General features: G+C 40.9%; 7 protein-coding genes, 2 non-coding genes and 4 pseudogenes across 21 annotated transcripts; 8 read left to right on the top strand and 5 right to left on the bottom strand.

The window, feature by feature from the left end:
• The first annotated feature begins 372,796 nt into the window (after positions 1-372,796).
• Positions 372,797-374,389, top strand: LOC101049684 (importin subunit alpha-1 pseudogene; annotated as a pseudogene).
• An 8,251-nt stretch (positions 374,390-382,640) lies between these two features.
• C10H7orf25 (chromosome 10 C7orf25 homolog) lies at positions 382,641-395,912 on the bottom strand. 2 transcript variants are annotated; one of them, XM_010341337.3, is made up of 2 exons: positions 395,746-395,912; positions 382,641-395,646 (listed from the first exon to the last, which is right to left on the bottom strand). In XM_010341337.3, the coding sequence occupies exons 1-2, from the start codon at positions 395,830-395,832 to the stop codon at positions 394,360-394,362; spliced, it is 1,374 nt and encodes a 457-aa protein (XP_010339639.1). In that variant the 5' UTR covers positions 395,833-395,912; the 3' UTR covers positions 382,641-394,359. The 2 variants fall into 2 exon arrangements, with proteins under 2 accessions (XP_010339639.1, XP_039317969.1); XM_039462035.2 differs by having other exon boundaries at positions 395,802-395,889.
• A 6,153-nt stretch (positions 395,913-402,065) lies between these two features.
• On the bottom strand, positions 402,066-416,102 carry PSMA2 (proteasome 20S subunit alpha 2). Its single transcript, XM_003930763.4, has 8 exons — positions 416,011-416,102; positions 411,308-411,384; positions 410,479-410,611; positions 408,801-408,923; positions 407,717-407,798; positions 405,820-405,893; positions 402,437-402,494; positions 402,066-402,349 (listed from the first exon to the last, which is right to left on the bottom strand). Exons 1-8 carry the CDS (start codon positions 416,049-416,051, stop codon positions 402,233-402,235), a joined length of 705 nt encoding a protein of 234 aa, XP_003930812.1. The 5' UTR covers positions 416,052-416,102; the 3' UTR covers positions 402,066-402,232.
• On the top strand, positions 402,760-404,109 carry LOC104651815 (serine-threonine kinase receptor-associated protein pseudogene; annotated as a pseudogene).
• A 157-nt stretch (positions 416,103-416,259) lies between the features above and the next one.
• On the top strand, positions 416,260-421,329 carry MRPL32 (mitochondrial ribosomal protein L32). Its single transcript, XM_003930765.3, has 3 exons — positions 416,260-416,437; positions 418,621-418,802; positions 420,895-421,329. The coding sequence occupies exons 1-3, from the start codon at positions 416,308-416,310 to the stop codon at positions 421,147-421,149; spliced, it is 567 nt and encodes a 188-aa protein (XP_003930814.1). The 5' UTR covers positions 416,260-416,307; the 3' UTR covers positions 421,150-421,329.
• Positions 421,330-450,077: 28,748 nt separating this feature from the next.
• On the top strand, positions 450,078-1,050,392 carry HECW1 (HECT, C2 and WW domain containing E3 ubiquitin protein ligase 1). 12 transcript variants are annotated; one of them, XM_074379771.1, is made up of 29 exons: positions 450,078-450,092; positions 527,738-527,952; positions 787,086-787,410; positions 801,097-801,204; positions 846,932-847,026; positions 883,649-883,724; positions 891,760-891,929; positions 920,271-920,413; positions 925,195-925,295; positions 926,881-928,233; positions 933,774-933,875; positions 939,400-939,550; positions 946,635-946,774; positions 949,225-949,346; positions 952,038-952,223; positions 963,384-963,518; positions 974,766-974,871; positions 975,780-975,876; positions 983,367-983,450; positions 983,864-983,973; positions 989,732-989,852; positions 990,614-990,727; positions 991,610-991,762; positions 1,027,032-1,027,130; positions 1,027,738-1,027,867; positions 1,035,824-1,035,970; positions 1,037,661-1,037,775; positions 1,039,471-1,039,669; positions 1,046,681-1,050,392. In XM_074379771.1, the coding sequence occupies exons 2-29, from the start codon at positions 527,917-527,919 to the stop codon at positions 1,046,790-1,046,792; spliced, it is 4,830 nt and encodes a 1,609-aa protein (XP_074235872.1). In that variant the 5' UTR covers positions 450,078-450,092; positions 527,738-527,916; the 3' UTR covers positions 1,046,793-1,050,392. The 12 variants fall into 12 exon arrangements, with proteins under 12 accessions (XP_074235872.1, XP_074235873.1, XP_074235870.1 ...); XM_074379772.1 differs by lacking the exons at positions 450,078-450,092; positions 527,738-527,952 and adding exons at positions 594,034-594,414; positions 719,510-719,567; XM_074379769.1 differs by lacking the exons at positions 450,078-450,092; positions 527,738-527,952 and adding exons at positions 594,034-594,414; positions 595,631-595,865.
• On the top strand, positions 464,387-464,941 carry LOC101050016 (large ribosomal subunit protein uL5 pseudogene; annotated as a pseudogene).
• Positions 470,637-519,436, bottom strand: LOC101050349 (prolyl endopeptidase pseudogene; annotated as a pseudogene).
• LOC120360932 (U7 small nuclear RNA) lies at positions 670,943-671,004 on the top strand. Its single transcript, XR_005577314.2, has one exon. It is a non-coding gene; the product is annotated as a U7 small nuclear RNA (small nuclear RNA).
• On the bottom strand, positions 686,511-686,615 carry LOC120360929 (U6 spliceosomal RNA). Its single transcript, XR_005577311.1, has one exon. It is a non-coding gene; the product is annotated as a U6 spliceosomal RNA (small nuclear RNA).
• On the top strand, positions 801,211-815,888 carry LOC141580129 (WD repeat-containing protein 18-like). The gene has a single exon (XM_074379778.1). It carries the CDS (start codon positions 810,984-810,986, stop codon positions 811,383-811,385), a length of 402 nt encoding a protein of 133 aa, XP_074235879.1. The 5' UTR covers positions 801,211-810,983; the 3' UTR covers positions 811,386-815,888.
• A 14,482-nt stretch (positions 1,050,393-1,064,874) lies between the features above and the next one.
• Positions 1,064,875-1,111,840, top strand: STK17A (serine/threonine kinase 17a). The gene is made up of 7 exons (XM_039462089.2): positions 1,064,875-1,065,232; positions 1,078,280-1,078,492; positions 1,091,643-1,091,787; positions 1,101,347-1,101,473; positions 1,105,183-1,105,231; positions 1,105,320-1,105,499; positions 1,106,649-1,111,840. The coding sequence occupies exons 1-7, from the start codon at positions 1,065,027-1,065,029 to the stop codon at positions 1,106,971-1,106,973; spliced, it is 1,245 nt and encodes a 414-aa protein (XP_039318023.2). The 5' UTR covers positions 1,064,875-1,065,026; the 3' UTR covers positions 1,106,974-1,111,840.
• Positions 1,111,841-1,119,737: 7,897 nt separating this feature from the next.
• On the bottom strand, positions 1,119,738-1,138,310 carry COA1 (cytochrome c oxidase assembly factor 1). Its single transcript, XM_074379779.1, is given in 4 exon segments — positions 1,119,738-1,120,157; positions 1,121,034-1,121,110; positions 1,125,629-1,125,777; positions 1,127,868-1,138,310. Coding segments are annotated over 4 exon segments (642 nt in total). The 5' UTR covers positions 1,128,184-1,138,310; the 3' UTR covers positions 1,119,738-1,120,057.
• Between the last annotated feature and the right edge of the window lie 15,123 nt (positions 1,138,311-1,153,433).

Below are 1,153,433 nucleotides of genomic sequence, written 5' to 3'. Positions count from 1 at the left end.
TTTTATTTTTATTTTTTAAACTTTTTTTTGTTAAAAACAAAGATACAAACATACACGTTAGCCTAGGCCCACACAGACCCAGGATCTCCAATAGGACTGTCTTGCACTCCCACCTCTTTCCCACTGGAAGATCTTCAAGGCACTAACGCCCATGGAGCTGTCATCTCCTATGATAATAATGCCTTCTTCTGGATACTTCCTAAAAGACCTACCTGAGGCTGATTCACAGTTTTTTTTTTCCTTTCATGAGTGGAAGGAGTATACTCTAAAAAAGCAATAAAAAGTACAGTATAACAAATACATAAAGCAGTAACATAGTTATTATAATTATCAAGCATTATATACAGTATATAATTGTGTGTGCTATGCTTTTATGTGACCTGCAGCTCAATAGGTTTATTTACACCAGCGTCACCACAAACACGAGTAATGCATTGTGCTACGGTGTTATGAGAGCTATGATGTCACTAGGTGATAAGAATTTTTCAACTCCATTATAATCTTACGTGGCCACTGTAATATATGCAGCCCATGACTGACTGAACCGTTGTTATGCAGTGCATGGCTGAATTTCACAAAGCTGAACAGAAGGTTCCCTGAGATCCCATGAGTGCTCATTCAATTACTTTTCTTTCCCTGTGGTTTTGATATCCCATTGCCAAAAAAAAACTGTACACAAGTCTTTATCTTGGGCTGTGCTTTCAGATTATGATTCTTGGGCTGTAATAATTTTATTCAGATAAACAATATAGTAGTTTTCAATGTTTTGGTTTTAAGATCCTTAAATATTTTTCTGAGGATCCTTTTGTGAGTACTTTGGTCTCATGATTATACTTTAAGAGTATAATCTTTAAAACTAATTACCCCAAAGAGCTTCTTAATGTGAGCTATATCTATTGCTATTTACAACACCAAAAATGAAAATTTGAAAATTTTACATTTGTTTATATAAATTCATTTAAATATATTAGTAAATTCATTCCATGTTAATATAAATAATGTTTTATGAAAAAGAAACTGTATTTTCCAAAACAAAGCAAAAAACTTCTAAGAAGAGTAGCATTATCTTATTCTTTTGCAAATCTTTTAAATGTCTAGTTAAAGAAGAGATAGCTGGCATCTCATAGTTGCTGCTGTAGTCAGTCTTTGTAATATGTGGTTTTAGTTTAAGTATCTGAAAAAAATGCAGCCTCACAGAGGAGATGCAGTTGAAAAAGGGAGGCATATTCAGTAGTCTTTCCAGGTTAATTGTGGATATTCTTCTTTGACACAACACCAGAACTCTGTAAGTGGTAGATTCTTAAAAGTTACTTGTAATGTAAAATATGCACTTTTATCAATGAAATTGCTTGTTCTGTTATATTAAAAAACATTTTGTCTGTCTTACAATTTGGTTAGATCTTTTACCTGTGTGTGACTTTACAGTTCATGTATTGGTCAATTTGGACAATATCGGTTTTCATTGAGCTACGCAGATCTTTGACATATTGGCACATTTTATCATATAGTATATAAAAGCACACTTGTTAAGAATTCGCTGCTTGCATCAGAAAAGTCTTTCATTATTGAGAAGCTACCAAGCTTCCCTGTGGTGGGTACAAGTTTTCCAAAATTACAATTTTAGTTTGAAAACTTCAAGTTGTCATTGGCAACAGATATTGTCAGTTGTTTTTCTTGAAGTGACAAGCTCACCTCATTCATTTTCAAGAAAATGTCTGACAAACACCCAGGTCTGGATAATTACAGTTTTTCAGTTGTTTTTTCAAGTAAAAATATGCTTTATGAAAAAAGCTGTTAGTTCAGTTCACCACTGTAGGAATTTCATGTGTTTTTCCTGAAGACAATGTTTCTACTCCTGAGTGACATGAGTACTTTCTGCAAACTTCCTGTGTCATTACAGAGAATACTGAAAAGATTGACTCTTCAGGGTGGATATAAACAAAATTAATCTTTTGCCTAATCAGGTACATTCTTATGTGAATTTGGCTTTTGTTTTAAATTGTGGTGTATGGAGATGAATAGACTCCTGGCTTGCCCCATGGCCTTGATGCCCTGTCATCCACAGCTGCCTGTGTACAGTCACTGCTAATGTTCACACAGTGGGGGAAGCAACCACTGCTTATTATAAAAATCTTTTTAAACTTTTAGATTCCCTGAAAAATTTAAGGGAAGTACTAGAAGCCCATGGACCATACTTTGAGAACCACCGATCTAAAATATGGTATGTTTTAGTTTTCCTTTTCCAAACTCTCTGAAAGTCCAGCAATTAAAACAAAACAAACACATGAGAAAACTTACTTTGAATGCAAGATCTAGTTAATTTGAAACTCAAAAATCTCTAATCAGCCATACTGTCAGAAACAGAAGTCTGCTCCATTCTTTACCATGACCCAAATTGTGTGTCTTTCTAAAATACAGATCTGATAATATCACTCTTGCACAGATGGGGTCTCATCATGTCCCACAGGCTGGTCTTGGACTCAAGACCTGGACTCAAGCGATCCTCCCACCTTGGCCTTGCAAAGTGCTGGGATTACAGGCATGAACCGATGTGCCCAGCCCTTTCCTGGATTAACTGTTGCACTGAAGGCACAAATAAAACTCCTTTGTTTTCTTCTAATGCCCTTCATTGGGCTCCTGTGTATGCTCCAAATACTTTTGCTTCCTTCCCTTGAAATCTCTGCTACTTAGTTGATTTCCCTTTGCTTGAAAACTCCTGTCCTCCTTCCAGGTCCCAACCTTGATGGCTTATTTGCCATCCCAATCCTGATGAGACCCTCCAGCGTCCTCAGGGCTAGGTTTGCGGCACATTTCCCAGTGGCTTCTGATTTCATGTCTAATTATCTATTTACTTCTCACTCTGTAAGTTTATGGAGGCAGTCCCTTCCTTGCTGTTGTATTCCCACTGCCCGTCAGAATGCCTGGCACACAGGAAAATCTGGCTTCTTCCACACTTCTCTCTGGATGAGGAATTTGGTACTGGAAGATGGGTGGGGAGCAGAAAAGCTATATGCATCACTCAAATTCTATAATTTCTTTATTTGTTATTACTTATAATTTCTATATTTATTACTCTATAATTCTATATTTGTTATTACTTAATCAGTAATATATGCTAATTGTAACAATAGATATGTACATTATGTATATGTGATAGTCACATCTAGATTTTAAATAATGCAATCATAATTGCATAGTTGTGGTTTTTATGTCATGCCTACAGGGACTCTCAGCAACCAACAGTACAAAACATTCTCTTTTGTTTTCTTCCCAGACAAGGCCATTAAGGTTTTACAGCTCGCTGGTAAGCCAAGACGCCTGTCTTCCCCTGTTCTTGTGTGTTGTTTCCTGCAATGACCAAGCCAAACACAGTCCTTCAACTTTGTCATAAACACATGCTATGACTTTCAAAAGTCAGGCACATTCTCCTGTCAGGACTGTTCCTAATTATTTTTGGTTTGGAACTGAGCAAAATGTTTTTGGTGGAAATTTCAGAGGGAAAAGTCGCACAAATAGGTTTTTAAACAACCTGAAAACTTCATGTCGCTCTATCAGAGATCAGGTAGGTATGTGTGAGTTAAATCAAGATAAATTTTGAATTTTTAGCTTCATTTCTCAATAGTTTATTCTAGAGATTATTAAGGAAAAAAGCTTCATTAATTTTTTTTAAATTTTTACTTTCCTCCCTTGAGTTCTAAAATTCCTTACATTTCAATAGCTGGAAATAGTAATTTTCACCACTGTCATCATAATTAAACATAATGCGATAATGGTTAAAATTATGAATCACTGTCTTAATGAATGGTTATTATATTGCTCATTATTATGGCGGTTGCTATGATTATTATTTTGGTATTAGAGACCATCCAGAAATGGCAAGTTCTTTCCTAGGATAATTATTATAAATAATGACAAGGATGCCAATAATAATATAACAACAGATTTCTTACTTTTGGGGCACATAAAACTGCTTTACAGGTGAGACTCCCTAAAACCTCACCTAGTATTTCTTGCATGCACATGTACCCCAGAACCTAAAACATAATAATAATAAGAAGAAATGATGAGTAGAGTGTGATGTTTCTTAGTACCCAAACCCCCTGTATACCAAAAGAGTAGAAAGTTTCATAAACGTAGCATAAATTTATCAAATGTCTGTTTATGAACTACTCTCAGTGATAAGTGATGTGGGTCAGAACTATTAAGTTTTTAATTTCTGCTATTACAGTGATATGAGTAAAATGCAAAAACAAATCAAAACAAAATAAAAACGCTCAACCAAAACCTGAAAAAGAGGACAGAGTATCACTGGCAAGGTGGGGTGCACAATATCAACTCTAATGAGAAAGCATCGACTTACATCTAGAAAACAAGAGTCTTTAGTTCAACCCATCATTCCTTACAGTCCTGGGAAATTATGCATTTTCTCCATGACCCATGCGGCATAATATAGACTATTACATTTTAATTTACTTGAGCAGTGGGTAACAGTGACTAATTCCCTTAAAAATTCTGCCCAAGGAGAGAGATCCAAGATGGCTGACCACTAGCAGCTCGGGATTGTAGCTCCCAGTGAAAGCACAAAGAACGAGAGGACGCCACACCTTCACATGAATTCTTGTTGCTCATGCACCAGGAGATTCCCAGTGGAGGAGCCCCACGGGTCGCCAGCACGACTCTTATGACTGGCGAGGTGGTTTTGCCGGCACCTTGGAGTGTCAGTTCTTGGTGCAGAGTCAGAAAAGCACCATCAATCTTAACACCACTGATTTAGTCGGCGCAGTGGGTTGCTCAGATTTCGGCGCTGAGAATCAATAAGTTGGACGTCCACTCAGAAAACCAATTACAAAGACGGTAAATATAAAGAACACAGATGGATAAATTTATAACGAAGGGAAGAAAACAGCCAAAAAAGGCTGAGAATACCCAAGATCAGAACGCCTCTCCCTCAGCGGGGGATCACAGTTCCTCATCAGCAACGGATCAAGGCCTGATGGAGAACGAGTGTGTTCCAATTACAGAAGCAGGCTTCAAAATGTGGATAATGAGAAACTTCTGTGAATTAAAAGAACTTGTTTTAATCCAATCCAAAGAAACTAAGAACTTTGAAAAAAGGTTTGACGAAATGTTAACAAGAATACACAATTTAGAGAGGAATATAAGTGAATTGATGGAGCTTAAAAACGCAATATGAGAACTTCGTGAAGTATGCACAAGTTTTAACAGCCGAATTGATCATGCAAAAGAAAGGATATCAGAGGTCGAAGACCAACTCAATGAAATAAAACAAGAAGACAAGATTAGAGAAAAAAGGATAAAAAGGAACGAGCAAAGTCTCCAAGAAACATGGGACTATGTGAAAAGACCTAATCTACGCTTGATAGGTGTACCTGAATGTGACGAAGAGAATGAATCCAAGCTGGAAAATACGCTTCAGGACATTATTCAGGAAAATTTTCCCAACCTAGTAAGGCAGGATAATATACAACTCCAGGTAATACAGAGAACACCACAGAGATATTCCTCAAGAAGAGCAACTCCAAGGCACATAATCGTCAGATTCACCAGGGTTGAAATGAAGGAGAAAATACTAAGGGCAGCCAGAGAGAAAGGTCAGGTTACCCACAAAGGGAAGCCTATCAGACTTACAGCAGATCTCTCAGCAGAAACCCTACAAGCCAGAAGAGAGTGGGGACCAATATTCAATATCCTTAAAGAAAAGAACTTTCAACTCAGAATTTCACATCCAGCCAAACTAAGCTTCACAAGTGAAGGAAAAATAAAGTTTTTTGTGAATAAGCAAGCACTCAGAGATTTCATCACCACCAGGCCTGCTTTACAAGAGCTTCTGAAGGAACCACTACACATAGAAAGGAACAAACAGTATCAGCCTTTCTAAAAAAATACCAAAAAGAGCATCAATATAATGAAGAATTTACATCAACTAATGGGCAAAATAGCCAGCTAATATTAAATGGCAGTATTAAACTCACATATATTATTATTAATTCTAAATTTAAATTGACTAAATCCCCCAATCCAAAGACAGACAGGCAATTTGAATAAAAAACTAAAACCCATCAGTATGCTGCATCCAAATCCATCTCACATTCAAGGATACACAAAGACTCAAAACAAGGGGTGGAGAAGGATTTACCAACCAAACAGAGAGCTAAAATAAATAAATAAAAAGCGGAAGTTACAATTAAGCAACGAAGATCACAAGAAGCAAAGAAGGACATTATATAATGATAAAAGGATCAATGCAACAACAAGAAGAGCTAAAGATCCTAAATATATACGCACCCAATACAGGAATACGCAGACATACAAGACTTATAAAGAGACTTAGACTCCCACATAATAATAGTGGGAGACTTCAACATTAATATTAGACAGATCAATGAGACAGAAAATTAATAACAATATCCAGGACTTGAACTCAGATCTGGAACAAGTAAACGTAATTAACATTTATAGAACTCTCCACGTTAAATATACAAAATATACACTCTTATCAGTACCACATCATATTAACTTAGAAGTTTAAATGAAATGTTGGTCGGCTCCTTGTTTGTTATTCTCTTCCCTCATTTTCTTTTATATTTCCATTATTAAGGACAACTATAGGCATACCCATATTTAGATTGCATTCTAGCCTGGGCAATAAAGCAATACCCCCATTCTCTCTCCCTCTTCCTCTTTCTCTTTCTTCCTCTTCTTTATTCTTTTTCTTATAAAAAAAAGATTTTATTATAAATGTGTATTAAAACTTATCAATTGATATATCACATCTTTTGAGAAGATCATCTACTTTTTCTCCTTTGTGAAAAAATAAAAAATAAAAAATAATTTAAAAAAAAGAAGTATACCCACTTCCAAAAACAGTTTGGTATTTTATTTTATTTTATTGAGACCGAGTTTCACTCTTGTTGCCCAGGCTAAAGTACAATGCTGTGATCGTGGCTCATAGCAACCTCTCCGTCCCAGGTTCAAGCAATTCTAAAAAAAAAAAAAAAAAATTCTGCCCAAGGGTTTGAAAATATGTCTACTTTTCACAATTTTAGATTAGAAGAGTGCTATTTATAGTAGTAATAGTAATAATAATAGACTTATAAAAATATGCTGCGAAAACACACATACTTTATTGAAAATCTAGCTGAGCTTCCATTTCAAAGGCAAAATATTGTAATGCATAATATTACAGATAGGATATAAATTCTTATTTAGATTTTCATAGAAAATGAAAACAGAAACACTAGAAAAGGATGAACAGTGGCTCAGTATATGATACGTGACATTTAAAACCATCGAATAAAGTATAATGAACAGTTAAAAAGAATGGATGATGTCAGAAACCCTGAGTTTTTAAGATAAACCACATGAAATCAAGGTGCTATCCATGAAAAGAACGCTAGTTTATAACAGTGTTGTGTTTTGTAGTTTACATTGTCTTACTAGAGACTCTCTCATTCATGGATGGCAGATACTATGCTCTACAATTTGTGAATGAGGAAACTGAGACCCAGTCCTAGCACAGGACTAATGAGAACAAAAGCATCAGCCTGCTGCCCTTTGGGCCTCTCTTCCTTCCAGCATCTTAAGCTAGTCTGGTAGATAATCACCTTGTTCCCCAAGAGTGGCTGATATATAGACAGCATTTATATATACTAGCCACTGTTTTAATTTCTTTACTTATATTCACTTTTTAAAATCTCACAATGATCAAAGGCACATATTTTTTAAAAAATATATTTAATCGCATTTTAGGTTTTGGGGTACATGTGAAGAACATGCAAGATTGTTGCAAAGGCACATATTATTATATTATTCTCTTTCGCATATGAGAAAACTTAGGTCTCCAGAGTTTAAGCAACCAAAGTCACATGACTAGTGATTGGTGGAGCCGGGATTTAAAGCCAGGACTGTAGCATCAGAGCTCTGTTAATGCTACCGATGAATTCTCAGTACCTGGCACAATATCCAGCACATAGCAGGCACTCAGTAAATATTTAATGAATAAATTCACAAGGGATAGAAATCACTTGATGAAGGTGTTTGTTGTTAACAGCATAATTTAAGGATACATGTAGTCTATGTCTATCTCACATTATTTTGTGTTTTGCTTATTGATTCAGTCTTTTATTCATCCAGCAGATGTTTATTAAATATTTCCTATATGTTAGGAACAGTGCTAGGGACTGGAAACATAGAAGTAAACAAAAATGATGTGGTTCCCCTTTTCATGGATTATACAGATAGGTTAATGGGAGCAAAATACCCTAAATATTCAGACATATATTTAGGTGCAATTTCTGAGAAGTTTAAAGAAGAAAAAGCATGAGAGGAAAATTGGCATGCAATGGGTGAGTGAAGCCTGCAATCAAGGGAGGATTATGGGAGCTGACATTTCATGTGACATCTAATGGAAAGTTGGCAAGGCAAACAGGGTGAGGATGCCACAGGTGCAGAAGATAGCAATTGAGAAGGTTCTTAAATAAGGTGGAGGGTGGGATCTGATATTTTCAGGAGAATTTTTTAAAAAGCCAGTGTGACCTGAGCTAGGGAACAGGGTGGCTGGTGGCCCTCAAGGAGTCTGACTCTGTGATCCATGGACAAACAGACACATAGAACCCCACAGTCTTCAAAATGTATCTGAAATGGAAGAAGGTTTTATGTAGGGGAGTTATGTGATCCAATGTGTATTTTAAAACATGGCTTTCCTTAGTTAGCTACAAAGATTATGAACCAAGCTCCTGGCCTCGGTGTTGATAAATCTGTGAGCACCTCTTCTAGAGACAAAGTTCCACTAGTTAAACTTTCCTTGGAGATGTTACACTGCCCATTTTTATTAACCCAGAAGATTAATGTTTCTGAGTACAAATACTAACTTTTGTAACCACTTTCAGGCTCTGATAGTGGGATTGAAAGCATAAAATATGTCTTCACTTAATGTTTATAAATTTTAATCCATTATACTACATTAAAAATGCACATTCCCTCCCCTGCCATACACACACAAGGGAGACTGAGGTTCTTGGTCACATTTCTAGGTTCTCTAGAGGGCTCACACAGAAGCAGTGTGGGCACAGGACTGGCATTTTATGATCCAGCCCAAATCTGCTCTAGTGAAATTCCTACCCCTGTTTCATAGACTTGACTTTACTCCACGTTAAGATAAGCATCTGAAAAGAATGACAACACCTGTCCTGGGCTGAGGCTCATGTTATCGCTGGTTGTAATTCTAGCCTGGGCCATAAAGCTTTCAAGGCTCTTTCCTGACAGAAGCATCTGTTTGAAAGTTCATAAGGCACAATACTTTTACCTGGGAATTTCCTTTTTGTTGAAAAAAGAAATCCCTATTATGCAATTTAGAACTTGTAAAAACTATTCTAACAAAGACGGTAAAGAGAGATCCAATTAATAAAGACTTCCAATTAGCTGAGTTATTTTGCTCTACTTCATTGCTAAGGAGAAAGAAGCAAATTATATATCCTAGACTCAAAGCAACAGCCATCTCTGCATTTCCAAAACTCTGTAAGGAGAACTGGTTTTCAGGCTGATAAAAATGAGGCATGTAAAGGACAATTTTTTTGTGACTATCCAATGTTAATCCTTGGTACACTGAGCTGTAAACTAATGCATTTTAGGTAGATTCTTAACAAGGGTAAAAATAAAAGGATTTGCCATTAAAGCCTGAATTTCCTAGTAAATTCAATAAACTGGAAGGAATATCCTACTCTCAAGCACTTTGATTAATTGATGGTGTACCACACATTTGTTAGATTCTGGTGCACTTACATTCAATATGAAATCATAATTAGGTAGCATTTATTGAATCCTCTAGAATAGGCAAATTCTCACATGGGGCCAAACTAAAGGGGGATACATATTCAGAAAGAAAACCTTCTTCAAAACGGGCAAGATAAACTAAAGTTTCATCACCACAACTTTCTATCTAATGTTTACTGTACATGAATGTCATATATTTTTAATTAAACCATAGCATGAACAGAAATTATAAATAATCTCTAAAACTGCAACATGATTTAATAACAGATTTTGCATGGATCTAAAAGAAAAAAAATAGCCCTAGAATACATTCTGTAAATGGGTCAGACCTAAAGGAGTTGATTTGTGATTCTGGATACCAGGAGTTTAGCTGTGTACTTAGACCACACACATTTCAGCCAACCGTTTATTTCATAAAAGCATACATTCAGGCAATTTAAAAAAATCTGAAACCTAGGGAATATTGAAAAGATAATCTAAAATTGGAAGAAATACACAGGAAAAAATACCTTTTCACCCAGTTGTTACTACTGGCAGGATAATTGTGCAATGTTTGCACTCAGTGTGACCAGCAGAAAAAAGGCTTCACTTATTCACCGATTATTCTTAGGGTTGGACATTTAATAGAGTCCCAAACTTCTTGGAGGCTTTTTTCATTTTTCAAAATTCTTATACATACATATATATATATATATATATATATCTATATATATATATATATATATATATATATATATATATATATATATCTTGGATAGATTGCGTTAATTTGAAAGTCTTATCCTTGAGCTCTGAAATTCTTTCTTCTGCTTGTTTGATTCTATTGCTGAAACTTTCCAGTGCATTTTGCTTTTCTCTAAGTGTGTCCTTGATTTCCAAAAGTTGTGATTGTTTTTTATTTATGCTGTCTATTTCATTGAAGAATTTTCTCTTCATATCCTATACCATGTTTTTTATTTCTTTAAGTTGGACTTTACCTTTCTCTGGCGCCTCCTTGATAAGTATAATAAGAGTCCTCCTAAATTCTTTTTTTGGTAATTCAGAAATTTTGTCCTGGTTTGGATCCATTGCTGGTGGGCTGATGTAATCTTTTGGGGGTGTTAAAGAAGCTCGTTTTGTTATATTACCAGAATTGTTTTTATGGTTCCTTCTCACTCGGATAGACTGTGTCGGGGGAAAATCTGGGATTCAAGGCTGATATTCAGATTCTTTCGTCCCGGGGGTGCTCCGTTGATATGGTGTTCTTCTCCTTCCCCTACGAATGGGGCTTCCTGAGAGTTGAACTGTAGTTACATTTTTGCTCCTCTGGGTCTAACCGCCCAGTGGAGCTACCAGGTTCTGGGCTGGTACTGGGGAGTGTCTGCGAAGAGTCCTACGATGTGATGTGATACATCTTCAGGTCTTGAAGCCATGGATACCAGCTCCTGCTCTGGTGGAGGTAGCAGGGGAGTGAAGTGACTCTGTGAGGATCCTTGGTAGTGTTTTTGTTTAGTGTGCTGGTTTTGTGTTGGTTGGCCTCCAGTCAGGAGGTGGCACGTTGAAGATCCCATCAGCTATGGTCCTACAGGGAGGATGCGAACTTGCCCTAGGGGCACCTGGTTAAGTGTTCTGCTTTCTCAGGTGGTGGGCAGGGTCATAGAACTCCCAAGAAATTATGATCTTTGTCATTAGCTACCAGGGCAAGTAGAGAAAGGCCACCTGGTTGAGGCATAGATAGGTATGTCTGAGTTCAACCTCTCTTTGAGTTGGTCTTGCTATGGCTGCTGTGGGGAATAGGGGTGTGGTTCCCAGTCCAATGAAGTTATATTTACAGGGGGATTATGGCTGCCTCTGCTGAGTCATACACGTTGTGAGGGAAGTGGGAAAAAGCTGGCAGTCACAGGCCTCACCTCATTCCCATGCTGCCCACAGTCCTAAAGGCCAGTCTCATTTCCACCATGCTCCCTACAACAGCACTGAGTCTATTTCCAGGCAGCCAGTGACAAATGTGGAGAACCTGTCCCAGACCACAAGCCTCCCTGTTGAAAGCAGGCAGACTCACAGTTTTTTGGTGTCTCGAGGAGCCTGCAGTGGTGATTCAGTTCCTTCAAAGGGTCTGTGGATTTTTGGGGGGCTCTCCTGGTATGTTCCAGCAGTAGATCTTAGAGCGAAAGTTCATGATATGAGTGTCCACTTGCTGCTCTGTTCATCTGAGTGGGAGCTGCAAGTTAGTCCTGTTTCCTATCTGCCATCTTAATCCAACTCCCAATAGGTAGTTTTTTGATCCTCCCCCTCCTCCCTTAAGTAGGTCCTAGGGTCCATTGTTCCCTTCTTTGCGTCCATATGTACTCAGTGTTTCGCTCCTACTTATAAGTGAGAACTTGCAGTATTTGTTTTTCTGTACCTGTGTTAATTTGCTTAGGATAATACCCTCCAACTGCATTGATATTGCTGCAAAGGACTGAGTTTTGTTATTTCTTATGGCTGCATAGTATTCCATGGTGTATATGTATCACATTTTCTGTTTTAAGTTCTTTGAGAAATCTCCAAACTGCTTTCCTCAGTGGCTGAACTAATTCACATTCCTACCAGCACTGTAAGTGTTCCCTTTTCTATAAACCTCACCAGCATCTGTTTCTTTTCTTTTCTTTTTTTTTTTTTAAATTTTTAACAATAGCCATTCTGAGTGGTGTGAGATGATGTCTCACTATGGTTTTGATTTGCATCTCTCTAATGATTAACAATGAGCATTATTTTTCATATGTCTGTTGTCTGCTGCATGTACGTCTTCTTTTGAGAAATGTCTGCTTATATCCTTTGTGTACGGGATTTCTTGTTTTTCACTTGTTAATTTGTTTAAGTTTCTTAAGGATTCTGGAGGTCTAATGACCTTTGTTGATATTTTTTGTCATTTTGTAGGTTGTATGTTTACTCTTTTGGTAGTTTCTTTGGCTTCACAGAAGCATCTTCATTTTATTAGGTCCCATAAATCAATTTTTGGTTTTGTTACCACTGCTTTAGGCATCTTCATCATGAAATCTTTGCCATGGCCTATGTCTGCAATGGTATTTCCTAGGTTTCATTTGAGAGTTTTTATAGTTTTGGGTTTTACATTTAAGTTTTTAACCCATCTTGAGTTGATTTTTGTATATAGTGAAAATAAGGGGTCCAGTTTCAATCTTCTGCATATGGCTAGCTAATTATTTTAATACCATTTATTGAATAGGGAGTCCTTTCAACATTGTTTATTTTTGTTGACTTCATCAAAGACAACACGGTTGTAGGTGTGTGGCCTTATTTCTGGTCTCTCTATTCCATTCCACTGGTCCTTGTATCAATTTTTGTACCAGTATCATACTGTTTTGGTTACCACAGCCTTGTTACATAGTTTGAAGCTGGGTAATGTGATGCCTCCAGATTTGTTCTTTCTGCTTAGGATTGCTTTAGTTATTTGGGTTCCTTTTGGGTTTCATCTGAAATTTAGAATAGTTTTTTTCTAATTCTGTAAAAATATAATTGATAGTTTGATAGGAATAGCTTTGAATCTATAAATGTCTTTGGGCAGTATGGCCATTTTAGTATAATATTGATTCTTCCTACCCATGTGGATAGACTGTTTCTTCATTTGTTTATATAATCTCTGATTTCTTTTGGCAGTGTTTTGCAATTCTCATCATAGAGATCTTTCATCATCTTGGGTAATTGTACTCCTAGGTATTTTATTCCTTTTGTGGCTATTGTGAATGAGATTATGTTCCTGATTTGGCTCTCAGCTTTGATGTTATTTGGTGTATAGAAACGCTACGATTTTTGTACATTGATTTTGTATTCTGAAACTTTTCTGAAGTTATTTATCAGATCTAGAAACCCTTGGGCAAAGACTATGGTGTTTTCTAGGTATTAAATCATATTGCCTGCAAAGAGAGATAGTTTGGCTTCTCTCTTTCTATTTGAATGTCTTTTCTTTCTATTGCTTTATTGTTCTGGCTAGAACTTCCATTACTGTGTTGAATAGAAATGGTAAGAGTGGGCAATCCTTGTTTTGTTCCATTTCTAAAGGGAATGCTTCCAGCTTTTGCTCTTTCAGTATAATATTGGCTATGCCTTTGTCATAGATGGTTCTTATTATTTTGAGGTATGTTTCTTGTATGCCCAGCTTGAGAGTTTTTTTTGTTTGTTTGTTTTTAATATAAAGGAATGTCCTATTTTATTATAAGCCTTTTCTGGATCTATTGAGATGTGGTTGTTGTTTTGGGTTTTGTTTATGTGATGACTCACATTGATTGAATTGTGTATGTTAAACCAACTTTGCATCACAAGAACAATGTCTACTTGATTACAGTAGATTAGCTTTTTGATGGGCTGCTGCATTTGGTTTGCTAATATATTGTTGAGGGGTTTTGCATCTATGTTTTTTCAAGGATACTGGCCTAAAGTTTTCTTTTTTCACTGGGTGTTGCTCCAGATGCCAGTATCAGAATAATGCTAGCCTCATAGAATGAGTTATGGAAGAGTTCCTCTTTGTCATTTTTTGGGGAAGTAGTTTTAGTAAGACAGGTACCAGCTCTGCTTTATGTATCTAATATAATTTGGCTGTGAATCTGTCTAGTCCAGGGCTTTTTCTTATTGGTGTTTTTTATTTTTTTCTGATTCAATTTTGGTACTCATTATTGGTCTGTTCAGGAATTCAATTTCTTGGAAGGCTGTATGTTTTCAGAAATTTATTTACTTATTCTAGGTTTTCTAATTTGTGTGCATAGAAATGTTCATAATAGTCTCAGGGATTTGTGTATTTCTGTGGGGTTGTTGATAATGTCCTCTTTGTGATTTGTCAATATGATTATTTGGATCTTTTTTCTTCTGTATTAGTCCAGCTAGAGGTCTATTAATCTTATTTATTATTTAAAAGAATAAACTTCTGGTTTTGTGGTTTTGTATGGCTTTTATATCTGTTTTGTTCAGTTTAGCTCTGATTTTGGTTATTTCTTTTCTTCTGCTAGCTTAGAATTTTTTTTGCTCTTGTTTTTCTAGTTCCTCTAGTTGTTCATTTGATATCTAACTTTTTGTTGTAGGTTATTAGTGCTATGAACTTTCATCTTAACATTGCTTTAGTTGTGTCCCAGAGATTCTGGTATGTTGTATCTTGTTTTCCTCAGTTTCAAAGAATCCCTTGATTTCTACCTAATTTCATTATTTACCCCAAATCTATTCAGGAGCAGGTTGCTTAATAGCTCTGTAATTGTATGGCTTTGAGATATTTTCTTTTCTTTTTTTTTCTTTTTCTTTCTTTTTTTTTTTTTTTTTTTTTTTTTTTTGAGACAGAGTCTCGCTCTGTCACCAGGCTGGGGTGCAGTGGCATGATCCTGGCTCACTGCAACTTCCATTTTCCAGTTTCAAGCAATTCTCCTGCCTCAGCCTCCCAAGTAGCTGGGACAACAGGCACGCACCACCACGCCTGGCTAATTTTTTGTACTTTTAGTAGAGATGGGGTTTCACCATGTTAGCCAGGATGGTCTTGATCTCTTGACCTCATGATCTGCCCACCTCGACCTCCCAAAGTGCTGGGATTACTGGTGTGATCCACCCCACTGGCCTGAGATGTTTTCTTAGTATTGCTTTCTATTTTTATTCTACTGTGGTCTTAGAGTATGATTTTGGTTTTTATGAGTTGAGAATTGTTTTATGGCCATGCATGTGGTCAGTTTTACAGTGCATGCTATGTACATATGAGAAGAATGTATATTCTGTTGTTTGGGTGGAGTGTTCTGTAGATGTCTGTTAGGTTCATTTGGTCAAGTGTCAAGTTTAGATCCTGAATATCTTTGTTGGTTTTCTGCCTTGATGATCTGTTTAATATTGTCAGTGAGGTGTTTAAGTCTCATACTATTATTGTTCAGTTACCTAAGTCTCTTCATAAGTCTCCAAGTACTTGTTTTATGAATCTGGGTGCTCTAGTGTTAGGTATATCTATACTTAGGATAGTTAAAGCTTCTTGCTCAACTTAACTCTTTATTATTATATAATGTCCTTTGTCTTTTTTGATCATTGTTAGTTTAAAGTCTTTTCTGTCTGAAATTAGAATAGCAACCCCTGCTCCTTATTGTTTTTCATTTGCTTGGATAAATTTTTTGCCATTGCTTTGCTTTGAGCCCATGGTTGTCATTTTATGTGAGATGGTTCTCTTGAAAACAGCAGATGGATGGGTCCTGCTTCTTTATCCAACTTGCCACTGTATACATTGTAAGTGGGGCTTTCAGCCTGTTTATGCTCAAGGTTAACATTGATGTGTGCAGATGGTTATTTATGCAGACTTGATTGTGTAGTTGCTTTATAATGTCAATGGTCTATGTACTTAAGTGTGTTTTTCTGGTAGCAAATAATGATCTTTTGTTTCCATGTTTTATACTCCCTTAAGGCCATCTTACAAGGCAGATCTAGTGGTAACAAATTCTTTAGCATTTGCTTGTCTGAAAATGAAAAGGATTTTATCTCTCCTTTGCTTATGAAGCTTACTTTCACTGGATATGAAATTCTTGGTTGGAATTTCTTTTTTTTTTTTAAGAATGCTGACTACAGGCTCCCAAACTCTTCTGGCTTGCTGGGTTTCTGTTGAAAGGTCCACTGTTAACCTGGTGGGATTTCCTTTGTAGATAACCTGTCCCTTCTCTCTAGCTGCCTTTAATATTTTTTCTTCTGCATTTGACTAGGAGAATCTGACAACTATGTGTCTTGCAGCTGGTGATCTTGTATAGTATCTTGCAGGGTTCTCTGATTTTCCTGAATTTGAGTATCAGTCTCCCTAAGAGAGTCTGGGAAATTTTCATGGACAATAACTTCAAATATGGTTTCCAAGTTGCTTGGTCTCTTTCAGAGACGCCAATGAGTCATAGCAGCTCTGTCTGTCATCTTGAATGTCTGTAGGAGTTATAGGTTTGGTCTCTTTACATAGTTCCATAATTCTCAAAGGATTTGTTCATTCTTTCTTATTTATTTTCCTTTCTTGTAGTCAGACTAAGTTGATTCAAAGTACTGATTTCTGAGCTCTGATATTCTTTCCTCAGCTCGGTCTATTCTGCTATTACTTCCTATTATGTTATGAAATTATTGTAGTGAGTTTTTCAGCTCTATCAAATCAATTGGAGCAAAATCAAATGAACTTGGTCCTTTTTTATGTCTATATCATGTTTCAGCTCTTGTATCATTTTATTGAATTCCTTAGATTCCTTGGATTGAGTGTCAACTTTCTCCTGATTCTCAGTGATCTTCAATCTTCATTGCTATCCAGATTCTAAATTTTATATGTCATTTCCACCATTTCAGCCTGGTTAACGACCATTGCTGGGAAATTAAGGCAGTTGTTTGGAGGTAAGAAGACACTCTGGCTTTTTGAGTTGCCAAAGCTCTTTCACTGGTTCTTTCTTATCTGTGTAGGCTGATGTTCATTTAGTCTTTGAAGATAGGGCTTTTGCTTTTATGTTCTTTGATGCTCTTGAGAGTTTCACTGTGATATAAGTTGGTTTTAGTCTACTGGTTTCACTTCTGGATGCTTTCAGAGACCAAGGATCAGCTCAGCACTGCAGTGCTGTGTTCTCTAATCCCGCAGGGTCTGGGGCCAGGCCTACAGCTTTGTTCTCTGGCCCCTTGAGGTTAAACAACTGTTGTGCTGGAGGGCCAAAGTGTTTCCAGTTCACTGGTAATGACACTTTGATGGGCTGCTGGAAAAAAGTGCCTCATCAAGTCTGTGTTTTGCAAGAATGCACTGGCAATGGCAGGGTGGCAGTGGTGCAGCAGTGTTTGTATGCACATGTGCCACTGGTACTGGGGCAATGAGGTCCATGTGTGTGCACCAGCAAAGTAGTGGGAGGAGGCTGTGGGGATTCATTTGCTAGAGCTCTCTAGCCATAAGTGGGGTCTACTAGTGAAGGAGGTGTGGTGGTGGCTGTAAGGAAGTTACTTGGTTGGGCATCGAAGGCTGTGCTGCAAGCAGGTGTGGCCACACAGGGACCCCAGAAGAGGCTGGCAGGCAAGGGACATCTCAGATAAGATTGGCCCCATTTCAGTCAAGACAGCCCTGCTCTGTTCAGGTCTGATGGTCAACAAAGGCCAAAGCAAACTTGAGGGGCATAGCAAGACTTGAGAGGTGGATCTCCTGGCCGTGCTCCACTGTAGCCATTCCTACGCCAAATCCTCTAGGCACCATACAGGCTGGAGTCCTATTCTCACCACTCCTCCAAGCAGCTCTTCCTGTCATCCTAAATGTCTGTAGGAGGCATAGGGTCTCCTTCAGCTAGGATGCTGGAGGTCTATGGTGGTAGTGGACTATTCCCTGCCTGTTTAACTCACCACTTCCCTGGGAGCTGCTGGGGGCCAGAAATGAGCCCTAGTGCTTGGCAGCCCAGTGCAGGTTTCCCAGCTTCCGACCCCTTTAGCCCAGGATCTTCTCCTCTTTCTGTTCTCTCAGTGCCTTCCTTCTGAAGATTTGCTCAGTGTACCAGTCTTCTTGATGGCCTGGTCCTTCAGTGGGAAATGCTCTTTCTGGCTGTGTCTACCCAACCATGTTGCATACTGGCTTTTCTCTGGGGATGCATTTCTCCCAGGGATTTTGGATTTATATCACGGTGGGGAATAGATGGTATTTTGCCGCTGTTCTTGCCATTTAACCTGTTTGACAAACACATAGGCAGCCCACATTTCAAAGGTTTGCTGGTCAGAATAACATTGTACTTTTCCTACAGAATGTTACATCATACTTGTTTTGTGTTACATGTAGAATCTAGCATGGAGTTTCACATATGAAGGTCTTCGACACAAATTTGTTGAAAATTTGCTAACTGTCTTTTTTCTTTGCTGTCCATGTCCTTTGAAGCCAAAAAAGAATTGGGTGCATCACTTTAGCCATAGCCTGCACAGGATAATGACAATTACATGGTCAAAGGGCTAACGTTGAATATTTCACATTGTCTCTATCATTAATAGACACATTTCTAGGGCCTGGGAAAGCATGACTGTTTGGCCATTTTTTGTGTGTGAATTTGTACCTACGTTCATTAACTAAAACAGGGAAATATAGCATATCTGAGGGATAGCAACTGTGAAGCACAGGGCCTGTCACCTGCCCCTCCTACTCAGGTGGTGAAAGCGAAGTGACCAACCCTTACAGAGATTTCCAAATCCTCAGGCAGCCACTGCTGTCTAGACATTGGCACAAGCTGAACCATTCATTTTACTGGCATTTGCATAGACAATAAAATCTTGATTACTGCCGATAAATGCACTTGTAGACTACCTGTTTCCAACTCAGCATGAGTCAGTGATTTGAGTTATCCTTACACTCAGACACTCTTGATTCTTAGTCTTCTGTCTCCTTTCTTCCCTGGCTGCATTTGGTGGGGTGTCTGTGTGTTTGGGGAGGTGGGCTGGCTGGTGTGACTATGTGGCATTAGGTTTCGGAGGCCCCTCCATTCGCTGATCACTCATCCTCTGTCTTTTGGGTGGCCCTGGCAGTGTTGACACTCAAGCCTGAAGTCTGTGACTGCTGTTTTGGCTCAGGTGAAGCTCTGTTGTAGTCAACAACCAGCACTTATGTCTGAAGGATCTCCTCTCTCTTCAGGTGGCTGTGGATCACCAAGTGTCTGCCACACTCCCATCCAGTCCCAAGCACAGTAGTCCACCATTGTGGTTGGCCTCAGCCCTCTGTGCTATGCTGGCCCACTGCAACCCCCCTACAGGGGGCTACAGGAAGCAAGAGGCACCAACTAGAGCACCTTCCTCTCCTACCCTGCTGTTGTACTCTCTTATCTAGGCTGGGATACACCATATTGCCATGGGGCTCTAAGCACAGATCTTAAAACATTGTGAGTGGGGAATCTGGAGACACAGTTTCTCCCTCTGACCTCTGACTTGCACTAATTTGTCTGATTCATTTTAGCTTCTCTGGGTCGAACCTGGGAAAGCGGAAGATTGGGACATAGATTGCAGCTTTATCATTTTCCACCTCTGTCCTTCTTGTTTCTTAAACATTCCAAGATGGAAAAAAGGCAAGTTTTCCTTTCCTAAGCCAGAAGGGGTAGAGCCTAGGAATCTGTATGTTATCAAATTATCCAGCTGATTCCAATGCAGCTAATGTTAAAGAGCAATTGACTGGATCGTCTCCTCTTTCTTCCTTATTCATTCATTGCTAGGCTTTAATTAAAAATTGGCAATTTCTTCCCTATAAAATGAAATGAATGGTTAGCTCTTAATGTGTTAAGAGTGCAGGAAAAAACTATCTTGCATAATTTTTATATGTTGTGGGCCAGAGATCAAATTTTGAACTAATTCTGCAACATATCCTAATTTCTTTACATCTTCTATCTGTAGTGCCTCATGGTTTACATAATCAACAGCATGATAGGATGTTTCTCATTCTTGTACATCATCTCTGCAAGACATCATTGGCTACGACTAATCTCCCAATGCCATGTGCTCTGGGGCTCTCTTTCCACTTCATTGACATGAAGGGAGGGGGCTTACTGCACCTAAGTTTTCATGGATAGAGTACAGACTTCAGAAACTCTAAGCAGAAAAAGAACCCTTGTCACTTATTCCTGATGAACTCTTTTGTATTTTTCCTAACAGTTTAACCATCACAGCAATCCTCTGATTCTTAACTCTCTCCAGTGACCAAGTGTTGGCACCCATATTCTATGAATTAGTTGTTTCAAATAATATTGACGTAGACCAGTGCTGTCAAACTTGAGTGTACATCATTATCAGCTGGAGGACTTGTTAAATCAGAGGTACCTGCACCCCCTCATTTGATACAGTATCTGTAGAAGGCAGCATAATGGTCCCCAAAGATATCCATATCCTAATCTCTGTTACCTGTGGATATGTTAATTGTTACCTTATGTGGCAAGGGGGAATTAAGTTTGCAGATCGAATTAAGCTTGCTAATGAACTGACTTTAAAACACAGATTATCCTGGAGTATCCAGGTAGGCCTGATATAATCACAAGGATACTTAAATGTGGAAGACAGAGGCAGAAGAGGAGATTAGAGTAACGTAATGTGAGAAAAACTCAGCCCACTATTGCTGGCTTTGAAGATGAAGTGACTTGGCCAAGAGCCAAAGATGGAGGGAGGCCTCTAGAAGCTCAAAAGGGCCAAAAAAAGTGAATTCTCCCCTAGATCCTCCAAAAGGAAGATAGCCCAAGTAACACCCTGATTTCAGTCCAGTGAGATCCATTTCAGACTGTGGACTGCCAATACTACAGCATAATAAAACTCTGGTTTTAAAAACCTATGAAGTTTTTAGTCTTTTGTTACAGCAGCAATAGAATACTAATACATGAAGGCTGGAGTGTGACCTGAGATGGGGCATTTCTTGTTAGATGCCGGTGCTGCTGCTGGTTGGGGATCATAATCTGAGAACCATGGATATAGACCTTACTTGTACTTCTTACCCTCTGAAGCCTTTTCTAATTGTGGCAGATAGACTTATGGTCAGTCTTATTGTCTCCTCCTCCTAGTGTCCTCTTGTATTATTATAATCTCAGGGTAGATGGGATTTTTGTCCTGCTTCTAACCAATAGGATACGGCAAAAGTGATGGGAACTCACTTCTAAGATGATGCTGTGCAAGACTTCGTCTTGCTGGCAGATTCACTCCTTTTCTCTGTTGCTGTGTTTGATGGAGCAAGCTGCCAGGTGGTGAGGGGCTATGGGAGGCCTCAGGAGCTGAGAGTGGCTTCTAGTTGCTGATGAACAATAAGAAGTTGGGGTCTCCAGTCTCACAGCTGCAAGGAATTTTCATTTGCCATCATCTGAGTGAGCTTGGAAGTGAATTTTTTTTCCAGTCCAGTCTCCAGATGATAATGTAGCTCAGCTGATACCTTGATCACTGCCTTGTGAGACCCTAAACAGGGGATCCAGTCAAGCTGTGCCAAGACCCCTAATCCATATAAACTGTGAGAAGTAAATATTTGTCATTGTAAGCAACTAAGCTTTTTGTCACTTGTTAGGTAGCACAGAGACTGATATAATGGGATAGTTAGATGCTGGAATAGCAGGAGGAGAGTCCATGGATCCCATGTGGGTTAGATCCCTTTTTCAGTTTGGGTCTATGATAATAAAGCTAGCATGTATGAAGCATGTTCTATGTGCCAGGCACTAAAACTGATCTGAGAGATTTATATTCATTGCCTTCTTGAATCCTTGAAATAGCTATAAATTCATTGTACATATGATGTAACAGAGGTCCCAGAAGTTAGACAGCATTCTGATATCCCAGAGTTAGTAAGTAGCAGGGCCAAGATTGAAATATGTATTTGTCTGCCTCCAAAAGTTACACCCTGATCACTGGTGCAGGGACACCACTCTGAAGTGAAGGTGCCATGCGCTTGGGTATTCCTGGGGTTCCCCAATGACAGCAGTCTCCCAATGATGATGGTGGCTTTCTTTGTGCAGGAGCTACCTATGGCATGGGTTTGGGAAACAGGAATTAGCAGCCACACCCAAAATTCCATGTTCATTCAACCCACAATCTTTCCTTTGTCCCCAGGGTATCTGTAATTTACCCTGCTAGTTCCTAAAGCCTGTGTCTGGGAAAGGAGCTGAAGTGGAAACACCACCTTTAGAAGTTTATAGCACAGAGAAAGAAATGGGACTTGCCAACTTTAACAATAAAACACCACGTGTCCAAAAACATTTAGTATCTGGAAAACAGAGTGTTTGACTAAACCATTCATCTACATAACATATTTCCCTTAATTTTGCTTGTAATAGATGATTTCTGTACATTCACTAGCCCAGGGATGAGCATACCCATTTTAAGCAGACCCACGCAGTTGTGACTGCATTCATAACTGTCTCATTTATGAATCTCAGCACACCCATTGAGTTTAATGAAGTAGAAAAATTAGAAGTTCGGAAGGTCGTTGAGCCCTCTGACTGTGTGCAAATACAATTAATGCACATTTCAATAATGGGTGTCCAGGAAGTATTCTCACCTAATATCCGATTCAAGACAACCAACATGACTAAGCCAGAGCTTTGTCTGAAGAGACACCTGAAATATATCAAGGAAATAAATTAACTGTCAAAAACTTCATTTATTCTACTGAGATTATGAAATGCAGCTGGAGAATGAATCTGAAAGATGGCTGCAGGAACTCAGAGGGGAGTTGTGGCAAATACCCACCGCAGAAGTTCTCCGGGCAGCTGAGGAAGGAAGCCAAGGATGAATGGAATGAGGGATAGCCAGCGCCACTGTAGAGCTCAAAGGGGCAAGTGACTTGGGAGCAGCTAATTGCAGCAAGTTATGGCCAGGGCTGATTCAGTAGTACAACCAACGTGGTCATGGTAAGTTCTTCTATGAAGTTTCCATTAAGGAAATAGGCCCTACTCTGCTTAGCTCTTTAAAAATTATCCACTGTCCCCCATCCCCTTTCCCCAAGTCTATTAGTTTGCAGGTAGTGTGTCCGGGGTAGGCAGGATGGACAAAGTTCTAGGTTAATGATTTTTTTTTTTCAAACACTGGAACTTTGCAATTGCTCAGGGATAAAATCAAATCACAGGGCTATTAGGTAAGGTGGTGCATTCTATTGGAAAATGGAATAAGCCTCATGTGACAAGTGAAACTCAGGAAGATTGTGCTCTATCATGAAAAAAATGGGGAGTACAACAGTGATGGCTTTATGTCACTTACACATTTGTAGTGTTATATCAACAATCCTTCCCTCATCCTCCAAGAAGATGAGAGCTGCCCTCTCAAGAATGTTCTAGAGTCAGTTCCTTGTTCTTTCTTCCAGGGCCTGGAATCATGCAGCACACTCCAGCTGAGCAGCTAACACCTGCCTCTTGCCTGTGCAGAGCTGACTCTGTCTTTCTCAATCCCCTAAGCATCCCTGTGGAGAAATACTATTGTTATTTGCAGGCAAAGAAACAGAAGCCCAAGGGGTCTAAGCAGCTTACCCAGGGTCCCCCAAATAGTAATTGTAGTGCTAAACAGCATTGCTATTGTGAAAGAATAATACGAATACTAGAAGGGCCTACTCGATTTAAATTCAAATGTCTTTACAAAAGGATGGTCCTGATGTTTTATTAATTCTAAACATTAATATATGTGGGACGTCTAAGGAGAAAAATAATGAGAATAATGGAAAGTAACTTCCAGAAAAGATAAGACAAGTAGCATGTATGTAAATATGCATATAGGGAGAAAGATGGAAGGAGACAAAATATGTTGGAAGGAGACTATATTGCTCAAACACTGACTAAAAATAGGGCAAGAGATAGGGAGAGAGGGCGTGAAAAGGATGACGTGGGAAGGAGACTTGGGTGGGGAATTGGAGGGACTGTGTGGATCGTGGCTCAGCCTCCTCGGTTTTCTTCCTTTGCAACTTTGCCCTTTGTGACTCAGCCGGGGCCGGGCCCTCAACGCAGACATTTCACACAACTGTTTCTGAGGTAGCTCTGGTTAAACTAGAAGCAGGAAGTGCCAGAAATCTTGCGAGGAAGCAGATCCTCTTGACATTTCCTTTCCTGAAGATCCAAGGAGTTCAGGCGAGTTTCTAAACCCAAGGAAGCTTCCATGAACTCTGTGAGATTCCCCTTGATCCAGCAAGAGCCCAACGGGCTGACAGCCGCTCTCACTAGCAGCAAGGATTTATGTGCCACATTTCAAAGGACACGCATTTTAAGGATTTCTTGCTGTGTGAGAAACCATTGGGGCAAAATGGAGTAGAAGAAAAGTACACCTGACTGTAATTAATGCTGACAGTAATCTCCAGCTTTCATTCTGAAAACAGCCAGATGGGAAAGTTGGAACTGTTAATAATAGAAAACGTTGCCATCCGCAGTTCCTGGAGTCATAACTCTTTAAAGACTGTTTGGATTCCAGATCTCTACAGACCAGCCCAAGCCAGATGCTGCTCAGACTCTGCACTGCCATGGGCCATGGTGGGCCCTATTAAAGGGAAGGGATCAGAGAGGAAAGCTCTGCTCTCAGTCCCCCGACTCTGATGAGACGTCTACGTGCGGGAGGCCTGGGGCTGGGAGGAGGAGAAAGCAACGACACGTCAGGGAAACGTGGGGTCAAACTGTGTTTTGAAACATCTTAACCAATGGCCTTGTTGCACAGGCCTTAGCAAGGAGGAGCCCAAGAACGGAGTGAGATCTCAGCCCAAAGGAGGTTTAAGAAGGTACCTTGGAGAGGGATGTCATTCTCAATGAGTATGCTATTCTCCACAGGCTGGGTCAAATGTAAGCCAGCAGAGGGCAGGGTTCTGGGAAGTAGGAGGCTGGGGGACTTCACTCTTTTTTTTTTTTTTTTTTTTTTTTTTGAGACGGAGTCTCGCTCTTGTTACCCAGGCTGGAGTGCAATGGCGCGATCTCGGCTCACCGCAACCCCCGCCTCCTGGGTTCAGGCAATTCTCCTGCCTCAGCCTCCTGAGTAGCTGGGATTACAAGCACGCGCCACCATGTCCAGTTAATTTTTTCTATTTTTTTTAGTAGAGACGGGGTTTCACCATGTTGACCAGGATGGTCTCGATCTTTCAACCTCGTGATCCACCCGCCTCGGCCTCCCAAAGTGCTGGGATTACAGGCTTGAGCCACCGCGCCCGGCCGACTTCACTCTTATTTGGGGATGAGAAGGAAGACAAAGAGAGAGCTTCTTAAAAGTCGCCTTGTCCAGAGGCAGCAGCCATGAGGTCATCCCTCTTTCTCTGTGAGGATTGGCAACTTCGAAGAGCTAGCTGAGGCATCTACCCTGCCTCCTGGGCACCCAGGGGGCCTGCCAGCTGTGAGGGGAGCTAAGAGAGCTGCAGGCGATGGATGGGACCCTTGGGGTCTCAGAGGAAGGGGTTAGAAGCTAAGGGTTTCATAGCCAGAGACTCCGTGGGTCAGAGACAAGAGAACAACAGCACTATCTGTGAAAGCCAGGAAAAGGCCTTGGTAAACCCAGGCCAGAGGCACCCAGCTTCAGCCCCTTTTCTGTCCTTTTCAAGAGCGCCATGTGGTCAGCATCTCCAGAGTTCTCCACTGACTCTCATGGACACTGGGGGAGGGACCAATCAGTACTTTGGAAAGTTCTGCTGAATCCCAACAGGTCAGACTGGCTCCAGGGAGGGAAGAAAAAGGCTGGCAGCTCTGACTTTTTCAGGCTTCGATAGAAGCACTCAGGGAGCAGCTCACAGAGGCACTGGCACAGGTGGAAGTTGGGCGCCAGGAAGCAGATGCAAGGAAGCCATAGATGGGTTCCCTGTGTTTCCTTGAGAAGCATCGCTCAGGGCAAATGTGCATGCGTGCGTGAGCCCCGAGCTGGTGCAAGGTCTCTCTGCCAGCAAGACTGCCAGAGTGGGAAAGGGCAAAAGGGAGGCCCCTTGCCACAGGCTATGTGTGCGGAGAACCCTGATAAAAGTGAAACCCACTGCAGAACAGAAATATATGTATAGGCTGTAAGAATAGGGATGGAAGCTCTACGAGGCCAGCGATTTCTGGCTTGAAGCCGGGCAAGGCGTCAACATCCTTGCTGGTCTGGTGGGAGCACCTGCAAAAGCAGAAGGACTGCAGAAAGCACTGCGCCAACAACAGGGGCGGGGAAAATCCCCAGGAACCCTGCTGGCAACTCCCATGCTGAAAGACGGAATTCCGTTTCTGCCAGGTCACTCGACTTTCTCAAACACAAAACATACCTTTAATTTATTCCCAGAAATACATCATAATTTTCACCTGCAGTTGAGTGAATATGAGAGAAAACATGGGAGTGAAAATCTGGGCTGTGAGGTGAGCATCTGAATGGGAGATGCTGAAAAAGGGGATCAAAGGACATTATGAGTTAAAAAGATCTCGATGATTTTTTTTTTTTTTTTTTTTAGATGCAGTCTCACTCTGTCGCCCAGGCTGGAGTGCAGTGGTGTGATCTTGGCTCACTGCAACCTTTCCCTCCTGGGTTTAAGCAATTCTCCTGCTTCAGCCTCCTAAGTAGCTAAGACTACAGGTGCCCACCACCACCCCTGGCTAATTTTTGTATTTTTAGTAGACATAAGGTTTCACCATGTTGGCCAGGCTGGTCTCGAACTCCTGACCTTGCGATTTGCCTGCCTCAGCCTCCCAAAATGCTGGGATTACAGGCATGAGCCATCGCACCCAGCCTAAAATGTTTTAACCTGATCATTTTCACATGCAAGAACCCTTCTCCCTCCCCAAATAAAATCTCACAAGGAACCATAACTGGAGAATAGTAGAGCAGATCTTATTGAAATGGGGGCCAGATGCCCAAGACCTCTCTTTCGAGAGGGCTTCTTTCTGAGCCACAGAGTGATCACAGGGGGTCCCCTGAAGTGCTGGAGCCAGGCAGAAGCATCCTGGAATTGGTGGACTTTATCAACCCTCTCATTTTGAAAACGAGGAGAGTGAAGCAGATTTGCCAAGCAGAGAGGAAGAAAGCCGAGTTAGAAGCCGCCTTCTGCCTTGAGTTGGTGAGAGCTCCTCAGGCCCTCCCAGATCACCCTTCCAGTGTCTCAGCCCCCACTAGAGAAAGACAGGCATCTGTTCCCTCCGCATGGGTGCTCAGACCTAGGGAGGAACTGGCACGAACTTGCTTCACGGGTTTGTAGATTCGCCTATTAAAGTCAATTTCTACATATTAAAAATCTGGCTTAACTCTGTCATCCCCAAGTCGGCCTCACAGCAGATACGCCTGAGTGAGCACTCAGGGAGCATGTTGTGAAACCCCGTCGGGGCCATCTGGCTGCCTGTGTCTTCGGATGCAGCCTTCTGAGCAAGCGCCCTATAACCCAGGTAATTACAGAGCCTGAGCCCACTCAGGGGAATTAGATGAAGCAACAAGCTATTATTTCCCTTGTTTGCAGAAATAATAATATATAGGACCTCCGTAGCACCTTTCATCAGGAGACTTCAAGGTACTTCCCAGACATTGTTTGAGTGTAAGTTCTTTTACTACGGATTTGCAATAAAAAGAAAGGAGGAAGAAAAGAGAAGTCACTTTTCAATGAAGGAGGGTTAGCCCTGCGGGAGGAGTGGGGATACCTCTGAGACAGGGTCTTAGCGCCATCTCCCTCCGAGACAAAGTGGGAACCCACTTGGACAACAAGGACAGAGACTGTGGCTGTGTGGACACAGATGGAGGGCGAAGAATGCAGACAGCAAAGTTTTCCTACAATCTGGGAATTGTTAGAAAGATTTAGGATTTCCACAATGCCTCGTTAGGTCAGCGCCACCAGGCTCCGGGCACAGAGAAAGGGGGCTGAGGGAAACAGGAGAAGCCCTGGGGATGTTTAAATAAGTTCACCGAGTTCAGCAAAGGCCTCTAAGGAGATGGGATGACTAAAACCAATAAAACCCTGGTTTCGTAAAGGAGCCCATGGGGACAAACTAGGAAGCTGCAGGCCAGTTCATTTGACATGAATTGTGGGCCGCTTTGCACTTTTTTTAAGAGTCAAAGAGGAGAACATTTGGAAAGATCCAGATTGGGGTGACTGGGTGGCTTCAGGAAGGAAGGGGCATTGTATTTCACTAAGGGAATTCTTGATGGATCTGGCTGGTCTGGCTGACAGAAGGGAGCCAGCCCACCTCCCTGGGGCAAGCCAGCAGGGCCTGTGGTACAAATGTGCTGAGCAAGTTGTGATGAGAAATGAACACAAGTATAACAAACAGGAAGGATTTTAAAGATTTCTCTACCATGCACACTCTGTTAACCTTTGCCATCAATCAACCCAGAGAGCAGAGATACACGGCCTTTCGGCCACAGCTGCAATTCCCAGAATGTGTTCCTCAGAATCCTGATCATGTGTGATGGCCCTTGAAAATTGTTCCACACTGAAATAAATTTTAGAAATGCTGCAGAGTTTTTCATTCTTCTCCTGAAGATGAGCAGTGCATACTCGCTTATGAACCGCCCTGAGAAGTCCTGTAGAAAAGAAATGTTTTCCCAAAACTTATTTGGTCACAGGACACTTTTCCCTTTTGCAAGTACTTGTTACTGTTTCACAGAATGACTGTTCCTCAGGGCACTGTTGGGAAGCACTGGTATGGGAAGATGATGTCACAGCTCATCTAGCTATGGTGGTTTAAGAAGGTACCTTGGAAAGGGCAGTCATTCTCTACTTGGTATGTCATTCTCCACAGGCCTGGTCAAACGTGGCCCGGTAGAGGGCAAGGTGCTGGGAACTGGGAGGCTGGGAGGATGCACTCGTATTTTAGGATGGGAAGGAAGACCAGGAGAGAGCTGCTTAGAGTCTCCTCTCCCAAAAGCAGCAGCCATAATGTCATCTTTCTCTGAGAGGATCTGCAACTTTTGCAGAGCTAGCTGAGGCATCTACTCTGCCTGCTGGGCACCCAGTGGGCCTGCTAGCTGTGAGAAGAGCTAAGAGAGCAACAGGGGCTCTGCATTAGGTGTGCTAGAATCAAGTGGCAGCACTGGGCGGGTAGAGTGCATGGGAGCTGAGAGGAGTAGTGTAGGGGAGTGTAGCTCAGTAGTGTAGGGGAGTGAACCACAGAGTGCAATCCATTTACAGAGGACGGCTGCAGCCAGGACAGCTGAACAATCAATGAAACAATGCTCAGAGAGAAGTAAACTCAAGCATGCGTGGGGCAAAGCCTAGCATAGGGGACCCCGCAGGCAGTAGGGGGAGGCAGCAGCCAGTTACTAGGAAGTGCTGGGCAGAATTGTCACTGTCTGAAGGAGTAAAAGAGTGATCAGCTATTGATTGTTTACTGTGTGCTTGGAAACCCTCTTAAATACTTTGTATGCATGAATCTCACTTAACCCTTCATCATCACTATGATCTATATCATTTAACCCTTGTAGGAGATCATAGTGATGTATCTTAGAGAAGTCAAGTAATTTGACTAAGACTGCACAGCTAGGTAACTGTTGGAGCCTGAAATTGAACCCAACCAATACCGGAGCAGTCCGTTTTTGTAGTTAGTGTTTTATCGGAATGTAGCTATGTTCTCTAGTTTACCTACTGTCTATGGCTGTTTTGGCAATGCAACAGCAGAGTTGAGTCATTATGATAGGGGCTGTGTGGTCCACAGAACCAGACCCTTTACAGAAAAAGTGTGCCGATCCCTGCTTTTTGCATATCTACCTCTAGTCTAGGGAGCACGTGGAGTAAGACCAGCTTCTAGGAGAAGAGAAAGAGTTGATCAGGGCCTTAATGAAGAAGCCTATGGTTTAGGGGAAATTACCTATTCCTAAGAAAAGGTAACGGCACATCACACCCAAGGGGGAGGCAGAAACCCATTCCGTGGATTGGACCACCATGGCAGGGAGAAGGGAGGTAGTCCGTGACTTGGAGTAGCACACCTTTATGCATTAAATAACTTTTTATTGAGTGTTTATAAAATGCCTGCCACCATAGGTCCCACAGCCAGGAGATTCCAGGTAAATGTCAGGAGAATTTAATTCTGCACCACACCAGAAAGTAGGTGGAGGCTGCAGATAGTTTTTTGATCTTCTTGGAACTGCTGAAGACAGAAGCTGTTCCGGGCCTGTCCCTGTTTTCCTGACTGCACCAAATGTGGCCTGAGGTTGGCTTCATGCAGCAGCTCTGGTCCCAGGGAGCTGGAAAGATGAGGCTGAAGAACACAGTGGGGCTTTGGCTCTGGGCTTCAGCTAAAGCTCTGAGCCCTGAAACTTGTGCTCATGGGTGAGTTGGGGCTCCTGGCCCTGTGGGAAAGGACTAATGACTCCAGGCTCATTAGCACAGCAGGTGAGGAGCTGGGGATTAGCACCAAGGGGTAATCTCTTGTAGGGAACTAAATCAAGTCTCAGTTTTGAGGTTATTTTTTCCTGTGTGCTCAAGCCCTGGAGGCCAGATTTAGTGGTGGTGGCCTGGACAAAGGCTGGGAAAATAAAGGAAGCCTCTGCTGACCTTGGTTTGGATCAATCTCCCCTCTCTTTTCTGCCCTCTCCATTCAAATCTCACTACCTCCAAGTCAGGCTAACCTCCAGGATAAACCCTTGGGCCTCAGCTGCATAGAATTAGAGAGGACACAGGAATCTGCATCTTTTGACATGTAGTGTAAGTGATATATATATATTTTTAAATAGGGTCTTACTCTGTTGCCCAGGCTGGAGTGTGGTGGCACAACTATAGCTCTCTATGGCCTCAAACTCCTGCCATCAAACAATCCTTCTGCCTCACCCTCCCAAAATGTTGAGATTACAGGTGTGAGCCTGGTCAATGTAGGTAATTCTTATACAATTGGACCACAGTTTGATATTTTTCCAAGGCTTGAACTCTTTAACATGGGCTGACTGCAGCCTCCTGGCCCTGGTCCCCTCCTCCATGGGCTTATGCTTGCCCTCATCTTCCTGAGCTCTGCTCTAAGACCACCTTAATCATGAGGATGTTCTGGCCTCTGACATGTTGTGACATCTTTGAATCTGGTTGCCTGGATCATGGGACTCTGAGTGTCTTCCTGTGACATCCTCTGTTACCCCAAGGAAAATTCCTGGCTTCAGACATTGTCTTTGTGAAATCCTATTTCCAAGCTGCTCCAGTCCCCATGTGTCCTGTGAAAGGTGGTGAATTTGGGCAAGTGGTTTAGGGTCTATAGTTCCCTGAACTTCCTCTTGTGTCTCCTGCCCAGCAGCCAATGTTGATTCTAGCCGCTTCTAACTTCTCTAACTTCTAACCTGTGGAATACACCCATCTATCAACTCACAGCAGAGGAGGCAGGCACTACTCCACCCAGCTTTCTGGCCTAGGCATTGCTGACTTTGTCCCTACATTTTCTTCCAGAGAGACATGGGGGTGAGTGCTAGTGACCTGACAGGATCTCTCCCACAATGGCAGCTGGACAGCCACGCAAGTTTGACATGAGGGTGGCCACCGTTATTCCTCTTCTGACAATGGGCAGGGACTCTAACCAGTGGGCAGCATGTGTTTTACAACTGGGAAGTTTATCCTTCTGTGGGGCAACTGTGGGACCTCTGGTGGCCCTGGAGCACAGAAGACCCCATTGGCCGAGCTATGGCAAAAGTACCACTTCCAGGGGAAAACTGATTCCCCATGGGCTTCCACTCTGTGTTCATTGGGAAGGTGATGGTGCTGCAGGCCCAGTGCAAGGAAGGTGGGGAGGGCTCTGCAGGTCAGCACCTTTCTGTTCATCTCTACCCTCTTAGAACACTTTCAGGGTGTCCCAGTTGTTACCAGAAGACTTTCTTCAAAAACACAGAGAGCTGTAGCAGCTGAGTTGTTGGCATTTCTTTCTTGAGTCATCAGCTGAAAAGGTCAGACTCATAATCATTGTCATTTGGGAGGTAAAAAAGTGGGAGGTTAGTAATTTAGGATGTTTAGTACTCATTCTATTGCAACATTCACAATTGTTTTTTTTTTAAATACATGACTTTTATTTGAAGTGAATTTGAATCATATGATAATGATAGTCACAATCAGGATGTCTATTATCTCTCTTACAGTGACCCAGCAATTTCCAAATGCACAGTTTTCCCTTGTGACTGGCATGAGAATTACTCCTTGGATGCTGCAGCAGGTTAATAAAAAGACAAAATGGAATATTTGGAATATTTTATTCTTTCAATTATTTCAATTCCTACTAACAGCTAAGATCTGGTCAAAACAGTGTGAGGCTTGGCACAGCTGGAAGTCCCACGTGGATTCCCTGGCTCTCAAGCTGCCGTCTGTCCTTTCTATGCCTCCAGGATGAATCTTCAGGTGCAGGTGGCTCAGAACTCTTCCTCTCCCTCTATCTCAAGCCACATTCTGAAGTGGATATTTGTTTGGTAGAACCTACCAGTGCCCTCTGTGCTGGGCTTCCTTTCCCAGACACCTAAAGCTTCTCTCTTGTCTAAGGACTTGAGAAGGGCTGTAGCTGGGGGAAGGAGTGTGAACTTTGATTTCAGGCCAGTCTGGGTTCACACTGTGGCTTAGACACACCACAGTGGAAAGAGACTGAACCGATTACTTAGCTCCCAAAGGCTCAGTGTCTTCATTTCGAAAATTGGAATTTGGGTGATGAATTGGAAAGAACGTTATATATGTAAAGTGCCTTCCCAGACCACTGAAGGTACTGAATAAATCACATAAGCTATCATTCAATAAACTAACATTGTGACTCTCCACTGAAGCTCTGCCTCAGCCTTCATGCTGCCTCTGGTCTTCTCGTCCAGGTTTGCGCTGACCCTGTTGCATTAAATTAACAAATATTTATTAAATGCCTGTTACATATGCACCTCTAGGTTAGATACAGAGAATATAGAGATTTCAAGGAAACTATAGCAACATTGCTATCCTCAGGGAGCATGTGTATCATCCATCGACTTTCAGTCCAGGGCTTCCTGTCCTGACAGCCTCAATTGTCCCCCCCCCCCCAAGTCTAGGCTGTTCCCAGAGCCACCAGGACCTTGGTGGAACAAACAACCCTCTCTATCACCTGCATGTTTTTCTCAAGGACGTATGTGCTAGCTGTTCTCTGCCTTGTCTGTATCTGATCTCTCTGTGTTTAAGACATGTGGGTGAGGATAATAATAATAATAATAACTAACATTAATGAGCCCTCATCATGGGCCAGGTACTATTGCTTGTAATGCTCATAATGATATTACAAGCATTTTGCATATATAATGTCATTTTTTCTTATAGTTACCCTTTGAGATAGGTACTATCTATAAAATAAGGAATAATCTGCTAGAAGAGCCAGGATTTGAAAGCACTCAGTCAGAGACCAGAGCCTGTGCCCTCAGCTCTGCCCCACTGCCTTGCATTCCCACTTGACACTCCTTCTCAAAGACCCTCTTCCAGCAGCCCCCTCTGCTTTGTCCTCAGCAGCCTTGGTTTGTTAAATCAGCTGTTGCTCTGGTTAACTCTTCTTTGTTGAGAAATGCCCCTGGTGTGAGATGATTGTTTTCCCTGGGCACTGACCCTTCCCTATTTTGATGGTCAGCAGAGAGAGGCAGGGTCATAGAATCAGTGGCCTGTTTTTGCTTACGATTATTTTTGTACTCCACTTTTATATAGGTTGTCAGCACTGTAAAGAAAAATCAAGGGGGCAAACTTCCTTTCAACATGGGGTCAGACTGACCTTCCTTTTGCCAGTTTCCTGTAAAGATAAACTTCCCACGGCAGCTAGGTCGGGGCATGTTATACACCTTCTCAAGTTCTCGTTGCAGTAATTAAGGAAATGGAATGAGAGATAAAAGCCTGTATAGTACTGAAAGTTAGGAATACAGACTAATGATTTGCTGGATGCCAGGAGGAATTTCTACCAACTAAAGCTTGGATGGGGCCTGAGATAGGCAAGCTGGATCAAGCAGAAAGACGTTAGGAAATTTCCACCCCATCTTAGTGAGTTATGTATTCTAGAATCTGGAGCCTTCACCAATTAAATGGTGAAGAAATTGCTTTCTGTCTTGGCTAACATCGTTTTACCCAACCAAACCCTTTCAAAGGCACTTTTTTTTTTTTTTTTTTTTTTGGTGTCTGTTTGGGGAGTACTGTCTGGGTAATGCCATAGGCCAGAAATAGTCAGAATGCAGGTATGAGACACTGACAGTAATACATGGAAGGGACAGGAAAACAGTGAAAAGAGCATGCTGTGGAAATTGCAGCATAAGCCTGCATCTGAAAAAGAAAGAGACAAGAAACAGATGACCAAATATTCTATGAATACATTGTGTTTCTCAGTATAAAATGATCAGGTGGGGGAAGCAGACCCCTCATCAATTCGAAAGGACCATACTATACAAATTGATTTTTAAAAATCACACATTTAGAGGGAGCTCTTGCAAAGGAGGCAGACTTCCAGGATCTTAGAGGAATATTCTGACAGTGTTCATATGGTGATTGCCGGGAATCACGGGACTCCCTGCATTGTAAATATTGGCAAGCTTCAGGTATGAAGAACCTTGTGATCATTCAGGCACGAGTAAACAGGAAAGAAAAGTGTCCATAGAGCCAGTGGAAACGTGTAAGAAATGCATGATTAATGTTGAGATATAGAAAGGTTCACTACTGAATAAAAATTCACTACAGTAGGAGGAGCTCATCAATAAACCACCTGAATACTCATTTTGAAAAACGCTCAGTCATGTGGCAACTGACCAATAAACAAGTTAATATTAAACATCCAAAAACTAGGGAAGTATTCATATTATGGAAGCCAGATAATATTAAGTTTAAATAATTGTGGTTGTAAATGTGATTAGAACATTAAATGGAAATGCTTTAAAAAAGGAGGGAACATATCAATAGTTTACCTGACCATGTTGTAAAGATTATCATAAATATTAGAAGCCCCTATTCCAGGGCAACTAGCAAGGAGGAAAAAATAAATCTTTGCCCCTCATAAATAAGTGGACAAAAAAAAGCAAAATAATGCTTATTTTTTTCCACTTACTTATTAGGGGCAAAGGGTCAACTATCCTGCTTCCTTCCTGAGAGAAAATGTACACTGGAGCATTTTAAAATTTATGTTGACTATCAGTTTAACCAGAATATATATCTTCAAATTACCAAGTTTCAGAAAGGTTAAAAAACAGTTCCTACATAACAAAAGACTGAAAAACATAAAGGGAGCAGTTGTGAAGTATAAAACACATAGAGCATAAACCAAGATAACAGAAGAAGTACTATATATTATTAGTTGGTACAATAAATGTAAATGGATTACATTCAAACATGGGCACACGTTGGTATGCATCATTACAGAATGTATAATTATGCATTATTTTAGGATCCTATAGGATGTTTTATTATGCATCATTATAGGATGGGTAATAAAAAATAAAATAGAAATTGATAAAATTTTCAATGAAAATAAAAATAAGTGGGTAACTTGTGGATCAGAAAACTTTTGGGGAGGCATGCTTGGAAAATATTCAAGCTTTAAAGGTAACTGTTTGTTCCATCATTACAACAGAAGGAGTGTTTTCTTTTCTCACTCAATCGATACTATCTTTAAAAAAGTCAAGATTGACCACAATTTGTTTTGATATACAATATATATATTGTGTACCCCACAGATGAAGCACATGAAATTCCTTGAAAGTAGCATTTCCAGTCTTCTTCATGTCCTGTCAACTGAAATCCAAATTTTATTGCCCATGACCAAGAGTAAAGTGGGTTCTAATAGTCCAATTTATCATTTTATAAGTTATCTTTTGGATAATGGTCTGGTGAATTGTTCAGGATCAAACCTTGGTTTTGTGGCTAAAACTAAATGCGTATTAAAGCAATTATATGGTTATTTGCACATATGATGTAATCACATTAGACAAAAAGTTCTATGCAAGTCAAAATGCCAGTCATCATTAATATTATGTGATGTGAAGCAAATTGGGCAGTTAGTATTTATATATAATACATTCTACCCTTATTTCTGTCTTACCATAATTCCTTTAGGTTGAACAGATCCTTGCATGATCTTTATCTCAGTGGTTATTCTATGTATGTGTGAGAGTGTATATTGTCATTGTTTATTTGAATACAATTATTTGAATTTACTCTGTCTTATTATTTTAAAAATAAATATTAGTTGTCTAAAATGTATCTCTACATGCAAACATTTAACCCAATATAGCCACATATCCAATGTTAAAATGACATAGTTCTGATATGTTTGCAAAATTCTCTGAGTAATTCCTAGGCTTTTATTTTTGTGTATGTGATTTGAGTGTTAAATTTTGGATCTGTACTGGTGTCCTCAGTATCAGCTAGCACATACTGGCATTCACCACATGTTAGATCATTACAGGCTGGAATTTATACTGAATTTGATTTCAACATATAAATGATTAGGACAACAGAAGGGATGTGTTTGCAGCAAAAGATATTTATTCACCAATGATGTATTGAGTACCTACCAGGTGCTAGGTACAACCCTTAATGATTTTATACTTTAGCTATACAGAGCTTTAAAGTTATAAAGAAAAGAATATGTACAGGTAGAACGCAGCAAGTGCCCTCAAAGAAGTTCAGATAAATGACTATAAGAATTGAGGATAAGTTCAAGCCTACAAGACTTTTAGTCCCCCAACCTAAATAATTTTGGGTCCCTAATGCACATCCAAGCTATGGTTGGCTCAGGGATCAGATGGGTTAAACTGACGATTTGGAAGTCTTCAGTGCAGGCCACTGTGTAGGACTGGGGAGTCAAGGATTGTGTTACAACTGACTCTCTATTTTGTTATTTTCTTTGTTTGGTTCAAAAGTCTCACAAGCACTTGGTGAGCATCTACTGAATGCCAGGCAGAGAATAATGAAATAGGGAATATGGGGAACTGAATGAGACACAGAGCTAACTTTAGGGAGCACAATTTACAATGCAGGATGTGCACCCACTAACAAATAATTTGAATATATTTGGTATATATAAGATACTGAAAAGAGAGGAGGGATAATTAGATAAAGCTGGTTGTTTATGGATGGGCCCTAAGGGCAACACACTTTAAATTACTTGCTAACTGGTCAAAACAGGATAGCTTGTAAAGAAATGTGGGATGGGTGTTCTAGGCAAAAGGAACAGCAAAAGCAAAGCGCCCGACTTCACAATGGGCATGAGTATTTGCCTACCATCCTCCAGGGCACTGAGCAGCCTGGGTGGGCCTTTAAGGAAATATAGTGAGTTTGCAATCATGGTTGATGCAGTCATGAGGAAGTGAATCTATCTGTGAGGAGAAGGGCCAAGAAAGCAAGGGAAAGCCTTATTATCATCTCACATTTGCAAGAGGGATGGAGCCAGGGAAGATTCTCAGAGGCAGTCTCAGATGCAGGCTGTGGGCATCTTTCGCAGAGAGCAAAGTCCAACTTGGAGATGAGGGGGCCTGCAAAAAAAAAAAATGTTGAAGAAAACAGAGCTGTGGAAACAGAGTTTAGAAGATTGAGAGTAGTTTAGATTCTTAGAGCACAAACTAGCAAGAGTTGAAGCAAAGAAAGAATTTGGCCATTAGCTTGTCCTTTCTTTATTGTGTCGATTATGATACATGTTGTTAGTTATTAAAAAGATCTAATCAAATCTGGCTTTAGGAAGACCACTTCTAGTGCAATGTGGAGAATGGATTAGAGAGGTGAAGGAATGGCTGGGAGACAAGTGGGGGTGTGCTGAGCTAGGCAGGATCTGAGGGCAAGAGCTATAGGCTGGGCTCGGGGTGTGCACATGTATTTGTGTTCTCATAACACCAAGCAAATACATGGGGTAGGCTACCTAGTTCTTTTACCACCTGGGCCAGAATGTGGGCTGCCATGAGGTAAGCCCCGTTACATGGCAAAGTAAGCATCCCCAAACTGGGAAAGTCTGTAAAGTTTAGTTCTATCATCTACATACACATTCCCAATATAACAGTTCCAACAAGTGGTTGACCAGTTGCAACTTGAAAACATCTCTCTCCAGGCTGGGTGCAATAGCTTGTGCCTGTAATTCCAGCAGTTTAGAAGGCTAAGGTGGGAGGATCGCTTGAGCCCAGGAGTTCAAGACCATGCTGGGCAACATAGTGAGAACCCCATCTCAAAAAAAAAAAAAGAAAGAAAGAAAGAAAGAAAGAAAGAAAGAAAGAAAGAAAGAAAGAAAGAAAGAAAGAAAAAGAAAACATTATTTATTCAGCCTTAACTCCTGGGATTTTCCTTCTTAACCATATTCCCCAGACAGATCAGGAGGGGATAACTCTCTTTTTTCTACCCTGGGCCTTCACACAGGCTCTCTCTTCTCCCTATAGCCTTCAGGTCTGGATAAGCGATCACCCGTTCAGAGAAGCTGCACCAGCCTCCCGTTACTAAGCATGTTCTCCATCACCCTTTATTCTCTATTCCTATGCCATGTTCCTTCAATCATGTCACTTGCTATAGTTAAAAAACCTGATTTTTATAAGCTTATTCTCTTCCTACTCAAACTGGGAGCTATGCAAAGACAGATCATATGTCTGTTTTATGTATTGGGGAGTGAATAGCCAACTTTTCTCACAAATCATTCTTGTTTAGAAGTTTTTAAACATGAACTTAAATGTTATTTCCTTGAGGGTCTAGACTTTTTTTTATATCTACTTGAAAACAGCTCTTGTGCTCTGCAAATGAGTCCTTAGCTCCTAGCCACCGAGGAAAGCCTGTGGGACAGTGTAAACTCTCTGCAGGTCCAGTACCTGAAATGTGTAAGCAGTGACTGGAAGTGACGTTGGACTCTGGGAACAGGTCTTGCTAATTTAGATCAAATTTTTGCCCCTTGCCAATGGAAGTCTTTATTCTTTAAAAGAGGCTAAACATCATAAGAAGATTCTAGTCTATTACTTCCAATTTTTCCTTCTGAGGATGTATCAAAAGTAGAATTGCTAGAATAATGAGGATGAATACTCTAATGTTTAATTACAGCTCAATAAAACTATAAATAAGGTTGTCAGTCATTTATAATTACCTCTTGATCTGCTCCTTCTGGAGAGGAAAGAGTGAACCAACTGTGCTTGCTTCGGAGGTGAATTAACCCTTTCTGGCTCCTTATTGTGATAGAGCTGTAATTTTCCAAGTGCAATGCTTGCAGCAAAACAGTTCAATTATAATCCAAACGCAGCAATTTACTCACTGGTAGGATTTGTGTTCTTAGCTCATATTTAGGAGGAGTCAGACATCAAATAGAAGCTCTCTGTGCTAACCACTGGGTGGCCACCATTACTGGAGCAGAGTTGAAACTTGTTTAGGGTTCGACATCTCTTATAAGTGAGGGCCCATCCTTTAGGGCAAAACAGCACAGCCGGGAACGGCCTCACACTGCTTGCCTGCTAATGGTCTGGAACCTGCAGTTAAGAGGGCCCGTGGTGCAGATGTGATCGCTGTGTGTCTTCAGTCTAAACCTATTGGGCCTTGGAGAGCGCAGTGTAGTGCTCTGAGAATACGGCTCAGTGCATCTGCGGTCAGGACCAGGCCTGTGTCTCTCTGGAGGCCAGCACACATGTGTCCCGGGCGAGCAGTGCTGTGGATTCCGCAGGGCAGGAGGAAGGCTGAGGGCACAGGCCATTTGGCAAAAGATGAGACACATCAGAAAAATGCCTTCAAATACAGCAAGATTTGGGGCTGGGGACTCACAGATCATCCATCTAGCATTTCCTGTCAACAAACTGTGGCACAGCCTCTAATTGGGGGAAAAGTGTGCTTACCACATGGTGCATGGCCACCTGGAAAAGAGACAGTTGTCACGGAGCCTGGAGCCCATCGGGGCAGAACACTCGGCTTCCCTGAAAAGTGACCTTTAACATTGCCGGAGAAAGCATTGTGTTGTTTTCTTCCATTTTCTTTTAATTTTTCTTATGTGGGCAAGAAAGCCAGATCACAGCGCAGCGACAGAAAGCAAGGTCATCACAGTGGCTAAGGTGTTGCAGGGAGGTAGATGAGGGTGACTTTTGGCCAAGTGTGGAACCCTGTGGCTCTGGGGGGGGTTAATCAGGTCCCTCCTTTGCAGCAGGGGCTGCTATTCACTTCTTTCCAAAAGGCCCGACTTAAGTCTGAGGAACGTGAACTGAAGAAGCATGTGCTGGGGGTAGAAGGTCACGGTCTTGGTTAGTGACCCTGCGGCTACCATCTCACGATGTGGCCACGTCTGTGCTGACCACGCCATGCGCCCCTCTGTGTCCTCTCCAACATCCTGGCTTCCCTCAGCGTCTTGTTATCCTGAGCACCTTGTACGTTTTTTATTCCCCTTCCCTCCCTCCATCCCTCTCTCCGTCCCTCCCTCCCTCCTTCCCTCCCTCCTTCTTCCCTTCCTTTGTTTTTCTTTCTTTCTCTATCTTTCTTTCTTTCTTTCTCTTTCTTTCTTTCTTTCTTTCTTCCTTCCTTTCTTCCTTTCTTTCCTTCTTTCTCTTTCTTTCTTTCTGGGGGAGTTTGACAGGGAAAAGGATCCAGAAATCGTATTTGGTATACTATGCAGATAGCTGAGGAAGTGCCAGTCTCTCCTTCTTGCCCAGACAGCCATCCTCTTAGGGCGCCTCGCCTCACAACACCCTTCCCCTGGCCGAGGATCATTTTAGCTCCATATTTACACAGCAAGTGTAACTCGGCAGGAACCGTGCTCGCCCGCCACTGCAATGCCATCCACTGGCACTTTGGAGGGCTGGGGAGGATGTGAAGACTGTGCCCCTCCTCCTGTAGCAGCAGCTCAGGCAGAGCCACATGCCCAGGCACTGACAAGAGACTCATTCTCCTCTCCCTTGAGGGAAATGAATCCAAATGAGACTGAAGCATGATGATGGGAGGAGTCCAAACCCACAGCATGTTTGTTCTTCTGGCTTTTTCAGACTTTCCTTTCTCTGGAGCATGAAAACAAGGCAGGGAACAATCCCCTCTCTCAGCGATGGACACTGGCTTTGATTACATTCCCTCGGGTGGTAGCCTCCTAGGAAAAAAATACAAGGAGAAACGAGGAGCATAAAATACAAATGCTGTTATTTTTAGCTATTTCATTCTCGTTGGACAAAGTACAAAGTCAGAGCAAATGCTCCTTGAAAGTAAATGTAGGAAAGTGAGCCTCTTTATTGGAGATTCCAAGTACCAATAGGAGACAGGCTGAAAATTGCCCTCCACCTCTTCCTCAATGGCAGACTTCCACCTATATTCTAAAATCCACATACCTAGCTAAACAGCTCTCAGCTCCCCTTACAGCTAGGTATGACCACATGAGTATGTCCTGGCCAATGAGATGGAAACTGTGAGATTAATTTGACTGGATTAAGGGAAACCTAGATAGCTGATATAGCATTACAGAATAAGTCCCCTTTATTCATGGGGGATACCTTCCAGGACCCCCAGTGGATGCTTGAAACAGTGGATAGTACTAAACTCTGTATACACCATATTTTTTTCTATATATACATGTTTATGATAAAATTTATAAATTAGTTACAGTAAGATATTAACAATAATAATAAAATAGAACAACTCTAACAATGTACGGTAAAAAAAAGTTATGTGAATGTGATTCTCTTGCTCTCAAAATAACTTATAGTACTGTTCACATCCCTCTTCTTGTGATGATGTGAGATTATAAAATGCCTATATGATGAGATAAAGTGAAATGAGTGGTATAAACATTGTGATATAAATTGATAATTCCAGAAATAAAAAATTTATACTTCTTAAATTGTGTGACATTCTGAGAAGTGTGAAGAAACTTCATGCAGTCTTGCTCTGTCCTACCTGGAGAGCCATTAGCCACTTGGCAGCCTTCTCAGTTATCAGATCAGCTGCTGCAGTATTGCAGTGCTTGTGTTCATGTAACCCTTATTTTGCTTAATAATCGCCCCAAAGCAGCAAGAGCAGTCATGTAATATTTTCAGACTATAGTTGATTGTGGGTAACCGAAACAGAAAAAAAGTGAATCTGTGGATATGGGTGACCTATTGTATTTCCAGATGTCTATGCAGGTGTCTGGGGAAGAGATTGGCATTTGGATCAGTGGGCTGAATGTGGAAGATCCACCCTCCCCCAATGTGGGTGGGTACCAACCAATCAGCTGAGGGCCCAGATGGCAGAAGGAAGGTGAATTCTCTCTGTCTCTTCCCCAAAAAGGCAGAAGGAAGGTGAATTCTCTCTCTTCTGGAACTGGGATACATATCTTCTCTCATTCATGGACATCAGAACTTCAGGTTCTTTGGCTTTGAGACTTGCGCCAAAGACTCCTCAGTTTCTCAGGTGTTCTGTCTCAAACTGAGAGTCACCCCATCAGCTTCCCTAGTTGCCTTCCTTTGGACTTGGACTGAGTTATGCTGCTGGCTTCCCTAGTTCTCCAGCTTGCAGATGGCCCATCGTGGAGCTTCTCAATCACATGAGCCAATTCCCATAGTAAATCTCTTTATCTGTCTGTCTATCTATCTATCTGTCTATCTATCTATCATCTCCTATTTGTTCTGTTTCTCTGGAGAACCACGACTAATACAGAAGCTTAGGTGTAAAGTGATACTTCCCAGAAGGGTTCTTTAAGTGTGTTGACTCAGCTAGGAAATACCCTTTTTGTCGCTTCAGTTGTCTTCCTTCTTTTAGATTGCAAGTGGGAAGCAACGGCTGGAGCTACCGTATCTACCTTGAGCCATGAGGCGATGTTGTGGCTGGAAGCCCCATGTTGGGCTGACAAAACAGAACACAGGAGCCTGAGACCCTGAAGACTGTGATTTCACCAAACCAGTCCTTCCTCTGGGTTTTTGCATGAGAATGAAGTAAACAAATGTCTATCTCGTTTAAGCCATAGATTTTTTTTTTTAATGTGTTGTTATCTATTTGGTATACCATTTGCCTCTTTAAAAGATCTGGTTGCTTATGTGTGATCTAGCAATCTGCTGGGATATTGAGTCTATCTGATCATAACCAACCTAATCATAGTACTCTGGCTAGGGTAAAATGTGTATGTTGAACTTTCACTATGAGGCTGCATTGGGCTAAGAGCTGTGGAAAATAACAAAAAGAACATCAGATAGTTGTTCTAGTCTCAAGGAATTTATCTGACAGAGGAGCTAAGACTTATACACATCGCAAATAGAGAAGATAGAAAAGTATATATATAAAGGTGCAAAAAAAAAGGTAGTCAATGAGGAATAAAATGTATATGTTTTGAGGACTAAATACACATTCCATATTTTCAGGGATAGTCTTGTTTTTAAATATTCTGCCTCTTTGTTTCTACCAAGATCTCTCAGGCATAGCAGCATTTTTGGCACTTTAGCTACCATTTCATTGCTTTCCATATCCAGAAGTAGTACAAAATATTTCTGTCAAATTGCATCTTGATTTTTTGGTACTGAAATATGGACTCGATTAAGAATTGAAGTGATCAGTATCAGCTGAAGTTCTAAGAGTGTCTTTATGGAGGAAGCAGGGCTTAGATTTAAAGAGTGTTAGATCTGGTGGGAACTTTAGAAATTGTGTAGCCCAACCCTTTTTGTACAGGCCAGGGAGATAAACTGACACACCCAGACATAACTCTGAGGAGTAACAGAGTCAAGGATGAAAGGCAAGTTTTGACTCTCAGAACAGTTTCCACTGTGTGTGGAGCTGTCACTCCCAGGATGGACTGGCTTCACTCCTCACAATCTCGTTATTCTGTGCCTACTGTCTTCCTAGTAGGGTGAGGGATGAGAACATAACGTTCTCCTTTGCTTATAACGTTGTCCTTGCTTATAAATAATGACAGTATGAAACACTGCATGCTAATAGCCAAAATAGAATGTATTTGGAAGATCAGGCCATGGGAATGAGTAGTGCCTGAGAGTGGAAGGAAGTAGTTGGTGGAGGGGGTTAATAAAGAAGAGGGGATGATGATGGCAGACAGCGTCAGGTGGGAAGGAGGAGCCTTACCCTATAGAGCCTGGAATGCAAGACAAAGGGCTGAGGCTAACTTTCCTAGGCAGGTTAACATCAAGTGGAGGCACATTATCTGGGTTCAAATCCTGGTTCTGACCTTGGTTTTAAGATCTCCTTGGCTCATGCATAAAATGGATACAATAGTGGTATCCCTCCAGAGAGGAATAATTACTAGTCCTTTCTTTCCCTTGAACAGAGGATGAATGTGACAAAATCAGTATCATATCTTGGAAAGAGGTGTCTAAAATGAAACTGCCCAATGGTTTGAAAACATTTCCTAAAAGAAAGTTGCATAATCCTTAGGAAGAGATGGTATGTTGTGTAAAAATCTAAAGATGTGAAGATGCTATAAGCATCAAAGCGTGGACTGGCTTTCTTCCATGTGAGTGTGACAGCAGAGTAATGTTAGGTGACATGGAAAGAATAAGACAGAATAACGTGAGGAGCACCAAAGGGTTGGTGAAAGGCTGGGGCTCCCATGTGTGTCTGTGTAGCGCCAACTTGGACCACATGGCTCAGAGGCCTGGGAGAGACACACATGCTGAGCAAGCAAAACTGACATTCATAAGAGTTTGAGGGCAAAGAATCCAACAGATGCCGGGCGCGGTGGCTCAAGCCTGTAATCCCAGCACTTTGGGAGGCCGAGGCAGGTGGATCACAAGGTCAAGAGATTGAGACCATCCTGGTCAACATGGTGAAACCCCGTCTCTACTAAAAATACAAAAAATTAGCTGGGTATGGTGGCACATGCCTGTAATCCCAGCTACTCAGGAGGCTGAGGCAGAAGAATTGCCTAAACCCAGGAGGCGGAGGTTGCGGTGAGCCGAGATTGTGCCACTGCACTCCAGCCTGGGTAACAAGAGTGAAACTCCGTCTCAAAAAAAAAAAAAAAAAAAAAAAAAAGAATCCAACAGATTTTTTGGATTAGGGAATAAAAGATGAAGTGATCAATTAAAGAAATAAAGTTCTGTGGTCTGAGTGATTGGGCTTGTGTTCAGTTTCTACTACTTACTCACAAAGTCCCTGCTGGCTCTTACTAATCTAGGGGTTTCCCCAAATCAAGTGTGCTAAAAGCCACCTACAGCATTAACTTAATGCATAGATTCTGGATTCTGATTCTGCAGCTCTGTGGTGAGACCCAGGAGTTTGCTATATAGCAATCCCAAAGGTGGATCTGATGTAGATGCTTGTTGGAACAAACTTGGAGAAACCTGCTTAGAGAGAATGACCTGCTTTAAGCCTCACGAAGTTCTCACCTATAGAATATTGATAATGATGTGATAGCACTCTATACAAATGTGGACTGAATTGTGTCTCCCAAAAAGACATGTTCAAATGCTAATCCCTGTGAATGTAATCTTACTTGAAAATAGGGTCATTGCATATGTAATGAAGTTAAGATGAGGTCATAGTAGAATTGGATGGCCCCTTATCCAGCGATTAGTGACCTTATAAGAACGGGAGACAAGACACAGAGGGGAGGCAGCCATGTGAAGATGGAAGAAGACATTGGAATGGTGTGTCTACAGACTCAAGGGCCACCAAGGATAGCTTACAAGGACCAGATGCTAGAAGAGGCAATGAAGAACGTTCCCCTAAAACTTCCAGAGAAAGGATGGCCCTGCAGATACCTAGATTTCAGACTCCATCCTCCAAATTTGTGAGAAAATAATTTCTATGTTATTTTAAGCCACCTAGTTTGTGGTACTTGGTTACAGCAGCCTAGAAAAAAAAAAAAATACCTTGCAGGGCTGTCAAACAGTCACCTGGATTGTCATAATAGTAAATTGGTTCAGCATGGCTAGTGTAAGGGAGATGGCTATGCTTTAGTCAGGAGTAGGCCACGGAGGATTTCTGGTGCAGCGTGACTCAGTGGGTTTGGAGCACAGGTGTACAACTCCTCGTATTATGTAACCACACCTTGTGAGATGCATTAATTAACTACTCACATGTGCCCATGCTTGGCTCGGCATGACTATTGTCTGTAAAAGGTATAATCACCCTTCTGACGCTGTACATATGTCTTGTGTCCATGGCTTGCACCCAGGTCACCCTGCACCCAGCCTCTCACCCTGGGTTTGTGTCCACAGCTTTCTTGCGTCCATGGCTCTCTCATACTCGGAGAGAGAGAGTAAAAGCCATGTCAAAACCATCTACAATTCCTCAACTGTTTTTCCAGCTACCCGCCACCCCACCGACTCCCCTGAGACCTCAGTTAGACCCTAACAACGGACGTTTTAAGAAGGTGAAAAGTGTTTGCTTAGTTACCTGTCACACGGTGTCCACTCTCACATGATATTTCTCATTCATCTTGGATAAAGATTAACCTAGGGGTTTTGCACAATATCCTAAAGGGGTCTTGGGAGAATGACAGGAGTTTTGAAAGAACATTGAAAGGAGCACTTGAAGATACGAGTTCTAATTCGTGGTCTGCGGAGGATGGCTGCATCAGGCAAACTTCTGCCTCTCAATTTACTTGTGGAGATGAAGAAATGCTCTCTTTCTAAATTTCTTGAAAGATCAATGCAATGAATATATCAAAGATCTTAATAAACTCTGAAATGCTTCACAAAAATAAGGAAGTATTTAATTACCTTTTAAAGTTTTCAGTAGATTTATACTTGGGAGTTTGCTAAAGGAGTCACCCTTGAAATACTACTTGATCCAGATCTTGCAACTCAGGGCCCTTTCGCATGAGGAGAAATTTCAAAGCAGGCTGATTACAAACCATGGGGGCTTTGTGGGTGATGGGAAGGAGGGAGAAAAAGAGAAAGCTTTTGTTGACAAGAGAGCATGTGTGCCCTTGAAGAGAGTGTTTTTGAAGATAGCATGGTGCTTTTCTCCAAGGCTACTCCAAGGACTGTGAGTGGGTCTTAGAGCACTGCTAGAAGCATTAATGGCAGGGCAGATGTCACTCACTATCTCTGTGAGGTGTCAGGACCAGTCCGCCAGGATGGGGGCCACAGGGCAAGGACAGGCCTCTGCCTCCTCCAGCAGAATGGCTTTGGCCTGATACTTGCTGGACACAGAGAGATCAGGGGTGGCCCACAGGAGGCAGCAGTGGGGACAATGGAAACATGCCCTTGTGCCAGCCCATGATTCCAGACCAGCCAAAGGGTTCTAGATCAGGACAGAAGACAAAGTGGGTGTCTGATACCTTGCTGTGGTGGAAAGACTTGTCCAGCGATGCTTATGATCTGAAGATACCTTTCTGGAAAAGGTTAAGTTTGGGGCAGACTCTAAGATTGGGTGTGAGTGAGAGAACCAGACAATGCCACGTTGAGTTCAACAATTCTCTCCCTCTCTATCTGATATGGGCTGGGTTGCGTCTCCTCAGAATTCATATGCTGAAGGTCTAATCCCCAGTTCCTCAGATTGTGACTGTATTTGGAGATTATTCTTAAGCTACCCTTAGAATGACCCTGCATGGCAGATGCACCTGAATGTTATTTCAAGCTAGGGAATCTGGAAGTGGCCAACCAGGAGATTCGTTACTTGTCTATGAGAACAACTGAGCCTAGGCTGGTCCTATGAGGCTCTGGGTTTGGGGTTAAATGAGAGTTGCCAGGAGAAGGCTGTTAGTGGGAGGGTGTTAAGTGAGAATGTTATAGAAACTGCATGCTGTTTGCAAGCAGTTGTGGTTTTCCTGTCCAACCCACCACCACTGGGCTCTCTTCTCTGTATGTCAGCCCCTGACAAAACCCCATGTCTCATTTGCTGGCTCTGAGTCTCTTCTTTGACCTCTTGAACTCGGTGCCTTCCCTACTGAGGTTCATAGGGGTTTGGCACACCAGATACGAGGGCTTCAAAGAGTAATTAGGGAGTATGAGGTCATAGTGGTAGGCCCTTATCCAATTTAACTGATGTCTTTAAAAAATGAAGAAGTTTGGGTACATGGTAGAGAGACACTAGACACCTGTTGCATTCAGAGTGAAACCATGAGAGGACAGTGAGAGGGTGGCCATCTGTAAGCTAGGAAGACAGGCCTCAGGAAAACCCAAACCTGCTGACACTTTCAACTCAAACTTCCAGCCTCTAAAACGATGGTAAAATAAATCTCTATTGCCTGAAGCGGCCAGTCTCTGGAATTTTGTTATGGCAGTCCTAGCAAACTGATACCTGGCGTCATCCTGATTCTCTGTTAAAGCCTAAAAAAATTTCCTTCTCAGAAAAAAGACCTATTCCAAACAACGATGAGACCAGCCTCCTCCCTTTTTTTTCCAGAGTCTCTAAGGTGCTCAGGAGAATGGTCGGTCTGCTTCCAGCTTCTCATAGTCTACACAGTGAATGCAGAACTCCAAGCGTCAGGCCCCAGCGGAGGCAGCAAGATGTACTCAACCAAGGGAAGCACGACCTGGTTCAGGAAGAGCAATGTTCCATTCTGAAATTAACAACAGGAAGGAATTTCATGAATACTTGCAGAAAGTCATATTGCTTACCCTGTGGGACACATGCATTCAGTTTTGCCCCCATACTTGCTGTTAGTAAGAGATCCCTGGGTGTCCATTCTCAGAATTAGCTACCGTTGGGAAAGGGAGCAGGTGACTTTTTTCTGAGTTCAAGAATTCAGAGCACGCTTTTCTAGTTCCTCTGCTAATCAAACTGAAAGGGGACATGGATATTTCCTTTTGGTTTCCACCTTAAAATGTTGTAAAGGAATGCAGTATTGAGATCGGAAAGACAATCCCAGAGTGCAGAAGTAAAGGAGAGGGGAAGGGTGAGCGGGGCAGAGAAGGTGCATCCACAGGCTGCTCACTGCTGTGCCCAGTAGGCTCAATTTATTTGTATCCATGTAGATTGGATCGCCTCTGGATTGTCCCACCAAATGGCAGGAGGTTGGGCACTTATTGATAGAATCCCATCCTCCACTGGGTAGAAATGCTGCTGACCCTTCCCCCAAGGATCTCATGAAAGCTATTTACTCTTAGTCTCCTGCATCATTAGCCACTAGCCTGGATCTACTTACTCACAAGCGGGTAGGAGATAGGAAGCGTAAATGAAAAGAACAAAAAGTCCATGTGGTTTTTCCAACAGAGAGCCCATTTTTCTCATCACATTCCAAGATGCCGAACAAACTAGATGCAAGACTTCAGAAACTATTTAACAGCAAATTATTGAGTTGGGAAGCAATAATTAGAAAGGAAATGAAGAAAATGGACATTGGGGGCCTTAATGTGAAATATGACATTGATAAATCAAAGGAAGCCTTAAATTAGAGATGTGGCTGTTTCAACTGATTACCCAAGATAACTCATATCCTCCATTAACCTCGTCTGTCTTGTTTTGCCTTTGCGAGGACAAAGAGTATCTTTGCAAATTGCCAGGCCACAGGATTGTGTCTCCCAAATGTTTATTCAAAGGGTGGGGGAGGAAGGGGATGAAGCAGTTGAAAAATAATTTGCTTGTTAAGCAGCCCAGAGGAATGTTCTCCTTTCCACTGAGTCTAGTGTATTTATGGGAAAGATAATATGAGAAGCTTATGATGGATTTGACAGTAAGGCAAAAGTAAACAATAAGCCCAGGCTAGAAAAAGCTAGGTTCACATACCTTTACTTTAGATGCTTATCCTAATAGTTGAGCATAAGCAAAGGGCCACAGGACTGTGCAAATGCTTCTTCATGATTCTTCCTGATCATTCCCAAGCAAATGGGGTTTATTTCGCGTGCTTTGTTTTTCTGTCTTTTTTTCCTTTTCCTAAGAAAGATGCCACTAGGGACAAAAGGCATGTTCAGACATTAGCATAGCCATGTGTGTCAAGATTGTTGTGATTCATGTGATGATGTGATGAGAGTCAAAAGGAGACCACAGAAGTGGGAATGGAAAAGACCCGACTGGATTATTCCCTTTCAGCCACTCCACCCTTCCTGGCAGGAGAGAGTCCCTTGACAGAAGATGTAACACCTGCCTTAGCCAAATGTCCTAGGAGTCTGGAAAGTCTGACGAGATGACAGGAATTTGACCTGGAGCCATGAGACACCTCACAAAAGCCTGTGGGCAGAGGAAAGGGGTTGAGTTTGTTTTGCGTGTGTTTCCTGGGTGTTTCCCCCGTGTTATGGTGCTTGTTTTACAGCAGGTAACCTTGTTCAAGTTCCCGGAGAATCCTTTGTGGCCTTTTTCCAGACATGGCTGCCCCCTTGTTAGGCTATTGATAAGTCGTTGCTTTTTTGAGTAGAGCCGATTGGCTCAGGGGAAGTTGGTCTGCTTTTCCTAGTGGCCAAGCAACAGTTCAAGAGTCTTTGTTTCTGCTTAGCTCAGGGTCTGATTTTGCAAAAAGTCCGAAGGCCTGAGGTCTTCTAGAGCTAACGTTGTCCATCAGAGTGCCTGTCTGCTGGGAGTTGAGACTCTTGCTCCCTCATCCTAGCTCTCATTCATCCGCAAACAGCCTCCATACTGTCCCCTACATGTGTTCTTCTTATCTCCACCTTCCATCTTTAAAAAACTGTGCGTAGGATACCACTCTCCTCAGTCGCTCTTTACGCTCCTCCTTATTACTCAAAATCTCACACGTATCAGTCTTTCCTGAAAAATTCTTCTACATATGCTTTCTATAAGTTGAGAACTATGTAACCCATTATTTTTCTCATTCTTACCTTGGTTGCTTAAAATCAGGGCTAAAACTAATGCATGTTCTTTGGCCTCTTAGTTTTGTGTTGACATATTTGCTTTCTTTTCTTTCTACATGTTTTCTCCCATTTTCATTTAAGTTTTAAACATGTGAATCATTTATTACATGCTTTCTCACATTTTTTAAATTGGAAGCAGAGGAGAAATAAAGCAAAGACAATAATATACTTTCCTTTTCTCAAGGGTCAGCTAGAGAAATCACCTTCACCAAATGCACAGCAGGTGTGATATTTTGCTATGGGCCACCTTGGCCACATGTAGGCACAGTGTGCACACAGCAGGAAGAGGGCTCCAGTAAGAAGACACATGGCTCCTGCCCACGGACGATAGGCATTCTCCACCATGTTGCTTGATGCGCCTGCTAATCCCATGGTTCTCAAAATTTGGCTTTCAGGTCAGGAGGATTAGCATCATCTGAGAACTTGTTAAAAATCCAAATTCTTAGGTCTCACCCTAGACGTACTGAATCAAAATCTCTGGGGAGAGGCCTACCACTCTGTGTGTACTGAGCTCTCTGAGGATTCTGATGCACATTCAAGTCTGAGGACCACTTGCTAACCCTTAAGCTACATGCCAATGGAGACCTTTAGAGAAACTTCTTCTCTGATGTTTCTGCCCAGTTTGAACCTTGATATACCTGGTGCTTTTTATACAAGTTTGTTTATCTTTGTGTATTCCTGCTCAGTTTGAATCTTATTAGCTTCTTTTCATCTACTTAGGGGTCATTTCTCTATGTTCCTTCTGCTTGGACCAAGTAATTAGATGCTGATCCAAAGTATCTTGTTAGATCCAGTAATTTGCTTGTTTCCTTCAACTTACACATTACTAAGACTTCAACTGGATTTTTTTCATTTCTATGCAACACTCCTCAGTAATCCCTTCCCTGGTGGCCCTGCTGATTTATAATATTGTCACTCATAGTTTCTGTGACTTTGAACTTTACCAGAAAGGTATGAACAGGCATGACTTCTGATGCAAGACATCTGAGGAAAAGGTCAGTAAAACACAATGCAACCACCTGGCTAAACTTCTGGAAGAGATTCATGGACCTTTGTGTGGGTGTACAAATGCAGGAAATTTCCATGTAAGGAGCTATGAAACAATGAACATCAACATTCCAACAAGGCAGGAAGTAAGAAAATGTTTATCTTGTCTTCTCCCTGCATGGTGCATTTGCCATGAGTACAGGAAGCAACTGTTGAATAAAGGATTTCTGAAAAAGAGAGAAAGTCAAGTAGCATTCAACCTTGAAGTTAGCTTTTTCCCGCCTAAAACCAAGGATATTTAAAAGACCTTTCCTACCATGTAAGTGCAGAGAAGTCTTTATTTTTCTAAGTAAAATTTTTTTCTCCTTTGACAGAGGAGCAACCGTAATGGAAGAAAACGACATTCCCTACTGCTCATGTATTTCTCAAATATGTTAGGATGCTCGTTATTTTATTAGGAATTCTGAACAAACAGGTGTTGATGACTGAGTAAAATTGGCAACCAAGGGTAGAAGTAGTTGAAAATCGACACAATCACAGGCAATGAGACAGGAAGCCTGTTGCTGTGCCAATGCATTGCCATCTTACCACCTGTGTGGTTGAATATCCATCTCTCCACTTCTCATCAGGCTTCAGCCTTCAGCCTTCCTCCCCATCACCAGTTATGTCCAATCCCTGCTAGCACACGGCACATTCTGAACAGCTTGATGCCACCTCTATTGGAAGGATATGAGAATTGTAATATTTAGGATTAATCTACAATGATCAAGGTAGAGATAAAGAGGAGTAATCCTAGCTCATTCGATTAGGCTTTTTAAAGGCTAACCCTCCAAACCTCAGTTTCCTGAGACATTGCAAGTATCATACTTAATGTCCAACATATTTGTGAGGCTAAAGTGAAGAGCATGTGTGAGGCACCTGGTACTGTGCCTGATACAGTACATACTCCATAAATATTAAAGTCCTTCCCTGAAATCCTCTAGCAGCAAGCAATATGAGCATTTTCTTATCAATCAATGGAATTAATGGATTAATAGAGGCTGAAGAGCATTGAGAACAGCCAGTTCTGCCAAGGAAGAGCCATTAGAGCACATTTCTTTTGCAAAATTGGCATTGCCCCACCATCAAGTCCATTGTTTCAATTATTTTCATCCTGGACTCTTAGTTCAACAAACATACATGGATACCAAAGGCAAGGTTTTCACTCTTTTTTTGCTTACAGTTTTGCCTGTAAGTCGTGAAAATGAGAAAAAGAATGTTCATTATTTTATGTTGGATTCTGAACAAATAGGCATCAATGACTTAAGTAATTAATGTAACATGTGTTTAGGCAAAATTGTGTTTGAAAAATATAGCAGTCTGGATGTTACCACCCCCTTTGTTAATATGACCAACATAGGAAATAATATATCTATGTGAAACATAATAAATTATTAGGAATGTAGTCTGGTTTCTAGCTAAATATGTTAAACACACACTTTTTTTCTGTACCTGAAAACATTCATTAAACATTTGTTAGCAAGTGGGCACAAATTAGTTTATATAGCCATCCTGTTCTGTGGGCTTGGTGATGTCGATTTAACAAGAGGCAGACATGTCAATATTCTAGAACCAAGATTCTTTACCCTAAATGTTCATCAGACAACCAAAATTATTCCTCAATCAATAGCTGTTCACAGGAGTTTAGTCATAAAGTGTCCTGTGCCATCCTACGTTATTCACTTTTTTCTCTTCTTTCTTCTAAGTGAAATCACCTAGTGCAGAAAGCCTTCCCAGTGGGCAGTCACAGACAGAAGTTTTGCTTCATGGCCAAGAAGAAGACATGCTAACCCAGAGCACCTATTACATAGGCTTATCAGGGGCTTACAAAGTGGCTTACTGTAAATAGAAGCACTGAGATGCTTCAACTTCTTCTTCAACTAGAAATACAGAGAGAGTGAGGCAGTTGGCAGTAAGAGTTGAGACTCACAAAATGTCATGTATAGAGGGAATTTAGAATGGCCATAGTGAGCCATAGGCACTGAAGTGGGCCAGGGACAGAAAATAAGAGATACAGTGAAAAACAAGCAAAGCAAACGAGCAAGCAAACAAACAAACAAGCGAACAAACAAACAAAAAACAGAGTAGAAGACACAGACCTCATTTGGTAACAGAACAGGAAAAAACAGATGCCTAGAATATTTCAGTTGTATTTCAATTGTTCTTGTATATTAATACAAGAACAATAGAACAGAGGTGTGAATTGTCACTAGTGAAGTCTTTAGAATGTCCTTAGGCTCAATGTCACCCTTCAAGTCTGGTGTCCATGAGGCTTCCTCCAATTTTAACTCCTGGTTTCACCTACTCCTCTTCTTCGCATCCCTATGAGATTTTATCTCCCTTCTTATTTCATGTGTATTTATAATCAGTAGCCCTTTTAACTGAACTAATTTGAGTTTCTGAAACTTGCAACCACAAAAGTTAACTCTATTTTATTTCTCAATTATGTGTTTTGCCACATTCAAATATTGAATTTTATCACAAATTTCGGCTCTGAACTCTTGCCTCTTTGTGTTAAATGAAGAAGTGGTGCTTCCTAGGATTCTAGAAAGCAGCATAATGAAATAGTAACTGGAAATTCATTATGAATTGTTTGTGTTTTCACGAATTGTAATCCCCATTTTGCCATTCACAGTTTTAAGTTTCCCTGTGAGTGTTCCCAGCTCTGGTCCTAGCTGGCCCATGTATTTTGTTAAGATAACTCTGAATCACTCTGTTCTCAGTGTTACATTAACTCATGTGTAAAAGGACCACAGTGAAGTCAGGTGCTGCCTTGGGACTGCCACCTTCCAAATCATTTTTTTTTGTATTCTTATTATAAAATTTATATATTCTTATTGAGAAAATAGGAGACAGCAGAAGAATAAAACAATCATCTATTCTCAGAGGAAAATAATCATGGTTAAAATGTATTATTTTATCCTAATTTCTTTGTACATGTTGAGAAATAGTTGAGATCACATGGGATAAATGTTGCTGAAGCCTCATAACTTAGCATCAAAATATAAACATCTTTCCAAGCTTTAAAAAACTCCTTGTAAACATTAGTTTTAATCACTGCACAATAGTCCACCAAATGGAATTTCATCACTTACAATATACCCAATAATTCCATGGTGTTAAACATTTGTTTATAATATTAGGCTAATATAAATAATTACGTAATAGACATTTAGTTAATGTTTTGAATGATTGTTTTCAGATGGATTTCTGAATGTGTAACCACTGGGGAAAAAAGTGTATTTTGGCATTTATAAGGCCATTTAAAGGCTCTTTTCAAAGAAAGACTTCAAGGGTATTGAGATTAAACAGCTTGTCCTCCCTGGCATCTAACCAACTATCATGAATGCTGGATGGTGGGATAGCTATCCTGAGACCTAGCTGTCAGATGCTCCAATGATTAAGGCCGTTTGTACCCCTACCAAATTTTGTGATTTGGAAATGTCACATAGTCATAGCCTGATTTTCTACTCAGAGACTTTGACTAGATGAACAATCTTGGCACACGTCAAGTAGGAGTTAGATGAATTAGATTTCTATCTTGGATACTAAACAAATGGTTATTAAAAGTCAAAATATGTATCAATGGTGTGCCGTATGCATCCATATATAATAGCCCCCTCCATCTTCAAGACCAGTTGTGTAGCAGGAGATGGGAGGGGAGCCCATCTCTTCTTCTAGGAGAGGAATCTGCATTTACCTTCTACATATTTGCCTTCTGGATGAACTACCTTTTAAAGAAATTGTACTTGGGAGGTGAGTGGGGTAGGAGGTGGGAGAAATTCAAAAGCACAAATCTCAGTAGAGGTTTGTGAAAGAGAAGCTGAATACGTTTAGCCACCTACTTAGTTTTATTGTAGTCACATGACTGAAGAACAATCCATTTTTGAACTCTAAAAATACAACTTTTAATGCATGTATCAAAATATATAAAGAGAAATATAAATAAGAGGATTTATGACTTATTATTTAATTTTCTTTTCAACATATTTTTCTTTTTTTTTATTTTTTGAGTTGGGGTCTGGGTTCAAGGGATCCTCCCACCTCAGCCTCCAAAGTCTCTGGGGTTACAGGTGCATGCCACCATGTCCAGCTAATTATTTTTGCACATATGGGATCTCTCTCTAGGGCCCAGGCTGGTCTCAAACTCCCGATCTCAAGCAACCCTCCTGTCTTGGCCTCCCAAAGTGCTGGGATTACAGGTTTGAGCCACTGCATCTGGCCCATCAACACCCATGTTTGAATAACGTTAAAAATATTCTGTGGTAGATAAAGGCCTTTTATGTACAAACCTCTAGAAATTCCATTACTGAGGCATTGTGACACTTGTAGTTTTCTAGAACTGTTTCTTGAACAAAATAGCTGATTCTCAAATGACATGAAACATCATGAGAAAAGAGAAGCATCCCACAGAAAACAAGTTATAGAAGAAGCCGCAATTGCTCATTTATTCACTCAACAGACACATCTTGAGGGCCTCCTGTATACTATGTGCTGTGCTAGATGCTGACTATACAAAATTAATATAGGCCTAGCTTTTGTCCTCAGGAACGTACAGCCTCGTGAGAAAACACGCACACCAGAAATAAAAATAGCACAGGGTAAGTGTTAACATGGAGACATTTGTGGAGTGGAGTGAGAATAGAGAAGAAATGCACATCTCTGAGGGAGAAAATGGGAAAAGTTTCAGAGAAAGAAGAAATTGAGCTGAGGACAGGGCTGGCTTCGTGGGCACGCATATGTCACGTAAAGCCAGCTCCTACTTCAAGCTTGACTTGAAGCTCGGCTTCAAGCTTGGCTCGCTGCTCTACTCTTGCTGTCTTGAAATTCTTTATACCTTTTAAACAAGGGGTTTGTATTTTCATTTTGTACTGGACCCCCAAAATTATGTACAGAAGTTGGTCTTAGCAGAGGGGTTTGTCAGGTGATGAAGTGGGTGAAAGTTTCTCAGGCAAACGGAGAGATAGAAATTGAAAGAATGGAAAACGTAAAAACCTGCCGAGTTGTATAATTTGACGAAGTTACACATTGGGGTGGAGCTGGAAGTGTACGGGTGATGGGTTAAGGCAAATCATAGGACCTAGATCTTGAGGGGCCTTGGGTTTGTTGCAAAAGAGCTTAGATTTTTATCCCATGAGTGATATAGTCATTCCGCATTTTGACTGAGTAAGTAGAGAGAATACATAGAGTGAGAAAAGCAGCAGGCCTAGCAGTGAACTCTGGAGAAAATTAAAACACAAGACTCAGGTGGAGAAATTGGAATCAATAAAGAGAGAGAATGCATGAAAGCCTACATGACGAGGAGAGTAGCATTACATGCTAGCCAAAAGCGCAAGCTTTAATCAGTTATTTTAAAATTAACAAAAAATTGTATATGTTTGTCGTATACAACATGATCTTTTGAAACGTGTGTGTTGTAGAATAGTTAAACTTAGTTAAATAGCATGCATTACCTCACATACCTACCTTTTTTTGGTGGTAAGAACACTTCAAAGCCACTGTCAGTGATTTTGAAGAATATAATACATTGTTATTAACTATGGTCATGGAGCTGTACAATAGATCTCCTGAACTTATTTCTTCTAACTGAAATTTTGTATCCGTTGACTTATGAGGCTTTAAATGGAAGAGGCAGTCAAAAGTAGCAGGGAAGGAGCAGTTTCATTGCTCCTCCTCATGGCCCAGCTGCACCTCAGCTATGTGCCTGTCCTGTTGTTTCAGGTGTTCTCCCTACTCCTCTCACCTTCCTTTGTGCACAGCTCCTGTGGGTTTCTCTTTACCATTCCAAAGTAGCCCCAGGCATCCTAAAGGCACTGCTTCCTTCTATTTGGCAAGAATTGGGCAAGAATAGATGAAAACTCAGGGTGGAGGCTGACAGATCACCAGCTTGCCATGACACTGTGATTTAAACCAGCCCAAACCACCCAGGCAAGTACCATGCCTTGGGTGTCAAGCAAAATAAGCACCTGACTTCACACTCCTGTGCCTTCATGCTGTTGTGTTCAACTTTCTCCTTTCGCCTCACACCCTGCTTTTCTTCTGCAGCTCCTGCTTCCTGGGGTTCCTGGTCTTGTTGCTTCTGCATCCGTACTTTGCCTTGGGACTCGGCAGAGCAGACACTCTCGGTGTTCCTGAGGACATGCCTTCCTGTATCTCCCGGTTCCTTGCATTCCTGGCTTGCCTGATCCACGTTCGAGCCCTTGGACCCACTGGAATGACTGCTCACTTGGTTTGCCACCATGAGCCCTATCCATCATGATGGTGACAGACACTGTCTTGTTCTTGCTGTTTTTCCCCCAGAGTCAAACCAACCATTTAAAATCGGTAATACAGGAGCCACAGGATATTTTTTCTCTTCTGCACTTTGACATTCTCCACAAGATGATCCTTTATTGAAGTCCCTTCAGATGACAGCCTGAGGCCGAATAGAGGACAGGAAGGTTGTCCTGAGGTACTTGGGGTGGAAATTCTACATCAATCTTGTCTTCATTTACTCCGTCATCTCAGTTCCCGCGTGATTCTGCTGGGTGGGTTCTCTGCATAACACGAGTCATTTCTCAAGTGAAAATACATTTCCAATGGTTCATTTTCAAGCTTTAAGACAGCATTTTGAACTTTATATAGATATAAGCTTATATAATGCCCACATATACATATATGCTGTATATATGAAGTACATAATTTCAGAAATCCTTAATTTTTCACATACTTATTTGGTAGTAACATTAAGGGATTACGAAAATATTTTCATCAGACAAGATCCAAATGAAAAAAATAAAAAGGAAAAACACTGTAGAAATCCCTGGCAAAGCACTGGGTAGTAGGTGCCTGGTATCCATCTAGCAAGACTAGTGTGTACATCTGGATATCATACAAGCTTTGCCTTCCTAAAAAAGGTTTGGAACTTTTTTGTTAGGAAGGAATGCAGGACAAGATCTTGGTTTCTTAGTTTGGACAAGTTTCCTGTTCAGTGGTTGCAGCTGTGCTAAGAAGCTGTTTTGAGAGTGTGCATGTGTGCCGGAGGTAAGAACCCAGGCCTGGAAGAGGAACTGAAGGATGGGCAGAGGTTATGACGAGGAGGATTCACTGGCCTTGCCACCCAAACCTCAGCCGTTGCAGCCTCCAGAGGTCACGTGAGGGGCATCTGCTTCATTGGATTTAGAGCAATAAAAAGGCTATGGTTTCTTGATAATTATTTATCTTGAAAAAGAGCGAAATGGTGGGTTTCAATAAACAGTACCATTCCTTAGTTTTTTCTGTGATATAAAATATAGGGCAACCTGTAAGAAAAATCCATCTAGGTTTCCATTAGTCTGAAATGCCTTGCCAATTATAACTTTTCTCAGGGGCTTTTTCTAGAAGCCAATGGGTGAATTATTGTGCCCTGGAAATGTGTGAGAGAGGAGCTAGAAAATGCCTTCTGAGATATGTGTCAACTCATTCCTTAGAGATAGCAAACAGCGTATCCCCAAGCCCTGAATATCTTCCTGCCAAACCCCTCTGGGTGCCTATGTGTTAGACATGTGCCTGATCCACAGGGTGGAGGCACCTAACTCTGCCCCTTGTTACCATTTTCCTTTTAGTCATGTGCTTTCAGCTGCACCTGCTGTCATGTTAGTCCTATAACTGTTTACCTTAATCTCACTGAACTTGCTTGTAATAACTTTTATGCATTCATTGGACAAGCTATTATCAGGCCCACACAATATTCTTAAGAAATGCATAATTTAGTTTGAGTAAGCAGGCACGCAAGATATATTTGTAGAGCTTAAAAATAATGAGCTGTTCTGTTAAGATATGACCCTTTGCAGATGAAGTAGATGGTCATATATATATATATATATATGTGTGTGTGTGTGTGTGTGTGTGTGTATGTATGTATGTATATATATACATATATAAGTATATATGTATATATACACATATATATATTCATACACACACATATATATACATATATAAGTATATATATCTGTATGTATATATATACACATATATACGTATATATATACACATATATACACATATATATACACACATATATACACATATATACACACACATATATATATTCACACACACACACACACACACATATTCTGAAAGTTCATAAGGAATCACTGTTCACGCAAATAAGTAGATTTTTCAAATTACTTTTAGTGAAAATGAATCTATTTGTCCCTTAAATATACCTAATAAATATATGCAAATGGGATAATTCTCACCTTGAGTTTTTAAGCAATTTAATTCTGTATTATTTTAGGCTAATTCTCTTGGTAAGAATGTAAGGCATTAGCTTTGGGAAAAAGAAGATTTACTACTTTCCTCTTCCTGATTCATCAAGGAAGACTCTACTACAATGCTCTGCTCCTTGTTCACCTACGAAACAAATTGCAAGAGAGACTATGGAATGGACAATGGAGGCACTCAGCTCAGTAACTAATAATTTCTAAGTCAGCACCCTGGAGCCAATCTGTTTCCCCTCTCCCTGCCCCCATAAACAGAGGCCATGCAATTTCCGTCACTTTGAAAGTCCCTTCTAAATTCTCAGTTGAGAGTTACTGAGTCAGTACAAAATGCACACCCTAACAAAACAAAACAAAATAAAGCAAAGCGAAACAAAATGAATGCCTTGAGTTCAATGTACCTGCAATGGTGTCATAAAGCACCCAATCACTTCTGCTGAAATAAAATTAACCCATTTGTTTGTCCCACTCTATGAGACTCCACGTGAACGACCTGTCTCATGCACCTGTTGAGTCTCAGCTTGGGGCGAACACCAGGCAATATCCCAAGATAGGCTAGAACTGTGGGCAGAAAAGCAGCAGGCATGCAGGTCCTGTCCATGAGGGTTTGAGCCCAAGTGCCCAGGGCTATTAATCAGAATCGGGACCCCACTTCCCTGGCTGCTCACTCCTTAAAATGGAACGAGTGTACCAGTGACCTTGTTGTGCAGGAATTAACACTTGGAGCTTAGGCATTGGGCAGTCTGAGTTCAGATGCCAGCTGTCTAGAAGGATGCTGAGAAATGCCAGCAGCCCAGAGTCTGAAGGTGTGGAAGATCCAGGTCCTGAGGGAAATCGAACTGGGTATAACCCTGCCCCTGGGAGACCTGTAGTGCCAGCTTATTGCCAGGCAACTGGAGTGAGCCCCATTTCATAGCAACACATCAAATTTTGAGAGGTTCTTGTTTTATCAGACACTGATACTGCTGATTCCTTAAGTGACTTTTTAACAATTTCTAATTATCAAGAAATAAGGCAGTATCTTCCATTCTAAGAGTCGAACCCCTCATGAGTGTAAAAAAGACTTTCTAAACTGTAAAAACATTATATCATGAGAAAGCAAAAACTCAAGCAGTGTAGATAGGTAGCAGATGAAAAGTAAGTCAGTTTCTAATATATTTATTTTGTATAGACCCTAAAATAAGGTTCTAATATTTTTTCAATCTTAAACTTGAGTTGTCTAAGGAGAAAACTGTGTCATGTCATCTGTAAAAGTGATCATTGGTATCCTTTCCAGTAGCCTTTTATATCATATTTACATAGTTATACAATTTCAATTACACACATACACACACACACACATACACACACATAAACATACACACACACACCTGATAGAGTTGGCTTTTCTTTTCTTTTTCTTTCTTTTTGATCTGATTTTAATGGAAATGCTCCTAGGATAGCATATCCCAAAAAGGTGTATATTAAAAATTGGTCAAAAGAAGTTTAATATGAGTATTGTGAAAAAGTTTTGCATTCTCAAATAAAAGAGGTAGAAAACACTATATTTAAGAGTTAAACTTGGTGTTTGAATTGCTCAGAGCCTTGAATAGGCTAATTAAGGCTTTAAAGGTGACTCTCCAAGGGCAACTGATCTGAGTGTTTGGCAAACTTGTCCTTGACCTCAGGACATATGTACATAAAACTGTTAACATTCTTTTACTATGTAATATGTCATGATCATCTTCCTGTGTTGTTAAATATTCTTCTACGAATGTTTTCTGATCAAATATATGGAAGCTATTAATTTCCTTACACTTTAAACAGTTTTTGCTCTACATGTTTTCAGGGGCAAGTTCAGATTTGTGACCTGAATTTCATACGATTTTGGGAGTCACTTTAGTCCAAGTGTACAAAGTTAGAAGCACAAAATTGTTAGTATACCTGTATGTTTTCTGCTGTTATATCTTCAGTGTGAACATTGTCTGCAATGAACAAAAAAAATCTCTCCCTCTTAATGTCTTTGCTTTATTTGATGTTAAAATTTATCTCCCTGCCTTCACTTTCCTATCTTTGCTTTAATTTATCATTTTGTTTTTGTCGGCTTCTCTTGTATTTATTAGAAAAATATGAAAACCAAAAGAATTTGCCTTGTAATAAGATACATTAAATTCCCTCTGAAAAGGTTTCAGGTCATCCACCAATTAAGAGCTGATTCAGAAAAATTTTAACGGTAGCAATAGTATTTACAGAAACAATTATAATACTAACGGTGAGTACTCACTATGTGCCAAGCATTGAGCTATCTACTTAATATGGATTATGTTTTTTTGTAACACAAAGCCTTTAAGATAGGTACTAGTGGCTGGATGTGGTGGCTCACACCTGTAATCCCAGCACTGTGGGAGGCCGAGGAGGGCAAACCACCTGAGGTCGGGAGTTCGAGACCAGTCTGACCAACCTGGAGAAACCCCATCTCTACTAAAAATTCAAAATTAGCCAGGCATGGTGGCGGGTGCCTGTAATCCCAGCTCCGTGAGAGGCTGAGACAGGAGAATCACTTGAACCCGGGAGGTGAAGTTCGCAGTGAGCCAAGATCGCACCATTGCACTCCAGCCTGGGCAACAAGAGCAAAACTGTCAAACAACAACAACAACAACAAAAAGATAGGTACTACTGATAGTCACATTTCGTAGATGAGAACGCTGAGGCACGCAGTATTAGACAGCCGTGAGTGTGGAGTCAGATTTACACGGAGCCTACCGAGAGTCTGGCCTTTTATGAGGCCGCTTCCTCCCTCTCTTCAGCAAGAAGTCCAGGTCTGCATCACCCTGCTGAGGAAGCTCCAATACACAAGTAGTGAACCTACAGATTACAAATGTGGTAACATAATGGAATATTTTATATAAAATCTTGAAATGGACCAATTTCACATCAGGAACTGTTAGCATGACGCCGTGTGATTCTAATGCCTATTGAATTTTAAAGATCAGTCAATAACTAATTATAAATAAACAAATAGTGACCTACAAACGTCTAGGTGAAGGTGGGGGCTCCGGAGAGCGGGAGATCATTTGAAAAGTCTGCTCCACCCCTTGGCAGCGATTTCAAGGCTGAGGGAAGTTCCCTCTCAGGTGCCTGAGAGCAGGAGCAGCCTGATTATGGAGAGGGAGGACGCCCCGGGAAGCGGGAAGCAGGCGGCTTGGTGGGGGCCTTCTCCGAGGTCCGCAGGGAGAGGCAGAACGCGAGCCCCAGCAGGGACCTGCTGCGGGCGCCCATTCCCCGCGGCCGCCGGCTGAGTGCGGGCTCTCGGGTTCGTTTCCAACCAGTGCGGCGGTGTTATTCAGCGGATAAGGAAAATAAATGTCTGCGGTTGCTCTGCTGGGCGGCCGGGGCAGTGCCCTAGAAGGAGGGGCTGCGCATCTGCACCATTTCTAGGAATGTCCGCCCTCTGGGAACCCAGCCCTAAAGTGCTCTGAGAATGAGCCATGTTTACGGAAAGCCTCTGTCTCATGCTCCGCATTCTCCGTTCTGGTTCTGACCACAGCAAGGGTGGACGCCTGGAGATTCCCATTCCAGCTTACCCTTTCCAGGCAACCATTCTTATCTGGGCTGCAAGACCTTTCCCTCTGGGACCCCAGGGTCCCTTCATCCCTTCTCAAGGGCTTAAGCTGCTCTGATCTCAAAAAGGCATGCATTAGGGTGCCCTCTCTGCAGCTAACCACTTCCCACGCTGCGGAGCAGAGCTGCTAGCCAGCCCTCTCATTCCTGCTTGCTTTGGTTAGCTTTCAACACCCCAAATCACACACACCAAATGCAGGTGGCTCCACCTGGGAAGGGAAAACGATTTATTGTGAGGGGCATTTTGCATGTTGCCCGGTGAGATGAAGCCAGGCTTTGAGAAACAATTCAGCTTTCTGATTGGCCTCTTACCTTTGAAAGTCTAATTAATGAATCCACAGGTAGAGCATTTACCTGGACATTATAAAATATTTTGGATTTTCCTAGCCTCTATGCCTTCCCCCAAGTGAATCCTGAAGCTCACTTTTTCATTATGTGTATCAGAGCCGGCAAACTCCAGGAAACCTGGGCTGGCGACGCTTCCCATCAAACTCTGTCTGGAGCCACCATTTGAAAATATCCCCAAGGCTATTGTATTCAACCTTTACTTAAAGATCATTTCTATGAGGCATCCAATTTCTGCGGCTCTCTTGGGCTGCGGTTTAAGACAGACTTTACAGTATTTACTGTTTATAGTTTTGAGCTGACAGCTATTTAAGGGCAAGAGATCTCACCTGCCACCATGTCTCACAGCTTTTGCCACCAACACATTTACCAGACGGAATAAACTGGGACTTTGTGAAACTGAGGAAACAAGTGTAATATGGTTTAGGGAAAAAATTTTTTTTTTAATTTGGAGTCATTTTCCTGTCGATTGCTTCTGTGTACTCCATCACATTGAATTATGGGGAGCTGGTCTATCAATGGCATCTGTATGGGCTGCAATAATAGCCACTTGTTCATCACACATGTAGGATGGTTGGCTCTACTGATCTTGGCTGAGATCACCTACATTCATGGATGGTTCTTGGCTGGGGTGACTAATCTTTGCTTCCCACGCCTCATTCTCCAGCAGGCTAGCCAGGGCCTGTCATCACAGTAAAGCAGAAGTACACCAGACATACTTATGGTCTCTTGAGACCTAGTCTTAGAATTAACCTACCATCAAGTCCAGTGAATTCTATTGTCTAACGGTCAGCCCACTTTTAAGGCAATGGGGGAATAAACTCTGAAGAGAACTGTAAAGTCACAAAACAAAATCGCCGAACACAGGGAGGTTTGAAGTATTGGTGCTATTAATGCGATCCACCTTGGTTGTATACATGCCTTTCTCCTCTTCCCTGGAGTTCTTTCACTGTGTCTTATTTATCTTTCTGTCTGCCAGTTCCTAGGACAGCACATGGAATCTAGTCAGTATTCACCAAAAATCTTGCACTGCTTTGAGCACGAGTGTACATTAGAATAGGCTCTGATACTACAACTACATTTAAAATTTTTTCTTGCAACAATTGCATCAGTATTAAAGATTCCTCATTGCCCTCCACCCACACGTACTTCCAGCATTTCCTCTTGACATTTCCCTGTCATGTGTCTAGGTCTGAATTATTTTTATTTATCTACTCAGCATCCAATAGAGCTTTTGATATATTTCATCATTTTTGGAAAAGACGTAACCGTTTTCTGTTTGACTAATTCTCCTCCAAAATTCTCTCTATTCTCTCCTTCTGGAATGCATATTAGGTGTAGGCGTCAGACTTTTCTCGTTACATCTGTCATGTTTCTTAACTCCTCTGTTGGTTTATCATCTTGTCATTCTTTTTATTATCCTCTTTTCTGTCTCAAGCTATGTCTAGTTTTGTCGTTGTTGCTGTTGCTAATATTACTCTCTTCAGTTATATCTAATATGTTAACAGAATACTTCACACAGAGGCTGCAGCTTAGCATTACCTGGCAGATTAACAAAATATCAATGCCTGGTCCCACTCCTACAGTTTCTGGTTTAATCGGTGTGGATCAGGAGGTGGACATCAGTAAGTAACTACAATGTGTAACCAAGGTTAAACACCATTGATTAAAACTTTTTTTTTAATAGAATTTTTTCTCAGTGACTATACTTTTTATCCAGAATTTCTACTGGAAAAAAAAAATCCACTGGCTCTTCTTTCATAAATGCTGTTTTTATTTTTATCATGCTTTTTCTTCCATAGGACATTTTAAACAGGCATATTTACATCTCTTTTAGATTGTTCCAGTAATTCTAACTGCTAAAATGTAAATTACTTCATGGGTTGAGTCTGTAGATGGTTATGGTGTTGAACTTCCTCACAAGCTTTGTAATTTTTGGCTGTAAATTCATCTTGCATCTTGTGTCTTGGGTTGTAAGAACCTCCTAATGGGTTGTTTCTACACTTGCCTGTGCCTGGTCCTGAGGATTTCGCTGGCTCCCAGTAACGTTTTATGTAAGTGCATCTTCTTAAGGTTTATTCTACACATAGAGCTCTCATTTGGGTTCTGTATCTTGTTACACATAGGCTTGGTGTTCTGAGCTCAAGCAAGTAACATGTTTCACACTAATTACCTAGGGCATAAGGCTAATTTCCAATCTGGAGGGTAAGGGTAACTGGATTTTTATTTGTGAACTCACAATATTTTCCTCACTTTATGTGGAGAGGCCAGTTCTGGCTCCTTGGCTGGTGTTTGTAATTGGGCAGCCCTATGTTCAATTCCTGGGCCTGTCACATACCCCCATCATTGTAGCATTGGTGCTATTAAGGCGATCAACCTTGGTTGTATGCATGCCTTTCGTTTTTGGAAAGAAGACCAGAGACATAGAGGCAGCATTCTCACTACATTGTATCAAGGAGATATGGAAAGTGAGAACTAGCTGTGCTCCATCTCCTTGTGGGAGAGGTGTGGGTGTGTGTGTGTGTGTGTGTGTGTGTGTGTGTGTGTGTGTGGTGTGTGTGTGTGTGTGTGTGTGTGTTTTATTAATTTCTTTTCTGAGCACTTGCTTACATTCTGCACCACTCACCTTGGCCACACATCTTTTGCTCCTGTGGGCTATATGGATTTCTCCTTCATTTCTCTTACTTGGAAATTTCCCTTTGATACTCTTAAGCTAGTATGTGTATTTTCTCAATAAAAGTTTATTTTAGATAGCTTCAGATTTACAAAAATTACAAAGATAGTACAAAGTTCTATATACCCTATGCCTGGTTTTCCCTGTTGTAAATATTTTATATCAGTATGCTATATTTGTTACATCTAATGAATTAATATTCATATGTCATTATTAGCTAAAATCCATATTTTATTTTGTTTTCCTTAGTTTTTATCCATGCTCTTTTTCTGTTCCGGGACATTTAGTCATCATGTCTCTCTAGGCTTCTCTTGGCTGTGGTGCTTTTCTGGGCTTTTCTTGTTTTTTATGACCTTTAACAGATTTTTTAATGTAAAAAGCTTTTTAAAAAATATTTATATACTTTTTTGAGACACAATCTTGCTCTGTTACCCAGGCTGGAGTGGAATGACACAATCCTGGCTCTCTGCAAACTTGAACTCTTAGGCTCAACTGATCCTTCCGCCTGAGTCTCCTGAATAGCCCAGACTACAGTTGTGCCACCATGCCCAGCTACCTTAACAGTTTTAAGGAGTACTAGGCAGATATTTTTATAGAATGTCTTCCAGCTGGGAATTGGCCTGATATTTTTCTCATAATTAAACTGAGTTCATAAGTTTTTGGAAAGAAGACCAGAGAAACAGAGGCAGCATTCTTCTCACATTGTATCCAGGGGATATGGAAAGTGAGAACTGTCCTGGGACTTAGTTGAGAAGAAAGTCACTATGTGCAGCTCACACTTGAGGAATAGAGAGCTGTGCTCTGTCTCCTTGAGGGGAAGAATCTACATAAATGATTTGGAATTTTTCTGCATAGAAAATTTTGTCTGTTCCTCCCTATTTATTGATTTATTAATTCAATTATATCAGTATAGACTCATAGATATTTATTTTATTACACTTTAGGTTATCATTGAATACTCCATTGCTCTATTGCTTGCTTTATTGTTAAAACACTGCAATTTTGGCCATTGGCTTCTGTGTCTCTTTGACATACCCCCATAGTTGTGTGCATGTACTTTTTGTTGGTTTTTGAGCACTTAGTTACATTCTACAACACAAGACGCTTCAGGCTCATGTTGCATATTCTCTTAGTCCTAGAATTAGCCATTTCCCCAAAGGTAGATTGTTCCTATTGTTGGAGAATAGCAGTAGAAAGTAAAGATCTGGGGTGCTAGATGTACGTGTTGCTAATGAAGTTTGTTGTCTCTAAGTCATCTTAGCTTACAGAAAATATGTGTGTATATTAACCCAGGTATATACATGTACCTATAAATGTTTCTATATTTATGTATTTCTATGCTACACTCACACAAGTTCATACTGAATGCCTCCAATGCCCATCCATTGCTACATGGATCATTCTAGTATCCTCTTGCATGTCTTTACCTGCTACCTGGCTCCTACCATCCACCACTTATTTGCTTAATGGTATAGTTTCAGTAAACATGTATAGTGTAGTTTTATAATTGTTAACCCATATCCCCATGGAAAATAACTTTATTAATTACAGTACAGAGCATATGTGTAGCTCTTTTGCCTTCAGTCTTATAGTCTCTACTCATTTCCAAAGACACTGAGGTCAGCACATTTTCTCCCATCTTTTTCACTGATACTATTTTATATACTTATATGTAACACAGTTAGATTCTTACATCACAGTCTGCATCCTGGATCTGGGATCCTGGACCTTCTAAATGACTTTTAAAAAATTGTGTACATTAAGGCTCACTCTGTTTTCTCTTTTCCTTTGCTTTTAAAACTGATTATTTTAAAATGCCAAATAAAAGTTATATATACTTATGGTACACAACAGACGTTTTGATACATGTATACATTATTTAACGGCTACAACAAACTAATTAGCATATGCATTCTCTCTCATGCTTATCTTTTTTGTAGTAAGAACACTTAAAATCCACTCTATTAACAATTTCAAGGTTTACTTCTTGTGCTGTAAAGTTCTATAGGATTTGAAAAATTCACAGATTCATTAATCCACCATTATAGTGTCATACAAAATAGTTTTAGCATCCTAAAAAGTTCTCTGTCCCTCACCTATTCAACCTTTTCCCTTCTCCAACCTGTGGGTAATTGCTACTCTGTTTGCTATTTCTGTAATTTCTCAGAAAGTCACATAAAAGGAATCATGCAGTATGTAGCCTTCTTGGACTGGCTTATTGCACTTAGTAATATGTGTTCAAGATTCATCCATACTTTGTGTAGTTTGATAGCTAATTCCTTTTTATCATAGAATGGTGATACATTGCACAGATGTACCATAGTCTGTTTTCCATTCACCTATTGAAGGGCATCTTTATTCCTTTCAGTTTTTGGCAATTATAAACAAAGCTGCTGTAACAATTTGTGTGTGGGTTTTTTTTTATGTATGCATACTTTTGAAATGTACATAGACATGCTTTTATAGCATTTGTATGAGTTTGTAAAATTTTATCTTGTGTTCAATATAGCATTTTGATTCAGAAGCCACTGAGAATTAGTCCAACTAACAGATCTTGAAAGCTTAAAATGGTTCCATGGGTCTTAACTAACTGAACCTACAGTGACAGAGTAAACTTTTTACACATGGAAAGCCACACTTAGGGGTTGACATTGCCACATTGTCACCCATGTTAGCACAGTCATGTTGAGCAACAGATCCTTACGCTGACAAGACAGCTCTACGGTGGGAGAATAAGGGACACAGTGAGATGAAACACAGAGAGAAAGGAGTAGAAAAGGCACCTCTGCTTCTGTTTCTGATTTATTTTCCAATCAGACTTGTTGTTTGGATTCTACAAGATTCATTTTCATTGGTTTAATAATCTTCCTTCTTACTTGAGTTAGCTTACGTATACTTCTGTTCCTTGTAACTAAAATATTACAAAACAAAAAAAAAACCCACACATCAAAAAACAAATGAAAACCTTTAGAAGATTGTGTGTTTCTTTAAGAAAACAAATTATTAGAACCCCACATCCCTAAATCCTTACCAGTTGCTGCTTGTGGTTATATTTTCCCCACCAGATCTGTGGGACATTCTCAAGAAGAGTTCTCCAGGAACTGTAGGAACACCCAATAAAAATCAAAGCTTTGATCATGCATGCCTAAATGATATTCTTCACTTATAACTTAGGTTGGGTTACTTTTGTACTTTGAGAAGCTGATTGAAAAATCTGCTTTAGTCCTCCATTTTCCTGCCCCAGAACAGTCTTGTTGGAACTTCTAAACACAGGGAATGCTTTTTCCAAGAAAGAGGGTCACTCCCTTAACACACAGCTGCATAGGAGATACAGAAGTGACCAACAAAAGCCAACAAAAGGAACCAGGAGGAAGAGAAGATTGTCACTTTATTGAGCTTCCTATAGTAATCTCAAGCCCTGAAAAGATCCTAGTCTTTCTTTATGTTATTTTATTTTCTATTGAAGAATAACTTATATGAAGTACAATAATTTTATTTGTACAACTTGGTGAATTTTTACCCATGAATACAGCAATGTCATCGCCATCCAGAACAAGACTTAGAAAATTATCATCACCCCAAGAAGTTTCCTGAGCTTCATATAAATAGATTCCAGTAGTATCTAATCTTTTGATATTTCATCCATGTTGTTATACATGTAAGTAGTTTGTTCTATTTAGTGGAGCATGTAATATTTTGTTATATGAAGGACCATAATTGATTTATCTGTTCTTATATAATTGTACATTTGGCTATTATGAATAAAGTTGCTCTGAGTACTCATGTACAAGTCATGTTTTTTGGCATATACGATCATTTCTCTTGTATATACCTAGGAGTGGAATTGTTGGAACACAAAGTAAGTATAGATTTGTTTTGTTGCCAGTTTTCCAAGGTGGGAAAAGAAGTCTACTTCTACCAGCAGTGAATAAATTCCAGCTGCTTCTCCTATTTGACAACATTGGTATTGCCTTTAAAATGTTAAACATTCTAGTTGTTGCATTCTTTCTCTTTTGTCCTTGGTCCATATCATGACTCTTCCTCCTTGGACTTAGTTCTTTCCAAAAGAACAAAGTAGCTTCTTACCAGGTTTAGCAAGGAGGGTTCTTCTATCAGGATTTTTTTTTTTTTTTGACAGTGGCTTCCTGAACTGAGCATTAGAGGGCTATGATTGATTAATGATATATTTTATCAGATCAAAAGAAAAAAATATTGGGAAACATGCAAAATATGTATCATCCTGAATTTAAAGTATGCCACTACCAAATTCTAAGGAGCTATGATATGATCTATTATTTTCTCTCAGTATGTGAAATCATATCATCAGTTTTGAATCCATGAGACCCTGTTAAATTAGTTAATGTATATCTGAAGGACCTAGTCTATGTTGTAGCAATTGCACCATTAATACACGAGTGAAGAATAACCCTCTCCATTGTCAGCACACTTACTGAAGAACATAAAGCAAAAAAGTTGCTCATCATCTCTTGATGCTGCAGATTAACTCTTCTCATTTTTTTAATCAGAGCAAATGTTCTTCATTGAACATAATACTTATTACACTTTTAGTATGAAGCAGAATCATTGTATTCAAAGTTTTATTTTATTCACATAATGCTAATGAAACTAATTCAGTCTTAATAATTAAGCTTTAAAAAGCTTAATTTTATATATTAAATAATCATGACCTGTCCCTCAAATATTGGTTGATATTTCCAACATGCATCTATTGTAATTAGTAGTTTTAAGTGTAATGTTATGTAGAAAAGAGGTATAGTCTACAGCCCTTCAATGTTTCCAAGGGATAGAACCCAAGACCTTTCACAAATACAGACATTTGTGACTTGGAAACATGTAATTATTTGGGTTTGTTGTTAAATATAAAATATTTGGCTTTGTTTCTAAAATACTTCTTGAGCCTTTTTGCTTATATTTTTAAAATGTGACTAAGCCATATTTTAACTTTGATGATGAAATTTCTCTCAGGGCATGGGTTACATCATGGCACAAAATTAGTATTATTTCACAAAATTCATGCTGTAAGTAACAAAGAGTGAAGAAAGGCAAATTCTTGATGGTTCACTGGGTTCCTTTAATGCTCACTCTGTGTACCCACTAAAAACATTCAAATGCATGCTTCAGGAAAATTTAAGTTATTACATTTCCAAAAATATTTTTTGAATAAAATGATGAAAGGTATCCCGAAGACCTTCTCCCAGACTCAGACACACAGGCCCTGAGATGCCCAAACAGATGACCTTATCCTGACCTCTCCCTTCCTGTAGCTGATTCATGACCTTGGCAGTGATTCACATATTCACAGACTAGCACGGTTCATTCCCTGATCACTGAACCTATCTCCATTTATGTAAGGTACTGCTATGTTAATTATATAATAAAATTCCTGCTGTATGGGGTTTGGTGCATTCTTCTATGTTGATGTGATCTGAAATGATCCCTCAGAAGACTGAGGCAGTTCCTTACATCATCTACGTCTTTATTAGGAATTTGCGATATTACAGCATCTCCACCATTTGTCTTGGGGTACTCACCTGAGGAGCTTAATAAAAACACAGATTGCTGTTTTCCTTCATAGATCCATGTAACTGGGCTCTCCTAAGAGGGAAGCAAAGCATCTGTAGCTCTAACAAGCATTCTAGATAATGGTCATGATGTACTAAATTTTGGAAATACCTTTATAGTGGAAGGACTGTGTTTTCTTCCATGGGTTTTATTTACATACAGTACATGTGAGTCATGGCTGTAACATATAAAACAAAATTTATCCGTATATTTCCATGTATTCCTTCATCTATCAGTGTGTCCCTCCAACCCTCCATTCATGCATTGCTTTTCTGTTTAGTGTTTTAATGATTTAGCCACTACTTTACAGAGCATCTAAATCAGCCTTGACAATGGATTTGTGTGACTTTGAGGAAATCAGCCTTTCTGTTACAGTTTCCTCATTTGTAGACTGAATATAATGAGAATATTTACCTTCCAGTTTATTGTAATAGTGAAATAAGAAAGCGTGAGTAAATTCTTAATACAGTGTCTGAATCAAGATAAGTTATTAGTAAGTGGTAATTCCTTTCACTTTTTTCATTAAAGGACTATAGTGCTTTACAGAAGCACTTCATATAGTGATATAGCTACTATTTGGGTTATATAATATAAGTATTTAATGCTGTAGATTTTCTTCTAAGCATTGGTTAGTTGCATCCCACAGAATTTGATATGTAGTATTTTATTTTGTCCACTTCAAAAAATATTTTCAAATTTCCTTTAAGATCTTCTCTTTGACCAATTGCTTGTTTAGAAGTGTTGTTTTATTTCTATATATCTGAAAATTTTCCTTTTACTGTTCTGTTATTGATATCTGATTCAAATATTTTAAAGCCAGATAACATATTTTATATGATTAAAGTTTTTGAAGATTTGTTAAGGTTTGTTCTAAGATCCACTATGTCATGTACCTTGATAAATGTTACATGTGCACTGAAAAAGAATGTATAACCTGCTGTTGTTGGCTGGAAAGTTCTATAAACATCAAACAAAACCAGTTTGTTAGTAGCATTTTTCTTGTCTTCTATATCCTTGCTGATCTTCTGCCTTCCAATTCCATCAATTAGTGAAAGAGGAGTTTCGAAGTTTCCAACAATAACCACGGGTTTTTTTCATTTATTTTAGCTTTTTCTTTAATTTTTAAAAGCTCTCTTTTTAGTACAAATACATTTAGGATTTTTATGACTTCTTGGTAAATTGAACCTTTTACAAATATGTAATGTCTTTCTTTATTTCTGGGAATTTTCTTTGCTTTGAAGTTTAATTTGTCTCATATTAATATTGCACTTCAGTTTTCGATTAGAGTGTGCATAGCACACTTACACCCATCCTTTGTTTTTTAACATGCCTAGTTTGCTGAATTTCAAGTGAGTTTCTTGTAGACAGAATATAGTCATTCTGACAATCTCTGTCTTTAAAATGGTGTGTTTGATCATTTATATTTAATGTAATTATTAATGATTCAATTAATGCCTACAGTCTTAATATTTTTTTGTTTTTTTCCCTCTCTTTTTTGTTTTATTGTTTTCTTTTTCTATCTTCCTTTGAATAATTTTAAGTACTCCACTAAAGTATTTTAGTATTCCATTTTTTAAATGTATATTTTACTCTATTTTTTGTATAATGTTTAGTATTTGTTATAGGGATTACAATATACATATTTAACTTTTTCAAGTCTACTTAGAATCAATTTTTACCATGTCAAATATAATGTAGAAATTCTGAAAAACATATAGATACACATACCCTCCCCATTTTATGTTTTAGTTGTCTGATATATTATATTTACATATATCAAAAACTTTATCAGATAATGTCATACTTTTTACTCTTATAGTTCAAATATATTTTAACGAATCTTAGAAGAAAAGTATAGTCAGTCATATTTACCTAGGTACTTATTATTTCTGTTCCTCTTCCTTCATTACTGATGTTCTGGTGTAATTTCTTCTCTGTCTAAATAAATTCATTTAGTAATACTTTTAGAATAAATTTGCTGAAAATTAATTTTTATAGTTTTTCTTTGCTGAGACTGTCTTAGAATGTCTTCATTTCACTTTCGTTTCTGAAAAACATTTTTGGTGGATATAGAATTCTAGGTCAATAATTCTGTTCTTTAAATACTTCAAAAATATTTCCATCCCTATGGAATAAATGGTTTCTTATGAGAAAGTACAGTTTTTCAAATGTTGTTATCTTATAAGTAATATATCATTTTTCCTTGAGGTTCACTAATTCTTTATTCCATCATCTCCATTACACTATTGAACCTAAGTCTACACAGAGTTTTAAATTTTGATTATTTTATTTTTAAGTTCCAATATTTCCTTTGGTTCTTCTTTATATCCAGTATTTCTTTGCTGAAGCTTTAAAAATATTTCCATTCATTTCATTACTTCTTGACCATTTTTTATAATAGCTACTTAAAGTATTTGTCAAATAATACCAACACCTGTATCCTCTCTACTTCAGGGTCTGTTGATTATCTTTTGCCATTTGGGTGAGATTTTCCTGATTGTTTTTAAGACGGATAATTTTTAATTGTGTCTTGCCTGCTTTGAATATTACATTATGATGCCCTGAACTTTATTCAAATCCTCTAGAGAATGTTACTTTTGTTTTTACAGGCAATCAACCTTATTTGGTTTAGACTGCAAGTTATTACCAGTCTCCTGTGGATCATGGTTTTAACATCTACTCAGCTTTTAAAGCCTTAAGTTCACATTTGTCCCATGTGTGTCACTCATTGGTCAGTGTGGGACCTGTGTGTTGGTCTATGTTTTACGGCATACTGCTTTGTATCAGATCCACATACATACGGTGTCTTGCTGTCACCCAGGCTGGACTGCAGTGGCACAATTATGGCTCACTGTAGCTTTGACATCCCTGGCTCAAGAGATACTCATATCTCAGCCTCTCAAATAGCTAGGACTACTTAGCTACTAGTAGGCATGAGCCACCAAGCCTGGCTAATTTAATTTTTTTTTTTTTAGAGATGGTGTCTTGCTATGTTGCCCAGGCTGCTCTTGAATTCCTGGCTCCAAGAGATCCCCCTGCCTTGGCCTCTCAAAATGTTGAAATTACAGGTGTGAAGCATCACTGCTGGCCTGTGTTCTTCTAAATTCTGTATTTTGCTGAGCAGAAATTTTAATTTTCATGAGTCCAATTTATCAAAATTTTAAATGTTTACTACATTTTGTATACTTCAAAAGATACAATTGCTTTCCTCAAAATCATTGACTTTAGGTTTTCATTAGGTTTACATTAGGTTTTCAAAGCAGAAATCAGGTAAAATGAATCCTCTAATTTTCAAATTATTTATCAGGCTTATTTTGGAAGTTCTAGTTACTTCGCATTTTCAACTTTAAAGAAAAGCGTGCTGAGGTTTTGACTCTTACTTCATTAAATCTACAGATTAATTAGAGGATAAATGCCTAGCTGTAATATTTCCACCATGATTCTTACCGGAGATCAACGGCAGTCCAGAAGAAGTGAGAGAGGAGACAGTGGAAAGCCCAAGGTTGATATAGAATCACTGACAGAGGAGAAAGTGCACCCCAAGTTGTTCAGATTGAAAAAGAATCCTGATGGATGAGTACAGACTACAGGGAGAGCTTAAAAGACTGAAGGATACAGTCTTGCAAAGGCTAGATAGAAGATACATAAGAAGAGAAAAGGCTAAAATGGAAACTTTGAAAACCGTGCAGTAAAGAGAAAAAGAGGCAAAAAATACATATTTAGGATCGTTCAAAATGAAAAAATATCAAATATCCAAGGATATGGGACCACTCCCCATTTTCACTACATAAGCCATTAGATAAATAAACTGTACATTTCTCTTCTGAAAAGGGTGATTGTGAACCAGCAATCCTATAAATCACTCTATACTAACAGAGTGGTACAAGCACATGCAGTTCTGGGGTGAGCCCAAATACCTCACAGGGCCATTATAGGGATTAAATGGGTTTGTCCATATCATGCATTTGGAATAGTATTTGGTAAGTGACAAGGCCCCAGTAATTGTTAACTTCGAATACCGTGTTTATTATACTTTTCTATACTTATTTTTATATGTCTGCTTTCCCTACTAAACTTTGAAATTATTCTATTCAGTTATGATGTACCCAAAGTTTATAGAGGCTGGCCTTCAGTCTGGGTCAGTCAAATCATTTGAATAAATAATTTTATTTCCATTTTGAAATGGCTCACAGACAACCCAGAAGAATACCATATGAGGAATTTATTAATGAAGACTACTCCTCTTCATGGAATTTTTTCCTCACCTTGGAAGACTGCAGAGATGAAACATTTTGGGCCATTTTCCAATGAAGGAAAGGGCATGATGGTATCAGCCAAGTGAGTTGTACAGCTTCCATTTTAATATGACTTTCTAATGGTGTTGCAGATAAGTTACAGTTTGACAGAAGGCCAGGAAACAGAAGGTCCACCAAGCCTTCTACAGATTTGAAAATGTATTAAGCCTAAGTCATTTATTTCTATAGTTACTGTATAGAGATTATGAAAGAACATCAGCAAAGAGTGTTTTACTTTCTTTTATGTTCCAGGTAGAAGTTCATTTTCTCTGTATGTTACACCATGATGAAGGGATTTTCATTTTACAAAGGTTCAAATAATGACTAAAGTCTAAGTTCACATATTCCCGGGATGAAAAATTAAGTCATTCCATAGAGTTGCTCAAACCTTGCGGAATGTCATTTCCTGCACCCCTCTGTTTACATCCTGGTGGTAGATTTTTTTTTACACAGTGTAACTTAATACAGTAGAAGGCTGAAACTCATTGGTAATCTCGACTTTTGTGTGGCAAGAATGGTATAGTATCTAAGGTCCAAAAGCTATGGAGGCAGTGTTGAGGATTCACCTTGGTCTTCATTTCTATCTTTCTTGAGATTTTTTTCCATCTATAGACACTATTTCAACTTAGCACTTATCTGCAAATATTACCCTTAAGCACAGTTGCAAAGAAAGCTCGGGGGGTGGCTTTAGAATGATCCTGTTTGGAAAGCTAAGTGTAAGCAGTGTTGAACATTTAAGAAACGAGGATTAAATGCAGGTGCCAGCAAATAGTTTCTGCACCTTACTTGAGCTAAAAGATCACACAAAAGTATGTTGTTAACTTTTCTGTTCTATTGTCCAATACTTTGTAGTGAGTTCAGAGAGTATGCATATGTTCTACACCAAACACATTCTATATCAAGTATATATATGGTCTATATCAAAAGTGAGTATCAATTGTATTTATCCAATTTTATGTGGAAGCTCAATTCTTCCCAAAATATTTACATATTACCTATAAATAACCAAATATATAAAGTGTGATATAATTTCTAATTTCTTTTGTCTTAAATTTCTTGTAACCAAAAAAACATTTTCAAGGTGGCCACATTTTTATTAACAGTTGTTTGAGAAAGAACATTCATGAGAACCTAAATTTGTTACTAACTAAATAAACGAACAGTGGACTGTTCACTTACTCATTCACTTACTGGACATTTATCCAGTGCCCACAATGTGCAGGAAATGTAATAAGTATCAGTAATATAAAGAGAAAATAGAAATTCCAATCTAGTTGGCAAGTTATCCAAACAGTGTTGTTGTACTATGTTAGGAAGAATGAGGTGCCATGGGACAGCAGAAGAGGGACACCCAGGCTCTAAGTCTTACAGCAAGCTTCCTTGAGGAAATGACATCCAACCTGAATGAATTCATCAGATAAAGTGAGGTGTGTGTGTGAGAGCTTGCACATATACACACTCATGGAGAAAGAGACGTCAGGCACATGCAAACTGTTGCAGACAAAGAAAGCAGAATATGCAGGGTTCTGTGGCCAATAGCAGCACGCCACACACCAGCTTACAGTATTCCGTACAACTAAAATAGAGGTTTGCAACATGTTACAGGACAGACGATAGGGGAAGAATGTTAAGACTGAAGAAGCAGAAGTCCAGCAAAGAGGAGTGGTGGATGGATTTCAGAGATATTCAAGAGGTAGATCATCAGGATTTTATTGAAGATAATATTTCAATGGTGAGGGGAATAATGAATCAAGGATTGAGCTGTGAGCTCTGGCATGAGTAAGGGAATGAAGAGTGGTTCTATTAATATTAACAACGAACGCCAGAGGTGGCAAGGTTTTTAGAGGAAGATGACATATTTTGAATTTGTCGTGCCAGAGGAACATCAAGTGGAAGGATCCAGTGGACAGTAAGAAATGTGGCTCTGACTCTCAGGAACTCCTGGAGAGAAACAATTTTGAGATTCATTGTCTTACAGAGGAGTGTTTCTCACCTGGGGCACTAGTAACATTTATAGCCAGATCCAGCTTTGCTGTGGGGCACTATGGGATGTGCAGCAGCATCCCTGGCCTCTGCCCACCAGATCTGTTAGCATGTCCAAGTCATGACAATGAAACATGTCTCCAGACATTGTCAAATGTCCCCATGAGACAAAATCACCCCCAGGTGAGAGCCACTGACATGGATGGTACATAATCCATGAGAATGGATGACTGTAGAAATGAGAGGAAGAAGGTCTAAGGTTAGAACACTGAAGTACATCATTTAGGGACCAGGAGGAGAAAGAAACTCCCATAAAAGAGTCTGAGGAATGGTCAAAGAAGTAGAGAAAAAACACAGAAGCAGTGGGAAAAAGTATTTCAGTAAGAAAGATGAGATCACTAAGGGCAGATGCAATTAAGAGAGCCAAAGAAATAAATCCTAAAAGCGGCCCTCAGTTTAGCAGAAAGACTGTCATTGATGGCCAGTGAAAATAATTTTCTTGGAGTAGTCAGGCAGAAGCCAGAGGGTAGTGAGGTGAGGAGTAAATGAATTTATATTGCCTTTCTACATTATTTTACCTGGCCAGACAGGACAACCCAGCTAGAAGAGTGTGGACAGTTAAAAAGATCTTGGGTTGCGGCTTTGAAGAGAGTTCAGGGAAGTTCAGTGGTGAGTAGAAGCTGAGGATATTGGCAAGAGAAAAATTGAAGTGGAGGAGATGGAACGTAAATTGGATAGTGAAAGAAACGAATACAAGAGGGAACTGATGGGTACAGAGAAAGTAAAGAGCTTAGATATGAGGAGTAGGTAAAGTGAAAATTACTGAGGAAAAATTTGGAAGTGCATCAAAACAGTCATTCACCCCAACTGGGCCTCAATTTCCTTATTTGTAAGTTCAGCATGTTAACCTGGATGACCCTGATATCCCTTCAGACTTGATTGTTTTGGGCTACAAGGTATAATAGCATCTTTCTGATTCTTATATGATATAAATATTAAGGAAATGAGAGATGTATATATGAGTTTGTCTATGAAAACTTATTAATACCAAATTTTTCTTTGTTAGGCTTCTCTTTGATTTGGGGTCATCTTGATTTTGACACTGTGAGTTCCCTTTAGGTCTAACCTATTTTGATTGATTCTTTACTTTAGAATAGAAAATTTTGGATAATGAGATAACTTTTCATGATTCAGTGGCTTTACTTTGTATAAAAGTGTAAGTTCTTAAGAAATACAAAGATTAGAGAGCCTTGGGTTTTGTGGCTCTTTCTTGCCTGTTAGTATCCTTTTCTTTTGCATGATTTCTTTCTCTCCCCTAAGATTCTTTCTAATAGATTAGTAATAATAAAGGCTTAAATGATTGTGTCTTGTAGGAAAATGAGTAGACTATAAAGCCAGGTCAGAAAATATGGGAGGCCCATACCTTTACTTAGCTTTCTGACACCCCAGGCAGGCATCACTAATAGATTTCAGATTTCAGCACTCCTTCCTGGAATCTGGACATGTGTTTATAGCCATGATTCTTACCTCAGGCTGAACATTAGAATCACTTGTGGAGATTTTTAAGAAGTGAAGTTTCTCAGGCTTCAATCTATATTTATTCAATCAGCATCTTCAATGATTCTGATGTGCTCTGCCTAAGACTGACTTTCTATGCATGGTTCCAGGCAGATACATTGGAGCTGGTATCTGTGATGAAAGATACATGATCTCAGATGGAGAATTGTTGCTGTCTCTCCCTCCTGTGCCCCTTCCCTGAGTTTCTCCTTTTTTAAATTTGAGATGCAGTTCACTTCAATTATACATTGTGAATTAGAACAAGAGTTAATGGATAAAGAAAGCCAGATCAAAATGGGGGTGGCTCTAGCCAACCCTTCCTCATCTGCTATGAAAGTATTCTTGAAGACAACAGTACCAATAAGCTCATGAAAGGATTATCCAACTAAGAGTTGAATATTGATTCATTTATTCCAAAAACATTAAGAACTGGCATAATCAAAAGATGGCATACCTTTCAGGTTGTAAATGGAATAGGTGGTAAAAACACGTCTTGAAGCAATTAATTATCTTTTGCTTACATATGCTTCCCCCCAAAGCCTGGTATCCAATAAAACTTTAACTCAAACTTTGGATTTCCCCAAGTGAGGAACATATGAAGAGCGGTAAAGTCAGCTCATCTTAGGCTGTGGATTGAGAAGACTTTACCATGATGTCACTCTATGATTCTAACAAATAAGCCCTAAAAAAAAGTCAGGATGAGCATTTAAGTCCTTCTGGCTCCTTCATTTGTCTTCCCCAGTATCACGTCTTTTTGTTTGTATTAGAATTTTCAGTGCTTTGCTGTTAAGAGAGGTCAGTGTTCATTTATTGATGAGTTTTAAAATTATACTTCTATTGGGTGCTCTTCATATTATGCTTCAAATCTCTGACTAATGTTTTGCTAAATTGACTAATCATAAGATCTCCCTCTCAGCAAATGTCTCCTCTTAGATAAGGAGTTATTTCATTTTAATGTTTCAATCCTTTTTTAGAGAAAGAAAGATGAAGCATATTTGACAAATGGTTGGCCGACTACTCTACCAAGCTACTTGGGTCAGGGGTGGTGTGGGAACTTCAGTGGGGAGGAGACAAGAGGAAGCGTCATGGGCTGGGACTGGAAACTCCCCACCTCCACTTCCCCTATGGAAGCTCTGGTTTGCATCGTATCTTCTAATATTTCAAATGAAATGTGAAAAAAATTTATGTTCTCCTTAAAAACATTTGGAAAATAAAATACAAAAGTCTTGGGACTCAACAGACAATATCCTAAAACAAAGGTTTTCAACTTTAGCTGCATCAGAATCGCTGGAGGGCTTGCTAAAACACAGGTCCCTGGGCTGCACCTGTAGATTTCCTAATTCTGTAGGTCTGGGGTGAGGCCCAGGGATGTGCATTTTAACCAGTTCCTAGGTGAGGTCGTGATGCTGCCAGTTCTGCAGCTACACCTTGAGAACTACCGCCCTAGAAATACACAGGTGTAGACTGTACCAATCTTTTTTTTTTTTTTTTTTTTTTTTTTTTTTTTTTTTTTTGAGACGAAGTCTTGCTCTGTTGCCAGGCTGGAGCACGGTGGCGCAGACTCGGCTCACCGCAACCCCCGCCTCCCAGGTTCAAGCGATTCTTCCACTTCAGCTTCCCAAGTAGCTGGGACTACCGGCGTGTGCCAAACACCCGGCTACTTTTTGTATTTTTAGTAGAGACGGGGTTTTACCATGTTGGCCAGGATGGTCTCAATCTCTTGACCTCATGATCCACCCGCCTTGGCCTCCCAAAGTGCTGGGATTACAGGCGTGAACCACCATGCCCGGCCGACTGTACCAATCTTATATTCCTGTTATTTCAGTAAGAGATGTCTTTTCATGCTATCTGAGATCTTTGTATGCTAAGACACAATTTTAGCCGTGCCAAACACAGGTTGTTTACATTTTTTAAATTACATGCCACCGTGTTCTTATATCAGAAGACTTCACACATAAATCTGGATTTCCAGCTTCTTTTGAAAAATCAGGATAACTGGCATTGTTGAGCATCTTTGCCGCCTGGCAGCCTTTTACTGGAGAAAAAAAGCTGCTGCCCCCTTTAGACAGGCACATCTTCCCCTCCCTTCAGCTTCTCCCTACAGATTCCTTGATGCTCAAGAAATGCTCAAACTCAAATCTCAAAGCCTATTGGAAGTATTTTTGGGTTACACAACTAATCATTTAGGATTATCCCTCCCTTGCTGGCTTGACTTTGCTGTAACACTTGGAATGAAGGACATTTCCTATTGTTTGCTATCGATTGCTAATAGGCTATATTATAGTGTTAAATATGGATATATTGGAAGGAAATAAAGCTTCCTGTAAATTTGCATAAAATATATTATTCTAGACCTCTACCTTGGCTTAGAAGCTTTAACTAATACCTAATGGAGTATTTCACTCAGCCTTAAAATAAATTTCACTGACTTCTCCTCATCTGTCAATGCTGGCTACTGCCTGAGTTTATGTAAAAAATGAATCTGTAGCATGATGGCTGGAAACACAAACATTTAAATTCGTAGACTCTTAGTCTATTGCTGCCTTTGACTCTGATGTTTCTCTAAATTCTTTGGAACAAAGTCTCAGCCTCCGTCTCTTTTGAAGGAGGGATTTGCACTAAGACCAATATTCCTAGCCCATGCTCATCAGGGTCAGAGGCTGCCTTTTCCACTAAGATGCCTCAATATTCACAATCATTTCACAACTTAATTGGGCCGGTTTCCCTAAATTCAAACGCAGAAAGTCCCATAGAACTTGCTTTGTTTAACAAAGAAGGCTTTCTTTCCCAAACCCCTCTGGCTTTGGTGACTTGGAAAATCTTATTAGCCAGATGAAAAAAAAAAAAAAAATCCACCACCAACTCCCGGACTCGAATAGCTATTTGGAGGCTTGTGAGGAGCAAGAACCCAATTAAGCAGCTCAACTGCACAGGCCTGAGTGTAGCGTGGCGGACCCGGGGCGCCCTCGCACGCTCCCTTCGACTCTGCCTGGCTGAGCTGCCTTTAAGCTCTCTGTCAGAATGGCATGGGTCTGAGTGATTCATTTCCCAACCACAAGGCACTAGCGGAGGGCGAAGCTAATGCAGGCTTCGGGTAGCCGGATCAGGGAGCTATGACTCTGATATCTAAACAGGGATTTGGATGGAGCAGAGGCAGGCTTAAAACAACTTTCTCATAACAAAATAGAATGGCTAAACGGAGCTGCAAAAGCATTTTCTCTGACCCTTTTGTCCTAAGTTTCAAAAGGAGCAAATATGTTTTACTTTCTTCGCTTGACCTCTTATCTAAGAAAATAACCCTTAACCTCCGCGAATAGTGCTGACAAATCTTTTCTAGATCTGGTGGTGTGTTTGAAAGAAATGAAGCCCAGGTGGTGGCTGAATCAGCAGAGGAATCTGGGGAATTTTAGGATGCCTCTGTCCGGAGGACCCACGAGAGCCAGGAGGCATTTCCTGGGTAGAGGACAACATATATAAACAGGAAGGACCCGGAATATTGAAACTCAAGGTGCAACAGACTGAGGATAGAGGATAGCCAGTTAAAATGATCAGTGATTCCTACATGACAGTATAATTTTTAAAAACATAACAAGCTATTTTAGAAGCAGGACCACACAATAATTTGTTAAAACAGAAGTTTTGTGAAAGTTAAGAGTTTCAATAACTTGATTAAAATCAAAGTCCATTTCTCATCCACATTGTTTCTCAGCTAAATAAAAAATGAGTAATGTAAATAGTAGTTATTTGGTAACTTGTAGATTTGGAGAATCCCAATTTTTATAATATTTGAGTCTAATTATGCATTTTATTTCCATTTATTATGTTTTTTAAAATTTCTGTTCTGAATGAACTCATAAGTAATTTCTGTGTATGTATTCTGTCTTCTGACCTGAACGTTTTAGCATCTATTAGGTGTCAAATAAACTATTAGGTGCCCTGAGACAAAACTGGTCTTTTGGTGGTGGATATTTTGTTTTCTTTTGTTTATTCCTCAAAGGGATTACAATTTGTTTAGGGAAAATGAGTCTAAACATGGAACTATTAACAAAATGTACAGGCCGATAGAATTTCCTCTTACATTTTTAATATAGTTCAAGGCTCTATCCTGGGCCTTTTGTTTACTCATTTATCCACTGTCTTTGAAGAATCTCACATGTACCCATGGATGTCTATTTCACTATCTCCTTTCCCAAATTTCCTTTTGACATACAGATGTTTATTTTGAATTCCCTCCAAGAAATCACACCTGAGTTTTTCCACAAATGGTTCAAACTCAACTTTTTCAAATCTTTCTGGTCATTTTCCCCACAAGCCTGTTCCTACTCAGTTCCCACTTATCATCATGATGGCACTGGATGCACCCAGCTGACCTAGAACATATGAGAATTATTCTGGACTCCTGTCTCTACTAAACTACTATCTCTATGAATGTCCTCTCTGCTCTTACCAGGTTTATTTTAGTCCATTAGCAGCTCTTATTGCATCCATGCCAATGGGTTAAGTTGCCATCTAAATATTAAGACTTCCCAAATCTTTACTTCCAGTCCAGATCCGGAGAGATATAGCTATATCTAGTTATATACCCAAAGTATTAGTCTCCTATTTTTGGACATTTCAAAGACAATTTCTGGCAGAGGTTGCTAAGTGTCTACCCAATATTCCTAACTATTAAGACCTCAGTTTTGGTCAAGGTGACAATATTTTCAAAATACTTTATAAGATTTCTTTTCAGGAAAGGGATGATAACCAGTTCTGGCCAATGAGATGTAAGTGAAATTCATTTGATGGAACTTCTGATAACATTTATTCATTTATTTATTTATTTATTGAGAGACAGGTTCTTTCTCTTTTGCTTAGGCTGGAGTGTAGTGGCTCAGTCGTGGCTCACTACAGCCTCAGATTCCTGGGCTCAAGTGATCCTCCCACCTCAACCTCCCAAAGTTGTGGGATTACAAGTGTGAGCCACTGCACCTGGCTATTTTCTAAAAATTTTGTATAGAGACAGAGTCTCGATATGTTGCCCAGGCTGGCCTTGAACTCCTGGCCTCAAGCAATCCTTCTGCCTTGGCCTCCCAAAGCTCTGGGATACGGAGTGTGAGCCACCATGCTGGCCACCGAAAAGAATTTATGAAGCACGAACTTGGTTGGATGCATCTCCGTCTTTTGCTGTGTGCTATCTTTACTCTTCCCTCTTCTTTCTGTCTGTAACCAGTCTGTGGGATGTATACAATTTGTGGCATCATTAAAGTAAAATGATAATTTTTGTCTCTCACCACCCTTATAAATTTGTCAATGGGGCGAGCTTTTTCTACATTTTATTTCCCAATGAATGGCATCATAATTTACCCAATTATTTAATATCTACAACTTGTTCATCACTGTTTGATTTCTCCTTCTTTCCCAATCCCTCTTTCTCTGTACAATCAGTTTGCAAGTTCTGTTACAGCTTCTTCCTAAATGGCTTTTGAATTATTCTTCCACCCTCCCCTATTTCCACTGCCTGCTCCCCAGTGGTGTCAATACTCACCTCTTACCTAGATGACAGTCACATGCCCCAAATGGCAGTCCTTGCTTCCAGTTCTTCCAAATTCAATCCTATGGCTGTTGTACAGTCAGAAAAGAAATTTCCTAACCTGTCATTCAGATCAAGCCATGCACTTGCTTAAAATCCTACAATGACTTCTCATGACCTGCAGGCTAAACTGGAAAATTTGTACAAATTTTCCAAGACCTTTCATGATTTGAGAGAGCAGAGAAAGGAGACAGGCTTTGGACTTTTATGATGGGCAGATTATGGGGCCAGGACAAGTGTTCCAGTTTGTGGGCAGGGGTTTGCATGGTTCAACCTCCTTCCAGCATCAAAGGAGGGAGCACTCAGGCTTTCTCATTAAATTGCTCAGGGGGAGAAAGGGGAAGGAGGAGGAGATGGGGCTTACAAGCTATCAGTAGCTGAACAAAAAGTAATAGAGTCAGACTCTATCACACAGAATTAATGGTGAACTCCAAACATAGGTCAAGGCAACTACTGACTCAGTGCTACTGTCTGCAATATTTCTATGAAATAATTTCCATTATAACTGCAAACGTAATATTGGGTCTTATCTTAGTGCTTCAGGGGAAGAGTTTCAGGAAAAAAATGTTTTGCATACAGAGTGGTTAATAGAACAGAAGATGAAAGACAGAGAGGAGGGTGCAGAAAGAGAATTTCCACAAAAGTTGAATTTGAAAACAAAAATTTTAAAATCAGACAACTATGCTATATCTTTCTAGTGCTCACAAGGATTTTTGCTTCTCCTTTCCTTTTGATCATTGTCTCCTTAGATTGAGACATGACCACTTAAGCCAAAATGACTGTCACACTTAAAAGGCCATGAGAGATGCTCAATGTTTTGTTTCCCTTTCATGGAAAACACCAAAGATATGCATTGATGTGGAGTATCATATGACAGTGGAGTGTTCCTAAACCTGATCTTGAAGTGATTACAGGGGGCAGAGGTCCCCTGCTGAGACACACAAAAGAGAAAAGAAAAAAAAATTTTTAACAAAAATAATTGGAGTTGTTTGATATTTCAATATTCAAAGTAAAGGATGATAAATCCATGGTAGTCAGTGGCCCATAGCAATTCCAGAATTTCTCTGTCAGATAGAGTAAAGGCTGGCTAGAGTGTGGGGATTCCTTGATGAAACCCAAAATCTGCTTCCTGGGAGGAACCACTTTATTGATTGTTGTCCATGGGCCCTTCCTCTACTTTCAGAGAGACTTCTGCCTTTTCAGGGATTTTTCCCCCCCATATGTAGGTGGGGATTGTGAAGCATGCCCTTGTTAGAAGATGTGTAAACATTGAAGCTGCCTCCTATTTATTGGTGATTGGGGGAGGGAGGAGACAGGGATAAGGGTTAATTCAAAACTCAAACAGTAAAAGGCATTTCTAATCTAGTCTTGTGATATATTTGACAATCCAGTTACCTCAAAAATTTAGAAAGATTCTGACTTGATTGCTTGTGGTCAGTTTCATATGCTAATAACCACACCTATCTTTTTTTTCTTCTGCAGTGCAGTGGCATGGTCTTAGCTCACTGCAACCTCTGCCTCCTGGGTTCAAGTGATTCTCCTGCCTCAGCCTCCCAAGTTGCTGGGATTACAGGTGCCCACTACCATGCCTAGCTAATTTTTGTATTTTGTGGAGATGGGGTTTCATCTCTACAAAATACAGGTTAGCCAGGTTGTCCTGAACTCCTGACCTCAGGTGATCCATCCATGGCAGCCTTCCAAAGTGCTGGGATTACAGGTGTGAGCCACCATGCCCAGTCCACACTTATCATTTTTTAGAACATAGTCCTTAAATCCACTTTATGTCTTTGCTCTGTCTATCAACTCCACACTTGTCTCATGCATCTTTACAACCTGTGGATCAGGATATCCCCCAAAGAGCCCACGTCACCAGGGCCTTGGGTCCAAAACACAGAGCTGTGTGGAGTCTCAGCAGAGAAGCTGCTCAAGCACACACAGAGACCAAGGATTTTTTACATACTCCAGACCTGGGATCCCCAGCAAGGAGGGAGATACGTTCATACGTATCTCTAGCAAGGGGGCTGAATCCAGAGAGCCAAGCAGCATTGTTCTGCAGGCCTCACGTTCACAACATGTCACAGGTTAAGACACACTGGCTTGGGATTCCTGTCAACCAATGGCAACAGACTGGAGTCTGCCTGATATGGGATGGAGTTCTTGTGGGAGGGGTGGTTGCCATCTCTGTGATTTGGTCAACTCAGCCTTTCCAGCCTGCTGATTTTGGAGAGTTCAAGTGGCCCAGACAAGTAAAGGTCTCCTCCAATGCAGCACAGCTGCTTTGCCAGATTATGGCCAGATCACTTCTTTAAACAGGCCCCTGATACATTCCTCCTCATTGGGTGAGACTGCCCTGTGGGGGCTTCAGCCACTCCAGCCAAGGTTCTACAGGCAGAGCTCTCATCTCTCCCTGGGACAAAGCTCCTGGAGGCAGGAGCAGCTGCCATTTCTGTGGTTCAGTTGACTCAGCTGTTCCAGCCTGTTGATGTTGGAGAATACAAATGATCTGGACAAAGAAGGGTCCCCCACAATGCAGCTGCCTTTCCAGATTGTGGCCAGACTGCTTCTTTAAGTGGAGCCCCAATCCATTTCTACTCACTGCAAGGGGCTTCAGCCACTTCAGCCAGGATTTTACAGACAAAGCTCTGATCCCTTCCTGGGAAGGACCTCCTGAGATGAGGGGTGGCCACCATCTTTGTGGTTCTGTAGACTCAGCCATTTCAGTCTGCTGGCTTTGGAGAATACAAATGGGTCCAGATGAGAAAGAGTTCCTCCCACCCAGCACAACTGCTCTGCCCCAAAAAAATGCAGCCAAACTGCTGATTTAAGCAGGTCCCTGCTCCTATTTATCCTGATGAGGTCTCACCCAGTCAGGAGAAACAGGATCAGTGACCTGCTTAAATCAGCAGTTTGGGGTCTTTTTTTAAGTCAGGGGTCTCCAGCCCCCTCTTACAGGTGCATCCAGGCACATTCAGACAAGCGACAGGTCAGTAACTCATGGGACGGAGCTTCTAGAGGAAGGAGCAGGCTGTCATCTTTGTTGTTTTACAGACTTCACTGGTGATACTGCCAGGTATGGGAAAAACGAGGCAACTAGGGTCTACAGCCGACCCCCAGCAAACCACAGCAGCCCAACAGACGAGTGGCTTGACTGTTAAAAGAAAAATAAAAGAAACAGAAAACAATAACATCAACAACAAAAAAAAGACCTCACAAATACCCCATTCAAAGATCAGCAACCTCAAAAATTGAAGGTAGCTAAGGCCACAAAGATGAGAAAGAATCAATGTGAAAATGCTAAAAACTCAAAAAGCCAGAGTGCCTCTTCTCCTCCAACTGACTGCAACACTTCTCCAGCAAAGGCATAGAACTGGGCTGAGGCTGAGATGGCTGAACTGACAGAAGTAGGCTTCAAGAGGTGGGTAGTAATAAACTTTGCTGAGCTAAAGGAGCATGTTGTAACCCAATACAAAGAAGAAGATGAGAGCAATCACACAAGAGAAAGAAATAAAGGACATCTATACTGCCTAAAGCAATCCACAAATCCAATGCAATTTTCATCAAAATATCATTGTCATTCTTCACAGAACTATGAAAAGCAATCCTAAACTTTATATGGAACCAAAGAAAGAGCCTGAATAGCCAAAGCAAGACAAAGTGCACAAACACACACACACACCACCACCACCACCACCACCAAAAAAACAAACAGAAATATACAGAGGTTTTATTACCTGACTTCAAACTATATTACAAGTCTGTAGTCAGCAAAACAACATGGTACTGGAATAAAATAGGCACATAGACTAATGTAACAGAATACAGACCCATAAATAAACCCAATGCTTACAGCCAACTGATCTTTGACAAAGCAAACTAAAACATCAAGTGTGGAAAGGACACGCTATTGAACAAAGGGTGCTGGGATCATTGGCAAGCCACATGGGAAAGAATAAAACTGGATCCTCATCTCTCACTTATACAAAAATCAATTCAAGATGGATAAAAGACTTAAGTATAAGCCCTGAAACCATAAAAATTCCAGAAGGCAGCACTGGAAAAACCCTTCTAGACATTGGCTTAGGCAAAAACTTCATGACCAGGAACCCAAAAGCAAACGCAACAAAAACAAAGATAAATAGATGAGACTTAACTAAACTAAAAATCTTCTGCACCACTAAAGAAATCATCAGCAGAATAAACAGACAATCCGCTGAGTAGGAGAAAACCTCCACAATCTCTAGATCTGACGAAGTATGATTTTTCAGAATCTACAAGGAACTCAAACATATCAGCAAGAATAAAACAAACAATTCCATCCAAAAGTGAGCTAAGGACATAAATGGAGAATTCTCAAAAGAAGATATACAAATGGCTAACAAACATAAAAAACGCTCAACATCATTAATGATTAAGGAAATGCAAATGAAAAACACAATGTGATACCACCTTACTCCTGCAAGAACAACAATAATCAAAAAATAATAAATGTTGGTATGGATGTGGCGAAAAGGGAACACTTTTACACTGTTAATGGGAAAGCAAACTAGTACAACCACTAGGGACAACAGGGTGGAAATTCCTTAAACAACTAAAGGTATTAATAAATATATCATTTGACCCAGCAATCCCACTCCTGGGTATCTACCGAGGGAAAAAGAAGTCATTATACAAAACAGATACTTGCACATGCATGTTTATAGCAGCATAATCCACAACTGCAAAAATATGAAACCAGCCTAAATGCCGATCAATCAACAAGTGGATAAAGAAAATGTGATATATATATATATATATATATATATATATATATATATATATATACATATATATGTATATATATATATATATAATAGAATACTACTCAGCCATTAAAAAAAAGTAAAATAATGGCATCTGCAGCAACCTAGATGGAATTGGAGACCATTATTTTATGTGAACTCAGGAATAGAAAACCAAACATCTTACGTTCTCACTCGTAAGTGGGAGCTAAGCTATGAGGATGGAGGGTGTAAGAATGATACAATGAACTTTTGGGACTCAGGTGAAAGGGTGGGAGGGAGATGAGGGATAAAAGATGACACACTGGGTACAGTGTACACTGCTCAGGTGATGGGTGCACAAAAATCTCAGAAATCACCACTAAATAACTTATTCATATAACCAAATACCACCTGTTCCCCAAAAGTCTATTGAAATTTTAAAAAAGAAAATGTGGTACATATATACAATGGAATGCTATTCAGCCATAAAAAGGAACAAAATAATGACATTCAGAGCCAATCTGGATGGAGTTGGAGACCATTCTTCTAAATAAAGTAACTCAGGAATGGAAAACCAAGCATTGTTCTCACTTTTAAGTGGGTGCTAAGCTATGAGGAAACAAAGAACGATACAGTGAACTATGGGGACCTGAGGAAGAGGGTGGGAAGGTGGTGAGGGATTAAACCCTACACATTGGGTGCATTGTGCACTGCTCAGGTGATGGGTACACCAAAATTTCAGAAATCACCACGAAAGAACTTTCACATTTAACCAAATACCACCTATTTCCCAAAAACCTATTTAAATAAAAGAAAAATAAATAAATAAATAATAGATTTGTATATGGTGTGAGTTAGGGGCTGAAGTTCATCTTCTCCATGTAGACATCTAATTTTTCGAAAACCTTTTAATGAAAATATTTTATTTCCCTATTGAGTTTCTTTGGCACATTGTCAAATAAGCATGACCACAAAGTATGGGTATATTTCTATACTCTGTTCTGTTTATGCATAAGTCCTCCAACATTTTTTCCGTTTCAGAACTATTTTGTTTATACTAGATCCTTTGCATTTTCATACATATTTTACATTAGCTTATGAATTTCCATTTAAAAAGCCTACTGATATTTTGATTGGTATGTTTTTTAATCTATTCATCAATACTGGGCAATGAGTATATTCAGTTTACCATTTCACAAACATGGTATATGTGCATAGTTGTTTAAATGTTTATATCTGATAATCCAATATCATAATTTCCTACTGATTTATTTCTATTTTATGTTTTTATGCTGCGCTTTGGTTAATTATTACCTTCTTGTATGCCTGATTATTTTTGTTTGAGTATATACATTGTGTTGGAAAAAACAGAATGGAGTTTTAGGTGTTCTATGATGTTCCATTAAGAATAATAAGATTTACTTTTATTTCAGGTAAACAACTAAACTAGAGACAGATTATATTAATCTATTAGAAATTTAGAAGACTCAAATTTTTGTTTCAGTCCTTGTGGGAACTCTTCTTTCCATTTTATCATTACTTCTAAGATGTAGCCTTTAAGATAGTAAGTGAAAAGTTGGCATTTTTACCAGGGTCTTTCCTTCATGGATTCTAAACTCCAAATTTTGTCTTTCTGCCTCACTGTATCTGTCAAAGACCTGCTCAGCCTCTTGGCCATTCACATGCAACTTTTTGTTTTGAAACTGGCAGTTATTTGATTTCCCTCTTCTTTCAAATCATGATCTCGAAATTATTATTACATTGACAGATTTCTGATCCTTTCAAGTAGATTTTTAAAAGTATTTGTCCATGTTTTGACTTGTATTCTCCCTGATTGTTGATCTGAAACAGCCTACACTGCTAGCACTCTCAGTGGAATTCCTCTTTGGAGGTATTTAGTAGGGATTTTGGAGAAGTTTTGTCATGTGCTATCATCAAAGTCAATTTTAAACTTGAAGTTTAGGACATGATTTTTGAAGGATAAACCTTAGAATTTTTTATTCTAACCTGTTAATTTCATAAATGTTAATTAAAGTAAAAATTGAAAATATTTCAAACTTTTACATATATTAAGAAAATGCCATTAGGTTCTTACTAGCACTTACTAGCAATAGGAGGCTCTTTCTCGCACTTACCAGCAACCTTTTAACTAAGAAATATATTTATTTCTGTTTCCAGGCATACTTTTGTATTTTCTTCTGCAACAGTAAGTTGTGGTAAGAACTGTACTGTTGACAGAATGAGTAGAAGGTATCTCTCAGAGACTCTTAATCTTTCAGATCAATTTCATTAACTTTTCTCAGACAAAGCAGAACAAAAACTGGATTTCTTAGCAATGACTGGTTAACAGGTTTATATGGTAAAAATTTTACTGAATATCTGGTGAAGGTTCTTGTTATTCCAAACCTGTTGTTGCTACTGCATAAACTTTATTTTTCCTTAAAAGTCTCTAACTTAAAATGCTTCTCCATTTTTTGATGTTCTGTATGGCTTTATTTGGGACCCTTTCCTTTTCTTACTTACAGCCTCATGAAACCTAATCTCTGACACTCACCACTTGGCATGTGGCCTAATCAAGGTTTCTTTACTTCAAACCAGTTATTTCATCCTTGCAATTAGTAGAAATTTACCCCAGATTCCGGCAAAGGGCTGTTTGTAAGTTATAGTGTTCTCTGTTGTTATGAGTGTTTATGCTTTTCTGGGTTTTTAATAGGTAATTTAGTAGAAAGAGGAAGGAGCTGTTTTTAAAATATATATATATATATATCTTTAATCAATATTGTTGATATAAAAAGGAAAGAAGATGATTAGATTAAAAGAAATGACCCACTGTGGCCCAAATTATAGCATATTTTATAGACAATTATGTCCATTTGTTTAGGAAAAAATGGTCACTGCTGGAGAGCAAATAGCTTGCTATTTTCTGGGTTGTGGTGAAGTGGACTACATTGCCCTCTAAAATAACATGCTGCAGAGGTCCACCTCTAGAATTGAACAACAGATTCATCTTTAAAGGTCAAATGCCACACTCAGGATATGTTCTATGATCTTCCTAAGGCAGTGCTGCCTTAGAAACTAAGTAAAGTTCTGTTGCCTTTAAAGTATAAATAGAGGCTCAAGATTCTGTAAACAGAAGATGAATAAACCAGCTAGGAAAAAAAGAAAGTTTGCCAAATAACAACACTAGGCCAACTCAGAGAGATGGAAGCCCTTGCTGTTATTTATCCACACCCATTTCGTGTGTCACTTCCTTTGTCATCAACAACAGTATGACTTTTCTAAATCCCATTGTAATTAGTAGTTGAAAAATGCAGGCATTTCTTAGTAAACAAAAATTTCATATTTAAAGGGTTTCTCAGTGGGGCATTTCCAATCTATAACAAATGACTTACGACAAATTCTAATGATGTTTCTTGTCATGGCAATAACCATTTACAGAGAGGGCCAATATATATGTCCAGGGTTACAATGCCACGAGGTATAAAGTCTGGAAGCTGGACTGTAGCCACTGGACCTAAAGCAGGTCCCTCACTAACCACTCTTGTAACATTTTCCCCAGCATGGGTTCAAAAACTTCCTAATGACCAGAACCACGAATTAGAACAGCACTAAGCATAAGTGGCTTTCTCTTAGATTTAATATGTCTTAAATGTTCTAAATGTTCAGAATGATGCCTAAAATTAACATACTGATCAATATTTTGATTAAGACACTGACGGTATCTCTCAAAATCCAAATATTTTCTGGGAGAAGATAATAGATAATGCTGAGCAATAATAATCTATTAAAATAATTTTTTGGAGATAAGATAATGATTCATTTAGCAGAGCCCTGAGGAAATGACAGTTAAACATGTAGTTTAGATAAGAGAGAAGTGTTGCACAGGTTCTGGAGTACTAAGGCTAAAAGCAAGGATTTCTACTTGTTGTATAATTAATTTGCTTACTGATGTATCTTTGGTAAATTGTCCCAGTCTTTTCTGTTTCTTTTTTGTATTTACACACTTTCATCTAACCAAAAAATCATGGGATAGGCCAATAGTTATAATACTATGGAGTTAAAAACCAGAAACAGATTGCCGAGCAGGAATCACAAAGGTCTTGGGATTATTTCCTGGAGTCCTAGTCTTATAAATATAGAAAGTGATGGTCGAGAATTGTTCTCTTGGAATGCTGAATGTGGCAGCCCTGTTCAGAAGTGCACGCTTGTACCCAAACGTGACTGTACACATACGTGGTCTAAAACCTGTCTCCAAAGATTGATCTACTGGAGAAACTGAGGTGGCTTGACATGTACCCACAGGTTTGTGGCACACTGACTGGAGGAGTGGTTATAGATGAGGCATCACAAAGGGAAGAATCTGAGAATCATGGAGAAAGTTTTAAAGCCCTGAGAGATAAGGTAGGTGTAGGACTTGGACAGCAAAAGGGGACCAAATGCCAACAAGATGAACTATGCAATTTTGTGGTTTTGTGATGGCTGGATAACAACCTAAATGTACACACTGCCTATTGCCTACTGAATACTCAGTCAATAGCTGAGAGGCAAAACCGTGTTTGTGGAACTCTACTTTAAACTTTATGTTTAAAATATATGTTAGAGGTTTGTCATTCAAAGATAATCATTTAAAAACATCCTAACTGGAAAACAGCTTAATCTCAGTTTTAAAAATAAAATTTTTCTTAAAATAGAAATTCTAGCTATTCAACCAAATAGGCATATGCAAAGATTCATGCATAACTTTCTTTGAGATTTCTACCCTGAGATTCTGTGTTAACGTCTAAGATATTTTCCAGGTCTAAAGTTGTATGTGCATTAGAGGTAAATTTATAAATCATCAGAATCAGAATCACACTACTGGTTAGAAAGAACCTCAGAATCAGGTGAGGAGTCCACCTCTACCTGATGATTTGATCTGATCCACACTTGGATTACTTAGTGATGGGGGACTCATCTCATTCCATGTCTTCAGAGGGTAGGCTTCACTCTCAGGAAGCTACGCGTTGTTTATACTATCCGTTCATTGGTCTTAGGGGTTTTATAAAGACAAGTTTTAGACAGGTTTTATAAAGACAATTTGATGTCTTTATAAAGACAAATGTTAAAAATTTTTGAGTCGTTCCTTAGATTAAACAGACATTGGTATAGTTTCATGTCTTTTTTTATCTGTCAGATTTTCTTTTTGATGAATTACACTTTTCATATATTGAATACAACTGGACAGTTTTTTCAAACATCCTGAGGCTTGGTATACAGGAGTACTACTACAACACCGAAATGACTTTTAAAATATAGTCGTTTTAAAGGTAGTAATTACTTCAAGATTATGAATTCATGAGCAAAAATAGTCCTGGTTGTTATAGGTAAATATTTAATAAATTTAAAGCAGAAGAGCTTATTTATTTATTCAGTAAATAGATATTCTTTCTGCCAAGCCCTGTGCCTTGTCTTGAAGGTACAGTGGGGAAAAAGGCATAGTTACATCCTCAAGAATCTATTTTTGAAAAAAAGATAGGATAACAGGACCAAGATATTAGAGTACATCATGTTAAAGTCTACAAAAGAAAAAGCGCAGTTCTACAGGGAAAGAAGAAAGCCGTCTAAAAAAGTCATAGAGGTAAGGAAGAGAGGTAAGAGAAGGGTGTGTAGGATTTAGCCTGATGAAGGCGGACATTGCGTTGTGTTGGGCAGAAGTGAATAGTGTGGAAGAGATCTCCCAAAAAGAGAAGTTATTGAGATAAGATTTGAAAATGAGAGAAATGGCATGTTAAGAAAACTACAGTTGTTTACACATAACCTGAATTGGGAGTTTGGGGAAGGAGGGGAGAAAGGGAAGAGGAGGATGAGGAGAAGAAAAAGGAAAGAAAAGAGAGTTAAGAGTGGAAATGAAGAAAAGTTGAGGATTGGGATGAAGAGTTAAGTAAGGTCATGTTATGACAGTTTTGTAAACCATGTTAAGGACTTTAGACTTCGTCTTAAGGGCAGTGAAGGAGCACTGAAAGGTATTCAAAGGACTTACCTTTGAGAAAGATTGCGTTGGTCAAAAAGGATCCAGACTGGAACAGGCACATGGATCAGGAAACTGTAGGAACAAGCTAGGCACGGAATGATGTTCTGAACCAAAGGTTACCAGCCACAAGATGGACAGATTGGGAAAATTCTCAGTGTGATATGAGGAAGATGAATGGTATTTTTCTCCCCTAGGTGGTGGGAGAAAAACAAGAGTCTCAACACTGACGTACAGGTTTCTGCTTAGGCAGCCGGATACACAAAATGCCATTGATCTGGATGTGGGGGGCAGCGCTGCATGGAAAGGATCGGGAAGTTGTTTTCCTTGTAGTTTTTAAGTTTGATATGTTTTGAGGAAATCTGAGTGAAAATATATAGGAGTAGTTTAACTATTGGAGTCCAAATCTCAGGAGAAAGTTTTGGGGTGGAGACATTTCTGATTCATCAACTTTTGAGTAGAAAGCAAAGCCCCATGTGTGGATCTCATTGCCCAGGAAGAGTATGAAGAGTGAGGTGACCAGGAGCCCATGGAGGGATCCCTAGGAGGATGTGGTCAGAGAAAGGGGAATCTTCAGAAGACTCTAAGAAAGCCAGTTAAGCGAACAGAAGAATAATGTGCCCCCAAATGAAAGATGCATTAGCTAAGACATGAGAGGGCACAACACTCCAGCTGCATCTCCACCAGCAGCATCTGTGTGGCTCCAGCTCCCACTGCAGGGCCTCCTGGAACTCTAGGTCCCAAAGCATGTTCCTGGCAGCTGGTCTTGACTACTTGGGGTGTGAGAAGCTTCTTGCTATTGATAATCTTTGATTGTGTCATCTCCCTCTGTTTGGTCTTTTGGCTTTTCTATCACTTGTGTAACCAATCCCAGGAATTCAATCCTCTCTATGTGAAAGATTAAAATAGTATCTTCTTTCCTGGATGGATCATGACTGCAAAGAGGTTCACACTCACAGCACCTCTTCCACTCCCTCTCCTACTCCTAACTCTGAAGATCGTTATTTATTTTGTGGCCTTGCACTTAACACTAACTAGGAGCAAGAAGTGCTAGAATCCTAACTGGAAGGTCTGGTTCCCACAAAAAAATTAAAATCCAGAGTTTCAGAATCAGCCTGAAAGTTTTAATTATAACAAAAACAGCCACTAAATTGTAGCCCTTGTGAGTTCAGCATTTCCTGGCTACGTTGCTCAATTCGCACAAAACAGTCTCCATGTACTCTTTATATCAGAGGCAATGCACATCTCATTCCTTTCCTGGCTCTTCAGTTCTGTAGAATCCTACATGCCTGTTGGAAATACACTGAGGAATAATGACTTTATGTTCATGACTTTATTTTTATGTTCATGAATAATGACTTTGTGTTCATGCACATCTATGCGCATTTGAAAATTCCTGCCAAGTGTTCGGGGCTATGTGGTGTGCTGATTTTCACTGGGGCACCAGAGAAGGGTAACTTTTTCTTCTATTTCAATCAAAGCCTAAAAGGAAGAAGAGACGTTCTTCCAAATAAGGGGTTCAGTTCTTAAATACAGTATCAATCTGGGGCCCACAGTAAGTGCAGGGAGGTTTTTTTTTCTTATTATTTTTCATTCATTGTTTTTCCAGTGGGACAGCTATACAAGGTAGAAAGCCATAATTCCACCCCAGTATAATTGGAAGCACCATTCTGTGAGGTCCCTGGGTTACAACACCCACACCCTGGCAGTGCAGCCTCCGGCCTTCCTGTTTGCCAGCACTGGTCGTATTATGGCTTGTGCGCCAGGAGCACCCTTTTCTAATTCTCTTTTAGGAGGAAATAATACAAGGATTGGAGGATACTCATTCAGCGGCTTGCAGAAAAGACCTCAAAAACCTATTTATTATACTGCGGTCTACAGGGAATTTGCTTATGGGGTTTGATTTCAACTAGATAAACTAACTAATGAAGGAAAATAAGTTTCAGAATCAAAGCTCCTCCTTCTCATTACTACCAGTCTGAGAAATGTTTATAAACTCTCTCTAGTGCATTTGACCTTTAAGTAGGATCCCTGTGGTGTGCGCGCGCTCTCTCTCTCTCTCCCACTCTCCCCCACCCCCATCACTCACTCACTCACTCACTTCTTCTTTCCTTCTTACTTAACCCCTTTACTTTAAATATCTCCCTTCCTCTATTCCCATCATAGTCAATGAGCTATTTTGTTATTCTTTATTCCTTTTCTCTTCTCTTTGGCTCTAATCTCTTCTTCTCCTTGCTCCCTTTCAATTCGAAGATCAAAAAATTAACTTTGCTCTTAGAGACCAGTAGTGCCTTAAGGTGACTCTCTTCTATCAGAAGCTCTTTTTAGCAATTTTCCCATCTTCTCTTTGTGGTGCTTTTAGTTTCTCTCCACAATTAGCTGTGACCTCTTCACTGTGTTTCTTCCTTCAGCATCTCCCTGGCACCATGACAGTGACTCATACTAGACAAGAGTATGATAATTTTTCTTGAGCTTGTCCCATTGTATTTCATACCAGCGCTTGTGTGTTTCCTTAGAGAAAGAATGTGTTCGACTCTCATAGATTGAGTTGGCTGAGATAGGTTGTTGCAATTATGACCCCAATGTATTCATACATCTCTGGATGCATGACATTTTTCATGGTGACTTCTCTGCTTCTCTTATAAGTGGTGAAGTCTATTTCTCTACTCCTTGACCAATGACTTGTTTTGGCCAATGCAACAGGGCAAAAGTAACCCAGACAGAGGCTGGAAAGTGCCTGCACATTGCTGCTTGGTCTCTTGCTGTCAGTAGCCTTCTGCCACTTCGTGACTAGCTCAGGTTGGTGGGCTGCAGGGTGAGGGCCTGGTGGTGAGGGCTGAACAGCCATCCCATCTGAGGTTCCAGATAAGAGGTACCTGGAGAATTGTGACATGAACGCCCAAGGGCGTTTTGTGCCCTTTCAGCTTTCTCTTCCTTTAAGTGGATATTTGGGAAAAGTTAAAAATAAGAAAACTTTAAAAATACTATTTAGAATCATTTCTCAGTGAAATTACATTCTTAATTTCTTGTTGATAGATTTTACTTTAAAATCTTCTTGTGGTTCCAGAAGCAGAGTAACCAACAGGATATTTGCATAGAAGCCCACTTTTGCTTTTCAATAGTGCCTAAAATCATGAAAATGCTATTTCTTGTTTGAATTTACTAGGTTTTGGAGATGGTCACTAGGCAGCACAATTTAATAGTGTCTAAATGAGACAACTCGTAAAATACAAGGCACAGTGTCAGGCAGATACTCGATGTTCCATGCTTGTTTGTTGAATAAAAGCAAGAATATTTGACTCATTCTTGAAATAAAGTGAAATATTTTTCAAACTTTGAGATCTTCTTACATGAAACTATAGTTCTTCTACATTTATTTCTTCATATCTTTTTCTTAATCCTGATGTTAATTTTGCATATGCCTATTTTTAGACACTCGTTGGAGGCATAATTGCAAAAGGGTGGAACTAGGGATGGAAAAGAAAGGAAAGGGAGCAGAAAGCAAAGCACAAGAAAGTTTTAACACTCTTGGCTCAGCTACAGAAAGTGGATGTAAAGTAATCTTGGCCTTAAAACTACTCGGGAATGGTTTGCAGTGAAGAAACTGATACATGTTTTAGAAGAATCAGGTACCTCTGCTGTCTCTTCATGCAGACATGAGGTAGCAGTAAGGCTGTGTTTAACTTCTGTATTTGTGAGAGCAGTTGAGAAATACCTCCTTAGCTCTGGCAATATGACTGAGTTAAATAAACATTTCCCAGACTGTTCATATCTCAAGCTCCCAAGTTAACTGCAATTTGAGACCTTAAAGGCATGTTTCAACAGTTCCTAATTATAAAGCACTGAACATTTAAGTGGAAGACCAAGAACAACAACAAAAGAAAATATCAATCAAATGCTTTTTTTCAATATGTAGATTGGCAAAATGAATTACAAGCGTTTCATTTACACTTCAAAGATAGAAGATCTTGAAATGCCTCAGTCATATGAAACAGAGGTTGGCAAACTACAACCTGCAGAACAAATCTGGCCTGCCACCTGTTTTGGTAAATAAAACTTTATTGGAACACAAACATGCCCATTAATTTGCATATTGTCTATGGCTGGTTTTGAGCTATGCTAGTAATTCAGACACAGACCAGATGGCCTGCAAAGGCTAAAATATTTACTGTCTGCTCCTTTAACGAAAATGTTTTTCTAGCCTCTGACATAGAATAAGGTAAGTGGAAACTGTATGCATGTATCTCTATGATTACCGGTCACTCAAGATGAGTAAAATGTCAATGGCATGCTCTCTATATTACCTTTGCTATCTTGGCTATTTCATTTGGTGACCTTGTGTTGGGTTTTCTGGCTTGAATATAAGACTCAGGTATATGTAGGCAGGGAAAGTGAGAGTTCTAGAAGCCCATTTCATAGGGAGTAGGATCATCTTTGGAGAACTTCATCGGGGCAAGACCAAGTGAGGAACGCAGGGTTCACCTCAGTCGCAAAGTGTTGGCTGCACCAAGGGGCATTTCTGAGTACAGCTCAGTTTTAGTTACTGAAATTTGTTTTCCAATCACAACTTCATCAAACTTACCTTTTCATCCTCGTGCAATCAGGAACCAAAATTATTCGGAGTTATTTCACAGAAGTATCTTTAAGAAATCAGTCATATGCAGTGCTGCTTTGGGATCCCTTTGAAGGGGCATAAACACACACAAATGAAAGGGAAAGAGGCGTCTCTCCCTTCAGTGCCATGCAATAAATGTCATGCAGTTGTGGCAATGTGTTGACTCTGGTGAGGTTTTGGTATCAAGGAAAGTGGTGACCAAGATGGTGGATATAAGTAGAGGGCAGAGTGCCTAGTTAGTGAAGCTTGGTTGGACAGAAAGGTTGAAAAATGCAATAAAATAAATAAATAAATAAATAAATAAATAAATAAATAAAAAAGAAGCATGGGCCCTTGGAGCTTGGGCTACAGTATAAGAAGTGCAGAGAAAGCTTCGGTTCTAGCAGAATGGCCCCGAGGGCTAGAGACTTGGCAGAGCTGAATGATACTTAAGAGACTATCACTCAGCACTCAAGCTTCAGCCAACTTTCTGAGTTACCCCTGACCACACCAGAGTGAAAGAAATAAATATTTTGTTCTTATCTGGAAATATAATCCAGAATTACTTTTCCATTTGTTAAAAGTAGCCGAGGGAATCAGAGAATTTCTCTTGTGCCAGCAGAAATATAAGGAGAAGAGAATGTGGATCCAATTAGCTCTTCCTCCTAACCTCAAGCCACGAGTTTGTTCTTCCCCAGGAAGTAATGACCTTTAGGCCCATGTCCTTTATCTTTACAGGTTTGCGAAGAGCCAGTGCAAAATGCCCTTCGTCACAGCAGATTCTGAGGCTAATCTCCAAAACTGTATGGGAAAGAGAGACCAGCTGCTGAGAAAATATGGGTCTCTTTCGAAATCAAAGAAAGAAAGTTTTTCCCTTACTTCGATCATGTCACTTAATTTTTCATAGTCTAAGCTAAAAAGTAACACTTTTTATAGAGAGATTCTTTCAGGAAAGGGGCCTTATGCCTTTCGTTTTCAAGAAGTATTTCTTCTATAACAGGTATAATGTGTTTTCTGGAGGAATGGCTTATAGGTAAGAATGATACTTCACCTATAGACCATTATAAAATGTCCTCAGGTTCATCACAGAAATAAAATAAAAGCTAGGGATGGTGGAGATCCAGCTCCACAAAAATAGTCTTCATGGTCAAATATGTTAGGGAAATGCTGAATTTGAAAAAAATAAATTAAAATAAATGGTTTATTACATCAGAACTTCTCAGGTTCTTAAATATACCAATATGTGAAATGCAGTTTCATGTGAGTGATATAATTTGAAGTATTACCCAAATGTATTTGACCACTAGAACCCTTTTGTGTACTGTAATGTTAGACAAAGTACATTCATTCTTTGCATGTTTTAGAGATCTCAATTTATTATGGGATGGGAATTTACTTAGGATGGTAGTAACCTGGGAGTATGCATTGTATTAGACAGAATTCTTTGGGCTGAGAGTGATAAAAAATTCAATGCAAAATAGCTTAGATAATAACAAGATGCTCTTCTTACGTTGCTGAGAAGCTGGAGTGTGTGACTCATGCCCCCTCAGTCACTTCTCTCTCTCCCATTCCATCTTTCAGATCTGCTTTTCTCTGGTTTTGTTTTTGTTTGATTTTGTTTTGTTATTTTGGTGTTGTTTCGTCTCCCCCAGATAGGCTCTTTGTACAAGGTGGAAGGAAAGACTGCTTCTTTTCTGAGAATCTCAGCAAAATTCAGAAACAGCACTCACTGTCTAACTTTGGTGATGGATCATCCCCTAATCCAAAATCTGTGACAAGGAAATGCAGAATTATGATAGGTTAGATCGAGGACATGTGTCCACCCCATGATGGAAGTGAAGAAGAAGTTATTTCATTCAATCTATATGGAATATGTTCTTAATAAGGGGAATATTTTAATGGAAGATAAACGAAGGGTTGTCAGGCAGGTAAGAAATCAACCAATGTCCACTTGGTCCGTTCATGCATAATTATGTCTGGTGGGATGCCTCCCTGCTCAGGGTTTTAACTTATTAATCTGTCACAGTCGTTATCTTTGGTCAAGTAAATTCACTTGGAAGGAAACATGTTCTTGAAACATGTCAGAAATTCACTTGGAAGGAAACACCCATATTCTCCTTCATCTTGTACAAATCATTAACTCTGTAAACTGAAGAGTAAAAAGATTCTCTAAAAGAGGCATCTGCAAAGTGTGATCCTACAGCAGCAGCATAAACACCAGCTAGAAACTTGGTAGAAAGGCAAACAGTTGGACGTCACCCAGACCCACTGAAGCAAATCTCCAGAGTGGGACACAGTAAAGTGTTTTCTCAAGCCCTCTAGGTGATACCGAAGCACACTGAAGCTGAGAACCACAGTTATTTAGCGATAATTCAGAATCACTTAACCATTGGTCACTTCAGAACCACCGATGGAAGCTTTCTCTTAATAATCTGCATGAGGAACTCTTCTCAGTTCATTTTGATTCAACAGGTCCAGGATGGTGCTTCCTCATCTGTATTTTACCGGAGTTCCAGAAATTTCACTGCATATTCCAGTTTAAGGACCACTGTTTGAAAAGAGCAAAATGTTTAGGGTAAGGCTGGTAGCTAAATTTCAACAGTATAGGCAGCCACCATAATTCAAGAACAGCCCATTAATTGGGACAGAATGGAAACTGATCCCAAGATGTGAAAGCAGCTATAGCAGAAAGAACTCAAGCCAGGAAGGGTAATGAAATGTGATGAGGATGAGGGAAGTCCTTTCAAACAATGTGGTATAACTGTTGCAACACTCAGGAACTGAAGAAGAGAGAGGCTCCCACCACTCAGCAGTCCTAGAGACGTTTGGAAAGGGACGAGGCACAGAACGAAATAATGTTTGAGCAAAGCCATTAGGTAACCTTGCAAGGTCAAGAGGCAGGGGCCTAAGTGGCAACAGATTCTACCATTAGGCTACGGACAATATTCATACAGACGTCTTCCAAAATAGAGACATTTTCTGTTATTTTAGCCTTCCTGACACACGTGGAAAACAACTCACCAGCAGTGTCGTCTTGGGATACGGAAAGCAAAGACATGTAACACCCTTCAGCAAGATTCTTGGCAGCATCAATAATCTCAACATGTATTAAAAATACCAGCAACAAATGCTTGATTTCCTGAGGGATAATTATGCAGAAAAGGGCGGCCAGCTGTTCACCCTCTCCCAGAGGATGTGGGCTTAAGTAGCAATACAGGGGATGCAGTTCATCGTAAGGAGAGCCTTTTTTCCAGGAAAGTCTTGAGATGCAGCTCCTAGAATGGATTATTGAGAAAGGCTGAGGAAAGCCAGAGGGAGCTGTCTCCTGGGGTGTGGCCCATTGCACTCAGAGCTCTTCTTGCTTCCCTAAGATAGTCCGTGGTATCTCTGCAAACTCCATTCAATGAAGCAGATGTGGAACAGTTTCTAATACGTGGATTGCCAAAACATCAAGGACTTGAGGAAATGAGGCAAACAGAGCCTGTTAGGTTTAAATAATCCTCTGACGGCCCCCCTGGGAACTCCCTAGCAATCCAAACTAGAACATGCATGCAAGCAGTCTACTCTTGAGGATTTAATAAGAGATGTTCTGGTTGGTGGATTTCTGTGGCCCTTCATTTCTTTTTTCTACCGACTTTTAATCATTTCACTGCCTTTTAGAACTTCCACCAAGTGCTGATGGATGGAAACTGGAGAGAAAAACTCAAGTCAATTTTGCTATAGGTTAGCAGCTCTGCTATAGGAAGTGGCCTCCTAAACTCAGAGGGGCAAGAGCCTACTTAATAAACACAGTAAAGGAAATGCCATCTATTTATAGTCTCTCCAGAAACAGTGTGGTGTAAGAAAGATGGCACAGGATTGACAGTTGGTCAACTTCGTTCTCTTACAAATTGAATCTCTGTTCATAACTGATAAGACTGAGATAAAACCATTTACCTAGTGGGGGCCTGGTTCTCACCAGGAAAATGGGCTAATAAATGCTCAGTGTGCAGCACTGTCTCCCTGTGCTGTCAGTGCTGCTGAACCACAGAACCCTAGGCTCATCTTTTAAACAGAATCCTGAAGGACCCCAAAACTAAACCTAAGGGGAGGAAAAAGAAAGGAGAGATGAAAGAAGCAGTGAAAGGCAGAAACGTAGGAGCTGAATCAATAGCACACAGACTGTTGAGGCTGCTGCTGCATCTCTAAAGCTATGACCTCCTACTGCTACTACTACCATCACCCCTATTATTGGGAGTTTATTAAAGATTAGGTATATGCCAAAGACTCAAGTATATGGCCTCTGATCATCTAACTAGTGAGTGCAGATCCTGGATCAAAACAGAAATATGTCTGAATTCAAAGCCCATGCATTTGTTAGACCCTGGATGACGGTGAACAAAGACTGGATCCCAGTGAAGGAATGCAATGTGTTTCCAACGTTTTTTAAAAACAGTTTTTCTTTTAATTCCCCATGCAGATTCTCACTAAGTGAGGTTCCCTAAGCTTGCTCTTATTGCCTGTAACCTGACAAGCCTGAATATACAACTTGAGTTCCTCGATGTGTTTGCTCCAGACCTCCGTTTGATAGAGCAACCCTCTTAGGTAGAAACTGGTTTCTGGGCATCTCTACCCTAGCATGGTTATTTAATATTATGAGTCTCCCTCTGCACACTACTTTAACTGCATCCCACACATTTTGATATTTTTTTGTTCCATTTTTCTACTTTCCTTTTGGATTTCCTATCTGACTTATTATTTAGATGTACGTTGTTTACTTTTTAACAGTTTGGAGATTTTATTATTGTCTGCCTGTTACTGATTTCTAATTTAATTTCATTATGGTTGGAAAATACACTTTGTTTGATTTTATTTCTTTTAAATTGTTATTTTATGACCAAGAATATAGTCTATGGTGATAAATGTCCATGTGATCTTGAAACGTATGTGTATTCTCTTATTGTTGAACAGGACATTTCATATGTATCAGTTGAATCCATTTGGCTGTGGTATTATTTTTCTTCCTCTTTTTTCTTGCTGATTTTAGTTTTACCTTTTTACTAATTACTTAAAGAGATGTCAAAGTCTTTAACTATAATTTCTCCTTTTATTTGTGTTCCCTTCATTTTGAAGTTTTGTTGCTAGGTATAGGAATGCAAAGGATATTATATTTACTCGTGATTTTATCATTATGTAGTGTCTCTCTTTATCCCTAGTAATTTTCCTTGCTCTAAAGTGTACTTTCTCTGATATTTATATAGTCACATAAGCTTTTTATCCATTACTATTTGCAGTTATCTTCTCCATTATTTTATCTTTACCCTAGCTGTATCATTATTTATTTATTTATTTTAGAGAAGAAGTTTTACTTTGTTGCCCACGCTGGCCTGAAACTCCTAGGCTCAAGTCATTCTCACACCTCAGCCTTCTGAGTGGTGGGGATTACACGTGTCACTATGCCTAGTTCATCCATATGATTATTTTAAAACGGGCTTGTTTTAGGTAGTTTATGGTTTAAATTTTATTTTGGATTTAGGTTTCCCGTTTTGGTTTTTGTATTGTTTGCTTCCTCTGTTTTATATTTCTTTTTCTCCTTAATGCTTTCTCCTTGTTTGAATTTTTGAGCATTTCATTTGAATTTTTCTGTTCCACTTAGGCTATATTTATTTGTATAGGTTTTTAAAGTGTTTTCATTGCAAATTATAATATACAAACTTAAATTTTACGGTCTGCTTAGGGTTGGTATTTTACTACTTCACATAGAATGCTGAAACCTCCCTGCCATATAGATCTCTTTATTCCCCCATCCTGTGCTGTAGTTGTCATACATTACATCTACATGCTTTAAAGCCTCTCCAGACTATGCTATAACATTTTTTAATTGTGTGAATTTCAGCATGAGAGAAAAATAGTCTATTACATTTGTGTCTATACATAGCATTTCTTTTACTCTTCCTTCACTGCTCTAAGTTTCTTTCTGGTATCATTTCCCTTCTGCCAGAAGAACTTACTTTAGTACTTGTTTCATAACAGGTCTACTAATGATGTATACTCTTATTTTTTCTTTATCTGAGAATGTCTTTACTACATTTTTGTTTGTTTGTTTGTTTGTTTTTTTGAGACACAGTCTCACTGTTGTCACCCAGGCTGGAGAGCAATGGCATGATCTTAGCTCACTGCAACCTCCACCTCCTGGGTTCCAGCAATTCTCCTGCCCATTTGGTAGGTCATCTGCTTACTCTGAAGATAGTTTCTTTTTCTGTGCAGAAATTCTTTAGTTTAATTAGATCCCACTTGTCAATTTTTTATTTTGTTGCAATTGCTTTTGGCATTTTCATCATTAAATCTTTGCCCATGCCTATATCCTAAATGGCATTACCAAGGTTGTCTTCCAGGGCGTTTATGGTTTTGGGTTTTACATTTAGGTCTTTAATCCATCTTCAGCTGATTTTTGTGTATGGTATAAGGAAGGGGTCCAATTTCAATTTTCTGCATATGGCTAGTCAGTTCTCCCTGCATTGTTTATTAAATAGGAAATCCTTTCTCCATTGCTTGTTTTTGACAGGTCTGTAAAAGATCAGATAGTTGTAGATGTGTTGTGTGGTCTCATTTCTGGATTCTCTAATCTGTTCCATTGGTCTATGTGTCTGTTCTTTCACCAATGCCATGCTGTTTTGGTAATAGTAGCCTTGCAGTGTAGTTTGAAGTTGGGTAGTGTGATGCCCCCAGCTTTGTTCTTTTTGATTAGGATTGCATTGTCTATACGAGCTCTTTTTTGGTTTCATATGAATTTTAAAATAATTTTTCTAGTTCCATGAAGAATGCCAATGGTAGTTTAATGGGATTCACACTAAATCTACAAATTGCTTTGAGCAGCATGGTCATTTTCACAATATTGATTCTTCCTATTTATGAGCATGGGATGTCATTCCATTTGTTTGTGTCCTCTCTGATTTCTTTGAGCACTGGTATGTAGTTCTCTTTGCAGAGGTCCTTCACTTTCCTTGTCAGTTGTATTCCTAGATATTTTATTCTCTTTGTGGCAATTGTGAAAGGAAATTCATTTGTGATTTGGCTCTTGGCTTGTCACTCTACAACTCCTGACCCACTCTCTTCCAGCTATAGTTCCAGTATCTACTCATTTCTCTACTACTTTCAGAACTACTTAGGTCTATTCCCTATGCAGAGCCCCAGTGGCCAGTCTGAGGCCTGGCTGGTGGCCTACAGTTTAATGAAGTTCTCAAAGATGATGATACACTGTCAAGACTAGAGACACTCATGAACAGCTCTCAGATGAGCCTTGGAGTTCATAAACAACATTATGCAATTTATCTCTCACTCTCCTTCCTTTTTTTTCTTCATCAGACAGAAAACATCTGTCTGATGTTTTCTTCATGATTCCAGGCTCCACTCTCCCTTTTCAATACTATAGTGAGAAAATCGGCTTTGTTTTTTCTGTTCTGCTTCACAATTCCCATGTCTACATCTATAGTAATACCAAAATGCATGAGGTCAGAGAGAAAACACCACTCTTTCTTTCAGCACTTTAATAATATAGTCACTCTTGTGACTACAGCTTCCCTGGCCAGAGTGAATTCTCCTTACATAAAGTGGTTCCCTATAGCCACTGCTCCCCTCATTTTCACCTCTGCCATGCCATCATGTTATTGCCTTGGAGCTGGATGGAAAAGAACAGGAAAAAAAAAGAGAGAGAGAGAATATCCCACATACACACACTCCTTGTGACACTTAGGAGTCTCATTTTCTGCTCTTAAACTTGTAGGAAAGAAATTCTTTTGGAGTTTTTCCGTCTGTATCTGCTGTGTGCTTCCGAGTTTTGGCTGCCTTTGAGTCCAGGCAGGATGATTCTGGAGTGAGGACAAATGAGAAACTCACTATCAATGTTGGATTATATCAAACTGGGTTTTCTTTTATTAAGCTGCTGGCTATCATTGACTTTTGGGGCACGTAGCTGCTTCCTGAATTCTGTATAGAGCTTATTGCTGTATTCAGTGAGAGAGTCATAGGATAGAGTGCGTTTATGCCATCTAACCAGGAATGAGAACTTCAAAGACAGGATATTTTTTAATAACTTTGCTAATTAAGGAAATATCTCAAATATGCCTCAATTTTTTGTGGCCCTAGTCCTATTATCATTATGAAGTAATGTTTTGAATATTTCATTCTCATAGCATAGCCTAATATGCCTATATTGTGGTCTCTTCTGAGAACATTTTCACTACTTTATCACTAATATAAGGCTATTGTGCTCTATGTTGAACCTGGTCAGGTTATGTTCAGTCTAAAGTCTTTGATGAATTTACATTATGGTTCATTGAGAAAGGAGGGAATCAGACATTTACATCATTCAGTTGTAACTGAAATTACAACTTTTTTCTTTGCCAACCACTAAGACCCACCATACCAACTGATTCAGCATCAAGATTTTCTGGATTTACAATCAGCCTCACGATATAAATAACTTCTAGAGAATATTCTTCAACTAGATGATCTTATTGTACCATCATATCCAAAGATAAATGGCATTTTTATTTAAAAGATCTTTTTGGATATGCTGGTAAGCTTTTTACATAGGATCAGGTTGAATGAAAAGTACAGAAGGAGGAGGTGGCTGCATTTTCCAAGGAGGCCCACAACAAGATGTGGTCAGTAGGAGGTCCTGTGTTCTTAGGATGGGACTCACAGTCTGTATTACAAAGGCCTGGTAGAGACTGATCAGAGGAGCCACTAATAACCTGAAGTGTATCTTCTGATGGAAGAGTAGAACCACTCGCAGATTACCATTCAAAAAAAGTCCCTAAATTATTATGTGAAACAATAACGAATTCATTTACTTCTGCTAAACATAATAAATGTCCCATTTTATAGCCAAGATTTTGAGCTATTTCCCATGCTCCTACCAATGAAATGCTATATGACCACCAGGTTGGTTGCCCATTGCACAGTAATGAGCCAGTATACTGAAACAGCGGGAGTTGCAGGAGAGAATGAGTTTAACAGTTGTAGGTGAACGTAATGAGAAGATGGAAGGAAACCTCAAATCTGCCTCTCCAGGAGGTTTTGGGATGGATTTTTTAAGAGATCTGGACAGATGATGGGCTAAAGGGTAGTGGTCACCGATTAGTCAAGAAGTGAGGGTGAAGTCATGGGACAGGGAGATGAAGAAACTGCATTTCTGTGCTGAGTCAGCTCCTTGGGGAGGGTCTCCAGATTAGCCGTCCTGCCAGAATTCAGGATCTGGAAAATACCTTACACAATTCTTGCAGAGAACGGTCCATCATCAGAGACTCTATCTATAGGAACAGTGGAGGAGCAGCTGGTCACTGTGCTGTAAGACTCTCAGGTAATCAGCTGCAGAAAAGTCGATCGAAGTACACCAGTGCTGTAATTCTGCCTGTCACCTAGTGTGTAAGTCTAGCTAGCCCCATGAAGATGGTTTCAGTACCCCCTTGGCTTGTTCATTTCCTCAATCTTGAGGCAGGAGGGAATTGGACAGTGACCACTCTGGCTGCTTCCTGCTGACAAAAGACGCAGATGACGGGAGGGAGGGGTATCTCAATCAGGATTGAGGAAATTAAACTGTAGCGGCTTGTAGATATCGCTGAGTGCCAGGTCTGGGGCTTTACCCTGCACAATGAAAACATTAGTGCTCTTGTCTAGGATTTTGACACAAAATGTAACAGAACAGTGAATAGTGAGGTCAAGTATGGGCCCTATTAATAAAAGGAAAAGTCCTAATTTTAGAAGCTGATGAAGTCCACTTGTAGAGCTAATTAAAAGCCCTGAGGCATTCATGAGAAAGTCCAGAGAACAAGTCGGATAATTCTGGTGTGTCTGGAGAAACCTACTGGTTTCACAAGTGTCAGGATAGCTTTTGCATTGACTTGGCTCAAAGTAAAATGTTGTCTGTATTCAAAAGTGTGATGTCAGGTGTTTTTTATGCTAAAGAAATTTGATTGTTTGGATTTTCTTGATACTCTTTGCATTGTGGTAAGTAGAAGAATAAACTTCCATATTCAAAATTTGTCCCAGAAATTGTTTCACATATGTACAAAAATCAATGCAGAACTTAGAAGTTTTTTTCATCATGGAAACCCTGTTTCCAAAAACAGGGCGGTATAAGTTACACATGATAGACAAATGTGGTAGGCAGGATGATGTGCCCACCCCCACCAACCCCCTCCAGGATGTCTGCATCCTACTCCTGGCAGCCTGTGACTATGTTACCTTACGTGACAAAAGAGACTTTACAGGTGTGATTAAGTTAAGGTTCTTGAGGACATTATTCTGGAATATTCAGATGGGCCCAATGTAACCACACGATGCCTTATAAGGGAAAGAGGGAGGCAGGAGAGTTAAGAGAGGAAGATGTGATGACAAAAGCAAAGTTGGAGTGGTGTAGCCATGGCCAGAGCCAAGGAATGCAGGCCGCCTAAACAAGATGGAAAAAGCAAACAATGTTCTTCCCTGAAGCTTCCAGAAGAAACGTAACCCTTGATTTTAGCCTCATAACACCCATTTTGGAATTCCAAACACCAGAACTATAAAATAATTAATTCATGTTGATTTAAGCCAGTAAATTTGTGTAACTTGCTACAGCAGCATAGGAAATGAATACACCAAGATTTGCAGGTAGAGTCTCTGTGAAGGAGAACCACATGCATCACAGTGAATTTGCCTCGACTCAAGTCTCATTCGTGGTGGAGCAGGGACGAGGAAGGGCCGGGAGAGTGGAAGGGAAAAGGAAAGTCAGAGCGTTTTGTGAAAGCTCTTAGGCTAGTTGCAACTTCAGGCCTACTTTTTAATTTTTCCGTTTCTCTAATTTGAGTGGAATATTCCCTCTTTCTGTATTTCTTCCTTATGTTGCTTGACCTCTCCCTCAAAAGCTAGATATGAAATGTTTGTATTCAAGTGTATTAAAATTCATCTAGGATGTCTCAAGTTTACAGAAAGGATCAAAGGTGAAGACTACCTGTGAAACTTTCTTCAGCTAATTAGGAAACAGGTCAAATTGGCCTCAAAGTGACTCCTAATTAAAATAATTTTTCTAGTTGAATATTTTTGCTTTTTCTTCTTTAAAGATTATTTTAAAATACAGACTTCCAGAGAAGAATAGCAAAACCACCAATATACCTTCAGCTCTCAAATTTTTATTTAAATGATGAACGGAAGTGAAAATGGAGATAAACCTCCCTGAGCATTGGGAATGCCATCCACATACTGGAAACCTCAGGGAATAGAGTTAACAGGAAGTAATGCAAATCAGATTCCTTTCCTGAGAAAGAGCAGCTGGCAGCTGCCTGGGAAGTAATCAGAGAAGATGCCAATCAAATCCTGCTATGATCTGATTTAGAGAATGAGAGCTAGGGTGAGGAAAGACCACTAGGCATGCAGAGCCCTCTGCCACCTGGAAGTCCCTGGGTGCTCCTGTAGGCCACAGGTGATGGGGTGGTGAGAACAGGAAAGGAGCATGGTCTTCTGCCATGATCTATTCCTGGAGATTGGACTATGCTAAAGAGAAAAGCTAATTACCAGGAAGGCTTGTGTCCACCTTTGTGTTCTTTCAAATACAGGAAAGAAATATCAAAGTACTCTGAAATTATAAATTAACCAGTTACCTACTTCCTTAGCTTTGCCGAGTCTGTATAAACTAGGACAGACAGTAAATGTCATCTTTTTAAAATTCTGGATTTAAAAATTTCAAGAAGGTGCTTGATATAGTTTGCCTGTGTTGCCATCCAAATCTCATCTTGAATTGTAGCTCCCATAATTTCTACATGTCACAGGAAGGACTCAGTGCAGAGGTAATTTAATCATCGGTGTGAGTCTTGTTCTTGTGATAGTGAAAAAGTCTCCTGAGATATGATGGTTTTATAAAAGGGAATTCCTCTGCACATGCTCTCTTGCCTGCCACCGTGTAAGATGTGACTTTGCTCCTCATTCGCCATCCACCATGGTTGCGAGGCCTCCCCAGCCATGGGGAACTGTGAGTCTATCAAACCTCTTTTTCTTTATAAATTTCCCAGTCTTGGGTATGTCTTTATTAACAGTGTGAGAACAGACTAACATAGTGCTTATTCCTTGAAATAGGTATAACTAATGTTTAACTCTAAACTAACATATAATGATGAACAAATAAAAAATAACTATGCAAAGATATTATCTGTCAACCAGAAGAAAAATTCTCTAGGAAACCAGAGAAACTTGCTGCCAGGAATAAGAGAAAAGTTTAGAGAACCTCTCATTTTCAATGCTAAATAATTGAAGAGGACATTTTATTTTTGAATCAAGTTCCAGCATTTATGAATATTGCTCAGGGGAATCAGCGTAAAGAATAAAAATATATATTGGCTGGTTGAGGGATTGTAAACAATAGAGGTGGAGTATAAAAGATGAGCTTTTGTAAAAATCATGTTGGAAAAATAGTAGACATATGAAAAATTTAAAGGTTACATGGAAAAGATAAAAAGAAGAAAGTGAAAAATAAAAGTTGATTTTTCCTAGTTGCCTACAGTTGGTTGATATATCTGAAAACTGTCTTAAAAGTTATTGTTCTGGCTGGGGGTGGTGGCTTACGCCTGTAACCCGAGCACTTTGGGAAGCCGAGGCAAGTAGATCATCTGAGGTCAGGAGTTCAAGACCAGCCTGACCAACATGGTGAAACCCTGTCTCTCTACTAATAACAAAATAAAATTAGCTGATCATGGTGGCACATGCCTGTAATCTCAGCTAATTGAGAGGCTGAGGCAGGAGAATTGCTAGAACCTGGGAGGTGGAGGTTGTAGTGAGCAGAGATCGCACCGCCACACTCCAGCCTGGGTGACAGAGCAAGGCTCCATCTTAAAAAAAAAAAAAAAAAAAAAAAAAAAATAGTTACAGTTCAGTTAAAGGATTCAACAATTGATTCTGCAATAAAAGGAACAGAGTGACTAATTTACTCCAACTACAGGCAGCATTTTCTAGACAACCTCCTGAGTAGCAAAATCTTAGTAGTGGTGAAGACCTGGATAACATGGATTAATGTCCTTGGTCTGCTCTTGATCAAGAGTAAGAAAGAGTTTAACCGTAGATCACAAACGCAATTTGATGACTATAAATTTACTGGAAAGAGTGAATAGAGTTGTAACTCTACTTTTCAATCCATGGTTGAATTGCAACCATAGGTTGGCTACAAATATGAGAGGTTGAAAAATATCAATGAAAATGTTCTGTGAGAATCAATTGTTTATATTGAACTGCCAATAAAAATTATTGCTATTTTACTACGTTTTTTTGTAAATGGTGTGCTACATTCCTTTATATAGGCAAAATTTGTAATAAATCTGTGTATCTCCTCATATACACACATATGCAGACACACACATTTTTCCAGAGCCAGTTATTAAACATTTACCAGCACATTGTTGTTTATAGATGATATTTCTTAAAAATCAATTAGAAATAACTGAAAAATTAACTGTATACAAAATAAATATTTAAAAACTTGTGGGAACATTTTGTTTAATAACATTGGTAGCAGGATTTGATTTGTTAATTGAAAAACTGCTAAAAAAGAGAATCATTAAAACTCATACATACATACATAAAAATATGATTTCAACTTAGAGCAAATATTTATGATAATTTGCAAATTTGGGGGTATAAAGCTAAGGTCATTTCTTTTAGCATGTGTGCACTCATTAAAATGCCCCTTGGTATTTCTTGCATAAATTACATCCATTAATGCAAGATTTTGAGGACATCTGCAAGCTGATCTGCATAACTTGCCCAAGTTTGCACAAGCAGGTAAGTTTTAGAGCTGAGATTTGACCCCAGTTAGTATGAACACAGAATCTGTTTGTTTGTTTTTTATGTTAAGAATTCTGCTTTTTATTGATTAGGCATTCAGCAATACAACAGTATTTAGTCTATTAGGTTATATTCAGAGCTTTACTAGTTTTTTTTCCATTGGATTCTCATGACTCTACTAACATTTTAGGATACCTGATCCCAGAGAAGTTCAAAGAAAACTCAAGTGAGAATTCCATTATTCCCTAGTTCCTTGTAATTAAATAAGGTTAAATTATAGCAACATACGTAAATATTATAAAATTTTAATCCCCTAAAATTGGAATTGGGTCTGGTCTCACTAACTGACACATTTCACTTTTTGTGTTATTCACAAACATCTCAATGCTATTGTTTTTCCTATGTTTCTTAAAACCTGTATTTTTAAGTAGTGGACTGCCCTGACTCACAGCACCCTGTCTACACTGGAAAGCAGCCCATCTGCCAGAAGTATTCACTGTGCAGGAGGCATCAGTCAATGTGTGTGACAGAGACAGAGGAGGACATGGGGAAATCAGTTACAATAGTTAGAATAGCTTTATTTGATAACAACAACAACTCATTTAAACATACCATAAAACTTTTAATTCAAAAGCACAATGAGATACCACTTTTCACATATTAGGATGGCTAGAATCAAAAGGCCAGATAATAACAAGTGTTGATGAGGATGTGGAGAAATTTGAACTCTCATATACTGCTGGTGGGAATGCAAAATGTGCAGCTAGAGACAGTTTGGAAGTGATTCAAGTGGTTGCATATGGAGTTCCCATATGATCCAGCAATTCTACTTCTATGTATCTACCCAAGATAAATGAAAACATATGTCTTCAAAAAACCTTGTACATAAATATTTATAGAAGCATCCTTCACAATAACCAAAAATAAAAACCCATATTTCCAACAACCATTTTTTAAAATCCCAAGAAAAATATTAAGATAGATGCTAATATATAATATGAAATACACTTGTTCTAGTTGAAGAAAATGTTACAGCTTTGATAAGGGACCAAGAAAAAGATGATAAAAGGGATGTGCATTTATGTAAAAAGATTTTTGTGCTGGGCATGTGGATAATGTGTTGGAGAACTCAATATTATAAACATATTAATTCATCCCACATATTTTTAAATTTAGGTAAATTATTTAATTTCAATAGAAATATCATCTTTCCCCTTTTTGTATTTGTTAATAGGATTCTAAAGATTTCTTACAATTTTGAAGCTGATGAGAATTGTCTTGACATTTTATATAGAATAGAGATTTACTTTACCACATTATTTAATTTTAACAATTGCACAAATGTGAAAAGGCAGGTATTTTAATTAAACAGAAGGAATCCGGAACATAATTTAATAACAATTGAATTTGTATACAAAATAACTGAGGATATGAACAATTATTGAATAAATTATAAGAAGATATTATTAGGAAATAAAATTCGGCCGGGTAATAGTGACTCATGCCTACAATCCCAGCACCATGGGAGGACAAGGCAGGTGGATCAGAAGGTCAAGAGGTGGAGATCATCCTGGCCAACATGATGAAACCTTGTCTCTACTAAAAATCCAAAATTAGTTGGGTGTGGTAGTGCAGGCCTGTAGTCCCAGCTACTCAGGAGGCTGAAGCAGGAGAATCACTTGAACCCTGGAGATGGAGGTTGCAGTGAGCTGAGACTGTGCCACTGCACTCCAGCCTGGGTGACAGAGTAAGACTCTGTCTCAAAAAAAAAAAAAAAAATCAATTTGTCTCATACCTTATATTGAAATAAACTACAGATGAATTTTAAAATGTAACCTACCTAAAATATAAAGCCATAAAAGAATTGAAATGGACGACACGTAGTTGATGTCATTTAAGAAACAGTATCCTAGGAACAAAGGTTGTACAAGAAATCACAAATTAATATTTTGACATGTACAGAAATATTCTGTATATCAAAAAGTAGTGTAAAATTTAAAGTGAAATAGCAAAGAGGGAAATATGTTTGTAGTATATAAATGCTTCCTATCTGTAATATATACAGAGTTTTAACACACCACTAAAAAAACAGATTGCAAAAATAAAAAATCACATATACTAGTAATTATTTAATTAAACATCCACTTACGAAAACATATTGCTATGCACAACTAATAGAGTGCAAATTCACTGTTAATGAGATGTTGTCTTTTACATAGTTAGAAAAAAACTTAAAAGCATGATTATCACTGTTGTCAAGAGTGAAATGCCAGAGACATTCTTGAAAATTTTTAGTTTCTATACAGATTTCTATAGCCATTTCAGAGAGAAATTATCCTAAGGGAATAATCAGTGATGTTAGAAGTCTAACACATAAGGATATTCATGATTGTATTATTTATTTTTATCAAAAATAACTAAACAAAAGCAACCTGAATAGCCCCAAATAGGTTACATGTCCAACAAATTTTGGCACATCATTTGATTGAAAGTTATGTAGCCACTAACAATCACAGTTTCAAAGCATTTAATTATATGAGAAAATGTTCATGATATGTCCAGTCCAAAACTTAATGTATGCAATTTCAATTATTTTCTTTGTGGATACCCATACTGGCCCCCCAAACACATGCACAAAATCATGTCTATAAAAACACTCACAGATGAACTGTTTATGTTAAATATTTATGATGAATTTCTCTAGTTAATGTTATTATAAAAATTTCTATTTTCTGCTGAAGGTTTTAAAGATTTTTCCCAATTTTCTATAGTAAACCTATTTACTTTTATAAGTAGGAACTAGGTTATTAAAATAAAAACATAAGTTTTAAATTAAAGTTATTACATTGATTTTTCCAATTAAATAATAAATATGCAGTCAACAAACATTCACTGAACAGTTACTATATCCCTAGCACAATTCCAGACACAACATGTACAAAGAAATGTTCTGTCCTCTTCAACCTTAGAACCTACTTCACAATCACACAAAAACACCTCCCTCAGATTGATGCCACAAAGAGTGTGTTTGGGGAGCTCAAAGCAACTAAGTGGGGGATCATAACCCTTACGTTCTTGTGACTCAACTAACTCAAAATGAATTCTCTATCTAGGTAAACATTCATTACCTGCGGACGCCTCATAGGTAAGCCACAAGTTTACGTCAGAGTGGTCAGGTACTTGATGGCATAACAGAAAATATGCATAGCTTAAGTCAAGACTATCTTTCCTAGAACTCAGATGTTGCAATTCTGGTTTTCCAAAACTTGGCATTTCAAGTCTCTGTGTCTTTAGAGAAGACTCATCACTTTTCTGCCCCATGGTTTATGCAAATTCATTAGTAGTCTTGGATCCAAAGACATGCCTATGTACAGCCAATGAGGGAAGAGATTTATTCTATCAGTTGGGTCATTTAAACAAATTCAGTCCTATCCACGCTCTTTCACTCATCTTAGATTCTAAATTTCTGGAGGACGGAGACCCTACAGGATATTCTGAAATCCTTATAGAAACTAACTTAATCACATAAATTCTTAATAAAGACACAAATGCTTCGGGATGATTAACATTGGGTTATTCAGTATGTAGTAGGAAACTGTGCCCATTGTATGATTAACGACTTACCTGGGGTGGTGTATAAATACGCTCTTACAAACATGTCTATACGAGCTTTGCTTGCCGTGATGAAAATCATGTTTCCAGACTATTTACACAAAATTAAGCTGACACTGCCAAAAAAATGAGTTACTCTTAGTCGTGAGAATGTATATCCTTTTATAGTAGCCTGTGCTACTGGGGTGGGGAGGGACAAAGAATGAAGGAAGGAGAATATTGTCAGGGCTGGATTATTTCTACGTAAAAACTTATATTGAATATGTGAAGAAGTGGCTTAAAGTAAACCCCATATTTAATTTGTTCTATCTTTTTCTTTCCTGAGAAAAGAGATTTGGCACTTTCACTGTTTTGCTTAATTAAGACACATGTCTAGTTATTAGGAGAACTAAAAAATGTTCCAAAATCTGCATAGAGCTCAGAAGAAAATTATCATATTGCTTCCTAAAACCAGCATTTTTAAACTTCCACAAGCATCATAATATTCTGTGGAGCTTTTACAAACGGTTTCCTGGGCTCCATTCTCAACCATTATAGTTTTAGTAGATTTGGCTTGAACCAAGAATTACTATTAAAACAAACAAACAAAAAACCTTACAAGGGTAATTCTGATATACCCTAAAGGCAGAGAACCACCATCTTAAATCTGAAGATTAATGATTCCTGAATAATTTTAAAAATCATGTCGGGACATGAGTTGAGCATGGGTAAAATGGCAAGACGCTGTCTGTACAAAACAATTTAAGATTAGCCGAGTGTGGTGGTGCACGCCGAGGGTCCCAGGTACTCGAGAGGCTGAGGTGAGGAGGATCACTTGAACCCAGGAGGCTGAGGATGCAGTGAACCATGATTGTACAACTGAAATCCAGCCTGAGGGACAGAATGAGACCCTGTTCCAAAAACAAAACAAAACAACATCAGAAAAACTGGAAAACTAATTGTTGATGTAACAGAGTTTTTAATAACCTAGATATATCAATTTAATTCAATTCAGACTGTATTTATGAAGTATCCATTATGTACAAGTCATTTTGCTTCAATTGGGGGACTATAAAACATACTAAAAAATGAAACAAACCTATTCCACAATTACATAAATAATTAAACTTCAAGGGAGAATCTATAGAATCCACAAGATTTGGAAAAGCTGCTATCCTTTTAGCGTCTTGTGAAGTTTGAAAGAGGGAGAGGTCTTATCAATCCCATAAAATTATGAAAATTGTATTAAATATAGAGTTTTGAGATAGCCATTGAGGGATTGATGGGGATGTGACAGGTTGAACTGCAGAGCAGGACAGGGAAGGCCGCTACTGAAGTAGGGAATGGAAAATATGGGGCAATCTGGCTGCAGCATAAATAGAAAAGATAAAGTGAGAAAGTTCTTTTGGAAAATTAATTCTATAGGCAACAACTCAGTCTAATAAAAATAAAATAATTCCCTTACAACCATAGAACTTAATAGAAACTCATTTTCAAAGAAGGCTTAAAAAAGAATACCAATGGAATAAATCAGGGGAAAAAATCATGTTGTAATGTGATATGGTTTGATTCTGTGTTCCCACCCAAATCTCATGTTGAATTTTAATTCCCAGTGGTGACTGAATCACGGGGGCAGATTTACCCCTTGCTGTTCTTGTGATAGTGAGTGAGTTCTCACGAGATCTGGAGGTTTGGGGCACTTCCCCCTTCACATTCTCTCTCCTGTTCCTGTGTGAAGATGTGCTTGCTTCCCCTTTGCCTTCTGCCATGACTGCAAGTTTCCTGAGGCCTCTCCAGCCATGCCTCCTACACAGCCTATGGAACTGTGAGTCAGTTAAACTCATTTTCTTCATAAATGACCCAATCTTAGGTAGCTCTTTATAGCAATATGAGAATGGACGAACACACGGTGTTAACGAAATAAAATAGGGCACAAAACAACAATATTAAAATCACATATGTCAGAAACTATAATAAACAGAACACCATGCCTGAAATTTAATTATTAAAATAAGGCATAAGCATTAGTGCAGAGGAAAAATATAAACAATTAAGACATTTAAATAAGTTATGCCATATTTCATTAAATCAAAGGTGCCATTAATGGTAAGTCATGTTGTTATTCTATGTACCACTCTAAAACAAAAAGTGTTACAATTGCACTATAATGTAACGCTGTCTTATTTCTTAGAATGTTTATATTTACCAAAGGAGCTTATTTAATCTTAAACATAGATTATTTTGTACACATAGCATTTTGGTGTACACAAAAATGGATACTATAAATACAGTAAATTAGTTAAGACAGTCCTAGTTCTTCACATTGTATCCAATTGTTCTAAATCACTTTTCAACCCAGAGTTATTGATATTTGTGTTTTTCTTTCATTGAATATCTCGACAATGGCAACATAATAGCACATCATCATTTAATTGTGGCTACTATAGCTTAGTCAGAACATACAGCATTGAGTCATTCCCCCATTGATAAATATTTATTTCAAAGATAATCCAACATACAAATGATTTTCCTGAATAAAAATTAAAAGAATGGATTTTTGAAGGTGTCTTCAAAATTGTAAGAGAAAGATATCCAGAGAATAAGTTATACTCTGTTTCAAAAACGTATATATATATATATATATATATATATATATGCACACACACATATACTTATATATATTTACACATACATATACAAAATTTAGGTATGAGAGAAATGCTTATTAAGATATTACATTTCAAAAATAGGCTATGTAGTGTGTGATGTAAGCAAATGGGGCTGAGACTCAAACTGCCCAAGTTCAGATTACAGTCTTTCCAGTTACCATCTGTGTCCTCCCAGGCAATCTCTGCTACCTCTCTGGGGTGGAAATAATATGCCACTGATAGAATTGTAATCCAGATTAAACAACTATCAGTAAATGTATTCAATAACTGTTAGGTACCTGTATCAGCATTCAGAGAGTTTCACTCTGGCCAACATGGAGTAATAGGAACCGGATTTACTTTCCCAACTGAAACTAGAAAATTGGGCCACCTGTATGAAACTAAGGTTTTTAGGACATTAAACGTGAGACAACAAACCATAAAGATCCCTGAGAGACAAGTAAGAACTGAGGTGAATTCTGCTGTTGCCACGTTTTTTTAACCTGGGGAAAGTTTCCAGGCTGTAGTGTAGGTGGGGGATCCCAGACAGAGCCCAGTGGTTTCCCAGAGGTGAGTTGATGGAGATGGGAGTCTATGAAGTCTCAGGGAAAAGGACTGGAGAAGTGAGAGCTTCACAGATAGTAAGATCTGAAGATTTGCAGAGGGTTCCTTCAGTCTTCAGCTGAGTATAGATCAACATGTGCTTGTAAAGAAGCCACCTGAGGCCAAAGAGAGAAACACCTGAAAGAATTAAAGAAAATAACTTCTGAGATTCACACAAAGCCAGAAACTGTTCCTGTTCCCAAGAGCCAGACTGGGAAAACTCATAACTCATGGGACATGGGGTAGAGTAGTGAGATAGTTTTGTCATAGGAAAGAATTAGCTCTAGACCCAATGCTGCTCAGTCCAGCCCAAAAACGTTTAGAAGCAAGACCTGAACCCCTGGGAACATGTCTGATCAAATCTTTTGCCTATTTTTTTCAGTTGGGTGTTTTGTTTTTTATTATTGAGTGTTAAAGATCTTTATCAGATATGTGGTTTGCAAATACTTTCTTCCAATGCATAGGTTTGTATTTTCATTCTCTGAACAATGTCTTTCAAAGGGCAAAAAACTCTTATTTTGACAAATTTCCATTTATTGATATGTACACACAAATGTTCACAGCAGCTTTATTAATATTAGCAAAGAACTAGAAACAGTGCAAATGCTATCAACAGGTGAATGAATAAACAAATCTTGGTATATTCATAGGATGGAATACTGCTCAGCAATATAAATATTTATTTATGCAAAAATATGAATGCATCTCAAAATAATTGTGCTTAATAAAAGAAATCAAATCTCCAACCCTCCCCCGAAAGAGTATATACTGCATGGTTCATTTACATATAGGTCTAGAAAATACAAGCCAACAGGCAGTGAGTAAAAGCAGCTCAGTGGTTGACTGAGGAGCAGGGAGTGAAAGAGATGGGGTGGGCAGCTCAAAACAATTACGAAGAGGCACAGGGGCCAGGCACAGTGGCTCACGTCTGTAATCCCAGCCCTTTGTAGGCAGAGGAGGGCAAATCTCCTGTGGTCAGGAGTTCAAGACTAGCCTCGCCAACATGGTAAAACCCCACCTCTACTAAAATACAAAAAAAAATAGCCAGGCATGGTGGCACAAGCCTGTAATTTCAGCACATGCTTATAATTTAAGCTACTCAGAAGGCTGAGGTAGAATTGCTTGAACCCAGGAGGCAGAGGTTGTAGTGAGCCAAGATTGCACCATTGCACTCCAACCTGGAAGACAGAGTGAGACTTTATCTCAAAAAAAAGGCGGGGTGGGGGGGGCGGCACAAGATCACATTTAGGAGTGGTGGATGTGCTCATTATCTTCATGGTGGTGACTATTTCATGGGAATATATATATACACACACACACACACACATATATATATTAAACATCATATTGTATACTGTAATATGTGCTATTCATTGTGTGTGAATTATACTTCCATAAAGCTCTAAAAATTGGTTACTCAGCCATGTAAGCAAAAATCTAAATACAAAGAAAAAAAATCAAGCTAACTTCAGGTTTCTCCATTGCCATATAATTTTATTTTATTCACTTAGTGATTTTTAAAAGGCCATTGACAGACTTTAGTATATAAGAACCATGAGCATACAGCACCTGTGATACCTTTTTTTAACTAAGAAGAAAGTAATTGTCAGGGCGCTGTGGCTCACACCTGTAATCCTAACACTTTGGTAGGCTGAGGCGAGCAGATCACAAGGTCAGGAGATCAAGACTATCCTGGCTAACATGGTGAAACCCCGTCTGTACTAAAAATACAAAAAATTAGCCGGGCATGATGGCACATGCCTGTAGTCCCAGCTATTCGGGAGGCTGAGGCTGGAGAATTGCTTGAACCCAGGAAGGGGAGGTTGCAGTGAGCTGAGATCATGCCACTACAGTCCAGGCTGGACAATAGTGTGATACTCTGTCACAAAAAAACAAAAAAAGAAGAAGTAAGTAATTGCAAATCATTCCATGTGTGGCAACTGTAGACTAGTGCAGAGTGCTATTGGAAGGCATCCTCCTGAGGGCCCTGATTCAGTCTGAGTTTCCAAAGGTGGTGTCCCCAGGGAAGTGACATCTGTGCTAAGAAAAGGAAAACTTCCTGGGTGAAAAGAAGTCAGAAGAGTATTTTTGGAAGAAAGAGGCTGTGTAAATGAAGTTTTCTCTTACAGGCAACTAAATTCTGCTTTAGAGAATATGGTACCAGACTCAATTCAAATATTTAAGAGCTTGGTTAGAGTCACACTAGTAAATGGCAAAGACTACACGAAACCTAAACAGCTCTATTTGACCTATATGGTTCCAAAGAGAAGTTTATAATTTAATCATGTGAGCTAAAAAGGGGAAGAGTCAGACTGCCCCTGGGAAAATACAGAAGATCTATGCAGAAGTTTGCAAATCTCTGCTTTTTAAAACACTTCCAGTGTTTCTTGCTGGAAAAATTCCAAATAGGTTTGCAGAATAATGAAAATCTGCATCATTTGCTCTAGGCTTACTTTTCGGTGTGTATTCATCAGCCTGTCTTTTTCATGTTTCTGTCATATTGAAAAACTCCCAACTTTCAGAGACACTGCCGCCTTCTTCCTTTGCCTATATTTCGCCCTCTGCCCTACCTTTGCCTGAGAGTGACAACGTTGTGTGTTAAGACTTCTGATGGAATGCTTACTGGGTGGAAATACCTGTGCCTAGGTTTGACCCTATCCTTTAGCCAACATAGAGGATGTGCCTTGTCAAACCCGCCCTGCATCCCCGTTGTGGCGCTCTTTAAAAATATATGTCAGTTTTCAAACCTTTTTAAAAAATAAGAGATGGGGGTCTCGCTGTGTTACCCAGGCTGGCGTGCAGTGGCTCTTCGCACAATTATCGTGTATTACAGCCTGAAACTTCAAGGCTCAAGAATCCTCCTGCCTCGGCCTCCCGAGTAGCTGAGACAACCTTACAAGAAATGATGACAGAGAGATCTGAAAGTTAAGCACCTTCAAACTGCAGCATTTCATGGGTTGACAGGAAACAGTGACTATCTTAGGAAGAGAACATTTTGGAAGAGTTGGAATCACATTCTTAAGCAGTGATTTTCAAGCATTTTTAACGGTGGGGTGCTTTTTTCCCCACGTGAAACCACAACTGTGATTCTACCCTACAATACAGATTACAATAGGCCTTTATGAATAAAAGTTTAATTTATAATTTCATACTTGTAAAGTAAGCAATAAGAACAAAGAGGCTATTTAGGAAACACTGAATTTTAGTACCTAACACACTTGAGTGTATGTGCTTTCTAATTACTATTTTTTAAAAGTTTCAAATATCATATTTAAGAAGTCACTCAAACACTTGCAAACCCTGAAGCAGTCTTCATTCTGGCTTGGAAATTACTGTACTGCCTTACGTCAGAAGTAGAGCTTAGACTGAAATCAATGAGTGTTCAGGAAATTCATTGGTGTTGCTTGCTTTAAGCCCAGGTCTTTCCAATTCTGAAATCCATAGTCTTTCCATTGCATCACTGCTCCCCAGGCTTTGTGAATTTGCCCTGAGGAGTTAAATTTGCACAGACAGGTATTTGCACAGACCTGAGCTTCTAATTAACAGAACAGAAAATACATTGCTTCAGGTGGGAGCAGAGGGCCCCCGACAATGCTGGACAACTCTGCAAACTACTCATTCCCCTGAGAGGAGTGCCAGGCCAGATCGTGCAACCTTCTAGGAAAAATTTGGTGAGGCCACAATTAACTGGGCTTGGGCAGCTTAACAACGATAAAAAGGGAAGGTATTTGACTTTGTCCAAATACTTTCAGGAACGGGCAGTATCAAGTGCATTTGTGAGGTTCCTTTACCGCAGTAGAAGCAGATAGCTTCTAAATGAAGTGATTGTGCGCAAGCTTAGAGGAAATCTGAGCCACCATCAAACCACATGGGTATAATAGGCATCTCGACACAGTGACCGGAGCTATGTACAGCTAATACACACAGACGCTGTGGGCTTCAGCCCGTCTAAAAAGGCAGGGAGGTTGCACGGTATATTAACTGCACTGATTTTTACAGCTAACATCTGGCCTCAAGGACAGCTGTGGTCAGGTTTAGTGAAAGACTTCAATGAAAAATGGTTAAGTCAAAATATTTGGCCTCTCCGTTTGCATTAAAGCAATTTGTTAATCAGTCAATCTGCATTGGTACTTGATATTTACTAGCTTCATTTTATCTGAGGCAAGAATAAACTTCTCAAACAAAGCTAAACATCACCCCTTGGACTCAAAGGAATCTAATTCATATAGCCTTTTCAGTTTGAAAAACACATATTTTTGTTATGAAATTAAGAATGTTTCTCTTAACATCCCTTGAGTCTTATTCATATTGAAGTCACTTGGCCCTTGATGAAGGACAAACAGAGCGTAGTGTGTAAAATGATTGGCATCTAAGCCTCCCTGCATGTCTGAGATTTTGAATAATAGGGTAGTTAGCATGAATGAACTCCTACATCATACACATGGAAACAAGACTGGGGGGTTGAGGGCGTTTATATTCAGTGCAGAAAGTTGTCTCCCAAAATCTGTTGAGTCCACTTTGCAGTCTGTTTCTAATCTCTCAGAAAATACAACATGGGTTTAATGTGACCCTGAAGGATGTCAGGAAAACAGGGCTTGCCCTCTGATCCTCCGTGTGAAGCTTGTTGAATCAGTCCAAGCACATTTGAAATGAATCAAGATGGTGAACATCTGCCTCCCTTTGTTAGAAGAATCCTTCTATTTATAAATAAACACTTCATCTGGAAAAGATGGTGAATTCCTTCAGTCCATGTTGCTTGTCTTGAGCTACTTGAGCATGGAGCGAGTGGCACAAGGTGCATTCTGAATCCCATCAGAGGACACAGAGAATGAAAAATAATTAGCGAATCCTAATACCTTGCAGGATTCTGCCTAGTCTTGTGTGGCGGCTGATTCAGCTACCTGGAAGATGCTTGGGACATTATCTAGACTTTCCTTACTTACACAACTAAATGACGCAGAGGTGCTTGAGGCCCCTGAGAGAGAAACACAACCTCAGTCAGCATTTCCTAATTGTGAAAATACTGAAGAGGCCACAAAGACAGATGTCTGCCTTCAGCCATCCCAGTGTGGGTATTCACTACGATCAGGAGGGTAAAGTATACCCAGAGGAGATAGCTCTTTTAAGGGGCTGTGGGCATTAGAAAATAGGACTTCTAAGGAGAGGTTGGACCTTCTATGCCTCTTGCATACCCCAGCTTCCTTCTCCAGCTCTCATGAATGCACCACACATGACTTTACTACAGCTCTTCAGAGTGACCTCAACGATATTGCTTACAGCTTATTTAATGGGCAGGGGGCTTCTGAGAATTCAGGAGAATAATGTCTTGCTAAATGGCTGCAAAAATTAAAAGGCTATGTTGAGAGTGAGACCATTGTTACTGAAAAGATGATACTTTTTCATACTTATCTTCCTACTGAATGGAGACTGATTTGATTTGAATAATAAATTATTACAGTGTGATTTTGGACATGATACTCAACTCTTGTAGGACTATTTCTCTAGTTCAAAAGCAATGAGGATACTGGCATTTGAAGAGTAATCTTCACAATATGTCTTCACTTATAATTAGTGCCCCCAAAGTAATCTTGTGTTGAGGAGATGATCAACCCATTTAATGTAAGGTTAAATAAGCCATTTTTAAAAAGAAATAAAAAGCATTTTAAAAGGTGCTCAAATAAAAAGCTGAAAAGAGCATGGTTGAACAATTCTATTTCCAGGCATTTACCCAAAGAAAATAAATTATTGATCATGTGCCCCAAGACGTATTCAAGAATGTATGTGAATGTGAGTTTGTGTGTGCGTGTGTGTGTATACATAATATATAAACTATAATATAAAAGATATACTATCTATATGTAATATATGAATAACATGTATATTGTAGCTATCTATTTCAAAACATTTCAATTTCATGCAAATAATTGAAAAAACCCAATAGCCAAGTAAACTAGGGCATATTTATGCAATACAATAGCATAAAGTATCACAAATGAATAAACTACAGCTTTAGACATCAACACGAAAGAATCACAAAAGCATAATAAGAAAAATCAAGTCAGAGAAAATACATGCAGTATGATTCCAATTGTATGAATTTCAAAAATAAGCAAAACTAAATAATACATTATTTGGATGCATTCTAAAGTCATGTAACATCCTAAAGAAAACCACAACAATGAGTATCAGAAAAGTCAAGACAGTGGTTACATTTGGTGGGGAGATGGGGTGAAGCACAGAACTTGGTATCTAAGAAAATGGCACAATTCATGTATTTCCTTGGATGCTGGGTTTTCGGGTGTTTGTTTTATTTTTTACAAACTCTTTATTCAAATGTAGTGTATATACACAGAAGTGTACAAATAGAAGCATGCAGCTGAATGAATGAAGCCAGCAATCTCCAGCACACCAGCACCAAAACGCCCTACATCTATCCTAATGAAGAGAAAGATAGCAAACAAAAATGTACAAAAGAAGCAATAGCAAGTCACTAACCCTCTCCCAAAGGTAGCTGCTATTCTGACTTTCAACCCTACAGATTAGTTTTTCCTGCTTTTGAACTTTATATTGTGGAATTACGTAGTATGCACTTTTTAAAAATTTGGCTGCTTTTCAATATTTTGTTTATGAAATCAACCCATTTTGTTGCATGCAGAAATAGTTTGTTCATTCCCTGCTTTACTGTTTTTAAATTTTACATGTATATTTTATATACTTTTCTGTGTTTGTTTTATATTTCTCAATAAAGCAAATAAAAATAAAACTTTGAAAGATCAGATTCAGTAGTAAGGAAGTCCTTGTTACTCTCTGCATGCCCATTAAAGTTGTAAATCCTAACAATCCAAATATTTTAGACATTAAGTATTTCCAGAGAGTCTGGAAAGAAAGTTATTTCTCAACACATCAGTCTTTCTACTTTTGCTGCCAAGTCCAGACTAGACACAGGGATAACAAACATGGACTCTGTCAAGTAATTTCACGTAAAGTGTTTCTAAGACCAAAATTCAAAGAGCACAAACAAAAAAATGCTACTCACACAGATTCCCCCAGTTGAACCACTCTTGACAAAGTTGTGTAGTAGGTAACTTGTCTCAGGCACCTGGCTCTCACCAGGCTCACCCCTGCCCCCACACACCTGTTTACCCTTTTGCCCTGTCTTCTGTACCGTTCTCATTCCAGGTCTCTCCATGTGCTTGTCTCTTTAATATTGCAGAAAAGAAGGCCAATAAAATAATTCACAGTGAAATATGAAAAAGAAGGGATTATTCTATTTTTTCAGAGGCTGTTGATATTTTACAAGGGCAAAGTTACCATAAGGCATCAGCTGTGGTGTAAAACATTGGGAGAGATTTTTGTGTGGGTCTTTTGCATTCCATCAGGTGGGCATCACCCTAGTTTGCTTGCAATGACCCTGTGCACTGGGAGACTTTGTTTATTCTAAGCAAGGAGACTTCTGACAACATGAAGAAGGCTTTAGCCTTATTATCTCTGTGGCCTCCAAACCAGAAACCAGAATGCAAAGATGAAAGCTAATCTTCACAGCAGAAAAATGTTTCTGAGCTGCTGCCACTGCAAAATAGAAAAAGTCAACCCCTAAAAAGGCTGCGATGAAAGAATGCCCAAGTGCTGCCCACTCTTCTGACCAGGCCAAGCAGTGCCCGGAATATGCCTGCATCTCCAGTTGTGTCTGAGGGTGGAGATTTATTGGTCCACTGGGAAACGGGCTTGGGGACAGCTGCCTGAATCCAGACTTGGGCCTGCTTCCAGCTGGATCTGAAACTGTTTCCCTAAAGATGTTGCTCTCCCTGCACCCTTCCCTTGGGGCGCGTGTTCATTCTTCCATCTAGGGAGACTGTACTTTCAGATTTGCCTCAGAGTCCTGGTTTGTGCCTGCTGTCCTAGAATCCATTTTGGTTTGCATTTGTCCTGGATTTTTTATTTTCTAACAAGATATTAGTAGCAGTAGTTACATTAAAGAATGATGGGAAAGCTTGGATGCATCTCTACTTTGTATCTCTAGCTTTTGCCAGGGTCTCATCCAAGAGGGTGCAGGTAAGTGATTAGGGAGCTGAGTTCTTGTTTTATTGCCTGGTTACAGCAGAAAGACGACCCATGATAACCTACTCTCTTGTCTCAAGTCTTTTAGATTAAACACCACTTTCGTGCATGCAGGATACTGGCTGACAAACTAGAGCTGGGTTGAACACCCACAGCTGGAGACAGCTCAATTCTTCCAATCTCCAATGATACGATACAAGAAGCATTCCAGCCAGCACTTTGGCCTGCAAGATACAAGAAGCCACAAGGTCACTAGTCAGATCTTACGCCAAGGAAGTGGGGAAGTGGTTGAACTGGGACCCAAACCGAATGTATTTAGCTTGAAAGCTCTTACTCTTAAGCACATTGCCAACCACTCCTCACGTTCATTAAAGATTACGGCAAAAGATGCATCCCCCAATCTGCTCTATGTTTCTTTCTTCCGAGGTGAATTCCATATCCATGCATTCAGTTGCGTCATTGTGTCAAGGTCACAGCTCCATGCCAACGGCTATACTTCAGTATTTAAAAGCTGGTAGGAACTCTGGACGTTAGTGCAATTGTAGTTATCTAGTCTCCTCATAATATTGCTTGACAATTCCTTTTCTGATCTTTGATTAGCTCACTCTCCACTCGAGCAATGACGTAAAACACAAATTTCCTCAAGCACGCTCTTCTGCCTACCCTTCTTCTCTCAACAGCTGACTTGCTTCCTGCCTCACTTTTGGAGGACATTGAGGAAATTGGCTACACGTTTCTCAAGCTTTAGATACCACATCCTCCCTCCTACTTTGTGCTTTCTTCTATTAACAGCCAAGCTCTTCAACTGTGCTCATGACCCACTCTGCTTCTATCCATTCAGGACCTGGCTCTATCACTTACTAGTGTATTCTTTTCACCTTCAACCCATCCTGCTCTGCTGTCTCATTTCCTTTGGCTTATAAGCTTGATCACATTTCCTCCATCAAAACAAATAAACAAAAATCTTAAACCACTTTCTTTTTTTTTTTTTTTTTTTTTTTTTTTTGAGACGGAGTTTCGCTCTTGTTACCCAGGCTGGAGTGCAATGGCGCAATCTCGGGTCACCGCAACCTCCGCCTCCTGGGTTCAGGCAATTCTCCTGCCTCAGCCTCCTGAGTAGCTGGGATTACAGACATGCGCCACCATGCCCAGCTAATTTTTTGTAATTTTAGTAAAGACGGGGTTTCACCATGTTGACCAGGATGATCTCCATCTCTTGACCTCGTGATCTACCCATCTCGGCTTCTCAAAGTGCTGGGATTACAGGCTTGAGCCACCGCACCCGGCCCCACTTTCTTAACAGTATCCTTTTACCCTTTACCTATCCCTCTTCTCTCTTGTAAGTCAAGAATCCTGAAAAAGTAGACTATATTTCTCTCTGAATTTCTTCAACATCCAGTCTCATCTCAAACCCTCATAATGTATCCTCTACCCTCACTACAACCCCTGAAACTGCTCTGGCAACAATCACCAACATTCTCCCTATTGACATTTAAGTTTTTAAAAAAATGCTGTTATCGTTCTTCATTCTTTACATAATTTGATACATTTTACTATTCCACATCTTGAAATCCTACATATGCCTGACTTCTTGTAACCACTACCTTTGGATTTTACATCCTTGCAAGTCAACTTCCTTTCTCTTTGTACTGCTATCTGACACACCCTCTTCAAAACTGAGCATCTCTTCTCAATCTTCTTCATAGGAATATCAGAATTCCTAGGATTTCCACCTTGGCCCAGTAAGGTCCTCAACTGACCTTAGAGCAATCCCATCCATACTCATGGTTTATCTACCACCCGTGGGACAATGACCCCCCGACCCACCAAGACATCTTTCCCACCTTCACATTTCAGCAGCACATCAAATGCATATGCCTCCTTGCCCCAGAATGTGTACACACAGTTGTCACATAGATACTTCACAGCTCACGGAATCCAACATGCCTCATTATTTCTCCCTAAGACCTATTTCCTGTAATCCCTACCTTAGCATGTCATGGTTCCACCTTGCAACAGCCACTTAAGCCAGAAACCTGAAATTCATCTATGATTCTCCCCTCTTCATACTGTGCAGTGTCTAAAGAATCATCAACCTATCGATGTCTTCATTCTAAAAAAATTTCAAACTCTTCCCACCTTTTACATCTGCTATTCTGAGGCTTCTCTGCCTAACTTTTCTCCCTGCTTCTCTTCCAGTGTTCTCTTTATTCCATGCTGCCACCGGGCTCACAAACCCACCACTCAGTTTTTAAAATAAAACTGTCATGGGTTTCCCTTTATTGCCTGCTGGGCCAACTCTTGGCTCCCAAGATGGCAGGTATGGCTCTTTCCACAATGTGAAAAGTAGGGCCAGGCCTCACCCTGTCTCTGCCTGTCTGCCGCCTCTCTGGAAAACTCCAGAAGCACACAGAAGCACCTTCTCTTCTCTGCTGACACAGAATTTGAACATGCATAAACCAGCAGCAAGGTGAAGTAATCCCATCCAATTTTCATAGATAATATCCAGGGTGGAAATGTTTCCAAACCACAGCTGAAAGACACATGTGGTTTTATTCGGCATGAAATTCAGCAAGTAATTAATACTCAACTCTGTCATGCTCCTGGAAGCGGGGCCACTCTTGGAGCTTGGGGAAGTGAAAGTGAGACCCTCATGCCGGTCGATACGGACTGCCTCCATCACAGCAGGGAAGTTACGGACTCTCTCTAGGAACAAAAAGGTACCATTGAGGTTTTGCTTATAATTCAGGGAGCTCATGGATCAGGCCCCTCCCAAGAAAGCACACTCATAGCCTTACAGGCTGTAATCAACCTTCCAAAAAGCAGCCTTCATGTACTTGAAGAGCATGCCCAGGAATGACTTCCTCTTTCCTCTCCTCCTCCACCTTGGTTTATGTAAGTCGAGTTGTTTGTGTGTTATATTTTTCCTCCAGAACGATTCTCTCCATTTTCATCTTTGGGCAATCCTGAACTGCATCGGCTCTAGAGGTTTTTTTTTTTTATTTTATTTTGTTTTGGAGACGGAGTCTTGCGCTGTAGCCCAAGCTGGAGTGCAGTGGCACAATCTTGGCTCACTGCAGCCTCCACCTCCTGGGTTCAAGCAATTCTCCTGCTGAGTAGATGGCATTACAGGAGCATACCACCATGCCTGGCTGATTTTTGTATTTTTAGTAGAGACAGAGTTTCATCATGTTGGTTGGGCTAGTCTTGAACTCCTGGCCTCATGATCTGGCCGCCTTGGCCTCCCAACATGCTGGGATTACAGGCATGAGTCACCTAGAGGTTTTATGTGACGTGTGTGTGACAGGATGGGCCACCGCATCCTCCCTATCAACATAGTCTTCCGGCAAGCATTCCCAGCAGCACAGCAGTGCCTTCAGCAACTCCCTGGCAGCTCCCACAGAACACTGCCAGCTACAATTCTGAGGATGGTCCTTGACATATTGATGCCAAGTTGCATCTACGTAACTTCACTTGTTGGGTTCCTAGGCACCATGTGGGAAAGTGAACTGTAATTGAAGGGAGCAGACTGAGAAAGGTCAGCACCTGGATCAGTTTCCTATGGAAATGAGGGCAGCTGTTGTGCTGGACCCTGTGGGCAGTGCAGGAGAGCTGCCCATGCAAGACACCCTTCATTAAGCATCCATGGTACAGACAGCCAGTGGATGCAGAGGCGATGGTGTAATCTCAGCCAGCCAGTGGAACAAAGCAGCGGGAAAGCACATTCATTCATTCAATGAGGCAGTTTTCACTGTGCTCCTGCTAAATGCCAGGCTCTGTGCTAGCTGCATAGAAAACAACAGTGAGGAAAACAGATATGACCTTCTTGTAACTTCCTGTCTAGTGAGTGATGCAGGCATGATGGTGATGTGACCATTCAACTGTGAAGGTAAGGATCAAGTTTTACAGAGGACGTAGGAGGGCACAGAAGACACTTTGGGGATGGAGAGGACGCTGAATCAGGGAAGGCCGCCTGAGGGCACTAACATCAATGCCGACGTGTGCAGGGTGAGAAGGTGCTAGCCAGGTGGGTGGGTGCCTTTGCTGTGGGGCCAGAGGTGAGGCAGGTGGAGACAGCCAGAGGGAGAGTGGGGACTTGGAGGCAAATTGATCGTGAGGGGCAGCAGGGAGGCCAGTAGAACAAAACATTAATAGATGTTAGCAGAGAGGCAGGAAGGCCTGGAACATGAAGCACCTTTGACACCATTTTAATAACTTTGCACTTTGCACTAAAGAGTTTTAAGCAATATGTGATTGAGAAGATCTGAGTCCCTGAGCAGGGACTGTGGAAGGCCAGTGGGTTTGTCAGCAACTCAGGAACTCAGGCAGGAGCACTCAAGAGCACCTTGCGCCTTTCACACCATTCCCTCCTGTCTTCCAAAGCATGTCATCCATTGAGCTCCCTCTACTTTTCCTGACTGTCCTTAGGGAAGGACCAGGGATGTGTGGGGAGGAGCAGTTTAGTGATGCCCAGAGCTGACTGAACACCCAGGGAATGATCAGGGAATGAACGTATTCTTTCCTTTTTGAAAAATCTCATCCATGCACACGCAGAGTGCAGCTCTCCTGGGGGGTTTCTGAAATTCACCCAGAGAGACTGAAACTGGAAGTCTTTGCCAAGTATCCAGGCTCCAGGGTACAGGGCAGAGACCAGCAGGCACATCATGCCTCTGTCCTGCTTGCACACAGCGCCACCCTCCTCCCTGGACACAAGGCCTGCTCAGCCCCAGGCAAGAGGAGGTGGATCTGGAAGGCTGAGAGCCTCATCACAGTCCCATAAGAAACGGCTGGATTGTTGAATAAACAAAGGGGTCTCTCGGGAGCCGAGGGAACAGGTGGGGCTTGTCTCAAGCAAACTTCCCACTGAAACGACAAGCTTCTCGGTGTCTGTTTAAAGACTGTTAGACTTGATGTGCAGAAATGAATACCCTTTACACTTCCTTTGTTTGAGATGCTAGATGAGAGACATGGCCTGCTTGTCTCACTTCTCTGCATCCCAGCCTCATGGGGACGAAGCTGGCAACTCTGTCCCTTATGCACTGCTTTCACCTTGGCGCCCAGGCTTGGCCACCCTCCCGATGGAACTTATTAGCACAGTGTCTGCTCCTACAAGTAAGAGCTTGAGGGGTGCTGTGCCGCCACGCAGGGCCCCCTGGACTCAGCAGTGTACTGGCCTGACCTGCAGCTCACCCCTCCCCCTTGGGGCAAAAGCCAGCCGCAGCAGCTGCCTGGTAATTCTTGGTAGTAATAGGACCCCTTCTAAATGCCTATCAAAGTGCCAGGCACTGCCCATAAGTAAGCTCTGGAAATTACTTTTGCTGAGAGATCCCATGTGCCTGCCTCTGCATTTGGTTTGCAGGAGGTCTGAAGCCACTGGATGTTTTACTGAGCTCCCTCTCTCTTTTTGCAGCCAGCTTGTAAGTCCTGGATGACTCTTGTTAAATGGGCTTCTGAGGACTTGTGTGCTGCCTGTTTATGAGCCAAGCTGGAGAACTCAGCCTTACATGGGGAAGCTTCCCGCACTGAAATGTGTGGGTGAGTGTTGGAGGGTATCCGGGATTAGCTTGGCCTGAAAGCCAGAAGAGCATGTTTATCCTGCTTTGTTTTTGAAACCAATAATGCAATGCAGTGGGAGGATGGTGAATAAAACCCCTAGGGTTATTATCTTTTCCTCAAGATCAAGGTTAAAGCGAACAGGAACCAAACTTTGTATTGAATCCAATGAAGTTAGATACCTGAGCATTTTACTCCACAAAGCCTCTCACTAAGACTCCCCACCTCCCTCTGCTTGGAGAATTTATACTTGGCTCATATATGAAAGAATTTGCAAGTGCTGGTAGGCTGACTGGTTAGTAAATATTCATGAGACATTTATGGTGAGAGGTAGAGTCATGACACAGACACCTGCCATGTCTTGAAGAAGCTGGATGAGAGAAGAGAAACCCTCAAGATTGGAAAGAGGTTAAGGGTGCTGCATGCCGACCATCACCGGGAGCTCAGCTCCTGGATCATCTTCTTATCTGCTGTGCTTGAGTCTAGGAATACTTCTGGTGACTGTGCTCTGAAAACATCAGTTCCTCTTTCAGGAAACAGCTCATCAAATATCCCAGATTCTGTGCCTCCTTGTACTTTTTCCAGAGTTCTGAACCACTCCTCTGAGATGTGGTTCAGAGAGGAACATTTTAAAGTCACTTAAATCCATTCTACTCCTAAGCGCTGTCTCCCTCACCCTACCTTGTGAGGCTGATTCCTGGTTTTCGTTACGAGGTTAGTAGGAGTTGATCATGACATATTCTCAATTTTGCCTCTTGATCTTCAAAGCCTAAAGTATGTACTGTGTGGTGATTTACAGGAAAAGTTTGCCGAACCTTAGTCTTGATTTTAATTCTGTTGTTAAACATAGCATAATCCATTCCTTTTTTGCAAGGGCTCCAATCTGGTAAGGATGATGTGTTACGTCTCTTATTAATTCTCTAAAAATGCATCCGAGCGGGTACATTACAGATTAAGGACAGCATGGAGTCCTGTCACTTCCCACCAGAGTCATCCTCCAGATAATATCAGTCTAATAATCAATGCAAGGTAACACCTTTGGTTCAGCTGTTTACAAATGTGCCTTGTGTTCAGGGATATCAAGAGATCCATGTCAATCATCTTGTCTACATCCAGATATACCAAATATTCAAATATATCTCACTGTTGTTCTGGCCTGGGAGTGGTTTTCAGATAACACTGACTAGTCTGATACAAATTACGTAGGTGTTGCTCTCTTTTCTAACAACAGGCAAGATTTGTGACAGAATTTTTCTAGGACTTGTTGGACTCTCCAAACAAGGATACTTGCTTAGGATATCACTTGCTACTATGATAGGTAAACTCCGTGATCTCAGTGGATTCGTGCAATAAAAGTTTATTCTATACTCAAAGCAATTCATAATTCTTATTATGAATTAATAGGAATGTCATGGCTTCCATGTCATGACTAAGGGACTTAATCACTTATGACTCTGTCTTCCCCTAAGGCTTCAAGGGGAATGTGGAGGTAGTGAAGGTATCCTGCTCCGTAACTGTCGATCATCTCTACTCCTCATACACCATTGGTGGAAACCAGTCACATGACTACCAAAAAGGCCTGTCATTCTGACCTCTTCCCAGCCACACTCTCAGCCATGGAAAGAGGATATGAGTCTTTGGTGGGCATCTGGCCATGTCTGCCGTGACGCTTGTTTGTTTGTTTGTTTTTCTTTCACAAATTGTAGCTATATTTAAAATATCTAAGTGAGGGCACCTCTTTTTTTTCCTCAGTATTTCTCACTGGGCATTGACAAATGGCCCTTGTACTGAGACCAGGACGCTTGCTTATTTTTATAAAACAAGTTGTTCTGTTAGAATTATTTTACCTGTTAAATGATTGTATTTCCCATTTAAAAATTCATTCCACTCATGTAGGTCTTAAGATCATTCTCTGTAATTGAAGTCTACTTAGCAAAGACACTTAGTTGCAAATGATAGAAATCCAGCTTAATTAGCACACACACACACACACACACACACACACACACACACACACACAAAAAAAAAAAAAAAAAGAAACCCTAACAGGAGGTGCACCCACTCGCCCAGCCCCATCCCTCTGTCTGGTCTCTGCTGCAGGACCATCCTTGGGGCAGAAGTGGGGAGTAGGGGATGGTGCAGCTGCCAGGGGGACAGGAGCCTTGGTATATTCTGCCTAGGGTGTATCCCAGAAACAAAAGACCTAAGGAACTGTACCTGGGGTGTGGGAATGGGGACTTAGAATAGCCATATCTCTTTCTCCTTCCATCTCTTTCATCTTCACTTGTCTATCTGACTTCATTCTTTTTCACTGCAGGCAAATACCAGCAACCACACATGCCAGCATTGTAGTCTAATATGCTTCTCACCTAATTTCAAACCAAGAGATTACGGGCAAGAAGTTTTGTTGGCTGGATTTGAGACACCTGCTTGCTCCTCAGCCAATCACTATATCCACAGAAATAGGAGTAGGTTAACGGGCCATGCCCAAGCATGTTCCACACCACCACACTCCTGTCATCCATGCCAGGGTCATGGAAATGGCTTCTAGGCAAACAAAAGCAATCCCTATCCTCTACTCAATGGAAGTAGCGTAGGGGAATAACATAATCCCCATAGAGATGGAGATTCCTTTGTTATCCATATACATCATACCACTGGCCACACGCAGCCCACCTACAGCTTAATCTTTCTCATTTCTCTCTCTCTCTCTTTTTTTTCTTTTTTTTTTCTTTTTTTTCCAAGACTGAGTCTTGCTCTGTTGCCCAGGCTGGAGTGCAGTGGTGAGATCTCAGCTCACTGCCACCTCTGCTTCCCGGATTCAAGCGAGTGTCATGCCTCAGACTCCCAAGTAGCTGGGACTACCGGCATGCGCCACTATTGCCTTCTAATTTTTGTATTTTTAGTGGAGATTGGGTTTCACCATGTTGGCCAGGCTGGTCTCGAACTCCTGACCTCAGGTGATCTGCCTGCCTCAGCCTCCCAAAGTGTTGTTTTTCATTTTAACTGGTTTTGTCTTTCACACATACACACACACACACACACACACATGCACGCACACAACTGAAAGACCATGTTTACCAATAACATAAAGTAAAATATATTCCATGCTATGATTGAGACATGCACAGAGTACTATAAAAGTTTGGAAGTAACAGAGATTCTGTGTGACACTGGATTAAGAACTTGAAGAACATACAGATTTCAACTAAGGGGAGGGGAAGAGCGGACTCGGGGCAGACAGTCCTGGGGAGCTAAATGTCCGACACAATCCTCAGAGGTGATCTGTATTAGAAAGGGTGTCAGGGTGAAGGGCAGAGTGAAAGAGTTCCAACAAGTGTTTTGGGACCAAGGAGTAGCTGCGTTTGGTTGAGACCTGTGAAAGCCAGAGTATTGGGATACATAAATTCTGGTGCGTCTGTGTGAGAAACAGTCTCATTTCCTTATCGTCTCTCATTGTAGATTCAGTTTCCCTCATTCAATTCCAAGCTCCTTCAATCCCCAGGGAAAGAAACTCCTTTATAGAAAGTCAGCTGTGCTGATGTTTTTTTAAGTCTTCATAAATCATGTGAGCCCTTTCATAAATCACACAGAGCTGCCTTCATTTTGCAGCTGCACTCCACAGACACTTCAGGGGGAATGCTTCTATTTGTCCCAGGTGAAACTATCAAGACATGGGCAATCCCAGACCGCCTTCTGTTTCTAGATGGTACCTCTTCCGTTCCATCCCCTTCTTTTGCCCAAAGGCCTCTTACTGTCCTCCCTTCGCCACTCTCTTCCCCACCCTCTCCACCTATGAAAACAGGAAAGACTCTGTTATCAGTCTCTTACACCTGATGATGGATTGATTAATTGCACTTTAACTGAAATCTAGTCACACAAGTATAACCTGTGCTTTCAACCATTCATTTGCATGTTAATCCCTTTATCTTCAAAAGAAAGACTATTTTCCATGCTCAAAGGAATTCCAGGCTTTAACTCGATTGTTGTGAGATTTTATATGATGCTGGTAAAGGAGGAGAAAGAATAGGGAGAAGAGACCAGGAATAAAGAAAACAAAAAAGCGGGGACTGGCTGTAACAGGAGGAAATATGGAAGGGGTGAAGAGGCGTATGGCAATTGCGTAGAGCATGCCTAACAGGCAAGATGTTTGTTAAAATATTTATTGGGTAAGTGCTCATGGAATGCACAGATGGATAGAAGTTAGATTTAGAAAAATAAATAATTTTTCTTTTCCAAACAGACATTAAGTTCTTTGGAGATGGGAAATGTGACTGACTTCTTCATCCCATGACACCAAGGATATATCACCCTACTCAATAAATGAGAGACAATAAATATATGCTGACTGAGGTATAGCAAATATTGCCAAAATATGTTTCATGCTTGGAGTCTATCAATAAAATAATTTTTTAAAAGCCCCAAACCGCAATCTTTTACTGCTCGAGACGTGGCATTTCAATCAACTTGCTGAACCACTTCAGCCCACTGGTTGACCTCTTTGTATCTTCTTTCTTCCTCTAACTAGCTGTAGATTAGCAGATTTGAACTTGTGCTCTATGAAACCATGGGGTTTTCTGAAAGTGCCCCAGAAGCCATCATGAAGTAGAGAGGGCAAGAGAAAAGCCAAATGGTAAGAGTGAAAAGCTTTCCAGCCCTGCCTCAACTTCACCCCATCCTGCAGCTGCCAGGGAAGCAGCCTCACTTTCACTTTTACCTGTTTTACAGTTCTGAGTACATTTTTATTTCATACAGACAAACATTTGAAGACCGTCGCACTCGACCTCTAAATACAAAATTCTATTAACTTTTATTTATTATTTTTAAAGTATGTTTTCTAGCAGTAGTATGTCATTATAGCAGCTTTTCATGATTAATAGCCTTAATACTAATTTAAAACAATACAGTTTCAAAGCATTTGCCAGATACCTTCATGTTATACACCTTGCACTAAAAATAGATGCAGACATGATCTTAAAATTACTATTAGTATATTTTGAAGTGTTTTCAAAATGGTTGCAAAATCCTCAAACTCTATTCAGGATATTCATTGAATTGGCAGCTATTAAAATTAATTTTTGAAAACTTATCTTTTTCTAACCAGAAAGCTTAGTCATATTCTGTGGGTTCATGGAGGGAAGGCATTTTCCAATTAGTGAACTCTTGCATTGCAGTTGAAAAATATAAAATCTCCTATGCATGAAGAAGAGAGCACAAATTCTCAATTGGATGATAACTAGTGAGTTATTTGGCCTATGAAAATATGAATTTTCATTGAAGATGAATGTATAGTCAACTTCTAGTCTGATGATGACTACACTCAAAATACTCCATATGTTGAACCCAAAATAATGTCTGATGATAAAAAAAATTGATGTATGAGGAGATGAAACAATTTATATCACATGAATTGTGAGACTTTAAATTCATTGACACCTTCATGCCAGAAAGAAATAATCAAAGGCCAACCTCTAAGTAATGAGTGTAGATGTGCAGTTATATGTGTGGTCATGTTTAATGCAGTTCATCAGATATTTCCAACACAAGGAAAGCTTTTACTTCCTGGCTTTTCTGTGGTTCAATGGTGTCATGTGACTAGTTCAGGCCAATATTTGATGTGGGTTGGTTCCAGTCTAGCAATTTAATTGCTAATGTGAGAACTTTCTGAGCTCTCTTTTAACCTGGCAGACTCTAAGAAACATCTAGATGGTGACTGCTTCCCTGACTCTGGTCACCAGAGACCCCAGATGACCGTAATGATTGTGTGGTTGTATAGTATGAATGAGAAGCCATTGTGGTTTTAGCAACAGAGATTTGAGGGTTAACCACTGCAGTATGATCTGATAGGATGTGTGAAAGAGAAATCTGTTTCAACCAGCTAGTAAGTAGCTTTCCTCTTCTAAGCAAATAGGGAAATTTGCAAGAGACTAAACCACAGGCAGGGGTTTGGGAGATAACTATAGCACGCCCCTTCTGAAAAAATCAAAAACAAAAAACGAAAACAAACAACCCAAACTGCATTTAGTTTTCAGGCTCTCATGGAATACTTTAATACTTTCTGGGAGACTATTTTAATTGGAAGCAATGTGACTTTTCCGAACTTAAGGTTTTTAAATGGCATGTGTCATATTTATTTGAAAAAACACTGATTGAGGTAAAACATAATAATAATTCCTGTAATGTTTTTCATTAGAAGAGAACTCTGAATTTTTTCCACAAAGCTTCATTGTTACAACTTTGTTTTTACTTTGAAATAAATGCTAAGGAAAGAAAATTATTCAGAGCCTCTCTCACAATCCCAGTCGCTGTCTTCACACACATTGATGATACATCACACACTTCTTTCTCCAGGCAACTTTGATGACTCTCAATATGCTTAAAGGAAAGAGCTGGGCTTATGGCTGGTGGAAGTGGTCAGGTCCCTCTGGAGAGTGGCAGAGGAGAGTTGTTTCCCAGAATGAGTCACAAGGTCCACATGGCTGCTTAGTTCACGGTTCCTGCTAGCCAGAGTAACAAAGTGTCTTCCCCTCATTTTTTGGTTTTACAGCAATGTTATTAATAATTCCATTCCTACGAACTGAGGTTTGGATGTGTTCCTTCCTGATTTTTAAAAATATACTAATAGTGAATCGGGATGAACCCCCAAATAAGAAAAAAAAAAAAAACATGCAAAAAACCTCTGCGTGATTCCACTCATACCAGGCCAATCAATTTCTTATACTTTATACTTATTTTATGTCATTTAGTCTTACTGAAAGAAAAATGGCTGAAATATTCTTATTCATATCCTCCAGTTAACCAGTTAGTCTCTAAAACCGATCACTACTTAGTGTCATTAATTATTCAATATATTTATTTAAAATATCATACCTGAAACCAAGTACCCAAATACAGCTTTATTTTTCAAGCTGGCGTATATTATCTACATTCAGTCTTGAAACTATAAATTTACTTATGGACAATCGAGTCTCATAAGGCTTTGAAATGTAGGTTGGTGATGAACAGGATGACCTGATATAGACCATTAATAGTAATTGCTGACACATTTTTATCACTTGCTAAATTGGGAAAGCAGACATCTTTGCTTTGTGAGTGATAGCAGTACCCTGACATCACTTGGGCTTCCACTGAAGAATTTCCTTAAAAAAGTAACTCTTGTTCCCTGGTAGCTATGTCAATAAGCAAGTTAAGGACATCTTTACCTCATCGTCCTGACCATGTTTGTAACATTAGAACAGATGTTCTGATCTAGTTTAAAGAATACAAAGAGAAATCGATACCTTCACACTTTTGGTCATCTACTAGGACAACATATGCAAATAACATTAGCAAAAATTTCTCATTTATGAGTTCCCCCTTGAAACCACACAGTTTATTAAGGGTTTGCTAAATCAATGATTTCATAAATGGAGTCAGTCTTAAGTGAAGGAGCAATGTGAGACATGAACAACAGAAATTACAGAAATCCTTTTTCAATGTGATGAGCCCTTTTGCATGCTGCTTCGCACTCATCAGTGTTGTCAACGACGTTTATGGGGCCTGCTGGGCTGCAAGGAGTACATGAGGACATGATCATGACTTTGGGTCTATTTATGAGGTAAGATAAAAAAGTGTGCGGCAGGCAGTTGCAGCAGTCAGAGAGCTGTAAAAATACCACAAAAGATAATAATTTTAAAAGAATGCTCTTATTTTATGTATATGCATAGATCTGTTTGATTGTATGTGTAAAGGATGTGGAATGGTAAGTGAGAAGTAGTCAGGGAAATGTTAGGTTAGTGGATTTTCTGTGTCTTTATTTACTTTTGAGGAGGTCCAAAGTTATGTAGGGCAGTATATATACACAAACACATATATTTGGAAAAGAATCTGGCTGGATTTGAACTGCTAATTATTTATTAATAAGCTTATCATCAAGCATCTGTTAACATTTGATGATTTTGTTAACCTCCTTTTATTAAGCACTTTGCATGTATCAGACCCTGTGCTATGCACTTATATTTTGAGTTCGTTATTGTTATTCTCTTACCTCATTTGGTAAGAGAAGAAACAGAGTGAAGAAAGGTTAATTAAATGTTGGAAAATTATGAAGCTGAGATTAGAAACTGCATCTTTCTGAATTCAAACAGTTGCTTTGAAAATAGATGCTTTGATGAATTAACTATTTGCCTGTTTATTTTCCTTAAATATGGTATTTAAATGTGGTTGGAGAGTTGAGTAGGTGAATAGTGGAAAATAAGAACCTAAGAAATCAGGGAATGACATTCCGCAGACAGAAAAAATATCGTTGGCGAAAAGAGAATGGAAACAACCTCAAGTGAAATAAATGAAGTTTTCTTTTCCTTTACCCCCATCGTCACATCCCAGAAGGAGCCTGCATTTATTGACCGGGAGCCACAAGTTAAAAAGTCAAACACAGAGTGGAGCCTGAGTTAACCCCATTTGTTCTCGAACGTGGTCACTACAGCAAGCAGCAGCGTCAGCACGTAGAGGACTGACTGGAGGTGGCAGAAAGAAACATGGAGGTCCACCAGCTAAAACTATGGGGTCATGATGTTAAGCAGAATCCATGATGACGTGCAAACCGTGAAGCCTAAAACAAGGCTACATATACCTCCTTCAGCTTGCTTAAAAGTAAGGGGATGCATTTTCCAGACCAAGGTTGCCCTGGACTTTTCTATGTTTGTAGATTTTATATATCTCTTCCACATATATTTCATTTGATATATATTTGAATTTTCTAAACCTTTTAAAACAATCTTAGGTTGAGTTCCGTGATGTAATTTAAATATTCTGCGAATGCCTGGAGAGGAAGATTTGCCATGTGACAACATTCCATGGAGCTACCTGGGGAAACTCATGACTTGGTGTCATGGACAATGTTGCTGTTCACATGTGTAAGCTCTTTTGGGTGTGTGCCTGTAAATGGGAAAGCATGAAAGATATTTTGTCTCATTCCTAGCCATCTGTTTAAGTGAACTTTCCTTAACAGACGGATTCTGAGCATCCACATAGAATCTGTTTCAAATGTATCAGCAGGATCACAGAGACAGTAGTTTTAGGCATTTTTTTCTCAGCAACACACATGCCTTGAGGATTATCACCTAGGATCCTCTTCCCTGTCTGTGCATCCCTAGGGCATAATAATTCTGTGGAACTCAGTGCAAAATTTAATTTTCTGGACAAGCACAACTGGATTGCCCCTCAGGGAATGGGACACAAAGGAATATGAGCTTTCAGCTACAGTGCTGGATACTTTCACTAAGGTCTCTGTGTGAGCAGGATTCACAGCTTCCACTGAGAGCAGTGGCTCCATCACAATGGATCAGACAGTTACCTCTGCCTTCTTGGAAGGAAAGTGGAGTCTCTGGTTAGATCTCAACATCTTAAAGAAGAGCAGAGTGGTCTGTGAATAAATGTCTTTCCCCTGGGAAAAACTTCCTCGTTTAGTTGCTGGAGTCCAATGGCAATTTTTTTCTTTCTTTACGATTTCCAACCTCCCTACATGGTCTCATTACTGCCAAGTTGCTCACAAACATACCTTTAAGCCAGCAGTGTTCCAGGGGTCTCTGGCTGCATCTTGATTTCTTCTCCTGGTTAGGGTTCCATGCTGGGCCTGGTCCTCACACAGCATTGCACGTGGGCAAATTGCCTAATAAATCATAGCAATCACAGGCTCCTTCTATAAATGGGGCTTTTCTTCTTATATCTTCTACCTGGTGCAAAATGCATTGAGGGCCAATTTTCTATGAGTAATTTTATGGTTTTATATATTTGCAGGAACCCAGGTCTTTAATAAATCAGACCTTTGGAGTCCTTGGAGTATTTTTCTTTTTACCACAGATCTGAATATTTTGTATGGTTTGTGGTCATTTGTTTTTTTAATATTCTGGCCAGTTTTCAGTTCGCTTGGTGGTGTTGGCTGCAGACTTGTAATTTCTGCTAGAGTTGAATTTTCCACTCAGAGAAATTTTATAGCTCTCTGGTGTTCACAGACATCAGAACAGACATTTTTGCCAATTTGACCAACTTCATTGACAGACTCAGAATCCTAAGTGTGGGCCAGATAATGGACGTGATTCATATGTTACAAGCACCCCTGTTGATTAGCCCAGGATCTGATGCTGGCGTTGTGTGAATAACATTCTCCAGCCTCCCCTCAGGGTGTCTCGGAGTATGCAAGGCCCTATCCCACATAGCAACGCAAATGTTATCCCTCATCTTCAGGACTTATTCTCAGGGTCAATCAAATTCGGGAGAGATGCAATGTCCACGCCATCATAAATATCTTTCTTCTTGACTATATATGAGGTGAAAGGATGCTTAGTGTTCAGAACTGATGCTGCATTATCACTCATTAAACCAATAGACTGGTTTTAGGGGGAAAAAAACAGTATTAGAGCAGTCTGTCACCTGGGAAGGCTAAAATGATTTTAGAGAGGCTCCCTCATTCTGTTTCAAAAGAATGATCTCAGGAGAATGACAGATATCCCAGATGTCATTTAAGGACAGCTGACATAAGACAATACATGCCTAAAGTCACCTATCAAGGCAATGAAAACTCAGCACTCAAATCTTTGTATATAATCTAGCTTGAGCTAAAATTAATGCTAATTATTATGCATGAGCAGGTATTCTGAGTGAAGTTTAATTCCACATAGGAAATAAAACCTTCAGAGCAGTTGGGGGAGGGGAATTAGGAACAGCTGAGCATCTGCTATGTGGCCTATGCCTTGCCTCTATTAAAAATAAGTGAATGTAGAAGGACTCATAAGTCCCATTTTACAGATTAACCACTCAAAAACGGCAAACAAAGTAGCATACCCAGGTTTCTCTATTACACAGCATGTCCTTCCCACTCCACAGCTGCCTCCTTAAACTCACATAAAGCTATGAGTTGATATTTTTGAAACTTCAACATTTGGCCAACTCCATCCAAATACCATTGCCATTTCCAACGTTCCTGCCCTTTCTTTAACTTTAGAGGGCTTTCCTTCTTAAATATATTTTCCTACAAGTGTTCACGCAAGACCTACACTCTGGGTTAAGGACCAAGGAATATATTGATGAAATGTAAGGTAATTCCTGTCTTCTAGAAGCTTGTAATCTAAGTGGAAAGACCATGAGGCAATGACATCCAGTAAACAGTTTGACAACAAAGTAATATTTGTCACTATCTTCATTCATTTATTTATTCATTCAGTCATAGTCAATGAACTCTAATTTTTCTAAAGTGTAATTTATTTAACACACACTTCGCAAACATTTGCAGTAGCTTATCATGTTAAAAATACTTGCGATACAAAACATTTAAAATGAGACTGAAAGATCAGAAGCAGTTAAGACAGAAAAGAGAATAGTCAACCAGGAGACAGAAAACAGTCAACCAGGAGGCTTTGTGTGCAGCAGGAACCTCTTGACAATTGAAGTAAAATGTAAAACTCGAATGGGCTTGGCTGTTCTCGTTCAGTCTACCTAAGGAATGAACTCTTTCCTGATACAAAATATAAATAAAATTAATTCAAATAGATCCACATACAAGTTGAATGATCAAATGTATCAGAATGTCAGAAAATGGCCCAGGAATTGACTGTGATCAGCAGAGATTATTCGAGGAAATATTGCAGAGAACATCGTTAGGGAAAACTCATGGGTGGCAATGCAGATAATTTTAAAAAATAAGAGGATCTAACATTAAATACAGTAAGTCACAGAGTGAGAAAGTCACCTTCCAATGTTTTTGCAATTAGACTATCTCAGTCTGACCTGCTAAATCACCACACCTCTAATACTTGGTAGCCTTCTCTCTTAATAAAGAAAATGACAACCTCTGGCTAATTGCTTTCAGTAGGTAAGAGTATCCAGTAACAATTTTAACATTATTTTGCTTTTGTTTTATTTATTTTCATGACTTCCTTATACTTACAAGTGATGCTAGTTTTCTATTTATGATCAAAACATACAATTTCCCTTTAAAATAAAATCATTTTTTTTTAATGAAGTGTGTCTTTTCACCTATCTCATTGGGAGAAGCTTAGAAGCCTGTGTTGAGGAGGGTGTGGATTTATGAGATCCCTGTACGTGACTGGTGGCAGAATAAATTTGTATGAGAACTTGGGAAACAGTCTGGCATTATCCCCTTAGCTTGAACATCTGCATGCCCTAATAACCTGCCAGTTCTACCTGTTTGTCTGAATCCAAGATACATGATACATTTTTGTGCTTAAACCGTGGGCAACCTGGAGAGAACCTTCCCAGAAACCCTCTCAACAAAACCAAAAACATGGAAACCACCCAATGCCCAATGGCAACAGAAGAGTGAATTAATAAACTATTAATTAATAAACTAAGGAAATTTCATATCATAGAGCATAATACAGTGGTCAAAATGAGTGAACCATAGCCATGCAGAACACTGTGGGTAAATCTAAGTAATAAGAAGTGAAAAAAAGCAAGACTCAAAAGATTCTATGTCATCAGATTCTTTTTCTAAGAATAAAACCAACGAAAATTTAAAGTTAAAATACATAAGATGAGACATATTGATAAAACAAGACTGTATAGAAATGAAAGCAACAGAATAATAAACACAAGACTCAAGATAATTTTGAGGCAGCAGAAGGCAGGGGCATAGGTTGTGGAAAGCTATCCATATGGTTGGATTTGCAATTGACTAAAAATTTTTACAGTATTGCAATAGGGAAAGGCCTTTCCCAGGAAGAGTAGTTTAGATAGTCCCAATAGACTGGAGCTTGGGAGTCAGGTCAAGGGGAATTGGGAAAGCACCTGTATTAGTTGGTTCTCATGCTGCTAATAAACACATACCAGGGACTGGGTAATTTATAAAGTAAAGAAATTTAATTGACTCACAGTTCCGCATGGCTGGGAAGGCCTCACAATCATGGTGGAAAGCAAAGGGGAGGCAAGACACGTCTTATATGGCAACAGGCAAGGAGGAGAGTGCTTGTACAGGGAACTCTCATTTGTAAAACCATCAGATCTCTTAAGACTTACTCTTAATGAGCAAGTGGTTTAGTTGGTTTTTGGATACTACCAAGCAAAAGCATGGCCTGCATTCCAGTCCAGACTGAAGGCTGTCCATTCTCCATACCGACAGAAATGCTGAATATGCAGAATTTAAATGGGTGTTTGGAGATGGCCCCTCAGTGAATAAAATAGTCTCTGTAGCAAGTGGAGCTGGATGGATGATTTGGAGTCTTGAATGAATCTAGGAGTGATGGGAGCCCAAGCTGGAAAATTTGTTTTTTAAAGTCCACAAGAGTGTTTAACTCCAGGAGAGGAATTGGTGATTTTCCTATGTGGAAAGGGAAAATAGAATAATTCTTTAAGCTGTAGAATAGCAAGAAAATATTGGCACCTGGCGAATATTAGCAGAGGGGGCGCTGGGTGCTGTATGGGGCTGGACATCAGGGGTGTGAAGCCAGCTGAGGAGCTCTGGCAGTAGCTTAGACCCCGAGGCTATGAGCTCGCCTCTCAGGTGATAGTCTTTTCACAGCAGTTTCTTCCCAGATGCCCCTAGCTCTCTATGAGTCCTGTATGTATTGCTACCTACAGTTTCAGCTGAATTTATTCTCCAAAGTAACTAATCCTTTTCAGTTGTCTAAGGAAATAATTATTGTTTAAAATCAACTCTTTCAATAAGAACCAGTCCAGAAATCAAAAAGTACACAAGATGTGGCAGAAATGAGTAAGAAACCGGTATTAGGGGAATGACTTTCACAAAATTCTGTTCTTTTTACAATACACTTGAGCAAAATAATACTTGAGATTCCTGAATGAAACACTGCAAGGATGTCACACGATTCCTCTTGAAATGACAATAAGGTTGAGATACAAATAAATCAATCTGAGAAATTCCTTAATATCATGTAGCTGAGGAATGACTGCAATAGGAATCCCTGCAAAAGGCGGCATATCCTTTCCGATGTCCAAAACCATGGGCTCCACTAGGCTTTGACACCTTATATCCTCTGTGGGTTCTGTCGGGCATTCATCATAGCACATGCTATGTGATGAGCCCTCCTTTCCTCATTTTTTTTAGATTATAGCAAAATCGCAGAACAAATCCTTCTGGAAAAAAGGAAGGAAGCCAAACAAGCTACATTTTATTTGAGCTGGCTGGCTGAGAGGCTGCTGTGATGTCTACCAGGGGACATACGTCCTGTGGAGTCCTAAGGAGAGAGAGAAACGAGCGGTTAGTGAGACAGAACCCTGAGCCCAGTGCTATTGAAATTTTTGACCAGTTACTAACTTTTTGTACTTAAATGATATGACTTCTGAAATAAAATAAAACAAAACAAAAGTATGGTTGTTACCACAGGTTGAATTTTCATAATGAGTATAACTAAACAGACTCCCCCTGATGAGACTGAAATAACAGGACCAACCTCACTGGAGGGCCACTCTTAGAATTACTAAGAAGGAGGAAATTTCCATTACTATACCACAGGAAGTCTACATAAAGTGAACCTAAAACTTTTAGGAAGAGGCTCTGAGGGAGCAGAATGCTTGGAATCTAGCTAATAACAGGGGGAAATAATGTCCACATTAGATAGCGGCTTCAAAAGTAGTGGCACTGGCTATGTTTTCTGGGAGTTTTCAGTAGTTAGATTGTTTTCCATTTTCGAATGGGCTTAATACAATTTGAGCCGTAAGAAAGAAATGGGCAGCTATGGTCTGGTTATTTATCCTAGGGAGGGAAGCCAGAGAAAAAGGAAAGAAAAGCTGGATTCTCAAGAAGTCATATCCAAAAGACACAATGTCTCCTTTGACTGGGCAGCAGTTAAAGAAAAGCTGTTGAGAAGACCTTTATCTGAAAGATAGTCAAACTGGCAGTGGGAGCTGGGAGGAGATGCCAAGGCTGGAATTAAAGTACATCAGCAGCCACATCTTCAGAGTAGAATTTGAAAAGATAGATTTATTTATTTATTTATTTATTTATTTATTTATTTATTATTTTAGAGACAGGGTCTTGCTCTCTCACCCGGGCAGGAGTGCAGGGCTTGATCACTGTAACCACAGGGATATGAGAATGTAAGGTATTCCAAGGAGGGCAGTGATGAATTGCTGCCATTCGGCATGAACATAAAACTCAACGTATTCAATCCCGAACACTAGAGTAATAAATCTAGGAATCTCAAAGATGGCTTATCTCTCTAAACGCCAGTCACAGAAGTTTCTTAAGAATTACTAATGTAGTTCAGAAACTGCAAGGGGATCAAGTACTTCAACTATTCCACCATGAAATATACCTTTTATTAATCCTAAATGCCAACTGCTCCTTACCTAGCTGGCATTTCCTGAACTCAATAGGGCAATATTACTAGATCCTTTAAAGTTAAGGAGCTGTGGTATGGAGGAATTCAACACAACCCCAGGTTTTGAAGAGAATGATAAAAAATACTTTATATTTGAATAGCATTTGATATACAAATGTGTATGTAAGTGCACATGTATTAGCTATGCCTATGAGCTTTACAACAGTCCCATGAAGTGGGTGTTACAGGCATTCTTATTTTACTGTTAATTTGCTCCATTTTCTTTGTCTTCATCTTCCGTGAGTTTGCACTAATGTATCTACCAGTATTAATTACTCCAGTCATTCCCCAAGTGTGGTCTCTGGACCAGCAGGATCAACATCACTTGGGTACTTGCTAGAAATGCACATTCTTAGGCACCCTCTCAAGAACCATTGAATCAGAAACTCAGGGGTTGGGGGCAGCAATCTGTGTTTTAACAAGACCTCCAGGCGACTCTGATGCATGCTTGAGTCTGAGAGCCACTGCACTCTTCTCAGCCTCGCTCCGATTCCTGAGCAAATCCTGACTGCTGCAGGATACAGATCAGACAGCTCAGGACTCCACTTGTTGGGACTGTTTGCCTCTCCATTTCCAGAATCTGGGTGCCCCAGAGCCCAATTTTAAGCTGGCCCACTATGACTCATCTCCACTCTGAGTTTCTAGACTCAGCTGAAGCTTGATCTGGGTTCTGGGAAAGCCAAATGCACCTGAGTAAATGATTTTGCAGGAGAACGTTCATTCATGAGGGCAGTAAAGAAAAGAAAACATCTTTCTTTCCATCTTAGGTTCACGGTTAAGGCACCTATAACAAAAGACAGACTAACAAGAGAAAATTGTACACATTTTTTTAATATAAGCTTTATGTGGTGGGAGCCTCATGAAGAAATGGAGACCAAATAAACAGGTGAAATGGTGTATTTCTACACTTAGATGAAGAGTGGATAGTCATGGAGAGATACAGTTGGACAAAGAAAATATGATCTAATGTAACAAACTGGGGAAAACACAGCAAGATCTGTTCGTCCAGATTCTTCTTTGCATCTGTGTACCTCTGGCTCTTTTCCCCTGAGGTATAGAGAGGGCATCTCACAAATGAAGAGCCTATGACCTGCTCCAGGGGAGAAGCAGGGGAAGGTGAGGGTAACCTTCCTGCTTCTGCCATTTTCTCAAGTGCCAAAGTGGCATAGTCTGTGGTAGTGTGTTCTGAACTCCATTAGGACCAAATATTCCTCCATGCCACAGTTTCTTAATAGAGGCAGGGCCCAAAGAAATCATAGTCATTGAGGAAGGGGGGACGTGGGTCCTACCTCAGAATATGGATAGCAGAGTGGTCTTTGTTTTGTCTTTTTGAACACAAAGGGTAGAGGATTTCTTACGTGTCCCTGCTCTCCAGGAACATGTGGCTCAGATGAAGTTCAAGGTTGTCAGTACCCATGTAGACTGCAGCCTGGATCCACCTCCCCCATTCATACTGGCAATTTCCCTGAGGCCGCTTCTTCTGTCTTGACGCGGTTCTCCCAAACTCTGATGGCTATTTCATGTCTACCTGTCTTCTGACGGACTTTGAGCTCATAACTTGCTTTGACCTGCCAAGTTTCCCTCCTAGGCACAAAAACCTTATCTCTGGACCCCAGCACAGTGGCCAAGGAAGGTAGCTCGTGGCAGTCCTTCCAAGGTAATGTCTGCTTCCTGCCTGAGGATCAGATTTCAGGATTTCTGTCTTCAAAGGTATGCCCACCTGTTAAAATTTTGACCTTGCACTTTCCTACCATCCACCGCTTCCGAAACTGGCATGGACACTTGGGACATTATGCATTTGAGACATATGCATGTGGGACATTGTTCCTGACTCCAGGCCATACTCAGAGTCTGCCTCCACAGTCAGATCCCTTTCCTCAGCCTCATTCCATGGCCTGGAAATAGCAGGCTCCTGGCTGCCTCTACCTCCCTGCCTGGGCCATGTTATCTCACTGGACCCATAAAGTCTTACTTGAATTATGAATTGTGACAAATGATCCAGTATCACAGAATCAACAAAACCAGGTTTTTTTTTTTTAATTTTAATTTTACTTTAAGTTCTGGGATACATGTGCAAAATGTGTCAGTTTGTTACACAGGTATACATATGCCATGGTGGTTTGCTGCACCTATCAACCCATCATCTAGGTTTTAAGCCCTACATGCAGTAGGTATTTGTCCTGATGCTCTCCCTCCCCTTGCTCCCCGTCCCCCAACAGGCCCCAGTGTGTGACAGTCCTCTCCCTGTGTCCACATGTTCTCATTGTTCAACTCTCACTTACAAGCGAGAACATGCAGTGTTTGATTTTTTTGGATAAAGAAAATGTGGCACGTATACATCACGGAATACTACGCAGCCATAAAAAAAGAACGAGTTCATGTTCTTTGCAGAGTCATGGATGAAGGTGGAAGCCATCATTCTCAGCAAAGTTACACCGGAACAGGACCAGTTTTGTTTTGTTTTTTTTTCAACTGCATACCTTTAACCAGCAGGTGACCAGGAAGTACCTCATGTGTTATGCTTTGCTGTGCACCAGGTATAACAAATGCTTGGCATCTACTATACCTGATCAATAAACACTTCCTGAAGGGAAGAGAGATGGGGAAGGAGGAAAGGAGGCAGGAAGGAAGAAGGAAGGGAAGAAGGGAGCGAGGGAAGAAGGGAAAGCATAGGCGGAGAGGGAGGGGAAATGTAATGTGTCCCTTTTCTTACTAGGTTATTGCGGGAGTACATAATTGACGTTATGCAAAGTATTTTCAGCTTTTCGGAAATTCACTGCTTAAATCTCAAGTTATTTTATTGTTGGTATTAACCGAATAACCAGTTGCATCCACAGGATACTGACACATGTTTAGTGAGGTCAGGCTCACAGCTACTGATGGTTGTTATCTATTAATAGAGCTAAAAACTCAAAGAAAAAGAAAATGCATCAAATTCAGGGAGGAGGCAGCTGAGCGCAGGTGGGAAATGACTGCACGGGACATGAAGAGCCAGAGAGGCCTGCGGCCCTCCAGGCTTCCAAGGAGATGTTGGCGGCCCAGGAAGGGATTGGCAGGGGCAGCTGGTTCATCAGGCTGCCGGGTGTGAGAGATGAAAGCGCGGTTCCCTTGCACAGAGACTGCGGTTGGGCAAGGGTGACGGCCCGTGGCTGGCAATCTCGCAGCCACTGGACACACTGAGCGCTTCCACCCGCCGCAGCAGCCCGTGCTCCGGACCCCTTCTCCCTGCCTCCCGGGCTGCCTGGCAGGAGCCCTCCTCCTCCTGCCCGCCTGCCCAGAGTCCTTTCCTTTCTTTTCAAATGCCAGGCTCCAGATCTCCGGGGAAGGATCGGGGCGCCCCAGGATTCACTCTTCAGAAAGAAATCTAGCGGACTCCACGTGTTCGCTCCATGCAGGCTTCCTAGTCCTGGGGTTGGGGCCGGGGGAGGGGGTTGATTTGTTGAGTGAAGTTGTTATTTTCCTTAAACAGTGTATCTCCTTTTCCTTTTCAAGTGAGCAGATTTCCCATGTTCTCAGAAAACAAAAACAAGAACAAGAACAAAAACAAAACACCTCTCCTTTGCTATTTTCTTTCTGCCATAGGGAGATGCCGGCATCCTTAGAAAAGCTGTATGCTAGGAAAGCTGTGCCCTGTGCAGTACAGTTTCAGGGTTTGGGGAAGGCCGCTTGAATCCCAAGACCCCCCTCCCCAGCCTTCACAGAGCCTGCATCCCACCTCTGCACTCACCGCTCTGCTCCAGCCACAGGCCAGGATTCCACCCTGGCTCTGCTCCCTTTTTCTCCTACTAGAGCAGGTGAGGAGAGGCCAGCGATGGGGTAACACAGCAGGGGCAGGGTGTCTCCTTTCTGGTTCTTGCCTTCCTTCCCCACTGCCAGCATTACCTGGCTTCCTTCACTTGCAGACTTTGTCTACATCCATGTCCCGGACCAATTCTGATCTCAGTGGGCCGAGATCTACAGACGTGCACTCCATCTGGTGACTCAGCTTCAAGTCTCTGTGGCTCCTGGGCCACCTCTGCCTTCTGAGAAGGGCAGGGGCCGTGATGGTTTGGTTGGCCCCCGAAACCCAAGTCTAGGCCTGGGTTCTCAGAGATGGGATTCAAAACACATTTGTGGGGGCTGTGATCTTGGTCTAGAGATCAAGCCACTGTCACATTTCCTAGACCAAGGGCTTGAAAACTTGCCCAGGCTCTGAGATCCTTCGTGCTGGGCACCCTGCCTTGCTTTTGATTTTCTCTTCTTTTGTCCCAAAGTCCTGGAGCCCTGTCTTGGAACCGCAGCCATGTGACTTGAACTCTTGCTCTCTGTGGTCAGCTTCCCATTCCACTCACTGCAGCTGGTCTTCCCACGTAAGTCAGCATTGCCTGTTGCTGCCTTCTGGGCACTCTCCTACCCACCATCCTCTCTAAGCATCGAGCTGCCCAGCTGCAGAACACCTGGAAGTGATGGGAGGGGTGGTGTAGACCTACTAGACTTCCTGTTACTGGCAAGGATGACAGTAGGCACAGCATGCTTGGCTGTTTAGGCCAGGGCATGCACCACTTCCCTGCATGAGTGGGCCTCCTGCCCTTCCACACGGGATCATGTAAACATTTTGATGTAACAGATCACTTTCTTTTGCTCACACTGAGCATTTGAAATCCGGTGTGCCATTTAAACTTACAGCACATCTTCATGAACTGGCGGCTTTCCCCAGTGTGCAGTAGCCACACACAGTCAGTGCTCCTGGGTTGGCAGCACACATCTCCACGCTCTTGGGAAAACTAAAAGTGGGTTAATGTACAAAAAGAAGAGGCTATTTTAGATTTGTTGGATTGAATCAAATATATAGTTAGAATTCATCTACTTTTAAAATTTTTATTGTTTTCAATTAGTATACAGTGTATTATAAACTGAATTTGTTCCCCCCCCCCAAAAAAAATTAATATGTTAAAGCCCTAACCTGCAGCGTGGCTGTGTTTGTTTTAGCTGTTCTGATAGGTATAGAGTGATGTCTGGTTACAGTTTTAATTTGCATTTCCCTAATGGCCAAGGACACTAAATGTCTTCTCATGTACTTTTTTTCATCCTTACTTTTCCTTTGATGATATGTCCGTTTATGTCTTTAGCCTATTTGTTAAATTCAACTTTTGGTTTTCTTATTGTTGAGTTTTGAGAGTATTTCTTATAGTCAGTATATAAATCCTTTATTAGGTATGTGATTTGCAAATATTTTTATCTTAGTCTGTAGCTTGTGTTTTTATTCTCTTAATCTCTTTCACGGGACAAAGCATTTAATTTTAATAAGATCCAGTTTATCAATATTTTCTTTTACTAGTAGTGCTTTTGGTGTCATGTCTAAGAATGCTTTGTCTGACACAAGGTCACAAGAATTTTCTCGTGTGTTTTCTTCTAGAAGGTTTGTAGTTTTATTTTTATCTATAACCCCTTTTGGGTTAATTTTTGGGGAAGCTGTTAAGTTTAGGTTAAGCTAATTTTTGGTATACAATATTCCAAATAACCCGAAATCGTTTGTGGTATTGCTTTTGCACCTCTGTGAAAAATCAAGGGACCACGTTTGTGTTATTCTGTTCCACTTCTCCACTTATCTGTTTATTCACCAAAATCATCGTATCTTGATTGCTGCAGCTTTATAGTAAATCATTAAATCTCATAGTGTGAGTCCTTGAATTTTATATATTTGTACAAAATATTTAGCTGCTCTAAGCTCCTTTGCTTTTACATATAAATGTTAGTATTAATTTGTCTACTTCTCAAAAATTTCCTGCTGGGGCTTTTACTGGGACGGTGTTGCATCTTTAGATCAATTTTAGAAAAATTGGCCTCTTTACCATATTGAATCTTTCAATTCATGAACTTGTGCTCTCTAATTATTAATATTTCATTCTTTCTTAATTTCTTTCACTGGTATTTTGTATTTTTCAGATTACAGACTCTATATGTTTTGTTAGATTTGTCGCTAAGTATTTCATTTTTTGCACCTATTATAAATTAGATTTTAAAAAATATTTCTATTGCTTGTAATATGTATTTGTATATCTATTTCTATTGCTAGTAATATATATTCATATGTATTTCAGTATATTTGTTTTTATGTGAACTTCTATCTTCCAATCTTGTTAAACTCATTTATTAGTGCTAGAAGTTTTAGCTGTTGCTGATTCCTTGGAATTTTCTACATAAAAATCATGTTATCTGTGAACAATAATAGTTATATTTTTCCCTTTGCCATGTATATACCTTTTATAGTCTTTGTCTATTTTTGCCTTATTACTCTGGCTAACACTTCTAATACAACATTGATTAGCAGATGTAAAGATGGACGTAGTTACGTTATTCTCAGTCTTCAAGGTAAAGCATTCCGTTTTTCATGATTGAATATGATGCTAGTCGCAGGCTTTTTATAAATGGCCATTATTAGATTCAGGAGGGTCTCTCCTATTGTACATTTTCTCTGAGAGTTACTAACATGAATGAATGTTGTATTTTGTCAAATGCTTTTTCTGCATTTGCTGATATGATCACGTGGATTTTTCTTTATTTTTTTTCTTTTTCTTTTTTAATTGTACTTCAGGTTCTGGGGTACAAGTGCAGATCACGCAGAATTGTGGCATAGGTACACACATGGCAATGGGGTTTGCTGCCTCCATCCCGTCACCCACATCTGGCATTTCTCCCCATGTTATCCCTCCCTGAGCTCCCCACCCCCACCCCTGCTGTCCCTCCCTTGGCCCCTGCCAACAGACCCCAGTGTGTGATACTCCCCTCCCTGTGTCCATGTGTTCCCATTATTCTGGTGGATTGCATAGGTTGACTTCCAAATGCTGAGATAGCCTTGCATTCCCAGGATAAACCCTACCTGATATAATGTATTATTTTAATTTGTTGATGGATTCAGTGTGCTAACACTTTTTCTTGAGGATTTCTGTGTATATAATCATACGGAATATTGTGAGTGTTTTGGAAACTGTGTTCTATTCTGGTAATGCTGGGCTTCATGAAATAAGTTGGAAAATATTCCTTTCCCTTGTGTTTTCTGGAATAAATTGGGTAAATTTTGTGTTATTTTTATTTTAAATGTTTAGTAGAATTTGCCAGTGAAAGTACCTTGACGTAGAGGTTTAATTTTGGAGTGGTTGGCAATAAATTCTATTTCTTTATAGTTACAGGACTGTTTAGGTTACCCATTTCATCATCTTATGTGAGTTTTGGTTGCTTGTGGTTTTGGAGAAATAGGACCTTTCATTTAAGATCTTTTGGGGGAAAATAGGGGAGGGACAACAGTGGGTGGGGAGTTGGGGAGAGAGAGCATGAGGAGAAATGGCAGATATAGGTGATGGGGAGGAAGGCAGCAAATCACACTGCCACGTGTGTACCTATGCAACAATCTTGCATGTTCTTCACATGTACCCCAAAACCTAAAATGCAATTAAAAAAAGATACTGAGTGTATGTGTATACAGTTGTCATTATTCTTTTTGATGAGAAATCCACAGAATAGTTGTTCCCCTGTAAGTAAAATGTCATTTTTCTCTGACTGCTTTCAAGATTTTTTTTCTTTATTTTTCGATTTCAGGAGTTTATTAAATGTTTGGGTATGGATTTCTTTGGGTTTTCGTATTTGCGGTTTGCTTAGCTTCTAATACTTGTGGGTTTGGGTATCTCAGCAGACTTAAGCTTTCAGCCATCATTTCTTCACGTATTTTATCCAGATCAGATTCTTTCTCCATTTCCCCTGAAACTTTGAAAAGAATAATGCTATTCCTTTCGTTATCGTCTCCCTGATGTTCTCTTCACTTGCCTTCATCCTTTTTGGTCTTTGTTGCTCAGATAGAATAGTATCTGCTAGCCACTCTTCAAATCATGAACTGTCTGTCTTCATACCATATCTGTACTGCTATTGAGCCCATCCATTAGGATTTTTATTTATTATATTTTTCAGTGCTGGAATCTCAATTTGGTTCTTATTTATATCTTGTATTTTTTTCGAGTTTTAGTTTTAACATTTTTCCCAATAGTTTGCAATTGCCAATTTGAGCATTGTTACGACAGCTTTTAAAAGTCTGCCAGATAATTCCAACACCTTTGTCATCTCAGTGTTTGCTTTTGTGGTCCTTTAACATGTGAGTTATAATTGTCATCATTATTTTTAGGCCAAGTAATTTTGAATTGTATCCTGCACATTTTGAATACTAAGTTGCGAGACTCTAGGTCTTGCTAAAATGCTGTGGAAAGCTGACATTTTTGCCACGGAAGGTAATTGAACTAGTTAGGTTCAAGCAGAAAGTTCCAACCCACATTCAGTGGGCTATGGTTCTGATACCAGTTGAGTTTCCAAAACCCTTATAGAGTTCTTAGCTGTGTCACAGGTGTGTGCCACCCAGTGGCCTGTCTGGGGCACGGGCAGCAGACTATTTGTGAGAGTGAGTCCCAAAATATTTGATTGCTAATTAGGACCAGATTCACATGTGTGTAACTCAGGGATTCATAAACAAGTTTACGGAATACCTTTCCTGAGCGCCTTCCTCACTGTGATCTTCCCAGTAGTTTTAGGTTTCCAGGGACTCTGTTTTTCACTCCTGCAGTGAGAAACCTGGGGTTCTAGTTATCCTTCTGTATACTTCCATGGTAGAGGCCAAGAAACAGGAGGGCAGAAAAAGGCAGGAAAAAAAAAGCAATGGGGATTTGTGTCTCTCTTGTGGAATTGCATCTACACTGAATGGAGAGGTAGATTCCCCTCCTGTACTAGTCAGGGTTCTGCAGAAAAACAGAACAATATTTCTTTGTATTTTGTTATGAACGAGTCTCTCTCTCTCTCTTTCTCTCTCTCTCTCTCTCTCTGTGTGTGTGTGTGTGTGTGTGTGTGTGTGTGTGTGTGTGTGTGTGTTGAGAGAGAGAGACTGATCTATTTTAAGGAATTGGATTATTAAGTCCAAAATCTGCAGGGCAATCTGGCAGGATAGAGACCCAGGAAGGAGTTGAAGTTACAGCTTGAAGACAGTATTCTCTCTAGAAGGAAAACTCCCTCTTCTTCGGGAGTCCTAAGTCTTTTTCTCTTACAGCCTTCAACTAATTGGATGGGGCCCACCCACATTATGGAGGATAATCTGTTGATCTCAACTTCTGCTGATTTTTTTCTTTTCTTTTTTTTTCTTTTTTTTTTTTTTGAGACGGAGTTTCCAGGCTGGAGTGCAATGGCGTGATCTCGGCTCACCGCAACCTCCGCCTCCTGGGTTCAGGCAATTCTCCTGCCTCAGCCTCCCGAGTAGCTGGGACTACAGGCGTGCGCCACCATGCCCAGCTAATTTTTGTATTTTTAGTAGAGACGGGGTTTCACCATGTTGACCAGGATGGTCTCGATCTCTTGACCTCATGATCCACCCATCTCGGCCTCCCAAAGTGCTGGGATTACAGGCGTGAGCCACCGCGCTGGGCAACTTCTGCTGATTTAAATGTTAATCTCATATGGAAAAATGCCTTCACAGCAACATCTAAACTGATGCTTGACTCAGTATCTGGGTCTTGTGGTCTAGTCAAGTTGACACTTAAACTTAACCATTACCATGCCATCCCTTGTCAACTTGGCAGCCAGGCCCATCTCCCTAAACCACACTTAATCTCCAAATAAAGGCAATACTGCACCTAACAAGAGACAACTATCCTGCACAAAACTGAACACACACTATTCCTTCCGCTAGAATAGGATAGAGAGTCCTTGAGTGACTTTTGGATATCCTGAGTAATATGATGTAAAGTTAACGATACACTTAAACACCATAAAGTAGAGCCAATACATCTTATGTTATATAATAAGGAGATAAAAGAGGGAATATAAAAAGATATATGCTTGATACATATACATATCATACATCGCACACACACACACTCTCTCTCTCATAGCAAAATACAAAGCAATACCCATGACACTTACATTTCCCTCAGAGCTTTGGTGCCATTAGCCTCCTGTTAACAGCTACTATTCCTGCTGCCTTCGGATCACTTGGGGTCTCAGTGAGGAGAGAATAAAGACAAGAAAATAATTGTTTTTAAAATGAGGGTTTACCTTACTGGGTACATTAGGAGTTCAGTTTCTAGCTCCTTGAGCTGGCACTACAGGAGCTCTTAGAGCTCTGTCTGTGCCCTGATGTCCCCTTCTAAGTTTTGGGATATGAGAAGTACAAGCCAGGAGACATTGTGAGGAAAATAAAAGCTCACTGCCAGATCAATGGTATTTCAAACTTTTGTACTCTTTTTCAATGTATTGCTGTTGTTTTCTTTTCAGAGTCTTTGCATAGCTTCTCCATGCATTCTGCCCAAATTTTATAATTGTAATCAGAGGGAGAAAAAGTGTGAGTGTGTTCATCCCACCTGCAATCAGGGCTTCTCACCTATTTTGTTCACCTGGTAAGGGAAATATAAAGTGACTACTAGAAAATTTCAAGTTATATATGTGTCTCACATGTGTGGCTTTCCTTCCTTTATAGTTTCATTGGATACTGCTGGTCTAGAAGTTTGATAGACAATTTTTAAAATCCATATAATTAATATCAATGAAGTGCCTAGTTTGTGTTAGACTGTTTGCTAAGTGCTGGGATATCATGTTGAACAAAATAAACATAGTTTCTTCCATCATGGAAGTGTTTATTAGAGTGGTAACAGCCTTCAATAAATGAAAACACACCCAAAACTAAATCATTATTCTTAGAATAAGGATCATGAAGGAAATAAAGAGTATGCCACAAAGTTTCCAACCTAGGACTATAATCCAGTGGGTGAGCCATGGAAAGCTTCCCTAAAGGACTGGCATTTAAGTTAAGGTGTGAAAGTAAGTAAAAGTTCCCTGGTTGAAGAGGAGAGGGAAGGAGCATTCTTGGCAAATGTAACCTATGGGCTGGAGATTTTAAGGCAGGAAAGAGCTTTCCTCGAGAAAAAGAAGGTTGGTTCTGGTAGGGGCAGAACAGAGGCCTGAGTGGGTGGGGTGAGGTACGTAGCATGCCTTGGTAAGACCCCATCAGAATAATGCCTGACATACACTAGTTATGTATTTCTCCACAAGATTAACCCATTTGCTTTGGGGTTTGTTTCTTAGAGGAAGCAGGCCCAGGAAAATGTGCCCCACTACTTCTGAAGAGTAAGTACAAGAATTTTGCAAGTCTGAGAAGATCCATTAAGTGCTTCCTAGACCTCTTCCCCTGAAGAGTCTGTTGGAAAAAAAAAGAGAAAAAACACCCATCTGTCTTCATACTCTTGCCTCGTATCACTGGACATCACCCAGGGCCTGTGGAAAATCCACTCTCGAGTTTGAAGTTTCTTTGTAGTTTTTCTAACATAATACCCTCATTACAAGGGTATGTGATGCAAAATTATGAGGTCTAGAGGAATTACGCATGAGTCCAATATAATAATCCACATTAGTAGCAGCAGAGCTAGAACAGAGCCCGAAACTCCCTCGTGTTTGTGATGATAAAGGAAAAAGCAGAAGTGTTGACACTGACTTCTTTTTAAACCAGCTACTTTCCACTTTCCTAACTCAGCTCATACTGGCTGGAGACATACAGTCTCTTTGTCATCTTCCTACATACAGCCAAGTTACTCTGGTAGTATTAGCAGCAGGAGACAGACAGTCAAATGCCTAGGCAGATAAGGGCGGGTCCCCAGTGAAACCCCACCTCATACCAAAGCTGTTTGCACCTGAAAACCAAGCTACAAGTCCTGAGTAAATCCACAGACTGGATTGAGAGCCTCTCTTCCTATTTAGCACTTTCCGCAGATTGATCCCACCCTGTACCTATTTTACATATACCCACCATTCCCTAATAAGTTTTTTACACTATTGTGCCCACCTTTGAGTGGTACCTTTGTTTTAGCCTTTTTTGGATACCCACAAACCAATCAGCATGTACTCCCCCATTCTGAGCCCATAAAAGCCCTAGACCTAGTCACACTAGGAGGGAGACCACCGGACTTCTGGTGAGGGACCACCCTCACATCCCCTCTTCACTGAAAGCTGTTCTGTCTCTCAATAAAATTCTTCTCTGCTGTCCTCATCCTTTGATTATCAGCATAATCTCATTCTTCTTGGATGTGGGACAAGAACTTAGGAACTGCCAAACATGGGTACAAGCTGTAACATAGGTAAGCTGGGATGCACCTGGCCCAGCTGCAAGCTGAGCATGGATCCCACCGTATGCATGGGATCTGGGCCAGTGCACAATCTCAGGTCCAGGACTGAGCAAGGCACAGGTGAGGATGCTGCAGAGGTCCCTGGATTGCAAAATAACCAAGAAAAATCCTTCATCAGTAGTTCTTTAAAACCACTGCACTGGTATAGATTATTTCCAACTTTTATGACTTTCCCAAATCTAAAGGGTGGGACTAAATGCTTTCTAGAATGTTACTTGGACTCCCTACTTGTATGTGAATAAAGTCATATTTATCTAAGTAACTTTCAAAGAGTATTGCTCTTTCACTTTTATCTTAAATCTTCTCCTTTTTCCTGTAGCAATTCCATCCACATTGAGCATACTGATAGAAACTTCAGGTTTCCTTTTTCATAAAACAAAACACTATTAAGAGCCTCACTTTTACAATTAGCTTGACATGTGTGAATACACTCATCAAATGCCATTTGGATAGTGAACACCATCAGTGAGAGGGGCTTTGTGGCTTGGATTGCTCCTAATCCCAGCTTAGCTGGCTATGAGAGACCTTTGGACACTATTTACGACTTTCCCAGCCCTGGAAAAAAGAGGCATTTTCCTATATTGTATCTGGTGAGTGATAGAACCATTCATAACCAGGCCCACAAAAGAATCTCACCCAATTAGATATTTATTGGCTGATATTAGCCTAGTGGTTGGAGGACTTTGCCATGTGTTTATTTAATGATCAGTGACATTGAGGGTTGAAAAGCAAAATTAAGATTTTTGGGGAGAAAATGGCCATCTTGTACATCTGGTCAGTGCGTGTTGCTCAACATCACAGGCAGAACAAAGATTTATTCTTAAATATCACATGAGCCAGTATTTGATGGTCCCTTTTCCATACCTGTGGGTCATTTTTTATTTAACAAACAACTATGTAAAACAAATTAATATGCAGTGAAAAGTCACCTGTATAGAACTGTGCCAAGACCAAGTGGATATTTGACTATGGGTCTTTCTCTGAAAAAGTAGACAAGAGTCACAGATTCCTGATTTGGGAACTACTTTTCACTGAGGCAAAAGGCAGAAAAGGGTGATTGCGAATCTAGGCTGGCCAATTGTAGTTCATCCTGCTGTTGGCCAGAGAAAAAGTTATTATGCCCCTCACAAGAAGAACAAATGGCCCAGGGGTGTCTTCCTCAGCCACTCTGTGGGATGCTTCCTACTCCTACCCCTCTACTGCAGACACTCTTGCTCACACATATCCAGAAGCGGCTGTGAGTTTTGGTTCTCCTTGCAGCTTGGGTTGGACAATGTCGAAAAGAGAAGCAATGTTAAGACTGAACTGGAGAGGTGATTCTAGCACACATTGAGTTGCTTTAGTATGCAAGTAAGTTTCACCCGCAGAAGAAAGAGTTTAATGACATGTCTGTCTACAGATGTCTTAAGGACCACCAGAAGGAAGAGGGTTAGGCTTATTTTGTGTAACTCCAGGATGCAGAATTTTGTTAGGCTGGATTTACAACCAGCTGTTTTCCCCTCTTGCCTCAGTGAAAACCATTACCAGATCGTGAAAGTCTGACTCTGCCAAGCATTGAGATTGCAACTGAAGAGTAAGACATAAGATAAGGTAGGTGATCACTTTGCCAAGATTATTCATTTTTCCCTCTCCTGTATTTATTTAGCCATCGGTAAAAATAATATAATACTATTGACAATCCAATTGTTGTAATCATTAACTAGAAAATTATTTTTCTTCTTGATTTACTATTTTAAAGCCCACCATAATAGTAATTATTTCATTACACCCAGTTTTTACAGAATTCTCAAGGAAAATATAACCCCAACTCTAAGAGAAAATGAATGCATACACAAGAAATTTCATTTCAAGGTAATGTTGGAATGCTTGTGCTCAAACAAATAAAGAACATCTGCCCTTACACTTCGCACCTTTATAGTAACATTTGCAAAATTTTATTTCCTTTAATTTGCCATATCAGAATCTCTTTCCTAGATGAAGGCAGGCATGGAAATAGTTAGTAGCTTTTGCACTTCCCTTTCAATAACCATCAAAATGTTTTTCAATTAAACATGAGATTTGAAAAGAATGAATAGTGTGTAGAGAAGGTGAGACTAGTTGTAAATCCACCTTTTCTAGCTATGTCTTGATTTTTAACTGTCAGCAGCTAAAGACTAAGAGATCAGAAAGCCAACAAAGACCCTGTATTGTAACCCCCAACGGTGAACTGCGTGTTTTCTCTCAGGGATTGAATATTTGAAAGATAAGCAGATTTTTAGCTGTTCAGAAAAGTTTGCACACAGTAGGAAAGGCAGAACTTCAAAAGCTCCCCATCCCTCTCCTAGTTCCTGAGCCTCTGCCAAAATGCAGACATATTCTAGTTACTTCTGGGAAAACCACCTTCTCCCCTGCAACAGAAAAACAAATCAGCCTCGACATTTAACCAGCAGATGGCTTCCAGGGAAAATATAAATGATCCACCTGCTGAAGCAAGGAGCTGACATAAAGTTGGACATATTTACAAATGACTCATGGCGATGACTTTCTTGTGGTTGTCAACATGCAGCCTTCTCATCCACCTCTAATTGCTGGGTGGACAGCCCAGCAGGTGACGTAGTTTCACTGTCTGTTCAGCAGGGGGACAGCAGGGACCCATCTCTAACCTGACCCTTGAGCTCTCTGGCAAGGACCTGGCCTCATTTTTCTCGCAGCCACAATGCTTATCACACTTCCTTCCTGCAACAGACACTTGTGAATATTTGTTGAAATGATTTTGAATCCAAGGCAATAAATGAGGATGCTAGTCTCTCCATTTGTCTTTCAGGACATAAGCAAGCAGGTTTATTTGTAGAGTATTGATGGCAAGTCCACACTTACGTCAATCTCTCTTCACTAAATTGTTTTGCCTACAGTCACAGAACCTCAGACTTAAACAAACTCTTGGGGGTTTCCTGGTCATACAGGTCCTCTGTGTACATTTATGGTGCTCCTGGGCAGCAGTGGCTTCTAAACTCTTCTGAACAGCACATATTCTGCCATCATCTCATAAGGAGAAATCCAGTTTGTCAAATAAAATTTATACTCAGATTTACAAATTAGTTCTATTCATAGATGGGAATAATTCTCCTTTTTGTCAAGGAAGAAACATAGGAGGTGCTATGGTTTGAGCATGTGTTGGGCACTTAGTCCCTAAGGCAACAATGCAGGGAAGTGGAGCCTACTGAGAGATGATAAGGCCACGTGGGCTCTGCCCTCATGAATGGATTAACGCTGATATGGTGAGAGGGGGTTCGTTATAAAAAAGTGATTTTAGTTCCCTCTCTCTTGCCCTTCTGCCATGGAAAGACATGGCAAGAAGGCCTTTGCTAGATTCCACCTCCTTTAACCTTGAACTTCGTGGACTCCAAGAACCATGAGCTGATGAATTTCTGCTCATTGTAAATTGCCCAGTCTGTGATATTCTGTTACAGCAGCACAATATTGACTAAGACAGGAGGATAATATAACTATTAAGTATTGTAGTAAGCTTTAGCTGTGTTATTTCTGAAAGTAGAAGATACCTCTTTTTAAATTAAATCATTCAAGGACTACTAAATCTATTTAATATAGTATTCTGTATGTGTACTGCATGTAAGCCTATAATGCAAGATCGATGAGCAACATTACTGAACATGTGGCACGGCCTCCTTATTTACAGAAGATAAACATTAGGGACATAGAGAAAAGGAGCATACCTGGGAACACGTAGTGGTAAAGCCCATTACAGGAAAGAGAAACATCAACAGAGCCTGGAGGACAAACGAAGATTAAGACAGAAAGGACAAAGAGGAGACATGGAAAACAAAGAGAGAATAAAGAGGTGACGTGGGAAAAGAGACAAATGAGAGTCTGGCAGAAGTAGAAAAAGAAGAATCAGAGAAGTCAGGGAGCAAGTGAAGGTGAGGAGGAGTGGAGGAGAGGAGGAATAGTGAAAGGAAAGCTGAATGTAAGGGAAACCACAGTATAATGGTTAGGAAAATGGATGTTGGGGACTAATGGCCTAGGATGGCATACCAACTCTACTCCTTACTTGTTGTGTGATCTTGGGGAAGTCACTTTACTCACTTTCCCTCATCTGTTAAATGGAAATAATAGCAGTGCTTACCTCACAGTCACTGTAAAATGCTGGGACACGGTCAGCACTATAAAAATGTGTTGGTTCTCATTATTGTCTTGTGATTCAACCCCTAATCTGGGGCCCTGAGAGCTCCCACATGTCTCATTCACTGTCCAAATCAAATAATAAGCATTTGTAGACCATGTCTTATTGATTTTTCAAGTCCTGAATATGAAAAAAAATTTCCTAATACTATATATTTTTTTCAGTTTCAAATAATTGATCTGATCTGTTCAAAGCATAATTATAGTGACTAGATTTCTGGAATAGTCTGGATCTTAGATATTCTTTGCCATTGTCCCCTTAAGTAAACCAAATCAGACCATATGTTTCTAATTCCTCTGATACATAGACACGGTATATTGTTGTTTTGGAATGTAGGGCAAAGAAATTGTTCAGACAATGAGCACACGAGGGCTAAGCCATGACTTGTCAGTGCAGTGACATGCACTTCTGAATGGCTTCTAAGCAAAACCAATCCTTGGGTGACTACATTTCCACTGTGAGCCCCAGCTTATCAGATGAAATCCATTTATGGAATTCTCATCTGTTCTTCATTTCCATGCTTCACACTTCTGCCTCTACTCCCTACCAGTTCACCCAACTGGCATTTCAGATCAACCTCTGAATTACCAAATTAGATGCCTAATGCCCTAGAGTGCATTGCTCATTGACACATTGGCTATGTGAAAATCCCTAAAAGTCAAGACAGGTTTAAAGTCCAGACATACTTGATGGTTGTCTTGGACAGCCCCGTCTTTCTGAAGCCACATGGCTATCAACAGACAGAACAAATATCATGGTCTGGTCCTGTCAGATTTCTCTATTGTGACAAGCACATAATCCACACTTACTGGAAAAGCTGATATTTTTATTATTTTTATTTTGAAAATTGTGTCTTTCGTATAACTGACTCAGGGCAAAAAAAACCCCACAACTATTAACATGTTAATTAGAATGCATAAAACATGGACTGGAAGCAGTAATTAAAAGAGCTGAATTCCCCCTCAGGGGAATCCAACCTACAATTTCGTGGGAAGTAGTTCAGAAATCTGGAAGAGTTAAATAAAGTTCACTCTGGCCTTCATATAGTAAGTGTTAGCTCTTTATCGCATCTCAGCTTCTATACCATTCTCAGCAATTTGCAAAATATACCAAATGAATACTGGTTTTTTGAACTGGGTAATTTAGGGAACAATCAGACTCCACATTACCCCCCCATTTAAGGTGGGTAAGTGACCAAAGACAGTATAAATTTACTCATTGCTGCTTTCCTTCTCCTTCTAAAGCTTCTTTCACTTTCTGGGGTGATTTGAAACTAAGGGTCATATGTACAGATGCAGACATGGGAAATAAAGGGAGCAGTAGCCAATAATAAACACTGAACTTTTGAAGAAAATAGAGAGGAGTGCTTTAGAGGATTGTACTTGGGAAACAGGGCGAGGGGAGAACAAATACAGGCAAGTCCTTCCAGCTCTCAGTGCCTGCACCTGGTTTTCTGTGGCATGACTGTTTAAAGATAGCTTTTACACTATGGTATATTTTAAATATGCTGCATGTACTACACACACACACACACACACACACACACACACACACACACTACAAATCTCATCTCGTGCCCAGCAAAAAAATTAAAATTTGAAAATTCACTGAAGTCTTCCCTATCCTTCCCTGATCTCTGATCTCATTCTCTCCCATCATGCATAGTGGAGAGCATTATCTGTCACTAGGTGTTTAGACATATCCACTCACGTATTATAGAGAGAACACTGTTTTGTATGTTTGCATATTTATTTAAACTACTGTGTAGAATTCCATCAACATGTTTTTAAAATTCAGGGCTATCTTCTGTTATTTACTTGTCATTTTGCAGGGTAATTATTTCTGCCACCAAATGGCTAGTCATTATGAAAATAAAATGATGTAATTTAGTGGAAAAAGAAAAAGAAAAATATATATCAACAATTAACTCAAAGCTCCACGAGGTCAGAAATGGACCTCTTAACCAGGGTTCTATTCCGTTTTAAGCACCTAGTACACCTGCCTGGTATGAACTTCGTGCTTAGTGAGTATCTGTCAGGTGAGCAGATAGGCAGACAAAGACAGGAGGAAAAGACTCTTGTGCCATGATCGCTGCTTGGTTTCCCCTCACTGCACTTCCCTCCAGTGGTGTGGTTTGAATGCTGAAATCAGTCTTTCATTCCCACAACATATTCACGTCAGGGAATGATTTCAGTTGAAGAAATCTGCAATGCATTTTGGGGTTGTAACCAGAGAAACAATGCAACTATTACAATTCTCTAAACTCTAGTAAAATGTATTCAGGCAGGACCTCAATCAATAACCCTGGAGCTGAAGAGAAAAGGAGGAATTGTTGAGCAAGAGGTTAAATTATCTTGTTTGAGTGATTTGATTTCCTCTAAATACAAGGTCACATGTGGCCAATTTAATTCTCCCCACTCATAAAGAAGTCCAGATCAAAACAACTAAATTGAACCCAAATTTCACAGTTCTTTTCCCTCAAGGCCCAACTCAGAAGCTCGCAGACATCAGTGATGGATGATTTTTATGACAAGCTCCAGTCTTGGCATAATGGGGTCCCTCAGTTAGTTTGAAGACCTTTTCATTTGTGATATAACAGCACTGTTGTTGGCAGCGCTCAATGACATCATAGTCATAAAACTCAGCAACAGCAGGAAGATTGTCTTGGTGTCAAAGTGGGAATTCTGCCGTGGCCAACACCACGCTATCCTGTGTTCTTTGTTCAAACTCAATGTTCAGGCTGGGTTGGCCTTACCCAGTTATGGGCCATAACTAACGTGGGGCCTGCTCATTTTTTATTGCTGTGCCAAGCTAAGAAACACAGTTTGTCCCTGACATTTGACCCCCAGCATTCTCTTATACTCAAGCCTTTAGGATTAGTAACTCAGGTAGCCACATCTAGGAGGGCCTTTGATGGGTGTCTAAGAAAAGCGAACATGAAATTTCACCACCAAAAATTTGGCTCTTTAGAGATCGAGGACATTTCTGGCTTCGTTGGACTTATTAAAATCAAAATTCTCCAGGAAAAGCCCATCAGCTCTCTGTGGGGGAGAGGGAACTTGTGGAGGTACAACATGGCCCAGTTTCTTCTCTAATAGCTGACCCTATCCCTACCTCACTGGCCCCAACCCCACCATAGGCCAGGTGTGCAAGGCCCACACCACTCAGGCCCTGGGCACTCAGGCCAAGAACCAGCAGGGGATGCACAGGCAGCTCTACTGAGAGTCTAGGAGAGCCCTGCACAGACCTCAGCGATATACCATCTGTGCTTAATGAGGACTAGAAAATGGTTCACTCACCCTCCATTTGCCTCAAGTGTTATTAAAAATAATCAAGAGTGGAAATAAATATAACATAACTGAGCCGTTGTAGAGACAGAATGTTGCTGTAAAAATCTGCAGAACAGAACGAAAATACCAGTCTCACTAGGTAAAACACAGACATGAAAATGGCTTTACCAGGAGGTAAATATATGAAGTCACATCCTCAGAAAGTGACAGAATCTGCCTACCAGCTATTTTATAGGAAGGAGGAGCTTTTACAGACGGACACTTCGCTTTCTGCCTCTTGTTGCCATAAGACAAACCCGGGCATTTTCTGTGAGTTAACGCCACCATCTCTTCAGCACCATCTCTTCAGCATCTTGGAAAGTAAAAACAGACCACATCTGAACAGGGTCTAGGAACTGTATTCTCTCAGAGAAGCTGAAAGTGTTTCCTGAAGACCACTGAATTGAGTGCCGTTGCTATTCCTGAGCTGGCTTTTCCTAAGTTGAGCAGAACAACAGAGGAGTCTAATGTTCCTGTCCTTGGGGAAGTATTTCCTCCTTATTAAACAGTTGGTGTTCCTGAGTGCTGTCTTCAAAATCTGTTGTTCATTCTCCACTGAATTCAAGCCAGTCATTCTTTGTTTCCTCAATTAAAGTGGGCTGAGAACTTCCCTTTCCTCACAGAGGGATCGTGACTTTTAATTGCTCTTCCAAGGGTCCCTGAAGTCCCCTTGGAGCCACCTCCATAACCTGTCTCTCCAGCTCCCACAAGCCTGCTCTGCCATATTCCACGGGCCAGGGCTGACTCTGGCAGACAGAGGGCCCCCTCAGCTTCCTCTCATAATATCCCAGGGTGAATTGATCTCCCTAGCCCTTCTTGAAAAGTCTTAATGACAGCTTCTCTGAACTAGTTCAACAGGAATAAATCCTCCCACTCCTTCTGACTAGCATTTAATTACTATATGTGCCTCTGGTTGGAGTCCCTGAGAGAAAGACATTGTCAGGTTTGTTCAGCAAGTGCTTCTCAGAGTAGATTTTTGCAGAGCATGCATTCTGCAGAATATTAATAGGCGTTACCTGCCACACACACACACTGCAGGCACTTACACACACATACACATCATGCACCTATACACCCTGTATGCTATACATATATACACTCCTCCCTGCACACACATATACACTGCTTGCCATGTACAAGATGGATAAATAAGGATAGAAATGCAAACTTAACGTAAAGCCAATATTTTGCCATCTACTTTCAAAGCCTTTAATGTATGAATGTGTATTATAAATATTCAAAAGCAGGATTTGAAGCAGTTTTTCCCAACCTATTCAAATACAGGGCTATTTCTTGGTGTAAAGCATCTACAATGAAACACAGTCTGCAAAAAGCTCTATTACAACATTAAAAAAAAAAAGACCACTTATTCATCTAAACCTGAAGTGATAATGCCAATCATTTTAAATAATATTAAAACCATAAACATTTTCAAAAGCATTGAAAGAGTAGGCCAGGGGGTGGTAAACTATGGCCCAGCAGCCAAACCTGGCGTATTGCCTTTTTTTTTTTTGTACAACCCTCAAGCTAAGAATGTTTTTATATTTTTAAAGAGTTGTGGAAACAAAACAAATAAAAAAATCAAATATGCCATGAAGACCATATGTGGCCCACAAAACCCTCGTTAGATAAAGTTCACATAGCTATTAGCCACATGTGTTATTTAAATTGAAATTAATTGAAAATTAAGAAAAATTAAATATTCAGTTCCTTGGTCACAGTGGCCATATTTCAGCTCTAATAGCTATCATATTGCAAAATGCAGACATTCTCAACACTGCAGAAAGTTCTGTTGCATTATGCCGGTCTAAATAAAACTTTCTGTTGAGGTTTAGGGTAACGCTGTGGTTCTCTCCTGTTGTTGATGAGTTTAAGGCATTTTTATTTAAGCAGTGTGGATGTTAGTCTTACAAAAGAGACCTGACAGATTTCTGATGAATTTCCAGCTGAGTATGTTTACCATCTCAAGTCCTCACTTGTACCTTGGTCTTCTGCAGCTCCCAAAAACTAGATCTGTGACTGACCCCACCATACCACCAGACCCAGACAGCTCCTGAGACTAGCTGGTCGTTTACAGAAAGACTCTCATTCTTGAGTTCTTTCGGCTTCCATTCTGTCTTCTTCAAGTTTCTAACAGCCTCTCTATATCTCTTGGTTTCTTGAGTTTCCCTTCCTTCTCCCCTTCCTTCTATATTGCAATTTCCTTCACTTTGTTTTTCAGAATTTTGTTATTCAACTTTTTATTGGCTTTTGGCTTGTATTTACATGTTTAAAGACTCACAAATACATTCTACTAAACAAAGTATAATTTACTAAATTATCCTTTAGCAATGTGGAAGAGTTGGCAAAAACCCTGAAGCAGAAAACTTCTTTTTGCCTTTTCCCACCAATAACTATCAATGGAAAAGAACAGTATCAAAATTTAGCATTTGTAAACACACACACATATATATATAGTATCATATCTATTATGTCTCCCTCATTAGAAGGTCAAGTGCAGAGTTTTTGTGTAAATGGCATTCCCCTCCTTGCTACACTAGGAAAATGAGTGTTGTCAACAAAAGTGAGAAGAGCATTAGAAGAATAAAGGGGTCAATGCCATCAAATGTTAGAGAGACCAAAGAGAATAAAAACTATGCCAGACCATTTTAGTGGGTTTCTGAGCATTTCTTTAATAAGCTATTTTAGTACAATAATGGTTGTTTAGAAATGGGTAAATGTGGGTATAAACTAGAATTTTAAGAAATCTGAGGATGAAAGAAAATAAAAGGACAAAATATTCAAGTACAATTTTATTGTTTTAAGACAGAATAGACAGGAATATGTAGACTCCAGTGGATAAACCAGCTATGTAATGGAGAAAAAAACTGTCCTATGAGAAATTAAACATGTTTGCACAATAAAGCAGGTATAGAATCAGAATTTTAGCACCTATGTGGTGTGGTAAACACCACATAAATTGTTTATGAAATTTTCCCTTTAATATTTTGGATTGCCATTGACCACAGGTAGCTGAAACTGTGAAAAATAAAACCACGAGTGAGCTGGGAACTACTCTATAGCAAATAGGCACATAAAAAGATGCTCAATGTAATTTCTTACTTCAGAAATTTAATTAAAACCACAATAAGATACTCTATAGATATATTAGATTGGTTAAACATGAAAAGACTGACCATATCAAGTGTTGGTGTGAATGTGGAGGAATGGACCCTCATACATTGCTGGAGGGAATGTCAAGGATACAACCACATTGGAAAACAGTCAGCAAGTTTCTTAAACAGTTAAATATACATCTATCTTATGATCTAGCCACTCTACTCCTAGGCATTTACTTGAGATAAATAAAAGCATATGTCCATACAAGGCATGAATACAATTTTTATATCAGTTTTTTTAAAATAATAGGCAAAAATCTGGAAACCATGTAAATATCCACCAAGAGCTGAAGGAATAAATACACTGTGGTATGTCCATATAATAAAATACTAGTCAGCAATAAATAAGAATAAACTATTGATATGTGCTACAACAAGGGTGAATTTCAAAATAATTATGCCAAGTGAAAGAAACCAAACCCCAAAGAGAGTCCACACTATATGATTTTATTAATATAAAATCACAGAAAATGCAAACTAATCTATAGTTGATTAGTAGTTCCAAGAACAAGGAAGGATGGGCAGGATTGTGCAGAAACTTTGGGAGCACATGGACATATTCATTATCTTAATTGTGCTGATCATTTTACAGGACATACACATATGTCCAAGTGTATACTTGGATATTTGATTATCCAAGTTGATTATTTTTTGTTGTAGCCATAATGATACTATCATTGTGTATCAAATAAACCTCAGTAAAGCTTTCTTAAAAAGTAACAAAAGACCTAGAAACAAGTTCAACTTATATTTAACAAGAATTTTAGAAAGCGTAAATGTGGTGAGTCAAAGGTAACATTTGCATCAAAATGGCTAAATATTTTCAAGAGTTGGGAAAATCAAAAACAAAAATATGAGTCTTCAAATTTAGCAAGCATATTTAGTTCAAGCAGAATAATAACAACAGAAAAATAATTAACACCTAGGCATCAGTGTAACAGCAGAAAACCAACAACAGAGATTAAATCTTAAAAATACAAAACAAAAGAGAGCAAGATTTACAAACATATACATTTCTAAATGCAAACGTTATTATCTGCAACAGCAGAGCCCAGATGACAATGGGATAACAGCTTCATGGTTCCAGAAACTCACTAGTCTGAACTTAATCCTGAGGAGGTGGTGAGTCCTGAAGGCTTTTAAGTAGAGGAATGATAAGATCAGATTTGTATTTTAGGAAGATCCATCTGGCAAAGTTTAGACCTAGAGGATTTATGCTTTTGTAATTCAAGAAGTAAGGGATGAGAGCTTGTAGCAAGGGGCAAGGGAAATGGAAAGAACTAATGAGGAGGTGGAATTAAAGAGATTTTGAGCTGAATGTTTTAGTGAAAAAAGACAGGAATCAATAATGACTCCTGAGTTTCTGGATAATACAGAAGAAGCTGATTGGAGTGGAGAGTAAATGATGAGTTCAGTGTCCTTGCAGAAAGATTTTGAATGCCTAAGATCATCTAGTTGGAACTGTATAAACAGATCTGTTCTTTTTTGGATATGTGTCAGTCTGGAGAAAAAGACTGGGAAGTTATCCAGGATCTTCCAAGGTATGAAGTAAATTCATCTGCCATGGGTGCATTGAATAAGAAGGGAATTGATCATACAACAGGATCATCTAAGGAAGTTTACTGTTTTGACTATTATTAAAAATTTAAAGAATAGATACAAACTGGCTAAACTCCATTGCCCACATATAAAGGCCTTGTTGACAGCATTTCACTACATAATGTATATTTGCATATTTAAGGACAGGATATATAAATACACAAACTTATTTTAAATGACATTATATGTTACTTTTAAAGTACTTAATTACTTTCATTTTAACTGAATTTCACAGAAGATAAAAACACCAAAAAGAAACTTGAAGGAATCACTGAATTTAAAGAAAGTATTTCTTCAGCCTCAAGAAATATTGTCTTCTAAATGATTTCAGAAATGTTATGACATATTATGATATACTATTATGAAAAATAATTTTTAATATACATGTTTACAAATCAAAAAGTTCCAATGGCTCCTTGTTAACCTTTAAACTAATTTCCCAAATGTTAGATGGGTATACAAGTCTTTCTCTAATCTTGTCCCAGTTTTCATTTTCTTTCCAGACTCATGTCCCACTGCACCTACCCACACACCCTAACTTCTAAACTCAATTAACAACTTTAAGTGGAATGGAACCTCCGAGGACATTCAGGTTTATCTACATCGTGTTTCAGCCTTTACCCAGAGCAAAATGCCTTGCTGCAAGTGTTTGTATCCTTAAACTTGCATGATTCTGCCTAGAATGCACCTCTCACTTTAATTCATTAATTGCTGATTAAATGTGCTTTGATTGTTGGTAGTTACTATGATGGCTGCCTACTAAGAGAAAAACTCTGGAACTTGTAAAAATCAGTCTGTTACCACTCCCTTCAGAAAGGCTGACTTAGAACTCTTTCCTTCCAACTTTAAGCAGGGGTGAGGGGCTGGAGTTGGGATGACAACTAAGTGAATTCACTACTCGTGAAAGGGCTGGGCTGGCAGTCCTGAAAGTGCACATGCTCTTCCCTGCTGAAGGTGGAAGACATTGCCCAAGTAGAGCCACCAACTACCTACTCACAGCACATCCAAACCCTGGCTGAGACAACAAATGATGTAGCAGCTCCTTTCTTCAGAGTGCGGAGATCTTGTCATATAAGACTAACCCTATGGGTTGGTCTCTGAATGCAAATCCTCCATTGATTTTCATAAACGGCCTTAAGTTGAGGTATCAGTGCAGAGTGATAAAGAATGCAAGCTTTTGATTCAGAAAGACATAGGTTCAAACCTCTGCTCCACAACTTACTCCCTGAATGACCTTGGGCAGTTTGTTTAGCCCTACTTTATTTCCAATTCTTCACCTCAGAAATGGGGCTAATTATGGAACCTACCACACAGTTCTGTCATGAATATTAAATCATCTAACATATAAAACAATTGGACAAACAGAAAATGACTAATCATATACTGAATGCTTAATAAATATTTTAAGCAGTAATAATAATAACTTTGTAAAAACTGATGGTGGCCAATGGCTAGTCTGAGTTATGAATAGAAAGAAGGGAGACAAAAAGGAGGCAGGGAATAAAAACTTGGAAAAGAATTATCAAAGCTAAGGGCATGCCACAGCTTTCTGTGCAACATGCAGTTCATTAAATAAGAAGTCATGTCTGAGATCCTGAATGACTCAAATTAGTCATTGGTGCTGAATCAAGTCACTTCTCAGCCTTCTCCCTGAATCTGCACTGGATAGACATGAAAATAACCAAGAATCAAAAGCAACAGTGTATGAAAGTTGTTTGTCTTCTATGACAGGGAAATATAAACCTTCTAGACCTACTCCTCCCCAAAGCAACAGGAGCTTGCAGCTGTAGCAAAAACAGTGACTGTGCTCCCACATTTAAGAAATGTTTTCCTCACTGGGGTCCCTAATATCTTAAACAAAGGAAAACTCTAATTCACCTCCTAGAACTTTCCATCTGCTTACTTCCTTTTACAATCATCTTTTCATTCTCATTTACTTTTTTTTTTTCTTCAGTAAATGTTCTTCTCTCAATTATCACTTGGAAAAAAAATTATATGTATCATTTCCATGTAAAATTATTGGTGCTTTATTCCCCCAAGCTATCTTCTTCCTGCTGTGGTAAATTCTAATGCATCATATTAAGTTAAAAGCACCACGGAATTGAAGCAGTATGTATTGAAAGCCATTGCAGGGAAGACAACTCTCCAAAAGAGATTTTCAGATCCATATCAGGCTTTGCACAAGAGAAAATAAATGCTTCTCTGTAAGTCACTGAGATGTTGTTTCTTATTCAGCATTACTTAGCCTATTCTGACTAATACACAGTTGCCTACTAGGAAACCTGTCCTTTTCCTCCTGCTACAAATGAGATAAAACAATAATGATTCTCATTAGAGAAATGCAAATCAAAACCACATTGAGATACCATCTCACACCAGTTAGAATGGCAATCATTAAAAAACCTGGAAACAACAGATGCTGGAGAGGATGTGGAGAAATAGGAACACTTTCACACTGTTGGTGGGAATGTAAATTAATTCAACCATTGTGGAAGACAGTGTGGCGATTCCTCAATTACCTAAAAATAGAAATCCCATTTGACCCAGCAATCCCATTACTGGGTATATATCCAAAGGATTATAAATCATTCTACTATAAGGACACATGCACACGAATGTTCATTGGAGCACTGTTTACAATAGCAAAGACCTGGAACCAACCCAAATGCCCAACAATGATAGATTGGATAGGGAAAGTGTGGTACATATACACCATGGAATATTACACAGCCATCAAAAATGATGAGTTCGTGTCCTTTGTAGGGACATGGATGAACCTGGAAACCATCATTCTCAGCAAACTGACACAAGAGCAGAAAATCAAACACCGAATGTTCTCACTCATAGGCGAGTGTTGAACAATGAGAACACATGGACACAGGGAGGGGAGCACTACACACTGGGGTCTGTTGGTGGGAAATGGGGGAGGGACGGGGGGTGGGGAAGTGGGAAGAGATAGCATGGGGAGAAAGGACAGATACAGGCGAGGGGACGGAAGGCAGAAAACCACACTGCCATGTGTGTACCTATGCAACAATCTTGCATGTTCTTCACATGTACCCCAAAACCTAAAATGCAATTAAAAAAAAAAGAATTTGCAATCTTAAATTTGCTCTCCAGCAGATCTAGGGTTCAATTCACACTACTTGCATATGGGAAAATCCAAGCCCAAAAAAGTTTAATTAAAATGTTAACATGTTATTCATATCAGACTCACATTTTTCTGAAGAAAATTATCACTAGTGCTACAATAGCTCATGTTCAACCAAGTAGGAGCTTAGAATAATAGTGTATTTCCATAGACTGGGGACCACACTGTTTGGTAGAAAAGTAAGCAGATAAAGAACAAAGATCTGAGCCCCTCCAGTACAATTGGTATGAAAATGAACAGATTTAGAACATAAAGTCAATATGTTTGAAATATTTCAAGATAAATAAGGATTGTAAAAAATAGCAAGCAACATGACACTACCAAAATGATCAGCTTTAGGAATAGATATAATTATTTCAGTAAAAGCAAAAGCCCTCAATGGATTAAGCAACTGAAATGAGAGTAAGATAAAAGATAGAAATAAAGAAACTTACTGAATAGGCAGCATAGAAAGCTCAGGAAATGGAAAATATAAAAAAGAAGAAGAAGACATGGAGGATAGGCAATGCAGTTATTCTTTGTATAATCTTACCTGACAAACAGAAAAGAACTTAAAGAGATTGAATTCCAGGGAAATGGTGAGACCAGTTCATGCTGTAGGGAATCTATAGGCAAGAACCTTCAGCCATGTGATCAGAGCAGCCAATCAATAACACATGGCTCTGCTCTGGCAATCAGCAACTAGCCAAGAACCACAGGACAGCTGCAGAAGTTCTCAAGCATGGAAGACAAAGTCCATAAGAAGAAATAAAATCAGCATGGATCAAACAAACTGTAAAGGGAAATAAACACTTTAAAAATTTATTATTAATTATTTCAGGGAAATAAGAAATTATATTGTGTCCATAAAACAAGAACTGGATGCTTTGAAATAATATTAATAAAATTGGAAAAAGCACTTAGAAATTAAAATCATGTTGCCAGAAATGAAAGACTCAGCAGGAAAGTTCTAAGATAGAGGAAGTCACCCAGAAAAATAGAGCAAAAGGACAACATGGAAAACAACAGACATAAAAAAGATACAAATGACACTTAGAAAGTCAGTCCAGGATGAACAAAGATACTTCATAAACATTCCAGAAGTGAAGAACATAATTTTTGAATTGAAAATTACCATCTGGTACCCAAGTATAATTAACGAAACTGGGCAGGCAACAGATCACATTATGAAATTCCAGTACACTGAGGATAAGGAAGAGATCCTAAGAATGTACTTTGTAAAAGCCATGTTGGAACCTAGAAGACAGTGGAATAAGGTCTTAGAAATCCTAATGAAGATTATTTATTATGGAATTACATATGTAGCAAATTGTTATTCTGTTGTAAGGGTAGAATAAAAATATTAGATGTATAGGGTATAAAATATTTATTTCCCATGCATACTTTCTCAGAAAACCAGTGACACCTACATCAATTAGGTTAGCAGGAGGAAATAGAAGGTACACTGAAAGGAAAGAAAATCAAGTCTAATTGAGGTACATTTTACAAAAGTGTGGGGCAGGCAGCAAGGGGGACAGGAGATGAAGCACTCTTGTGCTATAAATCTAGAGAAACAATTATCATTCCTGAGCCAGAAGGGTTGAGGAAGGCAGTGGTTTCCCCGCAAAAAAGTAGCTTTACTTTCAGTCAGGGCTGCCCTAGAAGCTTAAGGAATTCGATGAAGGAATATGGAAAGCTAGTGGGGACCAGGACAGAGGGAAGCCATGGTCAAACACTCTGCCCTTGCTCCCCTCTTCCTCTGTCTCCTGCTGGTGCTTCCCGCTGGTCTAGTCCTTGGGAAAGTCCTAAAGCAAGAGATTGATGTCATGCATAAAAATCAGCCTCATAGGACACAAAGTAAGGTAGAAAAGTCCAGAGAGTAGATCTGTGGGGCAACTGAGACTGCCCATCCAGCGCATTCTCCCAAACTCAACAATGAGGCTGGCCAAAACCAGGAAAAAAATCAGAACCAAGGAACAGCTTCTAACTCAGGGAAGAGGCAAAAACATTTCCAAAATTCCATCAAAAGTAGTAGAGCTAGAAAACAATTAGCACATTCTGGAGTAGGTCAGACATCTCCAAGAAAATGAAAACGATATAACACTTAATCTGTTTAAAGGGTTTACAGGTGGCTTTGTTAAATAGGAGAGTTTGGATATGTCATATTGTATGAAACTAAACAAATGAAAAAGAAGACAGTTGTTGACTACAGAGAAAACAGACATTTGTACAATAGTAAGAAGATATCATGGTATATTACATGATTAAAGGTAAAAGGATAATAACAATGTACTAAACAAATTGCCAAAGAAAGTAGGTATAGTTCTGTGAATGTCAGACATAATAGATTTCTCACATCAAAGTATTTATTGGAGAGTTAAAAAGCTGCTACACAATGAAAAAATTTCATATTACTAGGAATCGTGTAATCTAATATCTCAAGTATACAAATAAAATTATTTTTAAAATTACAAAGAGAAACTGACAAATTAATTATCATAGTGAGAAACAGTTAACATCTGTTATTGATAAGTCAAACTAATACCCCCAATAGTAAAGATATGGATAATTTAATTTGAACAATACAATTTATAGGATTGAGAGATATAAATACATACGTAAGTAGATAGAAAACTAGGTACCCAATAATTAAAGAATATACATTTGCTATCTGCTTTATACATATTATAATGTATATTATTAAAATATTACATACTAAGCTTTTTAAAAAAAACTCAACAAATTTGGTATCATCCAGATTGTGTTTTCTGACAGCAAAGGAATTAATTTACAAATATAAAAACAAAAAGATGACTGAGAAAAAGGTGCACGCCTGTAGTCCAGCTACTACTCAGGAGGCTGAGACAGAGAATCACTTGAATCCAGGAGGCAGTGAGCCAAGATCATGCCACTGCACTCCAGCCTGAGCGATAGAGCTGAACTCTGTATCCAAAAAAAAAAAAAAGAAAGAAAGAAAAAGAAAAAGAAAAGTAAAGAAAGGAAAAGGACTGTATTTATATGGAAATTTTAAGACGTGATTCTAAATAATGCACAAGTAAAAGTCAAAATCATGTTGTAAAGTATGAACTACTGGAATGGAATGGTACATAAGTACTACATTTTAAAACTTAAAATGGGTTAAAGCTAAAGTATTTCTTAGAGAAAAGGTTTAGTCTTAAATGTTTAATTAGAAAGAAAGGAGAAAGAGGCCGGGCGCGGTGGCTCAAGCCTGTAATCCCAGCACTTTGGGAGGCCGAGGCGGGTGGATCACGAGGTCGAGAGATCGAGACCATCCTGGTCAATGTGGTGAAACCCCGTCTCTACTAAAAAAAAAAAAATACAAAAAAAAAAAATTAGCTGGGCATGGTGGCGCGTGCCTGTAGTCCCAGCTACTCAGGAGGCTGAGGCAGGAGAATTGCTTGAACCCAGGAGGCGGAGGTTGCGGTGAGCCGAGATCGCGCCATTGCACTCCAGCCTGGGTAACAAGAGCGACACTCTGTCTCAAAAAAAAAAAAAAAAAAAAAAAGAAAGAAAAGAAAGAAAGGAGAAAGAAAATTAATGAGCTAAGTATTCATCTAAAGAAGCTGCAGAAAGAATCACAAAATAAACTTTAAAAGAGTAGCTGGAAGGGGTCCAGTTACGGTGGCTCACGCCTGTAATCCTAGCACTTCAGGAGGCCAGGACAGGTGCAGTGCTGCATGCCTACAATCCCAACTACTTAGGAGGCTGAGGTAAGAGAATCACCTGAGCTAGGAGGCAGAGGTTGGAATGAGCTGAGATTATGCCACTGCACTCCAGCCTGGGCAACAGAGGGAGATTTCATCTCAAAAAAAAAAAAAAAAAAAAAAGTAGATACAGTAGATAGAAGACATGAATATGATATCAGATATTAATGAAATTGAAAATAAAGGTAAATTTAAAATGATGAACAAAGCTAAAGTTGGTTATCTGAAATAAATTATGAGGCAAAGCTCTAATGACATTGATCAAGACAAAAGGCATACATGAACAGTAGTAAAGAAAATGCTTTTAAAAATCAAGCTTAATAAACATATTTAAATACTTAGAAAATGGCATGTTTTTACCAAATATAACTTAGCAAATAGAATGAGAGAATAATCTTGCAATATTAAGAAATTGAATCAGTAGGTCAAAATCTTCCCAGATTTCTGCATATGGCTAATCAGTTTTCCCAACACCATTTATTAAATAGGGAATCCTTTACCCATTGCTTGTTTTTGTCAGGTTTGTCAAAGATCATCTGGTTGTAGATGTGTGGTGTTACCTCTGAGGCCTCTGTTCTGTTCCACTGTTCTATATCTCTGTTTTGGTACCAGTTAACATGCTGTTTGGATTACTGTAGTATAGTTTAAAGTCACATGATGCCTCCAGCTTTATTGTTGTTGTTTCTGTTGTTGTTGTTGTTGTTTCCTTAGGATTGTCTTGGCTATGCGATCTCTCTTTTGTTTCCGTATGAAGTTTAAGGTGGTTTTTTTCCAGTTATGTGAAGAAAGTCAATGTTAGCTTGATGGGGATAGAACTGAATCTATAAATTACTTTGGGCAGTATGGCTGTTTTCACAATATAGATTCTTCCTAACCATGAGCATGGAATGTTTTTCCATCTGTTTGTGTCCTTTATTTCCTTGAGCAGTGGTTTGTAGTTCTCCTTGAAGAAGTCCTTCACATCCCTTGTTAGCTGTATTCCTCGGGATTTTATTCTCTTTGTAGCAATTGTGAATGGGAGTTCACTCATGATTTGGCTTTCTTATACCTTATACAAAAATTAACTTCAGATGGATTAAGATTTAAACAGAAGACCTAACACCATAACAACCCTAAAAGAAAACCTAGGCAATAGCATTCAGGACATAGGCATGGGCAAGGACTTCATGATTAAAACACCAAAAGCAAGGGCAACAAAAGCCAAAATAGACAAATGAGATCTAATTAAACTAAAGAGCTTCTGCACAGCAAAAGAAACTATCACTGGAGTGAACTGGTAACCAACAGAATGGGGAAAAAATTTTGCAATCTACCCATCTGACAAGAGCTAATATCTAGATTCTACAAAGAACTTAAATTTACAAGAAAAAAACAACCCCATCAAAAAGTGGGCAAACGATATGAACAGACACTTCTCTCTCTCTCTCTCTCTCTCTCTCTCTCTCTCTCTCTCTCTCTCTTTTAAATGCATACTGGTAGTTATTTAATTTCGTTTCCAAAACTCTTTGGCTAATTCTTCTAATTTACCTAAAGAATCATTCCGATAGCAGCCAACAAACATATGAAAATAAACTCATCATTACTGGTCATTAGAAATATGTAAATCAAAACCACACTGAGATATCATCTCATGCCAGTTAGAATGGCAATCATTGAAAAAAATCAGGCAACATCAGATGCTGGAGAGGATGTGGAGAAATAGGAATGCTTTTACTCTGTGGTGGGAGTATATATTAGTTCAACCACTGTGGAACATAGTGTGGGAATTCCTCAGGAATCTAGAAATAGAAATACCATTTGACCCAGCAATCTCATTACCCAAATGTATTATAAATCATTTTATTATAAAGACACATGCACACATATGTTTATTGTGGCACTGCTCACAATAGCAAAGACTTGGAACCAACCCAAATGCCCATAATGATAGACTAGATAAAGAAAATGTGGTGCATATACACCATGGAATACTACACAGCCATAAAAAAGGAGGCGTTCGTGTCCTTTGCAGGGACATGAATAAAACTGGAAACGATCATTCTCAAACTGACACAAGAACAGAAAACCAAACACCACATGTTCTCACTCATGACTGGGTGTTGAACAAATGGAATACACGGAAGGGAACATCACACACTGGGGTCTGTTGGGTGGTGGGGGGCTAGAGGAGGGATAGCGGGGGTAGGAAGATAAGAGAGGGATAGCATTAGGAGAAATATCTAATGTAGATAATGGGGTGATGGATGCAGCAAGTCATCATGCACATGTATACCTATGTAACAAACCTGCATGTTCACCCCAGAACTTAAAGTATAATTAAAAAAGAAACCTTCCCAGAAAGAAAACACCAAGCCCAAAATATTTCATTAGAATATTTTGCAAAACTTTTAAATCACAAATCATTCCAGTGTTATTTAAAGTCTTCCAGAGAATATAATTGGAGATGCACTTCTCACTCATTGTATGATGAGCCTAAGATTACTACGACAAAATAAATAGGGAAGAACATTATGTAAAAGAAAATTAGACAAATACCACTCATAAATATGTATGCAAAAATCCTAAACAAAATTTGACAATACAAATTCACCAGTGTTAAAATAAATATGCAATGGCTAAATTGAGTTTATCCCAGAAATGTAGGAATGATTTAAAGTTAAATAATCTGCAGATGTTGAAAATGGCAGGCCAGCTCTTTAGACTAAACTTCCTGTTGAAAAGAATTTTAAATGCTACATAAAAATCTTTTTTTAAAAAAAAAAACACCAAACTTCTGAAACAGTGTAAGAAATTCTTAAACAAACATCTAAGAAAAGCAGGACAGTAGGAAGAGATCCAGAGCAATTTCAGATTTAATAAATACTATATACGGAAGAAGCATGGCAGAGCAATGGGAAAAGGACTTAATTCCTAGTGCTTGACCAATGGATTAATCTCATAGTAAAATAAATAAGATCCTTTTACCCCTATGCCAACTGAAAAATTAATTCCAGATGAATTAGAACTTAAAGAATAAAACTTGATAACTTTGGAAGAGAACATAGATCTTTATTATCTCCAGGTAAAAAGGAATTCAGCAAACAAGATACGAAAAGCAAAACTCAAAAGAAAATCAATTCTACTATGTACATATTGAAATGTCTGTTTAGGAAAGAACCTATTATTATTATGAAAGAATCTATTATCAGTAAACCTAAAAAAGGCCAAATATTGGGCAAAGATATTTTCAGTGCATGATCTTTAAAAGGGATCATTATATAATATTTTAAAAGAACTTATATAAATTAATAAAAAACATAACATTAAGAAAATGGGCAAAAATTCAAATAGGCAACTCATTAGAAAACAAACATGAAAACAAATTAACAAATGACATGATGCTCAGTTTTGTTAATAATGAACCGAAGGCAAATTAAAATCATGAAATACATTCTTACACTCAAAAGGCTGCCAAATTTTAAAAAATAAAAAAACATTTTGTGAGCATGTGGAAAGATGGGGATTCATACTCTGTTGCTGATAATGTAAATTGGTTCAACTATTTTGGAAAACAATTGGATATTTTCTCTTAAATTTGGAGATATGCATAAGATATGGCTCAGCGATTTTACTCTTATTTTTGTGTCCCAGAAAAGTGTTTGCAGGCATACTCCATATGACATGTACAAAGAGGTCCATAGCACCAGTATTTGTTATAATAATAACTGAAACAGCTGCTGTCTATAGGTATAGTCATGCAATAGAATACTATACATAGCGAAATATAATTACACTGGCACACATCTACATGAGTGAATTGGGAAAATCAAAGTTGAGACATCGATATAGTTGCCAAAGAAGACAGGTGGAACTGTTCTATTTCCATAAAAGTCAAAATTGTATGAAACATCACAATATCTTTGTTTGGGAAAGCATTCTTATGAGACAACACCACACCAAAAGCAATTGATTCATAAATATAAATTTCACAATAGTGGAAACTTAGCTGGGGAGGGATAGGAGTAGTAACAATGAGAGGCACAAAAAGGTGTTTGACACTATTAGTCATGCTCTACTGCTTAAGCTTTGTTGTTTACTTGATTAATTGGATTGTTAAAAAGTAAAAACCTCATCGCAATTAGAGAAATGCAACTCATCGCAACCTGCGGGGATTTGCTAAGCTTGGCCCATTCTACCTCTGTGGTTTCACTTGCCACCACTCTAACATATATTTATCATTTTCCAGAACTACTGGCCTTTTAGTTCCTCAACTGCACCAAATGTTTTCCCATCTAAGTGCTTTTTCTGCTATTCCATCTGCCCAGAAAATTTAGTGATGAAGACTCAGGAAAACGTGTCCCTGGGAAGCATTAAAAGGCCCCTCTGAACAATGTGAAACTCAGGCAGTGAAGACTGTGCCCTCAGTGTGTAACCATCATGCTCCATCCAATTTAAGGAGTCTGAGAACCAGGAGAAGTCATGAGCATCTGGTCCAGTGCAAACTGGATCAAAGTAGCAGCACATGCCTCATGCCATGTTTCCTAGAAGATTCCTGCAAGACAGAACAGCAGAATTTAATACAGAAAAGCAAATTCCAATAAATAAATAAAATCCAACACTTCATTTCCCTGGATGGATATTTGTTTCCTGCTTGGCTCCAAAGCTCAGGGTACAGTTTTGGCCCCAGAATCAGGCAGGTTGCTGACATTTGGCAATAACACTAGCTGTGCTGCAGAGCAGCCTCGGTCAGGACTGGGCAGGCTCTTCCAGGACCAGGACTGTGGGCATTAGGATGGAAAAGTTAAGCAAGCAAGCAAACAAACAAACAATTTTGGAGTCATTTTACCTCTGGGTGTAACTAACTTTGTGACCGTGAGCAAGTGAAAACAGGAAGGCTAGAAAGAAACTTGAGCATGTACTAAATGCCACCCCATCCTAAATGCTTCACATGTTGCTAATTACCACAATCAAAATTTAAAATAGATCTTCACTGCATTGTTTTTCAGATGGATGACTTCACCATTGACATTACATCACTTCTCTGAGGTTAGGAAGTAGCCAACCTAGGATCTGCCTGATTCTGAATCTGATGGTCTGTGTAGACCAGGTGTCCTCAAACTTTTTACACAGGGGGTCAGTTCACTGTCCCTCAGACCGTTGGAGGGCCGCCACATACTGTGCTCCTCTCACTGACCACCAGTGAAAGAGGTGCCCCTTCCTGAAGTGCGGCGGGGGGCTGGATAAATGGCCTCAGGGGGCCGCATGTGGCCCGCGGGCCATAGTTTGGGGATGCCTGGTGTAGACCATTTAGCTGTTTCCTATCAGATCTCTGGGCTTCAGTCTCCTCATCCATCAAAGCAAACAAACAAAAATGGGATTTCAACAAATAATACCTTCTGTCTCTTTCATATTTTCAGTCCCAGCAATGGCAGTGCTGGTATCAGCTCTGTATTTCTCAGCTCTTTCCCTACAGTAGGGAAGACTCTGAAGACATTCACCATGTCATGACTTTGCAGACTTGATTTTGGACTTTCAAACTATTTTCCTCAAAGGAACGTGAGGAATAATGACTTCTTCAAATGCTGGAGTAAATGTATGATATATCGGGGCCTTCTCTTCACTCTGAAGGTCCATTCTTGGTTGCTGACAAATGCCGAATGAAGGCTAGCTGCCCCATGCTGGAACAATCACTGAAATGAACAATAGGAAGATGTTAAGGTCAAATGTATTAGTTTTCTGTTGCTATGTAATAGATTACCACAAAACTTAGCAGCTTAAAGTAACACTCATTTATTACCTCAAAGTTTCCGTGGGTCAGGATTCTGAACACAGCTTAGGTGAATTTCTTGCTTAGAATCTCACAAGGCTGTAATCAAAGAATTGCCTGGGCTGTGTTTTCACCTGGAGGCTCTACTGGGGAAGAATCTGCTTCCAAGTTCACTCAGGTTGTTGACAGATTCATTTCCTTGTAGTTGTAAGACTGAGGGTCCCAGCCTCTGCCTGGTATTAGTTGGAGATTTCCTCATCTCTTGCAGGTTGCCCACAGATCCTTACCCCACAGGCTTTCCCAAAACAGCCTCTTACTTCACCAAACCCAGTGGCAGTCTCTAGACTTTCATTTACCTTTACATAAATGAACAACCGCTTTTGCCTAGCACTAGGTATATGATATGTAGTCCTTACTCCCAATTTTTATAGACTATTGGATGCATAAATACCTAAAAGTTAAGTCCGCAGCCAATCATAAAAATGTTCTGGAATTAGTGGTGATGGGTGGACAGCTTTATGAACACAATAAAACCACTGAATGGCATAACTTAATGGACAAATATTATGGTGTATGAACTATATTCAACAACAATAACAAAATCCCTCAAACTATTCATAAAGTGTACAGGCAAAATAAAAATTTCAGGCATGTAAGGACTTAAAGAATGTGCTTTTCATTTACCTATTCTTTAAAAGCTACTGAAGAATGTACTTTGGGAAAACAAAAAAATCAGCCAAAAACAGGAGAACATAATACTTGAGAAACTGTGAAGACAGATGACAGGTCCTAGGACAGGAGCTGTGCAGTAGGCTGTGCTGCAGGAATCCAGTTGCAAATGCTGCCAAATTTCCCAGAAAGGATGGCCTGAATCCACTAGAGACACTCAGCCATAAATCCCCAGCAGCAGCACACACGGCATTTGTAGAGCCCAGACCTTCCCTAGGAAAGGTAACATCACTGCAAAGGACTGATGTTATTTAGAAACCTCCAGAAATCTAAGCTGGGAAATAAAACACAGAAATGTGGCCTTCTGCCCGTAAACTTGGATCATTTGGAGAGTCTACAAAAATGATTCAAAATCTTAGTCATTAAGATGGTAGTTCGGTACATTGGTTTTATAACTCATCTTTCAACTTTTGCAAATGAGGCATATTTATTTCTCACAGTACTGGAGGGTTAAAAGTCCATAATCAAGGTGCTAGCAGATTTGGTGTCCAGCGAGGACCTGCTTCCTGGTTCAAAGGCAGCTATCTCCTGACTGTGTCCTCACATAGTGGAAGGGGCAAGGGAGCTCTCTGGGCTTCTTTGATAAGGGCACCAATCCCATAACCTAATCATTTTCCCAAAGGCCCCCACCTTCTAATGTCATGACTTTGGGCATTAACATTTCAACATATGTGTATAAGAAGTACACATTTTCTTCTATGGAATAGCAAAAAAGTAGATTTTTGAAGAAGTAGCAATCAATAAAACTCAATCCAGCTGTGGCCAAGTCATCAGAGTCAGAAATACCCATTAGATGCTCCTTGATCGCATTCTCATACACTATATTTCAGCCTGCTTAGTGCAAGCTATAAAAAGTAAGTAAGCAATACATCTGTTAAGTGATAACATAAATTGGACTCTATTTGTTTTTAAAATAATTTTATTGTTTATTATTCTTTTTAGAGACAGGGGTTTGCTCTGTCCCTCAGGCTAGAGTGCAATGGCACAATCATAGCTCACTGTGGCCTCAAACTCCTGGTCTTAATCCTCCCTCTTGAGTAGCTACAGATGTGCATCACCGCACAAATTTTATGTTTTGTAGGGTCTCGCCATCTTGTCCAGGCTTGTTTTGAGCTCTTGGCCTCAAGCAGTTCTCCTGCCTTGGCCACTCAAAGCATTGGGATTACCAGCATGAGCCACCATGCCCAGCCAATTCATGTGATTTTATGACTACAAAAACATACGTATTCTTCCTCATACAAATTCCTTAAGGAAAGAAGTGTTACTTATTTCTTTCTATATCATAAGCACCATGCATCTTGCTAAGATATAATAGATCTGCAAAATGATTTTTGAATTGATTTCTAAAAATAATAAAACTTTTAGCTATGCTGCATGCATATATATGTATGTATATATATATATATATATATATATATATATATATATATACACACATTTGTAAAATGCTTATTGCACAGACTAAACTCATTGGAGTAAAAACAACAAACAGTTTTATTTTTTCCTCTAGCATCTTAAATGTGCTATACAAGCCCTCCCTTCCCTTATCAACATCTGGGTCAGATTCTGTGGTCCCTCTCAGGTCTTGAGAATGGGTGGAGGAAATGTTTTTAGTTTGTATTATTTAACTGTTCCTGATGATGTAGTTCTTTTGGTCACCATGGGCTGCCTAAAGTGATATTTCTCATGGGGTGCATATGCTGCCTCTCTAGAAGCCCTGTGCAGATTGATGTAGCTACTGTGCTCTCCAGCTCTTCTTTGTGACCATCTACAAGCCCCTGACCCTAGGAATACACCTGACAAAAATGCTCATAGCTGGCATGGACCCCAAAGCTAGTCCTCTTCATAAGGGTACCTTTAAAAAGCCTTTAGGCTGGTTCTCCTCTTCAGTGTCTGTGCACTTTGACAAACTCAAGCATCCTTGCCATGCTTCCGACCTTCATCCTCACCCTGCAACTGCACCTGCTCAATCCAGCTTCCTGCCATCAGGACTCCCCGGGTCAGAGGTGAGCATTGCTGTCCACACTCACAAACACCACACGTTTTCAGAGACACACAAAATTATCCTAAGAATTCTCTCACCAGTCTTTCTTCTGCTGGACTGGAAGCCCTGAGGAAGACCTGCAGACACCATAGCTCAGCAAAGCACCTCACTGTGCAGGGAAATGCGGGCTTCCTTTCTCTCAGCAACCACAGTTTCCATGAACAGTTTTCTTAGAGCCCTTCTCATCTGGTTTGTGGGACAGGAATTGCTGGACAGTCCCCACTTAGGCAACAATGCAACTTGAAAACTGCTGAAACTTCCTCCACTATATTTAACTCCCCTTACACTTATAGTCTTCTCTTTCTATGAATATTTGATGATTGGAACAGAGATTTGTAAGACCACTTTAGCCACCTCTTCATAATTTCTGGAGAAGATATGCACAGTTGGAAAAATATGAGGCACTTTTCTATCCTTGTCATCAGCTCAGGGCCTTTGACAGAAATGTTAGATGACAGAAACAATCTAATGTAAGTCTTATTACGTATGAGGCATGTATGTGTCCTTGCATGTATACCCCAGATCATTTTGAAAAGGTTGTGTGCAGCTGCAGAGATGCATAAAATAAAGAGAACACAGATAAGACTCCAAAAAAAAAATCTATCTCGTACTATGATACTGCAGATATATCTGAAGATTTTTGAGCAAAAGAGTGACATGATGAAAACACATGTTTTAGAAAGATGGAGAAGATAAAGAAGGCTTTGTGGAACACGTCTCAGGACTAAGTAGTGGAAATGCTTACAGGAGGTAGATGGGTTTTGCTCTTCTGCTAAAGGAAGGCACCGTGTGTTCAAAAAGATACACTTGAGGGCTTCTACTCTTTTCTAATGTCAGGTCTCAAATCTTAATGCCTGGGCTCTTTCCTCCAAAATGTACTCCACAGAGTCAGCAATGTTGTACAGGTCAGAATCACTGGGAAGACATAAGATGATAGCAGCCAAAATCTGGTTCTTTGCTAATCGTACTTTAAGATATGAGAGAGAGAGAGAGAGAGAGAGAGAGAGAGAGAGAGAGAGATCACACAAATAAATCAGCACTAACTGCACTCTCACCCCAGCTTTGCCCAAAGGCAGTCCTTTCCAGATAACCAGCACTATATTAGATTTTGGAAAACAGTACAGCAATGTCAGCTTCCATGATAAATCATCCTTTCAGTCTCTCAGAGCAGAACAAACACCTTGACTTTCCTGCCATGGATGATGCTTGCTCTCTCTCAAGTCCTGAGTCACCCTGGAACATCTCCAAATGTGGATTCAGAGGCAGTTGGAAGACAAGAAAGAGCGGCACCAGGTTGACATATTTCTGAGGAGTTGAAGCTTGGCTGTCCAACTGCTCTTCACCACACTCCGTGGAGCTCTCTCTGGTTCCCAGCCTGACCGCCTTCAAATGGTACCAGGCAAGTCCCCTGGAACTTTTCACAGCTATTCCTTACAGCTGTGAAGACAGCTCCTTGGGTGATATCCAGCCTGCTGAATCATTCATTTCCTGTTCTTGATCTCAGAAAGTTCTGTTTGATGTTGTTTTCTCAAGGCCATCGTTTTAAAGGAAGCAATATTTTATACAACACAGCTTTGTGGGCTCGGGCACTAAAACCAGATTATTTTGAATATGCCTTACCCTTATAATCATTTTCCTATGTAGAATTTTGGGTGCTGAGAATAACTTTACCATGATCCTCCCATGACATGAGGATGTTGGATGTCATAGGCAGGATTCCCAGTTCCATTTACACCATAAAGTTGAAGACATTGCTCAACTTGTCAGTAACAAGTCAGGAGAAGTTGCCATTTGAAAAAGCGTCAGATGTATTTGCTAGTGCAACCCAAGAATCTGCTGTGTGGGTGTTTCCAAGTCTTCCATCTTATGAGAGCACTCTTCTCTTTAATGTTAAAATAAAGATGAGTTTATTCCCCATCCCTCACTTAGTCAACTCCCTGCATTTCTCAGGAATCCCAGGGACTTTCCATTTCTCATAGTTATTCCCTCTTCTAATATCCTCCTTCTGTTTAACTGTCTTTCCCTTGGATTCTCAATGATTGCATCTGCTGTTTCTCTCCAGTCTGCATCAAACCAAATGTGGAAACATGGATGCTTTTCCATGATTACAACTGTTAATTGACTATTTTAAAGTTCTCAAACAACTTTAATTTTGCTAAAACTACCATCTTTGGATAGTTTTAACAAAATTTACTAAGGAGTCGGAGGTAAAGGAGCACATGACAGAACACTGCCTATTAGTTCATATGTAACACTCCTGATCCCAGAAGCCTTCTGGCCATTTTCCCCTGGGGAGCATCTCACTGGCTGACCTCTGCCTCCTACAGCCTTCTATGCAGCTGGCCCTGCTTCCCGTTCATCCAGAGCCCGCTCACTCTTTCCTTCTTAAGTTACCATGACAGATTTAAATGCTCCTTGTTTTATTCGGCAATCAAGATAGTGCTCTTTGTCTTACTCTTCCTCCTTCTAGATCAAGGCCTGGGGTCTATTTCCTCACCAAAAATTTAACAATCATCAATCATGCTGCCAGCTAAACTTTGTTTCCCTATTCCCATCTCCTATATTAGTCTTAAAATTATTAAATTTTAAAACATTTAGATACTGTAATAGATCTATTCTCATTAGAAATCAGATACAGAACAGAGAAGGAAACCTAGAGGAAATGACTAAATTCCTGGACACATACAACCTACCAATATTGAATCAAAAAGAAATAGAAAACCTGAATAGACCAATAACAAGTAATGAGATGAATCAGTAATAAAAGCCTCCCAACAAGGAGAAGTCCAGAACTGGATGACTTCATAGCTGAATTCTACTGAACTCTTAAAGGAGAATTAATATCAATTCTTCTATTCAAGGAGACCATTCTAGGAGGCCAGCATAACTCTGATACCAAGACCGAATAAGGATACGAAATCAAAAGAAAACTCTAGACCAATATCCCTAATGAACACAGAGGCAAAAATCCTCAACAAAATACTAGCAAATTGAATCCAACAGCATATCAAAAAGATCACACACAATGATCAAGTAGAATTCATCCTGTGGCTATAAGGATGGTTCAACATAGGCAAATCAATAAATATGATACATCACATCAGCAGAATAAAGGGAAAAAAAATCACATAATCATCTCAACAGGTGCAGAAAAAGCACTTGACAAAATTCAACATTCCTTCATGATAAAAACCTTCAATAAATTCGGTATAGAAGGAAAGTAACTCAGCATAATAAAGGCCACATATAACAAACTAAAAATCATACTGAATGGGAACAAAATAAGGATACCACTCTCACCACTCTTATTCATTATAATACTAGAAGTCTTAGACAGAGCAGTTAGGCAAGAGAAAGAAATAAAGGCCATCCAAATTGGAGAAGAGGAAGTAAAAATGTTCCTGTCTGCACATAAATGATCTTATATACAGAAAAATCTAAAGACTCTACCAAAAAACTCAGAACTGATAAACAAACTCAGTAAAGTTGCAGGCTACAAAATCAACAATAAAAATCAGTGGTGTTTCTATATACAGACAACAAACTAGCTGAAAAAAAAAATCAAGAAAGCAACTCCATTTACAGTAACTACAAAAATAATAAAATATCTAGAAAAAGAATTTAACAAGCAGATGACAGATGTCTACAAGGAAAACTATAAAACACTGATGAAAGAAATGTAAGAAAACACACACAAAAAATAGAAAGACATCCATACTTAGGAGCTGGAAGAATTAATATTGTTAGAATGGCCATACTAACCAAAGATTCAGTGCAATCCCTACCAGAATACTGCAGAAATAAAGAAACACAATCCTAAAATTTGTATGGAATCAAAAAAGACTGAATAGCCAGAGCAATTATGAGCAAAAAGAACAAAGCTGAAGGTACCACATTACTATTCTTCAAAATATACTACAACACTAGAGTAGCCAAAACAGCACGGCACTAGCATAAAAACACACACAGGTCAATGGAACAGAATAGAGAATTCAGAGATTAATCCACATATTTGCAGCCAACTGATTTTTGACAACAGCACTGAGAACATTCACTGGGAAAAGGACAACCTCTTCAATCAATGGTCCTGGGAAAACTAGATATCCATATGCAAAGAATAAAACTAGACCCTCATGTTTCACCCTATACAGAAATCAACTCAGAATGAATCCAAGAATTAAATCTAAGTCCTGAAATATATAGCTACTAGAAGAAAACACAGGGGAAATGCTTCAAGACATCGGTCTGGGAAAATATTTTCTAAAAAATAAAATAAATTTTATTTCAAAAGCACGGACAACTAAGGCACAAATAAACAAATAAACTTACATCAAATGAAAAAGCTTCTAAACAACAAAGAAAACAATCAACAGAGTGAATGGACAACCTACAAAATGGGAGAAAATATTTTCAACTATTCATCTGACAAGGAATTTAATATTCAAGAATATACAAGGAACTCAAACATCTCAATAGAAAAAAAAATTTTTAAGGCTGATTTAAAAATGGGCAGATGATATGAACAGATATTTCTCAAGATACACAAATGGCCAATGAATATATGTAAAAATGTTCAACATCATTAATCATCAGGGAAATGTAAATCAAAACAACAATGAGATATCATCTCATCCCAGATAGAATTGCTATTGTCAAAAATACAAAAATGTTGGTGAGGATGCAGAGAAAGAGAAACTGTTAAACACAAATGTTGCAAATGTAAACTAGTATAACCCTTATGGAGAATAATATAGAGGTTCCCCCAAAAACTGCAAATAAAACTACCATATGATCCAGCAATCCCACCACTGGCTATTTATCCAAACAAAAGGAAATCAGTATATCAAAAGCATGTCTGCCACCTCATGTTTATTGCAGCACTGCACTGTTCACAATAGCCAAGATATGGAATCAACCCAAGTGTCCAACAACAGATGCAAAAAGGGATTATGATATATATACAAAATGGACTTCTATTCAGCCATAATAAAGAATAAAATTCTGTTATTTACTGCAAAGTGGATGAAACTGGAGAACATTGTACTAAGTAAAATAAGCCAGGAACAGAAAGTTAAATACTGCATGTGCTCATTCATATGTAGAAGTTTTAAAAACTTAATTTCATAGAAGTAAAAAGTAGAAGAGAGGATACTAGAGGCTGGGAAGAGTATGAAGGAAGAGAAGATAAGGAGAGATTTGTTAAAGGGCACAGAATTATGGCTAGACATGAGGAATAAATTCAAGTGTTTTACAGAACATCACTATGTGCCCCATAAATATGTGTAATTATTGTGCCAATCAAAAATAATTTTTAAAAGAAATTCTCGGTCTTGTATTTATTCTAAAATTTTATCCTTTTGACTTGTAAAAAAATAATTCTTATTTAAACCAGTTTTTTCTGGCTCTCCCTTGGGGGTAATGAATCAGCAGCCATGATCAGTGGACATGTATGCAGACAATGGTATCCTTTTTAGGCAAACAAGAGACCAGCTCCCAGTGAAACCAGCCAAATCCTCTTCTTTGTAGACCATAAAAGTGTCCCTGCTCTTCCAGTATGTTTGAGAAAAGAACACACAGTGCAATATAACACATGCTATGCTAAACATGTCCAACATACATCCACTGTGAGAGAAAGGATAGATCAGATCTTTCTGAGGGTTTCCTACTAAAAGAGTGTTACTAAAAATGTAGATGAAAGAGCCATTGGTTTTCAAGTAGAAGTCATCCCTAAGACAGTGATCCCAACATGGATGATTGGTGCCATTTTGTGGTAAAACTTTAATTGGATGAAGACAAACTGAGAAAAGTAACTATAATGCCGTGTTTTCAAATACACACGTGTAAAGTTCCCAGCTCTGGCAGTAGAGATAGTATTATGGCATAAGATGCGGCTGTCTCTCCATCTTACATTTTCATTGTTATAATGTATTAAATAAAATAATGGTAATCCTAGATCATGATTTAGTAGGATTTAAAAAAAAAAAATTTTGTAGTGGAGCAAACTTTGTCCTCAATTTTAAAACATGATTCACAAATACCTTGGAACTAGTTCTCTAGAAACATATTTGAGGGATTAGGAAAAGAAACAAAACAAAACATCAACACAAATCTCTCAATCCCCTAGAAATTGTAGAAAACTTACAGAGGGCTTTACTGAAGTCAGGACCCAGAAGAACTGCACAGAAAGCTGAGAGATGGGACCTACGTCTCTCTCATGGTGAAGGGTCTGGAGAGAGGACTCTGTGGCCCCCAGAGACCCAGAATCAGCATTCTTTCCAGTCTGTGCCTCTCTCATGATTCCCTAAACCTCACACTGCCAGCACTCTCATCCTCCACTGCAGCTTTGCATATTCTTCATAGGAAGTCTAGGGAAATTTTAGATGCGTAGAGAAAAGAAGATACTGTCATACAATCAGTAGGTTTCAACTACTTACTTGAAAAAAAAAAAAAAAGGCCATGCTAATTACAGAATGAGAGAGACTCCACTAGACTATGTCTGCTCTCACAGTGGCAAGAGTGGTCTCTGGAATTGAGAATGCTCTCCTGCAGTCCCAAGCCTGCTGCCAGGGCATATGGATGTGATTTTGGATGGTGAATTGGCTCCTCAGGCAAACAAATTCTCTCTCTTTCTTTTAATTTGTCTGATCTTTGAGGAGACATCAAATTTTTATTATATGTAAATCTAAAATTCATATGAAAACGAGAGTTAGATAAGTGCTTTCTAAGGCTTGGGTCTATGAAGATGAAGAAAGGTAATGCAGAATTTCAGTCTCAAAGAGATCCTCAGAGATTTTATTACAGCTGAGAAACTGTGGTACTTAGAAATTACATAATAAACCAGGATGCCCAGCTCACTAGATGAGAACTTTTTGCCTACAGGGCCCCTTCAAGCAAAGCACTCCACTTCTCTTATTTGTCAAGCATGTATTTTCCCAGGACATAGATTTATCACATTCTGAAGAACATACATCTTTTATTTCACCCTGTATTTTGAGAAGGTATAACAGGAAATGCTTTTATTCTGAAATTTCTCACTTTTTGATTCTCCCATGTGGACTTAGAAAATAAGAGTAATAAATGATAGCCCCCATATCACGTCTTTGTGTCTAATTGTTGGTTTAAATTGTTTACTTCTTCCTTTATTCATACCATTATCCTTCCTGCATGTCCATCCTTGCTGATAAGCAAATTGCATATTACATTCACATTTATTAGGTTCAACCCATGATTAATCAAATATACATGTAGATCATGTATGTAGGTTCTATTATGGAAGTTTGAATAGAAGAAAAGACAGCACTCAATGAGAAGAAAGCATTTCTTATAATGCAAGTGTCTCATCTTCCATTGTTTTTCAGTTTGGGAGGAGGGAATCTCAAAGGCCTGCACCTAGTTAGGTGAGTTTCAGGATTTCTGCATTTTGACAGATTCTAGTGCTTGAGGGTATTATGCATGGAACTAAAGCATAGATTCTATAAATAGAAAGGTGAGAACAAGGGTCACATACCTGAAAGCATGCCGACTACCTAGGGGTGCTAAATGAAGAATGGGATAGAGAAACTGTGGGGCCAAAGATAGAGGCAGAGAGAGATGAGACTGGGGAATTCCAGAGCAGTGCAGGACATGAGTCTCTGGGCATTGGTGCCAACTTGCCAGGTGCATTAAAGAGGCTGAGGCAGAGTAAACAGGGATCAGTTTAAGATGGCAAAATGCTAATAGGAGGAGATCTGCTCCAAAGCAGAGGTGAAGGAGGCTGTCCTTAATCAACAGAGAGGATATTCCACTATATGGGATTTAAGCAGCTAGAGGGATTGATGTGGTTGCACACAAATTTGAAGATGAAAGGGAGATGGATGATGATGCCATTCACATCCTTTTCCTTTCATTTCCTTGATACAGTTGGAGGCTAGGCCATTTGTGTAGAGTGCTGGTGAGAATCGAGAGAGAGAGAGAGAGAGGAGGATGGCAAAGTCTTGCTTCTGCAACAGGTTGCTGCCAAGGACAGGAGAAAGACATTCCAAACAGATTTGGTGGCTCAGCTGCTGCTGCAGACCACCAATGTGCCACAATACTCATCTGCCCAGGTGTGGCGGCTTCTCCAAGAGAGCTCAGATACAGGGGATGATCTCCTCTGGGTCAGTTTGGGGACTGATCCAAAGTTGGGAAACTTTCAGGACAGAGTTTCTAGAGAGATGAGGTTCTAGAGATAGTACAGGGTGCTGACTACCAGAAGTGAAGGAAAGAGGGGGCTGGAAGTGTGTGGTTAGAAGGCTGATGCAAGATGAGTGAGTGTGAGTTGGAGGGAGAGGTATGTGAGAATGCAGTGGAGTGATGCCCGGAGTAGCTCTGGTTGTGGTGGAGGAGGGAAGTTGTAAGAACAGTACTCAGCATGAATGAGCTTCATAAAGATCAAAATCTCCCAGATAATTGAAATAATTGAATTAAAGAGGAAGACTATGAATCGGGCACCTCCATCTTCAAGGAATGTAATGAAGAAGCGGGAAGGGGGGAAGTCATTGAAATTGAAGAACGAGCTTCAAAACAAAGGAGATTTTCTGTAAAAAAAAAAAAAAAAATACAGGAGGGATGCAATTATGGTAAAGACAGGGAGGTGCAATAGAGGATGACCAAAATGTTTTGGAGAGAGAAAGAGTTGTGTAGCCAATATGAGCCTTGAAGAAAATGTAGCTTATGGGATGCAGACCCTAACCCTACCTGCTCACTGCTGACTGAGTTCCCAAAAAAGCAAAAATCAGATGTAGTTTCTTAAGAGCAAATCAACTTGATTCACTGGTTCTTCCCATGTGAACCCTTGGTTCTCCAGATAAGACGACTCTTGTGTTAAGGCAAGTCAGCTTGGTTTTGGTTTTATGCAGCATCCATCTATCCATTCAATCTGTCAATGTGAATAGAGCACCTTTTCTGTGCCAGGCATTGTGATGGGGGCTGAGGAAATTGTGTGAAAAAAAAAATAGAGGTGACCCCTCCCTTTATAGCAATTCCGGTCTAGTGGAAAAGATGTGAAAGAAGCAAAGGGTCACCCTCCAAATGAACAGTTACAGCTATGAGGAATGACAGCATGCGATGTGGGATGGATCTCACGAGAGGGGTTGGGATCCTCCTCTCCAGGACACAGCATTTGAGAAGTATGTGGGAGCTAATCAGAGCAGAGCAGCCCAGGAGCAGTCACCCTGTGTGCATGTGTGAGGCAGGGAGTGTGAGTACACGACTAAAGAAGACCAGCGCTATCAACTCCAAAAACAGAGGGAGCACAGTGCCAGGAGAGCAGGCAGCACCCTGGAGGCCAAATAAAAAACCTTGCATATGTTCCTGAGAGTAGCAGGAAGTGGTTGAAAGGTTGAGAACAAGGGAATGACAAAATAAGATTTGCTTTGAAAAAATCGTTCCAAAAACCCGGTGGAGAATGGACTGCGGGGAGAGGGGAGGAGAAGGTAAGATTCGATATGGAAGATTAGATATGTTCCAGTAAAGAATGAGTGAGAGGAGGTCTGGAGAGCACTGAGAAGAGCCCATGGCACATGCCAAGCACTTGACAAATGTTAGCTATTAGACCTATTTAGATTTCGAAAGAAGGCCCCCAGAATGGCAAGATAGCTCAGGACCATGTCAGCAGTGTGTTTATTCCTTATTTGCATATTATATCTATTTTTCCACTAGCTTCTAAAGTCAGTTTACAGAAACCTGTCTAGTAAAAGTGTAAGTTTTTTGTTTTTTTGTTTTTTTGTTTTACGTAATAGAGCTGGAACAAAGGAAGGTAACACACAAAATGTGTTTAACCCCTTGCTTATTCCCTCATCCTTTAAAGACTTAAAATAGTTTCAACAGGCCCTGGTTCTTGCTCCGTAGTAGATTCATGTCCCCATGGCTGCCTCCTCAGGTCCATAAACTCCTGCTGGTGCCTCAGGATTCCACAGCCTTCTTTACCACCGCCCCCCCTCAGCTTCTCCCTTCTTTAATGCTGATGAGTTTCATTTCAATTACTGCCCCTTTCATCTCAAACACCAGTGAGGCAGAAGCAATGTACAAAGTCAAATTGTTTCTTTGAAAACTAGAATTTATTGTGTCCCAGTGTCACTTTTATTAATTGCTGAAAGTTAATGGTATCCAGACCTACAGAATTTTGTATAAACATTTAACTTTTTTTTTTTTTTCATCAAAGAGAAGCCTCTCTGACATTCTATATACGGTGATGTGCCTTCTGTTGTAGGCTAGTTATACATAGTCGATTTGTTTACAATGAGGAACCTAGGAATTTGAGCCTTGAATAACATCACTATGAAAAAACATGTTCAGATCAGGACGGAGCTGAACCGACCATACAGGTAACTGGGAGTCTTTTTAAATACTGCCAGTTTGACTTTCACTTTACCTCCTGGAGGATTTTCCACACTCCTGTCCCCATTGCACAGGCTCAAGTTGTGTTGGCCATAATGGACTTTCAGGAAAAGAGAGATCCTTTTTCCTGGATTTGGATCCAGGACCACTTGGAGAGAAGCATAGAAAATTATCCTCTAGATAACATGAGGAGAAGAAAAGTAAGATGCCTTTTGCTTTATTTTTGGCCTTAACTATTTGGAGAAAAATTCCTGGGAGGATATCAAAGGAACCCTAACTTCAACGTTAGAAATATTTCAGCAAAACATGACACCCTGGGGAACCAAGAAGTGATTCCGGAGGCATAATTTCTCCCCAGGGTAGGCAGTCCTTATAATTATTGCCCCCAAGAGGGTCTTGTACCTTGTGATTTGAGAATAAATTGAGAACAAATCTTAGTAGTTAGAATAAATGCCAAAATTCACACCAGTTACCCCTGACTTTTAGGAGGAGTATGTGGATTTCTTGAACATTTAATGCATTGATCAATTTCCTGCCTGGGTGCATCTCAACAGAGAGATGTTTTCATTATAGATGTAGCATTGCCCATTCGGCTCTGTTCTCAAAATTGCATTGTGAACATAATTCTTAGCAATGCTGCTTTAATTTATCTACACAAACTTCATAAAAGCCATTTTATTAGATGAGCCAGAGTCATACCCTATGTCTGATGTGCTGCACGTGGCAAGCAGCATGATTTATATCCTGGTGCACTGTCTGCCATAGGCAGGCATTTTAATGCTATGCCGATTATTTAGATGTATTCAGAATCTTGCCCTTTCTTGCCAATGGACACTAAGCTTTCTCCAAGAGCTTTATGTATGTGTCAAGATATTCTTTCCCTCTGAGAGATGCCAAAATCAGATTTATCCCCAAGGTTAAAGAAACGAGGGAGATGTCCTTTGCTTTTCTCCACTTCTTACTCCCAGAAAATAATTCATCTACATCCACACAGAGACAGCTCTTGGCATTAACAAAGGTATCCCAAGAAAAACCAGGAGGCATCCATGTAATTGTTCATGATTGCATCATTATGTATTTAGCATATCTGCTGGCATTTAGGTATAAACACTAGCCTGACCCAAAATAAGGCAAAACAAAATTTGTAAATATTCACTCATTTTTTACCATACTTTACAGTAGAACTTGCAAAATGTCGATATAGTCCAGCAGGTAAAGAAATCTAGTATCAGAATTTTTTTTTTTTTTTAAAGGCATGTATCAGCTTTTTTCCAGTTAAGTTTCTCTGATTTTCTTCCTCGACTCTGAGATAATTTGTATATAAAATCTATCCTCAATCATATAAGCAGAGTCTTTTTTTTTTGCTTTTCGTTGTGTTATAATTTTTTTTCTTTTCCCTTTGCCACATATATAACAGATGCTTTATGCTAACATTTATTTCAACACACATCTAGGCATGACTGGGCTTCCAGTAGGTAGAAGCAGGAAGGATGGAATTAGCAATGTATGGAAGCTATTTCAGTGCAAATAATATTTATGGAATGTTACTGTTTTCTCTCTCTTGCTTTATTTCTTTATTTAAAGTTTCCCTTATGAAAACCGTTTTGAGATAAGTAATGATTTCACAATGTATGAGCATCTCATATGTGTAACTCTTAGGTGAACTGTCCCATTCAGTCTATGATATTTTTAAGTGCAGCTGTCATTGTTAGCATTTTACAGAGAAAGAAGATATATAGTCACGAACGTATTAAACAGATCTATTAGCCAGAAGCAATCTGGAACATAATCTGCACTTACTGCCTAGGATCATCTGCTCTCTCCCTTAGAGATGGGCCTGTGCTATAATTCACATTGGTGGGGCATAAAGAATGAGGAGGGATGGACCAGGTGCCAAACCTGCCAGCACCTTGATCTTGGACTTCCCAGACTCCAGAACTGTGAGAAATAAATTTCTGTAGCTTATAAGCTACCTAGCCTGTGATATTTGTTACAGAATCCCAAGTAGACTAAGACATAGATTAATGGAACAAAATAGAAGTCCAGAAGTAGATGCACACACACATGGTCAATGGATTTTCAACAAAGGCACCAAAACACAACAACTATTTAGTATATATCCATATTTTTAAAAAGGAATATCAACCCTTATTCTCATACCATACACAAAATTTAACTCAAAATGGATTAAAAATCTAAATATAAGAACTAATACATGAAACTGCTAAAAGAAAATCATCATGTAGAGAGCATCAAAGATATCTCAGGACACAAACCATTAAATAATGATATATTGGATTTCATGAAAATTAAAAACTGCTTTTTTAGTAGATCTAGCATTTGATCCAGCAATCTCACTACTAGGTATCTACCCAGAGAAAAAGAAATCATATAAAAAGATATTTGCACACACGTTTATAGCAGCACAATTTGTAATTGAAAAAATATGGAACCAACCCAAATGCCCGTCAACCAACAAATGGCTAAAGAAAATGTGGTGTGTGTGTGTGTGTGTGTGTGCCGATATGTACCATAGAATACTACTCAGACATAATAAAGGAACAAAATAATGGCATTCACAGCAACCTGGGTGGAATTGGAGACTATTATTCTAAATGAAGCAACTCAGCAATGGAAAAGCAAGCATCATATGTTCTCACTCATGTGTGGGAACTAAGCTATGAGGACTCAAAGGCATAAGAATGATATGTTGGAGAAAATATGGAGCAACAAGAACTCTTCTGCATTGTTGATCAGAAGATAAAATTATACAACCAATTAAAAAACAGTTTGAAAGTTTCTTGCAAAGTTAAACATACACTTTCCATGCAATTGGCAATCCCGTGCCTAGCTATTTACTCAAGAGAAATCAAAACCCTGATCTATAGGAAGACTTGCACATGAATGCTCATAGTAGCTTTATTCATACTGGTCAAAAGCTGGGAGCAGTCTAATGCCCATCAACATGTAAATAGATGAATTATGACACATCCACACACAGGAATACTAGCTAGCAATGAAAAGGAATGAACTCTTGATATACACAACAACATGGATGAATCTCAAAAACATGCAGAGTGACAGAAGCTCCATACAAAAGGAGTACCTACTATCTGATGCCATTTATATGAAACTCTAGGAAAGCCCAAAACAATCTATAGTGATAGAAAGCAGGCCAGAGGGTGTGTAGAGATGGGAGTTAGCAGAGACTGACTAGGAAAGGGCACAAGAAAGTTCTTCAGGTGACTGAAATGTTCTGTATCTTGACTGTGATGATGGTTATATGTGTATATAATTTTGTCAAAACTCATTGAAAAGTGCATATGAAAAAGCTCTGGTTTGTTTCTGGGTTTTGAGTGTTTTTATGGACAGGCTGCAGAATATGTACACATTGTGCTGGCCTCCACATCCCCCTGGGGAATGCTGGGGACTTCCTGCAGCCTGCCTGGGCTGGAGGAAAGTTTGCAAGCTCACACCTCAGAAGAGGGAGGCTGGCTTCACCGGCCAGCCGCAGACTTTGAAGGAGGCAGGGGTTGGAGGGGAATTTGTGTCCTGTGACTAGATGGGTCACTCCATTTTCAACCCTGGGCTTCATAACACTCAGAAGCTGCACCAAAGCTCTGCTGAGAGTCAGTTATATAAGGGTGTTTTTGCCTTATTTTATTGCCTCTAATTTCTAGTTTTCAGTCTCAAAGTCACCCTGAGGTGGCCCAGTTTCCCTCCTGCAGGCATGGTCTGCCTAGCTGCGGTCGCAGTGTCTGTAGAAAAGTCAGTTTTCATCAGAGATTGCTGGTCTCGCCTGCAGAAGCAGAGGGAATCCCAGTCCTCACCCAGCCTCATTTCCCAAACTTCCTGTGAGTGACCAGAAGGGCTGGGGCTCACCAGCTCCTAGCTTTTTGCGTCAGGAAGGCACCAAGCTCCAAGTCCAGAAAAGACTCTGCCTTATGATTTGGGAGATACACCCAGAGAGCGGCTGCTGTACCCACATGGGTAGTATACACACTGTAACACACCAGCTGGAATGGACACAGGGAATTTAGGACCGTTTTCTTCTCCATTTCGGCCTTCCCAGTGTCCTCTCCTTTACCGTATGGTGTGATCACCCTCTAGGGGTCAAACGCCTCTTCGCATCCACACAAACATTCAGACTCCTTCAGGCCAAGAAAAACCTCTCAAGTTGTAGATGTTTAACTCTTCAGCCCTCTTACAGAGGGCAAAGAGGAAGCCTGTGGGAAGGCCACAGAGCCACACAGTGGCTGCTGGAAATATTTTCCTGGCTCAAAAGAAGCCAACTTAATGAGTGCAGGAATAACCCAAGCGCTCGGCTACCTTCCCCGACCCACTCCTGCTGTCCAGGGTCACTTTCAAACACACCTAGAGAAATGGGCTTTGTCATGGTCCCACCCAGCTCTCTGCTTCTAGGTCTGATGACCTCCTTCCTACTTCTCTTACTCCTTCTTTCTTCATTTCACTCAAAGTTCAATACAAGAGAATTGGATGTAAGGTTTTGGGGTAGCTGAGAGGAACTACAGCACCAGACAGGAAATAATTCCAAGTTTGCTTCTGGGCATTTCCAAAGAAAGAACCCAGGGGCCATTCGACACCACAGTGAGTTTCTTCCTGGCCTGTCCTTCCCGTCTCCTGGGATTTTCTCCTCTTCAAGAGATTCTCCTTCATACTGCAAATTGCTAAATTCTTGTTATTCTCTTTTCCGATGTAAGCTACACCCAAGTGGCCTTATTTTTTTAAATTATCTTAAGGTATGTTTCTCACTAAAAGATGATTTTGCCTTCTTCCTAAGAAGATAGGTTCAAAGTACCACGAGGCTTTTGAAATTCTTTCTCCCCATTCTGCCTTTCATATCTGTCTGTGTGTGTATGTTTAATTGTATATTGTGCATATGTGTACATATGTGTGTAAGTACATATATGTGTTGCGTTTTTATGTGCATGTATGAGCACGTGATTGTGTATTTGTGTATATATGTGTATATGTGTCTATGTGTATTGTGTGTTGTGTGTATATTTGCATGTGCGTACATGTGTATGTTATAATTGTTCAAACATTCTTTACTTCATCCTTGTTTTTGGAAAGGAAATAAAATAATTCTAGTCAAACGAGTCCAAATTACTATTTTTAAAATTCATTTAACCATTTTAGTAACAAAAAATGTCTTCTTACTATGTACACAATTTTCACGTTGGTGTGGAACTTTGTCATTTGCTGATTATTGGACTTTTCCCCAAACACTTGTTTTGACTTACACAACTCCCTGAAGAAAATAGTTCCCAGTAACGGTTTTCTTCCCGATTTGCCATGTTCAGTCAAGGACCTCAAGATGGGCTCTGAATCATTGAAGGCCACTCACAGTATGGTCCTCAGAGATACAGAAGATCAGATGAGTTCTTTAAGCTTTTCCCCCAAAACACACTCTGAGAGATGGATTCAGTCCCCACTGACTGAGGCCACCGGCATGGAGACCTCCTTGCTGCTAACTTAGAATGGTCTTTGCTTCACTCTTTTGCACCCAGGAAACAGCCACAGTAGCACCATGTCCTTGTTCCCTCCAGAAGCCAATTAACCCTTTGGGTAAAAATTAAATTTTCTGACCTAGCTGCAGTTTCTTATTTCCTAGTCTCCCCTTCAGCACCAGACATAGGAAGCATGAAAGCTCAGCATCAGCGTGGAAAATATGACTCAAACCCAACACTTGCTCATTCCAGACGGCAACATGTTCCCTAAATGTAAAGCAAACTGTAACAGGAAACCTGATTTTCATTACAAGAGAGGAGTCTGTGTGTAGCTCAAAAGAATCTGACCAGAAAGGAATCAGTCAGTAATTCTACAGCTCAAGAACCAACTAATTCTATAGTAGAGAAGAAATATGAATCAGAGAGAGAACTAAGCCCTGGCAGTCACGTGTCAGAGCTCCTGATGGTGCTGAAATCACAGAACATTTCTTATCTTCCTTATGTCAGCGCTTTCGCTCAGTGCCGGCTCCTTGCCCCGTTTGCTCACTGCATATACCTGGAAGGCAGGTGAGCTTTGTCTGTGGTCCTCTCAGCTCACTGTTTAGTCTCTTCTTTTCCCAGCCTTCTCTGATCAAGAGACCATAACCATGGTGCCCCAGTGGCCTCCTGCAAGATGTGCGTTTTCCCAGTACCTGGCATCAAGTGCAGTAGGCATCAAGTAGTTGGGGGATGCCAGAATGAATGGATCTCTTTGTCTGACTCCCATGAAAGCTGCTCTCTTGCCTTCACCTATGAAGCCTAGTTCTCAACCCAGTAAAAAGCTACAGAGAGATGCTCATCAATAAATATCAGCTTAATGTGTTACCAGCTCAACCATAATCATAGAAGCAATGCCTTCATCCAACAAAGGAAACTGTGACAGCAAAAGTCACAAACTCCCCAGAAATAAAATGTAGCAGGACCATTCCTATTTACTTCTAATGGATAGTCCTGATCTATCCTATAGCATACTTCCCCTCCAAATTTAAAATGTTAGTGAATAATAAACTCTGACACAATTCTGAGATTAAAAACCACATGATCACAATCCACTGGAAGATTTGGCTCTTTTCTCTAAATTCTGAGCTGGGCGGCTTTATTGTATTTTTGCGTAAAATTCCATCCTGAGCTTTATTCAACCAGGAATCCTGTGCTGACCCACGGTGGCTTGGAGTTAGTATGCCCCTTCCCTCCCAGCAGAATTCCCTGGCGGGACTGAAACTGAGAATTAGGCTTCCAAACTTCCTCACAACTCCACAGATATAGACTGAGTAGGAGGCTGTCCTGGAACCACACTCAAAGTTTCAGAGCAGATCTGGCCACAGGCCCCAGCCTGGGTTCACACACTCCTCAGATGTCCCTGTGTGCGTAGCCTAGGAGTCACAGTCAGGAGCTTCAGCCCCCAGGTGTGATTCCCGGGGAACCACAGAATATTGGCTAACTGCCTCTAGTTGACCTCCAGTCCTCAAGCATGTCTCGCTTCAACCTAGAACACTCTTCCCTAGGCTCTTTAGAAGACCAACTGACTCCTATTTATCTATCCTCCCATTTCCAGTGTGTCCTCTGGACTCATCATGACCTGTGGTGCCTGATGAATTCCTTTTTATGATGCTCATCACATTTGTAACAATTTGCTTAGAGCCCGTGTCCCCATAAAACTATATGACCATGAGGAGCTAGCTCAGCACCAGACTTTGGTAAGATAGTTGCAAATACTTGTTGAATGAATGATAGAACTCACCCAACCACCATACCTAGAGTGAAAGGCTTTATCTAAATCTAAATGGTGATTGCATTAAACTTAAACAGAAAAAATTATAACTTGGGGAAGTGACCAAAGAAGAAGGGAAAAACCAAGTTATAATACATCCAAGAAATATTATAAAATCCTGGGACAAACATAGACTCTGAAGGCATGTCATTATGGGTCAAGGTCCAGCCCTGCCTCGTATGAGCTATGTGACTCTAGAAAAACCATGTAACTTTGTAATGTCGCATTTTCATTTGTAAAATGAGGATAAGACTACTACAGAACTAATGGGACCACCATGAAAATTATGTAAAGTAACATGCGCACATAGAACACAATTAAGAAATAGCATACATATTGTCCTCGTCACTCAATGCAGGGTCACTACTTTCATCAAAGACACTGCTCTGACAGTGTGTCCAGATACCCACCATCACCCTTGCAGCTCATCAGCCTGACCTCCTCTCATATTTCGCAGGCTGGGAGCAAGGCCAGTTTTGGAAGGAATGCTGTGTTATGAAGTAATATAAGGTGCTAAAATGTTAGAAAAGTTTTTGGTCACACATTATACATTTTTCTCCCCCAATTCAAGTCTGGAAAACTTTGCCATAACACTCTTGGCCATGCATAAGAATTAAACAAACAGTCAGTAATCATTAAACTGAAACTCACACTGGACGCACTGATTTGCCTTTCCAGGCCCCTTCATTGAGGAAGACGCCTGTGATAAGCTGCAGGGCCAGGGTAGCAAAGTCTCGGGTCTCAGCACTCAGGCTTGGTACCAGGACCTAATCCGAATTCTGCGAAGAGCATCGTGATATTCCCTGGGATGAATAAGGACCCCAGGGCTCTGCCTCTGTCAGCTGAATTGAAAAGAAAGTTCTAGGGAAGAATGAGCTGTCATGAATCTAAGCAGCCATTGGCTCTTGGCACTGGAGCTGGAAACAGAAGTTGGCTCTAAGTCAAAGCTATAAAAGGGGTTGTGTGTGGAATATGTGTAGCTAAGCAGCTGCTGACATTGCAGAGTTCTACATAAAATCCCCAGGTCAGTTTCAGACATTACAACGAGGAGATCTCTTTATAGCATTCGCTGGCAATTTTAGTCAGGTTTCCTTAGGGGAATAGAAAATGCCAGGTTGAAACAGCTACATGTTCCAAGCCTGCAAGTCCTCATGTCCTTCATTCCATATTTCTCCTAAACAGAGGGATGTGAGTGTGGTGGGGCACAAAGAGAGGAGCAGGACAAACCCCAAGCCAGTTTAGATGAAGGAAAGATTGAGAGCTGGAGCAGAGACCCTGGAATTGAATACTATGGTGAGTGTGATGGCCTGGAGTTAGTGAATTATTTGGACAAAGCATTTGTTACTTTAACGGATCAGAGAAAGGTGGGGCGCAGTGGCTCTTGCCTTTAATTCCAGCACTTTGGGAGGCGGAGACAAACAGATCACTGAAGGCCTGGAGTTCTAGACTATCCTGGCCAATATAGTGAAACCCCATCTCTACCAAAAATACAAAATTCAGCTGGATGTGGTGTCGTGCACCTGTAATCTCAGCTACTCAGGAGGCTGAGGCAGGAGAATAGCTTGAACCTGGGAAGTGGAGGTTGCAGTAAGTAGAGATTGTACCACTGCTGCACCCCAGCCTGGATGACAGAGCAAGTCTCCATCTTAAAAAAAAAAAAAATCAAAGACAGCATAGTAATTTTCCAGCTAATTCACTTTCGATCAGTTTGAAGAGGTGGAGGTATCATGAATCTGAACAATCTTCTTCAGCCAACCTTCTGCACCTCTCCCATCATGCTTTCCACTAAGGCTGCTGTGCTAGCATTGCGCCTCCTTCCTGCTTCCCTGCCAAGGGAGTTACTGAGTAGTAAAAATGACTTAAGGGGCATGTAGCAGAAGGGAGGCGAAGGGAGGAGGAGGAGGAACTTAGGCCCTAGATAATCTTTAAATTGTGTGATTGAGTTCCAGAAATGTGACTTTATCTGTGGTAAGGAGTTTTTTAAAAAAATAAATCTTACAATCAAAGAATGTTAGAGCTGGAAGAGACCTTTATAGAGATCCTTAGAACCCTATCTATGTAAGGGTATAGATAAGGCCACATTTATCCCAGAATAAAGGACTGATAAGAATGTTTAAGAAAATAAATTTTGGTGTTTGGATAGCAATTTATGCACCTGACAAGATGCTCAGTATGTTGACAAGGAATGAAGAGGCATTAGGTTCAAGAAAGAGAGAGTACTGTTTTGAAGAAATTCTGAAAGGCAACACAGGAACAAGACTAGATAATGTTCAGAGTTGGTCTCTGTCACTAGAAGAGAGTAACATTTATTGGAAGCCTACTATGTGGCATGAGTTTTCCCATGCCCTATCTCCTTTCATCCTCATCATAGACCCTGTGATCACATGCTCGTGGCACCTGCCAAGACTGCAGGGAGTGAGAGGCATCAGGGAAGACTTTCTGGAATAAGCAGGGCCTGTGTTGGCTCTTGAATGAGGAGCAGTGAGGTCAGCCACATGGCAGGGAAGAAGAGATGTATTCTTGAGGCCAAGACAGCAGGGTGAGTTAAGTCTCTGAAACCAGAGGGAGCATAGCGTGGAGAAAGGCTGGCGCGAGCTTTGAGAGGGAGAAAATGAATGCATTGAGGAGCAGGCAGGAGCTAGACTGCAAAGGGTCGAGTAAGTCATGCAAGGATGTGCCACCTTCAACTTAAAGGACATGGGAACTGCTGAAATAATTCAAGGAGGAGGGATGAGAAGAGAAATGATCTTTTTTATCTCTAGAAAAATTATTCCTGCTCTAGTTGGAAAGACTACAAGATTGGCATCAGAGAAATCAGAGAAGGGGTTTCCAGGAAGGAAATGATAAAAGAAGTGAAGAATTTGCTTTCCCCTGTTCACTCTAGAATGTTTCCAAAGTGTGGATGACAGGTCTTGTGATAGTAAGAAAGAGGTTAAATATTTTGAACAGTCTGCAGAAGAAATGGGAGAAAGACTGCAGAATTTGTAGAAGAAAAAGAATTTCTGAAAGAGATGGAGAGACTACAGATTAAGGTAGGTCTAAAAGGAGCCATCACTGCTTCAGCCCACAGCTGCTCCTCCCAGGAGGGGCTGCAGGATGTCACAAGCAAAGAGCCACAGGACAGAGCCTGGAAAGGTTCATTGTTTTTCTTCATTTTTACTCTGGCTGATCATTATCTAAAGGACCGTTAAACAGGCAATTATCTGAACAAACAGGAACTTTTATTAGCAGCGGGGAAACTTACTAGAAAAGTAGAGGCAGATTTAATTCCCCAGGACTCAGTTGGACTATCGGAAATTCAACTGTGATGAGATAAAGTATTTAATCAATTCTCTTCCTGGTTCAGAATAGGAAGCTGGGTCTCAGAGTGAGCAAGTGACTGGCTTGAGGGCATCTATATAGTGAGTGGTAGGGTTGGGATTCCAACCACACTTGTTTTATTTCAAAGCCATTACACTGTAGTGCCTCCATGATATAAAAACTCTTGTGATAATTACATACTTTGGCAACATATTATGAAAGTATTTCTAAGAGGACTCCATACACAATTGTTTTAAATGTTGAAGGACTAGGTCTGTTTGTTGTTTTATTAGACAGGTGGTTCTGATGTGTGTTTCCTGGTTAGTTCCAAACTGGAAGAGGAATCCTAGATCCGAAATAACAATGGAATTTTAGCTGCACCACACTCTGCTGTTGGGCACTCCAGAAGCAGCACTTTCAGTTCTAACTGAAGCCTTCTCTTCCCATTTGGCAAAAACTTGTAGAAGTGACAGATACCATACAAACTCAGAAGTGTACCTCCCCCTAACGCTGACACCTTGTCCTTGAACTGCCTTAGTACATAGAGTCTTTCCTAAGAGTCTTATTTTCTTGGTGGCTGTCTGTTTCAATGCAAATAGAACCATGGCAGGCCTTCCTCACACCCAGAGGTGCCTGGACATTTCAAATTGTAGAACTCAAGTATCTGCCCTCATGGCTTAGGTTAACATGCATCTACGGGCAATGATCAAGGTAGTCAATTACTACATGTGTTTGGTTGCCTGTAATAGAGCTATTTATAATCCATAAGGATATCCAGTTTTGATAATAAAATCAATTAAAATAGACCTTGTCCTTGGAAGTAGATTTGATTATCAGAAAATAGCAAGCATAATGTTTCTATGTGACTCAAACAGACTCAAAAGAGGGATCCTAGAGAAGTTCAGGAATTGGTATGGCCACAGGAACATGTATACAGACCTTCATGGCTATTTCTTTGCCAGATAGCATTTATCCAGAGGTTTAGTTTTGTTCTACAGTTAATCTCTCTACTGTTAGTCACACCTCCAGCATCATTCTACTTTGAATAAATGATAGGACAGGGGACAAAGTTTGCTGACTTTAATCAAGCCAGAACGACTATTCATATCCACACCAGCTGTTGGCATATGCTGGGTTTTACTTTATTTCCTTCTCCTGGGAGTCATTCATTAATAGGGATAAAGAATTGTCCTAAACATTTTTTTTAGCAACTTCACATTTCAACAGACAACTGGTAGACACTGAAGTATTATATTTTCAGTTAGCCTATGCAGCTGCAGATTTTCCCTAGTAAAGTTCTACTTTAAGTCTGCCTCTGTTCTTATCCATAGAAGGGAAAAAAGTAAGCCAAAAAGGAAAAAAAAAAATTGGATGATTGCTATATATCTCTTCAACTGTGGGTCAGACATGAAATAATTTAAAATGTAGTAAAACTCAGTAATTTAGCACAGGGGTTAGTGAACATGCACATATTTTGCCAAGAGGCTACACAGATGAAAAGTTCATTTTCTAGACTCCAGTTCACAGGGTTCTACAAGACCCCTGTTTACTTTATTCACTGCAGAGCCTATTTTTATTCGTAGTTTTTGTGGCAGAATTGTTGGTAGCAACTATAAAGCCCAGGCAAAAGTCTTAGGAATGATGCTTTGCTACCCACATTTATATCAGCAATCAGTGTGGGGAGAAAGCGGATAAAGCAGTGAAATATAGACCTGCCAAGTGATTGCAAAAATTAGGAAACTCCTCTTGAAAGAAAGTAGTGGGTGATATATGGATGTTCTAACCTCTCATGTGTTAGATGTATCCCAGAAGTTATATATCTCTGTTGTCAGCAGCCACATGGACGTAGATAAGGGGAGAGAGATTCCAGTCTCTTTCAGCATTCTGTGTATTATTTCCATGTACAAATATCTGCTTCAGCGTCAGAAGTTCTGTACAGAGAAAAAGCATGTGCAAGGGACGAAAGAACAGGGCAGCCAGGTTCCGGGTAGATAAGGTTGTCACCTTTTCAAGATTGACCTCAGCCATTCAGGAAGCCGAGGTAACAGCATGAAACTAATGAATTCCAGTGGAGAAACACTGAGTTGAGTATTTTCAGCATCCTGGGTTTTCCAGGATTTTCACAAGTGAGAAATGCAGAAACGATGGTGATAGGGAAGCTCCAGCCTGGACCACACAGCAGTGTTGGCACTGGCAGGACCACGCCTGGCACTGGTGGTGGTGAAGGCAGCGAGGCTGGTCCAAAGAAATGGAAGGAGCAGCAGATACTCTTGAACTTCATGTTAATACGCTAACAAAATCTCTTTTACGTCATTTATTATCAAGTGGCAAATGAAAAATAAATCATATTAACCAAACAAACAAAAACAAGAAAAAGTTAAAAATAACAGAGCAGAAAGGGTGACTATGGAATGCCAGTGGTCATTGTTTTCTTTGGCTCCTGCTACTTAAGAAAGCTTTATCTGCTTTTTACTTTCTGTTTTCCAGATTGTCTGTGATCTCTTTCTTTCTATTCATCCTTATATATTTAATTTTTGTATTGGATTTATTTATTAATCTGTGTTTTAAAAAATCATGTCATGTTTCAATGTGGTGAGGTTCTATTAAGCTTAGATTGTAAATATTATATTCTAGAGAATTTACCGAGTCAGAAGAGAGATGAATAAAACCAAGTTCATGAGTAGAAGCTTTAGGGACATTTAGATAAATAAACATAATGATTGCATTAAACACCATCTGGCGAGGATCAGTTCCTGAAATGGAAGAGCTGGAAGCCAAGTGAGTAAACCAGGAGAGAGATTCCTTCTACTCAGGGAAAACACAGAGCTTGGGTTCAGCGTGGGAGTATTGCTTTTTAAAATTTCTGTCTTAGCATCTATGGCTAGCGAAAACATCCCCCTGCTCCCTAATAGAGGAGTTGCTTTGAAGGTAGGGGGTAGCAACATGAAGCTCTGACAGATAAGAGACCTCTAAAAATCAAATGCTTCATCATTGCTTCCCAAGGAATATGAAGTCATTGGAAGTAGCAGAAAAATTATGTAAGTCCTGTGACATCTTACTCAGAGTTAATGGGGTTTCTCATATACATGCTATGTGCCAGACATGATGCTGGAGGCCATAAAGTCATGTGACCTTGAAGGACTTTTGGCTCCTATCATCAAGTTTTGGAAGAAGTTAAAAGGAGTCTCTGATAAAACTTAGTGAAATTCCAAAGTTAAATTAAGCAACAATTGATAAGAATTTGGGAACCATTTCTGCCTTGGCTCACACCATTATTTGCTCTTCCCTACTATTTCTCCTCCCTCTTTCTGGGCCTGATAACCCTGACTGTCCCCGTTTCTGGCTTGGGCAGTGCCACCCTGTACAGAATAAGAATTGGACAGTCCAAACCATGAACCCAAAGGGAGCCACAGCCAGACCTCAAAGGATTCTCGGTTTTCAAACCTATAGACCTAGATGCCAGGCCTCATTCTTTCACCTTCTACCTCTGTAACTGCGTTTATCAATACTTTCCCAAGAAATGGAACCAATAGGATTATCTATCTGTCTATCTATCCATCCATCCCCCCATCTGTCTTTCACCTGTCATCTATCTAAAGAGATTTATTATAAGAAATTGACTTATGAGATGATGGAGGTTGAGAAGTCCATGACCTGTAGTTGACAAGCTAGAAACCCAAGAGGGCTGATAATGCAATTCCAGTCCAAGTCTGAAGCCCTGAGAAGCAGGAGAGTTGATGGCATAAATTCCAGTCCAAGTCTGAAAGCAGGAGAAGAGCCCTGTTCCAGCTCAAAGACACTCACAGTAAGAGAGAGTTCTCCCTTCCTCAGCTCTTTTTTTTCCATTCAGACCCTCAACAGATTCAATGAGCCCCACGCACACTGGGGAGAGCGCTCTGCTTTACTCAGTTCATGGATTCACATGTCAATTGCATCCAGAAACACCCTCGCAGACGCACCTCCCAGAATAATGTTGAAACCAGATATTTGGTTTCAACATTATTCTGGGAGGTGCGTCTGCGAGGGTGTTTCTGGATGGTCCAGACAAGTTGACATATTTTGATGTGACCTTGGGCAAGTTACTTAATCTTAGAGCACCTCTAGCACACATTTGTAAAAATCGGACTAATTCCTCACTGGGTTAATAGGTTTAAGTTATAGGCAATATCTTTGGCATAGTGCCCATTCAGTGGGGAGGGCTTAATGATCAATCATATCTATGACAGTTATCATACCACAGGAACTTTGTAGGTGTCAAGCTCTATAACACCAGCACTTTAGACATTATCTCACTTAATGCTCACATAAACCCTATGAAGTGTTTTTATCCCCATTTCACAGTTGAGTAAACTGAGGCTCAGTGAGTTATAGTGAGTTATACGCTGTCCCATGATCATACCGATAAGTAGGCCATAAAGCTAGTATTTGAACCAGATGTTTTAACCCCAGAGCAAGCTCTTAGCTGTTACACTGGGTTTCCTCAAGCTGGAGGCCTCACGAATTGCATAAAAGTTAATTAGCTCATCATCATTACTTATTTTAATTTCTGGCATTACAATAGTATTATTCTCTACTATTTTTTATTATAAATACGAAGTATTCCAGCTACATTATGTGGTAAGTAGGTTTTTATAAGGTAGCCTGGAAACCTAACTGCCATTTATAATACCATTTCTGAAAATGTGATCTGAATATTAAATGACCAACGGAAAAATGAGTTTTGAATGGTGACATGTTTCCAAGTTGGGGACCATTTGCTGAAATCAGCAAAACAGGGTAATGTTGATTTGTAGTTGTTTCACTACAGGTTTCTTTAAACGTTGAAAATCGTTCTATGAAAAGCTATGCTAGTATCTCTCACGGTGCTCCATATTATTGGACTAGCTAGCCCCAGGACACAAAATCAAAAGCATTCCCCTGAGTATTCATCCAAGTCAGCAGGCAATCAAATTGTAGGCAAACTCTGAAGTAGGGGGAAATAAACAGATTTGCAAGATCTGGTTTAGAAATGCAGGAGACTTTCAGGCACCCTACCACACAGGCATCCCAGGTGCTCTGTCCCTGCAGAGGCAGGGGCTCCCACTTGCCCTGCCCACTTAGAGAAGCTTCACAAGCACTGGAACACTGGAAACAGAAGGGCCTCAGTTTGGCTCACAATTAGCAACTTACTGGCAGTGAAAACTTGGCTTCCTAATTAAATTAACATCTCTAACCCTCATTTTTTCCCCATCTGTAAAATAAGTCTAATCATAATTATTTGTGGGATTGCTGTGGGATTAAATAAAAGGTTTTACATATAGTTCCCGGCAACCAAGTACACATTCAATGTAGAGCCATTCTTCACTGCTTCTCTTATATTTTCTGCTGTAATTTCTGGACAGGTTGAAGGTAGCAATAACAGTGATTGTTACCCATGGCCTGAGTATAGATGGTCAAAAAAGGTGGTGGAGGAAGAAGGAAAGAGGCTGGGAAGCGATGCCCATATGTTTGGCCATGAAAAACCCAACAAAACTCTGCCAAATGTGGGGTTCCCATTAGTGGGGCTTTCTAGGTTCCGGTTTCACTTTTTAATTTCTGCTCTGAGGACGTGCTGATGGGAAACAGAAATACCTTTATTCCACATGGATTTCAGGCAGCTTGTTCATAGGCTGCTGCAGGCACCGGACCCCTCCTGGATGAGACAAGGAGGCCAGGTCCAGGTGGGAAGGCCAGGCAGTTGAGTAGGGTTACGGCCCCCTCTCTCCTTCCTGGTCTTCGTCAACTTTGAAGAAAGCCTATTTGAGCTAACATTTATCCTAAAGGCACTTTCTGAAAAATTAATTCAAATCTAATAAGTAAGAACTTTACTCCAAGGAACAAATGCTTCCAAATTATATCCCTATTAAAAATTGCAATTTAAAAACCACATGGCAATAACAAAAAACTGAAGGGTCCATAAATTAGGAAAGAGTCATACCCTTGTGCAAAATAAAACTCTGGTCTATAAGACACTTCAATCCAACTAGAAATCCTGTTCGCCCCTGGGTTTTCCATATCCTCAGTTCACCCATCAGTACAATTCGAGAATTTAGAGATAAAAATAATAGAGATATATTGGTTCTCAGTCATTCTGCCCACTAAAAACAAGGATTAAAGCCTCTATTAATTAAGTCACAGTCAACAACAAAACCTTCGGTTGTGTTTTGCTCATTTGACACATATTTAGGTCATATTTCTGTACTTTCTTTGTTCCTCACAGAATATATTGTGTTCTCAGAAATAATTTAAAAAATTAATGACCGAGAGTAATAAGAAATTCCCAGTCTACAGTTTTATTTTCATTTCTTTAAACCTACTATATCTTCTGCCTTTGGCTCAGAAGCCCCTTATTTTTTTTTCCTAACATGTTACATCATCTTTTTATAGCATGGTTGTACTAACAAATAGTATCAAAAAATTCTAAAATGATGGTAATTGGTCTCAGAGAGGTTAAGTTACCCAAAACCACCCATCTGTTGAGTGAGTGTCAGGATTCAACTTCTTGTCCTTTGACCCCAAATCCCATATAATTTCCAATATAAATAAACTGTCAGGATATTTCCAATGTATCTGTATATTGAAAAACAGGTGTTAGATCTATTTTGTTAGGCTGTTGTTTATGAGAAAATAATCTTGGTAACTCTAAAATTTACTGAGGATTATTTTGGTCTAAGTAATACATTAACTCATTATTATTCTCAAGTTGATTGAAGCATGAGTTATATATGCATAAAAAGACTCTGGGGCCAGAACAGGATATCTGAGAAGCCAGAGCCTCTTGGTACAGTCATGAAACAATCTGGAGTTCCTTCCTCAGTACAGACTGTTTTGGCCCTTGAGTCTTTCTGCACAGATAGAAATCATGCCTCAATCATCTTGAGAATAATCATAAAGCTACTTTAGTATATGGGTATGATGACTCCAAACTGGTACCACTGACTTCATCTTAAAAAGTTGTTAAGACTCTAGTAGGCACATTTTTGAGATAAATAATCTGGACAAGGGAAAGTACTCTTGTACCAAACAGGTCAGGTCCAGTGCCTGCCATAGTCTTCCGAGAAAGTGCCAAGGCCACAGTCAGTACTGAGGAAGGAGTCCTGCATCATCCCGTGAGCTGGGGGCCGTCCACGTGCCTCAGGCTGTGGCTTCCCAGCCATTCTAACTGCATGGGCTATCTCAAATGGTGACCAGTAAATTATGAGTTGGCCTGACCAAAAAAAGAAAAAAGAAAAAAAAAAACTGCAATGAAATAGCCTCTTTGGGGAGTTTGAAAATGCGACTCCACTTATAGTCTGAGTAGAGGATAAAATAAGGAGAGGGAAAGTAGTGGGAGTACAAAGTAAGTTCAAATAATGAATAAACTTTGAGGCAACAACAATAATAATGCACAGTAATATATAGTGCTTACAAAATGACATCCCCTATTTCAAGGGCTTTATCTCTATTGACTCATTTAATCTTAGAAACAAGCACATGTGGAAAGAAACTCACCAGGAGTCCTCAACAGTGACAACAGTTACTTCTGGTGCCATCACAGCAGCAACCACAGAAAACATTAAGAGGGCAAAAGGATTTTCCGGTCCCTCCAGACACCTGGCCTCCATCATGACCATCTGCCTCTCTTATCTGCATGACCTGGCTCCAAATATTTCTTCCACTGAGATTCCATCTCCTCTGTATCCCTAAACTAATCCCGTTACTAAAGGTAGCATGAATGGGTTTCTGTTCTTTGCAGCCTAACAATGTGAATGGATACAAAACTCATTCACAGTCATATTGAGGATAGTTAGAGAAGAAATTACAGAAATATAGATCCATAGGCCCTTACTCTGAGGTCGGCAGAGTAAACAGAACTCCCCAGAAGGAATATGAAAGTTTCCAAAATGGAATCACCAGAGGAACTAAACAAATACGGTAATGTGCAGTGTATTCACGTGAATACTTTTGTCTTTTGCACAAAATCAACTAACTTGATGTCTGCAACCATGTCTGGTACTTAGCACTTCAGCAAATGTTTGAATAATGTTATTGAATGAGAAAGTGGATGTACGTGTATGGGGACACAAATGTGTAATGTCCTATGGCCACCTGTATGTGATACCAAGAACACTGTCAACGTATATGCGATCTAGAGATAATGAAGAAATAACAGAGAAAAATAAAAAGCTCATGGGGTTACCATGTGATAGTAAACTCCAGAAAGCCATGAACTATTTACATAGGACACATTTGCCTTTGTACCCCCAGAACTTAGCACAGTGCCTCGCACATGAAGAACTCTCAGTTCTTCTGTAACTGAATGGAACATTGATCCAGTTACTATGTATCCTTGCTTAATCTTGAGGTAGCCAAGTGATTGCAATGAATATCATTAATGCTGATGAATTGTATTATCGGATGAAAGCATTAAACTTCTGTTCCTGTTAAGATCAAACTTCCGAAATGGTTATTGTTACAGGACTTTTCCTTAGCTCAGCTAAAGACTGGGTCCTTGTCCATCCCACTGCCGCAAAAATTTAGGCTCACAGAACAGACAGTCTGAAGAGTGAGTAAAGAAGGGCTTCAGTGACAAGGAAGAAAAGTGGGACACAGGGACTCTCTGCAAGGCCAGAGTCCACTGCCAGACTGCTTCCTGCGTCTACACTTGAATCCCTGGCTGCACGCAGGAAGAGGAAGGGCCAGGTTCCTCCTTGCTGCAAAAAGGAGGAACTTCTGTAGGTCCACCCCAGGGCGCATTCCTCCCAGTGCTCAGGTTGTTGGAGTTTTTCTGCCACCCCCTCCCCACCCAACCTGGTTGTCTCCTTATTTCTGTAACATGGCTTTGTTTATGTCACACACAAAAAAATAAATAAAAACATAAAGGAACCATTGGAAAGGATGTATGATGTGTTTGAACTTCTCTTTTTTTAAATCATAGAATATTTCATACTTAACAGACAACTATAAAGAAACTTCAGCACCCACCAGCCTGCTTTATCAAAGTAACATTGATCTCCATTAACTATTTTTTAAATTTATTTTTAACGAACCCCAGATGTACAAAGTCAGATTAATCATAGTTCTTGGTTCTTGACACAATACGATTCTTGGCTCTTTCATGGCTTTCAATTAATTATAGATTAATTTATTCATGTGGTCATTAAAAAAAAATTTAGATAATATGAGTACTCCTGACTCCACCATGCAATCCAAAAAACACATTAACAACAACTAGTCTTCACCCTATCTGTGTCCCTGCCTACCCCTTCAGGACCAACACTATCCTGATTTCTGTGTTTGTCATTTTCTTGTTTTAAAAAAAAAAAAAAAAATTTTATTATATATATAATACATATATATATAACATATAAAAAATCATATGATAGCTAGTCAATATGTTGTTTTCAACAGATAGATTATTTTACTTGTTTTGCCCTTCATTGAAAGGGTATCACATTACACAAAGTCTACTAACACATGTTCCAGGGAGTCAACATTACATTACCAAAATTTAACAGCATGTTATGTGTCTCTGGTCCACTCAATGTTGGCTTGTTCTGTTGTGAAGACACGCCTCAATTTTGCACAATTTGGGATTGTTCGCCATTTTTGCTATTGGAAAAACTAGTGGTGAACACGCTCACAGGTATCATTTGCTGTGCTGCACGAGAGATTGTCCTGGGTGGACTTCTCATAGTGGAGTTTCTGGGCTGTAGGATATATGAATAACTACCTCCATGATAGACTGCCAAGACATGTTCCAAAGCTGCCGTCCCGATTTTCACTCCCCCCAGTTGGTCCACACACTCTTTGAGACACGGTTGGTTAGATTCCTTAATTTTGCCCAATAAAATAGGTGAAAAATGACATTTCATTCTGGCCTTGATTCTAATTTCCGTGATTACTAATGAGGTGGAATATTTCATCATTTTTTTGGCCATCTATGTTTTCTCTTCTATAAAGCTCTTACCCATACACTTTTGCCTGTCTTTTTTTATTGAATTGCTTGTTGCTTGAGATTTTTTTTTACATAAAATGTTTTACATAAAAATTGCAGATACAGTTGAGGTCCTCATGTAGCTATCTTTGTCACATTGCCCTTTTCTTTCCTCAGGTAAGTTACTGTCATTAATATAATGTTTCTTTTTCTTAGCCACCTTTTGATCAATTTACCATATATTTGTGTATATATCATATATGCATAGTGGTATTTTGATTTTTTTTAAGCTAAAGATCAATAGCATCCTATTGGTAAATATTTGAAAACCTTACTTTTCTCTCAACATTATGTTTATGAGATTTATTCTGATTGCTGTGGCTCTTATTTTGTCTTTCAAACCGGTATATAGTATTTCACTGTGTAAATACACAAAATGTATGTATGTATATTCCTTTTAGGTTTCAATTTATTTTACTATCAAACATTCTGCAAGAAACCTGATTGTATGTGTCTTCATATCCTCACGTGCAACACTATCTCCAGGAAACACACCTAAAAGTTAAATGGCTCAGTCATAGGCTCTGCACATCCTCACATTTAATAACCATCACCAAAGTAATTGGACTAAATTCCACCACCAAGATATGACAGCTCCTATTTCTCCATATTTTTTCTAATATTTATTTAGTAGACTTGTTTTCCGCAATCTGATGTAACATAGTATATTACTATACTTTTAATGTGCATTTCTGTTACCACTAGTGAGTTTGAACGTTTTTCAGATGTTTGGATTCCTCGTCTATAAATCTCTTGTTCACTCTTTTCTTGTTTCAATTGTTTGAGGTTGATTTTTCCTATTGACTTACATATTATAAATAAATTATCTATCTACATGCGATTTATGATTCATTGTATGTTATTGTCATTTATCGGTTTGAGTGTTGATTTTGAAACACTTTCTCCTAGTCGGTACCATGCCTTCCTCCTTCCTTTCCTCTTTCCTTCCTCCCTCACTTCCTCCCTCTTTCCTTATGTCCCTCTTTCTTTCCTCCTTTTTTCTTTCTTTCTTTCTCTCACTTTCCTTCCTTCCTTCCTTTCTCTTTCTTTCTTTCCTTCCCTCCTTCCTTCCTTTCATCCTTTCTTTCTTTTTCTTTATACAAAATTTGTGGTCTGAATGTGGTTACATTTGTATTTTTTTTTTCATTTTTTTGTTTGTCTTTATCTGAGATGCCCTCTCCTAAGCCGATATCATGAAAATATTCTCCTATCATTTTTTCCAAGCATCATCCAGTTCTTCAGTCATATTTAAGTCAATATTACAGTCAGAATTAATTTGAGGGCATTAAGAGAGAGAGCTGATCTCGTTGTATTTACTAAGCAGTGCATCTTTCCCCATCATTTTGTAAGGCTAGTTCCGCCTTGGATCAGTTTCCATGCATACATGTGTCCATTTGAGGCCTGCTTCTCCAGCCATGCACTGACATTATGCTGTACAATGTTCTCCAGCTTCCTAAGATGTGATATCCAATAGGGCAAACACTTCAAAAAAATCGTTTTGGCACTTTGTGGCCCTTTGCTGTCCAATGAGGTTTTTAGATTCAGGTTGTCAGTTTCCATGAACTCCTCTCTAGATTTTAACTATAACTGTAGTGAGTTGCATTGAAATTGCTTTTTCTAACATAATTTCTGGCCTGGTCTTATTTTTTTTCTACCTTATTTTCTCTTAATCTTAAATGTGTTTTAAATATTTTTCGTATTTTACTATAAACTACTATTAATTTTTTTGGCACTAGGCAGGGTATAATTGGGTAAAATGGGTAAATAAGTGCTTCTTTATGTTTCCTATGGGTAAGCTAAGTACTCTGGAGATATAATGTTTCGGGTAGATTTAGAATCTTGCACATACCTGAATATCAATCTCGTGCAGTAATATAAACACTATATCAATTTTTAAAAGTGTGCAAGAAGGTAGACTAAATCCATTCTAATCCCAACAGAAAAAAGAACTTGTTTAGGTTGAGATGGGGGGATGATTAACTCTCCCATCTCAAAGGGAATAAATTATCTCTGTGCCTTTCTGTGAAACATGAGCACAGGCACAGGGTCTTTCAGGCTACTGGTAGAATTATTTTATTTTCTCCATCTTCATCACTCTAACTTTGAGCTAAATTCATATATGAAGCATCCTTGTATGAATGTTGTTCAAAATAGCATCACTGTTTTTTGCATTAAATGAGCTTTACCTTCTTTGCAGTACTAATAGCGGTCATTACCTCTAAGAGTTGTACTTAGCACTAAGGTAATGCCTTACCATTTGAAGATTTCATACTGCCTTTCACCTCATCTTCACTCTAACTCTAAAAAACATGAGTGTAGGTCTCATTTTATAGATGGTAAAGTTTGGGTACCAAAAATTGAAAGGCATTCTATTCCCCCTATTAAAGCCATATGGAGTTAAAAGGAAGCACAGCTTGGCAGTCACCTGTGTTGAGAGTCCAGCCGTGTAATGCACACTGTAAGGATGCAGTCTGATGCAGGAGGGCTGAGTCTGTGACTCAAACACTGGCGTGGTTGCCAAGCTCTGCTTTCTTTATGTGTCTTGGGCCCAGCCAAGACCAGCATGCGGTGACTTTGGGATCATTAGGCTTCTGGTCTCAGGCTCCATCCTATGAATTGCTCATTTCCCAGCCTTTCCCAAAGAGTGTGTTGGAAAACACGAGGGTTTTTTTTTAAATCGAATACTGCAGTACTGATTTAATCAATATAAAATTGAAAGAGCTTTAGATCTGTAATAAAAATCCAAATTTGAGGAAGGGCAAACTTTAAAACAGCAGGCAAATAGAGAAGGATTGGGGAAAAGAGGGGTGAGTGAACAGGCACATTGGAACTGTGGGGATATGTAATCGACCACTGTCAAACCAGTGTAAGTTTCTTGGTTTCTCATGGAAAACATTTTTTACACCTATTTTTCTTCCTTCCATGTTTAAGTTCATCAGTGTCCAGATAACATCTGTTCCATTTTTTTTTTGTCTTGTTTTTGTTGGGATATTACAACACAGTATTGCATTTACTTCAGTTTCTGCTCCATGTGGAAAAATTAGATGATTTCAAATACTTCCTTCAGCCCCACAATAAGCTGCCAGTCACCCTTCCGCATTTCATCTCTGAACTAGTCTTTGAGTGCATCAACGGACCGCCAGCTGATCTTACTGACAAGAAAGTCTGTAGCTTCAAAATGTCTTCCAAACATTTTGGATAGTACAGGATGATGGTGATACTAGGAAGTGTAAATGGAAGAAAAAGCAATATAGGGCATGTTTTTGTGTTTGGTACTCATTCATTGATAATCATTTAACAAAAATATGAGATTTGGGTCCTTTCTTCAAATAAACTGTGATCTATTTAAAGAAAAAAAAAATTAAAGCATAAAAAAGTTTCCCAAGTGTAGAATTTGTGAACTCTGACTATGCCATTGTTAATCTCCTATGGATACAGAAGATACCACATCCTCAAATCTTTTGATAATAGCATTATTTTTTACTACACAGCAGAAGTCACAGAACTAGTGCAATACACAACTAACGGGGGATCATCACTCAGTGGATTTCAAACAAATATACACTTTGATACATGTAAATTCTGAATGATATGAAAGAATTGCTACCAAATGCTTGTTGAATGGTATAATATTTAAGGAAATATTTGTACATTTTTAAAACATTGAAATACCCAGATTAGAAACATCATGTCTGTCTCACCTGATTGGGCACATTTCAAAAGTTTGGACTTTCTGAAGCTTCTCAAATTGCACCTACCTCAATACAGAAAGGCAGGCGAGAGGCAGTCAGACTGTCATTCATTAAATGGCAAGAAACTTGAGCAGTGTGCAAAAAGAATGCTAGAGAATTTTCTCCCCATTATGATACCTTAAGGTTATCTCCCACCGCCTTGCCTTCATCATCTTAAATGTACTGGCAAAGCATCGACTCCCTTGGAAGATCATAGCCAAGCTCCTAGACCTCACTTCAGGAGCAGGTGCTCTGCCTAGGGGAAGACATGGGAGCAAGATGGCAGACATGCACTATGTGACCACAGCTGCCTTTCCTGGGGCTCTGAACCAATGTATACACGGAAAGTCCATTCTGCCATAGGACCATCAAATCTTCCAGCCTAAAATTTCTGCCAGAGAGGGGATAGAATGAACAATAATGTTATAACCCAAAACTTCACACTCTAGGGTACCATTAACTAGGTTTTCCCATGTCAGAATTACTCCTGGGAATCCTTGGCAAATTCCAAGCCAAAATGGTCATCATAGGAACTTCAGAATTGCACAAAGCACAAAAGTCATTCTGCCTAGGAGACTATCTGAGTTTGAATAGCGCCTCCTGGGCAACTACCGGTAATTATGCAATTTCTTAGCCACATGGAAGTGGGGAATGAGCACAGGCTTTGCAAACAACCAAAACGTACCCTCTGGATCTACTTCTCACTAGCTGTGTGCAGGCTTTGGCAAGTCACTGCAAGTCCCTGAGATTCAGTTTATTCCATCTTAATATACTCTGTATCAGTTGGAGTTCTCCAGAGAGACAGAACCAATAGGATGGATGGGTGGGTGGATGGATGGATGGATGGATGGATGGACAGATAGATACAAAGATAAACAGAGGATTTAAGGCAAATTGACTCACTTGATTATGGAGGCTGAGAAGTCCCAAGGACAGGCCGCTCACCAGCTGGAGACCCTGGGATACTGGTCGCATGTCTCAGTCCAAGTTTGAGGGCTTCAGAACCAGGGGAGCCACTGGTGCAGCTCCCAGTCCCTGGCCACAGGCTTGAGAACCCTGGGACCGTTGGTATAAGTCTTGGAATCCAAAGGCCAAGGAGCCTGAAGTTGTTGTACAAGGATGGGAGAAAAAGAATGTGTTCCAGACTGAGCAAGAGTGTGTTCCAGACTCAACAGATGGCTTCACATATTTGTTTTTCTCTGTTTGTTTTCTTCCTGGACCTCCTGTAGATTGCATAGTGCTGGCCCACATTGGAGGTGAGCCTTCCCCAACTTGTTCACCCATACTTACATGCTAATACCCTCTGGAAACACCCTCACAGACACATCCAAAAATAATGCTTTACCAGGTTCCTAGGTATTCCTTAATCCAGTCAAGCTGACACCTAAAATTAACCACATACTTGTTCATAGGCTCATTGAGACTATTAAATGAAGTGACATATTCAAAGCATGATGCACAGAGCCTAAGAAAGTTGGGGCTTAATTGGTTGCACCTACATAAAAAGTTCAGAACCTCTTTATCATAATTAAATATTAATCAGATCTATTCTCTTATTAACTACAAAGAAATTTTACCTTTTTCAGTAGGACTTCAACTAAGTTAAAAAGAAATAAGGATCATATAAAGCATTAAAAAAATCACAATTGTCAGTGTGAATCAGAGGAACATACTGAATCTTATTTTGTCTTTGCTTCACATGAGGGATGCTAGCAAACAGCAAAAGCCTTCTCAAAATCATAAGGAGAGGGAAGGAGAAGGAAGCGGCCACAGGACACAGACCCTCCCATGGGGAGGATGATTGGTCCTGGGTAAAAAGGCAAGGCAGCTCTCCTCTAAATGCATGTATTCTTTTGGGCAGAGAATTCTTCATTGTCAAGCCACTGGCAGGTATATACGTCCCTGTGATAGATGTCATCAAGTTCCACACAGACTGGAGGCCAGCAGGTCTGTTGGAAACCTGATTGGTGGCTAGAGTTTTACTGAATGGTAGAATTCGCAGGAGATGGACTTCTGGCTGGGCCCTTTTAGCTTCTACCTTGCTATGAATGATGTTTCTGCTGGACAGGCAAGAAGGTGTTTGTAATTCTTTTGAGCAAGTTGTGGTCCTTCTAGGAGCCGGATGGTTGACTGGATGACTGTGGTGCTCAGAGGTGCTATGACAAACCTGTCATCACCTGGAAAAGAGCTGTTGACATCAAGGCTATATTCATTTCCCATTGCCATTGTAACAACTTGCCATAAACTTAATGGTTTAAAACGACATAAACTTCTTCTCTTACAGTTCTAGAAACAAGAAGTCCAAAATGAATCTTATGGGACAAAACGCAAGGTGCAGCAAGGGCTGGTTCCTTCAGGAGGCTTTAAGGGAAAATCTGTTCCTTGTCTCTTCCAGCTTTTGGTAGCTGCTAACATTCTTTGGCTCGTGTCTGCATCCCACCTATCTCTGCTTCTGTCTTCACATTGCCTTCTCCTCTTCTTCGTCTAATCTCCCTCTGTTTTCATCTTATAAAAACACTTGTGATTATATTGGGTTTACTGAGATTATCCAGAATAATCTCCTCATCTCCATGGATTTAACCTAAACATATCTGCCAAGTCCCTTTGGCCATGTAAGGAAACATTCATTGTCTCCAGAAATTATGGCTGAAATAACTTTGGGTAACTTTATTCAGTCTTGCACAGAGATAAGGTAACTAAATAATTCTGGGAATCTTTATTCAGCCTTATACAGAGACAAGGAATGAATTTCTGTGGACCATGTCTTCAGTGCCAGAGGACTCATCTGGTTCTGTGTCTCTGTTGGGGGTAATCAATCGACCTGTTGATGGACTCTATGTAGCACTGGGAAGTAGACCATTGGGGTCAGAAATGGACAGCTCTGGGTAACATTTTCCAAAACCAGAAATAGAATTGTGGAAGGAGGTGGCCCTGGTTATGGGTAAAGAGGTTGCATTGTCTATGGACTCTGATCTCTGTAATGAATAGAGGAATTAAATTTGGCACAGATGCATGACCACTATTGAGGACAGATTGGTTATGGGAGAGGTCTGCTCCCCAAGAGTGTGAATCATGTCCTAGGGATTTTAGGACATTTCAGACATCAGAAATAGATGTATAAATTCTTTAGGAATCCAGGGCCCATCATTGACTTATGGCTGATTATTCATTCATTCATTCAACAAATACTTATTGAGTATCTGCTGTGTACCAGGGCTTGGAACAGATCGGTATACAAACAGATGAATATCTCTACCCTCCTGTGGATCATGGAGAAATCAGAACTGGAAGGTACCATGTTGGATGTAGGGCTGGTAGCACTTCCATGGCCCAGATCAAGGAACTTGGAATGTGGATAGTATTGAGGCACTGCCACAGTCCTTGGGTACCAGTGTCTCCTCTTGGGAGGCTGAGCCTTCCATTCTGGACAGCCAGCTCTCCATGCTCTCTGCCACTGGATGGATCTCAGCCCAGAGCTGTTGTGAGTCACCATGTGTCAGCTGCTCCCCTGGATCATTACCATCAGCAGTTATACAGTATGAAAGGCTGAAAGCATCTCAGTCCAGAGGGTTTCTTAGTGTTCTGAGTCTCTCTTTGGTGTTCTGACTCATGTCATGAATCTTTAGCTCAGTGGCCTGGGATGTCAGGCAATTAATAGTGTCAGAGTTAAACCATTTGAAGGACATGGCCCACATCACCTGGCAGTAGCTAAGTTCAAGGATTAGTAATAAAATGATCTTGTCACGACATATTGGATCATTTAAGGTACTGCCTCTAAGCCATCAAGAAGGCCCAGCTCCTACGTATCCAATTATCTGTCCTCCTAGTAAAACTGGGTTCTTTTTCCAATAGCCCAGGAAACACTCTGTTCCAGGAGTAATAATGGGCAGTCTGCCACATATGGCCATGCAAAGTTATCCTCCACGGGGGTCCCAGGGACACTTTTTGCATCATAGATCTTGGAAAGTGTCCTGCACAGATGTGCAATGCACAACCATACATGGCAGTTCTGAGAGAAAGAGATTCAAAGCACGTCTCCTGGCTGAAACATGATTGTGAGCACTGAGATGCCAGCGGGCTTGGCTCCCGGATCTAGGTCATCATATAATTTTCAGCTGAGGCCCTTGTGAACCCAGCCAGGCACTGGGACTTGGCTCGCAGATGCTCTGGAATCTGTCATGGTGTGGTGCTAATGGTGAACATCTGCTAGGGGCAAGGTAATTCTTGGGGTAGTGTCCAGTTCCCAACTGGGTACCCCTCCATGGACTCGGGAGTTGTTTGCAAAATGAAGACGGATCCAGTTTCTGGAGGCTGGTGGGGATCTTCATGTTGAGAGAATGAACACAGGCAAGAGCTGAGTGGTATGACAAGGTCCAAGAGATAAGGTGAAGATTCCAATGAGTCCCCAAAGACAGGCGTCAAAGCTGGTGCCATGAGGTCAAGAATCAAAAGCCAAGGACATGAGAACAAGAGCTATGAGATATGCTGAGACACCCCTCAGCTTTCCAACCGGAGCACAGTTTGAAAGCATCAATTTTGACTATCAGCACCATTTTTCATATGGGGAAGTTATGGCCAGAGTGTCAAGATAGTTGCTAAATAATGACAGGGCCAGACCACATCTCAGGTTCCTAAAGACCCCGGCGGACCACTTCCTTCTACTGTATTCATGAAACAGTCAGAGGAATCGCACACTCCCTGTAGAAATGACCCTGCAGTCCTGAAACCAGCTCCTTCAGAGAAAGCAGATGTGTCCCTCAAGTCCCTCAGTTCTCCTCCAAAGTTACTCTGGGATCTTTCATATCTCCTAGTCATTGGCTGACAGGCTGTCCAAGCCTATGGTGCATATCTGATTAATCTGAAGATATTTTATTCTATATCCCAAATAGTTTTTTTTTCCTTAAGATTTTTATCGCTCTCGTAAGCTCGAACATTTGCTAAGCTTGCAAAGTTCTCTTACTTTCCCAAGAGTGAGCAGATAATTAAAGGACAGGCACCAGCTTTACTGCAGACTTCTGTGCACCTGCCTGGGCCCTCACACCTGAGTCACATGAGGTTTGTGGTCTGGGGTTATGAATTGGAAATTGACAGACAGTTAGTGGGGCTAATGACAAAATACGGCTCAGAAATATTCCTGGGGGAAATAAGGGACAAGGAGAAATTCAGACTCATAATGTTTTCTAAGTAGCATTAGTGTATTTTATAATCCTGATCTTCATGAGCTTATTAACACAAAATCCAAGATAAGTGATGACTCCCTAGAGCTATGATGAGAACAAACTGATTTTTATTTTCACAAACATTCCTCAGATGGAGAAATGATGTGGGCCTTTTTATTACAAAGTTTTTAGCACATTGGTTTTTTGAAGCAACTTCAAGGAGGTAGTTCTATTTTTTTCCATCTTTCCATTCCACATCTTAGTTCCTGGGCTCTAAGACTCTCTAGTCCCTAATCAAACTCTGGGGGTCTCTGGGCTTAAAAGTCTCAATAGAGCTTCTTGTTGGTTGAGGCATGGGAGAGACAGAGGAATGGTTTTCAGTGGCTGAGAAGGCATGGCTGAAGGGAACACAGCATTTCCATCTGAGAACCACCACTCAGGGAGGGTGCTTCAGAGGGTTACTGCATGAGTCTTCATGACTTTCCAGACATTAGCTTCAAAGCCAGGATCTGCAGTCCCCTGGTTTGTCAAAGTGCCTGCCACTCTACCTGCTCTCCATCCTCAGGAATCTCTCTCCATGTCAAGGTTGATCCTTCCCTCTGGCTCCAGCCCGTCTTGTTTCTGTTGAATATCAACTGTCCCTTTCCCACTGCCGTGGTGATCAAGACATGAAACCAAGTCTTCTTCTCCAGTGCATGGTTGAAGGCTTGCTAGGGCCACCAGTGGCTGGGATGATAACCATTCTAAACCTCATCCTAACTTCCATGGGTTTAGCCACCTAGCATGTGTGGACCCAGCCTCCACCTGAAACAATCCCACCTCTGAAAAGGTAAACTGCGATTTCCAGCTCTCCAACCCACAGCCTTCTCTTCCATGATGCTTCCTGTGACCAGCAGCCTCCTGATGTCACTTCCTTACCTGCTCAGTCCTCATGTGAGAGATGTACCCTAAATCCCTATATCCTCTCAGCAGTTCCTGAGTCAGCATCTTCACTCCCTTAGCCTTCCTTTTTGATATGGTTTGGCTTTGTGTCCTCACTCAAATGTCACCTTGAAATATAATCCCCACGTGTCAAGGGTGGTACTAGGTGGAGATAACTGAATCATGGGGCGGTTCCCTCATGCTGTTCTCATGAGAAGTGAGTCGCACGAGATCTGGTGGTTTTATAAGCATCTGGCATTTCCTTGCTTGCATTCACTTCATCCTGTCAGCCTGTGAAAAACTGCTTCCAACTGCAAGTACCTGTTTCTTCTTTGCCTTTCCCCATGATTGTAGGTTTCCTAAGGCCTCCCCAGTGATGTGGAACTGTGAGTCAAAACTCTTTCTGGGCTGGGCACAGTGGCTCACGCTTATAATTCCAGCACTTTGGGAGGCCGCAGTGGGCAGATCACAAGATCAGGAGTTCAATACCAGCCTGGCCAACATGGTAAAAACACCATCTCTACCAAAAATACAAAAATTAGGCAGGTGTGGTGGTAAGCACCTGTAATCCCAGCTACTCTGGAGACTGAGGCAGGAGAATTGCTTGAAACCGGAAGGTGGAGGTTGCAGTGAGCTGACATCACGCCACTGCACTCTAGCCTTGGCGAAAGAGCAAAACTCCAAAACAAAACAAAGAAACAAACAAAAAAACCACCCTCTTTCCTTTATAAATTATCCAGTCTCTGGTATTTCTTCATTGCAGAGTGAAAACTAATACACCCTTCCCTTGACCCTCTGAAACCTTGCCCAGAATATTTCCATAACCCACTATCCCTTGTAACAGGGCTGCTGAGGGTCTACAGACCACCCACCCATGCTTTTCAGCTTCTACTGAATCCGTTCAGGCCTGTCCCTGGTCCTTTTACTTGTCCTTGTGTTTTCTTTCCTTTTCTGCCTTCCCTTCAGTGACTGCTGTCCCAAGCCCTCACTACTCCCCTTGGCCTCCTCTCAGAACATCAGCTTCATCTCACTTTGCCAGGATGGTTAGGGTTGTCAGGAAAGGATGACCCTAAATTTCTGTCTGCAAACCCACATACTAATATTGTAATGTTCTACAAAAGATATAATAGGTATCTCTTTTCTTCCTCCTCCTCCTCCATAATTAGCCTTTTGTATTTATTTTTAGACCCATTTAATCCCGTTTTGTGAAGGATCTTGTTATAATTATACTCTTTTTCTTGTAACTTCAACCTCTTCCTACCTGCTGGTAGTAGCCCCACACCCTCCAGTTATCGCCTTTCTAACACAAAATCAAAGCTGAAATGCATTTTTACATCTTTTCACCCAAGAAATATTTACTGGGAACCTACTATGTGCCGGCTGCTAGAACAGGCATGAGAAAACGTATTGGCATGATTCATATCTTCATGGAACTTTGGGTCCAGTGAAGGAGAGAGACAATACATAATGAATACAAAAGAAGTGTATCACTGGAACTATTTAAAAAACTGCAAAAGAGAAGCACATGCCATGGTGCAGGTTTATGTCAGGGCTTATCTCCTTGGTCTGTGGTTAGGTAGGTTTTTCTGTAAGAGCATATACCTGGGTGGACAAGGATCAGTATGCGTACCAGCCCACCTACTCAATAGCTGGTCCCTCCTTAATCTTGAGCTCTGCTTGACATGGTTTGTCTATGTCCCCACCCAAATCTCATCTTGAATTCCCACGTGTTGTGGGAGGGACCTAGTGGGAAGTAATTGAATCATGAGGGCAGATGTTTCCTATGCTGTTCTCATGAGAGTGAATAAGTCTCATGAGGTCTGATATTTGTGAAAAACGGGAGTCTCTCTGCACAAGCTCTCTCTTTGCCTGCTGCCATCCGTGTAAGATTTGACTTGCTCCTCCTTGCCTTCCACAATGATTGCAAGGCTTCCCCAGCCATATGAAACTGTAAGTCCAATTAAACCTCTTTCTTTTGTAAATTGTTCAGTCTCGGGTATGTCTTTATCAGCAGCATGAAAACAGACTAATACGCTGCCTCTTGCCTCCAGCTACCCGTTAGTTGCTTCTCTTTGGGACCTCTTTTCAGAATGGTCTACATTTCCACATCCTTGGTTTTCTTGCTTTCTTCAACCCACTGTGGTGTGGCTTCTGTTTCTGCTCTGCCTTCAGATCTGCTCTCAACAGTCTCAGCAATGACCTCCTTGTTACCGGTGGAGAATATCCATATACCTACAGGTGTAGAGCAGCCTCAATTCTTGCCTCCTTAGAAGAAAGAATTAGTCTGACGGGCATAAGGCAGAAGAGACCATGGCACATTTTAGAATAGGAGTGAAAGTTTATTAAAAAGCTTTAGAGCAGGAATGAAAGAAAGAAAAGTATACTTGGAAGAGGGCCAAGCTGGAGACTTGAAAGAGAAGCATGCATTTTGACTTCTTGACTTGGGGTTTTATATGTTGGCATACTTCTGGAGTCTAGCGTTACTTCTCCCAATTCCTGAGATCTTATCAGGAAGTGGCTGATCACCAGTTTCAGGTGTTTTCTATCTATTAGGAGACGGCCTTTCCCTGGCACCACCTGTGACCAATTATTACTTTAGCGAGAGGGTTAACAACTGCCTGACCATCACCTGATGGTCACTCAACACTCCTGGTGGGGGTGGTGAGGGGTGGGGAACCCATTGCTGCCCTGTTCATGCCTGACTAGCTACCTTCTGTAGTATTCTGATTCCAAACACAAACAACACTTCTCAGGCTGTGTTAAAATAGAAATTTATCATTGGTGCCCCCAAAAGAGACTTGTGCATGTTATCTTCAGTAATGTATTGTTACGGTGTACAGCCATAACATCTCTCAGTCTCATAAAATTAGGAATGGAAAATAGGACATAACCACAAGCATAAGAGTTTTTCAGATTAAAAGACAATAATCTGTCAAACATTAAATACATAATTTGAAAATCTCAATGGAATAAACTAATATCTAGGAAAAAATTGACTCAAAAGAAACAAAGCTGTAATTAAAAAAAATTAAATCATCAAAGCATTGCCTTTAGTGGTTTTGCATTAGATTTTCTTTTTTTTACAATTGTCAAGAGAGATATATTTCCTGTGCTACTGGCTCCAAAGCCCAGGTCAGCACTGCCCAAGAGCAGAGCCACAGCTCCCTGTGGCTACCAAGGAGTCGAAATGAGGCTCACCTGAATCAAGATGCTTTGTGTGTGTAAGTACCTGCAGATTCCAAAGGTCTAGAAAGAAAAAAAGAAAGTATCTCATTAATCATTTTTATACTGATTACATACTGAAATGACACTATTTTTCTTTGGGAACTTTAAATATGTTATAAAAATTAATTTTATCTGTTTCTTCTTACTTTTTAATGTGGCTACTAGAGAACTTACATATGTGGCTTGCATTACATATTGATTGGATAGTGTTGGTCTAGGAAAAGAAAGGTCATGGGACAAACCACTGTCAACAACCAGCAAAAAATTCAGAGCAATCTTGGAAACAGTATTAGTGACACCTACCATGGACGGTGGTTTTACTAGGTACCAGCACTGTGCTGAAAACATGTTAATAAGCTCTCTCATCTCTGGCCTTAAACCACCCCTCAGAGCAGGTAATCACTGCATTTTTCAACGGCGTGGCTGTGACCTTGCCCGGGTCACACAGCCAGAGCGGGACAGAGCTGACCCTCCAGCCAGGCTCGCCAGACCCCGGAGCACCTGCTCCCAAACACCTTGACACCTTCCTTCCCTCCATCCTCCAGAAAGGGCTTAGGAATACAGCCTGGCTCCCTTTACAACACGAGACTTAATTTTTTAGTGTCTCTGCTGCCGAACTTCAAGCCAGTTTTCTTGTGTTCTGGAGTCCATCCTGGCATGACAAGCAAGGTGCTAGGTTCAGTCTTGCTGAATGGACTCAGGAGCCCAAGATGTATGTCCAGAAGGCAGAAGAGAGGTGCAGAAATGCTCCAGGGCCAGGCTGGCCACAATCAGCTGCTGGTGGTTTGGCCATTTGGATTCTATTTGCATTCCCTCTGTACTCCTCAACAGGAACAGGCCTTTTCAAATGGGCTTAGCTCTCCAAATCCACTCAAAATGTCACAAAATTAAATGAATGGTTTCTTAGACACCATGGGGAGTAGAAACCCAATAGCAAAACACTAATGGTTTCCTTTGCAGGAAGCCCCTTTGAGGATAAAAGAATTCATCTGAGAGTCAGATCCCTTCCTGGCTGGTTCGTCCGTTCGCCACATGACAAGCAGTGGGGAAGTCAATAGCACCCTCACCCGGCTCCACCTGTGATCCCGGAGAACAAGAGAGGAGCCTGCCGGAGGGAAGAAAATCCTGATCTTGTGATTTCAATTACAGGGAGGTGAAAAATTATTTGATATCTGAGCTTGCTAAAGGCGCCCATTCCTTCTGCTGCAAAGATCTTTCCTGCTAAACTGAACAAAAGGGGAGAAAGAAGTGGAGATGCATATTGAGGGGAGGGGGTAGTGGGAAAGAAAGCCAGCACAGCAGGGGGAGAGTGAATGACAATGCAGACACAAGAAAGGACTTCTTTGGATTCTTCCTAAGTGGAATTGACGCCGTGCTGGCTCTTTCATTAGACACCTCTCATCCTTTCCCCTGCTCTTGATCTCTCATGCCAAGAATCACACTTGGAGTTTTGAATCTACATTGATAGCACAGATTTGGCTGTTACTCTTCAGTGATAATGTCACTTCGGCCCCGTGTGTCTGGGTAGAGTGACTAAGTACGATGGCAGCCCCCACCAAGGCCCCCACCCAGCCCCCTGGCCAGGCATCCTCCGTGATTCTCCTGGGAGCAAAATCCTGATGAGGCTTTTGACATGGTTCTCCTTTTCAACTAAATAAGAGAGAGGCCTATACGAACGGTAACCCTTGCTGACTGGAAACATCTCGCTAGGTGAAGACAGTAGATCATGTGACTGTGGAGTCCCAGCCACCAGCATTCAAACCTGCCTTGACTTCTGGGTGTGTGATATTGGGCAACTTCCTAAGCTCTTGGAACCACAGTCTCCTCATCCGGAAAGGGGAGGAGAGTAAAGTTTACCCAATAGAGTCATGTGAGGCTGCAAGAAAATACATATAATTTACTTAGCTCACATGAGTACTTTGTGTCTCTAGAAGTAAGCTCCCTTCTGTACACAAAAAGAATCATCATAAATTAGGCTTTTGGAAGAATGAAATCCTCTGTTCTACACAAGCTCAAGATATAGCATTCAATAATGGCAAAATAAATTTGCCTCCATGCCCTGTTCCTGGTTTAGCATCATCAGCATATTGCCTAACCTTGTCTTTAGACTCCACGTGCCTGCAATTAAAAGGTTGCCTCACTAGGTAGTGATCAAGGAGGATAACCTTTGGTTTTGTGGTGGCTGGGAAAAATCATCTGATTTTTACATTTTGGCTGTCCACTGTGCTTACCACAAACATGTCACAGTGCAAGCTGCGTAACTATAATATAAACATTGCATAACTGGAAATGATAATATTTAATGTAGGAACATATGAGGGAGAATTAGCCATGTAAAATCTGCATGTTTGTTTTAAAAATTAAGTCACACTACCTTAGAGTCACACATTATAAATTTTGTCTCTTCATCTAGACTGCAAACTTGCCAAAGGCAAGAACCCTTCCAACATCCGTGCATTTCCTTCAGCATCTGCCACTTTGCTTGGCAAAGGGGCTGCCTAATTAACATTTGTTATTAGGCTGATAGATTGATTAATTAAAAAACAACGATGCTTTGTCTGGAGGCTACAGAGGCTGAAATAAAGGGAGCGTGGTTCTTCCTATTTCCTAGAGATCACCCCCTCATCCTAAGACTTTGAGCGCCATCTTTGTGTCACAGCTCTGCAAACACAGGTTCATTGGGAGCCGGAAACCGGAAAGCAGCCACCACGCTGAACCTCTTGTAAGTGCAGCCTCAACTCGTTGCCCTACTTCTCCATCAGTGTGTGTGACCTCCTTGTGTCAGGAACCTGCTGAACAAAGCTCAAACCCACACGCAGCACCTGTGAGCTGACCAACAGATCACTCCTGCTACAACCTAATGGGCAGGCCCTGTGTAATCAGTGGGGCCTGTTGTCGGAGACTTACAGAAACATCCACGACGTTCCCACATCTAGAAGGCTATGCTAAGGAAGGAGCTGAGGCTGACTTCAGCTTCAGGAACATGGGTTTGGTTGTAGGGCACCCCGACAGTATATTGAAAAAGCTATTGTCCTGACTGGCCTGGCCTGGGCCACGTGTGCTGGTTAACACAGCCTACACCACACAGGGCTGTAAGGGGCCAGCAGCAGCTCATCTGTCACTGCCTAACCCTCCCAGGCTCCCAGCTCTGAGTGGGTCCAAAATGAGCCCTGTCCTGTCCTGTTATGGAAGCCAGGCTCTCTGAAGGCTACAGCGGATGGCAGTCGGGGGAAGAAGAACTCAGAGGACTTACAGAGGCTGCTAGTGCCCCCATGCCTGACCTCCAACTGCTAACATCTGCCTGTTGGTACCTAAGTGCTTCCTCTGGCTGCCAGAGCTCACTTTGCCCACCCCAAAGTACGCTGCAAGTGCTGGAGCGGCGCCTCCCCCTGCCCAGCAGCTCTCCAGCAATGACAGAGAGGAGGTGAGGTGATGTCGCTCTCCTCTCCAGGTGGGCTAATTCTGAATCACATGATCTACTCTGGCTTCTAGACTTTTCCAGTGGGATTATGAAACAAAGCTTCCTGGGAGCACCTCTCAAATAAACGACTTGCACTCAGATCCTTGCTGCAGACTTGCTTAATGCAGGTCTGTTTCTTGTAGCTCAGTTCAAGGTTTTGAAAATTTGACAGTTGATAAATACTGCTAGGAATAGAAACATGGAAATGGTGAAGGTCTTGATTGTTACAGAGCCTCTAGGATGCCCATGTAAGCTGTTAGAATGGTCCTGGCCAGGCAGGGCTGGGTCATGCAAGCAAGAAGCTCCCAGTCTTCCTTCCCTCTGCATGGCAGCAGGCACAAGGACATATCACATTATCTTGTGAAAGACACCAGGCATGGAGGTTCTCCAGAAGCCAGTACAGCTCCTGCCTGCTCATTATTACACTGTTTCTGGTTTCTTACCAAGACCAGGAGAACCTCATGAAACACATATCCCTGGCAGGGAGGTACAGACAAGAATCACAACCAGCAGAGCAGCCATAAGAAAAATCCTGGCCATGGCTGCCTCCAAATTGGCCCAGAGAGTCGGACAGAGAGATGTCAATAGATCAAGACAGCCATGCAGTCGGAAAAGCAGTGCGATCCCAGCCCGGCTGCAGGCAGGGAGGCAGAGCACAGGATCAGCACAGGGTAGCGGAGCCGGGAATCTTAGGCACTTCAGCTTGGGTGACAGAGTGTCTGAGTGCCTTTGTTTTCAAGGAGCTGTCACCAGGCTGGCACTGAGAGAGCTGCCTGGTGGTGGAGAGAGACTAGAGGCCTCAGTGCTGGAAATAAGTCCAGGGACCATCAAACCCCATCGGAGGTAACTCCATGCTTCAGAGGTGACCCAAAATGGGATGAGCCTTTCAGGGAATGTTTTCATATTCAACTATTACTTTTTGGTGCTCATTTTACATGACTTTTCAATAGCCCTAGTTGTTCATTCCCTGCTTTTAAAAAAATTTTTTTAATTGGAGACAGTGTCTTTCTCTGTCATCCAGGCTACAGGGTATCACTCACTGAAGCCTTGACCTCCTGAGCTCAAGCAATCTTTCTACCTCAGCTTCCCAAGCAGGTGGGACTCCAGGCATGTACCATCATGTCCAACTAATTTTTTTAAATAATTCTTTTGTAGAGACAGTATCTCACTATGTTGTCCAGGCTGGTCTCGAACTCTTGGCCTCATACAATCTTCTTGCTGCAGCCTCCCGAAGTGCTGGGATTACAGCTATGAGGCACTGCACCCAGCCTAAAAAGATACTTTTTAAATTTCCTTTTTTTCCACCTTCCTGGCCAGACTTTATCAGTCAACCTTTTAATTGTGTTTTGTGAGAGGTAGGGAAGTTACATCTACCTGAACTTCTTAAATGTATCAGGATTTTTCTTCATGAGAATCTGTGATTGTCATATGAGACAGCCGTTTATATATTTATGGGCCTCTATCATGAAACGTACCAGTTGAATTCCACAGTGTATTCTAATTAACTAATTTACATATTTTCTTTTTTTATAAAATCATGATTTAAATAATTCCTCCAGATATTGTTTTATATCAATCCCTCAACTGAGTAGTGTCTACCTGACTGTTGGGTTCAAGATTCTGTTGAATGGGAATTTTAATTCAATGAGACTAGCCAGACCAGGTCCTTAACACCCTAGAGAAGGGTCTCCATGTGGCATGTGGTATTTCTGTTACAAAACATTTTTTTTTTCCCAGTGAAGATTCTATTTTGTCCTTTTGCTTACACAGAATTAGAACTCCTCATACCCATTGGGGGAAAAATGCAAAACAATATAGAAGTTAGTACAGGCATTTAAAAAACAGCAACTGGGATGGAGACGTTTCTAAAACAGTTGGCAAGGGCTGTCAGGATGGAAGAGAGGAGAAAGGGCAGGAGCTGCACCTGGAGACGAAGCTGTGGATGAGTCTCCAGGTCACACAGAGGGAAAGAGTTTGAAAGAGGAGACCAATTGGTGGATGTGCCCTGGAGCTCCTTTATCATTTTTTATCTCATTTGCCCTTACAACCAGTGACTACTCCTTTCTGAACCTATGATACTGGACATCCATCTACCTTCCAGTGTGAAGGTTTAAACTGGAATTGTGTCTGTTTAAAACTCACACTGACAAGCCTTAATTCATTTCTTTAAGTCCAGCTGAAGGAAGAGTTCTCTGTTACCTCAAAGATATTAAGTCCCTGGGTTTATTTCAGTGTAACTTCAACAGATGCATGACAAGTCAGTGCCCATGACTAAGAGATGTGTCAGAGGCTCCTTTGTCCTCATTCATTTCATCATTTTAGAACCCAAATCAGGAGTGCGTGAGGCTATGCCTGATTTCTCTTTCTGTTACTCGAAAAGAACTCAGGACACATTTTTAGGAGGCTGTTGGGGGATGTGATTCAAACTTGTCTCCTGAGACAGTGATTTTGTTATTTGACTACTTCTGCAGGGAAGGCAGAATGCATGACATTCCAGCCAATTGCATGGAGATTGTCCATGAGAGGACAAGTTGGGTTAGACTGAGAACCCACATGGGCTTGCAGTCTTATTTTTCTTTTGCTTACACTCTGAAAAATAAATAAATTAGCACAATTAATTTAAAAAATAATTTGATTTTTAAAATGGTAATAAACTATATAATCTTGAAATAGGCAGCGTGATATTCCCACTGCTTAACTGGCTAAAGAAAAATGCAAGTTCCCCTCTCAAATTAGTTCAGAAAGTTCCAGAGAGATCTACAACTTCTGGCAAAGCTTAGAATAACATTCTGAATTCTACTCTGAAATTTATTCTGAATTTTTCATCCATAAACATTTTGAATGCACTCATCCATTTCCCAATAGCTTATTGCAGACCAATTAGAACTGCCAATTCTGTACACATGTGCAAGTTAAAATCTGATTTTATAATTGATATTGACAGCTATCTGGGTGTCGGTGACATATAATTTTACTTTCTACACAAAGTGCATAAATTAAATTGAACATATATTTTCCAGTGTCCACATCTTGCAAACACTTTGGTGAAGACATAATCATTAACCGTGTGCTTCAAAACCTCCATTGTAAAATATCTTGAGAATTTCTGGTGAACCGCCCTTCCATCTGTGAAAGATGTAAGGGTAATTACTCAAACTGAGATTCGTATTAATTTATTATCATATACAACGAGTGATTCCATAGTTTCAATTTAGTTAACAACAACAAAAAACTCTAAAGAAACTGTAGCAACTTAAAAATATATTTTATTGAAAAATTAAAATGAAAAGCTATCTCCTATAAATGGAAAGGAACATTACTTAAGGAACAAATACTATAAACCAAATTTTAATCTGCATTTAGAAATGAGGTGATACAGAGGAAGGCAAAAAGTGGCCTCATCACCTGTTGAAGACCAAGAAAAGGTCATTGGTATCATCAGCATTAAGAAAACGAGATAAAAAATATTCAAGTCATGATTCCAAGGTATGAGATTCTTCAAGTAGAAAAAGAATACTATGCATCTCTCTTAAAAAAAAGAGTTACTCCAAATAGCACTTGTAAATAATCTAGATAAGAAAAAAGATATGTTATAAAAATGCTGTATTAACTACATCAAGAAATTGCTCAGGTTTTTACACAGTATAATATAAAGATGAGTTGAGTAAACAGTCAAATATCCATTGCCTGTTCTTTGAGATGCTATAATGTTGCAATTATATTCTTTCATAATTGTAGTTTCAGTTGAAATAATGTCCAGTGTTTCAAAGATGTTCTTGCTTTTCATGATAATCCTGACCAAATTTCCATTTCTTGGAGCATCCTCCCAAACCATTCATTGACTCCTCATTCAATCCACAATGGATAAAAAACTCAGCTCACATAAAATGAACAAGATGGAAAACTGGCTGCCTTGTCAGAAAACCAACATGTTAAATGCTTGCGTTTTTAAAAATAGAAAAATGGAAAATACTTCTATGATACTTCCACGATGGGGGCAGAAGGTAGGGTAATCATCTGACCCTAGCTCTATGTCAGGGAACTACCCTCGTGGATAGATCCTTCAGTTTTATTTACCAAAATGAGCATCACCAGGATTTGCAGGCACATTCCATTATGATATTTCCAAAGAGTATCTTTTACACACGCACATGCTCTCTTTCTCACTCTCGCTCGCTCTCTCTCTCTCTCTCTCTCTCTCTCTCAAGTATCAAATTGATCCTTAGTCTGAAATCCCTGTCTATTCTCCTACCTTTGTAATCAGACTCAGACCCCAGGTATGACTGAGGGATCCTTTTGCCTGAACTAAAAATAATTCAAGCATTCTGCTTAGGCTTTCTCCCTTGGCTTGTCATCTGATTATGGCCTTCAAGGTTGATCAGTAAAAGGCATGAAGAGATAAACCCAAGGGAAAAGATTGCTTCTTATAGCCTAGAACAGAGCTGGCCTGTGTCTTCCACTCCTGTTTTCCTTGAGTCCATTTCCAAATGACCTTCTAGCGTTAGAGAAGAAAGGGCCAGATACAGATATGCCTCTCTTAGAAAAGAGAAAAACCAGCTTTCTCATCATAACAGTCCCATGAGAAGGGAAATGCAGAATCAATCCAAAAGGAAAATGTGATCCAAAGACTCACCAGAACATGACTTTCAAGCTGGGCTTCTGGAAATCTGTAGATTTATTATCAGATGTCTGGAAGTTTTCTACAAGAATTACACCCTTAATTTTATTTTTATATCAACTATAATCTAAAATAAACTAATATAAATGTAATCTAGATGTCCTTGCTCATAATTTTGTAACTAAGTACACCACACTATTTTATCCCACCTTTCTGTTTATATGCACAAAGCTATTAGCTCAAAGTTATTGCTTAAGTGACGTCATTTCAAAGACAATGCAATTGTTCTCAAACCATGTTTTAGTGAGCCGCACAAGACCAAGGTGTCCCAGCCTCTCCAGGCTAATAAACAGTGTATGTTCCCTAGTCTGGTTCTATTTACAGTCTGTACAATCTTGCTGTTCCTACTCTAGAAAGTCTATTCCCCTGGAATTGTGACCTGATTGTGACCTTGGAACCCAGGCTGTCCTTGATAAATATTACAGGCCCTCTTTCTTGATAGTGTTGAACAGAAATAGGAGTGAAGTCAGGAAGGGAATAAAGAAAATGAGAGGTACCTACTAGAGTTTAGAATGTCTAACCAGATCGTTTAATGGCTTAACCCAAGATCTTAAATAAACAATGTTATTTCAGAGTACATTTGGACTGCCCTATTTTAATCTAATGGCACCTTGAAACTGACTTACAGCACTAGGTTTTCTACCTTATATAAATAAACTATTTTTCCTCCTGCCTATCTTATTAAAAGGAACAAAAATAATGCATCATCTTATTAACTGACCCGTAGTGATCAGCAGTTTTTAAGCAGTGGGATTTCTACCCCGTGATGCAGAATGGTAAAATTTACTTTTTATTTTATGTAATTTGAACTTTTTGTTACTGTATATATTTTTAATATCTATATTGTTTCATTTAGAGGAAAAAAATTAAAGGAAGAAAACACAAAGCAAGAACTTAGAAGAATGAAAAAAGAAATAAGTATGCATGAAATTCCACACAATAGAATACTGTGCTGCTATCCAAAAGACGGGGCAGATTCATTGTCATGCATGGCAGAGGTCTCTAAAACATATTGCTAAATAAAAAAATAATCCTGGTACAAAACAATATATGTAATACAGAGTTACTTGCGTAATACAAAATTGTATATATGCTTATCCCTAGAAAAATATGGAGAAGGACACATTCCAAATCTAAGGCTCCTGTGAGGAGTAGAATTGGGGCTGGACAGAATCAGAGAGAAGGATGTGACTTACTACTTATTTGATGTGAGTGGCTCTCTACTGTTAGACTCTATACTGTAAACTTCTCTACTAATTTTTATAATAAACATAATTTTTTGTATAGTTAAAATGTTTAAAGTTAGTAAGACACTGTGTCAGTTAGGTCCCCTGGAAAGCCAACACTCAAGAAAGTTAGGAGTGCAAATAGTTTAGTGGAGGATAAGCTGGGGAAAGATAAATGTGGAGGGAGCAGAAGTGGGCAGGGGAAGGCTTCCCACCTGCAGGCAGGTCTCCTACCAGTGACAGGGAAGGAGGAGGAAGTGGGATTGGGCAAGGCAGTCTCAGACCACGATGCAAATCTAACAGAGGCACAGCCAACCCAATGGGAGCTTCAGAGCACACACTCTCTGGGGGCTGCCTGCAAAAGCGCGGCCATGGCTGAGAAGCAAGGTCGATTGGAAGGTGCTAGCAGCTGGAGGTTCTCATCTGCCTTGCAGCTGAACAGCCAATACTTTCTCCAAGGTGCACAGAAGTGCACCTTCCTAGCTGCCATAGCATCGTATCCCCCTTAGAAACTCACTATCCAGAGCCTTGTCCCAATCAGGGCTCCACAAGCAGGCAGCCAGGACCAGCATCCAAGAGATACACCATCTCAGGTGTATGTTAGTGCAGGTCACGCCACCCCAGGGCTGCTTCCAAGGTATCCTTCAGTTTAGGTTTCCTTTCTCTACAAGGAGGAAATTGAAACCATTTGTGAAAGAACATTTCCTTTTCAGAGTCTTATCCTAGTACCTCTCAGAACTGTGTGAGTCTGTTCATAGATAGGGTGGGAACAGGGGAAAAGGCTGAGGGCTTCTTAATACCTGGGACAAAAGTATCTTTCCCTTAAAAAAAGAAAACCTAAAAATTCTAAATTAAAATTCCAGTACCTGTGCAGTGTAATGTACTCAGTTTTCAGAACTCTCTGATGGATAGAGATGATGTAAACTCATTAGGCAGATTCTCATGACCTATCTCTCTCTGAAAGATTATACCTGAATTTTTTGTTCTTCACATCTTAGTGAAGAATAACAAGCTCAGGAAAGTTTTCTCATTCCCATTCCTTGTTACCTAGATTAGAGACTTTTATCTATCTACAAATTTTTATGAATCAATTTTTCCATTTATCTCTGCATGATGTAATCAGAGTTTACTGAGTCCTTTTCACTGAGAGGGGAAAAAAAAGAAGAAAAAAAAAAAGGCCGGTCTCTTGCTTTTAGTAAATGAGATCTCAATTCTTGGTGTGAGACCTTCTCTTGACTCTACTTAGCAATTCAACTTGACAGGGATACTTATTTAAGAGAAATCAAAAGTGTGCTCATTCTGGTTCACAAATAAGAATGACTTGCTCTTTCACGAAAACAAATCTATGTATTAGTTTTAAATACTTAGTGTATTATGTCTCTTGTTTTTCTCATTTCTAGCCTTATGATTTCACTTTGAGTCTAGCTTGAGAGAGAGAACTCACATTAACCAAACGTACCTAGACAATACAGTGACCCAGAACTTTATTTTCCTGAAATAATGTGCATGCTTTAAACTGCTACCATTCTTATAACACAGGTAGATGATGTACCACCTCTGCAGTATAGATCCTTTATGTAAGATGATGGGCTTTGGACTGTGGTTGCTTCTCAAGAGTGCTGCAGCAAGTGAACACTTCTCTTAGGAAAAAAGAAAGAAAGAAAGAAAGAAAGAAAGAAAGAAAGAAAGAAAGAAAGAAAGAAAGAAAGAAAGAAAGAAAGAAAGAAAAAGGAAAGAAAGAAAGAAAGAAAGGAAGGAAGGAAGGAAGGAAGGAAGGAAGGAAGGAAGGAAGGAAGGAAGAAAGGAAGAAAGAAAGAAAGAAAGAAAGAAAGCATATAATTCCCCAAGATAACAGTGCTCAGTCATTAAGCAAGTATTTACTGGGTCCTTACAATCTGCCAGGAAATGTTCTAAGAGCTAAGGATAAAGCAATGAATAAAACAGATGAAAAAATTCCACTCTTACACCAAAAGCATCATCCATAAAAGAAAAAATTGAATGAAGTTGGACTTTATTAAAATTAAAAACTTCTACTCTGTGAAAGACATTGTTCAGGGAATAAAAAGACAAGCTGCAGATGGGCAGAAAATCTTTGCAAAACACATATCCATTAAAAGACTTTTATCCAAAATACACAAAGAAATCTTATAACTAAACAACAACAACAAAAAAAACCAAATAATTTAAAAAATGGGTCAAAGACCTCAACAGACACCTCACCGAAGAAGGTCCACAGATGGCAAGTAAGCATGAAAAGATGCCCAACATTACATCCCATTAGGGAACTGTAAATTACAACAATGAGACACCATTACATATTGGAATGGACAGAATCCAGAATGCTGACAGCACCAAATGCTGGTGAGGATGTGGAGCACCAGGAACTTCCATTCATTGTTGATGGAAATGCAACATGACAGCCACTTTGGAAGATAGTTTGTCAGTTTCTTACAAATATAAGCATACTCTTACCCCATAATCCCGCAACTGTGCTGCTTGGTATTTACCCAAATGAATTGAAAACATATGACCATGCAAAAACCTGTACATAAATAATGATAGCAACATTATTCATAATTTCTAAAACTTGGAAGCAAACATGATGTGCTTCGGTAGGTGAATGGATAAACAAATTGTGGTACAGCCAGACAAAGAAATTATTCAGCACTGAAAAAAAAGAAATGAACTATCAAGCCACAAAAAGATACAGAGGAACCTTCACTGCATATTACTAAGTGAAAAAAATAAAGCCAATTTGAAAAAAAAAAACTACATGCTGTATGATTCCAACTATATAACATTCTGAAAAAGGCAAAACTACGGAGACAGTTAAAAATATCAGTGTTTGCCAGAGGTTCAATTCAGTAGAAGAACAGAGCGGGGAATGAAGAGGGCAAGCAGAAGAGATTTTAAGGGCAGTGAAACTATTTTGTATGATACTGTAATGGTGGATACATGCCACTCGACATTTGTCAAAACCAATAGACTTTACAACACAAAGAATGAATCCTAATGTGAACTATGAACTTTAGTTAATAATAATTTATCAATATTGGATTATCAATGATAACAAATGGACCACACTTACCACAGGATGTGAATACAGGAGAAACTGTGTTGAGGTTACAGCAGTATATAATTGCCACTCAATTTTTTTTTTTTTTTGAGACGGAGTTTCGCTCTTGTTACCCAGGCTGGAGTGCAATGGCGCAATCTCGGCTCACCACAACCTCCGCCTCCTGGGTTCAGGCAATTCTCCTGCCTCAGCCTCCTGAGTAGCTGGGATTACAGGCACGTGCCACCATGCCCAGCTAATTTTTTGTATTTTTAGTAGAGACGGGGTTTCACCTTGTTGACCAGGATGGTCTCAATTTCTTGACCTCGTGATCCACCCGCCTCAGCCTCCCAAAGTGCTGGGATTACAGGCTTGAGCCACCGCGCCCAGACGCCACTCAATTTTTTTGGAAGCCTAAAACTACTTTGAAAAATAAATCTATTAGTTCAGAAAAATGCTACTCTTATAAAACTTACAGTCCATTGAGAGGAGCAGAGGGAAGGGTGCCGGTAATCAGTAAATAAAGAAATGGGAATGAATGATACACTATGGTAAAAGGTGATAAGCGCTATGGAGGAAAATAAAACATGAAAGAGCTACAGGGAGTGCCCGGCTGGAAAGCAGCATTGTAACACCACAAAGAGAGGTGAAGGAAGAGCTCACAGACAAGTCAACATTCAGACACATTAAAGCAAGGGAATGAACCATAGGATTGCTGAAAAAATAGTATTCCTGGTATGTGCAGAGAGTTGGAAGAAAGGCAAGTCAGTCATGGTGGCTGGAGTGGAGTGACCTAGAAGGTGTCAAGGTCAGAGGAAGGACAAGGGAAGTGGGAGCCAGGATCTGCAAGGCTTTGTAGATAATTACAACAGCTTTTACCCCAAGTGGGATGGGTAGTCATAAGAAGGTTTTGCATGAAAGAATGATATGTTCTAATAGGATCACTGTGTTACCATTTTGAAAATGAACGGTATGGGGCCAGAGATGGTGGCTCACACCTGTAATCCCAGCTCTTTGAGAGGCTGAGGCTGGCGGATCATGAGGTCAGGAGTTCAAGATCAGCCTGGGCAATACGGTGAAACCCCATCTCTACTAAAAATACAAAAGTTAGCCCAGCATGGTGGCATGCACCTGTAGTCTCAGCTACTAGAGAGGCTGAAGCAGAAGAATCACTTGAACCTGGGAGGTGGAGGTTGTAGTGAGCCGAGATCATGCTACTGCACTCCAGTCTGGGTGACAGAGTGAGACTCTGTCTCAAAAAAAAAAAAAAAAGAAAGAAAGAAAGAAAGAAAGAAAAGAAAGAAAAGAAAAGAAACAGTATAGGGGAAAAGGTAGAAGCAAGGATCCCAGCAGGAGGTGTCACAGTAACCCAGGCTTGAGGCAATGAATGTTTGGACCAGGTTACAGCAATGCAAGTGCAGAGCAATGCTCATAGTCCAGATATACTTCGATGAAGAGCTCACAGGGTTGCAACACAGATGGGCTCCAAAGGGGGAGTCCCAAGTAGGGCAAAGGAGACCCCAGGTAGACCCAACTCTCTCCCATTAATCACTTATCCTATGCAACCGAGAGATCCTGGGAACCATGAAAGGAGCTGGGGCTGTGGAGTCAGACAAATCTCTGTTCAATGCCAGTTCCTCCGCTAACCAGCTCCATGGTCTTGATTAATTTCCCTCTCGGGTTTCTGGTTTCCTTATCTAACAATTGTAATGATACCTCCTTTATAAAAACGATGAGAGGGTGAATAAATAAAATCTAGTACACAGGAGGTACTCAAACTTCCTCCACAGGAAGATTCCTACTGCCAGCACCAACTCCTTCCCCAGGCACGAATGAGACACCATTGAAGCTGCAGCCCAAACACAGAGGTTATGAAGGCGCTGACAACAAGGCCTTTTCCAGTCACGGTTTACCCAGCCACCACTACCAAGGAGCGCTCCCATGACAACAGCAGGGGACCAGCAAACCCTTCGAATTTCATCCGTGTGATTCCTGAGAGCCTCCTCTTCAGAGAGTGCTGTCTGTTGAACACTCACATGGAACACAAATATGTTCCTATGTGGTGCCCATTCCAAGATGCCCACCCACATGCCTCTTCAAAAGTCCTCCTTGTCACCGGCCTCTAGGCTTGTTCTTTTCAAGTCCTTGACTGCTCAGCCACACCAGCATGGATTACATAGTTAACCATAAACAGTGTAGATATTTACCCCTCTGGCCATCTCATCACCCAGGCAAAGTGAACAATAGGATAAAGTGTTCAACAGGATGGATCATTTCCCCTGTCCAAGGTCTTCGGGACACTCCAACTTGACACTATAATATTATAGCCATCCCACTGCCAGCCAATACCAAAATATTGTGCAGAACCATCTCTAACCCAATGCCCAGATTTTTCTTCCTCAGTCAACTCTGTTCATGGAGTTGAGGGTAAGAGCAGGGAAGAGAGAGGCCCTTTCTCTTCTTTTCTCATGGCTCTTTCCTACTTCCATGTGTGAGTTCCGCCCTCAGGTCTCATGCTAGCATACAGAGCTGCAGCAGTTTATACAACCTTGCACGACATCTCCGAGTATAGACTCTCTCTTCTCCCAGCTAACAGTCAAATTTTCTGGCCTTCGTTCTAATTGGTTGTACTCTATTTACTTGTCTTTTCTTGAACTAATCACTTTGATCATGGGGAAGTCAATCACTGATTGGCTTATTCTGAGTTATGTAACAATTTCTGAACTAAAAACTAGAGCCATTGTGATGAAATTACATTGATTGACTAGGGCTAGTCCAGGTTCATCCTGAATTTTGGTGGAGTAAATCCTACTCAAAGTTCTGACTGTGAAACAACCAAAGAAAAACCTTGGTGCCATCAGGAAAGAGGAAGAAGAGAGCGAACAATAGACAAATAACCTACAAACATCCAACACTGCCATCACTACCATTTCCATGTGTTCCAATGGGTGGGACAAGGAAGGAGATGGAACAAACCAGAAGGTCAAGAGAGAAGAAAAGAAAAAGGGAGTAAAGAATCACAAGGAACATCAGAGACGTATCTAATCTGCATCCAAGCACTCAGATGTAGGGGGAAATGAGATAGGCAGACAAAAGGAAAATGAGAAACCACTGTCCTGAATTTCCAATTTGCCTCCAAAAATGAAGATGGTGTGAAAGTGTGCTTATGCAAACTTAGGAGTGGGCTCCAAAAAGTATTTAAGCCACAGTAGCTGTACAAACCCTTATTAAAACACTGGAAGTGCTGTTTGTTCTTCATTCCTCTGTGAAGCATTCCAATTATGTTTCCCATCTCTTTACCACAATTATTAGTAGCACTAAAGGACTCTAGACATTACTGTGCAAATTGGGTTGCCCAAGAAATGTACCCTGACAAGGCTTTGAATGTAAATGGTTTATTTCACAGGTAATTCCAAAATGAGGAGAGGAGTGAATTAACTTTCTATAGTTGCCATTACAAAATATCACACAACAGCTGACTTAAAACAAGATACATTTATTATTTTATAGTTCCTAGGTCAGAAGTCCAATGTTGATCTCAATGAGACAGAATGAAAGTGTTGGCAGCCCTTGAGTTTTCTAGCCTCTAAAGGCCACCTGCATCCCCTGGCTTATGGCTCCTTCCTCCATCTTCAAAGCCAACAACATTGCATCTCTCTCACCCTCAGTATCTGTCATCTTTCTCACCAGCCAGAAAAGGTTCTCAGCTTTAAAAGACCCGTGCCAGTAGATTGGGCCCACCTAGATAATACAATATCCCTGTATCAAGTTCCGTGAACTTAACCACATCCGTGAAGTCCCTTTTGCCATGTAAGCTAACAGACTCACAAGTCCTGGGAACTAGGGTAGTGTCATCTTGGGGGATTATTCTCCCTCCCTCGGGGAGTATGGAAGTGAGATGGCAAAGAGGAGCAAGACCAAAGAGCAAGCATTGATGGACAGGCTGCTGCACTAAGCACCTGGGGCTCATTCCCCCAGGGCATCCAGGAGATGGTGGAACTACTCTCAGAATTGTCCCATTGGGAAGCACAACATCTCTGTCCATCATTGGCTGAGGGCCACTCCTGGAGGCATCTCCTGAAAGCCCTCAAGCCAAGAGTTGTAGACACTTCCCGGAGGAAGCTGACAGCACAGAGCGTGGGAACTGTGAGTGCTGAAGAAATCTGGGTGAGGTGCCAACAGCATCTGCTACACAAAGAAACAATTTAGTATCAGATTGTCGGAGTCGATGTAAAGCAATGGATGAATCCTTCACAATTTTTCTAACACTTCTTCAATTAGGAGTAGTTAAGGGGAATCACAAGACTGAGGACTGGAAACCCGGGTTCATGTCCTGTATCTGCCACACTGCATTGAATTATTGGCCCTAACACTGGTCTGAGCTTCCATTTCCAATCTGAGAAGTTGGACCAGGTAAGCTCTAAAAGTCCTTCCAGTTCAGACATGCTACAGTCTGTGAGTTTACAGGACAATGGCCTGGTGATGGCTATAGACAACGTAAAGAAGACATGGTAATTTTCTAAAAAGGCAAGGAAGTCTTTTTCACCTCTGGTAGAAGTATTCTTTTGGTTGATGGAACATGCTTTAGGGTTTAGCTCCATACTTTCTGAAAAAAATCTGCTGCTTCCATCTTTACCACTGAAGTTGAGAAATGTTTAAGAACATTTCATCAAAGAAATCCACATCACAAGAAGGGAGCAGCTGCAGATGTGAACTTTTTCCTAACTCTATTTCAAATGTCAATACACAGTTCACTGACAAAAAGTGGCAGGAAACAAAAAAAATAATAATTATGTAATGGGAGGGTATAATTATACTGAATGCTGTCTGCAATTGACTTGGGATGCTAACCAGGGAAAACCAAGAACCAACTAAATTAGACCTTAACCAACCACAGGGAAGTTGGAAAATCGATCAAGTATGCCAAACTACAATCGTTCTTGGCCTCAGGAATGAGTTCTTGACCTTGGGAAAATTTGTGAGCCAATGCAGAATTTCCTGGGAATCCTCTAGGTAGATTTGAAAATGCTCGACAGACTCTGAATGTGCAAATTATTGTGGTTCAACATAAAAATTCACCTCTGAAAAATCAGAACAGTTTTAAGACAACATGACAGGAGCGAGGGTAGAAGCATGGGCATGAGGCGGAATCAAGCCCTGCCTGTGCACAGTCACTTGGCTTCGCTTTCAGTGTGTATGTTACTAAACCACCTGCCCCATCTTGTCATCCAGACACATTAACCTCCCTTGGGTTCCATCATCCTCTCTGTCAGTTGTCTTAAAAAATAAATTAAAATAAAAATATATATAAGTATTTATTTATTTATTCATATATTTTTGAGACAGAATCTTGCTCTGTCACCCAGGCTAGAGTGCAGTGGCGTGATCTCGGCTCACCACAATCTCCACCTCCCGAGTTCAAGCAATTCTCCTGCCTCAACCTTCTGAGTAGCTGCGACCACAGTGTGCGCCACCATGCCCGGCTACTATTTGTATTTTGTATTTTTAGTAGAGACTGGGTTTCTGACCTGGATCTAGGATACAATGCTATTTGCTAATCACACCTATACTGTTTCTAGACTAATGCACTGCAGGGTTTGGAGATATTACTTGTTTATATGGGTGCCAGCTTGGAGTGTGTCCTCTAACAAGCTGAGCAGATGCTTTGCATTTAGGGTCTCATCCTCTTCTGTATTTTTTTACCTTTATAGGAATGTTCAACCCAAGGTTGAACAAATGCTATAAAATGCATATGTTATATTCTTGAATGATTTGTTTTTAAATTTTATACTACTCAGGTTAATGTGGACAAATACACACAACACTATAACAACACTTAACTGTAATAATTTTAAGGTGATAACATTGTCTCTCACGTATCACATTTTTATATTTCTAGATGAGCCTTCGAATTTTCCCCACACACTGCTTTTAGATATTAAAATTGAATAGGCATAGATATCAAATAATTTTGATTATTCATCATTTGCTTAAAATTGAAAAAGAAAAGCACTTATAATTAATAGCTGGAATACAATATATCCAAACTACTTGTAGTTGTTTCTGTTCAGTTTCCTTTTCAAAATAATAAATTCTAATTATAAAGTAAAAATAATAGAATTATGGGTAACCTTATCCTTATGAATAAATAGCACTTGATAATTTATCATGTGCTTCCATTTTTGTTGTCACAATCATGATTCCCAATAATGCTCTTAGTAGAAGACAGGTATAACCTTATTTTCCCTAGGAGAAAGCTGAAGCTCAGAGCAGCTAAGCCACCTGCTCCAGGTTATTCAGAGTTCAGAGTTCCAATTCTAGCTCTATTCCTGCCTTGTCCATAGAACAGGAAAGATGGTGGTGGGCTGGCTGCTGACCTGGTGAAATGGTAAAAGGTTTCCCTGTCTCCAGACTCTCTGTTCTATAACTTTTCCCTTTGACTCTTTTAAGTGTCCAAAATCTCTCATGCTAATTTCTTACCAAAACCTATGTTCAAAGGGGACTTAAAATCAGTTAATATTAGTATGCAGCCTAGTGTTTTCTTTTCCAGAAGAATTTTACTTTTAACAGAGTTCTGGAGCTTAAACTCTAAAAATAAACTTTTCAGAGAGCTTTGAACTAAAAAGCTGCAGCAGAGGGTTTTGTGAAAAGGAGTGGTGAGATAAGAAACAGAGGAAGACTACTGTACCACACCAACTGTTTGCTGGGCAATAAAGTCTTTCATGATTAAACTAGGTTTTTATGTCTTTTTAAGTCTTCTTTATTCATGCTAGCCTCAGTATTCCTTATAATTTCAAAAAAAAATTTCTTTGGGGAATTTTGTTGTGAAATGAAAAATGGAAACATGGTTTCTCCAAACGTGTTCTCTTAGAAACCAAGTGGTTTGTGTGGTTTACATTTTCATCACTGTCTGAAACATATTTTCCAAAGGAGGAACCACACATGCCCACTGGGACCCAGCTGGCTTTGGCAGCCTGTGAAAGCATTTTTTTGGTGGCTTTGGTCATCTAACACTTAGTTATCCTCATAGACACGGTAATAATTACTCACAGGACTCTGTATGTGAGGTTTTTTTTTTTTTTAAGTAATGATGAAGGTTGAATAACTGCAGACTTTTACATTTGTAATTTGATTGAAATACTCTTGGTTTTTTGCCTTAAAGTTAGCATTCTGTTTATTCCTATACTTGCACAAAGAGAAAAATAATCTCAACAAAAGTTCTGAAGATGAATTTAGAATATTAGGAAATATTTTTGCTATGCAGACATGTGACAAATTCTTTTTTATGCACACTCTTTTAATGCTAAAAAAAAAAAAGAGAATATATTAAAAGGAAAGCCTGGTTTTTATCTCTTTATCGGTGCAGTGGGTGCTATTGAGCAAAATCAGAAGAAGGGAAAGAGAAAAGAAGCTGAAAGTGTGATTCCATCAGAACAAAGTAATTAATTTGTGGCCAGAAACAAATTTGAGCCTAAACTCAGTCACCAGTAAGCTGTTAAGTTTTAGACAAGTCCTCTAACTCCATGGGGCCTCTGTTTTCTCAGCTGTAAAATGAAGGGTTGCACAGCGATGCTGTAAGAATCCATCCAACACACTATGATTCTGTGAAACCCAGTCTACCAGCCACAAGAAGCAAGGATAATGGCAAGAAACTCCTGAAATTTCCACCCCAAAGTCTCAGACAGAAGCCAGCCCTCAGCCAGGGTCTCCACGTGCAGATGAATTAAATGACTGGAACACTGAGGGAGAAACAGAGGTTTTTTTTTTAAGGTCCACAGAGGGAGAAACAGAATTTTTCTGATAATATACACAGTTTTGAGAAAATTTTCCACCTAAACAAAATTAGGCTTCTTTCTCAAACTGATCAATAAATATTATTACTAAACCTTCACAGATTATTTTGAATTGTTGTCTGGGATAGAGACATTTAATAAGCTTTCAGAGTTTATTCCCAGAAATGACTCAGAATGGAGGAATATGCAGTTGCATTTTACTTTAATCCATTCTGGTTGAGTACACTTTACTGCTTGGGCCAGAATTCACAAACCATGCCCAGTGGGGCTGTGAGTATGAAATCAACCTATACTAGGATTTGACGTCATTGAGTACAAATGCTCACTGGTGTCTGTAACAGGAAGACTAGTTGGCTCCAAGCCCCAAATGGGGAAAGACACCCAAGTATACCAGCAAGGAAGAAACACTAGTGAAATCATAAATTATAGTTCTACAAATGCCCTGATGCCTGTTGCTTAGCGTTTTTAGAAGATAAAATGCTACTTGAACTTACTCCTATGTATGCTTCTAGGTTTAAAATGTAAACTTATAGAAATTTAGCCACATTTTCATTTACACATTGTCAGTAATGGCCTTAACCAACGGCAACTCATTTATGTACAGTAAGTTAATATCTGTTCCAATGGAATCATTAAGATAATCTAATGTACCAACTTGATCATTTGTCATCCTTTCCACAGATATTTGGTCTAGCGGTATGCTGTCTACTCAAAAAATGGAAAGGAGGCCCTATTCCAGCACTCAGCACTGTCCCTGGATGAGGAGTGATTGCAACAGGCAAATAGCGGAGAAGACTAATTTAAACTCTAATTTCTGAAAAGGCCCCAATCTAGGGGTAATCAATCTGGGAACCAAGGAAAGACATCGAGGGCTTCTGGAGTCAAATGCAGTATTATATGAATGAGAATATGTACACTTTTCTAAGGAGATGATTAATAATTCTCAAAGGATTCTACGGCTTGCAAATCCATGAAATATATATATATATATATATATATATATATATATATATATATATATTGTACTTCAGGTTCTGGGGCGCATGTGCAGATCATGCAGGGTTGTTGCATAGGTGCATACATAGCCAGGTGGTTTGCTACCTCTATTCCTCCTTCATCTATATCTGGTATTTCTCCCCAGGTTATCCCTCCCCACCCTCCTTACCCCCCACTGTCCTTCCTATAGCCCCCCAACTGGCCCCAGTGTGTGATACTCCTCTCCCTGAGTCCATGTGTTCTCATTGTTCAATACCTGCCTATGAGTGAGAACACACAGTGTTTGGCTTTCTGTTCTTGTGTGTTTGCTGAGAATGATGGTTTCCAGATTCACCCAAGTCCCTGCAAGGGACACAAACGCATTGTTTTTTATGGCTGCATAGTATTCTGCGGTGTATATGTGCCACATTTGCTTTGTCCAGTCTATCATTGGTGGGCATTTGGATTGTTTCCAGATCTTTGCTATCGTACACAGTACTTCAATGAACATCCGTGTGCATGTGTCTTTATAATAGAATGATTTATAGTCCTTTGGGTATATACCCAGTAATGGGATTGCTGGATCAAATGGAATTTCTATTTCCAGATCCTTGAGGAATCGCCACACTGTCTTCCACAATGGTGGAAGAGTGTTCCTACTTCTCCACATCCTCTCCAGCATCTATTGTCTCCAGATTTTTTTAATGATTACCATTCTAACTGACATGAGATGATACCTCATTTTGGTTTTGATTTGCATTTCTCTAATGACCACTGATAATGAGAATTTTTTCATATGCTTGTTGGCCTCACATATGTCTTATTTTGAAAAGCGTTCATGTCCTTCGCCCACTTTTGAATGGGTTTCTTTGTTTCTTTCTTGTAAACCTGTTTTAGTTCTTTGTAGATTCTGGATATTAGCCCTTGTCAGATGGATAGATTGCAAAATTTTTTGCCCATTCTGTTGGTTGCCGGTTCGCTCTAATGATTGTTTCTTTTGCTGTACAGAAGCTCTGAAGTTTAATTAGATCCCATTTGTCTATTATGGCTTTTGGTGCCATTGCTTTTGGCATTTTAGCCGTGAAGTCCTGGCCTATGCCTATGTCCTGAATGGTTTTGCCTGGATTTTCTTCTAGAGTTTTTATGGTGTTAGGTTTTATGTTTAAATTATTAATCCATCTGGAGTCAATTTTAGTGTAAGGTGACAGGAAGGCGTCCAGTTTCTGCTTTCTGCACATTGCCAACCAGTTTTCCCAACACCATTTATTAAACATGGAGTCCTTTCCCCATTGCTTGTTTTTGTCAGGTTTGTCAAAGATCAGATGGTTATAGATTTGTGGTGTTGTTTCCAAGGCCTCTGTTCTGTTCCATTGGTCTATGTCTCTGTTTTGGTACCAGTACCATGCTGTTTTATTGTAGCCTTGTTGTATAGTTTGAAGTCCAGCAGCATGATACCTCTGGCTTTGTTCTTTTTGCTTAGGATTGTCTTGGCTATGCAGGCTTTCTTGTGGTTCCATATGAAATTTAGTGTTTTTTTCCAGTTCTGTGAAGAACGTCATTGGTAGCTTGATGGGGACAGCATTGAATCTATAAATTACTTTGGGCAGTATGGCCATTTTCACAATATTGATTCTTCCTAACCAGGAGCATGCAATGTTTTTTCATCTGTTTGTGTCCTCTCTTATTTCATTCAGCAGTGGTTTGTAGTTCTCCTTGAAGAGGTCCTTTACATCCTTTGTTAGTTGTATTCCTAGGTATTTTATTCTCTTTGTAGCAATTGTGAATGGCAGTTCACTATGATTTGGCTCTCTGGCTGTCTGTTATTGGTATATAGGAACACTTGTGATTTCTGCACGTTGATTTTGTATCCTAAGACACTGCTGAAGTTGCTTATCAGTTTCAGGAGATTTGGGGCTGAGATGATGGGGTCTTCTAAATATACAATCATGTCATCTGCGAAGAGAGACAATTTGACTTCCTCCTTTCCTAATTGAATATCCTTTATTTCTTTTTCCTGTCTGAGTGCTCTGGCTAGAACTTCCAATACTATATTGAATAGGAGTGGTGAGAGAGGGCATCCTTGTCTACTGCCTGATTTCAAAGGGAATGCTTCCAGCTTTTGCCCGTTCAGTATGATATTGGCTATAGGTTTGTCATAAATAACTTTTATTATTTTATGATACATTCCATTGATACCTAGTTTATTGAGAGTTTTTAGCATGAAGTGCTGTTGAATTTTGTCGAAGGCCTTCTCTGCATCTATTGAGATAATCATGTGGTTTTTCTCTTCTATTTATGTGATGGATTACCTTTATGGACTTGCGTATGTTGAACCAGCCTTGCATCCCCGGGATGAAGCCTACTTGATCATGATAAATAAGCTTTTTGATGTGCTGTTGCATTCAGTTTGCCAGTATTTTATTAAAGATTTTTGTGTCGATGTTCATCATGGATATTGGCCTGAAGTTGTTTTATTTTTTTTTAAGTTGAGTCTCTGTCTGGCTTTGGTATCACAATGACGTTGGTCTCATAAAATTAGTTAGAGAAGACTCCCTCATTTTGTATTGTTTGGAATAGTTTCAGAAGGAATGGAACTACCTCCTCTTTGTACATCTGGTAGAATTCACCTGTAAACCTGTGTGGACCTGGACTTTTTTTGGTTGGTAGGCTATTGATTGCTGCCTCAACTTCAGCCCTTTTTATTGGTCTATTCAAGGTTTCAACTTCTTCCTGGTTTAGGCTTGGGAGGGTGCAAGTTTCCAGGAATTTATCCATTTCTTCCTGGTTTACTGGTTTATGTGCATAGAGCTGTTTATAGTAATCTCTGATGGTAGTTTGTATTTTGTTGAGTCAGTGGTGATACCTCCTTTACCTTTTTATATTGCATCTATTTGATTCTTCTCTTTTTTATTTTTCATTAGTCTGGCTAGCAGTCTATTTTGTGGATCTTTTCAAAAAACAAGCTCCTGGATTTATTTGAAGGGTTTTTTGTGTCTCTGTCTCCTTCAGATTGGCTCTGATCTTAGTTATTTCTTCTCTTCTGCTAGCTTTCAAGTTTTTTTTGATCTTGCTCCTCTAGCTCTTTCAATTTTGATGATAGGGTGTTGATTTTAGATCTTTCCTTGTTTCTCGTGTGGGCATTTATTGCTGTAAATTTCCCTCTCGACACTGCTTTAAATAGGTCCCAGAGATTCTGGTAAGTTGTGTCTTCATCCTGACTGGTTTCAAAGAACATCTTTATTTCTGCCTTCATTTCATTGTTTATCCAGTTGACACTCAGAAGCAAGTTGTTCAATTTCCAAGTAGTTTTGTGGATTTGAGTGAGTTTCTTGTTCCTGAGTCCTAATTTGATTGCGCTGTGGTCTGATAGACTCTTATGATTTCTGTTCTTTTGCATTTGCTGAGGAGTGATTTGCTTCCAATTATGTGGTCAATTTTAGAGAAGGTGCGATGTGGTGCTAAGAATAATGTATATTCTGTGGATTTGGGGTGGAGTGTTCTGTATATGTCTACTAGGTCCAGTTGGTCCAGCTCTGCATTCAAGTCCTAGATGTCCTTGTTAATTTTCTGTCTAATTGATCTATCTAATATTGACAGCGGAGTGTTGAAGTCTCCCACTATTATGTGTGGGAGTCTAAATCTCCTTTTAGGACATTAAGAACTTGCTTTACGTATCTGGGTGCTCCTGTGTTGGGTGCATATATATTTAGGATCGTTAGCTCTTCTTGTTGGATTGAACCTTTTACCATTATGTAGTGTCCTTCTTTGTCTCTTTTGATCTTTGTTGGTTTGAAGTCCATTTTATCAGAGACTAGGATTGCAACCCCTGCTGTTTTTGGTTCTCCATTTCCTTGGTAAATCTTCCATTCATTTATTTTGAGTCTATGTATGTCTTTGCACATGAGATGTGTTTCCTGAATACAGCACACTGATGGGTCTCTACTTTTTATCCAGTTTGCTAGTCTGTCTTTTGATTGGGGCATTTAGGCCATTTACATTCAATGTTAATATTGTTATGTGTCAATTTGATCCTGCCATTTTGTTACTGGCTCATTTTCTTGCCCATTAGTTGACTCAGTTTCTTCATTGCATTATTGGTCTCTGCCATTTGGTATGCTTTTGTGGTGGCTGGTACTTGTTCCTTTCCGTGTTTAGTGTTTCTTTCAGGAGCTCCTGTAAGGCAGGTCTGGTGGTGACAAAATCTCTCAGTAATTGCTTGTCTGTAAAGGAGTTTATTTCTCCTTCACTTATGAAGCTTACTTTGGCTGGATATGAGATTCTGGGTTGCAAGTTCTTTTCTTTAAGGATGTTTTCTTTAAGAATATTGGCCCCACTCTCTTCTGGCTTGTAGGGTTTCTGCTGAGAGATCCACTGTGAGTCTGATTGGCTTCCCTTGGTGGGTGATCTGACCTTTCTCTCTGGCTGCTTTTAGCATTTTTTCCTCATTTCAACCCTGGTGAATCTGAAAATTATGTGCCTTGCGGTTGCTCTTTTTGAGGAATATCTTTGTGGAGTTCTCTGTATTTCTTGGATTTGAATGTTGGACTGCTTTGCTAGGCTGGGGAAGTTGTCCTGGATAGTATCCTGGAGAGTGTTTTCCAGCTTGGATTCATTCTCTGCATCATATTCAGGTACATTGATCAAGCATAGATTGGGTCTTTTCAAGTAATCCCATATTTCTTGGAGGCTTTATTCATTTCTTTTCACTCTTTTTTCTCTTATCTTGCCTTCTCATTTTATTTCATTGAGTTGATCTTCAATCTCTGATATCCTTTCTTCTGCTTGATCTTTTCGGCTATTAAAACTTGTGTTTACTTCCCATAGTTCTCGTGCTGTGTTTTTCGACTCCATCAAGTCGTTTATGTTCTTCTCTAAGCTGGTTATTCTAGTTAGCATTTCATCTAATCTTTTTTCAAGGTTTTTGGTTTCTTTTCATTGAGTTAGAATGTGTTCCTTTAGCTCAGAAAAGTTTGTTATTATCCACCTTCTGAAGCTTGTTTCTGTCAATTTGTCGAACTCTTTCTCAGTCATGTTATGTTCCCATGTTGGTGAGGAGTTGTGATTCCTTGAAGAAGAGGCGTTCTGGTCTTTAATGGTTTCCTCTTTTTTCTGCTGTTTTTTTTTTTTTTCCCCCCTTCTTTGTGGATTTATCTAGCTCTGATCTCAGGGAGCTGCTTGATGCAGTTGCTTGTCTGCCTGTGGAGGTGCTACTGAGTTTCCAGGGACTCCTTCAGGTTGCTAGGTAGGCTTCCTGTGTCTTTTTTGTTTACACTGAGAGGTTAGGCCCGCCTCTTTAATGGTGGATGCCCCTCCTACTGCTGGCCTGGAGGTGCTGCTGGGTTGTCAAGGACACCGTCCTATTGCTACGTAGGCTTCCTGTGGTTTTTTTGTTAAAATATGAAGCCTAGTCCCGCCTCTTTAATGGCAGGTTGCCCCTTTCCTCCATGGAGCTGGATCATTCAGGGTTCAGCTCAGGCTGAGGCACTGGCTATGAAACCCACCAGAGTTAGTGCTTGAGCCCACTGGGGTTTATGGGGGAGGGGAGGGACATGCCCAGCCACACGTTGTGTCTTCCCGCTTTTAGCTCCTTGTCTCTCTGGGGAGGGAGAGGTGGTGATAACTCTGTCTACAGGCTCTCCCAGTTTATGGGCTTATGCATTTGCTTAGATCTGTGCGACAACTCAGGGCACTGTCCTGGATTATTACTCAACTCTGCACTTGTAATTCCTGGCACTCGACTGGCAAAGATCCCCTTTCTATGGATTGCTGAGGCTTTGGGGAAAGCACCGTATCTGGACTGGGGTGCTGGAGGGGAACTCCTGACTCACTGGTCAGATGCACTTTCTGGGTAAAGCAGCACCCCTCCCCACCTCAGTCTGCCATACCTGGGATTTTCTCACCTTCCAACCAGACCCATTGAAATGAACCTGGTACCTCAGTTGGAGCTAGGAGATCTCTCGATTTCTGCATCTCTCTCACTGGGTTTTGTGCACCAGAGTTGTCTCTATTTAGCTATTTTGTTCTGTCTCTGAAATCTATATTTTTTAAAGTCTATAAAGTACCTTGGGATAAGGCAGAAACTTCCAAACAAACATGCATTTGAAGGTACCTGGTAGAAGGTAAAACATGAACTGCAGCCAGGTTGGAATAATGCCATAGTCACTAGTTTGAGAGGAAATAATGTGGGATGGCCCTTTGAATGTGTGCCTTCCCCAGGAGACACCAACTTGGTTCCAGGTTAGAACTAAGATGTATTCCTAACATGAAGGTTGACGTACAGTGATTTTTAAAAATGAAGAAGTCAGCAACACTATCTCTGGAAAACTGGGAGCTCAGAGGAAGAATGAAGAAATCTTTGAGAAAATCAGATTCATAGTAGGCAGGAGGGTTAGTGTTCTGAACTAGAAGAAAGCTATTTGACAAAATATCTGTAGGCAGCATCCAGGGACGGCAGTGGGGTCATGGTCTGGGTGGTTGCTTCAATCTAGGACCGAGAAAGAAAAATATTGTGCTTTCCAGGAATGAATGACCAAAATTCTAAACTTAGACAGGGTGGAATTAAAAAGAACAGCAAATTTCATATAAGGACGTGGACCTAGGAAAACAATCAATTGCTTTCATGACGAAGCATGAAATACCAAAGTAACCATGGAGTTCAGCCATGAGCTAGCTGTGCTTAAGTAAAACTTGGGTTCCTGGGTCCAGGGCCAACTCCCACTCCAACACCCTTACTCCCCACGGCCTGGGTCTCTAGACAGAAGTTGATATATATGACAGGCTTTTTTCCGTAGAGTACACTGGGAGAAGTCTATGCAAGGGTGCTAGGGAGACCAATGGTAAAGTGATGGTGACAGAAGGTGGCACAATACCTATCCTTCTTTGGACTATTTGGAACCTTTCACAGTTTCTAGAAAACCAAGAGTACACTTATTCCTAAGCCCAGGTGGCACTCGCTCTGAGAGTCTGAGAACTAGCTGGTGAAGATTTTGAAGAGAGGCCAGATGACCTTGCACTAGAAATAAGGGCATAATGATCCAGAAAATTCCAGTATTGGTGTTTGAAATGAACTCTTAGACACCAAGAAGAGACAAGGCCCCACCAACGTCCACATCCACTTCCACTCCCCCTTCTTGCATAGGTCCTTGTCTTTTCTCCAACTCCTTTGCTGAAACATACTCTCCTTTCAGCCAGAGTCCACCATATCTCAATAACCTACTGCCCTCTGTGGGACTAGGCCACATCTGCCAATCCCCAACTTGCACAACTCTCTGATGGCTGCAAAGCACACCATCTGTTCTCCTCCCTAACTCACAGCAATCTTCCCAGCCTCTGCCCAATATTTCCAGTTCTTTCTCTAAATAATCCTTAAATCTAGGTGTCACATAAGACCAGTTGAAGTTTCGACTTGAATTTCATGGCAAAAACTCTATTTGTGTAAGACAGCACGTCTCTGTAGAGGAATTTCACATTTCATAAAGACTTGAGAAGGTCCCTTATTTAACCTGCAGCCATTCACTATCATTATATTTCTTTCTAAATAATTTAACTGCATTTAATACCATGAATGTTATTTCAGCTGTTGTAGTCAGACATAATTAGATATATATGAGACTTCTTTCTTCATTGTCCAGATGCTGCTACAATTATGTCAGTCATTTGTGTTTATGATGTCATAGTTTGTTACCATGGTAACAAATGTGTAGTCACAAATGCCTCATTATAATATCATTAGAGTGATGACATATTTATAGTACTCAGGAACAGCATATCACTTCTTAAATAATAATGCTCCTATGTTGCACACAAATAGACTTCTTCCTAACTGTACATTTTTCCCTGTGATTTGCATCATTTCCTATATATACTGCACACTGTTTGCTTGTTTCAGATGGAGGAAAAAAATGAAAGCTTGTTTAAAAGAGATAAGGTAATACAAAGATATTAAAACAAATAGACCTAAGAGAGAAGAAACATTTATAATAAGAAATTCAAACTAATGTTTAATTACTACAAAATTAAGCTGTGCAAAACTTCATGAATAACAGGCTTTATCAACATATTTACTGAAAATATTAACATTAAAAATGAGAATCAATAAAATAGTATTTTAAATAATCTAAAATTTCCTTTTCTATTATCTTTTTTATTACTTTTCCATACTAGAGCATTATTAATTACATATATGTGCAAAGTATCTTGAAATTTTGGCTCTCCAATGACTTAAAACAAGCATACATTTCTATTCCATTTAAGACGTGAAGACTGATAAACAATTTCAGGTCACACATTTCAGATCAATCAATGGATATGGCTCTTTTTTCTTGCCACCACCATCCCCCTGCCTTTTTATGAATCCTATTCAGAAGTGAAACATTTATTCAGCTCAGGGAGATTCTCTCTGGAGGGGAAATAATTTTATCAGTAAGACTCCCTGGTGATCAGGCCGACTTGGACCTGCTGTTAATCAGGCTTTTTGACATGGTAGCTTGAATAGCACTTCCCATGATGCTTTGTGATTCTACCTCAACACTTTCCTTTTGAACTCACCATGACTCATAAGTGCCTTTTTCTCCCTTTGTGTGTCTGAAGTTATCCCACTATTAACTCTAATTGGAAAGGTGCCTTTTGTTCCCCTAGTGTAGTCATACACTAACCACTGAACTCCCTAGGCTAAAATTTCAGGGGTAGCAAAAACTTATTTTTTTAATAAGTGAGGGGGATAAATGATGATAACTCTGATAACTTGAGAGCTGTTAATAGGAAGTTACTGAAAAGGAGAGATGAGACAATTATATAAATCTGACTATGTAAAAGTATTTTGGTTAAAGGTCCAGCATGAGATTAATCTGCATTCACTTTAGGATTCAAAAATTCCCAAATAAAATAAAAGCCTCCTCTGAAGGAGGAGAAAAGTAAAAAACACAGCTGGGGAAGCGGAGCCTCCAAGAGGGTATTTGTATGAGAATCTGAGGAGCTTCCTGGCAAAGAACTGACCATGCGGAGAAAAAAGGGCTTGGAGGAAAGCCCTCTCACCATCAGTGAGAGGGGTGATTTGAGCACCAGTGGATAGTTACTTATCTGGCCTGAAAATGCCTTCTAGCCCAGTCCCCAGGGACTCATTCCTGGGCTGCACAGAAAGTGCCTGTGAGCAAAAACAGAAAGAGCTGTTTGACCTGAATCTCTGGAAGACTCTGAGAGCAACAGGAAATTTTGCTTGGGAACCTTGTAGCACAAAGTTCAAGGAGATAGACTCAGCCACATTAGGCTTTTTGTGCTCTTTGGAGCTCCTGGCAGCACTTCTAGGAAGATGGACACCAGTGCCCTAAAGAGCAAACCCCAGTCACCAAAAACAGACTTGCAGAAGCATCACCAAGACCTGGGACACCTTTGCCTTGCATTCAAAGTCTAGCACCCCCGGTGGACACTGCCTGCTTCCTAAGGATTAGAGATACAAAGAGTAGATCACAGAAAAACCAAAAGAAAATGGTGACTTCCCTGGGGTAGCTAAGAGGATGCATTTGTGAGTACATTAAGGATATTCTCCAAATTACAAGGAAGAGGGAGGCCATGTCTTACAGGGGCATATTAAAATCCTACAGCATTAATTGTAAATGGAGGTGAGAGCTATAGAAATCCACTACTCTATGTCACACGACACTTGATGGATCTACAGATTCTTGGTTGGTTTAGGAAAGTGGCTGATCACTATACTGGAGATGAACAGTCTGAACAGTACCCAGGTTACCATAAGTCATAAAACTGTATGTTTAGATTTACTTTCATCATTATCCTTACAATCACAGTGTTCATTAAAAATAAACAAATCAAATTATATTGCTATTATCAGCTTCAGGAGTGAAAAAGTTAATCTATTTTTGTTCTTATTGAACATAGTTTTTGTCTTATTTCAGGAACTGGATGATGTTACAAAATACAAAGAGGGATCAAAGTGGCTCATTGTTCATGTCATCCTGTATTTAACTACACCTCCCTGTAGAAAAGCCCCTCTTCAGAGGCGAGAACATCTAGAGCCTAGCCACAACTTTACCTTCTACCTTGTGACCTTTAGGAAAATCCTCATTACTCTAAACTTGAGTTTTCCTATGTTTACAATTAGGTTAATAACATTCAGTCCCACCTATTTCAGAGAGGTATTGACAGGAATGATTTATAGACAAATGCTTTGTAACTATAAAGCACATAGCAAAGACAAGACACTGCAGCTATGATTTCTGGTTTCATCTGGTTTTGAGTTTGACACGCCTTCCAATAACATTTTAATGACTGCAGTTCTCATTCCTCCTTCTTTTGCTCTTTTTCTACTTTTGATATGGTCTTCAGAGAAATGATTGTTCATTCAAGGCATATGTGATGAAGCAGTCTAGGAGTTTACAGACTTTAAATGGGATTGACTTAGTGTGTGACCACATCAACAAATAATGCAGAAGCAACCCCACCCTTTCTACAGAGTTCCCTTTTCTGGCATAAATAAAAAGTTGAGATGAAGAAAGAGGTAATGACTGCCTGATGAACTTTATCTGTGTTGCTCTCTTCTGAACTCTTGCTCCTTTTCATTCACTTCTTTTTTTACCCCTTGGTCTGTGCTCCCAGAAATGAAGACATGAAGCCAAAATTACAAGGTACCCAAAGGAAAATAAAACTGGATAAAAATGTACCCAGGGACACTGAAGAGAGAAATAGCTAAGAAAATACATATAAAGATTAAAAAGATGACAGAGAAAATTACATAGAAGATCCAATATATCCAACATATATTTAATTTGCACATACTGACATGCCTGTCAAATCAGCCAGTTCCAATGAAATAAGTACATAATGATATTCTAATTTTATATGTAAGAAAACAAATCTAGGGCAGAAAAGGAAATTCTCCATAGCCAAAGAGCTCTGGCAAGAACAGGTCAGCTCAGAGATTCCTTTGGGGTTAGGCAAATAATGGGGGGATGAGGATATTATGTGTAGAGTTACATATGGAAATGAGGAAGGGAGAAACCTGGTGTGACTAGGACTCAAAGAACTTTGTCACAAGCATGCAGCTGGACCATATAAAAACTAAAACAGTTGGGAGCTAAAAGACCACCCAATATTCAATTTTCCTCTATCCACCATTAGGGATGAGCATAAGAATTTATTGACCAATATTCTTGTGCAAGTTCTCCAGCACTATCACAACTGGCTCATCAAAGACTCCATGGCTCAGATCTCTCACATCAATACTTACAAATTTTGACATAAAAAATGACAACAGAAATGAAGATGATAATGCTGATGACCATGAAGTATGAATCATGTACCATGGACCAGGCAGTGTGTTAAGTATTATCCCCTTTATACAGAAAATAAAACTCGGGCTGGGACTTAGCCCTAGTAAGATGCTTACCCTCCTGATCTGATTCCAAAGCTCATTGTGCTGTAACACCTGCAGATTACATGACTCTCCCATAGAACAATTAGCTGTTTCTGCCTAAGCTGTGGGGTCACACAGAACCTACATGGTGACTTATACTTCAGGATACCTCTATGGCCACTACCTTGTACAGGTGGCTATGAGAATGAAGAAACCAGAAGTCCAAGCCATGCAGGCCCCTTCATTTCTTGAAGCAGCTAAAGTGCTTGCTCAGAGGTCACCATCACCTCACTCTGCTTGCACTCAAGCCTGATGCTTGACTCCCTCTCATTCTAAGTCACAGATTCTGGGACTTCCACATTTAGAAGAAGTTTTACCTCCAAAATTCTAAGAACAGAAAGTAAAATACCGTAGGTTGTCCCTTACGAATAGGAGCTAATCAGTGGGTACACATGGACATACAGAATGACAAAACAGACTGGAGATGCCAGAAGGTGGGAAAGTAGGAGGAACGTGGGGCTGAAAAATTACCTGTTGGGGACAATGTTCACTCTTCAGGTAATAAGAATTCTAAAAGCACAGATTTCGCCATGACACAAGAAATACATGTAAGAAGCCTACACTTGTACCCCCAAAATCTATAAAAATAAAAACAGAAAAAGACAATTTTTTAAATGTCTACCTTCAAATTATATTGAGAATTTAACTGCTTATCACCACTGCTTCTGGTTCCACAAGGGTGTCAGCCTCTATCCTCTCTCACTTTGATGAGTGCGAGAGATTCCTTACTGGGTTCCTTTCTTCTACCTCTGCTCCATTTGTCTTTTCTCAAGATCAGCCAGAATTAACACGCTAAATGTGGATCAAATTATGGTCTGCCCCTTTTCACACAGAGTCAAATGTCCTTCAGATACAACTCCTTCCCATGGTCCACAAGGTCATTTGCCATGTGCTCCCCATGATCTCTGAGCTCATTGCCTATTCTTCTCCCTTTTTAGCTCCTCAAATACCCCAGCATGCTTCCACCTTAGGTCCTTTGCACCAGCCGTTTCTTCCTCCTGAAATGCCTTTCTCCCAGATATCACCATGACTCATTTCTCCTCCTCCTCAAGTCGGTACTCAACTGTCACTGTCTCAGTGAGGGCTTCCTAGACACATCCTGGTCCCCACACCCTGGTACTTCCCATCTCCATTTTCCTCCTCTTTTTGCGGGGAAGGAGGAGGTTCATTGTGCTTATCCCCTTTCAACATAGTGTATAATTTACATTTCTTTTTTTCTTATCTGACCCACCATATTAATTAGAATAGAAGCTCCATGAGAGCAAGAAATTTTGTCTATATGGTTCGCAAGCCCCTACAACAGTTGCCTGGCATATAACACTGTCATATTGTCAAATAGATGAGTGAATGGATTCTGGCACCCAACCAACCTGGTGCTAAATCCCAGAATCTACTAGAAGATGGAGGAGAGGTAAGTACATCTTCCTTGATATCCAAGAATTCCCAACTTAGGTATGTCAATTAGGCCTTTACCATGGCTTTCACTAAAATTCATCAGTTTCCCATGTTCATCACATGGCTACATTCATTTTGTCATTTTCTGTATGTTTTCCTTTTGATTCCTTCTGTTTTTGACACTACCAGGATAGCATATTTAAATGCTAAGATGTTTAAGGCAAGGGTATGACTTTCAATTTTATCAGTACATCAAGTAACTTAATAAAATTCATTGGGTACTATTGTTGCTGATTCTTTACACAAACATTTTAGCAATTTATCTTAGCTTTTATATCCATGCAGATTCTCTTCCATATATAGAACCAGATCAACCAAAGAAAAGGAGCAAGCTGAGGAAATGAACATTCTCCCACCACACAAGGCTCCCCTCTCAGTGAGTCCTGGAGCTCTTGGGGGCAGCCTCACAATGCTGTCAGAACTTAGTAAATAAGAAAGAAAGTCTGAGAAGCAGACCAGAGAGGTTTAAGACCATTTTTCTCTTCCTTCCCAAGAAGCTGGGCTGCTGGTGTCTGGAAACAAGCTGAGCATTACAGTCATTGTTTTAAATAAAGGGTCCCTTTGATCTGATTTAAAAACACAAACAGAAGGGCCTTTGCCCAATGTGAATTTGACATGTGTCCTTTGATCCTATAAATAATCAAATTTGAACACACTGTGTCTTATAACCACAATTGCAAAGTGTGGAATGCGGCAAGTTTTTGTTATAAAAAGACAATTCGCATGTATTAAGCAATATTTTCCAACAATATATTTTTGTTTCCAAGATTCTTTGCATGTTTCTTCATCAGCAAAAATACTACTTATTTCTTTTTCCTACCATTCCCCATAATTCTCAACAATAAAGGGAGGTCTATTTAAAATAGCTCATTTTCCCCAGATGGAGAAAAAATTGTGTTTTCAAAGAAACCCAAATCGAAGTTGTTCAGATTCATTCAGTTGGGATTCTGGAGAGCTTGACTTTTTAGGGTAGAACGATTCATTAAAAGGTTTCACCATGCAGTCCAGAGGTTAGCACTGTCTGGATGTCATCAAGTGTGTGAAACACTAGGCCCAGAAAGGAAAAGACTCAGCAGGAAGTAGGAAAACGTTTTCTTTCAATGCAACTTTCTTGGGTCTTTTGGCCTCTGGATTTCCAAACCCCAAGGCCCAAGAGAGGTTACAACCTTGAGCCCAAGCTTCCTGGAGCATCAAAGTCATTTCTGAACTTACAGGGTGAAATGTATTTAAAGCCTTTTCCCAGAGGGAGTTGCAAAAGTTGGAGGTTGTTTCACTGTCAGGGTCAATTTACATTCGAACGAGTGCAGGAGATGGGGTCTTTACCCATGGGACTTCCTAGGAAAAACAGAATTGACCTATTTTTAAGGGGAATGAATTCCAGAACTCAGTCCTTGTGACCCACTCCCCACCCACATCCGTTCTCCATTCTTCCAGTGGAGGAGAAAGCTTTCTGCAAATCACTACTGCTAATAACAATTGTCACCCTCAGTACAAGGAACAGCCAGGATCCCTGGGTCCCTCACCTTCATCATTTACTCTGACCAGGCAAAGACCTTCACTGCATTCCAAAGCCAGGTTTAAATCTCAAATGCAGGTGTGCATGAGACATTAATGGCTAACATAGAAATGTTAGCTCCCATTATTCCTATTTTAATTGTATTAACTTTTAAAATGTTTATGCTTGCCTAAAATTATTATTAATACAGAATAATCCCTTGACATACTCGAATGGAGGACATTGCAACCTGGATTTTGTTTGTTTTGTTTTGCACCAGAAGTTCTGAAACTTACAGAAATAGACTTCCCCATAGAGGATGCTTAGGAAGCCTTTTACAAAGTATGTACCTTGACAGTCCAGGAAATAAGAAACCAAGACTCACGTGTATTGCCACTGAAAGCCAGATCACAATTACAGAAAACATTGTTCTAAATAACACAAGAAGTGGCTATATGGATCAGAGAAACAAGCCAGAACTATATCAGCCTGTTCAAGTATATGCATGCAGAAGACTTTAAGAAGTAGTTGTCTCCATTGTAGACACTATATGGGAATAAAAAGATCATCTTAATACCTTCAGTCTGAGACATTTTCTTTCATATCCCAAATAATATAGCATGTGATAGTATTTTCCAAAAGATAAAAACCTCCATATGAAAAAGTTTCATGAAAGAAGTTTACCCTCTGTTTTTTCAATAGCCACCAAAATTTGAAACCAATACAAGGACTGTGTCTTGAAAAGAAGGTACATTACTATGTTTTTCAAAAAATATTCTTCATATTCCTGTTAAATCATAGACACTCAAGATTAGATTTGTGTTTCTAAGAATTAACTTCTATTCTCCTGAAGAAATACAGTGGCCATCTCTAATCACTTGCCTTCTAGAACCAAAGAAACAGCACTGCTGCTTCTTTCAACACTGGCTAGAACCAGGGTAATTGAGTGCTTTAAATATATATTTCATGTTTTAGTATTGGATTCTTAGTATGAGAGTCAGACTTCTACAGAGGACACAAAGATCTTTTGAATCATCGAAGGCATCAGTTTCCCCTCTGGAATCCAGCTCCTCCCCTGTGGCTTATTATTAAATGCCCCACTAGGCCAAGCCAACATGGGGGCTCCTTATCTGTGCCATAATGAGGAGACAGGTGTGGTCCATATTCTTATTTTGCTTGTTAAATGGCCAACCTGTGTTCTAATTTCTGTTGGGAAACCAAGCAGCTGTGTTTATGGGGCTTGTCACTTTTGCTTTTCTAGAAATCAGTTTTTTCCTCTCTAAGATAAGGGGATAGAGTTCGATGTACATTAATAATACCTCCAGAGCTGATGGCCAATGATTATTTAGGCGACTGTGAGGTACATGTGCTTAATTAGTACTTAATGAGGACGTAGACAAAATTAACTGAATCTATGGTAAGTTAAGTCATCTTAGAGCTATTATAGAGACATATTCCCAAGAGTTTCTTGTATATATAATAGAAAGTACAATGCCTTTTATCTTTCTTGAGACAGGGTCTCATGTCATCACCCAGGTTGGAATGCAGTGGCATCATCTTGGCTCACTGCAACCTCTGCCTCCCAGGTTCAAGCAAATTTTGCCTCAGCCTCCCAAGTAGCAGGGATGACAGGCATGCACAACCATGCCTGGCTATATTATATATATATATATATATATATACATATATATATACATATATATATATATATATATATATATATATATATATATAATATTTTTAGTAGAGACAGGTTTTATCATGTTGGCCAGGCTAGTCTTGAACTTCTGACCTCAGGTGATCCACCCACTTTGGCCTCCCAAAGTGCTGGGATTACAGGCATGAGCCACGGTGCCCAGCCTAGGATGCCCTTATTATCCTTCATATAGAAACCAATAATATAAAACACTAAAATTCACAAGGGATTACCTATAATTTTGTTTTATAAATGTGGCTTGAACTTGAAACTATCCTTAGTAGTCTATCCATTTGGCTCAGTGATTCATTTCATCTGTAAATAAAGATATCATTATGACAAATAGTCATTTATCCCTTAGAATGAGTAAGTTTATCAAGTCATTTTCTTTTCTTTTTTGAGACAGAGTCTCGCTGTGTCTCCAGGCGCCAGGCCGGAGTGCAATGGCACGATCTCGGCTCACTGCAACCTCCACCTCCCGGATTCAAACAATTATTCAAACAATTCTCCTGCCTCAGCCTCCCAAGCAGCTGGGACTGCAGGTGTGTGCCACCATGCCCAGCTAATTTTTGTATTCTTTAGTAGAGACTGGGTTTCACCACGCTGGCCAGGACGGTCTCGATCTCTTGACCTCATGATCTGCCCACCTTGACCTCCCAAAGTGCTAGGATTACAGGCATGAGACACCGCGCCCGGCTATCAAGCTATCAAGTCATTTTCTTAAGAAAAGTTCTGGAGGAGGACAAAAAAAAAAAAAAAAAAACAACAACAAGAGAAAACTTTCTGAGTGAGAAAAATCCCACAGGGTTTTTTTTTTCTAGCATAACTAGAATGACCTGGGACAAACTTGGCCTCTGCATGATTCTGAGGTTGGTTTAAATCATAGGAAAAACCATAATCTTTATTTTCTTCTTTTTTGAAACCAAATTATTATCCTATCATTTTGTCAATAGAGCAGGAACATGCATGCATATACAGCTTGTGGCTCAAACACAGTTTGGTTGACCCTAGGTTAAGGGCTGCTTGAGACTCTTAGTAAAATAATTTCTTCCCTAATTAGCTGGCACACATGAACTAATTAGGGTCTCACTGCTTGCCAGTAGGAAACTTGAGAAGTTTGGACTCAACATGGAAAATCTGACTTCACTTGCAAGAGTTGAGACACCTGCAATGAATGAGGAGAAGAGAGGCATTTATTTGAGTCAAAAAAGAAGGCTGGTGTGCCCTGCTTCTGTTACATCATTCATTAAGATGCTGTGGGGGCAGACTTCACAGGTCACATGCACAGCATGATGGAATGGAAGAAGTGAACAGACAGTGAATTAATTGGTGCATGTGTGCTTGACTATAGTTTTAAATGTTTATGGAGGGTTTACACATCAAGGTAAGGCAAATGATTGCAGTCACATGGCTAAGCTATAGAATCACTGAAGTAATTAGCACAGCTGCTGCATTATATCAAGGACTTTTGGGAATGGAAGGGCTGTGAGATTCTTCGGGAGTAAAGACTTATGAACAGGACATCAAGCTACGTACTGTAAAGTATTTGGTCAAAGTAAATCCATACATCTACCTTCTAATTCTGCCAGTTTCTGTATGATGTTGGGGAAGTTAACTGATCCAATGTCAATTTTATCTGGTTAACTTAAGGTTCCACTGAGGCAATGAATGAGAATGTTTAATTTTTTTCTCTGTTTTTGCTACTTGAATCATTGTTTTTTTTTTTTAATTTTTGTTATTTTTATTTATTTATTTTTTTTAAGACAGGGTTTCACCATGTTGGTCAGGTTGGTCTTGAACTCCTGACCTCAGGTGATCCACCCGCCTTGGCCTCCAAAGTGCTTGGATTACAGTTTTTATATAACTTACATATGTTTGTTATATACATTTTGAGCAATAAAAACAATTAAAAAGAAAAGTGAAAAAATCACCCAAAGTTCTACCATACAGAAATAATCTGTGTTAAAATTTGGTGAATATCCTTCTAGATATCTCTCAAAGATGGATGAATGGATGGATGGATGGATGGATGGATGCATAAGTGGATGGATCATAAATAGATGGATGACCAAATCGTATGCTATTTTTATGTGTATGTAATTTTTAATTTAATTTCCTCAAATTTAACAGGAAAAGGAAACTAAAATGACACTAAAAAAGTTGCTGAACTGCAGACACATTTTTGAAAATGAAATGTATCAAAATAATTTGTATATTTAAATATATGGATATCCATGTGATACCATAAAGGTTAAAAAATTCAAAACTCCCCGTGGGGATTCCCAGATCACATTCCCCTCATCTCGATTACTTTTGCAGTAATTATTCCCTTGATTTATTTAATAGTTTTACTATATGTTAAGGCATTCACAAACAATATTTGCTTAAGTTTGCCTGATTTAAATTTTATATACAAAGAATCATACTATGTGCACTAGTTTGATGTTTCCTTTTGCTCAGTATTATGAAGATGTTTATATGAATAGTTGTAGTGTATTCATAGTTGGTGTTATATATATTCTAATACATGAACATACTACAATTTATTTATCCATTCCACTGACAATGGCCATTTAAGTTTCCAATTTGGGGCTAACACGAAACATCTTCCATGGGCATCTTGAGTAGTCTCTGGTATATGTTTGCAAGTGTCCAGAGTGTACACTGTAGGATGGAATGATTGCTGGTTTCTTCACTATGCAAACATTCTACTCTTCTAGGTAATATTAACTTCTTGCCCAAAGTGGTTAGACAAATACTTCCATTTGCAATAGATAAGAGTTCCCATTGTTTCGCAGCTTCACCAGCACTTGGTATTGTTGCCCTTTTAAGTTTACTACAACCAGTATATAAAATACTATTTCTCTCTGTGGCTTTAATTTGTGCTTCCCTGATTACTAATGATGTGAAGTTTTGTGTCATATACTTATTGGTCATATGTTTCCTGTTTTGTCAAATCTGTTGTCTATTTTTCTGTCAGGTTTTGATATTTATTTCTTACAGATTTATAAGAGCTATAGATAGATGATTGATAGATAATAATATCCAACTATATGTTTTAGATAAGTAGATAGTTTAGTTTTGTCAGTTATTAAGCTATCTCTTATTTTCAAAACTTTATTTTGCTCTGCAATTCTAGAGCTATAGGTTAGCTGTTACTACATAACAGATTACCCCCTACAATTTAGCAGTTTAAAATGAGAAGCATCTATTTTTCGCAGTGTCTGTGAGCCAAGAATCCAGGCAGGGCTTAACTGAATCCCCTTCCTCACAGTCTCTCACAAGCTACAGTGTGTCAGCTCAGGGCCTATGGTCTCATCTGAAGACCCAACTGGGGAAGGATTGCTTTGAAGCTCAGCCACTGATATATGACAGTAAACATTCAGCACCTCCCAGGCCATTATTGCACTTCAGATCTCAGCTCCTTAGTGGCTACTGGCTAGAAAACACTCACAGTTACTTGATGTGTGGGTTTCTATCTCATGGAAGCTGCCTTCATCAAAGCATGAAAGCCAAGAAGACAATAGAGAGAGTACACCAGGAAAATGAGTCATTGTTTTTTATAAACTAAAAACAGAAATAATATCCTCTGCTTTTCCCATTTTCCCTATGAATACTCACTGGTGGTGCTTGTGGCTGCAGCATTTACCAGGAGATAACTTTGCCATGAAGTATCTTGCTTTTATTATTATTTTGCAACACTAGTATATTGAAAACAAAAGACATCATTCTATATATAGCATTCTGATTTTAGGAGCAGTATTGCCATTTACAAAATATAGTAATTATCAGTCATTGAAAATGTCAGATTCTAAAAAACATAGCATTCCTATGCGTGATATTAACATCATTCTCAAACAAGTTGTTGGCTAAAAGTTCATCTGATGAATCTGACTTTTCCAAAATAGATGATTCTGATGATTCAGATGATCCTGATGTTAGTTCTGTTCAGAAATAACTCCAATAACAGCTTTTATATTTTATTTTCACATTGAAAATCAGATATGCTTCAGCCTCAAATAGCATGTTTATGTAAAATTAAATGAGCACTGGCAGCAAGCTGAACATTTCCTTCTAAATAAGAAAAGGCTTAACTTTTGCCATATTCTAGCAAATCTTTAGGTCCAGCCTGCACTCAGAGGAGGGGATTACACAAGGATATGAATGCCAGTATACAAGGACCCTTGGGAGCCACATAGGAAGCTGCTTACCTAATGCTGGGAATCCACATTCCTCTATTTTCAGTGGGTTCCTGTTAAAGGCCATCAATACAGAGCCCTATAGGGTTTAGGAAGGCAGAAGGGAGAAGGATTTTACTTCTTCCTATTGCCCTCTGTTCCTGTTTGTATCAATGCAGCAATGGCTCTTCATCTCGGAAGCAGCAGCTGATTCACCAGCAGTTGATTTGAGTCTCTGGATTTTTATACTCCCTAAACCAGTCTCCTCAAACCACCTCAGAGCTCAGTGAGCAGACCAGGAGGCAGCATCTACTCACTGAGGCCTGAGCACTAGCTCCATGTGGCCCTTCCTTCAAGCATTAGCCTGAGAGCACCCCTCTTCCGAGATCTGACTTCCAGCTTCTCCCTGCCCTCCTGCCAGCTCCTGGCTCCTGATAATGCTATCACTTCCCTGGGCCCCTCTGTCCTAAGAGTAGTAACTGCTTCTTGCAGTTACTACCTCTATGTCGTCTTGGTGTTTTCTTTTTCCACTTCTCAGTCCCTGCATCCTGGTTTAACCGGTTCTCTACATTAAATAATTTCTAGTAAAATAACTAGTTTCTGATTGATGCACTGTTACCTGGTGAAATCTGGTTTCTGACTGATGCACTGATACCTTGTCCCAGTTTGAGGAATTTGAAACAGAGCTACAAGTGTTCTTTTCCATCAGATTTGCAACTTAGTGGAGAAATAATAAAAAAGCACAAACATTTATAATAAAGACAGAAATTTATTGGCGCCATAAAAAAGCTACAAAGAAAGAACTTATGAACTTTCCTGTTTAAGAACTTAAGACAAGGAAAAATGTACTTCTGGCTGTAAGAATCAGACAGTCTTCATAGAGAAGGGGACAATTTTAGCTAGATCTTAAAGGGTGGTTCATCCTTAAAAGGAAGAACAAGCACTCTGAGAGGAGGAAGCAGTAAGAGAAAAGCAAAAAAGAGGACGTAAAAATAGGAAACAATGTTAGAAAACTAAGTATAGAAGGGGACACACACACACACACACACGCGCGCACACACACGGTCTTTGCACCAGCACTACTAATAAAAATATACTGTGAGCCACAAATGAAAGCCACAAAAGTAGTTTGAAATTATCTAGTAGCAAAATGTAAAACAAAAAGTAAAATGAAACTGACAAAATGTTATAATTTCTTATTCAATTCAATATATCTAAAATATCACTTCAATAAGTAATCATTATACCAGTATATTAGCATTTTACTAGTAAAATACTTGACATTCTTTCTCTTATACTAAGTCCTCAAAGTCTGGTGTATATTTTACATTTGCAGCATATCTCAGTTTAGACGTGCTGCATTTTAAGTGTTAAATAACTGTGTGTGGCTACCATATTGGACACCTAAGAAGGGAACCATGGGAGATTTCTGGGCAAGAAACTAATGTAATCAGAGGAGCTCTTTGGGAATTTTAATATGGAAAGACTGTTTATTAAATGGGCAGACATTTGTAGAGCACCTGACAAGAGAGCTACCATTTACTGAGTGAAAAACTATGCTTAATATTCAATGAAAAACTTTAAAATATTTTTTAAAGAGAGAAAGTAAATGTTCTGCTCTAGCAATGTCTTCAGTTATTTTTTTAACATTATTTGAATTGTATAAATACAATGAGAGGCTTATCAAATTTCTCAAGATAATTAAACATAAAATTTTGGGTTTTCTAAAAAGTATTCTCTTTAGGAAATCCAAGGATATAAAGTGGCATTTTGGATTTATGCTTCCTGAACATTTTAGGATCTGCCTATCTTCTTACTAATCCTCTCCCCTAGAGACCTTTAATATGGGTGATTACTGACATTCCTACTAAAATGATAAAAATACAGGAAATGTCATTTTAATGACTGGGGTTCAGCCTTTCCAAGTTACAAGATTTAAATGAGAATTATTTACAAGTGGAGTGCGTTCTCCCCTAGGAATTATTTTGAATCACCTGGATTTATGAGGTTTGTCTGTTTTCCATTCCATTTTATAAATGTTAAGCTAGCTATTAAGATAGGAAACACATATTGGTAATGCATGGAGTGAGAGCAGAACTGTGCTCTTTCCATAACCAACAATGCTGAGGTTTTTTATTTTATTTAAATCTTGGGGAATCAGTCACAAGCTCTATATTTTATCTTTTAATATTTTAAAAAATATTTCTTGTTCCCCTACAAAAAGAGTAATTTCACAATGTGTATCAAATCCTTTTTGGAATCAAGACAAGTGTAAACAATTGCCAACATTCCATAAATACTAACGGAGTTGTCCCCACACTTTCAGTTTATTTCAGGGGATTCTGTAAATGCTTCTTCCTTGTTTGGGGTCAGGTCACACAGGATTGCAATAAAGCAGTGGAATCTGGATTCTGAGCACAACTCCTCTACACAGGCTTTGCTAAATAACTTTGGACTTTACCTTGATTGTTGGCAGCATGGAGGAAGAGCAGATGAAAGGGGAATTCAAAATAATTTTTTAAATTCCAAAGTGTTTTATTTAATAAAATATGTGAGGTGTTCATTAATATCAGGTCTCTTTTTATAAGCATATTACAAGCTAGTTGGGAGCTAAGTCATATATTTTGGAAAGGGACTTTATTGATAGGAGCCTGAACTAATGCCTGTGGAAGAGGAGAGGAGTCAGACTAAGGACAGCTAGTTTTGATGAAATTCAGCAATTAATATGATGCTGACAGAGAGTGTGGCTTCAGGGATGGCTTCTCTCTGGGTTTCCTCACTTCAACAACTCTGTACCTGGTTGTGCCATTCTCCTAGAGGTATCCATGGATTGGACTTTGGAGTCTAGGGGCGGAGACAGAATTGCCCGTGGACATGATGGATTCAACTTCATGTAAGTGAAGATGCCCGTGGGACACACAGGAGGAGATTTCCATAGCCAACTGAATATATGTGCCTAAAATGCAGGAGATGCATCTGGGTAAAAAATACATATTTCAAAATTAAGAGGTAATTAAAGGGATAAAAGTGGAAGAGCACTCCTGAAAGGTGAATGGAGAGAGACAGGAAATGGAACAAGGACGGAATACTGGGGAAACCAACATTTAAGGGAAGGGAAGATGTATTAGTCCATTCTCATGCTGCTAATAAAGACATACCCAAGATTAGGTAATTTATAAAGGAAAGAGGTTTAATTGACTCACAGTTTAGCATGACTTGGGAATGTCTCAGGAAACTTACAATCATGGTGGAAAGTGAAACAAACACATCCTTCTTCACATAGTGGCAGGAAGAAGAATGAGAACTGAGCGAAGGGGGAAGCCCCTTATAAAACCGTCAGATCTCGTGATAACTCACTCACTATCATGAGAATAGTATGTGGGAAACTGCTCCCATGATTTAATACCTCCCACCAGGTTGCTCCCACCACACGTGGGGATTATAGGAACTACAATTTGAGATTTGGGTGGGGGCACAGCCAAACCATATCAGAAGAGACATACAGCCCATAAAGGATTCTGTGACTGCCAATGCCTGCCACTTCCCTGCCCCCACCCACATCCAAGTAGTCCATTTGTAGCTGGGTTGGAGAGTTCCTGTGGGCTGACAGCCTCAAACTTCTCTGCTTCCCTCCCTGAGGGCGTTCTCAGGTCCCAGGGAACCTTCTCTGCAAGTGCAGGGACATTCAACAAATTCAGTCGAAAAATAACCCAGCTTCCCATCTTTGGTGGATCAATTCTGAGATGTGTTCGGCAGGGCTCATCAGAGATCCCACAGAAAAAGAGCCTCTCCTCACTAACCTGTTCACAATCACACCCTTCCTTGTTTTTGTTTTTTCTCTTCCCCATTTCACATTTTCCATTTCCTTGCTTGTGCTTTCTGGGATCATTTCCCAAATAAATTATTTACATTCTCTATCCCACCCCGCAAAAAGATTACCCACCTCGAAATACTGCCCACCATCTTGGAAAGAAAAACCAAACTAAGAGAAAAGGGAAGCCCAGATAGGTAGGGAAAACCAATACAGTCTGATGTCCTGGAGGGTAATGGGAGAGGAAGAGAAAGTATAAAGTTTCATGAAGAAATTGATCAGCAGTGAAATTTAATGCAGGGATATGGAGCCAGATAAGGACTGAAAATATTTCTCTGAATTTAACAGCTGGCAGGTGACTTTGACAAGAGCATTTGCAGCAAAATGGCGAGAGTAAAAGAAAATATTTGGGTGCTGCTATGTGATTGTGAGTTGAGAAAGAAGGGCAGTAATGAAGGAAGAAGAAATGGTGGAGGGAGGTATGTTAAGTGGTTTGAGATGGTGTAGACAAAGTGTGCCAGAGGAGAAGGGCATAGAGATGGGGCCAGCCAAGGAGCATGGGCAGTTACTAGAGTAGAAAAGGGAAGAAAGAAAGAATATAATCCAAAGTAGAGATCATTCGTCCTGGACCTACATCATTCACAAAAACTAGACGAGAGGATAAATGTACAATGAGAAACCTTACGGTGGGTAAGAAACAGAGAAAGTTTCAAACATGACCTCTATTTTCTCTATAAAGTAGGAGACCAGTTATCATTCAATATCTACAGCAGAGATATTGCTGTCTCTAGGTTATTCCCTGGGCTTCAGAATCACCCTGGGTGAGGGAGGGTTGGGGTTGCATGGTGGACAATCGATGGATTAGAAGAGAGAAGAGGAGCCAAAAGGGGTTCAGTACAGAGGCAAGAGCAGAAGATGAGGTACAACGCTGAGTACCATCTGTCTCCTGACCTTTTACTTTCCCACAGTCGATGTGAGCAGGGGAAACTTCTTGAAAAATAAGCAGGGACAGCAACATGCTTGCAGACTGCAATCAAGGCAAGGGTCTGCCCCGTAAGAAGAGTCATCAGACAGTGAGGGAACGTGTTTTCTCTTGGAACCCCTGTGACTAGGGCACCATGGAAAACTTGGAGGGAAGGAGGTAATGAACGGGGGTCTGGAGCATGAGGGGTGCTCCATGACCAGCAGGCTTTTGGGGCAGAGGCCAAGGACAACAGGATTTAGCATCTGCAGGATTCCCTGGAGTCACAGTTCCAAATGGAACTTGGGGTGAGGGAAAGTCAGTTTTGACTAGTTTGGGTGGTTTTGTGAAACAGCAGTTACAGCAGACTGGCCTTTTGCCCTGGGTTCAAATTAGAATAAGTATTTTGGTCCCCAGGAAAATCCTATCCCAGATGTGCCAGTGAAGGCACTGGTTAGTACTCCAGGACTTTGTGGAGGGGGCATCACAAACTGACTCTGGAAGGAAAGATGAACAGAAGAGAATTTTGGACGAACCTCTTAAGCAAAAGCATGAGAGAGAGAAAGAACAAAGCACACTGGGACTGCTTGGACCAGACATGACATTGTGGGTGCTGGATCCTGCCATGCTTGGCCCTCGGGAGATTCTTGTTTTTCTCTAGGATCAAGGGAGATACCTGGCATGGGTGAGATGATTTCCTCAGAGCTGTCTGTGTACAAGGCTGCTCAGGGCTGTCCTGGGAGTCCTGAAAAAGGGAGGACAAAAGGTAGACCGTTCTTCTGCTGGCTTCATCTGTGAAGACTGATGGCCCCAGAGTGGCTAAGTAGGGACCCCGCTGCCTGCCTGGGGCATGGCCACATCCCCAGCAGCTATTCCTAATGGCTTTACCAAAAGTCTTGGCTTTTTCTCAAGGCAGGAGAACACCAGTGTCTGCTGATTTGAATCCGGCCAAAGGGAATGATGTGGAGAACTCAGGAATGTTTTCTCTTTCTATCTGCCCCAGAGACAGCATTGCTGGTGTCTTCAGATGTAAAATAAAAGGGAAATCCTTTTGGGAATTACTGTTATTTATACTTATGTCAACCAAATATACAAAGAAAAGTCCTGACATCATTTCAATATTTAGCACAAAAGCTTGAATAAAAATAGTTTTTAGAAAATTTTCATAAATTCCTCTTCATTTCTGGAATAATTAATTGGTTTTTCTTGTAAAAGAAAATATAAGGCACTGAGTTTTAGTTCATTACATATCATTCTTCAACTGGGTTCACTTGGAATCCAGGAAAACATTGTTAGGAGTTTTCCTATATTGTGAAACTTGTGTTACAAGGCACCTATTCAATTTTCCTCAGTAACTCAGGAGTGTGTGCGTGTGTGTGTGTGTTTGTGTGTGTGTGTTAACAAGCAGAGAAAAATACATTTGAAGAATGTTTATCATACAATCTAATTATAAATCTGTTCCTGGGGACCTAAATCAGATAACTAATAAGATAGGAATGTCACAATGCATTTGTGGCCCCTGGCTGGATCCCTGCTCTGAATAAGGACTGACTGTGCTGATGATAGTGATTTTATGTATCACTCATGGTTTGTTAAACCAGATCATATATAGGAAAGCAAGGTAATAAATAAAGAACGTGTGAGTAAATTAAAGCAAAATCAAGTAAAGATTTGAAAAAACTATCTATGTAATTCTTTCCTTAGAACTCCTTTTTGATGAAAAGGGAATTTGTGAAATCAATCTATACTGATCAGATTATTTCCAATGAAATTGCTGGGACACTGTTTTAAGTGCTTCTTATTAAAATCCTGACCCCATGAATATAACAGTAGCACTGTATTTTAATTTAAAGTGGACTATGTGGACAAGGAATCTGAAATGTGGATTCTTGTTAGCTATGCCAGGGATCATTTTGCATGGCCTTTCATGCCCTAATCTGTATAAAAGAGACAATGATGCCCATCTTGGCTCCCCTACAGGGTTACGGTTCTAAGAAATAAATGAGATCTCTTTTAACTTCTGAAGCATTCTGCAAATGTAAGGGATTCTTGTTATTTGACTATTCTTTGGAGTTGCACTTCTTCTTAACATTTGTAGAAAAAGGCACTATACATGAACTGAACTGAAAGAAAGGTGTTAACACGAACCGAAAGATAAAACTGCAGCTCCCCTAAGTATCTGGGTTGCTCTCTGCTTGGCTACCTTTTGCCAGTTCTGCAGCTAAATATAGAAGAATAGACTCCAATGCAGAAGGTGGAGGCAAATTGTTAAGCCCCTCTTCCAACTTCATCAGGATTCTTGGCTTTCTTCTTCATACCAGTAGTTTGAATTATTAGGTAGCAGACATGCTGTCAAAAGACTGGATAATTATCTGTCATTTTCCATGTCTGAAGGCAGCCTTCCACCTCTGCAGCTAGATGGATAATCTGTGCTTGCATTCCAAAATTTATTATATTTGGATTTTATGTGGGTGTGCATGATCCCTCGAGGGAGAAACCTCAAGCAACCTCTCTTTTCCTCACCACCTCCATCCAACCCACACCTCATACACGCAGCCCCACACATACCACTCACACGCACACACACAATCACACACATATCCCACCCATACCACACATACATTCACACAATCACACATTCACAACCCTACCCATACCTCCCCCCCACACACAACCCCACACAAACCACACAGCACACACACACACACGCACACACATACACACACACACACACACACACACACACACCCAAAACAGGACTTTATGGACAAAGAACTGAGCAAAAAACTTTGGATATTTGCTCACTAAGATTGAGCACTATACAGATATGTTTATATTCTCATTTTCACATCTTTTCCCGGCCCAATCAATGTTCAGTCAGGGGAAAAACAAAACCCTAAATACTGATGGACTTTTTTCCTAAACTACCATTGTTCTTTGCAAAAGGTTGTCTCATTCTACATAAAACATGATGATAACAGCTTTAGGGTTGAAGATGTTCATTAGAAAGCTCTTCACTAAAGGCAAAAATCAAAATGCTGATTCAGTTGAGAATGTGACGCCTTTTTCCACCTGTAAAAGGGGTCTACAACAATTCCTCTCTGTCCCTAGCCCAGTTCTCTCTGGCATCATCAGCATGCATTTTTAAGTCACCTTGTAAGGGTTGGCAGAAAACAAACTCCTTCACTCTTTCTTAGATTCTCTCCAGACAATAGCAATCATGAAGAAAGATCATGTATTTACTTAGAACAAATAAATTATTCTGTTCATGTACTTATTGAATGCTCACAGTGTGTCAGGCCCTGAGGAGACAAAGATGAAAGACACGGTCACCTGCTCTCAGAGACGCACACAAGTAGACTGTGAGCATGATGAGCGCCAACAGGCAGCAGAGCACAGAAGACTCTCTGCTTCCAAGCACAGGAAGAGGGCCTAGAGAGGGGAATATTTAAGGGAGAAACAGAAATTTTCCTGCAGACACAAGAACTACAGCTTTTGCATGGAGTCATGCAAGAATATGGGGAATTTGTGTATTGGTGAGGCGCTCCGTTTGGTTAGAGTTTAAGACTCCACCACCTGGAGGCAGGCAGGAGTCAGGTCATAAAGACGATGCATGCTGTGCAAGGGCTGGGCACTTCACCCTTGAGGTCAGTGATTCTCAGAATGTGGTTCCCAGGCTAGCAGCATCAGCATCCCCTGGGATCTTGATGAAAATGCAAATTCTAGTGCTCCATCCCAGGCCTACTGAGTCAGAAACTCTAAGGTGGAGCTCAGCCATCTATGTTTTAACAACCTCTGATTCCACTGCAATAAGTTTGAGCACCATCCAGTTCTCAACTCTGACTACACATCAGAGCTACCTGGGAAGATTTTAAACACTGTGAATTCCCATATTTCACCTTGGAAAACCAATGATTAAATGACTAGAATAGGCTAGTTCGTGGGTGCCCAGCCTGTATAGTTGTACAGGGTCCCAGGCTCAGAAGGGCCCACACTTGGTTTTATGCTCTACAAAATCACCATTTTGAAATTCCTAATAATTTTTGAATAAGTGGCCCTGCATTTTTATAATGTACTCATCCCCACAATTATGTAGCCCACCTTGGGCTGGGCCTTCAGTGTATCTTAAGCATATTTTCAAGGTTTCTTAGATGATTCTAACGGTGGTCAGTGCTGAGAACTGCCAGATCAGGAAATGTAGAAAAAAATGTAATCCAACTTCAATACAGAGTTTAACAACATTTCAAGACGGCCTCAGGGTCAAGAGGGACAAATTTTGAGTGAGTCAAGTTGTGATTATGTGGATTAAAAACTAATTGATAAGAAATTTTAAAATTCACTGAGATAGACTGGTAACAACCTGAGAAAGTTGTCCTGGGCAAATTCCAGTCTCCTTCATGTTCAACAGAAACATTCACTGGGATTTGGATAGAGATATTAAAGTAATGTTCATATATTTACAGATGACACGATCCAATACTTCAGTTGACAGAATCAAAATACGACTGCCATCAGTGGGATATGGGAGCTGGCTGGCTCCAGCTCAGAAGAGCAGATTGTGCTCCTCTCTGCCCAACCTCATACCCAGTGGCATCACAATGTACTTTGACATCAGCCATGACAGGAAGATTTACAACACAGAAATTGACAAACACTGAACAGAATCAATTGTTAAACATTTACCAGCACAACCACTGATTACCACCACTATTCAATGAATACTGTAATTCACATTATGTCATTATACATGTTGCATTTTGCAGAGAAGAAAAATGAGTGATCTTCCTAAGGCCCAGAAGAGGCCAACTATCAACATTAACAAGTCTGTCTCCAAACTTTTGTGATTTTTCCACAGTGTGTCCTGTCAGTGAATAAATCAGAATATGAAAGGCCTTTAACAGACCCAAATATAATCCAAATTCAACAAGATAAAAACATGATACACAAAAAGTTTCTGAATTTGGAATCCATGAAACAACTGCACAAGTATGGGATGAAAAAATTGGCTTAAATATAGACTTACAAAGGGAGAATAGAGGTATTATTTGAGAATATACTCTGACTTGATTGGTGTGATGCCCATTCCTGACTTGGCTTTAAACCTGACTAACTCACTCAGGAATCCATCATGACCAAAGTGCCACATAGCACCCAGCCACCAAGAGTGACTCCTTGTGTAATCACCTGTCCTCACCTCTTCCCTTTCGGCTGGCTTGCCCTTGTTCTGTATCATCCTTGGTGTGCTCATCCTTTTGGCTCTAAAGCAGTCTCTTTTGAGTACATATTCAATCAATTCAAAGCTCAGGCTCAGATCAGTAACGATGTCCTCCAATGGGATTCCCCTCTACTTTCCCCTTCCAACTGTCTCAGAGCAGCAGGGGAGTGAAGTCTGAGCTTTCTGCTCTCCTTTGGACACCCACTGGTGTCCACTGCAGCCTCCCAATTCCCCAAATCACTAGTCTTCTTTAAGAAATACCACCATCGGGTCTGATCTTTGAAGGTGTCTGCACATCCTACCGTGACCTTCATGACTAAAGTTCCCTCAGTCGGCTTCCTCGTCCTGATCCTTCTTGCCCATAGTTCTATTAGCTCTTCTGCCCTCCCCCTGCACAAACAGGACATGCAAAACATCTGCATTCCTAGCATTCTATTCTCTGGTTGTAACAAGAAAACTGTCATATCATTAGTCATTAGGGAAATGAACATTAAAATCACAGTATGATGCCACTGCACATCTATTAGAATAGCTAAAATTAAAAGGACACCATACCAAGTGTTGGTGGGTATGTAGATTAACTGGAACTCTCCTACATTCCTGGTGGGAATATAAAACTGTTACTCCAAATATGACCCGCCTTTCCACTGCTGGGTATTTACTGAAGTGAAAGGAAAGCGTGTGTGCCTGCAAAGACTTACACAGAGTGATGTCTCCGCAAAGCTGCCTGGGGCTGAAGATCAGTTGTAGCCTCCTGAGAAGGCAAGTAGACCCGAGGTCATTTTAATGGAATCGTTTCCAAGAGGAAACATGTCACAGGGCAGGGGAACAAAAGAGAGTCCTGGTGGGAAGATCACTGTGTTCAGTCAGAAAGTCACGGGGGAAATCATCAGTTTTTTTACAGCATTCAGACCCAGTGTGCAGGAAGACAGTTCACCCTTACTCTCCAGACAGCGACTTCTTGTCTGCAAATAGCTGGCAGAAAGAAGAGGATTTAACTCTAAATCAAGTTCAGGAGTTTTGAAATATACACAAGACTGTATATTCTGTAATCAAATGGAAAGTCTGAAGACCTTCTACTACCTAGAATATAACAGAGAAGTCATGGGTCCTACCACGGGCTGGAAAAACTTTGGGATACAAACAGCAAAATGCACTTCGGTCATATCCTCAGAATACTGCATGTTTAATGAAATTGTTATACTTAAAAATGCCTTACAATATAGGGAAGACTTGAATAAATCACAGTATGCCCATGTGAAGAACTGGTGAAGCTAATTATGTAATTTTTAAAATTATTTTGAAAACTATAGAGTAGCCTAAAAAATGATGCTATGTGAAAAAAAATTCTCAAAACTTTATTTCACAGTGTGATATCATATACTGCAAATATGCATATTTCTAGTATTTAAAATTATCAGATCAGATGAATTTGCCCAGTATGAGCAAAAGTTCAGTGTACTGAAATAAAACTGCAGAGAATATTAACACGCAGAGTGGATGTCAGGCTGCTCAGTACAGTTGTGTAGGTTGTAACCTGCAGATTTACGGGAACCAGTCATATCAGTCTAGGTGAAGGGCAACCCCAGAAGTTGTGTAGTGCACAAACTGTGTTACTGTATATGGCAATTGGGTAAAGAGAAAGCACTTGCATAAGGCTAAGAATGACTAGTATTAGAGATGGGAACAGAACTGGGAAAGAATGTGACACAGAAGCCATGGGAGCAGAATCTTTCTCTAGGAGGGAGCAATAAACTATGTCTGAAAGCTCTGAAAAGATCTAATAGTTTAACACCCTCTAAGACTATCTGGCTGAAATGCAGTCTCCATCTCTAGGTAAAATCGCCATATTAAACCTATAAAAATATAGGATTTCAAACACTGCATTAAGCACATGTGTCAAAAAATTATTCATTGTTGCTCTCAAATTCAAATTTCACTGGACGCCTTGTATTTTATCTGGCAAACTTATCTCTAGAGGTAGTGACTCAGGGAATGGTAATCTATTGGAGGTAAACATTTTTTTAGCCAAAGCTTTTAAATTATTTCTGTCATTGCTCTCGCCGTTACCTCTTCTGGAGACAAGATTTTCCTCTGTGTTGCAACCTGCTACCACTCTTCCTCTTGAAGGCTGTCCCAGCAGCATCCTGGTCCATTTTCCCCAGGAAGCATTTTTGGATACTGTATCAGACAACCTTCAGTGCCTCCTGACTGGGATAATCCATAGACGGTAAGACTTTTAAAGAAAATGTAAAACCGCACATTAACAAGTGCTTCATGGTCAAAGCCAGAGCAAGAGGGCTGAAGTGTGAGCCTCAGGAAGAATCACTGCCTTCTGGTTGTTCCTGATGGGGCTTCAGCCTGGCCTTGCTGCCTCCACTCCCACCGCAGTGACTTCCTCCCACCACTAGAAAGAGCCTTGAAGGAAATGCCCTCCAATGACTTCTCCTTGGTCTTAGTAAAATTCAAGTTGTCACCACAGGGTGAGAGGCCATAGTGATGTGGCCTTGCTCAGCTGCCAGCCCACTGGCAGCTCCCCAAAGGTCCAGGCAGGTGCCTGCCCCGTAGCCTTTGCACTTCCTCTTGCCCTGGGCTCCCTCTCTCACTACTGAGGGTCTCTGATCAAATGCCACCAATCAGAGAAGCTTTCCCCACACTGAACTCACTCTATTCCTGTTATCGCTGCGTGTTGCATTTTGTTCATAGCTTTTATCACCACCCTCCACAGTATATACTGATGCTGTCACCCACCAGCCCTGTGCAGACTGTGAGAAGAAACACCACCTAGTTTAGTCCTGCTGTACCTGCTGTGCCTGGAGTCATGCCTGGCACTTGGTGGCCACTCCATTCATTATTGATGAAGTGTTTGCTCCCAGTCAAAGATGCACAGAGCTTCCTGCACAGCAAAGAGAGCATGACGGAGGGAGGAGAGCAGACAGTTGGGAGGGACACGATACAGAGGGAACAAGTTCTAGAGCGGGGGACCCTGCAGACCCTCAGACAGCCCTCCCACGGGGGTGAGCCCTGCTCTGGTACGTAGTTGATGTGTTCTCCTGACTGGGACAATCCCCTATGGAGACATCGGTGCCATACCATGACTGATGCCACCTTCCCAGGGCTGGAGGGAAAGGATCTTGTTTTGGATGATGGTGGTGACTGGTTCAATTCCTTTTTTTGTGTGTTTTCACCTGAAGCTCCCTCCTTTCTCATCTTTCCTGCCAAATTCTCTTTGTATCACTTTTTTCCTTTCTTACCACCCAGCCCTCTGACTTTCACTCCTGCCTGACTCATAACCATGTGCAGAAAAACCCTTCTGGGACACTCTGCCCGGCTTAGCCATCCTTATCTTCTCTTTGCAGATGCAACAGTGGAGAGTGGCCTCTATTTGTAGCCTCCACTGCCTCACCTTCAATTACGCTTTAACCTTCCGAGTTAGGACTTCTGTCCCCACCAATATATAGAAATCTGTCTCCCCAAGGTCACCAAAAAATATCTCTCAAGCAGACCCTTAGGATTAAACTATTAGATCACTTCAGAGCTTTCAGATATGGTTTATTCCTCCCTCCTTGAAAGATAATCTGCAGCTTCTGTGTCATATTTATTCCCACTTCTGTTCCTATCTCTAATACCAGTCTTTCTTAGACTTATACGAGTACTTTCTCTTTCCCCAGTTGCCACACACAGCCACTCAGGTTATGCACTACACAACTGCTGGGGTTGCTCTTCACCTGGGCTGTGATATGACCAATGCCTGGAAATGTGTAGTGTATAGTCTGCACAACTGTACAGAGCTACTGTGCATCCATCTGCATATTTTCCACAATTTCATTTCAGTGCACTTAACTCCTTGCTCTTCGTGCTCACACTGGGAGAATTCATGTGATCTGATAATTTAAATGCTATGTATACGATGATGATTCCCAAATTGACATTCCCACTTCATGCTTCTGTTCTTGTGCATCAAACCTGTATTGTTATTGCCATTCTAGATATTTCCCTTTGGATGTCCCGCAGGCATCTCAAATTCAGCATTTCCAAAACTTAACTCAGTATATTAATCACCCATTGAACCAGATGTTCTCTTATATACCCTACTTTTGTTAATGAGTCTGTTATCCACCTGGTGACCTGAGTCAGGCATCGAAGAGTCATGCTTTTCAATACTCTCACTACCCAATGTGATTTATCGCCAGGTTCTGCCAAATGAGTGTATCTCTGCCTCTCCTTCCCCCACCTCCACTCTTCCAGATACACCCCCTCTTCATCATCCTTGGGCTACTGCAGAAGGTTCCAATTTCATCTCTCCAGCTGAAATCCATCTTCCACACCATACCCCAAATTGTCTTAATAAAAACACAAATCTGATCTTGTCACTTCCCTGCTTAAAACCCCCATTATCTTAAAAATTACATCACATCTTTGACAAGCAGTGCCCTCTACAATGTGGCCTCCTGCTGATGCTCAAATTCGTATCAAGCCAATTTCCACCTACACCTCCTGCTCCAGCTATACCAGCTATCACCATTACAGAGAAAACCAGGCTTCTGGTAGAGTTCCGTGCTTTTGCGCATGCCAGTCTCATGACGAGACTTGTTCTTCCAGGTTACCTGGAAAACCCTAAAAATCAAGTCCTCTGTAAACTCACCACTTGGCTTAGATCAGGCTAGCTACTCCTCTGTCCCACCATGGAAATATGTGTATAACTCTATGCTTTTCCTTCTCCCACTGCATTATAATTTTTTTGTTTACATGATGGTCTGTGTGATTACTTGAGGGCCAAGCTCATATCTGGTTCGAACTTGCATCCTCTGTGCCTGGCCCAGTGCCTGACACAGATTATGTACTCCACAATTACGTGCTGATGAGTGATGAAAAGTTATATGAGTCACCATCTAAATAATACGAGGAATGGAAACATTTTACATGTTTGGAATTAGTGGTTCTAAGTCTTCCCCAAGGGAATGCCTAATTTACATACATGGAAAGGAGAGAATCTTTCACCAAGCCTCTTTCAACATTGTCCCTTTTGCCCATATTTCAGCTTGTGTGAAAAAATTACAAGCCAACTGCAGCCAACAGATGTCTCCTGTAATATGTCTAAGTTGCAAGTATGTGATGAAGGGGAACCCAGAAATAAATACAAGTTGCCAGGTCAGGGTTAATGACTGGGTGGGTAGAAGTAAATGCAGAGGATGAGTGAGTTAGAAGTCCAGGCAATTAAATGACACGAAAGGGAGAGGGATCAGTGTTCACAGGAGGACAAAAGCTGTAACTCAGAAACAGCCAAAGAGTTTTGCTAATGGGCCAAGCAGAGGCCCAAAGAAGACATTGCTGAGACTACCTTGAAAGAGAAACTGTCCTTCAGAATCAAAGTTAGAGGTCAGGTAAAAGCTGGCTAAAAGTTTTGGTCTGATAAAATGAGGGGAAGAAGGACAGAAACAAACACTTATATGGTAATACTCACTATGTGACAAATACTCTAAGTTATCTTTACAGGTGTTTACAAATTATGACATCACAACATTCCTAGGATTTATTTTCCCAAATTTTACAGATTAGGGAAATTGAGTCCCAAAGAGCTGAAATATCCTTCCCAAAGCTTCATAGTAAGTTGTGGAGCCAGAATTTAAAGCAAGGAATTCTAGCTCCTGGGAGCAGGCACTCTCAACAATATGCTGCCTCCTAGAAGTGAAATTTCTGGGTCAAATTGTGTCTGATTTTTAATGATCTTTTTACATATTGCCAAATTGTCTGAGAAATGGGTTGCACCACCTAATCTCCAGAAGCAGAGTCCAAGGCTGAGCCTTTTCTCACACTTTTGCCAATCGCGAGCACCATCACGTTTCACTCTTGCCTGTCAGATATGCAAAAAGTGGTGCCTGTTCTCAGAATTCAATTATTAATAGAATCATCCTTTTTATACTTATTTTTATTTTTGTGAATTTATTATTCATGTTGTTGGTTCTTCTTTTTCTGGCATCCATCATTTATGATAATTTTGAAACAACTTTATATTTTAAGTTTACTAACTTTTGACCCTTATATGTGCTGCTAATTATTATACAATTTTGCTTTTTAATTGTGTATGTAGTGTTTACCATACTCAAATTTTGAGTTTTTCATAGTCAAATCCATCTCCCTAGAATTTTAACTATGAAACTATATTATTTTACATATAATCTTCATTACTACTAATCACTTCATTGTTATTCATTGTAATTTATTACTATATGTTAATCAATTAATATTTTATATACAAAGGAAAGCACAAACTATCATAAACATTCATGTAAGCTGGTTCAAATTTCACCATTGTAACATTTGGCTACAAATGTTTCAGATTATTTAAAAAATAACATATCTTGAATACAACGAACACCTCAAATCTTCCCACTTTCCTTTCCCAACTCCCTAGTTACTTATAGTTCTGAAAGTTTAAACATTTTATCATTTAAGTCTATGATCCATTGTGAATTAATTTTTGTGCAGCATAAGAGTCTACATTATTTTTTCACAACAAGATATCCAATTTTTCCCAGCAACATGTATCATAAACAATGTATTTTCCCCGTAGGAATACCTGAGGACATTGTGGAAAATCAGTTAAGCATGTAAGTGTGGATTTGCTTTTTAAACTCTATTCTGTTTCATGGATCGTTTTATCTGTTTACACCATACCACACTGCTTTAATTACTATAGCTTCATAGTTGGTCTTGAAATTAGGTAGTTTATGCTCTCCAATCTTATTTCTCTTTTTAAAAATTGTTTTGGATATCCATGTATTTTGCCTATCTATATAAATTTTAAAGTCATCTTGTCAATTTCTTTAGAAACAAAAAGTCTTAATAGTTTGACATTTCATTGAAACTGTAGATTACTTTGGGTAGATTTGGTATTAACAATATTGCTCTTTAAATTGATTAACATGGTATACATCTCCATGTATTAATTACCCTTGGCAATTTTCTACATCATTTATTACATTTATTTCTAATTTTATGGCATTGTCAATAGTATGTTTCATCACATTTTCTAAATGTTTATTGCTAGAACATAGAAATACTATTGGGTTTTGAACATAGGCCTTTATCCTACAATCTTATTAAATTCATTTATTAGTTCTACTAGCTTTTTTGTAGATTATATAAGCTCATGTTATCTGCAAATAACACTTTGCTTTTTCTTTTCTGATGTTTATACCTTTTTTTTCTTCTTTTACTACACTGGCTAGGATCTTTAGTAAAATTATAAAAATATGGAAGTGCTGAAGTAGAAATTCTTAGTTTATTTCTGATTTTAGGCAGGAAGCGTAAAACTTTACATCACTGACATGTGCAGTAGTTTTTTTGGACTTAACCAGGTCAATAAATTTTCTTTCTAAAAATCATAATTCATTGAGATTTTTAAAATTATGAATGAGTTTTTAATGTTGTCAAATGTTTGTTGGCAACTTTTGAAGTGATTGTATGTTTTCTTCTTCATTTTATTAATATAGTGAGTTACATTAAGTGATTTTTAAATATTAAAAATAATCTTGCTTTTCTGGGATGAAACCCCACTTCCCCATAATCATGTCTTATCCTTCATATGTACAGTTAGATTTGATTTACTAACCTTGTAAAAAGGATCTCTGTGTCCATGTTCATGAGAGGTACTAGTCTGTAGTTCTGTCTTTTGTGGACTTTTTGCCTCATTTGGATAACAAGGTGATAGTGGCCTCATAAAGTAAGCTGAAAAGTTTTCCCTCCTCCTTGATTTTTTTAAAGAGTTTTATAAGAATAGCTTTATTTTCTTTTTTATATCTTTGATAAGAGCCATCCAGGACTAGAGTTTTCCATATGGGAAAATTTCAAGTCATAAATCCCACTCTGATAAGATTTGTCTTTGTATCCTCTCCCAAATCTCTTGTCAAATTTTAATTTCCAGTGTTGGAGGAGAGACCTGGAGGAAGGTGACTAGACCATGGGGGTGGTTTTCCCCCTTGCTGTTCTCATGATAGTGAGTGAGTTTTCATGAGATATGCTGTCTAAAAGTGTAGCACTTCCCCCTTCACGATCTTTCTCTCTCTCCTGCCACGATGTGGAAATGTGCTTGCTTTCCCTCTGCCCTTCTGTCATGATTGAAAGTTTCCTAAAGACGTCCAGCCATGCTTCCTATATAACCTGTGGAACTGTGAGTCAATTAAACTTCTCTTCTCCGTAAATTATCCAGTCTTGGGTAGTCTTTATAGCAGTGTGAGAATGAACTATTACAAAAAATTGGTACCAGGATTGGGATATCGTTATAAAGATACCTGAAAGTATGGAAGTAACTTTGAAAGTGAGTAATGGGCAAAGACTGGAACAATTTGGAGGGATTAGAAGAAGACAGGAAGATGATGGAAAGCTTGGAACTTCCTAGAGACTTGTTGAATGGTTGTAACCAAAATACTGATAGTGATATAGACAACAAAGTCCAGGCTAAGGTGGTCTTAGATGCAGATGTGGAATTTATTAGGAATTGGAGTAAAGTTCACTCTTGCTGCACTTTAGCAAAGAGACTGGTGGCATTGTGGCCCTACTCTAGAGATATGTGAAATTTTGAACTTGAAAGAGATGATTTAGGGTATCTGGCAGAAGAAATTTCTAAGTAGTAAAAAGCATTCAATATTTTACCTGGCTGCTTCTAACAGCACATACTCATATGCTTTGCAAAGAGGTGGTCTGAGCCTGGAACTTATATTTAAAAGGGAAGGAAAGCATAAAAGTTTGGAAAATTTGCCATCTGACCATGTAGTAGAAAAGAAAAACCCATTTTTGGTGGGTAAATTCAAGCCAGCTGCAGAAATTTGCATAAGTAAAGAAGAGATGAATGTTACTAGCCAAGACAATGGGGAAAATGTCTCTGGGGCATTTCAGAGACCCTCACCACAGCTTCTCTTCTCAAAGGCCTGGAGGCCTAGGAGAAAAAAAAAATGTTCTCCTAGGTCAGGCCCAAGGCCCTAATCCTCTGTGCAGCCTCAAGACATGGTGCCCTGTATTTCAGCCACTCCAGCTACAGCCATGGCTAAAAGGGGCCAAGGTACAGCTCAGGCCATTGCTTCAGAAGATTCAAGCCCCATGCATTGGGAGTTTCCATGTGGTGTTGAGCCTGTGGGTGCACAGAAGGCAAGAGTTGAGGTTTGGGAGCCTAGATTTCAGAGGATGTATGGAAACACCTGGATGTCCAGGCAGAAGTCTGCTGCAGGGGCAGATCCCTTATGAAGAACCTCTACTAGGGCAAAGTGGAGAAAAAATGTGGGGTTGGAGCCCCCACACGGAGTCCCCAGTGGGGCACTGTGTAGTGGAGCTGAGAGAAAAGGGCCATCATTCTCCAGACCCCAGAGTGGTAGATCCGCTGACAGCTTGCACTGTGCACCTGGAAAAGCTGCAGGCACTCAGTGCCAGCAGCAAAGTAGCCATGGGGTCTGTGCCTTGCAGACCCACAGGGACAGAGCTGCCCAAGGCATTGGGAAGCCCATCACTTGCATCAGTGTGGCCTGGATATGAGATGTGGAATCAAAGGAGATTATTTTGAAGCTTTAAGACTTAAGGACTGGCCTGCTGGGTTTAGGACTTGCATGGGACCTGTAGCCACTGTGCTTTGGCTGATTCCTCCCTCATGGAATGGGCCTATTCACCCCATGCCAGTACCCCCATTGTATCTTGAAAATAATTAACTTGTTTTTAATTTTACTGGCTGATAGGCAGAATGGATTTGCTTTGTCTCACATGAGACTTTGGACTTGGCTTGTGAATGAATACTGGAATGAGTTATGACTGGGTACTGTTGGGAAGGCATGATTGTGTTTTGAAATGTCAGAAGGACATGGTATTTGGGAGGAGCCAGGGGTAGAAAAATATGGTTTGGCTGTGTGTCACCACTAAAATCTCATGGCAAATTGTAATTCCCAGTGTTGGAGGAGGGACCTGGTGGGAGGTGAATGGATCATGGTGGTGGACTTCCCCCCTCGCTATTTTCATGATAGTGAGAGAGTTCTCCTGACATCTGGTTGTTTAAAAGTGTGTATCACCTCCTTCTCTACTCTCTCTTTCTTCTGCCACCATGTGAAGACATGCTTCCTCTCCCTTCAACATTCTGCCATAATTGTAAGTTTCCTAAGCCTCCTAGTCATGCTTCCTGTACAGCCTGCAGAACTGAGTCAATTAAACCTTTTTTCTTTATATATCAACCAGTCTCAGGTAGTTCTTTAGAGAAATGTGAGAACAGACTAGTATACCCTCCCTTAGCTAATACAGAGCTATCCAAGTTTTGTGTTCCTATTTTGGTAATTTGTGTTTCTCATTTCTATTTTAGCAATTTGTATTTTTCAAGGAATGTATTCTTTTTATCTATTGATAGATTGTCAAATCCACTGGAATAAAGTTAATATTCTGTTGTTTTCCTTTTAATATCTGTAAGTCCTATAGTAATGTCCCCTCTCTCATTGCCATTGTTATTTTAGTCTTCTACGAACAACAATTAAATCCAGATGGTTGATAATGTTGTTCACATATTCCATCTTTGCTGGATTTTTGCTTAGTTGTTCTTTTTATTTTTGTTGTTGTTGCTGCTGTTGTTGTTAAGACAGGCTCTCCCTCTGTCACCCAGGCTGGAGTGCAGTGGCACAATCATAGCTTACTGCAGCCTTGACCTCTCAGCCTCAAGCAGTCTTCCCACATCAGACTCCTGAGTGGCTGGGACTACAGATGTGCATCACCATGCCTGGCTACTTTAAAAAAATTTTTTTGTAGAGATAGGGTCTCGCTATGTTGCCCATGTTGATCTTGAACTCCTGGGTTCAAGTTAGCTTCCTGCCCAAGACTCCCAAACTGCTGGGATTACAGGCATGAGCCACCATGCCTGGCCTTTTCAATTGTGGAGAAAGCAGTAATCGACTCTCCAACCATCACTAGAATTGTCTATTTCTCCCACTAACTTTGTCAATGTTTGCTTCATGTACTCTGAAACTCTGTTGTTAGGTGCATGCACAGCCATGATTGTTAGCAGCAGTAGTGGCTTCCAGAAACTTCAGGTGTTCTCTAGGAATCATCAACTTCAGAGTTACAGGCAGCTGAAAATATTGGTAGCATATTTTCTTCTACCCTTGCATTTTTTCTAATGATTTTTACAGCTTTTTTTTTATGTTAAACATCTTTCTACTCAAAAAAACCTTAAAATTGTTTGTTTTTTTGAAATACATTTTATAACTGTAAGTACAAGCAATACCTACATGATTATAATAAATACTGAATATTTATTTAGTAAAAGTTATCACATATAAGAAGAATGTGGGCTACATGAGAATAATGGGAAGAAGGAAGTATAAAATTGTGAATGGGGTACAGAATTAGAAAGGCAGCTAAATCTTCACTTTCTTTAGTAGGAAGTAAATCGATCATCTATATTAAAGATCGAGAAATAAAAACTTAAGTGTATTGTGTACAAATATGGAAATAACTACAAGAGGAAACATTTAAAAGAGCTGAAATTGTTTACTTCTGGAGAGAGGCACTTGGTTTCTTCTGGGGACAGGTACTTGGGCATAGGGACAGTGGGAGAGATGGAGCAAGAGAATGCTGGGTTTTATTATTAGCCCTGTGTCATTATTTTATTCTTTATTTCTACATATACTTTGATAAAAACAAAATTTTACTTACATGTAATTTAATTGTAACTCAAAGTATGTTTCCATTTCTGTGGCAAGTCATATAAGTACCACATCCAGGGAATATTCAATAGAAGAAAATAATCAGTGGCTGCTTGATAGATCCTGGTTTCATGACAGAGACATTTTTTAACTTGAATTCTAAAATATGGGAGCAAGTGACATTAGATTTCAGTTGGTGATATTACTAGGTTATAAGTGTTTTCTATAGAAGATATGTAATACATGACAACCTACAGGCCTGAATTCTTAGTGACATTTCCTGCCCCAAGGCTGAGTCAATTCTCAGACTAACAATTATTGTCCTTCTCCAATACCCTTTTTCATTTCTGTAACATTCAAGAACTTTCTGGCCTAGAATTATTTTACTTCCAACACAGCTAACATGTGATGTTATGGCAAACAAAGAGACTCCGGCTTCTCCTGAGAAATCTAAACATCTTGTCCAACTAATTACATTAAATAGTACATAATTTTTCCTTGAGGATTCAGAAGCTCTTGAGTTGAGTTTGCCTAAGTAAATTAGAAGCAACAGCTTAGAAACAGCCACACTCTGAAGGATCAAAACATTTGCCTATGCAAGTATACTGTGGAATATAATGAAAAGGCAATTTTAGTATTTTCCACTACAATTTAATTTTTTTTTTCTGGGTCTAATTCTTCACTGGAATGAAATTTGAGACAAGTTCCATGAATATTCAGTTAATTCTCTATCATAAAGTCTCATTTCAGTAATTAAAATGGCCATTTTCCTGTAATAGAAGTGACTTTAATCTGGAGTTAAATTCACTCTCTCCACAAGCTCAAAACTATTAAAGTTCTGAAGTCAAGAGAGTCAGTGCTGTCAGAGTACTTATTCTTTCCTGTTGTGTATTTTTATGTATTCTCCCCCAACCTCAATTTATGGCCTCTCCAGCTTTGGAAGAAGGGAGGAACAGAAATGTTTTACAGTGGTGAGTTTGTTTCATACTCTCTGATCCTTGCAGGTGTTCGAGCCAGGGTCTCCCATGGGGCCTTTGCACAGTTTGAAGGATCCCACCTCCTTTATCTCTGGAAATTTTTAATAACTATTTCCATGGAGTGGGTGGTCCATCCTCCCTAGTTAGCCATATATCTCCTTTTTTAATCCTTAGGCACCTAGCTCAAAGAGAAACTTCTTTCTGCTAAAATCTCTTCTACTCTCTTGTTGTTCCTCATGAAACTCTCAAGAAAGCCCTACACTGATCTCTATTGCAGGTGTCCCACAACTGGGAAGCACTTGCTCAGCCTGAGCCCCATCAAATACTTTGAGTGCCAACTGATCACAGAAGATGCTGCTCTTTCACTCTCACATTCGCTCATCATGTAGATTTTCCAGAAGGATGTTAGCAACAATTCATTACGTCACTGAAACTGCAGGGGACACTAAACTGCAGGGGACACAAGAGGCACTCTGTACCTGGTCCTATTGCTGCCTCATCGGCTTGATTTGAGAAGATGGAGGTGGGGGAAGGCATCACAAGACACTAATATTTCTTTTTAAAAATAACTAATAATCTCTCATTGTCAATTGCTTTATACCCTTGCTGTGGGTGAGAGATGTAAGAGAAGAAAACCAAATTATGATTGCCCTCCCTGGTAAATCCTTCATCACTGCAAGTGGTAAACATGGAGATGTGGTGCTCATATCCTCTTTCATGAAAAGACTTTCATTGCCTGATTGCTGGGAATGCTGTTTGTGAAGGGTCTTTAGATAACAGTCCTTTAGAAACTGATCCACCCAAGGTCACACCCTTTTCGGGGACAGCCGACAGGATGGAGGCAGAGGTATCAAGGACTACCTATTTTGCCACAACATGGAACAACTTTGACAGATCATTTCATAGGGTTTGCTGAGGCTGCTGGGCCTACATCACAGATAGTTTCTTCCCCTTCCCAGTCCTGCTCCATCCTTGTGCCTTTCACAGATATGGATGCCAATGGCACTACTTAATAAACATCTAGAAGACTAACCTCTACCTCAGAGTCAGTTTCCTGGAGAACAAACACTGTGATGATAGTATCTCATACCAATGAGCAATGTGACACTTATCAAATCTAGGTATTCTCAGCAAAATTTCTATATTCATATCTCAAAACACCATTTAAAGCAAAAAGAATAAATACAGACCTTAATAACCTTATGCTGAGATGGAATATTTATCAATAACAAAAACACCTTTACCTTGATAGAATTTTTACATGAAATGTTAAATATTGTATTCTGGTGATTTAAACACAGAGCTCAAAAACCTAAATCTATTCGAATTACTCATCCCTTTTTCTTTTGTGCTATTCATATATTCTGCTTTTATAATGAATGCATCACAATTGAAGTACCAGACATTCATTTATCAAAGACAAGAACTATCTCTTATTTGTAGATATGAAAAGACATAAGTCAGAATTACAAGTACCTGGAAATTAAGAAATATAATTTGGGAAAGAAAAAACTTTTATCAGAGATGGCAAAAAACTAGGAAGACCAAGAACAAGGAAATACAATTATTCCTTAAGAAAGGCAAAAGATAAAGAGGATAAAAAAATAAAAATCTAAAATAAATGTGAAAAGAGAAAAAATTTAATGACAAATATTAGATATACACAAATAAGATTTAACATACACATAGTATGAGTCTCTGAAGAAGAAAACAGAGGAAAGAGCAAATAACAAAGAGTGTAAATCAAGAAAACTCTCCCTGGCCGGGTGCAGTGGCTCAAGCCTGTAGTCCCAGCACTTTGGGAGGCCGAGGCGGGCGGATCATGAGGTCAAGAGATCGAGACCATCCTGGCCAACATGGTGAAACCCCGTCTCTACTAAAAATACAAAAAAATTAGCTGGGCTTGGTGGCACGTGCCTGTAGTCCCAGCTACTCGTGAGGCTGAGGCAAGAGAATTGCTTGAACCCAGGAGGTGGAAGTTGCCATGAGCCGAGATTGTGCCATTGCACTCCAGCCTGGCACCTGGTGGCAGAGTGAGATTCTGTCTCAAAAAAAAAAAAAAAGAAAGAAAGAAAAGAAAAGAAAAGAAAAGAAAACTCTCCCTAACTTGAATATGTTATTTGAAACTACATACAAAAACAGGAGATGCACATACCTGAGAATATTGACTCAGAGTGACCAGTGCCAAGAAAACCTAGTAAAATGACTGCACTTTGAGGAAAAATTTTAAAAATCCTTTGGACAGGTAGGCAAAAAAAGCAAGAATAATCTAGTATTTTCCCTTATTAATATTATTAGACTTTTCAATAGTAACGCTTCATGCCAGAAGCAAATGAAGTAACATATTTAGAATACTCCAGAAAAAAAAAAGTGAGTCAAAGATTTTTATATTCCAAAAACTCTTTCAAGTATAGAGTGCACATACAAACTGTCGCATGTGAGAACTTGAAATGTTCCCAAGAGCCCTTGTGAGAAATCTATTGAATGTAAGTTTTAAAAAACAAAGTGACCAAAAGAATATTGATATGAGAATTGGTGGTGAACATAGAATATATAGTTACTTACAGAAGTAATTTTAAATTTAAATTTAATACATATTTACACACAGAAGAAAAATTTAGCTGTCTTCACCAAAGAGGCTTAGGTATAATGGCCAAGAAAGAAGCAATGATTTTCCTAACAGTCGAATTTTGTCTAAAATAATATTTACCACTAAAAGAAACCAGATCTTCCTAGCTGATTTCAGGTGTGGGGCACGAAGTGAACCAGACAAACCTGAAACATCTTCTCATATGAAGAAGACATTCCTTTTATGTCCTCAGATGGTGAGGAAGCCATTTAAAACTATTAGGATCATGTCTAAAGAACTGAGAAACCAGCTTGAAGAAGGTTTTCTTGGCAAAAGATAGAACACTTTGAGCCTCAAAATGAATACAATTTCAACCGACTGAAACTCACAGAATATGTTCAAATCCATGAGTTTATAATAATACTTCAATCTAATTGGTTTCCCTAGAAGATGATATGTAATACATTCATTATTTTTAAAACAGGCAAATAAAAGAAAAAAATCAACCATCTATCCTTCTTCCTGTGTGAGAATTGTACCAGAGTAACAAAATAGTAAATGACATAAAGTATCACTTTATAAAATTTTCATAAAAAGTAGAGATAGCATTAGAATATGAATTAATGAATTTAGGCATTGAGCACCAACAGCTACTAATATCACGGAAACAGAGACAATACATTGTGTACTCCAGATGGAAGAATATCATGCCACCTGTGGTGCTGACAACAGGATTAAGCAAGTCTCTGGATCTAACTATCAATTTACAAGAAATACTGAGAATTGAGGAACTTTTTAACCTTCACCAACAGAAGGCAAAATTTAGACTGCGATAAACTTTTTGGAGGAAAATAAATTGTGTGAAAAATAAAAGAATAGAAGAATGACTTACAGATTAAAAGAGACATAAAACATATACCCATTTGTTAATGGCAAGGCTATTAGCAATTTCTAGGGTACACATGAGGATAATAAATCTAGGAAGAAAAATAAGGGAATTGAATAATATAAAGTCAGGATAATCATTCCTTATTGGAGGAGGGAAGCTATGATGTTCAATCACACATAAAGAAACTTCTGAAGTGACTATCAAAGTTTGTGTCCTTACTGAGGGATAGTTACAATACTGTTTAATTTTTTACTCATTAAGTATATATTTTATGTGATTGTTTTTGGAAGAATTAAGAAAGTTACATGGGCATTGAAGCCTCAAACCCCTGAATACTGGTACTTACAAACCCATCAGATAGTTTCAACGTAATCCCTATCAGAATCCTAGATGAATTCTTAGTAGAAATGGACAAGTTGATTTTTAAATTCACATGGAATTGCAAGAGACCCAGATTAGTCAAAACAATCTTGAAAAGGAACAAGGTAGGAGGACTCATGCCTCCTGGTTTCAAAACATGCTACAAAGCAATGATAATTAAGACAGTGTGCTACTGGCACAAGGATAGAAAAATAGATTAGTGGCATAGAATTGATGGAGTCCAGAAACCATGTGTCTGTGGTTCACTGATTTTCAGTAAGAGTGCCAAACTATTCAATGGGGAAAGAATAGTCTTTTCAGTAAATGGTACTGAGACAACTGGATAACCTCATGCAAAAGCAATGATTTAGACCCTCACTTCATGCAAAATTTAACTCAGAATGGAGTTTAAAATTTAAAAAGTTAACTCAAAATGGATCAAACATATAAATGTAACAGCCAAAATGATAAAACTTTTAAAGAAAAACAGAGGTAAATCTTCATGACCTTGAACTTGGCAAAACATTCTTAGCTATAATACAAAAAGCATGAGCAACGAAAGAAAAGAAATACATAATTTGGACTTGATAAAAATGAAAAATCTTTGTGGTTTAAAGGATTCCATTTAGAAAGTGAAAAGACAACACAAAGAATGAAAGAAAAATACTGACAAATCATATATCTGATAAAGGAATTGCACCCAGAATATATATAGAACTCTTACAACTCACTTGTAAAAATAAATAATGCAATTTTTATAATGAGCAAAGGATCTGAATAGACATTTCTCCAAGTAAAATACACAAATGGCCAATAAGCACACAAAAGGATATGCCGCATCATTAGTCATCAGAAAAATACAAAGCAAAACCACAACAAAATACTTCTTTATACCCATTATGATGACTAGAATCAAAAGTCAGGTAATAGCAAGTGTTAGGGAATCTGTGGAGAAATTGGAATGCTCATACTCTGCTGGTGGGAAGGTAAAATGGTGAAACTGCTTTGGAAACCAGTGTCGAAATTCCTCAGACTATAAACATAGAGTTACCTTATAACTTACGAATTCCACTGTTAGGTGTATACCCAAGTAAAATGAAAATATATACCAAACCAAAAACATACATGAATGTTTATAGCAGCATTATTGATAATATCCAAAGGTGAAAACAAACCAAATGTTCATTAACTGATGTATGAGTAAACAAAATGAAGTATATCCACACAACAGAATATTATTGAGCCATAAAATAATAAGTACTAACATATGATATGACATGGGTAAGCCTTAAGAACTTTATGCTAAGTAAAAGAAGTCAGTCACAAAAGACTACATGTTATGGGACTACATTCACAGCAATATCCAGAACAGGGTAATAGAAAGAAACAACAGGTGGATTAAAAGGTAGATTAGTGGTTGCTTAGAACTGAGGGAGATGGAAAGCAGGAGCTAATAGCTAAAGGACATGGAGTTTCTTTTCGAGGTGATGAAAACGTTCTAAAACTGATGATGATGGTGGTTACACAATCTGAAAATGTACTAAAAACCATTCAGTTGTATACTTTAAGTCAGTAAATTGTATGTTATGTGAATTATATCTCAATAAGCTGGTTTTTAAAAATCAATTGGAATGGACATGAAGTGTTCCCAATTAATGATTACTCATTCTTAAATATGAAAAAATGGCCAGAAAAATCTAAACATAAATCAAAGGAAAAAAAAAGATATATATTTTTAATTGATCTAGTTAGTATTCTCAGAAAATTTTGAGAATATATTTATCCATGAAATAAGTACAGGATATTAAGAAGCAGAAACAATTCAAGAGATTATTTGGAAGGTGAAGTAAAGTCAGTCTACCAAAAACAATAACAGAAACAGGATAAAAAAGAAGGAGGGGGTAGAAATGACATAGAGAAGCAATCCATCAGGTCCAACCTCCTGATAAACATCCCAGAAAGAGAGAATTAGGAAAAGGAAAAAAAGGAGAGTGAGCAAATAAGAAGAGAAAATAATATCCAAGAGCTAAAAGTCTTCAGATTAAAAAAATCCAAAAAGTGCTCAGGGCAATGAATGAAGAAAACTCCTTACCTAGATGCTTGATGTGAAACTTTGGAACACTGAAGATAAAGAAAATGGTTTACAAACTTTCATGAAGTTAAAAAAGACATTTTAAGACTTCATACAGAAAGGAATAGACTGACTTCTCAGCAGCACACTGGATAGTAGAAGATGATGGAACAATATCTTTTGTGTTAGATCATTCTTGCATTGCTATAAATACCTGAGACTAGATAATTTGGCTCATGGTTCTACTGACGTCTGCTTGGCTTCTGAGGAGGCCTCAGGAAGATTGCAATCATGGTGGAAGTTGAAGGGGTAGCAGGCACAGTACATGGCAAAAGTAGGAGCAAGAGAGCAAATGGGGAGATACCACACACATTTAAACAACCAGATTCCAAGTAAGGACAGCACCAAGAGGATGATGCTAGGACATTCATGAGAAATCTGCTCCCATGATCTAGTCACCTCCCATCAGGCCCCACCTCCAACACTGGGGATTACATTTCAACATGAGATTTGGGCGGGGACACACATCCAAACTATATCACCTTCCACAATCATAGCAAATCATTCTCAGCCTTTAGGTGTATTAAGTAAATGTAAGTAAAAAATAAACCATGTAATGGCAACTTGATTGTCAAGCTTGGCTGCCCAGCACCAAACTTCCTTACTAATAGAATTAGGTTTTTATATATCTTTACTTCTCCCTTCTTATGCATAGTTTTAGTGGGAGGAAATTCCTGGTTGCTACTTCCCGCTGCCCCTTCACCATTACTAAAGCTGAGAGGTAAATTCTTCCTCTTTCTGCCACATGGTATATGCTGCAGTATGGGCCCATGATGTAGGTCCAACCAAAGTAACTCCTCTCCATTGAACCATGAACACAAAAACTAAACAAAATTCTCGAATGCCTTCTCTTCAAATTAATGCCAGCAGCAGTAAAGCAGTGGTATCATGGTCTCAGAAAGCTCCTTTTATTAGGAATTTAATGACATGTGCACATAAATAAAATAAGGAGAAAACAAAAAAAGTATTAGATTATATAATATATTAGGCTAGATTATATAATAATCTAGAATAATTTATATCCTAATATTTATAATATATATATTATATTTATATAATTTATATGTATATAAATTATTTCGGAAAAATGTTCTAATAATAATTTATAATTTTATATAAATTCACTCTTTTTCTTTCCTGAAGAAAGAGTATATTTAATACAGAATATAAATTAGGAAGAAATCAGCTGATATTGGAAAATCAGAGAAATCATATAATTTGAGTTAGAAAGACTTAATGACATAATAAAGTAAATGGAGGGTGGAAAAAGAAAACATACTTAAAATTTAAACAAGAAATATTCTCCATTGAAGGACACAGAGGTTGTGACATTTAATCCACAGAGAATGAAATGTAATCTTAATCTATTACTAGGCTTAGAGTATACAACATTTACCTAATCATAATAATAAAAAATATTTTATTGATTTTAAAATCCTAATATTGACTTGTAGAGAAATCATGGCAGCTTCTACCATATTAACAAAATAATATTATTAATCTTGTCAATGTAAAAATAAATGCATTTCCAACAGAGATAAAGAAGTAAAAAGGAGTAAGAAGAGATAGGATCAGCTATCTAAAGAATATTTTATTTGGAAGCATTAGTGTGCTTTTTTACAAAATGAGGATTCATAAGCTATTTGCTGATTGATGAAACAAGAAATGTAGGTTTAGGTTATTTAAAATTATAGAGTTTTTAACTGAAGCTCAGAACAGTGAGATAAAATACATTGAAAGAATTTCTGGAATTCAAGGAAGATGAAATAGATGTTAATTTTTCCAATACCTCTCAATACATACAACTAAAACTCTGAAAACTTTATATAAAACAAAACCTAAGATGACTCTAATAAGTAAAGAGAAGACAGATTGGCTAGGGATCACAGCATTGGAGGAATAACATGATGGTGACCTCTCCAGGCTTTCTTTTGCCTCATATACTTCAGACTTGGAGATTTAAAAAAGCCAGAAATCTCATAATGCCAATAAAAGCAGACAAGAAAAGCCCCCCAAAAAGCCTGCTCTTGCTCAGAGGACAGGATGGGGAAAACATATCAAAAGAGAAAACTTTTAGACAATGGCCATCCTACTCGAGCTACCACCACAGAAAACCTGTGACTCAAACCCATCATACTAGCAGAGGCACAGTGGGGAGCCTCATCCATCCTTATAAGTTTGTAACAAGTGTGTCAGCACCTCTGCCATTTCAGTGTAAGAGAAGGACAAGTAATGAACCAAACCTTTTTCCCCTCCCCTTGGTTACAAGCACTTAACCATACCCCAACCAAAGTGTCAGTGGAGACCAGAAAGTCTGGATTTTCCCCACCTGGCAGTCAGGAGGTACTCCCTACCAATTGGATGAAATTGGGTGGTTTAAAATAACAGAAATTTATTCTCTGACAGTTCTGGAGGCTAGAACTTTAAAACCAAGGTTTCATCAGAGGCACATTCTCTGATGGCTTAGGGAGAAGATCCTTTCTTGCTTCCTCCTAGTTTCTGGTTGCCGGCAATACTTAGCTTGTAGATGCATCACTTTCATCTCTCCCCTCATCATCACTCAACATTTTGTGTACCTTCACATCATCTTCCCTCTGTGTGCATCTCTGTATCCAAATTTTTCTCTTCTTATGAGGACACCAGTCAGTCATTGGATTAGGGCCAATCCTATGATTCATTGTAACTTGATTACAACTATGAAGATCCTATTTCTAAGTATGATCACATTCTAAGTTTCTGAGTGGGCATGAGTTTTGAGGGAACACTATTCAACCCAATACAGACAACCAAAACAAAATGTTTAAATAAGACCCAGAGTCTTATATTATAAAAATTTTCCAGGTTTCAATGTATAACTACTCTCATACCAAGAACCAAGAAGTCATGAACTAAATGACAAAAGACAAGCAATAGACACCAACACAAAGATGACATAAATGTTAGAATTATGAGATGAAGATTTGTAAATAGCCGTGATAAAAATAACTTAACGAGCAACTACAAATATGCTTGAAGCAATTTTTTTTAAAAAAATAGAAAACCTCACCAAAGAAATAAAAAGTCTCAGTAGAGACTCAGAAGATACAAATAAGAACCAAATAAAAATGTTAGAGCTGAAAAATACAATAACTGAAATTAAAAGCTCTATATACAGGCACAACAACAAAATGTGGTAAGCAGAGGAAAGAACCTATTAACTAAAGTATAGAACAATAGAAATTTCCTAATTTGAACAACAGAAAGAAAATAAACTGAGAGAAGAAAAAAAAAAGGAAACAGAGCGCTTGGGGATTTGTGGGACCGTAAGAGAAGATCTAACGTTCATGTCATCAGAGTGGCAGAAGGAAAGAAGAAAAAAGTGGGACTAAAACAGCATTCACAAAAATAACTGTTGAAAAGTTTCAAAATTATCAAGAGACATAAACCCCAAAAATCTGAGAGAAACCCAAACATGATAAACAAGAATATTCACACCAAAGCATACCATGATTAAGCTGCTAAAAACTAAAAACAAAGAAAAAATGTTGAAAAGCAATCAGCAAAAAGCAAAAGGCATCTTACCTATGGGGGGAAATAATCAGTGCTAATGACAGCAAATTTCACATCAGACACATTGGCGGTCATAAGGAAGCACAATATTTTCACCGGCTGAAAGAAATCAACTAACAATCCAAAATCCTGTATTTATATGCTTCGGAAATGAGCTGGAGATCAAAATGTTCTCAGAGGAAGAGTAAAATTGTCACCAGAAGATCGATCCAAAACGAATGAAAATGAAACGATAAAAGAAGAAATCTTGGAACATGAGGAAGAAAACACACTAAGCAAAAACATAGGGAAATACAATATTATCTTTCTTCTCTTGTTACATTTTCTAATTTATGCTTGACAGTGGAAACAAAACTATAACACTACCTGATGTGGTTAAGGCAATTACATTACAGGCAGAGAGGTAAAGAGAAGTAAAGGAAGGCTGGATTTCAATATCTCAGTTGCACTAGTAAAATGATGATGCCAGCAGTTTGTGACAAGTTATATTTATATAATGAAACATCTAAAACAACTACTTTTTTGAATACATAAAAAGAAATGCATTCAAAAACACTATACATAAGTCAAAATGGAATACTAAAAAATAATTCACTGGAAGGCAGGGGAAAGAAAGAAAAAAGAGAGAAAGAGACAGAAAAAATAAAATGACATAATTAAAACTTAATACATCAGTAATTACATGAAAAGTAAATGGTATAAATATGTCTAATAAAAGAGTTTGCCACAGTGGATTAAAAAACATGATCCTACTATATACTGCCTAGAAGAAATTCAGTTCAAAGGTAATAATTTAGGCAGATTGAAAGTAAAATAATGGAAAAAAGTATGCAAACCTTAATGAAAGAATAGCAAAACAAAGTACACTACAAAACAAGGAAAATTAGCAGAGATAAAGAACGATAATATGTAATCATAAAAGGGTCAATACAGCAAGAACACATAGCAATTTTAAATGTGTATGCACCAAAAAGCAAAGTTACCAAATATGTGCAGAAAAACTGATAGAACTGAAAGCAGAAATAAGTAAATCCATAATATAGTTGGAAACCTCAACATCCTTCTCTCAAAAATTGATAGAACAATTAGAGAAAAAAATCCAAGTGAGACCACATCTTTAATAAAAAAATAAATTACCAAAGTTATGGAACTCAACCAATCAACCAATAGGATCTAATCAAAATTTATAAGAACACTCCACCCAAAAACAGCAGAATACATATTCTTTTCTAGTGCCCATAGATCATACACAGGATACATAGACTGGGCCATGAAACAAAACTCAACAAAATTTTAAAAGTTAAAATTCTGTAGTGTTTTTCTAAACACAAAGGAATGAAAGTAGAAATTAATGACAGAAAGATTTTTAGGAAAATCTCCAAACACTTGGAACTAAATAGTGTGCTCCATGGATCCAGAAAGAAATCTCAAGGGAAATCAAAAAGCACATTGAAATGAATAAAGTGAAAACACAACAGGAGATTTCTCATTTCTGGCCAGCATGCAAAAAAGCATGGAACTTGCCACTCAAATCTAATAAGTAAAAAGCTGGAAAAATGGAAAAAATTTGCAACTCTTAGATTTGTAAGAGAAGTGAGGTCACAGGGCAAACCACTGGCCCCAAAATTGAAGAGACAGACACGTTTAGAGAATCATAAGTTACCAGAGCAGAAACTCTTGAACTTCAGAAACCTCCAGGGGAACCAGTGCCAGGGTGGGAAAATCTGAACCGTAATTAACAAATTGCTTGAAGCTCAATGTGGACAAGTCTGAGAGTTTGAAACTTCAGAGGGATTCAGTTATTGAGGGGCCCCCTACTTTTGTGTGTTTTACCTGCTAGAACTCCACCAGTTTATCAAAGCAAATACCAGATTTTTAAAAATGCCCCCATGCTTACAGAAAGGGAGGGAAAATGACCATTTTGAAATTTGCCAGAGCATTGTACTCTTCTTAACAAGGTTTGCCCTCAGGAGAAAATATTCAACCAGAACCTAAACTGCTGGGGTTTCCTCAATGCCTAACTAACTTGGAGGAAGTAAAATTACCAACTCCAGCTGGCTCTAGTCTTCCTATGGCACAAAGGAGATACACAATTCCAGCCCCCTCCAGCCATATAGTAACACATAGGAGGGGAATGGAACTGAACAGCCCTCATAAAGTTCACAGTCAAGAGGCACAGGCTCACTAAAAACTGTGGCCCAATCATAGGTAATTACATACTTAAGGCCTATTTATAGCAGGTCCCTTGACCCAATACATCATGTCCAGCTGTCCGTTAAAAAATTACAAAACATACTAAAAGGCAAAACTCAGTTTGAAGGGATAGAAAAAGCACCAGAACAAGACTCAGCTATTGGAAGAAATGTTGGAATTATCAGATGAGGAATTTTAAAACAACTGTGATTAATATGCTAAGTGCTCTAATGGACAAAGTAGAAGGCATGCAAGAATAGATGGGAAATGTAAGCAGAGAGATGGAAATTCAAACAAAAAGCCAAAAGGAAATGCTTGACATCCAAACTACTGTAGCAGAAATGAAGAATGCCTTGGCTTTGATGGGCTTATTAGTAGACTGAACACAGCTGAAGAAAGAATCTGTGTGCTTAAAGATGTCTCAGTAAAAACCTTCAAAACTGAAAAACAAAGGGGAAAAGAAAACATTTTTAAAATCCAGAATATTTGAGAACTGTGAGAAAACTACAAAAGGCATAACATACACTTAATGCGAATGCCAGAAGGAGAAGAAATATTGGAAAAAATGATGATTGAGAACTTTCCCCAAATTAATGTCAGGCATCAAACCTGAATGCTAAAAGCTCAGAGAACACCATGAAGGATAAATTCCAGACAAACTACACCTAGGCATATTACTTCCAAACTACAGAAAATCAAAGATTAAAAAAAAATCCTGAAAGAACCACAGGGAGTAGGTGGTGGCTCTTGCATACACAGGAGCAAAGATAATAATTACATCCTACTACTTTTTCTAAGAAGCTATGCAAGCAAGAATAGAGTGGAATGAAATATTTAAAGTGTTGAGAAAATAAAAATCAGCCTAGAACTCTGTATCCTGCAAAATTATCCTTAATGTGAGAGAGAAATAAAGACTTACTCATACAAACAGAAATTGATCAATTTGTTGCCAGTAAACGTGAATTGCAAAAAATGTTTTAAAAAAGTTATTTTAAGGAAAAGAAAAATAATATGGGTAAGAAACTCAGATCTATATGGATAAAAGAAGAGCATTAATGAAAAAAATTAGTGAAAGTAAAATAAAAACTTTTATTTTTCTTATTCTTAATTGATCTACATACATATATATGCTTATGTTTGCTTAGGTACAAGTAAAATGAATGACAGCAATGATATAAGGGATAGGCAGGAAGAATTAGGATTATTTTGTTATTATAAGTTACTCACACTACCTGTGAAGTTAGTATAGTGTTATTTGAAAGTAGACTTGGGTTAGTTTTAAATGTATGTTTCGAATGTTTTTTAAATAGGATAAAAATGTTTTTTAAATGTGATAATTGATATGCTAAGAAAGGAGATAAAATGGAATCATATAAAATGCCCAATTAAAATTACAAAAGGCAGGAAAGAGTGGAAGAAAAAATATGAACAAAGAACGAATGCAATAAATAAGAAAAAACATAAACACTGTAGATATTAATCCAACTACAGCAAAATTACTTTGAACAACAGTGATGTAAATGTACCAACTATATGCCGTCCAAATATATATGTGGTCTATAAGAAACCCACTTTAAATGTGAAGAGACATGTATTAAAATTAAATATTAATAAATGGGGAACATTATACTATGCTAACACTAAGCAAAAGAAAACAAAGTAGTTCTATTCATTTGAGACAAACCAAACTTCATACAAGCAAATTTGTTAGGAATAAAGAGAAACATGACATAATTATAAAGGAGTCAATTCTCCAAAATTATATAGCAATCTTTAATGTGTATAAGCCTAACAACAGAGTGTCAAAATATATGAGGCTATACCTATGGAACTACAAGGAAAAATAGATGAATTCACTATTACAGTTGGAGACTTCAACACCCTTCTATCAGAAATGAACAGATTTAGCAAGCATAAAATCAGTAAGGTTATAGTTGAACTAAAAATACCACCAATCAACTGTATAAAATTAACACCTTTAGCTTACTTAATGCAACAACAACATAGTACATATCCTTCTCAAGTTCACATGGAACCTTCACCAAGATATGCCACATTCTAAGCCAAAACACACCTTAACAAATTTAAGAGAATTAGGACTCATATGATGTCAGCTCTCAGATCATAATATAATTAAACTAAAATGCCGGGCGCGGTGGCTCAAGCCTGTAATCCCAGCACTTTGGGAGGCCGAGGCGGGTGGATCACAAGGTCGAGAGATCGAGACCAACCTGGTCAACATGGTGAAACCCCGTCTCTACTGAAAATACAAAAAATTAGCTGGGCATGGTGGCGCGTGCCTGTAATCCCAGCTACTCAGGAAGCTGAGACAGGAGAATTGCCTGAACCCAGGAGGCAGAGGTTGCGGTGAGCCGAGATCGCGCCATTGCACTCCAGCCTGGGTAACAAGAGCGAAACTCCGTCTCAAAAAAAAAAAAAAAAAAAAAAAAAAACTAAAAACAAATAACACAAAGATAGCTGAGAAATCTCAAAACTTGCAGAGCAAAAAACACTTTTTTAAGTAACACATCAGTTGGGGATAAAATCCCATTAGAAATTTAAAAATATTTTTTAAAAGATCAAAATTAAAACACAACTTATTAGAATTGTGAAATGCAGCAAATGCAGTTCTTAGAGGAAACTCAATAGCACTGAATGCATATATTAGCAAAGAAAGATCTGAAATCAATAATCTAAGGTTATACCTTAGAAAACTAGAAAAAAAGAGCAAATTAAATTCAAAGTAAGCAGGAAAACAAATTAAAATTAGAGCAGAAATCAGTAAAATTGAAAACAGAAGATCAATAGAGAAAATAAATAAAACCAACATCTGGTCTTTGGAAAAAATCAATAAAATTAACATGCCTCTAGTCAGGCTATCTAAGGTGGAAAAAAGGATGGCACAACTTACTAATATCAGAAATGAAGAAAGACATTAAAAGAATAATAAAGAAATACTAGAAACAAGCCCATGCCCACAGATCTGATCATCTAGGTAAAGCAGACTAGTTACTTGAAAGACACTATCTTCTAAAATGCACACAAGAAGAAACAGACAATCTAGTCTTATATCAAAGCAATTGAATCAATAATTAATAATCTTCCCAAAGAGAAAGCACTAGGCCAAGATACATTCACAGGTGAATTCTAAAAAACATTTAAAGAAGTTATACCAATTCTCTACACTCTCTTTCAGAAGACAGAAGCAAAGGGAAAGATTTCTAACTCATTTTATGAGGCCAGAATTACCTTTTACCAAAACCAGACAAAGATATTATAAGAAAAGAGAATTACAGATCAATATTTCTCATGAATATAGATGCAAAAGTTATCAACAACATGTTAGCAAATTAAATCTAAAAATATATAAAAGGAATTTTACACTGCAAACAAGTAGAATTTATTCCAGGTATGTAAGGCTGCTTCAACACTTTAAAAAATCAAATAATATAATCCATTACAACAACAAATTAAAAAAGACAAATGACATGATCACATCAATAGATGCAGAAAATTTATTTGACAAAATTCAATATTTATTTATAATTAAAACTTCCACAACCGCAAATTCCAAACACTAGAGTTACCTGGAACAGGAAATACATCCTGCAACCAGACTGACTAGACATTGATTTATTTGGCCAGCAGCTCTGCCTGATAGCTGAGGCCAGCTAGTGGTCTTCCTAGAGACTGGATCCCAGAAAATAGACATCTGGCCAAAATCAGTGGCCCAGACAACTAGAAAACTCACAACGTCAGTTGTCCCTTCCAAAATCACAAATCAAATTTGTCCCTTCTCAAATGTTCAGACAACAACACAAGAATGCAAGAATTATGAAAAATCAAGGAACCATGGCACTTCCAAAATAAACTAATAAAACTTCCATGGTGGATCCACAAAAATGGAGATCTATCTATAAGATGACAAAGAATTCAGAATAATACTCATAAAGAAGTTCAGTGAACTACAAGAATATACAATAAAAAGTTTAATGAAATTTGGAAAACAATACACAAAGTGAAAAGTGACAAAGAAATGTAAACAATTCAAAGAAACAGGTAAAAATTCTAGAAATGAAGAATACAGTGACGAAAGTGAAAAATTTAATACAAATTTAACAGAAAGCTGCAAGACCAGACTTGATCAAATAAAATAAAGAATTAGTGAGCTTGAAGACAGAACATTTTAAATCATTCAGGCAGAGGAGCAAAACAATAAAAGAAAGCAAGCCTATGAAAATTATGGAACACCACCAAGAGACCAAACCTTTGTGTAATAGGAGTTACAGAAAAGGGGACAAAAAACATATTTAAATAAATAATACCTAGGAAAGAGGAGGAAAAATGATGGATAGAGGCAGGACTAATTTGCAGCTCCCACTGAGATGGACAGAGCAGCATGTGGACACCCACACTGTGAACTTGTGTTCCAAGAACTACCACAGAATTATACCAGGAAAGCTGAGAGAATCCAGAGACCCTTTGAAGGAGGTGGATTGCACTTGTAGGCTCCATGGGACAGGGGAGAAACTGTGAGAAAGACTTGCTTTCCTAGCTGGGAGGCTTGTGGCCTGGGGCAAATTCTTTGTCCTGCTCACCAGCTTCCTGGAAATAAACTCCCTGCTGCTGTGGGGGGCACAGTGGGAGTGAAACCGACCTTTCAGGCTGTAGGCTCCATGGGAGCTGGGTGAGGCCTATGGACACGGGCTTTCCTCCACTTCCCTGGTGATCTGTGTGACGCAGCAGAGGCAGCCAAAATTCCCCTGGTAATGTAATTCTATTGGCCTGGGAACTGCATTCCCATACCCCATAGCAGTTGCAGCATGCCCCTGCGCAAGCAGAGTCTGAGCTGACATATGGCTAACCCTGCCCCCACCTGATGGTCTTTCTCTACTTGCTCTGGTATCTGAAGACAAAGCACATAATCTCCTGGGAGCTTAGGGCCCTGCCCACCACCTGATCCTCCATATACTACCACAGCTGATGCAGCTCTTGAAAGCACCACCTCCTAGTGGAGGCCAAACAACACAAAATCAGAGCACTTAACAAAAACACAATTAAGGACCCTCAGGAGTCCTCTTCACTTCCCTGATACTTCCACCAAAGCAGGTGCTGGTATCCACAGCTGAGAGACCTGAAGTTGGATTATATCACAGGACTCTTTGCAGACACTCCCCAGTACCAGCCTGAAGCCTAGTAGCTATGCTGGGTGGATAAATACAAAAGAGAAATAAAAAGCATTGCAGTTTGGCTCTCAGGAAACCCCATCTCTAGGGGAAAGGGGAGAACATCACACCAAGGGAGCACCCCATAAGACAAGAATCTGAACAGCAGCCCTTGAGTCCCAGATCTTCTGTCTGACATAGTCTACTCAATTAAGAACAAACCAGAAAAACAATTCTGGTAATATCACAAAACAAAGTGCTTTAACACTCCCAAAAGATCACACTAGTTCACCAACAATGGATCCAAACCAAGACGAAATTTCTGAATTGCCAGAAAAAGAATTCAAAAGCAAATCAAGGAAGCACTACAGAAAGGTAAAAACTTACTTAAAGATATCAAAAAAGTGATACAGGATATCAATGGAAAAATCCCCATTGAAATAGCATAAATTAAAGATCACAGCTTCTAGAAATGAAGGACACACTTAGAGAGTTTGCGATTATATTAAATGACCAAACCTAAGAATAATTGGTGTTTCTGAGGAAGAAGAGAAATCTAAAAATTTAGAAAACATATTTGAGGAAATAATTGAGGAAAACTTCCTCAGCCTTGCTAGAGATCAAGACATCCAAATACGAGAAGCTCAAAGAACACTTGAGAAATTCATTACAGAAAGATTATCACCTAGGTACATAGTCATCAGTTTATCTAAAGTCACAACAAAGCAAAGAATCTTAAGAGTTGTGAGGCAAAAATATCAGGTGACCTATAAAGAAAAATCTCTCAAATTAACAGCAGATTTCTCAGCAGAAACTCTACAAAGTAGAAGAGATTGGGGTCTCAACTTTAGTATACTTAAACAAAACAATTAACAGCCAAGAATCTTGTATCTAGTGAAACTAAGCTTAATAAATGAAGGAAAGATACAGTCCTTTTCAGAAAAAGAAATGCTGAGAGAATTTGCTGCTACCAATCCAGCACTGTAAGAACTACTTAAAAGAAGCTCTAAACCATGAAACAAATCTCTAAAATACACCAACATAAAATTTCATTAAAGCATAAATCTCACTGGACCTATAAAACAATAACACAATGAAAAAAGGAAAACAGGGTATTCAGGCAACAAACAGCATGAAGAATACACTATTACTTCACATCTCAATAATAATGTAGATTGTAAATGACCTAATAGCTCCACTTAAAAGATACAGAATGACAGAATGTACACAAATTCATGAACCAAGTATCTGTCTTGAAGATACTTCGGGAGACTCACCTAACAAATAAGGACTCACATAAACTTAAGGTAAGGGATGAAAAAAGATATTCATGCAAATGTATACCAAAAACAAGCAAGAGTAGCTAATCTTATATCACACAAAACAAACTTTAAAGCAACCACAGTTTAAAAAGCACTTTGAGAGGCCGAGGTGGGTGGATCACCTGAGGTCAGGAGTTTGAGGCCAGCCTGGCCAATGTGCTGAAACCCTGTCTCTTCTAAAAACATTAATGAGACCAACATCATCCTGATACCAAAACCTGGCAAAGACACAACTAAAAAAGAAAATTTCAAGCCAGTATCCATGATGAACATTGATGTGAAAATCTTCAATAAAATACTGGCAAACCAAATTCAACAGAACATCAAAAGCTTATCTATCACAATCAAGTAGGCTTCATCCCAGGGATGCAAGGCTGGTTCAACATACACAAATCTATGAACATAAACCATCACATAAACAGAACCAAAGAAAAAAACCACATGATCATCTCAATTGATGCAGAGGCGGACTTCAACAAAATTCAACAGCCCTTCATGCTAAAAACTCTCAATAAACTAGGTATCGATGGAACATATCTCAAAATAATCAAAGCTGTTTACAACAAATTCACAGCCAAAGTCATACTGAATGAGCAAAAACTGGAAGCATTCCTTTTGAAAACGCGCTAGACAAGGATGCCCTCTCTCACCATTCCTATTCGATATAGCATTGAAAGTTCTAGCTGGAGCAATCAGGCAAGAAAAAGAAATAAAGGGTATTCAATTAGGAAAATAGGAAGTCAAATTGTCTTCATTTGCAGATAATATGATTGCATATTTAGAAGACCCCATTGTCTCAGCCCAAAATCTTCTTGATAATCAAATTCGACAAAGTCTCAGGATACAAAATCAATGTGCAGAAGTCACAAGGCATTCCTATACACCAATAACAAACAAACAGACAGCCAAATCATGAACAAACTCCCATTCACAATTGCTACAAAGAGAATAAAATACCTAGGAATACAACTAACAAAGGATGTAAAGGATCTCTTCAAGGAAAACTACAAACCACTGCTCTAGGAAATAACAGAGGACACAAACAGATGGAAAAACATTCCATCTTCATGGTTAGGAAGAATCAATATTGTGAAAATGGCCATACTGCCCAAAGTAATTTATAGAGTCAATGCTATCCTCATTAAGCTACCAATGACCTTTTTCATAGAACTGGAAAAAAACACTTTAAACTTCATATGGAACTCAAAGAGAGCCCACATAGCCAAGACAATCCTAAGGAAAAAGAACAAAGCTGGAGGCATCATGCTACCTGACTTCAAACTATACTACAGGGCTACAGTAATCAAAACAGCATGATACTGGTACCAAAACAGATATATAGACCAAGGGAACCAAACAGAGGCCTCAGAAGTAACACCATGCATCTACAACCATCTGTTAGAATGGTGATCATTAAAAAATCCAGAGACAACAGATGCTGGAGAGCATGTGTAGAAATAGGAATATTTTTACACTGTTGGTGGGAGTGCAAATTAGTGCAACCATTGTGGAAGACAGTGTGGCGATTCCTCAAGGACCTAGAAATAGAAATACCATTTGACCCAGCAATACCATTACTGGGTATATATCCAAAGAATTATAAATCATTCTATTATAAAGACACATGCACATGTATGTTCACTATAGCACTATTTACAATAGCAAAGACCTGGAACCAACCCAAATGTCATTCAACAATACACTGGATAAAAAAAAATGTGGCACATATACATCATGGAATACTATGCAGCCATAAAAAACAATGAGTTCATGTCCTTCATAGGGACATGGATGAATCTGGAAACCATCATTTTCAGCAAACTGACACAAGAACAGAAAACCAAACACTGCATGTTCTCACTTATAGGTGGGTGTTGAACAATTAGAACATGTGGACACAGGGAGAGGAGCATCACACACTGCAGTCAGTTGCTGGGGGCTAGGCAAGGGACAGTGGTGGGTGGATAGGGATAATGTGGGGAGAAATACCAGATACAGGTGATGAGAGGATGAAGGCAGCAAACCACTTTGCCATGTACGTACCTATGCAACAATCCTGCATGATCTACACATGTACCCCAAAACCTAAAGTACAAAGAAAAAAAAAAAAGACCCACTTTGTTTCATCCCACCCAGGTAGCTGAGGAGATTTCCATAGTGAGATACCTGGAAAAGGGCTAGGAACAAAGATGACTGACAGATGCTATCAGTATCAGCCACTCAAAATAGCTGAAAAAAATGCTGAAGGAAGTTCTTCAAATTGAAACAAAAATGTTAAACACCAACGCAAAAGCATGTGAAAGCATAAATCTCACTGGTGAAGGTAAATATGTAGACATACACAGATTAATGTTACAGTGTAATGATGGTATGAAATTTACTTTTGACCCTAATATAAAAGTTAAAGCAAAAAAAGATGTTAATGAACACAGAATATAAAAAGAAGCAAATTCTGACTACGAGAACACAAAGTGTGTGGGGAACTAAAAGTGTAGTCTCTTAATGAAATTGCAGTTAAGCAGTTATCAACTTAAAATAGAAGGTTATAACTACAAGATAGTTTATGCAAACCTCAAGCTAACAACAAATAAAAAACCTATAGTACAAAATATAAACAGAAAATAAAGCATATCACTACAAAAAAATTATTAAACAACAAAGACATCAAGACAAGACAAAAGGGACAAAATAACTGAAATACAGAGAAACAACACTAAGACAATATAGTTTTTCATTTATCAGTATTTATTTTAAATGCAAATAGATTAAATTCACCAATTAAAAGGCATTGAATGGTTGAATGGATTTTTGAAACAGCATGATTCAGTGATATGTTTTTTACAAGAGACTCACTTTACAGACACACATAGGCTGAAAGAAAAGAGATGAAAAAAAAATATTTCTTGCAAATGGCAACCAAAAGAAAGAGTGGCTACAGATAAAATATAAGTGTAAAATAAGGCCAAAAATGTTTCTCAAGACAAATTACGTCATTATATAATAATAAAATAGTTGATTCAACATAAAGATATAATAATTTAAATATATACGCACCCAGTAATAGCGCACCTAAATATAGAGAGAAAACATAACAGATCTGAAGACAGAAATTGACAGCAATATAGTAATAGTGAACTTCAATGCCCAATTACAATAATGGATAGAACATCCAAACAGGAAGTCATTAAGCAGCTACCTGGACAAAACTATAGACCAAATAGGCCTAATAGACATATACAAAACTTGCAACTCAAGAGCAAACCAAAGTATACTTACATCTTTCCAAGTGCACACAGAATATTCCTCAGCATAGATCACATATCAGGTCACACACAAAACAAATCTTCCACTTAAGAAAAATCAAGATTATTTGATGTACCTTTTCTGACCTTAATGAAATAAAACCAGAAATCAGTAACAGCAAGAAAATCAGAAAATTCACATATATGTGGAAACTAAACACTATTGAACATCCCTTTGGGTCAAAAGAGAAATCAAAAGAAAAATTTTAAAGAATTTTGAGAAAATGACAATAAAAATGCAACATATTAAATCCTGAAGATGAAGCAAAACTAGTACTAAAGGGCAAGTTTACAGCAATAAATACTCAAGTTTAAAGAAAAGAAAGCTCTTTACCCCTCCACAACATAACATTGTACCTAAAGGAACTAGAGAAAGAACTAACTAAACCCAAAGTTAGCAAAAGAGTAAAAAGAAATCAAATGAAAGATTTAAAAAAAAGAAAGAAAAAAAAATTAACAAGAATTTGGTTTTTTTTGAAAGATAAAATTAATCAAAAGAGTAAAAAGAAATCAAATGAAAGATTTTAAAAAGAAAAAATAAACAAGAATTTGGTTTTTTGAAAGATAAAATTAATCAAGCACTTAGCTAGCCTAAGAAAACAGAGAAGACTCAATAAGGAAATATTTTCATTGACATCTCAGAAATAGAAAGGACCATAAGGAACTACTTTGAACAATTACATGCCCAACACACTGGATAACTTTGAAGAAATGAATAAATTCCTAGACACATACAGTCTACCCAATCAAGAAGCAGAAAGCCTGAACAAACCAATAACAAGTAAAGAAATTGAATCAAGTAATCAAAAAGTTTCCAACAAAGTCAAGTCTAGAATGTGATGGCTTCATGGAGAAATTCTGCCAAACATTCAACGAAGAATTAGTAACAATCGTTCTCAAACTCTTTCAGAAAATGGATGAAATAACACTTCCAAACAGATTCAATAAGATTAACATCAACCTGACACCGAAGACAAAGATATTACCAAAAAATGGAAACAACAGGCCAATATCTCAAATGAACATAGATAAAAATTCTCAATAAAATATTAGCAAACCAAATTAAGCAGCAACTAAAAGGATCACATATTATAACTAAGTGAAATTTATCCCTGGGCTACAAGAATGGTTAAACTTATGCAACTCAATCAATATGATACAACACAGTAACAAAATTAAAGAAAAAAGTATACTTATCTCAATAGACCCAGAAAAAGCATTTGATGAAATGTAAAATACATTTATTCATAAAACTCTCAAGAAAATGGGTATAGAAGGAACTTACTTTAACACAATAAAGGAGATATGAAAAGCCACAGCTAACATCATAAGCAATGGAATTATTCCCTCTAAAATCTGGTAAAAAGTAAGAATATTCATTTTTACCACTTTGTTTCCGCATAATTCTGGGAGTTTCAGCCAGAACAATTAGACAAGAAAAGAAATAAAAGGCATCCAAAGCTGAAAATATGTAAAATTATCTTCATTTTCAGAGTACATGTATAGAAAATCCTAAATACTCAGTTTAAAGAATACTAGAGCTAATAAATAAATTCAGTAAAGTCAGATACAAAATCAACATACAAAAATCAGGTGCTTTTCTATACATAAACAATAAATTATCCAAAAATGAACTAGGAAAAGAATCCTATTCACAGTAACAAGAAGAAGAAGAAAATAAGAATAAACAACAAAAATGTAAAAGACTTATACACTGAAAATTATAAAATATTGATGAAAGAAACTTAAAAAGACACAGATAAATGGAAAGACATTTTATGTTCATGGAACAGAAGAATTAAAAAATTTTAAATGTCTATACTATTCAAAGCAGTCTACAGATTCAATACAATGCTTATCAAAATCCCAACAGGATTCTTTACAGAAATAGAAAAATAATCCTAAAATTCATATGGAACCTCAAAAGACCCAGAATAGCCAAAGCAAACTTGCATAAGAAAAATAAAGCTGGAAGCATAAACTCCCTAATTTAAAAACATTACAAAGTTACATTAATTAAAACTGTATGGTACTGGTTTAAAAACAGACATATCAACAGAGAATGGAATTGAAAGACCAGAAGTAAATCCAATAAATCCACATATCTTTAACGAGGGTGCCAAGAACATAAAACTGGGATCTCTTCAATAAATAATGCTGGGAAAATAAATATGCACATGCAGAAAAATGAAATTAGATCCTTATCTCACGCTATCTGCAAATATCAACTCAAAATGGGTGAAAGACTTAATTAAATGAATTAAAACCTCTTAGTTTTATGTCCAACATGTAACACATAAAACTAGTAGAAGAAATCATTGGGGGAAAGCTTTTTGACAATGGTCTTGGAAATGATTTTTTGGCTATAACACAAACAGTGCAGGCAACAAATCAAAAATAGGCAAATGAAATGGCATCAAACTAAAAAGCTTCTGTGTGGCAAAGGAAATAATCTTTTGGGTGATAAGGCAAGCTACGTAATGGGAGAAAATATTTGCTAACCATATATCTGAAAATGAGTTAGTATTCAAAATATATAAGGAATTCATGCAATTTAACAGTAAAAAACTAAATAATCCAATTTAATCATGGTTAAAAGTACTGAATGGACATTACTCAAAAGAAGACATACAAATGGCCAATTTAACTTCACTAATCATCAGGCAATGCAAATCAAGAGCACAGTGAAATATCACCTTATACCCATTTGGATGGCTAGTATCAGAAGGAAGAAAGGTAAGTGTTGGCGAGGATGTGGAGGAAAGAAAACCTGCACACTGTTTGTGGGAATGTAAACTGGTACAGCCATTATAGAAAACAATATGGAGGTTCCTCACAAAGAATCCATTAATCCTATTCAAAGGAAATGAAATCAGTACCTCAAAGAGATATCTGCACTGCCATTGTTCATTTTTGCATTCTATACAATAGCCAAGATATGAAATCAAACTAAATTTCCATTGATAGATGACCAATAAAGGAAACATGATATATAAATCCAATAAAATATCATTCCAGGGTGGTCACGGTGCTCATGCCTGTAATCCCAGCACTTTGGGAGACTGAGTTGGGTAGATCACTTGAATCCAGGAGTTCAAGACCCGCCTGAGCAACATGGCAAAACCCTCTCTACTAAAAATAGAAAAATTAGCTGAGTGTGGTACCACATGCCTGTAGCCCCAGCAACTTCGGAGGCTGAAGTGAATCATTTGAGCCGGGTAGGTCAAGGCTACAGTGAGCCATGATTGTGCCACTGCACTCCAGCCTGAGCAACAGAGTGAGACCCTATCTCTCTCCTCTCTCTCTCTCTCTCTCTCTCTCTCTCTCTCTGTCTCTCTATCTATCTATCTTTCTCCATATACATGTACATATACATATGCATGCCTTTAAAAGAAGGCTGAAATGTATTTGCCAACACCACAGATGAAATTGGAGGACACTATGCTAACTGAAATAAGCCAGAAACCACAACACAAATACAAAATTAATGCTAGTGAGGATGTGGAGAAACAAGATCACTCAAATATTGCTGGTGGTAATGTAAAATGGTACAACTACTCTGGAAAACAGTTGGGAAGTTTCTTAAAAAACTAAACATGGAACTGCCATATAAGACAGCAATTGTACTCCTTTAATTTTATCCCAGAGCAATGAAAACTTAGATTCACATAAAAACCTATGCATGAATGTTTATAACAGCATTATTCCTAATTGTCAAAAACTGAAAACTATCCAGATATCCTCCAATGGGTGACTCAATAAACACACTATGGTAAAGCCATACCTTGGAATATTACTCAGCAATAAAAGGAGCAAACTATTGATAATGTGCAAAAGCCTGAATGAATCTCCCAAATTGTGCTGAATGAAAACAAGTCAATTCCAAAATGTTTCATACTGTATAATTTAATTTATATAATATTATTAGACCAGGCACTGTAGCTCATGCTTGTAATCCCAACACTTTGGAGGCAGGGACCAGAGGATCATTTGAGGCCAGTAGCTCAAGACCAGCCTAGGCAATAAAAGGAGACCCTGTCTCCACTAAATAAAAAAGAAAAATTACCCAGGTGTAGTGGCACACACCTGTAGTCCCAGGTACTCAGGAGGCTGAGGTGGGAGGATCTCTTGAGCCTAGAATTGTGCCACTGCCATCCAGCCTATGCAACTGGTCTCCAATGAGACCTTGTCTCAAATACTAATGATAATGTTTTTATTGAAATGACAAAAGTATAAAAATGGAGAATGGAATAGTGATTGTCAGGGTTAAAAAGAGGCTGAGGGTGAGAAGGAAGTAGAGTGGCTACGAAATGGCAAGACAAGAGACCCCGTGGCATTGTAGCATTCTGTGCCTTGACGGTATCAATATTAGTATCCTGGTGATGATATTGTACTATTACCTGTGCAAGATGGGGAACACTGAGTAAAGGGTACATGTGCTCTTTCTGCATTATTTGTTACAATTGCATATAAATCTATAGTTATTTCAAAATAAAAGCTTTAAAGAAAATAAACAAAATGCATACTAATGGATGAACCAACAACACATTGGGAGAGAAGAGGTGTGAGAAAGCTAAAAGCTCATCTACATGCAAGTCAAAAATATCAAAAAGCTAACGAGAAAGATCAGTATAAACCTACTTTATCAGTCCAATTATCAGTATAAAATCATATATTTAGAAATATGAGCAGTTCCCAAATAATAAGGATCAAACGTGGTTGTCTCTGAAGACTGGCCTTGGGAAGGAGAAAGGTGGGAAAGAAGGCAGGTCCTTTTCATCATAAACTTCTCTGTACACTTCCATTAAACAATGTGTTTTCATTACCTTAATTAATTTTTTACACTAAGCTAGTTCAGGGCCTTTTTTGAAGCATACAATTATAATGCATGTGAATGTCTTTATGTTACTGATCATCTTTGTGAATAAATGGCTGGATTTAAACAAGGTCTTAAAGTACATTTTCCCTTGCCCTTTCTTTGTGATGGATCAGCTCCTTTGGCAGATCAAAAATAAACAAGGGGGAAAGCTGCCTTACTTTCTTTCCTCACATTCTGTTGACTTGTTCAACTCACTTGTGATTTTTATTTCACTGAGTGTTCACAGGAACGCTGTCCTCACTCCTTGCCCCCACCTTTCTGAGCTTCCTGATGAATACATTTATTAAGCCCATTCAGCTTTAACCTTTTCATTCTTCTCCAGCAGAGACCTCTTCTTGAGGAATCCAAAAGCCTCCCCATTCTGAACATCTTAGATCACAATTTAAAGTCAACAAATCAATTAGTTATACTGTGATTTATTCATAATCACCCTTCCTTCAGTTATCCAGACACATATTCATATAGTCACTTCCTTTGGACTGCAAATCCAAATGACTAATGATTAATTTCCAGACTTATGGTGAATGCCAACTCAGGAATAAGGCTGTTCTGGAGGGGAAGGAGCCACCCGTGAGCAGAAGCTACCTTGAATTCATACTCCACAGGTGGAATTAAATGATTTTGGCACCCATCATCAATGGGATTTTTAACATATCATGAAAGAAGGCTGAACTAAAAAAGATGCGGAAGGAACAAACAGAAGGATTATGGGGTTTTACTCATAGGCATTATGATAGAAAAGATAAGTCGGTGCCAATGGTTTTACAGCTCAAGTCAAGTGAGATAATTCATGCCGGAGTCTCAGAGTTGGTTCTGGAGAGAGCTGTACTCTACAGTAGAGCAGGCAGCAGTTCATAAGGTGCTGGCTGACAGATTTCTCAAAATGTTTGTTCCAATCCTAGGCTTAATAAGTGAATCCCCTTAAAGCAAAGTTGGTTCCCCAAAACATTCATACCAAGAAGGGAGTTTGGACTCCGCTAGGGAAACATTGTCTTCCTGGTTTAAAAGTTGGAGATTAGCATGAATCATTTCCCTCCAATTGCATACCTCTGAAGGAAATGACAAGTGAAGAGTGCGTGAGCTTTTGGCATGAGCACCCTCCAAAACCTGGGCGCATCCAGATGCTGCATTACTGAGGCTCTGACAGATGATCCTCCTCTTTCCATCCCATTAAAACACTTGTGCCGAGATGATTTCCTCACCTCGGGAAACAGAGATATGAACCTCAAGATGATGCATTGTGTGGGCTGGGTAAGCTCTATTTAGCTCACCATCAAATGTCTAACTTTTGGAACTCTTTACCCCAGCAGCACAACTGCCCCTTTACAACGCATTCGGTTGAGCTTGGAGGCTCTACATCTGGTTTCCTCCAACTTCAGCTCATTTGATTTTTTCATCATTCAAAGATCACATCTGTGCATTTGAAATCACCTATCAAATGCCACTACTGGCTCTGGTTCCCAATGGATATAGTGCTTCTCCTAATCAGAGCTGATGCTTTAATAGGGAGAAAAACAGGCATCAAGTATTCAACAAATCTATTCTTTGGCACCTCTTTTAGCTTTTATTAAGGTGAATGTGAACAAGGGCAATGTGAAGTCTAATAAATATAGAGGACAGGAAAGGCTCAGCTTGGAGTATGGCCAGGCCTGCTTTACCCATAATAGGACATTTAATTTTTCCTTTATTGATTACACTGTGTTTGCCACAGCAGCCTGGCTTGCCAAGAACATAGCATTATATGAATCCCAAGAGCAAGAAGGACTCAAGGAGTAAAACACAAGGAAATTCAAGAAACTTTCTCAAAACATTGGCCATTGAATGCCATTTTTCTCAATTTTGAAAATAAATTTTTTTAGCAAGCATAAGGCCTCACATGACATGATGTGAAAAGGCTAAAAACAGCAGTAGAAATTACATTCATAAAAGTGAATTGCCAACATACAGTGAAGGCTTTGGCTTGCTCTGTGCCCATGGGAAGGTAGGCATGGCTGGCAGGGCTGCCTGGTTCTAATCCTCAGCTCCCTGGAGATGCTCATCCCTGGGCACTGGCTTGAATATAAAAATTTAAACCTTTCTGATGTTTGACATGATATGAACTTAAGCCTTACCAGCTGCGAGTCTGTGTGTGTGATTATGTATATGTGAGTGTGGGCTTTAATGCGTGTGTGCCTGTGTAGGAGCTACTTCCTTTTCTTGATTATTGTCTGTCCTCATCATATTCTCATACATTTCTTACCCCTCAGACCCTCTTGGTATGAGAGAAGCACCTATTGACTTAAAGGGGAAATTTTAATTTTAGAGCATTAAATTCCCTTGGCATTAGTGATTAAAGACTCACGGGTCCTTGTTCATCAGACTTCAAGAAATCTGAGAAGTCCACATCTCAGGATTCTTAAAAATAAAATTAACCTCTCTATTTTTTTTAAATGCTCTCTTCCAATAAGTAGAGAATTTGGAGCTTAACAATCATGTGTTTACTATTTTGGTAGTTTTTAACCTAATATTAAAATGGTTCTGTTCAAAACATTTAGGACTATTTTAATATATAATTTGCTTAATACGATCACACGAACATGTTCTCAACAGGTGTGTATTTTATTCCATCCTAAAGGCACAAAGGGAAGAGGGAAACTTAGCTGCTCTTTGCTTTAGAGCCCAAAGGCATGGACCATTGAGGTACAACAGTTTGAAAATACACATGGGCTCTTTTTGGGTACACATTTGGTTTTCATTTGCTTGAAATAGTTTTGTAGCCTAATAAAAAAAGGACCTACAGTTTTTATATAGGGAGGTTAACTGGCTGTGGTTAGAAGATTTTTTTGTCTTTTACTCAGTTACTTTAAGGATATTATCACAATAATACACAACACTCCATTAGAGTGATGGCATTGAACACTGACTTGATTTAGTATGTATTATTATCCATCATCTAAAATACCAAGTACCAACACCCACATATGGAGTTATGGCATATGTACAACAAGAAAGCATTTTCTAGAAAGCAGTAGGTCTTCTACAGCATAGCATGCCAAGGTTGTCATCATTCTTTAACCAACTCCCTAAAAGAAAGAGCAAGTGGTCAGGGATTTTTCTATGCATAAAACTACCATAAACTCTAATCAAATGGATGCTTGCTTAGGGATCTGAATTCCAGAGTATCTCCCATGCAGAAGAAGTTAAGAGCTAGTCTAGGTTGTTGAGTAAGGGAAGCCCACGGACCTAGCAGAATTCAGCACAGATGAGCATTGAAAAGTTCACAATTTCCAGGCTTACGTCAGTCCTTGGGAGTTCACTAGCACCGATGGAATATTTCTAAATACTTCTACTCGATGTTTAGCTTCCTAAAATGCCAACTAATAAGCACCACTAGACCGATTTCTTAATTCATGAGTTCCAAGTACACACAGAATTTAGCATTTAGAATCCCCATGATCCAGGTACCTAAAAACTCACCCTGTTTATATTCAACCAGACCTCTATTCTTACAGATGTTCATTTATTTCAAATATAAATTGATGTTCAGTAGAAAGTAGATTTCTCAAGAAGTAACCATAGTGGCCTAACAACAAAGAGGTAATGTTTTGTAGACCAGTGTGCATCTTTCTCACTGGTGGGATTACAACAATATGAGCTCCTCTCTCCCCATCCTCTTCAGGAGTGACATAGGAAGGTAGACAACTCCCGAGCATGGTTGCTCACGTCTGCAATCCCAACACGTCAGCAGGCCAAAGCTGGAGAAGAGCTTGAGCCCCAAGGGTTTGAGACCAGCCTGGGCAACACAGTGAGACCCCATCTCTACAAATCATTTAAAAAAGCAAATGGACAACAGATGCTAACACACTTGGAAAAACACCTTCATCAAATAATGGCTGACAGTGAGTCCCTCTTTTGTGGTCAGTACTCTTAAGCTTGCCTTCCCCTGCACAGTGATGCTGTTAGACAGGTATTATTCCCATTTTAAAGGAATAAATCGAGGTACCTAGAGGGCAAGTGGCTTACCCAAGACCACGTAAACTAGAAAGCAGAGTACTTGGATTCAGCTTGAACACGCTGCTAAATTGTTCTCACTATCCATGAGCTTGAGTCTCCCCTTTGTGCCTGGAGGGATAAGGGGAAGGGGACCATTCCACCTTTCTCACAGACATTCTCTCCTACTCCTGTCTATTTCCTGCTAACTCCTGACCCTACTCATGTGGCAAAAAAAGAGGCTAGATTGAGCTGAGTGAGAGCAGGCGTTGGAGGAGGCAAAGAATGGAGAGAATTTCCTCAGTCGTAGAATTCTGTGTGATTGATTTGGGTGATCATGGTGTTTCCTTCACCTGACCAGCAATCTTGGCATAATCATCAGTGGTCCCTAACAAGTTCATGTGGTATGGGCCTTCTCTAGCTTTTCATGTTTCCTTCCAGCATTATCCGGGTGGATGCCACCTTCAGGTTTCTGGTACTGTCGTCTGTAAGGGTCCTGCACAGTACCTTGAAATGTCAGGATTTATCAGGAGTAGTCTCGGCAATGACAAAGCCCACCTGGATTGGTGTTTTTGTTTTTATTTTGTGCTTGTCTTTCCTATTAAGCATTATCACCCTTCTTCTCCTTTGGAAGATAAGCTTGACACAGGGAAAATGATTGACTCTGTGTTCACAGTTGAATCCCCAGAACTGTTCCTGACACATAGGAGGCACTGGAAGTCTATTTGTTAAATGAATGAATCAATAAATAAACATATGCTGGTGATTAACCCAAATAAAGCAGGAACCCAACTGCTATGTTCTCTATAAAGGTAATCAGTTGGGATAGGCTCCTTGTAAAAAACAAACAAACAAACAAAACAGAAAAAACAGCCCAATTGTTTATTTCTCACACCTGGCCCCAGCCTTTGGGAGTCAGGAAAAGGCTCTGTTCCTACAGTCCTTTTGGGAGCCAGACTGGGGAGCAGCACCAGCCCTTCTCTGGAGCTCCTTGTCTGAGGGATATGGTGCCAGGTGGAGATGCTCTGACCTAGAAGTGAAATACATCATACTCACACAGGTCCTGGCCAGAACTAGTCACGTGGTTCTACTCCACCCCAATGGCCAGGAAATGCAAACTTCCCATGGGCCTGCAAGGCAGGAAGCTAGGAATATTTGGTAAATTGCATGTCTGGTACCACTGAAAACAAATGAAACAGTGATTCTGTAGGCATCAAAATGCAGTGTGGAGATTCAGAACACTAGAGCAAGGAAATGGAAGGAGGTCAACATAGAAGATGGACAGACTAGCCACATTCAGCGCGGCACTCTTCATAAGCTTCGGAAGCAGTACTTGCAGTGTAGCTACAGCTGCACTAGGTAACACAGTAATTGACACACAGGAAGAGCTCAAAAAAGATTTGCTGGAAGAATGATCACACAAAACATGATCCTATAGATGAAATAGAAACATAATGAGGCTGACCATTGCTGCTTCTATTTGGAATGGTATTGTTTCATGGAAGGATGTGGGTTCATGCAAAAGCCACATCAGATAGCTCACTTTCCATTTCCCTGGAGTTAAAAAATGTGGTTCTTCAAAGTCACACACACAAGGCTGAAGAAACTCAATACATTGGACAAGAGGCTGCAGTCTTAAGTCCTGGGACTCCTGCCATGTGAAAAACACCCTCCCGTCCTGGAAGCTTTTTACCTCCCCAGATAGGGGCTTGGATCAAGTGCTCCCCTACCCTGGTCTCTCCAGCTTTGAGATGCTGTTATTCTCTGATCTTGGTTTTGGCTTTAGCACCGAGTTATATTATATTGCTGAGGTCATTGTTTATTCTACCACATGGTTGTAGCGGCCTCATTTTATAAATGAAGGAACAAAGAACAAGAAAGTTCATGTAGAGTCCAGTCTCACACTACGGTTTTATGCTGAGGCCAGAGCAATGAAACAAGATTCAGTGTGGGTGGTGAGTATGGGTGTGTGTGATGTGTGGTGTGTGCAATATATATATGTGCGTGACTGTTGTGTGTATTGTGTGGATGTAGCATGTATGACTGCATGTATGCTGTGTGTATGTGGTATGTGTGAATGCATGTGTGTGTGTGGCATGTTTTGACCCCTGCTAAAATAGCAGTTCAGGTGATAGAAGCCTCCTGTTCAACCACAAAACAGACTGTTTTCCTCCAGATTCCTTGGACATTGTGGTGCCCTGATCCAGTATCACTATCTCCACCGTGGAGAGGGAGGATTAACCTGAAATCAGTGTTCAGGAGAGTTTCAGGTGCTCTCCCTCAGAAGCAAACTAACACATGGAAGGCACTCATGAGAAACATTGAATAGATGCCTCAGATGTGGAATTATACATGCTACTTGATGCACAAAGCCAGGCTGCCTGAAAGTTCCTTCCAAAGTTTTAAAGAGTGTGAATCTGTGCTGCAAATTTCAAGGCAGTTCCAATTTGGACAGAAAGCTCCCTCTGCTGGCTCCAGAGCTCCTCATTCTCTTAGCGTTAGACAGTGCAACATAGTCCCCCTGGAGAGGCGCAGCCCAAGGGCATGGGATCATGACACGTGTGTGCTGAATTAGCGATACCTCGAATGACATGCCATGGCTCAGAAAGGACTCCAAAGGAAAAAGCAGCAAATGGCCTTTGGCCAGGGGAAGAAATGCTATTGACACAACCAGAACCGCTTCTTAAAAAAGTCATTAAAAAAATATGAAACAGCATTTGCACAGATTAAAAAACTCAAGTTATCCCTTCCATCCTACAACTCACTCTGACTGAAGTATTTGATCACGAATTATACTCTCAAATAGTTTTCTTAGGAACTTATAGTAAATAGAAACTCAAACTAAAGTTCATCTCAGGAATCTGTCAACCTCACAGACAATGTTTATTTGGAACAAACTCCCTTCCCACGGTGGAGATAGTGATCCTGGCTCAGGGCTCCATGATGTACAAGGAATTTGGAGGAAAACAAACTGTTTTGTGGTTGAACAGGAGGCTTCCATCACCTGGACTGCTGTTTCAATAGAGGTCAATACATGGCACACACACATGCAGTCACACACGCCACATACACACACCATACATGCAGTCATACGTACTACATCCCCACAGTACACACACACAGTCACGCACAAATATCACACACACACATCACACTCATACTCACCACTCACGTGTTTGTACACACATGTACATGCAACCACAGACCCCCACACACTCATACTTACCACTCACACACAAATTCACACATACTTATCCACACATGTTCACACCACACACCTGCAAAGTCAAGCACGTTTTTTACTTTCCAAAGTTTTAAAGTTTGTGTGTTCAAATTTAAAACTAGGATTTTATTTGGTAAGTACTCCACACCCCACTCATGCACAAAGATTTTTGAATTATGCCTTCTGACAGATTTGACATTCCTGAATAACTCATTCCTTAAGAGGTCACTCTAACCTCTGAAACAGATTTCAGGGGAAAGAGGGTGCCAGAAATCACTCAGCTTAGTGAGGCCAGTTTTACAAGTAGGTGGAGGAGGCAAATAATGAAAGGTATAATTTCCAGAGTTCAGACAAGTGTTTCACCCTCAGATGCCTCGGCTACTCTCTTCCTATAGCCTAAAATATAGAATTTAAGCTCTACTTTTTTGACCTAAAGCCATGTGATCCTTTTAAAAGGGCACATTACTCAAGGAGTACAAGGTTTGGGTTATGTAAGATGAGTAAATTATAAGATCTTATGTGCAACATGGTGAGTAGAGTTTCCAGATCTGTATGAATCCTTGAAATTTGCTAAGGGAGTCTTCATTGTTCACACACACACACACACACACACACACATAATTATATGAGGCAACAGATATGTTAATTAACTTGATTGTAGTGATCATTTCACAATGTATAAGTATATCAAAGCATCAGGCTATGTACCTTAAATATATACAATTTTTATTGGTCAATTATACCTCAACAAACCTGGAAAAATAAGATAAAAGGGAATAATAACTTACACCAAGAGGTTATGAGATACTCTCTTAAAAGAGATTTTGTCCAAGGCAGGAGGAGAAAGGAAAGAAAGGAACCCTCCCCTTCCTTGATATATTGGGCATTACATCTAAAGAGAAGTTGAGGGAGGTGTGACAATACCAAGTGGGAGATGACATCTAGAATAAAAAGCCTTGAAATTGCTAACAGGAGACTTGGATCAGCTCACAGTGTTGCTAAGCCAGGATGTGGTTTGGGGCTATTAATTATCACTGATGGCTCTTCATTGCCACATACCGAGTGCTGTGCCATGGGTCAGACACTGTGCCCAGTTCCCTATCACGGAATCCTCTCACAATCCTGCGAGGAAGAAACGCATCGCTCAATTTACACATAGAAAACTAAGGTTTAGTACCTTAACTAGGGTTAGGGAGCTTTGCTCTAAGAAGCAAAACCACCTAAGTGCCCCAATAATGACTGCTCAAATACCCATGAATAGAGTTATTATTATTTTTCTACTGTTTTCACCACAAACAAGAGTCATTCTGAATAATCAGCTCCAGAACAATACCCTGTGAATACCAAGACATTCTTCCAAGGTCACCCTTCAGCCCTCCCTTTAGCGATGAAGATTTCGAAGGCCGGAGGGGTCCAGTGGCGTGAAGCAGCATTGCTCACGAGCTATACAAGCTGCTCCCACTTCTCATTAGGGCAGGACCAAGAGCCAGCCACAATTCTAGAAAAAAAAAAAAAAAACAGGCAGGGTGCAGTTGCTCAAGCCTGTAATTCCAGAACTTTGGGAGGCCAAGGTGAGCAAATCACTTAAGGTCAGGAGTTCAAGACCAGCCTGGCCAACATGGTGAAGCCCTGTCTGTACTGAAAATACAAAAATTAGCTGGGCATATTGGTGGGCTCCTATAATCCCAGGTACTCAGGAGGCTAACATAAGAGAATAGCTTGAGCCCAGGAGGCAGAGTTTGCAGTGAGCCGAGATTGCAGCACTGCACTCCAGCCTGGGCAACAGAGCAAGACTCTGACTCAATAAAAAAAGCAAGAAAAAAGAAACCAAAATGCACGTAAATAAAACATGATTTTTCACAATTTCAAGAACTAAATAAGCATGTGATCGTATATATAATTCCTGAACTACATTGTTTATAACTGAAGAAACACTCATATATCAATATTTTCATTATATTGTACAGTTTTTCCATTGAATGCATTAGTTTATTTTGCTAATTAAAAAACAGTTGTGCATTTAGAAGTTTCCAGAATCTACATAGGCATGAATCAATTATAAAGAAATAGCAATTACATTCTAATGTGAATGAACAAAGTTTTGTTCTGAATTTTTCATGAGCCCTACCTTGATTTAGCCCTCAAGCCTGAAGTTTTCAAAGTTGATGGCCCTCCCTTGCATAAGTAAATGAGGAAATATGCTGAGAAGCATTTATAACCCACACTAAAGAGTCTATTGTGAAATACATTGACTTCATAATTGCTGTGAAGAGTTGCTTTGCTGTTTTGATCTTTGCGGGGTAAAATTCTTCCAAATGTTTCTGGAGAAAGAGAGCAGTGTACGAAGTGCAAAAGTGTTGAAATCCATTACTGATCAAAATGTTCCATTTTATTGTTTTTCTCTCACACTGGAAAGCTTAGAGTCCTAATTCGGGGAACGGACATGGGTTGCCTCTGTTCTTTCCTAAAGTCATCTGCCTTCCTATTGGTGGCCCTGAGAAGCTTTTTGCTATTTCTTTTTTTTTTTTTTTTTTTTTTTTTTGAGACGGAGTTTCGCTCTCATTACCCAGGCTGGAGTGCAATGGCGCGATCTCGGCTCACCGCAACCTCCGCCTCCTGGGTTCAGGCAATTCTCCTGCCTCAGCCTCCTGAGCAGCTGGGACCGCAGGCACATGCCGCCATGCCCAGCTGACTTTTTTGTATTTTTAGTAGAGACGGGGTTTCACCATGTTGACCAGGATGGTCTCGATCTCTTGACCTCGTGATCCACCCGCCTCAGCCTCCCAAAGTGCTGGGATTACAGGCTCGAGCCACCGCGCCCGGCCGCTTTTTGCTATTTCTTCGATCACTTTGCATTTGAGGCTTTGCAGGTGTGAGTGGGCTGGGGAGGTGTTTTTGTTTATAATGTCTTCAAGGAGAGTGCCTGGGCAGAGAAAAGATTTTTCAGGGGTTTACTTTGGTATTTAAAAATTGTTACTCAATTTATTAAAGTTACAAATTCATCTTGTCTCAGCCTTTTGAAAGTTAAAAATTCAAAACATTTGTTTCTTCCATAAACTTTTAAATCCAATCTATATATAACTATAAATATCAGTCTAAAAAGTTTTAATAGTCACTTTTAAGGAGACTTTGATTCACACTTGATCCTATTTACAAAGTTAATTTTAAAACTTCAAATGTATAAAACAACATTTATAAATTTCAAATAATTGATTTCCTTCTAAATACAATTGTCTGATTGAACAAACTTTTCCTAAATATGTAAAAATTACACTATATGTTTAATAAACTTACAAATAAAGACTTTAAGTTTTCTTAAATGATCTAGTATTATTTACAAACAAAGCAATTTCAACTTAGAAATGACAAGTGTAAATCGTTACTCAATTACACTTTTTAATTTATTGATAAGGTTGACTATTATTCTAATAGACAAAATCGTATAAACATATTCAGATGCCTTATTACAAAAATATTAACATTATGTTTTGATTCTCTTACAGTTTTTAACTTTAATCTAAATCTTTTTCAGGGTAAAAGATGCTAATCAACTAAAATACAATATATCACTCTCCAAAATTTAAGTGATACCTTCTTAACAGCTAGATGTTCTTAACAGCTGAAAGTATCAGGCCAGACACAAACTGAATTCTTGTCAGTGACACCAATGGCCCACTTCACCCAAATGGGCAGACTATAACAGGGACTTCATAACATAATGAAGGGGCTGATATTACAGAGAACCTATATCCCTTAAAATACAGTTACCCCTAAATGAATGAAAATCTCAGTGAAAATCTGCTACCCTCACGTATGCTGTTACATCACTTAACCGGGTTCTATTATTCCTTTCCTTTATACGATATTTAAATGTCTTTTTAAAGGTGCAAAGACCTCAAACTTGACCGACTCTTGCACTTTTTTTCATATTAACCCTGTCTCTTAGGGCCACAGAACCTTTATAGATTATAAGATGACCACTAATCAAATAGCTATTTGTAGTTAGGTATAGCATAGTTATGAAAAATAGACTTTGCAATCAAATTTGCATAGATTGGAATCCCAGCCCTGCCATTTTCTAATTAGGTGACCTTGGGCAAGACACTTAAAGTCTCTGGGTCTCAGTTTTGTCATCTGCGAAAAGTATTATTTTGAAATTTGTTGTGAGATTTAAATAATATAGAAAAAGACCTTAAGACAGTCCCTGGCACACACATTATATAAGCATTAGTAACTATACATTGTTGCTCTTTCGTGAGATAGAACATTCTATTGATAGCATCTCTGCCCATTTTGTAATATTCAGTAATTGTCCATAAGATGTGCCTGGTAAAACTTTCTAGCTTAGAGTTTGTGTATTTCTCTATTAATTCTAACCTTCTCGAAGTAAAATTATTTTTTAGAAAATAAGAAAATGATCATTCTAAAGCTTTGTTGGAGCACTGGGCCTTTTGGCTTAGCCAAAGGCAACTTCTCCAGGCTTACCTACTACTGAGAAGTCTAAAGCCTGGGAGAGGGAGAGGGTGGACCCAAGGACTGGCTCACTCAACATCCATCCCAGACTCTTCTCATAGGTTTTCCCTCACGCAGAGGTAAAGAGCTAACCACCTGCTGTGCTTTGGATATGGTTTGTTTTTCCCCACAAAAGCATGCTGAAATTTGATTCTCAACGTGGCTGTGTTGTGGGGTGGGGCCTCGTGGGAGATATACAGATCATGGGCAGATCTCTTATGAATGGCTTGGTGCCATTCTCATAGTAGGGAGTTCTTTCTCTCACAGAACTGGATTGGTCCTTGAGAGAAGGATTAGTTCCCACAAAAGTGGGTTGTTATCAAGCCAGGACACCCCCTCAGGTATGGTCTCTCTTCTCACATGTCTGCTTCCCCTTTGACCTTCTCCACCATGTTTTGATACAGCACAAAAGCCCTCACCAGAAGTAGAGCAGATGCCAGCGTCATGCTTCTTGTGCAGCCTACAGAACCATGAACTAAATAAACCTCTTTGCTTTATAAATTAACCAGCCTCAGTTATTCTTTTATAGCAACACAAAACAGACTAAGATACCACCATGTTCCTAAACCCCCTTGCAGGTAGGGTCTGCCATGCGATTGGGGTTCCACACATGATGTGCACCCATACATGGGTGGGAAGGTGGCAGCAAAAATGGAGGAGGTCCACGGTCCTTATGCTGCTTCTTGTCTTTCTTCTACAATTACAGAATTGGAAATGTTGGGCTGAAGCAGATTCCAGTGCTCAGTCCCTGACTTTGTTAGTATTGACAACTAGCCAAAAAAAAAAAAAAAAAAAAAAAAAAAAAATGTTGCTTTCTTCCTTTCTTAACTCAAAAATTTCTTCTGTTTTGTCCCCAGGCCATGCACAGTCCAGAGCAGTGGTTCTCAACCAAGGAAAATTCCCCATCCTCCCAGGAGACATCTGGCAATATCTGGAGACATTTTTGATTGTCGTGAACAGGTATCAGGTGGGGTTGGGAAGGAGATGCCATTGTTATTCACTGGGCAGAGGCCAGGGATGATGCTAAAGAGCCTACTATGGACAGGCCAGTCTTCACAACAAAAAAATTATCCAGTCCAAAATGTCAGTAGTGCTGAGGTTGGGAAATCCTGGAACTACACACTGTGTTCTGTATCTGCTTATTCAGTGGCTCTTTAGCTCCACAAGTGTGCTTGTACTGAACCCCACAAGACGAGGTGATAACAAGTAAAAAAGTGAAGTTGGGAGGAGAGCATGAGGTGACTGTAAGGAGCAGGAAAACTTCCTGGGATTGTGCGTATTTTGCTAGTTTGTGCATGAGTTAGTGTGCGTTTAGGTGAGTGAATTCAAGTGAGCGAGTGTTCTAAGATTAAAAAGATGGAGGAAATTTTGAATCTGTTACAAAGCTATTGAAGCAATCCCTAGACCCTCCCCACCCAAAATGTGGTCCAGAAATCAACCCCACTGGCACCACCTGAGATTTTGTTAGAAGTGAAGATGCCCCAGTCCTACCTCCGAGATTTCCAGTGAGAAGCAACATTTTTAACAAGACCTCCAGTATGCCACTATGCACATTGAAAATGTATTGCACAGGCAACACCAGCAGGTGTGTATGAATTGGAGAGACAACTTTTAATTGGCACGTACTCGAACAATGAATTGCATGGTATCATGCCTTTGCTCCCTGGCTGGTAAAATGCAGAATTTCAACACTAGACACAAATGAGTGTAACTTCAGATCTGCTTTGTTTTATATCTGATTGCTACTTAATCACCAGTGGTCTGGAACACATCAATTATTTCTTTCTCCCTCTATTAAGTATTTAATGATCTGCAAACAAGCTCCTGAGAAGATGCCACTTAAAGAGACCCTATGGTCCTTTTATAATATGAGTCATTTTGCCCCTTATTGTTCCTCTTTGTAAGAAAGATGTTTAGTACGCAGCGTTAGGTGTACTATTTAAAAATGTGAAAGGCTATTTATTAGAGAGAGATTACATCTCCCCAACAGAAATATCCCCAGCACTGCCACTGCACCTACACACATATACACACCACCCCTTGTGTAGACCCCAAAGAGATTTTGTAGTCGGTACTTGTTGGCAGCCCTCGCTTTGCTCCTCTAGAGAGCACACACAGACTGTGGCTCCACACATCACTAAATTATCTCTGCACGGTTTCTGCAGGAACATCTGTCAAGAGTAAGACCACGGCAGAGGCAAATAGGTGGTTTTCAAACTTTGTTTCCTGGAGCCCTAGGCAGCCTCAGGAGTTGAGAGAAAGTTGAGTAGTGGGGTTTATGGGACTTTCCACTTCCACTCCATCAAGAGCACTTGTATTTGTGTCTGTTTTAAAGATTGGGCTGTATAAAATTGCATTTGAAAAGTGCATCGTACTGTTTATAAGAAACATCTGAAGGACACCGGAGCAGATGATTGCTAAGATCTAGTCAAGATTCATTATTCTTTAACCTGAAGAAACCCAACTAGTAACCAAAAATATGAAAAAAATGCTTACCCTTAACAATAATCAAACACAATTCGATTTTTTCATTGTTATTATTATAAGCCTCAGGAAAACACCTACCGCTCTCAGGATGTGATGTAACACCTTCAAATACATATGCGACGGATTATAAGATAATATAAAATTTTTGAGTAGACAATATTTATAAAAATCTGAAAGATTACGCATATCCTCTTATATAGCAATCCCACATAACTCTTTCATAGAAAAATAATTCAAAACCGATTAAAAATTATATTCACTAACATATTTATTACAGTGCTATTTATTACATGAGAAAAATGGAAAACAATCTAAATGTCCAAAATAGTGCAATTAGCCAGGCGTGGTGGCTCATGTGTGTAATCCCAGCACTTGGGGAGGCCAAGGTGGGCGGATTACCTGACGTAAAGAGTTCGAGACCAGCCTGACCAACATGGAGAAACCCCACCTCCACCAAAAATACAAAATTAGCTGGGTGTGGTGGCACATACCTGTAATTCCAGCTACTCGGAAGGCTGAGACAGGAGAATCGCTTGAATCCTGGAGACGGAGGTTGCAATGAGCCGAGATCATGCCATTGTACTCCAGTCTGGGCAACAAGAGCGAAACTCTATCTCAAAAAAACAAAACAAAACAAAATAGTGCAATTATTCAAATATGATTATAATAACTACATAAAGACATATAAATGCTTATGACATCATGTTAGGTTAAAAAATACAATGTAGTAAGTGTGTAAACTAAGCTTTTAAAATTTCTTTATGTATATTAAAAAGAGCAAAACATTCAGAGAAGTTGTATGAATGATGGGCTTATCATTGATCTTTTTTCTTGTCACTATTTTCTAAATTTTGTATAATTTGAACGTTACTTATAGTGAAAAAAAGTATTTTTGAACGATCTTAACAGATTTCAGTGACCACCATTAAAGATGAATCTTTAAACTTTTATATAACAGCCACCACCCTAGGCACTTGACATTTTTAAAAAGAGAAAAAAGGAGTCCTCACCCCTCAGTTAACTAAACAGTGTGACAAGGTAAGTGTGGCTAGATGTGTGTACATAGCACTGCAGAGACCCAGCAGCTGAAGGAACTAATTCTATCAGAGTGAGACTCAGAATGTATTACCTGTATATTAATGATATGACATGCAGGAATACATCTACCTGGATTCATTTCTTCCTTCAGAGTATTTGTACCCTCACCCCATCCAAAAAGGCGTAAAAGTGCTGAAGGCAGATTTTACTCTATATGGAAAGAGTAACATGGGCAATGATTATAGTCTTACTTGCGGAGACTTTTACACATACAAGAAACAGGGTCGAAGGACAGGACTTTGGAAAGCAAGGAGTCACTGTCACTGGGCCATGCTAGAGAAGTAAAGCCAGAGGCTTGAGCAAGGTACTTCCCAGATAACTAAACAGGAACAAAGGCAGTGTCACATCAGAGACTCAGAGACCTAGTGGCTTCTGGTGCCCTTCTACCTGGGCATGCCTTTTGAATTTAACGCTTATAAAGTAGACCCCTGACCTGAATTTCAGTTGAAGGATTATTATTTCTTTTATTAACTTTATTAATTTTATTTATTTATTTATTTATTTATTGAGACAGGGTCCTACTCTGTTGCCCAAGCTGGTCTCAAACTCCTGGGCTCAAGTGATCCTCCCACCTCGGCCTCCCAAAGTGCTGGGATTATAAGCATGAGCCATGGAGCCCAGCCTGAATTCATTTACCTTAGGGTTGTACAGATCTCAGCTGAAAAACACAGTACACGATACTACATATAATCAGGTTACTTATGCTTTTTGGACAAAATTAAATAATCTTTCTGTCAGATTCACATGTACGCAGTATCTTATCTCAAAGTACTGGTGTTTTTGGTTTTGGGGTTTTTTTAATTATTACACTTTAAGTTCTGGGGTATATGTGCAGATCTTGCAGGATTGCTACATAGATATACACGTGCCATGGTGGTTTGCTGCCTCCAATCCCCATCAGCTACATTAGGTATTTCTCCTAATGTTATCCTTTCCCAATCTCCTCACCCTCTGCTATCCCTCTCCTAGACTCCACCCTCCAACAGACCCCAGTGCGTGATGTTCCCCTTCCTGTGTCCATGGGTTCTCATTGTTCAACACCCACTTATGAGTGAGAACGTGCGGTGTTTGGTTTTCTGTTCTTGTGTGAGGATTGTTATGTATGCCAGTATTTGTGAGGAGATGGAAAATGGGAAGGGACTTACCCTAGAAAATTTATCTAAAGACAGAAAAAGTTTTAGACCTTAATTTAATAGATGACATCAGGCCAGCAAATAGCTCAGCTCTTCCTTTTCCACACCTCTTCCTCATTATTCATTTTCATGTTGGCAGGATGCGTGATTCAGTTGGGAATAGATTAATTTCTAATTAGCATGAAATGACCATCCCCAACTTGCTGTTTGGGGGTATACAGTGATAGTTTGTATTAACTGCTTGATATACTTACTGTGTGCAAGTACTGTGCTGGGTTTTTTACAGGTTAAATTCATTAAGCTAGAAAAGATCATCTATGTTAATTGCCATAAAAAAATGCCTGAGGTAGATGTTATTAATTCCATTTTAAATATTAAAAGATGGAGGCTCAGGAAACTTGAATAACTTGGCCATGGCACAGGGCTAGTAAGTGGCCAGCTACAAAGTAGACTTAGGTGTGAGTGGGCCCGTGCCAAGCAAGCAGCATCCTGGGGGAGCTGAAGGGTGGCAGTCCTCAGGCCCTTGTGAAGGCACTGTCTCAGCAGCACCAAGCGGGCTGAATAAAGAAAGTGTACAACATTTCAGCATGCAGGGTACACCACTGCTTAATCTTCCCAGTAGTTCATTAAGTTGGTTGATGATGCCTGGTCCCTTTCTCCTCCTCATCCTCAGGAGCTGAAAAGTAGCTTCTTTTCATAAAATGTCTAGGATACACCCAGTTTATGGCCTTGCAATACCATTTCTCAAGGGAATCAGAAAAAATGACTGATTCAAGGGCTGTGAAAAAGTCCAAGATGAGCCTGGCACGTCTTGCCATACCAAACTGCAACAAAGCTCTTGGTGACTACTGGGATCGTGACCAAAGTATCCAAAAGTCAATCTGAATAAACCCCCATTGGGCAAAGAGAGCACAGTGACTGTAATGGGTTATTGATAAACAAATATGCTTAAATTCATGAATTCATAATGATACCACGATGAAAACCTTATTGGTCACCTTTGGCAGATGCTAGGTGTATTAGTCTGTTCTCATGCTGCTGATAAAGACATACCCGAGACTGGGTACTTTATAAAGAAAAATAAGTTTCATTAACTCACAGTTCCACATGGTTGGGGAGGCCTCACAATCGTGGCAAAAGGCAAGTAGGAGCAAGTCACATCTTACATGACAGCAGGCAGGAAAAGAACGAGAACCAGGCGAAAGGGGTTTCACCTGATAAAACCATCAGAACTCCTGAGACTTATTCACTACCATGAGAACAGTATGAGGGAAACTATCCCTGTGATTCAATTATCTCCCATCAGGTTCCTCCCACAACGCGTGGGAATTATGAGAGCTACATTTCAAAATGAGATTTGAGTGGGGACACAGCCGAACCATATGACTAGGTAATCAGCATATTCTTGAGAAAACTGGTAAACAAAGAGAAAGTCTCAAACATGTATCCTGTCTCTCCTGTAACATCTGAACCTGAGATAGCCAAGTACTTGATGAAACAAAGTCTCTTTATAGAAGTGTTCCAGTTAATGAAAAGAATTATTATCACTTTGCAACTGTTATCATCACTTTACAGCTGTTCAGTATGAGTGACCATAATGACTGACAACATGATAAAAAGAGAAATAAGTATAGGTTAAATAGAGAGATTATAAATAATAGAAGAAAGAAAGATCGATAAATAGATAGATAGATAGATGGCATCTGTCCAAGCCTGTAATTATAAACTCCCAATTTATAAGAAACAACCACCAGAAGTGAACAGCAAAATCAAAATTGTAAGAAATTCTCCAGGCCAAAAGACTCAGTTTCTTTATCAACAATCACACATGACTCATGAGAGACACAGGAGAAATGTCAATAGATCGTAATAATTAGACTATATTTGGATTGTGATTAAAATAAGCAAACTTTAAAAATTATCTTACCATCACAAAACAGATGAAAAAGAAAGAAAATAAAATATTTTAAAAATTTACCTGACAATCAGAAATCTGCTGCTAAAGAATTAATTATGTGAGTGTGGCAGTGAGATTGTGGTTATCTTATCTTTGAGAGGTACGTATAAAGTATTCCAGTGTGATGTCTGGGATTAGTTCAAAATAACATTGAAGAGGGTAGAGTTGAAACAATACTCCCCAGGCATTGATAATTATAATTGTGTATGGTATATATGAATAAAATAATGATATATCAGATCTACTACTATTTTCTCTACTTTTATATTTGATTTTTCAACAACATAAAAGTTTCTTAAAAAACTCAAAGACTTCTCTGAAACAGCATCCTGGCCAGGTGTGGTGGCTCATGCCTGTAATCCCAGCACTTTGAGATGTCAAGACAGGTGGATCACGAGGTCAGGAGTTCCAGACCAGCCTGACCAACATGGTGAAACCCTGTCTCTACTAAAAATACAAAAATTAGCCGGGTGTGGTGGCATGCACCTGTAATCCCAGCTACTCAGGAGGCTGAGGCAGGAGAATCACTCGAACTCAGGAGGTGGTGTTTGCAGTGAGCCAAGATCATGCCACTTCACTCCAGCCTGGGCAACAGAGTGAGACTTCATGTCAAAAAAAAAAGAAAGAAAAGAAAAGAAATAGCATCCTTTCTCTTCCAAACTTGGGGACAAATTATATTTAGTGATATTATAAAATCTGACCAGAATCAGTGACTCACACCTGTAATCCCAAACACTTTGGGAAGCTGAGGTAGGAAGATCTCTTGGAACCAGGAGCTCAAGACCAGCCTGATCAACATAGTGAAATCCCGTCTCTTTTTTAAAAATAATATATTTTAAAATCTTTTTCTTAATAAAATAAAATAGAGCAAATGCAGTTTGGGGTTTATTTGCAAATCTCCTTTCTTTAGCTGCAAAAACGACCTGTTCCACACAGGCCATACAAGAGAATCTTACAATGTTCTTCTGCTTAAATTTAAACTGACGCTAATTTTTAGTGCCACCTCAGATGACCAGATTTGGTGGTCTTGTTGGAAAAGGTGCGTACATTTGGCCAAAACCTGACTGTGGTCCTTGCCACAGCGCCATTAAAATAAGGAGAGGGGCGACTGGGCTGTACAGAAAAGGCTTAAAGCTCCCCCGTGTGGTTAGTGTGGGTTAAAACAAGCCGTGCCTCTCAACTCCATGCTTGTGAGTAGCTCAGTGCCTCCCTAACCTCAGTCCTAAGGACAGCTGTAGCCAGAGATTTTTGGAGCATTCACTTTGCTAGGTCAGACACCCTCTTAAACGTTAATCCAAACCTCCCATCCTAAGAATTATGATAAATTTTTGAGAAATTCTTTTTCTTTGGAAGAGAACCACCACCCAAAATCTTCAATAACAGGGTTTCCAAAATGTTTCAATTCTTCATATACATTTACTGTCTTAGGTGTGAACTCTTGCAGAGACCCAGTAGAGTTCACAAAGATACATGACGCACAGTTGATATGGAAGGAAGGAAAATGCAAGTGAGGTTGGGGGAAAAGAAGAGAAAAATAATTAAATAAAACAAAACAAGGAAGGGGCCTGGCATAGACCACTGATGCGAATGACTGAGCAGCGTAATCAGCACAAAAGTCTGTGTTTGCTGTTGGAAGGAAGGGAGGAGAGGAAGGAGGGAAGCAAGGGTAGAAGACTGGATCCAAATATACTAGAATCTCACCTCTGTACAAAGTGACTTCATCTCTCTGATCTCGTTTCTCCAGTAAAAAAATGGAATAACCTCACCCCCACACCCCACCCAGGTGTACCCCTGTTGTGGTTATTCAATAACTGGGCCTCTGAAAAGCATCCGGCACGTAGCAAGAATCTACTGTTAAGTCTCTTTTCTCTTCCTGCATCTGGGCTGTCACCTTATGCTCCTGGTTCCTGGGTCCCTGCCTAGCTAATCTTCCCAGCATGCCCCAGGACAAGCTCCTCCAGGCATCTTTTAAGGCAAGGGGGTAGATGGGGCTGAGTATATGCAAAGGCTATCTACTGCCACGGAGATGCAGTCACTTCTGCAAGATGAACTTTTGCTCCAGGACCTGCAGGTAGGTAGGGTGCACCTCGGAGCAACAAATGGCAGCAGTGCCCCTTGATGGGGTCCAATTCAACCTGCATCTGAGTCATCCACTGTGTTCTTTAAAGGCAGATTCCTGTGTAGGAAGCCCAGGAATAAACACAATTAGCCAACTCTGCAGACAATTTGATGCACAGTAGAGGTCGGGAAACAGTTATAGAGTGAGAATGAGATAAACTAGAATCACAAAGTTTGGGGGCTTTTCTCATGCAAATGTTTGAAAATATTAATTGTTGAATTAATTACTGATCAGAAACATGTCCAGATTAAAATATCACATTAAAAATGACACTGCTCCACAGTCTTCTATTTGAAATTCTGAGACCCACAAAGCCTTTCACAGCTACATTAAAACAAATTCATGTGGCTGCAAAACCTGAACCGGACCGATGACAGACTATTCATATCCTTTACGTATCCCACCTGATGCAACTATTTGTATGTTTCACTACTGAAATATTTATACTTTTAGAGGATGCTGCCCCAAATACCATTAGGAGTATATAACACATGCTGCATGCCTCTTCCTGAAATTCAAAATATTCTGAAATTCAAACTACATCTGTTTCCAAAGATTTGAGATATGGAATTGTGGATTTGTTCTAAAAAAGAATAGAGCATATTAAATATTTTATTCTCAAGCAACTGTTCTTCATTATACCCTGGTTAATGCTAGTTTCTTCCCACTCCTTTGGAAGCATCTGAGGCCCCCTAGCATTAGAAACATCCTAGAGCTTTCTTGGAGGAACTGCTGCAGCCCACTAACTAATAGAGTATGAATCAGCCACATTTGGCTTGCATGCCTATCAATGAGATGCTCAGATCACCTTTCTCTGCTGTCTCTAGAGAAAAGCTAGCTTACTGGAGCTTTCTTAGCATTATCCCCAGAGCTTGCCAATTTTCCCCAGCAGAAAGTTCTTCCTACAAAGCAAATAGAAGGCAACCCACTGCCCTCCACTCTGGCCTTCTCAGATCAACAGAGTAATCAAGTCACTGGGGCCAAGGGCACTGGTGTGTGTCACCAGATCTGATCCCTGCATTCAGTTCTCACTCTGTCCTTAGAGCAGGTAAATTCTGCGAGCCTTGACTTTCTCCTTCGTGGAACAAAGGAATATAATTTTCTGCAACAATGCTCTTTATCATCAGGTAGGCACCTTCAACCCCTGATCTGAGAGCTAAACTCATAAAATCAATGCAGATCTGTTGAAACATGTCATCTGCCCTTTAAAAGATGTGATACCTCCCAAGCAGAATCAGGAGAAGCCAGGCTAAAAATGAAATAAATGACCAAACAGAACAGAACAGACACTCTAGTTAATCTTCAGAAAGGCTATGTGAACTATGTGATATGAAATGTAGAAAAGGCAAATCAGGATTTGTCAGTGGTCTCCTGTGCTTCTTGGGTAACAGCATGAACCATTAGCAGCATCTCAGCATGTGCCCACATGCCAGGCTCTAGGCAACTTCTAAGGATACCTGTGCTTCCTGAGTGTCTTCATCTCCTGATACTATATGATCAGCTGACAAGAGTATTCTGCTCGGCTTGGCAGTCAATCTTTCATAAAGACTAATACACGATGATTCCCATCCATCATAATTTTTTTGTGAGTTTTGCTCATGGTGAGTCTGCCCATGCTCTGTCCCACAATGTGAAGGAGATTGAATTTACAGATTTACAGAGTTGAGACTTACGCCCAGCCATGACCTGTGGCAACTACCCCTTTGGCCCAACCTGCCTCCTCTATTTGCATCAGGACCAAACCATCTTTTTCTGATTTTTCAGTGCAGTTCCCCAAGCCTTTCTCAAGGTCTTACTGTTTTAGAACTTCATTCACCCACTTCAGGTTTCCAGCCAAGAACAAAATCTGCATGCATCAGAATTGAAACTCAGTAAAGATGCCAGACTTTTCTTTCTAACACAATGAAACAAATTACCATTTAGATTTACTGAGAATTTCTTCACACCTTATATCATATTATAGTGGAGACTTTGATATAACATTTAACATATTGTAAGCACTTGATAAGAATTACGGTTGATGATGATCTACATTAAGAAAAAGGAAGATCTCAAATATTAACAACTAATTTTATACTTCAAGGAACTAGAAAAAGAACAAACTAAGTCCACAGTCAGCAAAAGGAAGGAGCAATAAAGATTAGAGCAGAAATAGATGAAATCGAGACTAGAAAGACAATAGAAAAAAATCAACATAACTACAAGTTGTTTAAAAACAAATCAACAGGAGTGACAAAACTTTACCTAGACTAACCAATAAAAGAGAGTGGATTCAAATAAAATTATAAATGAAACAGAAGACATTACAATTGATACCACAGAAACACAAAGAGAGGATCATAAGAGGCTACTATGAATAAATTGAATAATTTAAGACTATATAAAGTCCTAGAAACATACAAGCTACCAAGACTGACCATGAAAAAATAGAAAACCTAAACAAACCAATACTGATTAAGGAAATTGAATCAGTAATCAAAAACCTCTCAACAGAAACGAAAAACACCTCAGGACCAGACACCTGCATAGATGACTTCTAACCAAGCATTTAAGAAGAATTAACACCAATCTTTCTCAAACTCTGCCTAAAACTTTAAAAAGACAGAACACTGGCCAGGTACGGTGGCTCATGCCTGTAATCTCAACACTTTGGGAGGCCAAGGCGGGCAGAGCACCAGGTGAAGAGATTGAGACCATCCTGCTCAACATGGTGAAATCTCGTCTCTACTAAAAATACAAAATTAGCTGAGCTTGGTGGTGTGTGCCCAGATATCAACTGTTTTATTGTCCCACTCCCTATTTATATGTTTCATTTGTAAACCCTGCATTTTCTGGACTTCTATAAGCTCTGTCTGGCTGTGAGCCTAGGACACTCTGCTTATACTTAGTTACATGGAGCTCCAGGCAGAAGTATGTCAGTGATAGACTAACTTGTGTAAGCCTAACTAACTCCATCTTAGCCTCTCCCTCCCTGTCGTTTGTCTTTTGGGTGCATAGCTGGGTCACGATGCTCTCGGTATCTGCAACTGATGTAACCGCGTCTTGCCTGGCAAGCTCACCTTCTATTGTGAAAAACCCCCTCCTTGGTGACTGATTGTATAGAAAGTACCCCCGCAAACCTCCTTGATGATTGTATGGAAATATCTTTGGTAACCAGCAACTGTAGGAACCTCCTGCCTCCTGGTTACCAGCTTCCTTATCTAACTTGCTTATTCTGCTTCTGTAAAATTCCACTTTGCCACCCCCGCTTCTCTAAGCAAGGTTTAAAAAGGAATCAAGCCCCTTCTTTGGGATGGAGAGAATTTTGACATTAGCCGTCTCTCGATCCCTGGCAATAAAGGACTCCTGATTCAATCTCAGAGCAGGGTGCTTTCCTTACAACTTGCTCGGTTACAACAGTCAGAGTAGTAAAAACCTACAATTAAAAGACTTTAATGAAAGTGTCTTCCCAGAAGTTATCTGTAGTGGGAGAGAAATCTAGCTAATTCCTAGAACAAAACCCTGTCTAGATACACAGCTCAAGTAACAGGAAGTGTTACCTGGTGAAGTCTTCCAGTCTCGGTGAATTTTCTGATTTTAAGACACACATCAAGCCGGGCGTGGTGGCTCACGCCTGTAATCCCAGCACTTTGGGAGGCTGACGTGGGTGGATCACGAGGTCAAGAGATCGAGACCATCCTGGTCAACATGGTGAAACCCTATCTTTACTAAAAATACAAAAAATTAGCTGGGCATGGTGGCGCGCGCCTGTAATCCCAGCTACTTGGGAGGCTGAGGCAGAAGAATCACTTGAACTTGGGAGGCAGAGGTTGCAGCGAGCCAAGATCGCACCATTGCACTCCAGCCTGGTGACAGAGCAAGACTCTGTCTCAAAAAAAACAGAGAACACTTTCAAACTCATTTTAGCCTCATACCAAATTACCATCATACCAAAGCCAGATGAGGGTGCTACAAGAAAAGAAAGTTACATGCCCATATCCCTAATGAACATAGATGCAAAAATCCTTAACAAAACACTGGCAAACCAAATTCAACAGCATATTAATGGATCATACAGCATGACCAAGTGGAATCTGTTCATGGGATGCAAAGATAGTTCAATATATGTAAATTGACATGTGTGATACTCCACATTAAAAAAATAAAGGATAAAGATCATATGATCATCTCAATAGATGTAGACAAAACTTCTGACAAAATGCAATGTTGATTCATGATTTTAAAAACTCTCAACAAATTAGATATAGAAGGAATGTACCTCAACATAATAAAGGCTGAAACACAAGCCCATAGCTAACATGATACTCAACAGTGAAAAACTGAAAGCTTTTCCTCTAAGATCAGAAACAATAAAAGGATACCCACTCTTGCCACTTCTAGTCAACATAGTACTGGAAGTCCTATCCAGAGCTCCAGAGCTATTTGGCACCTCAGCTTTCCGAGCAGCTGGGACTACAGGCGCATGCCACCATGCCTGACTATTTTTGTATTTTTTATAGAGACAAGTGTTTTGTCACGTTGACCAAGCTGGTCTTGAGCTCCTGAGCACAAGCGATCCACCCACCTTCGTGCTGGGATTACAGGCATGAGCCACTGTGCCCGGCCTATTTTCACATTTTTTTCCATGTTTGTCCCAATTCAACCTTGGGAATGAACCTCTGCCACTTAGCTCTGTAATTGTTACTGCACAGCTATATCATCACCTGTCCCCTACCTTCCTTCTACCCACTAGATAATCTGGAAATCATATAATGTTCTAATTTTTTTCTCCAGCTATCCTAGTATATATATTTTTTTCTGATGCTTGGTGACCACCTACGCCTTCAATAAAAGGAAATTAACCTGGATAAACTTAATTTCTTGGTGTCATCTGGTCAAACATGACAGTAAGCATCTAGTAATAAGGAGGTTAAACCTGAATGAAAATAATACATATGAGACTCTCTTAGAAAAAAATTACATATGGGTTGGAGGTGTTCTCATTGAGGGAGAATCAATGTTAGAGTTTTCTAAGTCAACATATATGACTTGAGTCACTTTCTTCCAGATTTGTGAAACTCCCAATTTGCTCTTAACCTCTTCAATGTGTTAATCTCCTGAACTTTGTAGAGTTTAGGAGTTTTGTCACCTCCTAGAACTAGATGTACCTACTGATTTTGATCTTTGCTGACAAGACCAGAATTTTTCATCAAAGTGGTTCGTTTGGATTGCTTATTTGGTACAAAGTTTCCAGAAAATTCCCATGCAATTTTGAGTTACCTTCAGAAAACTTTAAGCTCTGCACTTTCATTACACTGGTTCAAAACATAATCAAAGGAGAATTTACAAAATATGAGATATGAGGGTAGCAGGGCATAGGTGGTAATTACCTTTCTTTTTGGTTGACCTGAAGGTTTGCCTCTCTTTAGCTGTCAAGGCTGCTGTTTCATGATTATATTAAGCACAGCCACTCAAGATGCAGCTCATTAAACTACTATGTGTCTTATCTCACTGATTAATATTGTGTCTGAAAATGTTATCAGCTGGGGACAGCGGCTCACTCCTGTGATCCCAGCACCTTGCGTGGCAGAGACAAGAGGATCCCTTGAGCTCAGGACTTCTAGACCAGCCTGGACAACATAGATAGTCCTTGTCTCTACAAAAAATGAAAAACAAAATTACCTGGATAGGGTGGTGCACATCTGTGGTCCCAGCTACTCAGGTGGCTGTGGTGGGAGGATTACCTCAGGAGGTGGAGGCTGCAGTGAGCTGTGATTGTGCCACTGCATTCTAGCCTGGACAACAGAGACCCTATCTGGAAAAAACAATAATAAAGAAAATTTATCCATAATTGTTAATTGATTAGCTAGCACACATGAAACACCAAATTATGAGACCGAACACCTGCAGCTAGTTTTGCTGTGTAACACCAGCGTGCCACCACAGTTCAGGTTAGCAGGTTCGGTCAATTGATTATCGAAATGGGAGCTAAATGTGGTAAACTATATATACTTTTGGCCCATTCAAATTTAATTCTATATAAACTATACTATGGAACTGGGACAGTATGAAGAATCACAATAAAAGGATTATAAAGGACCATAATAAAAGGATCCTGACAAAAAAAAAAAATAGATATTAGTAAGGTCTCGCTCATCTTTGCAGCAGTATCGGTTTATAAAGCCCACACCTGTGAGCATTTTCCATAATGCAGCCCACAGCTGAAAAACCTAGTGGTACTTTTTGTTCTTGTCTGAAAAGAGAGATCCAGCCAAGTGTGGTGGCTCATGCCTATAGTGCAAGGAACTTTGGTAGCTGAGGTGGGAGGATTGCTTGAACACAAGAGTTTCAGCCTAGGCAACACAGCGAGACTCCGAGTCTTAAAAGGGAGTGAGAGGCCGGGCGCGGTGGCTCAAGCCTGTAATCCCAGCACTTTGGGAGGCTGAGGCGGGCGGATCATGAGGTCAAGAGATCAAGACCGTCCTGGTCAACACGGTGAAATCCCGTCTCTACTAAAAATACAAAACATTAGCTGGGCATGGTGGCACGTGCCTGTAATCCCAGCTACTCAGCAGGCTGAGGCAGGAGAATTGCCTGAACCCGGGAGGCGGAGGTTGCAGTGAGCCGAGATCGCGCCATTGCACTCCAGCCTGGGCAACAGGATCGAAAATCGTCTCAAAAAAAAAAAAAAAGACACACATATAGTTTTGTTATTTTTGAGGTGTACATAAATTTTTGACTAATAATTCTTTGTAAAGTCAATGTTTCCATTAGAGCTACACTTGAAGCAGATGGTGTGAACTCAGGTGAATTAAGGAGAGTTAGTCTCAGAGCTCATGATCATGGGCACTGTCTCTGTGGGGCTGTCACTCACTCAGTGCCTTGGCTTTCTCCTCCTAAAAAAGCACCACAGTACAGACTCCCTCACAGACGCTGCAAGGATCCCATGAGATGGTGCCTGCTAAAGGGCACCATTTGATCTGGTCACCTCTGTGATGGTTGCGGTTTCTCTGTCTCTCTTGCTGACAAATGAACCAGTTCTAGGGGAGTGCACAGAGGCACCTGGGTGGCAGACAGGACTCTGGTCAACAAGCTTATGGTAGACACTCCAAAGCATGAGAAGGACATAGCGAGTAACAAAGTCCTCTGATCCTAGAGACACTGATGGATGGAAAGGAGAGCCTGGAGAAAGGAAAGGTGCATTTGGAGAAGAAAAGAACATTTGCTTGTTTCCTTTCCCAAAGCCAAGAAGACTTGAAGGATCAAGTGACAGCATGTCCAGTGTGCTGAGGCAGAGACATGGTGTTTGGGAAAACGAAGACAGAACAGTGGCTGGTGAACGTCTTGAAGAAACTCACTCAGAACCCCTCACCCCAGCTCCTGTTTCTGCTCAGGGACTCTGGAGACTCCCTCATGTGGGACCTGAGGACAGAGGGGCACAGTGAGCGTCTCCAGATAATTTACCGGTGAAGATCTATGGCTGCTGCGTCCCATTCCTCAGATTCCTAACTAAAATATTATGATAAGAAAGCTGCTGGCAGGGAACACTGGCAGAGAGGTGATGTGTATTTTCCTAGGTGCAGGCTGGGATTAGAGCGACGAGAAACATGAACCCTTTCAATAGAGCACCCGAGGCCAGTCATCACAGTGACATCTCCAGCCATGGGTTTAAAAGGCTGCTGTCATGTCTGCGTGGTAAGACAAACCCCTGAACGATTCAGACCTTGGAGATGGATCAGATAGGTTAGGGATTGGGAATGTCAGCAATAGTCTTTCACAGAAAAAATAAAGTGCTCATAAACTAAACTCCCTCCCTCACATTTCCCGAATATCTAACCCAGATGGCTAATCGGTGAGCCACTTCACAACACCCATCTTCATTGCCCCTTTGACTGTCCTTTTGTTTATTTAAAGATGTCTTGAATACATCTCCACGAGGAGGAGGTTTCCCTGACAGACTCGGTATGGTCAGTGACAATCTCACAGGCCAAGTGGCAGAAAGATTAGACTTGAATAGACAATGAAGAAAGGTTCAAAATGTATGTGACAAAATAGTCTGGAGTTTGATCATTGCATCCCAAAGCTGAAAGAGAATTCTTCACTTAATTTGAAATTCTCATGGACTTCTTTTAATGTATGTGATAAAACAGTCTGGAGGTTTAGATTCCTACCTAATAAAGTAAAAGATACTTAATGATCACAAAAATGTCCATTTGTTAATATTATCTAGTTACTTTGAGACTGGACCACAATATTTCTAAATCCTTAATATTTTTAAATTTCAAGGCCAAAATAATAATAATAAAACTTTCAGAAATGTGTGCCCAATGGTTTAAGGGTGGTGTGATTTATTTTTAGGAAAGAATCTTGCTTCATTTTTGCACTTTATCTTAGAGATTAAAGGCAGATACTTTCTGCCTTCAGTTAGCACCACATAATAGTGAATTCCTTCCAAAACTACTCTATTTACACAATGTAAAAATCTAATTTTTAAAAAAGGGTATATTCCAAAAAAAAAAAAAAAAGAAAGAAAGAAAATAATAATCCCGTGAAGAAACTGGTCCTGTGCCCTGAGATGCGTGAAGATTGGTTTTGGGAACTGACATTATTAATGTCCAAGATATAAATATTGTAACTGAGAAAAAAAAGCAAATTTCCAAGTGGTATCTATAGTATTTCCCTTTTTTATAATATAGTGTGTATACTGAAAATATCTCCAGGAATGCATAACCAAAAGGTGGACGAAAAGATCCCTTGAATGTGAGACCTTTTATAGTTCTATTTTATATGTTTCTGTGAAGCTTTCATTTTTAAGCTTTTCCGATTAGAAAAAAAAAATTGGATAAATATTTATACTTTGGCTATTTTGAGGCACCGACACTCTGGATATTGGAAATAGGCTGAGTTTGATCATTGCATTTCAAAGTACAGATTTACCTCCACAAACAAAACTAGAGGAGAAATGCCACGCAATGCCATCTATGCTAGAAAAGGCTTAGCACTGCGCAGAGGAAGGGCGAGTGGGGCTGCACGGTGACACCTGCGTGCAGGAGGCGCACTCACTCCACCTCCACGCAGCGAAACGGAGCTGAGCTAGGGCAGGGGCCGAGGGCTTTGCCAGCAGCGGTTATTAATAAAACTTACTACTCTGGGAATGTTCGAGGCAGCCGGACTCTTGCCCGCCTAAGAAAACCATCCTGTGCTCCTCATCTAAGCCCTTATCCAACGTCCCCACCTGCAACACCAGTTCCTGGGGATCAGCAGCAAGAAGAGGAAAAGCACGTGGAGGATAGGGTAATATACTTAGAGAGAAAGTGGGGTGCGGTGATGGAAGTGAGAGCTGAGAAAAACGTGGGAGAAAGGAGGCTGAGGTGCGGCACCGAGAATGAACGGCTCCGCGGTGTGTGCGCGTGCGCACGAGAAAGAATGGGGCACGGTCATAGACATTTCAAAGGCTAACCGGGTTGATGAACGGAATCCCCCTCCATAATTTTTGGAGTCATAATTTTTGCCCCTTGGCCTGTGCTTCCTGAAGTGCAGCGTGCCTGGAGCCTGGGCCGTGGGGCCGCTCGGTTACCGATGCTGCGGGATCTAAAACCAGGACCCAGGAAGGGCCCGCGGGCTGCAGGGGGAGTGGGCGGCACGCGTGCTCCCCGGGGGGCGGCGCAGCGGCTGCCCCTCAGAAATGGTACTGCGGCTGCAGAAATCATTATCGAGATGTGGAAAGAAATACCCAATTTCCTGGAGGCTGAGACAGGAGACTTACTTGAACTCGGGAGCAGAGGTTGCAGTAAGCAGAGATCGCGCCGCTGCACTCCAGCCTAGCGGCAGAGCGAGATTTCGTCGAAAAAGAAAAAGAAAGAGAGAGAGAGAGGGAGGGAGAGAGAGGGGGAGAGGGGGAGAGGGGGAGAGGGGGAGAGGGGGAGAGGGGGAGAGGGGGAGAGGGGGAGAGGGGGAGAGGGGGAGAGGGGGAGAGGGGGGGAGAAGGCGCCACAAGCCTTCTGCTTGTGGGCACATCCTCCTAGACAGGATAAATTTGAAGGCGGTTCCCCCATGCCCCAGGCTAAAGAGTGAAAAGTGGATGATTAATGATTGCCTGGGCCGACTTAAGTCACAGGCATTGTGAATGAAACGCAGGATAAATCACCAGCCCCTGGAACAATCCCTATCGCCTACATTTGGGAGCTCTAACGGCCAGCCCTGCACCTGAACTGAGTTGCTCCTAAACTCGAATTTGAATTTCTTTAACTACTTAGTCACAGTGAACTCTTTAGTAAAGCTGAAAATTTCAGAGTAAATGGTTCCTTTGAAATGCAATGCTTTTACAAGCCAGTCGACTTTAAGCTGCCACACATCTTAGTTTTATAATAAACATATTTTAAAATATTATAACAGACACTTCCTGTGTTGTCAGATAGAGACCACTGTGAAGGCAGGTTCTCAAGTGTTTGAAAACAGGCTGTTACCATTCATTCTTAAAAATATTAGTTTCGGGCTTTGGACTTAGAAGTGCTGGGCTTCAGGTCCCACTCACTACTAACTTGGGCAAGTTATTTACCTTAAGAGCATCAGTTTCCTAATCTGTAGGAAGAAAAATAGAAGACGAAGAACAGCACTTCACATAGCTTTTATCAGAATTAAATGAGATAAATGACGAATGGATCTGGCACCATACCCAGCACGTTCCAAATGTTAGTTTTCTTTCTCTTCAAATTATTAATTTGCTTTGCAAACCATTTTCCTGCATCAACAGTGCAGTGAACTCCAGATGAGCATTTTAGAATCATACATAATTTTAAATTATTGGGGTATGTGTTATTAAGTCTGTCATAATTATGGCAACCAATATTAAATTGCATGATAACAAATATTCCTTTGTAATACACACATAAAATTAGATGCATCTATTCAACAATCACCTCTCAGATTCTGGTCTGGCCATAAGTTTATCAATAGCTCCATCCTGAACCTACTTTGGCATCACATGTGATTCTGAATTCTGGGTCTGGCTTCAGGGTCATTTATACTTGCCTTTCGGCCATAGATCCAGACTGTACCTTCCTGAGATGACCTGTAGAGACTGCTCATATCCAATACCTCTTACTGATATTTAAAATATGCAGAAGGCAAAAGTAGGAAACTTGGGAGGAAGTAGAGCTAAATGGACAGTCATGACAATTCTGACCCTTCTGCCTGCCAGGTCCTCCCAAGCACCCACCCAGGGAAGCACCGGAAAGCGTGCAGAATCACAGCAGTGGTTTTTATTTTGAGTGACATGATTTTTGTCAGTTTACAAATAATTTTTTAACTTCCAAAATTTTAGCTAAATCGAAGCTGTGATCTGATAACTGTTACCAAAGATTAAAAACCAAAGGGCCCATGTCCAGTTTTCAATGCTGTATAGATCTTGTAAATGCTAGGAGTCAGTTTTTTTTTCTCTCTCTTTTTTAATTACACTTTAAGTTCTAGGGTACATGTGCAGAATGTATAGGCTTGTTACATAGGTATACATGTGCCATGGTGGTTTGCTGCACCCATCAACCTGTCATCTATATTAGGCATTTCTCCTAATGCTTTCCCTCCACTTGCCCCCCCACGACCCCCTGAAAGGCCCTGGTATGTGATGTTCCCCTCCCTGTGCCCGTGTGTCTCATTATTCAACTCCCACTTATGAGTGAGAACACGTGGTGTTTGATTTTCTGTTCCTGTGTTAGTTTGTTGTGAATGGTGGTTTCCATCCTCATCCATGTCCCTGCAAAGGACATGAATGCATCCTTTTTTATTGCTGCATAGCATTCCATGGCATATATGTGCCACATTTTCTTTATTCAGTCTATCATTGATGGGCATTTCGGTTGGTTCCAAGTCTTTGCTATTGTGAATAGTGCTGCAATAAACATAAATGTGTATGTGTCTTTATAGTAGAACGATCTATAATCCTTCGGGTATATACCCAGTAATGGGATTGCTGGGTCAAATGGTATTTCCAGTTCCAGATCCTTGCGGAATCACCACATTGTCTTCCACAATGGTTGAACTAATTTACACTCCCACCAACAGTGTAAAAGTGTTCCTATTTCTCCACATCCTCTCCAGCATCTGTTGTTTCCTGACTTTTTAATGATCGCCATTCTAACTGGCATGAGATGTCATCTTGTGGTTTTGATTTGCATTTCTCTAATGACCAGTGATGATGAGCTTTTTTCATATGTCTGTTGGCCACATAAATATCTTCTTTTGGAAAATGTCTGTTTATATCCTTTGCCCACTTTCTGATGGGGTTGTTTTTTTCTTGTATATTTGTTTAAGTTCTTTGTAGATTCTAGATATTAGCCCTCTGTCAGATGGATGATTGCAAAAATTTTCTCCCACTCTGTAGGTTGCCTTTTCACTCTGATGATAGTTTCTTTTGCTGTGCAGAAGCTCTTTAGTTTAATTAGATATCATTTGTCTATTTTGGTTTCTGTTGCAATTGCTTTTGGTGTTTTAGTCATGAAATCTTTGCCCATGCTTATGTCCTAAATGGTATGGCCTAGGTTTTCTTCTAGGGTTTTTACGGTTTTAGGTCTTACGTTTAAATCTTTAAATCATCTTGAGTTAATTTTTTTACAAGGTGTATGGAAGGGGTCCAGTTTCAGCATTCTGCATATGGCTACCCAGTTTTCCCAACACCATCTATTAAATAGGGAATCCTTTCCCCATTGCTGATTTTTGTCAGGTTTGTCAAAGATCAGATGGTTGTAGATGTGTGGTATTATTTCTGAGGTCTCCATTCTGTTCCATTGGTCTATATATCTGTTTTGGTACCAGTGCTTTGGGGCAGTGTGGCTATTTTCATAATGATTCTTCTTAACCATGAGCATGGAATGTTCTTCCATCTGTTTGAGCCCTCTCTTATTTTCCTGAGCAGTGGTTTGTAGTTCTCCTTGAAAAGGTCCTTCATATCCCTTGTTAGTTTTATTCCTAGGTATTTTATTCTCTTTGTAGCAATTGTGAATGGGAGTTCAATCTTGTCTTCATGCTTTATTTCATTAAGTTGATCTTCAAGCTCCGATATCTTTTCTTCCACTTGATCAGTTCAGCTCTGGATACTTGTGTATGCTTCACGAAGTTCTCATGCTGTGTTTTTCAGTTCCATCAGGTCATTTATGTTCTTCTCTAAACTGGTTATTCTAGTTGGCACTTCCTCTAACCTTTTATCAAGGTTCTTAGCTTCCTTGCATTGGGTTAGAACTTGATCCTTTAGCTTGGAGGAGTTTGTTGTTACCCACCTTCCAAAGCCTACTTCTTTCAATTCATCAAACTCATTATCTGTTCAGTTTTGTTCCCTTGCTAGTGAGTTGTGATCCTCTGGAGGAGAAGAGGCATTCTGGTTTTTGGAATTTCCAGCCTTTTTGTGCTGGTTTTTCCACATCTTCACGGATTTATCTACCTTTGGTCTTTGCTGTTGGTGATCTTCTGATGGGGTTTTTGTATGTACACTCTTTTTGTTGATGTTGATGTCAGGTGTGTCAAAGATTAGATGACTGTAGATGTGTGGTGTTATTTCTGAGGCCTCTGTTCTGTTCCATTGGTCTATATATCTGTTTTGGTACCAGATTTTCTGTTTGTTAGGTGTTTGTTTGTTTGTTTGTTTGTTTAATAGTCAGGGCCCTTTTATGCAGGTCTGCTGGAGTCTGCTGGAGTCTGCTGGGGGTGCACCCCAGACCCTATTTGCCTGGTTATCACCTGTGGAGGCTGCAGAACTGCGAAGTTTGCTGCCTGTTCCTTCCTCTGGAAGCTTCATCCCAAAGGAGCAGCTGCCAGACACCAGCTGAAGCTCTCCTGTATGATGTATCTGTCACTGTCCCTGACCCCCAGTCAGGAGGCACAGGGCTCAGGGGCTCACTTGAGGAGGCAGTCTGTCCCTTGGCAGAGCTTGAGCACTGTGCCAGGAGATCTGCGGCTCTCTTCAGAGCTGGGAGGCAGGAATATTTAAGTCTGCTGAAGCTGCATCCACAGCTGCCCATACCAACAGGTGCTCTGTCCCAGGGAGATGGGAGTTTTATCTACAAGCCTCTGACTGGAGCTGCTGCCTTTCTTTCAGAGATGCCCTGCCCAGAGAGGAGGAATCTAGAAAGGCAGTCTGGCTACAGTAGCTTTGCCAAGCTGTAGTGAGCTCTGCCCAGTCCAGACTTCCTGGCAGCTTTGTTTACACTGTGAAGGGAAAACCACCTACTCAAGCCTTAGTAATGGTGGACACCCCTCCTCCCACCAAGCTCAAGCATCCCAGGTCGACTTTAGACTGCTGTGCTCGCAGCAAGAATTTCAAGCCAGTGGATCTTAGCTGGCTGGACTCTGTGCGGGTGGGATCCACTGAGCAAGGCCACTTGGCTCCCTGGCTTCAGCCCCCTTTCCAGGGGAGTGAACAGTTCTGTCTTGCTGGCATTCCAGGTGCCACTGGGGTACCAAAAAAAAAAAACAAACAAAAAACTCCTGAGGCTAGCTGTGTCTACCCAAATGGCAGCCCAGTTTTGTGATTGAAACCCAGGACCCTTATAGTATAGGCACCTGAGGGAATCTCCTGGTCTGTGGGTTGTGAAGACTGTGGGAAAAGCATAGTGTCTGGGCCACATAGCACAGTCCCTCATGGCAAAGTCCCTCACGGTTTCCCTTGGCTAGAGGAGGGAGTTCCCTGACCCTTTGTACTTCGCAGATGAGGCAACACCACACCCTGCTTTGGCTTGCCCTTCGTGGGCTGCACCCACTGTCTAACCAGTGCCAGTGAGATGAACCAGTTACCTTAGTTAGAAATACAGAAATCACCTGCCTTCTGTGTGGGTCTCACTGAGAGCTGCAGACAGGAGCTGTTCCTATTTGGCCATCTTGCCCAGGCATCCCAGAATCGGTTTTTAAAGAAAAAAAAAAAAAGTCTGAGTATCATGGCTCATGCCTGTAATCCCAGCAGGAGATCCCAGCAGGAAGCCAAGGCGGGAGGATCATTTCAGCCCAGGAGTTCAAGACCAGCCTGGGTAACACAATGAGACCCCTTCTCTACAGAAAATGAAAAATTTAGCCAGGTATGATGGTGGCACATACCTGTAATCCCAGCTACTCAGGAGGCTAAGGCAGAAAGTCACTTGAGCCTGGGAGTTCAAGGCTGCAGTGAGCTATGATCATGCCACTGTACTCCAGCCTGAGCAACAGAGCAAGACCTCATTAAAAAAAAAAAAAGAGAGAGAGAGAGAGAGAGAGAGAGAAAGAAAAACAAGAAAAAGAAAAAATACAGAGTTTAAAATGGGTTCCTGCTATCTTTAAATTATGCCCCACTTATCACTGGTCTGAATAAAGAAGGAAAAAGAAGTTCCCTCTGCCAGAATTCAGTCAGGTCTATTTCACAGTCAGCTCCTGCCAACTTTAAGAAAGCGCAGCTTACCCCATCAGAATAGAATGCCTTGGCCCAGGGCCTCCAACAGAAGCCCCACGAGTGGACACCCTGATCTTCCAGCTCATCCTACCTCCTGACCTTCTCTGTCATTGCCATATTGCCACTCACCCCTCCGGCCCTGACTTCACCCAAGATCTTCCCCATGGGAATGAACTGAAACACTGAGATTTTCCTGTGGTGATGGAACTGGAGGACTCTAACTTTGACTTACAAGGTCTATTCATGTTTGTAGCAACATTTCATGATGGGTGGATTACACTAATACCAAAGGACCAACCAAGTCTCTTTAAATACGACCAACTGACTTAATAGGTGGCTGGTGCCTCGGTTCCTTTCTGCCTCTCACACTTAACTTGCCAAGACACTGAGGCACATTTTGAACCTTTCAGGCCTAACAGCTCTGATTTGGATGGAATCAATAAAATGGCAAGGTAATTACAACCTTGGTTTTCTGTTTATTGGCCTGTATTTTGCTATATTGATTCTGAAGTGGAGAACTTATTGTTCTATACTTTTTAACTTAAGAAAATGTGTTCAGCATGATTTTGTGTCTTCCTTAATGAAAAGATTGTTTATTTTCCATTGCTGGCTTGCCACAGACCCATTTCTGGCTAAACATTGAATTATTCAGTCATCTAAACCACCATCTGGACATATTCCAGCAAGAAAAAGTAAATGTTTCAGAAATTTATCTTTGTTGAGTTCACTGTCATGTATTTCTGTTGATTTCTAGACATAGAAAAGATCATTTTCCTTCCTAGGACACATTCAAATACAACTGCTGGTTTTATGGAAAGACTGTGTCTGGATTTAACATATCAGATGCCTGAAGATATGTGAATCTGGTAAACTCATTAATTTCTAGGCCTGATTATCTGATCATTTGTGTACCAGTATTTGGAGGCCAACAGCAATTCTCATGGAAGGGAGTGGGAGAGCTTACATAAACTGAATCATTGTGATCCAGGCATGATTTTTAAGTGGAAATAAATTTTTCCAACATAACTCGAGTCTTTACATCCTTTTTATTATTAATTGCCTTGATTTAAAAATGGGGCAAACTCAACAGAAAGATAAAAGCAATCTTACACAGAACTGCATTTCTTTTGTTGTAGTTCTTGTTTTCCAGAGGTATCTCCAACTTTGCCACCTGAGAACACAAGTCCAATACTTACAGAACAAATAACTATTACACCTAATCAAGGAACTAGCCAACGCTCAACAGAGGATTGTACTCGGTTATAGAGCTAAACTGAAAATGAAGTTAATTCGAGGAAGACCCTTTACCTTCTCCACTGAAGAGACCATTCAATAGCCCACTCAGGAGCCAGGGTCCAGCAGTGTTACTGGCAGTTAGAGTCCAGCACCCCGCTGAGGAACCAGCAAAACATATTGGGATTTCATGGCCAGTAAGCATGCTCTGCTTCTTGACTTTATGTAGAGGCTGTTGGTTGACTTTCCAGTGCAAATTTTGCTCATTTGGATTTGCCTATTTTGTCTGTTTTTCCTTTTCATTCATGCACCTTTTACAGTCTACCACTCTGCTTGGCTCCTGATATGGTTTCACTATTTGTCCCTGCCCAGATCTCTGTTGAGCTCTAATACCCAGTGCTATAATTCCTAGTGGGAGTTGTTTGGGTTGTGAGGGCAGATCCCTCATGGCTTGTTGCTGTCTTTGCAATAGTGAGTGAGTTCTTGCCAGATCTGGTTGTTTAAAAGTGTGTGGCACTGGCGGAGGCTCATGCCTGTAATCCCAGCACTTTGAGAGGCCGAGGCAGGTGGATCACCTGAAGTCAGAAGTTTGAAATCAGCTTGGCCAACATGGTAAAACCCCATCTCTACTAAAAAAAAGTAAAAATACAAAATAAATAGCCAGGCGTGACGGTAGGTGACTGTAATCCCAGCTACTCCAGAGGCTGAGGCAGGAGAATCACTTGAACTGGGGAGGCAGAGGTTGCACTGAGCTAAGATCATGCCACTGCACTCTAGCCTGGGTGACAGAGCAGAACTCTGTTTCAATAAAAAAAAAAAAAGTGTGTGGCACCCCCCACCCCGTGTCTTGCTCCTGCTCTCACCATGTAATGTGCCTGCTCCCCCTTCCCCTTCTGCCATGATTGTAAGCTTCTGGAGGCCTCCCCAGAAGCCAAGCAGATACCAGCACCATGCTTCCTGTAAAGCTTGCAGAACCATGAGCCAATTAAGCCTCTTTTTTATAGAAATTACCCAGTTTTGGATATTTATAGCAGTGCAAGAATGGCCTAATACAGCTTCCATCCTAACACCTTTGATAAATGTGGAACAATAAACAACCCCTCTCCTGCAGCCAAAATACATTCTAACTCATTTCTCAGAAATGAATAGGCTCTATTAGCATTTCCCATTTGATTTCCTTCCTGCAAAGTTTTCTTTAGAGTTGTGATCTTGCCCTGCTGTCACATCTTTTCTTTTGAACCAATGTTCTGTATTCCAGAAATCATGTAGGAAGAGCATAACGTGTGATCAGTACACATTGTGCAAAACAGAAGAGAAAGAGGTGCAGCAGAGAATGCACAAGGCACCCTTTTAAATAAGCAGAAATTAATTTACTTTCTGGTCCCAACTCAAACATCCCCCATTTGTTTTTATTTCATAGGCTAAGATCACAAGACTCTTCAACAGAAGAAATGCCAAGAGAGCTAGAATCTTACAGATGGTGATATTAATAATGGAGCAAACTAGAACCAATGGCAAAGGCATGAAGTCTGAAAATAACACAGAGAATATAAATGTTGTGAGATGAATCTTCCCCCTCCAACTCTCCTTATTTGCCAAATATTTTCATTTCCTTTCCTGATCTTAGAAAATAGAACCATGCATCACAGTCAAAAATGCTCCAATGTCAACACTGTATGATTCACTCTTTTTGTCATACATGTCTTTAATAATTGATGGATATTAAAATCACAGAGAATATTTAATAGGGGCTTATTTTACTTGCATCACCACTTTGATTCAAAAAACGATTTAAGGTAGTTAATAAGGTTAGAAGGAAAGAGAGTTAACAAAGATAAGAACTTTAACTAGAGTAATAACAGAAGTTGGTTTTTAAGAAATAAACACTACATAGCCTCCCACGCTTTCTCTGGGTGACATTTACAGTGGGTAACCAGGGAGAGGCTGCGTCATCTTTTCCACCACTGTCTACCCCAAGGGGTCATGCACACTTGGGCAGAGTTCAGACTCAGAATTTGTTGAGCATGTGCACAGATGAGCAGTCCTGAACTGGGAACCAAGGTTGATTGGAACATCTGGTTTGGCTTTAAACTGTTTACCATCAGCACTGAAACTTTCCCCACATCCAATCTACCTGCCCACAAAAGTCCCATCTTCCCTCACTCCATCTGCCCTCCTCCGCTTCCTAATACACACAGACATACAGGTAAGGTAGCCTGGCCAATATACTCTTCATAGAAACTGAAAATAGCCCCCATGACAATTGTCACTAAGATTGCAAGACTCTTCAACAGAAGAAATGCCAAGAAAGCCAGAATCTTACAGATGGTGGTATTAATAATGGAGCAAACTAGAACCAGTGTTAACAAAGACAAGAACTGTATCTAGAGTAAAAACTGAAGTTGGTTTTTCAATACGTAGAACCTGTTCTGGGGTGGTGTTTGCTCATGGAATGTCGTCCTCAAACCTCACCAGGTCCTCTAATTGTCATGCCTGAATTATTGCCAGAATTATTATCAGGAAAGAGGTGAAATTTTTCTTAGTAGTCAAGCAAAAAAAGCAGAAAAATTTGGAATTCTCAAAATGAAAAGCAGTTGAGATGCAAAATAACAGACCATCAAGAAAGAAGCATGTGTGTGAGACATATATAGTACATATAATGCAAATGTACACATTATTCAAAAAGTACGTAATTAGCATGAAAATGAAAACAATTACATTTAAAAGGTACTGGAAGTATGATAACTAACAAGGCTACTAAGTAAGTCTTTATTTTGTGCCAAATTCTCCCCTCAATGCAGTACAGTATTTTATTTCATTTTAATCTTCATAACAGGTCTAAAACAAAGATACTATTATTATTATTTAAGAAAACTAAAGCCTGGTGAAGTTAAGTCATTTGCCCCAGATTACACAGATCATGTCAAAACTAGCAATCAAATTAGGGCCTGACTCCAAAGGCCAAGCTCTGACATTTGCATGTGCTGCCTCCCAGTGGGAAGAGCTGGTAATTACCAAGCCTGAATTCTGGCTCTATTACTCCTTCATTTACCTAGAATTCTTTTTTTTTTTTTTTTAAACAGGTTGGTAGAGAATTTATTCACAACAGCCAAGATCAAGAAACAGTCCCAGTGTTGATAGACAAGTCAAGGGATAAACAAATCTTGGTATATCCATACATATCTAATTATCCATAAAAGGGAATAAGCTGCTAATGTATGCAACACCAATGAAGCTCAGAGACCACATGCTTACTGAAAATATCCAAACTGAAAAAGAGAACTCTGTCCTCACCTGTAACACGAGATAGGCTGAACAAAAATGATCCCCAAAGTCTGTTTTGTTTCCAGCATTCTTCATGGCACCTAGTAAGGAAAATACATTCACATATCAAATTGATTTTTAAATATCTTGACCTCATGACCGAAACTATAGCAGTTCATTCAGCCTAGAATTTATAAATTACATGTAATGAATAATTAGTTGCACGGCCCAGTCCTGAAGAATGTAATTAGTGGGATATACAAAGCTCCGTGAGAACCAGAAACAAGATAATTTCATTCACCTTTGTGTTCCTGGCATCAAGAACATCTTTCACACTAGACAGGCTCACAAATGACTAGTGAATACTAAGGGATTAACATAATATCACTAAACCACCTCTATGCTCCTCTTTTTGAGAAAAAGAAAAGAAAAATGGGAAACAGTGGATCTTCAAAGCTAAGTTGAAGTTAAGGATTACTTAGTTTATTCTCTGTTTTATAAGTAACTAAAATAGGCCCAAAGAACACATTTTTATCATTGATACTGCTATGATTAGTACTGTTGTTACTGTTATCATTGTCTTCATGTTCTGGGGTAATTCCATTGGCTGCAAAATCTTCCTTTTTCATCCGCTTTTTTCTTCAACTAGAGATTTAGGAACCACAGGCCTCTGCCCACCAGTCCCCCTTTTCTACTCCCCACTCCTCAAAGGTAGAACTATTCATTGAGTTGTGTGTGTGTGTGTGTGTATAAAATAATATATATTCATTGAGAATTATTTTTTGAGTTATACATATATATGTATATATAGATACCTAACTTTAAAGGTAGGATTATTCATTGAATTATATATATATATATATATATATATACACACACACACACATATATTCATTGAGTTATATATATATATTTATATATATATTTATTGAGTTATATACATATATGTATATGTGTATATATATGTGTACATATATATATATATATATATATATATATATATATATATATATAAATGGGTGGCCATGGGCGGGCCTGGAAAAGGCACCACAAATTCTCACTCTGGTCCACGGGACTGGCAGACTGGCCCTCAGCCTTCAGGCCCTCCTTGGCCTGAAGGTGGGGCCTCACCAGGGACCTGCCCCCTTTATTGTTCAATAGAGCTCCTCACCTTTAAAGGTAGAATTATTCATTGATATATATATATATGTGTATATATAAATAATTGAGTCATATATATATTCATTGAATGAATTGAGTTATATATATATTCATTAAGTTATATATGTTATATACATATAAATGAATATATAACTCAATGAATATATATACACATATAATTCAATGAATATATATATAACTCAATTCATTCAATGAATATATATATGACTCATTTATATATACATATATATATATAAATGAATAATTCTACCCTTAAAGGTGAGGAGCTCTATTGAACAATAAAAGGGGCAGGTCCCTGGTGAGGCCCCACCTTCAGGCCAAGGAGGGCCTGAAGGCTGAGGGCCAGTCTGCCAGTCCCGTGGACCAGAGTGAGAATTTGTGGTGCCTTTTCCAGGCCCGCCCATGGCCACCCATGGATCAGTCAGCACATACTTCCCCCTCTCCAGGGCCCACAAAAGCCCCAGGATCAGCCAGAGCAGAGCAGACATCAGGACAACCAGCTGTAGAGAGGAGCAACCCACTTCAGGGCTGCCTCTCTGCTGAGAGCCAGGCAGACAATGGGACCGCCTACCTGCACAGAGAAGCTTCCCACCTCAGGGTCTCCTCTCTGCCAGGAGCTGAACACTTGTCGGGACACCCTGGTTGTGGAAAGGAGCCACTCTATTGATCAATAAAGCTTCTCTTTACCTTGCTCACCCTCCACTTGTCTGTGTACCTCATTCTTCCTGGTCACAGGACAAGAACTTGGGACCCATCGAGTGGTGGGGACTTGTCGAGTGTTGGAGCTGAAAGAGCTATAACACCAACAGGGCTGAAACATACCCCTTGATCACCAAATTGCAGGAATAAAGAAGAAGAGCTATAGCCCTTTGGGGACCTCAGACCTGGGAACTGTCTGAGCCAGGTCTGTGACTTCCTCTTTGGAGCTCTGTGGTTCCTGGTGTCTCTAAGCTTCCAAGCACCACCATGTTCTCTGGTGCCAGCTGTGGAAGCTGCCTGCGGTCCACCTGGTCCAGCCACAGCCTCACAGAAGGCCAGCACCTGGAGCTGCCCACCCACTCCGGTGGCCAGCATGTCTCACTGCACAGTGGCTGGACAGCAGGCTCAGTCACATACCTCTTGCTTCTCCACACAGTCTCCCTTGGCAGGCATGGGATCCAGGCTGGTAGCGTGAGCTGAGCACAGCCTGCCAGCCTCAGTGGGCAGAACAAGCCCCACAGGATCAAGTAAACTTGAGCAAAGGTGACTGGCCACAGGTTTCCAGCCAGAAAAGCAACACCCCAAAGATCCTCTAACATAAAGACCACACCTTAGCATAGGGGCTGTGCTGTAGCACTAACAGCAAAACTGAAAGTAATGCTGCCCAGTAGACCCAAACCAACTTTGACAGGATCAAGTAATCTATAAGTACATGAGCTGTCCACCAGAAAAAAATTTAGCAAATCTTTAGAGGAAGAATCTCCAAAATTATAATCCACAATGTCTGCAAAAAAAAAAAAAAAAATGATTATGATGAGGCACATAAAAAAGGAAAAACTTAAAGATAATTATGAGAAAAAAATAACCAATAGAAATACTCATCTAGAAGATATGTATTTGGGAGTTAGCATACAAGGACTTACTTGAATAAAATTTTTAAAAACTATGAAAGCTATATTAGTTAGGGATTAACAGAACAAATTGCGTGTGTGTGTGTGTGTGTGTGTGTGTGTGTGTGTGTGCAGAGAGAAGAAAGAGAAAGATTTATTATAAAGAATTAATTCATGCAACTATGGAGGCTGAGAAGTTCAGACCCAGAAGAGTTGATGGTAACAGTTCCAGTCTGAGTCTTAGTCAAAGGCAGGAGAAGACCAGCGTCCCAGACTGAAGACAGGCAGAGAAAGAACTCTTTCTTACTTAGCCTTTTATTCTGTTCAGGCCTTTAACAAACTGGGTGGGGCCCACTCAAAATAGAGATAGCAATCTGCTTTCCTCAGTCTACCCCTTCAAATAGGAATCTTACCCAGAAACACCCTCACAGATATACCCAGAAACAGTGTTTAACCAACTATCTGGGCATCATGTGGCCCAGTCAAATTAACACGTGTAGTTCATCATCACACACAGAAACTGGGAAAATTTCAACACACCTGTGTGTCTATATATCCATATATAAATCTCACATAAGACCTTTACCATAGACCACAAGATGGAACCATATCCTAGGTTCATATAACAAGTTGACAAATTTCAAATGATTTAGATCTTATATTATGTTCTTTCACCACTATGGAATTAAGTGCTCAGTAAGAGAAAGATAAATAGAAGATAAAAAAGCAACACCTTTCAAATTACTCATGAGTTAAAAATCACAATGAAAAAAATAGAAACTATTTTGAGCTGAAAGATAAAGAAAATATAATAAACCAAACTTGTGGTGTATACCAAAAAGTGCTTTGGGGAATATTAATAGCTTTAACTACACATATTAGGTAAAAGGAAAAGACTGAACATCACTGAGGTAAGCCTCCATCTCAATAAATGAGGAAAAGAACAATTAATTAAACCCAAGGATAAGAGGAGGAAATAATAAATAAAATAGAAGAAATCAATAAAATATAAAATGTCAACAAAGTCAAAGTTGCTTCTTAGGAAACTTTAATAAAATTAATAAGTCCCTAGGTAGACTAATCAAGGGGAAAAAAGGAGAAAATTCAATTTATCAGTATCAGGCATAGAAAAGGAAAAATCACAGAGATCTTAGAAATATTAAAAAGGCATTATGAAAAACTTCATGCCCATACATTCTGTAAATTTTGTATCAAAAACTAGATTACATGGAGATTAAAAAATCCTCAAAATCCCAATATAGCATCACTGGCACAGGATGAAATAGAAAATGTGAATGATATTGAATCTGTAATAATTGTTGTTTTTTATTTTTTAAAAAGCTTTTTTACAAAGAAAACTTTAAGCCATATGGCTTTATTAGTGAATTCTCCTTCACATTTAAGAAAAACTAAAACCAATCTTATCCAAACTCTTAAAGAGAGAGAGGGAATAAAAAGAAAAAATAACATTCCAACACATTTTATGAGGCCATCAGAATTTTTATTTCTAAACCTACAAGTGCGTTATTTTTAAAAAGGGAATCACAAACTAATATATTTCATGAACACAGGAGAAAATTTTAATAAATCAAATGCAAGTATATATAAAAAAGGATAATGCATCTTGAACAAGGGCAGTTTATTTCAAGAATAAAAGGCTAGTTTAACATTTAAAAGTCAATGTAGTTGATCATATTAACAAAACAAATGAGAAAAATCAACTGGTAAAATTCAAATAAACCTAGAAACAGACTATTTGTAAAATAATTTACCAAGGTCACTATATAAATCTAATGAGAAGTGTGTAAGACTTTTATACCAAAAACCGCAAAATATTAATAAGAAAATGTTTGAAATACTTAAGTAAATAAGATGTATCCTGTTCACTGACTGGAAAACTTAATGTTGTTAAGATGTCAATTCTCCCAAAATTGATATATAGATTCAATGTAACTAAAAGTAATCCCAGTAAAACTCCCTTGGTTTTTTGTTGTTGTGCTGGGGTTGGGGGTTGTGGAAATTGACAAGCTGATTCTTCTTTTTTTTCCCCACTGGCTAGCCTCACTCCAAGCAGACAAGCTGCTTCTAAAATTTGTATGGAAATACAAAGAGCCGAGATGCCCAAGGACATAGGGAAGTAGACCAAAGCTCACCTATTCAAACTATGAATATAAAGCCTATTAGAAAACTACAGAAATTAAGACAGTGTAGTACTGATTCTAGAATATGGAGACAGAGCAATGCAATAGGAAGAAGAGTTCAGAAACAGACCCACAAGTCTCCCACACCTTAATGGGGAGAGAGGGAACTCCATTGCAATTCAGTGGGAAAAGGTACATGGTGCTGTGTCACCTCGCCAAACAAAAAGAAGAAACCTTGGCCCCCCACTTCATGAAAGCTGAGAAAATCAAGTTTCTGTAAGAAATACAGGATAATGTCTTCATGAGCTGAGAAGAAGCAAACTATTTCTCAAATGCGACACCAAAACTGAAACTGCCTTTGCAAAACTACAGCAATAAGAGATATTTGATATGGCTGAGTTCATCTTGCTTCTAGTCTCACAGGCTGGCTGTCTTCATTCATTCCTGGGTATAGACCAAGCTTACTTTGGGAGAAATTTAGTTTACAGTTTAAATGATAATGGCCGGTCCCAAAAACTAAACTTCCTTTGCAAAACTAATGAAAGGCCACAAAGTTAGGAGGATGAAAAGCACCTGAATTCTACTAGATGTAGGCCTAGTTAAATAATTACTAGTCGTTATTCTGGAGATCCCAAGATTTACAACTTCCCCAATTACTCCTGCAGATAACACCACTCTTGTAGAACCTAAGATTGACCTTTTGAGGTGTCTTTTAAGGCTTTGCATTTCTGACAACCAAGATGGTTCCACATGGACCTAGCTAGACATTAGACCTGGACTCCTGTAGTAACCCCCACTCAGAAACAGCCTCAGCACACAATGATCATTTTTCACACCCTTATGATTGCATCCTCAACCAATCAGCATGCCCCCTTCCGGACCCCTTTGCCCAACAAACTCTCCTTGGAAAACCCTAGTCTACAAATTTCTGGGGAGATTGATTTGAGTAACAACTGTCTTCCATGTGGCATGGCCAGTCAAGTGTTAATTAAACCCATTCTTCACTGCAATGTCATGGTCTCAGCAGATTAATGTTGGTTGTGCAGCAGACAGGAAGAATCTATCAGGCAATAACAAAATTACTATCAAGAAAGTAAAACAGGCCGGGCATGGTGGCTCATATCTATAATCCCAGCACTTTGGGAGGCTGAGGCAGGAGGATCATTTGAGCCTAGGAGTTTGAGACCAGCCTGGGCAACATAGGGAGACCCCACCTCTACAAAAAAAAAAAAAAAAAAAAAAAAAAAAACCCTAAAATTTAGCTGAGTGTGATGGTCTGCATGTAGTCCCAGTGTCACGGGATTTGGGGGGTATTGCTTTGCCATCCAGAAACCTCTGTGGCCACTGGCACCTTTGCCCGAGTATCACTTGGACTTACTGGGGTCATTCTGCCCACTCGGACTGGCAGGCTGCATTCAGCTAGAACTGCCTCCCTGGATTGCATGCGTGCCAAGTGCAAGCCAGGCACAGAGCAGCAAGGGGTACGTGAGTGAGCATTCAGTCCAGCCAGTGTGCACAGCCAGGCATGCCAGCTGCTGTGGGGTGGGCAGCTCCAGGCACTGGCACAGGTGCCAGCTCCCTGAGAGTCTGTGGCTGGACCAGGTATACCACATGCAGCTTTCATGGCTGGCACTAGGGAACATAGTGGCACCTGAAAGAATAATTAAATAAGCAATGTAAGATATTAAATAATACCACGAATATAAAAATTACAACTCAGAAAACAGATGAACAAACAGTGAAATAAGAACTAACTGGCCAATCACCATGGCTCATGCCTGTAACCCCAGCACTTTGGGAGGCCGAGGTGGGTGGATCACTTGAGGTTGGGAGTTTGAGACCAGCCTGGCCAACATGGATAAACCCTGTCTGTATCAAAAATACAAAAATTAACCAGGTGTGGTGGCACATGCCTCTAATCCCAGCTACTCAGGAGGCTGAGGCATGAGAATGGCTTGAACACAGAAGGCAGAGGTTGCAGTGAGCCAAGATCGCACCACTGTACTCCAGCCTTGGTGACAGAGCGATACTCCGTCTAGGAAAAAAAAGAAGAAGAAGAAAGAAGAAAGAAGAAGAAGAAGGAGGAGGAGGAGGAGGGGGGGGAGGGGGAGGGGGGAGGAGGAGGAGGAGAAGGAGGAGGAAAGAAAGAAAGAAAGAAAACTGACGTAAGTAAGAACTTGAGACAAAGTCAAATCTTAGAAACAAAAATTGCATTAGTAGGTAGCGAAGGGAGAATAGGAAGACAAAAAAGTACAGTATTAGACATAACAGAAATCATAAAAGCTGAGAAAATGAAAGCAGAGAGAACAGGATGCAAGCACAATCTAACACAAATGTCATTGGAAAACCTGAAGAAGAAACAAACAAATAATAGCCTAAGATTAATATGTAAAACTATCATCAAGAAAACTTTTCTGGGAAAAAAAAATAAGTTCTGAATCTACATATGGCAAAGATAAAGCACACATATGAAAAATAGACTGCAAGGTATATCTTAACAAATTACTGTGATTTATAGACTGCTAAGAGCCTAGACTTCACCACTACACAGTATATCCGTGTAACACAACTGCACATATACTCCCTAAATCTATAAAAAGTAAAATAAAATAAATAATCATTAATGATTAGCCAATGGATACCTTCCAGAAGACAGAATCAGTCAGAACCAAGGTGGTTGCTTTGAGCACAGCCGCCCCACAGCTGCCAATCCCTGCATAGCCTCCTGCGGAAGCCCAGGCCCACTTCTCAGCTTTCTCCCTTTGTCTCATGACCATGTCCACCAATGAGAATGCTAATACACCAGCTGCTCGTCCTAACAGATTCAAGAACAAGGGAAAAGACAGTACAGAAATGAGGTGTCACAGAACAGAAGTCAATGTGGAGCTGAAGAAAGCTAAGAAGGATGACCAGATGCTGAACAGGAGAAACATAAGCTCATTTCCTGATGGTGCTACTTCTCTGCTGCAGAAAAACCGCAACCACCAGGGCACTGCAAATTGGTCTGTTGATCGCATTATCAAAGGCATAAATAGCAGCAACGTGCAAAATCAGCTCAAAGCTACTCAAGCTGCTGGGAAACTACTTCCTAGAGAAAAACAGCCCCCCTCCCCATAGACAACAAAATCTGGGCTGGTTTGATTCCAGAATTTGTGTCCTTCTTGGGCAGAATTGATTGTAGTCCCATTCTTTTTGAATGTGCTTGGGCACTCACTAACATTGCTTCTGCGACATCAGAACAAACCGAGGCTGTGGTAGAAGGAGGTGCCATCCCAGCATTCATTTCTCTGTTGGCATCTCCCCATGCTCACATCAGTGAACAAGCTGTATGGGTGCTAGGAAACACTGCAAGTGATGGCTTAGTGTTCCGAGACTTGGTTATTATTACGGTGCAGCTGATCCACTGTTGGCTCTTCTTGCAGTTCCTGATATGTCATCTTTAGCATGTGGTTACTTACATAATCTTAGCTGGACACTTTCAAATCTTTGCTGCAACAAGAATCCTGCACCCCTGTTAGATGCCATTGAGCAGATTCTTCCCACCTTAGCTGGGCTCCTGCATCATGATGATCCAGAAGTATGAGCAGATACCTGCTGGGCTATTTCCTACCTTATTGCTTGTCCAAATGAACGAATTGACATGATTGTGAAAACAGGAGTTGTGCCCCAACTTGTGTGGCTTCTAGGAGCTTCAGAATTGCCAATTGTGACTCCTGCACTAACAGCTGTAGGGAATATTGTCACTGGTACAGATGAACAGACTCGGGTTGTGATCGATGCAGGAGCACTCGCCGTCTTTCCCAGCCTGCTCACCAACCCTAAACTAACATTCAGAAGGAAGCTACATGACAATGTCAAACATCACAGCTGGCCGTCAAGACCAGATTCAGCAAGTTGCGAATTATGGATTAGTCCCATTCCTTACCAGTGCTTAAATCTAAGGCAGATTTTAAGACACAAAAGGAAGCTGTATGGGCTGTGACCAACTAGACCAGTGGTGGAACAGGTGAACAGATGGTGTACCTCGTTCATGGTGACTTAATAGAACTGTTGATGAACCTCTTAATTGCAAAAGATACCAAGATTATTCTGGTTCTCCTGGATGCCATTTCAAATATCTTTCAGGCTGCTGAGAAACTACGTGAAACCAAGTAACTTAGTATAATGATTGAAGAATGTGGAGGCTTAGACAAAATTGAAGCTCTACAAAACCATGAAAATGAGTCTGTGTATAAGGCTTCGTTAAACTTAATTGAGAAGTATTTCTCTGGAGAGGAAGAGGAAGATCAAAATGTTGTCCCAGAAACTACCTCTGAAGGCTGTACCTTCCGAGTTCAGGGTGGGACTCCTGGGACCTCTAACTTTTAGGTCATGCAGCTGAGGCATAAATTTGTTGTGTACTATGTTTGGCATTTTGTCTTCTTGTTTCTCTACGAAGAACTCTTCTAAATGTGGTTATTGTAGCACTTTTTACACTGAAACTATATTTGAACAGTTCCAACTGTACATACTGTATAAAGCTTGTCCTCTGGCTAGATTTCTTATTTCGATGTGGAATTTTATATCTTACAGCCTCCTGTAAATAAGCATTGAAGTCCACCCTTTACTTCACCATGGAAAAAAAGAAATAGAATCAGTCTTCCCCCTTGTGGATAACTAGAAAAGCACCTTATTTTCCCCATTAAAATTAACATGTTAAAGTTTTGTGGGAACCACAAACTATGTGTTTTTTCCTTCTCATCTAAAAGTAATAGGAAGTCATTTCATGTAAAATTTGTGAGCTGGGCACGGTGGCTCATGCCTGTAATCCCAGAACTTTGGGAGGCAGAGGGGGGCAGATCACTTGAGCCCAGGAGTTAGAGACCAACCTGGGCAACATGGTGAAACCCCTTCTCTATGATAAATACAAAAAATTAGCTGGGCATGGTGGCACATGCCTGTAGCCCCAGCTACTCAGGAGGCTGAGGTGGTGGTTTCACTTGAGTCTGGGAGGTCTAGGCTACAGTGAGCCCTGATTGCACCACTGAACTACAGCCTGAGCCACAAAGTGAGACCCTGTCTCACAAAACATATAATAATAGTAATAGCAATAACAATAAATCAAATAAAATAAAATTTGTGTTAAAGTAACTACACATATCTTTGTAATCGCTAGCTGGCTTTATGACTAGTATTATTTATTTATTTATTTATTTTATTTTATTTTTGTTTTTTTGAGGCAGAGTTTCACTCTTGTTATCCAGGCTGGAGTGCAGTGGCACGATCTCGGCTCACCGCAACCTCCGCCTCCTGGGTTCAGGCAATTCTCCTGCCTCAGCCTCCTGAGTAGCTGGGATTACAGGCATGCGCCACCATGTCCAGCTAATTTTTTGTATTTTTAGTAGAGACGAGGTTTCACCATGTTGACCAGGATGGTCTCCATCTCTTGACCTCGTGATCCACCTGCCTCAGCCTCCCAAAGTGCTGGGATTACAGGCTTGAGCCACCGCGCCTGGCCTATTTATTTATTTTTGAGACAATGTCTCGCTCTTATCTCCCAAGCTGGAGTGCAATAGTGAGACCCCATCTCACTGCAGCCTCCATCTCCTGGGTTCAAGTGATTCTCCTGCCTCAGCCTCCTTAGTAGCTGGGATTACAGCTGCCTTCTACCATACCTGGCTAATTTTTGTATTTTTAGTAGAGACGGGGTTTCATCATGTTGGCCAGGCTGGTCTCAAACTGCAGATCAGGTGATCTGCAGGCCACAGCCTCCCAAAGTGCTGGGATTAGAGGCGTCAGCCAACGCACCAGGCCATGACTGGTATTTTACAACAGCACAAGTTTTTAAAAAGTAAAAGGGAGTCAAAGAGAACAAAATGGAAGAACGTTTACAAGAAAACATGGAGGAATGTTTACAAGAAAACAAGGGAAGTGTGAAGTGAGGCTTCTGTAACCAAGCAGGATTCTTTCACATATTCAGGCCATGGAGAGCAATTTTGAACGTGCTGAAACTCAGGGGATGCTGACCCGCGAGCTCTCTTTGAGAAGCCTGACACCTGAGAAACCTGGTGAAACAGGATGAGTAGTGAGTGTTTCATATATTCAGCTGAAGATCTAAGACTAAAACAAAAGTGAGATAAGAGTCAAAGGATGATATGGAAACATGTTCTCTGACAAAGTTAGAAAAAGCACAACCTAAAAAGAGAAAGAGGGAAAAGCATAAGTAGCTCGCTCATTTACTTACAAGAGTTGGGAAACAAATGACATCATTTCAAGCTTAAAAAAAAAAAATAGCAGAAGCTTAAATATATTTAGGCGCAGAGAGTGAAAGCAAAGCAAGAGAATATGCATTATTACAATAATTAAAATTGAATGACAGAGAGAGGGAGGAGAGGAAAGAAGAATTTGCAAAACAAATTATATTCTTGCTTACAGTAGAGATCCAGTCAATATCATCTAAAGGAAAGAAGAATGGATATTATAAAAAGATAAGTACTAATATAAAAATTCAAACATTTCCAATTATCAACAGCAAAAAAAAGAGCAGAAAAGCTAAGAAAACACAAGAGAAAGTAAAAGTTTTTATAACTCTTTTTGAAAAAGATGAAGCATTTTTTTAATGCCAGAACTGAGTATCAACATGTTGTGAGTGCTTATAATTTTATGTTGCCTTGGCATTGTTAAAAGCATGTGCATTGAATGAAGAGACCACCCCCCCCCCCAAACAGGCTTTGTGTGAGCAACATGGCTGTTTATTCACCTGGGTGCAGGTGAGGGTGAGCTAAGGCCAAAAAGGGCATTAGCAAAGGGCAGTGGGATGAGTTGGTTTTATAGGTTTGGGGTGGGCAGTGGAAAGTTACAGAGTAAGCTCAGTTATAGTGGTGGGGAAGGGGCAGGGAGTATACATTACCTAAGTTCAGTTACAGTGGCTGGTGGGGGTGAGGCAGAAAAGCAGTTAAGACGGCAGGATGGGTGAATGGGAGGGATGGGTGAGGGGCTTGTCCCGGGAAGCTCAGCTGGGCGATCAGGGACAATGGCAAACGCGGTGGTGGGGAGTGGGGGTAAGGGGTGACGATCAGCCAAGGCAAGCAGGATTTCAGACTTGACTTTCAGGCTCCAGGCTTGTGCATGGAGACCTGACAGGCATCCATCTTAAAACATGTTTTAACTTTCTCATACCAGAAGCAGGGCTCAGTCAGCCTTGACACTGTTTCTAATACTATTCTCTACTAGAATGGCTCCAGTCGGTGGCCAGAGATAAAACACAGAGGCATCTTTCTGCCTAGTCGAATGGGCTTCTACTTTCCTGCTGCTTCCTTTCAAGGGACCATTCAGACATTTGCCTGCAAACCGCCTCTCAGTCAGGGGGACCTCCTGGAACCAGGGCCTTCTTGCTTTAAATTCACCAATTAAACCCATTTGGATAACAGTCTGAACCCAATAAAGATATTAGCCCAAGGGTTCGTTCTCTCTCTCTCTCTCTCTCTCTCTCTCTCTCTCTCTCTCTCTGCCTGTGCTCTGTGTGTGTGTGTGTGTGTGTGTGTGTGTGTGTGAGCGTGCACACCCTCCAGGATCTGTAAGTACCAAAAACGTTTAAATTTTCATACTGAGGTTGTGTCACTGAAGCAGTGCCTGAAATCTAATCCCTGAGGGTGAAACCGCTCCAAAGGGCCCCAAGCAGGTGGATCCCATGCTGATGCTCTTTTATCCTGGCCTCTCAGCTGCTGAGGACTGTAGTCGCCGGGCTAAATTGATACAGTTTCATTCCAAAGAATTGGCCTAGTCAGCCGGACTGCACAATCCCGGTGTCTGTCCCCAGCAGAGGGCTTGCTACCTTGCTGCATCAGCTGGCCCAGTAGGTCTGGTCTGCGCGCTGCTTGCTGGCGCTGGATCTCGCTGCGCGCTACCGGGTCCTGCTGTCATCTGCATCGCCTCAGGGACTCTCCGGAATTGCGGCGGCCGTAGCCGGCTCTTTGCCTGCATCCTCCCGGTGGTAGGAGGATGTTTCCCTTTGCTGAGGGGACCGTGGGGACCCTCGGTCGCCGGCCTCCATTGGAGGATACGTTGTCTCCTGAGCCGGGTGCGCCCTTGCGTGGCCTGGGGCCTCGGTGGGGGCGGGCCCGTCCCTGGCGAAGTGCACGCGGCGCGCTGCTTTTGGACAACCCATCAGCAGGCTTCCAGGAGGCAGCGATTTCTCCTTAGCCACAGTTGGAGAGGGTGATGCAACACTGGGCTTCACGGTGTTGGTAAAATGGAGCCAGGGTGAATTAGATGGCCTAACCCTAACCCCAATGGGGGTAACTTCACCTGCGTCCCACGGGCCCCGGGAGAGTGCGTGCTGCCAGGCAGGCACCTCCCTTGTCGGTTCCTGCTGCTGTGGCTCCTCGATCCCCGCTCCCCACCACCTGCAGAGCTCCAGTGGGTCACCCTGGAAAAGGAAGCTGCTGCCTGCAAGGCCAGCAGACACAGAGGTCACCCCCGCACCGCCCCAATTTTTTCAGATAACAATCTGTAAGGACAGAACACCAGAAGGCTACTCATACCACCAGGAGCTTGTCAGGTAAACATCCAGAGAGAGGAAGGAAGAAAAATTTTTATTTTAGCCACCTAGAAATGCAAGCTGTTCTAAAGATCATACTTAAAAGGAGGGAAAAAAAAAAGGAAATGGGGACCAAAGCTTGCCTAGAGACACTGGGCCCTCCCTCCTCCCTCTTTTTTTCTTATTAACCATAGACAAAGAAGGTCTTCAAGCAACTAAAGACTAAAATAAAAAAGAAAGGAGAGAGAGAGAGAGAGAGAGAGAGAGAGAGAGAGAGAGAGAGAGAGACTGTTGCTTAGGCTACTACAAGTCCACAAAAAAAAAAAAAAAGAGATGAACTTTAAACTTTAAGTACTGAGTGGCTGCCAGGCCTAGCAAACATGTTAGCCTTAGATCACTTACTGATTTATGAACAACCCCTGGATACAGAGGGGGAAAAAGGTAATTAAATAAAGTTATGGCCAGGTATGGTGGCTCACGCCTGTAATCCTAACACTTTGGGAGGCCAAGGTGGGTGGATCACAAGGTCAGGAGTTCAAGACCAGCCTGGCCAAGATGGTGAAACCCCATCTCTACTAAAAATACAAAAATTAGTGGGGCACGGTGGCATTCCTGTAATCCCAGCTACTCAGAAGGCTGAGGCAGGAGAATCGCTTGAACCCAGGAGACAGAGGTTGCAGTGAGCCAAGACACCACCAGGCCTGGCTAATTTTGTAGAGATAGGGATTCTCCATGTTGGTCAGGCTGGTCCTGAACTCCCGACCTCAGGTGATCCGCCTGCCTCGGCCTTCCAAAGTGCTGGGATTACAGGCTTGAGCCACCATACCTGGCCCACACACAATCTTTAGACAAGAACTTAATGACATCCACCTTCTCTAAGAGCACTGGTATGAGAGTACATCCAGGACATTCTAAGCTAAGGAGACTCATTTAATACACACATTAATGACATTTAAGACCAATATTTCTTAATACTTTTGGGTTTTGGTGGCAACATATTCCTGCTTTATAAATTTTCCTTCTAAATTGAAGTCTATAGACACTCCTGTAAATACCTTCCAAAAAAAACCAAAAAAACAAAGCCTTTAGTGTAGAGTCTTTGCAACCTTTTCAAATGCCGCCTGCAGTCTCTTGATCATTTAGGATGGACATCAGTTGCCCCAGGATTTCTGGCCTCATGTTATACAGCATTAACACAACAGATGACTGGCCCCCACTTAATGGGCTCTCCCAACATAGAGGCTCTCCCAGACCCTGAGCTTGTGACCCTCTATACCCACCTGCCCATTATGCTTTGGGCCACAGAAACACCCCACAAGTTCAACACAGCTACTGAGGCTCCCCTAAGACAGATGGGAACAAATCTGAGTCCTCTGGTATATTCTGCCCACAGAAAGGCATGGCTTCCCCTGTTCTGAGCTCCTTGCCAGATGCCAGGGTGCTGGCAGATAATATCCCTTCCCCAAACCCCTGGACTACTTAGGAAGCCCTGTGGGTTAACTGTGAACTCCCTTTACTGAATGGTCAGTAAAGGGAGTTCACAGACTATGTGAACGGCACTGCCAGCCCTTGTGCGTGGTGAAGCCAGGATGTGCTGCTTTTCATTCCTTAGCCAGGATGCCCCTAATAAAGGATGAGTCCAAACACAACACACTTGGCCGAAACTCCAGGTGGTCATCTTAGCACTGGATACCCTGATCAACAACCGGTCCTGTCTTCATGTTTATTATAAACTATTAGGCCATTACCAAAAAATTGTCCCCTTCAACGTTAAAAAAAAAAAAAGAAAAAGAAAAAGAAATTATCTGGGAATCTCTTCTAGTATCTTAAGATAGTTAAAATAGGCCGGGCACAGTGGCTCAAGCCTGTAATCCCAGCACTTTGGGAGTCTGAGACCGGTGGATCACGAGGTCAAGAGATCGAGACCATTCTGGTCAACATGGTGAAACCCCGTCTCTACTAAAAAAATTTAAAAAATTAGCTGGGCATGGTGGTGCGTGCCTGTAATCCCAGCTACTCAGGAGGCTGAGGCAGAATTGCCTGAACCCAGGAGACGGAGGTTGCGGTGAGCCGAGATCGCGCCATTGCACTCCAGCCTGGGTAACAAGAGCGAAACTCCGTCTCAAAAAAAAAAAAAAAAAAAAAAAAAGATAGTTAAAATATTAACTCTATTAACTGGGGGTACAACAGGTTCCATTTTATTAAGCCAATTTGTAAGTGCCAAAGACTTACTTAAATGTTAACTTATTATTTATTGTGTCAGAGCATCTATGCCTAATATATAATACCATGCTTCACATACACACAAAGTATAAATTAGAATCCCACTTCTCCACTTAAGAGTAAGGCCACAATGTAAGGCCTTGCTAGGCCACGCCTTCTTCCCTTCAGAGTCACAGTTGTTAACTAATAGTAACCAAGGCGCTGGGTTCGCTTCTTAGAACATATCACGCTGGGCTCTTGAGAAACGTTCAATAGAACTTTCATGTCCATGAAAGGACCCAAATAACTGGTCTCAATAAGAGACATCATGATGGCCTTAAACAACTCCTTTTCAAACTTCAATACCACAAATAAAACTAAAGTCCTCTAGTTTGCCCCAGGCCTTAACCTTTTTTTTTTTTAACAAATTTTTTGTCTTGTCCCCATCCCTTTAGGGCTGTAGGTCAGAACAAGGACATAGACTCTCCTGGGACTCATTAACCGTACATTGTCCCACAGGCCTGGCAGCTGCTCATCTTACATGAAACCCATGTGAACCCAAACTTCCACCCAAAACAAAACCCCGTCAGGTACAGCTGTTCATCATTCCTTTGATTGTTGGTCTTATTTCTGTCAATTTGGGTGCTTTCACTGGTTTATAACCAGACACCCAAACTCTCCAGTAGACCATTGTTTCAACCAGTTATGACAAATTCTGAGGCCCACACCAGCTCAGGTGACTCCCCATTAGAAAGAACACCCCAGTCCCACCTCCTAGAGGACACGTCCCAAATTCAAGACCTCAGCATTGGAGAAGACTTCGCTCCCTGTGCCAGAGATGGCTTCACTCCAGACACTAAAATCTCCACCCAGTGACACTCACGGACTGTCTCTCCAAAATCAGAAAACACACACAGGACACTTACTATCGTAAGGCCGGTTGCCTCGCCGGAGCTTGGACACGCCCATCCCTCTCCGCGCCTGAAAACTACGTCACCGCGCCTGAAAACTACGTCACCGCGCCTGAAAACTACGTCACCGTCACCGCTCGGCACTCCACATCGAGCTCTGCACTTGGCACCTAGCCCGCGGTTAAACTTAGAAGAAACCCCACCAAAACCTGCCCAATAGCATTTTGCCACGTCCAGGTCCCACTCCCCGAGGCAGCCCGCTCACCGGAAATCCCACCTACCTACCAATAGCAGCTTGCTGGTCCACCTCCTGTTCCCTCATAGCCAATCAAGACACCCTCACTCACTATAAACCCGCACGCCTCGGGAAGTCAAGTGCGACTTTCCTGTCCCCTTTCCCCGGGACCATGGAACCTCGCCCTGGAGCTCAATAAATTGGCATTTAATTTTCTTATACTGGCCTCAGTTTCCTCATTTTAAACTTGGCAATAACCCTTACACTATTTTTCTTCCTGAAATTGTCTGCCAGATCCGGATATTCTTCTTACTCTCTGCTACCTCCACACTCCCATACAGGTTACTAAAATGAACGAAGATTATTGTCTTTCCCTGGAGGAACCAGCCCCATATCAGTCAATCCTGTGGCTCCCTGAGAAGACAACCACCCGCTCCCTGAAATCTTTCCTACTAAGCCCCTCCAGTTTTCACCACAATCTCTTGCCCTGCATCTCTGAACATAACCACTATGATTCCTCTCTCCCCTTACTCTTGAGAAATCTCCAGCACTCAACCACAACTACCTTACTTTTGAATAAGATGCCCGGGCATCAAGAGGTGAATTGCAGTGAATTTCATTCAAAATGAAACATAAAGTCATATATGAACTTTTAAATATCATGATTTTCAAATTAAATGTCATGATCACATAGCAAAACTCAAACTTGTGCTATAAAACAAGAGACTTATTTCAAATATAATAACTCAGAGAACTAAGAGCAGCATGCGGAGGCTCGCACTATGAATTTTAGCTCCAGATCAACTGCAAGAAAAAACCAGCAATCCCGAGAGGGCCCACAGACCCTCTGAAGGAAGTGGGTTGCTCCAGAGACACCCCAAATACTGTGAGTGCCCCAACTGTGTAAAGGGGTGAGGGAGACCCTCCTCTCCAAAGCATACACCCTCACTGGAGAAGCTGAAGGTCTGTTTGTGGGAGAAGTTTCGGACTTTACCTGGACCTGACTCAGGTTAGACAGCCAAGCAAAGTTCAGGGGTAGAGGAAGCAGCAGAAAGGCACTGGGAGCTTACTGGGTCCCCGACAAGCCCATTCCTGCCTGGAACCACAGGAATCCATCAGGAGGGTGGTCAGAGGAGCAGGGGTAAAACTGCACAGGGAGAAGGAATTCTCTAGCTGAACTTTCTAACAATTTGAATGGGGTGAGAAGCCTCCTGGCCAGAACTCGGGGCGAGGGCACAAACTGGGTATGCAGACTTCACAGGCCAGGGAAGAACTAAAGCCCCTTTCTCTCAAAGCTGGGAGGCAGATAGCCTCAGACAGATTTTCAAGCTAGTTTCACCCTCCACCTGGAAATGGACTCCGGCTGTCGCAGGGCAGGAAGAGTGCCTGGTTGGGGTGAGACCAGCCCTTCAGTTTTCGTGGGAGCTGGGTAAAGCCTGTGATTGCCAGCTTTCCCCCACTTCCCTGACAATCTGCATGACTCAGCAGAGGCAGCCATAATCCTCCTAGGTACACAACTCCAGTGACCTGGGAATCTCACCCCATCCCCTACAGAATCCGCAACAAGATTGGCCCAAGGAGAGTCTGAGCTCAGACACACCTAGCCCTGCCCCCACCTGATGGTCCTTCCCTACCCCCCCAGCAGCAGAAGACAAACGGCATATAATCTTGGGTGTTCTAGGGCCCCACTCACAGCTGGTCCCTCTCCACACTACTACAGCTTTCTGGAAAGTGCCACCTCCTGGCAGGGGGCCAAGCAGCACGAAAACAGAGCTACTCAGGAGGCTGAGGCGGGAGAATCCATTGAACCCGGGAGGCAGACGTAGTGAGATGAGATCATGCCACTGCATTCCAGCATGGGCAACAAGAGCAAAACTCCGTTTCAAAAAATAAAAAAAAAAAATTAAAAAAAGGAAAGAAAAAGAAATGAATAACCTAATCAAAAAGGTAGACCCTAAGAACACATGAAAAGTTCACAGAAAAAAAATAAAAATGCAAATTTCCCCTAAACGCAGAAAAAGTTTCTCAAGTTCATTCTTAAAAAGGAAAAAGCAAATAATTCACTAATTAAATAATGCCATAGCAAGACCATACACTCTCCTGATGAAGCTATGGAAAACAGTCACACTCACACATCGCCGGTGAGATTGCAAACTGTTAAAATCCCCAGTGAGAAACGCTGGATAATACCTGGCTACCAAGATACCCTTTGATAATGAATTCTCGTATAGATGCACTTAGGCAAAAACAAAGGACAACGAAACCAAACGACCAACTATGCACAAGCTATCCTACTGGCTTTATTTACAAAAGCAAAAGATTGAAAACAATGCAAACATCCATCAGGACAGGGGTAGTGGCTTACACTGTGGCCGACCCACACTTTTCGAGTACTATGCCCCTTCCATAGGCTTGATGAGGACCGCTGTCTCAAGGAGTGACCTCAGGCTTATATTTTTAAATAAAATTTTTTAAAAGCAAATTTCTACCTCTTACAAAGAAAAGGAATGGAAAAAAAGGAGTATTTGTATGCACGTGCTTTATGTGAGACAGGAAAGAGGGAGAAAGGAAGAAAGAGAGGAAGGAAAGAAGGGAGGGAATGGGAGGGGAGGGGAGAGTAATGAGGTGGAGAGAGAGGGACATACAGAAACAATACATTCGCGATGGCAATTTTTATATAGTTTTTACTTTTGAGCCACAATATCCTTATATTTTAAAGAATAAAATTCAGTCAAAAAAGAAAACTCTAAAATTGAAAGCAAACAAGAACAAATGAAGCTCATTAGATGTCAAACTAGTAACACAGCCCCACAAGAAAAAAAATACATAATCATATGACATTAAAACAGTACTTTAACCTTATATCTGGGCTAAAAGGACACAAGAACTGCAAATAAATATTCATAGTCATTCAGTGACTTTATTGTACGCAGTAATAATCATATTTTGAAACTTTTTCATGTATAGCACAGCATAAAGCAAATAAGTATGTTAGGAAAAAAGATACGTAGAGAAGGGCTGGGCGCAGTGGCTCAAGCCTGTAATCCCAGCACTTTGGGAGGCCAAGGCGGGTGGATCACGAGGTCAAGAGATCAAGACCATCCTGGTCAACATGGTGAAACCACGTCTCTACTAAAAAAATACAAAACATTAGCTGGGCATGGTGGTGCGTGCCTGTAATCCCAGCTACTCAGGAGACTGAGGCAGGAGAATTGCCTGAACCCAGGAGGCGGAGGTTGTGGTGAGCCGAGATCGTGCCATTGCACTCCAGCCTGGGTAACAAGAGCAAAACTCCGTCTCAAAAAAAAAAAAAAAAAGATATGTAGAGAAAGAGAACAAAGTTTGAAATTAATGTTAAGTAAAAATCCAGGAATGTTATATAATGTTAATTTTGGTATTTCCCATCAGTCAAAGATATTTTAATTAATTTGAAATATATAAACATTTCCATTTTTGTGCATTTCAAGAGCCCATGATCAATGACAGCTGAGTGGCACTGAGTACCCCTAGTAGCCCTTGGACTTTTCTTCTGAAATGCCACGAGCTAGGAAAGGCTCCTTGAAGAAATAGTGGATTCCAGGTCTCTGGCAGAAAGTACAGCTAACTCTGAGACATCTTGTTCTGCCAGAAAGCATGAAATCAAAGAGAATGGGATTATGTGAAAAAGACACAGGAATCTTGAAGCCGTTTCTACTGGCCAAAGTTTGGACAGTTAAAGCATCAAAAACAATAATAAATAAAAGGACAACATGAGAGATCACAGCGATGGAAATACTTGGCATCTTGACATAATCAATGTCAATAACCTTGTGATATTGTACTAGAGTTTTTCAAGATGTTCCCAATGGGGACATCTCGGTACAAGGTACATAGGTTCTCTCTGTATTATTTATTACAACTTCACATGAATCTGTAATTATCTCAAAATAGTTTAATTTAAGAAAGTAAAGTAATTGATTTGGGCATATTTGAGTATATTTTAGTTCATGAGTCCAATATGGTACTCACAAGATAGAATCTTCCTCCTAAAAGGTTCATATGATGTTATTGGAGGTGAGCATAACAGGAATCCCTCACTCTGAAATCATTAACTGGAGAGAAAGAATCAAGGATACATACTGCCATTCCAGAAGGGGAACCAAATGACCCCAGTTCCTAACGGAAAGTGCTTCTTTATAAAAGAATGATAACTAATAAGTGTAAAGGAGATGATAGAATTGGGGAAATCACCATTTTGTCACTTCAATGGAAATATTTGATTAGGGTAATAATCATCAACACATGCTGAAATCTTAGGCAAAAGGGCAATCGGTAACTGAACATTCACACTAGTGCCAAAGGCTAACTTCACAGTTTACTTGTCACAAAGGCAAAAATGTAACTCCACAATGGAGAGTTCTGGCTGTTATCACCTTATTCAAGGGACAAAACTTGACATCACTAACGGTGGAAAAAACAGATATTATGTGCCCCCACGTGTAACAAAAACAAGGAACACAGTATCAACTACAAAGTGTTCTTGCCTAAAATGTTTAACCAGAATTGAATTAGATTTCCCTTTCAGTTTACAGGAAAAAAAACTGACCACTGGAAAACAACCAGAGAAATCAAGAATATAGGATATTCTGTAAGACAACTGTCCTGGTGTCTTAAAAAAAACTCAAAGTCGCCGGGCACGGTGGCTCAAGCCTGTAATCCCAGCACTTTGGGAGGCCGAGGCGGGTGGATCACGAGGTCAAGAGATCGAGACCATCCTGGTCAACATGGTGAAACCCCATCTCTACTAAAAATACAAAAATTAGCTGGGCATGGTGGTGCACGCCTGTAGTCCCAGCTACTCGGGAGGCTGAGGCAGGAGAATTGCTTGAACCCAGGAGACGGAGGTTGCAGTGAGCCGAGATCGCGCCATTGCACTCCAGCCTGGATAACAAGAGTGAAACTCCGTCTCAAAAAACAAACAAACAAACAAAAAAAACCTCAAAGTCATAAAAGGGTAGGGTAGTACTGTAGATTGCAACTGAATTAAGAAACATTAAACCCAAATGCAGTAACTGGTGTTTCACTGGATTCTGGCAGAGAACTCCCCCGACATCTGAATATAGATTGGGCACTAGATGATGCTCAGAATTATTAATTTCGTTAGATGTACTCATGGAATCCTGGTTGTATAGAAAAAGGTTCTTTTTAGAACCAAGTACTGAGGGATATACAGGTTAAATATCATAATGTCTGTAATTTATTTTAAAATAATTTCAGCAAAAGAAAAACCGAGATAAAGCAAATACAGCAAAATTATCACTCTGTTTAAATCTTAGCAAATGGTACACTGGTATTTGTATTCTAAATTTTTTTCTGTATGTTTGACAAATGAATTTGTTCCATCTCCCCCATTCTGTCTATTGCATCTTTTTGGAACAAATAACAGTTAGAAATATTTTCAACTACAAGTAATGGAAAAGCCAATTACAGTGGCTTAAATAAATTGGGATTGATCGTCTCACACAGCAAGAATTCCTTCGGGAAGCATACGTCAGCCCCAAAGCCCACAGGCTACACTTGGTCTTTCTCTCATTACCATAACATGGAGGCAAGCACAGCCATCAACCACATGCAACCCTGCGGTGGAAGAAGAAGGCAGCACTACTGCACTTGCACTCGTGTCTCAGAGGCAAGGAATCTGGCCGCCCTAGCTAAATGCAACACTGGGAGCGTAAGGGTGTTAGTCCCCAGCCTCTGTGGCACAGGCAGGCAAAGGCAGTGAGAACCGGGAGCCCGGCTTTATGCTCATGTTCTCTGCCAGGACTTTTGATGGAATGGACTCATCTTTTCTCCATGTTTCAGTGTCTTGTTTACATTTTTTTATTGTTTAACTTCTTTTTGAATCCTGGGGAATTTACTAAGATCTATTCATTTTGGAATTTTTTTTTAACTTATCTACCTATTATTTTAAGGTTTATTTCTGAGATTTTTAATTTTAGTTTTTCTATTTCCTGAAACTTTATTTGCTTGTACTCATTTTTTATACTTTCTTGTTTTTTTCTTTTCTTTTTCTTTTTGCTCTGTCGCCCAAGCTGGAGTGCTGCAATGCAATCTCAGCCCACTACAACCTCCAACCCCAGGGTTCAAGCGATTCTCCTGCCTCAGCCTTCCTACTAGCTGGGATTACAGGCACGCGCCACCATGCCCAGCTAATTTTTGTAGTTTTAGTAGAGGTGGGGTTTCACCATGTTGGCCAGGCTGGTCTCAAACTCCGGACCTCAGGTGATCTACCTGCCTCGTCCTCCCAAAGTGCTGAGATTACAGGTGTGAGCCACCACGCCCAGCCCTTTATAGTTGCTATACCTTCTTTTATCCCCTTTAATCACTTGCTATTTAGGTGAAGAGGGAAATGCCTTTTTCCCCTTTCGGATTTGCAGGATGGTGGGGAAGTGCGGTTCTATCCCCCAGTATACTCCTAGCCCTTCTCTCCTGGGAATATAGAGAAATGTATTTGATTGCAAGTTTGAGAGGAATGACCAGAGGCTTGGCTTGGCTCATCACTGCGCTTTTTCCTCTTGTGAACAAGCTTGCCACAGGGTGAGGTGTTCTCTGCAGCCCTTTTGGGACAAGTTCTCCCTGCCACATGCCCCAGAACTACCTGCAACCAGGTAGTTAATGCCTGCCTAACTCTGGGCTTCATTATTAGGAAGCATTCGTGCTGCGCATACAGACCACATCCTCCACCTCCGCCACGTGTGCAATGTTTGGTTGCAGGTGGTATTTTCAGCCTCCCTCTGCCACTTTGAATTTCTTCTTTTTTTTTTTTTTTTAATATACAAAGGATAAATAAGGAAGACTTCGAAGACTCCCAAACTTACTTTATATTTTTCTATTATATATTTTTACATATTATATGTTCTATAATATGTATTCTATTTTATGTATTTTGTTATAAACAAAGTCTTGAACTAATGCTCCTCTTTATGTGTTGCTGATTCACTGGTAGTGAAAGGTTTCCTTCTACGTTTTGACAATTTCTCACTGTAAGCACATCCAATCAAAGCTCAGTTTTTCTTTTCTTTTCTTTTCTTTTTTTTTTTTTTTTTTTTTTTTTGAGACGGAGTTTCGCTCTTGTTACCCAGGCTGGAGTGCAATGGCACGATCTCGGCTCACCGGCAACCTCCGCCTCCTGGGTTCACGCAATTCTCCTGCCTCAGCCTCCCGAGTAGCTGGGACTACAGGCGTGCACCACCATGCCCAGCTAATTTTTGTATTTTTAGTAGAGATGGGGTTTCACCATGTTGACCAGGATAGTCTCGATCTCTTGACCTCGTGACCCACCCGCCTCAGCCTCCCAAAGTGCTGGGATTACAGGCTTGAGCCACCGTGCCCGGCGAAAGCTCAGTTTTTCTATAGAAATCTGCGTAGCTGGGAAACTGAAAAATCCGTTAAGTCCAGAATGAGGTTGTGTATGTTGCTCTCAGGTGTCTGCGGGAGAGTACTTGCCGGCGGCCAATTTTTATACTAAGTTCAAATCTCTAGATTTCCCCTGTGATACTATTAAAAGATTTGAACTCTGTGGGGCACAAGCTGGGCTTTGATTTCTTTCAGACTTTTCCCCCTCCCCCACTGAGAACCACTAGAGTCAAATCCTTGCTGTGTCCCCAGGCAATGTTTACAAGATCCTCTTTCATGGGAACTACAACCTTAAGGTTCTGAATCATGCAAGGGAGGTCTTGGGGTTACCTCTTTACCTCAAGCAGGCCTTATGCCTCTGATTCTATCCCAGCATAAAGGTTAATCCCCACGTCCCTCCAACTAAAGTTGGGAACTCATCCTTGCCTTTTTTCCTCTTGGGAACAGGATTCCCAGGCTGGGTGCGATGGCTCACGCCTGCAATCACAACACTTTGGGAGGCCAAGGCAGGGAGATCACCTGAAGTCAGGAGTTCAAGACTGGCCTGGCCAACGTGGCGAAGTCCTGTCTCTACTAAAAATACAAAATTAGCTGGCCATGGTGGTGTGTGCTTGTAATCCAGCTACTCAGGAGACTGAGGCAGGAGAATCGCTTGAACCCGTGAGGTGGTTACAGTGAGCCAAGACTGCGCCATGGCACTCCAGCTTGCGCAACAAGAGTGAAACTCCATTTCAAAAAACAAAAAAACAAGATTCCCACAGGGTGAAGTGTTCTCTGCCTGAATCCATTTTATCTGCAAGGCCATTTTGTCTGGGATGTTTATGTATCTTTTTAAACTGAAATTTTGCTCCAGTTTCTTTTTGATGCAATCTTGTCAGGTTTTAGTATCAGAGTTATACTCATCTTCTGTAAAATGAGTTTGAAAACATTTCCAACACAGTGATAACCTGAGACAGTCAGCCTATTATTACATAAGTCAAGAAACACCCCATGGGTGTCAGTCCTGCACCCAGGAGAGCACCCTCTCCTGTTCTCAAACAGGAGAGCAGGCCAAAGTTCTCCTCCTGAGCAAGGGATGGGGAGTAAGTGGAACACCACATCTTACCACGTTACATATTTCAACCCCACTTACGGGGCTGTTCTTGATATTACCTTTCAGAGCACAAGGATTATTAGGTATTTAAAAGTAAGAAAAAACTTGCCTAATAAAGTTAACTGGACCTGCACATATTTTGGAGAACTTATTTAACTACTTTAACAATGTTTTAAATGGTTACTGCTTATTTAGGCTTTCTATTCTTCAATTCTAATTTACATTTTCTAAGACAGTCATCTGTTCCAATGAGATTTCCCAGTATATCACAATTACCTATATATTTCCCTCTAAAGCTGTTTTATATCGTTCTTGAGCTTGCAGCTAGCACTCTTATTTTATGCTGTCTGGTTTTTATGCCTCATTCGCAATTCTTTTGACTTATCTTTTTTTTTTTTTTTTTTTTTTTTGAGATAGGGTCTCACTCTGTTGCCCAGGCTGGAGTGCAGTGGTACAATCACATCACAGTTCACTACAGCCTCAACCTCCCAGGCTCAGGTGAACCTCCCACCTCAGCCTCCTTGGTACTTGGCACTGAAGGAGCACACCACCACGCCTGGCTAATTTTTGCATTTTTTGTAGAACTGGGGTTTCGCCATGTTGCCCAGGCTGGTCTCAAAATGCTACGCCCAAGGGATCCACTCTGTCTCAGGCTCCCAGAATGCTGAGATTATAGCTGTAAGGCACAGTGCCCAGGCTGACTTGTCTTTTTTTTTTTTTTTTTTTTTTTTTCAGACGGAGTTTTGCTCTTGTTACCCAGGCTGGAGTGCAATGGCGCGTTCTCGGCTCACCGCAACCTCCGCCTCCTGGGTTCAGGCAATTCTTCTGCCTCAGCCTCCTGAGTAGCTGGGATTACAGGCACGCACCACCATGCCCAGCTAATTTTTTGTATTTTTAGTAGAGACGGGGTTTCACCACGTTGACCAGGATGGTCTCGATCTCTCGACCTCGTGATCCGCCCGCCTCGGCCTCCCAAAGTGCTGGGATTACAAGCTTGAGCCACCGCGCCCAGCCGACTTGTCTTTTTCTACATGGACTACATTTATTCTCCATCCTCACCCTTTATTTGGAATTTATTCAGCATTCAGATTGGTTTAATTAATACTATCACTTATATTCCCTGTTTGATACTCAAAACTAAATAGCTCTGTTTTTCAACAACAAAATTTCAAAGTGTCTGTTGAGTGTAAGATGAGGATTTTTAGCTTGCTTTTCCTTTCCTCGACCATTTCCAATTCCCAGGCATAATGATAGTTTATTACATATCTACACTCTTCAAAACTATTTGGACATTTGTTTGCTTTATAGCTGTGATTCCTTTGACTTGCCAGTTAATGATATTTAATTGCACCTTCCTTTTATAACTTCCCTCATTGTTTTTATTGTCTTTTATTTTTTTTGAGACGATGTCTTGCAAGCTTACTGCAGCCTCTACTTCCTAGGTTCAAGCGATTCTTTCTCCTGCCTCAGCCTCCTGAGTAGCTGGGATTACAGGTACCCACTACCATGCTTGGCTAATTTTTGTATTTTTAGTAGAGACGGGGTTTCACCATATTGGCCAGGCTGGTATCGAACTCCTGACCTCAGGTGATCTGCCTGCCTTGGCCTCCCAAAGTGCTAGGATTATAGGCATGAGCCACTGCGTCCAGCCTTTAATGTTTCATTTTTTACCTTTATGAAAGGAATGTTCTGGCCAGTAGGAATAGACCTTGGGTGTAGGTCATGTGGGTGGTTTCTAGGGAAGATGCCATTTCTTACATTCCAGGATCCAGTGCCCTCCTATTTGCGCATTTCTATTGCTTGCATTATTTATTCTATTGTTAGGAATTGCAATCACTAGAATGCTAAGAAGAAATCATGGTCTTTGGCAGGGCCACGTCTGTGGCCACTTCACATAGCAGTTTCCTCAAAGAGTGCTGTGGCCTGTCCACTTTCTAGTTGGCAAAGATCCCAAGTTCTTAGTACTGATTGATTCATAGAGAGCAGGGATAGAAATCTACCTTCTCCCTGCTACTCCTTGAAAACAAGTCTTTTATATGTCATTCCTTTTGTACTGTGTCTGGCACATGGCTGTCACTCGATGCTTATTAATGAATGAGTACATTAATGTCAATTCGGCCTCAAACAAATCCAACATGTATCCATGACTCTACAGTCCATCATTCCTGCTCTAGCTCAGGTCATTATAGTCCGAGCTTTTCTTCCTTCTTTCTCCACACTACAGATCTTTGAGTTTTCCTTAAGAGACCTGATCATAAACCACCCTTTCTTAAAAATTACCAATCGCTCTCTAATGCCAAACTCTTTAAAGAATGACTAATTTTCTAGCTCCATCTCGTTTTATAAACTTTCCACTTAAGGCTGGTCCCTGAACAGGTCCTCATATTCACAGCTGTGTACTTTTCCAATCCCACTCCCCCATGTACTTTTGAGTACCCTTTCTCACACATCTTGTGAAATTTCACACCCCAAACCCTCAAAACGTCACTTCCTCTCTGACTTCCTGACCCCACAGCAAGTACTCCTTTACTCTGTCCCCATAGTATTTTCAACATAACCTACAGAATTTAGTAAATTTAATCGCACTTCAATTGTTTACTTCCACTTTAGACTTAAGAATTCCTTAGAGCAAATAATTCATCTTTTCATACCAAACTATTATAATGCTTGGTACTTAATAGTAGTACCGAGCACTACATGACCTTCATAGGTGTTCAAAAAGCTTAAATTCAATTTCTAGCACTAGACAATATAGCACTCTACAGTAAATTGGAAGCAAATTACAGCCTTTCTGCTAGGAAATGTATTCTGACTTAGTAAAACAATCTCTCCCCAGAGAACCACCCCCATACACTTAATTTTGCATTCATTTCAGGGTGTTCATGAATGCCAATAACCAAATTCCACCCCCTCAACAAACACTGTGGCTGTAAATTGAGATTCTCTTCACACAAATAGGATATTTGGCATGGTAGAAGATCAGGCTGTGGCTACAAACATCAAGTATTAAAACCAGCTCCTACACTAAGCATGATATTTAAGCTCCAAGACTCAAATTCCAAATTTTTAAGTGTGGTGAATACCTATCAACTTTGCTAGTTTTGCTTTATTGAAAACTGAAAAAGTATCCAGTGCAATGTAGCCATTAAAGTGTATTTTTAACCACAACTTGTATCACGCAATTGGCATGGAATATCCTGTCACTATCTCATCAAAGTGAGGTAATGCATTCGTCATTTGCCACTTGCAAATGAAACATGAAAGACAGTATTCATTGTTCAAATACTTGCAATATGGGGGCTCTTTGTATTTAAAAATAAAATTTGAATTTTTAAACTTTTACATCGTCCTTTTTCAATTCATTCATATTAGTATTTTAACTTAAGTGTTCTATCTTATAGTAGTAAGATTGTTGGCTTTCTTTTCACAAAAGTGTACCAGTGGGTTCATGGCACTCAGATAACCTTAATTCACTTTTTGTAAATACACCTATCAGACTGCACCCGATATATAGCAATCAATTAAGTTTTACATTAATGGTTATTAACTTCAGAATCTAAAATTAATTATAAACAACTACCTCCCAGCCTAAACTATATAAAGCAATACAATGAAAAGCAGATTTTGGTTTTCTCCAGATATTTAATGCAAGATGCAATGTAGCCATATTCCATGAAACGTGGTTACCAGTAGGGGAGTTGTAGCCCTACCGAATCAAAGTATTACAATACAGCTGAAAGCTTTATATAGACGTATTTCTGTTCTTACTTGCACTAATGTAGACAGTTTGATAGATAAGCTTGTCTCTTGTGCTTTTTCTACTTTGGGGAGTTACATACTTTAGATGAGACACAAAGAAACTCTACTGGTTTGAGTTCTAAGTTTTACTTTTACTATAGACCTTTTTTTTCCCCCAGTTTAGATGGGAAGAGCCAGGCTTTGGTATAAATAACTTACTTCCACAACAATATTTAAAGGGCATCGTTAGTGTTCACTGTCAGTTGCGTAGCCTTTTGGTAAGGGGGTGGCTAGAGCCTCTTTACTCTCAGTAAGTGCCCTGGGCTGATGGATAAACACACTAAATTTAACACCCTGGTTGTTTGCAGCTCTGACAAAACCACTATTAGCAGTCATTGTGATGGCTTTTAGAGTGTCTCCTGTCCCAAAAATTGTTAATGAGCGGCTATTAATTTTTGAACTGGCCACTAGTCTCAAGGCACGCTCAGAAGGCTGGTCTGGTACTACATTAATTCGCTTAATTAACATAGTGGCTCGCTCTCTCTCCCCAGGTCCTCCTAAGGTATCTAAAATAGACTGAAAGTCCTTGACAGCAGATTCACAAGCAAACAACTCCTTGTCCTTCATAAAGGCCTCCAGCTGAGGTAGAACCTGCTCTTTCCTCTCTTGCTCTGCTTGTTCTGTGAGCACTTTTTCTTTGAAAATAAAGTGGCAGCCTCCATAGCTGAGGGCAGATACATATGTGATTAAAGTAGTAATGTCCAGATTTACTCTTCTGCACACATCAACCTTAATTTCTGTTGGAAACGCAACACTTGCTAGTATATTTTCTCGATCTACTCTGGTCACCTGCAAAAGTTCAGGGCCCTCATCATCTGATTCACTCTCACTGAGCTGGAGCTCTTCAGGGTGATCTAACAGAGAGTTGACTGCTACTATGTCTCCTCTCACAGATATGCCCATTTCTTTCAGCTTCTCTGCCATGGGACTAGAGACACTGTTGTAAAATGCAAAGATGATGTGAGGGTTGCTATATTGCACGGGCTGCTGGTGACTGGCCTGGAGGAAGTCTTCCGCCTGCTCAATGATGCTTTTGTCACCATACTGGCCCCTGCCCAGCCAGATGTTATGAAGAGCTTCAGCCTTCCGGCCAATGGCTTTCACCCAAGTATGACCACCATTTGCAACTACATCTACCACAAGGGTCTGCTTTTCTCCCAAGGTATCCGTGTAACCAAAGACGTGAAGAACACTAACAACTTCTTCCAGGTTTTCTGCTGATTCCACAATGGCTCTCAGGTGTGTTAGGTTAGTGCTCTGTAAATGAGATTCTTTAATAGCTACTTTCCCAGCTTCTACTTTCTGTAAGAATTTTAATTCTGCCTTCAATTTGCTGCACAGTTTTGCACCTCCTTCTATGCCACCTTTTCTTGATCTAGAAAGTGATTCTGCTCTCTTGATCAGTTCCTTGGCTATGGCGATTCGTTCACAGAGCATGGAATGTGCAGACATGCTGTCAGCATTATTCCTTTCCTACGGAAAGAAACAAGGCAAGTTTGAGTAGTCTCCTAAAATGATGACAATCAATTCTTCACTGATGATTAAAAACTTCAATCTAGCAAGACAGCTTACGGAGGCTGAGTCTAGAACCCGGGCTTGCGTATGTCTCATTTTGCTGTGACTCTCACCTCTGACGGCTAAGGAAAGGGTGGCAGCCATACTTTTGAACTCTTCTTCAGGTATGTCTGACACACTTTAGACCTTCATTTCTTCAGCTTGAAAGCCATGGGGACACGGCATGTCCTAGGTTAGGATAAAATGCAAGATTTGGGCAATCTGCTATACAAATAGTTCCTTTATGTCTATCAGCAGCCTAACTGCTGAGAAATTTTAATAGAAGGCTTGGAAAGTCAAGGTAAAAATGCTGAGAACAAAAATACACACAAACTGTCCAAACCAAGTGTCTGTCCTAAACTGAGCACTTCAGCCTCCCTAACCTTTTACTCCTTCCCGAGTTGGTCTCCTTTAACCGGTTGCCTCATGATTTTCCCCCAGGCTTGGGGGCTTGGGGTACTTAAGACCAAAAAACAAAAAAAAAACAAAAAACAAACAAACAAAAAAAACACTGCCTCACTTCTGCATTTGACGTCAACCCAGACAATTTTAAAAGACCGAAGACGACCACCAACTTGCGTCCCACTCCCACTCCCACTCCAACTCCGAAGGAAAAGCCCGAAGATGAAACTAAACTCCAAGCTGCACCCCGCGGCGGCCGTGCAGGCGCCCACAGCGCAGGTCGCCGGGTGGGCGGGCCAGAGGCCGGCGGGGCCTTCCCGGTGGGCTGCGGGCTCCAGGCCCTGCCAAGCCATCTGCACCGCCGGGCCCTGACTGGAGGGGCCGGGCGAAAAGCCCCCGCGGCTGGCGCCGCGACTCACTCTCGTGCGCGGCCGACCCCATTCCCACCCGCCCGGCCCGGCCCGGCCCGGCCCAACCCCCTCTAGCCTCACAAGCGGCGCCCCGCTCCCAGCCTCCCCGCCTCGCTCCCCGGCTCCTCACCGGCAGCGCCCAGAACCGCGAGCGCGAGCGCGAGCACGCAAGCGCGTGCACCTAGAGGCCAGGACCCGCCGGGAAACCTCAACCGGGCAGCCCCCACCCCGCTCGAACGCCGAGGCGGCTCCACCCGCGCGAGCCCCGCTGCTTCGAGCGCGTCTTGCGTCACGTGGTTCCGGGCCGAGTGACGCCAAACCTGAGATTCCCAAGCGGCAGCGCGGCCTCCAGAGCTGGTTGACGCTGGCGCGACGTCCATGTTTGTTGAGGGCACCTGGCTTATCCCGCTTGCGCCGTCGGGTGAGCCTGGAAGTGCTCACCCACCTGGCTCCAGGAAGAAGCAGGAACGTAGCTCGCAGGCTGGGTTCTCACTCGCACTGGGGGCGTTGGCCACTGGATCGCAACCGGGTCCTAGGCATTTTGGGGCTCATTTTAGCAGAAGAAACACGCTGGAGAAGCTTGTCATTGTTGACAGCTGAGAAGTACTGCCGCTGGGACTTCTGCCTCCGAACCAAAGCACTTCCACTGCATTGTCCTGGGCCCTCCACACAACGTGTACTGTTTTTCTGAAGAGGAGAAATGATTGCATAGCTTCCTAGGAGCTGGGATACTCATGTTAGTCTAGTAGAGTGTCCAAAGTCACCCAGAAAGATTAGGGCTATAATAAAGTAAAGCTAATTTAAAATATTAAAGAAGACTTTCAGTTGTAATTAATCCTGTGTATCCTGCTCCTTGTCCAAATCTTAAATAACAGTAAAGCAATGACAAAGGAAATAAACCCACAAAGACAGAACAAGAGATGACTGCAGACAGGTTCTACCAACATTTTTGGAGGACTAGGGCAGTAACTTATTCAGTCCTTAAAACGTGGCAGATACTGTTCTAAGTGTTTTACACATTATTCAATCCTCTAAACAGCCTAAAAGGTGGATATTAAGTATATTTTACAGATAAGTGAGCCATAGAGAGGTTACCTCCTGACACCCTCTCTGCAGATGGAGGTGTCAGGAGAGCTGAGCAAACTGCCTATAGAAGGGGATATATAGCCAGTGATTCACAAAGCAGGACCCCAGAAGGCTTCAGGTGCCTTGTAGGTAGAAAGAAGGGGAGGCAGGATTGAAAATGTAAATTGTTCAGACAAAGGCCTAGTTTAAGAAGCTGAAGATAGGGCATCAGAGGGATTCCAGACACAAAGCCTAACGAAGTATGAGAGGTGCCATCATCAAGTTTTCCTACTGAATAATGCAATGCCAGTATCCACTTCTCCGCCCCTCCCATAATGAAAGCACCCCTCTACCACTCCCTAACACCCTCTCCCCAAAACGCTATTTTTCTCTTAAGAAATGAGTAGATGAGAGACCCTAGAGAAATGTCTTGGAGATACCAACATTCTGCATCTCCCTGGTGTGAGCCTCACAAACACAGCATTTTCCAACATTTTTGTTTGGAATTTGAAGGAAATGGAAAACAGAACAAAATGGTCTCAAAAAGTATTCTATAACTAACATCTTCTAATAGAAGATATTTCGGCTACGAAACAAGAGGATTTCTTTTTTTAAGGGAAGACAGCAGAGCACAGGAAATGGTTCTTCTATAGTAAAAATTATATCCCAAATTTTAAAGCATCAATGTAAGAGTTGGAAAAATTTAGAAAGTAGAAATAGATGAAAAATGAGCAAAAACGAAAGGATTCAATATCCAGTTAACAGGAGTTTAGAAACAAAAACAAAGAAAACGAAGAGAAAAATTTTCAAAAACTTAATACTAGGAAATTTACCAAACAGTTTGTTTTTCACAGCGCAAAGGGGCCTACTGAGTGCTCACCACAATGACTATTAAGAAACTCACACAAAGGAACATGGTTGTAAAGTTTCAAAACACAGCAGGTAAGAGAAAAACTAAGAGCTGCAGAGGGGAAAACTTACAAAGGATTTGGCATCACGTACACAGTAGTATCAGGCTTCCCATCAGCAACACTGGAATTTAGGAGCAATGCTTTCAAAACGTGGAGATAAAATTTCTAACTTAGAATTTTTTACCCAACCAATTCAGAGAGAAAGCAATAATAATAAGGATAGTTTCAAACAAGCACGTAGCCTGGATTGGAACAGGAAGTCAGGGTTCTACTAGAAACTTCTCTGAGGTGTGGGGGAGAGAACTGTTACAGACTGCCTAATATCTTGTGAGATAAACAGTATGCAGAGGGTGTTTTCTCTGAAAACAAAGTAACCAAAAAAGGGAGCTGGGTGCCCCCATGGCTCATTTGATTACAAGTGTTGGGATTACTCAACACTTTGTGAGGCCAGCTTGGAAGGACTGCTTGAGCACAAGTTCAAAACCAGCCTGGGCAACGTAGTGAGATCTGTCTCCACAAAAAAAATAGGATTAGCTGGGCATGGTAGCTGACATCTGTATCCCCACCTACTGCAATGACTGGGCTGGGAGGATCATTTGAGCCCAGGAGCTCAAGGCTACAGTGAACTGATTTGTGCCACCTCACACCTCACTCTAGCCTGGGCAACAGAGCGAGACAGTCTCAAAAATTAAAAAAAGCAGTATCATCCCCCAGGAATGTTGTTTAGGAATGTAATAGTAGTATACCGTCGTAAGAAAAACCCTCATCTTGCACAATGGAAAGTATGGCAGCTCAACTCCAGAAATCCAAGAAAAAGGCATATAATCCTATTTTGAAATATGGAGGCAAGTACCTGGTGAAATACCTTAAAAAGTCAAAAGTGATTTTCAGGGAGAACTCACGTGTTACTTAACTTTTTAAATATGCTCATGCTTAAGTTATCAATTAATTGGCAGCAGACACTGCCAGGTCCGTAAATTCTTTGAGAACAGGGTGGAAGGAAGAGCTCTAAATTGAAGGAACTGAGGCAATGTGACTTTCATAGAGAACCACCAAGATTGGTTTTCAGAAAATTAGGATTCTAATCCAAGGGAACTCTCAACTCCTATACTCTTGGGCAATTCACTGAACATCAACTTGCTCCTCTTTGCAGTGGGGGAGCTCAGAGAGCTTGCCTACACCGGTGATGAGACTCCTGATAAAAAGGTGAGGTAAGTACCAAGAGTTGGCAGTTTCATGCTATGAAATAAATTGAGCAATAAAAACCCTTCAATGTTCCCTTATCACTACTTGATGCCTGAGAGGCTGTGTAAGGTAATTATCTCAAGGTTGGGTTGCTTTTTCTCCTCCCCCATAGGGATGCTTGAGTGTATCAGCACTCAGTAATTATAAAGCTCTGTATTAGTCTTCTTTATTCCCCCTTTCAGCTGCCTCCAGTCCCCATGTATCTGAATTTTAAACATCTCCATGTTTCATTGCCAGTAACTGCTTTGCAAATTTAAATTCATGGTTCAGTAAGGAACTCGGGAGAAGAACAAATGGAGTTAAAATGTTTTAAGGGTGAAAACCACAAAAATGAAAAGATACAAAATGAACCAAAAGAAGGGAGAGGCTATGAACATTAAGAACATTATGACACTTAAGCCAAAATCTACAGGCTGGAAATCGTTCAAGAGTTTTGGAATGTTTAGGGATGCAGTGGGTTGCTACATCAAAGAACTCTTTCCCAAGAACTAGAACAAAAGAACTTAATTTTAAGGCCCATGGAAAAAATAAACAGAACAAAGCGAGAAGTGTTGTAGGCAGCTTCAACTGGAACTGGGTATTTTGCATTTAATGAGGGCAAGAGGCAGAAAACAGAACCTGGATCAAATCTGATTCAGCTGATTTTTCCTCCCTTTATTCTTTAGGACTAATTCTGATGGCACACAATAAAAACCTACATGTTTTCCTTACATCTTAAATATTACATGCCTTTAATTTTCCCTTCTTTGTAAAATTTTGACATTCCTTTGGTTTTTTGATACTGGACATTACAGAAAGACTATACAAATTTAACGGCAGCTAAACAAGTACTTAACTATTAACCATGCCAGGCTTTAATTTGTGTTATCAAATTCAGTCCTTAGAAAACCCTGAGATAAGGTTGGACAGAGATGTTCATGCCTGTAATCCCAGTACTTTCAGAGGCCGAGGCAGGTAAATCGCTTAAGCCTAGGAGGTGGAGACTAGTCTGGGCAACATGGTGAAACCCCATGTCTACTAAAAATACAAATATTAGCCAGACGCGGCGGTACAAACCTGTAGTCCCAGCTACTCAGGGGGCTGAGGTAAAAGGATAGATCACCTAAGCCGGCCTGGATGAGGCTGCAGTGAGCCAAGATCACACCACTGCACTCCCATCTGGGTGACACAGCAAGACTGTCTCAAAAAAACCAAACCAACCCTGAGATTGCCTCCACCATCACTCAGCCAGTAAGTGGGAGAGTTGAGACTTGACTTCAAAGGTCACATTCCCTTTTGCTACTAAGTCCTTTCTAGTATGCTAAAGTCAAACTATATCAAGAGCCTACAAGAGAGATTTTTAGATGAGGCCAAGATAAACACCTTGAAACAGGAAGCCAGAATTACCATCTTTCATTTCCCATGATGCTTTTGCCACCTAAAACAAGATACGGGTATTACAGTGACGGCAGGTGACAGGACTGGTGATCCTGACAAAAATCTCCAAAATAAGGTTCTTTTCCCCTAAACTAAATCTTAGAATCTTTTGAGCTACATTTAAATCATGGAATTGCCCACTGTACTTTCATGTTGGTAAGAATGATTGTGCTTATAAACTCTTATTTTCTATAAACCAGATTAATGATTTTTTTATCCTAAGATACCTTAAAAAAAAAAAACAATAAACTAAGCACTGCCTTCACATGAGAGTTCAGATAATTATAACTTTCATTATAGTGAAGGTACTGATTATACTGAGATTACATTAATGAATTAACAAGAGCCTTAAGCCAGTTTTGACACTTAAGTATTAACGTTTTATTTCAAACACTTATGCTCATCCTTGTTAAAAAGTCTAACAAAATCTAAGGGGTTCCTTTAAAACATTTACCTACTTGTGATGGAGACACCGATAGGAATCAGCAAACCAGTTTATTTACTTACATAATATATCTTCCATGGAGACCTATTCGGCTTACCATTCTTCATAGCCCCAATACAAGCTCATAGAGCACCCTAGGGTTTCACTGATCATTACCTAATGGCACCTAAAAGCACCTATGCTTTTCTTGTTCCATGAATCAGTGAAAGTCTGCAGATCCTTCCAGCTCTAGAAGCAGTAATGTTTTTACCAAAATCAGCATTTTGCTTTATGGAAACATAGGCAACATCTGGTAGTGAAGAGGGCAGTAAGATTTGACAACCAAAATTGGCTGACAACTAAAAAAAGTGATTTCATCACTCTGCTTTGCAATGTGCTCTCCAGAAATCAATTACGATAAAAAAGCAGGAAATAAGTGTTAAAATTTTGCAACTCCTAAAAGGCTGGGAGGTAAGTTTAGCAGTTTATTAGGATTTATAAGTCATTTTAAAAACAGTCGATTTAAACCAAGTAGAAATAAGTATGCAAAAAGTCTGCAAAACAAAACATACTTTAAACATGTTTAAGTAGACAGATTATCTGAAATTCTCAATTTTTCAGTCACTTCACTGTTATGCTATGGCAGCCAAGTAATCCTTAACTTCAGTTGGAGTAAGCCTCCTAAATCCAGCTTCATTGCAGATTCCAACTTCTATGTTATCCTCTGTCATTTGCCCTTCAAAGCTTTCCTATTGAGGAGGGAGGAAAAAAGGTCAATTTTCTAAGTGGTTAATTATAAAAGCATTATAAATCCAGTTGTTAACTACTGAGCTAACCTTTAGGGTTAAGATGGCTGTATGAATGGCATCTTCAAGTTCCAGATCTTCATTATATCTGAAGAATTAAAAAAAGTTACAGCATTGTTTATATTCTGTATGACTCTTTAAATACGACAGCAACAACATTAAGTTTTTAAAACTCTAAAAATCTTAAAAATACTAAATTACAGATTTACTTTTAGTCACCTTCTTGAGATAGCTGTCCCATATAAAAAACTGACAATAGTTAGTGCTCAATTCCCAACATCATGAAGAGTATGGCCCTAAAATGAGTTTATTTTAGGAAACTTCTTAAGTATAAATATTTTAACATAATCAGGATGTGGTAGCGTTATAATTTTTAAAACACACAAAAATCAAACCTTTGCTAAAATCTCATTCTTTTTCTTATAAGCTAAAACATAACGTGTCACTTCCTGGCGATAATAGTGTGGATAGTGCGAATAGTGGCTGGGCCAGTTCTTCAGTCATCCCTCGTCAACTTTTGCTTGCCCTTTGCAGACTCCCTGGCCCGTCTCTAGCCACCTTTCCTTGAGTCGCAGAGTCAGGATAAGGCCTGGAGGAGCCCAAGTCGCAGAGGAGAGAAGGATGAGCCTCAGCCCAACAGCCCAATCACTGGGTTTCACCTTGTTGGCTAGGCTGATCTTGAACTTCTAACCTTGTGATCCACCTGCCTTGGCCTCCCAAAGTTCTGGGATTACAGGCATGAGCCACTGCACCCAGCCAGGCTTACCAGTATTTCTTAATCAGTGCTTGCAAAGACGGTAAACCTATGCTATGCCAGGGAGATACAGGCGACTGGATTGGAACATTTCTGGGTCATAAAGATGCTGTTTGGGTTGCAACACTGAATAAGGATGCCACAAAAGCAGCCACTGCAGCTGCAGATTTCATAGCCAAAGTGTGGGATGCTGTCCCAGGAGATGAACTGATGACCCTGGCTCATAAACACATTGTCAAGACTATGGATTTCATGTTGCATAGTAATTATTTGTTAACTGGGGGACAGGGTAAACTGTTATACATATATGATTTGAACAAACCCGAAGCAGAACCTGAGGAAATTAGTGACCATAGTTCTGGTATATAAAAGGCCCCATGGTACAGTGAGGATAAATGGATTCTTTCTTCTGATGACAACAGTTTGACTTTGGGATCATGCTATTATAACAGAAGTAAAATCTCTAAATTTTAATATGCCTCCCAGTAGTACAGAATCTATTCCTGAGAAAGACTTTGGTAATAACTTATGGCTGACCCATTGCTTTTGATAGTGCAATAAATTTGGAACCAATTAAATCCTTTCAAGCTCCTGAAACCATTAACTCTCCATCTCTTCATTCTGAGAAAAAAATTTCTTGTTGCACGTGGTGAAGAATTTAAACCTATAAGTATGACGGTAACAGTGGAGAAGAATCCTGTCCTATTCACTATGTGGGATTTAGTCCTGATGGAGAACTCTATGCCAGCGTTCCCGAAGATGGAACGATGAGACTGGCAAACTGTAGTAGGAGAAACATACGGCCTTTGGAAATGTGTGCTTCCCGAAGATAGTGGTGAGCTGGCAAAGCTTAGGATTGGTTTTCCAGCGACAAGAAGAGGAGCTGGAAGAAACTGCTTTGGAGAATTCAGATTCTATCTACTCTTCAACTCCTCAAGTTAAGGTCTGAGCATCAAGCATGTGCCACAGATAGTATACAACCTATGGACTAGAACGAACAAGCAGAGGAAAGCATCAGCCTTCCAGAATTACTCTCTGCTTAAGGCAAAAACAGCAGTAAATAATGGGGAATATGAATTAGCTCCAGTGCTGGAATAACTAAGTTGGTATTACCTGTAAGTGAAATCTCAAGAGCATCAGATGAAGGGAGGCTGAGTTATCCTCTTGCAGTATAATGGCCTTTTATCTTTTTAATGAATATATGAAAGACAACATGTGACTTCTCTTCAACTGCAATTAGAGTTCTTGCAGCTATTTATGTCATTGCAGAGAAGAAAAATATATTGGCGTATTTGTCTGATTTTTCCCTTAAAGCAGAATGTTTTTGTTGTTATTGTGGTTTTTTGCTTTTGTTGTAAAGAAGGAATATATGATAAAGTAACTGGTTTAATTTTTATTGTATACTGCTTTTGAACATCTAATTGTTTTTAGTTATCTAAATAAAATGCCTCTAAAACAAAAATAAAACAAAACATAAAATGTAATAACAATGTGTAATCTTTGGAAGACTAATTAATATGTAAAAGAAAAAGTGCTTTAAGAGCCTAAGATTTACCATTTAAAACCAGGCCTAAGCTTTTTAATAACCTTAGCATTATATGAAAAATGTACCGTGAAGGTTCATCTGTTAAACGGAGTTACAAAATTTTTTATTATTATTCAGCCATAAAAAAATCCTATCATCTGCAGCAACAGGATGGAACTGGAGGTCATTATGTTAAGTAAAATAAGCCAGACACAGAAAGATGAATACTGCATGTTCTCACTCATATGTCGGGGCTAGGGTGGATCTCATGGAGGTAGAGAGTAGCACAGCGGTTACTAGAGGCTGGGAAGGGAGGAGGAAGAAGAAATGATGGAAGTTGGTTAAGGGTTATAAAAATACAATCAGATAAAAGGAATAAGTTCTGTTGTCCAATAGTGCAGTCAGGAAATGATCATTAACAATTTACCGTATATTTCAGAATAGCTAGAAGATTTGCAATGTTCCCAACAGAAAGAAAAGACACTGTATACAGTTAACAAAATATCACATGTACTGCAAAGATATGCGCAGCTATTACATATCAAGAAATAAAACAGTTTCCTCTTCAAAAGCTTGGAGAGGTTTGAAGGACCATTATAACACTAAGACTAGAATACAGCTGGAAATAAGTGAGAGCAGTTTGTGCTTGGGCACTGACAGCAGATTATTACATAGTGTTTCACTTTTTATTAAGCACATACATCAAATATTTAATATACCTTCAACTTCACGTATTTGCTTTCACAATTCTTTTTTTTACTGTCATAATGTAAACTGTTATCATTAAATCATTAAAAAATTTTTCTCCCCCAATTTTTTATTCCAGATTCAATGTTCTTTTTTTTCCCTCCTGAAATGGCAGGAAAAGTGAAATAAAAAGTTAAAAAAAAAAAAAAACAACTTAGGAAACCACAGAATGTAGAAAGAGAACTCCTTAGGAAATGAATATTAATTACCACTTAATATACTGAAGGCTAGGAAACTAGGAGGAATAGAATTTTTTTGTTTATCTACAACTAGATTCATATACAGAGTAATACAGCAAATGTCTTTCGTCCCATGAAATTAATTAAAGAGCACCAAAAACCATAAAGTGAGTTTTCTAATAAATGTAGTTAGAGTGAGTAAGCCTACCTTTTCTCAAGGAAAGTTTTCCCATTTACATAGTTCTTTCCCATTGCTGTAGCTTTCCAGGCAAAGTATGCTCCCTAATCAGGAAGGAAGAGTAAAGAGCCATATTTTAAAATACTAATGTAATCATATTGCCCTGCCATTTAACTTTTAGCTTTCTTATTTGTTCTAACTTTGAAGGTCACAGAACATTGTTAGAATGGAAAACATCACAGAATAGGTTATTTTTTAAGAAGGCTAGAAGGATGGAAACCAAAGAGGCATGAAGAAACTTTTGGAAGTTCTAAAAATTTCTTTTTTTTTCTTTCTTTTTTTTTTTTTTTTTTTTGAGATGGAGCTTTGATCTTATTCCCCAGGCTGGAGTGCAATGGCGTGATCCCAGCTCACTGCAACCTCCGCCTCCCAGGTTCAAGCTATAGCCTTCCTAGTAGCTGGGATTACAGGCACCTGCCACCACACCCAGCTAATTTTTTGTATTTTCAGTAGAGATAGGGTTTCACTATGTTGGCCCGGCTGGCCTCAAACTCCTGGTCTCAGGCAATCCACCCGCCTCAGCCTCCCAAAGTGCTGGGATTATAGGCATGAGCCACTGTGCCCAGCTGGTTCTGGAAATTTCTGATATCCTGATTGTAGAGATGGTTTCTTCAGGCATTTACATATATCAGAACTCATCAAACTGATGAGTTGGTGATGATGCAATTCAGTGTACATAAACTATGTAAAAAAGCCAGTTCAAAGAAACTGAAGTTAAAGCAAATGAGAGTAATATTTTAGCTTAATAGACTGAAGGGATTTAAAAATCTATCATATAAATCTGAAAAATAGCAACCAACTCTTGATCATTAGTGAATAAATTAAAAAGAGTGTCTCATTAAAAATATTCAAAGCTGATATTTTGTAATATGAGGGTGAAATACAAGTGGCAGCAATATGTCACGTGTCATGGCCTTATCTGTTGAAAAATATACATATGCACTTAGAAAAAATACCAAAAGAAACATAATACAATATGTTTTAAATGATAAACAATTGCTTTCTTAGATACAACAGGGGAGAATAGGACAAAAGATGAAATCGGGATTCCAGAAATGGTGGCTTCTGCTACCTTCTGGAAAGGAAGGTAAGAGGGCTTATCATTTAGCTGTGGAAGCTGAGAGATGGAGTAACAACACTATCAAAGTTCCCAAAACACTTATTTTTCTGATTTAAGCAACAACCAAAATATTTCTCTTATGCCATCTCAGGTTATAAGAGTAGATCATAAGTTTTGCATTGAGTGAACTTATAATTATCTAATAAGTCATAAAACATGAAAGATCATTTCTTAATCTTGAATTTTGTCTTAAGGTTCTCATAGCAAACAGGACAGATGTGGAGTAGTACTATCCTTTACAAACACCTTCTACTCAGATACCAATCTTCTGCATTAGAGCAGACAACTCACCCAAGGTACCAATTACACAATCATTTTTGCAAAACACTGGCTTCAAGATAGATCAATGTTTTTGCTGGAGGAGTCACTCAAGTCAGACCCAAGATTCAACTGATGGCAAACAGTACAACACTGTTCTCCAGATCCATATCTTTAATTGCAGTATTTCCCAAAGTAACAGGTTTAAATACATTTGATAACAACTATTTCAACAAATCACCCAAATATATGAAGTTAATGAACATGGCAGAAGAAAAGAGGGTAGAACTCACACAGCTTCCTTATCAGAAGACCAAATTACCAAAACTTTAAATATATACACAAAAATGCACGACTTCATACTTTCTAAAGCCCAAGTGAAAAAGAAGAAAATACTGCTAAATTGTAAAGTTTTTATGGTTTCTATTTCTGTTAGATATTCAAAGAGCACTTTTAACAAATTCCTCAAATATATCTAATGATACTTACAGATGGATCTGACTGAAATAAATACGGTCGTCCTTCATTCCAACCACAAATAAGTAAAGAAACTCCAAATGGACGAACACCACTGCAGACAGGAAAATGAAAATTACTTGGCATTTTCATGGTGTTAAAGTCATCCTCAAGAACTTATCAGTACTCTCAAATAAAGCAAATTATCACGCAAACTGAATTAGACTTGTAAGTATCTGAAACAGTATGTAACACCTTTCTGAATGAATCAATTCAAAACTAATTCTCTTTACAGTAATGAGGAACAGTAGCAAAATAAAAAAAAATTTTGGATTGAACAGTGTCACCTAAGACACTGGGGTTAGGGTCCTAACAAAATGACAACTTTCAATTAATGCAGCTTTTCTACTAGGTTTACATATCAACAACTACCTGTATGCTATTCTCATCCACACCCAAACTTAAGAAACTGGAATTGAAAGGAATATGAATATGTCAAAAAGCTGCTTTCATCATATGCTTACAATCATTTCTGGTTAGAAAGATAAATTTGAAAGTAGCAGCCAGGTGCAGTCTCAACACTTTGGAAAGCCAAGGCAGGCCGATTACTTGAGGTCAGGAGTTTGAAACCAGCCTGGCCAACATGGTGAAACCACCTCTTTACCAAAAAAAATACAAAACAAAATTAGCTGGGCATGGTGATGCATGCTTGCGGTGCCAGCTACTTGGGAGGCTGAGGCATGAGAATCACCTGAGCCCAGGAGGCAGAGGTTGCAGTCAGCTGAGATTATGCCATTGCACTCCAGCGTGAGTGACAGAGTGAGACTCTGACTCAAAGAAAAAAAATTAAAAGTAGCAAGATTGTTTGCCCATAAAGTGTTTTAATCACTGGCAAAACGACTTTTAATGTCTAGAAGCTGCTGCTTTCTGTATTACATGAGCAACAACAAAATACATTTTTTCCTTAAGTAAATATTTTATTCCTTCAGTGCTGCCTGGTAAAGATAGATAAATAGACAGATAGATAGATAGATAGATAGATAAATAAAAGGAAAAAAAATAAAATAACTTCCCTCTACAATTCATGGCACATTTCAAGTAAAAAAAAGTAACTTACCCTGACTGAGTATATTCTTGCATCACAGAAGCTACTCTCTGTACCAGCTGAGCTGTGGGAATGGGTTCTTGGTACACAAGATAGTACTGCTGAGCTAGTTTTCGAGCTCTGTGGACAAGCACTCTAACAAGGAAAAAATAAGATTTAATTACAGGGAAGACGCTCTATTACCTAAAGACTCATTCACCTTTTACAGGAACGTACCTGCAGCACAAGTTTAACATGTATCTCTTTAATGGTGGCTGTGGGCTCAAAGCTAGTCTTACTATAACACTGTATTATAGCTGATACAGAAAATACAGAACATCAGAGTACCAGTCAGCTTAAAAGTAACAGACTGAATGTACAAAATGAGAACTTTATCATGCTCCATGGCTTCTTCAAGACTGTCACCCTTATCCAAGGGCAGCCACTTGTCTTTTTATAGTTCACCCCCCCACCCCCCCCCCCCCACACACAAGAACATACAGGCACACAATTCTGGGCATATTTTTCTCGTTTCAGGTCACTACTTTCTGCAGACTGCTTTAATCTTTCTGCCTGCACTTCAAAGAGTACCCTTCAGAGATTGAGAAACAAGAAACTACTTGTAACTAAAAATGTAAAATTCAGCTGGGTGCAGTGGCTCATGCCTGTATTCCCAACACTTTACAAGGCTGAGGCACGAAGATCACTTGAGGCCAGAAGTTTGAGACCAGCCTGGGCAACACAGCAAAACTCTGTCTCTTAAAACTTTTTTCAAAAGTAAAATTTGTCAAAAGACATTAAGAAGATATTATACAACAATCAAATATATTAGCAAGACAAATAGGATTTATCTTTACCTGCCTGTATGCTACTGATCTGAAATATGCACATTATCCCTCTGTGAGACAGTCATGTCCCATCCCTGTTTATCGTATCAGTGGCAGCACACTGTAGTATCCATCCTATATAGTGGTGACAAGATTCACTGTCTGATCACATTCCAGTGACCTTGTTGCATTTTATGATTCATTAAAGTGAAATTTTGGCTCTACCTATCCTGCTCCACAAAATCATTAACAATAAAGTAATACTCCTTTCATTGTTTAAATGACAGACACAGAAAGCTATCAATCTCTTTCAACTTGCTGGTATCCTGGGTAACAAGATTATTCTCTCTTCCTGTGACATATAAAGCGGGTGATTACATGAGCATCTGGATCCTGGTTGGCTGCCATACTCAACCACTTGCAGTGGTGTTTGAGAATTCTGTCCCTTTGTGAAGAACAGGGAAAAAAGATAAGGTTCTACTGATGGTGATGCTTTCTCTTGTTGCCTCATGCTTTCAAAAAATATAGTTTACTATAAAACGTATTGCTTTTTGTCATTTTTAAACTGCAGTGAAGAAAACTAAAACCCTTAGGCCCAGTTCTGGGGTAGTAAAGGAGGAATACGTCAGAAGGGAAAGTCCACTAAACAGAGAAAAGAGGCGTTATGTACTCTACCTCTGCTTTCAGATGAGTTATTCTCTTTAAGGGTAACCCGTACAAGCAAACTAAATTCAGCTCTCAATGAGGCTGCTATTGCTAAACAAAGCATACAAAAAAATAAGAAATGGAAGATTAAAGGAAAACAACATTGATTTTTCTCCTGAAAATACAGATTACAACCAATTCATGAGATGGCGAGAAACACTATAAAAAGTATAAAGTACCTGTAATCTGGGCCCATGCCACTGTACACCAAACCTATATGCTTGGTAATTGGTTCTACTTTGTGTACACTTCGCTCATCATACAGAATGGATTTCTGTTTTTTCTCAGTTGCTAATACCACACCATTTGCAGCTTAAAAAAAAAAAGAGAAAGAGACCTAAAATGTTTAATCATTTATACAACTGTTTTCATAGCTTTCTAATTATGGATGCACTAAACTCAAAATTCTTTATTTTCTCTCATTTATAAAACCTTTACTTCCCGATTCCTATTACCAAATTAGCTAAAGAATAAGTCAGTTTTTCCCTCGCTGGTCATTTACTACTATACACAAAAAAAATCCCTACAGCTAAAGGCATTACATAACCTTTCGCAAAGCACTGTAAGGATACCCCTTAGAGTTTATACATTTTTAAAACAATGGATTTCTGCCTACTTTTCCCACTATTCTTATAACATGAAATTTACAATAAATGATACACATTTTAAGGTGAAACACTTAAAACATCTTTCCTAAATTATAAGGCTAAAAACTGCCAGCCACTAGTGATATAATCAGTGGGGGAAAAAAAAAAAAAAGACTCAGTTTTCTGAATGGGAAAGACTACTGTGGATATCACAACAGATAAAGATGTTATTATTTACTTTGAAAAAAAAATTTGAATGATCTTAGGCTTATTACTATTTAAATTACAAAACACTGTAAATTAACAAAAAATTGTTAAAAATTACAGTGTCACAGCTCTGTATAAATTAATTACTAATTAATTCCAAAATAATTAGGATAACTACTAACAGGCATCTGAAATGAATGAAGCATTTAATTACCTTTAATTCCCACTGACGGGGCTCCTCCAGCTACAGCAGCCAAAGCATATTCAATCTGGACAAGTTTACCAGATGGGCTTAAAAGAAACACAGATATTAACCGGTTAAGTTCACATATCATCGAATATTTATTGTAGGAACATCTCTGAGACAGGACAGATATACAGGTCAAATCCTATTAATCCAACCCCAGAGAATAGCTGCCCTTTGACATCTATCATGAAGTGGCACAGAAACCAAGTTTTTGGCTGGGCACCGTGACTCACACCTGTAATCCCAGCACTTTGGAAAGCCAAGGTAGATGAATCACCAGAGGTCAGGAGTTCGAGACCAACCTAACAGGGTGAAGCCCTATCCCTACTAAAAATACAAAAAATAGCCAGGTGTGGTGGTGCATGCCTGTAATTCCAGCTACTTGGGAGGCTGAGGAAGGAGAATTGCTTGAACCTGGGAGGTGGAGGTTGCAGTGAGCCAAGATCCATGCCATTGCACTCCAGCCTGGGCAACAGGAGTGAAACTTCATCTCAAAAAAAGAAACCAAGTTTACGAGGCAATTGGAACACACTACTACTGAAACACCACTTTCTCTTTGGTTGTTTTTTGTCTGCCACATGGAGCAGTGGCATCACTGACGCCTCTTTTCACCACTTAGGTTGTCTGTATCAGTTTTATCACCTGTAAAATGGGGACGGTAACTGTGGATTCCACAGCGCTGACTACAGGACTTGAGTACACCTTGACTTGGTATTCGTCGGGGTCCTGAAATCACCACCCACTACAGGACTCCTGGAATCAATTCCCTGAGGATAAGCAGGGACGAATGTACCTATTTCAAAGCCTTGTTGTGATGAAGTGGAGTCATTCCCATAAAACTGGCACAAAATCAGTAGCAAGCACATACTGAATAGTAATGTTATTAAGAACATGTACGTGCCTGTTAAAAATCAAACAGCAGCACATATTTTATGTGGGAGGGGGGTGGTTTTAAAAAGCAGACATGGCCTAAGACATTTAAGACCTAGATATCACTCACAATGAAGTATTTTCTATAAAATATACAACTATTTCTAGAAGCCACAAGATCGTCATACTTAACAGATCTGGTCCCATGGATTTGGTAGCTAAACACTAGTTTCAAACTGGCCTTTTAGAGTTATATTTTATTTCAACCTAGTTACCTAGTTGTTTAATTAGAAATATAAACCAACCTAATTTCATAGATAAACAAAAAGTCTGAGTGAAACTAACTTGTTCAAAGTGACACAGCTAGATCCTTATCTCCTGTCTACTATTGAAAAGATAAATTTCAGGCCATGTTTTCCCTTTATATAAGTACAGATATTCCATTTGTCACTCAAAACTCAATTCCATCTCTCCTTGCTCTAAACACATAGACTACTCTCAGACTTCAAAAACCTCATTGACAAGCTAATCCCTCTGTCTGAAATGCATTTCTCTATTGCATTGTGAACTCCTTTGACAATCCTTCAACCATGTCCTCAGGGAACTTGCCCTGACCCCTCACAGTAAGTTGAATACCTATTCACTGAAGCCTGTCATGTCCTGTACTTCCTCTTTGCCTAAGATTTATCATATCTGAATTATTATTATTTTTTTCTTGCTATGTTGCCCAGGCTGGCCTCAAACTCCTGGCCTCAAACAGTCCTCCTGCCTTAGCCTCTTTATTATAATATCTGTCTTCCTCAATACAGTTAGCTCTGTTCAGTCACATAACCTAGTATCAAGAATCCACAATCATGCTCATGATGAGCAAACTGAAAAAAAATTCACAATCATTTGGCTGACAGAGACACTTCTAGACCAATTAGAGAAACAGACCTATGGGTGACAGCTCTAAGACTCTTGATATAATTAGTTAATTTGAGCAGAATAACATCAACTGACATTTAAATTAAAAAATTAGGCTCAACTTTTTTTCCTTCTATAGTCACTATTTCAATAATCATATTATGACTTTTTGGGTCCATCCAGCTTTCAATTACTGTTCAATACCAGTTCATACACCCCTGGGTAACATTTAAAGGCTCATGTAAACTTAATAGTTACCTTTTCTCTGTTTCCATTAGCTGTACATACCTATCTTTACCACTGCATCTTTCTGCATGAAAGGTCACAAACCTGTGAGCTGGGTGAGCAATCAACCATTTTATGTTCCATAATGCCACTATCCCATTCCATAGCATCAGCATCCCTACATGGGGTAACTGAAATAGCCTTCTAAGTGGTTTTCCTCCTTCTCAACCTTATCTCCACCCCCAGCCAAAGTCAGCTTTGTACCATGTCACCTCCACTTAAAGAGTAATAACTTCTTGGTCCACTTAAAATAAAATCTCCTTCTCTGGCCTACAAAGCTCCGCACATTTAGCCGTCTCCCACGTTACCTCCTTGCTCCCTATAGCACATTTGCCTCATTTCAGTTCCTTTAAGAGCTCAAGCTCCTTTCCCATTTCAGGGCTTTTATACATGCTGTTCCCTCTGTCTACGACTCTCCTTATTCCTAAATCTTCAAATAGCTGGCAATTTTTAACCTTCCAGTCTCAAAAATCACCCCCAAGAACAAGCTTTCCTGACTACTCAACCTAAAGTCATATTCTTTCCTTCACCCTTTTAAAAATAAAATTCCTTAGTAAGAGAATTTATTAGTAGGCACCAATTTCTTTACTCATTTATTGTCAATGCCCCAACCAAACGCAGTCCACAAGAACTGTTTCATCCTATATGGTCTCTAGTCCCTTCCACCTTTAGTTCAGTTCTGATTACAACAGGCTAGAAACAAATATTTTCTTTTTATCTAAAACAGTTGAATACACTATGTTAAAAACGTAAGTTTCATTTTCAAAAAAAATTTTTTTCGAAATGGGGTATCGCTTTGTGACCCAGGCTGGAGTGCAGTGGCAGAATCACAGCTCATTGCATCCTAAACTCTTGGGCTCAAGTGTTCCTCTCGCCCTCAGTCTCCCACATAGCTTAGATTACAGACATATACCTGGCTAATTTTTAAATTTTTTTCAGAGATAGGGTCTTGCTGTGTTACCCAGGCTAGTCTTGAACTCCTGGGCTAAAGTAATCCTCCTGCCTCAGCCTCCCAAGTAGCTGGGATTACGGATGTGAGTCACCCGGTCTCGCCAAAAGTTTATTTTAACAGAGAAATCTGTTATCAAAAAAAAAAAAAAAAAAAAAAGATTCAGTCCCTGAAAGTATATGGTTGTTTCATGTTTCCGCTCCACTAGAATTACACTTTCTTCGAGATAAAAGACCACATTTGCAGGCTATGCAACATAGCAACACCCCGTGTCTTAAAAAAAAAAAAAAAAAAAAAAAGGAAAAGGAAAAAAAAAATACTGAGGCAGGATGATCCCTTGAGCCCAAGAGCCGGAGGCTGCCAAGTTTAGTCTCTAAAAAAGGGAGCACATTTGTTTTCCTCACAAATATGAACAGTGACTACACCCTGCACACACTATTGTCATATGAGACCTTTTACTGCATAATTAATCTCGTTCAAAGGTTACAAAAAAACTTATTACATGCACTCACTCCTTACTGAAAACTGCCAACAAAAAAGCACTTTTGGAATTTAAGACATTATGTAATGAAAAGTGAATTCGTTTTCGTTATCGAAAAAAAAAAAAAACCCAGTTTGAATGTCAACTCAGCTACTCATCGATGACCATAGACAAGTGATTTAATTTGTGCAAGCTGGTTGGTTTATCTGTAAGAAGCTGAGAAAATACTCATTACAGCAGAAGAAAGAGATGGAATAAGTAAAGTTAAGTTGCACCTACACAGAAAGTACTCAACAAGTTAGATCCCGCCTGCCTTCAGTTGTCAAGCGTACATTTGAAGTAAATTGGGCATTACTGATCCTCAAGAAACTGGTTAAATCAGGAAATTTCCCCAATCAACTTTTAAGTCTTCGGTGATGGTTTTCTCACACTGGGAGCCATGGTTCGCTTCAACCGTATTTTGGAAAGTAAACTTATTCTAATCCCCTGTTCTACAACAGAAAAGTCTACGATCTTGTTCAACGTAAACATCCCGCCCCACATTCCCCTCCTCAAAAAAAGGCCCAAACGTAAACTGTTGCCTCATTGTTAGGCGTTCAGAAAAAAGTGACAGACAAGCGCTTTCGGTTTTTAGTCCTTATGTTTCTAACTGGTACCTAGCAGAAACCGAAAGCGGGAGGTTTTAAAAGACACTGGTGCCAAATGGAGGCCAAGACTCCGTCTTAACTGTAAAGCTGACAGTTTTCCAAGAAAAGGGGACCCCACATCTTTGACCAAGATTCCGAGTTTCAGAAACCACCGCATCAGGTCTACTTGGGACAGGAAAAAAATCTTGGGTACCGAACGGGCCACCCCGAGATGATTAATCTAAAACTGCCTTCTTTTCTAGTCTCCAAAGTGAAAGTAAATCCTTGGATACGTGCCTCACCGTCCCGCAGCCCCAAATTAACCCCGCAGAACCGCATCCCCCAGATGCAGACCCTCCAGCAGCCTCCGAGCACGGAAGCTCCCGGAATCCTGGGCCAGCCTGGCAAGTGACTTTGCAAAGCCGCATTTCCACCTCCATTCCCTACTGGACCCTCCAGAAGCACCAATCCCGACGTCAGGATAAGAAAAACTAAGTCGACGGAGCTCCTGCAACCTCGGCTACGCTAAGGACCTCGAGGGCCCTGTCCGTACCTGAATGTAGTCAGCGAAAAGCTGTACCCGCGCTCCGCCATCTTTACCCGAAGAGCCAAAGCACAGCCGCACACATGCGTACTGTGGCCGATTTTCTTTCATTTCCCCGCCCCTCGCCTTTCCTTTTCTCTTTGTGATTGGAGGAGAGTCAGAGCTGGCTCCAAGCGCATGCTGGGTGTTGTAGTTCTAGGAGGGGTGGCTTGCCCGATTCTGTGCCTGTGCGCATGCTGAAAGCAGGGGCGGAACTGGCATCCCGGGGCCTGAGAGAGAGAGAGGGGCAGCCTTCCGGCTGGGAAGATGGCGCTGGCCATGCTGTTGGTCGTGGTTCCGCCGTGGCCTGCGGCCCGGGGACTGCTTCGAAACCACTGGGAGCGACTACTGCGGAAGCTTCCGCAGGGCTGGCCGGGCTTTCCTAGTCCTCCTTGGGGTAGGTAAAGAAGGGCTCGGTGGGAGAAGGGCCTGATGACGCGACCCCAAGCAGCGCGTAGCGGACGCAACTCACACTCTTCGCCCTTAGCCCGGGTTCTGATCCGCGGCCGTACGTCGGGGACGTTGTTCCTGACATTCACATATTAGCGAGAACACAACGGCTGTTTTTGCCCCCCACTCCACCGCCAAAGAAAGAAAAAATCCTCTGCTTGATCCATTCGCACACAGAATGTAATCCAAGTTTGTGTCAAAGATAAATCATAGCCAGCCAGTAATTAAAGCGCTGAAAACAGATTTTATTCAGTAACTACTGCAGGTAAAGAGCTGAGCTCCATCCCGGGTTGTGCAGAGGTGACTTGGGCAGGGAGAATGAGCGAGGCGGGAGTGTGGGGGCTCAGTAGAGTCAAAGAAGTGTAGTACAGTGAAGTCAGTGCAAATGTGATTAGCCGGCTGTGTCTGCTAGCTCGCAGTTGTCGAAGGCAGGATTCTGTCCTGCAGAGACTGCCAGCCAGAGGCCCTATCCTTCCTAATGATTAGATTTCAAAGGAATGGCTCTCAGGGCCTTGAGGGGAACGCTTCCGAGTTAGCTGCAAAGGATACGTATTTACAATTATAAGCCCTTTCTAAGAAATGCTGTAAGGGAGTTCAGGGACCTATTTTCAGGGATATGTTGGCTAAAATAAATTGGAAATTTTCCAGGCAGCGTTGAGCTTTCTCAGGCAGGCACTTTAAAGGGGGGCCGAGGTCATCCTAGGATACAGCCTTATGCTGCTAGAAACTATGTTAGAGTTTGGTCAAGTTTCTTGAGTTCCGGGATTCGTATAGAGTTGTCCAGAGAGGACAGATCTGCAGGTCTCGCTTGGCATCAAAGCTCACCACTCTCTGACTCTCTTTTCTTTACCGCCCTGCCCTACACTATCCTCCCCTCCCCTCCCCCTCCTCCCTCTTTCCTCTCCCCTTCTCTCTCCTCCCCTCCCCGTTCCCTTCCTCCCTCCCTCCCTCTCTCTCTTTTCCCTCGCAGTACATGTTTTCTGTGGTGTTTGAGCACTGAGGAGATGAATTCTGTTTCCCTCTGAATTAATCTTAAGTATCTTGGATGTTGAAACTGTTAACTGTTTTGGCATTTACATTCCACTCAATTTCTAAGCAGCCCCAAAGTGATAACACCCAAATATACCAAGAAAATATATACCACTATAGGCCAAGCAATGTGCCAAGCTTTCTACATGTACTTCCTGGGATCATCTTGACAACAGTCCCATTAGGTGTCTATACTTTCCAGCTGAAGCAGTAGGCTCACAATGGTCCCAAGTTCACAGACAGTCCTGAGCCTGTGTTGTTAACCACCAGGCTATGCTTGGCATTACTTTTGGACATTGAAAAGAAATGCCAATTGTTAAGCGTTAGAGAGCTTTGTGTATTTTTAAGAGTTCTTAAGATCTAAAGAAGTATGGCACGTTTAAGGAATAGCAAAGAAAGGGTAAAGGAATCTCTTGATTTTATAAGCAATTCAGAAAAAGAAACTTTGGTAGTCACATAAATAAGGCCATATAGAGAAATGATGAGCTGGCTCTTTTTGTAGAGAGCAGATAGGAATCAAGATTAAATATGAGGAACTAAGTGACTTAAGGGGTTGTATGATAAAGGGCCTGACTCGGTTTGAATATAAGAAAGGGCCAATCAACAGTTATCTCAGTGCTGGTCAGAAGTATATTCAGGAAATCTGTTTAGATTTATTTATAAATTAATCAGGAACTTGCCTACCAAGTATTAATAGATTGTGGAGAGTTGAGCGATTCTTTGCTTGTTTTGTTCAAGTTAGGTGCCTATCAGAACCCTGTATTTTAGAGGTAAGAAACTTGATGGAATTTCACTGATTTCATTTCAGCAAGAAATGAGATCACTAAGATCACTCATTTCGGTAAGAAATGAGATCCACTAAGAAAAAATTCTGTGTTCCTTAAAATTGTATTGTACAAGCTTTAGTGTATTTTTAATAGCTAAGGTTTCCCATTATTGAGTTTCACATTCTGAATTTCATATGTCATCTTTGTGTGTGTGTGTGTGTGTGTGTGTGTTTGTGTGTATGTTTGACCATTGATTGTTAAGGAAAATGATATCTGTAAATAGAAATTTAGAAGCTAGAAACCAATTCTGTGTCTCTTACATTTTATTTCCTAGGACCAGCATTAGCAGTACAGGGCCCAGACATATTTACAGAGCCAGCAAATGATACCAGTGGAAGTAAAGAGAATTCTGGCCTTTTAGATAGTATCTTTTGGATGGCAGCTCCCAAAAGCAGACGCACCATTGAAGTTAACCGGTGTAGGAGAAGAAATCCTAACAAGCTTATTAAAGTTAAGGTAATGCATTAATTTTTGTGGGTATGCTTTTCCTCAAGTCCTCCATTGAATAAGTTCATGGCAGATTCCTATAGCCTAGGAATAAATTATTCTCAGATCATAGGTGTCTACTTTCCTCTGGCCTAAATGAAATGCAATATTCGCATTATGTATGCCTGCTGTTTTCTAGCCTAAATGTTAGAAACATAGTCAAGGAAGGTGTGAGTTTGGAGACGGAACAAGGAATGAGGCTGTGAAGTGCCTGTGTGACTTGAATTGTGAACTGTGTCAGTCTTGAGCTGTGTGAGTTTTGAACTACAGATGAGTAAACATCCTAACTATGCAGAGCCTAGAATTAAAGCTAGAAGCAGTAGGTATATTGACTCTTGGGTTTTACAAACAATTACATAATTATTTTTTAATCGTTTCCAAAAAAAAATACTGTGAAGGAAAACTTGAAAATAAGTAATAAAATAGCTATCATCTATTAAGTGTCTGTGATGTATCTCAGTGCCTTATGTTTATTATATCTCTGTGTCTTCACAATAGCCCTCCAAAGCAAATATGAATGCTTCATTTTTAGGATGAAGAAACTGAGGCAAAAACAATTTGCCTGTGGTCACACAGCTATTAAGCAGTAGGTTTTTGAGCTCATGTTCTTTTGAAATTTTTCTTTGTGTTCTCCTGTCCTCAGACAATTCCAGATTCTCCTCTCTGACAACATGGATGTACTGGCTTCATTGATCTAGTGAAAAGAAAAATGGCAGTGTGAATTATCTCTGATCTGTTAATGGATGGCTTTAACAGTGCTATCCACTGGCACTGTTGAAACTCAAGAACAGAAAACTGACTTTCATAAGCTTCCACATTCTGTTAGGCAAAACATTAGAACTTAAGCCAGAAAGTATTACAGGAGTACCATGTTTGGGTTGAACTTAAATGTAGAACTGAAAAACACTTTATTACTTAAGACTTAGAAGAATTCATAAATTTGCTCAAGAGGACTTAGGATTTTAGGAATGAGATCTTGCACACTACATGACTTCCTTGATTGCATTTATTCTGAGGGAATAGTTCTTATCCTGTGCATTTGTTTTCTTCCTTGAGTGATTTTCTGTAACACAGTTTATACTATGTAATATAGTGTGTGCTATATAATAACATATAGTGTATTATGTTGGGTACTTTGATCATGAAAAGAAGAGCACTTATCTGTGGGTGCCTTCATACCTTCCGTTGTACATGCAATCCAGTTTCCAATAGAGTGGAGTAAAATGAGAATATGGTTAAGCAAGTAAAAGTGGCAAGCCTCTTTCTTCCTTTCAGAGAATGAATTCTTTCGTTATCTGCCTCACAAATGTTAGTATATTAATCTTGTCAAGTGTTAAAGATTCTTTAATGTACCTGTTTACTATTTTTCTTCATGTTTCCTTTCAAACCTGTAGCTGATAAGTCTTTTAGAGGTTATAATTATTCTATTTTATAGTTAAAGTTAGATAGATATATATAAAAACTCATCAAAATACCCTTAAAATGTAACACATAAAAGAATTTTACATTAAGGAATAGTCTGTGTTCATTTTTAAAAAGAAAAATTGTACCATATGCCAAACCTGTATTCTATACAGGAATTTGAATTACACTCTGATAAAAAGGAGAAGCTGAGAAAGTCAACTTGTAATGTTCTTATCATCTTGTTTTCCCTAAGATAGATTGAAAGATAAAGGGAAGTCAATTTTCTTTGGTGTCTTATTTAAGATGCTGATTGTATGGGTCATTTCATTATGTTGGTGAATTCCTTATTTGATATTTAGTATTTGGAGTTAGAGGAAATGAGTTTTTTTGGTGTTTGTTTTTACATCTACAGCTGCTATGTTTAAGTAAAAATGTACCAGATTCAAGTTGACTGAATTCTAATTCTAGTTTTTCACTAATTCAAACTCAATGTTGCTTGTCTTCAGTCTTCCTGTTAAAGTGAGGGGGAACTAGATGGTGTATGATGATCAGCCTGAACATTCTAAGAAAGTTAAAATATAAGCATTTCTCCTGTCAGTGATTATTTGTTCATTATATTGCCTCTTGTTAAACTATGTTTTTGTTTGTTCTTTTAAAGAACAATATAGACGTTTGTCCTGAATGTGGTCACCTGAAACTGAAACATGTCCTTTGTGGCTACTGCTATGAGAAGGTGTGCAAGGAGACTGCAGAAATCAGACGACAGATAGGGAAACACGAAGGGGGCCCTTTTAAGGCTCCCACCGTAGACACTGTGGTGCTGTACTCGGGAGAGACGCCATCCGAACAAGATCAGGGCAAGAGGATCATTGAACGAGACAGAAAGCGACCATCCTGGTTCACCCAGAATTGACACCAAAGATGTTAAAATGATAACTTCACAGTAATCATTTCTCCTGAAATAGAGAAAGATTCTTTATGTTGTTGTGCTTGTTTTTAAATCATCAATATAGTTTAACACATTCTTTCTAAGCAGTTTTGTGTGGGATAATTTGAAGAATATATTATGAGTAAACTCTGAAAATGTTGTTTATCCAAAGGCTCAATGGATTATGTTTCTATTACATACAAGGTTTTAAGTAAACATAAAATTTCCAGAACAAAAATGAATTTAAAATTCATAGCAAGAATTCTGTGTTTTGGCTTTGATTTTGTTTGTTTGCCAGTGCTTTTTCTTAGACAAGAATACTTAACACAGATAACTATTTCAGCAACACCTGAAAATAGGCTATTATTTGCATTTTTAGTATTTTTTTTTAAGATGGTTGTTGTGGCAGTAAGAAAAGGTTTTGTTCTTTTTTTTTGGTCTTAGCAAATTAAAATTGCTTTTGGAGGAAATTACTTTTATGGAACATATTATACTAATTTACTTAGGTGCTAGAAGTACTTCTTTACATTTTACGTTAAATCAAAATCATATTCAGAATATATTAGATATAGGCTCTTTAACTTAACTTTCTACAGTTCATTTCTTATTTTCTTCTACCTCTCTAAATTCTGTGTCCACCTTGAGCCCAAGGTTTGCTATTTTGTTTCCTGCCTCATTCAAAATGGAAAAAAAAAAAAAGATGAGGGTAGCTATTTAAAACACATACGCAGTAATAAGCAACTTAGGTTAATTACAGTTAAAGGGGACATTGGTAGACAAGATAAAGCCCAGAAAAGTACAGCAAATACATGCTGCAATAACCTGAACACATACTATATTGGATAGCATGCTTAACTCTGAAATTTTTTTTTTTTTTTTTTTTTTGAGATGGAGTCTAGCTCTGTCACCCAAGCTGGAGTGCAATGGAGCATTCTTGGCTCACTGCAACCTCCACCTCCCAGGTTCAAGAGAGTCTCCTGCCCTCAGCTTCCAAACTAGCTGGGATTACAGGCACCTACTACCTTGCCCAGCTAATTTTTGTATTTTTAGTAGAGACAGGGTTTCACCAGGTTAGCTGGGCTGGTCTCCCAACTCCTGACCTCAGGTGATCTGCCCACCTTGGCCTTCCAAAGTGCCAGATGATAGGCTGAACTTTTTTTTTTTTTTAAATAAAGGAAGATTCACTTGCATAGATCAGTCTTCACAAAGTAAGACATAATCTAGAAGATGCATTACTATCTTGGTACTAAGGCCTAAAGAGTATTTCTCACATGGGTGTTCATAATAAAAATTGGGTAATGGTGCAGTCTATGTTAACATTCCTAGAGGTAAAATCGCCAGTTTTATTGGGTACAGTATAAGTCAACGATATGTTGAAGTGCAATTCAGTAAAAGCAAATCTTTAAAACTTCCAAAGTGTTGGAATCCCAGCAAATAGCTCTTTCAGGACTGGGCTTAATCCAAGCATAAAAAGTTGAAATTCCAGAGGAATTGGTTATCTGCATATTAAGACAATCCTCTACAGGTAATTATTTTTAACTGAGAAGTCATACACATGCTATGTGTCAAAGATATACTTGAGGTGAAATCAGTGGTTCATGAACACGGGTTGAATATATTCAACTGCCTACTCAGTATCCTCAGTTGACTGATGATAGGTTGCAAAGTGTATCTCCAGGTAACAAATTGTCCTTTGATAGTATGGACTGAATGTATTCCCCCAAAATTCATATATTGGTCAGGCTGCTATGGATATGAGAGAAAAAAAAAATATTGAAAGCCTAACCTCCAATGTAATGGTATTAGGAAGTGAGGCCTTTGAGGGGTAATTAGGGAATAAGGGAAGACCCCTTATGAATAAGATTGATGCTCTTAAAAGAAGAGACACGAGTTTGTTCTCTCTGCTGTCTGCCATGTGAGGTTCGAAGAAGACCATCTACAAATCAGGAAGCGGGTCTTCACTAGAAGCAAATCTGCCGACACCTTGATCTTGGACTTTACAGCTTCTAGAACTGTGAGATAAATCATTTAAGACACCCTGTTTGTTAATATCTTAACAGGCGCTCGAGCTAAGACAGAAGGCTCTATATGCAGGTGACCTAGTGAGAGTATGTAGGCAGAGTTACTGTTTTCTGTTTTCAATTCATGAACAGAGAAACTTATTATACAATGCATCCCCAAATTAGGCAGTTAATAGATAGCAAAACCAGATGTCTAGTTCATGTCAGAAAACGATGTCATAAAGGAGACTTTTAGGAAGGGGTTGTCCCCTCAAAGTTTTCTTTATATTTTATCACTTCATGCCTCTGGTTTTTAATATGGCAGAAAATCATTATGAGTTTGAATTAAACCATTTATGTCACTGATTCATGTTTTGAATAACAAGCTAGTTCCCTTGTCCCTACTTATTCCCTACAACCAGAAGATATTGAGACATTTTACTAGGTTATTTTGGAAGGAGTCATTCCTTGACTCTGACATCTCACCTTTTCTCCCTTTCACATCCAACCAGTGACCAAATCCACAAATCCCATTGGTTCTACCTTCAATATATACTTAGAATCTGACCATTTAACATGAAGATTTATGCATACATATTTTTTCTTAGAAAACCAAAATTAATTTTGGTGCACTATGGATGACCCCAGTTTAAGTAAATTGTGATCTTTTTAAAATACGATTTTTTTCATAAGTTGTGTGGTGTGACTTTTAAGTTAAAAATCTATTGTTTAAAGAAGTACAGGCCAGGTGCAGTGGGTCATAGCTGTAATCTCGGCAATTTGGGAGGCCGAGGCGGGTGGATCACAAGGTCAAGAGATCAAGCCCATCCTGGCTAACATGGTGAAACCCCATCTTTACTAAAAATACAAAAATTATCTGAGCATGGCAGTGTGCACCTGTAGTCCCAGCTACTAGGGAGGCTGCAGCAGGAGAATCACTTGAACCCAGGAGGCAGAGGTTGCAGTGAGCCAGGATCATGCCACTGCACTCCAGCCTTGCAACAGAGCGAGACTTCATCTCAAAAAAAAAAAAAAAAAAAAAAAAGTACATGAGTAGGGGCCTTTGTAACATTGGTGATAGGGGGATTGCCCTCCCACTCTCCTCAGAGAATTGTTTTGTCCACCTACCTCCACCGCCCCCCACCCCATGCAATTATATTTCAGGGGCAGGATTTGCCCCTCAATTTTTTCCAAACCTGTACTAAGGAATTCTGCTGTCTATGATTAGCGTTTTTCTGGCAAATATATGAACGTAGATGCTCTGTCTTCAGCTGCAACTCTTAGGGAGCAATTTCATTCCATGGTCTAGATTAGTGAATAACATTTCCATCTTGCCTTTGTAAACAGGATGGTGTCACTTCCAGCTGCTGTCCTCCCTATTTTTCAGCAAAGGGCATCCAGAAGAACAACACCTAAGGTGAATAGAGAGCATGTTCCCTGGTGCTCAGTGGAAGGTCCTGGGCTACTCTTTACCTTACTGACAACACTCCTTCCAGGGTCATGCCTTTGTGTGACCCTGCCCCTGTGTTCCTCTGCTGGCCCTGGTGACTGACTGTGTGCTCACCTCCTCCACGTTTGTGGAGTCGCTAGTGAGCATTAGGGATGCAATTTTGAGGAAAGACATGAGGAAAGTTATATGGTTAACAAGTTCCAGTCTCTGGGCCCTAGTATTCAAGCTCAGAGCCAGCTTGGCAGTTTCAGCCTTTAAACTCCCATCAGGAACTACTGCAATTTACTAGGCATCACCAAGTGTCTCCACTAGGGGGCAGCAGGTGAATTGCACTGAAATTCTCAAATGAAATAATAAACCATCAGGTCCAGCCATGGCGGGGACACTGTCTGTTTCTGCCAAAGCCATCAGCCTGTGGCTAGCAGACAGGATTACTGCAGGGAGAGAAAAGGCTGTGTCCAACGCTGAGTGAACGTTATAGGCTGCCAGCAAAACTGAGCTTCGCTCTCACTGTGTCGGGGGCTTCTCTTTCTCTGCCCTGGGTCAGTTCTGCTCTCCGCCAGTATACCCTGCTTGACCCTCATCTTTTCCAACCCTACATCCTTGGGTACATGCAGGCAGCTTAATTCTAAAATGCTTTACAAGACCATTTTTCAGGATAAAAGCTCTGAATGCTACCGCTATATAGCTCTTTCTCCAATATTCCTTAATATTAAATTTTGCTGACTAAAAAGAAGTACTGATTTTCTCACTGACATTTTTCTAATCAGTAGTACTCAACCAGTGGTGATCCCCTTCCCACTCCAGGGGACATTTGGCAATGCCTACAGACATTTTTGGTTGTCAGACTGGGGTGGGGGTTGGGGGATGGTGAGTACTACTGGCTTCCAGTGGGTAGAAGCCGAGGACGATGCTCGTTATTTCCCTCTATCAGACTCAATAAAATTATTTTTTTTAAAGTGACTTAAAAACATTTTAATTTTCTGGAAGTGTCACTAAGCCATCTTATTTTCTTCCATAATTTCAACACTCGTGATGAACCCTCAAGTCTATGTATTTAGATCTCATTTTTCTACTAATCTCCAGACACATGTTTCCAAATAATACAAGACTTCCATTAGAACGTGACATAAATCTCAAACACATCATAGCGTAACAACTTTTCCAAATCTCTCCCTATATATTCGCTTTGCTTGTAGCCTAGCTTGATTCGCTTATTCATTCAACAAATATGTCTAACATTTCTTTCCAATCATAGCACACTTCTGATTGACTAATGGACATTTCGGGGTAAGCACATTGAAAACAGAACTGCTGAGCACCCCATCCCTTACCCCACTAGCCAAACTTGTACCTCTTCCAAACCTTCCCACCTTGACAAAAATCAAGTTGCTCCAGCAAAATCCTACTCATTTTTTATTTCTCTTTTCTCATCCTACATAAGCAACTCAAAGCTTTGACTCTACCCCCATAACGTATCCTGAGTCCCAAGTAGCATTGAGTTTGGAGTGACAGGTAGGGGTGCCAGTGTAAGGAGAATGTGCTGGGAAGGGGCAAGAATGGGTTCTAGGGAGACAGGCTAAGGGTCTCTGGAAGAAGTCTAGGCTGGAGATGATGTAGCCCAGACCAGAATGGTGACCAAGGACAGAAAGAACTAGAGGAAATAGAGATGTGTATTTCAGAAGTGGAATTGGTGATGACTTGGTTGTAGAAATGCAAGCGAGAGGGAAACACGATAATTCCCTGGTTTCTGGCTTGAGTAACAGAGAATGTGATTAGGCAGCCTGTGAGAGGTGAGGGCAGATTATGCAGGAAACTCAAGAGACCCATTTTCAATAAGCTATATTTGAAATACTTATTGGACATCCAAACTGAGATGGCAAGCAGGCTAATGGATATGTGAGTATGTAAATTTGGAAACAGTCAGCAGATGGAGTGTATTTAAAGCCATTAAAATGAATGAGATTATCCACAGCAAGTACTCATGAAAGAAGAGAATCCTAAACTGAGCCCTGAGGAGGGGAAGCCTGTCGAGGAGGACATTAGACTGTCACGCCACGGATTCCAAGGAGGAGAGCATTTCAAGAAGAGGAAAGCAGCCATCCTGTCAAATGCTGCTGGGAGGTGAAGATGAGGATAGGAAAGTACCCAATGACTGTGGCAAATGGAATTCATCTGCAAGATGACAAAGTGATTTTATTTCAGTGTTGACGGCAGAAGACAGATTGGAATGGGCTAAAGAGAAGATGCTTGCTGAGGTGGTAGAGGCAGTGTTCCTAGACAGTTCTTCCCAAAAGTTTTCTTCTGCAAGGGAGTAGAGAAAGGAGGCAACAGCTAGCAGAAGACAGGGAATTAAGAAGCCACTGTGTGTGCGAGTGTCTGTGAGTGTGTGTGCTGCAAACTGAGAGATCAACATGTATTTATGCAGCTGGGAATTATCAAGCAGGAGAGGACACTGTTGATCCAATGATGCCAAGTTCAGGGGAGGTCTTTTTTTTTTTTTTCCCCCCCCCCTGAGACGGAGTCTTGCTCTGTCACCAGGCTGAAGCACAGTGGCACAGTCTCGGCTCACTGCAACCTCCGCCTCCTGGGTTCAAGTGATCCTTCCACCTCAGCCTCCCGAGTAGAGGGACTACAGGCGTGTGCCACCACGCCCAGCTAATTTTTGTATTTTTAGTAGAGATGGGGTTTCACCATGTTGGCCAGGATGGTCTCGATCTCTTGACCTCGTGATCTGCCCACCTCGGCCTCCCAAACTGCTGGGATTACAGGCGTGACTCACCGCGCCCGGCTCAGGGGAGGTCTTTAATGCAGCTCTATCATGAGAGGATGGGCCTCAAGGCTTGCCCTTGTTAAGAGAAATGCATTCTCTATTGTTACACCTGAAGGTTAAACCAGGAGGAAGACCTAGGACAATACCTTAGAAGCCGGATCCATTTTCCTACTTTTCTGGAATATGTTGATATGGTTTGGATCTGTGTCCCCACCAAATCTCCCATTGAAACATAATCCCTAATGGTGGTGGGGCCTGGTGGAAGGTGATTGGATCAGCGGGGGCAGATTTCTTATGAATGGTTTAGCACCATCTTCCTGGTACTGTCTTCACGATAGTGAGCGAGTTCTCGTGAGATCTGGTCATTTACAAGTGTGTAGCGCCTCCCTCGCTCTTTTCGCTCCCGCTTTAGCTATGGAATGTGCCTGCTCCTCCTTTGGCTTCCACTATGATTGGAAGCTTCCTGAGGCCTCACCAGGAGCAGATGCTGCTATGCTTCCTGTACAGCCTGCAGAACCGTGAGCCGATTAAACTTCTGTTCTTATAAATTACTCAGTCTCAAGTGTTTCTAGCAATACAAGAATGAACCAATACACATGAGTAGAAGCCTGAGTGTCTGAACCTCCCGTCACCACAGCCCCATCTATAATTTTGCTCTTCATGTTTTTCTACCACTAGATTTAGACAAAGCAAATAATTCTATTCAGTCAAATTTATCGATAATTTAATGGCCAGCGTCATATGGCATGTGTTTTTCTAAAGGTTTAATGCTTATTTTTGCTGATTTTATCTTGCAGAGTATGAAGACCAGGGAAGTCAAAGAGTGTACTTCTAGTTAGCATAGGATGTAGTTTATAGGGGGTTAAAAATAGCAAAGGTAAGAAACATTCTCAAAGCTTTTAAAAAAGTTATTGCCAGTAAATTTCCTCATTTAAAAACTATATATTTATCAATGTTTATTAATATATGTACAGATATTTACTATTTTGAAAATATTTATTAACATATTCTTTACATTGAGCTCAAAATCATTTCTCTTCAATATGAGAGGGGCATCACTCAACACCTATTATGTGTCAGGCATTTTGCCTATGTTAATCCTGAAGATAATATTACGTACGGAGCAGAGGGTAATAATTACCGTCACTATTTATTAGTGTTTTCTATGCATCAGGCACGGTGCCAAAAGTTTTGTATAAATTACTGTTGATATAAAGGACAAAAATCTGAGGCTAAATTAATATAAGTAGAGAGCTTATTTGGGCCAAGTTTGATAACTGCAGCCCAGAAACATAAATTCAAGTTGCCCTGAATATACACTCAGATAAGCAGCAGTTACGAGCAGGTTTTCTTTTCTTTTTTTTTTTTTTTTTTGAGACGGAGTTTCACTCTTGTTACCCAGGCTGGAGTGCAATGGTGCAATCTCGGCTCACCGCAACCTCCGCCTCCTGGGTTCAATTCTCCTGCCTCAGCCTCCTGAGTAGCTGGGATTACAGGCACGCGCCACCATGCCCAGCTAATTTTTGTGTTTTCAGTAGAGACGGGGTTTCACCATGTTGACCAGATGGTCTCCATCTCTTGACTTCGTGATCCACCCGCCTCAGCCTCCCAAAGTGCTGGGATTACAGGCTTGAGCCACCGCGCCCGGCACCAGCAGGTTTTCAAAAGAAAAAAAAAAAAAAAAAGAAGCCATTTCTAAGTTGTTTACAAAAATCTGCATTAAATAGCACAAGCTGTTGATTGGCTATACATTGTTCTTTGTAACACGTATTCCAGAAACAGAAAATAGCAGTGAGCCCTCAAGTCAGGAACAAAATAATCTTAAACAATTGCCGCAGGTGGGGGTCGTGACAGAAGACTGATGTTCTCGTCTCTCTGAGCCTTTTTACAAAGGTCTGCAAAGGCTCTCTGAGGCTTTTGCAGACCTCACATAGTGTAGGCTGCTCTAAGCTATTTTTCTTTTCTTACTACTTATTAAATTTTTATATGGCATATTATAAAATTTTAACTGGTATTTTTTTCTGTGACATGTTCTTGTGTCTTTTGGTCTGATTCAGAGAGCCAGATCATTTTATTCATTTTTCCCAAGGAAAGAAAAGCAGAAAGTTGGAGTGCGAAGCATTTCAAAATCCTAGCCTTTTTGGGGGAAAAAGCAAAGAACTAAAGTTTTGGAAAAACGATTGGGGGAAACACATGTTTATTTAGTAGCCGGGCTTTTCTGCCTCAAGATCTAGACAAAAATGCCCTAGGCCAGAGGAGTGGGAGGGAAGCTGTCTGAGGGAAGCCAGCAAGCTTGTCCAACCCACCTTATGTTGTGGTTGTTACTGTTCTGTTTGTTTTGTTTCTGGCTTTTAGCAGCCTGAAGCCATGGTTTTCACTTTCTGTCTCTTGGGCTGAGCAGAAAAGAGGGCTAAGGAAGGGGCTTTACAGGCCCAGCTAGAAATAAAAACTAAGAACCCATGACTGTATTCTCTGCCCTGGACAACTCTGTCAGAGAGCAGGAGTCTGAAAAAGATCCCTGTCCTGTCCACCTCACCCAGTCCCCAGCCACGGTGCACCCCCACAGGGAGGGCTGCTGTAAGCTTTTTGGGTGGAGCCCCAGGGAGACAGAAAGACTCCCAGGAGGAAGTGGATGTGTGGTGTTTTTAGATGAGTGGAGCCCTTTGTAGTATTTCAGAGACGTGAAAGAACACAGCAGTCTCTGGTCCTGATAAGATTAGGCAGACAGGAACCAAGGATGACCATTCAGATCTTAAGTACATGAAGACTAAGGGCCAGAAGTCGGATGACTTCTCATTGGATGCTGAGAGTCCCCATTCTCTCTGGTATCACTAGGCAAGCCCACCAACAATTAAAGAAAAAAAGTAAAAGCGTCTGTAGGAAAGACAGTGTGCTGTGTGTGTGCGCATGTGTGTATGTGTGTGTTGGGCACAAAGGGAACTCATTGTCCCAAGCTGGCACTCGTGTCACAATCTGGTGCAACAGAGCGTCGCAGTAGGAATTAGGTGACCCTGTGATGTACATTTGGGTGTAGAAGCAAAGTTTTGCCAATGTCAAACCAGCAAAGGGGCTAAGTTTTGAGCCTAAACTGACTCTAAATTCTAAATCCTGGGGACTCTAACACTATGCTAGATTGCCTTGGGATTTATAGATGGTGAACGTGACTCACGGGAAGATGAAAACACCTCCCACAATCCAGAGCTCATGGAGCGAAGTTAGTGTGTGAACCCAGTCTTGGCTCTTTCTTCACATGCCTCATTGCCTCCTTAGAGTTAGGATGTACTAATTTTAGAGATGCACTTTTTCTTTTTCTTTTTTTGAGACAGTGTTCTACTCTGTCACCCACAGTGGAGTACAGTGGCGCCATCTCGGCTTACTACAACCTCTGACTTCTGAGTTCAAGCAATTCTCATGCCTCAGCCTCCCAAGCAGCTGGGACTACAGTCGCGTACCAGCATGCCCGGCTAATTTTTGTATTTTTAGTAGAGACGGGGTTTCACCTTGCTGGCCAGGCTCGTCTCGAATTCCTGACCTGAAGTGATCCGCTTACCTTGTTTTCCCAAAGTGCTGGGATTACAGGTGTGAGTCACTACACCTGGCCAGCTATACTTTTTAAATTCTAAAACACTGTATTCATTTGTCAGTCTCTGAAATGAAATATGGATATTTACAGCAAAATAGGTTATAATCGTTTGAAAGGAAATGTCTAGTCCAGCGATTTCATTTTGGAATAAGAGGTGTTCCTGGAGAGGGCATAGAAGATGCAGTCCCCATGAGCTCTCAGTATTTATTCCCAGGAATGGACTGAGATAGCAAAAGATTCTTGTAGCTAAAGACAGTTAAGGATCGTGTTTGTGCTTATGTTGCTCTGGGTATCTCACAAATTTTGGGGGCCCACCAGTCATCACAAACCCATCAATTCATTGCTTTGAATATCTCACAAATTTCTGGGGGGCTGCCAGTCACCAGATGGGCCCTCCTAGGATCGAACCTCCCAAGGATTAACCAGGCAACCAGGGTTGAGACCACTTACAGATGGGACCGCTTACGACAGCCTATGCTGAAGTGTGGCTGGTTTGGAACAAAGTGTGTGCTACTTAAAATATTACTTTTCTTGGGGGTTCTAATTTGTTTAGTCTGGCCACTGACTGTGAGCAGAACATCACACCTCTCAGATGGCAGAGACCAAAAGAGAGCACTTTCTCACGACTCAAACTCTCAAGGATATAAAATAAGATGAGAGGGGAACCTCATCCAGTTTTATTTTGGAGACTTATAGCAAAATGTGTCTAAATAGACAAAAGTCTGGTCAAAACCACAAAACTCTGCAGTTTGCAAGGCCAGCCTGAACAATAGGCTTATTGGGATTTTAGGCCCATGTTCTACCCTCATGGTACTGTGAAAATCAGTAATTCAAAATCTAAGCTGTTGAAACTCTAAATTATGTTTGAGCCTTAAAGGGATGTGATTATTGTATCTGAGTCACATGACAGGTAGCTGTAAACTTTGTTTCTCTGACAATAGATTAAGCCTTCTACCTTACCTGCATTGTTTTGTAAAATGTTGTAATGACTGAAGGGCACCAAGGAAGACCCCTTCCCTCTACACTGTTGATCTTCATTATAGATTAACCTCCCTCTTAGCTTTCTCACACGAACACTTCTTGGCTATCACATTGTCTTAAGGTGGAAGGTTAGATTCACTCTTTCATTTGGCAAGGAAATGAAAACCAGCTATAAAGAAAACAAGTCATACAGAAAAGAAACAAATAGTACCTAATTAATTTCTTATAATTTGTATAGAAAATGTTGAGATCCTATTAAATTTCTTTGTCTTCTTCCTATATAAGCAAGAACTTAACTTTTAACTTCAGAGCACTGATCCCATTTCTCTAGAGTTTATGAGTCCCAGAATGACCATTCCCAGCTTTTCACTTGAATAAACGCCTTAAAACTGGATTCTGACCCTTTTTACTATATTATTTCAGGTTGACATATCTGGCTACCCAAGAAGGGACCCAAAGTAAATCTTACCTTCACCCCCGCTGCTTTGTCAACCAATGCCTGGTACCAGCAGGACTGTTTTTATCCAATTGACTCTTGCCGAAGTTTGCAGCAGGCCTTGGCGAGGCCCCTCCTGGGTTCCAAACATTCTCTCTGATGCCTCCCACCTTATTACAAGGTCCCATTCCTCAGAGTAAACACTTGGTCCAAATGGTAGGTGTTATCAATACTCCTGCATCAGCACATGTCTCAACCTGTAACTCTGCATTACTTAGTTCCCAAAGACTGAAATACAGTAACTAGATTTTTTTCTAATTGCCACTTTCATAAGGCTACAAACATGTCCTGGTAATTATTTGCATGTTTTCTTATTGGGTAGAAGCATTTCCCTGAAGAAGAGCAATAGCCTTAACTTTAAGAATTATTGTAGAAGAAGTTATTCCAACCTGGGCACTTCATTGGAACTTCATAGCAACAGAGATACGCACTTCACTGGAGAGATAATTCAATCAGCATGTAGCATCTGGCCTATTTTTCAACATTTCCATTTTGCTTATTACTCCCCATCATCTGGGTTAGTAGAATGCACAAACGGAATAATAAAAACTCAACTGGCAAAATTAACTGAGGCTTTTAAAATTCCTTGGCCCAAATCCCTTCCATTGGTTTTGCAAAACAAAAGATTTCCTCCGTTTGGTAAATTCCAGTTATCTCCATTGAAAATAACAGGCAAACCTATGAAAATGTCTCCTAGAAATTGTGTCTCCTCATTACTTAGTAAAATAATCTTTTCATAGGGAGCTTTCTGGAAACATAAATCTAAAGAACCACAGAATTGAACCTGGAGATTTTTGTCTATTGGAAACATTTCTCAAAGGACTCTCTTCAACCAGGATACAATAAATAAACTTCACCAGGTACTTCTTACTATTCTTTGTGCTGGTAAACTAGAAGACATAGACTCCTGAATTCACATCTCACATCGAAGGAAAACGGAGCCTCCTGAGTAGACTGTTTCACCAGAGGGTAATCTTCTGCTTAAGTTAAGGTGACGCCCAATTGAGAAGAAGATGGCAGCAGACATGGCTGGCTCTCCCAAGACCTGGACCAGGTCTTTACCTAAATTAATGCTTAATGTTAACAATTGTTAATAGATGAGGAACATTTTATTTTGCAAGCTTCCACTAAACTTCTTTTTCTTCTTAGTTCTTATGCCTTGGTACTACTATATCACTTGTTGCCCATAAAGCAACCTCTTTTTGCAATGGGCTCAAGACAATACTAATAGGTTACAAAAGGATGCTCACTGGGTATGTGGTCGCATGTCCCTTTCCAGTAGTTCTGGCTTGGCCATGGTGGAAATCTCTTCACCAAGGACACGATTGGATAGAATATGAGAAATATTATATATCCATGTTTCTCCAGAACAGTTATTGGTACATAGTGCTAGTATGACTAAACCTAATGACCATCACTGGTCTGTTACTAATAGCTTACAAAATAAAGGGTAAGGGAAGAACTTCTCAGTAAAAGGAACTAATTCACTAGCTTTAATGCTGTGCTGCCGCAATTGAGAGATGAAAGAGACACGGCCCCAACTGAGAAACAAGACTGTAATCAAATGTAGGTTCAGCCGCTCACCACTTGCAAAACTGAATAACAAGGACAAGGTGCGGTAGAAGGAGAATGACTTCATTTTCCAAACTTACAGCGGGGACGTGGTTCAGGCTCCTCCCTTAATGAGACTGCTTCAAAATTCTTGGGCAAAATGCTAGGGTTTAAGAAGGGGAAGTTTGATATGGAGGATATGCGGTGGGTGGGTGTTGGGGGCATGCGGTGGGTGGGTGTTGGGGGCATGCGAGGCAGTGCTGGTCTATGTGGCCTGTTTTGATTACTTGAGTTATTTCCCATCTTGAGAATGGGTTGGCACCATCTCAGGCTTGGCCAGGTTGTAAATTAGCTGCAGCCTTGAAGTAATCTCCTGGTGGGGCATAATTCCATAGGCACCTGGATTGTCTCAAGATTCAATCTCTCAGACTTCTAAGCAAACATAATTAGATAAGCTAGCAATGCAAGGGAGTGCCTGGTGGAAAGAAGGAGAGTAAAGGATATTATTTCATTACTAAAAAATTAATATAAACGACTGCCAAAGGCAAAGGAAAAAATCCTTAAAAATCAGGCACTCGGTTATAAGAAAATTCAACTTCCGGATCATATAACACAAATTCAAGATGGATTTATCTGGCTTATTCTCTCTCATCAGCTCAGCTACTTAGTCTCTTTATGTCGGGAACAGAGAAATTCAATTTAAGTTACCTGGCCTAATTGCATCAGAAATATGGAATGGATACCCAAAGGACAGTGTTTCCACACCATTATATTGCAAAATACTGACTGGCCTGCCACTGAATAGAAACGACAACTGAGTATTTCTTGGTTAGCTTCAAATGGAACGTTTTGGCCGTGTGGCACCAATCTATGGCCATGGTCACCCCCAGGATGGCTAGGACAATGTTCTTTGGGTTATGCTTGTGCACAAGGTTAAATAGTTCATACCCTGTCAAAACCTGCAAATTGTCCTTATTTACACATTTACAATCTTGCTGGGCTTGTTCTGTGTTCCATTGGTATGATCATTTAGCTCCTGTCTTCATCCCACAACTGCGTATTGAGGATGGCATTTGGCATGTAAAGGCCCTGATCAGTTACACACAAAAGGCCCTGTTAAACAAGGAAGTTGCTGTTACAGGAAAGGCTGTATTACCCAGCAGGCTTTAGACACACCCACTGCAGCCGAAGCTATCATTATACAAACTGAATGTTGTGTCTATATCCTAGATGAGTCTAATAACATTAGTAAATTAGTGGCTGATATGAAAACCTCAATAACCAACTTGTCAGATCCAAAATCATCTCTAAGTGACTAGCTAAGTAGATGGTTTGGATCCTGGATAACTTAACAGCAAAAGCTGTTACTTATTCTAGGAATTGTAATTGCATGTTGTGTTTTGTTCTGGTTTTGTCTACACTGTTGTTAGATCATTTGTTTAAAATGGAGTCAACATGTGACTGAAAAGACCAAAATAATGGTCACCCAAATAATTACATAAATTGAACATACAACTATTGAGCCTGACTCGCAAAATCACTTTCTTTATGTTCATTTAAATTCAGCCTATATTACATCAGCTTACAGCTGGTTTAATCATCCTTTGCCATGGGACATGACATTCTAGGAATGAGCCTTTCTAGTGACATGGGATCAAAACTTCTGAACATAAAAGGAATCCAACCATTAAATTTATCTATGATGGTTTCTTCAAAAAGTTCTTGAAGAACTTTCCTCCAAAAAGAGGAAAAATATTAAAAAGTCATCCAAATTGAAGCTGTTGGAACTCTAAAATTATTTTGAATCTTAAAGGAATGTGATTATGGGCCCGCATCACATAACAGACAGCTGTTATCTTTGTTTCTCTGATTATAGATTAAGCCTCCTTCCTTACCTGCATTATTTTGTGTTTATAAAATGATGTGAATGACAGAAGGTCACCAAGGAAGATCCCTTTCTTTTCCCCTGTTGATCTTTATTGTAGATAAACCTCCCTCTTATCTTTCTCACACAAAGACTTCATGACTATCACATTGTCTTAAGATGGACTGTTAAATACACTCCCGAAAATTGGAAAGGAAATGAAAATCATCTATAAAGAAAACAAGCCATACAGAGGAAAAAAAACCTGCAAATAATTAGTTATAACTCTTAAACCAGTATACAGGAAATGTAATCCTGTTATATTTTTTTGTGTTCTTCCTATATAAGCAAAAACTTAACTTTTAACTTCAGAGCACTGACCCTATTTCTCTGGAATCTGTGTGTCCCAGAATGGCCATTCCCACATTTTCACTTGAATAAACTCTTTAAAACTAGATTCTGACCTTTCTTAGTACTTCAGATTGACACAACCCCTCTTTATGACAGAACAACACAGAAAGACAAAGGAAAAGACTAGTTCTGGGAGGAAAAAAACAATGTGAATTTTCATACCAAAAAATATACCAGTGTTGCTATACCTAAGACTAGGCTCACACATCCTTTTCCTCCATTAATCAAGACTTGCAGCTGGGAGCCGTGGCTCGTGCCTATAATCCCAGCACTTTAGGAGGACCAGGTGGGTGGATCACCTGAGGTCAGGAGTTTAAGATCAGCCCTGCCGGCACAGTGAAAACCCATCTCTACTAAAACCACAACAATTAGCAACATCATTAGGTAGCAGTGTGCACAGCTGTAATCCCAGCTACTCAGGAGGCTGAGGCATGAGAATTGCTTAAACCTGTGAGGAGGAGGTTGCAGCAAGCCAAGATAGTGCCACTGCACTACAGCCTTGGCTACAGAGTGAGACTCTGTCTCAAAAAAAAAAAAAAAAAAGACTTTGGAGATGAAAAAGGACAGTGACTTTTACTGTCCCCTGGACCAGACTGCACAAGGAGAGGCTTGGAGCCTGGCTGGTAAGAATTTCTTATCCTATTGGTTTGTTTGGTCCTGGGCTTCCTTGACTGTGGCTTCCAGAAAACTAGAGCAGTTTTGTTATCCTGCTCACAGTGCAAAACTGTAGGGGCCGAGGGAAACTTCCCCTGTACCCTCTAAAAGTTCACTGAAAATCAACTGACAAAAGCCAGGTTGATAGAAAAAGTATACAAATTTATTAACGTGTGTGAGGGACTCAAACAGCGTTTACCCCAATCTCCTAATGGGGAACAGAAGCTTCTATACCCTTTTTCATAGAGGAGAATGGATATAGGGAATGTAGCCAGTTCTTTTAAGGGGTAGTAAATGATTATTAGGGAAAATGAATGGAATAGTGATACAAAAATTAACTTGTAAATGATAATGATCTTTAGAATGTGAGGTGGAGAGGCAGGCATCATTTTGCGGAAAAGTTTATCCAGGTGTGGTTACATTCTTCAATCTTCTTTTCTGCTGTAATGAGGTAACGGGGAGGGAATAGGCAATTATATTTCTTTTGGCAAGAAGCTTTCTTGGTAAGATAAGGAAATTTCAGAAACAGTCGCTGTCTGTGCTGGGGAAAGGAAGGAGGGAGAAGAGAAAAGACAGGGTTAGAGGGAGCTTCATTCTAAGGCTATTTCTGAGTCCTTTCCATTTTCCTTTTTTTTTTTTTTTTCGTTTTTATTGAGATGGGGGTCTCACTATGTTGCCCAGGCTGGTCCTTGGCTCTAGCAATCCTCCTGCCTCAGCCTCCTGAAGTGCCAGGACTATAGGCATGAGCCATGCACTGGGCCTCAATTTTCAAGAGCATGCAGTATGCCCAAGTGTCGTATTCTGGGGAATCATTTTCTATATCCCAAACACTGTATTTCTGGGTGTCTGTTTATGTATCTGTCAGGATACTGTGTTCAGCTACGGCAACAAACTCACACAAGGTCTCCGTGACTTTATACAACAAAGGTCCGTCTGGTTCATGTTACATGCCCTTTGCCAGTCAGCCAGGAGCTCTGTTTTGTGTCCCTGTCATCCTGACTTGGGTCCACACTAAAGGAGCAGCCACCATCTAGAACATCGTGTAGCCTTGGCAAACGGAAAAGAAAGGTGAATCATGCTTCCTCTAACAACTTCACGGAAAAGTGGTGCCCATCACTTTCACTTATATTTTATTGGCAAGACAAAATTCAAGTGGGTGGATGTGATATTGTGAAATACATATTTGGTTTTTGTCCCCATTTCCTGGCATACAGCTCCTAAGTGTGAAAAGAGCTAGCTCCTGGAGTGATAAGAATGTCTTTTGTATGCTAATGAATGACTAGTGGCTAGCAGTCCCTAAATAGCTTCAGGACGGGGACTGGTCATGGAGAGACCTAGGCAGGATCAGAGGTGGGCACTGGGCATAAGTGATTTTGCATTTTCGTGAGTGTATCTTTGTTTTTTAACTTTTCTGGTATTTTTTGCCTAACCTAGTATTTTTGTATTTCATAGTTTTGATTAAATGGCTTACACTCATAGTGAAATTGGCGTATTTTCTATATCTGTGATGCTTGTAATGTGTCCTGCTTTTTATTCTTCTTTGTTGTATACTTTTTTTGTTGAATATTAAATTTTCATCTTACATAGGCTGTGTTTCATTTATTTTCTCTTTTGAAGTAACACAGATGTTAGAAATCATGCTTTAAATCATAGTTTGAAACCATTTGCTTTCAAAGTTACCAAGTAAATAACAAACACATATCAGGATAAAACAATATGATAAAATGATATTGTGATTCCTTTGAAACAATAACTTTTATTGTTTTATCACAGTATTCTTTAAATATGTCTTTAATTCTATGATTCAACCTTTGTTCATTTTATTTGGAATTTATAGTTCTAGATTATTATTGTAATATTCCCTTCATTATATCAACAACCACCCCCTGACACACACCCCCTAAATAATTTTTCTGTTTGCCTTCAATTTGTTAACTGTACTTACAGTGGTCTTTTTCTGAACAATAAAGGACTTGTGAGTAGGTTGCACCTTCTCTTTTCCTGAATTTTTGGTTTGGAATTATCTACAGTGCATCTTACAGGGTTTTGTGGTTTTTTTTCTTTTACTTTGTTTCTTCAAGAAGGGGGCAGGAGGGTAATGTCAAGCTTTGGTTTCACACTATTTTCTGGATCTACTCTGATGTCTTTAAGCACTCTGTTTCCTTGTACTTCCCCCTGAAAGGTTGGTGTCCTCTAGCACTCTGGCCTTAGTCCTCTTCCTTCATCTTCCTTGGGCAGTCTTCTACATTCAGGGCTGCTACTTCCTATCTCTGATGAGGACCCAGGGACTTGTATGTCTAAACAGATACGCCCTCCCAAGGGCCTTCCAGATGTCCTGTCTGGAGAGTTGAGAATGGTGCAAATCCAACATCTAATTCTTTCCTAAATCTGCTCTTGCTCTTGTTTTACCCTCGTTGAAGTAAAATAAAACAGAAATGAATACCTACAGTTAAAACACTTTATCTGAGAAGCAAGAATTGAGATTCAGGGCAAATGGAGTGTAGTATTAAGTATATTCAAAGAACAAAGAGAAGGCTGGGAGTTTCATTAGAGAAATGTCAGGCATTGTTTTTAAAAGAAAGCTTGTAGGCACTAGAGAAGCTTTGGGAAGCTGGCAAGCTCTGATTGGTGAGAGATGGTGACAGTCAACCAGTCTTAGAGTCACGGTTTCAGCAGCTGAGCTTGTGGAAAATTTAATTATTGGAGCAGGTATAGTACGCCATGAGTGCCTTTTTCCCTGGTCCCTCGACTCTGATTTGCTTGGGTGTAACAAGGATGACTCAATTTGTATAATTAACATTCTTAACTTCCTTTAGATCATCCTTCAAGTCACACAAGTTAAAGTTCCTTAAAATCCTTTAAAATCCTCTGAATTCTTCTCTACCACGTCCTATCCAATTGGTTTCTAAATCCTGTCAAGTCACTCCTTGGTGTCTGATATGGTTTGGCTTTGTCTCCACCCAAATGTCATCTTGAATTGTAGCTCCCATAATCCCCCTGTGTTGTGGGAGGGACCGGTAGGAGGTAGTTGAATCATGGGGGCAGATCTTTCCCATGCTATTCTCATGATAGCAAATAAGTCTCACGAGATCTGATGGTTTTACAAAAGGCGGTTGCCTTGCACATGTTCTCATGCGTGCCACCAGGTAAGACATGCCTTTGCTCCTCCCATGCCTTCCGCCATCATTGTGAGGCCTCCCCTGCCATGTGGAACTGTCAGTCCTTAAACCCCTTTTTTCTTCATAAATCACCCAGTCTTGGATATCTCTTCATAGCAGTATGAAAATATAGTGTCCAATGCCACTGCCTACTTTCCATTCCCACAGTTGGCTCCACACTGGATCTGCCTTTTTTTTTTTTTAATTTAAAATTTTTATCTTATTTAAAATTTGTTTTTATATTTTTTAATACTTCCTACTGATTTGCATGGATCTGCCTTTACTCAGAAATCATTTCTCAATTTGGGTCCCCTTTCCTCATTCTTTTGCTGATCTAATGTTTAATATCTAGAGTTCTGACTGAGACCATCAGGCATAAATACTTGACAATCTGCCATTTGAAGGCTTTATTTATTTTGAGACAGAGTCTCACTCCGTTACCCAGGCTGGAGTGCAGTGGTGTGACCTTGGCTCACTGCAATCTCTGCTTCCTGAGCTCAAGTGATTCTCCTGCCTCACCCTCCTGAGTAGTTGGGATTACAGACACACACTACCACACCCGGCTAATTTTTGTATTTTTAGTAGATATAGAGTTTTGCCATGTTGGCCAGGTTGGTCTTGAGCTCCTGACCTCGGGTAATCAACCACTTCAGCCTCCCAAAGTGCTGGGATTATAGGCATGAGCCACCACACCCAGCCAAAGGCTTCTATAATATGGTACTCACCTGCATTTAAAATCTGCCTTGCAAAAGCCACCTCCTCCATAAAGCTATTCTTGATGCCACTCATCAACTGATGTGGTGTTTCCTGTATATAAAACTACATCACTTTTTAAAACAAGTACACTTTTAAAATTTTATAATGGTTTCAGATTTGCAGAGAAGTTGAAAAGATAATACAGAGAGTTCCCACAGACCCCATATCCACGTACATTAGTACAGTGCATTTGTTACCATTGAACCAATATTGGTACATTATTGTTGATTAAAATTTATACTTTATTTGGATTTCTTTAGTTTTGTGTAATGTTCTGTTGCTGTCATTTCTGAGATGGGGTCTCTCTATGTTGCCCAGTCTAGAGTGCATAGCACACTACAACCTTGAATTCTTGGCCTTGGGTAGTTATCTCACCTCAGCCTCCTGACTAGCTGTGACTACAGGCATGTGCTACCGTACCTGGCTTCAATGTCCTTTTTCTGTTCCAAGATCTGATTTAGGATATCACATTACATTTAGTTATTATGTCTCCTTTGGCTCTGGAATAGTTAACTTTGTGTCAGCTTGATTGGGCCGTGGGTACCCAGATATTTGGTTAAACATTATTCTGAGGGTTTCTATGAGGGTGTTTTTGGATGACATAAACATTTAAATTGGAAAACTGAGTAAAGCAGATTGTCTACATAATATAGGTAGGCAGCATCCAATCAGTTGGAGGCCTGCATGAACCAAAAGACTAACCCTCCCCCAAGTAAGAGAATTTCTCCTGCCTGACACCCTTCAAACTAGACATTGTCTCTTCCTGATTTTCCAGGCAGCCTCCTGGCCTTCAGATTTGAACTGGGACATGGGCTCTGCAGACTTTGGCCTTGCCAGGCTTCACAAGCACATGTTTCTCTGGAGAATTCTAATACAGGCTCCTCTTAGCTAAAATGGTTTCTCAGACTTTCCTGGTTTCTGATGACCTTTGAGGAAGAGATACTCCTCAATATGGGTTTGTCTAATGTCTTTTCTTATTACTACACCAGGGTTACATGTCTTTGGGAGGGAAACCTCAGAGGTGAAATGCCCTTCCCATCACATTACTGCAAGAGTACACCTTTTCAATATGAGTTACTATTAATAATATTAGCCTCAATCACTTGGCCAAGGTAGTTTTTTCTAGATTTCTCTATAGTAAACTTACTCCTACCAAATCTTTTCATACTCTACACTGAAAACAAGTCACTAAGTACACACTCACTCAAGGGGTAAGGAATTCAACTCCATCTCCTTGAAAGGAAATTACTTACATGAACAATTTGGATTCTTCTACATGTGAGAGTTATCGTTCATTTTCATTTACTTATTTATTCAAACATTGTTTATTTATTTGAGATGGAGTCTCACTCTGACACCCAGGCTGGAGTGCAGTGGCATGATCTCAGCTCACTGCAACCTCCGCCTCCTGGGTTCAAGCAGTTCTGTCTCAGCTTCCCTAGTAGCTGGGACTACAGGCACGTACCACCACACCTGGCTACTTTTTGTATTTTTAGTGGAGATAGGGTTTTACCATACTGGTCAGTCTGGTCTCAAACTCCTAACCTCAGGTAATCCACCTGCCTCAGCCTCCCAAAGTGCTGAGATTACGGGCTTGAGCCACAACACCTAGCCCAAACATTTATTTATATCATCATGAATTATTGGATAATTATTTCATGCTTTGGATATGTGAAAGGAAAACAATATCTTGTGACCTCAAACTCAACATGCCATAAGGGAAAATTAAACTTGGAAACTGAGTCACACAAAAACCTGCATTTTCTTTTGTTCCTAAACAGATAACTGTAAGACAGAAAGCTAAATACTTTCCCAGGAGGACTTCTCACCCTGACAATGTAGATTAACAGCTGATCTTCATGGCTATGGGCCAAGAAGAGACCAGAGATTGTCCCTCTGCCCACCCTGAGGCAAATGTTTATTTGACTACTTCTATTCCATATTTACTTTATCTTATGTAAAGCACAGATTTACTGAGCAGGAGAAAAATACGTAATTGACTGTCCCTACAGCCTCTTCTTTTCACAAGTAACATGTGGATTCAGGGAACACCAACAATATGCTGCCTCCTTTTTCCTTTTTTCTTTCCTCCTTTTCCCTGTTGCCCATTTTTCCCCCGTTAAATATTGAAGCCCTCAAAATCCTCTTTGGAAAAATTGTAGGCCCCAGATCCTACAATGGCTTGTGTTTCTTTTTCTTGGGTATGTCTTCAAGCTTGGCAAATAAATCTCTAAATTGGTTGAGACCTCTTTCAGACCTTTTTTTTTTGTTTGTTTACAGATCATAACACAATACAATGTTTTTTATTTTATTGCTCCTGTGTTCCATTGGGAGCTCCTTCAGGTTGGCTTCTTACTCTGTTACTTTGAAAACATACGATTGTTTTGTAAAAATATACTTTTCCTCTGCTCTCACACTGCAATAATCATCAATACAGAAGACTTCTGTGATCAAATGTTGGGGAAGTTTTCTGTAAATTCAGAACAAGTAATCAGGTCTGCAGAAGGCACCAGCTGGGTGTCCTCTAATTCAGTTCTGATACATCTCCTTGGAGATAGCATTGGATGCCACAGGTGGAGGGCTCAGTGCCCAAAACTGCTCCCTACTTTGGAGACCAGTAGCAAGTCTGGGCCACTGAAACTTCTAACCAACTGGCTTCAAGTTAGGGTTTCCATGACCCCATCTTGGGTTCAATTAATTTGCTAGAGCAGATCATAAAACTCAGAGAAAGAGTTACTTACATTTACTGGTTTATTATAAAGAATGTTACAAAGAATACACATGAATAGATGTGTACAGTAAAGTATGAAGAAAGGGGTATGAAGCTTTCATGCCCTCACTGGGCACACCATCCTTTGGGAGCTTCCACGTATTCAGCTATCTAAAAGTTTGCCAAATTCTGTCCTCTTGAGTTTTTATGGAGGCTTCATTATGATCAAACCACAGGGCACTGGTGATCAGTTTGTCTTTCAGCCTCACTCTCCTCCCTGGAAGTTGGAGAGGTGGACCTGGAAGTTCCAACCTTCTAATTTTGCCTTTGCCCTTTCAGTGACCACCTCTGTCCTGAAGTTATCAGTCAACATTAACGTACAAAGAGACAGCACTTTGGAGATTCCAAGGATTTTAGGAATTGTGTGTATGACAGTAAACAGGGATGAAGGCCAAGTATATACTTCACAATATCACAACTATGTTTCATTTCATCTTGTTTCTTTTGCATGCTTGACTAAGCCTCACTATGAATCATTAATTCATTGTATTTATCTTTGTTTCTCTGGATGCTACTTATCAAACCTTGTGTGTAGTCATTCATTCACTCATTCATGAAGCTAATATTTCCCACCATGGATCCTGTACTCTGAGGAGTGTGAGCTCTGCAGTGAAGAACAACACATGTACAGCCTCCAGTCCCACAGAGCTTACTACTTAGTAGAGAATTGAAAATACATATACAGAAATATGTATTATTAGAATTGTAATTAGTGCTATAAAATAACTTCATAAACACTTTTCAAACTGAATTGCTCTAAGTTTTTTATTTGATTTATTTTATTTTAAATGGTATCAGCCATTGCTTTTTTTTTTTTTTTTTTTTTTTAGCAATAAAGAATCTTGTCATGGTGTCTGCTAATCAGGATAGCTAATACTAGTTGTTGTAATATTAGTTCATACTAGTATATTATAGTATAATCTGGCTCTTTGATCATGAGGTTTCAAATATCAGAGTACTCACTTCCAGCCATGCAGAGAGAGGAGAGTAAGATTGGAGGATCTCACAGGAGACTTTAAGGGCCAGCTGAAAGTGGCAGCATTACTTCCACCCTCATTCTATTGACTAGAACAAGTCATGTGACCCTTTGAGAGAGGAGGAGCTTGGGAAATGCAATTTTGCTGTACTAGGATAAAAAAGGAATAGGTCAACACAGAGCATCGTCTCTGCCAACTGTTTCATAGTACATTTGTGGAAAGTCTTGAGGAACAGTGCTATAAAAGACTTTTGAAATGACTAAAGAGTTGCATTCATTTCAAGCTGTTGTTATTCTCCGTTTTAGGAGTGAAGAGAACTGTTTTCCTTTAACCCTGAACATTTCCCTTGCAACGTTTCTGGCATTTGGAAGGCCTCCAAGCCCCTCATCATTTTTCAACAGCCAGGCTTCCCGCAGTGCCTGCTCACAGTTTTCTCAAGGTCGAGTCTCTTACAGGAACACAAGTTCAGCTGCTCCTTTTAGAGGGCGCAGTGAATCATCCCTTTTAGCAAATATAGAATTCCCTGTGACCTCCGTAAATGGTCCCACTATGTCTGCTGCTGCGCCAAAAGCAGAAAAGCCAGAGACTGACTAATTTATTGCAAACAACCATCACTATTTATCCCAGGCCCGATGGGAGTCAGACACAGAAAACAGCGCTGCTAATTACATCTGGGAAAGATTAGTGGCCTTAACGTTAGAAGACGTGAGTTTGACATCTGGTTCCTATACCCATTGAGTGATCTTGGGCAGGTCTTTGGTGCTAAAAATTCATTAAGCACCTACTATAAGCCAAGTACACAAGAACAGAGGTTGTAAACGTTCTGTTCTTGTGTACTTGGAGGCGGTCAAATAACTTACTTTAATATATTTTGGGACATGTTCTCCAACTTCTATGCATTTGCCTTGGCCTTTGGTGGAAAGGACTTCTGTCCTCTCAGCATTATAACCACTGCCTACTCCAACAGCTGGGGGCTCCTGCTACTGCCCTCACCAATCAAACTAGTGCCTCATAAACTGGTGCCCATTTCTCTACATTGCTGACTTCCAAGTAAAGATCTCGTAAGGGTGAGTTACCTGGGAATACATAGATCACAGGTCTGTTCTTTAGTTGTACAGGTGGCCAGAAAAGGGGGAAGTGCACATTTTCAAATTTTCCAAAAGGGTGTTTAAAAATGTGTGGGGCAGGCAGAAAACATGGCACATAAAAAGATTTCCAAATGGTACTGAAGGACCATTTGATGTTGGCGATCATGCTTTTGTTTTAGTATGATTGTATAAATCTCTCCCAGTTGTGCCAGGTGAAACCAGAAAGGAAGAGAAACCAGAGAAAAGGAATGGTTGGTTTGATCCCAGGTTTAGGATGTTGGGATAGCTGAAGAAGAAAGGCAAGGCTACTAGGATGCCAAGTAGCCCTGAAAGAGGTAAATGGAGTGATAGAGTTTTCCATGAATTTGAAGAGCAGGTGGTAATGATGGAGAATAGTTCATGGGAATTTAAGATTGTAGGCATTATGAAGTTCTCGGTAATGACCTAATGTAGACACACGGATAATATTCACATAGTTTGTACTGTGTGGGGACAGTTCTAATGCCTTATCCAGGTCAGGGTAAAAAAATGACATGATCTTTGGGCATGGTAGCATGCACCTATGGTCCCAGCTATGCAGGATGCTGAGGTGCGAGGACTGCTTGAGGGCAGGAATTTGAGGCTGCAGCATGCTATGATCACACCTGTGAATAGCCACTGCACTCCAACCTGCGCCACATAGCAAGACCCCATCTATGAATAATAAATAAAATGACACAACCAATTTGCAAGGATCTCAAGATGCAGGCATATTGGCAGTAGTGCCACGTTTGCCATTGCTGGCATAAGTGTGGTCATGGAAGGGTGGGTAATAAGAAGTGATGGCTGATAGAGTAGGAGCACTGTCATCTTGGTCAAACACCACTACTTTAAATTTCAGCTCACTTTCCAGCCTCGTGCATTTCAAGGAAATCACTTCTCTTCTAATTACAAGCAGTCAGAAAGAGCAGAGAGTAAAACACAGATAAGACAACTTGGCCACAGAGGGAGATGTGGGGAAAGTCTCTTGGGTAACTGCCGAGCTTCACCCTGATAACAGTGGGCCTCAGTAAACCAGTGGGCCTTTATAAGCACATTCCTTTCCCTTCAGGTACACTAAGACAGGAAAGCTAAAAGCAGACTCGGGGGACATGCCTGCAGCTGCAGAAAGATGTATGGGAACAGACATACAACTCTCCCTCCCAGATAAGCACAACAAAGAGACACAGAGGCAGTCCAAGCCTCTGATAAACTCTCCCACCCTGAATCCTTAAAAACTCTTGGTCTGTAAAAAGTGTGCCTCTGACCTAACTCTGCCAGAAGCTTCCTCTCAGGTTTATTTTCTCTAAAATAAATCTGTCTTGACTGGCAAGCCACCTTTTGTATTTCTTTTCTCTTTCTTTAATTTTTACAGTGGTGAAGTAAACAGGTCAGAGGACAAAGGTTATGAGCCTAGGGTGTTTGTGAGCCTCAAGACGTGAGCGCTGGGGTGTTCTGGTGATATAATAGGCCTTGACTGGAAAATTATTGCTCAGGTGCCAACGTCCTCAGTGAATGAGGAAAAGTGGCCAGGGGGTCTGAAGCACAGACATAGGGTTAGATGACAAAAGGTAGAGGAGGTGGAGCATGTAGAAGGAGAGAAAGCAAAATGTGTGACTAGGAGAAGGTGACATTGCCCAGACATGGACATGGATAGAGGGTTCTTTGAAGAGAATTGGATGGAGGAGCACCAGAATGAAATGAGGGATTCTGGAAGATAATGGAGAAAGAATGGTGCAGAATTTTAAAAAATTATGTGAGAAGACACAGAATAGTAAACTCAAAATTAGCTGATAAGAGAGCTTTGCACTGTGGGCCACTGGTAGCCAAAGGTGGGAGGGATTCTGAACATATGCAGCTGGGACTCTATGTCTTCTTTCAGGGAATGTGGCAAGGATTTGTTCCTGAGGAGCTAGCATCTTAGGCTGCCTGCAGTGGTCAGGAGCCTCTCCTCTCCTTCTTACATAATGTATTAGTCCATTCCCACACTGCTCCAGAGATACTCACTGAGCCTGGGTAATTCATAAAGGAATTGACTCTCAGTTCCGCATAACTGGGGAGGCCTCGAAAAACTTAAATCATGGTGGAAAGCAAAGGGGAAGCAAGGCACATCTTCAAAAGGCTGAAGGAGAGAGAGCACCTACCACATGGTCAGGCTGCAAATTTTCCAAACTTTAATGCTCTGCTTACTGTTTAAACACAAGTTCCAATTTCAAACCATCTCTTTGTCAGCCCATATAACTGAATACTTTCAGAATAAGCCAGGTCACTTCTTGAATGCTTTGCTGCTTAGAAATTACTTCTGCCAGATACACTAAATCATTTTTCTCAAGTTCAAAGTTTCACAGATCTCTAGGGCAGGAACAAAAATGCCATCAGTCACTTTGCTGAAGCATACCGAGAGGGACGTTTACTCTAGTTCCCAATAAGTTCCTCATCTCCATCTGAGACCACATCAGCCTGGACTTCATTGTCCACATCATAATCAGCATTTTGCTCAAAACCATTTAGCAAGTCTCTAGGAAGTCTCAAATTTTCCCACAACTTCCTGTTTTCTTCTGAGCCCTCCAAACTGTTCCAACCTCTACCTGTTACCCAGCCCCAAAGTCAATTCCACATTTTCAGGTTATCTTTATAGCAGTACCCCACTCTCAGTACCAATTCTCTGTATTAGTCCTTCATTACACTACTATAAAAATATTACCTGAGACTGGGTAATTTATAAAGGAAAGAGGTTTAACTGACTCACAGTTCTGCATGGCTGGGGAGGCCTTAGAAAACTTACGATTATGGCAGAAGACAAAAGGTAATCAAGCCATATTTTCATAAGACGGCAGGAGAGAGTGTGTGTGCAGGGGAAACTGCCACTTTTAAAACCGTTAGCTCTCATGAGAACTCCCTCACTATCATGAGAACAGTAGAGGGGAACCACCTTCATGATCCAATCACTTCCTACCAAGCTTTTCCTTTGACACAGGGGGATTACCATTTGAGATGAGATTTGGGTGGGGACACATAGCCAAATTGTATCACATAGCAAGGATAACAATGTCTCAATCTTAGAGGATCATTGTGACCCTCAGTGTCACAATAGTGTCCACGAAAGCATCCATCAGCTACATTTCCCAGGTCTTTAATGAAGGATACCATTAAGAGGCAGTTTTCGCAGCCACAGAATCCTTTCCTTGAGTGTCTCCTAGCTCTCTCTCTCTCTTTTTTTGGTCATAAGATCTTCAAGCAGATTGTATGTCTTCCATGAAGTCAATATGGCCACTCTTTTGTGCTCTTGTAACTCACTCTGTGCTCTGTAGACCCAGCTGTGCTTCTATGGGTCACAGCTCCTGGGACCATAAATGCCCCTGGTGGCCTCACTTTGGTCACCATGTACATGCTCCTGATTGTTCATTTGTCAGACCTTTTTCCAGTGTGGAACAATCTCTCTTACGCTCAACCTTTGCCTCCCTGTGTTGCTATGATGTTTTTTGCTGTTGTAGGCTGTGAGACAGAACAGATTTTGCTTTAGTTTTCTGGTGTCATCCCCTGAGATGACATCTTCTCTTGACTCATTCAGCTTATTTCAATCATTTTCTCCTTAAGAACTAGGCTCAATCCCTCAGGGACTGGCCGGGAGATAGCTGAGTGACAACCAGAGATTCTGCACACACCGCCCTCTACTCTTTGGACAAAGGTTTATGAGGCTAAAGAAGAGAGAAGTAAGGCATTCTGATGAGAGGGAGTTATCAGAGGAGGCTGGCATGGACAGTTTTTAGGTGTGGGGAGTCCAGATCAAAGCGAATACGGTAAAGAGTGAGGAACTTCTCAGGGCAACACCTCATTAGAGAGTGAGGGTTACAGTGTCAGCCTCTCAGAAGTTGGATATTCTTTCTAATGCAGAGTTGCTTGGATCACTGGTGACTAACTGATAATAACTAAAACCACTCAAGACTGAGAATGAAATCATGCCATCACCATACTCAGCATATGAAGAAGTTCCCATACCCTTCTCAAAATTATCTTTTTGTAGTAAGCCCATCCTACATCCCTTAACCCCTGACAACCACTGATTTCTTCTCTATCCCTATAGTTTTGCCTTTTCCAGAATGTCATGCAATACTGATACGGTTTGGATTGGTGTTCCCACCCCAATCTCATGTCAAATTGTAATTCCCAGTGTTAGAAGAAGAGACTGGTGGGAGGTGATTGGGATCATGGGGGTGGATTTCCCACTTGCTGTTCTCATGACAGTCAGTGAGTTCTCATGAGATCTGGTTGTTTAAAAGTGTGTAACTCCTCCCCCTTCTCTCTCTTTTTTCTTCTCCAGCCGTGTAAGAGTACCTGCTTCCCTTTGAAAGTTTCCTGAGACCTCCCCAGCCATGCTACCTGAACAGCTGCAGAAATGTGAGCCAATTAAACCTTTCTTATAAATTACCCAGTCTCAGGTAGATCTTCATAGCAGTGTAAGAATGGACTAAAACAAATATGTAGCCTTTTGAGTCTAGGCTTTTTTCACTCAGCAATAGGCATTTAAAATTTATCCATTTGTTTTTATTGTACTTTAGGTTCTGGGGTACATGTGCAGATCATGCAGCATTGTTGCATAGGTACACACATGGCAATGTGGTTTGCTGCCTCCATCCCCCGCCACGTACATCTGGCATTTCTCCCCATGTTATCACTCCCCAACCCTCCCACCCCTCCACTGACCCTCCCTTGACTGCCCCCAACAGACCCCAACACAGTGATGCTCCCCTCCCTGTGCCCATGTGTTCTCATTGTTCCACACCTGCCTATGAGTGAGAACATGCGGTATTTGATTTTCTGTTCTTGTTTCAGTTTGCTGAGAATTATGGTTTCCAGATTCATCCATATCCCTACAAAAGACACAAACTCATCATTTTTTATGGCTGCATAATATTCCATGGTGTATATGTGCCACATTTTCCCTGTCCAGTCTATCGTCAATGGGCATTTGGGTTGGTTCCAAGTATTTGCTATTGTAAACAGTGCCACTATGAACATATGGGTACATGTGTCTTTATAATAGAATGATTTATAATCCTTTGGGTATATACTCAGTAATGAGATTGCTGAGTCAAATGGAATTGCTATTTCTAGGTCCTTGAGGAAGTGCCAAACTGTCTTCCACAATGGTTGAACTACACTCCTACCAACAGTGTAAAAGTGTTCCTATTTCCACATCCTCTCCAGCATCTGTTGTTTCCAGATTTTTAAATGATCGCTATTCTAACTGGTGTGAGGTGGTATCTCAGTGTGGTTTTGATTTGCATTTCTCTAATAATCGGTGATGATAAGCATTTTTTCATATGTTTGTTGGCCTCATATATATCTTCTTTTGAGAAGTGTCTGTTCATATCCTTTTCCCACTTTTGGATGGGTTTTTTTTTTTTTTTTTTTTTTTTTTTTTTTTTTTTGTAAATCTGTTTTAGTTCTTTGTAGATTCTGGATATTAGCCCTTTGTCAGATGGGTAGATTGCAAAAATTTTTTCCCATTGTGTTGGTTGCTAGTTCACTCTAATGATTGTTTCTTTTGCTGTACAGAAGCTCTGGAGTTTAATTAGGTCCCATTTGTCTATTTTGGCTTTTGTTGCCAATGCTTTTAGTGTTTTAGTCATGAAGTCCTTGCCTATGCCTATGTCCTGAATGGTTTTGCCTAGGTTTTCTTCTAAGGTTTTTATGGTATTAGGTCTTATGTTTAAGTCTGTAATCCATCTGGAGTTAATTTTAGTGTAAGGTATCAGGAAGGGGTCCAGTTTCTGCTTTCTGCACATAGCTGGCCAGTTTTCCCAACACCATGTATTAAATAGGGAATCCTTTCCCCATTGCTTGTTTTTCTCAGGTTTGTCAAAGATCAGATGGTTGTAGACATGTGGCATTGCTCCAGGGCCTCTGTTCTGTTCCATTCGTCTATATCTCTGTTTTGGTACCATGCTGTTTTGATTACTGTAGCCTTGTAGTATAGTTTGAAATCAGGTAGCCTGATTCCTCTGCCTTTGTTCTTTTTGCTTAGGATTGTTTTGGCGGTGCGGGCTCTCTTTTAGTTCCATATGAAGTTTAAGGTTGTTTTTCTAGATCTGTGAAGAAGGTCATTGGTAGCTTGATGGGAATAGCATTGAATCTGTAAATTACTTTGGGCAGTATGGCCATTTTCACAACGTTGATTCTTCCTAACCATGAACATGAAATGTTTCTCCATCTGTTTGTGTCCTCTCTTATTTCCTTGAGCAGTGGCTTGTAGTTCTCCTTGAAGTCCTTTACATCCTTTGTTAGTTGTATTCCTAGGTATTTTATTTTCTTTGTGGCAATTGTGAATGGGTGTTGGCTTGTGATTTGGCTCTCTGTTTGTCTGTTACTGGTGTATAGAAATGCTTGTGATTTCTGCACATTGATTTTGTATCTTGAGACTTTGCTGAAGTTGCTTATCAGTTTAAGGAGATTTTGGGCTGAGATGATAGGGTCTTTTTAATATACAATCATGTTGTCTGCAAAGAGAGACAATTTGATTTCCTCCTTTCCTAATTGAAAACCCTTTATTTATTTTTTTTCTTGCCTAATTGCTGTGGTTAGAACTTCAAATACTATATTGAATAGGAGTAGTGACAGAGGGTATCCTTGTATAGTGCCATATTTCAAAGAGAATACTTCCAGTTTTTGTCCATTCAGTAGATATTGGCTGTAGGTTTATCATAAGTAGCTTTTACTGTTTTGAGATATGTTCCTCTGATACCTAGTTTATTGAGAGTTTTTAGCATAAAGGGCTGTTGAATTTTGTTGAAGGCCTTCTCTGCCTCTATTGAGATAATCATGTGGTTTTTGTCTTTGGTTCTGTTTATGTTGTGGATTATGTTTATAGACTTGCATATGTTGAACCAGCCTTGTATCCCAGGAATGAAGCCGATTTGATTGTGATGAATAAACTTTTTGATGTGCTGTTGCAATTGGTTAGCCAGTATTTTATTGAAGATTTTTGCATCTATGTTCATCATGGATATTGGCCTGAAGTTTTGGTTTTTTTGTTGAGTCTCTGCCAGGTTTTGATATCAAGATGATGTTGGTCTCATAAAATAATTTGGATAGGATTCCTTCTTTTTGTATTGTTTGGAATAGTTTCAGAAGGAATGGTACCAGCTCCTCTTTGTATGTCTGGTAGAATTCGTCTGTGAACCCATCTGGACCTGGACTTTTTTTGGTTGATAGGCTATTAATTGCTGCCTCAACTTCAGCCTTTGTTATTGGTCTATTCAAGGTTTCAACTTCTTCCTGGTTTAGGTTTGAGAGGTTGCAAGTGTCCAGGAATTTATCCATTACTTCCAGGTTTACTGACTTATGTGCATAGAGTTGTTTGTAGTAATCTCTGATTGTAGTTTGTATTTCTGTGGAATCAGTGGTGATATACCCTTTATTGTTTTTTATTGCATCTATTTGATTCTTCTCCTTTTTCTGTTTAATTAATCTGGCTAGTGGTCTATTTTGTTGATCTTTAAAAAAAAAAAAAGCTCCTGGATTTATTGTTTTTTTGAAGGGTTTTTTGTTTCTCTATCTCCTTCAGTTCTGCTCTGATCTTAGTTATTTCTTGTCTTCTGCTAGGCTTTGAGTTTTTTTGATCTTGCTCCTCTAGCTCTTTCAATTTTAATGATAGGGTGTTGATTTTAGATCTTTCCTCGCTTCTCTGGTGGGCATTTGTTGCTATAAATTTCCCTCTTGACACTGCTTTAAATGTGTCCCAGAGATTCTGGTACATTGTGTCTTTGTTCTTGTTGGTTTTAAAGAACATCTTCATTTCTGCTTTCATTTCACTGTTTATCCAGTTGACATTTAGGATCCAGTTGTTCAGTTTCCATGAAGCTGTGCTGTTCTGAGTTAGTTTCTTAATCCTGAGTTCTATTTTGATTGCCCTGTGGTCTGAGAGACTGTTTGTTATGATTTCCGTTCTTTTGCATTTGCTGAGGAGTGATTTACTTTCAATTATGTGGTCAATTTTAGAATAGGTGCAATGTGGTGCTGAGAAGAATGTATATTCTGTGGATTTGGGGTGTAGATTTCTGTAGATGTGTATTAGGACTGCTTGGTCCAGATCTGAGTTCAAGTCCTGAATATCATTGTTAATTTTCTGTCTCATTGATCTGTCTAATATTGACAGTGGATTGTTAAAGCCTCCCACTATTATTGTGTGGGAGTCTAAGTCTCTTTGTAGGTCATTAAGAACTTGCTTGATGTACCTGGGTGCTCCTGTATTCGGTGCATATATATTTAGGATCATTAGCTCTTCTTGATGCATTGATCCTTTTACCATTATGTAATGCCCTTCTTTGTCTCTTTTGATCCTTGCTGGTTTAAAGTCCATTTTATCAGAGACTAGGATTACAACTTCTGCTTCTTTTTGCTCTCCATTTGCTTGATAAATCTTTCTCCATCCCTTTATTTTGAGCCTATTCGTGTCCTTGCACGTGAGATGGGTTTCCTGAATACAGCACACTGTTGGGTCTTGACTTTTTATCCAATTTGCCAGTCTGTTTCTTTTGATTGGGGCATTTAGCCCATTTACATTTAAGGTTAATATTGTTATGTTTGAATTTGATCCTGCCATTTTGATGCTAGCTAGATGTTTTGCTCATTAGTTGATGCATTTTTTTCATTGTGTCGATGGTCTTTACCATTTGGTATGTTTTTGGAGTGGCTGGTACTGGTTGTTCCTTTCCTTGTTTAGTGCTTCTTTCAAGAGCTCTTGTAAGGTAGGCCTGGTGGTGATGAAATCTCTCAGCAATTGCTAGTCCTTAAAGGATTTTCTTTCTCCTTCACTTTTGAAGCTCAGGTTGGCTGGATATGAAATTCTAGGTTGAAAGTTCTTTTCTTTAAGGATGTTGAATATTGGCCCCCACTTGCTTCTGGCTTGTAGGATTTCTGCTGAGAGATCCCCTGTGAGTCTGATGGGCTTCCCTGGTGGGTAACTTGACCTTTCTCTCTGGCTGCCTGTAGCATTTTTTCCTTCATTTCAACCCTGGTGAATCTGACGATTATGTGTCTTGGGGTTGCTCTTCTTGAAGAATATCTTTGTGGTGTTCTCTGTATTTCCTGGACTTGAATGGTGGCCTGGCTTGCTATGTTGGGGAAGTTCTCCTGGACAATATCCTGAAGAATGTTTTCCAGCTTGGATTCATTTTCTCCATCATATTCAGGTACACCTATCAAACGTAGATTAGGTCTTTTCACATAATCCCATATTTCTTGGATGCTTTGTTCATTTCTTTTCACTCTTTTTTCTCTATTCTTGCCTTCTCATTTTATTTCATTGAGTTGATCTTCAATCTCTCATATCCTTTCTTCTGCTTGGTCGATTTGGCTATTGAAACTTGTGTATGCTTTGTGAAGTTCTCATGCTTTGTTTTTCAGCTCCATCAAGTCACTTATATTCTTCTCTAAGCTGTTTATTCTAGTTAGCATCTCATCTAACCCTTTTTCTAGGTTCTTAGTTTCTTTGCATTGGGTTAGTACCTGTTCCTTGAGCTCTGAGAAGTTTGTTATTACCCAGCTTCTGAAGCCTGTTTCTTTCAATTCATCAGATTCATTCTCCATCCATCTTTGATCCCTAGCTGGTAAGGAGTTGCAATCCCTTGGAGGAGGAGAGGTGTTCTGGTTTTTGGTGTTTTCATCCTTTTTGTGCTGGTTTCTTCCCATCTTAGTGGCTTTATCTATCTGTGGTCTTTGTAGTTGGTGACTTTCAGATGGGGTCTCTGAGTGGATGTCCTTTTTGTTGATGATGAAGTTATTTCTTTCTGTGTCTTAGTTTTCCTTCTAACAGTCAGGCACCTCTGCTGCAAGACTGCTGGAGGTCCACTCCAGACCCTGCTTGCCTGGGGATCCTCATGGGGGCTGCAGAACAGTAAGGGTTGCTGCTGGTTTCTTTTGTTATCTTCATCCCAGAAGGGTACCTGCCACGTGTCAACCTGAGCTCTCCTTTATGAGGTGTCTCTTTGAGTATATGGGGGTCAGGGAGCTGCTTGAGGAGACTGTTCCTTATAGGAGCTCAAATGCTGTGCTGGGAGTGCTGTTGTTCTGTGCAGAGCTGCTGGGCAGAAGACTTTTAAGCCTGCTGCAGCGGAACTCATAACCACCTCTTTTCCCAAGTGCTCTGTCCAAGGAAGGTTGGCTCTATTTATAAGTGCCTGTTGTGCTGCTGCCTTTTTTCATAGATGCCCTTCCCCGCACAGAGTAGTCTTGTCACAGTCTGCCAGCAGAGGTGTTGCTGAGCTGCCACAGCTTCTGCCTAGCTGCTGTGTGAACTGCCTTGGGAGTGGTGGATGCCCTTCCCCACACTGAGCTGGACCATCCTGGGTCCAGCTGTGCTTGTTGCGAAATTCTCAACCCAGAGCAGTTCAGATTGCTTGTTTTGTGGGAGTGGTACCTGCTGAGCCAGATCTCCTGGTTCCCTGTCTCTGCCCCCTCCCTTTCAGTTGAATGGGTGGCTCTGTCTCCCAGGCATTCCAGGCACCAGTTGAAACAGCCACCCAGATTTGTGTTTCTGTGCACCAACCCTGCACTGGCTGAAATTGTCACGCTGAAAACTTGTGGCACTTTTTGGCCTGGGAATCTCCTGGTCTGTGGGCAGTGAAAATTTGTTTGGAAATGTGGTGGGCACTCATCCTTTGCATTGTTCTTACTGGGAACTGCACTCTGGAGCTATTCCTATTTGGCCATCTTGGATTCTCCCCCAATCCATGTTGTTGAGTGGATCAATAGTTCTTCCTTTTTAATGCTGAGTAATATTTCACTATACAGCTACAGGATTCCCCAGTTGAAGGATATGGAGAAGAGTAATTGCAGCCACTTTGGTAAATAATCTATCATGTATACTAATTAACTGACTTAAAAGTTTTGTATTTTTTCCTTGAACAAAAAGTCACACAAATGTAGAGAAGAAAACAAAATGTATCCTAAGATGGTCTTGATTTAGCTTCAACAATTATCAAGATTCTTTCCATCTATCCCTTTTTACTTTAGTCTTTCTTGTTGAAATACAGCAAAGTAAATCTTAGATATGAGAGTGAAATATGCAGAGATTATTCCATTTGACTCTCCAAAAGTTTTGAATGTTTTTCATATAACCTTAATGTATCAGCAAACTTTTTCTATAAAAGGCCAAATAATAACTGCTTTTGGCTTCATGAGCTCTGGGGTCTTTGTCAAAATTACTCAATTTCTGCTGCTATAAAGAGAAAGCAGCCTTAGACCACTCATAAACAAGCATGGCTGTGCTCTACCAAAACTTTATTTATTAAAACAGGCAGCAGCCCACAGTTTGACAAATGCAATCTAATCTCCAGTCGATGATGAAAATTTCCAGATTGCTTCAAAAATGTATTTTACTGGTTTTTTTTTTTCCTCTCTCTCTCTCCAATCAAACCTTGTTTGGATTCTGTCTTTAAATGATTTTCAAGTTTCTAACATAAATAACCTACATGCCCACATTTTTCAGTGCATATTAATCCTTCTGTCAGCAGAATTTCTTCCTTGAAAAAGAACTACTTTGTAACATAAACAATATGTATTTATCACTGAGAAATTAGAAATTAGAAAACAATAAATAAAATGTAAAATGTAAGTTCTTCATAATCCTATCACCTAGAAATAACCATTGTGAATATGTTGGTGCATGCACTTTTTTTTCTTTTTCCTTTGACATGGAGTCTCGCTCTGTTGACCAGGTCATAGTGCAGTGGCGTGATCTCGGCTTACTGCAACCTCCACCTCCCAGGCTCAAGTGATTCTCTTGCCTCAGCCTCCTGAGTAACTGGGACTAAAGATGAGCACCACCATGCCCGGCTAATTTTTTGTATTTTTTGTGGAGATGGGTTTTCACTATGTTGGCTAGGCGGGTCTCAAACTCCTGACCTCAGGTGATCCACCCACCTCAGCCTCCCAAAGTACTGGGATTAAAGGTGTGAGCCACTGCACCAGCCTGGTGTATGTACTTGTAAATGTAGATCTCTTGGTAGAGATAGTATTCATCCACAGTAAATTTTTTAATTAGCAAGGGATCCAGCTATATATATATATATATATATATATATATATGTTTTATCACTTGCTTATTTCATTTCTATATTATAACATAAACATATTTTCAGCCTGTAAAGATGATTTTACATTTGTGCAGATTATTCTGTGATATTTGGGCTTCCTCATTTGCTTGCAACTTATCTCATCCTCTCATATTAGCTGGAGATGTAGGAATTAAAATCCTGAGTGCAACGCTTTCTGCCATCTTTCAGCACTGCTGCAATGGTGTGCGTGAATGTCCTGGCTGATGCTCTCAAGAGCATCATTGCTGCTGAAAAGAGAAGCAAACACCAGGTTCTTACTAGGCCATGCTCTCAAGTAATTGTCCAGTTTCTAACCATGATGACAGAGCATAGCTACATCGTGAATTTGAAATTCTGATGATCACAGAGCGGGGAAAGTGGTTGTCAACCTCACCGGTAGGTTAAACAAGTGTGAAACGATCAGCCCCAAATTCGACATGCAACTCAAAGATCTAGAAAAATGACTAGTAATCTGCTCCCATCCTGCCAGTTTGGTTTCATTGTACTGATAACCTTAGCTGGCATCATGGACCATGAAGAAGCAAGATGATAACACAGGAGGGAATCTCCTGGGATTCTTTTTCTAGGGATGTAACATAACTTTTTGTCGTTGTTGTTGTTTTGAGATAGAGTCTCTGTCATCCAGGCTGGAGTGCAGTAGCACAATCTCAGCTCATTGCAGCCTCGATTTCCTGGGCTCAATCCCCTGCCTCAGTTTCCTGAGTAACTGGGACTACAGGCAGGCATTACCACTCCTAGCTAATTTTTGTATTTTTAGTAGAGATGAGGTTTCCCATGTTGCCTAGGCTGGTCTTGAACTACTGAAGTCAAGCAGTCTGCCTGCCTCAGCCTCCCAGTGTGTTGGTATTATAGGTGTGAGCCACTATGTCCAGCCAGGGTATAATACACATTAATACATAAAATGCCCCAGTGGAAAAAAAAAAATTCTGAGTGGAGCTCTCTCCAAGATAAGTGCCAAAACTTATCTTACAGGTTTTAGTCTCATGACTGAAAAAAAAAAACCTTTTAATATTGATCGGTGCAGGAGCTGGGTGCTCACACACATTGCTGGTAGCACAGTAGTCATTGGGTCAGCAGGGGTTCACAGAGTCCCCTCTGCTCTCTGCACCATCCCTGTCTGTGCTGTTGCTGTGCGTGCCTCAGTTTCAGGGACCTGTCTGTTGCTAGGGTTCTTCAAACAGGCCTGAACTTGGCCAGCCACAAAACACTGCCCTGGAGTTCTCAGAGTTTTTAGTGCCTTTCCTGCAGATGGCCCAAGATTCTACAAACCATGAAAGGTGTAAGAACTGGGGTGCCTCCTGGCCAGAACTCAGGGGAGGGTGCAAATGAGGTGTGCGAGCCCTTGTTTTTCATAGCTGGGAGGCGGGCAGCCTGGGGCAGTTTTCAAGGGCACCTCACCCTCCACCTGGAAATAGATTCAGGGCTGTTGGGGGTGGTACACTATGGGAGTGAGACTGGCCCTTTGGTTTGCATGGGATCTGGGGGAGGCCTGTGACTGCCAGCTTCCCCTACTTCCCTGACAACCTACATGACTGAGCAGAGGCAGCCATAATCCTACTAGATACTGAACTCCAGTGACCTGGGAATCTCACCCCATCCCCCACGGCAGCTAGAGCAAGACCCACCCAAGGAGAATCTGAGCTCAGACACACCTAGCCCTGCCCCCACCTGATAGCCCTTCCCTACCCACCCTGGTAGTGGAGGACAAAGAGCATAAAATTTTGGGAGTTCTAGGGCCCTGCCCAGCACTAGTGCCTCTCCAGACTGCTACAGCTGATGCTCTCTGGAAAGCACCACCTCCCGGCAGGAGGTCAACCAGCACAAAAATAGACCATTAAACTACCAAAGCTAAAAACCCTCACTGAGTCCATTGCACCCCACTGCCACCTCCGCTGGAACAGGCACTGACATCCACAGCTGAGCATCCCACAGATGGTTTACATCACGGGACTCTGCAGACAACCCCCAGTACCAGCCCGGAGCCAGGTAGACTCACTGGGTAGCTAGACCCAGAAGAAAGACAACAATCACTGCAGTTCAGCTCACAGGAAGCCACAACCATAGGAAAAGGGGGAGAGTACTACATCAAGGGAACACCCCATGGGACAGAAGAATCTGAATAACAGCCTTCAGTCCTTGATCTTCCCTCTGACAGAGCCTTACCCAGGTGAGAAGAAACCAGAAAAACAACCCAGGTAATATGAGAAAACAAGGCTCTTTAACACCTCCCCAAAATGACTGGTTCACCAGCAATGGATCCAAACTGAGAAGAAATTCCTGATTTACCTGAAATAGAATTCAGGAGGTTAGTTATTAAGCTGATCAGGGAGACACAAGACAAAAGTGCAGCCCAATGCAAGGAAATCCAAAAAATGATACAAAAAGTGAAGGGGGAAATATTCAAGGAAATAGCTTTAAAAAAACAGTCAAAAATTCAGGAAACTTTGGACATACATTTAGAAATACAAAACGGTCTGGAAAGTCTCAAAAATAGAATGGAACATGTAGAAGAAAGAAATTTGGAGATCAAAGACAAGGTCTTCACTTTAACCCAGTCTGACAAAGAAAAGGAAAAAAGCATAAGAAAATATGAACAAAGACTCTAAGAAGTCTGGGATTATGTTAAATGCACAAACCTAAGACTAATTGGTGTTCTTGAAAAAGAAGAGAATTCTAAAAGCTTGGAAACACATTTGGGGGAATAATGGAGGAAAACTTCCCCAGCCTTGCAAATGACCTAGACAGCCAAAGGCAAGAAACACAAAGAACACCTGGGAAAGTCAACACAAAAAGATCGTTTAACCATATTGTCATCAGGTTATCCAAAGTTAAGATGAGGGAAAGAATCTTAAGAGCTATGAGACAGAAGCACCAGCTAACCTATAAGGGAAAATCTATTCAGATTAACAGCAGATTTCTCAGCAGAAACCCTACAGTCAAACCAGAAGGGACTAGGGCTCTATCTTCAGATTCCTCAAGCAAAACAATTTCAGCCAAGACTTTTGCATCCTGTGAATCTAAGTGTTATATATGAAGGAAAGATGCAGTCTTTTCAGGCAAACAAATGCTGAGAGAATTTGCCATTACCATGCCACTACTATAAGGACTGCTAAAAGGGGCTCTAAATCTTGAAACAAATCCTGGACACACATCAAAACAGAACCTCTTTAAAGCATAAATCACTTGGTGTGGTGGTTTATGCCTGTAATCCCAGTACTTTGGGAGGCTGAGGCAGGTGGATCATCTGAGATCAAGAGTTTGAGACCAGCCTTGCCAACATGGTGAAACCCTATCTCTACTAAAAATACATAAATTAGCCAGATGTGGTGGCATGTGCCTGTACTCCCAGTTACTCAGGAGGCTGAAGCAGAAGAATTGCTTGAACCCAGGAGGCAGAGGTAGCAGTGAGCTGAGATTGCACCACTCCACTCCAGCCTGGGTGACAGAGTGAGACTCCATCTCAATAAATAAATAAATAAATAAATAAATGTTTGAATAATAAGTAAATGAAAATGAGAGAAATCTCACATATAGAAGAATTTTAAAAATTGATGTAGGTAATTTCCCTTCAAGGAGATGGAGTCGACTTCCTTACCCCTTGAATGTATGCTTAGTGACTTGTTTTCAGAATGAGACTCTGCCTCAAAAAAAAAAAAAAAAAACCACCATAGATTACCCAGGATCCATAAAACAAAAATACAAGTTAGAAAGTAAAACAAACAAACAAACAAAAACAAAGTACACAGACAACAAAGAGCATGATGTATGCAATGGTACCTCACATTTCAATACTAACATTGAATGTAAATGGCCCAAATTCTCCACTTAAAAGATACAGAACTGCAGAATGGATAAGAACTCACAACCAACTATCTGCTGCCTTCAGGAGACTCATCTAATACATAAGGACTCACGTAAAGTAAAGAAATGGAAAAAGGCATTTCATGCAAATGAACACCAAAAGCAAGCAGAGATAGCTTTAAAGCAACAGCAGTTAAAAGAGACAGAGATATATTATATAAGAATAAAAGGCTTTGTCCAATAGGAAAAGATCACAATTCTAAACATGTATGCAGTTAGCACGGGAGCTCCCAAATTTATAAAACAATTACTAATGGACATAAGAAATGAGATAGACAGCAATACAGTAATAGTGGGAGACTTCAGTATAGTCCTCTGACAGCACTAGACAGGTCATGAAGACAGAAAGTCAACAAAGAAACAATGAATTTAAACTATACCTTGGAACAATGGACTTAACAGATATATACAGATCATTTCATCCAACAACCACAGAATACACATTCTATTCAACAGTACATGGAACTTTCTCTAAGATAGGTCATATGATAGACCATAAAATGAGCCTGAATAAATTTAAGAAAATTGAAATTATATCAAGCATTCTCTCAAACCACAGAATAAAACTGGAAATCAATTCCAAAAGGAACTTTCAAACCATGCAAATACATGTAAACTAAATAACCTGCTCCTGAATGAGCACTGGGTCAAAACAAAATCAAGATGGAAATTTAAAAATCCTTCCAACTGGATGACAATAATGACCCAACCTACCAAACCCTCTGGGAGACAGCAAATACAGTGCTGAGATGCAAGTTCATAGTCCTAAATGCCTACATCAAAAAGACTGAAAGATCACAAACTGACATTCTAAGATCACACCTCAAGGAACTAGAGAAACAAAAGCAAGTCAAACCCAAACCCAGCAGAAGAAAGGAAATAACCAAGATCAGAATGGGACTAAATGAAATTGAAACAAACAAAAATTACAAAAGATAAATAAAACAAAAAACTGGTTCTTTGAAAAGATAAAATTGATAGGCCATTAGCAAGATTAACTAAGAAAAGAAGAAAGAAAATCCAAATAACATGACTAAGAAATGAAATAGGAGATACTACAACTGATACCACTGAAATACAAAAGATCATTCCAGGCTACTATGAACACCTTTACAGACATAATGTAGAACATGTAGAAGAAATGGATAAATTTCTGGAAAAATACAACACTCCTAGTTTAAATCAGTAAGAATTAGATACCCTGAACAGACCTATAATAAGCAGTGAGATTGAAATGGTAGTTAAAAAATTACCAACCAAAAAACATCCAAAGACAGACAGATTCACAGCAGAATTCTACCGGACTTTCAAAAAAGAATTGGTATCAATAATTTTGACACTATTCCACAAGATAGGGAAAGAAGGAATCCTTTCTAAATCATTCTATGAAGCCAGCATCACCCTAATGCCAAAACCAGGAAGGACATAACCAAAAAAGGAAACCACAGACCAATATCCTTGATGAATACAGATGCTAAAATACTGATCAAGATACTAGCTAACCAGATCCAACAACACCATGATCAAGTGGATTTCATACCAGGGATGCAGGAATGGTTTAACATACTCAAGTCAATAAATATGATACACCCTATAAAGAGAATTAAAAACAAAAATCACATCATCATCTCAATAGATGGAGAAAAAGCATTTGACAAAATCCAGAATCGATTTATAATTAAAACTCTCAGCAAAATTGGCATACAAGGGACACCCCTCAGTGTAATAGAAGTCATCTATGATAAACCCACAGCCAACATAGTACTATATGGGGAAAAGTTGAAAGCATTTTCTCTGAGAACTGGAACAAGACAAACATGCCCACTCTCGCCACTCATCTTCAACATGGTCCTGGAAGTCTTAGCCAGAGCAGTCAGCCAATAGAAAGAAATAAAGGGAATCCAAACTGGCAAAGAGGAAGTCAAACTGTCACTGTTTTCTGACAATATGATCATTTACTTTGAAAACCCTGAGGACTCCTCCAGAAAACTCCTAGAACTGATAGAAGAATTCAGCAAGGTTTCTCAATGAAAGATTAATGTACACAAATCAGTAGCTCTTCTAAACACCAACAGTGACCAAGCAGAGAATCAAATCAAGAACTCAACCTCTTTTAGAATAGCTGTAAAAAAATTAAAATAAGAATATACCTAAGGAAGGAATTGAAAGACCTCTACAAGGAAAACCACAAAACACTGCTGAATGAAATCATAGATGACACAAGCAAATGGAAACACATCTCATGCTCATGGATGGGTAGAATCAATACTGTAAAAATAACCATACTGCCAAAAGCAATCTACAAATTCAACACAATAAACTGGATCCTCACATCTCACCTTATACAAAAATCAACTCAAGATGGATTAAGCACTTAAACCTAAGACCTGAAACTATAAAAATTCTAGAAAACAACACTGGAAAAACCTTCTGGACATTGGTTTAGGCAAGGATTTCATGACCAAGAACCCAAAAGAAAATGCAATAAAAGCAAAGATAAATAGTTGGGACCTAATTAAACTAAAGAGCTTTTGCATGGCTAAAGGAACAGTCAGCAGAGTAAACAGACAACCCACAGAGTGGGAGAAAATCTTCACAATTTGTACTTCTGACAAAGGACTAATATCCAGAATTTACAACAAATTCAAATCAGTAAGAAAAAAACCAATAATCCCATCAAAAAATGGGCTAAGACTCTTTCTTTTCTCCATAATGGCTCAGGATCAAGGTGAAAAGGGGAACCACATGCAGGAACTTTCACAACCACAAGCTCTGTCTCAACATCTGTGTTGGGGAGAGGGGAGACAGACTGACCCCAGCAGCCAAGGTGTGGGAGCAGCCAAGGTGTGGGAGCAGCTCACAGGGCAGACCCCCATGTTTTCCAAAGCTAGATACACTATCAGTTCCTTTGGCATCCAGAGAAATGAAAAGATTGCTGTCCACTGCACAGTTTGAGGGGCCAAGGCAGAAGAAATCTTGAAGAAGGGTCTAAAGGTGTGGGAGTATGAGTTGAGAAAGAACAACTTCTCAGCTACTGGAAACTGTGGTTTTGGGATCCCGGAACACATTGATCTGGGTATCAAATGTGACCCAGGCATTGGTATCTACAGTCTGGACTTCTGTGTGGTGCTGGGTAGGCCAGATTTCAGCCTTACAGACAAGAAGCAAAGGACAGGCTGCACTGGGGCCAAACACAGAATCGGCAAAGAGAAGGCCATGAGCTGCTTCCAGCGGAAGTATGATGGGATCATCCTTCCTGACAAATAAATTCTCGTTTCTTTTTCTTTTTCTTTTTTTGAGATGGAGTTTCGCTCTTGTTATCAGGCTGGAGTGCAATGGCGCGATCTTGGCTCACCGCAACCTCCGCCTCCTGGGTTCAAGCAATTTTCCTGCCTCAGCCTCCCGAGTAGCTGGGGTTACAGGCACGCGCCACCATGCCCAGCTAATTTTTGTATTTTTAGTAGAGACACGGTTTCACCATGTTGACCAGGATGGTCTCGATCTCTTGATTTCGTGATCCACCCATCTCAGCCACCCAAAGTGCTGGGATTATAGGTGTGAGCCACCGCGCCCGGCCATGAATTCCCATTTCTATCCAAAAGGCCAATAAAAAGTTTTCAGTGAAAAGTTAAAAAAAAAAAAAAGAAAAAGAAAAAAGAAAAAGTAGGCTAAGGATATGAATGGAGAATTCTCAGAAGAAGATATACAAATGGCCAAATGCTCAACATCACTAATGATCAGGGAAATGCAAATCAAAACCACAATGAGATACCACCTTACTGCTACAAGAATGGCCATAATAAAAAAATCAAAAAACAGCAGATGTTGGCATGGATATGGTGACCAGGGAACACGTCTACACTGCTGGTGGGAATGCAAACTAGTACAGCCACTATGGAAAACAGTGTGGAGATTCCTTAAAGTACTAAAAGTAGAACTACCATTTGATCCAGCAATCCCGCTACTAGGTTTCTATCCATAGGGAAAGAAGTCATTATTTGAAAAAGATACTTGCACAGGCATGTTTATAGCAACACAATTCCCAATTGCAAAATCATGCAGCCAACGCAAATGCCCATCAATCAATGAGTGGATAAAGAAACTGTGGTATATACATATATAAATACACACACACACTACACACACACACACACACACACACACAGAGTAGTATATACATATATACACACACACATACATATACACTGTGGTATGTATATGTATATATATGATGGAAACTACTCAGCCATTAAAAGGAATGAATTAACAGCATTTGCAGTGACCTAGATGAGATTGAAGACTATTTTTTTAAGTGAAGTAACTCAAGACTGGAAACCCAAACGTCGTATGTTCTCACTGGTATATGGGAAGTAAGCTATAAAGCCTAGAATGCACATTGAACATCTAATTTAATTCTTGTGCAAAGGCATAAGAATGATGCAATGGACTTTGGGGCCTTGGAGGGAAGAGTGGGAAGGGGATGAGGGATAAAAGACTACAAACACGGTGCAGTGTGTACTGTTCCTGTGATGGGCGCACCAAAATCTCACAAATCACCACTAAAGAACTTATTCATGTAACAAAATTCCACCTGTACTCCAATAACTTATGGGAAAAAGAAGTTTTTTTGTGTAAGAAAAAACTAAATATTAAAAGAAAAGAAACTGAGGTACAGAAGAGTCATTTCTTTCAGATCACGGTAGCTAGTATGGGTGGGTTTCAAGACAAGGAAGACAGGCTCCAGAGACCACACTCAACCATGAGTCTACGTTGCAACCAACACTAATCTCTGAGAAGGATGGCAGTTTATTAATTGGTGATGGTGGAGAGGTAGGAACCCCAAGTTAATATGCCCAAAAGAGCTCTTGGTTTCTTCCTGCCTGTCTCTAATTTCTTTTTCTTCAGGCTTTCCTCTGTCAGTAAACACCAACTTCATTCGTCCCGCTGTACATCCCCAGTTCTTATAGTTATCCTTATCCCTGCTTCTGTCATCACTTATCTAGTCTATCAACAAAACCTACTGGCTTTGCCTTCACAATACAAACCTAACCCTGTCTCTCTCCCCTCCACCACTGCCATCCTGGTCCAAGCCCCCATTATTTTCCCCCCAGATTATTGTAATATATCTGGTTTCCTGGTTTCTACTGTTACCCTCAATTGTCTATTCTCACTACAGCTGGAGTGACTCTTTTAAAGCAAAAGTCAGATTATGTCCCCTCTGCCCAAAACTCTGATGGCATCCCAACTTTCTCAGAATGAAATTTAGTTGTTGTTGGCTCACACAGCCTTACGTAAATCTATCCATCTGCTACCTATTCTCCAGCCACTTTCCCTGTCACTCCTGTGCTCCAGATAGTATGTCTTTTCAGTTTCTCATATATGCTGGCTCTGCTCCATCATCAGTGGCTCCCTGTGCTTGGAAGGCACTCATGTGTGGCTGCAGAGTTTGCTTTTCCATTTCATGCAAGTATCTGCTCCAGGTCCTTTTCTTAATGAGGTTCTCCCTGACTAGCGTGGCCTCCATTCCCTTTCTTTTTTTTTTTTTTTTGAGACGGAGTTTCGCTCTCGTTACCCAGGCTGGAGTGCAATGGCGCAATCTCGGCTCACCGCAACCTCCGCCTCCTGGGTTCAGGCAATTCTCCTGCCTCAGCCTCCTGAGTAGCTGGGATGACAGGCACGCGCCACCATGCCCAGCTAATTTTTTGTATTTTCAGTAGAGACGGGGTTTCACCGTGTTGACCAGGATGGTCTCGATCTCTTGACCTCGTGATCCACCCGCCTCGGCCTCCCAAAGTGCTGGGATGACAGGCTTGAGCCACCGCGCCCGGCTCCATTCCCTTTCTTATCCTCACTAGCCCCTTCCCCATCCTAGTGCTCATGCCTCTGCGTATAATACAAATACACTGTTTATTCTGTTATTCTTCCCAGCCCTTTCTTGTTAGCCACATAAGAGAAAGGATTTTGTCTGTTGTTTTAGTGTTGTTTCCTGTGCCTCAACTGCTGTCTAGCACATAGCAGGCATGCAATGAAAATTGTCTGAATGACTGACTGAATGAATGCAGGAATGTCGTCATTCTGTACTGTGAACCGTAATGAACGTGAAATGAAGCAAGAGAATGAAGACACACAATAGGTCAGCCTACTAGCAGTTCTTTTAATTGCCTGATTGATGTTGGAAAATGAAGCTTTCTGGATGATAAATGAAAGCTATTAAATGCCATTCATCACAATTCTTGTCATAATCTCAATAAAGTATAGAATGCACATTGTACATCTAATTTAATGTGTGTAAACCAGGCATGTAATGACACAAATGTACAGTTTGTGGGTTGTAGTTAGTGAAGAAAAGTGTAGCATTAGCCAAAGATAAGAGAGTCACTGATGCATTCTCTATACTGGCAGATCAATACAGTGTTATAAAGAATGAAGAAATGAAATCAAAGATGTTTTTTCTGACAAAAGAGAGAAAAGAATGAAATGGAAAGGGCACAATTGGCACCATTTAAATCTGTGCCTTTATGTTTTACCTTCTAATTGGGATCCAAGGTTATAAATCAAGGTAATAAAAGCTGATAAATACATTGCCTTATTTTTTCCCCACAGGGGAGGTGAAGGAAGATGAAAGAAAGCATCAAAAGAAAACTGCTCTGGCAGGGACTTCTCATTCCTTTTCATTTTATTTTCTGGCAAAGACTATAGTGCATCCATTACTTGTCTGAGAGGTTGCAAAAGAGGAAGGCGCCTGGGGTTGTAAAATAATGTTGGAAACCTAGGAGAGGCCACAAAGAGTATCTTGTAGGGTGGGCGGGGTTCAGAAGGTTCTAAGCCATGCTGTGAATCTGGCACACAGGGCTTTGTGCTCAAAACACGACATCTGGGGTGTATTCTCAGCTCTTACAAGGAGCAATGAATGCTGCTAATGACTTTGCTCTGGGGGTTTTGATGGGGGGATAGAAATTTAACCACAAAGTTGGAGGGAATTAGTCTCTAGTTTAGCAGGCTTCTTGCTAAATGTCTGCCTCCTGAGGTTCTACCGCTAAAAGAGAAAACATTCTAGACACTTGGCCTTTCTCACTTCTGCATTTCTTATTTATGATATAAATGCAAAAAAAAAAAACCACACACATAAGAGGAGATGTTCTATAATATGTAACAATAGGCCTTAACACCAGAGATCTCCAGGGTATAACTCACATAGTTCCTTTTTAAAAAATATTTTCTTTTGAAATGGAGTCTCATTCTGTTGCCCAGGCTGCAGTGCAATGGCACGATGGCACAATCTCTGCTCACTGCCTCCTCTGCCTCCTGGGTTTAAGCAATTCTCCTATCTCAGCCTCCTTAGTAGCTGAGATCACAGACATGCATTACCACTCCTGGCTAATTTTTGTATTTCTTAGTAGAGACAGGGTTTTACCATATTGGCCAGGCCAGTCTCAAACTCTTGATCTCATGTGATCTGCCCAACTTGGCCTCCCAAAGAGCTGAGATTACAGGCACGAGCCACTGTGCCCAGCCCTTCACATAGTCACTTTTATCTGTAATGAGAAATAGGAAGAAAATAGATGCACAAATGATCTCTGAAATCCCTTCAAAACAGAAAACTTTAAGTTTCTGTGAAGTCAGAATGTTGCTTTATGAAACTAACTTAAGCAAATAACTTCAAAGTACAACATTTCTCCAGAGCTTCTGGCAAAGGGTAAACTCTACAGCAGAGCGCCCCCCCCCCCAACCACTGCCATTGAGGTTTCCCTGGGTAAAGGTCATACGAAAGAGCAAGTGCAATGATCAAAGCTCCAGGAACAGGAAAGAAAGAATAGAGAGCGTGGATAATACACGAGCCCCGGAGTCCACGTCTGAGTAATCAGATATGAGCTGTGGCTCACGGATCTCCCTTCTGTTTGAACAGCAGCAGCAGAGAGAAGTCCACAAATGGAAATCACTTTTACTCATGTGCCAGCCTGCATTGACAGTGCCCTGAGCAGCAGTACTGTGGAGGTGGGAGAGATGGCCCGAGTTCATGTCCTGGCCCCTAACTTGTTAGTTCAGCAATTATGAGCAGATTGTTCTCTTTGTGGTGCATCAATGTGGACAAGGACTTAATGCATAAATGTACTTCAGCTGGTGCCTACTGCATAGCAGGTGCTCGGGAAATGCTAGCTTTTTAATCTCCCTTTTACTTGTACTGAGATGCAGGAAGAATGCTACACCAAAATCAACAATATATACAGGCATACCTCAGATATCATGGATTTGGTTCTAGAGCACTGCAGTAAGGTGAATATCACTAGAAAATGAGCCATACAAATTTTGTAGTTTCTCAGTGCATACAAGGTTATGTTTACACTATGCTGTAGTGTATGAACTGTGTGATAGCATTATGTCTAGAAAAACAATGTACATACCTTAATTTAAAAATACATTTCTGGTACAAAATGCTAATGATCATCTGAGCTCTCAGTGAGTTGTAATTTCTTGTTGGTGGAGGGTCTTGCTGACTGATCAGGGTGGTGTTTCTGAAGGCTGGAGTGACTGTGGAGGTTTCTTAAAATAACATAACAGTGAAGCTTGCTGCATTAACGGGCTCTTTTTTTCATCGAAGATTTCTCTGTCGTAGGCAATTCTCTTTGATAGCATTTTATTCACAGTACAACTTTTTTAAAAAATTGGAGTGCATTTTCTCAACATCTGCCACTAATTTTGTGTAATATTCTAAATCTTTTGTTGTCATTTTGTCATCTTTTGTCTTTTTTGTTCTCCAAAAGCCCACATGTGCCTAGACAGAGTGGAAAAAGAAATGTCAAGGGCTTGTTAAAAAGGAGAAGCCTAAAAAAGATAAAATTCCCACAGCAGTTCTGCTCAACTGTAGTCTGTGAGTGCAGGAACAATGTTTCCGTGGGGAAGCATTATGCCTAGTGGTTTCTCGTTTGAACAGTGGAAAAGCCCTTGAGGTTTTCTGTCACTGTCAGGAGGGAGTGGGAAACTGTGGAATCCAGTCGATGTTCAGGCACTGTGCTATGAAAGCAAACATGTCTGAGACTTCCTCTATCACTTTGGCTGTGGGCTTCCCTACTCCTGGCCCACCTTGGTGGCCACGTGGATAAGCAGAGGGTTGCTTTGCTTCCTGCTGCAGCCCACGATGTACTGAAAGGTGACGACGAACTTCAGGGAGTGAAGCGGGACCACGCGGTCATCATGGTCAGCAGTAAGGAGCAGCATGGACGGGCACTGGCTGTCATCAGCTTCTGGTAACTTTACGTTATGCAATGGAGAGTATTTGACAAGCCATTCAAAGCGTTGTTCGCTGTCTGAGCACCCATAATCAGTGGTCCAAGCCTGGCCAATGGTAACTATTTATGAAACTTCAGCATGTCCATTACTCCAACTTGGGCAATGACACAACCAGAGAGGTCAGATTACTTATTTGCACAAGTAGCCACTAAAGAGGCCTCCATCTGAACCTCCATTAATAGTCAGCCTCTTGGCAGATGTGTAACCTTCCTTGATCAGATACTCAGCAGCACACTGAAAGTCATCAAAGCAGTTTTGTTTGTTGGCCAAGATACCACCTTTATGCCACATCTCTCCATATTCGCCACCTCCCCTGATGTTGGCCACTGCCAGGATACTACCCATGTGTCTCACAAAAATAAGCCTGGCAACACTGTAGTTGGGTGTGATGGATCTGTTGACGCCATCAGAGCCAGATAATAAAGCGGGAGGAGAACCATCCAATTTTATGCCTTTTTTAATGCACAATGAACATTGGAATCTTTGTACCATCCTTGCTAGGGTAGAAAATCTGGACTGTCTGGTAATCAGAAGCATCGATTCCTTTTACAGCCACCTCTCAGAAAACTCTTGGCTTCAGTTCCTCTTTGGTAAGATCACAGTGATAAATGATACCTGGAGATAAAAAGGAAGTAAACTGATAGAAGATTTCAGCATCCTTCTTCTGACTGCTGTACCCCATGACACTGCCAACCTGGAGCAGGGGTCTTGAGGAAAGCACCAGTGGTCAGGTTGTGGAGCTGCAGAATGTTCTTGACATCATGGAGGTAGCATACGACCAAGAAGTTGGACCTGACACAAGCTACCGTTTCTAAGACATCTTTCTCATGCTCAGGAACAAGCACTTTCCGCTTAGACTCGTCAGGATCCCTGAAGTCAATGTTGATCACGCGATAGTTGGGAGAATGGCAATTTGTCTTGAATATGAACACCATCCTCTCATTGGTCACGTAGTTATATTCTCCTTCAAAGTTGTCGATCAGTTTTACCCACTTTAGGATTCCAGTGATGCCATTGGATTCCTGCTGTAGGTCACAGCACCAGTCAGTTTATTGGCTCACATCCCTCCCTTATTGATAACAAGACATAGCAGCCATCATCTGATAACTCAGCTCCACCCATCCATTTAGGTTCACCAGGAAACTCAGCACACAAAATATCTTCTGACTGATCTGTTCCCAAGACATGGTAGTAGAGCTTTTGGTGGAGATTGGTGGATGTCTCTCTACCATCACTTTTTTCATCCTGTTGGGGTATGAGTTGTAGAACATTCCCTTCCCGTCATGGGTCCAGGCCATACAGTTGAACTTGACTCTTTCAAGCACATCTGGAAGCTCTTTGGCACTATCAACTTTCATGAACTTGATCGTCACCCAGTCTGAGCCACTGGCACTCAGACCATAGGCAAAATATTCACCATCTTCTCTGAATGCATAACCTCGGAGTGCCACCATGCCATCATCAGACAGTATGTTGGGGTCCAGTAATACTTTGGCCTCACCCTCTAAGGAATCCTATACTTATAATACTCACTGGTTCTGCCAAACTGTATTATAAAAATAAAAAGACCGATTTCCTTTCTTGAAGTGGCAACTATACTTGGGATAACCATACAGTTCAGTCATTCCCTCTTTGTATAAACCTCTGATAGGACACTGCTCAAGAAATGGCACAGTAATCTTTACCAGGAGTAGATTTCATCTCAAGAAATCACTTGCTTTGATCGTCTGTAAGAAGCAGCTCCTCATCCACTCAAGTTTGAGCCTGAGTTTACAGCAATTCATTCACATCTTTAAGCCCTACTTCCAATTCTATTTCTCTTGCTATTTTTCACCACATCTGCAGTGACTTCCTCCACTGAAGTCTTAAAACCTTCAGAGTGATCCTTGAGGGTAGAATCCACTTCTTCCAAACACCTGTTAATTTCTATATTTTGACCTCTTCCCATGAATCGTGAATGCTTTTAATGGCATCTAGAATGGTGAATCCTTTCCAGAAGGTTTTCAGTGTACTCTGCTCAGATCTATCAGAAGAACCATTTTGGAAGCTATAGTCTTATGAAATATGTTTCTTAAATAATATAATTTAAAAGCCAAAATTACTCCCTGATCTGTAGGCTGATGAATGAATGTTACGTTAGCATGAAAATAAAATTTCTCTCCTTGTATATGTCCATCAGAGCGCTTCGGTGATCAGGTGCATTGTTAATGAGCAGTAATAAATTGAAAGGATTCTTTTTAAGCAGTGGGTCTCAACAGTGGGCTTAAAATATTCAGTAAACCACTCTGTAAATAGATAGATGTGTTGTCATCTAAGCTTTGTGGTTCTATTTACAGAGCATAGGCAGAATAGATTCAGTATAATTCTTAAGGGCTTAGAATTTTTTTTGTACAGTAAATGAGCATTGGCTTGAACTTAAAGTCACCAGCTGCATTAGCTTGTAACAAGGGTCTGCCTGCTTTTTGAAGTTTTGAAGCCATGGACTTTTCCTCCTTAGCTAGGAAAATCCTAGATGGCATCTTCTTCCAGTAGAAGGCTATCTTGTCTACATTGAAAATCTGTTGTTTAGTGTAGCCACCTTCATCAATAATCTTAGCTAGATCTTCTAGAAAAATTACTGCAGCTTCTACATCAGCACTTGCTGCTTCACCTCATACTTCTATGTTATGGAGCTGGCTTCTTTCCTTAAACCTCACGAACAAACCTATGCTAGCTTCCAACTTTTCTTCTGCAGCTTCCTCACTTCTTGCTCTGGATTGGGCTTTGGTTTAAAGTAATGTTGTTTCTGGTCTGATCTTTTATGCAGATGACTCAAACTTTCTCCATATCAACACTCAGGTGTTTCACTTTCTTAGCACTCATGTGCTCATTGGAGTAGAACCTCTAATTTCCTTCAAGACCTTTTTCTTTGCATTCACTACTTAGTTAACTGTTTGGCATAAGAAAACTAGCTTTTGGCCTAGCTCAGCTTTTAATATGCCTTTCTCAGTAGACTTCATCATTTCTAGCATTTGATTTAAAGTGAGAGATATGAAATTCTTTCTTTCATTTGAACCCTTAGAAGCCATTGTAGAAATATTCATTGACCTAATTTTCATTTTGTGTCTCAGGGAATAGAGAGGCCTGAGAAATGGAGGATTGGCTGGTCAGTGGAACAGTCAGAACACACATTTATTAAGTTCACTGCCTTAAATGAGTACACTTTGTGGCACCCCAGAAAATTGCAATAGTAACATCAAAGATCACCATAACAGATATAATAATAATGGAAAAGTTTGAAATATTGGAAGAAGTACTAAATGTGACACAGAGATATGAGGTGAGCACATACTGTTGGAAAAATGGCCCTGAAAGGTTTGCTGGACTCAGAGTTGCCACAAACCTTCAATTTGTAAGAAGTTTAATATTTGTGAAGTGTGATAAAGTGAAGTATGATAAAATGAGGTGTGTTTTAATTTCTTCCCGGTAGATTTGGTGAAATGAATACATCCTCAAATAACAAAGCAGACTTGTATTTGTTCCATAAAGAGACACTTAAAGGAAGATCATATATATATATATATATATATATATATATATATAGAGAGAGAGAGAGAGAGAGAGAGAGAGAGATGACATCTCATTCTCTCTCCCAGGCTGGAGTGGAGTGGTGCAATCTCAGCTCACTGCAACCTCTACTTTCCTGGGTTCAAGAGATTCTCCTACCTCAGGCTCCTGAGTAGATGGAATTACAGGTGCATGTCACCACACCCAGCTAAATTTTTGTATTTTTAGTAGAGGTGGGATTTCACCATGTTGGCCAGGCTGGTCTTCAGTTCCTGACCTCAGGTGATCCGCAGGTCTTAGCCTCCCAAAATGTTGGGATTACAGGCATGAGCCAACACGCTTGGCCTGAAAAGAAGATTTTATGAAGGAGATGTTTGCTAGAGGAATCAAGGAAATATTCCTAGAACAGGTCACATTCAATTGGTACCTTGAAGGACTCATGGAATATTAGGAGCCAAAGCTGAGAGACGTGGGGTTGGACTTCAGAGGGAGAAAGGACAGCAAACAGAGATGCATAGATGGGCAGGTACAGGCAGGTTTAGTAATCATGAGTGACCTATTTTGTATGGAACATAAAATACATAAAAGAGAGTCGTAAAAGATAAGCCTGGAAAGGTAAGACAAAAGGACTTGCACATCAGGCTTAAGAGTTGGGCTTGGCTGCCATATATATATATATATTTTTTTTTTTGAGACAGAGTTTCGCTCTTGTTACCCAGGCTGGAGTGCAATGGCGCGATCTCAGCTCACTGCAACCTCCGCCTCCTGGGTTCAGGCAATTCTCCTGCCTCAGCCTCTCGAATAGCTGGGATTACAGGCACGTGCCACCATGCCCAGCTAATTTTTTGTATTTTTAGTAGAGACGGGGTTTCACCATGTTGAGCAGGATGGTCTCGATCTCTTGACCTCGTGATCCACCCGCCTTGGCCTCCCAAAGTGCTGGGATTACAGGCTTGAGCCACCGTGCCTGGTGGCTGCCTTATTTTTAATGGAGCCTTTGAAGTGTTTGACCAGAGAAAGTGACATGATGAGAGCAATGCTCTAGGTCAGGCTGACACTCCACACTCCACCTCCTCTCCACATATGTTTTTCTTCTTCCTGAATAATAATCAGCCATAGATACCCAACACAAGTTTGACATAATTGTTGAGACAATTGTGCTTAATCATGAAATTTCATTGTTCATTCAACTTACATCTAATGAAGACCTTGTCCCTGCCAAGCACTTTCAAAATGGCACCAGGACTGATAGACATGCTCACTCCCTCCAGAGGACTCAAATCTGTAAACTATAAATGCTATCGAGTGCTAGAGTTATTTTATAGAAATAAGTACAGGATGTGGTAGAAAAATATATATATATTCAATTCTATATGATGGACAGGCAATTAAGAAGTCTTCATAGAGGAACCATGATCAGAGCCTTGGAGGATAAATATGAGTTTACCAGACAGACCCGAAGGTGCAGGATAAGAGAAAAGAGAAAAGGTGTAGGGGGTTAGGTATGGCTGTAGAAGGAAGATAAGACTGGTGAAAGTACAGAGAGCATGATGCTAGGAAGTATTTTACCTTTTGTGAAAAACTTTGAGCTTTATCTTGCAGGACCAAAGGTGGGACATTGAATGATCATATTTTCAGGATGTCAGAAGGACAAAGAATGAGTTGAGAGGTTTAGGCTGAAATGAGGGAAACCAGCTAATACAATATTCTAATGGGCTGTCTGATCAATGCCAAAGGCAACATTGAAAGTGGAAAAGAAGAGATGTTATAGAAGTAGGACATATATAATTAAATAGGAGTGTGGTAGAGGATTAAGGGGAATAAAAATAAATAAATAAAACAAAAGCAAGGCCTTGAATGGACAACTGATATCCATGTGTCATGAAGGAAGAAAATGATTTGCCCAACTCTCTGCATCTGAGATACAAAAACAAAGCTGAAGAAAAAATGTTTTAAATGGGCATGATTTTGTTTTTCATTGACTATGGAATATGAGGGAGTCAAGGCTCTACAAGAGACCCATTTGCTCACCTAATTAAAACCATTGTTTTGATACTGGTTGTAGGATGGTCCAGAAGCTCATTAGCTCTTCTCTGGATTATGCATGAAAGTAAAGTTGGGGAGGACACTCTTCAGTGAGTCAAAGAGTAGGAAAAGAATAAAGAAACATCATGCAGAAGTCACATTATCAAAATGGAAGGCCAATTTTGACCCATGATTCCTTCTGGAAAACTAGAAAAATTTTATTTAAAAATCATTTAAAGTCATAGAAACAATTAATTCTATATTTTCGTGCACCACTGTCTACAGGAATTCAGCCCAGATTCAATCTCTCCATTATAGAAAACCCATCTTCTTCATCAGAAGTGACAAGCAGTCTGTAATGAAGTGATACGGTTGGATATTTTTCCCCTCCAAATCTCATTTTGAAATATAATCTCCAATGTTGGAAGTAGGGCCTCCATGGAGCTGTTTGGATCATGGGGGTGGATCCCTCAGGAATGGCTTAGTGCCATCCTTGTGATAACGAGTGAGTTGTCACTTGGAGTTCATGGCAGTCTGGTTGTTTAAAAGAGTGTGGCACCTCTCCCTACCCCCACCACCTTTCTCCTGTTCTGCCATGTGAGTTGCTGCTCCTGCTTCACCTTCTGCCATGAGTAACATCTTCCTGAGGACTCGCCAGAAGCCAGACAGATGCCAGCAGCATGCTTCCTGTAGAGCCTTTAATTAACTGAGAGCCAAATAAACCTCTTTTCTTTATAAATTACCCAAACTCAGGTATTTCTTTATAACAGCACACGAACAGGGTAAACATGAGTACAGAACTCTTGTCAGCATTGTAGTCTGTGCTCAATCCTGGAATTGAAAGAAGGGCAAGGTTAAAATCTTGATTTCCCTGCCTCCATCTCTTACCTCCTACCTAAGATTACCCAAGATGGAGCTCAGGTCAAATGTCAATAAATCTAACTGGGAGATTTTTCTGCCTGACTAGAGTTTGGTCTGCTCCACTCCTAGTCCTTTAAACAGGTACAGTAAACCATGTAACATTCTAAAAGGTGAGCTTGAAACACAACAAGTAACAGAAGTAAAGAAAATAGCTCAGGACCCCTGCCTGATCTTTCCATTCACATTCTCTTACATCCCCAAATCAAACCTAAACTCAAACTTCAGTTTTTATCTTTAATCTCATTCCGTCTTTATTCATTCAAATATTTGATCCTCAAATTTCCTTTATAAGCCCAGGATTATCTCACAGCTTCACTCTGTGACTTCCCCGTTTTTCTCACTCCCTTCAGAGGGAGCAACCCATTCCAGTGGTTAAATGTAGGAGATTCGAAGTCTTAGGTATAACAGAGCAAAAGATAGGCTTCAATTTCAAATCATGATTTACTTTTGTATAGTCTGCCTTGGCTGTACAGGTATGAGGCCTCAAGTGTAATCATCATATCAGGGATTTGAATGCTTCCATTTCTATAACCAAGACTTAAAGACGTGATTTGAATGCTCATTGTGCATTGAGTGCTTCAGATTTTCAAAACAATTCTAAATGGAATGTGGTAGCATTAACTGAGGTAATGAGCTAATTCTACACCAGATACAGAAAATGTCTTTTGGAGGAACCCATATCATCATCACTCAAACATGCAAAACTACATTAGATTGCAAGCTTTCTCAACTGTTTAAATTTTTAAAAATTCTATTCCTAAGATCTGTGGGGAAGATAAAGAAATGGGGAAGAAGCTTGCCTTGTTAAGAAACTGGCTCAACACGGAATGTGGTAATAAGTAGAGGGAAAAAATACTGGCTGGCTGAAAGACTAGTTAAATTATTTATGATACTGTGCACATGTGGTGGGAGTATGTGTGAAATGTTTGAGTTTTTTTTAAATAAAACATAGAGAAACAGTGATTAATATAAGCCCTTAGGGACTCTCCCATCCAATATCAAGAAAAGAATTCAACTTTGTAAATAAATCTGTATACAGGAAATTAAATGTGTGTTAAGAGTCATAGGGAAGCCTCCAATACTGGTTTCTTTTCCCCGTTATACACTAAATTTGAATATATCTCAAATCTGTTTCGAATCTCCAGTCCTATCATCAAAGCAACCCACCTAAGGTTCTAGTCTGCTACTGTGGTTTCAGCAAATCTCCATCTTCAGATCAGACACTCTCCTGAACTCTAGTTCAACTTCTACAGTTGCTTTTTGTGCTTGGACGGCACAACAAATTCACTGTCTAAAGTTGGGAATATCTAACTAAAACCACTCTGTTTCTTCCTGGATGCTGACATCTGCCCTTTTGTATAACATCAGAATCTTGACTCCTTTAACACTGTTGGTAAAAGGAGTTAGTTTTAGTCTACTTGGGAGAATCTTTCATAAATCCACAGATACCTTGCTGTGGCTGTTTCTAAGTCACATCACTGGTAGCCTCCAAGGAAAAGCCATGGCCCAAATTCCCCGTGACATGCCTACTTTTCAGTTCTTGAAGTACATATGATTCCTGAACTTTCCAAGGGCTTTATGTTGTCTTCATTCATTTTCATGTCTATTTCAAAAACAGAATTTTAAAATATACATCCTTGGAAAACAAAAAGGGAAGGGTATCAGACATCTTTCCGTTAAATATTCCCAAGTAGACATTTTGGGATAAACAAGTGCTTTTCTCTAGGCATCTCTTTTTTGAGGTTACTTTTGTTTTCCTAGGATTATTTTTACATTGAGAGTAATAATTGGTTATTGGGACAAACCCAAATATCTATATTTTTCTAATCTCAGAGATTAAGTGTAATTTTTATTGTTTTCCATTTAAAAATTTTACTTTTTTGTCCTATCTGGTTGCTAACTTAATGTTACATGAAAATAGGTACAGAGATGCTGCAAGCTCTGTGCTGAATTTTAGCAAATATACATTTAAAAATCAGTAATTCTTAGTAGTAAATGGGAAATGATTTTTTTAACAGAGCTGTTAAAATATACTTATGCACAAGGAATTCCAATCCAAATCCCAACTTCTTTTTCTTCTTCTTCTTCTTTTTTTAAGCACACCATCTTTAAATACATAGGAATTGGCCAGATAGAGTGGCTCACACCTACAATCCCAGCACTTTGGGATGCCAAAGCGAGAGGACCACTTGAGCTTAGGAGTTCAAGACCAGTCTGGGCAATGTGGTGAAACCTCATCTCTACAAGAGATAAAAATAAGAAAAATAGCTAGGAGCAGTAGCATGTTTCTGTAGTCCCAGCTACCGGGGAGGCTGGGATGGGAGGATCACTTGACCCCAGGAGGTGGAGGTTACAGTGAGCCAAGATTGCACCACTCCACTCCAGCCTGGGTGACAGAGTGAGACCCTATCTCAAAAAAAAAAAAAAAAAAGTTAAATATGTTGGAACTGAGTATAAATGAGGCCATTTGTTTTCATAGAGTTAGCTGGATTTTTTAAAATTTGCAAGTCAATAGAAGAGAGGATTAAACCCTGAATTTAAAAAATATTACTTTCCTTGCATCAACGTTAGCAGTGTTTTTTTGAAATGTGTTTGTGTTTGTTTTTGTTTTTTGTTTTTTGTCGAAGGTGGGTTTGGCCTTAGAACTGTTTAAAGACCAAAGAACAAATTCTTAATAAACTTTGCTTATAATCAACCAACATATGAGAAGACTGGAACAGTTAAAAAACAACACTGTAAAAAGATTCTGATCAGCTACACACTTTCACAACTTAACTAAGAGTATCTGTGGAATTCAATAGTCAAACACATAATTGACAATCCTAACAATTTACTCACAAGGACACATTTGTATTGATAAGACTCTTTCTCCCCCAAAAGCAAGGGAAACTGCCCTATGAATTATGAAAAGGCAGTCTCCATGTGCTGCTCTTTAATAGAATCTGACCGGACTGCACCTCCTAATGCATCTGCTCCTGAATTAGTAATAGGTTTCCAACCTCAACGAATTTGCTGCTTGAGCCACTTTCCCTTAACGTTCCACCTTTTTTGGTACAGAAGGCTGAGTCAAGATAGATGACAAACATGGTTTCCCTCTCCTTTATTTCTTTACTACTTTTTTTTTTAACATATTACCAAAAGATGCAACATGAATTTATAATGATCTGGGTGAAACTTCCATTTACAGTGCTTCCACTGGACAAGAAAGATTTTTATTCTCCTCCTAGATCTTACTTTAAATGTAACCTTACAAAACACATTTTCTGAAATTTCTTCTCAGTATTTTTGAACAATATTCAGATGAAATTTGAGAGAGAAAATCTGATTCCTTTTATAACAGGGAGAAGGGGGGCACGAAGTATTGGCTAAAAACAAAACAGGCTTTTAGAGCCTGAAAATCAAATATGATCTGCTACTATGCCCCTGGCATGTTTGGCACTGGGCAGCAGAAACAGTAGGGGAGAGGCACCCAGGGAGGGTGGCAGGGCACTGCATGAACTCCCCCAGCGAATCTTCTTCAGGTGCCAGGTCCCTCGGTGTTCATGCTTACCAAGGGTGGCTGCTCATGATCACGTGTGAAGTGAATGAGCTGTTTAAGAAGTGACCCTGCAATGCCCTCCCTGTCCCTTTCCACTATTCCCGGAGCACGTTTGTGCTGGTTCCCGCAGCTTTGAGTCTCCAGCAGGCCTCCATGTGGGCTTTGCTCACGTGTACCGATGCTTTTCCTTTACCTGTAGAGATTCCAACTCGGGAAGCCTGAAATACAGCTCAGGCATCTGCACTCCTTAGTTTCCCAGGGGACTGCCATGCCCAGCCAAGAGAGCATGACTGCTCCACTCTGCGGCTTAAACTGCCATCACCTCTTTGTTACCCCTAGAAAACTAGCGAAAGTGCAAATCAATCCCTAGGGTGATAAATGCTTCCTTGTCTCCAGGGGTTTCCTATTCCAGTACAGGGTACACATTACAGCGGAGTTGCAAACAGATCTAGCTGCCCGGGCTAATGAGAGAACTCCAGACCAAAATAACCTACAAGCTTAATGTTTCCCAGGTTGCTTCAACCTTGATTGCAAAGAGCATAAAAAGGAAAAGTAATTTTTCGGGAACACTGGCTCTCTATCTTTCTATTACATGTATTTGTACCATGAGAGATGTTGTGAAAAACTAAAGAAAGTCTGGAGTTCTGGGGCTCTAAAATATTACTCTTTGATTCTCAGCATGAGTTACCCAAGGGACATATTTATTTCAGACCTAGATTTCCAAAAATGAGTGATAGCCAGTCTGCTGTGAATGGGCCGATCCTAATAAAAATAACTCAGAACTCTATTTTCTTACCTTCGTTTTATTTTACTTGTGTGTTTCCTTAAACTAAAATGGGTTTCTTAGATCTTGCCATGATAACTCTTAAGCACCTGATTATGAAATTAATAAAGACCAAAGAGCAATCAATCTTTTGAAGCATCACTTGAGTGACGCATTCTCCTTTCTCCAAAGCCTTTACTGTCTTTTCTGTTATGCCTGGATGACATTCTTCAGAGTGGCTTTCGAGCTGGTTATGAGGTGACCCGCAGTGAGCTCCCAGCCCCCTTCCATCACTCTCAGGGAACCTTTGAGCTTGCTGTTCTGCTGGCTTTGTTCCTCCAGCGGGCTTCCTTGTGGACTTAGTTCGGACCTTCTCTGTGGTTTATTTTTTCTTTTATCTATGTATCTAACTAGACATGGTAAAATTTCTGATAAATATAACACCCATAAGAGAGAAAGACATTTTTTTGTTGTTGTTGTTGTTGTTGTTTTTGTTTTTTGAGGCAGAGTTTCGCTCTTGTTACCCAGGCTGGAGTGCAATGGCGCGATCTTGGCTCACCGCAACCTCCGCCTCCTGGGTTCAGGCAATTCTCTTGCCTCAGCCTCCTGAGTAGCTGGGATTACAGGCACGTGCCACTGTGCTCAGCTAATTTTTTGTGTTCTTTTTAGTAGAGACGGGGTTTCACCATGTTGACCAGGATGGTCTCGATCTCTTGACCTTGTGATCCACCCGCCTCGGCCTCCCAAAGTGCTAGGATTACAGGCTTGAGCCACCGTGCCCGGCGAGAAAGACATTTTTTAACGAGAGTTTTTGGAAAATACAGAAATACAAAATCTGTTGGTAGAAGTTCTAGAATTATTTTTTCTTTGCTCTTGTTTTGACTTTTAATCTACACTGATATATTTTCTGTGTCCTTGTAAGCCACCTTAAATAGATTTGGGGATAAGGTAAGAAAAAAATCAATAAAATTATAAGAACAAGAGTATTTGATACAGGCCAGACATCAACCTAAGAATTTTCTGTATAGTAACTCATTTACATTTCAACCACCTCATGAACTACAGGCTGTTATGACCCCTGCTTGTGCAGATGAGACAGAGAGAGTGAAAAACCTCGTGCACACAGCTAGCAAGTGGCAGACTCAGGATTTGGACCCAGGCCACCTTGCTGTGGTATGCACAATCCTGACTAATAAGCTCCACCCCGATTCAAAAATCATTACTTGCCTTGTTACAAGCAGAACTCACAAATGGGACCCAGGTTTTATGACTAATGATCACAAGCTTTGATATGTTAATATTTTTAGTCAAATAAATTGATTGTCAAAATCTCAACAGGCTTATTCTGTAGAAATTAGCTGCTAGAATGACTATGGAAAGAAAGGAGCCAAAGAAACCTTTAGGAACAACAGAATTGGAGAACTGACACTACCTGATATCATGAATTGCTCTAAAGCTGCAGTAATTAAGACACTGTGAATTTGGCAATTTTACTTAAGTGCAATTTATCAATTTTTTTCTGTTATAGTTTTATACTTTTTCGTCCTAGCTGACAAATCTTTGCCTATCCTCTTACATTCTATTCTAGAAGTTCTACAGCTCTTGTGTTTAAATAACATGCTTCTTAACTTTGCAGCTTGAGTCATTGTTGACTGACTTCCTAATATGAAATTTAAGACCTCTAGCCCTCTGACCCTCCCCACTGTCCCCACATTCACCTCCCTCCCTCCATCTCTTGATATAGTATCATACTGTATCTGGTTAAATCTGCATTATTTTCCTTTCATAGTTGAGCCATGCACCATGCTTACACTTCCCCCGCCCCGAGATGGCATCTTGCTCTGTCACGCAGGCTGGAGTGCAGTGCTGTGATCTCAGCTCACTGTAACCTCTGCCTCCCAGATTCAAGCAATTCTCCTTCCTTGGCCTCCCAAAGTGCTGAGATTACAGGCATGAGCCAATGCGACAGGTTCATGTTTACACTTCTTTTTACGTATATATTTGGGTTTTTCTGGAGCTAATAACTACCTTGTTTTTTCATTTGCCGAATTTTCTTTTCTTTTCTTTTCTTTCTTTTTTTTTTTTTTTTTTTTTGAGACAGAGTCTTGCTCTGTCACCCAGGCTGGAGTGCAGTAACACTAACTCAGCTCACTGCAACCTCTGCCTCTGGATTCGAGCAAGCATATCTTGCTAATTTTTGTATTTTTGGTAGAAATGGGGTTTCACAATGTTTGCCAGGCTGGTCCCAAACTCCTGACTTCAAGTGATCCACCCTCCTCAGCCTCCCACAGTGCTGGCATTACAGGCATGAGCCACCATGCCGGGCTTCATTTGCTTAATTTTCTATATACTGTTGTTAAATCTTGCCCAACTTCACCTAAAGAACTCTAAAATTCTTCAATACATTCACCAGCCACCAGTCAGGAAATATATCGCATCCTTCTTATGACTTTTTCAGACGCAATCCCTGGGGCCTTTCAGTCACTTCTTGTTCCTCTGGTCTTTGCTGTCTCACTGTGCAATGTATGGCCTGGCTCTTCTCTCCACTCTTTCCCTGAAATTTCTTTTGCTGTGCTAAGTTAAACCTTCTCTCGCCATGATGATTCTTCAACACCCGATTATGAAATTATGAAATTCATAGTCTGGGTGTGGTAGCTGGCACCTGCCATCCTAACACTGTATCAGATGACTGGCTCTTTCTTAGCAGCTCATTTGCGGACCACAGGCAGATTTCTATCTCAGAAAGAAAACAAGGGAAGCAAATGGAGATGGAGACATCATGAGTTGCTTATTCTACCCTCACACTGGACTGATAATTTGGCTGTTGCCGAATTAGAAGTTGGTAATAATTTTTAGGAAACTCCAAGGTTTCCGGTATGGCTGTTGCTAAGCACAATTTGATTCTGATCCCTGATCTTTCATATAATCACATTTGTTTGTTTGTAATTTGTTATTTGTTTGTTTTCAGGAGACTGTAGGATCTTCTCTTTGCCTCTCTTGTTCTAAAGTGCAAGGTTCACAGTTGTGAACCTTGGTGTGGCGCTGTTTTGTGGGGCCCCTTAAAAACGGTGTTTTCTCATTCTGGAAAACTTAATTTTGTTTCTTTGACAATATGCTCCTATCCACCTTCTCTTTTTTATTATTGAATCTACTAACCAATTAATATAATAACACCTTCAAGGTTGATCATCTATCTCATTTATTTTCTGTTGTTTCTTTCTTTTTTTTTTCCTTTTTTTTTTTTTTTTTTTTTTGGTGTCCCTGGGTGGGCATGAATCTGTTTTCTATTTCTTTGCCTTTACAGACAATATACTGGAGTTTATCTTCTTGAATTTATTATTACTATTTTTAATTCTGAAAATCACATTTTTATTTCTCAAGAAATTTTCTTACTCTGTGTTTTCTCCTTTTTTAAAAATTGTGAAACAGCACATAAGTTACATGTAACAAATGTTCACCTTAATGAATGACTATAAAACGAATGCCCCGTAATCCCCAGTCTCAGCAGAAAAAGAACATTGCCAACCGCCCCAAAGCCCCCTCACACAGGGCCTTCTCCAGTCAGTCTTGTGATAGCCCCAAGATGGAGCGACTATTCTGAGTTTTATAGCAGCTCATATGCTTGCTTTCATTACAGAACTTGTATAATCTAGTCATGCATTCCTAAACACTTGATACGTAGGCCAGGCATGGTGGCTCATACCTGTAATTCCAGTACTTTGGGAAGCTGAGGCAGGAGGATTGCTTGAGCCCAGGAGTTCAAGACCAGATTAAGTAACATGGTAAGACTGCCAGCTCCACAAAAAAGTAAAAATAATTTTTAAAAAATTGCTGGGTATGGTGGCACCTGTGGGCACAGCTACTCAGGAGACGAGGTGACAGGATGGCTTGAGCCCACAAGGTGAGACTTCAGTGAGCTTTGATTACACCACTATACTCCAGCCTAGGTGACAGAATGAGACTGTGTCTCAAAAAATAATAATAACTTTTTAAAAAAACCTTAGTTTTGCCTTTCCTAAAAACACATAACTGGAAAAATACTGTATATATTATGTTTAATCTTTTGCTGAACTTCAGTTTTGAGAAATTCATCCATGTTGCACATAATTTTGTACATTCATGTTAATTCTTTATGGCAGTCTCTTATATGAATATGTTACAGTGTGTTTATCCTTTTGACTTTTCTCTTTTTTTTGAGATAGAGTTTTGCACTTGTTGCTCAGGCTGGAGTGCAATGGCGTGATCTCGGCTCCCTGCAACCTCTAGCTCCCAGGAACCAAACCTGCAAGATCCCTGAGGTATGCCTGTATACAGCCTGTCTCAGCCTCTCGAATAGCTGCGATTACAGGTGCCCACCACCACGCCCAGCTAATTTTTGTATTTTTAGTAGAGATGGAGTTTCATCATATTGGTCAGGCTGGTCTCAAACTCCTGACCTCAGGTGATCCACCTGCCTCAGCCTCCCAAAGTGCTGGGATTACAGGTGTGAGCCACCACACCCGGCCCTTTTAACTTTTGATAGATATTTATATAAAACATTCATATAGAAGTAGGCTTCTTGGGTCACAAGGTAGGCATATCATAACCAGTAGAAAATGTCAAAATGTTTGCCAATATGGTCCACCATCTGCACCCTAACCAGCAGTGTGTGTGAGCACTAGTTGCTTTTTACCAACTTTTAGTCCTGTCTATCTTCTTTAATTTTAGCCATTCTAGCAGTGTGAACTGGTGACTGACTGTGCTTTTAATGTTGACTTTTCTGATGAACAAAGATGCTTATTTATTTTTATTTATTTAAACTTAAAATCCACCAGGAATCGATATTACACATGTAGATTGTCCCGGCACAATTCACTGAAATCTGCGATTTTCTGCTTTGTAGTGCTGCTTTCACTCTAAATCAAGTGTTCATGCACATGCACTTCTGGAATTTTCATGCTTTACATTGGTCTATTTGTTTTTCTATCCACCCATTTCACACTATCTTAATTACTATAACTTAATTTTGTTGTGAAATTCAGTAGAGCAACTATTCCTAAATTCTTCTTGCAATTTTATATCAATTTTGAAATTGATGTGTCAAATTTCACCCACTCATATGTACACACAAATGTAGGGCTAGGCATGGTGGCTCATGCCTGTAGTCCCAGCACTTTGGGAGAGCATGGCACAAGGATCACTGGAGTCCAGGAGTTTGACAGCCTGAGCAACATGGTGAGACCCCTTTTCTACAAAAAAATTTAAAAATTAGCTCAGCGTGATTGTGTGCACCTGCAGTCCCAGCTACTTGGGAGGCTGAAGTGTGAAAATTGCCTGAGACCAGGAGTTCAAAGGCTGCAGTGAGATATGATCTTGTCACTACACTCCAGCCTGGAAAACAGAGTAAGAACCTGTCTGTTAAGAAAAAAAAAAAAAAGCAGTATCTGGGAGACGGAGTTTCACTCTTGTTACCCAGGCTGGAGTGCAATGGCGTGATCTCGGCTCACTGCAACCTCTGCCTCCTGGGTTCAGGCAATTCTCCTGCCTCAGCCTCCTGAGTAGTTGGGATTACAGGCACGCACCACCATGCCCAGCTAATTTTTTATATTTTTAGTAGAGATGGGGTTTCACCATGTTGACCAGGATGGTCTCAATCTCTTGACCTCGTGATCCATCCGCTTTGGCCTCCCAAAGTCCTGGGATTACAGGCGTGAGCCACCGCACGCCGCTATCTGGGAGTTTTTATTGGGTTTGTATTAAATCTATATACAGGCAAACCTCAAGGATATTACAAGTTTGGTTCCAGATCACCACAATAAAGTGAATATTGCAACAAAGCAAATCACACAGGTTTTCAGTTTTCCAGTGCATTTAAAAGTTCTATTTACAATATACTGTAGTCTACTAAATGTGTAATAGCATTCTAAACAATGTACAAACTCTAATTAATAAACACTTTCTTGCTTAAAAAAATGCTATTAATCATCTGAGGCTTCAGTGAGTTGCAATCTTTTTGCTGGAGTCTTTCCTTAATGTCAAGGGCTGCTGACTGATCAGGGTGGTGGTTCTGAATATTGGGGTGGCTTTGGAAATTTCTTAACAATAACAAGCATCACTTGCTGCACCGATTGACTCTTTTTTTTTGTGAAAGATTCCTCTGTATTGTGCAATGCTCTTTGATAGAATTTTACTCACAGTAGAATTTCTTTGAAAATTGGAATCAGTTCTCACAAACCCTGCCACTGCTTTAGCAACTAAAATTATGCAGCATTTTAAATCCTTTGTTATTTCAACAATGTTCATGGCATCTTTACCAGGAGTAGATCCCATCTCAAGAAACCACTTTCTTTGTTCATGCCTAAGAGGCAACTCCTCATCCATTCAAGTTTGATTCTGAGATTGCAGCAAGCCAGTCATATCTCCAGCTCCACTTACAATTCTAGTTCTCTTGCTACTTCTACCACATCTACACGGACTTCCTCCATGAAAGTCTTGAACTCATCAAAGTCATCCATGAGGTTAAGTCAACTTCTTCCAAGCTTCTATTAGTGTTGATGTTGTAACCTCTTCCTATGAATCATGAATGCTCTTAATGGCATTTGGAATGGTGAATCCTTTCCAGAAGGTTTTCAATGTACTCTGCTCAGATCCATCAGAGGGATCAGTATTGATTTCAGCTAGAGCCTTAGGAAATGTACTCCTTAAATAATACGACTTGAAAGTCAAAATTACTCCTTGATTCGTGAACTACAGAATGGATGTTGTGTTAACAGGCATAAAAGTGACATTCTTCTCCTTATGCATCTCCATCACAGCTCTTGGGTGACCAGGTGTATCTTTCATAAGCAGCAATATTTGAAGGTAATCTTTGTGCAGTAGATCTAAACAGTGGGCTTAAAATATTTAGCAACCCATGCTGTAAACAGATGTGCTGTCTTCCAGGCTTTAGCGTTCCATTTATGGAGCACAGACAGAGTAGATTTAGCATAATTCTTAAGGGCCTAGGATTTTCAGAACGGTAAATGAGCACTGGCTTCACCTTAAAGTCAGCTGCATTAGCCCCTTACAAGAGAGCCAACCTGTCTTTTGAAGCTTTGGAGCCAGTCACTGACTTCTCTTTAGCTGTGAAAATCCTGGATAGAATCTTCTTCCAGTAGAAGGCTGTTTTGTCTACACTGAAAATCTGTTGTTTAGTGTAGCCACCTTCATCAAAGATCTTAGCTAGGTCTTCTAGAAAACTTACTGTAGCTTCTGCTTCACCACCTGCTGCTTCACTGTGTGTTATGGAGCTTGCATCATTATGTTATGGAGCTGGCTTCTTTCCTTAAACCTCACACGCCAACCTCTGGTAGCTTCCAGCTCTTCTTCCTCAGCTTCCTCACCTCTCTCAGCCTTCCTAAAATTAAAGAGTGTTAGGGCTTTGTTCTGGTTTAGGCTTTAAGAGAGTGTTTTGGAAGCTTTGATCATCTTTGCAGACCACTGAAACTTTCTTCCTATCAACAGTCAGGCTGTCTTGCTTTCTTATCATCCATGTGCTCACTGGAATAGCACTTCTAATTTCCTTTAACAACTTTTCCTTTGCATTCACAGCTTGGCTGTTTGGCACAAGAAGCCTAGTTTGGCTTTTGACATGCCTCCTTTCTAAGCTTAGCCATTTCTAGCTTTTGATCTCAAGAGAGTGATGTGACATTTCTTTTCACTTGAATACTTAGAGGTCCTATAGGGTTATTAATAGGCCTAATTTCCATATTGTTGTGTCTCAGGAAATAGGGAGGCCCAAGAAGAGGGAGAGAGATGGGGGAATTGCCAATCTGTGGAGGGCCCAGAACACACACATTTATTGAATAAGTTATTCATCTTATGAGTGTGGTTCATGACATTCCAAAACCATTACCATAGTAGCATCAAAGATCACAGACTACAGATCATCATAACACATACAATAATAATGAAAAAGTTTTCATAATAAAAAAGTTTCAAACATTGTATTACCAAAATGTGACACAGAGACACAAAGTGAGCAGCCGCTTTTGGAAAAGTGGCACCAATAGACTTGCTGAACACAGGATTGCCACAAACTTTCATTTTGTAAAAAATGCAGTATCTGCACAGTGCAATAAAGTGAGGCATGCCTGTGCTTGCTTTCCTTTTCAATTTGATGAGAAATCCCCACCAGGAGTTTATCAATTTCATTCATCTTTTAAAAATAAATTTTTGTTCATTAATAAAAAATAAGACAAATCAATCTGTGGAATTAGAAGTTAGGCTAGTAGTCTCATTGTAGGAGTCATAGTGTCAGGCAGGGATAAGGATGGCACATCAGGGGTGCTTGGGTGCTCTTTTTCCTGATCTGGATGTTGTTTACAAAAATGTTCACTTTGTGAAAATTTGTTGCGCCATATGCTAAATGATATGTGACTTTTTTTGTATGTACGATACACTCAGTAAAAATCAGTTTGAAAGACAGCTGTTGGGTTGTCAATTCTGTTTGTATATTTCCTTTCTATTTCATTTACTTTTGTTCGTTATTCACTTTCTTCTACTTTGGTACTGTTTATTGTTCTTTTTCTGATATATTGAGATAGGTACTTATGCTTTTTAGCATTGAAATTTTAAAGCCTTCTTTTTATACACAGCTTTAGGTATATCTCACAAGTTTTGATATGGAATATTCATTTTTATTTACCTTGAAAGATTTTCTAATTTCCATTTTTCTTTTCTATTTCAATTTAAGTTTAACTTTAATTTCTTATTGCTTTTCTTTTCACCTTTAGATGACTTATAAACATTTTCTTAACTTTAAAACACATGATGTTTTATGAACTATATTTCTCTCTTTATTGCTTTGTGGTCAGAGAAGATCTTGTATGCTTTTAATCTTTTGCAATTTGTAATTAGTAGAGACTTGCTTAATGACTCAGCATATGATCAGTATTTATAAGTGATCCATTTATTTTTAAAAATAATGCTCATTCTGCTGTTGTTGGATGCAGTATTCCATGTATGTCTTTTAGGTCTAATTGGTAATTATGTCATCCAAACCTAAATCCTTACTGATATTTTGCCTATTTGTTTTATTATTTGCTACTAATTGTGTATTTATCTTATATTTGTCTAATTTTTTATTTTATATAAGACTATGTTATTAAATGTGTATATGTTTAGAATTATTATATCTTCTTTGGGAATGAAATATTTTATACTCTTGATGTCTCTTCCCTTAGCTAGTAATTTTTGTTGCCCTAAAATGCACTTTAATATTAATATTGTTATTTCAGATTTTTTGGGGGGTGTTTGTATGATACACTTTTTGGATTCTTCAATTAATTAATTAATTAATTAAGATAGGGTCTCACTCTGTTGCCCAAGCTGGAGTGCAATGGCACGATCAATGTTCCCTGTAGCCTCAATCTCCTGGGGTCAAGCGACCCTTCTGCTTCAGCCTTCCCAGTGCCTAAGACTACAGGCATGCACCACCATGCCCAGCTAATTTTAAATTTTTTTCTCCCAGTCTTGCCCAGGTTGGTCTATAACTCCTCGGCTCAAGCAGTTCTGCCTTGGCTTCCCAAAATGTCAATCCTTTTGTTTCCAATCCCTCTGTATGTTTGTTTAAGATACGTCTTTCTTAATTTGCATATAGGTTTTTGTCAGTCTTATAAGTATTTTTATTTTGAGTTTTAATTCTTTTGTTTTATAATTCTATTAAATATAATCTGTATATATTTTAATATAAATTTAAAATCTTACTAAGTAATTTCTAATTTTTGTTCTATATTCTGTTCTTAGCTTTTTTTGGATTTAAAAAAATCATTTATTTTTTTGGCAGCTTGGAAGATATGCACTCTTTAATATTTTTTAGCAGTTTATTCCTGAGATCACGGCATGCATCTGACTCATCAGAGTTTGACATTACTTTGTACTTCTACTTTCTTCCTGGGCAATGCAAGGATATTGGAACATTTTAATTCAGTTTAATCACTTCCTGTTATGCAATTTTAGTTCTAACAGCAATATAAACCTTATGAAAATAGTATACAGTCAATATTCATTTTGATTAATCTATATATCATTTTTATTCTTTCCTGTTTGTTAAACTTTCTATCTGGGATAAGCCTTCTTCTGCTTGAAGTACGTCCTATAGTTTTCCTTGTAGATCAGGTCTGCTAGTTAATTACTTCAGCTTTTGTTTACACGAAAATATGTTTAATTCACCATGTTTTTCTAGAATATATTTTCTGGGAACTAGAAGTCAGAACATGGAAGATACTATGCCATTGATTTTTGGCTTTTTTTTTTTTTTTTTTCTTTTTTTGAGACAGTGTCTTACTCTGTTGCCTGGCTGGAGTGCAGTGGAACGAGCACAGCTCACTGCAGCCTCAATCTCCTGAGCTCAAGCAATCCTCCTGCCTCAGACTCCCTGGTACCTGCGACTACAGGCACACGCCACCATGCACAACTAATTGTTTTTCATTTTTTGTAGAGATGAGGTCTCACCACATTGGCAGGCAGGTCACAAACTCCTGGGCACAAGCGATCTGTCTGCTTGGCCTTCCAAAGTACTGGGATTGTAGGTGTGAGCCACACTGCCCAGCCTGCTTTGTTATTCTTTTGGAAATAATCTTTCTTTCTGCTCCTATGGGTTTCTTTTTAGTTTCCCCTCCTCCACCACCACCACAGTTTTACTCTGATGTTTTTAGATGTGCATTTCTATTTTTCTGGCTTGAGGTTTTTTTTTTTTTTTTTTTTTTTTTTTAATTCTTGTAAATTGATGTTTTGCATCAGTCTTAGAGTTCAAAGCCATGACATGTGTTAGGATTTTTAACTGTATACCCTGCCCTCTCTTCTGTGTTTCCTCTTCTTTTATTTTGAATATCTTTTTGACCTTTTGAATATATTTATTCTGACCTTTTATCAAATTCACTAATTTTGTGTTGAAATTGGTCTAATCTGCCGTAAACCCTAATGAATTTTTTATTTCTATTATTTTAATGTTGTTCTTTTTCATCACTTATTATTTTTCAGGTTTTGTATTCTGTGTGAAAATATTCAACCCTGTGTTTTTAGCTACTTGACCATAATAAAAGGAGTTATAGTTCCAGTGTCTGCAGCCATGTAAATCTCTTTCTACTGGTTCTCTTCCGCATAGTGTTGACTCCTATTCTGATTGATTTATTTTGTATGAGCTTTCAAGAATTGTATTTGAAAATGCGTTTATGATGTTGAGGAAAGAGACCCGAGCATCTGAGATTACCTCCCCCTTGACTTCCACACTGCATTTCTTTTTTCTTTTTTCTTTTTTTTTGAGACGGACTTTCGCTCTTGTTACCCAGGCTGGAGTGCAATGGTGCGATCTTGGCTCACCGCAACGTCCACCTCCCAGGTTCAGGCAATTCTCCTGCCTCAGCCTCCTGAGTAGCTGTGATTACAGGCATGTGCCACCATGCCCAGCTAATTTTTTGTATTTTTAGTAGAGACGGGGTTTCACCATGTTGACCAGGATGGTCTTGATCTCTCGACCTCGTGATCCACCCGCCTCGGCCTCCCAAAGTGCTGGGATTACGGGCTTGAGCCACTGCGCCCACACTGCATTTCAATAGAAGAAAAGGCTGGCCGACTGGCCTTCTTAATCGCCTTCCTATAGATAGCTGGCATAGTATGGGGAATCTTTCTGGAAGCCATTGTTTTTACTTAAACAAGATCAAACTCCCACCCCCCTCCTACTCCCTTGACTAAGATCCTTTCACATGTAATTTCTAAAACTGTAAAACCAAGACTCTTTCACGTGTTTCTTCCACCTTTTGGCTACTGTGAGTAGTGCTGCTATGAACATGAGTGTACACATATCTACTGAAGTCCCTTCTTTCAATTCTTTTAGGTATGCGCTCGGAAGGAGAATTGCTGGATCACATGGTAATTTGACGTTAAGTTTTTGAGGAGCCCGCCATATTGCTTTCCACAGCATCTGCACTATTTTGCATTCCCGTCAGCAATGCACAAGGGCTCCAGTTGTCTGGGATCTTTGTTTGTTTTAATAATAACCATCCTAATGAGTGTGACGCAGCATCTCATTACAGTTTTTATTTGCATTTCCCTAATGGTTAGAGATGTTCAGTACCTTCTCATATGCTTATTGGCCATTTGTATATCTTCTTTGGAGAAATGTCTATTCAAATCCTTTGCACATTTTTGAATTGGGTTGTTTGGGGTTTTGTCATTGAGTTTCAGGAGTTCTTTATATATGCTGGATATTAATTTCTTATGGCTATGTGATTTGCCAGTATTTTCTCCCATTCTGTCTATCTTCAGATCAATCACACAGCATCACCCTTCAGCAGGTAGACTTCCACTTACTCTTCCTGCCTCAGCATGTTTTCTCAGCTTACCGCTGTCACACCTGCTGTTCTGAGTTCTGTGCTGTGTGTGGCGGGTTCCCACAGATAATACATTTCCCTTCTCTTGCTGGGGTAGGAGAGGGCTAGTCACTTGGCTGCATGGGAGTAAGAGGAGATTTGCAGACCTAGGTGTTCCTTATAAAGGCTCTTCTCAGAGCTTCTTGTACGTAGTCCGCTCCCCAGCCATGCCTCCAGCTCCTGGGCCTTTCTGGAATTTTGTGGCATGGTCCTTGCTTCTTGTCAGTCATCCCTTCTTTAAACACATGAGATTATACTTTCCCTGCTAGGTCACCTGCCAGTTTTATTTTACTTTGCATCTTCCAAAACATATGCTGATATGTGCCATCAGCTGTCCTTTTCTTCCCGATTCTGTTTTCCCTGAAGAATATATATGCTTTTATCTCAATGCTGGCACTTTGATGGGGTTGCAGAAGGGAGTGGTGACAATATGTGTTTAAGCCCCCAGGTCTACCGAAAGCCTATTTAATTCTGTCAGTAAAAGAAAATGATGACACAAGTCTCAACCACTTTTGGAGATTTATTTGCCAAAGTTAAGGATGTGCCCGGGAGACAGGGGTATGCCTTTTTCCCAAGATGATTTTGAGGGCTCCAAATTTAAAGGGGAAAGGGTGGGATATTGAGAAGCACATAGTTCTCACTTAAACAAAACAGCAAAGGAAAAATGTGAGGAATATGCATTTTATATAAGATAGCACAGACAACATGAGGAACAATTGGATATGCATTTGTGTCTGGCAGGCCAGGGTGACTGCCTGTAAAGATAAGCTATCAATTAGCATTGCCATGGTGAAGTTTTAACAGCTCACCAGGTATTTCTTTGTTGGCAAATTATATAGAAAGTGGGTAACTTTTCATCTTGTAGCCGTTTCATTTAGGAACCGGAAGGTGGAGGCAGGTTTGAGTGACCCGGTTCCCAGCTTGACTTTTCCCTTGGGCTAAGTGAGTTTGGGGTCCCAAAATGTAATTTCTTCTCACAGTTCTCTCAATAGCACTAAGAATACTTGTGCTAATTTTATTTACTTATTTATTTATTTAGAAAAAGAGTCTTGCTGTGTCGCCCAAGCTGGAGTGCAATGGCAGGATCTTGGCTCACTGCAACCACCACCTCCTGGGTTCAAGTGATTCTCTTGCCTCAGCCTCCCAGGTAGCTGGGATTACAGGCACCCACCACCATGCCCGGCTAAGTTTTGTATTTTCAGTAGACACGAGGTTTCGCCATCTTGGCCAGGCTGGTTTTGAGCTCCTGACCTCAGGTGATCCTCCTGCCTCAGCACCCCAAGGTGCTGGGATTACAGGTGTAAGCCACTGCGCCCAGCTAGTTGTGCTAATTTTAAGGTAAAGTATCATGATCACTCAGTTAGGAGGTGGTGAGGCTGGGTTTGGAGCACAGATCTGTCTGATGCTGGAGCACGTGCTGTCATGCTCACCCTCATATGCTCACCCTCATGTTATGCCTTCCGTCTAGTTAAACGAAGCTTATGCTAAAAAAAAAAAAAAATCTATTGACTTAATGTAGAGAAGTCCTAGGCAAAATAAAAACATTTTAATTCTTTTTTTCTAATAAAGAAGGAAACCTGCTTCAAAGTTCTTAAGTAATTATGCACATCCCAGTAAGAAATCTTTCAGCTCTTAAGTTGCACATCTTCACTGTGGCATGTATGAATTTAATAATCAAAATATTATTAATAGCAATAATAGAAAATACGTATCTGTTTATTAAATGCAATATGCATGCAATTTTCAAAGTGTACAACTTAGAAAATAACTGATTATACTTCAATCTTTATCTATCTCTTTCTCTGATGCACATTTCTTTTAGTAAATGTGATCTTAGAAAATACAATAGTGATACATAACCCTTGGCATTCATGTGTTTGGCAGAAGACCCTGGAAATTCACCTAAAAGTCAAATATCAGAGAATTATCTGGAAATTTGTAGTCCACGAAGACTCACGATCAAAACTATATCTTCTTGGTTTTAGGTTACATGTCTGGCGGTACAGTTGGTTGGATAGTAATTCGATTATTTTTTATACTAAGAAAAAGACTGATCATTTCTTACTCTATGCCTCTTAAGATAGGAAAGAAGAAATGTCAGGGACCAGTCCGGGATGGCACGTCTGCCAGGGGTCTCTCGACCTGCAAGAGGGTCCCAATACCTGGAAGAGAGGGTGTGCTTGAAGAAGTAAAGAGAGATAGAAAGTACGGGGGTCTGGAGGACTAGATAGGCCGTGCCTAAACAGCAAATTTTATTTTTCAAAGGCCAGGAATAAATATACTTTCTTTGCTCTGGTTCACGTCATTGCAAGAGGAAATGCAAATCTATACCTTACATGGCCTTTACAATAGAGAAGTCAGATACACCATCAGTGGTTGTAAAAAGTAACAGAATTTCCTGTGATCACAAAGCTTGTTTACATCCAGACATTATTCCTCATGGCTGCAGGTATTTCTGGTTAGATCTTATTTTAGAACTGAGATGTGAAAAGGTTTTCTGGTTTTGCTCATCAGAATATCTTTTAACCAGATTCTCCTTTGTCTGCTCCTGACTCAACTTATCTCAACTCCCCCTATTCAGGAGTCTCTGAGTCAGGGACCAAAGCCATCCCATATGGTGGCATTTGCTTTGCAAATATCCCCACAGTTAAACCATTATCTAGGGTACAAGGCAGTCAGGCAAGTAAAGAAAAGGTTAAAGCTATACTTAAAGAATCATAAAGATTAAAAGCAGAAACTGGTTGCTGGTAGGGAGTCACTCGGTCTAGCAGCACTGCATAGTTTAGGCCCAAACGATATAGTGGTTGATATTAGAAACTGATCATCCATCTTTCAGTCCCTTCTTTCTGATAGCTCGACTGCCTCCAGTAGGAAACTGTGTTTGGCATCCAACTCACCGTATAGTGAGACCCACGCCTTTTGGGGGCCTCACACGGGAATGTTCCCCACAAAGAAATTATAGAGTAGTGGCTGATTGCATGGACTTTAGGACTTGACTGAACTTTGTTAAAATCTGGGGCCTACTAGTTGCATGACCTCGAGGAAGTCTGCATCTCTAAACACAGGAGTTCCTTGGAAAATGAGGACAATAAAAACAGTGTCTACTTCAAGGAGTGTTTGTGAATATCAAAAGAGGAAATAGAGGTTGGTACAGAGTCTCACCCCTGTAATCCCAGCACCTAAGGCAGCTGAGGCAGGCGGATCACTTGAGGTCAAGATTTTGAGACCAGCCTGGCCAACATGGTGAAACTCCATCTCTACTAAAAATATAAAAACTAACCAGGCATGGTGGTAGCAGGCACCCATAATCCCAGCTGAGGCAAGAGAATCACTTGAACCCAGGAGGCGGAGGTGACAGTGAGCTGAAATTGAGCCAATGCACTCCAGCCTGGGCAACAGAGCAAGACCCTGTCTCATAAATAAATAAATAAAGGAAATGCAGGTAAAGGGTTTAGTATGGTGTCAGGCACATAATCAGAGCACAGTAATGGGTAGGGGCTATTGTCCTACATTTGTTGAAAGTTTTACTGGGAAGGCCCCTAGAAAAGTGACTGAAATGGAAATAAACAGAAAGAAGAGAGGGTGGGTGTGAGAGAAACAACGATTTGTTGAAAGTCTCCTTCCTATCAAGCATATGGAACAGTAGTTACATAGCTGAATCACTTTCATCCGGCAACAACTCCTGGGTTGTGTGGGGTCACCCACTTCCCGAACAAGGAGGAAAGTAAGTTGGGGCCACATGGAGGTGGAAGTGGAACTTGGGTTTCTGTTGGCCTGATTCCAGTCTACTCTCATTCTTTACAACATGCGCCTTGCTGAAGCCAGAAGCTGAAGTGACTGGAAGTCAGGTCATCTATGAATTTGTATTCTATTCTATTTCTGGATCTTTCTTTCTGGTTGTTTTATTAATGTTACTTTGTGTAAAGTACAAAATTAATTTCTTCTCCTTTATTAATCATCTTTAGGGTGTGGGGTTAAAAATAATTGTCCCTGGTTTCTCATGGGGTATTTAAAAATAATAAATTTCATGAGTTATTTTAGAGGGCAAGTCTCTAGATAAAATAATCATCAAATTTTAGAACTAGAAGAGCCTTTAGGGACGCCCAGGAGAACCTGCTCATTCAACAGAGGAAGTGACCCAGGCTTAAAGAAAAAGACTTGTCCATGTTCTGACAATGAGTTAATTGCAGGGTGGTCCTGACGCTTTTCCGCAACCATCACCTTTTGGGCATTTTTCCTCTCTGCCTGATGTGGGAGGAGAGAAGCATCATGGCTCCCTTATAGGGTTGTAGACTCCTTGACAACTTCAAAATCTTCCAATTCAGTCTTGCAAACCTTCCTCTAATTCCACCCATACTTAATCAAAGTGGTTTCTAACTAATAATAAGTGGAATTATGAGAAATATCTATCATATATAAAATATACCTGGCAGGTGGTAATTCTATTATTTTCACTGAATTTTCCCTCTATCCTTCCTATTTCCCTTGTCTAGCAGAGTCTAGGCAACTGGGGCTTCAGTGCATTCTCAATGGCAGAAGCCACCCATGCAGAAGTGGAAGATTGGCTGCGCAATAGGTATCGGTTGAGAGGTCACCAGACAGAAAGCGCAGCTTAATAACACTCCAAACCAAAGAATTATCTCCAACACCTATGTCTCTACTTTTATTTGAAAAACAAAATCGGGAATCTTGCTAATTCTTTCAACAGATGTCCATTCATCTTTCAGCTTTAGAAAACAATCAGTCAGTGTCTTTGATGGTCGCAGTGGAATGGGAGTATTATTTCTCTGGTCAATTGTAAACGTGGAAAAGGGCAGTAGCCCCCAAACTCTGCCTCACCAAGCAAGATGTGATGCTGTGCAGAGTGCTCAGGGGAGCAGTTAGGCTTCTCACTGTGCCCTTATTAGAAAGTGAGCAGGTGCCACACTGTGCACGCATTAGCAGAATACACTGAACGGAAGTTGCTGGCTCAGCCTATTTTGCTGATTGAGGCAAAGCAAGAGCAGGACCATTATAAAGACTCCTAGACGCAGAGCATGAGGAGGACTGTGAAGCAGTATGTGCTATATATATATTTTTTAAGTTTTGCAAATTTGAACTTCATTTATTCAAACATATATAACCCTATCATTAAACACCAGGAAAACATTCTCCAAGAATTCATCTGTCTTTAGAATGATGCTTTCAATCTGAATTGGCCTTGCTGGTGGAATTCACCAAATCATAACTGTCAACAGTCAAGGCATGCAATGGCCCACATGGGGCCCTTTCCAGAGAGAAAGGACTCTCCTTGCTTCTGCCAGTAGCCCCTTAATTTGATTGTGTCGATTGTTTTCCAAAAGCACGGAAAGGAATGATGTAAGAAACACAGGGGTGTGGAAGTGAGGTCCAAGACCCTGCAGACAGGAAAAGGCAGTCTTTAGAGGCTGCTCACATCATGCTGGCCGTCAATGTCCCCAGTCTCATTTACCTCACAGGAGTGGCCTGAGTCCTATTTCTCAGCACTGTTTGATAAGATTGTATACTAGTCAGAGAAGAAAGAAAAAAGTTTTTTTTTTTTTTTTCCATCATGCAAAAATTATTTGGGGCAGCAACACTGAACATTAAAGTTTTCTGAGCTCACAGTAATTAATGAGACCTTTTCAAGTTTCTCAAAATTTCTGAGTCTGCTTAGGGGAAAAGAGTCATTAACATAAACAAAAAAGGAAGAAATTGTTATTTGGTGCTCATTGAAAGCAATGAGTGTGGTATTTTATTTGGTTTTTTAATTCAAATCTGTTGGCTCCTAGCCTTCTTCATGAATAGCAGCCTCAGGGATGTTGTTGTTGTTGTTTCTGTTTTCTTTTGAGACGGTGTCTCAGTCTGGCTCCCAGGCTGGAGTGCAGTGGCACAATCTCAGTTCACTGCAACCTCTGCCTCCCAGGTTCCAGAGATTTTCCTGCCTCAGCCTCCCAAGTAGCCGGGATTATAGGCATACGCCACCAGGCTCAGCTAGACTAATTTTGTATTTTTAGGAGAAATGGGATTTCACCGTGCTGGCCAGCCTGGTCTCAAATTTCTGGGCTCCAGCGATCTGCCTGCCTCAGCCTCCCAAAGTGCTGGGATTACAGGCATAAGCCACCATGCCCAACCCAGGTTATTTTAAAAGGAAAGATTTGACTCTCCTTAATCACATTGTCTTCTTGTATTTCCTGTCTACCACCATCTACTGTCTGTCTGATTCGCTAACACTCTGAACCTTCTTCCTGTTCCCTCTGAAATGTAATTCTGTCTATGCTTCTCTATAGTGTTCAGAGAGAAAAAAAAAAAAAAAAGAAATTGGAAGCTTGTGAGGAGATTGCAGTGACCAATGGAGCAACTCTGAGAAATAACCCACTCAGGGGCTGCCTCTCACCTCCCCCAGTAATGACCAGTTCCTGACCTAACTCGTCCTCAGGTCTGAGGGGTATTAAGGGTTTAGTCAAACAGGTGACTTAATAGTTGTGGTGGACATCAGTGCTTTTAATCAGCCAGACACCTATCCCCCACTAAGAAATAGATATTTACCAAGACTGTCACTGGCAACAAGCAATGCCAAACTAGGGAGACTGCTACTGTTACTTTGCGGAAATTAGTCTCTGGGTAGGACGGAGGTGTTCCACTGAAGGTTTACTGCAGAAGACTCACTTCGTGTCTTCCAACCTTTTTGTTTTTAACTTTTAAGTTCAAGTGTACAAGTACAGGTTGGTTACATAGCAAACTTAGGGGCATTTGTTCGTGTGTGTATAGATTATTTCATCACCGAGGTCTGAAGCCTAGAACCCATTCATAGTTTTTCCTGATCCTCTCCCTCCTCCCACCATCCACTCTCCAAGAGGTTCGAGTGTGTGGTGTTCTCTTCTATGTGTCCGTGTGTTCTCATCACTTAGCTGCCACTTATAAGTGAGAACATGCATTATTTGATTTCTGTTCTCATTTTAGTTGGCTAAGGACGATGATCTCCAGCTCCATCTATGTCCCTGCAAACAACGTAATTTTATTCTTTATGTCTGCATAGTATCCCATGGTATATATGTACCACATTTTCATCATCCAGCCTATCACTGATGGACATGGTTGATTCCATGTCTTCACAATTGTGAACAGTGTCGCAATGAACAAACGCATGCATGTGTCTTCATAATGGCACAATTTTAGTAGAAATTGGGTTTCTACTAATGCTGGGTCGAATGATAGTTCTCTCTTCAGGTCTTTGAGCAATACGCACAGTCTTCCACTATCAAACTTTTGGAAGCTCCTTCCACCTGCCCACTCATTCTCCACTTCCAAAATCCCACTCCGACATCATTGGAGTTCCACCTGACCTCCCCAATGCTAGTCCTGTAAAAATCCTGCCATACTTTCCTTGTTGATGAGACTGCATTTGTGAGTGTTTTCCCTTGCCCAACAAGAATAAATTTAACTTAACCAACAGTTCTACCTAATGACCTTGTGGGACTTTTGGCATTTCCTTCTGGTAAAAGCACCTCGAATTCTCTTGGGAGAACTCACCCGTAGTCTTCATGCACCTGCTTCCAGGCACGACTGACTTTGCTTTCATTTCTAAGTGTGAACACGTGGCTCTGGCCTATGCAACAATCACATCCCTCTTGACAGATGAACCAGTGCTGGGCACGTGAATCAAACCAGACGATCAGAACCAACGAGCATCAACCTGAGGGTAGTTCTAGAGCTATTGGTAAATAGGCATTTTTCTTTCCACTGGGGTTGCTAAGTCAGTGAATTGGAAGCCCGGAGCTTCCTGAGGCCATTTTGAAACTGTATGAAAGAGGCTGCCTGAAACAGAGAGAAAGCAATTCGTAGGGACATTTGCCAGCATAGCTCTTTCATGCTTGAACTCTGTCTGGACTTTTAGTTATGTGAACCCATTGCTTCCTTTTTTATTTAAGCTAATTCGAGTTACAACCTATTGCTTGTAATAAAAAAAAATATTCACAGAAAGTCAATAATAGAGTTACTGCTTATTCTGTGTAGACAAAACCCAGCTGGTACCTCAACCTAGTAACTGGGGTTCTTTATTCCTCTTGCCCTCCCCTAACCCCTGTTTCCCATAATATTGTTTCCAAGTATTTGCTTTTTCTCTACAGTAGGATTATGCATCCTCACCCTGTGTTGTGATCTGTTCACATCCTAGGGAAGGAGCACATGAGATCACCTCATTGAGGGACTTGGCCCCCTGTGCTTTAGCCAAGGGGTGATAAATGTCCATGACATTAGCTTTATTTTGCTAGAAACTTTACATCACATGGTAAATGTGATGTAAAGATGGCGTAGGTTCTTCTGCATTCCTGCCCTCTGCCATGAGAACAGCAGTGCTCATAGAGAACATTTTTGTTCAACGTGGATGCCGGACATCCACAACCCTCATGTATCTTAAGCAATAAATCCTGTTCTTCTTATAAGCCGTCGGATTTCTTGGAGCTGTTTCTCACTGTTGCAAAAAACTGAAGCATCTGAGTTCATCTTGGCCTAGTACTGCTTGATTTGACAATTCTAATCTCATACTTTGAAATGCGAAGCACCTTATTACCTGCTGCCTGTCTGAATGTCCTAACCCCAAGGGGGAGAAGGGGCAAAAAGATCTGGGAAAGAAGGAGCCAGGGCTCGGTGACCACCCCCGAGGCAGCATGAGTTCACAGATCTAGTGCTGGAAGAGTCAGGAACAGTAGAAACCACACTGACTACGAAAGCTGGAGGAAAGACAGAAACAGCAACAAAGCTGTGGAGGTCCAGATCACACGTGAAGCAAGGCGCCAAGGGTTTGGGACCTAGGGCTCAACACTACTAAGGGTAGGAGAATTAAACCTGGCTGATCTGGGAATGGTGCAGGGTGGGAAAGTGAGTCCTCAGCACTTTATCAACACATTAAACATCCTTGATGGAGCAGAAATCACCTCTCCTCCATCCCTCCCCTCACATTCCCCCTAGTGCTGGGAAGACCCAGTGGGCTGCTTTGATGTATTTTTAAGTCACTCTGAAGGTGGTAAGAAGATTCATTAACAGTTTTCCAACCCATATCCTTTCAATCACCACTGGCAGTAGAACTGAGTGCGGTGCTGGCCAAAGTCCCATCTTTCTCTCCCACATGCCCAATTATTTCTTCCTTTCACGTGGTTGGTGTGGGAAGTTGAAATGAGGTGTTGTGATTTCACGTTGGGCTCTCTGTGGAGGAGCCCTGGAGAAAGCTGTAGAAAAAAGGACAGAATCCCAAGATGCTGACTGACAGCCAAAGGTAGAGTGCTGCACATTTGATACCTTTGTGCCTTCCGTGAAGTTATACTTTCCCTAGTAGTAGTTTTTTCAATTTCAGAAAAAGTGGGTTAGGCACAGTTGCCAGAAGGAAAACCAGCCAGATCTTCCATTCAGATGGTCTCCCCTGAATTCTTTGCCTGTTTGCATTTGTATGTTGCTGTACTTGGCATGCCAGAGGGTGTCATGGTGGTGATCAGGAATGCTAAAAGCAGTGGGAGGGAGTCATCGTTGCTATGAAATGGTGTTGTGGGTAGAGTACAATGAGTTTTTAAACCCCATTCTGTGCAATGGAAGGGTAGGTGGACCCATTAAAAAGCCTGTCAGATGTGCAGCAATAAAAGTGCTTTATTAGAAAGACCTATCTGTAAGATCTATCCACGGGAGAAGAGTATGAAAAAGAATGAGGGCACTTAGAGACAAAGACTTTGAACAATGCTCTTCAAGGCTAAAAATGAGGCCCAGATCCAGATGCCAGGTAGTCCGGGGAAGTGGAAACCTTCCCTCATGTGCATTGTGGCTGTGGCCAATGTGGATGGCGTAAACTGGGGTAAGATGGGTGGGTGACATTTCTAATACTCTGCTTTTATTTTGGTGACTAGCAACATGCACTACATTGTTATGCTATTATATTCTGTACTCCTCATATACTTTCTTATTTATGGTTTTACTGCCTCCCTTCCTTAGCACAAGCATTTTTCTTTGTTTTGTGGGTGTTCGATTGTAATTGCAGAACGATAATAATGATGGCAACAAATAGCTAATTAATGAATAAATGACATGGATCTACACAGAAGAATTGTTAGGGTAAAAACAGCTTCAACACCATGTAAAGTAGATTCATTTACAGATTTTTTACTATTGTTAGAAACAGAACTTGTTTTAATGAAATGCATGTTAGAGAGTCAGTAAAACACATTTGGTTGTTAATTCTGGGCTTAGAAGAAGAAACTGCAACAAACAGGAATATCTCGAATAGGTTTTACAACAATCATTTGAAAAGATAGCCATTTTCCCAAGCAGTTCACATTTTATCACTTCCATTACGAACTTCACACAAGGAACCATGGTATCTTTCTGGCAAAGGCATCGTAGGTATTCAAGCCGTTGTCATCTGATAGCAAAGCCCTTAATCCTGCCCACCTACCTTCATATGGCAATATAGTTAGCTTGTAAAGCTAGAGCAAAACATGCATAGTTGACTAATTATTTAGGACTCCAGGGTAATTCTTAAAGGAGAGAGTGTTAATTCCCAGGCACTCCTCAGCAAGCCTCTGCTGATTTTTTCTTGCATCAAAGTAAAAAGTTCATGTATCACTATAGGGTAGAGTCTCTGAAGATCCATTCTATTTCAGAAAAAAAATGCCTTTGAAGAATTTAGGCTATATGCAGTCCCATTAATGGTGTATTGCACAAAGTAATTATGGACACAGAATCATTACATTTATGAGGAAGTTTGAACACTTTTGAAATGAGGGCTGTTGATTTTGGTTTGCTTTGTTTTATCTTGTTGTTGGTAGCTTCAGGTGCTATTATGTTCATCCCATGACTGAAGACAGTCTTAGGGTAAATTTTTCTATTTTTTACTCCCAAAGAGCCAGTTAAAATTAGGTTAGTAAAGTCTAATTTATTTCCTTCTCTGTCCACCCAACAAGTTTGGTTAAACAGGACTAAAACTAATAATTAGAAACCAGGAACTCTGCCACCCACCCACCATTAGTAAGGCAGGCACATGGAATTATTTTGGTAGTAGCAGAAATGGGTAGGACCTTATATATTCACATTATCTTATCAGTTGTTAGGTAACAGATGATTGCATTCGGGAAGCATCATGTTTTGGCTCACTTAGCACAGCATTTTAATCAATCACCTGCTTAACAGATAGTCACTGAGATACTTTACAAGGCACTGTAGGGGATACACATCATAAAAAGTAATTCCTACCTTCTAGAAACTCATAATATCTTGTTCTAACCAATGAAGAAGAAAATAAATTACTCAGTCCCTTTCTGATTCCAGGTCAGATGACCAGTCCTTTGGGAAATTTAACCAGAATAATGTTGGAAATGGGAACAAGAAGCTGGTTTTAGGAGACAGAAAGGCAGTTGAGTTCCAGGTATCTTTATTTTGAAGTGAGAGAGTGGGAACATTTGAATGGTAATATGTCAGAAGCAGCTGAAAATAGAAGTTTGGAGATTACAAGTGTGTATAAACAAATAATTGTTTCCAAGCTGAGCTGCTGCTGCTGCTGCTGCTTCTCCTCCTCCTCCTCCTTCTTCTTCTTCTTCTTTTTTTTTTTTTTTCCTGAGACAGAGTTTTGCCCTGTCACCAGACTAGAATGTAGTGGCACCATCTCGGCTCCCTGAAACCTCTGCCTCCCAGGTTCAAGGGATTCTCCTGCCTCTGCCTCCCAAATAGCTGGGACTATAGGCATGCACCACAGTTTCTAATTTCCCTTACATTCTAAACAATCATAGAGTACTATTATGATCCCTAAAGTCACAAAATGTTTAAGAGGCTCAGAAGATCGAGAGCTAAGAAGGGATTATATTGATATTAGTGATGATGGTAAAACAAATGAAGAATGACTGGTGAAACTGAAAGACCAAGGGCTTGTCAGTTACTAACTTTATCATATAAAGCTTTGCCTTTCAGCAAAGAAAATGAGGGACAGAGGTACTAATGAAACCCTAGTTAGGGAATTGATCTCTGAAAGGGATATTTATTTGCAGATTATTTTCCAAGCTTTAGGTAATAAACAAATAAGCAGATACATAAATTAGAAGTCAGATGGAATACTACAGCAAGAGGCAGATGAAGGAGTTTAGTACAAATCCATTTCAACCAGAAAATAAGAAGACATCTCAAAGTGTATGTCCCTTGCATGGGCATTTAGCGTGTCTCCTTAAACAACAGAAAGAAAAGAGCCTGCTCTGAGTGCAAGATGCTATTTCATTTTGGTGTCTAGGCTACTAATGATCCTCATGGACTCCACAACTATATCTTTAAATCCTTTCACAGCTCAGCTTTAAAGAATTATGTCAGTTTTTTGGTCTTCTTGCCTATTTCTCTAGATCCCAGAAAATTAGGCCACTAACAGAGTAAATATTTTCTGGGGCACTGTAGCAAAATTTTGGTTGTCAGACAAATTAAGTCACAGCGACCTGCAGGGAAACCATATCAGAGGAATACAGAAATGGGAAGAATGAGGCTAAATGCCACTACATTTAAATGCTGGGTGTAGCCCAGCAGGCTCAGCACGGGAAGCCTGTTCTGACTTCTATGCATGTAATTGTGTGCTCCGCGCATGTGAGTGCTGTACGCTGTGTCCTGTGTCTAAATGCTTCACGTTGCCTGCCCTCAGTCCCTGCAGCTTCATTTCTTGTCCAATGATTCTGTGTCAGAGTGTAAAACACCATGAGGATTTTACTAGTCGGGAAACATCCCAGTATAATTAGTCTGCAGGAAACTCCAAGTTTACAGATTGCATTTATCACTGTTAAAATAATAAGCAAAAATATATTTTAAAAAATTTGGTGCACCAATGAACATTTCTCTGAAAGAGAAAAGGGTTCTTTATACACTGTGCAAGTGCTTCAGAGTGGTTTTCATGTGGTATACAGCTGTTTTGAGGGTAAAGGAGGCTTTCTGAATGAAAGGAAAAGGAAGGAAACTAACATTTCAAACAAAACTCTGTGTTAGTTGCTGTAGTAGATGTTTCATAGACATCACTTCCATTTTATTCCATTTGTGAGAAGCTTTATTATATTTGCAATTGGCAGAAATTTCAATATTCCTTAGGGAAATAATAAAAGCAATTGAGGATGATTAGAAGGACAAGGTGGCATTGAAAGAGATATTTTAAGCCAAGGTACATTTGGCAGGCAGCACGGAATTAAGGAGTTTGAGGGACACCATAGGCCAAAACATTCACAGTCATCTCTAAGAGCAAGGCTATTTTCTGAGGAAGTACGATGGCAAATGTTGATTGGATGAATCATAATTAGGTAAGAGGAAACAATTAAACCTGTATTAAAGAGAACAAGGAAAGAAAGAAATGAATGAACTGAAAGGAAAACTGAGAAATTAAGAAGATGAGCTGGGCACAGTGGCTCACGCTGTAGTACCAGCATTTTGGGAGGTCGAGGTGGGTGGATCACCTGAGGTCAGGGGTTCGAGAAGGAGTACCTTTGATAATTCATTCAAAGCCACTGTGGGCTCAACAAACGGCCTTTGTCTAGAAGAGCATTCTTATCCATATACTCCTGTACCTCAATGGGGGCTCTCCTGAGAGTCCAACCCAATTTACACTCAGAATCCTCAAAATGCTTGAGAACTGTCAGCACTAAATCTCTAAGTCTCTGGCTCATGGGGTATAGAAGGCTGCTAAATTAAGGAGAATCATGTAAGTTGTTTGGAAAGCACTGATATCTCCCAACTCCTTATACCATACACAAGGCACCTGCTGCTGCTCCCTCATCCTCTCTCCGAGATTTCTGAAGGTTTCTTCCCCTGGAGACTCTAAAACAGGTTTTCTGGACTGGGAGTACAGTTGAGAGCCTTTAGATCTTATCAAAATCAGGGGAATTAAGTAGACGGCCGGCATACAGAATGCTGACTCCCAAGACACCTCTTCCACCCAGCCTCATGCCTTTCCTTTGCTCTCAGAAAGCTGGCAGTCTGGCCTTTACCTAGCAGGCAAGATGCCTCTCTGGGGAATGTGCTCAGACTAAGAGAACAGATCTGAAAATATTGACATCAAGGCAGCCCGACCAGTGTTCCACACAAAATATCTCAAAGTAAAACTCAGACTTGACAAGTCCCCCTACACCCGCATGAGCATGGAGCTTCCACGAGGCTTTCTTTCCTCCCACTCTTTATCTTGACCATACCATCAAGAATTGCCAGTCACATGGGCAAAGCCTCTTATGTGCAGGATAGGGAAACAGTGGATGGGGGATAGTTTTGTAGTTAGGAGAGTGTTAAAATGTACTCTGAGAGTTGAAGTTGAATTTAGAACAAACTCTTTTTTTTTTTTTTTTTTTTTTTTTGAGACGGAGTTTCGCTCTTGTTACCCAGGCTGGAGTGCAGTGGCACGATCTCGGCTCACCGCAACCTCCGCCTCCTGGGTTCAGACAATTCTCCTGCCTCAGCCTCCTGAGTAGCTGGGATTACAGGCACGCGCCACTACGCCCAGCTAGTTTTTTGTATTTTTAGTAGAGACGGGGTTTCACCATGTTGACCAGGATGGTCTCGATCTCTCGACCTTGTGATCCACCCGCCTCAGCCTCCCAAAGTGCTGGGATTACAGGCTTGAGCCACCGCGCCCGGCTAGAACAAACTCTTGAATGAAGCAAGAAAAGGATGCATGCAAGTATCTGGGGGAAGAGCATCAGGCCAAGAGCAGAACAGGTGTGCTAAGACGGCATACTGTCTGGGGTACGTGAGGACCAGCTAGCTTGCCAGTGCAGGTGGACTCACAGGTAGTAAGTAAGAGGAGAGAGGTAGAAGCTGAGGTCGGTGGGGGAGGTCCCTTTGGGGGAAGGACCTTGGTAGATGTGATCAGCCCTGATAAGGGATTTGAAATGGTTAGTGTGATATGAAATTGTTATTGTGATGTAAGGTCATTGCAGGGTTTTGAGGAGAAAAGTGGCATAATATATAGATTTAAAGGAATAGAGACAGAGGGAGTATATGCCCAGAGAATTTCTAAAAAGGGGCACAAGAAATGATAATTGTCTCTGAGGACAGCAGAGTTGGGATATCAGGAGTTTTTCCATCTTTATCACAGCACTTCTTCTTCCTTTTTTTGTTTTTTGACATGGAGTTTCACTCTTGTTGCCTAGGCTGGAGTGCAATGGCGCAATCTCAGCTCACTGCAAACTCCACCTCCCAGGCTCAAGCAATTCTTCTGCCTCAGCCTCCTGAGTAGCTGGGATTCTAGGCATGTGCCACCATGCCTGGCTAATTTTTTGTATTTTTAGTAGAGATGAGGTTTCACCATGTTGGCCAGGCTGGTTTTAAACTCCTGACCTCAGGTGATCCACCTGCCTCAGCCTCCCAGAGTGCTGGGATTACAGGCATGAGTCACCATGCCCTGCCACACCTCTTTCTTTTTTACCATTTGAATTATTTTGGCCATACATGTGTAGCACTGTAACAGTAAAAAATAAGTTGTTTTTAAAGACCAGCTGTCTCATTCAAAAAATGAACTCAATGTAAAGGCCTATGGAAAAGCTTTTCTGATTTTAATGACTCTATTACGCAATCAGAACCTTCTTCCAAGACGTCCAGCTTCCCTTTTGTAGATGGATCTCGGAATTCAGGTTTCCTTCCTTAACATGCTTTGAGGTTTGAAATCATAATGCACTATTTCTTTTGTTGAAACACTTCTAATCTTTTCCATCTAAAGTAAAAACACTTACCTCTGAAGATAAGGACATCACAATGCTATTTTCAATAGGCAGACTCATGACTTAAAGACAGCTGCAAGGATTTTTTTGTCAATTAATTTTTTTTTTCTCTTAACAAAACTAGTATATGCTCTTTGTAGAAAATTAAGAAAACTCAGATAAACAAGAATGGTGCATGTTACAACTAGAGAAAGTATTTTTTTTCAATGTACATGAAGTGTTTATTTCCCAAATTGTGGTATGGTTCAGTTAATGTTTGCTTTTTCATTGAAGAGGAGAAGAAAGAAATGTCTGGGAGTCTCAACAGAATTGTGTAGTACTTACATACAATTAGGATGCAGTGAGTGAGAACCCAGGTTGAAATTGCTGCACTCTGTTCATTAAGTCACTATAGGATTACTGAAAAGCAGAGTGAATGATCCATTGCTTTAATTAGACTACCTTAGGCTATTGAGAGTGGTTCAAAGAAAAACTACTATGCTTGGTAGTGGGAAACCTTGGAAGAAAACAGAAGACAAATGGAGGGGGCTAAATGAATTGTCTAAGGAAGAGAAATTCTGACTATCATTTTCTTTTGCCAAGAGGGTTCAGCTTTTAGAATTAAAGTAAGGATTAGTTCACGGCACTTGATTGCCACACTGGATTAATGTAGTTTCATTTGTTGATATCTAGGCTTTTAAAGAAATAGCTCCATGAACAGCTGTACATTCAGAACTTAGCCTTGTGTAGCATAGGCACAAAAGGGGGAGGTACTGAGTTACCACAGTGACTTTGTAAAGAATTATTTCGTTATTGCAATTATCTCACTTCGATTATCTCGATTATCTCACCTCAGGGTTTCAGTTCCCAACTGGGTCCCTGGGAGGGAGAGGAAGCCAGAGGAACATTCTGAGGACAGGAGCAGAAGAGAGTCATAATCCTCTTAGATAATGGGGGTTAGTGGGGAAAAGAATGTGAGAGGTGGTCCAGGCCCTGGTGACATCTAGCCCAGCTTCCTTTGCAGACATTTGCTATTCCAGCCAGACCTTTAGTTCATATAAACCAGACATCAGTTTTGCAAGTCTAGAAGGTAGGACACAGCTGTAAACTGTAATACCTGTTGGAAGATCAGAAGCTGTGAGAGGGTTTCTAGATTCTACAGTGGAATTTGGTCCCCAGGTGAATCTTTGTCTCTTGGTGCAATGGTTGGAGCATGTGTAAAACACGAAGAGGGGAAGGGGCTCAGTGAAGACATCCCAGAGAGATCATCCATTAACAGCAGAAAGCTCAGTAGATAGGCGGAAGAGAGGCACTCCGCCACGTGGATTTGGGCCCAAATGAGTCAGATCCTTCATAAGAGAGTGGCTGAGGTGGAGAATGAGGTGGGGGAATCAAAAGTGGGATCTGAGAGCTGGAGCTTGGGCACCAGCCCTCTCATCCCCATGTGAATTAATGAACACATGATAGTTTCTTAAGACTTCGCCTCTCACAGTGTGATCCCAGAGGTGTCTAAAAGAACAGAGAACCACAAGAATCAAGGACTCCCACAGCTGGAAAAGGCTCTTGCTTCATGAAGGAGCCCAGGGCCAGTGCTGAGGTTTCCAGCCAGAGAATGCAAACGCATTCTGCAACCCGTTTTCTCTCCTCCTGGGACTGTTTCTGAGCACAGGCTATGCATGCCAGTACCATACATGTTTCTTGAAGCTATTTGGAATATTTGGGAGGCTATATCCAAAGGCCATTTCTGGAATTCTTAGTTAAATGATTAAAATAAACAACAACAAACCAAGCTAAAATCAACAACATGACCTCTGCCGATTTTCCTATCACCCAATGTAGGAATCTCTGGTTAAGAAACTGCAAATATTAATATTTCACTGGGATGTTTGGTGAAAAGCAGGGAGGCAAATGTCCATACCAAAAGCTTCCAAGTGAAGTATTCTGGCTGATACCTCCAGGAGAAAGTGAAAGATACAGTGTCAGAAGCCCTTGGAAGAGAAGGAACATGCAGGCAGGAGAAGCCCCTGGAACCCAGCTGCTGGCCACAGGTCTGGAAAGAGAGCTGGAATAGACTCCTTCACAGGCTGCAGAAAGAAAAAGCCTTGGCCGTGATAAGGACTATTTCCAGCAGGCAAATTTCAGCAGCTTAATTTCAGTCACAAAGGAGACTTCTCCATGAGACAGGGGCTCAGGTGCCACAGAGAAACCTGTCTGGGGAGTCTGCAGGTGGCCTGCATGTGCCAGTGATGAAGACAGAATCCGCTGGAGCCACTGAGTATCATCCCAGCACCCTGGAGGGCCAAGAGGCCACACCAGCCCCAGGGGAGAGTTAATTTGCAAGGCAGCTAATGGCATGCACCATTCTCCTCACTTCCTTCCCGGCCTTTTTACCTTCTCCAACGTGCTGGAAAAAGAGATTTTGCTGGAAACTAGAATAGCCATGAAGAAGACAATAAGGTTGAGGTCATGGAAGACGGAGGTTAAGAGTGAAGAAACAGCAAGTGGAGGAACAAACACAAAATTAAAGAACTCACAGAAATGCTTGACACTTCAGATTGAAGATGCTCTCAGTGTATCAGGCTGTGTTTTGTTTTGTCTTTTTACCTTAGAAAATGAAAAGACACACCTGTATTTCTCCCGATGAAATTTGGATTTTCAAAGATAAAGGAAAAACCCCAAAAGACATAGACAGTAAAACTAAGTTAACGATAGCATTTATCTCCGGACTTCTCTGCAATATAGTCACGCAGAAGATCCTGGAGTAAGATCCAGAGTCTGGAGGGAAAGGATGTGGCTCAGGCCTTGTAAACCAGGACAATGTATCATCACAGCATCAGGAAGTGATAGACGTATTCTGAGATAGGCAAGTATTCCAAGAGCCAATTACCCATGTTCTAGTAAAAATATCCAGAAAGAAGGTGAAAGAAGTAAACAATAGTGATAACCATGACAGTGAATAATTGCTGTTTCTGTGGTTAGGAGATATACTTAAGCTGTCGAAATAGTTTTGAAAGAGAAATTGCAGAGTGAAAAACCTTCTTGTAATACCCTGGTTTTAAAATCTGGGATAATCATAACGTAATCTGGGAAATAGAGAAAAAAGAAGAAACTTCTTAAAGTAAGCTGAATTCCTTATCTTATTTGAAGCATTGAGGCTTTATTGTGTTTATAACAGAGAAATAAAGGCTTACATACTTTTAATGAAAGATATTCTCTGATAGACTATGAGTAGAATGTATATTTTCCAAATCAGTAGAAATATAAAATACAATACACTAAAATAAACGAACAAAAAACCAAAAGTAAAGAACAAACCAATAGAAAATCATGAAAAACAACTGCATCAACGAAGATCAACGTAAGTTGATCAGATTTCATCTTTAAAAGATAATAATTTTTAAATTGGGTCAGCAAAACTAAATCTAGCTAAATGTTATTTTCAAAAAAACACGTAAAACAAATTGAAGCGGAAATTTTTTTTTTTTTTTTTTTTTTTGAGACGGAGTTTCACTCTTGTTACCCAGGCTGGAGTGCAATGGTGAGATCTCGGCTCACCGCAACCTCCGCCTCCTGGGTTCAGGCAATTCTCCTGCCTCAGCCTCCTGAGTAGCTGGGATTACAGGCATGCGCCACCATGCCCAGCTAGTTTTTTGCATTTTTAGTAGAGACAGGGTTTCACCATGTTGACCAGGATGGTCTCCATCTCTTGACCTCGTGATCCACCCTCCTCGGCCTCCCAAAGTGCTGGGATTACAGGCTTGAGCCACCGCGCCCGGCCTGAAGCGGAAATATTTTTTGAAGAGGTGGACAAAGACACACCAGATGAAGAAACAAGAATATTAATACAAGACCAACTAGAATCAAGGAAAAATCACTTGAACAATGGAAACTTTACCAATAAAAATACATAATCCAAAATGAAGTTATAGTGGTCATGAATAATTAAGGGACCAACAAAAGCACAGCATCCAGAGATATGAAACCAATGTTCTTAGTAATGATCCCAGAATTTGCAAACTGAAAGCACAGTAGGGGGTTACCTGGTCTTAAACCATTATATTATTTTGCGAGTTTTAAAAAATTTTATTAATGTTTATATTAGGGTTCTTCACAGAAACAGAATATGTGTAGAACATATCTATCTCTTTCTCTACATTTACATATACTTAGAGAAAGAGATTGATACAGAAATTGGCTCATAGAGGCTAAGTTGCATGATCTCTGTCCGCAAGCTGGAGAACCACAAAAAGCTAGTGGTGTGATTCAGCCCAGGGGCTTGAGAACCAGGAGTGCCCATGTCTAACATCAGAAGACAGATGCAGGCCGGGCATGGTGGCTCACGCCTGTCATCCCAGCAATTTAGGAGGCCAAGGTCAGTGGATCAGTTGAGATCAGGAGTTTGAGACTAGCCTGACCAATATGGTGAAACCCACTGTATGAATGAATCTTACAAAAGAGAGAAATTGCTCACTCAAAATTGATTGGTCTGCTCTGAAAAATGAAGTTTTCCATCGCTGTTGAGATCTTTTGATACAGACCTTGCTGAGATTGTCTTTGGTAGTTTAAGTCATTGTGGAATTTGAAACCTATGTTCTCATTGAATTAAGTCTGGAGAATGATGTATTTCCTTCTATATTTTAAAGATGATATCTAAAACTTTTTCATCTTAAATAGAGGCAAAATATGTGATTTCTGGCATATTGTAAATGTTAACATTTTCATATAAAACTGTTACATTGCTCTGATAAATATAAAATGTGTTCTGAAAATGGAATATAAACACTATTGCGATTTGACATCCAACATCATCCACTTTTTAAATACATTTAAAGGGCATTTCTTATTTAACAGGGAGAAAATTTACATGGTTCACTTCTGACTTAAATCACATTTCCATCACACTTCCTCCATCGAGCTGTTTTAGTGCAACTTTTATTCTTTATGCTGTCAAATTGCTCTGAAAGAAAAACATGTCCATAAACTGAAATTTATATTTTCTGATTAAAACTCTCTAAACTTAAATTTTTCATTTTAGTTTAATTATTATAAATCAAAATACCTTAAACATATAATAAATTTCGATAAATTATTTTTAACCATAAAAATTAATAGAAATGAAACTGTTACTGAAATAGATTGGGGGAGGAATTCTATGAGGTCTTTGCTGAAGGTGATTTTCCTGAGTGATTCAGACGATTGTCCTTTTGCTTAGAGCCCCAGATACTTTTGCAACTTGAGTCACTGTAGCAGAGCTGGATTTCAGTTGGGTGAATCTTTTGTAAGGTGCATGAAAGGAAGTCCTGAGGGAAATCTGAGAAAACATTAATGTGGCAGATGAGTTCCCAGGTGGTTCTGTGTAAGAAAAGGGAACATATAAACCCTGAGAGCCTGAAAATTGATTGCCCTAGAAAGCCTTCGCCCAAGCCCAGGGAAGTGAACTTCGATGTACATCACTGCTCAAGGGCAAGAGTCTCCAAGGGCAAGTAGGATATATCCCAGTGGGGTGTGAAATTAAACCATTAAAACTTTATTTTTTAAGTTGTCGCTTATAAATGTTCTACCTTTTCTGTGGTGAGGAATATTTTGGGTATAATTTCTAATACATTGATAAAGTAGAACAAGTGTGAAAATTTGCCCCTCTGGAGCAAGACAGTGATAAGCATGATTTTAGAATCGTATCTGTCTGTCTCAACTTGAAGAACTATCTTGCCTATGATTGAGGTCTGTAAAGCAGGACTTCTCAAAAGAGGGTTCTAGATGCATCACCACGGTCTGAGTTCTCCACATAACCTATAAATTATGCTTTCACTGTAATGATACCTTGGAAACAACGTTACCATAGTGTAGAGTGGAGCATCTGGATGAGAACTCTATCTTGAGACTTCCCGTGGGATTTCGGTGTCCTCTGTGTTATGGGGGCCCCAGGTCTGGATCCTTGGTCCTGTTTGTTTCTCCAGCCATGTTTACTCCCTTTCATCTTCTTCATTCAGTGCCTTGGCTTCAGTGACATCCGTCTAATCCCCAGCTCTTAACTTTAAATCTCTAGCTCAGGCCTCTCTCCCAAACTTTAGATGCTAGAATCCAACTTATACCCCACGTAGGTGCCTACCAGATGTCCCACACTTAATCAAGTCAGAACTGAGCTTGCCGTTTCTTTCCACTCTGGAACCTGCTGTACCTCCAGCTTCCCCGCCTCAGGTGAAGGCAGCTCCATCCTTCTTCAGTGACTCTTCTTTTTTATTATTATTCATTTTTGTTTGAGATGGAGTTTTGCTCTTTCACCCCCACGGTGAAGTGGCACAACCTTGGCTCACTGCCACTTCTGCCCCCTGGGTTCAAGCAATTCTCCTGCCTCAGCCTCCTGAGTAGCTGGGATTATAGGCACCCACTACCACATCTAGCTAATTTTTGTATTTTTAGTACAGATAGGGTTTTTGCCATGTTGGCCAGGCTGGTCTCGATCTCCTGACCTCAGGTGATCCACCCACCTTGGCCTCCCGAAGTGTTAGGATTATAAGAATGAGCCACCGTGCCTGGCCACCTGAGTAACACTTCTAAACTGTGAGTGAGATCACGCCATGACTCTGCTCATAATGAAGGCTGTGAAACAAACCTCTCAAACACCGAACTGGGAAGGAAGTGGTGATGTATTCGGCCAGGAGCTGCTGCGGCATAGATGCCTAATAGTCAAGCTCCACTAACAAAGAAAACCCCTGCCCTTTTAAAGGCTTATTAGAAATCACATGTGAAAGAGTTTTGGGCTTACAACTCTAGAAATTACATGTGAAAGGGTCTTGATCCATGAAGTAGGTGTGGGGTACGTGACTTAGGTGGGGGTGTGATCGTGTTTAAGTAAAAACAGTGCCTTCTGGAAAGATTCCTCCACACCATGCCCACAATCTATAGGAGTGTGATTAAGGGTGGCACCCGGGTCTGCCAGCCTTTACTCCTCCTATAGAAATGCAGTGTAGAAGTCTAAGGGGAAGGGCTCCTGGAAGCTTAGGAGGATTAAGGGTCTCCTTCCTCACTCCCCGCTTTGATAATCTCACCTATAACATTAGTGAGAATTCTCACTCTCATTTTCATTTTCCGGATCCTCTATTTTAGCTATTAACTTAGTAGGGCTGTTTCATCACCCTGTTGTGAGTTTAATTTCAAAAGTTGTATGCATAGGGGGTTCTCATGGGTCAGCAGACAATGGGTTGTCCACCCTCTGGGCTACACACCTTTTTCTAAGTACCGTTATAGAAACAGGTTCCCTTCCGTGTCCCTGCACATTCATAATCACTGAGGAACAAAAGAATGGCAGCAACCTTCCGTCATACTCAGTAACCTGGTGTACACACTGATAGCATGCTCTGAAATCAATTAATGTCTCTACTGTATAAGTGCAAATTTTAAGCAGAATAAGTCGCACGATGGATTTCCTCATGCTTTGGCCGTGCGTGGACCAGCCAGCTTCTGGAATATGGCTGGAGCAAGGCTTGTTGTCCTTCTTAAGGTGATTCTGCAGTCATTATCTGGGTCTCGTCTAGCTTCCTGTTGCTGCAGGTTTTTTGTGGTTGTGGGAGTGGTCAGGATCACAGTCTGGGGTTCTTTCCACCACGGCTTCAGAGGGACTACATTCCAGTCCTATATCCACATGCGATTACCTGGTAAGAAAGGGTGAACTGGGAAGAATAAGCTTATGGGGCCTCTTTCATTTACCCCGGTTGAAAAATCCGGAGTGATTTTTCCTAGAGCTTGTAGAGGTCATCCTAACTCAATCTCTCCCCACTCCCGAGGAGTTCCCGGGAGTTTCTGCAGTATGGGAGGGGGCCTATGATACAAGACTTCATGGGGGAATATCCTGTCTTCTTAGAGGGAGTACATCTAATTTTGAATAACACCAAGGGAAGTACCTGAACCCACTTAAACCCCGTTTCCTGACACATTTTCTCTAAGCTATTCTTAATGGTCCGGTTCATCCGCTCCACCTTTCCAGAACTCTGGTTGGTAGGCAGCGTGCAGCTTCCAAGTGATACCCAATGTCGTTGCTGTTTTCTGGACCAAATCTGCCACAAATGCTGCTCCGTTGTCTGATCCGATGCGCAGTGGCAGTCCAAACCTAAGAATGAGATCTCGAAGAAGCACATGGGTTACTTTATAGGCTGCCTCAGTCCCAGTCAGGAAGGCTGCTACCCACACAGAGTATGTGCACACCAGGACCAACAAATACTTATGTCCCTGACACTGGTGCATTTCAGTGAAATCTACCTGGAGGTCTTCAAACGGAGCTACTCCATAAGCTTGAATGCCAGGGGAAATAGTTGGACTTTATCTCATGTTGTGCTGCTGACATGTAATGCATCGCTGTACCACAGTTTTGGTCAGGGCTGATAAATGTGAGATGTAAAAATACCAGCCTAACAACTTCTCAAGTGACTCTTGGCCTAAATGAGTGGTTTCATGTATGGCCTGTATGACCACAGCCCCCAATAGCTGCAGCACTGCTACTCTTCCATATGGCAGCCGGATTCATCCCTCCTTAATTATTTGCCCCTCCTTAGTGCCTTCATAAAGGGGTTTGGCCAGTACCGTGAAGTTTGGAATCCACAATCCAAAGAAACCCATGGCTTCCAGGAACTCTCTCCTGCCTTCTAGTCTTGGGTTCTGGCGGGCTGCAAATGACTTGTTTACTCTTTGCTCCTAGGCTGCACTCTCCCTGCTGGATGGTGAACCCCAGATATCGCACTTTCTGTCTGCAAATCTGGGCTTTTTAGACACTGTATACCCACAGTCCTCCAAGTGCTGAAGGCAGGCATCTGTTCCTTTTGCGCACCCGACTGCTGTGGGGTGTCCCAATAGAAGGTCATCAGCATATTGGAGCACCACACAGCCTAAGTCCTTAGCAGGAAACTTCCGGAGGTCAAGGGCTAGTGCCTCCCCAAACATGGTGGGAGAGTTCTTGAACCCCTGGGCATAGCCAGGTCCAGGTGTACTGGGTGGGTACATTTGTTTCTGGATTTTTCCATTGAAAAGCAAAAGTTTCTGACCCTCTGAGGCCTGTCTACTGCTAAAGAAAGCATCCTTTAAGTCCAAGCAGGTGAACCAACTATCCTCCACTGGCAATAATCCCAACAACACGTACAGGTTGGGTACAGTTGGGTGCAAAGTCACTGTGGCCTGATTAACCAAATGCAAGCCCTGCACTGGCCTGTAGTCTTTGGTCTTTGGTTTAGAAACAGGCAAGTGGGGGCAGTTCCACGGAGACTGGCAGGGAACTGTAATTCCATAGTCCTTTAAGCATTTTAGGTGAACCTGAATACCTTCTAGGGCCTCCCGGGAAACTGGATATTGCTTTTGCCTAACCGGCTGAACCCCAGGCTTGACTTCAATGAGCACAGAGGCCTGGTTGATTGCCAGTCTTGGCAGATTGTCCTCTGCCCAGATCTTAGGCCATCGTTTTGCTAATGCAGGTTCTGTCTCCTGGTCTGGTTCAGTTAAGAAGATGGGCATGTATAAGAACTGGTGAATCACCTCGTGCCCCTCCACCTTACAAGTCCGAGGCAAACAGAAAGACTGTTTCTCTGACACCCCAGTAGCTCCAACATATTGGTTGTTTCCTTTCATGGGGTGTTACAGGACTGTCATCCTGACCACAGGCTCTTTGGGGACAATTGAAGCTGGCCCCCCTTCAGTCCAGTGGCCCTTCCATTAGATTGAACACAGCTCCTTCACTTTCATCTGAAGCCTCGTGCTCAAGATCTTCCTGTTTTTCTGTCAACTAGGGGCACTTGTCCTTCCAGTAAGCACACTGGTTACGCTGCAGGCATAGGCAGTGTAGCCTTCTAAGAGCCTTCTAGGGTAGACTGGCTAGCCTTCTAGGAACCCCCCTTTCCCCACCTTTCTGGGGGCACTCCTCTAATAGTGGCAGCTATCAAATTCGTGCTCTATTGAGCTTGACGCTCATTTTCTCTACCACTTTTCCTATGGCTTACCACGTCTCTGTTCACAAACACCTGGTTAGCTATTTCCAATAACTGTGAAGTATTCATGCCTGCAAATCCTGCCTGCTTCTGTAACTTTCGCCTAATGTCTTCTGCACACTGACTGACTAATGCCATATGTACCATGCATTGGTTTTCAGGGCTCTCAGAATCAAAAGGAGTGTACATGTGATAGACTTCACACAGCCTCTCTAGAACTGTGCCGGGCTTTCTTCTTTCCCATGAATAAGCTCAGAGACTTTATTGATGTTTGTAGCTTTCTGGGCTCCCTTTTTCAATCCTTCCATTAAGGCCGCTCTGTACCAGATTAGCCTTTGCGTGCCCTCTGGGGTGTTTGGATCCCGGTCAGTCCCCAGTGACTGGACCCTCACAGGCTCTTGAGGCTTCTGGTGATCTGCTGGAACATGGTCCTCCAAACATTTGGAAGCAGCTTGGGGTACTCTCCATCCTTCATCCATGTTAAAAAGATACGTAAGCAGCTGGTGGCAATCAGCCCAAGTGGGGTTATGAGTTTGGATGATAGTTTGTAATAGGTCAATGAGAGCTTGTGGCTTCTCGGTGTAAGATGGGGTGTTATTTTTCCAGTTGATAAGATCGGCTGAGGCGAATGGCAGGTATGTAAAAACATGCCTTACCACCATGTGGCCAGCCTCATCCACTCCCACATACCTCTGCTCTCTTAAAGGCATCTGCACCTTTGCCTTGGGTTGCCGGCGGGCTGCTATAGAGGACTTCCTCCTGGGAAGTGAGTGGCTATGGGAGGAGTCCCTCCACATTCTCTCTTGTCTACTCTGGGTGATTTAGAGGTGTGCAATTCTGGTGGGGATTCTGAGATTTCAGGCCCAGGGGTGAGGAGTCCTTCTTCCAGACCAGGGGGAATGGGTATCCTCAGCAAAAACTCCTCTACAGCTGGAGCTACCAGGATCTTAGGAGTCCGTGCCCCTCGGTGGGTAGAGCAGGGTCTTTCCCTAGCTGCCTGTCCCTTTGCCATCAGTGCAGTTGCTGCCTGTCGTCTCAGCCACTGTGGGGGGGGGGGGGTTTAGGATGAGCTGCAGCCACAAATCTATGTATGGAAATTGATCAGGGTGCCCTGGCTGGCATGTAATCTTATGCCATGTTTTGGAGACAAGAGACCTGTCTAGGCTCCCCTCTGAGGGCCAATTCACCCCAAATGCTGTGCAGTCTACCTCACATGAGGTCCTCAGCTTTCCTGGTGTTAATACTTACTCCATAATCCCCACTAAATCCCTTCTTGAAAATTTTCAGCATAGTCCTTAGAGGAGTAGGTTTGCTATGAGTGTGACCCTTGTTTTTGCACAGTAAAACAGTACTCACAGACAGTTAAGAGAGTTTTACTCCACCCTCAGTTTCTCCTGCGCAGTACAGCATGACACGCTCTCTTTTTTTACTTTCACTTCAGGCTGGTAGGATCATATCCCCCTCGGGAGTGTTTCAGACGCCACTTGGCATCAGAGAGTTCATTACTCCCCTCACAATGCCTACATTGTGAGGGCGCCTCCATCTTGTCATATGCAGATCACCCCTAATCCCAACCAGTCCCGCAAGTCACTTGGAGCTTAAGGACCTGTCTAAGGGACCTGTATCCCCCACATTTCATGGCTGGTGAGTCCAGTTGGATCCCTCCAATCTCTCACACAATCGCACTCCTCCCACAGTCCCCTCCCCTCCCAGTACAATGTGACACACTGTCTGTTTCACTTTTGCTTCAGGCCAGTAGAATCGTCTCCCTCCTGGGAGTGTTTCAGACGCCGCTTGTCATTGGTGAGTTCATTACTCCCCTCACAATGCCTAGATTGCAAGGCTAGATTGCAATGTTTAGCCCTATGTAGATCACCCCTAATCCCAACTGGTCCCACAAATCACTCAGAGCTTAAGGACCTCTCTAACAGGCCTGCAGCCCCCACATTTCATGGCTGGTGTGTCCAGTCAGACCCCTCTAATCACTCACACAATCACACTCCCTCCTCCACCCAAATTAAAACCAAAAGCAAAACTTCTGAGATTAGTTAGTTAGAGAGAGAGAGAGAGAGAGAAAGCGAGAACAGAGTTCAAGAGTGCCGAATCCAGCATATGTGAGTGATCAGGCCCTGCTTCCACCTAAAGCACCTAAAGGTGGTGGGCAAGTTTCCCAGGATCAATCTTACCATGTTTCTGTCTTCTGGACACTCCAGGTAACTGTTCCTTCTCAGTGTTTAGCCACTGGGTGGATCCACACTGTGGGGGACTTTCCTGCTGTGCTCTGGCAAGGCTTTCCACTGGGGCCAATACCCACCCAGGAGTGCTCTCTGGAATTGCATTGCCCAAGTGGGCTAAAGTCCCCCGCAGGGATGCTTCACAGGGCAGAACCTCCTGAAAGGCTGTGCAGGCCATCTGCCAATTGAAACTTGCTTCCTGGTCAGGGAACCAAATAATGAAGCAGGAAAGTCCATGAAACAAATCTCTCAAACACGAAACTGGGAAGGAAGTGGGGATTTATTCAGCCGGGAGCTGCAGTGGCATAGATGCCTAACGGCCAAGCTCCTCTAACAAAGGAAATCCCTGCTCTTTTAAAGGCTTACAACTCTAGAAATTACATGTGAAAGAGTCTTGATCCATGAAGTAGGCATGGGGTACATGACTTAGGTGGGGGTGTGATCGTGTTTAAGTAAAAACAATGCCTTCCAGAAAGATTCCTCCATACCATGCCTGCGATCTACAGGAGTGCAATTAAGGGCGGTGCCCAGGCCAGCCAGCCTTTACTTCTACTGAAATGTAATGTAGAAGTCTAGGGGGAAGCACTCTTAGAAGCTTTAGAGGATTAAGGGTCTCCTTCCTCAAAAACACTGAAATGGCTCCCCACTTCACTCAAGGAAAAAGTGTTTATCATGATTTCCTGGAGTTTTCACATTCTTCCCTGCTGCTATGCTTTGAATGTTTGTCCTTTCTGAAATGTTTGTCCTTAATGAAATTAAATAGAAACTTAATCTCCAGTGTGGCTGTATTGGGAGATAGAGCCTTTAAGAGGTGACTGGGTCATGAGGGCTTTCATGGATTAATGGATCAATGGGTTATCACAAGAGTGGGACTGCTGGCTTTATAAGAAGACAAAGAGAGACCTGAGCTCCACGCTCAGCTCCCTCATGATGTGTTGCCTGGAGCAACCTTGGAACTCTGCAGAGTCACCAACAGCAAGAAGGACCTTGTCAGATGCCACCTTGACTTTGGAGCTGGTCCCAGCCTCCAGAACTAAAAGAAAGAAACTATATTTACTTTATTTCAGTTCCTTTTCTTTATAAATTGCCTAGTTTTAGGTATTCTGTTGTAAGCAACAGAAAACAGACTAAGATAACCTGTACTTCTTCAACCTCCTTTTTTCACTCCTCCACTCCCAGCTCACCGACCACAGCCGCACTGACTTCTCAGCTCTTTCCTGTACACACCAGGTACACCCCCACCTCAAGAATCTGCCCTACCTGATCCTTTGGCCTGAACTGCTTGCTTCTCCTCAGCAGCTCCTTGGCTTACACCCTCACCTTTCACGAATGTTTTCTCTCATTGTACTTTTCCAGTGAGTCCTACTCTGACCCCTATTTCAAACTGCAACCTGCCCCACTCCAGCCACAGCAGTCCCTAAAACCCTGTTGTACTCTTTTTTTCACACTATAAAATTGACTTATTAAAATAACTTTGGTTTTCTGTCTCCTCTTGCTGGAAAAGGAGTTTCATGAAGACAAGGATCTTTTCCATTTTGTCCACCAGTGTACGCAATTTCCTAGAGCCTGCCTGGCACGTGGCATGTGCTTGAATGAGTGAGCAAGCCAGCGAGTGACTGAATAGAAAGCAGACTGAATTGTGCATAGCTCAATGCTGCAAGGAAACTTTCATCATGCTTTAAATAGAAAACAGTTGTGGGCCATGTGAGTTCTCACACAGTGCATGGAGCCAAGGTTTATAAAACTCAAAGTCTGCACCAGACAACAATCAAGCCAGGTTTCCATTTCAGGCAGGCACATGGCACCCTGTCCCGCCAGCCCCTCCTGCTCTGTAGTCACTTGCAAAAATTCAAAAGCAGCAACTATTGGAATTACAATGAAGATTTTTTTCTCTTTTCAATTCCAGAAATAATTGGATTAAATACCCATTTATTGTAGATTTAATAACATCAAAATGCTGATCTTATTTTCAGATGAAAGAGGCAGCCTTACAAGTTACTACGAGATGCCTCTTCAAAACAGGCATTCAATGACTGCTTGCCAGCAGACTTTGGGTTAAATATGAAGTCTGTTTATCCTAAACTGAAAAAGCCTTGAAGTTATTCATATCATTTTGCCCATCAAACTTATCCAAACAGATATTCTTTAAAAACTTCATTCAAGTTAAAATATAAAAATTGATTAAATAAAGAGTTGAAACTAAGGCTATCTCTTTATTTCATTAAGTCCAACTTGGATGATTTAGTTTCACCAAAATAACATCTATTATTATATTACATTAGGGGCATTAATGTGTTTTTTATACTTTAATTTTAAATTTTGTTTTAGTTTTGTGGTTAAGACTCATAAGAGCATTTATACCTAGTTTCATGTTTGTCATAAAAACTGAGTCCTAACAGGTCTCTATCTGTTATTTACCAGAATTTCGGACAAAGTCCATAAGGAAAGACATAAGGAATAGGCATTACTAAGAAGAAAAAAAAAGGTAATAATGTTGGATTAAGACAAGAAAAGGCAATGAGATCACCCATGTTCCTGTCACTCCATAGAGAGACGACCCAGGGCCAGCCAGAATGTGATGGACACATAATAGGGCTTGTGTCCCAGTGCAGGGATGCTTTCCCATGTGGAAGTTCCTCCTTACAGAGCAAGTAGGCAAATGTTGTCTTGTCAACAAGGAGATAACCTCAGCAGGGTGCCAGCAGCTGGGATATAGATGCCAGCTATTTGCAGGATTGGTCTGGAATGGACAGCTCAGTCTCTACCACCAGGGGAAGGAAGTTGCTGGTCCCTGTTTGCTCATTGCCCAGCCAACACAGCATGCGAGCATGACAATTCTACCTGGTGCATCACCGTGTTTGATGTACTTTAAATAACCGTATAATAAAAATCATTCAAATCAATAACAGGTGCTTGTTACTTTCCTTTAATAAGTACTACATAAAAATCAAGTTTTTAAATGTTGCTGGATAAGCAATGGGATTTGGTGGGATGCCAAATGCCATTGGTGTTTGTTGAAAAATAGCCTCATCCCACCAATATATTTTAGTTTACTATCAGCAAATATTTTAGGAAACCTGACTACTACATAAAATCAAGTCAATCCTTCACTTCAAGGAACTGTTTTTGGGATCTGGGGGGAATGCATAGTAGAAATAAGCCCCTTTGCTATTTTCTTCTTAGTGGCAGTGTTATATTCCTTAGAGAGTTCTTCCAAGGTTTCGAGGTTTTCCAAAGATCAAACTAATGCCAATCTATGACATTGTCAGATAGGAGTTGATCCACCTCTAGCTTGAGATTCAAACACAGCACATCCTATGGTACAGTCAGTGAGTAATGAATATTTTTCCCTCGCCACATGATATTGCCATCAACTTAACCAATGACCATATCTTCTTATACCACCTGCTCACTGACCAGGTAAGGACCGTGAAATCAATGAAACTGTCAGTCTCTGAACTGAGCTGTTTCTGTTTGTTTTGAAAAATAAACATTCTTCAAAAATGACAGATAAAATCTTTTTTTTTTTAAATTATTTTTGCAGAGACAGGGTGCCTCTATGTTGCCCAGGCTGGTCTCAAACTCCTGGCCTCAAGCGATCTTTCTGCCTAGCCTCCCAAAGTACTGGGGTTACAGGAGTGAGCCACCATGACCAGACTATGACACATGAAAATCTTAGAGGATAATTTCATCTCTTTTGTGCTTCAGTTAGACATATTAGGGAACTATTCCAATCTCCAAAAGCTAGGACACTTTTGAAGTTGAAATGAACAACTGCAAGTCCAATTAGTTGAAGATATATTGGCTTAGTTCCAGGAATTGGTACCACTTCTGCATTTCCTGAAGAAGCAATTATCTTCTTTATGGGGCATATTCCACTTTTTTCTTCATTTTTTGACACTGTCGCATCAAGAAGTTTTGTGGAATTAACTAGAGTTTATTTGAAGTCAATATACCTTTCTCATGAAGCTTTGTTGAGGCCACACTTTATGATTACTTTGTACTTTATAAGCAGGAACTTTTCCATGAAGACCTCTCAGGATTTTCTTTCTTTTCTTTTATATGTTAAGTGTGTTTTAGAATAACATACTGCAACTGATAGTGCAACCTAGATGACAGATTCTGTCTCTAGCAGAGAAGTCAACTTTAGTTTCCAACCAACGGGAGCCATCCTTGTGGGAGGGCATTGATCAGGAAAGAGCTTGCTTACTTTGGAGTGCCTTTTGGCAGTTTACAAAGCTCTTTCTCCTAGGTAATAAGTTATAAATGAGGGAGGAATCAATGTCTTCTGCTCGTGAATCTTGTGCACTTCCCAATGTATCACTGCCTCCTCGCCTCCCTGTCATGACAGTGTGAGGTGTGGGGTAAAGAATGCTTTTCTGAACAGCTGCCACACCCCCAAAGGTCACAGACTCATGATGGCTTCTAACGGTGGGAGTTTGAAATATGCCAGGCAATAATCTCATACACAAGGTGAATGCCACTCCACTTGGAAAATGTGTTGGAGTGAAAAATAAGGTCATTATTTAAAAATACCCTGAAGGTTTATTGTGCTTAAGATTCTATTTTTAAAAATCATTTCCTGTTTTCATTATTAATCTACTCTAGTAGTATTCGGTTTTACCCTGAAGGATTTCTGGTACAGAAAAAGATTGATTTACAAAACCAAAAATAAATTACATGCAAATTAATATTAAATATTGTCAATATGGTTTTTGATATATAGTAGTTTTGTGGCCCTTGGGCCATAATCGCCTTTTACCAGTCGGCACAAGATTAAAGAAAGCAAAATGAAAGATTTAAAGGAAGCAAAAGCAATGCTTTTTAAATCCAGTGGCTCTCAGGAGAGTCAGAACTAGGGTGAGGTAAGTTGAGGAACTCGCCTTGAGTAAAAGGTTTGAGGGGATGTTAAAGACCCTGTAATGAAGACAAATAATATATTTTCTCTTTTTTAATTTCCTTTGTTTTTTTAATTTTATTTTTGTTTTTATGAAAAATAATATTTTAATGTGACCTGGAAAATCAAATGAATGCAAAAAATTCATGATGAATCAAATATAAAAATTTTAAATGAAAACTAGATAGATATTACTGATTTTTCCTTTTACTACAGGCTCAGATATGGCTCAACACAGCACCACAAATAAAGACCATCCTGTCTTTATTTAGAATTTTTATATTTCGTCTAACATGGATTTTTTTTCATTTATTTTGAGTTTTTAAAAAATTTTGCATTAAAATATTATTTACAAATGTTGCACCCAAGCCAGGTGCCTACTCACCTCACTGTAGTCCTGGCCCTAGCTCTAACACACAATCTCCACCCCTGGACACCTTCATCAGAAATAGCTTTTGTGTTGTTCAGGTCATTGTGTACAAAAATATGTTAACTGCCCTTTGAGAGCCCCTCTACCCACTAGGGCCCCTTGTTGCAACTGAAACTGTGTCCTGTCAGATACAAGACATTGAGGGAACCAAACCAGCTGCAGACAAGTAACAAATGCCTCTCCCTTCAGATTCCCCATGGTCTAAAGAATGCATAATTCCCACAACCCAGAAGCATTGCATTGCTCAGCTATGTATTCCTTTCTATGACTTTATTCATGACAATGCAAACAGACTGAGGACTAAGCACACAAACAGATACTGCACCTCTACGTATTCGGTAAAAAGGACTAAAAAATGATTTCAACAAATGTTCTATTTTTTAGAGTCTTGAAGGAATATCCAGCTCAGCTAGTCTCTCAGAGACCAACCTTGCAGGAGAATCTCACACAGGGCAGTGTGATGATCACCACAGAGCTGACATGGATCTCCAGCCACACAGACCACCTGGCTTCCGGGACATGAGGGAAAAGGAGAAGGGGCATTTATTCAGCTTCTGAGCTGCATGTTCCCAGCACTGTCAGGACCCTGTGCCTCTGAGGTATGTAATCGAGGGAATAGGGGACGTGGACATTTCAGAATGTATGGTTAATAGAGTGGAGTGGGCAAGGTTGTAAGAGCAGAATTTGATGGATACAAGAGCATTGACTGAGGGAGCACTTAGAGGAGAAGATGAACTGGCAGTAGGACAAGAGAGGGGTCATGCCTTGTGGTAGACACCCGATGGCTGGAACCCACTGAAAGTAGACCACTGACTGCTAAAGATCCAGGTGAATGGGGCCATTAACGGCCTTGCTTCCTATCCTGCTGGTCCTTTTTGGACAATACTCCCTCCCACCTCTATAATTATAGGATCATGTTGGGAACAAGAGCATGGGGTAACATTTGACACATGGGCTGAAGGAGGGATTACAAGAGCATAGCAAGACCCCAGGAGGCCAACGGGCTAAGGCCCTCTCAGCTCAGGCATTGTGCAGCAAGCTGCTGAGGGGTTATGCTTGGCGCTTGGGCAATTCTTCTGGCCAAGCTTGGGATCTGCATGCTTCCAGTGACCCCAAGTGAGAGGAAGGCAAAAACGCCGAGTAACCTAACAGTCTGAATGGCGAGCCTCAGGGTTAACTTCCGTGTGTGTCGCACCTCTGCCCCACAGTAAGCGACAAGGTAGGAACTGCTGTACCTACATTACAGAGGAGGAAGCAAGTTCAGAAAGATTTGTCAGCTTGTCTAAAGTAATGCAATAAGTAAGCAGTCTCTGAGTCACGTAGATGGTCTCTTGGGGATTTTCTCTCTCAGCCCTGGAGAGCTGTGGAAGGAAGAATCGCTGCTTTTCTCAAGCAAGTCGGTTTCTTGATGTGCTTTGTTTCTCACTCATAGCCTGCTCCTGATGCTTTGACCCCTTTTATAGATCACAGTGCTCTAGAATAATGGATGGTCTTGGGCGGTGAATAAAGGTGGATAAATAGGGACAGGGACAGTTAAATTGGGAGCCTTTCTTACAACCTTGATGGGTTTTTCCCCCGCAAATTTCTTTCTCCACTGAAATGCCACATCAGTGCTTGTTGGATTTATGAGGTAGCCAGAGCAATGTGTTGTTTTTCTTTTTTTAAAGGTTCTCTTGAGAGAATAAATGGTAATAGAGAGAACTATTTAACAAGGTCCTGGTTTCTCTTGCAACATAGTAGCTAGACTTGCCTGCTTGTATGTGCATTTTTGTAGGGATCTGCTTGGTAGACAGTATTAGCAGAGAAGTGACACCTTGATCTTGGTTTGCAAGTCCTTCTTCCATCGGCCCTAGATTAGGCCCTGTTCGGCCATGCAGGGGTGTCGGTTCATGCGTGCTGCAGCAATGGGCATAATGAATATAATTTACCCAGTGGACAAAGGTGTGTACCAACTGAATTTAAATAATTGGTGTGGATTGGCTAGTAGCTAAGAAGTGGGTTTTTAAAGAGATACTGAAGATTGAAAGGGATTTTTTTTTAAAAAGAAAAAAACCAAAAAACAAAAAACATGGATTTTAGATGATGAAAGCTAGGGTTTGCCCTTTTCATGTCTACTCTATTTCCAAACAGTTGTATCCAAAACTGTTTTTCCCTATCCCCTACCTTGCCTTCCTGTTAAAATGGAAATGGGAACTAATTAACATCCCACTCCTGAATACATGTAAAATTTGTACAAAACTATCTTCTATGAAAATGATTTGTAATCTGTAGACTTACTACCTGGGAGATGTCTTGAGATGTAAAATACTATCCTCTGGGTTGTGGGTTTTTTGTTTTCTCCAAATGAATCCGATCTTTAAAATAATATAATAATAATAATAATAATAATAATAATAATAATAATAAATAAGTGGTAGAAACGAGGCCCCAGTACAATTTGTTTGACCTCAAAGACTGTGGTCTTTTCACCAAATGACACAGCCTTCAAAACTTCTATTTCAAAAGTATTTGAAACATAAACAGTTACGTAAGCTAGCAAAGCCATTTGAGACTCGAGAATTCTTGCAAGCAACAACAACAACAAAAATGAGCACCAAACTGTCAAGAGGTCAATAAAACTCACTGGCCTCAAACTAGACTGATACACAAAGTAAAAGATACCAAAGAGGCTTGAAGATGCTTTGTATTCACAACAGACTTATTACCTGGAAACCTATACCTTGATTTCAACAGTGGAAACACACCAACTTTGTTACCGATTCAAAGATACCAACTCAGAATGTGGAAGAAACAAAGGTAATGGGATATCACCAAAGTAGCCTGTATTTTGCTTGTTATTTTCCTGTGAATGATTTTAAAGCTTTGCTCTTGTTTTACAAACACATTTTATTGCCTTCAGGTTGAAATCAAGCACCAAATATACATACCACAAATACGTTTAGACTTTGGACTGAAGAATTTGATATTTCAGGGATTTCACAGTCACATTCCCTAAAGCTAATTTTACAAAACAGAAAATCAACATTTTTCTCTTATGATTTGAGCATAAACAAGGTTTAGTTTTTATTATCAGTAAGAAAGATGAATTAAACTGCGTAATGTTTCAATTAAAAAGTGAACAAAGTGTGTGGCAGCCATGAAAATTCATTCTCCAGCCTCTAAGTAGGAGGAACATATTTGACCAAAAGCCCAGCAATTAATTTTTAAATTCATTGCCATGTTTGAGCCAAAGCGACACTTCCCAGCCAGCAGCTGAGTCAAGTAAGAACAGCTTCATGTTGGGGAGACACAGGACTCCTCTGACAGCCAACTGTGCCTCAAGGACCCCCTGAGTCTTGCTGAACCTTCGTGATTGCCATATGGGATCTAGGATGTCTCCCATCCAGTCCTTCTTCCCTCTTTCCTTCATTCAGTGCCAGGATTGCAATGTGTCTGACAGCTCTTTCAGCGTGTCCCAGCTCTCCCTCCACTTCCTATTTTATCTCAATAAAATCCTTGCATGTTTAATCCTTTGTTGGTGTCTGCTTCTCAAAAGACATAGATTCACACCAAACATAAACAAAAGTAAAAACTGTGATAACTTATTTTTTTGAATTTTTTATTTATTTCTGAAGTTTTAGAGCTCAATATAATTCTTTTTACATAGTACTCAATCAAATTGGTTAAAAAAAGATATTCATTTACTCCATGAATATCACAGTAAAAATGTATGAAACATGTAGCTTCCGATTGCACACCAAATTTTACATATTTGTGATCTTCCTTTCTTTGGCATTTTATTCACAGAGGATAAGATATATGTCTAGCATTGGAGATGGCTGAGTAGAAGCTTTCACTAGTTATTCTTCCCATAGAAACACCAAATTGATCAACTATCCACACAAAAAAGCATCTTCATAAGAGCCAAAACTCAGGTGAGTGATCACAGTACCTGGTTTTAATTTCATATCACAGAAGGAAGCAGTGAGGAGGGTAGGAAAGAAGGTCTTGAATCACTGGCACTCCCCCTGCCCATTCCCCAGTAGTGCCTACATGGTACAGAGACAGAATCTGTGTGCTTGGGGAAGTGGCAGCACAGTGACTGTGGGACCGTGCATTGGAACTCAGTGCGGCCTGGTCACAGCAGAAAACAACACCAGGCAGAACTCAGCCGACACTCTTGGAGGTAGCATTTAGACCAGCCCTAACCAGAGGGAGATAGTCCATCCCAATGGTCTGAAGCTGAGTTTCAGTGAGCCTTGCCTACACAGGCTAAAGTACTCTTGGAAGGCAGTCTAGGCCACAAGGAGTGCAACTCCTAGGCAAATGCTAGTGCTTGCTAGACTCAGACTCACTGAACTTGTGGAGCATGTGACCTAGTGAGACAGCAGCCAGGGTGGCCAAGGGAGTGCTTGTGCTTCCCCACCCCCAACCCCAGGCAGCACAGCTTGCAGCTTCAAAAGACACTCCTTCCTTCTGCTTAATGAGAAGGGAAGGAAGAGTAAAGAGGGCTTTGTCTTGCAACTGGGATTCCAGCTCAGCCAAGGTAGGATCCAGCACAAGGCAGGGTGCTGAGGCACTCATTCCAGGCCCTAGCTCCCAGATAACATTTCTAGACATTCCCTGGGCCAGAAGGGAACCTTCCGCCTTAAAGAGAAGAATCCAGTACAGGCAGGATTCATAACCTGCTGCCTGCAAAGCCCTTGATCCCTGAATAACCAGCAGCAGTAATGAGGTAGTACACACCATAGACCTTGAGAGAGACTGAGATGTGATGGCTTCAGATGTGACCCACTACATTCCCAGTGGTGGTGGCTACGGAGAAATACTCCTTCTTCTAGAGAAAAGGAAGAGTAAAGGGGACTTTTTCTTGCAGTTTAGGTACCAGCTGGGCCACGGTGAGCTAGAGCACCAAGCAGGCTCTTGGAATCCCCGATTCCAGTCCTTGACTCTTGGGTGGCACTTTTAGACCTGCCCTGGGTCAAAAGGGATCCACTATTCTGAAAGGTGAGTCCCAGGCCTGGAAGCATTCACCACAAGCTGACTGAAGAGCCCTTGGACCTTGAGTGGACACTGGTAGTAGCCTCGCAGGACTCCCCATGGGCTTGTGGTGGTGGTGGCCATGGGAAGATACTCCTCTGCTTGTCAAAAGGGAGGGAAGAGTGAGAAGGACTTTGTCTTGTGGTTTTGGTGCCAGCTCAGCCACAGTAAAATAAAGCACCAGGTAGATTCCTAAGGTTTCCGACTCCAGGCCTTTGTTCCCAGATGGCATATCTAAACCTGCCCAGGACTAAGAGGAAGTCACCACCCCAAAGGAAAGGATGCAAGGCTGACTGGCTTCACCTGAAGCTGACTGTGGAACCCTAGGGCTTGAGCAAACATAGGCAGGAGTGAATTAGTGGTTACAGTGTCTATGCTGTCTTCAGATCCAATCCAGTGCAGTCCCAGTGGTGGTGGCCACAGAGGTGCTTGTATCACCCTTCCCCCAGCTCCAGGCAGCTCAGCACAGAAAGAGAGATTTCATCTATTTGAGACAAAGTAAGGGAAGAGAATGAGACTCTCTGCCTGGGCATCCAGCGAACTCTTCTGAATCTTATTGAAGACCTCTAAGGCAGTACTCCTATGAGTCTAAAAGAGCCACAGCATTACTGGGCTTGGGGTGCCCCTTAATGTAGTTATGACTGCAGTGCCAAAAATATAGATCACAACACCCAAGCACCTCCAAATCCATGGAGAGCCTTTCCAAGAAGGACAGGTACAAACTCAGACTGTGAAGACTACAATAAGTACCTAACTCTTCAGTGCTCAGAAACTGATAAACATTCATAAGCATTAAGACCATCAAAGAAAACAAAACCCGACCAAATAAACTAAATAAGGCACCAGGAACCAATCCGGGAGAGACAGAGATATGCGACCTTTCAGACAGAGAATTCAAAATAGTTGTTTTGAGGAAACTCAATGAAATTTAAGATAACACAGAGAAGAAATTCAAAATCCTAATGATAAATTTAATGAAGTGACTGAAATAATTTAAAAGAATCAAGCAAATTCTGGAGATGAAAAATGCAATTGATATGTTTAAGAATGTATCAGAGTTTCTTAACAACAGAACTCATTAAACAGAAGAAAGAACTAGTGAGCTCGAAGATAGGCTATTTGAAAATACAGTTAAATTGTCATCAGTTTAAAATAATAGGTTATAAGATATTATTTGCAAGACTCATGGTAACTGCAAATGAAAAAAACATATGATGAATACACAAAAAAATACAAAATAAGAAATTAAAATATATCACCAGAGAAAATTACTTTCATTAAAAGGAAGACAGAAAGGGAAGAAAGAAGAGAAGACCACAAAACAACTAGAAAACAACGCAATGGCAGGAGTACGTTCTTACTTATTAATAATAACATTGAACATAAATGGACTAAACTCTCTAATCGAAAAAACACAGTTTCTGAATGGATTAAAAAAAAAAACAACCAAAAAAACCAATGATCTGTTGCCTGCAAAAAACACACTTCACCTATAAAGTCACAGATAGACTGAAAACAAAGGAATGGAAAAAGATATTCTGTGCAAATGGAAACCAAAAAATGAGCAGTAGTAGCTATACTTATATCAGACAAAATAGATCTTAAGACAAAAACCATAAAAAGAGACAAAGAGGTCATTACATAATGGTAAAGGGGTCAATTCAGCAAGAGAATAGAACAGTAGTAAGTATATATGCACCCAATACTGGAGCACCCAGACATATAAAGCAAATATTAGAGCTAAAGAGAACACTAGACCCCAATACAATAATAGGTAAAGACTTCAACATCCCACTTGCAGCATTGGACAGATCATCCAGACAGAAAATCAACAAAGAAACTTTGGACTTAATCTGCACGTTAGACCAAATGGACCAAAATTAGTCAGTGAAAAGAAATAATAATTAAAGCAAAAATAAAATTAAAACAAAAAAAAAACAATTCAAAAGATCAATGAAGTGAACAGTTGATTTTTGAAAAAATAAATGCAATTGTCAAATATTTAGCCAGACTAAGAAAAAAAGGTAGAGAAGACCCAAATAAATAAAATCAGAGATGAATAAAGAGACATTACAACCAATGCTGCAGAAATTCAAAGGCTCATTAAAGGTTACTGCAAGTAACTATATGCTAATAAATTGGAAAACTAGAAGAAATGGATAAGTTCCTAGACATACGCAACCTACCAAGATTAAATCATGAAGAAATCCAAAACCTGAACAGACTAATAACAAATAATGAGAAGAAAGCCATAATAAAGACTCCCAGCAAAGAAAAAACCTGGGACCTGATAGCTTCACTGCTGAATTTTTACCAAACATTTAACAAGGACTAATACCATTCCTACTCAAACTTTTCTGAAAAATAGAGAAGGGGGGAATATTTCCAAACTGATTCTGAGGCCAGTTTTACCCTAATATCAAAATCAAAGACACATAAAATAATAGTACAGGCCAATATCCCTGATGAGCGAGCGCTGATGCAAAAATCCTCAACAAAATACTAGCAAACCAAATTCACAACACATTAAAAAGATCATTTCTCATGAGCAAGTGGGATTTATCTGTGGGATGCAAGGATGGTTCAACATATACAGATCAACCAATGATCACATCATATCCACAGAATGAATGACAAAAACCATATGAACATTTCAATTGATGCTGAAAAAGCATTTGATTAAAATTCAGTAATCCTTCATGATAAAAGCCCTCAAAAAATGGGCATAGAATGAATATACCTTAACATAATAAAAGCCATATACAACAGATCCACAGCTAGTTTCATGCTGAGGGGGTAAAAACTGAAAGTCTTTCCTCTAAGGTCTGGACCATTACAAGAATGCCCACTTTCATCACTGTTATTTAACATGGTACTGAAAGTCCTAGTTAGAGCAATCAGACAAGAGAAAGAGATTAAGGGCATTCTAATTGGAAAGGAAAAAGTCAAATTATTCTTGTTTGCTAGTATGATCTTATATTTGAAAAAACCTAAAGGATCCACCAAAAAACTATTCAAACTGATAAATTAAGTAAATTTGCAAGATACACAACAATCAAAAAATTATTAGCATTTCTGTCAACAGCAAACAATCTGAAAAATTTTAAAAGTAATTCCATTTACAAGACCTACGAATAAAATTAAATACTTAAAAATTAACCAAAGAAGTGAAAGATCTGTACAATGAAAACTATAAAACATCGATGAAAGAAATTAAAGAGGACACAAAAAAATTGAAAGATATTCCATGTTCATGGTTTGAAAGAATCAATATTGTTAAAATGTCCAATGCAATCTACAGATTCAATGAAATCCCTACTGAAAAACCAATGACGTACTTCATAGAAATAGAGAAAACAATCCTAAAATTTATATGGAATCACAAAAAACCCAGAATAGCCAAAGCTATCTTGAGCAAAAATTTAAAAACTGGAGAAATCACACTACCAGACTTCAAATTATACTACAGAGCAATAGTAACCAAAACAGCATGGTACTGGCATAAAAACAAACACATAGACCAACAGAACAAAAAAAGAGAACATCAAAAGAAATCCATACATCTACAATGAATTCATTTTCAACAAAGGTGCCAAGAGCATACATTGAGGAAAGGACTCTTTTTTCAATAAATGGTGGTGGGAAAACTAGTATCCATATGCAAAAGAATGAAACTAGACCCCTATCCCTCACCATATACAAAAGTCAAATCAAAATGGATTAAAGACTTAAATCTAGGACTACAAGCTATGAAACTACTAACTTCAAACCATGAAAACATCAGGGAAACTCTCCAGGACACTGGATAGGGCAAAGATTTCTTGAGTGATACCCCATAAGCACAGAAAACCAAAGCAAAAATGGACAAATAGGATTACATCAAATTAAAGACCTTCTGCAAAGCAAAGGAAACAATGAACAAAGTGAAGAGACAACCCACAGAATGGAAGAAAATATTTGCAAACTATTCATCTGACAAGGGATTAATAACCAGAATAGTTAAGGAGCTCAAACAACTCTATAGGAGAAAAATCTAATAATCTGATTTTAAAATGGACAAAAGATCTGAATAGACATTTCTCAAAAGAAGACATACAAATGGCAAACAGACATATGAAAAGGTGCACAACATCACTGATGATCAGAGAAATGCAAAGCAAAACTACAGTGAGGTATCATTATACCCCAGCTAAAATGGTTTTTATCCAAAAGACATTAACAAACACTGCTGAGGATGTGGAGAAAGGGAACCCTCATACACTGTTGGTGAAATGTAAATTAATACAACCTTAGGAGACCAGTTTGGAGGTTCCTCAAAAACCTAAAGTAAAGCTACCAGCTATTCAGCAATCCCATTGCAAGGCATATACCCAAAAGAAAGGAGATCAGTATATAAAAGAGATATCTACACTTTCATGTTGATTGCAGCACTATTCACAATAGCCACGATTTGGAAGCAGTCTAAGTGTCCATCAACAGATGAATGGATGAAGAAAATGTGGTACACACACACAATGGAGTACTATTCAGCCAAAGAAACGAATGAGAATTTGTCATTTGCAATAACATGGATGGAACGGAAGGTCATTATGTGAAGTAGAAGAAGCCAGGCACAGAAAAACAAATTTCAAATATTCTTACTTATGTATAGGAGCTGAAATTTGAAACAAGTGAATTCCTGGAGATAGAGAGTAGAATGATGGTTATCAGAGGCTGGAAAGTGTAGTGAGGGGAGAAGAGGATGGTTAATGGGTACAAAAATTTACATAGATGAGTAAGATATAGTATTTGATAGTACAACAGACTGACTACAGTCTACAATCTTTTATTATACACATGAAAGCAACTGAAAGAGTGTAATTGCATTGTTTGTAATACAAAGAAAGAATAAACGCTTGAGGTGATGAATACCCCATTTACCCTGATGTGATTATTATGCATTATATGCCTGTATCAAAATATATCATGTACCCTGATACAGTTTGAATATATGTCCCTGCCCAAATCTCATGTTGGAATATAATGCCCAGTGTTGAAGGTGGGGCCTGGTGGGAGGTGTCTGGGCCATGAAGGTGGATCTCTGATGGCTTGGTGCTGTCCTCAATGTACTGAGTGAGTGAGTTCTTGGGAAATCTGGTTGTTTAAAGTGTCCTATCTCCCCAACTCTCTCTTGTTCCCACTCCTGCCATGTGAGATACTTGTTCCCCCTTGACCTTCTACCATGATTGTAAGCTTCCTGAGGCCTCATAAGAAGCAGATGTTGGTGCTTCCTGTCAGCCTGCAGAACCATGATCCAAATGAATCTTTTTTCTTTATAAATTACCCAGTCCCAGGTATTCCTTTACAGCAATGTAAGAATGACCTAATACATACCCCATAAATATATACACCTACTATGTATGCACAAAAATTAAAAATTGGGTGGGCACAGTGGTTCATGCCTGTAATTCCAGCACTTTGGAAGCCAAGGTGGGTGGATCACTTGAGCTCAGGAGTTCGAGACCAGCCTGGGAAACATGGTGAAACCCCATCTCTACTAAAAATGCAAAAATTAGCCAGGCATGGTGGTACACGCCTGTGTTTCCAGCTGCTCGGGAGGCTGAGGTGGGAGAAACGCTGGAGCCTGGGAAGTCAAGGCTGCAGTGAAGCCATGATTGTGCCACTGCACTTTGGCTTGGGTGACAGAATAAGACCCTGTCTCAAAAGAAAAAAAAAAAAAGAAAAAAAAAGTCAAAGAATGTGGGATTCAGCAGGGGAATATATGTCTAATGAAATCTTTCATTTAAAAAATGTTCCAGCGAGGGGCAGTGGCTCATGCCTGTAATCCCAGCACTTTGGGAGGTTGAGGTGGGTGGTTCATTTGAGGTCGGGAGTTCAAGACCAGCCTGGCCAACGTGGCAAAACCCCGACTCTACTAAACATACAAAATTAGCTGGGCATGGTGGCACACGACTGTAATCCAAGCTACTTGGGAGGCTGAGGCAGGAGAATCACTTGAACCCAGAAAATGGAGATTCCAGTGAGCCGAGATTGCACCACTGCACTCCAGCCTGGGTGACAGAATGAGATTTGGTTTCAAAAAATAAAGAAAGAAATAGTTAAAAATGTTTCCAATTCTACTGGAAGACAAATACATTTTTAAAGGCAATAGAGTAAAAAGGATTTTAACTCACCGCTTCAGTGGCAATAGATGACATATCAACACATATTACTAAAACAGAAGGAACAATGACTACTGTGGCCTCGCTTTTCCTTGTCATTTCTAGCATTATTATATCCTAAATAGGTGGCTTGGAAACTACCCTTCATTTTCCAGAATAGCATAAAAACGTCAAATGTACGTTACCACCAATAAAGCGGGTGTCTTGGAAACCATGCAGTAGCTTTTAATCTCCTGGTACCAATTTTTTTTATCCTCTCTGGCAATTTTAGGGACCTCCCTAAGAGCCAAATGTTATCCTAGTTTAGCCTAAGCAGAAAATAGAAGTCCCTTGAGAGCCTACCTTACGGTTTTTAATAAAATGCTTTCTCACTTTCATACAAGCTAGACGAAGTTAATTAGCTTGGATACGAGAAGCCGTTCCCCGTCCTCTTTCCCCTCCAAGCACTAATTAATATTAATGATCAAAGGGATAAAATTACTAAGTACTCCTATAATTGTACTAGTGGATAATTTCCATAGGATGATCCTGAAATCCAGATAAATAGGACTAAATGTGAACTATCAACCATGAGAGAGTTGCCAGACCTTGCTATAGATTTCACTGAAAACCCTGGGAAGAGGGCTCTCCCCACCTTTAGGAAGGGATTTAGGAGGATTATTTTCCAGAAACTGATTGATTTTCTAATAGTGATGTTCCCGCTTTCCCTTCCTCCTTATTGCTTTCTTTTTTTTTCTCCCTGCTTGGCAGGGAGAAGCGGCGAGATTTGAGATTCTGCCATGTAAATGGTTTTAACTCTTTAGATGCACAGCTTTCAGGCTTTTATCCCAATGCTTCATAAGGCTAAGAAGACAAAAGAGAGCACCTCGTTTTTTTGCGAAGTGCTCTTGAAGGAGGATGTCGAAAGAGGTGGTAAAATGGAAATCTGGTCTGCAGACTGAGTGATGATGTCATGATTGGTAAAAAGCGAGGCCCAGGCTCCTTTGACTGATCCTGCAGGCAGCTGAAAGTCATCTTCTGCAAATGTCTCAAGCCCAGTTAGAGTTAAGGTGTTTTCAGCATATTAATTAGGCTGTCAGCCTTGAGACAAAGGAAACCCACGTCTCTAGGGAATTGCATCACTCAGTTGTAACTACCTTCACTCCCTGGTTCTGGTATCACTGGGACTAAAACCTGACCCAGAGGTGTTTCATAAGGGTTAAATATTACTACTTTCCAACTGAATAGTAGAGTAAGGCATTTTGCGGAGGTTCTGGGTCTGAAAAATGAGGAAAGCCTGTAAGAAAATAAAGAGGTAGGCGTCTTTTAAAAGAAAATGTATTGTGTTAGAATAAAGTCAATAGTCATTTGTAGCGAAATGTATATATACTCATGAAAGCTACACTTGTATGTAGTAAGAAGCTTTATAAACAGGAAGGTCTAGCCATACATAATCAAATGTGTTTTTGTGTTTTTTTTTTTTTTTGAGACAGGAGTCTTGCTCTGTCACCCAGGCTAGAGTACAGTGGTACAATCTCCCCTCACTGTGACCTCCGCTTCCAGGTTTCAAGTGATTCTCCTGCCTCAGCCTCTCGAGTAGCTGGGACTACAGGCACATGCCACCACACCTGGCTAATTTTTGTACTTTTAGTAGAAACAAGGTTTCACCATGTTGGCCAGGCTGGTCTCAAACTTCTGACCTCAGGTGATCTGCCTGCCTGGGCCTCCCAAAGTGCTGGATTACAGGCATTAGCCCCTGTGCCTGGCGATACTCAAAAAGTGTTAAGCATCTTGGTCGACAAGATAAATAGAGAGACTATATGGCTGACTGACAGAATCAGGGAAAAAAAACCTCTCAATTATATTTACAAGTAATTAAGGATATGGCTAGGATGCATCCAAATGATGGAAAGTTTCCATAATATTTAAGCTCTGCCTGTTTTCCTCACAAATGTCTTTGTTACAGATTCTAGCCTCCTTAAGAAAGCCACACAGAAATGAAGAGATTCTAGACAGGATACAGGCAGAGTTTAGGAAGGTTTGAGAGATAGTTTTAGGGTTATAAATAAAAACAATGGGCTGGATGTGGTGGCTCATGCCTGTAATCCCAGCACTTTGGGAGACTGAGGTGGGCAGATCGCTTGAGGCCAGGAGTTCGAGACCAGCCTGGCCAACATGGCAAAACTCTATTATTAGGTTGGTGCAAAAGCAATTGTGTATTTTTGCCATTAAAACCACAATTGCTTTTGCACAAATCTAATAAAAATACAAAAATTAGCTTGACATGGTGGTGCAAGCCAGGGTTCCCGGCTACTCTGGAGGCGGAGGCATGAGAATCCCTTGAATCTGGGAGGTGGAGGTTGCAGTGAGCCCAGATCATGCCACTGCACTCCAGCCAGGGTGACAGAGTTAGATCCTGTCATTCATAAATAAATAAATAAATAAATAAAACAGTGAAGCAAGCCTTGAAAAATGCAGACCTGCTGTGTACCCCGCAGCCACGCTCCAGATACTTCCCCTGGTGATTGCTGCTTCACTGCAGAAAACCTAGGATGGGAAGATGCTGGAGCTCTTCTAGTGAGATGACATTTGTGAACTGTCTTTGCTAGCAATTTAGAAAGCCTGATACTTTGATAGCTCTTTCTGTCCCTTGCTATCTCCAGAAGGATTTAGAACAGGTGGCCAGGGAAGGGAGTTAATGATTCCTCCCATTTTTCTTTTTTACCCTCTGAATTGCTACTTGGACAAAGATGAACTGTAGCTCACAAGTGCATCCTAACCCCAAATGTTCTCAAAAGGGAGAAGAATTATGTAGAACATGCACTTATCTATATTAAATGTTCGTAGTTCAAGCATTTCTTTACTGTAAAATGTTGGTTCTCTATACCATGCTAAAATAATTCATAACAATGACCCCCGAGGTCAGGATTAGCCAGATAAGTGACTGGTAACAAAGAATGACTTCAGGGACCCTCATTCTATTCCTGTCCTATTACCCTTTATTCCACAATTAAAGACAACGTTCAAAAAAAAAACAATTAAGAGAAAGAATATTAAATTCATACTGAGTATATAACATAAAACCTCCCCTTTAATAAATGAAAAGATGAAAAAGCCCTTCCTACGCCTTTATGCCTGTCTTTGTTCATGTGCTGGAATTCTCTTCTTATTGTTTCCTATTAAAATCTTACTCAAGGTTTTGACTGAACTAAATAAAATCTACATTCAGTAGATCCATTGGTTTTGCTCTTCAATCCATTACCATTTAGCTTTGCCCTTAGTATTCCTGGGTCAGAAGTTACCAGCCACGTTCTTTCTCAAAGTCACTGCCTTATTTTTAGGTCCCATCTAGCAGAAACTTGGCTACATGGAAATTTTGGACAGCCTCTAATAAATTCTAAAGTTCTGTTCTTCCTTAGCTTCTGCAGAACCATTTCCCCTGCTTTCTATTTGTCTTTTCTGTGGTTTTGGCACAGAGTCTTGCTCTGTCACCCAGGCTGGAGTGCAGTGGTGCAATCTTGGCTCACTGCAGTCTTAACCTACTGAGCTCAAGCAATCCTACCACCTTGGCCTCCCAAGTAGCTGGGACCACAAGCAGACACAACTTCATCCAGCTATTTTGTTGTTGTTGAGACGGGGGTCTCATTATGTTGTGCAGGATGGTCTTGAACTCCTGGCCTCAAGTGACCCTCCCACTTCGATCTCCCAAAGCTTTAGGGTAACAGGCATGAGCCATGCCACCTCACCTATCCTACTTATATAAAAATCTCAACCCCAAGACTTAGGTTTTTTGGTTTTTTGTTTTGAGACAGAATCTCACTCTTGTTGTCCAGGCTGGAGTGCAGTGGCACCATCTCAGCTCACTGCAGCCTCCACCTCCCAGGTTCAAGAGATTCTCTTGCCTCAGCTTCATGAGTAGCTGGGATTACAGGTGCCTACCACCAAGCCAGGCTAATTTTTTGTATTTTTAGAAGAGACGAGGTTTCACCATGTTGGCCAGGCTCGTCTTGAACTCCTGACTCATGATCCATCTGCCTCAGCCTCCCAAAGTGCTAGGATTACAGGCATGAGCCACCTCGCAAGGCACCTGGGCACTTGCTGAATTCATTCTAACAGCTGGAGCAGGGCGTGTTTGGCCTATCACAATAGGAAGGAAGGAAGGAGTGCAGATGGAGTACCCTCGGTGACTCTTCCTTGGCTGAAAGTAAGGAAAATGGTGTGTGTGCACACAGCTGCACATTCTTGCAGACAGGAGTCTGTTAAGGCCAGACCAGCTATCTCAGCTATTTCTCTCCATATTTAAAGGGAGGGGATGTGTGGGACTAGGAAAAAGTTGTTTCTCAAGAAGGTCTATATGCTAATGGTCCCAGAGTTCCTAAAAGACTGGAACCTTAACAAGTGGGTGCTATCCTTACACTTTCCCGACAGTCTCATCTGTCTCCTCCCTCTGCCCCTCCCAAGATGTTTCAGGTAAGAACTGCAAGACATCCAATCCCTTCTAGCACCTCTTGAAGTCACAGACCTTGTCTCACGATCAATCCGCCTACCTGATAGGTTACCGTGGGAAGGAAACGTGGCAGCCCACCCATGTCGACCTTCAGGCTCCTGTGCAGACTGCTGTGCCCCTGAAGAACCCTGGGATGTTACGGGCTCTGTTGGAGTAGCCAGCAGTTTAGTGACACGTGGGGTTCTTTTGGGACGCAGTGTGTGGGCATTCCTTACCACTACTTAGTCTGTTCTACAGGGAGATTTCGCGAGTGGAGCCCTTGGTAGAGTTTCACTTCTGTCTTACATTCTTTGATGCAAATGGTCCTCTGAAAACCCCATTCACCTTGAGCTCATCTGCAGATGGGCCATTTACAGATGTACTGAATATACAGCAGAGTAACCAGCCCTTCCCTTTCTCCAACCCGGACTCCTGAAAACAGTGAAAATCCATTTCTGATCGAGGGTATATACATGTTTGCCCAAGAATATGGTTTATGAATATACGATCACAGCAAGGAATTCACAACTCTTTTGAGCACATTGGCCTCAGGTGCCACAGATGCCTGGGTCGGAGGTACCAGGTGACAAAAATCAGGGGACACTGTCAAGGACAAGAACTCCAGAAGCAAGCTGTCTGGGTTCAAATGCCAACTGCACTACTTATTCACCATATCACCTTTGAGTCAGTTGTTTCGCTATTTTGTGCCTCTGTTTACTCATCTGAAAACTGGAATAATAATGGCAACTACGTTATATATTTTTATAAGAATAAAATGATTTAATGACTTCAAACTGCTTACAACAGTACCTATTACATAGTAAATGCCATATGAGAATTAACCATTTACTACTCATTTATTTTAGAGACTGGCTCTCACTCTCTTGCCCAGGCTGGGGTGCAGTGGCGTGATCCTAGCCCATTGCAGCCTTGAACTCCCACCTCACCCTTCTGAGTAGCTGGGACTACAGGCATGCACCACCATACTGGGCTAATTGTTTTTATTTTTGTAGAGATGGAGTCTTGCTCTGTTGTCCAGGCTTGTCCCAAACGCCTAGCCTCCGGTGATTCTCACACCTCTGCATCACTTATTATTATTATAAAGAGAGGGTCAAGCATGGTGGCTGAAGTCTATAATCCCAGCACTTTGGAAGGCCAAAATGGAAGGATCCTTTGCAGCCAGGAATCTGAGACCAGCCTATGCAACATAGTGAGACCTCATCTCTACAAAAAGTAAAATTTGCTTGACATGGTGGCATGTGTTTGTGGTTCCAGATACTAGGGAGGCTGAGGTGGAAGGATTGTGTAAGCTGGGGAGGTCGAGGCTGCAGTGAACCATGAATGCACCAGTGCACTAAAAGAAAAGAAAGAGAAGGGGAGGGGAGGGGAGAGGAAGGGAGAGGAAGGGAGGGAGGGAGAGAGAGAGAAAGAGCAAAAGAAAGAGCGAAAGAAGGAAGAAAGGAAGGGAGAGAGGGAGGGAGGGAAAGAAAGAGAAAGAAAAAGAAAGAGAAAAAGAAAGAAGAAAGAAAGAAAGAGAAGGAGGCGAGGCATGATGGCTATGCCTGTAATCCTAGCTCTTTGGGAGGCTGAGGTGGTAGAATCACTTGAGGTCAGGAGTTCAAGAGCAGCCTGGCCAACATGGTGAAACCCTGTCTCTACTAAAAATACAAAAGTTAGCTGGGTGTGGTGGCTCATGGCTGTAGTACCAGTTACTCAGGAAGCTGAGGCATGAGAATCGCTTGAACCTGGGTGGTGCAGGCTGCGGTGAGCCAAGATCATACCACCGCAAAACAAAACAAAAAAAGAGACAGAGAAAGAGGAAAGGAAGAAAGGAAGGAAGAAAGGAGGGGGGAGGGAGGGAAGGAAGGGGGAAACAGGGAAAGGGGGGAAGGGGAGAAGGGGGAGAGGGAGGGAGGGAGGGCAGGTTTCTGAATATAAGCATCTAACATGCAGGTTAGGGAAAAGGAAGATCTGGCTAATATGTTCAAGACCAAAAATAAAAACAAACCATCTGTGAGAGAAGTATAAGCAAGAACTTTTAGAAAGTCAAATTTGCTTGCTGAATGGACTGGGGTCTGGGGATTTTCCTGAAATGTCAGTTCTTTTAGACTCCCATGCCTCAGGTGTGAGATAATACGATAATGTAAATGATCCTGTTTGTTGGAAGTTGGTACACTTTGGGCTTCTACTGATCTAAGATGATCTAGGTTCATTATGTTTGTCTTTTAAGATGTGATAAAATAATGAAAACTATAAATGTTTGCTATATTATTATTCTTTTGGTAACTAACCCATGCAATTAAATAATCACTGATGACACACCAATCAGGGCTGTACAAATGATATGGAAATAGGCATTTGGCTATTTGGATTTTTAAAAGTTTGATTGAAGCAGAAATTTAATGTTATATTTTGGCCAAATACTGAGGTGGAAGCTGCATTTCAGACTATCCCTGACAAATTTCTGCCAAGATGAATAAAGAAAAGAGAAAGGAAGAGAGGGAGAGATGTGCACAAATAAATTAGGAATGAAAGATAAGAGGGGAAAATACTATGAACAACTTTCTGCCAACACATTTTAAAATGTAGACAAAATAATCCTAGGCAGGGTGCAGTGGCTCATACCTGTAATCCCAGCACTTAGGGAGGCCAAGATAGGCAGATTACTTAAGCCCAGGAGTTCCAGAGTAGCCTTGGCAACATAGGGAGACCTTATCTGTACAAATGATAAAAATACTTGGCTAGGTGTGGTGGTGTGTAACTGTGGTCCCAGCTACTTGAGAGGCTAAGGCAGGAGGATAGCCTGAGACCAGAAGGTCAAGGCCACAGTGAGCCACTGCATTCCAGCCTGGGTCACAGAGTAAGATGCTGTCTCAAAAATAAAAAAATAAAATAAAATTCGAGAATAATATATCTTATGAAACAACCAACTCAAGGTGAAATAGAAAGCTTGAATACTTCTCTAACCATCAAAGAAACCAATAGTCTTCCCACAAAACATCAAGCTCAGATGGCTCTATAGTTGAGTTCTATGAAACTTTCAAAGAACATATCTTCCCAATTTTATGCAAACTTTTTTCAGTAAATCTGAAAGAGAGAACACCTTCTAAATTTAATACCAATATCAGAAAATGGTACTGTGAGAAAGGAAAAAATTAAATATACTATCCATAAACAGAGATTAAAAATCCTAAACAACGTAATAGTAAGCATGAAGTAGTCATGGATAAGAATAAATAATACAACACAGCCAAGTGAGAGAAGCAAACCCACAAATGCAGAGATGGACTCACATTAAAGCAATCCATAAATACAGCTCTCCTCAAGAAGAAGAAAATTTAAGGAAATCCAATCATCTCAATACATTCTTGAAAAGCTTTTGAAAAATTTAGCACTTGTACAAGATAAAAAATTTGGCAAATTGTGAATATAAGTGTATTATTTCCTTTTTATTTTCTTTTCTTTCTTTTTTTTTTTTTTTTTTTGAGACAGTCTCACTCTTTTACCCAGGCTGGAGTGCAGTGGTACAATCTTGGCTCACTGAGATCTCCACCCCCTGGGCTCAAGTAATTATCCTTTCTTAGCCTCTGGAATATATGGGATTATAGGTGCATTCCACCACACTCAGCTATTTTTTGTATTTTTAGTAGAGACAGAGTTTTGCCATGTTGGCCAGGCTGGATTTCCTTAACATAATAAATGATGTCCACAAAAAAACTTAACAGGAAATAATAAATATTATTAATGGTTTAACATTAGAAGGCTTCCCTTTAAAGCCAGGAATAAAACAAAGATATGTACTGTGGCCATAATAGTTATCTTCTGTCTCTCATTATACTGGAGATCTTATTCAGCAGAGTAAGAAGAAAGAAAAAAGAAAAGTTAGACAAAGGTATAAAGAATAGAAAAGAATAAACAAAACTGCCATTATTTATATATCATTGTCTATATAGAAATCTCAAAGAATCTGTAAACAAATCATGAGAAATTTGAGAGTATAGCAAGGTATACAGATGTAAGATTATTAGACTTAAGTAAATTATCATTATTTTTTTTAAGAGATAGGATCTCATTCTTGTCACCAGGGCTGGAGTACAGCAGTGTGATCACGGCTCACTGTAGCCTTGACCTCCGAGCCTCAAGTAATTCTCCCGCCTCAGCCTCCTGAGTAGCTGGGACTACTCAGGGAGGCACCACCATGCCAGGCTAATTTTTTTAGAGATGAGGTTTCACCATGTAGACCAGGCTGATCTTGAACTCCTGGGCTCCAGCAATCCATCTGCCTAGCCCTCCCAAAGTTCTGGGATTACAGGTGTCAGACATCACTCCCAGCTGTCAATTGCACTTTTGTATACCAGTCAGAAAGGACTGTTTGATGTGTGTTGGTGCTTCAGAATCCTTGAAGAGGGGACCCTGAGAATAGGCGTTAGGTTTCTGAGAAAGGGAAATGACCCAGGTGATGATTATACCTTTAAGGTGATGTGATTAACTCAATTAGGTTGGGTCTGAGAGTGGAATAAAAGAGCTGGAAACTGGGCCCACTTATTCCAGAACCAAACGTTCCTGCCATGACAAAAATCCATTGCTTGAGTGAACACAAGGCTCTTCTTCCTTCCTGACTTCCATTCTTCCCCAGCCTCCCTCACTGTGTAACCTGAAAGGAAGCCATTTGGCAGAAATACAGTTTGCAGAGACTGAGCCCAGTATCCATGGCAGAGTATAGAAGGCTGGGCTTGACACAAGAGACAGTAGTTTAATAATCCAGCCATCTGTATATAGAATATTTTAATATTTAATATTTAGGGTTTTTTTTTCTTTTAGAGATGAGTCTCGCATTGTTGGCCAGGCTAGATTCCAACTCCTGGGCGTAAACCATCCTCCTGCCTCTGCCTCCCAAAGAATACAGGTGTGTGCCACCACACCTGGCTCTAACATATTTTTAATATTTAATTATTAAATCATATTTAAAAGGTCTTAATGGGAGAAATACACTGTTTTCATGAATAAGATGCCACATTCCAAACATTTATGTATATTCAATATGATTTCAATCAAAATTCCCACAGGTTTATTTTTGGTGAAACTTGTCAACATAGGATTTAAAAATTTATACAGAGAAGCAAAACCCCAGGAAGAGTGAGGCCATTTATGAAGAGAAATGACAAAATATAAAATTACTGTTTGGAAAATGTTTCTAAATGACAGTAAAACTTGTTCCCCTCTGAGTGCTGACAAATGTTATGTAGCCATAGAATCCTCCCCACAATCGGGCTACAAATTATTTCTGTGACCTCCTCCCTCAAATCTCCTCGTGTTTTCTTGTGCCCAATCCCTTACCCTACTCCTATCCTCAGCAACCTCTGATCTTCCTTCTGTCTCTACAGTTTTAACTTTTCAAAAATGACAAGTTTTAAAATATGTTTTTAATGCAGAATTAAACATACTGACCGAGGCAACAAAATAAAGAACCCCAAACAAACACATGGGTGTAGGGAGACTTGATATGTGACAGCAGAGCAGTTGTTCAGCAGTGGGAGGAGGGTAGATTCGTCAATAAATGATGTGGAGATAATTGGCTTATCCACACGGAAAAAAATGCAATTGAATTTCTCTCATACCACACAGAAAATTTAACGGATTAGTGACTTAAAGGGTACGCAAAAGTCATACTTTAAACACATGGTGGAAAATATAGGACACTATCTTTCTGACTTTAAGAACATTTTTCTCAAATAAGACCCCAAAACCACCAACGTAAGGACTAATAAAATTAAAGCAATTAAAATGAAGTTTTTCCAAAGATACCATAATGAAAATAAAAACGTAAGTCATAATCTGAGAGAAGATACTTGCAACAAAGACTAATATCTAGAAATATAAAATCCCTTATGATTTAATCATAAATCCACTGGGAAAAGGAATAAAATATGAATAGGCATTCTATAGAAAAGAAAACAAAAATGACAGCTAGCTAGATAGATAAATGAAGTGATAGAGGCGTATGCTTTGTAGATGCTTAGTAGTCAGGGAAATACAAAACAAGAACGTATTTTTGTTAAATGGATAGGTACATAAGAATGCTAATAATACCAAATGTCAGAATGCCAAAGAAGAAAATGCACGCTGTCAATGGGAACGTCAACTTCGCATTACTTGAAAAAATTAAATACTTGAGTTTCCTGTGATCCAGAAATTCCATTCTTAAGTATATTTTCATAAATGTGTGTTCTAGAAGTCATATACGAATATGCTCAGAGTAGCATTGTTTGGTATTTCAAAATATTGGAAAAAACCTGATACTGATTGATAAGAGAATGACATTATTTATTGTAGAATAAAGTATTTATTTAATATGGAAAATACTCATTTCACTAGTGTGTAATAAATTGTAGCTAAATGGAACAAAATAGATAAATCTTAGAAAAATTATTCAGTTTAAAATGGTAAATAAAATCAAATTACAGAGAAGTCAATAAAGCATTGTACCTTTTTCTTTCTTTCTTTTCTTTCTTTTTTTTTTTTTTTTGAGACAGAGTCTTACTCTGTTGTCAGGTGTCAGGCTGGAGTGCAGTGGCGTGATCTCGGCTCACTGCAACCTCCACCTCCCTGATTCTATCAATTCTCCTGCCTCAGCTTCCTGAGTAGCTGGGACTACAGGTGCGTGCCACCACACCCAGCTAATTTTTGTATTTTTAGTAGAGATGGGGTTTCACCATGTTGGCCAGGATGGTCTTGATCTCTTGACCTCATGATCTGCCAGCCCAAAATGCTGGGATTACAGGCTTGAGCCACCTTGCCCAGCCCCCTTTTTAAAAGACTCAAGTACAAGTAAAGGTGGACAGTATAATGTTTAGAGATCTATGTATACATGGAAAGATATGGATTTCTGGGTCATGGCTACCTCTGGTGGGGCAGGTGGTGGGGTTGTGAGACTCAGGTAACTCCATTGAGACTGGGAAGATCTTAGTCCACAGTTTGAGTAGTGGATTCACAGCTATTCATTTTGTTATGCTTATCCCTTAAGAAAATATTACATAGATTCAACCATGATATGAAAAATGCAAGACAGTAAATGAGAAGATCTATTCTTTTAAAAAAGGGTGCTAGACGTTAAAAAATATTTACTAATTTTTGGTTCTAAAATATCTTTTAAAAATATTAAATACTTGGAAATTTAAATTTGCATTGCATAAAGATTCTTTTCTTGTTTAAGTAGTCAATAATGTTACCTCTGAAGCTGTCTGTTGTACACCAGGGTGGGCATAAATGTATAGAAGTGGATTCATTTTGAAATTGTATCACAGTATGCTCTGAGAGCTTCAGAGGCCACAGGGAGAAGGTGCCTTCTTTTTGATACAGCATTAAATTTTCTGTGTTAAAACTATGGAAAACAATCTTCCTCTACATTCTCTTTTTGAAATTATTGATGCTTTGGGAACATAATTACCATTTCCCTTGCACATCCCATTTCTTAGAATAAAAGTTTTTATAATACAGATTTACCCGTTGGCCCAAATCTGTCAAAACCTAGTGTAATATTTTTACATTCCCTTGATAAATACCAGCATACAAATTCATTTTAGCGTCACGATTATTCCACAAATCAATGAATGTAACAGATTGTGTGAAGTTGGTATAAACTGCATTACCACTGAGGATTCTTTTTTAATATCTTCCACTTGGGTAACAAAAGAAGAAAATGGCTCTATTATCTGAAATAAAATATAACATAGAATACAATTAAGATGATTACAAATGCTTTTTATTTAAATATATTTGACATTCAAGCCATCTGCATCCCAGCTCTATGCTTTACTTTTCTTTTGTCCATATTTCCTTACTTAGGTATTGTTAATGTAGCTTTCTCTTATCTATCGGTATTTGTGAATTTCCTCCGATTTAAGATTTCAAGTGTAAATGAATAAGATAACTGATAAAACATGCTATTGTTAAGCGAAAAACCAGCTCTGTAAAATATTTTAAAGAGGTTCATTCTGAGCCAGTATGAGTGACCATGATAGGGGGAACACAATCTCAGGAGGTCCTGAGAAAGTGGGTTTTACTTTTTCTCTTTTTTCAGTTGCACACCAAGGTGGGTGTGAATTTATAAAAGTGGTTTCTTTTTGAAATTGTATTACAGTGTGTTCTGAAAGCTTCAGAGGGTTACAGGGAGAAGGTGCCTTCTTTTGGATAGATTATTAAATTTTCTGTGTTAAAACTATAGAAAACAATCTTCTTCTACATTCTCTTTTTGAAATTATTGGTGCTTTGGGAACATAATTACCATTTCCCTCACACATCCCATTTCTTAAAGTAAGATTTTTTTTTTTTTTAGACAGAGTCTCACTCTGTGGCCTGATCTCAGCTCACTGCAACCTCCGCCTCCTGGGTTCAAACAATTCTCCTGCCTCAGCCTCCCGAGTAACTGGGACTGCATGCATGTGCCACCATGCCTGGCTAATTTTTGTATTTTTTTAGTAGAAACGGGGTTTCACCATATTGGACAGGCTGGTCTCAAACTCCTGACCTTGTGATCTGCCCACCTCAGCCTCCCAAAGTGCTGGGATTACAAATGTGAGCCACCATGCCCAGCCTTAAAATAAGGTGTTTTTTGTTTTTGTTTTTTTTTTTTTTTTTTTTTACAATAAAGATTTAAAAAATTGAGGCAGCTGAGTTACGGTTGAGTATTATACCTTTCAGGGAGGCAAGAGTTACAGGCAAAGACATCAATCAATATTTTGCAGAGCTTTTCCTCCATTCAGCTAAAGACAGGGTCCTTGTCTGTCCTACAGCCATGAAAATTTAGGCTCCATGAAAAGATGGTTTGAAGGGCAAATAAGGCAGGGTTTTATTGAGTGAAAAGGGGGAAAAAAGAGATCCTCCACAAGCCAGAGTCCCTGCTCGAGTGCTTGAATTCCAGGTTCCACACAGGAAGAGGAGGAGCTGGTTCCTCCCCACTGCAAAGGGCATGAACTTCCGTGGCTCCGCCCCATTGAGCAGGCCAGCTGGAGTTTCTCTGCGCACACCCCACATCCCACCTGGCTGTGTCATTCCCCACTCTAGAGAAGTACAACTGCCATTAGAATAAGGATAAGGATGAAGAGCAATCTTAACTGCTTCCTTCTGACAGGGGGCGCTGTTTTGGGGAAATGGCAGTCAGAGCTCACTCAGAGGCCTCTCTAAGGGTTCCCAGCAGAAGGGGTCATGGGCTCCTATTGCATGACTGTTTGGAGTTTGATGGCCTAAAGGCAAGAACAGACAAACCAGGTTATTAGAAAACATGCATCAGAACGAAACAAGGGGAGGGGTAAGGACAGCTCAAAAATGCCAAGGCCTTTTACCAGTTTGCACAGGGAGAGGGAGGCCAAAAGTCCAACTGGTTAAAAAATGTTTACTCTTTTGCCGGCATGTCAGTTTCTGGGTTCCCTTCCCTTGAGGCCTATCCTAAGCTAACCAGTTTCATGTTTGGGAAATTAACTCTTTCCGGATGGAAGAATGCATCTTGAGGGGAGTGTCCTACAGTATGGAGACACCATTACCTATCAGTGAAGAGGACAGAGAAGGAAAAAGGAACAAAAAGTGGTTTTTTTGTTTTAAAGGAGTCCCAGAGGTTCAGGATGCATTTGAAAGGGATACAGACTGAAGATGAATGGCTACCCGTCTAGAAAGAGGGAAGCAGGCATCTCTGGTTTCCTTCTCTTCCTAGCAGATAACCCGAGGTAGATGAGGGAGAGAAGGAAACGTATCCTCTTTCCTCTTCCATCCTTGCATCCCCGAGTCCCAGCAACCTTGGCAGGTGCCACCTTGGATGTGAAAAGTAGTTTGCACCCACGAAGCAGGGGACCTAGTGGGTGGGAATCATCTGCTCTTACCCACATATGCCCTATCTCCCCTGTTGCCAGCAGCCTTGGATTCTCTGGACCTCATTTATGTCATGGATACTAATGTGGCCTGTATCCATGAAACAAGAAGCTTAGGGTTGGCTTAATTGGCAGGAATCAGCCATGTTCACCTGTGCTGTGCCTTTTCACTTTGATATTGTCTGCCTCTGGATCCCTCAGATCCAGCTTTCCTTCCTAGGGCTTTGACTCAAAGCTTGGAATTGAGTTTGGAACAAAAACGTGTCTCAGTAGGGGTTGGATAGACTCCTTATCATAAGCAAAAGTGAAGCTGTGGAACTGAGTCCTCCTCCAACAAGAGAGAGGAAAGGATGTCTTGTCAACACATCCAGATAATTGGTAGCTGTAGTTACACCTGATGGAATTTGGGTGCATGGTGCTTGGCTTTGGTTAGCTCCCTTGGTCTTACTTTCCCAAAAGGAAACCTCCAAGTGATGGGCATCCTATTTATTCCCTATGTATTCCATTACCTGGCAGGATTTGCAGGATAATTGTTCAGAACTAGAATACTGATCTGGATTTCTACATTAACTACCCGCTCTGTTCTTTCTGAGTTGCAGCCAGGGATCGCTGGTTGGTTCACAGGAGCAAGCAGGGTTAGTCTAAAATATAGGCAAAAACTTAAGACAACTAATGAGTTTAGCATTTAATGACAAATGTATAAGTTATGAAATATGGTTTCTCTCTCTCCAGTTTTCATTTTCGTTAAAAAATCATCATAGGGCTGAATGGTTTGCAAACCAAATTTTAGTCTTTTACTTGGCCTGATTATTTGCATAAAGTGCAGCAAGAATAATTATTTCTACAAAGGCCTTTTAGATTGGCTTTGACGGAAGTCTGTTCCACAAGGAATCTCGGATAAGGCCGTTTAAAGCTGAGCCCAACCATGGGTTTGTATCCTTAAAACCCTGTGAGTTGCATGATCCTTTCCTCTGAAGGTCCCATAATAAAGTTGGAGATCCTGGACCTGTTAGAAAGTGACATTCTTTACTGACCACAGGTCAGGAACTCTGTACAGGGAATGCGTAGACAAGGGTATGAGGCCAGTTTCCCCAATGGGCTTGTTTTGGCTTTGTCAATAAGTCGAGATTGATTCCTTAAAGGGAAACATACCCTTTCAAGTCAAATTCTTAGTAAAATAACCACTTTCTCCAATTGTGTTCTATTGCAAAAGAAAAAAACGGATTCTTATTGCACTGATGCAAACAGCTATATTGCCATAAGAGTACTCACAAATAGTTTCCAAATTCTAGAGGATCCAGACAGAGAGAAACAAACATGCTTCAAATCTTGATCACGGGAGTGTATAACCTACTTAATTATTAAAGTAGGTTAAATAGTTCAAAAGTAAAGTAAATAGTTCAAAATAAGTTTCCTTGACTCTGAAAAAAAAAAACAATGATAAGCAATATTCCAAGCAGAGGTCCAAAATATTTGCTTTAGCTTCCTGAGTTCAGTCCAGATAATTGACTCTTGTTTTGCTTGATATTCATGAACTTCACAGCTCTTTATGAGTCCTACACGTTTTCCTTTATTCCAATGTTACAATCTCTAAAGTTATCAGAAGCCTGTGTTTGAGAGTACCTATTAAAATTCTAGAGCTCATTATAAACCATCTTTGAGAAGGATTAAAACAAGACAATGGTCTGTGAATACCAAAATGTTGAGGGTAGTTACAGTTAGAAACAGAACAGACAAAGAAGATTGGTTATTTCCGTGGTTTACAATAACTTAACATAACAACCTTAATTATGATTGATAGCATATACTCAGACATTAGAATTTTAGAAATCCCATATATTTTGAAATGTATATTAGCATTATTCACCAAGAAATAACCTAAAGAAGATTGAGCATCATTTTGATAATCCCATGTACCTAAATATGTTAAATAATCCTTTTTACCTCTTTTCTGGATACTTCATAGGCCCTGTGAAGTATCCAAAAAGTCAGGTGTCAGGAAAGACAATTTTGAAGCTTAAGGTTGATTTTAGGAAGCCTTTTAAATATGTTCAAAGCACTTGATATTATGAAATAGAATTCCAGATCACCATAAGTTATTTTGCCAAAAAGATGACTCATACATTTTAAATAATCAAAACATTTTATAACCCTTTACAGATTTTGCCAAAGAGCAGATTAGCGCCTTAGGAAAACCCTGTTATGCATTTATTTCAATGCTCAATTTACAGAAAAATCATATAATACTCTTTTTTGAATTTAGTCAATACGTTCACACAGAGAATCTCTTCTCCAAGACTGATTTCCACAATTCTTCCACCACTTCTCTGAACCTTCAGCTTTTTCCTAATTTAACTAAAAATCCTTTAATCCTTAAAAACTATAGGCAAAAGTGTACATTTTCATGCCTTCTTAAAACCTTTTACTAAAAAAAAACCCGCATATTACTGTTCTTACACACCTTGCATGTAAATCTATTTTTAGTAGTTTCAATTAACTCCAGCAATTTTTAACTTTAAGGTAAAACTTGATAAGTTGCTTTAATTGTGTGCTAACTGCACCTAAGCTCTGCCTTCTCAGTTAAGGGCTGGTTAGTCCTATATGGCCCCAAGCCTTACCAATTGTGAAGCCAGAAAGTCATATAGTTCTCAAAACCCAAAAAGCAGTTTGTAACCTCAAAACACTTAGTAAACCTTGCATCTGACCGGCATTTTACCAATAACCTTTAAGGCTCTTTTTATTTCTCGAAGATGAAAGTCACGTGAACTCAAAGGTGCCACAGCTTTTAACTTTCCTTAAAAAAATACTTCATCCAAACATTTGTTTTTCTTTAGGCCAAAATAATTAGAGCTCTTTTTACAGGCATTATACACAATATACACAGACAGGCAGAAGACAATCCAGTCCTCACAAGATCCTTTTTCACAACCAAAACGTCTATAGTTGGGGGACCTGGCCTAGTAAAAACACCTTCTAAAAAATAAAAAACAACTTAAAGGTTAACTGCTGATGGGTTAGAGAAAGGGAAGCAAAAAACAGTTTAAAAATGCCTGGGGAAGAACCTCTTATTCTTATGCAACTTTTTTCCCTGGTTCCTACACCAGGGAAAAAAAGTTTCAGCTGAATTACTGTCCAGTTGAGTTAAACTCCTTGGCCAGGGAAGGGGAAGGCTGCAGCAGCAGTGCGTGGCTGGGAACTATCCAGCCAACTCTGCAGGACCCTTGGGTTATCCATCCTAGGCCCCGCAGGGAATGGGGGCTGGAGGGGAGCTGCTGATCACAGGTCCCTCCCAAAAAAGGAAATAAAAAACCATGAAAAGACCTGGGAGCAACGTATAATCACTAAGCTCCAAAACCACCCTACAAGGTGAGGATTACTGTACTTTTGTTACAGATGAGAAAATTCAAGAATTAAAAGGGCAAAGTAAAACATCTAAGACTTCATAGCAAATCTTATGAATTTTACACCATCACCCAGGATGTAAGAAATATAATCTCTTCTTTCTTTTTTTGAAATTGCATTTTAGGTTTTGGGGTACATGTGAAGAACAGGCAAGACTGTTGCTTAGGTACACACATGGCAGTGTGATTTGCTGCCTTCCTCCCCATCATCTATATCTGGCGTTTCTCCCCATGCTATCTCTCCCCGACTCCCTACCCCCTGCTGTCCCTTCCCTATTCCCTTCCCCACCCCCCATCTCTTCTTACTTTCTAAATCAAGTTTAATGGAAGTGCTGGCAGAGGATTCAGTCTCTGACATTACTTGGACTCCCTCACTGGCCCGGGCTCCTACAGAAGTCTCAAGAAAATCATGCCATACAAAATAGCTCTAATGTGATGGCTACAAAAGTTGATCTCATGGAGGTAGAGACTAAAATGATAGACACCAAAGGCTGGCAAGGGGAGAGCAGGGGGAGAAATGCAAGCACAGTTAGATGGAAGGAATGAATTCTAGTGTTCAGCAGCATGGTAGAGTGACCATAGGTATCAATAACTTATTGTATATTTTAAATTAGCTAGAAGAGAATATTTTGGATGCTCTCAAGACAAAGAAATAAGTGTTTAAGTCAAAAAAATTCCAATTTCCCTGATTTGGTCACTACCCACTGTATGCATGTATCAAAATATCATATGTACCCCATAAATATGTACAATTATGAACCGATTTTAAAAAATAGCTCCAAAATAGTTATTATAATCTTTAAGTCACACCAGTAACCAGAGATATGCTATTATTCAAAGCTCCATGATCTTTTGTCAATGGTACAGCACTAAAAGGTCTTCCCACAGACTGGGCACATTGGTGTATATTTATTAGTCCCCCGCCATAGCCCCAAAATGCTAGTCCCTTCTGAGGCCTGAGCAGCCCTTCTCTCTTCAGCTCGTATCGTAAGAGAAAGAACTCATTCCCCATTCTTCTCCTTCTCCTTCGAGGCACTCTTCTCGGATTAGCCCCTTCCAACCTATGTGCTATTCCTCAAACCCTGCCTGCATTCAGAGATCGCAGCCACCAGAAACAATACAGTACAGGGAATAAGAGTAAGCATGGAGATGGTGGCAGGTTGGATCTAGGTGGCTGCAGTGTCCACAGGTTAAAAATGCCCTTTGATAGTATTGCATCCAGAATAAAAATACTGCCTTTGACTTTCCTCAGCCACTTGACCAAAATATTACAGTTTAATATAAGAAGTCATTCTACCAGATTCTTGTCTATGGATTTAAAGCTTAAGAACGAGAGACACTGGGGAAAATTACATCTTAATCCAGCTCCGCACAGGTGCAGCCCATCATGCAACCTCTGGCTATACATCAGGGTAGACATCCATGCACAACAATACATCGATAGATCCAAAGGTACATTTCAGCTGCACTATCTCACATAATCCCACTCTATAACAGCATGTTTGACACTTGGTCAGCACTGAGCACATATTTTGCTGCATGCATTCTGTAGGAAGTAGACATCAGTGGATAGTAAAAATGTAGGGAAATGATATGATTATTCCTATGCTTCATCAAAATCACTCACCACATGGAGGGACTTGATATGGTAGATAGTAGAAGCAGAAAGACCAGAATATCTTTTAGCATTTATAGTCAATCCTCATTATTTGCAGATTCGAAATTTATGAATTTTACCTCTAGCTAACATTTACTTGCAGCCCCCAAATCAATACTTGCAGCATTTTGAGGCCATTTGTGGGCATGCACAGAACAGCCAAAAATTTGAGTCACTCAACATACACGTTCCCCACCGAGGCTGACAAGGCAACACTCTGCCTTCCTGTTTCAGCTCTCATACTGCAAACGAGTGTTCTGTTCACAGGCCAGTTAATGCCACTTTTTTATGGGTTTATGCATTTTGATAGTAATTTCTTCTTCCCCTTCTCCTCCTTCTCCTTCTCCTTCTCCTTCTCCTTCTTCTTTTTTTGAGGCAGAGTTTCACTCTTGTTGCCCAGGCTGGAGTGCAATGGCACAATCTTGGCTCACTGCAACTTCTGCCTCCTGGGTTCATGCAATTCTCCTGCCTCAGCCTCCCAAGTAGCTGGGATTACAGGTGCCCACCACCATGCCCAGCTAGGTTTTTTTTTTTTTTTGTACGTTTAGTAGAGACAGGGTTTCACCATGTTGGCCAGGCTTGTCTCGAACTCCTGACCTCAGTGATCCACCCACCTCAGCCTCCCAAAGTGCTGGGATTACAAGTATGAAACACCGCACCCAGCCTTGTGATGGTAATTTCTCTGTTTAAAATGCACCTCAGGGATAGTGCTGATGTGCTGTCTAGTGTTGCTAAGCACAATGAGGGTGTTTTGTGCCTTATGGAGAAAATACATTGTTAGATACGCTTCATTCATCCTTGAGTTGCAGTGCATTGACCATGAGTTCAGTGTTAATGAATCAGCAGTTATAAGGTATCTTTAAACAGAAACACAACACAAGGTTATGTATCAATCAGTTGGCAAAAATGTGACCAGGGGCTTGCAGAAACCTAACTCTGTATCTCCCCTAGGAACAATGGTTCAGTCTTCACTAATGCTATGTTCAGGATGACTTTAAAAATTCTAACTACTGTGAATCACAAAAATAGATTTTATAACCACATAAATATTTTATCTATTATTTTTAAAAATCTGGCAATAACACCTATGGACAGTAAAAAGGATCAGAATGTAAGACTTGGTTAACAAACCAAGGTCTGCAAATAGCCCCTGACTCAAAGATGAGTCCAAAACATCATGGGCTCAGAGTCAGAGCACTAGGGAAAAAGTAGACAGAATCAAGGAAATTGAATGAGATCACCAAGTCTTAGGAACAGATGACTGAAACTCTCTTTTAGTGAGACCAGAAGAATTTTTTTTAACTCATGTATCCCCAAATCAAATTGCAGACGTGGTCTCTGAATAAATATCCATAAGGCGAGAACAGGTGGAGAAAATTTTAAAGATGCAGAATGAGATTTCTAAATTAGGAAAATCACACAAGGAAACCCAAAATACAACAGAAGAGTTAAAACACAAATGATGGCTGAAAATGACAAATAGAATTTGCCCCCAAAGAGTATGTGATAGGAGCAACAAACACGGCTAAATGTCCCAAAGTGTCAAAGTCTCCCAGGACTAAAGGGCAAAAATATGAAAGCTACAAGAGACAGTAGCACCTACACATGATATGCAGAGAACAGAGATCCAACCAAATAATTGTGGATTCTCTAAAGTAGGAAATAGACAAGAGAACTTAGCAGCAAAAATTAAAGCTGTCATTTAAGAAAACTTTCTTTAGCTGACAAAACATCATATTATGCAGATGGAAAAGCTCCACAGTGTTTCAAGAAAAAAAAAATCAACAAAAGTGATTTATATCTGGACACTTTCTAACCAAAACTCTGAATCATAAAAAACAATCCTCTAGGCAACAGAAGAAAAACATGTTTGATTCTGAAAAATTGGAAAAAAGATGTACTGTAGGCCAGGCATGGTGGCTCATGCCTGTAATCCCCACACTTTGGGAGGCTGAGGCGGGCAGATCACTTGAGGTCAGGAATTCCAGACCAGCCTGGCCAACATGGTGAAACCCCATCTCTACTAAAAATACAAAAATTAGCCAAACATGCTGGCACACACCTGTATCCCAGCTACTCAGGAGCCTGCAGCAAGAGAACCTCTTGAACCTGGCAGGTGGAGGTTGTAGTGAGCCAAGATCACACCATCTCACTCCAGCCTGGGTGACAGAGTGAGATTTCATCTCAAAAAAAAAAGAGAAGATCCAACATGGCCGTTTAGGAGCTTGGGATTGCAGCTCCCAGTGAAAGTGCAGAGGGTGAGTGGACGCCACATTTCCAGACGGATTTTTATTGCCCACAGACCAGGAGATTCCCAGGTCGAGGAACACCATGGGTCGCCAGCCCCACTGTTTTGGCCAGCGCAGCCATTTCAGTCCCCGCGGCTGTTTTTGCCCACGCGGCTGCTTTGTGGTGCCCCGGCACAGCACCTCTCTGTACAAAATACACTCGCCTGTGTGCCCATTTGGCTGGCGATTGGAGCCCTGGGAAGGCGCAGTCACCCATCCATCTGACTAAAGGGGGGTCTGAGGCAGGGAGCCAGGCCAGGAGATTCCCGGGCAAAAACAAACAAAAGGCCCCACGAAGCGCCACTGCAGGCAGGGGAAATCACATAGACCCCAGTGCCTCTTCAGCAGGCGACTGAAACACCCGGGAGAGAGTCAATTGGGCTGTTTCGGTCCCCGAGGCTGTTTTGGCCCGCGCAGCTGCGGCACCCTGGAGAGCAAAAGGCTCTGAGGCAGGGAGCCAGGTGATCAGACTCGGCTGGTCCCACCCCCACAGAAGAACAGCAATCGGAAACTCTTTGGATTGAGTGTTGCACAGCAAGCACAGCTGAACTCCAGAAGATCCAGCTCAGTGGGGGAGGGGCGCCCACCATTGCTGAGGCAGCCCGCCGTTGCCAAGGCAACCTGCCATTACAAGAGAGTCTGCCATTACAGAGGCGGGCCACCAACGCTAAGATAGTTCTAACTACGCCCATATAAACAGGACTGCAGGGAAGTTCACAGGACAGCTGGGCGGAGCCCACAGCAGCACAGCAAAGCCTCTGCAGGCAGACAGTGACTAGGCTGCCTCATTGCTTCGCAGGGCAGCCCTGAAAAGGAAAAAAAAAGGCAGCAGCACAACAGAAACTCATAAACAAAGCCCTAACTCCCTGGGACAGAGCACCTGGGGAAGAAAAAAGGTGTTTATGAGTTCTGCTGCAGCAGATCCAAATGTACCTGCCCAGCAGCCCTGAATGAAAAACGGAGCTCACAACTCAGCACTTGAACTCAAGTAAAGGACAGACTGTCTACTCAAGCAGCTCCCTGACCCCCATATATCCAAAGAGTCACCTCATAAAGGAGATATCAGACTGACATTTAGTGGGTATCCTTCTGGGACAAAAATAGCAGAAAAAGAAACTCATAGCAACCCTTACTGTTCTGTAGCTGCTTCAGGTGATCCCCAGGCAAGCAGGGCCTGGAGTGGACCTCAGCAGTCCTACAGCAGAGGGGCCAGACTGTTAGAAGGAAAGCTAAGAAAAAGAAGAAACTTCAGCATCCACAAACTGGAAGCTCACTCAGAGACTCAATCTGAAATTCAGTAACTACAAAGACAACAGGTGGATAAACCCACAAAGATGGGAAGAAACCAGTGCAAAAAGGACAAAAAGTCCTGAAACCAGAGCACCTCTCCTCCTAAAAGGGATCACAACTCCTCACCAGCAAGGGAACAAGACCGGATGGAGAAGGAGTGTGATGAAATGACAGAATCAGACTTCAAAAGGTGGGTAGTAAGAAACTACAGTGAGCTAAAGGAACATGTTCTAACCCAATGCAAAGAAACTAAGAACCTTGAAAAAAATTGGACGAAATGCTAATGAGAATGGACAACTTAGAGAGGAATATAAGTGAATTGATGGAGCTGAAAAACACAACACGAGAACTTCATGAAGCATGCACAAGTTTCAACAGCTGAATTGACCAAGCAGAAGAAAGGATATCATAGGTCGAAGATCAACTCAATGAAATAAAACGAGAAGGCAAGATTAGAGAAAAAGGGGTAAAAAGGAATGAACAAAGTCTCCAAGAAATGTGGGACTATGTGAAAAGACCTAATCTATGTTTGATAGGTGTACCTGAATGTGACGAAGAGAATGAATCCAAGCTGGAAAATACTCTTCAGGATATTATCCAGGAAAACTTCCCCAACCTAGCAAGGCAGGCCAATATTCAAGTCCAGGAAATACAGAGAACACCACAGTGATATTCCTCAAGAAGAGCAACCCCAAGGCACATAATCTTCAGATTCACCAGTGTTGAAATGAAGGAGAAAATGCTAAGGGCAGCCAGAGAGAAAGGTCGAGTTACCCACCAGGGAAGCCCATCAGACTCACAGGGGATCTCTCAGCAGAAACCCTACAAGCCAGAAGAGAGTGGGGGCCAATATTCAACATCCTTAAAGAAAAGAACTTTCAACTCAGAATTACATATCCAGCCAAACTAAGCTTCATAAGTGAAGGAAAAGTAAAATCCTTTGTGAACAAGCAAGTACTCAGAGATTTCATCACCACCAGGCCTGCTTTACAGGAGCTCCTGAAAGAGGCTCTACACATAGAAAGGAACAACCAGTACTAGCCACTCCAAAAATAAACCAAACAGTAAAGAGCATCAACACAATGAAGAATCTATATCAACTAATGGGCAAAACAGCCAGCTAGCATCAAAATGGCAGTATCAAATTCACACATAACAATATTAACCCTAAATGGACTAAATGTCCCAATCAAAAGACACAGACTGGCAAATTGGATAAAATGTCAAAACCCATCAGTGTGCTGTATCCAGGAAACACATCTCACATGCAAGGATACATAAAGGCTCAAAGTAAAGGGATGGAGGAAAATTTACCAAGCAAATGGAGAGCAAAAAAAAAGCAGGAGTTGCAATTCTCATCTCTGATAAAATAGACTTTAAAGCAACAAAGATCAAAAGAGACAAAGAAGGACACTACATAATGGTAAAAGGATCAATGCACCAAGAAGAGCTAACGATCCTAAATATGTATGCACCCAATACAGGAACACCCAGATACATAAGGCAAGTTCTTAATGACTTACAAAGAGACTTAGACTCCCACACAATAATAGTGGGAGACTTTAACACTCCATTGTCAATATCAGACAGATCAACCAGACAGAAAATTAACAAGGATATCCAGGACTTGAACTCAGCCCTGGAACAAGTGAACCTAATAGACATTTACAGAACTCTCCACCTCAAATCGACAGAATATACATTCTTCTCAGCACCACATCACACCTACTACCATCTCACACCAGTCAGAATGGTGATCATTAAAAAAATCCAGAGACAACAGATGCTGGAGAGGATGTGGAGAAATAGGAACACTTTCACACTGTTGGCGGGAGTGTAAATTAGTTCAACCATTGTGAAAGACAGTGTGGTGATTCCTCAAGGACCTAAAAATAGAAATTCCATTTAACCCAGCAAATCCCATTACTGGGTATATATCCAAAGGATTATAAATCGTTCTACTATAAGGACACGTGCACACAAATGTTCATTGCAGCACTGTTTACAGTAGTAAAGACCTGGAACCAATCCAAATGCCCATCGATGATAGACTGGACAGGGAAAATGTGGCACATATACACCATGGAATACTATGCAGCCATCAAAAATGATGAGTTCGTGTCCTTTGTAGGGACATGGATGAAACTGGAAACCATCATTCTCAGCAAACTGACACAAGAGCAGAAAATCAAACACCAGATGTTCTCACTCATAGACGGGTGCTGAACAATGGGAACACATGGACACAGGAAGGGGAGCACTACACACTGGGGTCTGTTGGGCGGAAATAGGGGAGGGACAGCAGAGGGTGGCGAGTTGGGGAGGGATAGCATGGGGAGAAATGCCAGATATGGGTGATGGGGAGGAAGGCAGCAATCACACTGCTGTATCTATGCAACAATCTTGTATGTTCTGCACATGTATCTATGCAGCAATCTTGTATGTTCTTCACGTGTACCCCAAAACCTAAAATGCAATACAAAAATGTACTGTAGCCAACTGCAAAAAGAGAGCAGAATTCAGTACTCATACAGAGAAAGTCATATTCTAAAAAGGCTAATGATAAATAACACTGAAACAAGTGAAATACTGAGATAGCCCTGCATAGCTGTGGTTTTTGCGTTTTGAGTGCAAAACTGAATGCCCAGATCCAAAGTCCTGAAAAAGAATCTATGTTTATATTACACTGTATTATATTATGACAAGATGGGAAGGGAAGGAAGAAAATGTTGAAAGCCCATTGATTCTTCATTTTGAAACAATACCATTTTGCTCCTCACTGTGACATTAGAGAAACTTTAATGATAGAACACTTTTGAAATTTGAAGGTAAATGTAAGCCTGAGTAAACAGTGAGTGGCTGTAGCAAAATCACAGTGGCTTAGCACAGCAGAGGTTTAAGTCCAGTGTGGATCTTCTGGTTGGATGATTCTTCTCAAGAACTTTGCTTTGTCTAACATATGGCTTCACCATCTGGGAGACTTTCACTTCCAGCCATATGGAGGAGGAAAGCATGTGCACGAGGAAGATTACTCTATTTCATGACCAGGGCGGACATTCTATTGGGCAGTCACAAGGTCACCACTGGATGTCAAGTGGGGAAGAGACTGGCTGGGAAAGGTAACTTAGTTTTTGAGCCCACTAAGGAGATGAATAGCAGCTGTCTTTGTTACGATAATTTCATACATCTTTGCCTTCCAAAAAACTAACAAGGATAAAGGTAAAGAAAGTATGGCCTATATAGCCAAAGATAGGAAATAAAGAGAGTGGTATGTTCTGCAATCATGCAAAAAAAAAGCCTAGTTTAGTCTACTGGAGGATAGTGACCATGAAGAGGGAACAGCCCAGCAGAAAACCCACACCAACAGCCAGACAGATGAGTGAGGTTTTCCTGGACCAGCAAACAGCCAAATTGCCAATTGACTTGAAATGCATGAATTTGCACAGCTGACACCATAAGGAAAAGAAGAATTATATAGTCAAGGCCAACCCAAATTGCCACATATAGGATTGCAAAAAAACAAATGGCTATCATATTAAACCACAAGTTTTGGGGAGGTTTCTTGCACAGTAATAGATAACTGATACAAATAGTTATCTAGCATATTGATTTCAAAGACAGTTTGTAGAGGGTCTTCTGTTGCCAACCACGATGGAGTAATAGGGATCAGATTTATTCTCCTTCCTTAATTATGTACAAAGCCTGACATAATGTATGAAACAAAGACGTTCAAACATCAGACAACAGGTGACACAGGTGAGTGTCCCTGAGAGGAGAGAAACAAATCAAGTAAGCCCTGTGATTATTTCAGCTTAGCGCCTAGAGAGACTTTGTGGGCTACAGTGCAGGGAAGGGAAACCCAAAGAAACAGAGCCTGGCAGTTTCCCTGTGGTGAGGTGATATGATGAGAATCAGGGAGGCTGCAGAGGCTGGAAGTCACAGCACAAAGCACAGAAAGGAGAGAACTGCTCATAGAGGAGGAAGCTGTGCAGGGAGAGCCCTGGAGATCCACAGAGGGTTCCCCTCAAACCTTCAGCTGAGTTAATCAGTGCATGTGTGTGAGGAACTACCCCATGCTAGTGAAAGAACTACCCAAGTGCATTAGTAGAAAAATCCTGGGAACTCACACAGGGCTAAGAATAGTTTGTATTTTTACCATGGAGAGTGAAACAACTGCAATTTGATATGTCCAAGTAGGCAGAGGAGAGAATGAGCATGCTAAGGAGAGACACTGAGAGTATGAAAAAGATCCAAATTAAGCTTCTGAACATGAAAAATTAATGTCTGAGTCAAAAAATATGTATGATGGGATTAACAGAAACTTGGAGACTACAGAAGAATTGCAGTCTCTAATTTAAAGCCCAGCATTGAAAGCTATACACAAGAGAAAAAAGGTTAGAAAAATAGATGAAACATCGGTGATCTATGGAACATAGCTATGGTACACAGCTGCGTGCTTTACATTAATCAAAGTCCCATGGAGGACTGGGGACTTACATTTTAAGAAACAATGGCTTCAATTTTCCTAACTTTGGTGAAAATGTAAACCCACAGATCCATAAAGTGTAATTACTCAAACACAAACATGAAAAAATCATCACCAAAGAACAGCATATAATCAAATTGCTCAAAACCAGTGCTGAAAGAAAAAATCTTGAAACTGCCAGAGGAAAAAAGACACTAGAGAAATAAAAATTAAGAGAAATAAAATTATGAGTGACAGCAAACTTTTTGTTTGAAATAATACAAACTGTCACAAGCCAGAAGACAGAGGAAAAATACCTTTAAAGTAATGACAGAAAAAAAAAAAAAAAAAAAAAAAAAAAAAAACAAGAAATAACCTGTCGACCTAGAATTTTATGCCTAGCAAAAATATTTCACAGAGGTGAAAGCAATCCGAAGTGAAACAACAAAGCTGCAGGCATCACATTACCCAACTTCAAGTTATACTATAAGGCCATAGTAACCAAAATAGCATAGTGTTGGTATAAAAATACATACATCTTGGCTAGCCATGTGCAGAAAGCAGAAACAGGACCCCTTCCTGACACCTTACACCAAAATTAACTCCAGATGGATTAAAGACTTAAACATCAAACCTAATACCATAAAAACCTTAGAAGAAAATCTAGGCAAAACCATTCAGGACATAGGTGTAGGCAAGGACTTCATGACCAAAATGCCAAAAGCAATGGCAACAAAAGCCAAAATAGACAAATGGGACCTAATCAAACTCCACAGCTTCTGCACGGCAAAAGAAACAGTCAGTAGAGTGAATTGGCAACCAACAGAATGGGGAAAAATTTTTGCAGCCTACCCATCTGACAAGGGGCTGATATCCAGAATTTACAAAGAACTAAAGCAGATCTACAAGAAAAAAACAAACAAGCCCATTCAAAAATGGGCGAAGGATATGAACAGATACTTTACAAAAGAAGACATACAGGAGGCCAACAAACATATGAAAAAATGCTCGTCATCACTGGTCATCAGAGAAATGCAAATCAAAACCACATTGAGATACCATCTCACACCAGTTAGAATGGCGATCATTAAAAAATCGGGAAACAACAGATGCTAGAGAGGATGTGGAGAAATAGGAACACTTTTACACTGTTGGTGGGAATGTAAATTAATTCAACCATTGTGGAAGACAGTGTGGCGATTCCTCAAGGACCTAAAAATAGAAATCCCATTTGACCCAGCAATCCCATTACTGGGTATATATCCAAAGGATTATAAATCATTCTACTACAAGGACACGTGCACACGAATGTTCATTGCAGCACTGTTTACAATAGCAAAGACCTGGAGCCAACCCAAATGCCCAACGACGATAGACTGGATAGGGAAAATGTGGTACATATACACCATGGAATATTACGCAGCCATCAAAAACGATGAGTTCACGTCCTTTGTAGGGACCTGGATGAACCTGGAAACCATCATTCTCAGCAAACTGACACAAGAGCAGAAAATCAAACACCGAATGTTCTCACTCATAGGCGGGTGTTGAACAATGAGAACACATGGACACAGGGAGGGGAGCACTACACACTGGGGTCCGTTGGAGGGAATGGGGGAGGGGCCGGGGGTGGGGAGATGGGAAGAGATAGCATGGGGAGAAATGACAGATACAGGTGAGGGGACGGAAGGCAGCAAACCACACTGCCATGTGTGTACCTATGCAACAATCTTGCATGTTCATCACATGTACCCCAAAACCTAAAATGCAATAAAAAATAAAATTAAATTAAAAAACTGAAAAAAAATAAAAATAAAAATAAAAATACATACATCAATGGAACAGAATAGAGAACACAGAAATAAAGCCACATACGTAGAGTTAACTGATCTTTGAAAAGTTGACAAAAGCATACACTGGGGAAAGGAGACCCTAGTCAATAAATCGTGCTGGGAAAATTAGATAATCATTTGCAGAATGAAACTGACCCATATCTCTACTCATAAAAAAATTAACTAAAAGTGGATTAAAGACTTAAATGGAAGTCCTGAAACTATGAAGATTCTAGAAGAAAATCTATGAAAAACTTTCTGGACATTGGTCTAGGTGTCCCCAAACTTTCTACACAGGGGGCCAGTTCACTGTCCCTCAGACGGTTGGAGGGCCACCACATACTGTGCTCCTCTCACTGACCACCAGTGAAAGAGGTGCCCCTTCCTGAAGTGTGGTGGCGGCCGGATAAATGGCCTCAGGGGGTTGCATATGGCCCACGGGCCGTAGTTTGGGGATGCCTGGTCTAGACAAAGAACTCATGACTAAGACCTCAAAAGCAAATGCAATGAAAAAAAAGTAGACAAATCAGACTTGATTAAACTAAAAAGCTTCTGCACAGCAAAAGAAATAATCAACAGAGTAAACAAAAAACCTAGGGGACGGGAGGAAATATTTGCAAATTATGAATCCAACAAAGGACTAATATCCAGAATCTACAAGAAACTCTAACAGCTCATTTAAAAAAAAAAAAAAAAACCCAAATAACTCCATTTAAAAGTAGGCAAAGGACATAAACAGACATTTTGCAAAAGAAAACATACAAATGGCCAATGAACATATGAAAAATGTTCAACATCACTAATAATCAGAGATGCAAATCAAAACCACAGTGAGATGCCATTTTATGCTAATCAGAATGGCTATTATTTAAAAGGAAAAAAATAACAGATGTTGGGGAAGATGCAGAGAAAGGAAACACTTATACACTCTTAGTGAGAATATAAAGTAATACAGTCTCTGTGGAGTTTAGAGTAGCCTCAGATAACTGAAAATAGAACTACCATCTGATCTAGCAATCCCACTACTGGATATCTAACTAACGGCAAAGAAATCACTATATCAAAAAGATACTTGCTCTTGCATATTCATTGCAGCACTATTCATAATAACAAAGATATAGAACCAATCTAAGTGTCCATCAATGGATGATTAGATAAAGAAAAAGTGATGCGCATGTGCGCACGCGCACACACACACACACACACACACACACACACAGCATGGAATACTACCCAGCCATAAAAAAAAAATGAAATCATGTTTTTTGCAGCAACACAGATGGAACTGGAGGCCATTATCTTAAGTAACATACTCAGAAACACAAAGTCAAATATCACATGCTCTCACTAATAGGCAGGAGCTGAATAAAGTGCACACATGAACATAGAGAACCACTAACATTTAAAACGAAGCTATCAATGTCATTAAATTTGATATAACAAAAATGCTTTGAGAAAGTACATAAAGCATGATCTATTAGAAATACATGGAGAATTGACCAAAAATACAATATTAGTGATAAATTTTGCCCAATTCAAAAGGCAACTGGAATGATCTACAAATAGTTGGACTTGGAATTACTTGCTGTTCCAACAGTTAGTTTTTTTATTTTTTATTTTTTTGTGTTCTTTAAAACCAGAACATTATTGCGTGACTAATCACTGAAATTCTTAAGATGAACTGGATGCTGCAACAGCTGCCCTCTTGGGTTTAGGTGTTGTTCCCTCAGGGAATCCATGCCTGAATCTGCGGAATACACTTTTTAGGTGCCTCATTCGACCAGTCCCGGCGGTATTTCGTCTTTTAGCCTTGGCACTCCAGTTACACTTTCTCTTGCGCTTGGTGGGCCAGCCACATTTGCCACAGGTCGACTTCTGAAGGTGGCAAAGTGTAGTATCTGTTCTCATCAGTTGCCAACAGTTTATTAAATGAAACACTGCCTAGAGGTTTGACCACTGAAGAAGTCAGCTGAGCCCAAAGCTAGGACTCAGTGCTCCCAGAGTCCCCTCTTCCTCCAGGGATGTAGCTACCTCAAATACACAACTGCCTTGGCCCAATGCTAAGTGTCTGCAAGCGCTTTGGCAAAAGAGATTTTTGGAATTCTCTCAGCTAAGCATAAGAGCTTGCCTGCCTCACCAATCATTACATGGAAGCTCCTTCTTTGTTTTGCCTTCGGTAGCTATTTTGGTTCAATCCTTCTGTTTGGATGAACTTGGCCAGCTTGCTTTAAGCATCTCAGCAATCTCCTTCCGTAAATATAAGGGTGTCTATAAAATATTTTCAGAGATGTAAAACAGCTGATGAAGCTAAGTGATAGATAGATGGATTGTTCTAGCCTTCCAACGTTTTATATAGGTTTGAAAATTTAAAAACGAAAATGTTAGGCGGGGGCAGGGGATGCCACGTATTAGAGAAATAACATGAATCCAAGATGTTGGGGAGGTGGATAGGTGACAGTAGCACTGAAATGAGTGAGTGCTTGCCGAAGCTCTGTGCTGAATGCACAGGAATTCATTATTCCTTCCTCTCTACCACTGTGCATGTTCAAAATTTTTCACAATGAAACATTAAAAGAAAATCAATTGTAAATGGAGTATAGTGTGATTTCACTTCAGAAAATACAAAGATAGAGAGAAGGCAGATACGTTTAAATGTAGATGTGAGGTGGGCTGGCACACAGCGTGCTATTAGCACTGGTTAGAGAGGATTCGCCATGTCATTATACCTATTTATAATGCACCGTTTGACTTATTATATAATGTGCATGTGTTATTGTTATAATTTTCAAAGCATTAGAAAGGATTTTTAAAATGATAGCATAAAGGGAAATAGACTTAAATGCCTTCAGGCCTTAGAAAGATATCAATGTGTGACAAAGTCTGGGAGTTCGAAGAACTGTAGCACACAAGAACAAACCAGTTCCATTAAAAAGCAATTCACTCTGTATGTCCAACCAGACACCTCCAGTTTTCAATTTCTGAACAGACCCTTTCTCAATATCCCCTTCATAGGTAATTTAACAGTGTAATAGCCACATTGAGCTGAAATGACCTCTTCTAAAAATAGCCCACTTGCAATTCCTGCCGCTCAAGTTCAGGAACCAGAAACCAGTTCTCTCTGCTTTCCCACAGACTTCACCATACTTGCTTCAGTCTTTGACATTTTCTAAGACATTGATTCCAGCAGAGATAAACCTGAATAGACCAACAATTGTGGAAAAGTTTGGGAATATTGTCACAGAACATCTGTCCCAAAATATACTGGACTAGGCTGTTTTATTGACCATTTAGACCAATCCCTCCATGAACAGATATGCCTCGGTTCACATGAATTGCCTGAAGACCTAGATAAAATTGGAAATCCTCCTGACACATTTTGTGTAATGTAGCTTTGAAAACCCTCACAGAGCACAGAAAAGAAAACTACTTGGCCACCCTTGATTATAAATAGGCAAGTATGAACAAGTTGAACCTGATACTATATTAAAAGAATAATGCACCATGGCCAAGTACAACTGTTTTTCCAGGCATGCAGCAGCAGGGACTCTAATAGAACACGTGTTTTTACATTAATAGGTTAAAGGAGGCAACCCATTACATAATTTTAATTAAAGTAGGGAAGCTGCCTCTGTGATTGTGTGTAGGTGACTGTTCAGCATCAGAACCTCTACTTATGCTAGGGAATTCCATACCTTGTGAGTAATGAATGGTATGAGGGAGAAGATGGAGGCAGAAATTATCTATTCTTTCAGCTGCCTATGCATCCAGGGCATGAGTACATGTCCTAGGTTTGACGAATCATACTGACACCAGATTTTGATAAAATTAAATAGGTAAGCAAAGAAGTCAGGGCAGTGGCAGCATCGTGTCCAGGCTCCTGGGTGGTGGTGTAGCTGTGCCCCCAGAAGAATCCAGGGTCACCTGGCATGCAGAAGTGATTGTACTGGTTTCATGGATGATTTGGCTGTCATCCTGATTGATGTCTCACCTTACTGAGAACTTTGCCAGCCTGGTTCCTCATCTTCCACGGGAAAGATCTGGGTGCCTCAGGTTCTAGTCTACAAATTCTCTTTCTGATTCGATCTGCTGGTCAGTTCTTTCACTTGGAATTGAGATCCTTGAGTCAAGAGAGGCTGAAGGGGAATCTGATAAAATTAATCCGCCTTCTTAAATTTAAAAATAAATAAAAGTAAACTTTGAGAAAAACCGAAAGTGGCTTGCTTAATGCAATACATATCTACCACCTATGCTCCACTTAATAGTGAAATACTAAAAATAGTTCTATTAAAATCAGGGCAAAGACCATGGCTGCTGTCACTGCAGTTGTTAACGTGTTTGAGAGAACCAATGCAATAAGAAATAAAGAGAAAATAATGGGAATACTGAAAAGGAAAAGAAAGTCATCATTATTTGCAGGTGGTATGATTTTATCTGGAAAATCCAACAGAATTAACTAAAAAAAAAATAATAAGATCAACCAGATAGTTAAAAACCTTAACCTGTTAAAAAGTAAATAGTGACAAGTCAATGAATTTTTCTATGTATCAGCAGTGACCAGTTTGTGCTAGAATGGGAAAATCATACCCAGAAATATTTCCTAGAAGATAATTCCTACAAATATTGTTGTTGAGAAAAATATACAAGATCTATACTAAAATCTAAAAACCTATAATATATAAATGTAAAATTGAGGAACAATGTAAATAATGATTGATATTTATTGAGGAATTATTGAATAAATAATGAGATATATCATATCCATGGATGTAAAATTTAATATCATAAACATGCCACTTCTTTCTAATCTATATTTTAAATTCCACTGAGAACATGAGTGGAGTGAGATATTTTTAGAGAACCTGACAAAACTATTTTAAAGTTCATAACTGTGAATGAATGCCCAGTAAGAGCAAAGAGAATCCTACACAATGAAGAGGGATTGCTCTATGAGCTATCAAATCATCTTATAATGCTAGAAAGAGTAAAACAAGGTGGGAATGCTACCAGAATAAACAGAAAATCAATAGAACAGAAAAGAAACTTCAGAAACAGCGTCAAGTGTACATAGAATATAGCAATTACAGTGTAGCACAAAAAAGGATTTCTCTAAGTAGACTAACATATGTAATTGTAACATAGTAAATTTGTCAAGTGCAACTACAGCCATACTTACATAAAATGCATATATTAGAAAAGAAGAAAGACTGAAAAACAATAATCTAAGCATCCATCTAAAAATTAGTAAAAGAACAGCAAATTAAACCCACAATCAGAAAACAATGAAATAGGTAAGTGTAAAAAGTATGACATCATCATCATTATCATTATCATGTAGAAAAATGTGAAGGATTACCAATACCAAAAGTTGGTTCCTTGAAGATACTACTGAAATTGATAAACTCCTGGCAAGCTGATGAAGAACCAGAGAGGAAGAAAACATACATCATCCATTAATAAGGAATTAACAAAGGGACAACTCACGAATACTAAAATGACAAAAAGAAAAAATTATCAATAAAGATAACATTGCCTGATTCATATTGTAAAGCCAGCCAAACTTTGATACTGCAATCTGATTAAAAAAAAAAAAAGCTTACTACATGCTAGTAACATGTAAAAAGAAATAATGTATCACTAACCTTTTGATTTATTCTTAGAAAGTAAGGCTGATTTAACATTCAAAAATAAATAAATGTAAACTACCAAGTTAGCAAAAAATAAAGAAAAGAAAACCTTACATAATAACCTCAATGAAATAGAGAAAGCATTTGATAAAATTCATCATCCATTTATTGAGGGGGAAAAGACTCTCAGTATATTAGGAAGTGAGGAGAATTGACTCTTTAACCTATAGTATCTGCAAAAATCTATAGCAGATCTCTGAACAGTCAAATGGTATAATGTTGGAAGCTTTCTGAGACTGGGAACCCGATAAAGATTTCTGCCTACTTGACTTTTATTCAATATTTTACTGGAGGTAGTAGTGTAATTAGACAAGGAAAAGAAACAAAAGATAAAGGATTAAAAAGGTAACAAAGAAAACTCTCATTGTTTTCAAATGTTGAGATTGTATATTTGTAATTACCTTAAAAATACCAATAAATCATTATAATTAATACATGAATTAGCAAGATCTGTGGAAATCAGTTTTTAAAAAATCAGCTTTATTTCTATATACCAGCAACAAACAATTAGAAATGGAAAATGTTTAAATATATCATTTAAAATAATATCAAAACATCTGATATATAAAAATAAAAGTAACAAAAGATAAGGAAAAGTCCTTCACAGAATCTAAGACACTACTGGGGACTTTAGGAGGAGGTATATGCACATTCAATGCAGCAAAAATTTCAGTGTACCCTGAAATGAAATAAGATTCAATGTAATCCCAATCAATATTTAAATATTTGGGGGAGAGGGAGTTGAAGAGGATTCTTTATGTGGAAATGGAAAACATCATGAATAGTTATAACAATATTGAAAAAGAACAATTTCTTCCACTATAGTAGTATAAACCTATACTACTACCTAAAAGATACTATGAGAACTAGTAAACCTACAGTAATTATTATTATTATTATTATTTGAGACAGACTTTTGCTCTTATTGCCCAAGCTGGAGTGCAAGAGGCAGAGGTTGCTGCGATCTTGGCTCACCGCAACCTCTGCCTCCTGGGTTCAAGTGATTCTCCAGCCTCAGCCTCCCAAGTAGCTAGGATTACAGGTGCATGCCATCACGGCCAGCTAACTTTGCATTTTTAGTAGAGATGGAGTTTCACTGTGTTGGTCAAGCAGGTCTTGAACTCCTGACCTCAGGTGATCCACCTACCTCAGCCTCCCAAAGTGTTGGCATTACAGGGGTGAGCCACTGCACCTGGCCCAGTAATTATTATTATTTTTCCATTCTAGCACAAACTGGTCACTGCTGATGTACAGTGACTGATAAAGACTTGGTGGAGGTGTCCCAGATGCTGCCAATGTTTTATTTATTGGGCTGGAAGGTGTTTTTATGAATGTGTCCACTTGGTGTTAATTCACTGAATGGTATCTTTTATGAAAAAGTAGGAAAATTATTTGTCAACAGATTAAGTTATAACATTTCGTTAAGTTGTAGAAGAAAAGGTTAGATACAATTTCACATCATATAGTAAGATTAAGTTATAAAATCTGGTTCCATTCAGGAGGAAAGGTTAGATATTAATAGCATTTCATGCCATATAGTAAAATAAATTTCAATAAGTTAAATAATTAAATCTAAAAAATAGCACAATTTAAAGTCCAAAAAGAAAATATAGGAGAATATATAATCTTAGGGAGCAGGAAGAAGATGAGAAATTGAAGGTGATTTGACATAAGATCCTCAGTGCAGGCCAGGCGCGCTGGCTCACGCCTGTAATCCCAGCACTTTGGGAGGCCGAGGCGGGTGGATCACGAGGTCAACAGATCCAGACCATTCTGGTCAACGTGGTGAAACCCCGTCTCTACTAAAAATACAAAAAAAAAAATTAGCTGGGTATAGTGGTGCACGCCTGTAATCCCAGCTACTCGGGAGGCTGAGGCAGGAAAATTGCTTGAACCCAGGAGGCGGAGGTCGCAGTGAGCCGAGATCGCGCCATTGCACTCCAGCCTGGGTAACAAGAGCGAAACTCCGTCTCAAAAAAAAAAAAAAAAAAAGATCCTCAGTGCACAACACTGAAAAGCATAAAGATTCTGGAAGTGTATATAAAATTTTTAATGATGATATATAAAACATGCAAATACTAATGATAAACTGGGAAAATATATTACATAAGCTAAGAATCAATGTGTTTACTAATAAGATATATTAAGGATTATTAATGTGTTTACTAATAAAACATATCAAGGATTATTAATGTGTTTACTAATCGGATATATTAAGGATTATTAATAGGTTTCGAGAAATTTTTTTTTTGACATGAGAGACTTAGACTTACAAAGGTGAATGACAATTGAAAGAATCCACTGGGAAGAGGAATTTTCTGAGGCTGTTGGTGGCCCCTTTTATTATTAACATAGGACTGTTTAAAATACATTAAAGAAGACTCATTAAACTGTAAAACCATTACATTTTTATTTGTTCTTCAGCATTGCCAGACATTGTATTCAAGTCTTACTCAAAACAAAGAGTAAATCTTACCTTTTCCAAAAAGAGCAACCTTCCTCTCTCCCACAAACAGTGGTGGTCCACCTGTGATAAAAGAAGACAGAAACCAGGTCCTGGGTCAGTCTATCCCTCCTCAGAGGATGCCCTCCCTGAAGGGAAGAGACTGTTGGTGGGAAATGTGTCCACCTGGGACCAGTCTGGTGCCCACTGGAAGCCCACTCTCTGTTTATGAGACCCTGCACAGCCCCCTCTGGGTCCAAGTGGCCTCTTCTCAGCGTCCTTCCTCCTGTGAGTGGGTTCAATAGGTCTGAACCACCCTCAAGGTGGAAGGGAGATTAAAGGTGACTGTTTTGGGGGTTGCACAGAGCTTGTACCTGCAGGAGAGGTCCCTTCAGTGTGGGATGGAGCCTGAGGTCGGAAGAGAAGGAGGGCAGGGTGAGGCGAAGCTAGGGCCAGCCATCCCAGCACCCACCTTGTTCAGCTCAGAACTTCACAAGAATTTGATTTTCAATTTGGTTTTCCAAGTCTTAGGAAGGCATATTTGTTCATCAAGAGTATTAAACATATTTTACATGACAGTTAGCTTGAATTCTAACTTTAAATTGTTTACACACACAATATATGAGTCCCCATTTGAATTCTGCCCTTCATTTATTACAGGGGGTCAGATTGCTCCCAGAATCCCAGGTGATGAGCTTGGAATAGATGAGGGAGTACATTTTCACGGTCGAAAGACAGACAGACAGACAGAGAGAGAGAGAGAGAAAGAGAGAGAGAGAGAGAGAGAGAGAGAGAGAGAGAGAAAGAAAGAATGAGAATATGAAGCAGCCATGGCTGTAAGTCAAGAATCTTGTAGGTGTCATGATAGAAGTTGAGAGAGGTCCTATCTTTACTTTAAAACAGGGGTTTCCAATCTTTTGGCTTTTCTGGCCACACTGTCTTGGGCCACCCATAAAATACACTAACACCAATGATAGCTGATGAGCTGGAAAAAAAAAATCGGAAAAAAAATCTCATAATTGTTAAGAAAGTTTACAGATTTGTGTTGGGCTGAATTCAAAGCCATCCTGGACTGCATGTGGCCCACAGGCCATGGATTGGATAAGCTTGCTTTAAAGGCAGGATTTTTTCCTTTTAAATAAAAGTTGAAAACCTGTGAATAAGGAAACTGTGTTAGATAAGAAATTTGAAGAATTATGAATGTTTGAATTGTGTTAAGAAAAAAACACATAGTTTTCTAAATTTTTTGTCCCTTAAAATGCTATAAATATTTTTCCATATCATTCATAATCTTTCTACAATATCATTGTTAATTTCTGTATAATAGCACATTTGAATAATATACCATATTACCTGAACAAATGTACTACTTTGTTTTTGTGGGTAATTTATAATTTTTTTTCAGTTATAAAAAATACCCCCTTAGCATCACTAGAAATAAATATGGAAATATTTCTTAGATAACTTTCTAAGATAAATTCCTATAAGAGTAATTTTTGAGTCAAAGGATAAGGTTTTAAAAGCATTTACAGTTTGCCTTCTACAAAGTTTAAATCAACTCATCCTCATTTTCTGTGCTGTAAGAGAGTAGTAGTATTCCAGCACCATCACCAAAATCAGGTACTTTTGTTTACTTTATCATTAGTATCCACAAATTTCTTAGAAAAAAAGATCCGGCTGGTCTGAAGGTAGTAGGTTACCTCAACTGATTGTTCACAGTCAGTTACAGAGTAAACTGTTTGCTCTGCTCTTTCACCACTTCTTACTACTGCATGGTTTGGCTCTGTGTCCCCACCCAAATCTTATGTTGAATTGTAATTTGAAATGTTGGAGATAGGGTCTGATGAGAGGTCACTGGATCACGGGGGTGGTTTCTAATCATTTAGCACCATCCTCCTAGGGCTGTCTCATGATACAGTTCTCACGAGATCTGGTTGTTATTTAAAGTGTGTAGCGCCTCCCAGTTGGATCTCTCTTCCTCCTGCTCCAGCCTTGTAGAATGTGCCTCCTTCCCCTTCCCCTTCCACCATAATTTTAGGTTTCCTGAGGCCTCCCCAGCCATGCTTCCTGTAAAGCCTGTGGAACTGTGAGTCAATTACACCTCTTTTCTTTATAAATTACCCCTCTTTTCTTTGTAAATTGCCCAGTCTCAAGTAGTTCTTTATAGCAATGTGAGAACCAACTAATACACTAGTCTTAAAACTTTTATTAAGACCCATCATTATCTTAAATTTGCTTATCTTAGATTACTAGTATAACATTTTTTTAATGTTTCTTGGTCACTTGTAATTCTTCTTTCACAACTAGTTTGTTCTTTTTGTTTCTTTCTCTAATGGATTATTCCTTTTACTCATTGCTTTGTCATTGTTCTTTGAGTATTGATTTCTCCATTATACAGGTGACAAAAAATTTGTCTAGTTTTTCTTACCATTTACATTTTGTATTTATACCCAACTTACAAAATTTAGGTTGCAAAGTGAAAATTAAGAAAACAAGAATGCTTGTTTAGACTTCTTTTGTGTTTTTCAAAAAGGTGGTGTGAACACAAATTATTTCCCCCCAGATTTTAGATAATTATGCTCTTCAGGGAAAAAAAGGCACAAATTCCAAAATTCATCTATGCATGCATATTTCTAATTATAAGAATGCTATTTAAGACACATTGCTTGCCTTACCCATTTGACTAAGACAAATGTTGAGCTTAAGTCACTTCTTGAAGCCAAAGAAAAAGAGGAAAATGGCTCCCCATTATGACTCTACCAGAGTACGAATGGGATTTCACAAATGAGCTTTATGTCCAACAGGAAGCTCTAAAATCTGGATGGAATGCAGGCATGGCTGGAAAGATGTCACATGGATCTCATGTGTGTGTGTGTGCACACGCATGCATGAGCGCATGTGTGTGTGTATGTGTAGAAAAATATGAGACTCAGTCTATTTTGCTAGTCTTTAGCTGGAGAGGTAATAAATTAAGTATGGCATAGAGTCTTATATGAAAAAACACAACCCAACACTTTGGGAGGTCGAGGCGGGTAGGTCACCCGAGGTCAGGACCAGCCTGGCCAACATGGTGAAACCCCGTCTCTACTAAAAATACAAAAATTAGCCTGCTGTGGTGGTGTATGCCTGTAATCCCAGCTACTTGGGAGGCTGAAGTAGGAGAATTGCTTGAACCCGGGAGGTAGAGGTTGTAGCCAGCCGAGATCGCGCCACTGTACTCCAGCCTGGGTGACAGAGCAAGACTCTGCCTCAAAACAAACAAACGAACAAACAAAAACAAAAACAAAAAGATAAGACATGGGACTGGAGGGTATGGGAGTACTTTGTAATAAGTGCTATTTTAAACTAACAGTGAAGTTTTTCAAACAACCCTTGTTCTGCCACTTGTTGACATCAGTGACATTCTGCTGCATTATGTTATACTTTTTTGGCAACTGGGGGATTCTAAATTATAATGAAAACAGAATGATTGGCATATATTAGAAACTTATTTGTGGTAAGCAGACACTAAGTGCCTACATATATTTATTTTGTTGAATTCTCATAATTAACTAATGAAGACATTATTATACCCATTTTTGAATGAGGAAACTGAGAAAAAGAAGGTGAAAAACACACCTGTATATATATGAGCCACTCCTACTGAGAATAGTTAAAAAAAAGGGGGGCGGGGAGGGGACTGGACTTTAGATCTACATAAGGCAATAAAGCATGGCAGGATGTGAGTAAAAATTTTTACCTTGGGAGAAATAGATCTTGACATTAGAAGAGTTCTTGCATCTTTGTAAAAGCAGTAGCATTAGGCACTCTGAGACTACAGGCGATAACAATGAGTAAAAATTAGGAAAGTATAAGAGAATAACAAGTTTTATTATTTATGATCTGTATTTGACAACAGAAGTGACTTGAGGTGAACAGCAGCACCTTTCTGCTGGGCTGAATGGTATGTGTGGAAAAGCTTGGGAGAAGAGTTAGGGGAAAGCTTATCTCTTCATAAAAATAAGCAGGAACAACTATTTTGGTTTCCAAGGCATCTTAGTGGGAGGAAGTTAAGACCAGAGGAGAGGGAAGAAGTCGTGAGATGGGGCAAAGCTACAGTGGCCAGATGATGGAGAAAGTTTTAACAACACATGATTAGATTTTGAGTCAGTAAACATTTGCTATGTCATCTCCCCTCCCCGACAACCTACTCCCAAACATCCAGAAATACCTCCGTGTGTAGTTTGTCATTTTTTTTTTTCCTTTTTGGGTAGGTAAAGAACAGTATCTGTTCTGTCTGGCTGAACCTGCAGCTGGATTCATCCCAAAAGCAGTGGTAGTGAAGTTTTCCCTCAAGAAAATGCCCCAAACCATCCCAAGATGGGGCCCTTTGAGATTCCAAAAGAAAGAAGCACCAAATGCCAGGGTACTCAGTCCAAAGAACGTATTAGGAGAACTTACATAAACAGGGCTGTAGCATTCTCCAATGGACAGTGAGACAAAAGACGTCCTACACAGGTATGTCAATAATAGGCTAGGCTAGGGGTCAGGTTATGGAGTGTATTTGAGGGTTTAAGGAATTTGGCTCAGGCTGGGGCTAGTTTCTACAGGTTTAGCAAGATGGTTGGTCTTTCAGTGTTTTGAGCAAAAGCCTAGACAGCGTTATCAGTGCCTGGGAATAGTCAAGGCACTTTGGTTCAAGCCTGCAGAGGAAATCATGCAGCTGGCTGGGTCACAGAGCAGTCAAAGTACTCTGTCATTCTTGGTCAGGACAAAGAAAGGAAGTGGGGGTAACCGGGGCATCCTACAGCATCACATCTGTGTCAACACAATGCATTGCAATAGCAAGCAGCAGTAGTCCAGGGTCAGAGATGATTGTGAGAATATGAGCACACCAGGAATTCAAATAACTCGCTAGCAGGTTTGGGACTTCCCCAGAGCATGGAATTAGAACGCTGGAGCTGATCATGAAGCTATCAAGAACTACCATGTAGAAAGGTCCCAGATGACCTTTAGATGTGTATATTGTCAATAACACACATCTAAAAAGGCATCTTTTTTCAGTGACTCAAATAAATATTCAATGCCTACCATTATTTGAGTAAACATCAGGTAACTGAAAAAGGATGCCCTTTTGGATGCGTGTTGTTGGCAATAAAACAAAATAATTTATAACCCTATCTTTGTAGGTGCATAGGGAGTGACATCCTGAGTGGGTTTTCCTAATTGCTTTGGAATCCTTTGCCAGAGAAAGTGACAGGCTTAGATCAGCTAACTATCCACTTCCAGCATGTTAAAAAGCCAGAAGGTCTCTGTGACAGGGCTGTGGGAAATCCTTACATCTTTCACTGACAGGGCAGACTCTGGTGAAAATCTTATTGTCAGAGCGTGGTAAAACTGCAAAAGAGACTGAATGCACAGCCTTGATAGGTTGCCTATGTCAAAGTTAGGTCCCTGGTAGGAAAAGAATGGGACCCTAAAAGTGGGACATTTTGTTAATTTCACTGAAAATCATAGTCCAGCAGAAGCAGCTCTTCTCCTTTGCTATAAGTGAGTTTTCCTTGCTTGGAGGCCTCGTAGAGGCTCATGTGAGGCAGGAATCTTACAAGATGAAGCTTGTCCTCTGTCAAATTTGCCCTGATCTTCTGTCATTATCTCTATCCTGCTAAATTAGAGTTAGGTCTCAGCATAAGGACTGGTGATTACTGTCTATTTTCCAAGATAGAGAAAGTAGATGTCACACTGCAGGGTGTGCAGGACCTGGCTAATATGTACCAGCAAGATCTGGGATTTTGCAGTTAAGAACTAGAAAGAAAGGGTCAAAGAATATTTATCCTAGGGAGGAAAATGTGAGAAAAAGCAAAGATGTTTTAATCTATTATAATATATGAAGTATTAAATGTTTTATTTTAGATACTCAGGAGGTTTACTTTGTGGCCTTATATATAGTCCATTTTCATAAATATTTCTTGGCTGATTAAAATCAAACATAACTTTGATGTTTTAAAACGTGATATGTGTCTACTATTTTTTCCAATAATGTTATTCTAAGTATGTAATTTAAATTTCTCTGTGCAATATGGTATTAATTGGTTCAGATTTACTGAAGTCTCCCCCACCAAAAATTTTGTCAACAATTTCTCTGCACTTAACACTTGTTCACATCTTGATAAAGGTTATTCTACACATTCTGACTTTACAAACTCTTTTTTTCTTTTCTTTTCTTTCTTTCTTTCTTTTTTTTTAGACAGGGCCCCACTCCGTGATCTAGGCTGGAGTGCAGTGGTGTGAACAAGACTCAGAGCAGCCTTGACCTTCTGAGATCAAGTGATTCTCCCACCTCAGTCTCCCTAGTAGCTGGGACTACAGGCCTGTGCTATAATCGCTGGCTAATTTTTTTATTTTTATTTTTTGTAAAGATAGGGTCTTCCTTTGTTGTCCAGGCTGGTCTTGAACTCCTGGGCTCAAGTGATCCTCCCACCTTAGCCTCCCCAAAGTTCTGAGATTACAGGTGTGAGCCACTGCACCCAATATTAAGACTTTTTTAAAAAAATAGTTAATATATCAATATAAAATTGTTCATTATGCAATTCGTTGGCATGTTTAAAGCTGGAATTTGTCAAGAGCTGCAAATGCTATTTTAGTGTATTATTTTGCCTAGTCTGCTAGTCTGCCTACTTTTCCTTTTTAATCTCCTTATATTTACTTTATACTTTTAATATATGTATACATATGATACATATGTGTGAATTAAATTGTTATATTTGTTTTTAAATCTACTTCAGGGTTTTGTGTTTTTGTTTTTTTTGTTTTTTTTTTTTTTTGAGACAGAGTCTTGCCCTGTCTCCCAGGCTGGAGTATAGTGGCGCAATCATGGCTCATTGCAGCCTTGAGCTCTAGGGTTCAAGCGATCCTCCCATCTCAGGCTCCTAAGTAGCTGGGATCACAGCTGGGCACCACCATGCTTGGCTAACGTCAGGGATTTTAGAAGCGGAATTTAAGCCGTTTATTTTAAATAGGGTAACAATTATTAGAGCCAAATGGTATGTTTGACATCAATTCTATTGAATTTATCTTTATCTTTCTCTGTCTCCACAAATACAATTTATCATTTGTTTGCTTCTATTTTGTGGATTGAAAAGATGGTTGAAATTTTGTTTTATATTCTACTATTTAAATAGTTTAAAAGAGCTCCACCTCTTCCATGCCTAATCCTCTGAGGAAAGCACTGTTAACAGTTTGGTTTTTGTCTTTCCCATATTTTCCCTATGATTTTATAGACATAAAATATATTTATATTGGCATTAATCAATATAGAGATGTTTAGCTATTAATATGCAATCATATATGTTTTATTTATAAAAATGGGATCATGTTATAATTTTTCATTCTCACTTACCAATAAAATATGGACAACTGTCCAGACCAGGTCATATAGCTCTCCTCCATTCTTCTATAATAGCTACATAGAATTCCTTTGACTGTATGTATCGTTTCCTTATTAATGGACATTCAAGTCCTTCCCAGTTTTTTGCTAGGTTTTGTATTACAAACAATACTCCAATAGCTATTCTTGTGCACAATAATTTTTACTTATCTGTTTTACTATTGCTTTGTCTAAGAGTAGTCTCATAGGTCAAACTGCTTGGGTATTTGCATATTTCAAATTTTAATAAATGCTCCACAACTGCTTTCCAAAAAAGTTTTCTGAATCAACTAAGTACTTACATTTTTTAAATTATGAAAATCAGAACAAGAACTATTGTGTATCATTACCTCCCACCCAACCATCAATTTTCTTGTCCTTATCCACCCAATTTATCAACACACAATTACAGTTGTGCTTTATCGTGATTTTCCATATATAACTTCTACTTCAATAAGAGCATTGTTTTTTTTTGACTTTGATTTTGTCACTCTATTATCAAAGTTCTAATAAAATCTATATTTAATGGTTTCCATGTTCAGTTATTATATTAGTCCATTTTCATACTGCTATAACTAACTACCTAAGATGGATAATTTATAAAGAAATGAGGTTTATTTTTATTTATTTATTTATTTATTTATTTATTTATTTTGAGAGGAAGTCTTGCTCTGCTGCTCAGGCTGGAGTATAGTGGTGTGATCTCGGCTCACTGCAACCTCTGCCCCCTGGGTTCAAGCGATTCTCTGCCTCAGCCCCCTGAAGAGTTGGGATTACAGGCACCAGCCACCACACCCAGCTAATTTTTGTATTTTAGTAGAGATGGGTTTTACCATTTTGGTTAGGTGGGTCTTGAACTCCTGACTTCAAGTGATCCTCCTGCCTTGGCCTCTCAAAGTGCTCAGATTATAGGCATGAGCCACCAAACCTGGCCAAGAAAAGAGGTTTAATTGACTCACAGTTCTGCATGGCTTGGGAGGCCTCAGGAAACTTACAGTCATGGAGGAAGGCAAATGAGAAGCAAGGTGTATCTTACATGGTGACAGCAGAGAGAGAACAAGGTGGAAAGTGACACACTTTTAAATCATCAGGTCTCTTGAGAACTCACTCAGTATTAGGAAAACAGCATGGTAGAAATCTGTCCCCATGATCCAGTCCCCTCCCACCATGTCCCTCCCATGACAGTGGGGATCACAATTCAACATGAGATTTGTGTGGGGACACAGAGCCAAAATACACAAGTTGTAGTTCTGAATGTTTGAATTTTTATTCTATCTTGCTGTCTTGATGTATGTTTTAGAGTTTTTTTTTTTTAGGAAGGTGCAAGAGTAGTATGTTTCTGAATTCCTCAATACCTTGAGAAATCTTTCTATTGCTTTTACATCTGAATAACTTAGTAAGGTATAAGGTATAGAATATTGACAAAATATTTTGCATTTTCAAATGTTTTAGTGCATTTGATGATGAATAATAGACATCTGAGTCCAGCCAGTTTTTTGTCCTTTTGTTTTTTCCTATATGTTTAATGTCACTTGTATATTTTTTCCCCTATTGATAATAATCTAAAATTTAGTATATATTTAGGTGTAAGATTATTTATTTATTTATTTGAACACTAAGAATTCTTTAGATTTACAGACCCAAGGATTACGTCATCTCAGGAAAGTTTGCTTTTCTAAAGGTTTTGATTGTTTTATTTTATTATCGGTTCAAGTTTTCCCACGTTCCCCTGGGAAAAACAGAATTTTAAAAGTGGGGCTCCTTTATCTGTACTACATTCCTTGCATTTCTTCTCTTAGTCATCTCCTTGTCCTTTTCCTCTGGAATTTGGTTGTTTTCTCAGGGTTATCTTTTATATCAATTGTTCATTTTCTACAGCACCTTTTCTTCCCTGTCAGTCTCCAATACTGATTTTTAATTTGTGTTTCTATCTAGAGTTTTCTTACATTTTTGTTATTCTTCTCTTTTCTTTTTGTATCTCTACCTTCATCAGTATTTTTTTCTTTTTATATTTTCTTTGTCAACTTTATGAACTTATCTAGGAAATACCTTCTAAATTAAAAAATAGCATAAAGTTATTTCATCTATATGATCTTTTTTAAAATTTCTCAAAACAATGTTCTCTCTTTAATAATGCTCCCATTTTTGTTTTTGAATTGTTTATTTTATGATTCCTTAAACGGCCAGAGAGTTCTCCAGGTTCCTGGAGTGTGCGGTGAGAGGAACATTCTTAGCCTCCTCACCGCCGACTTGAGTGGTTTCCTTTAACTTTCAGTGCCTTGCAGGCAACATGGGTCTACAGATTGTGGTAGGGTGTATACATCCTTTGGGAGGATAGGTTATTTAAACTGGAAACCCAGTTCGCAATGTTTTTGAAAAGCATGCTTCATTTAAGTCTGTACATCCGCTCCAGTGTTCACTCCTTGCCTACCTCATCCTGGCTCCATTTTAGCTCATAAAGCTTTCATCATGGGTGACTAAGCATTCCGGAGAGCAGTGCAGCTCTTCCTGGCCCTTATGTTCTCCATCATGTCTATTCTGTGAGATATAGATCTGAGCAGATGCATAGAAAAAATAATAGAGGGACAATTGCAAGACTTTTTTTAGCCAGATCAGAAGATAAATGTCACACAGTAGAAGGATGACCCCTGGTGTGCTTAGGTGAATGCCTCAGAGTTGGTCAAAGAAAATGTGGCAGGAGGAGGGCTCAAAGTTTTAGCCTACCTCATTTGGTATTGTATGATCTATGCCAGATTCCAGAGGTCAGAGCATGTAATATATAGTCCAAAAATATAATCTCAGTCCTTCATTTCAAAGGTGTGATTGTTAGAATCCTGCTCAGATTTTGGCCAGTGTGGTTTTCTTGTCTCTCTCTCTCTGTCTCTCTCTTTTTTTTTTTTGAGACAGTTTTACTCTTGTTGCCCAGGCTGGAGTATAAGGGCGCAATCTTCGCTCACTGCAACCTCTGCCTCCTAGGTTCAAGCGATTCTCATGCCTCAGCCTCCCGATAGCTGGGATTGCAGGCGCCCACCACCATGCCCAGTTAATTTTGTATTATTTCAGTAGAGATGGGTTTCATCACATTGATCAGGCTGATCTTGAACCCCTGACCTCAGGTAATCCACCCACCTTGGCCTCCCAGAGCGCTGAGATTACAGGCATGAGCCACCATGCCCAGCCTTGTCTCTTTTATTTCTGACAATACTGTTGGGTTTTGGGGTTCCAATTCCCCATCCTCTCTGTATTCATACCCTTTACCCTGTGACCTTGCAGTTCTTCCCATCATTGAGTGGAGTCTCTCCCTATCACTTGAATCTGGGCTGGCCTCATAATGGGGTTTGGCCAGCAGAATATGGTAGAAGTGATGGTGTGCCGGTTCTAAGAGCAGACCTCAGAAGCCTTGCATACTTCTCTCTCTCTTGCTCCACCTACTGCTATGAAAACGAGACTGGAATAGCCTGTTACAGGATGAGTGACCACATGGAACAGAGCCAAGTTGTCCCAGATGAAGTTGTCCTAGATCAGCCAGCTCCCAGGAAACCTGCCAACTGCCCACACAAAGGAGTCCAGCTGAAAACAGCTTAGCCTGGACTAGATCAGTAATTTGTAGCGGATATATACAATTATGCAGCTAAGGAGAAATAGTACATGATTGTTAACTAAGTTTTGGGATGGTTTGTTAGGCAGCAGTAACTAACTGATGCATTGCATTTAATCACAGGAGCTGTTTAAAGATTCTTGACATAAATGCAAATCGTACTTCTGCTATGTTGGAATGATTTACTTTCCTACCAGGAGAAATACAAGTCCTAATCTCACTGCATGCTGATTAGTATTTTTTTTTTTGATGTGTAATTTTGAGGACAACTAAATTGATGGAAAAGGTGTCTCAATTTAATTTGCACTTAATTGAGTCATAGGGCTATTTAAGAATTTTTCATGCATTCATTGCAAATTTTAAATCATCCATCAAAGTTTTTTAGTACGTTTTGCCCACTTTACTTTTGTGTAAATTGGTTTCAAAAATTTTTTAGGTAAAACTTAAAAAACAAATTTCAATATCTCACTCTCCTCAAAACACTTTCAAACTTAGTCATATGCATTACAGCATGTTGAAATCTCCAAATGTACTTGGAAAGAACATTACTGATGGAATGAGCCAAGGAATATTGAATGCTACCACGTATTAATCACAATGCTGTAAACTTCACATTTGTTATCTCACTTAAATCTCAACAATTTTTACGGTTAAAAAAAATCATAAGTAGTTATATAGATGAGAAAATTGAATTTAAATAAATTGCATAAGAATACAAACAAGTAAACAATTCAACCAAGTTTTAAACCCAGGTGATTTGTCTTGTGTCTGTACTCTTCACCATCACCCTCTTGCTGTTCCTAATGAAGCCTTCACCTTTCTAAAGGTATTTGTTTCTAATTCCCGTTTTTTTGTTTGTTTGTTTGTTTTTGATCTGGTGGTGTTTTAATGCCTAAACACGCTTTGATTGGATTCGTGAGAATCTTTCTGGCATGTGATAAATTGTTGATAAGCATTCATAGTTCATACTTGTGTGTCACTTTTGTCTTGTGCTTTTTAATAAGTATTTTGATGGAAAGGTGGGTGAGGGCAAATTAGCCAGCTGCCATCCTCATCCGACACTTGTTATCAACATCTCTTTTTTAAATTTAAACTTTTAATTTTTGATCAACATATCTTAATAATCTAAAATTATTACAAATAATTTATAAAATTTACACACTGTAAATTTTGCTTCACAACATATTTTTCGTTTATTTATAATTAAAACAAAAAGAGACAAGATCTCTCTATGTTGCCCAGGCTGGACTTGAATTCCTGGGCTCAAGTGATCCTTCTGCCTCAGCTTCTCAAGGAGCTGGAACTACAGGTACGTGCCACCACACCTGGCTTTTGCTATGTATTTAAATGATGAATCTTGTTTCTGTTCCTGGCTTTAAAAATCTTTAGAGTTTCTTTAGGGTTCTCCATTAATTGCTGAAGTAATTCTTTTTTTCTTTCCTTTTTTTTTTTGTTTTTTGAGACCAAATTTCACTCTTGTCACCCAGGCTAGAGTGCAATGGTGTGATCTCAGCTCACCACAACCTCCGTCTCCCGGGTTCAAGCGATTCTCATGCCTCAGCCTCCTGAGTAGCTGGAATTACAGGCATGTGCCACCACACCTAGCTAATTTTTGTATTATTGGTAGAGATGGGGTTTCTCCATGTTGGGTAGTCTCGAACTCCCAACCTCAGGTCATCCACATGCCTTGGCATCCCAAAGTACTGGGATTACAGGCGTGAGCCACCGCACACGGCCCTTGGGAACTTGCCGAATTAATTCTAACAGTTGGAGCAGGGCATGTTTGGCCTATCACAATATGTCTCACAGCTTCCAGTCTCTCTAACACCACTCTATTTGCTCCAGTTAAATTGAACTCTTCACCATTTCCCAAGTACATTCTGTTTGTTCTCTCTTCTGCTTTTTCATGTATGCTTTTCTTTCTTCTTAGGATGTCTTTCAGTCACCCAACAAACGTCTGCTCTTCACTGAAAGCTCTATTAGTGGAGGCTTTTCTGGCCTCCTAGCCATATTAGCATGGCTGTTCCTCTCACACTGACAATACATCTCTGTCTTAACACCTACATCATGTTGTATGAACATGTTTAACTTGACCACAGGCTTAGTGTAATTGATATTTACACTGCCTCTCATAAAGTAAAAGCTCAGTAATAAATTATTTAATTAATAAATAAAATAAAAATATATGCAATAAATAGAAAGGATAGCTGAAATAAGGTGGGAAAAAGAAACAAAAGGCATACAGATTGGAAAGCAAGAAATAAAACATCCTCTATTCACAGACAACACTGAAAATTCCGAGAAATCTACCCAAAACTCCTAGAATGAATAAATGAGGTTAGCAAGGTCACAGGATACACAATAAACAGACTCACACGTACACACACAAATCACTTTGTTTTGTTTTGTTTTTGTTTTTTTCTATTCTACCAGTGACTGAGTTTTAGTTATATTTTTTATTTTCCATATTTTGTGGCGCCTTGACATCTTAGGGGTTTTGCAGGCAAGTTGGGCAAGTTGTTTGATATAAAGCCTACCATTCGTATGTAAACCAACCAATCCAGAGTCCATGCCCACAACCACCTCCTTTATCCAACTCACACAGCAAGCCAATCTCCCTTGCCCTAAGGCTCCCCAGGGACAAGTACAGGATGACTAGAGACCACCTCTATAGCCCACAGCCACTGAAATATTGAATCTATCAAATCCTAGACTTGCTCAAACTGGCCTGCCCTGCCTCACCATTCTTTCCCCTGGGATGCTAAATGGAGGCTCTGGCTGGGTGTGGTGGCTCACCCCTGTAATCCCAGCACTTTGGGAGGCTGAGGTGGGTGGATCACCTCAGGCTGAGAGTTAGAGACCAGCCTGACCAATGTGGAGAAACCCCGTCTCTACTAAAAATACAAAATTATCTGGGCATGGTGGCATGTGCCTGTAATCCCAGCTACTTGGGAGGCTGAGGCAGGAGAATTGCTTGAACCCGGGATGCGGAGGTTGCGGTGGGCCCGAGATTGTGCCATTGCACTCCAGCCTGGGCAACAAGAGCGAAGCTCTGTCTCACAAAAAATAAAAAATAAATTAAAAATAAAAATAAAGATAAATAGAGGCTCTGAGCCATGCTCTCCGGGGCTGCTTCTGCCTCCTGACTGACCCAGGAGCGCCCCTTGTGGCCCTGCGTCGTATGTCACGCTTCCTGTTTTAGGGATCTGTGAGTATAAACTTCTCTTCAGGAGAAATAAATTTCCACGTCTGTATGCCCTGCATATGCGTACTTAATTAAAACAAATCCTAAGTATACTTTAATACAAAGTGAAATTCAAAATTAAAATCAATACCTTTTGCAATAGTACCAAAAAATGTGACTCTTAGAATCTATGTGGAAACTCTTAGAATCTGTGTAGAATTTACATACTGAAAACTTGAACTACTGATGAAATAAATCGAAGGAAACCTAAATAAATGCAGAGAAATGCTAAGTTTGTGGGTTGAAAAGTATTTAGAAATTGGAAGATTGTTAAAATGTCAGTTCTTCTGAAATTGATCTATAAATTTAACACAGTTGCAATCAAAATCCTAGTAGGAATTTTTTTTGTAGATATTGATAAACATTCCTAAATTGATATAAAAAGGCAAAGAAATGAAAACAGACAAAATAATGTTTAAAAAGGACAGAATTGGAGGGTTCACACTACCTGATTTTAAGGCAGTATACGTCTACAAAATAGTGTATTTGTAAAATGATAGAAAAATCAGAGGCACAACAAAGAGAATCTAGAGACTCCCACAAATATAGCCAAGTGATTATTGAAAAGCTTCAAAAGCAACTCAATCAAGAAAGGATCATCTTTTCAATAAATGGTATTAGAACAATTGGACATACCATGTGCAAAAACAAATAGCCAGCAAATAAAAAAGTCACCATCTATAGCCCACACCTAAAAAATAGTAAGAATTCAAAATGAACCAAATACTTAAATGTAAAATGTAAAATCTTAAACTTACAAAGCAAAACGCAACTCTCTGTAACCTTGGTTAGTCAAAAGAGTTCTTAGATATACCGAAAGCATAAAAGTTGATAAATCGAACTCTGTTAACTTTAAAGATGTCTACCCCATGACAGAAACTACTAAGAGAATGAAAAGACAAACCACAGATGGGAGGAAACATTCAGAAATCTTATCTGACAAAGACATTGTATCTAGAACTTACAAAGAACTCTCAAAAATGAACAATATGAAAGTGAACAACCCATTTAAAAATGAGCAAAAACTGTGAGCAGACACTTTACAATAAATGATAGATGGATGGAGGATAAGCAGAAAAGTAGATGCTCACCATCATTAGTCATTAGGAAAGTCCAAATGACAATCTTGTATTATTGGCTACAATCTGATCCTGTGCGGAGACTGTGTGAGATATTGCACACAGCTTCAACAGCTCAGTCCTTTTCCTCCACGAGTTATAGTGCACTCATTTCTGACATGGTGAAGGCTTGTCCTCAAAAATAAAGCCCCTGATTGGTTCAAGTCATCATTTTCTCGGTATTATAGGGACCATTTGTGAATGGCGTTCTGTTTGCTGGTCTTTATGGGCACCTGGCCTGAGATGAGCAGGTGAGCAGTCATGTCAGCCCCTCCCTGAGTCCTCCTGGGCCTCGAATTACAAAAGGTGGAAGACATGGTTGCATTGGCATTATGATAACACAGGTGTTTGTATATGCTTCTCAAAATGCCTTCATCACCTTATGCCATTATATAAGGTTAATGTTAGGAGGGGCGTATCGGGACTGTGACTTATTAATATTCTATTTATAACAGTATTTTGAGTACCTTAGAAACAATAAGTATGACTACTAAGATGGCTTTAAAATTCATGCCATATCTTTTCCTTTCTCCACCAAATACTCTTCTCTTTAAGGTTAGGGCAGCTGACATCTGCAAACTCTAGATTCAAGGTCTTCTGCTTGAAACAAGACCTTAAGGAAATTACGAAACTCACATAACCATTTTTCTTTCTTCTATAAAATAGGATCGTGCTACCCAGACTACAGGCGGACTGTTAGGAATAAAAAACAAAATAGGCCAGGACGGGTAGTTCATGCTTGTAATCCCAGCACTTTGGGAGGCTGAGGCAGGAGAATCGCTTACGCTTGGGAGTTCAAGACCAGTCTGGGCAACTTGGTGACACCCCATCTCTACCAAAAATACACACACACGCCCCAAAAAAGTTAGCCAGGCATGGTGGCATACACCCCTACTCCCAGGTACTCCGGGAGGCTGAAGGGGGAGGGTTGCTTGAGCCCGGGAGGTGAAGGTTGCAGTGAATGGAGATTGCTCCACTGTATTCCACCCTGGGCATTGCAGTGAGATCTGTCACAAAAACATAAAAATAATAAAAATAAAAAAGGAAAATACACAGGAGTCTATATGTGTTGCCATTGGACTTGGCCTGTAGAAGCTGCTCTACAAGGTGCTTCTTTATCTACTCAGGATGTGAAACTTTGTGTACTGCTACTTTAATATCTTTTGTCTTCAGTATAAAAAAAGCAACTCCTCAGGGGAGAATAAAGCACACAACAAGGATTGCCACATCAATAACTTCTATGAGAGATGTCGACTTGTCAAGTCATCTCCGTGATGAGCGCAAACATCTCTGAGCCAAGTTGATGCTGATTCACTGAAAATAATGAGGTGAACATCCTGGCAATTAGTTGAGGTAAAAAAAAAATATCCTTTATTATGGTTTGGTGACATTGTGCTAATTCAGAAACCATGGTTTATGTGAGAGTTTTTGTTTTCTTTCAAGTCTCTGGTTGGAAACATCACATGGTTGGTTGCTGTTGCTGTTTACTGCTACAGCCTGCCCAAGTCTATTCTCGGAGAGTTTTCTTCATATAGGAGTTGATACTAATCCAAGTGTAAAATCCGGAGAAATGTGTGCACAGCTTTCTGCGTGGATTGGTAGCTGAAGTTCGAAAAGTGGTCTGCTTTGAGCTCATCTGACCAGAAGATCTGACTGTTGTCAGGCAAAGAAAATGGTCTGTCAGGAAAGGACTGGGTACCCCAAGTGGAATAAGGAAAGAGAAGGGCTGTGCCTCCTTGCAGAAAGGGGCACAGCTGGTGAAGCTGCCTTCACATTGTCCGAAGTTCCCACTTCTGGAAAGTTCCAGTTCTAAGAGTGAAATCGACGCCAAGAGGCAGGTCAGTAGAATGAGAGCCGCGGAGAAACTAGCCACTGTGCAGTGTAGGTGGAAGGGGAAGGAGATTTGATTTTGGGAAGTCTGTACTCAGGTCTTCAGTAAGGAGTTCTGAAGTCAGGGTGAAGCCTTTGTTTATTCTAGAGGAGGTGGGGTTCGGGGTATGGGAAAGAAAATAACTTCTCAGAAAGTGAAAAAAAAAAAAAGCTCATATAGAGAAGATGCTGGGCAAAATAATAGGAAGGAATAAATCAGCATTGTAGAGAATGTGGTTGATTCATAGAATCCCAGGCTCTAAAGATTATGTGCCCAAAGCCTCTGCATTTTATGTGAACATACACAAACCAAATGTCGACCAAATGCACAAAAATATGCATACATTGAGCAGCGAGCCACCAACAGTAACCAGCATTTCGCTTCTCTTTGCATCTCAGTTGGCTGTCCCTAGTTCTAGCATTCTGACACTGTGTGCAGTGTAACAGAAAACCCGGTTTGGAAGCTAGGCTTGCCCAACAATAGCTATTCTGGGGTGATTTTCATCCCTTTGCTTTTGTCATTACGATGTTTGATTTGTGTGCTTGTTGTGCAAATATAGGACGGTTCCTGAAAGGTGCCTCTGAGCATTCTTGAGTGTAAGAGAGGAAAGTGTGTAAGACAGAGGCCAAGAACACCTGTCACAGGGTACCCGCCTAGAGTGCCTGTACTGCATCCTTTCTGCTACACTGTTTGCACACACACAAAAGGGCTGAGGAGCCGGGGTTGATGCTGGATCTGCCCAGTACGCTTGCCGGGTGTTGGAAGGATGGGGCCGGCGGTAACAAGAATCAATATATATTTACCGCTGGGGCGGGGGTGGGGATGCGCGGAGGCTGCAGGGCGGGGCAGCGCTAATGAGAGCAAGCCCGGCTTGTGGTTGGTTCTGGAGTCTGGTACCCACAGAGGAGCAGGCAGGGAGGGAGGGGAAGCAAGCGGGAGGATAAAGCGATGAAGTGTGCTGCGTTACCGCGCATCAGGCGCTGTTGTTGGAGCCGGAACACCGTGCGTCTCTGACCGAACCGGCCCCCTCCTCGCGCATACACTCGTCGAGCGGCGCGCGCCCCTCCGCCGTAGCAGTAGCCGTGGCCGCCGCTCGCTCGGGGCACCCGGCAGCCGGAGGGCGGCGAGAGCCGGCAGTCGCCGGGGTCTCCTTCCCAGCAAGTCCCAGGCTCCCGGTGCACTATGCGGTACACGTGCGCCCCCCAGCTCTAACCTGCGCGCTGACAGGAGCATGATCTGTGCCCAGACCAGGGCTGCCAAGGTAAGCGGGCGTCGCGCGGGGACACTGCCTGCCGCCCCTTTCCCCCGCCCTTCTCTGGGCGGCTTCCCCGTCGCTCGCGAGGCCCCGGCAGCGCCCTCCCTTCCCCGGGCCGAGATCCACCCTCCTCCCCACCCTCTGGCTTCTCCCGCGAGGTTCAACTGTCAGCCTGGGACGCGCCGCCGCTCGGGCAGGACCGGCATCCCCGGGTGGCGACCGCGGCTTGGGTACGGCAGGCGCACCCGGCCCTCCTGTGGGGCACTGAGAGAAACAAAGAAGCCCCCAAGCGGGTTCGCAGCGCCTCCCCCGCCCTTCAGCGCCCTCCCAGTGGCGAGGAGGTGTCAGGGGAGGGGGCGGAGAGACCTACGTAATCCCCCTTCCCAGCCCACACCCACCCCTTGTGAACCAAAGCTCTGGATTTGCGCTTCGCCTTGGGCTCGCTTTTGAACAATTGTGTTGCATGCAATGCCCGTGGTTAGCCCAGCGAGCGCCCGGAGCGTCCGCACGGGTTCGCCCGTGCTCGCTCGAGGGGCGCGTGGCCAGGTCCGGTCCTTGCTCTGGTGGATGGTGCAGGAGGGGAGGAGGCGCGATGTGGGTGCTCCCGCAGCGCCTCCAGGTTCCCGGCCCGCTGCGCCGCTCAGCCGGGCCTGCCACCTGAGTTTTAGCGGGAGCAGCCCGTCATGTCGCCTACCGTATTGCGACTTGCAGACAGGCAGGGAGGGAGCCGCCGAGAGAAAAAAAATGCGTCCGGTCCTTTTTTGGCTGGAGGTGCGCTTCCTGCTACCCCTACGTTCCCAGGCGGTGCCAATGCAGCAAAATCCGAGGGCTCAAACAATGTGGCCCCTCCATCCCCGGTTCCGGGGCATTCTGGTTGCTCTGCTGCTTTGACGTCCCGGCCGCTTGGCTGGTTTTCAGAGCCATGGATGCGCGGTGTCTCTGTCTTGCACACAGAGGCTGGGCACCATAACTTCTTCCCTGCCGAATTTCAGCGCGTGGGGGGAGCTGGCAGGGACACAGGCTGCAGAGATGCCCGGCTTCCTGTGGTTCTGGGCACCGCGCGCCTCAGTCTGCATTGGGCTGACACCAGGTAGCATGTGGGCATTTTCCTAGTTGCCGAAGAAGATATTGTTTGACGTTGCTGTAGTTTTGTGCTTACTTCTCTTGGGATCTGCAGTGGTGCGATTCTCTCCTTGCTTTTTCCCCCCTTCTCTTTGAAAAGATGTCAATGCTATGTTCGGCAGAAATGGATACAGCAAGAGCAGCATAGTTCAAAAATTGAGGGAGGCATCTACTCTCTTTTCCTGGGATTTAAACGCGATTTAGGAGGGCAGATGCCCTACCCGAAAAGGCCAACCTTTAAAGACCCCGGCAGTGTTGTGGTCCAAGCCGTCTCAAAGCAGGTGGCCAGATCTGCGTTTCTCATCAGCGGACTCGCTCCGGCTGTGGCTATTACGGTAATTCATTCTAGATTGGGGATTCATTTTAAAATGTGTGTTTTCCACTAAGAAGGGATTAGAGTCCACATACCCACCCTGGTATGAATGTGCGTGCCTGTTTGGTGGGGAGATAGATTGTGGTAGAATACCCTGTTGCCCGTTTCTTCTGCTTGCTGCCTCCTCCAGAATGTGGCATGGGAAAAACAAAGCGCTATTTTAATTCCTAGACCTCCAGGCAAATTGGCCGTTAGAGTGTTTTATTTAATAAACCACATTCTGACTAATTCCACACTGTAATCCCAGTCTAGTGCAGTTGGCTGCTTTGTGGAATGACATTTCTCTCTCTCTCTCTCTCTCTCTCTCTCTCTCTCTCTCTCTCTCTCTCTCTCTCGTCTGGGATAGTTTTTTTCTTGAAGGCAAATTGCTGAAGTTTGTTTAGATTGTGACATTATTGACTTGGTAGGGAGGCCACATCCTGAGCTGGAACAGCCCATCAATGCATCAATACAGAGGGACTGCAGCTGCTGCTATTTGTGTATATAGCATCATTTGACTTGATTCCTTTCACACGCTGGCTTTCAAAGATGGATGTATTACAAGATCATTTTGAGCTTTACCTTCTATTATGCTTCCATCTGACATGATTGTTAACAAAAGAAATATTAAAAGGCCAGGTGTGATATGGAAAGACAAGCCTCAGTCTAATTCCTTACGGTAAAGGAAGTTGGTCTGGCTGGTTTCTATCCTTTCTGGTTCCTGCATTCTGTGGTAACTGATAGAGGAGTAAGAAAAGTTACTCAGTGTTGGAAAGGCAAATAATTACAACGTGAACCATGGAAGCAAACCAAGGATTGATTATAGAATCTGCGGCTTATTTGTATATCTTGCAGCTTTTAAAACCCAAGTGTCTGCATTTTCCCCATAAGTGAAATTACTCACCAATTCAAACGGATCATTTTTTTCTTTTTCCACTATAGCGAAACATTTGGTGGGGGGTTGGGGAAAAGAGAAGAAAATTGAATTAATTGGATAACAGGTTTTCTCCTTTTGTGGCGTTGTTCATTCCAGCTGTCTTGGTTAATTGAGAATTCGCTGTTTCCAATAATTGGTTTTTGTCTTGTTTCTAATGAGACACTCTAGATAGTTGTTTCATCCTATGCAGTAATTGACAATGGCATAAGACTTACTTTCTCTGATGTAATTTGGTGTTCCTCATAAAACTTGCTAGCACTGTTGCTTGTTATAAAAAATGGGTGAAGCGATGATTGTTCTAAACAGGCAGGCAGGCAGGCAGCGTTTTCATGCTCTCATGGTAATTTTTATAATTTAAGTATAGTCAAGGTATTTGGTTGTTGACTCATGCTTAGCCATACAATTTTCCATAGTTGTGCACTCATTTGTTTTAAGTTATAATCAAAATAACTTCCTGAAATTACAGTCCCCACAAGGCATAATTAACCACTTCTTCTCCTGTTTTCCCATAGCCTTTTTGTTCCTAGACCTAAGGTAGCACTTATAATGTTGCAGTTATCTGAGTTGTAAATGTGCCACAGTCTCCTTTTCTTAAATATGGGATGAACTTCTTCAGAACGAGGACATGTTTATATTCATCTCTCCAGCACCTAGCAGTTTGCCTGATACATCTTGTGTTCTCAGAAATATTTATTGAGTGGATTTCAGGTCATAAAAATGCCCTTTAATTGTATAGGCAGGGGGTAGGTGGGAATCCTTCACTTTGTGAGTCAGCTGGGGGAATCAGAGAGGTTATGTAAGATGCTTAAGAGAAACAGAGAGCCAGGACTCAAATCCAGGTCTTCCACCATGCTGCCTCTGAGAGAGGCTCCACCCACCCTCAGTAAACAAGAAAAACATGCAGAAATGAGTCCAAATGCTGTAGGTTTGGGTTATTATTTTTTTTTCCTCGAATGATCTGGATTATCCATTTTGACAAAATTTATCTGATAACTCTTCTGTTCTGTCTTGCTCTGGCCTTAGAAGGATACGTGTTTGGCCCCAGCGCTCTGTCCTCTAATCCACACTTAAGCAGAAGAGGTGAGCACCCTTCTGCCCACCATTTCTCAAAGTCCTGATTCTATCAACCAGAGCTTGCTAGGATGTTGGACACGTCTAGGGAATGCCTACCCATTATTTGCTCAAACAACATTGAAGGACTGTTAAGTGCCTCTGAGATGACCTACAGTTAGACCAGAGACAACCGTCTTTCCTGGGCCAGCCAAACTTGACTGAATCTCCCAACAGGCAGGTTTCTAGACTAACAGGTGTGACTTACAGACATACAGACACCTGCTTCTTTCCCATTTACCTGCTTCCTTTTCCGTCCTAAAAAACAGGGCAAGCTATATTAGGAAACCAGGAAGTTTCAATACCCGTATGTCCTCTCTGCAAAGCAGCCGTCGGCACATTTGACGTTCATGGACTTTTAGAGAAAACAGTATGAAATATTCTGTGGGATTTTCTTCAAGTCACTTTTCCTCTTTGAGGGTTAGTTTCTTCTTTAAAAGTAGAAAGTTGAACCAAATAATCCCAAAGGTCACTTCTAATATCATGATTCTGTGATTATTTTTGTTGGTGTATTTTGTTGGTGTATTTTTGTTGGTGTATAGTTGAGCAAATTGAAGGGTGAAAAATATTAAAAATAATTTAACCTGGCAAGATGTAGAGAAGAAATAATTAAGGCTACATGGGTCAGCCTGTGGGTTATCTAATAACTACTTTGAGCCTTCTGTTAAAGCTGTTCTTTATACATTTCTATAGTAATCCTTTCTTATTTGTAAAACTAAATTTACTATATGAAAGGGAAAGATTTGTGACATTTCTTGTTCTCAGTGAGGAATGCAGTGGTGGAAAAAGCATGCAATCTCCAAAATGTACAAAATGTTTAGAATTTGGGGGTTTAATCGTCAAGGTTCCAAGCATTTTTATTCTCACCAGTGAGTTTGTTTCACAGCTGAATAACTCTTACAGTCAAAGTATTCCCTGCAATTCATCCAACAAATTCCCCTTTCAGTTTCTCTCTGGTTCCTCACTTTGCTCCTTTTTTCTACTTCTTTAGCTCCACCCAACTTCCTATAACATCCCCCATATACATAAACCGTATGCCAGTAGTACACTGCCACCCCCATCTCCCCACCCCCGCCCCACCAAAGGCAGGAGTCAGAGCTTCACAACCTCCTTACTCAGCTCAAGCTTTTCTACTTTCTGAGGTTTATTTATTATCACTGCTTTTCCAGGTTAAGACACACAATGAGGCGTAGAAGCAGATCAAGTCTTTTAATGATTTTATTGCTTACTTCCTTTTCTCACAGACGTTCTGACCACCATTTGGAAACTAAATGCATCTAGGTGTCTTAAAGCCTCTTTAAATATTTTAGGAAGCAAAGCAGTATATTGGTGATTTTATGTATCCCATCCCATAGTGTTTGGATATGTGGATATTGGTAAATGATGGTCCTGTTCTGTGACATGGGCACTACATGGAGAATGACAGTAATGCCATTACTTACTGGCAATGTATGACAAAGATCACTAAGCTCCTAGGTCATCTGATTCCCATAGCAACAAGTGGTGTACACTGCTTGTATTATTCATTCAGAACCCATACTTTTCCTGATTTATTGGCCTGAAGCTTGACGCATATGGAGGCCTGAAAAATAAGGATATGGCATACAGACAGGCTCTCCTGGTGTTATCAGGCATCTATGCATGTGATATGCAGGGAGAATTCAGTGGATGGAACTTAAGCCGGTACCAGAGAGGCGGGGGAAGAGCTGGGAAAGGACGCCATCTGTGCCCATGATGACAAATGCCATCATGGAGACTTCATTCGGGGTCCCTTTTATATATTTAGTGAAGCAGATTTTCTATTTCACACTTTCTAGATATATTTGTATTGCACAGATGTCAGGGAAATATCATGTGTGTGAAAGAAAAAAAAAAGATCAAAATCCATGGCCAGGGATTGTAATTCAATCATTTTGTCCTGAAATTGGCACTCATTTAACGTGCATGGATATTCCCTGCTTCTGCTTTGGGATTCAAGTCAGAGCAGTTTGAGAAACAGAAATCTCAGCCCTACACGTTGTTAAAATTCAGAGATCTAGGTTAAGTGGGGGAAAGATGGGAGAGTAATTTCAAACATGTAAGACCTTGCTTCAGTGCCATGAGTACCAGAGCTGATGAAATCAATCAGGAAGTGATTCCTCATCCTCTTTCCTGTAACACACAGATGAGCTGAAGAAACCACAGGACATAGTCAATAAGTTATTATCCTCAAAAGGACTCATTTTTTCTTTACCGTTATTCATAATTCCTTTTACCATCAAACCTTAAAACTACTTAATGACATTTTCCCTCTATTTTGAACACAAGTTATTTTTGGAGAAATGAGCTTTTTGAAACTGAAAAAAAAAAAAAAGAAATTGTTTTGAGGATTGTTGCCAGCTTTATTTCCTCCTGCCCACCCCCAAGCATTGTGCTCTTGTCCCCTCTACATGACCCGGCTTAGGACCTGCATGTAAATGGGATGATGATAAGGAAATAATTGGCATACAAATGTACTGTGATATATGACATTTACAAAACCCCTCCCTGACTCCACATCCCCCATGATTGATTTTCTGTTCCCTTTTAAAGAACATGCTTCAAAAAGGTTGTCCCACTGGCCTTTTTTACTCCCGTGATCTCAGCCTCTAAAGACATTTTATTTCAACAAACAACACATTGAACATATATGAAATGTATGAAGCAAAATGCAACACACACCCACCATGCAGCCGGCGACCAGAAGATCACCATCTTATTTGAAGCTGCTTTTGTGTTTCTGCCTCATCTCACCTTTTGCCTGTCCTGAGAGCACCTCGATCAGGTATCAGGCACTTGTCCCCATCGCTGCCCTTCCTGTTGTCATTAGGTTCAACCAACCATCTCTACCTCATGAAGTATAAGGGCACAGTTTTGCTGATCTCAACAGCATTTTCCATGGGGCTGTGGGGGACCAGTCTCTCTTTCTTAAGCCCCTGGCTTCTTTCAGGACACCAGATTCTCCTGGTGTTCCTGCAGCCTCTCTGGCTCTTCTCTCTCAAGCCCTTCAGATGGCCCCTGAGGTTTGACCCCTACTGACCTCAACTGAATTTTGACCTCTAAATGCAGGTGCGGGGATTCCCCAGGCCTTGGCTCTCAGATTTCTTCCCTTCCTATTTAAATTCCTTCTCTTGGTCTCAACACTGTCTTCATGCTCATGATTCCAAGTTTATTTCGTCAGCCCTGACTCATTCCCAGAACTCCAGACTTGAAAATGCAACCGCCCAGCATCTCCCCTTGAATGCCACGTAAGCTTAAAATTAACATGTGCAAAATGTAATCCCTGATTTCACTCTATAAACATGCTTCTCTTCTAGTGTCCTCCGTCTGTGGCAGGGATTACTCTGTCCTTCCAGTTGTTCAGGGCAAATACCTGTGAGTCCTCCTGACTTTTTTCTTACCCAGATCTAGCTTTCAGCAAATCTCTCTCCCTTTTCACTCCTTCTCCATCCAGCACAGCCATCCCCATCTAAGCCCCAGTGAGCTTTCCTGACTGGTTTTCTGTAGTCCTTGCTCACCTGCAGTCTGTTCCCTATACAGCAGCCCAAACGAGCCCTTTAAAAATGGAAGTCTTCTCATTCACTCGTTCAACAAATACCGTCTAGACATCTGCTGTGTGCCAGGCAGTGGTTTAGGTACTGGGATGTAGCAGGATCACAGGATCGCAGGATCACAGTGACTGATGTAGCAGAACAGTCACAAGTCCCTCTCCTCATGGAGTGAACATTGTGTTACTTCTTTGGATGAAACCCAAACTCCTTACTTTGCCTGTAGGGCTCTACATAACTCGTGTATTGCCACTCTCCCAGTCCCGGATTGTCCTTGCTCTTCCTAGAACATGCCAGGTACAAATACTGTTCCCTTGACCTGGAGGGATGATCCTCCAGCCACCACATCCTGACCCCCTTTATCACACCCTCAGAAAGGCTTATTCTGACCACACCCAATGTGCTGTCTTCCATCTGCCTGCTTGCTTGCTTTCTTCATACCACTTAGCACCACACAGTTTGTTACATGGTTTCTTGCTTATGTTCTATTATCTATCTCCCCTTCTAACTTGTAATCTCCATTAGAGCAGGAACCTATTTGTTTACCCAGTGCCTGGAAGAGTATCTGGAACATATTACACACCACACTGAATGTTTGCTGACTGACTGAATGATGTAACAGCTGCTCTCCTTAGCTGAAATCCAACCTCAGAATTTTCTCTATGAAGGTTGTTTTATTTTTTTGAAACAGGGTCTCACTCTGTCACCCAGGATAGAGTGCAGTGGCATGATCTCAGCTCACTGCAACCTCTGCCTCCCAGGCTGAAGTGATTCTTCTGCCTCAGCCTCCTGAGTAGCTGGGACTACAGGTGCGTGCCACCACACCCGGCTGATTTTTGTATTTTTTGCAGAGACAGGGTTTCACCATGTTGACCAGGCTGGTCTGGAACTCCTGGCCTCAAGTGATTTGCCCACCTCAGCCACCCAAAGTGCTGGGATTACAGGCATGAGCCACCACGCTTGGGCAGATAAAACCCCTTTAAAAGCTGCTGGATTCGAGTTTGGATGAAATTTTCAGGTCTTGGGATCCTCTGAGAATACGTCTTTCCTTTTCCATATGCTATTCTCCCCTCCTCTACATGGAGGGGCTGGAGGTCTTCCTGTCTGCCTGGACATTTTGTTGATCCTGAAACTCGTGTTTTTCTCCTGGCTGGTGTTCTCTAATAGTTAATGAGAGAGGCTAGCTTGAGCTTGTCTTTGCTTCCTCAGCACCCAGCAAATAGCATTCAGCAACTCAATTATTGTTGAGTTGAATCACTTAGTTGTTACTGTTGCTGCCATGACTTGATAAAAACTGTTCTCGGCTGGGTGTGGTGGCTCACTCTTGTAATCCCAGCACTTTGGGAGGCCAAGGTAGGTGGATCACAAGGTCAGGAGTTTGAGAACAGCCTGGCCAATATGGTGAAACCCCATCTCTACTAAAAATACAGAAATTGCCAGGCATGGTGGCAAGCAACTGTAGTCCCAGCTACTTGGGATGCTGAGGCAGGAGGATTGCTTGAACCTGGGAGGCGGAGGTTGCAGTGAGCCAGATCACGTGACTGCACTCCAGCCTGGGTGACAGAGCAAGACTCCGTCTCAAAAACAAAAACAAAAACCGTTCTTTGCCCTTCAATTTCTGCTTCTTCTGGGCTGCACTGACTTCTTCTGGGCCGCACTGACTCATTCCTCTGTTCAAAGGTCTCAGGAGTGGCCAAAGTGTACACACTTCCCTAGGCCGGCATCGTCGGGCTGTAGGCTGTGGCCAGCCCATGTCCCCTGCACCCTTTTGACCCTCTGTGGCAACCAAGCAAATCATTTTCCTATTTCTCCAAATATCCTCTGTGCTTTTCTGTAGTTGTGTACTTTTTTCTGATTCTGTTTTATACTCTTAGACTCTCCACTGTAAATTGACCCATTTTTAAGATCTAACTTAAACTTTGCATCCTAGCAGAGTCCATCACTCAGTTTCCTAATAGGATATGAATTCTCCTTGAAAGAGTATCATTATTTGCTTATTCTTTACTCTCCTGTCTTTTAGCAACTAAATATTGAGTACCTCCAGGTTAAGGGCTATGTCCCACTTCTCGTAGTATTCCTGAAAATATTTGTTTCAGTATCTGCCTCAGCAGGTACTTTTTTCTCTGAATGTGAAATGAGCTCAAGAAACAACCTAAGAGTGAGAAGGTCTGCATTTCGTTGCTTCTAGAATGCTATACACTGTGTGTGTGTGTGTGTGTGTGTGTGTGTGTGTGTGTGTATCCACAAAATGCATACCACAAAGGCAAGAAGAAAGTTAGAAGAGGTGCACTCCACAAGGACAGATTTTTCTTTGTTTGTTGATTCCCCAAGGGCAAAGAACAGTGCTCTTCAGTCAGTACCCATTTAATGAATGAATGAAGTACATAGCTGGCATCTTAAATTTCTAATACTCTTGTTCTGTAAATGAGCAAAGCGGAGGACTGCAGAGCTTTCCCAGGTTCACAAAGTAAGAGGTAGAGCCTGGTTTTCTGCCATGCAAATCCCATCTTTCTCCTGATCTCCACCTCTGCCATGAATAGTGTCAGACCTAAGCAGAATTGGCCCAGTAACTCTTTCCAGGTGATGCTCACTAGTGTTACCTTCTTACCAGTGTCTGAGGAGCTTCCTTCTTTAGGCCAGGTCTAATTTTTAGACTATCTGAGACAAGCAAGAGTAGAAATTTCAGAATTTCAAAGGACTCAGAGACCCAGAAAAAGGGGCTTATTAGCAGTGCTCCTCTCTTGCCTTAAAAACAACTTTCAACAGCAAGTAGCCAACTGTTTGATGAGACCTCTCTCACAGGAATAAAGTAAATTTACTTTCTTAGAAACATACATTCAGATCTTGGTGTATGTGACATCCTTGGGAAAAATAGTGGAAATTCACAAATTGCTATTTTCTTCTTTTTCCCAGAAAAGGAGAAAAATATCACTATATGTATAATAAATGTTAAGCTTCAAGATTCTAAAGAGAAATTTGACCAAGAGACTACTAAATCACAAATCTAAAAAAAAGCCTATATGTATGTGTATATACACATCTATACACAAATACATAGAAAAATTACATACACACATATATAACATATATAAACACATGCATGTAATTTTTAAATTTCTGGTTAATTATTTTCAAGTCATTTTCAGTTATTCATTACAAAAACATTTCTTGAGCTATTATGTGAAAAGCATTTCAGTTCTTTTGTGTGTGGGATTTTTCAATGTAGACAATAATCTGCTTATGGTTAAAGGTGAAAATGTCCAAAGACACAGCAGAATTAAATCCCTCCCATGCAGAAACGTCTAATTTGAGAAGGCAAACTGAAAAAGTTGTAGCCTTTAAGGGTGATTATTTTATTTTTTGCACTATTCATGGGGCATCTATTTTGTACCAGATGCTGGGCTGGGGGTTGTTACCACGGTGAATGAATCCACAGCACATTTCTTGTCTTTACAGAGCAAGCTCCTCAATTTTACAATATTGCTTCCGGAGCTACTCACAGTTCAGTCATTAAACAGAACATTGCCCTTGTCAGGAGCTTAGAAATCATCATGACATTCTTGGCTTAAACTTAATTTTACCAGAACTGAGTGTGTCTGTCATTGACCTTAGGTCCCTTAGGCCCAAGGCACCAGGTCCACTTCCCGAGAGACCGCTGCCGTAGGAACCTTCTCCCCTGTCACCCTGAGTTTTGACGCAAGTTCCCTTTTTCCCGGGGATCTGGAGAATCTACTGGAGCAGGGAGCATTCTGAATATTCCATAAGGATTTTAATGAACATCTGTGTCAAGGGACATTCTGAGGTTCAGACTTGGCCTGAAAGTCAAGTTTCTGTGGTTTTTACCCATGGGCAGAGGGAATGGGGTGGCTTGGTGCACATCATAAGCAGGTGGACGAGCCTAGTGTGGCAGATGTTTCTAAACCACATTGGACATGAGCCCTAACCCTCCTGCCTGCCTGATGCTGTGGAATAGCGGTACCATAGCCCTTCCAACAGGGTGGGCTGTGGGCTGGGAAGGGAGAAGGCCAGGCCTTCCTCTCCAGAAGTCTGTGTCCTGCTCTCAGTTAAATGGCACTTACTGCCTTATTCTAGAATGTGTTTTAGTTTCTTGGAGAGAGCATTGAATGAACTATTTAAGCTACATAGAGAAAGTTGAGGGATTATGGCAAGAGAGATAAAACCAATCTAAACCCAAACTTGTATCTACAGGTGTGAGAGTGGTTGGGGTGGGTAGGAACTGGAGGAAAGCATCAAACTCTAAGATAGAAAACCTTCATTCTGTGCTCCTTACTCCACCCTTTTCAAGTCTTCATTTGTGTCTACTAAACGATGTAATCAACACACTATTTTTATAGCAACATGAAAGTTTGTGGTAGAAATTTTTTCTTAATTGTTAGAACTCCTGCCTTTGAAATTTCATTTTAAAGGCAAAAGAGAATGAACCACTTTGCTTTTACATTTAGCACATGTTGGTGTGAATTTGCAAATGGCTTTTATGGGATCTGGATATTTTATTTTTCAAAACTATTTTTTCAAAGTGCTATTAGCAGGTAGAACTCATGACTTCAGGCAATTTTCAGGCAATGAGCTCAGTGAGATTTGAAAATTAACTAAGCCATTTATAGATTCATAGAATGCTGTCTGGGTGAGGAAGCTAAGCCAGGGTCCCATTCAACCCACTTGTTTTCTACACAGTGAAACCTGTTGTGAGTACTCATCTCCCAGGGCCACAGAACTTACATTTGTTAAATCTAAAAGCGGAACCTGTCTCTGGGCTTGCGGCTCGTGCTCTGCAGCACCCTTCACTAACTCTTTTCAGGGCTGTCCTCAGAGTACAGGCAGATGGCATCAACAAGCGAGGTTCAAAGTCAGTGCTGGGCTAGGGGCTGGGAGTCGCCAGGAGCTCTCACTGATTGCTCCTTATCTTCAAGCCAGTTATTGACAGTATTACTAGTTCTTCAAATTTTTCCAAGAAAACCAAAAGATTGGAATTTTTTTTTTTTTTTTGGACAGAATTTCGCTCTTGTTGCCCAGGCAGGAATGCAATGGCATGATCTGGGCCCACCGCAACCTCTTCCTCCCAGGTTCAAGCAATTCTCCTGCCTTAGCCTCCCAAGCAGCTGGGATTACAAGCACGCACCACTAAGCTCGGCTAATTTTGTGTGTGTGTGTATATATATATATATATATATATATATATATATATGTGTGTGTGTGTGTGTGTGTGTGTATGTATGTGTGTGTGTGTGTATATGTGTGTGTGTGTGTGTATATATATATATATATATATATATATATATATATATATTTTTTTTTTAGTAGAGACAGGGTTTCTCCATGTTTGTCAGACTGGTCTCGAACTCCTGACCTCAGTTGATTGACCCACCTCAGCCTCCCAAAGTGTTGGGATTACAGGCGTGAGCCACCACGCCCAGCTGAAAGATTGGATTTTTAAGAGAAATTTTTATAATTTAACGATTTTTTTCTTATTCAATTTAATTTTACAATACTCAGTGGGCCAAACCAAGTATAACTAAGTCTCCAACTTACAATGTCTGCTGCAGGAAACCTGTGCTTTCAAGATGTCTTAGTTTGGGTTGTTATACCAAATACCATAGACTGAGTGGCTCATAAGCAACAGAAATTTATTTCTCACAGTTCTGGAGGCTGGAAGTCCAAGACTGGGGTGCCAGCATGGTCGGGGTCTGTAAGAGCCCCCTTCTGGGTTGCAGGCTACCAACTCCTTGCATCCTCACTTAGTGGAAAGAGGGCTAGAGAGCGCTCTGGGGCATCTTTTATAAGGGAACTGTTGCCATCCGTGAGGGCTCCAACCTCATGACCTAATTACCTTCAAGGCTCCTGCTCCAAGCATCATTATACTGGGAGTTAGAATTCCAGCATGTGAATTTTGGGGGGTGCAAACATTCGGTCCATAACAGGATTTCTATGAATGGAAAAAGACCATGATCACGGCTCTAAATAACTAAAACCTGAATGTGGCAGAGAGGCTTGGCACCTTCTAACTTGCTCTGAGTCCAAAATGAAAAGTAGTTGGTAGGAGATTTTGACTCAATAACAAGAAATATTTTCTATTACTCAGACTTATTCGAGAGGAGTGAGGCATTTACTACGTAAGTTGCCACTGAGTGGAGCCTATCGGCCCTTTGTAGGGGATGCTGGAAAGGTCTCTGTTGGATGGAGGCTGGTCCTGTCCTATCCTGGAGAGGTGAGCCCATAACTTCCTCCTCAGTCTGAGCTCCAGGAGACCTTGCTTTCTAACCTAGCTTTGCAGTCATTCTGAAAACCTCCAGCCGCCGCCTCAACATACCATGGGAAATGGTCCAAAAGCTTTGGGGACAAAATCCAATTAAATACAAGGTATGCATATATATGAGTTTGTTCTCACTTTTTTTTTCTTTTTTTTTTCTACTCACTACTATACTGAGGAGGATCACTTTCTTATTTAAATGAAACCCCACTAACTTGAGTCTCTTTGGATTCTGAGGGATTGCTCCTTTCTTCCATAATTGTTCTCTTTTCTCTTGTCCATAAAGCGTTGTGCAAACCTTCCTCATCTATATCTGCCCCGCCACTAGAAAAATTGCTCTCTTTACTTGATTTTTGCTATACCACCTTAAAAATGTCGTTTTAAAAATATAACACATATACATCATTATCTAGAGTGAGGGTCTGCAAACTGAATTGGCTGGCCTCCTGTTTTCATAAATAGGTTTTATTAGAACACAGTCCTGCCGGTCATTTACATCATGCTTAAAGCTACTGCCCTGCTTCAATAACAGAGCTGACAAGCTAAGACAGAGACTGTAAGACTCGCAAAACCTGAAATGTTTCCTAACTAGCCCTTTAAGAAAGAATCGACCTAACCATTGATTTGGATGAAAACACGTATACAGGCATACCTCGTTTTATTGCATTTCACTTTATTGTACTTCCGCAGATATTGCGTTTTTCTTACAAGCTGAATATCTGTGGCAACCCTGAGTCCAGCAAGTCTATTGGTGCCTTTTTTTTCCAATAGCATGTGCTCACTTAGTTTCTGCGTGTCACATTTTGGTAATTTTTGTGACATTTTAAGCTTATTATTATATCTGTTATGGTGATCTCTGATCGATAATTTCTGATGTTACTAATGTAATTGCTTTGAGGCACCATGAACTACACACATATAACATGATGAACTTAATCAATAAATGTGGTGTGTGTTCTGATTATTCACCCATCAGCCATGCCCTCATCCCTCTTCCTTGCTTCGGGCCACTCTATTCCCTAAGACACAATAATATTGAAATTAGGCCATTTAATAACTTTACAGCATCCTTTAAGTGTTCAAGTGGAAGGGAGAGTCCCATGTCTGTCACTTGATATCAAAAGCTAGAAATGATTAAGCTTAGTGAGGAAGACATGTCAAAAGCTGAGATAACTCAAAAGCTAAGCCTCTTGCACCCGTTAGCCAAGCTGTGAATGCAAAGAAAAAGTTCTTGATGGAAATTAAAAGCGCTACTCCATGAACACATGAATGATAAGAAAACAAACAGCCTTCTTGCTGATAAAAGAAAGTTTTAGTGGTCTTGGATAGAAGATCAAACCAGCCACACAACATTCTTTTAAGCCAAAGCCTAATCCAGAGCAAGTTCCTAATTGTCTCCAATTCTATGAAGGCTGAGAGACATGAGCAAGCTGCAGAAGAAAAGTCTGAAACTAGCAGAGGTTAGTTCATTAGGTTTAAGGAAAGATGCCATCTTCAAACATAAAAGAGCAAGATGAAGCACCAAGTGCTGATGGAGAAGCTGCAGCAAATTGTCCAGAAGATCCAGGTAAGATCATTGATGAAGGTGACTACATAAAGAATAGATTTTCCTGTGGCTGGGCACGGTGGTTCATGCCTATAATCCCATCACTTTGGAAGGCTGAGGTGGGTGGATCACAAGGTCAGAAGTTCAAGACCAGCCTGACCAATATGGTGAAACTCTACTAAAATTATAAAAATTAGCCTGGCATGGGAATTTGCACCTGTATTCCCAGATACTCAGAAGCTGAAGCAGGAAAATCACTTGAACTCAGGAGGCATAGGTTGCACTGAGACAAGATCATACCACTGCACTCCAGCCTGCTGGGTGACAGAGCAAGACCCTGTCTCAAAAAAAAAAAAAAAAAAAAGATTTTCCTTTTTTTTTTTTTTTTTTTTTTTCCTTTTAGACAGGGTCTTGCTCTGTCACTCAGACTGGCATGTAGTAACATGATCACAGCTCACTGCAACCTCAGCTTCCTGAGCTCAAGTGATCCTCCTGCTTCAGCTTTCTGAGCAGCTGAAACTACAGCCCAATGAAATTGGGCTAATTTCATTATTTTTTTGTAGAGATGAGGTTTCACTATGTTACCCAGGCTGGGCTCGAACTCCTGGGCTCAAGCAATCCTCCCACCTCAGCCTCTGAAATTGTTGGGCTTACGGGCATGAGCCACCACACCTGGCCAAAAATAGATTCCCAGATAAAACAACCTTCTATTGGAAATAGCTAGAGAGAAGTCAGTCCTTGGCTTCAAATCTTCAAAAAACTTTAGGTGCAAATGCAGGTGGTACTAAGTTGAAGCCAATGCTCATTTGCCATTGGAAAAAATCCTAGGGCCCTTAAGAATTATGCTAAATCTATTTTCCCTGTGCTCTATAAATGGAACAATGAAGCTTGAATGGCAGCACATCTGTTTATAGCATGATTTACTAAATATTTAAACCCACTCAGAAAATTCCATTCAAAATATTACTGCTCATTGGCAATGCACCTGGTCACCCAAGAGCACTGAGGCAGATACACAGGGAGGTGAATGTTGTTTTCATGCCTGCTGAGATAACCCATTCTGCAGCCCATGGATCTAGAAGTAATGTTGATTTCCAAGCCTTATTATTTAAGAAATACATTTTTAAATGCTATAGCTGCTGTAGATAGTGATTCTTCGGCTGGATCTGGGCGGAGTCCATTGAAAACCTTCTGGAAAGGAGTCACCATTCTAGATGCCATTAAGAACATTTGAGGTTCATGAGAAGAAGTCATAATTTCAACATAAACAGGACTTTGCAAGATATTGGTTCCAATCCTCATGGATGACTTTGAGAGGTTCAAGACTTCAGTGAAGGAAGTCACTGCAGACGGAATGGAAATAACAGAACTAGAATTAGAAGTGGAGCCTGAAGATGTGACTAAATTGCTGCAATATCATAATAAACCTTTAACAGATGAGGAGTTGCTTCTTATGGATGAACAAGGAAAGTGATATCTTGAGATGAATCTATTCCTGGTGAAGATACTGTGAACATTATTGAAATGACAACGAAGGATTTAGAATATTACATAAACTTAGTTGATCAGCAGCAGAGTTTAAGAGGATTGACTTTAAATGTGAAAGAAGTTCTATTATGGGTAAAATGCTATCAAATAGCATCACATGCTACAGAGAAATCTTTTGTGAAAGGCAGATTCAGTCGATGGGGCAGACTTCATTGTTGTCTTATTCTAAGAAACTGCCGCAGCCACCACCCTGATCAGTCAGCAGCCATCAACACTGAGGCAAGACCCTCCACCAGCAAAAAGACTGTGACTTGCTGACGGCCGAGATAGGTAATTTTTGGATTTCTTAGCATATTTTTGAAATTACATGTGTGCATTATTTTTCTAGATATGATGCTATTGCACTGCTAATAGACAATAGTATAGTGTAAACATAACTTTTATATGCACCAGGAAACCAGAAGATTCGTATGATTCATTTTGTTGAGATAGTCACTTTATTGCAGTGGTCTGAAACTGAACCTGAAACATCTCTGATGTATGCTTATATTAAATAGGTGACTGAAAAACTAAAACAAAAGGGATAAAGGATAAAATAATCATCTGTAATGCAATGACTAGCTGGAAGACCATTAGTGTCTTAATTTCCTCTAAGCATATACAGTTGTCCCTTGGTATTCATGACGGATTGCTTCCAGGACTTCCTGTGAATACCAAAATCCACAGATGCTCAAGTCCCTGATATATGATGGTGTAGTATTTGCCCATAAGCTACATACATCCTCCTGTATACTTCAAATCATCTTGAGATTACTTATAATACCTAATACAATGTGCATGCTATATAAATAGGTGTTACATTGTTTAGGGAGGAATGACAAGAAAAAGTCTGTACATGTTCATATAGATGCAATTTCTTCTTAAATATTTTCAGTCCGCAGTTGGTTGAATTTACAAATGCAGAACTTACAGATAAGAAAGGCCGATTATGTACATTGCAATATGGAAATCTCTATGACCATAAAGACAACTTTTTAAAACTTTGATTTAGATAATTTTAGGTACTCCAAAACACCTGTGTTCATTTAGCAATATTTTAGATGCATTTTCTTCTCGAGATTTTTTGACATTGTATATGCATATATTATAGTTTGAGTATCCCTTACCAAAATGCTTGGACCTAGACAGAGTGTTTCAAATTTGAAATAGTTTATATATGCAAGTATATATACCTTGAGGCTGGAACCCAAATCTAAACATGAAATTCATTTATGTTTCATGTATACCTTATACACTTTTCCTGAAGGTAATTTATGCAATATTTTTGGTAATTTTATACACGAAGCTGTCTGTGCATATTGAACCATCAGAAAGCAAGGGTGTCACTATCTCAGGCACCCATGTGGACACTCTGTGGGTGTTTGACATCACCATCATTCCCAACTCAGGATTTGCATGCTACAAAGAAAACAATAAGTAATCATTTTCTTACACTTATTTGTGCTTCAGTACTCAACAGTAAAACAATATGACATATCATTAATACAGTGATAAACAATGTGTTCTGGGTAACTAAACAACACAATAGCTTCACCAGAATACTTATATCAGCTGTTAAACAACAGCAACAAGCATCTGCAGGCAGGATCAACTGTGTATGGTGCACCTGCATTTTGACTGTGACCTGGTACATGAGGTCCGTTGTGGAATTTTCCACTTGTAGCATTAGGTCAGCATTTAAAACATTTCAAACTGCAATATTTCAGATTTCAGATTTTTGGATTAGGGATGCTCAACCTGTATTTTATTAGTAACTAGGTATATAATAATCTACTTAGTACTTTGTGTATATGTATGTATCTATTATGTATTGATTCTTTAGTGTGGCACTTTGCTGTATGTTTTATATATAAAATTTTTACTTGGCCGGGCATGGTGGCTCACATCTGCAATCCTAGCACTTTGGGAGGCCAAGGCGGTTGGATCACTTGAGGTCAGGAGTTCAAGACCAGCCTGGCCAGTATGGTGAAATCCCATCTCTACTAAAAATACAGAAATTAGATGGGCATGGTGGCACCTGCCTGTAATCCCAGCTACTTGGGAGGCTGAGGCAGGAGAATCGCTTGAACCCAGTTAGCAGAGGTTTCAGTGAGCTGAGATTATGCCACTGCACTCTCTCCTGGGCAACAGAGCAGACTCGGTCTTAATTTTTTTTTTTTAATTTAATCCTTCCAAGTTTGTGTGGAAAGTATTATTAACTCCAATTTACAGATGGGAGCACTGAGACCTGAAGCGTTTCTGTGGCTTGACCAGCTCACGCAGCTGGGCTCTCCAATGACCAATCCTGCATTTTCAGCTTTTCCCTTGTTAATGGGCACTGAAGTTAAATGTACTTGGTTTTGGTTTTTGAGAGGAGTGGATATTAGAAACATTGAATTGATTAATACAGTGTACACAAATCATTGACTGCATTTTTTTTCCTTTTTTATTATCTCTAACACAAGAAATTGAGTGCTTGTATTTCTCTTTCTCTGCCCTTCTCTGTTCCTTCCTTCCACCCTCGTGCTCTCTTCCTCTTCCTCTTCCTCTGTTCCTTCCTCCCTTCTTCGCTTCTTTTCTTCTTCACTTGGGAGTGGGAGGTGCTTATAACTAAATTGACTACATTTATAACTAATGATAACTAATTGACTAAAATTAGAATGATAATAAATAACAGTGGTGAAAAAAGGGTTCTCTTTAGAGCTTGTCTTTAATTAAACTGGATTTAGTTTTTCACTATTAAATAATAAGGGCTATTTGTTTCAGTTTCTTATAAAAAGAAAGAAAGATGATTCTATTTCTAGTTTTGTCTGTGTTTTAATCATGTCTAAACACTGAATTCGGGGGGAATTTACTGAAGTTTAGTGTGTTTTTCTCTTTGACCTAATGAAATGATCTATTACATTAATAATTTTACTAGAATTAAACTTTCTTTACAGCCTTCAAATACACCCAACCTGAACACTATGATTTTTTAAATTCTGTGATGACTCCATATGTTTAGTTTTATATGTGATATACCTACATATGAAATATATATACATTTATATATAAATCAATAAATAAGATTAGTCTGCATTTTTATTGTACTATGTATTTGAAATTTATAAAATGAATTGATAAACTTTTTAAATTCTGCTGGGAAATGAATATCATGTTGTGATTATTGTTCCCTGGAAAATCTCCTTGGGCTTTATGCCTTTTTCTGTAACAATCTGATAAATCAATTCATTAATCTCATGGTTATTGATCTCTTTAGTTTTTATTTCTAGTTGAGACAAATTATCTTTTCCTAGAAAATTGTCTATTTTTCTAAATTCAAATTTTCAACCATTTTCTCTTACAAATATTGAGTGTCCTGTTTATTAGTAACTTTAATTTCTTTTGTTGTTGTTTTAAAATTTTATATTTCTCTCTCTTTCTCTGTTCCTTCCTTACCCCTTCCCTTATTCTCTCCTCCTATTCCTCCCTCTCTTTTTCAAATAAGATTGGTTGTAAATTTGTCTATTTTATTGTTTTTAACTCAAGATCGAATGCTGATGTTCATTAGTTTTACTTCGTAGTTTCTTATATCTATGGTTTTCACATATATGTATATTTTTAATAATACATTTTTCATGAGTGTCTTTTGCTTTTCTTTTTATGCTGTATTGGATGAAAACTTTATTTATTGATTTCCATCTTGGCATGTTAATAATTGTAAGCCATTCTTTTCTGCTGAGCCTAGATTTGGCTTAAGAATTCTTCTCAACAGAGAGCTGTACATTGTCACACGTAGGCTAGAAGATACAGCTGTGTCCATCTTTGGAAGATATAACTAGTCACAAGCCCTCTCTACCTCATTCACACTTACCTAAATTATGTTTTTTTTTTTAAATAACCCAAGAATCTCATCCTTAAATGTTAAGAATAAATTTATTTTCAAATATGAATGGAATGAGCTTCCCATCTATAGATTTTTGGGAAAAATCTATGTTTAAGTGTTTTTAAATTTAAATTTAATTGTTTTAAAGACAGAGTCTTGCCCTGTCCCCAAGGCTGGAGTGCAGTGCTGCAATGATAGCTCACTGCAGCTTTGGACTCCTGGGCTCAAGTGATCCTCCTGCCTCAGCCTCCTGAGTCATGGGGACTACTGGCATGCACCACCACACTGGGCTTTTGCAGGTGTTGAAGTGGCATATTTTCTCAATCTTTCAATATTTGGAGGATTTTTTTTCTTTAATAAATGCTGTTTTGGCTGTGACTATTATTTTTGTGTTGTAACTTTTTCCCCAAGACTCTTTTTTTGTTCCTTTTTCTTTTTTTCTTTTTTTTTTTGGACAAACTGTAAGAAATGGCATTAAAAGACTCTTGACGTATTGTTCTACCTTTGGTGATCATGAAGAAGTCTAAGGGGAGCCTAAATTTAAATTCTTTGTAGATAATCTTGATTGGTTTTCCACTTGGGGGTGTGTTTAAGACTTTTAAAAAAATGCATCAGAGCATTTTGCTAAAATGTCTAGGTATATAGGTTTTTGCTCTTAGTGGCTTTACCTGAAACATGAAGACTTCTGATTTGCATACTCAGTGCAGGAAAATCTTTACGTATTATATTTTTGTGTATTGATTCTTCCCCTATGTTACTGTATTTATGTTTACTGATTTCTGTTATAGACTGTTATTTATCTACCAATATCTTCTCTCTCTTTTTCTACTTACTAACAGAACCATGACTTAATTTGGGAATGGTCTCTTCTTAAAAGCTTTATCTCCCTTACAGGGAGGGGGGTAGTCATATGACATATTTGAATCTAATGAAATAAATTTGGAAGTTTCTGGGTGGAGCTCTTGGGAATGCTTTTTAAGGGTCGAGGAGGATGACTCATCTGACATTCTGCATTCACCCCTTACTCCTCTGTTAGATCTGGAGTGTGATTGTGATGGCTGGAGTGGCAGCAGCCACCTTGTAAGCTGGGGCCACACACTAAATTTGATGGGCTAAAGTCTGGGTTTCCTTAGAACATCATGTAGCTGCCCTCCCACCCCAGATCTGTCTGTGGACTTCTTGCCACACAAGAGAAAATAAATATTTTTCTTGACTAAGGAAATGCTCATGGCTTGTTTGGTCAATGTCTGAACAAAACAACTTCTCTGATAAACCAATAAAGGTAAATTATCTGTCTACACCTATCATCTCTTCAAGCATAGCTTTTTACCTTGATCCATTCTTTCATATTCTTAAAGAGCTTTTTATTCCTTTTTGATACCTCTAATTTGAATTTCCACTCCAAAGCAGACTTTTTTTCTATGACTTTTAATATCCGTGCTGGAAAGATAGAGCCCTGGCCCCCTATTTGAGTTATATCTTTTTTCATTTCAACTTGCATTTCATTTCATTTGATTTCTGAATTTAAGTTTTTTCTGAAATCAAGATTATTAAGTTATTTTTCACCACATTTCTCACCTGATTTCACAAGACCTTTTAAGCTTTTATGGCATTTTATTCAGGATACAAAATAGATAACATTTACACATTTTCAGTGTTTGCTGGTAGCTCCTTTTCAAACCGTGATTTTCCCTGAATCCTTAGAATTGCACTCCCCTGTCTATATGAAACTTTTTTTTTCAGTTTATTCACCTTTTGACAGTAAAACAATCCAGGCTGATATTTACTCAATTATTAGGGGAAGCTAGTCCTGTTTGTGGGTTCTGCTAGAATCAGAGGGTCCTGATACTACTATAGACAAGATGCGGGCTCCAGACCCTGCCAAATGTTAATGCTTAGTTGGCACTTATCTATTGAGGCGTATTTCCTAGGGCTTATTTTGAATAAGTATCTTCCCAAAGCTGTTATATGTGTTTCTCTCATGACTAGAACAGGGGTTGTTTCCTGGGTAATAATATAAGACATGCACTTGCAGGGCTCTTTAGCTCTTCATTCCCGAAGGAGGCCGATTCCAACCCCAGGGCTGACAGCACACTCCTTCCTCAGCTGTGTTGAAATTACAAGGAGGTTTTTTCATCTCCCAAAAGATGTAGAAAGAGACTGCTTAGGAAGGAGAGCTGGCAACAACGGGTCACCCCTGGAAGCACTGCCTCCACGATGGAGGAATGACAACCCATTTTCTGGCGGTGTGTGGCTGTGGCCTCAGCCTCATATGTGAAATACGGGTGGTAGGCTACAGACGGATCTCCAGCCTGTGTTCTTCTAAATTACCCCCTCAACAGATCACAGTTTTGCAATCCAATCCACACTGCAGCTAAGAGAACTTTCTCCCAGGGAGCTGCAAAGCACTGGTCGGCATTGGCAATTCCCAGGGCTGTGCCTTGGGGAGCATCGCAGTCCGCGCGTGTCCACTCCCACCTGCTTTGGTGCTGGCCAACTCTAGCTCAGGATGTTCCCAGCCTAAGTCTGATCCCACTGCTTTCAAGGCGTTTCAGCTGAGAAACCCTTTATTACCTCAAGTTTAATATGCCCAAAGCCAAATGTCTGACTTCTCCTAGTAATGACATTTCAATTCCCCTAGCCCTTAAAACTTGCAGTTAAGCAACTAGATCCGGAGTCCAAGTCAACCTGTTGGAGTTAAGCAATGAGACATAAAGGTATCACCTTAATACCCTTGAGGTTATCCGGAATTTCACTTTCTTCTTTTCCATTCTCACCGCTGCCACGAGTGTGTGGGGTTCAGTTGCTTCATATCTGAACCACCAAAGGAGCACGGCTGCTCATCCCCTCTGCATCTCCTCTCCCCTCCCTCCCAGCAGACATGTCAATCCCAGGGTGATGCTTTCAGCAGAGCCTCAGTCATGCTACCCTTAGCTGAGGAGCTGCCGTCTCTTGCCTGTGATCCATGGCATCAGGTTCTGAGACCTTGGTTGAATGGTCCAGGCCCACACTCATCATCCCTCAGTATTCCTTCCTTCCTGCCTCTCTCCGAAATGGATACTTGTCTCATCAGTAGATTCCACACATTCCATTCTGTATTTATCCTCAGCTCTTGGACTTTTTTTCAATGATATCTTTTATGCTGGAATGCTTTCTGTTTTGTTTTATTTTATTTTATTTTATTTTATTTTATTTGAGACAGGGTCTTGCTCTGTCATCCAGGCTGGATTTTAGGGGCACAATCACGGCTCACTGCAGCCCCCACCTCCTGGGCTCAGATGATCCTCCCACCTCAGCCTCCTGAGTAGCTGGGACTACAGGCATGCATCACCATGCCCAGCTAATTGTTGTATTTTTAGTAGAGATAGGTTTCACCATGTTGCTCAGACTGGTCTTGAACTCCTGAGCTCAAGCGATCTGCCTGCTTTGGCCTCCAAAAAGACGGGATTCCAGGCATGAGCCACCATGCGCAGCCACTTTCTGCTTGCTTTATCACCCATTTAGATCTTACTCCCTCTCAAAGATGCAGCTCAAATCTAGATGTCATATTGTTCTGACCAACACATTTGTTGTTGTTGTTGTTGTTTAAGATTCTAGCGATTATAAACTGAATAAGAGACATACACAGCCAGAAATAATTTCCATGGCTTTGTTTATAACTTCTTTTACATCTCTCTCATTTAAATGTGCAATTCCTCAAAAGAACGTTCAATAAATAGATGCTATACGAGTCAGAATAATAACTTTCAACTCTTTCTCTAGCTATAAAAGCAGAATAACAACCTCCGGTTTGGAGAGGTAATGAAAGATGTTTTCTCAGTGGTTGGCATTGCTGCTGCCCAGATTGGCATAACCCAGTTGTTCAGGAACTACTGGATGCTGGTGAAGACATCATTTCACCTTTACGTTTTCTTGACTTACGTAGTCAATGGTTTAATCTATGCTGCTGATTAAATATCTCTTTATTAAAAACGTGAGTTTTTGTTTTGTTTCTGTGTCTGTTTTTCTTTTTTAGTTTCTAAAGCACAGATTGCTCCAGCACTGCCTGTAAATTAATTGGGAACCACCAGGTGGTTTTCTTCTGGGAGCAGGAGTTGAGGGTCGCTTTGGGAGGGTTCATTGTCGTGTCCTTTCTTCCACGTTTCTGAACTGTTGCTATAAAACGCCTTGCTTTTCTTCTGGATATGTACTTGCCTGCAGGGTCTATTTACCACCTCTATAGAAGCATCATCTTCTCAAACTATGTCTGCAACATTTGCTTTTAAATAAATTGGACAATTAGGATAGTGTTCTGTGCCTTAGTAAAACCCTCTCTCTCTCTTCGAACTAAAACCTCAAGCAATGGTTTTAGGACAGAGTATTCCAAAGTGCTTTCCATAGAACTGCTTTAGGATGAAAACAGAGCTTATTCCGGGGTGGGGCGGGGGAGGGTGGGAGAGAGCTTTCCAATGTCAGATAAAGTGGCCTAAGCAAAGAGAAACAGATTTCTTTGATTCTTTGCTGCAGGACTTCTCAGGGCCTTTGGCAGGCTGCTGTGGTAAAGCTCCACCAGGGCCGGGTTTTGATGTGCAGCTGTGCAGACACTGCCCGGGGCCCCCGCCATGAGCTGCTCTGATGTGATTGGTGCCTCTAGGAGGGAAATAGTGACCTGATCCCAGGGGGGCTGCCACAGCATCCCCAGATGCATTTGGCATGAAACTCTTGTTCTTCAAAGAACATCTTTCAGGCTTAGTGTTTAATGGGGAGCACCACAGCAAACCTCAGCCTGGGCTGTTGCAAATCCTGTAATCAGAGTAAAATTGGAATTTTGCCACAAAGCTTCTCTGGCCACTAAAATGCTACCGGCTTTGCTCAGAAATGTTCAAAAGACCCCCTGCACGGAGGATGAGTCAAAGACGCAACATGGAAATATTCCTTTGTGCTGCTGGGAAGACCGTGCTGTGAATCCGTTTTCTGCTGAAAGACTACTGTTTTCCGATTTAATTAATGTCACATTTTCTCTTTTATAACATTTAATATTTTAGCATTGTTTTCACAACATTTGTGCCATTTTAATTGGTTTTCTGTTTCCATTTCAATTTTATTATAAAATCTTTTTTCTTAATTTTTCTGCTTTTTATATTTTCCCTTATTTCTCTTCATTCAAAAATTTAACACAATTTTATATTGTTCTCAGCTTCTTGTCTTTTTATTTTCTTTTTGAGATGGAATCTCACTCCATTGCCCAGGCCAAAGAGCAGTGGCGCGATCTCAGCTCACCACAACCTCTGCCTCCTGGGTTCAAGTGATTCTCCTGCCTTATCCTCCCGAGTAGCTGGGACTACAGGTGCCCACCATCACACCTGGCCACTTTTTTGTATTTTTAATAGAGACAGGGTTTCACCATGTTGGACAGGCTAGTCTCGAACTCCTGACCTCAAGTGAATACACTTGCCTTGGCCTCCCAAAGTGCAGGAATTACAGGTGTGAGCCACCGAGCCCAGCCTCGGCTTCTAATCTTTTAATTTACTTTCTTAATCCAAGTTTGGTTGCATTTCTCTTAATTGCTTTATTTTATTATTCATTTTAAGGCTTTCATCTTTGGAAAAAGGGGCAAATTTGGGGATCAGATGATGTGGTTTTGACTACCTTCCCAACCAGTACCTGTCTAGGTGTCTTAGGCGAGTTGTTTAACCTTTCTCAAAACCTCAGTTTTCTGGTCTGTGAAATGGACTTGGTAATGAGTTGTTATACGTATTAAATGAGAAAATGCACGCAAAGTTCTTAACCCAGTGCCTAGCTAGATAAGAAACGTCTAATAAAGGTAATTTATAATGTGACTATTACTACATTTTAAGTTGTTTTGTCATCTCTTTATTGTTAAATTTATACTTATTTAATCTTTTTGATTATTTTGTTTCTTATTTTTCTTCCCATTCACCTTTAATCTTTGGAATTTTGGATTCTCACATCCTTTTCTGGTTCTATTTCATCTGTATTTCTCCTCATTAAATTTTTTCCATTTCTCCTGAATTTGGTTATTTTTATGCTGACATCTTTGACAGTACATGAAGCAGAGATGAAGGGAGAGCTGAAGTTGGTGGACTCACAGGACTAGTGGGGAGGTCCGGGGCCACAAAGGTGCCTCCTGACTGATGAGTCACTGCTCCCCCTCTTAAGTCTCCTGTCTCTGTTCTTGTCAGTTCTCCAGAAAAATCCTTCTGTGAGCTATTCGTGAATTCTTTCAAGAGCAAATATAAATTCCCCATTGGTTGAGGGCACTTCTAAGTGCTTAAGTAATGCCGTTCCCTCACACTCATCAGCCAGGAAGAACCACACATGAATCCATCGTTTCTGGCCTTCATGGTCCCTCGTTTATATTCTTTTGTTACTTTTTGAAGGTAGTTTCTAAATGGCATCCTGATCAATCCTGTAGTCTTAGATTATAACGTGATTCAATATATCATGCTCAGTGTTCTCCCACAAGATTAGATAGTAGTGCACACGTTCCCTTTTTGCAGTATCAGCTTGGGCTGCTGTAAGTGATACCACAGACTGCGCATCTCCAGCAGAAGTTTGTTTTCTCACAGTTCTGGAGGCTGGACGTCTGAGGTCGGTCACGGTTCTCACTGAGTCTGTTTCTGATGAGGGCTTGCTTTCTGGCTTCCAGGTAGCCACCACCTCACTGCTCACATGGCCTTCCCCATCATGTGTGCAGAGCCCGACGGAGACAGAGGCAGGAGCAGAGAGAGAGAGAGAGAGAGAGAGAGAGAGAGAGAGAGAGAGAGAGAGCGCTCCCAGGGACCTCTTCTTCCTAGGGGATTAGTCCTATTGGATCAGAGCCTTGCCCTTCTGACCTCATTTAATCATAATTACTTCCTTAGAAGTTCTGTGTCTTCATACAGCCATGTGGGCGGCGGGGGGGAGGGGGTTGGGAGGGAAGTTTGGGGGTGGTTTAGGACATCAACAGGTGAATTGTGGGGAGATGGAGACATTCATTTCATCACACCCCTCTTTGATATGGAGAAAGCTGACCCATGGCCTGGTCTGCCAGCATTGTGAGGTTTCTCCTGACTGAAAGCCGGCTCCCTCTGGCTATGACATTCTTTTCCCGAATCCACTGACTGGGGTCATTAGGAAACTCTGTTTAGTTGCCTCACCAGGGCACCCGCCCTCACGGCCCTGGACTCTCCCTGAAGCCACCTGTCCAGGAATTGCCCAGACACAGGCACGCTGGCCCACTGCTGGGTCACAGTGCTTACCTCAGAGAACTGCACCTGGCGCTGAGCCCTTTGGAGCCAGTGGTTTTCGTAGAATGTGCATTTCTTGGAATGTAGTCGAGAGCATTGACATTTCTCTTGGGTTTTAACTTATTTTTGTGAGATATTTGGATTTTAGAAAACTAATTTCTCAGTTTGTGAGGAACCAAACGAATACAAATCCTTGCTAACAGCAGGGTGTACTGGTGACTTGGAGTCTGTGAGCTGGACTCCTCAAGCCCTTTCAGGATTCCTCCCTCTGGCTCTAATTTAGGCTTTGAGAGTTTGGGTGCAACTAACCTCAGAGTTTTATTCCTCCTGAAAACCTGCACACGGTATGCTTGCACTGAGGTCTGTATTTAGCTCTCCATTTGTTTTCCTGTATTCCACATTCTCTATGATAGAGAAAATTCTCTGAAGACGTGAAAACTAGATTGAGGTCTGGCTGTGATGGAGGTGTGGGGTGCATGGTTTTTGGGGGACACCAGGTCTGGGTACCCTGCGCCCTCATCATTTGGGAGCGCCAATTGAACATGCAGATTCTGAGCTTCCAGAAGTTGGGCCAATGGAATCAGGTCCCTGGGACTTGGACAGCGCTGTGGATATTGCTGAAAATCCACACTTTTAAACAAGTTCCTGAGAGAATTCTTACTTGCGCTCCAGTGTTCCTCTAGGGTGGCTTCGTCACCAAACAGGGAATTCTTAGAAATATATTCATGCACAGAATCTACCACGCTGAAGGGTAGCACTGGAGACCAGGCTAGGGGAAGTTACCTTCTCCCTGCCGAGGGTCGAGGGTGGGCTGCTGTGCCCACCAGTCCTGACTCTGGTTCAGCTTCCTCCCCACACAAAGCCAATGTCCTGCTAAGTTTCAGTTCAGAGTAACAGCAGACTGGCCCCCTATCCTCTCGCATCTCTTTCCCCACAGGCCTGGCCCCTCTGTCTGTCCTATGTGGCTTCTAATTTTTTGTTTTACCTCTGGAATTTGACAGCAGTTCCTGGAGGATCTACCATGCATACACACTGGTTCTTTTAGCACTCTAATTTCAGCACCCACTTGATAGCTTCCTGTGCCTCATGCTCAGAAGTGGGGATTCTGGCTTGTCTTGCACCCACTCCTATCTGTGGGATGCAGCACAGGGTGTGAAATTGACAGATCCCAGAGCTTAAGGCCAGCTCAGGGTGGTGGGTGCTGCAATAGCTGCACCTGGGCTTGGCCTTGTAACACTTTAAACTGGAGAGTGGTAAGCCACCTTTATTTTATTTTATTTTGTTTTATTTTATTTCATTTTATTTTGAAACAGAATCTTGCTCTGTCACCCAGGCCAGAGTGCAATGGTACAAATATTGGCTCATTGAAACCTCTACCTCCTGAGTAGCTGGGATCACAGGTGCACGCCATCACACCCAGCTAATTTTTGTATTTTTAGTAGAGACAGGGTTTTACCATGTTGGCCAGGCTGGTCTTGAACTCCTGAACTCAGGTGATCTAACCACCTCATCCTTCCAAAGTGCTGGGATTACAGGAATGAGGCACTGTGCCTGACCAAGGCTGCCTTTATTTCTTATTATATATATATATATATATATATATATATATATATATATATATATGTATATGTATATATTTGAGACAAGGTCTCACTCTGTCACTGATGCTGAAGTGCAGTGGCTTGATCACAGCTAACTGCAGCCTCCACTTCCTGGGCTCAAGCAAGCTTCTTGCACCAGCCTTCTGGGTAGCTGGGACTACAGGGGTGCAACACCATGCCCAGCTAATTATTTTAATTTTTTTGTTAGAGATGAGATCTCACCATGCTGCCCAGGCTGATCTTGAACTCCTGGGCTCAAGCAATCCTCCTACCTCAGCCTCCCAAAGTATTGGGATTACAGGTGTGAGCCATGGTGCCCAGCTGGAGGCCTCCTTTAGATGCCAGCTCTCACTCCCCAGGTTGAAGCTGTGGGTGTGATTATAGGAATCCGGCCCTGGAACCCTTATGCAGCTGTGGCCTCAACTGCCCAAAGGACTTTAGAGAAGATCCTCCTGGCTACCAACTGCTTGTTCAACCTGCAAAATGTGGCCATTCTATGTACACTCACTGGGGAGACTGAGTTATCTGCCTTATTTGATGGCCACTTGGGATGGGTATGTTGATTAAGTTAGGAATTTTTGCAGCTCAGAAGTCTAGAGGAAACTAGGTAGTTTTTCTCTGCATACTCAGGAGCAAAACTTATAACCTTCCTGGTCAAGATTTGACCTGCTAAAACTGTGTTTGTCAGCCACTGGCCAGCAGGCTTCTGGCCACTTAGCCATAGATGATGATATTGCTGCACTCACCATCAGCAAGTCCAGCATGTTCCAGGATCTCTTTCAGGAGCACCAAATGACATTGAGTCATCATGTCTTCCTAGACACCTCTTGGCTGTAAGAGTTTCTCAGAGGTCTCCTACTTTTGATGACCTTGGCAGTTTGAAGAATGCTTGTCAGCTATTTTATAGAATGTCCCTTCATTGGGACTTTTTTCTCACAATGATACTGGGGCTATGTCATTTGAAGAGTAAGGTACCTTTTCATCCCATAGTATTAAGGTTATACACTATCAATATGACTCACGATTGTTGACTTTATTCACTTGGCTAAGGTAGCATCTGTTGAGTTTCTCCTCTAGAAAGTTTTCCTTTTCCTTCTTCCCATACAGAGCTCTTTGAAAGGAAGTCACTATGCACAGCTCACACTGAAGGAGTAGGAAGTCTGTTCTTCCTTCTTGAGAGCAGATGCCTACACACATAAGTGGAAATTTTTCTCCAAGGGAGATTGGACTCTTCTCCCCCATTGATGAGTTTACTCACTTATTTTTGTCCGTATGGGCTCAGGAGTATTTTTTAAAATTATTTCAATTATAGTCCAATAATACATTATGTTATTGTTGAACTTGCCTGGGGCCTCTTTTATTGACTCCTGTGTCCCTTTGATATGCTGCATATTATGGAGTTTTCTTGTTTCTTTGTCTGTTGTTTTGTTTTCTTGAGCACTTTTTTACTTCCTGGCACTACAGAGTACTACAGACTCATCTTGTCTGTTTCTTGTTTCAGTCCTAGAATCAGCCATTTCTTCAAGATGGCCTGATTTCTTTTATTGGGGGATAGAATTAAACATCAAGATGTGAATGCTGGTTTTATGGTGTTTCCAATGTTCAAAAACCCATACAATTAAATTTTACGTAGTAAAATCTATCGACCTTTTACATACCATTTTCTTGCTTACTTTTAAAACTTTTTCTTTCTAAAACAAATGAGTGAATAATTATATGAATTTAGACATAAATAATCTACATACATGTCCTTTCATTTTGTTAACATTTGAATCTTTAAATATGTAAGCTATACTTTTGACACATGGTGTAGATGTTTTACAACTTTATTCCCAAAATAAATGACCAATTCTCTCAACAGAAATCATTTTGTACTTTTTAAGTTATTTTTCCTTGGCTTTTGAATCTCACAATATGGGCTGATTGGATTATGGATTAAGCTGTTTGAACTCAGTGTAGTCTGCATGGCCCCTTAATATGACTGATGGAGTGTGTTTCCCTGGTAAAATCAACATTGCTTTGCCCTTTCTTTCTTTCATATATATTTGACATATTTGAGACAGGGTCCATCTCTGTTGCCCAGGCTAGAGTGCAGTGGTGTGATCTCAGCTCGCTGCAACGTTCACCTCCTGGGCTCGAGTGATCCTCCATCCTCAGCCTCCCAAGTATCTGGGACAACAGATGTGTGCCACCATGCCTGGCTAATTTTTGTATTTTTTTTTTTTTTTTTTTTTTTAGAGACAGGGTTTTGCCATGTTTCCCAGGCTGGTTCTTGAATGCCTGGGCTCAAACAATCCTCTCACTTTAGCCTCCCGGAATGCTGGGATTACAGGCATGTCTTTCTTACATCTTTATGAACAGTTTCTGGAGGCAGGGTGTCTTCCTGCTATAGAAGTCTAGAGAATATGTTTCTGCCCTTAATTGAAAAGTCTATATGCTCTTATGAATTTCCACAAGAGATAACTTCAAACTCTCTGTTTCTCAAGTGTTATCCAGAGTGTGGATGTGAGAAACAGAGCACTAAATCATTTTATGAAAGATCTGTAGGCTACTCAACACTGTGTGTTTTCTGTGTGCCACCTCCAGGTAAAATAATAATAATAATAACTGAGAAGTTGACTTGTGTCTACCTGTTTGAGTCATCTGCAGAGCTGTTCTTGCTGAATGGCATTGGGTTTTGGCCCTTCCTTGCACAGTGGTATGCAGTGAGAAGCAGCCACCATTAAATCACACCTGGATTTATCATTTGGGACCTTTACAATAGAAGATTTGATCCTCTCCACTACCCGTGTCTCCTCTTTGGATTGGCCGATAGGAAACTCGAAGTCAAATCTGTCCCCATTTACAGCAAACTGTTGGCCTGTGACAGAATTTTACTATCTTGCTTTCAATTTTGCTTTGTCCGAATTTCCTTTTCCATTTAATTTTCTGTGGTATTGGATTTAGGGTTTCTCCACTTTGGCACTACTGACATTCTGAGCCTGAAGAGTGCTTCTTTTTGGGGGCTGCCCTTTGCATTCCAGGATGTTTGGCAGCATCTCTGGCCTCTGCTTGCTAGTAGCAGCTGTACCCACCCCACCCACTCCAGTTGTAATAATCAAAAATATCTCCGGAGGTTTCCAAATGTCCCATGGGGAGCAAAATTGCCTCTGGTTGAAAACCACTAGATTATATTTATCAATGCCATCACTGAAATATTTTGATTATAAGGCAGTGTATAACATTTTAAATTAATCATAATGAAACGAACAAACCTTAAATGGTGAAAAGAAGAGAAAGGGAGTGGAACATTTATAGTTGGACCTGGAAATCAGAGTCTTAGTAAGTTGCCCAAGGATTACTGTAACAATTCTGAGCCACTGCTTGTCTATTCACCTGTTGGTTCTTAGACAGAGGTATCATGTTTTTAAAGAGAGAAGCTTCTGAAGGGGAGAAATAGAGGCTGTATGATGGACAAGGCTTCTTTGGGCATGCCCACTTCATGCAGACAAGGAAGAAGTGCCAGGCTAATCCGGAGCCAGTGGCAGCAGGACCCTGGCCAATCTTTATGTCTGTGCACAGGCAGCTCATGGCCTATTAGTGTATGGTGCTTATCCCAGAATATGTGGACATGAAGAAATAAAGATGGAGGACTTGAGTAGGTGGTAAAGATCATCACACTGGAATACAGGAACTAGGTGATTGGGCACTTCGGGGGGGCACCATATGGATTCTAAAGACTATTTTCAGGCTGTTTTGTGTGCCAGTATATTTGTGTACCCCTTGAGAAACTTGTCCCTGGCCAGCTGTGGGTAATGGACATTTTGTACTTTTAAATTTTGTTGTGAAAGACTATTAAAGTTGTCTATCATCCAAGGAAATCTTTACTAGGCTTTCAAAGCCAGAGCTAAAGAATAATAGGCAGTGCCCAGGCAAATACTTTAATGTGCCAATTCTGATTTTCCTAATGGTAATATGCATTTAATCATGAAAGAATGTAGGGTTTTTTTTTTTTTTTAACAACACTCCAGGCTAAGGATCTTGCATTACAGTAAATAATTGAGAATTGAGGTCTACACATTTCAGCCAATTGAAACATTGCCATAGAGTACATTTTGCCCTTTGCTTGAAGAAACATGATTCTGTTCAGCTTTCAGTGCACATTCCTTTGCAACTGAAGCACAGCGTAGTTTTTCTTTTGCCATTGCGGGACAGCTGAAATGAAAGCATAGATAAATGTGTAAGAGGTACTTTTGAAAGCAGAGCTATGAAACTCAGTTCCATATTCATTATGATTTGGATGTCCAAAACTTGGCTTATATCTATCTGTGGCCTTTTTTGTATCAAGGGTAAACAAACAATTTTTAAGGAAACAATAAATTTATTTGGTTTAAAATCAGGTCAGTTCTCCATTTTTATTAAAAAATGAGTGACAATTCATCCTCCATCTCCCAACTAGGGTTCTCCAGCCTAGTTGGTGCTGTTTCAAGATGTGTATATCAGAAGAGTTTCAGCTGCGAAGGGACTGGCCACTGACCACAGTAGTCTTGCCAAAATGATGTTTTGGTTAATTGCACAGACAAGTTTGTTCTCAGTCTTCCCCACTAGATAGCACTTAGCATTTTTTTTCTAAACCCTATATCCCTAAGCTGAGCACTAGGCCAGGTACTTAATAGAAACTTAATACATACTTGGATCACTTTGTATTTAGTGATAGTGGGCAATTTGCAAAGCTCATCCGCAAAAGGCATAATAGCGGTATTTACAACAGTCGTTCCCAACTCTTGAGAAACTATTTTGTATCATGTGGCAGTTTGGGTTCTCCTGGAAGTGAACCCTGAAATGGACTTGCATGTACACAGTGCCCTTGAGTTCAACATCTGTGAAGGAAGGGGGCAGAAAGGGAACTGAGCCAAGGGAGAGGTGAGCTGCAAAACAGAACAGAGCAGGGACACGGCCAGCAGACCTCATAGAATTCTGGAGCTGAAATGGTCATCAGTGTTGTTCCGTTCTGTGTCTGGCCCAAATGGCTGGGCCTCCACATCCTTGTCTTTGGATGTGGGTCTCCACTGAAAAGGCATGACCTTCGGTGAGGCTTGAAGAGGCTGGCAGCTGAAGACATGTGCTGATGGCACTCCCAGCACCTGGCTGTAGCCCCTCCTGGAAGAGGATGTGCCTGCAGATCTCCATGTCCTCATGCCCAAGCCATTCTGCCAGATGCTTTCCACCTAGTAGCTCTCATTTTCACTGTGATCCTTAAAGTTAGCTAATATTTCCCCCGCTTTACGTAGGTAGAAGAGGTTCGGTGAGATTAAGTAACTTGCTAGGTAAACAGGGTCAAATATTTAAATTTGAGTCTCAGTCCAAAGCCTGTATGCTTTGGATTTCTTTAGAATAGATCAAACAAGTAAGAAAAGGAGAGTGCATTGGGAATCAGGAGACCCAGGTGTGCTCTGGCTCTGCTGCTAACTTCAAGTTTGACCTCAATTGATCAAGTCCCTTGATAACATGGAACTAAAGTGAATTTTGAATAACATGAGTAGCTCAAGGATTTTGATAAAACACAGATTCGGATCTAGTAGGTCTGGGATGGGGCTTGAGAATCTGCATTTCTAAGAAGCTCTCAGCTGATGTCTATGCTGCTGGCAAACTGAAGTTTCAGAAGACTCCAAAGTCTTCTTCAGCACTGAAAGTCAGAGGGTCTCAAAAATGTCAGGGCAGTTCTTCCCTACAGGAGAATTTCAATTGATAAATGTAGAAGAAATTAAGGAAATACAAAATCACCATTAGAACGCCCCTGTAATAATTGTGGCAAATAAGATCCATGGATGGATGCTAAAATTAAAAGGTAAATGTTTTAGGAGAAATAAAATACTTGCATAGTATCAATGTATCTCCCCCTTAAACATTTATTAATTACAAGAAAAAATAATAAGGTTAGAGCAGAGACCCCCTTAACTACGTGATCAGAGATGATTATCACCAGTAATAAAACATATTGACATCATGTTGACATATTGATATCACCTCCAGATGTGATACACTGAGGACACATCACTTTTGTGTATTCTTATTCAGAACACACAACCTCAACCTAATCATGAGAGAATATTAGACAAACCCAAAATAGGGGTCATGCTACAAAACAACTGTCCAGAATTTTCTGAAAGTGTCGACATCCTGAAAGGCAAGGAAAGACTGAGGAATTGTCATAGATTAGAGGAGAGCAAGGAGGCATCACAGTACAACGTGGGATCTTGGGTTGAATCTTGGAACAGAAAAGGGATGTTGGTAAAACATCCAAGTGTCAGTAGTTTATAGTATTGTACCAATACTTAATTTTGACAAATGTATCATGATGATGTAAGATTAGATTAATGTAAGAGATGGCTGGTGGAAGATAAATGGTAACTCTGTTCTATTTTTGCAACTTTTTTATAAGTCTAAAATTATTGGAAAACGAAAAGTGAAAATAGCAAAAACATCTACAGTTATATTCTTCAAAAATTTTTTCAGACATGTTTTATACATAAGTGCACTCATACAATAGAGTTTATTTAGACTTTTTATATAGCATGATTTGCAAATAATAATGATTTTGCTTTTAGTTTTCTACTGTTCTTACCCCTTTTTTCATTAAAAAAAAGTAAAACTCAAGCAATTCTGAATCATTGTAGTGGTCATAGATAGCTTTTGGCATTGCTGAATGCAATGCAATTCTATTTTGTAGAATGTCCCTTATTTTGGGTTTGTCTAATATTATCTCATGATATCTTCTTGCATTGTAAGATATTTTGTGGTTAAAAATAATGATGATAACTAACATTTATTATACTTACAGCAAACCAGGCAATGTACTGAACTGTTTTAAATGCCTTACTTCATTATTCTGCCCAATAACTCTATTATTATCACTACTTTACAGAAAAGGAAATAAAGAAGTAAAATAACTTGCTCAAGTTCACGTAGTATTTTGTGAAACCAGGATTTGAACAAAGTTTACTTAATTTTCTATCAAAGCCTGTAGTTACACTCTCTATAACACTGTGTAGTCATGTGACCAATTGATTTCAGGTAGATTTGCTTTAACATGGAAGGCTACCATCACTGAACCAGCATTTTATTTTATTTTATTTTTTATTTATTTGAGACTGATTCTTGCTCTGTCACTCAGGCTGGAGTACAGTGGCGTGATCTCGGCTCACTGCAACCTCTGCTTCCTGGGTTCAAGAGATTCTCATGCCTCAGCCTCCTGAGTAGCTGGGATTATAGGCACCCGCCATCATGCCTGGATAATTTTTATATTTTTTAGTAGAGACAGGGTTTCAACATGCTAGCAAGGCTGGTCTTGAACTCCTAACCTCAAGTGATTTGCCCACCTTGGCCTCCCAAAGTGCTGGGATTACAGGCATGAGCCACCGCACCCAGCCTGAACCAGCATTTTAAAGATGGTGTTACAATGACAAAGAAACCAGTCAGTGCTTTGTGATCCCCCACCCAGTACAGGTACAGCAGGGCATCCAGAGAAGACAGGGGTCCCAGGCCAACCCCTGCCACATTCTTGGCTCAGAACAACTCTGGTTGGGAAGGTCTGTGGGCCAGGGGGTGAGCGATGAAGGATTTCAGCATCTATATCAGTGCCCACAACACAGACAGGGGCTGCAGCTTAGACCCCAGGCTTCACTTGGCATGGACAACTTGCTACATAAAGTGAGGGGTGGGCCACAGCTGGCTTCTACCTGGATGGGCCTCCAGCTAATCTGGGCTCGCACAGCAAATACATGAAAAAAAGAAAAAGGAAAAGAAATCTCAGTTCATGTGCCCTTTCCTGCCATCTCCTGGCACCTACAGCTCTGACTGCAGAGATGGTCCCATGGTCCCAAGACAGAGGCTGGAGAAGTGAGTGGAGCCAAGGACAGAAAGATCTCATTAATTTGGAAAAAATCCCAACTGGGTGCAGTTGGCTACACCTTTTCTTCCTCAAACACTCATGGAGGATATCATGATCTCAGAGGATTATTTTGGAGTTTCCTTGACTTAGAGTTTCCATTCTTTAGTGTTCTGCCTGGGGCACAGAAAACTTAGTAAACCTTGTAAAAATGATTGATTGACACTTCTCTTTGATGAACTTGGACAGACAGTGAAGAATTTTAACTGAAGACACTTGAAGAAAAGCAGCAGGTCAGCTGGGTCGGGGGAAGATGTGAAGTGTTAGGGAAAATGCATAAAACAGAATTAATTTTTAAAGTAAAAGAAACATTGAACAATATTCCAATCAGCAATTTCAAGGAGAGTTGGGGGGAATATTGTGCCAAAAAAATAGGCTGCTGTGAAAAAGGAAATTAAAAATGTGATTGCTGAAGGAGCCCCACCGATATTGGCAACAAATACCAAATAAACACTGCTAAAAATTGAATTAGAGATTTAGAAACTAACTTGAGGGATTTTCACAGAACATAGAGTGAAAATAGAAATAGGAATTACAAGATGGAAGTGACTGAAAGGACAAATTTAGTGTATCCAACATATGTTTATTCTCTCCACTCTAATTGGAACAGATGGAGAAGGGATAATATTTAAAGATATATAAGACAAAATATACCTAGGCTAAAGAAAGATTTGAGGTTGCTGGTGAAAAGGTTCTCCCAAGCCAATATAAGATATTGAAAAAGACACACACACATATACATATCCTAATTTCATGGGTGAAGAGAAAAATTCTATAAATCTCTAAACAAAGATGGAAGAGATGAACCAACGGTGTCATCAAATAGCTCATTTACCCACTGATTGCCTGATGACAAAGGAGCAAGAGTCACCAAGATTGTGAACCTGGATTACTTTGTGTAGACAAACTAGTGTTTGTAAAGCCACAAAAAAGATATACTTTGAGACGTGAAAATACTTAGGAAATATTCTATTAATGCAATATTCCTGGCAAAAATGTTCAAAGACCTATACCACTCATTAAAACCCATCAGAATGCAGAATGCATACAAGGAAAGACAATACCTATGTGAGACAGTTATAAGCATTGAAAGCAATAATCTCACAGATAAGCCAGAATGTACTTTGAAACTATATATTTTGTGTATACAACTGTGAACAAAAGCATTCTAAAATAAGAGGGATAAATTAATAACATCATAACAATCCAGAACTAAAGTTTCAAATGGTTTTTAAAAATATATTGAAGTATCTAATTTTTCAGAGCCCTATGTTACTCTTTATTCTTTTTTATAGACTCATGTTCCTGTTTCATGATTGCTTTTTCTTGTCATTTTTGTTCATTTTCTTCTGTTCCTTAATATCTCTGTTTCTTCCACGTTCTTTTCACCTGCTTGTTTGTTTTGGTCTCTATAATTTCTGTTAGAAGCTTTCTTCAAATATCTGGTGATCCTTGGCTATTTGGTCATATTTAGGAATGAGATTTAGTCTGTCAATTGGTGGAACTCACTTCATTGGTGGGGGGGCCTTGGGTCTTCATGTCTGTTGATGTTTCCCCGTGAGCTGGTTGTTTTCTTCAGAGAAGCCTCCAGACTTCTTCCTGTGGATGTGAGCTTGACTGTGAGTTTGGGAGCTGGAGAAGGCTCCACTTAGCATGGCGCAGTTCAGTAATGTCCATCACTCCTCTTCTGTGCCTGGTGCCTCTTACTTTGGAGCTTCTTTTAAAAAAATTCCTCTGAGAATAAATTTTCTGTTGGTTGCTGGGGTGGGTAAGAGGATGTGAGAGGCAGTTTTCCCTATATATACCTTCTCCTATGTTGGCTCCTCTCCAGTTCTAGAACTTTCTATGATTCTGTCATGTGAATTGGCTTGTTTCCTGCTGACTCCCCTTTTTGAGTGCTAGTTTTTGGCCTTTGCATTTTTTTTTAATGGAGATCAGGAGATCAGGGGACTGATCTCCATCAAGCCCCTAGTTAAAAAATATGTACACTCATTGTCATTATTTCTTGAATTTTCTTGTCCTTGTGAAATTACTGCTTTTACAATGTTCTTCTGCTGTCTGGCCAGCATTGGAAAGAGGGGGTGGAGATGGGCATATGTATTCCCTCCCTGTCAAGGTATATCCGTGAACTTTGGGGTAACATTTCCAACCAAAAGTTTCTCCCCCTACAAAAAGAAAGTCTCATAGAGACTTTGGTTGGAGTCTGTACATTAAATCTGTACATTATTTGAAGGGGAAAAATATCTTTCTCATGTCTGGTTTTCCCATGTGGGGACATAGATGTCTCTACATTCAGTTCAGAGTCCTCTCATCAGCATGTGTTTTCTTTGTGTTGGTGCAGCTGATCAAGGGACAGTGGGGAATAGAAAGACTTTGAAGAGGCTTTGAAGAAAGACAGAGGTTTCCAGCCTGCCTCTCCAAGAGCTGTGTGGCATCTGACAATTTACTCAATTGTCCAGACTTCATTTTCCTGAGGTCCAACTGAGGAAAATTGAATTTTTTATAAATATTGTTGAAATGCTTTGAATAATAAACATGCAGATAATAACCCCACTTGTGGAGTTGTGAGAATCACAAAGAGTTCATGTGAAGCATACAGCATTTAGATAAATTATAATATTTATTTACTATTTTATTAGAATGAGGTACTTCTAGGCACATGCCTAGGTATTTTATGCTTTTTGTTGAAGAGATACATGAGATGTTTACTTGTCAAAGATTGCAGTTGCTTTTTGGTAGTTGTTAGATAAGCAATTTCTCTTTGGAGATGTAGCCTTAATCTTTTTACTCAAATTCCATGTAAATTCTAAAAGTATTTTTAAATCGTTTCTTGGATTTGCAAAGAATGGATGATCGTCCTTATTTTCTTAGGATTTTATAAATGTGGTATTGATTTCTTTATGGCAAAATACTTATTTACAATAGTCAAAAATCTTTCCAAGTAGTCATGTGTTTGCATCTCTGTGTCTAAAATCTAATTAATAATTCCTAACATTTCTGCATTGTGGTCCAGTGATAGGGTTTGTCAAATATATTGATATATTTGAGCATGTTCCATTTACAAGGAAGATGTACTTCCTATTTGTAGGTACAAGTTTGATATATAACTACTAATTTTTTCTTATTAGTTAAATATCGGAAGACAAGTTACATTCACTCATTCATTCATTCACCTGTTGTATCTGTCAAAGACAAAACAAATTATGATAAAATCTCCCCAGTTTAGTTTCTATTTGCATTTCTAGGTTAGTAAAAGTTCCCTCCATTCTCCAGTGAATTATCTTGTAGTACCGAGGGGTTTTCATAAGCATTTGTATTGTTCTTCTTTACAGCTTAGGTGTATTTGTTTGAAGGGGTAAGTAGTGTATATCAGGAAATGTTAGTATGCATTTGAAATGAAATTTTCACCCCTAGCATTTTAAGGAAGAAATTTCAAGAAAGCCGTGTATTCCAGCACAAGAAGCAGCAATGTCTTAAGCCACACTGCGCTGTTTCTGCTGGCGACGTCTCCCTGCTCTCAAAGCTTCCTTCATTGGTAGGTTCTAAGATGCATTTTTTGCAGAGTGATGTTTCTTCCGTAGTGAAATAGGAATAGTGTTCTGAAAAGGTGAGGCGTTATCTTTTTGTTTTCTTTTAAAAATTAGGTAACATTTGATATATACAGAGATCTATAACCTCAGAACTGGAACATTACTGAGACTGCTGCATCCACCCAGCACTCCTCCCCAGTCCTGAACCTTGTATTTAGTGTGACCTCCTGCGAGGCATACAAACTACAACACAAAGCTGTGGCTTGGGTGACTTAGGGACCTGAGCTTTCAAATCATGGAGTACATTCATGCATCTCTGGAGGAACAGCCTCGAGTGGCTGGCTAACTTGTAGCATGATTTTCAAAATAACAAACTTTGTGCTTTGCTGTACCAAGTGAGATCACATGTAGGAAAGTTCTTGGAAATTATGAAATTGTGTACACATGTAAATGTCCCTATGAAGATGCACTATGTTGCTATCAAACTTAACAACTTTCTAAAATGTCCTCAAGGAAATAAAATTCTTAAAAATAAACAATAAACAGAGAATAGGCCAAGAGGGCTAGGATACATGGCAACTAAGTTGGAGAGGGTTAAAGCAGATTTTGGGGACAAAAAAGATTCATGACTCTTCAAAGATATTTTTCGGTTAAAATACAAGATGAAAATAGGAAGAACAAGTGAACAGGGGAAAACAGCTCTGCGTTACAAAAAATTTGAGTTTACTAAAAATTATTAGAAAGTCTTTACTTTGGATAGTAAACACAGGAAGGTTAATTTAAAAAATGCTATTTGATAAATTCATTGAGCGTGTATTTCTCTACTCAGTAAGTATTAAATTATTGTTCTGCCTTTTCTCTGTGGCAATTATCTTTGCGATAATAAAAGCTTGTGAGCATTTATCACGGGATACAATGGACACCGATTTTATGAAATTGACTTCAGAGAAACCCTTGTGCTCACAGGCATGCTGAGCTCAGAGAGGTCCTGCCACCTTCCCAGGTCCAGTACAACAATCTCACAGGTGTAACGGTGGCTTCATGAATGAGCACACAAAGGTCTTTTATTCACTAACAAAACCACTTGGACGGGCAACAAACCGCATTTCACTAGTGTCTTTCTGCCTTCATTTAAAACAGTAAATCCAGAATGAATCCAGTGACAGTAATACAGGAAGAAAATTAGCAGTGCAGTTAAATACTTAAGAGCACTTAACTTGGCAAAATAAATTCTGCCAATTCCAAACTGTGATGAAGGATCAATAATTAAAAGTTTAAAAAATTACTTTTTAACAAAATTATCAAAGAAACACAAGACAAATATCTTTTTTTTTTTTTTTTTTTTGGAGACGGAATTTCGCTCTTGTTACCCAGGCTGGAGTGCAATGGCGCGATCTCGGCTCACCGCAACCTCCGCCTCCTGGGAAGACAAATATCTTATACGTGAAAGAGTACTATATAAAGAACAACTTATTCTTTACAATACTTTAAAATTTAGGTATGCATTAAGACTTCATCAGCTTCATACTCGCAGAGTTGCTGAGGTATCTGGAATAGAGCGGGCCCCCGGTAGATGTTCACTGAATTAAGTGAATGAATTTTGAGGCGTGCCCAAGCCAGTCTTTCTTCTCTCACTTTTCTGATTGGTTATTATTAATCAATGGTATTTCTTTTATCTTAGTACCTATGGAAAGATAAAACTAGTGAATACATGTAGAATCAATATGAATTTTGCCACACATCATGAAATAAAATTAATATTTCAGCAGTAACACAACTGCAATCTCAAAAAGATACATAAAGCTATCTATTTCTCTGTTTGGCTTGATTCGTCTCAGGAAAGATAACCTGAGATAGGAGACTGTTACTAGTGAGTAAATGTACCAACAAGTGTTAATTAAGAACTTCATGATTCATTCCCGAAACATTTGTGTGCTAGTTCTTAATATTGTTACCAGATATTTCTGGTTCTCTATCTTCCAGGCTTGTGGTAGCACTGCTCAAGTTAGGCATGTTCATGTGACCTGTGCTGGCCAATGGAATAAATGGAAGTGACATGTGTTACCTCTAGATTGAAGTTTATGAGGCCATTCGCCTTATCTCTTCCCACACCCAAGGGGTCAGGAAAGCACGGGTCAAGCTGAAGCTTCCATCAGCATCTGTTTCTTATAAGCAGGCCTTCCCTACCCACCCAGATTAGACATGTAGCGTGAATGAGAAAAGAAACTTTTAGTCAATGAGATTTGAGGGGCGATTTGTTACCACAGCATAATTTAACCTGTCCTGACAGACCCACAGGTTCATTCACAAACCTGGGCACTGTGGTAGCCATAGTGGAAGCCAATACTAATAAAATATGCATGCATATAAAAAAAGTACCACTCAGCCTATAAGCACAAAGTCAAACATGTATGGGACACATTAAACATTGTGGGAAATGTTGCTTCAGGTATTATGGCTTGAATAAATCTTTAGGAAACTTCAGAGTTTTCATAGTTGAAAATGAATTCTTTCCAGTAGATTCTATCAAGTACTCAAAAAAATTGTATCAGCAGATTCAGTCCTCTGGTTGCATTATTCAAGACCAAAGTAAAAAAAAAAAAGTTTTCACATTTGATATATTAAATCATTTCTGAGTAGACTATTAAAATAATAATTTTGACTGTGACATTCCGTCACTAATGTGAAAACCATTGCTGTACTCATAGTATAATAAATTACTGCGTGAAATTATGCAATGAGTTGTGCTATCACAGGTTCACTTTGATAAGGATAGAATTGATATATTCTTTTCTCTTTTTTGGATACAGGATCTCACTCTGTCACTTAGTCTGCAGTGCAGTGGTGCAATCTCGGCTCACTGCAACCTCTGCCTCCCAGGCATAAGCAATCTTTCCACCTTAGCCTCCTGAGTAGCTGGTACTATAGGTGCATGCCACCAAACCTGGCTAATTTTTCTATTTTTTGTAGTGATGGGGTTTTGCTGCATTGCCCAAGCTGGACTCAATCTCCTGAGCTCAAGCGATGCACCTATCTTGGCCTCCCAAAGTGCTGGGATCATAGGCCTGAGCCACTGTACCCGGCCAATACACTATTTTCAAATTATGTTCCCTCACATCCACAGCAATGGAGAACACAGATTTTGGCCTTAGACAGTTTTGGTCTGAGTCCTTGCCCCCCCTGTGATGAAAAGAGAAGACGTAGGCTAGTACAGGTAACTCATGGATCTTTGCTTTAATTTCCTTATCAGTACAGTGAAGCATAATAGTAATAAGGCTTTTAAGCTTTTTGTTGAGTATTGATTGAGATAATTCAGAAAGCACTTTGTGCACAGTGCTTTATTTGGAGTAGTCACTGAAGGTGTTTACTAATAACTATTAGTTATTACATTTTCTCTTCTTATAGCCACATTGCTTCCAAAAACTTGTCAAGGTAAAAGGTAATATAGGTTAACCAATATGGGTGGTGATTGTACATAAACAATGAAGATTAACGTATTGGGGAAACATACCAGTTTTCCCCAATTCTTTGAGATTCTGTTATTCATGATTTTGTTTAAGGGAATGCATTAAATTTTTTTTCTTGCATGTTTATTGTAGAACGTTTAGAAAACATAGGCAAACAGGATCAAGGAACAAGAACTTACCCATTATCTCAAGATCTAGACATAACTACTGTGAATACTTCTGCATGTATCCCACAAGCATTTTTTCACGCATATGTGTGGATGCATACAAAATATGTAAGATATATATTTCTGAATGAAAAAGGAACTAGGTACTGCTTTTTAAAGAATTGGATATTTTGGCAGGGTGCGGTGGCTCACACCTGTAATTCCAGCACTTTGGGAGGCCAAGGCGGGTGGATCACATGGTCAAGAGATCAAGACCACCCTGGCCAACATGGTGAAATCCCGTCTCTACTAAAAATGCAAAAATTAGCTGTGCATGGAGGCACACACCTGTAGTCTCAGCTACTTGGGAGGCTGAGGCAGGAGAATCGCTTGAACCCGGGATGGGGAGGTTTCAGTGAACCGAGATCGCACCATGGCATGCCAGCCTGGTGTCAGAGTGAGATTCTATCTCAAAAAAAAAAAAAAAAAAAAAAAAACTAAAAAAAACCTGGATACTTCATAAACACCTTTCATGTGGGTATTCTCCTGCACAATCCTTTCTAATGAGGGCATGTGCCACACATTGCATCTGCCCCTCCAATCCTTTCCCTCCCCTTTCCATCTTACCTGTTCTATCTGGCAGTCATTCCCAGCAGCTACCTCTCCCTGCGTTCCAGTTACCATATCCTCGACAGAATGGTAACTGTACCTTGTTTGTGGTTTACTTTCTTGTTGTGAATAGTTCAAAATGCTTCAAATACCCAATTCAAGTGTCTCATCTAGTTTCTGGGACCCTGACTTATACACCAAAAGAGAGGTTCTCAAACTATAGTGAGCATCAGAATCACGCAGAAGATTTGTGAAAACACAGATTCCTGGCCATCGCTCTCCAGAGGTTCTGATTCAGTAGGTGGGAAAGGCCAGATAATTTGCATTTTTAACAAGTTCCCAGATGGTGCTGGGGCTGCTGGTCTAGGGACCACAGCCTGAGAACTGCTGCACTAAGCATTCACGCCATTGCGTGAATCTGACAGTTTATGTAACCATTTATCTCTTATGCAAATAACTCTGGCTTTCATATCCTTTTAACTAAATCTTTATACATTGATATGTTAGTTTCCTCCAAAAAAAATTACTAAAAAGTAGAACTTGGGCACAGGTATATACACATTTTTAAAGTTTTTGAGATTGCCAAATTGTCCATCAGAGATTTCTTAGGAATTTATAATTCTGCTAACACACAAAAAGCATTTTCTTTGTCTTTACAAATATATAAAAGCATTTCCTTGTATTTTTACAAATATAGTACATACACTATTTTCTTGTTTATTAAAATCCTCGCCAATTGATAAATGAGAAAATTAAACTATTGCTTTGCTTCACATTATTTTGATAACTAGTGAGCTTAAAACAATTTTGCAGATACTTTTGTCCCTTTGCATGTGTTGATTTGTGGGTGGCATCTTAATGATCTTTGCCCATTTTTCTACGAGTCTATTTTTCACTTATTCTATAATTTAAGATAGCCTTTATATTTAAAGAATTGCCTTTTATACATATTTTCAATATTTTCCCCATTTTTGTTTATGATTATTTTTTATACAAATACTTCTTTTTCATTCTATGGTCAGAGCTCTCAGTGTTTCACTTGTGGTGTCGTGGTTTAGTCCTGTGGTTAGAAAAGTAAGAGCTGCCTTTACCCGCAGCAGGATGTAACCATCTACTCGGATTTTCTAATACTTTTATGGTTTTCTTTCTTTTTACATTTCAATGCTTTGACTTTATTTTGATAAGAGAGAGATATAATGTTCTCCCCCCACAAATGTCCTAAAGCCACTTGTTGAGCAATTCATCCATTCTCCCTTGGTTTGGAAATGTCACTTTTACTCATCGCGAAGTCTTCAACATATCAGGGTGTGTTTTTGGAGTTTTTTTTTTCTTTTCATTGATCTGTTGTTCTGTTCCAGAACCACACTGTTAATTATTGTCACTTACTATGCCTTTTTTTTTTTTTTTTTTTTTTTGAGATGGAGTTTTGCTTTTGTTGCCCAAGCTGGAGTGCAATGGTGCAATCTCATCTCACTGCACCCTCTGCCTCCCAGGTTCAAGTGATTCTCCTGCCTCAGCCTCCCTAGTAGCTGGGATTACAGGCATGTGCTACCATGCATGGCTAATTTTGTATTTTTGGTAGAGACAAGGGTTCTCCATGTTGGTCTACCTGGTCTTGAACTCCTGACCTCAGGTGATCCGCCCACCTCAACCTCCCAAAGTGCTGGGATTACAGGCATGAGCCACCACACCCGGCCTACTATACTTTTAATTCATGTCATTAATTTTCTTTTAAAAAAAATTTCTTTAGCAATTATAATGGCTTACAAATAAAATTAATAAAATGTTATTTCTCCTATTTCTTTCACAAAGACCAATAAAATCGTGTTAAATTTCACCTCAGGGACAAGCTCTTTTGTTCATGAGTTTCAACACTTCTGTGTTCTGGCCCACTGTGCTGTGCCTTTTACAGTTGATGCCGTTTTAATTTATTTTTTAATTTTTACCATATCCAGTTTGTTTACCTTGTTTAAATTTTATGACATCTCTCCATTTCTACAGTTTTTTTTTCTTCCTTCTAAACCATCAGCTTTCTTGAAGGGATATTGGCTCTGGGTGTGTGAGTTCCCGGGCCCTGTGGAGTGAGGCGGAGCCAGGACCTTTGAAAGCTCAGGGACCAGGGAGTGCTCTGTCTCCTGCCAGAGCCACAGGTGGAACTGTGTGCAATGACTGATTGGGAATGAATGATGACAAAACAAGCTGAATTAATGTCACTTTTTCAAGAGAGCTCCGTTTTGCAGTTGTCCATTGGTTTCTATGATACGGTTTTTGAGAGTGCTTTGGGTGTTTTTTCTTTTTTTTTAAACCCTATTGGTACAATTATTTTTCATTATGCTGTTTAATGGTATTCATATTGGTGATGTTTTAGACTCAGCCTGAGAATGAGAAGAGCTGGTGGAGGGAAGTTAGAGATTTCAGAGCAACCTCTCTGATCACCAGCTTGCCTTACACTCCCAGGTGTGGCCTTGTCCAGAGAGCAGAGGGCTCCTAAGCCTCTAGATCCTTGGGTAATTACAGTGCCTGGCACGCAGCACAGGCCTAGGCAGTATCTGTTGAGTAAACTAATGCAAGGATGGTGTACCATTCTTAAATCAGAAACAGCACCAGTAGGTGCATGATACAGCGAGATACATTTTCTCTGGCTCTGACTGAGAAAGATATTTCAAACAACACTTTCAGATAATGTAGGCTTGTAAGATTAGTGAACTCTCCATTCCTGGAAGCATTCAAGCGAAGTTTGCAGAGGTGATGACTGCTTCCATTATTTTGGAGGGTGAACTTCTAAGGTCCCTGTATCAGTAAGACCAGGTGATTCTGTTATTCCTGGCTAATTAACTTTATGTTTTAGATTTTTCCTTTTCCTTTTTTCCCATGACACACCTCTCTACAAAGCGTGTTTGTTGCGGTGTCACTTGTGTTCATCTGTGTCCTCTGTGCTATGGCTGCGACCCGTTTTCCATGGATGCCCTGGGATACTTGGGCTTTTCATGGGTTTGTGCCTATCGTACCCACTTGCCTTAACATGCAGATGTGATGATGGTGTCTGTCACTTGCTCTGTGATCACTCTTGTCTCATAACTGGTGGAAGGAAAATATGATTTCATGTTATCGAACATCATAAACTATCAGATGTCCTCTTTAGTGAACATCAAGATCTATCCATTAGCCTGTCGAATCACTCTTGGCTACTTTGTGTTTGTGTGTTTGCGTTTTGCAAGGAATTTAAAAAGAAGGCAGGATGATATTTAGAACTTATTTGTTAGTGAATCAGTTTCCTTGGGCTCCCATAACAAATTACTACAAACTTGGTGGCTTCAAACAATAGAAATATATTCTCCCAAAGTTCTAGAGGCTAGAAGTCAGAGATCCAGGCATGGGCGGGGCTGCACTCCCTTCCAAGGCTCCAGTGCCCAATCAGCGCCTTTCCCCTCCCAGCTTCTGGGGGCTCCAGTTGTTCAGTGGCTACAGTTGCATCACCCCAGCCTCTGTCTCCATGGTCTGCCTTCTTTCTGTCTCTCCCCTGTGTGTCCCTCACAAGGACACTTGTTATTGGATTTAGGACCCACTTAAATAATCCAGGATGAACTTTTCATCTCAAGATCCTTGACTTAATTACATATGTACCCTTTTCCCAAATAAGGTCACATTCACAGTTGCCAGGCACGTGGACATATCTTTTGGAGCACCACAATTCATCTTACTACGGGCAGTAAGCCAGAAGATTCCATAGGGAGAACTGAGTAAGAGCTCACCTGGAGATCCTGATAATGCCTTTTAATACCGAGTTAGTGATCCCTGTAAACAAAGCTCCCACATTGCTGTAATAATAACATTCTAATAATAGCAGCAGTAATTTATGGAGCACTTGTTCTGTGCCAGGAATTGTCCTAACTACCTTTACAACCATCATCTGAGCTAATCTCTCAACAACTCTATAAAGAGGCAACTCTTGTTACTGTTGTTTTACGGATGAAGAACATGAGTCTTAGAAAAGTCAAAGAAGTTACCTAAGGTCACATGAGCAGTGGACAGAAGAGTCACTTACCTTTGTTAGACTCCAAAGCCTGTGTGACTATGAAACTCATTAACCAAAACAACCCGGCACCCTCAGACCTATGCAGGCAAAGCCAAAGGGTGGAGGCAGTGGGAATGAAAAGGAGCTGATACAGGGGGAAAGTCAAAGAGCAGCTGAGGACCAGGCCAGGGAAAGGAATGGCCAGAGAGAAGTTGGAGTTGGCCTCAGGCATCTGGTCCCATGGGCTGGAGACAGGGAGGCAGCAGGGAAGGCAGGAGGAAGAAGGGCTTGGCCATGGCCATGGGCATTTAGTCGTTATTATTTTTATGATTTCTTTTTTTTGCCTCAATTACTTTCAGAAAATTAAAGCAGCTAATAAAGTGCATGACCAATAAAGTGTTAGCACATATTGAAACAGTGTTTTGTGTAAGCTGAGTTGAAGGTGCCAGTGGGGCCTCCTGGGGGAAGATTCAGCAGCATTGGGAAATCAGGAGAGTACCAGGGTGTCCCCTGGGTTGAGCCTTGAGTGGAGGGAGCTGCTTGGCACCCGTGCTGTGTGCCCAGACTCCCCTCAGGATACCCCTCCTGTGCTCCCCACAGAAGGACCGTCCCCTGCCTCCTTCCGTTGACAGTGCTCCTTAGGGTCAGGTCCCTGCAGGGTCAGCAGCCCTGGCACAGTCCTTGGTGCATAGTGGGTGTATGTCAGGGCTGAACTGGACTGGACTTTGCTTTTGGTGTGGAAGGAGGGAGAACTGATGGAGAAAGAGGAAAGGACAGAGAGGGCCGTGTCCTGGGGTCAGATCTTCAGGACTGATGGTGTGTGTGAGGTGAGTGCAGAGTCTTCCAGAGTTAGAGAGGAGATGCCGAGCATGGAGCCGCGCTTCTGCGGTGCACAATTTAGATTTGTCCTGCACTCTGCAGGTCATCATAAATAACACAGGCTCATTTATCAGGGAGCGCCTTAAGAGTGAAGAGTCGTGGCTGAAGGCAGAAGGATGAATCAATGCTTTCTAAAGGTTCCTTCCTCTGTGAGTCAGGGAATGCCCCTTTGTCTTCATTTGCAACTGCTCACTTAGTTCAGAACCTTTCTGCTTTTGGAGAAATGCCGTAAATTAGTCTGGCTTGAAATTTGGTTTCAATGGTAAGGGCCTCTCAATCCCTAAATGATGAAAATAAAATGATAGAAACAAAAGGGATGTTAATTTTCCCTGGCATCGATTTCAAGTATTATTACAGTGCACTGATGTTCGTGATGTTTACCGAAATGTATCAATTTCCCTTTTTCTTTTCCTGTTTTCACTTTTGTGTCCAGAGTTGGAGAATTCCAGAACACATTGGCAGCCATGTGCAGACAATTTCCAATTTTAGAGCACAGTGTATGAATTACATTACAGTATACACAGGAGGTTAGAAAATACTGCAAAGGACACTGGGCTTTTGAGGGGTATGTGTATGTGTTTGTGTGTGTGCACACAGTTGTGTGTATATGTGTGTTTGAATACAACAGCCTCTAATGACATTAAAGGTCATTAATCACAATTCGTGAAGGTTATTAATAACAATTCATGAAGGTCATTAATAACAATTCGTGATGCTTACTCTGTGCATTTTCAATAGCTTTGAGAACACAAGAGTGTTTTTACTTTTGCTCTTTGTGTATTTGAAAAGGACACAACTCTACTATATATTATATACAGCTTTTGGGTTCTGGTTGTATGATGCTTTTTTTTAATCCAGACACAGGCGTTGTGAGCCCACTGTAATCACTGAGGGTTTTTTGTGTTTTTTTTTTTTTTTTTTTTTCTTGGTAATAGTTTCCTTACAATCAATCATGCCAGCAGTTGTAAAAAGCTTTATATTAAGCTTTAATATAATATTATATTTATATATTTGCTATAAGCTTTATATTAAGACAAATAAAGTTGAGATGCTGTGTCTCCAGCAGAAATAAACAACTTCCTTTCTATTTCTTATTTCAGTCATGCCAGAGAAATAAAACCAAGCCATCAGTCATTTGCATGTGTTGAGATTCTGAGTCCCAATCCAGATTTAAAAGAGGACTTTCCCTCTAACTCCTTGCCTATTAATACACTCATTCACTCATTCAATTATTCAGCCAGTGTTTATGAGTTCCTGCATGGTTCAAGCACAGCTGGAGTGGCTGCGTCACAAAGATGAATGGGACATGGTCAAAAGTCTTCCTTCCTCTCCGGTAAAGGAATTTTTGTTTGTTTTTGTTGCTGTTGTTGTTTTTTTGTTTTTTGTTTTTGAGACGGAGTTTCACTCTTTCATCCAGGCTGGAGTGCAATAGTGTGATCTCAGCTCACTACAACCTCCATCCCCTGGGTTTCAGGCAATTCTCTTGCTTCAACCTCTGGAGTAGCTGGAATTACAGGTGCCCGTCACCACACCTGGCTACTTGCTGCATTTTTAGTAGAGATGGAGTTTTGCCATGTTGGCCAGGTTGGTCACGAACTTCTGACCTCAGGTGTTCCACCTGCCTCAGCCTCCCAAAGTACTAGGATTACAGGCAAGAGCCACCACGCCTGGCCTGGTGAAGAAGATTGACGTGACTTTCTTAAATGTTTCAGGAAATGTGTGTTCAGGAGGAATAAGGGAGGGAAGGGTAAAAAAGAAGGATGAGGGATTGTGGAGCAAAAGCCAAACTTTCGCAGATCTGCTTTCTGCCCATGTAAGTGTCTTCTAGCATTAAGTCTCAGTTCAAGTACCACCCTCTCTCCTGTAATTGCTGACAAAAGTGTTGCTAGGATCACCTCATTTAATTCTTAAACAGTCTCCCGGGGCAGGTACTACTATGATCACTCACACTCTAACACACACCCTGTTTTAAAGATGAAACAAACTGAGGCTTGAAGAGGTTAGATGGCTTGCTAGTAAATAAACGTTGGAGCTGGAATTCGAACCAGACAAGCATACTCTAAACCCAGCACTCCTGAATACTCCCACATCACACATACCCCTCACTGACACCTCACCACCAAGTAAAATTATTCCTCCCTTCTTTGAATCCTCATATCTTGTGCTCTATACTTATCTTTTGGCATTTGTTGAATTACTAACTAGTTTATTTTTACAAATAGATTTGCATACATGTCGTGAGGAGAGGGAATGGGACTGTTTCACGTTTCCGTGATGTTCCCAATATCTTACACCTGCATTGCACAATGATGGTGTTTATGAGTGATTGTTGAATTGTGGAATGATATCATTAATTCAGACCACAATTATATGTTCAGCCTATGTAAGAGAAAGAGAGGCAAGTAAACATACAACTATTATGCAGTATGTTGAGTGCAGGGATACAGGTGAACACACAGGGACCTTGGGATGTACCTCATATGTATGTGCCAGCTGGGCTTGCTGGTTCATGCTTGTAATCTCAACAATTTGGGAAGCTGAAGTGGGAGGACCCCTTGAGGCCAAAAGTTTGAGACCAATCTGGGCAACATACTGAGACCCCATCTTCTCAAATTTTTTAAAAAAATATTAGCCAGACATGGTGGCATGTGCCTGAGGTCCCAGGTTCTCAGGAGGTTGAGGTAGGAGGATCGCTTGAGCCTAGGAGTCTAAGGCTGCAGTAAGCTGTGTTTGCACCACTACACTTCAGCCTGGGTGACACAGCAAAACCCTTTCTCTAAAATAATAATAATAATAATAATAATAATAATAGCATGTATTAATAGGGATAAGAGACACGTCCATAGACAGACAGAAATCAGTAAAGGAGGTGGACAATTCACAGAGGAAATAAAAGTCAATAAGTATATGCAAGGATACTCAGTTTTACCTGTAATTAGCAATATGCATGTTCAGACATTGACAAGATTTGATTCTACTCCAACCAGATTGGTGAAATAAAACGTTTTGAGGGGGGCAGGAAATTTGTCACTTTTCACTGCAGAAAGATATGCACCAAACTGATAATAAACTGAAATGGTGACTTCTGAGAGCTGGGGTCGGGGGTGGTTGCTTGAAGGACTTTACTTTTATCTGGAAGGTTTAAATTGTTTTACAAGGAGAATAAGTTCATGTGTTACTTGTATGAAATTAATCCAGAAAGAAATCAAATGCTCCCCCTCATTTTACATGTTGGGTAATTAACAAGGAATCTATGCTATTCATTGCTACTCTCACAGCTGAGAGAACTTCCATTCTCAATTCTGTCATCTTTCCACTACACTTTGATGATAAGTTAGATGAGATCCAGAAGTTCAGGAAATACCGGTATGGAGGTGACGTGTAGAGAGCCTAGAGCTGTGTTTCCCAGGGACTGGGTGCTTCTTTGTCATGGGTGCCGCCCTGTGCATGGCAGGGTGCTCTGCCCACCAGATGCCAGTAGCAACCCACCCCCACTCTCTCCACTGTAAGTCGTATCAACCAAAAATGTCTCCAGACATTGACGGATACCCCTGGAAGATCCACCCTTTTCTCCATTGAGAAGCACTGGTGTCCAGGGAAAGCTCAGAAAAAGAACTTAAGCATCTCAACTCAGCCCAAGTTTACTTCTATGAGAGTAAAAATAATGGGTTTAATTATAATATGCTAGTACTTTGCTCTTGTCTAAAATGACCAGTGTTATAAACCCCTTAACAGAAATTACATTATATTGCTTTTCTTACCTTTGTATCTTAGTCACATCTTATTTCACTCTTCATGACGCCAGTTCCCTGTCCCCACGGGGCAATCCCCTACCTGGTGAGGCTGATAGACCTTGACCCTCTAGGGTAGCACAGAGCCACATGTATAGAGAGTAAGTGATGACTTTGTCTGACAACATCACCTTTATCAGAACCACTGGACATATCATTTAATGCCGGGGTCCCCAGTCCTGGGGCCGTGGGGCTGGTACTGGTCCATGACCTGATAGGAACTGGGCCTCACAGCAGGAGGTGAGCAAGCATTACCACCTGAGCTCCTCCTCCTGTCAGATCAGTAGTGATATAAGATTCTCATAGGAGCACAAATCCTACTGTGGACTGTACGTGCAAGGGATCTATGTTGCGGGCTCCTCATGAGAATCTAATGCCTGATGACCTGTCACTTTATATTATTACATGTAATAATATTTACATGTATATGTTATATATTACAATGTAATAATAGTATAAATAAAGTGCACAAAAAACGTAATGCTCTTGAATCATCTCAAAATCATCCTCCCCCAGCCCCTTTCTGTGGAAAATTGTTTTCCATGAAACAGGTCCCAGGCCCCCAAAAGGTTGGAGATGGCTGATTTAGTGGACGCCCTTGGCTCCCAGTCAGGTATGCGTTGGGACACTTGGTTATAACAGAAACCCATGCAAATTAGCTTAGTCCAAAAGAAGGGGTTAGTCACCATAAAATTACAGCCCGTGAACAGACCCTGAAGGGACAGCGCACTCTCTGGCAGAGGCCGGGGTGCCTGGAAAATACTGGTAGCAGGGGTTAAGTTTTAAAGGGCCTTATCAAAGGTGCATGGTTTGTATTCAGAGAAAGCGAATTTGCAGATCAGAGGCCTGGAGGATGGGTTGGGAAGTGAGAATGGGTTCAAGAAGGACCTTTTAAGTGGATGCCAGCTGTCCAGTGAGACATGAAAGTGGCCCAGCTGACCGTGCAAAGGTGGAGATAGAGTGAATGCATAGACCCCAAGGAAATCAGAGTCAGCTGAGCTGAAAGTAGGGCGGAGCAGCACGTGTGCAGGGTGAATGTCCTTTCCCACACAGGGAGGAAAATGAATACGTTTGTGCAAAAGGTGAGGCAGTCAGGGGAAACATGAATGAAACCAATGTCCTTGAGCTTAGAGAAAGTGACACTATTGCAGATCAGTCACATTTTTACTTCCTTACAAAAGCTCAACAGGGCGCACAGTAGCTGGTCAGATGGGAGTGCACAAGCATGAAAATCCATGTATTTGATATTTGAGTCTTCTCAAATTTTAACTTAAAAGTGAAAATAAGTGCGTGAGTTTGGAAAAAAAAAAAGCTTCACTTCCTTATGTGGAATGAAGATTATGCTTCTACAATCAAGGAGTTCCAAAAGTATTCTGAGTGCTGGGAAATGTGATTCCACTAAATATTGAACTGCCCAAGGTCACTAGTGAAACACACGCATGCACACACACACACACACACACACACTCTCTCTCTCTCTCAGATGATTAAGTTTCTACGTCCTGCTTTTATGAAATATCATTTTTCACAGTTGTATTTCCCATCCCATAAGTCTGCTATTTCTTTACTCTTACTCAAAGCTTGAATGAACACTGAAAACTTTGGGCATCACACTTTTGGTCAGCCACTGCGTGCTGGCCAGTCTCCTGGTATAAGACGACCCTCAGGAGCTCCATGCGGGCAAACAAGTGGGAAACAGTCTCACAAAAACTAATTCAGTACCATAGTTTACAGCAGATGCATGCGGTACAATGAAAGGAAAAACGAGGTGTTTAGCTCATATCCTAGAAAAATCTCTAAGCTGAGACTTTGCAGAATTGTCTGAGAATGATAAACAATCAGACTTCAAAGTGTTAAATACAGAACCTTCCTCAAAGGACTGTGCATTCTTTTGGGATCTTTTGCTTGACAGCTTTTGAGATTAGTTTAATGTTACGTGTGTGCTGTCAGCTTTAAGTTTTGATGAGCTGAATCTTCAAGCAGATAAATGATTTTTACAGTTGCTGAATGTTATTTAGTTCCTTATAGGTAAATAAAATAAAATAAAAGGCCAGAGACGGTGGCTCTCGCCTGTAATCTCAGCACTTTGGGAGGCTGAGACAGGTGGGTCACTTGAGGTCAGGAGTGGCCAACATGAAGAGACCCTTTCTTTATTAAAAATACAAAAAAAAAAATTAGCCAGGCTAGGTGGTAGGCACCTAAACTCCCAGCTAATTGGGAGATTGAGGCATGAGAACCCCTTGAACCCAGGAGGTGGAGGTTGCAGTGATCCCAGATCACGCCACTACACTCCAGCCTAGGGGACAGGGTGAGACTCTGTCTCAAAATAAATAAAATAAAACAAAACTACAACTCTTCGTATTTTCACTATTGGGCTTTAGAGATTTCTAGGATTTTTTTTTTCAGTAAATTATTTCACACATGCTCATGTTTATACATCAAATCCATATATACATCTAGGCAGGGTTGAATTACACCCATGTTTACTAATTCAACTGTTACCATATGCATTAAATGTAAATGTGCTACCTAATGTTTAATGTCACTTTTATAAACATGCTTTAAGTGTGAGAAAAATAAACAAAAAAGACATGAGACAATTAGGGTTCAGCCCTCTCCGCCCTATCTCCCTTCCCCAGAACTCACAATCTTCTTAATTGGCACAGATCCCTAAAGGGAACAAATGTGACAGTTAGAAGGCTGCCCTAATTATAAGAGGCTCACAGGAATACCTGATATTGGGAAATACTCTTATTTTCTGAGTGGCATTGTGAGTGATCCTTGGACACAGCATGAAGAACTCGTGTGTGTGGGAGAGAAACACTTTTTTACTCAAGATGGAACAAATGAGCAGCCAGAAGGACACAGACAGCTAGACCATTTCACATTTGTCTGTCTTTGTCTAGCCCTTGACTGTGCCTTTAAGCACCCACTGGCTGAGGTTCCTAATCCAGAGTCTCTCCAAAGCAGTGGTTTCTTTAGACACCCAGCTCCTTACAGCTAGAGTTGCTCTGATTCTCTATCTTACATATTCTGGTTCTATGTGAAATTTAATCTGAAGCCGGGGCTCTCTGGGGAAAATTAAAACAAAGACAGCAAATCCCAGTTTTCAGATGCATGATACCATTCCAGTCACATCTGAGCCACCTGCAAATGGTGACTTAAAAAGACACAGAGGAAAATTAAAGGGCCACTTTGCAAAGCTGAGCAGGGCAGAAAGGTTTTACTATCTGGTTTCTGGAAAGAACGGTTTGGTTTCTTTAGGGCCAGTCAATAGAAAGTTCTGGTTTCTCCTGAGCATCCAGTGACCATATGTTGCCTCCAGTGCTGTCTGCCCCTCCCCATGTGTCAGGAAAACCATCTGATTCAATAAAGTTCTCGAGGGCAGCAGTCCCCAACATTTTTGGCACCAGGGACTGGTCTCATAGAAGACAGTTTTTCCATGGGGTCGGGGGTTGGTTTGGGGATGAAACTGTTCCATCTCAGGTCATGCACAACTTAGATCCCTCACATGTGCAGTTCACAGTAGGGTTCACCTCCTGTGAGAATCTAATACAGCCACTGATCTGACAGAAGGCAGAGCTCAGGCATAATGCTCTCTCACCTGACATTCACCTCCTGCTGTACAGCCTGGTTCCAAACACACCAAGGATGAGTACTGGTCTATGGTCCAGGATCTGGGGACCTCAACTCTAGGGTGTGAAAGACTCACAATATCATCACCACCACCCATGTGCCTATTGTTTTAAATAAATTTGGGGGGAGACGCAATCTCAGTAAGGCTAGAGTGTGGTGGGGTGGTCGGAGCTCACTGTGGACTCCCAACTCCTGGCTCAAGAGATCCTCCCACCTCAGCCTCCCTAGTAGCTGGGACTACACGCATGCACCATCTCACCCGGCTAATTTTCTCGAAATTTTCTTGTAGAGACAATGTCTTGCTTTATTGGCCAGGCTGGTCTTGAACTCCTGGCCCCAAGCTGGTCTTGAACTCCTCCCACCTCAGCCTTCCTACATGCTGAGATTACAGACATGAGCCACAGTGCCTAGCCTTAAATGAATCTTGATAGGTGGAATTTCAGAGCATATTGGGAAGATGTCATAAATATCCTACTACACAAGAAAGGGGTTTGTCCTCCAGTTCCTCACAAAGCCCCAGTTTCTGAAGCATCATCATTGCTACTGGAGGATCCATGGAGATCGCTTATGAGGGAGGCTGGACCCTTATCAGCCTGGGTTTTCAGGGTCATGCATGTCTCAGAGCCAACCCTTCTCGCAGTCAACTTTGTCGATGCTGTTTCTTTCTTAGTTTCTGCAAGTATTCTACTTCTTGATCCAGAGGTGTGTCTTGTTCTGCTTATTACTGATGTAATTCAGAGATAACCCCAATTCCTTCTCTGCTTCCTTGATCTTCTCCCTGTGTCAATCCAGACCAAGAATAATTCTCTGGACTAGCCCCAGACCAAGGATCTTGTCTCCTGGAAGCGGGAATGAGCTCAGATGAGCTCCCTGGCCACCACATCAAAGCTTCACTGTTTCTCTCCTTCACACTCAATCTTAGTAGCTTTTTTTCCCCCTTTCCTTATGAAAAAAAAAAGACTATCAGCTCACAATAACAAAAACAGCTCCAGGGAATTTTCTTTCCTTTTTAAGGGATGCACAAAGTTTTTATTTTAACCAACTTACTGACACACTAGAGAACATTGTCACAATGTCCCTTCCCTTGCCACCTGTGGATAGTAAGCAAAGAATGGTTTAAAGTAGTTGACATTTTGCTGTGTCCCTAACAGCAACTCAGATGGAATATAGTCTTCTCCATTTTGTTCTATTTAAAATTTATTATTATGTAATATTTGAACAAAAGGAATAGATATCAGAGGTGTATGTAAATGTAAGGCATGTTAATAAAACAAACCCATCTTCCAACTTAAGAATTAGAACAGCTCAAGGTACCTGTGTGCTCCCCAGTACCATCCCACTGATTTCCTGATGTCATTTTCTCAACATTTTATTATGAAAATTTTCTCTTGTTTTAAGTTGAAGTATACATTTTTGTTGGATTTTGTGGGGTTTTGGTGTAAAACATGATATGTGTGTACACATACGCATACACACACACACACACACACACATACGCAGTGACATGGCTAAATCAAGCGGATTATCATTCATTTCATCACCCACTTACCATTTTCTTGTCATGAGAACATTCATAATCCACTCCCAGCAATGTGTAATATATAATACCTTGTTATAGCTACAGTCACTATGTTGCACAATAGGTCTGAACTTATTCCTCTTCACTGACGTTTTGTATCCTTTGACAAACATCTTCTCCATCTCTTATTATGAAAATTTCCCAGCATAGAGGAAGGTTAAAAGAATTTTGCTGTGAACATTGTCATTATTTTTAAAGTTAAAGTGTCTCTTGGGATTTTTGAAGACAATTTCATGAACGTCAGTGCTGACTGAGTCCTATTCAAGTGGGTACTTAAGAATTTCCCTCATGGTGCAGGTTGTGAATTTCCAGATGAAAGGCTCTTTACAAGCACCACAAATAACTGTCAGAAATGCAACCGATGTGAAGGCAAATAGAGTAAATCTAATCTTTGCTAGACCTTGTCCGTGGATGTAAGATGGCGTGTTTTGGGAAAAGCATGAACCCCTTGTGTAACGAACAAGTCATGAACACACAGAGCTAATGTTTCACTCCAGGCTTGTGCAAACTACCCGCTTTGATAAATGCAGCCTTCACGACTGGTTTTAGTTGTTCTCATCACGTTTTCCTTCTCACAGGCTCACCTCATTTTAACACCCTCTCGGCTCTGCCACCTTTTCAATATGTAATTATAGTCAAGTCTCGAATTTCCCTTACCCACCAGAGCACATTTCCTCTTAATGCTCACAGTGTCTAATGGCCAGCTCAGATTTGGATAACCTTTTGGATAATTCTTCTCAGTGAGCCATGTAGTATTTTCTCAGCATAATGTTTACCTGTTTTTTAAGTACTTCTTGAGGAGGAAAAATGGGTTTCCTGATGAAGATGAAGAGTGGCAAATATGGACAATTTATTTGGTAAATAATGGTAGACATTTGTACCCCTGGATTCAATTCTGGAGTCCATTACTGTGTGCAGAGGGCTTTGTGAGTGAACTGTAAAAGAAACCCTAAATGTCTCCTTTTGCTCTGCCATATTTTTTTCAGAAAGCAGAAAGAGACAGGCTTCAGTCAGAAGGAGTATACAATAGAACTGCAATAAAGAGTCATGGAGAAGTTCTCATTTCGTGTTTTGGGACCATTTGCATTATGCATCTGTGCCTCAGTCAATTTTCTGTGGCTGTAACTGAACATCTAAGACTGGGTAATTTATAAAGAAAAAAATTTTTTATGTGAATCCTGTAGGCTGGGGAGTCCAGAGTTGAGGGGCTGCATCTGGCGAGGGCCTTCTTGCTGGTGAGGACTCTGCATAGGCCTGAGGTGGCTGGGGACATCACACAGTGGGGGCTCACAACAGATGGCCAAACTGGCTTTATAACAAACTGCTCTTGTGATAACTAACCCCCTCCCTCAATGACCCATTAATCTGTTAATCTACTAAATCATGAACAGGTTAATCCATGCATGAAGGTCTCACTTCTCAACACTGCTGTGTGGGGGACTAAGTTTCCAACACATTACCTTTTGGGGATGCATTCGAACCATACCACTAGGTGATATTCTAGAATAGGGGCTCTTTCTCTAGGGACTGGGGGCCCCTAGGCTCAAGTTTCTAGAAGTTTGCCTAGAGGCCACCTCCATTGCAAGTATGAGGCAGTTCACTTGCAGGCTCTGGGCCTCTTCCTGAGATCCCCTGGATCACTATTTTTGAGGCTGGAGTTTGAAGGTTTGCATTATAACAAGCTCTCTGGATATTTGTTTGTGTCTGTTATAGTTTGAGAACTACTTCTCTAGAGGTTCAGGGTGGAAAACACTTTTGCGATTTGCATATAAACATTTTATTCTATGGCATTCAATATACGTGGAACTATTACTCTAGAAAACAGAAGCTTGGGCTGTGGAAGAGTACTGCTTTCTCACACCTTTGGACTTGAGTGCCTCAGCTTCTGTGGGAAATGGTGCCCAGAGAGGCTTAATGAGAACTTTGTAGGACCAAGTCCCAGCACTCTCCTCTCTCATCATTGATGGTGGGGCCTTCCACAGTGCATCTACCTGTAAAGGATCTGAGCATGTCACCCTTCATTCCAAAATGTCATGTGTTCCCCAATACCTAATGACCAGAACCCCAGGACCTGAGCCTGACCCCAGGGCATTCTGGGCAGAGTTTGTCCCTCGAGTTTCTCAGTGTATTCCCCACGGTCGCCTTTCCCGTGCTGTCTACCAGCCAGGGTTTGAGCCACTCAACCTTTTATTCTCCATGTATTTTGTGTGTGTGTGTGGTTTTCAAAAAGACTTAGATTCAGACAAACTTGAGCTCTAGCCCTGGCCCTGCGATTTGTCAGCTGTGTGAGTCTAGATGAGACTTAGTCAATCTGAGCCTCCCTTTCATCCTTAATAATACAAGAAAAACACTTCAACCAGTTTTGTGAGGGTTAAAAGGAGTCTGCCTGAACACGGAGCTTAGCACAGCGTCTGGTACAAACACTTGACTGGCATCCTTCCTCCCTTCTCACTGCCTTCTCTTCTCTCCAAATCCCAAACCTATCCATCTCCTCCTAGAAGTCTTCTCAGTTCTTGCCTTTACTGCCCTGCAAGAGGTACCGTCTCTCTCTTCTGAATACTGGTTAACACATTATTTTCATCTTTCTTTAGCACTTAACCACTCCTTACTTTGTGAACTTTTCAGGCATCTGTTTGATCTCCCCTGCCCCTGTGGGCAGGGTTTTGTTGGTTTTGTTTTGGTTTTGAGGCAGAGTCTAACTCTGTCACCCAGGCTGAAGTGCAGTGGCACCATCTCAGCTCACTGCAAACTCTGCCTTCCGGGCTCAAGCAATCATCCTGCTTTAGCCTCCCAAGTAGCTGGGACTACAGGCACCCACCACCATGCCTGTCTAACTTTCGTATTTTAGTCGAGACGTGGTATCACCATGTTAACCAGGATGGTCTCAAATTCCTGACCTCAAATGATCTGCCCGCCTTGGCGTCACAAAGTGCCGGGATTACAAGGCGTAAGCCATTGCACCCAGCCAGCAAGGTTCTTATTTAACTATCCCCGTGGACCCAACTACAAGCTTTCTTGCACACAGAACATCCAAGACTGGAACTTGGTTTTAATGCTATTTATGATAGAGAGGAATTGAGTATAAGATGTATTCCGTGTTACCCATGAATTTACTGGATTAAATAAGCCACCACTTTGTAACATGGAAGAAAGTGCCAGATATCAAGTGATCCTCCAGCTTGGCCTCCAGGTGGCCTTCTGCAAAGCTGCTGCTTTCTATGACAGCTCACATGTGTCAAGCTCCTCAATGCTTATCAGGCACTGGTCACTGTGCGGAGCGCTGCCTCCTCACTTTCGCCCCTTAACTTGAGTTCTCTGACATCCCTAATTTAAAGGCGAGAAAGTGGAGGCTGAAAGATGTAAAGAAACATGCCCCAGGTGCCACAGCTAGGGGTTGGGCAGCAAGGGAGAATATATGCTTTAATCACTGTGGTTCACTACGAAAGCCGCTGTGGTGTTCCTCAACTCCAGACCACTTGGACCTTCAGGTCTTACAAAGGTCCTTTCATTATAGGTTCTTTAAATTCAGGACAGCTTGTTAAAATGGAAAGCTCAATTGCAAAAGTAGCCTTTTCAGAACACTTCCGGAAAATGTCTTTTCTGTGGAGGATGATACCTGATTCAAATTCACCGAGCCCTGAGAATAATATCGTCTAGAGGAAAAAGCCTTGGAGAATACCAACTGCTTTCTTGGAATTGCCAGGCCCTTCACAAGTAACACCGAGAAAAAAGAAAGCATTTTCTCTAGAATGATTTATCTCCTTTCCTCCGCAGTGGGAAACCATCAAAGTTGTTGACACTCAAAAAAGACAGGTTCTTGCTTTTCACAGAAAATAATAAATGGAAAATAGCCATCCCAAGATGCTGGAGAGAGTGGCAGACAGCAGCACCAAAGGCTCCAGCTTGAATCGAGCTGTATTATTTGTGCAGCATTAAGGTGAAGCTGAAGTCTACAGCATTGAGAGCAAAGGAGATTGTAATATTAATAGAAACCTCTTACTCCCAAGTCTGAGAGTTCCAAGTGTGGGAAAAATGGCACCCTTTGCTTGAATTATACTATGCTTCAGTATAAGTTCCTTGTGCTTAAGAGCTAGGCGTGGAACTAAAATTGTATGGCTTGATATTTTACTGGTACCTGAATGCCTTAACAAGCCTATGCTCACTTGTTAAAATAAATACCATTGGTTATTTGGGAGAATCGTGTATTTGCCAAATTTTTATTGTTGTTGTTTGTTTTTGTTTACATCTAAATACATCTAAATGCAAGGTTTATACTTTTTAGTTTTAAGAACAAATGACTATAAAGGAGTGTGTTTTAAGTATTTTTAGTATTGTTTATTGTCTCTATTAAATACTGCAGCATAGAATATGACTGCCATATATTTATGCCTATCGAAAGTTAGATAACATCCACATTTTCCAATAGTAGCCCATACCTCAGTGTTATATAAAAGAATCGAAGGAGGAGTTCATTTTCAAAAACGATTGAGATTTACTTATCACCATGTAAATCTACCCTGAAAGGTACATTTATTTGTACATTTTTCTAGGTAAAATGAATGAAGGCTCAATTTAACCAGGGATGTTATACAGGAAACTTTGCTTTGTCTTTGGAGGGTAAAATAATCAGAGATTTCCAGCAACTTTAGATCTGACACTCTGATCCTGTGGCCCCAAATCAATAGAGGAGTTTTGCAACTGTACTTGCCTGTTTACCTTATCCTGCCCTTAGCAGAGTTGGTAACGTTCACTTTCATGCAAGATGCACCTTGCAGAGCCTAAAAGAACAGAAGATGGGGACATTACCAGTTGATAGCACAGGTTGTGTGACCGTGTTGGAGCCTGCAAGTAACAAACGTTTGCCCGGATTACTTTCACTGCGCTGCGGCTCCTGGGACAAGCTGTGTAGGTGAAGCCCTCTAGCTGCCACCCTCTCCAAAGGTTGGAGGGTGCACAAAGAACTTGAGGATTTTGAGTATTCAAATTGACTTCTATTTTATTGCTAAGTTTATTTTTAATTGACACATAATATTTATGAAGTACAATATGATGTTTCAATACCTATGCACACAGTGTAATGATCAAGTCAAGGTAATTAGCAAATCCATCCCCTCAAACATATATAATTTCTTTGCAGTGAGAATATTTAGAATCCTCTCTTGTAGTTATTTCAGGGTTTTGTTTTGTTTTGTTTTGTTTTGTGTTATTGAGACAGAGTTTCACCTTTGTTGCCCAGGCTGGAGTGCAAAGGTGTGATCTCGGCTCACCACAATTGATTCTCCTACCTCAGCCTCCTGAGTAGCTGGGATTACAGGCGTGCACCACCACACCCAGCTAATTTTCTGTTTTTAGTAGAGACTGGGTTTCTCCATGTTGGTCAGACTGGTCTCAAACTCCTGACCTCAGGTGATCCCCCCAACTCTGCCTCCCAAAGTGCTGAGATTACAGGTGTAAGTCACAGTGCCCAGCCTCTTGTTGCTATTTTGAAATATGCCACACATCATTGTTAGCCATAGTCACCCTACTGTGCAATAGAAGAGCTGAACTTATTCCTCCTATCTAATTGTAACTTTGTGCACATTGACCAACCTCTCCCCTAAGCCCCCAGCCTGTGATAACCACTATTCTACTATCTACTATGAGATCAACTTTTTAAGATTTCACATACGAGGGAGATCATGTGGTATTTGTCTTTCTGTGCCTGGCTTATTTCACTTACCATAATATCCTCCAGGTTCATCCATGTTGTAGCAAATGGCACAATTGCATTCTTTTTATGGATAAATAAGATTCCATTGTGTGTGTGTGTGTGTGTGTGTGTGTGTGTGTGTGTGTGTGTGTATATATATATATATATATATATATATATATATATATATATATATATAAATACACCATACTTTATCCATTCCATTCATCCCTTGATGGACACTTAGGTTGTTTCTATAGCTTGGCTGTTGTGAATAGTGCTACAGTAAACAAGGGAGTGGAGGTCTCTTCGACATACTGATTTCATTTCCTTTGGATAAATATTCAGCAGTGGGATTGCTGGATCATATGGTAGTTCTATTTTAATTTTTTTGAGGAACCTCAATACTGTTTCCCATAATGGCTGTACAAATTTACATTTCCACCAACATTGCATAAGGGTTTCTTTTTCTCCCCACTCCACCAGCACTTGTTTTCTTTTCTTTTTGATAATAGATGTTATAATTGGAGTAAGACAATATCTCATTTTGATTTGCATTTCTCTGATGATTAGTGATGTTGAGTATTTTTTCACATACTTCTTCACTATTTGTATTTCTTCTTTTGAGAAATGTCTATTCAGATCTTTTGCTTACTTTTAAATTGAATTGTTTGAGTTCTTTGCTATTGAGTTGTTTGAGTTCCTAACATATTCTGGATATTAACTTTTTGTCAGATGTATAGTTTCCTAATATTTTCTCGTATTTTTTAAGTTCTCTCTTAACTCTGTTGATTGTTTCCTTTGCTGTGTGGAAGCATTTTCATCTGATACATTTCCATTTGTCTATTTTTAAATTTGTTGCCTGTGCTTTCAATGTCTTATTTAAGAAGAAACTTGCCCAGTCTAATGTCGTGAAACATTTCCCTGGTGTTTTCTTCTAGTAGTTTAATAGGTTCCGGTCTTATATTTAAGTCTTTAATCCATTTTGAGTTGATTTTAGTATATGGTAGGAGGTAAGCATTAAGTTTCATTCTTCTGCATGTGGACATCCAGTTTTCCTGGCTCCATTTACTGAAAAGATTGTGCTTTCCCCAATGTGTGTTCTTGGTCCCTTCATGGAAAAATCAGTTGGTTGTAGTTGTGTGGATTTATTTCTGGGCTATTTTGTTTCGTTGGTCTACATGTCAGGTATTTTTTGCCAGTACCATGATGTTTTGGTTACTATAGCTTTGTAGTATATTTTGAAGTCAAGTTGTATGATGCTTCCAACTTTGTTCTTTTTTCTCAAATTTTTTTTTTTTTGCTTATTTGGGGTCTTTCGTGGTTTCATACAAATTTTAGGATTGTTTTTTCTACTTATGTGAAGAATAGCATTGGTATTTTGATAGGCAGTGTATTGATTCTGTAGATCACTTTTGGTAGTATGATTATTTTCACAATATTTCTTCCAATCAATGAACATGGGATAGCTTTCCATGTATTTGTGTCATCTTCAATTTCTTTCATCAGTGTTTTATGGTTTTCAATGTAGAGATATTTCACCTCCTTGGTTAAATTTTTCCTAGAAATAGATAATATATTTTTTTCTTTATTTGTTATTTTAAATGGGATTGTTTTTTTGATTACTTTTTCAGATAGTTCACTATCAGCCCATAGAAGTACTGTTGATTTTTACATGTTGATTTTTATCACTGTATCTTTATTTTAATGCAAATTTTTATCAAATATTTTTGAGCATCTCCTAAGCTCAATGTTCTGTGAAGGTAAGTACAGAGTTGTGGGGAAAAATGCGTGTAAGAGATGGTCTTTTGTGTAGGTCCTCATCTACCATTTGCACTTGACCTCACTACCTAGGTTACAATGGAGTTACAGTGACATCAGTCCCATACACCTTTCCCCTGTGAAAACAGCTCTCCACTTCTACCACAAGGCCCACTTCCTGGTCAACCTGGTAGGTGGAGCCAGGCTGGAGAATAGATACTTGGTGTTCTTGCCTTATTCCTAGTTTTCCCACTCCTGTTCTCAGGTAAAGATGCTGCAAACATCCTCCACCCTCAATACACAAGGTAGACTCATTATTAAGAAAAGTAATTTATCTACTATAGTCAGCATGAGTTAGTATACTGGTAAATCTTTAGAACCTGACAATTTTTGAAAAATGAAGACTGTATATACACCTACACTCATTTAAAAATGTTACTGATACAAAGGACGTGTAGCACACAGTTTACAAATAATAATAAAATATAAAATCTTGTTTATATAAATTCTATAAAGTCAATTGATTCTTATACAAGAATCATTCTTTACCTTGATTTTTGCCAAATTTCTGACTATCCATAGTCAATCTATGGTTACAACCAATGAATGAGTATAATTCAAATTGAATGTTGCTTGATGCTTTCATTTATCTTAACTAGTAAGACATATATTGGAACTTCACTTATTCTTCTGGACTGTGAGTAACTATTTTGCTAAGGATAGAATTTTTCTGAATACTGGAAGAATATTTCATCAATGTTTTTTGCTATTTACCATATAACAAATATAGACATCGTTTTAAGTTTAATCTATGCTATTAACATTGTATCCATCACTGTTTTAAGACTACACAATTTTTAAAAAACAATAAATCAAGACTTGATTTGTAGCATTTGCCATTCTTATATTATAGTCTCACCATGTCCAATTTCATCAGTGTGATGCCACTGAACGCTGAGCTGGGAAGAGACTCCCAGCAGCAGACCATTATATAGCTGTGATGTTATGAAATGCGTCTTCATCTCAATTTCCTGAAATATGGGTTTCTAAAATACTTGCAATCTCTGGAGTAACAAGAGTGCTTTTTGTATGCTAAGGAAATGGCTGGTATCTGGGCTTCCCTAAATAGCTTCAGGACAGGAGCTAGTCATCAGAAAGATTGGGATTGGGATTGGGACTTTCAGTACCACCCCTCAGCTTCTGGGGAGGGGAGAGAAGCTAAAGGTTGAGTTGATCACCAATGGCCAATGATTTAACCAATCATGCCTGTATTCATTCTCACATTGCTCTAAAGAAATACCTGAGGCTGGGTAATTTACAAATAAAAGAGGTTTAATTGGCTCGTGATTCTACAGACTGTCCGGGAAACACGATGCTGGCATCTGCTTGGGGAGGCCTCAGAAAACTTAGAGTGATAGCAGAAGGCAAAGGGGAAGCAGGCACACCTTACAAGGTTGGAGCAAGAGGAAGAGATGGGGGGGAGGTGCCACACACCCTTAACAATGAGATCTCAGGAGAACTCACAGTACCAAGGGAGCATGGTGTCAAACCATTCGAACCATCCCCATGATCCAATCACCGCCCCCACCAGCCCCCACTTCCAACACGGGATTACATTTTATCATGAGATTTGTGTGAGTACGCAGATCCAAACTGTATCGGTGCCTCTGTAGTGAAGTTTCCATTAAAAACCCAAAAAGACAGTGATGGTGTGGAGGAAGGGGCTGGCTTCCTGATGGCTGAACACATGGGGAGATTCCTGAAGGGCAGCACACCTAGAGAGGGCACATAAGGTCCACTCCCCATGCCCCAGAGCTTGCTCTGTATGTCTCCTCCATCTAGCTGTTCACCTGTGTCGTCTGCAGTATCCTTTATAATAAACTGGTAAACATAAGTAAAGCGTTTCACTGAGTTCTGTAAGCCCCTCCAGCAAATTAATCAAACCCAAGGGGTAAATGGTAGGAACTGGCTCAGAATTCTAGGTGACAACCTACTTTCAACTGGCATCTGAAGTGGGGCCAATCTTGTGAGACTGAGCCCTCAACCTGTAAGATCTGATGTTCTCCCCAGGTAGAAAGTATCAGAATTGAATCAGAGGACACCCTGCTGTTGTCTGCTAGAGAATCTCCTGAAAGACTGCCTGGTGGGGAAAAATCCCCACACATTTTGTTGGCCAAGGGTCACAGAAGTATTCTTTGTTGATTATTGTCTGAGAGTAGGAAAAAGCACTTTGCCTTGGTTTTTTTCTGTTTTAATAGTAGAATTTCCATCATATAGATTCAGTACACACAGAATAACTTCAAAAGCCCAATGACCGCATAATGTAGTAAAATCATTAGATTTGATGAGTTTTGAGTGTTTATTACATTTTCCTTTAGTGTAATTTAAAGTTTATGATTTAATTTGTAATAACGATTTCATGGTTTTATTTAACAATCGGCATGCAACAGTTCTGAAAATTTGACAGTCTTGTCTCACAAGGTAGTGTGAGCTGGCTCCAGCAAGCTGAGATGGGATATGGGTTAGGTTGTATGTTGAAGAACCCTTAGATGTGTTGCAGGAGAGGATGGGCCTATACTACTTGGTAGGTCCTGGATAACAGTGGTTTCCAGGGCTCACTTGCTCAAAGATCAAGATCAAGATCATCCTCACACAGCTTCTTTGGAAATTTCATGCTTAGAGGTCATCTCTCTTAAATGGGAAGATTCCATCATAGGACACACCTTCTCTGATTCCTTTCTAACCCCTAGATTATTTATTTGCTTATTTATAAAACATAGTTCTAGCAGTTTGTGCTCATTAACTGTTTGTGCTTTGTAAATTACCTGAAAGTTAGTAGCTTACAGTAACAAGTACACACATACACCACATAACAATGTTTCAGTCAAAGATGAACCTTATGTATGATAGTGGTCCCGTAAAATTATGATACGGTAATTTCACGGTGCCTTTTGTACATTTAGCTATGCTTAGATGCACAAATACTTAGCACCGTGTTACAGTTGCCTACAGTATTCAGAACAGTAACATGCTGTGCAGGTTTTCAGCCTAGGAACGGTAAGTTATATAGGTTATACTCTACAGCCTAGGTGTGTCTTAGGCTGAATCATCTAGGTTTGTTTAAGTACACTCCAGGATGTTCACACAATGATACATTTCTCAGGGCATATCCCAGCCATTAAGGGACATGACTGTATTGGACTATATTGATTTTTCTCACCATTTCTGAGGGCAGGTGTCTAGAGTGGCTTAGCTGGAAGGCTCTGCCTCAGTCTCTCATGAGGTTGCAGTCAAGATGTCAGTCAAGAATACAGTATCTGAGAGCTTGACTGGTCTGCAGGGTCTGCACCTGTGAGGACTCATCCTGTGGTTGCTTTCCTTGCTACGTGGACCTCTCCATAGGGCTGCACAATTGTCCTCACAACTGGCAGATGCCTCTTTCAGAGCAAATGACCACAGAAGAGAGCAAGTCAGAAGTCATGATGTCTTTTAAGACGTGGTCTCAGAAGTCACGCATCACTTCTGCTCTAACCTCTTCACTAGGAGTGAGTCACTAAGGGCAGCCTCTCAAGTGGAGGGAAATTAGGCTCCACCCACTGAAGGTAGTGTCCGAGAATCTGTGGACATATTTGGAAACACCACATACCATAATTTTAGGTAACTTTAGCTCATTTTATTTTGATTCGTGCTTTCAAATTTTAGGGTTTTTATTTTACTTTTTAATAGTTCATTAAATTATATTTTATTCTTTTAGACACTACTGTCTTTTACTCATTCTAAAATCCTTTTTGTGACTTCTGTTACTGATGTTCTTAATTAATGTTTGAAATTTTGATTGAATTTGGCTTTTCATTTATATTATAATTTGCTTTTCTATATTAACTATGATAATCTTTAAATAGTTGGATTTATTTCCAACTCCTTCAAGCTTGTCTTTCTTGTCTATTAATCTGCCTTCTCACCCAGTTTGACCAAATAGGTTCTTTTGGTAATCATCAGATTCTTTCGGTAATTATAGGTAGGCTCAGACATTTAGAGGTAGATGGGAGCTCTAATGTTTCCTACCCCAAAACTACACTAAAAAGTGATATGCTACCGCCCAAGCCAATCTCAAACTGAATTCAGTCACATGTGCAAACATCTGTTAGCAAGCAGCACTAAATGGCTGCATGTCCCAGCCATGGACTCCGTGAAGACCCCACCGCTGCCTTTTTCACACCATACCACATGCCTTATAGGAAAGACTAATTCCAGCACAAACACAACAAATATCCTGATGACAGGAGCGGCTTGCCTTGTGGTGGGATCAGGTGAGGGACATTCTCTGGGTACAGGATAGAATGTGGTTCTAGACCGAAGATGTCTCTTCAAAGGGATTGTTTTCTTGCCTCACCGGGTTCTTCCACCCCATTCATTCCAAGTTGGAGATGCCTGTACAATATGCTGGTTAATGAAAAGTTATTTCCAAATCCCGTAGATCGACTAGCGATCTCCTCTGATACAGATTTAGATTGAGGTTTTTGAAGGAAAGCCACATTCTGAACTGAAGACTCCTGTAGGAGCGAAATAACTGCTCCTATGATTGGCGTGTGGGGACTTTAAATCAAGGAAATTCAGTGTTACTTACCCAACCCAAAGTTAGTGGTTAAACTCAAGTACACCCTCTATACTAAGGCATTTTAAAGCTAAATCCTGATAGATGGTGTGTTTGAGTTTAATCACTAACCTAGGGCTGTACCCTCTAAGTGAAAATACTGTCTTGGTCAGCACTAGCTAGGCTCTGCTATGAGAAACCCAGAATCACAGGCAGCTAAAGTGTTGGAGGGGTTTCCTTGCTGGCTCGTAGTTGGCACCTCTGATATTGCTGGGCAAAAAGAAATTGAGGGCTCCAGGAAGTTCACTAAAACTTAAATGTGCTGGCTGGAAATGACACGTGTTACTTCGGCTTACAGTTCATTGGCCGGATGAGCTTCCTGCCCCCATGCCACAGCTGGTCAGAAGCAGCTATCCTGCGAGTGCCTGGAGGGGGAAGAACTGCGGATACTTGGTCGACAGTGCCTTCTGCGAACACTCTTCTGCCACCTTGTCACTGGGGTTGGAAACAATTCGTGAGAAGTCATCGATAAATATCAATTACTATCATAGGACTGGTTCTTTTAAACAGCCTACATTTAAGTCAATCTCCGGATTCCTAGATGCTCTCTTCCCTCTGTAATGCATCCGGAGTAATGCCTTCAGGGTGAGGTGTGCTCGGCTAATCCTACACTCGTTCGCTTCCTTCCTCACAGTTGAGTTGAATGCTTACAGAAGTTGTGTGTTTGTCCAAGCTCCTTTATGCCAGTAATACTTACTTTTAATGACATAATTTAGTTAAATAGTACATGAGATTATAAAATGTAAGGACAGAAAGGAAGAACAAATCTCCTCTTTTAAAATTGCTACTGAAATAGGAACTGAATAGGCCATGTCATAGCTACTCAAATTTTAATGTTCACACAAACCATCCAGAGAGCTTGTTAAGGGGCAGGTTCTGATTCAGTAGGTGCAGGTGGGGCCTGAGATTCCGAATTTCTAATTAGCTCCAGGGCAATAGGGATGCTGCTGGTCCACAGATCACACATCGAATAGCAAAATATGAGACCACTACAAAAGCTTATTGGAAATCATTAAAACACAAAAAGAGATTGCCTGCAGGTCGCTTTGCTAGTACTTTAAGAAGAGCTCTCTCGACTTCAAAAAACATAGACCTGGCTATAATGAAGCTGCCTCTTCTCATAAAGATAATGTGAACATCATTCAGTAAAACACATTTTAAAAAACAGAGAGAACTTGACTTTCTTATGAAAAATAAATGCATGAGGTTAAGAGTAAAAGTTTCCAGAAGGATTTTATTGTTTTTAAGTGATTCATTACTTAAGAAAACTTTTTGCATTGAAGAAGAGAGTTTCAACCATATTGTATTAAATGCACAATTACCAATGGAAGTTGTTACCAAGACTCTTGGCAATTCACCAAGCTTTAAGCAGATACGTCTCACAAAATGTTAGTCAGAGTTACCTCACCACCCAACTCCAGGAGTGCCTGGTACATAGAATACAATAGCAGACCTGCAACATATTTTGAACCTTAGGGCTTTTAGTGTAATTTGTTTTCTAACAAGAGGAAGGTTAGTAACATTCAATATTTCAGGAGCCAATCTTGGGAGAGAAGAAAACTTGCTAAGTGGATTCAAAGCAAATAAATGCTCTTTGCTTGGGACATTTCCTTTACACACCCATGGTTACAGCCATGGAAATGTTTGTTTGTTTGTTTGTTTGTTTGTTTGTTTGTTTGTTTTTGAGACAGAGTCTTGCTCTGTCGCGCAGGCTGGAGTACAGTGGCACGATCTCAGTCTACTGCAACCTCCTCCTCCCGGGTTCAAGTGATTCTCCTGCCTCAGCATCTTGAGTAGCTGAGATTACAGGCATGCACCACCATCCCTGGCTAATTTTTGTATTTTTAGTAAAGATGGGGTTCTCACTATGTTGGTCAGGCTGGTCTCAAACTCCTGACCTTGTGATCCAGCTGCCTTGGTCTCTCCAAGTCCTGGGATTACAAGCGTGAGCCACTGTGCCTGGCTGGAAATGTGTTTTATAGTCACAATAGGAAAGGGGAGGGATAGTGTATTTCTTCATTGTACGACTAAATCCTGATAAGCTTGAGGGATTTTCAAAGGGAGAATAACAGTGAAAGACATTGATATAGGGGAACCATGGATTGAGAACTATTTCTCATAAAGTATTCAGTTGATCAGTGATGTATTTGTGGAATAATTTCAGTCCTTGTCTTTCTATGCTCTGTTCAAGGACCAGAGAGCTTACTGCTATGGGAAAGATTGAGAAATGCTCCAACCATCCCAAATGGGACAGTCTTAAGGTTTCCAAACGAACCCATCTGCACACAGACCCTCTTCCCAGAATACTCCCCTTCCACATTCCAAACTCATCTCTGCCCTTATTCAAGGCCTTTGAGTTTATAAGGGATGATTCTGTGCAAACGATTTCTTCATAATTTAGACCCAGTCTCGTTTCAGACTGCTAATAGGTCACTGTGTGACTTCATATCCAATCCCAAACTGGAGTCTGTCTCAAGTATTAATAACATTCCGTGAACAACAAGAACGTTTTCCCCCTTCCATGAGCTGTGTAGAGAAGGACCTTGGTGAAAGTACCTATCAAGCAAGCTATCCAAGAAATTACACAGCAAAAAGGCTCGCACACCAAATTTAGATGCTTGAATCCCACAGTTTATTAAATCAATTTAAAACACAAACAATGGAAAACTATGGGGTAGATTAACACACTTGGGTTATATATATATATATATGTGTGTGTGTGTGTGTGTGTGTGTGTGTGTGTGTGTGTGTGTACGTATACATATATATATAATTTATGCAGGAGGAAGATCCACACTACCTAAATCCTGGGCTAACAAAGCTTATGTGTCTTGTCTGTCTGCCATAGGCACCTTCTCCAATTATGGTGTCATTAAGAGGCCAGAGCTGGGTTTGAGCAAGAGTACCCCGAGACTAGAAGGTATCTCAGGGCATTGACATACCCTAGGTCTATTACAGCGATGGATGTAGCCAGCCTATAGCTGCAGCTTGACAGTTAGCTGCTAAACCACCATGCTTTCTAACTGCACTTCTTGGACAAAACACATGCAGAGCCAGAGGGGGGCCATACTAGGAGTCACCAGTGGATAGTCAATGTCAGGTGTGACCCAGCTGTCACCCACAGTTGTGTGCTCATAACTTGGTCTGTCATTCTTTTCTAGCTCTAAGTAACGCATTTGTGCTGTCACATATTCCGTTTTCTATTTTTAGCATTTCAGGTTCCTACTTTGCTGTCAGCATTTAGCATATATGATTAATTCTGCCCATGCCTCGCAAGCCATTTGCTTACTCATTGTCGGGACTAAACACAGACTATGAGACTCTCCTGTGGCATACAAACCACTTGCTAACTCACTGTCTAGGCTTTTACATTGCTTACGTATTTCATCCTCTTAATTTGCTCTTCTTGTCTTCTTCAGCAGAATCAAAAAATCTCAAATAATACAGCAAACTCATAAAATGCAGAGAATAGGAGGACTGATGGAAAGCACAAGGTACAAAATACATTTTTATGGCTTAGCCAATAGTTGGTGCTCCTTTAAAAAGTGGCACATTATTCATTTAGAAGAAATAAGAGCTAGTGTTAATAGATCACTAAGGTGACTATCATAAACATTAGTTGGTCATACATTTAAAAATAGCTAGTAGAGAATAACTTGAATGTTCCTGGCACAAAGAAAATATAAATATTTAAGTTGATCCATAATTCCAGTTACCCTGATTTGATTATATGAATGTATCAAATTATTATCACTTTCGCACCAACCTAATATTACTTGTACATTGAATATACGTATATCTAATAAATAAGTAAAAATAAACTTTATTAAAAGAAAAAAGTGGTACATTATTGAAGATTCTTTTTAAATGAATTCAATTAAATCTCCTAATTATGTTAATTACTTACACATGCTCACTGTAGGACATTGGAAAATATAGAAAAGTATTAAGGAAAAAATTGTCTTTAATGCTACCACCTGGTGACAATCAATGTCAACATCTGATATACTTTATTTTTAGATGCTATTTTAATAGATATCTTTCCCCATCTTTTAAGGTTGTACATACATTTCTATATCCTTACTGTCACAGGGCAAACTCCAAAATTGGGATTCAGGCTGGGAGGCCACCTGGGATCTTGGCTTTACACAGGAAGGAATTCAAGAGCCAGCTGGCTGACAGAGTAAAGTGAAAGCAAGTTTATTGAGACAGTAAAGCAGGCCAGGCGTGGTGGCTCATGGCTGTAATCCTAACACTTTGGGAGGCCAAAGTGGGCAGATCACTTGAGGTCAGGAGTTCGAGACCAGCCTGGCCAACATGGTGAAATCCCATCTCTACTTAAAAAATACAAAATGAGCCAGGCATGGTGGTGCATGCCTTTAATCCCAGCTACTTGGGAGGCTGAGGCAGGAGAATTGCCTGAACCCAGGAGGCGGAGATTGCAGTGAGCCAAGATCGTGCCATTGCACTCCAGCCTGGGCAACAAGAGCAAAACTCTGTCTCAAAAAAAATAAAAAAAAGAAAGTAAAGCCATAAAAGGGTGGCTACACCATAGGCAAAGCAGCACCAAGGGCTGCTGGCTGGTTATTTTTATGGTTATTTCTTGATTATATGCTAAATAACAGGTGCATTTTTCATGAGTTTTCCAGGAAAAGGGCTGGGAATTCCTGGAACCCATGATCCCTCTCCCTTTCAGACCATATAAGGTAACTTCTGGACGTTGCTATGGCATTTGTAAACTGTCATGGCGCTGGTGAGCATGTCTTTTAGCATGCTAATGTATTATAATTAGCGAATAATGAGCAGTGAGGATGACTAGAGGTTGCATTTGCAGCCATCTTGGTTTCAGCAGGTTTTGGCCAGTTCTTTACTGCATCCTGTTTCATCAGCAGGGTCTTTGTGACCTGTATCTTGTGAAACTTGTCCTACTGAAATCCTATCTCATGCCCTTTTTCCAAAATACTGTATATATTATGTCTTCCTATCTTACTTCATGTGTTTTCTATCTAGCGGGAGACCGCCTTTCCCTGGCATTGGCTACAACCAATTATTATTTTAGAGACACAGTGAACAGCTGCCTGACCTTCACCTGATGGTCACCTGACATTCCTGGAGGCCTCTCCGGCCCTCCTCATGTCTGCCTAACTATGTACTCTAACAGAAAGACCTAGTAAGGAGAGGAGATTCTCTGCAGAATGTGAATGTCCCCCACAGAGACGGCTTTGCAGGACCATATCAAAATTTGTCAAAAAATAGATTCTAGAGTCAAATACTTTGATTCCCTTCAGTACCTGCTTTGTGTTTTGTGATGCTATGCAAACATGTTTGGAATTTGGTATCTTATTATTACAAAGAGTCTGTTCTGTCAGTGTTGAGATCTCTGTTTTAATGTTAGTGCTGGTCAGTTGTGACTGAACTCAAAGGAAGGAGGGTATCTTGAGGCCTGTCCCATATGGCCTAAACTGGCTTTTCAGGTTTCTTTGGGTCCTCTTAGCAAAGAGGAGGGTCTGTTCAGTCAGTTGAGGGGCTTAGAATTCTTTTTTTTTTTGGTTTGTAAGACCATGGTAATTTCTGTATTTAGTCAGCAATTAATCACTAAATCTTAATTTTAGTAGGCATTTTTTTTTTTTAATGCTGAACTAAAGTGAGATTTTCTCTTCCTTAAAAATCTGGGATGCTCATTCATTCTCTGATCGGTTCAGATGCAGTATATGAAAAACCAGAAAGCTGGTGTTACAGCTCTTTTAGAATTTGTCTAGCAGGTTTTCCAGTCTTTACCAGAAAGTCACCCGACCACAAAAAGAAAGAAAAGCCATCAACCTGTGTGTGTGTATGTGCTCCCTGGACCCTTCTTTTCCACAAAATCTTGCTCAAATCAGAGATAAGGACCTTCTTTTCTTGACTAGTCCCTGCCTTGTTCTTTTTCTGAAATCCTTTAAGATGGTCAAGCTCTGTGGATTCAACCACGCAAATGCTTCAATAGAAGGGGAAGAGGATGCTCTTCACCATTTTTTTTTTTTTTTTTTTTTTTTTTTTTTGAGACAGAGTTTCACTCTGTCGCCCAGGCTGGAGTGCAATGGTGCAATCACAGCTCACTGCACCCTCTGCCTCCTGGTTTCAAGCAATTCTCCTGCCTCACTCTCCCAGGTAGCCGGGATTACAGGCACCCACCACCATACTCAGCTAATTTTTGTATTTTTAGTGGAGATGGGGTTTCACCATGTTGGTCAGGTTGGTCTCAAACTCCTGACCTCAGATGATCCACCTGCCTCAGCCTCCCAAAGTGCTGGGATTACAGGCATGAGCCACCATGTCTGGCTACTCTTCACCTTTTATTACCTTCCTGGAGCCAAAATAATGGGCTGTAGCAACCAGCATCCAGTACCCTGCTACCTCATATGAGGCAGGTCCGATGAAGGTTTCTCTGAAGGACTGTGTTTTAATGAGGGAGAGTTTTTCACAAGACTTTGGCAATTATCCCCTTACTTACTGCCACAAGTATGATTTACTTTCTACATAGAAGGACTCCCAGATCCTAAGAATGACTTAATGGCAATAGATAATTGTCACATATTGCTGATTCTATTTATTTCCCAAGTAAAAGAAAGAAGTGTTAATGGTATGGTGTTTGTTACTGGGGCTTCAGCCTTAAAAGGGGAAGGTAAACTTCCCGGGGCTGTGCATGGCATTGTGTGTGAGATTGCACAGTCTGGGAGGCGCTGTGCCACCTTGTCAGGCTTCCTAAAGGAGCTCTCGACTCCCATCCACACACAAAGGCATCTCCTGGGGGCCAGGACCTGGGCAAGACTGGCTGCCTCACGAATTTGCCCACACAGCCACAAGGTGGCAGTTCTGCCAGGTGACTTGAAGGACCACTAGCCTTTTCCTCCCTGCTTGGGAGCCACGCTTCTTATGTTACTGCCCTTGAGGGCAGAGCCCGTGGGCATCATCGTCTCCGTCTCTTAGGCTGGCGCTATTGATACTGGTGGGCTGGGGCCGGTCCCCAAATACCAGTTGGACCTGGACTCAAGCCAACATCCATGCTTTCGACACCATGACAAGAAGAAACTCAAAGATGAGTCCAAAAATAGTGGAAGTTGGGAGATTTATTTGCAAAGCAAAAAGTACATACTCAAGAAATTGAAGTGCAGGCATACTTAAGGGAGAGTTTACCCCATGGATTTGGCTGGCTACCTTTATGGGTTTCTTTAACCAAGGGGTGGAATATTCATGAAAATTCCTGGAAAAAAGGTAGAAATTTCTTGGAACTGTGGTGCCACCCATTTTTATATCAAATATGGGTGTTCTCAGAACTGTCATGGGGTGATGGGTGTGTGATTTAGGACATCAATGAGGGTATACTGAGGTTCTAGGGGAAACCCAGGCCAAACCTGGCACCATGCTGGGTCCAGTCGGTATTAGCCAGCTTGGTCCACACCCCGGTTTTTCAGGATTTTATAAGCTCATGGCTCCTGTAGCTATTTCAAGTGTCCTTTTGCTAGTCACATGAAACTGCTGGCTGGAATTTTCCATTCTCCTGCAAACACTGTGTATTATGCTTCTCTTACCACCAGTGCTATAGCGGGTGAAATCCTTCCCATCGGCGAATGACTGTTCTTCCTCTCCAATACTGTTAGAGAATATTTGTTTGTTTCTTAATTTTGACATCTTATGGGATTTTGATATTTTGGTATTCTAAAAAGTTTGGTCTTTTGCAGATATTTTCATTAAAAGAGGTAGGCACTGCTTCTATCTTAACTTGATTTTGTCTGAACCCAAGTAGGTCTTATTGTTTCTAAGACAACTATTTTAATTCTAAGACTCTTCTAGCATTCGTGACATTTGTCAATTGTTCCGTTTTGCATAGAGTGAACCATGCTTTGGTGACAAATAGCCAGCACCTCTGTGATGATGTAATTCAGCGTTCGAGTCCAGGGTAGTTTGCTCCAGGTCCCGGCTCTCAGAGGGTAACCGCATATGCGTGAATGTCCTGCCTCATTGATTTAACCCCCTCAGAATGAGTGCAGTGGGCCACTCTCTCAGCACACTTCCGCCCTGAGCAGGAGTGGGGCCGGGCTCCAGTGAGAGTCTCTAGGAGTGTGTTTTGATAGTTTCGTCCACAGTCTGCATGGCTACAAAGTCATGTCGGCAAGTTTTTAATTAAGTTTGGAGTTACATTACTTACCTTCATTCATTAAATTTAAATCTACGGTGGTTTTAAAACTCATGTGAAGAATAATTTGTAATATTTTACGTTTATGTATATGAGTAAGAAAAAAATAAACTATGTTTTAGATCGAGTTTTACTTTTCCCCTGCCCTTGAGCCATTTTTTTAAAGTATGTACATGGTAGTGTGTGAATTACATTCATTTCATAAAAGCACTGATTGTTGTAGGAGATCAGTGAGCTAAAGGATGGGTACATAGCTCTCAAACTCATTCATATTGTCCAATAAATTAAATTCTTAAAGAAAAGAAAAAAGGCTTATTAATTGGAACACAAAAGCCCCAATCCTTGGTCCCAGTGCACTTTTCTTTAGGGTAATATAATCCAAAGGAGAACTTGTAGAAAAAAAAAAAAAAAAACAGTGCTTGTTCTGTGTACACTCAAGAAAAGATGAGAAAAAAAAAAAAGAAAATCTCTTCTTTTGGGGTATGGGTGAGGTCACAGTCTTACCATGGTAGGAACTCACTCATTAAGTGGAAGAGGGAGTGGAATCCTCCCACCCACTCCGACACACTCACACAGAGAAACAACTTTTCTAGATAATGACTTTATGCAAATCAGAGAAAGGCTCCGTTGCTCTAGAACACCTTCTGCCACCTGTGGAGAGGCATTGATTAGCTCCCTGCAAAGCAATGTGTCCTGGGTGGACAGATGCCCAGGAGCGTGCACAGTGCCCAAGGAGAGGGTGGGAGCCTCTTGGCACAGACCAACGGCTGCCTCTGCTAAATAACCTCCTACAGCTCCTGCAGCTCTGAGCGATTTCTCCATTTTTCTGAGCCCCTAAATCTATATCAGGCACTGCTGCATGAAGAACAAGAACAGGTGTGGCACATGGTAAGACGAGGATCAGCAGGACTCTGCCCACTGGAAGAGGAGCAGTGAGGTCAGGGGGATGCCAGTGTGCTGGGCAGATGGGGGCCTCTGACCCAGGGACACTGCTTCTAGGACCAGCGGCGTAACTGTGGGCCCAGTGACAAATGAAAATATGGGACATCCTGTGCAAAAATTATTAAGGATTTTGAGATGGCAACAGCAAAGCATTAAACCCAGCACAGGGTTCTCGGTGCAAGCGCTGGTTCAGGACCCTGAAGCCAGCCCTGGGGCCCTGACTCCCTGTCAGCTGTGGCTGCCCTGTTCAGTCTGAGCAAAGACAACCCACATCTTTCCTGCCATTGCCCGTAGGTCATCTTGATCCTCAACACACACACTCACTCCCACACACTACACACACACCATGGTCACAAACCCCACACTCTCTCACACACACTTTCACTTATACTCCACACACTCACACACTCAACCTACACACACCCACCATAGTCACACACCCCACACTTACACATTCACACTCACCCATATCCCACCACTCACACACACACCCTATACACACCCACACCCTGTCACATACACACACCCTACACACACCCACACCCTGTCACATACACGCACCCTACACACACCCATCATAGTCCCACACCCCACACACTTTCTCACACACACACACCTCCTACACACACTAGTCACCCCATACTCTCTTACATACACTCACACACTCACACACTCACACACCATATGTGTGACCACCATAGTCACACACTTTCTCTTACACTCACACACCATAGTCACACATCACACACCCCAAAGGCACCCCACGCTATCTCACACACCCCACACTTACACACATTCACTCACATACCACACACACCATACTTACACACCCCACACTCATTCACACACCATAGTCACACAGCACACACCCACACTCACACACCTCACATTCTATCTCATGCGCAGCCCCCACACCTACACATACCACACACACCATACTTACACACCCCACACTCTCTCATACACACAATACAGTTTCACACACTCTCATACACACCCCACACTCTCTCACACATGCCACAGATTCACACACTCTCACACCCCACACTCAGCACACACACATCCTTACACACCCGCAGTCCTCCTGAGATCCCTTTGGGCTGGCCACGTTCTTCTCCAGGAGAACTGGTGAAGTAGGCAGCACAAAAAATGTGTTTTATAATTCTAATCAGTAGCAAAGTATATTATCTTTATTTACCTAAATATTAACATTTTACAATAAAGTTATCTGTTTAAGTGTATATACCCTATGGAGCCGGGCGTGGTGTCTCACACCTGTAATCCCAGCACTTTGGGAGGCCGAGGCCGGTGGATCATGAGTTCAGGAGATCGAGACCATCCTGGCCAACATGGTGAAACCCTGTCTCTACTAAAAATACAAAAAATTAGCTCAGCATGGTGGCGTGTGCCTGTAGTCCGAGTTGCTTGGGAGACTGAGGCAGAAAAATCACTTAAACCCGGGAGGCGAAGGTTTCAGTGAGCCCAGATTGCGCTACTACACTCCAGCCTGGCAACGGAGAGAGACTTTATCTCAAAAAAAAAAAAAAAAAAAAAAAAAAAAAGAATATATACCCTAAGGAATCTGAATATCATAGACTTTGAGAGTTTCCATGATCAGTTTATAAAATACATGTAAAGCTTTTCATTAACTGTTGGACGTTTACATTATTCTTTTTCCCCTGGAATTTATATTTCTATTTCATCAACCCCACTACATTTTATCCTAATATAGTATATCCCTCTGGCAGGAAGTCTTACTCATCACGATGTTATATATCCTGTCAACTAAAATGAGTACATAAGTGGGAATTCGATTTTTTAAAATTCTTTGTAAATATAGAGTTTCTATATATTAGAAATATCTAGATTAATTTATTTTACAGTTATGATTTATACACAATGGATCACACATGTACATTTTTAGTAGAAAAAATATAGAATTTTATCAGTAATATATCTCTTACTGAGGAGAAAAAGGCTTTTATTTCCCTAGTGTTCCAGTACCCACAAATGGGTGCTATTTCCTGCTAAAATGAGACTGTTTTGGCACCAATTCTATATACACGTATTTGGTTTGTTGTTGTGGTTGTTTTTTAATTTCACTGTTGTAAGTAGTGAGGCCAATTTTAAGACTTAATTCTGTTTGTATTTAAGGCACGGTTATAGTAATATGTGAATAAGTACATAGGAACGGAAAGAGTTACTAAATTTTTATTTATAAAATAAAAATAAAATAAAATAATAAAATAAAAATAAAAAAAGAGTCACTCCATTTTTATTTATAACTCCTAGGGCTTATGACAAAAATCACACAAAAAATATTTTTAAGGTCCTATCATCTGACAGTTCAATTAGATTCTCCTTTATTTTTTAAAAGGACTAGAAACCAGCTAACTTTTGGATTTGATTGGCCCAAATTAGAGTCGTTGTCTCAGTTTCTGGAACATCTTCCCAAAATGCTTTCCTGAATGAGTATTAATTATGCTTATTATTGTTTTATTAGTGGTACCTTCTATAATTCATTAATATTGTTAGAAAAATTAAGATAGAAATATTGTTCAGTTAGTACCCCTTTGTAATATGATTCAGTATTTTTAAATCTTCTTTTAAATGCTTTCGTCAAAATCTTAAGAATGGCAAATTTTGGCTCATTCATGTCACTCAGTAAAATGGTCACCTTTTAACAAAATCTGCAAAGCCAATCCTCTTCAGCAAACCCAGCAGCCAAGTCAGATTTCTTCCCTGTTGGCAAATCTTACCTTCCTTTTTTTAGATTCAAACCCCACGTGTTAATGTGTGTGCTGAGACAGCCATCCCACTTCTGAAGTTGCCTTCTAAGATAAATAACACAGGTGAGACATGGGGCTTTGCTGTGTTCGCTTAGCTGATGAAATAAAGCTCTTATGCTGCCAATGTTCTGTCCTGCAGTGTTTGCTCTGCTCTTTTTTTTTTTTTAATTGTACTTTAGGTTTTGGGGTACATGTGCAGAACTTGTAGGATTGTTGCATAGGTACACACATGGCAAGGGGGTTTGCTGTCTTCCTCCCCCTATCACCTATGTCTGGTATTTCTCCCCACGTTATCCCTCCCTACCCTCCCCACCCCCTGTCCCTCCCCTAGTCTCCCACAACTGACTGCAGTGTATGATGCTCCCCTCCCTGTGTCCACGTGTTCTAATTGTTCAACACCCACCTATGAGTGATACCATGTGGTGTTTGATTTTCTGTTCTTGTGTCAGTTTGCTGAGAATGATAGTTTCCAGATTCATCCATGTCCCTATGAAGGACACAAACTCATCATTTTAGTATTCCATGGTTTATATGTGCCACATTTTCTTTATCCGTTCTATTGTTCGTGGACATTTGGGTTGGTTCCAGGTCTTTGCTATTGTTAATTGTGCCACAATGAACATACATGTGCATGTGTCTTTATAATAGAACAGTTTATAATTCTTTGGGTATATACCCAGTAATGAGATTGCTGGGTCAAGTGGAATTTCTATTTCTAGGCCCTTGAGGAGTCGCCACACTGTCTTCCACAATGGTTGCACTAATTTGCGCTCCCACCAACAGTGTAAAAGTGTTCCTATTTCTCCACATCCTCTCCAGCGTCTGTTGTTGCCAGTCTAACTGGCGTGAGATGGTATCTCAATGTAGTTTTGATTTGCATTTCTCTAATGACCAGTGATGATGAGCATTTTTTCATATATTTGTTGGCCTCATAGATGTCTTCTTTTGTAAAGTGTCTGTTCATATCCTTCCGCTACTTTTGAATAGGCTTGTTTGTCTTTTTCTTGTAAATCTGTTTTAGTTCTTTGTAGATTCAGGATATTAGCCCTTTTTTGGATGAGTAGACTGCAAAAATTTTTTCCCATTCTGTTGGTTGCCAGTTTGCTCTAATGATTGTTCCTTTGCTGTATGGAAGCTCTGGAGTTTAATTAGATCCCATTTGTCTATTTTGGCTTTTGTTGACATTGCTTTTGGTGTTTTAGCCATGAACTCTTTGCCTATGCCTATGTCCTGAATGGTTTTGCCTAGGTTTTCTTCTGGGGTTTTTATGGTTTTAGGTCTTATGTTTAGATCTTTAATCCATCTGGAGTTAATTTTAGTGTAAGGTGTCAGGAAGGGGTCCAGTTTCTGCTTTCTGTACATTGCTAGCCAGTTTTCACAACACCATTTATGAATCCTTTCCCCATTGCTTGTTTTTCCCCATTGTGAATCCTTTCCCCATTGCTTGTTTTTCTCAGGTTTGTCAAAGATCAGATGATTATAAATGTGTGGTGTTGCTTCTGAGGCCTCTGTTCTGTTCCATTGGCCTATGTCTCTGTTTTGGTACCAGTACCATACTGTTTTGATTACTACGGCCTTATAGTATAGTTTGAAGTCAAGCAGCATGATGCCTCCAGCTTTGTTCTTTTTCCTTAGGATTATTTTGGCTATGCAGGCTCTCTTTTAGTTCCATATGAAGTTTGAAGCGTTTTTTTTTTCAGTTCTGTGAAGAAGGTCATCAGAAGCTTGATGGGGTTAGCATTGAGTCTATAAATTACTCTGGACAATACGGCCATTTTCACGATGTTGATTCTTCCCAACCATGAGCATGGAATGTTTTTCCATCTGTTTGTGTCCTCTCTTATTTCATTGAGCAGTGGTTTGTAGTTCTCCTTGAAGAGGTCCTTTTAGTTGGTAGGCTATTAATTACTGCCTCAACTTCAGCCCTTGTTATTGGTCTATTCAGGGTTTCAATTCCTTCTTGGTTTAGTCTTGGGAGAGTGCAAGTGTCCAGGAATTTATCCATTTCTTCCAGATTTACTGGTTTGTATGCCTAGAGTTGTTTGCAGTAATCTCTGATGGTAGTTTGTATTTCCATGGAATCGGTGGTGATGTCACCTTTATCTTTTTTTATTGCTCTGCTCTTATGGGCATCTCTCACAGGAGCAATTTGGCTTCAGCTGGGAAATAGAAGAAACAGGATGTTCAAAACTTATTACCACTTCTGCTTCCCTGTTGGATAGTAAGTCAAATGTAGCATCATGGCCCAACATGCTCACCTCTGAGTCTGTTTCCATGCGTTACCCTTAACAAAATTAGTTAGAAAGCCAGCAAGATGGGAAAACTTACAAAAGCACCTCGACAGAAGGCAGCTTCAAAAGGACATCATCTCATTAACCCTTTCTTCATTTTCCAAAGGATTTTTATTTCCAGAGTTGACATAAGGTTCATAGTGGGGAAGAGATACACCTGTGTTATTCTGAAACATAGGAGAAGGACATTTGTGAGAGGGAAGGTGTGTGTGTATCCAGCTTGATGACCATGGACAGAAAGTAACAGACTTGCTCTAGGCTGGACTCAAATGCATCACACACTGGCCCCTGATGTTCCTTTTCATCAAAATCTCCCTTGACTGTCCTGCCCGAGTCCCTCCTGCTGACTGGGTGTGGTGAATAATGGACAGTCCAATGGAAGAGGCAGTCCCAATCACAGAACTCTAGAGAAGGGGGTTTGGAAGCTAGAAATGCAGATGTCTGGGTCTTTCTTCTAGAGCTAAAGCTTTAAATGTCCATGAGCCTGTAGAGGCAGAAGGTACAGAGAATAACCTCTGTGCATGTTCATGGAGAAGCATGCTGTGTTAACACAAAAGGAGGAAGGATGCTCAGAAGTTGAACTGAGAATCCACACTCGATGGAATGCTAGGGGGTCTTTCTGTAAACCTATAATATTTTAGGGTAATTATTATAAGAAAAATAGCTGTGGAACAGCCAGTGTTAATTCATCTTTACATTCCCCATGGTAGACTTGTGACTTAAGGTATGCAAGTGGTAAAGCTGACGTTTTCTTCCCAATTCCACTTTCCAAGTCTTTTTCTTGCACAAAATCACCAAACAAAATTAGCAATTCTCCTAGACTCTAGACTAGGGAATCTTGGTCAGGGAATTTGTCTGCAATGACTTATGTCCAGTGAATGGTCTTGTGTGGAGAGAAATACCTATGCTGAATTCTTGCCACTAAATGAAAAAATTATATGCATGAAGATTTCATTGACATTAGGCCATTAAAAACAAAAAAGAACGCACCTAAATGTCCAAGTATAGATAAAGGACTGACTAAAATATTTTTCATGTGAAAAGAGTATGACTCATGACTCTGGGGTAGAATCAAAGACCATTTTATCTGTGAGAGTTTCAGAGAAATTCATAACAAGGAGCCTTCTGCGTAAAGAGGTTCCTTGATAATAATAAAAATAACACTTAGCCAATACTGAACTACTCGTGATGCTCTGTATACTGTTTTAAGGATTTATTTAATCCTCAGAGTAACTCTATGAAATACAAGCAGATGGGAAAGCCAAGGGCTACAGAGGTTGAGTAACTTGCTGAGGATACCTTCAGTGGCAGAGCCAGAATTTGAACACAGAGTCTTGTTCTAGAGTCTGCACGATGCACACTGTGCTGTCCCAACGGGTTTCACACTTGTTTCGCTCAAGATCTGTACTCCATAGGATCTCTCTCTCATCAAAAAATTGTGTGTGCATGTTTATGGCACTAGAAACATGACATCAAGAATGACAATCATTACAGAACTAAAAAGTATCTTTCCTTTTTCATTTTCTTTTCCACATTCATATGCATACATAATTATCATAAGATTATAATCACAAAATTTTTCTCCTTGCCCTTTTTTTTTGAGATAGGGTCTTATTCTATCCCCCAGGCTGGAGTACAGTGGGGTGGTCTTGGCTCACTGTAACCTCTGCCTCACCAGTTCAAGCAATTTTCATGCCTCAGCCTCCCAAAGGAGCTGGGATTACAGGTACCCACCATCACGCCCAGCTAATTTTTGTATTTTTAGTAGAGATGGGGGTTTCACCGTGTTGACCAGCCTGGTTTGAACTCCTGGCTTCAGGTGATCCACCCACTTCAGCTTCCCGAAGTGTTGGGATTACAGCCGTGAACCACCACGCCTGGCCCTCTCTTTGCCTTTTATACTTACTATATTTCAAATAGTTTTATTTTGCTACATTATCTTCATCATAACCAGTTGTGATAGCTGCAACGTGCTTCCGGAAGTTGATGTCTCCTAACCTATTGGGACAGTCCTCTCTCTGTTTCCTTTCTTTGTGTAATATTGCAAATAAATGGCAGTGAACATCCCATACATTATTTCTTTCCCTTCTTCGATGATGATGGTGAGGATTTGAGACAGTCTCACTCTGTACCCAAACTGGAGTGCAGTGGCACAGTCTCAGCTCACTGCAACCTCCACCTCCGGGGCTCAAGCAACTCTCGTGGCTCAACCTCTCTACTACTTGGGACTATAGGTGTGCATGACCATGCCCAGCTAATTTTTGTGTATTTTTATTAGAGAAGGGATTTCACCATGTTTCCCTGGGTGATCTCGAACTCCTGAGCTCAGGCAATCCACCCACGTGCTGGGATTACAGGCATGAGCCACCGCACCCAGCTTTTGATTATTTTTTAAAGAAAATTCCTGGAGTAAGATTACTGAACAAAGGATAAGGATATTTTTTGTTTCTTGTCAGAATAAAGCCACATTACTTTTTTTTTTTTTTTTTTTGAGACTGAGTCTTGCTCTGTTGCCCAGGCTGGAGTGCAGTGGCACAATCTCAGCTCACTGCTGCAGCTTCTGCCTCCCCAGTTCAAGTAATTCTCCTGCCTCAGCCTCCTAAATAGCTATGATTACAGATTACAGGCACCTGCCACCATGCCCAGCTAGTTTTTGTATTTTTAGTAGAGACAGGATTTTGCCATACTGGCAAGGGTGGTCTTGAACTCCTCAAGCGATCCACCTGACTCGGCCACCCAAAGTGCTGGGATTACAGGCGTGAGCCACTGCACCCAGCCAAGCCGTATGGTAATGGGTAATTGTGTGTTTTCATCAGTAACATATCACAAGTATTACTGTATTTTAATGTTACAATCCTTTTGCAGTCATATACCCCACTTTCTTAAATTATATGTATTTAATACCTGACAGTTCTTGCTATTATGTAATATCTTGTATTCTCTATGTTTAGATGTTAGATTGTATATTGCTGAAAAAAATACAAACTTAATTATAAATGGACTCTTTGTCTTACCCAAAGAATTTATTTTGAACTTGTAATAACAAATGAATTGTTGCTTAGCAAAAATGCTGGTTGTGACTATTTAGCTCAAGATATCAATAATTCCTACAGTTCTTGGCAGATTATGGTTAGAAATCTTATATCTCGGTACCATAATAAATAAATATTTTTGCTTTCTTCAGCAGTAGGTGTCAAAGCAGCTAATTTTGTTGCTCCATCATTGTGTTAGTTTATTCTTATCCTGAGGAAATTTCAAAAGAAAGCCTGAAACTGATGACCATTTTGCATGACTCATGTAAAGCTTGTTGAATAAACAAAAGAAACCCACGGCAGTGAAGTCACTCCATGATTAGTTGGCAGTAGATTTTTTTCAAGAAACCCTAAGTCATTTTTGGTGCATTTTTTGTAAGACGGCAGTTAAAGGAAGCAACTCAGCTGGGTGCAGTGGCTCATATCTGTAATTCCAGCACTTTGGGTGGCTACGGCGGGTATATGACCTGAGGTTGTGAGTTCGAAACCAGCCTGGCCAACATGGAGAAACCCCGTCTCTACTAAAAACACAAAATTAGCCGGGTGTGGTGGCATGTGCCTGTAATCCCAGCTACGCGGGAGGCTGAGGCAGGAGAATCGCTTGAACCTGGGAGATGGAGGTGGCGGTGAGCCGAGATCATGCCATTGCTTTCCAGCCTGGGCAACAAGAGTGAAACTCTGTCTTATAAATAAATAAATTAATTAATTAATTAATGAAACAACTCACTATCAGAGTAGAAATCAAGTGGAAAAAATAGCTTATGTTTATTTATTCATTATGTAAATAATCTACTGCACAGCTTCACTCGGATGGTGGCCAGTTATACAAGATGGGCATGGCCCTGCCCTCATGGACTTTTGGCCTAGCTTGGAATTGTCAGAGAAACACAAAGCTGGACACTAGTTAAGGAGATGAGACAGATTCTAGTCAGTATTACCACATTAAGGAAGAGACCTCAGTGAAGCCTCGGCTCAGCTCCCCTGAGACCAATGTGGTGTGTGCTCAAGGAAAGGGACTAAAGGAAGCCTTACCTTCCTTTAGTAAGGGGGTGGCCTGTGGGATTAGGCCATCTGGGTTTGTTAATTGAAGCTTACCTGGAGGAGAGAAACAAAAGTCTCCTATCTTTAGGGCAGGACATAGTTTTGCCAATTGGATCAAGGCCCCATGAAGTTAGGATCTTACTCTCCCACAGGAACTGAGAGACAAGAGAGTTATCTTACCGAATGCTTTTTTCTTTTCTTTTTGAGACAGAGTTTCACTTTTCGCCCAGCCTGAAGTGCAGTGGTGCAATCTCAGCTCACCCCAACCTCCGCCTCCCGGGTTCAAGAGATTCTCCTGCCTCAGCCTTCTAAGTAGGGGGGTTTCCAGCATGGGCTACCATGCCTGGCTAATTTTATTGTATTTTTAGTAGAGACAGGGTGTCTCCATGTTGGTTAGGTTGGTCTTGAAGTCCAGGACCTCAGGTGATCCTCCCGCCTTGGGCTCCCGAAGTGCTGAGATTACAGGCGTGAGCTACAGTGCCCAGCCAATGTTTGCATTTCAAAGAGTTAGCTCCCACATACTTGAGGGGACATTTCTGGGTGGTAGAAGGTTTCTATTTCAGAGGGGCACAGAAAGAATGTATAATTGCAAGTTTTCTAAAGTAAACGCTCTAAGAAAAGTGAGCTCAGAAGCCTATCATCAGGTGTGCTCTGAAACAAACAATAAATTCTTTGGGCGGCGTTGAGTTTTCTCAGACAGGCATTTTGAGGAGGCCGGAATTGTCATCCTAGGAACACACCCTGGAGCTGATAGGAGCTATGCTAGTGTTTAGTCAAGACTTTTCCTGCAGTGGGGTGGATGCAATCACTTGTGCTGCGGGTTGTTCTTCTAGGCCAAGGTAAAGGCCGGTTTGAGAACTCTGAATAGCGTTCGGGCAAGGAGAGTCTTTGTCGGGACACAGGCGGTTAAAACAAGGCTCATTGTGTTAATAGTAAGAATGTCTTGCAGGTTGTACACGGCACAGCATGCCTGGCCACGTGCAGTGGTCTTTTGACCATAGCTGCTTCAGCTGTTCGGAAAATTTCTGATCGGTTCTCCTCAGGTTCAACCTGGTCAGTGGATAAGGTCCCTTCTGTCCTGCCCCTATCCAAGATCTTTAAGTCCCAGGACTGTTGGATTCTTCGTGGTCCACAGTACAGGGAGTTGGAGGCCTCCTACACTAAGCACGGCTGGGCCCCATCTTCCTTCCTGCCTGTCCTTTAGCCCTCCAAGGAGAAGGTCTTTGTTACCCCTCCCCATCCCGGACAGCCTCTCTTGCCTGCCGCTTCCTCCCCCTGGACGCTGAACTTCTGCATAAGCAGACATTGTCTAGCACCCAAGGCTGTGGCTCTTTCTCTCTCCTCTTCTGTTTCCTGTGTGCTTTGGACTAGGGGAGGAAACCCATCCTTTGGAAATGGAGAGCAAATTAATGTACATAGGAAACACGTGAATGAATGAATACTTTTAGATGAACCTCCACCATGTGCACACCCAAGGCAGCATTTTAAGGGTTCTGATGATGAAGTTCCAGGAGCTCTGGGAACAGACACCAGGAACACGGCTGTGGATCTGCCCTGGAGTCAGGAGGATCTTCCCGGAGCCTCTGTCATTTCTGTAAATCAAGGGGTTAGGAAGACAGGGAAGAGGAGTGGGAAATGGAGTGCAAAGATAAGGGTTGGCCAAAAAGGTTTACCGTGCTTTTTTTTTTTTTTTTTTTTTTTTTTTTGTCTTTTATTTTTTTCCCTCTTCTGCTCTCTATTGGATCAAACACATTTTGTTTTATAGCTTTCTTTCCTCCCCTCAGTTCCCACTGGCCTGGAAGTAATGTGTTCTATTTCAATTCCTTAGTGGTTAAATTGCAATTTTTAAGAGGCATAATTGAAGCTCATTAATCTCTGTATTGTGCCCTAACACCACAAAAGCCTTACAATGACCAGCTTCCTTTCCCCACCTCCCATACTTGGGGCTGCTTTTATTTCCTTCTTTTTGTAAACTTCCAAGTCTGGCCATTTATCATTATTTTTACAGTCAGTTCATATTTAAGTGAATCAAAATGTTTGCCAGTTTCATTGCTTCAGATGGCTTCTTAAATCCAACTCACTTCTAAATTCAATATTCTTTATGCTGAAATAATCTTTAAGCTATTTAGAATGGAAAACTCTCTCGGTCTTCGTTATAGCTGAATTGACCCTTGTTTTTGAATGACAGACTTGCTGAATACATAATTCTAGGATAGCTGTTATATTTTCACTTGGCATTTTGAATATGTTGTTGTATTATCTTCCAAAGTCATTTGCTGCTTTATAAAGAGGTGTTTTTGTCTAATTGCCATTATTTTTCTAAATTTTACTTTACTTATTTAGAGTCTCACTCTGTTGCCCAGGCTGGAATGCAGTGGTGCAATCTCAGCTCACTGCAACCTCTTCATCCCGGGTTCAAGTGATTCTCCTGCCTCAGCCTCCTGAATAGCTGGGACTATAGGCAATGTGCCCCCACGCCCGGCTAATTTTTGTGTTTTTAGTAGAGATGGGTTTCACTATGTTGTCCAGACTGGTCTCAAAGTTTTGACTTCAAGTGATCTGCCATCCTCAGGCCCCAAAGTGCTGGGATTACAGATGTGAGCCACCACGCCCAGTCTAAAATTTTATTTCTAAATTGACAAATAATATTGTACATAATCATGGTGTACAAAGTGATGGATAGTGGTGCAATTAAGGTAATTAGCATATTTGCTATCTCAAACATTAATTTGTCTTAGGAACAATCAATACCCTCTTTCTATTTAATAGTTATTTGAAACTATATATATATTATAGTTAACTATAGTCATCCTGTCATGCTATGGAACCTAGAACTCACTCATCTTGTGTAGCTGAAATTTTATATCCTTTAACAAACCTCTCCCTATCCTTCCCTCCCTCTTCCCTTCTCAGCCTCTAGTATCCTCTACTCTACTTTTAAACTCTACGAGATCAACTTTTTTTAGTTTCTAGGTGTGAATGAGAGCATGTGCTGCCTAACTTTCTGTTCCTGGCTTATTGCACTTTAGAAAACATGGAATGCTTCACAGTTCGGCATGGCATCTCCTGCAGGAGCCACGCTTATCTTCTCTTACTGTTCCAATTCTGGCAGGTATGTTGCAGAAATGAATATTGCCATACCTTTGAGATAATCTTTCTTTTCCTCTTGGTAATGAAGCTAGTTGTCTTTTTATGGTCTGCAGATTTACTAAGCTCTAACGAGGAGCTGCTGTACTGCCTCAGTTAGAAATTCCATTGTTCTTTTTATCTGGAAACTTCACCATCAGCCCTTCAAACATCAATCCTCTCCCAGTTTCTTTTTCTGTTTCTGGAATTCCTGTTAATAGATAATGGACATTTTCATTTCTCTTCACTATGATTAAAACCCTCAGATTTTCCAAATCTTTACCTCTTCATGTGACATCTGAGTGATTTTCTCAAATCTTTTTTCCAACAGACTAATTCTCTGAAGTCTGCTCTTTCAACCTTCTATCGATTTCTCTGTTTCAATGACTGGACATCTCATATGTAGAATTCCTTTGCTTCTTTTGCAAACCAACTTGGTCTTTTCCCACAAGGTCCTGTTACTATCTTATGACCCCCATATCTTCCTTTACCTTGGAACAATGTAAGGTGACATTCTTATTTTAAGTGTTCTCTTGGGCTGTTTTATTATCCTGAGTTGTTGGGTTTAAAGTCTCCCGGTGTTTCACCTGCTGCTTCTCCTGGCAGTTTTCTGTCACTGAGAGTCCCCTGGGTCTGGGGCTGGCAGTATTTCCAGGGGACAGCTCACATTCACCTCTTCTGGGCCTCGTGGGATTCAGCAGTTCAGGGTGCTTTTTGGTGTTAGTTTTTGGCTGGGGAAGAGGGTGTGTGTCTCTCTACTACCCACACAGTGTGAGTCCTGGCTTCATTCTCACTGGTGGTTTAGGTCTGGGATATGCCCCTCTTAGGCCATTCCCATCCCTCTTGTCTTCTTTGGAGCCACTGCTTCCCAGGGCTGGTGGGCAGTGCTGTTTCTTTTCCACCAAAGCAACAAGCCAGCCCTCCAAGGTGTCTGGCTTCCAGGTGGAACTGGGGGTCTGGATTTGTCTCCCTCCAAGAGCATCAGAAGCCACACCCTCCTGAATGCTGAGGCCCAGGTCTGGCTCTGAAATACCTGTGCCTGCCTCTGGCCTCCATTTTAGCCAGGTTACCCTGGCTTTTAGATTTTGCTTCATTCCTGGCACCTCTTTTGATATTGAACTTGGATATGTGCACAAAGCATTACCTCTTATTTAGCATTTTTATGTATTTGAGGCAGGTAGTGCAGGGTTAGGAGTGGGAGGCAGACAGCCTTTGATGCCAGCTCAGCTTGCCCTGTGGCATGAGGCCCCAAATTTTTTTATGAAGTCAGCATTGCAGTGGTATCAGAACCACTGAGCTCTTCACAATCTTGCCCGTGATCACCATCATGGTGAATGGTTTCCAGACAACACCGCACATGGCGCACTGGCCCCCTGAAGACCCACACTTCCCTGTCGCTCCTGCTGATCAGGGCCAGAGCTGATGATGCCTCCCAGGCAGGTGTCCTCAGCCTGTGACACTCTCCAGGCACTGGGCATCACTGTGCTTCCTGAGCGGCTCACTCTGGATCCAGTTCTCTGACTTTTTCAGTCCAATGACTGTTATTTTATTTCTCAGGGCTGTCTCAGGGCTCCTGTCTGCTCTGTAAAGCACCGCCAAATTTGCAAGGGAACTTCTCTCTCCTGTCTCAACAAGATTAGAATTTGCAAGAAGGATCCTCCTTACCCACTTGTTTTCTCTGTGAAAAAATTTCAGTTGGAGGATGAGTTTGCAGCCAGGCCACAACTGGGTAAGGTTTGATGCAGACGTACAGATGTGAAGCCAGAGTGTCAGTCAGTGTCTTTCCACAAGTCTGCTGGGAAGGAGAAAAGAAAATTGGTTATTTGAGGGAGAGGAATGTGGAGAAGAGTGGACGTATCTGAATGCTGGCAGGAAGGAGCTGAAACAGAACACGAGGCAGGCATTCCAGAAGAGTGAAGGAAGCATTAACAGAGCCGGGCACTGGCACTTACCCCGAGATCATCTGCCATGCCCAGCCCCGCAGCGTCTCTACTTAAGGTGAGCTATTCAATATGTCAGAGCGGAACTTTAACCAAAGGAACACAGCCACTGCTCTGAACTGTACACTCTTCTCCAAAGCGAAGGTCGAACACAGTTGAGAGATACTTAAAATCAGCTGCTCTTGATGGTTTTAAGTCAAGAGCTGGGGACGGGCAATTTGCTGGCCTGAGTGGACTCAGCCATATGTGGGGTCTGAGTATGGGGACTTCCTTCCCGTAGAAGGATCCCTGCAGCCTGTCTCATTGCCTAGGTGGGAAGATCTTGCTGAACAAGGACTCTTTTAACTGGAGGGGTCTCACAGAAGTTGATGTGTCTATTGTCACTGCCCAAAAAGAACTTGTGGAGATAGGTCATTAAAAAGGTGCATTGTGATAACGAAAGAATGGGGAACCTTTCAGAGCATGAGGCCCTGGGTAGCTCTGGTAGAACATGATTAAGAGGGACTCAGGTCATCCTGAGACAGGATTTGTGCATGCCTGGGCCACTGATAGAAGACTCAAGAAGGGTCAAGTAGCAGAGAGAGAGAGAGAGAGAGAGAGAGAGAGAGAGAGAGTGTGTGTGTGTGTGGTGTGGAGGCAGTTAGGTTAAATAAAAGGATGAAAAATTCAACCTTTACCATTTTATGTAAATAAAACTGCTTTTGGCTTATTCAGGCAGTTCCCATGGTTTAAATTCCATCTGACACACCACCTTTCTCCTCTGTGAATGAATGAACCGATTCTGTATCTAAGTGTGAATACTCTGTGTATGCAGGCACCATGTGGGTACTGGGGATGCCAGGAGAATTAGGATCCATCATCTCTCTTCTCAGGGAACTCACAGTCTCATGGGACAGTGTCCTCCCACCAGAGGGCATGATTCCCAGGGGTAAAAGACTTTCCAAGGGGGACTCAAGCATGGAGATTCTATGGAATCCTGTCCTCAAAACCTCAACTTCTATATATTCTTTTCTAAAATCAACATGCCAGAATAAACCTGTGTTCATAGTAACCTTTTGCAAAAGGGGGCGTTCCTCCTTGCCTCCCTCAAGTTTTACCTGTGCATTACCCACAGGGCATAAAATATTGAGGATACTGAACAAAGAAAAAACCTTTTTCAAAGTAATAAATCAAGACATCATAAACTCCTCAAGCTTCCTTTCTGTTTCTGCTTTATACAGCTCAGTTAAGAATAAAGTGTGGTGTTAGAAGGGGACACTGTCCTGCATGTTTGCAATGTTCCAAATTCTTCAGATGTATGGTATGTGGAGTAATGACAAGTTTCATTTTAATGACTTCGCCTTTTCCTGTCTACTGTGCAAGGAGTTCTTAAGGGAGACTTACTGAAAAATAAGGGAAGGCGAGCACTGTAAGAAAGACTGAATATTGGAAACAACCCCTCCCCATATTTAAATGTAAGCATTTCTTTATACCTGTCCTCAGCCCTCGTCCCTCAGCTAAGAGAACAATCTCTTCAAAGAGATTTTTGCTACTGATTCTTGTAAACACAGTTGTGATGTTTCCTCAACTATCAACATTTTCAAGCCTGTTAAATGAAATGCATGAATAAAACTTTTACCCCATCGCTTTCACATTAGGGTTCTGTTATTAATTAATGTAGTCAAAACCTGGTTTGTCAAATCAGATCATAAGTTCTTTCTTTACAGTCATTTGCCATCTTATAAAACATTCAGTAATTTTTTCCTACTATTAATACAAAACAAAATTATATACTTGCTGCTAGACTGATAATTTTTAGCAAAATATTCTTTTCACTTTTTAAAATATATAAACTACGTTGATAGTTATGTCTAACAAGACTATTCGAGTTATTTCTGGTATTTGTACATGAGACTCATTTAACTGTCTCAAAACCCTCAAAACCAAATCATACACACACAGTTACAGAAGGGAGGCTAAGGCTATTATACTGCACTCTTCTTAAGTAAAAGGTAATTTTAGCTGCAAATTACATTGCACCATAGCAAATTAAGTAATGGGAATGATTTAGTATCTTATTCATATAACTTACTTTAAAACGAATAGATATATTAGATTTTCATTATTTTAATCTTGCTGGAACGTCTTAGTACTCTTAACTTACAAATTGCATCTTTTACTTTATTTCCAGTTATATTTCTAATATTCTTTAAATGTACATTCATGCATTTATTTGGATTTTAAAATGAAGTCAGATATTTTTCTGAAAAAAATCTTATTTGGCTAATTGGTTTGAGAAAGAGGACTGTTTTTGCCATTTATATTATATGGTAGATATTTTCCACAAATAGAATGATTAAATATGTAGCTCTAAGATTATGACGAAAGTATATTTAAAGTGTGAGCTAAGATTAAATCATTTTATTACATTATTCTATCAGTAAAAGGGTAGCAAAATCAGTAATAGGTCAATTTTCTTGCCTTTTCACAAGTTTAGTCAATGTACTTCTCAGTGAAAGAGTAGCAGGTGTAATTATTGATCACCTGAGAAGGCGTGGTACATCCTTTTTATATACCCCCCAGAAAGTGCATGACTCTGGGACTGGGAAACAAATTTTGCCCCATGTGAGGTATTTTCAAGTTCTTTACGTACATCAAACTGAATCAGGACTGACTTGATTGAGTTGTTGACTTGTAAATCATTAAAGATGATTTCATGCTAAGTGACTTTTGTCATAAATGATATGTGCTTATTTTGTTTGCATCAACTGTATACTACTGATGATAACTCTGATAATACCAATTGATTACTCAACTTGGAAGAAATGATTTAACACTTAGAGCTGGTGATCATAAGAAATTTTTTAAAAATTAAATTTAAATCTTTATACATATTTTTATCACAGAAAAGAATGATATAATTAATAAAAGAGTTTGTATCATAAATGGCTATAGCCTTAGGATGAAATTTTTGGGAGGACTTAGAATGGGAATATGAGTGCAATGAGAAAAACAAGTGTAAAGTTTCTATATGATCAAATCAGTATGGATTTTTTCAGGAAATTAAGCATTTTATCAGGATTTTGGAATTTATTATATTAGACCTTTAGAAACCTTTATTTTAGTTCTTTAAAATCTGTTTTTCCTGCCGGTGGCAGTTCTTATCTTCTATATTACTGGTATTATTTACTTGCTTTTTCCATCCAGTTTTTCTTTTGAAATACACGTATGTATTTCTATAGTTTTTCTAGCTTTTCATATTTTTCTCTAATTTCTAGTTATTTTTTAGTTTTTCAAATACATGTTTCTGTTTTTACACATGCATGTACATACATGTAAAATTAGAGAAAATAAGCCAAGCGAACAAGATTAGAAATGTGAAAGGAGATTATCACTGTCATTGATAGGGAAAACAGCTTTCAAAGAATAAAAGGACGAGCATAATACATATCATAATAAATAACTTACGAAATGATACTTTCAAATATGTATTCAAGTAACTTTTCTGAATAATAGATATAAAAAACTAGACTAGAGTTTCATGTGTGTGTCTGTCTTTATGCATCTATATATCCTCGTCAAAAAATAGCTGTTTAATTTAGATGACAATGCTACTTTCCACTGCCCATTTATTTATTTATTTATTTTCATTATTCCGTGGTGGTGGAGGTGGTGGTGGTGGTGATTGCGGGTATGTCAGTCAGGATCCAATCAGGAAATTATGGTGAACTTAAGGTGGCTAATCTAAGGCGCATTTGATAAAGGCACTGTTGACCAAGGCATGGGCAGAGCACAGGAGACAGCAAGGTGGTTGGGCAGGCATGGGCAGGCACAGGTGAGCATGGCACTAGCCCAGAAGGAGGTGGAGGAGCCCCCAGAGAGGGGCCAGCTCACAGCCCACAAAAGGGAACCATGTGGGAACATGCTCTGACCTTGCACCTCTCCCTCCCTCCAGCCTTCTGTTGTGTTCCCCATTGGCCAAACCCAACCGGGAGGCAGCAGGTGAGGGAGCCCATGAATACCTCCTCCTGGTCAGCCTCCCAGGACGCAGGGCAGGAAGAGCAAAGAGGGACAGAAGAGGCAGGTGCCAGGTAGCCTACACATTTGCGATATTTATTCACTTACTCTTCCTGCTCTCCTTGGGTTTGCTTTGCTCTTTCTATCCTAATTTTAAGAAATGTAAGGACTGAAAAAAAAAAAAAGAAAGAAATGTAAGGACTGAATTCTCAGGTTGTGATTTATATTCTTTTATAGTTTATATAGTTTTATAGTTTAGCTGCTATTGTTTTGTAACAATAGCAGCTAAACTATACAATATTTAATTACCCATGACTGTACAGGCACTGCCTAGTCAGAACGCACACTGCCCTTGGGACTCCCGCAGAGCCCTTGCTCTGCCCACATTAACCCTTTAGCTGCTGCACCTTGCAAGGGTCGGTTGTCCCGAGAAAGGCTGAGAGCAGTGCTGTTTTCCGATCTTCACAGAAGGGTTGCCCTGTCCTAACAGTCAGCATTGCTGACCTAGCCAGTAATGGCTAGATGACAATCCTATGCCATGCCATGGATTCCACTGTTGCAAATACTTCTGTTTGTATTCCTTTCGTAGCATTCTCGTCGTTCGTTTCTGAGCAGTGTGTAATTGCAATTTCAAATTCCCTTTTAACCAAAGAGATATTTTGGTTCATCACTAACAAATGGTTAAGGTATTTTTAAACTTCAAAATGGTATTGTTCATACAATATCTATTATAGTTGCTTTGCGGTCAGAAAATGTTATTGCCACTCTTTCGGCATTTCCTAATTTATCAAGGTTTCAAGGTTTTCTTTGAGGCCCTTGTATAATCAATTTTTTGTAAATGGTCCATGGATATTAGAAAACAAAGTCTATTCTTTGATTGTAAGGATCTTGAAAGACATCTGCTTAACTGATATTATTTAAAGTAGAGTCTCCGTATACTGTTATATTTTATCGACTTGATATGTCAAATGCTGAAGGAGTTAGGTCAACTTCTCTGCCGTGTCTGTACATCCCTCTGTAGCTTTTTCTGGTCACTGCTGTCCTCCAAGAACATGTAGGGCCAGTGTGCAGAGACCAAGCAGAGGATTGGGACAGGCAGAGACCTCCATAATTTCTTCAAACTGACCCCATGGAGGAGAGATTTTGTCCAGTTTATGGAAGTAGTCTCTGACCGTAAGTCAGGGAGAAGACAGAATAAGAAGTCATTTTATATGGTCTTTGTTTTATAAGATGAAAGCTGGGTCTGGTGAGATGAAGTAGGTTTTTAATGCCTTAAAGGTTCCTGCTATGGTAAAAGAGTCCATCCACCTTAGCCATCAGCACCATTGGGTTTTTCTCTTTCCTGGAGTATGGTAAGCTGAAGACGTTGCCTGGTACTGCTCCCCAGATGCTGTGTCAGCCCTAGGGACAGAAGTCTCCACTAGCACACATCCTGCTTCCTTTTAGCAGTGTGGCAAATGCACTGGAATTTTTTTTTTTTTTTTTTTTTCCTGAGAGTCTCGCTTTGTCACCCAGGCTGGAGTACAGTGACATGATCTTGGCTCACTGCAACCTCTGCCTCCTAGGTTCAAGTGGTTCTCCTGCCTCAGCCTCCTGAGTAGTTGGGATTACAGGCACCCACCATCATGCTCGACTAATTTTTGTATTTTTAGTAGAGACGGGGTTTCACCATGTTGCCCAGGCTGGCCTCAAACTCCTGGCCTCAAGTGATCTGCCCACCTCAGCCTCCCAAATTTCCGGGGCTACAGGCATGAGCCACCACACCCAGCTGCGGTGTAATCTTCAAGCATCCTGGCACCAGCTCTCAAGAGTCCTACGGCTCAGAGTCTGGTCACAGTGGCAGCATTACAATGCTTTCAGACACCATTTTAATAGTTCCTTCTCTGATCACACTGTCCTGTGTGTCCCATCCCCAGGCCAGGCACACATTTTAATGACAGCAACTTATTACCAAGTACATGATCAAAGTGAGCCCTTTACCTAATAAAACTTTTGAATACTAGAATAAATTTAAACACTCACTTAACTTTCTCATCTCTCCATGTTTTTCTGCATAGACATTTTATGCTTGAATTCTGACCCCGAACCCAGTACAGTACTTTCAATTATAATTGAGTCTCAGTTAGCTATGTAAAATACACTCTAGGTTCCAGCTAAATGAAGTCCCTTTCTGGGAATACAGATAAGAAATAAGAAACATGTTTCTCTCTACTTCAAGTGCATGAATTCCGGTAACTAGGGTAGGGTTGGATTACAGTTGTATGTCTATATCGAATTAATGAGAGATACTGTTGCTGCTTTTCATCTGTAGATGAATTGGGGTACCCTTGAAAGCAGGGAATGTCTTACTCCCTCCAGAATCACAGATTGCAAGGAAGTGAAACCTACTTAGGCTACTTTCAAATAATCACAAAAGGGGGAAGAGGAGAGAAGGAGCAGTGTAGTTCAGTCATACAGCAGACAGCTTCACTTACAGAATGATGAGGGGCTTAGGCGTCTCTCCTCTTCTCTTTCTGAACTATATCCTATTTCTTGGCCATGTCCTTACATAGCTCTTGGTGTGTGGTTTGGATGACTTCACAGAATTAACACCTACTACTCATGTCTTTTAGAATCATCAGGAAAGAAATGATTTTTGGTCACTAAGCAGCCAATTAATTGGCTCCTTTGGGTGCCATGTCCATCTCTGTCCCAAGAGCAGTGTTAACTAGCACAACCCTGGCCACTGGCACCCAATCCTTTTGGGGTTGGAGAGTGCAGAATTTCCTGGAAGAAAAGCCTCCCAGGGAGGCTTGCGAGATTCACTAGAGGGAATGAGGGCACAGTACTGGCTAGGCTTTAGGAAGAGTTTTAGATTCCCCTTTGGAGGAGAGCTGTGTAAATGGCCCAACAAAGTCTGTGTCAAAAGGATTTTGAAGCTTTAGAAACAGAATTTTGCAGGTGAAAACTGATAGTTCATCTTGTATTTTTAACTTAAAAAATCAATACCACAATGCGGGGCTATTCAGTATAAGGTATATTTAGATCACGGGTTGAATTGTTATTCCCGAACAGCAACATGATCCCAGGGAAGGTGAGAGGAGACAGGAGGCCTCACTGCTTTCTCCAGCAGCAGCACTGAGTCACCTTGAGAACCTGCTCATCTGAACCTCTTAGGGCTCAGGGCATTTTTTTCTAAACAATGGGACAAGACGTATCATGGCTCTGAATAGGCAGTGGTTTAGGATATCACATCTTGGATGCACGTCTTTATCTTAGAAGCAACTGTGTCCTGATAACACATATTGCTGGAGAAGAAAAGGAAGTAAGAAATGGAGTATGGCTGGGCAGAGGGAAAGAACCGGGCCACAGCATGCCTATGACCAGGAGTATAGATCACAGTGTCTTGGAAGGCACAGCTAGGCTGAATTTGGGCAGCATTTATACCTAGGGTGTTTTACTGATGGGCTGATAAAGCCACCGTCATCTTCTGGATTGATAGTTCTTGATGAACAAAGCCCAGCAGAAAAGACCATATCATGGTTTAAGAGATTCATTAATTTGGAGCAAATCCCCAGCCACAGTTGGGAGGTGTATAGAGAAAGTGATATGGCTCTGATGAGTGGAGGAACACGAAGCCTCCTGTCTCACGTGATTTAGAGAAAATGACACAGACACACGTGGAATGGTTTTAAGGAGTGGAGAGTTTAATAGACAAGAAAGAAGAAGAAAGAAGGAAGAAGCTCCCCTGTACAGAGACAGAGGGAAGGAGGCTCCAAAGCTGAGAGAGGAGTGGTTTAGGATATCACATCTTGGATGCACATCTTTATCTTAGAATAAAGGCTAAAGATGTGCATTCAAGATATATACCAGCCCTGTGTATGAGGAGGCTGGCAGAGGTGGTGTCTGATTTGCATAGGGCTCAGGGGATTGGTCTGAGCAGGCCTGTCATTCAGTGCAGTGCTGCTCGGGAAACTGAGGAAGTCTCCTGCAATGAGTTCTAACACCAGCTACCTGGGGCTGGGCCAGACTTCACAAGTCAACAGTGTCTCCCACCCAGCCACAAGGCCATGGGCCCCAGGCCACCCACTTATTATTACTGTTTTATTATAGCAAAAGGAGACAAATCAGAACCTGCCAAAAGAAAAGCTGCATTGGGTGAGGTCTGGGAGCTCCTAGAATGCCACGCTTCTGGTGTCCTCTCCCTGTGGGATCAGGATGCTTTACCTTCCCAGCACAGAGTATGGCGAATAGGGACGCTCGCCTGAGTCTCACCTGAGTCTCCAGAGTTGTTATCAGGGTTTCATATGAAGACATAATTGAATCATTGGCCATGTGGCTGATCTCAGTCATCAGCTCCCCTCCCTTCTCCAGAGATCAGGCTGATGTCACGTGACTCAGAAACCCAACTGTCTAATGACAGCCCCCATCCTAAGTCATATGTTAGACATCAGCTAACCAGGAGCCCACCAGCTCTAGCATAAACGATTAGAGCGCATCATGAATAATGAAGGCACTATTATCATCTGAGAAATTCCAAAGATTTAGAGGCTACCTCCCAGGAACTGGAAACAAAGTCCAGCAAAACTCTAGGACACAGGAATCCTAATCATTTTTGGCTGAGCAGGAATATGAAAGAAAATGTTGACATGAGGATGCTGGGGCCTGGCAACAAGATGGTAGCTTTAGGGCAACCACCAATCCCTTCTACCCCCATGGCCTGCCCTGTAACAAAGGGGAGAAGGGAGACCAGCTTCTTGTGAGCTTTCCATTGTGGTGCCCTTTGGCTTTAAAAATGGGCGGGGCTGGGCCAGAAATTCACAAACCTCCCTGTGCAGACCAGGTGTGGCTGGTGTCACAGAAGGAAGCCATTAGAAATGCATGTTCATGGTCATGATTCTTACTTCTGGAAAGGGACCATTTGGGCTCAGTATTTAGTGCCCATTTCTGCAAGACACTGGGGGCTCATTGAATGTTTTAAAGAATCTTTCCTCTAGTGACCTGGAAGCACCTTGAGTACTGTTTGGTAAGGGGACAGTATGTTATACTTTTGTTACATGGATCACTTATTGAATAGTAGGTTAATTACCTGGGCTTTAGGGCTAAGAGAGTTTAGGTAGGCAGTTGTGAGTCAACAGTTACCAGGGGTCCCATTTCACGTACACTAGAAGAATGTGATGGTACTTGGCACCGTATTTAGAGGATTAGGGAGATTCTGTGGTTTCTGATACTGTGTTTCCAGGGTCGTTTTATATTTTGATCTCTTTAGGCCAAGGATGAAATATGCACCAATCAATCAGCGAAGATACTTGAAATGAAGCCTATTTACCCTTCCCAACCGTGGTCAGAACCACGATTTTTTTAAATCTCTTCATCTCTTAAAGCCCCTAATGCTAAGCCTCATGCGTAATAAGTGCTCAGTAAGTATTTGCTAAACTAAACGTCAGAGGAATTAGTTTTTAATTGTTGAGCTGACTGCATTTTATCATCATGGGTGACAATCATAAATGACTGTTGGGAGACGATTATGAGGTGCAGACTCTTGTTACTCAAAACGTAGTCATTGGACCAGAGTGTCCTCACCTGGGAGCTCAATAAAAATGCTTAGTCTCAGACCTGCTGAATCCGAATCTGCATTTTAACAAGATCTGCAGGTCATTCATATGGACGTTCTGTTTAAAAGCTCCTCTAGACCAGTGTTCCTTGACTGTCATGGCACATTAGAATCTCAGAGCAATTAGGTCAGAATTTCTGGGTTTGGAACCTGGGATTCAGTACTTAGTAAAGCTCTCCAGGAAAAACCACTGAGGTAAGCATTGCAAATCCATTCAGAGAACCTGGGGTTTTTTGCTCTGAAAATAAGAAGCCAAATACTCATGAACCAAGTCAGCTTTTTCTTCAATAAAGTCTGGTTTCATCTCTGTATCTTGCACATCTTTCAAAGATTATTTGCATAATTATTTCAAAGATTGTTTATAAATAATCTTTGAAACATTATGTACTATTCTATGTCCAGAAGGTACTTTGTATAAGAGGGATGGCATTTGGGGCATGTTTAATCTAGGATCCGATGTTTTCAAAATGTTGACTTTGAAGAGGATTGAAGCACCTTGAGAAACAGCATGAGAAACATACAATGCATGTTTCTGGGGTGAGATCTCTTGATCATATTTTCTGCAGCTACTACTGCTGAATTAGAGTCTAAAGAAATTGTTCTTTTTCCATAAAGAGCCAAGTTCAGTAGGGGGCAGCTTGTTAGCAAAGGAGTTTCAAATTATGCAATTAATCTGGAAACCTGACGTGTGAGATTTGTGGCATTCAGTCTATCTTCCCATGGCCACAGGTGGCCTTCCCCGCCATGTGGACACCTGTTTCCCTTGCAGGTCCCTCCTTCCCTGAGCTCCTACCATTGGGCTGTCTCAGGGCCCAGGGTTGTGATCTCCTCTCCCGTCTCCACACGCTGCCCTGGTCACCCCATCCCGTCTATGACCTATTTCACCTATGCGCAGGTGACACAAATTTTTATTTCCATCCCACATCTCCTTCTTGAATGCCAGACTTGTTTTTCTATCACCACTTGGATGTCTAAGAGGCATTTCAAACAGAAAATGTCCAAAACCAAACTCTTGTTCTGCTCCAAACTTGCCCTGCCTGCGTCCTCATATCAGTTCATGGCCAGTCTATTCTTCCACTTCACTCGGGGTAAAAACAGAAGTCATCCTTCTCTTTCTATCCTGCTCCATGTACAGTCTAGCAGCAGATCCTTGGTTTTCATCATCAAGGTATATCTAGAATGCAACAACAGCTTCTCTCCACCATCCTGTCCAAACCACCACCGTTTCTCACCAGACCTATTGCAAAGGCTCCTGATCTGTCTCTTGTGCCTGCTCTTGGTCACCTTCAGTATATCCACAGCATGACATCTGGAGAGAGCCCATTAGAACATATGTCACGTTATGTCACTTCTCTGTTCAAATCCCATCAGTGGCCTCCTGTTCCTTAGGAGCAGAATCAGAGTCCTTGCTGTGACTCACAAGGTGCTACCTAACATGCTCTCTCCTTACCTCTCAGTTTGCATCTCCACCTCTCCTGCTGGATCTCTGCTCTGGCCACTCCACCACTCCTGCCTCAGGATCATTGACTATGCCGTTCCTGAAGGCTTCCCAGCCCCAGCTCTGAATCTCCAGGTCTCACTTCCTCCCTCCTTCAAATCTGCACAAATGCCACCTTCTCTCTCCTTTCATTGCCCCTTCTGAGATTCAACCCTTTCACAGACTGCCATCCCCACTTCCTCTCCCATATTCATGCTTCGTTGTCCCCAGAGTTCACATCACTTTCTACTGTACTGCAGGATTCCATTAGTTTTATTCATTGTCTGCCTTCTCACTCTAGAATGTAAGCTCCTTGATGGTGGAAAAGGCGCTTTGATTATTTTAGTCACTGCGGTCTTCTGTCATCTAGAAAAGACACATAAAATGAATGAATAGATGTATTTGCTATTCCAAAGAACGCTGAACTGCATTTAAAGTGAAACATCATGTATTTCTCACTCAGTGCTTACAGGCCCATGCCAGGGGTTTCGGAAGATCAGTAAGACATTGTTATCCCTGCATCTCTAAGTTCATAGCCTTGCGAGGGGTCTGGCGTACAAACACACACAATACAAAATGATCCGTGTACGTGTAGCTCAAAATCAGATGCCCTGAGAGCTCAGGGGGACGCTCACAACTTGGCTGAGTTCAGGGATGTGGCATTTGTACTTGTGCAGAATGGGAGTCCCTGGCAAAGAAAAAGAATGCATCTTAGACAGACTGTGCCATGTGCAAAGGCACATAGGTGAGGCCGGGTGCAGTGGCCCATGCCTGTTGTCACAGCACTTTGAGAGGCTGAAGTGAGCAACTGCTTGAGCCTAGGAGCTCAAGACCAGCCTGGGCAACATGGCAAGACCCTGTCTCTACAAAAAATAAAAAGGTAGCTGGCCATGGTGGCACATGCCTGTCTTCCCAGCTACTCAGGAAGCTGACGTGGGAGGATCACTTGAGCCCAGGAGGTTAAGGCTGCAGAGAGCTGGGATTGCATCACTGCCTGGGTAATAGAGTAAGGCCTTGTCTCAATTGAAAACAAAACCAAACAAAACAAAAAAGAGAAAGGACCCAGGTGTCTCTATGATTGCTGTACAGCAGGAGGGATGTGGGTGTAAGGGACGGAGTGGCTGAGAGAGGCCTGGAAAAAGGGCAGGGATGGGACCAGCTTGTCGGGCTGTTTGCTGTGCTGGTGAGTTTGTGTTCATTCTGTAAGCAATTGGGGGGGCTGTTGAATGTTTTGAACAAAGAAAGGACATGATTAGATAGATGGCAGGTAAATCCTCTAGCAAAGGTGTGGGGAAGACAGCAGCTGACTTGCTGGAGTTCTGTCGGGGGCCTGGAGGTGGACTGAGCCAGAGAGAGGGACTTACCCAGCTCTCAAAGGGTGGCTGGCCTGTTTTTCATGGTTGAAGCCATGACTGGGGACTTACGTCATTTACAACCATCAAGTTAAAAACAAAGAAAGCTGGCAATAGCAAGTACTAGGAAGAGCATAAAACGAGGCGAACTGCACAGATGGTCCCTTCCCTTTGGTAAGCACAATGGCCCCACCTGGAGGATGGGCTGACTTACTGCACCAGAGAACCTGGGCTTGCGCATACCCTGGGGAACCGCTCATATACGTGTATAACCAGTTGCATATAAGAAAGCAATTGGCTTGAACTAGCAGAATGAAAAAACTGGAAACCATCTAAATGCTCATCTGTAGGAGAACAGATAAATAAATTTTGGAATATACATCAATGAAATATTATGGAATGATTAAACCAGAAAACTAGAGATGCCTGTATTACTGTAGGTAAATATCCCAAAGAAGGATGTTATTACTATATTGTGGGGAACCTTTAAAATTATGATTATGAAACTATTCATACTACCAAAAAGATTATTAAAGACCATGAATGATGATAGAAAATGCTGTTAATTTTCTATGAGATCAGTATAGAATCTACAGAGGATGCCATGGTTATTAATCGAATAGACCTTTTTTTTTTTGGAACAGGGCCTCACTCTGTCACTGAGGCTGGAGTGCAGTAGCATGATCACAGCTCACTACAACTATGACCGATCTTCCTGCCTCAGCCTCCTGAGTAGCTGGGACCACAGGCACATGCCACCACACCCAGTTAATTTTTTTTTTTTTTTTCATAGAGATAAGGTCTCAGTATGTTGCCCAGGCTGGTCTCAATCTCCTGGGCTCAAGTAATCCTCCTGCCTTGGCCTCCCAAAGTACTGGGATTATAGATATCACCATGCCTGGCCAGCTGAATAGACCTTTGATTTGGATTTGCATCTTATTATATTATTTTTAGATGCCTACATGAAAATTCAGAATGCCACTAAATACCACATTTGCTTTTGTAAACCAAATAATAATATCATGTTTTATATTAATTTAGGGAACACTGGGGTTAAAATGGAAACTGTTTTGATAAAAATTCAAATGATATAAACTCTAGCCTTGACTCTGTCCTTCTTATTTGCATAACTTTGCTCACATCCCTTAAACACCTGAGCCTTCTGTTGTTGGCTGGTTTGTCTTAAAATGAGGTCAGGAATATCTACCCTGCCTCCCCGGTGGGGTGATGATGGTGAGGATCACAAGATGACTTCGGGCAAGGGGCTCTGCCATGTGTAAGTGCCCTCCAGCACTTGTTACTAATACTTCACTGTCTAAATGGTTTACTTTTTTCATCTCATGGAAGGCAGAGATTTCAAAATAACATTGTCACTCAACTGACAGGTCAGAAAAGACAATGAAGCAGCCTGGCTTTTCTATTCACAGACCAAATCATTAGGGTCTGTGTTGTTCCATGTCCTTGGCAAAGCAAGTGCCAGGATGGGACTGGACATGCAGGCGATGAATGAGGAAAGAGTCTGTGAGGGGAAAAGGCCAGGGAGCTGTGAGAGTCTGACCCTCCTGGAGGAGAGAGCAAGGGAGGAGGGTGGAGCGGAAGCCCCCAGGCTGCAATGTCGTTTCTAAAATGCTGCCATCGGAAGAGCCTGGCTCTCCTGGATGTGGACGCTCTCTGCATCCCTGCTGTGTGCAGGCATTGGTCAGGGCAGCCTGCAGAGGATGGACTGGGCGTGGGGGCTCCAGAGCACAGGACTAGGTCCATCTCCAGCTGTCAGAACGCTAAGCGCTACATTTTCATGGCTGCCACAATGTCATGAAAACTGCCTTTCATATTTGGCCGACCATGGCTGTCATTATTTTTAGCAAAATGACATATTAAAAAATACATTCATCTAGACAATATAATCTGGAAGTCAATGCCTCTGTCATTATGAATGTCTCATTATTAACATCAATTATTTCATTATTTACTGACCAGTGTTCTGCTTTATGTTAAATACTTCCTGTCACTGGCAGAAACAATGTGATATTGACCACTGTTTTTAGTGATTTAACATTGATCTTGAAGTTCAAGCTGATGAAATAAAATATAAGGCAAAAGCTACAGGGATGGTTATTTAAATGAGAGCAAATGGCCGTTTTTTTTTTTTTTTAGGGATATGAGTTTCTATCTGTAAAGTGTAAGGAAAATATCTAGTTATTTGAATTAATAAGAGTTTATTAAAAGCTAACAATATTCCAATATAAAATTTAAAAGTGATTTAAAAAGCATCTGATTTCCAATGGTAATGATAATATAAACTATCCATACTTTAGTCACTAAGTGCAGAAAGTATGTAAATAGAAATACAAAAGTTTACTAAGAAACACAAAAGATTTAAATTAATCTAGAAATACAAAATTTTACTAAGAAACACAAAAGATTTAAATTAATCTAGAAATACAAAATTTTACTAAGAAACACAAAAGATTTAAATTAATCAGCCAACATCCCATGTTCTTTTATGAGAAAACCGAATATTGTAAAGTTATATTTTATGTTAATTCATATATAGTTTATAATGTTATTAATAAAATATCCTCCATTTTTCAGTTAATTGACATTTTTTCTTACTTGAAATTAATAACATTATTTAAAAATTTTCTGAAATAATGGATAGCCCAGAAGAGGTACATTTCAAGAGGACAAAGAAAAGGAATGAAATAAGATTAATACAACTGTATTTGAAAGCTACAATAATGAATAAAATGTGATCCTGACTCCAGAAAAAGTAATAGATCCATGAAGCTGCATAACTCAGAGTAAATTCTAGCACACAGAAAAATCTGACACATGATAAGGGGGAAGCAGGTTACCGGTAAGGAAGAAGTATGTTATTCACATGCACCCAAATCAATTACAAATGGATCTAAGAGCTGATATTTTCAAAATAGTGCTATCACATGCTAGATGGATGTAGAAATAATATTTACCTCTATCTGGCTGCAGAGAGTGAGTGAGTAGGGCTTTCCAAAATTAAAGTGTTAGAAAGAACCAGAAAGAATAGTTTTAACACGTAACATTGGAAATCTTACATTAACAGCCAGATACACAAAATTAAAAAGCAAATAACACCAAGGGAAAATATTTGCAATAAGTATGCTAGACAAAATCTTGCAGGCCAGGCACAGTGGCTCACGCCTGTAATCCCAGCACTTTGGGAAGCCAAGGCAGGAGGATTGCTTGAGTCTAGGAGTTCAAGATCAGCCTGGGCAACATACAGAGACCTCATTTCTACAAACGAAAAAAAAAAAAAGCAGCTTGATATTTTAGAATTCACAGAGCTCATATACTTGAGCAAAAAATAATAACAAGCCCTAGTAGATAAGGCTTTAAAGAACAAGATCAGACAGCTCACAACAGGGCAATATAAATTGGCTAAGAGAAGGCTAAAATGTACAGTCAGATGCAAAGAACTCTGAGAACACTCAGTGTTGCTGAGTTTGGGGTGAACACTTGCCTGGATCACCAGTTGGATAGAAATTAGTAAGGCCTTTTTGTAAGGTCGCTTGGCTATGTATTCATAGCCTTTCACTCAGCTAAACTCATTCAGGCCATAATGTTTCTCACATCAATGAAGAAAAATGCAGTACATATTGTGTGTGTGTGCAAAGATGTTTCTCCACCATTATTTAATAGCAAAAATATAAACAATCTATGTGTCCAAAATAGGATCAAAAAACTAAATGATAGTATGTGTATAAAAAGCATCCATTACAATTTATGAAAATATCTTAGAACTTTCAATGAATTCCATATTGCTTATACAACATGTCTTTAAGACAGAGGAAAAGAAAAAACAAAGGGCAGCACGGAATCTACCAAACGGGTTAACAGCGGTAGATTCTGCATCATGTGTGTCTTTTTTTCCTTTTATTTTCTGCTTTTTTTAGCTTTCAGATTTTCCACAGTATGAGTGAATTATTTTTGTCATAAAAAGGAAGAACTATTAATACTATGTTTAAATGAGATGTGAGATAGCTGTTGTAACTTAAGGTCAAGAGACATTTAATTTCTATTCACTTTCCGGTAAATTAGATACGTTTCCAGGGTTGAGCTCTCTCCTCCTTCCCTATATTGAAGGCTTTGCGATCAACTGACACCAAGTAGGAATTCATTTTTTTTGGAGAGGTGCTTTACACCATAATGGCATTGATGAGTCTCATAAGATCCATTGCCATGGGAAATATTTCTTAAGTGATAGAATTCTAAACTGTTTAAAAAGAGACCTCTGCCATTACCCTTAGCAAACTGGCACGTGAACAGAAAACCAAAAATGGCATGTTCTCACTTATAAGTGGGAGCTAAATGATGAAAACTCATGAACACAAAGAAGGAAACAGACTCTGGGGTCTACGTGAGGGTGGAGAAGGAGAGGAAGGAGGGAAGCAGAAAAGGTAACTGTTGGACACTAGTCTTAGTACCCGGGTGATGAAATAATCTGTACGACAATCCCCCATGACAGCAGTTTACCTGTGCAACAAATCTGAACCTAAAATAAAAGTTTAAAAAAAAAAAAAAAAAAAAAAAAAAAAAAAAAAAAAAAAAGGTGCTATAAATAGAGGCCTCTGATTCAGGCAAAAAAAAAAAAAAAAAAAAAAATTAATGGATGTTAAAGTTAACGGGTGAAAGTTTGAAGTGACGGTTTATTTGTGTAATCTCCAAGTATCTCTACACAGGATACTTATTCCTAACAAAGGATAGAATAGTGACTTTACAGTGGAGAAATCTGGCAGACAGCACCTTCACCAAGAGTTGCCGTCACCAGTGCAGCTTGTACTCGGTTGGTGCAAAAGTAATTGTGAGTTTTGTTATTTGTTGTTGGTTGTTTTTGTTTTTTGTTTTTTGTTTTTTGCCACTACTTTTGATGGCTAAAACTGCAATTACTTTTGCACCCGCCTAATATCTCCTGCTACAGGACTCTGAGGACTAAGCATGGCTTCTGTGGCTCCTGCCGAAGTCAGAGCCTGACTCTGATCACAAGGAAACATCAGACAAATTTGAAGGGAGAAGTGTTGTACAAAGTAACTAACCTATACCCTTACAAACCATCAGCGGGCTGGGCGTGATGGCTCACGTCTGCAATCCCAGCACTTTGGGAGCCTGAGCTGGAGGATTTCTTGAGGTCAGGAGTTTGAGACCAGCCTGGCCAACATGGTGAAACCCCATCTCTACTAAAAATACAAAAAAGTAGCTTGGCATGGTGGTGGGTGCCTATAGTCCTACCTGCTTAGGAGGCTGAGGCAGGAGAAGCCCTTGAACCCAGGAGGCAGAGGTTCCCGTGAGCCAAGATCGCATCACTGCACTCCAGCCTGGGTGACAGAGCAAGAATCCATCTCAAAATAAATAAATAAATAAATAAATAGAAACCATCAGTGTCATGAAATGCAAAGAAAGATAACTGAACTGAATATAGTACAAGATCTTGCATTATGGAGTTTTCTTTTCCATTAAGGACATTATTGAGAAAATTGATGAGATCTGAGTAAGGTCTGTAGATTAGGTAATAGTACCATGTTGTGGTTAATATTCTGATTTTTATAACTGTACTTACTATAGGTATATAAAAGAAATATCCTGATTTTTATAACTGTACTTACTACAGGTATATACAACAATGTCTTGTTTTTGGGAATAGGCATCAAAGTATTTAGGAGTATGGGAGCATCCTGTCTACAGATTACTCTTGAATGGTTCAGGAAAACAGGATACACATACACATATGTATATATAAATATGTATAAATACATAAATTATATGTCTCTCACACAGAGACAGTGAGAAAAAGGAAAAACAACAGCAAAATGTGAACATTTGGAGAATCTGTGTAAAATATATTAGGGAATTCATTGTCGTATTCTTGCAACTTCTCTGTAAGTCTGAAAGTATGCCAAGATTTTAAAAAATAAATTAAAGCAAAAAGGGGATTGGTGGCTGCAGCTCTTCCAAGCGGTTAGCACATCATTAGGGCCCTCCAGCTCCTGAGTTTGACATGCCTTTTTCAACACTGAATCCTCTCTCTATTCTGCAGGCAATGGATGCTATGTGTCTGGTGCTGTTCTTAAAGCCTTTCTATATATTTTCCTTCCAAAATCTGTTGACAGCACTATGAAATAGAATTCTAATCCTCATTGACAAGTAAGAAACTAACGTTTAGAGAGGCTGAGTAACTTGCGAAGATCCCAGAGCCAGAAAGTAGCAGAATGAGACTTGGACTGGGCCTTCCCTATCTCCCTCTGCTCTCCTGTCTTTTCCATAGCTGGGAATCATATGTCCCTCCCATCACAACCCCTTGAATGTAACTCTTTGTTTCTGGGTATTTACAAATCTGAAAGCATCCCTGTTGGCGTTATCACATGACGTGGATTCACTGAATTGATTTCCACCAAGGTGTATTATCTTGCTTTGCTCAATGTGCCACCTTAAAATCGTTCCGCCTTCCTCAAACTATTGGATGCCGGTTAGGGAACATGAAGCTATTTCACTAAGTCTGTAAATATGAGATCCTCTAAGCTCTTTGGCGTAATATGAGCAATCTCTAGCATACTCTGGGTGCTGTTTTGTCAGAAGCCCCTCCTGGGCCATGGTAAACAAGTGAAAGCAGCCAAGATGATAACTTCCCTTGGCAGGTCTTCCTCCTACTCCCTCCCTGTTCCAGCTACTTTAGTCTGTGAAATTCAACATTGTAATTGTATTAGTGCCTTCACGGAGATTCACTGCTTGCCAGCTAAAGAGATTGAAAAGGACCCAAGATAGTAGATTCAAGGAGATTATGTGGACCTTGGATGATGCTGGAGACTTACTTCCCATGGTTTTCAATGCTTGGGATTAAAATCTAGTGAAGATACAGGAATTCCACTGTGGGCTTGTACCAGTAACACAGCTCCTCAGCTGTTGTCAGCAGGAGCCAAGTCCCGGTGGTAGCATTGAGGAGGGCACACAAAATGCGTTCTGACATAACAACCTCTGGGAGGAATTTCATCCCAGAGTTGACAGTAATCAGGGAAAGATCATAAGGAAAGAGCTTGAAATTTCAATGAAAGAAAAAAAAAAAAACCAGAAAATACAGAAAGAAAAAGTAGAGGACCTGGTTGATTGGCATAGTTTGAATGGGCCACGGGAAAGAAGAAAGACACCCTTCAGTGCGACCTTGCAAGTTTCTATGTGTGCCATAACCTCTCCTCCACTGGTGAACTATAAGACCCCTCCTTCCAAGTAGGTCAATTTAGGGAAAAGCCAAGTGCTGGTGGCGTAAAAGAAGCAGACATGCCATCTTGCCCCGAGCAATAGAATTTAATTCAGAAGAGGAGTAGAAATGGAGGCTGTCTATGCAACTGCATTAGCTTCCTTTTGCTGGTTATGCTGTGAAATAAACATCCAGACAATCTCACTGGCTTCCACAACAAAGGTTTATTTCTCACTCACGCCACATTTGGCTGTGGGTCAGCTGCAGCTTTCCTTCCCATTCTGCTTTGGGCTCAGATGTGCTTCTGAAGTGTAGGCTGGAGGCATAGCTCAATCTAGAACTAGAACATGGTGTTCTTACGGGAAAGGGGGCAGTAGCAAGAGGGATGGTGAAACTCATGATACCTCTTAAAACTTCTTGCTTACAGTGAACATCACATTTAGTTGGCCAGAGGCAGATCTCCACTCTGGAATTTAAAATAAATCTCTCTGGGGAGAGGAGGCAAAGGACTCTAGGCTATCACCATCTCCAGAAGAGAGAAGACTTTATATCTCTCTAGAAGTCTCTTTAAAGTAGCCAATAATCATTCTTTAACCCAAGTGCCTTTGCTCAGAAATCATTAATGCCAAAAACATAAAAACACTTGTGGAACACTGTTTCCTGACACTCATGCTTTTAAATATTCTGATTACTGTGCCTACTTGTAGAGACCCAGTTTTCAGAGCTGTGGAAAACTATGAGCCCCTCTGGCTCACAGCTGTCAGTAGGCACGTATTCTCCTTTAACTGACATGTTGAGGCAAGATCCAAAATCTAACTTCTCCTTCTCCCTGGCTGGGTGACATTATCTCCCAGAACCTCTCTTTCTATGTGCAATATCACATCACATCTGGAAACATTATGTTTTCATATATTTTCAATATGGAAACAACAGTTACTAAAAAAAAAAAATCACAATTTGGATATTATAATATTTTTTGCCTCATTAGCTCTCAATATTTTATCACCTACTAACATAATTTATTTTGTCTCCGGGACTTTTTAGATGCCATAATGGTAAAGACAAGAGTTGACCACACACAGTTGCATATATCTGCGTCAGTGCATGCCTATGGGTTTTAATATCCTTATGTTGAAATGCACTACTGTTGGTTTTTCAATATCTGAGACACTCATGTGATTGAAGAATCTTAAAATATTATCCAGTAGAAAAACATGTAATTGGAAAAGGTGCTGTCCAGTTAGCAGGTCGACTGATGATAGATTTTCTTGGATGCTTCTCCTTCTCCTAAAAAACAACTTCCATAAAAATAGTTTTATGAAAGCTTCCAAAATGATGCGAAATAATACTGTTCTGGAAGCTAGGAATAGGGATTGGTATATCTGACTCCAGAACTGATTTCCAGGATAAAAGTGCAATTGGGCTCTGAAGATCAGCCCAGACCTCTGTCTACCTGCACATCTCACCTGCCCTCGACAGCTCCAGGCCCGCACCAGTCAGTCTCAAAGCCCACATGTGCTCCTCTCTTCCTGTGCTTATTGGAGCTCTCCAAATCCCAAAAATGCAGCAAAGCTGGAAGTGGGTATAGCAATTCAATGGGCATAGTCAAAGCTGTGATGTCCACAATAGAAAAAGGCAGATTGAGAGAGAGACACATGAAAACAGATGATAGCTTCTGGTATGGGAAAGAAAAGATGCTTCATATCATCCAAAAATAAGTTTTGTTGCAGGTAGCAAGACGAGCAGGTAAGGAGCAGCCAGCTTCTCTCTGTAGTCTGTAAGAGCAGGTGCAAAACAAGCAAAAGGTTAGTTAGCCACAGGCTTTACAAATGGCATGCAGTAGCACCCTGCCAGTGACAACTCTCCCCTATCTACAATTCTGCCAAATTCTCACCACCCACATCACTCCCACCCTGTTCACACCATCGTGTCTGGCCTAGATTCTTGTAAGGTCTCCCAACTTCCTCCCTCCTCTTCCTTCCAGTGTGTTTTTAAAGCAGCAGCCAGAGAGCCCCTGCTCAATGCCAGCGAGATCATGTCGCTTCCCCACTCAGGGCTCCCCAGTGACTTCCCACCTTGCAATGTGTCAACAGCCGAGTCCTTCCAGTGAACTAGAGGCCTAACGCGACCCGGCCCCTCGTGACATCCCCAGCTTTATTTCCTCCTGTCCTCCCCTTTGTTCCCCATGCTCCGGCCACACTGGACTCCAGTTTCTCAGGAAACCCAGGTGCTCTCCCAGCTCAGGCCTTTTCACCTGGAATATTCTTCCCTTGGGCAGGAATGGACACCGCCTTAGCTTCCTTCAGGTCTTTACTCAAAACCTCCTTATCTTCGAAGTTTTTCTGGAGACCTAGGGAAACCTTCCTCTCCTACCTACATCTTAACATTTCGCTTCTCATGTATTGTTTCTCGAAATCGCACGGTCTCTAACGTGTGCATTTTACTTATGTGCCGTGGTTTGGGCTGCTCTCTTCCCCTCCACACGAGCTCCACAGCCAGGGCCCGTAGGCTGTGTCGCTCACTCACATGTTGCCTGACCCGCAGTGCCTGTATGCAGTTGGCCCACCACAAACATTTGCTGAGTGAAAGCATGAATCAAAAGTCCCCTCCGCGTGAGGCCCTGAAAGGAACTATGTGCACAGCGAATGAAACAAGTGCTGAGTAAGAAGTCACGCTTTATGACCACCTGGGTCCCTATGCAGGCCTCTTCTCCTTATCTGGTAGCCTCAAAATAGTGAATCACCAGCAAATCCAGCCAATCCATGGTCCAGGCCCAAGTCTTGACTGCACTAGTCCCTTGGAAGCTGGCCGGAGCACACCTGGGCTGGTCAGGTCAGGAGAGCCTCCCCTAGACCTGGCAGAGCCACATCCAAGGGAGCCTGGAGCTCTGTCCCTGGGGACCCTGAGGGAAGAAGTAGAACCCCTGCCCCCACACCAAGCACCTTACTTGAGGTGAAATCCACAGAGGGTACCCCCTGCTCAGAGGAGTGGCCACAGGGGGAGGAGATTTGGCCTCCCATGATGGGGGACCTCTGTCCTCCCAGGCGGCACTTGAGACCAGGAACTGTGTTTAAAGATAATACTTGGAAACAAATACTAGGCTGATAAAAGACAACAGAAGGGAATAAGGGACTATTATGCTTTAAAAATGCAGAATGAGATGGCATTCTTGGCCAAAACTTACGATAATTTCAGAAAACATTTTGAACTCAAGAAAAAGAAAACATGGGCTACAAAGCAGCACGGACTTCGTGTGACCTACATGAAGAAATCTATGAAGATTCATTTAAAAAATCAAAACAGGAATTTAATACATGCAGAGACATGGTGCTCCTGGATGGGATAACTTTATGTGCAACACTTTCCCAGATTCATTTCTTAGTTTAATTTAATCCTGCTAACAAAAGACGTGAGTTTTTATGTTCTGGAGGATGGCCAATGGGTCTAAGTATTGGACTCTACTGGCATCTTGGTGGGGAGCCCTGAGTGTGGGTGTGGGTGGCATTCTCCTGCACACCCAGCACACTCCCCTGGGCCCAGAGCGATCAGCTCTCTGGATTCTAGATGGACAAAAATGCAAACCTGAAAAGAGACCTTATTTCAAACATTAATGAAGGGCGGGGTGAGGTGGTTCAGGCTAGTAATCCCAGCACTTTGAGAGGCTGAGTGAGGAGGAGGATCACTTCAGCCCAGGAGTTTGAAAACAGCCTGGGCAACATAACGAGACTCCACCTCTTTTATAAAAATGAGAAAACAAAATTAATAAAGGGGGCACGTGTACTACCCAATGTGATATATATGATACATACATAGTATGTATGTTTATATGCATTAGTCCATGTACATACTCACATGCAAACACTAAAATCCATGTGTGGGCATATGACCAGAAAGACCAATGGGAGTCAAGTCCTGAAATAGACACACGTTAATAACAAATTTCATATACTATGATATATTAAGTGATTACTTAATATATATCATTATTTAAGTAATTATTTAAATTTTAAGCGATTTGGAAAACTGTTCCTGGGGGAAAACTAAAATGAAACAGTGTGAACTCACTGTCTGAGACGGGTCTCAATCAATTTAGGAAGTTTCTTTTGGCAAGGTTAAGGCTGCACTCATGATGGTGTCAGGAGGTCCTGAGGGCATGTGCCCAAGGTGGTGGGGTACAGCTTGCTTCTATACATTTTAGAAAGACATGAGACATCAATACATATAAGATGTACATTGGTTTGGTCCGGAAACATGGGAAAACTGGAAGCAGGAACTTCCAGGTCATAGGTAGATGAGAGATAAAAGGTTGCATTCTTTTGAGTCCTTGATCAGCCTTTCACTGAATATTCAATTTAGTCTGGCTCAATGAATCTGCATTTTTACATAAACAATAGGGCAGAGGAAGCAATCAAATATTCATTTTTCTCAGGTGAGCTGTGAAGATCAGCTATCAGTTTACATTGCCAGGGTGAAACTCAACAGAACTGTTTTAGGGTAAAGATCTTGAGGCCCACAAGAAATTTCCTGTGGGCAAATTATGAGGGACGTATGTAACTTTTTAAAAATCTTTGTAGCTGCCTTATTTAGGAATAAAATGGGAAGCAGGTTTTGCCTGCTGTGGTTGCCAGCTTGACTTTTACCTTAGCTTAGTGATGTGGGGGTCCCGAGATTTATTTTCCTTTCACAATAGTAAATGAAACAAAAATTTAACTATACCCAAGGATAAATTTCAGAAAGAATACTATAAAGGTAAAGTGAAAACTAGGGAAGAGAAGGAGGGAGGGAGGGAGAAAGGAAGGAGGTTGGGAGGGAGGAAAGAGAAAGAAAGAAAGAAAGAAAAAGAAAGAAAGAAAGAAAGAAAGAAAGAGAGAGAGAGAAAGGAAAGAAGGAGGAAGAAAGGAAAGAAAAAGAAAGAAAGAAAGGAAAGAAAGAAAGAAAGAAAGAAAAAAGAAAAGGAAAGGAAGGAAGGAAGGAAGAAGTGAGGGAGGGAGGGAAGGAAGGAAGGGAGGGAAGGAGGGAGAGAGGGAGGGAAAGTGGACTGTGTCTAATGGAAGCTGGGGCTTCAGAGGTTCTGGGGAGAAGGGACATTGCCCTCAGTGTCTTAAAGGTATTTCTGACCAAAATAAAATGTAAATCACTGGACAGGACCTGCCTGGAGCTCTTGTCTCTAGCATTTATGTGGTTTCCTATGTGCCAGGCACTGTTCTGAGTGCTTTATACATGTTAACCCATTGGATACTCACAATAATCTAGCAAGGAGGTGTGTCTTCCCTCCTGAGGGGCAGGTACCACACTAGCCTTTGTGGAGTGGGTCACTGAGCATAAGACTCTGGACCCAGGTGACTGGCTCTGAATCTGCCTCTGCTCCTTACTGCTTGCATGACATTGGGCATATGACAGCGACTCTCCATGTCTGTTTCCTCCTCTGTAAAGTGCAGACAGTCATAGCAACTGCCTCGCTAGATTATTGTGAGGATCAAATGGGTTGATATGCGTAAAGCACTCAGAACAGTTCCTAGCACATAGGAAATCACATAAATGCTAGCGATGAGCAGTGTATCTGCAGTGCCTAAAACGATGCCAGCTATGTGGGAGATAGTCAATGCATGTTGGGTGACTCTGAGCCTGCTTTGCTAGATAATACCTCTCCAGCTCCCTAAGAACACAAAACTCCAAAACCTCACCCCTCAAGGATAACTGGTGATGGATTTTGAAAATAGAGGCAGAAATGCAGTTCATCAGTCTTTTTTTTTTTTTTTTTTTTTTCCACTTGGAGCCTGCAAAAGCGCTGAGTAGGACTTAGTCTGCTTGCACACCCGTGACAGGAAATAAATGAGATACTGAAGCCAATGGGAGAGGGCCCTTGGTTGCTCAGGACAGAGTGAAGCCCGTACGCTTATATAATTCTGCCCTATCATATTGCTTTTTGTACAAGGAAAATATTTTGATAGTCTGTCACTGAAATCTGTTTTTAATGAAAACACCCTGGGATTAGCTATTATTCTGAGAAGACAGCTTTCTTGTGGAGTTATTCAAGGATAGAGTTCTATTATGTGTGTCTGCCCGTCACAGATGTACCTCGGATGAAATATGAAGGTTACGGAAGAAAACAAACAGCTCTGGGCTGAGCAGCAAGAAAGGGCTGCACTGGGAGGGATGGAACTGGTGGGGAGGGGTCCCAGCTCACGGCCATGATGCTGGCCCCAGACTGGGTGCTGGCCAGAAGCTGTGCCCACCCCTGTTCTTACCACCTTGGCTCCAGGACCCAGCTTTACTTCTCATGTGCCTTTTCTCTCTGGTGCTCAGAATTGGAGTCTGAGGCATGGGGAGGAGGGTGCCACACCCCCAGGTGGTCATATTTATGTTGCCTGGTTACGGAGTTAGAACTGTTCCTCTAGGGACAAACTGGATATCTTTGGACCAGTCTATCTAAGAACAAGGATGGGGTCCTCAGGTTGGGAAGAAAGTGTCAAATGGGAAGTTAGGGAATGTGGAAGTTTAAAGTGAAGGCATCTTTCTTTTCTCCCTGTGTGTCATTGTTTAGTCATGGATACGCTAGAGAAGTGAATACATATATGAATGAATGAAAATGAAAGATACATGAGTAAAATAAAAACCTTAAAAAAGGAACTCACTGGCTATACCACTAAGTTCATGCTCTTCAAGTAAAGCCTGGACTATTTGTCAAAGCCTTTTTTTGCCTCTAATGTAAGAGGGAGGATCTGTCATAGTGAAGGGGCCTGGGATTTTGGAAGGCAAGTCATTGCTGACAGAAAATAATGCTACTGACTCAAAAAGAGATCTCCTCCCAGAAAAATGAATTCACTGACAATAACACCATCATGTTGTATGACAGTAAATTTCATATCTCCTGAAAATTGGCATTGATTCAAAACAAGGGACTGAAAGAAAATAGATTGGGACAAAATAAAATCAGTCAGACCCCAAGTCATGAGGAAGGAATCAGGGTCACAAGGTGCAAAGCAGAACTTGCAGCATGAGACCAAACTGCTGCTTTCTCGGCAGGCTGTCCAGGCCGGCTGATGGAGGGTGAATGCTTGAGGCAACGCCGCAAAGGGGAGACGCTCTAGTGAAACTCCTCATCCACCTCCTGTGCCGTCTCAACAGAGAATAGTTCTATTAAATTAGCAGATGTAATTTTCTGCTCTCTAAGAATGCTTTTAAAAATCCCCTTCAAAATATGTACAACTAGCTTACTTTGTCATTGCAAGGGCGTCGTCGGGTGTGACGTTTCTAGAATTAACCACACATACGGCAACGCACACCCAGGCTCTGCTTTCCTTCATGTACCAGGTTGGTCAGTCTATCGGCAAATCGTCATCAGACAGCAAACACTGGGCTAGGGTCTTTGCCTGAGAGAAGAGGAGGGTTGTAAATTTCCTTGAGGGGTTTTAGGTCACTGAAATAGGAATTGCGTGTCTTTAAATATCTCTACAACTTGGCATCTCCTGCTGGAACTCAACAGATCCTAAAGGCCAATTGTCATACTTAGGACAACTTAAAATAATTCACAGTCACAATGGTAGTCTTTTGTGAGGGCAATTGCCCTAGCTGACCAGCTTTCTGGGGATATCAGATACACCCACTTAAAATAAGTGCAAATCATTTTAAAATATCACAAACCCCCTTTGAGGACCAGCCACTCCAGGGCTTCTTAGCTATGATGTTCTCTTAGAGGCCCAGCCCTGTAGGGACACATCCCCCCAAAAAAGGCAGCATGTTGGCTGGGCCTCCCTCAAACCACCCCATAGAAAAGAGAACCCTACCCTAACCAGGACCTCTGGCTTTCTGTTAGGGTGAGGTTCTGAGGGACCTTTCATCATATCGTTTGTTGTCCGTATGACTTGGATTTTCAAAAGCAAATGTACTTTGTTTCTATAATTAGGGAAAAATGTTATTTTTTAAATGTCATCCTTTATATTGCTAGCTTTTATGTATTCTACCCATGAATGATCTTGACCTCTTCCTCAAAAAGTCCTTCACTTATCAGATGACAGACTGAATGAAAGACGAGGGAAGCAAACAATGAAACAATTTGTTTTAGCCTATGATGAATCACAGAGTGGTCTGAAGGGTAACGTTGTGCTTTCTGTTATTTGGTTTTTAATCTTAGTTCATTTGGATAGGGACAGATCAATAATGGCCCAGGGGTAACATCCGGCTTGGTTCGTTTGATTTTTAATAATCCTAACTCTACTCAGGTGACCTAGTGACTGTGGCAGAGCCTCAGGCCTCAGAGGTGGTGTCACTGCCAGTCAGCGTTGATGAGCAGTGACAGGCCCTGTCGGATGATTGATTCCCAGGGCTCTAGAGAGGTACCAGGGGTTTGCAGGGCATGAGCAGGGGGTGGTAGCCAGGACTATGGAGGAGCCGCCTCAGGCAGGGCTAAGCCTCCAACACCACCCCGCTCTCCTGTCACTGTGCTGCAAGGGTCTGCAGAGGGACCCTACCACGTGACTTCCTGCCGTCCTGTGCCAGGCACTCCTAGAGGATTTTCCCGAGGGTCATGGCCACTTGAGTTCAACAGAGGAACTAGCTGTGTATAGCTGTGTATGAACTCGTCGTGCCTTTCCTGAAGGAAGAAATATCTAATCTCAGGTTATTTTAAAGTAGTCCTTTGTTGATTCCTGATACTGTCCCTCGCCATTTCCTGGGAATTTCCTCTACTTGAAATCTGTGCACTCATGCCGCTAGCAGGTCAGACCCCATGTGGCAGAAGCGAGGGGCCATGCAGATATGCGTAGCTGAAGACGCGCTGAGAGCAGGGAGTAGAAGCACTTATCAGATGGCTTTCGTGTAGACAGGTCATTTGCTCCCCATCTGATTATTTAATTTCCTTGGGCTCCAGTTTATTCCTGATGGAAGAGGGTTCCATTGGGTCCTCTTTGGTGGGGTAGGGTAAGCTTTCAGGATCTGGAGCTAGATCCTTTTGGACCGCATTCACTTTCTTTATAAAGTCTTCGCCTCTGCTCTCTTGTCCTTTTATTTCCAGAGTCACACTTTGCAGTTAAACAATTAGTAAACTGTGAAGTGAAATACACCAGTATCCCCAGTGCTAAGTGCTAAATAGCTAACGTCTGAACATCCCATTTGAGTGGTCTTTTTTCCTCTTCTATTTACTCTCCTTATGTACGTGTGTGTGTTTAATTAATTGGATCAACATTTGGCTTAGGACCGTGAGCACACCCTGCACCAGGCTCTGTGCGAAGTGCTGAGGATGGCAGTCCCAGCTCCCAGAGAATTCAGAGTCAATTTTGCAAGATAGACATTAAACAAATATATACATAAATAGTTCATTAGAATTATTTTTAAAACTGTCAAAAATAATAACTACAGGGTACTATTCCCGGGCCTCTGTCATGGGGGAAGGGGGAGCACAGGGGAGGCCAAGGAGTGAGAGGTTTGGAGGAGGAAATGCTAAGGGAAATTCAGAGTGGGCAGCAGGAATAGATCACTGGAGTCTCCAAGGAGGGAGAAATAAATGCCTCTGGAGACCATAGGATTCCCAAGTGGCCAGAATGTCGCAGGTCAGGAGGAGGGAGGGCCAGATCCACTTCGCATGTTTGTATGAAGTAAGTCCCAAACTGGTGTTTAGAGTTTTAGCCTGAAGGAAGTGTGAAGCCACTAAAACAAGGGAGGATGACATCAGGTTTCCTTTTTCAATAAAGCATTCTGTCTAATGTGGAGAATGTATTAAGAGCAAGGGTGCAGACGAGGAGGCCAGTTAGGCTCCATGGGAGCTGCGTGGGAGAAAGAGGTTTGGACCATGCTAGAGGAGGCAAAAATGGTGAGAGGCAGATTAATTCTAGAACCATTAAAAGGTAAGAGCAGATGAACTCAGTGCTTGGTTGGACAAAAAGGATAAAGACAGAGGACTGGAGAAAGAATGCTGTCCAAGTTCCTGATGGGGAGTTCTAAGTAGCAGAGGAACCATGACGAAGGCTGGGCTTTTAAGGGAGGCTCAGGCTTAGGCATAAAGATCCTGAGTTTTTCTTGCATGGTGGTTGGGTGGCTGCATGATGCTCCAGTGGATGGGGACTGGGCTTGGACATCAGATGAGTGCTCTGAGCTATACAGAAATTGGGGAGTTGTTGATGTTCACGTGATAACTGAGGCCAGAGGCAGGGACATGGGCCTAGTGTGTTTCTCCTGCATCTTTTCCTGGTTGGCCCTTCTCCAAGGGGAAGGCAGTGCAGGGAAGCCTGCAAATGGGGCAGAGCTGGGGCAGTCTGAGAAGCAGCCAGGAAGCCCGTGGCCACAGCAGGGAGCAGGAAGGAGCAAGGCGCTGCACGGCACGCATCACCACTGAGAAGTCCAGTGGTGTCCACCAGGGTATTTGACACAGAGCAGGATCTCAGTACGTGGGTGTTGAATTCTGTTCCTCTTTTATTCAGATCTGCTTGGACCAGGCTTGAGAACATAATCTCTGCACCCAGAATGCAAGCTTGCTATTGCTTCTTACGTGAATTCATTTGTCAGCAAAGCTTCAGATTTCCTCGGGGTTTGGGAATGCTGACATCATAGACTGCTTTTTTCCTGGAATCAGGGATATTGATTATTTTCATGGTGACTCTAGCTCCAAAGGAAGATGAGGTTATACAATCAGAATAAAGACTCATGAACCAAAACAATACCCTGACAGATGATGCCATCTGCAGCTTCCCCATGGCTGGCATCTCTGCTCAAGTCCTGGATGCTAATTTTGGACATGGTAGCTCTAAAGTGCCAGTGGTGTGACCAATGGTGCTAAGTTGATTGTGGTGACAGACACTCTGCAGGACATCAAGTGGAAGGGAACGGGCTTCTTGAGTCTTTCCCATCTGAGTAAATGCCCGAGGGAGTAAGGGCACTGAAACAGGCAGTGAATTTTCAGCAGTTTAATTGTAGCTCCCCTTCCTTTGTGGTTGAGGGAGCTTCAGGAGTGGATCATATGTGAGGATGCTTTTAGTAGCTTTCTCAGACGGCTGGGAGAGCAGAACTTCTCCTTCCCCACAAACACCCACACCAAATCCTTGTTTCTTGAAAAAGAAAAAAAAGATTTCTAGGCCCATGAGTCTCATTCCTTAAATTTTAAAATCAAATCAAATTACTTGTGGCACAGAATAGTGTTGCTTGCAACTTTATCCACTTTATCAAAATGAGTGTGGTCCTTGTGTGATTTTTCCTTTTGCACGTCGGTTGCCCAAGCCAGGTGTCTTGGCGGGGGTGGAGGGAACAATGTTGTTTGTGTGGGTAATGTTGCTGATTTTGTTTGCTCGGGATACACGCTAAGTTAACCTCGTTGGACTTTTCCCCAGGAATTGATGCGCGTACACGTGGTGGGTCATTATGCTGCTGCACCTGTGTAGTGTGAAGGTCAGTGTGCTTTTCTGATTATAAGAAACCATCCATGTCATTCCATTATAAACCCACTCCACTCATAATGGAATGTGCCTCTCAGCCCAGGGCCGCTGCGGCTGCCCAGCCCAGGAATTATCTCAAGTGTGGCCGGACATTTGAGATCCATCACCCTCCCTCCCCACCACCTGCATCCACCCCAGAATTTGACTGTGCTCCATTTTGAGATGATGTTCTTTGCATGTCAAGTCCCCCTTGTGTGATGTGAATGTACAGTTGTTACAAGTGAATTTGTACCTGGAAATACTCTGTGATGCTACTTCCAGAATTGCAGCTGAGAGCTCTGCTCTCTATGGGTAATTGCTGTGCAGTTGATATGGACAGACAGAAATAGACCTTGAGACAAGAGCATTGGCTTCTCCTCCTGACTCAGAGCCAGGTCATCCTCTGGGAGGCTGATGGCTCATTAGGATGGGCCCTTGCAGCTGGGTGGCTTTCCCTGGAATGCTTTCCACCAGCTCCCCTAAGACGTTCTGCCAAGGCCCCCTCCTTCCTCTGTGTCATCGTTTGACTTTTGGTGACAGCCCAGGTTTATAATCGTCACAGCTCACATTTACTGGTCACCATGCATTATGGTTTGTGCCAAATGCTCTTTCCCCGTGAGCTCCTCTCCTGAGAGGTAGGTATGATCATTTTCCCCATTTGTTGTACGAGGGAACTGAGTCATAGAGGGTTGAGTGACTGCTCTGGAGTCTCCTAGTATGTAAGTGAGGAGCACTGATTCCAGCTGAGCTCTGCCTGTATGAGCTGGAGTCCATCCACTGGGCCCTGTGCTGCTCGGGTGATACCCAGCCAATCCTGACATGAGGCTTTTCTCTAAAAAATAAATAAAAGCTCACATTTGCATAGCACTTTGCAAATCTATTAAGCATATCCACATGCATATTCAGCTAATCCTTGAAATAACCCTGCAAGAAAGAGAGAGGCGCCCTGAGATGTTCAGTGTGTGCCTCGGTACGCGTCAGCAGGCAGCAGGATGAGGCCACGCTCACGTGCAGAGGCAGCTTCTCCTCTGCCACGGTGCCCTGCTGCTTACTCATGCAGAGGGCAGCTCTCTTAATTCACAAGTTCTGCCTGATACGCTTAAAGAATGAGCATAGCATGTGTTAGATTCAGGAGGCATTAAATTAGAACTTAATCCCGTGCTGCCAAACATCCAGGGACAGGCTCAGCACACCCGCTTAAATTCCCCTTTATCTCCTTCAGTATCCCAGTGTGGTTTGTGCTTAGGGGCCACTTCCTCTGTACCATTTTCACACCTCAGAGTTCAGCAGAGCCTTGATTTCCCCAGTTCATTCAGCTTACTCCACCCTCCAGCCGTCCCTTGGAGAAGGCGTAACTTTTGCTAAGAGAAGGTTTTTTCATAGCACTCAGTCTCTCTGCATTCCCCTTGGACTTCCGTGTTTTCTCTTTGGCTTTAAAGATAGAGTGAGAAGTATTTGTTAAATACCAAGTAGTTCCTTCTGGGCGCATTTCACATTCAGGAAGAATCTCCCTTCTTTCTGCTTTTCAGGACTAGTGTCCTTGGGAAGTTAGGGCTTCTCAGTCCTAGACAACCTGAGCTCGTGGCATCTTCAGATACAAGCTTTGCCTTGAAGTAAAACTCCTGGAACCTAACAGCAAAGCCAAATGTGCACACAGATCATCATAGGGGGTTTTATTCAGTGATCTAGGAAACAAGGCCAGGTATTCTCCCCTGACATTATGTGACTTGAGTTCTCACCCAGTAACGTGAAAGAGAAGACTGGGATGCCAGCTGATGCTCTCAGGGACTTAGCTTGTGAAGCAGAACCTGAGCCTGAGTACAGCCTCCTGCAATGACACAGGGAACAGGGAACCTGAAAGCACAGGATGCAGTAACTTGATTTTCAGGTTCCCTGGAAGGTAAATGTAAAGCTCCTTACCCCGAGTCTTACTCGGTAAAGGGAATCTATGGCCCCATAACTTCGGTACTTTCATGTAAATCTTCAAAATTCAAAATAATCCCGAAGTTTCCTACACCTTCCTCTAATATTTTATAAGAAGATTCATCATGCTCTGAAATGAGTCTGCAGAACTACTAGCTGGACTTGTAAAAATATCTGAAATAAGCTCTGGAGGCTAAGGCTGGAGGATCACTTGAGGCCAGGAATGTGAGACAGCCTGAGCAACATAGTGAGGTCCCATTATTTTCTACAAAAAAAAAAAAAAAAAAAAAAAATTAGCTGGGCATGGTGGTGTGTGTCTGTAGTCCCAGCTACTGAGGAGGCTAAGCAGGGAGAATCACTTGAGCCCAAGAGTTCAAGGCTACAGTGAGCTATGAAGGCACCACTGCATTCTGGTCTGGGCGACATAGTAAGACATTGCCTCTAAAAAAAAAAAAAACCAAAGAAGAAAAGAAGAGAAAAAAACTAGGGATCGTTTGGTTGACCACTTAATGTCGGTATATTTTTAGCTTCTAGAATGATCTTCTAGGCAGGATGAATGCTCATCTCTGGAAGAGGCTGAAACAGGAAAGAATTTTATGCTATAACCACCGTTCTCAACCAGGGGTATATCGCAGACACCAAGCCTAGCTGTGAACGTGGAGCCTGTGCACTTGCACACTGAAAAGGTCTCTGGGTGATTCTGGTATGCACTCCTGGTTGAGAAACACTAGCTAGACCTGACGGGAACCAAGCCTCTCCACGTCTGTGAATAAGAGAATGAAAAGGAAATTTGTGCCGAAGATCTTTATGCTACAAAAACAAGTATCTTGTCACGCAAAGATGGCTTTCTGAAGCCTATCAAAGGTCCTTTTTGGAGCAAAAACCAAACATACATTGCAAATGACTGGCATCTCTGTGTCTGTTGGGTCCCCCGAGAGGGCAAGAGAGAACTAATGCTTATGAAAGGGAAAGGGAGGAAGGAGGATTGTGCAGGCCGCAGCCTGGCAGAGCCTCTGCCAACCCTGTGGACTCTCAGGAGCAAAAACTGCCTGTTCAGAGACCCCGTGTTGGGTGGCAATGGCTCTTGCACTCCCACCTGGCTTAGTGTTAGGCCAAGGTACCCTGAAAAGAGCCTGAGCACCCCTCCAAACATAGGTGGAGTGGAAGGAGTTGGTGGCTGGAAGCTGTCAGCTGACAGCATCCTGACAACTGGGCAATGAATCCATTCTGAAAAGAGAAAGCATAACTCCATGTCTGCTGTCTTCTCCAAAGACTAGAAAACCAGTTCCTCTGGGCTGTGCAGAGTTTAGCTTTGTTTTGACCACAATGACAAGGTGTAGTCCTTTGGTGGAATTGACTGCCATAAGGTAGAGGAATGAAGGGCGGACAATGGAATAAATAGGCAGGAAAACTTGGTTCATTTGATTTCCAGCTGTTTAGGGCATGTGCTAGATAGCATGACATGGAAGAATAGGGCACTAAGATTTGAGGGATCATAATAACTTCTCATGTAGAAAGTGAAGCCCAGGCCAGGCACAGTGGCTCCCACCTGTAATCCCAGCACTTTGGGAGGGAGAGAGCAGGAGGATAGCTTGAGTCCAGTTCTATACAAGCCTGGGCAACATTGCAAGACCCCGTCTCTAATAAAAATTTAAAAATGTAGACCAGCATGGCAGTGTACCTGTAGTCGCAGCTACTCTGGAGGTTGAGGCAGGAGGATTGCTTGAGCCCAGGAGTTAGAGGCTGCAGTGGGCTATAATTGTGCCACCGCACTCCAGCCTAGGCAATAGAGGGAGATGCTCTTGAAGGAAAGAGAGAGAGAGAAAGAGGAAGGAAGGGGAAAGGGAGGGAGGGAAAGAGGAAAAAAGAGAAAGAGGAGGGAGGAAGGAAGGGAAGGGAGGGAGGGGAGGAAGGAAGGAGAAAAAGAAAGCAATGGAGGGAGGAAAGAAAAGAGAGGAGGAGAGGAGGAAAAAGAAAGAGAGAGGAACCCAGAGAGGTTGTGTGTCATCGGAGATCACCTAGAGACGGTGAGGGGGCTCAGGTGGAGCCCCAGAGCTCCTGACGGCACACCCCTCTTGCCACATCAGTTTCCTGCACCCCAAACGCTACACGATAAAGAAAATCTGTGGCTCCGGAACTTTTATGTTCTTGCTTAAATCTTTCAAACTGAAAGTGATCCTAAGGTTCCCTACACCGTACCCAAGCCCACCACGTCCTTCGTCTGGACACATCCTGGGTCTAGAATGTATCAGGAGGCAGAGGTGTAGATTCTCGGGCGTCTGAAACCACAGCCAGCTTCCCTGAACTTCCACTGTGTCTCTGGCTTTCGTTTATAATGTCGTGCAGACATAAACTGACAAAGTCATGAGAAGCGTCTCTTCTTGCCCTGCAATTTGCCATCCTGGCACCAACAGAAAATCAGGACATCATTAATTCTCTACACTTACTGATTTGGGACCTCCATGGAAAGGCTGGCTGCTTTCCTCTCCCTCCTCCTCCTCGTCTTCCTCCTCCTCCCCCTCCTGCTCCTCTTCCCCCATCTCCCCGATCTCCTCCTGTTTCCCCTCCCCCACCTGATAGTTTTCAGGCTCTGAGTCCAAAGAGAAAGGGGTTGAATCTGCGTGCACGTGAGGCCACGAGCTCCAGACCCCACCGACGTAGGGCCCGCCCCGCCTCCGCGCTAGCTCTTCTCCAGCCACTGCCTGAACTCGGGTTCCCCGGACCTTAGGAGATGAACAGTGTGGTCCAGCGGGGCCCCGGGTGCGCTGAGTCATGCCCTTGGCAGGGTCGAGGAGCTCCCGCGAGGAGACCAATGGCCTGGCGGGAGTCTGCTTCGGGGACTGCTCGCCCTCTGCCCTTCTAGGTGCTGGGCGCCGCCCGTCCCCACCTCCGTCACAACTCGGGTCCTCTGCAGAGCCTCGGCCCCGTACCTGGATGTGACTCCGCCACCAACATGTTCCCAGCAGGAAGCAGCAAGCTCAGCACAGAAATAAAACTGTCCCGCTGAGCCGCTCACAGCCTGTCCCAGGCGCTGTTCCGGAGCGTCAGCCTGACGCAGCGCCCCTGGAGGACCGCGGCGCGCGGGCTGCAAGCCTCGCCCTTAGCCAGGCCCCGCAGGACCGGAGCCGCCAGCGCCAATTCCTGGCCGCTGAACCACTTCTGAGCCTGCACCTTCAGAAGGCGCTCTGGTTTTGAATACGTAGTCGGTCCTGTTCTTTCAAAGTAAGTGCTTTTATCAAGGGCCTGGACTGTCTTTTAAACGTGTATTTTTTTTTTTTTTTCTCACTTGTACATTAAAGGGAAATGTATTTCTGTCTAGAAAAGGAGACCGGGAGAGGAATGAGACTGTGCAGTTTTCAAGGCTTGGTTTAAACTAGGGCATGCACACTGCATAGCTATTTTCTTCAGGCAGCATGTGGCCAAAACACACGCGTGTGTAGCTGACTGTTTTGAGCTTTGTTTATTTTAAGTACTGATACTGAGGGATTTTGTTCAAGCAAAGGAGTACCAGCTTTATATGCAGCCACAGATGCCTCTTTTGCTTGATAGTGCTAGATTTAGAGCTCAAAATTTTCCTTTTCAGCAAGAACTAGAAGTTCCCTAGTAGTATTTTTTCCCCTCATGCCTGTTTGCACTGTGCAGAATTCTTAGAGAACGCGGCTTTGCATACGCTCTGCAGCAGCCTCAGGATAGCACTGTATGTCAGCAGATCTGGGGGGCCCGGCCTCTTTGCTTAGCTGTGCTTTCTTAATGCAGGTTCTTGCTTTACACGATTTCAAACAATAACTTAGTATTTTCATGATCACAGCTGAATATACACCACAGATGGATGTGTATTTTTCTTCCTCTCTTGAAGATTTTTTTTAACCAAAACACACACACACACACACACACACACACACACACACAGACACACACACACACACACTCAAATACAAAGTAAAAGCGGATTTGGGAGCATTTTATTCCTATGAAAATTTTTGGATAGGGATTATCCTGTGTCAGTCTGGTCCACAGCAGCCTCATGAACTACTCTGAATTCGATGTCAGATCCTGAAATGAGGGGTCTGTGACACCAGCTCAGCCTGGGTTGGATGTTGTAGATGGGAGCACGGACCAGTCATTCCTTTCAACTGGGCCACTGTTTATTGAACACCTACTGTGTACCAGATACAGTCAAAGAACGGTAGATACAACTGTTAGCAAACAGGTCTCGGCCCCGCTGGAGGGTTTATTCTAGTTGTGAGGAGGGGTGGCATAAAATGAAAAGCCCACACGCATGTAGAACACGATATAGAGCCCTGGGAAGTGCTAAGAAGAGAGGTCAGGGGAAGAAAGGTGGAGAAGACAGCCCCAGGGACGCCCTGTATGCGCCTGCCCTGTCTTGCGCCTCCGCCTCTTGGTACAATCCAAAATCCCATGCTGTCTCTCTGAACTTGAGTAAAAACAGCCCAGAGGTCACCAACGCTATGCTCTCTCATGGGTTTATTTTATTTGGCGGCCAGTGTTTTTTGTTTTTTAGGTTTGATTTTGTTAATGAATTTTTAAATAGCAACAGGAAATTTTATATAAAAATTCAGAATCTTAGCTCCTCTGGAGAAAAATTAAAAGCCCCTACAGTCCTGGACCCACCTTCTACTTGGCCACAGAGCTGAGTGAGGAAGGCCCTGTTAGACCACAGGGCATATGACCTTCAGATCGTCACAACTCCTATTTAGCTCATCTCCTCTGAAGGCAGTTGTGTTTTTGCCTGTCTTGATGGTGGCCCTACATTCATTACTTCTCCCGGGGCAACAATGCTTCTGGTGTCAGGGACACTTACTGAATGGGCCCTCTGGGTACTTTCTTTTCCGGCTTTCTCTCCCAGTCATTTTACGGAGGTTTGCCTCTCCTTGAGGGCTGCAGGGGGCTGCGAAGGTGCCAACCTACCAGAGTCCCAGGCCAAGTCACAGAAGCCGTCTGTCAAAGAATGAGCCCTGTCCTTCTGCAATCCTAAATTTCTTTTCCCTAGCCTAGTGGGACAGGGAACTGAACGTGGATGCACAAAATCTGTTTTGTTTTTTTTTTGTTTTTTTTTTTTTTTTGAGACCGAGTCTCGTTCTATCACCCCAACTGGAGTGCAGTGGCACAGTCTCGGCTCACTGTAACCTCTGTCTCCCCAGTTCAAGCAATTCTTCTGCCTCAGACTCTTGAGTAGCTGGAATTACCAGCAACTGCCACCACACCCAGTTAATTTTTATATTTTTAGTAAAGACGAGGTTTCACCGTGTTGGCCAGGCTGGCCTCGAACTTCTGACCTCAGGTGATCGGCCCTCCTTGGCCTCCCAAACTGCTGGGAGTACAGACGTGAGCCACCATGCCTGGCCACAAAATCTAGTTTCTTTGTGTTCATTATACCCACAGGTATAAATAACTAAGATGCTAAATGACTAAGATGCTCTTGGAGTTAGGAGTTCATCACACTCCTGCCTGATTAAAACCCAGCCTATGCTGTGGTTATTTCATCTTTTCTCCCTTAAACAATTCCACCTGCAAAGTCTTAGACTCTGTCTTTCCCAAATGGAATTAGCCAAAGCACATGTTATTTTGCTCCAGTTACTGTTTATTTCCATGTGACTGTTCAAAGTAGAATACTATTACCTGACAGGTAGGGGTGGAACCTCAGCAATCGCAAGGGGCACTGTCCTTCATCTGAGCTAGACTCAATGCTCCAGGGGGTACATGCCACAGGGCCCTTGGCTCACATTGTAAGAATCCCACCATCCAGCAGTATCCTCCTCCTGTCTCTGCTGATTCAACCAATGTTGGTCTAGAATTCATCTAGAATTCACTCCCTGAACATACAGAACACTTCCAAATGTGTGTCACTGTCAGAACCACACAACTGCGAGCCAACCCTCTCCTCAGCATTTAAGTGTACTTTTTACTTAACGCTCATCACCCTTTCCTACTCCATGATAGATAATAGGTTCTTTGCTGTGCAATGCCTTCCCCTGCTACTTGAGTGTTTCTTCACTTCAGTAGCTCACCTTGGAGTGTCCTCCCCAGCTTTCTGTCCCCCGTCAGTATCCGTGTCTCGATCAGGGAGTGAGGATCAGACAGTGGGGAGCTGTCTGATCCTCACTCCCTGGCCTTGTGGTTTTCTTCTTCTGAGAGTGGATCTCTTCACAGCTGTCTTAGGGCCATGCTTGCCTATACCCAAGAACCAGCAGCTTTAGCATCACTTGGGAGCTTGGGGTAGTAAACTCCGGAGGCCACTCCAGAAATGCTGAATCAATCTCTGCAGGTAATTCATGTAAGCATTTAAGTTGGGAACACACTGGCTTATACCATGGCCCAAGCCATGCATAGGCTTTCACAGCTGCCTCTGGGCCCGTTGATCCCAGCCTCTCATGAAAAACTACCTTCACCAATGTACAGATGTTATTTGATCATTGGTTATGAGTTCCCACAGTCATACCCATGCATTTTGTAATCTTCATCACGGGTAGTTAGACTAGCAGTTGGTCAGACTATAAAAGATCCTTGGGAGCTGAGTCATTCATTATAAGACACCTAAATGGTTACTGGGGAAAAGTAATCTTGCAAAAAGTAATTTAACAGTAGATGTAGAATGTGGAAAAACTAATTAAAGTCAATAAAAGACAGTTGTTGTTAAATAGACTGTTAAATGCCAATCGAACAAGACAGAATACAGTAGTGGTTAAGAGCTGACACGGGAGTCCAGTGGCCAACCCCGGTTAGAGTTCAGCTTTGCTTCCAGCTGCATAACCTTGGGGAAGATATTTAGCCCAGTTATTTGCAACTCCGTCTGCTCAGTAAAATCATCTGTAGAGCTTGGGCGTGAATTTTTAGCTGCTTGGGATTTACCTGGTTCAGTAGCTAGTCAAGGCTCAAACATCTGCACGTTTTTGTTGTTTGTTTTGAGATGGAGTTCCGCTCTTGTCACCCAGGCTGGAGTGCAGTGTCGTGATCTCAGCCCACGGCAACCTCTGCCTCCTGGATTCAAGCAATTCTCCTGCCTCAGCCTCCCAGGTAGCTGGGATTACAGGCATGCGCCATCATGCCCAGCTAATTTTTGTATTTTTAGTGGAGACGGGGTTTTGCCATGTTGGCCAGGCTTGTCTTGAACTCCTGACTTCAGGTGATCCGCCCACCTCGGCCTCCCAAAGTGCTGGGATTACAGGTGTGAGCCACCGCACTGGCCCACGTCTGCACTTAAAAAAAATCCTCGTCATTTTGATGCACAGCCCAGTTTGAGAACCACTGGCAACCTCTTGGAGCCTCTCCTTTCCCCTTTCTTGAATGAGGATGGTAACAGAGAAGCCTCTTGAGGTTTTGAAAGAATCAAACGTAGCATGAAGGGAAGGGTCCTGCCACATGCCTGTAAGGTAGTTAGTTGTTGCTCACTCACTGGTAGTGAAGATGACGTGATGACAGGGGTGACGGTGACGGCGAGGACGCGGGCTCCGTTTACACAACCACTGAATAAACTCAAATCTAGCCTCCTTTTTTCTCAAACACAAGCCTTACTTTATATACACATCTGTTTACAAGCCTGCAAACATAGATTGTCAGAATAAATCCTATTATTTTCTTATGGCTGCTGGTAGCTCTTTTCTAGGTTTGATTCCACCTTTTACTAACTCTGACCAAGGTTTGTTCGGTATCTTCAGTTTTCCAGAGGCTTTAAATATGTCATCAACTTTGGCATTCCCTCCAATGGTAAGAGATGTGAAGAAATATCACATGAATACATTCATTTTATAACTGAGAAAACAGGCTTAGAGAAGGGAAAGCTGCCCGCTGTGCAACGTGGAGCGAGGTTTAGATCTCTGGACTCTGAGTCTCTGCTGACTGCTGGTCTTTCTATCTAAAGCTCATATTAAGGGAATGTTTCCAGGCCAATCTCCTTGATTGACTGGTAATGAACGTCCCCACAGTAGATGAACAATGGCCTGGGAAGCGTCTTTGTTTCCTGAGTCAGGCTCCAATTTAGTCTTATCTTCAGGTCTTTTCAAATCTGAGGAGACCAAACACAGAAGATCTTTTTTTTTTCTCCCAGTGAAGAATCAATGACCACTGAGAGCAAAATAATGAAGCCCCACTTAAGTGAAAATAACACAGGTAATTGTTAGAGAGAAGAAATATGGCATGGCCCACTAACTCTGTATTGTAGCACTCGTATTTGCAATTTTTCATGAATTCCCTCAGGTAATTAATTTTATGAAATAGTGCCAGGTGGCACCGTTCCACTTTCCAGCCCTCCTGGAAGTACCTGACTTACTAGACAAGCACTTTGACTGGAAAGTTAGTCAAGGAGTTCAGGAGAATGTACTAGAAAATACACAAATCAAACATTAAGTTGATATACAGTCTACTGACACCATACTAACAGGAACCTCAGCAAAAGCCTCTTTTTTCACCGTTGTTTCTCCTCAGCAGAGAGTTCAGCCTTCCAGCTCCCTTGGATATGATAAACGAGAGAGTGTGAGGAGCCAGGAATTTCCTCAGCTGCACCTCAGTTTAATTACCATCTCTCTTTGCTGCCAGCCCTGGTTCTAATGCCCAGAGAGACGGCCACTCTCTACTTTTGAAAACCACAGAACCAACTGTATCTATCTAAGTTTGTCTTTGCTAGAGTCATTTATACACCCTACTTTCTTTTATGCCACTAGAAGAAGGGATCCTGAATCACCGCCACTAGGAGCTGCCATCTTGGTTTGCCCCCACCATCATGCTTTCTACTGTTGCCTGAGGATAGCTTTGTCATTCCTCACTGGGCTGTGCAGTAGCTACTTTACACACAGTCCGATGACCCATAATTACAAGTTTAGTAGAGAAAACGCAATGGCCTAGTCAATTGATACAATTAGATGTTGGAACACAAACTCTATGTTATTCAAGAATTAGGGCATGTAAAAGCTTGACAAGTGTGCCCAGGGTGAGCCAGGGAGCTAACCTGTCTATGCTGATTCCTCATCTGGAATTCTGCTTCCAAGCAAAAGAGTTTGAAATTAAAATAGTTGGGGAGTCAAGTACTGTTTCAGGTACTATATTACCTTATTTTGATAACTTCAGTTACCATTGCATAAAATAGGATTCATTCAGGCCTGGCACGATGGCTCATGCCTGTAATCCCAGCACTTTGGGAGGCCGAGACGGGCGGATCACCTGAGGTCAGGAGTTCAAGACCAGCCTGGCCAACATGGTGAAACCCCTGTCTTTACCAAAAATTAAAAAATTAGCTGGGCATGGTTGCGTACCTGTAATTCCAGCTACTCAGGAAGCTGAGGCAGAAGAATGGCTTGAACCCAGGAGGTGGAGGTTTCCGTGAGCCAAGATCACACCACTGCACTGCACTCCAGCCTGGGTGACAAGAGTGAAACTCTGTCTCAAAAAAAAATGTATTCAATAAATGTGTATTTTTCAACATATTTATTCATAAATAATTGTAAAGTGGCTATTCTGGGCCATGCACTCTAATGGGTGCAGGGGATGGCATGATGAACCAAGCCAGCCCCAACTTATTAACAGGCTTCCAGTTCACTGAAGGAGAAAAGGCACTCCGCTCACAGGCAATGTGGGTATTCTGAAGGGAAGGCGCACAGCTATGTGAGCACGCACGAGGGGAGGAGGGAGGACTTCATTTGGACTGAAGTTGAACTAAAACATGAGCTGTAGTTAATTAGGTGAGAAAGAAGGATTTCTTTTCCTTATTATAAAAAATGATGTCATCTGCTTCCAAGAAAATCTGACCTCATTATTTAATATGAAGAGATATGAAAAATAAAACAAGCTAAGGTTTGTCATGGCTAAAACTGTCCTTTTTAATCTTTGAAGTGTGCCACTCACCATCTTGCACACCATCTCCCATTATTGGATAGGTAACTGACACTCTAGGTCCATAGTAGGCCCTCGTAAGTGTTTTGAGAGTCTTTAAGGCAAAGAATAATGACTGGCTATTTGCTTTATCTTACAATCCAAAATAGAAATGTGAAAAGTTAGTATGTGGGTCTTGAAGCTGTGTTTGGCATTAAAGATCTCACAGAGCACTGCGAAAAGGGAACATTGCAGTTCAAGCCAAATAAAAACGTAGCAAAGATGAACATCGACCGGGCGTGGTGGCTCACGCCTGTAATCCCAGCACTTTGGCAGGCCGAGGCGGATGGATCACCTGAGGTCAGAAGTTCGAGACCAGCCTGGCCAACATGGTGAAACCCTGGCTCTACTAAAAATACAAAATTAGCTGTGCATGGTGGTGGGCACCTGTAATCCCAGCTACTTGAGAGACTGAGACAGAAGAATCACTTGAACCTGGGAGACAGAGGTTGCAGTGAGCCAAGATTGTGCCACTGAACTCTGGCCTAGGCAAAAAGAGCAAAACTCCATCTTAATATATATATATATATATATCTCCAAAAAAAAGTAATTTCTGATTAACAATATCATGGTAAAATATTGGAATAATTAATAAGTAGTACATTAGCTTAATGTGTGCCAAGGGAGTGATAAGATAAGTAAAAGCTACTTCACTAAAAGCAACATTTCCTAGAACAGAACCTGCTCTTTTTCATCCCCCTTCTCTGCTTCTGGCTTCCCCTCCGCTAACACCCCGCTCCAAAAAAGAAAGAAAGTACAGTATATAGACCATATCTTGACAATCATTTATTTGGTTCTATTTATGCCAAGTAAGACTTAGTTTTAGCCTGAGAGCTAAACATTTTAGAATATTGATACAGAAATCAGGAAACAACAAAAAATAAAGTCCACTCTCTCTATTCCCTAATTAATAGTTAGCATGCCAATGATTATTATTACTCACTTACCCTTTTCATCATTCATTTATTCTGTGAGTCTTAAGTGATTATTGTGCTAAGGGCTGTGGGGACACCCAAGTGAACAAGAGACAAAGAGATGTTCACATGACTACAGTGTATGTTAATATTCCAAAGTGAGCTATTAGTGTTCGTCATGAAAGAGTTCTGTTGTCAGGCAAATCTGGGAAATGCAAAGGTAAACAGGATTGATCTGATGTATTTGCTGCAGGACCTCTCTGAGTCTAATATGTATCAAGAAGGGGATTTTGAAACACAGCATTTATATCACATTTTTCTCACCTATTATCTACTAACTCACGATTACTTGGGTACACTCTAGGAATTACTGATCTAGGCAGTAAAACAGGATTCTGCCTTCAAGGTAAGAAGGCTGCTATTAGTGAGGCAGGTTAGGGCCCTAAGCAAGAGGATGGGTTTCGGGTCAGTGGAGGGGTAGCAGCAAACTGCCAGTGGAAAGGAAGTGGAAAAACCGAAACCAAGCGCCATCATCTAGACCAAGCTGACTTGATAGAGGATTTATTTTATTTGTGTTATTAATTTTAATACTATTAATTACTAGTAAAAGCATTGTGTTGAGGTGACCCTCAACAGAGTACCAGGAATTTTAGCACAGGGCTAAAGAGTATAGACTCTCAGCTCAGATTTTTTTTTTTTTTTTTGAGATGGCGTCTTGCTCTGTCGCCCAGGCTATAGTGCAATGGCACAATCTTGGCTTATTGCAACCTCCCCTCCTGGATTCAAGCCATTCTCCTGCTTCAACCTCCTGAGTAGCTGGGATTACAGGTGTGTGCCACCATGCCTGGCTAATTTTTGTGTTTTTAGTAGAGACGGGGTTTCACCATGTTGGTCAGGCTGGTCTTGAACTCCTGACCTCGGGATCCTCCCACCTCGGCCTCCCAGAATGCTGAGATTACAGGCTGATCTCAGAATTTTTAGGTCTGTATCCATATTTTACCACTGCTGGCTTATATGACCTGAGAGAAGTTACTTTGCCTAAGTCTTAATTTATTCATATGCAATTGGAAATAATAATAATAGTGGTATTTAGTGGGATAACATGGGTGAAGCACTGTTCACATTCCTGGCACTTGGTAGGTTTTCATTAAGTGCTCATTACTTATTAAATGCTTATTTGTTCTCCCAATCCTACAAATCTGATATTGTCTTCTCTATTTTATAGATAATAAAATTGAAACTCAGAAAGTTTAATAAGATGTTAGAATTACACATTAAAGTCCAGGTGTGGTGGCTCACATCTGTAATCTCAGCACTTTGGGAGGCCAAGGCGGGTGGATCACCTAAGATCAGGAGTTTGAGACCAGCCAGGCCAATATGGTAAAATCCCATCTCTACTAAAAGTACAAAATAGCCAGGCATGGTGGTGCATGGCCTGTAGTTTCAGCTACTTGGGAGGCTGAGGCATGAGAATCGCTTGAACCCGGGAGGCAGAGGTTGCAGTGAGCTGAGATTGGGCCACTGCACTCCAGCTTGGATGAAAGAGAGAGACTTCATCTTAAAAAAATAAAAATAAAAATAAAGAATTACACATTAAAAACTAGTGGAGCTGGCATTCAAACAGTTGTTAGTTTAACCCCAAGCCCCATGTTTTTCTACTGTAGCATGTCAATAAAGCGACTGAGAGACATACGCATACCAGATTATGGAACTAATTATAGATCTTGGCCAAGAACGTCTCCAAAACTGGATTAAGCCAGTGTAATTGAATGGGAATATAGACAACCAGGACAGACTTGGACTTTTTTTTTTTAAACATATTGGCCCAGGAAGGCTAGAAATGTTCCAGTTGACCTAACAGAAGATAATTAGAATTAAAAATGGCACTAATTGAAAAGGTACTTGTTAAATTGCCTGTGCTTATGGAGTTGTTGGCCCTGTTGCAACTGGTCAGCAAAAAGACACATATTTTTATTTGTTGGAGCTAACAGAGGCAAATGCCTTGAGTTGGGCAACAGTTACTTTGCTGATGGTAGGGAATGGTTTCTGTAGGGTTAAAGCTTGGATAGACATTCTCTACATCTAATAGTAGGAAGTGCATCCCAGTCTTTTTTTCCAATTCAACTCTTAGTGAAATATGATCACTTTTACCTTATCTCCCAGATAAAGGGAACAGTCAGCAAGCTCCAGAAAAACAAAACAAACAATAGTATGCTTCAGTCTGCACTGTTCTTCTACAAAAAATGTCCAGTGTGGCCAGGAGCAGTGGCTCACACCTGTAATTCCAGCACTTAGGGAGGCCGAGGTGGGTGGATCACCTGATGTTAGGACTTTGAGATCAGCCTGTGCAATAGGGTGAGACCCCATCTCTACTAAAAATACAAACATTAGCCAGGCATTGTGGTGCACATCTGCAGTTCCAGCTACTTGGGAGGCTGAGGCAGGAGAATTGCTTGAACTCAGGAGGTGGAGGTTGCAGTGAGCCGAGATCCACATCACTGCACTCCAGCCTGAGCAACAGAGCGAGACTCTGTCTCCAAAAAAGAAAAATAAGAACACAGTCTACTATATAATTTTTAGAGTTATAAAAATTATGGAACGAATTATAGACTCCATTTACAGATAGAGATCTTGGTAATAACATGCAAATAAGCAAGATAATATGATAAATAAATAGAAAACTACTATCAACAGAAGCAGGCCCACAGATGAATCAGATATTGGAACTAGCAGAGAAAGACCTTAAAACATCTACTGTAAATGTGTTCACGGTAAAACATCTACTGCAAATATGTTCAAGGATGTTCAGAAAAAGTTGGCCAGAATGAATGAATAGATGGGAGATTACAACAGAGAAATGAGAGCCATAAAAAAGAAACAAATAGAAATTCTAGAGTAAAAATAAACATCTGATGTAAAGAATGCATAGTATGGGCTTAACAGCGTAACAGAAACTGAAAGAAAAGATCAGTGAACTTAAAGAATGGTTCATAGAAATTGTTCAAACTAAAGTATAGAGAAAAAAATATTTAAAAACACCTTACCCATCATCAGGATCTATAAAATGGTCTAAAATGTGAGTAGTTGCAATCTCAGAATAATGAGAGAGAAAATAAGCCAGAAAACATATTTAAAGAAATAACAACTGAATTATTTGGGATACAATGAGAGAATATCAATCTATAGATTCAAGAATCTCAGTGAATTCTAAGTAGTAGAGATACAAATAAAACCACACCCAGGCACATCACAGTCAAACTTCCGAAACCCAAAGATAAAGAAAATATAAAAGCAACCACAGGAAGAAATGATATGTTGCATGTAGAGAAATAATGACAAAAAAATTATGGCTAACTTCTTATCAGAACAACGAATGCCTAAAGGCAATGGAAAGGCATCCTCAATTGAGAAGGAATTTGTGGAGGAAGTATACACCATGCTCTGAGGACAGATAACAAAGGGTATAACCTAGTTAAGCAAGAAAGGCTTTCTTAAGAAAGGACTATCTGAACTAATATCAGAAGGGTGAGATGTTACATAGGCACAGAAAAGGAAGATGTTCCACATGTATGCAAAGCCCCCATTGCAAGGGAAAACATGTCACATGGAAAGATGGAAAAGCACCAAGATAGGTGGAACGAAGCGACCAAGGAAAAGAGATGAGCCACATTAGCCATTATAGGACACAATATGGATTATTGTTTTCATTATCGGAAAAAGAAGATTTTCAAGTGTTTTAAGCTGCACAGACCGCTTCTGCTGTCATGAAGCAGCAAATTTGTGTTTGAAAAATTCTGGATAGAGAGGCACCAGAGTGGCTGAGGGGAGACCAGGAGGCCGTAAGAGTGGCTCAGGTGAGAAATGATGGTGGCTTGGACTAGGTGGTGGGTAGTATCCGTGAAGATGGAGAGAGGAGGACAGATTTAATGTTGATTTCGTAGATAGAAGTCATAGGACTTAGCCATTGCTTGGATGTGGGAGATGAGTGACACAGGGGTATCAAGAATGACTTGTAGGTTTTAAGTAGTTGGGTGGATGAAGGTGCCATTTACTGATGAAGGAAACTGTGAAGGGGAGCAAGAATTATTTATTTATTTTTATTTTTATTTTTTTGAATCTTGCTCTGTGGCACAGGCTGGGGTGCAGTGGTGTGATCTCGGCTCACTGCAACCTAGTCCCGGTTCAAGCCATTCTCCTGCCTCAGCCTTCCAAGTAGTTGGGATTATAGGCACAAGCCACCATGCCCAGCTAATTTTTGTATTTTTTAGTAGAGACGGGGTTTCACCATGTTAGCCAGTCTGGTCTTGAACTCCTGACCTCGTGATCCACCCGCCTCGGCCTCCCAAAGTGCTGGGATTACAGGCGTGAGCCACTGCGCCCAGCCAACTTACTTATTTTTATTTAACAAGCACTCAGATAGTGCCTATTGTGTGCCAGTCACTGTTTTAAGAAAGTTTGCAAACCTTAACCTCTTTCACAAGAGTGAGAGGTTAGTGCTCCTACTGCCCCAGTTTTACAGATGAGGAAATCAAGAAATTAAATAACTTGCCCAAAGCATTAATAGGTAAGTGCTGAAGTAGGATTGGAACCCAGGCAGTCTGGCTCCAGGGAACAAGTTCCTGAGCGCTGCGCTAGGTTGCTTACGAGGAAGTACAATGAGGATGAGTCGCAGGAGACTGAGGCATCCAAGTGGCTCTAGGAACCTGGAACTGAGAAGAGAAGTTAGGGCTAGCCATGAATATTTGAAAGTTACTGGCACAGGAAAAGTAGATTGTCTTGATGTAACAGAAATTGCCTTTTTTTTTTCTTTACACGGGAGCTTTATGTCTAGAACTTCAGTTCTGTTTCTGGGCTGTGCTGTGCCTAGCACCCCATGTTCTCTGATGGGGGCAGGACCTTTTTTCTGAGGAGTGTGAGTTCTATGTCTTCCTCGTCCCGTTCGTTCTCTTCTATTTGCTCTTTCTCACCTGTTTGCTGCCCCCTAGTGGTCCTTGGAAGCTCCGCCCCAAGTGCAAGGTAGTTTAAACCCTTGAGGGTTAGTTAAATGCAGCTGGTGCAGAGTGGCCTGGCTACCCCTGGTAAAGAACCTGGCAGCTCTGGCCTTCAGGAACAGGTGGCGCAGACTCTACCCCAATTACATGGTACCTTCAGTTAAACACAGTGGATAATCACACCAGCAGGGGACAAGCTGGAAAGCGTTTTGTTCTGTTGACAGTGATGTTTTTTAGCCTAGTGGCTGCTGAAAAAGTGAACATTTGGATTTCAATGATTGTTGAATTTTGGCCATATCAATTATATCTTTATTGTGACAGTAAGGGGCCTGTCAACGAGTGCTTCTGTCTCATAACAAAAGAGTAACTGGCAGGTTTGTTTTTCTGTTTGTTTTTGTTTTGTTTTATTTTGTTTTTATTTTTCAGTGTTCCTTATTTCTTGCCTAAACCAAATTAGTCAGTAAAAAATTACAAACCTAGTCAGGTGCAGTGACTCATACCTGTAATCTCAGCTCTGTGGGACACCAAGGCAGAAGAATCACTTGAAGCTAGGGGTTCAAGACCAGCCTGACCTACATGGTGAAACCCTGTCTCTACTAAAAATGCAAAAATTAGCCAGGCACGGTGGTACACACCTGTAGTCACAGCTACTCGAGAGCCTGATGCACAAGAATCACTTGAACCCAGGAGACATAGGTTCAACTATCTGCACTCCAGCCTGGGTGTCAGAGTGAGACACTGTCTCAAAATACACACACACACACACACACAGACACACACATTTCTTCAGGTTTGAGCTATATATATCTCTCTATATATATATTTGATATATATGTGTGTGTGTATATATATATATATATATCTCAAACCTAATGAAATGTATCAATATTACAGCTACAAGAAAAAAGAAAACATTGTCTATAATTTGTTGAATGATATCTGTATATCAGCTACTTTATAGATTTTATCTGATTTAACACTCACAGCAACTTGCAAGGTATTGATGATGTTATTTCACATATGATGAAACTGAGGCTGCAGGGATAAGTCCTGGGCTTTCCCAGGACCCCATAGCTATGGAGGCAGAGATGAGATTCAGACCCAGTCTTCATGATTTTAAAACTATGTTCTTTCCCTGGTGTTATGATGCCTTGAGATGAATCTATAATTACTTACTTAGCAGTTAACTTACAAGAACCAAGCTATGAAAAGTAGTTTTCTCCTCCAAAGAGTCTTCAATGCAGTAATGAGGTTAACATGCATTCCTAGGGGGAAACAAACTATTAAAAATAATAACTTTACCATTTAAAATGCCATTTCCTCCTTTACTTCCTCTGAACAGCTACTAAAAATAGAGCAGAGATGCTCTATAAGTAAATTACACGGCCCTGGGCCATTATCCTTGTCCATCTGCATTTCCACCTTCCCCTCACTTCCCAGTCCCCAGACCCTCCTGCCATTCAATCACATCCTCAGACTCTTAGGTGACACATGTGACTTGATCTGAGTACAAGGAGGTCACTTTCACCCGTTTATGAGCAGTCACAACACATGTCTGTTGAAAACAGTAGGCTACACGTCTGTATGTAACAGTTATATTTAAAAGAATTGATATCAAAATGACAAGAGTAATTATGATGGCTGGTAGGATTTTGCATAATTTCTTCTCGTCTGCATTTCCTACAATTACTTACCTATGTGATGAAAAGAATACAGGTCAATTTCCATATTCTAAAGAGAGAAAAATTGTTATTTTTCTCAGAGCGGAAACAGGAGTTTGTGGAAGCATCTAAAAACTTCAAAACTTTAAAGATTTTTGCCTCATAAGGACACAGAGATGAGGGTTTTCATTAATTTATTAAGCACAAAGGAATTAAAGAAAATTACCAATCTGCTTGTCAGCATAGCACAGCAGAACAAGGCATCAAATTGCTGAAATAATCTGAGCTCTGTTAATAGGAAGGAAAACATAAGGAGAAATACTGGGGAACAGAGAAGAAGGGAGGGAGGGAGGTGGGGAGGGAGGAAGGAAGGGACGGAGGGAGAGAGAAGGGGGGAGGCCAGAGAGAAAGGAAGAGGGAGGGGCTACAAAAATGATTTGTTGCATTCTTTCTAGCATTATTACTGTCTTTAGGTTTATGTTTCTCCACTCCTTACCGTTTAATTTTATTATTTACCATTCACAAATCACAAAAGTAATCATAAAAATGCATAAATCTCTAATTTTTAAATATTTTATTTGACAAATAGTAACTGCGGGATTATCCCAATAAATATATATTTGTGAGATGGAATGTTATGTTTTTGTATGATGTTTACATTGTGGAATGGTTCAGACAAGCTAATTAATATATCCACCACCTCACATGGTAATTTTTTGTGGTGAGAACATTTTAAAATCTACTGTTTTTGCAATTTTGAAATATGCAATAGCTTATTATTAGCTACAGTCACCATACTGCACAATAAAACTTATTCTAACTTTATAGCTTTTGACCAGCATCTCCCCATCCTTCCCCCTCCCCCCAGCCTCTGGAAACTACCATTCTACGGTCTGCTTCTGTGAATTTGAGCTTTTTAGATTCCACATATGAGTAAGATCATGCAGTATATCTTTCAGTGGCTGGCTTACTTAACATATAACCTGGACAATCTCCAGGTTCATCCAGGTTATTGCAAATAACAGAATTTTATTCTTTTTATTCCATTGTCTATGTACACCATGTTGACTTTATCCATAAACCTTTATGTTTTGCTTTTATGCTTGTTTGTCTACAGTAGAGCATCTGTCTTTTGCAAAAAAAAAAAATTGCTATTGTCAAGAAATAGTTCCGGCAATCTGCTTTCTCTTCTAAAATATCTGAGGATAATTAGTCTAAATGACTTGGTATATTAAATTTGCTCCTCCATTTTTTCTTATTTACCATGAAAACTTGAAAATATGATGCAAAAGCATATTTTCATATAGTCAAGAAATTAAGAAAACAAAATGGACAGAAAGTGGGTCAGTATGCACTAGCTTCTATCACGGAAACAAATAACCCCCATATTTTATTTGTTTATGTATTTATTTATTTTTATTTACTTTTTTAAGACAGAGTCTCACTCTGTCGCCCAGGCTAGAGTGCAGTGGCACCATCTCAGCTCGCTGCAACCTCTGCCTTCTGGGTTCAAGCGATTCTCCTGTCTCAGCCTCCTGAGTAGGTGGGACTACAGGTGCATGCCACCATGCCTGGGTAATTTTTTATTTTTTTTTAGTAGAGACAGGGTTTTACCATATTGGCCAGGCTGGTCTCAAACTCCTGACCTTGTGATCCACCCACCTAGACCTCCCAAAGTCCCGGGATTATAGGCGTGAGCCACCATGCCCGGCACAACCCCCATATTTTAGAGGCTTCAACAAGTGACTGTGTTTTGCTCACTGTCCTAGTCTGTGGGTCGGGATGGTAGCTCTGATCATTCTCGCTTCCCTGTCCCAGTGACAGCCACCATCTCTGAGGTTGCCAATTTCTGCCTCAAAGGGAAGGTGAATTCTGGGGTTCTGTACAGCCATTTAAACACCTCAACATGGAAGCTACACACTCTGCTCACAACTCCTTGGCCAGAATTGGTCCCAGGGCCCTCGTAACCATAGCGGGCCAAGAAGTGTCAGCCTGCCATGTGCTGGGAAGCTGAGAGCAGACAGGCCAAAGTAGAGCACAGATTTTATTACAGAAGCATAAAAAGAGAAGCCATGATATCAGATAACATAGACTATGTTGAAATGTATAAAATTGTTCATACTTTACTATCTTGGCCTACAAAAATGGCAATTTCATAGGGCTTATGCTAATAAGTTTAAAACGCCTCTTGTTGTCTTTTTTCTGATACCTCTCCTGACACCAAATGTCTAGTTTTCCAAACTAGTTCTCCAATTCCTGACAGCAGCTGCGTATCCCACAATTTAAATCGATTCCGGCACTCACTGCTGGAGTTGCCCAAACCTCTCACAAAGCTGCCCCCACTTCAGGCATCAGCTGAAAACAGGGTGCCCAGGATTCCCTTGCTTTTTCCCCAACCAGCTACAAATTTGGAGGTTCCCCAAATTCCCCCCTCAGGTTCAATGATCTGCTAGAATGACTTATAAAACATAGGAAAGGACTATACTTACTATTACAGCTTCTCATCAAGGATACAAATGAACAGCCAGATGAAAAAGAACCAGGGGTGAGTTCTAGAGGGTGGGGTACACTACCCTCCCAGCACCCAGATGTATTCACCTACTCAGGAGCACCCCTGGACCACATCATTTAAAGTTTTTTTCTGGAGGCTGCATTATGTAGGTATGACTGATTAAATCACTGGCCATTGTTGGATCAATTTCTATCCCTTCCGCTTCTCCCAAGGTCAAGGGGTAGGCTGCAAATTCCCACCCTCTTGTCATATGGTTTGTTCCTCTTGTGACAGCCCCTCATCCTGAAGTTGTCTAGGGAGCTACAAAGAGCTACCTCATTACCATAAACTCTCGTAGGGGTGAAGAGGTTGGTTATGAAAAACAAAGGACAATTATCTCACTCAGGAAGTGTTTTAAGAGCTTCTATGCCAGAAACTAGGAACAAAGACCAAATAAAATATATATCTTTTTATTATACCACACACTTCCTTCAAAAATAAATGTAGCTGGGCGTGGTGGCGCACCCCGTGTAATCCCAGAACTTTGAGAGGCTGAGGCAGCTGGTCAGGAAATCGAGACCATCCTGGCTAACACGGTGGAACACTGTCTCTACTAAAAACACAAAAAATTAGCCAGGCATGGTGGCACATGCCTGTAGTCCCAGCTACTTGGGAGGCTGAGTCAAGAGAATCACTTGAATCCAGGAGGCGAAGGTTGCAGTGAGCCAAGATTGTGCCACTGCACTCCACCCTGGGTGACAGAGTAAGACTATGTCAAAAAAAAAAAAAAAAAAAAAAAAGAAGAAGAAGAAGAAATGTAAATAAATATCACCTAACAACAGAAAAATTCTCAAACTGGACCAACTACAAAATTCATCTATACTCTATTTAAAAGAAACACATAAAAGGAATGATTAAAAGTAAGAAGATTGACATTAAAGTAAGATAAATAAATAAATAAATAAAAGTCAGCTTAATATGAAATCAAGTGAGGTTTGATGAGGAGGAGTCCTTAATGGGTCAAAGACAATAATTCCATATTGATGAAGTTATAATCCATAATGACAATGGGCCACGATCCTTTATGCTCCTAATAATGTAGAATCGAAACAGTTAAACCAAAAACTGCTAGAAGGTAGCAGAAATGTATGTACTTGTGTTGAGAGGTTTTGCACATAAAAAAGATAAATAACGTTACATAAAATCAAATGATATTTACAATTAAAACTTGTACTGGCCATTTTGCCCTGAAATAGAATATGTCATCATTGCAAGGATCTATAGATCATCTGTACAATTAGCAATATACAGTGTACTGGGCAATGAGAACATCCTCGATAAATTCCAAAAAGGAGAAATTATTGCAGGCATATTTTCCAATCACAATACAATTAGACATTAATGTTTTTAAAATTTTCAAACATTTCCAAATTGAAAAATAACTATTGGCCAAAGAGGAAACTGAAGCTATAATTTTGACTATTTAGGAAATAACATCAATATAATAATTATACATTAAAACTTACCAGATGTGACTAAAATTATTTATAGGGAAAAATTCACAGTTTTATCTGTTTTTATTATTTAAAATGAAAGAAAAGAAAATAACTGTGTTCTAGTAAAAAAAAAAAAAATTAGAAAATCCTCAGCCAAAAAAAACCTAAGGAAAGAAAAATTAAATAACTGAAATATAAGAAGTTAATGAATAATAAAATAAAATAAAACAAAATATAGTGACACAGTGGCATAGATAAATAAATCTAAAAATCTTTACTTGGGGGACCAAACACTCTGGCATATCTAATTAAGAGAAAACAAATATTCATGATTAGAATCAGAAAAGGGATGCAAAATTATGTATAGTTCAAAGAGAAATATTAATAGAAATTTCTAAGTTCAGAATTTTAATAATATATTTGAAAGACTCCATGAGTTAATTTCCTTAGAAAATTACCATACTTAAGAAGTAGAAAATTTCAAAACACTGAAATTATGATAGTAGCTTTAAAACTCAACAGATAATTTTTAATAAAGTTTTCAGAACCACACAACTCACAAATGAATATTGGTAAACTTTCAAGCAGTACAAAAATCACCTGATAGTTATCACAGACAAATAAAGATAGAACGCTTGCCACTCCACAGTGGTGCTAGAATTCCTTTAAATTATTAGTAAATCAAAATCAACAACTTACAGTTTATGCCTTTATTTTCAAATATTCATTGAGTCTCTCTAAAGTGCAAGAGACTCTACTAGGCATCCTGTGTGTGCAGAGGCTCTGCCCTCAGGGAGGTTACTTTCTCCTCAGGGAAAAGAGACATTTCAACTCAGCTACAGAATTAATTACATAAGCCAATGAGATCAATCCTAGAAGGAGACTCACCGTGTTCTGTGACAGTGTGTGGCAGGGATCCTTACACATGGCTCAGTGGAGAAGGGCTGCAATTTAGAGACAGACCCCCAGGATTTGAATCAAAGATGTGCAGCCTGATTCCCTGTGAAACCTTTAACCCAGTGGCTCTCACCTGGGGGGGATTTTGTCCCCCAGGGACATTTGGCAATGTCTGGAGACGTGTGTCATTGTCATGACTTGGCTATGCTGCTAGACTTAGTGGGCAGAAGCCGGGGATGCTGCTGCACATCCTACATGCCCTGGACAGCCCCACAGCAAAGCTGTATCTGGCCCCAAATGTCACCACTGCCAATGCTGAAAAACTCTCTTCTGTAGGATGACAAACCTCAAAACTGTTTCTCTCCTGAGGGCTCCTGAGAGTCAGAGCCACATTGCTAACTGTCCATTGGGCTTTTCCACTTCATGTTCCTCAGGCACAACAAACTCAAAATGTGTCATCTTCCCCTGACCTGTGGTCATTTTTTTTTTTTTTTTTTGAGATGGAGTCTTGCTCTGTTGCCCAGGCTGGAGTGCAGTAGTGCATTTAAGTAAACAGCACCACCCTATACCCACTCTTACCCAGAAGTCAGAGTGCCATTCTTAATTCGTCCTCTCCTTCATCACTGAAATATTATCTTTAATAAAGTTCTAGCTGTCTACCTCTTGACATCTCTGGAACCCATCTACTGCTTTCGTTTGTCAGGCTTCTGTACTTACTTCTTCAGCCTGCTTACCACTCACACCCCTTGCCACCTCCTATAACAAGCATGCTGGAAACAGTCTCTGTTTTAGTTGAATACAGCACAGCTGGCATGTGCCATGCTCCTACTGGACACAGAAGCCTCACATATTCTGCTCTTTTTGTCTGCAACAGTTTGAACCTGCCCCCAATCCCTTTCCCTGACACACGCTTCACTGGCTGAGTTATTCCTCCGGGAGGTTTTCTGGGAGACGAGGCCCAGGCGCTCCTCAAATGGGGGCCCATGGCATTTCAAGACACGTGAAATTCACACTTGAAACATACTTGGATTAGGAAGACAATCAGTATAGGAGTGAAGGAAGCTGGAGAGGATGATTGGAGTGCTGGAGGAAATAAATGAATTGAAAGGCAAGACCATCCATCTGGGAATACCCCACCACAGAGTCTCTGGAATAACCAGAAAGTAGAAAACTGGGGCATTCCTAGAGCCTTTTTAACTGCTGTCAAAAGTCTAGCCTGTCTGATAACATGCACATGGTCTAATGTATGCAAGAAAACAAGGTTGGGGGCGGGAGGTCAGGGTAGGGTTATCTCTGAGGAGATAATTGACAATGTCTGGAGACATTTTTTGGTTTTTGCAATTGGGTGACTGCCACTGAAATGTGATGTGTAAAAACTAGAAACCCTACAATGCATGGGACAACCACCACAACAAAGAATTATCTGATTCAAAATGTAAAACAAGATTGATAAGCCTTGCTTTAACTTAATATTTCTCAGAAACAGTAATGCCCAATTTAGGGTTGTTGTAAGTCCTGTTACTAGAATATAGTAAGTGCTCAATAATTGTTGGATTTTGTTTTCACTTACATTCTTTTGAAATTTTGTGTGTTATCTATTGCTTAATAATAAATCATCCCCCAAATTTAGTGACTCAAAACAACAATCATTTAATAGTCTCTTGTGGTTTCTGCAGGTCAGTCATTCAGCAGCAGCTTGGCTGGTGGGTTTAGACTTGGGATTTCTTAGGAGGTTGCAAGTCAGCAGTCAGCTGGGGCTGCAGTCATCTGGAGGGTTGACTAGGACAGACGGACCCACTTCCAGTGTGGCTCACTGGTGTGGCTGGCAAACTAGGAACACTGTCAGATGGTGGTATCAGCTAGCAACTCGGGCCCTCCGCAGGGACTGCATGTGCTTCCTGAAAGCATGGCAGCTGCCTCTCCACAAACAAGGGAGCCGGGAGACAGGTAGAAACTGCAATACCTTTATGACTTAGCCTGAGAAGTCGCACATTGTCACTCCTGCTAAATTCTGTTGGTCACACTGACAAGCTCTGGCTCATTGTGGAAGGGCACTTCATAATGGTGTGAACATCAAGTGGTAAGGACAATTGAGACCATATCAGGAGCTAGCAAAAACTCTACCAAAACAAGCCAAGGTATTAGAAGAAATCAATATAGCATTTGCAGATGTTAACTTATTGAACTAAAAAATTGCACTAATTCAACTGAGGTATTATTAGAATTAAAAAAGAGTTAAATAATGTGGCAGCATACAAAATAAGTATGGTAGATATCAATACGTTTCACCAACACCAGTGATATCAAATTGGAAAATTTTAAAGTAAGAAAATCTTAGTTATAAAGTACCTAGAGAGAACTTCGAAAAGAAATATGTGCAAAGTCTCTGAAGAAAAACATAAAATTTTACTAAAGGACATAAAAGATGGGAATAAATTGAGAGCTGCATCATGTGGCTGGATGGAAACACTGAGCTTTCGATAACTTCACTTCTCCACAAATTAATGTACAGGTTGAATGCAAATCTAAAAATGTCAAGGAGATAGATTTATATAATTTTATGTACATGTGTTGTATGTATACATATTTCAGTCTACAATGCCACAAATTATTTAGAAGATTGAATGGAAAACGTAACCAAGACATTTTGGGGAAAGAGGTGTGGATGTTCCGTGTAACATTAATGCATGTTTAAAAAGTAATTGACAACATCATACAGAATGGGCAAAAACTGGAGGCATTCCCTTTGAGAATTGGAACAAGACAACGAAACAACTCTCACCTACTCAACATAGCACTGGAAGCGCTAGCCAAAACAATTAGGCAAGAGAAAGAAATGAAAGGAATCCAAACAGGAAAAGAAGTCGAGCTTTTTATTCCCTAATGGTATGACTCTATACTTAGAAAACCCTAAGGACTCTGTCAAAAGGCTATTGGAACTGATAAATGATTTTAGCAAAGTTGTAGGATACAAAATCAATCGACAAAAATCAGTAGCATTTCTATACACCAATAATGTTCCAAGATGAGAGCCAAATTAAGAATGTAATCTAGTTCATAGGAGATAAAAAAAAAAATTGAGATACTTAGGAATACATCTAACCAAAGAGGTGAAAGATCTGTACAAGGAGAACTAATCTGCACAAGAAAAACATTGCTAAAAAAAAATTATGAATGACACAATTAAATAGAAAAACATCCCATGTTCATGGATTGAAAGAATCAATATTATTAAAATGGCCATATTTCCAAAGCAATGCACAGATACAACACTATTCTTATCAAACTACCAATGGCATTTTTTATGGAATTGGAAAAAAAATATGCTAAAATTCACATGGAACCAAAATGAGCTTGAATAGTCAAAGAAATTCTAAGCAAAAAGAACAACACCAGTGGCATCACGTTACTGTGTTATAAAGCTACAGTAACCAAAACAGTATGGTGCTGATACAAAAACAGACACATGGACCAAAGCAACAGAATAGGGAACCTGTAAATAAGGCCACCCCCCTGCAGGCATGTAATCTCCAACAAAATTGACAAAAATAAGCAATGAGAAAAGGAGACCCTAATCAATAAATGGTACTGGAAAAACTGGCTAGTCACATGCAGAAAAATAAAACTGAACCCCTATCTCTCACCATATACAAATATTAACCCAAGATGGGTTAAAGTTTCAAATTCTTAAATTATAAGAATCCTAGAAGAAAATCTAGGAAACACCATTCTGGACATCAGCCTTGGGAAAGATTTTGTAAGTCCTCAAAAGCAATTGCAACAAAAACAAAAGTTGACAAGTGGAACCTATTAAACTAAAGAGCTTCTGCACAGCAAAAAAGACTAGCAACAGAGTGAACAGACAACCTACTGAATGGGAGAAAATATTTGCAAATTATGCATCCAACTAAAGTCTAATATCCAAAATCTATAAAGAACTTAACTGAAAAAAAAAAAACCCTACTTAAAAATGGGCAAAAGACATGAGCGCTTCTCAAAATAAGACATAGAAGCAGCCAGCAAACATGTAAAGAAATGCTCCGTGTCACTAATCATCAGAGAAATGCAAATCAAACCCAGGATGCGAAACCATATCACATCAGTCAGGATGGCTTTTATTAAAGTCAAAAAATAGATGATGGCGAGGCTGTAGCAAAAAGGGAACATTTATATGCTGCTGATGGGAATGTAAATTAGTTCAGCCACTGTAAAGAGCAGTTTGGAGATTTCTTTAAAAACTTAAAACAGAGTTATCCTTTGTCCAGCAGTCCCATTACTGAGTATATTTCCAAAAAAAAAAAAAATCATTATGCCAAAAAGATACAGGTAATTACATGATCATCACAACACCATTCACAATAGCAAAGACATGGATTCAATCTAGATGTCCATCAGTGGTGGACTGGGTAAGGAAAATATGGCACATATACACCATGGAATACAATGCAGCCATAAAAAAAGAATGAAATCCTGTTCTTTGCAGCAACATGCATGCAGCAGGAGGCCATTACACTAAGCAAATTAGTGCAGGAACAGAAAATCAAATACTACATGTTCTTACTTAGAAGTGTGAGCTAAACATTAGGTACTCATCGACATAAAGATGGTAACAGTGGAAACTGAGGACTACTAGAAGGGGAAGGGAGGGAGTGGGGCAAGGGTTGAAAAACTAATTGTTGGGTACTATGCTCAGTACCTGGGTGACAGGAACCTCTGTACCCCAAACCTCAGAATCACAATATGTCCAGGGAACAAACCTGCACATGTACCCTTAAATATGAAAGTTGGAAAAAAATTAAAGATAAATAAATAAATTGAAATGATATATGCATGCAGCAGCATAATGATAAATTAGTGGAACTGTATAAATTGAGCAGAAATTGACCCTAATATAAACTTTGCGAATAATAGTGATAGAATAAAAAATCTTTGAGTAAAGTATGTATTAAACAATAAGTATTACTGATACAATTAGTCAGCTACTTTGAAAAAACTTTTATATTTCCTCCTTTACCCATACCTCAGTCCCTGATAGATTTGAGTGAAACATAAAATATGAAATCATAAAAAGTCAAAGGAAAATATGGATAAATATCTTGAGTTAGAGACAGAAATCTTTTAAGCCTAAAATAACAGAATGATAACAATGGAAAAGAAATCAAGATATTTGACAATATAAAATGTTGAAGTTTTGTAAGTTAAAATCATAAAATAGATAAGCAAATATTTGGAAATTGTGTCATATTTACAAAAACGGCAGAGATTTTCACATTTTCCCTTAATATATGACAGAAGTTTTAAAATAAGGTTGTTTGTTTGTTTTCGAGACACAGTCTGTCTCTCTGTCACCCAGGCTGGAGTGCAGTGGCGCGATCTCCACCTCCCAGGTGACAGCAGTTCTCCTACCCGAGCCTCTCGAGTAGCTGGAATTACAGGCAGGTGCCACTACACCCAGAAAATGTTTGTATTTTTAGTAGAAACGGGTTTTCGCCATGTGGGCCAGACTGGTCTCGAAGTCTGGACCTCAGTTGTTCCACCCACCTCGGCCTCCCAAAATGCTGGAGAAAAGCCGGGGGGGGGGGGGTGGTGGTAGGGGGTGGGGGGGGTGGGGGGGGTGGGGGGGTGGTGGGAAGGGTGGAGAGGACGCCCAAGAAGGCCTCCAGCCCACTACGAGAGCACAAGCTGGTGGTCTCTGCTTGCCCACCCCCAAATGCCACACACCGCCCTCTACCGCATCTTTGTGCCTAATCATGTCGTCGCAAAGTCCCACTTCTGGTGCTTCGTATCTCAGTTAAAGAAGATGAAGACGTCTTCAGGGGAGACCGTCTGCTGTGGACAGGTGTTTGAGAAGTCCCTCCCGTGGGGAAAGAATTTCGGCATCTGGCTGCTCTCTCAGCCCTGGAGCGGGACCCACAGCACCCACCGGGAATACCGGGACCTGACCACCGCGCCCGGGCCCACTCCATCCAGATGGTGATGGTGGAGGAGATCGCAGCCACCAAGTGCCACCGAGCCATGCTTCACCACCGAGAGGCCCAACATCTTCCAGGCGCAGCGCCCTCGCCAGGGTGTGCCCCAGAAAAACTCAGGAGCGCCCTGGCTAAAAAAGAAAAAAAAGAAAGAAAAGGAAAAAAAAAAAAAAAAAAAAAGGAAAGAACATAAGAAAAGCAGTAAAACCCTTTTACAAAAATAGAAAAGACACAAACCATCTCTCCATTTATTTTTACTTGATTCACACTTATTGAGCACCTATGGTGTACCAGCCATTGTGATAGATGTGAGTCACATGTGTAAAAACCTTTTAAAAGACTATGAAATCAATGAGAAAATATTTTCTCTTACGAGAAAGCAAACCACAAGTTAATGAAAAGTACTGTCATTTTGCCTATCATACTGAAAAATTTACAAACTGTGCAACTCAGTGCTGTTGAGCATGTCCTGAGACAGGCACTCAGGGCAGAGAGAAGAGAGAACTGGGGAGTGGGCAGGAGTCTCTGCATGTGCTTTGCAAGCATTTTGGCACTCAGCATCCCTGGTGTCCCTGAATTCTCAGGGTCCTCAGAAAATAACAGAGCAAAGTACTCAAAAATTGGTACAAGAAATAAGCTATACAGATGTCCATTTGCAGCATTACATACATTTAAAATAGTGAAAATTGGGAATATCTTTAAAAATCCAACAGAAAGTTTACTTGAAATCCTATTTAGTAATACCATAATATGGAATAATGTGTAGCCTTTATGAAAAAAGTCTCCTAAGACTAATAAAATAAAAATCTCTCATAACATAATGTTACATACGTAAATCACAATGGTAATGGTATATGCAACATAGTATTGATTGATTGAAAAATACACATGCATGCATTGACAATAGATTGGAAGGAAATCTCTAATATAGTAATAGTGCTTATCTTGGGTGCTGATGCTTGAAGTGGTTTCTGGTTTTCTCTGGATGCTTCTTAAAAATTTGTTATAAACAGCCTGTAATTAGCAAGCATTGTTTTTATCATAACAACTGTGAATGTGGAAGAAATTGTATTAAGTTTTAGAAAGGTAAGGGTGGGGGAGAGTAATGTAGATGCAAATGCACGAATCATCTCCCCAAATTACGGAGCTGCCTTGGTGCCTGGTCATTAATTCATCCACGCCATCTCCTTCCACTACTTACCAAGTAGTCTGTTCTTATTCGTGTGCCTGCACACACACACACACACACACACGCACACACACACACACCACCCACCCCCTCCCACAACAATTTCAGTCATTGTTCATTTGCTGAATAGGTAGCTGTAAGTTATTCAATCAAATGCCTTACAGAGTTTTGCCAATATCCCGCTAATGATCCACAGGCCACTATCTCTGGTGACTTATGGTGTTTTATAGTGTCAGCTCTTACTGAATTTTCTTACTAGATATTTGTTGTTAAAATTGCTTCATACATTGAGATTTATTACAGGGGATGGCATTCAAAAGTTGTGCTGGGAGACAGAGGCAAAGGTTTAAGGAATAAGGAGGTTTAAAGAATCGATTGTGCAAAAGGCCCGTTATCAAAGGGCGAAGGTCTAGTTCCTGTTGATGGAGGCCCAGTGGAAAGATGTGACCTTTTCATTTTTTTTCTTGTGTGTGTAAGGGATATCAGCAAAGGTAATAAATAATGTTATGTAACCACTATGCCAGGGACAGTTTGTTTTGGATCAATCTAACAGACTGACTCCCAGCATAGCCTGTTCTTTAGAGTTATTAAAAGGCCGGCAACATTGATTTCCATGTCAAGACTCATAACGTCTTCATGTGTGGGGCTCCCCTGAGAATTCCCCTTCTGTAGCAGCAAATAACTAGAGACCTCCAGTGATGTTAGTCCCAATATGGCATTGATCTTAAAAGAATAAGTGTCTCACAAAGTGGTTTGTAGAATTTAAGTAGAGACTACAATTTTTTTTTAATAAAAGGTAATAAGATACTATTCAAAATAAAATACAGGTGGAAATTCATATTATGATTAATTTTCAAAATTATAAATAGCCTGTTCTTCTCCTATATTATGTGGAATGCCATCATCTTTATATCATTATAAATTATGCCTAATCCTGATCAAATATACTTTATGATACTGTTTGATGATATTTATTTTTGCAAGTCTAAATGCCTTTAGCCAATGCACTCTTCCCTGCTACTAGCACACTCTAGGTTTGAAACTAGACTGAAACTGAAGCTGACCGATGTTTTATAGTATGTACAAAATTAGCTCAGCTTTTCTGTCTCCTGAGGAGCAAGTTCTTTATTTGGCACATGCTCCAGCTTCTCTATTTTCTTAATTTCACTTTTCCTATAGTGAAGTCAACCACCTGAACCACCACACAGAATGCTCTGCAAACCTCCTTCGCTCACGGTTTAGAAACTGCATTCAGCAGAAATGCAGACACCTCTAATCCCACTTGGCCAGATTATATTTGTACTCAGAAAATATTTGTTGGATCTTCTCAGTGTTGGCCAGAAGCCTCATTTTGGGTTTTTTTGTTTTTGTTTTTGTTTTTGTTTTTGTTTTTGCATTTTCAGGATGCTCGGGGCTCTTTCTTCTCCTCCTTCCACTAGTCCTCCTTCTCTTCTTTCTCTATCTAATGTAAGAGTGGATTTTATAATATATTTGAAAGATAATTCGTTCTTTAGTTAGGTGAAATGTGATGATGAACAAACCTCCCTCATGTCCTCCCCATCCTCCTACTCAGGCAATGATGACTCTACTTCACACTTTGTTTAGACAATTGCAGGGATCAGAAAAGAGCTTCCACTGACTTCCACTGCCACCTGCTGCCATGACACTGCCTTCCTGCCATAGATGTCAGGTGAAGTGCCCGCACATCCAAGCTTGTCAAACCCACCTTATCTTGCTGTTGTTGTTCTGTTTGCCTTTGTTTTAGGTGTTTAGCAGCCTGAAGCCATGATTTTTCGTTTCTGTCTCTAGTGATAAGCAGAAAAGAGGGATGAGGATGGGGCTTTATTGGCTCAACCAGAAACAGAAACTGAGAACCCATGACTGTATTCTCTGTTTCGGACACCCCTGCGGGCCACCTGCACAGGCCCTGCCCTTTACCACCTGCTAGGATGTCTTTCCAGCAGCTTCTCTCTCCCTCAGTTAGACCATTTCCATAGGCATCCACCAACAATTTCTCCCAGATCTTCTCATCACCTACTTCCTTCTCCATTTACCACCCATGGCCTTTTCTCCCTTCCAGCAGAACTTCTTCCAAGAAGCATCTGGACTGCCTGCAGCTCTTCCCCACTCCCTCAGTACAGCTGTCCTTGTTAGAACCACCAAGGATCTCCACTTTGGAAATTCCCCTGGCCCATGTTCAGCCCCCACCTCCAGTCTGGACACGGTTGAGAGTACCTCCCAGCAAATGCAGCTTGCTCTGCTTCCAGGATGTCACCATTGTCTGTTTTCTTTTTTCTAATTTTTGCCCTTTCTGGGGCTCTTTCCCGACTTCCCCAGACCTTTAACTGTGGGCTGCCCCAGGGCTCAGACCCTGCTATCCATACGTAGCCCCTCCCTGGTGGCCACATGCACTCTTGTGACTTGAAATAACGTCTACTGGCAGGCAACTCCCAAGTGTATACGCCCATTTCAGATCCTGCCCCTAAATATTCCCTTGAATATTTGGCTCCTGCTTGAGGTCTTCAACTGGGATGTCTAATAAGCATCTCAAACTTAAAACATCCCAGCCACCATCCTTATTTGATCATCAGCCATCGCAATCTTCCCCATGTCAGTGAACAGCAATTCCCTCCTTCCTGTTTCTCAGGCAAAACCTGTGGTGTCATCCTTGACTCATCCTTTCTCTCCACCCCACATCCAAACCTCTAGCCTCAAAAATAGACCTGGAATCCGATCGTCTCTCAGCACATCCACAGCTCCCACCCTAGTTCTAGCAAGCAGCAACTCGCTCATCACTGCAGCGGCTTCCCACCTGCTCCTCCTGTTCTCACACGTGCGTCCCGTTCTCATCACAGCCACCAATATGGGCTTTCTCAAAGCATGGAACGTGTCACTTCCCTGTTCAGAGCCTCAGATGGTTCCCAGAGCCCCAACCATGGCCTCCCAGGTCCTGTGTGATCTGGTCTCCCTCTTGCCGTCTTTCCCCTTTCCCTCCACCCTCTCCGCTCCAGTCACATGGCCTCCCTGCCACTCCCCAGGTGCACCTGCTTGCGGGTGTCAGGCTCGGTCTCCCCTCTGTTCCCAGTGCTCTTTCCCCTGAGTCTAAGCCATTGCTTCTCCTCGTCCTCCTAAGTCACCCCTGGGAGGAGTTTCCTGACCACCCCATTTAAAATTGCAACCACCCACGCTCCCTAACTACCTTCGCTGCCTCACACTCCACACCCACATCCCTCTCTAATATAGATTACAATTTACTTAACTGTCTTGTTTGTAGTCTCCTCCACATTAGGATTCAAGCTCTGTGAGGACAGAGATTTCTATCTGTGGTTTGCTGCTGTATCTGGAGTGCCTAGCACAGTGCCTGGCATACAGGAAGGTAGTTGCGTAAATAAATACATCCAGCTGTTTTCAGTGATTGAGAACAAGGACCGTGTTACTCCTTTGAGCTGGGTTGGATTCTATTTCCTACCCATTTATCTCAGACTCAGCATTTGGTGTGGGCTTGAGGTTGGGTATTCAATTTGTGCAATGTGCAAGTACATTCTCCTTCCAGCTGTGGAAACTCTGTGATAATAAGTTTTGTTTTTGCAAACTCATTTTAAATAAAGCAAAATGCTTCTCTGTGTCCTTTTTTAGGGTGTGAGGGGATTGCCTCACAGTTTCAATTGAATGAAAAGAAGCATTTAAAGTAAAATATTTGTTCATAAACCAGAGCCCCTGAGCTTCCATTGGATCATGTTGCTCTCAAAAGTGTCCCACTCACTTTGGGGGCTGAGGCAGGCAGATCACAAGGTCAAGAGATCAAGATATCAAGATCATCCTGGCCGACATGGTGAAACCCCATCTCTACTAAAAATACAAAAATTAGCTGGGCATGGTGGCGTGCACCTGTAATCCCAGCTACTTGGGAGGCTGGAGTGGGAGAATCACTTGAACCTGCGAGGCGGAGGTTGCAGTGAGCAGAGATCACACCACTGTACTCCAACCTGGCAACAGAGAGAGACTCTGTCTCAAAACAAAAAAAAACAAAACAAACAAACAAAAAAGGCCAGGCATGGTGGCTCATGCCTGTAATCCCCACACTTTGGGAGGCTGAGGCAGGTGGATCACAAGGTCAGGTGTTCAAGCTTGACCAACATTGTGAAACCTGTCTCTACTAAAAATACAAAAAAAGTGGCTGGGCATGGTGGCAGGTGACTGTAATCTCAGCTACTCAGGAGGCTGAGGGATGAGAATCACTTGAACCTGGGAGGCAGAGGTTACAGTGAGCCAAGAGTGCACCATTGCACTCCAGCCTGGGTGACAGTACGAGACTCTGTCTCAAAAAGAAAAAAAAAAAAAGAAAAAGAAAAAGTGTTCCATTGCATTTACGCCAAATTGCAAATCCTCTCGGTGGGCTGCAAGGCTCTGCCTCATCCAGCCCCTGCCCCACCTCCCATACTTTTTTTTCTTACGATGCTGGAGCCTCACTAGTCTTCACTTAGTTCCTTGAACCTGTTGGGAATTTCCATCTTCATTCCTTTGCACAGGCTGTGTGTCTGCCTAGAATATGCACCCTCCTTGTCCCCATTTTATTTGTTCTGAAGTTGATGTGTCACCTCTGCAGCACCTCCCTGCTGCCTTCTCCAAAATATCTACCACCTTGATTCTTTTTCTGCACCTGATATTTTTTCCTTCATGGCATAATTTGTATATTTTTATGGGCGTTATTTGTTTCCTTGACTGTCTCCCTGTAGCTCTAAGTTGCCTGAGAACAGGGACCATTGCTTGCTTGTCTAAACACAGCAGTGCAGGGACTATTACAGTGGATGCTCAGTGAGCCTTTCCCTTGGTCAAGAATCACCAAGAGCTCCCTCCACTGGGGAACTCTTCTGAGTTAGACCATCTTCTGAGACAGATCATCTGCTGAAGACAGATGGTCTTTACAGCCCACTGGGGAGGCAGAAGAAAAGGTCAGAATAGGATTGTGGTGGTCTCAGCATGGAAAGGGAGTGGTGAGTGAAGGAACCCTGGATTCTGTGATAAATCTCTGTCCCAGGGGCTGGGTCAGGACTAGGAATTCTTATCACCTCTTCCCCGAGGAGTCAGATGCTCCAAGGAGAGAGTGCCTCCTCTGGGTGACACCAGTGGTGACAGAGTCTATCTGCACTTCAGGTTTAATCCAGGGTCCCCATGGAAATAGCATCACACGGGAGTGCAGGGTCACAAGATGGAGTCACAGTTTCATCACTAAACACCTGTGACCTTACCAGTCCAGTGTCAGGGAGGGGCAGGACCTTGTGGATTTGGTGCAAATTTACTCTAGGAAATGGAGAGCCACTTCAAAACAGAGTGATTAACATGCCCAGAGTCACACAGCTACTCAACTGCAGAATGACAACTGGAACCTAAGTTACCCCAATCCCAGGCCGCTGAGACATAAGACAAGTTTTGCCAGCTTCTCTTTTATTTGATGAACTGTAGTTCCTGGTGAGTAGAACTGCAAGGAGAAAGTTTACAAATTTAAGCAGGTAGCACAATAGCACACTTAGAAGACTTTTGAGAGGAGGATGAATACTTGTGATAATCCCAGTTCAATGAGAAAGCCAGCACCCCCCTTTCTATGACCTGAAATGGATCTCAGCTCATCGCCTTTACAACTTCGTTGGAAAAAGAACGAACACAGAAAGGACCTCAAGACACTGCCAGAATCTTGAAGAAAAGAACCCCAGCCAGCTATTTCCCCAGGTAGACAATAACACTCTTGCTCACTAGGAGCAAATGGGTTTGAGGAACAGGGAGAAGGCAGTTAAGAGAGGGACGTCTCCACTTAGAGGAAGACTGGAAATGTAATTCAAATGCTGAGGCTTTCATGCATTGCTGACACAGTGTTCTTTTCCCATTTTGTTTGGGACTGTTTTTCCCCCTGAAAATTCGTATTTAAGATTTTTGATGGCTGAGGATTGTAGGACCCTGCACTCCCTGATCGGGGGAGTGGAGTCGAGGTGATTTCTGACCCGCTGCTTCTTGTTACAGCAATTCTGCCCCTCACCTCACCGCCCACCCAGGCAAGTGGCAAAGAACACCCCTCTTTGAGAGTCCCTTCAGCAGCCTTTGGCCCTGTCACTGCAGGTAGCCCCAGCCTGAATCATTTGCGTCGTGGCCATCACTGTCTCGGGCTCAGCTCCGACGAGGCATCCCTGCTCTCCAATGCGCATGCCTCCTGTTTCCTGCAGACTGAGCCCCTCTCTGCGACCTGCTTCACCAGGCTCTTTACAGCTGGTATCCAACAATAGCTGACACCGGGTGGACACCTGCTGTGTGCCAAGCTCTGCACCTGCATTAGCCCTGATTTTCTAACAACTTTACCATGGAAATATGATTATTCCTCATTTACAGATAGAAATCCTGTTATTCAGCGATTGTGCAATATCACAACAATAGCAAAGGGAGAGAGCTGGAATTTAAACCCAGACCTGACTTCAAATATAAGCTCCTTCAAGTCTGTAGCCTCCTCTCCAACCTCAGCTTTTCTTTCTCTCTGTCCACTCTCCCTCAAACAGAGGGAGCTAACAAGCAGACTGCTTGCTAAGCCTCTTCTAGCTCTGCCTTCAGAATTAGATCTTCTTTCTTTTCTTTCTTTTCTTTTCTTTTCTTTCTTTCTTTCTCTTTCTTTTCTTTTCTTTTCTTTTCTTTCTTTCTTTCTTTCTTTCTCTCTTTTCTTTCTTCTTTTTTTTGAGACAAGGTCTAGCTATATTGCCCAGGCTAGTCTCCCAAATTCCTGGCCACAAGTAATCCTCCTGCCTTAGCCTCCTGAGTAGCTGGGATTTAATATTATAGGTGTGAGCCACCATGCTCAGCTCAGAATTGGATTCTTACAGCATCCTGCCTATGCAAGGACTCAAAGTCCCGCCCTGCATCCTTTAAGTCTCAACATATCTGACAGTCCCTCCACGAGACTTCTTCGAGTTCCTCTTTATCCAGCTTAATTGCGTTTCCTTTCCAGCTGTCATAGAACAAGGTGACTTACTGCACGCGGCCTCAGATTTTAGTTGTGCAGCTATTTAGTTACAGGTTTAATTTCTACTGCTAGATTGAAGGATGTGTATTTACAGCAGGAAAAATGTCTTGCTCAGCTTAGATCACCAAACGCCTCTTGTTGCTGTTTGCATGGGTCACGCATGTCCCTCCAGCCAGGATGCTCGATGGCTGAACCGAGTTGAGTGGCAGGTGCTCAAACAGAGCAGGAGGAAAGACAGGCTGCAGGACAAGGCCCAGCTGCTGTGGCAAGGGGCCCGTGTCACATTGTTTCTGGCTGACTTCACTCATCTGCTGAGAACTTCCTTCCCTGTAGTACCATTAGGATGACAGGAGCTGGCGACAAGGGTCAGAACTGCCTTCTGTAAAGTGGTTTCCAGCTCTTCTGGGCGTGTTTCTTGCCTAGAGTTCAGTGTTCACAGGCTGCCTCAAATCCCACTACACACCAGGCCCAGAGCAGAGCAAGAATAAGAAAAGCGACCCAGTATATGATTAAGAGTTAGGAAGTTACAAAGTGAGATACAAACTGTTCAAGGAAATATAATAAATAGGTATCATTGAATATATCTTTAAAAATTATTAAATAAATACCAAATTTTAATGAAAGTCACTAATAAAGCTGATTTTAAACACTTTCAATAATTATATTTTATTATTATTATAAGATCATCTGCCTCTCTAGCATCCAACAGTCATTTAACTGACGATATATAGAATCAGTATCATGTTTCACAGATGCTGTATCTTGAACATAAATTCTCAGTGTTGGCTGGGCATGATGGCTCGTGCCTGTAATCCCAGCCTGGCCAACACAGGAAAATACCATGTGCCAAAAATACAAAAATTAGCTGGGTGCAGTGGCAGTCACCTGTAATCCCATCTACTCAGGAGGCTGAGGTGGAAGTTTAAACCTGGGAGGTCGAGGTTGCAGTGAGTTGAGATTGTGTCACTGCACTCCAGCCTGGGTGACAGAGTGAGACTCTGTCTCCAAGAAAAAAAGGAGAAAGAAAGAAAGAAAGAAAGAAAGAAAGACGTTCTCAGTGTACAGTTTGGGGACCCCTGAAGGACCCCCAGAGCCTTCAGTAAGGTCTCTAAGGTAAAAACTAATCAAAACTAATTTTATAGCAATATTAAGATTTCTATTTTTTTTTTTCTTGAGACAGAGTCTCACTCTGTCACCAGTCTGGAGGGCAGTGACGTGATTTCGGCTCACTGCAACGTCTGCCTCCCAGGTTCACGTGATTCTCCTGCCTCAGCCTCCTAAGTAGCTGGGACTACAGACACCCGCCACCATGCTTGGCTACTTTTGTATTTTTAGTGGAGACAGGGTTTCACCATGTTGGCCAAGACGGTCTCAATCTCTTGACATTGTGATCCCCCGGCCTTAGCCTCCCAAAGTGCTGAGCCACTGCACCTGGCCAATATTAAGATTTCATTGACTTTTTCACTCTCATTATCTCACGACTGCACACCAGAGTTTTTCAGAAGCTTCATGAAGTGTGATAATCACAACCCATTGAAATCAAAAGTATGTGTAAGAATCCAGCTGTCTTCTGTTAAGCCAGATCTTAAAGACATTTGCAAAAATGTTAAATGATGCCATAATTATCACTTTTTTAAATTTCAGAAAATGTGTTTATTTTGCATAAAATATGTTATCCATATTAAATGTATGGGTTTCTAATCATTCTTCTCCAGTGAACCAATACAAATTGTTTGCATTTTTGCCTGAATTTCTAACATAATAAGTACTGATAGATATAAGCCACAAAAATAAAAGTTCTTTAGGAGCCCTAATAATATTAAGTGTTGGTCAGTCCTGAAACCAAAACGTTTACCAAGCGCTGATTTAGACCTACAGATTCATCGATGTAAGAGGAACACAGATTGTTCAATACTGCAAAATGTTCCTCAGCTTCTATCACACTAGGTCATGAGCAAAGGTAGGACCTTGAATTGGAAGAGGAAAAACTTAAGACTGGACACAGCTGGGAAAGGATGCTTTTTTATGCAGCAATCTATTTTATCCACGTTTTCTGAGAGAAACAGTTGACAAGTTAATTAAATTGTCATTTCTCCTACCTGAGCATGTCATTGCTGCAGTCTTCCCCCAGCTGCGGTTGCCTTGAGCGTCAGGAGTGGGACAGCCACACCTCTTCCCAGCATTGGGATGCAGCTGCCCTTGGATTCAAGGACAAGGGGAGTAGAGGTAGGGGACTGAGTCAGGGGCCTGGGCTAATAACGGGGTCTCCAGTGGCAGGGCTCGCCTGTGTTTGAGATATGTGACTCTCTAAAGCCGGACTGTGGGGTCAGGACCCTTCTCACCTGGGTCTGCAGGCTACCTAGTGACAGGTTATCTTATAAGAAATGGGAGGACTGGTTTTCCCAAATCTGAAATAATTTTCTTTTTTAAACATTTTTCCATTGACAAATAAAACTCCTGTGTCTTTATCATATACATGTTGTTCTGAAATATGTATGCATTGTGGAATGGCTAAGTGAAGCTAAGTAACATACGCATTATCTCACATACTTCATATTTTTTTGTGATGAGAGCACTGACAATCTATTCTCTTAAAATCTATTCACTTAAAATCTATTCTCTTGAATCTGTTCTCAAGTGCAGTGGCTCATGCCTATAATCCCAACACTTTGGGAAGCCAAGACCAGCAGATGACTTGAGCCCAGGAGTTCAAGACCAGCCTGGGCAACAAAGTGAGAAAAAGAAAGAAAGAGAAAGAAAGAAAGAAGAGAAAAAGAGAAAGAAAGAAGAGAAAGAGAGAGAGAAAGAAAGGAAGAGAGAGAGTGAGAGAAGGGAGGGAAGGGACGGAGGGAGGGAGGAAGGGAGGAAAGGAAGGGAGGAGGGAGGGAAGGAAGGAAGGGAAGGAAGGAAGAAAGAGAGAGAAAGGGAGGGAGAGAATGAGAGAGAGGAGGGAGGGAAGGAAGAAGAGAGGGAGGGAAGGAAGGAGGGAAGGAAGGGAGGTAGGGAGGAAGGGAAAGAAAGAGAAAGGAAACCTATTCCCTTGTTGATTTTCAAGAATGCAAAACCTAGTTATTATCTACAGTCACCAGTCACCCTGTGTACAATACATCACTTGAACTTACTCCTTTCTGTCTAACTGAAGTGTATCCTTTGACCAGCATCTCCCCCATTTCCCTTTTCTGAAATAATTTTTATTCTTTTCTTAATAACATAATAACCTTCTGAGGTACATTCACGAGTATTCCATTTTCTTTCCACAACAAAGCTGAGAAGTCATAGAAATTGCATTTGATATTATTAATGAGAAAATTGTGGAGGGAAAAGGTTAAGAAACACCCAAGTTTGCAGATCTGACAAGTGGCAGACCCAGGACTGCCCCAGGTCTTATAATTTATAACGTTGAAGGACTCCGATTTTATTCCCTTTGTGTTTTGTTCACATTTATGTGCTTTCTGTATGGATTTTGTTGTTGTTTTAAGGTTCTCATATTTGAATTTATCAAGTGTAGTTATATAAACTTAGCATAACTTTTGGGTAAAACATAGACCAGCTCTTTTTAAAAAGAGGAAGTCTTACTGCTAACTGGGTCTTGCTAGGACAATATTTATAGACACAGTAAAATGCAGTTCAAGACAAAGGCAAGGGGAACGGAACAGGTTGTTGTGAGAGCTTCATGGGATTAGGTATGTAGAAAAGCTAGATTAGGGTCTCACCCGTGGAACTCTGACAAACCCTAATATTCAGGCCATACCACTGGCCAGTTAAGTCAGAATCGCTGGAGGCTGGGGCCCAGATATCTGCACTAGTTAATGCTCTTCAAGTTATTTTGACATGCATCCCAGGTTGGCAACCACTGGACTAGAAGATGAAAAGGCAGCCTGCAGAGGTCAGTGAAGATCTCTGAAGTTCATGAGGTATATGCCACTTGGACTGTAGCCACTCATTAGAGTGCAGTCACAAAGTCATAAAAAATAAAGAACCTGTCCACACCTATAATCCCAGCACTTTGGGAGGCCAAGGCAGGTGGATTCCTTCAGCTTAGGAGTTTGAGACCAGCCTGGGCAGCATCAAGACTGCCCAATACGATGCCCATGGCACGGGGAGCCCTATAACAGCCTTCCTTTATTTCGAGGCTAGCTTGGGTCCTCAAGCCTTCCGAGATGCGGTGCGAGCAGGAAGGCTGACTGCCGCATTTTCCTTTCTCCTGATCATTCAGTGGACCACTGATCAGTTTCTACCCTGGGAAAGTATACTGAATGCCAGTTTCATTCTAGTAAATACTTAAAGGAATATTTAGCGAAAGTGCTGGCAAATGATAAGCTCTCAAAAATGGCAACTACTATTTTTTTTTACTACTTCTATTGACAAATGCACAGTTTTTGTTTGCCGCTTTTTAAATAACTTTTGTGTCCAGTAAAAGTTCAGACTGCCACCCCCACCCCAACCCCAAGAGTGCTTAGGAGTAGGGATATCACCAACCAAGGCCACACCCAGCATTACAGCTTATAACTAGTAAAATGTCATAGCCTTGCATAGACTTTGAAAATGTGGACAAAGTTCAGGAAGCTCCACATGCTACATGAATGCCTGCCTTTTGTTGAAGCACCGTGAACTTCATAGGTCATCATTTAAGTTGTGCATACCTAATGAAACGTGGAAGTCAATAGATGTGAAGGATTTGCCTACAATGATAGCAATAACATTCTCTCATTTATCCACTCAAAACTTATGGGGTAATTTGCTGTGTCCTGGGCATTGTTTAAGGATGGTTGAGGTTTGGGGGAGTTAGGAAAGGTATGTAGTAGTGAACAAAACAAACTCCTAACTCTCATGGAACATACTTGTTGTGAGAGAAAATGAACAATCAGCGAATAGACTGTATGTGTGTTTTCAGTGGTGGTACGTTCTGTAAAGAGAAATAACACAGGGCATAGGGAAAGAGCATGAGCATGGCAAAGGATGTTACACAGGGAATAAGGGAGGAGTAGACGAGCAGGTGCTGAGGAGATGCTGGGTGGAGGCCTGAAGAAGGGAGGGCCAGAGGCCTGCAGATGTCTGGGGTGTGCATTCTTGGCATGGGAGCAGGGAACGCAGAGGCCCCGAGGCATGGCTGTGATGGGCAGGCAGGAGAAAGAGCCAGGAGGCCAGGGTTGCTGGAGCCAAGGGAAAAGGAGTCAATGGAGGGAGAAGGAAGTCACAGAGGGTTTGGCAGAGGGGATGTGATCTGATTTAGGGTCATTGTTTGTTTGTCTGTTTGTTTCGTTTGTTTGTTTGGAAACAGTCTCACTATATTGCCCAGGCTGGTCTCCAACTCCTGGCCTAGAGTGATCCTCCTGCCTCGGCCTCCCAACATGCTGGGATTACAGGCATGAGCCACCACGTGCAGCCCTGATTTAAGTTTTTTAAACGTTTCTCTGGCTGCTCTGCGAAGAACAGAATGTAGGCTAGAGGTCGGGAGACCTGATAGTCCAGGTAAGAGACACTGGTGGCTGAGGCTGGGAAGATGGCCATGGGGGACTGAAGTGGTCAGAGGACAGGGCAGATTTTGAAGCCACCATTGTTTGGATTCAGACACTGTTTGCATTTCAGCATTGGCTTGATTACACCTGAGGAGTGTGAAGAATGGTCAAGGATGTCTCCAGGTGTCCAGTGTTCAGTCTGGTAGCTGAAAGAATAGAGTTACCATCTACAGAGATGGGAAAGAGCACATTTAGGGCTGGGGTAACCAAGAACTTGTTTTTGGAGGTGGACTTCAGATGCACATTAGATACCCACATAGACGAAGACAGTTGAGGAAAGAAACCCACCAGCACTCATTGCATGATTTTCTGCATGTTACAAATGGGAAACACTTCCCTTGTCTTGTTTCATCCAGTGTTATATTGACATCTCTTCTTTCTCTGTGGCTTTTCCAACTAAACGTACATCCCAAACCACCAAGACTGAACTTTCTCAATGAGAAGAGGAAGGGAATTGGCTGGACATGCTGCAGTGAAGGCTGTAGGTAGCAGAGTCGCAGGAGCTCCTGCAAATTAGACACATCTAGGTGACACTGTCAAAATCTGGGAGCAGGGAGGGAGGAGAGTGGCCATGTGTATTTGGAAAAAATCCTCAGGCAATGCTGATAGTATTCCTCTCTCTTGACATTTTTCTGCAAATGTTGTAATAAAGCTTTCCATATTTTGTAAGTTGAAAATCCTCCTTGGAGAGAAAACGTGCACTGTGTTTGGTAAATACAACCTTTGCTGGGAAAGGGAAATATGCAGACTGAAAGATGAAATGCCACAAGGCAGAGCTTCAAGGCCCTGCTTCGCCACTCACTCACCCTGTGGCTCCCGGCTAGTCGCCCCCTCGGTGCCCAGGCTTGTCTCTGAATGGGGCCTTTATTTGATTCCCAGAGCCCTGGAGGATTGTGAGACATGATAGCTGATAAAGCCTCTTATAAATCAGAAAATACTGTGCAAAGGGTTTGTTGTCATTATTCATCCATCCTCTCTTGTCGGAGACGTTTTTCTAAAAGTCCGTTTTTCCCCTGTTACTCTCCACTCTTCCTGACGGATGTGCAATGGTTCATCTCACCCACTGTTGGTAATTCAGCCCAAAGACAAATTCCTCTGCCGACATTCAGGGCTCCCCACTTGGCCCCAGCCCACCTCTCTTGCCTTGTTCTTATATTTTAGTTACGAGCATATCCAGGTGCTCTATGAGCAGTCAAATACAAGCTCCACAGTGGGGCGGGGGCGGGGGGGTTGTCACTTTAACTCCCCAATCTATTATCCCACTGCCTACAAGAGTGCCTGGCTGGTACTAGGCAGTCATCACACTCCCATCCGGGGAAGGAAGGGATGCCATCTCCAGCACTTTCTAATACTGCTCCTACATGCAGTGTCAGCTCTGCCCTTACAGGGGCTGGGTTCCAGCCTCTTTATGAGACCTCCCTCATGTTCTTACTTGTCAGAATGACAACTTCAGGAGGTTACGGGCTAGAGTAGAAGAGGAGGAACCAGGACCCCGAGGACAGTAATCTAGCCACCGCTGGTGGATCAGACATGTGCCCATCGACCCGGCCCATAGGTGGGCCTGTCAACGGAAGAATAAAACTTTGTAAAATATTTAAAAAGGTTTTTTCTGAGCCAATGTAAGTGACCACTGCCTTGAAAACATTCTCAAGAGGTCCTGAAAAAGTATGGCCAAGGCAGTCAGGTTACAGTTTGGTTTTCTACATTTTAGGGAGACAGAAGTTACAGGAAAGGACATTAATCAGCTCATGGAAAGTGTACACTGGTTAGGCAGGAAAAGGCGGAACATCATGAAGTGGGGGCTTACAAGTCATAGCTGGGTTTTAGGGATTCTTTAGTTGACAATCGGTTGAGAGAGGTGAGCTTTGTCTAAAGACTTGAAGTCAGTAGAAAGCAAAGCTTGAGTTAGGAAAAACGGGGTTGTGGAGGCCAAGGCTTTTGTTACGTAGATGAAGCCTTACACATTGAAGGCTTCAGAAGGACAGATTGTAAATGTCTCTTTTCAGACCTTAAGATGTCAGACTCTTCGTTAATCTCTCCTAGATCTAAGAAAGGTCTAGAAAGGGAAAGCCTATTTGCATTCAGGGAGATTCTCTACAGATGCAAATTGCCTCCTCAAAAGATGGCTTTGCAGGGCTATTTCAAAAGATGTCAAAGAAATATACTTGGGGATAAAATATTTTTCTTTTCTTCGGGGTCTGCTATCTGTCATGTGATGTTATGCCACAGGCCATTTGGAAAGCAAGCCAAATGACACCCAGATAATAATAATTTTTTAAAAGACTGTTTCATGAGATTTTATGATCTGCAGGGTATGTCTTGCCTTGCATGGCTTTAGGTTTTGTTTATAATTTGGTATCTCATTCCCACAAAGAGTCTGTTTTGTCTATAAAATAGAGATCTTGTGATTTTAAGCTTAATGCTGGTTAGCTGTGTCTAAACTCCAAAGGGGAGGGGGTATAATGAGACATGTCCAGCCTCCCTTCCTGTCATAGATGGGAATTCCATTTTTCAAGTTTCTCTGGGGTCCCCCTGGCCAAGAGGTGGTCCATTCAGTTAGTTGGGAGATTCCTGGATTTTATTTTTGGTTTACAGTCCCTGGGAGCTTGACAGGGAGGTCGTAATGTCCAGAGCCCCAGTGACAAGTAGCAGGTGAGAGTCAGAGGGCATCCAATGCCAGTAAGGATTTCCCCATGTGAGGGCCCATGGTGGGGCCCAGGGAGGCGGTGCTGGGGATCCAAGCCAGCCGTGGTCATGGCGGAGACCTAACAGCCATGGTGGGACCGAATTCCAGGAGCAGTTTTCGGTCCAGGGAGAATGGCAAATCAAGGCAGGGACCCCATCCCAGAGGTGCCAGGATGAAGTTTCCATCAAGCAAAGACCACATCTGGAGAACATCACAGTAGTAACACGAACCATTGCCAAGAGCCTGCTGGGGCCAGGCACCGCACCTGCATTTTCCTCACTGTTTAGACCTATATCGAGGAAAAACAGTTTTCTCCTTCACCCTTTATGAATTCTTAGCTGGGACTCCCTCTAACAAAAGACAGATTAATATGAACAAGAGAAAAACAAACAGAAGTTTAATAATGTATATTTCATCTGTACATAGGGGAAAACTCACAGAAATGGGTAAATCTCAAGTAGATTTCAAAGTATTATCTTAGAAGTCAGGCTTAAATACCATCCTTCTGCAATACAAAGAGACAAGGGTCTAGGGAAAGGCCCAGTTACGATGAGGTGCCAGGAAAAGCACTTTAAACAAAGGTAAGCCTTTTTGTGCCACTTTAAGTCCCTGCCTTCTCCATTAATTCAGTCAGTGATTCAGGGTCACCCTTCTCTTCCGGGAGCTGAGAGAGAGAGAAACCCTTAGAAGTGGAGATTTCCTTTATAGACGTAAATTTCTCTTACAAAAGAGTAACAGTTTCAGAGCTTCTCTGCATCTGTAGTTTCTCAAAATAAACAGCTCAAAATAATCCTTATGCCAAAGAGGCATATTTTGGGGTGGTGTATTCTAGTCTCTACAATCATATCTTAGGATAATGTGTCCTAAGCCCCATCACAACCAGCCAAGATGGTTATTCACCTGATGAAACAGAGGCTCAGAGAGGCCAGGTCGCTTTCGTAAGGGCACACTGCTGGTAAGTTTCATGGCCAGCACTTGCGCAAAGGTCCATCCAGACCCAAAGCACCTGTTCCCTCCTGTGTATCTCAAGGTCCCTGGGAACCAGCCTCGATAACAAGGCACCGGGGTAGAGGTGTAGTTATAAGAACAACTGAAGCCCAATTCATACCCGGGGTCACAAAGTCAGAGTAGAATAGAAGCCCATTGTATTTCTTGCTGGGTCACCTGAAATTCCCCAAGGACTAAGCACAAGTGTAACACAATCCAAAGCCTGCGAGAGAGCTCAGGGGACAGCTGAGCAGTAAGTGGCAAGGTGTGAGGAGAGGAGGGCTGGGAACAGAGCTAGGAAGGTGGCCCTTGGTGACATAGCTTTTCTATCCAACACTCGCCACCCAGCACCCGGGGCTCTTCTCTGAAGTTATGCAGGTGAGGCAGCTTTCCCAGCAGGGTGTGAGGGCTTTGTCTTCAGCTCAGCTTCTATACTAGTGCAAGGCAAACTCTGGAGATGTCACCAGGAGATGTCACCAGTAGAGGGTTGTGACTGCAGGTTGAATGAAGCAACAAAAGATCGAAAGCCAGGATTTATTGAAAATGAAAGTACACTCCACAGTGTGGGAGTGTCCGGAGCAGCGGCTCAAGGGCCTGGATACAGAATCTTCTTGGGTTCAAGTTACCCCCTCGAGGCTTCCCATCGGCCGCTTCATGCTCACCTCCTGTAACTGAAGTGGTAGCTCGCAATCAATCTGTTGGTTGCCGAAGGCCAGTTTTCCATCTGCAGTGCGGGAAAGGTCAAAGGGAGTAGCCTCTGGCCCTTTTGTGACTTAGGCAGGGAGAGTTAGAATTTTCCTTTTAATTTAGTTCTGAGAAGTTGGCGTGAAACAGCCTTAGGTTCCCGGCTGCAGACCCTGTCTTGCTGCCTCAGAGACGTATCAGATAATGTGCCATGGCTCGTAGCTCCTTCAGCCCTCAGCCCTTGGCATTACCTGCCTAAAGGAGCGCTCCAGATCTAATGGCAGCCTCTGGTGTGGCAGTAGGATTTTGTTTTTAAACTAAAATATAATTTAATTTTTTAAATGAGAAACTTTATTTTAGTGCATTATATATAATCTTTAAACCCTTAGGGCAGGGGTCCTCAAGCCCCAGGGCACAGACTGGTACCAGCCCATGGCCTGTTAAACACTGGGCCACACAGCAGGAGGTGAGCGGCAGTGAGCCAGCATTACCACCTGAGCTCTGCCTCCCATCAGATCAGCGGCAACATTTGCTTTCCATAGGAACGAGAACCCTATTGTCAACTGTGCATCCGAAGGATCTAGGTGGCGTGCTCCTTATGAGAATATAAATAACGTCTGATGATCTGAGGCGGAACAGTTTCGTCCCGAAAACACCCCCCACCACGCTGTCCTTGAAAAAAATTGTCTTCCATGAAATCCATCCTTGGTACCAAAAAGGTTGGGTACCGCTGCTGCAGGGGCCAAGTTTCATATGCATTGCAGTGGAAACCTCTCAGTGACATTTGCCGTTTTCCCACTTGGAGCTGCTCACTTCCAAAAGGAAAAATGGTGCTGCATCTCCTAGGACCACAGATGTTCTGGTACCTTCGGCATGTCCATTAACTGGCTTTAAGAGCACCATGTACATCCACACAGGTGTCCGCAACAGGGAAGATCTCCAAGGCAATGGCAAGAGTCCTGCAGCCAGCTGTTCCCACGGCGGGAGCGGGTGATGAGAGAGAGGGTGTTTCTAAGATTACACTTTCTTGGCACAGAGAGGTGAGGTGACTCAACCTCCCAGGAGCCTTCCAGAAGTCCTGGGTAATCAGCTGCCACTGTTGCTGTACAACTAGCTCCTCTCAGTCTCACCAGATGCAGTCAGAAAAAAGCAGATTATTCGCCTGGCTAATACTTGGCTCCTCAGTCCCCATTCCAGTCCCAGCTTCCAGTTTTGTGACTGTAGCAACATTTCCTGAAGGGGTCAGGCCTTATTTGATCAGGCTCTCCTGCTGACGCTGGGAGAGCCTCGTCATCGGTCAGGATCGCACAGCAGGTGGAAGAGAGTTTAAGCCCAGGTCAGTCTGACTTCAAAGGCTTTTGTCCCTGTAAACCAAAAAGTGTCTGAGACAGGTCTCCATCGGTGTAGAAAGTTTATTTTGCCAAGGTTAAGGATGTGCCTATGGCGCAGCCTCAGGAAGTCCTGACAACATAAGCCAAGGTGGTTGAGGGGCAGCCTGGTTTTATACATTTTAGGGAGACATGAGACTCAGTCGATACATGTAAGATGTGCATTGATTCAGTCTGGAAAGCAGGGCAACTCCAAGCGGGGAGGGGCTTCCAGGTGACAGGCAGATAAGAGAGAAACAGTTACATTCTTTCCAGTTTCTCTGTAGCTTTTCACTGAATACACAATTTCCAGAAATAGTCGCTTATGCCTTAGTCTGGCTTAGTGAAACAATGGTGGGGCGGGGCGGGGCGGGGAGAAAAATCAGATAGGCATTGTCTCCTGTGGGCAGAGGGATGACTTTGAATTCTGCCTGTTATTTGTCCACAAGGAATTTCCTTTTGGGAGGGAGGGAGGGTGGGAGGTAACTGGCCTTTTTATAATTGTGAGGGAGGTATATGACTTTTTTATAATTGTAAGGGAAGTATACAGCTTTTTTACAATTGTGAGGGAGGTATATGGCTTGTTTATCTTTGTAGCTATCTTATGTAGGAATAGAATGGGAAGCAGGTTGGCCCAAGACAGTTCCCAGCGTGACTTTTCCCTTTGGTTTACTGATTTGACGGTCCTGGGGTTTATTTTCCTTTCACATTCCCAATCCCTGGCCTTTATGTTCAGGAGTGTTCCACTGTCATGCCGTCTTCAACGGGGGCACCAATACTGAAGATGGAGAAGTTTCCACTCCATGGGACCCAGATCAGGTTGCTCTTGGAGGGAGCCCTTCCCTAGAGTGAAGAAAAGACCAGAGGGCAGGCAGGCATGAAGCCCAAGAAAGAGAGGAGTGGTGGGGGTGGGGCTGGTGTCGGCAGTGGAACATCTGCATGACTTACTGTTTTCCAGCTCTTTTAAAGACCTTCAAAGAGACCTTTGTTTCTGTCCCACTATCTCCCAGTCTCATAGCTCTGAGCAGTAATTCCTACATCACTTTTGTAAGGGAGCCAATTCATTGTAAGCCTGTTCATACTCACACCTGATAAACAGAGAAAGATGCAATGAATTGTTTTCCAAAAGTAATGGCATCTGTGACATTGACATATTGTTTTTAATTATTTTTTTTAAAAACTCAAATCTATAGACAAATTGCTGCTTTTGACTTGATATTTTCATTGGCCCATGGTCATGCTTGCTTAATTAGCATTACTTGTAATAAAGAAAAATTAGAGCAACCTTTATTTTCAGAAATAGAATTACCTTGCTAATTATTATTATAAATATCCATGTGTTAAAAAGTTATGTTTATTGAAATAATTTTGTGATATGTTTTTAATCACACGAGAGGAATTTTTCTACTATACTAGTTAAGCATTTTAAAAAGCAGAATACAAGAATGTGTGGTCCCAACTGTCTTGCAAAACCCATGAAGGAAAAATGAAGGAAATATTTCTGCCTAATTATTCTGGTAGTCTCTGTGATACATAGTTATGAGGGCTTGCTGTTTTTTCTTAGTTTTGGGTATTTTTCACATTTTTTGCATGGACTGGTTTTCCTCAAAAGTCCCAACTCTGGACTTCTCTTAGGTCTTTGGAATTTGCAGTACGGTTCAGCTTTTCTTGATGCCCCGGAAGGGCTATGGTGTGTCCTCCTAGGGGTGACAGTGAGGCCCCTTGTTCATGACAAGACATGTGCTCATGAATGCTCAACTCTGAACTCAGCGGCACAGCTGTGGACACAGCCGAGGAAGCCTCAAGTTGAAACATGAGTCCTCCTCTCTCCTCTCTCATCCCCGGTGCTCTGACATCCAGCAAACACTTATCCTGCATTGTTTGTCTCAGTTCAGGTTTAGGGCTCCTTTGCACCATTCTGGATTGAGAAATGAGGCCAAATGTGAACTAACGGAAAAAAATAAGGCTGATGAGTTCATTTAGAAGTGAACTGTTCCTATGTTCTTCTTGACATCTCTCAAGAGGGACCGCCATTCAGGGTGCGCTTTGCAGCCTCCACAGCTCTGCTCCTTGCTGGAAACGTGCCCTTCTCTGTCCTGCGCTTGCCCAAGTCTGATCTGTGCCTTCAAGGCACTTAACATGCAGTTGTTGTTGAAATATCTCAAGGTGACTCTACCTCCTCTTTGCAGCTTTTTGTGACAACCACCAATTAGGAACAGTGATGGCCTCCCTCTGAGTGCTTGCCCGCGGGTCAGAACCAGGCTGAGCTGATGCTTGGTGAAATATAGCTCCCTGGACCCCACCCAGCCTATTGAATTAGAATCTCCAGGAAGAAGGCTTTTTGATTTTTAATTTCGTTTTCATCTCATGCACTCAGCTTTTTCTGCTTCTGTTGTTTTGACCTGCGAACAGGGATCATATGCTGAACAACAGCTAGCCCACAGCTTTACAAACAGTAGATACTCAATGGATGTTTGCTCAATTGAACTGAATTAGATACAATCAGAGCAAGGGCACATTTCAGTCCTTAAGTTGGAGTCCTTGCCAAAATGCGCCAATCACTTTTGTTTGTTTATTTATTTCTAACACTTCCTAATCAGCAGGTGGAAATGTATTAATTATGGAAATTGCTTTTTATCATCTTTCAGATCATTTTTGCATCCTGAAAAGCAGATACTGTGTGGAACGTGTCTCCTGTGGATGTGTGTGGCCAGTATGCTCTAGGGATAGTGCTCAGAGTGGTAGTTAAGGAGAGGAGTGGTTGGAGCATGCTCAGAAAGAGCCGTTCTCCAAGGTGGTTTGCAGGATGTCCAGACACCAGTCACAGCAAGGGTCCGTCATGCCTGTAATTGAGATGAAAATTATTGCCCAGATTTTGATGAACATCCTAAGACTGAAAAATACAGCTGCATTGTGTTTGGCTCTAAGAATTCTTCTCCAGTGTGTTTATAAGATGGCAATTTAAATACATATACAGTGGAGTCACTAGAAAACAACATAGTGATTTTCTAAAAATTCTAAATTGGGTCAGCCATGGTGGCTCACACCTGTACTCCCAGCACTTTGCAGGGACAAAGCAGGAGGATCACTGGAGGCCAGGAGTTGGAGACCAGCCGGGTCAACATAGAGAGACCTGTCTCTACAAAAACATTTTTCTTAATTAGCCAGGCATGGTGGTACATGACTGTGGTCCCAACTACTTAAGAGGCTGAGGCACAAAGATAGCTTAACCAGGAATTTGAGGTTGCAGTGAGCTTTAGTGGCACCACTGAACTCCAGCCAGGGTGACAGAGTGAGACCCTGTCTCTGGGGGAAAAATAGAAGAAAAAAAATTAGATTGGATAGGACTTAGAGTATATCCTCTGGTACTTTTGTATTCTAGTTGGATGTGTGCTATTCTCTCTACCAGTAATATTCACCCCACTCTCCCCCTGCAGTGGGGTACTTTCTTCTAATAACGTCACTTTGGCAATTGGGTATGGAAAAGTTCATAGAATATTTGGAGTTATTAATTTTTCATGTAAATAAGTTCTGACTCTCCAGTACGCATGCCATCGTTTAGATTTCAGTTCATTTTCCAGGCAGGGCTTGGCATGTGCATTTGTTGACTGAATCGGTAAATAAATGAAGCCGTGCTGGGAAATGCACCCTTTGCAGTTACGGTCCCCTTGGCATGTGGTTCTAACTGCCTCCAAGTAGTATTAATAGAGCAGTAGTCATATGCCAGCCTCCGTCCCTGGATCATAATTGAGGCACTGACATGAAGATGTTGTCTCTGACAACTGATGGCAATCAGACCTGTCCTTTGCAAAGAGCAAAACCCACGTCTTGGATGCCCATATATGGGCATTAAGACCCATTAGCATGCACCTGTGGCTCTGGCTTCCTCAGAACTGATGTTTTCTCTTGAAAAAACCCAAACTAGTTTCATTTTCTCACTTTCCTTTCCATACTTTGTCTCTTGGAGCTTTGTGGAAAGCCTGAGGTGCAGTTTGAATGGCAAGCCAGGGGCCTCACTGCGATGAGCCAGTCTCTGTCACCACCACTTTCTGAGAGGTGCAGGCTGTGCCTGCTGCCCCCGCATCTCTTGGCTCCTTTCACAGCTCTTATTCTCTGGAACGAGACCGCACTTTAATCTCTGCTGTTTTCTGCATACAAGGTAAAATGGAAAATTAGAGATGTTATCTGAATAATGAATCCAAACCTCACATGAAAAGGAAATTCTAAAATATCCAGATCATTGAGATGTCTGAGTTTCTATTAGTCTGAACGTAGGTGGCTTGGCTTGTAACCAGTGGAAATGACAATGAGTGCCCTTGAATATATTACCGTATCCTTGAGGCCGGAGATGTCTAAGCATCAGCTTACAAGTGAAAAATGTCTTAGTGAGATGATAATCATTGGTTTGCCTTCTGGTAATTGCTATAGAAAGTCAAGGAGGTAGCACCAATTAAACTGTATTCTCTTGGAATTTAATGTGAACCTATACCACACTGTTGAGCAAAGATTCTGCGAGGCTGGAACTGGTGGGAGCGGCAGTGGGGCTGTTCGACTTTTCCTCATGGAGCTCTTACTCTGTTGGACATGTCTATTCGGCTGTGACTCACTTAAAAAGCAAGGCTTTGTCTTTGCCCCTTTGTGATTTATTTCTTCCATCGATGTTGAGAACTTGATGGAGATGCTGGTGGGTTAATTCTCCTCCTTATTCTTTCAATTACCCCACTTTATCCTAAATCACTACAGAAAGGCCTATTCTACACACACACACACACACACAGAGACATATATATATATATATATATATATATATATATATATATATATATGTATATGTATATGTATGTGTATGTATATATGTATATATATAGCCAGTTCTTCCTTATTTCCTTTCTCTTCCAATAGGACTCTCTTGATGTAAACCATCTCTGCCCATCTTCCTATCAGGGCCCGGTACTGAGATGGTGCAGCCTGGTGTGGCTAAGGCTAATAGCAGCCAGAATTGGAACTGAGTAACAAGAGCTAGAAAGAGCACAGGAGTGGACACAGTGATGACAGGGAAGGAACCTGGGAAGGAACATGCTACCTGTGGCCCCATCTGGGATGTGAACTGGCTCTGTCCCCTTTCAAAGGAGCAAGAGGGCTAGGTATGAAACGTGGAGGGAGAAAAAGACGCCTTTATATTGCCAATATAGGTATGAAATGCAGAAGGAGAGATGCCTTTATATTGCTAACAGCCACATCTACTTTACTCTTCATCACTGTTCTAAGTTGCTCTCAAAAAATGGTCTGAGACATCAACACTGCATTTATATCAGACACATCCGTGTTCATCTGGGGCACTTTGATCACAACTGGAAAGTGCTGCTGCTGCCAGCTTGACCCACTGTGGACTCATGATGGGCATTATGGTTCATGATCCCAGTGACTGGCACACTTATCAGAGCTGCAGTCCAAGATGGAACCTTCCTCTGGCCTGATGAGTGATCTGGAAAAGCAGATACGATGACCTCCCACACCCAGGTGAGAGCTGCACCTGCCCGGGAGTCGCCCCTGCTACTTCAGCAGTAACTTCTGCCAAGGTGCCCTTGAACGAAGATGTGCAGTGGCACAGCATTTGCGAAAGAAAGCACAATGTGCGGGGTGCGGGAAGGACATCACTAGTTCTTTCCCTGTCTTCATCAGAAACATTTCTCTCCTTACCTTGGCACAGTTGGCCTTGGCCTTTAGATTTGGTCTTACGTCTGCCCAGCCCCTTGCTGCCCCATCACCCTGCCCTGTACACCCTCTCCTGCAGACGCTCTGGTCTTCCTGTTCCCTGAATGCACCAGGGCAGTCTTTACAACTCTGGGCCTTTTGCACATGTTTTTTTTTTCTACCTAAAATGTTCCTTCTCCACTCCTCCCTGAACTCCTCTTTCCTTCTCCATCAAAGCCAGCGGTTATCTCTCCATCATCTAAATCCCTCTAAACGTATACCGTAAATCCTGTACCATAAATCCTCAGTGATGTCATCTGTAGGTTCTTGAAAACTGTGACTTTAAGAAAAACCACCTGTAACAGAACAAATTTTACCATAAGTTAATTGATATGAACAAGAGTTACATCCCTCCTGCATATTTCTGGTCACAAATACATCACCAAACCGCTAAATAAAGACCTGAAACACCTCTAATATTAAACATTGAAATAAACGTGAGCTAAACGTACATTTAAGAAAGATTAATAAAAACAAGCAAGATAAATGACTCAGTGAGTGCCAGCAGTTGTAGTCATGGTGGGTCAAATCAAAGAATAAATGTTTGTAAAGTGGAAATTGTCGGAGTACCTCCTACCACCATGCAGATCAGAAACAGGCACAAAAACAGCGGGCTCACTGCGGACTTTCAGGCTCCATGGATTACTGCTGTGCAACTGTAAAATTATCATAGACCTTACGAATTTTTATTACAATAATTTTCATTCATTCATTTATTCCTTTTTAAATCTGCTTATTCCAGTTTAGGGTCATGGGTAGCTGGAGCCTGTCCTGGCAGCTCCAGGCACAGAATGGAGACAAATCATGAACAGGACACCGTTCCAAAGCAAGGTACACTCACACACACACACACACACGCACGGTCACTCGCTCACACTGGGACAACTTTCACATGCCAATTCACATAGTAAACCTAACGTGCACATCTTTGCAATGTGGGAGAAACCCGGAGTACCCAGAGAAAACCCACACAGACCTGAGGGGAACCTGAAAACCCCACGCAGGCAGTGCCCCACCCATGAATCTATTTTTTTTCTCATCAACATTATAATGAAATGATATTACTCAAGGACCTGCTGTATTGAAATTATTTGCTTATGTATCTTTCTCACCAAGTGGACAGTATCCAGCCCATCATATCATCACCTTGCATGCACAGATCATGTGGTATGTGCTTATGTGTGTCTAATGCATATATTAACTAGTACACCACTGGCAACATTTCTTTGCTATATAGCCATGAAGTTAGATATGTGTGCCACATTCCATAAAGTTATATATGTGTGCCACATTCGAAGGCAAGAGAAGACTATAATTATAATAAACGTGTTCCAGAAAGTTGGTCCACCTCAGTCCGTAAGGACATAAGTGGGTCAAGCTTTATAAATGAAGGCTGCAAAGATCCTGAAATTTACTTCTCCTGATTAGTTCTGAGGAGCAAAGTATTCTGGGGCCCATGTTCTTAGGTGATGCAATGCTCCCTGACAACAAAATGAAGCACAAGTGATGTTGGCTTGGCAGATGCTGTGTGGTACATGACTCTCTGCCTCTTGCTGGCTGAATCCAACAGCCACACCTTGAGAGCTGGTAAAAACAGGCTGCATGTGGTGCTGTCCAAGGTGCTACCTGAGTTGCCTTTCAGTCGTCCCTTTGTTTACACATCCATCAGAGACCCCGGCCAGCAGGGCACAGTGGTTCACACCTTTAACCCCAGCACTTTGGGAGGCCAAGCAGGGCTGATCACCTGAGGTCAGGAGTTAAAGACCAGCCTAACCAACATGAAGAAACCCCGTCTCTACTAAAAATACAAAAATTAGCCGCGCATGGTAGCGCATGCCTGTAATCCCAGCTACTCAGGAGGCTGAGGCAGGAGAATTGCTTGAACCCGGAGAGCAGAGGTTGCAGTGAACCAAGATTGTGCCACTGCACTCCAGCCTGGATGACAAAAGTAAAATTCCATCTCAAAAAAAAAAAAGCAGAAACAAAGACCAGAAGTCATTCCTGTTACGGCACTCTAACTTGCCGTAGTGAAACTTAGCAACCTGGCTGGAGATGGCACTGTGGGCTTAGACTTGAGGGACCACTTGACTGGTAAAGCTTCTCCCTGAATGTAGACCTTGGCATTCAGGAGAGCTGCACTTGGGTTCCCCAAGACACAGCAGCTCTGTCTACCTTGCTGTCTTTCTCACCACTACAGCATGAAGTTTCTAAGGTGAACGAAACCTCTGTGGCCTCCTACTCTCCAATGGAGGAGTTCTTATTTCTTCATGTGCCATGGAAGACCCCTTTCACATACTTCCAGCTGCCCCCAACACTGTCTGGCAGGTAGCTAAGAGGAGCTTTGCTGAATCTGGAAGGACAGCATGCTTTTAGTGAAGATGTGCTTCTACCTGAGAAGTTCCTTCTGCTTAGATTGAATTTCCCTCTGCCCTTGTCCCTTCCTCCTAGCTCCAGCTTCCATGTCTTTCCATCTGGGAAGGTGCTCCTAGCATCTCTCTCCCTCCTAGGGGGACTGTGCCCACCACCCCTTTCATTGCCTTCACCATTGTGTCATAGTTGACTGCTTAAATGTCTGCCTCCTGCACCAAACTCTCCAAGGCTAGAAGCACTGTTTAAGTCCTCTGTGTATCCATACTCAGCACTTAGCACAAGGCCTGCTACACACTAAAGACTTCATCCACATTTCCTGATTGATTGACTGACTTAAAGGAAGGAAGAAGAGGCTGAGTGCGGTGGCTCACATCTGTAATCCCAGAACTTTGGGAAGCCGAGGCAGGTGGATCACTTGAGGTCAGGAGTTTGAGACCAACCTGGCCAACATGGGGAAACCCCATCTCTACTAAAAACACAAAAATATTAGCCAGGCAGGGTGGTGCACACCTGCAATCCCAGCTACTTGGGAGCTGAGTCAGGAGAATCACTTGAACCCAGGAAGCAGAGGTTACAGTGAGCTGAGATCGCACCATTGCATTCCACCTTGGACCACAAGAGCAGAAACTCCAGAAAAAAAAAAAGGAGGGAAGAAGAAAAGCAATGACAGGATTTATGTAAAAATAAACCCACCTATACTAGATCCAATCACCCAGCGAGTATAAGAATTTAAGAGAGCATGTTTACAGCACCTTGAGCCTCCACGACAAATGATAGCATGCTTTTTGAGTGTTAATTTCAATGTGGATGCAAACTCAGTGCTGCACCTGAAACCCTCCTAAGTGTGGTTCTTAGAACTGTAAGCCCTGCCTGGCCCCATCACCTAATGGCAGGCAAATATGGACACAGCCATGAATGGAGGAGGGACACACACTGTGGCTTAGGCTCTCAGCAAGCCTGAGGCTCCCTCCCAAGCCAGGCAGCTCAGGCAATGGATGAGGCAACTAACTGGCCACAGGGAGTCTCAGGTCCACCTGGGGCCCTGCCGCTCCCCTGCTGTGTGGTCAGGGAGGCAGCTGCCCTTCTCAGGATTCAGCTTCCCAGTGGATAAGAAGAGGGCTGGCCCAGAACCCTCCCATGACTGTCACTATGGGATCCTGTATGAGTCACACTATGGTGGGTTGGTTTTTGGAGACTAGACTGCAGCCAAGTAGGTGGCAGTGCCCTGGTTATGGGAAGAGATACAGTCACCCCACTCAGCATAGCACACTCCCGGCTGGGCTCAGGGTGGAGTGAGGCTGAAGTCTTCATGGGGCCTCCTCACAAGTGCCCAGCACCAGACTGCCCTGGGAGGATGACGTGGCCTCCCTATCTCTCCTGTGTGGTCTGCAGGTCCCCTGGAGCCGCACTGTGGTTCTGGGAGGTGAACACATATCCTTTTCCTCTGCAGGTATCAGTAGGTAAAGAGGAAACTTTCCCACTTTCAATCAGGTTAGTGCCTTCCTGAGGAAGAAATGGTATTTCCTAACATTGAGAGGGAGAAAATGGGTCTCTTTCTCACATCTGTAAGCTCCCATTCATTCTGTCTCTGTCTTTCACACACACACACACACACACACACACACACACACACACACACACAGGAATACCACTTCTCACCTTTCCTTTCTGTGTAGACCAGAGGAGGTATTATTATGAACAGGAATTTGCCCCAGCTAACCGGACTTGGCCCTCCTGCCTGCTACCTTCCCCTCTCTCTCCCACGCCCACAGCCCCCCTGCCCACTCTTCTGCCCATACAAACCACCCAGATTCCAGCAACTTCGCTGCTGAACACCTCCAAATATAAACCTCCCAAATAACCCAGAGCTGCACCAAGAAATTCCAGACTTGAGCAAAGCAGTGAAAGGTCCATGCACGCCCTTCCTGCAGCCTGACCTCCAGCTAGTTTCTCTTACGTGTAAGTGAGAATGGCATGTGAGTGACAAGGAGCAAGGACCACCCCCTCCCCATCATCAAAGGGCTGCAAAGTCAAAAGCAGGAGGGTGGGGATGTTCAACTCTTACACTTACTGGTGGATTTTTTTTAAGAGTGGTAAGGTATTTATTATGTGTTCCTAAAATAATACGTCTGACTGTCATTTTAACAAATTCCTTGCATTTTAAATCATGACTTCCTATGTGGACATTATCTGGTTTGGCTTGATTTGCTTATTAAAATTTTCTCCCCCTAATGTTCCCTTTCAGCCAGCAATGAGTGGGATTTTATTTCTTTTTCAAAGAAAGGGAGCCCACACAATTTATGTAATTCTGTGATATTCTTCCACACAATGGCCAGCACAAAAGAAAGCTTTTTTAACATGCAGCTTTGAGGCTGAAAACACAAATTGAGGCGCAGATTTCAGGAACAGGTGTCTGAGAGCTGAGGAGTTAGATAGAGATGGTGGTTTAGCAGCCACCTCCCACTCTCCTCCATACCCAACAGGGGGTCAGGGCCACCTCATAGCCCCTACACCCGCCCCTGCCCCACAACATCCCTCATGCACAGCAGTTCCTTCCCAAGCAGAGGTACAAATTTGTAAGCAGGACCAAAGTCTCAGGATTCGAGAGGGAGAGGAGGACCCAGGGGCAGTATTTAATCTCATCCCAACACTTTCTTCTTATCTGACAGGTGATGAAGGTGATTCCCAGAGAGGTGGAGCCCTTCTTTTTAGCCTAACGAATTGTTTTCCTTAGCAGTGGTGACTCAGAGGAAATGAGTGGGCTGCAGTGATTTTTGTGATCTCTTGTGCCTGCCATTGGGTTGGGTAGGAGGTTTCTGCTTTTAGACTGTGAGGACCAGCGGGGAGTGAGGGGGGCCAACAATGAGTAGAGCTCTGTATAAAGCTCCCTGGCCTTTTCCCTGAACCCTCCAGCCCAAGCCATCCCCACTTCTCCTATGCTGCCTCAGGGGTTCCCCTGTGTTTCTGCTGGTCCTGCATCCGGACACCTGACCTATTCCAATGCAGTTCAGGAACCAGGAACTCAACTCGAGTGATTCTGGGCACCAAGCCTTGTGCTTAAGGCAAAATAAGCGCTTAAAGAGTTCCTGAGCTCAAGGAGCAGAGCCCCATATCCAGGTGCACCCGAGCCCACACATTACCCGCATGTGCATTCATTCATTCAACAGAGTTATTTATTTATTTATTTATTGAGATGGAGTCTTGCTCTGTCTGCAGGCTGGAGTGCAATGGCGCAATCTTGGCTCACTGCAGTCTCCTCCTCCCTCCTCCTTCAAGCGATTCTCCTGCCTCAGCCTCCCAGCAAGCTGGGATTATGGGCACGCATCACCACTCCCAGCTAACTTTTGTTGTATCTTTAGTAGAGACAGGGTTTTACCACGCTGGCCAGACTTGTCTCGAACTCCTGACCTCAGGTGATCTGCCTGCCTTGGCCTCCTAAAGTGCTAGGATTACAGATGTGAGCCACCACACCCAGCCTCAACAAAGTATTTACTGAGCATCATCTACATTTTTGCCGGGCACTACTTTTGCTGGAAATGCAGACATGAAGCAGCTGGGCTGGGCTGGGCTGCGCTCTTGGTGCCTGCCTTCTAAGTAGAGGGGACTGATAAAAACTAAGTTGACAGGTAAGGCAGTTTTAGACAAAACATGTCATTCAGGCTCTGATCAAAATCTCCATTGAGGCCAGAGAGGAGGCTGCGTGATTGAGAAGAGCCACTGAATTCAGAGCGGAAGCTTCGGGGTAGAAGCTTCCCCTGAAAGTGATTAAGCCAGGTGGACTTCGGAGTGTATTCGGGAGGCAACACAGCGTGATCACTCAGTCCCTAATGAACTCACTTCCTGCGATGACCTTGGCTTTTGTCAAAGCCTTGTACAAGGGATCTGCCATTATATTCGTGATTAAAAGTCTCTTAAGATCTTACTCACCACATTTCATTGTGTTCCCTACAGAAAGTCAAAGATGAAACATTTTGTTAAGAACTTGGAGGAAGAAAAAAGTCCCTGTATTGTGATCATAAGAACTAAGCTTTCCTTTTATCTTCTTGGCTGCCAAGAAGCCCAGAGAAGTATCTGAATCTCAATTACTGCAATTCTGTCTGTCCGTTTTATAATTTGGGAAGAATGCTTAAGAATGATAAAAGTGTCCTCTTACAATCGCCCCTACACAGGCTAAAATCTCCATTTCCCACCACACGATAGATGACCTCAGAATTTTTATTAACCATTCTCAACCGGGTTTTCCAGCAACCTGAGAACAGTGATACTTGATAGTGTTTTCTGCTGTTGTGGTGGTGGTGTTCGTTTTTGGTGGGGGGTATAGAGTCTCACTGTGTCCCGCAGGCTGGAGTGCAATACATGATTTCGGCTCACTGCATTCTCTGCCTCCCGAGTTAAAGCGATTCTCTCTGCTTCAGCCTCCCAAGCATATGGGATTACAGGTGCCTGCCACCACACCCAGCTAATTTTTTTTGGTATTTGTAGTAGAGACAGGGTTTCACCGTGTTGTCCAGGCTGGTTTCCTGACCTCAGGTGATCTGCTTGCCTCAGCCTCCCAAAGTGCTGGGATTATAAGCTTCAGCCACTGTGCCCGGCCTTGATAGTGCTTTAATGAGATCATGTACAAAAGTTCCCTGCATAGAGTAAATGCTCAGAATTATTTTTGTCTTCCTTCATATTGCTACTTCCTAATTTCTGTCTGTTTTGTATTTTCCTATTTTATTATGCATGACTTGGGTTGTAAATTTTCTGAAATCCTTTGTAGAAAAATGACAAGTTTTGATTTTTTCTTTTTAAAGTTCCATTACCCCCCTGGTGTCATAACAAAGCTGAGTGCTGGATAGCAAAAGCTGCAGGCGTCTACTCGATCAAAGTAAAATCTGCTCATGAACTAAAACATGTATTACGTTCTTTCTTCCAACTAAATAATGCCATTTCCTATAACCTCATCTTGTGTACTTTAATGAAGTTTCCTTCAAGGGCTGTGTATTTCAATTTTTGATTCCTTGGTATAGGGGCAATGTTTAAGAGTTATTTTCTCTATCATAGACATACCTTTGTCTGCCTTCTTTTCATTTCTGAGATGGCACTCATGGTTTTATATTCCAAGACAGAAACACTGTTAATTACTTTGTTAGATAGAAACTGACAGAGCAGAATCTTTTGTCTCCGGGTTCTTTAAAAAAAAAAAAAAAAATCCATGCATAATAACATGTTCCCTTCCTAGAAGCGATGATTTTCTGCTTTTAAGATTCTATTATTTTACAGGTTTTGTTTTTGTTAATGTGCTATACTCCATGAGAATATCTTAAAACATATTATACCCACAAGGCCTGTTCCAAGATTTGAAAAAAAAGAAAACAACCTTTGTTTAAGCATATCACTTAATTCAAAGCATTTCAACAATTACAATATTATTTAAGTTGGAAAGCAAAACAAATAAACAAAACATCAGTGGGTCCTCTGCTACAAATAGGGGAAAAACAAAAAACAGCAGATGGCATTTTACTCCCTATGAAGCAGGGCACTTTGTACAGTGTATTTAAATTGCTCTCAGGGGCTCGCTCATCAGACCCACTTTTTCAAAGGTCAACTAAAATCTATGCTTGGCATAGCCCATAACTAAGGACATGTGATCACAACCAATAATTGGAAAATTACAGTGTTACTGAAAGTATTGCTGATGTTCCTGTGGTCCTCCTGTTAGCTCATATTGTCCACCACCAAAGGGAAAAGAAGATGAAAGATACTCAAGTTATTAGTGGGTTGGGGAAAAGGCTGAGAGAAATTTAGTGATACCCACTGATTTCCCACACATACAGAGACCGGGAGGGCCACCCTCTGCAGAGAAGAAAGAGAAAGGAGGTCTCCTGTTGGGGAGATTGGTTTTAGAGATGAGGAAGAATAGCAGAGTTGTAAGACATTGGAATCACTGTCTAGGAAGAGAGTGGCCTTTTATCCAGGGCTACTTAAAAACAAGACAGAGCTTCGTCTATCTCCCACAGTTTAGATGTGAAGAGAGAATGATTAAATTCTTCTAGCCTGATGAGTCTATAGTATATGTTAGAAACGTTTGTGAATGCCTGGGAGAAACCTGGCCACAAATGAATTGCATTTTGAGCAATCAGCTCTATCCACCTGCTGTGTTCAAGAAGCAACTGCTGACTTTTGCTCAAATGTGCTCACCACAAACCAAACCAAAATACAATTAAAAATGGGGTAACTAGGTGAGGGTGGATGTGCTAACTAACTTGATTGTGGTCATCATTTATATATATATATATATATATATATATATATATGCACACACACACATACACACACACACACACACACACATATATACAATCTTCACGGTGTATACCTTAAAATCATACAATTTTATTTGTCAATTTTCCTCAATAAAACTGGGAAATTAAACATAAAAAGGAGCAGCTATTGTGGGTTTTTAATAAAAACACCTGTTCAGGACATGATGGAATATAATTTTATGTTTGCCTACTTCCTACATAACTTTGTGTTCATATCTTCCTTTTCTTCTTTCTTTGTACCAGCTACTACTAAGTTATCACATCTTTCTGTGTTTCTTCTTCTTCTTTTTTTTTTTTTTGAGCCTCCGCCTCCCGGGTTCAAGTGATTCTTCTGCCTCAGCCTCCCAAGTAGCTGGGATTACAGGCACCACGCCACCACACCCACCTAATTATTGTATTTTTAGTAAAGGCCGGGTTCCGTCATGTTGGCCAAGCTGGTCCTGAACTCCTGACCTCAGGTGGCCCACTCACCTTAACCTCCAAAAGTGCTGGGATTACAAGCCTGAACTACGGCTCCTCATCATTTTATCTAGTTTTATAAGCCATCTTAAACTCTTTCTGGAACAAGAAGGGATATCATTGAGTAAAATGATTCCTATAAATTAAAGACTGGGGGGTTTTTTGTGCCGGGAATTATGCCAGGTACAGGGGCTATATAGAGGCGAAAACTTCACAGTGTAGGAGTGAACGTGGACAGGTCAACTAGCAACACTGTCTAAGAATCTCTGCAGGGGAATGGGATTCCTGTGCATCACGGAGCAGAAAGTTCCACTCTTAGGAATGGGAAGGAGGCAAGGGGCAATTACAGCAGAGTTGGTACCGGAGCATAATTCTGATGCAGAAGTGCAGATCCTGCCTGCAAGTAGGAATGGGGAGGATGTGTGCAAAGACAGGGTGGTGGGAGAGTGTGGGGTGCGAGGGACGGCTTTGGGGCTACCCTGCTTATCCCAAACAAATGTCATCGTTCCAATCCAGTCCTCTTTGACTAATATTTCCTTCTCTACCTTTCCTCTCACCATGCGGACAGTGATCACGGGCATAATTTGACAGTTTCAGGAGAGTTGTCTAGTTTCCAGGGAATTTTGATAAAAATACAATAGTAGAATTGTTGTCTTCAGCAAAAGAAAAACATCCTATAATCCTTTTGAGGCCCTGATGGAAACCACGTAGATTAAAAAAAAACCTTTATCTTAGGCTCTTCAACATTAAGGCAAAAACATCTTAATCATAAACCTTACAAATAAAGGAGCCTCTCCCCTGAACACTAGTGTATAGAGCACCTTTACAAATACACTAGGCTGTTTAATGCTTGCCACTTTGATTTTGTAAGAAAACCTGAGGGTTTCTTGAATTCAGTGCATGAACTTAACTGTGAGGACTCTGGGGTGACATAAAGGAAGCCTGTTTAGTGATGGAGCCTGGCCAAGTGCCCACACCCTATGTCTCAGTGAGTTTTCCTTCCTAAAGCATTACCAGTAGTATCTTAGCAGAAGATTTTTATTTATTGAGCACTTACTATACGAAGAACTTGACTTGCACTGTCTCACTAAATTCTGAGAACAGTCCATTTGCAGAGAAGGAAACTGAGATCCAGAAAGGTTAAATCATCCAGGGGTATACCCGTAGCTGGGAAGCAGGTAGGTGCTGCCTCCTCAGCTTTGATCATGGTGTAATTCATAATTATGTACTTGACTATTACACTTAACTCCAAGTAGTTTTGAATCTCTGTAATACTATAACATGATATGAGTCCACTTAAAGTACATGGGAACTAAACAAACCCTGTGCTCTTGCAGAAGCCTGTCTGTTTTGGGAATTTTACGAAGGTCTCTGGACAGAGCCTACCGGAGAGGTGTCAGCTTACTGAGATCCTCCCTGAACTGCCCAGAATAGCCATGGTGCCTTGAGATGGGTGGGTGGTTCCTGCTTCCCTGGCCTCCAGCACTTTGCCTGTCTTCCTGAGAGGAGGCATGGTTTCCAGGCAACACCATGGTCCATCTATTTTCATACTGCTGTAGTGACAGGCGTTTTGGAAAAATAAACATGGTTCCAATAGGTTGATGAGATGCTTTTTGGAGTCTGGCTTATCTGCCTGGTATAATTCTACAGCAACCACCAGTAGGGCCAAAGGAATTGCAAACAGGAGACACAGATGAATGAAAAGGCCTGCCTGCCCCATGGCCATAGAGGACCAAGACTCACAGAATGCCAACACTGTGCTTTCTCAGGCTAATAGACTTTTTACAACGTCCCGGTCTTGGAGGATGGAAAAAGTGTGGGCCTAAATTACTGCTAACTAGATTGATGTAACCAAAAAAATAGACTGTTGCTGCAATCTGCATATCATGGCTGGTAAACAAAAAGTCAATAGCTTGCCTTTGATTGAGGTACATAATAAGTTACAGTTCCTGGGATCTAAACTTCATGTGTCAAGTTTTTTAGGGCTTAATCTTCCCTTCTTGAAAACTAGGTATAGAACAACATGAACTCCAATAACCAGAACCCCCAGAAATGTTCATTTAAACCCAATTTTAGCATACTTTGATGGAGTCAGAATCACCTATGCTTGTTTCTAAAACAAATCCGTGGGTGAGTTCTATTTGCTGCCTGTCCTTTTGTGTTATCAAAGTTATCTGTTTCCAAAACGAGTTATTGGTCTGCATCAGCTTGGCTCATTTTAAGTGCTCAAAGTTGTAAACAATACAAATATGCATCTTTTTCTCATCAGATACAATGTTTTCTACAATAACATTGGCTGTATCCAAGAGAGATACAGTCCTTTGAGATTGGATTTTATTGAAAATCATGGTGTTCAAGGAGTACTAGGATATTTGAAGTCCTTCGTAGAAATTTCATACGGCCAAAGGCATTCTGTAGAGTGAAAGGTTGTAAATGGAGAAGTGGCTGCCTCAGCCAGCAGGAACCACCCCTAGTTCTGGGCCATGTGTAGGGACCTGAATGCTGCAGGGACCGCTGAGAGGTCAATAATGATAACCATTTGTTTGCCTTAAAGAAGGATACAATCAGATCCAATCTAATTGATGTTGGAGAACTCGAGGGATGGTATTTGGTTGGGGAATACTCACACCTTCAGGGTCGTTCTACACATCCCAGTCCTGGGATCAAGTGGGTTAGAGCCTGGAGAGGCAGCGACTCCAGCAGAGTATGGAAATGAAGGGCACCCTGGTGCACTCGTGTTTTTGTTCCTGCTGTCCCCGTGTGAACCCAGAGCTGCAGCCTTTGTCACGAGGAAGATGCTCTATGCCATGTTTCAGATCTGCCCAGCAGGGCAGCTCACTCACAGCGCGTGTCTCCCAGCACATCGTTCTTTCATTTTCGTGTGATGACAGCAGCCGAGTTGCCGGCGGGCCCTGACCCTGCTCGCTGTCTCTTTGCTCCCACAGAATCTGTACCAGAACAGGTTTTTAGGCCTGGCCGCCATGGCGTCTCCTTCTAGAAACTCGCAGAGCCGACGCCGGTGCAAGGAGCCGCTCCGATACAGTTACAACCCTGACCAGTTCCACAACATGGACCTCAGGGGCGGCCCCCATGATGGCGTCACCATTCCCCGCTCCACCAGCGACACCGACCTGGTCACCTCGGACAGCCGCTCCACGCTCATGGTCAGCAGCTCCTACTACTCCATCGGGCACTCGCAGGACCTGGTCATCCACTGGGACATAAAGGAGGAAGTGGACGCTGGGGACTGGATTGGCATGTACCTCATTGGTGAGTAGAATGTGCCAAGTGTGTTATTCATCATTCACTTTTACATAGGCTGTCGCATTTTAATAACCTCTACCATATAATTAAAATAGACAGACAACTGTGTTATATGCCAGATTCGAACACACTGAAGACCACTGTTGCATGACCTTGCTTTTCCGCAAAGTGGACAATAACGCCTCTCTTGCCATGTCTATTCCATGGAAGAAAATCATGAGTTAGAGTACAGTGAGGTGTGGTTAAATGCAAACATCATCATTTGCAACGACAGAAGCTCTTGTACTTGTGAATAAGTTAATATCAAAAGCCTGTTTTGAAATCTGTGTGCTCATAAGACAAAGTAACACCATATGTCTAACCAATGTATGCACATCTACGTGGAGGTAATTTCACTTTAGTTTCCAGCATAGTCTTCACCAGCTCTTCCAACGTTCTTACTGCTTTGTATTCAACAGACAAGCTGGGGATTATACATACAGGCATGGTGCTGGGGAAAGTTGACTTGCCTTGCTTTTTAGGTGGAGATTTATTCAAAATTTTGAAAGTGCCAAAGTTGAAAGTTTACTAGAAGAAATGGTTCTATGTGAATTTTCTAAAGTCTTTGGAGACAAAATAAATTATGCAAATAAGTTGGATGCTGAGGCAATTATTTTTATGAAAGTTTCACCATTCCCATAGATTGGTTTTGAAACTGAATCTTACAATTATGAAAACCAATTTAAATGAAAAATGTATTTCATCTATTTTATGTAATAGAATCAGCTGTCATGGAAATTGATGTGTTACCCAAAAGCCAAGTTGTAATTGCTGGAAGGCCACCAGAGTCAACAGATTCTAACACACGGAAGACCGCAGGTCCATCTGAGGCCAGGCCTTCTGCCTTCACTTTGAGTTGTGCAATATTTGCACATTCAGACACACAATACCGGATTTAACATCACAGAAAGTTATGGATTGTTATGAGTAGTTTAAAGCCTCAACGGTTTTTCTAATAAAATAAAGGGGATCTTATCTGACTAACTAGTTCTCGGGGAAATATTCTTGGGTCTCTTAAAGGTTTTTCCATCAGCTTAGTTAGCATGTCTATAATACACACATTCATGTAAAGATGGAGATGTGTACATTGTTGAAATTTTTACACAAATAGCTGTGACTCACTAAACTGGATTTCTGAAAGTTAAAATTTAATTTGTTTCTGGAAAAAAAAAAAAACAGTTCTTCAATAAAAGTAGGTATTATCGATCAAGAACAGAGATTGCAAAATAACACCCCAATGAGCATATTTTGTTTCATTTACATTGTTTTGTTTTAAATTTGATTGATTATCCACACTTAGAATGTAGAGGTTTCAAGTTGGAACCAAACTTTCTAGCTTCTTTGACAAAAGCCTCCAATCTGGCAGCCTGAGCCTGTGATACCACATGGTTCTAATCTGCTGGAGTTAAGCATCTGCAGCCCCCTCCACCTCCCCACCCCCTCCAGGACTGGCCTGTGACCTTCAGTGTTGCCACGGTCCCCTCCCACCCATTCCAACCTTCATCTTGAGTGTTTTGTGTTTAATATCTGAGACAATTAGGTTTAGGGCTCTGAATCTAGGATTTTGGTTTGGTTTGGTTTGGTTTGGTTTTGGTTTTCTTTTTTGTTGTTGTTTGGTTTGGATTTTTATAAAGATGGAGTCTCACTATGTTGCCCAGGCTCAAATCAAACTCCTGGGCTCAAGTGATCATCCAGCCTCAGCCTCCCCAAATGCTGAGATTACAGGCATGAGCCACCATGCCCAGCCCAGATTTAGTTTTGGGTCAACTCCTTACAAGGGTGTCTTCTTGCAGCTGGTGAGTGCTGATGCTGTTCCTCAAGTCAGGGACCCACTGGAAGAGAAGCCTGTTTGGGGAGACGGTAATGAGCTCAAGGTGGAATTACTGAGTGTGGGACACCTGAGGGATGTGCGTCCACAGTGAATGAATGAATGGGTCTGAAGCTCAGCCAGGGATCCACGCTAGGGTTGTAGATTTGAGGTAACAGACACCTTGGGGGTGGATAAGCTCACTCTAGTGTGCAGAAAGAGGGCACCAGATAGTCACAATGAGAGAGGGGCAGGGGCAGGCAGACAAGGAACTCAAACAGAAGAGAAGGAGGTGGTGAAGAGGCAGGACAACCAGGACACTGGAAAGGACAAAAGAAGAAGGTGGTAGAGGAGGGGGTGGGTAGCCAGAGCAGATATTACGAAACTCCGTGAATGAATAAGATCTGGTGTTATCATGACATTTTGACTGAGACAAAAGTAATCACAACTCATCATCCTAGAACCGTAATTTGACAGTTTGTTATTCTCATTGTAGCTACACATATATAACTGTGAAGTTATGTAATGCAAAAATGCCAACACTTTCACAGCACAGCGTTTCAAAAATAGCTTCCCAATCCGAAACTGTCTGTGAATCTTAAAAGTTAATAATGTGTAAGTCCTTCGTAGCTTATCTTCTGCATTTACCGTGCTACACCAGAGATCAAATCAGAGATCTAGGCTGAGAAACGTAGACATGGTGATTTCATCTCATCTGTCATTTCATGAATGAGGAGAGGTCGACTCCGTGGCTTCCACAGTCACACAGCTGCCTCCCCTGGCACAAGACTCATGCTGCCGCAAGTGTGGCACAGCATTGTGGTGCAGTGATGGGTATGGGCCATGCCACATCCGTGAGCCGTCGGATGTCCAGCATAGGCCAGGGTTGTGATGCTTTCAGCATGGTGGACTCCTGGAGCTCTCAAAGCAAATAGGACTGTTCTACTGTAAGAGGGTGAAAATGCTGGATGTCGAGGGGGATGTGTAGTATGTAGCTGCTGATTTATGGATACCAACTCTGAAGAATTAAAGTTTTTCCTTGACATCAGGCACCCTGTTAGAATCTAAAAGAGCAGAACCTGTATTTCTCAGTTAAGGCACAGAAAGAACTCTCGTGTCCAAAGAAACCATATGAAGGAGAGGCCACAGAAGAGGATAAAGAGGCATTGGTTTTTAGGAGCTCTTCTATCGCTGTATGCTTAGAGTCCCTTCTTCTACAAGACAATGAACTTCTGCATCATTGGCTTAGTAATAAGAAAGACAAGTAGATTCTCCCTATATCACCTGTCACATTATTATTATCATTATTATTATTTTATTATTATTTTCAGACAGTCTTGCTCTGTCGCCCAGGCTGGAGTACGGTGGTGTGATCCTGGCTCACTCCAACCTCTGCCTCCCAGGTTCAAGCAATTCTCCTGCCTTAGCCTTCCAAGCAGCTGGGACTACAAGTGTGTGACACCACCCCTGGCTAATTTTTGTGTTTACAGTAGTGATGGGGGTTCACCACATTGGCCAGGCTGGTCTCAAACTCGTGACCTCAGGTGATCCGCTCACCTTGACCTCCCAAAGTGCTGGGATTACAGGCATGAGCCACTGCACCCGGCCTCGTGCTATTTAGTAAAGCCATGCATGGTCCAGCCACAGTGGGAGAATCCTGGGAGATTTTTTCCCAAGATTTGGTGGTCAGAAAGCGTGAATTACTCTGAAAAATGGAAGCCATATCTTTTTTCTGATGGATGTAGGAGACCCGGGTAGTATACTGATTCTCTCTTTTAATAAGTCATGGGCTCACTTGCTCATTCCACTCTTAACAGCAATACTGTGTTTGTTGTCCACACTTCTATTATAGATTATGGTATGGAAACCATAGCTATAATTTTTATTTTGAACAAATCAAGAGAAAATACATTACTTGTTTCTTAGGTATTCTGTTTCTGTAAGCCTCGTTAGAACTTTCCGATTAAAATTTTCACAACCCACAAAGATCCTTTCTCTATTATAAACTGTGGAACAGGTGGTAGGATTCTATACACCAGAAGAAATACGTACCACCCAGAAAATATCATCTTTTCTTGAGAAACTTATCTCTGCATGTGCCGTACAAAATGTACGATGACAGAAGTTTAGCCAGTACTGATGTGAGCTAGTGTTTCAAGTTATTATTAATGGTTTTACATATTAAATATCATAGAGATTTGCAATAGAGGGCCCTATTTTTTGCACAGATTCTAAGCAGAAATAGCTGCTTATTAGATGTTGGACACTGTTCTAAGACCATTAGCTGTATTAGCTCAAGGAATCCTTACAATAAGATTTTGAGGTAGGTACTTACAGTATGTATCCCCATTTTGTAGTGAAGGATTAAATAAACTGCCTAAGATCACATGGTAATGGTAGATTTAAGTTTCCTGCCTCGTATTTAGCAGGTCCCAAGGCAGCCCATGTGAGTGACGCAAAGGCAGCAGCCTCCTTGTAGAGCCAGGTAAGCAGAGTTATCCTGATTCCAGAAGCCCTGCTAGAGTCCAGTTCTCCAGCACCAAACTCCCTGTATTAAATCCCTTTCTGCATAAAACACATAGACTGAATCTGGATTTCTGCAGCTGACCCTGCCAGTGCATTTGGATTCCTAAACAAAGACTAAGAAACTTTTCTAACAACTGGTAACAAATGCCTTTGGGGAAGGCTTTGACCTCTCAGCCCAGATGGCCCAGGCAAAAATACGGACTATTCTGTTTCTCTTGGACGATATTTGTGATTAAATGTTATTGTTAGTGTGAGGGAAGGGGCTGCTTATCAGGACCGATAGCCAGTCCTTTAAAATGTATTGTGTTTAAATGTCTACGGCAAAATATACCTTTTTCGCATTAATACGTTTTTTTTTTTTCATCCTCTTCATTCTTTTCTGATTCTTCCCACCTCCCCTTTATCCTTTTCTCATTCGTGCTCCTGTGGTTCCTTGATAATTTACCCACTCTCGTACTTTCTATATTCTAATGAAATTACCTGTTTTCTTGAATAAATCCCCAAATATATCAGAAACTCCCTGAGAACATAGACCGTGTCTTGTTCACCAGTGTATCCCCAGGGTTTAGCACAATGCCTAGAACAAAGCAAAGTACCCAATATCCATTATCTCACGCATGAATAGACATCCTTCTTCCGGGTGTTACTGTCCATAAATCCCTGACTATGAATATGAAAGAGAATATCCCAGTGATCAGAGTGGATGAATTCAGGGAAATACCGTCCCTTGGAGAACTGCTATAAAGAGGCAAATTTCTACCTGGGTGTGAGACTTGTTATATCTGTGCTGAAGACCCAGGGAGCTAGGAAAATATTATGCCTTTTTGCAGAAATGAGGCAATTACTGTAAAAGATGTATTATGCAATCTTCTTAGCAACCCAAACAGGGCTGTGAGCACAACTGTGAATAAAAAGACAGGCAAATTTTGCAAACAAGCGATTTTCCAAAGGATACAAACAGTTCTTATCGGTAATGAGTGTTCATTTGCCCAGTCATTTTTTTGCCAGAGAAGGGGCAGCCTAAAATGTGCAATCCACATAGCAGATTACAAGTAGGCTTAGCAGTTATCTCATTTAGTGCTCCCCTGTAAGACTGGAGTTTTATTACTACTCCCCACTTTGCAGATGAGGAAAGACCTACTGGCAAACGGCATGAAAGACCTCAAGAGCTGGGCCCTTTGGCCTCAAGCTCAGTGCTTTTTGCACTTCATCTCTGTTTTCTCAGTCTGGCCAGATGCAGCATGTGACCTGGAGAGAATCAGGAGAAAAAACAATCATGAAAAGAGCTCTCTGCAGAGCCGGGACTCTGGGCCTGCCCTCAGGAGCCCTGTGCCAGGTTGTCCCTCCAGCCCCTACAGTAGATTCGAACTCTCAAAACCTGGTTTTCCCCACAGCCTCAGATCCACCTCACTCAGATTATTTCCAGTGAAGTGGAAACTACAAGAGCTCCATAGAAGATCAACAAATTCACCTTCCTGTCTTAGTCTGCACTGAAGGTGTGGGGTCTGGAGCCAAGAAGGTGACAGGCAGCTTAGTATTCTCAGACCTGTCCTCCCCAAGAATGCTGCATTTCTCTCCAGACACTGGTTTGAAAGAGGATATGGATGGGTTGCAAAGGGATGAGCAGATAAACAGCAAGAGGTGAAAACATACAGTCATCTCCTGACCACCCCCTGGCTGCCTTCCTTGTCACTCTCTGTCACAGTACCCTGTTCTTTGCCTTTCCTTTTTTTTGTTTGTTTGTTTGTGAGATGGAGTCTCACTCTGCTGCTCAGGCTGGAGTGCAGTGGTGTGATCTTGGCTCACTGCAACCTCCACCTCTTGGGTTCAAGCAATTCTCCTGCCTTAGCCTCCTGAATAGCTGGGATTACAAGTGTCTGCCAACATGCCCAGCTAATTTTTTTTAGTAGAGATGGAGGTTTCACTGTAATATTGGGGTTCAGGGTGCCCTCAGCTCCCCTGAGAGGACGTTTCTCCAGGTTCTTGGTCTCCTGCCCTCTCAAGAATGAGAGAGGGGACCACAGCATAGTGCGCAGTAAATGCCGGTCTCAAAAGTGTTTGTAGAAAGTGATTTATTTAGAGAGAGAGAGAAAAAAAAAAACAGGAGAAGGAGAGAGAAAGAAGCAGCTAACTCTGACACTGAGAGGATTCAGAAAGACAGAATCCAGAAGAGGAAAGCAGCTTCCACACTGAGTGGAAGGGAATAGAGAGAGCTGGAGTTTAGGAGGGAAGACAGGCTTCCACGGGAGAGTGTGGGAGGGGACTCCAGAGGGGAAATCCAGGAGAAAGACGGCTTCCACGAAGGGAGTGTTCGTGGACGGAGACCCAAACATGGAGTCTGAAAGGGTGTGGAAGAAGGGGACTTTTAACCTGGGAGGAACCCCCACCTTCTCTAAGACCCCAGGCCAATGAAAGAAGTTCCTTAGAACTTCCACTGAGTGATTGACTCTTAGTTTCTTCCTGTGCCCGTGAAATTCAAACATAAACCAATAAATCTCCTAGATGGAGAGCGATAGGAGGGGGGCATGGTGCTGGGAAGTTCTTGCCCTTAAAACTACGCCCCCTTGTGGACACGGAAAGAGAACGCATTCCCTCATCTCCCCCCCCCCACCCCCGCCCCTGGCCTCTGAACAGGAACACCCAACTCCTGTTGGAACACGGGTGTCGATCCTCTTTAACTACTTCCTGCTGAAATGGGGCGTAGAAGGGGTCCTGTAGTTGAGCTTTCCTCCAGAGAGGAGGCTTTCAGGGGCACAGGTTGATCTAGAGGTCCACGGTAGAGCTCACAGGCCAAGGACATCCGGGGTTCCGGCGGCAGGATTATTTGTGATCTTATGGTTCTAAAGGAAATGAATGTGACAGGTGGTTAAAGATGAGAGGCCCAGAGGCCAACAAATACAGAATGGTTATAAACGAGCCTAGGAGAGAATAACGCCAGGACAGTCAGTTGTTAAGCCTCACAACACTTAACTAGTTTCCAAAATTGCAGCATTTTTTCTAGAAAGAAACAGGTTCCCCTCCTCTCTCTTGTTAGCAGATTTAGGATCCTTTTATTTTGAAGAGCTATGGCAACTAAAGAGTTAAGCTGGTTTGCAGAGAGAGCTGCCTTTTGCAGAGAGAATCAGCAACCTTTTTATGTTAGTAATCAACTCCTGAGATAGCTTATAGTAACTGAATAGAGGTAGTAACTTTCCTAATACCAGCAGCAAGTTTTTCTGTTATTTGACCACTCTCCTCACCCCCATGAAAGGAATAACTGGAGGTTGGGGGATAGCACAGTTGAGGGTTATAGTCCTATTAATGCCAGGATATAAATTACTTCCCTGAAGATCTTGTTGGAAAAGCATATGTAGATCTTCTAATGGCTGGCAGGAATGTGGAAGGTTGTCTCCTGGAACTTCAGGCTGCCAAGTGGAGGGTCTCTGACATTCCTCAGGGGGTGTCCAAGGCTTCAGCCGAGTGTGATGAATCCAGGAGTCAGTTCCCACCACCTTAACTGCCTTTGGGGTAGACAAAATAACTGAAAATCGTCCTTCCCAAGATGGGCCTAGAGAGGGAGAGTCTGAGAGCGGGATTTAACAAGCACCAAGTCTCCAGGGCAGAACAACTCTTTCCCTTTTTCCCTCGCGTATCCTTCAGGCAAAGTCTTAAGAGCCTGTTGGTACTTAGCGAAGGAGGTTATATCTTTTATTAGATCTGCTGTTTCCTTTTCTAATACAAGATCATTAGTAAGAAAGGGCAGTCCATAAGGCATTTCATAGGGGCTGAGTCCTATTTTCTGAGGAGAGTTTTGAGCCCTTAAGAGTGCCATTGGTAATAGAGAAGGCCACGGGGGAGGGGTGGGTTTCCTGTGTCAGTTTCTTTAGACGTCTCTTACGAATTTCATTCATCTTCTCCACTTTCCCTGAGGACTGAGGCCTCCGAGCACAGTGGAGATGATTCTGTATTCCTAGCACCCTGGAAATGCCTTGGGTTACTGCAGCTTTGAAGGCAGGACCGCTATCACTTTGAAGACAGTGAGGGAGTCCAAATCTAGGGATTATTTCTTTAATTAGGAGTTTTATTACTTCTTGGGCTTTCACTGTTCTGCAGGGGAAAGCCTCAACCCAGTTGGTATAAGTATCCACACATACTAGCAGATATTGATATCCCTGAGACTTAGGGATATGGGTAAAATCTATTTGCCAGGCCTCACCTGGGTAATAAGCGGTTCACTGTTCCCCATGGGGAGCTTTGCAATGTGCCAAAGGATTATTTTTCTGACATACTTCACATCCTTTGACAATTTGTTGGACAGCCTTGAAGAGACCTTTGTCTGTAAATATAGATTTGGCAATCCGATGTGTATTCTCTATACCCACATGGAAGGTTTGTTGTAGGGTTTTAAGTATTTTCCACCGGCTGGCAGCAGGTAGAAGCACTTTTCCCTCCTCAGTGGCTCACCATCCTGAAGGAAGAAGATTGTGTCGCTGGGAGATTGCCCACTCTACCTCTTCTCATGAGTATTGAGGTCTAGTTCCCTGGAGTGGGTTCTCCGGTATTAAAGGTCCTTCCATAAATGCTTGTCTAGCTGCCCTTTTAGCCTCTAGGTCAGCTCAGGGATTGCCTTCAGCTGCCTTCTCATCTCCTTTCTGGTGACCCCAACAGTGTAAGACTGCTACCTCTTTGGGTTCTTAGACAGTTGTAATAAGTGTAAAATTTCCTTGCGATATTTAATGGGAGTTCCTGCCAAGGTTAGGAACTCTCTTTCCTTCCATGTGGCAGCATGGGCATGCAGAACCAGGTAAGCAAATTTGGAATCTGTGTATATGTTGACACTCTTTCCCTTTCCTAATTTTAGAGCTTGGGTGAGGGCTATCGGTTCTGCCAGCTGGGCACTAGCACTAGGAGGAAGGGAATTGCTTTCAAGCTCTGTTTGATCACTGACTACTGCATATCCTGCCTTTCAAACTCCATTTTCCCCAAAAGAACTTCCGTCAGTGTAAAGGTTAAGGTCAGGGTTGGCTAGAGGAGTATCTAAGAGATCTTCTCGAGCGGCATAGTTCTGAGCTATAATCTGCTGACAGTCATGCTCTGTGTCTGCTCCTGTCTCAGGGGGGAAAGTAGCTGGGTTGAGGGCTGCACATGTACACAGCTGGAGTACAGGCCCTTCGAGCACTAAGGCCTGATATTTGAGGAGGAGATTGTCAGACAGCCATAAGCCTCCTTTAGAGGCCAGAATTCCAGCTACATCATGTGAATTCATGCAGGTGGATCTTTCCCTTGCACTATTTTAACTGCCTCTGAGACTAGTATAGCCACCGTGGCTACGACTCACAAGCAGTGTGGCCAGCCTTTTGCTATTGCATCAATTTTGTTACTTAGGTATGCCACTGGTTGTGGCGTGGCTCCCTGAATCTGGGTGAGATCCCCCAGTGCCGCTCCTGACTTCTCTGTAATAAATCGGGAGAGGTCGTTCCCTGTAGGAAGGCTTAGGGTTGGAGCCTGCAGTAGTGCCTGCTTCAGGGTCTGAAAGGCTGCCTCAGCTATAGGGTCCCAGAGTACTAAATGGGTCTTAGCTTTTTGGGTTTCCTTAATCAGAGTGTACAGAGGTTTTGCTATTTCACCATATCTGGGAATCCACAATCGGCAAAACCAGTTATTCTCAAGAATCCCAGTAACTGTTTTAAAGTCTTGGGATGGGAGAAACCTAGTATGGGTCGGAGACGTCCCTTCTCTAAGGCCCAAGTGCCCTTAGACAAGACCAGCCCTAGGTATTTTACCTCCTGCCTACAAAGTTAGGCCTTTGGTTTGGAAACTTTATATCTACAGGCGGCAAGGAAGTTTAGGAGGTCCTGAGTGGCCTGCTGACACTAGGTTTCTGAGCTTGCAGTTAAAAGTAAGTCATCGAGACATTAAAGAACCAGGGTACCTGGATGTGAGAAACTACTAAGGTCCTGAGCTGGGGCCTGGCTGAACAGGTTGGGGCTGTTTCTAAAGCCCTGAGGTGATGATACTCTCCAGGTGAGCCGAGAACTCTGGTCTAAAGGGTCTTCAAAGGCAAACAGAAACTGAGAACCAGGATGTAGTGGTACACAGAAAAAGGCATCTTTAAGGTCCGGAACTGCAAACCATTGTGCCTCTCCTGGTATTTGAGAGAGTAAGGTGTAAGGAGTAGGTGCAGCTGAGTGTAAAGAAATCACAGCTTCGTTAATAAGTCTAAGATCCTGCACCAGCCTCCATTGTCCATTACATTTCTGCACTCCTAAAATGGGAGTATTACAAGGGCTGTTAGAGGACTTCACTGCACCCTGAGCTTTTAAGTCCCTTACAATATCCTGTAGTCCCTTTTTGGCTTCTGGCCTTAGGGGCTACTGTCTTCGGTAAGGAAAAGAGGTGGGATCCTTTAGCCGTATTCGAATTGGACGTGCATTCTTTGCCCATCCAAATTGTCCATCCATTGCCCAAACTTCAGGATTAATCCCCTCTTAAAATAATGGGCAGCAGAGAGGGACTTCCTCCCTAATGAGGTTTGTATAGAGAGTGGTTCCTGCTCTGGCCAGCAGGTCCCACTCCTAGTAAGGGAGCGGGACCTTCTGGCATAATGAGGAAGGCATGGGAGAAAAGTAGATGGTACCAATATTTCCCAGCCAAAGTCCAATTTACACAGGCCAATTTATAAAACTGCCCCAGAAGGGTAAAATTCTAGGGAGAGGCCATTAGAACTAAAGAAGGCAGGCTGGGCCGCTGCAGCTGAAACAATACCCTCAGGACCCAGGCCGCCTCTCCCCTAACCCATTTCCATTGTAGGAAATTGCCCTTAAGGTTGTGACACCTGCCATTGATTATCTGGGGCCTCCAACCAGTTTAACTGATTTTCTGGATGGAAAAGTTCTGCCGTAGAGAGAGCCAATCCTAAGCAAGACAAAGTATTCACCAAAGTCCCATAGCCTTCAGCTTCTAAATTTCCCAAAAGGTTCTGCCAATTGAAGTCTGACTCCACAGGGGACTTAAACCACCCACCTTGCAGTTATAGGCCTTACACCTTAACCAACTGTGCTGATAGACCACTTGCTTTCGTAAGCTTATTTTGAATAAGAATGCTGCACCCTAAGGCGGCGTGGCCTGCCCAAAGCCGGGTGGGGCTGATGGCCGGCAGCTGCTTCTTTTCTTTCAGCCCACCCACCCAGAGAAAAAAAAAAATCACTTGCCACTATGGGTTTAAAAGCTGCTTGCAGCTGCTGCTGGGCCAGTGAGTTCCTCCACCCCCGGGGCTTTCAGTCGCCATGTTGACCCCTGCCAGAACGACGTGCATGCCTGGGCCGCTCCCCAGGCGGGGGGGGGGGGGGGGGGGAGATCCACGGCCAGCAGGCAAACGCCCTGGGGAAGCCTTTTTAATCCTGCTGCCTGGGACTGGGGAACACCAAAGAGGCCTGCCAGAACCTGCACAGGTCTCTGTGCTCCCCGACCCGTGCAAGCTCGGGCTGTAGCATGCCCCTCCCTGCTGTTTTCTCCGGCTGAGGGCTGAGTGGCTCAGTTCCACCCCCAGGCTGGGCTGTTCCCAGCCGCAAGGAGCAGAAAGTGGGGGGTGCTTACCCTTTCCACCCCACAGGCTCCCACAGGTTTTGGTCCCAGAGATAATATCTGAAGAATAGAGAAGGAGAGGGAAAGCGGAGAGAGAGCTTGGAGGTAAAAAAAAACTGGCTTTTAATTCTGGCTGGGTAGCACCACTTAAGATGGGCTGGGTCGTGCCTCCAGGCTCGGGTGGCCGCAGCCCTGCCTGGCTGTGGCTGTTTCAGGTGTTCTCAAAGAGACAGGACAGAACGGGGCTGGTTTTACTCATGATTTCAAAGTCTTCTCTCCAGCTGTACCCCTCTCCTGGCTGTACCCCTTTTCTGGTGTACCCCTCTCCTGACTGGCTCACTAAAATGTAATATTGGGGTTCAGCGGTTCAGGGTGCCTTCAGCTCCCTGAGAGAATGTTTCTCCAGGTTCTTGGCCTACTGCCCTCTCAAGAATGAGAGATGGGACCACAGCACAGTGTGCAGCAAATGCCGGACCCGAAAGTGTTTGTAGAAAGTGACTTATTTAAACAGAGAAACAGCTAACTCCAAGGGAAAAGAGAGAGCTGGAGTTTAGGAGGGGAAGACAGGCTTCCACGAGAGAGTGTGGAAGGGGACCCCAGAGGGGAAATCCCAGAGAGAGAAAGCTGGCTTCCACAAAGGGAGTGTTCGTGGAAGGGACCCAAACATGGAGCCCAAAGGAGTGTGGAAGAAGGGGACTTTTAACCTGGGGGAACCCCCACCTTCTCTAAGATCCCAGGCCAATGAAAGGAGTTCCTTAGAACTTCCACTGGAGTGATTGACTCTTAGTTTCTTCCCTTGCCAGTGAAATTCAAACATAAATCGTTAAATCTCCTGGATGGAGAGAGATGGGAGGGGGGCATGGTGCTGGGAAGTTCTAGCCCTTAAAACTACTCCCCCTTGTGGATGCAGAAAGAGAACACATTCCCCCATCACCGTGCTGGCCAGGCTGGTCTCGAACTTCTGAACTCACGTGATCTGCACCTCGGCCTCCCAAAGTTTCGGGATTACAGGTGTGAGCCACCATGCCTGGCCTCCCTTCCATCTCTTATCACAAGTTACGATCAAACAGTTATTTCTTTGCTTCATGTTTACAGTCTGTCTTCTCAATTGTTTGTAAGCTTTGGTTCAGAAAAGATCATACTGGTTTGCCCAACACCACAGCCCCTGCACCTTCCCCAGCATCTGGCAGATGGTTGGATTTCAGCTGCTGAATGAACAATGAATGCATGAGTGCATGATGGATGGATGGATAAGTTCAGGGGTGCAACTATGTGTAGGATGGTGGTGATACCCAGGTGTGAGGAGAGATGATACGAGGTGGAGTCTGTGAGAACTACTCCTCAAATGGAGACTCTTTCTTTATGTCTTGACCTCGGTCTTAAGTAGGGATCAGTTCATAGAAGCTTTAGGAGGAAGATTTTCACACTGAGCTTTCATACATGCAAGAACCATTTAAAAGTGAAGTGAAATGCAATAGCAGTAATTATTGCTCTGTTTCTGGAGGTATTCCAGAACCAGTTACATGATCTCCTGCCAGGAGTGCTGTGGCGTGGGGAGGAGATTCCTGCATAAAGAGCGTTTGGTCCCATGGTGTCTTTGGGATGCTTTCTGCTATCTGATGCTCTGATTCCAGGTGCTTTTTCTTCTGTTGAGATGGAAGCAGCATTTGTATAGCTTGCTCGCTTTCTTTTATTCCTCTAAATATGCTGTTGACTGATATGTTTCATTACTCTTTTTTCTTCCTCTGGGAATATAGATGAGGTGTTGTCTGAAAATTTTCTGGACTACAAGAACCGTGGAGTCAATGGTTCTCATCGGGGCCAGATCATCTGGAAGATCGACGCCAGCTCGTACTTCGTGGAACGTGAGTACTTTGATCATTCTTATGCCTTGGCAGACATGGATGAGGCAGAATTCAGTTGTTTCATTATTTGTTCTGCTGCCTCCATTAGGAAATGGGTCCTCTAAAAGAGAGGTGCAGATTTAAAGAGATCCTTAAAAATATGTTCAGTAGTAAGTGGTGAGGTCTAGGGCAGTTGGATCAAAGCCACCCAGCCAGCCCAGAGGGCTGCCCCTTTAATACAAAGAAAGAGTTGGTTCCTATCCATAAGCCCCTTGGCTCAGGTCCCTTAACTTTCACTCCATGGCTCCTGCAGGGTCGTCTCCCATGTGGCTATAGTTAGATCAGGTGTTCTCAACAGTCAGCCTGCCTTCCAGCTTTGCCTTTGCTTGACTCAGTCTTTCAAGGCTTCCTGCCCATGGTCCCAGTCTTTCCATGATTTTTCACATTTTGCTCTGACCTTTGGCTCTAGCCACAACTTCTCTGGAGGGCTGTGAGACATTGGCACTGCCAGCCTGTGTCTTTGATTTTTAATCTACTGGTGTTTCTGAATGATTAAACTTGCTATCACTTATTTATATATTTTCTAAAATTTTCTTCTGCCTTTGAAAATAAATGATTTTCAGAGTTATGGCAGGCTTTTTTCATGGGTCCCCATAATGGTGTATTTCTCATTGCCTGAGGAAATACCTAGATGGGCTTCACATTTGCCAGCTGAAGGAATGCACAGCTTACCTTCAGTCCACAGCTCCTTCTCCTCCACTTGGGTACGGAGTGATCTCATGGACAAACTTCTTCATGCACTTTATGGTTCTCAGCAGATGTTCATTCAGTGTGGCCTGTTGGAAAGGAAATGGAATGGTCTGTTATTCCAACTATCCAGTTCTCAGAGGAAAAGATGCACAGCTAGGAATCTGAAGTTATCCACTGTCATTTGACTTGTGGTCCAAGAAAGACTATATCCTCAAGCATATTTTGCTTCCATTTTCATTCACTCTTATTTTCATTCATTCACTTGACAAACGTTTTTGTAAGACCTACTGCATTCCAAGGACTACAGATGTGAAGATGAAAGTCCTGGTGTCTGTCTTTGAAGAAGCTTATGGTATCTCTGCTCCCAGCAATGACCCAGTATTGCTTTTTTGTGTTGGCTAATGCAGGGTGAATAGGCAAGGAGGAAATTTTTATGCTATCAGGGTGTAGAGGGAACATGATTTTATAAGATATGGTTCCTGGCCCTTGTCTTTGAGATAGACATAATAAAACTCCCAGCAAGAGAATTTCTTTTCTTTAATACTTATCTCCCTGGCTCTGGCTTTTCTCCTCTCTAATCCATACCAGGCAAAATCCCTTAAGCCCGATTCTGCTACCATCTGCCCCAAAGCTCTATGGCTCCTCTGTACTACTGCATCAGCTGCAGTCTCTCTGCTTAGCCGCCAAGCGCCAGCAGAAACTCACCATCGGCCCACAGCCCTACTTCTCCATCCTCCCCAGCAGACACCCTTCACCCTAGTCATGCTGACCTCTCATTACCCCACAAACTGCATCATTCAGCCTAGGAAATGTGTGTTCGTCTGGGGTGTAAAGATGGCTCCAGCAAGTGGTACCTGATACAAACCTCTTAAATTTCAATAAGAACAGAAAGGATAAAAACTTGCATGAGTAATGATTGTTAGACATAATAATAGTATGTATGCACAAACCTTCAGTGGAAGTTTGGTAAGAGAAGTTTTTCTTTCTTACAGTACACCCATTTTTTCCCTTTGTTCTCTAATTAATTGAGAAATAGACATAAGAACCCATTTTTAGGGTCAAAGTGAAGTAGCAGTCCTCAATGGTGCTAGCACAAACGCAACTTACAAGTTTTTATCTTTTTAAAGTTAGGGAGATAAATATTAAGGAGGAAGAAATCTCTGGGTGGGAATTTCAATATACCTGACTCAGACCCAAGAGGCAATGGCCACATTCCTTCTATACTTTGATGCTATATGATCTCCTGACTGTCTCCTCGTTTGCATGGGCCAACACACCAAAAAAGGGGGAATTTGTGTTGTAAATTAATCCAGCCCTAGTGCCATTCCCTTCAAGGCAGTTTGATTTCTGTAACATATATAGAACATTTATTGCATATTTATCCCAAATAACCATATAATTGTCTTCATGGGGAGTATGAAAACACACTTTAAATATTATTAGAAAGACATTATAGGCCAGGCATGGTAGTTCACACCTGTAATCCCAGCTTTGGGAGGCCAGGGCAGGCAGATTGCTTGAGTCCAGGAGTTCTACACCAGCCCTGGCAACATGGCAAAACCCCATCTCTACAAAAAAATTAGCCATGTATGATGATGTGTGCCTGTAGTCCCAGCTACTTGGGAGGCTGAGGTGGGAGCATCACCTGTACCCAGGAAGTTGAGGCTGCAGTGAGCCATGATAGCACCACTGAACTCCAGCCTTGGCAACAGAGTGAGACCCTTTCTCAAAAAACAAAAACAAAAAGACATTATAATATAAAATCAGCTCTTTATAATACATAAAGATCATCATAATTGAATGAAAGCATATTCAAACTTGGTCAAGCAGCAGCGTCCTATAAAAAACAAATGGCTTCATCGTCCATAGTGGCTCACACCTGTAATCCCAGAACTTTGGGAAGCCAAGGCAGGAGGATCACCCAAGGTTAGGAGTTCAAGACCACCCTGGCCAACATGGTGAAACCCTGTCTATATTAAAAATACAAAAATTAGCCAGGCCTGATGGTATGTGCCTGTAGTTCCAGCTACTTGGGATGTTGAGGCAGAAGAATCACTTGAACTCAGGAGGTGGAGGTTGCAGTGAGCCAAGATTGTGCCATTGCACTCCAGCCTGGGCAACAAAAGCAAAACTCTATCTCAAAAAAAAAAAAAAAAAAAAAAAAAAAAAAAAAAAAAAATGGTGGCTTGCAAAAAGCATACTGCAAATAACTGAAAGTTGAACACGTTAGATAATGACATTGTAAAAATGTTTTTGTGCAGGCTTGGGAAGGTGCTGCCCCTCAGCCTACCTGTTTGACTAGCAATGTCCCAGTGTTTGGGGAATATCAATTAAAGTGAAATGGGAAAGGCAGGTATTTACGTTTTGCAAATCTATCAAATGAGTGATCAATATATTAAGAATACATTATTCTATACTAATGTAATATAATTTGTCAAAAAGTAAAAATTTATCAGGACAAAGCTTGAATTTGCAAATGTTTAGAGTATTAACTCAGGGCACATATATTAATATAGATCAAGTAAATTAAAATGCTATAATGAATTTAGCTTTAGGGATCTGAGTGCATTAAAATTGTATATTAAGATGCTACATAAATTTATATGTTATGTGAAATAATTCGCATTTGCAAAAAGGTATGACTGAAAAGAGCCAAATTAACAAGTAGGGAGAGATTGGCTGTACAAAATGTTCTGTCCTTCCATAGCACATCCAAGCATCAAAGCTCCTCTTGCTATAATAAAAATGCAGAATCCCAGCCATGATCCAAAGGGCTACAGAAGCTTCGGTTACGAACTAAAAATAAGAGTCTTTGTAGTCTCCCAGCGGGAATAAACACAATTAATCTAACTGGTAAATTATACTCTCTTAAAATTAAAAATAATTTTGAAAACATGAAACATTGGCTAGATTTTAAACACTGAAGTACAAGAGAAGGTCATTCTTCCTACATGGGGATTAAATTAAATTAACATAATAAAATAAAATGAGATGTTCCTTTTATTTTGATTTTGATTTTTCTCTTTTTTTTCCTTTTGTTATTTATTTTTATGACAGCGGAGGTATATTGCAGATGACCTGGCTTCTACCATGTTCTAATAGTACTTTTCTTTGGGGATAATGATTCAATTTAGACGTAGGTAATTGCTATTGATTTATACAACTTTTAATGATCTGACTAAATCAGACTTTGAAAGTACCATCAAATTAGGAATATTTTAAATAAGTATTTTCTGCACTCTCCAAGGAGTAACATACTTGATAAAAATACTAAAGAAAATAAAGCCTGAATCATTTCCTATTCTCTGGCCTAATTTTTCTCTAGTGGGCACCTGGCTATTTGACCATCTTATCAATGGCTATAATATACTAACTGTAAAGATACAAACTTTAAGACTGACAGAAGACAGATTGGTGAAATTTTAAGTTGACCCATCCTATAAAATTATACAATCCTGTATTGTTGTAGTAACTCTATCATTTTTTAATACATATAGCTGGGCACTGCTGGCCCGCCTCAAACCTTCAGAGGGAGCCAGCACAGCCCTTGTTCACTGTGTACTTTGTCAGAGTCCTTCCAAATCAAGGCTTGGATTGCCCAGAACCCTGAGAAAATGAGGTGATTCTGAAAAGAGGGTATCCTTCTCTTGATCTCTGGCCCAGATCTGCTTTGTGTACCTCCCTGTCCATCCAGTTTTAGTAGGAAGAACGGGCAGTGTGTCTGGAGTGACCTCTGATTACAGCAACAGGAGCCCACTGCCAAAGGGGCTGCCCTTCTCCCCGACCTTGTGTTCTCGTCACTTTCATGGGCACCGCCTCCTCACAGCTGTCCAGGCATAAACAGGAAATCTGGAATCATTTTCAACCTCTCTGCCTTGCCTTAGTGTCCTGCCCCCACCAGTCAGCACCACCCATCCCGGATCCCATCTCACCTCCCCGGTCAGTCTCGGGCTCAGCCCGTCCCTCCCCTCGCTTCCTCGTGTGGACACGTGGCTGGATGTACCCCCAGGTTGCTGCCTGCTCTGGTCTCATCATTCCCTGCACCCTTCGGAAGAACACCCCTCAACCTTTTTAGCACACCATTTTTAATCCTGTCCCATCATGCTGTCTGTCTCAGTCCATTCAGGCTGCTATAACAAAATACCTTACACTGGGTAATTCATAAATAATAGAAGTTTATTTCTTGCAGTTCTAGAGACTGGAAAGTCCATGATCACAGTGCCAACAGATCCGCTTCTGGTGAGGGCCCTCTCAGCTTCAAAGACAGTGCCCTGTGGCTGTGTCCGCATAGGGCCAAAGGGGCCTAAGGGGCTGGGACGCCCCTTCAACCTGTCTTACAAGGGTATCATTAATCCCATTTCAATCATCATCTCATATTTTAAAAACACAGAGTTTCCTGATTATACATAACAGAAAATCTAAGCGGCCAACCCTACTGTCAGTTTATAATGACTCCTTCGTGACCATGGCGAGGTGAGCCTCCCACAGGTGGGGGCTGTTGGGATCTGTCTGCTTACTCTGGGCTTCAGGCAGTAGCTTCCAAGCCAGAGGCAGCATGATGGCCACAGCAACTTGGGGCTCAACCCCATGCCCAGGGAGCCCCTCTGGACTCTTGAGATTCTGTTTCTTCACCTATAAAATGAAAGTGATATACATCGCCTACAAGGCGGCCCCATGAAGATGACCTGAAAAAGCCCAGGAGAAGTGGCCAGCCATGTGTCTGGGACAGCAAGAGCTCAGTCAACACCAGACCCTCTGCCATAATTAAAGGCCTCTGAATTAGGGATTACAGGTCTCGTCCGAGAGGAGTCAGGGTGGGAACATACATCCGGCTTTTATTTCTGCTCTGGGAATAGACATATTGGTGCCTTGGTGACAGTTGTGACATGAATGGCTTTATGCTGAGAGTTTTCTGTGGGGAAATCCTTTGCAGCCAAAGCTGGAGAGTGAAGGGCGCTGGTGGAAAAGCAGGGCTCCAGGGGATCCGGCTGCCTTGTCTTCCTTGGCATTCTGGAGCAATGTTTCCCTGTGGCGATGCAGCCAGAGCCAGGACAAGCTCGCTGGAGCCAGAGGTACCAGCACTGAGATTAGACACAGGGGCTTCATCAGGCCACAGTCCAGATGGTCAAGGTGACACGTTGTTAGAGCCTTTTATTTGAACATGGACATGTTTTCACCCGGACTGCTCTGCCTTTAGAGCCAGCGTGGCTAAGGACTGCACCGTGGGCTGCCATTTTCAATCACTGTCGTGTTATTTCCAAGGAGATGTCTCAACTTACTCTACAATAAATATTTGGGCCATAGGCGCTAAGCCTTTAAGAAAGTTAAGTCTGCGTGGGGAGACTGAACCCAACCTGAGCAATGTAAAGGTGTGATCACTGCACTGCTTCACAGGTTTTCTATTAGGAACAAGTATGGCTCCATAGACGTATCTGCATAATAATAGGCATATTTATATTATTGTGCCATCTGATTTTTTTATAGAACTCCCTGGAAACCAAGACTCCCCCTGCCACTGCCCACCCACTTTAGGACTACGCTAAAGTGAAATCATGGTTAAAATTGCACTGGGTAACAGTCATAATTTGAGTTGCTTATATTCTTACTTGTGCTGCTTAAATGTTAGGGAAAGAATATACAGTTCACAGTGATACTCTGAGATTCTTTTTCTTCTTTCATCTGTGACCTTTCACGGCACAATTAATTCCCCTCCCTGGTGTCTCTGCCACCTAAACTTCTCCATAAACCTACCTTGGGTTACAGCTCATACTCATGTTGGTCTTCCCTTCCTTCTTTTCTTCCAGTTTTGCTTTAAAAGCCCAAAAGCATTAATCTTGCTAGAGAGGCATCTGTTGGGCTGGTAAAGGAAGGAGCTCAAGCTGTTGAATCCATAATCAGGCTCTCTAGCAGCCCAGAGTGAATGTGTTGGAAATACTCATATAGTGATAATGTTGCCCCTTTGAGGTTATCATGCAGCAAGTGATATTGTATATTAGATATTATATATCCTGTATGCTAATGAGATGCAGAAGGAACATAACAGTGAACAAAGAGCAAGATGGAAGGCACAGCAGGGTGGGCATTGCGGCACCCTCAGAGCCACATGCAGGTAGGGCGCCTCACAGCTGTGTGGAAGGAAACAGATCTGTGGCTGGAATTCAAGACAAGCTGAGAAGCACAGGAAAGATCAAAGTGCTTAGACTTTATGTAGTCTATGAACCATTAATATTACTTTAGTTTTAGGATGACATGATAAAACGGATTTGGGGCCAGGCATACTGGCTCACACCTATAATCCCAGTGTTTTGGGAGGAAGAGGCGGGAGGATCACTTGAGCCCAAGAGCTCAAGTCCAGCCTAGGCAACAAAGTGAGACCCCATCTCTACAAAAAATAAGTTTTTAAAAATATTAGCTCTGTTTGACGGTACACACCAGTAGACCCTGCTACTTGCGAAGCTGAGGTGGGAGAATCACTTGAGCTGGGGAGGTCTACAGTCTAGCCAGAGCAATTGAGCAAGACCTTGTCTCAAATTAAAAAAACAAAAAGGGTTTGTGACTCTTCATGCAAGGCAGCTTCAGGGAAACATATCCACCTTCAGCAATCCCAGCCAAGGCCTGCAACATGGGACACAGAAGAAGCAAAGAACTAGAGGGTCTACAGTTGTTGCTGGTCCCTGTCTGAACTGCATGGGGCTGCCAGAGGCCAGTCTGACTGAACACAGTCAATGAGACAACAGGGCATGGCAGGGGACGGCCTGGCCCATGTGGGAAGACAAGATGCAGCTATCCAGTAACTTCTCAGCCCATCAAGGATTCCATTGCATCTGGGGGACATCAAAATCAACCTGCAGTCCATGGAGGTCTCAGTCCCTCAGATTAAATAACAAAGTGTGACTGAGCATTATTACAGAAAACAGCCAGAAAGATAGAACCAGAACATTCAGTTCAGATTCACAGCAATACAAAATGATGGGGCAGGCTTCCAGACAGCTACATGTCAGATCTTCCCAATGAGAAGAAAACCCTCAGTCAACATAATAAATAAAGGGTCAAGGCCCTATTAACCCAAAGCCAGACTTTCTGGATTAACCTTGAGTTGTCAAGTCAGTGTGAGAACATGATAGATACAGCTGCCTCTCTTAACCCTATTGTGCTGAAGGCCTGCTAGGGACCCTGCTGGTCTCCAGGGACTCAGATCTAGCCATGCAGGCTCCCTCCCTGCATGTTGAGGCTCTGACATTACACTGGAGAGACAACCATTCTCTTTTTCTGCCTTGTGTGAAGTAGTATGAATAGGAGCCCTAGCCTGACCTTGGGACAAGGACCTAATCACCTCCAAGTTACAAGGAAGATCTGGACTCAGGGCAGGTGGCACACAGAAGTGGGAAGGGGTGAGGCTGGGCTGGGTGAGACAGAATTGAAAATCATTCCAGGGAAGGAGCCCAGGATCAGAGGTTATAGGCAGTTTAGACATAGGCCTGCAGAGCACACAGAGCTATACAAATGCTTTTAGTAGAAAAGGCATTCCAATTAGACTTGCATTCTAGAAACTGGATTCTGGCAGAAGTGTGGAGAGAAGAGTATAAGGTGCTGATGCTGAAGGACTGAGACCACCAAGAAGCTATGGCATAAAAACCGTTGAGAAACAAAGAACTCCTGGAATGAGAAAAATGGAAGAGGCTGATTTAGAAAAAGGCTTAGGAGGCAAGATTAACATGGTTTGGTGAGGAACTGGACGTGTGCCTGGATATGAAGATAATTGATAGAGACTGTGAAAAGAGGAGAGTTGAGGATCAAATTCCATAGAGGAGGAAGAGCAGAAAGAACAGAGAGATCCTCAAGTGCAGCAGGTTAATAGTGGCCATAAATTCCTTGATGCTTCTCCCACTGAGAGACAGGGTTCATGTCACCTCCCCTGGGTGGGTGCTGTGACTTTGGCTGGTTTCCAAACTAAAGGGCCAACTTCCAGCCTAGGCCTCAAGATGCTAAAAATTTCCCCTTCCTCCCTCTTGGGACACTCAGTCTTAAAGCCCTGAGATAGCTGGGCTGGGAGAAGCCCTCGCTAGCTGTCTTTGGGGATGCATGACAAGAGCATGCTGGCAGGCCCAGCACTTCCAGCCATCCCCAACCAGGCAAGAGGCCATTTCAGACATTTAGCCCCAGCTGCTGTCAATGGCAACACCATGTGAGAACTGTAGGAGAGCCGCCCTGCTGAGCCCACACCTCACAAAACTTTGAGAGATAATAAGAAAGTGCTGCTGAAGCTGTCATGTTTTCAGTTTGATGGTTATGCAGCCACAGTAACTAGAATGCCAGGGAAACCATCAAGAGTGTCATCCAAGGCCCTGGAATTCAAGGGAGGAAAAACCATCAAGGGTGTCATCATTATGGCCTGCTGAGCACCACAGAGTCACAGAAGATATAGAAGTCACTGCAGAGGGTGGCCATGTGGGGGCTGTCGGCTTTGTCTAATTAATTCAGGCAGTTGGTGAGAAAGTCTATAGGCTGAAGGATAGAGTTCCTGGTTTACTGGAACTCTCCTGATTTGGGCCCTGATAGTCCTGTGTCCCAGGAAACAGCTCAGGCCTGGGCATGCTGGAGTGGTTGGTGACCCTCTGGTGAATCTGCATTTATAAAGAAGAGGCCAGGGGAATACAGCAGTCCTGTGGAATGGCTGGTAATGAGAGTGGCTCTGAGAAAGTAGCCAAATAAGGAATAAAATTAAAGGGAGGTCTTTTAAAGATCAGGGGAGGCTTGCGCATGTTTATAGACTGAGTGGAGTTCAGTCGGGGGAGCTGCTCCTCTCCGTACTTTTTGATGTGGCCGTCATGGCGGTGACCATGGACCTGGCCTAGCACCACCTGTTCTGCGGGGGCAGCGACAGTTCCATCTTCCAGGTGGACCTGTTCACCTGGCCGGGACAGAGGGAGAGAAGCTTCCAGCCAGAGCGGGACTCCGGGAAGGTCTTCAAAGGGCACAGGAACCAGGTGACCTGCCTGTCGGTGTCCACGGATGGCAGCGTGCTGCTCTCGGGCTCCCACGACGAGACCATGCGGCTCTGGGACGTGCAGAGCAAGCAGTGCATCCGGACGGTGACCCTCAAAGGCCCCGTCACCAATGCCACCATCCTGTTGGCACCCGTCAGCATGCTGAGCTCAGACTTCAGGCCCAGCCTGCCGCTGCCTCACTTCAACAAGCACCTGCTGGGCGCCGAGCACGGGGACGAGCCGCGCCACGGTGGCCTCACTTTGCGCCTGGGTCTCCACCAGCAGGGCCTGGAGCCCAGCTACCTGGATCGCACGGAGCAGCTGCAGACCGTGCTGTGCAGCACCATGGAGAAGAGTGTGCTCGGCGGCCAGGACCAGCTGCGCGTCCGCGTGATGGAGCTGGAGGACGAGGTGCGCAACCTGTTCGACTTCTCCACGCGCTTCATCACGCGGCTGACCAAGTGAGGCCCGGAGACCCCGCCCAGCCCGGCCCGGGCCCTCCCCGGTTCTGTGTCCCCGTGTCCTGCGGGACGCGTCACGTTGGTGTTAGTCTGTTTTTCACAAAAGATAATGAAAAGCTTAAAAAATAAATAAATAAATAAAGTGGAATAGGCCATAAAAATAAGGACTCTCGTTAACTCAGTGCTTACAGTTATCAACGTTCTTGGCAAGAATGTTATCATGAGGTGGATGCCATCACTGTTGTATCCAATGAGAAGTCTTATTCTCCCAGCATCGTGGTGGCTTGCCTAAGGCTCAGAGTGGTAGAGCTGAGATCTGAGCTCAGGATTATCTGTCGTACTTCGGCACCATGTCAGAGCCCATGGCAATGTCAGAGACGTGGGACACTGAAGGGCAGTTTGACGGACTGAGGGTTGTGAGGAGTCGGAAGGCAACAGGACCCAAAGAACAGTTATGGGACAGGTCTTTCCCAGAAGCCCTTGACCGACTAGGGGTGGGATGACCAGACATATGAGTAAGGCAGGTGGCAGGTGGCAGGTGCAGGATGGGAACAAAGAGGAAGAAATGTGTTTCTGCTGACAGCTCTACAGTGCCCCCTTTCCTAACAAGAAGGGAATAAGAAGAAATTGGAAGAACTCAGGAATGATTTTCATCTACACAGATGAAGTAGAGTGAAATTGGAACTCTACAGAAAAAAAAATCGATAAATAAATAGCTTCTCCTCTTCCCCCTCAAAGCCACTCTACACACAAAATGAATCTCCTTTGTTCAAAATCACAGACACATAAAGCTAGAACCTCAACCGGGCTGCTGAGACCCTCTAAAGGCTTCAACAACCCGAGGAAGGGACTGTTAGCCCGTTTTGATCTCTGTGAGATGGGTAGCGATCCCAGGGGACACACATAGGCCAGATTCCTGAAATGGGGCCTTGCTCTAAGGGCCTGTGGCAGGTGGGTGTGGTGAGAGGCCAAATTTGGCAGGCAGGAATGTGGGGCAGACAAGGGACACTGACCTAACTAAGATGCTGTGTCTGAACCTGCAGCCAGGTGGGTGAGGCAGTGTCTGAAGGGCATGGCAAGCTGATCGCCACGGTGTCCAATTACACAGACAGCCGCAGCAGATGGAGCAAAGGTGGCTGCAGTCATTTCAGGAGTGTGGCCTGTGCTTATCCTGGGGAACTGTACATGGGCTGCAAGGTCCAACCCCTGGGCTGTCGTTTGGGGTAAGGCTACTGTCCTGAGTAGAGGAATAACACTGATAATACCAGCAGCTAAACTTCTCTGAGCCTCTGATGTGCCTGGCATCTTGTTGAGCTATATTGCCTCATTTAGTCCTTATGGAACCCTAGATGGCAGATATTTTTATTTTCCCTTTTTGTTAATGAGGAACACGAGGCAAAGGAAGATAATGCAACCAGACCGGTATTCACAGGCAACAAACAAGTGATAGAACTGGGATGGGAACCCAGGCAGCCTGCCTTCAGAGACTGCTCTTTAGCCACTGTGATGTCCTGATAAGACCAAAGTAGGCCAATAGGGGTCCCGTGACTAACGTAGAGGACTAGGGCAAAATTCTGGTCCCATGGACAGTACTGGCTTATCCAGTGGAGAGAACTTTGAAGTAGGAGTCATTCCTGGGGGCTTTACCTCCCTGGTGTGATAGGCAAGGAAATGTGGGAGAGAGGGGGACATCTGAGAACACAGACATCACTAGACAATCACACTCTACCAAAATGGAGATCTGGAAGGAAGGTCAAGGTGGTTAATGTACAGCCTTCCTCATATCCAGATGATCCCAAGTGGGGAGGAAGCTCAGTGTATCCACCATAAAAAGCTGTAGAGAAAGTCACATTAAAAGATAAGGCTCCACAGGATTTCATCATTTCCTCACATATAAATCCAGAATCGCCCCCGTTTTGGTGCGTTTGTTATGTATGGATGGATGCATTCGTATATGCATTTATAAAAGTATTACTTATTCCCACAGAAAATTTGAGGAAAAGATCAAAGCAAAATTCATCTACAATTTCAATACCTAGATAACATTTTAAAAGAGTGTTTTATTGCTAGTACTGTCTCCCCTTAGAGGGCTTAATAAGTATGTATTCAATTATTTAATGAATTAATTAAGCTAGTGCTCAGTATTCCAGTGCAGGAAGCATGAGACTTATGCTCAAGTACAGCAGCAATTACGTCTTATCTTTCCCATAGATTTTCCTGAGCCTAAAAATGTTGAGTTTCCCTGCTAGAGGAAGAGGCAAGGAAATATGGGCAGAGGGATGGGGCCAGATGGTCTCTGGGCCAGCCACAGGGAGAGAACAGGGTCAACTGACCTATCTACCTTCCCCTCGTAATCAGGAAGTGGCAGAAAGGTACCACCTTTGGAAACAGAGGACTTTGCACTCTGTCAAACATGGCCCAATCCACACTCAGCATCTGACCAACCAGTTTAGTGACTCCTCCTCTCTCCATTGGGGCCAGGAAACGAATGTTAGAAATGCAGTAGAAAGGGAGAGTTTTCTCTTTTTTCACTTCATTCACACCTCTTCTGACCTGTTGAGTACTTCAGCCGAGTCAATGGTTGTGCATAGCCACAGCTAGTTTTGGTGAGGATAGAGATCTACGGAGCTTCAGAAAGTCCATTTTGTATGTCTTCCCACGTACTTTGGTTTTTCTTTTTTTTTTTCTTTTTTTTTTTTCTTTTTTTTGAGATAGAGTCTCACTCTGTCGCCCAGGCTGGAGTGCAGTGACGTGATCTCCGCTCACAGCAACCTCTACTCCCCGGGTTCAAGTGATTCTCCTGCCTCAGCCTCCCGAGTAGCTGGGATTACAGGTGTGTGCCACCACACCTGGCTAACTTTTTTTGTATTTTTAGTAGAGATGGGGTTTCACCATGCTGGTCAGACTGGTCTCAAACTCCTGACCTTGTGATCCACCCACCTCGGCCTCCCAGAGTGCTGGGATTACAGGCGTGAGCCACTGCGTCTGGCCATTCCCGCGTACTTTCATAGCTTCTGTGCACCTTATCTACCTAGGACCAATTCAGAGGTCACTCCCAGGACTTTTTGACATCAGTCAAGATAGTTCTCTAGCCAACTGCAAGGCCATGGTCAAATGATACTAGCTGCATTGTCCGCACCAGCTTTGTACAACCAGGAAAGAGGTCAGAGTCCAAGTAATACAAAAGTGTACAAAACCGTACAAAACCTCTTCCAAGCTGTTGTCGATGGAGCCTTCTCTGTCTCACGTATCACACTTTCCCAAAATTCTAAAGGCAATATGGTACCCAAGAATATTGAAAAACCTACCAACACCCACAAAATTTAGACACAAACAACCCTTATCTATTACAGCAGCTAGTAATCTAAGCCCTGTTCCTTCTCTCTAAGCAAAACCAGAGTTACAGAACCTGGTCCATATTTAGACCTACATTTTTGGTGCTGCTGTGTTACCTGAGGAAAGAGGGCAGAGAAAAAGCAGAAAAGAAAAGGGAGGACATCATCCTTGTTTATTGTCATCACCAGTCTCTTTCAGTTTTTCAAGGTCTGTGAATTTAAATCCTAAATCAGAGAACCCACCTTATAAGGGAGAAATTGAGTCACTATGCTTCTCATAGCGTTTGGGGAAAATATAGTTACAAATAATCCACCCTCTACCAGCGAGTGGCATATGAAATACTCTGTCTTTATACAAAGTCTAGAAATTTGGACCTACAGACACAGCCTTTTCTTGGAACTTCTGTTCCTCTCTCTCTCTCTTAGTATTTACCCCTAAAAAGAAGAGGCTTGTTTTACAATATGAATTTTCTATGACACAGAACATAAATTTCTAGTGAAAATTAAACCCTTAAAACCTGCCTAACCCTTCAACAATGAAAGGAATAAGTATTAAAAGAATATGATGAAATATTTTTCGGAAGGGGAAGAGTAAATTATGTAAATTCTTTTTAAAAAGTCAATCATAGAAGGGAAAAAGCAGAAAGACTATGGGAACATGTAGAAAAAAGTGGTCAAAATAATCTACAATTAGGCCTTACCCTTACTTCTAGCCTAATCACCAGCAGTTCCCAAATTAGAGAAAAATTCATTTCAGGCAAACTCAATGTAAGAAATGAATATTAAAGCATCAGAACCAGTTAAATGGAAGCCTAGCTGCTTGACATATATGAAGTGATTCTGGTGATCTTGCAACCTCACTGCTATAGACTAGTGTTTGTGAGGAGGCCCTCATAATGGAATTAATGCCTTTATAAAAGGAGGAAGAGATACGATTTTTCTCTCTCTGCCGTGTGAGAACACAGCAAGAAGGCAGCCATCTGCAAACCAGGAAGAGAGCCCTCAGCAGAAACGTAATCCACCAACACCTTGATCTTGAACTTTCCAGCCTTCAGAACTGTAGAGAAAGAAATGTTTGTAGTTGAAGCAACTCAGTCTATGGTATTTTTTATAGCAGTCCAAAATGACTTAGATACTTACAAAACAAATTCTTGCAAGATTTGGACTCTTTCTTTTCTTTCTTTTTTCCCTCCTTCCTTCCTTCTTTTCTTCCTTCCTTTTTTCCTTTCTCTCCTCTCTTTTCCTTTCTTTTTTCTCTTTCTCTTTCTTCCCTTCCTCCTTTCCTTCCTTCCTTCCTTTCTTCTTTCTTCCCTTCCTCATCCCTTTCTTTTCTTTCTTTTTTCCTCTTTCTTCCTTCATCTCTCCCTCCCTTCCTGCCTTTCTCTTTTTCTCTCCTTCCTTCCTTCCTTCTTTCCTTCCTTTTCTCTTTCTCTCACTCTGTAGTGTGTGAGAGTGGCTGGAGTACAGTGGTATGATCATAGCTGAAGTAAGCTATGATCATACCACTCTATGGGGCTCAAGTGATTCTCCTGCCTCAGCCTCCTGAGTAGCTAGGACCACAGGCACACAACACCATGCCCAGCTACTTCTAAAAAGTTTTGTAGAGATGGGGTCTCGCTGTGTTATCCAGACCAGTCTCCAACTCCTGGCCTCTAGTAGTCCTCCCACCTCAGCCTCTTAAAGTGCTAGGATTACAGGTGTGAGCCACCATTCCCAGTCAAGATTTGGACTCTTGAAAGAAAATCTAGCCTCCTTCCCAGGGCTCTATGCAGACCATGACTTTTTCTTTTCTTGTTTATTTCATCTTAGTTCATTTTAAATTTAGGGGTACATGATTTGTTTGTTACAAGGATATTACATGCATAACAATGAGGATTTGCCTTCTAATCTACCCATCACCCAAATATTGAACATTGAACTCGATAAGTCATTTTTCAGCCTTTATCCCTCTCCTAAACTCTCAGCTTTTGAAGTCCCCAGAATCTATTATCTCCATCTTTATGCTCATGTATACCCACTGTTTAGCTTTAAGTGAAAACATGTGATGCTTGATTTTTTTGTTTCTGAGTTAGTCCACTTAAGATAATGGACTCCAGCTCCATCCGTGTTGCTGCAAAAGACATAAATTTATGTTTTATGGCTGTATAGTATTCCATGGTGTATATGTACCACATTTTCTTTATTCAGTCAACTATTGGTGACATTTAGGTTGGTTCCATGACTTTGCTATTGTGAATAGTGCTGCAATAAACATAAGAGTGCAAATGTCTTTTTAATTAATGATATTTTTCCTTTAGGTAAGTACCTAGCAGTGAGTTTGCTGGATCTAATGGTAGTTCTATTTGTAGTTATTTGAAATATCTCCATACTGTTTTCCATAGAGGTTGAACTAATTTACGTTTTCACCATAGTATATGAGTGTTCCACTTTCTCTGCAACCATGCCGACATCTGTTGTTTTTTAACTTTTTAAGTAATAGCCATTCTGACTAGCATAAGATAATATCTCACTGTGATTTTAATTGGCATTTCTCTGATGATTAGTGATGTTGAACATGGGTTTATTGACCCCTTGTATTTCTTCTTTTGCAAAATGTCTGTTATACCCTTTACCCAGTTTGTAATGCAGTTATTTGCTTTTTTTCTCGTTGAGTTGTTTGAGCCATCTGATATAGACTGATCTCTGAGCCTACCCAACAAAGATGTATTTAAGAGCCCAAGATGACATCTCTAGGTCAGTCAAGTGGCCAAGAGCCCCAAGGTGACATCTCTAGGTCAGCCAAGTGGCCAGTGCATGCTGGACAGCATGTTGTGGAAAGGCACACACCATTTCCTAGGTGTTACAGGATGGTATGTGCATGTAACTTCATTTTTCACCTTTTCTTCTAACAGTCAGACACTAACCTGCTTCATCACAGCATCTCAGTGTCCACAGATGCCCTTCCTGTATGGCCTCTCTAACTCAGCCAAATAGCTAAGATCAATGTCTCCCAAGAGGCAACAATTCCAGCAAATTCTAAACCTACACACATTATCTTTTTGTGAAATTTTACCCCAATGAAGTACAATTTCCCTTTTTTATAAAAGATACACTTGCTGTAAAGGCTGCATTTTCAGTGTCAGGGGCTCCTTAGAAGGACCCAACATCCAGTTCCTGCACCCTGAATCTGAATCAACTGCAAAAGGGAAAAGCAACTACCAACTGAATATGCACCATGCCAGATGGCCTGGCATATGTATGTGCTTTGAGTTGCCACGTCCTATGTGCCAGAGAGCCAAAACTGGTTTCAGGCAACACAGTCCTCCACCATCTGACCAGCCAAGGTTATTCTCTCCACTTGGATTGAAACACAGAGACCTACTCCAGTGATCCAGGATTAGGGACTTTTGTGGCACTGAAGGCGCTAGACTCAGTGATGATATTACCGCTGCTCTTGTCCTTGGCCTGGGAAACACTGCTGGGATCCCCTGCCTTCATCCTGAATGTTTGGGGTAGGCTTAGAAAGTACTCAGCTGGTTCCATCCAGCACAGGGTACTGCAGCATCAGTGCTGTGCGACGCCCTGTTTTCAATCCTCATATTCTTCGCTTTTGCCTTCTATATCCCTCACTAGGGATTTTTTATTAGTCTTTTCAAAGACCCAACTTTTTGTTTTCTTGATCCTCTATATGTGTTTGTTTTCTGTTTAATTACTTTCTGCTCCTTACTCTTTATCATTTCCTTCTTTCTACTTTCCTTGGGTTTAATTTGTTGTTCTTTTGCTAATTTCTTGAGATTGCTGCTTAGCTCGTTGGTTTGTAGCCATTCTTGTCTAATGTATGCAATGAGACTGTCAATTTTCCTCTAAGCAGTTTTTATTTTGCTTTATTTTGGTAAAAATCTTGCTGAAGCACAACACACACACAGAAAAGTGCACAAATTTAAGTGCAGAGCTTATGAATTTTTCAGAAAGGGAACTCGTTCACGTAAACAGCCCCAAATCAAGAAGCAGAGTTTTACTCACATTTTAATCCATTCTGTTTCTCTTCATCCTTCTCACACATCTGTGTTTCTGTCTGGAAGGCTGGGATCATTTTCTTTAAAAAAACAAAAAAAAACAAAAAAAAAAAAAAAAAACTCCCTTTAGTATTTCTTTTAGTGCAAGCCCACTGGAGATAAATCATCTCAGGTTTTGTTTGTCTGAAAACATCACTATTTCACCTATACCTCTGAAGAATAATTTCATTACATATAGAGAACTCAAGGTTAGGTATATTTTTCTTTAGCACTTAGGAATGTCATTTCTCTATCTTCCAAACAGTCAACAGTTAGTCTTTTGCTCATGCCTTTGAAGGTAACTATTTTCCTTCCTCTTATGCTTTTAAGACTTTTATCTTTGTTTTGGGATTTCATTGGTTTAATTATGATGTGCTTAGCAGAGGTTCTTATTTTTATCCTAAGGCTTATCCTGAAGCTTAATGATAAGCTATTATCTCCTTAAAAGTGCCTTTACCCCATTCTCTGAAACTGCAATTACATACAGTGGATCATTCTATTGTGTTCCTCTGTTCCTTTTTCTCTATGTACTTTCTATCCTTTTTTTACTCTATCTTCTTTCAATTCAGATATTTTCAGTTTACAAACGCTCTTTCTGTTATCCCTGATCTGCTGCTAAACACATGTATCAAGTTCTTAATTTCAGGTATTCTATTTTTCAGTAATACAATCCGCACTTGATTCTTTTCTATTGGTTTTAATATTCTAGCAAAGCCTGCACTTACATATCTATTTTCTTTTTTTTTTTCTTCTTCTTTTTTTTCTTTTCTTCTTTTTTTAACATGGAGTCATGCTCTGTCACCCAGGCTGGAGTGCAGTGGCACAATCTCGGCTCACTGTAACCTCCACCCCCTGGATTCAAGCAATTCTCCTGCCTCGGCCTCCCGAGTAGCTGGGATTACAGGTGCGCACCACCATGCCTATTTTTTTTTTTTTTTTTTAAGTAGAGATGACACCATGTTGTCCAGGCTGGTCTGAAATTCCTGACCTCAGGTGACCCACCTGCCTCAGCCTCCCAAAGTGCTGGGATTACAGGTGTGAGCTACTGCACCCAGCTTCTAATTACCTTTTAAATCTGCAAGCAATAGTCCAGAGATCAGAAACTCTGTCTGGGGATAGTGACAGTAATCAGCATTGAAATGAAAATAAAATGCATTTTTCTATTGTTTTTGAGTTTAGAATTGGCCCCCTGACACATGAAGTATTTTCCATAAATAAATGTTAGAGTGTTGTTCTGAACATTGGTTCATTTTAGTCACTTTTGCTATGGGGGTACCATATTTGAAGACATTAACATGGGATTTATTCTTCTAAATAAGAAATTAGTCAAGTAATATACAGTTCTTCATGTAAAAAAATATGTATCAGTTATCACAATTACTTCAAAAAGAAGTTGCATTAACCATTTTTTATTCAAATAACCAGACAGCTCATAATTCAGCTATTAGAGAAGCATGACTTTATCAGGTGGCAATTTATATAGTCAGGCAAATGTGAAATTCTTAAAAATACAAACATCTTCTGTTTATTAAAAAATTTATGGCTTTTCTAGTTTTTTTCAAATTAATTTAATTTTAGTTTCGTTTTAATTAATATAACCAGTCAGTAATACAGCATTCTAATCATGAAGACTTTGGAAGTATATATCCAATGAAGATGATACCTGTACCAAATTATAGAATTTTGAAAAGTCAATATGACATTCTGTAATACAAGATTTTTTCTGTTAGCATCATCTATTTAATGATAATTTTACTGCAAAAATACCATTTGAGTAGCAAAAACATCATGACTTTCAGGGCTGTTTATAGTAGAACAAGGGTTTGTTCGTTGTTGTTTTGGTACAATTTGATATGGCTTTAAAAAGTATATCATTTTATGCCTTTGAATGAGTTCTTAGACACAAGCTGCTAAAATTAAATGCAGCAGGACAGGTATGTATAAAAGATGACTTTGTTTCTTTCTGGTGGTGTTGGTTAAAAACCAGAGACCCATGCCTGAGAAACTTTAACATTTTACCTTAAGGAAATTCAACAGGTAATACCAGTTTTTAAGTTAACATAAATTTTCCAATGTTTATTATTAATACTTACACTTAAGGAGAATCGTCAGTGTTAGGTGGCTCGTCAGCAAACATTACTTCCGTTTATCTTCATTTATTTGGAAGCCCTTCACCCTTCCTTTTGTTTTGATCAAAAGTCACAGCCTTTCTCTAAGCTGTTTATTTCTTAAAATCCATTTAATTCATAAAAAGAAAAGCAAATGGATATATTGCCATGTTGGATAGACTGGCAGCGCTCAAGGTCTTATATAATTCATGTTGATCATTTCTTTAAAAGTGCTGCTCTCACTGTTTACTCTTGCTGTAAACAGTGAATACTCACTGTTTATACTTACAGTGAATACTCACTAAATACTCTTCAGACTCCATTTATATCATATTATTCTACTGTTATCATCTTTTTGAGCATTTAAAGACATTATATTTTCTATTCCTCCTTCTAGATAACTCTTGAGGCTAACTCTTTCAGAGTAATTATAGCTTTTTTGGTTCAAATTGCTTTTCTTGGGGTTTGAGGATATAGTCTCACGTCTATTTTGAAGTAGACATGACATATTAGAAGATTTAAGTTCATTATTCTTAAGAATGTTTCTACATAGATAATTTGGTTATTTCTGCAAAATAGCTGACTTCACAATGGAAGGCTGTGCTGATCTATGTCTGTCTAATTCATCAAGTCTGATTGTACCCTGGTTCATATGATTTGAGTGTTTCGGCACTTGCAGATATTTTAGCACATGGGTAGCTAAAAACTCATCATGAAGTTCAGCTGTTCATGGTGCTGGCAAACTGCAATGTCTGGGCAACAATATTCTTAAGGCTTATTTTTATGTTGACAGATACCTCCTTTCAGCACTTTCAAGTTGTCGCTCCTTTGTCTTCCATTATTTCTGTTTTTGTTATGAAGTCATGTGTCAATATGATTGTTGCTCCTTTGAAGGTAAGCTAGCTTTTTACTTCGTTGAATGATGATGTTGTTTTTTTCTTTTTCTTTTTTTTTTTTTTTAACCCTGATGTCTGATTGCTTTGTTCCTTTTGGATTCATAGGGCTTTTTGAATCTATACATTGATGTCTTTCGATGTAGCACCATCATCTCTCCACTCTCCTTTTAGATTTCAGTTACCTATATTTTAGACTACCTGTTAGTATCCTGTGTGTTTCTTACTCTCTCATCTATATTTTTTCATCCTTTTCCTCAGCATGCTTTATTCTGGATTTTTTTTCTGACCTATATTCTATTGTCTCCCCTATGTTGTTTAATCTATTGTTAAACCTGTCCATTGAGTTCACTATTTCAAAATTACAGTTTCTCAGAATTTCTCACATTCAAGATTTCTGTTTGGTTCATTTTATAGACTTCATTCTTTGCTAGTAGTTTCAATCTTGTCTTCTTTTTCCTTGAGTGTTTTATGTTCAGTGACATCTACTTTGCTTTTTGTTTTTAATTTAGAAATGGGACTTCATTGGAGCCGGGCGCGGTGGCTCAAGCCTGTAATCCCAGCACTTTGGGAGGCTGAGGCGGGTGGATCATGAGGTCGAGAGATCGAGACCATCCTGGTCAACATGGTGAAACCCCGTCTCTACTAAAAATACCAAAAAAAAAAATTAGCTGGGCATGGTGGCGCGTGCCTGTAATCCCAGCTACTCAGGAGGCAGGAGAATTGCCTGAACCCAGGAGGCGGAGGTTGCGGTGAGCCGAGATCAAGCCATTGCACTCCAGCCTGGGTAACGAGAGCGAAACTCTGTCTCAAAAAAAAAAAAAAAAAAAAAAGAAATGGGACTTGATTTTGTATAAAGTTTTATAGTCTGCAGGGTGTCAATTCCACAGGCTGAGAAGTATAGACTCCAGCAGAAACTGGAAACAGGCACTTTGAGGGAGGTGAGAGCAGAAGAGGAACTTATGTTGAACAGTTTGGCCAAGTATGCATATTTAACAGGTTATAGCAGAAGCTATGAGTATTCACAAAGAGGGCCCTAACACGTGTATCGAACAAACATGCATGTAACATACAACCCAAGTTCACATTAGGGTAGAGATGTAACATTTAAATGAATTACTATTGGGCCCTATACATCAAAAGCTAAAGCAGGGACATGGAGGCATTCAGGTGTGCACACTCCGTAAACAAGCCAGCACCAGTCAATGGTTGGTGGTCTCTTATTGGAAGTTACTGAAATCATTCTCTTCTATGATTTTTGTTTTTGTTTTTTAATTTTATTTTTCTATAAGTTATTGGGGTACAAGTGGTATTTGGTTACATGAGGAAGTTGTTTAGTGGTGATTTGCGAGATTTTGGTGCACCCATTACCCATGTATACACTGCAGCATATTTGTAGTCTTAGATTCCTCGCCTCCCCCCCACTCTTCCCCCCAAGTCCCCAAAGTCTGTTGTATCATTCTTCTGCCCTTGCATCCTCATAGCTCAGCTCCTACATATTAGTGAGAACAGACAATGTTTGGTTTTCCATTCCTGAGTTACATCACTTAGAATAAAAGTCTCCAGTCTTATCCAGGTCGATGCAAATGTTAATTCATTCCTTTTTATGGCTGCGTAGTATTCCATTATGTGTGTGTGTGTGTGTCTGTGTGTGTGTGTGTGTGTGTATACACACACACACACATATACGTATATATACCTATATATGTATATACACACACATACACACACACAGATACACACACACACACACACACACACACACACACACACACACACACTATAGTTTCTTTATCCAGTTGTTGATTGATGGGTATTTGGGTTAGTTGCATGATTTTACCATTGTGAATTTTGCTGCTATAAACATGCCTGTGCAAGTATCTTTTTCAAATAATGACTTCTTTCTCTATGGATAGAAACCTAGTAGTGGGATTGCTGGATCAAATGGTAGTTCTACTTTTAGTCCTTTAAGGAATCTCCACACTGTTTTCCATAGCGGCCATACTAGTTTGCATTCCCACCAGCAGTGTAGACGTGTTCCCTGTTCACCACATTCACACCAACGTCTACTTTTTAAATTTTTTTATTATGGCTATTCTTGCAGAACGAAGGTGGTATTGCATTGTCGCTTTGATGTGAATTTCCCTGATCATTAGTGATGTTGAGCATTTTTTCATCTGTTTGTTGGCCATTTGCATATCTTTTTTTTTTGAGAATTATCTATTCCGGTCCTTAGCCCACTTTTTAATGGGACTGTTTGTTTTTTTCTTACTGATTTGTTTGAGTTCGTTGCAGATTCTGGATATTAGTCCTTTGTCAGATGTGTAGATTGTGAAGATTTTCTCCCACTCTGTGGGTTGTCTGTTTACTCTGCTGACTGTTCCTTTAGCCATGCAAAATCTCTTTAGTTTAATTAGGTCCCAGATATTTATCTTTGTTTTTATTGCATTTGCTTTTGGGTTCTTGGTCATGAAATCCTTGCCTAAACCAATGTCTAGAAGGTTTTTCCAGTGTTGTTTTCTAGAATTTTTATAGTTTCAGGTCTTAGGTTTAAGTGCTTAATCCATCTTGAGTTAATTTTTGTATAAGGTGAGATGTGAGGATCCAGTTTATTGTGTTGAATTTGTAGATTGCTTTTGGCAGTATCGTTATTTTTACAGTATTGATTCTACTCATCCATGAGCATGGGATGTGTTTCCATTTGCCTGTGTCATCTATGGTTTCATTCAGCAGTGTTTTTCTTTTCTTTCTTTTTTTTTTTTTTTTTTTTTTTTTGCAGCTATTGTAAAAGGGGTTGAGTTATTGATTTGCTTCTCTGCTTAGTGACTGTTGGTGTATAGAACAGCTACTGATTTGTATACATTAATCTTCTATCCAGAAACTGCTGAATTCTTTTATCCATTCTAGGAGCTTTCTGGAGGAGTCCTTAGGGTTTTCAAAGTAAACTATCGTATCGTCAGCAAACCGTGACAATTTAACTTCCTCTTTACCACTTTGGATGCCCTTTCTTGCTTTCTCTTGTCTGATTGCTCTGGCTAGGACTTGCAGTATCATGTTGAAGGTGAGTGGTGACAGTGGGTATCCTTGTCTTGTTCCAGTTCTCAGAGGGAATGCTTTCAACTTTTCCCTATTCAGTGTTTTGTTGGCTGTGGGTTTGTCATAGCTGGCTTTTATTACACTAAGGTATGTCCCTTGTATGCCAATTTTGCTGAGAGTTTTAATCATAAAGAGATGTTGGATTTTGTCAAATGCTTTCTCTGCATCTATTGAGATGATCATATGGTTTTTAAAAAATTCTGTTTATGTGGTATATCATATTTATTGACTTGCGTGTGTTAAACCATCCCTACATCCCTCGTATAAAACCCACTTGATCATGGCGGATTATCTTTTTGATATGTTGTTGGATTCATTTAGTTAGTATTTTGTTAAAGATTTTAACATCTATATTCATCTAGGATATCTGTATGTAGTTTTCTCTTTTGCTTATATCCTTTCCTTGTTTTGGTATTAGGGTAATGCTGGCTTCACAGAATGAATTAGGGAGAGTTCCTTCTTTCTCTCTCTTGTGGAATAGTGTAAAAAGAATTGGTACCAATTCTTCTTTGAACAGCTGGTATAATTCTGCTGTGAATTTGTCTGGTCCTGGACTTTTTTTGTTGTTGGTATATTTTAATTACCATTTCAATCTCGCTGCTTGTTATTGGTCTGATCAGGGTATCAGTTCTTCCTGACTTAAGCTGAGAGGGATGTATTTTTCCAGGAATTTATCCATTTCTTCTAGGTTTTCCAGTTTATGTGCATAAAGTTGTTTATACTAGCCTTGAATAATCTTTTGTATTTCAGTGGTGTCGGTTGTAATATCTCCTGTTTCATTTCTTAGTAAGGTTATTTTAATTTCCTCTCTTCTTTTCTTGGTTAATCTTGCTAATGGTCTATCAATTTTATCTTTTTAAAGAACCAGCTTTTGTTTAATTTATCTTTTGTATTTTTTTGTTTCAATTTCATTTAGCTCTCTTCTGATCTTGGTTATTTCCTTTCTTCTGCTGGGTTTGGGTTTGGTTTGTTCTTATTTCTCTAGTTCCTTGAGGTGTGACTTAGACTGTCTGTTTGTGCTCTTTCAGACTTTTTGATGCAGGCATTTAGGGCTATGAACTTTCCTCTCAGCACCGCCTCTGCTGTATCCCAGAGGTTTTGATAGGTTGTGTCATTATTGTCATTCAGTTGAAAGAATTTTTAAATGTCCATCTTGATTTTGTTTTTGACCCAATGCTCATTCTGGAGCCACTTAATTTCCATGTATTTGCATGGTTTTAAAGGTTTCTTTTGGAGTTGATTTCCAGTTTTATTCCACTGAGGTATGAGAGAGTGCATGATATAATTTCAATTTGCATAAATTTATTGAGGCTCATTTTATGGCCTGTCGTATGGTCATACGACAGGAAGTTCCGTGTGCTGTTGAGTAGAATGTGTATTCTGTGGTTGTTGGATGAAATGTTCTGTACATATCTGTTAAGTCCATTTGTTCCAAGTTACAGTTTAAGTTCATTGTTTCTTTGCTGACTTCCTGTCTTGATGACCTGTCTGGTGCTGTCAGTGAAGTATTGAACTCCCCTACTATTAATTGTGTTGCTGTCTATCTCACTTCTTAGGTCTATTTGTAATTGTTTTATAAATTTGGGAGTTCCAGTGTTAGGTACATATGTGTTTAGGATTGTGATATTTTCCTGTTGAACAAGATCTTTTACCATTACATACTGTCCTGCTTTGTCTCTTTTAACCACTGTTGCTTTAAAGTTTGTTTTGTCTGATATAAGAACAGCTACCTCTGCTCACTTTTAGCGTCCATTTGCATGAAATGACTTTTTCCACCCCTTTACTTTAAGTTTCTGTGAGTCCTTATGTGTTAGGTGAGTCTCCTAAAGGCAGCAGATAGTTGGTTGGTGAGTTTTATCCATTCTGAAGTTCTCTATCTTTCAAGTGGAGCATTTAGGCCATTTACATTCAAAGTTAGTATTGAAATGTGAGGTACTCTTGCTTTCATGACACTCTTTGTTGCCTGTGTACTTTGTATTTTTTTTTATTTTTTATTTATTTTTATTTTTTATTGCATTTTAGGTTTTGGGGTACATGTGAAGAACACGCAAGATTGTTGCATAGGAACACACATGGCAGTGTGATTTGGTGCCTTCCTCCCCTTCACCTATATCTGGCATTTCTCCCCATGCTATCCCCCCACAACTCCCCACTCCCCTCTGTCCCTCCCCTATTTCCCCCCAACAGACCCTAGTGTGTAGTGCTCCCCTTCCTGTGTCCATGTGTTCTCATTGTTCAACACCCGCCTATGAGTGAGAACATGCGGTGTTTGATTTTCTGCTCTTGTGTCAGTTTGCTGAGAATGATGGTTTCCAGGTTCATCCATGTCCCTACAAAGGACATGAACTCATCATTTTTGATGGCTGTGTAATATTCCATGGTGTATATGTGCCACATTTTCCCTGTCCAGTCTATCATCGATGGGCATTTGGGTTGGTTCCAGGTCTTTGCTATTTTAAATTGTGCTGCAGTAAACATTCGTGTGTCCTTATAGTAGAATGATTTATAATCCTTTGGACATATACCCAGTAATGGGATTGCTGGGTCAAATGGAATTTCTATTTTTAGGTCCTTGAGGAATCGCCACACTGTCTTCCACAATGGTTAAACCAGTATACACTCCCACCAACAGTGTGAAAGTGTTCCTATTTCTCCACATCCTCTCCAGCATCTGTTGTCTCCAGATTTTTTAATGATCGCCATTCTAACTGGCGTGAGATGGTATCTCAATGTGGTTTTGATTTGCATTTCTCTAATGACCAGTGATGATGAGCATTTTTTCGTATGTTTGTTGGCCTCATGTATGTCTTCTTTTGTAAAGTTTCTGTTCATATCCTTCGCCCACTTTTGAATGGTCTTGTTTGTTTTTTTTCTTGTAAATCTGTTTTAGTTCTTTGTGAATTCTGGATATCAGCCCTTTGTCAGATGGGTAAACTGCAAAAATTTTTTCCCATTCTGTTGGTTGCTGATTCACTCTAATGACTTTTCTTTTGCCATGCAGAAGCTGTGGAGTTTGATTAGGTCCCATTTATCTATTTTGGCTTTTGTTGCCAATGCTTTTGGTGTTTTGGTCATGAAGTCCTTACCTACGCCTATGTCCTGAATGGTTTTGCCTAGATTTTCTTCTAGGGTTTTTATGGTGTTAGGTCTTATGTTTATGTCTTTAATCCATCTGGAGTTAATTTTAGTGTAAGGTGTCAGGAAGGGGTCCAGTTTCTGCTTTCTGCACATGGCTAGCCAGTTTTCCCAACACCATTTATTAAAGAGGGAATCCTTTCCCCATTGCTTGTTTTTGTCAGGTTTGTCAAAGATTGGATGGTTGTAGATATGCTTCATTGCCTCTGCGACCTCTGTTCTGTTCCATTGGTCTATATCTCTGTTTTGGTACCAGTACCATGCTGTTTTGATTACTGTAGCCTTGTAGTATAGTTTGAAGTCTGGTAGCGTGATGCCTCATGCTTTGTTCTTTTTGCTTAGAATTGCCTTGGCTATGCGGGCTCTCTTTGGTTCCATATGAAGCTTAAGGTGTTTTTTTCCAGTTCTGTGAAGAAGGTCATTGGTAGCTTGATGGGGATAACGTTGAATCTGTAAATTACTTTGGGCAGTATGGCCATTTTCATGGTATTGATTCTTCCTAACCATGAACATGGAATGTTTCTCCATCTGTTTATGTCCTCTCTTATTTTGTTGAGAAGTGGTTTGTAGTTCTCCTTGAAGAGGTCCTTTATGTTCCTTGTTAGTTGTATTCCTAGGTATTTTATTCTCTTTGTAGCAATTGTGAATGGCAATTCGTTCTTGATGTGGCTCTCTTTAAGTCTGTTATTGGTGTATAGGAATGCTTGTGATTTTTGCACATTGATTTTGTATCCTGAGACTTTGCTGAAGTTGCTTATCAGTTTCAGGAGATTTTGAGCTAAGACGATGGGTCTTCTAGACATACAATTCTGTTGTCTGCAAATAGAGACGATTTGACTTCCTCCTTTCCTATTTGAATACCCTTTATTTCTTTTTCTTGTCTGATTGCTCTGGCTAGAACTTCCAGTGCTATATTGAATAGGAGTGGTGAGAGAGCATCCTTGTCTAGTGCCAGATTTCAAAGGGAATGCTTCCAGTTTTTGCCCATTCAGTATGATAGTGGCTGTTGGTTTGTCATAAATAGCTTTTATTGTTTTGAGATACGGTCTGTCAATACCTAGTTTATTGAGGGTTTTTAGCATAAAGGGCTGTTGAATTTTGTCAAAGGCCTTCTCTGCATCAATTGAGATAATCATGTGGTTTTTGTCTTTGGTTCTGTTTATGTGGTGAATTACATTTATAGACTTGTGTATGTTGAACCAGCCTTGCATCGCCAGGATGAATCCTACTTGATCATGGTGGATAAGCTGTTGCAATCAGCTTGCCAGTATTTTATTGAAGATTTTCGCATCTGTGTTCATCATGGATATTGGCCTGAAGTTTTCTTTTCGTGTTGAGTCTCTGCCAGGTTTTGGTATCAGGATGATGTTGGTCTCATAAAATGATTTGGGAAGGATTCCCTCTTTTTGGACTATTTGGAATAGTTTCAGAAGGAATGGTACCAGCTCCTTTTTGTATATCTGGTAGAATTTGGCTGTGAACCCATCTGGACCTGGGCTGCTTTTGGGTGGTAGGCTCTTAATTGCTGCCTCAACTTCAGCTGTTGTTATTGGTCTATTCAGGGTCTCAACTTATTCCTGGTTTAGGCTTGGGATGAGGCAAGTGTCCAGGAATTTATCCTTTTCTTCCAGGTTTACTAGTTTATGTGCATAGAGTTATTTGTAATAATCTCTGATGATGGTTTGAATTTCTGTGGAATCTGTGGTGATATCCCCTTTATCGTTTTTTATTGCATCAATTTGGTTATTACTTTTCTTTTTTATTAATCTGGCTAGTGGTCTATTTTGTTGATCTTTTCAAAAAACTAGCTCCTGGATTTGTTGATTTTTTGAAGGGTTTTTTTTGTGTGTGTTTCTATCTCCTTCAGTTCTGCTCTGATCTTAGTTATTTCTTTTCTTCTGCTAGGTTTTGAGTTTTTTTTTTTTTATCTTGCTCCTCTAGCTCTTTCAATTTTGACGATAGGGCGTCAATTTTAGATCTCTCCTTTCTTCTCATGTGGGCACTTATTGCTATATATTTTTCTCTAGAGACTGCTTTAAATATGTCCCAGAGATTCTGGTATGTTGTGTCTTCATTCTCGGTGGTTTCAAAAAACATCTTTATTTCTGCCTTCATTTCATTTTTTATCCAGTCAACATTCAAGAGCAAGATGTTCAGTTTCCATGAAGCTGTGCGGTTCTGAGATAGTTTCTGAATTCTGAGTTCTAACTTGATTGCACTGTGATCTGAGAGACTGTTATAATTTCCGTTCTTTTGCATTTGCTGAGGAGTGATTTGCTTCTAATTATGCAATCAGTTTTAGAGTAGGTGTGATGTGGTGCTGAGAAGAATGTATATTCTGTGGATTTGGGGTGGAGAGTTCTGTAAATGTCTATTAGATTTGCTTGTTCCAGATCTGAGTTCAAGTCCTCGATGTTCTTGTTAATTTTCTGTCTGGTTGATCTGTCTCATATTGACAATGGAGTGTTAAAGTCTCCCACTATTATTGTGTGGGAGTCTAAGTCTCTTTGTAAGTCATTAAGAACTTGCCTTATATATGTGGGTGCTCCTGTATTGGGTGGGTATATAATTAGGATCATTAGCTTTTCTTGTTGCATTGATCCTTTTACCATTATGTAATGTCCTTATTTGTCTCTTTTGATCTTTGTCACTTTAAAGTCTGTTTTATCAGAGACGAGAATTGCAATGCCTGTTTTTTATTTTTATTTATTTATTTATTTATTTTTTTGTTTTGTTTTGTTTTGTTTTGTTTTGCTCTCCATTTGCTTGGTAAATCTTCCTTCATCCCTTTATTTTGAGCCTTTGTGTATCCTTGCATGTGAGATAGGTTTCCTGGATATAGCACACTGATGGGTTTTGGCATTTTATCCAGTTTGCTAGTCTGTGTCTTTTGATTGGGGCATTTAGTGCATTTACATTTAGGGTTAATATTGTTATGTGTGAATTTGATACTGCCATTTTGATGCTAGCTGGCTGTTTTGCCCATTAGTTGATGCAGATTCTTCATTGTGTTGATGCTCTTTACCATTTGGTTTATTTTTGGAGTGGCTGGTACTGGTTGTTCCTTTCTATGTGTAGAGCTTCTTCCAGGAGCTCTTGTAAAGCAGGCCTGATGGTGAAATCTCTGAGTACTTGCTTGTTTCTAAAGGATTTTATTTTTCCTTCACCTGTGAAGCTTAGTTTGGCTGGATATGAGATTCTGGATTTAAAGTTCTTTTCTTTAAGGATGTTGACTATTGGCCCCCACTCTCTTCTGGCTTGTAGGTTTTCTGCTGAGAGATCTGCTGTGAGTCTGATGGGCTTCCCTTTGTGCATAGCCCGGCCTTTCTCTCTGGCTGCCCTTAGCATTTTCTACTTCATTTCAACCCTGGTGAATCTGATGATTATGTGCCTTGGGGTTGCTTTTCTTGAGGAATATCTTTGTGGTGTTCTCTGTATTTCCTGGACTTGAATATTGGCCTGCCTTACTAGGTTGGGGAAGTTTTCCTGGATAATATCCTGAAGAGTATTTTCCAGCATGGATTCATTCTCTTCATCACATTCAGGTACACCTATCAAATGTAGATTAGGTCTTTTCACATAGTCCCACATTTCTTGGAGACTTTGTTCATTCCTTTTTACCCTTTTTTCTCTATTCTTGCCTTCTCGTTTTATTTCATTGAGTTGATCTTCAACCTATGATATCCTTTCTTCTGCTTGGTCAATTCGGCTGTTGAAACTTGTGCATGCTTCACGAAGTTCTCATGTTGTGTTTTTCAGCTCCATTAATTCACTTATATTCCTCTCTAAGTTGTCCATCCTCATTAGCATTTCATCAAATCTTTTTTCAAGGTTCTTAGTTTCTTTGCATTGGGTTAGAACATGTTCTTTTAGCTCACAGAAGTTTCTTATTACCCACCTTCTGAAGCCTGATTCTGTCATTTCACCGCACTCATTCTCCATCCTGCCTTGTTCCCTTGCTGGTGAGGAGTTGTGATCCCTTGTAGGAGGAGAAGTGTTCTGATTTCAGGTGTTTTCATCCTTTTTGCACTGGTTTCTTCCCATCTTTGTGGATTTATCCACCTGTCATCTTTGTAGTTGCTGACTTTCAGATTGGGTCTCTGAGTGGACATCCAGTTTGTTGATGATGAAGTTATTTCTGTTTCTTAGTTTTCCTTCTAACAGTCTGGCCCCTCTGCCGTAGGACTGCTGAGGTCCACCCCAGGCCCTGCTTGCCTGGGGATCACCTGAAGCAGCTACAGAAAAGTAAGGGTTGCTACCAGTTTCTTCTTCTGCTATCTTTGTCCCAGAAGTATACCCACCAAATGTCAGTCTGATCTCTCCTTTATGAGGTGACTCTGTGGATATATGGGGGTCAGGGAGCTGCTTGAGGAGACAGTCTGTCCTTTGTAGGAGCTCAGGTGTCAAGCTCTGAGCTCCATTGTTCATTCAGAGCTGCTGGGCAGTGATGTTTAGGTCTGCTGCAGCAGAACTCCTTAACATCTTTTTTTTTTTTCCCCAGGTGTTCTGTCTCAGGGAGTTAGGGCTTTATTTATGAGTTTCCATTGTGCTGCTGCGTTTTTTTATTGTTTTTTTATTTTATTTATTTATTTATTTATTTATTTATTTATTTTAGGGCTGCCCTACCCAGCAAGGAGGCAGCCTAGTCACTGTCTGCCTGCAGAGGTTTTGCTGAGCTGCTTTGGGCTCCGCCCAGCTGCCCTGTGAACTTCCCTGCAGTCCTGTTTATATGGGTGTAGTTAGAACTGCCTCAGCAATGGTGGCCCACCTCTGTAATGGTGAACTCTCTCTGTAATGGCAGGTTGCCTCAGCAATGGTGGGCTGCCTCAGCAATGGTGGACTACCTCCGTAGTGGTGGAGTGTCTCGGTAATGGCAGACGCCCCTCCCCCACAGAGCTGGACCGTCCGGGGTTCAGCTGTGCTTGCTGTGAAACTCTCAACCCAGAGCATTTCCAATTGCTGGTTTTTTTTGTGTGGGGTTGGGACCAGCCAAGCCTGATCACCTGGCTCCCTGCCTCTGAGCTTCTTTTTTTTTTTTTTTTAGTTGGACGGTCGTCTCTCTCCCAGGTGTTCCAGTCGCCTGTTGAAAAGGCGCCAGGATCTGTGTGATTTCCCATGTGGTGACTCACTGTGCCACCTGAAACAGTGGCGCTGAGATTCGTGGGGCTTTTTATCCCCCCGAATCTCCTGGCCTGGCTCCCTGTTTCAGTCCCTTTTTTAATCTGATGAATGAGTGACTGTGCCTTCCCACTGCTCTAATCGCCAGCTAAAAGGGCACCTGGACCAGTGTATTTTGCATGGAGAACTGCTGTGCCAGGGTGCTGGCAAAGCAGCCATGCTGGCCAAAACAGTCACGCTGACCAAAACAACCGTGCCGGCGGAAACAGGCATGCTGGCGACCCGTGGGGCTCTTCTGCCTGGGAATCTCCTGGTCTGTGGGCAATAAAAATCCATCTGGAAATTCGGCATCCACTCACCCTCTGCACTTTCACTGGGAGCTGCAATTCTGAGCTGTTCCTAAACGGCCATCTTGGATCACACACCTGTTTTTGTTTTTATTTTTGCTTTTTAACTTGTATTTTTGTTTTATAGGTCCTGTGGGATTTACGCTTTAAAGAGGTTCTGTTTTGATGTGTTTCCAGGATTTGTTTCAAGATTTAGAGCTCCTTTTGGCAGTTCTTGAAGTGGTGGTTTGGTAATGGAGAATTCTCTCAGCATTTGTCTGTCTGAAAAAGACTATATATTTCTGTCATATATGGTGCTTAGTTTCGCTGAATACAAAATTCTTCGCTGATAATTGTTCAGTTTGAGGAAGCTTAAAATAGGGCTCCATTCCCTTCTAGCTTGTAGGTTTTCTACTGAGAAATCTGCTGTTAATCTAATAGGCTTTTATATATATATATATATATATATATATATGTTACCCGGTGCTTCTATCTCACTGCTCTTAATATTCGTTCCTTCATCTTAACTTTAGATAACCTGATGACAATGTGTCTACGCAAAGATCTTTTTGTAGTGAATTTTCCAAGTCTTCTTTGTGCTTCTTGTTTTTGGCTATCTAGGTCTCTCACAAGGCTGGGGAAGTTTTCCTCAATTATTCCCCCAAATGTTTTTCCAGACTTTTAGAATTATCGTCTTCCTCAGAAACAGCAATTATTCTTAGGTTTGGTCATTTAATATAATGCCAGACTCCTTGGAGGCTTTGTTTATATTTTCTCATTCTTTCTTCTTTGTCTTTTTTGGATTGAGTTAATTTGAAGACCTTGTCTTTGAGCTCTGAATTTCTTTCTTCTACTTGTTCAGTTCTATTGCTGTGATTTTCTAAAGCATTTCACATTTCTAAAAGTATGTTCAAAGTTTCCTAAATTTTGTATTATTTTCTTTAAGCTAACTATACCCATGAATATTTCTCTCTTTACCTTTTGTATTATTTTTTGGATTTCCTTGCATTGGGCTTCACCTTGCTCTTGTCCCTTCTTGATTAGCTTTATAACTAACCTCCTGAATTCTCTTTCAGGCAAATCAGGGATTTCTTCTTGGTTTGGATCCATTGCTGGTGAGCTAGTGTGATTTTTGGGGCGTGCTGATGAATCCTGTTTTGTCATATTACCAGGGTTGGTTTTCTGGTTCCTTCTCATTTGGGTAGGTTCTATCAGAGGGATGGTCTAGGGCCAAAGGCTGTTGTTCAGATTCATTTGCCCCTGGAGTGTTCCCCTGATTTAGTACTGTCCCCCTTTTCCTATGGGTGCTGCTCCCTGTGAGCCAAACTACAGTGATTGTTGTCTCTCTTCTTGGTCTAGCCACCCAATAAGTCTACCTGCCTCTGGGCTGGTACTGGGGGTTATCTGCACAGAGTTCTGTGATGTGAACCATCTGTGGGTCTCTCAGCTATAAATACCAGTGCCTGTTCATGTGGAAGTGGTGAAGAATGCAATGGATTCTGTAGGATGCTCTTTTTTTGAGCTGGTTGGCCTCCTACCAGGAGGTGGCGCTTTCCAGAAAGCATCAGCTGTAGTAGTATTGAGAGGGACTGCTGGTGGGTGGGCCTTAGAACTCCCAAGATTATATGCCCTTTGTCTTCCACTACCAGGGTGGGTAGGGAAGGACCACCAGGTGGGGTCAGGGCTAGACATGTCTGAGCTCAGACTCTTTTAGGGCAGGTCTTGCTATGGCTGCTGTGGGGGATAGGGGTGAGATTCCCAGGAGTGACTTCTACTTGTTACTGAACATATATGCCTGTATCTGATGACTCTGATATCAGAAAATTCTATGTATCTGCTTTTTTTTTTTTTTTTTTTTTTTTTTTTTTTTTTTTTTTTTGTCAGCTGTTTTCTTTTCTTTTCTTTTCTTTTTTTAACATTGCCTTGTCTTAGCACGTGCTTGGTCAATTTTAATTAAGAACTGTACAATGTAAATGAAAACTTGTAGAAATCAATTGAGGCTTAGAATGATGCCACTTTCCGTCTGAGAGGTTTTACATTTTCTTCTGACCAATGGCTAGCAATCCAGAATAATCTCAATTGAATTTTAAGGCTTGAGATGATTCAGAGGTCTCAGGCTGGTATATTTCTCAACAGTGTAAATCTTCACTTATTCAGAGTCCCACCTTGAATCATGAGGGATTTACCAGAGCTTTCCTTTTTGACAGGCATTAGATTTTTAAGTTTATCCCCTTAGTCCTACAAATCTGTCAGACATTCTTTTCAGCTTCTCAGCCTCTCAGATGCTTCTTTCAGAATTAACACATTTACCCCTAGAGAACCACAAATCCTGGGCTTATCTCTGAGTTTTCATCTTCTGTATCTTGACCTCATTATTTTATTTTCCACTGCCTTGCTAGGTCTCTGATGCCTTCAGGCTAGGGTTTCTAGATCTAGGGGGAAAAACTTTCAGGGCACCTAATTAAATTTGAATTTATAATAAAAAATGAATAATATTTTTAGTATATGTGTATTCCATGCAGTGATTGAAACCTGCTTGTACTAAAAATTTATTCCTTGTTTATCTGAAACTCAATTTTAACTGGGTGTCCTGTATTTGATCTGGTAACCCTACTTTTGGTAGAATTATTTCCACGTTTTAATAACTTTTCTGGATGTTCTCTGAATTACCTAGTACATTATTGAAAGTGGAAGTTTACCTCTGCTAGCTGGTCAGCAAACATGAGTTGTTAAAAACTTTTGAGAGACAAATCACCAAGAAAGGAGTTATTGTTTGCTTAAATCCTAGGTCTGCCATGAACTATATGTGTGACCTAAATGTAAGTGGCCTTAAATTTTGACCTCATTTTCCTTAGATGTAAAATAAAAATGACAGGTGAGGTCTGATTTACTGAGGTTTGATTATAAGCCAAGCATTGTGCTAAACATATTTTTCTAAAGGCTAACAGTAATTAGCTATACTTCATAGGATTCTTGTGAGGATCAAATTAGAAAATATTAATGGCCTGGTACATAGTAAGTGCTAATTAACTGTTAAGACCAATTTAAGTCATTGCTTTTAAACTTAATTGAACATTTTGCATACTCAGGTCAGCTATCATCATTGCATACTGATGTCTCAAATGCTACAGCTGGCCTGCTAATCCCTTAATAGTGTAGAAAGGAGGGGAGGGGGACGGGGACGGGGATGCAATTTTCTCATTTCTTTAAGTGATACTAAACTGAAGTGAAACAATCTGTACTCTCTGAATACATGCCCTTAAATAAAGATTATAGTTGCAATATATATATAAATATACATATTTATATTGGTAGAAAATTCAGTTTTGCTCTACTTCATGAGTGATATGGTCACCCCTGCCCAAACTTGAAAATATATTTATTATTGGTGCATGTGTTTTAATATTTACGGGTGGCTTTCATTCATAGCACATCCCTAAATAAGAAGAAACTTTATTTTCTGCTCTTGTGTCAGTTTTCTGAGAATTATGGTTTCCAGGTTCATCCATGTCAGGTGATGGGGAGGAAGGCAGCAAATCACACTGCCACATGTGTACCTATGCAACAATCTTGCATGTTCTTCACATGTACCCCAAAACCTAAAATGCAGTAAAATAAAAGAAAAAAAAAAGAAACTTTAATGATTTAATATCTCTTTTGAGTTAGAATGGGAAATAATTTTAAATTACAGGGGAATTTAGGTTAAATAAGAGGAAGATCAATTCATCATCAAGTTCCTAAATACTGGAACATAGTATTAAAATGCCTGTTTAAGAAAAAGGGAGAACAACCTTTGTCAACATCTCAGGAGAGTATCATGAGGTCCATTTCCAAAATAGTAGTATAGAAGCAAGCTGGCTTCACTTCCTGCCACAGAAAATTTAAAACGTGTGCAGCACCAAGACGATCACCAGCAATATCCCAGAACTTAAATATAAGGATAAGACAGCTCCCAGGGCCACAAAGCAGTGAAAAAACTCTGAGCAGATGGTAAAAGAATCAGACTTTCATATCCACAATGCTTCTCCCCTCAATCTACCAGGCACCAAGTGCATGGAAAATTTTCCCCCAACTCATGATTTCTACATTGGAAAAAGTGAAATGGAAGTAGACAACCAGCTTCCCCATCATTGTGGGATCCCTGGCAGGAGATTTGTCTCTGCCTCAACCCACAAGAAGCGCTGGGGGTGCCTGAAGGGAGAACTGTCCCTGAGAGCAACCATAGACAAAGCAAGGAGGAAAGACCACCACCCCTGGAACCTCTGCGACACAGCTCAGCCAAAGGAGTCACCAAGTCAGGGTGAGTGTTCAGCAGCACCGTGCCACGGAAAGCTTGTTCCACAGATCTCCTTGGTGTGAGCCCTTATTTGGCCTTTCCATAGTCCTGGAATAACCCCTTTGGGACCTCCTCCATTCAGAATGGGCAGCAATCTGATTGTTTACTAGAACTGAGGCAAACCTGGGCTTAATGGGCCATCTAGTGTCAAAAAGGAGGCAACTGTAAATAGTAGGGGGGGAAAAGAAAGATATCAATAGGTAAATTACAAAGAATCCCTTCACAAACATATCCAATAAAAGCAAAACAAAAAGCCACACAGAGAAGACTGCAATAAATAACTAATCCTTCAATGCAAAGACATACCTGTATATCAATAAGAAAAACAGCAAACAGAAAACCGTGACCTCCTCAGTGGGCAAAGCAAAGAATTAATGATTGACCCTAATAAGAGAGCAATATGTGCACTCCCTGACTAAGAACTGAAGATAATAATTTTAAAGAAACTCAGTGATCTCCAATGATCTTCAGTATAACTCCGGAAAAGCAATTCAGAAATTTATCAAGGAAATTTAACATAGAAATTGAAATAATTTAAAAAATAAAACAAATCTTGGAACTGAGAAACACATTTGCGGAAATGAAAAATGTATTACAGTTTCTCAACAGCAGACTGAATCAAGCAGAGGAAAGAATCTGTGAGCTCAAAGACAGGCTATTTGAAAATACACAGAGGATAAAACAGAAGAAAGAACAAAAAGGAACAAAGATCACCTACAAGACATAGAAAATTACCTCAGAATACCAAATCTAAGAATTACTGGTGTTCAAAATGAATTGAGCAATGGCAAGAAGTAGAAAACTTATTCAAAGAAATAACAGAAAACTTTTCAGAACTTGAGAAAGTGGTATACATCCATCCAGATACAGAAAGATCAGAGAACATTAAACAAATTCAACCGAAATAAGGCTATCCCAAAACATGTAATAATCAAACTCTCAAAGGTCAAGGACAAAGATAGCATTCTGAAAGCAGCAGAGAATAGAAGAATAGAAGCAAAGAACATATCAAGGAGCTGCAATTCATCAGGCAACAGACTTCTTAATGGAAATCACGTAGACCAAGAAGGAGTGGCATGACATTTTCAAAGTGCTAAAAGGAAAAAAAAAAACAAAACAAAAAACAAAAACTATCTACCAGGAATTCTGTATCCAGAAAAGTTATCCTTTAGGCATGAAGAAGAGAAACAAAGACTAAAAGAATTCACTACCACCAGATCCATCATACAAGAAATGCTAGAGTTCTTCAACCTGAAAGGCAAAAACAAAAACTAATATGCAAAAAGGAAACATTTGAAGATATAAAACACACCGGTAAGATTAAGTACACAGACAAACCCAGAATACTCTAATACTTTTTCTAATTGTGGTATGCAATCTACTCATAACTCTATTAGGAAGCTCGAAAGACAAATTGATCAAAAACAATAATACCTATAGCAACCCATTAAGAGATAAGTAATATAAAATATGTAAATTGAGACAACATAAAATCCAAATGTTGAGAGGATGGAGTTAAATTGTAGAGGTTTTTTAAAATTATTATTTGTTCTTTGTTTCTATTCTTTGTACTCTAAGATAAGTTGTCACCTCCTTAAAATAACTTGTTACATCTGTAAGATTTTTTTTTGTAAGCCTCATGGCAACCAAAATGCAAAAACCTATAATAGATTCACTAAAAATAAAAAGCAAAAAATTAAAACATACTACCAGAGAAAAACACTTAACCACAAAGGAAGACAGGGAGAAAGGAAGAGAGCAGTTAAAACCCAACCAGAAAACAAGCAAAAAAATGGCAGTAGTCAGTCCTTACTTATCAATAACAACAAATGTAAATATACTCAATTCTGTAATTAAAAGGGAAACAGTGGCTGAATTAATAAAGAACCAAGACCCAACTGTAGGCTGCCTCTAAGAAAACCACTTCAGCTATAAAGACACATATTGACTGAAAGTGTGGAGGTGGAAAAAGATATGTCATGCAACCAGAAATCATAAAGGGCAGGAGTAGCTATGCTTACATCAGATAAAATAGACTACAAATCAAAGACTGTAAAAAGAGATAAAGAAGGTCACTATATAATGATAAAGGGGTCAATTTAGCAAGAGGCCGTGAAAATTATAAATATCTATGCACCCAACACCAGAACTCCCAAATATATAAAACAAACATTAATAGATTTAAAATGAGAGATAGACTGCAATATGATCATAATAGGAGACTTCAATATCCAACTCTCCATAATGGACATGTCATTCCAACAAGGAAATGTTGTAAATAAACTACACACTGACCCCATGGCCTAACTGACATCTTTTGAACACTTTATTCAACTGCTGCAGAATACGTATTCTTTTCATCAGCACATGGAACATTCTCCAGAATAGACCCTATGTTAAGCCACAAAACAAGTGTCAACAATTTCAAAAAAGTAGAAATCATATGAAGTATCTTTTCTGACCACAACAGAATAAAACAAAATCAATAGCAAGAGGAACCTCAGAAACTACACAAACACATGAAAATTAAATCACATGCTCCTGAACAATAATGGGTCAGTGCAGAAATCAAGAAAGAAGTTTTAAAATTTCTTGAAACAAATCAAATGGACATACAGCATACCAAAATGTAGGAGGTACAGTAAAAGCATTACTAAGAGGGAAGTTTATAGCAATAAATACCTATATCAAAAAAGTAGAAAGACTTCAAGTAAACAACCTAATGAAGTACCTCAAGGAACTAGAAAAAGCAAGAACAACCCAAACCCAAAATAAACAGAACAAAGGAATAATAAAGAGCAGAGCAGAAACCAATTAAACTGATACCTTAAAAATACCAAAAGATCGCCAAGCACGGTGGCTCATGCCTGTAATCCCAGCACTTTGGGAGGCTGAGGCGGGTGGATCACGAGGTCAAGAGATTGAGACCATCCTGGTCAACATGGTGAAACCCCGTCTCTACTAAAAATACAAAAAATTAGCTGGGCATGGTGGCGCGTGTCTGTAATCCCAGCTTCTCAGGAGGCTGAGGTAGGAGAATTGCCTGAACCCAGGAGGTGGAGGTTGCGGTGAGCCAAGATCGCGCCATTGCACTCCAACCTGGGTAACAAGAGCGAAACTCTGTCTCAAAAAAAAAACAAAAAACAAAACAAAAAAAAAAAAAAAAAAAAATCAACAAAATGAAGAATCAGCTTTTTTGAGAGTATAAACAAAGCTAGAATAGCTAAGAAAAAAAGAAAGGATACTCAAATAAATAATGTAAGAAACAAAAAACAAGACGTAACAGCTGAGTCCTCAGAAATACAAAAAGTTATTAGCAACTATTATGGACAACCATACATCAACAAATTGGAAAACCTAGGAAAAAAATGGACAAATTCCCAAATACATACTACTAAGAGTGAACCATGAAGAAGTAGAAAACTGCAACAATCCAATAATGAATAATAAGACTGAAGCCATAATAAAAAGTCTCCCATCGGAGAAAAATTCAGGACCTGATGACCTCACTGCTGCATTCTACCAAATATTTAAGCAAGAACGAACACCAATTATGCTTAAACTTTTCAAAAAAATCAAAAAGGAGGGAATATTTCCAAATTCATTCTACAGGGCCAGCATTACCCTAATACCAAAGCCAGACAGGGGCACGACAACAACAAAAAAAGAAAACTACAGGCCAATATCACTGATGAACATAGAAACAAACATCCTCAACAAAACACTAGCAAACCTAATTCAACAACACATTAAAAAGAGTATTTACCAAGATCAAGTGGGATTCACCACAGGGATACCAGGATGACTCATCACATACAAATCAATCCATGTGATACATCCCATTAACAGAATAAAAAACAAAAACCGTATGATCGTTTCAATAAATGCAGAAAAAGCATTTGACAAAATTCACATCCTTTTATGATAAAACCCCTCAACAAACTGGATATAGAAGGAACATACCTCAAAATAATAAAGACCATGTATGACAAGCCCACAACTAACATAGCACTGAATGAGGGAAAAAAGTGAAAGCCTTTGTTCAAAGATCTGGAAGAAGACAAGGATACATACTTTCACCACTTTTATTCAATATAGTGCTAGAAGTTCTGGCCAGAGGAATTAGGCAAGAGAAAGGAATAAAGGGCACCCACTCTGGAAAGGAGTAAGGTAAGGTAGACTTGTTCAAAGATGACATGATCTTATATTTAAAAAATAAAGATTCCACCAAAAAATTGTTAGAACTGATAAATTTAGCAAAGGTGCAGGATACAAAAATCAACATAAGAAATTCATGCATATATGCCAAAAGCAAAGAATCTGAAAAAGAAATTAAGAAAGCAATCCCATTTACAACAGCTACAAAGAATGTGAGACACTTAGACCTCAATTTCACCAGCAAAGGAAACAAGGAAAACTGGAAAGTACTGATGAAAGACATTGAAGGAAACGTTTTAAAATAGAAAGATTTTCTATGCTTATTTGTTGGAAGAACTATTATGACTAAAATGACAGTTTTACCAAAAGCAATTTACAGATTCAATGCAATCCCTGCCAAAATATCAATGACATTCTTCACAGAAATAGAAAAACTAATCCTAAAATGTATAAGGAACCACAAAAGACACAAACGATCCTGAATAGCCAAAGCAATCCTGAACAAAGAAGAGCAAAGCTGGAGGTATCATATTACCTGACTTCAAAATATGCTACAAAGGTGAAGTAACCAAATCAGCATGGTAATGGCAAAAAAACAGACACATAGACCAATGGAACATATAATAATAGAGGACCCAAATATAAATCCAGGTATTTATAGACAACCCATTTTCAACAAAGGTGCCAAGAACATGCAATGGGGAAAGAACTGTCTCTTCAATAAATGATGCTGAGAAAACTGAAAATTCATATGCAGAGGAATGAAACTAGACCCCTTTTGCTCATCATACACAGAAATGAAATCAAAATGGATTAAAGGCCTAAATTTAAGATCTAAAACTGAAACTACTAAAAGAAAACATTGGGGAAACGCTCCAGAACATTGGTCTGGGCAAAGATTTCTTTGTGTAAGACCTGATTTCTTTGTGTGGCAACTAAAGCAACAGTTGACAGATAGGATTATGTCAAGCTGAAAGGCTTCTGCACTGCAAAGGAAACAATCAACAAAGTGAAGAGACAAGCCAAAGAATGGGAGAAAGTATTTGCAAACTATCCGTCTGATAAGGAATTAATAACCAAAATATGTAAGAAGCTTAAACAACTCAAGATTTTAAAAAAATCTGATTTTTAAGTGGGCAAAAGACATGAGTATACATTTCTTTAAAAAGACAAATGGCCAACACATGTATGAGAAAAATGCTCAACATCAGTAATCATCAGGGAAATACAAATCAAAAGTACAGTGAGTTATTATCTCACCCCAATTAAAACAAGAGAGGGAGTAACAAATGCTGGCAAGAACACAGAGAAAGGGGAACCCTCAGACACTGCTGATGGGAATATAAATTAGTCTAGCCACTATGAAAAACGAACAGCTTTGTCAACAAACTAAAAACAGAACTACCATATGACCCAGCAATTCTATTACAGGATATATAGCCAAAAGAAAGAAAATGAGGGTATCGAAGAGATGTCTGCCTCCCATGTTTATTGCAGTACTGTTCACAACAGCCAAAATGGGGAATCAACCGAAGTGCCCATTAATAGATGAATGGATAAAGAAAATGTGGTATGTAATATTATTCAGCCATAAAAAGGAATGAAATTCTGTCATTTGCAGTAATATAGATGGAGCTGGAGGTCATTATGTTAAGTGAAATAAGCCAAGCACAGAAAGATAAATGTTGCATGTTCTCACTCATATGAGAGAGCTTAAAAAGCAGATCTCATGGAAATACAGAGTAGATTGATGGTTACAAGAGACCAAGAAAGGTAGAAGGAAGAAATGGATGAATAGAGATTGATTAATGGATACAAATATACAGTTTGATAGAAGAAATAAGACCTAGTGTTTGATAGATCCATAGAGTTAGCATAATTTGTAACAATCTATTGTATGTTTCAAAATGGCTAGAAGAGAATAATTCAAATGTCTCTAGCACAAAAAAAAAGACAAATAGTTAAGATGATGTATGCTGCAATTATATTGATTTCATCTTTACAAATTATATGAGTGTATTCAATCATCACATGTATCCTAAAAATATGTACGTCTATTATGTATCAATAACAAATTAAAAATGGAAGAAACAAAGAAGAGTACAGAGTTTGAAAGTTTCCATGAATTCTTGGCTCAAAATATGCACTGGTCTGCTCATCTAGCATTAGGGTTCAATGCAAGATTATATGTAATTTCTCTGGGCTTTTTGCTCAAAAGCGTTGAAATAATTTTTTCTTTAATGAAAATCTAGTAGTGACCATTCGGGATTCCTGGCACCTAAAAGTCTCTTCCAACCAACTAAGCTGAAGGTGAGGCCATTTGGCCCCTCCATGCTGATCCCACCAGCACCTACAGGCAGAGTAACTCACACACTAGGCAACACTAACTCATTGTGATTAACTAGATAGATGGGCTCACTGCTTTTTTCAGGGTCCTTCTCTGATCCCTGACTTACAGGAAACTTGCCTTTCAAGCCAACATAGTATTGGATCTGGGTATATAGACCTAACATGGGGACAACTTTGAGGTGTCTTGGAGAATAAATACAGAACGGGGTTATAAAACTGTCCACCAAGAGCTTGGAAAGACAATCAACAGGCATGTGAAAGATCTGTAGAGAAAGTGATTCAGGAAGGAAATTGAAAGGACAGGCATATCTGAGTAACAATACGTCCACTAACAGAGGGAATGGTAAGCACTCAGGCATCACCCAGGCAGCGGAAAATCTGAGCAACTGCAATTCAGTGGCTTCAAAAAAAGATTTAAATAGCTAATTAAAATTTGATGAAAAAGTTTAATTCTACTAATAAATGAAATAAAAGTAATAATGGGATTCTATTTTAAGCCGATTTTTAAGTGATGATGCTCAATGCTAAGAAGGGTTCTATGAGATGGTCAGAGTCACATTTCCTGGTAGAAGTGTAAAGTGTTATTTGGAAAGTAATCTGGCCACAAGAAGGGAGGATCCCTAAAATACTCATATCTTTTTGTTTGTTTTTGAGACTGAGTCTCGCCCTGCTGCCCAGGCTGGAGTGCAATGGTGTGATATTAACTCACTGTAACCTCCACCTCCCAGGTTCCAGCGAGTCTCCTGCTTCAACCTCCTGAGCAGCTGGGATTACAGGAGTGCACCACCATGCCCAGCTAATTTTTGTATTTTTCGTAGAGATGAGGTTTCAACATGTTGGCCAGGCTGGTCTTGAACTCCTGACCTCGGCCTCCCAAAGTGTTGGGATTACAAGCATGAGCCACCGCACCCCTGTCTTTTAACCTAAGGAAGACTACTGCAATGTTCATATCTTCTGGGTTGAGGAAACCTTTCCATATCAGTTAGGTTTAGGTTTAGCTGCATATAACAGAGATCCTAAAATAACAATTGTAAAGTGCATAGCTGTGATCTGCCAGAGAGGCTGCAAGATGGAGTACTTTAGCCAGACATTATCACTCAAATGAAACTGAGATTCTGTTATTAAGGAGGAAAGATAGAATGGATGTCAAATAGGTGTCTAGCGATTTTTGCTCCATTGTCCTAGGGAGAAAATTTGAACTTAAAAAATAATTTGTAAAAAGTCATTGATTTTCAGAGAAAAGTCTGAATTTCCAAATATAGGGAATATTTGCAATGTGTAAATCTATTCAGTTCTATATAATAAGTAATGTTATTTGCAAAGTTTTAAATAATAGTTGGCCGTGCTTAATTCATAATGTCAATTTAAAAAAAACAAAATACATTATTCTATAGTTTATACTCTCAAGTATGCAAAAAACCTCAGAAGATTGTTATTTTATTTATACGTATCTTCAGTTTTCATATTTTCCATTCTAAGCAAATTTTCAATGCATGCTAAGAAAATTGTAGATATTATTTTAATATGATAATTGAAGGCAAATTTTCATATTTGAGAGAAAAAAATCTCAAATTGGAGATTTCTCATATTGCTTCAAACAAAATATAAGAGACCAAGACATAGCCTGGTAAATTTTTTAAATTTTAAGGAAACAAATCCTATAAACAGTGAATTGGGGAAAGCAAGTCACCTTCAAATGAACTAAACTCATGTTGGCTACAGATCTTGCCCTCTGCAGAACTAAATACCGGAAGGAAATGGATTCATGTTATGGTCAGTTAGTCATCACATCATCATAATCACTAACATTTACTGAGCACTTAATTGAACATAAGAACTTTTATTTGCTTAACCAACATCTTATGAAGTCGTATTTTAACATGGGGTACAGGGACTTATTCATTGTCTCACAGATTGTCAGTAATGGAGCTGAAATTCACACCCAGTCTGATTCTCCCTAAACCCTTTGTATTCTGCTTAACATCTATAGAACTTTTTTATTTTTAAATGGAGTCTCTCCCTATTACCTAGTCTGGAGTAACTGGTATGATTATAGCTCTCTGTAGCCTTAAACTCCTGGGCTCAAGTGATCCTCCTACCTCAGCCACCCAAGTATCTGGGAACTACAGATGTGTGCCACCAGTGCCAGCTACATCTATAGAACTTTGAAGGAAAACAAATTGTGATGCAAAGAGATTATCGTTGATGAGTACAGGAGTTTAGCAAATATGCCTCCTTCCCATGTCCTTCAACAACTTTTCAAAGACTTCCTGCAAATTACCAAGATATTCATCACAATGAATTAAATAATAGTACATTATAGAAGAAACAGACAAGAGTAGGCATCCACCCACATCACATCTTAGAACTAAGGGTTTAAAAGCAATGACCTCGAATGGGGTAGGATGGATGCCAAGAAGTCTAAATAATGGATTTAACTTAGATACAAAAATCTTAAGGCCAAAACAATTTTTCATGTCACAGTTTTAGGAAGAAGTCAGACCTGTCCTTGAGGCCCCATGAGGAGCTTCATTGTCGAGTGTGGCCTGGCTTGCTCATAGGGGAATTAGGTTGCAGTTCCTAAAGATGTCCTCTGTATCCATAGCTGTCTCTCCCTGGGTTATACCCTGCTTCTCAGTCTCGTTTTGTGTTTGTCTTTCAGCTGAAACTAAGATCTGCTTCAAATACTACCATGGAGTGAGTGGGGCCCTGCGAGCAACCACCCCCAGTGTCACAGTCAAAAACTCGGCAGCTCCTGTAAGTTTCATTTCCCCCCATCTTTGGTTAGACCTAACTCTGGTCTTTCTTCACTTTCTTATTTTGTTCACGCAGGGGTGTGTGTGTGTGTGTGTGTGTGTGTCTGTGTGTGTGTGTGTGTGTTACACATCTATGGAGATATACTGATAGACCGATTATGAATAAACGGAGAGGCACCTCAAAATAGTCAAGAGGAATGAGATCCGAAGTCAACCTTATTAAAGCTCATGCTTCACTTGTGTGTTAGGGAAAAGCCGAGCTTCAGCATTTTCCTTAGATGGCCAAATGTTTCTAACAGAGGCATGTGCAATAACAACGAAGAAGCCTTTCTTTGGATCACATTTTTTTAATTGTTTGGTTTTAAATATTTATATTTTCTTAGGTTTTTATTTCTTTTAGGCTCATAAATAAATTAATGGAGTAGGACTTATTGCCTCAGGTTGATTTTAGTCATAGACTTATAACATGGTAGGCCTGGAAAGACTAGAATCTCTCACCCTTCTCTGTCTCTAAATGAGGACAGTGATAGAAGAGCGTAAGTAATCTATCTCAGGTCACACAGCTCATTGCAGATCCAGGATGTCAGTCACATCTTTTGTTCCCTGCTGTGTGGTTTTGCTCAGGCTTATGGTAATAGATGCCATCTTTCCTAAGTTACAATCCAGTTTTTATCTTTGGAGTGCTTCTCACTTGTTCTTAGTACATCCGATTAGGCTGAAATGCATTGAAAAATGGCATTCCTTTTCCTTTTCACAAAAATTTAAAATGACCAACTGGGGAGGCTGGACAGAAACCAGTGCGGGACTTTGTCATGCTAGTGGAAATAAAAAAGACTCTCTTTTTTTTTCTTTTTACATTAAAAAAAAAAATAGGCCAGGTGCGGTGGCTCATACCTGGTAATCCCAGCACTTTGGGAGGCCCAGGCAGGTGGATCACTTGAGGTCAGGAGTTCAAGACCAGCCTGACCAACATAATGAAACCCTATCTCTACTAAAAATACAAAATTAGCAGGGCATGGTAGCAAGCGCCTGTAATCCCAGCTACTCAAGAAGTTAAGGCAAAAGAATTGCTTGAACCCGGGAGGCGGAGGTTATGGTGAGCCAAGATGGCACCACTCCACTCCAGCCTGGGCAACAAGAGCAAAACTCTGTCTCAAAAAAAAAAAAGAAAGAAAGAAAAATGGAGAAAGTATTTGATATGAAATATGAATGATTCAGAAAGTACTTTGACTCCAAAAAATATTCCACTTTGCTGCTTTGCACATCAGTTCTGCAGAATCCTAAAGATGAGCTGATTGAGGCCTTGGTAGTAAGCAATAAGATAAGCATGCCTGAGACCCAAAGCCTGGCTGCCTCCATCTTCAGCACGACTGGACACAGGGCTGAGTTTACCATGAGGAAACTCATAGCGGGAGGCGCAGTGGGAAGAGTGGGAGAGCCACATGCGCTTTTGACAGCTTTGCGGTTTTTTCCTCACTGTCCATGCAGATTGGAACATGATTCCTGTGTGGGACAGCAATTTAAGTGTAAGAATCTAGGGAGGTATCCTCAGAGTGCCAGAACCTCTCTTCTAGGCCTATTTGTTTGGGCAGTCCTCAAAAGAAGGCACCCCGTAAAGCCAGACAGGTCCTGATAGCTGTTAGCCAATCATTGTTGCTGGGAGGGACAACTGAATCATGCTAGCTTAGGGACAGCTAAATCGAGACAGTGTTATGCAATGTATGCTTAAAATTAAGCAAGAGGCCGACTGCCCGGAAAACAGCCTCTAAAGTATGAAGAACAGCCCCTTGGGGCAGGATAAATTGTCAACAAGCATATGCTCCCCAAGGGCTGCCATCACCAGAAACAAGGGCTTGTATCTCAGAAGAGGAAGTGAGATGCTTCCATCAAACGATTGACATAAGGTTCAGCAGGTGGCTGATTGCTCCCACCCTGACCTCAGCTCCATGTGAGCTACCGCTGCAAACTCTGGCATCTTGAAATATTTTGACATGTTGCTGTCAACCTGATTTTTGTCTCCTTAATGATTTTCTCACACAAATCAGTAGGTACTTGGGTTGACACTTGAATGTACATCCTGCAGACAACTTTTATTCCCCAAGCATGTGAGAGCTCCATCGCAAACCCCTATGCCTCCAGGGACAAAGAAAGAAATCCTGGGCTTCTGCTGTCATGGTGAAAATGAGTCCCTGGAGTCTCAGGGCAGAAAGCAGTACACACTGTTCCACAAGACTGTATTTTCACAGGTAATTAGGTTTCATAGGAGCCACACTAGGAGGAGTCCCCATTGTTTAACAGCATAGCACGCTTCTCAAAGCTGCTTCTCACGCATTATTCTAGCTGATGCCCAGCACATCTGTGGAAAGAGGAAGGAACTATCATTCTGGTTAAGTGATTATTTGGCTGTATGGTGATGGAGCAGAACCACATTTCACTTAGACTTTTTGCAACCCAGCTCAGTTTGGGTATAATCTAGCAACCTTCCAGGTTACATAAGCCTTTGCAGTCTGGTCTGGGGACTTGACTATACTCTTTCTAAGGGAAAATGCTGTGAAGTTTCCCTAAATCAACTTGTTAATAAACTTGGAGTGTCCACTTTTAGGTTGAGGATTGCTGCTGCTGCGTTCATCTCTTATAAAGAGTTGCTGTCTGTTGCCATTGTATCACGTTCCAAAAGTCGCTGAGTTGGTTTGTGATAATACACTAAACCTGCCATTCTTTGAAAAAAAAAAAAAAAAAAAAGGAACAAGCTGTCACATGCTCCTTTGGTGTAACTGGTGCTTTAGTTTTCTGAGCATTGTAGGGTCTCACGATGCCTCAGTTCCTTTTCTCATTGGCTTGTTCCCTCTCATCTTTGTCCCATGGGCAACTGTTGAGGTCCTTGTTTAAAAGGAGATTGTCTTTTCCTCTTGTCTTTCTGGGGCTCTCATTTATTGTATGTCAGAAACTGATGGGTGTGCTTATAGAGGTAGATGAAATATAAGCCCTGTTGCTGAGAACTCACTGTGACTCCCTTATAAATTATAATGCTATGTAAAGTCTCCAGTGCCGGAGCAGGAAGCCTGCTGTGCTGTATACAGAGAAAGCTGTGCTGGCTGCTGGAGGAGGGGACGTGGGCTGAGGGTGGGCATCATGAGCAGGCCCTGGCCATGCCCTGAAGACAGGCAAGACCCGCAGAAAGGATGGCCTGTGCAAAGGCATGGGGTGAGAAATGGCTCAGCCCTGACAGGGAAGACCTAGTTGTCTTAGATTTAAAGAATATGGGATTCCTTGTCCCTGTATCTCCTCCTGCACCCTGTTTTTCATACTTTTTGTGTCTTATTGGGAGCACCTATCGTGTTTTATATCTTTCTTTTATTTTCTGTAGAAAAATCATTGTCAAAGGCAAGCTCTTCCTCTCCATAGTCTGGCCCTTGCTAACTCCCCCTGTGCATTACAGTCTTCTTAAATACGTCCCATGATATATTTTCCTCTCTCTGATTATACATCAGAAAAACAGAAATTGGCCTATCCCTACAGTTTGCCAAAGACAGAACGGGTAAACTCTCCTCTGCGCTACACACAGTCCACTGAAAATAACCAGGCTGCTCTACCGAGTCTGACCCTGCAGTGGATTTTCACATCCTCCTCTCCCCACTCTCGGGCACACAGCCGGCATCATCTGTAGGGGCTGCTGGAGGGAGTGGGCCCTTCCTTCACCTGCTGGTTCTCCTATAGTACTGGAGACTCCGACGTAGTCTGAAGCTGTTAGTGTGAGCCACGTAAATGAGAGTCTTTCAGGTCCCAAGCACGCTGCTCCCACACCTGGTTTATGAGACCCTCCCTGGGGAGCGTTCACCTGGCAGTGCAGGGGGCCTCCTCCCCACCCACACTGAGGCCTGGGACTGCAGCCTCTGGATACAAAAAAAATAAGTAGCTGGGGAATGACTCTGGCAGGGTCAAAGGCATTGGGAAAGGCCACCAGTGTGCAGGGCAGGCTGTGCATGTGACATCTCACCCCATGTGGGGCCATCTACTCTGGAGTACAGGCCCCTCCAGATTTAGAGGCTAGGCCATGTGTAGTCGAAAAATGTATTTCTCACGTTGTTTTTATCAGCATTAAAATATGTGGAAATCCCATCAGGATTATGTTACACTGGATTATTTTTATTCTCACCTCAAATTGCTATTGTTGGCTTATTTATTTACTTTATATTCTGTATTTTCTGGCTTTTTCAATGCGAAGTTGGAAGTAAACATAGGAAGATCCTCTCCTTCTTCCTCCATGTTAACCTAGTGCCTCTGCAACCAAGTTTTTGATGATAACTGAACAGCATCACATTCAAAGTAAAGTTATTTGCCAAAGAACAAAGAACAGCTGGGTGTGGTGGCTCATGCCTATAGTCCTAACACTCTGGAAGGCCAAGATGGGTGGATCGCATGAGACCAGGAATTCAAGACAAGTCTGGTCAACGTAGCAAAAACCCATCTCTATAGATAGATGGTTGGCTGGTTGGCTGGCTGGCTGGCTGGCTGGCTGGATGGATGGATGGATGGATGGATGCCTGGATGCCTGGATGCCTGGATGCCTGGCTGGCTGGCTGGCTGGCTGGCTAGCTGGCTGGCTGGCTGGCTGGATGGATGGATGGATGGATGGACGGATGGATGGATAGATGGATGGATGGATGGATGGATGGATGGATGGATGGATGGATGGATGGATAGACGGATGGATGGACAGATAGAGAGACAGACAGACAGACAGACAGATAAAATTAGCCAGGCATGGTAGTGCATGTCTGCAATCCTAGCTACTTGGGAGGATGAGGCCCAAGAATCACTTGCACCTCAGAGGCAGAAGTTGCAGTAGGCCGAGATCACACCACTACATTCCAGCCTGGGCAACAGAGTGAGACTCCCATCTCAAAAATAAAGAAATAAAAAAAAATAAGAAGAAAGAGCAAACTTAAACTATCTTTTCATTAGTTCATGTTTACAGATTCATTTACTTGGTCAGACCCCCTGCGCAGAGGTAAAGTTGACACTATACTCCAAAAAAAGAATAAAAAAGGGCAACTCAATAGGACGTTTCCCCACCAATATAGGCTAAATTAGCACTCTAAAATAGGGTCAATATTTCCCTCCACACCAGTCTGAGTCTCCTGCAGTGGACAAATAATTGATGAACACCCCCACTTCCCCAAAATCCAGGTCATTACCTTTGACTATAGTAATATTTTTCTTGGGAATTTTAAAAGATATTTCAAAAAATATTTTAACTCATAATAAAGTAACTATGGACCAGCTGCTATAGGTTATAAAATGTCCTGGAAAATGCTTCAACCAAGTTAGTAGCAAAAGGAATTCACAGGTTGCTGACTGGTGGAACCAGCTCTCTAGAATTGTTAGTCCAGGCGTCCCCAAACTATGGCCCACGGGCCGCATGCTGCCCCCTGAGGCCATTTATCCAGCCCCCCGCCGCACTTCAGGAAGGGGCACCTCTTTCATTGGTGGTCAGTGAGAGGAGCACAGTATGTGGCGGCCCTCCAACGGTCTGAGGGACAGTGACCTGGCCCCCTGTGTAAAAAGTTTGGGGATGCCTGTCAAAAGCCAATTAGTTTGGAAGATACCTCAGCTTTATAATAAATGGTCTTGAGCCCTTGTGCTTGGCAGGGCATGGCTGGACTGGGTCCCAGTAAGTGTCAATCACAATGTATCATCAATATTGGGGTGAAGGTCCCTGACGTTGCCAAAGGATCCCCTTCATCCAGTGTGTTCAGATGGAGTCTCAATTTTACCTTTGAAATGTGTCAGAAAGAGGTATCCAAAAACTAATGGAGGAGGAAAGAGTTTGTTCTCTTAATTGGGATGGACTGCACTGCTCCAGAGAGGTGGGCCAGTGACCCCTGAGATCCCGGGAGAGCAGGCAGCCTTAGGCAGACCTCAGAACCACAGGACTGCCCAAGAAGCTATTTTCTCTTAATTGTAGTTTTCTATTCATTACGCTATGTAAAGAATTGTCTCTGCACAAAGAGGGACTTGGGGAAATTTCAGAGTCATTTTCCTCAAATTGCAAGAAAATGGGGCTTTCTAAGGGTTTAGTTGGGATTCTGGCTTTCATGATTTCACCAGATTCATGGCACTATTTCCATCTCTGATTTTGGCCCCATGGTATTTCGGGAAAGTGATATGATATTTAATTTTTTACTTGGATTTTATAACAGCCACAGCAGCCTTTTGTGAATTGTTTCCCTGTTGCCTAATTATCACATCCAGAATTTACTTTTGCAGCATATCACAGTACTTACCTAACCAGCACTAAAAAGAAACTTCATTAACAATATTATGAGAAAATTTCAAGACTTTGTCCCTAATATTCTGAAAATCAATTTCTAAATGAAATAATTCTAGTTATGCTAGGGAAGCAAGAAGTCTGAAGGAGTTATTAACTACACTATTCTATTTTTTATTTATTCCCTTCATCAATGTCTGTTAACCTTTTCTTAGAACAGAATTTAAGAAAGCATTTTTATTTGGAGGAGCTGTAGATCAAATGATACAGATAAAACACAATAAATGTAATCTTGAGTGCCTGAGCTAGAATTACATACGTGATTTATTTACATGCAAAGGATTAATGCTGCCCAGACATTTGCTAGAGGATTTTTTGTTTTGTTTTGTGTTGTTGTTGTTGTTATTTTGAGATGCAGTCTCACTCTGTTGCCCAGGCTGGAGTGCAGTGGCGCAATCTCAGCTCACTGCAACCTCCACCTCCTGGGTTCAAGTGATTCTCCTGCCTTGGCGCTAACTGAGATTACAGGCGAGTACCCCCACACCTGTCTAGTTTTTGTATTTTTAGTAGAGACGGGGTTTTACTATGTTGGCCAGGCTGGTCTCGAACTCCTGACCTCAGATGATCTGTTCACCTTGGCCTCCCAAAGTGTTGGGATTACAGGCATGAGCCACACTGTGCCCGACCACTAGAGGGTTTAAACAAATTTTTAAGGGATTATTTTACAAGATTTTCTGGCTATTGTTAACTTTTAAACTCTGTCTCCATTCCAGAAAGTCAAGGGTGGAATAGAAAAGGAGTTTCCAAGGGTGATAGAAGTTGATGGTTAGATACCAACATAATGTATAATTTCTTCTAGCTGAGAATCCACATCACATTTTTTCTCAATGCTAATCTGGCAAATTGTTTTCTGATGCTCAAAGCCTCTTGCCTTTAATCTTCTTTTCCCAGAACCTGCTTCAACCGTCTCAGCCCTTCTGCTCCCACCTCTCTAGTCCATGCAACACTCTGTCCCTCAACCGTGGAGGCCTGCTCTGAACAGTTATTCCGGGCATCTTTTTGTAGCCTGTGGCCTCAGTTTCATTTATGTACTTAGTAAATATGTGTCAGTAAGCTCCCTGGGGCTAACCACCAGGCACATAAAACCGAACAAGACAAATCCCCATGCTCATCAAGCCACCCGTCTAACACAGGGACAAGTGTGAAGCGGGTAGACAGACAAGAAAACAGGCGAATGCTGGGAAGATGGCCGCCTAAGAACAGCTCAGGACTTCAGCTCCCAGTGAAAGTGCAGAGGGTGAGTGAACGCCGCATTTACAGACGAACTCTTATTGCCCACAGACCAGGAGATACCCAGGCAGAGGGGTCGTCAGTGTCGCAGTCCCAGCTGGTGTGGCTGTTTTGGCCCCTGTGGGGCTGATTCCGCCCGCGCGGCTGCTGTGACCACTCCCTGTTGCTGCGGTTCTCCGTACAAAAACCACTGGTCTGGGAGCCCTCTTAGCTGGCGAGCAGAGCCCTGAGACGGCAGAGTTGCCCATTCATCTGAAATAGCGAGTCAGGCCAGGAGATTCCTAGGCAAAAAATCCGCCAGGAGCCGGCGCCGCGGTTCGAGCCGACTCCGTGAGTCGCAGCACGGGAGATCCCGGCGCCTTTTCAACAAGCGACCGGAACTTGGGATCGTTCAACTTAAAAGAAAAGACTCAGAGTCAGGGAGCCAGGTGATCAGGCTCGGTTGGTCCCAGCCTTCCACCCCCAACAACAACGAAAACAAAAACAGTAATTGGAAACCCTCTGGGTTGAGCCCTTCAAACCAAGCACAGCTGAACCTGGACGGCCCGGCTCGGTGGGGGAGGGGCTTCCGCCATTACTGAGACTCTCCACCGCTACTGAGGCAGGCCCCCGTTGCCGAGGCAACCCGCCGTTGCCGAGGCAACCTCCCACAACAGAGAGAGTCCGCCATAACAGAGGCGGGGCCACCGTTGCCGAGACAGTTCTAACCACGCCCATATAAAAAGGACTACAGGGAAGAGCTCAGGGCAGCTGGGCGGAGCCCACAGCAGCTCAGCAAAGCCCCTGCGGGCAGGCAGTGGCTAGGCCTGCTGCTAGCTGGGCGGGTCAGACCTGAAAGAAAAATCAAAAAAGGCAGTAGTGCAACGGAAACTCATAAAGCTCCAACTCCCTGGGACAGAGACAGACAACAGGGGGATAATCCCACAAAAATGGGAAGAAACCAGCGTAAAAAGGATGAAAACTCCCGAAACCAGAACACCTCTCCTCCTAAAAGGGATCACAACTCCTCACTAGCAACGGAACCAGACTGGATGGAGAAGGAGAGTGATGAAATGACAGAATCAGACTTCAGAAGGTGGGTAGTAAGAAACTACAGCGAGCTAAAAGAACATGTTCTAACCTCACGCAAAGAAAATAGGAACCTTGAAAAAAGATTGGACGAACTGCTGACGAGAATGGACAGCATAGAGAGGAGTATAAGTGAATTGATGGAGCTGAAAAATGCAACGCGAGAACTTCGTGAAGCATGCACAAGCTTCAACAGCCGAATTGACCAAGCAGAAGAAAGAATATCAGAGGTCGAAGATCAACTCAATGAAATAAAAAGAGAAGGCAAGAACAGAGAAAAAAGCACAAAAAGGAATGAACAAAATCTTCAAGAAATGTGGGACTATGTGAAAAGACCTAATATACGTCTGATAGGTGTACCTGAATGTGATGAAGAGAATGAATCCAAGCTGGAAAATACTCTTCAGGATATTATCCGGGAAAACTTCCCCAACCTAGAAAGGCAGACCAATATTCAAATCCAGGAAATACAGAGAACACCACAAAGATATTCCGCAAGAAGAGCAACCCCAAGGCACATAATCGTCAGATTCACCAAGATTGAAATGAAAGAGAAAATGCTAAGGGCAGCCAGAGAGAAAGGTCGGATTACCCACAAAGGGAAGCCCATTAGACTCACAGCAGATCTCTCAGCAGAAACCCTACAAGCCAGAAGAGATTGGGGGCCAATATTCAACATCCTTAAAGAAAAGAACTTTCAACCCAGAATCTCCTATCCAGCCAAACTAAGCTTCATAAGCGAAGGAAAAATAAAATCCTTTGTGAACAAGCAAGCGCTCAGAGATTTCATCACCACCAAACCTGCTCTACAAGAACTCCTGAAAGAGGCTCTACACTTATAAAGGAACAACCAGTACCAGGCACTCCAAAAACACACCAAATGGTAAAAAAGCATGAACACAATCAAGAATCTGCATCAACTAACCAACAAAACAGCCAGGTAGCATCAAAATGACAGTATCAAAATCACACATAACAATACTATCCCTAAATGTCAATGGACTAAATGCCCCAATCAAAAGACACAGACTGGCAAACTGGATAAAAAGCCAAAACCCATCAGTGTGCTGTATCCAGGAAACCCATCTTACATGCAAGGATACACAAAGGCTCAAAATAAAGGGATGGAGGAAGATCTACCAAGCAAACGGAGAGCAAAAAAAGGCAGGAGTGGCAATTCTCATCTCTGATAAAATAGACTTTAAAGCAACAAAGATCAAAAGAAACAAAGAAGGACATTACATAATGGTAAAAGGATCACTGCAAAAAGAAGAGCTAACGATCCTAAATATATACGCACCCAATACAGGAGCACCCAGATACATAAGGCAAGTTCTTAATGACCTACAAAGGGACTTGGACTCCCACACAATAATAGTGGGAGACTTTAACACCCCACTGTCAATATTAGACAGATCATCCAGACAGAAAATCAACAAGGATATCCAGGACCTGAATACAGACCTGGAACAAGCAAACCTAATAGACATTTACAGAACTCTCCACCCCAAATCCACAGAATATACATTCTTCTCAGCACCACATCACACCTACTCTAAAATTGACCACATAATTGGCAGTAAATCACTCCTCAGCAAATGCAAAAGAACAGAAATCATAACAAACAGTCTCTCAGACCACAGTGCAATCGAGTTAGAACTCAGAATGCAGAAACTAACTCAGAATCACACAGCTTCATGGAAACTGAACAACTTGCTCTTGAATGTTGACTGGATAAACAATGAAATGAAGGCAGAAATAAAGATGTTCTTAGAAACCAATGAGAATGAAGACACAACATACCAGAATCTCTGGGACACATTTAAAGCAGTCTCTAGAGGAAAATATATAGCAATGAGTGCCCACATGAGAAGAAAGGAGAGGTCGAAAATTGACACCCTATCATCAAAATTGAAAGAGCTAGAGGAGCAAGATCAAAAAAACTCAAAACCTAGCAGAAGACAGGAAATATCTAAGATCAGAGCAGAACTGAAGGAAATAGAGACACAAAAAACTCTCCAAAAAATCAATAAATCCAGGAGCTGGTTTTTTGAAAAGATCAACAAAATAGACAGACCACTAGCCAGATTAATAAAAAAGAAAAGAGAGAATAACCAAATTGATGCAATAAAAAACGATAAAGGGGATATCACCACAGATTCCACAGAAATCCAAACCATCATCAGAGATTATTACAAACAACTCTATGCACATAAACTAGTAAACCTGGAAGAAATAGATAAATTCCTGGACACCTGCAACCTCCCAAGCCTAAATCTGGAAGAAGCCGAAACCCTGAATAGACCAATAACATGGTCTGAAGTCGAGGCAGCAATAAAGAGCCTACCACCCAAAAAAAGCCCAGGTCCAGATGGGTTCACAGCTGAATTCTACCAGACATACAAGGAGGAGCTGATACCATTCCTTCTGAAACTATTCCAGACAATCCAAAAAGAGGGAATCCTTCCCAAATCATTTTACGAGACAAACATCATCCTGATACCAAAACCCGGCAGAGACTCAACAGGAAAAGAAAATTTCAGGCCAATATCCATGATGAACATAGATGCAAAAATCTTCAATAAAATACTGGCAAACCGATTGCAACAGCATATCAAAAAGCTCATCCACCATGATCAAGTAGGATTCATCCCGGGGATGCAAGGCTGGTTCAACATACGCAAGTCCATAAACGTAATTCATCACATAAACAGAACCAAAGACAAAAACCACATGATTATCTCGATTGATGCAGAGAAGGCTTTTGACAAAATTCAACAACCCTTTATGCTAAAAACCCTCAATAAACTAGGTATTGACGGAACGTATCTCAAAACAATAAAAGCTATTTACGACAAACCAACAGCCAATATCATACTGAATGGGCAAAAACTGGAAGCATTCCCTTTGAAATCTGGCACTAGACAAGGATGCCCTCTCTCATCACTCCTATTCAATATAGTACTGGAAGTTCTAGCCAGAGCAATCAGGCAAGAAAAAGAAATAAAGGGTATCCAAATTGGAAAGGAGGAAATCAAATTGTCTCTATTTGCAGATGACATGATTGTATATCTGGAAGACCCCATCATCTCAGCCCAAAATCTCCTGAAACTGATAAACAACTTCAGCAAAGTCTCAGGATACAAAATCAACGTGCAAAAATCACAAGCATTCCTGTACACCAGTAATAGACTTCAAGAGAGCCAAATCAAGAACGAACTGCCATTCACAATTGCTACAAAGAGAATAAAGTACCTAGGAATACAACTAACAAGGAACGTAAAGGACCTCTTCAAGGAGAACTACAAGCCATTGCTCAATGAAATAAGAGAGGATACAAACAGATGGAGAAACATTCCATGTTCATGGTTAGGAAGAATCAACATCGTGAAAATGGCCATACTGCCCAAAGTAATTTACAGATTCAACGCTATTCCCATCAAGCTACCAATGACCTTCTTCACAGAACTGGAAAAAAACACCTTAAACTTCATATGGAACCAAAAGAGAGCCCGCATAGCCAAGTCAACTCTAAGCAGAAAGAACAAAGCAGGAGGCATCACACTACCGGACTTCAAACTATACTACAAGGCTACAGTAATCAAAACAGCATGGTACTGGTACCAAAACAGAGATATAGACCAATGGAACAGAACAGAGGCCTCACAGGAAATACAACATACCCACAACCATCTGATCTTCGACAAACCTGACAAAAACAAGCAATGGGGAAAGGACTCCCTGTTTAATAAATGGTGTTGGGAAAACTGGCTAGCCATGTGCAGAAAGCAGAAACAGGACCCCTTCCTGACACCTTACACCAAAATTAACTCCAGATGGATTAAAGACTTAAACATCAGACCTAACACCATAAAAACCTTAGAGGAAAATCTAGGCAAAACCATTCAGGACATAGGTGTAGGCAAGGACTTCATGACCAAAACGCCAAAAGCAATGGCAACAAAAGCCAAAATAGACAAATGGGACCTAATCAAACTCCACAGCTTCTGCACGGCAAAAGAAACAGTCAGTAGAGTGAATCGGCAACCAACAGAATGGGAAAAAATTTTTGCAGCCTACCCATCTGACAAGGGGCTGATATCCAGAATTTACAAAGAACTAAAGCAGATCTACAAGAAAAAAACAAACAAGCCCATTCAAAAATGGGCAAAGGACATGAACAGATACTTTACAAAAGAAGACATACAGGAGGCCAACAAACATATGAAAAAATGCTCATCATCACTGGTCATCAGAGAAATGCAAATCAAAACCACATCGAGATACCATCTCACACCAGTTAGAATGGCGATCATTAAAAAATCGGGAAACAACAGATGCTGGAGAGGATGTGGAGAAATAGGAACACTTCTACACTGTTGGTGGGAATGTAAATTAGTTCAACCATTGTGGAAGACAGTGTGGCGATTCCTCAAGGACCTAAAAATAGAAATCCCATTTGACCCAGCAATCCCATTACTGGGTATATATCCAAAGGATTATAAATCATTCTACTACAAGGACACGTGCACACGAATGTTCATTGCAGCACTGTTTACAATAGCAAAGACCTGGAACCAACCCAAATGCCCAACGACGATAGACTGGATAGGGAAAATGTGGTACATATACACCATGGAATATTACGCAGCCATCAAAAAGGATGAGTTTACGTCCTTTGTAGGGACATGGATGAACCTGGAAACCATCATTCTCAGCAAACTGACACAAGAGCAGAAAATCAAACACCGTATATTCTCACTCATAGGCGGGTGCTGAACAATGAGAACACAAGGACACAGGGAGGGGAGCACTACACACTGGGGTCCGTTGGGGGGAAATGGGGGAGGGGCGGGGGGTGGGGAAGTGGGAAGAGATAGCATGGGGAGAAATGACAGATACAGGTGAGGGGACGGAAGGCAGCAAACCACACTGCCATGTGTGTACCTATGCAACAATCTTGCATGTTCATCACATGTACCCCGAAACCTAAAATGCAATAAAATGCAATAAAATAAAAATAAAAAAAAAAAAAAAAAAGAAAACAGGCAATGACACAGCACTCTTCCATGCCTCTGGCAGTGGACAATGTAGGGTACTTTGTAAGGACCAGTTATGGGCAGGCCCAGAACATGATGCAGGGTTTTTCAGAAGGAGTACGCTGAAATGTGCACACAACGCAGCCATGTTCCTGATCAAGCCCGTTTATTTTTTGTAAGCAAATTTAATCTAGAATATAGTGGCATGTTATTCATACACATGTCTTCTGCAAAAGTCCCTTCAGGTTTTGATCAGACGAAAGCAGCAGGGACATTTGTACATTTGCTTTTGGGGCAAGGCATCAGGTGATCTTGCCCTTCTAGAAGAGAAAGAAAGGGAAGGGACTGGCCATCATCTCTCTAGAGCAGGCGTCCCCAAACTTTTTACACAGGGGGCCAGTTCACTGTCCCTCAGACCGTTGGAGGGCCCACCAATGAAAGAGGTGCCCCTTCCTGAAGTGCGGCGGGGGGGGCGGATAAATGGCCTCAGGGGGCCGCATGCGGCCCACAGGCCATAGTTTGGGGACACCTGCTCTAGAGAATTTACACAGGCCCTGTCCACAATCTCTAACCTCCTCAGAGAGGCATCCTGGAAGTTTTGATTCTATCCTAGCCCAACATTAAGGAATCTGTTCCATTTGAGGAAAAGAGATCCAGAGCTCACATTAAAGAGGCATTTTGGGGTCTCAAGCCATGGTTCTCAAGCTTCCCACCAGCCATGGTTCAGCTGCCATAGTGTTGGGGTGGTTTATATCCTTCCTCTCTGGACTCTAGGAAGCAAAATGCTGAATCACATTCCGTGATTTCCAATGGTTAGTTCTAAACCTTCTCATCAAGTTGCATTTTCTGTAGAAATGACATTAGAAAAAAAAATTAGAAACAAATCACTAATGGAAAGTGGAAACCCTTTCTATGTCTGTAAGAGCCACATTCTGAAATTAGTGTCAGGACATCTATAAAGCCCTGGTGTTTCAGGGGTACATTTGCACATGTTCCTCGGGAATGGATCCAAGGTACTCATCAGATAAACAGGGTTCATGGTCCAGAAAGATAATGGACTTCTGTCGTAGGAAATATCAATGTCACTCTTTGCTAACAGTAAGAGTCAATCTGACAGTCTCAGTACAGTTAAAAGTCTACCTTTGCCTTTATGGGAGAGAACACCTTCATCTTTGCCAGCACTATGAAAGCTGCAGTGTTCTTATTTACTACCTAGGTATTTACTACCTGACCTAGAAATTGTGAACAAACATATCAAGATAAATATATTTATATGAATCTTGATATTAATATATTCAGTAACCTAAAAAAAAGACAGGAAAATTAAATGAAGACTTCTTAAACAAAAGGCTTTTCTCTTCTTTCTCTGCAGCAAGGTCCAAATGTTGACTTCTTAGGGATTAGAGGCAAGGAGCTTAGCACAGAATGGACAAAAGAAAATGTTAACTTTCCCTAAAACAAAACAAAATGGATGAGTTCACAGGTGACGTCTTTCAAATGATCAAGGGATAGATAAATCTGTTACACTTTAAGCTTTCAAAGGCAAAATGAACTAATTTACATTGTTAAAGAAAAGACAAACCATCTGAAAAATGGGCCAGAACCTAAAGTCAGTTTTTAGGGGGGAAAAAAAACCACAATGACCAATAAACACACAGAAGATGTTCCATCAAGAAAATGAGAAGACAAATTACAGACTGGAAGAAAATATTTGCAAAAGACATATCTGATAAACAGATCGTACGCACAGTGACCAAAAACTCATAAAAGTCAACAGTGAGAATGCAAACAAGCCAATTTAAAAAATGGGCAAAAGATCTGGGCAGATATCTCACCAAATATATACAAATGGAAAATTCGCCTATGAAAAGATGCCCAACCATATTTGTCATTAGAGAATTGCAAATTAAAACAAGGAGCTACCAAACACACCCACTAAAATAGCCAAAATCCAAACACTGACAACACAACATCTGGCAAGGATATGGAACAACAGGAACTCTCATTCATTGCTGGTGGAAACACAAAATGGTACAGCTGCTTTCAAAGACAGTTTGATTGTTTCTTACAAAACTAAACATACCCTTACCATATGATTCAGCAATCTTGCTCCTCAGTATTCACCCAAAGGAGTTGAAAACTTACATCCGTACAAACATCGGCACATGTTACAGCAGCTCTATCCATAATTGCCAAAACTTGGAGGCATCTTGGAAGCAAAAGGTCTTTCAGCAGGCAAGCGGATAAATTGTGCTACATCCAAACAATGGAATATTTTTCAGTACTAAAAAGAAATGAGCTGCCAAGCTATAAAAAGACATGAAGAAATCTTAGATACGTATTACTAAGTGAAAGAAGCCAATCTGAAAAGGCTCCGTACTTTGACATTTCATCTAGATGACCTTCAAAACATATGGAGACAGTAAAAAGGATCAGCGGTTGTGAAGATTTTGCCGGGAGGGAGGGATGAATAGGAGGAGTACAAAGTGTTTTTAGGGCAATGAAACTCTTCCGTAGGATACTATGATGGTGGCTCCAGGTCATTATACATTTGTCAAAACCCACAGAACATACAACACCAAGAGTAACCTCTGATGGAAAGTATACACCTTGGGTGATAATGATGTGCTAGGATAGGCTCATCAGGTGTGACAAATATACCACTCTTGTGTGGAATATTGGTAGTGGAGGAAGGTGTGCATGTGTGGAGATGGGATATATGAGAATGGTTTGCTTTCTGCTCAGTTTTGCTGCGGACCTAAAACTGCTTTAAAAGAAATTAAAGCCTATTTTTTTTAAATGCGCCAATCAGAAAGCAAAAAGTCAAAAGTTTGATGGTACCCAGGGATGATGAGGGAGTGAAAGAAGCATGTGTACACTATTGGGCCCATTTTGTTCAAGGTACTTTAGCAGTATTTATCAAATGTATCAAAATGTATCTTGGGCATATTTGCAAAAACTATTTGGGATATATAGACAAAATTATTCAACTCTGCATTGTGAGAACAGCAACGACAGGAAAGCCAGTGTCTCCAGCAGGGAGACTGGCTGGTACACTCTAAGGGCAGAAGCAGCAGGGGAGCAGACTGTAATTATGGGGAAAATTTCCTAATACGTTTTTTGCTGGTCGTGGGGGTTTTTTTGTTGTTGTTGTTTTCTTTTGAGACTGAGTTTCATTCTTGTTGCCCAGGCTGGGGTGCAATGGCATGGCCTCGGCTTACTGCAACCTCCCCCTCCCAGATTCAAGGGATTCTCCTGCCTCAACGTCCCAAGTAGCTGGGGTTACAGGTGCCCACCAACATGCCCAGCTAATTTTTTTAGTATTTTTAGTACAGACAGGGTTTTACCATGTTGGCCAGTCTGGTCTCAAACTCCTGACCTCGGTTGATCTGCCTGCCTTGGCCTCCCAAAGTGCTGGGATTACAGGCATGAGCCACCGCACCTGGCCTCAATATGTTTTATGAAATGCAGAGCAGTGCTTTTAATATTACCCTGTTGATGTCATTTTTTATTAATAGTTAGAAAAATTATTTCTAGGAAAAAATAACAAGAACTAAGTAACAGTGACTACCTTTGAGGATTATGTGGGGGTGGGGTGTACAGGATTTCACTTATTATGCCTTTTCTTTTTTACCTGTTTATATTTTCTAACAAAGGGTTATTTTCCTTTTTAAAAACTTGTTTATGTTTCCTAACAATAGATTTCTTTTTTAAAAAATCACAGGAATTATCAAAATAGTGGGATTGTAGCCTTTTGTGTTTTCTCTGTTAACTATTTTAACATCAATAATTTTTTTAAATAATTTTTTACAAGAGAAAAGCCCATTTAAAAAAAAAATTCCCTTTTCCTTCTTTTCGTGACTGGTCTGGCTTTATCTAGATGCTCAAACTTGTAATGTCACAATTCAGTCCTTGGTGCAAAGGGAAAGAACGCTGGCATGTGCTAACGCAAGAGTGCTAAAACCGTTGCCAAATCCCTCCTTTTCCAGAGCAGGGGTCAGACATCCATCAAGTGATACGGATGCCTGTTGAGGCTACCTATCAACCCCACCGCCATTCCAACGGGAATGACAAACAGAAAAGACAAAACCGATCAATACCGAAAACCATGATTTAATGAAAACCAGAAATGAAGAAAGTGCTCAGGCCAGAAATGGAGAGGAATTTCTGATGATTATAATATCATTGAGATGCCCCAAACCCGGAGCAGGAAGAGATGGAGGCAAAGCAGACCGAGGGTGCGGAGAGTCGCCGCAGGTGTCACAGTGAGCTCTGTGGTGCTGTCTTCGTGCACTTTGGGGTCGTTCCACCTTCACCTTTTTTTTTTTTTTTTTTTTTTTTTTTTGACACAGTCTCCCTCTGTCACCCAGACTGGAGTTCAGTGGCTTGATCTGGGCTCACTGCAACTTCTGCCTCCCAGGTTAAAGTGATTCTTTTACCTAAATTGCGTAGTTTAGTCGAGACGAGGTTTCTCCATTGGCCAGGCTGGTCTAGCACTCCTGACCTCAAGTGATCCCCCCAGTGCTGGGATGACAGGTGTGTGCTACCATGCCTGGCTTCTTTCATCTTTTCTTTCTTGCTTTTCCCTGTCTCACTCTGAAAAAATAATCTCAGGGTTTTTTTTTTTTTTTTTTTTAAAGCTTATTTTTTCTTTGCCTGTATCTACAAATACAAATTTGAGTAAAATGCCCCTTCTAATGGCCGGCATAGTAGATTAAAGGTTTTTTTATTTTCAGTTGTGGTAAAATATGCATAGCAAAATTGACCATCTTAACCATTTTTCAGCATGTAGAGCTCAGTGGCACTGTGTACATTCACATTGTTGTGTGACCATCATCACCATCCATCTCCAGAACTTTTTTATCTTTCTAAACTGAAATTCTGTCCCCATTAAACACCAACTCCTGATTCCCTGCTTCCTCTGAGCCCTTGGCAGCCACCATCCTACTTCTCGTCTCTAGGAATTTGACCACACTAGGCACCTCATGTAGATAGAATCATACAGCGTTTGCCCTTTTGTGCCTGGCTTATTTCAGCGAACATAATGTCTTCAAGGTTCAACCATGTCTCAGCGTGTGCCAGTGTTTCCTCCCTTCTTAAGGCTGAATAGTATTCCCTAGTGTGTATATACTCTATTTTGATTATTCATTTCTCTGCTGGTGGATCCATGGGCTGCTGGAGATAGGTATTTTTTGTAGGAAACGCCACTGGTTAGTTGGTCGGGAAAATTATTTGTTGTTACTTTCTTTGCATTGAAAGAAGTTATCAGTCATTTCATATAAAAAGTATTCTGTGGTTCAAATAAAAAGAAACACTAAGAAAATTCATAGAGATTGGCTTCTTTTGAAATAAATTCAATGTAAAGAGATGCTAGTAAATTCCACATGTTCTCTACATGATTCAAGAGAACATTGATCTTGGAAACTTCCTAAGAGAGCAATGAATGGTAAGAACAGTAAGGAGATAATGGGTCCCACCTTTTGACCAACAGTCACAGGTATGTGACTTAGAGACCATGGGAAAAGGAATTACTGAATTAGAAGACAAACAAACAAAAAAAATTATTCCTTCACAGTGGAAACTGGAGATGAAAATAGAACTTTTTACAACCCAGAAATCTAATATATGAACAGTAGATGTTTCTAAAACACAAACTAGAGAAACATAATAACCAATGGGAAAAAATGAAAACATATTCTGATCTAAAAAATATATACCTAATTAAAATTGAAATTCCTCATATTTCAGATAGCTGGAATTGATATAATAAAATATATATGTAAGTTCATAGTAAAAAAAATTTAGTAGACACATAAGAAAAAAGAATAATAATCCAATACACAGCAAGCTTCCAGAATGACATAGTCCTTCTTACCATTCATTGCTCTCTTATAAAGTTTTAAAGATAAAATGTTCTCTTGAATCATGTTGAGAGCACATGTGAAGTTTCCCCAAATTTCCTTCAGTTTATTGCACTGGATTAACTCCAAAAGGAGCTGAGGAGTTTCTGGAGGAAGAATTTTTGAACTGAAGAATGCTATAAACAAGTAAGAGAAACTGCCGGACGCCTGGGAAACAGCAAAGGCCAAGAAAATTGGAATGTTCTCTTCGCAGCACTAAGATGTGCTTGGTAAGATGTGTATTTAAAGGGGGAAAAGAATTGTTCTCTACCATACTAGTTGTCAGTGATGTATGACTAGGTCAAATACAGACATTCTCAAGCATGTAAAAATAGAGAAATCACCCATGTCAAAGATAGGATTTCAGAACTGAGAAAACTGTGGATGGCAGAAACCGGTAGTGAATAAGGAAACTCGTTACCTATAAAGAGATATGCTGAAGTGATTGCAAGGGTGTATTATTATTTTATTACTTAAATATATATTGAATGACTTATTGTACCAATTAGCTAAATAAAAAATATTCTTTAACACTTATTTTTAAAAACACTCCAAGCCCAGCACGGTGGCTCATACCAGTAATCCCAGAGCTTTGGGAGGCCAAGGCGAGTGAATCACTTGAGGTCAGGAGTTTGAGACCAGCCTGGCCAACATGGTAAAACCCCGCCTCTACCAAAAATATAAAAAATTTGCTGGGCATGGTGATGGGCAGCTGTAATCCCAGCTACTCAGGAGGCTCAGGCAGGGGAATCACTTGAACCCAGAAGGCAGAGGTTTCAGTGAGCCGAGATCATGCCACTGTACTCCAGCCTGGGTGACAGAGCGAGACTCTATCTCTAAAAGAAAAAAAAAAAAAAAAAAAAAAAAGAAATTTCAAATATAAACATCTTGAGTTCAGATTTGTAACTTTCAGCTCCAGCATTCAATTTAGTGGTCACACTCTGGGGAAAAAAAAAAAGACTTTTCTTCAGGTAAAAGTCTTGAGAAAAAGTAAATTCTTACTTTCCAAGGATCTCACAGAGCCAACATGAGTAAAGTTAGTCTAACCTGTAAGCAGGTGAATGAATGTGGTAGCACAGAGCCATTTGAGCGGGTCAGAGATACCTAGGACTGGGCTCTTCCCGTCCCTGGCCTCACCCAACACTGTAAGACCCAGGCTAGGGAGGCAGGCAGCCCAAGCCCGTCTCCTCCCCACACCAACTACATTTTCAAACCTGTTCTGAAGGCAGAATGTTCTACTACCAGTGCCTTTTACCCTTCTTGCTCTATTAGCAAAGGGAAGTTCAGGTTGATGAGCAAGTGGATTAACTATGATCAACTCATTTATTTTGCTTGAAAACCCACAGTAGCACTAAACCAGGGAGCAAAGCTCTCAAAATGCGCTTACTCATGAGTTTGCAGTTCACTCTGTGACCTGGTTCTGCCCCCTCGCAATAATTCATCTCAGGTTCTGGTAGATCATTAGATCTCACTTCTTTCAACCATCTAAACTAGGTGAAGGTGTCCCTGGATTTAAGGTGCTGTAGCTTCAGACGGGACTGGTGCTTTTAGATCAGGGGTGTTCTCCATTGCTGTTTCCTGAAAAAGTCCAAAGAATTAGAATCAAATCCTTGCATGTGAATTCACAGAGATAACATTTTTTTTCTCCTTGTGAGTTTTTCCTATGTTACTTACAGCAAAGATGGCAGAGCCCTTAGGTTAATGAAGTCCCCAGGCATGTTGCCAGGGTGTAAAGGCCCTTATCTGTGCTCTCTGCCAAAGGGAAGTCGGAATTATCAAGCAGCCCCAGGATCAAAGGGAAGTCTGATCCTGGGGACTTTCCTATGCCTACCCCAGGGCTATGGATAATTTCTCTGCCTGCGTTCTTCACTGAAACTATCTTTTAGGAGAAATGGCTGCTCTGGCAGAACCCAAAGATGACTGCATTTCCAAGGAGGTTAGTAGACCCTTAGCATTAATGCCCAGTTTATGGGTACAATGTAGTTACATATCCAAATTCATACATTTACATATAGTCACTAATAAATAGTTGCTGTTTTTAAGAGTTGAGTTTAATTAGAAACTAATTGGCCAAGTATATAATATGTATATAATATAATATGTAACACACTTTTTATCTGAAAGTGTGTTACACTTTCAGATAAAAAAAAAAACTGGCTTAAAATTGTCAACATTGCATTCTTATAATCTAGTTATTGTAATCTAATCATTTTCTTTCTAGACCCTTCATTTCTAGAAATGTCTAAGTCTCTTTAGTTTGCCTTTTGTTAAGGACTCAGAGAGCCAGTATGAGGTGATTTTGCTCTCCTGTGTGCACAGTGCCTAGTGGATGAGGAGAGAGGAGAGGATTTGTCAGGAATAGGATTATTTAAGAGCAGGGGAACCTAACTTTTCAGAGAGCAGCCTGTAACAAAGAGCTATCTGGAACAATCTTGTGGTTTATGAGTGGAGCTCTCTCAGATAACTTGCCTTAGAAAGATTCTGCATTGTCCTCTCAGTCCCAGATACACATGGTTAAAAGCCTTTGCACTTTGGGCCAGGCATAGTGGCTCATGTCTATAATTCCAGTACTTTGGGTGGCCAAGGCCAGTGGATCACTTGAGGTCAGGAGTTTGAGACCACCCTGGCCAACATAGTGAAACCCTATCACTACTAAAAATACAAAAAAATTAGCTTCCACTAGTATGTGCCACCATGCCCAGCTAATTTTTGTATTTTTAGTAGAAGTGGAATTTCACCATGTTGACCAGGCTGGTTGCAAACTCCTGGCCTCGGGTGATCCATCTGCCTCTGCCTCTTAAAGTGCTGGGATTATAGGCGTGGCCACCGTGCCTGGCTGCTATTTTATATACATACATATATATATATATATATATATATATATATATATATATATATACACACACACACACACACACACTTTTTTTTTTTTTCTTTTGTAGAAATGAGGTTTCACTATGTTGCCTAGGCTTGTCTCAAACTCCTGGCCTCAAGCAATCTTCCTGCCTTAGCCTCCCAAAGTGCTATGATTACAGGTGTGAGCCACCACACCCAGCCGAGCCTCAAATTCTAGATTTTTAGTGACAAGGATAGGTGATAAAAATAGGAGCCGCTTCGGAGGACGGTGGAAAGTGTGTCTGAGGACGTGGTGAAACAATGCCTGTGATGCTCTCAGCACTTGCCCTACATGGGGTAACTACCCAGTAAAAGTTAATTCGTACTGTTTTGTGAGCTTTTCTATGATGTTTCTCTCTGGGACTACTCCAGCTCTCTGGTTACAAAATACATGGATTTCGATATCATAGATAAGCTAAATGTATATGTGGACAACATATAGAAAACTAGAAAGTGTAAAAATCAATGAGTTACTGCCTATAAGCAAGAACTTAATCCCTCATTCAAGATGTTTCTTTTAAAGAAATGTACTGACCCTAGAATAGTATCTGTGAGATGAATAGACGGTGGGTCTACCCCACCAGATGGATGGATGGATGTAGAGGGAGCAGTTGGATAAATGAGTGAATTGAGTAGATGGATTGTGAATGGTTCAAAATGATGACTGAAATGTGGATTTCTTTTTTTTATTATTTTACTTGTTCGGGGACACATGTGCTGAACGTGCAGGTTTGTTACATAGGTATACAAGTGCCACGGTGCTTTGCTGCACCAGTCAACCCATCATCTAGATTTTAAGCCCCACATGCATTAGATATTTGTCCTAATGCTCTCCCTCCCCTTGTCTCCCCACCCCACAACAGGCCCCAGTGTGTGATGTTCCCCTCCCTGTGTCCATGTGTTCTCAGTTCAACTTTGACTTATGAGTGAGAACATGTGGTATTTGGTTTTCTGTTCTTGTGTTAGTTTGCTGAGAAAGATGGTTTCCAGCTTCATGCACCTGCAAAGGACATGAACTCATTCTTTTTTGTGGCTGCATAGTATTCCATGATGTATATGTGCCACATTTTCTTTATCCAGTCTATCATTGATGGGCATTTGGGTTGGCTCCAAGTCTTCGCTATCATAAACAGTGCTGCAGTGAACATCCGGGTTCATGTGTCTTTATAGTAGAATAGTTTATAATCCTTTGAGTATAAGCCCAGTAACAGGATTGCTGGGTCAAATCTATTTCTAGATCCTTGAGGAATTGCCACACTGTCTTCCACAATGGTCGAACTAATTTACACTTCCACCAACAGTGTAAAAGTGTTCCTATATCTCCACATCCTCTCCAGCTGTAATCCCAGCTGCTTGGGAGTCTGAGGCAGGAGAACCAATTGAACCAGGGAGGCAGAGGTTGCAGCGAGCCGAGATTGCACCACAGCACTCCAGCCTGGGTGACAGAGTGAGACTCTGTTTCAAAAAAAAAAAAAAATTCATATGTAAGTAGACTCACACAGTTCAAACACATTGTTCAAGAGTCAACTGTAATTTCATCAGACTTACTATTGGTTACTTCTAAAGGACAAGTGAGTATTGTTTTTTGGGTTCTCCACATACCCTCTAGAAACATGGAAGGACGTAGGTGTGAGGTTCTTAGATTCTGACCAGTATTTAATGAAAAGATTAACTCACTCATCCCATGCTCCAGAAACCAGTGGATAGCAGGAAACTCCAGTGACACTTCTGGAAGGAATATGACAGCCACTGCAGGAAGACGGGGCCCTGAGATGCTGGTGCGCCTGGGACTGGCAGCAAGGCCATCCTCAGAGCTTAGAGAGCTTTTCCTAAGTATCCCTGTGGCACGTCCCAGGAAAAAAGATGTTAACGTTAGCAAGAAAAAAATACATCTTTGCCTGAAACTTAAATATATTTTTAGATGGGAATACAATTCAGAAATTTTAAAGCAAGTCAGCAAGGGGGAAAAGGTTTGCATTTTTTTAAAAAAATCATCTTCCAGGCAACTTTTCATTTAGTGAGGAGTAAGTATTATCACATTTTCACCATTACACTCACATGGATGAGCCACATCCCTTTGGATTATCCCTCAAAATTGCTCATCTATTCAGTGAGAGGGAGTGGGTGGCTAGAAAGCGCTCTATGCAAAATGCTGCCCTTGTCTTCACTAAGCAGACTGTCTGACCCAGATGGAACAGCAGCCGACACATTTCCTATCGTTTCATTCACCCAAAGGCTTTGCAGTCGATTGGTTTAATCACTATTTTAAAAAGTAGAATCAAAGCGGTTTTCCCCTTGAACCTCATATGCTTAGAAGCAAAGAGCTAACCCTTGTCACTCCTGCATCTTTAACTGGACTTGGTGATAAAGGACAAAACCCAGGTCTGGAAAGACAGTAACTATAAGAAGTTTCATAATTTGTAAGAAAAAGATCCTGAATTCAAACAAATGGCTTCAGCCAAAGGGGCGTCTCTCTTTCCCTCAACACCCTCTTCCAATTGGTCACCAAGTTCTATCCATTTTATCACTTGGCATCTCCCCTCTCCCTTTGCCTCCCCTCCTGCACACAGACAGGGCCCAAGTCATTGTTATCACTCAGAGATTGTTGCAGCTGCCTCCAAATTAGTCTCTCTACCTCTGTCTTATCCCCTCCAATTTTGTGATTCACATCCTTGAGTATGCACTGGACTCACCTGGGCGCTTTAAAGAGGACAGATGTCCAGGTCCTACCCACTCCCCACCCCCAGTCTGACTCACATGGTCTCAGTAAAGCCCAGGGCAGCTTCCATACCACGGCAGAGCCATCCCTCAGAGGGCTGGGGTGGAGGGCTGATCTCCCTTCTAATAGAAGAGCAAGGCCACTTGCACAATTTGTGGTTTTTCAGAAAACGAAGACTGGCCACAGTTCCCCGGGAGAAATATAACTGCTATTGGTTCTATAATCAGGCAGATATTTCTCCCAAGGCAAAAGAATGTGTTGAAAATGAGCTTTGGGTCATAAAGGAAATCACTTGAAGAAGGTCATATTTGTTTCCTATTTTGTTGTGTTACAAATTATCACAAAGTTAGCTCACAGGTATATAGGTCAGAAGTCCTGGACAGTATGGCTGGATTCTCTGCTCAGTCTATTGCAAGGTGAAATACCTGAAGTCAATGTCAGCCAAGCTGAGTTCTCATCTGGAAGTTCTATGGAAAAACCTGCTTTCAAGCTCATTCTTGTTGGCAGAATTCAGTTCCTTGTGGTTAGGACTGAAGTGCCTGTTTCCTTGCTGACTCAGCCAGGGACCACCCTGGGTTCTTCACACTGCCCACATTCCTTGCCACATGGTCCCCTCCATCTTCCAGCCAACAATGGTATATCAAACCCTTCTCACCTTGAATCTTTGACTTCCTCTCTCTCTTTGACCTCTAGGCCCAGATTGAGTTTGTGTGTTTAAGTCAGACTCTTATAATCTCTTTTTCTTAAAGTCAGCCATCCTAATCCCCGAGTAATTCACAGTCCCTGGGCACATATACCACAGATTTTCCTGCAGTAAATCTTGGAGCCAATCTTAGAATCCTGCCTGCTGCAAAGGCTCAGAAGAGTCCCCCAGTCCTCCTGGTATTTAGAGGTTGAAGGTGGAGGCGGAAAGAGAAGAGCCAAGCCATCCCAACTCAGCCCAGAGTTTCTAACTACCCACACAATACAGAAACCCACTCCCAGGGATGTGCATAAGCTCTGAAGAAGCAGTGCTATCCCAGCTCAAACAGCTGACCCTATATGAGCTGCCAACCCTTGCCCCTAGATCCAGCCTGATCCCAAAGTAATCAGGGACATGCTTCTACCCTAGTGCCTGTTTCTCCTGTCTTCTAATGAAACTCTTCCAGAAATTCTGCCCCACGCACTTCCCCACCAGCGTCAGCCATGTCACCCTTCATTTCAAGCTGTAAGCCCTCATCTCAGGTCCATGGGCTCTTAGATGAGCTCAGATGAGGGAGGAATGCATCTATCAGCTGCCTCTTCTGGGCCAGCTGAAGGGTAGAAGCTAACAGAAGCTCACTGCACTCTGCTTTTATTTTTTTTATTTCACATAAGGACAGGTTTTGTTTACAAAATAATTAAAATAGCAGCTTGACATGAATTCCTTAGAAAACAGGATAGAAACATAAGGCCAGGACTACCCACATATTAAATCAATCCAGATGAGTGTGGCATGCAAGGCAATGCATTTGCTTTTCCGAGGTGTGTATTTCAAATAGAGTGTGTATTTCAAATTAAGAAGGCAGCTTTCAGAACTGCGTTTTGGTCACATCTTTTCCTCACAGCCACTCTTTCTTGTCATGAAACCAACAGCCCTCATTCTTCCACTCCCTCTGGACCTCTCCCCACCACCAATCCCATTGCTCTCCCTCCCCTCCCCTCCCCTCACAGCCCCCAGCCAGCCACTTCCCTTGAGCTGGCTTTGAACGAGTCAAGGTGTGGAAACAGATTCATCATCACTCGTCCTGTTCTACCTTTTCCTAAGTCTTAGAGGATCCATGTCTTTTTCTGTGGTCTTTATTCATCAAAACTACTACGGTATTGGTGTCTTTCCGCTTAAAGAACTGAGCTTCCTAGAGTTTGAAGGAGAAAGTATGTTTTAAATACTTTTTACAAAGGAAACTTCTTCTTGCTTTTGCCTGTATGTTTATCTCATTCCACAACCAACCAGAGAAACAGGACCATCCATCTTCAGGTCTTTTACAGACTTGTAGTCATGCAGAAAATGCTAACCATCTTCAGGTCTTTTACAGACTTGTAGTCATGCAGAAAATGCTAACAGCAGCAAGACATTTACGTAGGAAGCCTTTCCAAACTATATAAATGTACTATACCGATAACTCACAGGTGTTAGACACAGACCAATGCTTTTTATTGGTTTTGAGCTTATGGTATATTTATAACTCTTCTAAGCTGGACCAAGTGATCTAACAAATGGCAACAGATTTCTCCCCCACTGTGAATGGAGGGTTCAGGATTCTGGGCTCTGGACCCGATTTGTCTGATGTTACCAGTTATATGACCTTGTGGCCCCTTGATTGACCAGCTTATGCTTCACATTTTCCATCTGTAACGTAAGGAATCAGATATTAGACAATCAGATAACAAAATTCTTAACGATAGAAGTCTGAGGTTAAAAAACAAATACAATATAAATAACAACATTAGCCTGATTTAGAACATGTGTGACACGCACATTATGTCATTCAGTTCTCAGGAGAACTCAGTGAGATACATTTTATTATAATCTCCATTTGATGGAGAAAACTGAGCATTAGAGCAATTGATTGCCTCACCCGAACACAGACAGAGGAAGAGCTGGCAGAGAAAAGGACATGCTGGTTCCAGCCCGGCTGCCTGTCAACACTATATCGTACACCAGCCTATGACCACCTCTGTAAATGCTCCCAGCCATCCATCCACTCCACATCCAGGGAATTTAAAACCATTCCTGAATTGTTTATCTCTTTGTAGGGAAGGAATAAAACATGGTTTGGTTATTGTGCAATATAATAATGGCCAGAGTCATATTTTTAGGTCAAATGTTTGGGGCAAGAACTGCAAACTTCAAAAGCTTCTAAGGAGCCAGGTTAGTATTACACGTCATCAGATCTAAAATGCCATGGACTTTCGGACCCACCATTGATTTTCATATTGCCAGGCTAGAAAAACTTGCTAATTTTAATTACAAGCCGCATCGGTAGTGTACCACATAAAGATTGTCAAATGTGAAGCAGTGGGTGCTTGGAATTAAAGAAGCAGTCACAGGACACCTGGGGACGTGTGATGCTTCAGAAGAGAATGCTGTTTCTCAGCCCCAGGGACTTGCTGCTGGAAATTCTGGTTTTTTGTTTTTATTTTGTCTGAGACTCACCCAGGCTGGAGTGCAATTTGGTGTAATCTCAACTCACTGAAGCCTCTGCCTCCTGGGCTCAAGCGAGTCTCGTACCTTAGCCTCCCAAGTAGCTGGGATTACAGGTGCGTACCACCGTGCCCGGCTAATTTTTTAATTTTTAGTAGAGACAGGGTTTCACCATGTTGGCCAGGCTGGCCTGGAACTCCTGATCTCAAGTGATCCACCTGCCTCAGCCTCCTAAAGTGCTGGGATTACAGGCACAAGACACTGCGTCCAGCCAGCATTCTAATTTTTTAACAGAAGTCTAAAATCCACGTTTTTAGTAAATCTCCTGATTTAAATATATATATATGTTAAAAATTAATTTTCTAAAAGCTTAAACACTCTATAAGCCAAAGAAAACCCATCCATGTGCCATTCAGCCCACAGCCCAGCCTTTCCTGTGCCAGGTGGGTGCCTCTTGATGGGTTTGAACCAGATAAGAATGATGGGCCTGCAGAGAGTGGAGTGATGACTCCTTCACAGGCAGAGGGGACACCTGGCTGGATAATGGTCATCCAGACAAGAAAGGATTGGGGCCTGGACCAAAGTGCCGGTAATGGGGTCATCGTTTCTGGAGGAAGATGCAAGCCTACACCCTAAAAACAAAAGCCTGTGTGGGCCAAGGGGTCGCCAGAACCTAGTTCTCATGCTCAAAATAGGGGAAAGACAGTTTTGAGGATTGATGAGGTTTAGTTAAAGACAACTTTAAGATGTCGGTCTTTCCATCACCATTTAAGGGAGGTAGACCCTTGAGAGTGGTGTTTCTAAAAGTGTGATCCCTCCACTGCCAGCATCAGCATCACCTGGGAACTTGTTAGCAATTCAGAGCCCTCCCCAGACTTACAGAATCAGTCCTTCTGGAGGTGGGCCTTGCAATGTGTTTATCAAGCCCTGTAGGTGATTCGGATGCATGCTAAAGTTGAAGAACCTCTGCACTAGAGCAGATACCACTCCGTTGTTTTTACGACTTGGTACAATCTGTGTTCTCACTTTTAGAACAGTCTGAACTACCCAAGAAGAATAGCTGTATAGCCAAAGAACCGTCAGGGAAAATCTATTTGATTAATCTCAGCTAGGATTATCATTTGCACACTGCTTCTCACCTTGTTGTTGTTGCTGTTGTTGTTTTAAAGAGACAAGATCTCATTGTCACCCAGGCTGGAGTGCAGTAGTGTCATCACGGCTCACTGCAGCCTTGAACTCCTGGGCTCAAAGGATTCTCCTACCTTAGCTGCCCAAGTAGCTGGGACTACAGGTGTGCACCACCACGCCTGGCTGAATTTTTGTAGAGAAGGAGTCTCACAGTGTTGCACAGGCTGATTTTGAACTCCTGGCCTCAAGAGATCCTCCCACTTTGGCCTCCCAAAAGCGGTGGGATTACAGGTGTCTGCCACCCACCTGACCCCCTCATTACCTTTAGTAGGCTAAAAGCAGCAGTTCTTTGCCTGAAGCAAGTTTACTTTGTGCTAAAATCTTCCAGGCCTGTGTGGTGGAAAGCAATCAGAGTAAAGAAAATCGTTCCTAATTAACTCATTATTTCCAATTCGCACCATGAAAGCTATAAGAGAAATGCCTCATTTTTCCAACCCCTCTCTTTTTCCCCATAGTGATTAGCATAAGATCCCTGAAACTGGGGACCTGTGCCTCATCTTCAAGGCAGGAGCTCTTCAGTCTCTGGAAGCCAAAACACTCTATGAGTACCATGAAATTTCAAAATAAAATACACTAAAAATAATGAGGGGGCTGGGTGGGTGGCAGACACCTTGGTGATGGTGGCATCCGAAAGCAAAGGGAGGCCATGCATGGTAACTCGTGCCTGGACTCTCAACACGTGGGAGGCCAAAGCAAGAGAATCACTGGAGCCCAGGAATTCCAGACCAGCCTGGGCAATGTAGTGAGAGCCCATCTCTACAATTTTTTTTTTTTAATTTGCCTGGCATGGTGATGCACACCTGCAGTCCCAGCTATTCAGGAGGCTGAGGTGAGAGGACCACTTGAGCCTAGCTGGTCAAAGCTGCAGTGAGCTATGATGATGCTAATGCACTCCAGCCTGGGCAGCATATGAACAAAATATGAGCAAAAGAGATGCAAGCAGCCAGGCTAGATCTGAGGAAATGGCCCCAGGGGTTTAATAGACTCTATGGGGTGGGGGTAGTGAGTTCTGAAGCTCTTGTGTAAGTGTTTCAGACCAAAAATTGGTTCATCTCAAGTGAATTTGGTGAAGTTGAGGCAGGCCAGGTCTCACTAACACAGGCCTCCATTACAACTGTCCCAGCACTGAATGAGGAGCTAGGTTAAATATTAAAAGCTGATTGAACCAATGTCCTTATACAAAGGCTGGAAGGTAACAAAGAGCCCACAAAGAGTTTCACCTAGGCTTTTCCTGGGCCTTGAAGCATGACAGGATAACAGAGGAATTCTTAACAGGACCCTTTTAGAATTAAACAAGTTTTATTGTGGGTCTGAAAAACACTCCCCAGGCCTCCACAAACAAGTTTATTGGGGTCTAAAGAACTCCCCAAACCTTTATAATTTAGCAGGAGACATAGGTAATCACCCCAGCACCTAGACCCATTTCGATTAAGTAAACTTACAGAGGCTCCAAAAGAAGGTCTTCAGGACTCAAAACTTAGTTATGGATTAAAAGGAGTGAATCACTTATGTCTTAGATGGATTCACACTTACACATAGACATGTAGCTTAGAAGGTATATAAGTTCGGGAAAACTTTGCAATTTTGAGTTGGTCTGGTGATAATTTCCAGACCTTCTCCCTGTCACCGGTTACAGAAATAAAAACTCTCTTCCTCCGCAGTTCGTGTATCTAGTTATTGGGCCACGTGATAGCAGCCTGACCTTCAGTTTGGTCCGAGAACAAAGTCATTGAATTGTTCTTAGCTCACTCCTGCTTTCACATTTGTAAGCAGGAGTGGGAGTGAATGATACCTAATTCTTACACAGTTAAAATAGCATGTATGGAAGAAATGGCTCTCTGCTTGGCCCATAATTGCCACTCACTGTGTTGTTTTTCCCACCCCTTTAATGGGTCTTCTTCTAAGTCTTTCATCTCAAGTGTCCCTGAGGTTGGGGAGATTTCTTTAGGATTCAGCTGACTTATGTTTCTTATGTTTAGGCCTCTAAAGATGGCTTTGCCCTTTCAGTTTACAGGTCTTTCTGTTGGAGAACTTGAAATGTGCTGCCTCCAACAGCAGGTAGTTAGAATGACAGTCACATAATGAGTGTGTAGTAAGGAAATGCACTCAGCAGTGCCCTGTAAAGTGGCTAAGATGTGCTTACTTAACTACCGTATGCTTGTTTGAACATCTCAGTGATTTGGAGTTGGAAATGGAACTTGGGCCTTTGATTGTTTACTTTTTGGTTTTTGTTTCTTGTTCTTTTAAGGTGGCTTTGAGGCCTATCCAAACATTTAATAGACTTTGTCTTGGAGGTAAAGATACTGAACTTTAGAGGAAATCCCTGAATCTCTGATGCAGAGTGAAACTCATCATTCCCTACTTTTGGCTGCCAATGCACCACAGCTTAGATATTATTGATAATGTGATGATATTTTCACCTCAGTTTTAGGTTCCATTATCATTATGGAGCCCTGTACTTTTCATTTATAGGCAAATCAATGTTTTCTGGGCCAGATAAATACTTAGTGACATAATGAATTTCAATCTATGACATCATTGTCAACTTGATTGTTCTATAACTAAAACCTTGTCGGCATGTTTAGGGGAAATCACTCTAATCATTTGAGAGTAATTGTGGCTGTGTAAATGGAGATACCGCATCAGAATTGAGTATAACGTGGCCACACTTCTATTGGAAATGCCATGTACACTAAAGGAAGCAGCTCCAGCTTTTACCCAAAGGAAGTAAGCCGAGGTCTGGGCCATTCCAGGAAGCAGCTTAGAAAGTTCTTTGAAATATCCTTCTTTACCTTCCAAATGCATGCTCATTTGGCATTCAACTTTAGATTTCTTCATACTTGTTTTTAAAATAAAAATAATTTTACACAAAATTTTCAGTAGAATGATGCTCCTGGGCAGGCACCCTTGCCCCTGGGCATAGATGCTTACCTCTGGGAACAGAAGGCACCTGTCTGAGAAGCCCTGATGTCCTGGGAGGCTGGAAAACCGGGGATATAGGTCAACATGCATATATGACTGTGTGATTAGATGCTGCTGCATGTTTTTAGCAAACCACTTCATCTTTCATGCAGTGATACTGTGCAAAGAAAGGGTAGAATTTGAATAACATGCTGGAGAGTAAAGGCCAAGGGAGCCTCGTTAACTGAGTTACAGTCTCCGGACTGCTGAAACAGAAGATCCCCTGCCAGGGTGAAAAGAGCTGGTCTTCACACTCTCTTGCTGAATTGCAGTTTTAGGGGTGTGCAACAGTGGTGTGAATTCATGCTTACGACTTTCCAAAAGGCAATTGTAAAGAGAAAATGAGAATGGGAGTTGGAGAGACATCTGAATTAACCTCAAAGCCCTTAATTTAACTCTTAGAGCTTCTCAATACCCTGCAGAATCGTCTATGCCCCACAATAGATTCAGTTTGGAATCTGTTAAACCATTTGCCAAGTAGGCTCTACTGTGGAAACATTTGGGTACAAGACATACACAGTGAAACTGCCAGAGCTTCATTGGGGAGAGAGGGGCAACAGGGCCCAGCGCCAAGCAGTTAGAATGGCAGTCAGGCATCAGACAAGCCACAGAGCAAAGTGAGCTTGTCAGCCCTGAGAAGACAAGCCATCTCCCTGACAACAGGCCTACAGCCTCAGATTGCTCCAGGGTAAAACTGTTTGGGCTGAGTCTTCACGTCATTTTCACAGTCAATAAACTGTAAAGAGTCTGTCTGTGAGTACAGCACATTTCTCAATGTCAAATATGCTTCTGCAATGCATTTTGAGCAAGAAGTCAGGATGTCAAACCTCCCTAAGACTGGGCAAATATTTTTACTTCCTGGAAAATGTTTATTATGGCTACTGTTCCCTCTATTTTTGTATCATCAGTGTGGTGCTTAGATGACTTTGTAAATGATGTTAGGGAAAAGCCAAGAATTTAGGTAGAATTTCATGGAGACTTAAATGATGTGTTTCCTCACTGAACTTAATAGCTTTTGAAAAATATACTCTTTTTTCTTCTTTTTTTTGGGGGGGTCTACAGACCTGTTTTTGATGCCTTCAAGATGAAGAGGCTTCTTTGTAAATACTCTGAATGCCAGCAGAGGAACATTTAAATATGAAGAATCAAAATATGTATGCTTTAAAAAGAAAGAAATAAATGTACCATCCTTTGTTATCATTGCATGTTTGAGCTCATTTCAGCTTAGCATGAAATATGCAGTTTAATCCTACACCTTTTAGAAAATATACAATGGAATACACATATTTTAGACTTATAATTCTATAAACTATAATTATTAAAATTATAGTTTTTGTTGTTCCCCCAAAGAACTTATATTCTCAGAAAGAGGCAAGCTTGCAGTGAGCATTTTTAAGTTAGAATTAGGAGCCAGAGTCTTTAGCCATTGATTGTAATTGTCCTGGTGGTGCAGTACAGCACTGTGAGGAGGCGTGGTCAGCCTGTGGAGAACTCCCACATCTGTGTCCAGGCACAGGCTTGCAAGAGAAGAAAAGTTCACAACATGAAGGAATTTGGAAGCCCTGATTATGCCATGAGGACTGGCCATCTTCAGAGTTAAGAGTGTGATCTCTGAGCATGTGGTCTCTGAGCTGATGGCTGATCTCCATTTCTTAGTGTCAGCCATTGATGGGAATAACAAACAGAAAGTAGGAAGGAGAGGGCCCTCAGATATAAAGAAAGTTAATTGTTACCAAAATGCCAGAGGTTTGTTCTAGGTCCCATTGCTCCATGCATAGAAAGCCAATCACTGCGACAACAAGTATTGCCAGGAAAGAAGGCTTTTTATTTGGGTGATGTTAATTGGGAGAATGGTGATAAGTTTCAAAGCCATCTCCTTGACCAACTAAAATTGGGGTTTATATATCAGGAAAGGAATGTAAAACAGGAACAAAGGAGGGGTCCAAGGAACTAAGGAAGACGAATGAGGGGTCTGACATCTCATGGTCTAGATGTGGGCATATGGTGAGTTTCAGTCCCTTACTTGAGAGTCAGTTTCCTGAGGAAGGAATTCCAATGAGACTGTAACTGCTGAAGGGGTTCACCTTGCCCACTACTTAGACAGAGCCAATTCATCAAGACAGGGGAATTGCAATAGAGAAAGAGTAATTCATGCAGAGCCAGCTGTAAGAGAGACTGGAATTTTGATGTTACTCAAATCCATCTCCCAGAACATTCAGGGAATAGAGTTTTTAAGGATAACTTTGTTGTGGCGGGGGAGGGTCGGGTAGCCAGTGAGCCAGTGCTGATTGCTCAGAGATGAAATCACAGGGAATCAAAGCTGTCTTCCTACAGTAAGTCAGTTCCTGACTGAGGGCCAAAAGATCAGATGAGCCAGTTTATTGTTCTTGGTGGTGCCAGCTGATCCATCAAATGCAGGGTCTGCAAAATATCTCGAACACTGATTTTAGGAACAGTTTAGGGAGGGCCAGAATCTTGCAACCTCCAGCCGTATGACTCCTAAACCATAATTTCTAATCTTGTGGCTAATGTTAGTCCTACAAAGGTAGTCTAGTCCCCAGACAAGAAGGAAGTCTGCTTTGGGAAAGGACTGTTACCATCTCTGTTGAAACTGTAAACTAAGTTTCTCCCAAAGTTAGTTCAGCCAAGGCCCAGGAATGAACAAGGACAGCTTGGAGGTTAGAAGAAAGATGGAGTCAGTTAAGTTAGATCTCTTTCACTGTCTCAGTCATAATTTGGCAAAAGCATTTTTAAGACAAATGTAATGTTCAAGTTTTTATAACACCTCAGAACCCATGAGAGTTTTGACTCACCTGGCCATGTTTTACTCTGATTCTTATCAAATAAGACTCTAAGGGACAGATAGGAGTCAAAGAGTTTGACAATCTCTTATCTGGTCTCATCCATTCCATATGTCACTACATTGGTTGGCTCCCTTTGCTGAACAGCCCAGTTTCCATGAGATGTACATCACAGTTGGGCCTCAGGGCAGCCATACCAAGATCTGTCCACACGCTGCAGCCAAGCTCACAGGCTCACCAGGGGTACCTGCTTCAGTTTGAAAAGATGAATAGTAATCCCTTTGTACTCTTGGCTGAAGCTGTGAGCCCTGTGATGCCCCATCATTACTCCTGGTCTCGTATCAGGCAGGTTGATATGCATATCCAATCACAACTCTTACAGCATCAAGAATAGTAAGAGAAGAAAGAAAAAGACTGAACCCACACAATCTACAAACAATGAGATTCTGAACAAGAGATTATGGACATTTTCATTTTTCTTTTCCTAGTACAGATTATCTTCTAAAAAATGGACACTGGATTTGCTTAATACCCAGAGATTTAACATTATTTTTTGCAAACATACAACACATGCAAAGGTAAACAGGAAGAGTTATTCTGCCTTCAAATAAATTCTCAAAATCATTTCTGAATAAAACCTTCCTAGAAGAGAATGGAAGCAAAAACTTTAGCTATATTTATTGACCTATTACTGAATATTGAGCAATGATGAAAAAGAAAACATTTTAGCAACATTATTTTCAAATACCTACTAGACTGCAGATAATCCATATAACAATTGTGTTCTGAAATTTCCCAGGAAGGCAGCTGCTTAATTAAGAGAGACCTCAGAAGAGCTGCTTAATGCCATGTTCGGGCTCCTCCCCAGCAGTTTCCTGGAAATCCCTAAATAATAATAAGTGGAGATGCAGCAGATCAACACTCTACTTTGCTAAATGGAAACACATTATAATTACAACAGTAAACATCTATTGACCTATCATTCTAATGCCTTAGGCCCTGCTTTGATAAATACTTTTTGCAAATTTGAATGTGAAAAGACATTGTTTGCATAAGTAGTTACAAAGGGTCTTTTCTATTACAGTAATTGTGTGTGTTGATTTTCATTTCCCTGAAAAGTACCCATTACCCCCACTAGCAGATCCTCTACTACTGGGAAAGACATTAGGTTGCTAGAAGCTTCTTTTAATCAATAGTTGCCCAGTGAAATCACTGTCTTCGTTGCCTGTAGCTGGTAAAATAACTGTGAATAAGCATGCTTGTGTTGAAGTGTGAATATCCATTTCAGTGCTTGTTTTGCTTATCTCCCATTTTCTTTCTTTTTACAGATTTTTAAAAGCATTGGCTCTGATGAGACTGTCCAAGGACAAGGAAGTCGGAGGCTGATCAGCTTCTCTCTCTCAGGTATGTTTTGCTCACCTAGAGGTCTTGTGGGGAGAATAAGAATGTCAACCAAGAGTCAGGATACCTGCTTCCATTCCACTCTTAACTACAAGTCACTCAACCTCTCTGTGCCTCAGTTTCTCAGTCCTTAAAGCAAAAATATGTTTTGAATCTGATCACTTCCCCTTGACCACATAAGGATAATAGTTTAGGAAGTAAGAGATGTGAAAGCAGACTGAGATAATGGGAACGGAGGCTACAGTTCTACCTCTCCCCTAGGGCCACATAGCAGTAGTTGAGAGTAGACAAAGGGACACAAGGAAAATAAGGAAAACCTAGGAAGAGAAGCAGCTATTCAACCCTTTGTCTTAAAAAAAACCTCACATGGGGCACAATTGGCAAAACAGATAACTGAGCCACTCAAAAATGCACATTCATGGAAAAAAGAATCAGTCGAATCCAATTAGTCTGTTAACTAATAGTATTTTAGTTTAATATTTAAGAGTAAGTTAACGTTTTAGTTTTCATGAATGTACTGTCATATGTTAATAATGGGGCAGACTGGGCAAAGGGTATGTGGGAAATCTTTGTATTGTCTTTAGAACTCTTCTGTAAATCCAGAATTATTTTAAAAATTTAAGGCCAGGCATGGTGGCTCACACCTGTAATTTCAGCACTTTGGGAGGCCAAGGCAGGCAGATCGCCTGAGGCCAAAAGTTCGAAACCAGCCTGGCCAACATAGTGAAACCCCGTCTCTACTAAAAATACAAAGATTAGCTTGGCATGGTAGTCCGTGCCTATAATCCCAGCTACTTGGGAGGCTGAGGCAGGAGAATCACTTGAACCTGGAAGGCAGAGGTTGCAGTGAGCCGAGATTGTACCACTGCACTCTAGCCTGGGCTACAGAGTGAGACTCCAACTCAAAAACAAAATCAAAAAAATAATTAAAAGTTTTTAAAAACCTGAGCTGCTCTGGCTAACATGATATACAAAGCTCAGGGCTTCACATACTCGATCCCACCCTAAACAGTCTTTAAGGGGACACAGCAGCATAAAACTTGAGGACTCCATTGAGCACAGCTGGAAAACTACTACCTCAGCTTGTCAAATCAGCAGATGTTGCAGGCCATGAATGCCAGCAATCAGAGGTCACAAACATGAAGTACATGTGCTTTCTTGGAAGCTACACAGTAAACTGGGGCTTTTCAAGTCTAAATAAGCTCAATAAAGCAAATATGTTTTGATCCATTAACAATATGAGCATGTGTATGTCTAAGCTGAAGGAAAAAAAAGAAGAAAAAACTTGTAACCACCCAATGGGTTCACCTTGCCCACTGCCCAGACAGAGCCAATTTATCAAGACAGGGGAATTGCAATAGAGAAAGAGTAATTCACACAGAGCTGGCTGTGCAGGAGACCAGAGTTTTAGTATCACTCAAATCAGTCTCCCTGAGAATTCAGGGATCAGAATTTTTAAGGATAGGTTGGTGGATAGGGGCCAGTGAGTCAGGAGTGCTGATTGGTTGTGTTGGAGGTGAAATGTTAAGGAGTTGAAGCTCTTGTGAAATCATGAGGTGAAATCATAAGGAGTTGTCCTCCTGTGCTGAGTCAGTTACTGTGTCGGGGCCACAAGATCAGATGAGCCAGTTTATTCACCTGGATGCTGCCAGCTGATCCATCAAGTACAGGGTCTACAAAATATCCCAAGCAGTGATCTTAGGTTTTACAATAGTAACATTATCCCCAGAAGCAATTTGGGGGTAGTCAGAATCTTGCAGCCTCCAGCTGCATGACTCCTAAATCATAATTTATAATCTTTTAACTAATTTGTTAATCTTACAAATGCAGTCTAGTTTCCAGGCAAGAAGGAGGTTTGTTTTCAGGAAAGGGCTGCTATTGTCTTTGTTTCAAAGGTAAATCATAAACTAAGTTCCTCCCAAAGTTGGACCTATGCCCAGGAATGAACAAAGACAGCTTGTAGGTTAGAGGCAAGATGGAGTTGGTTAGGTCAGATTTATTTTACTGTTTCGGTTATAATTTTGCAATGGTGGTTTCAAACTCACTAATTTTGTACTACTTGGACAAAAGCTAGCAACTCCTATTAAAATGATTAAGAAATAACAAGTATTAGTACCAACCTTCAAACACAGAAGAAACCAGGAATACTGCACAACTGGGTACCAGAAACCAAGAGGAATTGTCACTAACCAAAGCTCCAGTTAAGCCCAAGTCCTGAAGCCCAAGAGGAATGCCAGGCAGGGTGAGCAGGGCAAAGCTCGGGAAGGACAGTATTCCTTCATCTCTACTTTGCTTCTGCCATGAAGACATGGGCTCACAGGCCTACCAGAGGAGGAAGGCCCCCACCACCCCAACTTGGTTCACAAAGCTACTTTATAAGGTGAGGGGTTCATTCATCTCCTGCAGTCCCCAAACACATCATTTTTCTTACATGTATTCAAAGACAACAATTCCCAGCAAAGGGAAATGACTAGGGATATAAAGTGAGTAGCTACTAGAGCAAGCCTGGAATGGTCATGGACATATAATGTTCAGTAGTTGGATACGTATGCATGTGTTGTGTTCACTATATCTGCCTGGGACAAAAGGCAAATACTGCTGAAGCTATCAAAATAAATTCTATGCAGCCAAGCATGGTGGCTCACACCTATAATCCCAGCACTTTGGGAGGCCAATGCAGAAGGATTGCTTGAGCCCAGGAGTTTGAGACTACCTGGGTAACGTAACAAGATCCCATCTCTACAAAAAAACAAAAAAAAAAAAGCCAAACATGGTAGCATGTACCTATAGTCCCAGCTACTCAGGAGGCTGAAGCAGGAGGATCACTTGAGCTAAGGGATTAGAGGCTGCAGTAAGCTCTAACTGTGCCACTGTGCTCCAGGCTGGGCAACAGAGCAAGACTATGCTTCAAAAGACTAAAATAAAGTAAGAATAAAAATAAATTCTGTGCCTCAAAGAAAAACAAAACAGAAAGATCAGCAAAGCCTATAAAACATCAAAAATTTTCTCCATGCTGGTCAGCTCTGAGTATAAGAAGAGAGCTAAGGACTCCAGCAGCAACCCCTTGGACGACCAGACTCACTAAAGATGGACAAATGCTGGGACTACAAGGCATGCTCATAGGTAAACAACAGAAATTTTGACTTGAAGAATGTGTAGAGAAAATAATCTACCGTATTAAAAAGTTGAAGACTACAATACTCAAGAGAAAAACGCAACTATTTTACTGATAAACACCTATTAAAGAAAAGTAAAGTATTTATCATTCTTCCACTTGTACCCTCAACAAAATAGAGGAAAGTACAGAGCATATTAAGTAAGAGATCAAAGATGAGAAAAGAGGATAAGGGAGTTTTCTGAAGCTTGCAAAAACTGAAACTTAGAAAGTCAAGTGTATTTGCTTTCTCTTGCTGCTATAACAAATTGCCACCAACTTAGTGGCTTAAAACAGCACAACTGTACTCTTATTGTCCTGGAGGTCAGAAGTCCAGAATGAATCTTAAGGGACTAAAAGCAAGTTGTCACCCAGGCTGGTTCCTTCTGGGGACTCCGGTGTAAATCTATCCCTTGCCTCTTTCAGGTTCTAGGGGCTACTGGCATTTTTTGGCTCATGGCTACATTGCTCCAATCTCTGCTTCTTTCATCACGTTGCCTTCTCACTTTGCTCTTCCTGCCTCCATCTTACCAGGACCCTGTGATTACGTCACACCCACCTGGACAGTTTATGATAAATCTTTCCATTGCAAGATCCTTAATTTAGTCACTGTAGGAAATAAGAATAAATAAAAGGTTCCTCCTCAAAGCTTTCCTCTTAGTTCATTATGAATAAATAATAGTTTCTTCAAAGGTTAATTTACTTTAAAGCTTTTGCTAATAAAGTAACCGTCAGTCATAATAAAGAAATAAGTGTATCGCATGTTCTGAGTTCTTACACTTTAACCTAGATATTTGCCCTGACATGCCTGGGCTTCTTAGATAATAGCTTATTCCCCTTCCTTATTTGGAAATGTTATTGCTTCTCTAAGCATTCAAGTTACTTCTCTTTTCCTTTGGTCTCCTCTGTCTTCACGTCTTTAGAAAAGTTTTAAGTTGTTAGCCAACCAGGTGCAACCTAGACTGTGAAGTCCAGTTCCAGCCAATGGAATCAGGACACAGCAGTAAGGCAGATGTGTGAGATATAAATGGCCCTGCTTCCTTCGTTCAGTATCCTCTCGTGGCAAGATGGCTAATGAGAATACCCTTTCCACAGAAATTAAAGTTGCCTTGCTGAGAAAAATTAAATTTATATTCAAGTGCTACTTCTTTTGTGGCACCAAAAATTTACATATAACAGTCACTCTGCAGAGTCCCTTTTACCATGTGAGGTAACATATTCACAGGATTCAAGGATTAGGATGTGAACATCTTTGTGGGGTCATTATTCTGCCTACCACAGTCAACAAGAGATTTAAAATAAACTCTAAAAAGTACAGTCACATAATTAAAAGCCTTCAAAAGCAGTATAGAGCACAATCACCACTACAGAAAGAGAATCAGTGATATGACAGATTGACTTGAGAGTCTCTCCCAGAAGGCATCAATGAAGGACAAAACCCGAAAAGGATGAGAAAAATATAGATGAATGGCACATACAGAGCCAACACATAATCAGTGTTTTTGATGAAGAAATCTGAACAAACTGAACAGAAACAGTAATAGGAGAAAACTTTCTTGAGCTGAAGATAATTTTTAGTATTTAAATTAAGGAAGACCATCAGGTGCTGAGAAAAAGAAATGTATATGAAGAGACCAACACCTAGACAAATCTCATTTAAAAAGATATATTTTTTTCAAATATGGCCATAGTAGACATCTGGGCTGAAAATGCATGATATGTACAAAAGAACAAACCTCATGCTAATCTCAGACTTGTCTTTTGAGATGCCAAAATAATGAAGTAAAGCCTACCAAGTGATATGGACAGGAGACAGGTAGAAAAGGGCAGTTCCCCAGCAAAGGCCCCACCCTCAATCCTGAAAACCCACGGCCCTAAATGGGAGCAGGCATTCCTCTTTTCACACTGAAATGTTGCCTTTTGGCCCACCATGCCCCTCTATCTTGTACCCATATAAACCCCATACCCCAGGCTTCACAAGCAGATGAGCAGAGCAACAGAAGAGTGGCACAGCAAAGAAGGAGAGAAGAGAAGGAGCATCCAAGTGTTGAGAGGAGTTCAGTTAGGGGAGGTCACAGAGGAGATTGGCCAACGGACAGCCAAACTCCAGGGGAGATCATCTTCCCACTCCATCCCCTTTCCAACTCCCCATTCATCCTGCTGAGAGCCACCTCCACCAATCAGTAAAACCCCTGCTTTCACCATCCTTCAAGTCAGTGTGTGATCTGATTCTTCCAGGTGCCTGACAAGGATCCAGGTACCAAGAGGGCAGAGTTGATTAATACTTAAGCCATCACACACGGCAGAGCTAAAGGAGCACTGTAACACACCCACTGGGGCTTCAGGAGTCACAGACACCACCGCAGATGCTACCATGGGGCTGGAGCCCAAAAGCACTCACCCCGGCTCCTGCATTGTCTGCATGCTCCCTCTCCCATCAGGGGTTTGAGTATATGAGCCACACCCTTGTTGCAAGTCTTGTGAGGGGGGTCAGGGAACTCTCCCATTTCACAAGTTCTAAGGGGAGCATTTTTTAACCAAAGATGTCCATGTCCACCAGATTGTCATTTATGTGGGAAGGCAAGAGAAACACCCTCAGGTCTGTAAGGGATCAAAGACTACCACCCTTACACCTCACTTTAAAATAATATGTGAGCGTGTACTCCAGCATACAAAGATAAAATCCAAGAAAACTCAAGAATTGGAGACACTGCAATATAAAAACACTAATTTTCTTTTTAGTATTTAAAAGGAGAAATAATCAGAAAGTAGATAATGGAGTTGCCTTCTTAGAAAGCCCCAAGAATACAATGAACATATCAAAGCAAGATTGTTCACACAAGTGCTTTACCTGTCAAATCTATTTATATTTCCTATTTTTACCACTTCCTAGAGGTAATAAATTTTCTAGTTAAATATTATCACTCTAATATTCAATGAAGTGCACTTTTAGCATTCTAAATAACAAAATCAGAAATGCAAACAAAGGTTTCTTTACAAATATATTAGAGACAACATAAACATTCAGAATTAAGGCTTGGTTAAATAAATTACCATAAAGCCAAATGATGAAATACTATGTACCCTTAAGAACTGTGTATACAAGATGTTCTAAAAGGAGTGAGAAATAATTTTTCTTCTAGTTTTCATAAGTTCTTAGCTGAGGACCCCCTGTCCGTACACTCTGCTGTAGATGTGGCCTGGGTTTTGCAAATTTCTGTGATGTTTGTACTTCCTGCCTTTTTTCCTCTCATTGGCAATTGTGGGGGCAAAAGTGACTCCGTTGTGGATGCAAACCACTGTGCTGATTTCTGATCAGCCTCAGTCCCACGAATGCCTCCAATTCCCACTTTATCCACTGTCTCTAGTGTAAGAACATGTCAACCTTAATGTGATGGCAGAAACAATAGGCTGCGATGCATGCAGCATTCCTGCCTGTGCTAGAGAGATGCCTCTCATTGGCTTGCACAGAGCAAGGGCTTATGTAGCCCTTCCCTATGGTACATAAGCCCTGTGTCTGGAGAGTAACAGTGTGGAGATCTACCAGACTCCTGCAGCCCAGGACCATGCTTGGCTGTGAGTTCCCAAATCTATCTCGTTTCACTGACAAACTAGATTTGTCTGCTTCCTTCTTTGGTTTCTCAGCTCCTTTGGCATTTGGGGGCCATTTTGAATATATGGCTCTTTCACAGAGCAGTACTATATTATGCCAGAGAGTAGGTATAATTTTATTAGGGGGATAACCTTGGATTAACTCAAAATAATTTTTAAATAAATGCATATGAAAACATCTGTGCTTTTTCATCAGTAACAAATCTTTGATACACTTCACAACTTATACCATGACTGGGAATCACTGACCCTGTGTATCTTTATGTCCTTTTGTTTCACTTGTGTATAAATGTAAAAAAAAATTGTTTGAAAAATTCTTCAATGACAGAAAGGCTTCAAAAATTATATTCTTTGGCTGGGCGCGGTGACTCACTCCTGTAATCCCAGCACTCTGGGAGGCCAAGAGGGGATGGACCACCTGGGGTCAGGAGTTCAAGACCAGACTGGCCAGCATGACAAAACCCCGTCTCTACTAAAAAATACAAAAATTATCCAGGCATAGTGATGGGCACTTGTAATCCCAGCTACTCAGGAGGCTGAGGCAAGGAGAATTGCTCAAACCCAGGAGGCAGAGTTTGCAGTGAGCCGAGATCCTGGCACTGCACTCCAGCCTGGATGACTCTATCTCAAAAAAAAAAAAAAAAAAAAAGGTATATTCCTTGATATCATAAATATATTTCTAATAAATATAATGTGATTTCAAATTATCCTAGAACAACTATAAACCATTGTCATAAATGATCTTGTGCACACACTTTCTGTCTCTGTCTCCTTGTGCAGCATGAAATGGTACATGATCAGGTATCTTCAAAGCCCTGCCCTGCCTGGTAGCAGGGTTTCTTAGAACTCCCCTCATTGGTGGCACTCAGCCCCATGGAGGTCAGGTCTTATTTGTTCCTTCCTCCATCGTCCACACTCTGTGCTCTTTTCATCCTCTCCTCTCTCTTTGTTTCTGCCAGTTCTCTCTCCTTACTCAGTGAGGCCCACATATACTGTGAGACTACAACCCTTATTTTTGTAATGTCTCCACCTTGCAGAGGAATTTTACACCCAGAGACCCATCAAATTTCCAGAGTTGGACTTTCTCTCCCTGTGCTACTCACGTTTCCCGGGGTGATCCTCCCTCCTTCACCCCGTCGCGTTTACCTTACTGAGTAACACTAGCGATTCCGTTCATAAGGGCCAATGGTCCTTTCATGAAAGGTGTAGTTACCAAATGCCAGTTGTTAACCTCCCTAAAACATTTAAATTAAAATATCCTTTATTTTATAGATTTCCAAGCCATGGGGTTGAAGAAAGGGATGTTTTTCAATCCAGACCCTTATCTGAAGATTTCCATCCAGCCTGGGAAGCACAGCATCTTCCCCGCCCTGCCTCACCATGGACAGGAGAGGAGATCCAAGATCATAGGCAACACCGTGAACCCCATCTGGCAGGCCGAGGTGAGTGCTACGGGCCTGAAAAGAAGCCCAAATTACAAAGTGAAAGGGCTGACTGTGAACCAGCCCTCCTCCTTCCCTCCATTCGTGGTGCCCTGGACTCTGCCGTTCAATCTGTGGCTGTCATGGTCTTAGAAGGGAGCCATTGTTCTCCATGGGTTGCAACACAGGCATCTTGATCAAATCCCTCCAGACAGTACTAACAAAATTCTCATTGCACTGCACACTCTTCTGATTCGAAACCCATGCTGCAAGCAGGACGACCTTTCCCTCCGCCCTTCGTGTGGGAGAAGGAAGAGAAGAGCTGTGATCGGAGCCTTCCAGTTTCCCCACAGCGCTCCTCATGCCTGTGATCCTTGAGAAGGGTGTCAATTCTTAAATGTAGCCTTCTAGCTAGTTCCAGAGATTCTAAAACGATCAGGTTCCTGGGATAGGTGAATCAGTAAGCCCTAGAATACCCGTGGTTGGGTTAAATATTGTTTGATTTCAATAGATAATGAAGCCTAATGGTTTATCCCATCTTCATGGTTGGCACGGGGTTGGGCAGCTTGCTAGAGTATTGAGTAGTCTGTGTTGTCTACAAAGGCCCTTCTCCACTCCGAAATGTGTTCCCTTGGCCAGTCATGAGTTAGGAGGGTCCTCAAAGTTCTCTCCTCAAGAACATGCAGAAAGTCATCACGACTCATTTGGCCAGGCAAGATAGCTCACATCTGTAATACCAGCACTTTGGGAGGCTAGGGCAGGTGGATCACTTGACTCCAGAAGTTCAAGACCAGCCTGGGCAATATGGTGAAACCCCGTCGCTACCAAAATAAACAAATAAATAAATAAAAACACAAACTTTGCTGAGCATGGCGGTGCATGCCTGTGGTCCCAGCTACTTGAGAGCCTGCTGTGGGTGGATTGCTGAGCCTGGGAGGCAGATATTGTAGTGAGCTGGGATCATGCTGCTGCACTCCAACCCAGGTGACACAGTGAGACCATTTCTCTAAAAAAGAAAAATATAATAAAGTCCACCACCCCTTTGGCTGCCTCCCTGCCGGACCTGAGCTTGAATCTATAAACTGCGAACCATGTGGTTGAGGGGCAGGGAGGCCTAGGTCGTAAGAGTGGATGGATTGTAATGTAGGTTAAAAGTAGTTTTACAGTCATAGAAACCTGGGTTCTAATCCCAGCTTGGCCAGTTAAAAGTTTTATACATTTGAGAGATCAGTTATCCTCCACTTGAGCTTAGATTACCCTCATCAGCCTATTACTGATGGAAACGTGCTCCCACCGAAGGAACTTGCTTTGGAAAGAATTTCTTCCTTTATTTTTCACAATAGATCATCTCTGACTTAGAGCTCTCAAGCATCCTTGACAAGAAAAGATAATTAGATATAGGAGAGCAAAGATTTTTTATTATCTATTAAATCATTGCACTCCCTTCCTGGGCTTAATTAACCCTCTCCCAGGCTTCCCAGAAGAGCTTCGTTAGAGCTTTGAAGTGGACATGAGGGAAATAGACTTGTACTTAAACTTCCTCGAGCGTTGGTTATCAACAGATTCTAAAACACTGACAGCACCGCCAGAATGGAATAATGAATCTTAATTTGTTTCTTCAGTCCTAGCTATGCTCATCAATTATTTCTGAACTCTTCCCTGCATTCCTAGGGATAATAAAAGATGCCACAGGAATTTATTTTGTTTGAAGGGGAAAGGCTTCTGTCTTCTGAAAGACTTGAGAGGAACTTATTCTAAGACATTTAGTAATAAAGCTGTTACAAGTGTCAAAGAATGTTTGTAAAATCCAGCACCATCAGAATGTTTTTTGGCTAAAAACGTCAACGAGAATCCACTTTAAGTTCTGAAATGATTTCTGAAGCTTTGGTTATGACTAATTTTGTTCTGGCAGAATTCTGGCAAACTCTCCCTAGCCCTCTGCTCTGGGCCACATCCCTTCCACCCCGCGTGCTGCAGTTGGAGTTACTGATCTAAAATCAGCCTCATCATATGTCCCCCTGATAAGGCTCAGGCTGAGGATAACTGATGTCTCAAGTTAAACAGAGTGTAACTGGCTGAATGGAGATTTGAACCAAGGTCTGTGCTGCTACAAACATGACCTTTCAGCCCCTAAATTGCACTACATTTCCCAGGGTCCAAATGTCATAGCTCCACTGCAGAACATTGGCCTTCTTTGATCAGGCATTGCTTACCGTTATGTCAGGTAAGGATGTATTTGGCTCTAAGCAAGGGGAAGTCTGGCCAGCTCTGATATTTCTCACAAACAAGAAGTCCGGAGGGAGGTGATCCAGGGTCTGCTGAGTGAGCTCCCAAGGCTCCCAGCTTTCCGGGTCTACCCACTGCACCGTCCTTAGCAGATGGCCTCATCCTCCTCTGTTAAAGCCTCAAGCCCAAATTCCAGGCAGGAAGAAAGCAACAGGCCACAAAAGCCTTTTCCTTGCAAAACTTTGAATTTTCTTCCTGGGAGAAAAGCCCTTCCCAGCTAATACCCTGTTCCCTCCCACATGGCCTCACCTGGATGGAAGTACTTAGTGTCTCACTTTCCTGATTCTGGTAGGGGGAGGCAGGGGAGAAGGTGGTTGAACACAGGTATTGAATAAACCAGCTAATAGCACGTGCGACATCCTCCAGCCTGACTCCCCACTGTCTTTCACCTCAGACCTATGCTAAGGCCACTCCCCAAATGCCCCACATGCTTTCACGTTGCCATGTCTTTCATAGATTTTGTCTTTACTTACATGTGTCTAAAATGCACATCCTACCTAATCCACCCAGCGACTCCCACCCATCCATCAAGTCTCAGCTAAAATGTCACTTCCCATATGGGGCACTTCTGGACTCCCCAACCCCAGGCCTCAGGAACAAAGCACTTCCTTGTACAGACTCTACCATGGCGTTGCCAGGTTTCTTTCATTTCCACCTCTGTCTTTCCCACAAGACATTGAAGAAAAGGAAATCACCCCTAATTCATCTGGGTATTTCCAGTTCCTGGAACCTACCAATAGTAGGTTATCCAGGATTTATAAAGGGCTTACTATGCCAAGCAGTGTTCTAAAGATTTTATGTAATTAATACACTTAATCCTCACAATACCTCTATGAGGTATGCACTATTATAATCTTTGTTTAAAGGAGAGGAAACTAAGGCAGAGAGAAGTTAAGTAAATTCAGCTGGTAAATGGCAAAACCAGTGTTTGAACCAGGTAGTCTACCTTTAGAGCCTGATACTGAACAGTTGTTCTTAGGCAGTTGTGAGTAAATTCTGGAAGAGTTATCAACAATTTATACCAGATATTCAAACTGACCGCAACCTCTCCCTTTCATTTAAGAAATGTCTATTAAATGTCTACTCTGTGGTAAAAATAGAAGTCACTGAAAGGACACTGATTGACAGATAAAAGCTCTCAGATTAGTAGAAGGAGACAACACAACACAGTAAATGTGCTAATCGAAGTATGAACAAAAGACTACAGAATACAAAGAGAAGAGCACCATGCCTGAGAGAAGACTTCACAGGGGATGTGCAACTGGACTTGGTCTTCCCAGGAGACAAAACGCTTTTCAGGGTGGAAGGGTCCTTTCAGGCCGAAGGAACAGCATTTGCAAAGGTACCAAGGCATCCCACAGACACTTAGGATACTGTTTCAAAATATTATATGGTTAGAGCTGGTGGTGTGTATAGACAAGTGGTGGTAACTGAGCTGGGCTTACTCTAGTCACACACATTTAGCATGGTTCCCTTATTCCTTGCAAATAAAAGCTAATGTTGGCTTTGGGGTCTCACATTGCACCTTGGTGAGTGAAATGATGATACCCTGTTCCAAAAGGATTCATTCAAGTCTTCAAATTTCTATGCAAAAGCATAAGAATGAAACTGTCCTGTTTTCTGTGTTTACTGACTAATATATAAAGTACATTCTGTGAGAAACAATTGAAGTTTCCTGCACTTGAGTGCAAGAACATCCTTTAATATGTAGTTTAAATGCTACATTTATTTCTGTGGTTAATGTTGCATTTAAGTCTTATGCGATTCTTTTCAAATTTATGTAAATTCAAACTTGAAATATTTCTTTTTGCTCATTAAGCCGTATTAATCACAGCTACTTGGGAGGTTGAGGTGGGAGGATTACTTAAGGCCAGGAGTTCGAGGCCAGCCTGAGCAACATAGTAAAACTCTGGCTCAAAAAAAAAAAAAAAAAGTTAAATCCTAGGACAATTTAAGTTTCTACTAGAATTTTAAGATGAGGGAAAAATTCAGAGAAATAAATACATATGAAATGCAATGAAAGTGACTATAAATAAACAAGAGTTCCATGTCGACTGATCAATCTCCTCTTCTTTGTTACAACTAGAACTAGAAATTCTGCATCCAGGGAACGCTCTTCTTGATTTTCAAGTCTGTTTTCTTCCTGGATGGATATAATGAACACTTCTAAGATGACAGTTACACAGAGAAGTTAAGCACAAACAGCAGTTGACTGGAGTCTTGGGTGCTCATGTAGAGAGTATATTTAGACCCCTTTGTAAAACAAAGAACTCCTAAAAGCAGATTCTCAGCAATATCAAGTGGATGGAGCAAATATTAAACTCCAGCCTGGACCCATGTTTGTATGTTAGCCTCCAACGCCTTCTCTCTGCCTCTGCTTTCCAAAGCTGGGTGGATTAATCCCCATGCATACACTGTCAGCCAGCAGCATCAATCTGGTCACGAGATTAGAAGATTAGACAGAGAAGGCCAAGCGTTTGCTCATGGAGCTTATATTTCAGTGTGAGAAGACAAGACAAAACACACAAATAAGTTAACAATATAATTTTGTGGGCAGTAAGTCGTGTGAAGGAAATCCCACACAGTTACAGGATATGCATTACTGAGGGGCTCCTTTAGTTAGCAGTGGCCCAGGGCAGCCTTTCTGACTCACTGTCACATGACCTGAGAAACCAGACATCCAAAAACCTGGTTAGATCTGTGTTGCAGATACAGGATGTAGCTAGTGTGAGGTCCTGAGTGTAACAAGCATGGCAGGAAGGTCATCATGGCGGGAATACACTGAGTGTGTGTGTGTGGTGGGGGGGTGGGGCGGAACATAAGAGGAAGCCGGAGAGAGGCAGGGCCAGCACCTTGTTAGCCCTGGAAGAGAGTTAGGATCTTACTCTAAGAGTGATAATAAGCCATTGTAGTGTTTTTAATAGGGAAGCATCATGGTCTGATTAAAATTTTATGAAAATCTCCCAACTGCCATGCATGGTATAGATATAAAGAATCAGGAATAGAAGCCGATTTTGATTTCCTATTTGGTCAGGATGTATCATTCTTTTCATACATTGTTGGATTTGGTTTACTAATATTTTGCCAAGGATTTTTGCATGCACATGCATGAAGAATATTGGTCTTCAGTTTTTTTGTATTAGTCTGGTTTTGGTATCAGTGGTATTGGTATTGGTTTTGGTGTCAGCTGGCCTTTTAAAATAATTTGGGAAATGTCTTTGTCAACCCAGGCTGCTGTAACAAAACACCATAGACTGAGTGGCTGAAACAACAGATATTTATTTCTCAAAGTTCCGAAGCTGAGAAGTCCAAGCCCAGGGTGCCAGCATGGTTGGGTTCTGGTGAGGGCCTCTTCGAGGATGCAGTTGGCTGCCTTCTCGCTGTGTCCACACATTAGAAAGAGAGAAAAGGAGAGAGAGCATGCAGGTGCAAGTGAGTGAGCTCTTGATTCTTCGTTTTTGTTTGTTTGTTTGTTTTTGTTTTTTGAGACAGAGTCTTGCTCTGTCACCAGGCGCCAGGCTGGAACACAGTGATGCAGTCTCAGCTCACTGCAATCTCCGCCTCCTGGGTTCAATCAATTCTCCTGCCTCAGCCTCCCTAGTAGCTGGGTCTACAGGCGCACGCCACCATGCCCAGCTAATTTTTGTATTTTTTAGTAGAGACGGAGTTTCACCATGTTGACCAGGATGGTCTTGATCTCTTGACCTCGTGATCTGCCCGCTTCGGCCTCCCAAAGTGCTGGAATTACAGGCATGAGCCACTGCGCCTGGCCTCTTGATTCTTCTTAGTAAGGGCACTAATCCCGTCATGAGAACTCTATCCTCATGACCTCATCTAAACGTAATAACCTCCAAAGGCTCTACCTCTTAACACCACCACTTTGGGTGTTGGAGTTTCACATATGAACTTGGGGGTTGGTGGTAGAAGGAGACACACACACATCCACCTTCAGTCCATAACAGGTTTCAGTCCACAACAGGAAGTTTTCCTTCTCTTACATTTTCTGGAAATGTCTGTATAATTGTTATTATTTCTTCCTTAAGTGTTTGGTATATTCACCAGCGAAAACATCTTAGGCTGGAGTTTCTTTGTGAGAAGATTTTAAATTATGAATTTAGTTTTTTTAATTAAAAAAAAAGAGTCATTTAGGTTACCTGTTTCCTCTAAGAGAAATCTTTTGTCTTTCAAGAAATACTACCATTTTTTCATGTTGTTTGGCATAAAGTTGTTCAAAATATTGTTTTATTGTCCTTTAATGTTTGTAGGCTTATTAAGGACAATACCTCTTTCATTTTTATATTGATGAATTGCTTTTTCTCTCTCTTTTTGTTAACCAATCTAAATATGGGTTTATCAAATTTTTTAATTTTGTCAAAGAACTAACTCGACATTGATCATTTTCTCTCAATGTTTAACTGTTTTCTACTTATTTTTATATATGCCCTTATTTTTATTTATTTATCTCCTTTATTGCCTTCTTTCAACTTACTTTTGGCTTATTTTCTCTTTTTTTTTTTTTTTTTAGCTGCTTAGGGTAAAATTCTAGGTCTTGATTTTACACTTACATTTCTTCTCTATTATAATCATTTAAGCAATAAATTTTCTCCCAATCTCCATTTTAATGCATTTTATAAATTTTTATATATTTTATACTTTCATTATCATTCAGTTAAAAATATTTCTTCATATTCCTTCTTTGACCCATGGATTATTTTGAAATAAGTTGTTTAATTTCCAAAACTGGGGAATGTTCCTAAGTATCTTCTTGTTACTCAATTTTAATTGTATTTTATTGTGGTTAGAGAACATACTCTATATAATTGCAATCTATTTCAATTTATCAAGCCAGGTTTTACAATCCAGTATATGGTGCGTTTTGATGGACTTACCATATCAACTTGAAAATAATATATATTCTCCTATTGTGGCATGTCGAGTCCTACAAATATTAGTTGAGTCAAAGTGGTTGACTGAGTCGCAGAGACTCTCTGTGTCTTTATGGCTTTTTGTGTTTAACTATTCTATCAGTTGCTGCAAGAAGCATGTTTAAATCCTTACTATGCTCACGGAATTGTCTGTTTCTCTAATTCTGTCATTTTTGTTTCATGTATTTTAAAGCTCTGTTATTAGGTACTTGCACAGTTATGTCTTCCTTATGAACTAGCCCTTTTATAATTATAAAATATTTTTCTTTATTTTTGGTAATGCTCTTTAAGTCTGTTTCATCACACTAAAATAGCCACTCCAGCCTCCTTTATGTTTAGTGTTTGAATGGTGTACCTATTTACTTCTATTTACTTTCAAAGTGTTTGTGTTTTTACTTATAAAGGGCATTGCCTATACACAGCATCTTCTTGGGACTTAATTTCATTTATTACAATAATCTCTGCCTTTTAATAGGAATGCATGACCCATTTAACAGAATTGTTCACGTAGTTGTTTTTAGGTCTACTATTGTATTATTTGTTTTCTGTTTTGTCCTCGGAACTTTTTTCCTATTTCGCCTTCTTGACTTGTTTTTGGATTATTTGAATCTATTTTAGAATTTCATTTCAATTTATGTACTGGATTTTTAACTACACAGCTTTGTATTACTTCCTTTTTAGTTGCTTTTTAGAGACTATAAAATTCCTTATATTTTCATAATCTACATTGAGTTAATATTGTACCACTACATAAAATGCAGGAACTCTTCAACAATATTACCTGCATTTATCCACACTCCTGGTCGTTTTTGTTACAGTTATTATATGTATCACATTGTATATATATTGTAAACCCTACATCACAATGTTAATTTTTGCTTTAATTGGACTTGTATTTTAAAGAAATTAGGGAAAAAATATAGTCCTTAATGCCTCCCCATATATTTTCTATTTCTAATGCTCTATTTTATTTTATTTTATTTTACTTTATTTTATTTCATTTTTGAGACAGAGTTTCACTCTCATCACCCAGGCTGTAGTGCAATGGCCTGATCTCAGCTCACTGTAACCTCCACCTCCCAGGTTCAAGTGATTCTCCTGCCTCAGCCTCTCAAGTATCTGGGATTACAGGCATCCACCACCACACCTGGCTAATTTTTGTGTTTTTAGTAGAGATGGGGTTTCACCATGTTGGCCAGGCTTGTCTCAAACTGACTTCAGGTGATCCACCTGCCTCGGCCTCCCAAAGTACTGAGATTACAGGCGTGAGCCACCATGCCCAGCCTCTTCATTTCTTTCTGAAAACCTGGGTTTTCCTCTGATATCATTTCTCTTCATCATGCCCTCCTTCTTCTGTCCTTTCTAGAGTGGGCCTGGTGAGACTAATCCTCTTATTGTTTATTTGAATGTATTTATTTAATGTCCCTTCTCTGCAGATATTTTCACTGGATATAGAATTCTGGGTTAACTGGTATGTTTCCCCTCAACACTTGAAAAAAATATGGTTCCACCCAGTAAGGTGGCACACACCTATAATCCCAGCTACTCAGGAGACTGTGGTGGGAGGATCACTTGAGCCCAGGAGTTCAAGGCTAGCCTGGGCAAAATAGCAAGACCGCATCTGAAGAAAAAAAAAAAAAAAAAAAAAAGGTTTAAAATGCAGTTCCACTGTGCTGCGGTCTCCATAGTTTCCAATAAGAAATCTATAATGATTTAAATCATTGTTGCTTTCCTATCTGTCAGGTGTCAGTTTCCTCTGGCGGATTCAAGATTTTCTTGCTGTCTTTGAATTGCCAGTTAGATCTCGGTATTCCCAGGCATGGACTTTGTATTAGTTTCCTAGAGTTGTCATAACAAAGTCCCACAAACTGGATGGCTCAAAACAACAAAAGTGAATTGTTTCATAGTTCCGGTGGCCAGAAGTCCAAAATAAAGGTGCGTGCGGAGTTGGTTCCTTCTGAAGGCTCTAAAGCTGTTCCATGCCTGTCTCCTAGCTCCAGTGATGTTGCCAATTCTTGGTATTCTTGGCTTGCAGACTCCATCTCTGCCTCCATCTTCAGGAGGTGCTCTCCCTGTGTGTTTCTTTGTCCAAATTTTCTTCTCTTAAAGAGACATCAGTCATGCAGGATTAGGGCCCACCCTAATGGCATCATCTTAACTTGATTACATCTGTAAATACCCTATTTCCAAATAAGGTTGCATTTAAGCACCGGGGTCTTAGACTTCAGCACACCTGTTGAGGGACACAATTCAATCCATAACAGTTTTCCTCGAATTTATTCTATTGTTGGTTCACTGAACTTCTTGAATCTATAAGTTTATGTTTTCACCAAATCGAGGGAGTTTGGCCATTATTTATTTCTTCAAATATTTTTCTGTTTAATTCTCTCCCCTTTTTCTTGGGTTCCACGTGACCCGTATGCTAGAACTTCAGAGTCCCACCAGTCCCTGAGGCTGTTTTCTCTTCTTGTAATTAGACCATTTCTATTGATCTATCTTCAATTTTACTCTATGTTTTCTCTATAAAGTCCATTCTACTATTGCTTCTATGCAATGATTATTTTCAGATATCAGAATTTTTTATTTTAAAATTGCCATTTGGTTTCCTTTGTGTGTTTTATTTTGCTCAGGATATTTCTTACCAATATGTATATTCGCCATAAGTTAATGTTTTCCTTTACCACACTGGATATAATTATAATAGCTGCTTTTAAGTATTTTCCTGAAACTTTCAACATCTGGGGAATTTTGAAAATGGGTCATTTTTTGTGATTTTTAAATAAATTAAGTCATTCTGGATGATACCTCGAGCATAGTTAATGTTATACTGAAGAGACTCTGGATTTTGCTTCAAGGGGTATTGATGATTTTGCTACAGCAGGCATTTGATTTAGTGTGGCTCCTGCTGTCATGCATGTGGTGGGAGGCACCTCAGATCTCAGTTCAGTTCTTTAAGCCCTAAGTACAAGCTGATTTCATTTGTCCTGTGCATGTATGATTCAGGGATCAGCCATAAATTTGGGCTAAGTTTCTTATACATTGTTTGGGGCTCTCCTTTGGCTCTCTTCTTTCCAGAGTTCCTCCTTTACTCTCTGGGGGTGCTGGTTGCCCCAGGCTTCTTTGCCTGGTTCATCCAGCCAAAGAGATGGTAAGATTTGTATTGGAGTTTTAGCTGCTCTGGACTGCTGTGGCAGTGACCCTGACTGCATTCCGGGCAAAGACCCCAATGTGAAGAACTCATTCCATGCGGGTCTCTTGTTGCAGGGAACATGTTTCAGTAATTAACTGTGTGGCAATTAGAAACAATTCTTTTACATCTTTCTGGACATTGCCAACAATTGCCTTTTTTTAAACAAGCAACAAATGTGTTTTGTAGCATTTTTATTATTCTGTAAATTCCATCTCTTCATTGTATTTTGTAAGTTATTCCATAAGCTAATACAGGTTTTAAATGTTGTCTTCTGTGCTATTCCTTGTAAGTGTAGTATTAAAATAGTTTAACTTAAAAATAAATTAATGTAAGCCACCATATTAACAACTTAAAGGAGAAAAATCATGTTTATCTCTGTAGATCCATAAAAAGTCTTTGATAAAATTTAATATTTGTTTATGATTTTCAACAATTCCTAGAAAACTAGGAATAGAAGGGAACTTCTTCAATCCAACAGATGACTTAATATATTAATAATAATAATAACAACAACAATAACATCCACAGCAAACACTGTACTTACTGGTAAAATATTAAAATATATGTCCTTAGAACCAAGAACAAGATAAGGATGCACACTTTAGCCACTTCTGCTCAATATTGTGCTAGAGATTCTAGCCAGGTCAACAAGGTAAAAAAAAAAATTAACAAGTAAAGTATGTCAGCATTGGAAAGGAGGCCATAAAACTGTATTCTCAGATAACACGATTGTGTCTGTAAACAGCATAAAACATTACCCAGACTAAAGTTAGTTAGTGAATTTAGCAAAGTCATTGAATAAATAAAAGGTAGATTCCCAAAATAAATCATATTTCTATATGCAAATAGAAAATAAAAATTGTTAAAAGATATTATTTACAATAGCATCAAAAAACAAGAAATAAATATAACCACAGATGAGGAAGGTGGTTACACCATGCATTACCACATTGCTGAGAGAAATTAAAAACAGTATTGATGAAAGGAGATATTGTTCGAGGCTTAGAAAAGTCAATATTGTTTAAGTGTCAGTTCTTCCCCAAATTGATCTGTGATTTCAGCGATATCCTAATCAAAATCCTGAGAGGTATGTTAATGGAACTTGACAAGCTAATTCTATCACTTATATGGAAATATAAAATGCCAAGTAGAGGTAAGAGAGTCTTGAAAAAGAAAAAGCAGGAAATTTTTAAATTAAACTTTAAGTTCTGAGGTACATGTGCAGAACGTTTGTTATATAGGTATACACGTGCTATGGTGGTTTGCTCTAGGACTTTTATACTGCCAGATGTCCAGACAAAATATGAAGCTCTAGGAATTCAATAGTGTGGCTTTAGCACAGAACAGACAAATAGCTAATTAAATAGATTAGACTCCAGAAATAGATGCACCACGTATCATCATCATTTTATGACAGCGGTGTTGCTGCAGTGCATTATGGAAAGGATAGCCTTTTCAAGATTTGATGTTAGGTCATTTTGCTGTCCATACAGAAAAGAAATAAACCTTGAATGCAGCCTCACAACATACACAGTCTAATCTGAATCAGTTGTATATCTGGATATGAAATTACAACAATAAAGCTTCTAATTCGTAAGAAAACAAGTAAGAGTACTTCCATGACCTTGTGGAAGCCAAAAAAAAAAATCTTAAATAGAACATAGAAACCATTCATCATAAAAGGTTAATTAATTGCATGATGATAAAATTAAGAATCACTTTTCCTGAAAACTTTACATTAAGAGAAAGCCACAGAGTGGGTAAAGATATTGAGCTATACCTGGGTGACGAAGAACTACTATCTAGACTACAAACACTACCCCTTAGAAATCAAAAAGAAAAGGACAGAAACCAACAGAAAAATGGGCCAAAGACTTCAACAGGCAACACACAAAGCGGGGATGTCCAAATGCCACTAAACCTATGAAAAGGTGCTTAACTTCTTTTGACATCCAGGAATGAAAATTAAAAGTACGGTGTGATACCACTGCACACTTACCAGAATGGCCAAACTGAAGAGGATCAACAATGATGACTGATGGCGAGGTGTGGAACAGAAGACTCTCCAACTCTGTTGAAAGGAAGCAGGGAGCAAGGATGTCAGTTAGGAGACATTTGCAGAAGCCAGAAAGGAAGCGAGGAAGCCTGGACCAGGCTGGGGCACAAACACGGAGAAGTGTGGATGTAAACATATGTAGCCATGATCCCTCGCTTTTGTCTCCTGGTCTCTTCAGGATCCCTTTCCCTATCTCCCTACGGTATGTTTAAACGAGGGCTTTAGCATGTGGGAAGAACCTTAAACAAACAGTTCAGGGAGCTCAGGGTGTTTTCTAATGCTAGTGCTGGCTGTGAGACAATGTTAAATATTTGGTTGCAGCAAGCGTAATTGTGGTTTTGCCATTAAATGTAATGGCCAAAAACCGCAATTACACTTGGCACCAATCTAACCAAAACATTACCAAACAATTAATTTAAGCATAACCAAAACATTACCCTACACTTACCCAAACCACTGTCAGACAACTGGAAGAGTCAAATATGGGCATAAACACCAGGGTCAGGGTTGGGCCTGAACCTTTAGAGTATACTTCCTGTTTTTTATTATCTTTTGTTTTGGGGGTGCTTTTTGAAAAGCAGTCTCCCTCTGTCGCCCAGGCTGGAGAGCAGTGTGGTACAATCTCGGCCCACAGCAACCTCCACCTCCTGGGTTCCAGCAGTTCTCCTGCCTCAACCTCCCAAGTAGCTGAGATTACAGGCGAACACTACCACACCTGGCTACTTTTTTTGTATTTTTAGTAGAGATGGGGTTTCACCATGTGGGTTGGCTAGGCTGGTCTTGAATTCCTGACCCCAGGTGATCCGCCCGCCTCAGCCTACCAAAGTCCTGGGATTACAAGCGTGAGCCACTGTGCCTGGCCTTTAGGGATACTTCTTGATGCCAAGTGCTTTACCAGAATCATATATACCAGTAGATTTTTTACCAATGTTATTACATTTAATTATTTCAACAACATCATGAGTAAATGAGAATGAGACTTATTAGGAAGGGAAATTGCCAAAACCTTAGTGATGGAGCAGAACAAGCAGCCAGGTTAAGCTAAAAGCCCCATCCCCTGGAGATAAATCACAGTGTCTGGCTAAGACTCAGGTCTCTGGGAGTTAAGCACAATTGCTAAATGATTACTGTCCTCAGCCAGCCCCAAGGAGTTGTCAACAATCTCTGATTGATTTAAGATAGACCATTCACTTCAGTCCTGATTGATTAGAGATTAAGAGATAATTTAATCAGACATTGAAGTGTGCTTTTGATCTGGACAAAGTAAACATGGCGTCATTAGCACAAAAATCAGATTTCTGGAAGAAAAGCATTCTCTGAAATGCAGAGCTGGTCCTGGTGGTGGGTGTGCGAGCAGCCCTAAGGAGGCATTATTTCCCCAGGACAGCAGCTTCACAAATGATTTTTTAAGTTCTCTGACATAGACAACCATCATCAATAACCATCATCTAAGCACAAAATCAGTTCTTTTGTTAGTAAAATGAGCGGCTGACCATTTTATGAAAGGAACTCATGAATGGAAGACCAACATAAAAACACAGGGGACACCACTCCTGTTGATGTGGGGTGGGAGACTGGAGGTACTGCCTCTTGTTCAACGGTGGTGCCTGAGGCTCGCTCACTGAACCTGGGACCCAGAGACACACTGTTTGATATTCACTTGCCAGAGCGTTCCTTGTACTTGTCTGTTAGCATCATTTTTCAACTTCTGAGGAAGTAAGTTTTTGAGAGCAGCAGTGAAACTCCTTGAAAACCATTGCCAATATCTTACAGAGGAATAGAGTGAGCTGGGTGAGGGGTTAGCTTGGCACATCCATCCGTGGTGGTGGATGGTGAGCTGGAACCAGCTCATGTGAGCTTACAGGAGCCAACCGTGTACACCTCTTCCCAAGTCTACGTCTAGTGAAGTCAGCCATCGTGGGAGTATTTACACCAAGAAAACTGGCAAACACTACAGATTGGAGCTGGAACTGGGTGCCTCATTCATTCATTGAAATTTGCCAAGCTGAAGACTAACATTAAAAGTGACATCCTGTAAGACTGATACCAAAAATCAAAGGTGGGGCTAGAGTCTGAGGAGAGCAGATCTAACTAGATTTCCAAGCATGAAGGCTTCAGAAAAACAGAAGCCAGGTACAAAGAGAGCCAAAGGAAGATCTAGAAACAAGGAAAGACAAGAATCAGGAATGATGGAGCAGGTAGGTGGGATAGAACCAAAGAAATTTCAAAGATGGTAGGCAGTTGTCTTTGGCATATCTACATAAAATGGTCACCACAGAAATTCCATTTCAGCCAGGCTCATCTCTGACTGTGATTCCATCCTTTTGGGGGCCCTCATAGCAGGTCCCCATCTTTGACTCCATCAAGCTTGTCATGCTGGAAGAAAATAGCTATGCTCCACTGATAAATCTCAAGTCATGACAGGCTTTACTCCATGTAGCTTTCTCAGCATTTTTCAGGGCAATGGGTTATTAGCCTGGAATAAAAGTTACTAAAAAAAACACAAACAGTCTAGGTGCAGTGGCTCATGCCTCTAATCGGAGCACTTTGGGAAGCCAGGGTGGTAGGATCACTTGAGCCCAGGAGTTCAAGACCAGCCTTAGGCAATATAGCAGAACCCTGTCTCCAAATTAGCCAAGCATGTGGTATGTGCCTATAGTTCCAGCTGCTCAGGAAGATTAGGTGGAAAAATGACTTGAGCCTGAAAGATGAAGGTTGCAGAGAGCCATGATCACACCAATGCACTCCAGCCTGGGCGGCAGAGCAAAACCCTGTCTTTTCAAAGTTAAAAATATCAGGAAAATCAATAGAGTTCTCATCATATTATAAATTACTTTAAATTGCAATTTAGTAACAACTGAATTACTGTGGTTATGCTATTGATTTCATATATCACATAATTATGACTCTACTAATACCATCATTAATTAGCTAATGATGGTATTAGTAGAGTCATAATTTTGAGGATTTGGGGTTTTTTAAGCCCAGAATGGGAGCAGAGAAGATACTATGTATCTTGTAAAAGCTTATGGCAAACACTTAAATTATTAAGACATCCATCCTTGACTAAGAGATCATTATATATTTGGGAGGAATTAATGGGTATGGGTATAACTTAGTATATTTTTGAGAGAGACACACAAACTGAAGTAATACAGCACAAGACTAGTGATTGATAGAGTCGTCAAAATGGGATATTATGCAGCCCACAGGTATTGTGGAACAGTGGAATGGCAAAGTCACAGCAGTGGAGTAGCAATAAGCTCTCAAGTCCAGGTAATACAATCAAGGACATTTGAATAGAAGGGGACATTTTGTATATTTACCAAAACACACACACACACACATATACACATGCATATGTACACATGTGGATAGCTAGGTAGGTAGGTAGGTAGATAGATGATTGATTGATTGGTAGATAGATAGATAGATAGATAGATAGATAGATGCTTTATTGAGCAATCTCAGTTCAGTAAGGTATCTTAATAATGTCTTGGGCACATTCCATAACCTTCTGGTCACTTTTATTTATGAGTAATCCAGTCGAGTCTAATTTTATATTCAGCTTACATCTCTTGTTTCTTGCCCCAGCCCCCTGCACCATCCACTACAAATCAGAATTGTGGTTTGAGGGTCTTGGAAATTGTCTTAGTCCATTTTCTGTTGCTATAATAGATACTAAAGACTAGGTAACTTATGAATAAAAGAAATTTATTCGGTTCACAGTTCTGGAGACTGGGAAATTTAGTAGCATGGCACTGGCATCTGGTGAGAACATAATGGAAAGACAGAAGCAGAAGCAAGAGGCAAGAGAAAGGAGAACCAGGCCAAAATCATCCTTTTTACCAGCAACCCATTGATAATTAATGCCTTCAATAATGGCATTAATCCATTTGTGAGGTCAGAGCCCTCATGACCTAAACACCTCTCAAAGGCCCCACCTCTAATACTGTTACAATGGCAGTTAAATTTCAATGTGAGTTTTGATAAGGATATTCAAACCATAGCAAAGAAAGAGGACATATCATATATATACATACATATATATATATGTATATATATATATACATATATTTATATGTGTGTATATATATATACATATATATATATATACATATATATATATATATATTTTTTTTTTAAGTTCTGGGGTACATGTGCAGATCGTGCAGGATTGTTACATGGGTATATACATGTCATGGTGGTTTGCTGCATCCATTCCCCCCGTCATCTACATTAAGTATTTCTCCTAATGTTATCTCTCCCCTAGCCTCCCCAACCCCCAACAGATCCCCGTGTGTGATGTTCTCATCCTTCTGTCCATGTGTTCTCATTGTTCAACACCTGCTTATGAGTGAGAACATGCAGTATTTGGTTTTCTGTTCTTGTGTTGGTTTGCTGAGAATGATGATTTCCAGCTTCATCCATGTCCCTGCAAAGGACATGAACTCATCCTTTTTTATGGCTGTATAGTATTCCATGATGTACATGTGCTACATTTTATCCAGTCTATCACTGATGGGCATTTGGGTTGGTTGCAAGTCTTTGCTATTATAAACAGTGCTGCAGTGAACATCCATGTTCATGTGTCTTTATAGTAGAATGATTTATAATCCTTTGGGTATATACCCAGTAACAGGATTGCTGGGTCAAATGGTATTTCTATTTCTAGATCCTTAAGGAATCGCCACACTGTCTTCCACAATGGTCAAACTAATTTACACTCCCACCAACAGTGTAAAAGTGTTCCTATCTCTCCACATCCTCTCCAGCGTCTGTTGTCTCCAGATTTTTTAATGATCACCATTCTAACTGGCGTGAGATGGTATCTCAATGTGGTTTTGATTTGCATTTCTCTAATGACCAGTGATGATGAGCTTTTTCATATGTTTGTTGGCTGCATAAATGTCTTCTTTTGAAAAGTGTCTGCTCATATCCTTCACCCACTTTTTGATAGGGTTGTTTGGTTGGTTTTTTGTTTGTTTGTTTGTTTGTTTGTTTGTGGGTTTTTTGTAGTTGTTGTAAATTTGTTTAAATTCTTAGTAGATTCTGGATATTAGCCCATTGTCAGATGGGTAAGTTGCAAAAATTTTTTTCCCATTCTGTTGGTTGCTGGTTTACTCTAATGATAGTTTCTTTTGCTGTGCAGAATCCCTTAAGTTTAATTGGATCCCTTTTGTCTGTTTTGGCTTTTATTGCCATTTTGTTTGGTGTTTGAAGTCCTTGCCCATGCCTATGTCCTGAATAATATTACCTAGGTTTTTCTTCTAGGGATTTTATGGTGTTAGGTCTTATGTTTAAATCTTTAATCCATCTGGAGTTAATTTTTGTATAAGGTGTAAGGAAGGCATATAGTTTCAACTTTCTGCATATGGCTAGCCATTTTTCTCAACACCATTTATTAAGCAGGGAATCCTTTCCCCATTGCTTGTTTTTGTCAGGTTTGTCAAAGTTCAGATGGTTGTAGATGTGTGGCATTACTTCCAAGGCCTCTGTTCTATTCCATTGGTCTATGTCTCTGTTTTGATTTTAGTACCATGCTGTTTTGATTACTGTAGCCTGGTAGTATAATTTGAAGTCAGGTAATATGAGGCCTCCAGCTTTGTGGGGGGTTTTTTTGTTTTTTTTGTTTGTTTGTTTGTTTTTTACTTAGGATTGTCTTGGCTATGTGGGCTCTTTTTTGGTTCCATATGAAGATTAAGGTAGTTTTTTCCAGTTCTGTGAAGAAGGTCATTGGTAGCTTGATGGGGATAGCATTGAATCTATAAATTACTTTGGGCAGTATGGCCATTTTCACAATATTGATTCTTCCTAACTGCAAGCATGGAATGGTTTTCCATCTGTTTGTGTCCTCTCTTATTTTCTTGAGCAATGGTTTGTATTTCTCCTTGAAGAGGTCCTTCACATCCCTTATTAGTTGTATTCCTGGGTATTTTATTCTCTTTGTAGCAATTGTGAATGGGAGTTTGCTCATGATTTGGCTCTCTGTCTGTTTTTGGTGTATAGGAATGCTTGTGATTTTTACACATTGATTTTGTATCCTGAGACTTTGCTGAAGTTGCTTATCAGCTTAAGGAGATTATGGGCTGAGACAATGGGGTCTTCTAAATATACAATCATGTCCTCTGCAAATAGAGACAATTTTGCTTCCTCTTTTCTTAATTGAATATCCTTTATTTCTTTCTCTTGCCTCATTGCTCTGGCCAGAACTTCCAATACTATGTTGAATAGGAGTGGTGAGAGAGGGCATCCTTGTTTTGTGCCAGTTTTCAAAGGGCATGCTTCCAGTTTTGCCCATTCAGTATGATATTGGCTGTTGGTTTGTCATAAATAGCTTTTATTATTTTGAGATACGTTCCATCGATACCTAGTTTATTGAGAGTTTTTAGAATAAAGGGCTGTTGAATTTTGTCAAAGGCCTTCTCTGCATCTATTGAGATAATCATTATTTTGTCCCTTTTTTCTACTCCAGCATCTTTGAGAGAAAACAGAGTCATAGCGAGGGACTTAGAGATCTCCCCTCAACTTTTCTCTGCAAGGATTGTGACTACATTGTTGGGAATGGGACGAGGAAAGACAAAGTTAAAGATTTTCTTACTAACAAGCTGTCTGATGGGATGAGGAGGGTATCTGGCCCCAGTTGTTGACCAACCATGGGGCACTTAATGACCTGAGTTTTCCTATGAGCACAAAAGTGCCAAATCTGAGGTCACAGAACATCTTTTTACATCCATGTTTATATACAGATACCCTTTCAAATATTTGCTTCCCTTTTGGTAGTGAAAACATACAACATACATACAATACAGCAAGATAAAATATATTTAAATATAGGTGAGAAACAGGAAACCAGGGAAATTTTTTAGTAAAAAGTAAGATGAAATAAAGTCAGTGTATAAGGTAAATGTCAAAGGTCTTGCACACCCTCCTGAATAACATTAGAAACAGACCAAGGAAAAAGGGTCTGTTGATTTCAGAGGAGGGATCATATGGATAGCACTTGGCTTAGAAGACATATTTTGGTATTTTTCATACAAATACTGTGTTTGAATTGCAGCTAATTTTATTTAGGATTTTCATAATTATCTGTTAATAAAATGTATTTCATTTCTTTTCTTCTAATAATACTTGTTCTGTTTTTATCAAAAATGTCTTATCCAGGACGGGTGCGGTGGCTCAAGCCTGTAATCCCAGCACTTTGGGAGGCTGAGGCGGGTGGATCACGAGGTCAAGAGATCGAGACCATCCTGGTCAACATGGTGAAACCCCGTCTCTACTAAAAAAAAAAAAGACAAAAAATTAGCTGGGCATGGTGGCGTGTGCCTGTAATCCCAGCTACTTAGGAGGCTGAGGCAGGAGAATTGCCTGATCCCAGGAAGCAGAGGTTGCGGTGAGCTGAGATCGCGCCATTGCACTCCAGCCTGGGTGACAAGAGCGAAACTCCGTCTCAAAAAAAAAAAAAAAAATGTCTTATCCTTATAAAATGATTTGGGGAGCTTTCCCTTTATAAAAATTTTCTTGATTGGCTTATATAAGATAGGGATTATCTGATACAAGAAGTTATGGTAAAATATACTTAAAAGGTGTTCTGGTAACATGATGTTTAATTATCAATTCAATTATTTATTTTTATTCAGGTTTTCTATTTCCCCTTTAATTAATTTTAAAATTTTTATTTTCTAGAAAATATTTATCTGTGTTTTCTATTTATTTTCAGAATGTTTTCATAGTAATATACCCAAAATATATGCAAAATGTGGAAGCTGTATCTCCAAAAATATACAGAGAGAACAACTATGTTTTTATATCTCTACTATATCTCTTTTTATTAATCTGATGCCTTGGTTTATTATTACAATCTATAAATTATAAGTTTGAAAAAAGGGCCCTGAAAGTTTGTGGCTGGTGAGCTCAGATCTCTAAGTCTTTGTATATTTGAAAATGTTTTTATTTTTATTTCACTCCCAAATGAGAGTTTTGTGGACATAGAACTAGAGTAATATTTCCCTCAATACTTTGAAGTATAACTAGATACAAAATAACAATTTCCACAACAATGATCTACATAACATCAGTCAACCACATACTACACACACACACACACACACACACACACACAGGTGCCACAGTCAAATATGGAAGCACTGCATACTATCTTGCAGATTCACAATGCACATTTATATAATTAAAGTCTTTGAGACACCTAACAGCAAAGAAATCTCTTCACCCTTTTAACCTAGCATGCCTCTTCAGATGTCTCTTTTTCTTAGAATTGTCAACATCACATAGAAACCAGTTTCAGAGATCCTACAGCACACTAATTTAAAGATTAACTGTCAACAAATAACTGCATATTTGTTCTAAGTATATCTCTATTCTGCTGTTATTTACCCTAATTTAGACTATGGAATTAGGTTGCTGTAAGTACATAACAAATTGCCACAAATTTAGTAACTTACAAGAGCAGCCATTTATATCTCAAAATTCTGTAGGTCAGAAGTCTGGCCACAACCTGAGTTCTCTGCTCAGGATCTCAGAGGCTCAAATCAAGGTGTTGGCCCACCTTATGTTCTTATCGAGGTGCTTGTCTGGTGAAAACATTGTTTCCAAGATCATTCATATGTTCCAAGATCATTCTGGTCGTTGGCAGAATTCAGATCCTTGCTAGTTGTTGCCTGGAGCAGTCCTTGACACCTGACTCTCTTTATCATCAAAGGCAATGATGGAAAATGTTTCTTACATTGACTCCTTCTCACACTTTATCCCTCTGACTTCAGACAGGATCTACTCTTTTTGTTTTTAAGGGCTGATCTAATTAGGTCAGCCCACCCAAATTATCTTCCCTTTGATTGATTAATTCAAGGTCGGTTACTTGGTAACCTAATTATGGCTTGGTGTCCAACACATCCATAGGCCCCACCTGCATCCAGTCCAAGGGGATTATACAGTGTGTATACACAGGGTGCAGGAATCTTGAGGACCATCTCAGAATTCTCTCTACCACATTTATTATCCATCTCAGAATTCTCTCTACCACATTATTCAGTGCCAACCTGTGTAGGTGGCCACACCTCACACCAGATGAGGAATTTCACTGTCTCCTTTTTAGAGAAGTCCATCACTATCATATAATCCTTAGATTTTCTGCCAGAACAATAACTGGTGTGAGTTGGGCTTTGAGTGTCCAGTCTATCATGCAAAAAGGAAGTCTATTTAAGCTAATCCACAACATTGGATTGTATTCCATTTTTGCAGTATCATTACCCAGTTACCACAGTAAGTTGCCGTTCATTCATTTCTTCATTTATCAATGTGCTCAGTAGACATCATGTGTGGTTTCTGTGTACAAAGCTTTTCTGTGTCTCAGAGACATAACTTTACTGGCAATTGTAACAGAGAAGCTGAAGACAGGGAGACCAGTTAGGAAGTTATTACAAGGACAAAGAATGACAAGAGCCATACCTAGACCAGGGGCAGTGGAAGTAAGAGGAAAAGACGGACTCTAGAGTAAGGAGGAAAATTTGGACTCCCTGACTGATTGGATATGAGCTCCTGAAGGTTGGCCAAGGGTTGATCAGGGTTGGCCAAGCTATGCAGATGAGGAACATCACTGAAGATGACTGTTTACCAACAAAGCATGTGCAGAGGGCAAAGCTAGAATAATAGCTCTTTTCTTCCCTCTGTTTTCTGGGTATTCTAAAGTAGGCACAAGAAGGTCAGTTACATTGCTTATGATCACACAGCAGATTTTCTTGGTTTTCAGTCTGTTCATCTAATCCCATGCTTTCTTTACAGGTGTTTAAGTGAATCATCTCCAGAAGTAAAAGATGAGAGATATATGTAGGATATAAATATAGATATGGATACAGATATAGACAGAATATATATATATATGTGCAATATATGTATGTATATATACAAATATGTACAGATATATATAATATACAAATATATAATGTACAAATTTTATATGTAACATTCAATTATATACATATTACATATTTAAACACAAAGAGACCTTGCTTCCTGTTGTACCAAACCACAAGTAAATATTGGCCTAATTTGCCATAGCAATACCTATAAATAAATCAATTCTATTCTAGTTTGTGGCAGAGGATTCTCAGAGATTTGTAAGGAGATGGTAAAGCCTTGATCAAAATCCAGCTTATTTGCTCTTATGCAAATATTTCAAGAAGAAATATAAGCTTTCCATATATTATACATGTATTTATGCGGATTGCCAGCAGTTACAAGGGTTACGTCTTAGCAGCATAGTCTCTGGCACTTCCTTCCTAGGATAGATTCAAACCACACACTACTGGGAGGGATAGATCTTCTCCTGTGACCAGACTCCAAGGGCACTACTTGTTAATGTAAAACGCTGTTATGTTGCTAGCAAGAGCAGGGGAAAATGCTCCTGATTCAATTCTACTAATGGAGTTGTCTATCATTGTCCTTGACTTTAGGAGGCACTATTTTTGAATGTCATTTTTAAAACTTATGACTGGTGCCACCCAAATTGAAAGTCACACACATTGCAAGGTTCTGAGGAAAAGTAGCGGTAGTTCACAGGCTTCATTTGCTTCTTTCCTGCTCTTTCTCCTCCAGGGAGAACTTTTACACAGAAAGCACCAAGCCCAGTCCATTTAACTTTCATTGGTAATAAATACTGGCATTGGCTGAATGATATCAGGCAGCCTCTTGTGAATCAAACTGATGTCTTATTTCCCTCCCTTTATGTCTGGTTGCAAGAGAGGAGAGGCAAAGCTAGGGGTCAGTCTAACCGATGTCTGACCTATGTCACACCATTAAGACCACCCTTCCTCTACATCATGAGGTATCTAATCTCCACTTCTAATTGGTATTCCTGCCTTACTCTTGACTATCCACTACCCCTTCAAACTTAACACAACCCAAATCAAATTACCTATCCTTACCAGTTTTCAATCCTTAACCTATTGTGAATTTCATAAATTTGTGAGTGTGCATATATGAATCACTCTGCCTCTGTTCTCTGAGATTGGAGTCATCTTTTCTCATACCTCCCCCTAAATGAAAATACTAAGTGAAAATACCTTCTAACTCATATTGAACATGTCTCTGAAATTTCCCACGAAGTTTTCTCCTTTGGATTATAGCATCACCCTCATATCCATATCCTTATCATCTTAGCCACATTGAGCCAGTAAGGGGTCCCATTATTCACTCTGCCACAGCCAGTAAAACCCTTTCTAACCATGGCACAATCTTCCCTTTATAATATCAAAAATAAAAGCAGATCAAGTTAGGAAAAATTGCAAAATTTATTATCGCACAAAAAATATAGATTACAATCTGGGAGACTTCACACCAAGTGGTAAGAAGCTCCAGTAGGCAGTTAGTTACATGGTTTATAAAGCATAAAGGAGGAAGTATTTTGACTTTTTCCATGATTGGTTGGTATATATTATCATTTTTCTTTTCAAGCAAAACAGAGCTGTTTAAGCCTATTCGTCTATAGCTGACTGGTTTAATTTCGGGGAATCATGTGGACAAGGAAGTTAAAGCTTACATTTTGTGTTTATAATTAAAGCCTTTCAGGGAATTAGAATGACCAGTTTTGGTTACATGGTTATGGGCAGTTGGCCTTGGGTTATATCTAGACTGTGGCCTCCATTTTCATATATCTTGATGATGATGATGATGATGATGATGATGATGATGATGATGATGATGAGACAGTCTCACTCTGTCCCCCAGGCTAGAGTGCAATGGGGTGATCTCAGCTCACTACAACCTCAACGTCCTGGGTTCAAGTGATTCTCCTGCCTCAGCCTCCAAGTAGCTGGGATTACAGGCATACACCACCATGCCTGGTTAATTTTTGTATTTTTAGTAGACACAGGGTTTTACCATCTTGGCCAGGCTGGTCCCAAACTCCTGACTTCACATCTTCCTCCTGCCTCAGCCTCCCAAAGTGCTGGGATTACAGGCAGAGCCACCACACCCAGCGCCATTTTTATGTTTCCTTAACAACACCCAAGACCTGCAATTCTCCAGATGATCAAGGTCCACATGAATGACTCATAGTTTCCTTAACTGCCCCAATCTCTTTGACCTTCTATTCCATTCACCATGAGCCATCCATTCTCACACTTACACCCTAGATCTTGCTAAAGTATCACAAACTCTCCAGCCATGTACAGTCTTCTATCTTCCATACCCAGGCCCCTATTTCCATCATTCTGTTCCTTCATGGCTTTGGGACACTCAGTCATTCAGCCCCTCTCTGCCCTCCTAGCTATGTCCCTCCTCCCACATGTCCTCAACTTAGGGAATCCAGGCTCAGGAATTTGTGACCTCTTCCTCTCCCACATGCCGTAGCTCTCACTGACATTTAACCAGTCCACACTCTGCCACCCTCCTCTCCTTGCCTGCTAGTCTCCCACACACTCTGATCTGCCTCCCCCAGGCCTGACCCATCTATGGGCCACCAACAGCACTGCCGCAGTGACTTCTCTGCAATGCAGATCTGAGTGTGTCATTTCCATGGTGCAGATCCTTCAGTTGCTTCCAGATGCCTTCAAGAGAAGTCCAAGCTCTATCCAGCAGCTGTTCATGATCTGGATTCTACATATGTATTCAGTTTCATCCACAACATCCTCCAGTACGATCCAGATGTAGTAAGCCACCTGCAGTTACCCCAGGGACTCATGTGCTCTGTAAACTTCAGCCCTTGCCCATGGCACCCCTCTACCTGGAATATTCCTCCCACCCACCCCTTCTCCATCCCACCGATTCTTGCTCATTTTTTTTCTTTTTTTGAGATGGAGTCTCACTCTGTCACCCAGGCTGGAGTGCAGTGGCACCATGTCAGCTCACTGCAACCTCCGCTACCTGGGTTCAAGCAATTCTCCTGCCTCAGCCTCCCAAATAGCTGGGATTACAGGTGTCTGCCACCGCGCCCAGCTATTTTCGTACTTTTTAGCAGAGACAGGGTTTCGCCATCTTACCAGGCTGGTCTTGAACTCCTGATCTTGTGATCCACCTGCCTCAGCCTCCCAAAGTGCTGGGATTACAGGCATGAGTCACCATGCCCAGCCTGTTGCTCATTTTTTAAGGCTCAGTTAAAGCATTGTGTCCTCCGGGAAATCGTGTCTACCTGTCCATCAGGCTGAGCCTTTGGGAAGCTCACTACAGCATCTTCTGCTTTGTCATTGCCTGCCTGCAATGTAAGACTCTGAAGTCTAAAGTTAGAGGCTGTGGCCCCAGCTCTCCAGCACTTAAGGGTGGTAGCTGTGTCCCAGCACCCAGCTCAGAGCCAGTGCCCAACAAGTGTTTATGAATGAATGGATCACCTTTACCCTCCTTTATTTACCAACACTCCCCTCATCACTGCCTAAATTGCTCATTATGCAACTGCTACCAGTTTACATAATCGCCAATTAAATATTTCCTTTAGTTAGTTACCCTGTTTTAATTTTATTAAGTTCAATTTCTGTAGGTAGAAATAGTCTCATTTTAATAAAGATGATTATGTTTTTCTTTGTGAAAATAATAGGTCATTATAGAAAGCATGGAAAATACAGCAAAACGAAATGGAGGAAATATATTCTTAATTGGTAAAACAACTGCTATTAAAATCTGCTGTCCCTTTTTCAGTGTTTTTTTAATTCACTTAATTCCTGTTATTGTGATCATGAACTGTGGTTTCTTGCTTTTGTCACTTAACACTGCAAAACAAGCATTTTCCATCTTATTAGCATTTAGTGTTACATGTAATTATACATACTTATATATAAATTATAATTTAGAAAAGTATAAACTATTATATGTATATATCACAATGTACCTAACCTATTGTTGGGCATTTAGGTTAGAGGATACGACGCACTCCAGAATGGAATAACTGGACCAAAAATAGAGTTTTAAGGACCTGAGACAGTCAGCAGGGCTGGATTCTCACTTAGGCCTTTTTAGAGTAGTACTTATTCCTGGGTTTGATCCTCAAACTTGACATGCCCATAATTAAGTTTTCTCAGTACTGGGAATGATTAGTTCTTAGGAGTTGTATAGGAGTTAACTAAAACTAATTTACAATAGAAATCAGACGTACTGCATGGTCACTGTGGAACTCATTAGTACTGGTTGTCAAATATTTCTGCTCTCTGCCTCCCAGGCGCCCTATAGGATTATATTCCCTGTTTCCTGAGGGTGACTGGAGCCTGTGTCTAGTTCTGAGGAGCTGTGTTTGGAATTGAATACTTATTTGCAGGAGGAACTCTCTTTGCCTCTGTCACTGTGACTGGTGATGCTCAAGAGGGTGTCTGCTCCATCAGCCCGCAGTGAGAATGTGAGCAAGAAATACACGTTAAAGCCCCTGAGACTTGGAAGTTGGCGGTTAGTGCAGCATCAGGATGCCAGCTCATCCTGACTGCCACAGAGAAGATATTCGCATTATTATGCCCGACATATTTAATCTCTATAAATAGAAATCAACCAAAGTTGAAAGATTGCTGTTAGGATTCATCAGAATAAAAGAAAATATGTATCTATTTCAGGTGTTTCACAGCCCTTGATTAAGGGTACTGTAACATTATTAAGACTTCCTCCTCCCAGATAGTTTGGGCTGAGCAATGTCAACATTTACCTTCCCAAGTCTCATTTTTGCACTTTTAATATTGGCCAAGCCAACTTCTAAGGGTCACGGTCTTTCTTTAATTGTTGGTGTTTGATTTTAAAAGTCACACCGTACACTATTTAACAAACGAATACTGTTTTTTTTAACTTTTGTGTATATTGTTTTGAGACAGAGTCTCTGTCTCTCTCTGTTGCCCTGGCTAGAGTATGGTAGTGCAGTATCAGCTCACTGCAGCCTCTGCCTCCCAGGTTCAAGGGATTCTCTGCCTCAGCCTCCCAAGTAGATGGGATTACAGGTGCCCACAGCCGGCTAACAAATGAGTACTTTAGAATCAAATGAAGTAAAATGTAAAAGACCTGCTTTCTCCCTTCCCTACCAGCCCACTTCCTGGAGTTCAGTTTGGAGTGTGCCCCTCCAGACATTTTCTCTGCAGTTCAAAGTACAAATGGGATCCTACTCTTCATATTCATCTGCACTTTGCTTTTTCACTTCATTTGTCAGGTGTCTTTTTATGTCGGTACATGTCAATTTGTCCCTTTCTTTTTGACGATGGCAGAGTTCTCAGTTTCAAACATTTATCAGCCTTCGCTTAACCAGTTTCCTATTTGTAAACAGTTCTGGGTTTTTCCCCAGTCTTTTGCTATTGCTAGTAATGTTCCAATAAGCATCCTTGTTAAATGTATCTTTTGCACACTTGTGCAAGTTGATCCAGAAGGAAAACCCATAAAAATACAATTCTAGGTTGAAGGGAGTTGCAGTTTAAATGCCAGTAAATATGGCCAGTTTCCTTCCCAAAAGTCAAATCAATTTGCATTCCCACCAAAATAGTGTGAGAATTCTTGTCTCTTCCCCCTATCAAGGATGCAGGGTATTACCAAACTTTTAGAAATCCCTTCCATCATAATCACGAAAAAATATATTGTATTGTTGATTTAAAGTACATTTTCTTAATTACAGGTGAGTTTGTGCTTGTTCCTTCTTTAAATATGATAATACCTTCAATCAAGTATGGTGAGGCTTTGGTAGCATTCTTTCTCTTTAAAGTGTGCTGATTTTCCTGTTTGAATCTCAAAGAATAACCCTATTTTTAAGCCCTGAGAAGCATCTTATCACTGCCCCTCATTTACTGAGTAAACAGGGCTCACCACATTTCTAAGACCTTTATATAAATGTACATTATAGCTGGGGTGTTTTACAGGGGCAGCATCAAGGCAGATGGACTGGGAATTGGCCAGCCCTCCAACCTCTCAGTTAATTAATGTGACATATTCTTTCATTGCAGCAATTCAGTTTTGTGTCCTTGCCCACTGACGTGCTGGAAATTGAGGTGAAGGACAAGTTTGCCAAGAGCCGCCCCATCATCAAGCGCTTCTTGGGAAAGCTGTCGATGCCCGTTCAAAGACTCCTGGAGAGACACGCCATAGGGTAAGCCTGTGACTGAGCTCCTACTATCACTAGGTTCCCGCCAACAGCCTGTGCCCAAAGGTGGCCTGTAGGCTGCAGTAGTACACTCTCCCAGAGAGTCAAACTGGTGTCATTATATTTCCTTAGCTTTTCTTACTAATTATGTTGCCTGAGCCAACCTAAGTGTTTGTTCTATTAAACAAACTCTTCCCTTTCCACTTCATTGTGTAACACTGGTTACTTACCCAAGAGATCAAAAAATGCTATTAAAAGTATGAAACAGTATTAAAAGAAGCCCTCAATGGGGCATTTTTCTGTACAGATAGAAACTAAAGTTTGTTTTACTATGAAGAATATTATTTCATTCATATGCCAGTCTGGTATGTACGATTTTTTTTTTTTTTTTTTTTTTTTTTGAGACGGAGTTTCGTTCTTGTTACCCTGGCTGGAGTGCAATGGCGTGATCTCGGCTCACCACAACCTCCACCTCCTGGGTTCAGGCAATCTCCTGCCTCAGCCTCCTGAGTAGCTGGGATTACAGGCACGTGCCACCATGCCCAGCTAATTTTTTGTATTTTTAGTAGAGACGGGGTTTCACCATGTTGAACAGGATGGTCTCAATCTCTTGACTCATGATCCACCCGCCTCGGCCTCCCAAAGTGCTGGGATTATAGGCTTGAGCCACTGCGCCTGGCCGTAAGATTTAATCATATGTGACATTTCCATAACAAGATGAAATACCAGGTAACTACTGTAGAGTGTCTTACTTAGAAGATGCTAGTATCTGCAGATGCTAGATAACATGGATGAGAATTTGAAAGCATGATTCTCATGGAATGACAGCAATTAAGATGCTCATAGAATTCAGTTGTATATGAGAATGTGTTTCTGTGTTTTGTCTCTTTTACATTCATGTCCACTCATGGTTCTCATTAAAGTGGACTATGACCCATAACAGCCCTATGTAAATACGTATATCTTTAGGTGACAGGGACTACATTTCAAAACACTGAATAAAGCTTTCTATCGATAAACATATACTTAACAATGTAACCCTTACAAAGATAGCAAAAGAATGAGAAAAAATAGGCAGAATTTCCAAATGTCTTAATTTAAAGTTGTTTGGATTATTAGGACTTTGGAATCACTGATGATTATCATAAGGACACTTATTAATAATTGGAACCTGATGGCAGATATTCAGCGGGGTACACAGAGGCCTGCCATTAACTCTCCAGCCAAAGGGAGCTGAGTTTATGGAGCTACAGCCACATGTCATACACAGTATTTGCACTGCCAGTCATGGTCGTGAGGATTAAACAGACAAAAAGTGTTCATAAAGAACCTAACACAGTCACTGGCATGTAGTAGGAACTCAGAAGAAAATGGTATTCCTTGTAATCTTTTTTATTTCATTTAGTCCTCATAATGCTTCCTCCAGGAGAAAACAAGCCTTCAAAATGATCAATAATTATGTAAGCCCAAGGCTTGTGGGTGGCAGAGATGCAGGCAGTGTCAGACTCACACCTGTGTCTCTCCAAAGCCCAAGGTCCACCCCTGTACAACAGGCTTCTTTCAGGGTTCCTGGGATAGATTCTCTAGTTTATCGTGGGCCACACTTTTCATTTCTCTCCTTCTCTGCCCTACTGGCTGCCAACACCTCTGCCAGGGGGTGGGCTGGAGAATGAAAACAGGGGTTGTGTAGGATTCTTTCTACCCCAGCACCCAGTGCACCACCACCCAGCATGCATTAGCGATTCGTACCGGTGGAACAGAACTTCTCTCCCCAGCTTGCTGCAGCCACAGAACCCCTCTGCCCTCCCATGCTGAGTTCTCTCCTAAGCCCAAGCTGCCAGCTGTTACCTTCTTGGCACTGTCCTGCTCTCCCAGCCTCCCACCCTGGAAAGGCACATGCCCAGCTGAAAGCAAGTACCTGAGGTGGAAAAGGGTGTGCCAGACCAGAAGGTTAGCTATGATTTTCCCAGTGTTCCTGCCACCTGGGGAAATGGAGAGCACAGATGGAGTGTGATTGAGCTTAGACCTCTCCAAAAAGGCAGCCGCGGCAAGCCATGGAGGCGTTTTCCTCCCACCCTCTTTGATGGGATGCCAGGCCGCCTGGTTATGGCATGGCAGAGCAGCTCCTCCTCCAAAGCCTTCTGCCTCCACAGACCCTGGTGGCCACTTTTGCAGTGCTGCCCCTTCCAGAGGTGTCCCAACATGGGTAGGAGCAGAGTCTTGGGGCTGTGGCCATGGAAGCAGTAGCTATGCAGCCAGAGCCATGGCAGAACCCCAGAGTGCACCCATAACAAAAGCGAATCCACTTTGCAGCTTCCCTCTGCCCTCTGCACACGCACTCCCCACAAAGCCCCCTGCATCCTTTCTGAAACGTTTGGCTCCATCTGTATCGGCTCCCTCCCTGTCCTCAGATATTTGCGCCTTTCCTCTCTGGGCACACAGGCACTCTCATTTCCAATGTTCCCTCCATTCCTGGGTCCCTAACATCCCAGGCTTCAGTTGGCTCTCTGTCTCTAACTCTAACCATCTCACCTTCGCGTTCAAGTGTCACCAGCTGCCTTGAACCATTCATTATTTAGAGGTCCTACCTTATGCCCATAGCTGGACATAAGCTATTTAAAGGCAGAGGCGACGTATGACATGCTTTGTATCAACTGCAGCACCTTTCACATGCAGGGGCTCAAAAAATATTTGTTATGTGGGTGAAAAGCAAAGGAAATAAAAGCCCAGAAAGTAAATGCAAAGCGTAATAAATTGTCTTTAGGCCTCCCCTGATTTCAGTTAAGTTTTGGGTTCAGGATGACTTTGGTCGTAATAGACCTACTTCATAATATTGACCCAGGCTCTTTCTAAATAGACAGAATACTGAGACTCATCCTGGTTGTTGTTTTTTTTTTTCTGCATATAATGCTTTACTTAATTGACTTCTGAGGAACTCCAAACACCAAATTATGGCTTATCAAAGAACAATTTTAAGTCAGGGGCTTGTTGGGATTCATGTTGTTTGTCTAATAATGCCAGTGTTTTCCAGAAAGAAACATTAAAACACTATCAGCCAGTGATTTATCTTTTTGTTTTCATGTCACAAATTAATAAATGAAATAAATACAGGGTCATCTGAATAATGACTGGTTTGGGGCTGTTTGTTATTACTGGGTCCCTGGGTTTGTTAACTCCTTTATATCCTAAGGTAGTCACTCTTCCTATTTAGGCCAAGGTGAGGGGCAATTTACTAGGCTGAAGCTATATTGTTAATGATAATATAACACCAAGTTTCAGGTTGATTGCCTCTAGAAAGTTTTCCGTTCACTTTTTGTAAAAGAAAAAAAATTACTTTTTGTAATTTCTTTTTATAATTAAGAAATTATAAATTTCTTATAATTTATAAGAAAGGGTTTATAATTTATTTTTATAATTAAAGTTTTCTTTTTATAAATTGCTGTGAGTGGGTAAAGGGGATGGCACAGAAGTCCAGGATGGAGACTCAGGATGTCTCCATGTGGGAGCCCACAATTGGTGTTAAGTGGAAGTCACAAGCCAAAGAACCCAGCCCACGAGTCTTGCTCTGCTCCGTCCTGGAGCAGGTGCCGTTCTGTAGTTCCCACAGACTCTCCAGTAACCATGACAGCACCCTTTCTTAGACATTACATATATACCACAGGATACGCATCTGCTGGCACTGTCCATCATTGAGGACATATTTGGAAAATGGCAGTTTGCACAGGAAAAGCAGGCCAAGGACATCCTTGTGTTTTTTTATTCTCTCTCTCTCTCTCTCTCTCTCTCTCTCTCTGTTTTAGAGCACAGGTTGGCCAACTATATTTGTACAAGGCCAGGTAGTAAATATTTTAGGCTTTGCAAGGCCCACAGTCCATGTCTAAACTACTTAGCTCTGCCAGTATAGCATGAAAGTTGCCGCAGACAATCCGTAAGCTAACAAGCATGGCCGTGCTCCAATAAAACTTTATTTACGGGCGCTGAAATTTGAATTTCATCTAATTTTTACATGCTACAAAATGTTACTCTTTTGTTTCTTTTTCCAACCATTTAAAATGTAAAAAGCTCACCAGCACACAAAGACAGGTGGTGGGCCAGATTTAGCCCATGGGCTGTAGTTTGCCTACCCCTGCTTTAGAATACGGACACTCACTTGAACTTAACCATGTTTTTACTTTACAACGGTGCGAACGCTATATGAATTTAGCAGAAAACGTACATTGAATTTAGAATTTTGATCTTTTCCCAGGCTAGCAATATCCAGCATGATACTTTTGTGATGCTGGCAGCAGCAGCAAGCCACAGCTCCCAGTCAGCCACATGATCACAGGGTAAACAAGTGACACTGGACTCTGCAGTATACTGTATTCAGTAAATTATGTGAGATATCCAGTGCTTTATTATAAAATAGTTTTTGTGTTACATGATTTTGCTTACCTTTAGGCTAATGTCAGTGTTCCGAGCACTTTTAAGGTAGGCTAGGCTAAGCTATGATGTTTGGTAGGCTAGATGTATTAAATGCATTTAAATGCATATTTAATAAATGTATCGAATGCATTTTTGACTTGCCGGTATTGTCAGCTTTTGATGGGTTTATCAGGTCGTAATCCATGGGAGGCTGAGAGGCATCTGTATTCACTAAGGACTTCCTTACAGTTTTGCATTGCTGTTGAGAACATCAAGACTTCCCTGGGCTTGCGTGCCTCACCCACTGGTGTAGAAAGCACACTGCATGATCATTAGGAGCAGAGGTATTGACCAGATCTGTGATGGTGCTTATTTCCTTCTAGGGATAGGGTGGTCAGCTACACACTTGGCCGCAGGCTTCCAACAGATCATGTGAGTGGACAGCTGCAATTCCGATTTGAGATCACTTCCTCCATCCACCCAGGTATTTTCAGCATGAACTTCATGTCTTGTCCTAGGCTAGTGTCATAAGTGTGGTTCCATTCTCTAAAAAACAATAACCATGGTTCTCTCCAGACATATCCTAGGCTTTAGGTTTTATGGCTCTCTATCTTCTCCATTTGAGGCCCAGAATCCAGTGATCTATTCCGGAAGCCAGGTTGCTGTCCCCTTGATGGAGAGGTTCCTCTTCATTCTAGTGACCCAAAGGTAGAGGGTGGACAGTGGACGGAAGATTAACAATGAGGCCAACATGGATAGGGAGCTCTGTCTTATTTATCATCCTATTCCTGGCACCCATATAGGTGTTTAATCATCACATACATGAATGAATGAATGAACATGAAACATCTTTCTACCTAGTAACTAAATATAGACCAGCCAGTTGCTGGCAAATGCCATGTTGAAGAACTATAATTATACAATGAATTTTTATAATATCACAGAAAAAATGAAAAATAGGACAGAAAACTCAAGAATCATCCAATGTTTTATTTAATGCTAAAGCAGATTTCCAAATAAGAATGATAGGATGCCTCATAATTCTACTTCTGCTCTGCTTCTGCAGCCTTCATACATCTCAATATAGATCACACTGAGAACTGTTAGGACCTCCTGGACCATTTACAAGTTTCTATTAAATCTAATGAAGCTCTTGAGAACTTAGAGCTGGAGTTTATCACTACCCACTCATTAAACTTCGGGTGTACTTTCCTGTGGCAACATACAACTTAGATTGTAAGAAAACCCCTTGTCTGTTTTGTCTTTTCAAATTCAGCCTTTTTCTACATTCTGAGAATAAAACTGACTCTTCCTTTGGTGTAGCCATAAGGACAGCTTTACAGCTCACCAGAGAAAGTGTTTTTCTTTGACTAGTGAATTGCACTAGTGCGTTTGAAGTGGGAAGTTCACATCTGGCAGGAATCCAGTAGAGCAGCTGCAGGAAGGTAGAGTTAGACACTGGCTGCTATCCCTTGAATGACTGCTTGGGATGAAGACCTTGTTCATTTTTTTATTGGAATAAACTCCAAATGTTGGAAACAGCCCAGCCTGAGCTATTAAATGACTATCGTTGCTCCCATTCTTCGTCCAGCCTTTTGCTTCTCTCTGGTTGCCTGAGAACCCTGCTTACCTTTTATGTCACCCTGCAGGACCTGAGCATAGGAAAACATTCTGAGCAAATAGAATTAACTAAATATAATCATTAAGGAGCTATAAATAACACCACTACCGCCCTCATCTCTGGAAGTTATTCTGTGTGTCAAACACTGTTGAGCACCTACTATGTGCCCAGAACTGCATTAGTGCTAGGCTTTGGGCATTTTAACCAAAAGATGAATTCCCTTGAAACAGATTTCAGAAATATATCCATGACTGCAAGTTGTTAACATAGCAAGAACTCATTCTTACAGAATCTCTCACTAGAGCTCTGGCCAGTGAGAAACTCTCATCAACCTACATTCAATATCCTAATGTAGATATCCCTTAGTGATGGCTTACATGTCCCACAGAGTATTCTAACACCACGATGCTCTGTTCTGGGAGAAATGACATGTTTTTCTTCTTTCCAGCAGATGATGAGGAGATTTCCCTGAGTACGGAGCCTGAGTCAGCCCAAATTCAGGACAGCCCCATGAACAATGTGGTGGAAAACGGCAGTGGGGATCCTCGTGCTGAGGCCCCGGAGCCCTCTGAGAGCTGGAAGCCAGAGCAGCTGGGTGAGGGCAGTGTCCTTGATGGTCCAGGGAACCAGAGCATGGAGCTTTCCAGAACAACTGAGGAAGCAGCAATTATCACAGAGACAGGAGACCAGGGCATGGTCTCTGTGGGACCTGAAGGAGCTGGGGAGCTCCTGGCCCAGGTGCAAAAGGACATCCAGCCTGCCCCGAGTGCAGAAGAGCTGGCCGAGCAGCTGGACCTGGGTGAGGAGGCGTCCGCACTGCTGCTGGAAGACGGTGACGTCCCAGCCAGCACCAAGGAGGAGCACGTGGAGGAGGAAACCACCGCACAGAGCCTGGCTGGAAGGGAGGAAGAGAAGGAGCGGGAGGAGGAGGTGGGAGATGTGTCTGCCCTGGAGCAGGGAGAGGGCAGGCTACAGCTGCGGGCCTCCGTGAAGAGAAAAAGCAGGCCCTGCTCCTTGCCTGTGTCCGAGCTGGAGACAGTGATCGCGTCGGCCTGTGGGGACCCCGAGACCCCGAGGACACACTACATCCGCATCCACACCCTGCTGCACAGCATGCCCTCGGCCCAGGGCAGCAGCGTGGCGGAGGACGAGGACGGCGCGGAGGAGTCCACCCTAAAGGACTCCTCGGAGAAGGACGGGCTCAGTGAGGTGGACACGGTGGCCGCTGACCCGTCCGCCCTGGAAGAGGACGGAGAAGAGCCCGAGGGGGCTACTCCAGGCACGGCGCCCCCCGGCCACACCGGGGACCACTTCCCCAGCCTGGCCAACGGCGCGGCCCCGGACGGCGACACGCACCCCAGCACCGGGAGCGAGAGCGACTCCAGCCCCAGGCAAGGCGGGGACCACAGCTGCGAGGGCTGTGACGCGTCCTGCTGCAGCCCCTCGTGCTACAGCTCCTCGTGCTACAGCACGTCCTGCTACAGCAGCTCCTGCTACAGCGCCTCCTGCTACAGCCCCTCCTGCTACAACGGCAACAGGTTCGCCAGCCACACGCGCTTCTCCTCGGTAGACAGCGCCAAGATCTCCGAGAGCACGGTCTTCTCCTCGCAAGACGACGACGACGAGGAGAACAGCGCGTTCGAGTCGGTGCCCGACTCCATGCAGAGCCCTGAGCTGGACCCGGAGTCCACAAACGGCGCTGGGCCGTGGCAAGACGAGCTGGCCGCCCCTGGCGGGCACGTGGAAAGAACCCCGGAAGGTCTGGAATCCCCCGTGGCAGGTCCAAGCAATCGGAGAGAAGGTTAGACCTCAAACCTGATCAGAGTGAGAATAGGACCGTCAGGGGGACACAGGTGTCAGCAACAGAGTTTAAAAACAAGAGGGGCGGGGAATCGGTCTGAAACGGGGTTGCTGGAGCAATGTATGCCTGTCTTGTACATATATGTGTGCATGTGTATCTGTGTATGAGTATAGATGACTGTGAGTAGCTGACACCCCACCATGTCTCAGATACACACCAGGAATTCCGACTGGTTGGATGTGAGCGTGCACTTGTATGTGTGCTGCTATGTTTGTTTCAACTAGTCACCAGAACTGGTTAGTGTACATGTTATCCTAGTCTTGACAGCAGCCAGAGCCCCAAGACTAGTGTCAAATGATACTTGTGGGAAATTATCTATCTACATTAAATGGATAATGTGTAACTATCTGCTGACTTTCAAAGCACATGGAAGATTAGCAAGAGATGTTAATATTAGTTGAAGAACAGATTTTTACCTCTGTTTTAGAACTCAACTAGCCTGTGTACATACATGTAGGTATGTCTAGCCTACATATATTTGTCATTATTTGTGTCCACTCAATTCTTGTTACTGTTAGTTTTGTTTTGTTGTTGTTGTTGTTGTTGTTTGCTATTCTGGCTAATGGAAGGGAAAAATAACACGATTGTGTATAAATCACTTTGTTTCCAATAAGAATCGAATCCAAAAGCTGCCACCATTAGTTTTAAAATGTATTCTGTGTTTTAAACAAAGATTTTTTTTTTTAGTCATGCCTGTGGAATTATATGTGAAATTAATTTGCATTTCCTTATCCACAAGTGGGAACTATCTTCCGGTCAAGTGACAGTGGCACAATGGGGAAAAAAAATTGAAAAGTCACATAATAAGTGAAATAATTCAGTTGTTTTAAAAGAGAAAAACATAGCCTCTGCTATTTTGCTATTCTGCTGTTGAAATTAGCCTCCAACAAAAGACAGGGATATTTTCTCTAGATTGTAAGCTCATCAAGGGCCAGAGTCGTGTTTCTTTGTGTTTGAATACTTAGCACCTAAACAAACCCCTGGTGCCTACAAATTTTTTTGAACAGGAGCTAAAGTGAGCATTAAAAAAATAATTTTAAGTATCAATAATGCCCGCTTCTACATTTCAGAAAAAGAGTGAGAGAAGGTGGCATGTGCGATAATGAGAAACGCAAGGAAGTTGGTAGAGAAAAAGAAACGCAGGCAGAAAGGTAAAACAGCATGGAAAGGCACCCACGAGGAGTGGGATGGAGAATCCCTCCTGGGAGGAGAATGGAATGGGAAATGCCTTTCTTTGACGAGGATGTTTTGAGGCCCTCCTTTATTCTAGGCCAGATGTAATGTGCTGGGCACAGGAAGATGGATTGGCATCAGGTGATGTATGGACCTTACTCAATAATTACAGCCTAATGAAAAATAATACATCAAAAGGAGATGGGGGATTCCCACATAAAAGGCACAGGTAGGATCTGGCAAGGATGTCAGATTACGGAGGTCTGCAAACTTTTTCTATAAATAACCGGATAGTAAATATTTTAGGCTTTGTAGGTCAAGAGGTAAACAATCAAATAACTGTTGTCACTAAAAGACTTATTTTTTTAGTATTGAAAAATGTACTGACACTTTTCTTAGCTTAGAGCCATATAACCCTGTTTTAGTGTACACCGTCTTTTGGCCCCCATGTTGGGAGGTAATCTATACATTGTAAATTGAAAACTGGCTCAGTGTAAATTTATGTAAGAGCATGTTTTACAAACAAAAAAGGCATGTCCATGCCCTTGAGAGGCTAACAGTCTAGCAGATGGAAAAGCAGGAAGTGTTCAGGGCCACAGTAGACATCTCTGCATTGGCATTGGCACTTTCTAAAGAAATGTCTAAGTTCCTGAACTCTGCAGAATATAAACTCAGAAAAGGTTAAGAAGCACCTACATCCTGCACTATAGTGATCACAATGGGAAATAGGAAGATTCCCAAAGGGTCTCTTGATCTCCTGAAGGCCGTGCATGTGCTGGCATGTGACTTCTTCCTAGCCAGCCTTCCCCACCTCAGCAGTGAGTCCCCGAGCTAACAGTGTCTACATTGTGGGACTGTCCCTCACTTGCCACTAGATTTCACAACAGCAGGTGCTTCAAGAAAGCAAGGCTTTGACATGACCTGCCTGATATGTGATTGTGTGGGTGCCCTCTGCTTCCATAAGAAATCCTAGGCTGGGCGCGGTGGCTCAAGCCTGTAATCCCAGCACTTTGGGAGGCCGAGGCGGGTGGATCACGAGGTCAAGAGATCGAGACCATCCTGGTCAACATGGTGAAACCCCGTCTCTACTAAAAATACTAAAAATTAGCTGGGCATGGTGGCGTGTGCCTGTAATCCCAGCCACTCAGGAGGCTGAGACAGGAGAATTGCCTGAACCCAGGAGGCGGAGGTTGCGGTGAGCCGAGATCGCGCCATTGCACTCCAGCCAGGGTAACAAGAGCAAAACTCCGTCTCAAAAAAAAAAAAAAGAAAGAAAGAAAGAAAGAAATCCTATCACCCCTTCACTTTGACTTCTAAGATTGCAAATTCCTTCACTGTAGAAACTGCACTAGTTGGCTGGGTGTGGTGGCTCACACCTGTAATCCCAGCACTTTGGGAGGCTGAGGCAGGTGAATCGCCTGAGGTCAGGAGTTCAAGACCAGCCTGGTCAACGAGGTGAAACCCCATCTCTACTAAAATATATTTTAAAAATTGGCCAGGCACGGTGGCGGGCGCCTGTAATCTCAGCTACTCAGGAGGCTGAGGCAGGAGAATCACTTGAACCTGGGAGGCAGAGGTGAGCCGAAACCGCACCATTGCACTCCAGCCTGGGCAACAAGAGTGGAACTCTGCCTCAAAAAGGAAAAAGAAAAAAAGAAACTGCATTAGATTAATCCGGGTGGATTTGTTGTCTGCATGCCACGTAAATGAGGCTGCAGCAATTTATGGAAGAACACTGTTCTAAGTCTGAACTGACAACCATACAGGCTAGTGTTCTTTTCATATTTTTTGCTTCATTTCCTTCTATAAATACCTCCTTTTTAAAAGTTCAATTTAAAATAGTTCCTAAAAGACCTTCTGCTGATGAATGAAAAGAGTAATATAATGTCATGGATATGAGCTCAGACCCTGGAGTCAGGCCTCCTTGCTTTATATTCAGTCCTCCCACTTCCACACCAAGTCACCTAGCTTCTATGTGCCTCAGTTTTCTCATGTGCAAAATGGGTATAATTATAGAATGTCTCTCGAAGTTTGTTGAGAAAATTAAATGAGATGATACTACAAAACTACTCTGCCTCCCACCAAGTGAGGGTTTTTCCAGGCAGACAGGCAGTGAGGTTAACTGATTAAACTGTGTTGTATAAAGCATCCAAAACAATCCTTTGAATTTGCATTTCCTGCACTTTGTAATGCAAGGAAAATATTTCGCATTAATCACTTTGCTTCAAATAATATGTGAGGCAACCTATTTTTCTCTACAATTAGGTCATATTATTTAAAAACAGAAGGGAATTTAAAAGGACGTCGCTTTTAGCTGAGAAATAAATCTTCTGGAAGGTTCTGGAGGGTTTCAACACTTGCTTTGTGTTTGAGGCCAGGGTAATGATGTGCAGCCCCGTCCTTGTGCAGAATAGAACTGCTTGCTTCTTCAGTGCCTCCATCCATTCAGTCGGCTGAGATATGTCGGTCCCATCATTGCATTTGCTTGGGGTTCACAAGCAGGTGGGATCAGCTCCATTAACCCCAGGCAGTCAACAGTATTGTATTTCCACTAGCTTGGAGGAGTAATTAACCCGATTGGTTGCATTAATTTCAAGAGGTAAGTCAATTGCTGTTTTTAAAGAAACTAAATTTAAACTGCAGCAGCTGATGACATAACAACTGTACCATGGTTTTGTTTAATTTCTGACACTAAACACATATACAAACAAACATGAGTGTGGTATCCACTTAAACACAGAACCCATCTTTGGAACAGCAGTCTGTCCACAAGGAACTGGGTGCCAGCATGAGGGAAAACTTCCTTATTTTCCATTAGTGTCTCTAAGAACCCAGAGGATTTGAGTAACATACCAGAATTTGCTCAACAAATAATGTTATATATTCAACATGTAAAAGGACCCTTTGTTACTGAATATACCTCTCCTTCTGTTTGCCAGTTAGCTCTAGGAATTAAATCAGAACATTAAACCCACCTTTCTTCCTAAATTAACTTATTTTTATTTTTGATCAGGTCTATAGAACTAGAATGAGAAGAAATAATCATCCTTTCCATGTGCGGTTATTCTAGGAAATATTCAGCATCTGAGATCTGACAACCATTTGACCGCCATTTTTCAGTCCCTCTCCTTTTTGACCCAGCGGATAATGGAACACTTGATATTTCCATCAGCAGAGGACAGAAGGAAAAGGCCTGACCTCTGCCCTCTGGCCCTAAGAGGCTTTTGCAAGAAAACCAGCATAGTGTGAGGCAGGAGGAACCTTCTAATAGCTGGCTGTCCTTTTTCCTGGGCCCTTCTGGCCCTGCAAAGATCAAAAGCACTGACCTCTGATTATGTGACCCAAGCAGCTGGTGCTGCAGGCCTGCCTTCTGCATGGCTGCTCCACATGCCTGAGGACACCACTTCAGAACATTGTTCAGTTCATTATAAGTCTGAACTGAGAACAATATGAGCTATGGCTGTTGTGGGTTTCCTTTTAATAATCTGAGGCATGCATCCTGTGGATATAATGTTTATTTCTAAAATTTCTCCGTGTCTGTCTTTCTTCTTCCTCCTTTCCCACTTCTGTGTTTTGAGCTTTCCTGTCACGGTCTTTCTGCTTTTTATCTATTTCCTTTGTCTCTTGTCCTTTCCTCTTTCCAGAGCACCCTGGCTTGTCTGATTTCTCTTCAAAATAATCCGGACAGTCCTGAGATCCCTCAGCACCTTGGCTTCCCCCCTCACCCCCCAGCCTCTAGCTTTCCTACTGCAGGAATTTACATTCTTGACTCACCAGCTCCTTGACCTGTCTTGGAAAGGCACCATCTAAGAGTTCATTCCCCTCAAAAACCTGAAAAACAGCCTTTCGGCAGCCCTGTGATGAAACTTATCCAAACGAGGAGGTATCGTTTTGCACAAGCCCAAGGAGCTTTTATGGAACCTTATAAAACGCTGCGTTTCCCCCAAACAGACCTATTTCCTCCACGGGGCTAAAATCAGGCTCTGCTAATTTTCTCTTGTGTTCCTTTCTGGTGCCACCTTCTGATTCAGGAAATTCGGGTCGTTACAGAATCAGACTCAAATCCTACATATTGGACTGTGTGGCACAGATCATTAGTTATGAAATGTTTGGATTTTCTTCTTTTTTTAAAAAAAAAATATTTCCCCCTCTCATAAATGACTGTGAACATAGCAAACTGACACACACACAGATGGACTGCCCACTCTTTGGGGGTTGTTTTTTGTAGTGGTTTTACAGTCATGCTTTTTTGATGATGTTGCCACGGCAGTGAATGAATCTGAATGTATTGACTATCTTGTCCGTAGGTGAATGTCCTATACTCCATAATTCCCAGCCAGTAAGCCAGCTTCCTTCCCTGAGGCCTGAACATCATCACTACCCAACAATCGATGAGCCTCTTCCACCAAGTAAGCTTTAGTTTTTAAAATCTGTGTCTTAACTCTTCCTATCAAGTCTAAGCAGGTCAGTATGAATTTGTGTATGAACATCTAAAGTCTTTCCCAACTCTGTGCCTTACACTGTTAACAAAAACCAACATGACACCTACTTTAAAAACTGATGGGATTTTTGGGATCTTTCTGTTTGTTTGTTTTTTGTTTTTGTTTTTGTTTTTCTGATTAGTGGTTTCACCATGTGATCTTGAAGAGATGATACAGTGTTTTCAGCACCTCTCAACTTTGAAATAGAAAGCATTTCTTTATTAGGCTTGACTAGTCTTTGCAAACTGTTCATGACCTTTAAGTCCCAAATTTTACATTTTATATTTAAAATTTGCAGTTCAAGATAGAATAATCCTGTTGTTCTCCATTTGATCTGTTACATCACAGGCATCTCCATATGTTGAAACAACTTCAACTCATCTGGGCACATGAACTTATACTTTCCTTACTATAACTTGCATCCATAGGTAATAGCTTCAGATTTCTTCTGCAGTTCCTAGGGGTTGCTAGGCAAAATATCATCTTTAAGATAGAATTCAATGTCATTTCTCCTGGTAACTGTAGCATGTAATTAATAATTATCTAACTAGTCATCTGAACTTGGGAAATCCATTTAATCTCTCAGAGACTTAGTTTTCTCATTTATAAAATTTTTTAAATGAAGTTTGAATGTCTTCATCTGCTAAATGAAAGGTTTGACCTAGATAGTCTCTAGATGCCATTCTAGCTTTAACCTCATAATATAGCATTTAATAAATTTATGGGAAGAAATTGACACCCAGACATTATTCACTTAGCATCAGATATGTTTATGAATTCAAGAACATCTCTGTTTTGGTTTAGACTTATTTTTCAAGCAAAGATAATATTTAAGATTTGATAGATTTTTACAACTACAAAATCTTTCCAGAATGCAAGGAACCCGTGTTTCTTTACATTCTTTTCCCTATGCTTACGTGAAGCAGTTACAATTTTCAAAAGGAGAAATGGTTATTTTTTAATTCATCTATTCTTGGTAATGCATTGTATTTTACAAGGACACCACTCCTCTATTCAATTATAATTTGTTGCTGAGAAATCAACAAATGTCTTTAATATGTGGACTAATTTAAAGAAACACAATATTTGTTTTTGAGGGCCAAGCCAAACATCATGTCCTTGAACTTTTGATGCCTGATTTCTTTCTTTATACACTGATTTGTGGACATTCCATAAATGAATAGTAAAATTTTAGCATCACTATAAATACTTCCTAGGTAACACTTATTTGAAAAATATGTATAGCAGGTTCTCTCCAGGAAAGGGACAGTTTCCCAACAACAAATAACCTTTCAGTGCGTGAATCTACTTCCAATCTATGCAGTACAGATAACTAGTTATACATGCAAATATTATAAATAATTGTATATAAATTCATTGTAAAAGAATTACTTTATATAAACCACTTTCAAAAATGAAAACAAATTTCTTCAAATAGTTTTCTATTTTCAATCCACATAACATTGGAAGATCTTAGAAAAATTGTTAATGAATCCTACCAACTGAATATTGTTAAATAATCTCAAATAGTCAAGAATTACTTTATTGCTGATACTCATTCAACAAATACTAATTGAATATTTACCCTGTGCTAGGTACTATTGTCAGTAAGCAAAATAGACAGATTCCTGCCCTCATGGAGCTTACAGTCTAGTCTGGAAGACATATTACCAAACAATAAAATAGTTAAAAAGGAACTGGCTTAGCATATGAGATGCTATGGAAAAGCAAAAATAGACCAGGGTGAGGGATCTCTGAGAATGTGTGGTGGTAGCTGGTTTGCAATTTTAAACCAAGTGGTGGGAGTAGGCTTTATTGAGAAGACAACACCTGAGGGTTAAGGGAGTTATCCCCGCGAGTGTTGGGCAGAAGGGGCTTTGCAGGCACAGGGAATGGCCACTGCCAGCCAGGAGGTGGAAACACCCAGGTGGGTTTGAGGAACAAGAGACCAGTGTGTCTGGAGCAGACTGAGGAAGGGAGAAGGCACAGGTGATGTGGTCAGGGAGCTAGCAAGGCCCAGACGACGTAGGGCCACGTAAACCACTTAAGGGCTTTGACTTCTACTCTGGATGAAAGGAGGACATTGTAGAGTTTTGAGCAGACAAGTGACATTGTCTGCCTTAGGTTTTTGAAAAGTTTGCCTTGGTTGCTGTGTAGGGAATAAATTGGGAAGAGGAAGGATAGAAGCATGAGATTCAACATAAGATTATGTCTTTATGCAGCGACCCAGGTGACAAACAATGGTAGTTTGGGCCAGCGTGGGAGCAGTAGAGGTGGTGAGGAGTGGTCTAATTCTCGACATGTATTATTTTAAAGGAAGATTTGATGACAGATTGGATATGGATGTGAGAGAAAGATAGGTAACAAAAATGACCTAAGAGTTTCAACCTACAAAGATGGAGTTGCCTAACTAATATTAGTTTGCAATCCATCAAAAATTTTAACTTTCTGGATCGAGATTCAATTGAGAATTTTTAACTTTCTGGATCGAGATTCAATTGAGAATTTTTAACTTTCTGGATCGAGATTCAGTTGAGAATTTTTAACTTTCTGGATCGAGATTCAACTGAGAATTGTTAGCTTTCTGGATCGAGATTCAATTGAGGTGAACAGGGAAGGCTGCAGGTAGAGCAGGTTTTGGTGGGATCTAACACTTGGTTTCCATCATCTTATATTTGAGATGTCTTCTAGGTAGTGATGTGAAGAAGAAAATTGGATATGTGATTCGGAAGTTCAAGAGAAAGGTCTAGGCTATGAGATAGTATTGCATTTGTTAAAATTGTTCAAAATGTACAGTTGTATAGGTCTTTATTAATATGATAACTAAATATGATACATTATCAGGTTCTACATTGTTCTTGGATTTTGTGGAGAACATATAATTTAGTGTGCAATAGATCCCTCTGTCACAAATGAATTGACCTGACCTGCGCTTCCATAACTTGCCCCAGCATCATGAAGTTACTGTTTTCAGGTGGCTGCTTAGACAAATTCATGGCATCACGGTGCTGAGCCCTTTAAGTCACGTTGACACCTGAAGTTCCATTTTGAATGTTTTTTCTTTAGTCACAAAATATGTGGAAGTAAATTCTTTACAAAGCAACCCAGAAAACATGTTCACAATTTCTGATTACACTTAGCTATTATTTTCTGAATATATATATAAGTATATAATTAGCACAATACATTCCAGATATTTAATGTATTGATGAAAGAGCCCAGCTGTTGGGTTTACCACACTTTTCCGTGAGGAATTGAAATGTGTGGTGATAAATTATCATTATTGCAGCTTCATTTTCTAGCTTTTCCCCTTAATTTATAAAACCCAACCTCTGCCTGTGAAGGAGTCCTTTCTTTACTGTAGGTTCCTGGAGGGCAGGGTCATGTGTCATTCAGCTCTGTGTCCACAGGATGTGGCACAGTCTTCTAGTTCAGACTCAGTGCTGCCCAGTTTGTTGAATTTTAAATTACACAGTGCTCTTCAAAGACTAATGCTCATTTTTTGTTGGATAACAGTCATGTTGGATTCAAGAAAAATAATTGTCCTATTGCTTTTACCAATATTAGCGGGATCCATCAAAATTTATAACTTTCTGAATCAAGATGAATTACCTAGTAATCATAGGTATACACAAGTTCATCTATGAGCTAATTACCATTTACATCTGACACTTGACAGCTGGACTATCATTAATCATTAGATCAATTTTAATCAAAACCTCCTAGGACATATTTATAGAATCTGCCTACATCTTTCCTTCAGTTTGTCTTATAAATTGAATTTGGTGTTTAGGAGTACTTTGGTTTTCACTGGGCATTATTTGACAATCCATCAGGTCAGACATAAGTCATAATGCCACAAACAGATACACTATATACATATAAAACCATAAATATGCCAAATACATGTTTCCCTTAAAATATTGAGAGTTGCTATGTCATTACCTGAATGATAAGTTTTCAACGGAACTGTCAATATCTGATCTACTCCCAAAAGCTATGGCTTTTCTCACTTAAAAGGCTGGATGGTTTTCTGCCCTTTGCAGTCATTTTTGCTTTTTCTTCTTCTTTAGTCTCGAGCATTTTCAGCATAACTTTATCACACTGCTGCTATTTCCACAATGTGATGTGTGGCTCCTAAAGCTTTGCCCATCTCTGTACAGCAGATATTGCTCTTCTGTGTTTCGCTCAGATGTGAATCCATTGCTTCCAGCTCTTTTCCACACACCTCACCCCACCTCAGCCCCTGCATGTACGGTGTAGTGATTCATCCATGCTTCCACCTTTTCGTTTTCTTGTTTTGTTTTATTTTGTTTTTAATTTGGGAAGGGAACTTTTTTTTTTTTTAATCTCAGGCTCCCTCTACTGTTTGGGATGGTTATTTATCAACAAAAGGGTACTTCCTAGCTACTGGTTTGGTTTGGTGGCCAGAGATATTTGACAGCTGCAGGTTGAATATGCACTGTTAATTAACAACTTATCAGAAGGATGTTTTGAAGCCCTAAGAATCATTTCCTTCCATTCACCCACTCAAAAGGAAAGGCAGTTGATTAAGTTTGCTAAATATAAGACAGATATCATCCAAATTCGCAGATCCAGGATTTTAGAACAGTAGTTAAAACTGGTTTTCAACTGAGGGCCACTGAACCTAATGGCCTTCTATTAAACTTAACAAAGAAAGGGTTCTCCAGCATCACAGTGTAAACTCGCACCAGAGGATGCTCCAATCTTCCACGGATGTCACTTGAGTAGCCAACAAGAGTGACAGTGAGAATGGACATATCTAAAGAAATAAATTAATTAAATATTAGATTTCCTCTTTAGAAATTATTAGAATTTTTGCTGGGTGTGGTGGCTCATGCCTATAATTCCAGCACTTTGGGAGGCCGAGGCAGGCAGATCACCTGAGGTCATGAGTTCGAGACCAGCGTGGCCAACCATGGCCAACGTGGTGAAACCCCATCTCTACTAAAAATACAAAAATAGCCGGACATGGTGGTGGACACCTGTAATTCCAGCTACTCAGGAGGCTGAATCAGGAGAATTGCTCAAACCCAGGATGCAGAGGTTGTAGTGAGCCTAGATCACACCACTGCACTCCAGCCCGTGTACTCCAGCCTGGGTGACAGAGCAAGACTCCATCTAAAAAAAAAAAAAAAAAAAAAGAAAGAAAAAAAGAAAATTATTAGAATTTTAACATAGGTCTTGATCAAGAAACCACAATTACTGTTTAATATGGCCCAGCAGAGAGTCTGAGTTCATTAAATTGTTTTCTGAGCGCCCGAGTTCATGCCAGTGCCCAGAAGTTGTGGCAGGTGCTGTGGACAGGGTCTGGCCTGCCGCCATGAACCAATGGTGAGTTCTACCTGCAGAAGACCTGGAAGTGGTATGTGTTTCACATGGGTCAGTGGTTTGTCCTTGATTTTTCTTTTTGCCTTTTTATTAAAACTAGACTGGGAAGCTCGAATTGACAGCCACGGGCGGGTCTTTTATGTGGACCACGTGAACCGCACAACCACCTGGCAGCGTCCCACAGCAGCAGCCACCCCGGATGGCATGCGGAGATCGGGGTCCATCCAGCAGATGGAGCAACTCAACAGGCGGTTGGTGATCAGTATGCAGTGAGCTCCCCTAAACCACAGTGAAGGAGAATGGCAGCTAGAGACTCTCCCCTTACACTTTTCTGCTCAGACTGTGTGGGGAGACTCGAAAGTAATTAAGTACCTTACGAAACCTGTTCCTAGTGTTTGGAAAGCTAAATTTAGAATTTGGTGGCAAGAGACAAGTTATGCTTGAGTGTCATTTAAGTTCAGATGGGAAATCCTCTGAACTTCTTAATGGCCTAGGTTCAAAAACAGGAGTTCCTAACAAGGGTGGGTGCATCCCTCTCTGCTGGGATGTTCACCAAGGATAGCAGTGTTCCTTGAACTTTCCAGGCACTCTATCCAAATTATATATGGATACACATTTTTCTGGCAGACTGGTCCATACCCATCACATAGTTCTCAAAAGGATTCAGACCTCAGTTAAGAACATTCCAAGGACAGGTTTCATAAGAAGACTAAAAGCTGCCTGGAGGAGAAACTGTCTCATAAATCACCATGTGCATTCCTACGCTGGTCCCATAATTGATATATGTCCATCCATAATAATCATTGAAAAGCCTTCATCTTAGAAAAAGAAATGTTTAAAAATATTTTTGAGAATTATTTTGTTGAAAAATTAGGCCCTCTCTATTAAACTTGTAAAGATGTTATTTTATTTTTAACCTGCAAACAAAGTCTTAAACCGTATCAGGCTTAAACAGTGGTCCATTCATGTCAGAGGTGATGCAGTAAGCTAGTATAGAGCATCCTCCCTGACATCTTGCTCTTTAAGACTGGGGTAGTAGCTTCAGGATACTTTTAATTACCAGGAAAGCAAACTGAGGCTTCCTCAGTTGAAATTGCACCCACATGCTGTCTTGCTTTCATGTCAGGTGTAAAGGTGAAGGAAAAGCTGAGAAACAAAAGAATGAAGAACTGGGTCTGTGGAACACACCTACTGAGAGCAAATGCCTTTGAAACTCAATTGTTATCTGCCAGGAAAAAAAAGGGGGAGAAACCATTTAGTCTAAAACACATGGAGCCGGGCACAGAGGCTCACCCCTGTAATCCCAGCACTTTGAGAGGCCAAGGCGGGAGGATCATTTGAAATTAGGAGTGCAAAACCAGCCTAGCCGACGTGGTGAAACCCCGTCTCTACTAAAAATCTAAAAAAAAAAATAGCTGGGGGTGGTGGCAGTTGCCCATAATCTCAGCTATACGGGAGGCTGAGGCAGGAGAATCACTTGAACCTGGGAGGCTAAGGTTGCAGTGAACCGAGATTGCACAGCCTGGGTGACAGAGTAAGACTTAATAACAAAACTAAAAACAAAACATGGAAACAAAAAAAAATGAACTTCTGGCTACTGTTGTACACAAAAGAGCATGCTTTAGGTGAAAATCACTAGAACATTCTTTCATTGCCTGAGCATTTGGAAGACATTTGCTTTCCAGTTTTCCCCATCAGCAGCTGAGCGTTTAAGTCATTTACGAGAACCATAAAAGACTTGTGTTGGCAGCACACTTTACAATCATTCCCAGCCCAACAAAGCATGTTACAGGGAAGAACTCCTGATAACCCGAATGGACCGCAAATCCATAGGAGAGTCCTTTCATGGTGATTGCAACAAGACCCGTGTAACTGCAAATGTAAAAGACACAGTAAGCTCATTTTACATAGAGATCCTGTTGTGTGATTCTGTAGGCAGAAGTTAGCCCCTAGGTCTGTCTTGCCAAAACTGATAAGCTGCAATTCATCAGGCTGTATTTATATAAGGTGCTGTTTTGAACAACCAAAGCAAGGTGCTTCCTTCTGAATCTGAAGCAGAAGGAAGCACCTTGACCTATGGCATAACCATCCATGAAGTTTATCGGGGTGATCAGCTTGCGTAATACAAAAATTAGGCCAAATCCATCCTGAACCAGGTCTCCAAATAAGTTTTGTAGCCTTTAATATGTAAATTCCTGTGCCCTCCAGTGGAGGTGAACATGCTGGGAGAGGCAGCTGGACTTTGCTGAATAGGAAGTTGCATTTGCTACATCCATCTGGACAGATAAAAGGAATTTAGCACTTTGAGAAGGTACTTATTTCTAGTGAAAAAGTATACCTAGGGAAGATCAGATAACCTTCAGATAAGTATCTGAGCTTTTGCATACCTATCTTAATCTATTGCTTTCAAGTATTTAAAATTTTTTGTGATTTGGTGTGATAACAGGCAGCCCCAGAAAGTACACTTCCAGTCTTCTATCCATCTCACATTCGGCCACACACAAGGTCATTTTTTTGATAACCCACAGTTATCTGGAGAAATTTACAATGCTTACTGGCTCACAGCCACGTGGAAGTATTATCAAGGGTTCAAGGATTTTTCCTTGAGCCTAACCAAATGATTGAAAATCAAATGTGTTTGTGCAAGGAGACAGACACTGGGAAGTACAGAGGACACAACGGCCATGTGTAAGCTTGTGTGGTAGGTCACAGTGACCACAAGCCAACTCGGCCAATCCCCAGACGCGGCACACTCTTCCAGGCCTTTAGGGCTTGGCCACATGCTCCCACTGCGGGCAAGTGCCCCGCTGCCTGCTTCCCACCTGAAACACATCTCGTTCTACAGGCCTGCCTCAATGTCGTGTGCCCAGAACACCGTCCCAGAATCCCCTACACAGAGCCAGGGACTTCCTCCCCTATAGCCTCCGCAATATGCCCGCTTCTGTGCCAGAGCCTTACTCTTCTTTCTACCCCTTTCTGCCCCCAGAGCCTAGTGTGGGGCCAGAAGTTTAATAGGACTCAGTACAAGATTGTTTCCTGAGTTAATTCCTATACTTTCAGAATGTCCAGAGTTAATTAACTCTACTTGCACAAATATTTACTGAAAAGCAGAAAATATAAAGATGTATTTTTATTTTAAATAATCAACTAAAGTTTGATTTTTAAATTATTTGGATAGAATTATGATAATTTAAGGGAAATAGAAGTTTTAAATAGAAAAAAGTGATCTACAATCTAACTACCCCAAGGATTATTTAGCTTCTTTTTTTTTTTTTTTTTTTTTGAGATGAACTGGCTTAGTCACCTGGGCTGGAGTACAGTGGCGCAATCTCAGCTCACTGCAACCTCCACCTCCTGGGTTCAAACAATTCTCCTGCCTCAGCCTCCCAAGGAGTTGGGACTACAGGCACGTGCCACCACATCTGGCTAATTTTTGCATTGTCAGTAGAGACAGGGTCTCACCATGTTGGCCATGCAGGTCTCAAACTACTGGCCTCAGGTGATCCACCTGCCTTACCCTCCCACAGTGCTGGGATTACAGACGTGAGCCATTGCACCCAGCCAAGTTAGCTTTTTTAAAACATGTTGCCATCTTCAATTTCCATATGCGTGCACAATCCTTACATGGTTACAATGGTGATATGTAGTTGGTTTCATATTCTTTTTTCACTTATAAAACTCTAAGCATTTAATATTGCTGCATAGCCTTCAAATTAACATATAATTGCTCGTATAGTATTCCATGAATGGCTGAAGTTTAGTTAACCTAATTTCATGTTGTAGAATGATTTGCTTCTTGCTTTTGTCACTGTTTTTGTCACAAGGGCCTGCTAAATATTAAGATTGCCTTGTAGTAGAGGGTTTCCTTAGGATTCTATTCCCAAAAGAGTAGGCCAAGGGAGATAAATGTGAATTTGGTATTTGGTATCAATGCCTAACTTTCTACATTAGACACTGTGATTCGGGGAGTTTACTCTGCCAACAGCTACAGCTTCGCTTCCATCTCATCTTTTGGTTTGTTTTTGTTGATTTAAGAGGTGCTCCTGGTATTTTGATACCACTTACATTTCACTTGCTGGAGCAAGGGTCAACTTGTTTTCCGTAAGCTTTTCTTTAATAACAATGGTTTCTCCCATGTGAAATGTCTGTTCTTGGGCTTTTGAAGAGGGGTGAAGTTATTAGTTGGCTCATTGGTTTTGCTTGATTTTGGAGGGCTTTTTTTTTTTTTGCCTTGTTTGGGGTGTGTGTGTGTGTCCATTTACAAATTATGTATTTCAGCTGACTTTCTAGCTAATTTTCATGAGCCTTTTATATACTATAAATATTTAATATTTTGGTACAAAAAAATGGAGGGGGACTTTGATGGATAATTCCTAATGAAAGAGAAGAGAGCTGCTCTCTCTCCTGTTTAAAGCTGGGGAGCCTCTGAGACTGCAGTCCTGCCCTGTGAGACTGAGAGCCTCCTCAAGCCACTGTGTGTCCTGCTTCCCCAAACTGCCTCTGTGCTTCAGCAGAGGTCAGACATGGGGTCGAATGCAGGATTTGAGGCTGTTGACTTAGGAAGGCCTGAGATAACCGAGGTCCAGCTGAGGACATGTGAAGTAGGTCATGACATTGCTGACATTATCCTCATCAAATAAGATCAGATTTACTCATAATGCCCTGCTGTGGTCACTGCACATTGGGAATGAAAGGAGAGGCTACAACCTGACATTTGTGTAAGCCCTATTCTAGGCATCTATTGCTAAGTAAAACCACACCAAATGTAGTGGCATAAAACAACCCCAAGCATTTCTTCTCACCATTATTTCTCATGGTTCTGGTTTGACTGGGCCCAACGAGGCAGTTCCCTCCAGGGATATCACCTGGTTGCAGTCAGAGGATGGCCAGGCCTGGAGACTCGCATATCAGGAGCTTGATGCTGGCTGTTGGCTGGGCCTTTCAGCCAGGACACCTGCACAGAGGCTTTCCGTGTCACCTGGGCCGCCTCAGAGCATGGCTGCCAAGTTCCAGCACAAAGTGTTACTAACTCTATTAGTCAAGGTAGTTGAAGGGGACATGGATTCTATCTTTTAAAGGAGAGGGATACAGTTCTGGAAGAGCATGTGGGTCTAAAAATATCGTTGAGCCATTTTGAGAAACGCAGCCTGCCTTAAGGCATTTAGGGAGTCCTCCCAGTAGCAGCTGCCTTAGGTTTGGCAGGCCCCATTCCCCGCCTTGGTCAAGGTCACAACGCTTGAGCAGCTTCTCACTGGCACCCCCTGCTCTCCTGCCACGGCTGCATTCCCTGAGTCCCTAGCAGGGAGAAGATCGCAGAGGGCCATCCCTCACCATCCATCACCTCTTCACAGCCTCTCACCACAGATATACAGGGTGGTGAATTACCACAAATATTTCTCTCTATAATTCCACCACCGCTCAGCTCATCGGCCCCTTCCGCATTTTGCTCTAAGAGGCCTGCTCAGGAAATGCCTTGCAGTAACCACTACGGGCAAAGGTGGCTTCTGAAAGGTGTCAGAAGTGAGTGGGGGTCTCTCCAGATAAAACTGAAAGGAAGCCCGTAGGCCAGTAGTTCTCAAACCTAGATATAAATAATACTTCCTAAAGAACTCGTTAGAAATGCAGGTTTTTATTTGGTTCAGTTTCTGTAATTTTAACAATCACTCAGATGATACTCTTGCAAATGGCCTGAAAACTACAGTGAGAAAGCTTTCCTCTGTAAGGTCAAGGAAAGAGCAGGGCACTGGTCTGCAGAGATCCTGCCACAGTGGAGCCTCATCTGTGTAGCAAGCATCCCCGCACGTTCCCACCTGGGATTGCACTTGGAGATTGGCTATTTCCTGCTACGTGGTCTCTCATCATCCTCCTCCTCCTCTTCATCCCCTTCCTCCACCCACTCATTGCTTTCCTGGAGACAAAAAGTTTCCAGGAAAGTCTCCAGCGTAGGCTGTTGCAGGAGCTCCCAGCTGCTCTCCACAGCTCCAGGCTCCTCTCCTCCAATGCATTCTCCACTCTGACACTGGGTGATCAATCTCCGTGTACATCTGGCCCTGCCTGTTTTTTAGCAGCCGCCCATCACCAAGAGCAGTGGTTCATTCTCAAGGTTGATCCCTGGGCCAGCAGCACCAGGATCACCTGAGAACTCATCAGAAATGTACATTCTAAAAAAAAAAAAGAAAGAAAGAAAGAAAAAGGAAATGCACATTCTTTGGCCCTACTCCAAACCTGCTGAATCAGAGACTCTAGGGGTGGGGCTGGGAGTCTGTTTTAAGTCCTGTGGATGATTCTGCACAGGTCAAGTTGGGGAACCTGTGGCCTACAGAATAACACCCAGCCTACTGCAGGGTGGCCTCTGGGGCTCCCTCCTCTCTCTCCACTGCTCTCCAGGCCCTGCCCGGTGCCCACATGACCTGATAAGGCCACTGCCAGGCTTCTCAGAGCTCCCCAAGAGTGGCCCACTTTTGCACATTGTTGTTGCTCTTCTGAAATATTTTTTCCCAACCAGCTCCCCAGCAAACTCATACTCCAGCTTCACAATGTACAAACCTCAGGAGTCTCCTCGTCTGCATCCCACACACCTCTGTCTACGACAGCCTTTCACCTGGCTGGAGTTATGGCTTCCGTCCCATTCCCCTTTTGTTACATCTCGACTGTGTGTGTTTAAAGGGCAATGTCATATTCTAATCCTCTCTTCGATCTGAAAGTCCAGCACAGAGCCTGCACATACTGGGAGGGTTAGGAAATATTTAGTGCTTGGCAAGGTGGCTAGCTGGCTGGCCAAATGACTAAATCCCCAACGTGGGAAGAAAAATAAAATAAGCCTTTGAATAAGCAGAAAACATTTATTTATTTGCCAGAATGCTATTAGGTATAATATTTCCACAACCTTCGCCCCATCGTATCAATTACCTATCAAATAAAAGTGAGTGAGTAGAACTGCTACTCCAGTTTGTAGACTCATTACACTCATGTTGAGGTAATTTGATATCTTAGTTGTAGCATTTTAATTTACTTCCCATGCTCTTATTTTAGACTTAGGCTGATTTTTTGTTTTGTGCAGGGCACAGGCTGTTTTGCATGATTAGTTATTTGTATCGTTTTTTTAAAAGTCACCATATTGAAAATCATCACAGCTTATAAAACAAAAAGAACTTGTATCATCTTAGAGATACTTGTCTTGCTAATTGCTCTGGCTACCTTGTGGGAATTTTAAGCATTTCTTTCCTGACATTCAAGGCAGTTCTTTATACATTTCTCCAATTATCTGATTCAGAGTATTGGACCCCAACGAGCAAACCAAAGTTAACTCTTGTCTTTCCATTTTCTAATGCAAAGGTATCAAAATATTCAGCGAACCATTGCAACAGAGAGGCCTGAAGAAGATTCTGGCAGCCAAAGCTGTGAGCAAGCCCCAGCAGGAGGAGGCGGAGGTGGAGGGAGTGACTCAGAAGCCGAATCTTCCCAGTCCAGCTTAGGTATGGAAGGAGGGGTCCCTGCATCCTGTGATAGCTTCCAAGGGCTGTGTGACAGAGGACTGCAAGCCACTCACCCTGCCTCGTGGGGAACTATGTGCCCAGAGTGAAGAGTAGAGAGCCAGGGTGGAGGAGAGAGGCATGCCTGGTGCCCACAGGGGAAAGCAGTCAGAACAAACTTCCCACCAGGAAACAGGAGAAGTGATCATGGTGAAGGAAACACCATCACCCTGGCATGGGGATCTGGAGACAGGAAACAGATGAATTCTGGGGATGGAGCTGAGTTTGCTATCGTGCTTGTGAAGCAAGGCAACTTTGTCGGTGGCTCAATCACATATTGTTAAGTAAATGTATGTACTGGTGTCCTAAGGATTTTCCCACTTGTAAATAAAACATGCAATAAAACTTCACAATCTATTTTAAAGGAGCCATGTGACAACACTAGAAACAATCACTTGTTTGCACGTAAAACAAAATTCACTTCTCCCAAGAGAGGAAACTTTGAGAGAGGTTTCTCAGCATGCCACAAGGAGGGAATTTTTACCGACTGCACTAGGCATTCACCTGGGGCCTGGTTTGCCTGGTTTTCATTTCTTTGAATTTACCCGAGTGGAACTCAGACAAGGATAATCAAAAGGCATGAGACTGGCTTCCACTTTTTTTTTTTTTTTAACCTGTAATGAGATAAGATGATCACAGTGGCGTTCTATTAATCCACTTTCTTTTTAAATTGGGTAAATGATGCCAGATTTATTTGCCAAAAGAAGGCTTAGAGGACCGTCTGGGCAGGCAGCACTGGGATTCCAATCCTGCCAGGTCTCAGCCGTCTATGACAATGCAGAATATTGGACATTTTCATGTGATTTTTTAAAATGCACATCCACAATTCCACCACCAATTTTAACTCCCCCCTTCCTGTTATTCATTTTACCAGATATGCGAACTAAACTGACTAGTTTAGGTTTTTCTATTATTATTTATTTTATTTTATTTTTGAAAACAGAGTCTCTCTTTGTCACCCAGGCTGGAATGCATTATTATGGTGCGATCATAGCTCACTGCAGCCTCAAACTTCTGGGCTCAGGCAGTCCTCCCAACTCAGCCTCCTGAGTAGCTGGGACCTCAGGCATCTACCACCATGCCTGGCTAATTTTTTCATTTTGTGTAGAGACAGTCTTGCTATGTTACCCAGGCTGGTCTCAAATTCCTGGCCTCATGCGATCCTCCGGCCTCAGCCTCACAAAGTGCTAGGATTACAGGCATGAGACGCTGCACCTGGCCTGTTATTAATTTCTTTGTTCAGCCTTCTGAGAGGGATATGGTACAATAGCTAAGTAATTAGAAAAATGAGGAAAAAGCAACAGAAAGTTCATTTCTGAGTTTGATATTAAATCATTTGGCATTTACTGTATTAAAAAAATCCCACAATTAGTGACTGAAACTCACAACCATGCATCTACCCCACAATTCTACGGGTTGGCAAATTGAGCAGAGCTCAACTGGATGGCTCCTTGGGTTGCTGCTGGGCTCACCTGTCCATCTTGGGTCATCTGTGGAGTTGGCCATGGGCTGACCTGAGATGATTGCCGGTAGGATGGTTTGTCATCTTGCAGCAGGCTCGCCCAAGCTTTTTCTCATGGCGGTGGCAGGAATACCAGAGAGTGGAGATGCAGGTCTCTTGAAATCCTGATGCAGAACTGACCAATTGTCACTTCTGACATGTTCTGTTGGTTGAAATGAGACACAAGGCCAGCCCCCAATTCACCAAGGGGAAAAGCAGCGAAGTCCCAATGTGACTGGGTGTGGATGTAAGGAAGAGAGGCTGTGGTCCTTTCTGCAAACAATCTATCACAGCTATGGTTTGCAACTTGCAAAGGAAATAAGAAAAAAATAGGCAGGCGTGGTGGTGCACGCCTGTAGTCCCAGCTACTCAGGAGGCTGAGTATATGGGAGGATGGCTTGAGCCCAGGAGGTCAAGGCTGCAGTGAGCTGTGTTCGCCTGGCTGCACTCCAGCCTGGGCAACAGAGCAAGACCCTGTCTCAAGAAAGAAAGAGAGAGGAAGGGAAGAAAGAAAGTATGAACGAATGAATGAATGAGCAAAAGAAAAGAGGGAGGGAGGGAGGGAGGGAAGGAGGAGAGGAAGGAAGGAAGGGAAGGAAGGAGGGAAGGGAAAAAAAGGGAGGGAGGGAGGGAGGGAAGGAGGGAGGAAGAAAAATCATTGTGATAAAAGAGGAGAGATGTTAGAAGACTTGAGCCTTATTGAAGTTATACAGAAACACTGCTAGGAAGTGATGATTCTTAACTGACATACATAAAGTAATGGCACTTGGCGTAAATCCAACAGTCTGCTGTGTGGGTGAAGGCATGTGTGTCGCTGCCATCAGGAGGGAAGTACAGGGGTTGAAATGCCCTTTTCCCAATGTGTTCTGTTGCTTTCCTTCACTTTTTGCAGATCTAAGAAGAGAAGGTTCACTGTCTCCAGTGAACTCGCAAAAAATTACCTTGCTGCTGCAGTCCCCAGCGGTCAAGTTCATCACCAACCCGGAGTTCTTCACTGTGCTGCACGCCAATTATGTGAGTGCCCTAAAACATAGAGGGGGCTGCCTGGCTTGGCAAGACCCAAAACACAGCTTTGTAAAGTCATCTGATAGATCTAAAAGGCTAGACTGACAAGCAACAAAAAACAAAGACAGCTCAGTTTACTCTTTTGAGTGTCTGTGAGTCTCCCAAAAAAGAAAAAGACTGGATTTGGAAATGCTGCTGCCTCTGTGGGTTTTTGTTAGGCTCAAATGTGTTAATATCAGTGAAAGTGCTTTGGAAACAAACCTGTTTTCACTATTATTAAAATTTTAACAGAGCAAGATTATGAAGTGGCCAGATTTCCTTCAGCCTACTCATTTTATAAAATCATTTTCACTGATAAAATTTTAAAGCAGAGTTCTCCTAGATAAACGAAGAGGTTTCTTTTTGATGTGGTTTTTCAAATATCATGCTGAAGTTAAATTTGATGTGATTTTACCTATGTAGTTTTTTCATTGCTTTTTGTGTGTGTGTGTGTATTTTCAAGAAAGCAATATCATGTTATCACTATATTCACTAATTTTTCCATTCAACAAACATCTTCTGTGTGGTTCAGGCTCAGATCTAGGTGCTGGAGTCACAAAGACAGATTAGGGTGACATCTAAACAGTAGGAGCTCCCATTTTGTGGAACGATGACATGAAAAAGATCAGCTCAGTGTGACAGGACCAGGTGAACCAAGGGAGGACAGAATGCTCTGGGGGTGCCGGGGAGCATTCCTGGGGAGGCAGCTGAATTGAGTCCTGGAGGTTGAAAGTGGACAGGAAGCGGTCCGGGCAGATGGACATCTGTAGAAAGGATGTACCTGTGCCGGGTGCGGTGGCTCACTCCCGTAATCCCAGCATTTTGGGAGGCCGAGGTGGACAAATCACGAGGTCAGGAGATTGAGAATACCCTGGCTAACACGGTGAAACCTGTCTCTATTAAAAATACAGAAAATAAGCTAGGCATGGTGGCACATGCCTGTAATCACAGCTATCTGGGAAGCTGAGGCAGGAGAATCACTTGAACCCAGGAGATGGAGATTGAAGTGAGCCAAGATCACGCCATTGCACTCCAGCCTGGGCGACAGAGCGAGACTCTGTCTCAAAAAAGAAAAAGAGAAAAGGATGCACTGTGAGGAGGCCTGGGAAATAACTCCAGGGTGGTGAGTGTGGGTGGCTGGTAGGAGGGAGAGAGGAGGAGAGGCTGGAGATTGGGCAGCAGAACACCTGGTAAGTCGTGCACAGGAGCCTGGATCTACTACAGCAGGTCACAGGAACCAACAGTAACACTGAGGCTACCTGACCAGGGGGGTGGATGATGCATCTTCTCTGGCAGAGTATCGGGGAGAGACTGAGCTGAGGCGGTTAAGAGACAGGCTGATTCAACCGCTGAGTGAGAGATGATCTGGCTCTGACCTAAGGAAGGGGTGGGAGCGTGGCAAGGAATGGCTCTATTCAGGGATATTTCTCATGGACTCATCAGCACCTGGGTCCCTTGTGATCATGGGTGGGTGCAAGATGAGGACTCTAGAAAGACAGCATAGTTTCAGCTTTGGGCACCTGGGTAAGACAGTGACCCCACTAAGCTGAAGCTGGAGTTTGACTGGGTGATGGAGGGTATGGCAGCAGAGGCGGGGATCAGTTTTTAACAGGTTATTTCTGAGAAGCCTATGGGATTCCCTGTGGCTGGATTCCAAGCAACTCCCCAGAGGTGCAGTGGGAGCCACAGGGAAAATGCTTATGGCACATGGCCATGCCCCAGCCCTGGTGCAGGTGGCCCTGGGCCAGCAGGAGCCACTGGCCCAAACCCCTGCCTATACACGGTCTGTCCTTTCAACGCCCCCCCCGGACCCCCTACACACACCAGTCCTGTGTACCATCACATTGTCATTTCCTTCTTCATCTCTTCCCCTCTCCCAACACCTACACACACACACACACACACACACACACACACACACATTTTTACATAGTGTTCAAAAAAATGACAGACATCTCATGACCAGCCTTCAATCCAGGAGCTCTAAATTAATACTCCCCCTTTTAGACAGGGAGGAGGACCAAAGGCAGACCTCAGCAGTCAGAGAAGGGACCATGGAGGAGAGAGAGGACTGAGGCTCAGGCAGGTAGAGGGAGGCCAAGGAGAACCAGGCATGGCTGAGACGGCGGGAAGACCGTGTGGAGTCACACAGAGAGGTCGGCCGTGTCCCGAGCCGCCCGGCACTCAGGTGGAGCGGGTGTCACAGATATGTCTATGTGAGCCAAGGGGGTGTGTTTCGATGCACATTTACTTCTTTTTTTTTTTTTCTTTTTCTTTTCTTTTTTGAGACACGGCCTTGCTCTGTTGCCCAGGCTGGATTACAACAGCATAATCATAGCTCACTGCAGCTTCTATTCTCAGACTTAGGTGATCCTTCCACCTCAGCCTCCCCAGTGGTTGGGACCACCAGCATACGCCACCATGCCAGCTAATTTTTTTAATTTTTTGTAGAGATGGGGTCTTACTGTCTTGCCCAAGCTGGTCTCAAATTCCTGGGTGTTTACTTCTTGAGCAGGAGCTCATTTTCTGAGGCATCCACCTCATGTTCACAATAAACCACTGTGTCACATTCACACTTAGCAGTGTTAGGGTGCTCACAGTCTTGCTCTGTGTTTTCCCTAATTCCCCACTACCTACCCCATCCGCCCCGACCCATCTCAGAGTGCCTACCGAGTCTTCACCAGTAGCACCTGCTTAAAGCACATGATTCTGAAAGTCCGGCGGGATGCTCGCAATTTTGAACGCTACCAGCACAACCGGGACTTGGTGAATTTCATCAACATGTTCGCAGACACTCGGCTGGAACTGCCCCGGGGCTGGGAGATCAAAACAGACCAGCAGGGAAAGGTGAGTGTGACCCACATGCAGAGCTTTCATCAAACAGGCTCCTTCCCCAAAGAGAAGACTAGCAAGGACGTGTCTCCACTGGTGAGGAGGAGGGTGTGGGGAGGAGTTATGTCCGGGAGATGCGCTATCGACTGCCAGCAGGAAAGGGGGTGATAATCATCCACATCTGGGTTTCTGAACCTCAGTGCTACTGTGGGGAGAAGGGGGCCAGGCCAGGCGAATACCCTGTGCTTTACGGGACATTAGCAGCATTCCTATCCCTCATGCCACTAGATGCCAACCACGGTGACATTGCTGTGTCACCAGGGAGAAAGGTCACACCTGGTTAAGAACCACTGTCTACGTTATTTTAAATCTAGGTTTGGAACATGGAACCAGATTCTGTCCAATGACCTTTGTTTACCTCCTTAGACAGCTAACTCTCAGGGGATAAAGTCATTGGTTAAATTCATTGTTAGATTATTTGTTGTGATTTCCCTAATACACCTTAAGTTAAAACAGCCTAACAAGCAGGGTGGGGTGTGCTGGGCCCATGTGATCTTCTTGGATTACGTTTTGCTTCTGTGTAACGTTAGCCCAAACCGGGCCTTCCCTGCCATGCTTTAGAAGACCAGCTGAGTCTGAAAGCAAGAAGGTTTTGTCCTAATCTTCATCAGCTATCTCGATGTATTCAAAGGACAGGCCAAGTAATTTACTAGAACTGAAACTGTGTAACCATACATGAAATTTACCAAAGAGAATCACTCCCTCTTTTATGGTCCAAGGAACCAGGAGCTTTGCCTGCAGTTATGTCTGCGACATGTCCTTTCCTCTGTGAATGTGAACCTGCAAAGCCACGTTCCCCAAAGGGAGCTGATGGGGCACCAGTGTTCCCTCAAAGCCATGAGTTTCTCTCCTACAAACCCCTAGTGTGCCTCAGAATATGGACTCTCTGGAGTGTGTGGGGAAAGAATGGGGGACTCCTTACAAGTCCATTCATAAAATGAATCTCTAGGACCAGCTCCTCTGTAACCAGGGATGAATTAGAGGAGGGGAAAGAGTATGCCTGGTGTAGTAGAAAGCCACCGTAACCAGGATCTGTTCCCTGGGACTTTCTCATTGACTGGAGCTGGCCTCTGTTGGAAGAGTGACAATGATTTGAATGTGGGGACTTGGTGATGTGTATTAGGGTGGGAAATGAAGCCTGAGCCAGAACAGAAAGTAAAGGAGAGGCTTATCAGAGCTGGGTATGGGTAGCCACGTTTACATTTATTGATTAACCAGGATGCCAATTGGACACCACCACGTTCATCATGCAAACAACACACACCAACGTGAACAGCTTGCTGAGCCTCAGATTTCCGTGACTGCGGTTTTGCAGCGGGTTAGGGGTGACAGGGAGCCCAGTGGGATGACAGGGAAGCTTCCTAGTGCCATTCATGGTACACATGCAGATGATGTGACATCTCCTGGTGATCACGCCAGCAGGGAAGCACAGAGGCTGAGATGCATTCTGAGAGTTTCGTTCCATTTGGGAATGCATGTGAGGAAATTTCTGGCAAGAGCTCTTCCCCCTCATTCTTTTTAGCAAGAAGATACCATACATGAGAAAGAAAAAAAAATCTGAATTTGAGATGAGAAGGTATGTATTCTGCTTTCAGTTATGACACAAACTAGCTGTGTGCCTACACACATGCACACACGCAAATGGTCTTACCAATTTCTTATTAATTGAACACAAACATACACACTTATAGTGGCAGAATGTCTAAGAGGCATACCATGTGGTGAATTGCTGGGGAAAGTAGCCTTAGACTTGAAATGTGTCATCAAAGTCCGTAGGGTGGTCAGAGAGGAACAACGAAGGATAGTGGGAAAAATACATGGACCAGTCGGTCTCAGTCTAAATACATGACCCTGTGCAAGTCACTTGACCTTTCTGGCCTTAAAATAGCAACAGTAATGCCTACGTTGCTTTCATGATTTTACAATCAGATAAGTAAGTTACTAAGTTAATGAAGGAATGCTTGATAATAGCATGACAGATTAGTAGGATCTACCATTAATAATCCAAGATCAAGATTGGTAAGTGTGGGAAATAAAAGAATATCTCATTGCCAAACCCATTGATGTTGGGAATAGGTTGAGAAAAACATGTTTGGACTGTGCCTCTAACTTGGATAGGATATGCTGCACAGGAGACTGAAAATTAGGAATACAACTCACTAAAAAATGAGGTGGTCATAGCTCACTATGCGAAAGCCACCTTTGTCGCCTGCCAGAGCAGGTCTGTGCCCCTCACCCCAGCCAATCTGCTTCTTGCTTCATCTACACATTCAAAGAGGGCAACCTTTGCTTTTATTATGCACCATGGTAGGACGTCTCGGCAGAAGTGTTTGGTGTCTTTGAATGCATGGTCAACTCTACAAAGGGGACAGAGGTCAGGGGCTCAGAGCTCTGCTGCTTCCGATGGACCAGGGCAGTAAACACACTGGCCTCTGACTCATCTGCCATCGTCAGAGTCTGAAAAAAGAGGACAGAGCCTTCTGCCCAGTTTAATAGAGATTGCAAGTGTGCCTCACACCTCATTCCCAGTCTGAGCTGAGGGACAGTCACCATCAGAGAGGTAGGGCAGTGGGCCCCATGGGTCCTATCTTATGGCAGACATGAGACCAAGGTGGCCTCTGCTGAGGAATGAATAAATAAAATGAGAAGAGGCCTAGGAAGAGACACTACTGCAGAAAGGAAACAGAGTCTTGGTCTGATGAAAAGCATGTCTTTTTTTTGGAAAGCATATTTTTTCTCAGAAAGTATAATTTTCTTTGGAAAATAGAACTGTTTAAAAGACATCTATTCATCATCCATGAAATGGTACACAGGCTCATGACTTCTGTTATTAACCAAGAGGAAGAAGCCACAAACAGAAAACAAGCTGAGAGGAAACAGACATAAGAAAGTAGTCTGAAAATAGCTGTTTGAAGATTGCAGGGAAAAGCAAAAGGTAATAATAGCATAGAGATAAAACAGAGCAGCACTGATGCTATGTGAAATCTCATCACTGATATGGCATATGAACATGGAAACAGCCCCTAAAACAGAAGGAAGGGACCCGATTGCAATCAGTGGCAGAGAAAAGTAAAAAGAAAAGAAAAAGAAAAAGAAAAAGAAATGCAAAAACTGAAAAAAGAAAAAATTTATCTCCTCTATGCCTACCCTAACCAACCAAGTTAATACCACAGCCTTCCCCGACCCCTGGGTCATGTGCTCCCCCGTGTCACTTACACATTTATTAGGTTTATTGCTTATTGTCTGTTTATTATGGAAGGATTGTAAGCTTTTATGAGAACAGAAATTTTGGTTTTGCTCATTAATATAACATCAAGGGCCAAGAATAGTGTCTGATAGATAGTTGGCACTCAATAAATCTCTGCTACACCAATGACTTATACAGTAACTTGAGGAAAGAAACCAGAATACTAGGTAGAGCAGGAAAAATTATTAATATTAATTATAGTAAATAAATATTAAATATTAAAATTAAAATTTTGCTGATCTAAAATTATTTAGGGGTGCAGATTAATTGGGCTCACTAAATTACAGTAAAGGTCATTGAAATACATTATATATCTAAACATGTACTGGAATATCTTTAAATAGAAATTCTTTAAAAATCTTAACAATATGCAGCCATGATAATATAAAAGTTATCTACAAAAGAATAAAAATCAGGCTGGGCGTAGTGGCTCACGCCTGTAATCCCAGCACTTTGGGAGGCTGAGGCGGGTGGATCACAAGGTCAGGAGATTGAGACCATCCTGGCCAATATGGTGAAACCCTGTCTCTACTTAAAATACAAAAATTAGCTGGGCGTGGTGGTGGGTGTCTGTAGTCCCAGCTGCTCAGGAGGTTGAAGCAGGAGAATTGCTGGAACCTGGGAGTTGGAGGTTGCAGTGAACCAAGATCACACCACTGCAATCCAGACTGGGTGACAGAGAGATACTCCATCTCAAAAAAAAAAAAAAAAAAAGAATAAAAATCAGACAAGCTTCAAACCTTCCATCCAAAAAATGAAAGTAGAGAAATCCACAGAGCAATGACTCCAAGATGTTGATGAGAAAAGATTGTAGCCCATAAATACAATGATTGCCATTCATGGGTGAAGGCAGAAAAACAACCTCATGTGCAAAATCAGAGCTTACCCTACCCTTTTACCCATCCTGATTACTATAGTTTGATAGTTAATATGGTTTGTTTGACCCCTTCAAGTCTCCTGCTGGAATTTAATCCCTATTGTGGCAGGGTTGGAGTGGGCCTAGTGGAAGTTGCTTGAGTCTAGATCTCTCATGAAGGACTGGTGCCATCCTTGCAGTAATCAGTGAGTTCTCACCTTATTTGTTCTCTCAAGAGCTAGTTGTTCAAACGAACTTGGCATCCGCCCCCTTCCCCCGCTCTCTCTGGCTTCCTCTCTCACCATAGAATCTCCGCACATGCTCCCCTTCACCCTTCACCATGAGTGGAAGGAAGCAGCCTGAGGCTTTCACCAGACACCCAGTCTTCCAACCAGTAGGATCATGAACCCAATAAACTTTTCTGCTTTATAAATGTCCTGGTCTCAGGTATTCCTGTAGAGAAGCACGAACAGACTAAGACACTGATGAAACACCAAAAGCCATTCTCCAGATGGCTCAGTAACAAATCAAAGCGCAGCATTAACAGTGAGAAAATGATAGTATCAAAAGGACTAGAGAAATCCACAGAGCAGTTAAATCAATCAAATACATAAATATAAATAAAAGTAATTGTTCTTAGAATGCTTTAAAACATATTGGAAAAGCCTAAAAAATATGGAAAAGTTGTATAATACAAATAGAATAGTTGTATAATAACAGTCTGGATCAATATCACCAGACTGGAATTTTTAAAAGCACAAAGAGGGAAGATAAGTAGGGGAAGGAAAGTTATGCTGAGTTACTAGTTGGGCTCAAGGGGAGTAAAACTGGATGATTTTACAAACAAAGACTAAATATAGTAATTCGACAAGCTTAAAAGGCAATTGTTTGTACCATTTAAAACAGAATTTTCCAAAGTCCTTCAAAAGATAAAATCAAACAAAATAGAGTTTGTATGACAAAACACACAAAAAACTGCAAATAAGATGGAAATAACAAAAGTAAGGTAACAACAGTAACGCCAAGCATAACAGTTACGGCAAAAGGTGGAAACATGATGATAAACTTAGGTACCAAAAGGAAAACACTTTCAGCTTTGGTAACAAACAGATCCAGGTTACAAAAAGGCATACCTAAGAGGTGGTTTAGAAAGTTTAGAAATAAAAGAATAAATATTAATGTGAAGACAACAGAAAAACCAGTGGTGGCATATTAATATGATACAAAGGAGAATTCCAATCACAGTCCTTAAATGGGGTCAAAGAAATATTTTAATCAATGGCAAAATTAAGATAAAGATATAATCGTCATGCAACTTATGAGCCAAATAATAATATATTATGAAATTTTAAAAATCAAAGAGAAATGGAAGGAGATGAAAAAATACAGTCATGGTAGGAAAATGTGCTTTATATCCATCAGTCTGACAGCTTAAATAGACAAAATAATTTAGGATTTAAATAATATAACTTTATGTGAATGAAACAAATTAATTCTCTTATTAGAAATAGAGTTTACATGAATGGATAAACAAAATGTGGTGTATACCTACAATAAAATGTTTGTCCTTACAAAGTAGTGAAATTCCAAAACATGCTACATGAATGAACCTTGAAGACACTCTGCTAAGGGAAATAAGCAAGACACAAAGGAACAAGAATTTTGTGATTCCACTCATATGAGGACCTAGAATAGTCAAATTTATAGAGATGGAAAGTAGATCAGAGGTTATCAGGGGCTTGTAGGAGAGAAAATGAGGGGTTACTGTTTCATGGATACAGTGTTTCAATTTGGGAAGGCGAAAAAGTGCTGGGGAAGGAGAGTGGTGATGGTTGCACAACCGTGAGAATTTCTTTTTTTTTTTTTTTTTTTGAGACAGAGTTTCGCTCTTGTTACCCAGGCAATGGTGCGATCTCGGCTCACCGCAACCTCCGCCTCCTGGGTTCAGGCAATTCTCCTGCCTCAGCCTCCCGAGTAGCTGGGATTACAGGCACCCGCCACCATGCCCAGCTAATTTTTTGTATTTTTAGTAGAGACGGGGTTTCACCATGTAGACCTGGATGGTCTTGATCTCCTGACCTCGTGATCCACCCGCCTCAGCCTCCCAAAGTGCTGGGATTACAGGCTTGAGCCACCGCGCCGGCTGAGAATTTCTTATATTTAATGCCACTGAACTGTACGCTTAAAAATGGTTAGCATTTTATGTATGTTTTGCCACAACAACAAAATAGAAAAAAGGCCTAAAAAATAAAGTTGAGAACTTCTTTTCATGATTATTTTTGTAAGTGGTTATGTTCTACACTGCAAAGAAAACAAAAAAGCAGAAAATAATCAGATCACATCCTATGGCCATAAAGTAATCAAACTGAATTGTAAGTAAATTTAAGCACCGTCTTAAAAACAAAATCTTTGCCAGCTGGAAAGTAAAAGCAATGTTCTAGATGACACTTAGGTTTAAAATGAAATAAAGACTTAGAAACCATTGAGAAATTGTTGAAAATACATGTGAACAATACTTAATAAAATACAGAAAGGATATACTCAAAGACTTAGTAGCATTAAGGAATTTCAGTTGATTACTTTAAGAAATAGTTTTTAAATTAGTTGATAAAAACTAAATATTTATTTATTTATTTATTGAGACTGGCTCTCACTGTATCACCCAGGCTGTAGTGCAGTGGCATGATCACAGCTCACTGCAGCCTCGACTTCCTGTCCTCCAGCAATCTTTCCACCTCAGTCTCCCAAGTAGCTGGGACCACAGGTGCACACCACTAAGACTGGCTTTTTTGGTATATTTTCGTATTTCTTTTTGATAGAGACAGGTTTTCACCATGTTGCCCAGGCTAGTCTTAAACTCCCAAGCTCAAGGGATCCACCTACTTTGGCCCCCTCAAAGTGCTGAGATTACAGGTGTAATGAATACACATTTATATTTTAAAAACAAAAGTACTCTTGGTAAACTAAGAATGTAAATATGTTTTCATGACCTAATAAAGCCTACCTTGAAACAATGAACATCTTATTGTACAATTGGGCCTAGTAGTTTTCTCTAAATCAAGAGTAAGAAAAGATTGCAACTACTACTTCTTATTTAATGTTGTCCTGGAAGTACTCACCAATATTACAAGAAAGGCCATAAAAACAAAAGAGCCCTCCTAAAGAAGGAAACAAAGTTAACATTATTTGCAACTAAAAATCAAAGAGGATATACTTAAAAGAGTAGTTTACTATATGGAACCATTTAATATGATGAGCTGACAAAAAGTAAATACATAAATAATAACTTTCCTGAGTGCCAGCAATGAAGGGTTATAAAATATTATAGGAAAAGATGCATTCAGAATAGCAATGGACAGTATTAAATACCTGTAAATGATCTTAGCCAGAAATATGCATCTTTCAGTAAAACAACTATAAAACTGTACTAAGAAAAAAATTCTTTAGTATACATGTTCAGAAATGGGAAATGTTTACACCAACTATCATAGGAATGAATTATCTCCAAAATAATTTGCAGTCTCAAAGTGATTCTAGACAAAATCCCAATAGAACTCATTTTGGAACTTAATAAAATTAATATTAGTTCCTCTGGAAAAATGAACACAGACAAGAATACATAAGAAAATCTTAGAAAAGAAAGAGGAAACTTGCCCTACAGACGTTAATAATTGGAATAGTGCAGTCCCAGTGAAAAGCCTCAGACCATTGGAATAAATAAAATATCATGAAACAGACAGTAGTATTTATAAGAAATTTATTTATAATAAAACAATAGGAAATGAATGACTTGGAAAAATGGGCTCTCTGAGGAAAATGTCAAACTATAACTTCACATCATACCAAAATATGTTTCAGAAAGGTAAAAGATTTAGTGATAACAATTAACTCACCAAAACTAGAGCTAGAAAAATATAGTAAACACTTAACTGACCTCTAGAGAGAAATGACTGAGAGATTTGAATGTGTGGAAATATTAAAAACTCAGTGTATTAGAATATAAAACAAAAATCAAAAGCAAATTTGAAAGCATATGTATAACTTAGTACATGTATAATAAATAAGAAAACTTTAACATCTCAACAACAACAAAAAAAGGAACAGATACACTGCAGGCAATACACTAAGGAAAGAATGGACTAATCAGCCTATGAGAACTTGTTTTTCTTTTGTAAATTTCCTGGGAAATTGTAATTCACCATTATTTACCATTTAACACTTCTAAAAGTTCTTTCAAAATTAGTATTTGTGAGAGCATTATAAAGAGAAAGATTCATGAACTAATGGTAACATGATAAATCTGGACAACAGTTGTGAAGATAGTTTATTGGTATGGATCAATAATCATAAATATTTTTCTTTTAACCAAGTAATTAATTCAACTTTTAGAAATGTATGCTAAAGAATTGCCACAGATACACAAATATAAGGAACCTATTTAATTTAATTTATAAACATCTCAGCATGTATTTGAATAATGAAAGTCTATTTTTAGTATTTATTAGTTTCTCTTACACATGTGTGTTTAAAACACATGTTGATGTGTTTTGTTTTTTTCCATTCCCATTTCAGTCTTATTCCATTTCTTATGTATTTATTTATTTTTTCGCTCTTGTTACCCAGGCTGGAGTGCAATGGCGCAATCTCGGCTCACTGCAACCTCCGCCTCCTGGGTTCAGGCAATTCTCCTGCCTCAGCCTCCCGAGTAGCTGGGATTACAGGCACATGCCACCATGCCCAGCTAATTTTTTGTATTTTTAGTAGAGACGGGGTTTCACCATGTTGACCAGGATGGTCTCGATCTCTTGACCTCATGATCCACCCGCCTCGGCCTCCCAAAGTGCTGGGATTACAGGCGTGAGCCACCGCACCCGGCCTCCATTTCTTTACATGTATTTTTGAGATCCTATTGTCATTTTTTGAGGTCATCTACCAATTTTTCAAGGGTATGTCATCTTCAGTTCCAATTGAACATACAGCTCTTTTTTCAATGTATGTGGGATGCTATTTTGGAAAATTTTACAGCAAGTCACAAACAGTGATTCGCATGAAATTAGGAGTGTTGTTATTTCCCTTTTTCCTGGGGGGTATATTTTTATCTCAATAATGAAACCACTTCCTGTATGAACTTTTATAAAGCTCTTTAAACTGCTTCTTTACAATGACATCCAATACTCCAAATTATAAGCTTAAACCTTCCAAGAATAATTTCTAAATCTGTATAAAATTTTTTAACTACTTTTGTCAGGTAAATCTAAAAATATTTAAAACTAGCATTGATTGAGGTCATTTGAAGCTGCTATGACTTCCCCAAATGTTACTGTTCATTGAAAAGAGACTAATTTTAAAATTGTCTTATAATACAAAGGGTTTTTTTTTTTTTTTGAGACGGAGTTTCACTCTTGTTACCCAGGCTGGAGTGCAATGACGCGATCTCGGCTCACCGCAACCTCTGCCTCCTGGGTTCAGGCAATTCTCCTGCCTCAGCCTCCTGAGTAGCTGGGATTACAGGCACGCGCCACCATGCCCAGCTAATTTTTTGTATTTTTAGTAGAGACGGGGTTTCACCATGTTGACCAGGATGGTCTCGATCTGTTGACCTCGTGATCCACCCGCCTCGGCCTCCCAAAGTGCTGGGATTACAGGCTTGAGCCACCAAGCCCGGCTCCAAAGGGTTTTGTTGGAATAAAAAAGGTAGTAACTTTCTCTTTTATGAGAGATAATTCTAAATTTAAAGAACAATGTTACCATGTATTGGAATATATACAGTAATCAGACATGGCACAAGGATTTATATTCAAGAGTGTTCATTGAAGCATTATTTTAAAACAGTAAAAAAGTCAAATGTCCAACAATGAAGGGTACTAAAATTAATTGTTATAGTTTCATCAAACAATATTATATAGTCATTAAAATTATCTACTAAAAATATTTAATAACAGGGAAATACAAAATAATAAGTGAAAAACCTTATAACAAAATTATAGATCTTGATGTGGAGAAAATATGTATATATTTGCATGTATGAAAAGAAAAAAACTGAGTAGGAAAAAATCAAAACATTTTGGCGATTATCTTTAGACTCTGATATTTGGGTTGATTTTTATTCCCTTTCCACCTTTTTATCTTTTGAAAGTTTTTTCTCGGTGAAAATATATACATTCTATAATTTTAAAACAGCATTTATCTTAAATGTAATTAAAATACCCTACAAATTATTAATTACTAGTATTATCTTAACCTAGTAAAGGCTCTATTGCTCTTACTTTCCATGTTGAATAAATTATTATAGTCACTACCTATGAACTCCACGAATAGTGTAGAGTGTTTCTCTATGACTGATACTGCTTCATTCAGCTACTGAGCAAACAGGCAGTGTCCTGTCCTCCATCCAGATCAATGGTCCCCATCTTTTTTGACACCGGGGACCAGTTTTGTGGGAGACAATTTTTCCACAGATGGGAGGGGGTAAGGGATAGTTTTAGGATGACTCAAGCACGTTACATTGATTGTGTACGTTATTTGTATTATTATTACATTGTAATATATAGTGAAATAATCCTACAGCTCACTGTAATGTACAATCAGTGGGAACCCTGGGCTGGTTTTTCTTTGACTAGATGCTGCCATCTGGGGGTAATGAGAAACGGTGACAGATCATCAGACATGAGATTCTCATAAGGAGTGCACAACCCAGATCCCACACATGCGCAGTTCGCAGTGGGGTTTGCGCTCCTCTGAGAATCTAACGCTGCTGCTGATCTGAAGGGAGGTGGAGCTCAGGTGGTAATGCCAGCTGGGTCGCAGCTCACCTCCTGCTGTCCGGCCTGCTTCCTAGCAGGCCTGAACTAGGTAGATGAGTTCTGAGTAGATTTAAAAACAAAGTAGGGGAATAAGGGAGGCTGGGCAGAAATAAGCCTGAGGCCTGGGCCCTGTAGCACTCCTGTGTATTACTGACTCCATTTTGGCCTATTCTCACACACGGTTGTTTTTTCCACTGGTCTGTCTGCAGTCTTTTTTTGTGGACCACAACAGTCGAGCTACCACTTTCATCGATCCCCGAATCCCTCTTCAGAACGGTCGTCTTCCCAATCATCTGACTCATCGACAGCATCTCCAGAGGCTCCGAAGTTACAGCGCTGGAGAGGTAACGCCCCTATGCCCCACTCCCCTACTGTTCACCGGTCACAGTCTCTGCCTCTGCCATGGGGACAGAACAGTTTCTTAGTGACCAGGATCTAGGGTTGCCTGCGCTGGAGGGAACTAAGCCATATGCACCCTGCTCTGTGGAAGAATGATGACCATGACCGGGATACCCACTTCACACCCCAGACCTGTCTTCAGTCACCTCTTCTCCCTTGCCAAAACAGTCCCACACACTCACCACTACTAAAAACCTGTCTAGTTGAAAGGAAACTGAAAATGCAATGTCAGGAGATCCTGACACTTATGACTGGAGCTATGCCTCCTGAGGCCTGTCGTGTGTGACCACATGGAACTGCTGTGTTGTATATGACTAACTAAACTTCTGCCTCTCCATAACATCCTAGAAAATACTTCAATAATGTATCCATGGACTAGAAACTAGGAGAAATTAAGCAGGCCACAGGAATGCTCTATTCCCACTCTACCATGTGCTCTTTCTTGGTTTTATATTCTCTTTCATCCGGAAGATGGTAGTCCTTCCTGGCTACCATGAACGGCTAAACATCACTTCATTGCTTTTCTGAATTAGTTTCCATAACATATACTCTTCCTGTCCTCCTTTCTCAAGCCGAAACTGAAAACATAGCTCTTTTTTCCCTCCTGATCAGTTCCTGACGATATCATGAGCAAACTTTTCATGTCCTGACTGACATTTCCCAAGTATCTGTGCCTTGTTTTTGTAGAAACCACTAGGATCTCAAGAGATGTGGCCTCTGAGAACTATTTCCCATAAAACAGCTTTTAGAATTGGATTATAATAAGGTTAAAAAATGAAAAACGTGGTGCAGGAAGGAAAGGAATATCTGTATATGTAGGGGTGTGTGGGTGTGTGTGTGCGTGTGTGTGTATTCCACAGTGAGTCATTCCAGGGAGAGCCTGGGAGTTTCTCTCCGGAGAAACTGGGAAGGTAACATTCACCCTGCAGCCACCTCCTTCAGATAGCAAACGTTAAGTCTCAAGGGAAAAGCCTATTGTTGATGTATGGGGACCAGTTATTTACTGCTTTTTCAGGAGTCCTCTGTATACTCTGAGAGACATTACTATTTTCAACCAACAGCACTCGTGGCTTAATGCCAGTGTGATAAAATGAATTTTTTTTTCATGGAGTCGTCTTAAGTATCACTGTTTCAGGAAACTGCTAAAAGCATGCTAAATCTTTCTTTCTTCATATACGTAAAGTCCATGTGACCAGACAAAGAGGGAGTACTATACGTCCCTGAGCATTACATGGGTGTCAGGATTTGCTAGATGTGGACGTGTTCACAGACTGCAGAAAGCAATGTCCCTGCTTCCCAGGTCAACATGCATAGTCTCCCCTTCCCTGGTGGCATTCCTATAACACTTCACAAAGTATAAGGTGTATTGTCTTCAGATTATAGGGAATCAATTCAAAATTCTTCATGAACTTGAATATGCTATTTAAATTTACTTAAAACATCCAAGCTCTTTAATCTCATTGAGACAATTTCAGTATCAACATAGGGTAACTAACTACATGTGATAAAAAGCACCTGAGTACTGCAGACAGATTCACTGTCAATAAAAACTTGAGTTGCACAAGAGGAATTCCCTAAAGATACAGATCTCTTACAATTACAAGAAATTAATCTGAAGTGTAAATATTTAAAATCTTTCCAACTGAAAAAAGACTGAAACCATGGACACTGCTTGCATCACCTGTTTTAAAACATGTGTTTGATGTGATGGAATAGCACAAATAGAGTTAATTTAATATTATTTAAATCATTAATACCATTTGCCATAACAGGTATGGCAAAGTGCCATCTGCATCAGTTGAGAACTAACTGGAAGACTCTAACACATACAATGAAAGGGTGCTGCTGTGCACCAGCCATCTGTCTGCTTCCTAATGCGTCCACCCTGACTGTTCATCACATTTCCAAACCTCACCCATCCCTCTGCCCATCCTCTCTCTTCTCGTAACTTTGGACTGACACAAGGGGATACCAAGAAAAACAACAGAGAGAAGCTGAGAGGCAGAGGGTATCAGATCCACAGGCAGCGCACCAGAGAAAACAAAGACTCAGCCTCTAAGAAAATAAATATATGGTTCCTCCCACTGCAAGAGCCCTCAGCCTAGGGACAAGGAGTTAGAGGGACTCTGGTATCAAAATAGAGGGGAGTGGGTGGTGGGAAATGTTCGCTGCATCTGCTGTGATGTGATTTTGCTCAGCAAACATTGATTCCATGCATGGCTTGCTATGAACACCATGGAATGCAAAGTATGAGACAATCCCTGCCAATCCCTACTTGAATGTAAATTGGAGAAGTTTGTATTCCATTTTTGAAGCCAGGCCAAAAATACATACAGAGTTAAGTGACAAGAGAAATCAGAATACAGTTGAGTGGCAAGAGAGATGTTAGGATAAGTGCCACAGAAGTTCAAAAGAAACCAAGGAAAACTATCTTTTAAAATAAGATACCTGGCCTGGCACAGTGACTCATGCCTGTAAGGCAAACACTTTGGGAAGCTGAGATGGGAGGATCACTTGAGCCTAGGAGTTTGAGACCAGCCTGGGCATCATGGTGAGCCCCTTTCTCTACAAAAAATCTGAAAATTAGTTGGGTGTGGTGGTGTGTACCTGTTGTCCCAGTACTCAGGAGGCTGAAGTGGGAGGATGGTTAGAACCTGAAAGGTAGGGCTGAAGTGAAATGTGTTCACACCACTGCACTCTAGCGTAGGCAGCAGTGCAAGAGTCTATCTCAACAAAACAAAACAAATAATAAAATAAAGTACCTGACTAGAACTTGAAAACTGGTAGAATCTAGCTAGGTACAAAGGATAGGGAAGGGCAGCCTTACAGAGCACTAAGCAAAGGTGCAGAGGTCAGATTAAGCAAGGCTCACAGAGAGAGTGACTGGTTCAGTCTGCGTCAAGCAGCAGGTTCCCACTTGCTGTGCCTTGGTTTTCAGAAAACTTTGGTGCTGCGTGAAGGAGTTGGAACTTTTGAATGGACCACTGAATGAATCTGAGGAAAGTAACGGTGGCACCCATTGTTTCAAGGTGAAATCATCTCCAAAACACATTTTGAGAGATGGGGAAAGACTCTTGGCATTTGGGAAAGGACAATTCTCTGATGTGTGGAATCATCCCATTTTATTGCAGGCCCTTTTTTTCCTGACCCCATTCATTAAATGTCAGGATTGCTCCCATTTCCCTGGTAATTATGGCAAAACAAAACAGAACAGCCCCCCAGCATTTCCACCCACCCCTAGATGGTAGTATTACCCCTGTAAAGAACCATTATTTTACAGTCCAGTCAACTGAAATACCAAAATCTTGCTCACTTCACACAGGGAGTTCAGGACCACAGCTCTAGTTTCCTAACAGCATCTGTGCAAACTTTTGTTTGTTTGTTTGTTTTGAGAGAGACTCTCACTCTGTCACCCAGGCTGGAGTGCAGTGGCGAGATCTCGGCTCACTGCAACCTCCACCTCCTGAGTTCAAGCAAGTCTCCTGCCTCAGCCTCCAGAGTGGCTGAGACTACAGGCGTGTACCACCACACCCACTAACTTTAGTATTTTCAGTTGAGACGGGGTTTCATCATGTTGTCCAGGCCGGTCTCAATCTCTTGACCTCAAGTGATCCACCTGTCTCAGCTTCCCAAATTGCTGGGATTACAGACGTGAGCCACCGCACCTGGTCACAAACACATCTTTTTAATAGACGACCATGAAGGCCAAGAAGAGGGATTTGAGGGGCCTGCCGGAGACCACTGCCACAGTCAGATGGAAGGGGGTGAGGCCGAGTTGAAGTGACAGAGAGAGAAAACAAAGGGCAGCTTATGGGGAGAAGCCTCAGGGGGGTCAAGGAGTGTGTTAGAAAAAGTCACTGGGACTTCAGTCTGCAGATGGGCGTTCCAGCTCCAGCATGTCCACAGAAGAGCTGGGTATCAATCATTGTTCATTCCTCCCCTGCCAGGGACTTCATCTGCAAATGAGTGGTGATCAGTAAGGTGGGTTCCAGCTCTGTGATTCTCAGAATCTGTGGGGCTTGATTCCAAGTCTCAACACTGCATAGCTAAGAGAGCCATTAACAGCACAGAGCTAAGAGGAGCAGGAAAGGCAGGTGGGGGGAGGATGGCATTTGTCTTTAGGCAAGCTGATAATGTGTGTGAAAACAGCAAGATATCTGATTAGATATGACAGTTAAACAGATGGAAATGTGAGACTGAAGGAATCATCAATGGATTATTTCCATAATCCATTATTTTTCTGTGTCCTATATCACAGGCAATGAGAAATGAAGCTATAGATATTTCTTAGACTACAACTTACAAGTGTGGGTATTTTCTGTTCACCTACATAAGCCTTGAGTGTTATTCAACAGTTGATTTTTTATAAATTGCATGTAAGGACAGAATTAAAATGAGTTTCTATATTAAGAATCCTAAATGGTAACTTTTTTCCTCAAAATCCCAATGGCAGATTATTAATAGAAACATTGTCAAACATCTTTTGGCTTGTCCTTCCTCACCTGGAAAATTTTCAGACAGATTCCTGAAAGCAGTTATTACGAATACAGGATTTATACATAAAAAGATCATTATTTGACACCTTGACTTGATTTTAATGCGGAGGCACGTCTGTCTGCAATACATTCAAGCACCAGCCAAGTAGGCCTGATCTCCCCTCAGAATGTGCAACCCGAATAGGTCACAGATAAGTGGAGTGCTGTGAATACTGGATCCCATCTTAGCAAGGAAATTGGTAAAGGCTAACTAACACATCTGCCTTGTTTACGCTGCAATTCCTAATACATGTTGACATCAATAAGGAAGGATAAGCTGAGCACATCATTTTCATTTCTTTTGCCATCTTGGTCAGGTTAGAAAATCCTTAGGTATGGAGAATTTCTGGAAAGTACATACCCAAAAAAAGCTTGATGGTGACTGCCTTAGGAAAGGGCAAGTCTGACAGGGAAAAGAAACTTGCTTCTCACTTTAAAAGCAGAAGTCACTCTTAGTCATTCTTTGCAGTGAGCTTCTTTGATGGCAAAAGTCATTTCATTGGCTCTGGTGACATGAAGGAGTCTTCATTCAGGAAGCTTGCCTTTGGGGAGAGTAATTGCCGCATTGCTTCTTAAAACTGGTTGCTTTCCTCTTGATTCAGTGTAACCTGCACTTGATCACAGATTTGGTTGGAAGTTTGTAAAAATCAGACAACTTTGAAAATAAACTTTTTAATTACAGTCATACATCACTTAACAGCAGGGATACACTCTGAAAATGCTGTTGTTAGGCAGTCTTGTCATTGTGGGCATCCTAGAGTATACTTACACAAACCTAGATGGCCTGCTACTCACCTAGGCTGCACGGTATGGCCTGCGGCTCCTGGGCTACAAACCTGTACAGCATGTTAACTGTACAGAACCCTATAGGCAGTTAGAACACAATGGTATTTATGCCTCTAAACATATCTAAACACAGAAAAGGTACAGTAAAAATATCAGTATAAAAGATTTAAAAAATAGTACACCTGTATAGGACACTTACAGTGAATGGAGCTTGAAGGACTGGAAGTTGCTCTGGGTGAGTGAGTGAGTCAGTGAGTGTGAGGCCAAGGACATTCCTGTACACGACTGTAGACTGCAAACACTGTGCATTTATTTTTTTAAAGCAATTACACCATGACGTTATGACAGCTACAACATGACCAGGTGATAGGACTTTTTCAGCTCTAATCTAAGCTTATGGGAAGAGCGTTGCTTATGCATCCATTGTTGACTGAAACATCGTCATGCAGCACATCACTGTATAAACAATATGTAATGAATGCAGAACACAGACACAGATGGAAAAGCATAATTCTCCATCTGGAGACACTGGTACACATAAAAATAGAGACATTCGATTGTGTTGCCTATGGTTCTTTATCCCACTTTACCACTACAGTGCCTCGTAGACAGTTTCCACACCATCAAAATTTTTCTATATTTTATCACATGGGTCTACCATCATTTAACTCAAGCCTTTCTTGCACATGATGTTTATTGCCTGCTTTTAATTACTATAAAAATATTGAATAACTCAAATATCTCTCTTTTGTTTCCTTAAGATAATTCTGGCAGCTTTGTTAGTGATATATTTTCAGAACACAGAGGGAGTCTAGAGATTAATGTAAATTCATCCTTTGAGCCCTCCCTGTGAACTTGCTACATTTTTTTTTATCATCAGGTCTCCAGTGTTTGCAGAGAGAGCGTTAGCTGATTATTAACCTAAATTCAGTCTAAAACATGCAAGTTTCAATGACTGCTTTAAGGAAACCCACCAGTGTGCATTCCCAAATTGCAACTGAAGAGCAGCTTGTTTACCAGTTGCTGAAAACTATTTTTTGAAGATAACTATTTTGTTTTGTCTGGAGAGCTATATGTTTGAAGTTTTCACATTTACAATTATGATGAAAGCTATCAATATGAAAAGAAAAAGAAATCCTAAAAGTAGTCCCTACTACAAACTGGGTTTTACCCAATTATAGAATTGTCTCAGCATGAGTGGGGAGAGGCAGGCCACCAGGGGCTCTCTCTCTCCGCTCCTTCTCCCCTTACCACATGTGTGCATGCTCACACACCCCTGAGAAAGTTAATAACACCAAAGGGGTCAAATGCCAGGAAATTATAGTCATGTAATTTTGGTTTTAAATGGAAAATCAGTTCTGTGTCATTTTCTGATCTTAGAAAAACAAAGCAGGCCAGGCATAGTGGCTCACCCCTATAATCCCAGCACTTTGGGAGGCCAGGGCAGGAAGATCTCTTGAAGCCAGGAGTTCAAGACCAGCCTGAGCAACATAGCAAGAACCCGTCTCTACAAAAACATTTTTAAAATTAGCTAGGTACAGTGGCGTGCACCTGTAGTCCCTGCTACTCAGGGGGCTGAGGCGGGAAGATTGTTCGGACTCAGGAGTTTGAGCTTGTAGTGAGTTATGATTATACCACTACACTCCAGCCTAGATAACAGAGAATCTGTCTCAAAAAAATCCAGGCATGGTGGCTAATGCCTATAATCCCAGTACTCTGGGAGGCCAAACCAGGCAGATCACCTGAGTTCAGGAGTTCAAAACCAACCTGGCCAACATGGCAAAGCCCCATCTCTACTAAAAATACAAAATTAGCCAGGCATGGTGGTGGGCACCTATAATCCCAGCTACTCAGGAAACTGAGACATGAGAATCACTTGAACCTGGGAGACAAAGCTTGCATTAAGCCAAGATCGCACCGCACCACTATACTTCAGCCTAGGTAACAGAGCAAGACTCCATCGAAGAAGAAGGAGAAGGAGAAGAAGAAGGAAGAAGGAAGAAGGAAGGAGAAGGAGGAGGAGGAGAAGAAGAAGAAATACAGAAAGCAATGTTGGCATCATGTTTGCAGTGAGATTCAAATCAGTCACTCAATTGCTGTCAGACATCCCTCGGGATGGATTGTTTAGTATCACTGCAGGGCTTCAAGGATCCTAGCACGTACTAAATCCTAGTTCAAACTTAGACCCTCGGAATTTCCTCCATCCCTGCCTGAAACTGTCTTAATCTCTGTCCATTCCAGGGCCCCTTGTTGGAGAATGGCTTTTCTATCCAACCCTTCGGTCCTCTAGGCTTTGGTTTATGGGCCATCCAGTACCAACAACCTTTTGCAGACATTCCTATGGCTCAGGGGCCTAACAAGCCCTATCTCCCCGTGTGTTATTTCCTCTATCACACTCCTAGTAGGCCTGAAGAATGTTCATCAGTCAGTCATCTGCATTTGGGCTAGCTGGACGTCAGCTGGTTTCTGAAGTTATTCGGTCTGCTTAGTTTTGCCCGTGAGTGGGTGACCTCAGAAGTAGGCACCATTAATGAATTTCCTTCGAGGGCCAGGAATAGAAGTGAGCCTCTTTCTGTTTCAAAGCCTTATTCATTTCTGGGCGATGCCCTGACGGTTAGACACTTTCACTCAGGGTGAAACAGCAAATGTCTCCTGAATTCAGTGCGCAGCCAAGCCTTCCCAAGTTCGGCTAGCAAACCTGCTGCTTCCCAGTTTCTCTCTGTAATTTATCACTTAGATGACCTTCCGCTGGTGGGTCTCTGAGACTCTTGTCTTTACAAGATCAATAATATTTTAAGTACACATTAAGGAAAACTGACATGATTCCCTCCAAGAAAAAGAGACTTATAGTTTCGGTCCCAGAAAGCCTTCATGTATTTATTTATTCATGGAGAAACAAAAGAAGTATGAGGATTCAGTACTGCACAGTTTATTGATCAGCAAACTTTTCATCTTTTGCTTTGTAAACATTTGAGACCGGAATGTGCTGCTGCAGAAGTACCAGCTTCTAAAGCCTGGTGTCTGGCTTTGCCAGTTGAGCAGAGCTGAGGGCTAATGACATCAAAGTGAGAAGCCCACCGAAGTGGCACAGGATCTCTTTCCTTGTCCTTCAAGATAGGCCATGGGCAATTAGAAGGACCAGGAGAGAAAACAGATGCATATGCATCCCAACAACTTCCGGAAGAGCTGCAAAGACTACCACATACAGAGAGTGAACTGGTGGTCCTGTCTGCATACAAAGGATGCTATGCTTGGGTGTGGAGTATGGAAGTGGGACCCAAAGGCAAATCAGCAGTGACCTGGTTTTTCGTTATGATCTGCAATATCACACATGGCCTGTTCTTAAGTGGCCATTTTGGAACTGACTTGTTTAGACTTTGTGGCACAGGGCCTCATCACCTGTCCTGAATTCTGTGTGAGTGAGTTTTATGCTGCTCTCAGAGGGAGAATGGTCTTGCCTATTTTTTTTTTTTTTTTTAATCTGGGTGTTTGAACTCTTTCTAAGTGTCTTGCACAATTATCATCTGTTACATTAAATTAAACTTGGCTTGAGGATGCCTTGATATTTTGGAGTCATTATGTAATGAATTGCCACCTCACTTGGGACATGAATTAACTGAAAGCCTAATTTGGGAGTATACTTTTGCAACAGAGAGTTGAGTCTCAGCCAATCACAACAGCCAAGCTTCAGTCAATCGCAGGTGGCCAACTGATCAGACCATGTTGAAATAAAGCACACGCTGAGCTGTAACCAATCCAGCTGCTTCTGTGCCACCGTCCTGTTCCCCATCCATAAATGCTGCCTGCCCACGGCTGCGGAACAGAGCTCTCTCCGCCCTTTCTGGTTCTGCTTCTGAGTAAGGACCACCCTGTTCTCACGCTGTTCTTTGCTCAGTTAAACTGTACATTTACTTTGTCTAAAGTCTTTATTTTAACACTTCAAATTTCTTAAATATTTTAAAGCCTAAAGCCTATTTTAGCATGCTTTGCCAAATATCATAGGATGAGTTACACTCTACATTAAATCCCATATATCTGGTAAATGTACTGCAATGTAGAAAATCTATAGTGCCTCCATTTTTAACATCTTACCCTTCAAAGGTCTTAAAAAACGAAATGTATGTAGAATCACAGTGAGAAGATCCATTATCATGCTCTAGAACTTACAGGATTTACAAAATTTAAAATTGAGCTAAGCTAGTTTTTTTGTTTTGTTTTGTTTTTGAGACAGAGTCCCACTGTGTCACCCAAACTGAAGTGTAGTAGAGCAATCTCAGTTCACTTCAGCCTCTGCCTCCCAGGTTCAAGGAGTTCTTGTGCCTCAGCCTCCAGAGCAGCTGGGAATACAGGCATGTGCCACCATGTCCGGCTAATTTTTGTATTTTTAGTGGAAACAGGTTTCAGCATGTTGGCCAGGCTTGTCCGAAGCTCCTGTTCTCAAGTGATCCACCCACCTCAGCCTCCCAAATCGCTGGGATTACTGATGTGAACCACCAAACTGGCAAAATCTTTTTTTTTTTTTTTTGAGACAGAGTTTCGATCTCGTTGCCCAGGCTGAAGTGCAATGGTGCGATCTCAGCTCAACGCAACCTCCTCCTCTTTGGTTCAAGCGATTCTTCTGCCTCAGCCTCCCAAGTAGCTAGGATTACAAGCATGCACTACCAAGCCCGCCTAATTTTTTTTTTATTTTTAGTAGAGGCGGGGTTTCTCCATGTTAGTCAGGCTGGTCTCGAACTCCTGACCTCAGGTGATCCACCCGCCTCAGCCTCCCAAAGTGCTGGGATTATAGGCGTGAGCCACCGCACCCGGCTGCACCAGCAAAATTGAGCTAAGTTAGTTTAACGTTAATCATCACAAGTATCAACTTTAGGCTAAGCAAGTTATTTATCTCATGAAGTTTTGTCAAAATGCCCAGGCAAAACCAAGATATTGGAAGCAGGCTGGCAACGTAGAAGGAGTAAACAAGTGATTTGCAGTCAAGTGTTAGAATCCTGGTTCTCTCTCTTACAGTTGAAAATTTGGGGAAACCTTTTCTTGGATCCTCAGATTCCCTATTTGTAATTTTGGATGAGAATGTGTATCTTGCGGAATTCGTAAGGATGTAAGATGCTATGTGAACAGAAGCCAACACCGTGAGTGGAATAACAGGCATTCAGCAAAGAATGACCCCAGGTGTAATAAATACTGTTTAAACAAGAAGTCCCTTATACATTCAGTACTGAAGTGCAACGCTACCTGTTGGAAAGTTATAGGCCTACCTTACCAATAATATTTATCTAGGATTTAATCTCTCTTTAACAAATGTATGATGAGAAACATTTCTTGGGCTATTCAATAATTTGATTAATATTCATGATTTTGGCATGATTACATTTTTTTTTTTTTTTTTTTGAGATGGAGTCTTGCTCTGTTGCCCAGGTCAAAATGCCCTGGCATGATCTCAACTCACAGTAACCTTCACCTCCTGGGTTCAAACGATTCTCCTGCCTCAGCCTCCTGAATAGCTGGGATGACAGGTGCCCACCACCACGCCTGGCTAAGTTTTGTATTTTTAGTAGAGATGGAATTTCACTATGTTGGCCAGGCTGTCTTGAACTCCTGACCTTGTGATCTACCCACCTCAGCCTTCCCAAGTGCTAGGATTACAGGAGCAAGCCAGATTGCTTTCTTAACCATAATATAGCACATCATTAACTCTACTTAAACATTTTTGTAAACTTTCTTTTCCATCACTTTGAGGGTTGTAACTTTATTACTTTTTCAACTTAGGTGACTTCAGAATCTTTTACCTCTTAGGTTGAAAAACTGGTATCAAAAGACATCGGAAATTAATACAAATTTCTAATGCTTATGCTTTTATTCTAAAATTAGGCCTCGGAAGTCTCTAGAAACAGAGGAGCCTCTTTACTGACTAGGCCAGGGCACAGCCTAGTCGCTGCTATTCGAAGCCAACATCAACATGAGTCATTGCCACTGGGTATGTATCATGCTTCTTTGAGCCCCTGGCTCAAATAATACCAATACCCAGCCTTGGTTTTTTGTTTGTTTTTCTGGGTTTTGTCATGAACCCTTTAATACTCAACATTCTGTGTTTTCTTTCTCCTCTTTTAGGATACAGTGCACTCCCCCACCCCTGCTCCCACCCTCCCCTCTGCCCCTTCCCCTCTTCCTTTCTCCTCACCTCTCTGTTGCCCTTCCTCTCTTTTCTATTCTTTCCCAAACTCCCGGGTCTCTTCTTTCTTATTCTATTCAGTGATTTGTTAACCCAGTGCACAAGAGTATGGTTTAAATGAGGAGGTGAATTGTACTGTTGCCAGACACAGTGTTTAACGTATCCCTCTCTTTCCATGGATGTATGGCGGAAAGTTTACAGTCTCCATTCCTAACTTCAGCCACCTTTTTCCAAAACATATGCCGCTTGTATCGAGGAAAACAAAGTGAGAGCATGTAAATGGCGCTTCCATTATCACTACCGGGAAATCAACACATGGATTTCTTTGCACTCATAAAGAATCTTTTACCATAACTATGGCAAAATGACCAAGAAAAATTAGAAGGAAGAGAAGAGAACTCTCATGGGAGAGCTATTTTGTTCCCCTTTACCTGTTCATGCAGAGATGCATTAATACCCAGTAAAGATCCTGAAATGTTAAGGACGATTAACATAGATCTGGCTCACTTTTAGTTTGAGCCCTTGAAAAAATTATAATGCTATTATGTCACATTTTAAAAACTCTCGAGAGCGTGCATTTTTTTGATGAGTATGCTGCCTGCCCTTCAAACTCCTTCATTAATCCAGGTATGAAGCAGCCATTTTCCAATCATCAGCGTGATTATCTCTGGGCTGCAGACCCAACCGCAGCTCTGTGCTTTTGTCTGTTTCAGCATATAATGACAAGATTGTGGCATTTCTTCGCCAGCCAAACATTTTTGAAATGCTGCAAGAGCGTCAGCCAAGCTTAGCAAGAAACCACGCACTCAGGTAAGGCTCACCCAACACTCCCTGGAACTCTAGGACTTTCCAGCCATTTTCCTGCTGGGAAACACCTCTGTGGAGAAAAAGCAGAAGCTTATCGTGCGTTTTATTTGTGCATTTAAATGAGAGTTTGAATCCTTAAGGTGAAGGGTTTGGGAGTTCCTATTTTTGGGAAATGGCATAATGAGAGACAGTCATATTATCAGATTACGTATCATTTATATGGTACTGAAATGATTTCCACTGAGTTGGCAGGAAGCACATTGATTTGGAGGAAACAAAATAGCTTCCATTAAAAAATTATTTATGTAAAACACCATATAAATTACTTTTAGTTTTGAAATATAATTGTTGAGGCCGGGCGCGGTGGCTCACGCCTGTAATTCCAGCACTTTGGGAGGCCGAGGTGGGTGGATCACGAGGTCAAGAGATCGAGACCATCCTGGTCAGCATGGTGAAACCCCGTCTCTACTAAAAATACAAAAAATTAGCCGGGCATGGTGGCGGGTGCCTGTAATCCCAGCTACTCAGGAGGCTGAGGCAGGAGAATTGCCTGAACCCAGGAGGCGGAGGTTGCAGTGAGCCAAGATCGTGCCATTGCACTCCAGCCTGGGTAACAAGAGCGAAACTCCGTCTCAAAAAAAAAAAAAAAAAAAGAAATATAATTGTTGAATGGTAAACCAAATACTGAGTGACCATGTTCGAAAATAAACAAGCAAACAGAAAGTTTACTGTGTGTTCTGACTACTTACATCTTACTCTTCATTGGGGTCATTTTTGAACAAGTGCTGCTGAAACTCTGAATCCCTTCATGGGGAGGGGATAGCAATCTAAAATTATAAAGAGAAAATACTCCCTGAACCTGAGTCCTGCTTTCTCACCAAAATATTCAAACATCTCTTTCTTTTGGTTTAGTCTCCAGCCTTCCAAAAGCTGGAGAGGCCTGGGGGTTAAGAGCACATCCCTTTGACGTTTGAATTCTTATTCTATCGTATAGGGACTGTTGATGGAGGTATGTTATTCAATCCTCTGCCCTTAGTCTCCTTGTCACTGAAATGGGGGTCGCAATGTGGGTGTGGTTGTGACACTTACATGAGGATGTGTTAAAGGACAAGGTAGGGTGAGTGAGAATCCCATCAGTGGCCGCCGTTCAGTCTTCCCTGCCCATTCGGTGCAGTCTTGTGAATCGGGCTGATACCTGCAGTACTCTGACTTCCTCAGTGAATCACTAGCAACTTCAGGTAGCCCCTTTGCCTTGCAGTCCTTGCCACTCCCACCAGAATGGATCATTCACTATTCTTTCCCCTCCAACACTCCCTCATTGACACCTCTGTTCCCTGTATTTTCACTCTGTAAATTAGAGCCACCACCCTCCCAGCTGTTCTTCATCTCATCTCCTCCCTCTTCTTCCAGCCTTCCTTTCTCTGCCCCCCTGCCATGGTTCAAGTTGAGGTGCTCATCATTGCTCTTCTGGACCATACAGGGGTCTCTCCTAAAATATTCCCTATCACCCTACCATAACCGGAGTTACCTACTTAAAGCATAGGTTAAATCACATCCTCCCTACTCTTCAAAAAAGCTTTCATGATTTCTTTTTTTGTGAGACAGAATCTTGCTCTGTTGCCTGGGCTGAAGTGCAGTGGTGCAATCTCAGCTCACTCTGACCTCCACCTCCCAGGTTCAAACAATTCCTGAGCCTCAGCCTCCCGAGTAAGTAGTACTACAGGCACACGCCACCACAGCCGGCAAATTTTTGCTAAATTTTGTATTTTCAGTAGAGATGGGGTTTCACCATGTTGGCCAGGCTGGTCTCATCCTGACCCCAAGAGATCTACCCACCTCAGCCTCCCAAAATGCTGGGCTTACAGGTATTAGCCACCTCACCAGGGTTAGAGTCAAAGTCAAGTTTTTTTTGGTTTTTGGTTTTTTTGTTTGTTTGTTTGTTTTGAGATGGGGTTTCACTCTTGTTGCCCAGGCTGGAGTACAATGGCGTGGTCTCGGCTCACCGCAAACACTGGGTTCAAGCAATTCTCCTGCCTCAGCCTCCTGAGTGGCTGGGATTACAGCCATGAACCACCATGCCCAGCTAATTTTGTATTTTTAGTAGAGGCGGCGTTTCTCTGTATTGGTTACACTGGTCTCGAACTCCTGACCTTAGAATATCCACCCACCTTAGCCTGCTAAAGTGCTGGAATTACAGGTGTGAGCTGCCTTATTCGGGCTAATGTCAGTATTTCTAAGCACAATGTCCGTGGCCTCCAAAGTCTAGCCCTAACCTAACTCTCCATCCTGTGCTAAGCTCATCCTTCCAGGGTATTCCACCTCCACTACACAGGCTGTGTACTCTCCTGCCTTTGTCTTTCCTGGAATGACTTCCCTGTTAAGAACGTCTCATCCCATTTTAAAGGCTCAGAGCAAATGCAAAAATTCAGTGATCTAGACAGGTTTTAGTATTTCTTTTGTCTTGCTTTGATAGCATGCTTTTGTGCCTCAAAGATATTTTTAGATCTCTCATATTCTGGTGTTTACTTCTGTCTCCCTACAGTACTCTAAGCTCTTTAGAGCAAGGTCTTTCTCTTCCTTGTCTTTGTGCCCACTCTGCCCCTTAGAACCTGAAATGGGGGTCACAATGTGGGCATGGTTGTTATATGTACAGGGGGTGTGTAAAGTATAAGGCAGGGTGAGCCAGAATCCCGTCAATGGCTGCCTTTCATTATTCCCTGCCCATGTGGTGCAGTCTTGTGAATCAGGCTGATAGCTGGGTATGTATGGGATTGAAAATAGGAAACACCATGCAGTATGGGATTTTAAAAATAGGAAACACCAATTACTTTTAGAGTGAATGAAAGATCTTTAGCATGAACAAATGAACCCTGGCATGATGGATTGTTACTTTCATTTATGTTCAACTCTTAAGGATTCTCTGCCCAAGTTTCACTACTGCACCTGCCGCAGAAGGCAGGTCATACTCAGCCACATGGGTCACTCATTCATGAACTGCTCTTCAACTCACCTAACAACCTAAGGGAATTTTCAAGGGATTTCCAGGGGAGTTGTATTATCTTAAGGGTTTTCGACTCATGATTGCTCTTGAACATTGTTTACGTTACTGATTCTACCGCTAAGTAATGAATTCACTGTTCACTTTTTGGAAGACTTTCAACTCACCAAAGACACTGAAGCCTCATTTTAATCATTCGAAAAGTTTTCTTTTTAAAGTAATTCCCTATATAAAAGAGTGGAATACATTTCCAAAGGACAGTAAACTGTTTTCAGCCCTATTATTTATCACATTGTAACAAAATCCAGGCAACTTTAAATGTTTTGTTGCAGTACGGGATTGTACAATTATGATTTTGCAGAGCTGAGGGCACTTGAAATCAGGACACATTGGAATTGAAAAAAACTTGGAAATTATCTAGTGTAGAAACTTATAACCTATTTGGAGATTATGAACTCCTCTGAGATGCTGATGGAGGCTTCTGTGGACTCTCCTCTCTATATAAATATAAACCTCTGAATATAATTTCAAATAGTTAATGGACCCTAAAGAAACTGTGGACCCAGGTTGAAAACCCAAATATTTCATCAAAAACAGAAGGCTCACAATGACTATCAGAAACTAGACTATGAGACAACAGAACTAAAAAAGCAGAAAGAAAAGAGCAAGAACATGTTATTCAGGAGGTCAAGCCTAAGAGATGCAGGAAGCCGGGCCCTGCTCTCCATGACGAGGCCTCCACCTGCCTCGAGGGCCATGTCAGGGTGAGTCAGATCCACTTTGAAGATTCAGAAATTGAAAAGAATACCACTCTCCTCAGGACCCAAGCCAGAAAAACTCATGGCTTCCTCTGTGGTCCTCAAGAGCAGACAGTGACCCCTGTTCAGCCATTGCTGTTCTCCAGGAGTCATGGAGTCTACATCTTGGGTCCGGGAAGCCAGTTGCTGGGTTTGAGTATTGAGAAAACTGTCCAGACAACAGCAGTGACTTGCAGTGAAAAGCAGGAAGCCACATGTAGAGAAGGGGATGGAGCCAGAAAACCCAGAGGTTAATGGCATCTGTTTTCTTTAAGGAGCATGGAGGCAGTCCTTCAACTAGTGCTTTGATTGTGTAGTTCATCTGAATCAGGATTGTCTCAGGGTTATGTATGCAGTAGCAAGCAAAACAAACATGTAAACTCAAAATGAATTTACAATCTATTGAGGGAGACAGATAATAGACAAGCTTGGGGTTGGTTTTTTTAAGCCAAATATATAGCTACATACTATGTTAAGTGCCATGAAGAACATGATTAGAATTCAGCAACAGTGGATAATATGCTGGTGCAGAGGAAGAGGACTTACATCCTAAGCCGAAGGCAGGGAAGGCTTTTCCAAGTAGGTGGTGCTTAAGCTGAAACCTGAAAGATGAGGAGTTGTGCCTTGAGATGCAAAGTAGAGGTCAGGGAGAGAGTACGCAAAAGCCCTGAGGCAGGAAAAGCTTAGCTGTAAGTGAAGAATAGCAGAAAGCTAGTGTGGCCCTGGTGTAGATTGGGTGGGTAGGCGAGACCTACCCTGGTCAAGTTGCAGAGGGAGGTCCTATCACCAATAGGGAAAAATTTTATTTGAAGGGCAATTCTATTTGAGAAGTAATTGAGAAGCTTTCAGCTGGAAAGAAATACGATTGCATCTGTGTTTTTAATGGCCACAGATGCAATATGAAATGTGATTGCATCTGTGGTCATTAAAAACACAGATGCAATGTTTGGGCAGCCCTATGGGAAAAAGATAGGCTGGAGAGGGGCTATGATGGAAGAGGGGCTATGCAGGCAGCTATTATATTAACCCACGTGAGAGATGATGGCCGTGTGGATAATGGTAAAATATGGATGAAGAGGAGGAAGCAGTTTGGGGTGATACGGTGGATACAGAAACAACAGGAGCTGATGACAGCTTGAACGTAGTGGGTGAGGAGAAGAGACCAATTAAGAGTGACAGCCAACTATGGGGCTTACACAGGTGAGTGGATAATGGTGTCATTTACTGAAATGGGAAAGAATGGAGGACTGACCTGAGGAGAGAAAGAAGGTCAAGGATTTCTTTTTGTATATTGAGTTTGAAGGTCTTTGAAGCCACAAGTGGAGATGTCAAGATATCAAGGAGGCGGGCAACTGCCCTGTCCTGAGCTCTAAAGAAAGTGTGCTCTGGAGTTTTCCCGATGGCCAAGAGAGAGTTGCAGGAGAGACAGCTGATGTTCTCACCCCTGGATGTCTTCCCCAGTTCTCAATGCACTTTGGGATGGAGTCCTGGGGGCATCTGGAGGTCCCCTGCGCCACTGGCTCTGCATGAAATATTGCTAGATATGACAGGGGGTATAATATCCGAGGGAGAGCCACCAAAACTCTCAGAAAATTGTGCTTCGCATTCCGACAGCTGGATGCGGTCCATATGGTGGTGCCACGATAGAACCGCTGCACTGGGTGGCACTTTCTAAACTGGGGATAGCACTTCACTGCCCTAGTGGAGATGGCCCTCTCTGGGCTTCTTTTTCTCCAGGCAGAGAGGCCAGGGGCTTCACCAGATGTGGATACCTTGGAGCAGCAGAATAACCTGACCGAGGGGACATTATCATTGAAAGAGCATAGAAATTTGAGGTCATTCATAAGGCCAACGTCATTAAACTAGAGGAGAAGATTCAAGAGCATCTTTCAAACAACAGGGCTGTGAATTAGTGTCAGGATTTGGATTAAAAAGCCCAGGGATGGGGTCAAGAACATAGGCAGAGGGAGAAGCAGGCGATGAGGCGGCTGGGGATATTCTGTTCTCTTGGCTGGGCTTCCACATGTTCCCTGCAGAATGACATGTCGGCAGTGCTGCTCCCTTTTTCAAACCCCAGCGAAGCCACTGTAAACACACCCCCAGGTTCTGGGGATGCCATTTCCTTCAGCGGTGCTTCACCCGCACTGAAGTTGGGTCACAGTGCATTTCCCAGTTTAATCCCATTCTGTCTTGTAGAGGCTCAAAATCTTCCCTTGCCTTTAAAAAAAGATCTCCATACAAAAAGGTAAAATTGATTATATTTTTCCATACAAGTGATGATAAAGATTTGGATTTATATTAATATAATCAAAGAGAGGAAAAAGTTGTATCTGCAGTATTTTGGAAAATAGATTTTTTTTAAAAAATCATTCATCTTTTGGGCCAGGCATGGTGGCTAAAGCCTATAATCCCAGCACTTTGGAAGGCTGAGGTTGAGGTGGGCAGATCTCTTGAGCCCAGGAGTTCAAGACCAGCCTGGGCAACATGGTGAAACCTGATCTCTACTAAAAATACAAAAATTAGCTGAGTGCGGTGGTGCACGTCTGTAGTCCCAGCTACATTGGGGGACTAAGGCCAGAGGATCACTGGAGCCTTGGAAAGTTGAGGCTGCAGTGAGCCGTGATCAGGCCACTGCACTGCAGCCTGAGCAACAGAATGAGATCTTGTCTCAAAATAAAAATTTTTTTGAAGAAAATACAAAAACTAGCCAGGTGTGGTGGCACACACCTATAATCCCAGCTACTCAGGAGGCTGAGGCATGAGAATCACTTGGACCCGGGAGGCAGAGGTTGCAGTGAGTTGAGATGGCACCATTACCTTCCAACCGGGACAACAGAGCAAGACTCTGTCGCAAGAAAAAAGAAAAGAAAATCATCCATCTTTACCACTGGGAGAAACTAAGTGAGGAGTGTACAGGATCTGTCTGTTTATTTCTTACAATTATACATGACTCTAAAATTACATCAAAATAAAAATTAAACAAAAAAGAATTAAAGATCTTTTTCAAAAGATCCTTAATTTTCCCTGATTTTTCTGTATCTCTTCAAAAAAGGCAAAAAATATTAACTCCTTTGAAGCATGCATACAATGGAAAGATTCTTGGATATGGTGTTTTTATTATTTGAATGACATCAGGGAAGAAAATTACAAAGTTAATTTGATCCAAAAAAAATTCTACTTATCCATAGACTTACTTGAAATAATTTTCCCAGTTGGAGTTGAAGGTTGTCTAAAAGGGCCAGTAGACAAGTTGTAGCTTACAGAGACAAAACTGATGTCTGTGCTTTGCCTGACCTGGGAGACTGTTCTTGGTTCTGGGGGCCAGGCCCCCTCTGTGCCCAGTGTGGCATTGGCATTATAAACTTTCCATCAGGCACAAGATTTATCACGAGACATGAGCCCAGAACAGTCTTTTAGGAGTCCTCTCTTATCCAGCACCACTCCTGACTGTCTTAGCTACCTGAGGGCCTAACTCTGTGTGTTCCTCAGCTTCTGTATCTGTGCAAGTCTGTAGAAAGGCCGTCCCTTAGAGAGCATCCTGCAAGCCTGCAATATGAGCTTAGAATACGGCAAGATACACCGGATGTTAGGACATCGCTATGCAGCAGTATTGGAAGAGGAAGAAAAGATATCAGAAGATGTATTCCTGGGCTAATGTGTTTATATCTAATTTTCCTCTTCTTTCTCACATGATTCAGGGAGAAAATCCATTACATTCGGACTGAGGGTAATCACGGGCTTGAGAAGTTGTCCTGTGATGCAGACCTGGTCATTTTGCTTAGGTAAGGGGCTAGGCCTAAAGCAGTTCTGGGAAAGCTTCCCTGGGCAATTCTCCTCCATCATGGCCATCCAGAAAACGGCCTAGACTGAAACACTCACGGCTTGTTCTAGAGGATTCTAGTAGCTGCAACGGAAGTGGGACCCCACCCTTGTACACCTGTGTCCATCACAGTCCTTAGATTTACAACTGAGGTACCAAGAGCTGCGTTAAGTACTTGATGGAAACTTTGTTGTAGGAGTAATCAGGGTTTAAAACAACACTGAGAATTTGCAGCCAGGATGTACCTGTCCTTCTATACTAAATTTCAATCTGATTGCTTTTGTTGCTTTGTGAGAACTATCACTGCTGTTACCCCAATTCATGAACACTTTCTCAGGGATGTAAAACTGACTCTTTTTTTGTTTTCATTTGCAGTCTCTTTGAAGAAGAGATTATGTCCTACGTCCCCCTGCAGGCTGCCTTCCACCCTGGGTATAGCTTCTCTCCCCGCTGTTCACCCTGTTCCTCACCTCAGAACTCCCCAGGTAACGGGAATCTGGCCTAATAGCTCACATTAAGTGGCCATGTGTGTTTCCCCAGGTGAAGGTGAATGAAAGGAACTCTGTATGTGTGTTCTTTCTCTTGACATTTCCAGTTCCCTAGTTGAAAAGGCACTGTATAGGTTTTGACAAACTGCTGCCTGTTTTTTATAATGTCCCCCCAAGCTAGAATGGGGTTTACAGTTTGAAGTGTTTGGGGAAAAAAAAATGTTTTGCTGGACAGGTGGCTCATGCCTGTAATCCCAGTGCTTTGGGAAGCTAAGCCAGGAGAATTGCTTGAGCCCAGGAATTCAAGACCAGTCTGGGCAATGTAGCAAGATCCCCTTCTCTACAAAAACATTAAAAATAAGCGAAGTGAGGTAGCACGTGCCTGTAGTCCCAGCTACTAGGGATGCCAAAGCAAGAGGATTCCTTGAGCCCAGGAGACTGAGGCTGCAGTGAGCTATGATTTCACCACTGCACTCCTGCCTGAACAACAGAGAGAGACCCTATTTCAAAAAAAAAGAAAAAAAATTTTAAGATAGTATTTTATGGCACATGAGCACTATATGAAATTTAAACTGCAGTGTCCATAAATCAAGTGTAATTGGAACCCAGTCATGCCTGTTCTATGGTAGCTTTCACACCAGACATGAGAAAGAGCAGCAGAAGCCACGTGGTCTGCAAAGCCTAAAATATTTATTCTCTGGGCCTTTGTAGGAAAAGGTTACTATCACTGCTGTAAATTACTATTGCATTCCAAAGTCACTCTCCAAGCATGTCAAAGGGAAGTGCCCTTTCTGAAACATTCTACCTTGTAACTCAGAATTCGATCGCACACCACTTTTGGTGATACGGCTGCTAGGAACTATCGTTATATCTCCACAAAGATTCCAAAGAATTTTCTAACACATTTCAAAATTACTTCCCCTGTTTTCTTTATGTATGAGAATGAACTTATGATACAGAAATTCTTTGTATGTATTTTCCGTTCCAAGTGAGGGAATATATATGTTAAACTGTTCAGTGAATAAAAGATATTTTCACCAGGCACAATGGCTCATGCCTGTATTCCCAACACTTGGGGACTCTGAAGTGGGCGTTTCACTTAAGCCCAGGAGTTCGAGAACAGCCTGAGCAATATAGTAAGACCTCATCTCTACCAAAAAAAAATTGTTTTAATTAGTCAGGTGTGTTGGTGCACATCTTTAGTATTAGCTATTCAGGAGGCTAAGGCAGGATCTCTTGAACCCGAGAGGCAGAGATTGCAGTGAACTGAGACTGTGCCACTGTACTCCACAGCCTAGGTGACAGAGCGAGACCCTGTCTCAAAAAACAAACAAACAACAACAAAAAAAGATATTTTCCGGATTCATCAATATAAAGAGCTTAGGTCAAATCCATACCTCCAGACTGGATCCAGATACTGAAGAACTTTTCCCTTTGTATTTTACTGGCATTAGCACATTATAGGTTTCTGTGGTTGCACCATTTAAAGTAAAAGGGATTCATTTGTAACACCTAGGAACATCCCATCTCGCAAGCTCTAGGGTCAGGGTCGCAATGTGGTTTTTGACACTAGTGGTGAAATGCCGAAGAGAAACAGAGCTTGGCAATAAATAAGCTTTGTCTCCGAGAAGGGATGTCACACTCAGAGTTAGGATCATTCAGTACTGCCGTAGGCCTCCAGACTAGAGTATCTTTCAGTTCTGGTTCCTCCAGGTTGTAGCATTCAGAACTCTCTTAGAGGTAGTTTTGCTAGTGGTTAGACTATGTTTTCAGGATAGTCTCTCCCTGTCGTCACTTCCTTCAAACAAGTTTACCAACAGCATTGTTAAGGAAATGCGCAATGCTTGCTACCTCTGACACACGACATAATTAAGATCCCATTGTCTAACATGGCCAGGAGCTTTGCTAAAGCCAGCCTCAGCACAGTCACACACTTTCAGCGCTCAGAGGGAAACCTGTTTCTGGGGAGCAAAGACAAAAGCAGGGTGCTTTGGGGAAAAAGTTTGGAGAGGAGCTGTAGATCTGATGATGGTCTGCCGTGTTGTAGAGATTGGCCCTGATAATATTGTCTGTGTTTTGGTCTACAGACTTTGATACTAGACTATGATGTTAATATCATTATATGGGAGAGATATCCTATGACAAATAGAAAAATAAGAGCAAACGAAGAGTTATTTCCTAAATGAGAATTATTTGGATATTCTAAAAGGAATAAACTTTCCTGATAAAGATATGACTGATGCCATGAATCTAAGTAATCAACCAGTTCATTTTGTCAAAGTACTTCTTTATTTTCTAGCATTGACCACAGGGTCCTAGAATATGTAATCCAAACATGTTGATTTTAAACTTTACCATCCCCGTTTTCTTAGACCTTTATGAAATCTACCCAGGTGCTACAGAGATTATGAATCATGACATTTATGCCAAAGTACTTTGTAAAGCATCAATTATTTGAAAAATGCACAGCAGTGATCATGGTAGTACCAGTGGTCGTGAAAATCATAATACAAAATATACTGAAATGTGCTGGACAGAAAATTATACTTGCATGTACAAACTCGTATTCTAGTTCGGTGAACATCCTGAAACGTGGTATCCCACCAAGGCCACTTCTTTTCAAGTGGTGGCCATTGGTTCCCTCAGGCCCAGGTGTTGCAGGGCGCGGGTGGGCGGGGCCCCCATGTTTCCTTGCTTTTACCACTCAGCCCGTTCCTCCCCTCCCTTTCTCCCAGTTGCTGTCATCTACAACCTTTTTCTCATTCTCAAGGCCTGCGGCCCCTGTCTGGTAGTCTTTCTCTCCATCCCAAGCAGGTCCTTCCGTCCTCCTGGGTGACTTCAACATCAACAGGGACCCTCATTCCATTCCCTGGCTTCCCAGTGTCTGGACTTTGTCTGCAATGACTTTCTATTCCCCCGCCTCAACCACTTATTCCCAAAATCACATTCCTGACCTTATGATCATCTCCAAAATCACTAATTCAAACCTCCTCTTCCCTTCCAATGTGCTTGATCCACTACCCTCCCTCGTACCATCCTTTGGCCTCATCAAGGTCTCTGGTCCATGGACTTTTCTCCTTTCCTTTCTATCATCTTTCCCTGGTGCAGCGGAGATTCTGCAGTTCATCACTTCAGTAGCATCCTTGCCAATGCCCTGAACTCTCCTGACCCTCTCCATTTTGTTTGCACCCTCTGGCAGAGCTTTACCGCCTAGATGAACCTTCCTCTCTGCTCCCCCCACCCCCCCGCAATCAGCACTCTTGGGAAAATTCACCTCACAAGGCAGATTAACAATTCTAAATGAGTCATCTCTTATCTCACATGAACCTTGAACACCGATCTCTACCGTTATTTCAAACATTTCCCCTAAAGCCTCCAACCCTCAGCACCCCTTCTGTCTCCTAGCAGATGACATCCTGTTTTACTTCACTGAGAAGCTGAAGCCATACAGCAGAAACTTTCCCAAAGGCCTGCCATCAGACCCACAAGGCTAGCAAACCTGCACACATCTTCTCTGTCACGCCCGTGCATGAAAGGAGGTGTCTTTGCTAAGTCGCCATGAACTCTGGCCACCCAGTCCAATCCAGCGGGGAGTTCTCCACCTTCCTAATCTTCGGCAGCCTGTAACATGACCAGCTGCTGTCCCCCGACATCCCGTCTCCAGTTTGCTTCTGGGACACCACTCCAGATGTCTCATCTACGAGAACTCTGACCATTCCTGCAGCCTCACCCTCCTCTTTCTATTATCCTTACAGCTCAAACCCAGGCTTTTTTCTCCACTCAAACTGTGTCTCTCTCCAGACGAAGGGACCATCATCAAAGGCCAAGTTCATGCTCTTCCCCAAAAATGTGTTCTTTTTCTGCTGCTCCCCATCTCAGTGAATGCCGCCGCAGCACATTCAGTTACAAAATCTCACACCCACCTCTCCCTCACTACTTATATTCAATTCACTGCCTCTTAAATACATCTTCTGCCCACTTCTCTTCATCTCCACTGACACCAGCCCAGTCCCATCTGAGCTCTTTAAATCCTCCTTGGTCCTCTGGGGTTTTGTTCTTTTCTGCAGGAAGACAGATGTTTTTATGATTCAATGATATCATGCCGGCCACTAGGCAATGGCTTCCTACTACACTCAGCATAAAAACAAAATTTTTAACAATGTGCTTTGTCCTGTTTGATGCAGCTCCTGCCCACCTCTCAGGCCTTGTTTTTGTATCACTTTGGTCCTTGTACCCTGTGCTCCAGACAAACTGGAATACCACTTTCCATTCTGCCACACGACCTTAGCACATACTGATCTTTCACCTGCAATGCTCTTCTTCTCCCAGCTCATCTCCTCTCTTAAAGCAAAGCCTTTCTTGACCCCTGCAATCGAATTTGCACGTATTTATTCTTCAGATTGTCCCCAGAGAAGCCTTGTCAGACTTAGCCAGCAGATTCTGTGATCTCAAAGAACTGGGTTTCTTTCCTTCATGGATAGCAATCCAATCATCATAACTTGTATTATATACTCATTTCTGAGAGTTTCCCAGCATCAGTCTTCTCTAAATTGTAAGCTTAGTACCTGGAATATAATAAGTAACTAATAAATGGTTATTGAATAGGCAAACCTTGATTCTGGCCGCCTGTAAAACTTGGATAAGAATGTTAATTTTCTATTCTTTTTTAAATTAAAAGGTATACATAGTAAAGTAGTTACAAAGCACTCTAAATGAGACAAAAGTTCTCTATAAAGAGTTAACGAATTATTATTAATGTAAACTTTACTCTTATGATGCAATGTCATCTAACATAAACTCTAATCTAAACTCCTAAATGCTCTGAGCCTTTTTGTACAGGTATGTTTATTTCAGCATCAGTACCAATACAGGAGCATGACAGACTATATTAAAGTCCTACTTACCTCATTATAGATTCAATCACTTCTTTTAGCAATTTACATGAAAAGTTTGGTCTAGTTCAGTTTATGTTATTTTAGATTATGCAAGTACAATTAAGCCAAGAAAAATGCTCATCCAGGACCTGTTAAGAGAAATACAACTTAAAAGAATTAGAGAGGAAGACATAAATATTTATTCTCATTAGAACTCATAAATGAATTTAGTAAATTATTTTTATATTTTAGTATATTATTTCTATTTATTATAAAAGTCACTGAGAGACTGATGGAAATCAAGGGGCTTCTTGGAGAAGGAAAATATGGAGATGCCAGAACGTGCCTCTGTTGGGCTCTTGCTCTACTGTCGCTTTGCGTGTTTGTTCTTCCACAGAAAGTGATGACCTCACACCTGTAATCCCAGCACTTTGGGAGGTCAAGGTGGGTGGAACACTTGAGGCCAGGAGTTCCAGACAAGCCTAGCCAACATGGTAAAACTCTGTCTCTACTAAAAATACAAAAATTAACAAAAATTATCTGGGCATGGTGGCACATGTCAGCACTTTGGGAGACCAAAGTGGGTTTGAATCACCTGAGGTCAGGAGTTTGAGGCCAGCCTGGTCAACATAGTGAAACCCCATCTCTACTAAGAATACAAAAAAAAAAAAAAAATCAGCCAGGTGTGGTGGCATGCACCTGTAATCCCAGCTACTCGGGAGGCTGAGGCAGGAGAATCTCTTGAGCCCAGAAAGTGGAGGTTGCAGTGAGTCGAGATTACACTGCTACACTCCAGCCTGGGCAACAGAGCAAGACTCCATGTTGAAAGAAACAAAAAAGAAGGAAAGAAAGTGATGACCTCTGTGTGCTTCTCTCTGCAGGTTTACAGAGAGCCAGCGCAAGAGCCCCTTCCCCCTACCGGAGAGACTTTGAGGCCAAGCTCCGCAATTTCTACAGAAAACTGGAAGCCAAAGGATTTGGTCAGGGTCCAGGGAAAATCAAGTGAGTGCTCCAGTGCTTGGTACTGAATTCAGACAGTAGATTTTTCTGTCCCTTTCTCCCCTACACCCTTGTAATATTGTTTTTGAGATTGGATACTCTGGCTTGGTAGAGGTTATGGGGGGGCGGAAAGAAGGAAGTTGGGAAGCTGGAAGGGAAAAAGAAAAGACATTAAGAAATTGGAAGAGAGGCAGGAAGAGAAGGAAAGAGAGGGAAAGAGAATGAGAAAGAACAGAAAATTTTAGACAAAGGCATGTAGAAAAATCAGAGGGTAGACCTTTTCAGAAAACAAGGAATCTTGAACTAAATTTAAAAATCTCACATTTCCCTTCACTTATTCTTGGGGAAAACATTTAACTCATTAGTCAAATTTAAGGACTCTCGGTAACTTTGTAATTGAAGTCTAAGTAAAATGTTGTTTATATTTTCCCTTCCGAGTTTATTATTTTCATCTGAAAGAGCTGAACCCAAACTCAGGAATCTTAAGCAATAGCCTATGAGTTGATCAAAATGAACTAACTTAAAAGTAGTTCAGTCTGATGGAATGCACGAGCAATGTACACATCTTTCTTGTGCTCCTTATGTTTTGAAAAGCGTGTTCAGATAATCCCTCGGTGAACTGATAGAACCTGTGTCCTGCTTTTCCTCTATCGTTGGAGAGACTGGGGAGTGAGACCCTAACGCTGGGCACTCACAACTCACTTAGAACCCTGTCCAGTGTCCTGACTTCAGGGCCACCGCTCACCACCTCTTCTCCTTCTCAGGCTCATTATTCGCCGGGATCACTTGTTGGAAGGAACCTTCAATCAGGTGATGGCCTATTCGCGGAAAGAGCTCCAGCGAAACAAGCTCTACGTCACCTTTGTTGGAGAGGAGGGGTGAGGCACCAGGAGTTTTATGCAGATACCTAAGTGTGGGTGGGCCAGAGCCTCAGGATCAGGGGTGATTTTTCTCAGGAGAGAGCAGGGTAGCTGTCAGCCTTCACCCCAAGATGGTTCTGATCGCATCCTCCCGGGTCTTTCTTTTCAGACATTACCAGGCTTTAAATGTCATGTTCTTCAAAAACCTAAAATGTTTGAATCTTAGGTGCACAAGAGTCTGAGATCACATGGTTAAAGAATAAGCCAAAAATCAGTCCCGGGACACTGGATCTTTTCTTTTTAGGTGTTGTAACCTTCTGAGTATCTAATTTAAAAAACTCTTTCTCTTAAAGTACATGTATACAATACAACTTCTTGCCAAACTTTTCATATCATTTCAGTGATTTCCTGGGAAACTACCTCAACCATGAAGGGCAAGCCCATGTAGGGGGTGTATCAAAATAAACTTGGAAGCCTTTTCAGTCCACCCACATCACACACACACACACGCACACGCACACGCACACGCACACACATGCATGCACACACTCACTGTTGCAGGAAATTCTTTTATGTGTCCCACAGCAAAGGCTTTGTTTTCCATGGGCCAGCTGTGTGTTTCAGCTCAGAGGTGTTAGATGATCAAAAGAAAACATTAAGGAACGCTGCTTTAAGAGTTTATCCATGGATATCTGGTTAAGAAACATCTCCAAACCATTACTGCGTCCTCATTTTCTACAGCAAATTAATACTTCCACTGAAATTCACTCCAAAGAGTAGAGGCTGTTCTCTACTTTCCCCAGCACCAACTCTGAAAGGGCCCACTAGAATCAGGGTGACAACGGGTCCCCCTACCTCCGAGCATAGAATGAGCTTCCTGGACCTCTGCTTTCTTTGCAGCCTGGACTACAGTGGTCCCTCGCGGGAGTTCTTCTTCCTTCTGTCTCAGGAGCTCTTCAATCCTTACTATGGACTCTTTGAGTACTCAGCAAATGATACTTACACGGTGCAGATCAGCCCCATGTCCGCATTTGTAGAAAACCATCTTGAGTGGTAAGCTCTATAATGTTCACTTTCTTGTGTTTGAAAGTTCTCCTCTTTCTTAGCCAGAATTCGACAGCATTTCTCAGAGGCCACTGTGTTTAGAGCAGTAGCCAGATGTTATGAAGGATGATGAGAGTGAATGACAGAGCCCAAGGAGGAAGAGTCTGTTAGTCTTCACTCAGAACACACAATGAATTTACCAAGGATACTGATAATATGTCAACTGCAAAATGATGTGAGAAAGAGTAATTGCCTAGTGAGAAGACTCTAAGATCAGTAGACATAGGTCATGAATGGTGATAATTTTACTAAAATTATAAGGTTCCCAGTGGAGGCTTCATGGAGGTATTTTGGGGTTTGAAATTGCTTGACCTTGGACCAATGACTTTAGCACTGTGAACACTGGCTTCCGCATCTTACTGTAAAATATGGCTGTTAGGTCAGGTGATCTCTATGCGTTCTTCTGACTTGAAAATCCGGTACGTCTTTGGTTTCTGGGTTGTCTGCTGTTGAGGTGTTCTATTACCACCTACTGATATGTGTAAGAAGATTGGTATCCGTCAATGCTGTGCAGTTTTGTGAGTGCAGATGTGGGTATTAGAGGTGTCCAGAAAGCTGCTGGGACATCTGGGATGCAGGCACTTTCCTGCTGCATCACCATATGCCTGATTTGAAAATTACCCCTGCTCTGACTGCAGGAGCTCCTGCTGCGGAGAGGGAAATGAGTCCAGGAGATGGCTAATGTGGGTTCTTCTCTAACATGGCTTATTTATGCTGCTGTTGAAGGGAGACATTGGGGTGACGCCTGGGCCGGCTGGTGTTAGAGCCCAAGCTCCTATAGTTTGGCTATAGAGTATCAGTATAACCCACCTGTGCTAAGGCTTCTGGACACGGCATATGCCTTCTCTCCAGATGCACTCCCCGCCCTGACGTTCTTGAGCTGAGGTAGAGTGAGTGCACATCAAGGGTTTGGCACAAGATGAAACAAAATGTGCCGTTTTCAGCCCCAGAATGTGTGAATAAATGGATGGTGGAGCATAGCAGGCAAGTCACTGCAGAAGGGCTTCAGAATGGAATCTGCCTGTCACTGAGCACGCATTCAGGCAGGCTCCATTCTGATGGTAGAGAGTGCTGTGACCTGTAACACAGGAATATACACGTACACAGATTATACCTAATACAGTCCCTCAACTCTCCCTTAGTTTGTGAGCATGACATTGAGGATGGTGTCTTAGAGGTCATGAATTGGAATTGGCAATCAACAGAGAAATATTTTCATCAAATATCTTATATAAGACTATGTTAGGTGGTATGAGGAATACCTTCACTAATTTAACAGTTATAAAGTAAGCACATACTGTGTGCTGGGAGAATACAAACATGAAATGAGCAAGGTCTCATCCCTCAAAGAGACTAGTGTGAGGAACACATGAGTCAGCCAACAATTACAATACAATAGCTTAAATGCTCAGTTATACACACATATGGGGATGTGTGTATAACTGCACATGTGGGCATGTGTTTGCCTGAGATACATAGATAAGCCTGAGAATTGTATTCAATCACAAGGGGAAAATATCTTTCTCTGTCCAAGGTAGGGGGTCAGGGAGTGAGGAGTGGAGTCTGTGAATCTTGTAAAAAGAGGGGACAGTGGCATAGGACAACAGGAACAAGCACTACGGTGGGCATGAATGGGACCCGACGTTTGACGAAAACCTTGGTGTCAAGCACGTTTCAGTGCAGCCATGAAATAAGGCCACAGGCGAAGGCCTGATGGGAAGCACAGATGATACTTGTGGCCCACACTTGGCTGGACTGCCTGCTGAGAGTGGCCTCCATCGTTTTTCACAATGACTGTGCCTCGCCTGCTGCCCAGTCCCTGCAATCAAACTGGCTTTGTGGCCTTCTGCTCATTCATACATTGCAGGGCTGAAGAGGCTCTGTGGATGTGCCTGTTACACCTCATCACATTGAGGAAGGAAATTGTGTGATACAGGGATTTTGCAAGGATTACCAAAGTTGTCTGGATGGATCCCTGATGAGGGCTTGGCAGTGCCTGCCCTCGAGATGCAAGTTAACCGCTGTGTCCTTTGCTAAAGGACTTGGCCCCACACTAAGTGTGCTGACTTTCATCCGCTGATGTTCCCACTCATGTGGAGAGTATTTACGATGCATCCTGGAAACACAATTGCAGGTAGCTTTCTGAGCCGACTAGCAATCTAACCTGAGCCTGTGGTGATGAGATTTCCTTCATCGCCACTCTGGATGCCACTGACTAGTGATGAAATGGGCAGGGAACTCCCCTCTGATTTAAAGCTCCAACTCTGAATGCCTCAGTCCTGAGAGTCCTCAGCCTGGCATGCAAAACAACCCCCGTACCTCCACGGGGTCAGAGATCAGACTGTATCATGACCCACCATGTGGAGTCATACTTTTCTTCTCTTATCAGTGGCTCCAAATTCCTGAGCAAGGGAAACTGGTTTTCTTTGCACAGAGCCACAGCTGGCTGAACGTAAGCCACCTAGGTAGAATCTCATTTAGTTTTGAACAGGAAGCTCTGATCAGCTTTGGGATATCTTAACAAAACCATGATGCTGCAATTACTCCTTTTGTTTACTTTCATATCATAAGCCATCCATGTGCCATGTGGCAAATAGATTAACAAACAAAACATGCAGGTTTCTATCTTGTGCCCCTGAGTGTCTCGTTAAGCTCTCTGCCCAGCATTTTAGCAAAGGGAGGCTAGGAGAGCCCAGATCTGGTGATGTGGCTGTGGGTATTTTGCACAAAATGTTGGCAGTGTGTGGGTGCTGTGACACCTGCCCGAAGACCTGTCGTTGTCATTCCTGCAGGCTGCAGGTCCATGACATTCAGGAAACCAGACTCCTGAGTCCTCAAATCTGATCTCCCATGACAGGTGCCACTGGCTGCCTCTTAACCACCCACAGGGTGGACGTGGCTGCCACTGATCTGGGATGGATGTCAAGTACTCCTTCCTCCCTCCCAGGGGGTTCATCAGGAGATTCTTGGGGGCTGAGAAGGGGATGATAATCATCATAGCTTGTGTATCCCTCATGAGGAAATGGAGGGACCAACAGATTACAAGGCATTTTATGGGCACAGCCTTGACTTTGTAAAGCAGGACATTGTCTCTTGACACGGGACAAGCCAGGGCAGGATTCAGTCTGCGTGGGGTACAGAGGTGTCTTCATGGACACTGACGCCCTGCCCACCTCCCTTCACTCTGGAATCAGAGATTAGCATGACCACGGACCTAAAATAAACATGGCAAACACAGGTCAGCTTCCAAAGTTGTTGATCTTCCAAAAATAGAAATTTTATTCTCTAGTAAGGCATATCAGAAAATGCTGTGAAATTAGTATTTATATTTTATAAAATTTATAAATGTATAAAATGCTGACGAGCTACATGAACCTATTTTGTACTGTGGAGCATAATTTTATAGATTATCATAATCGTTAATAAAAATTAGATGAATTTACAAGTCAATTGCTTGTAGGCTAGTGAAATAGTGAAATGACTGGAATTTTCCCTTAAATGGAAGAATTATTACCACTTAACAAACACACACTTAATACCAATTGGTTTGCTATAGAGGAATGAGAAACCAAATGCACTAACTAGAGTTTATATGAATGTTTTAACACAGCTGCTCTTACATGATTATATTTTTTAATGCCTAGCAAAAATCCATTATAAGGCTTCAAAGGGTTAAGCATCACTCAGGATTGACACGGTACTCAGCCGTGGCTGGAGGCAGCATCTTTGCAGTGGTCAATTTTATCTTTTTTCATTAGTCTGCTTCTTTATCCTTCGCTGACTTTCTTCTGTGTCCTATACTCTTACCCATTTTGTCTGAGTTCGCTCTAAAAAATAAGCTCTATCGGAGCAGAGACATTTTGTCTTATTTCACTCTAGCACAATGCCTGGCACTTTGAGGTGTTCAGAACATCTCCCTGACCCCTGGGTGCATAAATGAGTATTAGTCCACAAGTCACACCAGTCTCTTCCTTGTACGAGGGTTAAGATTATTAGAGTGATCCTTCCTGCCATATGCAATTAATTGCTGAAAGTTCACACTTTCCTGGATTGTCTGTGGCTTTAAAGCCCTTGCAAAGTCAGTGATAAATGCACATGTCCCTTAAGAGCTTTACACTCTGGGAACCTGCTCTGCACAGTGCCTGAATGCTGCTTGTTACTGAAGGAAGGCCTCCTCCTCCTTCTCACACTGCACCTGCTCCTGCAGCAGCCACTTCTAGGCTCGCCACTGCCCGAAGACATCGATGGAGAAGCCCCTGACACTGTGTCCTTCCCCTGAAAGCTCCCCTTTGAGAGTACATATTCGACATTCTGGGCTTCCTGCTCGTTGTGTGTGGGCTTTGTATCCACTGGAATAGAGCCAGCTTAATCAGAAGCCCTAGCAGGACATCATGGCTCCACCCACTTCCTTTCTTTCTAGTCCAGTGTTGAGAGATACCAATATGAATAAATATAGTGAAAATTCTGTGTTACACATGTTGAACAAACAGGAAAAAAAAAGTTTGTGTGGTTTTTGTTTGTTTGTTTGTTTTGGTCAGTTTTTTGTTTGTTTGTTTGTTTCTTTTTCATTTTGTTTTGCTGCCTTTGGCCTAAAGAAACTTTCTGCAATTGCTGTTTCGTTCCTTACTTGTATGACTGACTTCCAAACTGAAAGGACCCTGTCAAAGTCAGCAGTGATAATATTCAGGCCAAGGAGAGAGAGGAGATGGAGTCATAAGAGCTCTTTCAAAGCTGGCGCCTATAAGGGGCCACCCACGGACACTGTGGTCACTTGTGGACACAGCCCCTGCCAGACCTGGCCTCAGCAGGACAAAGCTGGAAATAACACTGTCAGTCAACACTTCTCTTCCACCCTCCAGTCCCATCGGCCAAACCCAACCGTAAACCAGAGGACACAGACTCTCCAGACACTGCAACCCACAGTAGCCAGTCCCAAGGTCACAGAGTAGGGCAGAAAAAGATGGGAAATTGGTGGGGGGTAGGAGAGCAGAGAATGGACAATAACCACAAGAGTCTGTACAACTCAGGATATTCAAAGCATCCACCAGAAGTCCTACAATTTACAAAACAGTATGTGTCTGTTGTATCTTTGATAACAGAAGTCTTAGAATACTATTCAAAATTTCTTTTTTTTTTTTTTTTTTTTTTTGTTTGTTTGACTTGGAGTTTTGCTCTTATCCCCCAGGCTAGAGTGCAATGGTACAAGGCCGGCTCACTGCAACCTCCACCTTCCTGGTTCAAGCGATTCTTCTGCCTCAGACTGCGGAGTAGCTGGATTTCACGCCCAGCTAATTTTTGTATTTTTAGTAGAGATGGGGTTTCGCCATGTTGGCAGGCTGGTCTCGAACTCCTGACTTCAGGTGATCCACCCACCTTGGCTTCCCAAAGTGCTGGGATTACAGGAGTGAGCCAACGTGCCTGGCCTATTCCAAATTTCGTATATTAATTCTTTGTTTATGATGATGTCACTTGCATATTGATTAGGCACTCATATGCTACTCTTTTTATCCTTTCCATATTTATTATATCCTGATTTTCTATCTTTAGGGATACAGAATTTAATAATTAAGCTAAATAATGAAGGATCCATTGAGAACTTACTAATATGCCAGGCACTATTCTAGACACATTTGTCTAACAACATTATAACCCAGATGCTGAGAGATCTAACTTTAACAGATGAGGAAAATGAGGTGCAGACATCAACAAAGCCACAGAGATAGTCGAGGACCAGGCAGGAATTGGAACCCAAGTATCATGGCTCTAGCATCAGAATCCAGCCCCTATAGAAAGGTAAAGGTATATATAAAATTGGGCAAATTAAAATACAGTGTGACCAATGCTTTGCATACCTCTATTATAGTCCTTATTACATTGTATTATCATAATTATGTACGAGGAACTTTGGAAAAATTGGCTGGCAGAAAAGAATTCTAGGTGGATTCTAGATCCACCTAGAATTCTAGATGGAAGGCCCAGTGTTCACACGATGTTGGTTTGGTGTGGACTCAGAAGAGAGAAAGAGGCTGGAAAGGCGTCCTGGTGTTGGAAAGGATAGGGAAAAGCATTTGACGGCATCCCAGGGAGTTTGGGTTTGGTCATGAAGATGACAATGACAGGGAGCCAGGCATGTTGTTAAGTGTAATAAAAGTGCCTGATCAGATCTTCATTTAAAATCAGAAAGTCAACTCTGGTGATAAGTGGAAGATGAACTGCAGTGGGTAATGGGGGTGTCATTTAAGAGGCTATTGAAATAGTGATTGGAGGAAAGATTAAAGAATCAAAATAGGGGCCTGGCGCGGTGGCTCAAGCCTGTAATCCCAGCACTTTGGGAGGCCAAGGCGGGTGGATCACGAGGTCAAGAGATCAAGACCATTCTGGTCAACATGGTGAAACCCCGTCTCTACTAAAAAGACCAAAAAAAATTAGCTGGGCATGGTGCTGTGTGCCTGTAATCCCAGCTACTCGGGAGGCTGAGGCAGGAGAATTGCTTGAACCCAGGAGGCAGAGGTTGCAGTGAGCCGAGATCGCGCCATTGCACTCCAGCCTGGGTAACGAGCGAAACTCCGTCTCAAAAAGAAAAAAAAAAGAATCAAAATAGGGCAGAAGCAGCAGATACAGAGATTTTTCTGAAGGAGCATGAATAACTGAATGAACAAAACTTGGTGATAGATTATAAATGACGGGAGTTTACGTATATGACAAGCTAAATAGCTTAAAATGACACTAGTGGTAGCCTGAAATTCTACCAAATACTTATCAGTACAAAGCCACCTTTTTAAAAATCAATCTACCATTCCTTCTTTATGTAGTATCTTCTATTTTAAGTGATACTTCTTTATAATCTGAATCAGCCAGTTTATAGTAGTACACTCCCAGATGCTGTGAGATTTGTTATTTCAACATTTATCAAAACTTCATGTCACTGGAAACTCCTCACTTACTTGCTACAAAATTATATGTAAGAAAGCACCAATTAAAAATGCTTGCATATTTTGAATGGAGGCATAAAAAGCAAAACTGTAAATGAATTGTGAAAAGTCCAAATTTATTTTTATATCTAATACAATACAGGAATGTTGCAAATGCTTATAGTTTCAAACTATTAAGTTTAAATAGGAAAGATTCACATTTAAATTCAAACATTCCCTCTCTAAGGGTCTTTCCTGAGCACTCAGTTTAAAATAGTGCATCCATTTATAACTTTCCAACTTAACATCTTTTTAATATGTTGACTGAATTTATCACTATATAAATAAAGTAATAATATGCTTAGGCCGGGCTCAGTGGCTCACGCCTGTAATCCCAGCACTTTGGGAGGCTGAGGCAGGAGGATCACGAGGTCAGGAGATCGAGACCATCCTGGCTAACACGGTGAAACTCCATCTCTGCTAAAAATACCAAAAAATTAGCCAGGCATGGTGGCATGTACGTGTAGCCCCAGCTACTTGGGAGGCTGAGGGAGGAGAATCGCTTGAACCTAGGAGGCAGAGGCTGCAGTGAGCTGAGATTGTGCCGCTGCACTCCAGCCTGAGCAAGAGAGCAAGACTCCATCTCAAAAATAAATAAATAAATATAAATGTGTGTGTGTGTGTGTGTGTGTGTGTGTGTGTGTGTTTATAATTTGTTGTCATTTCTTCCTGAAAATGTAAGCCGAGTGAGACCAGAGTCTTGCCTGTAGCTTTCCTAGTCACAAACTCGGCACTCAGTAAATACGTGTGGAAGGAAGGAAGGGAAAAAGAAAGGAGTGAGGGAAGAAGGAAGGATGGGCAGATAGGTGGATGGTTGAATGGAAGGATGGATGAATGAATGGGATACCTTTTCTCAGGTAAAACTTCTTGGTTAATGAGAGTCTTTATAATCTCATTTCAATTTTTTTTTAAAGAATAATAAGAAAAAGAATAAAGAAGAGGAAGAAAGAGAAAGAGGAAGAGGGAGAGAGGATGGGGGTATTGCTTTGCTGCCCGGGCTAGAATGCAGTCTAAATATGGGTATGCCTATAATTGTCCTTAATAATGGAGACATGAAAGAAAATGAGGGAAGAGAATGACAAACAAGGAGCCAACCAAGATTTCGTTTAAACTTCTAAGTTGATATGATGTGGTACTGATAAGAGTGTATATTTTGTGTAAAGTGGAGAGTTCTATAAATGTTAATTATGTTTACTTGTTCCAGATCTGAGTTCAAGTCCTGGATATCATTGTTAATTTTCTGTCTCATTGATCTGTCTAAAATTAATGTTGAAGTCTCCCACTATTATTATGTGGGAGTCTAAGTCTCTTTATAAGTCTTGTATGTCTGGGTATTCCTGTATTGGGTGCGTGTGTATTTAGGACCTTTAACTCTTCTTGTTGTTGCATTGATTTTTTTATCATTATATAATGTCCTTTGCTTCTTTTGATCTTTGTTGCTTTAAATACTATTTTATCAGAGGCAAGAATTGTAACTTCTGCTTTTTATTTATTTATTTTTGCTCTCTGGTTGGTTGGTAAGTCTCTCTCCATCCTTTGTTTTGAGTCTTTGTGTATCCTTGAATGTGAGATGGGTCTGGATGCAGCATACTGATGGGTTTTAGTTTTTTATCCAAATTGCCTGTCTGTCTTTGAAATGGGGAATTTAGTCAATTTAAATTTAGAATTAATAATGATATATGTGAGTTTAATACTGTCATTTAATATTAGCTGGCTATTTTGCCCATTAGTTGATGTAAATTCTTCATTATATTAATGTTCTTTACTTTTTGGTATTTTTTAGAAAGGCTAATACTGTTTGTTCCTTTCTATGTGTAGTGGTTCTTTCAGAAGCTCTTGTAAAGCAGGCCTGGTGGTGATGAATTCTCTGAGTGCTTGCTTGTTCACAAAAAACTTTATTTTTCCTTCACTTATGAAGCTTAGTTTGGCTGGATGTGAAATTCTTGGTTGAAAGTTCTTTTCTTTAAGGATGTTGAATATTGGTCCCCACTCTCTTCTGGCTTGTAGGGTTTCTGCTGAGAGATCTGCTGTGAGTCTGATAGGCTTCCCATTGTGGGTAACCTGACCTTTCTCTCTGGCTGCCCTTAGTATTTTCTCCTTCATTTCAACCCTGGTGAATCTGACGATTATGTGCCTTGGAGTTGCTCTTCTTGAGGAATATCTTTGTGGTGTTCTCTGTATTACCTGGAGTTGAATATTATCCTGCCTTACTAAGTTGGGAAAATTTTCCTGAATAATATCCTGAAGCGTATTTTCCAGCTTGGATTCATTCTCTTCGTCACATTCAGGTACACCTATCAAGCGTAGATTAGGTCTTTTCACATAGTCCCATATTTCTTGGAGACTTTGCTCATTCCTTTTTATCCTTTTTTCTCTAATCTTGTCTTCTTGTTTTATTTCATTGAGTTGATCTTCGACCTCTGATATCCTTTCTTCTGCTTGATCAATTCGGCTGTTAAAACTTGTGCATACTTCACGTAGTTCTCGTATTGTGTTTTTCAGTTCCATCAATTCACTTATTTTCCTCTCTAAATTTTGTATTCTTGTTGACATTTCGTCAAACCTTTTTTCAAAGTTCTTAGTTTCTTTAGATTGTATTAGATCAAGTTCTTTTAATTCACAGAAGTTTCTTACTAACCACGTTTTGAAGCCTGCTTCTGTAATTGGAACCCACTCGTTCTCCATCAAGCCTTGTTTTGTTGCTGAAGAGGAACTGGGATCCCCTGCTGAGGGAGAGGCGTTCTGATCTTGGGTATTCTCAGCCTTTTTTGACTGTTTTCTTCCCTTCGTTGTAGATTTATCCATCTGTGGTCTTTATAATTACCGTCTTTGTAATTGGGTTTCTGAGTGAACGTCCAACTTATTGATTCTCAGCGCCGAAATCTGAGCAACCCACTGCGCCGACCAAATCAGCGGCGTTAAGATTGATGGTGCTTTTCTGACTCTGCACCAAGAACCGACGCTCAGAGGTGCCGGCAAAACCGCCTCGCCGGTCACAAGAGTCGCGCTGGCGACCCGTGGGGCTCCTCCGCTGGGAATCTCCTGGTGCGTGAGCAACAAGAATTCATGTGAAGGTGTGGCGTCCTCTCGTTCTTTGCGTTTTCAGTGGGAGCTACAATCCCGAGCTGCTAGTGATCAGCCATCTTGGATCTCTCTCCCTCAATTTTTAATTCAGAATATATGAACTAAAAATAAGTAAAAACAGTTAAAAAAAAAAAAGTAAATTTGAAGCTTTTCACTCATTGCTGAGTGTTATTTACGCTTCTATCAACTATTCTCTCTGAAATCACCACTGAAAATTCTTTTTATGTCCCAATCTTTCTGAATGTCACCTTTACCCGGAGCAAATCTAAGATGCCCTAAAGTCTAAACAATTGAAATCGATGAGTTTCTCCTCTATTTCTAGGAAGAATTACCAGAGTCTCAGACACATTTTGTTTGTCTTACGTACAGTTATGTTTCATTTAACGACAGGGTTTCTTCTGAGAAATGCGTCACTAAGCAATTTTATAATTGCATGAACATACAGAGTAGAATTACACAAACCTAGATGGTGTGCCTACCGCACACCTGTGCTCTGTGAGATAGCCTATTGCTCTTGGGGAACAAGCCTGCACGATATGCTACTATACTGAATACTGCAGGCAATTGTAACATAATAGCAAGTATTTGTGCAACTCAACATAGCGAAACAAAGAAAGGTACAGCAAAATTATTGTATAAAAGATAAGGAATGGTACAGCTGTATAGGGCAGCTCTGTTATAATCTTTTGAGACCACCGTCGTTTATGTGGTCCATCATTGACTGAAATGTGGTTATGTGGCACATGCCTGCGCTAACATGTATCATTTTTAAGAAATGACTATGTTATGAGTCACTGTTTACATAATTGTCAGTGTGAGAAGGATTTTCATAGCCAGATTTCAGATCCGATGCTGTTAATCAGTTTCTCTGCAGCCACCAAAAGGTCTATGTGCTCATTTAAGTTTGTGGTGGTGATAAATCTAACCTTATGGGTGTCACAGTCAGACATTTTACCACCTCTCAAACCAAAATTTCCAAGAGGGTCCCAAGGCCCTTAGCTAATTGCAAAATAAATAGATTTCCCCTGCCCTCTCCTGCCCCAGACCCAACCTCTCTCCCTTCCCAAGCAGATACTACCTGGGTGGCAAAAAATCTGTTTTCAGGCCTTTAGCAAGGGGACTTGGGGGAGGAGGGAAGCTCTTTTGTGCATGTTTAGAGTTTGGCCAAGTGGGTATTAAGTGTAATTGTAGAGTTTTATGGAACTTAAGTAGTCCTGGATAACACACTTTAAATATCCCTTGCTACATCGGCAGAGTCTTGAATTAGTAGGTAGAAACCACAATATTATGAGATCCCACTGGGTGTCTCATGGCCCTTCAACCTCCCTCCCAGGGCCCTCCTGACAGAAGAGCTCAGCGTGGACTTTTGATCTGAGTTTAAGATCAAGTAAGCTCCAGCTCCAGCCCTAGCCCTAACAGCAGTTCCTGGGTTCTCTCATGAAAACCTACAAGAGCTTTGCAGACCCCATCTCTGGCTGGATCTCAGTAGCCTCCCTTTCAATGCTTAAAGAAGCAAAAATTAGATGAGAAGTCACCATAGAATGTGCAGGATTGGTTGGGACTCTGCCTGTCCTATTTCTGAACCCAGCTTTCTTCAGAACTTGTGAGAAACTTCCAGTAGGAAAAGAATTAAGTATTTAGTTAATGATGCCAGTACTGTAACTGGAAAGCTCAAAGAAAAATGATGTTAGATTCCTCTCTACTTTGAAAACACATGAAAAAAAAAAGGAGTAAAATTTCTTCAGGAAAATCTAGGTGAATGTATGCATATGCTAGAACATAAACATATTGAGAATGTAAAACGAACTCAAGAAACCTTGAATGGTAGAGACCTTTATAATCAGCAATCAATCTTTTTAATCAACAACTAGAATCTACAAAAGAAAAGATAGGCTGGGCACAGTGGCTCACACCTGCAATCCCAGCACTTTGGGAGGCTGAGGAGGGTGGATCACATGAGGGCAAGAGTTTGAGACCATCCTGGCCACATGGTAAAACCCCATTTCTACTAAAATACAAAAAATTAGCCAGGCCTGGTGGTACACGCCTATAGTCCCAGCTACTTGGGAGACTAAGGCAGGGGAATCACTTGAACCCTGGAGGTGGAAATTGCAGTGAGCCAAGATTGCACCGCTATTCTCCAGCCTGGTGGCAGAGCAAGACTCCATCTCAAAAAAAAAAAAAAAAAAAAAAAAAAAAAGGTTAGCTCATAGAAACTAAAGCTCTAATATTTAGGACTTTTATAATAGATAATATTTATCGAGTCCTTACTTTGGGCCAGGTATTTTTGCAAAGGCTCTACATGAATTACATATCCTGTTATAATCTTCTATTTTACAAATGAGGAAACTGATACCCATAGAGGTTTAAACCTGCCCAAGATAACAGCTAGTAAGTGGCAGAGGTAGGTAACAAACACATGCAGTCTGACTCTGGAGTGCAGACTTTTAAAAGCTATGCCGAACTGCCTCACAAAACACACAGTTGCGTTTATTTCAGCATTGTTTGTAAAGACACAAACCTAGAAGCAATGCAGATGTCCATCAGCAGGGGAATGGTTAAATTCATTATAGCAGATCCATGCCGCGCAGTCATATGGAACATAAAAAGGACTGAATTCGCACCTTACCAGGTGATGGAGAGAGATTTCTTCAAGATACTGTTAAGAAAAGCAGAAAAGCATGAAGAATGCAGTTGAAAAACTGAAAAAGAGTAACCCAAACCTGCATGGATATAGCTAGAGATATGTCAATATAAATATATTCGTATGCGATTATATGATTCGGATGAAAAATATGGAAGGGACATTTTAGATTATCAATATGGGTCACAGGAGATAGGCCAAGGTGATGAGGAGCCAGCCAAGCCAGAAGAAGCCAAAATCTGAATAAAAATTACATCTGTGTCTAAAAAATAAATCTCTTACAGCTAAGACGCCATTTGGTACAAATGTCTTAGCTTAATTGTTAGTGGGAAACAAATGTCTTAGATAGGCATTCATCAATGCAGTATTCTTATCGCCTGAGGACTTGATGCTGGGTTCTACGAACTGTTCCACACGTGAGCTCCTGGCATATTGTAACTGTCTCATGTACATGGTATGACTATGCTCACCCTATCCCTGGGCTCTTTGCTTCTTTATCTCATTTTGCAATTTATCCCCCCTTTACTCGGCACAGAAATCTTTACTAATTCCCTACTGTCTACAAAATGGAGTCTCGATTCCTCAGATTCTCTAGACAGCCAAAGCACGCAGACCACCTGCCTTGAGACACCATCTGCCTCTCCCGGGCAGCTCCTCCTCTGCACGCCCCTCGCCCCCACCACACCTCCTTAGGCTTCGCTCTGCACCCATACATGCGGGATCGTTTCTTCCGTTCCTCTTCTCTCATTTACATGGGCCCAAATTTCCCACCCTGAAAATCCACCCAAAATACTGCGCAGTTCCCTCATGATTTCTTCATGATTTCCTGAACCTTCTCAAGACAAATCTGTTCATCTTCTCGTGAGTTCTTTTAAGAAACAAAGGTTTTCAAACTCTTTTAGCTGGAACCTTGTTCTCCCATCTAGAACAGATGAAAGTGGAGCCAGGCCCCGGCAAGGAGGAGAGGCAGCTGGTCCACTGAGCCCTCGGGCTCTTTCTTCTCCCCATCTCTATGCTTCTGTGCAAAATAACTTGAGAAAGCACAGCTCTGATCTACTGTCTGCATCTCTCCTTCCATCCCTCCCGGGCCACTTTGTGTTCTAAGGATTTGTGTTAGCTTTGAAACTGGATTCAGGGCGTGTTCGGGTCTGCCCTCTGCAGCCAGTGTGGTTTCTGGCCTGGAGGCAGCACCCTTCAGGTCTTGAGGCAGGAAAAGCAAAAGGCAAACCCAGGTTTCATGCCTGCTCCAACTCTCAGTAGACCCTTGGCAGTTTTCTTAACCTATCTGAGTCTCAGCTTCCTAGTTCATTAAAAGGACATAAGAGTGCCTGCTGTGGTTTGAATGATGTGTCCCCCAGAATTCAGATGTTGAAACTTAATCACCAATGTGATGATATTAAGAGGTGGGGCCTTGAAGAAGTGATTAAACAATGTGGACAGAGTCCTCATGAATGGGAGTAGGGTCCTTATAACAGGCCTTCAGAGAGTGAGTTCACCCGCTAGGTACAGTACCACCACCATGACCACCCCCAGTTGTCACAACTAAAAATGTTTCTGTTGCCATAATTCTCCTAGGAGGCAAAATCACTCTGTTTAGAACCACTGATTTCGTGATGGAAGACTGGAAAAAGAAAAGGTTAACAGCAAAATTTTTGCAGGATTAAAAGTATTTCTGCAAACCTAGAGTTTTAGGAAAACGTTTCGATCTTGGAATACGTTTTTGCTGTGGCTTGAATGTATGTGCTTTTCCAAAATTCATAGGTTGGAACTTAACCTCTAAGGCGATGGTATTAAAAAGTGAGGCCTTGGCTGGGCACCGTGGCTCATGCCTGTAATCTCAGCACTTTGGGAGGCCAAGGCGGGTGCATCACCTGAGGTCAGGAGTTCAAGACCAGCCTGACCAACATGGTGAAACCCTGTCTCTACTAAAAATACAAAACTTAGCTGGACATGGTGGTACGTGCCTGTAATCCCAGCTACTCAGAAGGCTGAGAGAGGAGAATTGCTTAAACCTGAGAGGTGGAGGTTGCAGTGAGCCGAGATCGCACCATTGCACTCCAGCCTGGGTAACAAGAGTGAAACTCCGTCTCAACAACAACAACAACAACAAAATAGGAAGAAGAAGTGAGGCCTTTGGGAAAGTGACTAGGTCAGGAGGGCTTCACCCTTGTGAATGAGATCAGTGCCCTTATAAAAGAGGTTGAAGGGAGTGTCCTAGTCCGTTTTGCCCTTCTCATTCTGCCATTTGAGGTTACAGCAAAGTGTCCATCTTAGAAGCAGAGAAAAGCCCTTACCAGACACTAAATCTTTTGGCCCCTTTATCCTGGATTTCTCAGCCTTCAGAGCTGTGAGAAATAAATTTCTATTGTTTGTCAATTACTCAGGCCATGGTATTTTGTTATAGCCGCAGGAATGGACTAAGACACTCATATATTAGACCTCTCTGGTTATTGAACCAGCTTCACTGAGCCACAGACTTTAGTTCTCAAATCTGCTTGGTAAGTGAAGGACTAAGTAATGACCTTCAAGTGATGGCCAGGCGAGAGCCTCGGTGCAGTCAGTCCACTGAGTTCATGTTCTGAGTCCCTGCTAGTCCATCCTGAAGAGAGTCCCCCATGTGCTGTCATTATTTGCTTCCCAAGACAGTTGCCTCCTGGACCTAGTCAGAGGGAAATGCTCAGACAGAAGCCACGCCTCTGTCTCCAGCCATAAGTGGGCTGCTGGAAGGATTCCCACGCAGTTGCTATGGCTCTTCATGAAGGCGGGCGGTTAGCTGTGGCCTCGGGGTGCTGTCACCTGCCCTGCAACAGCCAGCCACCTCACCCTGCAAGCAGGCCTGCAGCTGTGATGCAAGAGTTCCAGATGCCATGCCTCAGTCTTCCCACAGGCCAAGAGGGAAAAATTACAAAGCAAACCACTGGTGGGGATGCCAGAGCCCACACCAAACCCACTATTAGCTGTGGAGACAGGAGACTCGCCTACGGCCAAACCCTGAACTCAGCACACAAGAATGTGCACAGAGCACAGGGGATGAAAGTAATGCTGGCCTTGGTGTAAAAGCCAGGAGCAGGGAAATGGGATTCTGCCAGGAGGACAGCAAGCTGCAAAGAATCAAAACGCCACTTCCCTAATAGTTATTCCAAAAACAGCCCCACGGTGGGGATGATATTGTTGGTGCTTCCCCATACTCTTTGTACTGCATGTTCACTTTCCAAAGGTAATTCTGCTCAGTTTGTTTGTTTGTTTGTTTGTTTTGAGACAGAGTTTCACTTTTGTCACCCAGGCTGGAGTGCAGTGGTGTGATCTCAGCTCACTGCAACCTCCTCCTCCTGGGTTCAAGCGATTCTCACACCTCAGCCTCCCGAGGAGCTGGGATTACAGGTGTGAGCCATGAGGCCTGGCTAATTTTTGTATTTTTAGTAGAGAGGGGGTTTCACCATGTTGGCCAGGCTGGCCTCGAACTCCTGACCGCAGGTGATTCACCTGCTCGGCCTCCCAAAGTGCTGGGATTACAGGCATGAGCCAGCGCACCTAGCCTTCCTCATATTTTTTAATACCTGCAACAAACAGCCCTGAAAACTGCTCTTTCTAGGAGCTTGGCTGTGTAGAGCCACTAGAAGGATGCATGGCTTTTGAGGAGACAATGGCGGAAGAGAGAGAAAGTCTTGAATTATAAGAGAGAGCAAACTGGATGGAACGAGAGCCCAGAGGAGGCAGGGAAAGGGCATGGATAGCCCAAGTGGAGAGATTAACTTTGCAAAAGAGTCAGCCTCAGCAGGAGAATCACTTGAACCCGGGTGGCGGAGGTTGCATTGAGCGGAGATCTCACCATTGCACTCCAGCCAGAGCAACAAGAGGGAAACTTCATCTCAAAAAAAAAAAAAAGAAAAACGTCAGCCCCTTTTTCCTTGGGACCGAGGGAAATAAATGGCAAGTGTGGATTACAGATGTATTGACTAATGAGAGAGGCACCCAAGGCAACAGCCAGAGGGAGGGAGAGGCTGGTGACATGAGGGGGATCAGATAAAAGGAAGACCCCCCCTAATTAGTGGGGTGTGAGGAGGCAAGGATGCGTGTGCCTGCAGGTGGTGGTGTGAAAGGAGGCTGAGTAGAGCTCTTCATACACTCAGCTTCTAGAAGAGACAAAGCCTTTGTCCTCCATCCCTTCTTGCAGTATCTGAGCAGAAAATGCAATGAGGGATGCCTAAGGCAAAAAACTTCACTTTTGACCTGGAGACTATGATTTTCATCTTAAAAAAAAAAAAGGATGAGGGACTTGGAGTGGGTGGTTCTCAAATTTTAGTTGACAACTGCAGACTTTATTTTAAATGCAGATTTCCATAACCCAGCCCATAGAGTCTGATCTTCAGGCACCTAGATCTTAACAAGCACCCCACGGATTCAGATACCAATGGAAGGGTCACCCCCACCTTTGAGAAATTCTGCCTTAGATGCTAGCAGCGTCGAGAGCCTTTCAAAGTGTGCAAGAAGAAAGCTGGCTGTTCGTGCAGTTTTCACACTCTGAAATGAAATCTACCCCAGGCAGACACAACAGGTTTTCACTAGATTTTCTCATACATAAGAAGTTAGAAAATATGAAAGGCCCAAACCTGAAGGCAGTAACACTGGGTAAAGCCTGGAAACACACATTTGTGGGAACGTCATGAAGGTCCTAATGTACTTAAATAATGAAGTTGAGAAAGGATAATTATTTTTAATTAATCAAAAGAAGATAAGGAAAGAGGGGTATCTTTCAGATGGGTTTCAAAAAATGTAATAGAACTTAGCAATTATGAAGTACTTTTCATCTTCAAAGAACTGATTAACATTAAATTATTCTTTCTTTTCATTCTCCTGTGAGGTAAGTAAGCAGATATTCACATTATTCTCCCTTATTTGTAGATGGGAAGAGAGGAGTGGAGAGGCTTTGACATGCCCATGCAGAGCTAAAATTGAAAGAACTTTTTTTTCACAAGTTCCTACTAGAGACTGTGGAGATCCAGGTTGGGGGCTATTGTTTCACCTCTAGCTCTCCTGTGTGCTTGTAATATTTGGAAAAGAAATTACCACAAAATTATGTAAAGCAACCCTGAGTGGGAGGTGAAAGGAGCACCTGTGTCCTGTACAAGGAGAGGAAATGCTGTTTACAAGTCGCCACATTTCCCTGGTATATTAGGATTTAAAATGAGGAAGTTTTCACAAGAATCAGAGTTAATTAACTTCAGCAGACTCTTTATATTATCTTATTTCATCATCCTAATATAAAATGGGACTTAAAAATTAGGCTTTATTTGTTGATTCAAAACTCTTTTTTATGAATATGTTATGGATGGATTGCGCAAATGAATATTGATGCTGCCTGCCTTAGAAATTTGCTTTGAGGACAAAGGAAAGTGTAGCACTCTAGTAACAATATCAAGCCCAAGAATCTGTCGGAATACGTGGCCAGCATCGTGGCCGAGAAATTTTTAGGCTTGACTCTTAAGTCTAAAAATTAACAAAATTGGAACTATTATTTAAATTACTGAAAATGTACTTTCCATGAAATCAGTTCATTTCCCGATTATTTTAATGCCAAATAGAATGAACAGAATCAACATATTGCATTCAGAAATCTTTTTGTCTGTGGGAGAGGTTTAAAAAGCAAATTATATGAACGTATAGAGACATCTTTCTGTTCAGCCCAATTCCATGAGAGAAGGGATGCCTTCAGCGGGGTGGAGGGTACAGAGTTTGACAGCAACAGAAACTGGAGTGACAGGAGGGGTGGGGCCCGGTGTAAACCACCTCACATGGGTTTTTCTCAATTAAGAATAACACAGTTGGCTGGGCTCGGTGGCTCAAGCCTGTAATCCCAGCACTTTGGGAGGCTGAGGCGGGTGGATCACGAGGTCAAGAGATCGAGACCATCCTGGTCAACATGGTGAAACCCCGTCTCTACTAAAAATACAAAAAAATTAGCTGGGCATGGTGGTGTGTGCCTGTAATCCCAGCTACTCAGGAGGCTGAGGCAGGAGAATTACCTGAACCCAGGAGGCGGAGGTTGCGGTGAGCCGAGATCGCGCCATTGCACTCCAGCCTGGGTAACAAGAGCGAAACTCCGTCTCAAAAAAAAAAGAGTAACACAGCTGCAAAAAGTACTGAAATGGCATTGGCAGAGGTGGACCCAGGACAGAAGTGCAGTCATAATCAAATCGAGAACAGAACCAAGGTAGCCCAGTGATCTTAGGATCTGGGAAGGGGAATGGTTGTTGGAGATGTGTATAACCAATGATCAGGAAGATCATTGTGAAATGATAATGGGAATCACTGTAGACCGCTAGGAAAGCGTGTGATATAATCCAGGAGATGGATCCTCTACCCTAGGCAAGAACAGGTCAGCCTTGGGACCTTTAGGGATACAGAGGAGAGGGGAGCTTCCCACTTTCAGATGATGAATGGCAAACAGAGGCTTCACTGGCTGTCCCTACTGTCCAGACTTCTAGGGACTTTCTCTTTATCATCTAATTTTAAAGAATATCAATTACTTCTGTTACCTAAAGAAAAATATCGTCAGTAGCTAAATCCTCAAAACAATAAAGCATCATAGAACACAGTCACAAACCTCCATATTATGCTGATTTAGTATATGGTTTGGCTTACACATTCCATATTTTTCTTCTATGCAGTTCATTCAGAACCAATTACTTCAATAGCTTCGAGTACTTCTGGTACCGACTGTATCAGTACATAGATCTTGTGTGGCATGGCAACTTGATGTTGTCAGAGACATTGCTATTTTGCCAGTCATGTGAAAATTATAAAATGCTACATCAGTTTAGACTTAGGTCATATTTAAATAATTATAACATCTTCCTGAAGCATAATGTCACTAGATTGTACACTCCATGGGAGCAGGAGGGCCTTGTCTATTATGCTCACTAAGTGTTCCAGCAGTTAACACAGTACCTTGCATGTGAGAGGTAACTTATGATTTGTAGAAAGATTGAATGAATGGAAATTCCAAACATTGTTTGGCATACCTAAAGTAGACTTTTTTTTTAACCTGACTCAGATTTATTGAAATATTGTGCATTGACTAATGTATCACACATAAAAGAAAGATAATGGCATTTAAAGGGTCGATAAAGCAGTCTGGGTTCTGTCTGGAATATGGTGGCATTGCCATTCCTGTATTCCCTGGTCTGTGCAGCTCAAGTAATTAAGACTTCTAAACCTTCACCTTCCTGGACTATCCAGTTAGATGAAGATATAGCGAGGCCAGGTGCAGTGGCTCGTGCCTGTAATCTCAACACTTTGGGAGGCCAAGGCAGGAAGACTGCTTGTGTCCAGGAGTTTGAGACCAGCCTGGGCAACATAGCAAGACCTGTCTCTACAAAAAATAAATTAGCCAGATGTGGTGGTGTGCACCTGTGGTCCCAGCTACTTGGGAGACTAGGGCGAGAGTATTGCTGGAGCCCAGGAGGTCAAGGTTGCAGTGAGCCGAGATGGCATCACTGAGTTCAGCCTGGGAAACAGAGTGAGACTCTGTCTCAAAAAGAAAAAAATCAGATGAATATACAGCAGGTTTCAGAGCACTTTAGTTATCCAGGCAAGCAGGCTTTTGTGGTTAAATTTTCCATATAATTCTGGGCTTGGAACTAGACACTGTATCTCATTCTAAAACTCGATAAATTCTCCTCCTGCATGAAATTAAATATATTACTTTAGTGGAACAGCTTACAAATTTCAAGACCCTATGCTCAGTGAAGAGTGTTCAGACAAGCAGGGAGGAGGGATATGCTTCCGGTGGGCACTCCCGCACTTTCCTAAGGCTCCCGTAGCAATGACCACAAACTGGCCGTTCTCAGTCCTGGAAGCCAGGAGGCCAAAATCAAGGTGTCAGCAAGGCCACACTCCCTCCGAAGGCTCCAGGGAAGAATGTTTTTTACCTCTTTCAGCTTCTGGGGTCTCAGGGGTTCCTTGGCTTGTGGCTACATCACTGCAGTCTCTGCCTCGGTCTCACGTGGGCTCATCTGTTCCTGTGTCCTCTCCTCTCTATCTAAGGACGCTTGTTGATGGATTAGGGCCCACCTGGATGATCCAAGATCATCTTATCTTGAGATCCTTTACTTAATTATATCTTCAAAGACTTTTTCTAAGTAATATCACATTCACAGGTTCCAGGGTTTAGGACATGGGCATGTTTTTGTGGAGGCTAACATTCAACCCATTCAGATACCTTCCATCATGGAAACCTCCAAATTTAATAATGCAGTATTATATTTCACTGTGAACCTTTGGAGTGTCTGTCTGAAGAATATACCAGATTTTGATAGAAAATCCACCAATCTTCCCAACAGCCCCCAAAAGCCTCTGAGAAGAAATCGGTAGTATTCTCCCAAACAGGGAAACAGGAGAAACAGATTTCAGCTGTTCGCCTGAGCTCATAAAGCAAATTCACAAAAAAGTCAACCTGGATAACTAATGACTGAGGCTCAGACAATGGTAAAATAGCTAGAAAATTAAATAACCGAAAGCTGAACTATTAGCTAACATTAGTAGCTAAACTGAGAGCTCAGCTATTTTGGTCCATTGATCAACCTACTTTGATTAATTTTGTCCGGTGAATTGTTCAGTCATTTGACCATGAAAGTCTGCTGGCCTGGATAACTAAATGTACATTACTTTTGTGACTTTTAGATGTAATCTCAGTCATGAGCATCCATGATATTGTCGAACAAAATTTGAACTCTTTCAATAAAGAATGCTTGGAGGTTAAAGAGGAAACACACCTTAGAGGTCAATGAAAGCATCTTTGAGTGTTTTTCATTATTATTTTCTGGCCAGGGCCAGAGTGGTAACATACCTAGACACATCTAGATACAGCAGGAAATCGAAGGTGGGGTCATGTTCTCTATATTTATGGAAAGGTTTATTTTCCTAGATCTTTGTTCCTCAACTCCTTTCCACATTAACCTAACTTAATCCTTATAATCTGTGAAAATGTGATTGATACATTCAGTATTAATACAAGGTAACCAAAATGATGGGTCAAAAAATACCCACACTTTCAAATGATCAATTTTACTGCAACTATTTTTTCATTGAATTGAGGAGTAATACTAAATATGTTATTTGCCGATTCTATATAGTCAGAGGGTGTGTTAGAGTCTGCACAAGGTACTCTTCTTTAGAAGTGCTTTATCTAAAAGGGAGGCGCACCGCTAGCTTGGCCAGCCACATTGAGGGGAAGCAGCTCTGGTCTCACTCCTCTGTCCCCTGCAGGGCACACATTAATGGAGGGGACTTGGTGGCACCAGAGCTAGACATTCATTTCAGTTGCTAATTAGCAATTGGAAGATAATATCCTGTCATTATCTTGTGTGGACAGAGTCTCTTTCATAGCAGATGAAGAACAATTCAAGTTTTCTGGGCTAATTTGTAAAACCGTTTCCACACACAGGGAAGCTATAAAAACCAAATATAAATCATGCCTTGCAATATTTAAACAATTTTTGTGGGCATTGGGGAGGGGATTCCTTACACATTCCCCAAAACATTATCTGAATAAAGGTGAATGTAGAGAATAGACCAAACCTACCTAACCCCCCTGGCGACGGTGACCTAGATTCCACTCCAGCCACCTGCTCCCACAGTGGCCCTCCCAACGTCATTATCACCCAGAACTGTGCCATGTCAGAAACTGAAAACTCTGAAATCTCACTGTCAATCATTCTGCAGCCGGCGTTCCCAGCTCCTCCCCCTGCCACCGCTCCTTGCCAGGCTCATTCTCACCTTGGATTCTCTGTCTTCTCATAGTCTGGCATGATTTCCTTCATCCCAGGCCTCCTGAGTGCCTTTGTTCCCTGAACACCCCGATCCCTCCCTGCTCCATACTTGCACCCCAGCTGACGGACAGAACACCTCTGCGCATCAATACTGCAACTCACTCTTCCGCATTCCGTGCCAGGGTAGTTTTCTATAACTCTAGCCCTGGAGAAAATGAAATAATTCCAAGAAAGGGTACAGTTCTGAATCATACTCTGACCTCAGAAAGTTACACAGCAAAGCTCACCAGTCCTGTTACGGGGCCATCTTCCATTTCACTGTCCCCAAAGCCTCCACCAACCAAAATCGCCTCCACTGTGAGAATTCTTCAGACCCTACTGAAATGGAAACACTTCTATTTCTCACCCCAAATACAAATGCTACCCAAGCTTAACACCCTCCTAGGAGTCTGGAGTCCCTTCCTACACTCGAGGTGGACCCACCCACTCGGGCTCTGGGCCCACCGGTCCCCATCTCCACGCCACTCCCCAGTCATCCCTTTCTCACAGATCTTTACACTTCATGCTCTCCCCCGCTTCTGCTCATCTCCCTCGCTCACTTCCTCACTTACTGAAGTCTGATTTCAGCCATCGTCACCAGCCCTGTCCTTTCCAGGAGCAACAGAGACCATCTAATCAACAGGACCAGTGAACTCTTACCACTATTTATTTGTTTGTTTATGTGTTTGGAGACAGAGTCTCGCTCTGTCACCCATGCTGGTGTGCAGTGGTGCAATCTCAGCTCACTGTAACCTCCGCCTCCCGGGTTCAAGTGCTTCTCCTGCCTCAGTCTTCCAAGTAACTGGCATTACAGGCCTGTGCCACCACACCCAGCTTATTTTTATTTTATTTTATTTATTTATTTATTTATTTATTTATTTATTTATTTATTTTTTGTATTTTTAGTAGAGATGGGGTTTCACCCTCTTGGCCAGGCTGGTCTTGAAGTCCTGACCTCAGGTCAGTCACCCACCTTGGCCTCCCAAAGTGCTGGGATTACAGGCGTGAGCCACCACACCCGGCCCACTCTTTACTTTAGCGGACACTTCACTGCAGTGGATACAAACTCCTATATGAAATTCTACCTCATTAGATTCTGACATGCCATGTCACCTAGTTTTTATTGTATCTTTATTAACCAAGTAAATAAACATAGTTTTATCACATCAGTAAGGCACACTCATGAAAAAAATTAACATACATAAGAAAATATCTTCATGCAGAAATAAATGCCATTATTCTTCTAGCCTAAGTTTTTCCATATTTTTTTTAGTTGGATGGATGGATGGATGGATGGATGGAAAGACAGATATAGTTTTATGTAAAATATAGCAATGTAATCAAAGTTACTGCTTTATAAACTTCTCTCCATACTAACGTATGAATTCTAAATTTATATTTTCAGCTCTGACCTCTCTGTTGAGCTTCAAACCGTATTATCAAAATATCAACTAGCCATCTCCACTTTGATCCTCCTCCAGGTTAACAATTAATCAGCAGGATCCCCTTGACATAATATCCTCTAAATCTGCCCCCTCCTAAAATCTATGTCCTTCCTATGGCTGCAAAGCGATTACCCTAAAAATGCCAACACAAGCATTTCACTCCCAAGTTTAAACCTGTCGATGGGTCCTCATTGTCTACAATTTAAAGGTTAAACTTGTTGGCATGGGGAAGAAAAAGACCTTCCAGGATCTCCTGCTTCCTCTCGCCACAACTTTATCTCAAATCTTGTCCTTCCTCATTCTGTATGCTCTAGTAATCATGAATTGCACGCTGTTCTAAACACATCCCATTGTATCTCCTGACTCTTACCTGATGTGATTTTATTTTCTCAGAAAGCCTTTCCCTGTCTTCTTAAGCAGATTAATTTCTATTCATTCTTCCAGGCTAATTCTCAGGCTTACCTCAGTTGTCACCTCCTTCAGGAGGCCTGCCTGGATTTAATCTCCCCAGAGCCAAGCTATGCTTCCTCCCCTGAGTTCTCACAGAACCCTGTACACTCCTCTTCTACACACTTGCTCATGGTGATGAGACACTGCATCGCTGTGTCTATCTCCCTTCCTATCTTGGAAACTCAAAATGAACGGGTACCTTAGGATCTTTCTGTGTTCCTAGGACATGGTAGGCACTTGATAAGTTTGTTGATATTGGAAATGTATGAACACACTGCAATTTCCCTCACACTGAAACAACAAAAACCCAAACCTCCATTGATGTCACGCCGTCCTCCAGTGACCACTCCACTGCTCCCCTTTAGAAGTGTATTCCTAGAAAGAGTTATCTGTGCTGGCTTTCTCCACTGCCTCTCCTCCCCTTCTCTCCAGCCGGCTTCTTCCCCTGCACCTGTCATGAAGGTTGCCAACACCATCTGGTGACTCTCAGACCGCCTACTGCCTGATCTCAGAGGTACTTGACACAGTCGGCCTCTGCCTCCTTCTGGTACCACGAGCTCCACAGCCCTCCGTTCCTCCAGCCTTGCTGCCTGTTCCTTCTCATGTTCTTTATTGTTGCCTCTCATCTTCCAGATCCCTAAACGCTGCATCAGTTAACATTCAGCCCTGGGTCCGCCTCTCCATCTGCATAAACTTCCTCCGTGATCTTGTCCAGATGCCTGGCTTCAAATGCCATCTGCATCCTGACAGCCCCACAGTGACATCTGTAGCACGGTCCTGTGCCCAGAGATACTGACTCCGTACAACTGCCTACTCCACAGCTCCACTCAGATATTAATAGGCAGCACAGAGAAAATAACTCTGCATGTCCTCTTCCAAACCCTTTGTTCTGGTGTTTCCCTTCTCAGTAAATGGCACCCAATTGCACTGACCCAAGGCCATGGACTGGTCTTGGTGCCTCTCTTTTTCTCATCTCCTCCCGTAAATACATCAGTAAACGCCCTTGTCTCTGTCATGAAAATACATCCAGACTTCGACCTCATCACCTCCACTACCACCCGCAGTAGAAGCCACCATCACCTCCCATCTGGATGCAGAAGCCTCCAGACAGCCTCTGCCTCCACTCTTGCCAGACTCACCTCTCTCCATGCAGCATCCAGAGCGATGATTTTAACACATCAGTTCATTCCAAAGACCCTACATGAAACTTCCAGTGGATTCCCATCATACTTAGAATGAAATCTAAAATCTTTCCCATGGCCTGCCAAGTTTGGCATGATCTATCCCCTGGGTGCCTCTCCAGACTCATGTTCTGCCATTTCTGCCTTCTCTCTCTGGGGTCTAGTGCCACCGGCCTCTTTTCATTGCTCAAATAAATCACATACCTTCCCACCTTAGATCCCTAAGCTGTCCGCCAGCTTGCGATGCTCATTGTCCAGGTGCTCACTCTTTTTCCCTACTCAGATCCTGCATCATCCCCTCAGAAATGTTGATGCTCCCTGGCGCATTCAGAAGGAATTATTCTCCCCACTCATCACTTCCCCAAAAGAAACCTGCAGCCCAAATTCTTGGTGGGAGTTTAAGATGCTATTTGGTGGGGTAGGAAGTATACTTACAGATTCAGAGAGTGATGAAAAAGCCTGCATTGCCTCAGAGGGCCCAAGCAGCCTTCCTGAAGTTTTCAGGAAAGGCAAGTGATGCCTATGTGTCAATTAGAAAGAAGTATATCATCACCTGTTTAGATATATTTTCCCACACCCTATGCTCCATTCCAGTGGTTCTCAAGAGAGGTTCATTTTACACCATCACTCTCTCCACCAGTGGACATTGGCAATGTCAGGAGATAGTTTGGGTTGTTACAACTTGGGAGGCCAGTATTACTGACATCTAGTAGGTAGAGGTCAGAGATGCTGTTAAACATCCTATAATATACAGGACAGCAAACATCAATAGTGCCGAGGCTAAGGATCCAGCTGTATTCTTTTGAGAACTGCAAAAGACTCCTTAAAGGAACTTAACACAGGTCCTGGTCCATTACCAGGGAAGCAGTGTCTGGGAAAGATCCAGGAAGTATCAGAGATAGAACACATGACTGCTATAGAGAGAATCTTCTAGACCTCAGCTGACACAAACCACCTGGTTGTCAACCTGCAAGAGGTAGGCAGTGCGTAGGTGCATGCAGTCCCCAGAGTCATAGCTTGGGAAACAAGCCATTGCGATGGTGTCCTGGGGGCATCCAGGCATGCACGCGGTTACAGCAACCCTCTGGCCTCATTCACTGACCCAACAAAATGTGTGAACCCCTGAAGTTGCCAGTACAGTGTTTGTTTCGACAGACATTTGTGCTCCAGAAAATGCCATTTGTGCTTTAGAAGAGGGCTTGGTAGACTAACAAGTGTGCAGGGTTTTCAGCAGACCTGTGTCCTGCCGAGTGTTCCTGCGTCTGCCTCAGCCCCCATCTCCTCACCAAAGGCCCAAGAGCCAAGCACGTGATCACCAAATGCCCAGCCTCTTTACAGTGCCTAGTACGCCATGTGATCACCTCTCCAGGCAGGAAAGGGCCTGCTTTGGGTTCCCCGAGTCTGAAGCTCATCAGGGAGTATTTTTCATGCTTAGTTGTGATGCGTCAAAAGATGCAGCAGCCAAGAATTAAGCAGACGGGGACAAGTAGCCAGACCTGTTGAGGCAACAGGTCAAGAAGAAGAGACTCAAGGTCACCAAAACCAGGAGACCCCTTGAATCAATCCTTAGCAGCCTAAGCTTAATGCCAGGAAATCAAACTGCCAGAACTTCCCTACAGAGCCTTTTCAGACTTGGCATATTGCCTGGGTGCTGCACTGAGGGTTTCACTCAAGTTTTATATCACTTTCATATAAAAGGATTAGCTAGAAGCCTTTTAAAGTGTTTTCTTTCACTGTCCAAAGTGTCCTTCCAGAGTATCATTAGGTCTTTTATTTTCTTTGCTTGGTGAGCTATCCTGCTTCCCTTCTGTAAATCATGGCCTGTAAATAAGAGACAAACTCTTGCAAACTTCCCAAATGCATTTTTTTGTCATTACAAAAACTGCTTTCATTTAAAGACTCTGTTGAAAAATACACTGAAATCAGTATATACTAATTCCTGCTAGAACATGTGGTTCACTGGAGAGGCTGAAGAGGGAGAGAAGGAAGGGAGAAAGAGAGACCTGCTTATTCAGCCCCTTGATGTAAAACATTTCCACATCTTCCCGTACATTAACTCAGCCCCTAAACTCTCCTCTGCAGTTTGCTGTTTCTGTCCATCTTCCTGGATGGAGACCTACTGTAGACATTGGAAATTTGAGCAATTAACCTAGTCAAACAGGGTTCAAATGATATATGACATTTCAGACATTTTCTGTGGGTTTGTATAGTTGTGCTCCACTGGGATAAAACCAGATGATGATTTTCAATTTAATTCCATTCAACAAATCTTGATTGAGACCTTACCTGTGCCAAGCACCGTGATACATAAATGCTGTTTATAAACAGAGCAGAAGTTTGCAGCAGAAAATTGCAGGCTAGCCGCTGTCAGCCCAACCCACGTTTTCACTCTGCAATCCAGAATGGATATTTAGGACTAGGGTTCCAAGTGTAGTGTAAGAAGCTAGACATGGCCGGGCGCAGTGGCTCAAGCCTGTAATCCCAGCACTTTGGGAGGCCGAGGCGGGTGGATCACGAGGTCAAGAGATCGAGACCATCCTGGTCAACATGGTGAAACCCCGTCTCTACTAAAAATACAAAAAATTAGCTGGGCATGGTGGCACATGCCTGTAATCCCAGCTACTCAGGAGGCTGAGGCAGGAGAATTTCTTGAACCCAGGAGGTGGAGGTTGTGGTGAGCCGAGATCGCGCCATTGCACTCCAGCCTGGGTAACAAGAGCGAAACTCCGTCTCAAAAAAAAAAAAAAAAAAAAAAGAAGCTAGACGTGTCAGTCTATGGATAGGAATTTATTCGACTCTCAGGTGGCCTGACCTCCACTAGTCCTTGTATGAAGGACTTTTAGCACCTTAGCAGCTGTCTCATAGGTGCTGTTAGGATTCCCATTTTGCAGATGAGTTAACTGAGACCCACGGATGTTAAACAGGTCTTCCAAGGTCATGCAGGTCAGAAGATTCAAACCAAGGCAGCCTAACATTAGACCTTGTGATGTCATCCTCCACAGCACATTGCCTTTCTTGGATTATTGGCAAATGTCCTGAAGAGAAGTCAAGTCAACAAACAATAATGCACTCAGAGGGAGGATTGAGTCTTTTGGAGGCCTTTAAGCCACTTGGGAAGATGTGCTGGAAATGTGTGAAACTCCATTACCTTTTGAACTCTCACTAAAATGTGTAAAACCCAGATGGAACTTTGAGAAATCCTTGCCAATAACATCGGCTCCCTTCAGATCTCCTGCCATAAAAGCCCTCCACGTCTTTTTGAAAGGTCAGAGTGGCTGTATTTGTTTTCTTCAGCATAGGTCAGGTTGATCTCCCAGACATCTAGGGAGGTGCTGATGTGTACGCACCAAGAGTGACATCTGCCCTTTCCCAAAGTTACCCCACAGTCCCCGTGCACACTGGGTCCAGGCTTCCCCCCAGGATCTATGAGCAGACAAAGAGGAAAAACATGTTTGTTTGCATCAGAGAGGAAAGGGCTGAACCAAGCATAGAGCATTCTTAAAAAGAAATGCCTTGCGGTGTGTTAAAGGATAATGAAAACTGCTATTTGCATGTATTGAGGGCATCTGTACTGTACCGTGGTGGGAACACGATGGCACAGAGGTCCCATCTACATACGCGCGCCCCTGCTCTCACCAACTGCCAGTCCTCTCAGGGTCACAAACGTCGCCTCTGCGGATAGAGTTGACTCATTTAAAAAATATATTTTATGTATCACTTGTATTTTACTTTACACTAAAAAATACCCAATTCTGTTACTTTTCTTTGGCAGGAGGGAAGGGGTAGATGATACCAAAAACAAAAACTTGCAACATACTAAAACCACGGATATGAAAATAATTAGATCAGAGTCCAGGAATGTATCCATAAACCATGGGGTTGTGGTTTGGATTGAGGAATCAAACCGTGAACTGTCTGTGCTCTTCATCTGAAGGAAAACAGACCATGCCTTCCTCACCAAGGAGTCTCGGACTTCACTGAGCCTCAACAGAAAGGATTTTGTTGTTGTTGTCAAATATGGGTTCTTGGTATTTTGCTGTGTTGCTAATCTTTCTATAGTCTCAGGTCTAAATGGCTGGAAACACATCTCTAATTGATAAATCAATAGGAAAATATGCTTTATGTGTTTCTTAAAAGTCAGAAATATGTCTTACGGTGATGGCATGTCAGAAACTCCTGGGAGGTTTCAAATTACACGGAAAACAGAGCCAGAAGGAGAGACTCTTCCCACTCCACTGCCCAGGGGTCTCCATTCCTGACCCACCCCGCTGTGGCTAGAAGGGGGAAAAGGCTGGGACCCACCATCCGCTGCTGGGAGGCTGCACGGGCTGACCTGCCTTGCCTCCTCTTCTCAGCCACCTGCACGTGGTGTGCACGTGCACCTGCTGGGGACCAGGGTCTGAGGCCTCTCTTGTGAAGAGGAATTGATGGATGCCCATCACTGAAACTTAGACACACGTGGGAAATGGCAGAAAGCAGATTCTGAGCAGGGAACCTGAGGGCCCTTCAGATACAATAGCCCCCATGAGAAGCAGAAGAATGGCCCAGGGAGCTGGGGTGCCCAACATGGCCTGAGGGGTAGAGGTGAACATGGCAGCTGTTCCCTCCACCCACCAGACCCTGGCTGCCCTAGGGGCTAAAAGACCATGAGCAAACTTCGAAAGCAGTCCCTGTAAACCCTCAGGGCCCAGGAAACTCCTCTGCGAGGCACCTCTAAGAAAGCAGGACCACACAGAGGAGCCACGCCCTACTGTCAAAGTAAAAGCAAGCACAGGCCAGGAAAAAGAACAGAAGTGGGGCTGCAGCCTGGGCAGGCAGTGGCAACACCAGCACAGGCACGGCATGAACCACACATCTGCGACATGCTGAGTTGCAGAGGCTGAGACAGTAGAAGTTGCGTCCACTCATGGCCTCCAGAATGTCAGCACAGAGAAAGGGGGGAGCAGTGCTACACTCCAGGAGCAGGGCTGGCCTGCAATATCCAACAAGACTCCTGAGATCCGTGGAGAGAAGTGAGCAAAGCACGTGCACACACACACACACACAACACACACGAGCTCTCAAACGGGGCAGGATATATATATATATATATATATATATATATATATATATATATAAAATTTGGTTTTTTTGAGACAAAGTTTCACTCTTGTCCAGGCTGGAGTGCAATGGCAGTCTTGGCTCACACAACCTCTGACTCCCAGGTTCAAGTGATTCTCCTACCTCAGCCTCCTGAGTAGCTAGGATTACAGGCACCACCATGCCTGGCTAATTTTGTATTTTAGTAGATTTATCCATGTTGGTCAGTCTAGTCTCAAACTCCTGACCTCAGGTGATCTGCCTGCCTCGGTCTCTCAAAGTGCTGGGATTACACGTGTGAGCCACTGCACTGGGGCAGGTTATTTAAGTAACACAGACTCACACCCACAGGCAGGGGGAGGGGCTCCACTACTTCTGTAGGGTCTTATTTTAATTTATCCTCAGAACTTTGTTTATGCCAAGTAACTTAGCTTGAAACCTCAGCGCTTTATTTTGCTTAAATTATTGGATAGTTTCTTCATACCTAGACATGCTATCTTAGACTCAGAGACTAGGGAAAGGTATTTTCTTTCTGTCTCACTTCCTCCGTGTTTGTAACCTGTGTTAACAGCAAATGTAATCAACTTCCCCACAAGCAATTGCTTAGGCTAGGGGAGATCAGTATAGATGAATAAAGGAGATGCACCATTACTAGAAGGTGTTTTCTCCTTCATGGACTTGCACACACAGCAATTCATCAGCTATTTATTGGTTTGTTTTTTTTCCATCAGCTATTGTTTTAGGTTTGAATTGTACAGTTTCTGTATTTTGCTTTATACTAACATGTCCCAGATCATAGTTCATGGCTCTGGAATATATTTTATGGTATATACGGGACTGGCTTAGAGCCATCCCATCTGTGGTTATGTAAAGCCAAACCCCACTATCATAGCTTTGTTGCACAATTATTTTTAAAAATCCAGGGCTTACTGGTTGCCCATGGCAGTCTGTGAAACTAGTGTATTTCTGCTTTTAGAAATTCCACCTTATCGTCTACACAATTCAAAGCAAATACACAATTCTCTGTGGCAGTCTGCACGCAGTCCCCTGTGCTAGGAAACCCCATCTCCTGCACTCCATCTGATCCCATCCCCTGGTTGAGAGGCAAGCAACAGTGGTTTTCACTGTGAAGTACTCGAGACGGAGATTTCCTCCCTGGTTGTTCATGACTGATCCGGGTTAGAATAGTTAGAGAATCATGCTGAAAATCTGGACCTGGGTCAGAGGGAGTCAAGTTGGTCTCTCTTGTGTTGAACTCTGGGATTTAAACCATGGGAGGTGTTGGCAGTGAGACGAGAATGAGCTTAGAGGGGCCGAGGCAAGAAATTGGGTGAGGAGGGGCAACATCGCTCACCTCCCTGGTGTTCCTGAGGCCCAACTGCATTCCTGACCCTGGATACCTGGAGACACCACCGTGGCCTTAGAGGGCTTAAGCTGGTTGAAGGTTACTTGAACCAAAATACGTCTAATTAGCACAAGAGATGTTGGTAGCCAACATAAAATATTAATAGTAAAAATTGTTAACATTTAAAAAGTGAAGTTTTCCAAAGAAGAAACTGAGAAGGAGGAGGTTAAACTATCACACAACATCACACACTAGGCAGCCAGGGCCCTGAGCCCAGACTAGCAACCTCTCCATCGCTCACATCTCAAAATAGACACCAAGGAAAAGGCCTGATCTGGTGTCAGGCAGATGTGAGTCAGTTTCCTCGCTGTACCACTTGCCTGGGGCTACTTATTGACCCTCGGTTTCTTAATCTGCAAAATGGGAATGACAAAAACCATAAAATAGAATTGTTGCAAGGGTCATTAAGATATTATGAATAACGTGCCTTGACCCAATAGGCATTTGATAAAAGTTACTTCTAATCTGTTTCCAATTTTTCATTTATAATTAACTACAGTGACTAGAGCTGATGGAATATTGTGAAGAGTGGTAATAACCAGCATCCTTCAGTATTTTTACTGTGAAATATATTGCTGAGATAGATGTGCTTTATTTTGTTAAGGAAGCATTCTTCTCTTGCTGGTTTACTACGAAGATTTTTTTTTTCTCTAGAAATTGGTGGTGATATTTTCAAGTGACCTTCTAGTTGATATCCCCCAAAGAAAGACGTATGATTTTTGTATTTTGACCTTATACTTGATTTTAGTAATAGAATTCTTAATATTAAACTATCCTTATTCTAATTAAATGTCCTTAATCATTTTGCATTGTTCTGGCAATGAACTAGTAGGTGCAATTCTCTTGTGTTTATTTAGGTTTTATGTACAAGTGACATTTTCTCTAGTTCTCTGTCTTGTTTGATCATTTCTCAGTTCCACTCTGTGGTTATGGTAGCTCATAATGATGAATTAAGAGGTTTTCCACCCCTTTCTCATTTCTGAAACTGTTTAAATAGCAGAAAGATTTTCTGTCCTTGAGTCTTTGAAAGAGCACATCTTTAAAAATATATATATCCAGTCCCAGTATCAATTTTGGAGATAGTCCTTTTTCTTCAAAGTTTTCTACTTGGCACTGGGATTGTTGGTCTATTTGTTTTCTACCTCTTCCTGAATAAATTTGAATAATTTTTATTTTGTTAGAAAATTTTTAATTCATTGAGATACTCAATTTTTTAGCACTAAGCTGAAAACAGTAATCCATTTAATGTTATCGTTTATTCCATAGCTACATATATTTACTACGATTCTCAGCTCTCTTTATTGGATCCTCAGGGGCCCCCTCTAAGCGGGGACGCCCCAGGCCCAGCACCTCTGTGCTGACCTTTGCTCTTTTCCTGGATTGGATCATCTTAGTCACCTCGATCTAGATGGCCACAATCCTACTATAATGTTAGAAGCATCGGTTCCAATGCCCTAGAGTCTATTTAGAGTACGGGGGCCAACCTTCTGTTGGGGTAGAAGATAACTGTTTTTATACACAGGATGTGGTTACTGTCTTGGGGACCGGTCAGTTATTGGGGTGGTCAGGAAAGTGCACTGAGGAATGAAGCACTGGTGGGGTACCCAGTCTCAAGGACCCACTATTCCAGAAGCCCCCTGTCCACAGGGCCCCACAGCACCTTCACTGAGATTCTGTTTGCCTCTAGTCTCTCAGAGTCAGTAACACTAGTATGTTATTTCATAGAGAAAGAATCAGCTACTTCAAACATACCAATTTGAAGCGTTTTTATAAATATGCTTATTCTATGGAATCAGATAATCTATTCATTTTAACATTTTTATAGCAGCAATAGAGAAGGAAACCCCCTGAGTCCAAAAAGAGCCACACAAAAGGCTTTGGAGATAGGTTAGTTGAAAATTCTGACAGGGAGACTCTGAGAAAATTCACAACTAAATCAATGATTAGGTGAAAACCTAGTAGAGCGGACACCAGGAAGATCCCAGTTATGAAAGTAGATGCCACTGGCCGGGTGTGGTGGTGCACACCTATAATCCCAGCACTTTGGGAGGCCGAGGTGGACAGATCACAAGGACAGGAGTTTGAGACCTGCCTGGCCAGTATGGTGAAACCCCCTCTCTACTAAAAATACAAAAAAGCCGGGCATGGTGGCGGGTGCCTGCAGTCCCAGCTACTCAGGTGACTAAAGCAGGCGAATTGCTTGAACCCAGGAGGTGGAGGTTGCAGTGAGCCGAGATCGTGCCACTGCAGTCCAGCCTGGGCGACAGAGTGAGACTCCATCTCAAAAAAAAGAAAGAAGAGAGAAGAGGAAAGAAAAGTAGGTGCCGGAAACAGGCAAGGCCCATGTGGTGGGGAAAGCACGGGGTGCTAGAACAGGCAGGCAAGAAGCCGGTTTAGGAGCAGGCAACAGTGGGATCAAGCCCAGGTAGCCTCAGTGTTTTGCTGAGCAGGTTACTAGCAAAACGCTCAGGAAGTTAATGCTCTGACAAGGATTTAAATCAGTAAAGGCACTTATATCTGGATGTGGCCAGGTCTGTCTGGCCAGTTCTTCCTAGCAGTGACCTCATTCTGTCTTTTACGTGGCTGGCAATTTTAAAGAACGATGCCCACTCAGCTTCTCTCTTACCATGTTGTAATTCCGTGTAACTCTTCCCCACTGTTTGCAAGTACTACTGCCGTATGGGCTCCATACTCAAATCCCCCCCTGCCAGCATGGACCATAAACAATGTAGATAAAATGCTTGAATGGGTAAGGACACACATCCAGAAAGCCCTCTGCATCATTGGATCCAGGTCTGCAGTTCAGTGTGGGCTATTTTCCTAAGACTCCTGAATTCCCCTTCCCAGTGCTTTCCTCTTCTTGGGTCCTCATTCTCCCAGGTCTGAAAAAGGTTCTGGAAAAATGACTCCAGTCTGCTACGTGGCAGGGAGAAGAGGCTTCCTTTAATACCTAGCAAGCATGCAGGCATTGCTCATGGTGAAGCATAAGGAGGAGGAGAACCAGAGCCTCCCTTGCATCATCAATGAGGAGATTCCTTAAGCAGCTTAAGACGAATACTCTAAACAAACACATCAGATAAAAATGCACATTAAAATATTTAACAATGTAAATTTCCACCTGTCCATTTCTCTGCTTTGTCTGTGTTCCAGGTTCAGGTTTAGTGGTCGCATCCTGGGCCTGGCTCTGATCCATCAGTACCTTCTTGACGCTTTCTTCACGAGGCCCTTCTATAAGGCACTCCTGAGACTGTAAGTGCTTTGCAGACCACACTCCCATCCCGGCCCCATCTGCAGGGCAAGGACACGAGCCTCTCTGGTGCCACTGACCCTTTTGTCCCTGTTTTGCCCTGACCATTCCTGTTAGTGTTATCGTGCCTTTTTGTCCTGAGTGCTTAGGTATCACATACAGCTTTTAGCACAGTAAAAAGGCATTTGGGGATTTTTCTATTGGTATAGGATTCTGTTACCAAAATGTCATATCATGGAGATTAATCACTTTATATAAAAATTATGATATTACAAACATTGTGTTAAACTATTCAGTAGAACTGATCTGTTTATAACTTAGTGGTTTTAAAATGATAGCTTTCTCCAATTTTCATGCAAAGAGTCTGTGAGCCAATAATTATCTCATATTGGTTATTGTAAATAATTTCACATTTCCTTTTCAAAGGAAAATTACTGAGTGAACTAAAATGACTGAATGAGCTGATTCATCAGTGTATTCAAAAGCATCAAATTGTTAGGCTAAGTCTGTGATGTTTTAGCCAGGAATGATACAACCACATTTTGAAGTGAGGTTTGGGCATCTATTTGTTCAGTAATTCTGTTTGCCTTTCTCACTGAATCCACCCAGGCCCTGTGATTTGAGTGACCTGGAATATTTGGATGAGGAATTCCACCAGAGCTTGCAGTGGATGAAGGACAACAACATCACAGACATCCTAGACCTCACTTTCACTGTTAATGAAGAGGTTTTTGGACAGGTTTGTGTGATACGGGGCTTGGAAAAGGGATTTTGTTTTTTACTGTGGAAAATGCACATAACATGCAATTTATCATCTTAATCATTTTTATGTGTACACTTCGTTGCTGTTAAGTATATCCACTTTGTTGGGCATCCAATCTCTACAACGTTTTCTTCTTGCGAAACTGAAACTCTGCCCATTAAACAAAAACTTTCAATTTCTTGCACCTACAACTCTGGGCAACTACCATTCTGTTTTCTGTTTCTATGAATTTGACTACTCCAGATACTTCATATAAGTGGAATTATACAATATTTGTCTTTTTGTGGCTGACTTATTTCACTTAGCATAGTGTCCTCAAGTCTCATCCATGTTGCACCATGTATCAGAATTTCCTTCCTTTTTAAGGCTAAATAATATTATGTGTGTGTGTGTGTGTATACACACACACAGATATACAAATATATATAGTATTATTTTATATATATAATATTCCTTTTTAAGGCTGAATATTTCATTATGTGTATATTATATATATAAACAAATATGATATAGATACATATATATGTGCCATATTTTGTTTATCCATTTATCCATTTGTCTGTTGATGAACACCTGGATTTATTCCACCTTTTGGCTATTGTGAATCATGCTGCTGTGGCCATGAGCGTATAAATATCTGTTCAAGTCCCTGCTTTCAATAATTTTGAATATATACACAGAAGTGGAATTGCTGGATCATGTGGTAATGGGACTTTGTTTTTAAATTAGCAAATAAAGGATCTCATTCATTCAAAACAATTCCTGGGGAACTGCTTCCTTTAGTAAATCTGCCCATATGCTGTTTCTTCTTTTTCTTGTTACGACATGGATCCACTTTATGGAGCTTTTTGAAAATCAAATGTGATATAAAAAAAAAAAAAATACTCAGTGACCAGGCTGTAAAAAAGAGAAAAGAAAAGAAAAGAAAATGTGATAATGGACCAGAAAGCATTTTTATAAAGTATGCTGTACATACGTGTGGTATTTCCATTATCTGTGCCACTACAGAAATGATTCTTTTTATCACATCCAGTTATTTATTCCTCTAAAATACATGTATCTCAACACTAAATAATAAGATAGAGTTTCCCATCTGTTTTCTACTAGCTTTTATATAACATCAAATCTTCCAATCAAATGGATTATAGTTTTAACAGAAAATAGCCATAGCCTGAGTAGATTTAACAATCAAGGTTTGGGGAACCCATTTTCTAGAGATCCCCAAAGCCTGTGACATACAGTAATTTGTCAGAGGGTTGTGATAGTCAAGTCAGAATGCTTTAAGGGCACTTCGCTTGAATGGGGACAGTGCGCTGGGTTGCTGTGTGAGCGTGAATGAATGCTGCAGGCCACCGAGCACCCGTACCCCAGTCAAGAATCTCAGGTAGGTCTTAGAAAATATCAGTGTTCTGTTGGTTTCCTCTGTAAAAACATGCCTGTGAAGAATGTTTTCTTACATAGTTGAGAAAAATTTCTTCCTAAAACACTAAAGAGCACATTTATATATATTCAAGAATATGCTTGAATTTAACTTTCGTGCCATGTACTCATTGAACAGGCAAAATACACCATTCTCTGCGCATGACTACTTTTAGCCCATCTTTTACATATGCCCTATTGTAGAGGGTAAATTTGTATGTAAAATATACACAATTAATTAACGCATTGTATTAAGACAAATGGGTAGCCATCTGTGAAAGTTTTAAGTTAGATCCCTAACCTCACTCATTACACTAAATAAATTCCAGCTGTATCAGAAACCTGAAGAAAGAAAGAAAGGGAAAGGAGAAAAAGAGAGAGAGAGAGAGAGAGAGAGAGAGAGAGAGAGAGAGAGAGAGAAAAGAGAAGAGAAGAGAAGAGAAGAGAGAAAGAAAGAGAAAGGAAAAAGAAAAGGAAAGAATTTTTATTTTTAATCTTGCACTAATGAATGCTGATACAGAGGTTGACACGATGGCTTATGCCTGTAATCCCAGCACTTTGGGAGGCTTAGGCAAGTGGATCATGAGTTCAGGAGTTCGAGACTAGCCTGTCCAAGACGGTGAAACCTCATCTCTACTAAAAATACAAAAATTAGCCAGGTGCAGTTGTGGGCGCCTGTAATCCCAGCTACTCAGGAGGCTGAGGCAGGAGAATCGCTTGAACCCAGGAGGCAGAGGTTGCAGTGAGCCAAGATCGTACCACTGCCCTCTAGCCTGGGTGACAGAGCAAGACTCTGTCTCAAAAAATAAAAAAAAAAAGAATGCTGATACAGATGTGGTACAAACTCTCAGAATCATAAAAGTCATCTGATATAGTCAAATATTATTTTTAAATCTCTACATGGCAAACTATACTATTAACAAACTGAAAGTGACATGACATTTAACACGTAACATAAAGACTATTTCTTTCAATATCAGAAGAGATCCCACAGATCAATATGAAATGATCAGTCACCAAGCTGACAGAAAATTCACAAAGAATATAGTTAGCTCCCAGAAAGGGAAATACAAGGAGATAATCTCATTCACAATTTTAAAAAATAAATTAAAGCTATAGTGAGATACCATTTTCCCTTATTAGAATGTCAAGAATTAGAAAATTTAGCAGTATTTTGGAATGGTATAGAGAAACAGACCCTCCTATCCATTGTAGGAGGAAGTTTGATTCACTCTCTGTGAAAGGCACCTTGGTGATATCTTTCCATATTTTAAATCACATGCCTTTGACTCAGCAGGCATGTCGAGGAGTTTGTCCTACCAATACATTAACACCTAATTAAAATTATTAATATGTTAGGATCTTCATTACAGCCTTGTTGATAGTTGCAAAATATCTGTGACAGTCTGGAGTAGTGAAATCATGTGTGGTTGTTAAAAAGCACGAGGACATCCCGGCCCCTCAATTCACATATAATCATAAGCAATAAACAGGGTACACTAACAACAATAAAGAAAAACACAGGTCTAAATTGGCATGAAAAATTTCTAAGATATATTTTTAAGAGAAAAAAAGATGGTGAATAATGGTGTGTAAAACACACTACTGTTTACAGGGGGGGAAAAAAAGAGTTTATATCAGCCAGGCACAGTGGTTCATGCCTGTAATTCCAGCACTTTGGGAGGCAGAGATAGGAGGATCGCTTGAGGCCAGGAGTTGGAGACCAGCCTGGGCAACATAGCAAGACCCCATCTCTAAAAATTTTTAAATATAATATATATACATTACTCAGCATATGCATAGAATCTCCCTGGAAGGGAAGTAGAGATGACTGTCTCCAGAAAGGGAGAATGCGCAGCTGGGAGATTAGGTGGGAGAAAAACTTACTTTTCATTTTATGGCCTTCTACACCATTTGAATGTTATTCCATGGTCATATACTATCTATTTAAGAAAATGAAGTCAACTACAAATAACTGAATGCATAAAATTAGAGGAAAAAATAAGGTTGAATATACAAAAGAACAATCCTCTAGTGTAAAGTGTAGGAACTGAACAACTTAGAAAAAAGCCTAAATGTTCCCAGTGATAAAAATAAGGTTGTGTTGTAGATCTTGAATAATGTACAGCTGACCCTTCAAAATGCAAGGGTTAGGGTGCTGACTCCTGCACAGTTGAAAAATCATGCATAACTTTTGATTCTCCAAAAACTTAGCTACTAATAGCCTACTGTTGACTAGAAGTCTTATTAATAACAACAATGATCAATTAACAAATATTTTATAGGTTATAAGTATTATAAACTGTATTCTTACAATAAGGAAAGCTAGAGAAAAGAGAACGTTATGCACAAAATTTGGGCACGGTTTTCTCCAGCAGAAATTTATCATTTGGGGCTTGATGACTTTCATGGCTTTTTGTATAACAATGATGGCATCTTCAGTGACATAACTTTTCTAGGATTTTATATTGTCCTCTCTATTGAAGTCATCCTTTCCATAGAGTACCATGTGTAATGAGCCTTAAAGGTCCTGACTCCCGATCTGAAGGCTGAATTAGGGACATTTTGGGGGCCAAGTAGACCACTTTGATTCCTCGGTGTTGAACTCAGGGGGTTCTGGGTGGCCAAGGGCATTGTCCAATATTAAAAAAAAAAAAAAAACTTGAAAAGGCAGTCCCTTACTGGCAAGGTGCTTCCTAACTTCAGGAACAAAGCACTGATGGAACCAGAGAAGAGATTCTCATTATCCAGGCCTTCCTGTTGGTAGCTGGTGTTTTCTTTTCTCTTCAAGGCTCGGAGGTTAAAGCTTTAGGATAAGGGCAATCCTGATCATAAACCCAAATGTGTTGGCACAAAACAGCAGAGTTAGCCTGTCACTTCCTGCCTTAAATCCTGGTGCTCACTTCTCTTCCTTACTGATAAAGGACCTCTGTGGTGCTTTTTTATCCAGAACAGGGCACTTTCATCTGCATTAAAAACCTGTACAGGGAGTTATCCTTTCTCCTCAGTGATTTTCTTAACAGTGTCTGGGAACTCATTTGGTGCCTCTTGGTCAGCACAAGCTGCTTCTCTTGTTATCTTAATATTTTTCAGCCAAACCTGTTTCTAAAATTATCAAACCATCCTTTGCTGGCTTTAAATTTTCCAACTTTAGATCCTTCATCTTTCTTTTGCTTTTAGTTAACATTGTAATGACTTTGCTTTTTCTAGAATCATGTTAGAGTCTGTAGGTATGCCATTGTTCTAGCAATCCTGCACTCACATAAAAGCTGTGTTTTCAATATGAAATAAAAAGATATTTCACAAAAAGTCCAGCTTTTCACACCTGCTGGCATAGCTGCAGTGATAGCTTCATGAATTTCCTTTTCTTTTTTTACAACGGTTCCTATGCTGGATTCAATTATTTTCTTTCTTTTTTTTTTTTTTTTCTTTTTTTTTCTTTTTTTTTTTTTTTTTTTGAGACGGAGTTTCGCTCTTGTTACCCAGGCTAGAGTGCAATGGCACGATCTCGGCTCACCGCAACCTCCGCCTCCTGGGTTCAGGCAATTCTCCTGCCTCAGCCTCCTGAGTAGCTGGGATTACAGGCACGCGCCACCATGCCCAGCTAATTTTTTGTATTTTTTTTTAGTAGAGACAGGGTTTCACCATGTTGACCAGGATGGTCTCGATCTCTTGACCTCGTGATCCACCTGCCTCGGACTCCCAAAGTGCTGGGATTACAGGCGTGAGCCACCACGCCCGGCCCTGGATTCATTTATTTTGAAAAAGTAGGTAACCACATCTGCAGACCTCAACTTATGGTTCCTATCAAGCAATTCAGTTTTCCCTTGTAATATCATGACTTTTCTCTGCTTCCTGGGAGCATTTCCAGCATCAGTAGTGGCCCTTTGTGTGGGTCCCATGACATTATTCAAAGTGTATGGTATTGCACTTAAACACGGTGGAAAATAAGCAGTAAACAAGAGAGATCACTTTTTACTGTGATACACAATTTACTGGAGAGAGGCTGTTTGTCAGCAACACTTGAGCTCATTGCAATAGCAACAGGAGGTGGCTGCAGAATTATTACAATAATACAGTATTACTACAGTTAATTTTATGCAGTTATGATTTAATACTGCATTTTTATGTTTGTTTGCATTTCTCTCTACTGCTAATGGCACCATGTACAGTTTCTAAGTGTTTGTGTGTGTAAGTTTTCATAAATTTTACTTTTTAATAATAGATTGGAAATATGTTATGTTAGTAAATGATAAAATAGACTAATATCTACATATATTTTATGGACTCATGACATTCCTAACTTTTTCTTAATTTAAAAAAATATTTCTAGGTATGCAGGTCATCTGTGAGTTTTTTCAAATTGTTGCAAATCTCAAAAAAATTTTCCAATATATTTACTGAAAAAAATCCACATACAAGTGGACTCATGCAGTTCAAACCCATGTTGCTCAAGGGTCACCTGTATATCTGTTTAAAGTTTATCCTATTTCTCTTCAAAAGGAGGTCACCAAAAACAATAAGTGGTTTTGGAAGATTGATTTCCAGACCTTCTTTTGTCAAGTTGTTAGATGGTGGAGAGCAGAGAGACGCAGGTGAAAGACACCATAGGTTTTCGGTTTAGATTCAGCTACTAGTAAGTAAAGATGCCAACAATGACCCTGTTGAAATTAATAGAAGCTTTTTTTTTTCTCACATAAAAGTCCTGTTTAGGCTACTATGGTGGTCCATATTTGTAATCCTAGCACTTTGGGAGGCCAAGGCGGGTGGTTCGCTTGAGGCCAGGTGTTTGAGACCAGCCTGGCCAGCATGGCAAAACCCTGTCTCTACTAAAAATACAAAAATTAGTCAGGTGTGGTGGCATGCACCTGTAGTCCCAGTTATTTGGGAGGCTGATGTGGGAGAATTGCTTGAGCCTGGGAGGGAGAGGTTGCAGTGAGCTGAGATTGCACCACTGCACTCCAGCCGGTGTGACAGAGTGAGACCCTGTCTCAAAACAAAAACAACAAAAACACAAACAAATAAGCTCTATTTGATAGAATCCTCAGGGATCAAGCTCCTTCCAGGTCTCCCCACTGCTATCGCTAGGATAGGCCTCCTGCACTCTTAGCCCAGTTGAGTATAGCATCCCAACCATCATAACTGTTCAAAGCAGCAAGACAAAGGAACACACAGCCCGTCCCTTCAAGAAGGCCCCCTGACGGTGCCATAAAACACTTTTGCTTACATCCCATTGGACAGAATTTAGTTACATGCTACATCTAGCTGTGAGGGAGGTTGAAAAATAAAGTCTTTAACTGGGCAGCTAAAAATCAGACATTCCAAAGAATATGGGTGCTTGGTGGTAACAAGTCTTGTATTGTTAGCCAGTATTTTGTAATTTGCACTGGTCACCTTAGTGATAGAAGAAAAAGTAACCGTCAGACTACTTATGGACTGTTTTGTTTAGGTACCTGTGTCCACACGTGCCAAACACATATGTCTTTTTTTCTTTAAACCAGTAACTGAGTCCAGTGATGCCTCATTTGTCTTGCAGCATTGAGCATATTGCAGTGAATGCTTAAGTGAATTCAACATGACTGAAGATTATCCCCTTCAAACACTAACACATTTTGATTTTTTTAAAAATGTCTAGTGTGTTATCTACCTTCTTGCCTGTTAAAAGATGGATCATAGCCTTCCCCGATGGCTCAAGCATGTCCTAAGAAACATGCATCATCACACAAGTGGCAGCGTCGTTTACTGTGGCCCACATGCTCCTGCCTCCCTTCCCAGGGTCAGGCTGCCCTGGCTGGGTAATATTATGCCCGACTCTCCGCCAGAAGACGATTGTCTGCTGGTCAACTGTGGGAATGGAAACTGACGGCTGTTAAGAATTTGCTATAATTGAGATTTGGGGGCATCAACTATGTAATTGTAGTGTTGACACATTCACTTCAATATTAGGGACAATCAAAGACATTTTCCTTTTATTTCCATTATGCCTCTTGAGTATAGGAAACTTGTTTTCTCTGTCTAAAACAAAAACTATAGCCCTTCCAAGGTGCTTAACAATCTGCTTAGAGGCCAGGTGCAGTGGCTTATGCCTGTAATCCCAACACTCTGGAGTTGGGAGGATCACTTGAGGCCAGGAGTTGAAGACTAGCCTGGGCAACATACACCACATTCTACAAAAATAAAAATAAAAGAAGAAGAAAGAAAAAAAATTAACTAGGCAGAGTGGCACCCATCTGTGGTCCCGGCTACCCAGGAGGCTGAGGGAGGAGGATCACTTGCCCCCAGGAATTCAGGGCTGCAGTGAGCTATGATAGCACCACGGTGCTCCAATCTGCTTAGAACAGTCAGACCCTTTTTAGTGACCTTTAGCAAGGAAAAAAGACTTCGGGGGTAATAATGCTGAATAATGCCCTGTGGAGGACTTTTATGCCAATAGTCATCCCCCTAAAATCAATGTGCATCCCAGAGAGATAAGCTGAACTGAAAAGCATTGCAATCTTTCTGTTTTTCTACAAGGTCACGGAAAGGGAGTTGAAGTCTGGAGGAGCCAACACACAGGTGACAGAGAAGAACAAGAAGGAATACATCGAGCGCATGGTGAAGTGGCGGGTGGAGCGCGGCGTGGTGCAGCAGACCGAGGCGCTGGTGCGCGGCTTCTACGAGGTGAGGCTCAGTGGCCTGGGGAAGGCAAGCTTTGGCCAGGGTGCTGCTTCACGGGACCTCACTCCTCCAGGCTCCCTGGGGGAGCAGCAGCTCAGGTGGTGAGAACAGAGAGGAAGAACCAAGCTAGGCAGTGGGCTCAGCGAGTGCTCCTTACTAGGAGCTGCACATAGCTTCACTTTCTTTCTGAAGCTTTTCTTGCTTCTGCCTTGGCACACATAGATTTCTTCCCTCTCTGAAGGCCTCTTGCATTTGCAGTCAGTGGCAACTCTTATGGGTGAAAAATGCTTTCAGGCAACTGGTATGTGACCCTGATGTGCTAGACGTGAAAACATCTAGCATCTCTTGTCACAATCTCTGCAGGTGATGTTTCCTTTTATTCAACTAAACAAAAATAAGTGAAATGAAGGCATTGGGACATATTGTCCACTGGCACTAGGTTTTAATTTTGTTATAGCATCATGTTGAGCCACATACTCTACGCTGAGTGGTAAATGAAGAAGACAGGGGAGGGCCGCTAGGCATCCTATGACGTCCTTGAACTTCTCCAGTTTAAAAACCAGAGGCTATAAACATTTTCTCAAGTCTTGGATCGTGGAAGGCTCTCCTTCCCTGCCAGAATGGAGAAGTGCACTGGCCATGATCTTGTCCTCTGCTGGTTTGATTGAAGGAGGTACCATCACAGGAACCATCACTCAGTTGTACCTGGTCCATTTGGCACAAGAGGCAAAGCCAGAATGCAGTACCCTAACAGAACACGTCTTCCCAGATCCCTAAGGAGGGAGGAAGGAAGTTAGAGAAGAAGGGAAGGAAAAGACAGATTTGCACCCAGCTAGCTCAGTCCGGCGAGCATAAGGCTCTTAATCTTAGGGTCATGGTTTGAGAAGGGATGGAAAATACAGTCATTGTACTACAAACGCCCAATTTAGGATATAAGTCATAATTCCATGTGAAAGATTACATTTTAAGTGAAATGATAATACTAATAATTACTATTAAGTCCTTCAGAGTGATGTGGACTTTTTGCTTTTAAAATGCAATGTTATTTGAAAACTTCAATGTGACTTCAAAAAGTCGAGTCAGATTTGTTTACAAAATCATTCTGAGAGGAAGCATTAGGGGTGGAGCATGGGATTCTCTCTTCTGTTCCCCACTCAGGAAGGCTTGTGTTCTAAAATGTTTAAGTCAATGATCATCGTTTGAGCTGCTATAACAAAATACTATGGGATGGGTGGCTTACAGCAACAGACATTTATTTCTCACAGTTTTGGAGGCTGGGAAGTCCAAGATCAAGACACCAGCAGACTTGGTGTCTGGCAAGGGGCCACCTTCTGGTTCATAGATGGCACCTTCTTCCTATGTCCTCATGTGACGGAAAGGACGAGAGGTCTCTCTTGGAACTCTTTAATAAAAGCATGAAGCCCTCATAATCTAATCGTCCCCCAAAGGCCCCACCTCCTAATACAATGGCCTCAGGGATGAAGATTTCAACATATGAATTTGAGGAAGGAAAGAGATATATAAACATTCAGATCATAGCAATAATTTTCAAGTTAAAAATGATTGCAAACTGAAAAAAAAAAAGTATTGCCAGTGATGGTCAGTTTCCCAGTTTAACTCACGTAAATATGATCATGAAGATATCCTTTCTGTGTGTTTGGACCTGGATGCTAAAGCCTAACCTTCATTTCAGGTTGTAGACTCAAGGCTGGTGTCCGTGTTTGATGCCAGGGAGCTGGAGCTGGTGATTGCTGGCACCGCAGAAATTGACCTGAATGACTGGCGGAATAACACGGAGTACCGGGGAGGTGAGTGGGCAGGAGCTGTGATGATGTGATGATCGCAAACAGAACTCAGCACTTTCCAAACAATTGACTTGTTGAGGTGAAATTGATGTAATGTAGAGTGACTAAAGCGAACAACTCAGTGGCGTTTAGTACAGTCACAGTGTTGTGTAACCATTGCCTCTAGCTACTTCCAGAATATTTTGCATGCCCCAAAAGGAAACCCTGTACCCATCAAGCACTTGCTCTCACTCCCTCGCCCCTTTCCCCGAACCCCTGGCAACCATCAATCTGCCTTCTGTTTCAATGGATTTGCCTATTCTGGATATGTCATAGAAATGGAATCATACAAAGTGTGGTCTTTGTGTCTGGCTTCAATAACTTAGCCTACTGTTTTGAGGTCCACCCATTTTGTATGTAGCATGTTTCAGTATTTTATTCCTTTTTATGGCTGAATAATGTTCCATTGCACGTATATATAATTCATCCCTTTTTGAAGACTACAAAAAGCTTGACCGTACTTTAGTACAAAGCAGGAGCTTGTACATGCCTTTCTCTAAATCCCAACCTGAACTTTCAGCCCTGCAAAGCCTCTGGTATAAACCCCTAGGCCCTTCTGGTATAGTATGAAAATCGCTGTCTGCCTGGCAGGGCATGGTGGCTCATGCTTTTAATCCCAGCACTTTGGAAGGCCGAGGCAGGCAGATTGCTTGAACTCACGAGTTCGAGACCAGCCTGGTGAAACCCTTTCCTCTAAAAAAAAAAAAAATACAAAAATTAGCAAGTCCTGATGGCACATGTCTGTAGTCCCAGCTACTCAGGAGGCTGACATGGAAGGATCCCTTGAACCCAGGAGGCGGAGGTTGCAGTGAGCCAGGATCACACCACTGCACTCCAGCCTGGCTGACAGGGCAAGATTCTTTCTCAACAACAAATCTCTGCCTGGCTGTTAAGGCCCCATAACACCCCCAGAAGTATTCCTTCCTGCCTTCACCAGAAACCCCTCTACCCTAGTGGCTTACTGTTGCCTGCGTATTTCCTCCTCAGTCTTGTTAGCCTTCATTTTTCCTGCCAGGAATGTCCTCCTTCTTCCCTCCACTTGCACAAACCCTTCTCATGCTGCACGTAGCTTCACTTTTCTTTCTGAAGCTTTTCTTGCTTCTGCCTTGGCACACATAGATTTCTTCCCTCTCTGAAGCCCTCTTGCATTTGCAGTCAGTGGCAAATCATTTAATTGATTCATCCAAGCATGGTCTCCCCAGCTTACTGTGAGAGGGACCCAGTACTTATTCCATGACTCTCCCCTGGTATGTGGTGACCAAGAGCTAAGACAGCAGAACAAAAAAAAAAATGTGATGTAATATTGTATTCATAGGGCCTTTGGTCTCTACCAGGCCCTTCTTATCTATGCCTACATGAGGCAGGGACATTTCAAATGGAGTCCCAGTTGTTTAAATAGAAAGCAGACATCTCTCAGAATGTCCCACAGAACATAAAGTCCTTTTATAAAATGACTATTTTCTAAATCTGCTCTTGTTCTAAAACTTGACCTAGTTACACAAATTATTTTAGACTGCTCTAAAGGCAATTACGAGATAAATCAGATCAAAAGCAGCGGTTCTGTTCCTGTCATACCTGATGTGTGTTTGATCTCTCTCCCCCTCACCCCTTCCTCCTTTCTCTGCATTCTCTCTTCTTCCCTCCCTTCATCTCGTGCAGGTTACCATGATGGGCATCTTGTGATCCGCTGGTTCTGGGCCGCGGTGGAGCGCTTCAATAATGAGCAGAGGCTGAGATTACTGCAGTTTGTCACGGGAACATCCAGCGTGCCCTACGAAGGCTTCGCAGCCCTCCGGGGGAGCAATGGGCTTCGGCGCTTCTGCATAGAGAAATGGGGGAAAATTACCTCTCTCCCCAGGTACAGAGCTCCTGCCAGCCTTCGGGGAAACCTGCTGAAGAGGGCAAAGTATACTTTGCTATTTGATTTTGAGTGACCATCCTTTGGGATGGAATTCTTTCCTGTCACCCAAAGTATTGTCATTGGAGTTCTTAGGGAAAGGTGAAGGTTAGGTGGCTCTGAGACTATATATATTATTCTTAGAGAGGTTTTGATGACGGTATTTGAGCTGTAGTATCTTGGTCTGTGTGTCAGTCATGGGATGCTCTCAGAGCCCAACTTAATTTATAGATGAATGTCTAACACAGGAGAGGGCAGAGGCAAGGACATTAATATAAAGATGCTGGAACCTGGAAGTAACCCCTTGAGCATCATATCTGTATTTCTAACAGCGCATCACTTGATACTTCATAGGATCATTATATATTCATGATGTGTTGGATTTTTCCTACCAAGTTTTAAAACGTGGGGATGAGACCACATGTGTCTCTGGGTCTCTGTGGTGACTTCTATTTAAAAAGCACATTAATTGTGGGATAAATGTTGAAAAGGAGACGCTGGGGCTCCAGGCAGTTTTACAGAAGAAATTCCCCGCGCTGTGAGTTTGGATCCCAGCACCTCCTGAGTCCTTTCTGAGCACTTTGGGTAGTGCATTTCTGATCAGGAAGCACTGAAGAAACGCTGCTGCCACAGACAGAGGAAAAGATTGACCCCTATTATCTTTTACTAATAGGATACATTCTAATTATAAAGAAGCTTTGCATTTAACTCAGCTCTGTTTCTACATGGCCACCCAAATACCTCTGCTGAATCCTTATTGCAGAAGGATTTACTGGACTGTAGCTTTCACCTAGCTTTTCCAGATTTTCCCCGAGGATAATTATCCTGGTGTCGATAAGCATTCATGGGCATGCCCAGCTGGTTAACCGCAGCTGAACACCCTGGCGTAGGCTTCAGCCCTGACTTCACCCACTCAGTTCAGCAGACCCTCAGCTCCAAGGATCTTTCTTATTTGCATGGCTCTACCAGTAGCTAAACATTATCAAGTCTGTCAAGAAAAGAAGACTAAAAAGGCAGAATTTCCATTTGTTAAGTTGAATGATAGATTTCAAGAATATAGTTATTTGGAAACATCTTGCTTTTATTTTAGAGAAATGCAGCTTGAGTTCTGACTAATGATAGCCTACCCCTGCAGCATGCGGCTTGAGGAGGGGCTGAGCTACAAGAACACACTTGCCTGTGGGAGCCTGCAATCTAGGGAGAACACAGCCCGATAGTAACTAATTACAGCACAAGGTAGAATCAGAGGAGCCCAGCAGATAAGAGCCCCGTGCTGTGAGAGTGTGAAACAGAGACTCCCAATCAAGTTGCCCAGAGAAGATGCTACAAAGAAACTGGCAATTTAGGGGAGCATCGGGAGACAAGGAAGAGGGAGAAGGAGCCTTCCAGGCTGAAGCAACAGCATGAACAAGGGCTGGGAGCGGGAAATGGCAGCACGTGTTCCAGAAGGTGCAGCCGGCCGGTGTGGAGGATAAGATGCCCCCAGCAACATCACAGGGGATGCCGTTGAGAAAGAGTTTGATGAGCCACAAACAAAAGACCCTGCTGGCTGGGCACAGTGGCTCACGTCTGTAATCCTAGCACTGTGGGAGGCTAAGGCAGGCGGATTGCTTGAGCCCAGGAGTTCAAGACCAACCTGGGCAATGTGACGAGACCTCATCTCTACAAAAAAAATTTAAAAATTAGCCAGGCATGGTGGCATGCACCTTAGTCCCAGCTACTTGGGAGGCTGAGGCAGGAGGATCACTTGAGCCCAGGAGGCTGAGGCTGCAGTGGGCTGTGATTACACCACCGCACTCTACCCTGGGCAACAGAGTGAAAGCTTGCCTCAAATTAAAAGGAAAAAAGAAAGAAAGGCTCGTGCTGACGAGTCTCTATTCTTTAGGAAATGTGAGTCATTGCTTCTGTCATCTGGGGTCACCGATTGAACATAATTTCTGTGTTTGCTTTGGAAGCTTTGAAATATACATTAATATTATTAACCCGCACAGAGAGCGTCTAAGCCGGACATTGGACTTATGAATGGGTCCTTCATATCTGGACCAAGGCACCTCTAAGAGCGCTGCTGTACCACAAGCCCAAGAGATAGTTTCTTGGGGAAACAGGGATCTCTTCTCGGGACAGGAGGACCCAAGAAGCAAATGCCTCTAAGAGGACACTGAAAATAATGCTGTAAATAGTGACCCCCATCCAGTTTCCCTTGGATGGTGTCTGAAGATCCAAGAACCTTCAAAAAAAAAAAAAATGTCATCTGCCTGTGGGTAGAAGGAAAAACCCTCTCACTTCCAGAAACTGTAGTTCAGGAAGACCTGGCTCGGCCTTGGCAGGTGGCAGGAAGCCCTGAGCAGGCAAGAAGCAAAGCCGACCCAAGGTGGCATGGGCTTCCCAGACACTGTGAATCACAGTGTCCCTGGCCAGCACCCCAGGAGAGGCGGCCCACAGCTCCTTCTTCAGGTCTGCCCTCTGCAGAAAGGAAAGGCAACTGGCTTCCCAGATGAGAGCGCCAGACACCGCCATGGCAAAACCCGATCATAGCCCAGGCTACATAGAACCTTTGTATCTGTGCAGATCCCTGCCTGCTAAAAGGTGTGTGAGGGCCAGGAGAAAGGACTTTGAGGGTAGGCGTTTCCAGGATATAATTTCATAGTGCCTGTCAGGAAACTTCATATAACACTGTAGCTAAAGGAAATGAGAGGCGGGACTGTCACTGGAGTTGAGGTCAAGGAACTGGGGGCTGGCGTGTTCAACCTGTTGGCCATGTGGACTTGGTTGCCACACAGTCTGGTAGGAGGACTCGAAATGGAAAGGGAGAGGGAGACTTAAGCAAAGTGCCAGAGTATCAATAATTGTAATAAGCTAGAAGCTCGAAGTGTCAGAAGAAACCAAAGGTCTACCTAGATCACTGATTTTCAAGTTTCTTAAACCATAGCCCACGAAAAGAAATGCCTTTTGTATCACAACTCAGGACATGCACATGTACTCATCTGCACATATGTGTGTATATCTGAAACACAAGTTCCTCAAAACAGCACTTTACCCTTATTATCTGCAATAAAATCTATTTTCTGCTCTATCCTATTTCATTAAAATGAAATGCCAGCCAAAGCCTATGGTTTTAAAATAAGTTCTCTAAATGGCATGAGATTCAAAGGAGTGGAAACTGATCAAAGATTGCAAAGTCATGACGTGGAATTGACAGTGGGGAATGCGGAGAATGTCTGTCCATGTCACAGCATGCGGGGCCATGAGCAGTTTCTACCCATGAGGACTGGAGAGGGGACACCGGGACCCGGAGGCAGCATCTGCAAAGAGCTTAAGGAGGTGGCAAAGTGTCTTTACTTTGAACAAGAGCTCAGAGGAGAACAGAGGAAAGGCCTGGAAGGAAAGAAAAGCGCAGAAGCGAGGTCCGAGTCAAAACAGCCCTGGGTGGTGTGGACACGGAACGAAGAAGTGGAGAGAATCTTGGCTTTGCATTTGGGGCAGGGACCCGGGATATCAAAGCTCTGAGTCATCAGCAAGTAACTGGCCTAAAAGTTGCAAATGAAATTCTAATATGAACATGTTTTACTGCAGACGTAAACTCACCCCAAGCCAGTGGTGAAATTAGAGGCCCGGTCAAGTTAGTACCTGCCTTACTCTGTAGCAGTGGTTCTCAAGGTGGGGCTGGGGAAGGCGGCTTGGCCTCTTTTCCCCAACAAGAGGTAGTTGGCATTTTCTGGAGAATTTTTGGTTGAGGGGAAGGGGTGCTACTGGTGCCTGTTGAGTAGAAGCCAAGGATGCTGCTGAACACCTCACAGTGCACAAAACAGCTCCCACAACAAAGAGTTATCAAGTTCAAAAAGTGAATAGTGCCAAGGAGAAATGCTTCTCTGTAGTACCTAAGGCCAGAAGAGGACCCTACAAAGGAGGCCGGAGGGTGCCAACAGGGAGCTCAGCAGAGAAAATGGAAGCCATTGAGAAACCAAAGAGAAGCCAAGGAAGGGAGATGTTCCAGAGGAAGAGCTGTCAGACGCTTTTAAAGAGCTGGAGCAAGTGGGAGGAGAGTATGGGCATCTGGATTTAGGGATCAAGAGGTTATTGACAAACTTGAAAAAGACAAGATTTAGCGGGGAAGAGAGCAAGGCTGTAGTTAGGCGGAGGAAGAAGATTGGCATGAAGGGAAGACACAACTTACCTAACCGGCTGAACAGCCGGCAGCAAAGAGTAGTGACTGCTGCCTCTTTTGTGGGTTTCTAGCCAACCTTAAAGTGGTCTCTAGTAGAGAGGAGCAAGACTTTCTTTGGCCCTGTATTGGTTGATATTTCAATCTGTAACTTGGAAAAATAGAGGAGACAGGGAGATCAACTGTGTGGATGACACAGTTAGAAGGATAAACAATACAGGGATTGGCACAACCCAATCCAAAATTATCTCAAAATGCTGGAACTCTAGCTTGACACCAATGGCGTGGAATTCGACCCAGCTGAAAGACCCATGCAGATCTCCAAAATATCCATCACACCAAGTGTAAGAAGAAAATGAGTCACCTGCCAGTAGGTCACGTGCAAAACCCCAGAGGCTTCAGCTGCCACAAGTACGACATGGTTCCCCAAATCATTATCACAATGACGGCTGCATTATCAAGAGAATCTTATGTTTAAATGATGATTCACAGGTTACAAAATGCATTTACATGTGTTCTAGCATTGATCCTCCCCATAACCTCCCGAAGTGCACGTAGCATCTATTATTATCCCCACTTTACAAGTGAGAAAACCGAGGCTCAGGAAGATTAATTGACTTTCCCAGGGTCATAAAGCTGGTAAGTGGCTAGACTGGGGTCAGCATAGAGGTCTTCCAAGCCCTGGTTTCTTGCTATCCACTGCCCCACACCACTGGGCAGTGCCTGGTTTGATGCACGGGGAATGAGGTAAGCAGGCACTCGGGGCTGTCGGAACCACACCTGGAGGGTGGTGAGCTCTTAGCAATGCTGAGTTGTACCATAATTTGATTGTGTTCATTCATTCTAGATGACAGACTAAGGGAGTTCACCAAGGCTCTAAATAAATGCAATAAAAGCAACCAGTAAGGAAACCATGGGTGTTCAGACTAGGTGCTATTCGCCAATGCTTTCTGTTTATTCCCAGAAATGATCTTTTACAGAATTAATTTGGTTCCAACTAATTTGTAAAGATGATATTTTTTCCTGTGATATTTCTGCTCATGACTGCCAGTTAAAATGACCAGAGGACGAAAACTACGAAGATGATGCCTGCTCCTATCTCGCCCCTGGCTAATTCAGCTAGTTTCAAAAGCACGCTTGGGACTTTTCTGCCCCACTTTGCCTGTTTAGCCATCTCCCAATGTATGTTCTAGTTTTGTCACAATCTTTTTAACCTAGATAGGAATCACTGTAATCATCCTACTCAATTTACTGAGTTCCCTTTCACTCACATATTTACAGCTAGGTAAAATATTTCAATTATTTTCTTTTAAAGTGAAGGTAGGCCTGTTTAATCTCTATCTCTATTTGTATGTTTCTTCCCAGTTATGTCTTTAAGGCCTAAGACCAGACACTCTACTGTCCCGTGCCTGCCTTTGGAGCTTGAGTGGGAAAGGGGACAGGGAGGAGGGAGGTAGGGGTTAGGAATAGTTCCATAGTTCCAAGGACAGCCAGGAGGAAGAATGGGTGCTGGGCAGACGAAAACACCAGCATCCTCCTTAGATTCTCGCTGGATAGGAAACCCCACCTTCCCTCTTTCCTCTTCCCACCCTCCTCATCCCCAAAATAATCTCCTCCCATAACCTGAGTGCTGCATCAGCCTGGGCTGTGATCTGATACTCTGATTTATATACTTTAAAACAAAGGTGTAAATAATACACAAGTCCCCTAGGGATCTTGTAATGAAAAGAAGAGTTTAATATCCCAAATAAAACTCTAATGAAGAGAGTTTAGTTTTGTTTGTTTCTTTGTATGTTTGTTTTGTGATTTGGTTTGATTTGGTTTGGTTTGATTTTAGAGTGCCCTTTTCTGTGCTGGTTGGTGTCTCAAATCACCATTTCAACACACTACTCTTAGGGAGGAAAAGGCAGGAAATGAACTTTCACCTGCACCCATCCACCTTTCTCCTTTCTATGTATGGTACAGGACTTGGCATCAGCCAAAGATTCTGTAAAAACAAAGAACTTCTGGCAGGGAGCAGCCAGTCAGGTGATTCAAGGCTCCACAGCAGAGAATCTATGCATACTGGGCTTCTTGTACCCATTGCTGGAGACCCGGATGAGTCTTCCAGGTCCAGGTGTTAGCCACCGGCGAGGAAGCCATTCCTTGTCCAATGCAGACACTGGCAATGCAGGAGGAAGTACATGAAGCAAAGCAGAACCCTGGGTGCCAGGACACTCCAGGCATCCAGGAGGACTGGCTCACAGGGGCAGCTTCTCTTGGAAATGCAGCACTCTGGCTTTAGGTTCCGTGGGTTCTGCTGGGGTAGGGAAGTGAGACTTGTCTCCAGAACACACTTGACTTGAATGGAGAACTGGATCTCAGAATTCCAGGCCATCTCAGGTTCCTCTAGATGCATGTGGTTCACAGAGGCTCAGAAATCAGAGCTGGACAAGAAGACTTAGGGATGTAATCCTTCAATACTAATTATATTTCTGCCTCCTTCATTGACCACATCAGAGTTTATAACTCAATTGCAAATCAGGCTGGTACCATAGAGTTTATAATCCGTTTGCTAGTGTCATTCTAGTGTAGTATGGTTTGCTTACAAATGCGAACAACCCATTTCTAGTAACTCCATTCTTTCCACCGGTCTATTCATTCTAGAGGAATATGGCTCTTAGTTTGCAATGTATTTTATGACGGTCCTAAATCATGGTCCTGCTCACTTTTGATTCCCTTTTGAATCACAACTTCAGACTAAGTCACAGATCCAGAACCAGTTGTATCATTGAAACAAACACTCTCACCGATCTCTTCTCCCCATTCAGGGCACACACATGCTTCAACCGACTGGATCTTCCACCGTATCCCTCGTACTCCATGTTGTATGAAAAGCTGTTAACAGCAGTAGAGGAAACCAGCACCTTTGGACTTGAGTGAGGACATGGAACCTCGCCTGACATTTTCCTGGCCAGTGACATCACCCTTCCTGGGATGATCCCCTTTTCCCTTTCCCTTAATCAACTCTCCCTTGATTTTGGTATTCCATGATTTTTATTTTCAAACCAAATCAGGATTGACAAAAGCTGTGCATGAAGAACTGCCTTCTTCTAAGATCTAACCTTCAGGCTTCTCTCCTCTGTTTTCAATGAACTGCTAGCCTGTATGCAATATTAAAAAACAGCTGTCTCAAGGTCTGTGTATATCTCCACATACCTCCATTACTAACAATGAAATATGAATGCAAGTTAAGCTACACTTGACCAAATGGTAATAAATGTTTACTTCCATTTCTATCATTTAAGGGAAAATTTGAGCATTCAGCACTCCAGGCTCTTATATGCCCATGTCTTCTGAGCAGAGCCACCATTTTTTATAATTTCTAACAACCAACTCCAGAACTAGGAGCTGATCATCTCCGTTTTCCCCACTCTCTACTTTTCCTTGTGCATAATATCCATCCAAAGGACAACAGTGGCAAAGCTGAAATTTTTATACATTCAACTCATGATTCACATGTGGCATCAGTCCCATCAGCCAGACCTAGCCCAGACATACGGTGCAAATATGACACTTTAACAATTAACAGCAGCAAGAAAACACTTGCTACTGATGCGATCGATGCAGTGCGTCCCAATGGTTGCGGGGATTGTGGGCTCAACTCCTGAGAAGCTTAGGAGGGGCAGCGCCCCTAGTGAACACTCACACCACGAGAAGCACAAACGTGTGCACCTGTCCAGGAAAGAAATCTTCTTAATTGATGTAGCATAAAGGATGAGGCTTCAACCCCCATTGTGTAGAATGTGGCAGTAGAAGGGGAAGAAGGACACATTCCCTTGGTTTCAACCCCTGAATTCCATATTGTTCTGTTTTGTTTAGCCACAGTCCTTCACAAAGAAAAAAAAAAAATGTGTAGATGATACCATGACTTTTGTTTGCTTGGCAGACAAACCCTTTTTTTTAAACTTCGATATTGGTTTTTTCACGTTTTTCCCCCCTTTTCCTTTCTTAATCATGGCGTTCAAGTTCCTTTACATTCGATTGTCCATCGGGACCACACTAGGAAGCTGCAGAGAGTGATGGTGCTTGTTAGGGATCAAGGGCAACATAGTACTTTTCCCTCACCCATAGCAATCCTCCCGGGACAGAAACAGAACACCCCAAAGGCACATCGATTTGTATCAAAATCAATATCCAGTTTCATTTAGCGTTCAGTAAAAACATAACTCAGAAAACTTCCTGTTGTCAGAAAAACAGTTGCAGGCTCCAAAGACAGCCTAACCTCTCAATTACATTTGAAATAAACCCAACCATAATGGTCATTTGCTGTTTTTCTAACGTTGTTATCCAAGTTGTCTGAAATATGTCATAAATGAAAGTGTTTTTCTTCTCTGGGAAAAAGCAGCACTCAAGAGACCCCACTATTTAAATGTCCCATTATTGTTTTCCATATTAAAACGGGGAGAAATGTAAGACTAAGTTAATTTCATATGAAGCCATGCCTGGTGGCTGATTATACCAGTTTGTGTCTGGACAGTGTGTTATTTGTGTTTCTATACTCTAAAGCATTCTGGCTGGGCATAGTGGCTCATGCCTGTAATCCCAGCACTTTGAGAAGCCAAGGTGGGGAGATCACTTGAGGTCAGGAGTTCGAGACCAACATGGCCAACATAGTGAAACCTCATGACCAACATGGCCAGCATGGTGAAACCCCATCTCTACTAAAAATACAAAAATTAGCTAGGTGTGATGGCACCCACCTGTACTCCCAGCTACTTGGGAGGCTGAGGCAGGAGAATCACTTGAACCCCAGAGGCAAAGGTTACAGTGAGCCAAGATTGTGCCACTGCACTCCAGCCTGAGTGGGACTCCATCTCAAAACAAAAATAAAATTTTTAGTAGGAATTATCTACAATGCCCAGCACCCCTTGCAGCTATGTGTCCATGGTCAATCAAGGAATATACATTATAGAAATTTAGCCTTTTATTTTCTAAAAAGAATATTTACCAAGACGGGATAGAATGTGTAAGTTATATAGAATTTGAGTGATACGTAAAATTCAGTACACATTTCAGCATCTGGAATATAAGGGATTCCAATGGAGCTATTATTTATGAAATCAGAACCTGAGGACTATGCAAATCATTGAACCATATCCTTATTCTAACTCTTGCAACAGCATCTCTAATATAGGGGCATCTTTTATCTTTAGAACTTCGCGTTATACATATGTAAATACTCATTACTTCAAACATTCAACTCTCTTTCTAGTACTTACATTATTTGTCAGGCATTGGAAAGGGAGAAAGCTGTTTACTAGATGGATCAGCTCCTGGAGAGCTTTACAATTTATATAAATAATTAATTAATCTATTAATTAGATTAATTAATATGTATTCTACCCATATACAAAAGGAATGCAATATCTCAGAAATTATATATAGATAGGTAATGTTGACATACATGATTTTTCAACTAACTTTTCCTTATCCACCAGCACTACTGATGTCATAGCTGTAGATCTATCCCATAAAGCATAACAGGAACAATATTTCACAAAAGTACAGAATTTCATAAAGAAATGCTGACGTCACATCACCTGAAAGAAGATGAAGCTTGCTTCACAGGGCTTCAATATTTTCTTGCAACCTTGCATAGAATCCTTAAGGAAGAAAAACAAAGAGAAGAGGAACACAGAAACAAGCTATGGAAAGATCATGTTTACCTTATTTATAAGGCTGATTTTAAAATTATATATAATTTTTCATTTGATATGTACATTAAATGAAATAGCTACGGAACTAAATTTCACTTAGGTGGAGATGTAAACCACCCTAAGTTATATAGTTTGGTGAAAAGACAGATCTATTTGTTACCACCTATAACTTTTTGTTTAAGCATGAGTTTTCTCCATGGAGGCAAACTGCAAAATCAATCCCTTATAAATTTATAAGCCACAATCTCCCTAAAACAAGATCTTTTAGATTTGGTTTTACTAAGAGGGTAATGCCTTTAATCAGGGGACAAACAAGAACAATAAATAAGAGAATATTTATGTTACAACTTTGAAAAATGCTTTTAAAATGCTATAAACTGTTATGATAATAATTTCATGGATATCACAAATGTTCTATAGTATGAAGATGATAATCCTAAACATGGAAATTGACTCTATGGGGACGGAAGTATTCTAAATCTACTAAACTCTTTGTAATTTCCTATGTATATAAATTAGTGGGGGTTGTGAAGATGCCGAGAGAGTGGTGAAAAATTAAGAAAAAGAGACATATGATTTGGGGGAGCAGGCTTGAAACATGTAAGATCTAAATTTTCTTTTCATACGTGACCATATGTCCTTTAACAGTAAGCATATTTATGTGGAAAGCCAATGGCTGAGTTTTCCAGGATAGTTTTAATATTACATCCATCGAATTGTCAGTCCATGTGTCAAACCATGTGTCCAAAATTTGGGTTCAGAAATTTCTCAATTGCCACAATTATTTTCCCAGTCAAGATGAAACACTTTCAAATGAAAGTAGTTAGAACTTTACATAACAAATGTGGTGCTTTATTATTATTATTATTATTATTATTATTACGTACTTCAGTGTTCATTATTAAAACTAGTGCAATACTATATCATAAAAATCTGGGATGGATGTTCCAGCCATCATAAGGTCCAAAAGAGAAAGTGTTATTTTCCTGTTAGTGACATGTAGTCTCTTTGTTCTAGTAGAAAAAAAGGTGCCTAGAGGTAGTGTATAGAGTAAATATTGTTCCTTTAGCCTACTTCCTGCAGCTTCCGAGTTATCTAAGGAAATGTCTATAACAATTCTGTTCAAAAGTCTGTTCTAGTCCATAGCAGGAGAAGTCCACATTATTGGGCTGATTTTGCTTACATCAACAAGAGAAATGTCACGTGACACTCAGGCCGCGCTTTCTCTTCCATCACACCATCTTCAAGGAATGTCAATAAACTCACTTTGGTATGGCATTGTGTATGCTCCTTATTGCAAACGGAAGTCTAGGACAACACATAACAATGTGTATCCTGCCTTATGCTCTCGCGGGATGTAAGCAATAAAACAACACAGAAGGCTACCAGCTGCTGTGATTTTTTAAAAAGTCCCAAGAAAAAAAAATTTATCAAAAAAAGCATAGTATGTGCTCACAAATCCATGAATAAAGAGGAGAGCTTTTGTAACAAGTTCCTTGTGTATGCCTATAAGAACCCTATACAAACCACACAGGTTTCAGTTTTTTTAGTGCCCTTTATGTAAACCAGTTGGGCACTGGCTTATGTGAATTCCTAGCTATGGAGATGCTTCTACGAAAGCTTCAGGCTACAGCCTAACACCCAGTATCACCTCAGGACAAAGGTTCCCACTAGGCAAACATGTTGTGTCCTATGACTGGTATCACAAACTCCCAAGATGGAAACAGCATGATCTCCTTCCAAACCTCTAAAAGACAAACCATGTGGCTCTTACTGGGTGGTTGGAAGCTGATTTATTCTTTAAAGAGAAAATATTCTATTGTTAGAAAAAAAGTGTGTGAAGGACTGGGAGAAGGAAAAGCTTGAGGGACTGATTTGGAGACAGAAAGGCATCTTAATACTGCATTTTTCCACCAGTGCTGGGCTGACTTCAGATTCATTCTAACTGAAAATCACTTTTCTTCTAAGGCATGAAGAGAAAATCTGGACTAGATCATCATTTATAGTGAGGTGTAGATTATAGTATTCTGCTTTAATCTTACCATTATTCTGAAATCCAGCTTGGACTTCAGGTCTCCTGATTTCTGTGGCCATATTTTTCCAATTCATGTGCTGACAACACATTAATTATATACTATAAGGGGAAAAGTGACACACACAGCTTGTACTCCAGACATGATTTAGATGTGTTTATAGAGGAGGCTGTCTAACAGAATAAGTGAAGGAAGTTATGGAAGATCAGACTAACCTTTATCAGTGCTGTAGGAATTACATGGCACATTTATGGCTGGGAATAGACTTAGAGACTTTTGTCCAGCTGGTTTACCTTGGAGATCTGAGACCAGAAGAGTTGACGTCAAGGCCACTGAGTTTTATCTTGAAGGTGAATGGCCTGTCACAAAATATCCTGTGGGGTCCTGGGCTCCTGGACCTGACATAACCATTCAAAAATGTGCCAGGAGCATGAGGTATGCAGAAGAGATGGAAACTGAAAGAGTACACCTGGATGCCAGGAATCCATGGTCAGTGTGCAGTCCCCAAAGAAGGAGGTGGGCTGCTGGTTCCCATGGACTCTCTCTACAAATTTGCTAGGGCTGCCAGAACAAAGAACCACAAGTTGGGTGGCTTAAACAAGGCTAGCAGTTTGGGATCAAGGTGTTGGGGGCTGGTTCCTTCTGAGGGCTGTGAGAAAACATCTGTTCCACCCCACTCTCCAAGTCTGCAGTGGTTTGCTGGCAGTATTTGGCGTTCCTTGGTTTGAATACCTCTGCCTTCAGCCGGGCGCAGAGGCTCACGCCTGTAATCTCAGCACTTTGGGAGGCCGAGGCAATCAGATTAGAAGGTCAGGAGTTCAAGACCAGCCTGGCCAACATGGAGAAACTCCGTCTCTACTAAAAATACAAAATTAGCCAGGTGTGGTGGCACATGCCTGTAATTCCAGCTACTTGGGAGGCTGAGGCAGGAGAATCACTCGAATCCAGGAGGTGGAGGTTGCAGTGAGCCAAGATCGTGCCATTGCACTCCAGCCTGGGCAACAAGAGTGAAACTCCATCTCAAAAAAAAAAAACACACAACAAAAACTCGGCCTTCATCTTTGTTTGACGTTGTGTGTGTGTGTGTGTGTGTGTGTGTGTGTGTTTCCGAATTTTTCCTTTTTATAAGCACACCATCATATTGGATTAGGTGTAACCCTAATGACCTCACTTTAACTTGATTAGTTCTCTAAAGACCTTACTCCAAATAAGGAAATAGAATCACATTTGAGGCATTGGGTGGAGTTAGGGCTCCAGTATATCTTCTCTGGAGGACATGATTCAATCTGTAACATCCTCCCACCTGCCACCTGAAGAGCCTGCAGCAGTAATAGTAATAATCGTAAATTCTGACATGCCTTTTATGTATCATCTTATGAAACAGCTACCTTTATGTCCCTTTTTTAAGCAGAAAAAGAAAAAACATATAAAGCACTTAACTAACTTGCCCAAAGACACCCAGTTAGTAACTGATATAGCCAAGATTTGAGAACAAGGAGCCAACCCGAGGGCCCAGGCACTCAACCACACACCACCTCATTCAAGTAGCCATTTATTGAATACTTGTTACATGTTGGGTCTTGTGCCAGACAGAAGCGCCAGTGGCAGTCCTTGCCCTCAGGGAGCTTATGGTCTAACAATATAATAATGTATTCTTTTCCTCCAGTTGAGATTTGGCTCCTGATTCCAGTGTGAGTAGTCTCCCCACCCCAGCTCCCCAACCCTGGCTCCTTGGTACAATATGATGCCATTAAAAAGTAATCAATAAGAAAAGAAAAATGCTTGATGTCTCAGCCTTACAAATAAATAAATAAATAAATAAATAAACAAGCAAAGTGCTACAGGAAAAGGGAACAGGAGCAATTGTCTCTGCTGGTGAGAAAGAATGGAATTAACTCAGATGGCGACAGAATTTGAACATATGTAAGAATTGGAGAAATAATTTAGATGTGTTATGTAAGAAAGAGGGAAAGTTTTTTTCTGACAGTAAACAGAAAAATGAGCAGAGGTAACTCAATCAGCCTAAGAAACATCATATCTTAAAAGCTACGAGAATATAGCTACAAAGATATATTTTTTTAAATGTCTGGAACTTCTGATTGAATTAGCATTAAAACTTGTTCGGATTAGAATTAATTTGTTCAGATAATTGGGCAAGTTATATATCCCCAAGAACATGTATTTCTTTCCATTTTATTCCAAAGAGCACATCCTCTAGAGTTTTCTTTTTTTCTTACACAGTTGTTAAATAATCCCTATTACTTTTTAGATGTAATAAAAATTGGGTCCTGGCTTTTACCCTATCCAGAGTTTTACATTCACTCATAAAAAGAGCTTCTTCCCTTTTTCCAACCTTATTCTTTCAGTAGGAAATATTAAATAACAACAGGAAGTAACTGTTTTCTAAGATTGTGGTGGAGGCCCACATAAAAAGGCCTCAATTCTTCAGCCCCTCCTGAAGCCACACTCTTTACCCTGTAACTTTGCAGTCACCTCCATCTGCAGGTGGACATTCTGACTCACTCCCTGACCCACCCACCAGTGCAACACAAGCAGAGGCTTGTAAAATACTTGCACAACTCACCTTGACCTCTCTCTCTTGTTGCTGTGCTATCACCATGAGAGCGGGCCTGGGATAAGAGGAAGATGAGAGATGTTGGGGGCAAAACTGAGCCAGGCTAGATCAACCAGCAGCCAGCTGACCACCAGGTACTTGAGCAAACCCAGCCAGGATCATTACAGCCACCCAGACAACCACCAGCTGACCCCAGAGACATCAACCCTGAAAGTGCATGGTGAGACAGATATCAGTGAAATTTTGTGATCGCTGCACGGTTTTTGTGGCAATAGATAATTGATTCAAAGATCATTTGACATTCTTTCCTTTTTAAGATTACTTTTGAGAAGAAACACTGACAGTATAACCTTAGGAGTGTATTCACTATGCAAGGTAGCTACTGCTTGGTTTAAACTGACAATGGCTAGGTCTGGTAGCTCACACCTGTAATCTCAACTACTCAGGAGGCTAAGGCAGGAGGACCTCTGGAGGCTTGGAGCTTGAGACCAGCCTAGGAGACACAGTGAGACCCTGTCTAAAAAAATAAAAATTAATTAATAATGAGACTGCAGAGAGAAGAGAATTGGCATGTTGGCATAACTTTTCTGAGTATAATTTGATGATACGTATCAAGAGTTCTGAAATATCAATGGCCCAAGTTATGGTTCAAAATTGCATCTTACTGGTGGATCCAGAGGAGACGTCTTTCATTCAGGTCAGACACTAAACTTTTCTTAGGTGCTTTTCCCACCCCATCATCAGTAACTCTCCATGTTCATCCGGGATTGCAACTCTATATAAACAGCAGGAACTAAAGGAAAATTACATTGTGTTACTCATTTCAAAAGATGAAGTCCCCGAACACAAATTCTGTAGGGGAAGGTAAGAGAAAGAAGAACACTAGTGGCAGAACATTTATTCATTCAATTTATCAATAAATGTTTATTGAACATCTACACTGTGCTGGCCATTGTTTTAGGCACTGGGGTTGCATCAGTAAACAAAACAAAGAATAAATGAGTAAATAATATAGTATGTTGAGAGGTGGTAAGTGTGATGGGGAACAATAAAACAAAGAAACGAAACAAAGAGGGTTGAAATAAAAGGGATTACAAATAAAAGAATTTTTAAGGAAGGTGCTGACAAAAGATCGTGTTTGGGCAAAATCTTGAGATGAGGGAATGAGCTTTGACACTCTCTGGAGGAAGAGTGGCTCAGTCAAAGGCAACAGCAAATGCAAATGCCTTCGAAACTGAAGCATTTCTGGTTTGGTCAAGAGTTCAAGATCAGCCTGGGCAACATAGTGAGACCTCATCTCTATAAAAAAAAATTAATTAGCCAGATGTGGTGGTACACACCTATAGTCCCAGCTACTCAGGAGACTGCGGTGGGAGGATCCTTTGAGCCTGGGAGTTCAAAGCTGCAATGGGCTATGATCGCGCCACTGCACTCCAGCCTAGGCAACAGAGCGAGACAGTGGCCCAAAAAAAAATTATTTTCTAACTGGCATTCTGAATAGATAGTAAAAAGATATGATCTCTAAGAAATAGAAGCAAAACACATAAAAAGAAAGCTGAATTGATTGAACAATAAATGAAAACAAAAAACAAGCAAACAATAGCAGACTTCTAATTAAGATGGAGCATTAAGCTGACTTGAACACGACCACCACTCTCATTCTCAAAATGTATATAAAGGATGGATAAAGGATTATTGTTCTTGATGTAATATACAGTGAAGCTAAGAAGCTAGAAATAAAAAGAAACCTTTAGCTACAGTGGTTAGTGAGAGTTGGCTAAACATTCCAAGGACATGGGTTTTCCTCTGGGTCAGGACTTGAGCCCTCAGTCTTCTTGTAGAGCAAGGAACTGAAAATGAAATTCTTGGCATTGAACCTGAAATTGGGAAAGTGCTGACCTCTTCATGAGTGAATTGTAAAAACCTCCACTGCTGGCACAGGGTCTTAGCAAGCAGTAAGTTGCCTGATGGAGGAAGTGGTACGAACCACAGATCCTGAATCCTGACTCATGGCTCATGACAGTGCAGAACACAAATTCACATCATCCAAATGCTTCAGAACCCCAAAGCTCCACTGAGAAATTAAGCCAGAAATTTGTCTCCCAACCAACAAACTCTGTAGTCAGGGCAGAGGTCATTTAGGAACCACATCACGGAGATTCTTTCCCAACTCAGGCCCCATTTAGAATCCTCCAAAATACAAAATTACAGTTAAAATAGGAGCTCATCATCAAAAGGTTTAAAATATATGAGGAACTTCACCACTAGGAAGAAGAAAATCCACAGATAGAATGAGCCAAAGGAACCTGAAATAGTACTGCACTCTAAAAAGCCACAACATAAGTACTTTTAAATGTCCAATTCAATAAAGATTCAAATATATGAATCAGTGATGAAAGATTATAAACCACAAAAAGGCAGGTTTGAGAAATACAGTGTTTCGTTTTATTTTTGAGAGAGTCTCACTCTGTAGCCCAGGCTGGAATGCAGTGCCCCGATCTCCACTCACTGCAACCTCTGCCTCAAGCAATTTTCCTGCTTCAGCCTCCCAAGTAGCTGGGACTATAGGCACGCACCACCACACCTAGCTAATTTTTAAAATTTGTACTAGAGACAGGGTTTCACCATATTGGTCAGGCGAGTCTCAAACTCCTGACCTTCCACCATCTGCCTGCCTTTGCCTCCCAAAGGGTTGAGATTACAGGTGTGAGCCCCCACACCTAGCCTACTTCTTTTTTTGTTTTTGCTAGAATAAGCCCCTTGAAACTTGTATTTAATGTAAACGAGAATGTTAGCAGCTTACAGCACTTGAAAGACCTAGCTTCTAAAATAAGTGAATCCATGTTTTTCATATACATGTATTTGCAAAGTATAGTTTTATTATAATTGTTTAAAAATATTGCCCAGTTGATTTTTTTACACTCCCATCAGATTGGCCTAAGAAAACTGAACTTCTACCCTAAAATTTTTTTTCAAAAAATTGGTATGTAAGTGCTTAATAAATATGTCGGCCAGGTGCAGTGGCTCACACCTGCAATCCCAGCACTTTGGGAGGCCAAGGCAGGCAGATCACCTGAGGTCGGGAGTTCAAGACCAGCCTGACCAACATGGGGAAACCCCATGTTTACTAAAAATACAAAATTAGCCAGGCATGGTAGCACATGCCTGTAATCTCAGCTACTGGGGAGGTTGAGGCAGGAGAATTGCTTGAATCCAGGAGACAAAGGTTGTGGTGAGCCAATATTATACCATTGCACTCCAGCCTGGGCAACAAGAGCAAAACTCCATCTCAAAAAAAAAAAAAAAAAAAAAAAAAAAAAAAGTCACATGTAGCTGGTGGCTACCATACTGAACAGTACAGGAATAGACAGTCCTGAAGTAGATCTATAAATACACGGTGAAATGGTTTATAACCAAGGTGCCAAAGCATTTTTTTATGAAAAGGAAGACTTCTTCAACAAATGGTGCTGAAAAACTGAATAGTGGTTTAAAAAAAAAAAAGAAGCAACTATCTCACACCATTTGCAAAAATTAACTTGAGATGGATCCTACACATAAGTCTAAAAGCTAGAACTAAAAAGCCTAAAGGATAACAGAATACCTTTGCAACCATAGGGTAGACAAATATACCCAGAAAAGCACACAGGAAGCACTACCATAGAAGTACAAATCGGTAAACATTATTCAAATTTAAATCTTCTGCTCATCCAAAGATACCGCTTAAAAAAATGAATACACAAGCAACAGACTAGATGAGAATATTTACAACACATAAATCTTCCAAAAGATTTACATATCAAATATATAAACAATTCAGAAAAAAAAAAATTTTAAAGGAGCAAAAGTCTTGAACACATTCTTCATGAAAAAGATGTACAAATAGCTAATAAGCATATCACAAAGTACTCAACAGCATTAGTCATCAGTGAAATACAAATTAAAACAATAATATGGGGCTGTTATACGCTCACCAGAATAGCTAAAATGTTAAAACTCAGAGAATACTAAATATTGGCAAGGCTCTGGAAGTCTCATACATTGCTGGTAAGAGTGTTAAATGTTATAATTACTTTCGAAAACTTTTTGCAGTGTCTTAAGAATATAATTATATATCTACCCTATGACCCAGCAATTCCACTTCTAGGTATTTCCCAAGAGAGAGGAAAACATGTCCACACAAAGCTTTGTAGAAGAATTTTTGCTTTATTCATAATAGCTCAAAACTGGAAACAGTCCAGGTATCCATCAACAGAAGAATGGATAAATACGATGTGTGTATGTTAAGTTCTGCACATAGAACAGAATACTACTGAGCAATCAGAAGGAACTGCTGATCTACACAACCACATGGGCGAATCTTAAAACCATTCTTCTGAGTAAACCAGATACGAAAGAGCACAGTTATGATGATATTTGTGTAAAGGTCTAGATCAGGTGATAGGAATCAAAACATGGGTTGGTCTGAGGGTGGAGGGGATTGACTGAAAAGGAGCACTAGAGTACTTTCTGAGGAGACAGAATGTTCTTTCTTCATAAGGTGTGGCTGCCATGGGTGTATGCATTTTCAAAACTGGTTGAGATCAGTGAATTATACCTCAAATTTTCAAAATTTCTGCCATACAGAAATTATGACAGAGCAGATTTTATCCACGAATGCAAAGATGTTCACAACATGTTCAGATGAGAGGTAAAAAAATAATAGTATCAACTTAGTATACACTGGGGAAAATATTTTATAGTATTCAACACCCAATCATGGTTAATTTTTAAAATGTGGTAGCCTGGAAGGGCACTTTGGGAGGCCAAGGTAAGAGTATCACTTGAGCCCAGGAGTTTGAGACCAGTCTGGGCAACAAAGTGAAACCTCATTTCTACAAAAAATATAAAAAATTAGCCAGGTATGGTGGCATGCACCTGTGGTCCCAGCTACATGGGAGGCTGAGGTAGGAGGATCACTTGAGCCTAGGAGGTCAACAAAGCCACAGTGAGCCGTAATCCCACCACTGCACTCCATCCTGGGTGACAGAGTGAAACCATACCCCCCCAAAAAGTTATATATAATATATAATTTATATATAATATATAATTATTATATACAATAAAAATTTGTCTATAATAAAATTTATGTATAAGAAATTATATATATACACACACATATATACACATACATACATATATACATACATACATATATACACACATACATACATATATTAACCTAAGAATAGAAAGGTATTTCCTAAACTTGGTAAATTCTCTCTCTCAAAAACCTACACAATGGAAGTTAGGAAATCATTTAAACTAAATAATAATGAAAATATATAAAAACTTGTGGTATGCCGTGAAAGCCATTCATAGAAATACATAGCCTTAAATGCATAAATAGAAAAGAAGAAAGACTACGTTAATGATCTAAGCATCCTCAAAAAGTAATAAAATAGGCCGGGTGCAGTGGTTGGCGCCTATAATCCCAGCACTCTGGGATCTTTCCTCAAGTGATCCGAGGCGGGCGGATCACTTGAGGAAAAGAGTTGGAAACCAGCCTGGCCAACATGGTGTAACCCCGTCTCTACTAAAAATAGAAAGAAAAAAAAATAAGCTGGGTGTGGTGGCAAACACCTGTAATCCCAGCTATTCCAGAGGCTGAGGCAAGAGAATCCCTGGAACCCAGGAGGCGGAGGTTGCAGTGAGCTGAGATCGCGCTACTGCACTCCAGCCTGGTTATACTCCAGCGTGGTGAGAAAAAAAAAAAAAGGAATAAAATAAGCAAATGGCAAGAAAAATTGGAGAGGGGATGACCAGAGTAAGCGGCCTCTTTCTTACCTAAATTCTGAAAAATCGTTACTGGAAGATTATAGTCCAGTCTTACATTTGACATAAATACTAATTTTAGCAGGAGAATGAGAAGTACAAATCAACTTTATTTCTCTGACAGCAGATGTCAGAGGAAATAATGTTTTTTAGCTGAACTGCTGATCTCAAAGGCATATTTATCCTTGAAGGGATTAGATCTGTAACTTGCACGTAATTTGCCAGAACAGTACTATGTTATTTTAAAATAATAGAGGTTTGGACATAAGGTAAACTTTCAACTTGAACTGATGTGGGGAAAAGAGGCTATGACTTAAGCCTCCACCAATAAATGGAGAGATTGAGAGTAGCTAGGTAGGTGTGAGTTGTGTTTAAAATAACCACAGTCCATGCCTGCCTGGCTGGACTGTGGAGTACTTATATTTAAAAACAATTAAAATTTTTTTTTTACTTCCACAATAAAAGTAATATATAATCATTACTTTTAATATATAATAAAAGTAACATATAATCATATAATATATAAACTTTTATATATACTACAATAAAAGTAATATAAAATATATAAGGAAATTTGGAAAGTATGGAAAATAAAAGAAAATTACTCAACAAAGTGCAGTAAAAATGATTTCAAATCATTCTTTTTTGTAGTTATTGCAATACCAATGTTGTCCAGTGTTTTTAAATTCCTTTGAAAGTATTGATAATAACCTATCAGGTAAATGTATCAAAATTCATTTAACCATCATCTTATACAGACAGTAGAGTGTTGCATATTCAATTCAACCACATTTATTCATCAATATTTATAGAGCGTTACTTATACACACTGAGGATATAGAATAAATGGTCCCTTCTGATCTAACTAGGAAGAAAGCATACACTTAGAATGCAATCTGATAAACTCAGGTTGATATTAAAACAGGTGGGCCAGGCGCGGTGGCTCACACCTGTAATCCCAGCACTTTGGGAGGCCGAGGTGGGCGGATCACGAGGTCAGGAGTTCAAGACTATCCTGGCTAACAAGGTGAAACCCGGTCTCTACTAAAATACAAAAACTAGCCACACGTGGCGGCGTGTGCCTGTAATCCCACCTACTCAGAAGGCTGAGCCAGGAGAATCGTTTGAACCTGGAAGCAGAGGTTGCAGTGTGCCGACATCGCCGACATCGAGCTCCAGCCTGGATGACAGAGCAAGACTCCGTTTCAAAAAATAATAAAATAAAATAAAACAGGTGAGCCAGGTGAGAATCTCTGATAGAATCAGGTATAGTGCTCTATACGGAAAAATACAGATCAGAACAACACAAGGAAACAGAAAACACTTGTGTTTTTATCTTTCCAGTCTTTCTCTCCCTTATCACAAACAATGGGAATTGAATTACCCTAAAAATCTTTGCCAATTTTACTGGGAAAAATGAAACCCCATTTATATTTCTAAAGGAAATACAAATTAAATTTGAACATTTCATTATTAAAAAACCTTTTATTTTCTTTGACCTCTTTCTAACATAGTGTTGACATGCCTCTTGTTACGTGTTCTTCATTTAGGGAATAATTTTTGTCTATAATGCTTTTTGCAAATATATTCCCAGTTTTTTTGCCTTCTAATTTAGCATATAACATTTTTTGATATGCAACACTTTAAAAATTATTAGGTAGTCAAATATTTTTCCTGGAGTTTTTTCCACTGCTTTATTTCTTAGAAGTTACTTCTTCCTTCAGAAATCAGCTAACTGTCAAGGCCGGGCGCAATGGCTAACACCTGTAATTCCAGCACTTTGGGAGGCCAAGGAGGCTGGATCACTTGAGGCCAGGAGTTCAAGACCAGCCTGACCAACACGGCAAAAACCCTGTGTCTACTAAAAATACCAAAATTAGCCAAGCATGGTGGCACATGCCTGTAATCCCAGCTATTCAGGAGATTGAGGCAGGAGAATCCCTTCAATCCAGGAGGCAGAGGTTGCAGTGAGCCGAGATGGCACCATCTGGGCTGTCTCAAAAAAAAAAAAAAAAAGTCAGCTTATTGTTAATGTGTTATTTCTTTCTAGATTTCGTAGTCTTTTTTTCTTTTTTTAACATTTAATGATTTAGAGGTTTTGGAGCTTATTGTGGTTTCTTAAATATTACAACTATTTCAAAACTGTTATGTTATCTTATTTCATACTGTATTTTAATATGTTAGGACAATTCTCTCCCTACAATTTTCTTTTCCAAAAAACGTTCTAGCTATACTCATTTGGATATTTTTCATGATGAATTCTTGGATCATTTTAACACATTCACATCTCACTTTTTGTGCTATTATTGTGTATATTTTAATTCTACATATATTTAAACCTCACAGGATGTTGTTTTCATTGTTTTATACAATTTGTGTTTATTTACATCTATCCATGTATTAACTCTTTGATTGCTCTTCATTCCTTTTGGTATTATTATCCATCTGCCTGAAAAACTCCTTTTGGAATTTCCTTAACTGTAGATGAGTTGATAGTGTTTCTTGGTTATAAAACTGTATTTTATTTTCCATTTTGAAGAGTATTTTTACTGGGTATATAATACAGGTTGACAGGTAATTTCTCCTTGTCCTTTGAAGACATTTCAAGGTGTTTAGGCTTCCATTGGTTCTTTGAGAATAAGCTCTTAATTTTATTGTTGCTCATTTGCAGATTATATCTGTTTTCTTTGCTGATTTTAAACATTTAAACATTTTCTTTTTGTCTTTGTTTCTCGGTAGTTTACAGCCTGCCTACATATGATATTGTTTGCTTGAAATCCTGCTCTATGTTCATGTTTCTTGTCTCTGAGAGATGTTATTAGTTTTAAAAAATTTCCAGCCACTATCTTTTCAAATATTGCTTCTTTTCCTTTTTTCTTTTACTTCTCTTCCTGATATTCCAATTACACGTGTGTTAGAATGTTTTACTATGTATCACATGTATTATAGTCTCCTTTCTGAAACCTTGTATCTTTTATATAAAGTTCTTTTACCTCTTTTATTTCATTTTGCATATTAGGTTCACTAATTCTTGCTAACTTGTATCTCATCTGTTATTAAACCCATAATTCTGTGGTAGTTTTAGTTAGTGGTTTTTTTTCCTCCAATTCCAAAATTCCATTGTATTCGTTGGAGTTTCCAGTTCTCTGCTGAAAATTCTTCATCTTGTCATTGAATTTCTTGAAGATAGTAAACAAAACTATTTTAAAATCTGTGTTTAAACTTTAGTATCTGGATCTTCTGTTTATTTCTGTTTTCTTTTTTCCTTCATTTTAAAGACAATTCTCTTTGTGTCCTTTGTTTAAGTTTCAGACATGGTGTGTAAAATATTATATGGATAATGTGTGGCTTTGCATGATGCTCTTTTTCCCCAGAGAGAATATTTACTGTTGCAGTTGGAAGCTGGTCTTCAGCCCTTGGGTCTGCTTCCTTTTGATCCACGCCCCTAGGGTATGGCCCTTCAGAGTCCCAGCTGAAAGCCTAGTTGCTTACCAGCTGCTCATCCTAAATAGGTCTTAAAGTTCAGTTTTTTGTCTTCCCAGCCCCATGAGATGGCTGAAAGCTCTGCTTACTTTCTCACTCTTTCAGCCATTGCTTTAAAATCATCAAATACTTCATGGGAAAATGGGTGGCTTTCAGAGCTGCCTATCTTTCCAGGATTTCAGTCATCCAACTCCTTGCTGGGAGAGGAATTGCTTAATTTTTGCCAACTTTTCTAATTTTTCTTAGTGAAACTGTTGGTCACAAATAAACTAGTATATCAGTGCCAGAAGCAAAACTCTACTGAGTCAGTTTGAGCAGAGCAGTGACACGATTTGGTTTTGATTTTTAAATCATCGCTCTCATTGCCTTGAAAATAAACTATGCGGCATTAGGGAGGAAGAAGGATGGAAGCAGGTGGTCCAGTTAGCAAACTATCACAATAATCCAGATAAGAGATAATGGTGGCTATGGTGGTAAGGTGGAAACAGAAGTGATCAAATGCCGCATCTAGTTTGAAGAGGAGTCAATGCTCATCCCAAGATTTTTGGCCTGAGCAACTAGAAGGAAAAAGATGAAGAAAATTGAGACGGGGAAAGCTGGGTAGGAATGCATTCATGAAGACCGGTCAGGAACTTACTTCTGTGTATGTTAAGTCTGAGATGTTAATTTGACATCGAGGTGGAGGTGCCAAGTGCATAGTCGAATACACTAGTCCGAAGTTCAGGGAACAGTTGGACGCTAGAGATACAAATTCTGTAGTCATGAGCATATCGATGGTAATTAAAGTCGTAAAACTGGATGAGAGGACCTCGAAAGTAAATATAGAAACAACGACAGACAACTTAATAGCGTCTATTTCATAGGGTTGGTGTGCAGGGTTAATAATATGTATACAACTCCTTCCTCCAGACCCCTCTTCCCAGTGTAAGGAGATTAGGGTCTCATCACGCCTCCCCACCACGTGAAGTCCCGCTTACAGCTCAAATAGCTTTAATTAACCGAAGGTCAGCTTTTGGGACTCTCAGATGCTCAGCAGGTGCTTAACTCTGCTAACGCAGAAGGCAGTCCTGGCCAAAGGGTGGTGCTGTGCGTCGCCTCCAGCCTCCGGGCCGTCCCGCAGGCTGCACCTTCTTCCCATGAGCTGTAGAGGGCGCACATGAGGAGCCCACGGGAGCTCAGCGAGGGGGCGGGGCGGCCACGGAGTGAGGCTGGGAAGGGGCGTGGCCGGGCGCGGGGCGGGGCCGGCCGGGGCCGAAGCAGGCGCAGGGCGGTTACGAGGCGGGGGCCGGGCGTGGGGCAAGGGGCGGGGCTGGGCGTGGGGCGGGGCCGGCCGGGGCCGAAGCAGGCGCAGGGCGGTTACGAGGCGGGGGCTGGGCGTGGGGCAAGGGGCGGGGCCTGGCAGCCGGTAGCCGGCCGGCCGCAGTCCGAGCGCCGCCCCGCGGAGAGCGGATGTTTGAGGGCTTCTTGGGCAGGCTCTAGAAGCCGGAGGCGGGTCCGTGGCCCTCCGGCTGCTCGGAGCGAGCTGGTGGCTAGGAAGGAAGCGCGCCCGAACACCATGATTCCTCTAGAGAAGCCGGACAGCGGCGGCTCCTCTCCCGGCGCCACCTCAGGCTCGGGCCGGGCCGGCCGGGGTCTGAGCGGGCCTCGCCGGCCGCCGCCGCCGCCCCAGCCCCGCGGGCTGCTGACGGAGATCCGCGCCGCGGTGCGCACCGAGCCCTTCCAGGACGGCTACAGCCTGTGCCCGGGCCGGGAGCTGGGCAGGTGAGGACGGGCGGGGCCCGGACGCGCGGAGAAGTGCCGGGGCCCCGGCGGGGAGGCTGAGCTGGCGTTGCTGCTGCCGATAACGCGCGGGGTGACTTGGCACAAAGTTGGGTGCCGGCGGCCAGGAGAGCAGCCCGAGCCGCGCCAGCGCCCCCTCCACGCGCCGCGCCCCGGGAGCGAGTGATGGGAACTCGATGGCCGTCCCGGGGGCGCGCACACCTGCCTCTCCTCGGCGCTTTCCTTCTCTCTGGCGTTTCGAATGGCGGTTTAACGAGAGAAGGTGCCGGCCGCGCCTGCCGTTCACCCCGAGCGGCGGGTCTGAACACCGGAGGTCTGTGGCGCCGGCTCTGCTTCGGGTCTTCGACTCCGACGACTTTCTGGGTCTCCCGGTGTGGTTTTAATAAAACGCGGCATCCGTGGTGACACCTCCCTTTGCACCGGGACTCTGCACCCTTGTGTCGGTCTTCTGCTGACTTCATGTTCGTTTTCATGGCTGGTGTGGTTTTGTGCCATTTTAGTTTTTAAATATTAAGGTCGTTTAGCCTCGAATTTAGATTGGTGTCTTTCCTAGGCGCTTGGTCCTTGTCTCGCTCTTTTTACTTCGCTGGGAACTGATTCTTGCCTTCTCCCCCCACTCCACCCCACCCCACCCCACCCCACCCTTCGTTTGTGGGAGTAGAGGAAGCTTACAACTTGGTCTCCAAAGTTGCAGGTGCAGGCTGTTCGGATGCTTCATATTTTGTATGCTGATGGGGTGATAGTGATTTCTGTGGGGTTTGGGGACTCTTCCTTGAGAACAGTTTGGGGAAGTTGTTAAAAACGCTGGCTCTGGCGTAGACTGAGTTCATATTCATGCCCTGCTTGCTGTGGTTGCCTTTGGAGGGGTTACTTAGACTCCCCAGCCTTACTTTCCTAATCCGTAAAATCCGTCTAATGATGGCAGTATCTACCTCAGAGGTGTCCTGAAGATGCCATGCCTATCAAGTGCATACCACTGGGCTTGCCACATGGCCTTCAGTAAATGTTGGCATTATTGCCAACATTTGTCATGGTTGCAAAATAGCACCATGTTGTAATGGGAAAGGGCCTGACACTCGAAACAGCCTTCAGCTGGGGTCTTGGAAAGGCAAACAATATAAGATGACTTATAATGTTAAAAACACCCAACCTTGCACATATTAAGGTAACTTTGGAAATAGTTTTTTTGGCGGGTGGAGGTGTGGAATGCTACCTTGACAAAGTCTTACTTATTCCTAAATGTTAACAAAAGAGAAAACACCTTTCAGGAACAAGATTACTTCACTGCTAGGGTGAAAAGGTGAAGGGAGCTGTGGCTTAGCTGGATATTCTGATTTGTAGACATTCCAAACATTCTGAAGTAACCCGTACTACTTGAAAAAAAAGGAAAACTGGCCGGGCGCCAGGGCTCGTGCCTGTAATCCTGGCACTTTGGGAGGCCAAAGCCGGTAGATCACCGGAGGTCAGGAGTTCGAGACCAGCCTGGCCAACGTGGTGAAACCCCCGTCTCTACTGAAAATACAAAAATTAGGTGAGGGGGGTGGTGGACGTCTGTAATCCCAGCTACTCAGGAGGCTGAGGTAAGAGAATCACTTGAACCCGGGAGGAGGAGGTTGCAGTGGGCCGAGGTAGTACCATTGCATTCCAGGCTGGACAACAAAGCGAGACTCGTCTCAAAAAAAAAAAAAAAACTACGTTTTTCCATTATTTGGTTGTCTGGCTTCATTCCACAAGGAAAACCGGTGCAAGTATTTTACAAAGCAAAATGTCTTCAGGTGGGAAGCTCTGTCCTGGAGGTTTTATAAACTGGGAAACTGATTGGCGCCCCAACAGGTGTTATGGTACCAATTCCTTCAGAAATGTTTCTTTCAACTTTTGTTTATAAACTCCATTATAAAATTAGCTTCCCGATCAGGTGTTGTTTTGTTTGTTTTAAGGTTGTGATATCCTCTACATACCCTTTTTTAAAATATAAATTTCTTTACAAAAGGAGTAAGTCCTAAAGCAGCATAACAATGCAGTTATTAGATAAATATTTGATATAAGAGCCTGGAACTGAAAAATAGACTTAAATCTGTTCTTTTCCTTGTGGCACCCTTTTATAAAGGAGTTTAATGCAGTGCTTAAGAACACTGGTTTTGGAGTCAGACAGTGTGAGATTGAATCTTGGCTCTTACTAGTTATGTGGACTTGAGTGCACTGCCTAATCATTTATTGCCTCATAGGGTTAGTGAAAGAGTTAAGTAAAACATAGCCTTAAGGCTGTGCTTAGCTTAGGGGAAGCACTCAATAAATGTAATTCATGGTGTAATTCAATAAATGTTATTTTAATAACCAAAAAAGAAAACCTGTACAATGTAACAAAGTCACAGGAACTGTTTAGACATCTCTGGAAATAAAAGTTCTGTCTGTGCAATAAGCAGTCCTTGTTTAAGCTTTATAAATTTTGCCTGTATTTTATGGTTTTAACGTAGTTAAGTGTGTTTCTTGATGTTTTCTCTGATAAAATAGAAAACTTATTTTTCCAACTCTTAACTCTGGTTGCATTTCTGATATAACTCTAATAAATCTCATGTTGATAAAGAACTTGCAAAATACCCGTGTTATAGTTTAATGATGTAGGAAGAAAAACAGATTTTTTATTTTTATTCTGTGGCCTTTCATTTAGTAAAATGCAGAAGGGGTGTGAAGAGTTAACTGTTCAATCAAATCGATCTCTTTCAGGTGCTACTATGTTACTACAGAGCTAAAACTTTGAATGAGATGACTGTTAAGAGAATTTTTTAAATGGTCAACATTGATTTCAGAGTAATAACAGGATGTTATGTTGATCATTTTACGAAATGTCACATTCTTTCATGTTTCCAGCAGAGTCCATAGCAACGTAAATACGGGTAAATATATGATGTAAAACATTATTTTATTGCTTGAAGCTTGACTGGTTATTCCTGAGGCTTGTTACCTTTCCTTGAGTCTGGCTGTATGCCAGTGTAAACTACATTAATGATTTCATTACTGAGGCACACAAGAGAAATGACCTTGGGTTCTGAGAATTTTTTCATGTTGATTTTCCTTGAGTATTGATAATATAGGAACAGAAAGATTTTTCTAGGAACTTAAAGATACACCAATTTCATATCAAATGATTTGCCTTACATTTGTTTTCGTTATCTAGTTCTCAACTTTAATGTTTTTAATATACTCATACATTTTTTCTTAAGAAAAAAATAAGCCAAAAGAACACTTTAAAAATATTATTACATGCTAATAGTTGGATTTTCCTAAGGAAAAAAGTTACAAATACAAGTTCCTATCTAAAGCAGGTACTTTATAAATGTGCAGGCTTTACAGTTTTACAAGTGCCTTCACATGCATTATCTCATTGATTCTCACCACAAGCCTGTTTGGAAAGCCCCATTTTTCAGATGAGAAAACAAAGACACAGATTAAGTCTTGTGAGAGATAGCAGAGCTAGGACTCCTGACTTTGAAAGCATTCCCATTACACCACACATGTTTTTCAAAGAATAATCTGTAGTCTATATCTTATGACTAAAGCAATTTCCTGACATTTTTATGAAAGGATATGTTAATGAGTTCCACATTGGAGCAAACACGATCAAGCTTCACTGTCATATAGTTAAGTCCCCACTTGGGCCTAAAAATAAATTAGGGATGTCCTATCACATTCTCCTCAGAGCAGTCAGGGATGACAGGGACAAGAAAGGGTTTTTATCAGAGAATAAAAGAATATTCAAACTAAAAGGTGACTCTGGGTGGGTATTTTGGGAACTGTACGCCCTTACCTAGATTGATGGCTGTAGGTAATAGCATCAGTTTTTGTATCTGACAACAACTTAAGTGTGTGTCATAAATTATTTTTTAAGAACGACCTTTAAAAAAATAAAAAACAAAACGAGCTTTTTATCAAGTAACATCCATGCAGAAATTGCCTTGTTTTAAATTGCTTGTTATTTAAATCTGTTATTTAAAATCTGTTATTTAAAATTTCTAGACAGCTAGTCATTAGTTTGAAGAATTTAATTTGCAAACAGTTTTGGGTAATCTGATACTTTGAATAGATAAAAGAAAATTGGCCGTATTTGTGGTTCAGTGATAAAGTTACTTGGAAAGTATGGCTTCTGCTCTCAGGCAGGTACTTTATTTAAGTCAGTCAGCTGTTTAATTTTGAAAAGTTCATGCTTAAAATGTTAAAATCTTAATTTAAGATACGTGAATTAAAGGATTTGAATTTCAATCTCTTGATAAAACTATAGATGACACAATTTTATACAATCTGATTATTGAACCAAATGCATTAGAAAGCTAAGTAGCTATAGTCATTGATTCACCTCTTCAGGTAAATAAGAACTTAACTAGATTTCTTGAGAGAATTTAGACATCATGTAGACTAAATAGCTCACCTCCAGAATGCCTATGATTTTTTTTGTAAAAATTATCATTGGTTATATCATAGATCTAAAACTAATGCTAGTAGTAAAAAGCTACTGATTATTGATCATTTTCTAAATGCTACACACTTTAAAGATGTAATTTTGTATAGTCTCCACTGCCCTGTAAGATAAAGTGCTATTGATCTCATTTTACAGATGAGGAATCCCAGGATCCAAAGGATTAATAAATTGCCCAAGATTACACAGTTATAAACCAGAATTTAAAACCAAGTTTGACTTGTAAAGCCTTGCTTTTTCTTATCACGCATGCTAATGTCTTATTTAAATGGACTCACTAATTGTTACACCTAGGGTCTTTTCCTTGATCATTTCAGTGATAAGACAAAAATCTATTCTAGGTTTTTATTGAATGGAACTTCTTTATCTTTAAGACATTATCTCTGGCTGGACGTGGTGGCTCATGCCTGTAATCCCTGCACTTTGGGAGGCTGAGGTGGGCGGATCACTTGAAAGCAGCCTGGCCAACATGATAAAACCTCATTTCTACCAAAAATACAAAAATTAGCCCTGCATGTACCTGTAGTACCAGCTACTCAGGAGGCTGAGGCAAGAGAATTGCTTGGTTGGGAGGCGGAGGTTGCCATGAGCACAGATAGTGCCACTGTACTCCAGCCAGGGCGCAAAAAAAAAAAAAATGGGACAAGCTGGGCACTGTGGCTCACACCTGTAATCCCAGCATTTTGAGAGGCCAAGGTGGGTGGATCACCTGAGGTCAAGAGTTCAAGACCAGCCTGACCAATATGGAGAAACCTGTGTCTCCTGCTTGACCAGTATGGAGAAACCCATGTCTCCTGCTTGACCAACATGGAGAAACCCCATTTCTACTAAAAATACAGAAAAATTGGCCAGGCATGGTGGTGGACATCTGTAATCCCAGCTACATAGGAGGCTGAGGCAGGAGAATTGCTTGAACTCAGGAGGCAGAGGTTGCAGTGAGCTGAGATCACATCATTGCACTCCAGCCTGGGCAACAAGAGCAAAACTCAGTCTCAAAAACAAAAAATTACATATTAAGTACATAAAGACACTACCCTAGGCTATTCCGAAATGTAGCAGATTGACCACTGTCCCCTTTATAGGCAAGATGATATACCACTGGAAGGTCTTATGGTGGCAAATAACATTTCAGTTGGGCTGTAAAGAATGGATGGCATTTCAGTAGTAGTTGCCGTTGTCAATAAAACATTAAGTCACAGCTGTAGAAAAATTCAATGAAGAGAGAATGACAAGGAGTCTAGTATATTAAATGTTATGAAGTTAAGTTGCCATAAAACTTTAATTTAACAAAATAATAAGAGCAGTATATATACTAGGTGTGCTGATTATATTTGCATACCTGCCATGTACAGTGCACCATGGAGATAAAAAGATGAATAAGTGAGGTCTCTGAAACAGTTCAGCTGGGAGACATAATAACAACAAGTTTTAATATGTAAGATTGGCGCCGGGCGCGGTGGCTCAAGCCTGTAATCCCAGCACTTTGGGAGGCCGAGGCGGGTGGATCACGAGGTCGAGAGATCGAGACCATCCTGGTCAACAAGGTGAAACCCCGTCTCTACTAAAAATACAAAAAGTTAGCTGGGCATGGTGGTGCGTGCCTATAATCCCAGCTACTTAGGAGGCTGAGGCAGGAGAATTGCCTGAGCCCAGGAGGCGGAGGTTGCGGTGAGCCGAGATCGCGCCATTGCACTCCAGCCTGGGTAACGAGAGCGAAACTCCGTCTCAAAAAAAAAAAAAAAAAAAAAAAAGATTGGCATAAATATTATAAAGGTATAAACAAAGCACTTTAGCCTAGAATAAAACAAGACCTTGGACATTATTTTACTTCCCCTGTGTACTGCTCAAATTAGCATCTACATTTTCTGATGTTTACCTAAACCTTATATATTGTATTATCTCTTCACTTTTGCCTATAATCCAGCACTTTGCCTATAACCCATTTATGTTTGGAATCCCTTCAATAAATGGGATTCTCTTTACCAAGAAAGGCAGCTCAAACTTCTGTCCAAAACCTAGCATATGATCTTTCCCAAAAAATCTCTTACTCTCTTCATCATCTTTATCTCAGTGGCACTATAACTGGTACCACATTTACACAGTACCTATATTAAAAATCTAAAAGTTATCCTCAATTTTCACCTTTCCCTTCTCCTCTCATCTCTGCCAGCAACTCAGATCTTTCAGTGAGTGCTAATAAATCTTGACTTTGATTGGCTTTTAAACATATTCTGTTTTCCCAGTCTCTACTGCTGCCACTGGAGTGCAGGCCTACTGCTTTAAATATTTTACTGGCCTCTCTATTTCTAGTTATCACTTCGCAATCCACTCTTGACAACACTATTAGAATTTCTATTTTATTTTTAGGGTCTCATCCTGTTGCCCAGGCTGGAGCGCACTTACATGATCTCGGCAGCCTAGATGTCCCAGGCTCAAGTGATCCTCCCATCCCAGCCTCCCAAGTGTCTAGACTACTGGTGCACACAACCATGTCCATCTAATTTTTGTAGTTTTTGTAGAGACAGGGTTTCACCATGTTGCCCAGGCTGGTCTCGAACTCCTGGGCTTAAGCAATCCGCCTACCTCAGCCTCTCAGAGTGCTGGTATTACAGGCATGAGCCACTGTGCCCAGCCAGAATTATCTTTTTTAAACAATTATTTTCAGAATTCTAATAGGTTCCAATGTAAAGCCTGATGAAGTCCAAACTCCTTAGCAAACATGCCTACCTAAAGATACTCACCCTCTCTTCCTCAGCACTGTTTTTAGGCACTGTTAATGCAGAGTTATTAGAGAGCTTGGACTGGTGGGTCTCAGTGAAATGTCACCTCCTCTTGTTATAATTGTTTATGTATCTTGCCTTTCCCACCTCTCTGGAATATGTTTTCAATCTGTAGTTGTGAAATGTGTTCATTTCTGATATTCGTCCTAAAATCTTTAACGAAAACCTGTGTTCTCAGTTTTATACCTATTAGTGAAATACAGATGTTTTTGAAATGGAAAAACCCTGAAAATTATGGCAACTGTGTATTCCAGGAAGAAGTTTGGCATTTGAGTCAACAAAAAAAAGTACATATGCCACAAACATCTTATGCCCTTTGGACCTCATCAGCCCCAAGTCAGCTGCATGTAACTGTGGCCTCTAGTGTCAGAGAAACATCTTTTTTTTTTTTTTTTTGAGACGAAGTCTCACCCTGTCACCCAGGCCGGAGTGCAGTGGCACAATCTTGGCTCACTGTAACCTCCATCTACCAGGTTCAGGCAATTCTCTTGCCTTAGCCTCCTGAGTAGCTGGGATTACAGGTGTGCGCCACCAAGCCCAGCTAATTTTTGTATTTTTAGTAGAGATGGGGTTTCACCATGTTGGTCAGACTGGTCTTGAACTCCTGACCTTGTGATCCGCCCGTCTCAGCCTCCCAAAGTGCTGGAATTACAGGTGTGAGGCACCGCGCCCAGCTGAGAAACATCATTTTAAAAATGTTTTGTAGAGGATTCAAAAACCTGAAGTTAAAGGTTGAGATACTGTCACAAATTTGACCATAAAGTCATAGTAAAATATACATGTTGAAGCCCTTTTGGGGTATGGAATTTAGGGAACTCTCAATATAATTCTGAGCCTATACACTGGGACTTCACAGCTTGAATGCTGAATCTCATGTTTATACATGTGGCTGTATAGAACAATTCCCAGAAATCTGTTATTATCTCCTCTGACTCCTCCTTGAGTGGTTTGAACACTCTTCCTCCCATTGCACCAGTCATTTAGAGATGAAAGCATGCGTGCTTCCTCAAAGCATTGCGACCTGCTGTCATGTCAGTTTCAGTGATATGTGGTATTAAAATGATGGAAGAGTTTTATTCAGCATGGGATATAGCAGGGGTCAGCAAACTACAACCAGCCACCTATTTTTGTAAGTCTCGCAAGCTGTTTTTATGTTTCACGTTTTTTAATAGTTGAAAAAATGAGAAGAGTAATATTTAATAACATGAAAATCTTATGAAATTCACATTTCAGCATCCATAAAGTTTCATTGGAAGCCAAACATGCGCATTCATTTACCTTTCTTGTATGGCTGCTTTCATTCTACAACAGTGGACTTCAGTCATTGCTGCAGGGACCCTCTTGTCCGCAAAGCCAAAAATATTTACTATCTTGCTTTCCCTTTACAGAAAAGTTTGCTGACCCCCTAGTATAGTACATGATATGGTGAAAAGAAAAGAATAAACCTAGAACTGTGAGGAGTGTTTCCAGAAAAACAAAGGTGGTATCAGAGTAGTCACTGGTATGAAAGGAGAGCCGTGGGAACTGCGTTCTGGGACCTAAAGGAATGAGTGAGGAGCAGCAGATGACTAAGTATAGGGAAGAGGCTCCAGAATTTAGCAATGGCTGTTCTGTAACAGGGTCTCAGAGTTCACAGGTTAGCAGTGTGTGTGAGTCCATGTTTAATTTGCCCTGTTAAATTCTAACTTCTAGGTTTTGATCTAGCATTTTAGACTACTGACATAATTTTGAGTTCCAATTCTGTTTGCTGAATTAGCTGTCTTTCCTATGTGGTCTTTAAAAATATACTTTCAGGCTATGTAATATGTAGTTTTTTACTTAGTGCACAGTACTTTATTGCTTTGAATGTCAGGTGTGGCAGCAATAAACATTTGTGTATGTGTGATATGTGTTTGAGAGCCATTCTAGTGAGTCATTTCTAATTTACCAGGAACATGCTTCCTGCCAATTATATGTTGAGGCTTCATTTCAGATGAATTTTACACAAATTAAACTTTCTCTTCTCTTGAAACTTCCAGACATGTAGGTATGAAAACATCAAATTATTAATAATTGTTTTCTTTCCAGAGATCATTGGGAACCTTTTAAAACTAAACGGGGATGTTAGCCTAATGATTTTGTGGGATAAAATTAAAGGTATTAGTCTTTGAGGAATTCATTTATAGTTACTCTCTCCCATATCTGTAGAAGTCTTTCATATTTCTGTTAATAAAAGAACTTTGATCTGAATAAGGGTGCTTATTAGGTAGGTTGTCACCAAATTGAACAGCCATAGGGCTATGCCTAAGGATTTGTCATCCCACATTTGTATTACTAATGATAGTAAAAAACATGGAGGACATGAAAATCATATTTGCAGTTAACAGTAGCTGGCAAGGAAGAATTACTACTCAAAATTAGGTCAGCAAGGTCTAGAATGCCAGATCAAAGCCTAGAAGTTAGAATTTAACAGGGCAGCCTAGGCGCAGTGGCTCACGCCTATAATCCCAGCCGGGGTGGACGGATCACTTGCGGCCAGGTGTTTTAAGAACAGCCTGGCCAACATGACGAAACCCCATCTTAAAAAAATTAAAAAACTAGCCAAGCATGGTGGCATGTGCTTGTAATTCCAGCTACTTGGGTGGCTGAAGCATGAGACTTGCTTGAACCCAGGAGGCAGAGGTTGCTGTGAGCCGAGATCATGCCACTGCACTCCAGCCTGGGTGATAGAGCGAGACTGTGTCTCAAAAACAGCAACAAAAAAGAATTTAACAGGGTAATTGAAGCCTTGCATTTAATTTTTTAGAAAGCTTTTTAAAAAAAAAATAGATCTAGGAATACCAGTGCATTTGTGTCACATGGGTATGTTGCGTCATGGTGAAGTCTGGGCTTTTAGTGTACCCATCACCTAAATAGTGTACATTGTACCCAATAGGTAGTATTTTGTTACTCACCCCCTTGCCACTCTTTGACCTTTTGGTCTGTTTTTCCACTGTATGCCTGTGTATCCATTTAGTTAAAAGTAAAAACAGGCAGTTTTTAACTTAAGTCATCTCACTTAGGATGGCATCCAGTTCCATCCTTGTTACTGCAGAAGACATTCTTTTATTTTTATGGCTGTGTAGTAGTCCATGATATTTATACACACCGTATTTCTAGTTCAGTCATCCATTGATGGACACTTAGGTTGATTCCATATCTTTGCTATTGTGAATAGGGCTGCAATAAATATGTGGGTGCAGGTGTCTTTTTCATATAATAATTTCTTTTCCTTTGTGCAGATACCCAGTAATGGGATAGTTGAGTTAAATGGTAGTTTTGTGAGAAATCTCCAAACTGCTTTCCATGGTGGCTGAACAAATTTTCATTTCTACCAACAGTGTATGTGTTCCTTTTTCTCTGTATGTTCACCAACATTTGTTGTTTTTTGACTTTTTACTAATAGCCATTCCAACTGGTATAAGACAGTACCTCATTTTGGTTTTCATTTGCATTTCTCTGATGATTAGTGATGTTGAACGTTTTTTTCCCCCCATATGTTTGCTGCTTGTATGTCATCTTTCGAAAAAATGTCTGTCCATGTCCTTTGCCCACTTTGAGTTCCATGTAGATTCTAGATATCACCCTTTGTTGGTGGCATAGTTTGCAAATATTTTTCTCCATTCTGTAGGTTGTCTGTTTATGCTGTTGATTATGCCAAATTTTTTAGAAATATTTTTTAAATATAGTATGAGGATACTGATTTGACAAAAATTCAAGGGAGAAAAAATCTTGGTAGTTTATCAAACCAATGTTAAACATGAAAAACATGTCAAGTATTTTTAACAAGCAATCTTAGTTTGTATTGTTCCAAAAGCAACAAAAGTAATAATGATGCAATGCTTTGATCAATTATACCTGGAATAGTTGCTTCAGATTTGGTTGGCACATTTTCTGATGAGCCATAATAAGGGGTCAGAAAAACCTTACGGGGAGCTGGGCATGGTGGCATGCGCCTGTGATCCCAGCTACAGAGGAGGCTGAGGTGGGAGGATTACTTGAGCCCAGAAGTCCAAGGCTGCAGTGAGCCATGATGGTGCCACTGAACTCCAGCCTGGGCAACAGAGTGAGACCCCATCTCTTAAAGAAGAAAAAAAAAAAACCTATGGGGATGAGGATTGTCTGCATACTGGGAAAGGGAAGAGAGAGTGGCAGCTAACAGATGGTGTTTGCTGTGTTCACTATCTGATAGGCTACCATGTGGGAAAGAGAGTGAGGTCTAGTCTGTACTGCTCAGCAGAGGACCCTGACTTACCCCTTCAGCTGAAGTCAGGTTTAGGCTTATAATGATAACCTTATGAAAATAATGTGTTCCCCATAGTAGAAAAGATTACCTCACAGTTTGAAATAAGACATTGGAATTTGGCATTAGGTAAAATACTATATGATTTCTAAGTTGCCTTTCAACCTAAGGATTCAGTGGATATTTATGGGTGATGACTATCAGACCTTAAGGATGTTTTTGTGATTGGTAATATTTTATTGAGCACTTACTATGTGGCAAGTACCATGCTAAGCAATTGAAATCTATTATATGCTTTAATTCTCACAACCTTGGGAAGTAGATGCCATTTATATCTCTATTATACTGATTAGAAAAATGAGACTTAGAGCATGGAGGCTCATGCCTTTACTCATAGCTACTCAGGAGGCTGAGGTGGCAGGATCACTTGAGGCCAGGAGTTCAGTACTAGCCTGAGCAACATAGAGACACCCAGTCTCTTTAAAAAAAAAGAAAGAAAGAAAGAAAGAAAAAAGAAAAAGAAAGGAAAAAGAGAAGAAAATTGAAACTAAAAGAGGTTAAACCACCTAAGGTTATTATCAGGTGCCATTTGCAGGGTTCAAGTCCACATAAGTCTAATTCCAGAGCTCATACCTTAATCAGTATGCTATATTGAGTCCCCAGTTTACCTGCTTATTAGTTTTATAACAAATAGTGATGTATCAAGATAACACTTTGCTGTATCTGTCTTTATGGGAAAATGCAACATTTCTAGCTGATGCTGTAGTTAAAATGATAGATGAGTGAGATCCTTACATTTAGAAAGTGATAGTGTTCTTTAGAGTCAATTAGCAGCAGTGAAATTCATCATATTATGGATTCTGGTGACCAGTTTCTGTTAAAAGATCAAATGGCTTTTGTTCTTTTTTTTTTTTTTCTTGGAGACGGAGTCTCCCTCTGTTCCCCAGGCTGGAGTGCAGTGGCATGATCTCAGCTTACTGCAACCTCCACCTCCCAGGTTTAAGTGATTCCCATGCCTCAGCCTACTGAGTGGCTGAGATTACAGGCATGCACTACCACACCTGGCTAAATTTTGTATTTTTAGTGGAGACCGGGTTTCACCATGTTGGCCAGGTTGGTCCAGAACTCCTGACCTCACGTGATCCACCCGCCTCAGCCTCCCAAAGTGCTAAGATTACAAAGGTGACCCACTGTGCCTGGGCTCAAATGGCTTTTTTAAAGACTTAAGTCATCTTATGTATAAATATACAAAAAATTAAGTTATGTGTAACTGCAAAAAATATGGACTTTAATATTTGTTTTTATTTAGAAAGTGAATTTTGCAGATTTACACATTTTATTTGATAAATCTACAAATCTAGAGATGTAGCCTATATAAATTTCTAAGTGATATTTCTACTTTTGTGATTGTATATGAGCTAAATTTAAATATCCACCAACAGGTATTTGAAAATTTCATTAAAATCTGCCATCTCTGGAAAGTTGTCAACTTTAACAGTGAATGTTTTTAATTCTAGGGGGAAATTTGCAGTGGTGAGAAAATGTATAAAGAAAGATTCTGGGAAAGAATTTGCTGCAAAGTTCATGAGAAAAAGAAGAAAAGGCCAAGATTGTCGGATGGAAATAATTCATGAGATTGCTGTACTTGAACTAGCACAGGACAGTCCTTGGGTCATTAACTTACATGAAGTTTATGAGACTCCATCAGAAATGATCTTAGTTCTGGAATAGTAAGTATTGTCTTTCTTAGATTGTTTGTTTGTTCGTCTACACTTCCTTTACGGGATGCCACTCGTCTGTGATAATATTGCCAGGCCTGGTTCTCTGGAAATCTTAGAATTTTCTAGATCATCTTCAATTTTCTAGATCATCCAAATTTGCAAGGATGCATGTATATTAGCTTTTATATTTTCATTCTTTAATGAAATCCTCACAATAGGACATAAAGTTATCTTACGATTTTATTAGAAACATTCTTAACAAAGTATTACCAAACTAATATTAAAATACTGTAAAAGGCATTTTATAATCCTTACATGTTCTTATAGTCTGAGTTAATCTCCCTTCTTTTAGAAACAGTAGTCTTGATTCTTACTATGTTTTCAATTTAAGTAGGTAGATACAGTATAGAAAACAGCTTTGAAAAACGAAGGACTGTACTTTCTCCTTAAAAAATCCTGGCTTCAGGCCAGACACGGTTGCTCACGCCTGTAATCCTAGCACTTTGGGAGGCCAAGGTGGGTGGATCACCTGAGGTCAGGAGTTCTACCTTGCCAACATGGTGAAAACCTGTCTCTACTAAAAATATAAAAAATGAGCCAGGCATGGTGGCGCACACCTGTAATCTCAGCTCTTATGGAGGCTGAGGCAGAAGCATCACTTGAATCTGGGAGGCAGAGGTTGCCCTGAGCCAAGGTCATGCCATTGCATTCCAGCCCAGGCAACAAGAGCAAAACTCTGTCTCAAAAAAAAAACAGAAATCGTGGTTTCCGCTCTGCTTTTCCTACCAAAGGAGAAGATTGATAAATCTGAATACATTAAAATCCTTAATATTCCCACCTATAATCCCAGCACTTTGGGAGGCCTAGGCAGGAAGGATTACTCGAGCCTAGGAGTTTGAGACCAGCCTGAGCAACATACCAAAACCCTTTATCTTTTAAAAAATAATAATTAATTTAAAAAGAAAAAGGCTTGGTACATCAATAAATCCAAACAAAATGAAAAGACAAACTGGGAAAAATATCTCTAGTATTTGTCTAGCCAAGGCGATTAAAATTGCTTGAATATATAACCAGATCTTACAAACATACACAAACACATGAGCCTCCCAGTTTGAAAAGGGTTTAAACAATCCCAAAAGGCGCAATCCCAAATGTTGAAATCTCAAAAGATCAAAATCTCTAAGGTCTAAAATCTCAAAAATCACAATCCCAAAAGATCAAAATCCTGAAAATATAATTATGGAAAAAATAATTCTAAAAAACTCTCTAAAAGACGTTTATTTGGCCGGGTGCAGTGGCTCAATGCCTGTGGTCCCAGCACTTTGTTGTTGTTGTTGTTGTTATTATTATTTTGAGATGGAGTGTTGCTCTTGTTGCCCAGTCTGGAGTGCAATGGCACAATCTCAGCTCAATGCAACCTCCACCTCTGGGGTTCAAGTGATTCTTCTGCCTCAGCATCCTGAGTATCTGGGATTACAGGCATCCACCTCCATGCCTGGCTAATTTTTTGTATTTTTTATTAGAGACAGGGTTTCACTATGTTGGTCAGGCTGGTTTCAAACTCTGGACTTTAGATGATCCACCCGCCTCAGCCTCCCAAAATGCTGGGATTACAGGTGTAAGCCACCGAGGCTGGCCAAATCCCAGCACTTTGGAAAGCTGAAGCGAGAGGATTGCCTGAGCCCAGAAGTTGCAGACCACCTTGGGCCTCATAGCAAAACCCTATCTCTACAAAAAATACAAAAATTAGCTGAGCATGGTAATCTCTGTAATCCCAGCTACTTGGGAGGCTGAGGTGGAAGGATCACCTGACCCCAGGACATCAAGGCTGCAGTGAGCCAAGATAGCACCACTGCACTTCAGCCTGGGTGACAGAGTGAGACCTTGTCTCAAAAACCAAAAAGACATTTATTTACATTTTAAAAGGGGATTTATTTGGGAAACACAAAAATAACTATGTATACCATAAATTGTCTGATTATATGTCAATTAAAAATAAAATTATAATACATGACATTTCATAGTCCACTTTACATGGTAAAACAGGCAGTAATAATTTGTTTTTACAAGTGTAACATTCAGATATACTAACATCACACAAATAACAGTAATAGTTATGAGCAGATAAGCCATATTCATAAAAGAAATAGGTCAAAAAATGAAATATATAAACCTATACTCCCATAGTTGGTAATTCTGTACACCTAGATTGATAAATATGGTCATTTGAAATACCATGACAAACAACATAAGTCTTGACAGTATTGATCAAAAACCTCAATGAGTCATCACCACATATGCAGTTGCCCAAAGAGCAAAGATGTCAAGAAATTTTGTTTCACAAATGCAGATGTACAAAAAGGACACCTCTTCATTTATTAAGAAAGTTTCAATGTTTTTGTTGTTGTTGTTTTGTTGTTTTTGAGAGGGAGTCTCCCTCTGTTACCCAGGCTGGAGAGCAGTAGTGTGATCTCGGCTCACTGCAACCTTCACCTCCCAGTTCAAGCAATTCTCCTGCCTCAGCCTCTTAAGTAGCTGGGATTACAGGCATGCACCACCACACCCAGCTAATTTTTTTTGTATTTTTAGTGAAGACGGGGTTTCACCATGTTGGCCAGGCTGGTCTTGAGCTCCTGACCTCAGGTGGCCCACCCACCTTGGCCTCCCAAAGTGCTGGGATTACAGGTATCAGCCACCAAGCCCGGCCTCAATGTTTTCATGTACACACAATCAACATTGTGATAGTGAATTTTCCTGGAGTCAAATTTGCAAAATATTCCTAAAATGAATTAGAACTCTCCAAGTTTTTGTCCAGTTCATACCTCCAGTAATGAAAATAATGTGAAGATGAAATGCATAGCATAATGAATTGGTGCTATATGTGAAGGGGCAGAAGTTGTACAGGATTGAATAATTTGTCAGGGGAGATTTTTTACATTTTTCACCTGCGTTTCACTTCTATAACCTTTGAAACGCCTGCTGCACTTGTATTTGGAGAGTGGTTGTGATCTACAAATTTTGTAAGTGTATGGTGTTCACCTGAAAGCCTGGTTATTGCTAAGCCATTGCAATTATTTTCTGCTTTCAAAGCACCAATAATAATTAGCTTTTAAACCACTAGGTAGCCTTGTATGCTTAACTTAATCACAGCCTTTTTGGAAGGAACAATTTCACTGATCTCTTCCATTGTATTCTAAGGAATACGAGAAGGAATGATATGGGGCTTCCCCAGTACCAAATATTTATTATTTATTAGTTAGGCTTCTCCAGAGAGACAGAACCAACAGGACATGTGTATAAATATGGGAAAGGATTTATTAGGAAAACTGGCTCATGTGCTAATGGCGACTGAGGAGTTCCACAACAGGCCTGCGAGCTGGACATCCTGGGATGCTGGTAGCATGGCTCAGTCCAAGTGCAAAAGCCTCAGAACCAGGGAAACCAATGTTTAACTTTCAATCCAAGGCCAAAAGCCTCAGAACCCCAGGGAATGGGAGTGTATGGAGCAGGGGTGGTCTGGTGTAAGTCTTGGCATTTAAAGGCTGGAGTTCTGATGTCCACAACAGCAAGAGAAAAATTGTTCCCAGCTCTGAGAGAGAGACTGGCTTGCCTTCTGTATTTCTCCTCTCTGATCAGATGGTGCCTGCCAACATGGAAGGCAGATCTTTCCCACCTAGTCCATTCAGACTTACACACTAATCTCCTTTGGAAACACCCTCACGGACACTCCCAAAATAATTTACTAAATTTCTAGGTATTCCTTAATCCAGTCAAGTCAACAACTGAAATTAAGACCATAAATCCACCCCTTGTCAGTTTGGCACCCGTAATGCATCTCCTTTAAACTGTTCTTAATTTCCAAAAAAACACAGTAATAGTTCACCTAATGTGATGTACCTACCATGATGCACCTAGTCTGCGTCAACTGAAAACACACTGGAAATCCCTGCCCCAGAATTCAGCTTTCAGGATTTCAACATTCAAAATTTTAATTGTTCAAGATTGTGATTTGGGGATTTTAGACTTCAGGGATTTTTTTATCTTTCAGGATTTTAGTGTTTTGGGATTTTGACATTCTGGATCATGGCATCTGAGATTGTGTCTTTCAGGATTATGATCAGCTCTGATTTTAAAAAATGAACAAATGATATGAAGAGAAATTTTTACAGACATGCATGAATGTAAATTGCCTATATACACATGAAAAATATTTTTTATAATGTAAATTTTAAAATAAGTTCTGAATTTCCCCCATCATATTGGCAATGCTTTTAAACAAAAGTGATATTCATTGAGTCATTTTAGTATTACTTTTCTGGAGGACAGTCTGAAGTATGTATCAAAAGGCTTAAATACTTTTTAACTCAGCAATTTTACTTAAAAAAATTTTTTTATGGTACATAATGGGGTTTCACTATGTTTAGCAGGCTTGTCTCAAACTCCTGGCCTCAAGCAATCCTCCTGCCTCAGCCTCCCAAAATGCTGGGATTATAAGCATGAATGACCACACATGGCTTAATTTTACTTTTATTAATTTTTTCACAAGGAAATATTAGGCAGTTTTGCAAAGCTATGTTATCAAAATGTTCCTTATGGTATCCTCTAGCAAAAAATAATCAAAATGTTTGTTAGAAAATGGTTTCCTTGCCGGGCGCGGTGGCTCAAGCCTGTAATCCCAGCACTTTGGGAGGCTGAGGCGGGTGGATCACGAGGTCAGGAGATCGAGACTATACTGGTCAACACAGTGAAACCCCGTCTCTACTAAAAATACAAAAAATTAGCTGGGCATGGTGGTGCATGCCTGTAATCCCAGCTACTCAGGAGGCTGAGGCAGGAGAATTGCCTGAACCCGGGAGGCGGAGGTTGCAGTGAGCCGAGATCACGCCATTGCACTCCAGCCTGGGTAAAAAGAGCGAAACTCTGTCTCAAAAAAAAAAAAAAAAAAGGAAAGAAAAGAAAATGGTTTCCTTAATAAGTGATAATATCACAAAGTAGATTACTGGGCAGTCATTAAAAAGCTAAGGTAACTATAAATATGTCAAAGATTTAAAATATTAAGTTTAAAAAAGCATGTTACAAAATAATGTGTATGGCATTATGTTGTTTTTATTTAAAAGTGTATAGAGGGTGAAGTCTGGAGTGCTAAAATATTAAGCATGTTACTTTGATAGTGTAATTCAAAAACATTGCGTTCATATATTTTAATTCAATAATTTTGCTTGTAGGAATCCCTTCTAAAGAAATAATAACATAAGAAGCACAAAATTGTCCATCACAATCTATTTTAAATTTATGATAGTAGAAATATCCAAAAATGGCAGAATGGTTAAAAGTTTTTTTAAAAAATAAATTTAGGAATCTCATATAGAAGCCTGCTGCTTACCAAGGTTTTTGTTTTATTTTTTTTTCTGTTTATTTCAGAAAGGATCAAGGTAGAATTGGAAATTGATCCAGAAAAAAACATCTGAAATATTACTCTCTTTCCAAAATCTCCTTCTCATTCTTGCAAAATCTGCTCTTCAGCCTTTCATCCTCAGAGCCTTCTCAGCTCCAGTCTTTTGGCCGGCTTCTGACTTGTTTTCGTCCTTTTTCTCTCCTCCTCTTTGGTGGTTAATTGAACTCCTCTCTTACCAGCACCTCACATTATTTCCGTCTTCCTCTTGATCATCCTCTGCAACTCATTTGCCCATTTAAAACCCAGAATGCATGCTGTGTGTCTCTCCTGTGCTGTCACCATTCTTGGAAGGACTTGGATCGTTTTTCCTCTACTTAGTACAAATCTAAGAGTTTCATCCTCAGCTGGGCTCATGGTATAGCTTGGCAAACCTGTACCTCAGGCGTCCCCAAACTACGGCCCATGGGCCGCACGCGGCCCCCTGAGGCCATTTATCCGGCCCCCCGCCGCACTTCAGGAAGGGGCACCTCTTTCATTGGTGGTCAGTGAGAGAAGCACAGTATGTGGCGGCCCTCCAACGGTCTGAGAGACACTGAACTGGCCCCCTGTGTAAAAAGTTTGGGGACGCCTGCTGTACCTAAGCTCTTATCATGTCCTTTTAACACCCCCACCCCCTGAGCTAATCAATATCTTTACCACACTTACTGTGTCACCTACTTCCCACCTTTCATGAGATACCTAGTCTTTTCTTCCCATATGGAGAAATCAAAGCCATCAGACACACACTCCTCAAGCATCCCTCCCATCATCTAATATCTGTCTTTGTTTTCATGCTCTTCCCTGCTGTTTGATGGAAGAGTTTCAGCTAATCATTTCCAAGGCTAAAACCCTTATCTAAGTTCTTTAATTCTCATCCTTCCTGTTCTAGGAGGAAGTTATATAACCTCTTCCAGAGTTTTTAGTCCTTCTAAAAACTGTCGTGATTCTTTTCCCTTTGTCTTCTAATATTTTAGTCTCTTCTGTGCTAAAATTCCTTCCTCGGCTTTGACTCTTATGTCTTACCTTTCTCTTTACTGCTATACTTTTTAAAAGAATAGCCTGAATTTATAGCATTCCTCACCTTCCAATCAGTTTTGTTCTTCATTGATCCATTCATCTGTTCATGAGCCAATACTCCATTCACTTTTTAATCTAATGCCATCTGCTCTTCTAATACTTTCATGAGGTCACCAGTCCTGTGTGCCAAAATCAGCCTCCTTATTTTAGTATTCATTCTAGTTCTTACTCTTTTAAACACTTGACATTATCCCTTCTTTCTTGAAATTATATTCTTGGCTTTCACAGCCTATTTTTTAAAATCTTCTTCTCCTCTCAGAGCCTTTTATCCTTTTCTACTATCTAAAAAAAAATTTTGGGGGGGTGGGGAAAAAGAGAGAAAAGAAAGAAAGAGAAAGAAAAAAGAATGAAAGAGAGAAAGAAGAAGGAAGAGAAAGAGGGAGAGAGAACAGGAATCTTGCTTTATTGCCCAGGCTAGAATGCAGTCTAAAAATGGGTATTGAAAACCTCTTTTATGCTGATAATTGCGCTTAACAATGGAGACAGGAAGGAATAAGGGAGGGAAATAACAAACAAGCAGCCAACCGATATTTCATTTAAACCTGTGAAATGCTATGCAGTTACTGAGGAGTGATTTACTTCCAATTATGTAGTCACTTGTAGAGTAGGTGTGATGTGGTATTGATAAGAATGTATGTTTTGTGGATTTGGTGGGAGAGTTCTATAAATGTTTATTAAGTTTACTTGTTCCGGGTCTGAGTTCAAGTCCTGGATATCCTTGTTAATTTTCTGTCTCCTTGATCTGTCTAATATTGACAATGTGATGTTAAAGTCTCCCACTATTGTGTGGGAGTCTAAGTCTCTTTATAAGTCATTAAGAACTTGCCTTATGTATCTGGGTGCTCCTGTATTGGGTGCATATATATTTAGGATCGGTAGCTCTTCTTGTTGCATTGATCCTTTTACCATTAGGTAATGTCCTTCTTTGCCTCTTTTGATCTTTGTTGCTTTAAAGTCTATTTTATCAGAGGTGAGAATTTCAACTCCTTTTTATTTATTTATTTTTGCTCTCCATTTGGTTGGTAAATCTTCCTCCATCCCTTTGTTTTGAGTCTTTGTGTATCCTTGCATGTGAGATGGGTCTGGATGCAGCATACCAATGGGTTTTGGCTTTTTAACCAATTTGTCTATCTGTGTTTTTTTATTGGGGCATTTGGGGCATTTAGTCAATTTAAGATTAATAGTAATATATGTGAGTTTAATACTGCCATTTGATGCTAGCTGGCTGTTTTGTCCATTAGTTGATGTAGATTCTTCATTATATTGATGCTCTTTACCTTTTGGTATATTTTTGGAATGGCTGATACTGGTTGTTCCTTTCTATGTGTAGTGGTTCTTTCAGAAGCTCTTGTAAAGCAGGCCTGGTGGTGATGAAATCTCTGAGTACTTGCTTGTTCACAAAAGATTTTATTTTTCCTTCACTTATGAAGCTTAGTTTGGTTGGATATGAGATTCTGGGTTGAAAGTTCTTTTCTTTAAGGATGTTGAATATTGGCCCCCACTCTCTTCTGGCTTGTAGGGTTTCTGCTGAGAGATCTGCTGTGAGTCTGATGGGCTTCCCTTTGTGGGTAACCTGACCTTTCTCTCTGGTTGCCCTTAGCATTTTCTCCTTCATTTCAGCCCTGGTGAATGATGATTATGTGCCTTGGGGTTGCTCTTGAGGAATATCTTTGTGATGTTCTTTGTATTCCCTGGAGTTGAATACTGTCCTGCCTTGCTAGGTTGGGAAAGTTTTCCTGAATAGTATCCTGAAGAATATTTTCCAGCTTGGATTCATTCTCTTCGTCACATTCAGGTACACCTATCAAACGTAGATTAGGTCTTTTCACATAGTCCCATATTTCTTGGAGACTTTGCTCATTCCTTTTTACCCTTTTTTCTCTAATCTTGTCTTCTCATTTTATTTCATTGAGTTGGTCTTCAACCTCTGATATTCTTTCTTCTGCTTGATCAATTCGACTGTTAAAACTTGTGCATACTTCGTGAAGTTCTCATGTTGTGTTTTTCAGCTCCATCAATTCACTTATATTCCTCTCTAAATTGTCTGTTCTCATTAGCCTTTCATCAAACCTTTTTTCAAGGTTCTTAGTTTCTTTGCATTGGGTTAGAACAGGCGTCACCAAACTTTTTACACAGGGGCCAGTTCACTGTCCCTCAGACCATTGGAGGGCCACCACATACTGTGCTCCTCTCACTGACCACCAATGAATTTCATGCACAAAATTATTTAAAATACTGTATAAAATTACCTTCAGGCTACATATGTAAGTTGCATATGAAAAATATGAAAAATAAAAATTGTGTGTTATACTTGGGTCCCCTCCCCCAATATAGCTCATTATGTATATGCTAATATTTAAAAATGCGAAATCCCAAACACTTCTGGTCACAAATGTTTAAAGAGAAGGGATATTCAGCCTATAAATGACTGTAGCAATGTTGATTATTTACTAGGAATTCTTATTAGTTGCGTGAACTAGAGTATAATAGTCAAAATGCATTAAACATTTACCATGTGCCAGGCACTATGCTAAGTCTTCCAGCTTTATATATATTATTTATATGCTTTATATACACTGTTTATAAATTTTAGAACACAATTTTATATATAAGAAAAAACTCAGAAAAAAAAAAAACAAAACCTCAGGTCGTGCTATATTACAAATAGCAGAGCCAGAATTTAGTCCAGGAGTGTGTGATTCCAAAGCTTCTGCTTTTATCCATATGCTGTGCTCCTTTACTTTTCCTGGCAGGTTAGGGAGTGCTTCCTGGAGGAGGAGGCATTTAGTGGTATATATTAGCCCATCATTGCCTTACTCTGAATTTTTTGGGTTGTTTTGTCCTCATCCTGTGCTCTTTTCTCTGTCTTCTATTCTACCTTGTCTCCTACTGCTAGTCCTTTTCTACTTCACCCTACATTCTCAGCACACTTCTGTCATTCCATTGTCGTCTTCCCTACAGTATTTACAACAAGAAGTCTGTGATCATTCTTACCTTGGTTCACCTACACATGTGCTTTTTAAAAGATTTTTCTCTTTCTCACTGGTTTTTAGCAGTTTGAGTGTAGTGCCTTGGTTTTATTTGTATTTATCCTACTTGGAGTTCATTGAGCTCCTTAAATCTTTTTCTTTATAGTTTTTATCAGATTTGGACGTTTTCAGCCATTATGTTTCTAATACAGTGTATTAAGTGGCTTGATGCTATCCTATAGGTCCCTGGGGTCCTGTTTGTTTTGTTCAGTCTTTTCTCCCTCCCTCCCTCCCTCCCTCTCTGCTTCACATAGACAGCTTATTTTGCTGTGTCTTAAAATTCACTGATTCTTCTGCAGTGTCTGATCTGCTGTAAAGACTATTCAATGGGTTTTTCGTTTCAGGTACTGTGTTTTTCACCTGTGAAAGTTCTTTTTGGTTCTTTTCATAACCTCCATCTCTTATATGATTATGTTCCTGTTTTAGTTTAAATCCGTGAGCATCCCTTACAATGCCTGTTTTAAGGTCCTCATCTGCCAATTCCATCATCTCTGTCATTTCTGATTCTGCTTTTATTATTTTTCCTATTGGTTATGAATTATAATTTGTGGCATTTTCAGTTATCTAGAAATTTTTGGTAAAATGACATATATTTGGAATGTTGCAGGATTGAGTAGACTTTATTCCATTAAAGAATGATGGTGTTTGTTTTGGCAGTCATTTAAATTACTTGCAGATCATCTTGGTTAGGACAGACCTAGAACTAGGTTAGCCTTGACACAAAGGACGGCCCTCCCAAAGGGATCTGTTCATTGCCCCAGTGTTTAGAGTGGTTTTTCTACTCCAGCTTGACAAAATTCAAATGTCTTACCTTGTTCTCTATGAACACTGGGAATTTCTTAGCCTTATAATTTCCCAGAGTTATTTTGTCTAAGACTTCAAAATACTATTGAGTAGATCTCTCTGTGCGGCTCCCTCCTCTCTAGTATTCACTTGCCAATTCCAGCTGTCTTAGCCTTGCCAAAATCCCAGTCTGTCATCTCAGCTAAGCAAGGCTGCTACATTCTTCTTCTGCTTGGGTTCCTCCTGTACCCTGTTCCACTGTCCATAAATTGTTACCAAGTGGGAAGATTGGAGGGCTTACTTCTTCTCACAGCTCATGGTCTTACACCTGTTGTGGTAATGCCTGAAGCAGTTGGTTCATATGCTTTAATTTTCTAGTTGTTTATAGCCAGAAGGCAAGTGCCATACCATTTGGTTGGATGGGGAAGTAGGCACTTGCCCTTTAATGAGTGTGCCATGTGTTTTTCACACAATGTGCCCTCACACATGTGTTCCCTCTGCCCGGGATGTGCTGTTACCATTTCATGTAGTGGATTCCTAGTAATCCTTCAAGGCTCAGAATAAATGTCATATTTCTAAGATTTTTTTTCTACTTCCTTTCCAATTAATTGCTCAGTTGCCAAGTTATCAAGTCATTTAATATATAATTTCACACATATATCAATGCATATGTATTATTTAAATATCTTTTATTTTTGTCTTCCCCGCTAGTGCTTGAAGGACCAGACATACTTATTTGTAATTATCTTTCTATCTCTAGGACAGAGCTTAGGGCCTAACATATTTGATGCTTTGTTGGATTTCAGTAGTGAGAAAGTAAAGATCGAAACTGGGCCTCAAAGCCGGACAGAAATGGAAATGCTAGTTTAGATAGAAAAAAGTGTTTGATGCCTGAGGCTGGGAGCTATGATACAGCTAAGGTGCAGGCAGCTAGGGAAACTGTTACTCTTTGCTTCTAAACATCAGTTATATGGCTCTGAATAATGTTGGTCAAAAGATAATCATCTCATAACTTTCCAAGGACCACTAGAAAGTTGAAATTTTTAAATTCTAAATGTTTTTTGTAAAAGTAGTTTTTGATAAAACTTTGTCAACAGCTTTTAAATTAATTTCCCAGTAAAATTTTTTGGTTAAAGAGTAATCTTGCTGTATTTAAACAAAGCAAAGCTATTAGAGGGCTTCTCTAATTTCTATGTGAAGGAAAGTATTTTGTGTAAAATAATTAATACTATATTTTCTGTTACTATATTTGAGATGCTTTTAACATCTCAGATTGTTCCTTAGTGAGATCACATTTAGTGGTATTAGTTAATATGGTAATTAATTAATGGGTAAAAATCCAGTTAAACAGTGTTATATGATTATGTTGTACTGAGAGGAATGTAGTCTTTTTTTTTTTTTTTTTTGAGAGGAATGTCATCTTAATGATCACTCAATCTAGCTTTTCAATTTTTTCTTTTTTTTTTTTTTGAGACGGAGTTTTCCTCTTGTTGCCCAGGCTGGTGTGCAATGGCATGATCTTGGCTCACCGCAACCTCCGTCTCCCAAGTTCAAGTGATTCTCCTGCCTCAGCCTCCCGAGTAGCTGGGATTACAGGCATGCACCACCACGCCCAGCAAATTTTATATTTTGTGTGTGTGTTTTTTAAATTTTCTTAATTTTTTTTTACTTTCTTCTCCATGAAGCCCTATAATTTTATATTTTTAATAGAGATGGGGTTTCTCCATGTTGATCAGGCTGGTCTCCAACTCCCAACCTCAGGTGATCCACCTGCCTTGGCCTCCCAAAGTGCTGGGATTACAGGCATGAGCCACCATGCCCTGGCCTTTATTTTCTTACAATAGTCTGTATTTGAAATACGTCCTTGAACATTTTCATAAAACTGTAGTTAGCAGTATATTTTGTGCTTATGTAAACTACGTAAATTGTTGAGAAAACCAAGAGGGAACCATTTGTTAAAGCAAGAATGGGGCCGGGCACAGTGGCTCACGCCTGTAATCCCCATACTTTGGGAGGCTAAGGTAGGGTGGATCACGAGGTCAGCAGATCGAGATTATCCTGGCCAACATGGTGAAACCCCATCTCTAATAAAATACAAAAAAAAAAAATTGCCATGTGTGGTGGTACATGCCTGTAATCCTGGCTACTCAGGAGGCTGAGGCAGGGGAATTGCTTAAACCCAGGAGGCAGAGGTTGCAGTGAGCTGAGATTGGGCCATTGCACTCCAGCCTGGCAACACAGCGAGACTCCATCTCAAAAAAAAAAAAGCAAGAATGGGTAACTTTATAGTGTAAAGAGACTAATTGCTCTTAAAATCTAGGTAAAGAAATCCTTGTAGTTATGTAAATTGATAGTTCTGGGCTGAAGGACTCATATGACAATAAACAGATTAAGATACTGTTCTTAACTGCAGTTCTTTATTTCAGTTGAGGAACACAGTTGTATTTCCAGCAAATTGTGGCCTATATGCACAGAGGGTTTAGTAAACCGTACATTATGTTGTGGTGCATCTCGAGCTGCTTGGGACTGAGTTGGCTCAGCTTATACTGTGTTTTGATTCAGGTTGTCAAATCCATGTTAACAATCAGACAGGCTGGGTACAGTGGCTTAAACCTGTAATCCCAACACCTTGGGAGGCCAAGGTGGGAGAACTGCTTGATTACAGGAGTTTGAGAACATCCTGGACAACATAGTGAGGTCTCATCTCTGTTTTTTAAAATAAAAATAAATTTTTAAAAAGGTATACAGTTACTGCCGGACTGTAATTACTCTGTAGTTTCAGTGTGTTTGCCATTTCTTATGAGTTAAATATTACTTTAATTTTACCATTCTCTAGTGCTGCTGGGGGTGAAATCTTTGACCAGTGTGTTGCAGACAGAGAAGAAGCCTTTAAAGAAAAAGATGTTCAAAGACTTATGCGACAGATTCTAGAAGGTGTTCACTTTTTACACACTCATGATGTAGTTCATCTTGATTTGAAGGTAAGATTCAAATTACTTTACAACTTTGAGATTGCTAAAGAATGACACTCAAGACATAAAATAGTTAACAGTGATTTATTCAAACACGTATCACGTTTGTGTATTATTAGGTAACAAGGATATTATAATTGAGTATTCCTATCCTCTAGCCAGTTAGTTTTATCAGGGAGATAATGCACACATGAGTACATGGAAGGAAAGATAATAATACAATGCGGGGGGTGGGGGGCGGGGGGAAAGAACTCAGAATATGATAAGACACAACTTGAGCTAGAAATTTTAAAAAGTTAGGATTTAGAGGAGTTGAGAAGAGTCAGAAAATTACCTCAAGAGTTAGGAATATTTGTGATGCATTTGGGATAAAAATAAATGGAATCATTTCACGGAATTGAGAGATCAATTAGGAGATATTAAAAGCTGGGAAAAGGCTGGATTCTAGGGGTTTCATATGTCATGAAGACATAGATGATTTTTGAGCCAGGAATATTCGAGAAGCAGTGTTTTGGAAAATAGGCAGCAGTAAATAAATGAGAGAAAGAGATTAGAGGCAGGTAGATTTCTAATTTAAAATTGTCAAAGGCAGAAAAGAGGAAGGAAAGAAAAAGAACAGTGCATCAGTTATGTTCCTTTCAAGTGACCAAGATGCCAGCTAAAACCAGGATAAGCAAAACAAGGAAATTTTAGTGGCAAAAAGTCCAGGGATAATTCTAGCTTCAGTTGGGACAATATTCAGGGCTCAAAAACTGTTGCTAGGGCCCAGCGCAGTGGCTTGCGCCTGTAATCCTAGCACTTTGGGAGGCACTTCAGGAGTTCAAGACCAGCCTGCCCAACATGGTGAAACCCAGTCTCTATTAAATATACAAAAATTAGCCGGGTGTGGTGGCACACACCTGTAATCCCATCTACTTAGGAGGCTGAGGCAGGAGAATCGCTTGAACTGGGGAGGCAGAGGTTACTGTGAGCCAAGATCATGCCATTGCATTCCAGCCTGGGTGATAGAGTGAGACTCCATCTCAAAAAAACAAAACAACAGCTATAAAAATGTTGCTAGTTTTTCTCCAGCATTCAGCTCTGCTTTCTTTGAATGACAGTAAGATGATGATAAAGTAGATGCTGCTGTTCAGCCTCACAGCTACCCAGAGACTCAGCAGGAAAGTCAGTCTCTACTCGATACTCTTTCCAAAATTCTGAGATACGCTCTGATTACACCAGTGTAGACCAATCTGGAACTAATTAATTAATCAAGTGTGCTGGTGGGTGTCGGCCTTTGACTGCGGCAGTGCCAGTGTCATCAGTGTCGGGCTCCAACTCTGAGGGGGGAGGTATAACCCTTTCTGCCATCCCAACCTTTACGTGGACTGAGTGGGGAAAGGATGCAGGTGTCTGTCTATGGTAGGCAAGTTTAAGATCTCTGTTAATTTTCTAATGGTTACTTTCATATCAAGTCCAGGTGCAACTGTGGGAAAATGAAACAGTCCTCAAACAGAACGTGCCACAGCAACCCTAGTTCCTATTGTTTATTCCAGTTACAAAAATGGCCTAAAAGGAAATAGGGTTAGGAAGGAAGGTAACCTGAGAAGCCCAAAGCCTCTGGATCCCCCTCCCTCCACCAAAACAACTTAATCATCCTGAACTGCAGTCTCATCTCACACCATGATCATCAACTGATCTACCTTGAACTCGGCTGTAGTATCCCCTCTAGCAGAAAGTAAATGCTTTACGGCAGTGGTTCTCTGACTCATTCTGAGTCAGAATCACCTGGAAGGGCTTGTTAAAACAAATTGCTAGGCCACGACCCTAAAGTTTCTGATTCAGGATAGGGCCAGGTGATGCTGACACTTCAGGCCAGGGGCCATTTTAAGAACTGCTATATGGCCAGGTGTGGTGGCTCATGCCCGTAATCCCAGCACTTTGGGAGGCCAAGGCCGGCAGATCACTTGAGGTCAGGAGTTCAAGACCAGCCTGCCCAACATGGCGAAATCCCATCTTTACTAAAAAGACAAAAAATTAGCCGGCGTGGTGGTGCACGCCTATAGTCCCAACTACTCCAGAGGCTGAGGTGGGATAATTGCTTGAACCCGGGAGGTGGAGGTTGCAGTGAGCTAACACCATTGCACTCCAGCCTGAGCAACAGAACAAGACTTCATCTCAAAAAAAAAAAAAAAATTGCCATATGGCACATTTCATAATGCTTTGTTTAGTCATACCGTGTAAATTCATATATGTATGTATTTAATACTGTATAAATGCTTAATTTTTATTGCATGAAGGCACACTCTCAGAAAGAGTGTACAGGCCGGGCGCGGTGGCTCCTGCCTATAATCCCAGCACTTTGGGAGGCCAAGGAGGGCGGATCACTTGTTCAGGAGTTTTGACACCAGCCTGGTCAATATGGTGAAACCCCATCTCTACTAAAAATACAAAAATTAACAGGCACCTCTAATCCCAGCTACTTAGAAGGCTGAGGCAGGAGAATCACTTTAACCTGGCAGGTGACAGTTGCAGGCAGCCGAGATTGCACCACTGCACTGCAGCCTGGGTGACAGAATGAGACTCTGTCTCAAAAGAAAGAATGGTGAACAGTGTGCATAATCTGGAGATTGACTTCTAAAGCAAACTTGTTAATGTCCCATTTGAATTTAGGTGGAAGGGTAGTTTCTTTTTAAATACTAGTTTCCTACTAAAAAATTTGAGTTTCCTACAGAAAAATACAGAGAAAAGAAAACAATGTGGAACCTTTCTTGTTCTCTTTTGAAATATGCCAATGTAAATTCATTTTATACACGTTTTTCTTTCCTCAAAGATATTAATTTTTAATACCTTAATACCATGGCTAAAATGAACACTCAAGACCCAGTAAGCCACATGGTACACAGTGGCATTTTTTGAAAGTGAGTGTGGACATGTGCACACCCACATGTAGTCCCAGGGATGTTAATGCTGAGGTGACCTGATGCTAATGTTGAAGGTTACCCAGTTGAAACCTTTCATAGCGTGGATAGGGCTTTGCTTTTCTCCTTCAGTCTGTCATATGCATAAGAAGTTCAAAGATCCTTGCTGCAAGAAATTTCCTCCCTGCTTCCCTTGGGAACATTTACAAGAAAGAGATCACCTCTGCAGTCCAGACTTTCACTGGGCTGATACTTTAAGAAGCCTCAGTATTAGCCATGCAGAATTCCCAAAAGAAATGTTTATGCTATAGCTTCTTTCATGTTTGGCTTTACACTCTTAACTTTGCAAAACCATATATCTGTTTTATTTTTAATGATGTTTTACTAGTCCTATGATGGACTTCCAGGAATAGAACCCCAATTTAAATAGCATTGCACCTCCAGGAAATGAGCTTTCATCTTAGGAGAGTTCAACCTGTGACTATTCAAGAACTAATTAATTAGCAAGTCAAACAGGTTGTCAACTCCATGTGTCACGGATCTTTGATGTTACTTGAGAGCATCAGAAGTGACTATTAAGTTCTTGAATACCAAGTTTAACTGTGTATTTGCACAAGGAAATTACATCCCTTTCTCCCCAGTACATTCAGTATCAATCACATTCCTTTCTGTCTCATACACTTGGTGTAGAATTCTTTCCAGATTTAGTAGAGGAGGCCGTGATGATGATGATGATGATGGGGCTTTGATGTTGGAAACTGGACTTTACATCTTTCCTCAACCCAGAGGAACTATAAGACAAAGTGGTCCAAAGGGTTCTCAGCCTTCCTTCTGCCCTCATGCCCCTCCATGGGTAGTTAGACATGTCTTTGAGTCAACTATTGGAGGGAGAGGATAGAGGTGGGGTTGGTGTGGCATCCATGCAGGTAGTAGTGATTTCTACCAAAAGGTCATTTCCAGTTGCCTCTGTGAGTCTGGATGAAGTGAGTCTGCTATCCTCTGCCTTCAATAGTGTGTGCTTATAATGTTGCCTCTTGGTCTCTAGAAGAGCTTGAAAAACTAGACCATTTTTTAAAAAATTATTTTCCCACATTGCTTCAAAGCTCAATATATTATGTTTTCATTCTCTGAAAATTGATGATCCCAATATATATGGTAATTTGAATTATTAGGCTATTTAGTCTCCATGCTGGTTAAAACGGGAAATTCCTGTCCCAGTGACAGAAGGTAAAATAACTATTATAGTTACTTCTATTAAGGATATAATTGACGCTATGGGAAATACACTGGCTTCAGTGCAGAGCCTGAATGAACAATTTGTCAAAAGACTGATTCATTGAGGACTCTCAGCCATATATCTTAAATTGAACTGGGAAAATTCTTGGGGTGGGAGAGGAGGTAGCAGATGCAGATGTAGGAGTCTATGAAAGTATGAGTCCATAAATCGACAAAAATAGAAAAGACAAACCATGATTTCAAGAGAAAGCCCATTCATTTAATATATAAAATGTTGCAGGGATTGCAAATCTGAGAAACAACAACTCTAGCAAAGTCAGAACAAAACCAACTAAAAGTACCAAAACAGTCTCAATAATTTGGTGAATTAGTCATTCAGCAGAGTGGCCTGGTTTTACTCCAGTCAGAGGGGAGGACTGACCAAAAACAGCACAAAGAAATCTGGTCTTAAAATCCAGTGCTCTTTTTTTCTTCAAATGGTGTTGTACTGATTCAGTATTTCAGCAGTGTCAGTACAGTCAGCCCTCTGCATCCATGGATTCAACCAACCACAGGTTGCAAATATTCAAGGGAGAAAAAATTCCACAAAGTTCCAAAATGCTGAGGTACTTAGCTTAGTTTTCAAGATACAATATTTCAGCTTATTGGAAGTAGATCTATTTCACCATCCAAGAACTGACAGATTATAGGCCTGTAATTGTACTTATATTTTATTTAGAGAAGCAAGATCTATTTTAAAAAATAGCCCTGTGATCAAAATAGGGCATAGTTGGAAAAAGCCACATAATAAATATTAACTGTGAAATCCCATGAAATAACTCTGATTTTCTGAGAAATGTGTTGTTTCTAGCAACCTTTCTCTCAGTTGTTTAACTTCATTTTCAGAAAGTCTCTCACATTAGTGTATCATAGATGCTGTAACTGGGCCTAGATTTCTCATACAATAAAATTCTTGTAATTTGATCATACTAATTTAGGATTTACAGCATTACCACCAAACCAATTAGTTTTTGCATAGTAACTAAAGAAAGCATTTCTCAGGGAATGTAAAGTGTAAACACATAAAAGGGAAAAACATTTAAACTATTTTAAAGGAACAAATGGTATTTAAGTACATTCATAGAATGTACATGTTTACTAATCCCAAGAAAATCTCAAGATTTGGTAAAGATTTCCCCTAGCAGTATTTCAGTTGGCATTTTGTGTGTACTAGAAGGGCAAAACATTCAGTTACAAATATGTGTCACTGAACCAAACCCTTCCTACCGAGTTTGCCTGAATAACTGACATTTTGTTGTACTACAGTTTTTGTTGTTTTTGTTTTTGGTTTGGTTTGTTTTTTTCTTGAGACGGGGTCTCACTCTTGTTACCCAGATTGGAGTGCAGTAGCACTATCTCAGCTCACTACAACCTCTGCCTCCCAGGCTCAAGTGATCCTCCTCCGTTGGCCTCCCAAGGAGCTGGGACTACAGGTGTGTACCACCATGTGTGGCTAATTTTTTGTGGTTTTGGTAGAGACAGGTTTTCATCATGTTATCCAGGCTGGTCTCGAACTCCTGAGATCAAACAATCCACTCACCTTGGCCTCCCATATTGCTGGGACTTACTATGAATGTTCTTAAATACCATTTGTTCCCTTAATAAAATACTATAGTACAACAAAGGGACTGGGTGCAGTGGCTCATGTACATTCTAAAACTAAAATTGCCTTGAAAAGTCTGAGGACTCATAGTCATGATGCTACATAGGTGTTTTGTTCCTGAAGAATCAACTAGAAGCTCATTAACAAAGAAAATTTGGCCTGCCTTCTGCCATTTACTCCAGGACAGCCTACGGAGCCCTGTGATATCCCAGCCATTTCCTTTCCAACTTCATGCCTCCACCATTCCTACCCCTTTTGGCTTGTGCTGTCCTCCAGCTACACAGGATTTCCTGCAAATGCTCCATGGCAGTAGGGCCTCTACTTGCTCCTCTCTGCATGGAATGCCTCCTGCTTACCCCAAACCTTCCAGGACACTGAGCCATGACTGGCTCTTTTTTTTTTTTTTAGCATCGTCCTTTCCTCCTTCAGGTTGCCTTCTTAGAGAGCCTTCTCTGACTCCCCTAAAGATATCATGTCCATACACACACCCCAAGCAACCATTCTTGCCCATCACCCTGCTTTGAGTTCCCCTAGTGCTTAAAGCGACTTGAGGTGTACTTACTTGTCTCCATTAAAATGTAAGGCTCCAAAAGACAGGACTCATGTCTTGTTTTCTCTTATTTCTCCAGGGCGTAGCTCATTAGGCAATCAGTAAATATTTGTTGAGTAAATTAGGAAATCTTTTTACCCTTCAGGGTCTGCTCACATAATCTCCTCTGTAATTTTCCAAGGCAGAATTAATCACTCTGATATATTTATTGCCTGAGCACTTTGTATATATTGCTGTCATGGTGCAATGTACAGAAGATTGAGTCGAGCCTGGCAGGTCCATCTATTTTCTCTTGATTATAAACTCTGACGGTAGGGCATTCTTATTGCTAATATTTCTACTACACTAGTCCTGACACAAAATAGACACCCTCTTAATTTTTTATAGTTATATAAAATATTTATTCACTCAACAAATATTAATGTGTGGCAGGCACTGATCACAGTGATAAAAGAGTCATCAGTACTGTGGTTTCTGTCCTCATGAAGGTGTAGATTCTTCCCATTCTCTGAATTCAGACTGATAAACCTACAGGCATTTTCATAATAGAAAAGGGTAGGATGGACAGTTGGGTAGATGGTAAGACCCTTTTTAAAAAGAGGAACCATTTATGACTCAGTTTCCTTTTTCATATTGCAGCCCTTCTCATCGATGGGAATTGTAATCTGCCTCACTACCATCTTAGGTTTTCTCACCAAGTTGAGACTAGGCAAAGAACAGAAAAAAGTGTTCTAGATGGAGAGAATACATATACAGATTCATTCTTGTGAGAGAGAGCATAGCAAGTATGAGAAACTGGAAAATGTCCTACGGGACCCAGTTTCATGAAGCCAAGGGGATCGTGGCATGTGATGAGTCTGGAGAGCTAGCTAGGCAGAAGCTGGAACTCAGGACATGTACGCCACACGAAGGAGTTTGGAGGTTATCTAAGAGCAGTGGGAAGCTGTGGAAGGGTTTAGGAAAGGGGACAACAGATCCAATTTATATAATACAAAAGAGCCTTCCAGCTGCAATGTAGGTGAAATAGATCCCAGCAAACTATTGAAGAGGACATTGCAATAGAGCAAGAAAGGTAGCTTTAATTTTCTGTAGATGAGAGAAAAAGGCAAAGTCTAGAAATGCTTAGAATTTAGTATTTAAAATCAACTATGGTGACATGTTATCTAAATGGAAGGGAAGGGAGGAAAGGAATGGCCAAGATGATTGTTCTCTCCTATTCAGAGGTATGATCATAGCATTCACTGAGACACCTGTCATTGGCATAGTGAGAATCTGATTTAGGAAGGAAAATAGGAGTCTGGCTTTGGTCATGTTGAATTTGAGGTACCTTTGAGACATCAAAGGGGAAATAATAGATAAGCAGCTGGTTGAGGAGATCCAAAAGAGAAAAAAATTGTGAGTCATAAGCTGTAGGTGATATTTAAGCCTTGGGTACAGCTCATGCAAGTTGAGAGTGTGCAGTAAAAAGAGGAACGGTCTCAAGATCAAGCCTTGAGAAACCCAGCATCCAGCGGACCAGGTAAAAGAAGGCTGCCTATCAGAGGAGATGGAAGACGCAGCCAGAGATAGGAAGAAAGCCAGGACAGTGTTTTGTCATGGGAGCCAAGAGAAAAATAGTATGTAAACAAGTAGTAGTTAAGTGTGTCAAACACTAAGAGAGTGGTCCAGAAGAAAGTACTGAAAAATATCACTGGATTTTGTGATTTGTAGTAAAAGAAGAGGAAAAACATCAGATGGAGGTGCAGAATATGAATGGAAGGAAAGGAAATGTGAACATTAATTCTGTACATCTAGGGGACCAATGTGATGGAGACAGAAACATAAACACCTAAGGATGGATTAAGCATGCTGTGTATACCATGCTGTGAAGTAGGGACGGGGCAGCCATCAAGCCCACCCTGGAAGGAGCAGGGGAGGCCAGGGCAGGCTTTGCAAAAGAATCAGTGCATTATTGAGACCCATCATGCATGGAGTGAGGGATGAGAATAAATTTGTCAGGGAGAGGAAGAGAAGAGGGTTCCTGAGCAAAGACGGTACACATGCAAAGGCGTGAGATGTGGGAGTGGCTGCCTTACTTACCGATTACAGACTGTTTGATTTGGAGCCCAGATTGCCTTTGGAGCCATGACAGGAAATTAATCTTGAAAAGGAAGCAAGGGTTCAGTCATAAAACACTGGGTGTTGTAGTGAAGTATTTGGAATTTACCAATGTTTCTCAGCTTACTTTTGGGAATATTCTTAATGGCAGGAAACTAAGTGAGGACCCTTTATAATGCAAACACAAACTTTTCTTTCACATTTTGTGTCTTAAAAATTTAATGAATTTTAAATTCTAGTCCATATTTGCTTATCTTTTTATAGTGAAAGCATCTTAGATTATTTTCCATTGGGCAAAAATGACTCTAGGGATATGAACCTCACTGATTCTGTGGCTCTGGGGAGCTCTTTCCCATTACTATATGCGTCCTCACCCCACATGTCCCCACTCACAAGTCTGGAGAGGACTTAGGGTAGAAGTTATCAGTATATAAGTGGCAGCTGAAGCTTTGGAAGTACATGAAATTGCTCAAAAATAGAATGCAGAGTGCCGGGGGAAGAGAGGCATGCAGCAAGAGATCCTGAACACCACAAAGATCTTTGACAACAGAAGGAAAACACAGAGGAAGTAGTGAGGGATCTGCAGAAGAAAGGAGATCCAAGGTGGAGAAAACGGGGAGGAATTTCTGCTTGGCAGTGCCCAGTGCTACAGAAATCATTGCACACAAAATAGTCCCTGAAAGACACCGGATTTGGTGGGTCTTCAATTATTAAAGTTATTGTGACCTTAATGAAGACAGATTCAGTCAAGGGGGTAAAGGAGATTTAGTTGGAATGAGAAATGATACCAATTGTACTTGACCATGCTTTCAAGAAGCTGAGTTTTGAGGAAATAGTAGGAAGTGAGTGTACTGCCTGGAAGGAGACTCAGGGTCATGGGGAATGGATTCCATAAGGTAGGGACAGAAACATGTTTATAGACTGACGAAAAGCCAGGGCAGGGGAAGATATTAAAAATATAAGAGAGTACTAGGCCTGCAGCCGTATACATAGGAAGTATATTGTAAAAATATTTAACAAATGACTGTTTGCTGTTAAATTCCTCAGTCTGTTTCACAGGTGAAATATATGTTTTATGGGCTACATGTTTTGTGTACTTAATCAGAGTTGTGTTGATTTCTGTGGGGGTGTGTTGTTTTTTAGCCTCAGAATATTCTGTTGACAAGTGAATCTCCATTGGGTGACATTAAGATCGTTGACTTTGGCCTTTCAAGAATATTGAAGAACAGTGAAGAGCTCCGAGAAATTATGGGTACCCCAGAGTATGTGGGTAAGTATTCATAAAAGTAGTTTTGCTCCGGGGTCAGGCATCACCTTCATTAGGAGACTTGTCCATGTGGTATGACTCAGAGTGGGGCCAGTTATCTGCTATATTGAAATTCTGCCATCTGAGATTTATTCCTTTGGATTAAATTTTACAATGTAAAACTTTCAAGAGTTAGGTACCAAATTGGTGATCTTTTCACTCTTTCTTCACTACAGGGCTAAGAGAATTTGAAGGGATTAAGTAATAGGAGAGGATTTGCTTAACAAAGTAGGATATTAGCTTATCTGAGGATGGGAGGATATTTAACAAGTAAGAACCTTTAAAGATGCTGTAGTTGATAACCAGCATTGATAAAGGAATTGCCAAGTCTAGGGTTCCACAGAAGTGTGGAGCAGAGAGGGCATTTGGTTGGATCCATGGTTGAGTGCTTCTGGCAGAAAGAAAAAGGAGCTTCAACGCTGAAATTGCAGCAAGAGAGCAGCTGAATGATGATACACCATGGGTCTAGGTTGGGTAAAAAAAGTCACCTGTGACTTTATTTGATAGATGGGAAGAAAAATAGGAGTTTGTAAGATTCACAGTTTGAATGATGGATTTTTTAAAAGTATCTGTAGTAGAATAAGGCTGTGAAATTTAGAGGTTGTGACCAGAGATTAGAATATTAATATTTAGGCGAGGCGCAGTGGCTTATGCCTGTAATCCCAGCACTTTGGGAGGCCAAGGCAGATGGATCACTTGAGGCCAGGAGTTTGAGAGCAGCCTGGCCAACATGGCAAAACCCCATCTCTACTAAAAATACAAAAATTAGCCGGGCATGGTGCTGCGCATTTATATTCCCAGCTACTTGAGTGGCAGGAGAATCGCTTGAACCCGGGAGGCAGAGGTTGTGGTGAGGCGAGATCATGCCACTGCATTCCAGCCTGGGTGACAGACCGAGATTCTGTCTTTAAAAAAAAAAAAAATTAATATTCAAAATTTTAGTGGTAAAATAGCGCTTTGTAATTATGAGGCCTTGGATGTAGTGCTGGAAAGACCGTTCTTTAGACCAGGAAGTCAAGAAGCTGTGAAGGTAGCTGTCCGGGTCACGGGCATCACTGTGGAAGTCACCTAAGCTGACAGCAGACCTGGGAGAAGAGGAGGGCAGCCGGAGCCGAATGGAGAAGGCTGTGGCCTGGGCCTGAGGGTAGGAGTGTGCAGTGGGCAGACAGGCTAGAAGAGGGGGAATGAGGAGAGCGGGTCTCCTTTCAGACAAGAGGGTGAAAAGAGTGAGTAGTCCTTGAAAGACTGAGGATGTTACAAGAGAAGAGCTTTCCAAAGCACAGAGATTCAGGAGGGCCAATAGGGTTGAAGAAAACAAAGTTGTATGGCAATGATAGTCTAAAAAATAATTCAGAGATTTTTAAAAGATCCTTAATTAGGTAAGAAAAGATAACACAGGCATAGAAACAACCTTTAAATTTTTTTATATATTTTAATGGGCCGGAATACTTTTCATTATGCTAACATGCATCATGGCCATTAAGTTTTAGTGATGTGACTTAATAGTGTTTCTTTAGGGAAAGCAGCAACCCAAGTACTTTAGCCAAATTTAATGGGTACCACAGTAAGTTCAAATACACAGGACTGCAGAATAAAGGTCTGCGAGCTGAAAAATCAAAATAATAATCACTGCCCTGAATGAGGTGGGATTTTGTTTTGTTAAATGCTTTCTTTGTTGTTTGAGACAGTCTCATTCTGTCACCCAGGCTGGAGTGCAGTGGCTCCGTCATAGCTTGCTGCAGTTCCTAACTTGAGATCCTCCTGCTTTGCCTCCTGAGTAGCCGGGACCACAGGCACGCACCAACACAGTGGGCCTGTTTTTTGTTCGTTTTTTTTGGTAAAGACGGATCTTGCTGTGTTGACCAAGCTAGTGTTTTGTTTTAGAGCTTTCTGTTCCTCAGTAAATTTTAAATTTTCTACCAAGTACCTTTCTCTGCCTCAAAATATTACATTGGAAGTACAAGCACAATGCAAAAAGAAAAAAACTAAAAATAATTCAGAAGTATATAATACAGAAAAACAAAGGGACTCTCCTCTTTTTCTTTCCCTGACTCACCTTTTAAAAGGTGAGTTTATGCCTCCCATAGTCATTTTATATATACAGAAACTGGTGTGAGTTCTACCCCTGTATTTGCCTTCTATGTGACCTTGGCCCTTAAATCTCTTTATACCTCAGATTCCTCTGTCCATAAAACGGGGTTAGTAATAGTACCAACCTCATAGGGAATTCATAACAATTTCATTGGATTTGCTATACAAAGCCCTTAAACCAGTATTCAGCACATGATAACCGCTCCATAAAGGAAGCTATTGGTATTTCCTGTACCTCTCCTCCCACAGTCTTGCTATGTGGTCTCTGTTTTACGGTTTCTTCCCCAGTAATTTGGATGCTATGCATTTCATTTTTAATTTCCTAGTCATTTCTTTTAAAACTTCTAAGTAACCTTCACAACCTCTGTTTCTCAACCATTTTAGAAATAAAAATTTAGGAGATTAGCATACCTAGCATTTCCTTCCAAACCTCTTACTCCCACTCATTTATGCTATGGGGGTTTGTCACAAACAAAGCAGTAGATACATGACTTTTGAGTATTTAGTCTTTTCATAGAACTAGAACATTTTCATTTCTTTTTTTTACATTGTAATTACCACAGTGTTTTAGTCTTTCATCGGTTTTCCCATGGATTCAGTACTTATTGACTGCCTTTTAATAGTTTAGCCTCCTTACTTCTTTAGTTTTGAAAAAGAATCATCTTTAGTTAACTGGACTATGAGTAGATTTTTATATTTTTCCTGAATCCTTGCATATTTGACAGTGTATTTCTATTGTATTTATGTGTGGCAGCAATTTACTTTTTATCAAAGCTTTTTTTTCTGAGACACGGTCTCTGTCACCAGGCTGGAGTGCAGTGGCACTATCTTGGCTCAATGCAGCCTCAACCTCCCAGGCTCAAGCAATCCACCCACCTCAGCCTCCCCAGTAGCTAGGTACACAGGCATGCACCATGCCACTCAGCTGAGTTTTGTTTACTTTTTATAGAGATGAGGTCTATGTTTCCCAAGCTGGTCTTGAACTCTTGGTTCAAGCGATCTTCCCGCCTTGGCCTTGTAAAGTGCTGGGCACCCAGCCTCAAAGCATATTGTCTTTCTCAGTTCTATAGATGCAACTTAGTTAACTTTGCCCCCATGCCTGTAGTCTCAGAATGCCCAATTTTTGTTTTAACTTTGTGGACTTTTTGTTCATAAATAGATGTTTTAAAAAGCTCATTCTGACTGCAACATAAAAAGATCGGAGGGGTGGGACAAGTAGTTGAAAAGGCCCAGGTAAGAGGAGAAAGTGCCATGGACAGGAGTGGGCCAGCAGGGAGGCAGCAATGTCAGTGGCAGTGAGAAAGCTTTAAAAGCCATAATCTGATAGAGATAATATATTTGGTGTTTTTAAAATATTTAAATATTTGTAATATACTAGGACTCAACAATGGTGGGTAGAAGTGTGAAAAGTAAACAAGTTAATCACAAACATCTAGTTAGGTTCTATATTAATTCATGTTAATTTATGGTAACCTTTCCTTTTAGCCCAAACGTGCTTCATAGTTTATAATGCTTTATCTCTAAGAGCAAATTAGGAATTTTTTGCACAAAGCTAAATGTTATCTTCTCTTTCTGATACTAGCTCCTGAAATTCTTAGTTATGATCCTATAAGCATGGCAACAGATATGTGGTAAGTGTTTATTAATGAAAAATTGATCAAATTAGTTTCAAGAAATGAGTATGGTACTAATGGTTCTTACATTTTCTTTCTAATTTAGGAGCATTGGAGTGTTAACATATGTCATGCTTACAGGAATATCACCTTTCTTAGGCAATAATAAACAAGAAACATTCTTAAACATCTCACAGATGAATTTAAGTTATTCTGAGGAAGAATTTGACATTTTGTCTGAGTCAGCTGTTGACTTCATCAGGACACTTTTAGTTAAGAAACCTGAGTAAGTATTAGTTTTATTTAATACCGATCTTGTCAGTTTATTGGCAATCTACTCCAACCAAAAATAGTTCAACATCTAAAACACCAAAATGGAAACACAAAAATGTTGACATAAAACTAGGTGAAACCCTTGGCTTAATATATCTGTTAAAAGAAAAGGGGGCAAAAATGAAAATATTTTTAGAAAATGTGAACCATGGCTGGGTGTGGTGGCCTGTAATCCCAGCACTTTCGGAGGCCAAGGTGGGTGGATCATGAGGTCATGAGATCAAGACCATCCTGGCCAACATGGTGAAACCCTGTCTCTACTAAAACTACAAAAATTAGCCGGGCATGGTGGCACGTGCCTGTGGTCCCAGCTACTTGGGAGGCTGAGGCGGAAGAATCGCTTGAACCCAGGAGGCAGAGTTTGCAGTGAACCGAGATTGCGCCACTGCACTCCAGCCTGGCGACAGAGAAAGACTCCGTCTTAAAAAAAAAAAAAAATGTGCGCCGGGCACGGTAGCTCAAGCCTGTAATCCCAGCACTTGGGGAGGCCGAAGCAGGTGGATCACGAGGTCAAGAGATCGAGACCATCCTGGTCAACATGGTGAAACCCCGTCTCTACTAAAAATACAAAAAATTAGCTGGGCCTGGTGGTGCGTGCCTGTAATCCCAGCTACTCGGGAGGCTGAGGCAGGAGAATTGCCTGAACCCAGGAGGCGGAGGTTGCGGTAAGCCGAGATCGCGCCATTGCACTCCAGCCTGGGTAACAAGAGTGAAACTCGATCTCAAAAAAAAAAAAAAAAGTGAACCATACCTCCGTGTAACAGGATTTAAATATTAGCAAAATTGTATTATTACAAATGTGTCATGGCGGTAAATGGCACTTATAATTCATGGTGAGTAGAAATTAACAGTGAAATTTTGACAGCTAAACTCTAGCAGATACTTCTCATCTGTTCTTGGTGTCTCTCGAGAGCATTTCAGGGATAACTTAAAATATTTCAACATTTTGGAAAATTATACCCAAACTCCAAAACTAATAGTTTTATTCAGGAATCACAGTAAGACTTGCCAGCTTTGCATACTTCCCAAAATATAGTACCTTATGCTCTAATTTTAATTGAAGTTCTAACATGTCTTAACTGTAACATGTGTATCTTTACAGAGATCGAGCCACTGCTGAAGAATGTCTAAAGCACCCCTGGTTGACACAGAGCAGTATTCAGGAGGCTTCTTTCAGGATGGAAAAGGCACAAGCAGCAGCAAATGCCTTCCAAGAAGGTCATTCTGTGCCTGAAATTAATTCAGATACTGACAAACCAGAAACCAAGGAATCCATTGTAACCGAAGAGTTAATTGTAGTTACTTCATATACTCTAGGACAATGCAGACAGTCTGAAAAAGAGAACATGGAGCAAAAGGCCATTTCCAAACGATTTAAATTTGAGGAACCTTTGCTACAAGAAATTCCAGGAGAATTTATCTACTGAGCAGTATTTCGAGATTTCTACACTGAAAATATTATTTATGGACCTCTGGCTGAATGGAACATATACTGGAAGTGGATAACCAGTGTCACTTACACAAACAAAAATAACTGTCAAATTTGTGGAATTAGGTGGAAGCCAGATTTTAAAAGTTGCCAACCAGGAGATTTAACAGGTACAGTTATCCGTTCAATGTTATTTTTAAGAAGGGAGATGTCTGTACCTTTTAATTCTACATCCCGTTTCTCCAGAATGAGAATTTGTGTATAATGATATTTGTATTCACTTTCTTCAAAAAATCCAAGTAAAAGTGCCAAAACTACATTTCTGTAAATCTCTTGCATTATTCATGTGTTATCTATATCTGCATATGTTAATATCTTTACTAAAATTGATACTTTTTCACTTTAGATTTGTTTTGCCAAAAACAAATCTGTATCTATAGACATCTATATTTTCGAGACCTGGAATAACATTTACTAAAGTTTGATAATGTCTTATTTTTATATTTTCTTACTGCTTTATGTTGACTTGATTTGGCTTCTGTTGTCTGTTTTTGCCTCAATGTGTGTAACCTATCAGTGGAAAAACCTGAATTTTTTTTTTCTCTTCAATGTCACTAGTAAGAGAGGTGGTAATTTTTCACCTCTGAAATTATTCTGGGTTTAATTGTCAGCTGTTCGGCTGCTACCTTCCTCACAGCACACTCACATGCATCTGCTCTAATATCCTGTACCCCTGCCACTTCCTTGCACACACACACCGTGCTTCTCATTTAATTTTGGATTCTACCTTTGGCCCCATTTTAATGTCCAAAACATAGTAATTTTTAAGAATTACTTCTGTATAACTTAATTTTGGATTTCTTTTTTAATAACTACAGGACAGGTAACCTAAGATGAGCTAGTGCAGGAGTCAGCATACTGTGTGTGGCCTGTGCTGCCTGTTTGGTGAGGTTTTATTGGAACAGCCACACCTATGTGTTCACGTTTTGTTTGTGGATGCCTTTACGCTACACTGCACGGGTGAAGAGTTGTGACAGAGATCTGAAAGCCTGTACAGCGTAAGGTATTTAGTATCTGGCCCTTTATGGAAAAGAGAAAGTTTGCCAATTCCCAGGCAATTATAATCTAAATATATTTAAAATAGGAGATATTTTCTATTTAAAACCAATCTTGCCACAGTCCTTTGGGGAGCATCTTATTTCACAGAGCAGGATAATCTTATGACTTGATTACATTTTTTCCTTGACATTTTCACTGAAATAAGTGGAGATTTTATTTACTAAAACTATTTTTACTAAATGTTAGCAGCACAAAAGTATCAGTTTCAATACACTGTGATGGGTTTCCATGAAAATTAGTATCTCTTTAGTTATCTCTATTATTAAGTAACTAGCTTTCTAATAAATTGTAAGAGAAGTATACCTAGAAGATAAATGAAAATATCTGGGAAGAGATATGTTTAATCCTCAGCTGGAATTATTCAGGGGAGAAGGATTATCACCTCATCCTTGTCCCACCTTTTTTATCTAAGCCACTATAACTGTGTGTCCCTTTTAAAGCAGCATATTCAACACTGTCATCCTACACTTTTTAAAGCTTCTGATTTTGCAATAGTTGTAGACTTAAAGGGAGTTGAAAAGACAGTACAGATACATCTTACATAACTACAGGAAATTAATTTTTGCACAGCCTATATCATTTTATGCCATCTTATCTTCCTGTAACCCTACCAAGACAGTTGAGATACGGAACTGCTTCACCGCCATATAAAGATCTGTTGATGTCAGCATTTTACCAATTTGAGTGAAATGTAGAAAACTTAACTCTCTTGCCTGTCCCCTCCCCACTCTATTTACAATTGTCTTTAAATATATCTGCTACGTACATTGAGATCCACATCAGATAATCTTGCTTTCACTACCAAATAATTTAAAAAACACAGGAAGGAAAAAGTCTATTGTATTTACCCATTTTCTGCTGTTTCTGTCATTCTTCCTGCCATTCCAAGCCTTTTTTTTTTTTTAAACATTTCTGGTTCCTATCCTTTAGGGAATTATTCAAGGTCTACAGGGTAGACCCATTCAACAAATTATATTAGTTTTTCATCATCCAAGAACGTATTACCCCTTCATTCCTGAAGGAACATTTCACCAGATACAGAATTTGGAGTTGACAGTTTTGTTTTGAGGCAGTCTCACTCTGTTGCCCAGGCTGGAATGCAGTGGCAGGATCTTGGCTCACTGCAACCTCCACCTCCTGCGTTCAAGCAATTCTCATGCCTTAGCCTCCTAAGTAGCTGAGATTACAGGCACAGGCCACCATGCCTAGCTAATTTTTTTAAATTTTTAATAGAGACAGAATTTCACCATGTTAGCCAGGCTGGTCTCAAACTCCTGAATTGAAGTGATCCACTCACCTTGGCCTCCCAAAGTGCTGGGATTACAGGCATGCACCACTGTGCTCAGCTACCCGTTGACAGTTCTTTTAGCACTCAAATAATTGGTCTCACTTCTTGCCTCCACGGTTTCCAAAGAGAAATCTACTGTCATTTGCATTACTTTTCCCTACAGGTAAGATGTCATTTCTTTCTTGATGCTTTGAAGCTTTTTTCTTTGTCTTTAGTTTTCAGAAGTCTGTCCTATCATGGATTTATTGGGGTTTCACTCAGCTTTTTGAATACAGGCATACCTCAAATATTATTGGTTCAGTTCCAGACCACTGCAATAAACCAAATACCACAAGAAAGCAAGTCACATGAATTTTTTGCTTTTTCAGTGCACATAAAATGGTTTATACTATAGTTTTTGTTTTTGTTTTTGTTTTTTTTTGAGACGGAAAGTTTCACTTTTGTTACCCAGGCTGGAGTGCAAAGGCTTGGCTGACTGCAACCTCCACCTCCTGGGTTCAGGCAATTCTCCTGCCTCAGCCTCTTGAGTAGCTGGGATTACAGGCATGTGCCACCATGCCCAGCTAATTTTTTGTATTTTTAGTAGAGACAGGGTTTCACCATGTTGACCAGGATGGTCTCGAACTCCTGGCCTCAAGCGATCCACCCGCCTTGGCCTCCCAAAGTGCTGGGATTACAGGCGTGAGCCACTGCACCCAGCCATAGTTTGACTTTCTAGGACATTTGTAGAAAATTCACTATTCAAAACAAAGTCGAAGAGACAAGAAGGAGTAGACACATTTATCCCTGTTCCTCCCACTAAGTGCAGCCTGGACTTACGTAAAACAAACAGAAGACTACTATGAAAGATGAGAAGACTGACTGGCTAGGAACTTCAGTACCCAAGGAATAACACAGCATTGACTTACCTGCGTTTTCTTTTGCCTCATATAGCTCAGATTGGGCACTGGAGAAATCGGTACCCCAGAAACACCAATAGGAGCCAACAGCTAAGCAAAGTCTGGTGTCTCTAGCCAAAGGATCAGGACAGGGCAACCTAGAAAGATGGAGCGCTCTCAGACAGTAACTGCCCTACTCTATGCAAACACCATGGAAAAACCCATGGCCCAAACCCCACAGCCTCATCAGCAAAGGCCAAGTGGGGAGCCTAGACCTTTTCCTTTGCCTGTTTTAATGAGGCCTCCCCATCCCCTGCTGGTGCTGTGTCAGAGCTAGCCCAGTAGGGAGGGGGGACTTCTATCCCTGCAGGATGGTAATGAGGTCCACCCCCATAGTGCCAGTGGAGGCCATATTGGGAGCCTAGACTTTCACCCTGACTCAGGAGAAACAACTCCCCCTACTCCCATGGTATCAGTGGGGCCCACGTGTTCTAGTGGGAAGCCACCCCTTCCCCTGCCTATGTTCAAAGGGGGCTCAGTGGTGAGCCTGAACCTTCACCCCTACCACTTGGCCCCCTCACCACCTGGGGTAAACATAATTGACAAATGTATGTCTTCCAACTGCTCCACTGATTGGCCATTCCCTTGTCTGTCTCCCACTTTTCTGGCCTTCCTATTCCCTGACACACAACAGTACTGAAATTAGGCCAATTAATAACCCCACAATAGCATCTAAATGTGAGAGGTGAGGAAGCTGCAGGAGAAAATTTGGGGTCGGGATTTTTCTCCCCTAGCCAAGGGAAGCCATGAGAGACTGTACCAGGAAGAATGTTGCATTCCAGCGTAGATACTGTGCTTTTCCCAGTCTTCGCAACCAGCAGACCAGGAGATGCCCTCTGGTGCCCACGCCACCAAGGCCCAAGACACATAATCAGATTCACTAAGGTTGAAATAAAGGAAAAAAATGTTAAGGGCAGCCAGAGAGAAAGGTTGGGTTACCCACAAAGAGAAGCCCATCAGACTAACAGCAAATCTCTCTGTGGAAACCCTACAAAAGTCAGAAGACAGTGGGGGCCAATATTCACCATTCTTAAAGAATTTTCAACCCAGAATTTCATATCCAGCCAAACTAAGCTTCATAAGCAAAGGAGAAATAAAATCCTTTACAGACAAGCAAATGCTGAGAGATTTTGTCACCACCAGGCCTGCCTTACGAGAGTTCCTAAAGGAAGCACTAAATATGGAAAGAAACAACTGGTACCAGCCACTGCAAAAACATACCAAAGTGTAGAGACCATCAATGGCAGAAAGAAACTGCATCAGTTAACAGCCAAAATAACCAGCTACCATCATAATGACAGAATCAAATTCACACAGAACAATATTAATCTTAAATGTTAATGAGGTAAATGCCCCAATTAAAAGACACAGTCTGGCAAACTGGATAAAGAGTCAAGACCCATGAATGTGCTGTATTCAGGAGACCCATCTCACATGCAAAGACAAACATAGGCTCAAAATAAAGGGATAGAAGGATATTTACCAAGCAAATGGAAAGCAAAAAAAAAAAAAACAAAAAGCAGAGGTTGCTTTATGAATCTGGGTTCTCCTGTATTGGGTGCATATTACTGGGTTAATAATGAAATTAAGGCAGAAATAAAGATGTTCTTTGAAACCAATGATAACAAAGACAACATTCCAGAATCTCTGGGACACATTTAAAGCAGTGTGTAGAGGGAAATTTATAGCACTAAATGCCCACAAGAGAAAGTAGGAAAGATCTAATATCGACACCCTAACATCACAATTAAAAGAACTAGAGAAAGAAGAACAAACAAATTCAAAAGCCAGCAGAAGACAATAAAGATCATAGCAGAACTGAAGGTGGCAGAGACACAAGAAAACCCTAAAAATATATATATATATATATCAATGATTCCAGAAGCTGGTTTTTTGTAAAGATCAACAAAACAGACTGCTAGCCAGACTAATACAGAAGAAAAGAGAGAAGAATCAAATAGATGCAATAAAAAATGATAAAGAAGATATCACCACCAATCCCACAGAAATACAAACTACCATCAGAGAATAAACACCTCTACACAAACAAACTGGAAAATCTAGAACAAATGGATCAATTCCTGGACACATACACCCTCCCAGAACTGAACCAGGAAGAAGTTGAATCCCTGAATAGACCAATAACAAGTTCTGAAATTGAGGCAACAATTAACAGCCTACCAATCAAAAAAAGTCCAGGACCAGGCAGATTCACAGCCGAATTCTACCAGAGGTACAAAGAGGAGCTGGTACCATTCCTTCTGAAACTATTCCAAACAATGGAAAATGAGGGAATCCTCCCTAATTCATTTTATGAGGCCAGCATCATCCTGATACCAAAACCTGGCGGAGATACAACAACAAAAGAAAATTTCAGGCCAATATCCCTGATGAACATCAATGCAAAAATGCTCAGTAAAATACTGACAAATTGAATCCAGCAGCACATCAAAAAGCTTATCCACCACGATCAAGTTGGCTTCATCCCTGGGATGCAAGGCTGGATCAACATATAAAAATCAATAAATGTAATCCATCACATAAACAGAACCAATAATAAAAATCACATGATTATCTCAATAGATGCAGAGAAGGCCTTCAACAAGATTCAACAGCCCTTCATGCTAAAAACTCTCAATAAACTAGGTACTGATGGAACGTATCTCAAAATAATAAGAGCTATTTATGACAAACCCACAGCCAATATCATACTGAATGGACAAAAACTGGAAGCATTCCCTTTGAAAACTGGCACAAGACAAGGATGCCCTCTCTCACCACTCCTATTCAACATAGCATTTGAAGTTCTGACCAGGGCAATCAGGCAAGAGAAAAAAATACAGGGTATTCAATTAGGAAAAGACAAAGTCAAATGATCTCTATTTGCAGATGACATCACTGTGTATTTAGAAAACCCCGTCATCTCAGCCCAAAATCTCCTTAAGCTGATAAGCAACTTCAGCAAAGTCTCAGGACACAAAATCAATGCGCAAAAATCACAAGCATTCCTATACGCCAATAACAGACAAAGAGCCAACTCATAAGTGAACTCCCATTCACAATTGCTACAAAGAAAATAAAATACCTAGGAATACAACTTGAAGGGATGTGAAGGGCCTCTTTAAGGAGAACTACAAACCACTGCTCAAGGAAATAAGAGAGAACACAAACAAATGCAAAAACATTGCATGCTCATGGATAGGAAGAATCAGTATCATGGAAATGGCCACACTGCCCAAAGTAATTTATAGATTCAATGCTACCACTGACTTTCTTCAGAGAACTGGAAAAAACTACTTTAAATTTCATATGGAACCAAAAGGGAGCCCACATATAGCCAAGACAATCCTAAGCAAAAAGAACAAAGCTGGAGGCATCACACTACCTGACTTTAAACTACACTACAAGGCTACAGCAACGAAAACAGCATGGTACTGGTACCAAAACAGATAAACAGACCAATGAAACAGAACAGAGGCCTCAGAAATAATACCACACATCTGCAACCATCTGATCTTTGACAAACCTGACAAAAACAAGCAATGAGGAAAGGATTCCCTATTCAATAAATGGTGCTGGGTAAACTGGCTAGCCATATGCAGAATGCTGAAACTGGATCCCTTCCTTATACCTTATGCAAAAATTAACTCAAGATGAATTCAAGACTTAAATGTAAGACCTAAAACCATAAAAACCCTAGAAGAAAACCCAGGTAGTACCATTCAGGACATAGGCATGGGCAAAGACTTCATGACTAAAGCAACAAAAGCCAAAACTGACAAATGGGATCTAATTAAACTAAAAGGCTTCTGCACAGCAAAAGAAACTATCATCAAAGTAAACAGACAACCTACAGAATGGGAGAAAATCTTTGCAAGCTATCCATCTGACAAAGGGCTAATATCCAGAATCTACAAAGAACTTAAATTTACAAGAAAAAAACAACCCTATCAAAAAGTGGGCAAAGGATATGAACAGGTACTTCTCAGAAGACATTTATACAGCCAACAAACATATGAGAAAAAGCTAATAATCACTGGTCATTATAGAAATGCAAATCAAAACCACAATGAGATACCATCTTATGCCAGTTAGAATGGTGATCATTAAAAAATCAGGAGACAACAGATGCTGGAGAGGATGTATGTGGTGAAATAGCAATGCTTTTACACTATTGGTGGGAGTGTAAATTAGTTCAGCCATTGTGGAAGACAGTGTGGCAATTCCTCAAGGATCTAGAACTAGAAATACCATTTGACCCAGCAATCCCATTACTGGGTATATACCCAAAGATTTATAAATAATTCTACTATAAAGATACATGCACACATATGTTCATTGTGGCACTGTTCACAATAACAAAGACTTGGAACCAATCCAAATGCCCATCAATGATAGACTGGATAAAGAAAATGTGGCATATATACACCATAGAACACTATACAGCCATAAAAAAGAATGAGTTCATGCCTTTGCAGAGACATGGAGGAAGCCGGAAACCATCATTCTCAGCAAACTAACACAAGAACAGAAAATCAAACACTGTATGTTCTCACTCATAAGTGGGAGTTGAACAGTAAGAATGCCTGGACACAGGGAGGGGAACATCTCACACACTGGGGTCTGTTAGAGGGTGGGGGGCTAAGCGAGAGAGAGCACTGGGAGAAATACCTACTGTAGATGAGGGGTCGATGGGTACAGCCTATCACCATGGCACATATATACCTATGTAATAAACCTGCACATTCTGCACATGTACCCCAGAACTTTAAAACAAAAATTCCAGAATTTCCTGATCTTGAACCACCTTTGCATTCCTGGAATAAACCTCTCAATCACTGTTAACAGTAGGGTGCACTAGGTTAGGATGAAGTAACAACCCCTCATCTTAGGGGCTTGTAAGGGTTTACTTCTCTCTCATGCACCATGTCCCACTGTGGGTCAGCTGTCAGCTCCAGCCCCCCAAGCCCTTGAAGTAGCCACCATCTGGAACATAACGAATCTTAGGAAAGGTGGCAAGGTGGACACGGTGAACCAAGGGCTGGTGCTTAAAACTTAGTCCTGCGTGCCACTTCCACTCACAAGCCACACAGTCACACCTAAGTTCAACAAGGCAGAGATGTATAATCCTCCCACAAGGAAGAGCACTGAGAGGGAGAAGCACCAACCTGTTTTGTGAAAAACAATACAATATACCACTATGTATCACTGGATTCAGTTCACTGATACTTTATTTCGAATTTTTGCATCAACTTTCATAAGGGAGCCAGGTCTAGTTTCTGATTTCATAAAAATAATTTGGAAGTGAAAAATTACTTTGTCATTAAGACTACAAGGTAACTGACGTGCTAGCTAAACTTAAGTGTTATGAGTATGTAGTAGGGCAGGCGTCCCCAAACTTTTTACACGGGGGGCCAGTTCATGTCCCTCAGACGGTTGGAGGGCCGCCACATACTGTGCTCCTCTCACTGACCACCAATGAAAGAGATGCCTGAAGTGCGTCGGGGGGCCAGATAAATGGACTCAGGGGGCCGCATGCGGCCCGCAGGCTGTAGTTTGGGGATGCCTGTAGTAGGGGATCTAATTTCTGCCTTGATGGCTTATTACTTAAAAATAAAATACTTTTAATATACTGTATGTGATCTGATTAAAATGTTGCCTTTAAAAAAATCATTTGGGGTCCGGGCGTGGTGGCTCATGCCTGTAATCCCAGCACTTTGGGAGGCCAAGGCGGGCGGATCACGAGGTCAAGAGATCAAGACCATCCTGGCCAACACCATGAAACCCTGTCTCTACTAAAAATACAAAAAAATTAGCTGGGCGTGGTGGCACACGCCTGTGGTCCCAGCTACTCAGGAGGTGGAAGATTCGCTTGAACCCGGGAGGCAGAGGTTGCAGTGAGCCAAGATTGTACCACTGCACTCCAGCCTGGTGACAGAGCAAGACTCCGTCTCAAAAAAAAAAAAAAATCATTTTGGAAATTTCCTCTAAGGAAAAAAAAAATTGGAAGATAATTTAGGAATTAAAAGTACTCTCTCCTGCAAAGTCAAATTTCACTTCTGCACCCAACCTGTGTCTTAGAGGCATGTTTTTAGTATTTTCATTTCCTACTTTTCTGTCCTGGATTCTAAAAGGGGCACAGTTTTTCCGTACTCATTCCTGACAGTGCTTTCAACTGAGCAACTCTGCCAAAAAACATGCCTGAACCAGGAGTGCATTACTAAGGAGCCAAGAATCTTCCAGTGGGTGGAGACTGGAGGTTTTCCTATCACCCTCCAATCTCTTTCTTGACACCCCACCCTTGTCATTGAGCCTCCTGTGTAAACATCTTTTGCCCAAGCATCCCAATGAGCAGTATAAACATTGTCTCACCTGTAAGGCAAGTGATTGGTAAATATTTATTCATATTTTTCAGAGGGACAAACTGAAAACGCCAGAGTCAAGTGACCTAAGGCCACTTCCAAAGCTGTTGGCTTTCAGAAAACCCTTCAGAGCTACCTCTTCTTGAGCATCTCCCTGGCCTTGCTGGTGGCCAGAGGACAGAAGCAACTATTGTTAAATTCTGCCTGTTTTGTATATACGTAATTTCAGTTTCATTGTTGCTGTATACAAAGTTCACCAAAACTCAGAGTAATAAAACCTTATCAAGTATTATCAAGTCCTTGGGTTGGTGAATAGGGAATGTTTGCAAGCAAGAGGAGACATTCTAGGAGAACTGAACAGACGGTAAAGTCTGTGACTTACCTGAAAGTCATACTGGTCTTGTCAGTACACATTAAGCACAATCTCTGAAACCTTCATTAACAGCAGAATCACGTGCTTACCCCGCAATCTTTGACAGCCACAAATTGTATGCAGCGTCCCCACTGGCATTCACACACTATGGCCAACCTACCTTTCCACGTCCCTCCTTTACTCTACCTATGCTCACCTATATGCTGTCGAAACTGGGTCTCTTATTTCTGGGGCACAGTTCCCATCTGCCCGCTCTGGGGCCTTTCTTCACGTTGTGCTTTCCAGTTGCGGGGCACTCTCCATCATGTCTGCTTATCAAAATCTTGGACTTCAAGGTCCACAAGGACACTACTGCCTCCAGATAGCTTCTTAAATTTCTCCTAACTGGTATCTCTTTTCTACATCATTTTTAGCAACACAGCTTGAAATTATTTTGGCACGGTATTCTAATACTCTCCACGGCCCCTGCTTATCCACCCAGCATACTGGCCGGCAAGGAACTTGTGGGTGGAGGCCCTGCAGCCTCTTCTATAGCAAAGCACATGGGAGTCACTCTACCATTTGTTGGCAGTGATCCTTCTCCTGCAGTCTTTACAGATCTACAGTTCGTGTAATTCTAGGAAAGCCCTTTCTCCGGTCTCCAGGCTATCCTGTCTCTTCATGGGATGCACTGGGGGCCCTTCCTTAAAAAGTCACCTTTTCTCCTGATGCATTACCCAAGACATCATTAAGGTAGTTAGTGACTCAATGGCTGAGTCACGGTGATGACTGGATATAAAGGAAGTAGTAGGCTGCAGTGTACATCATCACTATCTTCAAAGAACAGGAAAGACAGTGTCTACTGCAAGGACCAGGTTCCAGCCTGTTCAGAATCACCCATGAAGGCATTAAGTGCACACATGGAAGTAAATGTGAACAGAAGAAATACCCAAGAGAGTGGCTTTCAAATAGAAATCAAGGAGCTTTTCACTACATAATACTATTTCCTATCAGGTGGATTAGGAAAGCTGCTTTTTTTTTGAGACGGAGTTTCACTCTTGTTATCCAGGGTGGAGTGCAATGGCGCAATCTCGGCTCACCACAACCTCCACCTCCTGGGTTCAGGCAATTCTCCTGCCTCAGCCTCCTGAGTAGCTGCGATTACAGGTACGCGCCACCGTGCCCAGCTAATTTTTTCTATTTTTAGTAGAGACGGGGTTTCACAATGTAGACCAGGATGGTCTCGATCTCTTGACCTCGTGATCCACCCACCTCGGTCTCCCAAAGTGCTGGGATTACAGGCTTGAGCCACCGCACCCGGCAGGAAAGCTTCTTAATTCAAACTCTACACTTGTTTTTACTTCAGAACAGATGGCCAACCTAAGCCCTGGTTTTCTACAATTTGGCCATAGCAAAGAAACAACCAAAAAAATTCAAACACTAAAATGAAGTAAAAGTTGTTAGAGAGCAAAAAGCAACACAAATTCACAACATACACACAATAGGACAGTGTGTAACTTAAAAAGCACAAAACTGTACAGTACTCTGCCATTTATTCTAAAAGACTGTAGAGACGAATATTTATCTAAACCCACTGACAAAAGTGCTCTCAGGGAGAGACTTTTCACTGTATAATCAATCTACTCAAAGAACGCACAAATATGTTTTTAAAGAAACAACTCCAGAAATAACTTGTAAAAACTGAAGACCTCATTCTCTACCAATATATTTAAGCTCTTTTTTTTCTGAAAGGCTTCTCTTGAATGAATATTAAGAATGTAGGAAGAGAGCGCATGGCTATCCTTCATTGTAGACAACCAACTACAATTACATTAAGCCTGCTAATACTAAGAGAGTTAAACTGACTTCAAAGCACAGATTTCTGTTTTGTAGGTTCTGCTGCTCAGAAGGAAGTTCTCCTGCTTTATAGTATGTTTCCTTATAAGACTAATAAAGCCTAAGGATACAATTCTCTAACATGTGGTTATGTTGTGTGGAAAGCAGAAGGATAAGAACATGCTAGCTAGCTATTTATTTATTCATTCATTCATTCAGATGGAGTTTCACTTTTATTGCCCAGCCTGGAGTGCAATGATGCAATCTTGGCTCTCTAAAGCCTCCGCCTCCTGGATTCAAGTGATTCTCTGCCTCAGCCTCCCAAGTTGCTGGCATGCATTACTGACATCCACCACCATCCCTGGCTGATTTATTGGTATTTTTAGCAGAGATGGGTTTCACCATTTTGTCCAGGCTGGTCTCAAACTCCTGACCTCAGGTGGGTGATCCACTCGCCTCAGCCTCCCACAGTGCTAGGATCACAGGCGTGAGCCACCGTGCCCAGCCAGAACCTGTCTAACTTTCCTACATTAACTGTACATGTACACATACAAATTTTCTAAGCTTTCAAAATGTTTAGAATAAAAGCAATTATTTTGCAAATCTTCAACTGGGCAGATGGTTGGTGTCTGAAATAGAAATAAATATAAACAAAGCAAATAAAATATTCCAAAGTGATAGAGAATGTCCACAAGCTACTTAACAACATGAATTCAAGGTAAAGTGAAAAACAAAAGCAGTCTTCCTCAGCATTCTCATGTCAATATTTAGAAAAAAATTCCTTCAGTACTACTAAGCCTCAGGCTTTGTATTGAGGAACTGGAAATCCCAGGGGAAAGGAAGAAGAGAAAGGAAAGAAATGAGAACTAGCAAAGATCAAATGTTTTATTAATTTTGATTCCCTTTATCCTGTGCTTTTTTATACAAAGCACTTTCAAATAAATCATCTTAAATTTATTAAGAGTTTCTTTCTGATTCAGTTTAAAAATGACAAATAGCATTTTTTTGTGCCCAAGTTAGATTCATACCAAAATTACCACATGATGGCATGTACAGTCATCCTATTGGTGGCTGGAAAACTGGCTTGCAGGAGTATCTGTCACTCACATGGGCCACCACACCAGTGGGCACATGGTGGAGATGAGGGAAGGCTGGACCAGAAGCAAGCTGGGTCTTCTGGGTCGTCTCTACTCCTTTTTCACTTCATCACCATTTTCCCCACTGAGGTTGAACACGGGAATCTGCTGACCATCCTTGAGCTCTAAGAAGACCTCGTTAAGGTGCCACCTTAGAGAAACCAAAAGTATTCTCTCTAATCCATGAGCGCTGAGGCAACAGCCATAGTCAAAAAAAAGGGGCGGGGAAAGCAGTTGTTTTGAATAATGCCTTAAATTTTTTTAAACGTGATTTTGTTTGAGTGCTGTGTCAACATCATGCGTCAACATTTCACCGGCTCTCATTATTTAACCAGCTTCGATTTCCAAGGCAGGCTTAAAAATGACTGACAGGCAAATGGAAGGGACATCAGGAAGGAGAAGGAGCAGTTTATCATTTCCTAATTCAGTTCCTGGCCTGGAATCCAGCCAGCTCATGCACTAATCCCAGGCTCAGAGGTCAATGAGCCCAGGGTGAGCTAGGTGGGGCTGCCTGCTCCTTCTGTCCTTGGGAATTAAAACACAGTCTGGCTAAACAGCAAACATCTCTGAGAGAGGCTTCCCGTGGAGGAAGTGAGTGGATGTAGCTATTGGCAACCAGAAAAGCAAAGCCAATTAAGGGGTGGAGAGCTTATGCAAAGAATGTGATGAATAAATTCGGGAACAAGAGTCCATGCCCTTTATTCATCTGTAACAATTGAGGCAGTCAAGTGAGAAGCTGTACCATAGCATCAAATTATGATAGAGCTAGATCACTATAACTGTAAAGTTTTACAAATTCAACAGCATAAGTAGAGGGCAATTCAGTAGACTGTATGGATAAACTGAACCCAGCTAAGAGCCACAGTACTGGCTTGCTGCCCAGGCCACAAAGCTTTCAGCTTCAAGCTTGAAAACTAATTCTTCCTATGCCCACAGCCATTTAACAAGAAATAAAAATGGAGTCGGGCTTGCTTCTATTAGGAAGTCCTCCTCCCACTCCCCCAGTGCTGTCACCTTCCCAGAATACCTCTGAAAGGGGCCACTTCTGGTTGAGTGGACGCAGAGATGACCCTCTGATTTGGATCCAGAGACAGGAATCTTCAACTGTGGGTGTAAAATGACAGAGAGGAGAGATGTAATTGGATACACTGTCATTTCAGAGATGACAAAACGATGCTTTCTAAAGCTAAGCCTATAAAAGCCAGTGATTCTCCACAGAAGCAAGTGGTTTTCTAACAGCCCAGCTGGAGAATCCACTTGATTTTCCAAATGTCCTGGCCCTCTTTGGATGGCTGGTGAGGTCAACGGCAGCCCTTCCATTTGGCAAGGAGCACTTCCATGACAGTGCTCTGAGTACTTCCAATGACAGCTCAAAAGTCCACTGTTAAAAAGAGCGACTCCTGATACATGCAGCAACATGGATGAGTATCAAAAACATGCTGAGTCGAAGGGCCTTACACAGGAGGAGTATGTAACTATTTGTGTTAAATTCTAGAACAGGCTAACCTATGCTGGGGGAAAAAAAAAGAAAAATGACTGCCTCTGGTAGAGCTGAAAGATGTGAGAAGGGACCCACTGGGTGGGGCACAAGGCAACTCAGGCGCTTGGGAACAGTCTACATCTAGATAACGGCTTGAGTGACACAATTGGGTGTACCTGTTAAAACTCATCAGATAGGACACTTGGATTTGTGCCTTTCAAGAATGTAAATTTTACCAAAAAAAAAAAAAAAAAAAAAAGGAACCATGTATTTGGAGATGAAATGTATAATGTCTGAAAATTACTTTGTAATCCATCAAAGTAACAGATTCATGGAAACAGAGCAAAATCCTAATTGTAGAATCCAGGTACCAGCTATAGGTGATCACAGTATAAATCTTTTCTCTTTTTTGTACATGTGAAATTTTTCATAATAAAATCCCCCCCCAAAAAAATTCACTGTTTTAAAGGGGGACCTATTGCCAGCAAATTGGTACATATTTTGACCTGGACCCTAAAGAACAGGCTTTAAAGAAAACGTAACACATGAAGGCTTGTTTGGGAAAGACATCACAGAGTTCTCAGTTTCTCCTTCATCCCGGCACCAGAGGCTGGGCTCGCACCACAGGGATGCTGCCAGGTGCTGCCATGCCCATGACCGGGGAGTTTGATTACATTTGATTTAGAAAAAAAAACAGTGAATGCAATGTTTTTGGTTTCTCATGAAAACCAAAGGTAAGAGCCTCACAGAGGGGACACAGGCACAGTAACAAGGAAGCCCGTCATCAGACAGGCAGCTCCCGAGTGCCTTCCTGTGCCCCTGGAGATGGCCAAAGATACCTCTTGGGGTGGGGGCAAGGGCAGGGGCAGGGAGGGAACATCCCACCCATTCCAAATTGCCACCAAGAGAAGAAACTGTTGAGGTACACATCTGTGCTTTCCAAAATTCTTTCTTTAAACACACTTGAAGGAAGGGACAGGATTTGGGACATGGCTCCACAACTCAGGTGAATGAGCAGTCACCTAATCATACTTCAAGAACAAATCTTTGGCCGGGCATGGTGGCTTACGCCTGTAATCCTAGCACTTTGGGAGGCTGAGACGGGCAGATCACTTGAAGCCAGGATTCAAGACCAGCCTGGGCAACATGGCGAAATCCCATCTCTACTAGAAATACAAAAAGCCAGGCATGGTGGTGCACATCTATCGTCCCAGCTACTCAGGAGGCTGAGGCAGGAGAATCGCTTGAACCCAGCAGGTGGAGGCTGCAGTGCCCCAAGATCATGCCACTGCACCCCAGCCTGGGCAACAGAACAAGACTCTATCTCAAAAAAAAACAAACAAACAAATCTTCAGGGTCCTACTGTTAGAGTCAAGCTACAACTTTTCTCTGGAGATGACAGAACTAAGCAACAGAGTATACAGTGACCATCTGGATACTTTGGGGAAAAAAAAGAAATAAAGAAAGGAATAAAAGGGCAGAAGCAAGAAGGATTCTGAAGACCAGCAAACTCTGAGAGGCCAATGTCTGAACTACGGGCAGCTGCACTTGCGTGGGTAGATGTAACACTTCACAGTTTGGTTCCTTCGCCAGCCAGACCTTGCCGAAGATTAAAGCAGAAGTTCTGGTAAAGCAAAGTGTTGGTCATTGTTGACTATGTCACACACATACTTGGGAAAAAATCCCAGTGTACGACAATCATTCATGAATAACTGAAACATCTCACCTCTGGAAAAACCGTAAGAACTACAAATAGAGGCCTGAGATAAGAGGGCACGTGCTACATACAGGCATCCTTATAAACAGTTCATTATAAAGAAAGTAAGTGAAGAACCCTGACAGAATGTCAAAAACAGTCCACAAATTGGAAGACAAGCGCTGACACTCCAGATGGCTCTGGTGCAGCAGACTCTGAACTCCTGTCACTACGGAGTCACAGCATTCGGCAGCAGTAGAGGCCAGAACCTAGCACCACAGCCAGCACAGTCACAGCACGGCCAAGGGCCTGGGGATGTGGGGAAGCCCAGGAAGGCGCCCTCTCAGCACCACCAGGCCAAAGTGAAGGCTGGACAGAACAAAGCTCCCACGAACACCAGCAGGACCTCACCCTACTCTTACTGGGGTTCCTTGAACACGAGATCATGAAACTGATGCTGCTCTCAGCCCCAGCAAAGGCGACTTTGGCGTGTACTTTCTCAGTGCTGCAGCTGGGCCCTGTGCTGAGAGAAATGCAACAGCCAGACCTACCCACTGGCTTTCCAAGTTCTCAGCATTGCTACGGTCTAGCCAACTGACTAAAGATGGGGAAGCACACCGGGGCTCTGCCATACCAGGGGAGAAATCCAGTGGCCTGGCACAGAGTGAGCACTCCACACATGCCCAGCCCTTCCCTGTGCTCCTCCTGGGTGTCCTGTCTCACGCAGTGTCGCTGCTGTCCTTCCACTCACACCCATGCTGGACACTGGAGCCTCACCTCTGACCCACCCGCTCCTGACACATGACTGTTATCAAGTCTGCCACAATGGACGTCACACCCATCTCTCGCTTCTCCAGGCCACACCTCTAGTTCATGCTCTCACCACTGCACACCAGTGCGGCCACACCTCTCTCCTAAAGGTGGCTCCCGATAGCCAGTCTCTGGGCATTGCCAATCTACACAAATTCACCTTCTTTTAAAAGTATTTTAATCAGAATACCAGAGCACAAATTGCTTTTGCAGCTAAAAAAAATAAGTCTCATTAGAGCTATGTCCATTAAGAAAATAATAAAAATAACAATAAATAAGGTCAGATAACCTCACTCTTACCCTCCAAATACTTCATGGGCTTCTGCTGCCAGAGTCAAGCACACACACCTTCTAAGATGCTACTGTGGCTCTCTGGTGGCCACGGTCCCTCCTACCTGCCCACACCTACCTTGCCCACCTGTGCCTCCACTGCAAGGTCACACTGACAGGGTGTTCCTCTCCACCATTCAAAGTCCTCACAGCCATCTCCCAGGCCTCAAGCCACTCCCATCTAGGCCTGCATGACAGTGACAGGGTTTGCCTCACCCTGTCTTACTCAGGAGTTTTCAACTGTAAACCCCCGAAAGCCTTCTGTACCTCTACTCCCCACATAGCTTAGAATCATTCTTCAAACCAGGGCATATACTGAAAGCATGCTTGCTAAATAGCAGAACAAATGTGTTTTACATGTAAGTGAGTGTGATCAAGTACGAAACAATATGGCTCAAAAAATGGGTTGGTATTCTGTGGAAGCAATGTAAATAAATCCACTTTAAAAATCAAAGTTTAAAGAGCTGGTAACATTTGAATGAGCACTGACTAGATACAGATGGATTTGTTTTTTTTTTTGCTTTTATTTTAGAGACAGGGTTTCACTCTGTCCCCCAGGCAGGAGTGCAGTGATATGAATCATAGCTCATTGCAGCCTCCAACTCCTGGGGTTCAAGTGATCCTCCTGCTGGGATTACAGGTATGCCACCTGGCTAAATGATAAATAGATAGATAGACAGACAGACAGACAGACAGACAGATGATAGACAGACAGACAGACAGACGGACGGACAGACAAATTAGACTGGACGGATGGATGGACAAATAGATAAAGACGGGTCTTGATAGACAGATGGACAGACAGACAGATTAGACTGGATGGATGGATGGATGGACAAACAGATAAAGACGGGTCTTGATAGACAGACAGATAGATAGAGGGTCTTGCTGTATCATCTAGGCTGGTCTCAAACTCTTGGGCTCAAGCAGTCCTCCTACCTTGGCCTCCCAAAGTGCTGAGCACTATCAAAGCCAACATGGTAGCAAACCACCACTGGTCATTTCTCTACTATCTTCAGTTCAAGATGGTGACTTCAGCACACCCACTGCATTCCCTGCCACATCAATTCCCCAAAATGGAAGAAATGTATATAGAAATAATTTATAACAACATAAAATATAGTTTATATAAACATTAAAATCCATAATAAAAAAACCTTTTTTTAAAGGTGCTAAACCCAGCTTTACTTAGATTTTCCCATCCCAAATCCTTAACTCCAGCTTCCTCCAAGACTTTCCAGGTGACAATAGACTCTCCACTCCTTCAGCAGGCACCAGCCTCCAGGTTGCAGGGAGAGCACATTACCTTGGCATCAGCAATGTCCACAAAGTTTTCGTTGCCAATAAGCTTGAGATGGTGGATGTTGACAGGAGGGCCCAGAGCTTCCTGTGCCTCGGGATGGTTCTGCAGCTGCTCCAATGCCAACTTGTAATATAAACTACTGGAATGAGTCTCTAAGGATGAAATATACACTTTATTTTCCTTATTGAACTTGGTCAGGTAGAATCTACTAGATAGAAAATTAAATAATACAATTGATGTATGGAGTGGAACCAGAAACATGAAATTTGTGGATGGACAAATAATTAGGACCATCTTCTCTAAACTGTCCATTTTACAGACTCAAAATCCAAAGCACAGGCAGGCAGTGTCTGCAGGGATGTGCAGATAATCTTGGGCCTTGACCTCAAACAGACCTTTTCTGTGCCTCAATATCTTCATCTTTCTTCCCTCATTCATTGCCTTATTTCTACATCTAAGGGGTTTGATCAGCTCTTCTCTAAGTTTCCTCTCAAATCTAAAGTCCTATAATACCATGACTTATTCAAAGTGATGCAGCTGGTCCACAGCAAAGCTGAAGCCAGAATCCATAACACCTGACTTCTAAACATTGCCCCTTCCACTAAGTTGAGACATAAAATAGAAAAACTACACCATTAACAACAACAAAACCCTCAGGCCAAGAAGCAGGATATGAGAATGTTCATTCATCGAGATTTAAGCCAACATTTCAAGTCAAACTCCTCTCAGTCTCAGGAATCCTTCTGAGCACAAAGGCTACATGGGAACTCCAGGCAGCACATCCCTGAAGCTGTAAATTCTAATAATCAGCTGCCCAAGTGAGAGAGCAGAGGCAGAACTTCTCAAGCAGGGTGTTCAGTTTTGCAAAAGAAAGTGCTTCCCCTCCATACGTCCCATTACACTAATGAAGGGAGGGTGACCCGACCCTGAGAGGCCAAGGGCGTGCCCCTCCTGGGCTGCTTCCCAGGAGTAAGGGGTACAGGGAATACCACAGTCATGAACAAGGTGCCAGCCATAATAGGAAAAGAAGGGGCAGAAGCTGGGTCCAGACAGCTATTCTTTTTGTTGAGTGATTTCTAAGGCTAGGCACTGTTCTCAATTATTTCACACATCTCACAATGCTCAATAGCTCTCATCTTGTGAGATTCAATTCTTACTTCATGCACAGGCACTAACGTAACTAACACCCAGAAAGGTGACAGACTCACCTAAGGCTACATAGCTGGTCAAGAGCTGGAGCCGAGATTCAACCATTCAACCCAGGCAGTCGGCTACAGTGTCCAGTTCTCACCCACTTAGCAGCCTCCTAAGGGAAAAAGGCTGAAACCTGACCCAAAAACGCACCCGTTCCTCTCAGGTCTTGCCCCTGTCCCTTTGGCAGAGGAAGAGGAGGCCAAATTATTAGTCTGAATCATCCCTGGGAATGCTCATCTGAGGCCCCCTCCAGCCTCGGCAAATCCACCAACTCTGCAGGAAGGTGCAGAATGGCTGGAGAGGACACTGGAGCCTGTTTAATTGTCTCCTGGTGACACTCACATCCTGGGAAGAAGTGAAAATGTTGCCCAGTGGATAAGGAGCTAAGCTGGGTAAAGATAAGGAGCCTCAAAAAAGTCAGTCTAGAAAAAACTGCTGCTGCTTTGCCACCAGTAGCATTAAAATGACCTTATATGTCCTGGCTGCTGACAGTAATTGTGGCCTATCTTTACAAATTCAAATTTGAGTGCAGTGGGGCTGGAAGCTGCATCTGTCAGGATTTTGCCAGTGTGGGCTCTGCTTTTATTTCCTGCCCCTGCCAGAGGTCCCTTGCTCATGGTCCCTCTTCCATTAAATCCACAACAGAGAATGAAGTGCAAAAAAAGGCTGACAACACCGGACACATAGCCACAGCTTTCCCCACCTGTGAACCATCTGGTATTCCCCTTCCCTCTGTCCTTTCTTTATATAATCTCAGAATCTTGACTGGAGCCCCTGTGTGCGCACTGGGCTGAAAGCCCATCGTGCTCTACTAGGCTTCTTATGCAAATGAGGCCTGGCCCTTTTGTTTGTACTGGTTGCTCTCAGGAAAAACTGAGACTGCAGGATGCAGAGGAAGTTACAGCCAATGAAATGGTGGACTAGCCTTTAAAATCACGCTCTCATCCTTTCTCCAATCTACTGAAAGCATCTCAAGTATTTCCTCTGATGGAGGAGCAGGAGCAGGAATGGTAGGAGGAGGTCAGGCTGCAGGCGCCTCGCAGGATACTTACTTTGTATGATGAAATACGCAAGAGAAGTGCCCCCAGTAATCAGCACACTGCCATAAATGAACATTTTTGCCGAAGACATTGACATCCTGCTTCATGGATGCTTAAAAACAAAAGATACAAATTTACTGTAGGATTCCCAGTTTTGTGCCAAGGAGGTTTACCTGGCTTGGACCCCTCAAGGAAAGGAACGTTAAGGAAACCAGCAAGGAGGCCAAGCTGCCCTGCCTCATTTGCTTCCTTTCCAAATGCCAGGATTGGTTCTGGAGCCAAATCGAGTGCCCTCCTGGGGGTGCCCTCTCGAGAGTGGCCCATGTCCAGGACCCATGCTGTGGGGGCCCTGCCACCCCCAGCCGGCCCAGCACAGAGCGAGCATTCAGCCCACCATCCTGACAGACAGAGCCCAGACTGTGTGCCAAGCCCCGCGTGGCCAGGAAGCACAACCACTTTGTCTCAGGCCAACTGGTAAACAGGAAGCTTATCTTTTGTGGCAATGGCTGGTCCTGTAAGCCTGCAAATGGGCTGGAACTGTCACTTGTCACTGGCTCCTTTCTTTCATATTTTAAAAAATGCCCCATCCTCGGGATGAGGAAACTTTGGTTATGACTTTCAGGCTCAATGAACAGACAGAGGGGTGCCAGCTCAGCAAATACAGCATACCACATCCACCCTGGCGTTAGCCCCCGTCCCCTGAAGGCCCGGGTAGGACTGGGAGCAGCACGTGGGAGCCAACCCTCCTCCTTCCTGGGGTCCATTTAACCACTGCTCACAGCGGCCTGGGCCTTTCTGAAAAGTTGTAAAATACCTGACCATAAAACAGTAGGACATGAGCTATAGGAGTAGGGCAGGAAAGGACAGGAGAGGGGTCACAATTCAAATGCCCACAGGGCCAAACATGTCACATAAAAGACAGCAGACACTGCAAAGACAAGAGCCTAAGGCCCAGCCAAGGAGACAGCTTCAACTTGGCTCCAGCTGACTGCAGCTATGTGGCCCCAGACTCACTGGATCTTTCCATTTATCAAGAGGGGCCAGAAATCTGATTTATGTGAAATTGCCTGGATTCTAAATGTTGACAATCAATTTTTTAAAACTGCTAACAAAATACATTTGTGAATCAAATTATTTCTGTGGGTTTTCAGTTTGCTTTGACCATCAAGGCATTCCCACCCTAAGTGAGATTTAGGTAAATTCCTGTCTATCTTTGCTGACATTTCTCCAAAAAGAATAGAGATTTGAGAGAGACATGGAAATTCCAGTCTTAGATAAAGGAGAAAACGTCCTGTTTGTCTCCCTACTTAAAAATTTAAACTTCGATTTTAATTATGCTCCTTTCACAAAACAAAGCCTCTGATGTGTCCTAATGGGGTCAGAGATAATGCAGTGGAGAAAAATTAGGTATGATGTGAGTTCCTTTGCCGGCTGGAACACATTCTCACCATCTGCTTCTCCACCTTCCAGAACAGAGAGTATTAACAATTGTCCACCCATCATTTCTGAAGCCCTGAATGTAAATGAATCCATAGAAACCCTGTTGGAGAAGGTTCCTCAGGTAGATATTCTGAGAACTAATAACTAAACATATCCTTCAATCGGGCTACAGTTGACCAGTTCTATACGAAAATATTTAATCCAGGTTTATGTATATAAAGGGCTTTGATAAATTTAACAAATGAAGGAGGGTGACATTTTAGATCATCTTTCTATTGTTTACTTATATGTTGTTTTATTCAACTAAGAAAAGGCTGTTGAAACCACAAACAAATGTACAGCAACTGCTATGAGGATTCTAGCTAGTACCCTATGATACCTAAGTATCAAGATGAGTGTAAAGTCAATTACAGTAATGTGATCTGGAAAAGCCATTTAGTTCTCATAATGAAAACGGTCTGAGCATCTCTGAAGAATGTATTAGTCAGATCTTGCTTAATTTGAAAAGAGCTCAACAGGGTAAGGCAGCCAGACTGGGTTATGCAGAGGTTCCCCGAGTGTTACAGTTTCTAAGGCCAGCATGAGACATATGAGAAAGACAGAGCCGGAAACAGCGTAGAAAATGTCCATCCCATCCCTCCTGTAAGTTAAAGCCACAAGTGAATCTTAAAGACCAGAAGAAACCATAACTACTCAAGGAGTGACTTTCTTCTATTGTCTAACCCAAGAATACCCTGGCAGGTTCTAATGAGGAACTTGGCCTTGGAACATTCCATTACCTTTGGCCACATCACAGCACAACTCTCTTGAAAATCATCAAAGGCCAGTTGTCTTGCAATTAGAAAAGATTTTACATTCAAATCATTTTAAAATGTTTTAAAGCCCAGTTCTGTCTAGTCGCATACAGCCAAGATTTATTACCAATTCCAGCTTTAGAATATGAAGAAGAAGTTAAATTTAAACTCTAAAACAAGATTTGTCTGTGAAAGGCCCTGGTTTTCCACTCCCTCTTCTGCCAAATTAGGAAGAAAAAACAAAGCCTGCAGGTTTCCCATCTGTGTCCGATGTACTTTTTGTTACAGCAACCAAAGAACTGGTGTGCGCAAGGGAGAACCGCAGGCAGCAGGTGCTTTGACCACAACACAAACATGATGCCATCAGCAGGAGGATGGACCGGCAGAAGCAAGATGCTAGCAATAAAAGCTGAACAGAATAGAGTGAAAACAGCACTTCAGAGTTAAAAAAAAAATAATACTATAGTAAATCTATACATGGACTTTAACAATATTGATCATACCTAACACTTCTGATTCTTATTATGAGTCTTGTACTATTCTAAGCCACTTTACAAAAAATGATTCATTTAATTCTTACAACCGTTTGAAGTAGGAACTATTATTATCACTCCCATTTTACAGATGAGTACGTTGAGGCACAGTGGTGGAACTGGGATTCAAACTCTGGCTCCAGCATCTGCTCTTTCAACCACGGTAGTACGCTAGCTTTAAGATATCTGATTAAAGCAATATTGAAATGTGAAATCCAGGCGCAGTGGCTCACACCTGTAATCCCAGCACTTTGGGAGGCCAAGGCAGGCAGATCACCTGAGGTCAGGAGTTCAAGACCAGCCTGGCCAACATGAAGGAACCCTGTCTCTACTAAAAATACAAGAAAAAAAAATTAGCCAGGTGTTGTGGAGGTCGCCTGTAATCCCAGTTACCTGGGAGGCTGAGGCAAGAGAATTGCTTAAACCCAGTAGTCAGAGGTTGCAGTGAGTTGAGATTGTACCATTCCACTCCAGCCTGGGTGACAGAGTGGGACTCCATCTCAAAAAAAAAAGAAAAAAAAAGTGAAAGTTGTGTCTTGAGCTAAAATACATTCTTACTGTTCAGTGTAAAAGGCCTTGGCAGGCATGCCTTTCCTGCTATTTTTCCAGACAAGGTGAGAATATATTTATACCTTCATTCCTTCTTTTGTTTAGCAAATGGTCACTGAGGGTCTGATCTGGTGAGACAGTAAGAATATAAAAATACTATCAAGATATAAGGAATTCTCCTTGATCCTGAGGAAAATAGACAATTAAACAAATAATTATAACACAGACAGATCTATCACATACAACTACACGGCTGTACACTGCACAACTCTTGCAGGGCACCATGCACATTGCAGATATCAAAAATCTGACAGTTTGCCAAGAGTTGGAAGTACTATAAAGTATCTTGAAGAAGGGGTAGGTGTCTTTTTCTAATTTGAACAAAGGTATCTTTGGGCTAGCTGCAGCCTGCTTAGTGCAACCATACATATGCACCAAGAGAGGAAGTAACATTCAGGAAGTGGTCAACCCTGCTGCAGGGGATCAGCAGAGGTTTCACAGAGGAAGTTTACCTCGAGCAGAGAAAGGTGAAAGAGTAGGAGAACAGCTTCAGATCCAGGAAATGGCAAACAAAGGCAGAGTGGGCAGAAACAAGAGCTGCTGACGTATAAGGCACAGGAGAGGACCCACAGGAAACAGGCCCAGAAATGGAGAGGCGGCAGCACAGGGGGTGATTACTGCTAAGAAAGACCCTCGACTCTGAGCTGTTGGACTCTGCAGATGAGGAGCTACAGAAAAATCTCTCTGCGACAGAGTAGGCAGATGGGGGAGAGGAAGCAATGCAGCAGGACTGCCAGAGGACAGCAATTCCAAAGCTAAGACTAAGGTAGCAAGTGGGAATCAAAAGGATGGTTTCTTAAAATATTTAGGATGGTTCTTATTTATTTACTTATTTTTACACTAGCTCATTACAAAAAGGATGATGGAGCTAACAAATATACATACTTTAGAAGAGAAGAAAATAAATAGATGAGGAAATGAAGATAAATGAAAAATGATTTTAAGAGAAGAAATAAGGCTGAAATAAAGTTAGAGCACAACAGGACATAGTCATTCACTGGGTATTTCCTCAAGGTGCCACATATCAGCTGCGGCTTCCTATCTGCTCAGCGGACAGGGAAGCTTGAGGAGCAACAAGGTCCAGAGTGTCCATGAACAAAGGCAAGCCTGCCGCTGAGGAGGAAGACAACAGCTGCTGAGAATACACGAAGCCTCAGAAAGCCCTAGCCACAGCTCAGAAACAGATTCTCTCGAGTGGCTGGTGTCATAAATATCCTGAGAATTAAAAATAACAAAAATAGAAAGTTCCCAACTGCCAAATGACTATTTTTTTAAAACATCCAACTATGAAAGCTACATTCATACACCCACCCCACCCCACCCCCACCAAAAAAAAAAAACCCAGAAGAATTATTTTTATAAGCAGCCAAAAGAGTGAGGTCTCAGGATGAAATTCTCTGACAACTACCTTGACTCAGTGGAGTGCTCGGGCAATGAGGATCAACCAAGTCTCCTCGGAGCCCTTCCACGTCAAAGCAGGGATGGGGGTGTGAGTGGGGGGGCAGGAGATGTATTCAGGGGTGAGTTGGGAACAGCAGGGGCTCCTTTTCAACCCGATTCAGTTTACCGGCCCCTTCAGCTGTCTTTTGAAGAGTGTTAAGTAGCCCCCAACCTCACAAAAACACAAAAATTCAAAAAGGCACTGTAGAGGAATAGAGATGGATTTTAGGCTAACTGCAAGAATGTTACCTCTTAGAACTAGTCTTCTGGCAAGAAGTGAAAATTTTAAAATGTGATGTGCCATTCTCTGCAATAAATTCAAGTTCAATCAGTTCACTACATAGCCAAGTAAGGGCAGATTTACTTGCTTTACAGTTTGCCAAAAGGCAAGGTTTGAATCCCTATTGAAAATCAAGGAACTTAAAAACAAAAAAGAAAAAAAGAAAATCAAGGAACTTGTTAGCCACAGGAAGGTAGCACAAAACACTGGCCAAGGTCTCTCAGGAAAGCAGTCTGAGCTTTCCTTGGATACACAAAGGGGTGACTTTGGCCTCTAAAGGCAAATAGTTTATAAACCTTTTCCAAAGTACTAAACCCTTTCTAGAGCCAAAGGACAGTCTGCTAAACAGATGCAACAGCTGCTTGAGCTGGCACAGGCTGGAGGATCCTCCTGTCAGCTTCCCCTCAGCCCCAACCAGAGGAAGCATCACCAAGGGGATCAACAGGAACAGCCAACCAACAGGAGGAGGCAGAATTGATGCTGGAACAGTTCCATGCCTTCACTTTAAGGAGGCCTGGCAGTTTGCACTTTGGCACTCTTGGGAGCCCTAAGCCACTACGTAAGAAGTATGGTTATCCTGCTGGTGGAGTCCTTGCTACATAAGAAGACCATGTAAGAAGCCACTTTGTGAAGAAGAGGCCAAAGATGGGTGGGAAGGAGATGCCCCACTGATCCAATATTCCAGTTGAACCCAGTCACCCCTACCATGGCACTAGCCATGTGAATGAGCTGTCATGGACATTCTAGTTTAAGTGGGCTACCAGATGACTGCAGTACCAGCTGAACATTCGTGGGGCAAAATAACCATCAGCCGATCCAAGTCAACCTACAGAATCATGAAAGATAGCAAAATCATTTTAGTTGTAAGCTACTAAATTTGGTTTGTTATGCAGCAACTGAAAATTAAAAGACCTTTTACAATATCTTCTCAAAGGATTTTTAAAAACCTCTCAAATGGATGTTACTTTTAAGAGCAGTAATTTAAAAAGCAAAGAGCCTAAAAGACAGAAGACCTGGAATATTTAAACAAACACAAGCAGAGTGGAAATATTTGAAGAGTTGGATTTAAGGCAAAAAGTATTTAATTGAGACAAAGACAAACAATATAGTAGTTATGAACATAACACAGTGAACATTATACCAAAATAGATAAAGCCAAAAACTACCACAAATATTTCAAAAAAAAAAAAAAAAAAAAAAAAAGAGGGAAAAGAAAAGAAGTACAGAGGGAGAACACAGATCATTTTCCAACTTTAGCAAGTCCGGCTAACAAAAAAGCAATCGAGGCTGGGCGTGGTGGCTCACCCCTGTAATCCCACCACTTTGGGAGGCTGAGACAGGAGGACTGTTTCAGCCCAGGAGTTCAAGACCAGCCTGGGCAACACAGCAAGACCCTATCTCAAAAAAATAAAATAGAAAATAGAAATAAAGCCATCAAGAACAGAGAATCTGAGTAATGTAGTTTTTTACCTTACAAGGTACAACATGTGTGTATGTGTATCTGTGGAGATATATGTGTAAATACTGAGATTTCCAGTGCCCAGCAGGTAGCACCCATCCCATAAAGCTTTGTGGGACTGACAAACCATCCTGTTTTCAATGCCCAGTCCTGTGACTACGTCCTGGAGAGTAAATCCGAACCACTCTTGAGAGGGCAAAGCAAGTACATAGATCAGCAATTATATACAATCAACTTCACCTGAACCACAGCAAAAATTGCTCTCATGCTACTGCAAGTGGCTAACCTTTATCCCTAATTTTAAAAATTACAGTAAAAATTTGAAAGTTAACTTTTAAATTAGAAGATGGAAGAACTCAAATCAGTTTGATGCCATTTTCAATGAGAATAAACTAAACTGAAAATGTCAACAGTTGTTATCTATTCATTCAATCAAGTATTTGCCAACTGCATCGAAAACCAGGCGCTGTGCTAGGCACTGGGAATGAAGAGAACAAAACAGGCCCTTAGCGGCCCTTACCCTGTGCTGTGGTGTAAGGAGACGGACAGCAAACAAGTAAGATCACTTTAGTAAGTAATAAATACTTTTTTTTTTTTTTTTTAGACGGAGTTTCGCTCTTGTTACCCAGGCTGGAGTGCAATGGCGTGATCTCGGCTCACCACAACCTCCGCCTCCTGGGTTCAGGCAATTCTCCTGCCTCAGCTTCCTCAGTAGCTGGGATTACAGTCACGCACCACCATGCCCAGCTAATTTTTTGTATTTTTAGTAGAGACGGGGTTTCACCACGTTGACCAGGTTGGTCTCGATCTCTCGACCTTGTGATCCACCCACCTCGGCCTCCCAAAGTGCTGGGATTACAGGCTTGAGCCACCGCGCCTGGCCAATAATAAATATTTTTAAAAACATAAAATAGGGTGCTAAGAGAATAAGAAAACCCACAGACTAGGAGAAAATATTTACAAAAGATATCTGATAAAAGAACTGTTACCCAAAATATGCAAAGAACTTGTAAAATTCAACAATAAGAAAACAAACAATTTAACAATGGGGAAAACGGCTGAACAAACATCTCACCAAAGATATACAGAAGGCAAATAAGCGTATTAAAAGATGCTCAACATCATATGTTTATTAGGAAACTGCAAATTAAAACAACGAGATACTGCTCCACAGTTTTTAGAAGGGCTAAAATCCAAAACACTGGCAACACCAAATGCTGGCAAGGATATGGACCAACGGAAACTCTTATTTGTTGCAGTTGGGAATAGAAAATTGTATAGTCACTTTGAAAGACAGGTTGATGGAAGTTTCTTACAAAATTAAACATACTCTTCCATGTGATCTTGCAGTTCTACTCCTTGGTAGTTGCCAAAATGAACCAAAAATGTTTGTCCACAGAAAAACTGGCACACATAGATGTTTACAGCAGCTTTATTCATAATTGCCAAAACTTGGAAGCAATTCAAGATGTTATCAATAAGTGAATGGATAAACTGTGGTAAATCCAGACAACACTATTACTCCACTTTAAAAAGAAATGAGCTATCAAGTCATGAAAAGACATAAAGGGCCTAGATGTGGTGGCTCATGCCTGTAATCCCAGCACTTTGGGAGGCCAAGGCGAGAGGATCACCTGAGGTTAGGAGTTTGAGATAAGTCTGGCCAACATGGTAAACCCCATCTCCACTAAAAATACAAAAATTAGCCGGGCATGGTGGCACATGCTTATAATTTCAACTACTCAGAAGGCTGAGGCAGGAAAATCGCTTGAACCCAGGAGGCGGATGTTGCAGCGAGCTGAGATTACGCCACTGCACTCCAGCCTGGGCGACAAGAAAAAAACTCCGTATCAAAAAAACAAACCAAAAAGAAAAGACATAAAGGAACCTTAAATTACTATTACCAAATGAAAAAAGTCAATCTGAAAGGCTACATACTGTATTCCAACTATATGACATTCTAGAAAAGGCAAAACTATGGAGGCAGTGAAAAGATAAGTGGTTGCTAGAGGTTTTGGGAAAAAGAGGATAAATAGGTGGAAGACAGATAATTTTTTAGCACAGTGAAACTATTATATATGAAACTGTAGTGGTAGATACATGTCATTACACAGGTGTCAAAACCCATAAAATGTACAACACAGAGTGAGCCCTAATTTAAACAATTTAGTCTAGTTGAAGATGATGAGTCGGCACTGGTTCATTAATTGTTAACAAATGTCCTACGTTTGTGTCTGATGTTGGTGAGGGAGGCTAGGAACTGGAGGAGGGAGAGTATATGTGTGAATTCTCTTACTTTCTGCTCAGTTTTGCTACAAACAAAACTATTTGTATTATAAAATCCAAATACTGTGTGAAATCTAATCGTTTTCTCAACTGCACTTTCTTAGGACCAAATAACATTGTAAAGGGTTATTCTCTCTCTAAAATCTACTATAATTTCACTCCTCCCTCTTGCCAGTGCTCATTATCAAAACCCTGAAATATTCAAGTGGGCAATGTATGTGAAGACTCTCTCCAAAATAAGCAAACAAATAGGATGACATGCTAGAATATGAAAGGGGGAAGGCACAATTTTAACTCTGGCAGTGAAGGAAGGCACCTCTGCCAAGGTGACATTTAAGTTGAGACTGGAGGATCACTTGAAAACCAGGGGGAGAGCACGCCAAACACAACAAGGCTCGGAGGCAGCCACAAGCTCTGTATCCTCAGGAAGCAAGCAGAAGGCAGCCTCATGAAATGAGATGTGGAAGAGGAGGGCAGGCAAGAGGGCAGGGTGTTCATCAAGCAGGTTTTGTAGGTATGGCAGGGAGTCTAGATTTTACTCCAAGTGTAATGAGAAGGTGCTGAGGGTTTCAATCAGGAAGTGACACAGCATGACTTGCTTTTTTGTTTGTTTCAAGATTTCTCTAGAGAGGACACGAATGGAAGCAGGGAGTCCAATTAAAAGGCTCCATGGCAGAGCTGGTGGTGGCTTGGACTAGCTGGTAGCAGCAGACATGCAAAAAAGTAAATACACTTGAGATATGAAGCAGAATTAGCAGGACTTGTTGATAAATTATTAATAGAAATTGGGGAAAGGGTGAAGGACAAGGTGCATAGCAAAGTGATTTCTGAATTTATCAATATTATCCTTAAACCTCCTTACGAAAAACTTGAGCATTCGAAACTACCATGCAGTTGGAATTTAGTAATGATAAAGAGTCTTGGTGGAAAGTTTTAAACAGGAAACTATGATTTCTAAATCATTAGTCATGATGTCTCATCTGCTTGAACAAATGCATTTCAAGGCCATTCTCTTGTAGATGTCAAACCACAGCAAGAAGGTATTCAGTACTTTCTGGCATAAAAACTTCATAGAATGGACTCTGATTCATAACCATTTTGCAAGTGAGTATGACTAGGGCAACTCTATTAAACATTTACTTCAGCATTCCTATTAAAAGCCTCCATTTCAGAAAATGAAAACATTTATAAAAATAAAACCATTTGGTATCAGTGACTACAAAAGGAATCTGGGAGATGTGCGGTTGACTCTCCCTCCCTAGAGCCCTCCCTTTTTTCTCACAGACTCACGTGTTTGCCTTCTACCTCTCTGGGCAGTCCTCTCCCCTCCCCCACCTGTTTTATACAGCCCCCTCATTCTATGTTAGGGGCTGAATTGTGTCCTCCCAAAATTCATATGTTGAAGCCCTAATCCCCAGGTCCTCAGAACATCACAATAATTGGAAAAAAGGTCTTTAAAGAGGTAATTAAATTAATACGAGATTTTCAGGGTATATCTTAATCCAATAAGAAATCTGGACTCAGGCATACACACACACAGAGAAAAGACTATGTGAAGACAAAAGGAGAGGGTGGCATCTACAAGCCAAGGCAAGTGGTCTCAGAAGAAACCAAACCTGACGACACCCTCGTCTTCAACTTCTATCTCCAGACCTGTGAGAAAATAAATTTATGTCATTAAATTTAAACCACCTAGTTGTGCTATTTTGTTAATGACAGACCTAGCAAATTGATATACTCTATGTACCCTTTCCTATTCCCTCACCCCAAGAACATCTCATTCAAGGGCCTGAATCTAGGTCTACTAAATTCCCCAAGGCCAGGTGTCCCTTCTGCACTTGAAGTTTCTATCAAATACTTCCACAAGTCCCCAGGTAAGCTCCTGCCCTGACCCTCCTCCACTCCACACCAGCTCTCCCCTACCTGCATTCCCTCCTTAGTGAATGGAACCAACCCAGGTGCCTAAATCAGATACTTGGGAGTCATCCTCACAAAAACAAAAGTTGCTTCCATATGTTTACTCAAAATCCAAGAGCTTTGCACGTATCTTATCAAAGCTTCTTAAGGGTCTTATAAAGCAGGAATTACGATCCCTATTTTCTAGGTGAAGAAGCTGAGATTTGGGTTAAGTAATTGTCCAGAGCCATTCCTTTAAGTGACAGAGTCAGGATTTGAGCCCAGGTCTGTCTGACTCCAGGGCCTATGCTTCTAACCTAAATTACTCCCCAATGTAATCAACCCCCTTAAACCCATCAAATCTGTTTCCTAAATATCTTTTGATGTTTTCCACCTCATCTTTATCCCCCAAATGCCCTAATTTGGCCCCTGAGTATCTCTTTCAACCAAGGGGTTATCAAGACTGCTCTGCCTTTGGCTTCATTTCTCTCCAGTCTAGAATCCTCCTAATACAGAAAACTCATTGTATCCCATTCGTCTATGGCTCCCCATCCTATTCACAATAAAATCTAAGCTTCTTCGCATTACATGGTCTTACTGCCCAGTTTTCTCACCACATTCTTAAATCCCAACCACGCTCCTGAATTACACTGAGCAGACCTGAACTGCTGTTCTCAGAACACGGTAAATGCCACCGGTCCTGGCACTTCCTGTCTATCCTGGCAACCCTAACCACCCTTTAAGTCTCCACTAAAATGCTAATTTTAGTATTAGAAGATGTCCTTGGCTTACCAAGGCAAACTTAATTTTTCTTTCACCTATACTTTCACAATTGTTACTTTAGTATGCTATGGTTGTTAAATTACCTAATTCTCAATAGACATAAAACTTTTTTAAGGCTAGGATTGGGTTTTCCATTTTAGAATGCCTAATATCTAACACAGAAAAAATGTTTATGGCAATAATCCAACAGGATGTTACTAGATTTGTAGGTAAAGAGTGGGATTCTACTAAGAAACAGACCTTTCCAGAAAGAAAACAGAAATTTCCTAGATCACAACGCAGAGTTTCTGTGTAACTTCAATCACTCTTGGAGTGGTGGTCCTTGTACTTCTGGAGGGCCTTGAGACCCTTTCAGGGAGAACGCAAGGTCAGAATCATTTTCACAAAAACACTGATATGTTACTTGTCCTAAAAAGGAAAACTTCATCTACCACCAAATAGATAAGACTTTGCTAATGAAATTAATGATGAAACTAATGAATATAAATTTTTGATAGTTATAAAATGTTTTACATTTTAATGATCCACATAAGTTAGTGAAAATCAGTATTTTTTAAATGATCAAGGCATCGTATTATAAAATCATGCAAGTGAAATTAATTTTAATATAATAGAAAACAAAAAGTTTACTGATCAGGCTTCAGATTACATATGAAAATTAACCTTTAAGAAATTACCACTTGCCAAGTTTTGGTATGGTATCAAAGAAGGTCTACAATCATCTGAAAAGGCTATTAACATGCTTCTCCCTTTTCCAAATACCTATTTGAGGACAGATTATTTTCATACATTTCAACAAAAAAAAAATACTTTGACAGATTGAATGCAGAAGCAGGTACATCTGTCTTCTATCAAGCCAGACATTAAATAATTTTTGAAATAATGTAAAACAATGTCATTCTCACTAAATCTTAAAAGTTTCATAAAGGTATACCATTTATGTTAGTGTTACCTGGGTCTATTTTCTCAAAATGAATAAGGATTTTTTAAGTTCTCAGTTTTAATTTCTACTACAGTAACAGCAATAGATATAACCCACATAAACAACAAAATGTAAAGGGGCCCTGATACCAAAATATTTGAGAATTGCCTCTCTAAGGGACCAAGAGGCCCAAGCTCTGAAAACTCAGGCCTATCCCAACTGCTCTGTTATTACTGTTTTTGTCATAAATCAAGTGTCATACCAGTAAGGATCTGAAAAAGTCTTGATATAGTTTGGGTATTTGTCCTCCAAAATCTCATGCTGAAATGTAATCCTCAGTGTTTGAAGTTGAGCCTGGTGGGAGGTGATCAGATGACTGGGGTGAATTTCTCATGAATAGGTTGGCACCATCCTCTTGGTGATGTCGTTACAACAGTGAGTGAGTTTTTGTGAGATCTGGCTGTTTGAAGTATGTGGCACCTCCTCTAGCTCTTTCTCTTGCTCCTGCTCTTGCCATGTGATGTGCCTTGTCCCACTCTGCGTTCTGCCATGAGTAAAGGCACCCTGAGGCCTCCTGAGAAGCTGAGCAGATGCCAGCACCATACTTGTACAGCCTGCAGAACCATGAGCCAATTAAACCTCTTTTCTTTATAAATTACCCAGTATCAGGCATTCCTTTAGAGCAAAATAAAAACAGCCTAATACAAGTCTATTCTACGCCATTGATCTATCTGTCAATCCTTGTGACAATACCACTCCAACTTACTTAGATTTACTGTGATAATTCTGCATTTCAACACAGATTTACTACATCAAAAATTAAAGACAAAAACTTACAGGCTCAAACCTGTGGTCCCAGCTACTGAGCAGGCTGAGACAGGGCAGGAGGATCACTTGAGCCCAGGAGTTTGAGACTACAGTGAACCCTGATCATACCACTGCACTCTAGCCTTTGCAACAGCAAGACCCTGTCTCAAAAAAAAAAAAAACCTTAAAAAACCTAAAACTCTATACCAATTGAACATCAGCTCTCCATTTCCCCCTCCCTCCAGCCCCTGGCAACTACCATTTTATTAATACTTTTTATGAATTTGACTACTTTAGATACCTCATTTAAATGGAATACCTAAAGCCAGGCACAGCAGCCATGCCTGAAATCCCAACACTTTGGGTGGCCAAGACAGGCATATCGCTTGAACTCAGGAGTTTGAGACCAGTCTGGGCAACATGGTGAAACCCCATCTCTACTAAAAAGAGAAAAATGAAGGATTATTTAAGCCCAGGAGGCAGAGGTTGCAGTGAGCGAAGATTGTGCCATTTTACTCCAGTGTGGGTGACGGAGTAAGACCCTGTCTCGAAAAATAATTTTTTTTTAGAAAAATTGAAGCATTTAGTACTTGTCTTCAAAAAAAGTGAGAGAGAGAGAAAGAGAGACAGGGTCTTGCTATAGTGCCCAGGCTGGAGTGCAATCGCTATTAACTGCTGTGATCATGGCATTCTAACTTCTAGATTCAAGCAATCCTCCTACCTCAGCCTTCCAAGTAGCTGAGATTACAGGCAGGTGCCACCACACCCTTTGTCGTTTTGTTATGGCTTATTTCACTTAGCATAGTATCAAGGTAACCAAATCCCCTTCCATTTTAAGGCTAAATAATAGATGTCCATATATTTTTAAATCATGTAAAATCTGTGGTGTTTTAAATCAGGACAGTGGTTACCTCTAGGGAATATGAAGATAGTGTCTAGACACCACATAAAGAAATATGGAATATAAATAACGTTTTATTTCCCAAACTGTGTGATTACAGAAGCACATTCACCTTGCATTAATCCCTGCTCCATCTTTAGAAAAATCACTTACTTGACACTAAATATCATTCAAATTTATGAACAGGTGGCACACTGCTGTAATGCCAGCTACTTGGGAGCCTAAAGTAGGAGGGTCACTTGAGCACAGTGGTTCAAGGCTGCAGTGAACCATGATCATGCCACCATACTCCAGCCTGGGCAACAGAGTGACACACTGTCTCTAACAAATAAATTTATGAACAGCTTCAACAAGCCTGCTCCAGAGCTAGCTATCAGCTAGGATGAGCTCTCCCTAATATGCTATAAAGCAGAACAGAGTCCCTGTCAGCTTAAATCAACTGACATTTATCATTCTGCTAACATTTCCTTTAAGTCTTCAGCCTTTATTTTTCTTTTATTTTCAAGTACTTCTAAATTCACATGTTCTCACATGACTTTCCCTTTTATGCAAGCATACTAGAAGTCTGTGTAGTCAAATAGGAGAATTGCTCATTTCAAAATATTCTTCTGAGGGGTGACTGAAATTTATTCCTTTCTTGTATAAAATTACTCCATGATCCAGAAACAAGAAAAGAAAGAAGAAATGAACTTTTATTACACACTTCCTGGCATAGTGGCTCTGAGCTAGGTATTTTACACATTAATGGTTTTTTAAAAAAGAAAGAAAGAAAAAAAACCTTTCATCTACTATAACACCATTATTACTACTGTGAACTACAGTTTCAATGAAATGGTGGTGGGGGTGAGAGGGAATGACACAGAAATTTTCCTGAAAAGATTTGAGCTTTCAATCTAAATTAATGCCTTATGAGATCACAAAACATACTGCTTGACATCCCAAATTATACACAGTATTTAACAAGTACTATAGAGAATCAAAATTGAAAAAAATCAACTATTAATCCAAAGATCTGCAATTTTAAGGAAAATAAATCATTACTATTCCATGCTTTAAAGAAAATACAATGGCTCCTTTTGCTATAGTTTAAATAGAAAAGGTATTGCTGCTGGGCACAGTGGCTCAAGCCTGTAATCCCAGCACTTTGGGAGGCCGAGGCGGGTGGATCCCAAGGTCAAGAGATCGAGACCATCCTGGTCAACATAGTGAAACCTCGTCTCTACTAAAAATACAAAAAATTAGCTGGACATGGTGGCACATGCCTGTAATCCCAGTTACTCAGGAGGCTAAGGCAGGAGAATTGCCTGAACCCAGGAGGCGGAGGTTGTGGTGAGCCGAGATCGTGCCATTGCACTCCAGCCTAGGTAACAAGAGCGAAACTCCGTCTCAACAAAAAAAAAAAGAAAAGAAAGAAAAGGTATTGCTTAGTAAACATTCACATATATCACTCTTCTGTACTTTTCAGGAAAAAAATACAAAAGCACTGTCCTATTCAAATGTGTGGTTTCACAGAACTTGAGAAGAGTTCTGCAAAACCCAGCTCAAGCAGAGTATATTAATTCATTCTCACACTGCTATAAAGATACTACCTGAGACTGAGCAATTATAAACAAATGAGATTTAATTGAATCGCAGTTCCCCATGGCTGGGGAGGCCTCAGGAAACTTCCAATCAAGGCAGACAGGGAAGCAGGCAGGGCTTACATGGCTGCAGGCAGGAGAGAAAGTGAAAAGCCCAGGGGAAAGCCATTTATAAAACCATCAGACTCCTGAGAACTCCCTATCATGAGAACAGCATGGGGGAAACTGTCCTCATGATCCAATCACCTCCTTCCCTCCACCAGTGGGGATTACAATTCAAAATGAGACTTGGGTAGAGACACAGAGCCAAACCATATCATAGACAGAGTAAATCTGTCCTTTCTTTTGCCTTTTTGTTCTTTTGGGGCCCTCAATGGGTTGCACGATACCCACCTTATTGGTGAGGGAGATCTTCAGTCTGATCCAAATGCTAATCTCTTCTGAAGATACCCTCACAGATAACTCCAGAAATTGTGTTTAACCAGCTATCTGGACATCCTATAGCCCATCTTTCAGCCACTTAAAGTAGATGTCCAATCTTCTTCAAGTTATATACTTACACTAAAGCTAACACATAAAAATAACCATCGCGGCCAGATGCGGTAGCTCACACCTATAATCCCAGCACTTTGGAAGGCCAAGGCGGGTGGATCACAAGGTGAGGAGTTCAAGACCAGCCTGGCCAAGATGGTGAAATCCTGTATCTACTAAAAATACAAGAATTAGCCAGGCATGGTGGCGAGTGCCTATAATCCCAGCTACTCGGGAGGCTGAGGCAGGGAATTGCTTGACTCCTGGGAGGCAGAGGTTGCAATGAGCAAAGACTGCACCACTGCACTCTGGCCTGGGCAGCAGAACGAGACTCCATCTCAAAAAATAAAAATAAAAGCCGGGCGCGGTGGCTCACGCCTGTAATCCCAGCACTTTGGGAGGCCGAGACGGGTGGATCACAAGGTCAGGAGTTCGAGACCAGCCTGGCCAAAATGTTGAAACCCCGTCTCTACTAAAAATATAAAAATTAGCTGGGCGTGGTGGCACGCGCCTGTAATCCCAGCTACTCAGGAGGCTGAGGCAGGAGAATCGCTTGAACCTGGGAGGTGGAGGTTGCAGTGAGCCGAGATCGTGCCATTGCACTCCAGCCTGGGTGACAGAGTGAGAGACTGTCTCAAAAATAAAAATAAAAATAAAAATAAAAATAAAAATAAATAAAAATAAAAATAAAGAATAACCATTGTGTGGGCTAATTACAAAATAAGCCAATTGGCTTTGGGTGGCCTTGCAATGAAATGGACCATAGAAACACTACACAGTCTTCTCCCACAGTATCTCCCTCTTTTGAGGACCCAAGATCCAGTATAAAATGGTACCCCTAATTTTAGGGATCTTGTCTTTGCCTTCGGCTGTGCCTGCTTATTAGGTCCTAAAAAAATGCATAATACCTGGCCCTGTTCCTCCAAGGGCTCCACCCTAAAGCCAGTAATCCAATTAAGAAACTGGCAAATGAAAAATCTTAACAAGTGCTCAATCTTCTGTGTTGCTATATATGTGTTGCATGTAATGTCTATAAAAAGAGCTCTAATTGATTGGCTTAAAGAAAAGTACTTAAATATTTTTTAGTTCATGTGACTTTAATAAAAAGTCTTAAGGATTATTGGTAAAATGCAAACGTTGTCAAAATGCAAACAGGCAGTCTAAGTCACATAACTTAGATACCAGGTTTGCTAAATGTTCCAAGGTTGTATACTGCCTGTTTTACAGATAGGTAAGGCCTGGGACACATGGAGCTACATGCTGAAAGGTCAAACTTTATCTACACTTCTCTCTGGGTCTGGGATCCACATCTAGTATATAACTAAAATCACTTACTAACCAGGTTTTTCACCAAAAATAAAAGTTGCTAAAAGTTAACACTGAACATTAACTAAACTCAAAAGGCTATTATGTGGTCTTTTCATAAGTTGGGCAATGGACTAAAAGCATAGCAAGCAGGTCTTAAAGACACTCACTCATCTGCCATCTAGTAAAAGGGTTATAAAAGGTTTATAAAGATTTCACCTCACAGTCAAATTGGTTATGATTTTAGATGCAATTATCTATAAGGATTCATTTAAATAAACTGGGGTTAATGTTAATAAATTAAAGCAAGAGTAAACTTTGGCTTTGAACAGGATTTCCATGTCATAGTAAAGGCCAGTGAAAGGCCTTTTGAGTCATCATTTTGGCAAAATAAATAATTTATGGCAATCTGGAATTCTATTTTATAATATCAAATGTTCTAAACCTCTAACAGTTAACAGGCATCCCAATTTTAACTTCAAGTTGCAAAACTGTCCTTCTTGATGCCTGGCTTTTTGGATGGTTCAGAGTTCTCCTGAAACATTCAGAGAAGAGGTAAACAAGATTATTTGACGAGTTTAGTCACGAGATTGCCAAAATTATGTCCAACCTTCTTTAAGTTATATTTTGGTGAGTAATAGTAACATATGCTCCAAAATTGTATGGGATTTCTAAAATTCTAATGTCTAAGTATATGCTATCAATCATAATTAAGGGTAAAGTTATTGTAAACCATGGAGATAAATAAACTTGTCAGTCATGTTTTTAACTGTAACTACCTTGGAAATTTTGTCATTCACAGACAATTGTCTTGCTTTATTCCTTCTCAAAAGACAGTTTATAATCAAGCCATATCAAGAACTTTAACAGATGTTCTCAAATGCAAGTTTTTTTTAATAGCTTTGAAGACTAACATTGGAACAGAGAAAGAATGTATGAGACTCATAAAGAACTGACCTGTTCCCAAATATTAAGCAAAACAAGAGTTAAATGGACTGCAATCAGAAAGTTAAAGCAACCTTTTTGACTTTTACTTGAAATTTTGCTGATCCTTATTTTGTTTTTCAGAGTTAAGGAAACTTATTTTGAACTATTTATGGCCTTTAACAATTGAATAAGGTATACTCCTGTGAACAAAATTTGGAGCATGTTTATTTTTCTCTACCTGGTTCCTCCAGAATTTGGAAACTATCTGTGGGTACTCTTAAGTTACGGCAATATAGTTGCTTGCATTAGTGCAATAAGAATCCATTTTTCTTTGTCAACAGGACACAAATGGAAAAACTGGTTATTCCACCAAGGCTTTGACTGAAACAGTGCGTTTCCCTTTAAGGAATCAAGCTTGACATGCAGAGCAATAAAAGCCCCTTGGGGAGAACTGGCCTCATACCTTGTCTACACAATCTCTCCACTGGGTTTCTAACCTGCAGTCAGTAAAGAATGTGACTTTCTAACAGGTCCAGGAGCTCCAAGTTTATCTTAAGACCTCAAGAGGAGAGGACCACCTAACTCATAGGTATTTGAGGATACAAATCCATGGCTGGGGTCAGTTTTAAAGGTCTTATCTGAGATTCCTTGTGGAACAGAGTTCCAGCAAAGCCAATCCAAAAGGCCTATGTAGAAATAACCATTCTCGCTGCACTTCATGCAAATAATCAGGCCAAGTATAAGACTAAAGTTTATTCTATAAACAACACACAGTCCTACCATAATTTGTTTTTACCAAAAATGAAGATTGGAAAGAGAAAGTGTGCTCCAAAGTTTATTATACATTTGTCATTAAATCCTAGTCTCATTAATTGTTTTTAAGCTTTTTGCCTACATTTTAGACTAACCCTGCTTATTCCTGTGAATCAAGTGGTGATCTCCTACAGCTTGGAAGAAACAAAAGGGGATGGGTAACATAAGAATCTGGATCAGGCCGGGTGCGGTGGCTCAAGCCTGTAATCCCAGCACTTTGGGAGGCCAAGGCGGGTGGATCACGAGATCAAGAGATCGAGACCATCCTGGTCAACATGGTGAAACCCCGTTTCTACTAAAAATCCAAAAAATGAGCTGGGCATGGTGGCACATGCCTGTAATCCCAGCTACTCAGGAGGCTGAGGCAGGAGAATTGCCTGAACCCAGGAGGCGGAGGTTGCGGTGAGCCAAGATCACGCCACTGCACTCCAGCCTGGGTAACAAGAGCGAAACTCTGCCTCAAAAAAAAAAAAAAAAAAAAAAAAAGAATCTGGATCAATATACTAGCTCTGGACAACTATTCTGCAAATTCTGTCAGGTAATGAAAGTGAGTGGGGTGCCCGTAACCCTGAGGTTCCTTTGGGAAATAAAACCAAGGAACTTCATAAACCCCCAAAGGGAAATTCTATATCTTGGCAAGCAAAATTTTAGTTCCTAGCATACCTGTGGGAACTGCCATCCTCACTCTACTATTTGCAATAGGGTTATGCATGGTAACACCTTCTAATTGAAATATTAGACAGCTTATGTCTTGTAACAATATTTGGACCCTATATACTCAATTCTATAACTTGAATTGTTTCCTCTCACCTAGAAGCAATCAAACTCCAAATGGTGCTGCAAACTGAACCAAGCATGTACACACCATTCTTCCAAGGACCCTTAGATTGACCCCAGGAGAAGCCCTAGCGGTTGTTCCCCATTTGATGCCCCTTTTCAGCAGGAAGTAGCCAAAGTCATCATCCAAAACTCCCTAACAGCAGTTAGGGTGACATCTCCACAGGGGGGAATGTTATAGGAGTTACTAAGAAATTATTTTAGGCAGATAGAGAGGAAAAGAGGTCCTTGGGAAATTTTTATTTCTTTTAAAGCAGCTCTAGAAATGTTTCTTGTGTAGCAAGAAAAGCCCCAGCTCTTAGAGCCAGGCCAGCAACCTTTGATATGCAAATCTAGGCCATTAGAAACTGGGTGCACCCAAACATGGTGATTCCTGTCCCCTTCTTCTTGCCTTTGCCTCACAAGCGTCTGGCAACATGGCCACCCCCACATATTCCCGGTGAGAACAAGGTGGCACCCTAAATTTGCATATTAAAAGGTTAGGGTGGGAGGGCCAGTTTCCCCCCCAGGGCCACGTGAGTGACATACCTGGTCAAACCAATCCCCTGAGCCCTATGCAAATCAGGCACCACCTCCTCCAGCCTCCTCATATAAGCAGCCATTTTCTGCCACACATGGGGTATTCTCTTTGTTCGAATCCCCCCTCCCTTTACCTCTGTACAGGGGAGTAGAGCTGTTTTCTTCCTTCCTTCTTTCTTGTCTATTAAACTATCCGCTCCTTGAAACCAAAAAAAAAAAAAAATTTTTTTTAATCATCATATCAAATAACTTTACCCCACCCAGGACTTGCCTACAACTCTGTTCTTGGCTTAAAATTTAAAATACTGGTTCACTTCCTGATGGAAACAGGAAAGAGAGAGAGGAGCTCATGACTCATTATGGACAGAGTGAGGGCTGAAATTACAGTAAAGAAGGAAAGGAAAGCGGGGCCCTGGCTGAGGTTAAGTACCAAATAGAAATCTGAGCTGAAGCAGGGAGACATAGCCTGAGTTTCTAGATAAAAAATAATGTGTAACCTAGAGTAATGCAAACATAAAGGATTCCACTCTTATTCCCAAACTATTGTAAAAGCTCTGAATAACATGGATACTTTAAAGGTTTATGTACGTATAAATGGAAGCGTATAAAACATTCAGGCCAGGCGCAGTGGTTCACACCTGTAATCCCACCAGCACTTTGGGAGGCCAAGGCGGACGGATCACTTGAGGTCAGAAGTTTAAGGCCAGCCTAGCCAACATGGTGAAACATAGTCTCTACTAAAAATACCAACAAAATAAATAAATAAATAAATTGCCAGGTGTGGTGGTGGGTGCCTGTAGTCCCAGCTACTTGGGAGGCTGAGGCAGGAGAATCACTTGTTCCTGAGAGGCAGAGGCAGCAGTGAGTGGAGATCGTGCCACTGCATTCTAGCCTAAGCAACAGAGGAGGCTCTGTCTTAAAAAAAAATTCATCATAAATAAAGTCAGTCCCCAAAAGTAATTAATCTATTTATTCATTCAGCAAATATCCACTAAACACCTACTATATCTAGATGGGATAGACTGGCAAAGAAGGACTTGACCTGAAGAAGTTTTTAGCCTAGTCGGGTAGATGACACATGCATATAAAAATACTAACTATAGACATGGCAGGTAAAGCTAAATGCACTAAAAGAGACACAGGGCTATGTGAAGAAAACAATGTAACGCCCACAACATATTTGTTGTCACTCAACAAATATTCATCAAAATAATGAATGCAAATGTCTCATTTCTTCAAAATCATCAAACTTCTAAACGGCTTTGTTTAGCCATTGTATCCAGGCACAGTGATGAAAAGACAAACACAGGATTTATTCTGAAGGTCCCACACAATCTACTGTGCTATCTTACACAGCTTGTTACACAGCTTCTCTAATTCCCCGTCACTTAGTTGGCATTTCACAAAGACAGTGCAGAAACACAGGAGAAGGCTAAGAATCCACTCCATTCTTCGTTTAGTCTCTCTGGACCATTCTTACCCATTACTGTTTTGAAAATAATGGTGATAAAACCATAAAAGCAATTTGTAACTTGTGAAAGGCAAAATAGTTCTTATACTTTGAATATCCTGAGGGTATAATCAGGTCTTATTAATCTTTGTAGCCCCAGTGACTATTAAAGATACTATTTTTATTCTGTAATTAAAATAGGGGTTGAAGCTGTATGCACATAAGCTAGAAAACCTAGAAAAAATGGATAAACTTCTGGAAACATACAGCCTCCAAAGTTTGAACCAGGAAGAAATTAGAATCTTAAACAAGCCAATAAGGAGTTCCAAAATTTAATCAGTAGTGGAAAACCTACCAATGAAATAAAGCTCCAGCCCAGACAGATTCACAACCAAATTTTACCAGACTAGTATGGAACAATACTACTGAAATTGTTCCAAAAAAAAAAAAAAAAAAGAGGAGGGACTCCTCCCTAACTCATTCTTTGAGTCCAGCATCATTCTGATACCAAAATCTGGCAGAGACACAATAAGAAAACTGTAGGCCAATATGCCTGATGAACATAGATGCAAAAATCCTCAACAAAATACTAGCAAATACAATCCAGAGGAACATATCAAAAGCTAATTCATCATCACTAATTGGCTTTATTCCTGGGATGCAAGGTTGTTTCAACATGTGCAAATCAATAAATGTGATTTATCAAATAAACAGAACTAAAAACAAAAACCACATGATCATCTCAAAGCTCAAAGGCTTTCAATAAAATTCAACATCGCTTCATGTTAAAAACCCTCAACAGGCCAGGCACAGTGACTCATGCCTGTAATCCCAGCACTTTGGGAGGCTGAGGTGGGTGGATCACAAGGTCAAGAGACCGAGACCATCCTGTCCATCATGGTGAAACCCTGTTTCTACCAAAAATACAAAAATTAGCTGGGCGTGGTGGCACACACCTGTAGTCCCAGCTACTCAGGACTCAGGAGGCTAAGGCAGGAGAATCGCTTGAACCCAGGAGGCAGAAGTTGCAGTGAGCCGACATCACACCACTGCACTCCAGCCTGGTGACAGGCAAGACTCTGTCTTTTAAAAAAAAAAAAAAAAAAAAAAAAAAAAACCTCAACAAACTAGGCACTGAAGAAACCTCCAAATGCTAAGAGCCATCTACGACAAACCCGCAGCCAATATCATACTGAATGGGCAAAACCTGGAAGCTTCCCCTCTCAGAACCAAGACAAGATAAGAATACCTATTCTTACCACTCTTATTCAACGAAGTACTGGAAGTCTGATAGCCAGAGAAATCAGGCAAGAGAAAGAAATAAAAGGCATCTAAATAATAAGAGGAAGTCAAACGATCCCTGTTTGCAAATTATTTTCTATACCTAGAAAACCCCATAGTCTCAACCTGAAAGCTCCTTAATCTGATTTTAAAAAAAAAAAAAAAAAAAAAAAACTTCAAAGCTTTAGGATACAAAACTAATGTACAAAAATCAGTAGCATTCCTAAACACCAACCATATCCAAACTGTAAGCCAAAAATAATGCAATCTTATAGCCACAAAAAGAATAAAATAGCTAGGAATACAGGGAGGTGAAAGATCTCACAACAAGAATTATAAAACACTTCTCAAAGAAATCAGAGATGACACAAACAAATGGAAAAACATTCCAGGCTCATGGACAGGAAGAATCAATATTATTAAAATGGCCATAAAGCCCAAAGCAATTTACAGATTCAATGCTATTCCTATCGTACTACCAATGACATTCTTCACAAAATTTGAAAAAAAACTAGTCTGGGTGCAGTGGCTCACCTGTAATCCTAGCACTTTGAGAAGCCAAAGAAGGCAGATCACAAGGTCAGGAGATCGAGACCATCCTGGCCAACATGGTAAAACTCCATCTCTACTAAAAATGCAAAAATTAGCTGGGCATGGGGGTGCGTGCCTGTAATCCCAGCTACTCAGGAGGCTGAGACAGGAGAATCACTTGAACCAGGAAGCTGGAGGTTGCAGTGAGCCGAGATGGCACCACTGCACTCCAGCCTGGTGACAGAGTGAGAGTCCATCTCAAAAAAGGAAACAAAAAAAACTGTTTTAAAATTCTTACAGAACCAAAAAAGAGTTCAAATAGCAAGGCAATCCTAAGCAAAAAGAACAAGGCTGGAGGCATCACATTACGTGACTTCAAACTATACTGCAAAACAGCAAGGGAGGAAGGGAGGGAGGGAAGGAAGGAAAAAGGAAAGAAAGGAAGAGAGAAAGACAGAAAGAAGGGAATGGGAAGAGAGGGGAAGGGGAAGGAAAGAGAGAAAGAGAGACTGAGGACTGAGAGAGAGAGAGAGAGAGACAGACAGACAGACAGACAGACAGTGAGACTGGGCATGGTGGCTCATACCTGTCATCTCAACACTTTGGGAGGCCAAGGTACATGGATCACCTGAGGTCAAGAGTTTAAGACCAGCCTGGCCAACATGGTAAAACCCCATCTCTACTAAAAGTACAAAAATTAGCTGGGTGTGGTGGGCACCTGTAATTCCAGCTACTCAGGAGGCTGAGGCAGGAGAATTGCTAGAACCCAGGAAGCAGAGGTTGCAGTGAGCCGAGATCATGCCACTGCACTCTAGCCTGGGTGATAGAGCTAAACTCTATCTCAAAGAAAAAAAAAAGAGAAAGAAGGAAACAGATACATAAACCGATGAAACAGAAAAGGGAACCCAGAAATAATGCCACACATCTACAACCATCTAATCTTTGACAAAGTTAACAAAAACAAAGAATGGGGAAAGGGCCCCCCATTCAGTTAATGGTGCTGAGATAATGGGCTAGCCATAAGCAGAAGATTGAAACTAGACTGCTTCCTTATACCATATACAAAAATCAACTAGAGACAGACTGAAGACTTAGATGTAAAACCTAAAACCATAAAAACTCTGGAAGATAACCTAGGAAATACATTCTGAACACAGGACGTGACAAAGACTTCATGAAGATGCCAAAGGCAATTGCAACAGAAGCAAAATTGACAAGTAAGATCTAATTAAGCTTCAGCGCTTCCATGCAGCAAAAGAAACTATCAGCAGGGTAACAGAAAACCTACAGAAGAAAATATTTGCAAATTATGTATCCAACAAAGGTCTAATATCCAGAATCTATAAGCAACTGAAATCAATAAGCAAAAAACAACCCCGTTAAAAAGCAGGCAAAGGATATGAACAAAACTTTTCAAAAGAAGACATACATGCAGCCAAGAAGCATATGGAAAAATGCTCAACATCGCTAATCATTAGAGAAACGCAAATCAAAACCACAATGAGATACTATCTCACACCAGTCAGGATAGCTACTATTAAAAAGTCAAAAAATAACAGATGCTGGCAAGGTTGCAGAGAAAAGGGAACACTTATACATTGCTGGTAGGAATGTAAATTAGTTCAGCCATTATGGAAAGCAGTTTGGCAA

This window comes from Saimiri boliviensis, chromosome 10 (assembly GCF_048565385.1).
Source record: "Saimiri boliviensis isolate mSaiBol1 chromosome 10, mSaiBol1.pri, whole genome shotgun sequence".
Lineage (NCBI taxonomy): Eukaryota > Metazoa > Chordata > Mammalia > Primates > Cebidae > Saimiri > Saimiri boliviensis.
Note: the sequence above shows the minus strand (reverse complement) of the source record. Positions and strands in the feature narration are given on the sequence as shown.

Coding starts and splice junctions, on each gene's coding strand:
- PSMA2 (XM_003930763.4), bottom strand. CDS start 416,051: ATGGCGGAGCGCGGGTACAGCTTTTCGCTGACTACATTCAG. Junction 405,894..407,716: donor TATTTCAGTCAGATCCATCT/GTAAGTATCATT, acceptor CTTCCTGATTAG/GGAGCATACTTTGCCTGGAA. Junction 402,350..402,436: donor CAGCCATCTTAACCCTAAAG/GTTAGCTCAGTA, acceptor CCTCCTCAATAG/GAAAGCTTTGAAGGGCAAAT.
- MRPL32 (XM_003930765.3), top strand. CDS start 416,308: ATGGCGCTGGCCATGCTGTTGGTCGTGGTTCCGCCGTGGCCTGCGGCC. Junction 416,438..418,620: donor CTTTCCTAGTCCTCCTTGGG/GTAGGTAAAGAA, acceptor TTTATTTCCTAG/GACCAGCATTAGCAGTACAG. Junction 418,803..420,894: donor ACAAGCTTATTAAAGTTAAG/GTAATGCATTAA, acceptor GTTCTTTTAAAG/AACAATATAGACGTTTGTCC.
- HECW1 (XM_074379769.1), top strand. CDS start 595,743: ATGCCCTACCCGAAAAGGCCAACCTTTAAAGACCCCGGCAGTGTTGTG. Junction 939,551..946,634: donor ATGGAGCAACTCAACAGGCG/GTTGGTGATCAG, acceptor TCTAATGCAAAG/GTATCAAAATATTCAGCGAA. Junction 983,451..983,863: donor GACCTGGTCATTTTGCTTAG/GTAAGGGGCTAG, acceptor TTTCATTTGCAG/TCTCTTTGAAGAAGAGATTA.
- STK17A (XM_039462089.2), top strand. CDS start 1,065,027: ATGATTCCTCTAGAGAAGCCGGACAGCGGCGGCTCCTCTCCCGGCGCC. Junction 1,065,233..1,078,279: donor CCGGGCCGGGAGCTGGGCAG/GTGAGGACGGGC, acceptor TTTTAATTCTAG/GGGGAAATTTGCAGTGGTGA. Junction 1,105,500..1,106,648: donor CTTTTAGTTAAGAAACCTGA/GTAAGTATTAGT, acceptor GTATCTTTACAG/AGATCGAGCCACTGCTGAAG.
- LOC141580129 (XM_074379778.1), top strand. CDS start 810,984: ATGCGGCTCTGGGACGTGCAGAGCAAGCAGTGCATCCGGACGGTGACC.
- C10H7orf25 (XM_010341337.3), bottom strand. CDS start 395,832: ATGGCTGCCACCCTTTCCTTAGCCGTCAGAGGTGAGAGTCACAGCAAA. Junction 395,647..395,745: donor GGGTTCTAGACTCAGCCTCC/GTAAGCTGTCTT, acceptor TTCTTTCCGTAG/GAAAGGAATAATGCTGACAG.